The following is a 1,033,785-nucleotide window of genomic DNA, read 5'->3' as shown; positions in this document are numbered from 1 at the left end:
CCGGGACGGCTCCTGGCTCCCCCTGCCGCTCCCGCCTCCTATCTTTTCGCCAAAATCCCGCCCAAAGGCATGTCTGCCGGGCACTGATGCAACGCCCCCTACCCACGCTCTCCGGGCTCGGAGTCCCCCGCGCCGGACTCCAGCGACGTGTCCACCTGGCGTGCGCGGGCCGCCGACTTTCCGCGGGCGACACCAGGGCCCTGAGGCGGACCCTGCGAGGCCCCCAGGCCACCCCCGTGCTCGGGCTAGACGCGGCAGCGCACGCGGCGGGGGCACTCACCCAGGCGGAGAGGGCAGGAGGCGGCGCAGCGGGCGGCAGCGGCAGCCTGGCCTCGCACTCTGTGCTCCGGGCTGTTTTCCTCCTCCCCACTTTTGCTGGTGTACGGCGATGGACGCCAATGCGGGTCCCCCAACCTCCGCACCTCCCTGAGGGCACCACGCTGTCCTCGCCTGTAGATCCAGGCGAGCCGAGCACAAACTGCCTCGGGCGCGGGACGCTGAGGTGCCTTGGCCGGGTGCCCTCCTTGCGGGCCAAGGCGGTGTTGCTGGACGAGGTTGCGAGCCTCGGGTCGGGTTGCAGGTCAGACTTTCAGGTTAAACACGAGCGCCGCTCCGGCTTTTTCCTTGTGTCTCACCGTGGAAACCTCTGCCTCATTCGTTCTCGGCCCCCCACTCCCGGGCCCCGGGTGCGGGATGCGAGGCGCAAGCAGGGGCGGCGGGAGTGTGGTGTGTGTGCTGGTGCGTGTGATCAGCTGCAGAGCCGCGGGAGCCCCGCCTGTCCCTGCCTTCCCCCGCCGCTCCACCAGCCTGAATTGCACCTCCGCGCCTCAGTTGAGCCTGCAGTGTCTGGCAGCTCAGGAAGAGCGAGCCCCTCCAATGAGAAGCGGCTCTAAATCTGCTCCTAAGCACCAGCCAACTCTCCTTCCTCGCCCCCCCCCCCCAACCCCAGCGTCGTCAGAAAGCCCCCAGCAACAGCAAATGCTGCGCTCTGAACGGAGAGAAGAAGTACAATATGTCTCTGGCAGTAGGCTCTCCCTCAAACGGATGCCTGGGTCTGGGGATGTATCATAAAAGAGATCCCAACTGGCTCCGAAACAGTCGGATTCAGAACTTAAAAGTTGCAAGAAGCAGAGTGGACCCTTGGATGGGAACAGAGAGGAAGGGAGACACCAACAGGAACGCTGTCAATCGTCTCTGAAAATGGCTCTATTAGAAGGGCTCAGAATATCTAAGAGTTAAATGTGTGGCGGCAATGGAAGGAAGGAGGCTGGATTTTAATGGCCTCTGCCTGGCAGTTAACTTAATGTAGGGGCAAAGTGCAGGAATAGTTAATATAGTGGCTGTGAGTCAATATCAGCTTGTTTACCACATTTCTTGTCTGTTTTAAATGTCATGATATCTTATGTTGTATTCCGTTCAGTCCACAAACAAAAAGTTGATTTTGTTAGTATGTCATGAAATCGAGGTATTCTAAACGCAAAGGTTGCTCTAAGAGTTCCATGCAGAAAAAAATAAATACATAATCACTCTACTGTTCTCTGCCAATGAGTGTTCCCTTCTGTTTCTCTACCTCTAAACTCAGGACGGCAGGTACATGTGAGCTTGTCAGCCATAACCAGAGCCCTCTTTCACTTGTCGTTTGTCTAAAACATCTAACCCCAGTTACAGATACTTCTGTAGGCTCTCTGATAACAGGTCAGTACCTCTCTGTTATTCTTTTAGGATTATATAAGAAGGGAAAGTGACGCTGTGGAAAGTGCAAACTGCTCTGATCCTGGAATCATAAGACCTGATTTGAATCCTGAAAGGACCATTTTCAGGCTTTGTAACCTTGATCAAGTAGCTAAATCTCATTGAGCCCCAATTTTCTCCTCTGAAAATTGGGAGGTTTCCATTTTTCACAGTGCTGACATGAGAAAAAGAGAATGAATGTGATTTTATGATGTCTGCTGTAAGGTTTGTTCTATACAGGGCTAGGATGTTTCAACAAACCCGAGAAGAAATTATGAATGAGTTTTTGGAGTTGCAGTAGGCACCGTGCTGTGAAGTAACATATATTCTTTTTTCATGCTGACTATTCTCCCCCTACCTGACATGCCCTTGTTGGGCTGGTTTCTTTCCATTCCTGAAACAAGTCCATGCATAACCCCTTCCCTCTGCCTCTGCACTGTTCCCTCTACCTACAGTGCTCCTGCCTTGGTGTTCAGTTTCTGGTTCTTTCCATTATTCAGCTCTCATCTAAGTTAGTATCCTCCTCAGGGAAGCCTTCTCCAACATCAAAAGCACTCCATGTTACATCAACAGTTCATTTTCTTCCTAACAGTTTTTTCCTAGCTCTAAATTCTCTCCATTGGTTTGTTGTCTCTCTTCCCTGCCATTGCTGATCACAGAATGTATATATAATATATGTAGCTCTATAACAGCAAGGATATTGTCTTTTGTCTTTTTTTTAATGTTTATTTGATAAGGCAGAGTTTGCAGGAGAGAGGTATCCTCCCTCTTCTGGTTCACTCTATAAATAGCTACAATGACTGGGGCTGGACCAGGTCAAAAGCCAGGAGCCCAGGAACTCCACCTGGTTTTTCCACATATGTAGTAGGGGTTCAAACACTTGGGCCAACATATGCTTTCTGATACATATTAGCAGGGAACTGGATTGGAAATAGAACAGTTAGGACTTGAACCAGCACTCATATGGGATGCCAGTGGCTTAACCACTGCACTACAATGCCAGCCCTGATACTATCTGTTTTGTTCCTTGTTATTTCCTCAACACCCAGAAGAGTACCTGTCACATAGAAGGTCCACATGATTTGCTGCCTTAATATGTGTCATTCCACATCACTAGAAATTCTATTTGCATTGAAACTCTAAGTGAAATATTAAAAATCTTCACAAAGTCAGGTTGCTTATTGACTAACATGAAGTAACATAAATTTCTTTAAAGCAAATAACAGTTCTCATGCTGTTTAGCTTCAAAATTGATGTTCAATGAGGTTCAGAGTCCTTTTGATTTTGTTCCAGTATCTCTCATATTTCCCTCTTTCTTAAAAAAAAAAAAAAAAGCTACTAAATGGGGCCAGCATTGTAGCATAGCGAGTAAAGCCACCACCTGCAATGCCAGCGTCCCATATGGCACCAGTTCATGTCACTGCTGTTTCACTTCCCATCCAGCTCCCTGATCATGGCAAGGGAAACCAGCAGAAGATGGCTGAAGTGTTTGGGAGAGTTGGATAAAGCTCCTGGCTCCTGGCTTCAGCCTGGCTCAGACCTAGCCATTGAGTCCACTTGGAAAGTAAAGCAGCAGATGGAGGTTTTCTCTCTCTCTCTCTCTCTCTCTCTCTCTCTAGCTCTGAATTTCAAACAAATAGATAAATTTTTTACTAAGCTACTCAAGTGATTTTTCAAACTTCATTCAGTTTCTCTTTCACACTGTCATAAATAGTATTACTAAACCTATCACTTTAGAATCATCTAAGTCTACTATTATAATAGAAACCTAAAATTTCTCTTCATTTCTAAGCTTTGAAATATTATCACTTATAAAGAAAATACTTTTCTTTGAAACAGATTTGCCATTTTCCAACAGATTCATGAGGAATTTTATACTTTAAGAGTATAAAATCTTGTCTAATCTTCTCACTTTATAAATGAAGAAATAGAAGATAAGAAAATAGAGCAAGAAAAATTTGCTCAGTGTCACAGAGCTGAGAAATAGAAGCTGAGATTTGACACAGGACAAAAATTCCGGAACCTGGGACCTCTGGTATCCCTCACCAGGTAATGGCAGACTTAGAAAAAAGTCAAGGATTCCTGATGCATAGCCAGGGCCTCTTTTGTGACATAAGTTGACATTTAAGGCCCTTCAAAATATGATCTAAGCTAATCCTACTTTCCCTTTAACATGCTCTCTGTTGTAGCCAATGTTGACTGTTAGCAGTTCTCCAGACATGCCTTACATTAGCTTTATTTGCTCACCAACTTCTCGTCAGTTGGAAGGTCCTTTTCTCATCCCTGCAAAGTCCAAATCACAGGTATAGTGTGTTAGGAAAGGCAAGAATTTCTTCATTTTATTAACTCAACTGCCACCTCCACCATGAAGTTTTCCCTTATTTCCAGCTCATAGTTGTCTATCGCTTCTCTAGATCTCATTTCTTTAGATTTACAATGTAACATTTTTCACATTCTAGTTTATATTTCTGCTTGGAATTCACCAAAATTTCCTCCAATGAAAGAGCAAACACCCTAAGCATCCACTTCTCAATACCGCAGTACCATCAAGTACTCAGTGAGCCAACCTAGGCTTGCACATGCTAAACATTTAAAAGTTTGAGAAATAAATATAAAGAAAAAAACATATTAATAATCCACTTTTAATATGCCAGGCGATGTGTTTGGAACATAAAGGTTAACATTTGTATTACATACCTAGAAAGACAGTGCTGCAGAGATTCCAAAACACATCTCTCCATTTTCAAGGTCTCTGTTCTTTGGAGACACAAGACTGCCTGATAAGTTAAATATTTTTCAGGATGTCATCATGTCACACTTTAAATATGACTGCACCTTTGACCTATTTGTGACATTGAGCCCGACACCTTGATAATGTTTACAAATGAACCAAACTCATCTTTCCCTGTGAGGACAGCTGCTTCCAGGATGAGCCTGTAGAGGATGGCCAGGCGGGATGTGTGGGGAGTGCATGGCAGAGAGCCACCTAATCAGGTGCTGTCTGATGAGCTGAGGTGAAACACTGTGTGCAGAATGGATCAAAGGAGAGAGAGGCACATGATTTCAGGTCAAGCTTCCAGAAAAATCTGGAAAACATAATTTCAGAACCCACTTAAAGAGAAGATGCTAAATTCTGAGCCAACTACCTTGTGGGTAAAGAGAATAAAGCCAAATTTAGTAACAGACTCAGCTAAGAGAAAGCTACATATTTGTTTGGCCTGGAAATTACTTCTGAAGACATTTTATTTGCTGTATCTAAAATTGTAATATCATGACTAGCTATAATTTTAAAAATGAAGGATATGATTCTGTGTTTTATACCAAAAAAAGCATGACTTTGAACATGCACTTACCCTATTATGTAACTGAACAGTGTGGGGAAAAGAGTATATCAAATATAAAAGAAAAAACCTTTGCCCCTGAGAAGTCCAAATTCTAAAAATGACTTAATCGGCCAACTGTGACAAAAGCAAGGCTTTGAACAACTCAGTACGCCTGGAGTTGTCTTCTCCTCATTCACTTTTTGTCAGTGTGACAGACCACATGACAATCTGTGTGGCCAGAAATATTAATTACTCTCAGGGGGAAATGGTATGATATTTAACACTCCTTTACTCCTAACCCTGCCATTCTCCACGAGGACAATGAAGAAGTGGACAGGCCCGAGGATCTAAAGCTCTCAGGCTTCAAAAGGTGACACATTCTTGTTGCCACCATAAGTTTTACTGTAGCTGGGGAGAGGTCACTCTTTGAAATGCTATATGCAATTTTGGGAAATAAAATGGTGTTCCTCCTAAAAATGAATACTGAAGTTATTTTCTCCCTTTCCAAAAAAAGAAGAAAAAATGAAAAGGAGAAATCAGTTTGAGATTTGATTGCACAGACTTGAGAACAGAGGCATTGCTGTACCATGGTGGATGACTCATCTGGCCTTTAATCTTGGCTCCAAACCCTGGCCTCTGCCTGAGGATTCAGAGAAAGGCAATAAGCCATTGTCACTTGAGGCCAGTTATTTGGCAAGGTATTCCTGACTTAAACCCTCGTTACTGCAAAGTTCTACATTGTAGGGCAATGTAGTACTTCTATTGAAGTACTCTGGTTTATGAAAGAATAGACTTTCAAAAAGTCTTCAGAATTCAACATCTATTTGAAATGAAATAACTGTTTCACCAGATATAAGAATTTTTGGCAGGATACCAAAGAAAAATAATAATTTCCCATGTTTATTCATGTCATTGTAAGTTGTATTGCTGAAGATTTCTCCCCTGAGAACATAAATTCTGGAATGTCAAAATATGTACAAAAGTGTTTCTTAGCACAATAAAATAGCCATTAAATGTCTACTAACTGTGCACATAGTACTAACCCAAAGGTTGTACAGGTAAAAAATGATAAAGATATCATGCTAACAAATATACTTGCAATAATAATGATAATGATAATAATAACAGTTAATGCAATGTGGCGAGTACGTAAAGGAGCAGAACTGCTGTATTTCTAGTCAGAGGAACAAGTTCCTTTAGGAACTACTGCTCTAGCTAATGAAAGTTTTCCAAACCTATCAAACTGCAGTAACTTGCATTTTATTCAGTGTTAAATTACCTCTGTCCAACTCTATTCTAAACTCTGCAAACTGATTTTTATTTACAATACATATAAAGGGCAAAAAATTTACACAATTAAATTAAGAGTAAAATTTGTACCCATTTTACAGAACATTACAAACATTCAAAAATACTAGGATATAAAGCATAAATAGTAGCATTTTGGTAATAGATTTTTCATGCTTATCTTTTGAAATTATTTATAATAGCCTGAACTTATTTCAATAATTGAAAAATAGTAAAACAACTTTTAGAAGTTTTAAAAAGATTATGACATTGAGTCTATACAGCTTATGTGGAAAGAAGATGCTAAGAAAGAAGTAAGCAATAAGTTTATTAGAGAAAAATCCTTTGAAAGGCAATGAAGGATGGGCAGAGTGAAGCAGAAAAAAACTTCAAGTGTGACACAGATAGGACACTGTGGAAGGAAAGGTTGAGGAAGCATAATTGAGTAGGAAGAGACTCAAACTATAATATAAGTCTGATAACTTTTTGGCCAACCCAGTGGGGATCTCCAAAATAAAAAACAATGCTCATTTAAAGAGAACTATATTGGAAAGAGGTAGCCTGGTCAGGTTCATTGGCTGAGCTGCCATTGGCTGGAATTTTCCCTTGGAAGAACATATGTTGAACTTAAAGCTGCATCAGATCTGAGAAGGTGCTGTGGTTGGAGCCATCAGCTAACTGCACTCCTTCCAGCTGAAGGGTAAGTTCTTCCTGAGGAGTGAACCAATGGCTCACATCCATGGCAGACAGAATCTCATCAGTCTCTCTTCAAGAATTTTCTTACCACTATCCAGAAAATATTCCTAGAGTCTGATAGTGTGAACGAATGAATAAATCTTGGCTTCCTCATGGTACAGTCACATGAATCTCATTGGAGGGAGGATATGGCCCAGAGTTATGTGGGTGGTAGCTTTGATTAGAGTTGGCTAGAAAATAGGAATATATCTATTTATCTTTTTTTTTTTTTAAACAGGCAGAGTGGACAGTGAGAGAGAGACAGAGAGAAAGGTCTTCCTTTTGCCGTTGGTTCACCCTCCAATGGCCGCTGCGGTAGCGCGCTGCGGCCGGCGCACCGCGCTGTTCCGATGGCAGGAGCCAGGTGCTTATCCTGGTCTCCCATGGGGTGCAGAGCCCAAGCACTTGGGCCATCCTCCACTGCACTCCCTGGCCACAGCAGAGAGCTGGCCTGGAAGAGGGGCAACCGGGACAGAATCCGGTGCCCCGACCGGGACTAGAACCCGGTGTGCCGGCGCCGCAAGGCAGAGGATTAGCCTGTTGAGCCATGGCGCCGGCTTATTTATCTTTCTTTAGCAACCTGTTGTACTGTCTTCATTAAGACTGCATGGCGTGGCAGTTGGGGTGATGTGAAGGAGAGTAGAGGAGCTCTCAGACTATAGGACAAGATAGAAGAATAACAGAGAAGACAGAAAAACAGGAAAGATTTCAGGTGACAAAAGGGTAAGAAACAAAATTTACACATGTCACAGCAGGTACCCGAGTCAGAAAGGAAGAGTCATTGAACAGAACTTTCTGAAATTCAATTGCTATGTTATCGTTTCTAGCTGTGCATGGAAACGGCCTTGAGTTTCTATTCTAGGTCAGTTGTATCATCAGACTCACTGAAGGTAGAACCAAGCATCACTATTTTTCAAAAGCTCCTCTGGTGACACTGACAGCACAGCTAGAATGGAGAAACACTGACCTCTGGGAATCACATGCGTATTAGTAGAGGATCTCTGGCAAATGTCATAACCAGAAGCCATCAATCTTTCTTCCCCACTCCTGAGAGCCCTCGTTCTTGGATGACAAAGAAAGTCAGTTGAGATTAGTAAACCCTTTTTCCCTCACCTCTCACAAATCAGAAGAGTCCAAAATGTGTGGATATTAATTTTAATTTTGGTAACAGGAGGATCTTCCTCTCAGGAAGAAACACCTGGGCAAATCACTGTGCAATGACTATGATTTAAATCAAGCCCACCACCAACCATGTCATAAATAATGAACTTGAATGAAAGAATTGGGGGCTACTGGATTGTAAAGCCCACATATCTTTAAATTTTCTTATTAATAGTATTTCTGCTTGGGCTGGCGCCACAGCTCACTTGGCTAATCCTCTGCCTGTGGTGCTGGCATCCCGGGTTCTAGACCCGGTTGGGGTGCCAGATTCTGTCCCGGTTGCTCCTCTTCCAGTCCAGCTCTCTGCTGTGGCCTGGGAAGGCAGTGGAGGATGGCCCAAGTGCTTGGGCCCTGCACCCGCATGGGAGACCAGGGGGAGGCACCTTGCTCCTGGCTTCAGATCGGCGCAGCGCTGGCCATAGCAGCCATTTCGGGGGTGAACCAACGGAAGAAAGATCTTTCTCTCTGTCTCTCTCTCTCTCACTGTCTGACTCTGCCTGTCAAAAATAAAAATAAAAATAAAAATAAATAGTATTTCTGCTTTCTGTAGATATGTGTGTGTGTGTGTGTAAGTTCTGTTTTTATAATACTTCTTACCATTATACATTATACTTTGCCAGGAGGGAAAGAGGTAACAAAAGTGAGAGGGAAGGAGAAACAAGAATTTAACACTACCCATAAGCTAATGGAAGAGTAGATCACTTTGTGGCCTCCATGATGGAGAGCCGAACTGGGTTCAGCCACGCTGGCCATTTGCTTTATGTAGGTTGAATATTTGGAAGTGGAAGGGTAATGAGGAATTATAAGAATAAAAACAATAACTACTATAAACTAGGTTGTCATTTTTATACTCCTTGTATAGAATTTCTTCTCATTTTTAAGGGAGGGAAACCTCATAGTAATTTTCATTTGGGGATAGATAACTGTTTTGCAGTCACCCTGTAAAAAGACAATGTAAACTGACATACTAATGATTACTTAGCAATCTACCAGTTAAATCCATGACTCTCCAGCAAATAATGGAAAGGCTTGGGTATTTTGTCAGAGGTAGAATGGGAAAGTGTTAAATCTCTCACTTCCTGATTATGTGGCCCCTTCTTCCAACTTACAGTGTGGTTTTTTAAGCAACTCTGATATCAGGTTCAAAGTATTGATCAAAATCAACCTGAAAGCAAAAATTGTACCCAATTTACTCATAGGAAGAGCTTCCCTATTTATTATGATCCACAGGTGATGCTGTGGCTCTAAAAACATCTAGTTACTGAAGTAATAGTAATCTTTACACTTCTAAAGATTCTCTAAAAACTGGTTTTTTTTCTTCTCTATATGTACTAATTGGAAAGCATATTGTACAAACAGAACTTAGATGATTGAGAGAATTTTAAAAATAAGAAAAATTCTGTATCAGAGTGAACGGATGTTAGTGCTCTATTTATACACATAACGTAAACATTTGTATTCAGCGTTAACATTTCTGTGTGATTTTTGCTTTGAGTGAAGCTCATAGATCAAAAAATGAATAAAAGCATAGTGAGAAGTTACAAAATTATATATTAGCCTTCTACATATATAGAAAATGCTTTCAGCAAGTTCTCTTAGTAAAACCAAGGAACAGGGATATACCAACTAGAGAAGTGGGAGGGAAAGGAAAAAAAAAAAAAAAGAAGATGGCAGAGGAGGTCAAATTCCAGCTATCAATAAAGCACATATGCTATTCTGCATTCTGTGAGGCTAGACTTGCTACTGATGAAATGTCCTCTCACATTCTGTCAATGTCAGGAGGCAAGCATCACTAAATAAACCCTTGTGTCAAAATACCACATTGTGATTATTTATGCTTCTTGCAACACGAATGAATGACAAGCCTGCCTTTATGTCTGTGAAAGGTTGCATACCAATTGATAGAGGTAACATAAATGAAGGACAATGTGGTCAATAGAATTTACTTAAACTGGATCATTAAATTAGATATATTACCAGTGACCCACAGAGAAAATACTGCTGGGATTTTCTTGAAAGAGAAATATTGCCTAAACAATTTAATGCAAAACATTAAATAATTAACATGTATCAGTAAATATCTGATATCAAGTCTATTTTCTTACTGAAAGAGAAGTGTCAATTGATTTTTTTTCTCCTTTAATTGTTCATTGTTTCACAGTGTTCCTTCTTCTGGATTGAATTTGGAGTTCATATCTTCAGAGGAGACTAAAATTATAATGAAGAAATTGGGATAACACAGAACAGACTCAAATGACACAATGATAATGTCGTAGCAAGATGTACACAAAATGAGTAAGATAATTAATGCCTTAAGTAGTTCCTGAGTTCCATATTTTCTCCTGTTCCAGCTGCATTCACTGAAGAAGAAGAAACATAACCCTGGTCAATGGGACAAAATCATGTACTGTGCAAATATTTTGCCCAATCAATTAGTGATTTTCTGAGATAGTTATATATTTGTTATCACACATTTTAAATATGAAAAACTATGGAAGGGCACTATTCAATTAGAGATAATATTCCACTAAGATTTGACTCCATTAATCATACTGATATGATTTATGCTTAGCACACTGTTCAAAGTTAAATTACTGTGACTTTCAGGGTTGATGGGGCCCTGGGACTGTTGGAGTGTGAATCCTTGCTTTGTACTTTCTGGTTGTGTAACCTTAGGCAAGTTGCCAACTTTTCTGTGCTGGATTTTCTCACTTTTAAAATGAGATAGAAATAGCCCCTAGCTCTGTGAGGTAGTTTGATTGAAGGATTAAATGAGATCATCGCAAAGTGTGGAGTCTGAGACAGGGCACAAAATATTTTCAAGATCAATGAAAAACAAATAAATTTAGATGCTATGTTTATATGAAAACAAAATCTACATGGAGAATCTCTAATTTGCTAATAAACCTACAAGTGATTTTGTAGCCACAGAAATACACTGAAATTAAAGCAATAACTAAATCCAAGAGATTTCTGATGTTTCCTTTTTCTTTATAACATTGTAGGTTTATAAATTGCAAACTGTGTATTCTCAATTCAACAGAAATAAGAATGTGCTTGCTCTTACTCCCAAAGCTCTTTTATTTTTCTATTACTAACTTAATGTTATCTTCAATTGTATTTACCCTATGGTGGCTCTGCTATCTCTAGTCTAATAGGTGCCTGCATTCACTCTTATTCAGAAAAAATCTTTGCCTAATAGTGGGAAGAGAAATCCACTTTCTACCCTATTCCACTGGGTAAGAAAACCTTGCTTTTATAAGAAAAGAATTGGCTTCTTAGTAGTCCAATGAAATGATAAACCCACTCAGAGCCTGGAGTTGTGGTGCAGGGAGTCAAGTTGCTGGCTATTGACAATGGTTCAGATACTTGGACCTCTGCCACAAATGTGGGAGACCAGGATGCAGTTCCAGGCTCCTGGCTTCAGCCTGGTCTAGCCCTGACCATTGCAGGCATTTGGGGAGTAAAACAGCAAATAGAAGATATTTCTCTCTCTCTCTCTCTCTCTCTCTCTCTCTCTCTCTCTCTCTCTCTCTCCCTCCTCCTTCCCTCTCTGTCTACTCTCACTTCCTCTTTCCCACCTTCCATCTCTCCTTTCTCCCTCCTTCTCTATTGTTTGCCTTTCAAATAAATAACAAATAAATATTTTTTTTAAAAAAAAGATAAGTCCAACCATCTCTATAAAACAGAACTACTGCATCAAAAGAGCTAACAGAACAAAACCGGCCTCAATCCCCACCCCCCCTCCCATGCTTAATGTGAAAGATGTATTCACCAGCACACCTGTTAGGAAATGAATCTGTCAGGCTTTGGGACTTCTGAAAGGGGATGGAACTATCTCAAGGTGAGATTTTAGGGTGTTTCTCCTGTCAGAGAGGAAGAAGGACACAGAAGAGAGGAAGGGTTGGGAGGGGCATCAGCCCGGCTCTGTGGGAAGCAGCCCCAAGATTTGCAAAGATCATCACATAAATGATTGACTTTGAAGCCAGAGAATTGCTGGCACTTCACATTCACCGTGCTATAACACAAGCCAATAACAGTACTTGCAGATGCAAGAGCTTAAAGTAAAGAAAAGCCAGAAAAAAAATAATCCCTAAAAACTAAAAGAAGTGTCTTAGAGGGCTCTGGATTGGATAAAACCATAAAGTTCAAATCGAGTTGGAATAGTTCTGTAAGGATTAAGAGGCTCCAGGATGACCCTTGCTTTATAATTGTAATTATAAGGTTTTGTTTATTTGTTTGTTTCACTTAAAAATATTTTTCTCAGCAGTTCAAAGAGACCAGGGACTGCACTGTATCAGATTTTATTCTAGTAACCATTCACTATTCTCTGTGTGGGTTGCACAAGTGGAAAAAGAGCATTTTGATATTCAGAGATAAGGGTGGGTCAGACTATTAAAATAGTTAACAATTTAGCAACACTCATGGAGTATTTAGAATAATGACTTTAAAAACTAAACCCACCTAAACATAATAATACACATTTAAATTGGTACTATTTATAGGCAAAATAGCTACACTATAAAAGTGTTACCAATACTTCAATTCTACATGCCTTTCAAACAGAATGAAAAGCTGTGTCTTCAGCATATGTCCCACATGAAAGCAAAGAGTGATGGAGAAATATATACAGTCTTTTTAGAAACAGCTTTATAAATGCATTCCAGAGTAAAATCATTTTATGTTCAAAAGTAAGAACACTGAAAAGTAATAAATTACTTTCACTCAACTTTTTTGAGGAAAGTGGGTGAGGGGGAAGGGATTTTATCCTGTTCTTCAGATTTGCCTATTGTTCACCATCTATTTGCAATAAAATAGGATTGACTGAACTACTGCTATGGTTTCTGCTAATGGTTACCATTTCTGTATAACTCAGAACCCTAGGCACCTTCTGGACCTGTGATTGGGAGTTGGGAAAGAATAAAATGCTTTAAACTCAGTCTTAAGAATGAAAGTTTCTGAGGGAGAAAAAGTAAAATGGTAAAAGCAGACTACGACTGTTGAAGCTGGGTTATAACACAAAACCATCAATATGGATGCTTCCTCTTTTCTGGTAGCTGAGGAAACTCCAAAGCTCTGAGGGGCGTGGTTCTTCTCCCATCATGTTCTGCAGTTTAACAGAAGACAAGGAAGGGCCAAGGATAGGTGAAGGAGAGATGCCAATTGCATCCCAAACTATACCCACTGCTTGGATGCTCTCACATTTGGATAAGTGAGGCACGCCTGACAAAAGTGAATTGCTTGAGGGACCTGAAAGTCTCATAGAAGATCTAACTCATTCCTTTGAAAGAAAAATGGAAGAAGGCAAAGAAGCTAACAACAAAGCCTGAGTCACAGAGGATGAGCAATTCTGCCATATGTTATCTGTCACACGAACTGTCTCTCATCCAGGCACTAATGGTCTCCTATAAGGCATGAATTTTACAAATGAGCAAGTGTAGGAAAGGGTTGGTGGGATTCTAAATAAAAAGAGAAAGAGCTCTTTCATTAAGATTTCTGTTTTTTAAAACTTGATACAAGCTTTGCTGCAGAAAAGTCTAACACTGCAGAGAGAAAGTTGTTTTGAAAAAGCCTGGTTCCTGTGTATTTGCAGTATTTAAAGAATGCCTTGATTCTAGTTTCCAGTGGAGGAGGGAAGATGCCACAGCTGGGTCATGCGATGCTGTGTGGAGGCAGCTCTAGACTGAGTTCCTCCAAAAGGACCCAGGAGAAGTGACAGAGCTGGCAGCATACAGTGGTCTTCTCCGTGTGGTACCAGAGAAGGCACAACACAGAAAAGAAAAAAAAAAAAAAAAGGCTCTGTTGCTTAACTGGACCTCAACTTACACATTAGCAATGATGAGTGACACCAGAAGATTCTCTGAAAGAAATCATGGATTGTGGAAGTTTCGTTAATTGAAAAAGAAAATGGTGGAATCAAGTGGCAATGAAAAATAGAAGTTAGCCCTGGAGAACAGGGTTGTAAAATCATTACTTCTACAAGTTTCAAGAAAAGAATTGGTCACATTCCATCTCTACTCAGGTACTCTTTCGCTCCCCCCCCCCCACAACCCAGGGCATATTCCAGTCATCCAACACTTTATTAAATAGCCACAACCCTCTGGAGCTCAATGGGTACCCTTCCCACCTACTCACCTAACTGATGGAACCTGTGGGTTTCTCTCCTTTCTTTAGAGTGAAAAGCTGGTATTACATTATGGTCAAGTAAAGATGAGAAGTTACTGTGGAACCACTGTGAATAGTGCTGCTTGCAAAGGTATCCATTTTGGCATTACTGAGAGTTGCTTTCCTTAGGCACAGTAAAAGGGTTTGGCCTTAGTTTTGTAAAGGTCCTGTCCCCCACGTGAATGACTTGTGGACCAATTGAAGTCAGGTGATCTGGTTCATGAGTTAGCAGAGAGTTGGCTCCTGTCCTGATCCCAGCGGTCGCAGGACTAGATTTGTCTTCTTGGAAAGGTAGCTGTATACATACAAGGTATCTTAGGATCAGAAATGGAAGGATGAGCAGAGCAAACATTCTCCCAGGAGTGCTACACAAATGCTATCAGGTACTTTTTCAGGTCCTGCCTCCCTTTGAGCCACCTCTTTTTCCACCAGCGATGTCAATCGGCCCTGCTATAGTGTCCACCAGAGCCTGAGTCTCACTGTCTCATATACGTGAAGTGACTAAGAATAGGAGGACCAGAAACTCGAGGGCATTCATGTCTTTCATGGATGATTTCCCGTTTTTGAATATTCTTTGGAGTACCTGTAAGTACCCCCTGTTGATGCCTTGCCTTTGCAGAATTGCCGGTGAGCTGTGCTGGCTGCCTATAACTGCTCCCTCATCTCCTACCTCCTTTGCTTTCCTAGCAGGAGTATCCCTGCAAGCCAACTCCATGGCCCACAAATGACCAATATTCCCTGTCAAGTGCAGCTTGCATCCCCAAGAAAGCCTTCTTAAATTGGCTTTCCTTGGCACTCTATCTAGGCATAGCCCTGATTTGCATTTGTCAGGTGTGATTCATGTCTTTGGTTTAGGGCTTCTAGGGCCAGTGGATCTAAATCAAGAATTCCAAAATATTCTCTTGAAATTCCTTCCATGTGGCTTTATCTTCCTCTCTGCCTCTCCCTCCAAAGTCCCCCAACCCACAACACACACATCTCTCATGGCCAATTGTAAGGAAGACACACAGTAATCAATCAATTCTCTAAAGAGCAATACTCACTACAGGATTTTTAATTTAAAATAAATCTTTGTTTTATTTCCACCCAGAAATGGCCAATGGAATAATACTTTTCATCACACTTAAAATAATAATACTGAGCCAATATCATAATTTCTAAGCATATCTGAGTTCCGGCACCTCATTTCAGATTTGGCAACTGTTGCATTGTTCATGGCTTTTAAGTCCTGTGATGAATAAAACACAGAAAGAATTTTGATAGAATTACACATTTCACACTGATCACTTTTTATTGATATGCCACTATATTGATCACATATATGGATCATGTTACAGCAATATCCATTGAAAGCAAGAACTAGGAATGTTTTGAAACTTATCAGGGCTCAGAGTACAAATGCTTCAAAATCTGGCACTTTGCATATCGAGTATTTAAACTGAAGGAAATGAAAACTGCAGAAGCAGGTCTCATGACCTCCTGTTTCCCCTTGCTCCCCTGAAACAGGTCACAGAAACTAAAATTCTTCCCTGAAGGAAGCCGTAAAATGTAAGAAAGTCAGTCTGGCTTCTTCCATGTCTTTTCCCATGAAGACCCTCCTGTGACAGGTGTCCTTCTCCACAGTGGGACATGGGGAGGGTATACCAACCAGAGATGCAGAGAATAGTGTGAACACACAGGACCTGAAGTTCACGACTATTAGACCTTATCCCTTTTCTGTTCAATCATATTTTTCCAAAACTATCCACTTCTTTCATCACACTTAAAATAAAAGTATGGTTTTCCCTGAGTCTTCATTTCTGAAGGTTGTTGTATTTACAATTTTTATCAAATAAATGTGTTTGCCTTTCTTCTGTTAATCTGTTATTGTCATTCTTATTTTCAGGTGTATTAGGAGGGTTGAGATAATAATCCTCTTCTATAGCTTATATAGGGGGAATTGGCCTATCAAATATCAAGGTATATTATATAACCACAATAAGGAAACAAACATCAGCTGGAGAGATTATAAACTCAAAAATACTCCTAATAACCTACTATACAGTAAGTGAATCACATCTGTCATCAATTCATCAATATTGTGACCAAAGGAAATTAATGATTTAAGATCCCTATGATACATTGTGTTATACAAACAGGAACATTGCTCTGTATCAACAGGGAAAACTTAAGGTAGGAGTTGTGAGAACTGGGTGTGAATATGGTCATAGTCTATTCCAAGTGGATAGTGACCATGATCACTGGGACTGATACATGTGAAAAAGGTGAGATGGAAACATTGAGCAAGAACCATTGTGAAGTAAAGACGGTTGCCACCTTAAATCTGTATATTATATCTTACCTAAAATAATGGCAGTGGATTAGATTAATAAACACAGGTAAATGAACTAAATAGGAATAACATTGCAAAATTAAACATTTGCAAGTTGTAATTTACAAATTTTAAAGTCAATTGATGGTTATTTAACATCTCTGACAGAGGCAATGGAGAATTCTGCAAGAGAAAATAAGAATGGAAGTCCAGTCTCTATACAGCATTAAAGGATGAAACAATTCATTTATTGAAACTCCTTCCCTGTCATCCAGAATATCATTGTCCCCTAGTCCTCTTTGCATATTTTTTCATTGCTTCCTTGGTCTCCTGTGAGGATGCTTCCTCAGGAGTTGTCACAGAGCATGCTACTTGTTTCTGTTTCTTCCTCACTCTATGTACTCCCTTGATGCTCTTGCCCACACTCTACAGAGACTTCAGTTATCTATAGGTCGATTTATAAATATTTCATTTATTATTTTTGAGATAACATTTGTGATTTATATTTTTTATCAATGTCTTATTGGCTCCCCTAAATAAAATGTTCACCAAATAAAAGTGAAGACAATATATAATAAACAAGGTAAAAGATGTTCAACTTCACACATACAAAGTGGATTTTAAAAGTCACAAAATCATTAAAAGTATATAATTCATACTAATTTGTTAGACAAATATTTTTACCAAAGTTTGACAAAACACAGTATTTGCACAAAACTGATAGACTCAGGTATTTTTTCTTCTTTCTTTCTCTTTTTCTTCCTTCCTTCTTTTTTAAATTAAACCTCACACATAAGGGATAATGGAGTATTTGTCTTTCTGTGTCTGGCTTATTGCACTCCACTTGATGGCCTCTGGTTCTAATCACTTTGTTGCAAATGATAAATTTCATTCTTTTTTCACGACCAAATAATATTCCATTATTATTTTCTTTATCCATTCATCTAATGGTGGACACCTTGGTAAATTCCATAATTTGGCTGTTGTGAACAGTGCTTATATAAACATCGTAGAGCAGATAGATTCAATAAATTCATGTCTTTATAAGTTGATGACATCCCAAAGTATTTTTTCAGCCTTATCTCTTTTGAGATAATATCCATGTATTTGTATCTTGATCTTGGTATGTTAGTCTTGTTGCTTTGTAGTCATATAAAACTTTATGAGTTCAAATCTGCCTTTCCCAAGACACATCACTGATCCTTCCTTTCTGTTCTGAGACATCATTGAATCCTAAGGTAGGTGTCTTAGAGTAATCTTTGTCACCATCTTCTTCCTCTTTTCTCCCCCTGAATTCAGCAAGTCAACTTCTTTTGTCAGCTCTTTTTCAGAATGTTTCTCATATCCATCTTTTATTCTCTAATTCCACTGCAGCTGCTTAGTTCAAAAACTTAGGATCACTCATCCAAAGTATTGCAATAGCTTCCCATCTGTTCATTCTCTCACCAAGCTCTCTTCACTAAGGCCTCCAAGTGATCTTCCTGGAAGCATATTTAATTGATCATGGCCCTGTTCTTTTATTCCTATGACTCCCAGTAAAATTATGGCTTTTTAAAACAGTGTTTTACCTCACTTACCTAGAAGACAAATATAATACCTTCAACTTTTTGTACTACACTGTTTGGGCTTCTAATACACAACAACGTCATAGTTCTGAAATTTGACCACTTATGTGTCTGGAAACTTCATACTGGAAATCTCAATGGAAACTTTAAATTTTCATATTTTTATGTCACAGTGTGTAATGTGGTGCTTAGAACAGAACAGAAGTTGAAAAATAGCTGGGTTTGATTGAATTAATAATTAAAGCAAGGTGTGCTAAATTGGTATCTTGCAAGTTATGGCAAAAATTATGTTAAATGATGTAATAGAAAATATGGTTTATACGCAAGTTTAGGATATTTTAAGAAAATTAATTAAACCTTTTCTAAATTATTCTCTCAGAATAATTAATATGTTTTAATGCATATCATTACTCATAAAAGCCAGTGTAATAGAAAACATTAACTGAATTATTTTTACATTTATTTACTTATTTAAAATAATGAGAGAGAGGGGCTGGCACCGTGGCTCACTTGGTTAATTCTCTACCTACAGTGCCGGCATCCCATATGGGCGCCGGTTTCTAGTCCTGGTTGCTCCTCTTCCAGTCCAGCTCTCTGCTATGGCCCAGGAGGACAGTGGAGGATGGCCCAAGTGCTTGGGCCCTGCACCTGCATGGGAGACCAGGAAGAAGCACCTGGCTCCTGGCTTCGGATTGGCGCAGCACGCTGGCTATAGCAGCCATTTGGGGAGTGAACCAATGGAAGAAAGAACTTTCTCTCTGTCTCTTTCTTACCGTCTATAACTCTACCTGTCAAATAAAAAAAAAAAATAAATAAATAAAATAATGAGAGAGAGAGAAGGAGAGACAAAGAGAGAGAGAAATCTTCCATTCATTGTTTCACTCCCCAAATGACCATGATGTCCTGGGTTGGATCAGGCCAAAATCTGGAGCCTGGAAATCCAGGTAGGGGCCCAAGCACTTAAGCCATCCTTGGCTGCTTTCTCAGGCATGTTAGCAGAGAGCTGGATCAGAAGTAGAGCAGCTGAGACTCAAACAAGAACTCTAATATGGGATGCCAAAGTTGTAAGAGGTGATTTAACCTGTTGTGTCACAATGCTAGCCCTAAAAGCTGAACTTTTAAAATACTAAACCAATTTTATTGAAATAAATAGGATTCTAGGGAATTGATTTTAAAATGCTTTTATGAGTGGAGTCATTAATTCACTGTAAGAAGGTATTAAAACAGCTAAAACAGCTTTCTGTTAGGAAAATCTTTTTTTTTTAAAAGAATTATTTATTTTACTTGAAAGTCAGAGTTACACAGAGAGAGGAGAGGCAGAGAGAGAGAGAGAGAGAGAAAGGTCTTCCATCTGATGGTTCACTCCCCATTTGGCTGGAACTGCGCCGACCCGAAGCCAGGAGCCACGAGTCCCTTCCGGGTCTCCCACCTGGTGCAGCAGCCCAAGGGCCTGGGCCATCTTCCACTGCTATCCCAGGCCATAGCAGAGAGCTGGATGGGAAGTGGAGCAGCCAGGACTCGAACCGGCACCCATATAGGATGTCGGCACTTCAGGCCAGGGTGTTAACCTGCTGCACCACAGTTCCGGCCCCAGGAAAATCTTTATTCCTGATAATACATCATAGCCAAAATTAATATAATCAAATCAGGATACTATACAAGGCAGGTGAAAGCAACATAAATTTTCCTACCCATGTCATTTCAAGCAAATATTACAGAACTTATATGCCATGTCAATATAAGTTGACTGTTTTGTTTCTAATTCCAAGAAGTATGCAAACTTGATTAAAACTTTTATACAAAAGAGTGTCCTTATTTGGGTTTTGGCATCTGGGAGATAATGAATTGGGTAGGGTTCAAGTTTAGATGTTAGAAGATTAAGTGACTTGGATGAAGGAAGCAGCAATAAGAGTGAAAAGTTGATGGATTCAAGGTGCATTAAAAGAGGGGATTGATAGGAAATTGATTCTCTTAGTGTGAGCATTAGAAAGGCTGAGGCGATCAGAACTGACTCCTGGACTCCTGGGTTTCTATAAGTAATAGATGATAGCAAGAAAAAAAAATGATAGCAAGTATTTACTAAATAGGAGGTCATGAAGATGATGAAGTTTTGAACTTCTTTGAGCATTTAAATTTTAAATAAAAGACATTGAGATCTATCTGGAATCCAGATATAAATTTGCCAATGTGCATCAAACTGATAAGCCCAGTACTCTCCCTCATTTGATAACACTTACATGACTCCCAGAAACTATAAATTATTATCACAGAAGTGAAATTCAGGAAGAAAATATAACACATTGTAGTGGGAAGAAGTACGCGTGTGTATTTGAAAGAGAGAGAGAGAGAGAGAGAGAGAGAGAGAGAGAGAGAGAGAGAGAGAGAAGTTTGGCCTGAGGAAAAAATAGAAGAGATAACATTCATTAACAGTTATTAAGAGCAGTAATTTTTCTTTTTCCTTTTGCTCAGAACTTATGTGAGATCACAATTGATAAGCAAATCCTAATAGCAAAGTCAAAGATAATCCAACTCTAATCATTTCAACACATTCATTTCTTGTTGGAGACATGAGAAGATCTCTGTCTATCAACATGATTCTTCCTTGGTGTTTTAGAAAAATGCTGTGTGTTGTTTGACCAATCAAGAGTACTGTTTCCCTTGACTCCAGGATTTTTCTTCTGTGGTAAACCTGAAAATAGCGATAGGGAAACTAGGGAGAACACTAGTCACCAAGTCTTCCAGGACATATCACCAATGACTCTGAGAAAACCTGAGTTTCCTAACAAAATGCGTATTGTTTTATAATATGGTAGATTTCAGTTTCAGGCCCTGTAGTCACTTGCCTGTGATCTAAATGGGCTGTGAATGCAAACTGAGTGGATGGGAACTCCTCTGGCTTCAATGTTTGTCACCTGTCACTCTCAGGTTGAAATTCAGTGGCCATGTGACAGTATTAAAAGTTGGAATGTTTAAGACATGATTAGGCTATGAACATTCAGCCTTCATAAATGGACCTACATTGTGAGAGTGGGTTCATGATTGCAAGAGTAGGTTCCTTGTCATGGGACTGGGTTCATAATGAAAGGAATAGATCGCCCTCCTCTTGCCTGTCTCACACAGTGTTTTTTCCCTCTCTCCATGGATGACAGGCAAAAAGGCCCTTGCTGGTTGCCAGCCCCTATCTTGTACTTCCCAGCCCCTAGAACCTCAACCAATACATTTCTGCTTATAAAAAATTATCCAGTATGTGATATTCTAACAGCACAGAACAGATTAAGACATGATGACTTTCTTTCAGCAAACACATATTCCCAAAAGATAAAAGACAACGATGAACTATTGACTCTGATGAAGAATAAAACAAAGAAATTGGGTATAATTGTAAGTGAAATAATTTATATTTAGGAGATTTATCTCTTCTTACAACCAAAAAAGCCAGGATGTTTTATAACTATCTATTAAAAAACCAGCAATTTATTGTTGCTCATTATCAAAGAAAAGTTCAGAATAACAATAAAGATGAACAGTGTGAACAAATAGCCCCAGAATGATTAGAAAAGACCAAAAGGAAGACCTGTTACTTAAAAATATCAAGTCATTGGATAGCCACTTTCAACACTGAAGTTGCATTTTTGAAAAATAAATCCTTTTGGGGCCTTAAGACATCACTTTAAGAGCTCAAGGATTTCCTATAGAAGGAGATAGATAGGGTCATTGTTGAATCAGAACTCAATGGTTTTGATTTTAGCTGGCAACCTGTCTTCCTGCTTGACTGCTGGCGTTATGGTTGACAGAAGCTCATGACATGGTAGCTGTTAAATATTGTGAGCATCTTGCTTGGGCCTACCTAAAAGCTGTTATTGGTTAAAAACCCGAGGGAATAGGTATAGCTTATCAAAGAGATATGGTTAATTCAAAGTGATACGTGATATGAAAGGTATTCATATTCGGCTGTGAAATGTATTTCTGTGCTAACATTTCAAGGTGTGTCTGATGTTCTGAGAAATTACTTCAAAAAGATTAATGAAGGCATACTGTGATACCTGACTCAGGACAGCTGGGAATTTGTCCAGCTTTTTCTTCATTCTGCTTCCCTGCTGAACTCCTTTTTCAAACCCACTCTGTAACACCAGGAATAACAGCTTAAATGTCTTTTAGAATAATGTCAGTCCTCCTTATAGAATGGAAGACCAGAGTTTGAGCACCGCAGGTTGTTTTTTGATTTGTGTCAAGCAATGCAAATTTTTTAAATCAGCTATAACCTATTTCTGTTGATTTCTGTAGTATCCATTTTATTTTCAGCCTTTTGAAACAGTTTCTGGCTTTCATTTAGAAATTGCAGTGCTTTCCAGGAAAACTTGCTCATCTTTTAGCTTCAGGTATGATGAGTAATGTAAACTGGACATTCATGCTTCAGGGTTGAAGAATGTGACCCTGGCTCAATACATCCCAGTATTTCACCACAGCCACTGGGTTCAGACATGAATATTCATTCTAAGCTTGTCTGGTAGCAGTAAATCTCAGGATGATTGAAGCACTGTAACTTCTTTGGGTGATGCCATATGTGGACATGAGGTATAGGCCTGCTGCCATCATTTTAACAGAGTCATCATGAGGATAAGCCAATATATGAAGATGTGCATAGCTGAGCAAAACAGAATTGGATCACTCATGGAATTCTAAACCACTACAGAAAATCACGCCCGAGCCTTGCCTTTCCCTTCCCACTGATGCATGCATTAAACCAAAAATTTCCTTAATTTTTAGCCAATTAAAATTAGTCATTCTGTTATATTCAACTTAAGGACTACTAATTGAAGCAGTTTCAATGAACAGATAATTAAACTGACTAGGAACTGTCAATTATGTCAAAATGTAAATGCTGTCAATTAATATGAAAGAAGATTCACTACAGATAATCTTGAGTTCATGCACGCATTTGCCCCTGTCTCAGCATACGGATGCACACACATGCATGCACATCACCAGTCTACTTTGCCTGCTCTTTTTTAAATCAGTAGAGCTGTACATCTTCAAAGCGTACATGGCAAAAGATATGAAAATCATTTCAATGTCATGAGTTAGGACCCATCAGATTCTGAAAGAGTAGCCTGTGACAATGCCAATGTATAGCAAATTTCAGTCCCAAAAGTTCTAGAAATTAAGCCTTTGAGCCTTAATCAGGAGTAGTTTTCTTTTTTATAAAGTAAGTGAACAAATTCTGATTAAAAGGATAACCAGAACTGGAAATAACAATAAATAAAAATAGGAAATCAAGCACTGTTAATTAGATTTACCTTTATTCAGTTACAATCCTTATATTATGTGCTATCATTGTCAGTATTTTGAAATACTCAAAAAAGTCTATATCCTTTATTGATATTTCTAGTTTGATATTATACAATAACCATATTCTTATGCACATTAGAAACAAAGATTATATATGAGTAATCAAAATGGAAAAGATAATGAAATAAAAAATACTTTGAGGAGGGAGATATACAATGTATAAATAGTTAGTTAGTTTTTCTTCCAAAATTTGATACAGCAGTTTCTTTTACCAATGATACACAAGGTGGTACAGAAACAAACTGACCAGAAAGTATATCTTGTCAATATTATTGGATATCTACATAGAAGTAGTTAAAATTAATTTTTAAATGTCACGATCAAAGGTCCTGTCACTGTTGTTCAAGCCCTGTAGCTAGGTAATTGCTTTCTCTAAGAAAATATATTGGAGATGCATCATTAACCTTGCCTTGTAGGCAGAACAACTGCAGTGAGGCTGCTCCTTCAGTCAAGTGTTCACTGACACATGCTGCCAGGGTAATGGCTTGCATCGACACTGCTTTGTGCTGCAGAGATGTGTGGCACCAATTGACAGGCTTATCATGAGCAACAACCGAGAAACAGAAATTATGACACAAAGGAAAGAAAAATCCATTTCAACCACAGCATCCACAGGGAACAGAAAGTTCAGTGATGGAAGAGGCAGTTTGGGTGGCTTCAGTTATAGGCATATAAGATCAGGTTTGTAATGAAAATCATCTTCACCAGTAATGGAGAGATATCAAGGAATGTCACTCCTAACAAATGAACAGTAGTGTTGATACAAAGAGTTTTAAAGAGAGAAGCTGTATTTAAGTTCAGCAAAAGAAAAACCTGATCCTATCTGTAGAAACTTTCTCTCTATAAATTTAAAGAAGAAGAATTTATACATCATGTAATATCAATTCTATATTAACAAATATACTATTCATTATTCAGGGTTAGCTTTTTTTAAGTATATAGCAATAATGTAAGGTACATCCCTCTTCTTTCCAGCTATGACATTTTAAATTAAAAAAAAAACAAGATTGTCACTATTGAGTCAAATTATAAATGCAATAGATCAAAGCAGGAAACACAAAACAATAAAATACAAAACAAGCTCCAATATTGTCATCATTATCATGAACATCATCTTTATCATTAGACAAAAAGCCAGATACCTGGACTGTGTTCTATAACTTATGCATATCAACATACCTAAAGTAAGAGTTGTGTTACCAAGAAGTGAACTTTACTGTGAGTACAGAAGACGGGCACTCCATGAGCAAGATCACAGGTTCTACTCCTAATGTATTCTAGAATAGGGAAAGGTACATTCTATTGGTGCCTCAGTGACAGTGGCCATAAAGATACTGCAGCTGACTTTCCATTTATAACATCCACTTATAACTTTTTATGATAATTTGGTTTCCCATGCAAAATTCGTAGCAGTTAATATAATTATTTTCATTGATTAACAATCATTTGCTATTCAGAATTTTGCGCACTGGCTCTTTGTGAATGTGTCTAAAAAGAGACTGTCTTTCACAATTTTAATATCTCTAAATTTAATTTAATTTTTGATCCTGAGAGAAAAAAAAGGAAGCTTGAAATGAGGCAATCTACCCAGGTAGCAAGACAAACGTCCCAGGCAGTATGCATTCGCATCCTTAGTTCCTTCAGGTTTCTGATTTTCTTTACCCTCCCCTTCAGCTTATCAAAGGGAAAATGGTTGTTAATGGTGCTGTCATTTTTACTCACTCATGATAACTATTGTAAAAAGACTTGTTAGAAAAGTATTAATTCTTTACAACCAAGATGTGAGTAAAAAGGACAAGATGTTTAGAAAGGAGGATAGAGTTACTGATTCACAGGAATGTGTAGATTTGGTAACCAAAAATTTCTTAAGTCATTATAATAGTTTGAAACACTAGTAAAATTCACAAAACAATAATGGAAGTTTATAAAATACGAAAGATGGAAGTAGTGATGAATTTTGCTCTCATTTCTTGAATTTTACAGATTTAGATAAATGTAATATCCAGTGCAAGTGAGTGTATGTAGAAGGAATATACATTTCTCACAGGAATTAATGTTGGTATCAATCTTTTGGAAATCAATTTATGATTGTTAAAAATTCTAAAATGTCCACAAATTTTGGAATAGAAATTTAATCAGTAAGCTTCTAAGGAATGATTCTACATTCAGAAACAAGTTTAGCATATAAAAATGTTCATTGAGGTATTGCTAACAATCTAACAATATTGGTCAAATTCCAACAACATATAAAGGGAAAATATCAAGTAAATAGTGCTGAGTCTTTTTGGTGGACCATGGAAATAATGCTTACAAAGATATTGAAATTACATAAAATATTAACAGAAGCTATTCTGATGTTCAAATGGATGAGAAATTATAAGTACAATTCGATTAAAATTTTTATATACATAAAAAATTCATAGTTATGAATATTAAAATATCAATAATATAAGTCATTAGATGATATATGGATGTTTCTTACAATTTATTTTTATACTTTCAAAATTTTTATTAATAAGCTTACATTATTTTAATAATGGAAAATTACTTTCTGCTGATTCCATATTTTAAAACATTGGTGAGTGACAGAAATGAAAATTTTCCTTCCACTTAAAATATTTTACAAATAACTATGACATATTTCTCAGACATTTCTTTTAAGCATTTTCAATCTTCACATCACACCTTGTTCTTCCACTGATGTATTAACCTAACCACAATTATCACAAATATTCTTACAACAATTGCTGAATGTCTGGCACAGTGATGGGCTTTGGGAAGGTAACAAAAAATAAACCATTTTCTTCTCTTCATAGCTTGTATTACTGATACTGTTGTAATATTTAATTGAAATAGAATGTGTTGTATTCCTACAAATGTGGGAATATACCAAGGACAGTTAATCTGGACTAGAAGATGGGATCAAGGAGAATTCCCCAGAGTGGGAGACCCTTCTTCTGGAACTTGATGACTACTAACACTTACCTGGTGCTTATAATGGTTTAGATGATGTTCTTTTCACATATATTAGCTTATATTTAAAGTTAATCCCAGGAGACTAATTTTGACATTAGGCTAATCACCATAAAATGAGAGAGCAAAAGCATAAAGAAATCATCTGGGTAATGTGTGGCAGAATAGGATTTGAACACTTGAAGTCTAGCTATGGAGTCACTAATCAGCCCCTGTACTCATCTGTCCAGCCTGGTGTGACTGAAGAAGAATGACTCCAGAGAGAGAAGCAGGTGCAGCAAACATCTGAGAGAGCTCAGAGACATGGCAGGTTGGGGAAGTGCAGGGAAATTGGTAATGCTGGATTACAGAACATTAGTTGGAATGATCTGAGAGAAAGGTTGCAGTGGTGGCAGGTGTCACATTCTGGGAGACTTTATTTTAAAAATTTTAAAGCATTTTATTCAGTGAGAGAAATGTGCAGGAAAGTGAGGGCTTTAATTAGGAGGGAAAGAAGTCTAGAAGCTAAGTTGGATCCATGCCATCCTGGAGACTTCTGTAGCATGCTTAAGAGTTTCAATTTATCTTGCATTCACAGGGGGACAATTTTGGGAAAAAGAAAGGATAGAAGGAATGAAGGAAGAAAGGGGGAGGAAGGAAGGAAGGAAGGAAGGAAGGAAGGAAGGAAGGAAGGAAGGAAGGGAGGGAGGGAGGGAGGGAGGGAGAGAATTTTTTCAGTGAGAAGAATGGATAGGAGGCACTGTATACAGATTGGCTTTGCTCTTATTTTTTTACTAGAGTGCATACCGCTCACTATTAGGTTAATGTTTGATGATTTCACATGTTTAGAATTTGGAGTCTAATAAACTTCCTATCACATAATTTATGCACCCAGTTACAGAGCATAATATTTCTTGTGATAGTTACCTCTAAAATTGAGCAGATAAGAATAGTGTTACAATATTTATTTTATAAATTTAGAGCACTCTCTTGACAGGATATCTTCTCATAGTTTTAAATATTGTGTTGTAAGTTGTTGAATAAAGAAAAGTGAGGCTGGGGCCGGCGTTGAGGCACAGTGGGCTAAAGCCCTGGCCTGAAGTGCCTGCATCCCATATGGGTGCCGGTTCTAGTCCCAGATGCTCCTCTTCTGATCCAGCTCTCTGCTATGGTCTGGGAAAGCAGTAGAAGATGGCCCAAGCCCTTGGGCTCCTGCATGCACATGGGAAACCCAGCGGAAGCTCCTGGATCCTGGCTTCGGATTGGCGCAGCTCTAGCCCTTGCGGCCATCTGGGAAGTGAACCAGCAGATGGAAGACTGCTTTCTCTGTCTCTACCTCTCCCTGTAACTGAGTTTCAAATAAATAAAATAAATATTTTTTAAAAAAAAAGGTGAGGAGCTATCAATTTTCATTGTACAAATGTATGGCATTTTTTCATATCCAGACTTACTTATGTAGGCAGGAGTCTTAATCAACCATGTACTGCTGTGTTAGTTTTCTAGGACTGCAGTAGGCATCACCACAGACTGGGTAGCTTGAACAACAGAACTTAATTTTATTCAGAGTTCTGGAGGCTGGAAGTCAAATATCAAATATTGTCAACGTGGTTTCTCCTGAGGTTTCTGACTTGCAGGTAGCTGCCTTCTCACCAGCGGTGCCCTTACATCACCTTTTCTCTATGCATGTACACATGTCCCCCTGGTGTCTTTCATCTTATTGTATGGGTGCCAGTCATCTTACATTAGGTACACATCTTTGTGATGTCATTCACCCAATTTTACTGTACCTCCTTGAAGGTCCAAATACAGTCACCTTTTAAGGAACTGAGCCTCACTATGTGAATTTTGGGGAGACACAGCGAAATCTATAGCAACAACCATTCCAGTGCACTGTGTGAACTATAACTTATAAAAGCAGTGATTTATTTATTTTAGTTCTATCAAATCAAGGCAAGTGACTTAAAAAACAGCTCTACTTGGCCAGAAGAATTTTTATAATTATAGAAACTAAGCATGACATTTTGAATAATAAATCCAAAGTGTCAGAACAAGACTATTAAAACCTGTGTTTATCAGGAAAGACGTTCTTTAAAACAACATCCAAAATTTATCAGATTTAGAACTAGGGAAAAATTTGTTGAAAAGTTCCAAATGATGGCAGCATGCAGTGAAAGAAATAAATTTGCCTGTTGTTTTTTTTTTTTTTTACAAAAGCTAAATATTTTCATTTCTAAGCAACTAGTTGATAGATTAGAAAATAGGTGAATATTAATCTACAAATTCAAAACATAATAATCTAAAAACTTAAAGTATAGAATGAGGAATTTTTATCAACTTTTTCAAAAGATTTACTTATTTTATTTGAGAGGCTGAGTTACAGAGAGAGAACTTCCTCTGGTTTACTCTCCAAATGGCCATATTGACCAGGGCTGTGCCAGGCCAAAGCCAGGAGCCAGGATCTTCTTTGAGGTCTCCCATGTGGGTGCAGAGGCCCAGGGACTTTGGCCATCTTCCGCTGCTTTCCCATGTGCATCAGCAAGGAATTGGATCTGAAGCAGAGCTGCCAGGAATCGAACTAGTGCCGACATGGGATGCAGGCATTGTAAGCAGCGGTTTAATTGGCTACACCATAGCACCAGCCTCGACCAATTTTTGAAACAAAAGACAAATGTCTTGCATCACCTGTTATACCAAAATAAACAGGGAGAAACATAAGCATTGACCACCACATTAGGTTAACTATGTTTTGTACTTTAGTTTTGAATAACTAAAATATTCAATATTTATTTTTGCTGCTGTTCATGTTCTTGAGAAAAGTATGAACATAACACAGAGTAGGGTAAGTCTAACATAAGGGCACACATTTAATTCTCTTAAAGTACTATCTTCTTGTAAAGAAAAGGCAAGAAAAATAAATGACTTTGGAACCAGGATGACATTTTTCATAGAGTTTAAAGGAGCTGGTTGTCCAGGCAAATTTTCTCTAGTTATTAAATTGTGATAGCAATAGTATCTATCATTTATGAGAATTAAGTAAGTTATTGTAAAGACTAAAAAAGCTAATGCCTATTAACTCAAGATCTTCAACTGAATTAAAGGAAGGACTTTTGCCCCTTGTGTTCCTTCTCATTTTCCTTTTATCTCCAATAAGCAGGGGACAAGATGGTATTTCAAGTTTTGAAAGCTAAGTATATGGAAGGCATATTCAAATCCAAAATAATTGTTACTGCTATTTTCGTTATATGCCTTTTCTTTTATATATAATGCAATATAAATTTAATGTATGTGGGGCCGGCGCTGTGGCTCATTTGGTTAATCCTCTGCCTGTGGTGCCAGCATCCCATATGGGCACCGGTTCTAGTCCCGGTTGTTCATCTTCCAGTCCAGGTCTCTACTGTGTCCCAGGAGGGCAATGAAGGATGGCCCAGATGCTTGGGCCCCTGCACCTGCATGGGAGACCAGGAGGAAGCACCTGGCTCCTGGCTTAGATCGACACAGCTCCAGTCGTGGCGGCCATTTAGGGAGTGAACCAACAGAAGGAAGACCTTTCTCTCTGTCTCTCTCACTAACTCTGTCAAATAAATTAAAAAAATAAATAAAAAAAATTAATGTATGCAACATGAAGCTCTGCTATGCATATTATAGTAAAATGATTCCTACATCTTAGCTATGTAGCATCACAGCACCTTCTGTAGTTCAGGGAGGCATTTAAGAGTACCAAAATGCTTGCTTAGCAAATTTTCAATTTGCACTGTAATATTATTAACTTGAATCCTCCTGATATGGATGAACTCTCCAGACTTATTTGTCCTCCCTAATTGCTAGTTTATACCATTTGACCTAGATCTCCCCATTTCTTCCTGCTACCCATCTCTGGTAACCACGAATGTATTTTATGTTTCTATTTACTTGATTTTTTTCTTGTTTTGTTAGATTCTACACATAAATGAGATCACGCAGTATTTGTCTTTCTGTGACTGGCTTGTTTCACCCTCTGATGTGTAGGCTCGTCCTGCGAGGTCTGCACTGTCAGGATGGTGGGGTGATGGCATTCAACAAGAAACACTGGAGACAGCTTCGGTGAACATGTCCATTTATTAACAATCAGGCACAGGCTTTTTTTTTTAACTTTTATTTAATGAATTTCCAAAGTACAGCTTATGGGTTACAATGGCTTCCCCCTCCCAAAACTTCCCTCCCACCCACAACCCTCCCCTTTCCCGCTCCCTCTCCCCTTCCAATCACATCACGATTCATTTTCAATTCTCTTTATATACAGAAGATCAGTTTAGTATATATTAGGTAAAGATTTCAACAGTTTGCCCCCATATAGAAACACAAAGTGAAAAAAAATACTGTTGGAGTACTAGCTATAGCATTAAATAAGAGTGTACAGCACATTAAAGACAGAGATCCTACATAATATTTTTTTAATTAATTAATTTTCTATGGCTTTTTAAGGGCAGACAAGGAGGAGTAGTTAGTTCAGGGTAGCACTAATTCTATAGGATAAAGCCGATACTGGCACCTCTATGCTTCTCCAATCAGCTTGAAGCTCAGGTAGCCTGTGTAGCCTTTCAGGTGGTCTTTATGTGTCTGGGCCACATCCTGGAGCTGTTTACCTGATTGGTATTACAAGGCTTTTCAACAGGAAGTGGGGGTGGGGGAAATGTACCTGGGCTCCTGCCACCTGCCAGCAATCAGGTCATAGGGTCCTTCCTGGGAGGCAGGGTGTGCCAGGCCCTCTTAACCGCCTGTGTTGATGAGGCAGGCAATCTTCCAGCCAGGCACAGAATCAACCACAATCATGTTTTCCAGATTCGTTCATGTTGCTGCAATTGACAGGATTTCCTCCTTTTACCACCTTTTCTTCATTCATTCATTGGTGAACACAAAGGTTAATTCTACATCTTGGCTGTTGTGAATAATGTCACAAGAGAATGGGAATACAGCTATCTCTCTGAAGTAAGGATATCATTTCCTTTAGGTATATACCCAGAAGAAGGATTATTGCATCACATGGAAATTTTATTTCTAGTTTTTTGACATATTGTCTTTTCTTTAGATAAGGGCTTTGTCAATATTTCGTATGCTGAAAACTTTATCTCCAATGAAAACTTCATTAGAGACCTTAGATAGTCCTCTTCCAAAAAAAAAAAAATCTAGTTGCAGGTCTGTAGCACTAGGATACTTCAAACAAATTCATGGAAAATAGAATCGAAATGAAGTTTAGTTTGGTACAAAATATTTTGAGACCCATAAATACACTGGGCTTTCAAAAGTTCCTGGAAAAAAAAATCATAGTTTTTAAAGAGTTATTTATTTATTTGAGAGTCAGAGATACAGACAGAAAGAGGGAGAGACAGAGAGAGAGATCTTCCATCCATCAGTGCATTCCCCAAATGGATACAACTGCCAGAGCTGAGCCAGGCCAAAGCCAGGAGCCAAAAACTTCTTCAGGGTATCCTATGAAGTTCTGGGGCCCACGCACTTGGTCCACCTTCCACTGCTTTCCCAGGCCATTAGCAGGTAGCTGGAATGGACGTGGAGCAGCTGGGATAAGAACTGGCACCCATATGGAATGCCAGTGCTGAAGGTGGAGAGTTAACCTGCTACACCACAGTACCAGCCCTAACATTCATATTTTGAAAAGTTTATGCGTGCATTCAAAAATATTCACCAAAATACACTTCTCTTTCAACTCCACCTTCCCACATTCCTGAATTCAACATTGTATTGCATTCCTGAAATTCAACATTGGATGATTCATCAGTTGATGTCAAGCTTTAATCCATCTTCTCGAAAACAGAAGTATCCTTACAAGAGTAGGTTTCAACACTTTCTCTACAGATGCACACTATTTTATTAAAATGATATTAATGACATATGAAAATACAAAACAAATGAAAACAGAGCTACTCTGGCTGAAGCAGGGTCAGGAAGTCAGCAGCCTAGAAAGAACACTAAGCTGAAATTGCAAATTTAGAAAACCCTTGCCACAGAGAATAAATTTAGCAGTTAATTTAATAGAAAAGCCATGAAAATATTGAGTGAAACCCAAGCAGGAAGACAGCAGGAATTAAGGTCCTTAGAATTGAGGCTATTCCTAACTTGTTCTGAGTCTGTTGCAGGGGTGGGGAGGTGGCAAGTGGCAAGTTTCTAGCTGTGATTCAGTTATAGCTGCAAGAAGTATATGAACAATTCTTGCCCATTTTCTAACTAACAAATCTGTTTTCCTAGAATTATTTTATTGGTGTTCCCACTCACTCAACTAATCCATGTGGTTGTCCATCTCCAAGAAGCGAATTTCCATACAGGCGTTTTTAGAATTGCAGGATAGAAAATTTTGCAAATATCAATGTATTTGCTCCTAGCGCTTTTTGGTGCCTAGGTGGTCCTGGAGTACATACACTAAGAAGTTAACAGCCACCACTTCATTGATGGATTTAGAAATTATCGACTCAATTATAAGTCATGTAGCCACTTCCAGATGTTCATTAGTTCTTGCTTATTCAGAAGATTGGCTATATTGGTTTTCATGTATTTTGAGGTTTATTAGAGAGCGAACATATACTGTAATTATGAGATGCAGATGAGCCACCATCTGCAGATAGTTCTGCTCCTCTCAAGGACTTTCAGACCAAACTGAGTCACATTGCACTGATGAGTTTCCCCTGGATTAAAGCTTTACAGCACTGTAAATGACAATAATTATGGTGCTGAAAATATGTTTCTTTGGAAACTTCCTTTTATGTCCTTTCATGTTTCTAAAATAACTTCTAAAGTAAACCACTTCTGGTGTGATATGTTAATAAGCATGTTAGGTCAACATTTTTAGTTATCTTTTAAATGAAAGAAACTATTATTAATAAATGAACAATGTATTTTTAGGTCACAATTTAAGGGCCAAAAGCATAAACTTAAGTGTCTGATAATAATTTTTAAAAACATATTTTCAACCAGTGAGTCACTTCAACATATGCCTTTTTTTTCAGTGGGAAGACTCATCCTATTTTAACTGCAGCATTTGTTTGTTTGATGGGTAGTCGAAAAAAATACTTTTGGGGAAAGTAGAAAGGTCCTCTGGAGTTTCGCCAGGTATTTTTGTCAGCCTACATCACAAATGGAACACTCAAATTCCATCAGCAAATTTTCCTCGTGAAAAATTAATTTACAGAGCTTATATTAAACACTGATTTTTTCTTATTGTGTTATCTTTTGTCTTTCAGATTACACAGAAAGCTATCATTTTAATTTCATAAAATTATTTTATTTAACTTAATATTGTGAAGCAAAAACAGTATGGTTTTATGTGACTTTTGAAGAATAACTATTTTTGATTTATAAAAATATAAAATGACAGGGTTTATGAGGTAAATATAGAGACCTACAATGCTATATCCAGTTTTAAAGATTTATTTGAAAGTTAGAGTTACCAGGAGTGGGGAAAAGAGAGAGTAAAACAGAGGGAGGGGGGCCCAAGCACTTGGACCATCTTCTGCAGCTTTCCCAGGTACATTATCAGGGAACCAGAACTGGAGCAGCCAGGATTTGATCCAGCACTCATGTGGGATAACAGCATCACAGGTATCACTGTGCTACAACTCCAGCCCCTATATCTAGTTTTAATGATTTCTTTGCAATCTCTCCTTTTATCCAGCATATATTTATTCAATGCTTAAAATGCACAGAACTCTATTGCATATTTGATAATTCCTGAACACAAATACAACATGGCTTTTGATGTTCTGCTTAGTAGCTAGTGGAAGGAAACAGACATAAATTTAGTCAACTCTAGTTCTAAGTAGAATTAAATTGGTGCCAGAACACAGAATCAAGCAAGTCCTTGAAGATCAGAAATGTTTAATTCTAGTTGCTATTTCTCAGCCTCTGGTCAGCTAATAAATTTCCTTGTTAACTAACTCAGCTCTTTATGTGTCTGTTCTTTTCTTTCATTTTTCATGGATTTGGCATAAAGAGTCAAAGACTCCAGTGTAATCTCATTCTTGAAATTAGAGGGCCAGGGTCCTGCATTATAGTGCATCAAGTTAAGCCCCCAATTGCAATTCTGACATACCATATTGGAGTGTGAGTTCAAGTCCCAGCTGCTACTCTGGCTCTGATCTGAGCAGTTGGGCTCCTGCCACTCATGTAGGAGACCAGGACAAAGTTCCTGGCTCCTGGATTCAATGTGGCCCAGGTGCCTGGCTATTGCAGCCAATTAGGGAACGGACTGACAGACTGATGATCTCTCTCTCTCTCCATATATATATATATATATATATATATATATATATGGATATATATGGATATATGGATATTTATATATATGTCTACATTTCAAATAAACAAATATTTTTAAAAAGAAATTATATGTCCAAAAAGTGTAACATTACTCAGACTACCAATAAAAATTCAAATTAAAGTAGGGATAATACATGAAAGAAAAAGAAAGTAGTTGATATAAAGCTGTGAGGAAACATACTCACATATAGTACAGATATAAGTGCAAACTTAGATGATTAAGTTGGCATATGTATCAATAAAAATAACCACATCTTTTATATAGCAATTCAGCTACTGTACAGCCATATTAAAAGAGGAAAGAAGATAATGTATAAGACTGTATGGTGCAGTCTTTTTAAAAATATTTATTTATTTATTTATTTGAAAGTGTGACACATACATACAGAGGGAAAGAGAGAGAGAGAGAGAGAGAGAGAGAGAGATCTTCCATCTCCTGGTTCACTCTCCAAATGACTGCAACTGCCAGTCTAGGCAGAATCAGGGAGCCTGGAGCTCTGTCCAGGTCTTTCGAATGGGTGCAAGCAGGGGTGCAAGCACTTGGGCCATCCTCCACTGCTTTCCCAAGCACTTTAACAGGGCACTGGATCAGAAATGCAGCATCCGGGACTCAAGCCGTCACTCAAACCTGCACTCTGATGTGGGATGCTGTTGTTGTAGGAGGTAGCTTAACCCACCACAGTGAAGATTCCCGAAATCATTTTTATAAAATAAATATTTTCTAGCCACACATAAACATTTATGTACCTGAAAAGAACTTATTCTAAAATGTTTCACCTGGAAACAGGAAGAGAAGTAATCATTTTTAGAGGTGATCGTTAACATGCAACAACGGAAGCTGGGAAACATCAAGATACACTTCAGCCAGCTGGAGAGAAAGGGACACTGGTTGCATGGGTCAGCCCCAGTCAAAGGCCCGAGAACAAGAGGAGCCCGGGATGTGATGCTCAGTCTACGGCAGAAGCCCAGAGAACCCGCAGTTCTGATGTCCACGGCAGGAGAAGCTGGATGTCTCAGTTCTGGAAGGGAGAAGGTGAATTGACCTTTCCTCTGCCTTTTCATTCTCTCTGGGCCTTCGAACTGATGGACGGTGTCAGCTCACATTGCCTGAGAGTGGTTCTTCCTTACTTGTTCCTTTGATTCATTTAGCAGTTTTATCTATAAACCCACCCATAGACATTACAGTCCCCTGTTACTTTCACATTTCCTTGTTATCCTAAAAATATAAACTCTTCTAATTTTATTTGTATCATCCTATAACTTACATTATTATTGCAAGGCATTTAATCACTGGATATACTTTAAATTTTTACATTGTATTGTAATAATTGTTTATACTCTCACTATTCATTTGTATTTACACACACATTTATTCTGCCTATTGTTATTCAATTCATTTGGAATTTCTGAATTGGATTTTTTTTTTTCTCTTAAGAATTCCTTTAACTATGGCGCAGCTGGTTAATGTCCTGGCCTGAAGCACCAGCATCTCATATGGACGCCCGTTAAAGACCCGGCTGCTCCACTTCCAATCCAGCTCTCTGCTATGGCCTGGGAAAGCAGTAGAAGATGGCCCAAGTCCTTGGGCCCCTGCACCCGCGTGGGAGACCTGGAAGAAGCTCCTGGTTCCTGGCTTCTGATCAGCGCAGCTCCAAGCATTGCAGCCAATTGGGGAGTGAACCAGCGGATGGAAGATCTCTCTCTCTCTGCCTCTTCTCTCTCTGTGTAACTTGGACTTTCAAATAAATAAATATTTTTTTAAAAAAAAAGAATTCCTTTTAGAATTCACTTTTTAAAAATTTTATTTATTTATTTGAGAGGTAGAGAAACATATAGAGAACCTGTCCCCTGGTTCATTGCCCAAATACCTGCAACAGTGGGGTTAGACCAGGCCAACCCAGGAGCTAGGAACTCAGTATGAATCTCCCAGATGGGTGGCATGGACCTAGCTGCTTGAGCCAACTCCTGCTACTACTCAGGATGCACATTAGTGGGAAGTTGGAATTGGGAAAGAAGTCAGGATTCAAACCCAGGCACAGCAACATGGGATGTAGGTATCAAAAGTGACCTAGTACATGCATCTAGCCCCTTAGAATTCCTTTTCATTCAAGAATCTGCTAGCTTTCCCAGTTTTTGTTCTTTTCTGGAAAGCCTTTCCTTCTTCTTAATACTCGAAGCATATTTTTGCTGAGTATTGAATTCTTAACTGACTATTTTTTTGAGTATTTCAAGGATACAGGCCATTTTCTTCTGGCTCCCAGTGTTCTTGACAAGAAAGATATCTGCTTTGCTATTGTTCTTTGAGACTGTATCTTTTTTGTCTAATCCTGAGATTTTCCCATGGTCTTTGGCTTTTATCAGTCTACTAAGATGTAACTAGATATGGTTTACTTTTTGCTTATTTGGCATTGAGCTCATTAAGATTATCACATGATTTAGCATTTGGGGATAATTCTTTTAATATTGTCTGCATTGCTTCTACCTCTTTTTCTCTGTGTTCTCTCTCTGAGAAATCAATTTTTCATATAAAATGTAAATAAACAGATCCCTTATGTCTCTTACACTGATTTTTCTTCTCATTCTTTTTTCTCTTTGTGTTTCAGTTGGGTGATATCTATTTATTTGCCTTCCAATTTATCAGTCTTTCCTATTGCTGTGTACAATCTGCAATTAAACACATATGTTGATTTACTAACTTCCAATATTATATTTTTTCTTAGCATGTACATTTGATTCATTTTATAAATCCTTTTTTTTTTATTTGACAGAGTTAGACAGTGAGAGACAGACAGAGAGAAAGTTCTTCCATCCGTTGGTTCACCCCTCAAATGGTCGCTACAGCAAGAACTACGCCGATCCGAAGCTAGGAGCCAGGTGCTTCTTCCTGGTCTCCCACGCAGGTGCAGTGGCCCAAGCACTTGGGCCATCCTCCACTGCCTTCCCTGGTCACAGCAGAGAGCTGGACTGGTAGAGAAGCAACTGAGACTAGAACCCGGTGCCCATCTGGGATGCCGGAGCAGCAGGCGGAGGATTAACCTAGTGAGTAATGGCACTGGCCCCTCATTTTATAAATCCTGATAAAATGTTTAATAAATTTATCTGATGAAATTCTCTATTCCATAACTTGTCTTGTGCATCTTTTCTTTCTTTAAAATAATAAAAAATATTATTTGAGTAACCATTACTCAAAGAAAGGGATCATCTTTGAGCCTATTTTAAGTATTGTTAATTTTATAGATTACTTTCATATTTTCTTACAGATATAGATAATTTTGTAACAGTCTAAAAGTAGATTCCCAGAAAGAGAGTAGAGAGAAAAAGAGGTAGAAGCAATATAAAAAATAAATTCTCTCAAGATGATAAAGCATGTGTATCTAAGGTTAAATGATCCTAGTAACCCAAAGGCAGAATCAACTCAAAGAAAATCACATCTACTTACATCCTGTGTGTGTGCAATCCTTGTGATATTATTTCCCATAAAAAGAGATATTTTCCCTGTTAGGCAAGTAAGATTGATCTGTTCAAACATAGCAATGGTTGAGATAAGAACATATTGTGTTATATTTTTGTAAATGGTCTGTCTACCTCCTATTTGCCACAGTGCCTAGGGTACGGTTTTCTAACCTCTGTCTAGTCCTAAAATATTATAATAGCATGTGCTTTAGCTTTCCCAGTCCAGTTCTTCTACCTTCAGCTCCAGGCAACCTACAATTTCGGGACACATTTTGAGTGAGAGTTTATTAAGTACTTGAGTCAATTTACCTTCCCAGAAGAATTTTTCCCCCATATCCCACAGAACTATAAGATAGTTTTACTATGCAAATATTCCATCTAATTTCTCAGAATCACTTATTGCCTTGTGAAAAAGAAAGTGTTCAGATGTGAATACCTCTCATACATTTGCAACTTCTGCTATACCAGATTTCTCATTTCAGCCTTGTACCACCACTGCGTACTGTTCTTGTTTTCTCTTTCCTCACAGAAGACCTTGGTCTCTGTCTGTAATCTCCAATACTCTCAAAGGAAAAGCTTCCTGGCAATCATCAGAAAATGACTTCAGAAAAGGGCTCCACTATTCATAAAGTTTGTTTATATTGTTTCTATTGATTCCTCAGCTCTTTAGTGCTTTAAAAAACTTGATTGCTTTTTAATGTGCCTGCTTTTTTTTTTTTTTTATTTGACATAGAGTGAGCATTGGTTTGGTGCAAGCTAGTATATCCTCCTTGGAAAAAGACCTCACATGCAATATTTTAGCTTTACTTTTCTCTTGCAGCCAATGTAAATACAAATATTCTATTTTAGGATGATTCACAAAGAGTGTACAGGAAGAACTGCCATCTGTGCCACATTTTGAAAGATGTGTGGGTTCTACAAACCCTGAGAAAAGTTGAAGGATCATTAGAAACTATGATAATAGTGTAAGCAGTCACAAAAGTACAAAAGTTAATGTGATAAACAATAATTGTAATGATAAGAAATACATTAGGTATATGTTCACCTCAAATTAGGAGAATTTTGAAGATTTTTTAATTCATAATTCTTAAAACTATAACATTTATTAAAATATTAGCCAATATTATAAAATAATTTAAGTACTCAGAAACACATTGAGTTTTTTGAAGCATCTTTTGGACTTGTGTTATTTATTTTTTAAAAAGGTTTATTTAAGATTTATTTATTTGAAAGGCAGAGTTACAGAGAAGCAGAAGCAGAGAGAGAGAGAGGTCTTCCATTAGGTGGTTCATTCCCCAAATGGCCACAATGGCCAGAGCTATGTTGATCCCAAGTCAGGAGCCTGGAGCTTCTTTGGGTTCTCCCATTCAGGTACAGGAGCCCAAGGACTTGGGCCATCTTCCACTGCTTTCCCAGGCCCATAGCAGAGAGTTGGACCAAAAGTAGAGCTACCAGGACTTGAAGCAGCACCCATATGGGATGCCGGCACTGCAGACAGGAGCTCTATCTGCTATGCCACAGCACCAGCCCCTGGATTTGTTTTTGTAGTTACCATGGGATCAATTTTTTTTTAAATCATCTATTTTTTTCTCAAAGCAGTAATATATATTATTGCAATATCATGTCTTATTTAACAGTTTTAAATTAACAGGGACATTTATAATAATAATTAGAGTTCCAAAATAGATCTTTTGGTATGGATTCTTTTCACACTGATTTTTATAACTTTAAAACATTTTTATTTCTTTGTTTTTATTTCATTTGAAAGGCAGAGAAACAGGGCAAAGTGAAACACAGATCAAAGGGAGTGATCTCTCATATGTTCATTCACTATCCCTATGCCTACAATGTGCTGGGGTGGGTCAAGCCAATGCCAGGACCTGGAAACTTAATATTACTCTCTCACATAGGTGGCAGGGACTCAACTGCTGGAGCAATCACCTGCTGCCTTTCAGTATATGCATTAGCAGGAAGTTGAGTTGGAAATATAGGTGATACTTGAACTAGGCACTACAATATGGGATGTGGACATCTAGAATGGCATCTTAACCAACACATCAAATACCCACATAAATACACTAATTTTATAGCACATTTTCATAACTTTTGTCAATTACTTATGAACAAATTTTTACCTTCATATTTTATTTGTTTTTCATAGAATATTACTGGTGGTTATTCTTATTTTCAATATTATCTTACAATGTGATGGGTCACATCCATTACAAAGGAGATTTCTTTCCCAAAAATGCACTGAATAAAGTTACCCAGCCAGAAATAATTTAAGTGTTTTAACTGCAATATCTTGAATGTTACCAAAACATAACACTGAATTCTACTTTTTCCATATTAATAAATTATATTAAACCTGAAATTCTGAACACTTTGCTACTTCCTGTAGCTGATTTACATAAGTAAACCTACTTATTAAGGGTTACAAAGGATAATGTAGGGGAAAACCAGAAAGAATAAGATGTGATAAGTAAAAATATAATAATTGATGACTCACAAACATATTTTTCCAAGCAATCTCCTTCTAAATCAATTTCAGCATAGTAAAAATTGACCTGAACATGAGACACAAAAGTTGTTTGATTATGAACTTCTGCAACTTAAACTAAAATTACAATGAAAATAAAATCTCTGTGTCAAATGGAGTGATTTAAATAGCAAAATCTGCATATACTATGAGCAAACAGTTTGGGTGGGAATAACTTGCTTTTATCAGTTAAGCAATATATGCTTTAAAAGTAAATATTGAAAAGGGATATGTAACTAGAATAAAACGTAAAAACTATTTCAGAGTTCAACAATTTAGATTTTTCTCATGAATTCTCCACTCCCATATTTAATGTAATACATTATCACTTCAAACATCATCTAATGTAAGAGTGTGGCCTCTTGTGAAAGCAGCCCTTACTAATTCTTCCTAAATTGTGTGAACACACATATACACATGTGGAGGCACAGCCAAGAGATCATGATAAAATGAAATTAAAAGATAAATTTAGGGGAAGGCATTTGGTACAGTGGTTGATACTGCCTCACGTATTACAGTGCTTGAGTGTGAGTCCCAGATGTCCTCCTGAATCCAGATTGCTGCTAATGCACAGAGAGGTAACAGGTGATGACTCACATATTTGGATTTCTGCTACTCATGTGGGAGACCTGGAATGGGGTTCCAGCTCCTGGCTTCAATGTACTGAATATACTAGCAGTCCATCAAGTATTAACTAACAAATATTAACTAATAAATAACAACTGAATGCATACTCAAACTGATTTGGTCCAGCTCAGGCAGTTGGATATGGGGGAGGAAGGTGGTGGTGACAACACATGAGAAATCTTTCTCAGTCCTTCCTTCTGCCATTCAAATAAATAAATAAATGATTTTTTTTTTAAATATGTTGGCTTTGGTGCAAACTCAGATCTCTCTTCCATCAGCTGGTTCACTCTACAGCGGCTGGAGCTGCGCCGATCCAAAGCCAGGAGCCAGGAGCTTCTTCTGGGTCTCCCACAAGTGCAGGGGTCCAAAGACTTGGACCATTTTCTACTACTTTCCCAGACCACAGCAGAGAGCTGAATGGGAAGTGGAGCAGCCGGGACTCGAACTGGCGTCCTATGGGATGCTGGCACTCTGGGCCAGGGTGTTAACCCGCTGTACCACAGCACTGGCCTCTGCACAAAACAAGGATATAATTTTACAACGTTCTAGAGTAATTAACTGGTTAATTCACTTAAAGTAACTTTTGCTACAGTGAAATAACTATATCTGATGTAAATCTGGGCTCTGTCTTCTGATAAACTTTATAGCTATCTTTTTATCCTAGACCACTTTGTGTTGTTATGCTCACTTTAAATTCAAAATGCAGCATTTGTAATGAAAGTTATTACGCATCTCTACTTAGGAAGAGCTTATATCTGGAAGACTACTAGTCTGGTAAATATCTTAAAGTCCTAGGACCTGCAAAATCTCTGAATTGAGTTTGAAATTGGCACACACCTGTGATCTTCTGGGAATAACCCAGAAATAAGGTAGAGTATTGAACAGATCCTTTCAGTTTCCCTTCTAAATTTTCTTTATCCTTGGAACTAAAAGAAACCCTTGTTAGTCAGAGCCAAGGAAGATAAAGCAAGCCTATCCATGTTCATGTTTTAATTGATAAGAGTATAGGCTCCAGAATGTGAAAGGAATTTGGAGTTCCAGATTGGCTACTTAGTAGTATGCAAATATATTGTTCAACTCTATATATAGATAGCAGATAGATAGATAGATGGATAGGGTTTCTGTATTAAAAAATCCATACTCGAAATGTGGTCTAAAATTTACATGTAAAATATGATTTTTTAAATTTTACTTCAAGAGATATAAACTACTAAGAACAATTCACATCCACCACTGTTAGATGAGCATTATCTTTGGTCAGTCTTTTTACCTACATTCTTGACACAAAAAAATATGGCTCTCACCCCAGTTTTTAGTTCCAAAAAATGTTTTGCTTTCAGAATATGAAGAATGGATAGGAAGCAATGATGAGCAGTTAATATTTGCTTGAGTGTAATTTTAAAAACTCAATAAAGCATTATTAAACTCTGTGTACTATAATTATAATATTGTGACCTTCATGAGTCACAATGCTCTAAGTTCCTTCCCTTTTTGGGTAAGATCCTGAAGCATACTACCCCTGAGAATTGTCTTAGTACCAGAGCAAGTGAAAACTGCTCACTCATGTCTAAGAGGGCAAGATATTTGCTGAGAATGCATGCTCAAATAAACAGCACACAGAGTAAGAACTATGAGTTTCAAATTTATAGATATATATGTATATACATATATAGTACCATTTTGCCCATTTTACTGTTTATGAAGACAAAACAAGAAATACTTTATAAATGTCATCCAGTTTTGGTAAGGTCTCTTGGATCTGTTAATGTAGATAACCTCCAACAACAAACATTATGTCAGCATCACATTGTGGCAGGAAGGACCAAATTTACTTGATGTCCAAAAAGAAAATAATTGAATTACGTTATTACTTCTCAAACAACAAGTTTCCTGAGCATTTATGTTTTTGAATTTGTATAAAATTAACCAGTGGTGCATTTCTTTATGTTTATGTTGCTTTAGAAAAACCAAAATGATTATTGAATTTGATCCTCCTACATATCCTTTAAATAACTTGTGAGGAAGAAATTCTGCAGATATTCTTTAGAATATGACTGTAAAACCTACAGTGCCTGGAACCATCAGGCTCTATATTAAATACAAGTTACGACATCAAGAAAAATAAGAAAAAGGTCAAGGGACAGGGCAGAGAAGGAGGGAGGGAGGATGGAGGAAAGGTGTGATCTGTGTTTATAAGGGTGGATGGTGGTTGTACAAAATGGTATAAAAAGTCTCACAGGAAAAGAGGACAATACAAGCTCCAAGAGCTTCTCAAAGCTGTAGCACTTTTCATTCTATACCCATAACATTAAGCCTTCTTTATATCACCTGCTCACGTGTTAACTATGTGGCCAGTATATGATGATCCAATCCCATTCACAGTTATTGCTGAAATGCACTTTAATTCTACCTGTGAAAGTATTTTATGCCAGTATATCACATTAAGTACTGCACCATGTTATAATTTTTTAAGAGTGTTAGGTTGTGCAATTTCCAAAAGCTATACATCAGGTGGGTTTCATGTGAATTTTGTTTTTTGTACACTGCTAATTGGATTATCTGGTACATTATTATTGTTACAGTAACATGACAGTGAAAAATGGAAGAAGTATAGTGTTAATATTGACCTTTGTTAAAACTGCAGCTCCAATGTATATGACTTTTTAAAAATTTTAACCTGGACTTCTTTAATAATGGATACAGTAATTATTATTTATAGAATTTATTCATGGAAATGTCTAGTTTACCACAAAGTATATGCTTAATAAATACTGGTTGTATCTACTGTATGTATAAAATAATGCATTAGTTGTTTTGTTAAGACATAAAATTCACTTTTTTGGTTAATTCATCACTCTTTCTCCTAAATCTAAATAGAAGAGCAAATTGGGAGAAATAATACTAAGGGAAAATAAGTTTCTCACCTGTTGACTCTAGTTAATGACTGAAAATAATGACTTCTCATTCTGCCACCTCATGTGAAATAAATTCTTCTTATCTTAAATATTATTCTTATATATATATATAATATATAATATATATATTCTTATATATATATTCTTATATATATATTCTTATCTTAAATATTAACAGTTACAGAACATAATTTAGAACTCTATTTATCTTCAACTCTATTTCTTCAGATATTTGAAAAAGGGAAACTAATCCTGAATTTGTAACTATGACTTTAGCATCACAGAATTTTGGCAAAAAATAAATCACCATGCTGTGAAACAGTCATTTTATATACACTGTGGTTATTTAAATTTAAATTTTCAAAACTGCCACAATTGGGACATTAAATAAAGTATCTGCTTTCTAAAATGACCAATGTACTAAACTCCTGCTAAACATCATATTTATAGAATAGGTATTTTAAGTTCAGATAGTATTATACTTTTCATGTACTCCAAAATAAAAATCAGGTTAAGATAAAAATCAAAATTTGAGGAAAGATACTTCAGGCACAATTTATAACTGTTTTCAGCAATTTAGTAATCTTTGGAGCCGTGTATAACAGTGTTTGTAAAAGGAAAACCTACCAGCAAGATAACTATGATTAGTAAGCTGTGTTTTCTATTTTTCAAAGCTCTCCAAAAATTCTCCCACTGGGTTGACATTTCCAAGGTGAGTCTACTAAAAAGCATTTCCCCTTTCAGAAGCTCTAAAAAGTAACTTAAACATATTTTAACATATCAAAAATGAAAATAATCAAAACGTTTTCTTTTACATAATTTAGAAGCTTGTGATACATACCCGAATATGAACATTTTATATAATTAATAACAGAAAGTTCAGCTTCATCATTCTGAATTTAAATTTAAGAACAGAAAGACCTATTTAGAATTTTCTCAGAAGTAGTCTATGTAGTTAATATTATGAATCATTACAATAAGAATTTTAAATGAATGTAAAGTAACTCCACCATTTATGTAGTCTTTACTATTCCCTTATAATTGAAGTTACTAAGACATGTGCATCCACAGACCTGCTGTTTTATTAGACTTGTTTTATATCCCCTATTATAAGAGCATAGTTTTTTTTTTTTTCTTTCAAAACAGAATTACTGGAACAGTTTTTGAAGGTAAAACTGGAGTCAATCGATGGCCATACTGGAAGACAGATTCAAGCTCAAAATAAGGAAGCCTTGTCTAACACTTAGAACTCTCTGACCTAGGACATAGGAACTTGGAAGTATCCATCAGGAGGTTGATAGATCTTTTAAGAATTAGTGCAGTAGCAGTTTTCTAGATGTCTTCTAAGGGGAATTTCTCTGCTCATTTTAGTAATGAACTAAAAATAATGTTGGTTTGAAGTAACTTGCAAGTGAGGAATATTAACTTAAAAGCAAGGAGAGTTTATTATTTTTAAAATTAAAGCAATAAGGTATAGAGTAATATTATTAGTAGGAAAATATTAAAGGCAAAATTTATTTTCAGTGTTGCAGATAACTATGGAAATCTTTCACACTGGCTGTTATAAGTGTACCATTATAAGTGTACCATTGTGTTGAGTTTTCCAGTTACTCAATTATTTTTTCCAAATTTTTAACTACACTTTACAAAAATTCACAATGTGACTATTATAAAATGCTGTGATCGTGAAGAAGATAATGATTGTTTATATCAAATAACTGTTTCTATATTCCAGATACTGTGAAGATTCCATGGTATTTATCTTACTTATTTTTCACAACTCTTTTATAGATGGGTTTATTTAGGCAAAGATGGTAAATTATTTGGTCAAGCATGGAACTCTTTAGACCAGGTAGCTTCTCCAATCTCTTATATCATAGTTTCTAAATAACAAAAATGAATTTTTATCATATAAATATATTTATATATATATATTTTTATCATATATATTTTTAAAATCTTGCAATAATCTATTATAATCAGAGAGGATGAGAGTAAATGTAAGACTTCTGAAATCACAAGTAATTTCTTTTAGGAGTTCCCTTATCATCTTATAAATAGGATGTATACATATATATATTTATATCTGTGCAACCTCCATTCTAATGAACTGAATCAAGGGAAGATAATTTGCCTTCCACTTTGAGAAACTGTAACTTCACATGCAGGAATTAGGGCTTTTGTATTCCTTGGAAAAACTCAGAAATATCCCTGAAGCCAAAGTGTTGGAATACCCAGATATGCCTAGACTTTTTTTGGTGTGAACGAAATGGTTTACTCTGTGTCATAAATTTTCATAAAAGTTTATAAGAATAATGCAAGATTCTTCAATGAGAGCAATGAAGAAGTCACTGGTGACCTGGGATGGAGAGTTTAATTCTTATTTGTCTCCACACAGTAACAGTTACAGATGGACTTTGTTTACTTCTGACAGGGGAAAAGAAGTGAACTAAGACAAAGCTTTCTAAATTTTACAGTGTGAGGATTTTTTAGAACTTGTGGAAACTCGGCACCTAGTCCTGCACAGCTAGGTGGTCTGGGGAAAATTCCAAGGACCAAAGCTAATTGGTCGGTTTGTTAATAGACAGAGGGACATTTCTCCAGTTTCATGAGTCCTATTTGCTTCCTCTCTGTCTCTGTCTCTCTCTCTCTCTCTTTCTATTTCTTTCTCTCTCTCTCTCTCTCTCTCTCTCTCTCTCTCTGTCTTACAACTGGCCTGGAATTAAAACCAAAACTCCAAAATTAATTTCCACTACCTAGATTATGGGCAATTCCATTGACTTTCTCCACTACACTCTCCTGTGGATTCCTGGCCAGTGCAACTAGAGGAGGTCATAGATCAACTGAGGATAGATTAAAAAAAAGGGACACAGAACTCAAAGAGATAGAGTACTAGAGGTATGGGAAGTAAGGACAATCATCAAAACAGAGTATTAGGGGTCACAAAGAGTTTCTAGAGGCAATAGTCTAGAAATAGAGCTTTATTGGCCTGAGGCTGAAATGCAATTTTTAGTAATGACAAAACCCAGGTGACATATAACAATGAGATCGAGCAATGGATTCACAGTGCAGCAAATGCTTGGTGGCAGAAACAGTATCTGAGTGGCCAGCATATTGGAAGAATCATATATATGAATTTTAAAGTACAGTCATCACTTCTATCTGAGGGGGATTAGTTCCAAGACCAGACCATGGATATCAAATTCATGAATACACAAGTCTGCAATGTTCAGTACAGACACATTTTTTTAACTCTATTCTATATACAGTTGGTTGAACCTAGGAGTGTGGAACTAATGGTTGTAGAAAGCCAACTATTGGAGAACAGTAAGTTAGGAAATGTTCAAGAAATGAGAGATAGTGATTACTGATGATTTATAGGGAGAGCATAAGAGTTCCAATTCTAATAACGGGAGCTTGCAAGATGTGGACAAATTCTTCCACTGAGAAGAGTTGGAAGAACTATTCAGAATATTTCAAAACAATATCAGAAAAAGGCACTTAAAAGTACTAGAGAACTACAAGGCAATAATCTCAGGAACCAAGGCTAACAGAGATTAAAAATAAGACAAAAGAAATACCCCAGAATTTGAAGTTGCTTTTCCCAAAGAGATGCCTACCATTATTTGAAGAGGTAGCCAAAGTGGGTGAACAAAAATTTTAAATACCCTTGAAGATAAAGCTACACATTTGTTGGGGGGAAGTTGTTGGGAAAATCCCTAGGCTTTGTATAGTAACCCCATAGTCTACCAGGAGTAAACATCATTCAGAAGTTTATTAGTCCTCACATAGTATGGAGATCAGCTATAAATTATCTTAATCCCTGATTTGATTAAAATTATGGGACATCACAAGTCCCCAGAAACCAGATGCCAGCTGACTACAACAGATTTGACTGTTGGGTCAAATCTGGTCTTTTCTTGTTTCTGTAAATATTTCATTGGAAAACAGTCATATTATCTGTTTATTGTCTATGGCTGTTTTCTTGTAACAGTGTCACAACTGAGAAGTTATGACAGAGACCACAGGATTCTCAAAGCCCCAGGTATTTACTGTCTGGACCTATATCATAAATGTTGGCAATATGTGCTCTGCAAGAGTGTTCCTTAGTAGCAAATAGTTTAAAGCATCCTTAGAGGATGATAACACAAGTCCGCATAAATATTATTCCTATAGTTTTTACATACGATGTTTAACTCCCAATCAAAACTAAGACAGCATAAAGGAAAAAAAAAAAAGCAACATGACATGGGTTACTCCCAGAAGAAGTTCCTGACTAAAGACATTAAATACAAATATTTTGAGAGAACACTTTTCCAGAAAGCATTTTTTCTTAAAAAAATTTTAGCAGACACATAAAAATGGTATAGATATACAGTAAAATGTGATGCTTTGATACATGTATACACTGCACACTATCTAATTAAGGCAAATATATCCATCTCTTTACACATTTAATTTGCTTTAAGATGTATTTATTTATTTGAAAGGCAGAGTTACAGAAAGGCAGAGAGAGATATAGGAAGAGCTCGTCCATTCGCTGGTTCACTCCCCAGCTGGCCACAACGGCCAGAGCTGTGCCACTCAGAAGCCAGGAGCCAGGAGGTCCTTCCCGGTCTCCCATGTAGGTACAGGGGCCCAAGGACTTGGGCCATCTTCTACTGCTTTCCCAGGCCATAGCAGAGAGCTGGATCAGAAGTGGAGCAGCTGGGACTTGAATTGGCATCCATATAGGATGCCAGCACTGCAGGAGGCAGCTATACCTGCTACACCACAGCGCCAGCCCCACATTTAATATTTCTGTATGGTGATAGTATACACAATACTATTTTATGTTTTTTTAAGTAGAGAAATACACATTATATTAGTATTTTCTATTTTCACTCTACTGTTGATTAGAAAGTTTTTAAGAGGAACGGGGAAGTAAGAAAGGACAACAGAGGGAAATTAGAATATAGTAAGTAAGGATGCATTATTGAACCAGTTACTTCCAAGAACAGCTGAAGTTTCATCCCTGGGGAACATAAGGCAATATTACAAATCATGTCTCAGAGTTATCCCAACCAAGGAGTGAAGAAGCTGGTGTATTTCTCCATCAACTTCCAAATAATCTCTGGTTAAGTGCTACTTCTGCAGGCACTCCCTCTTCAACGCTTTCAGCTTGCACTGTGCATAAGCGAAGCTCTTTCACACAGGCAAGGCTGATATGAAAAGGCAGAAGAGAGGCCTGATGAAGAGTGCTTGGATATGTAGACATGAATGCTGAAGATATTGGCAGGGTTCTGACAGTACTTGTAACACAAGAAGTGCATATGCAGAGTGATCAAACACATTTTCAAACATAAGTGTACTTAATATGTTTCAGTAAATAAAAGACCAGATTTAGATGCCTGGCAGAAACTGAGCCATAAAACATAATCCAATGCAAACTTCATAATCAAATGTAAACTTCAGAGCTAATATAAAACAGTAATGAAATTGTGATCTCAACTACACAACTACATACAACTGAAAAAACATTCATTGAATTATAAAATTGATCAGAAGAACTATTTGGGGCTGACATTGTGATACAGCGGGTTAAGATACTGCTTGTGACCCAGAATCCCATATTGGAACATTGGTTTGAGTCTCAGCTATTCCACTTTTGATCCAGTTCTGGCTAACATGCCTGAGAAAGTAGGGGAGTATGGCCCAAGCACTTGGGCCCTTGTCACCCCATGGGAGACCTGGATGGAGTTCCTGGCTCCTGAATTCCACCTGGCCCAGTCCTGACCATTACAGCCTTTTGGAGACTGAACCAGCAAATGGAAAATCTTTCTCCTTTTTTCCTATATCCTCCCTTTGTCACACTGTCTTTCAAATAAGTAAGAAATAAATAAAAACGAGAGAAAAGAAAGCATCCATTATGATGTCTGAAGTGACAAAAGTGTGGAGAATACAGGAAAAATACCTTGAGGTCTAAGAGTCAGTGAAAATATCTTTTACAAATGTAGCTAGAATTGCATAAGGAAAGGAAACAATGTACCAAATTTAATAAATATATGAAGTGATAATGTGCGATAGTGATGAAAGACATGAAACCACAGACTTAAGAAGCAATACAAACCAAAACAACACAAAAAAATACATAATCATGTAACAACGCCATAGTACAATCACTGAAAATAAATACCAATGAAAAATCTTAGGACAACTGGATTTTAAAGGAGAGATACATTCTTCAATGGAGCAATCTTTTTCAAATGATGGTTGTATTGTCTACAGGAAGACAGAGGTTAGAATATATGGGCTTTTTCTCAAAAGACTAAAACAACTTCTAGCCTAAAAATCTATATTCAGAGAGTACATCTTTCAAGAATGAGGATCCATTCTACTTATTCACATGATGGAACAACAGAGATGGAATTTACAACTTTGATATAAACCAAAAACTAAACATAATGTAAAAGTGACTTTTTAAAAGAATTATTATTTTATTTATTTGAAAGGCAGAGTTAAAGAGAGAGCAGGAGACACATAGACACACACAGAGAGAGAGAGAGAGAGAGACAGAGAGACAGAGAGAGAGAGAGAGATTCTTCCAACTACTGGTTCACCCCCAAAATGGCTGTAATGGCCAGAGCAGGGCCAGTTGGACTCCAGGAGCCAGGAGCTTCTTTTGGGTCTCCCATGTGGATCAGGGGCCCAAGCACTTGGACCATCTTCTGCTGCTTTCAGGTGCATTAGTATGGAGCTGGATCAGAAATGGAGCAGCCAGTCTCAAACCAGCACCCATATGGTATGCCGGTGTCACAGGTAGCAGCTTTACCTGCTATGTAGTGCCAGCCCCCAAATAACCATTTTTAAATAAGGGGCAATAAGAAACACAGCACTGGTGTTTCTGGGCTGCAAACCAGTGTTGACTGGGCCTATGATTTCATCAGAGACTCTCCCAGAGTCTCCTAGAGTCCTGCTTTCAATCTTCCTTGGATGTACAAAGAAATCACTTCCTTATGACTACAGAGCTGAGGGACCTGGATGGTGGCTAGAAGCTGCCTGCAGGACCAGAAGCCACCTACAGTTCCTTGCTCATGGACCTCTTCACAGGCAGTCCGGCAAAGGGCTGTTTCCAGTGGGACAATAAGTCTTTTCTCTGGTCTGATGAGATGGAGACTTATGTAACACATTTGTGGGCTTGACATCATTCCACCTGTACCATATATTATTGGCCCCAGGAAAGTCTTAAGTCTTGCCTCACACCAGAAGAGGGATTATAGAAGGGTTAACACCAAGGGTCAGGGGTCATCAGAACTACAAAGTGTTCTGTAGTTAATGGATGAATATATACCTGTGCATATATACAGTAAAAATCACAGAAAATAACTTCAAGAAAGGGAAAAATTAACAGGTCACTGGAAGTCACTAATTTTAAAAACGATTTGAGGGGTCGGCACTGTGATGTAGTGAGTAAAGCCGCTGCCTGCAGTGCCAGCATCCCATTCGGGTCCTGGTTGCTCCACTTCCAATCCAGCTCTCTGCTATGGCCTGGGAAGGCAGTAGAAGATGGCCCAAGTCCTTGGGTCCCTGCACCTGCATGGGAGACCCAGTAGAAGCTCCTGGCTCCTGGCTTCGGATCAGTGCAGCTCCGGACGTTGCAGCCAATTGGTGAGTGAACCATTGGATGGAAAACTCTCTCTCTTTCTTTCTCTCTCTCTTTCTGCCTCTCCTTCTCTATGTAACTCTGACTTCCAAATAAATAAATAAATCTTTAAAAACAAATTTGCACACATGGGAAATTCAGCAATGACCCAATTAGGGACATACCAAAAAGTCAATGTGTGGACAACAGCCATGTCTTTCCAGTCTGTTGGGTTGCCCAGTTTTTAAAGTTCACTTGAATGATAATGTTTTATTTTATATATTATCATAATATGATATATATCATAATATACTATGCATTATATAATATATACACTATATATTTTATAATATATGATTTTGGTTTCAATAAATTTGCTTCCATTTAAATAATTAACAAATATTAATTACTGTGATCTGTTGGAATTTTATACTTAGCATGGAGAGCACACCATTGGGATGAGAGTTCCATTTTAAGAATGATAAGAGCAAAGCTTAAAAACCACTTAATAAATGCAAATGATCCTGCCAAGCAGATAAAAATGAGCTGATTTTGAGCTCCATCTAAAAATTGTGAATTAAAAAGAAAGCCATTGTTATCATCAAACCACCATTTCTCTACTACAACCAGTTTGACACGTTCTTTAGCATTCTTTTTCTATGCCTCCATTCCTTTCAAAAATACAAAATTCCATCAAATATTTTTAAAAATGAAAACTTAAAATCAAATATTAACATGTGAAAAAGTAAGGTACGTTGTAATAAGACATCAGCTTTTAGCAATGTAAAATTAAAGCCATGGGGAAAATAACTTCCATCCATGTGAGAAATTAAATTGCCATTATAATATGGGATTTTCAGATGTGTGTGTGTGTGTGTGTATAAAACACATGATTCTTTAAATAGGTTACCTCTGCCACAATTAAATGTATATATCTTAAAAATATTTGTTTATCTATTTATTTGGAAGGCAGTGAGACAGAGTGAGATATCTTCCATCCACTAGTTTTCTCCTCAAATGGCTACAATAATCTGGGTTGGACCAAGCAGAAGTCAGTACATCACAGCTCCATCCTGATCTCCCACATGGGTAGTGGTGGACCAAGCACTTGGGTCACATTCCACTGCTTTGCCAAGCATAGCAGGGAGCTAGATTAGACTTGAACTGATGCTTGGATGCCAGAATCACAGGTGGAAGCTTAATGTGCTGTATCACAGTACTGGTTTCTAAATGTATATCTTCATTTTTTTTTAAATGAAGAACAATTTTTGAGTGTATAGATCAGTAAAATGATGAATTAATGTTTTTGAAAAAACATAAACAAAATTGATAAACCATTCCCAACTAATCAAAAAAAATGTTTTTGTGTTTGGGGGGGAAGTCCCAAATTATTAAAATCAGAAGTGAAAAAGATGTTACAAGCAATACCACAGAATTGCAAAGAATCATAAGGAATTATTACAAAGAGCTATATGCCAATGAATTGGAAAATCTAGAAGTGGATATATTTCTGGTCAAATATAATTTACCAAAATTGAGGCATGAATACATAGAAAACTTGAATAAACCAATAACCAAGAATGATATTGAATCAGTAATAAAATGTCTCCCATCAGAGAAAACCCCAGGACTCAGTGGCTTCATGGCTGAATTCTACTTAACATTTAGAGAAGAACCAATACCAATTGTTCTTCAACAATGCAAACAATTGAAAGTCAGGGAACCCTTCCAAATTCAATCCACAAGGTCACAATTACCTTAATTCCAAAACCAGAGAAAGATACAACAACAGCAAAAAAAGAGAACTACAAACCAGTATTCCTAAGGAACATACATGCAAAAATCCCCAATAAAATACTGGCAAATCAAATCCAGCAATACATCAAAAAGATCATACATCCAGACCAAATGGGATTTATCCCAGGGATATAGGAATGGTTTAACATATTCAAATCAATAAATGTGTTACATCACATTAAAAATATGAAGAATTCTGAAGCTTTTCATGCTTATTTCCTTTAATTCAGTAATACCAAGTCTAAGACTTACACACACACACACACATACACACATACATTGAAGTAACATAAGTGCAATGACATTGGTACATTGCTTATAATGGTAAAATATTAGAAACAATCTAAACTAACTAAATAAATTATATGCAGTATTAAGGGAATGCCATGCAGTAGCAAAACAAAATAATATTAGGAACCATATAGTGATTTTTAGATGTCATCCACACAACAATCCCAAGTGTTATTCAAGTTACACAGCAGAGAAAACTGAGGCATCTAGAGATTAGACAATGTGTCTAGTTTATACTCTTGGAAAGAGCTGGAGTGGAATTTTACCCTAGGCAGTCTTTCTTTGAAAGTAACTTTACCACCTTTGGTGAATATATGTTCCACTTTAGCTATAGTAATTGTTACTGGCTTAATTTATATTTTCTGGTTTAAAAGAAAATTTTAGAGAACCCTAAATACAGCATGATATAGGAGACGAGAAATGGCAGAAAGTGTTTATCTGTAAGCATGTAGCACGAATTAGCTTTCATTTCAATAATCCTAATTTTCTCATTACTATCTAAAATCCTGAAATGACATTTTCATTTTCTACCATCGCACTTCAGAAATGATCCATTTATTCTGATTGTCTAAAGAGCAATTCAGATTTTCCAAATTTTCTAGGTAGATACTTTTGCTCATAATTATTAACTCATGTACGTCTAAAATCCATTTCTAAATATTAATGTCCCTCTCCCTTCTGTTCTCTAACAGCCACAGTTAATTTTCTATCCTGGAAATGAACTGTTTCAAATGTGTATCTTGCATAGAATATGACAAAAAGCTAAATTCATTCTTTTGGATTTTAAAGACTATTCTGACATTTATAGCTTATCTTTTATGATGTATGTATTGTAATTTTTAAAGTTATTTCATGCAATTATTATGCATTAATTAGAAATCAGTCATTATGTGATAGAGAAAATTAAAATTTTGAAAAATGCATATATTGATTCCTATAATATTAAGCAGAAATTCATCGCATTTTTATCTATATAATTACATGTACATAAACATTAGATAAATTAATTGTAAGATTTCCAATGATAGGGGGATGACACCATGACTCATTTGGTTAATCCTCCGCCTGCGGCACCGGCATCCCATATGGGCACTGGGTTCCAGTCCCGGCTGCTCCTCTCCCAGTCCAGCTCTCTGCTGTGGCCCAGAAGAACAGTAGAGGATGGCCCAAGTGCTTGGGCCCTTGTACCCGCATGGGAGAACAGGAGGAAGCACCTGACTCCTGGTTTCAGATAGGCATAGTTCTGGCCATTAGCGGCCATTTGGGGGGTGAACCAACAGAAGGAAGACCTTTCTCTGTGTCTCTCTCTCTCACTGTCTAACTCTATTTAAAAAAAAAAAATCCAAACACATGATTATTCTTAAGTGTTTAAATTTTAACTGAAAAGTGATCCTATTAAATATAAGAGTGGGAAAAAGAGAGGGAGGAGATGTACAGTTTGGCACATGCTCAATCGGACTTGCCCCAAATGGTGGAGTTAGAAACGTGCCAGGGGATTCCAATACAATCCCATCAAGGTGGCATGGACCAGTGCCATCTCACTAGTCCAAGTGATCAACTTCAGTGCACAATTGATCACACTGATAGGTCTAAGAGTCAAAGGGATCACACAAACAAGACTAGTGTCTGCTAATACTATCTGATAGAACCAAAAAGGGAGAGAACGATCCAACATGGGAAGTGGGAGACACAGCAGACTCATAGAATGGCAGATGTCCTAAATAACACTCTGGCCTCAGAATCAGCCCTTAAGGCATTCGGATCTGGGTGAAGAGCCCATGAGAGTATTGTAGGCATGGAAAGCCAAGATACCATGGAAAAGAAAAAAAAAAAGAAGAAGAAGAAGAAGAAGAAGACCTAAATGAAAGATCTCTGTGAGTGAGATCCCAGCGGAAAGAACGGGGCCATCAAAGAAGGAGGTATCTTTCTCTGAAGGGAGGAGAGAACTTCCACTTTTGACTATGACCCTGTCAGAATAAGATCAAAGTCAGAGAACTCAAAAGGCTTCCATAGCCTTGGCAACTCATGACTAGAGCCTAGGGAGATTACTGACACCATAAACAAGAGTGTCAAATTGTTAAGTCAGCAACAGAAGTCACTGTGTACTTACGTCCCATGTGGGATCTGTCCTTAATGTGTTGTCCAATGTGAAGTAATGCTGTAACTAGTACTGAAACAGTATTTTTACACCTTGTATTTCTGTGTGGGTGCAAACTGATGAAATCTTTACTTAGTATGTACTGAATCGATCTTCTGTATATAAAGATAATTGAAAATGAAAAAAAAAACTTGGTTTTAAATTGGAAATTGCATAGAAAATTGATCAATTTTAAAAAAAAAAATCATGTAGGTTCTCTGTCCTTAATGTGCTGTACATTGTGATTTAATACTATAACTAGTACTCCAACAGTATTTCTCACTTGGTGTTGCTATGTGAGGGCAAACTGTTGAAATCTTTACTTAATATATACTAAACTGATCTTCTGTGTATAAAGAGAATTGAAAATAAATCTTGGCCAGCACCGTGGCTTAACCTTGCGGCGCCGGCACACCGGGTTCTAGTCCTGGTCGGGGCGCCGGATTCTGTCCCGGTTGCCCCTCTTCCAGGCCAGCTCTCTGCTATGGCCAGGGAGTGCAGTGGAGGATGGCCCAAGTCCTTGGGCCCTGCACCGCATGGGAGACAGGGAGAAGTACCTGGCTCCTGGCTTTGGATCAGCACGATGTGCCGTACGCAGCGGCCATTGGAGGGTGAACCAATGGCAAAAAGGAAGACCTTTCTCTCTGTTTCTCACTCACTATCCACTCTGCCTGTCAAAAAAAAATAGAAAATGAATCTTGATCTGAATGGAAGGGGTGAGTGAGCGGGAAAGGGGAGGGTTTGTGGGTGGAAGGGAAGTTACGGGCGGGGGGGAAGCCATTGTAATCCATAAGCTGTACTTTGGAAATTTATATTCATTAAATAAAAGTTTTAAAAAAATTCCAATGGTGAGATACTGAATTCATTCAAAATCTAACTCTTACTGGCCTACACCATGTGGCACAGCAGGTTAAACCACAGACATCACATATGGGCACTGGTTTGAGTCTCAGCTGCTCCACTTCTGATCCTGCTGCCTGCTAATATTCCTGGGAAAGCAGCAGATGACCCAATTCTATGGCCACTGCATCCCTGTGGGAGACCTGAAGGGATTTCTATGCTTCTGACTTCAGCCTGGCCTAGTCCTGGCCAAGGGCAGCCACTTGGGGAGTGAATAAGTAGATGGAAGATTCTCTCTCTGTCTCTCTAACTCTGTCTTTCAAAAAAAATTATAAATTTTAAAAAAAATCTAAATCAGTTTTGTGTTATCTGAAGGAAATCATCAAGTAAACCTTATGTAATGATTAGAGATAGTGTTATGAAGATGACAATAACTCAAAGATATTATCTCTTACAACTTTAATATAACAATTCTTCTGAGTTAGGTCCAAAACATTGTCTTTAATCCACCACTTATTTATGTGAAATTAGTAATTTTGAGGAGTCTCTTTTATATAATTATATTTTGGAAATACAAGGTATATACTTATCTTTTGCATTTTAATAATAAATTTAACTTTCCTCCTAGTCATTTTGCAGTGGTAATTTCTTTTTTCATTTTTTTTTTTAGATTTTATTTATTTGAAAGTCAGAGTTACAGAGAAAGAAGAGGCAGAGAGAGAGAGAGAGAGAGAGAGGTCTTCCATCTGCTGGTTCACTCCCCAACTTGCCACAATGGCCAGAGCTGATCCGAAGCCAGGAGCTAGGAGCCAGGAGCTTCCTCTGGGTCTCCCATGTGGGTGCAGAGGCCTAAGGACTTGGACCATCCACTACCAGGGTTGGGCCTAAGGACTTGGACCATCCTCTACCACTTTCCCAGGCCATAACAGAGAGCTGGATCTGAAGTGTAGCTGCCAGGTCTCGAATTGGCACCCACATGGGATGCTGGTGCTTCAGGCCACAGCACCATCTCCATCAGTGGTAATTTCTACCTTTATTTTTTATCCACATTATATCTACCAGTTACAAATCAGTTATTTATGTTATATAAAATGATATAGTTTTTCTTTTTGGTATTTTCAAAATCCATTTTTAAAATGTACTTTGTGGGTTGGGATTGTTTATTATTCAATGTCATAGTAAAGACCTCCTATGCACATGAGCGTACAATCTCAAAATTACCATTATTTTTATTTAAAGCTTTATTTATTTACTTGAGAAGCAGAATTACAGACAGAGAGAGGGAGAGACAGAGAAAAAGTTTTTCCATCCACTCCCCAAATCGTCGCTATGGCTGGAGCTCTGCCTATCTGATGCCAGAAGCCAGGAGCTTCTTTCAGGTCTCCCATGTGGGTGCAGGGACCCAAGAACTTGGGGTTGGACCATCTTCCAGTACCTTCCCAGGCCATAGCAGAGATAGGATCAGAAGTGGAGTAGTACAAGTATCCAGCTTGTACCTATTTGGGATGCTGGCGCTGCGAGCAAAGACTTAGCCTACTACACCATAGGGCCAGCCCCCAAATTATTACTTTTATAGCTTCCTATTTCCTTAATTCAGGCCATATAAAACATTTAAAATTATAATACAACAGTTTATTTTATTATCTACCTTAGTTATTCAAGGAATTATCTACCATGGCTACCAAATCATTAGGACAAACATTTGCTCAATACATTTCCACAGTGGCCAAGAAAGAAATATAACAATTTTCACTTTTATTTTACTTTAATATTATATAGGCATATCAAATTATGGTGGATAATATCCTTTAAAATTAAAATATATATACTTATATATTTAATAAATACTTCAAGAATAGCCACAACAGATCATTAGTCAACCAATCACAAGACTTTTTAACAAGGATAAACTCTGAGGTTATGACACTTCTTTCTCATAGCTTTAATAAAGGAATAAACACATGGTAGATCCCATTTCCACCATAGACAAAGCAAAGTGTGCAAAAAGAGTATGTATGTGAAGAATTAGAACACAAAAATAATATATGCCATGTGAAATGAAGGATACATGAAAACATGTGTAACAGTATCTATAGTGATTCTCTTCATATCAAATGGTACCCCATAAACATAAATAATTTTTCAAATTAGTTTTGATTATGTATTCACATATGACCAACTTGCCACATATTCAAAAAAGTTCTCTCTACACTGATTGGTGGATATTCAGATGACATTTTCCTGATATATACGCATATAACTTTCAAAGACTACTTTGAGGGGCCAGCACTATGAAGTAGCGGGTAAAGCCACCACCTTCAGTGCCGGCATCCCGTATGGTGCAGGTTCAAGTCTCGGCTGCTCCACTGCTGATCCAGCTTTCTGCTGTGGCCTGGGAAAGCAGTGGAAGATGGCCCAGGTACTTGGGCCCTTGCACCTGTGTAGGAGACCTGAAGAAAACTCCTGGCTCCTGGCTTCAGATTGGTGCAGCTCCGGCCGTTGCAGCAAACTGGGGAGTGAACCAGCAGATGGAAGACCCCTCTCTCTCTGTCTCTGCCTCTCCTTTTCTCTCTGTGTAACTCTGACTTTCAAATAAATAAATTTTTAAAAAGAGGCTACTTTGAGATTTCTAATTGGTCTCTTCTAATATATTTCTTACAATTTGAGAAAGGGAGAGAAAGAAGGCACTCCCATCCATTGATTCATATCCCAAATGTAATGGCCAACGAGAAGACTGAAGCCTGGAGCTGGGAATACACCCAGTTCTCCTGTGTGGGTGGCAGGAACTCAATTAGGTGAACCACCACTTCTGCTCCCCAGGGTCCACATTAGCAGGAAGTTGTAGCTATAGTCAGGTATGGAATCTAAATACTCCAATTTAGGATCCAGGTATCTTAATTGACATCTTAAAAGCGAAGCCAAATGCCTTCCCTTGAGTGACATATTTTTAATTATAAATATTTTTTTATTTTTATTTTTCATTATTAATGAAAATATATATTTTTGGAAAATTACAACTGTTAAAAATTTTAGTTCATATCTAAAAATTATATATATGAGATAAAATTTGGTGAATTGATCCATATCCATACAAACACACACACACACACACACCCCACATATACACACACAAAATATGTTGTTATATTCAAAACAGCAAATTATAGAAGATGCCGAAGTTTCAAGGCCGAATTATGGAGTCTTTATTTCTGAAAGCCAGCGGCTCCACAGAGTTGTGCGTTCTCCAAATTGTGCAGCCCCAACTGAGCTCAGGGGTAAGCTTATACACGCAGAAGCCACATTTTGTTGGAAGTTAATTACAAAGCCAAGCATTTGTTACAGAAGCTAGCACAAGCAAGGTTACCTTAGCTGGAGGTTTCCCCAGCACTTAATGTAAATAAATCTTACAGATAACATTCTTACAAGGTTAGTTTCTTAGTAGACAGCAGTTGTGGGATGAGTTAGAAAAAAATAAGAGTGGACACCCAGGGACAAAATGGAGTAACTCTTGTCAGGCCACGGCTCACTGGTACATAAATTGTGATGTTCAAATTAGGATAAATGTCTATCTCCTAAATTATTTGTCATCCTTTTATGGTAAAAACATTCGAAATTACCTCATACAGTTTTGTAACATAGCTTTTAAAGTGTTTGATTCTTTTTAAACTAAGGGCAAATCATAAAAAGGATTCAATCATATATTTACCTTTCTTAAAAGACAGGACTATAAATTAACTATAATCAAATCTATGAATAACATCATTATTTTATATAAACTTTATTTCTCTACAATGTCTCATGATACTTGGCATCCTGACAGCAGGATCCCAGGATAGCAGATTTGGTTCAGATTTACAGATTAAAACTATTGGAATGGTGCATGGGAGACCAGGAGAAAGTACCTGGCTCCTGGCTTCGGATCAGTGTAGCTCTGGCCATAGCAGCCATTTGGGGTGTGAACCAATGGAAGGAAGACCTTTCTCTCTGTTTCTCTCTCTCTCACTGTCTATCTGTCAAATAAAAAAATATTGCAGTGGTTTGGGGAAATGCATCTTTTTCTTTATTATAGAAGTCTAGAGTTTTTAGCTTGCCTTGTTTTTAAGATTCCCTAACTGGGGCCAGCTTTGTGGCATAGTGGGTAAATCTGCTGCCTGCACTGCCAGCACCCCATATGGGTGCCAGCTTGTGTTTTGGCTGCTCCACTTCCAATCCAGCTCCCTGCTAGTGGCCTGGGAAAAGCAGCAGCAGATGGCCAAGTGTTTGGGTCCCTGGCATCCACATGGGAGACCTGGATGGAGCTCCCGGCTCCTGGCTTGTAGTCATATGGGAACCGAACCAGTGGATGGAAGATCTCTCCCTTTCTGTCTCCCCCCACCCTTCTCTCTCTGTAACTCTGACTTTCAAATAAATAAATATTTTTAAATGATTACCTAATCAATAGATATGAAGTCATAATTCAGTGGTACAAGTTAGTCTGAATTTTCTGTTGGCTTTTCAAATTGCATCATTAGTCCTATAACAACCACTTAAAGTAACTCACAGAAGGATTTCAAGAAGTTTTGAATTTCTCCCCAAAGCTATTGTAGTATATTTTTTTGCCTTTCATTTGTAAGTTACAGGTAGACATTTTGAAATCGGACAAGACCCCCTAAAATTTACCCTGAAATGGGGCCCCTTAAAGTTCTCTAGAAATGCTATCCAGGATGCCACATGTGCTACCAGAATTTGGGGTGCCTTACAATTTCAACACGGGCTTATTACTAAATGCCCGATATTAATAAGCCCGAGAGGGTTCTTGCCTAATAGTTAGAGAAGAATTCTAAATACCGGCACAGATAAACGAGGCAGCATGGTACGTTTTAAGCTTTTATTTAATAAGAAAGGTGCATAGGAGAGTGAGAGCTTTATTTAGGGGAGAAAAGTGAATAGGGGTTCATACCGAGCACCAGGAACCAGCCACGTGGATGAGCATCTAGGCCCGGAAGGCTAGAGCACATGGCCCAAAGGCCATGCGCCCTGGAGGCGCAGGGCTATAGCAAGCCGTGTCCTGGCAAGAGGCCAGGGAAGAAGAGCCCGGCTTGGCACACTGTGCCCTAGGCTTTTAACCCACTCTGAAGGGGAGTGGTTAATTAACCTGATTGGCTGGTGGGCACCCCAGTGTGGCCAGGTAGGGGAATGAGGCCACTCAGGGGCGTGGCAAAGGCATCAGGTAGGACCATGAGGCCACACAGGGGTGTGGCGAAGGTGTGGTCTTCCAGTTCACAAATCTGATCAATTTTAACCTGTATGCCTGCCTACTTCAATTTCGCTAGTTATTAAGACCCTGCTTGGGATGTTCACATACCATTTGGAAGGCCTGAGTTTGGGTACTAGATTTGCTTCCAATTTCGGGTTTCTGCCAATGCATACCTTTGGAGACAATGGGCGATGATTTCCGTGACTGAACACCTGCCACCCACAGGGACACGTGGACTGAGATCCCAGCTCCAGGATTAGTCCCTGGCTCTGACTCAACCTTGGCTATTGTGTGAGAATCTGTGGAATGGACCAGCGGATTCAAGTTTTTTCTCTCTCCCCTCCTCCTCTCTTTCTGATTCTTTCTCTCAAGTAAATAAATAAAAATAAAATTGGATTCAATAATAAGAAAGTAAATACATAAATACAACATTGATTTATAAATATATGTCAAATAATTTTCTTTCTTTAAAATCAGTGATAGACATTTTTGGGTTCATAGAACTATTTGAAAATTTGTGTGTTGTTGCAGAGGTAGTGGAGTTGGCAGTAACACAAGTAAGGTAGGTTAGAGCAGTTTGTTCATTGTCAGAAGTCTCAAGTAAAGGGAAGATCCCAGCTTTAGCCTTGTTATTACCCAGTGAGGAGGAGGGGGAAGGATAATGAGTGCTGCAGGATAATGAATGCTCTACACAGCAGGTGAGCTGTTTGGTATCCTCCAGTCACTGTTCAAATGGAAATATCAGGAGTCTGGTTCAGTTTCCCAGGAAGAAGAATTAGTGAGAGCCAATATCCATTTCTGAAAGGTAGATTAAAGAACACTACAAGTGTAGGGAACCGTGCACTAGAGGACACAGAAAAATGTAGGCCTGGAAACAGCAGGCAGGAGCCAAAAATGCCAGAAGAGGCTCTCTTTGAAGACAATGGAGTTGCAGCTCAAGAGTGGAACACATAGCAGATAGCTTTGGGAAATCTCCAAGTCGGAATTACACCAGAATGAATCTGCCTTACCCTAAGTGATCTACATTGGGCTGGTAGAGGATAAACTAAAGGTTTATCAGCAGCAATGGAGTTAACAGGTTGAGAAAGCATGAATAATGTTTTAAAAAGTTTAATTTTGGAACCACATGGTTTTGAGCCTGTTGGTGAGATTATCAGTAAATCCCTTCTGTGGAGGCAGACTGCAGTTAGTACTGAAGTTGGTTAGCAACCAGTGGCTGAGTGGTATTATTAAAAACCATGGCCTTTAGACCTCTCAACATTCTGTACTTACGTTATTTATGCAAACATTCTTTCTAAGTCCTTGAGCCTATTCTAGCTCATATAGGAGCTCCTATTTATACCAGGGAGATTTTTTTTTATTAGTCTCAGAAAATTGTTGGCTCAAATGCAGTGATAACCCTGGGAATCTCTATGCCTATCAAGTATTAACCTTCTCCTAACTTCAGTCACACTTCATATAGCTTTTGAAGCCCTGTTTCATTTTGATTGGTGGATGGTGGTGGTACTTGATGATAGGAATATCTGAAGAATCATGTAAATTGAATTGGAGCACAGTTTTGGAAATATGCTGTTGGTATGATCCAGTCGCATTGGAGTGTTGAGAGAATTAATTTGATAATTCATGAAAGTAAAATTGTAAAATATCTAGGATTCTGAAGTTATTTAACAAAGTCTAGATATAATCTTCAAACACTACCTGAGGTCCTGCACTCAGCAGACTAATCTGGTGACATGATGTTATTGTCTCACATGCTGCCTTATTTTCTTCATACCCTAAAATCATTTAAAAACAATTTTATTAATCTTACATAAGAAGTGCAAACCGACCTATGTGAGTCTTAGTAGTTGCCAGAAAGTATAAATTGCCACACACTGTCCTTTAGAATACCAGTGTGGTGGAGACTGCTTCTTGCTTATCTGCAAACCATTGTTTTTATTAGTTTCCTGATATAATTAGCATTTTTCCCAGGTATATAATCCTCACAATTCAGCTGATGTGACTGCATGGATGTTGGCAGCCTGTTTAGCTCCAGTATCAGTCATATTCAATAGGTTCTAATTGTTCTCAGTCAATTATGGTAATCCTATACCATATGCCAATCAGCTAGAATGGCCTGTGTCTTGTGATTTCTATTTGACCAGAGATGAGAGATGCTTTAGCTGGTCCTAACAGTCTGAAGAGAAGTTTTTATCTTCATGATTAAGGGTCTCTCTCTCTCTCTCTCTCTCTCGCTTCTTTCCCCTGGTACACAATCCCAATTTCTACTACCAGCACAGGTGCTGTTAAGAAAAGATGGACAGTAGAAAAGTTGAAAGTTGAAAAACCATTGTGACAGAATTGGGAAGTCCAACTATAGACTTCCTACCAGTTGAGATAATTTACTTGATGAATAAGTTTATTTGAATCCATTTTCTTTCTTCTTTGTATCCACAATCATCTCAACTAATTACATGAATTTCTTTTTAAATCATCTGATCAGGTGGAAATGAAGTAGGCAGGCATACATGTTAAAATCGATTAGATTTGTGAGCTGGAAGACCATACCTTCGCCATGCCCATGTGTGACCTCATGCCCTACCTGATACCTTCACCACACCCTTGTGTGACCTCATCCCCCTACCTGGCCACATCTGGGTGCCCATCAGCCAATCAGGTTAAATAACCATTCCCCTTTGGAAGTGGGTTAAAAGCCTGGAACAAGGTGTGTCCCGGCCCTTCTCGTTGGCCCTGGCCTCTTGCCAGGAGGGGGCTTGCTGTAACCCTGCGCCTCCAGGGTGCATGGCCTTCGGGCCACCTCCCTAGGCTTCCTGGCCTAGATGCTCCTCCACTGGTTCCTAGTGCTCGGTATGAACCCAGATTTACCTCTCTCTCTTAGATAAAGCTCTCACTCTCCTATGCATCTTTCTCACTAAATAAAAGCTTAAAATGTACCATGCTGCCTCGTTTATCTGTGCCAGTATTTAGAATTCTCTAAGTATTAGGCAAGAACCCTCTTGGGCTTATTAATATTGGGGATTTATTAATAAGCATATGGTGAAATCCGGTAGCATGTGTGGTACCACAGATAGCACTTCTGGGGAACCTTAAGGAGCCACATTTTTGTATAGATTTTAGGGGGTCATCCCTGATTTTAGAATCATTTGAACCACAGTCTCTGCTATGCTCTTGATAGCCATGCCTCCTTGGATAACTTCATTACTTCCCAAGGCTTTAATGACCTTTTGTGTGTTGACATATGCCTGTCAGGCTTCACCATGGAGTATGAAACTCATATGCAAATGGCATTAGATGTCTCCTCCTGAGTCAGTAACACGTTTCTGAAAGTTAGCAGTCTAAATATTGAAAAACCTGTCCTGTGTTATATTATTTCTTTTTCCACCTACTTATATTCTTATTATATTGTCATTCATCCAACTTAAACTTGATAGCTTTATTTTTGACTTTTCTGTCTAGCTGTTATCCAATCAGCGATTTATATTTTTTTTTTACTTCCTAAAATATCCATGAATTAACTTCCTTTTGTCCTGTACAATGTAATTCTGTATGCCAAGATTTTTGCCATTTTTCACATGGAATGTTTCAGTCACCGAATGTTTGATTACACAACTGATTACCCCCTTATGTCTATCCTTGAGACATAATTACTGATTCACCATTCTAAATTAAAAAGTTATTCACTCTTTCTCCCTACAAGAAAATCAAACTGTTCAGCATGTCTTCCACAGCACTCCCCAACTTCGTCCCAATCAACCTTTCCAAGCTTACTTGAGCTGTCACCTGATGCCTTCCAATGTCTAAATTAGCGGGAAGCTGGGGTCAGGATCCAGAGGCAGGAGCTGAATCCAATACTCTGAAGTGACACAAAGGCATCTCCACTAGCATCTTAAAAGCCAGGCCAAACGCCTGCTCTGCCATGGGTCCTTTTTACTCCACAAAGTTATACACTTTTCTATTTCTGGTTCAAACTTGGTGACCTCATTTCTCTGCCTGGAAAACTATTATTTATTCCTCAACAACCATCTCAGTAACTCCTCAGAGAATCCTTTTTTGACGGCAATTTCTGCTATCAAGTAGAATTATTCTCTCCTTGCCCTGTTTTCAAATAACACGTGCTATATAAGCTTTTGTATTATATTCTTTATGTCATACCATTATTTATGCTTTGTGGATCTAACTCTGTTCTTTCATTTTTTTAAAAAAAAGATTTATTTACTTACTTGAGAAACAGAGTTACAGACAGATAGACAGTGAGACAGGGAGAGGGGTCTTCCATCCGCTGGTTCACTCCTCATATAGCCACAGCAGCCAGAGTTGGGCTAAGCAGGAGCCAGGAACTTCTCTCAGGTCTCCCACGCAAGTGCAGGGGGCTCAAGTACTTCTGCCATCTTCTGCTGCTTTCCTAGGTGGAACTCGAACCAGCGCCCATTTGCGTGCCACAGGAGGAGGTTCAGCCTACTACACCATAATGCTGGACCCTCTAGGTCTGTTTTTCAGCTGTGAATATTTTTTTTTAACTTTTATTTAATGAATATAAATTTCCAGTGTACAGCTTATGGATTACAATGGCTTCCCCCTCCCATAACTTCCCTCCCACCCACAACCTTCCCCTCTCCCGCTCCCTCTCCCCTTCCATTCACATCAAGATTCATTTTCAATTCTCTTTATATACAGAAGATCAATTTAGTATAAAGATTTCAACAGTTTGCACCCACATAGAAACACAAAGTGAAACATACTGTTTGAGTACTAGTTAGCGCATTAAATCAAAATGTACAGCACATTAAGGACAGAGATCCTACATGAGGAGCAAGTGCACAGTGGCTCTTGTTGTTGACCCAACAAATTGACACTCTAGTTTTGGCGCCAGTAACCACCTTAGGCTGTCGTCATGAGTTGCCAAGGCTATGGAAGCCTTCCAAGTTTGCCGACTCTGATCATATTTAGACAAGGGCATAAAAGACAGAGTGAAGATAGTAACCAATGATCCTAAGAGTGGCATTTACCAGCTTTGAACAATTATACAGCACTAAGTGGGGAAGAGGACCATCAGTACACACAGGTTGGGAGTAGAGCCATTGGTGGTAGAGTAGAGGTTATGATTACAAAGGAATGAGGTCCAAGTATGCTAGACAGGGTCTAGAACAAAGGACAGAGTCATTATTAGAGGAGCTAAGAAAGGTGCTATCTAAGCTACAATTAAGTTTTCTGATTGAGAGGCAAATAGAACTTGATAGAAGGGGCTTGATAATAATCTGTTGGGCTTTAGGCCTTGTAAGTTAAGAGGCCCAGACCTATCTATCTCTTCACATGGGGTATATCCTAAGGGAGGTGTGAACCTCCTAGGGGAAGGCACTCTGTTGACTTTCATTACTTGGCTGGCCTGGGAGGAGAGCTGGCCAGGTAAAGGCAGGGGGCATCTCTAACAAGAAATTTACAGTTCTGCCTGCAATGTTGCTGACCCTACTTGACCATCCCCTCAGCTGCAGTGGTCACTTTGGAAGTTGGGCTGAGTGAAGGGCTTTTCAGCTTAGAGCCAATAAGATCTGTGGCTCTGACCTGGGCATCCTTCGACTCCAGGGCAGGTCCATTTCCAGTGATCCAACTCTTGGCAGAGCTGCCAGGGCTCTTCACAAGCTGACTTCTGCTGAAGCCCAGGCTTCCCACATTGAAGCCACTGCAGTGGACTGGCCTGTTGGGTCTCCTTGAGAGCAGATCACTGTACAGATCAGCCATTAATAGGCCTGCCACCCATTGCTTCTGATGCCAAGCTTTCTTTTCCTCCTGGTTTGTGTTAAAGCAGACCAGAGGATGCAAGTCAAGGGAGTGCCCAAGTCCCATCTCTAATCTTCAGTGGCCTGAACTACAAGTCTATAGTCACAGGCATGTTCTGTAGTAGTTTTTCTAAGGTAGACAATGCCCATGAGGAAAATTATATTCTCACTTTAAAACTTTCTTTCCCTTTTGTCTGAAAAGGAGGTTTTTTCTACTTACTGTATACTTCGCTGATGGCGAAGTGAATCTAGCTATGAGATTATTATTTAAGTTCTTATTTTGGCTATGCTATTACAGAAAAATGTTAGCCATCTCTTTTATAAGGTCTAAAGATTAAATTGTGCATCCTACAGATTCCTTCATAATAGAATTAGTTTCCTACCTTGAAGAGAATAGAGAAATGAAAGAATAAGTTGGGCTTAGAATAGAGAAATGAGGGAGCAAGTCCTAGATCGCTTGCTGACAATAGCAATATCACATGAATACTTAGCAAACCGTTTCAACCATTAGATAACAACTTAAGAAAACATTTACCAGAAGGTCCAATGCCTTCTATAAATTTTAAGAATCATGTATTTGAAAACACCTCTTAAATATCTAACATGGTGTAGTTAGTTTAACCAGTAAACTTAAGCACAACCATATAAAATGTTTTTAGTTTCTTTCTACCAACAAGTTTAAAACATACGATACACAGATTCAGGTCACACAAATTAAAATGTATCTTTGATTGATTTTAGCAGCTTAAATTTATGGACAATCTTATCTATAAGCCATTTAAAATAAAACTCTTAATAAAATTTCCTATGTGGACATACAATATGTACACACATATAACATAGCATAATAGATCAATATAGCAATTTTAATAATAACTTTTAAAATCTTAAACTCTTTTTGTAGATTGCCAATTGATTTGAATTGCTTTTTGTTTTTAGATTACTTTAACACATTGCTTTAACAGAGCATCAGAGTTTAATTCTATGTCAAAGAGAAATTGAGCTTCCTGTGATCTTTTGCTGTGAGGTTTCCTTCCTTTACCTTCTTTCATATTGGTGACCATGTTTCTGTGTTTCTGTGTGTAACACATCTTTAAGCATCTTTTGCAGGGCAGGACGAGTGGCAACAAATTCTTTCAGTTTCTGTTTGCTATGAAAAGTCTTAATTTCACCTTCATTCACAAATGAGAGCTTTGCAGGATAGAATATTCTGGGCTGGCAGTTTTTCTCTCTTAGTACCTGGGCTATATCTCGCCATTCCCTTCTAGCTTGTAGGGTTTCTGATGAGAAGTCTGCTGTGAGTGTAATTGGAGATCCTCTGAGAGTAATCTGACGTTTCTCTCTTGCACCTTTTAGAATCTTTTCTTTATGTTTCACTGTGGTGAGTTTGATTACAATGTGTCGTGGTGAGGATCTCTTTTGGTCACGTTTATTAGGGGTTCTATAAGCTTCCTGTACTAAGATGCCTCTGTCCTTCTCCAAACCTGGGAAATTTTCTGCTAGTATCTCACTGAAAATGCCTTCTAATCCTTTCTCCCTCTCCATGCCTTCAGGAACTCCTAGAACCCGAATGTTGGGTTTTTTAATAGTATCCTGTAGATTCCCGACAATATTTTTTAGATTTCTAATTTCTTCGTCTTTTCTTTGGTTTGCCTGTTTCCTTTCCTGTTCTCTGTCTTCTAAGTCTGATATTCTCTCTTCTGCTTTGCCCATTCTGTTTTTAAGGCTCTCTAATGTGTTTGTCATTTGATCTATTGAGTTCTTCATTTCATTGTGGTTTTTTGTCACTATCACAGTTTCATGTTCTACTAGTTGTTTCATTTCATTTTGATTCCTCCTTAATATTTCATTTTCACGAGAGAGATTTTCTATCTTGTCCATTAAGGATTTCTGTAGTTCAAGAATTTGTTTTTGAGAACTTCTTAATGTTCTTATCAATTTTTTGAGATCTGCTTCTTGCATTTCTTCGATCTCATAATCTTCATAATCTTGAATTGGGGTGTCTTGTTCATTTGGGGGCGTCATCGTGTCTTCCTTGTTCTTGTTACCTTGGTTTTTGCGTTTGTTGTATGGCATGTTGGAGATATTTGGTTTCTTCACTGTGGTGTTTTTTCTTGTTACACTATGGCTCTATATTAAGTGGACTGTCTGCTTTCAGTGAAGCCTTAGAGGCTTGAGATGAGTGTGGACTGAGAGCTGTGTTTGGTTCCTCAGGGTTGAGGGTGTGTCAAAGATGACACTCCCAGGTTAGGTGTGGTAAATCTCTCTTTCTTTTTTTGATTCAAAAGGAAAGTAATTCCGCACAGCTAAACGTAATTGGAGGTAGTTAGCAGGCAAATGATATACCCACAGGAGCCAGAGATTGGAAGCTCTTTCCCAAGGACCACACAGGGAATCTCTGCTGCCCTCAGTGTGGGCTCCAATTCTCCTGCAGTCTCCCACTGGGTTGCCAAGTTAGATGCTAATCTCCTGTTATTTCACCCCTCCCCACAGAGTCAGGTTTTTCTGCTAGGCTCAGGGCTGGTGCAGACCTGAGGTCGCCCTGCTTATGACGTATGTCCAAAATGGCGTCTGCTCTGTCTTGCTCGCCTTTGAGAGGTGAGTGGAGAGAGAGAAACTCTTGTCCATATCGGTCACTTTCTTTTTTTTTTTTTCCTCTCTCTCTTCTAGTTAGCCTGGTGAACTTTTCCCCACGGAGTTTCAAGCCTCGTTCCCTCTAGTCTCCTCTTTCCGCTTGCCCGCTGGTGTCTCGGGCTATTGAGGTTTGGCTCACCTCGCGTTCTAGCGCTGGTGTGTTGAGTCTGCCGCTGGTGTCCCGAACTTGGGCTCCCACACTCTCCACGCAGGTCCACTGTGAATCACTAGTTCCGGAAGAGTTTCCTCTGCTGTTTCTTCCCCTACTCTTCCTTGACCCTGCAGTATCTCCACTTTTATTAACCTGTGTGTCTTGCTGAACTATCAATGTGCTCCCTTCCTATTCCGCCATCTTGCCGCTCCTCAGCTGTGAATATTTTGAGAAAGAGATGCATGGTTTACTCATGTTTCCTCAGAGCAGTTAACAGGGTGTTTGACACCTAATAGTATTTTTTTTTTTAATTTTTGACAGGCAGAGTGGATAGTGAGAGTGAGAGAAAGATATATATATATACATATATATAGAGAGAAGGTCTTCCTTTTCCATTGGTTCACCCTCCAATGGCCGTCGCGTCCGGCGTGCTGCGATTGGTGCACCGTGCTGATCCGAAGCCAGGAGCCAGGTGCTTCTCCTGGTCTCCCTTGAGGGTGCAGGGCCCAAGCACTTGGGCCATCTTCCACTGCACTACTGGGCCACAGCAGAGAGCTGGACTGGAAGAGGCGTAACTGGGACAGAATCTGGCGCCCCGACCGGGACTAGAACCCAGTGTGCCGGTGCCACAAGGTGGAGGATTAGCCTATTGAGCCGCGGCACTGGCCCTAATGGTATTTCAATAGTAGTTTGTGAAAGGAAAGAGCTACAGAATCTCTCAGGTCTACATTCAGTGAATATGTGTTTACTGGAGTTTATGCTAATTACATTCATATTTGTACTTTGTAATCACTGTATCATCTGGCTGTCCCACTTCATGCTCCAAGTCATCTCCGAAGACAAATATCTTGGAAAATATTCCCATTCAGGAAAATATACATTTTTAGCTCATAGACTGAAAGGGGAAAATAAAGATAATTATAAATTCAATTCTTTTTTTTTTTTTTTGACAGGCAGGGTGGATAGTGAGAGAGAGAGACAGAGAGAAAGGTCTTCCTTTTTGCCATTGGTTCACCCTCCAATGGCCACTGTGGCCGGCACATCGTGCTGATCCGAAGCCAGGAGCCAGGTGCTTCTCCTGGTCTCCCATGAGGGTGCAGGGCGCAAGCACTTGGGCCATCCTCCACTGCCTTCCCGGGCCATAGCAGAGAGTTGGCCTGGAAGAGGGGTAACCGGGATAGCATCCGGCGCCACAACCGGGACTAGAACCTGGTTTGCTGGCGCCTCCAGGCGGAGGATTAGCCTGTTAAGCCACGGCGCCAGCCCTATAAATTCAATTCTAATAAGCAACTTATTGTAACCTACGCCTGAAAGATGTGAAAATACACAATATATACATCTATGAAATGTAATGAGGGTTGATACAAAATCAATTGAGAGTCATAAATCAATAAAATGTCATTTATGTTCTTCCATTACAGCTGCATTGGTACTTTTTAGTCCTGAGTAAAATCGTTTTAGAGGTAAGAGCAGAGCACAGAACTGCGGAGCCAAACTTATCTTGACCCAAGCACAGATCACCTCTCCGGAGCCTTCATAAAGAATAGCTCATCGTATGTGCTGTAACACTTTCTGAGACACAGTGATATTCTGCTGCCAAACTTCCTAACAGAGATGATGGTTGGCAGCCAAATAGTACTTGCTGTGCCTCTAAATGGCTTTGTAATGGTGAGAAATTCTTTTAAAGTGTTGCTTTGCCCTTTCTTACTTAAGGGTCTTGGCACATGGATCTCCAAATGATTTAGAAGAATATAATTTTTGAGCTCCATGTACGCTGGGTACATTTATGAAAATTGTGAAGTTAAATCACTAGAAATGGAATACAAATAGTCATCATGAGACAATTCTGAATAAAATACATGTTCCCTCATGAATCTGTGCTGGAATAAAGTAGAAAACGCTACAGTCTCTATGTGGCATATTTATACATTATAGTCAAATTCTAAACTCTTTCAGTAAGAAAAACAATTGGGGAAAATCTTGATTGAATATGTCTGGGCTAATACTAATCATAATAATAATAACAATAATTTCCTGAGTGCCTCCAACATGTCAGGTACTATACTATTTTGATAACTTTGAATGCATACATTCATTTAAATGTCACAAGATCTTTATGAAGTAAGGTACTGCTATTATAGCCTATTTTAGAGAAAGTGAATTATGGGGTGTAAAAACAACTTGTTCAAGGGCACGCCAATAGGATGCATCAGAATCAGTAATAGAATTCACTCTGGCTTCACAGCCTACAGATTTGACCACAATGCAAATTGCCTCTATTTTATTATTATAGAATAAAACTGTTGACTTTTTGAAAAAGTGAAAAAATTCATTGCACAATATGAGGTCCAGAACTGGTGTCTATTTATAAAACTTACTTTATCCTTTCATATTACCATTTGCACTTATGTATAACCAAGCTTTAAATATTCAGGAGTCACTTACATGTAAATTATCTTCACCTAATTTCTTTTTTTTTATATAACCTAATTTCTTTTAATTTAACAAAGCCTAATCATTGAATCATTGAATGCTGGAGATTAATCCAGAAAATACACAAGAGAAAACAAAGACCTGAATGGGGCAAAAAGCCAATTCAAGCACTTCCAAAAAAATAAGCAAATAATCTATTCAGGGTTATTTTAAAGTCCAACATAAATTCAACTTAATCAGTAAGTCACAGGCGGGTGGACAACATTGCAAGGTACAAAGGAGACTGCAAGAAGAAAATCATGTATAAGAGAGAAGTGGGCTATGCAGTCACTCCAAAAATGAGTTTATAGCTCATGTGAAATTGAATCATTTAATCAAAATTATGTTGACTAGATTTAAATGACTAGTTTGCCCTAATTTATAAAAAAAAAAATATGTGGGGACTGGCGCTGTGCCATAGCAGGTAAAGCCTCATATGGCATTGGTTCAGATACTGTCTGCTTCTCTTCTGATCCAGCTCTCTGCTTATAGCCAGGGAGAGCAGTAGAAGATGGCTCGAGTGTTTAGGCCCCTGTACCCAAATGGGAGACTCAGAAGAAGCTCCTGGCTCCTGGCTTCAGATTGGCCCAACTCTGGCCATTGTGGCCAATTGAGGAGTGAACCAGAGGATGGAAGACATTTCTCTCTGTCTTTCCCTCTCTCTGATTGTAACTCTACCTCTCAAATAAGTAAATAAATATTTTTAAAAATGTGGAAGATTTCAGCATAGTGGATATGAATTAAAAACTTTACTTTCACTGCTATAATATTCCCAAGACAAGTCAAGGGAGCCAAGCCAACACATCAGGAGATAGAATACTACCTGCTATCCTTTTCTCAACTTCCTACAGGAGCTGAGAGGTAAAATATTTTCAGAAAGCAGAATGAAATCGACCTCATAGCAACAAACTTAAATTTTAATTAGCAAATAAAAACTGTATCCTCATTCAATCTCAAAATCCCAGGGGTTCACAATAGAACACACGTCATAGAAGTTTGAAAATCCCATTTATCAGTAAAAACAAGTTCATAAATCTAGCCCTTAATGGTATTCTTTCATAATTTTCATGTCCAACTTCTACCATCAGTCAATTTAGTGGGTAAAGGGCTCTTTATATGAGTCATGCTACGGAGAGAATGAAATGTTTATACAGTGGAAATCACGATTTAAAAAAAGGGGAGGAGAGGCTAGAAATAGAATTTCTATATAGGATGTGTAAGGAAAAGGAGAAGCCACTCTGTCAAAAAAATAAAAAAACAAAAACCAAAAATTGAATGGGTTAGAACTGCAGCTTAACAGGTAAAGCCTGGGCCTGCAGCACTGGCATCCCGTATGGGTCCTGGTTCGAGTCCTGGCTGCTCCAGTTCTGATCCAGCTCTCTGTTAGTGGCCTGGGAAAGTGGTGGAAGATGGTTCGAGTCCTTGGGCTCCTGCACCCACATGGGAGACTTGGAGAAAACTCCTGGGTCCTGGCCTCATATCTGCCCAGCGGCCATTTAGGGAGTGAGCCAGTGGTTGGAAGATAACTCTCTCTGCCTCTGCCTCTCTGTTACTTCACCTTTGAATAAAAAAAAAAAAAAAAAAAAAAAAAAAACCTGAACGAGTTCCAAGGAAGATTAGGAAGATTAAGGGAAATAGAGACAAATTTCAGCCCTATTTAATGCAATGTAATCCTTTTCTTTTGATTTGGCTAAAGCACTAAAAGAAGTAACCTGAGATTTTTAAAAGGAGATAAATGGGGGAAAAATAAATATATATATATATACATATATATATATATATACAGATACAAGCAAATATGTGAAATTACCTAATGTTAATTAACATATATACAGTTCTTATGCATTTATAAGTGATCCATGTACATTTTATACACACACACATATACCATGTCTAAAATGACATATTGGAATCATAATATGATTCAAATATGATGTCAAATTGTTTAGTAATTGTTTTCATATTTTATAGTGTCTATCTCCATAAATGCAAAATTGCAGGTTAAGTTGGTTTCTGCAGTAAGTTGGCAAAGGGATTTTATTCTATGAGGTAATGGGGGATAGGATCCATGTGTGATAAGGCAAGAAAAATTCTATGCCCCAATGTTTCACAGGTTAGCATATTTGTTAATTGATTTTTCAACAGTATTGCTTGTCCATAGCCTTATACGAACTTTGTAACACCTACCTGTTCTGTGGTTGAAAGTGTAACAGAATTGGAATCATTAAGTATGGATCAAATATTGGCTTTTCCATGTGCTATCATTTAGCACCCAGTAATTTTACTTTTTTTTTTTTTTTTTTTTTTGACAAGCAGAGTTAGACAGTGAGAGAGACAGAGAGAAATGTCTTCCTTCCATTGGTTCACCCCCCAAAAATGGCCGCTACGGACAGTGTGCTGTGCCAATCCGAAGCCAGGAGCCAGGTGCTTCCTCCAGATCTCCCATGCAAGTGCAGGGCGCAAGCACTTGGGCCATCCTCCACTGCCTTCCCAGGCCACAGCAGAGAGCTGGACTGGAAGAGAAGCAACCGGGACAGAACCAGCGCCCCAACTGGGACTAGAACCCAGGGTGCCGGCGCCACAGGCAGAGGATTAGCCCAGTGAGCTGCCGGCCAGTAATTTTACTTATAAATGAGAAGCATGCAAATAACATGATTCTGGTGAGTTTTAAGTGAGATCCCAAATGTGAAGCCAATTTGTAAAGTATAAAATGTGAGGCAAAATTTAATATAAAATTGTTTTTTAAAAAATTGTTTGTCAGCCGGCGCCGCGGCTCACTAGGCTAATCCTCTGCCTGCAGAGCCGGCATCCCGACTTCTAGTCCCAGTCTGGGCGCTGGATTCTGTCCCGGTTGCTCCTCTTCCAGTCCAGCTCTCTGCTGTGGCCTGGGAAGGCAGTGGAGGATGGCCCAAGTGCTTGCGCCCTGCACCCACATGGGAGACCAGGAGGAAGCACCTGGCTCCTGGCTTCGGATCGGCCCAGCACGATGGCCGTAGTGACCATCTGGGAAGTGAACCAACGGAAAAGGAAGACCTTTCTCTCTGTCTCTCTCTCTCACTGTCTGTAACTCTCTGTCTCTCTCTCTCATTAACTCTGCCTGGCCAAAAAATAATAATAATAATAATTATATATATATATATATAAAATTTGTTAGCATTAAGTCAGCATCACAAGGCTTTCATAAAATACATTTATAATCAGAAAAAACAAATTAACTTCCTATTTGTGATGAAATATTCTGCTTAAATATAGGACTCCCTAGTTAATATGGTGACAAGATTTTCTAGCTTTCATATTATCCTCTGCTCCTTCTGCCAAATGCCTATGAATTACTTCAAATAGGTGGAAAAAAATAGTAGAACTGAACATAAGAGTCAAATTGAAATTGCAGGTAGAAGTACGTTCACCAATGTTATTGGTGATGATTGATTATGAGGCTTAAATTATTCATCCTGTGTTCTGACTTTTGGAAACAACAACAACAAACCCAAGAATAACAATAACAACAAACCTGTAGAAGTTCTCAGTTTATACTTTTCTAATGTCAGAGATAGAAAACAAAAATCGGCCAGCGCCGTGGCTCAACAGGCTAATCCTCCGCCTTGCGGCGCCGGCACACCGGGTTCTAGTCCCGGTCGGGGCACCGATCCTGTCCCGGTTGCCCCTCTTCCAGGCCAGCTCTCTGCTGTGGCCAGGGAGTGCAGTGGAGGATGGCCCAAGTGCTTGGGCCCTGCACCCCATGGGAGACCAGGAGAAGCACCTGGCTCCTGCCATCGGAACAGCGCGGTGCGCCGGCCGCAGCGCGCTACAGCGGCGGCCATTGGAGGGTGAACCAATGGCAAAAGGAAGACCTTTCTCTCTGTCTCTCTCTCTCACTGTCCACTCTGCCTATCAAAAATAAAAAAAAAAAAAAAAAGAAAACAAAAATCCACAGTCTTATATGCCAAAGATAGATGTTACTTAGTGTAACTAAGTAATGTTTATGAGTTACTTTTTAAATACAAAGCTCAAGCAATGGGGGTCTAATAATGTTAACATCAATCACATGTGCATTTAAAAAGTATTATTTTAAATGAAATTGTAAAGTTTTGGTTAAAACCAGAAATTTGATGGATAACTTGGTAGAAGTGATAGGTAGGAAAATGGAGTACACCAAAATCATAAGTCTTCTGTGTTTGATTGTCATTGTACTGACCTGAGGCTTCTGATAATGAACTGAACATCAAAGAACCTTTATGCAGCAGAATCTGCTTCATCATTACTTGTCAAATACATGTTGCATCAAAGGGCTCATTTTTCTTGATTATTTTTATTGTACTCAATGGAATTAATTTTATGGGAGGAGTGACTTCAATATTAATTTTTGAGAAATAAGTAACAGAGAAATATTTTTAGAACTAATTTTTCTAGGGATATATGTGCTGACCTAATGAGAAAGAATGTTGCTACAGTATTTTTAAATTTTCTATTGTATCAACATATTTGTTATTGGACAAAAAATATTAAAAAAAGAGAAAACACCTAACTAAAATCAAAATTTGTTTTAACCTTAATAATAAAAGTATTAGGTTAACTAATTTTACAGGTTTTCTTTTTAAATTTTGAATGTTAAATGTGGGGAAAGGAGGCTGTTTTTACTATACATGATAAAACATAGCTAATTCAGATTTGATCTTTTGGTGAAAAAATGGTGGATACTATGAATTATTAGTGACTCTTGGCGCATTTACATATGAAAAAGCAAAATAGAGAGAGACACAGAGGTAGACTGACAAATAGATCAGAAATTGTTTTATCTACCAAAATACCCAAGTGACTTCATATCTAATCAAGATTACATCAATCAATATTTCCACAGAACTGAAACAATGAATACTGTCAGCCTTAGGTAGCAATTGTTCATCTCCATAAACTGCTGCAAAGAATGAAATGCTGACAGTATTATTGTCATTGGCACCCACATATATGTATTCCTTTAGTTCCTTGAAATATGACACCAAGGAGACAAGTAGCAGGATGCTGCTACACGAATTGGTCTAATTTTCAAAAACTTACAGATATAGTACAACATCTTATCACAAAATGAATTACAGGCAACTATTAGTATTTAATAGTATACTATTAAAATGTATTATTAGAATATGTGTGAGCATACTTCAAAAAATTCATGAATGGGACAATGTTGTGGTCCAGCAGGTTAAGCTACTGCTTGTGATGCCAGCATCCATTGGAGTAAGTCCTGGCTGCTCTGTTTCCAATCCAGCTTGCTGCTAACACACCTGAGAAAGCAGCTGAAGACAGACCAAGTGCTTGGGCATCTGCTACCCACCTGTGAGACCAGGATGGAGTTCCTGGCTACTGATTTCATACTGTCCAGCTTTGGCTTTTACGGTTATTTGGCAAGTGAACCAGTGGATGGACAATATCTGTCTCTCTGCCTCTCCTTCTTTCTGCCTTTCAAGTAAATAAATCTTTTTTAAAAAGTTCTGAAAAATGGTATTAAAATATGCTTATTTGGATGTATATTTTGAAACCCATTCATAATTTTTTATAATATAGAATCTCTATGTACTTTTTGAACCTCTCACATAAAGATTTCAATAATTTGACACCAAAATAAATTGATCTCTAATTCCATTTTCTATTAAAGTTGAAGTCCCCTCATATATTATAAACTTAATTCCAAATTTAGTTTAAATTATGTATGTGTGTACATAAAACTTATTATATATAATATGTGTGTATAAAATATCTCATTGTAAGAGCGACTCAGGAATGACTGTCATTCTTTTATTTTCCTGTCTCTTAAGGATACACAAAATAAATAACTTACAAAATATTACCCTTAAACATAATCATTATTGCACATAAAGATATAGTTTTGCAAATGATTATGGAATTATTGCTTTTTAAAAAAAATTTATTTATTTATTTGAAAGGCAGAGTTACACAGAGAGAGGAGGAGAGGCACAGAGAGAGAGAGAGAGAGAGAGAGAGAGAGAGGTCTTCCATCTGCTGATTCACTCCCCAAGTGGCCGCAATGTCCGGAGCTGCGCCAATCCGAAGCCAGAAGCCAGGAGCTTCCTCCAGGTCTTCCCATGTGGGTGCAGGGGCCTAAGAATTTGGGCCATCTTCTACTGCTTCTCCAGGCTATAGCAGAGAGCTGGATCAGAAGTGGAGCAGCTGAGACTCGAACCAGTGACCATATGGGATGCCGGCACTGCAGGCAGTGGCTTTACTCACTACACCACAGCACCAACCCCAGAACTACTGCTTTTGTAAAAATAAAAATAAAGTGAAATAGACAGAAAATAGTGTGTGTATTTGAGTTTTCCCATTAATCTATATGTAGTTTATAAAAATTGGTGTAGTAGGTTTTGTTATAAAATGGATATATTGACCATTCATTAAGTTTATAATTAAATACAGGAATTTTACAATGTTATTACCCAGGGATGGTCTTCATGCGCCCTATAATGAGAGTTGTTATCAACATTGCAGTAGATATTACCAGAAGATTCCAACTGGTGGTTCTTCTCCATTTGCAAACACGTTTAATAATCAGTGACATAATGTTAATAAAATGGATACAATTTCTCCTTCATAGGATTCCTTATCTAATGGAAGAGGCAGATATTTATGAATTGTAAGATATTTTAGCCTCTGATGAATGTTATCAGATTAAAAGATCATGTAAAACGAACAGAACATATCATATCATCTTGGTCTAACGTGGAGCCTTAAGTTAGTCTTACCTAGTTAAATGTTCCTGAAATGGAGATCAGAAATGAGAATTTGATTAGTAGAATGACAAAGGGTAATGTGATATTGACAAAGAGAAGAGAATATCAACAGGCTGGGGAAATCAAGAAACATTTAATGCGTGTGGAACTGAAAGGCATTCAATATGGAACACTTAAATGCAAAAGGATAAATGTAGTAAGGAAAAAGTGGAGAAAGAAGAGATGAACATGGGCTTTCTATGACCAGTGACAGCTGCTCATTTCTTGCAATCAAACATTTTAAACAAGAATTGGCATGGGTGTGTTGGAGATTTTAAAGAGACTCTCTGAGTGCCATATGAGAAGAGGATAGAATAAGATAAGAGAAGATTTGGGGATATCCCTTAGGGGGATGAGAAACAAAATATATGACAAATATGACATATTACAACATTATATTTTTTAAAAGTAGGGACTATTTGAAACATTGAAAAATCAATTCAAACATGAGTTTATGATATATTACAAAGTTTGAAAGAGAAAATTTCAAAAACTACTCTTTTCCTTACTTGTGGGAGAATAGGAATGTTCGAACCCATCAGTGAGTTAGGGAACAATGGAAGAACAGCATGAATCAAACTGGAAGATGGCTATAAGTTTTAGATCAAATTATTCTTAAACCCAGATGGACAAATCCATTAAACAAACAAACAAAAAAAGCAGATGGGAGAACCCATTAAATTAAATTTCTCATTTTGGGGGATGAGGAAATGTATGAAGCCTATAGAATACAAGAGTGTATACAAGTTCTTGAGAGTATTGTTTCAAATAAAATGTGTGTGTGTTTGTGTGTGTGTGTATTTGAAAAATGGTGAACTATGTTAACAAATTATCTACTTTGTAGTGAATATGTAGTTTATTCCCTGTTCTTATGAAATATTTGAAAATTTATGCCCTAAACCAACACTAAATCTTGTATAATTCCATAGGAAGAAAAAGGAATAGTTGACAAATGTCACAACATGAAATTGGATAGTTAAGTATGGAAAAAATGATTGGATGAGAAACAAAAGATCTAAATCATAGAATTACAAAGCATTTTCTCACTAGCTGCATATTACCAGCACATAGGACAATGCTGCTGAGTACACATGCTACACACTAAGATTATTACTGTGAACGATAATGCTAAACAGCATGCATTGAACTCACACCTTCCAAAACCAGCAATTGTATGAGTGTGCTGTGAAGAATTTTAGTTAACTAAAATTAAAACCCCAATATAATAATTTTGTATTTTTTTAACATTTGGTATTTTTTGAAGCCATATTTTATATTATGCTTAAAGAACAGAGAAAATGACATTTCCAGAGTATACTTGTTTAGTAACACAAAAACTTTTTAACAATAAGGTTAATTATTTGGCAATTGCAGGTTTTTTTTGCATCAAGTATGTCAGAGAGATAATAGTCTTACTCCTTAGAATTCATGAAATATTCTAAACTACCTCAATACATTTTGTTAGTGACAGGAATCTACATAAAAACACCAGTAAATTATACAAACCCAATTTTAAGGTATTCATTTAATTAGCCCAAAATGTATAGCAAGCATTAATATCAATCAATTAATTAATTAATCATGATTCCATTACATGCATTCTACATTGTGGACATAATACCATGGTTTTGATTCTTAAGAATTTTTTTTTGAGGGTCAGTGAGGGAGTGAAGGAGAGGGAGAGAGAGATCCCATCTCTTGGTTTAATTTTCAAGTGCCAGCTGCAGCTCTGAAGCCAGGAGATGGGAATTCAATTTCAATCAGGTAGTAGAGACTCAACTACCACGTGGGTGGTAGAGACTCAGTGAAATAAGATACCACCTGCTTCTCATACTATCCATTTCACTTCAACAGGTTTCCCCTTTGGTGCTCAGTTAGTTGTCACCAATCAGGGAGATCATATGATATTTGTCCCTTTGGGAGTCACTTCATTCACTCAGCATAATGTTTTCCAGATTCCTCCATCTTGTTGCAAATGACCAGATTTCATTGTTTTTTATTGCTGTATAGTATTCTATAGAGTACATGTCCCATAATTTCTTTATCCAGTCTACTGTTGATGGGCATTTGGGTTGATTCCAGGTCTTAGCTATTGTGAATTGAGCTGCAATAAACATTAATGTGCAGACCGGTTTTTTGTTTGCCAATTTAATTTCCTTTGGGTAAATTCTGAGGAGTGGGATGGCTGGGTTGAATGGTAGGGTTATATTCAGATTTCTGAGGAATCTCCAGATTGACTTCCACAGTGGCTTAACCAGTTTGCATTCCCACCAACAGTGAGTTAGTGTCCCTTTTTCCCCACATCCTCTCCAGCATCTATTGTTGGTAGATTTCTGAAAGTGAGCCATTCTAACCGGGGTGAGGTGAAACCTCATTGTGGTTTTGATTTGCATTTCCCTGATGGCTAGTGATCTTGAACATTTTTTTTCATGTGTCTGTTGGCCATTTGGATTTCCTCTTTTGAAAAATGTCTGTTGAGGTCCTTGGCCCATCTCTTAAGTGGGTTGTTTGTTTTGTTGTTGTGGAGTTTCTTGATTTCTTTGTAGATAAAGGTTATCAACCCTTTATCTGTTGCATAGTTTGCAAATATTTTTTTCCCATTCTGTTGGTTGCCTCTTCACTCTCCTGTCTGTATCTTTTGAAGTACAGAAACTTCTCAATTTGATGCAATCCCAAATGTTAATTTTGGCTTTGACTGCCTGTGTTTCTGGAGTCTTTTCCAAGAAGTCTTTGCCAGTAGCTATATCTTGCAGGGTTTCTCCAATGCTCTCTAATAATTTGATGGTGTCAGGTCATAGATTTAAGTCTTTAATCCATGTTGAGTGAATTTTTGTGTAAGGTGAAAGGTGCTTCATGATTCTGCACGTGGGAATCCAATTTTCCCAAAACCATTTATTGAATAGACTGTCTTTACTCAAGGGATTGGTTTTGGATCCTTGATCAAATATAAGTTGGCTATAGATGTTTGGATTGATTTCTGGTGTTTCTATTCTATTCCATTGGCTATTCATCTGTTTCTGTACCAGTACCATGCTGTTTTGATCAGTTCTTGTCCTGACTGTTGATGTACAATTTAATACTTTATCCCTTTGAGTATCTTTGTTTTGTTCTAGTACTATTGTTTGAACTCTGTAATTAACACACAATTATTATTAGGTGTTTAAATTTTAATTAAAAAGTGATCCCTGTTAAATATGAGAGTGGGAACAAGAGAGGGAGGAGATGTACAAATTGGGACATGCTCAATTAGACTTGCCCCAAATGGTGGAGTTAGAAACGTGCCAGGGGATTCCAATACAATCCTATCAAGGTGAAATGTACCAATGCCATCTCACTAGTCCAAGTGATCAACTTCAGTGCACAATTGATCACACTGATAGGTCTAAGAGTCAAAGGGATCACACAAACAAGACTAGTGTCTGCTAATACTAACTGATAGAATCAAAAAGGGAGAGAACGATCCAACATGGGAAGTGGGAGACACAGCAGACTCAAAGAATGGCAGATGTCCTACATAGTACTCTGGCCTCAGAATCAGCCCTTAAGGCATTCGGATATGGCTGAAGAGCCCATGAGAGTATTGTAGGCATGGAAAGCCAAGATACCATGGAAAAGAAAAAAAGAAGAAGACCTAAATGAAAGATCTCTGTGAGTGAGATCCCAGTGGAAAGAACGGGGCCATCAAAGAAGGAGGTACCTTTCTCTGAAGGGAGGAGAGAACCTCCACTTTGACTATGACCCTGTCGGAATAAGACCGAAGTCAGTGAACCCTAAAGGCTTCCATAGCCTTGGCAACTCATGACTAGAGCCTAGGGAGATTACTGACACCATAAACAAGAGTGTCAAATTGTTAAGTCAGCAACAGGAGTCAGTGTGCACTTGCTCCCCATGTAGAATCTCTGTCCTTAATGTGTTGTTCAATGTGGAGTAATGCTATAACTAGTACTGAAACAGTATTTTTACACTTTGTGTTTCTGTGTGGGTGCAAACTGATGAAATCTTTACTTAGTATATACTGAATCGATCTTCTGTATATAAAGATAATTGAAAATGAAAAAAAAAAACTTGGTTTTAAATTGGAAATTGCGTAGAAAATTAATTAATTTTTAAAAAATATTATGTAGGATCTCTGTCCTTAATGTGCTGTACATTGTGATTTAATGCTATAACTAGTACTCCAACAGTATTTTTCACTTTGTGTTGCTAGGTGAGGGCAAACTGTTGAAATCTTTACTTAATATATACTAAACTGATCTTCTGTATATAAAGAGAATTGAAAATGAATCTTGATGTGAATGGAAGGGGAGAGGGAGCGGGGAAGGGGAGGGTTATGGGTGGGAGGGAAGTTATAGGGGGGAAGCCATTGTAATCCATAAGCTGTACTTTGGAAATGTATGTTCATTAAATAAATGGTAAAAAAAAAAAAGATACCACCTGCTGCCTCCAGGGTCACATTAGAGATAGCGAGAAGGAGGATGAGAGCCAGGACTGAAAGCCAGGGATGTGAATTGTCCCAACTGGCAGTTTAACTACTGAGACAAATTTCTGCCCCAGAGTACAAAAAATTCTAAGTTCAACCTCTTTTTCTCAAGATGTATCAATGTAGTCCACTTAAAAATTATGGAAATTAAAAGCACACACCAAAAAATGTGGCCTAAGACAGAACAACATGGAAAAGATTCCCTAAGGAAAAAGCCCTTTAACCCTCCCCTTCAGAAAAATTATATGTAAACACCTTAACATGCTCTGCAAGTCTCTGAATGATTGTGTGTGTGTGTGCGCGTGTGTATGTGTCCATGTACCATAGACACAGCTGGTGGAAGAAAAAGGCAATCCGTATTTGTAAGTAGAAGCTATAGAAATGAAGAAGAGGTCATAGTGGAGGGTTAGACTTCGCTTCCAATGTTCCTTATTTCTTGATTCCCCCCTGGGATTCACATTACAAATCATAGCTTTTCCATAATGCACTAAGTTCATGATGCCCTGGGCCTGACAGATCCATTTCACAATAGAGTCAATTTAGCTTTCTTAGGTGGGAGTTTAATTTCACAAATAGTAATTCAGAGAGAAAAAGGAAAATTATGAGTTAATATTTATTGGAAACCAAAGAAAATCAAGAGAGAGACAGTTACTATAGCATGCATTGAGAAATACACTTGAGAACAATTGTACCATATATCAATCTGCAACGTGCTCTAGGGTAAAAGGAGGAAAAAATGAAACCGTTTTCCCAAGCCAAGGTAAAAATGAACACAAGTGCAATAATACTAATAATATTTATAAATGATGAACTCAATTACAGAATATATTTACATTCAGAAAGTCCTAGTGCTTAAAAATTTTTAAATATAAGTTTGGTCAAATTTCTTTCTATTTTACAAATGATTCCTTCTGCTATAATCTACCTTAATATATAGTAATAGAACAGCTCGAGAGCTTCCTCACAGAGGGTTGCCACAGTAACAACACTTCTATACACATGCATGAAACTGAAAGAAAAAAATGCAGGTAGAATGCAGTGGACAAAGCAGTGAAATATTGTGGCTTTTCAAGGGAAGAATAAGAAATCCAAGGGACGTGGAGAACATGGAAAAGACTACATCCGTTTTAGCATTGGTCATTTCTGGTCTCACACAGCTCTGAATACACTTCCAGCAAAAACAAAACAAAACAAAAAAACTGAAAGGAGTGGAATGTTAATTCCAAAATTTTCACAAGGAAAATGGATGCAGGATTATTCTTAAGATGGAAGAGGGGGAACAAATCATGCCTCAAGGACTGGCCCACAGCCAAACAGAGGTAAAGTCAGATTGACACCCAGCAAAGGAAGATCAGAATCCCTTGACTACCAACCACATCTGATTCCAACTTTGTCTTGGCCAACCTTCTTACACACTGTACACACTAAAGAAAAAAATGACTTGTAAAAGTCAGCTTTCCTAGATGGGAGTGTAATTTCACAAATAGTAATTCAGAGAGAAAAAGGAAAATTATGAGTTAATATTTATTGGAAACCAAAGAAAATCAGCATTGAAGTTCAGCATTGAGTTCACCTGCATCACGCTCTCCTTTATCCCTGTGGTCCTAGCCAAAAAAGAATTTGTTGGCATAATGAAGCCAACCATGCAGGCAATACTTGACTTAAATATTACTTCCCTCTTTTTATTAGCCTCTCCTACTCTTATGTCTCAGTTTTCAGGCACCAGCTTCCAGCAGACACACACAGCAGTATCCAAAACTCAATAGCTACTATTATATACTCCCTAGAATTTTCTTCCTGCATAATTCCTCCTTCATTTAAAAGGAAACTCAGTTTTTTTTTTAAGAATTATTTTATTTATTTGAAAGACAGAGTTACAAGAGAGAGGGAGAGCCAGAGAGAGAGGTCTTCCATTCCGCTGGTTCACTCCCCAAATGACAATGGCCAGAGCTGAGCTGATCTGAAGCCAGGAGCCAGGAGCTTCCTCCGGGTCTTCCACTTGGGTGCAGGGACCCAAGGACTTAGGTCATCTTCAGCTGCTTTCCCAGGCCATAGTATGGAGCTGGATTGGAAGAGGAGCATCTGGAACTTGAACCAGCACCCATATGGGATGCCAGTGCTGCAGACTGGGGTTTTAACTCACTGCACCAAAGCACCAGTCCCAGAAACTTACTTTAGATTGCTGCTTTTCCTAAGGATCATGATAAATATTTTATTTATTTGACTTCTTTTTATGCATTGCCTCATTCAATACACATATATTCATGAGTATATAATGAAGTAGTTATTATTCCTATTTTTAAAAAGGAAAGAAAGCTGATGTTCAAAGTGTTATAACACGGACTGGCGCCGTGGCTCAACAGGCTAATCCTCCGCCTTGCGGCACTGGTACACCAGGTTCGAGTCCTGGTTGGGGCGCCAGATTCTGTCCCGGTTGCCCCTCTTCCAGGCCAGCTCTCTGCTGTGGCCAGGGAGTGCAGTGGAGGATGGCCCAGGTGCTTGGGCCCTGCACCCCATGAGAGACCAGGAGAAGCACCCGGCTCCTGCCTTCGGATTGGCAGGGTGCGCCAGCTGCAGCGCCCCGGCCCCAGCGCGCCAGCCGCGGCGGCCATTGGAGGGTGAACCAATGGCAAACGGAAGACCTTTCTCTCTGTCTCTCTCTCTCACTATCCACTCTGCCTATCAAAAAAAAAAAAAAAGTGTTATAACACTTGTGTACAGTCAGACAACTATTATATGAGTTAGGAACTGATCCCACAGTGTGACTTCAGGATTCATATTCTTAACTTCACACTTCTCACTTTCTACTGAGTAGCCCATCTGAGTCTTCATCATGAGCTATAATGCCCTAGAATTGCTTTCTGTTCTTCTGGAAAATATCTTCTTTTCTCATACAAATCTTTATGCATCAATAGAAACAATTGGTTATAGAAGATATTACAGATTGAGAAATGTGTGATCCAGTCACTCAAATTCCACTAGATATGAGACTGTGCATTCTATTTTCACTAGCATTCTGTTGGAGTCTGCTCTCAACTTCTTTCAGAGATAACCCCATGCTGAAATGCGAGAAGCCGCTCAACCAAGCCCAATGCTCAGGAATGAAGGTGACTGAGGCTTTTCTTGGTGACACACTGCTCCCTCTGCTGGACTGTGGACAGCAGAGAGCAAAGCATCATCAAACTTTGAGTTTGACATGTTAATTTTCTTTACAAGTATTGAGAAATTAGGAGAGACTAACATGGATCATGAAGAATTCAAAAGCCTGATGACCCCAGATAGTTAAGAATATAGGAATCCAATAAGGTCATTCCCCAGCACCGATGTGTCTTCAGTGACTGGGCTTTATTTTTCATCTGAGAGATACAGCAAAGAGATGTTTTTCTTCATCAATAGCAGAAACTTGCAATTATCACTTTGATCTGTCCTGAAGATACAGTTGACATGACTATCTTATATTTCTTCTATTTATGTAGCATTCCTAGAGTGTAGAATATTCATGCTTTGTGCTTTTGGGAGCATTTTACAATCAGGAAAAATATCAGCCTGAGAGAATATGGGCTGACAATGGTAAATACAGAATTTCTTTGTAAAGATCATCTAAGTTTACTGCAATATAGACATGATCCTGAGTTATGAATAGTGCAAAAACACTCCAAGAAAAGCAGTGAGTCATTTCAAGCCTTAAAATACAAACCATGCTCATATAAATTCAAGTGACATATGAAGATGTATGATTTAATCTTACCCGTTGATTCCTTAAACAAACACAATATTCCGACTATGTGAGAGACTTAGAGTTGAGTAGGGGATTTTTTTTTTTTTTGTCAAAGGAAATCAGTGAGACTTCTTTTGAAATTTATTTTATTTGTTTGAAAAGCAGAATTACAGAGAGGGAAAGAGAGAGAGAGACAGTCTTCTATCCGCTGGTTCACTCCTCAACTGGCCACAATGGCAGGGGCTACGCCAGGCCAAAGTCAGTAGCCAGGAGCTCCTCTGGATCTCCCATATGGGTGCAGGGGCTCAAGAAATTGGGCCATCTTCTGCTACTTTCCAGGCCCATTCCCAAGGAGCTAGATTGCAAGTGGAGTAGTGGGGACCCAAAACCAGTGCCCATATGGGATGCTGGCATCACAGGCGGCAGCTTCACCCTCTAAGCCACAACGCTGGCTCCTAGGGAATTTTTCAAAACATTCCTCCAAAGCAATCCCCCAAAACAAATATCAGCTTGAAAGTTCTTTCCTCCATCGAATTGAGTCAGCAATGTGACAACACCAAAGAAGGGTGAATTATTAAGCCAGTTACTTCTGTTGATCATTAGAATTTAATTGGATTGTTGAATTCTGAGAGCTGATCTAGAGTATCCTTAATTCTCCCACCTGCGGAGTAAGAGAGCTGCAACATTTACATGCCAGTTTTCTATCATCAACTGAGGAAAGAAAGTGGGTCAAGGGAAAGGCACAATTAATCCTGTAGGGCCTTTAGGCATGATGCATGCTGGCAGAGCAGCACTGCCACTTGACCATGCCCAGGGAAAGAGCTACACTAAGTGGAAAGATCCAGGGGATAGAGGCAGGCTACCTGTACGTCTCCCAGAGAAGAGCAAAGTGGTTAGAACATTACCACTTGCTTTGAAGAGTTCACAGCTACTAACAGAGGGCGGTCAGGAACAGAGGAGCATCACTGGGGATGGCCTAGTGACACCTGAGAAATGAGAGGTATCCTATATTGTTTGTGATTAGAGACAAAGGAAAGGAGATGGCTTAGAAATGGATAAAGTTTGTAACTGGAAATGTACACATTTGATGATTTCAAAACTACAACTCTCAGAAATCTACCAACAACAGACGCTGGCGAGAATGTGGGGAAAAAGGGACACTAACTCACTGTTGGTGGGAATGCAAACTGGTTAAGCCACTGTGGAAGTCAATCTGGAGATTCCTCAGAAATCTGAATATAACCCTACCATTCAACCCAGCCATCCCACTCCTCAGAATTTACCCAAAGGAAATTAAATTGGCAAACAAAAAAGCGGTCTGCACATTAATGTTTATTGCAGCTCAATTCACAATAGCTAAGACCTGGAATCAACCCAAATGCCCATCAACAGTAGACTGGATAAAGAAATTATGGGACATGTACTCTATAGAATACTATACAGCAATAAAAAACAATGAAATCTGGTCATTTGCAACAAGATGGAGGAATCTGGAAAACATCATGCTGAGTGAATTAAGCCAGTCCCAGAGGGACAAATATATGTTCTCCCTGATTGGTGACAACTAACTAAGCATAAAATAGGAAACCTGGTGAAGTGAAATGGACACTATGAGAAACAATGACTTGATCAGCCCTTGTCCTGTCTGTTGATGTACAATTTAATACTTTATCCCTTTTAGTATTTTCGTTTGTTCTACTTGATACCATTGGTTGAGCTATGTAATTAGCACACAATTATTCTTAGGTGTTTAAAGTTAACTGAAAAGTGATCTCTGTTAAATATAAGAGTGGGAACAAGAGAGGGAGGGGATGTACAATTTGGGACATGCTCAAGCTGACTTGCCCCAAGTGATGGAGTTAGAAACGTGCCAGGGGATTCCAATACAATCCCATCAAGGTGGCATGGACCAATGCCACCTCACCAGTACAAGTGATCAATTTCAGGTCACAATAGATCATAATGATAGGTCTAAGAGTCAAAGGGATCATACAAACAAGACTAGCATCTGCAAATACTAACTGATAGAATAAAAAAGGGAGAGAACGATCCAACATGGGAAGCGGGATACACAGCAGACTCATAGAATGGCAGTTGTCCTGAACAGCACTCTGGCCTCAGAATCAGCCCTTAAGGCATTCGGATCTGGCTGAAGAACCCATGAGAGTATTTTAGGCATGGAAAGCCAAGACCCTCTGGGAAAAACAAACAAACAAACAAAAAAAACAAGACCTAAATGAAAGATCTCTGTGAGTGAGATCCCAGTGGAAAGAAAGGGCCACCAAAGAAGGAGGTACCTTTCTCTGAAGGGAGGAGAGAACTTCCACTTTGACTATGGCCTTGTCGAAAGAAGATCAAAGACGGCCAGCTCAGGGGGCTTCCATAGCCTTGGCAACTCATGACTAGAGCCTGGGAAGATTGCTAATGCCTTAAACAAGAGTGGCAATTTGTTAAGTCAACAATAGGAGTCACTGTGCATTTACTCCCCATGTAGGATCTCTGTCCTTAATGTGTAGTTCAATGTGAATTAATGATACGACTAGTGCTCAAACAGTGTTTGGCACTTTGTGTTCTGTGTGGGTGCAAACTGATGAAATCTTTACTTAATATATATTAAATCAATCTTCTGTGTATAAAGATAATTGAAAATGAATCTTGATTTGAATGGAAGGGGAAAGGGAGCGGGAGATGGGAGGGTTGCGGGTGGGAGGGAAGTTATGGGGGGGGAAGCCATTGTAATCCATAAGCTGTACTTTGGAAATCTATATTCATTAAATAAAAGTTAAAAAAAAAGAATAACAACATAATAAAAAATACAACTCTCTCTCTCTCTCTCTCTCTCTCTCTCTCTCTCTCTTTTTATACATAGAGTAGAACCTGGATAATCACTTTGGTTCAGGGGAGAGAGGGCTCAGTGAGAGATTCTCAGGGACTTGGGAAGAGAGACAATCAAAGAAATTTTTCTTAATTCATACATTATATTGAAAGATAAAAACAAGTGGAAAATTAATTTATAAAATTTTTAATTTCCAAACGTAATTTTGAATTCTCTGGGACCACACAAATAGAAGATGATATTCTATGAAGAGAGAGCAATGAATACACTCCTTGACTTTCAGAATGTCAGTCATACCACATGTTCAGCTAGCCTGTAAAGATTTTGAGGGGCCTGTGCCATGCTGGCATCCCATATGGGCAACAGTTTGAGACCTGTTTGCTTATCTTCCAATCCAGCTCTCTGCTATGGCCTGGGAAAGCAGTGGAAGATGGCCCAAGTCCTTGGGCCCCTGCACCCATGTGGGAGACCCAGAAGAAGCTCCTGGCTCCTGGCTTCGGATTAGCGCGGTGCAGGCCTTTGCAGCCAACTGGGGAGTCAACCAGCGGATGGAAGACATCTCTTTCTCTCTGCCTCTGCTTCTCTCTCTCTCTCTGTATAGCTCTGATTTTCAAATAAATAAATAAATCTTTAAAAAAAAAGAATTTGATTTTATTTTAAGGCAGCGCCCTAGAAGCCAACATTACCTCATTGACTTCCTGCGTTGTCAGGCCTTCAAGTTTGGACTGTACTATACCACACCACATTATGTTCCTGGGCCTCCAACTTACAGACAGGTCATGGGAGTTTTCAGTCCATAATCTCATGAGCCAGTTCCTTAGAATATATCTCCTTTGTCTCTCTCTATGTTTATCCTATTGGTTCTGCTTCTCTCAAAAACCCTGACTAATGCAGGGGTGTTAATGCATATTCAATGTCTGGTGACTGTAAAAGTAAGAAAAGCCTCACTATGGCAGTTCTAGCACAGACCATTAATTGTGTCACATCATTTACTGTTCTTGTCACGTAATGTGACACTGAATTCTTATGTGCTATTAAAGGATAGTTTGCAAGTCTGTGCGTGACTTTTTTTGCCATGTCATAAGGAATCATTTAACTTGTACACGTCTGTTTTTTTATGGAAATAGTGATTATGTCAGCTAGGTGGCTAACTCTAATAGCAAAGGTCAGGCACATGAGAAAAGTGACCGACTTTATGCTGGTAGAGCTAAAATCAGAAAGCGCATGGAAGCAAAAAAGCATCAATATAGTTTGGTCTCAGCAAAGATTTCATTTAAGAAATACAGTCAATTCAGTTCTTCTATGTAGACTGATTGAAAAAGGATGCTGGCAAATGGCCTCTTCTAATTTGTACATCTGCAGATTAGGGTGTGTACAAATCAGTATACCCTCATCTGCTCTGAGGTAACAAGTGCAGCCATTGGCAGATCATTTCGTCACAAGGAAGCACTGGTGGCTCAACCCAAGTGGTTACTATATTCCTGATTCACCTGACTAGAATTCTCTATCCTTTCACTCACCGTAATGGCAGTTCCACAGGTCATGGGTAGCGCAAAGAAGCATCATTTGAAGCATTTGCTGTCTTTATTTGGACAAAGATGATGGAGGAAAATGTTCTCTTCTGTTACAGTCAAAATCCTGTTAACAAGATGGATTTTTGCCGAGAGTGAGGCTGAAGCAAAAGCAACCTCCCAGGTAATGGGTTGCCAACCCAATTACAATTACTAATGGAGTTAAAACTGAGAAAACTGTGTGGTATCAGAACCCTCTACACTACAGCGTTGTTCTGCAGTGTGGTCCTTGAAATTCTGCACTAGAATTCCCTAAGAGTGGTTTTGATCATCAACCAGATCACAGTTTCTGTAAGTGGAATCTGGAAATCTGCGTCTTTAGCAGGAAAATCAAACATGTAAACATTGAGGAGAATCTATTCATTCTAGTGATGACATCATTATCAATATATTCCAGTTATATGGAAAAATGACTATTCTTTTGTTTTCTATCATCAAGTAAAGTTATCACAATAATAAAATTGTGCATAATGAATGCTTATTTCTCAAAGGGAAGCAGTTAAAAAATTGAAAAATTCTGAAGCCCAAATCTCACACCATAAACTGATACTGTTTTATTCCTGTGCTATTTAAAATATGAGTTCTTTAAATTTACATCAATATGATGATCATTTGCTGAATTACATAATTAACATCAGCATTTTGAAAACAAAGTGAGCAAATCTCTACATTTTTCAAGATAGAGCTATCATTTTAACAAAATACCCCTGCCTGCCTTCATACTAAAGATGAAGCTTGTAATTTTGTGGCAGGTTTATCAGAGAACTGACTAATAATTTTGTCAATCTGATTAATATGGTAATTATTTTTAAAGATTTATTTCTTTGAAAGGCAGAATGCACAAGAGAGGGGAGAAAGAAAGAGAAAGTGAGCTTCCATCCATTGGTTCACTCCCCAAATGCAAGGCCAAAGTCAGGAGCCAGGAGCTCCAACCACATGGATAACACAGGTCCTCCACATGGATAGCAGGAACCCAAGAACTTAGGTCATCATCAATTCTCAAATGCATTAACAGGAAGTTGGAATGAAAGCAGAGCATCCAGGACTCCAATATGAAATGCTGGTATATCAAGCAGTGGCTTAACTTGCTGCACTGCAATGCCGGTTCCTAACATGGTTATGATTAAGCCACACCCTTTAATTGCGTATCCCTAATGGTTAATTCTGCTACTTCCTATTTCTAAAGTTAACATAAAAAATAAACCATGAGGCTAGCATTGTAGTGTAGTGGATAAGGCAGCCGAATTTGATGCCAACATCCCATATAGGTGCCAGTTTGATGAGCCTGAGAAAGCAGTGACATATTACTGGACTACTGCCACCCTCATGAGTAACCCAGAAGATGCTCTTGGCTCCTGGCTTCAGAAAGAGCCATCTCTGGCTGTTGCTGGTTCACATTTGGGAAGTGAACCAGTAGATGGATAGAAGATTCATTCATTCTCTCTCTCTCTCCCTTCCTCTCTGTTACTCTGTAAATTTTGCCTTTCAAATAAATAAATAAACCTTTTTACAAAGTAAGTCAATCATTTATTCTATATAATGTAATTTTCTTATTGGATTTTGTGTATATATACTCAAAAGTAAGAAGGCTATTGGCAGACTATGAGATAATTAGAGATTGGCTTAAAAAAACTAACAGGAGAAAGTATGTCATAGAAACCAGTTAAACAGTTCATGAAGACTTTCCTTCTTACAACCATCTTGTGTGGGATAATTTTATCATGGTACTGCTTTAACATCCATATTCCTCAAATTGGATTTGATTCAGTATTACCACATGAAATTTCAGTATTGTTTCTCCACTGAGGGCTTTGGATTCATTTTTTTTTTGAAAGAAGGCAAAGTTAAATAAACAGATTCTGATAGGATTTCGAATTTGTCATTAGTTAAGGACCAAATAAAGTTCTTCCTGTTCCTATCAGTCACTTAACTGAGTGTTATTACTAGATGTTACATAGTGTCAGTAAAACATCAGCTTCAGATATTGTGTCATATTTACAACAAACTATTACTATTATAAGTAACCACAATGGAAATGCAGCACAATAAATCAAATTTAGTAATCCATTTTCATGTTCTTATATACCATTGACATTGCATCTATATTCATTATACAACTAGAAATGGAGAACTTTATACTACACAGTAAATTGAAGAAATAACCAATAAGCAGGTATATGACCTCTTATCTGAATTGATGAGTCTACATTTGGGAGAACAGGATGTAAGCCCATTTTAATTGCATAATTACATAATGCTTATAGACATTAATGGATGCAATCCTCATAATGATCCTTTGAGGTCCTCAGAATTATCATAATCTCTATTTTTAACAGGAGAAAAATTAAGACACAGGAAAGGGAAGCCCTTGCCCAGCGACATGCAGAGCAAACCACAATATAGGAGGATTCAGATTCAGTCTCTAGTCACTGTGCCTTCCTGTCATGTTGTGTTGACTCCAACACTGGATTGTTGTTAAGAGCTAAGAATAAAAATCGCATGTCTAAGTCATTTTCTTGTAAGCTTTTTTGGTGCATATTCATATTTTCATCCAGGGAACTACTTATTTTGGGGGAACCTTCCTGCCTACTATAATGTCTTTATGACACTGTGAATAAACCATTAAAAAACCCTCCATTCTTTTTTAAAGTTTTTAGGAAGTGAAATATAAGTTTCACTCAATAAATTCCATTTTATTCTTTTCTATAAAATATCCTCACTGATGAGTATAGACAGTAATAACTACTTATAATTTTAAGTTGTAGTGGAATCTGTAGAACTCCAGAACTAACCATAGGATACTGTGATCATCATTCTGAATGCATATTTTTGGATTTTAAAAATTTCATTTATTTGGACAGGGGAGAGTTCCAACTCACTGATTCACTCCCCCAATATCCATAATAGGAAAGAGGTGGGAAGGGCTGGGTGACAACCAGGAGCCAGGAACTCAATCTAAGTAGATGACAGAAACGTACCTGTTTGAAACTGTTTTTCTCTTTCTAGTCTGATCTGTTGTTGGTTTCATCCCATTCTTCTTAGTTTCCTAGCCTTATATGAACCTTTCCAATAAAACAAGTTTTATCTAATTAGGCAACGTTTGTTCTTTTACAGTTGTGAATATTTACATATATACTTGGTGAATTCCTTTGTTCCGGGTCATCCAGGCAGTAAGGAGCAAAAATATTCTTATCCTCTCCACTGAACCATTCTGCTTCTCCAAGGTATGCAGGATCTTCCTCCTCCCTATATTCAAACTCATGCTATCTGAAGTCTCACTATCCAAACTGAACAGATTAAATGATTGTGCTTTCTTTCTTAATTACTTATCTGTTTGTTATTCAAAGTAAGGACAAAAAATGGATATATAGAGAGAACATACCTCTTCTACACCATTACCCACATTAGGTAGCAGATGAATAGTCACCAAATAAGCTTTATGGTTTAGGGAGCGAAACTTGGTATTAAGCCTTGGATACCAATTGTATAATAGAAAGATTTCTAAAAAATGGAGTCCAATAGAAGGGTGATTATTCTTCCAAATAGCTTTGATTGCTCAAAGTATATGCAAAATTCTCTAATAAAATAATCATAAGTAACTTCCTCTGCCCTAAGCTCTCCTAAAGACATTTCTGAGTCATTACAGGAAACTGCCTGAAAGTCTGTAACCTATAATAAGACTTTCCCAGCCGTAATTGCAAATTGATGATTTGGAAGTTGTTTCCATGTAAGAACATTAAAAGATCCATTTGCTGGCCGGCGCCGTGGCTCAACAGGCTAATCCTCCGCCTTGCGGCGCCGGCACACCGGGTTCTAGTCCCGGTCGGGGCACCGATCCTGTCCCGGTTGCCCCTCTTCCAGGCCAGCTCTCTGCTGTGGCTAGGGAGTGCAGTGGAGGATGGCCCAAGTCCTTGGGTCCTGCACCCCATGGGAGACCAGGAGAAGCACCTGGCTCCTGCCATCGGAACAGCGCGGTGCGCCGGCCGCAGCGCGCTACCGCGGCGGCCATTGGAGGGTGAACCAACGGCAAAAGGAAGACCTTTCTCTCTGTCTCTCTCTCTCACTGTCCACTCTGCCTGTCAAAAAAAAAAAAAACAAAAAAAAAAAAAAAAAAAAAAAAAAAAAGATCCATTTGCTGTCGATTAAGATAAAGTAAAATAGTCTAAAAGAGGAATCTATTATATTAATAATTAGGGACTTTTCTTTTACCTGAAAGGATCATAACAATCATCTAGTTCAAGCTTCAGACATGTATAAATGTGAAGCAGAAGGCCAGGCTGAGAAATGACTTAGATACGTTCATGGAGTTCGTTAATGGCATTTTCTGACTACAGGGGTAATGCTTATTCTATCATATTACAGACATTGTTGACCAAGAAATTAAACTTTTATTTTGGTGTTGGTAAATACAATGGTTGCATCTCAAAAACTGCACTTACTAAATTTTGCAAAATGTATAAATTAAAATCATGTTTTATTAGGCTTTCTATGCCATCTGCTTGTTCACAGTAATGTTTTCAGACATTTAGTGCTGTTGAGATAACTCTTTCAATGATCAAGAATGCTAGGTTGCTGTGGGCATGTGGAATCCTGGAACAAGGAAGTCTGGTGTAAGAAGCAATGCAGAAACAAAGTAAATTAAAAAAAAAAAAACATATTCCAAGCAAAAAGAAAATGCATTAGGGCTTAAGTCTGAAAGAAAAATAATGTGGATTTCTACTTCACAGGGAGAGGAAATGCTTAATGGGAAACATTTAAAAAGAAATGAAACATGGCACTTCACTTTAGTCTTTATACATAAAAGATGACACTTGTGTTCAGACAAGAGGAGAAGGTCACACTGTGGGTAGGAGAACAGGAAGTCATTCTAAAATAATGAAGAACATAACAACATGGGTGAACTCTATACTGGCGGGAGCTACATTTTAATAATTTAAATCACTTTGCAAGGTCTTATCAAGTTAACATAAATAATTTTGGGCATTCAGAGAAGAAATACAGTCAGATGTAAAATCTAGAAAACCTAAAGAAAAAAAAAAGATGAAAGAAATGGAAATTGTTTAACTTCCCTTTTCTGGCATCAAAACTTTAAAAAAATAAAGTTTTCATGTTGTTTTAAAAGTCCAGCAAGCTGAAGACACACTTTCTCTTAAGTTTCTGAAAATATATACATTGAAAAGCAGTAACATTTATTAAATTAGTGTGACATTCTATCAGAATTTCTTCCTGCCTTTCCTTCTGAGTGTACATAGTTAGTGATCCCCAATGTTGCATTTCTGTGTAAAGAGATATTAGCAATAAATACTATAATACTCATCTTCTGACTAGTATCACTGCATTACAACTGAGCACCAATTACAGAAAATTATCAGATCATTTTTAAGTACCTATACATCAAACACTAATAGTTCATAAAGTAATCACTCTATGGTTTCACAGAGATATGTGGAAATTAATCATTCTGGCATCTAAATATTCTTATCCCATGTCTTACCTGAGCCTTCACATTTTGGTTCAGTTGATAACTGAAGCTCCTAGAACTTGGAGGAGTATTCATCACAGTCATGAGTTCTCAAAGTGCAATGTCTGCCCCGTGTCACATGAAGAATTTCTTAGTAACAGCTCCTTAAAACAGCAATGTCCTCTCATACATATTATTTCACCTGGTCCTTACAGAGAAGGTAGATGGAATTTAATTTCAAGATACAACTAGTGCATGGTCAAATGTTATGCAAGCAGCAAACTAGAAACATTTTGCTTCAGTTAGTGTCCTCTTTTGGCTAATCTTTAGAATCTACAGACATTTGTCAAAATACACTGTGTTGCTTAAGAAATGTGCTTTTTCAAAATCCACTACTGGCAGTGATTCAGAAATACAGTTTAAATGCTTATGCAAATCACAAATGATTTTGAGGATAGAAGACAGGTACATTTTGGTGGAATAAAATAAGCTTGAAGCACAAAGCTACTAACTGGAAGAAAAAGCTTAGATGAAGAAATGTTGGGGAATTTTTGAGTAGCCACAAAACATCATACATGCACCTAGGTCCTAGCATTAGAACAGATGCTCAGCAAGAACCAATACTGAAATTTTCCAATGACCAATTTTTATTCTATAGCCTGTGTCACAATAGATAGCCATCTTGATGTGTAGTTCTCTCTATATTCTCCAACTGAACACCAGACAATATCTGAAGCTCTAAGGTTGGGGCTGCTTTTGAGGGAGGGTTTTCTACCCAGGGATAGTGCTAAGTAATTATCAAATATCAAAATATTCCTAATGAAAATTTCTCCACAGGTGAATCCTGCTGATTGTGCACCCACAAGATCCTTCTCTGTGCTCCTTCATTCTTGTCAACAGAAACTTGATTTCGTTCATATAGTTGAAGGTAGAACATTTCAGAGAAAGAAAAGAGGAAAAGTCTAGGCCAATCTTGGAAGCTCATTACTCTTTGTCACTCTACTTGATTAGCTTAGACAGAACAAATGTTTGAATAATAGCCGATGAGATGTGAGGAGGAAGTCTAGTTGACACCATCTAGTTAAGTTTCTTAACTTTTATAAAGAGACACAATTAAAGAAAAGACTGTTTTCCTGTGATATCTTGAACAGAGAATCATGAGGCATGAGGATTGTCAGTCTAAAACAACATCCCAGCATGGTGAAAATAGTAGCAGTAGAAGATGAAAAAACTGTGCCTTGATATGTGGGCTTAAAATTAATAAAGCTGTATATTTTGGATGCATGAGAAAAAAATCTCTCATTTTAAAAACCAGCTGTGATGATTATTTTGTTATTTGCCACTGGTACATCTTTCTTATAGTAGCCAATTTAAATAAATGATATGAAATATATTACAATTCCATAGTGTCTTTATTTAGATAGTTGATGTAAGTTGAAGGGAAATAAACATATGAGTGGATAATGTGAATCAATTAAAAAGCAGGACCTAAAATACTATGTTGGTTTTTCACCTATTAGAAGCAATGGCTCAATCAAAATAAATTAATAAATTAATTAATTGGCCACCACCTACACTGCTAGCATCCCATTTGGGTGACGATTTGAGTCCCAGCTGCTCCACTTCTGATCCAGCTCTCTGCCATAGCCTGGAAAGCAGTAGATGATGGCCCAAGTCCTTGGGCCCCTGTTCCTGTGTGGGAGATCTGGCAGAAGCTCCTGGCTCCTGGCCTCAGATTGGCACAGCTCTGGCCATTGAGGCCAAATGGGGAGTGAACCAGTGGATGGAAGACCACTCTCTCTCTCTGCCTCTCCTTCTTTCTCTGTGTAACTTGACTTCCAAGTAAATAAAAAATCTTAAAAAAATTAACTAATTGTGAAAGAGACAACAAACAATAATTATATTGAAAAAACTAATATACAGGAGACATTTCTAACTCAAACCATGGGGCATCTTACACTTTGCTTTAAGAGTCCTGCATTCATTATTCAAATGGAAAATCTTATGAGAGAAAAAAAAAACCTGAAAGTTCAGAGGATTATAGAAAGATTTGGAGCTAATAACTACAATCCTTGAAAGATATCTCTGGGTGGGTTACTTATTCCTAAGTTATTCGGTTACTGGTAACCCTAACCAGGAAAAAATCTAAATCAGAAGCTTTTTATTTTTAAAAATTTTTAAAGATTATTTACTTTTTATTTATTTATTTATCTGAAAGGCACAGTTAGGGGGTGGGGAGTGAGGAGAGATCATCCTGGATCACTTCCCAAATGGCTGCAATGGCCGGGATTGGGTGAAGCTGATACCGAGAGCCTGGAACTCCATCTGGGTCTTCAACATTGGTGGCAGGGGCCCAAGGACTTGTTATATCTTCTGCTACTTTCCCAGGCACATTAGCAGGGAGTTGGCTTGGAAGTAGAGCAGCCGGGACTCAACTCAGTGCTCATAAGGGATGCCCACATTGTGGGCAGCAGCTTAACCACTGTGGCACAATGCTGGCCCCAACCAGAAGCTTTTTAAACCTTCTTAACCTACCTTACCCTCACAAATAAATCTGAGCTTATTTATTTATATGAAAGATAGAGTGATGGGAGAGAGAGGAGAGAGAGAGAGAGAGAGAGAGAGAGAGAGAGAGAGATTGAGAATCTTCCATCTGCTAGTTTACTCTCCAAATGCTCACAACAGCCAAAGTTGGGCCAGGCCAAACCCAGCAGCCAGGAGCCAGGAGCCAGGAACTCAATTCAGATCTCCCACAATGGTAGCAAGAACCCAAATCTTTGGGCCCTCTTTGGCTGTTTCTCAGGTACATTAGCAGAAAGCTGGATCTGAACTATGTAGCAGCCAGAGATCAGACCTGCGCTCTTACATGGGATGTGGGTGTCCTAAGAGATGGCTTGACCCCTTGTTCCTTCCTGCCATTTTCTAGATAGCATGTTACAGCTAAATGGGACAATGACCTATGCTATTTTAAAAGCTAAGATATGATTGTCTTTGTATTCATTTTTGTTTTGATTTGAGGAAATGAAAGGCTGAGTTACAAACCTGAAAATCACAAAATAAATAAACAAAATTTTGAGAGGAAAATGTTTCCAAAAGTTTGTAGAAACTGAATTCTTCAAGAAAATTTTAAGATGTTAACCCTTAACAATTCTTGTTAGTATTCTTTTAAGTATTAACAAATCTTTTTTGGGGGTTAGCACTGAGGCATAGCAGATAAAGCCACCGCCTGTAATGCCAGCATCCCATATGGGTGCCTGTTTGAGTCTCAGCTACTCCACTTCTGATCCAGCTCTCTGCTATGGCCTGCGAAAGCAGTGGAGGATGGCTAAGATTTGGGACTCTATGCAGACATGGGAGACCTGGAAGAAGCTCCTGGCTCCTGGCTTCAGATCTTGGCCTAGCTGTGGTCGTTGTGGCCATCTGGGGATTGAATCAGGGGATGGAAGACATTTCTCTCTATCTTTCCCTGCCTATGTCTGTAACTCTGCCTTTCAAATTAATAAATGAATCTTTAAAAAAATGATCAACTCAATCTGGACTCTGCTGCCACAATGCCATCCTTGCCATCTCTTACCTTGCTCCAACCTCAGAGGGTTAGTTTTTGTAGTTCCTTTGCCTGAAGTCTTCTGGCATCAAACATTGACTCAGGGCACCCTAGGTATGAAAGATAAACATGTTGAATTTTCTTACAATTCTGATAGAAATTAATGCTCTGTTTTAGGCTCTTCAAAACATTATTTATTTGTTCTGAACTTCTATTAAAAGATATTTCAGTATGATATCATTAAAATCCTCTGAAATTTAACCATTTTATTAATTTCTTTTTTTTTTTTTTTGACAGGCAGAGTGGATAGTGAGAAAGGTCTTCCTTTTTGCCATTGGTTCACCCTCCAATGGCCACTAAGGCCAGCACATCGTGCTGATCCAAAGCCAGGAGCCAGGTGCTTCTCCTGGTCTCCCATGCGGGTGCAGGGCCCAAGCACTTGGGCCATCATCCACTGCCTTCCCGGGCCATAGCAGAGAGCTGGCCTGGAAGAGGGGCAACTGGGATAGAATCCGGCGCGCCAACCAGGACTAGAACCCGGTGTGCCAGCGCCGCAAGGCGGAGGATTAGCCTGTTAAACCACGGCGCCGGCCTCATTTTATTAATTTCTTAACAACAGCAGTTATCTCTAAAATAAATGATATGTGTGCTGTGTATTAAAAGATACCCTTTGGACTTTAAACTTGGAAAAAATGGTATAGAACATAAAAAAATAGAAAAAATGAACTTTTCAATGGTTTCATAGAGGTCAGAAAATATATTTAACTTGAAATGAGCACTTTTGTTTTTATTTAAAAGCAAAACTGACATTTTATAATCATTAGCTTTGTTTATTTCTGAACTGCTGAATTTTCTCACAATTTTTATTCTTTCAGCTGTTGCCTTGAATCTCCTTCATCTAATGAGTTCCCAGGTAAACCTGATTTGAACAGTAGCCAGCTATTCAAATTGCATTTTTAATGGAAGGAAGAATTTCTGACAGGACATTATATAAGTGAGGAGTCAAAGGTTTTGTTCTCCAAGCCCTGCAATTCCTGTAATAGTTTCATGCAGCTAATTAAGACACATGAAATTATAACAGGTAAAGCAGTCCTAAGGTGTTACTGAAAATAGGCTCACATCAAATCTGAAAGGTAATAATAATAATAATATAAGACCATAGTTTCCATGCATTAAGAGTCAGACTTATATCCTTTCCCTTTTAAAATGTGTTAATGAGGCTGGCGCCGCGGCTCACTGGGCTAATCCTCCGCCTGCGGCGCCGGCACCCCGGGTTCTAGTCCCAGTCGGGGCGCTGGATTCTGTCCCGGTTGCCCCTCTTCCAGGCCAGCTCTCTGCTGTGGCCCAGGAGTGCAGTGGAGGATGGTCCAAGTGCTTGGGCCCTGCACCCGCATGGGAGACCAGGAGAAGCACCTGGCTCCTGCATCGGATCAGTGCGATGCGCCAGCCACAGCAGCCATTGGAGGGTGAACCAATGGCAAAGGAAGACCTTTCTCTCTGTCTCTCTCTCTCACTGTCCACCTTGCCTGTCAAAAATAAATAAATAAATAAATAAAAATTAAATAAATAAATAATATTTGTTAATGAAGGACCAGTGTTGTGGTGTAGGGAATGAAGCTGCTGTCTGTGATGCCAGCATTCCATATGGGTGCCAGTTCAAGTCCTGGCTGCTCCACTCTCAATCCAGCACCCTGGGAAGGACAGCAGAAGATGGCACAAATGGTTCAGCCCCTGCCACCCATATGGGAGATCCAGATGAAGCTCCTGGCTCTTGGCTTCATCCTGGCCTAGGGCTGGCTATTACAGCCATGTAAGGACTGAACCAGTAGAAGGAAGCTCTCTTGCTCTCTCACTGTTTCTATCTGTCTCTTCCTTTATCTCTGTAACTCAGACTTTCAAAATAAATAAATCTTTAGGGGCCGGTGCTGTGGCGCAGCGGGTTAAAGCCCTGGCCTGAAGCATTCCATATGGACACTGGTTCTAGTCCAGCTGCTCCTCTTCCAATCTGTCTGTCTACTATGGCCTGGGAAAGCAGTAGAAGATGGCCCAAGTCTTTGGGCCCCTTTACTCACGTGGGAGACCCAGAAGCTCCTGACTCCTGGCTTCAGATCGGTGAAGCTCTGGCCATTGCGGCCAATTGGGGAGTGAACCATCGGATGGAAGACCTCTCTGCCTCTCTTCTCTCTGTGTAACTCTCTGACTTTTGAACAAATAAATAAATAAAAATCTTAAAAAAAGAAATAAATCTTTAAAAAAAGGGTTGACTCTGATGTCATAAGAACATAACCAGGGGCTGATGCCATAGCTCACTTGGTTAATCCTCCGCCTGCGGCACCAGCATCCCATATGGGCACCAGGGTTTAGTCCCGGTTGCTCCTCTTCCAGTCCAGCTCTCTGCTGTGGCCCAGGAAGGCAGTAGAGGATGGCCCAAATGCTTGGGCCCTGCACTCGCATGGGAGACCAGGAGGAAGCACTTGGCTCCTGGCTTCGGACCGATGTAGCGCTGGCTGTGGCGGCCATTTGGGGAGTGAACCAACGTAAGGAAGACCTTTCTCTCTGTCTCTCTCTCTCTCACTGTCTAATTCTGCCTTTCAAAAAAAAAAAAAAAAAGAATATAACCAGTTTGCTGGATTATTCAAATACTTAAAAGATATCATTACTAAATTCTGTTTAAAACATGGCATATCTAAGTATTCAAAAATTAATTTTTCCTAAAAAGTCATCAATGACAACACAGTACAGAGCTATAATTTATGAAGCAGTCAAGGGACTATTTGAAATCACAGTGCCAAGACCTGGGCAATGCTGTAAACTCAAGAGGCAGAAATGAGATGTTAATATTGGCAAGTCACTGGAGCCAACTTGTTAGTTGATTTAATTTTTCAATGACTCATTTGATTATGCCAAGTGCTTATTGTGACTTCATATTGCTTAAGGACATAAGAATGAATATTTATGGTGATACAAGCAGGAATCAACTTTCCAACAGTGATACTTGACCATTTCAGCTCTTTAAAGAAGCATAAATTACAATTTGATTGGAAAAGATAGGGAAATGTTAATTTTTAAGTAATATATAACATTCCAGACATGGATAAATGATGGCATTGGTGGTGGGAGTAAAATTAAAGGAAAGATACAAGTTACTAAGCTTTGCTTCATTAAATCTAAAGAGCAAAATATCGAATTTTCAACTAGAATGTTGAAAAAACTGTCAACTAAGGTAATTATTGAAGTTTTAAATGAAGTAAAATTCACATATCAGGTTGACACAACCTGGATTTATGGCTTAGGAAATAAAAAAAAAGAAACATATATTGTAAAAGTCTCATACTCCTTCCAACATTCACATTGGCACTGCTTTCTAACTTCCCTAGAGCTGTCAATCGAAACATTTTTGGGAGCAGAGTTGCTTCTTTTTTAATGACCCATATGAGCAAGCTATGTAGCAGTGAAGTCATAATGAGAGCTTCTTATTTATGTATACCAGACTCACAGAATAATTTGTGCAGCATGGACCCCTACCCATATGTCTGAATGTGGAGTGAGTCCTACTGGGAAATCTGACGGGGCCTCAGAGAGACTGTGAAGTAAAAACAAGAAATGCATTGACTTGAAAAATATTAAAATGCTCTAAAATTGTTAATAAGGTAAACATGACAGGAAATATCAGGAGATTTTGAAGGGATACATATCTGCCATTAAAAGTGTGTTAGGATGCTCATGATACCATGAAAGAAAAACAAAAAGTTCAACATGTGTTACTGCTGCTCATAAAACCAGTGAAAGAAAAAGAAAAAAAGCGTAATGAATGCTACTAGGCACAGTATTTTAATCAGTGGGTGAAGTCATCTGTAGCTTGAAGTGTTCTGAGTGTATTTCAAAAGCAGTCTGTGTCTAAATGAAATTTTAAAAAGTATATACGTGTATATATATATTATATATATATGTGTGTGTGTGTATATATAGTATATTCCTATGCATATTGCTATACATGAATACATCTACAACTCTATATTTAACAAAAAGCTAATTTATAGCACAGCTTTGTAAATCTAAAAAAAAAAATCACCTATTGTGTAATTATGATTTCCATCATTTAGGTAGTAGCAATCTGTTATAATTTATTGCCCGTAATCTGATATTAATTTTTAAACCTCTTTCCAGGGATTAGTGCTTAATACATATCTGTAATGAATATATAAAGGAATAAATGAGTGTATACATGAATAACTGAGTAAATATCAAACTCATCATTATTTTGTAATCAAAACCATATTATTTTAGCCCCAAGCATCCTAAGAATTGCCTAACAAAGTCTAACAGTTTGTTTAGATATACTTTAAAATACTTTTTCATAAGTTAAAGTTCAGTTTTCAAATTGCTGTTGCTGTTATTTTGGGAACAAATATTACATGCTTATAGTTTGCAAGCCCGAGGTTATTTCTTTATTCATTTTCTTATTTTTAAGAGACAACTGGTTAAGGAATCAGTCTGCCCTTTGGCATGGTAATATCTGATATGCTGAAGCATGCTGAATTTAAAATTGAAATCTGATAGAGCTCAAAAAGGAAACTCCCAACTGAAATGCATTTCAGTTTAATCTAGCTTAGTTTAATAGCAGATTGTCAGCCAATCAGGCAACACTGTAAAACCTGTGGATCATGAGCAATTGCTGATTTAAGAAACATACCAGATCACCTTTCCACAATGCTAACAAGTGCTATTTTGCCCTCTACACAAGGAAATATATCTATAAATTTCTTTCAAGCTTTTTGACATTTTTAAGATTTTATTTCAATTTATCTTGGTAAAGCACTTCTACTTTGCTAAACTTGTGATGTATTCTGGCACCCTCTCTGTTCGCTAATAACTTTATAACTTATTTTATCTTCTGAAATTAATTTGAAATCTCTGTGAGCAGATGGTGGATTGAAGGAGACAATTAGTCTGCTGAAGAAATGGAAATTCACTTTCAAGTAGACTGACACCAGTTTTGCTAGAAATAACAAAAAGTAACAAAAAGGCAGAATGCAAGGCCAAGGGGAAGTTACAGCCCCATATTTGAGAGAAAAATTAATGGAGAAATGAGTGAATACATTGTCTCAGTTTATTTATTTGAAAACCTACATCTATCTAGATATAGCTGTAGTATGTATGGGTATAGATTGTTGAGAAAATAACAGGACATTTGCAAACTAACTCCTGTTCTCATCCATAGTTTTGATATTACCACATCAAGAGTTTTCCGTTTAACTATTTTTTAAAAGATTTATTAATTTATTTATTTGAAAGGTAAAATTACTGAGAGAGGTCTCTCTGCTCGATTACTCCCCAAATGGCCACAACGGCTGGTGCTGGGCTAAGCTGCAATCAGGAGGCAGGGGCCTCATTCTAGAAACCAGGAGCTAGGAGCTTCATTTGAGTCTCCAACTTGGGTGGCAGAGACCAAAGCATTTGGGCCATCTTCCACTACTTTCCCAGGTGCATTAGCAGGGATCTGGATTGGAAGTGCAGCAGCTGTACTTGAACCAGCACCCTTATGTGGTGCTTGGCACTTCAGGCATCAGTTTAACCCACTACACCACAATGCTGGCCCCTTCCCTTTAACTCTTTAGATTATTATTTATCCTCTTAATTAAATGTACTATGAGCTTCACCCATGTATTAATTTTGCTTTTACTGCTCATGTTACTCAGAAGGTACACACTGAAGAAATATAAATCTACTTTTATGTTGATTCATAATTATGTTACTCTGAACACATTAATGTATTTTAGCTATTTTATTTGCTTTGAAATTGCTTTTGAAAATGTGTGCAATGTTAAGCCAAGAGACAGTGAAACACATGGTATAAGCAAAAGTTTTTTCTTTCTTTTACATAGATTGTAATCAATATTGAAATTATGCTTATATAATTACTGCCCCAAGGCATACATAAACTTCTCCAGGATAGGGGAAATGTTTTCCTGTAGGCTAATTTTGAAGAAAGAATAAAACTAAAATAAAATAAAACTAGGGACCAGCACTGTGGCACAGTGGGTTAAACTGCTGTTTCTGAGTCTGGCTCGGTTTCTAGCTACTCCAATTCAATCCAGTCTCCTGCTAATGTACCTGGAAATACAGCAGAAGATGGTCCAAGTACGTGGGTTCCTACCACCCACGTGAGATATCAGTATGGAGTTCCTCCTTCCTGGCTGTGGCCTTGTCCAGATCCAACTCTTTCAGGCATTTGGGGGGTAAACCAGCAGATGAAATTTCTTTCTCCTCTCTCTCGCTCACTTGTTCTCCATTTCTCACTCTCTCTATCACTTTGCCTTTTGACTAAATAAATAAGCAGGTGAATCGTTAAGAAAAAATAATACAACTAAATATCATAACAATGCACAGTAAAGTCTCAAAGCTGACGTTCATAGGCCTGCGGCTTCTGGAGTGACAGGCGTCTTCAGGTTCTAGCATGACATGGAGAGACAAGTGAGCCACATAAAGCTAGATATCATGATTGATCTGAATGCTACTGCCTGTAAAGTTTGCAGAGTCTGGTTAATAAAAGGCCAAGTCAACCAAGTGGGAAGTCCTGAGATTTACAATCAAGATACCTGCTCTTCTGGAACACTAGTCAACAGCAGGTAGAAGAGCTGTGGCACCTCTGGCTTGGCTACTTGAAGTGAGACTGACTAGACCATTCAGGAGTGGGGAAAGTCCAGGCTGCCGGCCATATAAGACCATGAAATAATTTGGTCTGGCCCTGCCAATGCAACTGAAGCTGCCTCTAGAAATTTATTAAATCTATAGCTGGCTAATTTTAAGTTGATAATTTTGTATGGTCAGTGAATGATGTTCTAAATATGCAAATGACCTTTGGCAGAAAAAAGTTCCCCACCCCTAATAGCCCCAAGTAGATTTGGTTCAATGTGGTTATTTGATTGTGAGATTTCTGCAGGTGGTAAATGGTGCCACAGACAAAGGAGACTTGGTCTTTGTAAATGTTCTCAAAAGCACTTGCATCAAATGACTTTCCCTGCCCTCACTTCTTACACAAGGGCAACAAATTCAGGCATGGGGATGCTTGGCCGCTGGCATGGTCCCAAGTGAAAATCTCCCAGTGCAACTCATATCCCTGCATCTATCTTACTGTTAACACTAGAAGACTGTGGTAAGCAGGTATGATGATGTTTAATTTACAGGCATATTATGAAGATTCAGTAAAATACTGCACATAAAATGCTTAATCAAATACTTGGAGAATATTACAGTGTAAGTTAATGTGTGTATGTTTCTTCTTTACCCCTGAATATCCAAAGTACTTACTGCTTAACTTTCTTCCTCAAATCAAAATTATGCCTAAATGAATCTATGGACTTAGGAGAGCAAGGGGATCTTAATGTACCTTTTACAAATTATGCCATTACTTAGGACCCAATATTAGGTTAGTATCTAAAAACTTCCATATCTTATAATAAACTTTAGAACACTTTGGGTTTAACATGCAGTAAGTATTTAAGAAGTATCTCTGTACATTTTTGGAAAAATATTATTTTACTTAAGAGAGTAGACATAATTTGCACCTGAATTACAAAATAGTATTTATTTTTACTTCTCATTTTAGCAATTCACTAAGCAATATGTGTGATATTGAGGATTTTAAACAACTTAAACTAACAGAAGTATACCCTGTGGCCCATTTCGCCAATGGAACAAAAATAATTGTAGGTATGCTTTGGCTTTATTTTTAAAATATTTTATTTCAGAATAATTTTAAATTTACAAAACAAAAATTGAGGTAGCAATACAGAGAGTTCCAATATACTCCTCACCCCAAATCTCCTTTAGCATCTCATCTTAGTATTCTTGTCACCATTAATAAACCACACCCAGCTTCTCTGAGTTTGTTTTCGATGCAATCTTAAACAGCAATGCTAGAAAAGGATAGGAATACTGGTGTTTTGCTGTTTTCTTGTGTCTAGAAAACATGCACAGATTACTCTCACATAATTCACTGGCGAGAGTAATAAAGCCAATCACAGTTTTGCAAAGCCAAAAAAACCTCTATAATTTATATCTTCAGAACTATTCTATTGATGGAAGAATTATTATCATTCAAACCACCTTATTCGTACATAAATACTAAAAATAAAATTAAGCATTTTTAGAATTCTAGAATTTTCTTCTACCATATCTTAATCTAAATAGGTACACAATAAATATTTAATGTTAGATATTATTTATTTCACCTTTAAAAATAAAGCATTACTCACAATAGCTAAGATGTGGAATCAACCCAGATGTCCATCAATTTGTGACCAAATAAAGAACATGTGGGATATATACATGATGGAAAATTACTTAGCCATTAAAAAGAATGAAAGTCTGTCACAACAAGATGGATGCAACTGGAGACCATCATGCTTAGTGAAATAAGCCAGTCTGCAAAAGACACATATCATATGTTTCCTCTGATATGTGGTGTTTAATGCAGAATACAGGGGCTGGCACCATGGTGCAGTAGGTTAATCCTCCGCCTGTGGCGGCGGCATCTCATATGGGCACCAGTTTTAGTCCTGGCTGCCCTTCTTCCAATCCAGCTCTCTGCTGTGGCCTGGGAAAGCAGTGGAAGATGGCCCAGGTCTTTGGGCCCCTGCACCTGTGTGGGAGACCAGGAAGAAGCTCCTGGCTCCTGGCTTTGGATTGGTGCAGCTCTGGCCACTGTGGCCATTTGGGGAGTGAACCAACGGAAGGAAGACCTTTCTCTCCGTCTCTCCTTCTTGCTCTGTGTATCTCTACCTCTCAAATAAATAAATAAAATCTTAAAAAAATACAGAATACAAAAAAAAAAAAAAAAAAAAAACCAGAGCTGGAGTTGTGGTGTAGCAGGTAAATTTGCCACCTGCAGTGCCAGCATCCCATATCAGTGCCAGATGAAGACCTGGCTGCCCCACTTCGATCCAGCTCTCTGCTGTGGCCTGGGAGAACAGGCTTGTGCACCCTCTTGGGAGACCTAGAAAAAGCTCCTGGCTCCCAGCTTTGGATTGGTGCAGCTCCGGCCTTTGCAGCCATGTGGGGAATGAGCTAGTGAAAGACCTCTCTCCCTCTCACTCTCTCTCGCTCTCTCTCACTCTCTCTCTCTGCCTCCTCCTCTGACTCTCAATAACTCTGTCTTTCAAATAAATAAATAAATCTTTAAAAACATGCAAAAAAAAGCAATACAGAAGAATGAAACTGACATCTTATGATCTGATTATTGATTAAAGCCCTTACCTATATTCCTGTGGAACAGCAGTCTTTCTACATTTTACTAATTGAAAGTTATGGTTAGGATTGTTTCAGCCTATGATTATCAAGTATACTGAAAGTATGCCATTGCGAAAATTAAAGGAAAAAAAGAAAAGAAAGAAGGAGGGGAGAGGGAGGGAAGGATGTATGGTTATTTTCTTAGAATTGTACCTGTGAAATACATGAAATCTGTCCTCTTTATGTTAATAAAAAATGAAACAGATAAAATAAAAATAAAGCATTCTTTGAATTTCCTTAGCATCATATATAAGGCCTGGCTATAATTATAAATACATATATATTTATAGGGCACAGTGAACTGGAAAGGGAGACAGAACTATGTTTGTTATTCCTCAGATAATAATCTTTTTGATAGTGCAATGGCCTAAGTATTAGCAACACACCTTGTAGCACATTAAGTATATTTTTATTGAAAGGAAGTCAGATTTTCATATGTGACTACAAGGAAGAAATGTCTTAGAAATATGTAGTGAGAAGACAAACGATATTCTATATTACTTTTAAGTAAAGGTTGGCCTTGTCTGTAATTTAATTACAAAAGTTTGGTGCTGTCCTGTCTTCCACAATTCTGGAATTTATCCTTTTCCACATTCGGATACAAGGAGCACATTTATTCCTAGAATAACAAGAAATGAAACCAAGCAAAGTCCTTCATTTTTATCTTCTCTTTTTCAAACCCTCTCTGAATTATGTTCCGTTCTTTGATGATAATTTATCTGTTAAACCAAGACATTGTGATAATGAATATTATCGATTTATGAGTTAACATTTCCATTTTGATACAGTATTTCCAAAGATTCCACCTTCTTGAAAATTATTTGAATTAGAGGAATGTCAAGGATATAAGGTGAGAGCTGACTTGCTTCATTTAGCACACCAGGGGAAAGGCGGTGAAAGTGCCTGGTGAGTTCACTGTAGTCAGATCTGCAGCTGAAGGAACATGTATTTTCCTGATCCCCCCTGAGAAAATACATAAACTCAGGGCTGACGAGGAAATGTCCCAACCCTTTGGTGACTCAGGTCATTTGCTATTACAATCATCCTTCCCATAGTAGAAATAGATACGCTTAATAAGCAAAACAAAAACTCATGTGAAATTTTGCAGCTACCTTAAATTTTTCTTCTATTGAAAATCCTCTAAAATTGCTCTTTATTTTCTTGATTTCACAATTACTTTAAGCATAAAGCAAAATATATAAAGATTTTAAATTCAAAATATCAAGCTTTTGCCTTTGAAAAAATTCTAAAATATAATTCCCATAGAACAGAATAGGAAAATATTTTAACCTTAGTTTATACTTACACTTATATGCTATCTATACACATACACTAAATATATTTAGCAATTTTTAGCATCTAAATGTTCCTGAAAGTGTGTCTGTGTGTATATTTTGATGTGTGTATTACATAAGGCAACACTAGCAAATATTAAATTAACCCTGAAGTCTGCACAACTTATTATTGAAGCTTATTTTTTGCTTAATAAATTAGAGGCAGGGGTGGGGGAGACACTTAATGATCTGAGAACTCAGAGTGAGAGGCTCTGCCACACAGAATGCATTCCCCCTCATTTCCCGACCCCAAGGTCACCCTGGACATTGACATCCAACTAACACCCAGAGAAAGAATGAGCCTGAGGATCAAATGGGAGGTTTTTGTAGGCCAGATTTGGCAGTCACATACATCACTTCCATGCACATTCTATCCATCCATAACTCAATCACATAACCCTCCCAAAAGAAATAGGCTGGGAAATACAGTTTATGAAGAAAATAGAAAAGAGAACAAGGGTATAGTTTTAGTACAATTAGCCAGTGTATTTTGTAGACCCTTAAGTCCATTAATATTCCATTAATACACATTATAACTTTTTTGACAGGCGGAGTGGACAGTGAGAGAGAGAGACAGAGAGAAAGGTCTTCCTTTTGCCGTTGGTTCACCCTCCAGTGGCCGCCGCGGTTGGTGCGCTGCGGCCTGCGCACTGCGCTGATCTGATGGCAGGAGCCAGGTGCTTCTCCTGGTCTCCCATGGGGTGCAGGGCCCAAGGACTTGGGCCATCCTCCACTGCACTCCCGGGCCACAGCAGAGCGCTGAACTGGAAGAGGGGCAACCGGGACAGAATTCAGTGCCCAAACGGAACCAGAACCCGGAGTGCTGGCGCCACAGGTGGAGGATTAGCCAAGTGAGCCATGGCACCGGCCGCTAATACACGTTCTTTAAATTTATTATCCTCAGATATATTTTAAGCTAATCGAAGAAGCCAGAGAACATCTTAGAAAAATATGTCTTGGAGCAGGGATTTTGGTCCAAAGGTTGAAGCCACTTTTGGGACTCCTGTATCTGATGTCAAAGTGTTGGCTTGAGTTCCAGTTATTCCACTTCATATCCAGCTCCCCACTAATGCACCTGGGAAGCAGAGGATGATAGATTAAGTACTTGAGTTCCTGTGACCCATATGAGAGACCCAGATGGAGTTTCTGGATCCTAGCTTTGGCCTAGCCCAGTCTTGACTTTGCAGCCATTAAAAGAGTAAACCAGTGGAGGGAAGATTTTTTTTTCTTCTTTCTCAAATGAATAAATCTTATTTTTTAAATAAAAATATATTTTCCTGTAGTTTAATGATTTCTTATAAATCAACTCTAAAATAATAAAGGAACATTACTGCATACTGTTACATATTATTAATAATGAGATTAGTTTTGTACTAAGAATGGTTTATGTAAATGAGACCTCTTACATGAATAAAAGGTGTAATACATGATATCATGATAGTGGCAGCTGACTACATTGACTAGGAACGTTTTCACCTGTTTATAGTATCCATACCTTGAAGTCACACATGTTGCTGAAGGCTCATACCTATAACTTCTTTAGTAACCTTCCAGGAACTCAATGATGGACAACTGGAGTCACTTCTCTGGTTGTTGTTTTAGAATTATGCAATCAGGGGGTCAGCACTGTGGCCTAGTAGGTGGAGTTGACACCTGAGATACTGGCATGCCATCTACGTACCAGTTCAAGTCCCAGCTGCTCCACTTGTGATCCAGCTCCCAGCTAATGCCCTGGGAAAAGTAACAGAGAATGGCCCAGGTTCTTGGGCCCCTACCACTCACCTGGGAGACCTGGGTGGAGCTTCTGACTCCTGACTCATTGCAGTCACCTGGGGAGTGCACTAGAGGATGGAAAATCTCTTTGTGTACCTCTGTCTCTCCTTCTTTGTATATAACTCTCAAAATAAATAAATAAATATTTACAAAAATAAAAACAGGTGCCGGCGCCGCAGCTCACTAGGCTAATCCTCTGCCTTGCGGCGCCGGCACCCCGGGTTCTAGTCCCGGTCGGGGCACCGATCCTGTCCCGGTTGCCCCTCTTCCAGGCCAGCTCTCTGCTGTGGCTAGGGAGTGCAGTGGAGGATGGCCCAAGTCCTTGGGCCCTGCACCCCATGGGAGACCAGGAGAAGCACCTGGCTCCTGCCGTCGGAACAGCGCAGTGCACTGGCCGAGCGCGCCTACCGCGGCGGCCATTGGAGGGTGAACCAACGGCAAAAGGAAGACCTTTCTCTCTGTCTCTCTCTCACTGTCCACTCTGCCTGTCAAAAAAATATAAATAAATAAATAAATAAATAAAAATAAAAACAGGTGTCAAAGCTATTTACATAAAAAATGTTATACAATCAGCTATATATTCAGTGGTAGATCAGTAGAGATTACAAAAGTCCAGCTTCCTTGCTTTAAGTTGGGACAGATTTTGTAATGCAATGTAAGAATTAACATTCGTTAAAGAATCAGATTGAGGAATTCACCTGACATTTTGTACTTGCTTTACATTTCTACTAATCTCTTCAGCTCCATGATTCTTTAGCCTCAAATCACCACTAAGGAAATCTCATTCATACCACAAATCTTTCTTTGTGTGTCTGTTTCTAGGGAACCTGATTCAACCCTTAAAATAAGTGACTTAAAATATGTTTTTAAGTCCCTGCCATTTCAAGACTTATTTAGTACAGGTTGTGAAGTTGCAAAGACTCTGCATTAATACTCAGGAAAATGTGTTTGCATCATTCCATTACAAATCTTTCTCTTCTTGTCTTCCAACTGTGCTGAGACTCTTTGGAAACCTCTATATGCCTCAAGAGCACACACACAAAAGCTGGGAATAAGTACAAATGAAAAGAACAAAGTTAGAGAATCAAGATCCAAGGACTGACCTCAGCAAGTTGGTGAATAGAAAAGATGATTATGCAAGTTTACCAGCAGGAACTATTTTAAGTTAACATTGAATCAGGAAGTTCATGTCTGATGCAGTCAGATATATTTAATGTCCTAAAACAAACTGTGCACATACTGAATGATTCTGACCTACCCAAATCTAGCCTACTTATCATTTGTTTAGAAAATAGATGGAATTACTTAGAAATTTCAGGGTACCTTCTAAACCTGGAAAATATTATTATACAAAAGTATAAGGGCGTTATATTTTGCAAAACTAACAAACAGAAGTTATGTAGTTTGAAGAAAAAATCTCTGCAGGTACATGTAAATAGGGAAATTGGAAAGTTGATGTTCAAAATTCTATTTAAATTACAGTGCAAAAAAATGAACACAATCTTGATGAAGAAAAATTTGTACTCTTTCTATATTTGACACTGAGATCTGTTATAGAGCTATTGAATATGAGACAGTTAAAGAGCTATTGGATATAAAACAAGCCAGTGAGACAAAAATCAATAAATAATGTACTACCTTCAATATGACCGCATTCTAATCCCCGTGAATATAACATGTATGTTACCATATACCGTATGAATGTACAGATGTGACTGAGGCACAAATCCAGGAAAGAGATAAATAATGTAAATATTTTCTTAAAATAAGAGAAGTTTTAAGAATCAAGAGAAACATGAGTAAATATCCTTATTAAATGTGCCATTTAGATATATTTGAAACTTTTTGTCTATCTTAAATAATCAGAATGAACAAATTCCACTAATGCTCTAAATAATAGATCCAATCCCACTAAAATGGGAAGTAATCTATTTAATTATAGACTGTAGAAGACTGAGATTATAGCACAATAAGAAAGAGATACAAATGATAAAAAATAGTGTTAAAAGACAAAACAGGAGAAGTGAATATATTTCAAACTTGCATTATGAATTTTAGATCAAAAGAAGGAGAGTATAGTAGAATATTTGAAAATGTAATGGCGCAATTTGAGAGGGCTGAGAATATTAGTATTCAAACTGAAATTATACAACTAAAGCTGGTTAGAAACAAATTAGTATTTAGGATGATGTTATGAAACTGAAGAAAACAATGTATATGAGGAAAACACAAAAATAATTGATCAGAAAAACCTTTCTTTAATAGGTTACATGTCAGAAAAAATTTCAAATGGTGGTGAAGGAAAATAATTCTAAGCTGAAATGGTATGGCAATCTAAATTAGCATTGAGAATAAGGATAAAAAGGAGATATCTGGAGATAATTACTAGCTTCAATCAACTGAGACAGGTGTTTGATTTAGCAGTTAAGCTGTAGCTTTGGGTGCACAAGTCCCATATCTGAGCACCTGGGTTTGAGTCCTAGTTTTCTCCTGATTCCAGTTTCCTGCGTTTGTGCACCCTTGGAGGCACCAGTGATGACTCAAGTAATTGTGTCCCTGACACCCATGTGGGAACCCAGATTAAAGTCCAAGCTCCTGGCTTCTGCTTGTCTCTGTCCTGACTGTTGGAAGCAATTGAGGAGTAAATTAGCAGAAAAAAAATCTCTGTCTGTTTGCATTTCAAAAATAAATACATAGATACAAAATTTTTAAAAAGACCTTCAAGTACTTAGCAGAGCACAGAAGTTTTTTGAAGAAATATTAAGACATATACTTTAGCAAATCAGTGTTTATAAAACATAGTGATGAAATGAAAGCTAGCACTAATAAGCTCAAGAGCGAAGGTGCCACCAAAGGCACATCTGAGAGGTCTAATTGAGGTCCTCGATCATAGACTTCAAGAAGAATCTCAATATTATTTTGCAAAACAACACATAAAAATATTAATTGGCATAAGGGTACAGAAAACCATGAACACGTGAACAAGCATCCACTCCCAATATCATTCAAGTTGTCGGCAGAAACTCTTCCTTGCCGTCGCGTGAAACAAGGTCCCTGTCTCATTGGTTGGCATCAGGAACTGCTCTCAACTTAAGATGTTGTTTTCATTCCTTGTTGTGTGGACTGCCTCTGTCTTCAAGCCAGCAAAAGCATGTTAAATATTATTTGTGTTTTGAATTTCTCTGTCTTCCCCTTGTACCACCAGCCAAAGGAGTTTCGCAGTGTCACAGCATTTAACCGATGGAGTGAGGCCCATCCAGATTATGGCAGTGCCTGGAAGTCAATGTAATTGCAATTTGAATTATATCTTCAAAGTCACCTATTTGAATAACCTGGTGGAATGAAATCTTTAAATTCTGGAAAAGATGTTAAAGTTTTTGAAGATACTTGTATCACTTGAAAAAAGTAACAAGCATTGACTATTGCCAGACAGTATTAAACATGCATGTTTTATTTTCTACAATAAAAATACAGTCAATAACTTCCAATGAGCAGAAGGAGAAGAAAAAAATTAAAATGCTTAATAAAAAAGAAAAAGAATTAAATTAAGTAGCACGCATAGAATTATGAGGACAAACAAGGAGTACAAATTAGATGGGTGACTAAAATTGAAATCAGTCATAAAAAAGCACAGTATGTAAATTCAACTTTAAAATACAGCCATATGTTCTTTATGGGAAACAAGTCTAAAATGTGAATACAGAGAAGCTTAATGGAAACTGGAGATCACTGTGCTCAGTGAACTAAGCCACACCTAGAAAGACAAAGATAATGTTTTATCTTATTTGTGGAAGTTTATATACAAACATTAATGTGTGTGTGTGTGTGTGTGTATAAAATAAAATTTGTGTGGTTATCATACCATTTGCTATTATTTCAAATATTGCTTCACTGAATAATACTATGTACATAACAATATACACTTCTTTCTCCATATCATAATCACTATAAGAATCCTCCACTTTGTGATATTTATATCCCTATTTTCAAGAAAAAATAGTGTGCATATATATACATATATATGTACACAATGTCTACATATTCAAGCAAAATGTTGAATTTGTAAATTAAAAGACAAAAATAAATGAATAAAAGCATGTAAATGCCACCAAAATCAAAGTTTTATAGTTAAAATAGTAAAAGAGGAAAAGCAAATGTTAAACTACGAAAGCATAGCTAGAGACTTAGAATGTCCCCAGTTGTAAAAATATAAAATAAAGATTAGTTCATTAGGAAGACATAATCTTGAAAATGCTTACGTACCTAATGAAAGAACATCAAATAAATGAAGACAATGTTTAAGAAATACTAACTAAGTCTCATATAAGTTCTTATGTATTCTATAAAATATTATATAAATTAAAGTTTATAAGGCTGTAGTCATTTAATGCGGAAGACATCTTGAATCCATTGAAGTATAAACATATTATACAGAACTTTGAGAACTAAAATATTCCCCATAGAAAGAGTAAAGACTTGTGTATCTACATGGTGGAATACTATTCATTAAAGATTCTTTGTACATAATGAAATGGATAGAAAATAGTAAGAAAGTATGATTAGAGGAGATTCCAAGGTGGAGATTAGGGAAGGACATACTGCAGAAGGCTAGGAATAAATAGTAAAAAAACAAAACAAAACAAAACAAAAAAAAGGCCGGCGCCGCGGCTCACTAGGCTAATCCTCTGCCTTGCAGCACCGGCACACCGGGTTCTAGTCCCGGTCGGGGCACCGATCCTGTCCCGGTTGCCCCTCTTCCAGGCCAGCTCTCTGCTGTGGCCAGGGAGTGCAGTGGAGGATGGCCCAAGTCCTTGGGCCCTGCACCCCATGGGAGACCAGGATAAGTACCTGGCTCCTGCCATCGGATCAGCGCGGTGCGCCGGCCACAGCGCGCCTACCGCGGCGGCCATTGGAGGGTGAACCAACGGCAAAAGGAAGACCTTTCTCTCTCTCTCTCTCTCACTGTCCACTCTGCCTGCCAAAAATAAAAAAAAATAAAAATAAAATAAAAAATTAAAAAAAAAAGTCTAGGAAGTGCACTCTTAGGGAAGAACTGGAGAGAAAAACCTCACTGGAAATCCTATAAGAGAAAGAGGAGCACCATGGACCTGTGTGGAGGGTGCAGACACACAACAGGACCACAAACAAAACAACTGCAGCAGAGCTGGAGCAGCCAGCAGCTTGGCGAGGGAGGTGAGATGGGACAGCAGCAACCCATGGTGATACGGATGGAGAGAGAGCATGGCATGAGTCCAGAATGGAGCTCTGGGAGATAAAGGATGCTGGTGGTTGCTGGCGGACTCAGTGGAAGTAAAGGGGGCAATTTATCTCTCCCCAGTTTCCCTACAATAGCACCCATTGCAGGCTGAGAAAGGGTGGGCACAATTTTAGGTAGGTTTGGGCAGGGGCTGCAGAAGACTTTGTGTGCCAGCATGGAAACTGGCTGAGACAAGGCGCCATCTTCTCAGCAGTACTGGTGACAGTGGTGAGGAGAGAGCAGCTTTTGGTCAGTGGATTTTTTTGTACATGTGTGATTCAGAGGTTACAGCTGAGGGAACAATATGCAATCCCCACTGACTTTGGTCCTGGTTGGGAAATGGCAGGGCAACCACTTAGGACAGTGAGGTGCCTGCACCCTCCCAGGATCAAGATACCTAGGTGAGCTGTCTCAGGGAACATCTGCCTCTCTGTTGCCTGGACAGGCTGGCAGGGCAGAGAGAAACCTCCACACCCAGTGACTGTGGGAGCATTGTGTGCTGAGACCATGAGGACTAGGTGGTTACATGAGAAGTTGCAGGGTGTGGCTCCACATGCTTGGAGCTCAATGTTTGCCTAGAGTAGGTCATTGCAGTGGAAACTGTACTCACAGTAAGGATGGTGCAAATCATTTCTGCAGTTCATACAGTGGTGTAGAACACAGTGGGGGCTAACACCTAGGCATTAAAATCTACCATGCCTAACTTGGTTATTACCCTGGATACTCACACTACCCTGGGACCAGAGCTCCCTGGTCACAACCAGCACACACATCTTGGTTCACTAAAAGTGCAAACATTCCACTAAACCACAGAGAAATAGCATAAAGATAAAAGCCATCAGAGAGGAAAAAAATTAAACAACTCTAAAAATGCATAAAAATAAATGCAGAAATTCAAGAAACAACAATAAGGAAGGCACCATGACCCTCTCAAAGGGACACAACATTTCAACATTGGAATGTAAAGATGAAGAAATGCCAGAAACAGAATTCAAAAATTAATCATAAGATTATTCAAAAGCAATCAGAAACAAATTGACAAACTAAAGAAAACCATATATGACATGAATGAAAGTTTTTCCCATAAAACTGAGATTTTAAAGAGAAATCAAAATAAAATATTAAAAATTAAGAAGTCAATAGATCAAATAAAAAGTGCAGTGGAAATCCTTAACAGTAGGCTTGGAGAAGCAGAACAAGGAATATCAACACTAGAAGACAAATCTTTGGGACTATTACAATCAGAACCAAAAAAAAAAAAAAAAAAAGAAGAAGAAGAAAATGGAACATAAAAACAGCATTGGAGATTTATGGGATACTATCAAACGACACAACATACATGTCTTAGGAGTTTCTGTAAGTGTGGAAAAAGAGAATACACTAAAAGGCCTACTAGTGAAATCATTACAGGAAACTTACACAATTTGGAGAAAGAAAGGGACATCCAAGTAGAGGAAGCACACACAACTTCTAACAGACATGACCAGACAAGATCTTCACCATGACAGATTATAGTCAAACTTTCCACAGTAAAGCATAAAGAAAGTTTCAAAAATGAGCATGAAGAAAGCTTGAGATTACTTTCAAAGGATCTCCAATTAGAATCACAGCTAACTCTTCATCAGAAACCCTACAAGCTAGAAGACAATGACAAGATACAGTCCAAGTCTTAAAAGAAAAAAAAAAAAAAGAAAAACAAAAAAAAAACAACCCTGTCAACTAAGAATACTGTACCCTGCAAACTCTCATTTATAAATGAAGGTAAAATAAAGACCTTCCATAACAAATAGAAATTGAAGAAATGTATTGCCACTCATCTGGCCTTACAAAAGATGCTTAAGGATGTGGTACACACAGAAACACAGAAAGATACCCACTGTTATGAAAGAATGTGAAGGCAGAAAATCCCCTAGTGAAAGTACAAAAGAAAGCCAAAGTAAACAATAGCTATGGAAAATGGCAGGGCAAATTACTACTTACCAATAGTCACCTTGAATATAAATGGCCTCAACTTTTCAGTTAAAAGATACAGACTGGCTGAGTGAATTAAAAATCAAAACCCATCTATTTGCTGCTTATAAGAAACAAAAATCACCAACAAAGATATGCAGAGACTGAAAGCAAAATGATAGAAAAAGATTTTCCATTGTAATGGAAAGCAAAAAAGGGCAGGTGTTGCCATCCTAATATCAGACAAAATAAACCTTATCATAAAAACTGATAAAAAGACAAAGAAGAGCACTATGTAATGATTTAAGGATCAATTCAACAGGAAGATATGACTATAATAAATGTATATGCACCCAATTACAGCACATCTGGATATTTAAAAGAAATGTTACTGGATGTAAAGGGAGACAGATTTGAATACCCCATTTTCATTCATGAAAAGCTGAACTAGACAGAAAATCAACAAGGAAACCACAGAGCTAATCCACATTATGGATCAAATGGACCTAACTGATATCTACAGAACTTATCACCCTACAGTTGAAATATACACATTCTTCTCATCAGTGCATGGAACTTTCTCTAGGATGGACTATATGCTAGGCCATAAAGCAAGAAGCAATATGATAATCCATCATATCAAAACTTATAGGAAACAGCAAAAGCAGTATTAAGAAGTTTATAGCAATAGGTGCTACATGAATACATTGGAAATATATCAAATAAATAAGCTATCAATGCATCTTAAGGACCTAGAAAAATAATAACAAATCAAACCACAAATTAATAGAAGGAAATAAATAATCAAAATCAGAGAGGAAATAAACAAAACTGAAACAAAAAATAGAAAAAATTAGTGAAATAAAGAGCTTGTTTTCTGAATAAAGAAACAAAATTGATACTTCATTGGCCCAACTAATGAAAAAAAGACCCATATCAGAAAAATCAGAGTTGGAAAAGGAAATGTAACAGCAGATACCACAAAAATAAAAAGAATTATCAGGAATTAATACAAAGAGCTGTATCCCAACAAATTGGGAAATCTAGAATAAATGGATAGATTCCTAGACACATACAATCTACCAAAATTGAATCATAAAGATCTAGAAAGTCCAAATAGACCAAAAATGGAAATCAAATCAGTAATAAAGACCCTCTCAACAAAGAAAAGCCCAGAACCAGACAGCTTCACTGCTGAATTCTACCAAACATTTAAAGAACTAATTCCAATTCTTATCAAGATATTCAAAACAATTGAAAGGGAGGAAATTCTCTCAAACTCCTTCTACGAAGCCAGAATCACCTTAATTCCTAAACCAGAAAAGATACAACAAAGACAGACAGCTATAGACCAATATGCCTAATGAGCATAGATGCAAAAATACTTAACAAAATATTAGCTAATCAAATCTAACAACACATTAGAAAGATCATCCACCCTGACCAAGTGGAATTTATTCCTGGTATACAGGGATGGTTCAACATTCACAAATCTATCAAATGTGATACATCACTTTAACAAACTAAAGAACAAAAACCATAGGGTTATCTCAATAGATGCAGAGAAAGCATTTGATAAAAATACATCCTTTTAATATGAAAACCTTAGGCAAATTGGGTATAGAAGTAACATCCCTCAATACAATCAAGGCAACTTATGACAAACTCATTGCCAGCATACCTATTGAATGGGGAAAGCTGGAAGTACTACTTCCAAGATCTGCAACCAAACAAGGATGTCCACTCTCACCATTGCTATTTAATATAATCCTGGGAGTTTTAGCCAGAGTCATTAGGCAAGAAAAAAATCAAATGGATGCAAATTGGAAAGGAGGAAATCAAACTATCCCTATTTGCAGGTAACATGATTCCGTACATAGGGGATACAAAAACTCCACTGAGAGACTATGGGAACTTGAGAGTTTGGTAAAGTGGCAGGATATAAAATCAACATTGAAAAATCAATAACCTTTGTATACACGTACAACCCCATGCTAAGAAAGAAATTTTAAGATCAGTCCCATTTACATTAGCTCCAAAGAGAATTAAATACCTTGGAATAAGCTTAATCAAGGACGTCAAAGATCTCTATGATGTAAATTACAAAATGCTAAAGAAATAGAAGATTTAAAAAAGGAAGAATCTTCCATATTCATGGATTGGAAGAATAAACAATTCTATATTGTCCATACCACCAAAAGCAATTTGCAGATTCAATGTGATCACAATCAAAATACCAACCACATTCTTTGTAGATCTAGAAAAAATGCTAAAATTCATATGGAAACTTAAGAGAACCCTAATAGCTAAAGCAATGTTATACAATAAAAACAAAGCCAGAGGCATCACAATGCCTGATTTCAAGACATATGACATGGTAGTCATCATCAAAACAGCCTGGTACTGGCACAAAAACAGTCTTGTAGACCAGTGGAACATAATAGAAACTCCAGAAATCAATCCATGTATCTACAACCAACGTATCTTTGACAAATTAGCTAGAATCAATCCCTGGAGCAAGGACAGTCTCTTTAACAAATGGTGCTGGGGAAACTGGATCTCCACATACAGAAGTATGAAGCTAGATTCCTACCTTACACCTTATACAAAAACCCACTCAAAACAGAAAAAAGACTTAAATCCGTGACCGATACCATCACATTACTAGAGAACATTGAGGAAACTATGCAAGACATTGGTATAGGCAAAGACGTATTGGAATAAACCCCAGAAACACAGGCAATCAAAGCCACAATTGACAAATGGAATTACATCAAGCTAAACATGCAAAAGAAACACTCAGCCAAGTGAAGAGGCAACCAAAAGAATGAGAGAAAATATTTGCAAACTACACAACTGAAAACAGTTTTACATCCAGAATCTATAATGATCTCAAGAAATTCAACAACAACATAACAAATAATCCAGTTAAGATATGGGCAAAGGATTTAAACAGGCATTTTTCAAGAAAGGAAATCCAAATGGCCAGCAAACACTTGCAAAAATGCTCAAGATCACTAGTCATCAGGGAAATGCAAATCAAAACCATAATGAGGTTTCATTTACTCCAGTCAGAATGGCTCCCATACAGAAATCAACAAATGACAAATCAGGCAAGGATATAGGAAAAAAGGTACCATGGTCCACTGTTGGTTGGAATGTAAACTGGTGCTGCCACTCTGGAAGACAGTATGGAGATACCTCAGAAATCTGAATATAGACCTACCATATGATCCAGCCATCCCACTCCTGGGCATTTACCCAAACCAAAAGATCAGCATATGAGTTATCTGTACCCCAATGTTCATTGCAGCACAATTCACAATAACTAAGATATGGAATCAACTCAAACGTCCATCAACTATTAACTGAATGAGGAAATTATGGTCTGTGCACTATGGATTACTACTCAGCTTTAAAAAAAAATGGAATATTGGGGCCAGCGCTGTGGCATAGCAACTAAAGCCACCGCCCACAGTGCTGGCATCCCATATGGGAGCCAGTTTGAGTCCCGGCTACTCCACTTCCGATCCAGCTCTCTTCTATGTCCTGGGAAAGCAGTGGTAGATGGCTCAAGTCCTTGGGCCCCTGCACCTATGTGGGAGACCCCACGGAAGATCCTGGCTCCTGGCTTTGGATCAGCACAGCTCCGGCTGTTGTAGCCAATTGTAGAGTGAACCAGCAGATGGAAGAACTCTCTCTCTCTCTCTCTCTCTGCCTCTCCTTCTCTCTGTGTAACTCTGACATTCAAATAAATAAATATATAAATCTTTTCTTTTTTTAAAATTATTATTATTATTATTATTATTTTTTTGACAGGCAGAGTGGACAGTGAGAGAGAGAGACAGAGAGAAAGGTCTTCCTTTTCCCTTGGTTCACCCCTCAATGGCTGCTGCGGCTGGCGTGTTGCGGCTGGCGCACTGCACTGATCCGAAGCCAGGAGCCAGGTGCTTCTCCTGGTCTCCCATGTGGGTGTGGGGCCAAAGGACTTGGGCCATCCTCCACTGCACTCCCTGGCCACAGCAGAGAGCTGGACTGGAAGAGGAGCAACCGGGATAGAATCCGGCGCCCCAACTGGGACTAGAACCTAGTGTGCTGGCGCCGCAGGCAGAGGATTAGCCTAGTGAGCCGTGGCGCCAGTCAATACATAAATCTTTAAAAAATGAAATATTGTCTTTTGCAACAAGATGGTTACATCTGGAAACCATTATACTTAGTGAAATAAGGCATTCCCAAAGAGAGATATCATATATTTTCCCTGATCTGAATAACTAATAGAGTACCTGAAATGTAGTGTATTGGAGTGAAATAGACATTTTGAGACTCAATGATTGTTTACAGTACTTTTCTCTTCCATTGAGGAATAGCTTTTTTTTTTTTTTATTCATACTGTTGAACTCTTTTTACTTAATGTAGGGTTAGCTATACGATCAACAAATAAACTGAAAATAGATCTTTGTAAAAATTAAGAGTGGGAATGTGAGAGGAAGAAGGATCAAGGGTTGGAGCATGGATGGTAGGGAGGGTTGAGGGAGGGAACTGTCTCTATGTTCCTTAATCTGTATGTATGAAATCATGAAACTTGTATAACTTAAATAAAGTTAAAAATAACTAAAAAAAGAAAATATGAATAGAATATCCCAAGTTTATAATATTAAGATTCAAAAATAAACAAAGGACAGATGATAATAGAGATTTTAATAGTATTTTATACTGAAAAATAATGAAAACACTATATATCCAAATGCAAGGGATATAGCTAAGGGATTACTTTGAAGAAAAGTTATCTGGTTAAATGTATGTTTTGAAAGAATGAATATTTTAAATTAGTGAAGTGTTCATTCCGATGTCTAGGAAATGAAAAAAAAAATTAGCAAACTCAAAAAAAGAGGGAAAAATAAAAATCAAAGAAAAGAATGAAGTGGCTATAAATGTAATGAGAGAACTTGAAGTTAAAAGCATATTCTTTGACAATATAAATAAAATGTACATCTCTGTGCTGAAATTGCTTAAGAGAAAAAGAAAAAAAATGAGACACTATCTTCATAAAACCACTTCAGGAAGAAAAAGGATACATCACTCCAAATCCTTAAACATTACAAATAAGTCAAAACATCATCTGAGTAGGCAATGTTAGATCAAGACATTTGAAAATGTATGTAATTAATACGGACAAATTCCTTCAAATATTGGATTTACAAAGGAAGAAGTAAAAAACTTGATGGGATTCATAATTTACAAAGACATGGCTAGTCACTATTCTTTATTTTTAAGTTATCTTATTTATTTGTAGGCAAAGAGACAGAAAGAGATGAGGGAGAGACATAGAGAAGGAAACTTCCCATCTACTGGTTCACTCTTCAAATGCCCACAATAGATGGGACCAGCTGAAGCCAGGAGTCAGGAACTCAATCTGGGTATCCCACACGGGTGGAAAGGACGTTAGTGTCTGAGCCATCAACAACTACCTCACAGAACATGCATTAGCAGAAAGCAGGAATGAGGAACAGAATGAGGACTCTTACCAAGCATTCAATATGGGAAGAGGGTATTCCTGACAATGTTTTACACTGCACACCAAATGCCCATTCCACTGTTGAGCTATTGACCATACATAAGTTATATAGTACCAGCAAATGCTTGTTTCCTTTGGATAGATGCAATTCATATGAGTCTGCTTTGACAAGTCAATCCTTTATGTATACAGTTTTATTTCTTCTAAAATAACATGCTAGATTTAAATTTCACAAATTACTAAAAATAGTGATATTTAGTGGGATTTTTATTTGTTGCATTGTTTGGGGGTTTCTATTGAGTTATAATTTCTAAAATAAAATAATATATGAAATATAACACATTCAATACATTTAGAGTTCCAACAAATTGAAAACTAATTTAGTACAACTAATACTGAATAAAATTATTTAGCAACTTACTTAATGTTTAGCAACTTGAGATGGTGACAACTCTTATTGCAACAAATTGTTATGAATAATTCTAAAAACCTGAAAGTAAAATTACATTATAGAAACATTTATTCATAGCTGATGGTTTTAAAATATAAAGTGGTTTTCAAGGAAAATCAGAGGCATATTTAGAAAGCAACCATAGCATGCATTCACTATAAGCACTGTCTACTGATTTTTAGTGTTATAATACCAGTCAAGAACCAAAGTGGAGAGTCATCTCTTAGATAAATGTCTCAATTTCAGAACTACTCTGGGCCTAAAGACCACAAGCTATTATGAGCTTAAAGAAATCACGTTAGTGTGCTAATAAAGCCCACTTTTCCCATTTCTTTTTATTTAAATGTTGGGTAGTCATTTAAATCCAGAAAATTTCAAAGAAAGACTTTATCAGACAATATGTGTACATATAAAGATATAAATTAGATCAATTTTATATTTGCTAGTTTAATGAATTACAATAATTTTGGTTCCTGTATCTGAATATTAAATGTGAGGACTATAGTTCCTTCAGTTGATTCTTATCTTTTTTTTGAGGGACAAGTTAAAGTGCAGTATTACATAATATAATCATTCACAGTCTTCATATGAAAACAACTACACAACATAACAAATCACCTTCTATGCATTATAATAAAATTTGTCTGTCAAAATTAATTTTTTTCTGAAAACCAAAATGGCTTTTTCATGGACTCAAATGCTAATCTCACCATCTTTTAGTAATTGCTTATCTACAAAGAAATTTCTTTAGAGAGAAACTTATCTTGAAATGTACCTAGAAAGAATTCTTTGTTATAGAATCATACAATTCTGAGTATAAAAATGTCAAGTAAAATAGAGACTTCACACTTTTAAAAAAAAATATGGGCATGATGGGCATTGTGGTATAGCAGGTTAAGCTACCTGGCATTCCATATTAGAATGCCTGGGTTCAAGTCCCATTTAGGCTTCCAACACAGCTTCCTGATAATGTACAATCCAGGAGGTAACGGATTATGACTCAACTACTTTGGTCTGTAACACCCATATTGGAGTCCCGGATGGAGTTCCTGGCTCCTGGCTTGGGACTGTCATGGCCTCGCTTTCCTGGCCATTTCAAGAGAATGCAGAAAGCATCTCTCTCTCTCTCTCTCTCTCTCTCTCTCTCTCTCTCTCTCTCTGTGTCACTCTGCCTTTAAAGTAAATAAATTTTTCAAAAAAGAAATATGCCCACATTAAAAAAAATTTCTTAAGAGTGGTTGAGCATATTAGTGGGAGATAGGGGCACACCACCTTTGGTTGTTTATATAAATCAGCATACTTTTTTTGGAAGGAAAACCAATATCTGTAAAATTTTAGAATTGCATTGTGGGATCTTAATGAAGAATGATTTGGGAAAGGGAATAGGAGATGGGATGTTTTGCGGGTGGGAAGGTGGTTACGGGGGGGAAACCACTGATCCAAAAATTGTACTTTTGAAATTTATATTTATTAAATAAAAACTTTCTAAAAAAGAGATGTACATTGTGTTCTTTCTGAGAACTTATTTAGGACTGTGTTCTGTAGAGTCACATGTACAGGATAATTAAGAATGTTGTTCATTGTCATATATTTATATCAGCAAAACTAGGTGATTTTAATGTTTAGTAAATCATGCTACTGTGAAATGCTATGTGATAGTTCAATAAAAAAGATAAATGACTTTTTAAAAGATTTATTTAAAAGAATTAAACAGAGAAGGAGAGGCAGAGAGAACTGTCTTCACATTTTCTAATCATTTATATTAAGCAAGTAGACTATTGACACACTGGAAAGATGAAAATACAGAATTATGAGAAGACAATGTAAAAAAAGGATATCAAGTTCTAGTTTTGATGTTATATCTTTCCTTTGGAAAAAAAAAACTGGTTATAATGAAATATCTCTTTTATTTTTTAATTATTTTATCTCCTAGGAGTCATTTAGGAAAGTACTACATGCTGTTGAATTGCCTGATTTACCATTACCTATAAAATATATTGCAGATTAATCTCACAGCATTCCACAAAATGTTACCACTTACATCCACAAATGTAAGTAAATGCTCTCATAGTAAGTAAGGGGTCTTATCAATCTTCTAATGGTTCCTCTGCAGCTAAACATTAATGTAACTGACTTGTTAATGATGAGTTGAGATGAAATCTATGTTATACAAGTCAGTTTATCAAAATAAGTTTGTCATTTGTAAAAATTAATAATAATATTGTATGTGGTATAGGCTCTATACTATACACACTTCTGTAGTTTCTGAACAAAAATAGACTTCAGTTACCTCAATTTGAGGCCCACTCCATCTATTATATTTTTTATTCAAATGATAATCTGCAGTCATTTCTCCTCATGAGCTAGTTGTGACATTTGAACCACTGTACCTGCTCAATTTTTTCTTGTTACAAAGGAATATCTGTACAGAAATTTCAATTAGTGGAAAGTTGACAAAACTGAAACTGAAAATTTAAACAGATACATATACATATCCTAGGATCCAAAATATTAATGAACAATACAATTTCTTTTTTTTTTAATTTTTATTTTTTCATTTTTTTGACAGGCAGAGTGGACAGTGAGAGAGAGACAGAGAGAAAGGTCTTCCTTTTGCCATTGGTTCACCCTCCAATGGCCGCCGCGGTAGGCGCGCTGCGGCCGGCGCACCGCGCTGTTCCGATGGCAGGAGCCAGGTGCTTCTCCTGGTCTCCCATGGGGTGCAGAGCCCAAGCACTTGGGCCATCCTCCACTGCACTCCCTGGCCACAGCAGAGAGCTGGCCTGGAAGAGGGGCAACCGGGACAGGATCGGTGCCCCTACCGGGACTAGAACCCGGTGTGCCGGCGCCGCAAGGCGGAGGATTAGCCTGTTGAGCCACGGCGCCGGCCTGAACAATACAATTTCTAATCTCTCCTAGTTGCAGGTGCTTCTTTTGACAATATTCAATTCTCTTGGAAATTCAAATCTTCAATAATTTAAATTATTCAATGTTCTTTAAATCACTCACATATTCAAGGTTAGATGATGTGTGATTAGTCATTGTTGCAAAGAATGGAAAAAATTCTAGCTAAATATTTATAAATTATATTTAGGATGTGATTACTCTGATGAAATTCATTTTTTCACAATAACGATGAGATAATAATCTCAAAGTTGACAACTTCTTTTAGATACAGCACAATAAAAATAAATATTAAATAATCAGAATTATAATTTATTCATTTTTGTGCTTAGTTATCCACAGTACAAAAGTGCAACCCTATAAAAATCAGCATTTAAAGGTGTTTTATGATTTGTTAAGCCATGATTATTTACTCATTATAAAAATCTCTTAGGCATGTTATGTAATCTTCATATTCAAGATGAAACACCTAAACTTCAGACACAATAGTGGATTTGCACAGGATGCTATAGTACAGATTGATAAGGTATGGATGTGGTGACCACAATGCCATATCACAAACAACAGAATGGTTAAAACTGGAGGAGAAACTAACAAAAAGAAAGCAAAAATTCAATTCAAGCAAAACACTGCATTTTAACATCAATAGACAAATAAATAGACTGAACCTTCTGATTAGCATGCAAAAATAGGACATATAATTAGAGCATCAACAAGAGAGTTTTATAATTATATTTATTAAATCAGAAAAATGCAAACTTTACAAAAATAATACAATAAAATTGACTCCAAAAGAGAAAATCTGAATCTACCTATAATTGTTTAATAAATTAAATTAGCATATGATAATCTATTCCACAAAATAAACAGAAACAAAAATAAAAATACAAAAACAATGCAGGTTTTCAAGCAGATTCACTAAACATTAAACAATTACATTTAAGGTTTTTCAGCAAATAGAATATTATCAACCCATTTTACAAAGTTATATAATTTTTATGACAAATTTAGGGAGAAAAATACAAGAAAGGTTATTGAAAGTCAATATTATAAATATAGTACAAAAATCCTAGATAAAAAAGTCAACTTTTTTTTTTAATTTTTTTTAACTTTTATTTAATGAATATAAATTTCCAGTGTACAGCTTATGGATTACAATGGCTTCCCCTTCCCATAATTTCCCTCCCACCCGCAACCCTCCCCTCTCCCGCTCCCTCTCCCCTTCCATTCACATTAAGATTCATTTTCAATTCTCTTTATATACAGAAGATCAATTTAGTATACATTAAGTAAAGATTTCAACAGTTTGCACCCACATAGAAACACAAAGTGAAACATATTGTTTGAGTACTAGTTATAGCATTAAATCAAAATGTACAGTACATTAAGGACAGAGATCCCACATCAGGAGCAAGCGCACAGTGGCTCCTGTTGTTGACCCAACAAATTGACACTCTAGTTTATGGCACCAGTAAGTCAACTTTTGTTCAACATATAGAGTAGATCATGAAATAATTGTGTTTTTGCCACTGATACCAGAATGTTTTCATAATCCAAATTGGTTAATAAATGTCACTAGTGCATTAGCAACTTTATCCGCACACGAAAGAGGTATGGAGGACAGACAGAAATGTTCATGTTCCCCTCCATGTCCCACTTCCTTGTGCAATAAAGCAAAGCTACATGACTACTGGCACCCAAAAAGCTATGAGCTGCATATGGGCTGGAAGCAGAATTTGTATCAAGCAAGGAGCCAAATGTTAATGTTAACTATTGAACTCTTGGAGTTATTTATTGGTGTACCATAATCTGTCCTGCCACCAATAACACAGAATTCATTAGAACTTCTTTACAACTCAGGATGGAAAACTAGACATTTTTTCCAATATAAAAATAGGCAAAACATGTCATCAGACATCACAGATGGTGAAACCAAAAAAAACTGAATATAAAATAAACATAAAAATTCCTGAGTATCACCATTAAATGGGAAAAAGCAAAGTAAAGCCATTATGGTTTATACTTTCAGGCACATCAGATTGGCAATACTATTAGCTAACTGTTAGCTAAAATGCAGAGCAAAGGGACGTCCTTGATAGTGGGTATAGGTTCAGACAACAGCTGGAGAGAGTAATCTGACAATATTTGTGAATCTGGAAGTGCTCATTACTTAGGCTTAAGCTCAGATGTTACAATCTGTGTATAAACCTTTTCCTAACTCTCCAGTCTGAGGCAAATTTACATTAGTGGTGAATTACATTAATTTTCACTAGAGTTTTGACAGACATTAATAACCTCAGGCTGCCCAGAATCCAAACACAGTTTTCCCACTTTGGGGAAATATAAGAAGTTAACAAAAGAATGTTTTGTTGTTTGGGTGGGCATTTGATGCAATGGTTAAGTTGCTGGATGGGATCCCCACATTGCATATCAGAGTTCCTGATTTGCTTCCAATTCAGGTTCCTGCTAATATGCTTCCCGGTCACGGCTCAAGTACTTGGGGTTCTGCCACCTCCATGGGGGACTCAGACAGAGGGGAGGGGAGGGGAGGGGAGGGAATCAGGGAAGAGGAAGGGGAGGGGAGGTGATGGGAGGGGAAGGGAGGCGATAGAAGGGAAGGGAAGGGAAGAGAAGGGAAGGAAGGGAAGATAGGGGCCGGCGATGTGGCATAGCTGGTTAAGCTGCCGCCTGCAGTACCGGCATCCCATATAGGTGCCAGTTCCAGTCTTGGTTGCTCCACTTTCGATCCAGTTCTCTGCCTTGGCCTGGGAAAGCAGTAGAAGATGGCCCAAGTCCTTGGGCCCCTGCACCCATGTGGGAGACCTGGAAGAAGCTCCTGGCTTCTGGCTTTGGATCAGCACAGCTCCAGACTTTGCGTCCAATTGGGGAGTGAACCAGCAGATGCAAGACCTCTCTCTCTCTGCTTCTCCTTCTCTCTGTATAACTTTGACTTTCAAATAAATAAATAAATCTTAAAAAGAAAACCAGAAAATTATCAACAGCCAGGGCTCTGCTAGGTCAAAGCCAGATCAGAAGTCCACGCAGGCATCCTGATGTGCCACATGGGTGGCAAGGCCCCAGCTATTTGGGCCATCACCTGCTGCCTTCTGAAGCGCATTAGCCGGAAGCTGGATCTGATAGCAGAGTAGCTAGGACTTGAACCAGCATTCCAATATGGGATGCAGGCACTGAAAGCAGCAGTTTAACCCACCATGCTTCAACACTTACCCCTGTTGTGGACATTTGTGGAATAAACCAGTTCTCTCTTTCTCTGCCTTTCAAATTCAATGAATATAACAAACATTTAGAATAATTTTTAAAAAGAATGTTTTGTTATTTGTAAGCCATAGGCTTGCTTCCTCACAAACTTACTTGAGGATAGAGCAATGCTATTTTCATGCCTGTGTGCTCAGTATCTAGCAGAGGACTTGGCTCATTGTAAGCACTCAAGTATGACTGTTCAATTTAAAATTATTGAGGAATTCCTAGGTACAAATTAGATGCTATGCAACATAGTTCATCAAGGCATTACTTTTAATATTAGAATAAATGCTTAATAATCATTACTTTAGTAGTCTATATAGGGAGTATTCTTTAGTGAGGAAGTTGTTCAAAAATAAATTGATTCAATGTTTTTAAGACTTAGCCTATTTTATGTATCAATCTATTCTCAATTTATATGCTATTTTCAAAATACTATTTTTCTCTGTTGGGGACAAATAATTTAAATATTCCAGAATAACAGTCAGAGTGTGACACTTCAGATGTGATATCAATTCTTTTAATCTGGAAATGGAACTAGTAAAAAATTAAATCAGGTGTGAAGGTTTTTTTTTTTCCCCATTTCACAAACATATATGTTTTTTTCCCTGTCACAGCTTTCTGTGTGTAAATGTCCATGAAACGGCAAAACCCAGAAAGACTTAATGGCATGCTGAATTGTAAATTATAATGATTTTGCAAAGCCAGGGAGGCTTAGCTTTAATTTTCTTTGGTAAACATGTAGTAAGTATTCCATGGCACATTCAGAAAGATCAATATATCTCCAGTTTTGTTTTATACAGCTGGGCAGGCAGGATAGTGACTGAAAGTTCATCTGGGTTTCTAATCAAATATGCTACTAAAGATGAACCAAAACAGATCAAAATGTCTTGCTTTAATTTCCTTTGGGGACAAATTGCTGGCATGGCCAATGCTGAATTTGCCATCTTGCCTCTTTTTCTTCTTTTTGAGTTTCTCCCTTTGAGCTATGCTGCAGTAGCTGCTGGATGTGCAATTAGGCATTGCTGTCTGCCTCCCCTTCCATCTTTTCTCCTTATTAAGCTAGTAGGAAAATGTTAAGCCCCTAGGCATCTGCATCTATTAATAGGAAGAGAAGATTAACTGTCACTGTGCATAGATGCATGATTAGTAGACTGCTGACAGAGTTCTCTTTTATTTCCTCCTTTTAGTAACAAGAAAGCCATCGGCATCATTGCACATCATAAAGTAACTCTGCAGTTGGGCCTCTAATCTGGTTCTGATGGGAGATTGTTGGCCCTCGATCTTGAACTGTCCATCCACAGGATTAGGACCGAGGAAACAATTAGACTTAGTCTGAGATTCTCACCTAACAAAACAATAGACGTCATATGACCTTTCAGATGGCACAAAGGTAATTAATGAGACAAGAGAAGCAAAAAGAGAATCCAGGTTTTCTGCTGCTGCCAACCCATTATACGGAAATTCTTATATTCCTTAGTGTTTTAGGTCAGGACCAGAAATTAACATTTTTCATAAGTCAAATATTTAAAAATCTTTCTTTCTTGGGTAATGGGTGAAATTTTGAAAATAACTACCTGAATAGATAAACTGTTTATCAGATAAACAGTTGTAAACTGTACAGGCATTCCAGGAGATGATTTACTTAATTTAAAAAATACCATTTTCAAAGGATTTAGGGGTACAGTGAAGTCATTTATTTGGCCTAGCTTTTCTTCTGTACAAAAAGAAAATTTGAAACATAATTGTATAAGCCAAAAATTAAAATTGGCAAGCACAGAGGTAATATACAGTATAATAAAGTGATTCTAAAAAGTGTAGTACCTGGACTGGAAGCATCAGGATTACCCAAAGAATACAAATTCCCAAGTAGGCCACTTTCCAGCTCCCAGCTCCACTGAATCAGAAAGACTTCAGAGAGCAGAAATATGCAAGCCTGCCTAGTGATCTTGATGCATGCTAAAACTTGATAACTATTGGCAGAATCATTGATAATATTGTCTCTCAAGTCAGTCAATGAATTTTAATTTCAGCTTGCTACTTAGGTATGTGATTCTAAGCAAATAACTTAATTTCTGTGTTTCTTTTTCCAGTTCTGTAAAATGAAGGCTAGATTAAGGTTATTTATTTCATAGTGTTCTTATGAAGATTTTATGATTTGATATGTGTAAAGTGCTCAGAACATTGCATACAAGACTGCTATTGCTATTAATGCTTTGTCAGATGATAACTAACCTATGTGGAATTTAGCTTCTTGAGTGGCTTTAAATAGCAAGATCATAAGAAATAATAAGCAAATGAAATGTTTGAAAAAGGTTCCAATAAAGAAGACAGGACTCAGCTGAGAGATACTTGGAGTTACTGATCATTAAGCTGCTGGGCATTAAGAGACCTCTTTCTGCACATAATACTTGAGAGGCATTTGCCTCAAAAATACAGTAAAATACAAGCTTTACTGCTTTATATTTCCTCAAGAGTTGTATGAAGATATGTATCCTTTCCATGGATATCAGGGTTTTATTTTACACAGAAAAGGATTTCAGTTGTTTCCACTGTTCTTTGAGAGAACCAATATGTTTCAGCTGTCCCTGGCCTACTGTCAATTCACAGGAATCTGTAAAGGAATCTACAAAAGAATAACATATTGAGAATTCCTTTGATTAAACAACAAAGAATTGAAGCCTGTCACCTTTCACTGTGTCCTCTTCTTGGCCCAGTGCTTCTCAAACTTGGATGTGCATACAAATCTCTTGGGGATCTTGTTCAAATGCAGGTTTTGATTCACTGGGTCTCCCTCCTTCCCAAGGGACCTAAGATTCTGCATACACTGCTTCCAATAGATGACAATCCTGCTGGCCTAGCCTCTGTGCCACTTGTGGCAGGGACTTATAGCACATCTTATTGTTAACAAATCTTAATGATTCTTCATGGAATCTTGCAAGTAGCTTCTTTTGTAGCTATCCTGATTCACACACTTAATCCTCCAACCACACCTCTGAATCTGCCTTTGTCACTCTTCATTCACTTGTCCTGCCGCTGTCAGAGTCATCTTTTTCAATGTTTTAATCACATATTTCATGGGAACAAAAATTTTCAGTAAACCCTTGACCCAAGATTAATTTGTTGAGCACCGGCTCTATGAGGGGGATTCTGAAAGTACAAAAATGAATAAAAGGAAGAATATATTATTGAAAAACTCAAACTTAAGCAATTTTAAAACAAAAAGTACAATGATATATATATATATATATATATGAGATATAAAAACATCAAGAGGGGCTTCATGAAGAATTAACTCATACAGATGACACATTAGTTTAACAGGATGGCTGAATAGCTTTAAAATGAAAGCAGATAAAAATGGCTGCAGAGATCATGGGGTAGTCCTCATAAACAAAGCATAAAAGCAACGATGGGCAGCAAATGTCTGAGCAATTGGTTCTGAGGAAGAGTTGCATAAGGTAGTCATCAACAAGCAGGTAACAGACAACTCCAACACATCACTGTACGCAAATATGAAACCATATGGAAAAGTGAGTGGGGAATGTTCAGGCCTCTGGACTAAGATGAGAAATACACCACTGACTCTCTTGATTCCCCACAACTGCTGCCTATCAGACTCTGCATTGGTAGAAAGCTGGAGAGAGGAGCACAAACTGGAAATTGAACCCAGGCTCTCCTATGTGGGACACGGGCATTCCAAATGATAGGCCAAATCAGGCTAATCATCTGCTGCTCTACAGATTTTGAAAATATATTTATATATATAGTTATGAAGTAATTTCTGGTTCTTCATAATTCCTACAGGATTTCATAGCTAGACACTCAATGAGATTTATCATATGCCTCATCATTTTCATGAGGGTTTTGAACCAAGAAAGTAGAGACATTCTTTGATATTTCTACTGAATAGGCAAGCTATTCTATAATTTATTCATGTTTGTAATTTAAAGAAAAACCTTTTACTTATTTATGAGGCATAGAGATAGAGATGAGATAGAGTGTGTGTGTGTGTGTGTGTGTGTGAGAGAGAGAGAGAGAGAGAAAGAGAGAGAGAGAGAAAGATAGAAAGAGAGAGATGGATGGGGCAAACTAGCTCCCATCTGCTGGTTCACTACCCAAATGCCTGTGTAAGTGAACTGGGCTAGAGTGAAGTTACTTGAGCCACCACAGCTGCCTCCCAGGTCTACATTACAAGGAAGCTGGAGTTAGGAACTTGAGTTGATATCAAATTCATGCACTCTGATGTGGGACGCAGGCATCCTAAGCTGTGTCTACATGGGGTAGGCATTAAGCTGTGTCTTACTAGTAAGCTAAATGCCTACCCCATGTTCATATTTTAATAAGCTTTTAATGGTAAAGATAAAAGATTATTTGGGTAAGTACTGGAATAATCTCTTGCCTTTAGTAACCATGTTTTCTGGAAGGAGAATTAAAATGGTGAATGCTCTAGAAATGTATCTAATTAATCTGGGAAAAAAAAGACATTTCTGGATGACTTGCTAATTTTTTCAAATGTTCAATAACCCTGAAACTAGGTTTAGATTATTTTCTGTGACAGGATGTTCTACATTGTATTAATTCATTCCTTCTACTTTAAGCTAGGCCTGAAGATGTTATGATACTTTGCTGCCACTGGCAAGTTTGCAAAGAGAAAGAAGTTAGTGCATGTGAAAACCAAGTCTTTGTTCAGCCATACCCAAGGGTTCATCTTGGGAAGGTCAAAAGTCTAACAAATTAAGACTGACTCAGGAAAAAGGCAGGGCTTAATCTGGTACATAACATCCATCCCCAGTGCCTTGGGCTGAGCAAATCTTGGAAAGGCAAGGTCTACTTTAGAAGAAAGTGTAAGAAAGAAATATTTGATTGCAATATGTTTGAAAGTATATTTTATTACTATTAAAAGTCAGTATTCAATTTTGCTTTTGGGGAGTGGGTTATTATATAATTTAATTTTTTCACTTATAAAACAATACAAACTTTGATCTGTCTCTAGTGACCAAAGCATTCTCCAAATAGTTTAGTTCACTCTATTTGAAAATGACCATTAAAGTTGACACAGCACGATAAAGATAGGGAGAGTCTTTGAACATGAAAGGTTTTCAGGAAAAAAAGTGGTTGCTATCTGATGCCTTTGATGGATTTTTGAAAGTAAACTTTACTTTAGGAATAGTTTTAGATTTACAGCAAAATACACAGAATTCGCATACAACCACACCCAGGCTTCCTGTTATTAATATCTTTCCTTAGCATACATATTATCATACTTAAGAAACTGATATTGAAATATTGCAACCATAATAGAATTAGTTTCCTACCTTGAGGAGAATAGAGAAATGAAAGAACAAGTTGGGCTTAGAATAGAGAAATGAGGGAGCAAGTCCTGGATCGCTTGCTGACAATAGCAATATTACATGAATACTTAGCAAACCGTTTCAACCATTAGATAACAACTTAAGAAAACATTTACCAAAAGGTCCAATGCCTTCTATAAATTTTAAGAATCATGTATTTGGAAACACCTCTTAAATATCTAACATGGTGTAGTTTGTTTAACCAGTAAACTTAAGCACAACCATATAAAATGTTTTTAGTTTCTTTCTACCAACAAGTTTAAAACATACGATACACAGATTCAGGTCCCACAAATTAAAATGTATCTTTGATTGATTTTAGCAGCTTAAATTTATGGACAATCTTATCTATAAGCCATTTAAAATAAAACTCTTAATAAAATTTCCCCATGTGGACATACAATATGTACACACATATAACATAGTATAATAGACCAATATAGCAATTTTAATAATAGCTTTTAAAATCTTTAACTCTTTTTGTAGATTGCCAATTGATTTGAATTGCTTTTTGTTTTTAGTAACCTCAGTTAACCATACTTTCTCTCAGTTGGTACTGTTAATACATTATTGGCTTCATCTGTTTACAGAGCCATCCCAAAGTACTGAATGCAATAGAAGTGGCTGGAAAAAGTCCATAGGAACCTATAGGAGGACAGCTACACACAGAACCAACAACGCTTTAGTTTTATGAGCAGCAAATCATATATAACTGTGGATGACAAAAGACTTTAAGTTGCCATGTTTAAAATTATAAACTCATCAACCAACAAGAGGCACTTGCTTACTACACAGTATTTATGAAAGCACCTGCAGGATTTTACAAGTATTTAACCCTTTAAGCCTCTGGGGCTTTCTCATTAAGATAACTATCATGTCTAGTAACACAAAATCATTAGACTTTTTAATTCTCAAACATTTGTATTAATAGCATTTTCCATTATAGAAACTTAAAGTTTGGTACCACATCACATCTTGACAGTCCTTCTAATATAATCCAAATAGCCTGATTAGTTGGTGTCTCTATAAGATGAGAGACATAGGTCCTTCGATTTTTTTCAGTTGGGCCCAAACTGGAAAAACCAAAGTCCAGGATTTACTGGAAATTTTAGAGTCCAGATTGTTTGAAACATTGATTTTTTGAATGCCTGTCAAGAATGCCAAGAAGGCTCAAAATCCAAAATATCTGGTTGAAATAAAATTCCTTAAAATCATGACATAACATAGACCAAATTTGATCATTGTTACAAGGTGATTATTCAAATCTTTGAAAATAAGCACATGTTTAAATAACCCATAGCTCTTAATAAAAATTCAGCTGTATTTGAACAATTAGAATTTAACAGACATCAAGAGAACATAATAGATTACTTTAACACATTGCTTTAACAGAGCATCAGAGTTTAATTCTATGTCAAAGAGAAATTGAGCTTCCTGTGATCTTTTGCTGTGAGGTTTCCTTCCTTTACCTTCTTTCATATTGGTGACCATGTTTCTGTGTTTCTGTGTGTAACACATCTTTAAGCATCTTTTGCAGGGCAGGACGAGTGGCAACAAATTCTTTCAGTTTCTGTTTGCTATGAAAAGTTTTAATTTCACCTTCATTCACAAATGAGAGCTTTGCAGGATATAATATTCTGGGCTGGCAGTTTTTCTCTCTTAGTACCTGGGCTATGTCTTGCCATTCCCTTCTAGCTTGTAGGGTTTCTGATGAGAAGTCTGCTGTGAGTCTAATTGGAGATCCTCTAAGAGTGATCTGACGTTTCTCTCTTGCACCTTTTAGGATCTTTTCTTTATGTTTCACTGTGGTGAGTTTGATTACAACATGTCGTGGTGAGGATCTCTTTTGGAATCTGTAGGACGCACAATTTAATCTTTAGACCTTATAAAAGAGATGGCTAACATTTTTCTGTAATAGCATAGCCAAAATAAGAACTTAAATAATAATCTCATAGCTAGATTCACTTCGCCATCAGCGAAGTATACAGTAAGTAGAAAAAACCTCCCTTTCAGACCAAAGGGAAAGAAAGTTTTAAATTGAGAATATAATTTTCCTCATGGGCATTGTCTACCTTAGAAAAACTACTACATAACTAGAGTGTCATAAACTAGAGTGTCAATTTGTTGGGTCAACAACAGGAGTCACTGTGCACTTGCTCCTCATGTGGGATCTCTGTCCTTAATGTGCTGTACATTGTGATTTAATGCTATAACTAGTACTCAAACAGTATGTTTCACTTTGTGTTTCTATGTGGGTGCAAACTGTTGAAATCTTTATACTAAATTGATCTTCTGTATATAAAGAGAATTGAAAATGAATCTTGATGCAAATGGAAGGGGAGAGGGAGCAGGAGAGGGGAGGGTTGCGGGTGGGAGGGAAGTTATGGGAGGGGGAAGCCATTGTAATCTATAAGCTGTACACTAGAAATTTATATTCATTAAATAAAATTGAAAAAAAAAGAAAGAAAAACTACTACAGAACATGCCTGTGACTATAGACTTGTAGTTCAGGCCACCGAAGATTAGAGATGGGACATGGGCACTCCCTTGACTTGCATCCTCTGGTCTGCTTTTACACAAACCAGGAGGAAAAGAAAGCTAGGCATCAGAAGCAATGGGTGGCAGGCCTATTAATGGCTGATCTGTACAGTGATCTGCCCTCAAGGAGACCCAACAGGCCAGTCCACTTCAGCAGAAGTCAGCTTGTGAAGAGCCCTGGCAGCTCTGCCAAGAGTTGGATCACTGGAAATGGACCTGCCCTGGAGTCGAAGGATGCCCAGGTCAGAGCCACAGATCTTATTGGCTCTAAGCTGAAAAGCCCTTCACTCAGCCCAACTTCCAAAGTGACCACTGCAGCTGAGGGGATGGTCAAGTAGGGTCAGCAACATTGCAGGCAGAACTGTACATTTCTTGTTAGAGATGCCCCCTGCCTTTACCTGGCCAGCTCTCCTCCCAGGCCAGCCAAGTAATGAAAGTCAACAGAGTGCCTTCCCCTAGGAGGTTCACACCTCCCTTAGGATATACCCCATGTGAAGAGATAGATAGGTCTGGGCCTCTTAACTTACAAGGCCTAAAGCCCACCAGATTATTATCAAGCCCCTTCTATCAGGTTCTATTTGCCTCTCAATCAGAAAACTTAATTGTAGCTTAGACAGCACCTTTCTTAGGTCCTCTAATAATGACTCTGTCCTTTGTTCTAGACCCTGTCTAGCATACTTGGGCCTCATTCCTTGGTAATCATAACCTCTACTCTACCACCAATGGCTCTACTCCCAACCTGTGTGTACTGATGGTCCTCTTCCCCACTTAATGCTGTATAATTGTTCAAACCTGGTAAATGCCACTCTTAGGATCATTGGTTACTATCCTCACTCTGTCTTTTATGACCTTGTCTAAATATGATCAGAGTCGGCAAACTTCGAAGGCTTCCATAGCCTTGGCAACTCATGACGACAGCCTAGGGTGGTTACTGGTGCCATAAACTAGAGTGTCCATTTGTTGGGTCAACAACAGGAGTCACTGTGCACTTGCTCCTCATGTGGGATCTCTGTCCTTAATGTGCTGTACATTGTGATTTAATGCTATAACTAGTACTCAAACAGTATGTTTCACTTTGTGTTTCTATGTGGGTGCAAACTATTGAAATCTTGATACTAAATTGATCTTCTGAATATAAAGAGAATTGAAAATGAATCTTGATGCAAATGGAAGGGGAGGGGAGTGGGAGAGGGGAGGGTTGCGGGTGGGAGGGAAGTTATGGGAGGGGGAAGCCATCGTAATCCATAAGCTGTACACTGGAAATTTATATTCATTAAATAAAAGTTTAAAAAAATAAATAAAATTAAATTAAAAAAAAAAGAAATATTGCAACCAACTAGAGTCCATACTTTCTTTAGATTTCTAATTCTTCCCTGGTATCAGTTTTCAGTTCAGGATCCTATCCAGGACACTACAAGACATATTCACCTGTCCCCATAGGCTCCTTTAAATGGGGAGTTTCTCAATTTGCATGGCCTTGACAGTCTTGAGAAATACTAATCAGCTATTCTGATATATTTTGGATTCAATTTGCTAATATTTTGTTGAGGATTTTTGCATCTATATCTATGTTCATGAGAGATACAGATTTCTAATTTTCATTTCTCATTTTTTTAAAAATCTAGTGTCAGGGTAATGTTGGCCTCACAGAACAAATTAGGATATGTTCATTCTGCTTCAATTTCCTAGAAGAGATTGTGGAGAATTGGTATCATTTCTTCTTCTTCTTCTTTTTTTTTTTTTTTTTTTTTTGGACAGGCAGAGTTAGACAGTGAGAGAGAGAGAGACAGACAGAGAGAAATGTCTGCCTTCCGTTGGTTCACCTCCCAAATGGCCGCTACTGCCAGTGCTGCACTGATCCGAAGCCAGGAGCCAGGTGCTTCTCCTGATCTTCCATGCGGGTGCAGGGCCCAAGCACTTGAGCCATCCTTCACTGCCTTTCCTGGCCACGGCAGAGAGCTGGACTGTAAGAGGAGCAACTGGGACAGAATCCGGCGCCCCGACCGGTACTAGAATCTGGGGTGCCGGCGCTGCAGGTGGAGGATTAGCCAAGTGAGCAGCGGCGCCGGCCGACATAAAACCTTTTTTTTTTTTTTCATTTATTAAACTTTTATTTAATGAATATAAATTTCCAAAGTACAGCTTATGGGTTACAATGGCTTCCCCCCTCCCATAACTTCCCTCCCGCCCGCAACCCTCCCTTTTAAGCATGGTTTGCCCATCAAGACTGATGGCCAGAGTAGATGCTCACTTGCAAACTATTCCACACTCTGTCTCCAACACCCTGTCAAAGTTACCATTTACGTGTTCTTTATTACTTTACAATTTGTTTTACTCTATAGGGTATAGATAGAAAACTTGAGGCATGGTAAGGCCAACATATCTGCAGATGACTGCTATTGAATAGTTACTCATAGTTCCCAAGAGGAGTGGCATGCCGTGTCCAAGGGCAGCAGTGGACACAAGGAAGCATCAGGGTGAGTCAGGAGGCAGAGACATGGGGAAACTGTTGATACAAGCCTTTATTGCTGTTTCTTTGGGAAAGAACAGGCAAGCAGATTAAGTGGTATTAGGATTGGGCAGCTTGAGTCATTTCAGTGAGCTCTGGGGCTCAGAGGCCTTCCCTACTGGGTAGCGGTACGCAATATGAGTCCAACACAGGAGATGGTTGTGGTGCGGGCTCTGCATTGTTGGTTTGTATTTGAAGTGTGTACTAAGATATGAGTTGTTTACTATATTTTGGAATTGGCTAACTTTGTAAGAATCAGTCTCTCAAGGTCAGCAAGACCCCAGATGTGAAAGCATTTAGAATGTGCAAAATGAAAGGGATGTTTAATCGCAGCCCTGGAGACTTCTGCTCCATTAAAGCAAATCTCAGCTTTGATTCTGGTCGCTTGTCTCTCCAGATTTCAGGGTGGTAGTTTCCTTCGTTGACCACAGATCTCTGATGGGTTAAATAAAAGTCATTATTTTTGTTTGTTCAAACATTATTTTGTTTGTTCAGATTTTTGTTGTCTGGTTGTAATGAAGGGATTTATTTCTTCTAAGTGTGTTACATGTCAGAGCTAAAATTATAAATGGCTAATCCATTTTTAATCATTCTGCTAATTTTAGTTCTATGCCAGACCTAAATATTTGCAGTAGCTTCTAGATTCTAAGAAATTACATTGAGAGTGTTTCTTTTCATGGAAAATTTTCTCAGCCTATGTGTGGGATGGCAGTCAGTTCATTCATACAGTACCATGTCCTTCCATTTTGTTTTAAAATTTAAGACAAAACAATGTAGATTGTCCATCTTTTGGCTAACTTTTTTTGTTTGTTAGGAAACCAATAAATTTAGGACACTATTTAGGACAGCTATGGAATAAATGTGACAAAATGATACTAATTTCTTTTTTTTTTACAGATTCGTTTATTTATTATTTGAAAGGCAGAGTTACAGAGAGGCAAAGGCAGAGAGAGAGAGAGAGATAGAGAGAAAGAGAGAGAGAAGTCATCCATTCGTGGTTCACTCCCCCTGATGGCCCCAATGGCCACAGCTGTGCTGATCCAAAGCCAGAGGACAGGAGTTTCTTTCAGGTCTCCCATGTGGGTCCAGGGGCCCAAGGACTTGGGCCATCTTCTACTGTTTTCCCAGGCCACAGCAGAGAGCTGGATCGGAAGTGGAGCATCCGGGATGTGAACCAGCACCGATATGGGATGCCAGCCCTGCAAGTGGCGGCTTTACCTGCCCCTCCACAGCGCCATCCCTAACACTAATTTCTTATGTTGCCACTCTACTTGGAATTTACGTAAGCTCTAGATGAGGTCTGTGAAGACTTGAGTTTAGTACTGATTATTAATCACCAAGTGGATGTCTTCACAAGTAGTTCACATTCAAGTTTCTCAGTCAGTGAACTTGGATAATACTATTTGCCTATCCAATGACAGTATGAAAAGTCATTTGAAAACTCTAAGTTTATATTGCAAAGCACTGCAGCAATACAGGAAAGTAATATTCTTATTAATTGCACCACACACCTCTTACGGTGACTGATGTTTAAAAGAGGCAGATTGCTTCTGAAACTGACTGGAGGAAACTACCTCCTCAGACCACACGCATGTTCAGAATAAATAAATTGGTGGATGGAAGAGGGACAAAGGTTCTGCATTCTTGGCTCCCTTACTCTTCAGCTGTAGAAGCCAGTGAAAGGTAACTAAAAGGGCTCGTCAGATAAGCCACTAAATGCATAGGTTCTCAGAAAACTTAAATGACCGGGGAGTTTAAATTGCCTCAGTGACAGGGTACTCTTGCTGATACCTGATAAATTCAAGTGGGGAATCCCAGCACATATCCCCATGTCTATTGACCAGACCAACTGAGCACTTAGGTTACTGGACTTGAAAGGTGTCTTTTTCTCTAGCAGTGAATCTGATCTAAAGAACAGACTATGGACAGAAAATGATCATAGACTGTATCTCAAGTAATGACACTGGATGAGAATGTTATTGCCTAATAAACATATGTCTGAAGTGTGTCATCAAACGTCGGGGTGATGACACTGATTCCCCCTAAACTACCTATTTTCCACAACTGTGTCCCTATTATTTAACCTTGAAAACGGTGAAGTTTTATATTATTCACTGATTGTACCTCAGTTTGGTAATGAACATAGATAACTCTTGATAAAGCCCAGGTAGATTAATTTTTCCAGGATATTTAATATTAGCAAAGAATGAGTAAGGGCTTCAATGTTTCTTGAGCATCTACGATATACCTAGCTCTGTGTGAGTTACTCAGATGCACATCAGACGGAAGAATAGAGCAAGGTAAGCCAGCTTGGATTTGGATCCTTGGTCACACAAATGCTGAGACCTTGGGTCATGTGTTAGCACTTCATTTTTCTTCCTCATTTGTCAATTGGGAAAAAAATATACAATCTGCCTTAAAGGATTGTGGACACATGGTACACCTCAAACACTTATCATCATCCTGGTGCAGAGGGGTCAGTTATGTTTATTTGCATATATTATACCATCCTTAAAAGAGCTCTGTCAATTAAGTTATCTTCCTACTGAGTTTTATGAAAAACAAAGGTGGAATGGAAAAATGTTAAGAAATAGGCTCCTCTGGCCTCAGAATCAGCCCTTAAGGCATTCAGTCTGGCTGAAAAGCCCATGAGAGTATTTCAGGCATAGAAAGCCATGACACTGTGGCAAAAAATGATCTAAATGAAAGATCTCTATGAGTGAGATTCCAGTGGAAAGAACTGGAAGAAGGTACCTCAAAGAAGGAGGTACCTTTCTTGAAGGGAGGAGAGAACTTCCACTTTGATTATGGCATTGTCTAAATAAGATTGGAATCTTGGGTGATTACTGATGTTATAAATAAGAGTGCGAATTGTTAAATCAACAACAGGAGTCACTGTGCACTTACTCCCCATGTAGGACCTCTGTCCTTACTGAGTTGTACTATGAGAATTAATGGTAACACTAGTCTTCAAACAGCAAACTGTTGAAATCTTTACTTAGTATAGAGTTGATCTTCTGCATATAAAGATAATTAAAAATGAATCTTAATGAAGAATGGGATGGGAGAGGGAGTAGGAGATGGGATGGTCTGGGGATGAGAGTTGGTTATGGGGGGGAAGAACCACTATAATCCAAAAGTTGTGCTTTTGAAGTTTATATTTCTTAAATAAGTTTTCTATAAAAAAGGAAAAGAAAGCATATAACATTAAAAAAAAGAAATATGCTCAAGTGAGGAATATGGCAGGATTTGAGCCCAAGTTTTTCTAGCTTTCTTTTTTTTAAATTATTTATTTGACAGATAGAGTTCAACAGTGAGAGAGAGAGAGACAGAGAGAAAGGTCTTCCTTCCATTGGTTCACTCCCCAAATGGTCACTATGGCCAGAGCTATGCCAATCTGAAGCCAGAAGCCAGGTGCTTCCTCCTGGTCTCCCATGCAGGTGCAGGGCCCAAGCACATGGGCCATCCCTCCGGGCCACAGCAGAGAGCTGGACTGGAAGAGGAGAAACTGGGACTAGAACCCGGCGCCCATATGGGATGCCGGCGCTGACCCCTCTAGCTTTCTTGTCTAGGTACTTTTCACTCTATTTTAAATTAATTAGTTATTTAATATTAACTTATATTATTAATGTATTATATTATGTGTCATATAACAGATATAAACATTACATAAAAATACATTTTTGCTCTTTCCATCTTTTCTTTACCTTGATAACTAACATATCTTTTTAAAGCCCAAAGTTTTGACCTTGGAATGAATTTGTAACTAATCTATTCATTATATTTCATTCCTTGAGAAAAAAAAAAGTCAGACCACTTCTCACAGTGCTGGACAAGGTAAAATTTCAGCAATTACTAATTTGAGTTAAGCATTCTGACCATGTATGGATCATTGAATGGTACAAATAAAAAGGTGAATCTTTAAACAAATTACAAATAAATAGCAAATTAATAAGACAGTCATAAATATTGCAAATATATTTGAATTGTTTTTTGGAAATTTGTACAATTTTTATATTAATTAATATTAATCACTTCTAAGTTTTATGTTGATTCATTCATTTGAGAGAAAGAATCTTTCATCCCTTGGTTAACACTTTCCAAATGCTTACAATAGCCATGGCTGGGTCAGACCAAAGCCAGGGGTCAAGAATTCCATGTGAGTCTCCCATGTGGGTGACAGGGTCAATTATGAGGCCATCATCTGCTGTCTCCAAGCAGGATGCCGGACTGGAAACAAAAGTGGGTCTCAGGCCTATGCACTCTGATACGGGATGTGGCTCTTCCCAGAGGCAGATTAACACATTGTACCCCAATGCCATTCCAATATTAATTATTAATATTTAATTCATGACTTTTTTGTTTTGGTTCTTGGGTGAAAGATTATAGCCAGTGCTGAATATCAGTTTTCAGCTCAAGAAAAATATGGGTAAGATTAATTAAATTCAGTAAAGAAACAACCTGTATATGATATTTTATAGAATAGAAAAAAAGATGTACCGTATCAAGAAATAAATGATTACATCAGGGCTGGTGGTAATCCTGAACTGATCAAAGAAACATTTTTTAAAACCTAATTTCAAAATGTTGAAAAAATTTTTCTTCCACTTTTGAAATTCAACTGCAAATTAAGTTAAATATAATCATATCAAATTTATTTAATTTCCATAATGTGTTTCAGAGGGAAAATGCAAATTAATAACACAGGGAATACTGCCATATTTTGCTTATGTAAATTAAAATTTTGATGTAGAGTTATTAAGCAATTTTCTCAGATGCTAATGCTTAACAGAGTAATGGTAATTTTCTTTTTCTTGTTTTGACTAATCAATTCTACTTTCATAGAATTTTTAAAAGACTCTTGCATTAACTTTAATGAAACCAGTTAGTCCCCAGAAGACATTAATAAGATGTCAGTTGTTGAAAGGTAAATAGAATGACTAATTATTTAAATAAAGCAAGATGTTTCTCATACACATGCAACAGAGATAGTGGAAAACCAATCATTGAGGGAACAGGTTAAAGTGTAAAAATAATTTTGAAGATGGTAAAGAAGATGAACAGGTAGAATCATGCATTGCAGATGTAACTGCTTGTGTAAATACAATTATTTCATTTATTTTTCTGTTTTTTTTCTAAAAAATAACTTCCAGTGAATTCCAGTATTTTAAAAGTTAAAAAAAGGAGTAGAATAGTTCATGTAGCAGTTTTAGTTTCTAAAATAAATATACAATATGTAAATATATTATTATATATAACATATAAATATATCATATATAAATCAGAAACATTAACAAATCAATTTTACAGATAATTAATATTAAAATAATATACACAATTATTTCTATATTTCATAATATATAATATATATATTTATATGTATCTATTAATCAGGAACTCTCAACACGAGGTTATTCTTTAACATATTAGTTAAGATGCCACTTGAGACACCTGCATCCCTTATCAATTCCTGTGTTCAAGTCTCAGCACTGCTTCCCATGTTACTTCCTGCTAACGCACATCCTGGAAGGTAGCAGGTGCTTATTCAAGTACTTGGGTACCTGTCACCCATACTGGAAACCAAAAGTTCTGGGCTCCTGACTTCAGCTTGGCCCACCCTTAACTGTTGCTGGCATTTGATGAGTGAACCAGTGGTTGGAAGAACTCTCTCTCTCTCTCTCTCTCTCTCTCTCTCTTTCTCTTTTAATCCCTTTCAAATAAGTTAAAAACACCTTAATAAATATACATGCATACTTGCCTTGCTTGCCTATTTTTTGCAAAATGTAACTGGGAGAATGAAGCAGAAACTAAAATAGGTAACTATACGAGTAAATACTAAAACTGAAAATAGAAATAAATGGATTATTAGTTTGGTAACGTTAACACAGAGCAGTAAACACGATTTCCAAGACATGTTTTTTTGAAAGGCAAAGAAAGAGAGGGAGAGAAAGGAAGAGGGAGAGGGAGAGAAAGAAAGGAAAGAGAGAGAGAGAGAGAGAATCTTTCACCCGCAGGTTCAATCCTCAAATGGCTGCAATGGCCCAGCCTGGGCCAGGTCAAAGCTAACAGCCTGGAACTCCATCCATTTTCCACATGCATGGCAGGAGTACAATTACTTAGGTTGTTTTCTACTGCTTTCCTAGGCACATTAGCAGGGAGTTGGATCAGCAGTGGAGCAGCTGGGACTTAACATGGCATTCACAGGGGATGCCAGCATTGCATCTGGCAGCTTAACTTGCTACATCATGACTCTGGCCCCATCCTTTGATTTGAAAATGCATTTTAGTTCACTATAGTGGATGCTAATCAAACATGTTAAGTAATCATCAGGTAATAATGCCAGCTAATGCATTAAGAAATGTCCAGATTAGAAAATGGCAATTTTCTAACCCTCAATGAAATAACTGATTCATGTAAGGCTCAGAGAGAGAGAGAGAGAGAGAGAGAGAGAGAGAATCTCCCATCTGCTGATTCACTATTCAAATGCCTCCAACAGCCAAAGATTTGCCAAGCCAAAGTCAGGAGCCTGGAACTGCAACAAGAAATACCATGTTGATGGTGGAGACTCAGGTCCTTGGCCATCACCTGCCACCTTCTAGGGTATGCATTTGTAGGAAGCTGGGTCAGAAGTGGAACTAAAAAATAAATGCAGACATTTATTGCAATAAATGCAATAAATGCAGGTATCTCAAGTGACAATTGTCATAACTGTCACATCAAATGTCCACTCCATGCATAAAATATTAGATAACTTAAGTATATTTTCTAATGCACAGTGTTATATTCCAATGTACAAGTGAAGTATGTTATACACATTATATATTAAAATAGCTGTTGTTTATCCAGGGGTTCTAAATCTTAGTTACAGAACTGAATGACCTGAGAACTTTCAAAAATATCAACATCCAGACTGCTCATCTCATAGGTTGATCAAAATCTGTACTTGTCTTGCACAGAACATTTTTGTTTTAGCTTTTGTACCTTTCCTTTAGCTTTGGACCTTGTCTCCTGTGATTTTTTTATCTCTGTTATCCCATGCACGTCCATAATTTATTTCTGCTTGGAGTAATTCTGAAACATCAGCCTAGGTTAATGATATGTTTTCTTTCATTTTTTTTGGTCTACATTGGACTATCAATCTTTTCAAAACTATTATTTATAGGCTTTATGTCCCAGTTTTTTTTCCCCCTCTGGTGTTATGGTGGGTATGCTAAAATAACACCAAAATATCATATTGATGTGGTCCTCTTCATTTTTCAACCCAAGAACTACTTAGGTCACCAAAATCTGCCATGATTATCAGTCTTTATCTGACTCACTTTTCTTTCAATGAGGTGTAAATGCCCTTTATCTGCTTTCCATTTGCCACACACCCTTTCATGCACTAGCTGTAAAATGATGAAATCATCATCCTAGCTTCCCGGTTCCCACAAAAAAAAAAAAAAAAAAAAAAGAGAGAGAGAAAGAAATCCAAAGAACAGTGTTATCTGTCATGCAGTTCACAATCCAATAGGAGATCCAGCATCAAATCACTTCATGCAATGCAAAATTATATGCATGTAAAGTATTAAGAACCAGATACCAAGGAATGTACAAAAATATAAAATTAAGGTAAATAAGTTGAACGCTAATGTTATAAAAACCTTTGACTGTAATGCAATTTTAAAATGTTATCTAAAATAATTAAAAATAAATAAAAATAAACTATCAAAGAAAGAATTTTGCTTAACTTACAGAAATTTTTTCTGAATTATTGGTAGTTGACTTAAGATCTAAAAAACACACAGAACATGAAACAGATGTTTTATTTTTTACCAACTTTGAAAGACTATGTACTACTATACAGTGAAAAAGAAAGCATATGATAAACATTATAGAAGAACAATACAGAATTAAACATTTGAATGGTTTTATTTCATGTTATTAAATCACAAATTCTGGTGGTACATTCTTGTCTTTTATTTAATAACATTTGCAGAATCTAAACATCTAGGACATAGTCTTTCTTGATCACAAATCACAAATCAAGCAGGCATGAATCCTAATTTTTGGGAGAATATTGGTTCTACTGTTCCAATAGATGAGTTTTTCTATCTTTCAATACTTGTGACCTATGCATTTGAATAAGTGTAATATTGTGAACACTTGTGAACTTAGCTCAGCTTTTTATGTGAGACTGTCACATGCATTTTCACCTACTAAGGATGATAGAAAAATTTTGATAATGTTTTTTATATGCACTTAGTACCAAATAAGCACTTAGTTAAGACTCAATAATTTAACACAAACACTAAATAGAAAACATTATTTGAATGTTTAGAATTTTGTAATATGGCTCCTTTATGAAAATTCAATAAGCACATTAGAATTTAAAAATGTATTTGGAAAAATATTTCATAAAATGCATCAATGTATGACCAAGAATGATGATTCAACTACTAGAAAACAATAGGCATAACATCACTATCTGCAATAAAATTTGGAATCTAAAACAACTGAGAATTATTTCATTTTAGTTACAATCACCAAGTCCATCTATCATTCCAGGAAATGACACAGTCTTTGAAAGTTACACAACACTGATAAAATTTAAAATTTATCCATTTTTGGCTTAATAGGAAAGTTCATTACCAAAAATTATGAATGAAAAATACAGAATATTCAATTTCACAAATATATTAGTTTTTTATAAAGACAAAGCATCTTTAAGAAACATCAGGAAAGTCTAACATTCCCACTTCTCCTACAGCTCCTGTACTTGTGCAAAGTCCACATATGACTAATTTAAGATTGGGGAAAGTATCCTTACTTGTCGAAGAAGCTGGAAGAAACTGTTAGATAATTTTATGATGCAGTTGAAAAGAAATAATCAAAATAAATGGAAATTGATAGAGAATAAATTAGAAAAATGAGTATTCTAAAAATAATTTGGCATTGAGGTCATTGTTGGGACACAGCAGGTTAAACTATTTGGGAGCCAAATTAGAGTCCCTCTTGCTGTACTTCCAGTCCTGCTCCCTGCTAATGGTTCTGGGAAGGCAACAGAAGATGACGCAAGTGCTTGGGTCCCTTCCACCCTCATGGGAGACCCAGTCTCATAGGAGACTCCTGGCTCCTAGCATCAGGTTGGATTAGTCTGGCTGTTATGACCATTTGGGGAATGAACCACCGATGGAAAATCAATCTCTGTCTCTTTCTTTCTCTCTCCCCCTGATCTGTCTCCTCTGTAATTCTGCCTTTCAAATAAATAAATAAATAAATAAATAAATTTTTAAAATAATTTGGTATTAAAAATTCTAAATATCACTCGCACACATTCAAGTATTTTATTTATATGCAGTTAATCTTTGTTTAATAAATAAAAGTTCCTAGATGCACAGTCTACTGTGAGTATAACTTCAGGTGCATCCACACATTTAGAAAAAAATCAAATTCTTTTCATTCATATGCATACTGAATTTGTAACTTAAATCTTGTATGTAAATGTCAACAAAAATACATGATTTGCTAACATCACAGTTGTCTTCCTTTCCTCATTATTGCTTAAATGAGAAATTTGTTTCTTTCCACATTCAAGGATATCCCAAAACATTAGAACTATTGATATTAGGATAGGCAACATAAAAACATCTATTCAATGAAAATTCCATCATTCACAGTCATGCAAACCATATTCTAAAACCAGAAATATAATTTATTTTTTTACAGTGGATTCATTGTTTCTTTTATTTTACTCTTCTACAAGTTGACAATAATAACATCAGTCCTTCTCTAAAGTTATTTTTTTTTAATTGTGGTGAAGATTGAGAAGTCCTGAATGCTTACCTAGTCACCAAAATGTTTACTTTACAAATATTCTCTGATAAATACACATGTATATGCACACAAAAAGATAACTTTTCCTCACGTTGATAAGTCATTCATAATCATGGAAAATATAATAGTACAGAAAGATCTTGATGCCATCAAAATATAACTTTACATATTATTATATTAAACCAGGTTTTATTCTCTAACAGCAGGTGCACAATAACTTTCCTTGAGCCACGTGTGATTTTTTTTCGCCTCATCACCAAAAATAGCACAAGGAGCAACCAAGGTGGTTTTGGCCTGAGTGAAACAATGCAAGACATCTTTGGAATGCAAATTCTTAATCCCCATGCCAAACTATTACCAACATATAAAAATTCCTAGCACTCTTGCTATATAAAATTTTGAGAAGAGAAATTGACTTGTGTCTGCATTCTATATTAAATACCCTATTTAGAGGAACTGTATGTATCTTTAGGCTTTAAAGTAAATATTTTTCAAAGAAGTTTTGTGATTCATCTGACTGTTTCTAAAGAGACATATAAACAGTTCATGTATTATTTCTTCTTCCAGGAATCATTTGCTCAGTAGGATAGCTCTAACACTTAGGGTGAAGGATGTGGTTCTTTGTGTAGTATGTGGTATTAAACTTCTGCACATCATACAAATACCATGGATTTGAAAAAGATTTGCATATATAAAGCACTTATTTTGGAACAAGATGCACAATTTCAAATAATAACTAAGCTTTCAATTTGCAAAAACCTATGAATTTTATCACTTTCAAGTTATTCAATTCACATAAAGCTCCATGTTCCAGGTCCTCTACTAACCTCTTGTAAAGAAATCTTCCACATCTTACTCACATTCACTTCTAGCCCTTTTCCATAGCAATCATGGCATCTTTTGGCTTCTAATGTCATTTACACTTAACAAAAACAAAATTTATTCACAAAAAGTTTATAGAAAGTTAAAACTCCTCAGAACTATGGACTTCATGAAAGTGAATAAGGTAATTTATGAAGGTTTCCAAAGCATATATTGTAGTACAAGTTATATCAACTACAAAATATTTTTGATCAGATGGACATTGATCTTGAGCCATGTAGTTTTGTTAAATACACTCTTACAAAAATTTACCTTTTTAGAGCTAACTGTAGAATTGTGTTTTGAAAATCTCAATTTGCAGAAAGTTTATATATAAGGGTCAGCATTGTGGCATAGCAGATAAAGCCTCTGCCTTCGACACCAGCACAGCATATGGATGTTGGTTCATGTCCTGGCTGCCCCAATCCAATTCATCTCCCTACTAATGGCCCATGAAAAACAGTGGAAGATGGCCCAAGTGTTTGGGGCCCTGCCACCCACATAAGATACCTGGCCAAAGCTCCTGGCTCCTGGCTTCTAACTGGTCTAATCCCAGCCATTGTTGCTATTAGGGGAGTGAACCAATAGATATAAGATTCTCTCTCTCTCTCTCTCTCTCTCTCTCTCCCTTTCTCTCCCCCCCATGTAACTCTTCCAAATAAATAAATCTTTTAAAAACTGTACATGAGAAACTTTACTAGAAAAAGGTGCAGACAAGAAGAATGAGGTGAATTCAATTACTTAGATAATGAAAGAAACAGAACAGTCCATACAGAGAGAGTTAGGAATTCTAATTAATATATTAAAGTTAACAAAAAGACCATAGTTGATGCTGATTGGGAGTAATTCAAAATAGTTGCTATTTTCTAGAAAATAATGAAAATAAATAATAGATGCTTGTAATTATGTAACATTTATATGGCCAAGATATTAACTATGATATTGTATTTTCATGATTTAGTCAAACTTCACATCTATCCTTTATAACACTTCTGAAATTTTCTGGTCCTCTTTATCTCATATTGTATTACTCCAGCCTGGAAAAATGGAAACTACTGTTGATATTCAAAATAAAGGATAGTGAATAGAAGCACTGGCTATAAAATGCTCCAAGGGTAAGGGAGTGAAAGAGAAAGCAGTGGTACTGGAGACCACCCCGACTGCTTCTGTGCCAGTGGAGTGCTGTGAATCTCCCACTGGATATGTAAGCAGGCAGCTGGAACCCATGTTTGATACTGCAGGAGACCAAAGTCTTTCTCCCACTGATGTTATGGGCCTTTCTCCAGTACTGCTGGAGTCTGCAGTTACCTCTGGTAACCTCTTATGCAGAAACCGTGTGGCTTCCTTTTTCTACAAATTCTAACACAAGTGCTTCATTTTAGCAGAATCTAATGAGTAAGCAGCTAACAAGGGAGTCTAGGAAATAAAATATGGATTTCGAGTCCCCAGCCCCTTATAGCACAAGAAAGAGGACGAGGTTGAACTCAGATATTTGACACATTTACTTTTACAGTATTCCTAGAGAGACTGTACAATTATTTTTGGTTTATTTTGGAGGGGCTATTATGGAACGGAAGTATATACTCAGAATCAGGGAAGCAGTCAATTTTGTTTGTGTTGGAAATTCTAAAACACATTTCAGAAGCATCCTTTTATTTATTTTAAAATTTTTTTGTGATTCACAAGCAATTATGAAAATGTTAGTATACTAGTTTACAAAAACCTTTATAAATTTATATGACCTGCTCATAGGCTTGAATTTTATGTATTTATTTATAATTTCACTTAATTTTTTTCAAAAAGGATTTATTTCTTTATTTGAAAAACAAAGAGAGAGAGAGAGAGAGAGAGAGAGAGATCTCTCATTCACTTAATTCACTCATCAAATGACTGCAACAGCTGGTGCTGGGCCAGGCAAAAACCAGAAGCCAGGACTCGTCAGGGTATCCCATGTGGGTGGCAGGAATTCAAATACTTGAGTTGTTATCTGCTGCCTCTCAGGTGCATTAGCAGGGAGCAATCAAGACTAAAATTGGCTTGTCACTCCATCAGAAAATGTAGGTGTCACAAGCAACAAGTTAACCTGATACACCACAATGCTCCCCTCATCCCATTTTCCCATTTCTCTATCTTCTTCTATTAGCAAGTCTTCTGAATTTCTGCATAGTCTTAATAAATAATATTTCAGCTAATTATTTAATATATTAATTAATGAACATGCAGAATTATTTGACATCTTATATAATGAATATATAAAAATGATAATCAAAACATATCATTCCTATACAAATTTCTAAACATTACACACATACACACACACAAATTATACTGATTTGTTTACCTAAGATCTCAGAGTTCATAGGTGATCTAGCCAAGATTAAGACCTAAATTTATTTATTCCAAATCCTTGTTCCTCTCATCCCTGACCCCCATCTCCCCAAAATAGTTAAAATTCATAGCAAAAAGACTGAATGATACTGGATGAAATTATCAGTGTTCAGGAATGAGTCTGCAAACTCTGAAAATACTTTAACATGGAAAAAACACATTATATTATATTCAGATGGGGATTTTGAAAGATAGAATGAATAAATAGAAGGATATTTCTAACTAAACAGTGAGTTGCCATTTACTGTCATCAGCATCCCCTCAGAACCACATTGCTGCACTGTGACAGCTTATGGGAGAACATAAGCTCCAGAGTGTGTTGCTATGAGAACATTGATTGCATTTGTTTGTTTTCTATTTCAAGCTGCAGATTTCTCACTTCAGCACTTTAAATAGCCACAAAAGAATAATCAGTCCTGCTCATCACTCATATTTCCCCTTGCATACTTCAAAAAACAATAGTTGGTTAAGATATTTTGGAAGTTTAGTAAATCACTTAATTTTTAGCAATAAATTTTTCTATAAATGTGAATGTTGCCAATGCAACAAAGCAATTTTTCTTAAGCCAAGGTACCTGGGATTTTTTAAAGGGTCGAATAAAAATGATAAACATAAAATAACAATTACAGGAGAAAATTAATTTCTTTATTGACACACATTTTTAAAATTCATTTGACCTAATAGTTACATTATTAGACATCTTTGGAAAAGCTCAAATCTGATTTCTAAAATGTACTAAGTGAATAACTAATATGAGGTTAGACAGGCACTTTGATAAAGGTGCTGTCTTATTTGTTATTTAAAAAACTTACTTGTTTTATTTATTGAAATGCAGAGTGAAAGAGAGAAAAAGAATGAGACCTCATATGTGCTCACTGACACCCCAAATGCCCACAAGAGCCTGAAGCCAGATTCTGTAACCCAATCTGGGTCTACCATGTGTTGGCGGTAACATACCTACTTGAGCCATCATTATTACCTCCTAAGGTCTACATTAGCAGGAAGCTGGAGTCAGGAGATGAGCTGAAACCTGAAAGTAGGCCTCTTCTCCTTGATTTTCAACTCGAAGTGAGGCACGTAGGTGTGTTCTAGCATTTATCATTGTTGAGAATCATTAAACTTCTAAATGTTTTTCTTAATTGGAAATTTTTTAGGCCATTTTTTGTTTTTAAATATTTTACTGTCTCCACCATTTTCCTTTTGGGATTCAATTCTCATTTCTGTTGAATTGCTTCTTGTTGTCACTATTGCCATTTAAGCTATATTTCCCCATCTTGTTTCTCTTCATTCTTTTGGTAGAATAGATTATAATAATATGTTTAAAAATTTGCTAAGCTTGCTGTCCTGTTAATTCTGCTGTCTTCAAACACCAATCCAGTGAATTTTCTATTTTAGTTCACTTGTTTTGGAATGATAAGATTTCAATCTGAGTTATTTATAATTTTGGATTCTAATTTTGACTTTTCCCAATCCTCCATGTTCACTTATAAAGACAATCATTTCCTTCACGTTCTTATTTGCTAATTACAATTCTGAATCACTATGGATATTTTTCTGTTAGTTATTTTTCATCTTGAAAATTGGTAACATGGTTTCATTTTCTTGTTCCTTGAATGTTTAGTAATTGTATGTTTTATAATAATGACAAATGGTACAATGTATAGTCTATATAGCTCTCTGCCTCATAAAATAGCCATTTTGTCCTGTTATGTACAGGACAAATTCCCTCAAAATTGTGAAATCTTGATTTAATACTTCCTTGGTGCTTGCTTATCTCAGTTTTGACCCTAGTCCAAGGCAAATCCTTTAGTTCTGTTACATAATGCTTACTGTTAAGTTGTGAACTTTCTGAAGTTTCTGTTGAAAATCAGACAGTTAAACACAGCCTCTATCTTAGCTGACATCATATTACAAACTCTATATTCAGTTAATTATGTTTAAAGTGAGAAATACACACAGCCCTTTTATACTCAAGCTACCATTGTTTGCTGAGTTCTTTGGAGTCTTACCCCATGTATAGTTAGGTTAAAATCAATTTATTTTGGGCTCTTCCTCCTGAGTATTATTTTTTGTAAACTGTGGAGGGCCACAGGGGAAAAAATCATAGAAGATCTCTCTAGTTCCTTTAGCCATTTTTTGAGATCAAAACATTTTAGTTTTTGTTATTTGTTCTTCAATGTCCTAAAACACTTTTGTACTACTCCAGAGTTTATGCATTTTGGCATGGTTTAAGATAAATATATATGTATATAATGTATCTGTAGATAGATATGTAGAAGGAGGTTGTTTATCAAATATAAGCTTCTCTGCATTACTGTGACTGACATTTTAAAAATACCATTCTTCAAAATGTGATCAGCTTTCTCTTGAACAGTTCATATAACTCACAACTTAATGCCAAACAAGTACTTCTAACTGTTTAAGGGAAATTCTTAGGAAAATAAAAGAAGCTCACTTGAGAAAATATATCATCTAGAAACTTACAGTAGCCTGTAGTCAAATGTTAAAATATAGGAAACATCCTCTTTAAAAAATGTCTTATAAAATATAACAACAACTAAGGTACTAAATTAGTAAATTATTTGGGCAGAAGATACCAAATCTAAAATGTTCTGCAAACAGATATAACAATTTATAATTTTTTAAAAGATTTATTTATTGGAAAGCAGAAAGACCAAGAGGGACAGAGAGAACAAGATCTTCTACTTGCTGGTTCACTCCCCAAATGGCCACAACTTCTGGAGCTAGACCAGTCCAGGATGGAACCAGAAACCCCATCCTGTGCCCTGTTCTTCCATGTGAGTGGTAGGGACACAAATATTTGAACTATTATCTACTATCCTCCAAGGCATCTAGTGGGCAGCTGGTTTGGAAGCAGAATAGCAGGGATTTGAACTGGATCTCTGATACAGGACGCTGGTGTCTTAATCCACTGTGCCACAATGCTGGCCCATAGAAAATATTATTTTTGAAAAAAGTTCTGTTTAAGGCTATTCCTTAAAATTTATAACATATTGAAAAGTAAATGTGATGTAAACTACACTAGACTTATCTAAGATAACATGTAATATTTTTCTAGAGATATGAGAAGTTCTGAAAAACAAGCACAAATAATAGATTTCAGTATGGACAAACAGTATGTAAAACTGCTCAAAACTAATCAATAAATCATGTGTGTAACCCCATTGTTACAGGAAATGAGTCAACTGACGAGAAAGAATATAGTTTTAACTGATTCCTACATATAGGGAAATTAGTAAATGATAAAGGATGTTTTTCCATCCATTTGAAAAGGATGAATTCTTGCACAGATATTACTGAGGAGGTTAGCTATTTAGGAAGAAAAATTATACACGTATATCATACTATGCATCAAAGAAAAAACTGTATGCACATTTATGCCATATATGAAAAAATATTCTAGTTGTGTCAAAAATGAAAATTTCAATAATATAATAAAACACTGGCGATAAAACATGTGATCACACATAATTCCTCAAGTAAAGGTCAGATTTCACAGAGCAAAAATGTAAATCATGTGTGTGATGAAGGACAATGTATAAATTTACCAATAAAAGTGACACATAGGGAAAAGAGAAGCATATATAGTATATATAGAGAAGTATATATCAGTATCTCAGGGGTTTGTAAAACATTTTCACACACAGATTTATCCTTCTTATAAGTATAAAGACTCATTTACATTAAAATTGTTCACCAATGGGGCCAGCACTGTGGTATAGGGGGCAGTGCCTGCAGTATTCGCATCCAATGTGGGGCTGCTTGGAGTACCAGCTGCTCCATTTCTGATCCAGCTCTCTGCTATGGCCTGTGAAAGAGTAGAAGATGACCTGAGTGCTTGGGCCCCTGCACTCACTTGGAAGACCCATAAGAAGCCCTTGGCTCCTGACTTCAGATTGACTCAACTCTGGCTGTTGCAGCCATTTGGGGAGTGAACCAGCAAATGGAAGACCTCTCTCTATCTTTTTCTGTCTGTCTCTCTCTGTAACTCTGCCTTTCAAATAAATAAAAATAAATCTTTAAAAAAATTGTTCACAGATTAACATACATATTTACAGATTTTTTTAAAAAAATTAAGTCCTTCATTCCCAAAAAGGAACATATATATATATATATTTATATGTAATATATATTTTGCATATATGTAAAATCAGCCTAAGTGGAGTTTTTATGAGGTATGTGAACAAAGGAACCAGAGAGAAGACAATTAGCCAGTAAATCTAAAAGTTACTAAAAATAAGCCAAAAAACCCTAGGGAATTGTAAATAAACCTAACAATGTAACATGAATTTTTGACTACCAGTTAGGCAACATATTTGTGAGAGATAATAATTTTTCACTGATGCTTTTGGGAAGAAATTCAGACATTAACATACCATTAATAGTATTTTAAATTGTGACATCCTTTCATATAGATCAGTGACATTCATAAAACATGAGATGCTCCTATAGCAAGATGTAGCAATTCCTCCTCTCTCAATATTTATTCTGGGGGTGATAGCACTCATTACAGGACTGGTTAATCAGGCCAGTAAGTTAGAAACCATCAAAATCCTCATTAACGGGCACTGCTTACATAAATAATGGCAAAAGAAACTATGTACTCTTTTATTTTTGCTAAGGCATATCTTTGAACATAAATATTTTTCATGGTATATTAAGTAAATAAAAAATAAGTCCCTTGGGGCCGGCGCTGTGGCACAGCAGGTTAATACCCTGGCCTGCAGTGCCGGCATCCCAAAAGGGGCGCCAGTTCAAGACCTGGCTGCTCCACTTCTGATCCAGCTCTCTGCTGTGGCCTGAGAAAGCAGTAGAAGATGGCCCAAGTCCTTGGGGTCCTGCATCCATGTGGGAGACCTAGAAGAAGTTCCTGGCTCCTGGCTTCAGATCAGCACAATTCCAGCTGTTGTGGCCAATTAAGGAGTGAACCAGCAGATGGAAGACCTCTCTCTTTCTCTCTCTCTCTCTCTCTCTCACTCTCTCTGCCTCTCCTCTATCTGTGTAACTCTGATTTTCAAATAAATAAATAAATCTTTAAAAAAAATAAGTCCCATATTCCATGACCAAATAAAAAAAATTAAAATCTCATTTTTATGTAGACATTGATTTAAGCAGCATATGGGCATACATATTGAGTCTTTTTAAAAAGATTTTATTTATTTATTAGAGGTAGATTTACAGAGGGAGAGAGAGGGAGAGACAAAGAAAGGTCTTCTATTCACTGGTTCATTCCCTAAATGGCCATAACAGTAGGAGCTGAGCCAATCCAGAGCCAGGAGCCAGCAGCTTCTGGGTTTCCCACTAGGGTGCCAGGGCCCATGCACTTGGGCCATTTCTACTGCTTTCCCAGGCCTAACAGAGAACTGGATTGGAAGAGGATCAGCCAGGACACAAGCTGGTGCCCATATGGGATGCCAGTGCCACAGGCGGAGGCGTAGCCTACTGTACCACAGCACCAGCCCCAGTATATTGAGTCTTAGTTACGTAAAGAAATAAACAAAAATTTTTCAGAGAAGCAGAAAAAATACTTTTGAAGTAAATAACAAATAGAGCAAAGAAACGAAAGAGGGAAGTGCTCACTGAGAACCTGGTTGTGCTTTGCCAGCTGCACCCTGTGAGCGGCCATCTCATACAAAATTGACTGTAGAATTTTCTCATTTTTCTTAGAAACTTGGCTCATTTTTGCCTGAAATCTTTGGAGCGGTGTTTGATATTTGACTGAATAAGCTAACAAAGAAGACTGATGTAGACGGAATCCATCCAGGTTAACTCAGGAAGAGTAGCTAGCACCTGTGTCTACCTCACCCTTTACTTAAAATAGAGACTTTAAAAAACAGCAGTTACCCCGAATCATCTCCTAATATATGAAATCTAGGAACTGTGTCTCCTGTTCAAACGTCAGCATTGTCACGTGCCTGCACTCCTTCCTCTGCCGAGAACTGGTTACTATAACAACCACTGCAGCAATATTGCTAACCCCACACACAAAAACAAACCCACAACCGCAAACTGATAAATGCTTCTGTGTTCACAGAACCACCAGGGAGTTCAGAAGTTGATAAAAATATGGTAAACAAGGCAGAAAATGAAATACATTGAAATTAGAATAGCGAGCCAAAAAGTGCATTTAACGAAACACAGGACAGAAGAACCTGACTGCACAGCTGGGGTGGCTCCCACCTCCTGCTCTGGCCACACAGTTAACCTGGCCGGGGACTTAAGAGGCTGTGCACCAGTTACTGGGAGAAGCAGGATTTCCTCCCCACTCTCGGACTAATCTTAAGGCTGTGGGTGAAATAGGAAGAGATAAATATTGATGCCCAAAACAAAGTAGTGAAACGGGTATCCAGAAATACAGTCTAGGTTCAAAAAGACTCCTGCGACAGGCAAGAACACAAAAGTACAAATTTTGAAGCTTTTATTTGCACTTGCTGTGAAATGGAGATGACATTTCCCCTGCCCTCCTGTTACTGTGAGGGCAAAGTTACAACATTGCCTTAGAAAGTGAATTAAAATGTACTAGGGTGTATAAAATGTAAATAATATTCATTATTAATATTATGACCAAAAAGCTGCAATGTCTTAATAAACTGCTTTCTGGCAATGTTTTTATCTTATTACTTCTCCTTTGAATAACAAACAAGTTTATGCTATACCTAAGAACTAAACAATATTCTTTTAATACCTTTTGATTAATTAATTTAAGCTTCAGAGAATTAAAAAATGAAAATGAACTAAAAAGTCTAAGTATATAGGACAATAATGAATTTTGCAACAGTGTCTATGATTCTGAGATGGCCAAAAATATAGTTTTAAGAAATAACCCTTACTTTAAACTTTCCCAGTACGTGTATATTTGTAGTTTGCATGCAATCTATTTCTCTTCAGGATTTAAATGCACTGAAAATGTCAAGTTCCTGTATGCTGCAAAATACATTCCCCTCCACATAACAGTACAGTGACCTAAACCCATTTTACTCAATTAACTAGAAACATTTTTATAACTGTGAGAGAGTAGGTATAAAAATGGCAGTTTCCCATTTTAGCTTGGCTTTTCTGAAACTACATAGTCAAAATAGCTTGTTTTAAAGAGAAATAAAATGCTTGTGTGACCATCTTGTCTCGATTGAGTTCAAGTACACCAGGTTCTAAATCACAGCAGTATTTTTAAAACTAAGTGAAAACCCTCTGAAAATAGAGATTTAGAGAGACAAATATTGGTGACTTTTAACTACAGAAATGATTGTGTCTGTTAACATATACCAGACATATGAAAATTGTAGAGTAGTGTTCCACTTGATAAAATAAAGAATAGCTAGAAAAGAATGAGAACATAGTGGGTAGGGGGTGGGTATGTAGGTTTAATGACAGCACTGAGCACTGTCTGATCAAGTAATGTCTATGATTATTTTCATGAATCACCTACGATTTTACCAAAGTCAGAATTTAAAGAAAGCTAACAGAGGAAAGACACACAGTCCATAGCTCTACCCCAGAAGAGACAACATTTAATTTCTACATCAATGAAATAGCTTCATCTGTGGCAATGGAAACAATCTCATGTCTTTGGACTTTAGATTTGATGTGTTCTTATCTGCACAATATTAAATATAATAGTAGATATGAAAAATTTTCATAATATTCTAAAATAAATATTTGTTTTGTTCTACTGGACGTTTTCTGTTTCAGCACATCTCTTGTTCATAACTTTTCTTAATTTTCACTTATTTATTTGTGGATGCATTTATCTACTCATTTACTTATATGAAAGCCACAGACAAAGACAAAGGCAGTCAGGGAGAGATCTCCCATCTGCTGGTTCATTTTCCAAATGCTTGCAATAGCCTGGGCTGGGCCAGTCAAATCCAAGAATCTGGAGTTCAACCTAGGTTTCTCATGTGGATGACAGGGATCCTAGTACTTGAGCTATCATCTGCTACCTTGCAAATTGCACATTCATCGGTAGCTAGAATCAAAGCAGAGCCACGACTCAAAGCCAGGCATTCTAATAGACGATGCAGGCATCTCAAGTGGTAACTCAACTGTTGTGCCAAAGGCTCACCACTGTTCATAAGTGTTTGTAGTTTTTGTTTTAGTATTTTCCAAGGGAGGTTTCTTTATACTTGCACTTGATTTCTGATTTCAGTGCAAAAAAAAAAAAAATGGAGAAAGTGCTTCTACTAAATGGGGGAAATTGCGATTACTGGCTAATAAATTAGCTTAGGGATAATACTGGCTGAAAACCTGGTACAATTTCAGAGAACATTTTCTGCAAATTTGATCAGAAGATAAAATACATATGCAAAGTTGTAAACCCTTTGTCAACTTACTGATGTGCATGGCAAAGTCTAAACTCTAGCTTCACAGTGAAAGCATTCTACCACTCATCACCACCTGTCTTGTTAAATGTAGGTCTGTTTCTCTACAAAAGTCACTCCAGCAGCCAAATTTGTTAATATGCTTCATCCATACCAGCTCTTATGTCTTATTTAATTGCGGATAGGAGTGTTCTTCCTTTTCCACTTTTCTTATGTACATGTTCCAACCCGTCCAGGTCTAGCTCAAGTTCTTTCTTGAAGTTTGCCTGTGCACATCAGCCTTAAGTTATCAGTCTCTCAATTCAACACAACCTAATGTTTGCTATTAGTACAACCAAATGATTACTGTTTTTTATTTTTATTGTTATTTTTTTTTGACAGGCAGAGTGGACAGTGAGAGAGAAAGAAAGAGAGACAGAGAGAAAGATCTTCCTTTTCCGTTGGTTCACCATCCAATGGCTGCCACGGCTGGCATGCTGCGGCTGGCACATCATGCTGATCCGAAGCCAGGAGCCAGGTGCTTATCCTGGTCTCCCATGCCAGTGCAGAGCCCAAGCACTTGTGCCATCCTCCACTGCACTTCTGGGCCATAGCAGAGAGCTGGCCTGGAAGAGGGGCAACTGGGACAGAATCCAGCACCCCGACCGGGACTAGAACCTGGTGTGCTGGCAACGTAAGTGGAAGATTAGCCTATTGAGCTGTGGCGCCAGCCATGATTACTGTTAATTTAGCATATACCACCAGATACTGATGAACCTTTATATACATATTCTGTCTTTTTAATCAGATTGCACTGGACAATATTGAGGAATATAAAGGGTCTGGTTGACTTTTGCAATTTCACAAAAACTAGTAGATTTTGTTGAATACAATAATACTAAGCCTTGACAACTAATTATATTTATAGACCAGCCACTATATCTACTTACTATGGAGGAAAGATATAGACCTAATTTTAAAAATAAAACTTCAGTATTTATTAGCCTTGAATCTTTGATTGAGCCACTTAGTAATTCTAAGACAGGATATTAAAGACTTCATAAATGTTACTCATTTAACTTGGAATATAATCTTGCATGATAAGTTCTATTAAGTCAATTTTAACACTGAAACAAGTCTACAAAATCTACTTGATTTTTTCAAAAGACAAAATTGCAACAAACTTTATTTGCAATTCTAGATAAGGAAGCATTCATTCTATAAAATAGAATGATACCTCATTGGGTAATGGCAGAGCAATTCATTTTGTAAGTTACAAGAACAATGGAAAAAAGTGAACTGGTTAACATGAGATGTAAGAGTTAAAGCAGAATCTTCCTACTTACGCTGAGTTAGCTTGACCAGGCCCTTTTGTTTTTCAGCAAAACACTGTCTATTTGTGGATTTACCTGCTTCCTCAAAGTTTCAGCTTAATTATGGTGCACTTAGGATAAATGACTCCATTTTGGTTTGGTCTGTTCTGTCAAGGCCTAGGACAGTAGTTCAGTCCAAAACATTGCCCTCCTATAATATTTGTTTAACACTCAAGAAACTGGCTGGTAAATAAAGGGGCCAGCATTTGTCTTATTGAGAACAAGATCTCTGGTCTGGGCCAGAAAAAAAAAAAAAAAAGTGCTGTCTGGCTCAGAATGACCTTTAGGTGTGTATGTGCCCAGTCTTTCACCCGTAGTCAAAACAGAGCTCAGGATTATTTGGGGGCTGACAGTATCAGTAGGCCTTCATGATAATAATAAGAATTAGGCACCTGAACTTACAAAAGATTTTTAAACAAATTTTTAAAAATGATTTATTTATTGGGTCCAGTGCTATGGCACAGCAGGTAAAGCCCCAGTCTGCAACACCAGCATCCCATATGGTCACCAGTTCAAGTCCAAGCTGCTCCATTTCTGATCCCTTGGAAAGCAACAAAGGATGTTTTTCAAGTCCTTGTACCCCTGCACCCATGTGGGAGACCTGGAAGAAGTTCCTGTTTCCTAGCTTCTGCCTGGCTCAGTTCTGGCTGTTGCAGCTGTCTGAGGAGTGAACCAGTAAATAGAAGATACCTCTCTCTCGCTCGTTCTCTCTCGCTCCTCCCTTCCATAACCCTGACTTTCAAGTAAATAAGTAAATCTTTACGAAAAGAAAAAAGCAAACAGGAGGGAGAACAAGTGTGATTTAGGTAAGATCATACAAAGGCTGAGCTAGGATTTTCTTGTAGCATAAATAAATCTTTTTTTTTTTTTCCTTTGCCATTGGTTCACCCTTCAATGGCCGCCACGGCCAGTGCGCTGCGGTCGGCACACTGCACTGATCCAAAGGCAGGAGCCAGGTGCTTATCCTGGTCTCCCATGCGGGTGCAGGGCCCAAGCACTTGGGCCATCCTCCTCTGCACTCCTGGGCCATAGCAGAGAGCTGGCCTGGAAGAAGGGCAACTGGGACAGAATCTGGCACCCCGACCGGGACTAGAACCCGGTGTGCCGGCGCCGCAAGGCGGAGGATTAGCCTGTTGAGCCACGGCGCCGGCCAACATAAATAAATCTTAAAATTTATCCATTTATTTGAAAGGCAGAGTTACAGAGGCAGATGCAGAGAGAGAGAGAGATCTTCCATCTGCTGGTTTGTTCTTCAAATGGCCATAATGGACAGAGCTGGGCTGATCCGAAACCAGGAGACAGGAGCTTCTTCCAGATCTCCCACGTGGATAGCAAAGACCCAAATACTTGGGCCATCTTCCCTGCTTTTCCTAGACCAGGGAATAGGATAGGGAGTGGAGCAACCAGGACATGAACCATAACCCATATGGGATACCAGCATTGCAGGGGCCAGCTTTACCTGTTATGTCACAATGCCGGCCCCACACAGAAATTTTTTGACACTAACAGGGGGAACTGTTAAAAGAGTCCTTTCTATTTGCTGTACTGACAGCAAAGCTGAGAAAACTCTGCAGTCATCCCTTAACACTGGTACACTGGGTATTATATGTTGAATCATCTCACAGTGCCCCCCACCCCCCCAAATAAGTAACTCAGGTTTGACAGCTAGCCATTGCTACAAGGGTAGTTTGTCTTCAACTGCAACTGGGCATTTGAAGTTGAAGCTACTTTCCAATTAACCACTCAAAATGAAGGCAGAATATGTAAAAGAAGAACAAAGAAATATCTCAAGCAATTTTGCTTTTTAATAGGTTTGACCTTTTTAGGGTTGAATTTTGTGACAGGCTATGCTGCAAGAAAATCTGGAAGAAATTAAACTGGAGAGTTCTAAAAATATGAGGACTAAACATCATAATTTTTAAAAGGCTTACATTCCAATTCAACTCGGGTCTCCTAGATACCCGTACCTCTCATTCCTCCCATTTTCCCTATGGAATGCCAACAGGTATTCTACCTGAGCATTTCCTGCTCCTCACAATTCCACTCCCCAAAGCAAGCATTAGCAAGATGTTTTTCCTAACTGCATTGGAAATGCTGAGACTCATTACTTCCCTCCAGGAAAAACTAGCACTCTCTGCCAAGTGCTTATACAAGTTGAGAGCTCTTCTTCATGAAGGGCCAATGGCCAGACAGTGCGTTATAGAGGCTAGCCAAGAACTATGAAGATCTACTTTAAATCCTAGCTCTGCCCTTATATGATCTTACCTAAATCACACTCGTTCTTCCTCTCAGTTTATTTTTTCTTCTAAAATTTATTTATGTATTTGAAAGCCAGGGTTATGGAGGGGAGTCAGAGAGAGAGAGAGAGAGAGAGATCTATCCACTGGTTCACTCCCCAGAGAACCACAATGGCCAGAATTGAGCCAGGCAGAAGCTAGGAACCAGGAGCTTCTTCCAGGTTTCCCATGTAGGTGCAGGAGCCCAAGGACTTGAGCCATCCTCCGCTGTTTTCCCAGGCTTATTAGCAGGGAGCTGCATCAGAAGTGAAGCAGCTGGGACTCAAATTGGCTCCCAAGTGGGATCTCAATGCTGCAGGCAGCAGCTTTACCTGCTATACCACAGCACTGGCCTCGATCTCAGATTTCTATTTTGTGAAATTAAATTGTTCCTCTAGATTATAGACAAGCACTTACCTCTTAAAATTATGCCTGTAAATCTGCCTACCATGAGCAGTTTCCATAATAGTAATCTGTTCCCGTCTCCCTTTCTGGTGTTGATTTATTTTTTATTACTTGCTATGAGCTATCATTCCCTGAAGTGATTTTTAAGCCTTCACTATTATTTTACTATGTTCACTTCTATTAATTTTCCTTCTACATTCTATCATTCATGGCATTTTCAACTATCATTTATTTGAGACTGAATATTAAACATTAAATTTCCTGTTTCATTAACTATCATGTCATGTCAGTTTTTTCTAGGTCATTTATATTAGCAAGAGAGATCACAAATTTCTCCTATTGCATTTTCTTTTACCCCCTGTGTTTCAAAATTTCTCAATCTTGGAGTTAATTTAGATTCCTCCAGTACCGTTCTTCTTAATTCACAGCTGAACTATATTATTCTTAGTGCTAGCTTTCCTGGTAGATTTGAAATCACCAAAGTCAACATAACTCAACTAGTAGGACTGAAAACTGAGACCACCAATGTCAACATGACTTAACTGTTTGTTCAAAGAAATACTTGTCCTGGAACTAAAACCCAAGAGACAACTTCACAGTTTGTATCAGGAAGAAACAAATTATTTTGTTCCAGATATGACATTTTAATATAGAGTAAGGACATATTAGTGTGTATGACTATCAATTGTTTTGTCCCAGATATGACATTTTAATATAGAATAAAGACATACTAATGTGTTATGACCATCTTTCTTACAATCTGCTTTTCTGGAGAAAAAAAAGTACAGATCCTCAAATGCTCTAGAATGCTCTAGAATCCTCCAGGATTTTTTAAAATTATAGCTCCAAATTCCTATACACACCATTGATGTCCTTCTCATCAACCACCCACCTTAACTTTTTTTTTTATTAATTTATTGATGTCAAGCTCCTTTTTTCATTGTTTTGTTACCTATATGAAATCTTTTCCTGTATGCACTTAATTTGTAGCACTTAATTACCAACCTCTCACTTCTTTAACTGGGAAATCTGACTATGACCACTCAGCTATGTGTAATACATTCTTTGCAACTTGCCTCGGTATTCCTCATTTTTCAGGAAAGCTTTCAGTTATAATAATTCAAGTCACTCCTATCATCTGACTCTTCCCAGAGCATATGTTGTTATTTATAAGTACCTTACTTTGAGATGCTTTAAGTGTCTCCCAGGTTTTCATGTTCAATCTTCTCTGTGGTATAGTGAGTCACCCTCATTAAAAATTCCATCATCTCTTTCACATTTCTCTAACTCTTTGCAATCAGGTAGGTCACATGATTAGTTCTGGCCAATGGGCTGGGAAATAAATAGCATGTATTACTTCTGAGAAAACACTAAGAAGAGTTGAAGCTCAACTTTTCTACGGTCTCTTGCACTAAAAGACTGCATATGCCGGCAGTACAGGTGCAAAATGGTGAACACTCTACTGGTGTCCTGACAATGCTAATATGCAAATATCCTAAGGGGCCTGTGGTGGATACATTTCTAAGAATAAAAACAATTTTTCTGTGTTAAGCTACTGAGATCCTATAAACAATATGGTCTTCAAAGTTAATCGGATACTAAGTGTTCTCTTCATCAATGGATTTTAGTTTTTCCACAATACACTATGCAGTTATTTATAGTTAACACTTGTGACTGAATGCTTTTTATTGTTTTGCATTCATTTCACAAAATATAATTGGCCACAGAAGTTGCAATGCAATAGTGATGGAGTCATTGTAATGGTAAAAACATCTTCCTTGTCTGTATTTGAGAGATTTGAAAAATCAGTCTTAATGTTTTGTAAGAGAGAGAATTACCTGTGTGTATCAGCCAGGGATTGATAATTAGCAATGTGAAGAGGGATTATAATAGAAATAAATCTTTACAAGATTGGAGGAGGCATGAGATAAAGGAAGGGTTGACAAGGAAGGTAAAAGGATCAGAGGACTCATCCACCAGTCAATCAAAGAAACCAGCAAATATAGTCATTGAGGTGGATCTGTGACAGATGAGTTGGCAGATACGTTTTTGCGAAACTGTTTCTCTTATGGGTATCAAGATGATTGGTGATGGGCTTGAGGCCACTCTAGGTCTCAATAGCTACTGGTCCTGCTGACCAAAGCTGAAGAGAAGCTGGACAGAATGGTGAAAGGTGAGGACAAATCTGTTATCACTGGTATATCTGTTTTGTCACTGTCACTAACAACAGAGACCTCTAGAGAATAAGGGTTGCTACTCATTTTCACTTTCCAAATCTTTTGCAAATTTCCCTTTTAGCTAACATAACCCAAAAACCATCCAAAGAAAGGTATTTGAGAAGCAAAAGGAAGCTGGGACTATCAGAGAGAAGGTTAAGTGAAAGTCGTCAGCCGAAGGGGAAAGAACAGCAGGCCAGAGATGGTCATCAAGATTTTGTACTGTTTCTTCATTTGTGGGTGAAAGTCTTTTGGCTTTGAAACATGCTGTGGCATGTAGCAAAAGACAAGATATGCCAATCCCTGGCCTACCCCTTAAAAGACCTTAAGGTAGTTAACTGACTGGAGCCTAGTTGCTGCCCTTCTGGGTTCAGAGCTGAGTCACATCAGAGCTGCATTCAGCTGCTCCTGGCTATTGAGAATCTTTAATCTATAATTTTGGCTCAGGCAGTCCTTATAAGCTTACCATAATCATTCTACAACTTTGCTACAATCTGAAATTTGAATCAACCAGCCCCTGCATTCTCCTATTCTTCAGAGAGCAGAGTTGCCCATATCAGGAAGGATCCTCCTGTCTTCCACAGCTTCCTCTTTGTTTATGCTTCATCTGTCTTTCTCCCAAAGATGCCTTGTGCATTTAATCCCATCTTGATAGCTTCTTCTTGAAAGAATTAATATTAGGAAGTCATTATGCAGCAACAACTAACCAAAACACAGTTGGCCATTTCCACATTTATCTAAGGCAGTTGCCACATCATGTAATTAGAATCAATTCAATAAAGATATTTCTTAAAACTTTCAACTAGTAGGGATTATTCCTTTATTAACTTCTTATACAAACATGAATTAGGAAGAAGATTTTATTTGTTCAAGCCAGATACTCGCTTATTTGTTTTAGGAAAGAGAATGATATGCATTTATATATACATACATATACACAATATTCTCATGAAAATATGAAGTCTTCAAATTATCTATTACAATGAACAGTTGAGAAGTCCTGAGTTCCTATTATTTGAGAGATAAAGCACACAATCCCTAAATCAACAAGATAATGATTGTATCTTCAAGAAGCATTTATTGTACACACTATAAGAAAAATCAACATACAAATAAATCAACAGTATCAAGAAGTTAATTCTTGGTTCATCCACTCCTTTCATCTATATTCACTATTAGAATTGACCCATCAGGAGTTAACCTGGGGAGTACCCACATTTGGGTAGCATTTCTAGAAACAATAGTGTGTAAAAGAAGATAAAGAACCACCAAAAAAAGCTAGTGCAGAGTGAGAGAATGATTCATAGAAAACAAATTGGATATTTTATGTGAGCCAGGCTTTTTCAGACTGGCAGCCTAATCGGATCCCCAAAAATATCAGAAAACTAGAGAGTTCTATTGTAATAATGGGAATTTGATGCTCAGAGGACTAGCTTGAGCACTGAGAATCTTTACAGGCAGAGCACAGATTGAATAACACTTCTCTCTAAATTGTGTAAGCAACAAGCTGCTGCAGGAACACCACCCTCTCGCCTGTTTGCCACCCAATGAGGATCAATGGCCCATGGGTGATGCTGGCCCCCAGTTCCCTTGTGTGCTGACTGGAGGACTTTTAGCTGTGGCTCAATAGCTGTCGAGGCATATCTTAAGTTGGGATAGCAGCTAAGCTTTTTGAGACATTTACCTATCCTAGTGGCACCATTCTTATCACCACCTACTAGTTTTATAACAATAGCAAGAACCTGCTCTTTTTTTTCTTTCCAATCCTAGACTTTAGAGCTGAGTGCTCTATCTTAGACATGGCCTTCCTGGAATTCACGGAATGAGAAAGGAAATGTGATACAAAAGAGATTAGGAAGAATGATACAGGAAGCAATTACTCTTAAGGAAGAGATCATATAAAGCCTTTGAGGTTGTGTATTCATAGACTGAGAATTCCTACTTTAAGCTGCATGTAACCCAGATCTCACAAAAAAACTTTTTAAAAAATAGACCATAGAATTCAACCTCCATAGTTTTTAAAATTTATTTTCCAGCCTCCTGATAATCCCTAAGTGGTGGAAAAGTAGAAAATTTTTCCAATTTGCCAGTCAGCTTTGCAAGGTAAAAATGGTGGGGTACTCTGCAAGACCTGACTTCAGGACCCCAATCCTTAACCATCTGAACCTGTATGGCATCGGTTCAACACCTAAATGGGTTGGGCACTCCCAGAGCCAACTGAGAGGCCTATAGTTGCTTAATTTCTTTCTCCTGGGTTTGCAACAGGGAGCGAGGAGGGTAAGAGAGTGGCATGCAGCTCTGGAATCCTGGGCCTGGCGTCCAGAAGACACCACTGACCTTATCTCAGTCACACTGAGGTGTGAAGTCAAAAATTCCTTTCTAGTATCCTCATGTACGAGACCGGAAGTCAAGCTAAAAAGCTCCAGCTCCGAACACAGACACTAAGAAATCACAGCCAAGAAGGCTAACACCAACTACGAGGTTACAAAGAGCAACCTAAGATTTAAAAGCCCAGGAAGGGGAAAAACTCTCCTCATGAGTGGAATTGGTAGACATTCCCATCTGCTATGTATTCCAGGAAGGCCATGCCCAAGAGGGAGTGAGATTCTAAATCCAAGCTTAGAAAGAAAAAAAGAAAAAGTTCTTACTACTGTCAAAAAACCAGTTGGTGCTGACAACAATGATGGCACCATGGTAAATAAACTTATCAAAAAACCTAGCTATTATCCCAACTTAAGATATGCCTCGACAGCTATTGAGCCACAGCAAACAGCCGTCTAGCCATGTGAGGAAACAGGGTGAGGAGGCAGTAGGGGATGTGTGAAGGGGTCAGCATCACCCTTAGGCTATTCTGATCATCCTCACTGGATGCCAGAGAGGCCAAAGGGTAGATTTCCTGCAGCAGCTGAGCAGTGGTTTGTTGCTTCCACTGGACATCTTTCCCTCAGTCAGGTTCCTATGCATAGAACACATAAGAAATTTGTTATCACCACCTCCACAAAAATATCAGCAGTGAGAAAATCCCAAAGCATCCTATTAATGCTTATTTCAAAAAGACGCTGTAGATCCCCAAACATCAGGAAGGTGAGTTCTTCCTCTGGGAGAAAGAGAATTAGGAGATTCCAGAGCAGACTTGATCAGAAAGCTGTGGAATCCCAGATTTTGCCAAAAATGAATGCTGTTCCTCATCTACAGGGCTACCTGTGATCTGCTGTTGGTTTAAAAATGGAATTTATTTGCACAAATTGGTTTTATCCATATCTTAGGAAGAATCAAATTAATTTTTTTTTAATTTTATTTAACTTATATAAGTTTCATATGTCTCATGTATACAGATTTAGGAACATGATATGAATTTCCTCCTTACCCTCTCTCCTGCCCATGCTACAACCCTTCCTCTCCCTCTCTCTCGGTTTCTCATTCATAATTTTTACAATGATCTATTTTTAGTAAACTTAATGATCATATAGTAAACTCTAAGTAAGGAGTTCAACAAATAGTATGAAGAGAAAGAAAACAAAACAAAACAAACACAACACTGTTCCACAATGGAAGAGACAAGGGCTATAAACAATCATCAATTCTCACAATTTCACTACAATATATTACATTTCAGATTTTCTATAAGTTACATCAGATCAGGGAAAAATGATATCTGTTTTTTTGGGACTGGCTTATTTCACTAAGTATAATGGTTTTCAGATGCGACCATCTTGTTGCAAAAGAAAGAATTTCAATTCTTTTTTTCAGCTCAGTAGTATTCTACAGTGTATATGTACCATAATTATTTTATCCAGTCAATAGTTAATGGACATCTGGGTTGGTTACATATCATTGGTATTGTTAATTGTGCTGCAATGGACATTGGGGTGCAGGTAACTATTTCATATACTAATTTCTTTTGGTTTGGGTAAATTCCCAGGAATGGGATATTAGATCAATGGCAGGTCTATATTCAGGTTTCTGTGTCTCCATACTGCCTTCACAGTGGTTGCACCAGATTACATTCTCACCAATGGTGGATTAGGGTACCATTTTCTCCACATCCTTGCCAGCATTTGTCATTTGTTGATTTCTGTATGAAAGCCATTCTTACCAGAGTGAAGTGAAACCTTCAGTGTGGTTTTTATTTGCATTCCCTGATGGTTAGTGAACCTGAGAATATTTGCAACAAGTGTCTGTTTACCATTTGAATTTACTCTCTTGAAAAATGCCTTTTTAAGGGCTAGTGCTATGGCACAGTGGGTTAAACCCCTGGCCTGAAGTGCCAGCACCCCATATGGGCACCAGTTCTAGTCTTGGCTGCTCCTCTTCTTTTTTTTTTTTTTTTTTTTTTTGACAGGCAGAGTGGACAGTGAGAGAGAGACAGAGAGAAAGGTCTTCCTTTTTTGCCGTTGGTTCACCCTCCAATGGCCGCCGCGGTTGGCGCGCTGCGGCCGGCGCACCGCGCTGATCCGAAGGCAGGAGCCAGGTGCTTCTCCTGGTCTCCCATGGGGTGCAGGGCCCAAGCACTTGGGCCATCCTCCACTGCACTCCCTGGCCACAGCAGAGAGCTGGCCTGGAAGAGGGGCAACCGGGACAGAACCGGCGCCCCGACCGGGACTAGAACCCGGTGTGCCGGCGCCGCAAGGCGGAGGATTAGCCTAGTGAGCCGCGGCGCTGGCTGCTCCTCTTCTGATCCAGCTCTCTGCTATGGCCTGGGATAGCAGTAGAAGATGGCCCAATATGGAAAGCCAAGACATAGTGGCAAAAAAGGTTCTGCATGAAGGATCTCTATGAGTGAGAAACCTAGTGGAAAGAAGGAACCATCAAAGAAGATGGCCCAAGTCCTTGGACCCCCTGCACCCATGTGGGAGACCTGGAAGAAGCTCCTTGCTCCTGCTTCAGATATATGCAACTCTGGCTATTGTGGCCATCTGGGGAGTAAACCAGTGGATGGAAGACCTCTCTCTCTGCCTCTACCTCTCTCTGTAACTCTTTCAAATAAATAAAATAAATGTTTAAAAATGCCCTTTTTGTGCCCATTTCTTCATTGGATTGCTTGTTGTTGAATTTCTTGAGCTTTTTATATAATGTGAATGCTGACCCTTTATCAGTTTCATAGTTTGCAAGTATTTTCTCCCATTCTGTCTGTTGTCTCTTCACTTGGTTGAGTGTTTCTTTTGCAGTGCAGAAGCTTCTCAGCTTGATGTAATACAGTTTGTCACTTTGGACATTGATTGTCTGTGATTTCTGGGTCTTTTCCAAGAAGTCTTTGCCTATGCAATGTCTAATAGAATTCCCCCCTTGTTCTCTAATGGCTTAATTGTATCATGTCACAGGTATAGGTCTTTGATCCATTTTGAGTGGATTTTTGTATAATGTGTAAGATAGGATTTAGTTTTATAGTTCTGCACATGGAGATCCAGTTTCCCCAGCACCATTTGATAAGGAGACAGTTATTACTCTACAGATTGATTTTAGTTTCTTTATCAAAGATGAATTAGCTGTAGATACATGAATTGATTTCTGGAGTTTCTATTATGTTCCATTCATCTATAAGCCTGTTTTTTGTGCCAACAACAGGCTGTCTTGTAGCATGTCTGGAAATCAGGCATTGTGATGCCTCCAGCTTTGTTTTTGCTGTATAAGATAGCTTTAGCTACTTGGGGTCTCTTGTGTATCCATTTGAATGTCAGCATAGTTTTCTCTAGATCTGCAAAAGAATCTTGTTAGTATTTTGATTGAGATTGCATTGAATTTGTAAATAGCTTTTGGTAGTATAGCTATTTTCATGATGTTGATTTTTCCAATGCATGAACATGGTAGATTTTTCCATTTTTAATGTCTTTTTCTATTTCTTTCTTTAGTATTTTGTAATTTTCATCACAGAGATCTTTGACATTCTTGGTGAAGTTTATTCCAATGTACTTGATTCTTTTTGGAGCTATTTTGAATGAGACTCATCCTAAAAGCTCTTTCTCAGCCATGGTTTTGTGCATACAAAGGCTATTGATTTTTCTGTGTTGATTTTATATCCTGCACTTTACCAAACTAATAGTCTCTGCGTCTTTTGAACCCCTTATATATAGGATAATGCCATCTGCTAATAGGGATAGTTTGATTTCCTCCTTTCCAATTTGTATCACTTTGATTTCTTCTTCTTGCCTAATGGCTCTGGCTAAAACTTTCAGGACTATATTGAATAGCAATGGTGAGAGTGAGTGTTCTTGTCTGGTTCCAAATCATAGTGGGGATACTTCTAAATTTTCCCCATTAAATAGGATGCTGGTCATGGGTTTCTCGTATATTGTCTGTGTTGAAGAATGTTCAAGGTTTTCATCATGAAAGGGTGTTATATTTTATCAAATGCTTTCTCTGCATCTATTGAGATAATCACATGCTTTTCTTCCCTTTAATTTGTTAATATGGTGTATCACATTGATTGATTTGCGAATGTTGAACCATCCCTGCATACTGAGGACAAATCCCACTTGGTCTGGGTAAATGATCTCTCTGATGTGTTGTTGGATTCAATTAGCTAATATTTTGTTGAGGATTTTTCCATCTATGTTCATCCAGGATATTGTCTTATAGTTCACTTTCTCTGTTGCATCTTTTTCAGGTTTAGATATTAAGATGATGCAGCTTCATATGAGCCTGGAAAGATTCACTCCTTTTAAATTATTTTAATAACTTGAGAAGAATTGGAATCAGTCCTTTAAATACCTGGCAGAATTCAGCAATGAAACCATTTGGTCCTGGTCTTTTCTTTGTTGGGAGGGTGTTTATTACTGGTTCAATTTCCATCTTGGTTATTGGTCTGTTTAGGTTTTCTATATCTTCATGACTCAATTTTGTTAGGTTGTATATTTCTAGGAATTTATCCATTTCTTCTAGGTTTCTTAATTTGTTGTCATACAGCTCTTTGTAATAATTTCTGATGATTATTTTTATTTCTGTGGTACCTGTTGTTACATTTCCTTTTTCATTTCTGATTTCATTGATTTCAGTCTTTAATTTTTGCATTTTTGGTTAGTTGTGCCAATGGCGCATCAATTTTGTTTATTTTTTAAACAACCAGATCTTCATTTTACTGATTTTTTGTATTTTCTTTTTTTAGTTTCAAATTTGTTTATTTCTTTTGCTGTTTTAATTATTTCTTTCTTTTTTTTTTAATTTGTGGTTTGGTCTGTTGTCATCTTTCTAGGTCCTTTAGATGCACTGATAGCTCATTTATTTGGTACCTTTGCATTTCCTTTATGTAGGCACCAATTGCTATAAACTTGTCTCTTGACACTGCTTTTGCTGTATTTCATAAGTTTTGATGATATATTATTATTTTCATTTGTTTCCAGAAATTTTTATTTATATTTTGATTTCTTCTTTGACCCATTGTTCATTCATGAGCATGTTATTCAGTCTTCATGTGTTTGCATATGATCTAGAGATTCTTGAGTTGTTGATTTCCAGCTCTATTCCAGTGTGAACAGAGAAGATGCATGGAATGATTTAGATTTTTTTGAATTTGCTGAGACTTGCTTTGTGGCCTAGCATATGGTCTATCCCTGAGAAAGTTCCATTTGTTGTTGAGAAGAATGTGTATTTCACTGTTGGGTGAAAAATACTATAGATACCTGTTAGGTCCATTTAGTCTATAGTATCAATTAACTCCATTGTTTCTTTGCTGATTTTCTGTCTGGTTGATGTGTCCATTGCTGAGAGTAGGGTATTGAAGTCCCCCATTACTATTGTATTGGAGTCTATGTCTTCCTTTAGATCCATTAACATCTCTTTTAAATAGCCAGGCACCCTCTAATTAGGTGCATATACATTTATTATAATCATATCTTCCTGTTGAATTGATCCCTTAATGCCCTTCTTTGTCTCTTTTAATAGTTTTTATGTTGATATCTATTTTGTCTGAAATTAGGATGAAAACACCGTCTGTTTTTGGTTTCTGTTAGCATGGAATATATTTTTCCATCCTTTCACTTTCAGTCTGCATGTACCTTTGTTGGTGAGATGTGTTTCCTGAAAGCAGTGAGTAGATTGGTTTTGTTTTTTTAATCCATTTGTTCTATCTGTATCTTTTAATTGGAGAGGTGAAGTCATTTACGTACAAGATGACTATTGATAAGTAAGGATTTGGCCCTACCATTTTTCATAAATATTCCTATTGTTTACTTTGGATTTCTTTTATACTTCTACTAGGGGGATTTCTGCCTTCTAATTATTTCATAAAGATGACTATCTTTCTGTGTGTAGTACATCCTTAAGCATCTTTTCTAAGGCTAAATGAGTGGCAATAAATTCTTTCAATTTCTGTTTGTTATGGAAGGTCTTTATTTCAACTTCATTCATAAATGCAAACTTTCTGTGGTACAGTATTCTGCATTTACAGTTTTTTTTTCTCTTAAGGCTTGGACTATATATTGTCACTCCCTTCTAGCCTGTAGGATTTCTGATGCAAAGTCAGTTGTGAGTCTAATTGGAGATCTTCTGAAAGTAATCTGAAGTTTCTCTTGTGCACATTTTACAATCCGCTCCAGCTCTCTGCCACTGAAACTGCTTGTGCTTGTGCTGTACATCGGCACCATCCACATAGGTCCACGCCATTTCACCTCCTCCCATCGGGCTTCTCATGCAGTTTTCTCTCCAATTTTCCCTTGAGAGTGTACTTCCTATTCTTTTCACTGTTTATCTTAGCCCAGTGAAACATGTTTCTCCCTAATCTCCCATCTTTTTTTTTCCCCGTAGGAAGAATCTAATTAAAAAATTCATAACTCAGAACTCTGAATGAATTTTGAATGTAAACACTATTTTTTAAGATTTATTTATTTATTTGAAGGAGAGAGAAGGAGAAAAAGAGAAATCTTCCAACCACTGATCCATTCCTCAAATGGCTGAAACGACCCCGGGACTAGACCAAATTGAAGCCAGGAACTTCTTCTAGTCTCCCATATGGGTGCAAAGGCCCAGAGACTTGAGCCATCTTCTGTTTTCTCAGGCTCATTAGCAGGGAGCTGAATAGGAATTGGAGAGGCTGAGACACAAACTGGTAAGCATATGGAATGCCAGCATTGCAGGCTTCAATTTAACCCACTATGCCACTACACCACAATGCAGGCCCAAGAATGTAAAGATTATTTAAAATGGAAAAATGAGTCCCCTGAGATTTTGTAACAAGAAGAAAAAGAAGAAGAAGGAGAAGGAGAGGAGAAGGAGAAGGAGAAGAAGAAGAAGATCCTTTCTTGAGCAGTAAGACATGTCAGAAAGTGTTTTTCCAACAAGCTGTGCAGTAGGTGCACATGAGCACTAAAATCCACAGGGTTCAGATTGACACATCTGGAAAGAATGGAGCCAAGTTCCAAACCCAGGTAAAATTCCAACATCTATATCCTTTTCTTTCTTTATAATTTAACTGATGTTGTGGTACTATGCTTACTTATTTTTAATAAGTCTTATAATCAGATTATTCAAATTCCAATTTTTAACAATCAACATTAGCAAATTCTTGTGTAGCCTTAATAAAAACATACATCAGTAAGCAAAAATATATCTATGTATGTGTACTTATAATCCCTCCTCTAAATACAAACTATCAAACAGTATGTACTCCTGTAAAACCTGTTGTTTTAGAAAGGTTACTACTTTTCAATTTCAACTAAGAAAATAGTCCTCATTCCTTTTTTTTTGCTTCCTAGTTTTCCATTAAAAGAATGCATCATAATTCTTAAATGCACACATCACAGATGAGCATTTAGACTTTTCACAGTCATTTGCCATTGCAACCAATATTGCAATTAACAAGTATGTACTTACTTATCTTGTATTTCTCTTAAACCTCTGTCTTATTCCTGCACTATGATGTTTATATTTCTTAAGTTGAGAGACATAGAGTGAGAAACATGGGGGTGGGGAAAGAGCTCCCCAACTGGGGTAGGATTTGGGAATGCAGAACGGTTCTCCCAAGTGGGTGGCAGAAATCTGACGACTTGAATCAACACCACTGCCTCCCAAATCTGTATTGTCAGGACACTGGTCAGGAGACAGAGCAGGGCTTCAAACTCAAGTACACCTACGGGAGATGCAGGCATCTGAACAACTAGGCTAAATGCCTGTCCTTTGCACCGTGGTATCACTCTAAGGGACCCAAGTCATTGCTCATGTGAATTTATATAGCCAAGATAATTTTTTTAAAATTGTAAAAAAAAAACATTTTTAAACACAGTAATCTTTCATAGTGGTATTTTCCATTAGGCAAAGAGGTCTAAACCTGGATTACAACTCAGAGTATTTGTTAAACTGATGAAATGAGTGGGGGCTGATGTTAGTAAAAGTCAAAAGATTTATACGATCTGAAGAGAAACCAGAGTATTGTGGGCTGATGTTAGAAAGAATGAACAAGGTGTAAGGATGATTAGGGAATACAATCAAGAACACCCATCATGGGGTCTCTTTTAAAAAATTAATCAATCTCCTTTTTTTTTATTTTAGGAAAAACTTTAGTACTACTTTTTAGAAACCAAATCTCCCAACCAACATTTGGTTGATACTTGGACACTATTTAAAGAGCTCAGCATTCTACTTGTTAGATTGTTTTTTCATACACATTAACTACTTACTTGGACAGTCAGCTTTAAAAATGAGAAACTATATTCAGAAAATGTATTTTATTTTCATTTATTTGTTATATAAATGCCCACATTATAAATGATACTATTCTTGTCAATAACAAGGCCCTTGGATTTTAATGCTTTCCTTTGTGGATATTTAGCAATCACATCTTCTATACTTTGAATATTTGCTCCTTTTTCCTGCTTCCAATTCTAATTTAATAAAATTTTATGTCATTCTAATAAGAAAAACAAGCTTTGTTAAAATTCTTTAAGGGCAGATCAGTTAAGTGATGTGTTTATATATTAAAAATCAGAGGCTTAGAGCATAATAAATAAAATGACATCTGCCCAAAGATAAGTAGGAATTAAGACAAAGTTGCTTTAGATTCATCTTCTGTTAACTATTGTTGATCTTGGATTAAGAAACCTCTATTTTATTTTACTGAAATCGTCAGTAAAAATTATATGTTCCATACATTCCACTAGTATCTATCTTGCTTTAGAAACTTTCATGACCTGCAAATAATATAATGAAAGTGTTTCTCAGACAGATTAATTTGCATCTAGCTTTGCCATAGGTTGAATTACTATGAAGACATTAATTGGCTGAAGATATAATCTGAGCAGCACAGGAGCAGAAGCCATTTCCAAGGTGAACACAGAAAATGCATATTGTCTTCCCTGAGAAAGCTGACTCATTAAATAGTGACGTCTTGAGTCTTCATCCTAGGTCTACTTTGTTTCAGGCACTAGCATAGGTACTGATGATTAATAAAGGATGATTCTTATATTTTTATTAGGAGATACATATATAATCAAGATAACATCATAGAATCATATATGTATTAGAATAATAATGTTAAAACAACTGGCAACTGAAATGGCCAAGGTATTAAATTTCATCCGACAAGTCTATAGCTTTGTGGTAGCTTCCAGGGCTTGATTTAGAATTTGAATGTAGGTCAATGATATGATGAGCTAGTATGCTTGCCATTGATCCGGAATGGACAGGACAAGTCTGCATGTTGTTTCTTCACCATCTCTGCTATATACAGGTACATAAAGGAGCATCTTCAAGAACAGTTGATATTTGTGAAGAGCCTTTAAAATCAGACTTAAATATGAAGAAGGTGGTAAAGAGCAAAGTAGAAGGAAGAATACAAAGAAAGTCAAGTCATAAAACAGTCTCAGTGTTAAAGCTCAGGGCTCACTGTGACTATAAAATTAGCTTTGGATGGAGGCAGGTGAGTGCCAAGCTAGAGAATTCCATAGGAGCCAACCACTGATCTCATTCATGTATGCTGAGTGATTGGAACCTAATCTTCTAGCCTAGTGTTCTGGAAACTGAGATCCATGGGACACTTCTATTAAATTGCACAAGCAACCAAATCAGCTTATCTGGATGTGAGGCAAAGAATGTTCATTTTTAACAGGCTCTCCAGGTGATTCTCAAGCACACTAAGCATTAATGGCCTCCAGTAGGAAACTATACGGAGCAGACTTCTTAAGAAGTTTTCACGCTGAGCAGTTAGTTTGTGTTGTGCACAAATATTTCCAACTCTAGAAGTGGGTCAGGCTGCTCCTTGCTATTAGCACCTGCATCCACTGCCTCTTAGAATCCCCTTCACAATCCAAACTAAAGCAGCATTTCCAGTTCATTAATTTTAGTTAGGAAGAACCATTAGCATAGTGTACAGATTCTAACAAAATTTAATTGGGAGTATATATGCAGTTTAATCTAAATAATCTTTAGTAAATTGGAGCCAAGCAAACTATTTCATCTGAGAGTCAGAAACATTTTTTCAGCTATGGAGATAAAATTTAGCAAGAAAATAATGTCACTGTCATTGTCAAAATGGTCTGGGTTACAATTAGGTTTATGAGTTACCTAATCTTCTACTGCAAACTTTTTTGGTTGACTATAAAAAGCTTCTGCTGTTTAATAGAACCTCCTAGTTTATTAAACGAACCTTTTCTAGTAGTGAAGTAGCCCAAAATGAGTTAGGATTAGGTCCCTAATGCACACATGGTATACACTCCAGTAGGTACCTTTTGCTTTTAATGCAGGTTTGCAAAATACAACCAGAAACTTTAGAAGTAGAAAGGAAATTTCTGAGAGTTGGGATTTGAGTATAAGAATTCCTAATTTTACAAGTGTAGAACATGTTTATTCACTCACAGCATTTATCAACACTGGTTGATTCATCCACTCAATTATTTTTTAAATATATATTTATATTTGTTTATTTCCTGAGAGAGAGAGAAAGGAAGATGTATAGAGAGAGAAAGAAAGAAAGCAAGAGCGAGGGCACTCCCTTCTGCTGATCAGCTGGGGGATGGGCTGGGCTGAAGCCAGGAGCTTGAAACTCGGTCCTGATCTCCTAAGCACTTAAGCCATTGCCTTCAGCCTCCCAGGATGCATTCGTAGGAAGCACAATCAGAAGCAAAACAGCCAGTAGTCCAATCAGTATTCTTGTATGGGATGCAGGGTTGCAGAACCACAAGCAGTGACTTAACCCAGTGTACTACATTGCCCACTCTTCCACTCAATTCTTTAAGGAGTATTTATTCCTACATTGCTGGGCACTGAAGATAAAATGGTAATGGGAAAGAAGCAAACATGTTTGGAGTTTCCAGCTTATTGGAAGGGATAGCTTTTAATCAACTACACAATCAAATGACAGTCTAGCTTCAATTGTGATAAATGCTGTAAAGGGAAATCATGTGATCATTGGGAGCATCAAATATAAGAAAATGAGCATTCTTTGGAGGTTAAAGCCTTGAGGGAATGATACTTGGTTTGAAGTTGTGAACTAAGGGGAATTTATCACAAATTTGGGAGGTGAAAGTGGAGTGTTAATAAAGGGAACATTATATTTATAGACTAGAAGGATAACAAATTTAGGGAATATAAAACATGGGGAAAGAGATCTAATACAATTTGAAGATGAGACATTTTGTGAAATGTCAATGAAAATTCTTGTAGTTATGTAAAGTATTCAGATTTTTTATTCAAGAACTTTATAAGACTGGCATTGCAGTGTAACAGGTTAAGCTGCAGCCTGCAACACTCGCTTCCTCTATGGGTACCAGTTCGAATCCCAGCTGCTCCACTTCTGATCCAGCTCCCTGCTATTGCACCCAGAAAGTAGGGGAAGATGGTCTGAGTCCTTGGGGCCCTGCTACCCATGTGGGAGACCCAGATGGAGCTCCTGGCTCATGACTTCATCCTGACCCAGCCAAAGCTGTTATGACCACTTGGGGAACAAAACAGCAGATAGAAGATATTTCTCTCTCTCTCTCTCTCTCTCTCTCTCTCTCTCTCTCTCTGTCACTCTCTCTTCATCTGTCTCTGTAACTGTTTCAAATAAATAAATAAATCTTTATAATCTTTATAAGATTGTAACACAGTAAGTATATGCTTTATTCCATGATCTGTATGTTTATTTTACTTGAGTGACCGTAAAGAATGCTGTGTTGTTGCCCAGAGACCCAGAATCAGCACTGAGCACTTTCTCCTCTAGCTGCTAGAAGAGCTGCATGCTCACTTGAAGCCCAGTCCTTACCCATGAATTTCCATTCACCACAGCAGGTGCCTCCCCTAAAATTATGCCACTCCCTGGAGCAACCCTCATCTGATTAATCTTTATGTTATTGTGCTAAGTCCCACAGCCCCCACACTTCACTATAATGAAGTCAAAATATGTCCTTGAAAAATAATGGCATATTTATATAAAATCTATCATCAAACAAATTCATGACACTCATTGTAGCTATTGAAATATAAGAATTAACACCTGAGAGTTATTACAAAATATGTAGCATCATATTAGCAAGTACATTGATTTGACTACTCATATAAAATGAAGCTATCATGATATCAATAAAACAATAAGATTGGTTTTAAGTAATCTGTGAGATCTGTTGAGAGAGGCAAGCAGATTTGTGGAAATAGTCTCATTGATCAATAAACAATTCTTAAATGTGGAATTAAAGTGAGCACTTTTGTGTTTATATCTACTCAACATTTTTACATCATTTGACACTGTTGAAGTTTCCCTGCTACTTTAAATTCTCTATCCCCTTGCCTTCTTAACTTTTCTTCTAAAATAATTTCTTCCTTTGTCTTTTCCATCTCAATCATGGCTAAATGGATTTATGTACTGTGGATTCTTCTTCCTAAACAAAGAGAACCATGGAGAATGTAAATATGCCATGTCGTTTCCCAGCTAAAAAGCTTAGGTTCAGCAGATGCCTAAATCCTTCACGTGGCACATATGCTTTGAAGATATGATCTCTGATTACCTTTTTATTACTGGATCTTATCTTCATTTAAGTAATTCATGGAGTTCTTAGTGTGGTATTTAGTTGTGCTGAGAAAGTATTAAAAATGAATGAGCCCGCGCCGCAGCTCACTAGGCTAATCCTCCGCCTTGCGGCGCCGGCACACTGGGATCTAGTCCGGGTCGGGGTGCCGGATTCTGTCCCGGTTGCCCCTCTTCCAGGCCAGCTCTCTGCTGTGGCCCAGGAGTGCAGTGGAGGATGGCCCAAGTGCTTGGGCCCTGCACCCGCTGGGAGACCAGCATAAGCACCTGGCTCCTGCCTTGGGATCAGCGAGATGCAGCGGCCATTGGAGGGTGAACCAATGGCAAAAAGGAAGACCTTTCTCTCTCTCTCTCTCTCTCTCTCTCTCTCTCACTATCCACTCTGCCTGTAAAAAAAAAAAAATGAATGAATGAATGCTAGAAACATAATAGATGAGCATGAATGACTAGGCAAAGGGACCAAAGGGAGACCGTGAAGTACCAACATTCAAAAATAATGCAGTAATGGTGTTTAATAAAAATGGGTGATGCAGCTATCTGAACATATTGCAGCACCAATGAGAAATTTAATGTGTGTATGGATTTTATTTATCTACTCTAGGACCATATGCAAAAGAGGACCTCAGAACAATCTTTGAACACAATGTATATCATATCATCAAATGTCTTTAGGTAGTCCTCATTTGATTTGAATTATAGACCCCTCTTAGAGAGATTAAATGAATGTTAAAAGCATTTTTAGAAGAAAGGTGTTTATGAATTGGTAATCACAAATGTTTATATAAAATTTCAGTACCTTTTCTGTGCTAAGTTTAAAAATTCCTGCTACTGGGGGCAAAGAGTGTGGCTCAGTGTGTTAAAACACTACTTGTAACACCAGAATCCTTTATCAGAGTGCCCAGTCTAGTCCCAGCTATTCTGCTTCATACTCAGCTTCCTGTTAATGCATCCTGTGAGGCATAAAAATATGGATCAAGTGCTTGGGTCCCTGATATCGATGCAGGAGACCCAGATTGAGTTCTGGCTCCTTGCTTAAGCCTGACCCAGCCCTGGCTGTTGCAGACATATGAGAAGTGAACCAGCAGATGGAAGACCTCTCTTTCTGTTTCTTGCTCCCTGTCAGTCTGCCTTCCAAATCAATAAATACATAAATCAACATTAAAATAAGTCCTGAAATAAATGATGCTTAGTTTCCCTAATGCTTGCTTAGGTGGATTTTAAGTTATATTAAAAAAATTTAGTACTATCATATATTTCATTAGGGTATATGATATAGCCAAAAGGTAAGTAAACTAAGAGCAATATTTTTTAAAGATTCATTTATTTGAAAGGCAAAGTTACAGAGAGGCAGAGGCAGAGAGAGAGACAGAGAGACAGAGAGACAGAGAGAGAGAGAGAGAGAGGTCTTCCATCTGCTGGTGCACTCCCCCAGATGGCTGCAAAGGCTGGAGCTGCACAGATCTGAAGCCAGGAGCCAGGAGCTTTTTCTGGGTCTCCCACGTGGGTGCAGGGGCCCAAGGACTTGGGCCATCTTCTACTGCTTTCCCAGGCCATAGCAGAGAGCTGGATCAGAAGTGGAGCAGCCAGGACTCAATCCTGCATCCATATGGGATGCGGACACTGCAGGCAGTGGCTTTACCCGCTACGCCACAGTTGAGCCCCCGAGTATTAGTTAAAACTTGTTTTCTTGATGCAATATAACAAATATTTTCTTTATTAAATTAAGACATGTATCTGTATGTTTATAGTCAAAGAGAAGCATATGTTGACAGATTCATGGGTAATGTTTGAACATAGGTATATAGGTACAAAAACAAATATAAAAGTAAAAACAGAGTATTCATAGTTAATCTAAAATATTCAGAGTGCTGAGCCAATCATATTTTAATTTTTAAAATATATTTGTCTAAACTTTCAATTTTACTTATCCTTTGCATTTCAGAATTTAAAATGTACCCACGCACAGTCATGAATATAACAGTGCTTTGGCATTTCTCAAAGTACTTAATTAGTTTAAAGATTAACATTATCATTCACTTTCTCAGGCCCAGAGGCCAAGATTATGTTATTTAAGGGAAAGAGAATAAAGAATTGAATAATAAGTGGGTCATTCAGGGATATATAAATACACTTCTTGGAGTATTCATTCAAAATTTTATCCTTCAGCAAACACAGGATTTAGAGTCAGAATTATATGGATAATTTCTCCATCTTGCTAGGTTGCCATCTGTACTAAAGTAATCATTATTTTTCTACAATTACATTGTGGAATCTTCATTAAGGGGCAAATCACTACTTGGAACAATTAGGCTGCCATTGAGGCTGTTGGCCCAGCAAAGCTCATTATTCCCAAATCCCACATGCTCCACATATGTTGTTCGTATTGTAGGCAACACTAAAAGTCTATAGTTTTACCCTTATTGAAAAGCTTCGGATCAGAGTCTAGTAAATCAGGCAAACCAACCCAAATGCCAATTGTAGATAAGGAACAAAAGTTAATATCTTTTAGAGCTTCTGTATGGGCAGCAACTGGAGAATTAGATACTTGCACTGCACGTTACTGATGTGTTGCACACCCACTGTTCTGTTTAAACCTTCTTATTTAATTCTTTTTCTTTGTATCCTGCTGTCAGCAATTATAGACATCTGTTGAAATGGCTCACAACCACTGAAATTGATGAGAGATGTTTGTGTTTGAGAATCGAGCAACGTCATGCCCTACTAACCTTCCTTAAGAATTGCAGTAATTTGAAATGATATGTGAACCAGGTAAAGCTAACAATCAAATTGGTGTGCTCTTGATTCTTTTATTCAATAACATGCAATCAATACCTGCATTGAAACATTGAAAGGGACTTTTAAGCAATTGAGGGATGATTGTGTTTATATGTTATGTAATCACAGACATAATCCAAATAGACGATGTCATCGTTATTTTAATCTCTGGTGTATCACTTACTTCTTCTACTTATACGTTTGCTTCTGTTGGGCAGTGAGTATAAAGCATAATCCAAAAGAAAGGTATTTCTAGGCTTAAAATTTCCATTGATTTTTTAAAAAAGATTTTATATTTATAATATATTTATAATATGTAATCACAAATTTAAATTAGTATGTAAATAATTTAACTATTTTAAAATAATTATGCAGTCTTTCAAGTTTGGTTTTTTTAAAGCATACTAAAATTGAGTAAGTTTTTACATAATTGTTTATTGGCCAAGTCAACCCACATACTCTGTAAGCAACTCACATATTTTTAGGCTCTGCAGACTAAGAATGTCCAGTATTTGATTCAAATCTAGATCTATATATAAAACCTTTACCACAAAATTAGCATGCTTTATACATTATTTTTTGTTACATTTTAAAACTAACTAAAACTAATGTACTGTAGTATAGTTAGAGCAATTATATGTTAATACCAAGTCACCCAATTTGCAAGAAGTACCAAACCAATATGTTGTGTGGGTGTCATTTTTTCAGCATATGGTTTGGTCTCCCAGCATTAGTTGTCTGCAACAGGTGGGCTCTTAAGAATAAAGAATGACAGTTTCTTAGTAACTAAACTGTAAATATTTCTTCCTGGACTAGCACTGGAAGAAAATAATTAGAACAGTTTCCACATGAGGAGATTTGAAGAATGCCAGTCAAAATTTAGTCAATTTATTACTTATACAGTGATCATAAATATCATAGTTTAATGTGTAAAAGTAAGATAATTCACTATTAAATAGTTACAAATAAATATTTAATTGTGATCATTCTGGGTTTTTTAAAGTTTATTGAATGTTACATTTATATGCTAATTATTTTGAGGTATTAGGTATGAATTATCCCAACTACATATATGTTCTCCCATTGAACTAAATTTATATGGAAACTTTATGATTGTGGCACATGAAAAATCTAGGAAATAATTGTTATTCTTATTCACAAAGATTATTGTTGTTGACATCAAACTGTATTATTTCATGCTTTTTAAAGTACTTATGATTAGAGTAAGCAAAATTGTCATTATAATTTTTAATTTTCAAGATATGAGCTTCACTGCCCAGGATTAATATGAAAATTAGAACAACGGATTCATTCTTCTTATTTAGAAAGAACATGCCAGCAATATTAGCAATTACTAGAGCACATCTCTTCCTATAATCATTTCTCTCCTTCCATTTTATATTCTTGAAACAAAAATAATTGCATGCCCAATAGTTTTACATAATGTTCTGTCTTACAAATTATTGGGGTATGCAAAGAGATGATGTTTCTTTCAAAATCTGAGCTAATAAAAGGCGATTGTTTCATTGTTTCATTACCAGGATCTAAAAACTACTTCATCACAAATTTTCAGCAGATCATTTCTTGCATTTTACTGCTGTATTATTCTTTAGGGTTTTTTTTTTTTTTTTTTTTTTTTTTTTTTTTTTTTTAGCAGGAGTTTCTTTCTAGGATTTCTGGTTCACTCCCCAAATGTCCCCAGCAGCCGTGAAGTCAGGAGCCAGGAATTCATTCCCAGGTCTCCCTGATGGGTGGCAGGGACCCCACTACTTGAGCCATCATTGGATGCTTCCCAGACATTACAGCCAGGAGTGCTTGGACTTAGGACACTGAGAACCCCAGGTATTCCAATATAAGATACAGGAGACCCAGTAACATCTTAACTAGTACTCCATTTGTCCACCCCTAGTTACATAGTTTTACCTGCTCACATTCATATGTAGTTCAAACTAATGGAATGATTTGGTGAAATTATCAAACTCGATCAACAAAATCCTGTGTATGCCAACTAGGCATCACTGCTGTCATTTTGGAGATGAGGCAACCACAGCTATAGTAATGTGGATTGGTTTGCTCAAAGCTGGATAACTGGCTCCAACCAATACACATTATTTTTCTCCCATCTGCTCTTTGTTCTCAAATGAAACTTGCCAGGGGTGAGTAGAATTGAGATTCATTCATGCATTTATGCCTGACCACCAATTACTCTGTTCTTCTTCCTAGTTTGTTGTTATTGTGCTCATTTTCTTTATAGGCTACATGCATCACTGCTTAGTCAAATATTTGAATAGAACATTAAGAAGTAAACTTAATGTCTACATACAATTTACTAGTCCCTTTTTAAAGCCAGTTTTAGTTATGTATAATTTACACAGAATAAGCTTCATAAACTTAAGTGAGACATTTGATCTATCATCTATCTATCCATCCATCTACCTATATGCATAGAATAATCAACACAATGAAGATAATCAACATATTCATCACACCCATAAGTTTCCTTCTATTCCATTCTTCCTTCCCTCCCTTACTTAGCTTCTCCCCAGACAAGCAATAATCCACGTTCAGTCATTGTAGATTGACTTGCATTTTCTACAGTTTTATAGAAATGTTAAAATACAGTATGTACTGTTTCTGTCAGCTTTCTAACACATGGCATTCCTTTGGAACAATTAGTTTGTGATTTCTTGTGTTTCTTTTGGTTGCTTAATCATATTTGCTTGTATGGATAAACCACAATTTGCATATCTGTTCTTCTTTTGATTGGTGTTTGGGTAGTTTACAGTTTGGGATTTATAAACAAAATTTCCATGAATGTTTCTAACAACATCTTTGTATGGGTATATATATTCAGTTTTTTTTTTGACATATAGGTAGGATTGGAATGGCTGCATAATATGGGGAAATATCTACTTTGTCTAAGAAATTGCCAAACTGTTTTCCAAAGTATTGTACTAGATATATTCCCATCAGCAGTTCATGAGGACTCCACTTTCCACATATCATCAACATGAGCTGTCTCTAATCATTCAAATAGGTTTCTCCAGATATTACAATGTGACTTGAAAATAATGCTAAATAGCTCTTAATACAGAGCATTGCCACCAATATATATGCTTTGCTAAAGTGTCTAAGTATTTTTATTAACTTCTAGTTTTCATATTTGTGACTTTGAATGTTCATTTTTTTCTTTTCTGGACATAATTTCCTATTTATTATTTGTAAATATTTTCTTCCAATCTAGTGCTTATATTCTGATTCTTTTAATAATGTTTTTCAAAGAGCAGAATTCTTTGATTTGGTGAAGTATAATTAATTTTTTATAGATTATGCTTTCAGTGTCATATCTAAGAAAGATTCACTTAGCCAAGATCACAGATTTTCTCCCTTTTTTCTTCTGGAAGTTTTATAGTTTTAGACTTTATATTTATTATGATTTCAAATAATTTTTTTAATTTTATTTTATTTTTATTTATTTTTATTTTTTGACAGGCAGAGTGGACAGAAGAGGGAGACAGAGAGAAAGGTCTTCCTTTTTGCCATTGGTTCACCCTCCAATGGCCGCCGCAATAGGCGCGCTGCGGCCGGCGCACTGCGCTGTTCCAATGGCAGGAGCCAGGTGCTTCTCCTGGTCTCCCATGGGGTGCAGGGCCCAAGTACTTGGGCCATCCTCCACTGTACTCCCTGGCCACAGCAGAGAGCTGGCCTGGAAGAGGGGCAACCGGGACAGGATCGGTGCCCCGACCGGGACTAGAACCCGGTGTGCCGGCGCCGCAAGGCGGAGGATTATCCTGTTAAGCCACGGCGCTGGCCTCAAATAAATTTTTATAAAATATGTGAGTTACAGCTATGGATAAAAGTATTTTTTCTTATTGAGCTACAAGTGTAGGTGTGTCTTTTTTTTTTTTTTTTTTTTTTTGACAGGCAGAGTGGACAGTGAGAGAGAGAGACAGAGAGAAAGGTCTTCCTTTTGCCGTTGGTTCACCCTCCAATGGCCGCCGCAGTAGCGCGGCCGGCGCACCGCGCTGATCCGATGGCAGGAGCCAGGTGCTTCTCCTGGTCTCCCATGGGGTGCAGGGCCAAGCACTTGGGCCATCCTCCACTGCACTCCCTGGCCATAGCAGAGAGCTGGCCTGGAAAAGGGGCAACCGGGACAGGATCCGTGCCCCGACCGGGACTAGAACCCAGTGTGCCGGCGCCGCAAGGCGGAGGATTAGCCTAGTGAGCCGCGGCACCGGCCAGGTGTGTCATTTTTAAAAGAATATTCTCTCCCAAATTGCCTTTCACCATTTGCCAAGTATCAATCCTGATGCCACACACTTTTTGTCACTTAAAATAAGTCTTATAATAAGATAGGCTTAGTATTTCAACTACTGCTATGTTTTCAAAGACCTTTTGTCTATTCTGGGTCTTTTGAATCTGCACAAGAATTTTGGAAACCACTTGTAAATTTACATACACACACACACTCTGCTTAGATTTTGAATGCAATTGCATTGAATCTATATATTCACTTGGGGAGACATCTTAGCAATATCAAACCTCTTGACTAATTTTTAAAAAGACCACTTGTTTAAATTTAAATGTACGGGCCTTGCACATATCATCAAATTCATTCCCACCTTGCTGGGAATCACAAAAAGGCAAAATAAGCTTTCTGAGACTTGAGAACTATATTATTCATTCCACAGAAAGAAGAAAAAGCCTTGTTTAAACCCTCACACAAACAGCTGAATAAAATATGAGGCACTATAAGCCTCTGCGGCTTATACAATTTCTAAGAGGATGAATGATGATGAGTGGTGGTAGGCTCATGCTTGGGGTAAGCTTTCTTGAGAAGTGCATAAGGTAGGACTAATGTTCTCATGGAGAACAATGTCTAAGAATCTGCTACCTGCATAATTCTTAATTTTTAGTGAATGAATTTAGAACTTTACTCTTATACTTGTCTAAAAAAGCTACTTATCACCATTGACAAAGCCTGATTGATACATGATTCATGGTAGTATCTCAGAGTTGGCTCTAATGAATAGCTTCTTTACTCTAATATTGATTAACATAATGTTAGTAAAATTCTCATGTCACTAACATTTAAAAATTGAATAGCCAATAATTTGTAATGGATGGTGCATGCACTGAGCTCTCCAGAGTCAAAAGGTTACACAACTATGGATCTTCCTATAACAGGCACTTTAGAGCTTTGTATGCAATTAAATACTTATGCTAAATGAGAATTCACATGATTTTAACAAAGAATACCACTTGAGTTCACACACATAGTGGATTTCCCTCCCTCTTGCATAATCCTGAATCATTTTAGACTGTGGAAAAAAAATATTTGAATTGAAATGCCTTGCAGCTATGTTAACTCCCTTGAGTGGCAGTTGACAGTTCTGAAATGCTGTAGCCTTGAAGGCTGATGAGGTTCCTACCCAATCTGAATTACAAACAGAAACAGTTATTTTTAACTCCACTATCAGTGCACATAACTGTCCTTGCAGGGCAAATGAGCCAAACTAATGTGATATTTCTATTGCTGAGGTGAGAGAGACTGAGTTGCAGCCAGTAGTTTCCCATGATCCTCTAGAGTAGTGGTCAGCTTTGAAAAAAGAATAGCAATCAAGAAAATAAAATGATATACATAGCCATTGTCTTGAAATATTGTGGCAGTGTGGCATATCATATATTTAAAACTTAGAAAAATTAAGGTGGCTTAGAAGCCAGGATCCCATAACAGTGTGCCTGGTTCTAGTCCTAGTTCCTCTACTTTCTTTCCAGTTTCTTGATAATGTGCATCCTGGAAACCAGCAGATAATGGCTCAAGTACTTGAGTCCCTGCCACTCTCACAGGCGACCTAAATTGAGTTCCAGGCTCCCTGATTTGGCCTGTTGCAGTCCTGAATGTTGGAGTTATCTGGGGAGTGAACTAGCAGATGTTTGAACACTGTTTGTCTCTGTGCCTCTCAAATAAAGTGAAAAGTAAATTTAAAATTCAAACCAAAATTTAGGAAATTGAAAGTTTAATGGATTGTTTTAAATAGCTCTATCTAATTCTAGATTTAGTATTCTACTGACACCTAATAATGTAGCTATTGATAATGTACTCTATATGCCTTGACATCATTACATAGGGTTTTTTAAAGACATATTTAATCCTACCAACATTTTTATTTCCATGTAGAACTTCATTCAACCTACACATTATCCAAATCTTCATAAATCACTCAGTTATTGACCTCAAAACTTCAATTCTTTCAATTCAAGTCAAAACAAGTGTTGACTTGCTGGGCAAATGACATGTGAAAGCATTAAATTAGGGTTGGAAGGGACACCAAGATAAATAGCAAATAGCCTTCACCCTCCAGGGAGTCACTGTCTAATAGGGAAAATAGACACATACATTAATAATTTTAAAACAAGGGATCTCTAGTGAGTATTTCTACTATTCCATGGTGAAAGGAGAGTTGGATTCTAGCTATATATAGGGCAATAGAGCAAGGCCTCTCATTTATTGACAACACTAGCAATCTCTTTGTAAGTCTTGGTGTTTGGCCATAATGTTATAACATATCTTCAAGTAGAATACTTTCAGTTTCAAGTACAACACTGATTAATTAACATTGGCTTAGTGAGAAAAAACAATCATATGTGTAATCTGGAAGTTGGTGATTTCAAATGATCATGATGTCATTGAAGACGCAGGCTTCTATAATTTTAATTAAATAATTATACATATTTTGAGGCGTACAGAGGGATATTTTTAAATATTTATTTATTTTGGGGGGTAGGTAGAGTTACAGACAGAGAAAGGGAGATACACACACAGAGAGAGAGAGAGAGAGAGAGAGAGAGAGAGAGAATCTTCCACCCACTGGTTCATTCCCCAAATCGCTGCAACTGTCAAACCTGGACTGATATGATGCCAGAAACCAGGAGATTCCTCCAGGCCTTCCACATGCGTGTAGGGTCACAAGTACTTGGGCCATCTTCTACTGCTTTCCCAGGTCATAAGCAGAGAGCTGGATTAGAAATGGAGCAGATGGGACTCAAACTGGTACCCACATGGGATGCCAGTATTATGGGCAGATGCTTAACCTACTATGCCCCAGCACTGGCCCCAGAGTGTGATATTTTAAAAAATATGTACATGTGTAATGAACAGAGCAGAGTCGTTGACTTCTCCCTTATGTCAAATATTTGCCATTTTTGTGTTGGGAATATTTAAAATTCTCTCTACTAGCTATTTTTGAAATATGTAATTAATTATTGCCAACCACAGTTGTTATCCCACCCAGCTGCACCTTGTACTTGATAATCATGCTCTTTCCATCTCCTGTTGACCCTTCCCACCCTCTGTTAACCTCTATTTTACTCTCTAGTTATTTGAGATCAATGTTTTCGGTCTCCGCATATAATGAACCACATAAGGTGTTTGTGCTTTACTTAATCCCCTCAACAGTGCCCTCCAGTACTATCTATGCTGCTGCCAATTATAGAATTATATGCTCTTTTTCTTTATTGACCGAATCCTAATATGTAAATTAATAATAATCCTAATGTGTAAACTTGAATGTACCAAGTCAAGGAAACATCCCTTGGTATAAATCTCTCCTCTATTCTCCCTAACAAAAATGTTTCCTTCTTTGGTTTCATAAAATAAGGCCCTATCAGAAAATGAGACTGCTATTTATTTTATAGCAATTTGAGGAAAAAGAGGTAGTAGATGTGAAAACAACTTCCTCGATGAGAATGTATCCATCACTATGATCATACTTTAGCATACACATGCTCCAGACCTTCTATTATTAAGTAGAAAGCATATATCATCTCATTTAACCTCTAAAACAGTTACATGAAGTAGGTATCTTTAATATTCTTATTGTATAGAGGAAACCAGAGGCTTGTGAAGATTAAGTAACTTCTCAAATCAGTACATTTGCAAAGTGTTAAAATGGAATTTTTACCTTGACTTTGAATCCTGAATCACTTCCTACCTATGTGTAATTATGTGACTCTTTATCTATAGCTACATTTTTAAAAGAATATTTATCCTGTAAAATTACAAGATAAATTCTAAATAAATTATTTATTTTTTCTTAAACTCAAATATTTAAAGCAGGAAACTTCCCAGATAGCATTCTTCAATGCCTTCACGTTTCCAAGTGTCATGAAGTACTCAGATAACAAGTCAAAATACATACTGGATTGTTCCTCCAGGTCCACCATTTAGTATAGAATCTCCATATTTCATTCTCTCTAAGGAAATCATATCCAGCAGCCCATGGAGAGAGAGAGAGAGATAAAAGGAGGGGTCGGCTTCATGGTGCTACAGGTTAAGCTGTCACCTGCAATGCCAGCATACCATAAAGTATGCTAATTGGTGTCATAGTTTCCCCACTCCCAAGGCAACTCTGTCCCAACGTACCTTTGAGGCAGCAGAAGAGATGGCTCAAGCGCTTGCATCCTCGCTACCTCTGTGAGAGACATGGATGGAGTTCAAGGTTCCTGGCTATGGCCTGGTCTAACCCTGCCCTTTGCAACCATTTTAGGAGTGAACCAGTCGATGGAAAATTTATATTTCCCTTTCTCTGCAACTCTGCCTTTCAAATAAATAAGTAATTTTAAAAATATATATCAATAAGTAAACAAATAAGAAAGAAAATAATTAGTAGCATCATCTGTTCTATTACTTCTTTGTGTGAAAATCATAGAAAATTGCCAAGGAGGAATAAAAATAGACCAAAGTACACAACCACATCTCTGTTTTGAACAAATTTCATGAGGGGCATTTGCTTCTATAGTTTCAGGGTATTGTGGCATAGTGGCTTAAGCCACTGCCTACAACATCAGCATCCCATATGTGCGACAGCTCATGTCCAGGTGTTCCACTTCAGATCTCGCTCCCTGGCCTGAAAAAGCAGCAGAATATGGCCCAAGAATTTGGGTTCCTGACACCCATGTGGAAAACCCAGAAAAAAGCTCCTGGCTCCTGGCTTCAGTGTAGCCCAAGGTCATTTAGGTCATCTGGAGAATGATCCAGTGGATGGAAGGTGTCTCTCCTTTCTCTCTCTCTCCCCCGCTCCATTTCTGTGTAATTCTGACTTTCAAATAAGTAAACAATTCTTAAACAAAAAAAGAAAGAAAGAAAGAAAGAAAGAAAGAAACCATGGTTTCATGTTGCTATGGCGAATATTGATAAACCTCTGGGAACATTCTAAATATCTGGACAAGTTCTCATTATTATCTTTCAAAGACTGTATTCCATTCTCCTTTGTAATTTTATAAAACTTGGTTTCTAAGTATAAAAACTGAAACCCAAAATTGTTTCAAAGACAAAACATGAGGAAATACTTTTTTTTTTTTCACTTTGACCTTAAACAATAAACTCCTCAGTGACTAATCCTGTAGATTCTATAAGGACAAAATTAGACCTGGATCACTGTCAATAGAAAAAAAAAAAGTATAACAATTTAAATTAAAGAGCTTATTTGAATTTGTTTTCGATTAGAATCAGACAACAAAAGTGGATGTTGTGAAGCTGTTACATTGTCATTTGAGATATTTGCCTTTCATGTTGGACTACGGGGTTTTTGTCCCAGCTATTTCACTACCTTCCTGGAAGGTAGTGGGTGATGGCTCAAGTGTTTGAGTTTCTGCTGCCAAAATAGGTGAATCAAATGGAGTTCCTAGCTCTACCTTTCATCTGGTCCAGTCTCAGCTGCTTCAGGTTTTGGCGAATGAAACAGCAGATAGAAGATCCCCCCTCTCTCTTTCTGCCTCTGCCATTTTGCCTTTCAAGTGATAAAGACAAATAAATCATTTTTTAAATGTAGAAACATTGCATTCAATAAAATAGAATGAATGTTCTGATGGGCTGAACAGAAGAGGTTTATTCTATAGACCGAGGAAAGCTAAAGAAAAGAGAAACAAGAGAAAAAAGCAGATCTGTCATTTTAAAGTGTTTGTCCTTGTAAGACAGGGACAGGGAGCCAGAACAACAGAAAAATAACTAGTTGGCTAACAGTTTAATTCAGATCATCTTTCACTGTGTAAGATTCAGGAAGAGGGAACTTTTATTATCACATTAATTGAAACTGGCATGCTTGGGAAACTCGACTGTTCTGTGTCTCTCCTTACTTCTCAAAAGTTCAGATGATAACTCAATTTTGGTTTGGTATATGGAAATTCAGCATGGGTAACTTCATTGTTTTTACAGAAGTTTGTTTTGCCAAGGCCTAATGCATGCGTTTAGTCCAAAGCATGGGTCTCCTATAATAATTACTTAACAACATTGAATCTTTAGAATATATATGAATCTTTAGAATATATATATATATATATATATATATATATATGAAGCTGAAGAAATGTAACCTTTAGGCTAATTTAGGTAAAACAGGGGACAAAGGTGGGATATGTTCTTAAAAATGTTTCAAAAATTAATGTGCTAAAAGTGTTCCTCAGTCACTAACAAATTCTTAGGTGAGAAGCCAGGTATGCTGCCAATTGTGCAACTTCATAATTTCTTAGTTCTTGGATTTTTACATAAGCTGGTGCTTACAGGACATTGTTTGCTGCTATGAGTTTTCAGGGTAGATTAATCAAAGGAAAGGGACTTCAGGTTTAATCTCCACTAGAGTTTTTTGCTATTTACATTGTTTTAAGCATGGGAGATATCCTCTCTGAGCTGTCCTTCTGTAATGTAAGGACATGACATATCCACTTTTATTTTATTATATTAAGCATTAAGTACAGTAATGCATGTCACACAAAGTGAGAGCTTTCGCCCTTCCTTATATTTCATTGTGTCCTCTGTAGTGCCTTAAATACAAGGGTTTTATCATTGTTTTTTCTACTGATTATTATCAAATGAAATTTCTAATAACTCACTGCTAGTGTTCTCCCCAGAACAATAGCATATAATTGGCACATTGTCATTTACATAATGTCAATAATGGCATCCTCACCCAATGGTTTTAATGTATAAAGTTGGCTCACATAATATTATGATTTATGGTTTTCTATCCAAGGTGTTAAGAAAAGCAGTTTAGAGTTTTTCATTGTTGAGTTCTTATCCTCAGAATTTGTTGGTCCAAAGATTTGAGGAGTTGAACTCACTTTTCCTTGCCCAAGAAATGGCCTAACTGTCCCTACTTACTAGTGCCTCGATTTTAACTAATTCTAATTGCATCTTTTTAAATATTTTATTGTTTACTTGAAGGTCAGAGTTACAGAGAGGCAGAGGCATAGAGAGAGAGGGGTCCTCCATCCACTGGTTCACTCCCCAGATAGCCACAATGGCCAGAGCTGCGCTGATCCAAAGCCAGGAGCTAGGAGCTTCTTCCTAGTCTCCCACACAGGTGCAGGGACCCAAGGACTTGGGCCATCTTTCACTGCTTTCTCAGTCCATAGCAAAGAGCTGGATTGGAAGTGGAGCAGCCGGAACTCGAACTGGCACCCATATGGAATGCCAGCACTGCAGGTGGTGGCTTTACCTGCTACACCACAGCACCAGCCCCTCTAATTGCATTTTTAAAAGATACTTCTGAACTATTGAACTGAAAGGAATTCATCTAGCCTTGTGACAATTTTATTTGTGAGGTACTTGTAATGTACAGAAGTTATTCTAATATGACTTCATTATTTATATACAGGCTGTATTAAATTTTTTTTTCATAGTAAGGTCCTACACATCAGAGCAAATAAATCCACTGTTGTCTCCTTAAATGTATTTATTTTATAAAGATTAAAACTGATCTTCTGTATATAAAGAGAATTGAAAATGAATCATGATGTGATTGGAAGGGGAGAGGGAGCGGGAAAGGGGAGGGTTGTGGGTGGGAGGGAAATTTTTGGGAGGGGGAACCCATTGTAACCCATAAGCTGTACTTTGGAAATTTATATTCATTAAATAAAAGTTTAATTAAAAAAATTTTTAAAAAATTAAAAAAAATTACCATTGGTGAATCCCAAAGGATTCAAAGACAGAACTTTAAATTCATCATTCATTTTTACTGGAAAAAGAAAGTTAAGCAATAGATAGAGATTGAAGGTGATAACTGCTCTTAATGCTGTGCCCTGGGAGCAAGACAGGTTTTACTAGAGCCACTCTCCTCAGCAAGCTTTAGTTAAAAGAAAATTACATGTTTGCCCTGGAATAGGGTAAAGAGAATTAACTCATTTATTTTTTATCTAAGGCTAATGTGTCGATGTGGATATGCACATAAATTTTGTAAGAAAGTAGCCCAGATACCTTGATCCAAATCACATATACATGAAAATGCTTACTTCCGATTTTGACTAACAGGATGTATACTGACTTAAAAGAAGGATATAAACAAAAACCAGCATCAAGCTCACTGATTTTTCCTACCTTTAAAAATTTTTAAATGTTTTAAATAAACAAATGATGTGCAGAGAGAGAAAGAAAAAGAGACCAAGGGAGACAGAGAGCTTCTCCCGTCTGTTGGCTCACATTTGAATGCCTGTGGAGTGGGCCAGTGAAAAACCAGGAGCCAAAAACTGGGAACTCAGTCTAGGTCTCTCAGACATACACATGGGATCCAACCACTTGCGCCATCACCCTTGCCTCCCAACGTGCACATTTGCAGGATGGAATAATCAGAAGCAGGCCTGGGACTTGAACCCTGGCACACTGATAAGGGCTATGAGAATCCTAAGTGGCACCTTGACCACTGAACCAAAACTCACTCATAATTGCTGTTTTAGGGTTAATGGGAAGTTTTTTTCCCCTCTAATTTTCTGACTTACCTTGGGGGGAGAAAGACTTCTTAAATCACCTTCCATGCAGTGTGTTCCAGAAGGCCATAGTGTCGGTTAATCTTATTACCATTCATTCACAAATGCTGTGGAAACTTCTTTAGTAGGTGTACTGCAGAGCTTTAATAAAATTCCCTTGACCTTTTCATTATTGGTTCAGGAAAGAATAAGAAATAAAAATGGGAGAGATGTTCTTTTGAACTAAAGAGAGATGTTCTTTGTCGCCGCATTCAGTCACTGTCCCAGTGAAATCTCATGAAAATTAATGCCTTCAAAAGAGAGTTTGTATTCCTTCTATTCTAATCAACATCGAAGAAGGGAAGTCTTCCATGTTCAATGTCAGCTTTTTCTAACTATGAGGAAATTCCCAAGGCAGGTTCATTTTGTAAGGAAATAGGTTTATATTGGCTGAAGATTTTATAGGCTCACAGTCCATGATTAGGTTGGCACAGTTGAGGCTGTTGCTACCGGCAGAGTCCCTAGGTGGCAAGCGCATTGTCATACAGCAGTGGAAAAGGGGTGCATACTTTAGCCTTGGTCTTTGTGGTCTCTTATAAAACCACCAGGCTTCAACCCTGGCAGCTCCACTCCTGTGACCCAACCCAATCAATTGTCTCTCAAATGCTTCTACCTCGTAACACCATCATTAGGTTAATTTTTTTTCCTCTTAGTATCTTTAAAATAAGACTTTGGGGACTAAACCCATGAATTCAGCAGACAAATATTCAAATCATAGCAATAGTTTTTAGAAATTATTGTACATAATTCAGATTCTAGAACTACCTTGTTTTCTTTTTTAACTATTAAGTTACCAATTCTTATATGTCTACTTTATGAAATTTGCTTAAGATATAGAAAGGTGATATAATCTAGTATTTTATTTTCATTTTTTATTACATGACTTGTTTTCTGTACTGCTTTTCTGCTTCCCTCTGAATCTCCACGCTTGATTCTAATGTGGAAAGTAGACATTATTTGATGAGTATATTGATGAATTCCATTTCCATTTAATTATTTCCCACCCTCAAGACAAATAAACTAAAAATTCTATCAGTAATATTTACTTTTTATGAGTTGTTATAAAATATATTCTGCCTAAGCTTGACATGATGAATCAAAATGAAACTTCAGAAAATTAACTGTGAATACAATCTTTAATGATATAATTCACTTAATTTTCCTATCTATCATAGAATAATTGTCAAAAGCAATGTCTAGAGACATAGAATGTGGACTGAAGTTCTGGCTCAATCATTTATTACCTATGTGATTCCTTTAATCACTTAAAAAATGTATGTGCTTTTTCTTTCATCATCTGTGATAGTACCTCCCAAAATAGTTGTAGCAAATTAAATAAAACTATTCATATAAAGGGCTTCAGAACACTGCGGCTCTCAGGAAGATGTTTTATGCTATGTCTATTTTTCTTGGCTCCATCTTATCATGATACGGAGAGGCATCCAGTTCCCAGAAGCCTCCCAGTATTACAGTAGTACACAGGGGAGCTAGAATTTACTGCAGATCTGACCTAAATTAATTGGCTCAAATAAGCCTGTGTTTACCCTGGCCCCAAGTGTCTCTGCCCCAGTTCTTTTTCAACTCTTATATTTCCAATACACTTGCAAATGGAATAAAGAGTAAATATCAAAAGAAAGAAGAAATGCAAATTGAAGAGGAAAGGAATGGGTAGTGCTGTCCCCACCCTGGAAGGCCAGAGTTTTTGTGTTCTAAAACAAGGTGGTAATCTCTGCCAACTCCATTATATTTCTGCTTCCCCTATTTGGTGATAAGTATGACTTGGGCTCTTGTTTCTGTAATGGCACTAATTGCTCTGGGCAAAGAAATTCTTCTTTCTGGGTCTTGATTTTTCCTCCTGTGAAAACAATAAGAGGTTAGAGGAAATTATCTCAGTGATATATCTCAGCTCTACAATTTCATGGTTTTATGCCTTCCTTCTCATATTTACTTCAGATTTGATTACTTTCATATTATTATTGTTAATGTCAAAATAGTTAACCAAAACTTTTTAAAATTACGTATGTATGCAGTCAGTATTTTGTCTTAATTTATAAGCAGAAAATATCATCAACTCAGTTTTTCCTAAGTAAATGCAGTAACTCTATTTCCCAAGTGGAAGTTACAGGGTGTCTGGCACGTAACAAATCTTCCCAGTCAGATGAATCAATTAATTCACAAGCTTTTATTGGGATTCTGCTCTTGGGTGAGGTTCACCTGTCCCAACAGAGCAGGGGCGGGGAAGTCACAAGTCAGAAGTTGGGAGGGCTCCTTTTATAGGTACAGGGCATAGGGGTTAAAGGTTGAGGCAGGTCTGATCCTAGTTGGTTAACCTTTAGGCACCTGCAGGGACCTTTGACAAGGACTTTTTTTTTTTTTTTTTTTTTTTCCAAAAGTGTGGGTAGGGACTCTCCATGCCCCGAAGTGTAGGCCTTCTCTTTTTGCAGATCCCAAAGCTACCAGAAGTTTGTTACTTCTGACAATTATTCTTTTAATCATCAACATCATTGGCACTGATTTCATTAGAACTGAAAAGACTGCTTGCAGTCTTTTTACATTAGATGATATTGCTCTTCATTAAGGGGAAATACAACTCAACTTGTGTTTAAGAGTCAATATTGGGTGATTTGTTAGGTGCAATCTGGTGAGAATTTTTCTCCTCCTCACTTTAGCACTCTTTTTTTTTTTTAAAAAAAAAGATTTATTTATTTATTTGAAAGTCAGAGTTACACAGAGAGAAGGAGAAGCACGAGAGAGAGAGAGAGATCAGTCTTCTATCCATTGGTTCACTCCCCAATTGGCTGCAACGGCCGGAGCTGTGTGGCTCCAAAGCCAAGAGCCAGGAGCTTCTTCTGGGTCTCTTACATGGGTGCAGGGGCCCAAGGACTTGAGCCATCTTCTACTGCTTTCCCAGGCCACACCAGAGAGCTGGATCAGAAGTAGAGAAGTTTGAGCTGGGACTCAAACCAGCGCCCATATGGGATGCTGGCACTGCAGGCAGTGGCTTTACCCACCATGCCACAGTGCTAATCCCAGCCCTCTTTTTTCAATTGCCAGAAATCCTGTGGCAAGAATGAAGTTATGTGTGGTGGAATGAGAAGGCCATGCCAAGATGGCCACTGGCAAGTGAGTGTCAGTTACTCAGGAATGGCTTCGGAACCCACCTGGCAATGGAGCCTGCCTGGCAACAGGCTGTGATTGGCTAGGGCATAAACCACCCCTTGCCTGGATTGGCTGCCTTGGCTATATAAGATGCTGTATCAACTGAAATAAACAAGTTTGCGGGCTGCTGGCCTCTGGCCCACTTTCACCTGACTCCTGGTGTCTGTGTGGTGACTCTGTGCCTCTTGCCCCCACCACGCTCCTCCTCTCAGAACAAATCAACCTCAACATCTGGTGCCATCAGCCGCTGAGATGCTAGAAATTTGTTTTGTTATGGAAGCAGTGCTGTGGGTATCTTTCCTTTGGCTAGAATTGACGTGGCACACCACTCTTAAGTGCTCAAACATGGAAAATATACCCCTCTCTCAGATGAATCTGTGAGTGGTAAGAGCCTGTCACTCCAGGTCTCTGCAACTCTCACAGGCAACAGTTGATGACTTAGGGAGAAAGAGCTCCGACAGTGAAAATGACATGACAGCAGACAACGCAGCAATGCCTGGTCAGCCACCCCCCAAATACCCGTGGGATGAACTTAGATGACCTTGAGACAATAACCCATGTGAAGTCATCCCCTCCACATCCAGTGAGGATCCCCATATTTGTGGCAGTCCCCGGGCACCCCAGGCTCTCAGGGCAGCTGGTAGACCCATCCCACCCACATGTTTTCCATTAATGTAGGAGTGGACACAAAATTCAGGCCCAGGATTCCAACGCCAATAAATGACCTTACTATGCTAAAAAAGGCTTCTCAGGAGAGTCAGGCCCCAACTCTCCCTACTTTGAACAGGTGCTCACACAATGGGCAGTGAACCTTCAAACTCATTTTGACTGGGTTACACTTCTCAAAGCATGTTTGTCGAGATCACAGTTCTTACAGTGGAAAGCCTCCTATGAGGAAGAGGCTGAAACTGTGGCGAGGAATAATGCTGCCTATGGAATAGCAGTAACCTTTGATATGCTTACAGGCCATGGCACCTACATATATCCTCATGAACAGGCCTGCATTGGAATAGTTGCCTATTATTTTTCAGGTCAGAGATTTGGCACTTAAAGCCTTAAAAAATATAAATACTCCTAATTATAGTCAACTCTTCAGAAACCTAGTTCAAGGCCCAGGCGAATGGTTCCCCAGAGTCTTAGAGGCAGTAGAGAGAAGATTACCGCTTGGCCCTGATCAAGTCAATCTGGTCAAACAATTACCTTGGGAAGGTGCTACCAAAGAGGCAAAAGCTGCAATCACCCCGGTCCATAATGAAGACCTTTCTAAATGGATAGTAGCTAGAAAGAAGGTAAACCCTGATGATACACTCATACAGGCCCTAACTGTGGCCATTAACAAACTGAAACAAGGAAGTCTAATGATCCTCCGGTTTGTTCACCTATGGTGAAACTGCCCAAATGCTGACAGACCTGGAAAGCCCAAAACGCTGTGTCCCAGATGTAAAAAAGCCTTTATTGGGCAAAAGATTGCAAGACTAAGTCTTTAAACTCTCAGTGGAGAGGACCTCAGCCCAGCAAGTAAGAAGGCATCCCACCATCGTTAACTGCTCGATGCCCATCTTCAATCTGAGGCCAAAATTGACCCTATACTTAGATAACATTGCCTTTGTGAGTTTAATTGATACGGGATGGATGCCACTGCCATAAAAGCTAGGGATGCAAGGAAAATGCAACATTGGAAGACAGCGCCCAGGCCCGACCTCCAAGGCATCGGAGGATTAAAATTGGCTGATCAGGTCATCACACCTGTAATGTGGCGAGATGAAAGTGGAGACATGGGAACCATCTTTATGCTAATTTCTGAGGTTTCCATGACCTGAAGGGGAGACATGCTTTCATAAATGCAAGCTGTCCTTACCACAGATCACAAATCTCCACAAGCCAACAGCTTTAATGGAGAGCCTACAAGTGAGATTCTAGGGACCACTGCTCACCTCATACAAAAGCCAGGCCCAATCCCCCATTGAATGGGAAAAAACACGAAACATCTGGGTGGAGAAGTGGTTAATATTACAACCCAAACTTGGCATCCTTAGATAATTGATACAGGAACAATTAGAAAAGGGACACATAGAACTCTCCACTAGCCCTCACAACATGCCCATTTTTGTGATACCAAAGAAACAGGGAAAATATAGGCTACTACAGTCTTTGAGAGCCATCAACAAAATCATAAAAAAAGATGGGAACATTCCAGGTTGGCCTTCCCCATCCAGAAGCCATTCTAATGGATAGCACATAGTTACCATTGCTATCAAAGACTGCTTCTTTTCCAGTCCCATTGTGTAGGAGGTTAAGGCCTACTTCACCTTTACAGTATAGAGCCCAATTTTCAGCTCCCCACAAAAAGATTTCAATGGACAGTACCCCCACAAGGCATGAAAAATAGCCCTGCCATTTGCCAAAGATATGTTTCTCATGTGACCAGCCCGTATTCTACACCAAAAATTTCATGTCAGCAAGCAACATAAAATCGCTTTTCCTGGAGCTAACAATGAGCCAATGCAAACACCTAGTATGCTCTTGCAAGAATTGTGCCCCCCTCGCCCCATTAGGCCCACTGCAACAAGCAGGAGTGAACCCGTGAGGCCTTGCTCCTAATAAGCTCTGGCAAGTGGATGTCACCCACATTAACTCTTTTGGTAAACTTAAGTTTGTCCATGTGGTGGTAGATACTTATTCAAAGGCTGTATTTGCAACAGCCCAATCCAGAGAAAAGGCTAGTAATCTGATAAAGGTGGTTAAGTCAGCCATGCTGGTCCTTGGTGTCCCCTGGACCATAAAGACTGATAACGAGCCAGTGTATACATCACAGGAATTTAACTCCTTCCTGAGATCCTGGAACATACAGTCTGCCACAGATCTCCCATACAACCCAGAGGGACAGGCAATCATTGAAAGAACTTATAGGACTATTAAACATCTCTTACAAAGACAGGAAAACCAATCATATGCCCCCAGACCCACAGCTTACTTTGACTGAGGTCCTTTTCACTATCAATTTTCTTACTTTTGATTCCCAAGGGGTCAGCCCAGCTTATAAACACTGGGGACACTTTCCATCCCAGATCCTGGCCCCTATGGTTAGGTGGAAAGAGCCCCCAACAGGAAAATGGAAGGGACCACACCCTCTGCTAACCAAGGGTTGAGGATATGCTTGTGTCTTTCCAGAGAATGCGGGACAGCCCATTTGGGTACCAGCCAGAAACATCAAGCCCGCAACTGACAGTCAACCAGAACTAGCTGAACAAGACTTAGATTCTACCTTGTTAGCAGATGCACCTGCTACCAATCACCAAGCTGCTGCCCTATCATCTTGCCCTGAGGAACTGCCCATAGCCACATAGCCATATCCACTACTGCTTTATACCCCACTAGCTCTGGTCAGCCACTCAAACGGCCCACAGCCAGCATGAGGTCACGCCATTCCTGATTACCATTGCTCCTCATTCCTACCCCCATCTGAACAAGCACTCCTGTGGTCTCCTGTTTTGAGGGCTGGTTAGTCAATGACAGGTAAATCCCCTGGGGTACAACCTAAGACAGGCACAGCCGCGTATGGAGACCACATGGAAATGGGATCAACAATGCCTCCCATTGCTCGAAAATAAATGAAAAGGGGGAAATGTGGTGGAATGAGAAGGCCATGCCAAGATGGCCACTGGCAAGTGAGTGTCAGTTACTCAGGAATGGCTTCGGAACCCACCTGGCAATGGAGCCTGCCTGGCAACAGGCTGTGATTGGTTGGGGCATAAACCGCCCCTTGCCTGGATTGGCTACCTTGGCTATATAAGATGCTGTACCAACTGAAATAAACAAGTTTGCGGGCCGCTGGCCTCTGGCCCACTTTCACTTGACTCCTGGTGTCTGTGTGGTGACTCTGTGCCTCTTACCTCCATGTCACCCCTCCTCACAGAACAAATCCACAGCAACAGTTATGTCCTTGGAAAAATGTAAAATGGTGTAGGAGAGGAATATAACATCTTATGAATGAGTATATCCTAAGAACTCTAGTGCTGATGATACTGAATTCTGTTGTTTTTAGGTGTGTTGCTTCCTGAGGGACAGAGCTTGTGCAGAAAATGAAGGCGGTCTTGTTAGTGGTACATACATAAACTCCCATTGTGTTTTTAGTTATGGATTTGAAAGGATGTGTCTCAGGATTTCCAGGCATCTCCTTATTTTATAGTTTCAAGAAGATTCCAAATGACCTTTAGAAGCATTTTGAAGAATAGTCCCTGATGCGAACTTTAGGGAAAAAAATAATGCTCTGAGCAATCAGACACAGCATGCTACTGTTTGCCAGCCATTAATATACCCTACGGAACTGCAGCAGGAGGTAGAAGCTGAGAAGATGTATTTTCCAAACATTGGCAGGGTGAAAGCTGCAGTATTCCTGTGGGTATTTTTGCGCAGCTGCCTTGGAAAACATCCCTTGATAGAGCTCTAGTTGAGTGGCTCCTCATTTTTTTAGCAGCTCTTTATTTTAACTGCTACTTGCTTAACTTTTAGAACTGGGCTAGACATTCTGATCTCTAATTTTTCCCAGGCTGGTTCATTCATTCGTTAATTGCCCACCCAGTAAGCACAATGTTTTAGCTGGTTGGTGAACAATGACAGCAGGCACAAGGCACCCATAGCTTACTTAAAAGAAAATCAATAGGATACAGTTTCTTTTGAGAAAATGAGTTTGCAAATGGTATTTTAGGAAGCTTGACACAAACCATCCATTACTTATTTCAACTAAGCTGGGAAACTTGGAATTTTAAAGAAGAGTATACCACACCCATTCAACCTTGAGATAGTTAAAGAATATTGATACGATTTTGAGCTTATGAGATAATATGCAGCACTGATTTATGAATAAATGCACACTTATATTAATTGCTAGAGGAAATTGCGAATAGGAAGAAATAAAATCTGAATTTCTTGCCCAAACCAAATTTATAGTAAAGATACACCTGAAAAAAATTAGGTATTTTTTACCAATAACTTTATAATATTTTTTATTAAAAAAGAGTTTTTAAAAGTTTTTGTAGCTTTGTTACAAAACACAAATTTAAAGCAACATTGTGGGGCCGGTGCCATGGCATAGCGGGTTAAAGCCCTGGCCTGAAGTGCTGGCATCCCATATGAGGGCTGGTTCTAGTCTCTGTTGCTCCTCTTCTGAACCAGCTCTCTGTTATGGCCTGGTCCAGCCCTGTGGCCATCTGGGGAGTGAACAAGAAGATGGAAGACCTCTCTCTCTCTCTCTACCTCTCTTTGTAACTCTGTCTTTCAAATAAATAAAATAGGGCTGGTGCCGCGGCTCAATAGGTTTATCCTCCACCTGTAGCGCTGGCACCCTGGGTCTAGTCCTGGTTGGGGCACCGGATTCTGTCCCGGTTGCTCCTCTTCCAGTCCAGCTATCTGCTGCGGCCCAGGAATGCAGTGGAGGATGGCCCAGGTACTTGGGCCCTGCAGCTGCATGGGAGACCAGAAGGAAGTACCTGGTTCCTGGCTTCAGATCAGCACAGTGCGCCGGCCACAACATGCTGGCTGTAGCGGCCACTTTGGGGGTGAACCAACAGAAAAAGGAAGACCTTTCTCTCTGTCTCTCTCTCTCTCTCTCTCACTGTCTAACTCTGCCTGTCAAAAGTAAATGAATAAGGCCGGCACCGCGGCTCACTAGGCTAATCCTCCGCCTTGCGGCGCCGGCACACCGGGTTCTAGTCCCGGTGGGGGCACCAGATTCTGTCCCGGTTGCCCCTCTTCCAGGCCAGCTCTCTGCTGTGGCCAGGGAGTGCAGTGGAGGATGGCCCAAGTACTTGGGCCCTGCACCCCATGGGAGACCAGGATAAGCACCTGGCTCCTGCCATCGGAACAGCGCGGTGCGCCGGTCGCAGCGCATCAACCGCGGCGGCCATTGGAGGGTGAACCAACGGCAAAGGAATACCTTTCTCTCTGTCTCTCTCTCTCACTGTCCACTCTGCCTGTCAAAAAAAAATAATAATAGTAATAAAAAAATAAAATAAAAAAGTAAATGAATAAATAAATACATCTCTAAAAAAGGCAACATTTAAATTTTCAGTGTTTTGCTTTCTAAAAACATTGTAGATTGGACAAATATTAAAATATTTTTGTTATATTCCATTCCATTCTGAAGTGCAACATTCTTCTTATAATACTTTGCTTTCATCTTAAGTTTTTTATACACATATACACACACAGAGAGACACCATTGTTTATAATGTGAAAGAGAAGGAAGAAAATATGAAACTATATAATTTGCAGGGTTTCAAAGAATTTTTTGGTAGACTGTTCCTAAAAAATTTATTCACTAAGAGTTCATGTTTCAGTTATTTTAGAAATCAAAGCATAACATTTTTTAAGGTATAACTTTTTTAAGGTATAACTTTTCATTATGAAAATTTGAAAGTTTATGTATAAGTAGAACAATCAATAAACATCTATGTGCTCATAATGAAACTTCAACAAAGTTCAACTTTCTGATCATGCTATTTCATCAATCCCCTAAATACATTTTATTTTTATGGAATATTTTAAAGTGAACCCTAGACATCACATAACTATAACTTCAACATATAAATACTTTAGAGTATACCCAACAGATATTTAAGAAAATAATAATAAAACTCACACCCAATGTCCCAATATAACTTTTAAAAGTCATAACAATATCAATACATTTTTACATAATTTTCTTAAGACCAGGGTCCAAACATGCTCCATAAATTGCATGTGCCTGATATGTTTCTTTTATCTTTTTTAAATATGTAATTGTTTCTTCTCATTGTCTCTTTCTCTTTCTCTCTCTCTCTTCTCTCTATTTGCATGTTTATGAAAAAGAGGCATTTCTTGTAGAATTTCATGCATTCCAATTTTGACTGCTATATTCCCTTGATATTGCTTAACATGTTCTTACTGTATTTCTGAATTAGCTCTTAATATATATCTATTAATACATTACCTATTAATACATAGTCTAGGAGCTTTTTATTGAGTACTTCATTGCATTCCATCAGGAGATACATTTTCTCGGGTTGTCTGAGTTTAATTTAAAGATTTATCTGTAGTAACAGAGATTAGCTTAAATGCCATTCATCTCAAAAAATTTCCTATCAAATTTTCACCTAAGGATTTTAACATCTTTTGATGCCATCCTGTAGATACATTATTGCATTAGATATTGTAAAATGATGACTTTCTAGTTTTATTATTCCCCCTATGTTTATTTCTTCTATTCTTAATGTTCTTTTCTTAATGAAAATTCATTGATTTTGAATATTGAGTGAAGAAAGGCTAAATAATTACTTGTATCTTTCTCATTTTCAATGGCCAAAATAACAAGATAGTGCCGTAGTTAACTCTTCAGGATACCAATGCTTTATGTCAGTTTTGCCATTTTATGGTATTTTTGATATCCATGGATTTTAGGATTTTAGCATAGTTCATAGTTTCAATCCAAGAAATTCATTACCCTTTATGGTGCTCATGCTATCCTGCTTTTGACCAGATGATTTTGACTCCTCTGTCTTTGATGAATCTTTTGCATGCAGTTGCAACAGAGTGTTTCAAGTTCGTCTTGAGCATTTCCTACTTCAGACTATAAATCCACCATTTGTACAAGGAGTTCTCTGGTTCCCATCCATCGAAAGCTGCACTTAGAGATGTCAATCTGAGCTTTAAAGCTGCTGCTTGCTTTTTAGGATACACAGATACCAAATAGACAAATTTTAGAAAAGTAGTAACTTACAAACTCATGCTGACATTTGCAAATGACAATAAGTATTAGTTAATGTGCAAAGAAGAAGCACCTGGCTCCTGGCTTTGGATCGGTGCAGCGCACAGTCCATAGAGGCCTTTTGGGGAATGAACCAACAGAAGGAAGACCTTTCTCTCTGTCTCTCTTTCTCACTGTCTAACTCTACCTGTCAAAAAAAAAAAAAAAAGCTATAAACCAAAATACTTTCAGAGTTTCCAACTTTGTCCTATCTCCTCCCTACTCCTTTCTTCCCATAGAGTAACCATTTTTAAACTATTTTTAAGACTATCGTTCTACTTTTTTTTTTTTTTTTATATTGTCGGCGCCGCGGCTCAATAGGCTAATCCTCTGCCTGCAGCACTGGCACCCTGGGGTTCTAGTCCTCATCGGGGCGCCGGATTCTGTCCCGGTTGCTCCTCTTCCTGCCCAGCTCTCTGCTGTGGCCGGGGAAGGCAGTGGAGGATGGCCCAAGTCCTTGGGCCCTGCACCCGCATGGGAGACCAGGCTTCAGATCAGCGCCGGCCGTGGCGGCCATTGGAGGGCGAACCAACAGCAAAGGAAGACCTTTCTCTCTGTCTCTCTCCCTCTCACTGTCCACTCCGCCTGTCAAATATATATATATATATATATATATATATATATATATATATATATAAAAATCATACAGGCCAGCGCCATGGCTCACTAGGCTAATCCTCCGCATGCAGCACCGGCACTCCTGGTTCTGGTCCCGGTTGGGACGCCAGATTCTGTCCCTGTTGCTCCTCTTCTGGTCCAGTTCTCTGCTGTGGCCTGGGAAGGCAGTGGAGGATGGCCCAGGTGCGTGGGTCCCTGCACCTGCATGGGAGACCGGGAGGGGGCGCCTGGCTCCTGGCTTCAGATTGGCGCAGCTCTGGCCATTGCAGCCATTTGGGGAGTGAACCAATGGACGGAGGACCTTTCTCTCTGTCTCTCCCTCTCACTGTCTGCAACTCTACCTCTCAAATAAATAAATAAAATATTTTTTAAAAAAGAATATGTAACAATAACTCTCCACTAAACCTTCCAAATCCTTCATGACCTTGGCATGCCCTTTGATAAGTAATAGTTCCTTGCCTGATAGGGTGACCTAAATCTTTATGAAAGTGTAGTACATTAAAATTGCTGCCTCTGTTGAGTCATTCTAGTTCCTAGGGACTTTAGTTTTAAAAAGATGTTAGAGTTTTATGCAGTACCTGGGAAATCTCCTGAATTCAGGCATAATCTTCCTTATTTCCAATATATAGTAGCAACAACTGCAAATGTGTGGTAACAACCCAATTTTCCATTGGTATTTGGGAATAATCAAGTGCAAAAAGTCCTCTATTTCCCCATTGATTGCTATTCAGTGGGTCGTTATGCAATTTCCTGGTAGAAACACTTCTCTTTTTTTCTGGAGATTTATTTTATTTATTTGAAAGACAGAGTTACAGAGAGAGGTAGAGAAACAGAGAGCGAGAGGTCTTCCATCTGCTGGTTCACTCCCTAAATGGCTGCAATGGCCGGAGCTGAGCTGATCCAGGGCCAGGAGCTTCTGCTGAGTCTCCATGTAGGTGCAATGGCCCAAGGACTTAGGCCATCATCTGCTGCTTTCCCAGGCATGTTAGCAGGGAGCTGGATCAGAAGAGGAGAAGCTGGGCCTCAAACCGGTGCGCATATTAAATGCTGGCACTGCAGGCTGGGACTTAACTTGCTGCACTACAGCACTGGCCCCCATTTCGCCTTCTCTAATCCAATACATCAAGACATATGCATAGCAGAGCTCAGTGTTAAAGCAATAGGAAGCAACTACAGATTTCTGGAGTAATAATAATTAGCACCCCATTCCCAATCCTTGACTTCCAAATCCATAAATCCTAACTATGGGAAAAACAGTATCATATAATAGTCACTCATTTAGAATATGCACAGCATTCTGAAGCATATTCATCTCAACCAAGTGAGATACTGCCACAAATGAGATCTATTCTTGAGTCTTCCAATGGACACACCAATACTCTAACAGGCCAGCTACAGAAAAGCAATGCAAACATAGTAAGGCCAGTTAATTTCATAAGCATGAACCTACTGCCACACTTGCCATCAAAAAAGGTTCTGTTTCAAGAGAGATGCTCTAAAGAATATAATGAATAGGAAGATCCACAATGGCTGAATAGGGGAAAAACAAGCTGATTTTGACCATGGGAAGATACCAGAATAGGGGTTGATGCGCATTCCCAGGGGACAGTTAGAGAAAAGGTTGCCATGGAAAGTCTACAGAACGAGGAGAGACTCTGTGAAGCAGCAAACACAGTATAATCATTCAGCAGCTGCAGGATGCCACCATCTAATTCTGTGGCCTATAGGGATGCCATCTTCTCAGACTAAGGTGAGAGGAATCTGCTGACACTAGCCTGTGTACTACTGGTCATCTTGGCTGAAGGAGAACCTCATGATCCCTGCTAACTTTGAGTCTGGACTGAAAAACTGGCAGGACACAGGATGCACACCTAATTCCATGAAAGGAGGGCATATCAGTATCCTTCTCTCACCCCACCAAGCCTTCTAGCAACCATCAGGGATGAAGTGCCATTCTTAGAGAACAAGGCAAGTGAAGGCTGCTGCAGCCTGTGTACCACTGGTGGATTTTGTCTGAGAAAGAAATCCATGGTTTGCACTGACTGTGTGTCCAGCAAGGGGCACTGGTGAGGTTGAAGGCACCCACTTAGTTCTACAAATGGAGTATACCTTGCTCCTCTCCCATGACCTCACCAACATCTTTTGGGAAGGCAGTTGGCTCCAAGAATGGGGCAGCTTTCTCTGTGGACAGAGAGGCTCTCAGGGCAGGAAGTAAATCCCCTGCACCCGGTGACTATGTGGATTCTGTGATTGTGCAAGAAGCCAGGAAACTAAGAAGGGCATAAGGGCATAGGACTTGGCTGGGTCTTTGGACAGTCACTGGGTCCAACTCCAGGAGCTTGGAACTACCTGAGTGCTGGAGACAGTCATTGTGGAGGGCTCCTTGCTTACACCATGGAGCACATAGATCCTTTGTGTGGTTCATGCACCTGACTGGGGTGTACAGGCACTGTGGCTCACCCTGGGCAGTTGATTCACCTTAGCAGAGAGGGGCTGGAGTTATGAACACACCAGCCAGCTTGATCATATCCTCCCATCTGATGATGACAGAGGAGATCTACTATACCTAACTTGGGTGTCACTCTAGATTCTTGTCTTACTCTCAATCTTACTTCCTGGCTCCACCTTGCATAGAACTGTGGATATGTGCCAAAGGAGCAATCATTCCACTAAGTCATAGAGGCAGATTTCAAAGAACAACTTCAGTTGAGATATCAACATGTGTTACCCAGATGCAAAAAAAAAAAAAAAAAAGGTTTAAATATAAGTAACCTGAAGGAGGAAGACCATATTATGCCTCAAAGGAACCTAATAATACTTCAGTATTGGACTGTGAAGACAAGGAGATTGGTGAAATGCTTGAAAAGAAATTAAAAAAAAATTATCTTAAGATGATTCAAGAATGCAGAGAAGCAAATACTTGAGTTAAAAAAAAATCTGTACATTACATGAAAGAGAAATTCTGTGGGAGATAGAGCTAGTAAAGAAGGATCGAAGTGAAATATTAGAAATGAACAATTCCACATATGTCAAATAAAAAACACTGTGAAAAGTCTTAGCAACAGAGGCCGGTGCTGCGGCTCACTAGGCTAATCCTCCACCTGCAACGCCGTCACCCAGGGTTCTAGTCCCAGTTGGGGTGCCGGATTCTGTCCCAGTTGCCCCTCTTCCAGGCCAGCTCTCTGCTGGTGCCCAGGAGTGCAGTGGAGGATGGCCCAAGTCCTTGGGCCCTGCACCCACGTGGGAGACAGGGGGAAGCACCTGGCTCTTGGCTTCGGATCAGCGCAGTGCACTGGCCACAGCACGCTGCTGCCGGCCATTGGGGGGGGTGAACCAGTGGAAAAAGGAAGACCTTTCTCTCTTCTCTCTGTCTCTCTCTCTCTCATTGTCCACTCTGCCTGTCAAAAAAAAAAAAAAAAAGTCTTAGCAAGAGAGTCAGCGAGTCAGAAGAAAGATTGTTCAAACTAGAAGATAAATCATTGGAAAATTTCAGAGAAAAGAAGACAAAGATGAAGACAAAGAAAAAGAAGAAATGAAGAAAAAAATTAGAAAAACAAAAAACAGAGCTCAAAATCCATGGGATACCATCGAACAACCAAATATAAGTGTCTTAGGATTTTCTGAAGGTATAGAAGTACCTTCAGATACAGAATTGCTTATAAGATTTACTCAACAAAATAATAAAAAACTTCCCTAATTCAAATAAAGATATGGACATTTCGGGGCCAGCGCTGTGGTACAGCGGGTTAATGCCCTGGCCTGAAGCGCCAGCATCCCGTATGGGTGCCGGTTCCAGTCCCGGCTGCTCCTCTTCCAATCCAGCTCTCTGCTATGGCCTGGGAAAGCAGTAGAAGATGGCCCAGGTCCTTGGGCCACTGCACCCTTGTGGGAGAACTGGAGGAGGCTCTTGGCTCCTGGCTTCGGATCAGCGCAGCTCTGGCCATTGCAGCCAGTTGGGGAATGAACCATCAGATGGAAGACCTCTCTCTCTCTTTCTGCCTCTTCTCTCTCTGTGTAACTCTGACTTTCAAATAAATAAATAAATCTTTAAAATTATTAGAAAAAAAGAAAGATATGGACATCCAAGTACAGATGGATAAAGGCAGCACATAGAAACCCTAATAGTTAAGATCACAAAGGATCTTCACCATGACACATTAGTCAAATTTTCAAAAATAAAATAAAGTTTCTAAAATGCACAAGAGAAAAACACCAGATTACCTTTGAAGGAACTCCAATTAGATTGACAGCAGATTTCTCATCAGAAACCCTAGTAACAGAGTACGAGAGAATGGACAGATATAGTTCAAGTGCTAAATGAAAAAGCTGTCAATCCAGAATACTCTACCCAGTGAAACTCTCATTTATAGATGAAGATGAAATAAAGACCTTTCAAATGAAGCATAAAGTGAAAGAATTTCAATAGATATGTAAGGATATGCTACACCAGAAACAGAGAAAGATAATCAGCTTTATGAACAATGTAAAGGAAGAAAACTGCATAGTAAAAACACAAAGGAGATCCAAAACAAAAAATACTAACATTTACAGAAAAAAAAAAAAATCAGAGGAAGAACGCATTACCTGTCAATAACTGTTCTAAGTTTTCCAATTAAAGATATAGACTGGCTGAATGTGTTAAAAAAAAACTCTTCTATATTCTGCTTAAAAGAAACACACCTCAGTAGCAAATATACATACTTGCTTTCCATTTTCATGGAATATTTTCCCATCCTTTCACTTTCAATATGTGTGTATCTTTGTTAGCTATCTTTGTTACTTAAAGTAAAGGATGGATAAAGGTATTCCATAAAAATAGAAAACAAAAATGAGCAGGAGTAGCCATCCTTAAATTGGACAAAATAGATTTTAAGATAAAATCTGTTAAAAGAGACATAGTTAATTGATTAAATAATCAATTCAACAGAATAATGTGGCTACATTAAATGTACATGCTCCCAATACTAGGGCACTCAGCTATTGAAAACAAATGTTGGGGCTGGTGCTGTGGCAAATTGGGAAAAGCCACCGTCTGCAGTGCCAGCCTCCCATATGAGCACTGGTTCAAGTACCGGCTGCTCCACTTTTGATCCAGCTCTCTTCTATGGCCTGGGAAAGAAGATCTCTTCCTTAATGAGAAAGCAAATTAATTCTTCTAGCTACTCAGTAAATCCACAAAAAATTTTAGAAATATAATTTCTTTGTTAGTGGCAGAATGAAAATCTTCCACATTTCATATCTATGTAAAAGCAGAATTGAATTTTGATCCTATTGAGACTCTGGGGATCTCTGATAACTCACATTACATATTCCTCAGTGTAAATGAGACTTTTCTGGTGATTCAAGTAAAAAACTGATTCAACTTCTCATTTTAAGTCCAATTATATTGACATTTCCATTTAACAATGCCATATTTATATAAGATCATTTAACTATAAAAACTGAAATTGATTTTTTTAAAGTCTTACTCTAAGATGTTGTCATTTAAGAAGTTTGCAATACCTGAAGTAGAGGGTTCTTAAATGTATCTGAAAAGAAGCTGGATAGAAATTTGTTAAGCTGTTGGAAATTCAAAGTTTACACTGGAAAAAAAACAGAATGCAGAAAAAAGATGGAGATTTGTGGCATAGGTTACTGGAAGAGTCAAAATTGTAAAGATTCATTGTACATGAAATAAAGACACATATTTAGGGGCATGGTAGCTAAGACACAGAATGTAGTCACTAAGTCAAATGTTGCTGCTACCTAAATGGGACCATCCATCCCTTTGTGGTTGCATTAGAGATTTCTGCTGAAGGAAACTCTGGTAAATTTGAAAAGACTAAAAGCATTCTGTGTAAAATTGTTGAATTCCCACTTTGGCAGTCACATTTACCACTTGGTTCCCTTCTGTCCTGAATTACTTTCCTCATACCCTATCCTGACATGATTTCTAGCATTTTTTTTCTGTTTTCTAAGTATCTCACTCTGTATAGTGCTTTTTAAAATTCTTCTGAGCATAATTACTTCCCTTATGAATAAAAAGAGAGAGAGAGAGAGAGAGAGAGAGAGAGAGAGAGAGAGACTTACCATGACAAAACTGGGTGTGTCACTTTTGGCACACCCTTTAACCTGAAGAACTAAACAGAGCTCTCTGGCCACACCCACCACAAGCTTCTAGAGATTCACCAAAAGCAGACAGTTCAGTTAATCTAGAGTCATAGTATAACGAGAAAAACCACCACAGTGAGAAAAAAAAAAAGAAGAAGAAGAAACCAAAGAATATCTCCACAATGCCAAACAACAAATGCAGAAATCAAGGAAACAAGAACAAGGAAGACATTATGATGAACCAAATGAACATGACACTCCAATACAAGATTAAGAAAATGATGAGATAGAAGAAATGCAAGATACAGATTTCAAAAAAAATTATAATAAGAACATTTAGAAGTTATCAAAAACAAATGCATGAACTACAGAAATCCATACAGGAAAAGATAGAAAATCTCTCTAATGAAAATGAAATCTTAAGGAGGAATAAAAATGAAATGAGGAATTTAGTAGAATATGAAATTGAGATATTGAAGAGATTCCAAATGAAATGAAGAATTCAATAGATCAAATGACAAACACATTAGAGAGCCTTAAAAACAAAATCAGTGAGATAGAAGAGAGAATATCGGAATTAGAAGACAGAGAACAGGAAAGGAAACAGTCAAATCAAAGAAAAGAAGAAGAAATCAGAAATCTAAAAAATACTGTCAGGAATCTACAGGATACTATTAAAAAACCCAACATTCGGGTTCTAGGAGTTCCTGAAGGCATAGTGAGAGAGAAAGGATTAGAAGGCCTTTTTAGTGAGATACTAGCAGAAAACTTCCTGAGTTTGGGGAATAAAAGAGACATCCAAGTACAGGAAGCACATAGCACCCCCAATAAACATGACCAAAATAGCTCCTCACCATGACACGTTGTAATCGAACTCACCACAGTGAAACATAAAGAAAAGATTCTAAAATGTGCAAGAGAGAAATGTCAGATTACTCTCAGAGGATCTCCAATTAGACTCCCAGCAGACTTCTCATCAGAAACCCTATAGTCTAGGAGGGAATGGCAAGATACAACCCAAGTCCTAAGAGAAAAAAACTCCAATGCCAGAATATTATATCATGCAAAGCTCTCATTTGTGAATGAAGGTGAAATAAAGACCTTTCATAGTAAACAGAAATTGAAAGAATTTGTCACCACTCGCCCAGCCCTGCAAAAGATGCTTAAAGATGTGTTACACACAGAAACACAGAAACACAGCCATCAATACAAAAGAAGGTAAAAGAAGAAAATCTCCCAGTAAAAGATCACAGGAAGTTCAAAGAATATATTAGAAATATCTGTGGGCCACGCCAGGCTAATCCTCTGCCTTGCGGCGCCGGCACACCGGGTTCTAGTCCCGGTTGGGGCACCGATCCTGTCCCGGTTGCCCCTCTTCCAGGCCAGCTCTCTGCTGTGGCCAGGGAGTGCAGTGGAGGATGGCCCAAGTGTTTGGGCTCTGCACCCCATGGGAGACCAGGAGAAGCACCTGGCTCCTGCCATCAGAACAGCGTGGTGCGCCGGCCGCAGCGCGCTACCGCGGCGGCCATTGGAGGGTGAACCAACGGCAAAAGGAAGACCTTTCTCTCTGCTCTGTCTCTCTCTCTCTCACTGTCCACTCTGCCTGTCAAAAAAATAAATAAATAAATAAATAAAAAAATATCTGTGGGAAAATGGCATGGCAAAGTCACTACTTATCAATAGTCACATTGAATGTAAATGGCCTCAACTCTCCAGTTAAAAGACACAGACTGGCTGAATGGATAAAAAACAAAAACCATCTATTTTCTGCTTACAAGAAACACATCTTTCCAACAAAGATGCATGCAGACTGAAAGGAAAGGTTGGAAAAAGATATTCCATGACAACAGAAACCAAAAAAGAGCTGGCATAGCCATCTTAATATCAGACAAAATAAACTTTAACACAAAAAGTGTGAAGAGATAAAAAGAGGGGCACTATATAATGATTAAGGGATCAATTCAATAGGAAACTGTAATGATTATAAACGTTTATGCACCTAATTATAGGGCACAGGATATTTAAAAGATAGGTTAATGGACTTAAAGGGAGACTGCTCCAATACAATAGTATTGGGGGACTTCAACATTCCACTTTCAGAAATAGACAGATCAACCAGACAGAAGATCAACAAGGAAACAGCAGATTTAATCGACACTATAGTCCACATGGATCTAACAGATATCTACAGAACTTTTCATCCTACACTTAAAGAATTTGCATTCTTCTCAGCAGTACATGGAACCTACTCTAGGATTGACCACATACTAGCCCATAAAGCAAGTCTCAACAAATTCAAAAGAATTGAAATCATACCTCGCATCTTCTCAGACCACAGTGGAATGAAGCTGGAAATTAGCAACTCAGGAAACCCTAGAGCATATGCAAACACATGGAGACTGAACAACATGCTACTGAATGAACACTGGGTCATAGAAAATTTAAAAGATAAATCAAAAACTTTCTGGAAATAAATAAGGATAACAATAGAGCATATCAAAACTTATGGGATACAGCAAAAGCAGTGTTAAGAGGAAAGTTTATAGCAATAGGTGCCTACAACAAGAAATTTGAAAGGCACCAAATAAATGAGCTTTCAATGCACCTCAAGGATCTAGAAAAACTGCAACAAACCAGACCCAAAATTAGTAGTAGAAGAGAAATAATTAAAATTAGAGAAAAAATCAACAGGCTTGAATAAAAAAAAAATTACAAAAGATCAGCCAAAGGAAGAGCTGTTTAAAAAAAATAAACAAAATTGAAATAATATTGGCCCAGCTAACTAAAAAAAGAAGAGAAAAGAACCAAGATAATAAAATCAGAGTTGAAAAAGGGAATGTTATAACAGACACTACAGAAATTAAGTCATCAGAAATTACTAAAAAGAGTTGTATACCAGCAAACAGGGGAATCTATCAGAAATGGATAGATTCCTGGACGTATACAACCAACCTAAATTGAATCATGAAGATATAGAAAACCTAAACAGACCCATAACTGAGACAGAAACTGAAACAGCAATAAAGGCCTTCCAAACAAAGAAAAACCCAGGACCAGATGGATTCACTGCTTAATTCTACCAGACATTTAAAGAACTAACTCCAATTCTTCTCAAACTATTCAGAAAAATCAAAAAAGAGGGAATCCTCCCAAATTCTTTCTATGAAGCCAGCATCACCTTAATCCCATAGCCAGAGAAAGATGCAGCACTGAAAGAAATCTACAGACTAATATCCCTGATGAACATAGACGCAAAAATACTCAATAAAATTGTGGCCAATAAAATGCAACAACACATCAGAAAGATCATCCACCCAAACCAAAAGGGATTTATCCCTGGTAAGGAGGGATGGTTCAGTGCTCACAAATCAATCAATGTGATACACCACATTTAAAAACTGCAGAGAAAAGCCATATATTTATCTCAATAGAGGCAGAGAAAGCATTTGATAAAATATAACATCCTTTCATGATGAAAACTCTAAACTAATCGGGTACAGAATGAATATTCCTCAATATAATCAAGGCAATTTATGAAAAACCCACAGCCAGCACCTTATTGAATGGGGAAAAGTTGGAAGCATTTCCACTGAGACCTGGTACCAGACAGGGATGCCCACTCTCACCACTGCTATTCAATATAGTACTGGAAGTTTTAGCCAGAGCCATTAGGTAAGAAAAAGAAATTAAAGGGATACAAATTGGGAAGGAAGAAGTCAAACTATCCCTCTTTGCAGATGATATGATTCTTTATTTAGGGGATCCAAAGAACTCTAAGAGACTATTGGAACTCACAGAAGAGTTTGGCAAAGTAGCAGGATATAAAATCAATGCACAAAAATCAACAGCATTAATATACACAGGCAATGCCATGGCTGAAAAGAACTTCTAAGATCAATCATTAACAATAGCTACAAAAACAATTAAATACCCTGGAATAAACTTAACCAAGGATGTCAAAGATCTCTACAATGAGAATTATAAAATCTTAAAGAAAGAAATAGAAAAGGATACAAAAAAATGGAAGAAATCGTCCATACTCATGGATTGGAAGAATCAATATCATCAAAATGTCCATTCTCCCAAAAGCATTTATAGATTCAATGTGATACCAATCAAAATACCAAAGACATTCTTCTCAAATCTGGAAAAAATGATGCTGAAATTCATATGGTGGCACAGGAGACCTCGAATAGCTAAAGCAATCTTGTACAACAAAAACAAAGCCAGAGGCATCACAATACCAGATTTCAGGACATACTACAGGGCAGTCGTTATCAAAACAACATGGTACTGGTACAGAAACAGATGGATGGTCAATGGAACATAATAGAAACACCAGAAATCAATCCAAACATCTGCAGTCAACTTATATTTGATCAAGGATCTCAAACCAATCCCTGGAGTAAGGACAGTCTATTCAATAAATGGTGCTGGGAAAGCTGGATATCCACGTGCAGAAGCATGAAGCAAGACCCCTACCTTACACCTTACACAAAAATTCACTCAACATGGATTAAAGATCTAAATCTATGACCCGATGCCATCAAATTTTTAGAGAACATTGGAGAAAACCTGCAAGATATAGGCACCGGCAAAGACTTCTTGGAAAAGTCTTGGAGGCACACACAGTAAAAGCCAAAATTAACTATTGGGATTACATCAAAATGAGAAGTTTCTGTACTTCAAAAGAAGCAGTCAGGAAAGTGAAGAGGCAACCAACAAAATGGGAAAAATATTCACAAACTATGCAACTGATAAAGGATTAATAACCAGAATCAACAAAGAGATCAAGAAACTCCACAACAACAAAACAAAAAACCCACTTAAGAGATGGGCCAAGGACCTCAGTAGACATTTTTCCAAAGAGGAAATCCAAATGTCCAACAGACACATGAAAAAATCTTCATGATCACTAACAATCAGGGAAATGCAAATCAAAACCACAATGAGGTTTCACCTCAACCTGGTTAGAATGGCTCACTTTCAGAAATCTACCAACAACAGATGCTGGCAAGGATGTGGGGAAAAAGGGACACTAACCCACTGTTGGTGGGAATGCAAACTGGTAAAGCCACTATGAAAATCATTTTGGAGATTGCTCAGAAACCTGAATATAAGCCTACCATACAACCCAGCCATCCCACCCCTTGGAATTTAGCCAAAGGAAATTAAATTGGCAAATAAAAGAGCTATCTGCACCTCAATGTTTATTGCAGCTCAATTCACAATAGCTGCGACATGGAATCAACCTAAATGTCCATCAACAGAAGACTGGATAAAGAAATTATGGGATATGTACTCTATAGAATACTATACAGCAGTAAAAAATGAAATCCGGTCATTTGCAACAAGATGGTGGAATCTGGAAAACATCATGCTGAGTGAATTAAGCCAGGCCCAAAGGGACAAATATCATATGTTCTCCCTGATCGGTGACAACTAACCAAGCACCTAAAAGGAAATCTGTTGAAGTGAATTGGACACTATGAGAAACAATGACTTGATCAGCCCTTGTCCTGACTGTCGAGGGACAACTTACTACTTTCTTCCTTTTAGTATTTTTTGTTCTGCTTAATACTATTTTTTGAACTCTTTAATTAACACACAAATATTCTTAGGTGTGTAAATTTAACTGAAAAGTGATCCCTGTTAAATATAACAGTGGGAATAAGAGAGGGAGGAGATGTACAGTTCGGCACATGCTCAAACTTACCACTAATGGTAATGTTAGATGGGATTGCAAATTCAATCCCATCAAGGTGGCATGTACCAATGCCATCTCACTAGTCAAAGTGATCAGTTTCAGTTCATAATTAATCATAATGATAGGATTAAGAGTCAAAGGGATCACATAAGTAAGACAAGTGTCTGCTAATACTAACTGATAGAATCAAAAAGGGAGAGAAAGATCCAATATGGGAAGTGGGATACACAGCAGACTCATAGAATGGCAGATGTCCTAAAAAGCACTCTGGCCTCAGAATCAGCCCTTAAGGCATTCAGATCCAGCTAAACAGCCCATGAGACTATTTCAGGCATGGAAAGCCAAGACACTCTAGGAAAAAAAAAAAAAACCCTAAATGAAAGATCTCTGTGAGTGAGATCCCAGCAGAAAGAACGGGCCATCAAAGAAGGAGGTACCTTTCTCTGAAGGGAGGAGAGAACTTCCACTTTGACTATGACCTTGTCAGAATAAGATTGAAGTTGGCAAACTCAAGAGGCTTCCATAGCCATGGCAGTTCATGACAAGAGCCTAGGGAGATTACTGACGCCATGAACTAGAGTGTCAAATTGTTAAGTCAGCAACAGGAGTCACTGTGTACTTACATCTCATATGGGATCTGTCCTTAATGTGTTGTCTAATGTGCAGTGATGCTAGAACTTGTACTGAAACAGTATTTTACACTTTGTGTTTCTGTGTGGGTGCAAACTGATGAAATCTTTACTTAGTATATACTGAATCAATCTTTGGTATATAAAATAATTGAAAACGAAAAAAAGAACTTGGTTTTAAATTGGAAATTGCATAGAAAATTAATCATTTTTTTAAAAAAAAAAATCATGTCGGATCTCTGTCCTTAATGTGCTGTACATTGTGATCTAATGCTATAACTAGTACTCCAACAGTATTTTTTCACTTTGTGTTGCTATGTGGGTGCACACTGTTGAAATCTTTATTTAATATATACTAAACTGATCTTCTGTATATAAAGAGAATTGAAAATGAACCTTGATGTGAATGGAAGGGGAGAGGGAGCAGGAAAGGGGAGGGTTGTGGGTGGGAGAAAAATTATGGGGGGGAAGCCATTGTAATCCATAAGCTGTACTTTGGAAATTTATATTCCTTAAATAAAAGTTTAAAAAAAAGAGATGTTTCCAAATACATGTATTCTTAAAATTTATAGAAGGCATTGGACCTCCTGTTAAACATTTTCCTAACATATTAAATGGCTGAAATTGCTTGCTAAAAAAAAAAGAGAGAGAGAGAGAGAGAGAGATCTTTCATCCACTGTTTCACTCCCCAAATGACTATAACATTCTGGACTAGGCCAGGCCAAAGCCAGGAACTCAGAGCTCCAAATCAGTCTCTCATGTGAGTGACTAGGTGGCAGGGAAACAAGTTCTTCAGCTAGCTACTTCCCTGCTTTCTCAGGGAGCTGGATTAGAAGCAAAGCAGATGGGATTCAAAACTGCATTCTAATATGAGATACTTTTGTTTCAAGCAACAGCTTAACCTACTTCACAAGGCCAGCCCTCCACATGCCCTTTTTAAAAACAATCCCAAAGCTAAGGGGAGTGTGAAATGCAGACTAGCTTGGGGCCAGGCTCTTAAACCAATTCCTTTACAAAGGGAGGTGGAACAACATATGATAATCAATTAAAGTTGCCCAATGTGATTCATTTTCCCCTGAATCACATGAACCATATGTCAGAGGGGTCTGGAAGAAGGCTTCTGGGGCTTAATTTTCGATGGAAGTGTTATGGGACAATGACAACAGTCTCAGTTCTTGTCTCATTTCAAAGAAAAATTTTCATGTAGACAGGAACAGTGAGCAAAGCCAATTTTATTGAAAGCAAGAAACTTCCTGCCACAGCAGTCAGGAGGGGATGCTAAGGGAGGAGCTGCCAGAGAATCTTGCAAATGCTGGCTGTTTTATATACAAAGTGGCTCTCTCTGATTGGTCCTTTTCTGGGAAGTGAGTACAGATTTTACCAATTAGGGGAGGAGCAGAATAATAGCCAACCAGGAGTCCAGAACAACAACTAAGCAGAAGACAGAGATATTAACAAATCAGGAGGCAGAAATAACAACCAATTAGGGAATTGAAAGTGTATGTTAATGAGATATGCTACATGAGTCAAACAGAAAACTGACACTGGAATAGCCTTTTTGCACAGATGTGTGCAGAGTGCTCAATCGGGTCCATTTGGGACACTCAACAGCATTTGAAGAATACGTTTTATATGTTTCCCCCATCTCCAATCACCCTCCCTTGTGGGATCCTAGAGAATTATTTCATGTGTTGTTCTTTCTTGTGCTTTTCTTTCCTTTCCAGGGTCTCCTGGATTCCCCATCAGAATGGCGGGAGGGATTGTGAAATTGTCCAATAATGTCATTTTGACATGGCAAGTGGGATGTGTTCCATTTAGCACCAACATAAATAAGGCTAACTTAAGCCTTCCTAATACCTGCTCCTACAACCCTACAATTTGATCTGAGTACTCCAGGCAGGAACTCCAAATTCATCAGATTTGCCATTTATCACTCTGTGGGGAAATCTATTATGCTTGCCCTATATTCTTCCTTCTACTTCATTCCCAGCACCTATTATTAAATAACACAGTTCAACTATGACATGTCTATCAAATCGTTCCTAAAGCTGTAGCTTTATTTCAAGGTCTAATCATTTCTAGCCTAAACTATCTCAAAAAATCTCAAGCTTTGAAATCTATTTTTCCTTCTGAGTTTAAGAAACTGTTCAAAATGCAGAAATGACCCTGTCATCAACAGGCTTATAATCCTTTAATGACGCCCCATTTCTCTAGAAAAGTGTAACCAGCTGCTTATCAGACACACACGACTGTTCAAGACAGCTATTTCTTGCTTATTTCTTATTCCTTTGTTTACCCCTACTTGAGCCCATGTCCTTGTCATAACAAACCTCATACAGTTCCTTAAATACACCTTCATGATTCCTAATTTTGTGCATTGTGTATCTTGTTTCCATTGCTTTGAAAGTTCTCTCCTTGTTAACTTCTGAGATTTCCTAGTGTTCATCATGACATGCGTTCTCCTTTGTTGAAGCAGGCAAATAATTCTTTGTTTTTCTATGAGTGTCTCCAGTTTTTTGGGGTGTTGTGTTTTATCAGTTGCAGAGAAATGCCTCATGGCAGGACTGGCATAGTCGCACAGTAGGTTTTGCAGATGCTTTCTGTGTTGGCATCCCATATTAGAGTGCCAGTTCAAGTTCCTTGTGTTACACTTCCTATTCAGCTTCCTGCTAATGAACCTGGAAGGGAGCAGAGGATGGACCGCATGGTTGGGCCTCTGCCACCCATGTAGGATGGCAGGATAGAGTTCCTGGCTCTTGGTTTCAACCTGGTCCACATCTAGCTATTGTGGCCAGTGGGGAAAGTGAACCATTGGAAGGAAGATCTTTCTTTCTCTCCATGATTCTCTCTATCACTCTGACCTTCAAATAAATAAATAAGTCTTTAAGAAAAGTTTCATGGCACAGTACACATGTTAAATCAGAATACTGTTTCTAAGGCATGCTGAGCAAACTAGGATGCTCCCAGGACACCTCGGTAGCAAAAAGTCTTAATTACGTGTCTTTTGAAGATTAATAAATGTAAACATCTCAGCCCAACATTAATACAACATCTAGTTTGAGAGGCTCAAATAGGAGATTTAGGGAACATGATGGCAAGGTGAAACAGGATGAATTGGGGGTAAAAATGTAGTATACAAATTCTTACCCAGTGAATCAAAGCCTTTCTAAGAAGCCTTTTCCTTGTGAAGAACAGCTATAATCATCACTATAAATGTATGCCCCATGAGAGTAGATATTTCATCATGTTGCACTCAATAATTTCTAATTCTCCACTAATGTATTTTTTCTTTCACAAATTTCTTCAGAATGAGGAATAAAAGAGCAATAAACTTCATCCTACCATATTTCCAGGAAGTTTTCACAGATACTTCAGAAATGTTATATTTCTTCTTTTGATGTCACTTGCCCATCTATTAGCAGATGGACCCCTGTCCATGTAGAAGATGGAACTACCTTGGTAAGAATCAGATGAAGTGTAAATAAGTACACTGGGCAAAATATCACCTCCCACTTAAACTTTTCTATAGGACACTCTGGTTGTCAATCATCAGTATTGGTCTATAGGAGGTAGAAGTACATGAGGTCACTACAGAGAAAAATGAAGCATGAGTATGAAGCAGTATATATCTTGTTAAAGGAAAAGGAATTGTGGACTGAGAGGTCCAGGGATGCAAATGATGTACAAACATGAAAAAAAAAAAAAGACAGTGCTGAAGATGAAAATTTCTCCATGACCTCCATTTCACTTTAGGTTTTGGAAAAACATATTTTAAAGGAAGAGGTGAATCCTAAATGATATGATGCTAAGGGTTAAAGTCATGTCCTTCAAAAAACATGTGTTGAAGTCTTAACCCTGGGTATCTCAGAATATAACATTATTAGTAAATAGGATATTTACAGGGGTAGTCAATTTAGCATGAAGTTATTGGTGTGGGCCCTAATCCAATATGACTTGTGTCCTTATAAAAGAGGACTTTGGATGCAGACACAGATAGACCCAGAAGGAAAGTGACATGAAGCCACACAGAAGATGGACAAGTTCTGGGAATGAGGCTCCCTATAAGTCAAGGAAGACGGTTGGACAAAGATTGTTGAACATCTCCAGGGGATAGAAGAGCAAAGGATTTTGTCCTAGGAGATTCTGAGATAAAATGTTCCTGCTGACCTTGATTTTTACTTCCAGCCTTGAGATTGTAAAAAAAAAATCATTTTTATTGCTGTAAGCTACCAGTATCTGGTACTTTGTTACTGTGGCCTTAGGAAAGAAATGCAGGAGACAGCAGAGTGAAGCCTGCTTGAGAGATATAGGGGAGGGCCAAACACAACAGCACATCTTCATAGCACAACAAGTACCACCATTCTTCCTAGTCTCTACTCATAGCTAATGGCAACAGCTCCATGGAAGCCTTACTTTCTGAGTTCAAAGGAGTAGCTGAAAACAAAATTCAGATGACCCAGGTGTGATTTCCATGCCTTTTCCATGAAACTAAGAGGAAGTTTATAAGGAAACTTTTAGACTGGTCCCTAGCTTATGAGATGCCTATTTGTCATTTCTTAAATATATATATATATATATATATATATATATATATATATATATATAGTATTTACTTCAAAGGCAGAGTGAGAGAGAGAGGACACACACATACTCTGAGGGAGGTAGGAAGAGAGGGGGAGGGAGAGGGGGAGGGAAAGGAGGAGGGAGAGATTGTCCAGCCACTGGTTCACTCTCCCAAATGGTTGCAATAGCCAGGGCTGGACCAGGCTAAAGCCAGTAGTGAGAAACTCATTGAGATCTCCCACATGAGTGAGAGTGGGCCAAGCTCTTGGACCATATTCTACTGCTTTCCAGGCACATTAGCAGGGAGTTGAATAAGAATTGTGATAGTTAAGACTTGATATGACATGCATATGTGATGCTGGCATTCCAAGCGGAAGTTTAACTTGCTGTGCTACTGTCACACTTTTAAACAGGAATCACACACACACACACACACAGAGAGAGAGAGAGAGAGAGAGAGAGAGAGAGAGGAATGACTGGCTTAGAAACATTTTTCTTCAAAAGTAGTCAAGAATATTTTCATAGCTTATGATTTTGTAAATTGACTACATGTCTGTCATTTATAATGCTTAGGAATTTTGATTTTAAATCTTTACTAGAACTAGCAGTCATGGAAACACTTGCTCTTACTTTTTCCATCAGAGGTATTGCCTTTAAGATTTTCTATGCTTGACACAATAAAATTACCTTGTTTCATCATTGATTCAGTGCTATACCTTTCCATAATATGTTAAATGATAGTACATTACTATCACATTGCATATAATCCATAATATTAAATAATATCGTCAGGTTTAATTGATATGTTTTAAGCTGGCACATGCAAATAGAGACAGACAACACTAATGTTGATGTGTTTTCATACTATCATTATTTAACATCTTAATTAATAAACCCTTAAAATGTAGTGATTGGATCCTTTCAAATCACTCACAAAATATGTAGCTTCAGTCTTCAGAATTAAATACTTAAAATTTTTTGATTCCAATGAAAATATTCAACTTTAAGCATATACAAAATAATGAACTTTTTCTTTTCAAATATAAGTCCCATCATTCATCTAACTCAATTATAGCCCTTGTCAGTCCCTATTAAATGTACTGATAGCTGTGTCCTAATTTTAAAGACTTTACTTACATGCAATACATTTGGAGAAGCTATTTTATAGGAGACATAATGATAGCTTCCTTAGCCACATCCATCTTTTAACAATGTTAGGTATGGAGTATTAAAAAATGGAATAAAGCCCACTTGTTTTGCTTAAATATTGAAACTTTAACCTAAAATAAATATGCCATAGTCATTTATTTTAAACTATTAAGAATATTAATGGTACATAAGCATTTTACCTGAGAATATGAAAGATTTGTAACATAAGCTCTTTTTCTCTGGTGTGCCAAGCAAGGCAGCAAGAAACTCATTTCTACTAGGCACCCTCTTGATTCATACATATTTAGCTATTCTGCTTAGATTCCAAGATTCCAATATTACAAGAAATGGTACATTTTACCATTTACATTTTGCAAACTATAAAATATAACTAGGTTAAGTATTAGTTTAGCCAGTATGTTTTTATTCATGTATGCCTAAAACCCAAACTTGCAACAAAGGAAGAAAGCAAGAAAGGAATTTGATGATACATCACTCAAACAAAAGAAAGGATGAGTGTGGATCTGCACTTAGTTATAGGGACCCAAACCTCTTAGCTCTTCTCTTTGCTCTTGCATGAGGTTGGAGCACAGGTTGACAGGAAATAGAAATATTTTCCACTACTTCCAATTAAAATACTTATAAAATAGAAATCTAATTCTCCTGGCTCCTATCACAGATTCACCTCTAGCTTCTATCATCGATCTACCAATAAGGCTAAGGCAAGAAGTTCCACTACTGGCTCTTTTTGCACTAAACGTTCATTTTTGTGGTTTGGATTTCCAACTTCTTTTCAGAAGAAGGTAGGAAGTGGGAGGGAGTGGTTGTGCTTAGCCCAGAAAACATTAGCTTTTAAGTATGTTCCTAATGCTGAAAAGCTCAGTTGGCTCCTCATTTGTCAAAAATAAAGCTGTCATTTCTTTAAAGGAAAAAATGATTTATTTACATATTTATTCAAGAGGCAAAGTTACAGAGAGATGGAGAGATGCTTCCATCTGCTGGTTCATACCCTAGATGACCCCAACAGGCAGGTCTACATCAGGAAGCCAGGAGCCAGGAACTCCATATAGTCTCCCGCATCAGTGGCAGGGGCCCAGGTACTTAGGCCATCCTCTTCTGCCTTCCCAAGCTTGATTGGGAGCAGAGCAGCTGTACCTGGAACTTTCACTCCAATAAAGGCTGGCAGCATCACAAATGGTGGCTTAACCTGCTATGCTACAACTCTAGCTCCGAAGACTGCCTTTTGTAATACATCATGAGACTGTAAACGTATTTGCTATAATTGTGGAAGTCTTAGGTTAAAAACAGAATCAAACTACACTTTGAAGGATCATTACAAGCATTGTCTTTTGACTATTCAGCTTGACCTTGAAAAGAAACTTCATTTTGGAGTAATTAAAAAGGGCAGATATAATAGGCATGAAGTCACAAAATAAGTCAATATTGTAATAAATGTGTGAGCTTTTCTATGTGTTTACATATCTAATCTATAATTTAATATTTTTAAAGATTTATTTATATATTTGAAGATCAGAGTTACACAGAGAGAGGAGAGGCAGAGAGAGAGATCTTCATCCGCTGGTTCATTCTCCAGTTGGCCACAATGGCCGGAGCTGTGCCGATCCAAAGCCAGGAGCCAGGAGCTTCTCCAGGACTCCCACACAGGCTTAGGGGCCCAAAGACTTGATCCATCTTCCACTGCTTTCCCAGGCCATAGAAGAGAGCTGGATCAGATGTGGAGCAGCCGGGACTTGAACTGGCGCCCATTTGGGCCCCAGGCACTACAGGAGGCAGCTTCAACTGCTACGCCACAGCACCAGCCCACTAATTTAATATTAAAGAATCTTGTCATTGATCATTACTCATGAGCTAAGTTCATTGAATTGCATGTTGTCTCAAGAGCTTTAATGTGGCACAGTTTTTTCAAACCATACTCTATGTAATATGGCCTATATACCTAAGGATCCAAACCGATATACCCTACTTGTTTCCAATATATCAATATGCATTGCTTTAGATTTTGGCAATTTCCAGGAAATGTTAAAAGGCCATTGTCTTTATAACTCCATGCTCAGTTGGCATGTAAGAGGAGGGAGTAGGTTGGCACAGAGGATAGAAAGGGGGATTACAACAATCTACTTGAGTAGTAAATGAACACTTGGGCATGGCTCTTCTACTCTACTGAGTCCCTTATGTTTTTTGACAATTACAACCTGATTAGTCTACTTAAATTTAATTGTTAAAATATGCTGACAGATGGTTGTCTTCATTTTCCTTTAATTTTTAGGGGTTGACATTAGATAATTAATCATGAAATAACTGATGTTTGATGTTTAAACAAAACACATCACAACAAATCCTCACACCCCGCATTGTCATCACAAACTTGCCTAGAGAGTGTTATAATACTGAGCCTTATGGCAAAATTCAGATATTCAACAGCTTTTACCCTGATAAGAGAAGACAGCCTTGAACAAAACTCAATACGCATTTCAGAAGTACGAACTGTACCAAAGATGTGTCATTCATCTGTTGACAAATGTTTCCAATTTAGGAGATTCTGTAAATGGGCTAAGAATTAAAAGAATTATTGGAAAATATGCTAATAAATCATTGTGAGGTAAACAAATGGCTTTACTTTTTTCAGTTCTCTATAATAATTAGTGAGTGTTTTTTAATACATTCGTGTCACAGGCAACTTCAGGTCTTAAAGTTAAACGTTATATAGTGACTCATGTCCAGGCACATCTATATTAATTTGAACTTTGCTGCTAACTACATCTTTTGAAAAAAATAAAGCAGCAACAAATCAAATGGACTTGGGAGTTATTCCAAAATATTTATCTATAAAATCCAGCATTAAAGATCAGCATATGGGATGGTGAAAAAAATGTTTCCATTCTCGGCTTATTTCTGCAAATTTTAGTTGCTACTTTTCAGAAAAGCTGATTTGAAGAGCTTCTTACATAAAGATCCTAAGTTCCAGAATACATCTGCCTCAGGGTGCTCCAGTTTATATCCCATTCCACTGACTGGTGAATCCACAGGGATAAAAGACAAGGGTATTAGTCTACTTATGGTGCAAAATAATCAAATTTCTACACATGTAGAATAACTGTATTCTCCTACATGGAAGAACCAACAATGAACCCGGCAGACTCAGGCAATCCTGCCCTTATGTGTAATTAACATTTTGGGTGAGAGGCTCTTTCAATCATTGATAACTAGCACAGGAACCCTTCAAGGTATGCCCGAGGAGGGCAATGTTGGCTAATGGGAACCAGGAGGGTTGCCATCTGGCAACTTAAGTCGATTGGCTCCACAATCTATATTCTTCCCATTACTCTCTAATTATAGGTTTAAAATGTCAGTATCTGTTTCTGGGTAAATAACATTGACCTGAGTGGTTATTTAAGCAAACATTGTTCTTCTGCTGTTTGAATGGTACTGAAAGAGATATCTGTCAGGTGCAAGCAGCTGTCATTATGTCTTCAAGTCTGCCTCTTGCAGTGTGGTTGAGAACTTTCACTCCCATCTTTTGTTGTAAGTAGCACATTGGTTAGTTCCTCATGGGTCTGTCCAAGGTAGACAGAAAAAACAGTATGGCATACTGCTGAGCAGACACCACCTCAGGTCATCAGATACAGTAGAAGCTCATCTACCTCCCTTTCTCCTGAGATTTGTGCACACAATCATGACTATAATTATGTGAATGACAGGGAGAATTTAATTTTCAATATTTCTTGAAATTTTGAATTTATAAACATACTGTGTACTCGACTTAGATGTATGCATCCTTAGGAATAAATAGTTTACAGAAACAAGCCTTACACAGAAATTACACTAAGTTTGTACAAAAGAACTCTTTCTGTAATGGCAAATGTTAAAGTTTGTCTGTAATAGCAAATGTTATTTTATTCCTCAGGGGTTGGTCACATCTCCAGCTGCTTGTCATCCTAACATCCCATTATCCTATCACAAAATACCATGCTTCTATTAGAGGAAAAATGCCCATCTGGGTCATATCAAATTTAATTACCCTGATACTCATATAATTATGGAATTCTCTCAAGTTTCAAATGCATTCATTGCCTTAAAAATTATAGTTTGCAATGAAAAGAAATAGTGTAATCCTTTTAGTAGGAGGACATTTAAAATGTAAATAGGAGGTTAAAATGTGTCAACATGAAGAAGAAGAAGAAAAATCGTAAAATCCTCATTTTATCCTCCATCCACCTTCCCCTAAACACACTTCTCCAACATGGGATATCATGCACCAGTATAGGGGAGAAAAGATGGAAATTCAGTTGACATTCAATAAATATATATGGGTGTCAATATTTCAGGTGCTGTTCTATATGACTGTAATTTATCACAGTAAAATTGAGATTCTTTTTCTGTGGTATCTTATATTCAAGTAGTAGGTACCTAGTAGGTATAGACAGAAAAAGCATTAAAATAATAAACAAGTAACCTATAAGTAAGCTAATGATAAATGCAATGGGACCAAAACTGCAACAGGAATATGGATTGGTATATCTGAAGGAGAAATGGAAGTTGGGCTACATCATTATAAAGGGTAGACAGGGAATCTCAATGAGAGCTTAACTTGCAATCAAGGTAAGTATGTTAACATGTGAATATATATGAATAAGTATTCCAGGCAGAGGCTATAAACCAAGAGTGTGCTGGGCTTCTTTAAAGAAACAGCAAGGATGACAGAGTGCCTGGAATGAAGTGAATAAGGACAAACAGTGCAGGGGATGTCAGAGACAGCAACAGCAGACCATGCAGGGCCTTTTAGACCCTCACAAAAAATACCCTTTTCCTTTTGCAAAATAGGAAGCCATTAGAGGGTTTTGAACAGAGGAGAGACATTGCTTGGCTGCATTTCATAATATCATTTTCATTCTCTTTGGGAATAGAGTGGGGGGAGGCAAGGGTGCAGCAACTGGAAACCAGTTAGGAGTCTACTGCAGTGATTCACATGGTGGTTCAGCTCAGGGTGGTAGCAGTAGAAAAGGTCAGATTCAGAAAACATTATAAAGATGTAGTTAATGTGATGTTCTCACAGAGAACAGGTATCACAGATACCGAGAACTTTTTCCTGGCCAACTAGCAAAGTGGAGATGCCCTCAACTAAGATGGAAAATCTCTTTGGGTAGGATGCATTAGTAGGAGAAGGTGCACATTTTAATTTTGGATATACTAAATTTGAGATATCCATTTTTTTCATCCAACTGGAAACGTCAACCAGGAAGTTAAAGATCAAGGAGTTCTGAAGGAGAGATGGACATTGGTGGCAATCAGAATGTCTGGAACATTCAAAATCCTTGGTTCTGGATGGTATCACGCAGGCAATGAGTACCTAGGAAGGCCAGGACAATGAATTGACCCATCCCAGTATTTGGAGATAAGAGAAAGGAAAAAAAAATCTCAGCAGAAGAAATGGAAAACATTGAACAATGAAGTAGGAGAGAGCTCAATAAATGAAAAATAAAAAGTATACACGGAGGAGATGGTGATTGCCGAGTTAAATAGTTCTAGCTTGGTTAATGGAAACCAGACTTTCAAAAATAAGAATGTGAGGAAAATAGATATGCCATCCACCTTGGTCCATATACAAACAGGAATAGCTTTGACGTGCTTTATACATTCAAGTCAACTCTGTCATTCTTCAAAGGCCAAAAAGTTGAGCATACACACACACACAAAAAATAAAGCTGCAGGTTCAAGAAGTGAAAGCATAGACTTAATAAAGGCAACTTACAATTCTGATCTCAATTGTTTAGATAGTGTGTTCTTATAATCTCTGCCTTATGTGAATTATCATATGGTGGACAGAAGGTATTTGCAACATCAAGCTCATGTGTCTCCTGGATTGTAAGGAAAGCTGTAAAATCTGTTTCAGGTGTCCACATGTTTAGAAAATTTTTCACTTCAAAACACTGGTGTACAGATTTCTCTCAAAGGAAATTCAGTGATTTACTATCTGCCAATGCTTTCTGATAGTAGAAATGGAGATTGGTAATTAGTACCCCCAGCCATGTAGAAAAGAAAATCATGTCAGAAAAGAGGGAATCAGCAGAGAAACCATCTAATAGTCTCCTCAGCTGCGGATGAAGAAACAAGCAATCTCTGGGCATGAGACTTCACTTTTTTCTACCAGGTACCAAAGAAAAGCAAAATGGTGTGTTATTAGTCCATCAAAACCTTAGGTGGTCAGAGCTGGTTGCTTAGGTAAAAAACTATGTACCTTGTTAGCACTGTAAATGCAACACTGTGCTCTTAGGAGTTAAAAAGGAAGTAACAGAGACTTTGTGTATTGAAGACAGAACATCTAGGCAATGTTCTTTATCTTTGCTGACAACTGTAGAAAAGGTTTTGGGAAACCAATGAAATGTTCATAGTGTTTGCAAAGCAATGGGCCTCTGAATGATGCATGCATGACAGGACATTTTACAGGACTTCTTAGGATAAAATCAGGAAAGCAGATAGCTGGAATGTTGTCTGTCTCCTTCTGTTCCCTTCCATAACTTTCTTCTTCCATCCTTCTCCCTTGCTTCCTCTTTTCCTCCCTCCATTTCCGCTCACTTCTTCTGCCTTTCCTCTAACATAGCAGTTTAGATGATCTTTTACATTTTGTACGTAGATGAGGGCTGCAAAGCTGTACTGGGTAATCACTGCCGTGGGGTGGGCACTCTCTCCATCCTTCACTAGCCCTGCAGGCTGTCTTTCAGGATGCTGGCACCAGAATCAAGGAACTGTGTATGACTCAGAATACTATTCTGAAAAATAATTTTACTCATAAAATATGAGGTATTTTAACATTCTATTCCAAATTTCTAAAAAACAGAAATAGAAGAGTGTCAAATCACCTTAGAATGAAAAAGAATGATAATCTAAAATCATGCACATTTTAATGTTTCTTTTATAAATTTTTGGTATCCAAATTATACTGGGATCACAAGATTTTCTTGCTGCTAAGAGATATCCATAGGCACTTAATCATTTATTTAAATAACCTCCAAAATGAAACACAGCATAAAACATTGGAGTTATCTATTTGAAATGCTAATGATTTTTAAAAGACAACATATACCAAAGGAAAACTAAATTGGCATGTTTTAATTTTACAAAAACGTATAAATATTTCAGTTTACAAAAAGAAGATTTATACCATTTAGTAATGCTTACATTAGTTAAAATGTGTAATTCTTTATGCACAATCTAATTTTATAAATGTGAAAGAACCACGTGTCAAGCATATATCTAGAACATTTTTGAATTACTTCTCTATAGCTGTGGCTACAGTGACTGCACAAACCAAAGAACCAATAAAAAATCCTATGATCAAGTACTTTTTCCCCCTTTGTGCTATTTTTAGCTGGATATACAACTGGAAGCAAACAGCTGCTTACATTCAGTTTTACACCAATTGAAAGCATGATGAAATTCTCATTTTTTAAAACGTTATAAATATAGCCAGAATTATCTAATTCCAATTCTCATTCTAACTCATTAAAAACAGAATATTAAATGATTTTCTCTCCCTAGAAAAAATTAAAAACAAAACAATACCTTTATATAATTATGACACAGGTACTGTCAAACAGCTGAGTCTGTCCTGTATCACTAGTATTTCAGAGGGAATTTTAAAAATATATATACAATGAAAATTGCCTTTAGAACTTACTGACAATATGAAACAAAATTTGTGCATGGATTACACAAACTATTTTAAAGCACGTTCCTGGTGTTCATTCAACACCTGAAACTCATACATTAGCTTCTATTTAAAAGCAATTTCAATCTGGTGCAGTCCAACCAGATGCATCCATGTACTGTACAGAATGACTAATTTCATCTCCCTTATAATATTCTGGGGGAAAATGATAAAAATGGTGGGCAGTGACTGTATCCTGATTCAAAAGCTGCCTGAAGACAACTGAATTTTTGATTCTAAACTAAATAGTAGATTTATCCAAGACTTTCAGGTATCAGCTATGCAGAATGATAGTTTATGGGTGATAATACATCCCTTAAGATCTTATATTTCTTAAATTCTTCATATTTGCAAAAAAATATACTGTATAATTTAAGAATGCATTCAAGTTTTTGCCTCCTTGGAGACTAGATTTAACATCCATGGATGAGATGCAAGTAAACTGGTTCTGAGCACAGATGATCATCTCGGGTGATGAAAAGAATGCAGATGGGACCAATGTTTTGAGGTTTACTGAAGCAATTAGTGATCTGCTCTAACTTCTTACCTCAACAAAGAAACCCAGACAAAAAAATAAAGGTAAAAACAGTCCTTTTTATTGTTGTAGTTATTTTTCACTCTCTTCACTTGATTGTTCTTCTTGTTTATTAGGCCGATCATAACTACCATGCTAAGTAAAATTTATGGCTTGTATTTACTGAGGTCTATAAAGGTACAGTGGGAAGCTGGGCAATCTCTGCTGACTATCTTATGGTGTTTGAAGCTGAATCTCATATAACTCACCCAATGTCATCGTAATCAATGGTTCAATTCCCTTGTGAGCTGTAGGCCATCTTGCTTTAAACTTGAAGATAATTATAAAGAAAATGAAAGAGAGTAATGCTCCATTAGTTAATATTGAACAGACTTTGTTTTGCTGAAACCCAATTTGCCCAGTAATGTTAGAATATTCTGTAATTACGCTGTTTCTGGGTAATTTCTTTATTTTTGCTGAAAGTCTTTACTTATTATCTGCAGTTCTATTTTACAGAAGTAATTTTATTCACATATGAGTAATAATTTCAATATTTCAGAAAAATCAGTGTGCTAATCATGCAGTTTTTAATGAAGATAGTTTTATCATTATTATTTCTTCCCTACAATATTTTTGAATGATAATATTGTGCTATATTAACATTAAGATGTCCTGGGAACACTGCTTGTAGGTATATGATCATTGGGAAAGCTATATTACAAATCTGGGTCTTAGTTTTATCATCCAGAAATAGAGAAACTAAGAATAGACCATCCATAAAGACTTTAAAGTTTCTATATTTGTGTTTTGCTTGTAGTGTTGTACTTAGAAAATAAATGTTGTAATAGCTCTTATGAAACCATGAAAATATATTGACTTTTAAAGATAATGATACACATTCCCTTCTTAAAGTCAACATCCTATACTTTCAAGTGATCATTGAACACAATCATAAAATAAAAAAATTAGATTAATGAAGCAACTTATGTAATACAGTAGCATATTTATAAAATGCCACATTTCATTTCTATAATGCAGGGCATTTTATCACAGAGGACAATGCATAGAACATATTTTTTATATAAACACTATCAGGAAGAAAAATTATTGTTTGGAAATAAAGTAATGCCAATTCTGTCTAAATATATTATTAGACTTTATTTTAAAATTTGAAATACAAAAAAAGTATACAGTATCACTTAGCAACTTTAACACAAAACTTTCAGTTCATTAATTCAAGAAATATTCGGAGAACACTTAGAATGTGCTAAGAACTATGCTAGATTCTGAAGATACCACAGTGAACAAAACTGACAAGACAGACCCCTGCCTTTATGAAATTTGCATTCTAAGGTGTGTGATGCAAGTTTTCAGGTTGGGGAGGGGCAAAGGTAGAGAGAAGAAAGTTAACTTATCACTTGTTAAAGGCATAGCAGAGAGGGAGGGTGAGTGGGAGATGGGTTTGCCTAATTGATGAGGTAAAATTAGAACAGAGACTAGAGAAAATCAGAGGTTGCTCTTTGGGGAAGAAGGAACAAAACAAGGCAGGAAGTGAGTTGGGAGCCAGAACAGGATGTGTGAAAAGGCAGAATGGTAAGGGATAACAGATACAGTAAAGAAAACCACTCAGCCCAACAAAAGCATGTGATCATGTATGTCGGGGAGGGGTGGGTGTGGGTGCAGGTTTGGAGAGGTGTGGCACACAAGGATCTTGGAGGCCACTGGAGGGAGATGAAAAGTCCTTTAAAGACTGTGAGCTGGGAAGTGACACCATCAAATGCATGCTTAAAACAGTCAGTATGACTGCTGTACTGAGAAAAGACAGCTCAGGACAAGCATGGGAAAATTAGGGAGCCAACTTATAAGCATAATGAGAGTTTAAAATGACACACAGTGCATGTGTTGGCATTGGTTTCTGGTTATATTTCAAAGAGAGCATCAAGATAATTTACTGGTGGTCAAATGAGTGTCAAGAAAAAGAGGAATTAAAAGTTCCCTTAGGGCCGGCACCATGGCTCACTTGGTTAATCCTCCGCCTGTGGCACCTGTATCCCATGTGGGCGCCGGGTTGTAGTCCTGGTTGCTCCACTTCCAGTCCAGCTCTCTACTGTGGTCCAGGAAGACAGTGGTGGATGGCCCAAGTTGCTTGGGCCCCTGCACCTGCATGGGAGGCCAGGAAAAAACACCTGGCTCCTGGCTTCAGATTGGCGTAGCTCCAACCGTTGTGGCCATTTGGGGAGTGAACCAACAGAAGGAAGACCTTTATCTCTGTCTCTCTCTCTCACTGTCTAGCTCTATCTGTCAAAAAAAAAAAAAAAGTTCCCTTAAATTTTTGAATCAAATATTGGAACATTGGAATTGCATTAACCAAGATGGGGAAGAAGGTGATTTGAAATAATTTGAAACATTTCCTATTGAAGCTCCGTTTGGAAGAAGTATATAAATGAATGCACTGTGAATCCAACTATGGTTTTACTTTTCTGTATTGAGAACAAAACATATTTTTAAAAAGGTGAACATTAATCATTGATTTCTGGCTTGAAATGTTTTACATTATTTAATGTTATCTTTCATTTATTAGTCACCCATAGTGGCATATGTCCAAACAATTTGATTTTTCATTGAAAACTCTTCTCTTCATGAAACTCATGCAGTTTTAGTCTTTCCTATACTTTTTACTGTAACCAAAATGAACTTTCATATATTTAATATATGACTGAAATGCTTCAAATTCAGTTTTGGCTGAATGAGTAGCTATATTCTTTTTATGCTTTGTTACTGAGCATTGTATAGACAACGTGCATTTATTGACAAATCAACAGTAAGAAAAACATACTGTATGAAAGAATCTTTCAAAGTTTAATCATTTTAAGTTTAAAGAAGAATTGTGTGCAAGGACATTTTACCTAATTTTATTCATGACCACAGGAAAACAGGGGAGACAAGGAGAGTGCAAATGGAAAATGGGGTTAAATCAGGCAACGGTTACTTAAGATGCCACTACCAATTCAAGGCAGTGGTTTGGGTACCTCCCTGACATCAGAGCCTTTATTACAAATTTAATGCAAGTTACAAACTCCCTCTTCAAGAAAAGTCTTGTGACATTCACACTTTAGCTTGCAATTTTTGATTGGGAATTCCCAGAGACCTCAGGGTGGGGAAATGTCCACATTTTAAGGAGCAAACCTGTAATACTCCAGACTGTAGACTCCTCTACAGTTGTACCAACAGAGAGCAAAAAGAAGAAATACCAGCTGGGAAAATCATTCAAAATGTTACTGGTCTTTAGAAAGGGCCATGCTTTTCATTATGAAGCTGAGATAAATATAGAGTGTTTGTATGTAGGCAAACATTAATATATTCCATAAGAGTTTCTTAATCAAAGATAAAGACCAAAAAATGGAATCTTCTGTTCTACTGGTTCCATTTCCCACCCACATTCCCTATATTTCTCTTAGCTGTTGAGTGCATTTACATGAATGAAACACATATATAAAGCAACTTAATGGGCATTTTAACTGTTCTGAAATAGAAAAATTTATTAAGAAATTTCACTGATAGATTTTTCTTCCTTTTCACATCTTCTGCTCATGTATTTTGTGCATAAAGGTTTTAAGCTGGAAAAGCATCATGGGTAGGTAGTCTAATTATGACTATTTTTCTTGGGCCACCATTTATAGAAAATTATATCTAGCACTTGAGTTAAAATAAAAACTTAATGTGCATTGAGGTTCTTCTTCTGGTGTTGAGAACTTTGGATACTGTAGAACAACAATGACATTTTGATGTCATGTTTTCTTTTCTTAAATATAAAATATAAATGATAACAATGACATAACTAAGATCTTTAAAAGCAAAAGAGTTAAAAATTAGTATAAAATTTTATCCTTCATCTACAATTCCACAAAATATAAGTTATAAACCACATTCTCTAGAGTGAAGATATAAAAGAAGTTTATGGAGACAAGGACAGGAGTTAGAGATTGGGTTTCCTGTATCAATTCTGGGAGCAAAACTGTTTAGCTTCTGTCCGTATTACGAATGATTGCAACCCAACCAGAGTATCTCTTACACTGATATAATTGTTGTAGCTTAGCTTCATCTTATTCCCCCTCAATGCCTCATAATTTCTTATTTCATGTACTTTAAATTGACTTGTCAAATTCCTGTTCTCTTTTTTTGGTTAAATGTGATGCTTTTGTGAAGATTCTAGGTATTCAACATCTAATTTAATTTTTCCTGGTACAAATATCTGGAAGTAACATTTTTTTAAAATGAATTCACTTCTCAGAAATACTTTAATATTTGGCCCTATTGTTGACATAGAAATTCAGTATTTGTCCATGAGCATTCAGTAGAGAGAATGAGTTTGTAAAATAATTGATATTTCATAATGAAGATATCTTATAAGGCATTTACATTATCTTTCTTTCAATCACTGTGACAAGAAAAAATGAAATAAACCCCCAACTAATTTTGTTGAGTGAGGGCAATAACGATTTTTAAAGCAAACACTATTCATTTTACAAGTTGTTCTGATGTTTAATAACAGTTTGCTATTATTTGTATTTTTATGTGCTTCTTCAATCAGATAGAAATTTTTGTAGGGAAATAAACATTCCTAAAAATGAATTATAAACAACTGTGTTTTATAATACTAAAAGGATTTTTAAAACTTTCAATTCAGCAAAGTTAATATTTCCTCCTAATTGAAAGAATGGAAAAACAAAAGTGTAGACACTTTCATGGCTTGGGAGAAAAGGTCTTCATGCCCCCAGGGTCATGTTCCTTAGTAGCCATTGTTGGGATCTGCTTCCACTACAGTCCTGCATGGTAGGCACCATTTTGTCTTCTTCAGAAGGTTCATCAAGACATTGGTTACTGTTAACATGTCTTAAGGTGAGTTTCTGTAAAAGACAACCAGTAATCAGTATGGCCTATTTCATCTTTAACTTCATTAGCATAAAAGATTAAATATTTTCTTTAAAAAATCCTTTATGACTTTTTTAGTATAATGCACTATAATGTTTTTTATGAGGAACTGTGCACAGGAGTCTCTGAATTAATTATTAAGCAACTTCAACCGCTATTGAGTCATCATTGTCCAGTACACCCATGTCTGCAAATAGTTAAAGAAATGTGCTCACATTTATCATGTGTTGCCAAGAATTCAGTCTCCTTTGCAATAGGCCCATTTGTGAGCTTGGAGTTCAGTTAAGGACTGAAAAAATTAACACACTTTCACAAAAGCTTAGTTTTCTTAGGCATGTGTTATTCAGTAACCATTTGGTAAATATGCAAATGGATGTCACAGCTGTGACCCAAATGAACAAAAATGCTAGAGATGTTCCCATTTCAAAATACTCAACAAACCACAATATCTGTGAATGTAGGACATTCATTGTAGAAGAGAGGATACCACAGCAACAAATGATCTGTCTTACTTGATATCATGCTCACCATATAGCAAATCAAATATAAATAATGGTGTGATGATTATATATTTTTAAATTCTTTGTATTATTTTCTTCATAATACTAATAATTGTACCATGTTATCCACTCAATACATGACCAGTCATTGGAGTGCTCATTTATATTTGAAATCACAGTTTTGGACTTTTCAAGTACACATTTTAAATTATTATACTTCATACATATAAATTATACACACACAAAACATATATTACTGTTAACTTAATCATAACATATAGATAACTCCCCAACCAACAGAGAAGCTTATGAATGTTTGAGATACGATTTTCAAGCATATCTTCAAAGAACTATTCCAGGTATCATTTTTTGGGCAATTAAACAGATTTAAGTGTACATAAAATATTTTCTTTCTGTCTCTGTGTGTGTTTGTCTCTCAATAATGCATTGAGTCTGGATGAAAATGAATGCAGGGATGTGAAATAAAAATGGTAGAGACACCAGCTAGAGCATTGCAGTTTATTTAAATTAGGACTGAAACACCCTAGACCACACTGTTCTGAGAAATAGTGGAATGGAAATTGGCTTGTGGTGGAGGAAGCTTAATAGACTACAACCAGGACATTAACAAAGCAACACTATTAAATGTGGGGATTTCAAGAGTGAAGGCTTTGTTATTGCTCTTTAAGTACATGGAATCCAGCTATTTACACTACAAAACGAAGAAAAAGACAAAAAAGCCAAAGAAAGGCAATTATGATGCCAGAAATATAACCAGCAGTCAGCTTTGGGGGAAAAAGATATACAGCAAAATAAAAACAATATGTTTTTCTAAGGAGTTCTAGTTAAAATGAACAAAAATTCTTCATTTTTGCTACGTACCTGAGGTCCTTCATGTATTACTCTCCTTCATAAAAACCATTTAAATTGCATGCTTCTGTTTCATCCTTTTTTTTAAAAAATGAATGATTTTACACAAATCAAATATATTTATTACACACTGAGTTATTCCAAAAAGCTTTTCTTGTTCAAATCTGATTATACAGCACAGTAGTTGAATGCTTTGATAATCATTAACCTTGTATGAAAAATAATACAGGTATTTGAGACTTTTCTTTAAAGATAATATTGAGTGTGCATTATCAACTACACAAATAATTATAATTTAAAAATGCTAGTAAGTATTGCTTTTTTCTTAGAGATTTATTTATTTATTTATTTGAAAGGCAGAGTCACAGAGAGGCAAATGAAGAGGGAGGGATGGAGGGAGGGAGAGAGAGAGAGAGAGAGAATCTTCCATCCATCTGCTGGTTGGCTCACCAAATGCCTGCAATGGTTAAAGCTTGGAGGATCGGAAGCCAAGAGCCAGGAGCTTCCTCCAGGTCTCCCACATGGGTGCATGGGCCCAACTACCTAGACCATCTTCTACTACTTTCCCAGGCACATCAGCAGGTAGCTGGATCCGAAGTGGAGCAGCCAGGACTCCAACCAGCTGCTCATATAGAATGCTGTGCCGCAGGCAGTGGCTTTACCTGCTACACCACAGCACTGGCCCCAAGTATTGCTCTTTCTAAAAAAAAATATTTATTTTGAAAGAACTCACTAACAGCCAAAATCTACTGCTGCAATGATAACAACCAAAGAATTCTCTGTTTTGAAGTAGTGAAGTACAAAATCAGTTATTGTAGGCTCAGATAGACTGAAGCATGAACTCCTGTACTGCATTTATTAGCTGTGAACTGTTGGGTAAGCCACCAACTCATTCTGAGGAATCAAATACTTTGTCAGAAAATATTTTGTTACACAGATGCTTACAAACATCTTTTTCCCTTCTACTTACATATCTTGACCTTTAGTCAATCCTCTAACTCTGATCCCTAGGCAACATGATAAGGGGAGAAATGTTACTTGTGTTTCTAGGCAACATGGTTTATGATAACAATGACCTCTGATTGATAAACAGAACATTAATACCTGATTGAGAGTCAGATTTTTGCTTTTCTAAGTGCAAAAACAGTTGTCACTTTGATACACCAGTGGGTTCCCAAGATCTATGCCTATGGAGTTGCTCCAGTAGATTACATCCATCTCCATGGGCACAAGGATAGGATATTTTGCACCTCTGCCTAATCTAGATCTTGTAATCTTCTACCAGGCTGTCACCTGGGGTGAAGCATAGTTCCCAGAAGCTTCTAAGATCTACTGAAACTGCTCCAAGTTCTTTTGCTTAGAGAAGTAAGCTGTGGTCTCTGCCCCAGAACCCTATAAACACTATAACTCTATAAACACTTCTGAGATTAAATGTCTAGTTAAGCCTAAAAACATCTTGTCTGGGTTTGCACAACTTGGTATGGTTGCTTTGAAAAGAAACGCAGGGACTATATGCAAATTGCCTTGGATTCAAGTTCTCTTTGTGAAAAAGGTCTGGACTTTTCCAACTGTTATGCTCAAAATATTCTTTTCTCAAATGTAGGTCTAATCTAAACAATACCCCTATTGTTCTCCCCTCCACATCTCTAGTCCCCACTTTGTCACAAGCCTTACAACCAGACTTAAGGCTATCAAATTCAACTGTGTCTCCATTAAAAAATCTTGAACTAGTTAATCTGAACTCAAAACATTCATAACTTCCATGTTTTCTCATTGTAAGGTATGGGACTACATAAAATCCTTTATTTATTAGATAATAAACCCCTTAAAACCAAAACCTAGGACATGTTATTTTTCGTATCCATAAGAATTGCATATCTATTGGTTGGTTTACATGGAATAATGACTCATTTTATTACTTACTGAGAAGGTAGTTACAAGTCATACATGTGAGAGATAAAAGGTAGAATTTTAAAAAAGGCTTATTGTTATCATTATACCACTTAGCCAATACCACAAAAAATGATGAGAAAAATCTTCACAAAGTTATTGAAAATTACATCTTAGTTCTTAATAATGTATGTTTTTTCTTTAAAATTAAAATAATTATAAATTTTAGAAAGAATGCCTTATATCTACATCTAACCAAAGTATTTTAATAAAAATTAACAAACAAGTATTTTCAGTGATCCAAAATAATCCATTTTTGATTATGTTAGCTTGCTTGTTAATATTTTTCATTTCTGATACAAAATCTATTGTCATATAGACACAACTATAGTTTGTTAAAAACAACCAATGTTTAATAATAAATTCCATCAATTTTATTTTTGAATATATGTATCTATATTTGAAACTAAAAATTAGAAAATACTTATTCATTAAGTTTGGACTAAACAGTACTTAATACATAGTCTCCAAATTAATGGAAAGATAAGTAAAATACAAAAAGTAATTCTGTGGAGAAGCAGTATATAACATCTTTTTCTCAATGACATTATGAAGAAGTTTCTAGATTTCAATTACCATACATAACAAAAATGTCAAAATAAACCAAATATAAACAAACCTCTATAAATCATTAAAGAATGTACTCGGTAGTATTCCCAAAAATATTTCTAAGAACTTCCATTCTTGTATAGTTTCTTAGTAGCCATTTTTGCCAAGTGCTATCATTACATGTTTCCACAGTGGGCTGTTCTGAGCCATCAGCAACTTTACTTACTGAGAGACAGGACTGGGTGATTATATGAAGAAGAGTGTGAGTCTGTTTGACAAAGAAAATAAGGAATAATGACAAAATAAAGTACAAAGGCAGTAATAAATCAATCAACCCTGGGCAACATACAATTTCTACTGGATAAGAATGGAAGCACATGTCACAATAATTGTGTCCATGGGGCTGTGAGTTGCATCCTTTTGATGGCTTTAACAGCAATGGTATTCAGTAGGAGTAAATGTGGGTAAGACTGAGAATATAGAGGGGCTTGAGAGCAAAGGCTGAGACATTTTGGTTCAAAGTTACTTTGGATAGAAAATTTTATATTCTCAATATTCATCCTACTAATAAAATGCTCTTCAGTGTCAAATGTGTTAGTTTATGAGCTGATAGTCAAAATTGCAGATTATTCCAGAAGGTTTCCAATTATGGTCCATGGCCTTCCCATCCTTTTTCCCTAAACTTGAGTGAATACAGGGAGGAGCCTGGTAGGTAGTTTAGCTTTAAGACACTGCTTTACCACCTTCAGTACAGCAGTCAAATTGTTTCCACTTACATTTCCATAGGGATAACCTGGTGGTGTTTATAAACATTCCACATATATATTGCTATAACTTTCAGATGTCAATTAGAAGGTTAATTAAGTGAAGGAAAAAAAAAAGATCAGTTCTATTTGGACTCTTGATATAATTCTCCTAACTCAAATTTGAGCAATTATTTTTTTCTGTTTCTTAATTTCTTGTTTTCTCCACAGGAGCATAAGCTCCAGAAAGGTCACAGACATGGTGGCTACTGCAAGCTCAGTGCCTGCCCATGGGAGACACTAGAGTTTGTTACTGGGACACTTGGTGAAAGGCCAGTGCAAAAAAAAAATGAGTTTTATTAAAATTAAACTACATCTTTTGAGCAGCATAGTGGACAATATTATTGGATTGACCTTTACAAAGATTTACCATCTACAGTAAAACAGTAGATACATGATTCCTAAAGATCGAAAAGGTTACATTATAACACATATTTTATTTGGAAGTAATGTTAACTATATTGTTTGATTTGTCAAGAAGATGTGGTTTGTTTTTAACCAAAACTGAATTTTCTATGTATACTCTGAAATATCTAGGCTACATCATCCCATACCCTCAGTGATCTTTCTTCTTGTAAGGACTTCTTTTTGGTAAATGTCACGTTAACATCAAAGACATTAGCATTAGTGAGTAATGCATTTCATGTGTTATTAAAAACAAATTTTATAAAACAGAAAAATGATTGCACTTATGCTCAGGAAATGTGACCCTAGAGCATGAATATATTACACCAGTTTCATAAGAAAATGTTTTCATAATATTTTACAACAAACTGTTTATCAAATGAATAGCTATGTAAAAATTCAAGTAATTTTCATTCTCAGTACCTCCAAAAACCAGGACAAAAATTAGAAATTTCAACTCCACAGAGATAAACATTATTTTTCATTTACAAAAAGCCATAAAATTACTTATTATCTTAATTTGCATGAAAGCCGAGTGACTTTTCTGAGTATTTTGTGTAGAAGAAATAACAATTAGGATTATCCAAATTTTCTAATAATTTTATCACTGTGTCTATGTAACTGAGGCAATCTAATTAGCTGCCTTTATTTTTCCATTTATATTATAGGCATGTAAACACATTGTTAGGAAATCAACAATTTCTATAAAGTGGGTTTGCTAACACTTGTTTATCTTTTCCATTTGAGAGGAATGTCTTCCCAATGTGGAGCTGTGTTTTAAGAATTCTGTGACAGGGGTGTAGGTTGCAGCACTGTAAATTAAAATGCTGCCTGCTTGGACATAATCCCCCATGGGCACTGGTTCAAGTCCTGGCTGCTTCTCTTCTGATCTAGCTCTCTGTTAATGCACCTGGGAAAGCAGGGAACGTGATCCAAGTGCTTGGAACCCTGAACTCAGCCTGGGCTCTTGTCTTCAGCCTGTCCAGCCCTAGAGTTTGTGGGTATTTGAGGATTGAACCAGCAGAAGGAAGATTTATATCTTTCTCTCTGTCTCCCTTTTTCCCTTCCTCTCTCCATCTCCCTCTGAAACTATGGCTTTCAAATAAGTAAATAAATCTTTAAGAAACAGAATTCTGTCAGAAAATTTCTGAACATCCCATCTACAACTATAATGATTTTTACACATAATTCTTATAAGTAAAATTACATTATGAACATGTTGACACATATTAGCAAAATTACTTTTAAACTAGTAAAAGAATTTAGGAATAATGGCAATAGGTTGCAGCTACCATTTTTTGTGCTTGCTACATTTCAGGATACTGCATTGGAGTTGGTTTTATTGCATCTTCAGCAGTATTATGTGTTGTCATTAAAATAATCTGTTGTGATATTGATAAGTACATGAATAAAATATACATGATTTTTATTTATATATGAATTGTTTAAAATTATTTATATTAACATTTTCCATTCCCATTGACATCTATACTTATTAAGTGCTGTTTATGTGCATTTTTATAGTAGATCCACAATTTTTTTCTTTTAAGTGTTCTTTATTAAGGAAATCAGTTCTTTGTCATTTTTTTTTGCAAATTTCTCATAAGGAGGACATTAGGTTTACTCAATCCCAAAGACAATGTAATATATAGGTTGCTCTGAAGCAGCTCATTGCTAAGTATACTTGTCTATACTTTTATTTAAGATACTGACTAGAGCAAAGGGTAAAGTGAACCCTAAGCTAGTTTTGGCTTTTGTTTATAATGCCAGCATTACTTAACTTTTCTTCACTGAGACGTAAAGCACTGGTATTTCCTTGAATGTAAATAAAAAAAAAATCCAGGTGTATTTTATTTTCATCTACTTGAAAGGCGGAGAGAGAGGGAGAGAGGGGGAAAGAGATGATTCTATTGGCTAATTCATTCCCCCAAATATCTGCTAGAGCTGTACTAGCCTGAAGAAAGGAAACAGGAGCTCCTTCAGGGACGCCAGGGCCCAGGCACTTGAGCTGCCACCTGCTGCTATCACCTACTGCCTCCCAGGATGCATCAGCAGGAAGCTGGATAGGAAGGAGAAAAACTGGAGCTCCATCTTGCACTCCAAAATGGGAGGCAGGTGTCTGAAGCAGCAGCCTCAGCCCCTGTGCCACAAACCACTCCCAAGATGTACAGAATTTTAACCATAGGATTTTAAGATGCAAAAGAAAAATATATAATTATTGCCTTTAACATATTTATATGTTTTACTATCTAACACAAGCTGTGTCATGGAGTGTTTCTAAATCTACCCTTCCGAAGACATAATTGCTATAAAAAATCAACTGGAGTTAGACTAGGGAAACAATTTCAGTGATAAAATAAGAGCTGTAAAACTGCCAAATTAGATTAGATCTTTGCATAAAGTACTAAGTAAAAACTTGATTTTTAAATTAACAAATACAACTGAACACATAGTTGATTTAAGAATTACACAGAAGATGGCACATTTAAAACATAAATAAAACAGAAAACCAATTGATTATATAATTATATATGATAAAATGTGTTAAACTCATATTTTACTTAATAGCAAAAATAATAGCATTTGCTCGGTTGAGCAAGAACAGAAAAATAATTTAATAATTAAAAGTTATTATTTAAAATATTATGAACTCCTGACAATGTGATTTGTGCAGTCAGTAGAACAGGAATAGTCTAAAAATCAAGTGTAAATGTTAAACACATGGGAACTACATGAGCAATACTACTCTACTGAAATTCCTATTAATTAATTGATTCTAAAGAAGTCACAGACACAGGTCAGTGGGAATATAGGAAGGTGACACTTGTCTGAAGCACACAGCCTTCTACACACAGCCACTGCTCTTACTAGGAAGGCTACACAGGAAACTAACAGGGCTGCATTTATACATCACTTACCTTGAAATTATATTCCCATTTACCTGCTTTCTGATAAATGTAAATAAAAGAGGGTGGATTAAGTAAAGTCTAAATATAAGCTTCTATGAGTTCTGTAAATATCAATCTAGCATATTTTATCTACTGAAAAAAATTCCCTGTATTTTTGAATCTAGGAAACATTTGACACAGATGGATATGGAATTCAAAAAAGTATTTTCTCAGTCAACTTGCTCAGTCACATGAAAAACAAGTCTTATTTTTAGCATAGTGTTTTCCTCCTCTTTTTTTTTTCTTTGTTGCATAGTGTTTGTTGAGCACAAATGTTCTGATCTAAAATTAGATTCTCACACTGTATGTAGCTGCCTGCATGTTCAAAATGAATGTGATCATGTGCACACATTGCAGTAAATGTAAATTTCAAAAGCACTGGAATACAATTGCAATGTTCAAACTAAATGTAAGAAAACCTGATTAAAATAGAATGTGTGGATTACAGACCTGTATAAAAATAAATTTTAAATGTTTCAGTGAGGTGAAATTTAGATTTTCCCCCTTTTTAACTCTATGGCAGTAAGCATTTCACAGACCTGAAATGCTTGGTTAGTTTATTCAAGGGATGCTAGACCAGATGGGTATCCTGCAGTTTTGCTAATGAAGCTCAGGTTGTTCCCAAATCAAACAGATTTAGGCCAGCCATTAAGTGACAGTGAATTAAACTCATGGTTATGCTATTTAAGAAATGTTTAGATAAGAGAGTGGGAAACCCTGTATTTCAAATCATGGTTGACACAAGCTAAGCATTTACTATCTGTGTGCACTTAAGTCCTATTCAATTAAAAGGGAAGCAATTTGATATTATATTATGACTATGTATTAAGTTTATAAGCAATTAGATCATAGTGACAAAGTAGTTTTATAACTGCCAATTTCTAAGTAGCCCATACTTACTGTTGAAAATCTTTCCCATCATTTAGGGTAAATTCTATGTGAATATAAATTAATACTGCAAACCTACTATAGCAATAATGATTTCATTTATAATTCTGTATATTTAGCTCATTAGAACATTACATTGAAATAATCTAATTATTTAACTTTCCAATTACCTTGTGGGGCAACATAGTGTGGTAGAAAAATAGCTGGATTTAGTGCCACAAACATGTTTATACAAACTTAGGACATATACTTTATGCCTCAATTTACTAATGTGAAAGACATAGAGAAGGATAACATCTATTTTATAAGAATGTTATAAGAATTAGGTCCATTTTTTCCTACATGTGTTACTGAATGTGTTCTCTAGGCTTAGTATAAGGAATGGTGATAACAGATAATTGTTGAAGAGGAAATAAATGATAGTTAGACAAAGATGGTGAATAAAATACTGAGTAGGTAAAAGAGTCTGAACATTACACACAGGAAGGTTTTGTTGTTATGGCCCAGAAGATTTTATGACCCCAAACTTTTGCAACATACAAATTTATATCACCAAATCAAAGCTATGTAACCAATTTGAAATCTTGTAAGAATTAGGTAAGTTTTCCTAATGTAAGAAACAATAAAATTATGCATATCAAGATGACATCAGCAGTTTTAAAAAGAATTTGTTAAAATATCAATAGCACCAAAAATTCTGCAGATTGGTTTTTCAAATGTTACTCTTGCACAGTAGCTTGGGTTTTTACAGAACATTGCATTTGTAAGACTCATTTCCCTCAATCATGTTGTTTATCATGTAAGAATCAACTTCAGTTCAACTTTAAAATAAATCATCGAGAACTTATTAATGTGAGAAACGTAACCCAAATGACCATTCAGTTTCCTAACCAAAGAGAACAGAAAGAAATTCAGCTGTTTTTGAGGAAGCATACTTATCGAGGAAGTATTTCTTTTTCATTAGCTCCATCTGATGGCTGATCTGGTTTTTACATCCTGCCTGCTTATAATTCCCCAGCAGTGATTTTCCTTTTCTCTCCCTCTCCTCTCTCACAGGAGTGCTACATTAAAATGAGGTTGCTTAGCTGATTAAGGACAGTTTATTGAATTCTGAAAGGTGTTGCATTTGTAAAAAATAAAGAATCCTTTACAATATTTATTACAATAGTGAGGAAATCGTGTTAATCTTGTCATATTTTTCTTTCAAGTAGAAAAACATAAATAAGAAAGATTATCACGGTGTTACATTTAAGATTTTAAAACATATTAACAATATTATGCTGTTTGCATATCTTCATAATAAACTCTCAGAGAAGCACAACTTCCTCTTTGCCTAATATATGCTGGGCATGTACCTAGATACAACAAGTTATATGCAAATAAAATCAACATTTTTTCTTCACTCATGCTATATATCCATGGACTACTTTAGCTCAAAAACCATTTGTGTAATATTCTATCCTAGTGCTATCAGATATGGTTGTTCATGCTAGATAACACAACTCTGCCAATGCAGAAAAGTAATGGCACAGGATTTAAATGCTATTGAAATACATAACTGAGTTTAAGGATCACATAATATGCGAAAGAAGAAACTACTATACCTCAGCATCATACTCCCATAACTGGTTTCCTCTCATGTGGTGGCATTTCAGCATGATTACTGGTCCATTGAGTCTAGAAACATCCAAGCACAAGTCATCGGTCCGGATTTCTTTGTCAGCAGTATAAGAAAATACCTGAAAATACAAAACACAGCCAATAAAATATTTTTTTTACAATTCACAGTATAGTAGATCTATCTGTGGAAGCTTTCATGTGTGCTTTCAAATGATCTTTGCTGTGTGATCTTGAGAAAGCTACTTTCATCTCTCTGTGTCTTTTTCCTCAACTATAATACAAGGACAATGTCCTGTGTTTGTCAAGGTTTTGATTAAGATTTAGTTTAACAAATTCAGTTATCACAGGATTAGTATTTCCTGCATGGCATTTGTCTTTTAAACCTCACAAAGTGTTAAATGAAGTTTGTAAATTGCATGCAGCTCGATAAAGGGCAATCTCTTCCCACTACCACATGAACAATTCCCACATTATAGACAATGATTTATTTTATAAAAGTATAACTTTTTCCTTTAATAACATGTGAATTTTATTAACTGTTGTCAGTATTTCTGAAGTTTGTAAAACTATTTTCTCCAGAGTTCTCATTATCCCCCTCTCTATATCCTTCTAATGCTTTTGTCAATGTTTTACTGCATCAATTCTGACAATATCTTAGAAATGTTTAGGTGGATCCTGGACACATTCTTAAATAACTAAAATTCAAACTATAATAATTTACATTATTTTGTTCTGGGGTGGATAATTTATTTATGGCATTGCTCATTAAAGTTTCATAAGGGTCATTAGGTACATAATTATAATATAAATTTTCTTAGTTGTGGTGAGCATTTTTTGATATTTTGTGTTTTTTTTTTTTTTTTCCTCTTTTCTTTGCAATATGAAGACTCTGGGCCTCTGTGAAAATGACAAGAAGTAGTGAGAAGAAGCTGCAAAATCAATTATGGAACCAATGTTCTTTGAAGCCAACATTTTTTTTTTTTTAAATTTTTGACAGGCAGAGTGGACAGTGAGAGAGAGAGACAGAGAGAAAGGTCTTGCTTTGCTGTTGGTTCACCCTCCAATGGCTGCTGCAGCGCACCGCGCTGATCCGAAGGCAAGAGCCAGGTGCTTATCCTGGTCTCCCATGGGGTGCAGGGCCCAAGCACTTGGGCCATCCTCCACTGCACTCTCGGGCCACAGCAGAGGGCTGGCCTGGAAGAGGGGCAACCGGGACAGAATCTGGAGCCCCGACCGGGACTAGAACCCGGGGTGCCGGCACCACAAGGCGCAGGATTAGCCTATTAAGCTGCGGCACCGGCTTGAAGCCAACATCTTATAAAGGAGTTCTTCACAAAGTTTATGCATTCTATCCAACAATATAAAAATTCAGAAGTATGTGATGTTCACTTAGTCAAATTATATAAAATATTAGAGACTTCATGTATAGAATTCAGAAATACATTTCTTACATTTGTCATGTTCATTCTCTGAGACATGCATACACACATACATACATATAGAGACAGAAACACCCAGAGAGAGAGAGAGAGAGAGAGAGAGAGAGAGAAATAAGAGAGTTGTCCCATCTGCTGGCTCTCACTCTAGATGCCCACAACAGCAGGGGCTGCATCAGGCCAAAGCCCTGTGCTGGAACCCAATCCAGGTGTCTCACATGGGTGGCAGGTACCTAACTACTGGAACCCTCACCTGCTGCCTCCCAAAGACTGCATTAATGGGAAGCTGAAGTAAGAAGTTGGAGACAGGACACAAACCCAGGCACTCTGACATGTGATGCGCATTTAAGCTGCTAGACCAAACACCTACCCTTCATGTTCATAGTTTTAAGGAAAAACATTGGGTAATCAAAATAAACAAATAAAAAGGTGATCAAATATAAATATTTATGTCCTCTTAAAAAACTTCAAAATTATTTAGTTAAAGAACTGAATCTTATACTGAGAGAGGAAAATTTCCAGAGAAATTTCTCATTTGAACATTATACAGTTATTTCAATACTAAGGACAAGATTCCACATTGAAAATGCTTCCCTTCCATTTTAAATAAATGTCAGAACAACCACATCCAGCATAACTTTTCTATAGCAGATATGACAATGGTCACAGCGATCATTCTCCTCATGTTTCTTATAATAATTTGGAAATTGCCTTTTGAAAATTCTAGAGAGAAGTCTACTCCATTCTTTGTTTCTCAATTTCTAATTTTTGCTCATTTTTGGTCAATTAATAAATACCTTAGCTAATTTACATTCAATCAAGATATCAATAATTGTAGAATATTTTTTAAAACCTGTATGTCTGAAGTTACCTGGCTTTGGCCTTTGTATTGGGAAAAAGCAGTTTAACTAATGTTAAGATATTTGGTACACAGCATTTCTCAAAAAACATGGACATAATGCCCTATGAGTTTGTGCTATTAATGTAAAGTCAGAATTAATTTGTTTGTGTATCTACAAAATAATATCGTATGCATACTGAACTATTTCTAGGATTTAAAAATTTTGTTATAATAATAAAAACTCAAAGTGAGTCAGGATATACATACTCTTCTTGTTTTGACTTAGAAATTATTTGACCTGATTTTAGTTATGTATCCTTTATATATCTATCATTCTCTGACCAATGGTTGCCAACTTTGTGTGTTTTCAAGTATCCTGCCTTGGAGGGTTCATGGAACCCACTTTGGGGGACAAAAACATGTGCAAAACACTTGGCAGTGGTTCTGGGTAGGCTGCACCCCAACGTGGCTTGATTCCTCTCACTGCCTGGAGTCTGCTCACTGAAGCCAGAACCCTGTCCCTCATTTTTCCAAAGAAGGAAAACCTTACAATCTTCTCCATAACTGACACCTCCCATTATGGGTTGAATTGAATCCTCCACAATGATATGTTGAGGTGCTAATCCCCAGTATCTCAGAATGGGAGTTTTTGGGAAAAGGGCCATTGCCTATGTAATTAGTTGTTAAATTGAGGCCATATTGCAATAGAGTAGAGCCTTAATCCAATATAACCGGTGTCTTTTTTAAAAGATGAGAGAAAACTTACAGAGAAAAAGGAGCCATTTGATTGATGAGGGAGTCTGAGACTTGAATGATGTATCTACAAGCCATGGAATGCTAGAAAGGGCCAGGAAAGATGCTCTACTCGGTTTCTGATAGCTTGCTTTCAGACTTCACACCTCCTGAATTATTTGACAACTAATTTATATTGCATCAATATACTAAGTTCATGGTAATTTGTGAAGATAGCTTCAAGAAGCTAATGCAGCTCCTTAGCCCCTTACACAGATTGGAAATTCTATAAGTCATTACAGTTTTACAAAATTTGTTGCAAATTTGTACTAGTGAATGGTCTAATTTAAATTTCACAATGGTGTCTGGAATGAAAATTACAATAGCAATTTGTACTTCTTAAAACCATCAAATCAACCATTTTTGTAATCATTTTACTATTTAGATATATCTAATCATTTTTCTATTTAAATTTTTAAAAAATTTTTTAGTTGACAGGTAGAGTTATAGACAATGAGAGAGAGACAGAGAGAAAGGTCTTCCTTCCGTTGGTTCACTCCCCAAATGGCTGCCATGGCCGGCAGTGTGCTGGTCTGAAGCCAGAAACCAGGTGCTTCCTCCTGGTTTCCCATGTGGGTGCAGGAGCCCAAGCACTTGGGCCATCCTCCACTGCCTTCCTGGGCCACAGCAAAGAGCTGGACTGGAAGAGGAGCAACCGGGACTAGAACCTGGCACCCATATGGGATGCAGGCGCCGCAGGTGGAGGATTAACCAAGTGAGCCACGGCGCCAGCCCCTCATTTTTCTATTTAGACATATCTTCATAAAGTAGTTCTTGGCTGTGGCTAGGTAATATACTTGATATTATGTATGTCTTATTGAGGTCAGACTGATTTATGTCTCTGAATTAATATTGTATCCAAATGAGAGATAATAATAATAAAACCAATTTCAATTCCTTTCAATTTGATTTTTTTTTCCCAAGAAAATGTAAGTAAGAACTTTTCATTATTTCACATGTGTATATGGCTTCTTCAGGAATTTCCTTTTAAGGAACTACAAGTAATTGTGAAGGCATTTATGAGTCTTCAAATATATAAAATTAATGTAAAAATAATATACAAGATCTATTTGGGGGATGATCTAAATGTATCTGCATTAAACTAATGCTTTATTTCATACAGTGACTGTGGCTACACATTATTTTCAAAATTAAATTATGTTTAAAAATACTTCTTTTAAATACTTCTTACTTTACCCCTTAAAAATTACATAAGCAGCTGTTAGCAAAACTTGGTTCCAGAAGTCTAAGTTGCAAGGCCAAGATATTGGGCTGTGCCTCCTTCAGCAAGGAACTCAGCTCCTACATGCCCTCTGCTGGCTATGTCTTGCTACAGTTTCTTTAATCCTCAGATGAAGAAATTATCTTTATGCATGTGATGCATACGTATGCATATGTATGCATCACATGAAAACATGCTTTATATGTACATATATGACTTGTTTTTATTCAGCTATTGTTAATACATATACATGTTTACACTGTGTATATTTGCATATTAAATATTTCCACAGAATGTTGATTAGTTGGAGGCTGAGAGGGGTGGGAGAGATAAAAGGAGTTTGGATTAAAAAAATAGGGGAATCTGGGTGTAGTTCATTGTGACAGAGATACTAACATGAGGAAGTTAATGGGGATATGGGGGAAGGTTGTATGGGAATTTTTTGCACTATTACCTAACAATTTTAGGTATTGTAAATTGAAAGTTATTCTGAAATAAAATGTTACAAATAAGCAAATAATTAAATAGAAATACATGGCACATAACAAATTTCCACAAGTATATTTAATAACTTTTTAATATAGGTTATTTCCCTATATCTAATTTTTAAATTATAGATTTTTTTCTATTGAGTTGCTAGGACAATATTACTATAAAGGTTCATAGTTTGAAGGGTCTCTGTATATCATATTATGACAACTGCTCCACATTCTAGATGAAGCAACTGAGGCCATCAATGTTGCAGGATTCACTCAATATGCCCAAACTGCTCAGTGCCAGAGGTATCTCTAGACCCAAGCTCAGCTCTTCATCACTTTGGATCTCAGTGCCTACAGTGCTCTTTAAATATTCATCTGTTCAGACCTGTGGATCCTTTGAGATACATCTTCAGATGTTTGCAGTTCAATTTGAGAAATAAAAAAAAAAGTAAAACACATCATCAATAGTTTTCTCCATCATTCTGGAAGAGTATCCCAGGAGAATTTGTATTGAAATAGAAGGTACATTTTTTTTAAATAACAAGTTGACCTTCAGCATTGTGACTATTTAAAAAAGAATTTCTCTGTCTCCATGTGTCATCCTATCTTGAAATCAGCATAGAGAATGCATAGACAGAAATGAACTCATTGGCTGCCAAACAGAGACATCGGGTCCCTGATCTCAGATTTCACCTCCAAACTTTTAGTTCAGTGGTTTGCTTAGAGGAGAGTAAAGATGCCTGGTTGGCATTTATGATCTTTCACAGTTTTAATGTTCTAAAATTTATTTCTTATAAACAGGATTTCAATGGGTAGCTTATGTTCAATATACTCATTCTGACCTCAACATTTGTGAAGCCTCAACTCTTTCTTGTTTCTAACTAAGCATAGCAACATGATACTTATCTTCCACAGAACTGACATGTGCTGACCATATCACCAGGAACACCCTCCCCCTCCACTTTGCCAAGGAAAACACCACCTTCCTTAATGTCTATACATTTTTCAGGTTTTTTCATTTAGCATGTTGTAACTATGTTTACCCAGATAATTTGTCTGCATTACATTACTGGGAGGTGTCATCTCTGTTTATACTCAGTGGAGGATAACACTAAAGCAACAAGCTTTGGAAAATGATACAGACCTAAGCTGGAATCAGAATTACTATGAAGCTTTGCCAAAATTTTGGTTTCCCCATTTGAAAAAGTGATACAGATACCATTTTTGTGGGCCACTTTAATGGTAAAATAAGGTAACTCTTGTAAACTCTTAACACACTACTTCCATCAAGTAGTATTGAATATTAGTGTTCGTTAGTGCAATATTCATGCGCAAAAATCTACATTTGATTACTTTCTATGTCATCTTTTCCCACTGGCATTTTATGATTTTCCTTAAACCTAGTTTCCCCAACAGCATTGCCAAGAATATATTTTGAATCCCTATAGGAACTATTCTAGGAAGGGAGCACCGTGCAATGATTTCTTATTGAATTGAAATGAATATAGTTTATCTAAGGAATTCCCTAGTCCACTTTTTGGGAAACAGAGCAAGAGGGAAAGATAATGTAATGAACAATCTCCACTACTATAATAACAAAATGTGGCTGACGTTTCTAATTTCTTGCTACTTCATTGTTAAATCCTTCAATTTTAAAAATTACTAAGGCTAACTTTTATGTGTTTTTAATACTTTCCTCTGCCCTGAAGAGTTTTAAAAGAAGTCTATAATTTATGAAACCTCATAACGATTATGTTCTACTCATATTTTACTTTTGTAGTACTGAAGAAAACAAATTGAAAATTCAAGCCAAATTAGAAAATTCTTCCAAAGTATATCCCACTAGATATGTTTGAACGTGCAGATGCTACTTTTTAGGTGGCTATGGTACAATAAGCAGATGTCCCCTGGAGTATATGTCTTCCATAAACTCCTTGGGAGACTGTGGCTATGATAAGGAAATCATTCTTGAATTATATTACACAAAATGCTACATAAGACCTTGGAATAGCTAACTAATTTGAAGTTCCTGCTGGTCTTGAGAATGAAAATTGCCATGTTTTGGAGAGGATCATGTGGCAGGAGAATGAAGGCAGCCTTTAGGTGCTAGAGCAATCCCTGGTAGAGATCCAGAAAACAAAGAAAGATGGGCAGTCAATCCTACAGCTGCAAGGAACTGAATTCTGCCAACAATCACGAAACTTGGAAGAGGACCCTCTGCATCAGATGAGATCATAGCTCTGGCTAACACCTTCATTTCAGTTATGTGAGAGACTGAACAGAAAACCCTAGCTACATTGTGCTTGAATTTCTGACCTGTAGAACTGTGAGATGATAATGTGGTAAATTAAGCCACCAAATTTGTAGTAATTTGCTATGAAACAATAGAAAATAAATACAGTGAGCTTTAGGAGATAGGCAATCTGTGCAAAAACTAGAATAGTTTTCACCACATAGCTTCCATGCTCCATCTCTATCATTGTCTTATTTATCCAATCATACACTCAATCTATTCACTCTACAGACACTCGTGAATGTGTTGACTATATTGGGCTTTATCCAACTACATGTATTCTTAATGAAATGCTGATCTCTATATGCAAACATCTATTCAGGTACCAACATTACTGTAAGTTTCTCCTACTATTCCAATCTGTCCTGAACTCTGTTCTCTGTGTTCTTATTGCAATGATTTTCTGTAGCAATCTTTCTCCTAATGATATTGTCTTCCATGGTTTACCAATTACACTGTACCTAAAGTATTTATTCTCTGAGGAACTAAGCTTCACACATATAAATTGCCAGCTAAGAAAAGTGAACTCTCAGATGGGATGTTTTTCATTCAGGGACAATGTACACAGGGTTTCCCTTTATGAACATCTGATTGGTTGGTACCACTGTTTAGCAAGATATCTGATCTTTTTGTTTCTTACAGATCTATGCTGTGAGCCTAAATCAGACATAACCACAATAACATATAGCATTCACATGGCATCTATGTAAATATTTTATTTGTGAATTGTTTTATTAGCTACAAATTTGAGCCGTATTATCTGGATACCTTTTCTTGTGTTTTTACAACATTTTGTATCCTTCAAAAGATATTTATTTACACTGTATCATTAGATAGTTCCTAAAACTCTGATATGTAGCAGAAAATGAGATAAAAATTATTAAATACTAAAAAGTCTCAGATGATAAATTCTATTTATTGTCCTAGACTGCAGAAAGATATACTTATTGTGTTCTAGTTAAAAATATTCCTTATCTGTAAAAGTCAACTACTCTTTAGGCTCAATTAGACCAATTTTTAAAAATTAACTTTCCAGTTAATATCACAACACTTTATCACTGCAAATATTGCTAAATTTCTATAGGTAGTTCTAAAAAATATATTTACTTATCTATGGCATCCAGTGTTGGTGCAGACTAAGAGCAGGGTCTATATAATTTGGGTTCTTACAGAATCAGAAGCTGAGACAAGATTCCAAGTGAAAGTGGTTTATTAAGGAGATGATCTGAGGGAGGAGGAAGGGCCATTGAAAGGCATATAATAAAATTAGTTACACTGTGGGTAACTAGAACTTAATTTTGCTGGGGATCTTGGGCAACCAAGGTGGAACAAACAGTTCAGATTAGTCTTCTTAAGGAACAAAGGAGCTGGGTTATTTTCCATATTGGCCTCTGTTGTGCTTCTGGGGAGTAAATTTACTAATTCCTTGAGTGTGACTAGATAGGCAAAGCAGTTTCTGGCAATAAAAACACCAAGGTAAATGGATAAAGGTATTGATTGGACTTGGAATTTGGGCTGAAAGAAAGTGGAAAGAGAAAAAAATAATCAACATTTTGGGAACACCTTTTGTGTGTTAGGCAAAGTGGCTGTCATTTAAAATATACTGAACAAGGAAAATACAAAAGTTCATGGAAAAATGGAGTAAATAAGTATATTCAATGAGTTTTTTGAAGTATCATCATTTATTAAATATGATATAGCAAGTATCCTATATTACATCTTTTTAAAATAAACTTCTAAGGTAAGCATTATTATTATTCTTTCATAGACTGGGAAAATGAGGCTCACAAAGTTGAATAAATTCATGAATGTCACTGAGTTTGCAGGTGGGAGAACCAGTCTTTGAACTATATTCTGTTAGTCTCCAAATCTATGTTCTTTCTACACTTTGCATCATGCTTCTTGGTGATAAAAAATCTTGAACTTCAGGATTTATTGAGATTTTGTAAGTACCTCCTATTATTCTGATATGATCCCACACTCATTTTTTCCAAGATCCCCTCCAGGAATATATTCGTTCATCATCACAGCTCCAGACAAAGGTTCACACTTTTTTTTTTTTTTTTTTAATTTTTGACAGGCAGAGTGGACAGTAGAGGGAGACAGAGAGAAAGGTCTTCCTTTTTGCCGTTGGTTCACCCTCCAATGGCCGCCGCGATAGGCGCGCTGCGGCCAGCGCACCGCGCTGTTCCGATGGCAGGAGCCAGGTGCTTCTCCTGGTCTCCCATGGGGTGCAGGGCCCAAGTACTTGGGCCATCCTCCACTGTACTCCCTGGCCACAGCAGAGAGCTGGCCTGGAAGAGGGACAACCGGGACAGGATCGGTGCCCCAACTGGGACTAGAACCCGATGTGCCGGCGCCGCAAGGCGGAGGATTAGCCTACTGAGCCGTGGCGCCGGCCCACACTTTTTTCTTTACGAAGACCTTGACAGTTGAAGGAGCACTAATCAGGTATTTCATATACTGTTCTTCAGTTTGGGGTCTGTAAATGTTTATAGCATGCCTATAATAGGAATATGGATTTTTGAGAGCAAGTCCATAAAGATACAGTGCCCTTCCCATACAAAAAATACATGGTATGCACATGATTCACAATGCAGGAACTTGATCACATATTCAAGGTGGTACTTCCCTGTGTTTCTCTGCTGTACACTTACCTCCAGTCATTTCCCTGTTCTACTGTTTGGAAGCAAATTAATAAGGACAGCCTACATGAAAAGAGAGGAGGAAGAGATCCTGGAGTGCAGATCATTTAAAAATATTTGAAATTCTTTTGCCCAGGAGATATTAGAAATAGATTTTCATCTGTCTCTAAAAATTTGAGTCTAAAATGGGTTACCATAGAGTTATATGTGACACTACAATGAGGTTTTCCCATTTAAATACAGTAAATCCAACCCATGATCACTTGGTTAGTTAACTGAGTGAAGTATACAAATTCAAGTCTCTTTTTCAGATGGACTGGAACATGATATTGACCACTGCACTTGAGCTCAGTGATGTAGAATCTAAGTACTGAACATCGCCCATGGGGACCAATCAAGACCACTTCTACCATTCCATGGTGTTACAGTGATGTTAAAATGCATCTCTCTTTCTCTCTCTCTCTCTCGCTCGCTCTCGCTCTCTCTCTCTACATATATATATATATATATATATATATACATATATATATATTTGTTAAAGAAAGTAAAACACATTTGCATATGAGAGCCCCTGAACACTTATTTTACTTCCTTGAAATAAAATGTACATAACAAATCTTTTCAGGAATTTAGAATTACAAAGCTGGAATAGAAATGCCTGTCTATTAAGTTTTCATTAGAAGATTAAGATTTTCTTTTAGAAATTGGAATGGACACTAGGCTGTTCCCATGGAAACCCACTGAAGCCTTTCTCTTTTCCTGGAAACGTATCATTTCTGTACATACCACATGTAGCTTCTTGCTCTGTTGGATTAAATCTTTGATAACAAAATAAAAGAAATGCATTGAAAAAATCTGTAGCCCATTCTTGCTTGCTGTGAAATTATACCTGGGTACTAAATAACAAGAACAGAAAGCCCTTTTAATTTTGGCTATATTCACTATATCAGTTTCAATAATAAAAGTGAATGTCCAAGTATTTTCATGAGGTTTATTACAAATAAATTACAAGCTGTCCTTTGACAACTTCTGTAGTCCAGACGATCTTTGTTTCTTTTTCCCCCTCAAGTAAAAAATTCCCTAGCCTGAAAGTTACATTCTATTGTACTCTTAGCTCCTGTCCTTACAAAACTTAATTTACCACTGTCCTAATCCAGGTCTTCAGCTCCATTTTTACCAAGATCTTCACTGTCCTTTCATTCAACCTGTTTTCTGTGCTCACTGACAGCTTTATGAAGCCTTTCAGACTCACTCCTGTCCTAGTCAGATCTTCTCTGAATACCTTCTATAGAGCAATACAAATATTAAGGGTTATGTGGAAGACTCTTCTGTATTTCCTGTGAAGCTGAGCAGAAGAATTGCATGGTTACTTATTTACAAAGCAGATTTAAATAGTATCATATATAATGCTATTATATTGTACACAGTATATATCATTATATAACATAACAGATGCAATAGGCAAACAGAAAAATTCATCTGTATGAACAATGGTAATGCAGTACAAAGGATACATGTATGAGGGAAATAAAAGTGCTTGTCTATGGAATGTTTTAAAATTGTTCTGGGTGGTCATTGTGTTTTTTAGCAAAAGCAAAAGAAAAATCTGAGAAGTTACACAATTTAATATAAAAGATCCAATTTTCAAATAACTCTAATACACCATCAAGAAACTCTTGTTGATGTGATGGGCTGTCACATAACTACTTCTTCAACTGCTTCCTTACACAAAAATAAAGGCCCTACTTTATTTTAAAACATATTTTATATTATTCTTTGTGCCACTGTACTAGAGATTATAGTTCTAGCATTCAATGTGCTCTTAATTAACAGTATTTTTAATTTAAATTGTTAGCCTTTGGTGACTGGCAGGTTGTTCAAACTTTTCACATTGCTTTGAAGCTTTTTCCAAAAAAAAAAAAAATTGTTGATTAAACTTTCTAAATTCAAATCTCTTGTCACTAAACCAAAGATTTTATAAATCATCTGGCTTGCTGCTCTTGCTTATCTGACAATATACACAGAGGATATTAAAACTGATTGACATCTAGTTCAATCACATCAATTTTCAGGATTAGAAATTGAGGGTCAGAAAGGACAAATAATTTCCATAAAACTACACAGTGATTTTGACAAGCAAGTATTCCAAGGTTGTCATCACTTCTCACTAAAGCTAACCTACTTCAAGTATGGTGAAATGTAATCGGGAATAACAAAATACATAACTAAATTAAGACAGACTAGAAGGCAGCCTCTTGAAATAAGATGTAGGTCAAGGATATGGAACTACAGATTAGCCAAGTTTCAGTGAAGACACTTCATAAATCATGCAAAAGATCATCTCCTCTCTCCTCTGTCATAAGGAAGTCTTTCAGCTCTCTTCCCATTTACTTAATATACTAAAAAATGTGCACACACTAATGTACCTACACCACTCCATACCCCTTTCAAAATATTAGTATTGGATTCCATATGTGGATGACATTCCTTCTCTGCATCTACTGTGAACATTAATTTTCAGATAAAGGCTTGAAGACTTCTTGCTAATGGATTTGTACATTACTTGGGGCAGGGGTATGTATAACGCATTGTCCTTACAAAATATCAGCATATTTTCTTTCAATAAAAGTTTATGTAATGTCGGGCCGGCGCCGTGGCTCAACAGGCTAATCCTCCACCTTGCGGCACCGGCACACCGGGTTCTAGTCCCGGTCGGGGCACCGATCCTGTCCCGGTTGCCCCTCTTCCAGGCCAGCTCTCTGCTGTGGCCAGGGAGTGCAGTGGAGGATGGCCCAAGTCTTTGGGCCCTGCACCCCATGGGAGACCAGGAGAAGCACCTGGCTCCTGCCATCGGAACAGCGCGGCGCGCCGGCCGCAGCCCGCCTACCGCGGCGGCCATTGGAGGGTGAACCAACGGCAAAAAGGAAGACCTTTCTCTCTGTCTCTCTCTCACTGTCCACTCTGCCTGTCAAAAAAAAAAAAAAAAAAAAAGTTTATGTAATGTCCGTACTAGGGTGTGAGGAAAGATTCCAAACCATTCCAGATCAAAGAATCACACTATTGTTCATAATGATCTCTAACAAAGGCAATTATGTCTATTTCCTACTTTAGAAAACAAGAAATGTGTCTTACTAACAAGACTGGATGAGTATGTGCAAACATTTCTATTTCCTTTGAATAATATATTTATTTTTATTCCACTCATAGGGATGGGGAACACTTGCCAGTACGATTTTCTGTGTGTCCTAATGGAGAGAACATTGGTATAAAGTAGTTATTTCCAAAAGTGAAATATCCCCGAAGGGCTATCCTTTTCCAAAGAGAAGAAGCATTTTAGGATATATTCCCTTTTGTGCCCTTAACATTCAAAAATGAAAACAATATTTTTATTCATTGATGCTGAACTCACACATTTTATATAATACATTGATTTAGGTTATATTCAGAAAATACATATTTTGCCAGTTCTTTCAATAATCTCCTTAGGTTAGTATGGTTTATTGGAAAAAAAGTTCAGGAGGCGTAGCAAGTAAAGTTGCCTCCTGCAATACTGGCAATCCCAAATGGGCACTGTTTCAAGTCCCAGCTGCTCCACTTTTGATCCAGCTCCTGCTAATGCCCTTGGAAAGCAGCAGAAGATGGCCTAAATGCTTGGGCCTCTATACCCACATGGGAGACTCAAATGAAGCTCCTGGTTCTTGGCTTCGGCCTGGCCCAGCTGTGGCCAATCAGCCATTTGGGGAGTAAGCCAGTGGATGGACGATTCTCTCTCTCTCTCTCTCTCCTTCTTTTTCTGTAACTCCTTCAAAATAAAATAAATAAATCTTTAAAAAATTATAAAAGTAGCAAAGTGCTAGACCATGCACACTGTTCATTATTAAATAACGTTAAAACTTTTTGTTTCCTTGTTTGTATGTTTTCCAATTTGGGAATGATATTTTAGAAAGAATGATCACTTCATTATCTAATAAATCTGGATGGAAGATGGAGTTGGGTAGAGCTATGGGGAAACTACACTAGAAGATATTGTCATAATTAAAGAGTGAGGTGAGCCTACTACACCTCAGAGCTGGCCCCAGCTTCTATCTTTTATAAAAAAAGTCATTCAGTTTATCATATTTTGGTTACAGCACCCCAAACAGATTAAGATAACATTCCATCCCCAGTCTATTTTAATCTCCTGGTAGGAGGCCAAGAAAAATCAGAATTGCTTCTGCCTAGTCATTAATGATACTGAAAGTCTTCGGGAATCATTCCTGTAACTATAGATGTGATACCCTGCTTTCCTCTAGCTCACATATTCCCTGAAACTTTCAATATTTCATGAATGGTGGATGTTCCTTCTTTCCTCATGCATCATTTCATTTCACTTGCAAATTTACTTTTTAAAATCCTTGGGAAGTTTTAATTCTACTGTGCATGCTCCTAAAAGGGTAGCAAATTAGTGTTAAAATGACTTCTAAGTAATTATAGTACTTATAAAAATGCAAACTTTAAAATGAATATATATCTGTTGAATAAATGTATTCATTACAATCTCTGAATACATTAGAATACATTTCTAAAGTAATTAAGCTTTCTCTAGGAGAGGGTCTATAATGAGAAGAGAAAGTATTTGCTTATTATCAAAATTTTAGCACACCTGTTAGATTCCTCTGAAGTATAAATAATCACATTTTAGAAGAGGAGAGAGGATGAGACATTTGTATGAAAGTATAGATAATACCTAATGATCTCTTCTTTATCTCAGCAGAAAGCAGGGTTTTTAATAAATGGCTAGCATAAGCTCCCCTAGAGGCTTGCTATCTTGAAGAATGGTTTTAAATCACTTTTTGCAATAAATTGTATGGGATGATTCTACATACTTTCTAGGCCTCTCCAAATGAGAGGCTTCAGGGAGAAAGAGAAACATTATAAATGTAATTTTCTAAAATGTATTTTCCCATCATTTTCTCGTCTTTAGAAGGAAAGAGTATAATGTGTACAGGGACAGCTTTTTCTCCATTTTTTATTAAACATTTATTGCAATTCAAAGGGAAATATTCACCACTGGGGTTTTTTACATCTTATATTGATGCTTGATTCTAAAACAAAATGGTCATTTTATGAATATTATATTAATCTTACTTGCTTCTGATTATATTTTATGTGAAATTTAAGTAAATTATTACCAATATTTGAGTGAATATAATTTCTCTGCACGTAATGTATGCCCAATAAGATTGAGAATCAAGTTCTAATTTTAATATTGGCTCAAAATAATGTAAATATAATTCAAAAGAACCTCATTAAAACAATGTTATTTTTATACCCAAAAGAGAAAATATAAGGCAAACAGGAGTTGGAAAATATAAACTGCTTAAAAGTGTGTACATGGAAATATACTATAAACAACATGACAAAATCAGGAAATATCTGCAACCTACATGACCCAGAGTAGTAACAATATTATTTAATTAAGTATCCTTACAGATTACAAGATAAAACAAACCCAAACTCCCATAAAGCATAAGCGAAAATATAAGAAATTTACGGTGCCAAATTTTAAAGGTGTAAGTGCCAATTTCAAATTTTTAAATGAATTAATAATAGAAACATAGTTCAAACAGGTGAAATATTTGCCTGATTATAAATTGGCAAAATGTAAGCCAACAGAGACTGGCATTGTGGTGCAGTGGGTTGTCCCACTTCCCATGCCAGCATCCCATATCAAAGTGCCAATTCAAGTCATTGCGCCTCTGATTCCAAATTAGCATCCTGAATGCACCTGAGAAGGCAGTGGATATGGCTCAAGTACTTGAGTCTGCCAAACACACAGGAAGCCCGGATGGAATTCCTGGCCTCTGGCTTCCACCTGGTCCAGCACTGGATGCTGTAGGCATTTGGGGAGTGAGCTAGCAGAATGATGTGAAGCTGTATGCTGTATCTCCCCCCCCCCTCTCTGTGTGTGTGTGTGTGCGTGTGTGTGTATGTGTCTCTCTGTCATTCTGCCTTTTACAAATGTAAGTATTTGAAAACCAAAACAATACACATGATAAACAGGGTTGGCTACTGTGATTTTAGTTTTTGAGGAGTGTGGTTGGGAGTCAATGCAAATACCGTGATTCTAAACTTGGTTTTTGACACAAATGGTTTTAACCTACTTTTACCATCTTAATCATGCAACCTAATCTATCAAACTCATTGAGAGTAAAACAAGGATAATAGTATGCCCTTCAAAGAGTGTTGTGAAAAGCAAAGTTGATAATGCACCATAAATGTTTATCATGGCATCTCTTCCTATGCCAATGTTATGAGATTGCTTAAAACTTGAAAAGAGGACATTTCTTCACTACACATTGAAATGTTGCCAAGCCTTCGATTTAACTAATTTACTTCTAATTATTTTTTTTAAAGAAGCAAAAATGAATGCTCAGAAGATTGTTAGGTACAAAGATACTCTACCTGGTCTATAACAATAAAAATATACAAGTATGTTATGTGTTAAACATTTTGGGATTGACAAAACAAATTATACTTTATCTGTTAAAATGATTTCCTATTTAGGTTAAAATAGTGCTAACCAAAAGACTGCAGGAGGCAAGCTAGATTATTTAGCTTTTGAATGGTGAGCATGCCCAAAGTCTGTTGAGTGGAACAAGATGTAGCCAATGATACAGAGAACAGTAAGTAAAGTCTAGAGATATGAAAATGCTCATAGCCTGAATGGGAAACTCAGACTTGTATCTTGAACTCAAGACTGCTTGGATATTAAGGGATATAGGCTGGAAAACCAGCAAGGGACAAAATTATGAGGGGATTTTATATCATATTAAGGAATTTGGACTTCATTCTTTGGACAGTAGAGAACTGTTGGAGATTTTAATCAGATTTTAAATGTAATGTAGCATGAATGATGTAGTCAGGTAAATAGTGAGGATTTGTAATTTACAGGTGAAAGAATATATAAGTAAGATCATCTGGTTATGAAGAGAATGAGAAGCAAGTGTCAAAGGACATTTGTCACAATGAAATTTCAGGATTTGGTAAACACTTATATTTCAGAAGTGACATGTCCATACTGGCTTTCAATGTTGTATGACATGTAAAAGGGAAGGAAATGATTCCAACTGGATTAAGATAAGTTTGAGATGCCTGTAGAGCTCAGGGAAGATGGTGGGAATAAAGATACAGTGATGAATCATTAACATTGTAGGGGATATGGGACTCCTGCCAAGAATCTACGGCATCTTTTCTGAAAAACAGAGAATATGATTCCATAACATCTAGTAACACACTCCAAAACAGTACATCTTAAAGTTTTTTTCTACATATAAAGAGTTCTGTTTAAATCTAAATGAAAGACCCTGGTGAACAAGACCCCAGCAGAAGGAACAGGCCATCAAGGAGAGAGGCGCCTTTCTCTGAAGGGAGGAAGGAACCTCCACTGTGACATGGCCTTGACTAAACAAGTTCAGAGTCGGTGAACTCAAGGGACTTCCATAGCCTAGACAGCTCATAGCAAGAGCCTCGGGTGATTGCTGACGTCATAAACAAGAGTGCCAATTGTTAAATCAACAACAGGAGTCACTGGGTACATGCTCCTCACGTAGGATCTCTGTCCTTAATGTGTTTTACTATGAAACTTAAACACACTACTAGTCGAACAATACCCTATACCTTGTGTGGTTGTGTGAATGCAGCCTGTTGAAATCCTTGCTTAGTATATACTAAGTTGATCTTCAGTATATGAAGGTAATTGAAAATGAAACTTGATAAAGGGTGGGATGGGAGAGGGAGAGGTGAGGGCCACGGGAGGGAGGGAGGTTGGGGGGGAAACCACAACAATACAAAAGTTGCACTTTGTAAATTCACATTTATGAAATAAAAAATAAAAAAAAAATAAAAAAAGTTCTGTTTAATAAAATTCTTCTTTATTTTCTTTTGAAATGTATAGTGTTCATCATGATGTTACATGTTAATGAAAAGAAAGCATTTCAATATCGGAATGGAATGTAAGTATGTCATTATTTTAAAGTAGATAACCTGTACTTTAAAAGTCTTAAAAAGAGTTCCTCAAGATGATCAAGTGTCAAATTAAATAATTCTCCACTTACTAGCTTGTTTTCACAGTATTTCTGCTACAAAACACTTCAAGTAAGTCAATTTTATATTTTTTTCAAGATATTTGAGCGTTTAAGAAAAGGATTTCCAACAATTACTGAAAAGTAAATTATTTCTGATTCATCCAAGGATTTATAAGCAAACCAACAAAATTCATGTGCAAGAAGATATGGTTAAGGTAAGTTGTTAACAAATATAATTTCTTTTAAAAATACAACTGAGTTACATTATGTTAATGTTTGCTATGATGTTTGTGAAAAAGCAAGAGAGAGAATATGGATTTTTTAGGTGGGGCTACTAGCAACAATTCAAAAATAAGTAACGATAAAAATAGATGCTGCTTCCATGGTAACATAAAAGAGTATCAATAAAATCATAAAGGTTAGATGTGAGAATTTGTTCTTCTTTAATATGAGCAAGACAAATATTTAAACACGTCCCTTGTATTAGCTAACCTGGAAACACTGAATAATATCAAAGCAGAAATCACAACACTATCATGAGGTTTATGTGATTGTTTGATTTTAATAATATAATTAGATTTAAAATAACAGAAGTGGAAATTCATTCTTTTCAGCTCAGCAGTACGAAGGTAAAGTTTACATTTTTATCTTGCCCTTGGCATTAGACATTCAATGGACATTTTATTTTTTACCTTTAGAAATCAAAAAAGAAATAATTGAGAACAGAAATGGAAATAGTAAGCAAAGAGAATAAATAATGTTTAATAAATCAATATATATTGGATATCTAGCACGTGTTATGCTTTCTGATAATTTTATAAATTTTATTGTCTTTAGAGAAAAAATGAGGGAAATCTATTTTATAGATAGTCAATTATTAAATTCTCAAAATATTAGGTAACTTATCTATAAGTTCTCCAATTGATCTGGTCAGAGTGATGCTGCAAAATGATATTCTCAAAAAAGTTTAATTTTCTGCATTTTAATTTGCTTAACTATGAATGTTGTACCCACATATAGAAAAAAAAGTGGGGTAAAAAGCACGAAATTTCTGCTGTAACCCAATCTTCTTCCCACATTTTTCCTCTCCAGAGGCAATTCCAAATAGATTGCTATGCATTTTTAACAGATTATACACCACTTATATAAATATTCACATATTATAGATGCTAGGTGTAGAAAATGGTTACATACACCACTGAAAGTAAGATGAACCCTATATTTTTTTCAATTGTTTTAACTGAAATTTTAACAGGGTACTTCTGGGTATTGGAAAACTTGTAAGTGAATAATGTATATTTTAATATTTATGAGCTATAGTCATTTAGACAAATATTGCACACAAATACTTATTCTTTTTACCATTGACTATAGTACTTCTTTCTTCACCTGTATTAGCATCACAGTTATATCAGAATTATGTTTCTTTATTGAATTCCGTATGTTATCATGGTATAGATTAGTTGGTTTCCTCTCATAATCTTGAAAGAGGCTATGACTGACACCTCTAAACATCTACCGCTTATCTACTGCAATGAACTGGGAAGAGCAACCATGGAGAGTGGGAGGCTAAGTATTCAGGGTTTTTTTTTTTTTTTTTGCCCTGGGCATTTTCTGGGCAGAGAGATGTAACAAGTCTCTCAAAAGCCTTTTGTTTTTCCCACTAAAAGAACAAACATGGTTATTTCCAGTCTTTCCTATCCCACTTGAATATGGACATGCCTTGAATGTGGACATGACCTTTGAGTCTCAGTTGCCCACTTCTGACCGGTTGATGATAAAAGTTAAGGACTGAAGAATGGAAAGATACAACATTTCTGATTGCTTGATGGAATCATCAAGGACCTAAATTATGTCAACAGCTAATTACCTTCAGGTTTTTTATTATGTGGGGAAGTTAAATTCTCATATATTTAGTGAAGTTTTTGACCATTTTCTGCTGGATTTATTGCTACTCCATTAGAATATCAGAGTAGAGGCCTCATATTCAGTGCGAATCAACATTATAATAATCTGGAAAAATTTTTAAGGCTTCCTTGTGATTCTGCCTGTGTTACTGCTTCTACCATGTTTTTCCACTCATATTTTTTCCATGCTGTAATTTATAAACTTGTTTAAATATTTTCTTGCTTGCCCTGAAACTTTAGAACACTAATTCAGATTTTAATTTTTAGGGGAGAAATTTAATCCTCTGTCTGAAATGTGGTAACAAAAGTCAACAGTGTTCATTTTATTCTCACCTTAAATTCTAGAAATGATACATGTATTTCTGTTTGGACTCTTGAAACATTCCACCATATCACACACAACTGATCATGTACTGGACAGAATTACTTTTGCAATCTCAGTTCACTACAGCCCAGAAATTCTGTCACTAAACAACAAATTCACTGCTGTGGTTATTTCCAGTTTCTTAGACAACCTGTCTACAGATGATGATTATCTTAAACTGTTGTATTGTTATGGTTTGCAGCAGGTTCAAATTCTACCGCTCAAAGTGTCCATGGAAACAGGATTATTCAAGTCCAAAGTCTCAAAGCCAAGGAGCCTTCACCTGGCTTATCTTACACAACCACATTCCAATGCTTAAAGACAGAACAAGATTTTTTGCTATGCACTGGTAAGTCTCTAATAATTAACTGCATTCATACACATAAAAAGTTGTCCTAGATATTTCATCAGTCATCAATGTATTTTAAATTTTTACTGAATTTCAAAAACTCATAGAAATCATGATATACATAATATAAAACATAATAAAATACACTTAAACACCACTGGAAAAACATCACAATTCTTCATGGATTTTTTTAAATACTATTCATTTCATAGCAGAAGAAAGTGTAGTCGTCACTATATATGTAAAATGAGTCTAAAATTTGTCTATCTTCATTAACTGTAAGGCCAGTGACATTTTTATTAAATTTACAGTACATTTGAGATTTGATGATTGTTTACAGCCCTTGCCTCTACTGTTGAGGAACAGTTTTGTTTTTTTTTTCTTATTACAAATGGTTGAATTTTTTACTTGAGGGAATGCTAATCTTTTGACTATAAAATAAACTGAAAGTATGTCATCATAAAAATTAAAAGAATAAAAATGGAAGGAGGAAGGAGGGCGGGAAAATATATGGGAGAGAGGGTAGGGTGGGAAGTATCACTAGGATCCTAAAGCTGTTTATATGAAATACATGGACTTTTTTCACCTTATATAAATTTTAAAACATTGTGAAAAGCCAAGTTGATTTTTTATTTGAATTCCCATTTTCTAAACTAATGTTTTATTGGTATTAGCTTGTGCTTATTGTGATAGTTTGAACAAAACTATTTTTCCCCAATATATGAACCTGATAAAAAAGAGTTTACCTGATTTCCTCCCATACCATGACAGTTGAATATGCCCACTTTTTCATTTTCTTTGCGGCCCATGTTGTCTAGACATTGATTGGTTTCAACATTTCTTATCTAAATATACATAAAAAAGGATAAAACACAAGTTATATAATTATTTAAGTCACAAAAATCTTTCTGATACTATGAAATTATGCAGGTTTGTTAGAACAGTTCTCAAAGAAAAATCTGTGGTTATTTTTTTTTTTCATTTTCTATATCCATTCTTGGACTTATATAAAATTCTAACTCCTACTAGAGCAAAACTGAACAGTGCTGGCATTGCCATTAGCAACTCATCAACAGGCATTTCTTGTTTGTAGCATAGTATCAGAGAAGAAAGCATTTTCATATTATGAATTAGAAATTCTTTACAAAAAGTATCTAAAAACTGGGGCAGTTCTCAAATTCCACAGTCCATTCTTTAACTTCTATGGTAATATAAGCAACTTAATAAAAATAAATTCATTAAGCATGCAAATTTATGTTTTTTAAAATTGCTTCATTAATAGATGCTTCATTCTGTGTATTAATAGAGATTAATTAGATTGTGTATTTCTTTGACTAAAACACATTCATACATCTTCTTTCATATACTAATGTCAACCTTAATGGAAAGTACTTGACTCTAAGAAAAGCTATTACAAGGCTAAATGGTGATTTCACATTATAAATTCCTCAAAAAAAGTTTAAATTTCCAACTGCAGACATAAAGTTCTTGGTATACACTCAAACATTGCATTAGTCCCATCATTAACATAAACTTAATACATATCTGAGCCAAGCATAATTAGAAAAGTCATTCACTGAGTTTAAAAATGCCCAAATTACTAACTTGAACAAAAAAAATGAGTAGAAAAAAAGTAAAAGAACTCATCTAATACACGGCATGACTCAGATTTTCCCCTTAGTCTGAACTCTATGTATTTATACTTGTCCATTTAGCTCCTGAAAAGTTCACATCTCTGATTCACATAAGGACATCCACAGTTTACTATTCACTCAGCAAAATTACTTGAATACATCAAGTTATCTATGCTTTAGGTATACGTATCTTGACCTAGGCAAATGACTAACATTAGTAACTTATTATATAAATATATATTTACAGAGGGTGCGTTAGGATAATACCTTGATGTAGTGAATAGCTCTACGTATGGTACACAATCTCATCGACTTACATATGTTAACTAATTTTAAATGATTTACATAAGATTCACCTTGTTAACTTGTATAAAAGGAAGACTTTTTGAAAATAACGCTTTTATCAATGATTCAGAATCCTAAAAATGTATAAACTAATGTAATATAATAATTAGAAAATTAAATATCTCAAATATGATTAATTTACATTTTCCATCAACATGAAACTCTCTGAGCTTTTTCTATTGACACATAATTATACATATTTGTGGGGTACAGTGTGATATTTCAATACTTGTATGTGTTGTGTGATGATCAATATTAATTAGCATATATATTACTTCAAACATTTATATTTCTTTGTGGTGAGAACATTAAAAATCCTCCCTTGGGGCAAACATTTAACTCAGCAATTAATACACTGGTGAAGTTGTTCATGTCCCATACTGGAGTGTCTGGGTCTCAACTCTGGCTCAGCTGTTGGTGCAGATACTGGGAAAGCACTGATAGTCCAGGTGACTGGGTTCCTGTCACCCATGTGGCAGATCTAGACCTAGATTGAAATCCTGACTCCTGATTTCAGCCAATTCTGTCGTTGGCTGCTGAAGGCATTTGGAGAATGAAATAGTAGATAGCAGTTCTGTATCTGTATATTTCTCTGCTTATCAATTTAATTACTTACTTTAAAATATTCTAGTTGTTTTGAAATATAGAATACTTTTTTTATCATACTGTGCAACAGTTAACCTACTTTGCATTAGAACACCAAAATTTGCTGGTCCTATCTAACTGTAACTTTGTATCCATTGACTCACCTCTCTCCATGTCCTATACTCTATTTTCCACCAACTGGAAAAATATTATTATTATTTATATAATATATTTATATAATATATTTATATATTATATATTTATATATAGAGATACACACACACTCACAGAATTTTTATCTTCTGGTGCACTTCCCAAATAGTTTCAATGGCTCAGGTGGGTAAAGCCAAATCCAGGAGCCTGGGACTCAATCTGGGACGCCTACATGTGTGGCAGGGACCCAAGTACTTGGAGCATTGTCCACTGATTTCCTAGGCACATTAGCAGGAAGCTGGATCAGAAGTGGAGCAGCTAGGACTCAAACTGGTGCTCATATGGGACGCTTGCATTGTGGTTTGTGCTACAATGCCAACCCTGGGAACCTCTGTTCTACTCTTATCTTCTATGATGTTGACTTTTTAGATTCCAGATATCAGTTACATTATGTATTTATTTTCTGTGTTTAGCTCATTTCACCTAACATAATGTCCCTAGTTTCTTCCATGTAACTGAAAATGATAGGATTTCAACATTATGAGTGAATAGTACATATATTTTTATTCTTTTATCTGATGAAGGACACTAAATATGGCTTAAACATCAGAGTACAGATGTCTCTTTGAAAGACTACTTTCATTTTCTGTGGATATATACCAATATGTACCCAGTAGTATGATTGCTAGATCATGTGGTAGCTCTACTTTTAATTTTTAAAGGTTATTAAACAATTATAAGGACTTTGAAATTTATACTTATGCACATATTTCTTAAAAGCAAAAAAATGAGAAAATGGAAATGAAAAAAATTTTGAATAGGCCCACATGTACTGAAGAAATTAAATTATTTTTTTCTTTTTTTTTCCTATTTCTGCTTTGCTATTGAAATTGATACTTTCACTTGTTTCATGGTGATGTTTATCATCCTTCTCCTATTAATGTATGACTTGCTTAAGTATTTCCCTTAGGGTCAGCCTAGTGATGATGAATTCTTTCAGTTTTTGTTGACAATAGAAGGTCTTTAGATATCCTTCATTTCTAATATATAGCTTAACTGGGTATAGCATTCTTGGCTGGCAAGTTTTTTCTTTCAGGATTTTGAATATTTCATCCCATTCTTTTCTTAACTCTAGAGTTTCAGTCAAGAATTCTGCTGTTAATCTCTTGGGCATCCATTTATAACTGATTTGACATTTCTGATGATTTAAGAATTATCCTTTGTCTTGTAATTTTCATTTCATTTTAATATTTCTTCAATAGATTTTTTTTGGTTGAAACTATTAGGGGTCTTTTGGGCTGTCTGGACATGGATGTCTTTATGTTTCTTAATATTTGGAAAATTTTCAGACATAATTCCATTGAACATGTTTTTCAATGACTTTTTCACTTCTCATATCCTTATTGAATACATGTAATTTTAATTTTTTCTCCTTTAATGGTGTCCCACAAATCTCAAAGTCTTCCTTCATTGTTTCACATTTTTTTCTTTTCCTTTTTTTTGGCTGGGTTATTTCAAAAGAACCATTTTAAATATCAGAAATGCATTCTTCTGTTCGCTAAATTCTATTTTTCAGGCCTCCAACTGTATTTTTATTTTCATATATGGAGTTACCGCCAACATTTCTGATTGGTTCATTTTTATGATCTCTGTCTCTTTGTGGAATTTCTCATTTATACAATGAATTGTCTTCCTAATTATACTGAATTATCTTTCTGTATTCTCTTGTATCCCACTGTTTCTATAAAATCATTATTTAGATTTCTTTGTCAGCAATTCCTCAATTTCCATTTCTTGGTAGTCTGTAGCTCAAAAGTTATTCTGCTTCTTTGATGATATCTTATCTTTTCCCCATTCTTGTGAGTCCTTTTGTTATGCATCTGGTGGGTCAACTGTTATATAAAGTTTATGGGATGATTATCATAGTAAAAAGGCTTCTCATGATGTTTTGGTTAGATATACTGAAGTACTTTTGGTTCCTGGTGGGCACTTTAGTGTAGTATGCATGTAGAGTTTCATCACTTGTAATTAACATTGATGCCTGCAGGTGTCTCAGTGGCAGAGCAGTAGAGATTGTGGGACCACGCTGACTGCTAGTTGGGATGCATGCAACTCCCTTGGTGTGAGGGTAGTCCTCTGGGTATGGTGCACCAGGCTGTAGGTATGAGGCTCCTGTCAGCGTCTGTGCATTGGATGAGTATGAAGCTATCTTTCTTGGCTTAGATAGATTTGGCACAGCATGCCGGGTGAAAGTTGGTGCAAGCCAGTTTATAAAGGAAGCATTGGTGCAAGGCAACACTGCTGTTTTCAGAAGAGGCAGCTGTCAGCGTCCACATGCTGTACAGGTACTTCATGTACAGCCTATGGAGGGCCAATTTGCTCAGGGAGGTCTTCCTGGGTCCTTACAGGGACAAGAACGGCTGCGTGGAAGTGTGCTGAGGGTCTGACAACAGGTATGGAGCTGTTTGCCAGCTTTCCTGGATCTCTGGGGGCTAAGCTGCTAAGGTCTGTTTGGTTACTTTCTGGGGCCAACGGTGCTTGGGTGGGGACATCTGACTACTTCAAGGGTAGCAGGAGGTTCTATAAGGCTGCCTAATTGTTTTCTTAAGTCCTTTTCAGGACTAGCCATTTATGGTGGGCTGCTCAGGTTCTTTCTAGGACTGAGGGAGCGTGGGTATGACCTCCTGCCTGGGTCACAGGATTGAGTCTATAAAGCTGCTCTGAACTGCTGGGATCAGTTCTTCACAGAACTCCAGATGGGTGGTGTCGTAAAAGGCTCCATTGCAGCAAGAGTCTAAGTTGAGGAGGTACAATATGGGTTGACTTTTTCTTCAAAGCAAGGCAATAGTGTGGTAACCTGGCAACTTCCCAATCTGAGCTTAAATGTGAAGGCCACAGTTCTCCAGTGATAAGTGCCTCAGATGTCTATGACACACATGGGGACATTTGGGGACATACTACTTACACTTTCCTCTACCAAGTGAAGTCCCTCTTGGTTCAGGGTTGATCTCATAGATGGAACTGCAGATGCTTTGTGCTTAGTTCCCTTCTGTATAAAGCCATTTATTTATATTGTGCTTTTCCCTGCTCTGCAATATCTCATTCTGTGCTTATTTTATGCCCCATCCTCCACACTCTGTTGCCAGAGGTTGTGCAAAGGGTGGAGGGGGCAATCATTTGGATGCCTAATTAACATGGTTCACAGGCTAAGTCCATGGGTACTTGCCTGGAGGAAAGTGCTGTGATGCTCCTCCCTGCACTGGGTTTCACTGTGGCGGGCCTGGTATGGGAAATGGTACTAAGACTTGGACTTAATTCCCTCTCTCTCTGCCAAGTGGGAAACAAATGTCTCCCTGCTATCTTGCTTGGAGTTTAAGGATAAGTGACAAGGGCAACTCTTCTCTTCTAGCCATCTTCAGTGTGCCTTCTATTATTACTATACTGAAACCTGACATTGTGGTTTCTCACCTAGCTTCCCCAGCTCTTGTACAGGTAGACTGATACTAAAATTTGGTGTCTGGTGAGCCAGTGGGTGGATGATCTTAGTACCATCTTTATTTCACATTTAGATGTAAGCCATGCAATCTGATTTTAAAAACCTCTGCTAGGTGCATGGTACATGTAGTAAGTTAATAATTACAGGGGTTTCAGGCTGAGCCATTTGTCAAGTTTTTCCTCTGAGCAACAGAAAATTGAAGGCACACTCATCCCAGAACATACCTTGACAGTGACATTTTAAGGGGACAAATTATAGATGCAGGTCATTCTGCTTTATGACAAATTCAGAATAGAATTAAAGAATGCCTTCAAAATATTTTGCCCTCAGTAACAACATATTATGAATCTATTGTATATAATAGATATACTTTATTTTTTGGTATGTGACATTTTTATAAATTCATTCCTTCATTCAAAAAACATTATTGAGAGAAAATATTTCTATGTCAAGGACTATTTGATGTGCAGAGGATATTGAAATGAAAAACAGACATAATTACTTCCATAATGGAGTTTACATTTTGGTAGGGAAAAGTACAATAAACAGATAAGTTTTTAAGACTTCAGAAAATCAAGAAGCTCTATGAAGAAATATGAAGCACCATAAGGTTAGAGGAAGTGATAGACATTATTTTAGCAAAGCCATCAGGAAAGGCTACTCTGAGAAGCTATGTGAAAAGACACCTTAATTCATGGAGAGGACAGTAATAGTTCCATCCATAGGAGAGCATCTAGGGAGGGAAAGAGCAAATAGAAGCCATTTACTTCTGGAGAATTCTGAGAAATAATAGGCTACCAATGTGGACGGGTGCTCAAACAAAGAATAAATTAGAGTATCCAAGACTACATAATATAAGAAATGACAAGCTTTGAATTTAAGTATAGAGTATAATAAGAGGATATTCTGTCTGTTGTGTAGAAAATCAATTAAGAGGATACCAAGACTGGCAGCTGGAAAACAGGTAAGAGAGGATGTTGCTTGTAATGCAAGGATAAAAATGAGGCTGCAGTGGTAGATTTGGGATAAGTTTTTAATGTGTAGTCATGGAACTTACAATTGGATTAGATCTAAGCCTTGAAAAAAGGACATCAATCAAATAGCATGGCCAAGTTTTTAGACCTGAGAAAATGGGCAAATGATGTTTCCATTTATTGGAAACAATATTCTGAGTTCTTATATGTTGATAACTACTTCTGAGGCCTTTATACTTAAAAATCATTTGGGTAGATCTGAAGTCCTTGGCTCACAATATGTTTTCCTGAGTGTCTTTAAAATGTTATTCTATTTTTTTTCTAGCATAAGAGGTTTCACTTGAAAATTCTGGTGGGAGCTTCTTTTTTCCTCTATGTTAGTAAAAAATATCTACTTACCGGGGTGCCAAGTTGATTTTCTTTTCTTTAAAATCAAACAGATTTGCCACAAGAAATTCTGATTTTGTTCACTAAGGATCATGCTTCCAGAAGTACATGCTCATTGTCTACACAGACTTTCAATTTTACTTTCAGAAAAGTTGCCTTGAATCAGTTATAGGATGTTCATTTTGTCTCATTGCTTTGAGCATTCTTTTTAAGAAATTCCATTAGTTTGGACCTCTTTGACATATGTCACTTTGATTGAATAATTTTCTTTTTTTTTTTGTTTATAAAATTCCTGTTTTTCGTTTTCTCCTCTAAAACACTTGGGCATTTTCTTTTGGCATTATATATTATGTGTTCTTCCAAGTTTAGCTTTCATTCTAAATGCTTTGCTATTGATTTTCTAATTCTTTATTCTAGGACCTCATTTATGAGTTTTTCTAAATCTGACATATGTTGCTATTTTTTGTATCCCATCATTTAAAGCATTCAGTATAGCCTCTTTTGAAATGTTGGTGTCAACTTTCCTCTGTCACATGAGCATGAAGTACTGATGTTTTTGCACTGTTTACAGACATTGTCTACATTGTCTACTCTTTATAATCTATGGTCTTATAGCATCCGTCTTTTTTTGTATTATTCTTTTCTTTTTTTTCCTTTTTTGCCATGAAAGCAATTTTCTTGAACTTTGAAGAAGAAGGATTTGATCAGGAAACCATTTCTAACTTCACCAGTCTAGAATTCAGTTTCCTGTACCTTTTTGAAGTGTTATAAAAATACCCTTTTATCTTTTGAGATCTTCTGGCTCTATGTACCTCTCTCCTTTTTATCTGTACTTCTCATTTCATTTGCCATTGTCCCTTCCCCTGCAATTTGGGCTTATTCTGTGAAGTTCTACTAAGAAGAAGCTTCTGATGCTATGTTTAAAGAATTGATAAGTTGCAAAGTGTTCAGGTTCTACAGATATCAGAGTGGAGGATTTTTAGTTACTTACCAAAAAAATCTTAATTTAAGTTACTCTTATCAAATTAGCCACAAAATATTTCTCATATGTATCTATTGAAAATTTTGGTAATGCCCTGGACTTATTTCTATCAAAAACCTCATTGCATTTCTTTGTTTCCTTCCTCCTGCAAAATTCAGTACCATGGGCATTATGAAATTGTCAAGTCATATTTTAGAGTTTGTGAGAATACCTTGAAACTAACTTTATTGTCAAAATTATCTGTCAGTTCTTGGCTTTACTAACGTACTTGTTCTTTCTGCTTTGATGGGGGAATTAAAAGATATTCACATACAAAAATAATATTGCTTCAAGATTTTTTTCAGAATTATAGAATAGATTTCCTTTGGAGATTGCATAAAAATAAGCCTTTCCTATATTTGAATATTATAACTATCCCGCATTTAATATGGTTTCATAGTTTCTGGATATGTAATATTACTTGTCTCACAGGATTTAGCAGATATAAAGAGGATATGATATAGGAAATCAAATAAAGTCAGATACAACTAGCTGGACATGGAATCTGGGAAAACAGCAATAGATAGGAGTCTGTGATTTGGAAACTTGTCAAAATGAAAAACGACTACCAGTTATTATTTTTTTTATCATATGTGCCTACCTATCACTTTCATTTTACAAATGAAAGTATTAACATATAGTGAGGTAAGTAGTTTGGCCAAATACTGAATGCAAATTTATCTCAGTGATTCCAGGAATGGAGGCAGATTTTATTATAAAGGAGGGCTGGATGGAATAAGTGGAGACTGAATTTTAGTTGAACAGACATAGTGTGAGGAAACATTGACAATAGGGATAACACATGGAACATTTATGAAAGCATTCTAGCATCAAATATTGGGAACCAGGTCAAGAAGACTCAAAGCAAAATGCTCTTCATGCTGAGGGACAGCCTATTGAATTGAGGTCATGCAAATAATTTCACAATATAATCAGATTTCCTGATATACAAGTATGGTAGAGCAAAGAGTGTAAGGAATTCAGAATTAGCCAAGGTGTCCATCAACAGAATAATGGACAGAGAAAAGGTGGGATATATACACATACATATAGTATTCTATCTAAACACTATTCAGCCATTAATGGGAAGAAATTCTGTCTTTGCAGCAAAATCAATGAAGCTGGAGGCCATTATGTTAAGTGAAATAAGCCATACATGAAAACAGAAATAATTCATGTTCTTTCTCATGAGGAAGTTAAAAGAAACTGCTGGTAGTGATAGAGGAAGGATAGAGGGGATTGGACAACAAGTACAAAATCAAAGTTAAAGGTATATACATATTTTGAAAACAGGAAACATAAAAACATACAAAAATAAAAGAAAACAGGAACACCAAGGTTCCGGTAAGGAGGGGAAGGTGTCTATTGTCTTAATTTAATAAGTATACTTTGCATACATGAATTTAAATGTCAATCTGCATTCCAAAAATATATACAATAGTTGTTGTTCTTCAAAATTATGCTTTAAAAAAGTAAATGGAAAGTAACTAGCATGCAAAATTCATTCTAAAAATAAGACTGTCTAAACTGAAACTAGAATTATTTTTGCTTTAATTATACTAACATGTTTATCTTCTAACAGCACACTGTTACTTATCATCATTACTGAATATATGTCAGCCTCATTCAGTGTATCTTTATTTTATAAAGAAGGAAACAAGCAGATTTTCAGAAAATTATAGAATTTAATGTTTCTATTGTCTTAATATAATTCCATTGGAGGATATCTGTTTAAGTGCATTACCTGTTTCCCAAATTATGAATTAACCAGACGGATGAGGGCAAAATTCTATGTAGTTAAGAAATCCAAGCTGGCATGATTTATACAGACACAGCCTAAAATACTCTTAATTAATGATTGTGAGGGTTTAAAATTCTTGCTATGTGATACCTTAACTCTGCCTTATATTAAGAAACAAAGAACACCAAAATAAACTATTTCATTTGTTTTGGAGGATAATAACAGCAACAACAAAAATTCAGAACTAATTCAGGAAATTCCAAACTGGTGCATGATTTGCTGCAATTGTTTGTTCCAAACATTTGTATATATTTGAGCAATGAAAGTAGAATGAGTTCTAGTCTAATTATCAGCAATATGCAATAAAATGCATACTTACAGATAATAAAATGGCTAATTCTGTTTATAGTTAAGTTACCCAGCTCAACATTCTTTTTTAAAAGATTTATTTATTTAGTTGAAAGGCAAAGATGGGGGGGGGGGGAGAGAGAGAGAGAGAGAGACAAAATATTCCATCTGCTGGTTCATGTCCCAAATGACCACAATGGCTGGTGCTGTGCTGATGTGGAGCCAGGAACCAGGAGCTTTTTTTTTTTTTTTTTTTAATTTTTTTTTTTTTTTATTTTTTGACAGGCAGAGTGGACAGTGAGAGAGAGAGATAGAGAGAAAGGTCTTCCTTTGCCATTGGTTCACCTTTCAATTGCCGCCGCGGCCGGCGTGCTGCGGCTGGCGCACCACGCTGATCCGATGGCAGGAGCCAGGTGCTTCTCCTGGTCTCCCATGGGGTGCAGGGCCCAAGCACTTGGGCCATCCTCCACTGCACTCCCTGGCCACAGCAGAGAGCTGGCCTGGAAGAGGGGCAACCGGGACAGGATCGGTGCCCCGACCAGGACTAGAACCCAGTGTGCCGGCGCCGCAAGGTGGAGGATTAGCCTAGTGAGCCGTGGCGCCAGCCAGGAACCAGGAGCTTTCTACCAGGTCTCCCATGTGGGCACAGGAGCCCATGCACTTGGACCACCTTCCATTACTTTCCCAAGTGCATTAGCTGGGAGCTGGATTGGAAGTAGAGCACCTGGGACTCAAACCTGCACCCATATGAAATGCTAGCACCACAGGCAAAGGCTTAGCCTTCTATGCCACGGTGCAAGTCCCCCTCTCCAGCGATCCTTTAAGGTTAGCATTCGAAGAAGAGTGACATATTCTGCTTACAGGTATGCATATTCGGTTATCCTGAGATGAGAATTAGATACTTGGTCCCCAAGAGTTTTAGAAATAAAATCAGGGGGCAATGGGCATGTTCTCATTTGTGTAAGTCACCTAAAATGAGGCTTCCTGACTGGTTATCCTATTAAAGGGTCAAGAATACTGTGCATCTATAAATAAATCTCCCGATACCAATAAGAAGGGTAAACCTTTAAGCGTTTTAGCATCTGCATCTGGCAGTAACTGATTTTACCCTTAATCCCTGCAGGCTAATAGCTTCACAGATGTCTATATTTAGTTACTTAAAATTTCTCTTCAGCAATATTTAAGGAATACAATACCAGTATGTGCAAGGGCCTTGACTAGTTGCTATGGTTAAAAGATCCAAGAGGAAAAAGAAGTGCTGAGGTCAAGCACGGAGCTCAAATGCACAGAATAATGTCAAAACATCTTCAAAGCAACTTGCAAATGCAAATTTTAAGCCCCAAGAGTTAAGTCCAGAAATCTTTTTGCTTTTGCCCTCCGCTATTATTGTATTCTATATAACTCAATATATATATATATATATATATATATATATATATATATACATATATATATATATCTTTGCCTTTCAACTAAATAAATACATTTTTATAAAAAAGATTTTTATATGTATATATTTTACCTCATAGATTGCCAGCCTCTCAGCCCAAAAATTTGGGCTAAGGTACTTTATTTTAAAAAGGCTTTATTTTTCAGTGTTTTACTTGAATTACTGTTTATCTTTATAAGATCAGAATCTGGCATGTTAAATCTACATAAGCTAAAGGGCTAGTTAAGAGGGAATTTAATGCTGCAAAGAGCTCAACTTCCTTATTCCATTATGATTTGCTTATTGAGTCTAAAAGGCACATGCATCATTAAGTTACTTAAAGGTTTTAGTTCAAAGCAATTGCACAGCTTTTAACTTCCCATTGGAAATTTCATTAACTCATGTGCTGGATAAAGTAATATTTCAATGATGTGAGCAAGAAGAAAACATAAGAAATTAAGATGCAACTATTTGATATCACTAACTTTACTGAAGACTATTTTTTGGACAATATACTATTATAAAGAAACAGACTACATATTTGCCAACATAGCAAGAAAAGTTATAATGAGAAACTAATAGAAATATGTTTATATTCACCAATACACAATGATATTAATATACAGACTTTGAAAACCAGCTAAGTGTAAAAATATATAAATTGTTAAATCTTAATAATTTCACTTGAAACTAAGTGAGAAGTACACATAAATACACAACAAAGAACTAATTTTGTTATTTTGATGACAAGTAGCTTGAATGCTTAAAGTACTTTCATACTTTAACTATTTATGGAATGCATTTCTATGTACTGTTTAAGAAAATATGACTTTTCACATTCTGCCAATAATTTAATGATAGGCAGCAAGAAGGAAAAAAAGCTTTAACTAAATAATTATTGTCGATTAACGGTTCATCCCTAATTTATTATCGAAATAGGCATCTTAAATTATGTATACATGGCTATGCAAAATTGAATTGAGAACTAGTGCTTGGTGAATTTGTCCTTCTGTTTCCATGGAAACCGATGCTGGGTTGCATTTCTTTAAAGCTGGTTTTAAAGTGGAAAACTACAGTATATTAATATTCCACAAAACTCCAAACTTAATATATTTCACAAATTTTAAACTTTATTTGGTTTTCAAAACAGCAGTTTCTAGCATGCCACAAAGGTCATAAAACTTATTTTTACTGAATAGCTGTATCCGTTTTATTGTCTCTAGCTATCCCTCCCCCTCATTTTAGTAGAATGACTTAAGAATAAAGGTTTCTTTTTTTTTTTTTTTTTTGACTTGGCATTGTATCCTTAGCATACAGCAAATGTTCTAGCCTAAACTCTTATTTAATAAAAGTATTCTGAATGAATAAAAATAACAAAATAGGCTATTTCTCTCCTTCCTGTTACAATGAGTATCAGAATACAGTTAGATAGAAGGAGTAAGTTTTAATGTTCTGCAGCACAGTGGTGTAACTATGATCCATAATAACCTATTATATGATTTATGAATACAGAGAGGGAGGAACTGTAAGGCTCCAAACACAAAGCAACACCAATAGAGGGAAATGTTAATGACCCTTATTTGATTGGTACACATTACATATATTCATTGAAATATGCTGTATCTCCATAAATATGTGCAATTATTGTTAACTCTAAGGTTTTCCAAATAAGGTTTAAGGAGTTGGAAATGCTAAATAATATCACACAGTACCCCATAAAATGTACAATAAAATAATAATTTAAAAATAAATTTAAAGATGTAAACTTCAATAGTTAATTGTGTGACCCACAGGCCAATCACAAACCTCATATGTTTCCTTATTAACTTGGGGATAACGACAAACTCCATGTCATAGAGTTGTTGTGATTTTTAAATAATATAATTCATATAAAGCACCTACTACTTCTTGCCAGGCATTGGCGCTGGATGCTGTATGATTCAAATACCCCATACCTTTGATTATTATCTTCATTCTATTGGCAGAGACTCCAGAGAGGACACCTACTATGACTCAAGTTGGAAGCTGGGAAGCCAGAAATTGAACCCACTAACGCCTGATTCCATACCCTGGAACTTTTCTAATACACTGTGCTTTCCTCATAGATATATGTAAAACGCATGCTTCCCTTACCGCCAACCCCACTCCACCACCATTCTCCTCCCCACTAAAACAGAACAAAATAACAAACAAACTACAACGTAACCTCTTTCTTTAAAAGCTTTTCATAATGTATTCTGTAATTTAAAATGTGGCCACCTGAACCTTTACAGAGGATAGCTAATTTGAATTCAGTTGATTGTAGAAAGGAATTTTCCCACACTAAATTATATTATTACTGTTTTGGAAGTCAATTAGGTCCCTGATGTAGTGCAGGAAAGCATAAAATTGGATTTTTAAACTTGGAATTAAACATATAGCTCTGTTAGAAGATCCTCGGACTTATTCTCAGGAATTATCCTGGTGACCTTAGAGGATTTTCAAAAAGTCCTCTTTGTTTGTCTCTGTCTTCTTATAGCCCCTGGACATCCCTCCTTTAAAAAAAATAGATCAATATTTACTCATCATTTGGGTCCATTGACAACAGTGAAAAAACATTTGTAGCAAGAATCGTTGCTCCTTCCTTTTAAGTATATGGTCAAGTTCATGAATGTTCAAAAAAACTTTTCAATAAATAGACCACAGTATTAGACATTTTATCAGAACTTTTCAGTGGATCAGAATAACTAATGTACACAAAGAATATTCGTTAAGAAAGTACTCTCGTATATTTTCTCATATATTGAATGCAATTACCTGTGATTCAGTTCTAACATGGGGATATTATATATTTGAAAACAGCAGCAACAATATTCTCTTCCTGCCTCCAAACTCCAAAAAATTAAAAGACCAAAACCAAGAGTTGAGCATGGAACTGTTGAGTGACTGAAGTCACACACCTGGAAGGTGGTCAATTTGGCCTTATTAAACATAAATCTCTTAAACATATTCATATTATGGTTCAATATATGTAATCAAAGAATTTATACAGAGATATTGATATAACTAAAGAACGTGGAGTTTTCTAGAATATAACATTGATATGCTCCATAAATCAGCTGTAAAGAACAATGAAACAAGGACTTGATTCAGTTCCATTATTTTTTCATTTTTCAGTTAATTATAACTAAGATATGTTTATAGAATTACATAGCAGTATAGCAGAACATATAAAAACAATTAGATTAAATGACATGAATTTTCAGACATTCAACTATTACAACATACAAAAATAACTATTTAAACCTAAGAACATGCTTTTAATAATTATTACTCAAATGGAATATATAATTACTATTCAAATGCTTTTAATGCAACCAATAATAAGTTAGTTTTGATTCAGAAATTTAATCTTTAGGTGAGAAATTACCATATATATATTAATATATACATACACATACATATATATGGTGGAGAAAGTTCTGTAGTTCTAAATAGAGCTACTATTTTGGAAAAGAATAATAGATTTAAATGTTTTAAGAGAGTCCACAAAGTCAACACCACTTTCATAATAATATTGTAATATAATTTTCAATTTTCACTCTTATTTTCTTATTAATGTACAAAGAGTTTTTGAGAGGCTACTGCTATTTTGTGTCATACTGAAACAAATGGAATACTGGAGCAGGTAGCTACTTTCTATTAATCCAGACATTGGTGCAATTTACAAAAATTAATTTCATGCTAGTCTCATCACTATTTGGTTTTGGGAAATATTTAATTTTCAAAATATGCTATTTAAAAATTATTTAAGGTCTACAAATTTCATATACCCAAATATAGGAACATAGCACCACCCTATCCTCCTTCTTGCACACACTCCCACTCTTCTTCCTCCTTCCTCTCCTAATCCCTCTCAATTTTTACAATGGTCTATTTTCAGTTACTTTAGACTCATAAGATTAGCCCTACACTAAGTAAAGGGTTTAAAAAACAATAAGAAGAAGAAAAAAAAACACTGCTCAGGGTTGTAAACAATCAATAAAGCCCAAAATGTGAATTTTACACCTATACATTATTACATTTTTGGTACTCTATTAATTACCACAGATCAGAGAAAATACATGGCATTTGTGTTTTTTGGACTGGCTTATCTCACTAAGAATAATGTTGCATCCATTTTGCTGCAAAGGACAGGATTTTAAAATATTTTATTTATGTTAATGTATAATTGCTTATTATGTTATTTTTAATAAGTGACTAAATACAGATATTTTAAGTTATTTTAGTTTCCATACAGTACATATTAATATTTATAAGACAATTGTTTTTAGAATTCACAATGAATTTTGAGAGTGGGAGCTTCATATAAAAAAGAAACAGAAGATATATATATTGTCAGTTCAGTCTTAGAATTTCCCTCACTTTTATAATTCCATAAGATTAAAATCTTTATGGTCCTTGTAAAATATGAGAAATCATTTAAAATAGATCTATTTAAAAACCCTTATAGCACTTTATTCATAACATGAAAAATATTGAGCTCTTAAGAAATTGCTCCATCTGCAAAATATATTTATAACTTCACCAAAATAAATAATTCATACCTCACCAAGTGAGTAATAACGTCTTGGAATCTGGGAGTCCGGATAGATGTTTTCTAGGTACCAAGAAAAGGGCTTACACTTCAGATTTTCTCTTAGTGTTTTTCTGACTGAAACATCTCCATAATCCACTTTGACAACACCTGGAATTTTTCAGAGAAACACAAATAAGTTTTTGCTATTTTCACTTAGTACTATTTCACTTGGCTTATTATTTTTTTTCTGTAATTATAATTCCATCAAATCTGATTGCATATATAGCTGTTACTACATTTGTTTTCTTGCTATCATCCAATTAGTACATTAAGTAGATATTTAAAAAAAATGGTTCTTACATTGGTTATGACTTTTCAAATGCAAATATTGTACTTCTTAGACTGAGTATTAATTAACTAAATGTAAATTGGTATTAATAGTATCTCATAATCAAAGTGTAACTGAACTGTGTAATAATGTCTGTTTCTTTTTGTAAAAATTACAATAGTTCCAATATTTTTGCTAATGTTAATATTTTCCCTGTAGAGTCATTATTCACCACTTGTAGAATTTATGGGAAATTTATATAAATACGATTTTCACAATGCGAGGCAGTGATCTATGTGATGTAACTTTCCCTACTTGAATTTTTATTCTGCCTAAGTTTACTATAGATGTGATTTTGTTCTTAATTTGTCTATTATATTTTATGTGTTATTGCAAGCCACCTCAAGTTTTTGAAAGGGTTATTAAAGAAATAAGTATAAAGAAACTAAGAAAAACAAACTGGCAGTAAAATATTCACATGTATATATTAAAACTGCTCAATTTTCTCTCATATAACAACAGAATATTTGAAGCTAAAATGAATACTTTCACCAAAGATCATAAAAAATGCCTTCCAGTTGAGAAAAAAAAAGCTAATTCTTATAAAATGTATATGATATATTCTGATTTGTTCACTATCAATATTAAAAATGACATTTGATTGAAATGACTAAATGAGACAAAAATAGCACTTATTACTTTGAGCATATAGTCATTCTTTTAAGGTCAGTAAGCAATAAGATGTTGGCCCTGTAAAACAATATATTTAGTGTGTTTTACCTCAATCAAGCATAAAAACCAACTATTCATTCTGTAAAATAAGGAAAAACAATTCAGACAACCTGCATGTCTGTACTCAATGCCATTACCGAGTCACTATTTTTAAAAGCAGCAATGCTCTGGAGGTTCATCTTCAACTAGCTGCACCCCCTTGTCTCTTCAAAAGTTTTGTTTGTTCAAAATCCAGTTCTACACTATATTGTAAGTAAGCATTCTGATAATGCTTAAACAGCCAAACCATTCCCTTCCAATGTTGATTTTTCCTAGCTAATGCTTGCACAAAAAACAATAAGATTTTGGTTTGAACATATAAACAGTAAAAATAATATTATCCAGAACTTCCAATTTGGAGTGCAACTTTCAAATTAAGAAAACAGTTTTGTATTTACAAAGCAAAATAAAAGAATTTCTCATTGGTTTAACTATTATGGCAACTGAAATGATCTAGTACACAGTCCTCAAAATCAAATGAAGGGATGTCACTGCAGCCAGAAAAAAAGTCTATGTACTTAGAAGTCTTACTTAACAACCAGCTTTACTATTGTTGTTTCAGTAAAAAGAAAAAAAATCATTTTTAGTTTAAACTGACACATATAATTGTACAGATTTATGAGGTACAATGTGACATTTTTGATACATTAAGTATATTGCATAATACTTAAATCAGAGTGAATGTACCCATCTCCTCAAACATTTATTTATTTATTTTTTTGTGGTAAATACACTGAAATTTCCTTCTTACAGTTTTCTAAGAAAATACATTTTTTCTTTTTTTAAAAAGACTTTTTTATTTATTATTATTATTTTTTTTACTTATTTGAAAGGCAGAGTTACAGAGCAAGAGGAAGAGAGAGAGAGAGAAAGAGAGTGAGAGAGAGAATCTTTCATCTGCTGGATCACTCCCCAAATGGCTGCAACAGCTGGGGCTGTGCCAAGCCAAAACCAGGAGCCAGGAGATTCTTCTGGGTCTCCCACATGGGTGCAGGGGCCCAAGCACTTGAGACAGCTTCTGCTGCTTTCCCAGGTGCATTAGCAGAGGAGCTCGATTGGAAGTGGAGCAGCTGGGTCTCAAATCAGTGCCCATATGGGATGCCGACATCACAGATTGGGGCTTAACCTACTATGCCCAACATTGGCCCCATACAATACATTTTATGTTGGTGAATTTAATTGGCTTGTTTAATGCCAGCATCCTCCCTATTTAATTACTTTAGGATTAGCATACTGCTTCTACTTTCTTTCCTAGAAGGGTTTTATAAACAGTTTCTTGATTGGAAGGAAGGTCTTCATGATTCATTCACACATCATTTCATATCATACAATAGAACAGTTACTGCCCACATCAGATTTGGTAAAAGGTGACTGGTGCAAGATGATAGAGATGATCAAAGTGAGCTCAGGCCTTCTTAGCCTTCCACTTCTAAGTCATCCCTTGGCATTGCTACTGTAAGTTGGGTTTTATCCCAGTCCTAGAACTATGTTAAGTAAACTCTTGAAATGCATGAATGTACTATGAGCTTATTTAATGTTTTGGTAAAAATGACTTTCACCACCTGTACCAGTGTTTTCTTACTTAGAAGTGAGATATTGTATTAGAGACAGCAGTGCTCAAGCAGCACTCCAAACACAACTCCACCTTTCTCAGGTGCCTGTACTTAAGAAAGAATATCTGACCAGTTCTGATCAATGCAACTTGGGAGGAAGAGGCACATCTCACCACTGGTCTTAAAAATAGAAGAACAGGTCTGAGCCCATCTAGCTCTGTTTTCTTCTACTACTGGGAATGAGGAAGCCTTATATCTTAGTGGGTGTGGATACAAGATGGTGAGGATTTTCCTGTGCCCATGTGATTTACTGATTATCAAACAGAGCCTGAATTAGATGTCTTGATCAGATCTATCTCACTTGTTTCTTGGACTGTCATCTGCAACTCAGACCTCTTCAAAGTAGTTTATCTGATTTTTCACCCATAAGTTTTGCTGGGATCTATGATAGTCTCAAACTTGAGAATCAAATCCAAAATTCGATTTTTCAGCTTGCTCCATTTCTATGGTTCTCCATTTCAGTAATTATCACAAATATCCACTGATTTTTCAGGGCAAACACACTAGAGTAATTCTCTTTATATCAAACAAACATCTTTGGTTCATTAGCAATTCCTATTATATCTAAAGTAACAATACATCCTCAGCCTCTCTACTGCTATCATCCTGGTTCCAACTGTCATTTCTTTTCTACACCAGCACTGCAATATCCCCCAGCACTGAAATACTCCCCATAGTACCTTGCACTCTTCCATTTATCCCTTATTCACTATTAACTGTTTCTTAGAAAATATCTTTAAATAAAACTGAAATGATGTCCCTTTGCTCAAAAGCTTCCAGTGATGCTACTTCATATGCAGAGAATTGAATATCTAATCATGAGAGTCTGCACTTCTAACATTTCTAAGCTCCCAGGTGATGATTTTGTAGATCTGAGCAGGCCAGATTCTGGATAGCACACAGAACAATCAGAGCATTCCATTTCTTCACCTTACATGAAACCAAGATCATAATCATGGCTCAGGAATGGGCATGTAAAACATTCAGCCAGATTAAATGATTATCTAGGACTATAGGAAGACTGAGCTCCATTTCTTCTGACATTGGTGGCTATAAAGTTGAATTAAACCCAAAGCTTCTGGACTACGCATATGTAGAAAGTCTAGGATGGTGACACCAATAAAGAAAATAACGCAATAGAAATATAGATGGATAGGAAGACAGATAGGGAAAGGTAGAGAGCAGAGGCCAAGTCAAGATTAATTAAACACATTTATAATTGTCCAAGTGAACACATATAATCTTGGGATTATATGTGAACAAAATGAAAATATCTTCCTCTATGGAGTCCACCTTCTACTGGAGAAAGACATAAATAATTAGCAATAAATTAGAAGTCAATAAATGCTATTGCAAAAATTGACTAGATGAAGAAGTCTGCAGTTGAAGGAATCTTTTTGTATTACAACTTTTCAAAGCCAACTTATTAGAACTCAATTTTTTGACACAGGTCTTTTGATGGAATGCAAAAATACCTTGGAAATGCTTTCAAAAGGAGACAAAAAATGTATAATGAGTAAAAAATAAGGTAATTGCAATTAACTTTGAGTTTACAGATTTGATTAATAAGTAAAATAACAATAATGGACTGTTATATTTTATTTAATGATATATCTTATTTGTAACTTTTAAATCTCTTTCATAGAAACATTTAAGTCATAAATTTAAAGTTAATCATATTTTAAATGTTTAAGTGAAAATTAGATGAACAATCATAATTATGTCATTTAAGTTCTTCCCTAGTAGGCATCCAGTAAGTCAAAAGAGTCTGGTTCCCTAAAATCAAGGGTCTTGATGACAGAATGTTTTGAATAAAATGATGTCATACTAACTGTATTTGCATATTTAAGGAGAATACTAATGTACACAGCTTAAGCTAATCATGTATTATTTGTAGGGTTTTCTAGATGCTATGTATAGCAAATCCCCTTTTACTTGGTAATTTACTTTGGATACTTGTCATTAGAAGTTTTATGAATAAAGATCTGCATTTTTTTCCTCAAAAATAATAAGTCACTTTTGAGGCATTTGATACTCATATTATATAGTTCCTAAATATTATTTTGTAAAGGTTTAGAAGATGATTTGGAATTCTTGTTGTTTTTCTTTAAATTTAAAATACTCTTTCTTTTTTTTCCCAATGGCTTCCCCCCCCCCATAATTTCCCTCCCACTCAACCCCTCCCATCTCCCACTACCTCTCCCATTTCATTCACATCAAGATTCATTTTCAATTATCTTTATATACAGAAGATCGATTTAGTATATATTAAGTAAAGAGTTCATCAGTTTGCACCCACACAGAAACACAAAGTGTAAAATACTGTTTCAGTATTAGTTATAGCATTACTTCACATTGGACAACACATTAAGGACAGATCCCACATGAGAAGTAAGTACACAGTGACTCCTGTTGTTGATTTAACAATTTGACACTCTTGTTTATGGTGTCAGTAATCTCCCTAGGCTCTAGTCATGAGCTGCCAAGGCTGTGGAAGCCTTTAGGGTTCGCTGACTTTGATCTTATTCTGATAGGGTCATAGTCAAAGTCGAAGTTCTCTCCTCCCTTTGGAGAAAGGTACCTCCTTCTTTGATGGCCCCATTCTTTCCACTGGGATCTCACTCACAGAGATTTTTTCATTTAGGTCTTCTTTTTTTTTTTTTTTTCCCCATGGTATCTTGGCTTTCCATGCCTAAAATACTCTCATGGGCTCTTCAGCCATATCTGAATGCCTTAAGGGCTGATTCTGAGGCCAGAGTGTTGTTTAGGACATCTGCCATTCTATGAGTCTGTTGTGTATCCCACTTCCCATGCTGGATTGTTCTCTCCCTTTTTGATTCTATCAGTTAGTATTAGCAGACACTAGTCTTGTTTGTGTGATCCCTTTGACTCTTAGACCTATCAGTGTGCTCAATTGTGAACTGAAATTGATCACTTGGACTAGTGAGATGGTATTGGTACATGCCACCTTGATGGGATTGTATTGGAATCCCCTATGATCGACGACAACTAACTGAGCACCAAAGGGGAAACCTGTTGAAGTGATATGGACACTATGAGAAACAGTGACTTGATCAGCTCTTGTCCTGACTGTTGATGTACAATGTAATACTTTATCCTTTTTAGTATTTTTTCTCTGTTTTGTTCTAGTACTATTGGTTGAACTCTGTAATTAACACACAATTATTCTTAGGTGTTTAAATTTTAATTGAAAAGTGATCCCTGTTAAATATAACAGTGGGAATAAGAGAGAGGAGATGTACAATTTGGGACATGCTCAATAGGACTTGCCCCAAATGGTGGAGTTAGAATTGTGCCAGGAGATTCCAATAAATTTAAAATACTCTTTCAATGCACTATTTTCATTTCTATCCATTCTTTATGTGCACTTAAGTTACCCAATTAAGCTCTCATTAGTATGTCACTGTACAGAGCCACTTTAACAAGTGAGTGGCCCATCCAAGCTAAAAATACAAATGATTATCTGTTGAATCTATAATACGCTATTATTACTGCAATTTTATTGTAATGGGATAAAAATAAGATAATGCATTTCACAAAGATCATAGCTTCTACAGAGAGCCATGCCATAGAAAACAATGAAATATTATATAACTTCTCAATTTATTTCACTCTTGTCTAATATCCATTTCAAAAGCTGGAGTAGGTCTTGAGGCTGAATTTTCTAAGTAATTGCCTCAAACTTCAATTCAGTTTGACAATAAAGATTTCAACTTTTTGGTTCCAGATCACTGAGAAAATGCGAAATAAGAAAAGTGAATGTTTGAAGTAGCCTTTACAAAAAAGGTTAAGTTGATATCAGCAAATGGACTATAAAACCTAAATCTCTAGGAAATGTTTGCAGCTCAGAATCTTCAAGGAAGTGTTTCCTATTCAGAAACTGGAGCAGTCTGAGTATGTAATCACCTGCTCCCTAACACACTTATTTTATGAAAAATGATAAAGACCTTTTGATCTACTGAAGATGCTGCACATCTACCTTTGTTCATTTGGCTTTTGGTCTGTTATTATTGTTTTCTCAATAATAAGGGAAGAGTTGCATACCATTAACTTGTTAATTTTTTAAAGTTTCTTCAAATTGAAAAATACATATTCATTGCAGATAGTGTTACAACATAAGCAAGTATGAAAACTAAAATTTAAAAAACATTTGTAATATATATATGTTTATGTAATACCTAGTATTTTATCTATATTTCTATTTACATATAAGTTTATAGGTATAGTTACTTGCAAAAATTGTTTCATACCATAACACACATTTTCAACTTGCTTTATTCCTAAAATTGTCACATACACTTCCCTATATGAATTTAAATCTTCTGTAATTTTGCTTTTATGCTTCCATGACATTCTCTTTTATGAATTAATCACAATTTCATTAGTCCCTTATCATTGAACATCCAATTCTTTCTGATTTTAGGCTGTATAGTCACCAAATATTTGCATAATTTTTTCACTCATTTATTTCATTACGGTACTTTTCTGAAGATTTATTTTTTATTTGAAATTCAGAATTACAGAGAATGAGATGTAGAGATAGATTTAGATAGATCTTCCATCTACTGGTTCACTACGTAGATGGCCGTCATGCCCAGGCCTGGACCAGGGCATATCTAGGAGGCAGGAGCTTCATACAGGACTCCCATGTGGGTGGCAATGGCCCAAACACTTGAGTCATCTTCTTCTGCATTTCTCAGGCCATTAGCAGACAGCTGGATCAGAAGTGAAGCAGTTGGGACAGGAACCAGTGCCCATATGAGATGCAGGTGGCCTCCCATTAGGATAATTTTTAGAAACAGAATATGAGGAAACTTTAAAAAGTGTGTGGAAAAATGAAATTTAAAGATGTTTGGAGCAAATGTTTATTAAATTTACACAATATTTTTTCATAATATACATTATCCATGAAAATTCTGATAAATTCTGATAAATCACATGCTTATTTCAAGACTTTACAGATACTGAGGGATGACTGTATATGTGTGTGCGTGTACATGCAGGAACTTAGTCTGCTCCCCAGAATGGTTGTAAAAACTTATACGTGTTCTAGTAGTATAAATAGCCAAGTATATTACACTTCACTATGTGGGGATAAGTGGTATTTAATAATTATAATTTATTACTAGTGAAAATAATTTTCTCATATTGGTCTCTCTATTCGTTCTTTATGAATTATCCATTTGTTTCCTTTTTTAGTTTTACATTGAAGGGCCAACTTTCTATTTTTTATTCATAATCACTATTGATATATTTGGCCTATGTGAGTAGGATGCAAATATTTAAATCTGGAGGCACTTTTTTACAATATGATTGTTTTTAGTTTTTATGTTGTAAATGCTAGTAATCATTTATTTTTTGTCTTCTTCCTTTCTTATTATGCTTAGAAATCCCTTTCCTGTCCTGAAATATTAAAAAAAATCTGTCTATAATTCTCTCATTTTTAAAATGTTTTACTTCATATTCTTTTTATAATTGGTTCATTATTATCTGAAATTGATTTTAGTGTCCTATCATCAATTACATTCCTCTTTCATTTTGTTGTGTTATTTCCTTATATGCATAAAACATAAATTTAAAAGATGTTTCCACTTGCTTTGGTAAGAACACTAACAGATCATTAACATATCTGATATCGTCAATGATCTGTAGATTGTCTAAATTTTATCCGGAATCAGTACAACTTATAACTGTATATTCAGATGGTAGTTTTTATTTTTGTGATATCTAAATGATGATTTGGCTTTATAATGTCGGTTCACCACATGGTGATTTGTGTTTTGTTTTGTTTAATGAGATGTCTTAGGAGTTATTTCCTCTACGGGCTCAGAATCAGGAAACACTATGCTTCCCCTTAGCAATCCATTTGTTTTCATCTTGCAAACACTTTATAAGTGATGAAGTATTCCTCTGTATTCGGTTGTGGGTATTACATGAATTTATAATTTAGAAAAGCCACCTCCAGCCTTTTTTTGAGAGAGGGTAAGTTTTCCTCCATTAATCCATGGCAGAGAACGGCACAGTGAGGCCCAGTAAACATCAGAACAACAGGTAAGGTATCATTTAAGGGACTCTGTGTTCCAGACTCCATACAAACTAAACATTTTTGTATAGAGTTTCCAACTGAGTCTCTGTTACATCCCTATCTGTTATTATTGTTTTCTGTTTGTTTAAAAGAGAAAGATTAGAGACTGAATGATTAAATTATTTGCTCGTTTTAACATAACCACATGAAATATTAGAATCCTTCTAATAGCAGTGTTAAAAGTCACTCACTTCTTTCTACTATCAAATATATGTTCCAAGAGGTTCCAAGATGGTAGAATGGTGACAGTGCAGCCTGCTCTAGGCTAGGTGAAAATAGTAGAAAAAAAAAAGTGAAGAACGTGTATTCTCAGGGGACAATTACAGGGAAAACTGAAATGGGTGGTCCTGTGGAAGTAGTGGAAACCCCATGGACCTGTGTGGAAGGTGCAGACGTGCAGTAATGAGTACTGACACAACAAAGGACCAAGCAGCCCTAATGCAGAGAAAGCAGCTGCTCTGGGGAGCATTGTGAGGTCAGACTGCCACTGTTGATACAGCTGGAGAGAAAGCCTAGCAAAGCCTGTCTTTGCATCAGCCCCAGAACCCTGAGCAAAACACAGCAACTGTTCACCCATCAGAAAAAGGAGAAAGCGACATGTCTCCCTCTCTCCTCATCTCCCCCTCCACAACAGTGCCCTGCAAACAGCTGTGGAAGGGCTGGCAGCATTTTGGACATAAGCAGATAGCAGCTGCTCCAGCTCTTGTGTGTGCACCCAGCTACCAGCGGGGAAAGTCTCCATCCTATTGGCAGGGGCAACCTTGGAAGTTCGAGTGCAATTGGTAGGGTTGGTCTTCACCTTGTCAGCGGGGCAACAGCATCAGCTCTACTGCATCCACTGGGCAACGTGTTGGGAGGGGGAGCCATCCTGATGGAAAGGATGTATTGCCTGTGGGGACTCTTGTATGTGCCCAACACAACTCTGAAGAGAATGGGGCTGTGACTGGCAGGTGTCCTGTATACGTGTGATCCAGGGATTTTACCAGAGGGAAAAATAGATGTTCCCCCCTAACTCTGAGTCTGGATGAGAGGATTTTCAGGGGGATGGACACCCAGAGACAACTGTGGGGTGACCCCAGCATCTCAAGAAGTCGTAGGCTCCAGGGATCCAGGGATTGAACTATTAACACAAGGGCAGTGGCTCTGGGAACCCCTCAGTCTCTCCATGGATGAGACAGGCTAGTGGGGTGGAGTGTATCCTCTTGCACTCATAGACCACTAAATCCTTGGATGCAGAGACTATGAAAACACTGTGACTGAATGAGAGGGTGCAGGGTGTAGCTGGTTCTCTGGGCAATCACTGTGAGCAGCTCCACATGATCAGAGCTCCCTGATTGCTTGGGGTGGGTCACTTCAATGGAATCTGGACTCACGCTGAGGACTGCAACAATCCTTAGTGCAGTCCATGTGAAAGCAGAGATGAGTACTATACCCACTGAAGGCTAATATCCAGGCACTAATTACCTAGGAAAAGAGGAGGTGAGGGTGCAATCAAACCAAAAGAGGTGACCATACCTCCATATTCCACATTCTCCCCATCCTGGAGCACCAACCAGAGTTCCCTGCCCACACCCAGCACATACTTCTGGATATTCACTAAAAGAGCAGACATTCCACTAAGCCAAAGAGGCATTGCTCAAAGATAAAAGCCACCAGAGGAAAAAATCAAGAAATATCTCCACAAATGCCCCAAAATAAATGCATAAACTCAAGAAAGAGCATCAAGGAAGACAACATGAAACTCCCAAAGGAAAACAACAAGACCTCAATATTAAAATGCGAAGATGAAGAGATTGATGAAATACCTGAAACAAATTTCAAAAAGTTAACCATAGCATAACTCAGAAGCAATCAGAAGCAAATCCACGAACAAAAACATATATGTCATGAACGAAAATTTTTCCCATGAAACAGGTTTTTAAGAGAAATAAAACTGAAACGTTAGAAATGAAGAACTCAATGCATCAAATAAAAATGTGGTGGAAAGCCTTAAAAACAAACTCAGTGAGGCAAAAGAAAGAATATCAGATATAGAAGACTGATCCTTGGAAATTTTTCAGTTAGTACAAAAAAAGAGAGAGAAAAAATTAATAACAGTGTTGGCGATTTATAGGGTATTATAAAATGATCCAACATACAGATATTAGGAGATCCCACAGATGTGCAGAGAATGGATTAGAAGGCCTATTCACTAAAATAATTACAGAAAACTTCCACAATTTGGAGAAAGAGACATTCAAGTACAGAAAACACATAGAACTTCTAACAGAAATGACCAGAAAAGATCTTCACCATGACATTGTAGTCAATCTTTCATCAGTAAAACATAAAGGGAAGATTCTAAAATGTGTATAAGAGAAGGTTCTCCAATTAGACCTACAGCTGACTTGTCATCAGAAACAATACAGGCCAGGAGAGAATGGAGAAAGATTGTTCTAGTCTCCAGAGAAAAAAAAATACCAACCCAGAATACTGTAAGCTGCAAAGCTATCATCTTGAAAACAAGTGAAATAAAAACCTTCCAAAACAAATAGAAATTGAAAGAATTAGTCACCATTCATCCAGGCTTACAAAAAATGCTTAAGAATGTGCTATACACAGAAACACAGAAACATGGTTTTCACTATGAAAGAAGGTAAAGGCAGAAAATTTCCCAGTTAAAGTACAAAGGAAATCCAAAGCAATGAATAGGAATATTTATGGAAAAATGACAAGGCCAAGTCATTACTTATCAATAGTCACCTTGACTGTAAATGGCCTCAACTGTCCAGTTCAAAGATACAGACTGGCTGAAGGGTTAAACAAACAAGACCCATCTATTTGCTGCCTACAAAAAACACATCTTACCAACAAAGACTAATGCAGGCTGAAAGTGAAAGGATGGAAAAAGATATTCTATGCTAATGGAAAGCAAAAAAGAGCTGAGTAGTGATTCTAATATCAGACAAGATAGACTTTAACACAAAATGTTAAAAGAGATGAAGAAGGGCACTATGTAATGATTAATGGATCAATTCAACAGGAAGATGTTGACTATAATAAATGTATATATACCCAATTACAGGGTGCCTGGATGTTTAAAAGGTATGTTAATGGATTTAAATGGAAACATAGACTACAACACAATAGTGATGGGAGACATCAACACCCCACTTTCATCAATGAATAGATCAGCCAGACAGAAAATCAACCAAGAAACAACAGAGCTAATCAACACTATATCTAAATGGACCTAACTGATATCTACATAACTTTTCAGAATATATATTCAAATTGGTGCACAGAACTTTCTCTAGGATATAATATATACTATTCCATAAAGCAACTTTCAGCAAATTAAAAAACATCAAATTATATCATGCATCTTTTCAGATCACAATGGATTGAAGCTGGAAATAAACAACACAAGAATCTCTATAACATATGCAAACACATGGAGACTGAACAACAAGCTCCTGAATGAACAGTGGTCATAGAAAACATCAAAAGAAAATAAAAACATTCTGCAAGTGAATGAAAATGACAATATATAAAATCAAAACTTATGGGTTATAACAAAGGAAATGCTAAGAGGGTATTTTATAACAATTGGGGCCTATATTAGAAATTGGAAAGACACTAAACAAATTAGCCATTAATGCATCTCAAAGACCTAGAAAAACAACAACAAGCCAAACCCAAAATTAGGAAAAGGAAAGAAATAATTTAAATTAGAGAAGAAATAAACAAAATTGAAACAGAAAAAGACATAAAGACTAGTGAGATGAAGAGCTTTTTTTAAAATTTATTTATTTGACAGAGTTACAGACAGTGAGAGAGAGAGAGAGACAGAGAGAAAGGTCTTCCTTCCGTTGCTTCACTCCGCAAATGATCGCCATGGCCAGCGCTCCACCGATCCAAAGCCAGGAGCCAGGTACTTCTTCCTGGTCTCCCATATGGGTGCAGGGTCCCAAACACTTGGGCCATCCTCCGCTGCCCTCCCAGGCCACAGCAAAGAGCTGAACTGGAAGAGGAGCAACCGGGACTAGAACCCAGCACTCATATGGGATGCCGGAACTGCAGGCAGAGGATTAACCAAGTGAGCCATGGTGCCAGCCCTGAAGAGCTGTTTTTTTTTTTGAAAAAATAAACAAAATTGAAATACCACTGGCCAACTGACCAAAAACAAGAAGGCGAAGACTCAAATAAATAAAATCAGGGTTGAAAAAAGAAACATAAGCCGGCGCCGCGGCTCACTAGGCTAATCCTCCGCCTTGGGCGCCGGCACACCAGGTTCTAGTCCCGGTCGGGGCACCGGATTCTGTCCCGGTTGCCCCTCTTCCAGGCCAGCTCTCTGCTGTGGCCAGGGAGTGCAGTGGAGGATGGCCTAAGTGCTTGGGCCCTGCACCCCATGGGAGACCAGGATAAGCACCTGGCTTCGGATCAGCGCGGTGCACCGGCCGCACAGCGCACCAGTTGCGGCGGCCATTGGAGGGTGAACCAACAGCAAAAAAGTAAGACCTTTCTCTCTATCTCTCTCACTGTCCACTCTGCCTGTCAAAAAAAAAAAAAAAAAAAAAAAAAAAAGGAAACATAGGGGTTGGTGCTGCGGCACAGTAGGTTAAGCTACCACCTGTGGTGCGGGCATCCCATAGAGGAGTCAGTTCATGTTCCAGCTGCTCCACTTCCCATCCAGATCTCTTACTATGGCTTGGGAAAGTAGTAAATGATGACCCATGTGCTTGGGCTCCTGTACCTGCATGGGAGAACTGGAGGAAGATCCTGGCTCCTGTTTTCAGATCAGCCTAGCTCCAGCTGTTGCAGACATTTGGGGAATGAACCAGTGGATGGAAGACCTTTCTTTCTGTCTCTCCCTTTCACAGTCTGTAACTCTACCTCTCAAATAAATAACTTTTATTTTTTTAAAAAAAGGAAATATAATAACCAATGCCACAGAAATAAAAAGAATCATCAGAATTACTACAAAGAGCTAGCTATTTGCCACAAAAATGGAAACACAGAAGAAAATGGATGGATTCCTGGACACATGCAATCTACCAAAACTGAGTCATGAATACAAAGAACATCTAAAAAGACGAATACAAAGGTGGAGATTGAATCAGTAACAAAAACCCTACCAACAACAACAAAAAAAAGCCAACGTCCCAATTGCTACATTGCTGAATTCAACCAGACATTTAAAGAACAAATCCAATTCTTCTCAAGATATTCAAAACAACTGAAAAGGAGGTTTTCCTCCCAAACTCCTTCTATGAATCCATCATCATCTTAATTCCTAAAATAGAAAAAGATACAACAGAGAAAGGCAACTATAGACCAATATCCCAAATGAGCACAGATGCAAAAATCCACAACAAAATATTAGCTAATCAAACCCAACAATATGTCAGAAAGATCATTTACCTGACCAATTGTGATTTATTGTATGCACGAATGATTCAACATCAGCAGATCAATAAATGTGATATATCACATTGACATACTGCAGAACAAAAACCATATATTTATTTTAACAGATGAAGAAACAATTTGATAAAATATAGCATCCTCTCATGAGGAAAACCTTAGGAATACTGCGTCTAGAAGGAACAGTCCTCAACACAATCAAAGCAATCTATGACTCACAACCAACATCATACTGACCTGAGAAAAAATGAACAGACAAGAATACGCACTCTCAACAATGCTATTTAATATAGTCTTGAAAATTTTAGCCAGAGCTATGAGGCAAGAAAAATTAATCAAAGGTATATAAATTGGAAGGAGGAAGTCAAACTACCTTATTTGCTGATGACATAATTTATATATAGGGGATCCAAAAGACTCCACTTAGAGACTATTGGGACTTATAAGAGTTTGATAAAGTAGCAGAATATAAATCAACCATGCAAAAATTAATATCCTTTCTACATACAGACAATGCCATAGCTGAAAAACAACTTTTAAGATCAATCACATTCACAATAGCTACAAAATTATATACTTTGGAATAAATTCAACCGAGGATATGAAAGGTCTCTATGGTGAAAATTACAGAATGTTAAAGAAAAAGAAGAAGATATAAAAAAGTAGAAATACTTTTGATGTTCATGGATTGGACGAAAAAATATCATCAAAATGTCCATACCACCAAAACCAACTTATGGATTCAGTGTGATCCCAATCAAAATACCAACAGCATTTTTCTCAGACCCAGAAAAAATGCCAAAATTCATATGGAAAATCAAGAGACCCTGAATAGCTAAAGCATTCTTAAAGAACAAATAAAAAGCTGGAGGCATCACAATACCAGATTTCAAGACTTACCACAGGGCAGATAATCAAAACAGCCCAGTACTGGCCCAAAAACAGATGGGTAGACCAATGGAACAGACAGAAACACCAGAAATCAATCCATGCATCTACAACCAATTTATCTTTGACAAAGGAACTAAAAAAATCCCTGTAGTAATAAAGAAAGTCTCTTCAACAAATTATGATGGGGAAACTGGATCTCTGCATGCAGAAGTATGAAATAAGACCCTTACCTTAGACGTTAGGCAAAAATCCACTCAAAATGGATCAAAGACCTAAATCTATGACCTGATACCCTCAAATTACTAGAGAACATTAGGGAAACCTTAGAATACATTGGCATAGAGAAAAACTTCTTGGAAAAGATCACAGAAGCACAAGCAATCAAAGGCAAAATTGACAAATGGGATTGCATCAAACTAAGAAGCTCTGCACTACAACAGTAAACCTTAGTAAAGTGATGAGACAACAAACAGAATGGGAGAAAATATTTACAAACTATGCAACCAATAGAGGATTAATTCCCAGAATCTATTAATGCTCCCCCCCCCCAAAAAAAACCTCAACAACAATGATAATGACAAAAATCCAGTTAAGAAATGGCAAAGGATCTGAGCAGACACTATTCAAGAGAGGAAGACAAATTGGTCAACAAACACTTAAAAAATGCTCAGGATCACTAGCCATCAGAGAAATGCAAGTGAAAACCACAATGAGGTTTCACCTCACCCCGGTTAGAATGATGCTCATTCAGAAATCAATAAAAAACAAATGCTGGCTGAGGATATGGGGAAAAAGTACCCTAATCCACTGTTGGTGGGAATGTAGCTTGTGTAGTCCAGCCACTGTGAAAGACAGTATGGAAAAACCTCAGAAATATGAACATGGATCTACTATATGACCCAGATATCCCACTCCCAAGAATTTACCCAAAGTAAATGAAATCAGCATATGAGAGAGTGATCTGTACCCCCATGTTTATTGCAGTTCAATTCATAATAGCTAAGATATGGAACCAACCCAGATGTCCATCAACTGAAGATGGAATAAAGAAATTATTATATGCATACACTATGGAATACTGCATGGTAAAAAAAATGAAATCCTGTGATTTCCAACAAAATGAATGCAGATGGAAACCATTATACTCAGTGAAATAATCCAGTCCAAAACAATACAATACCATATGTTCTCTCTGATCTGTGGTAACTAATAGACTATCTAACGGGTGATCTATAGGAGTGAAATTGATACTATATGAAGCAATTATTTTGTATAGCTCTGTCTTAACTGTTGAGGAACAATGTTTTTTGTTCGTTAGTTTTTTGTTGTTGTTGTTGTTGTTTTTTCTCCACAACTATTTACTGAATTCTCTACTTAGTCTAGGGTTAATCTTATGAGCATAAAGTTAACTGAAAATAAATCTTTGTAAAAAACAAGTATGGGAGTAGGAGAGGGAGTAGGTAGAAGGGTGGGAGTATAGGCGGGAGGGATATAGAGTGGGAAGATTCACTATGTTCCTAAATTTGTATATATGAAATGCATGAAGTATGTATTCTTTAATATTTTTTTAAAAATGAATGTAATACATGTTCTCATCCACTCTACTTGAGTGGGGTTATAAATTGCAGAATGTTTGAAAAAAATATTCAGAAAAATCTTTCCATCTGTGGGGGCTATTATCATCCTTCTCAGGATAGTATCCGCTTGGCAAATTCTCCCATTCCTGACAGATCAATGTGCTCCAAGGTCCTGGACAAACTTAAATAACAGAGATAATCATTAATCATACGTGACACAATTGAGAACTACTTTTACTGATTTCAGAATTAAATACAAGCCAGAAGACTTCAACGTGCAATTCACATATTAACCAAAATATGTCCATAAAGTGCTTCACAGATTATGTCCTACACCTTGCTGGTACTGGGGAATGCTAGGTATAACTGCTTCTTCAGTTCTGTGATGCATATTATCTTACTTTAACATTCATCAAATAATGATATATTTTATAAGATACAGCATCTTACAGTTGCTCATACAAGACAACTGGCCATGTAGTTGTCACTGCTCCATCATAGGTAACTTACATTTTCTCCTTTGCAGACTCACTGGATAATTGCTGGTTCAGAATAAATTAATTGCTATATTAATGAGCCTTTAAATGCATCCTTGTTCTTGATTGAAAAACCTTCCTTTGATGATTTCCAGCAAAATAAAGTGCCAAGATGAAAATTCTGTGAACAGTTTCAGGGACTTGGAAGACAATTCCAGGAATAATAATGGGTCATCTTTTTAGGTAATCTTCTATTGTCAACATTCTTGATGGTACTGAGCATGTAATTAATGGAAAATATATTTTTATCAGCAAATTTACATTGAAGAGTGATGCAAAAAAAGTCATCCTGCAAGTGTGAATGAGTTGCATAGCAATTCATTTTGCTTAGTTAAAAAAATTGTGCATATAAAAGAGTGACCTATAATTAAAATATTTGCTTGAATTAGTTTATGTCTAGAAGAGTTCATCTAATAGGGATAGTACTATAATTCTGGGCAAAAGGTAAGTGTGCCATTGTAGTTATTTTTTTTTTAATTTCTAAAGAAGTATTTATTTATTTGAAAGTCAGAGTTGTAGAGAGCGAGGGAGAGACAGAGAGATCTTAGATCCTCTGGTTCACTTACTAAATGGCTGCCAATGGCCAGCACTGAGTTAGGCCAAATCTCAGAGCCAGCAGCTTTATCCTGGTCTCCCACTTGTGCCATCTACCATTAACTTTCTCAGGCTATTAGCAGAGAGCTAATAGATTGGAAATGCAATAACCATGATTCCAACAGGGGCCCTCATGGGATGTGGGTTTTAGGTGGTGTCTTTTCTGCAATGCCACAACACTGGCCCTTAAAATATTTTCTTAGTAGTATATTATGTAATGATAATCTTTTAAACAATAATAGCTTAAATTGGATTAAATACAGTACCTAACCATTAGTTACATGTTGATATTTTTGAAGGAAACAATTAGCAGTACAACACTGAACAGATATCTGTACTGCAGGATTTCTCAGGACTTTTACCATGATGAAGTGCATTCTGAATATCTAAAGTAGGCAGCATTTTCCAAACCTATCTGCCCTCTTCCAGAATTTGAGTCAATAATGTTTCACTGAAAACAACCTGAGAAACAAAGCTTTATTCTCTTTTCAATATCTAATTAAAAATACATATCACATACAAGATAGAAACTGGTCCCATTAGGGATAAAGTTTCCAAATTTCTCCACTTGCAAGTTTCCATCATTTGATTTTAATTTAATTTTAATTTAACCAAGAAAATGATAGTGGTCATATGTTTGTCTGTATGTGTATTTACACTTGGTTCCTAGACCACTATCTTGTATTGTTAGTCATCCTCTAAACATTAGTTGAACCTCTATCTGGCACATGCTGTCTTTCTCTGTCTCATTCATTCTCTCTTTTTCTTTCTCATATATGTGTGTATAAAATTATATTCATATGTATTTACTTTCATGACTTAGAAATATTATTTAATATTCAATAAAAGTGTTTTGGACTTGTTTAGATATAAATTTCTGTTACTCATTTAGAAAGAAATAAATGTACGGAAAGTAGCTCAAAAGTGTTTGTTGATCTCATTAATGAAAATTATAACAATGAATTTTAATGTTTATTAACGTACATTGGTCTAGTCTGTATTTAGTCAGAATTATTTTCTTCAGTGCTAGTAAGGGCATCTGATTATGCTTCTGAACTATGTGTTCTTAGGATATTATACTCTCTATTTGGCCAAGAAGAGAACTGTGAATTGGTTGTTACTTCTTATTAATTCAAGTAATATTTGAGATATTATGGGATACCTTAATTCAAACCAAAAAAATAGTAAGTGCACAATGTTATGTCTTGAGTAGACTAATAAACTATAAATGTTGAATATACACGTTTGTCAACAATAATTATCTTTATAACATTTAAGTATTTCTTTTTATGGATTAATGGGAAAGAATTCTGAATATATGCATAAATAGTTGAGGGAAGTTAAGAATCTATTATTTCAACCTGCCTGGGTTTGCAACTGCTGTGCCATGTAGTTAGGAATCACTTAGTGAAGGAGAAGTGGTCTAAGAAATGAATCATTAGGTGTTTTTCTCATTATGTAAACATAACATATATTTCTAAAAATCAACGTAGCTATGATGTCACTAGGTGATACAAATCCATGGGGCCACTGTTGTATATGTTGTCTGTCACTGCTGAAAATGTTGTTGTGCAGCTCATGACTATACTAGAGGTGTGATATTGAGCAATTTATGAAAACTCATAAGTCCTCAGTGTCTTCCTCTGTTAAACGGACATGACTATAACACCTTCCATGAGGGTTGTTGTGATTAATATATAAAGCACTTAAATAGTGCATGATGCTTAGTGAGTATTCAACAGATATTACCAATCACTGTATTTTGTTGTTTTAATGTGTATGTGGACTTCAAGAGGCATATCATCTCCTAACAGAAGAGTAAGTGAATTATTTTCTGAGTCTGTGTACTTCTCTTGCATATCAGATGAATGGTGTGCAGAATAAAACTTTCTTTGGCTCAGATGCCCTTTCCATTGGAAGCATAGCATTTATCACTTTCAAGCCTTCTCAGAATCGCACTCCTATAGGTACCATTTAACATCGCAACCCAGGGACTTTTCTAAACCCAAAGAAATAATAAAAAATGAACCTGAAGTTTCATGTCTCTCTGCACTTGCCATTTCCCCTGTCCCCATTTGAGCAATGGAGTAGTTCTGACACATATACAACACATTAACAAAGAAAAACGAATTCTATAAGACACTCTACTAAGAGTAGTAAGAATTGAGATTTAGAAAAAATAACTGTCCTAAAGACTGTTGATTCTGGTTTGTTTGAGTAATTCTAATAGTAATCCTTATTCTCCTTTGTCAACCATTTTCCCCTCTGTCCTAAATAATTATAAATAAGTCAGCTGGAAAAAGTTATAGGAAAGTCATCAGTTACCCTGGAGACTCTGTGCACTGTTACTGTGGGATAACCAAGGGCAAAAAGTGCCATAAACATGATTTTGACTTATGATTCTTGGGAATGGTGGAGTAGTATATTGCTCCTGGGTTTCCCATAAAGTAATTTATCTTCTTTTGGCACTGGTCATGCCTAAGAATTGATACTGAAAATAAAAGCAAAGTTGACTTACTATATACATAAGAGTTCACTAACCAGACTCAATATGTTTTTGGTATGAGAACTTTTAAGCAGTAACTTATAAGGGCAACATTCAGTCAGGATGAAAACAGGCCAAGTGTGCCAACTGTTCTATTATGATGATAAACTATTTTTCTGCATAACATCTGCATAATAGTCTAGTCCTCTATTACACAGAGAATTTTAACATAGCTCTTTTTTTTCCATGGCACTTTGTATTTTTCTCAAGATGTCACTGGTCTAATACTCTGTGAGTATTTAATTTAACAAACCCTCTGAGTCCATAGAAGGAATGGGACAGCTGTAAGGGAAGGCAGGATGCCAATATTTTGAAAGAAAATAGCACGTGTGTCATGTAGTTTTTGTCTTCTGGTAAAGGTTTGATTTGTCTGAGGACAAGGAAAACATTTTGAGTTCTATCATAATGACGGTACAGTAGAAGAGCATCGTGAGTTTTTCCTTAAACATATGCAAATTGCAAATGTTGATTTAAGTTTCTCATACTATTTCTCCAGTCTTCTGGCTCAGCCTGTTGCAAATAGCTTATTACCTCAAAATCACTGGAACAAAGATGAAGGATGTAGTTGCTGAAAAATCCTAAGGCAAAATATTTCTGTGCAAAATTATACTACTCATTAGCAACAGTACAAAATCACAAAACTGCATTACAATTCTAATTACTAGAAAAGACCTTTCACAGATGAAAAACCTGTCTCAGAAAGTTGATTGGGCCTCTATGTACCAGTACAGCTAATAATAGAAACCGCTGTCATTTGAACCTAGGGCTCCTGATCTTCAAGGTAATGCTCTTGATAAGTCCTCCTTGACTAAACATCTTTTAATAGCTTCTCATCCTGTGCTATACAGAACGCTGGGTGATGGGGATACAATATTGAATACAAACAGAAAAGGGAACTGATGAGCAGTAAAGGAAGTACTACATGGTTTTGTTGTTTATGAACATATTGACAAAACTTATTTTTCTCTGGCTGTTACCCATCTTGAAGAATGCTGAGAATGAATGTAAAGCGTTCTCACCACAAAAAAAAAAGATATATGTGAGGAAGTATATATGTTAATTAGCTAAATTTAGTCATCTTACAATGCATATATACTTTAAAATATCACATTGCATACTATAAATATACACATATTATGTCACTTAGATAGAAAAAAAGAACACAGTAAAGTACTGTAAAGACAACATAGATATGTATGCTTTTACATTTTAAACAGTTTATAGATAATCAAATTTTAAGTTTCTTTATTTTAGAGATAAAACATGAGGATCAAACCGACTTCCAAGTAATTCGATATGTGAAGGATATTAGACAATGTTAATACACCAAAAATGAATTATTTTAAAATTATTTGCACTAAGGCAATTTATTAATATTCACCCACAGTTTCATAATGAAGATCTCCTATTAACGATGGCCTCTAGTAAGATTAATGGAATGTTAACATTTGATCAAACCTTATTAACGAAAACCATTTTAAAGCTTTTTAAAAAGGAGTGAAAGCTACATGGTTTTTTTTTGCAAGATGAATGTACTTTATTAGAATATATTGTTCACCCTTAGTATAGCATATTTTACTATTATGTGCAAATATAAAATTTTTAACTACTATCAATATGGATTGATCACATGTAATATAAGTGGCAATTAAAACATTGTTGATTGACTTTCATCTTCTGCTTTATGAGTTAAGTAGTATTTATTAAGTGCACATTTTGTATTTCCAGTCATACACTATTAAGATTTCATTTTTTATACATAACAAGAAGCTCTCCTGAGACTAGGCTTGAAACATTATTTTTATATAGGTTATCAATTTTTTCAAAGTCACTGCATCTTGAAGTTAATTTCACTTCTTTAGTTTTTCTTAGAAACTTAACTTTAAAGAAGCACTCAAGAATGACACATCTTTTGCAAGCACTTAGATCTAGTTATAATACAACTCCTTGAAGACAGAAGTCCTGCATAGGAAGTTAGTGCATAGTGATTCCTGTTGTTAATTTAACAACTAACACCCTTATGTATGATATCAGTGATCACCCGAGGCTCTTGACATGAGCTGCCGAGGCTATGGAAGCCTTTTGAAACCAGAAACTCTGTCAGTATTTAGACAGGGCCATAAGCAAAGTGGAAGTTTTCTCCTCCCTTCAGAGAGAAGTACTTCTTTCTTTGATGCCCACTTCCTTCCACTGGGGTCCACCTAGGTCCTTCATGTAGGACATTTTTTGCCACAGGGTTTTGGCTTTCCAAGCCTGAAGGCTTTTTAGCCAGATGCTTTTCAGCCAGATGAGAACACCTTAAGGGCTGATTCTGAGGTCAGAGTGCTAATTTAAGTGCTGTGTGGATTGCTTCCCATGTTGGAGCATTCACACCTTTTTAATTCTATCTATTATTATTACTAGATACTTAATCTTATCCATATCATCACTTTAACACCTAAGATGGTATTTTTACCACCCAGCTTAAGAGGATTTTAAGTCCCATAGCAAGTTTTTAAACTGCACCATTAGAAGTATTTCTGCAGGGATGTATCCAGAACTATAGTTTTATAGTTACAAACTTCATACACTTCATAATTACAACTTTAGGAACATGATGATTCTTCCACCATGCCTGTTTCCCACCCAAAATATTTTGAGAAAAGGTTTTTAACTTTCAAGTCAGTCAAGGAACATCATAACAAAATACTGCAGATCAATTGTTAATCCAAATAATACTACAGTTGACTTTATAATACAGGAGATGTATTAAATACTTTGATAATACAGTAAGTTGTTACAACCAATCTCTCCCCTGCATTGTTTAACTTAGGCAGAATAAAAGGCAATTTTTATGCATGTGTAAACTATACTATATTAGGCACCCACAATAAAGATAATGAAGCCTTAGAAGAAACTTTCCTGAAGTCCAGGCTTTTTCAGTTAGTAGGAGGCATGAAGAAACAGGGTCCTCCTTCCACAAAATATTGGTAATACGAAGTTAGGTATCTACTTTAAGTCATGAGAGAAGACAGAAGACTGAATATTTCCAAGTATTTCTTGGTCAACCAAGGGGTTTTAGTGATACTTGTGATAATTTTTCGATTCTTAATCTCAACAACGAGCAAGTATATACTAAAGCAACACCCTGCACTAGCTCATTGAATTTCTTGAATGGGGGTTCCACTTCAGTGTGATATGCATGGATAGGCTTCTTTGACACAGAATTGTCATTTCCTACCTCTGTTCCCAAGTAAGGAAAGTGAAGGTGCAATGGTCAGCAGGTCTGAAATCTGTGTTGTCTTACTGGGGATAAGGCTACTCCCAAAGCACAGCAGGCATATGAATATAGTTTCAGCAGGAAGGTAAGATAATCTAACCCAATAGAAATGTACCCCAAAGGGTAGTGAGGCATCCCTGACAACTCTATTTAAAATGGGGCAGTCACATTGCCAGGTTTTTATTTAGCAACTGTTGTCTTTCTGGAGATACCACAGAGATAGCAATTTTGATTGAATCCCAGGACCTGGCTTAGGTCATACTAATGATGCTAGATAACCAGTAAATGATGGTTAAATGAATGAATGAATTATTGTGTTTTATTGTTTTAAAATCAGATTCACTAACCACAAGTAACTTTTATTTTTATTTCCTTTGCGTTCTCCCCTAGGCTTTCCTGAAGTCTGTAAATAATTTAAGTTTAATGCATAGACATGAGCTTCAGACTGGTTTCTCCCCTACTACTAAAAACAGGAGGTGTGGGGTTGCTCTTTCTAGTAGAGCAAGTGCAAAGACTAATCCTTCTCTCTTTGCTTCCCTCTCCCCTCTCTCTTTCCTTCCCTCCTTCCCTTCCTGATTTTACTCTCTCCTATCTTTTTCTCTCTCTCTTCCTCCCTCCCTCCCCCAAGATGTTTTCTCGGAAAAAAAAAAAGTACAATATTAAATTTCTGCTGTCAATCAGGATAGGTTATAGATAAAGGAAAAAATGTAGTTCATAACAAAGCAAAATAAAGAGAACTCAGATAACTCAAAAAGAGGAGAAACCATCGAGCTAAAATATTTAGATACTTACCAAAGAAACATTACTATCATATCATCTTTTAAAATTTAGTATTTGTTGCCTATTTTCATCAAGCAAATATATAGTTAAACTATTAAATTAGCTATTATCAACAAATTATTTAAGTGTTTTAAAAATTCCTATTTCAGGAAATCCTTTCGGTAACATTATAAGGACAGATCTAGACTAGGAGGATTCTGACATTTGGTCACATGGTGTTCCAGACTCTAGAGTTACTAGCGTTCAATATATCTGAACCAGCTCTAATAGAATTCTTGTTAACAAGATTTCCCCTTTTGTAGGTGTAAAATTATATATTCCACTAATTTATAAATGAATAAATTAGTTAATGCCATAGAGATACCATGTGGGAATTCTTAGATATTGGCTATAGTTTAGGGGATAAGTCAATATTTTTTTTCTTATTTCTGCAGCATTAACCTTATTGGATTATGGAAAGCCCACAGATAATATTACTCTACATATCCATGAAGTGAAAAAATAAAATTATTACTATTATTTCAAATGCCTGTAGTTATAAATGTACAAGATAAACTTGTAATTTATTTTTGTTTATATTTGGTATAAAAGTATTAATATGAGTTTGATATTAAGGCTCCAAATTCAAGAGAACTGAGTGAGATACTGACATGCCACAGTTCTGCCTCACTGTCATTATATTAACTGAGTTTGTTTTAAGTAAAAGGCTTAATTTCTCATGTTCTTTTTAAAAATTCAACACTGCTGAAAAAATAGCTCTTATCCTCTTTATAGTGACACAATGAAACATTACAGGGAGGAAGTGTATGACATGCTTTAACTCAAATTTAATATGATACCCTCTACCACAGTTCAAAGCCTTGAAAACACCATTTTTTTATCTAACTACATAATGTCAACACATATGACTGAAGATATCTCACTAATCAGCATTAGTTAATTAGCTGAGTTTAAAAAAAGAGGATTGCGATAAAAATTGGATTTGTTCATGAAAGCACTTTTTTTTTTTTTTTTTGACAGGCAGAGTGGACAGTGAGAGAGAGACAGAGAAAAAGGTCTTCCTTTGCCGTTGGTTCACCCTCCAATGGCCGCGTGGCCGGTGCGCTGTGGCCAGAGCACTGTGCTGATCCCAAGGCAGGAGCCAGGTGCTTCTCCTGGTCTCCCATAGGGTGCAGGGCCCAAGCACTTGGGCCATCCTCCACTGCATTCCTGGGCCATAGCAGAGAGCTGGCCTGGAAGAGGGGCAACCGGGACAGAATCTGGTGCCCCAACTGGGACTAGAACCTGGTGTGCCGGCGCCGCTAGGCGGAGAATTAGCCTGTTGAGCCATGGCGCCAGTGCAATTCTGAGATAATAAAGAGAAGTTACCATCTTTAAAAGGAAAAATAATCATGCCATTATCTTTCATTATAAATTATTTTATTATGAGTTTTGTTAATAGAACGTTATTATATATTTAACTGTAAGATATTATTTCTTTCCAAGAGGAATAAAAGCAAATTGTACATTCCTTTTGACTTACTTGCTTAACATAAGGTGTTCAGTAATGATTCGATTCTTCCAATAAAGTATGATTTAAAATAATCATGAAACTTCTTAATGGACATGCCAGATTAAACAGGCTAGCGGAAAAAGAAAATCTAATGTGGACTTTCTTTTTTATTACTCAAACAATCCAGTAGATGGAAGCCTTTCCCTTTTTAAAACTCAAACTGCTTCAAAAGCATGTGATTGGATTTGCTACTCCAAAAGAAAGAATAGCTGGAAATAGCTGGGGGGGAAAATGTGCTTTCCTAAGAGCATATCGGAAAGACCACAATTTACCTTCTTTGTAAGTGGTTTGAAAATCGCATTATCAAAGTCAAGTTGTTTTGACCCCCAAGAGGTGAATGAGAAAGGTAAGAATAAATTGATTTGAGAAGCCAAGCTCTTGGTGGCTGAACAGTTTTGTTTGTCTTCCTGCATTAGTGTCCACATTTCTATTGCCCTTTTACAGTGATAAATTCCCTAGCCTAGTGGTTACATCTGTTTCCGTCCATTATAGTCCCTTGGAAGGAAGCCCTCGATGAATAAAGAAGGACATTCTAAATTAGACTCTTCAGGAAAAGTAGCTCCTGAGAAGTAAGACTCCTGTGTGCTGCCTGGCAGTATTACTCCACGTCCCTGTGCACAGCTTCCAGGTTCTTCGCATGCTGGTCACCTCTACCTTATAACCTGATCCTTGAGTATTTTCTTTGAGAGCACTACTAATTGTCCTTACACTTGACTATCCAGGAAATGAATAATTGAATTGTAGAAAACTTCTCTGATATAAAGTTGAATTAAGTCATTATTTGTCAGTTAGATTGGTTGTTTATCCATTCAAAAAATATTTAAAAGCCTATTTTTTGGAAGCTTGGGCTTTTTTGTTTGTTTGCTTGTTTTTAAAGATCTATTTATTTATTTGAAAGGCAGAGTTACAGAGAGGCAGGGACAGAGAGAGAGAGAGAGAGAGGCCCTGCCTCCGCTGGTTCACTCCCCATTGGCCACAATGGCCAGAGCTGAACATATCTAAATCCAGGAGTCAGGAGCCTCTTCAGGTCTCCTACGTGAGTGCAGGGGCCCAAGGACTTGGGCCATCTTCTCCTGCTTTCCCAGGCCATAGAAGAGAGCTGGATCAGGAGTGCAGCAGCCGGTTTCGAACTGGCGCCCATATGGGACGCCGGAGCTGCAGGCGACGGCTTTACCCACTATGCCACAGTGCTGGTCCCATTGTAAGCTGGCATTTTTTTTTTTTCAGTGCAAACCTCAATATAAAATCAACATTCTCAGGGAAACCAAATTCACTCTGAAAGGGGCAGCTGAATGATGTTTACATGAGTTTTAAATTTGAACTAATGAAACAGATGGAATGGAACCTCTACTAGTATAACTAGGGTTCTGGAAATCAACATTACATATTTTTTGTTGAATTGCATCATAATTACGTAACAGTTAGCCAATCTACTTTTTCTTTGTTGTGAAGTTTAATGTTAAGCTTTCATTTAGAACCTTAACTTTGATAATGGCTCCTGGCTGCTCTAACTGCCCATCAGCTTTCCTTGTAGGAAGCAATAGTCATCAGCTCTAGTCATCAACTCACGTTTCATTGAAAACTCACTTAACCATTTCTCCATATGCTTTTAGGACAAAAAGGCAATTGTGCTTAATTAGGATTTGAAAAACAACAGCTAATGCAACTTCTCTGGGTTAATAGTATGTCACAATTTCTTTAATAGAAATATGGGTAAAATATTTTGATGATGCTTTTTGAATGTTGGAAACTCACTGCATATCTAGATGGCTTTCAGAAATACAGACAATTGAATCAAGTCACTTTGCAAGATGGAGGATTCAGGCTTCCTCTCACAGCCCAATTTCCATATTACACAAGAGTCAAGAAAGCAGTGAAAGGGAGATGTAGCTGGAAGACGTAGTGTTCAGTTATTGCAACAAGTGAACCACCTCAGTTGACATGTCTGATAAAGGATCTCAAGAAAGTCTTTGAGGAGCTGCAGCATATTTTGAACACATTACATTCACAAACTGAGAGACAAAAAATGGCACTCAGATGTACAAAAACTGCTGCATGCAAACAAAACAAAGCAAAAGACAAACTCAAAGTACTCTTAGTAGTGTTGTTGTTCAGATTCCACTTGAAATTCCTAAAAGTCCACAAAACAGTATTTCAGCCAGACTTGTAAACTACTAGTACAATAAAGCCAAGGTAAGACATTTTTCTATGATGAGAAAAGCATTTGTTGTTATTATTGTGTGATCAAAATCTATTTGTGGGGCAGGAATTGTTGCATAGTGGGTAAAAACACCACCAGTGATGCCAGCATCATACATGGCTGCCAGGTCATGTCCTCGCTACTCCACTTACAATCCAGCTGATTTCTATTGGCCTGGGAATAGCAGTGGAGGACAGCCAAAGTATTTGGATTCCTGCATCATGAAGTTCCTGACCCCTGGCTTTGGCCTGACTTGGCCTTGGCCATTGTGGCCAGCTTGGGGAGTGACTCTGTGGATGGAAGATCGATCTTTCTGCCTCTCCCATTCTCTCTGTAGCTCTTTTAAATAAACAAACAAATATTCGTTTAGAAAAGCCTGTTTGTATTTGACTTGGCTATTTTGTAAGCCAAAGAAGTAAAAAAAAAAAAAATTGGGAAAATGACCATGACATACTCAGTTGCTTTAAAATCAGGGAAAATTTAAAATTGGGGAAAAGGTCAATGAAAGGGTGCTGTTCTTTACTGTCTATGTAATCTTCAACGAGGAATGTACTTTTATGGACTTTTTTTTAGGATCCCAACTAGATGTTCAGCTTTAAGATTTTGAACTTGAATTTGAAACTACCTTCAGGATTCTGAATGATAGAAACATGGATAGACAGAATCTAAGACAAAAGGGACAGAAAAATCCTAGTGCCATTCATATTCAAATATCAATTTAAATGATGAGACATACATACAATGCAATAACATTTCTTATATTTAGCTTCAATACTAAAACATTGAAATATGTCCTGAGCCAGAGAACACCAACTGTTAATCTGCTGCCAGAGGCTGCTGGGATCAGGGCAGGCAGGCAGCCTAGCAGCCTGGAGAGCAGAACTCCTGCTCCCTGTGACTGGGGGAATTCTGGGCACGGGCTACAGAGCTCACAGGGTCCCAGCTGCAGCAGGGTTCCTTTGAACTTGTGTGGTCTGCTCATGGAGACTCAGAGCTATGCATGGTGTGGATGGATCTTATGGAGGGGTTGAGGAACCCACTGCACAGTAGGTTTGTGCTCTGCAAGGTGTACTCGCCTGGGTGGGTAGGGTGCACAGGCATGATGAGCTCACTCTAGGCTATGAATTAGCATTAGAAAAGGGCTGGAACTGTGAACAGCATAGCTAGTTCCAACATCCTTTCCCCAAGTGTAGCCAGCGTATTCCATCCCAACCAACATGGGTATCACTCTGGTCTCTTGTCCCACTTCAAAGCAGTGGATAGCACTCCCTGAACCCATCTTGCACATGCCTCTGGAACTAAAGCACAAGTCTCAGTACTCCAATAAGCCCCAGAGGCACATTTCCATGGAATAACTTTAAAAAATCTTCCACAGAGAGGTGATGGAAACAAGAGGTTCTCTCCAATGTGCAAAAATCAATACAATTAAGCAAAAAACAGTGAAGAAGGAAGGGAACATGTCTCTCAAAAGGAACACAATGATTCATTAATATTGGATTATGGGTGCCAGTGCTGTGGCATAGCAGGTAAAGCTGCTGCCTGCAGCGCATCCCATATTTGCATTGGTTTGATTCCTGGCTGCTCCACTTCCAATCCAGCTCTCTGCAATGGCCTGAGAAATCAGTAGAAGATGGCCCAATTCCTTGGGCCCCTGCACCCACATGGAAGACTCGCAGGAAGCTTCTAGCTCCTTGCTTCAGATCAGCTCAGCTATGGCCTAGGTGGCCATCTGGGGAGTGAACCAGCAGATGGAAGACCTCTCTCTTTCTCTTTCTCTGCCTCTGCCTCTCTATAGCTCGGCCTTTCAAATAAATAAATAAATAAATAAGTCTTAAAATAAATAAATAATTCTTAAAAATATTGGATTGTTGACCGGCGCCATGGCTCAACAGGCTAATCCTCTGCCTAGTGGTGCCAGCACACCGGGTTCTAGTCCCGGTCAGGGTGCCGGATTCTGTCCAAGTTGCCCCTCTTCCAGGCCAGCTCTCTGCTGTGGCCAGGGAGTGCAGTGGAGGATGGCCGAAGTGCTTGGGCCCTGCACCCCATGGGAGACCAGGAGAAGCACCTGGCTCCTGCCATCGGATCAGCGTGGTGCGCCAGCTGCAGCACACCGGCTGCGGCGGCCATTGGAGGGTGAACCAATGGCAAAGGAAAACCTTTCTCTCTGTCTCTCTCTCTCTCTCACTGTCCACTCTGCCCGTCAAAAAATTAAAAAAAAAATTGGATTGTGAAAAAGAGGATATTGATAAAATTCCTGAAAAATAATTCAAAATAATGATTGTAAAGTCACTTAAATACACAGAGAAACAGTTAAAAGAAATTATGTCATGTCAGCATGACATGGAAGAAAAAAACAGCAAGGAGATACAAATATTAAAGGAAAACTCCAGAGAAATATTAGAAATGGACTAAATGAAATTTAAAAAATACAGTGGAAAACCTTTACAATGTCTTGGTGAGACAGAAGGAAGAGCATCCGATCTAGACTACAGGTCTTTTCAAATATATCATTCAGGAAGAAGAGGTAGAAGAAGAGGAGGAGGTGGAGGAAGAAAATGAGGCATAAGAGAAGGAGGAGGAAGAAGAGGAAGAGGAAAGGGAAGGGGAAGGGGAGGATGAGGAGCAGCAGGGAGGATGAGGAGGAGGAAAAAGAAGACAAGAAAGAGGAGGAAGAGGCAGTGCCATGGCTCACCAGGCTAATCCTCCGCCTTGCAGTGCCGGCACCCCGGGTTCTAGTCCCGGTCCGGACGCCAGATTCTGTCCCAATTGCTCCTCGTCCAGGCCAGCTCTCTGCTATGGCCCGGGAAGGCAGTGGAGGATGGCCCAAGTGCTTGGGCCCTGCACCCCTATGGGAGACCAGGTGGAAACACCTGGCTACTGGCTTGGGACCGGTGCAGCACACCAGCCGCAGCAGCCATTTTGGGGGTGAACCAATGGAATATAGACCTTTCTCTCTTTCTCTCTCTCTGTCTAACTGCCTGTCAAAAAAAAAAATGGAGGAACAAGACCTGGATGAAGTTCCTGGCTCCTGGCCATTGCATATAGCCATATAGAGACTGAAACTGCAGTTAGAATTTCCCTCTCTCTCTCTTCCTCCCTCGACACCTCCCCTCCCTGCCTCTCTCCAACTCTGCCTTTCAAAGACATAAATAAATCTTTAAAAATGTCCTCACCATGATACAATATGGTCAATTTTCCAAACTAAAATGAGAAAATCCTAAAATTCGCAAGAGACAAATGCCAGGTAAGTCTTAAAGGAACTCCCATAAGATTGACAGCAGATTTCTCAATAGAAACCCTAAAGACCAGTAGATAATGGAGATACAGAACAAAATCTGAAAGAAAAAAAAATGCCAACCAAAATACTTTGTATAGCAAAGCTCTCATTCATAAATGCAGGTGAAATAGACCTCCAAGGACAAGCAAAACTTATAAGAATTTGTCTTCACCTGATCAGCCTTATAAATTATATTTATAAACATACTCCAAACACAGAGAAATACAATTAGCATTATGAAAGGATGTGAAGGCAGAAAACCTCCTATTAACAGAACGGAGGAGACTTAAACAATAAGAATATTCACAGAGACTGGCAGAATCAAATTATTACTTATCAATAATAATTCTAATTGTAAATGGACTAAATTCTCCAATTAAAAAAGCAGACTATCTGAATGGGATTAGAAAAACAAAAGCAGGGGCTGGTGCTGTGGCTCAGCAGGTTAATGCCCTGGCGTGAAGTACCAGCATCCCAGAAGGGTGCTGGTTCTAGTCCCGGCTGCTCCTCTTCTGATCCAGCTCTCTGCTATGGCCTGGGAAAGCAGTAGAAGATGGCCCAATTCCTTGGGCCCCTGCACCCACATGTGAGACCCGGAAGAAGCTCCTGGCTCCTGGCTTCAGATTGGCGTAGCATCTGCGGCCATTGTGGCCAACTGGGGAGTGAACCAGCGGATGGAAGACTCTCTCTCTCTCTCTCTCTCTCTCTCTGCCTCTCCTATCTATGTGTAACTCTTTCAAATAAATAAATAAATAAATCTTTAAAAAAAACAAAATCAAAAAAACAAAAATACAAGACCCAACTGCCTACAAGAAACACACTCACCAACAAAGATATGCAAAGGCTGTAAGTGAAAGAACAGAAAAAGATATTCCATACAAATGGAGATCAAAAACAAGCAGCATAGCTATCTTCATATCAGACAAAACAGATTTCAAGACAAAAACTGTTCAAAGAGACAATGAATGTCATTATGCAATGATTACAGGATCAAATCAACAAGATGTGACTATATTAATTGTATAGGCACCCTGTGCTAGGGCACTCAGTTTTATAAACAAATGGATCTAAAGGGAGACAAAATGCAATACAATAATAATGGAGAACTCAAGCATCCCAGTTTCATCAATGGGCAGAACATTCAGACCAAAAATTTAAGAAAGAAACAACAGAGGTAATCTATACAACTAACCAAATGGAACCATGAGATATGTTCCAAAACATTTCACCCCATAGCTACAGGATGCACATTCTTTTTATCAATGCATAGATATACTATAAACTAGGCCATTAAAAAGTGTCAACAATTGTTGATAACTAGAAATTATATGATGTATCTCTTATGAGCACAACGGAATGAAGCTGGAAAATAAGAACAAAAATTGTAGAAAATATACAAATACACGGAGACTGAACAATATGCTCTTGAATGAACAGTGAGTTATAAAAGAAATCAAATGGAAATAAAAAATTCCTGAATCAAGTGAAAATGAAAATAAAACATATCAAAACTTATGGAATACAGCAAAAACAGTGTTAAAAGAAAAATTCACTTAAAATTCTTTTACTACATTCATTTTTATTTCCCTTTATTAATTTAAAAAATAGAGAGTAAGAGGAAGAGGAGAGGAAGAGAGAGTTTTCTATTTGTTCACTCCTCAAATGCTTAGCAAAAGCTGGTGCTGAGCCAACACAAAGCCAGGATCTCTGAACTCAGTCAGAATCTCCCAAGTGCATGGCAGGAATCTCACTACTTGAGCCACCTTCCCACCTTCTGCTGTCTCCCAGACTGTGTATCAGCAGGAAGCTATGATCAGGAACATAGAAGTTGGAACTCAAACCCAGGCACTCGGATATGGGATTCAGGCATCCCACATAACATATTTTTTTTTCTTTTTCTTTGACAGGCAGAGTTAGACAGTGAGAGAGAGAGAGAGAGAGACAGAGAGAAAGGTCTTCCTTTTCTGCTGGTTCAACCCCCAAATGGCCACCCCAGCCGGCACGCTGCGGCTGGTGCACTGCACCGATCCAAAGCCAGGAGCCAGGTGCTTCCTCCTGGTCTCCCATGCGGGTACAGGAGCCCAAGCACCTGGGTCATTCTCCACTTCCTTCCCGGGCCACAGCAGAGAGCTGGACTGGAAGAGGAGCAACCAGGACAGAACCGGCATCCCAACTGGGACAAGAACCCAGGGTGCTGGCGCTGCAGGCAGAGGACTAGCCAAGTGAGCTATGGCGCTGGCCTCCCCATAACATATTAAAATGTGGGCCAAAATCCCACCATCCTTCCTTTTCTTAAGATTTATTTTTTATAAAGGCAGAGTGACAGAGAGGGAGATAAGGAAAGGCAGATATAGATCTTCCATCTACTTTTCATTCCCATATGTCAGCCACAGCCAGCTCTGGGCTAGGTTTAAGCCAGGAGCCAGGAGCTCTATCTGTGATTCATACACAGGTGGCACAAACCCATGTACTTGGGCCATCATCTGTTGTTTCCAAGGTGCATTATCAGGAAGCTGGGTTGGGTGCATGGAGTCACTGGGACCGGTACATGCACTCTGCTATGGGATCCAGTCACCTCAAGTAGCCATTTAGTTACCTGTGCCACAGAGCACTGCCCCATTTCTTTTACAATCAGCCATTTTCTTCTACTAGATTGTCATATGTCTTAATCTCAGGCATTAGCATCTAGTAATAAAAAATAAAATATGGGGCTGGCACTGTTGATTATCCAGTAAAGTCACCACTTTCAATGCCAGCATCCCATATGGATGCCAAATTGTGTCCTGGCTGCTCCACTTCTGATCCAGCTACCTGTCAATAGCCTGGAAAAATCAGCAGAAGATGACCCAAGTACTTGGGTTCTGCCACCCTCATGGGAGAACTGGATGTAGATCCTGGCTTCTGGCTTTGTCCTGGTTCAGCCCTGGAGAGTAAATCAGCAGTTGAAAGGTCTGTTTCTCTCTGTATCGCTGTCTCTCTTCTCTCTTTCTTTCTCTGTAACTTTCACTTTCAAATAAAGAAATCTTTAAAATAATAAATAATAAAAGTTAATGATTTCCTATAAAATAGATAAATACATAAAATCCAAATACACACTTCATGCATTATTTGGTTTTTTATTACATTTTCATCAGTCTAATGACTTTGAATTAACAGACTTGATAGGGTGGGCAGAGCTACACAAGTGTTAAGCCACTATTTAGGAAGATCATAGCTCATATCAGAGTGTTAGTTGGAGTCCCAGCCACTCTGCTTGCTATTAGTTTCTGGCTAATGTTCCTGGGAAGGCAGTGGATGATGACCCACATACTTGTATCCCTGCCATCCCTGTGAGAGACCTGAATGAAGATCCTGGGTGCTGGCTTTCACTCAGCTCAGCCTTGGCTGTTGTGAGCACTTGGGAAGTGGATGAGAGGATGAGGAGCTCAAGTTTCTCTCTCTCCCTTCCCCACTTTCAAATAAATAAATAAATCTTTGAGAGAATACTTAGCAAAATGTTTTGAATTTTTAAAACTAAAATTGAAGTTTAGCTTATCTTAGCTCCTTGAAATAAAATTTTTAAGAATATATGGCCTGAAACACCAATTTTCAGACTTAATGTTAAATAATGGACTGAGACCATCTTTTACCTTATTTTAATGTGATCATATTGAAAAGGGAAAATGTAAATGGAATTTATAACACTATCCATGATTTGAGTTCACTTATAGACAATTTTTAAAACAGAGCAGTATCTGCTTACTGTGAAGTTTTATATATGCAGCAAAAGAACAAAATAACCACATATACTTTCACTATCCAGAAATAAAAATGTAACATTTTATGATATTGTTTTTTGTTTTGTTTTGTTTTGTTTTGTTTGTTTTTTTTGACAGGCAGAGTGGATAGTGAGACAGAGAGAGAGACAGAGAGAAAGGTCTTCCTTTTTGCCCTTGGTTCACCCTCCAATGGCCGCTGCGGCCGGCGCATCTCGCTGATCCGAAGGCAGGAGCCAGGTGCTTCTCCTGGTCTCCCATGCGGGTGCAAGGCCCAAGGACTTGGGACATCCTCCACTGCCTTCCTGGGCCATAGCAGAGAGCTGGCCTGGAAGAGGGGCAACTGGGATAGAATTCGGCGCCCCAACCGGGACTAGAACCCGGTGTGCCGGCACTGCAAGGCGGAGGATTAGCCTGTTTAGCCACGGCGCCGGCCATAATATTGCTTTTCAACATTTGTTTTCTATGTTTTTAGCTAGCTAAAAACAGAATATTTTGCATCTAAGTTTTTATATGTTGTCATATATCTTAAGCAATTCCCCAATGAAATACACTTTGTAAATATTTTAATTTATGTGTAATAATCTAACAGATGTATTAGGATTTAGTTGCTCTTCCCCATCCCCACTGCTGATTGTCAGATGTTATCCTGTGCAATAATTACAAATGACATCAGGATTAATGCATTTGTGAATAAATATCTGAACAAATTTTGTAATAACATGCAAACCTCTGTCTTAATAGGGCTCCAGGGACCAAAATCTTTATTCTATTACCTCACATTGCTAGACAAACAATTGCAACCACATGAATAAATCAGCACAGTGGAAGGAACGGTAGATGCTTCCACTCTCTCAGATTCAATTCCTTTGGAGTTCTATCCTGAGCAAGTTCCGTTCTCCTCTCTAGACAAACCTAAAATTAGTGTGACAAGTTAGTGTAGTATTGTATTAAGCAATTCATTTTTGTATAAATCCAGGTAGCATACTTACAATCCAAAAATGACTTACTTTTCATAAAGCCATTGAGGTTTAGAATCTTCTCAAAACTTGCCTAAACTATTCACCAAAATGTACCCTTTTAGGAGCCAATGCTGTGGTGTAGCAGGTAAAGCCTCTCTGCCTGCAGTGCCAGCAACCCATATGGGCGCTAGTTCAAGTCCCGGCTGCTCCACTTCTGATCCATATTCTGCTATAGCCTGGGATAGTAGTGGAAGATGGCCCTTGTACCCACGTGGGAGACCTGGAAGATGCTCCTGGCTCCTGTCTTTGGATCGGCACAGCTCCAACCATTGTGGCCATCTGGGGAGTGAACCAGCAGATGAAAGACCTTCCTCTCTGTTTCTCTTTCACTCTCTTTTTTCTCTTTCTCTCTCTCTTTGTCTCTCTGTAACTCTGCCTTTCAAATAAATACATAAAATCTCTAAAAACGTAACCCTTTATATTTATTTTTGATAAAAGCATCATTTTAATCCATTATTATAGCTTTTGAACATGATTTTAAGCAATAAATTTCTACTGTGATTATATATTTGTCTATATCAACTGAAACTTCTTGAATTTGTGTTTTCAAACTTTGGAGCACTCTGCACTGACAATAATATTCACTCCTATTTAACTAAATATAGGATAGATGAGTGTTTTTGCACATACCCTCTTAAGGCTTTGGATATTAATAGTTACAAAAATGTCCTTGTTTCTATGGAAAATCAAGACTCAATTAAATCACTAATGTATATGAGACTGCTTTTTAAATTATTAATTATGTAGGGGCAGGTGTTGTGTCACAACAGGTTAGTCTGCCTTTTACAATGCTTGCATTCTATATCAGGGTATCTCAGATCAGCTTTTGATTCAGCTACCCTGCTAAAGCACATGGTAGGCAGCACATGATGGCTCAAATACTTCAGTCCCTCTCGTCCACATGAGAGACATAGAGTTCCTAGCCCCTGGCTTCAGCCTCAACCAGCTTTGAATGTTGCTGGCATCTGGGATCCAGCAGCTGAAAGATTCTTCTCTCCTCTTTCTCTCACTCTCTCTGTGTCACTCTCCTTTTCTAATAATAAAAAAAAAATTGACATATTAAGATAATAAAAATTATTATACAAAATTAGGGACCATTTTAAAACTGCTTTGAAAACACATTTTTTAACTCAGTGGTTGTTTCATGTTTTTTCCCCATTCTTGATGAGACTACACTTGCAAATCAGGCAAGATGAATTCTTCCAGTGGCAAAATGTAAAAAAATTGCCTAATATCCCTGTTAAGAGACATATGACACCTACAATTATGTAGTTTCCCTCTGCCTTCCTCAAGTACTTTCCTCTTCTTATAATTTCCACTTTATCCTAAATCATCAGTTTCTCTTGCTTTCTGCTGGATTCTTCTCATAAGCAAATAACTTCTAGTGTTTCCTATTAAAAATACAATTAAAGCTACAAAAATAAACAATTTTCTTGCACATGGTAACTCTTCTGCTGTCTTTCACACAAATAACTTTGGATAACACTTTTGTGTAGGAGTCTCAATTCTGGCAGCCTATTCCAATCAAAGGGGAACTCATTAAAACACGTCCAAGATTCAAAAACATTTCCAAAATCCTCCATTTATTGCCATCCGGATGTTCTGATTTAATTTATTTGTGATTATTCTGGTATGGTATCAGGCACTGGTAATTTTCCAAGGTTTTCCACAAGTGATTCCAATTTGGATGCAGGGTTGAGAAACATTGGTCCATATTTTTTGTTCCAATTCCCACATTCCCTATTCTATCTTCACTCTGTCCTAAGAAAGTCCAAGCAAGATTACCAATCACTTCCATGAATGGCCCAATTGTTATTTCTTCATCCTTATCTTCTCAGCAACATTCACATAGATGACTAGTCTTTTCTCACCAAACTGTCATAGCTTCCACAGCCACTTTTGTGATTTTCTTTCTGTTTCTATAGCCACAGCTGATTCACTCTGCAGGCGTCAAAGAGAACCTTTTTGTTTCAATCTAAGTTTTTTCCCTATGAAGTTCCATCTAGCCCAATAGATTTAAATATCAACTATGTTCTCAGATTGTTAACTAACTCTTGACTTCTTTATACATTTACATATATGCTCATTTAATATCTACATATGAATATCCAAGTGGGCATTTCAACTAAACCTAAACAAAACTGGACTAAGCTAAAACCTACCCCTAAATGCTCTTCATCAAATCGTCTCCATTTTATCAAATGATACTTCCAAACACAAGTAGGTTATACTTAAAATGTAGATTTTATACTTTTCTTTCTTGTACAATTTTCTTCGATTGACTCAATTATCAGCTCCTGTTAGCTCTGCCTTTATGATATGTCCTAACCCAGCTCACTATGCCACCCCTTTTACTACTGCCCTCAACTAAGTTTTCTTTTTGACTGTGAAATAGTCTTTTAATTGGTTTTCTTGCTTATACACTTTGAATATTCCAGAGAGCCACCATAATTTAATCAGGTTTTGTTAGCATTCTTTTCAAATGCTCCAAAGGCTTTTCTTCAGTGAGGATAAAATCAATCTCCTTAAAATAGTCTAGAAGACTTGGAACGAAATATTCCCTTTCTATCTCTCCAGTTGTATCAATCCCTCTGTCATCAATTATGCCTAATGAGTTACCATGGGGTTGATTTGTGTTTCTGCAGATTTCATATGTTGAAACCCTAGCACTTAATATGAAACTATTTGGAGATAGTCTTTTAGGAGGGAATTAAAGTTAAAAGAAGCCATAAAGCTGGGATTCTACTCTAGTAAGATTGGTGCCCTGGGACTGGCATTGTGGTAAAGCTACACTCTGCGATGCCTGCATCCCATGTGGGTACCAGCTCAAGTCCCAGCTGCTCCACTTCCAATCCAGCCTCCTGCTAGTGACCTGAGTAAAGCAGCAGACAACAGTCCAGTGTCTGGGGGTCTGGACCCATGTGAGAGACTAAGATGTTGCTCCTGGCTCCTGGCTTTGGTTTGGCTCAGCCCTGGCCATTGCAGCCAAATGGGGAGTGAACAAGTATGTGAAGACCTCTCTCTTCCTAGGTTTGTCCCTCTCTTTGTAACTCTGACATTCAAACAAGAGAATAAATCTTAAAAAATGTTGATGTTGATGCTGTGGCTTAACAGGCTAATCCTCCACCTTGCGGCGCTGGCACAACGGGTTCTAGTCCCGGTTGGGGCACCGGATTCTATCCTGGTTGCCTCTCTTCCAGGCCAGCTCTCTGCTATGGCCCGGGAAGGCAGTGGAGGATGGCTCAAGTACTTGGGCCCTACACCCACATGGGAGACCGGGAGAAGTGCCTGGCTCCTGGCTTCGGATCAGCGAGATGCGCCGGCCACAGCGGCCATTGGAGGGTGAACCAAGGGCAAAAAGGAAGACCTTTCTCTCTGTCTCTCTCTCTCTCACTATCCATTCTGCCTGTCAAAAAAAAAAAAAAAAAAAAAAAGAAAAAAGAAAAAAAAAAGAAAGAAACTCTGCCTTTCAAATAAAATAAATCTTTAAAAAAATGTTGATGCCTTCAGAAGAGGGCATCCTCCCTCCACCCTCACCCCAAACTCCAGCCACATGCTAAGAATTCATGTGAGCACACAGTGAGGTATCTAAGAGAAGAGGTTCCAGAATGAAACCCACCTTTACTTGGCACCTGATCCTGGACTTACTGGTCTCCCAAACTGTAAGAAATACATTTCTCTTGTTTAAGACAGAAATTCTATGGTTTTCTGTTATGATACCCTGAGCAGACTAATATAGATTTTTGGTTTTCCTTAGAAAGATCAAGATCACCCACATATTATGATTTTGGACCAATGGTGTCATCTGCCTTGAACACACTCTCCCAGATTATTACAAGGATGTACCTATTATTTCCAATATCACCTTCTAGAGAGAGCTTTCTGAAACATTCAGTCTGGAGCTGCCATTCTCCTCTAGTTAATCTTACTCTATTTTACTTCCTTCAGAGCACTTTGTCTTAGAAATTATCCAATTTGGTTATTTTTTTTACTTATAAATTATTCATCTACTCCACTAAATTTAAACTCCATAAGAACTGGAATTACATCTGTCTTGTTCACTGTGGGATTTCTAGAACTTAGAAACTTATCTGGTACATGGGGGTAGCATGATAAAAATTTAATAAAGTATGGTGAGTTCTGCAAAGGGACAAATCTCAGGACCTAAGAAATGTTCAAGTGGTTTGAATGAGGCATGTGAGGTATTGAAATAGTATTGGCAAACATTCAATGATTAAACAGAAGTCTCTGTTCTCCATGCTCTCCTGAGAGCTGACACTGTTTGGTTAGAAGTCTTACTTGGATATTGTACATGTATTTCTTAAATAATTTTCACAAAACTAGGCATGGGTGTTTAGCTTATTAAGGTGTCTAGCAAACTGGGAATAGAAGGAGCATTCCTCAACAAGATCAAGACAATACATGACAAACAGCCATACTGCATGGAGAAAAGTTGAAAGCATTTCCACTAAGATCTGGAACTAAACAAGGATGCATGCTTTCTCCACTGCTATTCAATATAGTTCTGGAAGTTTCAGCCAGGGCTAATAGACAAGAAAAACAAATCAAAGGTATACAAATGGGAAAGTGGTAAGTCAATTTATCCTTGTTTGCAGATGGCATGATCCTATATGTAGAGAACCAAAAATTCTTCACTAAGAGACTATTGGAACTCATAAGAGAGTTTGGTAAAATTCACACACAAAAATCAATAGCCTTTGTATATACAAACAATACCATGGCTCAGAAAGAACTTGGAAAATCAGCATAGCATTCACAATAGCTAGAAAACATCTAAACACCTTGAGATAAATTTAATCAAGGATGTCAAAGAACTCTAAAATGAATATTATAAAACATTAAAAAAAAGTGGAAAATCTTCCAGGTTCGTGGATTAGAAGAATTAATATAATCAAAATGTCCATACTATCAAAAGAAATTTACAGATTCAATGGGAACCCAAATCAACATACCAAGGACATTCTTCTCAGATCTAGAAAAAAAGATGCTAAAATTCATATAGAAACACAAGAGACACTGTATAGCTAAAGCAATCTTAAACAAAACAAACAACAACAACAACAAAAGCAAATCTAGAGGAATCACAATACCATATTTCAAGACATACTATCAGGCAGGTTTAATCCAAACAGCATGATACTAGGACAAAAATAGACATGTAGACCCATAGCAACAGAATAGAAACCCCAGAATTTGTTCCACTCATCTAGCCCACACACTGTAGCAGGCATTTAGGGAGTAAACCAGCAGATAGACCATATCTCTCTCTCTCCCTCCAACAGAATGTGAGCATTGCAAGATACTTATCTGACAAAAGATTATTATACAGCCTATACCTGCAATTCAAAACCTCAACAAGTACCACAAACAAAAGAATATAACAAACCAACCCATCCAGTTAAGGAATGGGCAAAGAACTTGAATAGAGGGTTCTCAAAGAAGAAATACAAATGACCCACAAACACATGAAAAAAGCTTCAATATCTCTAGTCATCAAGGAAATACATATCAAAACCACAATATCATCTCACTCCCATCAGAATGTCTATTTATCCAAAAGACAGAGAGTAACAAATGTTTACAAGCAGGTGGAGAAAGGGGAACACTTATACACCACTGTTGGGAATGACAATCAGTGCAGCCACTATGGAAAAGAGAATGGAGATTTCTTTAAAAAAATAAACCTAGTAAGAGAATCGCCATATGATCCAGCAATCCCTCTACTGGGTATATACTCAAAAGACATGAATACATTGTAGCAAAGCAATATCTGCTCCACCATGTTTATAGTGGTGCTATACGCAATAGTCAACATATTGAATCATCCAAGATGTCCATCATTAGATAAATGGATAAAGAAAATGGATTATTCAGCAATACAAGGAATTAAATCCTATCATTTGCAGCCAAATGGTTGGAACTTAAAGGCACCATGTTGCAAGAAATATGCTAGACATCGAAAGACACATGGCACATGTTCTCCCTTATAAATGGAAGCTATAATAAATAAATAAATAAATAACCAAAGAGCTCAATCTGAATGCAGAATGCTAATTACTAGAATTTGGTAGGGATGGAAGGGATTGAAAGTGTTTGCGTTGGAAAATATAGGAGACGAGCAGTGTGGTTCATTTATTGTGAGATACACTGAGATTTTAATAGGAAAATGGGTTAGGGACATGGAAATTCATTGTAGCATTACTTCAAAATTTTTGTTTTGTAAATTTAAAATTAATATAAAAAGGAAAAATAAAAGAGGGAGTTATGCTATTTGATTTCTTTAATATTACTATCAGATTCATGTTATCCCCATCACAATTGTCTCAAGTAGATGAACTTGACATAATGAATGTCTGAGGCTGTGCCATGACAGGCATGAAATGCACTGTTAAATAAAAACTAATTACATGTATGTGTGCATACACATAAAGAGAGACTCATTTGTGTACTATCCTGCATAATTATATACATATAGATATATTTTTAAACTATATATTTTATTAAAACTTTCAAAAATTTGTCTAAAGAAGGTAGGGAATTTTTGTTTCAAGTGTAAATCTCAGATTAGTTCATTTCCCATGTTTGGGAGTTGCCAGAGGAATAAGGAAGAAAAAAAATTAAGAGAGACATAACCTGGGCTGTTATATACCATTCAATCATTCCTACATGCTTTGGCATAAATCAATGTGAAATGCTGCATGTGTACACAATGAAAAATACTTAATCTATTGTTAATTAAGATTAATCACAGGAACACATCATCAGATTTTAGTTCTCATCAATGATATTTACTTCTTAAGTACTCTAGTGGAAAGGATAAAAGCATTTGAAGACTGTCAATAACATTGACTTCACACTAATGGGCATCGTTCTAGGTCTCCTCACCAGGCTGATATTAGGTCAGGTTTCTCCAGAGGGAAATATCATTATTCTTCACATTGAAAATATCCTTTAGAAGACTTGGCTGCAAAGGGAGATTTCCTTTTATAGAGGCAGCTCCTTCTAAGCAGTAAGTATGACTGTTTAGTCTGTCAATCAATCTACTTATATTTATTGAATATTTAACAGGAAAGAATGCTGACAGTGGTATCCTCAGCTTACAGCTGCTTCTGCCTGATATGAATAAAACTGGAGGGGAAACATTTCCTTGCCTAAGGGAAAACTGCAAGTACTTGTACAACTGTAGCATGATCTTGTCATAGCATTCTGCATTACTTTCTGAAATAAACAAGCTTTTTGTAAACTGAACCTTAATTTCATTAAGCAAAGTTACCCTTTAAAACAATATTGGTATGAATCATTGCAGTAGTGTACAAATGGGATTAAAGAAACTTCTTGTGTATAAATAGCACATTCTAATGTAAGTTCAAAGTTTTTCTTCACTCTCTTTCTTTTTAATGTTGCTAATATATATAGAGAGCACAATTGCATTTTCCCTTTAGTCTTTGATGACCAGATAGCTGTGTTTCTCTGCTTTGTTCAAAGTTAAGGCAATGGCTAAAAAAGATATCCCCCCAAAAAACTATTTATACCCAACAATTGATTGTGACCTGCTTGGGAGAAAAGCATGCCTATTCTTGCATCCACAGAGCCTAATGTGGTAATATACTTTGTGGGATTTTTAGTGAATAGAATACATGGATTAAACAGGGCCCCTGCAAAGTCAATGATTTTACTGGTTCAAAGAAGGTAGAAGAGCAGGATTGCAAAATCATCCCAACTAAATTGAGTTCTGGATCTCATATTTAAATTTAGAAGTATTGAACTATCAGGTAGTTGCTTAACCAGCAGTTAGTGGCATTTTTGCAGAAAATATAAGAATGTAAATTTAAAGTAACAGTATTGCATAACAGTATTCAGCAGTCCTAGAAGAAAATGGATCAAAAATTCATTTCTAAAGTCTATGATTATAAAGCAGCAATTTAAGTGAGATCAGATTTTATTGGACTTGGCCAAAGCAGTCCATGAAAAGATATTAATTTGCTGTACTTTCTGTCACCACACTGCTTTATTTATTTATTTTTTTTTAAGATTTACTTATTTAATAGAAAGGCAGAGGCACAGCAGAGAGGGAGAAACAGAGGGAGAAACAGATCTTCTACTCACCAGTTCATTTGCCAAATGGCCCCAACAGCCAGGCCAGGGCCAGGCCAAAGCCAGGAGCCTGGAACAACTGCTGGGTCTCCCACTTGGGTGCCAGGGGCCTGATTACTTGGCCCCCCTTCCTTTGCTTTCCCAGATGCACTAGTAGGAAGCTGGATAGGAAGTGGAGCAGCCAGGACTCTCAATCTTGATGGAATTTCCTTGAAAGGGGATGATCTCTTTTGAACTTCTATGTCTAGTCCTCCATAATCATTGCATTTCTTATTGCGCTGATTTCTCAAAGGACAAATGAAATTAACAGTCTGAAAATGCTTTATAAAGTTAGGCTAAATTTCTTCTTGCTAATAGAGAAGTTGTACTATTACAGTCCCAGTAGAGAGGCTTACTGAAAGTTAAGTTTCTATTATAACTCCATGATGCAAAATTTGAAATTATCTTTCCATAATGATAAAGAATTGTAAATTGTTTCACTGTTTCCCAATGAAATATAGCTTGTCTACAAGTAGGTATTTTGGTTTAATTTGAATTCTGTTAGTGTAATATAACAGTATATCATTTCTATTTGTTCAATAAAAGGTACCTTTCATTATATTTCATTCAACACATAATTTCTGTGATTTTAAAATTTTATAATTTGCAGCTCAGAGACGATGGATTTTAAATGCTCTTTACAATTATTGCAAGGAAAGTGATTAAGATTGTTTCACTTTTTACAGCCTCCCTAGTTAAGTACATCTGACAGCTGTACAGGGATTGAAATGTTTATACCTACCCACTGAGCAGTGCTTGAAGGTGTTCCTTTGTAGAAAGGATAAAGCACTTGGGTGATATTTTCAGATGAATACAGACATTGACTTAAAAACACAATTGCATAAACATGATGTGGAAGGCACAGGTCTGGAGAGTCAATTCAACACTTCTATTTGCCGGCACCGTGGCTCAACAGGCTAATCCTCCGCCTTGCGGTGCCGGCACACCGGGTTCTAGTCCCGGTCGGGGCACCGATCCTATCCCGGTTGCCCCTCTTCCAGGCCAGCTCTCTGCTGTGGCCAGGGAGTGCAGTGGAGGATGGCCCAAGTGTTTGGGCTCTGCACCCCATGGGAGACCAGGATAAGCACCTGGCTCCTGCCATCGGAACAGCGCGGTGCGCCGGCCGCAGCGCGCTACCGCGGCGGCCATTGGAGGGTGAACCAACGGCAAAAGGAAGACCTTTCTCTCTGTCTCTCTCTCACTGTCCACTCTGCCTGTCAAAAAAAAATAAATAAATAAATAAAAAATAAAAAAAAAAAAAAAAAAAAAAAAGAACACTTCTATTTAACTCTCTCCTCTTTATCTTTTATATTTATTCTGAAAGAGCTACATATAAAAACTCCCCACAGAGAATGAACTTGCTCATATTTAAATTTTAGGCTGTAGACATAACCATTTCATTTCGTCATGTTCTTCCTTTCTTTTTTTTCATAATTTGGAAAGTGGTTTAATTTTTCATTTATCACTTAATGGGTCAAAGTACACAGCACAGTGATTGCAACAAAATAGCATTTTTTAAGAAAAGGTCATGCAATTAGCTGATGGATTGACAAAGATAACTGTGGCTGGCAGAATCCTCAGGAGATCTATGACAGAAATCCATAGGACAAATGATCATGGCATTTACCACTCAAAAGGGAAAACCAATGCTATAGACATAATTGGGAGTACATCTCCAAAAAGTGAAGGCAAGGCAAGGTTTGGAAATAATCTAAGCTGTGAGTGAAGACAACGATGTTGAAAACAATGATTCAAACCGAGGTGAGCTGCTGGGACAGGCACACATCTGGCTTACTAAGCCTACTGGGCTTCTGCCTTTTTTTTTTTTTTTTTTTTTTTTTTTTTTTACAAGACTTTCTTCTTCATTATTTTTGATGGGAGGTGTGTGGGCAGGAAGATGAATGAAAATGATCTCTCATGTACTTCTTTATTGCCCAAATGCCCACAATGGCTGGGGTTTGGCTGGGGCTGAAGCTGGGAGCCTGGAACTTAATCTAGGATGCCATATGGATGTCAGAAGCCCAATTACTTGAGCCATCACTGCTGTTTCCTGGACTTTGTGTTATTAGGAAGTTGGCGTCAGGAGCCAGGGCTGGGAGAGAGAGAGAATCTCCTATCTGGTGGTTTACTCCCCAGTGGCCACAACAGCCAGGGCTGGGCCAGGCAGAAACCAGGAGCTCTTCCAAGTCTTCCACATTGGTGGAGGGGCCCAAGAACTTGGGACATCTTCACTGCTTTCCCAGGTGCATTAGCAGGGATCGGGATTGGAAGTGGAGCAGCAGGGACATGAATCAGTGCCCATATGGGATGCCCACACTGCAGACAGTGGCTTAACTCGCTATGCCATGGCACTGGTCCTTAAAACTGAGTTTTAATACAATTAAGGCAATATAGGAAGAAAAGTAAAAACTAGATTGTTAAAACTTTAGCAAATCCCAGGGATTATTAACATTTGATGAGAAATAGAGCTTTGCTTGCACTTAAACCTAAGAAACATTACTTAAAGTAAACCAGAGATTAAAATAGAAGAGGACAATGAAAATTGAAAAGTTGTTTGGTACCTCAAAACAGGATGAAAAAAAAATTGACTTCTGATTTCTCTGTTATTGTGAAAACTCAATGAATTTAATATTATAAAAGTTTTATAGGCTGGGCCATAGAAATTATTAATCTATATCATCTTAATCATAAAAAAAGAGCATGAAGGGGATGGCGCTGTGGTGCAGCAGGTTAACACCCTGACCTGAAGCACTGGCATCCCCTATGGGCACCGGTTCTAGTCCCGGCTGCTCCTCTTCCGATCCAGCTCTCTGCTATGGCCTGGAATAGCAGTAGAGGATGGCCCAAGTTCTTTGGCCCCTGCACCCACATGAGAGACCCGGAAGAAGCTCCTGGCTCCTGGCTTCAGATCGGCGCAGCTCAGGGCACTGTGGCCATCTGGGGAGTGAACCAGCGAATGGAAGACCTCTCTCTGTGTCTCTACCTCTCTCTGTAACTCTGTTTTTCAAATAAATAAAATAAGTCTTTTTTTAAAAAAAGAGCATGAAGAGAAAGAAAGATACAATTTATTATTTAATACCATGGCTAGCTGGTCACTTCTGGGTGCTATTTTAGAAGAGATTCATATATTGATATAGTAATTAGCTTTTCTTGCAGAACAAATCACCCCGAACTTGGTACCTAAAACAATCACTAATTTTAGCTCACCATTGTTTTCAGGTCAGCAATTTGGCTGGGCTTTTTTATTTCCATTTCTTCTCCATATTTCTCTTACATTTGGGAAGAGATTTTGAGTTGCTGGGGGTTGGCTAGTTTAAGATGTTTTTGGTGAGAAAACATGAATGGAATTTTTGTTTATGGTTTATCACCCATCAATAGGCTAAATTGGTTTGTTCACATATTATGCTTTCTCTCTCTCTCTAGAGAGAGAGAGAAAAAGAGAGTGAGAGAGATGAATGATATATACAAAACTCTTCAGTTGCTGGGTAAGAATTTATTCTGTTTCATGTCACTTTTACTCCAAAATAAAGTTCTAAGACCAGACCTGATTCAAGAAGTGGAAAATCAAATTAATGTCTCAATGGGAGGATCAGAATTTGCGGTGATTTTGTGTGCTCTCTGACCATATGCGTTAGAACTTCTAAAGATCATTCCAATTCTTGCTGCCTGTGTTTTTGTGAAAATAATGAAGTGTCGTATTTTCCAGTGTTCGTTTATTTTTTATGTATCTTCTTGCCTACTTGGCTTCTAGCTTTCAATTTTAGAAGTGATAACTTAATCAGTGGTGATTCTATGTTGCTAGGCTTGGTTGTAGCATTTCATACCCAGTACAATATAAATGGCAGTCAAGAATCAGTTATTTGAGCAAATACGTTGTTATTTGTCCAAGATAAACGAGTTCTGAAAGGGTGTAAATTAAAATTAATCAGAATTAAAATTCAAGCATTAAGAATCATAACCCAATGCGAAGGTGGATAATGTTGATTAAAAGGCCGAGTCATACTTAGCAGAGTCTAAAAAAGAAGCTGATTTTCTATATTCAGAGGTTAGAAACTGAGTGAATAGTATTCTTTTCCTAATAGTAATCAGTAATCTTTTACTAATCGTAATAAAATAATGTGATATAAGTAGGCAGCATCTGTTAGGCATTCACTGTGTGGTAAAAAGTGGGTTAAGTGCTTTGTAGATGTGCTCATTCCTGAGATATGGGAACTATTTTTAAATTCTATTTTATTTAAGAGGAATTTGAAGACTTCACAGTATCCTGTAATAGAGCAAAATTATAAAAGTTTCCAGAACGGTAAGCAAAAGAGCTCGAACTGACCCTTACAATAATCTAGTTCCAAATATTTTGCAGTGAATCACAAAAGTTCTGGGATAATTCCAAAGATGGTTATAGTTGAAACAGATATTAAAGTCCATCTAGTTATATTTCAAAAAGGTTAACAAATTAGCCAAAGTCAAATATTTGGCCAGTGTCAGAATTGGAACATAGCAGTCTTGAAGGAAAGGTTTACAGTGCATGTGCATATAAACTATACATAGATGCATCATTATACATTTCATTTACAAATACACCCATAGTCAATGTAGTGCCCAAAAGTATTACAATGCTGCTCAATAAAATCTCTCTCAATATAATTTAATCAGATAAAAATACACAATCTATTCTTTAGGTTTGTGGAAAACTAAATTTAAAAGATAAGATTGTTTTGGAGTAAAGGAATGGAAAATCCATGCTTAGCTTTTTCACTCAATGATCCAGTTGTTTTAGGTAAACTGGCCCTTCCAAATTATGTTTTATTTCATTTTTATTCATGAACCCCATCTTCACTATGCTTTTTCTTGTACATCCAAAATGAGATTCATACTTAAAGACCAACTCAAATATTATAAACCTCCTTGGCTGGATTGTTCTTACCCTTTCTTCTTTGAGTTCTTTCAAAGGACTTTATTACTGAGAACTATCATGGTACCACATAAAACTACACATTCATTGGTTACAGAGCATCTTCTTCATATTTCCTTAAATATCTATTGCACAACACAATACTTGGTTCAAAACATATGCTGAAAATAAGTTTTTGGATAGTTGCATCTATGACAGTAAACTTTTATGGGAACATCCATCCACACACTGGTACACTGTTCTAGGTCTATTAATCTAGAATTGGACAGGCTTAAAAGTACAAGTTGTCTATTAAGTAGAAAAACAATGTTCATCATCATTTTAGAATATTTGTCACATTTCTACCACAGCAATACCCTAAATTGGAAAGAAATACTGTGTGGTGTTATTTCTTTTGCTAATTTCCTTTCCTGACTTGTCTTTCCAAAACTCCAATATCTAGCAAGGGATGGAATTTGACAAATAATTTCATATTCTGTTGACGTTCATGAATATGAATAGTTTGACTATTTTATGTGAAACCAAAGAAAAAGCTTAGAAACAGATTTGATAAACTGTAAATGGGTTATAATTTTCTTTACATCATAAGCAAAAGCAATAATCAAGGACATAACACATTAATGATCTTTCTCTAACTGAAGCTATACAGTCAGTACTGTTGCATTCAGAGCAGTAAAATGACGAAACTACTGTAACATTTATTTGTGTGAGGATTTACAAACATTTAATCAAGCAATAAAAGCAGTCAATGTATACTATGTAATTCAAAAGACAATGATAATCTTTCTTTCTTACAAGATTTCTTGACAAGTTTTTTCCTTAGAGATATCTCCAAATTCATTGGCCACATTCCTGGAGACAAAATACACTCCTTTCAAATAATTTTTGTATTTATGCTCATAAAATCATATTTCTTTTACAACGATTGTAGCTGAGATCATGGGATAAATTTTCAGCCAGTCTATCTTAAGAGATTGCCTTAGACAGCAATCTATCATATTAGGTTAAAGAAAATAGCCATTCTAATTTATAATTCATTTTACTTCAGAGCAGCAACCTAATTCACATTGATTTTGAGTAAACTTTTACATACCCATCTGCTCCACCGTTAGCTAGGCTTGTGCAAATCGATGCATCTCTAGCATCAACATGCACTAAGTAATCAATGGGTAAGGAAAATCATTATTTACTGCTCAATAATTGTGTTTACGTTTAAATAAAATATAATAAAATGTGCAAGGCCATTCTGGAGGATGAACAAGTGACCCATGAATCACATGAAGAATGTCCTACTTCATATTCTTTCAAAGAAGTAGATCTGTGGAATTAAAAAAAAAAAAAAAGTCCGGGATGACTCTAAGTCCAGTCTTTGCCTTGTTTAGCCTTCAAATTCTAAGGTGGTTGTCAACATTTTCATGATCTTGCAACTCTTTTTATTTATTTATTTTTTAATTTATTTTTAACTTTTAGTTAGCAAATATAAATTTCCAAAGTACAGCTTATGGATTACAATGGCTTCCCCCCACCCCCCATAACTTCCCTCCCGCCCGCAACCCTCCCAACTCCTGTTACCTCTCCCATTCCATTCACATCAAGATTCATTTTCAATTATCTTTATATACAGATCAATTTAGTATATATTAAGTAAAGATTTCAACAGTTTGCATCCACACAGAACATAAAGTGTAAAATACTGTTTGAGCACTAGTTATAGCATTAATTCACATTGAACAACACATTAAGGACAGAGATCCTACATGAGGAGTAGGTGCACAGTGACTCCTGTTGTTGACTTAACAAATTGATACTCTTGTTTGTGGATGATCTTGCAATTCTAGGAATCCTGTAGTTGGTGAACAGTGGTTCCAGATATGGGGGTCATAGACAGGAATCTTTGCTGTCTTATGATAAATTTCTGTGCTGATCTGGCCTCTGCCTCTTTCTTATTCCTATCTTATACACTTACTTTAATTTTCCCTCTGATCATTTGAACGTACTTGAATTTTCTACTGTTTTAATTTCAGTTCTCAATCCTGGATTATCCTTGGACTTGTCCCATCAACACTTTGTTTTCAAGACCACATTGAAGGACTAGCGTAGTGGCATAGCAGGTATAGTTGCTGCCTGCAGTGCCTGCATCCCATATGGACACCAATTCAAGTCCTGGCTGCTCCATTTCTAATCCAGCTCCCTGATAATGTGCCTGGGAAAGCAGCAGAAGATGGCTCAAGTTCTTGGGCCCTTGCACCTGCATGGAAGACCTGGAAGAAGCTCCAGGTTCCTGGCATTGGATTGGATCAGCTCTGGCCATTGTGGCCTTCTGGGGAGTGAACAAGCAGATGGAAGACCTCTCTCTCTCTCTCTCTCTCTCTCTACCTCTGCCTAGGTCTCTCTGTAACTCTGCCTTTCAAATAAATAAATAAATCTTTAAAAAAATACCACATTGAGTAGAACACCTGGTGTACTTCCAGCCTCATATGAACTCCTATGTCTGCCCCACACTAGCTTCTTCATTCCTGCCTTAGCTCCTCTATGGAGGGTGGGGAAGGAGATTCAAACAACAGCAATAGAAATAGAAGTAAAAGCAATGCCTTGTCTGGTTCATCATGCTTTATATTAGAGCAGCCTTACGAGCAGAAGGATAAATAAGCATAGGTACCCTGTTTCCCAGCATAACTGAACAGATGGGCTGAGATGAAATTGCCCATCAAAATTTGTTTTGTCCTATTTTTATTATAGTTATTGAGACAAAGAATGCAGATTGAAATAAGGGAAGCCTGAAAAACAGGTTCTGTTTTAGTGAATTTCAGTGAGTGAACAAATTTCAGAACCATCAAATAAAGTCACACATTTCTCCCATTATAGCTTCTCTCTTTAGAAGCCAAAAGAACTACAGATGAATTTGGAAAGTATCTATAGTAAAGCTGCATGTAAAAAAATTAGAATAGAGCAAAGAAAATGGGTAAGTATACCATTCCAAGATTATGCAAATGTGTGAATCAAATTATCAAAAAAGAATATATTTTGAAAAAACAATAAGAATTATGTTTTCAATCCCAAAATGAAAAAAAAAATCAAACAAGTAAACAAAACTAAATTAGGGTCAATTATAATTTTTCTTTGCAATATTGTGTAGAATACTCTGTGTTTGCAATAAGTTATTACATTGCATAGAAATTTCAAATTAACTTATTATGAAACTAAATATTATTTTATATGCAAGATACTGTAAAGGCATATAGAAAAGATAACACAATTATATAAATGCACATAGCATATCAATAAACACATATGGAGCTGGTTTAGGATGATAAGTGGTCTCAGTTTGTTGATCTTTAGTCAAAGTAAAAGGCAACTAATTCTGACTTTATATAGTGAAGGGTATAGCAAAAAATTCTGAAAATAGCTAAATTTATCGAAAAGAAATAACCTTAATTTAAAAGGAAAGTTTTTTCTAAGATACATGACTCAGCAAAAGAAATAAGAGGGAAGAAAAAAAATATCAAAGATAAATGGATTAAACTTCTATGGTAACAGAATTTCCAGTTTGGAAGGGCAGCTTTCCTGGTGTCAATGTATATATGGGGTACACCAGTAATTTGTGTAAGGACAAAGCAAATCATACAAGAAATTCAGGAAAGAAGTCAATAATTTCACAGCCATGTGCAAAAGTATTCATATTCTATATAGTTATAGTTTGGAAGGGCATAGTATACTCAAAGCTCAAATATATTTGAATTTTACTGGGATGAATACTTTAGAAACTCAGTAGATTTTCAAGACACAGCTTGCTAAATAATGCAGAAAAGTTAAAACAGTTATAGATTTATTTGGTAATTTAATCAGTGGTCTACAAAGTTCTTTTGAACATAACAGAACTTAGAACTGTGTGTCTGAGGCACTCCCTGAAAGGCCACAGATATCTATCCACTTCTGCCATCAGTGTAGCTCAATGTCAAGCACCACTGATAATGCAATTTTATGAAAACAGGATTTTCTCCTTTATCAAGTTTTGTTTTTCAATTTGTTACCTATAGTCAACCACTATCTGAAAACACTAAATGCAAAATTCGAGAAAAAAATAAATAAAAAAGTTTTAATGTGCCTACCATTCTGAGGAGCTGACTAAATCTTTGTAGCATCTCACTGTGTCTTGGGACATGCATGGTGGCTTTGTCTAGAATACCCACAACCTATATACCACCTGTCCTTTAGTCACTTAGCATCTATTTTTGATTACCATATAACCTGTGGAAGTGTAGTGTTGCAGTACTAACGTTGAAGTATCCCTTACATATCAATCAATTACCATGTCAAAATTCCTGTGTCATTCACTCCATTTCATTTAATCACATAGGCATTGTATTGTCTTTTATCATTATCACCAGAAGAAAAATGAGAATAGCACAATAAGATATTTTGAGAGAGAGGGAGAGATCATATTCACATAACTTTTAGTATAGTATATTGTTATAATTCCATTTTATTCCTAGTTGTTGTGAATTTCTTACTAAGTCTGATTTATAAATTAAATTTCATCAGAGATATTATATGGGAACTTAAATGTGCATGGAAAAAAGAATGTAAAAATACATTTATTTGCTGCAAAATTTTTAAAATCCATGAATACAGCTGGTCTTCAAAATGTTCTTGAAACATGCATATTTTAAAAGAACTATGCATGAATTTCAGTTTTTCACACAAAAATGAACCTGTCTTAATTCTAACATTGTATGAGCTTTTGAAGTTCCTGTGTATGCATAGGGCACAGGTATAGTATATATAGGGGTTACAGTTTCAGATTACCACTGAGAATCCCCTCCCTAGAATAAGGGAGGGAATGCTGTATCTTGATTATCCTATCAAGAATCAGTTATCACTTGATCTGTACTCTTTAATAAGTGAACTTTGTTACAGGTGAGAACAAGGAAGTCCAGAGTGTTTGAGGAGCTATGTCTAAAGTCACAAGAAAGAGACAAGTCAGTTCTTCCTCCAAATGTTTCATAAAGCACAACGCCTCACCATTATCTGCTAGTGACTAAGATCAGCTAGTTAAAGTATTTTCAGTCCTTGAATGCCAGCGGGACTGCTTCCCATACCAAGTGGGCAGTGAATAAAAAATCAGAAGTAGACCTGGGACCTTAAGCCAGATGTTGAACTCTAATAAAGGTAAAGAATTCACATGGAATATGAAGATCAAAGGATAGCTCTTTATAAAACAAGGAAAACAAAAATTATTAATTTTAATATAGCTAGCAAGATATATTGCCAAAAATAAAGTGTCATGAAAGACTGCAATAAAGCATTTTTACCCTTAGAAATCTAAGAGCTGGAAAAGATCTTAAAGATTATTTTAATGAATCTATGCCTTGTACATGGAGCAAATGATTTGACCTTAGAAACTGATGTACCCAAAAACTATATATACATATATATACATATATGTATATATATGAAGCCAGACATACAAAGGCAATTAGAAAACACATATTCAACTTTATCTAATACTCAGTATAATTTTATTTTAATATACTGCCTAAGTTCCCACATTCTGTTTCTTTTCAATCAATCTCTAGGTTAATAAAGACAAGTATTAGCAAATATCCATATTTATAGACTATATAGAGCAACCAAAAGCTTTTCCTAAACAGAGATATCTGTAATATTTAATCTACTGGAGGGACCAATGACTATAAATTGTATATGGCTATCATTTACACATTCACTGCGAAGCATTCACATAATGTGTGTTTGAAAAATATGATATGCATCAATCTGCAACTTCATAGCTTAAGGCTTAGTTAAAATGTGAGATTTAAACTCAACTTAAATAAAAGTAGGTAAATATATATTAGGATATGGCAGAAGTAATGGAAAAGGTAAGTGAATTAATGGCAGTAGTTTGGAAAATACTGTCCTATAGTAGAATATATTGGACGTATAAAATTGAGTACTTATTTACCAGAAGATGCATCCGTGAGGAGGCTTCCTAAGTAGAATAATTTAGTGTAAATGACAAAATGCCTCAGTGGAGACACAAAATGAGTGAGAATATTCCATGATAGCCACCCTGCAAATATCTTCAAAATAATTTTTCACATATTGCTTTATTGCTGTATTGATTTCATGAACTGATTAAAAAGCACTTCTTCTGTGGCTCTAGATTTCTCATAACTGAAATCCAATCTTTGCCAACTGATCACTGGCAATTCTCAGGCTCTTATGTGAAAACATGTAATTTTAGAGTCTGAGTTAAAAAATCAGGATAAACCACCAGAGACACATTTCTTCAACAGTTTATTTTCCAAAGAATGCTAAGAAAAAATCTACTTAATCGCTGTTAGATTTAAATTTACTCGATTAACAGCGTAAGGTTAATGGGCAAATCTGTACGTAACCTTTTTATTTTGAAAAATTAAACAACCAGATTTTAAAACACTTCTGGGACACTTATCTCACAGAAAATAAGACTATGATGGTTAGATAAATCATTAGAAATTTTGTGTAGTAGAGGCTTAGTGAGCAATATCCAACCTAAATGAGGTCAAATTAGGTGTTTGGATCCATTTTAACATGAAGGGAGAACTTTATGGCAGTTGCTGCAAATACAGTGCTTTGTCAAACTTTGTTTTAAAGTTTTGCTAAACAAATTGATAGAAATTATATACTACTCTAGTTTTAATGCTTTTGTGAATATTTCACATTTACCTTATATGAGGGAAGATGAACATCTTTTCATTTGATGATTGTTTGCAGCCCTTGCCTATTTTCCTGCTGACTAGTGTCTCTTCACTTTTTTGTTGCTGTTGTTGAACTCTATGTTTACCAGAATACTAAGCCATTAACAGTAATGTAGGGGCGGGCTGGGGCTTAGTGGGTAAAGCCGCCGCCTGCAGCGCTGGCATCCCATATGGATACTGGCTGCTCCACTTCCGATCCATCTCTCTGCTGTGGCCTGGGAAAGCAGTGGAGGATGGTCCAAGTACTGGGACCCCTGCACTGACGTGGGAGACCTGGAGGAAGTTCCTGGCTCCTGGCTTCGATCTGCACAGCTCCGGCTGTTGCGGCCAGTTGGGGAGTGAACCAGCGGATGGAAGACCCCTCTCTCCCTCTGTCTCTCTGCCTCTCCTTCTCTCTCTGTTTAACTCTACCTTTCATATAAATAATTAAATTTAAAAAGTAATGTAAATTAAAAGTCAATGTCTCAAAAATAATTAATTAAATATTATGTTAAAAAACAGAAATTCTGTCCCCAGTAAGAACATAAGGCCACTAAAGGCATTGTCAGGAAGAAAGTTAGAATGCAAAGACTGAAGCTGCTTTTCCCTAATCAGGAAAATTTTAAGTCATCCCTTTGGTACACTGGTAGCAGCAGGAAATAATGACCTTACAGTCCGTTATCAAAAACAATCTGACCTCAGGACATGATGCCTAAAGTTCTAGAACATTATTAAATGGCTAATTTTGCCTGAGTTTGTGTCAGAAAACTATTCATTTTAGGTACTCTATCAAACTAAAAGCTGTCTTGTGGATGTGATGAGAAATTATTATTTCATTTATAAATAAACTAGGAGGTTATCAGTTACATGTATTGGCAATAATGGAAGTTAACAACTTCCACATATCTGTAAAAAACTTTTATCATATCATACATACATGTTTATGCTTTATGTTTAGGCTTATTTTCACATATATGTAACAGACCTAAAACATACATATGTGAGTATAAGATTTTAAAAAGGTAGATTGCACTGAAATATTTATCATAGATTATGAGGCATTATCTATACAATTATGAAATATATATCCTAAAATTAATTTTAAATAATGCTGATCAGAGCTACAATTCACTTCACTTGGTTTAAGATGAACTACATTTGTTTAAAGAGAAATTATAATTGGGATGATACAAAATAATAATGGAGGTTTGCTCTGTCAATATCTGTAGAATTAGTGAAGGCTCAAGGTGTTTGTGACAGTCATCAACAATACCTGTGAGTATAATCCAAATATCCATTAGGTGCTGAGAATTAAATAACATTCATTCAAAATCTTGAGTTGCTTCATCAGTTTTCATTAAAGACATCCTAGTATTTTCTTCTGTGCACAATAGTGAAAATAACCAACAAAGCAAAACTACTATGCCTATGGCCAAATACTAGGTAGCTCAGTTGTGAACAGAAGAGAAGAATGAGTAATTTAGACACAAATGAACATTTTAAGAGCTGTCACTATAAAAAAAATTGTTTGCTTACATTTACATAATCAAAAGTCATATATATTCCCATGGAAAAATCATATTACTCTCAATTTTTGAAAGGTATTACCTATTTTATTTCTTTAAATTATGCTTAAATATTGAAAATATATTTTATTAGAAAGTTTCAAAAGATCTCTACTCTTTAGAAAAATATTTTAAATACTGAATTTTATTTTCTTAAGTTAACCATCCTTTCATGACAAATCATGTGAACACTGATGACAAAACAGGTAAACTAAAACATCTGTACAATGGTTTTCTAATTTAGAATAGATGTCTGGGTTGTATGGTAGGGTTATATTCAGGTTTCTGAGGAATATCCAGACTGACTTCCATAGAGGCTTTACCAGTTTGCATTCCCACCAACAGTGGGTTAGTGTCTTTTTTCCCCACATCCTCTCCAGCATCTGTTGTTGGTAGATTTCTGAATGTGAGCCATTCTCACCGGGGTGAGGTGAAACCTCATTGTGGTTTTGATTTGCATTTCCCTGATGGCTAGTGATCCTGAACATTTTTTCATGTGTCTGTTGGCCATCTAGTTTTTCTCTTTTGAAAAATGTCTATTGAGGTCCTTGGCCCATCTCTTAAGTGGGTTGTTTGTTTTGTTGTTGTGGAGTTTCTTGATCTCTTTGTAGATTCTGGTTAATAATCCTTTAAGTGTTGCATATTTACAATAGAGTCTACCAATACATGTAATATGGCAGATAAATATCAACAATTGCTGAATAAAATAAGTATTAAACTACAAAAGCATGCTCATTCCTTTTATTTGAAGCTGTAGACCAGGAAAAACTAACATATGATGCAAAAGCATCAGTGCTGTGACTGTCTGTGAGATGATAGGACTGAAAGAGCCACAGAGGATCTTCTGAAGTGATGGTACTGTACTATATATATTTTTTTTTGACAGGCAGAGTGGACAGTGAGAGAGACAGAGAGACAGGTCTTCCTTTTCCATTGGTTTACCTCCCCCCATGGCACTGTATTATATTTTGAATATGGTCCTAGTTTATACAGTTGCATACATGTGCCAAAACTCAGCAAATGTGCATCTAATATGTTTATTTTTCATCGTACATCTATTTCACCTCAAGAAACCTCTCTATATAAATTTCGAGTCAAATTGGATATTAAGTATTTATGGGAAGTCTACTGATGTCTGTAGTTTGCCTTGAAATTCATCAAAACAAAATGGAATAATAAATGGATGAAGGCTAGATAATAGGTAGGTGACACTGCAATTAAAGACTATCATGTCGATGGCAGAGTATAGGTGGCTGGGTACACAGCTGTTCACTGCAAAGCTCTGTCAACAGCTTTGTGTGTTTGAAAACTTTCCCAAAAGAATTGTCAGAAAAAGCGTAATACAGCAGTGAAAAGGTAATATGACTGCTGGGACATTAAAAAATATGACAAATAGCCCGACAAATCTTATGATGTTTTACCTATAAATGGAGAATATATGAATAATTTATATTATTCATTGAAGTTGGTTTGAATATAGCATGGATTATGAACATCTGTTTTCCTTACACAATATTTACAAACTCAGATCTATATATCATTTCAATTCTACAATGATATCCTCTAAAACTTAAAGGCATCCAACAGTTTCTGTAATCTAAAGCACCAACAGCATTATTATGGTAGTTTTCCATACACCTTTAATCATAACTTTAGTAAAAGGCTGTTGATACGAAAATTATCATTGTTTTTCATGTTAAAAGTACATTTTGAACTTATTTAAATATAATCATAATTCTTTACATTTAGGGATAAGAACATTTGAGATGAGAATATTTTTGAGTAGTGCTAGGAACTGCTTACCAAATAATCATTAAAATGCTTAAAAACTTACAAATAAACACCAAAGGCATAGTGCTTATTGATGTATTTTATACTTTATCAGTTTTGAGAAAATTAACATACTAGTTTAAATGATTTACGATTTTCAAAGAAGAGGATATCACAGAGGGAATATAGTTTAGGAATCTTTACTTCTCAGTTTCTATTTTTAATAATAGAATATATATAAAACTATTTTCCATAATATATAGACTAGGTATTATGAAACTATTTTCTATAATACACTTTAATAAATATCATATATATGAACCATTTTCCAAATCAATTCGCAAAGGACAAGATAGGAGTTAGATAAATTATTATTCAGCTCTAAGTATATAAATACACTAAGTAGTGTCTGATTATTTCATTTAACTTATTTATAAATTAAGTTAATGAAGATTTATTAAATAACTCCCATGTGTGAGGTTCTATGTTTGCACAGAATTTTACCTGTCTTTATGTCCACCATTAAATTGAAGAAGTACCAATAGAAGTAAGACTACATAACAACATTGAGACATTTTTTCAAAGCACGATCAAGGAATTTAGCTTTTAGAGGTAAAGTAGCTGAAGACAACTTCCAGGTACACTGAGTAGGAAGTATACTGCAGAATCTACCTAGGAGGTACAGAGAAGGAATTCTAGCTAGTAGTGTTAGGTATCTTCACTTGTAATGTTGGTTACAGAAGAAGGGGAATGTAGCACTGGGAAGGTTAAGAGCCATGGAGAAAGTGATTTGGATTTAACCCAAGATTTGCACTATTGCTTCTTCTGTAAAAGACTTTTGGAAGTTCTTTCACCTCTCTGAGTTTCACATTTCTTATCTGTCATTAAAATAAGCAATAAAAGGTGTCATGAGCCTTAAGTGAGATAATGAACAAGTAGCATGGAGCACTGTGTCTATGATATTAGCAAGCAATCAATAAATCATTGCATTATATGTGTAAAAAGCAAGCATCTGCTTCATTTCCCCCAGACTCTGTGAAAACTTTTATGGAAATCAGCCTAAACATAAAGAGACATGGAACCAGATCAGAAGCAATTCATACAAAGCTGTGGGCCAGCATGCTACCGTGGCAGAACACTGGTCTTGTCTATTGGTTATTGGTGCAGAGGCAAAGCAGGTTGATGGAAGAAAAAAGGGTTGAAGCAGGTGCAGTGATACTGGGGAAGTGTTTGTACCTTCGTAAGTCTCAATGTATTCATTTATTAAAATGGTACTGATTTTTCATATCATTTTGTAAGGACTGCAAATAAATACAATTGTCTAAATACATTCTCTGAAAAAAATATAAGTTCCTATCAAATAACAAATGTAGAAAAACTTCACAAGGAATAATTGGAATTCCAGAAAGATGGTGAATTTAGTAGTAAAGAATTTGTTTCAAAGTAAAATGAACTCTGCAGTGAAGTTTTTATAATCTAGGGCTGATTAATATGTCTATTTTATTTCTTCCTTTTTATATGTTTACATAAAATTATTTTATTGGTCAAAGTGCTCTAAGCCTACATTTTTCCTAGCCATCTAAATGCATGAATCAATATGATCTTATAAGAGGTTTATTTGTGTACAAGTGACTAACTGATCTCATAAAATAGAGCTCTGGTCTTTATTGCATTTTGTTTTTCAATTCAGCTCTAGCACAACTTAAAACTTCTTTAAAAAAAGATTTATATATGTATTTGAGAGGCAGAAATATAGACAGAGAGAGGGAAAAACAGTGAAAGAGGTCTTCCATCGACTGGTTCATTCCCCAGATGGCTACGGCAGATGGAGAAGATCTCATCTGAACCCAGGAGCCAGGAGATTCCTCTGGGTCTCTCACGTGAGTACAGGGGCCTAAGAACTTGGGCCATCTTCCACTGCTTTCCTAAGCCATAGCAGAGAGCTGGATCAGAAGAGGAGCAGCCGGGACAAAACTGGTGCCCATATGGGATGCAGGCACCGCAGGTGGATGCTTAACCCACTATGCAAGCAAATGTTAGCAATTCATGTTTCCAAATGAAATTCTTTCAGCTTCATTAAATCAGAGGTGTTCCAAAATAATACCAAACTGAATGCCAACTTTTCCAAAAAATATTTCACAGCCTTCTCATTAATACTTAGACTGAATCAGAGCTAAATTATACCACCATTCCTGTGCTTAAAAGGTCTCCTATGCTCTGCCCCTTACTACACCCATGTTCTTCAGGATACACGCTAGATTTCCTTATGTGGTATATATGAATCTTCAAGAAATTGTGAACAACCTGTCTCTTCAATTTCAAATCTTTCATCTGTACCTCCAGACCCTCCAGCTCCCATACATCTCTAATATGTGTATCTTACCCTTCAGCAACATAAAATGAATGGCTGTTTTCCAATAAGAGGTTTTTAAAAAATATACAATACCTGTCCTTTAAATATGACTCTTCTCAAAGTGGAACTGTTAGTTTCTATGTTTAAGACATGGTACAGACATGGTAGTTCTTTGGAAAGCGTTTGCTTGGTCACTACTACCTTGTACTCCCTGACAAACAAAGCTACTTGCCCTCTGGTTTACCCACTGGTCCCCTAACTAAAATATGGACATTTAGGGGGCTCTTTGCCTTTTATTTCCACATTTCTGAAACCAGCTGTTTATTTACACATGGTAGAAATACTCTTTGACTTTACAAATGAATATAATGAACATGTCTCCTTTACTGCTATTCTCTTATTAATGCTCTATTTTTGATACAGTTTATTCTATTGCTCTTTAATCTAAATTGACTCTAGGTTACTGAGACCACCTTGCTTTTAGCAACATCTATGAGAACTGACATCTATTTCTGAACCACACATGGGATAACAAACTGAAGCCCTGAATTTCTAGCACACTCCACTGGTGAGGTATCAGCTTTACTTCTCATCCAGCATCACCATACTTTGCAAATATGGGCAAGATTCAGAATTACTTGACATTTGGCTCATTCTACATTGCCTGAAGGCCTGGATGACCATCAATTACCAGTACTCAGAGATTTTGGATATTAAATCTGTTTACTGGATTGGACATCTTCCCAGCATCTGCTTTTGAATATGCCCCATCTCTCCACTTTTGGCTTCAGTCTCTGCACCTGTGTCACCCTAGGGTTTGAATTTGCATACATTCCCAATGCCTCTTCCCATTTGAGTGATTTCATAGTAAATTGAGCCATGCTTCTCAACATCATAAGAAATTACTTGGGGCAGCTTTACTGTTGGATCCATCATCAATGTTGTTTGTGAATAATTTGATTTTATGCAATAGAACATTCTTACATCTTTCATCCTCTAAGGGGGATATTTACTATGAAATCTTTAAGCTTGTTCCTATATAGTTTGGCAAAGGAAGAGAAAAAGCTATATATAAGGATCTTTTATTAAAAGTGCTTTAAAATATTTTAGATTGCATGTAAATGATATCTTTCTGTAAATAAGAGTTCTACTTTGTTCACACTTCACAGATAGGAAACGCGACACAGTAAATGCAATGACACATTTTATCATTTATGTGTCTAATTATTGATGATAATGATAATTATATGTAGAATCCATAGACTCTCACTCTATAGCTTTCTCTCTTTGGATAATACAGTTCTTTTTACTGATGATTGCCTGTGATGGCATTTGTTGGGATCTTCTTAGTACTCTTTAGGAGTACACTTGATTAATAGAGCATGTAGATGTTGTTAGCTATTTCCTAATGCCAGTTATTTCAAATAATTTGTAATTTAACACAGTTTAATGAACCTGTCAGGGATGTTCTTAAAATGTCAGCAGTCATTTCTGAACGTTTACTTAAAAATGTTGAAAGGCAGGAATGTCTGAGGGAATGCACTAGTATTTTCATTTCTGTGACCCTTTAAAAAGTTCTGGGAAGGCTCTGTTTGATTCTGACTATGCTCTTTCATCCTGAATACTCACCCTTGAATAACACACAGACTCTGCAGAGGCAGGTATTCAAGTGCATTTTCAGGACCTTGCAGAATAAAAGTGTCAGGGACTGCTTTGTGAAGGCTTTTCTACTACTATAAAATGATATTGGGACTTCCTCAAATAGATTCCCCTGCTGGGACACACAGTTGGTAAGCAACTCCTAGCACATCAGAGACTGGCCAGGCCCAAACATGAAATAGACACCATGGCTTTGTTATGAATATGAAAGACTTCAGGGTCAATGCTACTGTCAAGAGGGAATACGTACTGTTTTTAACGGAGCTGTAGGGCATGCAAGGAAACCTAACACTGTGGGTGTGTCTTTCCTCTTGACTTTAAACTCTGAGTAAAAGAAAATACACTTAAACAAACAAAGAAAATTTTAATACTCTGAAAACATTAGGTACAAGTAACGCTATAAAACTGGACATGAAGATATGAAAAGTGCTTAGAAAACAAATATGCTAGAAAAACTATTTGGCAGTCATTCATACAAGTAGGTCCTTTCCACTCAAATTACTGGGAAGTCATTTAAAGTATTAATACAGAATAGTTTGAGGTAGGAGTGTAGAGTGGTTAAGGGCCAGGGGTTAAAAACAAGCTATACTCCCCTATCCAGTCTTTCACAATTCTGTGATCTTGAACTTCTGCTTCCTCACTTTTAAAACAAAGATACAATATCATGGTCAATATCACCTAAGACACAAAGAATCTTAAGCAGGATGACTGCTTCCTCATGAGGGTTGATATTACCAGCTATATGGATTCATCATTATTAGAGCATTGGTCATTTGCTATTATTCTAACATTTAAGTTCATAATAATATTTGCTGGTGATGATACTCAATGGGATTCTAACCCTCTAACATTGCATTTACCCTAACTTAAGATTATTCTATTTTTATATTTTCATCTGCAATTTTTACTTAAAATCATTAGATATCAAATTGGTGGGTTTGGAATATTGGACAAAACTTTTCATGCCAGAAGGAGACACATAAAACTCACTAGTGCTTGCTGTATAAAACTATGAATCATATCTCTCTTTTTTTGGAGAATATTTCCAGGAGCTATAGCTTGCATCGAAATTTGACCAGAATTTAGGAGAGTGTGTAGGCATTAGGGCTTAGGCAATAAAGGCATGCAGCATTATATTTAAAATAAAGTCATAAATACAATGTCTTCTGTGAATATATAATGATATTAGGGATGTAACTTAGAAATAGAAAGTCAAGTCTGTGAGGCTAAGGATAGATGGCTGAGAGAGAAATTATGATTTTTCACTTTTCCCTAGTGCTTTATTTCTTTGTTTTTGTAAAGTGTGCATACAAATTTTCTCTTATTTAATACCTTAAATGATTCTATAAAATATATGTCCTTTTTCTTTTACCAGTGAGGATACTGAGTTGAAAGAGATTAAATAGCTTTCCCAAGTTCAGAGGGCCAGTAAAGGCATGAGGTAGGCTTGGACCTGAGTCTCCAGGATATAGGTGGTATACATTCAATATTCTGGACTAGATGCAATCATAAAGGACTCACAGATGAGCATCAGTGATAAATAATACAATGTTGGGGCCACCACTGTGGTATAGTGGGTGAAGCTGCTGCCTGAGATACCAGTAACCATAGGGTACTGCTTCATGTCCTGGCTCTTCCACTTCTGATACAGGTCCCTGCTAAAGGCCTGTGAGAAGCATGTGAAGATGGCCTAAGTACTTGAGGCCCTGCCATTCAGATGGGAAACCTGGAAGAAGCTCCTGCCTACTGGCTTCATCATGGCCCAGCCTTGGCTGATGCTGTCATCTGTGGAGAGAAGTGCAGATGTAAGATTCTCTCTCTCTCTCTCTCTAACTCTGACTTTCAAATAAATAAATAAAATCTTTTTTAAGAGAATAATGTTAATTTAGATGATAGAAATTTTGGATAGAGGCTAAGGATGATTTGGGTGGAATGCATCAAGAGAAGAAATGGTGAACATGTACACGCGAGGTTTTCCTTTAGCAAAACTTTTATTGTTTAGGCCAGCTCCATGGCTCATCTGGGTAATCCTCCACCTGCAGCGGAGGCACCCTGGGTTCTAGTCCCGGTTGGGGCACCGGATTCTGTCCCGGTTGCTCCTCTTCCAGTCCAGCTCTCTGCTGTGGCCCTGGAAGGCAGTAGAGGATGGCCCAAGTCCTTGGGCCCTGCACCTGCATGGGAGACCAGGAGGAAGCACCTGGCTCCTGGCTTCGGATTGGCACAGCGTGCTGGCCATGGCGGCCATTTTTGGGGTGAACTAATGAAAAAGGAAGATCTTTCTCTCTGTCTCTCTCTCTTTCACTGTCTAACTCTGCCTGTCAAAAAAGAAAAAAAAAAAACAAAAAAACAAAAAACAAAAAACAAAAAACAAAAAAACACCCTTTCACTGTTTAAAGACACTGAAATAAAAGTCTTCACTGTTTGCTAAAGAAGTGAATGAGAATATTCTCAGGAAATGCAGATATGACAGTCTGCAATAGAAATGGGCATTAGGGGCTGGTGCTGTGGCTCAGTGGGTTAAAGCCCTGGCCTGAAGCGTCGGCATCCCATAAGGGCGCTGGTTATAGTCCCAGCTGCTCCTCTTCTGATCCAGCTCTCTGCTATGTCTGAGAAAGCAGAGGAAGATGGCCCAAGTCCTTGGGCCCCTCCACCCATGTGAAGACCCCAAAGTTCCTGGCTCCTGGCTTCGTATCTGCACAGCTCCAGCCATTGCAGCCATCTAAGGAGTGAACCAGCAGATGGAAGACCTTTCTCTCTGTCTCTACCTCACTCTGTAACTCTGTCTTTCGAATAAATAAAATGTATCTTTTTAAAAAAAAGGAATCAGCATTAGTACCTTAGATTATGTTAATAGCTATTAATTATCTTTGAGGAGCTCTATCCCATGGTAAACTGGAAATCTCAAGAAAGAATGAAATTAGTAAGTATTGGTAGATTGTGTTACTCAGGTAATCCTCAGTGGGTCTCAAATGCAATTCAATTTTAGGATATGCTTCTGTCCAAGCATGATATCTTTTGTTTATTCTAGGGCTATGCTGTCCAAATAATTAAATTTAAAATAATTCAAGTTAAATTAAAAAATCAGTTCCATGATCATTGTAGGCACATTTTAAATGCTCAGTAGACATGTATATTGAGCACATATTGAACAGTGTAGACTTTTAAATCATTTCAATTTCAAAAAGTTCTTCCTAGAGTATAGCTACGTCTCACCTCAGGGAACGTAGGAAGTTGTTGAACCATTTGGTGAGCTTGGATTCTCCCTGTGGGGTATTCTCGATCTCAGAGAACTACCTGTCCATGTGTTTCAGGATTATGATGCATCTTCCTGCCACTAAAGGGTCAGGAAACAACGGTAATGACTAGGAAAAAAATCCTCATCAACGGATACACTGCTAGAAGTGAGGTACAAAGGGTCGGTGCTGTGGTCTAGTGGGTAAAGTCACCACCTGCAGTGCTGGCATCCCAAATGGGCTCTGGTTTGAGTCCCAGCTGCCCTGCTTCTAATCCAGCTCTGTGCTATAGCATGGGAAAGCAGTGGAAGATGGCCCAAATCCTTGGGCCTATGCACCTTCGTAAGAGACCCAGAGGAAGCTCCTAGCTCCTGGCTTCAGATTGGCCCAGCTCTGGCCTTTGCAGCCATTTGGGGAGTAAACCAGAGGATGAAGACTTCTCTCTCTCTCTGCCTCTGCCTCTCTGTAACTCCATCTTTCAAATAAATAATTAGATCTCTTTAAAAAAGAGTTATATGCTTATCTAACTCTTTTTCAAAGCCCTATCTCAGGATATATGTAAAATCGTCAATGGAAATCCTCCTGTGGTTGATTCAATTCCTCAAGTAGTGGATCCTAAGGAATTTGTAATTTGTCCCCAAGTTGTAACATGTGTTTACTTCATATTTTGCAATATCTCCCTATACTCTTGAGTCTGTATTTTCCTCCTCTTTTTAAACACTGTGTCCTTTGGAGCTCTTTTTTTAACTTTTATTTAGTAAATATAAATTTCCAAAGTACAGTTTATGGATTACAATGGTCCCCCCATAACTTCCCTCCCACTCGCACCCCTCCCATCTCCCATTCCCTCTCCCATTCCATTCACATCAAGATTCATTTTCAATTATCTTTATATTTCAATTATCTTTATATTTCAATCATTTTTATATACAGAAGATCAATTTAGTATATATTAAATAAAGATTTCATCAGTTTGCACCCACACAGAAACACAATGTGTAAAATACTGTTTCAGTACTAGTTATAGCATTACTTCACATTGGACAACACATTAAGGACAGATCCCACATGAGAAGTAAGTACACAGTGTTGATTTAACACTGTTGTTGACGTAACAATTTGACACTCTTGTTTATGGTGTCAGTAATCTCCCTAGGCTCTAGTCATGAGTTGCCAAAGTTATGGAAGCCTTTTGAGTTCACCAAATTCGATCTTATTCTGACAGGGTCATAGTCAAAGTGGAAGTTCTCGCCTCCCTTCAGAGAAAGGTACCTCCTTCTTTGATGGCCCCGTTCTTTCCACTGGGATCTCACTCACAGAGATCTTTCATTTAGGTCTTCTTCTTTTTTGTTTTTTTTCTTTTGCCAGAGTGTCTTGGCTTTCCATGCCTAAAATACTCTCATGGGCTCTTCAGCCAGATCTGAATGCCTTAAGGGCTGATTCTGAGGCCAGAATGCTGTTTAGGGCATCTGCCATTCTATGAGTCTGCTGTGTATCCCACTTCCCATGTTGGATTGTTTTCTCCCTTTTTGATTCTATCAGTTAGTATTAGCAGACACTAGTCTTGTTTGTGTGATCCCTTTGACTCTTAGACCTATCAGTATGATCAATTGTGAACTGAAATTGATCACTTGGAGCTCTTAACGTATTCAGTGGCCCTCGATCTCACTGTCATATCCTAGTTAACTTTTCCAAAAGCTCAAAATTTATCCTGCCCCATCTCACCTCCAACCTAATTCTAAATACCAATTTTGACTTCTATTCTCTCTAGTTAGTTGCATTAACTAATTCTTGTCTGTACAATTTATTACTAATGGTTATGGCAAAATGAGAATGTTCTAAAAGTAAAGAATTAGGATTTTGTCCTGTGAAGGTGGTATTCCTATAAGACTGCATCACTGAAAGAAAACAAACATAGAATAAGAAAACCTAGGTTTAGTTGTGCTTCCTCTGTGTCTTAATTATATAGTCCCAGGCATGATTCAGCTATCCCGAGCTTGAAGCACTGTATGAAAAATGGTATAACACTTAGATCATATGGTTTAGACAATTATTAAATGGGATAATGTATTTGGAAATCATTAAAACAATTTTCCCCCATGAAGTCAAGCTAATACCTTCACCAATTTTTATATTAATCCTCTGTGAAAGCATTGACATTGAAGTCAGTTCAGGGTTGCTTTTGAAGAAAAATTCAAATGTCCTTTGTCACTGTCTGAATGTTATTTTGCTGGTTCAAAGATAAAGGATAACAGTAGTAGCAACATAATGATTTGTTAAAAGTCTGTCAGGCCAGTCATTTATTTGTGAGTTAATTTTCATTAAGTTTTTAAAATTTACTTCATGTGATTATTCACTTTGCATTCTTATAAAAACAGAACATATTAGCTATGAGGTTGGCGACACTGCCTGATGAGGAACTTAGAAGTTTTAAAAGGCAGAATACATAAAATCCTTATTAGAAACATGCTCTATCAAGTAATGGACCATAAGTCTCACAAGGAGAGATTAAAAGGTGTGTAATTTTGAGCTATATTCATATTTCTAAGCCACTAAGGTGCCACTCATTGAAATATTCCATCTATAAATAGACACAAGTGACAGAATCACCTATCTTCTCAAAATGCAAAATGTTCCTCTCAGGTGTTCAATTAGTCAGTGTAAAACAGAGAAGCTATCTTTCTAAGCTTGAATAGCCTATACAATTTTTTCAAAATATTTTCATAATCTATTGCCTCATTTCATGCAACAAAAATCCCTATGAGGACATCCATCCCTTTCTAATTGTCTTATTAACTAATTATGAGGGAACTTGATTCAATGTACATTTCAATGTTGCAGCCATGATTCGGGATCATATATTCAAAAGGCCTGGGACTTTAAAGAGCTTACCATGTGAAATATTCACTGAAGTAAAACTGCTGTTTTACAAAAGATATGCTGGGTCAGGGTATGGCTGTAGTTTATTTACTGAGGATGTAAATTGAAAGATTAGGCATGAATAGTCTATATTTTTAAAAAATGAAAGCTGTATTATTCTAATGTATCAGGCCCATGATACTGCATCTTAACTATATCTCTTGCATAATAAAGCTGCCTGTTTGCTGGTTTAAAATTTTCTTGAAGTAATGAGTCATTTACAGGTTTATGTCCAGTGCTGAATAAAGTGTCTATTACCATATATTAAAACCACTTTCTTAAATTGAATGCATTTATGAATGAGTAAATGTATTTATTTGCTGATATCACTCAATTGTTTCATACCCTCAAAAAAAACAGTTTTAATTTTCTGGGATAGGTAATGACTCTTTAATATATTCCTTTCCAAAAACAAATAATGATCACTCACTTTTCTCTACATCTTAGAATATTCTCTGTATCTGTGATACCTTTTCTGAAGGGACCTGGCTAGAGCTGCAACAATATTTCATGTGTTGATACCCAGTGTATTTAACCTCATGATGGCATAGTCTGTAGAACAGCAAAAAAAACCTCAGGCTTAAAACTTGGATAACCTTGAATTTGTATTCTGGTAACTTATTTGACCTCTTTGATCAAATTCTTTTTCTATAAAGTGGAGAGGAAGGAAAATTCACACTAAATGTGATAAAGCTTGCAAAGCACTTTACACTGAGTAGATGTTCAAGACCTGATACTAAATACTTGGGCCATCTTCTGCTGCTTTTCTTAGGTTATTAGCAGAGAACTGGATTAGACATGGAGAAGCCAGGACTTGAACTGGCACCCACATGGGCCTATTTTACCTGCTGTGGCACAATGCTGGCACAATGCTGGACTCTCTATTTTTTCTTTACCTGGTTTACTGTGATAAACTCCATACTGGCACCGTTTTTTTTTTTTTTTTTTTTTTTTTTTGTGCTACAGTTTACCCACCATTGTCTTAATGCTGGGACATTTAGATGTCTTTTCTTTTTTCTTTTTTTTTTCATTTATTAAACTTTTATTTAATGAATGAATATAAATTTCCAAAGTACAATGCCTTCCCCCCTCCCATAACTTCCCTCCCACCCACAACCCTCCCCTTTCCCGCTCCCTCTCCCCTTCCATTCACATCAAGATTCATTTTCAATTCTCTTTATATACAGAAGATCAGTTTAGTATATATTAGGTAAAGATTTCAACAGTTTGCCCCCATATAGCAACACAAAGTGAAAAAAAATACTGTTGGAGTACTAGTTATAGCATTAAATAACAGTGTACAGCACATTAAAGGGACACTAACCCACTGTTGGTGGGAATGCAAACTGGTTAAGCCACTATGGAAGTCAGTCTGGAGATTCCTCAGAAACCTGAACATAACCCTATCATACAACCCAGCCATCCCACCCCTTGGAATTTACCCAAAGGAAATTAATTTGGCAAATAAAAAAGCCATCTGCACATTAATGTTTATTGCAGCTCAATTCACAATAGCTAAGACCTGGAACCAACCCAAATGCCCATCAACAGTAGACTGGATAAAGAAATGATGGGACATGTACTCCATAGAATACTATACAGCAGTAAGAAACAACGAAACCCGGTCATTTGCAACAAGATGGAGGAATCTGGAAAACATCATGCTGAGTGAATTAAGCCAGTCCCAAAGAGACAAATATTTGTTTTCCCTGATTGGTGACAACTGAACACCAAAGGGGAAACCTGTTGAAGTGAAATGGACACTATAAGAAACAATGACCTGATCAGCTCTTGTCCTGACTCTAGATGTACAATGTAATACTTTATCCTTTTTAGTATTTGTTGTTGTTGTTGTTGTTGTTCTAGTACTAGTGGTTGAACTCTGTAATTAACACCCATTTATTCTTAGGTGTTTAAATTTAACTGAAAGTGATCCCTGTTAAATTTAAGAGTGGAAAAAGAGAGGGAGGAGATGTACAATTTGGGACATGCACAATCAGACTTGCCCCAAATGGTGGAGTTAGAAATGTGCCAGGGGATTCCAATATAATCCCATCAAGGTGGCATGTACCAATGCCATCTCACTAGTCCAAATGATCAATTTCAGTTCACAATTGATGGCTCGGATAGGTCTAAGAGTCAAAGGGATCACACAAACAAGACAAGTGTCTGCTAATACTAACTGATAAAATCAAAGAGGGAGAGAAGGATCCAACATGGGAAGCGGGATACACAGCAGACTCATAGAATGGCAGATGGCCCCGTTTTTTCCCCACTGATGATCTACATTCAACATTCTATATAAGATTCTGAATGATCTATTATAATTTAAGTTACAACATGTCACTCCTGTGTTCAAAGCCCTCTGAGAGCTCTCAGTTTCTTTTGAAGGAAATAAAAATGCCAGAGTCCCTTCCAGGTCCCCACAAGGACCTCTATAAGCCATCTATATCCCTGGTTTTCTCTACTTTCTCTCCCCAACATGCTTGACCTCATCTTCCACAACTCTTCCTATGGCCCACTTTGCTGAAGGCAATGTATTCTGTTTGCTGTTCTTCCAGTCTGACATTCTCACTTCTGTCTGCAGTACTTGTCCTTTTGCTTGTAACACAGGCTTTTGCTCAAACTTTGCTTTCTCAACAATGTGTATCCTGATTATCAATTTACAGAATATCCCATATCTACACTCCCAGAACTTTCTTGCTTCATTATTCCTAACACATTGTCACCATTGGACATACAACGCACATTTTTAAAATTTAGTGTCAAATTGTTAAATCAGCAACAGGAGTCACTGTGTACTTACACCCCATGTGGGATCTGTCCCTAATGTGTTGTCTAAAGCGAAGTGATGCTATAACTAGTACTGAAACAGTATTTTTATACTTTGCGTTTCTGTGTGGGCACAAACTGATGAGGTCTTTACTAATTATATACTGAATTGATCTTCTGTATATAAAGAGAATTGGAAATGAAAAAAAAAAACAACCTGGTGTTAAAATGGAAATGGCATAGAAAATTAATTAATTTGAAAAAAAAATTATGTAGGATCTCTGTCTTTAATGTGCTGTACATTGCTATTTAATGCTATAATTAGTAATCCAATGGTAGTTTTTTCACTTTGTGTTGCTATATGGGCAAAATGTTGAAATCTTTACCTAATATATACTAAACTGATCTTCTGTATACAAAGAGAATTGAAAATGAATCTTTACATGAATGGAAGGGGAAAGGGAGCGGGAAGGGGGAGGATTGCGGGCGGGAGGGAAGTTATGGGAGGGGGGAAGCCATTGTAACCCATGGGCTATACTTTGGAAATTTATATTCATTAAATAAAAGTAAAAAAAAATAAAAAAAATAAAATTTAATATGCACATCTGAAATGTCATCTTCAAAAATAGATTTTTATCTATTTTCTCAGTGTTGAGCTCTCTAATAATAAAGAATTGTACCTGTACAATAGGAATTTAAAGTATATCTGTCAAATAATTTAACCTCTCTTGGTATTGTGGGTGATATTTATTTAGATTCTCTTTGTATCTTCCGTTACAAAGAAGAAAAGAGATATACGGCTCACTAGGCTAATCCTCCGCCTGAGGCACCGGCACCCCGGGCTCTAGTTCCAATTGGGGCGCCGGTTCTGTCCCAGTTGCTCCTCTTCCAGTCCAGCTCTCTGCTGTAGCCCGGGAAGGCAGTATAGGATGGCTCAAGTGCTTGGGCCCTGCACTCACATGGGAGACCAAGAGGAAGCACCTGGCTCCTGGCTTTGGATCCATGCAGCGTGCCGGCCATAGAGGCCATTTTGGGGGTGAACCAACGGAAGGAAGACCTTTCTCTCTTGTCTCTCTCTCTCTCACTGTCTAACTCTGCCGGTCAAAAAAAAAAAAAAAAAAAAAAAAAAAGAAAGAAAGAAAAAAAGAGACACAAATGTTGAGTTCTAGCCCTGAATGTCACTTTTTTTTTTTTTTTAATTTTTGACAGGCAGAGTGGACAGTGAGAGAGAGACAGAGAGAAAGGTCTTCCTTTTGCCATTGGTTCACCCTCCAATGGCCGCCGCAGTAGCGCGCTGTGGCCGGCGCACCGCACTGATCTGGTGGCAGGAGCCAGGTGCTTCTCCTGGTCTCCCATGGGGTGCAGGGCCCAAGCACTTGGGCCATCCTCCTCTGCACTCCCTGGCCACAGCAGAGAGCTGGCCTGGAAGAGGGGCAACCGGGACAGGATCGGTGCCCCGACCGGGACTAGAACCCGGTGTGCCGGCGCTGCAAGGCAGAGGATTAGCCTAGTGAGCCGCGGTGCCGGCTGAATGTCACTTTATGCCTGTGTAATCATGGCTAAATTCTAAAGTTTATGAATTGCATTTTTATGTATATGAGTAAAATAAGATAAAATAGTTTTATGTATTTGAATATATCCACATTATATATGTGCGCATATCAAACACATTCTCACACACATATGTATGACAACATACAAAGATATCTATAACTTCATACTATTGTGAACATACATATGCTAAATTTTTAGGCTATTCTGAGAGCTTTCACTTACGTTTAATATGAAATCTTCACAAATAATTATAACTATATATATTTCTGAACACTTTATTTTCTTATTTATTATTTGGGGGGGCAAAGAAATGTAGAGGGAAGGAGAGACAGAGAGAGAGGGAGAGATGGACATATATATATATATATATATATATATATATATAACATGATCTCCCATCCACAGCTACATTCCCCAAATGACCTCAGAGGTCAGGGCTGGGTCTAGGCAGAAGTCTGGAGCTGAGAAATCTGTGTGTGTCTCCATGGGGCTGGCAGGAATCCACTACTAGAGCCATCACCTGAAGCCTCTCAGGGTGCATGTTAGCAGAGAGCTGGAATTGGGTCCAGAGCTGGAAATTACACCCAGATATGCTAATATGGGATATGAATGTCTTAACTGGTATCTTATCCACTACACCAAATGCCCACTACTATCAATAATTTTAGAATAAGCAATAAACTTAATTATAACTCACATAATTATTTTGTCCTATGGACTCTATAATATGAATTTAATGAAGGATTAGCTTTGAATCTAAATTTGAGTTGATGTTATCGTGATTTTTTTTCTCCAGTTATAGAAGAGGAAAGAGAAGTCTTGAAAACAACAATCCTTTTACCCTGAACATGAATATATTTCTTTTTTTTTTAAGGAGATGGTGTACTTTTTCATGTTTTGTATTTTTTTAATTAAACTTTTATTTAATGAATATAAATTTCCAAAGTGCAGCTTATGGGTTACAATGGCTTCCCCCTCCCAAAATTTCCCTCCCACCCACAACCCTCCCCTTTCCCGCTCCCTCTCCCCTTCCAATCACATCATGATTCATTTTCAATTCTCTTTATATACAGAAGATCAGTTTAGTATATATTAGGTAACGATTTCAACAGTTAGCCCCCATATAGTAACACAAAGTGAAAAAAAATACTGTTGGAGTACTAGTTATAGCATTAAATAAGAGTGTACAGTACATTAAAGAACATGAATATATTTCATTAGATGACAACAGTAGTAATCTGAAAAAATGAATAAAAAGAACATTTTATTAAATTTTGCTGGTCAAGAAAACTCAGTGTGCTGATTTTAAGAGCCAAACAAATTATGCAGTGCATTTGCAGAATATATGTAAATGACATAAATGGGTAGGGTGGAGAAGGGATGAAGATTTGGGGAAATGCATGCAGAAGATGGTGGATGAAGGAAGAGAGGTATTCTACCTAACTTGGAAAGTCTGAGCAATGGAGATCTTCTAGGACCTGGGTAATAGGAATGAGACAACACTGTTCTTGCTGTCGTAGAAAATCTCAGCAGACCATATTATTTGAAAGTCATATACAATGTTCCAGTTTTTTCAATGTCTATCATTTTGAATATTGAAATAAGAGAGAGGTTTTTAATCTATAGGAAGGGAGAGATAATTATGGTTATTAGAAGCTAGGGAATGTAGGTTTTGGAATGGGGAAAAAACAATTAGTGGGTACTAAGTTATAGTTAAATAGAAACAAATTTTGGTGTTCCAATATATGATAGGATGACAATAGATTATGACAGTGCACCAGATATTTTTCTTTCAAATCTTGGAAGAATCGATTTTGAATGTTTTTCACTATGAAGAAATGATAAATGTTTCAGGAGATATATTTACTCTTATTTGGACTTTATATAATAGACACATGTATCAAAACATCACAAGGTACCCTTCAAAATATACACAATGCTTATGTGTCAAAAATTTTAATAAAAATTAAACTTTTGAATTCTGAGCTAAATAAAATCAGTTTGTATATAATCTAATAAACTTGAATAATACCCCTGTTTAGAAAGCAAACATGAAATACATACTGACAGTGCATCTATTGCAAATGAGAGTGTATTTCATCTTCCAGTAAACCTCTGGTAGTTTGAACAGAAAGAAAAATCACTTCCAGCCGATGAAAAATATCAATCCAAGAAATTCTGGTGTATATACTAAGAGAAGCCTCAGGACAAAAAAAAGCTGATTATCAAATTTAAGGTTTTACTACAAAAGGGGCTGAAATGATCCCTTTGAAATCAGAATTTATATTAGTAATTGACAAAGCCTAAAACAAATATCCATTTCTTTATGCAAACTGAAAATAATTTAATCATAAAACTCTCTGAAATCTAACAAATATGAATCATTATATGTATTTAACTATTTCTAAACATATTTCTGTAAGAATACCTGTACGGAATAAAATCTCCAGCGATTTCATTTCAAATAATGATTGTATAATAACTCAAATATAAACATTGTCCCACACAGGTCTTGACTTATTAACAGATCATCATGAGTACTGAAGTACTCTAGTCAAAACAAACACCTCTCATTTTATGGAGTCACTGCACAACGTTTATCACTTTTACAAAATTACTGCCGATTAAGATCAATCAATTATACAAAAAGATGATTTCTGATCAATTCTCTCCAGCAAGTCTATGAAAGCTTGGAGAAGCCATCCTGTACAGAAGACAGATCTTGAGAGGTACCAACTACATGTTAGCTTTGCTTAATTTTGTAACATTTTCTTTTGGATGAATAAAATGCATGAAAAGCCTATAGTTCAATGTATATGAAAATAGAGTTCAGAGAGTAACTTAAATGAAAGCAGATTCTGTGTCTGGTTTTTTCCTTGACTGAACACATAAAATGTGACAATCAGTAAAGGTTTGCTTCATACATGCATAGTTACATAGGGAGCCAGCATTGTGGCACAGTAGGTTTAAGCTGCTGTCTATGCTGCCTGCACCCTCTATCAGAACACTGGTTCAACACCCAGATGCTCTTCTTCTGACCCACCTCCCTGTTAATGTACCCTGGAAAGCAGCAGAAGATGCCCCAAATACTTGGGCTGCTGCCACCCATGTGGAAGACCAGCATGGAATTTCTAGCTCCTTGTTTCAGCCTGGCTTAGGCTAGACCATTGTGGCTGTTTGGAGAATGAACCAGCAGACAGAAGATGTCTCTTCCTGTCTTGCCATACTCTCCCTTTTAAATAAATAAATATAAATAAATAGATAGATAGGTAGACAGGTAGATCCATCAACTGATCTTATCTTTGGTCCAGTTCTTTTCTTTTGCAAGTGTATGATGCAGCTCTGTTCATTTAAAAAAAAATCGCATTTAATGTTACTTTACACTAATGTTTAAAATTTTTTGTGTTCTGCTATTTTGAGAGACAAGGCCTTGCTCACCCTGTGTTAGCTGACTCCTAGGAGTAGCAAACAACTCACAAAGGAACATGCATTGCAAGTGTAAGCCAATCACAGTCCATATTTCCATCTATCTTCTCCTAGGGTCTCCCTAAATCTAGCACCCTATGCACTTGTTCTAATTTACCCAGGGCCCAGACCCAACGAGGGCTGGCCCTTATGCCCCTATGTCCACAGGAATTGCTGAAATTAGCCAATCTAAAACCTGCTCAACCTGCCTTGCCATTCCTTCCTACAAAAGTGATAACAGAGAGGCTCTAGCCTGCATTGTCCCTCTCTTTCCTCTAACTGACTCTGTGCTGCTTCCCCATGTGGTGCTATGTGGTCCCCATGCCTCTGATTTCTAAGAATCTGTGACTACAACAATACAACAATTGTTTTCCTTAATTACAAACATTTCTTTGTCTGCCTATGTTACCACACATGATTAAAACAAATCCTAAGTAGCCTTAAACTAAACTCATATGAAAATGCTTCTAATTAAGTTTGTTGGCAAATTGATTTGAATCCACATCTAGAACAAAGTAATGATATTGTATAAAACAAAAAGAAATTTTCCAACGGTGAAATAGGTAAAGATTTTTAAGAGTATAAGTTGGTACACACTCTCCACAGAACATTTTGGTCATACTCAAACATATATAGCAAAATTTTACTCAACTTCTAGCAAAAAATAGCTAACGTGGTGTTGAAAATAACATATTTTAGGGCTGGTATTGGTGCACACGGTAGGTTAAGCTGCTACTTGCAATGCTGGCATCTCAAATTTGGAGTGCCAGTTTGAGTCCTTGTTACTCTGCTTCCAATCCAATTTCCTGATAATATTTATTGGAAGGCAGTGGAAGATGACCAAGTACTTGGGCCCTTGCCACCTATGTTGGAGGGCAGGATGGAGTTCCTGGCTCCTGGCTTCAGTCTTGCCCAGACTTGACTCCTGTATCCATGTGTGGGTGAACCAGGTTTGTGTGTGTGTGTGTGCTTCTCTCTCTCTCTCAGCTGCTTTGCCTTTGAAATAAATATTTTATAAATGATATATTTCAATATGTATTAGATGTAAAGTGTGTAACATTGTTCACAGAAAAATACTTAAAACTTGTAGTTCCATATTCACAAAAATGCATGTTTGGATATTCATGCAACATTGGATGGAAGGGTAAGCGCTAAAATGCTGCATGATATCCTTCTATGGTGAGTTTACAGGTCTTTTATGTTTATGATTGATTTATTTATTTGAAAGAGTTAAAAGACAGAAGGTGAGACAGACAGAGAGAGATCTTCCATGCACTGGTTTATTCCACAAATGGCCACAATACCCAGGGTTTCTCCAGGCCGAGGCCAGGAGCCAGGATTTTATTCAGGTCTCCCCAGTGGGTACACGGCCTTTGCAGTGGGCCATATACTGCTGCCTTCCTAGGCACATTAGCATTCTCAGGTATATTGGAAGTAGAGTAGCCAGGACACAAACTGGCACCTATATAGGACCTCAGTGTCACAGGTGGTGGTTTAACCCATTCTACAACAGTGACAGTTCCTCTTTTCAATCTTGAAACATTTCAAAAATAGAAATATAAAAAACCCACAATCTTAAAGTGAAATGGTCAACTATATTTATCATACTAGCTGCAGATATTTCTTTCTTTCTTTCTTTTTTTTTTTTTTTTAATTTGACAGATAGAGTTAGACAGTGAGAGAGAGAGAGAGAGGTCTTCCTTCCATTGGTTCACTCCCCAATTGTCTGTTACAGCCGGTGCTGCGCCAATCCCAAGCCAGGAGCCAGTTGCTTCCTCCTGGTCTCCCAAGTGGTTGCAGGCGTCCAAGCACTTGGGCCATCCTCCACTGCCTTCCCGGGCCACAGCAGAGAGCTGGACTGGAAGAGAAGCCACAGGGACTAGAACCGGCACCCATATGGGATGCCAGCGCTGCAGGCAGAGGAGTAACCAAGTTTGCCACGGCGCCGGCCCCAGATATTTCTTTCTTAAAAGTAAAGTATCAGAGGGCTGGTGCTGTGGCACAGCGGATTAAAGCCCTGGCCTGAAGCTCCTGGCTCCTAGCTCCGGATTGGCACAGCTCCGGCCTTTGCGGCCATCTGGGGAGTGAGCCAGCAGACGGAAGACCTCTCTCTCTCTCTCTCTACCTCTCTCTGAATGTTATAAAAAAAAAAAAAAAGCAAAGTATCAGAAAAACAAGTAAAAGCCCCACTTAATTCCTCTTTCTGCCTCTTTATAATTTACTCACAAAGCAATTATCTATTACAGGAACTTTAAAAAAAATGTTTCTACAGATAACATATATTACTTTGTATTCAGTAAAATTATATTCAAATTTATCTGGCATGTTATTGCAATGTCTCTTAATATTGCACAAATATTAACATGTATTTTTTTTTCCTTTTAAAATAGCAGCATTTAACTTAAACTTTGGCTATAACTTGGAAAACTTACTGACATTCCACCAGAGACAACCAGGCTCATCAGGGATCTCTTAATACGGGCACAATTTTTAAATAAAACTATAATTTACATACCTAAAATTTATATATTAATTTTCTAATAATTATAGATGGTATATTTGAAAACATACCCTAGTTATAATGATTGTTGCTTAGATATTGTTCAGAACATTGGACCAGAAAAGAACTTCAAATTTCTGAGCAATTTTGAGGACTCTTTTTCCAGGGCATTAACCAGATTCATACACAAAGGGTCCTAGTGGCAAATAAGTCCTACTCCGGGAGTGAGCTAAGTTAGCGAGAAATGATTTCACTATAGATTTCCCTAGTAATAAGCATTGGGATATTAAACATTTAAATAACTGAGTACCAAATTGTAATTGCTATTATGAGATTTAATCAGAAAATAAATTTTATCATTCTCAAACTCATTTATAACTATGCTCAAAAAGACTTTTGGTTTTATTGTTTGCATAAAAAGAATTGCCTAGGATCTCTTAATTTGAAATTCAATTCTAAACTTTTTCTTTAAATTCAACTACACATTAAAATATGCTTCACCTCCACAATAATTTTTCATTCCTTTTTATACCTCATATGAAAACTTCAGTAAGTAAAATCAACCCATCTGATGATTTGAAATTTCAGTTGATTCCTATGGTCTCATAAATGAGTTCAAAGACAAGAATATTCTTGATTTAAGTCCCTCAGGCATCACTGATGTACAGCCTCTAACTGCATGGATCGGGAATGTTCTCTGATTTTTCTCATGGACTTGGAGTCAGTTAAGCTGGGAACACCTCAAAAAGAAGAATATTAAGTCTCTGGCTCTTTGTCTTTACAAACATCTCTTATTTAAAATACCTCTACCATAAACCACTCCAATTGCCTCTTAGTATGTTCTTTGAAGCCCAATCATAGCAGTAGCTCACTTAATCGATTAAGACTTCTAGGTGTGCTAGGTTATTCTATATGCAAGTGTCACTCACTTCCTTCTCCAACACATACTATGCAGAAATTTGGTATTATTATTATTATTCATTTTCATTCATTCTCACAGATACATGTTATCTTATATCCTATATATCATTCATCTTTGAATCTGTAAAGGTATTTAACTAATTAAAGTGCAAAGTAGTTAATGAATTTATGCCAAAACTATATAAATTTAGAAGTGAAGAAAGAATATGTCAAATCAAGATGAAACTTGCTTCTTTTTAATATCATTACAACTTATTTCTGCAGTTGAACTTCTGGTGACTTATAATAAGAATGGACAAAAATTAATTCCAAAATCATTCATTGTTATGTTGTAGATCAGATATTAAATTAAGGTTTAGATAAATAATTTTAATTAATCCATACAACAGAATTTCATGACGTTATAATTAATGAAATGTAAATATAATTTGGAAAATATTCAATATGTATAAGTTAAATATTTTTCTTTCTTTTTTTTCCCTTTCTCTCTGAGATTAGGAGAATATATAAACAATCTTGTCAGAATGATTATCACTAATATTAGAGATATAATTGGTTCTCACTGACTTAGAAAGTCATTTCTGGGGCCAGAATTTTGGCACAGTAGTTTACGCTGTCACCTGTGACACATGCATCCCATATGGGAGCAGTGGTTGGATTCCGGGTTGCTATGATGCTGATCTAGCTGCCTTCTAGTGCATGCTGGAAGGCAGTGGAATATGGCCCATGTGAGAGACTCCAGTGGTGGTTGTGGCCATTTAAGGAGTGAACCAGCAGATGGATGATCTGTCTTATTCTCTCCCTGTTATTCAGCCTTTCAAATTAATAAGTTTTTAAAAAATAATTTCTATTTTTATTATAGACATGTAATCATTTTATGACCAAGAGCTTATAAATTATTATTAATAATAATTCAGTTGTTAATTACTTAACATGATTCCTTTACCCGTTGTTCTAATCCTATATTAATGATAATGTATGTCTCCTTTATCTAAAAAACTTCATTCTTTGAAAGTAAAAAATTAAATTATATGAATAGGTTTGAACTAGTGACGCTTAACATTTGTTATTTGCTGAACAAATCATTAATTATAGCAAAGAAATTTGCAAATCTTCAATTGTGCAGCAGTATCTCCTATTACACTGTCATACTTTCACTGATTATTTCATATTATATTAATTTTCAATTCACTTGAGACAGCAATGAATTTCTTATACTTCTATTACACTAGTTCTTTATGCTTCTATTAAACTACAAAGGAAGTACCGAAAAACATTTCAGGCTGGCGCCACGGCTCACTAGGTTAATCCTCTGCCTGCAGCGCCGGCACCCCGGGTTCTAGTCCCGGTTGGGGTGCTGGATTCTGTCCCAGTTGCTCCTCTTCTAGTCCAGCTCTCTGCTGTGGCCCGGGAAGGCAGTGGAGGATGGCCCAAGTGCTTGGGCCCTGCTCTCACATGGGAGACCAGGAGGAAGCACCTGGCTCCTAGCTTCAGATTGGCGCAGCATGCCGGCTGTAGCCACCATTTGAGGGGTGAACCAACTGAAGGAAGACCTTTCTCTCTGTCTCTCTCTCTCTCTCTCTGTCTAACTCTGCCTGTCAAAAAAAATATTTCAAATATCAGTATTGAGCAATGAGTAACAATAGTTATAAATGAGTGGCTTATGATATTGTAAATGCAATTAACAGCTTATCCTTCCTGTTAGATGAATTAAAATAATGAATATTGTTCCCAATTATAGGAAAAGTGATTGTGTTCTCCTATCAAATCTGCACCTTACAGCTGATGCTTTGTCTGACACTAGTCTTTTGTTTTGACAAATGCGAACCACCTAGTATCTTTGCTGGGATACTAATCATGAAAGATAATATCAGAGAGGCCTGTTTCTACAGTTGCAGTAACTTGCAAAGATTCACAGACAGCTGAGTTCATTATGTGGGAGCTGTCAATCACATGGCCAGGCATTTATATTGTTTTTGATCTCTCATTGTTATGTTTCCTCATGGACATTTCTTTTCTCTTGCTTAGGCTATTTAAAGATTACATTCTATCTCCTTATAAATAAAATCTGGAAGATCCTCACAGGATTTTCCTGGCCATAATACAGAATGAGATGTCTTTTTCAATCCACTAATATTAGACATACAATTCTTCAATCTAATCTCAAAAAATGTTTGAAACTATATTTCTCTATTTGCTTGAAAAATTTTCTCTGTCTGCCTTTTGAAAAATTATAGGGTACAACAGCATTCTACACATCATAAGTTCATTACAGATTCACATAACGTCTACCAAGATAATTCACTGATGTCCAAGAAATCAATAAACAACCTTTACACTGAATTGGAACTGGAAGCATTCTCAGTACCAGAGAAATTTAAGCTGTAAATATGACACAGCAAGCAGTGCCAAATAATTGATGTGTGTTTCCAGTCCTTATTGTGTGGTTCTAAGGTCACTGTACTAAAACTTTTTTGTGTGGTTCTCATTTCAGAAAAAAGCAGTAATCATACAGCCATTCGTTTGCCTCACAAACTTTGCCATCATAAATAATTTCCTCTTTCTCTTAACGGCAAACTCCAAGCAATCAGTACATTTTGTTGTTTCTACTGCAAAATTATATTGAAATTTGTTTATATTTCTCCATTCTCACTACTATACAGATTTAGGCCATCAACATTTTGTACTTGGTTTAGAAAAACACGTCTTACAACTTCTAGTCTGCTCCCCACTGCAAATCTACTATAACATCTATAGTGATTTACTTTCCACATATGTCATGGTACCACACTACCCTTTGAGATAAGTTCCACATTTCTGCTTAACTCTTCCAATGCTTTTAATTGATCACTTTTGGCTGCTGGCCAACTTCATGCACTTTCATCAGCTCAGATTCTTCCTCCAGAACAAACAAGATTTTCCCTATAGTCTTCCTCTTTCATAGCCAACTTCTGCTGAGTAGTCATTTCACTGGGACCGGCACTGTGGCGCAGTGGGTTAAAAAGCCCTGGCTCGAGGCACCAGTATCCCATATGGACATCGGTTCTAGTCCCAGCTGCTCCTCTTCCGATCCAGCTCTCTACTATGGCCTGGGATAGCAGTAGAGGATGGTCCAAGTCCTTGGGCTCCTGGACTTACATGGGGAAACCCGGCAGAAGCTTCCGGTTCTTGGCTTCGGGTAGGCGCAGCTCCAGCCATTGCGGACATCTGGGGAGTGAACCAGTGCATGGAAGACCTCTCTCTCTACCTCTACCTCTCTCTGTAACTCTACTCTCTTTCAAATAAATAAAATAAATCTTATAAAAAAAGTCACTTCACTTCGGAAGACTTCTTTGATCATCTAAAGCTATTGTCAGAGGCTTCCCATGTGTTCTACTGTACATTTTCCATTCCATGTCTCACTCTCCAACTGTAAAACACTTGCCTATTGATTTGCCTTTTTTCAAGCTCATGTGGGAGTATTAAGGAGGACTGGGGTATGATTTTTTTTGCTCCACATTTGTTGAAGGAAGAAAAAGTAAATGGATTCAAGTTTTTACAGCAAAAAAAAAAAAAAGAGTCATTGATGGAGATTTTATCACAACTTAAATCTATTTTCAAATGAACAAAACTACCTAGTTTTCTTCCACTTGAGGACATTCAGCTCCCTAGCCCTACATGAATATCTAAAATAATATCATCATTTCAAAAGTGTTGCATTCCTTTTCTATTGTACCAAATTTGTTCCTTTCTGTTTTCAGAGACTGGGGGTTTTCTGTACAAATACAATCCATTTTTCTCTCACATGCAAGTATTCTGTTTTATAGCTGAGTCCATGCACAGCCAAAACACCAAGGATATTAAACTTAACAACATATTCCTAGAACCAGTCTCCATAATGGTGTTTTGTTAAAGTACCTAACTCTTTCCTATGTCCCTTCTCTAAATGTACTTATGTCAATGGAAAGCAGCACTCCAGTAAGTGAAAAATCCTAATTTGATCAGTACTGAAATGAGCCTGCTTAACAGTCTTCCAATACTACTAAAGTTTTTGAGAAATAAGGTCATGTGCTTTTTCTTTTTCCAAACATGTTAATTTTCTGCCATGAATTCATGCCTCCCTCACTCCATCTCTTGTTCAACACTTGATATATTCTACAGGGTCTAGAGAAAAAGGTAAAACTCCCCTTTTTAAAAAATCAATGTTTCCTGAGGTCCAACTGAGTTGCAGGTGCAGAGCTAGGGAGGCCCTGACAACATAAAAAGGAAACTACAGGGTTCTTACAACATCCTTGTGTTGGGAAAGGCAGACTCATAAACAGGTCCTTCCAAAGCAAGGCGACATTTTTAAAACCAAGGTTTGAGTAATTTCACAGAATACTAAGAAAAGAGAGTTTAATTTTTCTTGGAACAAATTATGAGAATATGTGATGCACAGGGAAGCTATCAAGACATGCAGCACATAAATACGTGCTTTTTGTATTGAAACAAGAAAACATTCAAATACCTCTGTGTGTGTGTGTATGTCAATTTCTTTTTTGTAGATTTTATTTTAGTAGTTTTAAATGTATAAAACAAAAATGTGAGGTAGCACTACGAGTTCTCATGTGCCCCTCACCCTACTAGCATCTCCTATCAGTAACTTTGCCACAATTAATGAACTACATCCAACTTCCACTATTTTCAAAGATAATTTTTTACTTTCTACTCATCTACTTCTGCTGTCATAAGAAAATTAGTGACTTTCCAAAATTTGTCTTTTGTCTTGAGCTCATATAATTCATAAATTTACCTAATTTCAACAGATGTCTTGTCATTTCCATGGCTCTGAGAAAGGGAAGCACAGGCCACAGTTGTTGGTAAGTTTGCACATAGGAAAATCATATGTATGTTGTAAAGAAGCTCCTTCACCTGTTGGTGTGATCATTTGTATCTAGACAATTTGGGTTCCAACAAGAATACTATCAGGGTCTACCATATAGCCTAGCAGGTAAGATGCCAGGTAAGACATCTGTGTCCCCATCAGAGTGCCTGGATTCCAATTCTGGCTCTACTTTCTGACTCTAGTTTCCTGCCCACGCAGACCCTTGGAAGCAGCAGTAATGGTTCAAGTAATTGGCTTCCTACCACCAACATGAGAGATCTGGACTGAGTTCCTGGCTCCTGGATGTGGCCTTGGTTTAGCCCTGACCATTGTGAGCATTTCGGGTGTGAACCAGCAGATGGGTGTTCTTTGTCTCAAATAAATAAAAATAATTATGAAAAATATTATTTGAAAAATAGAAATTCATTTTCAAACTATGAAACAGTTCTTTATAGATGATTTATCATGTGCCTTTAATATTTATTTTCTGTGGTGTATTTATCTCCCACTGGGAATTCATGGCTTTGACGTGAATAGGGTGGTAGTTTCATAAGTGAGAACTTCACTATGACCTGTGTTTCAAAAAGTTGGGGAGCACTAAATGTCCAGAGAAACAAAATTAGCAAAACACACTAAAACATCATTTAAAACATTGATGAATTATACTGTATTCAAAATAATAGCTTCAGTTAATCAAGAAAGTCATAAAGAAAACAGAAGCACAAGCCACAATCTGGGTAGAAATGCTTTAAACAACTATAGCCTGAAAAGAAGCAGTATACAAAATATATGATGAATAGTTGAAAATCAATAAAAATAAAAACAAATAAAAATACAACTATAAACAAGCTTTTAAGAGAGAAAGATTATTGATGGCCAAAAATTAATTGATTTCAACTTCATTAACAACATGGCTACTTAGAAGACTAATATGTAACTATCAACTGCACTTAGGTTCAGCACTGGTCGGAAAATATAAGAATCAGATCAATTTTTTTTTTTTTTAATTTTTGACAGGCAGAGTGGATAGTGAGAGAGAGAGACAGAGAGAAAGGTCTTCCTTTTTGCCACTGGTTCACTCTCCAATGGCCACTGAGGCCGGCGCATCTCGCTGATCCGAAGCCAGGAGCCAGGTGCTTCTCCTGGTCTCCCTTGCGGGTGCAGGGCCCAAGGACTTGGGCCATCCTCCACTGCCTTCCCGGGCCATAGCAGAGAGCTGGCCTGGAAGAGGGGCAACCGGGATAGAATCCGGCGCCCTAACCGGGACTAGAACCCGGTGTGCAGGCACCGCAAGGCGGAGGATTAGCCTGTTAAGCTACGGCGCCAGCCGAGAATCAGATCAATTTTACATTCTCATGTTACACTACTTGAAAGCCTGACACAGGCATGATTGAGTTACATTCTTGAGCAAGGAGAGTTTTGTAGGTAGTAATAAAAAAAGGTACAACAACGATAGAGAAATTCTATATTTTTTTTTAAGATTTGTTTATTTTACTTGAACATCAGAGTTATAGAGGGAGAGAGAAAGAGGAAGGGAGAAAAAGGGAGAGAGAGAGAGAGAGATTGAGATTTATCTTCTATCTGCTGGCTCACTCACCAGATGACTGCAACAGCCAGCACTAGGTCGGGTTGAAGGTTGGAACCTTCAACCTAGCCAGGTCTGATTGAAGCCAGGGGCCACAACTTTCTTCAAGGTCTCCCATGTGGGTAGCAGAGGTCCAAGTACTTTAGCCACCTTCTGCTGCTTTTCTTAGACCATTAACAGGGAGTTGGATCAGAAGTTGAGTAGCCATGACTTGAACCAGAGCCAAATATGGGATGCCAGCTTCATAGGCAGCTACTTCAAAAAAGTATGCCTATGCTATGCCACAAAAAAACTATGCCACAAAAACTGTCCCTGAAATTCTGTAATTTAGGTTGTGAAGTCAAACTTGTTCACCAATATACCCAGTGGGTATATACCATAGACCAGTGCTTTTCAAAATTCAATAGCTATGCAGGTGTATGTTGAAACACAGATTTTGACATGGTAGATTAGGGCAGAACTTTTTTTAAAATATTTATTTATTTATTTGAAAGGCAGAGCTCCAGAGAGAGGGACACACACACACACACAGAGAGAGAGAGAGAGAGAGAGAGATCAACTATCCAATGCCTCACTCCACAAATGGCTGCAAGAGCTGGAGTTTTTCCAGGTCTCTCAAGAGTGCAGTGGCCAAAGCACTTGGGTCATCTTGAGCTGCTTTCTATGGTGCATTAGCGAGATGCTGGATTGAAAGGGGAGCAGCTGGGACTTAACCCATACGGGAGTCTGGCACTGCAGGCAGTGGTTTAACCCACCATGCCATAGCTCTGGCCCCAGGTTGGAGCATTTTTAACAAGGTCCAGGTGGTGCTTATGCCATTGCTCTGTGCACCACACACTGGCAGCACCAAACCCTAGACAATTTCTTGTAACTTGTGCACTGGGAGACATGTAAAGGAATCTTCACAGCGATATTCCTTGCAATAACAGATATCTGGAGACAACAGAAATATCCATACTTGGACAGAGATAAATAGATTATGACACAGTTATAAAGTTATAGCATGGGGCCACACAATAGTGAAAATGAATCAGTGTAACAAAAACATAATGATGAGCAAGAGATATTTCAGAGGAATGTATGCAAAATCATGACAGTTAATGCAAGATCAAAAGCAGGCAAATAAATGTATGCATGATAAATCCAGTAAAGAAAGAAAGTAATTGAATGTCTGTCAAAATATTCAAGACAGTACATAATTCTAGCAGCAGGATGGTCAAGATGATGCAATGAAGATAACCCTCACACATTGCTTTCAAGGTATAGTAAGTATGTGGTTTTTAAATTTTATTTATTTTACTTATTTCAAAGGCAGAGAGAGAAAGAGAGAGAGAGAGAGAGAGAGAGAGAGAGAACAGATGAATAAGAGAGAAGGAAAGTGATAGAAGGAGATAGAAAAGAGACTGAATTTTCTATCCTCTGGTTTACTCCTCAGATGTCTGCAATTGATGGGACTAGATGAAGCCAAAGCCAGTAGCCATTACCCATTGCCAGGCATTCTGATATGAGATGCAGGCACCAGAGGTGGCATCTTAACCACTGTGCCAAATGCTCATCCCAATTCCTAGCTTTGAACCACATGTCAGGTACAATGATATTTATTTTCATATTATTCTTTAAACTTTGTTTTATCTTCCGAATGCTGTTTTTATCATAAAAATCCTCTGTGCTGTGCCTTTATGTAAGTCTAATAAGACAATAAAAATATAAATGTATAAAGTAGGAAAATGAGGTTAACAAAGTGAAAATCAAAGTGCACAGGATTATATCTTGTGTGACAACTGATCATATTTGAAGCCAAACCCAAAAAAGAGTATTTAGAAAGGGCAATTCTGCCAGAATGAGTTAACCAAATTTACAGACCTTTGGCATTTATTTTAATAGGATGGTGGAATCTAAAAATATAGAGGAATGGATTGTTAGCAGCATATCTCTTACATTGTCTTCCATGTGACCTTTGTTTGAAAATACAAATCACATACCAATTGTACTGCTGTAGTAAGAGTTTAAGTGGTATTAATGTGCTATTGGTGGTTAAGGTCATTTATCAAAGTTCTGGAAACCAGAAGAGAAGCACAGGCTCTCATCATACATCACTGAATTTGAAGAGTGCTCTGATTCAGTATCCTCATGAAAATTAAAGGTTACTCTATATCTATAGTCTACATGGAGTTGGGCCCAAGGACTGGCAATAAGAGATTTATTGAGGAAAGTGTCTTAGTTCCTTCCATTGCAAACCTGTACTGGACTACAAATCCCCAGCAGAGACCATAGCTGATACAATTTTAACCTATTAAAAAAAAATCAACTCTGGTGTTGCCAAGTTATCCTCCAAGAGCAGAGACCTTTAGCAATGACTCAATACACACCATCAAAATTTAAGGCAACAGGGACTCCCAATGGACAAGCCAAGGAGCACTTGGCTGTAAAATATGCTTTCTTCATCTTAAAAAATTTAACCAAGTACAAAAAATTAGTTGTTACTGATTTTTGTATGTTAGAGAATATTTTCCAAAAATGGCTTTTCACTTTTTAAGTCCTTTCTTCTTACAAGTTTTGTTAGATACTAGGGTGAGTTTAAGATAATGAGGCTGAACTACATTTTATCTTTCTTAGTTATAAAAGGCAGACAGACAATGGCTTATCAGCAAGCAGAGACCCACATTTCAGCTTATGTCTCTTCCAAAAGAAGCTGTTTGAGCAAATTTTCATACCAATGCTAGCAGAAATTATTGGTACTCCTAGGGGAGAACTTTGGCCTAGATGTAGAATTTCCACATGTAGCAAATCAAGATTATAATTCTCTGTTAAATTTGAATTTCAGATTAATAGTTTATTAACATAAATATCTCCAAATATTAATAGAACTTATGTTAAAATATTATTTCTTGTTGTTCTAGCATTCAAATTATTTTTAGCCTTGTATTATATCTGTTGTTGAAATTCCTCCCTATATGGAGCAATCACATTATGAAACTTGGTGGTTTTTGGAATTCAGGGATTCAATATTGGACTATTCTGTGTATCTGTCACAGAAACCAGAAGATAAACAAGACGGCCAACCAGAGGAGATGAAAATGAGACCAAGTGTGGCAGGTGTTATTGACCAATGAGTTAAGCCACTGGTCGAGAGGTCTGCATCGGTTAGAGTTCTGGCTACCCCACTTTCTATCTAGCTCCACGCTAATGCCACTAGGAAGCAGCAGATAATGCCTCAACTATTTGAACACTTGCCACTCACATTGGAGATCCAATGGAGTTTCTGGCTCCTGGCTTTGATCTGGCTTTGAACCAGCAGGTGGAAGATCAACCCCCCCCCCCCACCCACATTGGCCCTGTCTTTCCCTCTATCTCTCAGATTCAAAATAAATAAATAAATAAATAAATAAATCTTAAAAAAGGACTCAATTATGGCAAATTTTAAAGTAGAGAATATCTGGCAACAAATCAAAATTAAGCTCTTATTTAATTCTCACTAGAGCAACTCTAGGAAACAAATATCTAGCCTGTCTTTTAAGATTTCTAGACATGAAGTTCATGGCATTACAAATCAATCCATTATCTTTCTGGAAAGTTTATTGACCTAGAATTTAACACTGTCCCTTTATTAGCCTCTAAATCTGTGCAAATGTCCAAGTCCTTCCAAGCAATAACCCTCTTTTAGAAAAATATTTGGGTTTTCCAAAAGTCCAAGGAAATGTGTATTATGGGGAAAAAAACTGCATTGATTTAAAAAAAATTGGCACCAAAGAATACTTGTCTTTTAATCCTAGTTTCCTATTAGCTTTTAAAGTATCCTTGAACATCTTCTTTTACTTTATTTCTATGTGCAAGCCAACTTTCTTCATTGCTTTGAAAAAATATGGCAAAGTCTAGTTATATATAGTAACATTTAATTTGGTTTTCATTTTGATCAATTAAAATGCATTCATACGCTTTGGATATCCCTCAAAAAAATCCTCGTAGATTACAAAGATATAATGAGAGCATTACTATAATTTGTTTCTAGTAGTGAACAATTGCAACCTACCTAACTACTTATCAATAATGGTATAAGTTTTGCTTCAAAGTAGAATAATAAAATTCTATATTAATTATACGCAAAACACTGAAGGACATATTAAGTTACAACAAAAGAAGTCAAAGCAGTACTTAAGTATTTTCTTGTATATGCACATACATGCAAATACACAGGAAAAGGATTTGAAACATACACAACAGTGGTAATTGGCATACATATATATATATATAATATATACATACACACAGATATATATATATATATATATGTCATTTCAGCCTGACATGTGTTATAAAAATAGAAACAATGGATTTTTTGCTCAATGAACTTTAAAAAGTAGACTTAAGAAATTTTAAAAACCATTTTTTTATTCACATAGTTTTTGGTGGTTGGAAATTCCTTGAAAATATGTAAATTCACCAATAGTAAAAACACAGGGAGGCATTTGAGTTCCTGGAAAACTATTTTAAATCTGATACCTAAATAATGAATAAGGGTGACTAAGGATGCTCCTTTATGCATGGGTGGTAGCATTCATTAAACACTCACACACTATTTTAGATATAGGTGAAAACCTAGAAGCAGGAGGGAGCATGCTGAGAGTGTGAGGCCCTGCAACTGTTTCCCCTGGCCAGTATGTGGATCAGGAGGGGTGAAACCATAGGAAGAAAGATTGGAAAGCTAGTCAAGGGCTGTGCTGGCCACATTTGGGACTTTGATTTTGTCTAAGTCATGAAAGTAACATTAGGAGTCTAAGAGATCAAAGGAGACTTAGCTTCAGCAAAGTCCTCTGGTATCACTGTGAGGATGGGTGAGAAGTAGGCAAACTTTGAGGCAGGGAGCCCCATTAGGATGATTAGGAGCTGATCTGACTGGGGATGAGTTCTGTAATGAGGTTAACTGAATGGATTTGAGAGAAAATAGCAGGTAGAATAGGAAGAACTTAGAGATTCATTTGATTTTGAAGGCTGTTGAGTGAGAAGCAGAAATGTCAAAGAATGTAGGAAATTTCCATAATAATTCCTTTTAATTCTTGATAAAGCATTCCTTCTGTACTAAGTACTTAATATTACTTTTCGTTTAATTAAATGTGGTGATGTAGGCAGTCATTCTTTAAAGACCAAAGGCAATGCTTTAACCGTGCTTGTAACCCTTTCTACCTGGAATAGTATCAAAAAGGAACATCATAAAACCACAAGGAAAAAGGAGCAAGATACTATCTTCATTACAAAAATAAATATATAAAAACACCAATACAATATAAATAATAAAACTTGGCCTACTGCTTTAAAGAATGAAAATCCAGTGTTAAAGCAAGCAGTTATTCACCCACTTACAACAACCACAGGGAATATGGCTATCATCCTTATTTCAACATTCAGCTTTCAAGGCATCACAGATGAATTAATTATGTGTTATTATAATGTAGCACATTAAAACTATTTAGAATTCCTTCCTTATCACACTATATTCAATTAATGACATCATAATTGATGCTGCTGAAAATAATTTATTAAATAATAAAAATTCAAAATTCAGAGGTACAAATGCATTGAACTTTCAGAAGTGCTATACTCTTCTGAGAAGAATTCAGGTTATACCAACCAAAAACTAATATTGTTAGATTACTGAAAATTACTGATGCTGCACATTTCGCTATAAACATCAAAACCTGTAGTTATGAAATCAGCCTGAAATAACATTTCATGACTTGTAGGACAAATTAAGTCCTATACTCAAAGGTTGATTACTATTAAATATTGTATCTTTCAAAAAATTATCGCATTGACAAACATATTTTGTAGATCTCATCTTAGGAAACCAAAATGAATATATGTTTTAGACTTTAATATGCGTCCAACAACGCATCTACAAAGGCTGCCTTTGATTAGCTGATTTTTTTAAAGCATTTTAAATAAAAGATTCACAAATAGAGAGTTAACCTTCAAAAGAAGCTCAAAAATTCTTCTCTGAATGTGTTGTTTGTGTTTATTTAGAATACAGGTCAAACTGCTCCAACAACGTCAAAAGAATATAAGCTAGTTTCCCAGTTATAAATAAATGCCTTTAAAGGTATGCTTCTGGAATCTTCAAATTTTGTTTTCAATTTGTTTGTGCCCAAAACAAGAGCACACTCCTGTCTGTTAAGAAAAAGGAAGAAAATGAAGCTGGTGTTCTATAAGGACAGCTGCTTCTAATCACCATGTCTATTGACACACACTTAGAAATCCACCTCTCTAAAGGAGGAAAATCAATATTTATAGGGCATCCAGCATTTCAAATATATGGTTAATGTTATGACTACACTCTATTCTAAGGTTCTTAAGCTTTTTACCTGTGACAAATAGAAAGAACAGTTACCATTTATAATGGAGTGTTCTGAGAAGAGCAGTTTCTGCTTACATCATTTCATTTCAAAGGATTTGCTAGGACAGTCAGATCAGCTCAAGCTGAAGCAGCCCAATTACTAGTAAAAACTGCCTCAGGCTTTAAGAGCCTAGAGGGCTTTAAAAATCGAAGATGCTATACCATTTGCATCCTTAAAAAGAGCCTGAAAGTGAACTAAACAAATTTCACAGATCTATTCTTCAACACTAGTCCATTTCTCTTTTATGTACCCATTTTGGAGACATGCTTAGACATCACCAACTCTAACACTGGCAAGTGGCTAACAGGCATAGGGTAAGATAATCAGAACATGAAATAAATTTTGTGGAAAAAGTCAGATGACAGTAATTCACACATGTAGCTACTTACCAATTCTATTTTAAAATTATTTATTTATTTGTAAATCATAGTTACATAGAGACAGGGAGAGACACAGAGAAGAATCTTTCATCTGCTAGTTCACTACTCAAATGGCTGAACTGACCAGTGCTGGGCCAAGTCAAAGCCAGGAGCCAGGAGCTTCTTCTAGGTCTCCCATATGATAGGCAGGGGCCCAAACACTTGGGCCATATTCTACTGCTTTTCCCAGGCCATTAGTAGGGAACTGGATTGGAAGTGAAGCAACCAGAACACAAACCAGTGGCCATATGGGATGCCTGTATCTCAGGAAGAGGCTTTACCTGCTATGCCACCTACCAGTCCCATTAACTCCATTTTTAAGATTGAAGTAACTGGGTGTCATGGGAAAAGTAACAACAAGTATGAAAGTAATTTTCAGGGCTTTGGAATTTTACTGCGCTCTTAGACAATTGCATTGTATAACATAGTTGGTCTGTCTTTTGAGGTCATTTAAAAAGTTCATGGAAAATGGAATTCAAAGGTAAGTTTACTTTGTTACAAAATCTTTTGAAAGTCATGCGAAGATCTTTTTGACAATCAAAGAAAATACATAAAAATTAACAATATAACTATACATGGTTTCAAATTATTTGTACCAAAACAAACTTATCTTTTAACTCTACTTTCCTAAAACATTTTTAAAAAACTTTTCTTTCATTGTATTTTTTAAAAGGACGTATTAACACTTGACACTCTTATTATGAGAGTCACTGTGCACTTATTCCCCATGTAGGATCTTTGTCCTTAATGTGTTGTACTATGAGAATTAATGGTAAAACTAGTCTTCAAACAGTACTTTATACTTTGTGTGTCTGTGTGGGTACAAACTGTTGAAATCTTTACTTAGTATATACTAAGTTGATCTTCTGTATATAAAGATAATTCAAAATGAATCTTAATGAAGAATGGGATGGGAGAGGGAGTAGGAAATGGGATGGTTTGCGGGTGGGAGGGTAGTTAAGGGGGGGAAACTGCTGCAATCCAAAAGTTGTACTTTCAAAATTTATATTTATTAAAGTTAAAAAATAAAAGAATGTATTAATACATTAGATTCTCAAGGACACAGCAAATACATGATAAGCACTACAACACAATTCTCATCAATTCTCATGTTAATGTGATGTTAACATTAAGAGATTCTATGTAGTTCATATAATTCTAAGACTATGATGCTTCCTACCCTCCTTCCCTCCTGCCCTCCTCCCTCTATCTCCGTGTCTTCCTTTCTTTATGAAGTCTGTTTGTACAACTGGCTCCCTCTTAAAAATTCATTCATTGCTTTATTAATTGACTCATCCTTCTAATTTCTCAGTAATTTTTTTTCAAGGATTAAAAAGTGATGTGAAAGTTGATGGGCACTGCTAATTCCCTGAACTACTCTGGGTACAGAGACAAGGTATAAAAGTTAAAACAATGGGGTAAGTGGCAATGATGAGACAACCAAGGTGTAAGACTTCAGAGAATACACATTCCAAAGAGAAAGAAAAGCCAGATAGTTTAAGAATGAAGTGGAAGCATCCATGAAGCCAATCAATAAAGGAGGCAGTAATATATTACAGAGTATATTATAAGGCAACAAAGTTGTAAAAAATTAACTCACAAAGGCTGAGAAATTAAAAACTGAATTTTGACCAACTGTATGAGTGAAGAATAAATCCAGTGATTTAAACCCATTTGTAAAATGTGGTGATCTCACAAAACTCGATGTACAAATTAACAGACACACAGGAGTTCATCAAGACAGTACCAGAGCAATTAGTCATATTGTTAAGGAACTTATAGAGAATTCAGTCTAAATTTCTTAGGGTTTTTCATAAATCTACATATGCATGTATTTCATAGTAAAGGGAATAATTTCAAGTGTGGATATAAATGTATGTAACATACACACACACACACACACACCAATTCCTCTCTACAAATTCATCCATATCCCAAGATTATGAAAAATGAGAAAATAAAAAATTCTAGGGATTAGCAAAGAAATCCATGGTTTTGATTTTGCTACACAAACCACTAGAATCTAGAGCCTAAATAAATAATGACTTTCTTTATTATAAACATGACAGATTCCTGACTTCTATAACACAGCCGACTTTATCTGTTTTGGGATGATTTGAAAGTTGCCTACGGCGACACCTGCTTTTAGGCACCCCACTCTAGTTTCTAGCCTACTTCCATTCTTCCATTTCTACTAAGAGGCAATTTATTGTTTCATATTTTTGGTTTCACCCCGTTGCACTCACTATAGCAGGCAGATTTCACTATGTACAGCAATGCTGACTGTCTCCAAGACATAAATGCCCCTTAGGAAATTTCTAGGTATTTTTAGCATAGTGCCAAAATGTCTTTTTTCTGCTTCTCAAAGTACGTTTCTGGACTTCAATGAACCCATTTTATAAGAACAATAACATTCCAAATGATATTTATTATAATATAAAAACTACAATTTTCAAGACATACAAACAGTCCCTGCAGAGTAACATGAAATCATGAGTTCCAGATAGCAGGTTTTCTTTTTCACCCTTTAATCTTTAAAGCATGCGATTTCATTATAGTTTGAGAATTGGTTCTCTCACTTAACTCCCTTTTTCATTCAGGGGAAAATTATATAGAAGACTAATGGTGGTGGGGGGTGGAGCTCAGAAAACAACACACCTGCTACATATGTGGTATGATACAGCATCCGGAGCAATTTAATCTAAAGGCAATTAAAGACCTTAAAAACCACTGATCCCTTCCTTGAACTTTTGCTAACTAAGCTCAAATCAAAGGAAGAAAGACTGAAGTTAACAGACCTGGATGAACTTTGCCACACAGCACTGTTTTCTATTTCAGTCCCATAGAAAATGGGAGAGAATCCATTGTTTCTTTTGTGGATCCAAAAGAGTTTGTCCTCGTCCATTGTGTGTTATCAAAGTTCACTGAATCCCCCTAAAATCATGTACAAATACCCCAACATCCCCCATTCTCCTCCTCCTCTGTAGAAAAAGGAATATATTCATTACTAAATTTGCTGGCTATTGGGTAGTCAAACTCCTGTGATTTTTTTTTTCCTTTTGTACACTAATAAATATGTTTGCCTTTTCTCATATTTAATCTATTCATTTCCAGTTCATTCCATTGAACCTTAGAGGGCAAAGAGGACATTTCCCTTCAATTCCATACTAATACCACTTTTCACAAATAGTATTCATCATGCATCAAGAACTATAACATATGGATATAGTTATTGTCAATAACTCATATTCCTGAATGTAAGTTGGATGTAATCATACATAACATGCTTCTTTCCTCCATTACTCACTTATTCATATTTGAGCTTATACATTTCTGTAAGTAATGATTTGAATTCAGAAGACATTATCAAACGAAAATGAAAAGGTTGTATAAATGTCACTGCCTTGCTGCGAATTTTACATGCTCTAGCTGAACTCAACTCTGTGAACATCTGGACTGGATTTCTACTCTGCTGAGAAATGTATCTACTTGTGAAATAGTATTCCCAGCAATAGCTCTTTGACACAGAAGCTTGAAAATGTGTGAAAAAGCCCTTCTAATGACAGATTTCATAAATAATGCCCTCATTTTTCTTCCCTGTACAATAATGCTGTGACTTGAAAAAAGTTCACTGTGATCTTTCTCTTTGTATTTGTCCATAAAAGAGCAATTTTAATTATCTTAAATTAGTACCTTCACAAATCAGAGCATGCTAACTAGAATCTGGTTTTTTGGAAGGTAATAGGAAAAAAGGATGTAGGCATGAATTTTTGTTGTTATTCTTTGGGTAATGCAATATTGGCACTGATGACTAAAAGGCCTAAATGAAAACTATCAAAATTATAACACTTTAAATTATGTTGTCAATAAAGTACAATTATTGCTAAATTCATTTTCACTTTTGTCTCCTATTCTGGAATTTAAAATCTTGAAGGTAACACTTATTTCATCCTGTATTCTTATTTTTCCCCTTGTTTTGGTCTTTAGAAACATGTAATGTGACTCTTGGGGAAAATCTAAAGAATTATAAAGAAAATGGAACATTTAGGCATTTTAGAAATAGTATTTCTGATTTTAGGTAAAAATTTACTATGTGGTACAACATCCTCATACTGGATTTTCTATTATACTCTGGTAAATATACAATATTCAATTCAAAAATAGTAATAACCAAACACATATTTAAAATATTGAATTTTGAATTTTTTCCTACACAAAGGAAGAAAAGCATCAGGCTTGTGTACCTGGAGATATGATATAGAAGAAATCTTTAAATTCATCCATCCAGACTTCTGCCAGTCTCCTATTGTTCTTGTTGATGACATGGCCTGTGCCACCAGGAAAAGTATATGGAGTTGCCTTCCGAAAAACGTGTCCAACATGGGAGCAAGTTACAATCTCCAGTGAGCCTCCACATTGCCAAATCTAGGGAAAAGAATAATCATTGTAGAACAACCATTGGGAAGAATACAGTTATACTGTATGAGAAGCAACTAAAACTTAGGCCAAATCCTGGCAACTCAATCTTAATCAAAATATTTGTTTACTAACTCCCAAACATTTTTAGTATGAAATCTATAAACCTTATTTTGTTACTGTATACATCTTGACACTTTTTCCTTCCTACTAAAGTGTAGCAAGTGGATCTTCTTCCTGCTAAAGACTACCCAGTACTTATATGTCAGCGTTGGTCACATCTTTTACATCTTTCTTAAGGACGCCACTAATTTAATCACCCTGAAACATCAATCATTTCCCATATTATTAGATTATGTCTATTTTTACACAATGTATTCTGAAATCTTTGATCTTTCAAATAGCTAATAAATAAATGCAAATTATATTACACACATAAAAATTCATTACATGATCCATGTCTCATGTGTTTCTCTTCACCATAAAATTAACATAAACATATTTTCTGAAACATATTGTTTCCTTTTCTCAGTTTTCGTTCATTCTGAAACCTAGTTTGAAATTCTTTTTATATCTGCAGCTCCTTCAATATTAATAAGGTGAGGAGCTGGCGCCATGGCTTCCTTAGTTAATCCTCCACCTGCCGCACCGGCATCCCTTATGGGTGCCAGGTTCTAGTCCCGGTGGCTCCTCTTCCAATCCAGCTCTCTGCTGTGGCCTGGGAGTGCAGTGGAGGATGGCCCAAGTGCTTGGACACCTGCACCGCATGGGAGACGAGGAGGAAGCACCTGGCTCCTGGCTTCAGATTGGCACAGCGCCAGCTGTAGCGGCCATTTGGGGAGTGAACCAAAGGAAGGAAGACCTTTCTCTCTGTCTCTCTCTCACTGTCTATAACTCTGTCAAATTAAAAAAAAATTAAAAATACTAATAAGGTGAAAAATCACAGTTTCACCTTGGTACATTCTTTAGTAGTAGACCCCTTTGGTGGATTCTTCTTCTTCTTTTCCTCTTACTATACTGTTTATCCATTTTCTCTCTAAATTTCTATCTAAATGTTACTTTTCATCTCTGTTTATACAACATCTATATGGTCTCATATTCCTATTACTTCACAGATGATCTCCATGATGACAACTTCAACATTTTCCATCCTAGCCAAGACCTCTCCTCTGGGATCCAGAACTGTGTATCCAAACACCTCCTTGACATCTACTTTTACATATCTCAGAGACATCCAAATAGACATGTTCAGAACAGAACTTTCAATTCATTCCTTCATATCAAAAAGATTTATTTTCTTCCAGTATTTTTATTACCAATAAAATACCATAAATACTGCCATCACTATCCCAGGTGGTGAAGACAAAAAATAAATCAACAAATAATGAAAGGAAGAAAGGAAAAAAAAAAGAAGAAGGTAAGAAGGAAGCAAAACAAAATTGGATGTCATCCTTGATTTCCTTCTGTCATCATCCATACACAATCTGCTATAAATCCTAAGAGTGCTATCTGTAAAATAGTCCTCCAACCATTTTAGTCTACTCAAACTACTATAACAAAATACTGTAGACAAGGTGTCTTAAATGACAGAAATCTATTTCTCACAATTCTGGAGCCCAGGAAGTCCAACATCAAGGTGCTAGTGGCCTGCAGACCTCCACTATCTTGGTATGTCCTTACAGGGCAGTCAGAAGAAAGGAACTCTCACGTCTCTTTCCCTTATAAGGACATCAATGCTACGAAATTAGGACCTCACTCTTTAACATTAGGGGTATTAAAGCCTCAACATATGAAAACAGATGGGGGCATCTGATTCAATCCACAGCATCATCTCTCCTTTTCTTTTGCTACCATCCTTGTCCTAGTTATCAACATCTCTTGTCCTTCATTACAATAGACGATTCTCCTGTTGTTTTCATTGTTGTTCTACTATAATTTTTATGTATAAAGAAATCAAAATCATCTATTTAATCATATCATTTTACTTTTCTGCTTTTCATTGTACTGTGAATATAAGTAAAATCCTTTACAGGGCTTCTAAGATCCAATGGGAGTGACTACATTTCTCAGTAAAGCCTGGTGATGCTGACCCTATGCCATTTCCTAGAATCACAAAATCACATACTTTTCCATATACCAAAGGCTCAACACTATCTCTCCCTGCACCTTAATTACAGTTCTCTTCACCTTCACCTTGTCTGCCTCTTTGTCCTTCTTCTCATCTCAAAACATCAGCCGTGGCTCAATAGGCTAATCCTCCGCCTTGCGGCGCCTGCACACCGGGTTCTAGTCCCGGTGGGGGCGCCGGATTCTGTCCCGGTTGCCCCTCTTCCAGGCCAGCTCTCTCCTGTGGCCCGGGAGTGCAGTTAAGGATGGCCCAAGTGCTTGGACCCTGCACCCACATGGGAGACCAGGAGAAGCACCTGGCTCCTGCCTTTGATCAGCACGGTGCGCTGGCCGCAGTGCACCGGCCGCAGCGGCCATTGGAGGGTGAACCAACGGCAAAGGAAGACCTTTCTCTCTCTCTCTCACTGTCCACTCTTCCTGTCAAAAAACAAAAGCAAAAACACATCAGCTCATCCAAGAAGTCTACCCTAGTTACCATGTTTAAAGTAGCCCCACCAGTGTTTTTTCCTAATAGCATTTATTTAGTTCCTCCATTGCTTATCATTATTTTTACTTATTTGAATATCTATGTTTTTCTTATCTCATTTTGACATAGGGCACTGGGGATGCCTGGTGATGTTCCAATCTCCAGAGCATTGCTCAATACTATGAATATAACGGATGTCACCATCAGTTGGCTGAATGGACAAAATAACAATTAAAAATTAAATACTAAGGTTAACATTATAAAAGGCATACGTGGCAGAATGATGAGGTTAAACAGATATATTTTGGAGTGACTTTAAATTACATTTAAGTTGGAAATATTTTTAATATCAGTCTAGGCAAAGTGATATAACCAAATGATATGCCACTGCTGTTCCACATGCCTTGGGAATTGAGGAAGTTCTTTGGAGTTCTCAGAACAACAACAACAAAAAAAAAACGGAGAAAAGAATAAAGAATATTAGATATGGTGATGATTCATGGAAAACAAGGTCGTTAGCAATAGAATCTTAAGTTTTAATGTGCTATAACGGGTTACTATTTACTCAGCTGTACACTAACTTCACTATCTCTTAAGAACATGATTAAATAAAAGTTTGCAGGAATTCATACTATGAACAAGCTTCTCCAAAAGATGTCCAAAATTCAGAATAAGAAACATGTTTTGTATGTGAGAAGCAATTTAAGGTCTTTATTGTAAGAAATGTAGTGTTAGGGCTAGAGGCTCCCCCTTCCTGTCCATGGTTTATTCATAAATAAATAGTTTCATTCCTCTTTCATTCATGCAAAATAAGGGAGCTCAGTGAATGAGGAGCATTCTAATCTCAAATGATACTGGCTAATAGCAAATCAGCAGACTACCCTGATGTTGCACTGGAAGAAAGAAGACTGTTCAGTGTTCTTGGGAAACCTCAAATAGTGAGGAAGGGATGGGGAACAGTGCATTACTGGTTGAAAAAACAATTCTAATAAAATGGAGACCACTTCCACTGTAGAGATTTCCAAAGGTGGCATTGTGGTTTACTATATAACTTGTTCCAGAAAAGTTGAAGTACCTAGCAATATAGTGACCCTGGGAGGTGATCTTTAAAGGCAAATGGATAAGATATCAGTGGTTTTTGGGTTTTCCATGTACATGGAAAACAGAAAATAAAGAATGAGCTGTGAGAATAGCAAAACAGCAGATCAAAAAGGAAATTCTTCATTGAGAGTGACAGTGAGGATCTTAGAAGCAGATAGACTAAATTCTCCCTAGACAAAAGTCCCCTGGATTATAAAATTGACAGGAGGTAAAGCTCATCATTGTTTTAAAAAACAATGAAAGTGTGCATGTTAGGTAATTGTGCAGATTAAGCTGACCAGTAGCAGGGAGAATCATACTGATACAATAACATGCAGCCTTCATAAAACATGTAAAATAAGACCTGCCATTTCTTCATGCTTCTTATTTGATTTTAAAAACTAGCAGAAGCTACCCCCAAATCCCTATCTCTCCCCACTCTTAGCTCCTCAATCAGCAGAGGTCTGTGTAGAGAAGAAAAAGCAAAAGCAATTAATGTATATGAAATGAAGTTCTAAAATTGGACATTAGCACTTTCAATAATTGGAAGAGACCAGAAAGCTACACAATCTCTTCTATGATGTTAGGATTGGAAAAGAATGTTATTCAGAGCATGAAAGAAATGATTGTTTGATCAGTCATATGGGTCAATAGGAAGTTAGGTTGGTCCCTGTGGAAAATGAAGAAAAGGGGCGTCCCTCTAAGAGAGTACAAAATGGTTGCCTTCCCCAAATGTTATCGACAGCAAGGTCAAAATGCCTATTCCACTCCTTGGGAGCTTCCAGTTTCATCAAGAATTAGCAAGGGAATGGTGATTTTATGCTTTTAATGGATTTTAGCCTTATCAGGAACAAGCTACACAAGAAAGATAAGATTCCAAACCTGACTCCTGATGAGCTTTGTCCCCATCTTGTAAGTGATTGTTAGCTGATTGTCAGGTTTGCCTCCAAAACTGTGCTTAAAAGCTTCATTACCACCAACCCCTTGGGTCTCTGTCTCTTGCAGCCCCACTCCTGGCCACTTGGGAAGGAGGCTTCTGACTTAAATAAATCCAACTTTTCTCTCTGCCTTTTTTGTATGGAAATTATTTTTTTGCATGAGACAAAGAACCTAGGGTGGGGAAAACCAATTTTAAGTCCATATTCTTCAAATTCACACTATACAATATGCCCTTTTGAATACAAATCAGCAAATGAAAACTGTTTTTAAGGGCTCCCAATTTGCTCTTTTACAAATATGGATGAGCACTGTGATTGTACAAAACTCTCAGGACTCTTTATTTCTACTCTCATTTCCACTGCTGGTGGGATTACGTGTTCTTTGCTAATGTCAAGATTCAAAACATGATAACCTAAAATATGGTACCTTAGCAACTGAGAAAACTACAGAAGCACAATCACTTTTTCTCTGATCTACTTTTCCTGAAGTAATGTCATGGACTATCATGCCCATATTTTGATTGTATATCATAGGCTACTGACTTTTGAAAAAACATGAGCACTTCTTCCACAAGCCATCTGTGCCACAGAATGTTTGCATAAGCACATTTCATTTTCAAGGTAAAACCTCTCCCCAACCTTTACATGAAAGATTGCAATGCATAAAATTAAGTATTTTAGGCTTATATATAATTATAATAACACTGGGAAACTAAATATAACAATGAAACATTTAACTTACCAAATATTGATGAAATAGTTTTCATGTAGCTGATGTTATGGGTGTTGTGAAGGAATTAAAAAAAAAAAACATTTCCCAGAAAACTATATGTTTAAATGTTAAAGGAGAAAGAACTCAAATTAGATATGGCCCCCGATGACTATCTTGATATTTTCAATATTTTCCTTTAGTTTATATTTACTAAATATTTGGAAGAAAAACAGAAGGAAAAAAGGAGATATTACATCAAATAGCACAGAAATATAAAGAATAATTAGGAATTACTACAAATATCCATGAGCCAACAGTTGGAAAATCCAGAAGAAATGGATAGATTTCTAGATACATACAACCTTCCAAAATTGAGTCATGAAGACACAGATAAAACTAAATAGGCCAATAACCAATATAGAGATCATATCAGTAATAAGGACCCTCCCAACAAAGAAAAGCCCAGGACCAAATGCCATTACTGCTGAATTCTATCAAGCTTTTAAAGAAGAACTAATTTCAATTCTTCTTAAACTATTCAAAGCAATTTAAAGGGAGGGAATCCTCCCAAACCCCTAGGAGGGTAGCATGCATTAATTCTAAAACCAGAAAAAGATACAACAGAGAGAGAAAACTATAGGCCCGATACCACTGATAAACAAACATGCAAAAATCCTCAACAAAATACTAGATAATTGAATCCAGCAACACATCAAAAAGATCATTCACCCAGACAAAGTGGGATTTATCCTGGGTTTGCAGGGATGGTTCAACATCCACAAATCAATAAATGTGATATATCACATTAACAAACTGAAGAACAAAAACGATGGGCTTATCTAAATAGATATAGAGAAGGCACTTGATAAAATACAACATTCTTTCATGATAACAACTTTAAGCAAATTGGGAATAGAAGGAATATTCCACCACACAATCAAGGCAATTTATGACAAACCCACTTTCAACATCTTATTGAATGGGGAAAAGTTGGAAGCATTTCCACTAAGATCCGGAACCAGACAAAGATGTCCACTCTCACCATTGCTGTTACATATAGTCCTAGAATATTTAGCCAAAGTCATTAGACAAGGAAAAGGAATCAAAGCAATACAAATAGGAAAGGAGAAGTCTGATGATCCTATATTTAGGGAAACCAAAATACTCCAAGAGACTACTGGAACTCATAAGAGAGTTTGGTGAAGTTGCAGGACATAAAATCCACACACATAATCAATAGCTTTTGTATACACAAACAATGCTATGGCTGAGAAAGAGCTTGTCTTTTTTGACAGGCAGAGATACAGATAGAGAGAAGAAGGCAGAGAGAGAGAGTAATCTTCCATCCTTTGGTTCACTCCCAAAATTGTTGCAATGACTGGTTCTAGCACAGGCCAAAGCCAGGAGCCAGAAGCTTCTTTAGGTCGCCCATAGGGTATTAGGAGCCCAAGTACTTATGCTATCTTCCACTGCTTTCCCAGGTGCATTAGGAGGGAGCTGGATTGTTAGAGAACCTGCTGAGACTCGAACTGTTACCCATAAGTGATGCCAACACTGCAGGAGAACACTTAATCATCTATGCCACAGCATCGGCCCTGAGAAAGAACTTGTATGTTAAATTCCATTCAAAATAGCTACAAGAATAAATTTAACCAAGGATGTGAAAGATCGCTACAATGAAAATTACAAAATATTAATGAAAGAAATAGTAGATGCCACACAAAATGGAAAAAATCGTCCATGTACTTGGATTGGAAAAATTAAAATCAAAATGTCCATAATACCCAAAGCAATTTAAGGATTCAATATGATCCCAATCAAAATACCAATGACATTCTTCTCAAATCTAGAAAAAAAAAAGACAATGCTAAATTTCATATGGAAATGCAAAAGACCCCTAAGAACTAAAGCAATATTAAACAACAAAAACCAAGCCAGAGGCATCACAACACCAGATTTTAAGATGTACTACAGGGCAGTTACAATATAAACAGCTGGACACTGGTACAAAAATAGACATGTAGAACATGGAACAGAATGGAAAGCCCAGAAGTAAATCCATGCATCTACAACCAACTAATCTTTGACAAAGGAACTAAAATTAACCCCTGGAGAAAGGGCAGTCACTTCAATGATTGGTGTTTCGAAAATTGGATGTACACATGCAGAAGTATGAAACAAGATCCCTACCTCACACTTTATACAAAAATCAGCTCAAAATGGATCAAGGATCCAAATGTATGACCTGCTGTCATCAAATTACTAGAACACAACTGGGAAACTCTGGAAGACATTAACATAGAAAAAGACTTCTTGGGAAATACCCCAGAAGCACAGTTAATAAAAGCAAAAATAGACAGTTGGGATTATATCAACCTAGGAAGTTTCTGCACTGCAAAGGAAACAGTCAACAAGCAGAAGCAAATGACAGAATGGAAGAAAATATTTGCGAACTATGCAACTGATAAAGGATTGTTAATCCATGATCTATAAAGGGCCCAAGAAACTCAACAACAACAAAACAATCAATTTAATTATGGAAAAATGATATGAACAGGCATTTTTCTCTGTCCTTAATGTGCTGTACATTGTGATTTAATGCTATAACTAGTACTCAAACAGGATGTTTCACTTTGTGTTTCTATGTGGGTGCAAACTGTTGAAATCTTTATACTAAATTGATCTTCTGTATATAAAGAGAATTGAAAATGAATCTTGATGCAAATGGAAGGGGAGAGGGAGCGGGAGAGGGGAGGGTTGCGGGTGGGAGGGAAGTTATGGGGGGGGGAAGCCATTGTAATCCATAAGCTGTACACTGGAAATTTATATTCATTAAATAAAAGTTAAAAAAAAAAGAGGAAATTTAAATGGCTAACAGACACATGAGGAAATGCTCAGGATCACTAGCCATCAGGGTCATGAAATAAAAGCCACAATGAAGTATCACCTCACCCCCATTGGCACGGCTATTATCCAAAAAAAAAAAAAAAAAAAAAGTGTTAGGGTATGGGTAAAAAAGTACCCTAATTCATTGTGGTATTATAAAGTAGTACAACCATTACAGAAGGCAGTACAGAGATTTGTCAGAAATCTGAAAAGAGATCTACCATATGACACAGTCATCCCCAATCCTCGGAATTCACCCAAAAGAAATGAAATCAACACATGAAAGAGTTGTGTGTGCTCCCATGTTTATCACAACTCAATTCGCAACAGCTAAGATATGGAAACAACTCAGATATCCATCAACTGATGACTGCTTAGAGAAAACATGGTTTAAATCTACTACGGAATACTATTGAACCATAAGCAAGAATGAAATCCTATGTTGGCTACAAAATTAATGCAATTGCATACCATTATGCTTAGTGAAATTAAGCAAGTACCAAAAAGACAAATATCATGTTCTTAGTCCTTGTTTATACTTCTGTGGTCTTCCCACTATTTACTTGTTATATATCATGGTTATTGGTGAATTAAGCCTGTGATTATAGAGTGGATTGAAAGTATGTCTAAAAATTCAAGAAAAAGGAGGAGGGGAGGAAGGAGGGGGGTTGAGGGAGGGAAAGGAGTATGGATTTCTTCTTAGAATTGTACTTGTGAAATATATCCAATCTGCTCTCTGTATATTAAAAAATGTTAAAAATCGGAAAAAAAAATAGAAAATAAAGAAGGAACTAGTAATAGTTATTGGGGCTGATATTGTGGCAAAGTGAGGTAAGCCCCTGCCCGCAATGTGAACATCTCATATCAGAGTACAGCTCAAGACCCAGCTGTTTGGCTTTCAATCCAGCTGCCTCCTAATATACCTGGGAAAGCAGTGGAAGATGGCCTAAGTCCTTGGGCCCTTGCACTCACACAGGAGACCCAGATGAAGTTTCAGGCTCTTTGTTTCAGCCTGGTCCAGCCTTGGCTGTTGCAGCCAGTTAGGGAATGAAACAATGGGTGGAAGACCTTATTTCTGTCTCTTCCTCTCTCTCTAACTCTGCCTTTGAAATAACTAAATATTTATTTTTAAAAAAGACATAGTTACTAATAATTTGACTTATGTAATAAGTATGTAGAACTTTTCCACTGGCTGAGTCAAAATCAATGCACATTTGTGAAAATTATTTAAGTCTTCAGGGTCAAAATTTTCAAAATGGAAATGGGAGATAATAATAACTATTTCCAAGACCCTAATGAGACTTTACATTTTAAGTACCATGCCTTGCACATGATATGGAATGAAGTGAAATGAAAATGCATACTGTTTAGCTTTTGCTGCCATTTTTTACCATCTGTACTTTATTAGCTTTTTGTTATCCTTTAAATATGTTATTTAAACCATGAATTTTGTCTTTCTTTAAAACTATAAATCAAATTTTCATTTTTATATTTTTTAAAAAATTTACATCTGACATAAATGCCATACATATTTATACAGTACTATGTGATGTTTGGATAACTGTATAGACCATGTAATATCCAAACTATATATGTAATATCCAAACATATTAGATTATGTAATATTCAAACTATTATTTCTTCATAGCAAAAACATTCAAAATGTCTAGGTGTTTCTATACATTGTGAAAAGTTCAAAAGAATAGCCAATTATTTTCCACTTAAAATACTGCATTATGTTCTCTGAAATTGTTTTTAGACTAGATGAAATTCAGCATAAACTTTATTCAGCATGAATTGAATAAAACATGATGGTTCATCCATGAATAGGTGATATCCAAATTTTATCATGCGGCAAAGCTGATTGTTATTTTCTAAGTTTCCAACAAATTAATAATTTTACATTATATCCCTGCCAAGTCAATTTGACCATGGATAAAATAGAAACTGTCTTTTTATCTACAGAGAATTTAACTAGTTACTTGTTTTCATTCCCAGATATTTCTATGAGTCTTTTGATGATGAAGAAGGCTGTTAATCAAATTGTAAAAATGCCCAATGCTTGTTTGATTAATCTACTTGATTTTCTTTTCCCAGCTAGGAGACAATTAACTAACACACACCACCCTTTTCATGTTTTTTTGGCACCTACATCAGTGACATTTTAATTAAGGTTCATAAACTTCATAAGCTCCAACTTTGCAGTCTCAGTTTTCGTGTTACTATTGTTTCTAATTTTATAGCTGTTGCGCCAAATTCATGCAGCTGTTTGTTTTTAATACTAATCTTTATCTCCCCTTACAACCCAGGCAATTACTGTCTTTGGCAAAAAGCCATTGTTTAATATAACCTTAATAATAAAAAATGAGCAACAATAGTGTACAATGGTGGTGAGATGGCATCCTGGTTATGAGTGTAAGTTCTAGATGCTGAGATTATAGCTCGAAGTGCCTTTACCAGCTGGCTGCCCTCACGTAATCATCCTTCTATGTCTCAGTTTTCAGGTAACAAAATGAGACTAGTAGGTCCTACTGAAGAGTCATGAGAAAAAAGCAAATCAGTATATGTTAAGGTGCTTAGCTTCTATTTGGAGAATGGATTGGAATGGAGTAAACAGAAGAGATTTATTATGGGGTTATGGTAATAACCCAGGACAGAGCTTACAATGACCTGGCTCAGGGTGATGGCAAAGAAACAGCACAAAATATAATAACTTCACACCATTTGATGAATGAAAAATTCATGTATGGGCTTCTCCTACCTATTATGTCTTCGCTGTTAGGTCTAGTTCACATGTTATCTCAAGTAATCTCAAGTTTAACTAATTTATAGTCCTTTCTATCTGTCCTTTCTATCTACCTTTATACTTCCCCAATTAGCTCTTGGTTCTATAGTTTGTCATGTTGCTAAATATTAATTAGAGGTGTGTGAATGTGGTGGTATGAAGACATTATAAAACTTGTGATGAGGCGGTAAATGTTTTTTTCCCTTCAAATATGAATTTCTCTATGATAGAAAGGTCACAGACATAATAAAAATAAGGAAACCAAAAGAGCTATGTTTTCCAAGAGAATTTTCAATACATCATAACATCTAAAGGGTAATATGAATATTTTTATTGTCAAATTGGCATTAAATATAGATAATTCTGAGTTAAATCCATGGCATGTGAAAACTCCACTAATTTACTTCTATAATGCTGTTATCAAGTATTTCTCTTAAGAAGTACATACCATCTGAACTTAGAAATGAACTTGTGAGTTGTCTTTTTATATAACTACTCACTTTCTAAATAATTCACACTGATCTTGAAATAGGCTTCCTTAAATGAAATATCCCAGTTTATCTTTGGGCATTGCCAGAAGCACTGAAAGTGACTACTGGGTGCAAAGGAAAGAACAGGATAGGGAGTAGGAAAGAGGAAGGGAGAGAAGAAAATAGAGCAAAACAGAGGAAAGGTGTTTGTATTGAATGTAGAGTTGAAGTAGAGTAACTGTTTTAAAATGGAAATGAGACACCATATGAATGGTTCAATGGGTGTCAGAGGTATGGTGAAGTACTGATGGTCACAGATAGTGTTTAATCTTGTCTCCAATTCACGTCAAACACCAACAACTATTGCCAGCAGTTCAACTGCATGGTAGACATACCCTCAATATACACCTTCCAACATTTTACAATGTACATTCCCCTACGACTTTATGTTTCTCAACATTTTTTTGCCGTGAAACATTCTGATCATTAGGAAAAACACAATATGGCTACTGTATTTACTGGTTTCAGGAGAACCGTCAAATCTTATTGTTCTACGTCTTATTCGAGGTGCTGATATTTCAGAAAGCCCCAATTCTCCATCAGATCAACAGGGCAACAACATACTCCTGACTGTGTTAAGGAAGATCTTCCATCTTCTGCTTAACCAAAATAAATGAATGCAGCAGGCAAGTTTCAAGCAGTCCACTGGGTATTGAAAACCCTATGTAATATAAAGTGATTCTGCCTAAGAAAACTGGTATTTAGCTTTTCATATTTACAAAAAAGGCTTTTTTATGAATATTTTCTTCCAAGGAGATAATTTATGAAAAAAGGGATATGTGCTATAATGATACTTTTTCATCTTTCAATAATCAATTATGTTAAAGTATAACACATGCTTGTGGTTTCAAAAGGTTTTTTTCCCATTATATTTAAGGAGAATGTTAAGAAAGACAAAAACAGAATTATTGGAAGTTGTATTTCCACTGTTCAAATAACTCTGAATAAATCTCAACTGTGAAAAGATTTTATGCAGATGTGACTTTAAAAACCAAATGCAGTGCCTATAATTTGTTAAATGATATTTGGGTCAGATATTCTACATTTTACATTGGTGTCCTCCCATCTCTGATGATCTGACCGCCTGTCAGATATCAGTAACATCTGCTGCTTCTAGCTACTGTGCAGTTTGTGACAGCTGCATGATGCTGCCCTAGAATTAATGCCAGAACAGTCCCCTTTGAATAACAGTAGACCACCTGGGTACCCAGCTGCAGTGTTTAACATCTTCTGCCATTCTACAGATGCCAAAAATATAGATAAAGAATTTGGAAGGAAAAGAAAAGCTAGTATCTCAGAGAAAGATATCCTTAAGTCACTCAGTTTTTCCATTTTAAAAAGTTCACTTCTCCTGATTGTAGTTTTAGCATTCCAGGTTAAATGGAATTTCCTATATAATTTCTAAAATGGTCAAGTACTTCCCAATGTAAAGCTTCATGATCTAATTGAGGACAAGGAGTGAACCCTCCTTTCTCCAGCATTTTCTCTCAGGAATTGGCTGGCTTTCATTTAGCAAATACATACTAGCCATTGACTTTGTGTCAAGCACCACCATGCTCGGCCTGGGTGCACAGAGAAAGAATAACACCACAAGGCTTTTTGTCTTCCAGGAACTCATGGATTACACTAACTGTGAATGTTAAAGGCTGCCAGTAAATATCCCTAGGGGGCATATATAAAATTGTAGTGCCTTCAATGGAGAACTAAGGTTCCCTTTTAGAATCTCATCTTATAGGCACCACTTCTGTGGTAAAGTTATGTATGTACTACTAACATTAATATGAAACACATTAAAATATGCATATTGATGTCACCCCAAGTGATTATTAAAATATACACAATCTCACTGTGAAGGAAAGTAACAGTCAACTCTGTCAATTTTTGAATTTTGAAGAATTAATTATACTTTAAAAAATGATGTAGGGAAATAATCATGAAATAGCAACATGTATCATACTACCTTGCTCAGTTATCAGTTACAAGCATGGACAGTAGAATGCAAAGTTTATTTCTACAGATATAATGCTTAAGTCACAGTAAAGATAATTTCCTGTCTCTCTTTCATTTGAATTGCAGAATGACATTCTTATCACATTTAAAAATTGTTCCATGAAGACTAGTTCAAATGCTTGCTAAGCTGTGAAATCCAAAATTTTCTCCTCTTATCAATAACCAATATCATTTCTGTCTTTTTTTTTTTAAATTTTTGACAGGCAGAGTGGACAGTAGAGGGAGACAGAGAGAAAGGTCTTCCTTTTTGCCGTTGGTTCACCCTCCAATGGCCGCTGCGGTAGGCACGCTGCGGCCGGCACAACGTGCTGTTCCGATGGCAGGAGCCAGGTGCTTCTCCTGGTCTCCCATGAGGGTGCAGGGTCCAAGCACTTGGGCCATCCTCCACTGCCTTCCTGGGCCATAGCAGAGAGCTGGCCTGGAAGAGGGGCAACCGGGACAGAATCCGGCGCCCCGACCAGGACTAGAACCCGGTGTGCCGGCGCCGCAAGGCGGAGGATTAGCCTACTGAGCTGTGGTGACGGCCTTCATTTCTGTTTTATTCTCTGTGGATAATCTTTTGCCTTCAACTTTTCTGAAGCTCCAGAAGAACTGACCTGGCTTTTGACTCATTTTACCTTGGAATGTCTCAAATAGCCTTAGTTATTTAATTCTATTTTAGCAGAGAGTCATCTTTTCCGAAGTTATCCTTACCTTTGGCCTCCTGAATGTAGAACAGATGAGCACACAAAATCCTTGGAGCCAGAATTTGTGGGTTTGATGTTCAACCCAGCAAGCTCCAGCCACATGGCAATTTCTTTAAGATTCAAAACTTTTGGCTATATAATACATGGTAAAAACACCAAATATCCCTAGTATCCTGTTAAATACACGATGAGTATTTTGAGTTAGAAAGTATTAACATATGTACTTAATTACCTATCTACTCCTCTAATCCCTGCAGATATTGATTTGACCAATGAACCTTTCTCATATAACTCCATTTTTTAAGATTTACTATCAGTTTTAATTTTATTTTGAGCCCTGTGATAAAATAAAAGCAAATATAAAATAATTATTACGATCATATTTGTTCTTTAAGGTAATAGGCGTTTCTTTCCTATTTTCTGGCAAATTTCTTTAAAGTACCCTTCTTTATCCCCAACATATCTTCACACTCCAATTATCATAACATCTTAGACTCCAGTATATTGAATCTATCATCTGAAACCACTCTTGAAGCTTTTTATGCGGGTTCATTATTCTTATTTCTTCACTTCTCCACAGCATTTGACACTGTTGACAATTGTTATAACTTTCTAAGTTTGTGTGACATTGTATTTGTTCTTCCATGACAGCTTTGACTTAGTATTCACTTTCTCTTCCTTCTCCCACTCTTAAATGTAAGTGCTACCTGAGGACATACCTTGCTCTTCTGCTCTCAGTATTCTCCTTCCTGGCAAACACATCCATTCTCATGCACTCACTTAGTTATAAATTCTAGAAAGCTAACTCTCAAATCTGTCATCTTCCTTATACTTTACTTCAACTCTGCAACATATTTCCAATTTCTTCAAGTACATTTTTAACTTTTCATGGCCACTGAGAGTCAAGAGTTTCCATTCCATTCCCAAAGATGAACAGAACACTTGCAATTTTTGGTGTGTTCCTTTGCAAGGCCAGAAAGGTAATCAAGGGACATTAGTCTTTCTACAGTTGTACCTAGTACTCAAGTATATCATTACAGGTATTATGTGAGACATTTTACTCTCTGACATGTTATTATAGAATCATGATTTAGGAATTCCATATGTTAATGATGGTTTCACAAACTAAAATAGCTTTGGTTGGCCAATTAAAAATATAGAATATAAAGTTGGTTGATCAACTAAATTACAGAATTTAAAATATAAACAAAGAATTTGGTTAACCAAATAAGATAGTGGGGAAAAAAAGGCAGGCCATATAATGCATATTTCTGGGTTGTGAAGTAATTAAATAAGCAGAGAATGTAGAAAACCTTGGTAACTGCAGAATATGCAGAAAGATATTTCAATGTGATGGTACATCATGGTGTCCATAACAAAGTACTAATATTTCTACACAAATTATTTCACTTTAATTTCATTATTGCAGTATTAACTAATGGTTGTTTTGATCATTAATAAAATGTTTTCAGTATTTTTAGTCCATAAAGTTTGGAATTCTGTTGATGTAATGCAAACCATTATGTTAGAAATAATTTTTAGGAGTAACTTAAAAAATCTATTGAAAATCTAAAACTAAATTTTCAAAGATAGTTACTCTGTTTTATTGTTTCCTAGTATTCAATTTTCAAGTAGTTTGATAAAAGTCTTCCTTCAACATTATCTCATGCCTTAATAGAGTCACTCCTTGTATCCAGAATCTGATATCACTGAAATAATTTAACCTTACCTAAATAAATCTCATAATTGGTTTCTTTTTTTAACCACAATTCTGGTTGACTAGAATAACAGCAAAGCTATTGGTAGTCATGTACTGAAGACAGATATCACTGATGTGACAGTATAATCACAGCTTAAGATGTTGCACATTTATTGCAGTAGTTACCATAGATATTTATATTTGGCTCTTTAATAAAATGTATATGGATTTGATTTTGAATGCATTAATTTTGGCTAGGAAGGTACAGTATTTTTCCCAAATGAATGCACTTATATAGAACCAATACTTTTAGAATTTTGTCCTAGAAATTCTTAAGGGATAAAATATAGGACTACAGTAAATAAATTTCTTGAATTTTAACAAAATATCCCATTACTTCTGGTACTTAAATTCTATTTCTACAAAACATATATGCTTTAGTGATACTTCAGGTAATTTCTAGATGGAAAACAAAAGGTGGGGAATCAGATAAAGTTTTTCTAATATTTATCATTTGAAAGGCATTTGGACAGAGAAAGAGATAGGAAGATGGAGAGGGAGAGGGAGAAGAAGAGGGAGAGAGAGAGAGGGAGGGAGGGAGAGAGAGAGAGAGAGAGAGAGAGAGAGAGAGAGAAACTTCCATCCATTGGTTCATTACTCAAATGACGACAGCAGCCACTGCTGGGTGAAGCTGAACCAGAAACTGCATGAAGGTCTCCCACGTGGGCGGTAGAAGCCCAAGAATGTTGGCCACCATCTGTTGCCTGCTATCATCTGCTTCACATTAACAGAGGGGGAGCTTAATTCCAGGTACTCTGATACCAAACGCAGGCATCCCACAGAGGGACTTAATCCATTCTAATACAACACCCACCCCAAGTCTACAGCGCCCCCTCCAGTTACCAGGTATGCTAATCCAAAGTTAGACTAGCTTAATGTATAAGTAGGAATGCAGATTGTAAATTGAGAGTTTTTCAGATTTATGCTCCCTGCTTTTATGCCACTAACTACAAGACTAGATCCTAGAATCCTTAATTTATATATTCTTTCCTGACTATCCTGGACAATAGCAACATTTTCCTCCTTGGAACATAACATATTACACATCTACACCCTAAAGTGATACACAGAACTTACTATACTGTTATGTGCTATTTGTTACATTACATACCCCATAATGATTGAAATCAAGAGTCACACTTTGTATTTATGCCATCCACAGTGCCCAGTGCAGGTTTAGGAATGTAACTATTTATATCAATAGGTAGGTTAAATGAAGGTAATTTGTACCTGGCTACTACTTCAGGAGTGACTAGAAGTAAACAGTACGAAATGCATTCAAGATAAAAAAAACAAAAATTTATATGAGAATTTCCTCACATATTTAATCCATGTTGGAATCTGTTATGATAATATGTATAAGAGGAGTTCATAAAATACTATTCCAATATAAAGCTTTAGCAAAACATAAGCCCATAGAGAAAAATGGCCTGGCCTTACTGTGTTCATGTTTACATTTTTTGTACCTAGGACAGGTCTTGGCAAATAGTAGATATTCATTAACCACTGAACAATTCAATAAACCAAAATATTGAGAGAGAATGAATTATTTGACTTCATGCCCACAAATTTTTAGGATATTTGTACTCCTATAGACTCAGAATGGAAAATTCATTTAATAGATTCCTAAGATCTTCTTCTTTTACCATATGCTTTATTCAGAACACTCTACCTGCAAGTCCTTGCATAGCTGGATTCTTTCTGTTATTTTGATCTGTGCTCAAACGTCTCTTGAAAGGTTATTCTGACTACTGTAGATAATGGAGTTCTCTACCTCTTACCCTCCTCCTCTGCCACTCACAACACTTTAGTTTTATTTTATTCCTGGCACTTGTCTAGCCAGGAATTAACAAACTAATTTTCCTGATAACTCATTCATTATCTCTAGTATTGTGTCTATCTTCTACATGTATATGTTCAAACACTGGCAAATATTTTTAAATTAATGAGTAAATTAATTGAATTAAATTTATTTGCAAATTTCATTTGAATTTAATGGCAGGTTTACCTCGTTAACTACACATATTATATACATATTTTTTTAAATATCAAAGCTATAAATATTTTTGGAACTTATTTTTTCCTTTTCATATAAAATAGTTAATTTTAAAAATAAATAGTTCAAAGTCAATTCACATCAGCACAGATTTTGATACGAAGAAACTTAACTATTTCATTATCATAATATGTCAGGGCACTTCAAAAGTAAACCACAAGGAGAACTGCCTTAATTCTCAACACTACTTATTACTTTTTAAAGTTTAATTATTTTTATTTATTAAAAAGGAAGAGTGACACAGAGAGACAGAGACAGAGACAGAGAGATTTTCCAGCCACTGATTCATTCCATCAATGCTGGCAAGAGCTGTGGTCAGGCCAGGCCAGGCAACTGGAGGCAGGAATTCCATCAGGGTCTGTCATGGGGGTGGCAGAGACCCAAGGGCTTGAAATACCAAGCCCTAGTGTGTGTATCAGCAAGAAGAGCAGGTGGAATTGATCAAGGCATCCTGATATGGCATGTGGGTGTCCTAAGTAGCAGATTAACAAGTGTCAAGACAGCCCCTATTTATTACTTATTATAACTATTTACTTATATTTAATATTAAATATAACGTATGTCATAGTAAAATTCTGCCATAATAGCATTTGTAAGGAACTGGCAGTATAGTACAGTAGTTTAATCTTCTGCATACAATGCTGTCAGCCCATATTGGAGTGTTGGTTCAAGTTCCAGCAGCTCTGCTTCTGATCTAGCTCACTGCTAATGTACCTGGGAAGGCAGTGGATGACTGTAACCCATGTGGAAGACCAGGAGGTAGTTCAGGGACTCCTAGCTTCAGCATGACCCAGTCACAGTTTTTGTGGGCATTTTGGGAATGAATCAGTATATAGACCTGTCTTTCTATCCCTTGTCCCTGTCATTCTGCCTTTTATTCAAAGAGAGAGTATGTAGAAATTTTCTGTGAGATACTTCTGAGCAGAAATACCATTTTTCATACAGCTCTTTATATTGTCAAATTCAAACAAATAAACTGAAGTTCTTCACATCTGGCAAGAAGATTATGAAGACTTAAGGGTAACTGATTAGGTATGTGGTATCTGTGTACAGAAGTAGAAAAAGAGAGCCACAGAATTCGATTTTGTTTCCAAAAAGTGACATTTTAGATATTTGTTTCTAATAAGATTTTTGGTTTTGTAATGTATTGAAGCACATTGACTAGCAGGGTACAGAGTCCAGCGCTGTGGCATAATGGGTAAAGCCACTGTGTAATGCTTGCATCCCAAATGGGTACCATTTCATGTCCAGGCTGCTCCACTTCCAATACATCTCCCCATGACCTGGCTGGGGAAAGCAGCAGAAGATGGTCCAAATGCTTGGGTTCTACCACCCATGTGGGAGAAACGGATGATGATGCTGATTTCAGCCTGGCACAGCCCCAGTCTTTGCGGCCACCTGGGGAGTGAATCAGCGGATGGAAGATCTTTCCATCTCTCCCTCATTCTCTGTAACTCTGACTTTCAACAAATAAATAAATCTTTTTTTAAAAAAAATGCAAGGTATAAGTGGCATATTGCTATGCATTGGGATATTCCAATGTTGTTTAAATATATTCATATCTGTTGATGAATGTTATTTTCAACAATGTTGAAAAGAGTTCAGAATTTAATAGTTTATTTCCCTTTCATATACTTTTATTCCCTTTTAATGGTGTCACCCAAGAAGACAAAACAAAAACTTTCTCAGACTCATCTTCCAACAAAACTAGTTCCAATTTATATTGCTGAATATGCTCTGTATAATATCATTCACCACTGCTTACTAGGTTAATGGAATTAAAAGTGTGTTTTTTATACGCTACTATTTTTGTACTTTTTCATTTCATTTTTCTCTTTTTATGAATTTTATCATAGCCCTGTTTCATGTTTCCATAATTCCATAATTCCCTTTATTGTCTCAGTCCTAATTTCTTCTGCCTGATCAACAGCTCTCAGTACTCATTTGCAATAGAGAACCCTACAGAACAATCATTTCTAGCCATGTATTACTGAATTGTATCCTCTACAATAACTGTCAAAAGAGACTTAACATCTAAGGTCTTTTGGACAGGACAAACGATAAAATAATTAGATATGGTAGATGGAATAAGGCATTAGATGAGTTTTTGTTTTTCATGTTGATAAATACAGTATATATTTGCAATTCTCCAGAGGAAGTCATATTATGAGATTATAAGACTTTACAACATCAGGAAAAATGAGCAATAAATGTTATCAGTGCAAGAGACTTCGTATTACTATACATATTTCACTTATTAAGGTCTGTCTTATTATTCTCTCAGTAGACAACTAATATCAATTAGAAAACACAGATCAAACATTGCCTAATATGCACATAACCCTAAGTAGCATTTTTTTTACCATCTTGTATGTCTTCATACTACTGCCCCACAAATCTCATATTTTAATCCTTCAAAATTGTCACTTTATTGAGCTCCAACAGAGATGTTATAAGTTGGCACAGTAATTGTATTGTAGCTAGTAACTGTCAACTATTTATGGGAGGATGGGTAAAAAATACCACAATCAAAAGTGTCTACGCAATTTGTGTACTGATTACATTTTAAATTCTTAACAGAGTTGCATCCAAGAATTTTTTTTCCCTAATGATACTACTCACATACAAACCCATGAACTAAAATTGTGAAGAAATGTGGCAGGTGCAAGCAGGGGAGAACATTATCCAATGGAAAAAAAAAAAAAAAACGCAACCCTATATGTATACATCTTTAGTATATGAGTTCTATTTTATTTAGAAGAACAAATATCAAGGTAATTCAAATGTGAATCGATCAACAGCTAAAGTGGACTGAAGTTACATAATTCATATTTAATATAAAAAGTTTAAATGCTATTTTATATTATTTATGATGTAATCCTTTATCAGATCAAATGACTTGAAAGCAATGAAATTGAATCATCTTCTCTTAGAATAACCTAGAATACCTCCATCCATTTGGAAAGCATTACTGGATGTTTGCCAAAACATGGCCCAAGACACTGACTATTTCATTATCTAATAGACAATGCCTTTTAGAATCTGATTCTTTTCTTCTGAGTAAAACTGTTTCATGTAATTTTATTTTTTACTGTAGCTGGTAGAAATGTTTGAATGAATTTAGCTCTTAGTTAAAATTACTAACTCATCTTATTTTCCTGTCATACTATTTCCATTGCCTTTGTAAGTGATTTTGTGTTTATCCTGTTTCTTTACTTTAAATTATTTTAATATGAGATTTCATGCTATTAACATCTTAGTGAATTTTAGAAGTAGAAAATAATGGTGTAGGTGGTTATGCTCTAAAAAATAAATTGTAGTAGTTCTGAACACCCACCCATTGTTTTACAAGCAATTAATTTTAAAAACATTTAAATAAATTAAAAGGAAAGCCAGAGTTTCATATCCAGTCCTACTCTATAAAATTTCCTAACATGTGTCATATTTCTAGAAACATAAGTATGTCTCGATAAAGTATGTCTACGAGATGAGGTTTCATAGCAAAGCCTATATGATAAGATAGGTGTACTAAAATATTTTTGTGAACTAACAATTTTTAATGAAAGATAAAATTACCAAAATTAACAAGCCTTTGGTTATTATAATTTTAAGAATAATACCTGTTCTGCTTATGTTTGATAAGGCTTTTCTACATTTGATTATTTTCTAATTTGCCTGTTGCTCATTTTTTTTTTCTAGAAATACATATGAAATTGAGCATTTATAGTAGCTAACACCCAAAATAAAATTCTAACATTTCTTTTGGATAAAGTTGTATTAGAAATATTAATTGGCCTTATTTATGACACCTACTCATTCAATGTTTTAAAATATATAGGAGACAACCATTTGGTGCAGGGGCTAAGGCACTGCTTGGGATGCCTTTGTCTCATACTAGAGTGCCAGTTTTGAGTACTGGCTCTACTTCTGATTTCAGCTTCCTACTACTGTGAATGCTGGGAGGCAGCAGATGATAATCCATATAATTGGGTCCCTGCTACTTACATATGTGTGTACTGGGGGACTTCAATATTCCACTCTCAGAAATAGACAGATCAACTGGACAGAAGATCAACAAGGAGACAGTAGATTTAAATGACACTATAGCCCAATTGGATCTAACAGATATCTACAGTACTTTTCATCCTACACATAAAGCATTTACATTCTTCTCAGCAGTACATGGAACCTTCTCTAGGATTGACCAAATACTAAGCCATAAAGCAAGTCTCAGCAAATTAAAAAAAAAAAAATTAGAATCATACGATGCAACTTCTCAGACCATAGAGGAATGAAGTTGGAATTTAGCAACTCAGGAATCCCTACAGCATATGCAAACATGTGGAGATTAAACAACATGATCCTAAATGAACAATGGGTCATAGAAGAAATCAAAAACTTTCTGAAAGTAAATGAGGATAACAACACAACATACCAAAACTTATGGGATTCAGCAAAAGCAGTGTTAAGAGGAAAGTTTATAGCAATAGGTGCCTACATCAAGAAATTGGAAAGGCACCAAATTAATCAGTTTTCAATTCATCTCAAGGACCTAGAAAAACTGCAGAAATCCAGACCCAAATCTAGTAGGAGAAGAGAAATAATTAAAATCAGAGAAGAAATCAACAGGTTTGAATCCCAAAAAACATTACAAACGATTAGCAAAACGAAGAGCTGGCTTTTTGAAAAAATAAAATTGACACCCCGTTGACCCAACTAACTAAGAAAAGAAGAGGAAAGACCAAAATCAATAAAATCAGAGATGAAAAAGGAAACATAATGACACCACAGAAATAAAAAGAATCATCAGAAATTACTACAAGGACTTGTATGCCAGCAAACAGGGAAATCTATCAAAAATGGATAGATTCCTGGACACATACAACCTACCTAAATTGAACAAGGAAAGCATAGAAAACCTAAACAGACCCATAACTGAGACAGAAATTGAAACAGTAATAAAGGGCCTCCCAACAAAGAAAAGCCCAGGACCAGATGGATTCACTGCTGAATTCTACCAGACATTTAAAGAAGAACTAATTCCAATTCTTCTCAAATTATTCAGAACAATCGAAAAAGATGGAATCCTCCCAAATTCTTTCTGTGAAGCCAGCATCACCTTAATCCCTAAGCCGGAGAAAGATGCAGCATTGAAAGAAAATTACACACCAATATCCCTGATAAACTTAGACGCAAAAATGCTCAATAAAGTTCTCACCAATAGAATGCAACAACACATCAGAAAGAACATCCATTTTCAATTTTCATTTTCAATTCTCTTTATATACAGAAGATCAATTTAGTATAAAGGTTTCAACAGTTTGCACTCACATAGACACACAAAGTGAAACATACTGTTTGAGTACTAGTTAGAAAATGAATCTTGATGCAAATGGAAGGGGAGAGGGAGCGGGAGAGGGGAGGGTTGAGGGTGGGAGGGAAGTTATGGGAGGGGGAAGCCACTGTAATCCATAAGCTGTACACTGGAAATTTATATTCATTAAATAAAAGTTTAAAAAAAAAGAAATAAAGCCTTTAAAAAATTAAAAAAAAAAGAAAGAACATCCAAACAGACCAGGTGGGATTTATCCCTGCTATGCAGGGATGGTTCAGTGTTCGCAAATCAATCAATGTGATACACCACATTAACAACCTCGGAAGAAAAACCATATGATTATCTCAATGGCTGAAGAGCCCATGAGAGTATTTTGGGCATGGAAAGCCAAGACACTCTGGCCAAAAAAAAAAAAAAAAAAAAAAAAAAAGACCTAAATGAAAGCTGTGAGTGAGATCCCAGTAGAAACAACGGCCATTAAAGAAGGAGGTACCTTTCTCTGAAGGGAGGAGAGAACTTCCACTTTGACTATGACCTTGTCTAAATAAGATCGAAGTCAGCAAACTCAAGAGGCTTCCATAGCCTTGGCAACTCATGACCAGAGCCTAGGGAGATTTCTGACGCCATAAACAAGAGTGTCAAATTGTTAAGTCAACAACAGGAGTCACTGTGTGCTTACTCCTCATGTGGGATCTCTGTCCTTAATGTGTTTTTCAATGTGAATTAATGCTATAACTAGTACTGAAACAGTATTTTACAGTTTATGTTCTGTGTGGGTGCAAACTGATGAAATCTTTACTTAATAAATACTAAATCGATCTTCTGTATATAAAGATAATTGAAAATGAATCTTGATGTGAATGAAATTGGAGAGGGAGTGAGTGATGGGAGGGGTACGAGTGGGAGGGAAGTTATGGGGGGGGAAAGTCATTGTAATCCATAAACTGTAATTTGGAAAATTATATTTATAAATTAAAGTTTTCAAAAAAATTAAGCACACTCTTCTTTGAGTAAAGGTAAAAGTCTACACAATGGCTAAAGTCAGATGTGTCTTAGATAACTAGAAAATCTAAATGTAAGCACAGAATCTAGAAAGTCAATCTAACTGCAATGTGCTTAGGGTTTAGCCTGTGCCAAATAGGTAAAGAGAGAGTTCAGGTGGATAAAATCATTAAGATTGGTTTATACTCTTTATGATGGTTGTATAAACACATGATCCCAATGTATGATTTCTTAGCTTTTTTAAGAGTATAATAGATCTCTCCATTTTAAGATTATAGAAGTGCATTACAACCTTTAAAGAAAAGTGTCCCACAAAACCATCTTCATCAAAATTGTGGAAAACACATGAAGTTACAATATATTAAGTTCAATTAACTTAAATATTTCCATTAGAGTCTGATTTTCATGATTGTCAAATAAAGAAAAGTCAAGTTGTTATCTAATGGTTGAAACGGTTTGCTAAGTATTCATGTGATATTGCTATTGTCAGCAAGCGATCTAGGACTTGCTCCCTCATTTCTCTATTCTAAGCCCAACTTGTTCTTTCATTTCTCTATTCTCTTCAAGGTAGGAAACTAATTCTATTATGAAGGAATCTGTAGGATGCACAATTTAATCTTTAGACCTTATAAAAGAGATGGCTAACATTTTTCTGTAATAGCATAGCCAAAATAAGAACTTCAATAATAATCTCATAGCTAGATTCACTTCGCCATCAGCGAAGTATACAGTAAGTAGAAAAAACCTCCCTTTCAGAACAAAGGGAAAGAAAGTTTTAAAGTGAGAATATAATTTTCCTCATGGGCATTGTCTACCTTAGAAAAACTACTACAGAACATGCCTGTGACTATAGACTTGTAGTTCAGGCCACCGAAGATTAGAGATGGGACACGGGCACTCCCTTGACTTGCATCCTCTGGTCTGCTTTAACACAAACCAGGAGGAAAAGAAAGCTCGGCATCAGAAGCACTGGGTGGCAGGCCTATTAATGGCTGATCTGTACAGTGATCTGCCCTCAAGGAGACCCAACAGGCCAGTCCACTGCAGTGGCTTTCAATGTGGTAAGCCTGGGCTTCAGCAGAAGTCAGCTTGTGAAGAGCCCTGGCAGCTATGCCAGCCAAGAGTTGGATCACTGGAAATGGACCTGCCCTGGAGTCGAAGGATGCCCAGGTCAGAGCCACAGATCTTATTGGCTCTAAGCTGAAAAGCCCTTCACTCAGCCCAACTTCCAAAGTGACCACTGCAGCTGAGGGGATGGCCAAGTAGGGTCAGCAACATTGCAGGCAGAACTGTAAATTTCTTGTTAGAGATGCCCCCTGCCTTTACCTGGCCAGCTCTCCTCCCAGGCCAGCCAAGTAATGAAAGTCAACAGAGTGCCTTCCCCTAGGAGGTTCACACCTCCCTTAGGATATACCCCATGTGAAGAGATAGATAGGTCTGGGCCTCTGAATTTACAAGGCCTAAAGCCCACCAGATTATTATCAAGCCCCTTCTATCAGGTTCTATTTGCCTCTCAATCAGAAAACTTAATTGTAGCTTAGACAGCACCTTTCTTAGCTCCTCTAATAATGACTCTGTCCTTTGTTCTAGGCCCTGTCTAGTGCACTTGGGCCTCATTCCTTTGTAATCATAACCTCTACTCTACCACCAATGGCTCTACTCCCAACATGTGTGTACTGATGGTCCTCTTCCCCACTTAATGCTGTATAATTGTTCAGACCTGGTAAATGCCACTCTTAGGATCATTGGTTACTATCCTCACTCTGTCTTTTATGACCTTGTCTAAATATGATCAGAGTCGGCGATCTTGGAAGGCTTCCATAGCCTTGGCAACTCATGACGACAGCCTAGGGTGGTTACTGGTGCCATAAACTAGAGTGTCAATTTCTTGGGTCAACAACAGGAGCCACTGTGCACTTGCTCCTCATGTGGGATCTCTGTCCTTAATGTGCTGTACATTGTGATTTAATGCTATAACTAGTACTCAAACAGTATGTTTTACTTTGTTTTTCTATGTGGGTGCAAACTGTTGAAATTTTTATACTAAATTGATCTTCTGTATATAAAGAGAATTGAAAATGAATCTTGATGCAAATGGAAGGGGAGAGGGAGTGGGAGAGGGGAGGGTTGCGGGTGGGAGGGAAGTTATGGGAGGGGGAAGCCATTGTAATCCATAAGGTGTACACTGGAAATTTATATTCATAAAATAAAAGTTAAAAAAAAAAAAAAGAAAGGTAGCCGGCGCCGCGGCTCACTAGGCTAATCCTCCGCCTTGCGGCGCCGGCACACCGGGTTCTAGTCCCGGTTGGGGCACCGATCCTGTCCCGGTTGCCCCTCTTCTAGGCCAGCTCTCTGCTGTGGCCAGGGAGTGCAGTGGAGGATGGCCCAGGTCCTTGGGTCCTGCACCCCATGGGAGACCAGGATAAGTATCTGGCTCCTGCCATCGGATCAGCGCGGTGTGCTGGCTGCAGCGCGCCTACCGCGGCGGCCATTGGAGGGTGAACCAACGGCAAAAGGAAGACCTTTCTCTCTGTCTCTCTCTCACTGTCCACTCTGCCTGTCAAAAAAAAAAAAAAGTCATTTTTTGTTGTTGTTTGTTTTTTTAAGAGAGATTTATTCATTCATTTGAAAAGTAGAGGAGAGGGTGAGAAGGCACAGAGATCTTCCATCCTCTGGTTCACTTCCCAAAAGGTGGCAACATTGAGGGCTGGGCCAAGCCACACCCAAAAGCCTTAAACTCCATCCTTGTCTCCCACATGGGTCCAGGAGCCAAAGGACTTGGGTCACATTTGCTGCCTTCCAGTGTCACAGCAAAGAGCAGTTTGGTAGTAGAACAGAGAATACTCACTTGGGATGCAGTGTCACAGGCAATGGCTTAACTGGCTGTGCCACATGCTGGCCTTGAAATGTCAGGTTTTATACATGTGCAATTAATCTACTTTCCTCAGATTTGTATGAATTAAGTTTATCAAAAGGCAAAGAGTTCTAAAAGAAACACAGCTAGAAATTTGTCTAAATTGATTTCTGTCTAACAAGTTATTATGACTGATATTTTCACTTGTCAAAATTTGAATTGCCTGGGCATTTAAAAAAAAAAATTCTGTACTTACTTTTATTACTTAAAAACCTGGATACCACAAACCATGGAAGATCAATACATTTCTTCACCTCATTTACCATACTATTCTATTCAATGAGAACCTGTGCCTTTCATTTTTCCATTATTTACTATGTCACTTTTCATTTCATTTCCACTTCATTGCTTGTACAATTTGGAAATAAATGGATTTCACATTAGAAGCCTTTTTTCTTAGTTATATGCTTCAAATAAATATACTGATGGTTTCATTGTTGATTTGCAAAGAAAAGAAAATTGGAGCAATTAAAGTAAATTCCAAATTGTTAACTATTGGTTATTGACAAATCTTAATTTTAAGGATAATAACAAAATTAAAATTAATACAGTTTGTATACAGTTTATAAAAAGTCCTGAGGAGTATTATCTCACTTAATCCACATAGCTTTCCTGAGAGACAGATTGTAAGAAACAGAACAGGGGTATGCTAAAGTAAATGGGCTAAGATACACTGAGAATTTGGTCCACAGTGCTCTATAATCTGATAGCTATGTGATAAAAGTAAAAGTGTTGATGGCCAGAAAATCAAGCTTATCAGGTAGAAAGAGAAGAAGAAGAAAGAATTTTTAAGAAAGAAAGAAACAAGATAGACAACATATCAACACTGATATGTTGATTTTTTTCCCTATGTAATCCCAGCATAGTACTCAAATGGTTTTGGTTAATGAATGAGTAAACTCTTTTATCACTACATCTAAAGGTAAAAGCAAATTTCTTTTAAGTATTTTATTATATTAATTTTATTTCTCCCTCTCTCTCTCCTTCCTTCCTTACTCTCTCTTGTTTCTTTCACTTTGAGAATTTCAAGTAATATGCTCCAGTCCTCAAATATCCTAAAAGGTTCTGCAAAGATGTACCAGTGCCAGAGGGTGAAAAAAACAAAAACAAAAACACAGAGTATGAAGCTGAGTTTTGTTTGGTATGATCAGCTGATGTGTCAGTCAGGCAGCCATAAAGGAACTTTATAGGCATAAGAAAAATACTATGTGGCTGCTCCCGTGCTTCTATATGGATTCAGCTCATCTACTATTCACTAAATTCTACACTATAAACAACAAACGTGGTTTGTATTATATTGCTTATATATTTTCTTATACAATCCTGCGCATATTTATATTAGTGAAAAACAAACTTTACTTTCTAAATGAGAAATTAAAAGGTATAATCCTTTAACTTCATGGACAAATATATTTAAGTAATAATAATTTCATTGTACAACAGAGTGCCACAACACTGAATTCTAGTTTGCAATATTAAATTTTAGAAAGAAAAAAACAACATCGTCAATTCATTTAAAAGTGTAATATATATGGTTTGAATAAACAAAAACAGTAAGTTAGTGTGGATCTATTTCTTAGCCTAAAGCTACACTTGTGTCTGCATATTTAAAATTTTTGAACCTAGCAAAATATTAAAATTAATATATTCTTCCTAATATATTTACAAGGACTTATTTTCAATTTTCATTTAATTGGAAGATCATTTTCTAAGAATTTGCATATTTCAAACTGAATAGTCCAGCAATGTGCATGGTTATAAAAATATTCATTTTACTTGCATAATTAGCCAGAATGCCTTTGACTACAAATCGTTCTAAAGTTAATTCACAGTAACCTCAGGCAGTACTTGCAAATTCAGATTCCATAAATACTTCCAAGTTACAGTTCCAAAACACAAAGTAACTTTATTTCAAGAACAAAATTCTTTATTTCAACAATTGAAAACATTAATGTCTTTTTGCTGCGAATCAAAGAATTATTCTTGAAAACTTAAAAATACCTATAATTTCTCATTTAACAGTAAACATTGCATGCAATGGATTCCAACAAAGTTCCTAAATAATTATTAAAATGACCAACTGATCAGTAATTTGCATCACTCAGTGAAAAATATTTGACAGTAAATTACTGTTTTTATGTGCATGCTATAGCATAGTATGTTTGAATTTTAAAAAAAAATGTAAAATGCAATTACCCTAAAAGACATTTCAAGATTCTCTCCACCCCAGATATCCATTCCTGCATCGTAAGTTCCTATCTCTTCAAAGTAGTTTCTGTCAATAGAAAATAGGCCACCAGCCATAGTAGGGGTCCTAGTTGAAAAACAAAACAAAACAAAACAAAACAAAAAAGAAAATCTTTTGAAAACAATGTATGGAGTTTAATGAAACCGTAGCAAATATTTTTGAGACATTTTAAACATAAAAATACCACTCAAAATCTCAAACTATAAACAAAAACTCAGGTGTAAAATATTTTAAAAGTAAAAACATTTTATTTCACATATTTTCTTTTAAAATATTTTTTATAAAATTCAATTTAGTCTGTATTTTTCTGTTTTAATTTTTTTTTTATTTTAAAAACATAGAAGATACACACATGGGAGATGGGGTGGGGATGGGTAGAAGGGACAGAGGGAGAGAGAGAGCTATCTCTCACCCACTGGTTGATTCCTCAGATGCCTACAACATCTGGGGCTGTGTTAACCTGTAGCTACGAATGTGGAACTCAACCTTGGTCTCCCCTGTGAGCAGCAGAGACCCAGGCACCTAAGCAACACCTGCTGCCTCCCAGGTCCACATTAGTAGGAAATTAGAAATGGAAGCAGAGCCAGGACTCAAACCTAGGCAGTCTGATAAGGATGAGGGGTCCCAAGCTATGCCAAACACTCACTCATATTTTATTTATAAGTGATCAAATAAATCATGTATGAAACACTATCTCTTAAGCCTGGAACTTCGTTTCCCTTTGGAAAGGCAAGTGTAGAAGTATCACTGTCCTTTCTACTATTCTAAAAGAAATTACTTACTCATAAAACTACGAAATGTGATCTATGATCACATAATTATTACTCACTGTAATATGAACTCTAGGAACCTGTGGATATGTTTTCTCCATGAAAAGCTTTGTAGCCTTTTAAAAAATATAACAGCATTAAAAGATACACAATTTTCAGAAAATAAACCAAGAGCTTTTCATTTAATTGTATACCCTGTGTATCTAATTAAAATGATAGCACTAATCATCTAATGCTATGGATAATCACAGGCTTAATAGGATATTTTCTATAAATTAATTTTTTTCCCTAGGAATAAACATCTAGTGGTTCTCAAATTCATAGTTTCTCTATAAGGACCATGTCAAATATTCATTTTTGAAGGATTAATTTCATTAACTGAGGAAAGTGGTTAATGTGTGGCTTAGTCCTTCTAAGCAAACACTGTGAATCACAGATAAAATAAACTTCTAGTTGTTCATGAATAGATCTGTACTGGTAATGGCAGTTTCCGAATGTTAGTTGTAACACTGTGGTTTCTAGCTTTCCTAGCATATCAGCTGTACATAAGGCACCTTTATAAAAGATATTCATGTTTGGATACCATTCTCCATGGATTCAGACTTAATTGGCTTGACTGTGGCCAAACTTTGGTACTCTGCAGTTTCTGGAAGATTCAAATGCACTCCTGAAGATGAGAAACATGGATCCACTTAGATTTGAAATGCTCATCCATTCTAGTCTGTGAGATTGTTTAAAACCAATCTTTTTTTTTTTTTTTTTTTTTTTTTTTGCTTTCCTCAAAATTGTGCTCTCCTTTGCCAAGTGTTAGCCTCATGTCCTCTAATTAGACAGTACAGTCCACTGAAAAACCACCAATATTATACTTGGACATCTACCATATTGCAAGTTCTGTATTTCTCCCAGTGCTCTCACCATTTTATGCCCACATAATTAACTGTCCATCAGTTAGAGCAGGAGCACTTTGTTAGTCTCAGAGCAGTTTTATTAATTCTATTTGTACTGAGCCCCTATCATGAACAGTATCATTGACCTTCTGAGTTATAATGAGAAGCACTAACCAAGCTAAACAGATGGTAATTATGGAGTAACCATGACCCTCACCTGATGCAGGTTTGGAAATCTATGACAGTAACTATAGAAGGTGTTTTAGTGCTAGAGAGTCTACTTAATAAAATTGGGAACAAAAATTGCTGCAATTACCCTATTATAATGCAACCAATGGCTTAAGATTAATTGATGAATTTTTAATGCTCAGTGCAGAGTGTCAATGCATTTATCTGCTTAACTGATACAGTTCCAACATATTTTAATTTAAATACATGTATTGAACATCATCCTACAGTTGGTCCTAATTCCTATTAAGATAAGCATATGAGAAATATATAATAGCTAAAAATAAACTATGTTTAACCATAGGAATGATTGAAGTAACTTTCACTTACGCTCATAAAGCAACAAAAATTTTAAAAAAATTAAATTATAATTTCTCCAAGAAATTCTCTATTTCCCAAGAAAGAAGCTCCTAAAGAGGTGTTTTGTGTTTCTACTATGATAGCCCTCTCCCACCAGCTAGTGAATATGCTTTTTAATATTTAAGACTGTAGACAATGTTATGCAACATACTCTTCTCTGCTCAGTGATATCCCTAAGGAACTACTTACATGTGCCTGTATGCACGATAAATGTTCAGAGTACCTAGAAAATGAAGAGCCTTGGTTAGAGTTGAATTAGATGAGGTTATTTACTTTTCAGGTTTGTGCTCTTACAGTGTTAATTCTACCCACTGATTCATTCAATTTTAGGGAGTTAAATAGTTAATCTGATGGCAGTGAACATCATCAATCACGTAGTAGGGAGGTGAAAATGAACTGAGTTCATAGAACTATAGGTCTTAGCATAGTGCCTGGCAAATTACAAACAGTAAATAAGGCTACAAAATTTATTTTTGTTGTTACTGCTGCTTTTGTTATGATGTTAGTCATCCAAACAAAAGCATCCTTCACTTAGTTAAGGTTTCGGAATAGTTTGGAATGAGTTTTCATCTGATTTTGACTCTAGGAACTTATCTGAACATAATTTCTAGTACATTAACCCTTTTAATTTCCACAGGAGGTTATTTTTCATCTTTAGTCACATCCTTAGTGGTCTAATAGGCCCAAGTTCTCACATTTTTAACACACTTAAGAATTTTTTTCTTCTCTCTCTCCTCCCCCCCTCTGCACAACTTCTGCCCCACTGCTAAGCTATCCTCATTTTGTCTGACCTGGTTCTCTTTTTGTAAATCATGATGCCTCTGTAAACTTAGCCTTCACTCTACCTACTTCCACTACTAAGATGCACAGACTTTTTGGGAAAATAATAAGATGCAGCCAAATGTTTATACCACAATTTCACATTATTGATGCTCTACTTAGTTCAAAAACTGTTAATCTTTTGAATCTATTTCTCCTTTCTCTTTAGGGGACTCTTTCCCAGAAATTCTGGACTCATCTTAAGAATCTTGAGATTAAGGAAATTCATGAAATATGATTTCCCCCAACCATGAAACAGGAACTTCTTCCAGCTCCAGCTCAGTGTGTTCATGGATGTTGCTGCTCATGGCCTCCTGCTTGCTCTTATCTCACAGGAAACAAATTTCCCTTCTTTTCACTGTGGGCTAGCATTCATACTTGTGCCATCATCTGTCCTGACTAGACTTTCAGTTGCTAGTTCATTGACTATTTAAAAAATTAAAATCCATTTAAGAAAGAAGTAGAAAGACTGACAGGCAGAGGGGAATGGAGGGGGGAAGGGGTGTGTATTCCCATCTGCTGGTTCATTCACAAATACCTATAATACCCAGGGACAGGAGAAGGGGAAAAGGAGGAGAAAGAATTACAGAGGGAGAGAGGAAGGAGGTAGGAGGAGGGAGAGGGAGGCAGTATACTCCCATCTGCCAGTTTATTTCCCAGATACCTGCAATAGTAGGGGCAGGAGAAGAGGAGAGGGTGGAGAAACAAATTGGAAGCTGAGGGAAGGGGAGAGGGAGAGGGAGAGGGAGAAGGAGGAGGTGAGAGAGAGGGGAGAGAGAGAGAGAGAGAGAGAGAGTATTCCCATCATCTGGTTCACATCCCAAATGCACAAAATAGACAGGGATAGGCCAGGCCAAAGTTTGGACCTGGGGACACAATCATGGACCCAATTACATGGACCATCAGAGCCGTATTCCATATTCCAGGGCTTACATTGCTGGGAAGCTGGGACTTAGAGCAGTAACCAGGAAACAAACTTAGGTACTTTAATGTGGGACAAAGCATCTCAACCACTAGACCTAATGCCTGTCTCTGAAGATTACATTCATGTTTCATGTCTTTGATTTCCGTTTGAGTTTACAAACCAGCTCAATTAAGTTCCATCTTTAGGCAAAATGTATCTTCACTACCTCTTACTATGTATGCCAACTGGTGACATATATTTTTCATTTCCTTCACTAGTAACCTTATTGAAATGATAGTTTCTCTGGACTCTATCTACTCCTTTTGACCTTCTAAGTGCAATGTGATCCATTTCTTAATCTCTACAATTAGCTGTTTCTCAAAGGTCCTCACTGACTATGACCTCCCATATCATTTCCCTAACTTCCTTCTCTGAAAGCATTTCACACAATTCACCAGTCTTCTCAACAGAAATGTTCTCACCTCTACTCCCCATTATGTTGTTCAATAGATGTTTCCTTCTACCAACCTGACAGTTCATTTTATGATTCTTATTAGTAATCCATCCCTTTCCTTTGCTTGCTTGCTGTCAGACCTTGTATAAATTCTTAATTTCATACCAAGCATACAGGTACGATACACAATTAAAGCTTTATTTTATGGATGTATATCCTTCATAATTATCTTCTGTTATCTGAGATATAGCCCTCCCAAGAGTCCCTCTTGGCACTTTTCTCTTTCTGTGTACTTTACCTGTGATAGATCATTCATCACTTCTCTTTAATTGTCATTTTATGAGGCTGACAATCTGTGTGTTCTCAATTCCCTCCTTCACATTAGTTGTGGTTTTATTTATTTATATTTTTTATTTAAAAGTCAGAACTACAGAGAAGGAAAGGCAGAGAGAGAGAGAAGGGGGGTGGGAATCTTCCATCTGCTGGTTCACTTCCCAAATGGCTACAACCAGGGTCCAGGACTGTGCCAAATGGAAGCCAGAAGCCAAGAGCTTTGTCTGGTCTCCCATATGGGTTCAGGGGTCCAAAGGATTGGGCAATCCTTTGCTGCATTGCCAGGCAAATTAGCAGGGAGCTGTATCTGAACCTGGGCAGCCAGGACTCAAACTGGTTCCCACATGGGATGGGCAGCTTTACCCACTATGCCACAGCACCAGCCCCTATTTGTGCTTTTCTAATCACTCAATACCAGGTAATTCCTTCAAATAAAATCCTCTCTGTGTGATCATTATTTATGATATAGAAATTATAACTTTCAAACCCTGTCACTTCGGCTTTTCTTTCAATGTCTTATATTTTCTTCCAGACGCTTTAATGAAAAAACCATAGGAGCCCCTGCCGTCACCTTTATCTAATCTCCTGTATTTAAAGCATTTAATTATTACTGGCAAATATTTTGCACTTTTGCATCTTGTTATATTGGCTCAAGAACATTAATTACGCTTTTATGTTTAATTCCTCACATATGATCAAACTTGGTTATTGTAGGGCAACAAAAATACAATATATTCCATGCAGCCTTCCTCCCACACAAACCCTCTCCACCCTACCTGAACATATTCTTCTACTCTACCTATACACTACCTTGTATAGCATTCTATCTCTGGCTTTCTGAAGGCATTTGCCGCTGTATTGAGTATTATAGTTATTTCTGTGTACATTTTCCCACTTCCATAAGTATATTTAATACATTGGCTTAATGTTATTAGACCATTAATAAGTAGGTAAGTAACTAATGACTAAATAATATAAACAAATGATCATAGTTACTTGCAATTTTATTTCTGAAATTGCTATACAAAATGTTCTTTATTCACATCTGCTAAACTGGTGATTATCAAAGCTGCCTTCACTAATCTCAGGATTTTTAAACCTTACCATCTAATAGAGGCTCAAAGGTTTAAAATTATAATACTTTAAAATTTAAGTTATTAAATATTTTATAAAATCCAAAGGTAAGAATTCAACATGGAAAAATACTGAAGGTTTTCATCAGAAAATGGTAAATAACAAAAATCTTGATAGAATACCTTTGGTGATTTAATAATGTTATAATAGTATGCCTTCATTTATCAAGAATATAATGGATGTGGTCCATAAATAGCTGAGATATTCACATACTTCAGATTTTTAAAATTTATCCATTTTAATGGGAGAGGGAGAGTGGGAAAGAGGGAAAAGGGGAGAGAGTGAGAGAAGGGAGAGGGAAGGAGAGGAGAGAGAGGGATACAGAGACGAAAAGGGAGAGAGGGAGAGAGAAGTAGAGGGAAAGGGAGTGAGGGAGAAAAAAAAGAAAGACAAAGGCAGACAGAAACAGATCTCCCCCTTCACTGGTTCACTTCCCAAAATTCTATAACACCTGGGCAGGGCTGTGGTAGGAGCTAGGATCTGGGAAGTCAATCCATATCCTCCAAAGGGAGGCAGCGACCCAACCAACTGAACTATGACCTGCTGTCTCCCAGGTTCTGCATTGGCAGGGGCCTGGAATTTGGAATTGGAGCCAGGACTCAAACCTAGGCACTACCATATGGGTCACAGATATCTTGAACAACATCTTAACTGCTAGAACAAGGCCTGGCTATTTTTTTTTTTAAATCAAAAAACATAATGGATTCATTTGGTTAGTTATTTTGCGGTTTTGGAAACCAAAATATCAAATATTAAGAGCTTTCTCCTTCCTTCCTTATTCAGTCCACTATTCTAATAATATAGGAAGCAGAAGAAAGAAGCAAAGACAAAAATATTTTTCCTATTAGAGTTACTAATAATCAAATGTTGAATACAATTAAAGATTTTCACAGATGAAAAAATAAGCAGTTTGGTGAAACACTGTGCACTATGGTGATCATTTGAGTATGTATTTAGGTATGAAGATGCAGCTTTCCATACAGCAGAAACTGTTACTTTAAGAGTTAATGCTGCCTTAGCCTCCGAGCAAGGGAGCATACTCAAACCCTGCAGAGTCCATGGAGCCCACACAATTTCAACACTATTTTTAAAGTATGAGAAAACCATAAAATTCCACTAAGGATGGTCAAATGACATATTTTGCTGCCAAAGAACCCATTTACCAACAAGTACAGTAATCAAATATCTTAACCTGTGCTTAAGGACATTATTACCAATAAAGGAGTAGTCGAACTATCAGCTTCTATGAGGATGTGCAGTAGTTGGTGTACATGGTAACACGCTCTTTCACTTTCAGTTAATGTATAAGAAGGTGCTACATAAACAATGTGGTAAGTGGAACCAGTTGTTTTAAGATGTTTTGGTTATTGTGATGACATTTTTCAGTATATAAATATGTTACTAAATTATCACCCTGCAAACTGTTTGAGCTATCCCTTTTGTATTCTCAGCTCCACAAACTGCAAGGAGAGTGCTGAAACTGTCTCCTATATAACTAGGAATTAATAAAATCTGTAAGTGCTATTTTGCCTAAAAAATTTATATAAAAAATTTCATTTAAAATCTGAATTTTTTACTTCTCTCAAAACTAACATACATGACTGAGCAAGAATGCTGAACAGTTGAATAGTTCAAAGTTCAATTCTTTGTTTCAAACTCTTTGTTCTTCACATAATACTGACCTTTCCTCATGTGGCTGCTTTAATATCTTTTATTTTATAGAAGTATCTTACTGGCTTTCATGCAAATACTTTTTTTCCCTCTAATCTAAAAGTATTTGTTAGTGGGACTGAGAAAAAGCTAATGAAGAGAATCTGATAGGATTTAAATTTAAAATGAAAAATTTAAATTGAAAAATCAATCATTAATTTTGTTAAATATAAGAAGGTCTGTCTTAATTTGTATAAGGTCTTACAAAATAAGGTGTTTTAGAGAATTATAAATGAGAGCCAGTAAGGGAAAATAAAACGGTGGTACTTATCCAGGATATAAAAACAAATTTCATATTATTTGATTGCCTAATTCTAATTAAGTCACATTATTTATAAAAATTACAAATAAAGAAGAAATCACTTGAAAAAACATAGTACAAGCAATCTCTTTGGTGATTCTACTTAGAAAAAAAAACTAGAGGAAGTGCTAAGTAAGAAATCAAGACATTAGCAGTCATTAAAATTTATATTTGTCAAAAATTTTATTGCATAGCAAAATACTGATGACATATCAACTTTTAAATTGTGGAAATGGAAAGGAATGCTGTAGAAGGAAAAGAAAATAGCAAGAGATGGCTCTTTGGTGTCCTGATTTATGCTTTTAGGTACATGCCACATTTGTTTTGTGATTCACATGTTATCATATAGCAATGTAAATTTTAACTCTTCACAAATACATTTCTCATTTAATATCTTATAGTGCTTCAAGAGTTATGCAGGGAAGGCAGAAAATTTTCCCATTTTATAGTTGAAAAGACTGGGTGATATTCCAATTGGAGGAGCCTTAAATGACATCAGAGCCTTAAATAATATCATAATATGATTTATTATCAATATTTTTATTTGTTTGGTCTTCATACATTCCTAATTCCAAATAAGTGAAAAATGTACCAATTTAGACAAGTGTGAGTTAAAGTTATATAAATCTTTAAGATATATCAAGAATAAAAAGTAATTATATCTTTTCATTATTATAATAGCAAGGACTGAAACAAGCAAACAAGGATAGCAAGGATCACATTAGGGAAATATTTCTCATGGTATCTTGGAATGACAAAAGTCATATTAATAATGTTAATAATGACTATATGTAAAAGAGTCCATATCGTATAATGGGAAAGGTGAAGCAGTTAAAGAGACTTGAAAAATAACCTGTAGTTCTCTAATAAATCTATTTCAGCCAGTGAGAAATTAAAGTGGAAACAAATATCTTTATAGCTATTTATTGAGGGTCACTTACAGGGTATAATTAAGAGACTAATGCAATCAATAAGATTGAAACCATGCTCTTCAACAGCAGCATACACTCCTGGGCATCACACTTGGTCCCTTATTCTGGCCTCTTTCCTTCATTCAGTTTATCTAAGGCTAGTGCCAGACAGGGAGCAATTTTAGAGCAAAGATGACCCTAATTCATTTTTGCATGTGCAGAATATAATTTACTGCCCAGCAATATTTATGCATATATACTTGCATTTGGAATCAAATTGATTTCAATAGTCTAGACCAAACCAGCTCAAATTTACACAGGTTAGAGAAAATGCAGGATATATCCTGAAATCAATTAAATAATTGGGAGGGGTGTTTGAATTACAAGGTAATGTTACCAGTTGCCTACTCCATTAGGTAACATAAATGTATATTCATAAGTGGATAACATATTTGATAAGTTTAAAAACTCAGCAATTTTCCAGGTAGTAGTCTCTAAGAGAAGGTTCACAAATTTAAAATATTAGAGCTGGACAAATCTAATCATATAAAGTTGGCTGACTGTAATAATACATTTTTACCAACTTTGCTTGGGACAGGTTCTCAGTATCTCTAAGTGCAAGAATCCTGATGTATGGGCACTGACCTTCAGGCTGAGTAAAGGACACAGTTTTAAGAAGTGGAGACTGGCCTAAAGCAAGATGTCTCTTCTGTATGGGCAATTTCTGCTAAACTCCCTCTGATAGAGTCAAGTAAGAATGATGGGCAAAATCTGCCAAGTAGGAATGTAGCAAGATCTGTTGACTTCTCAATAGTTGGTATTCCAAATGTTTATTTAGAACATGTCATTTTTTAAGTGTTGGTAATTTTTTTTAGTGTTGGTCATTTTTGAAAATGTAAAACACTATGTAGGAGAAACAAATGACATATACAGAACGTATTTGTTATACAAACTCTTGGCTTATAACCTCTGTTTTAACAATTTCATTCCTGTATGGTTGCACCTATAATTTCACTAAAATGTTGAGGAAACTTTACTGATTAAAGAAAGGGAAATATCCACAATTATGTATCATATTATTCCATGCTCATAATTTCAGAATTCACAAATTATATGTATGATGAAAATGAAAATATCAATGCCCAGAGGTGGACAACAGAAGGGTCAGTATAACCATTCTAAGATTTACTTTAAGTGTAGAACTGAGTTTAAGTCACAAGTTCTGGTTGGTTCTGAATGGACACAGAAGCATGATTTTCTAAGAGATGACTAGCCAATTATAGTGACTGCAAAGTTCTGTCATCAGTGACATCTTAAATGAAGCATTTCGCTAAGAAAACTAAAATTTCCACCTCATTTTAATCACTCCAGCTATTCAGAATTCTGTTAATCAAGTAGGAAAAAAACTGCCTTTAACATCTCAAATGATTTATCTGTTTGTACCAATGTGAGAAAAATGATCACATCTCAGGTAATAGATTACAAGTACAAAAAATGTTCACATTACAGCGATGCTGATGAAAATTACCTGCAGGCTGTTACAACAGAGCTGGTGAATTAATTAACCTTTCACCATAAAATTCAAGAAACTTCAGCAAAGATTGAAGTTTCTCTGTTTCTCTTGCTCCAGCTCTTTCAGTATTTCAGAAAAATGAAATGATATGCAGTTACTAAGGGAAAGAAAATATACTGAGATTTGATCCAATTTAATGTTACTACAGTAAAGCCATATAAATTGTGGTTAAAAGGCAGCAGGCAAGATGATTCATCTTTTGTTTCAGTTAAAGATGGGTAATAATATTTGATTTTTACGTGTACATATTTGCCTTTATGAATTAGCTTGGTAATTTCATCCAAACAATAGTGGGTTCCTCTTGATTATCTACCTGATGAGAAATTATGTAAGCTTTAAGTACTATTATATTATACTTTTAAAATGGGCATAATTTATGTGTCTTTAAACATATGTTAGGATATGTGTATTTTATTTTTCCACTTGACATAATATCTGTTTAAGAGGTGAACAATGTTAAATAATTTTTCCATAACAAATAACCAGAGATGATCTCTTACATTAGCCAGTTTTTACAGTCTAGTTATAATTAATCCATTATATAATTTCATACTTGATAATAGATAATTCCTTCATACAGTTGGTTACTTGACCTTTTGTTTAGAATATGGGATATGTGTATAGTGTTTTAGAATGTTGGGATTTTTACTCACCATTCTAACAAAATGATGTCTTATCAAATTCATCTTTAAAGGGCAAAATTGGTATAAACTTGCCAAAGTATTTTCAGTAAATTAATTTTGTTGAAGGTAAGAGATCCACAACAAAGTGTTAAAGTCAGAAGGTGACCCTTTTATGTTAACAAAATGGGTGAAGCTCATTTAGACAACTAAAGATGTACATGGTATTTATTTCTGGGTACAGGGTAGGAACATAGTTTGACTAATAAATATTACAAATAAGATATGTACTGTAAGTTATTTGGAACAAAGTGTAAATTCTTCATAACTGATAATGTGCTATACATTTCTAAATGAATCATTCTATTATACCTATAAGGGAAATAATTTTTAGTTTTTTTAGTTTTTTGTTTTTTGTTTTTGACAGGCGAAGAGAGAGACAGAGAGAACGGTCTTCCTTTGCCGTAGGTTCACCCTCCAATGGCCGTGCTGATCCGAAGGCAGGAGCCAGGTGCTTCCCCTGGTGTCCCATGGGGTGCAGGGCCCAAGCACTTGGGCCATCGTCCACTGCACTCCTGGGCCACAGCAGAGAGCTGGCCTGGAAGAGGGGCAACCGGGACAGAATCCGGTGCCCCGACCGGGACTAGAACCCGGTGTGCCGGCGCCGCAGGCGGATGATTAGCCTAGTGAGCCACAGTGCCGGCCACTTTTAGTTGTTTTAAATTTAGAATATTTGTCAAAATGTTTTTCATTATTTCATTTTGACAACACTTCTATAATTGAACATATAATTTTAGGTAGGATGTAAGTTTACTTTGAAGCACCAGGTTTACCACATTTCTGCCAATTAGAAAATACATAATAAATATATTTTGAAAATATGAATAAATAAAGCTTAAAAAACATTTGGCATTCCTGCCAATACTGTTGCTTACTTACATTAAACTAGATTTAGCATTGCTATTGATTTTTATATGATCACATAAATGGTACCAATGTATATAAAGATTATTTTAAAAGAATAAAAAATGAGAACAAGCACTTATATAGAATACAGATACAATCCTTTAAGAAATATGAGCACATACCTGACAGGTAATGTTCTGTCTCCTTTCCTCCTATCCATTTCTCTCTGGGGAACAGGATACCAGCGGAAATTCAGTTTCCAGTTAAAACCCCCATAAGTCATATCTGACCCAGCCATATATTCAAAGGTATCATCACTAATGACATCGATGATGGGACATACAACAGTTTTCCTGCAACAAATTCAAAATCAGTTAATGCATAAATGTTAACGTGTTATATTAGCTTCTCCAATGTGATTATAGCTGATATGTAGAAATGTAATTATTTTGTAATCTTGCTACAGCTTTAGTTTCATTTTATCCCATTTCTCCATGAAATTACTTTCTTTCACTATATCTTCCTTGAAGTATAGTTTATATTGTCATGTGAAATCTAATCAAATACATTAATCAAACTTCAATTGGTTTCCAAACGCATTCTAAGTACTGACTCAGCAGGATGATCATGGTCTATTTCTCCATTCACATCATGATTAGTAGAGATATTCTGAGATTCTGCATCATTTTAGTTATAACTCAGAGAAAAGCAAGAGTGGGCAGGGAGGGAGAATGGATGATAACAAATCAGATTGGCTGGTTTGCATTTGATATAGGGTAGGATATTTTAAAGAGAAAGTTCTGAGAAAACTTTTATGGAGATGTTCAAATAAACAAAAATCCACACGCATCAGCAAAAATCATGACTTACCAGTATAATAAGTAAATGTTCCCTAAGAAGAAGAATAGCACCACGGTGACTTCTGAGTGAATTATTCTAGCATTAAGAGTTTAGAGACACAATTGGGATGATATCTGTATTTTTTTAAGATAGGGAAATATAAGTCATTTCAGTCTCTAGTGTTTTATATAACTTTTTTTTTTCCTTTTAAAAAAGGAGAGCCAGGAGGTTTGGTGTTCTTGATCGCAGGTTTTACGGTAAGAAGATTCTTCTTGAGGAGATCATAAGGTTTAATTTATAATCCATTTTGTGCTTTCTCCCATTCTTCCCCATCCCTAATTAGAGGACCAACTACATGTTCATGTCTACCTAGGTTTGCTCCAAAAAGCAAAGTCTTGTTTTTATGCTGATTAGAATATGAATATACAAATTGTTTTGTGAAATACCCACAGATAAGGAAAGAAATGTTGTACATTCTTTATTCTTATTTTCTAACATCAGTATCATCAACATTCATTTTCAACTGAGTCTTCTATCTCCTACAATTAGCCAAAGTCTTATGTTGTCTGATATCAATAGGATTCATCAAAACCTGGAAAAGCTTCTTAGTTACTGCACCTCACAAAATCAATATCTTTCTTCCTTTCTTCATTGTATTTAATGATTTAACTTGTGTGAGAAGATATTAGAGCTAATAACATTAAACAGACTTCATTATCTAGTTATGGCACTTTTAGAATTTACAGTCACAACATGAGATTAATTATATGAAAATACAATATAAATATATGGCTAACTAATAAAAAAAGATCTTGGCCTGCGCCGCGGCTCACTAGGCTAATCCTCCACCTTGCGGCGCCGGCACACCGGGTTCTAGTCCCGGCTGGGGCACCGATCCTGTCCCGGTTGCCCCTCTTCCAGGCCATCTCTCTGCTGTGGCCAGGGAGTGCAGTGGAGGATGGCCCAAGTGCTTGGGCCCTGCACCCCATGGGAGACCAGGAGAAGCACCTGGCTCCTGCCTTGGGATCAGCGCGGTGCGCCGGCCGCAGCGCGCCTACCGCGGCGGCCATTGGAGGGTGAACCAAAGGCAAAAGGAAGACCTTTCTCTCTGTCTCTCTCTCACTGTCCACTCTGCCTGTCCAAAAAAAAAAAAAAAAAAAAATCTTTACATGCCCATACAAAAACATTATAGAAAAATATCACTAAGTTAAATATAAAATGCATGTTGGAAAAAGCAGCATAATGTAGAAAAAGTTGTCAGGAAGTATATTTAAGATGTTCTAAGTTCATTTTGTTTTGCCACACTCTCTCTCCTGTGGGTACCATACAATATAAAAAATGTCATTAGCCATGTACTACACTCTGTTGACTAAAAGGTTCCTACTGCTTTCTTCAACTGCTGTGGTTCATTTTACTGACAGCTTCCATCCATCTTCCTGGCAAGGACCAAATCCTGCCTTTATGTGATGTGGTGGACTAGTTCGGGCTAAACAGCTCCTGTCTTGGAAGGCTAATTAAAACTTCAATTCTAGAAAGACTTTAGAGGCAGATGGAATGACTGCTCAAGCAAGGTGTTACGTCGCTCTTTGATATTACACCAGATACCACTGCTTGTTCATTGCCTTCCTTCAGTGCTTAGAAATTATACTCATTTATCACCAACGTTTATGAACATCTGCAAAAAAACCTTGTACTTCCCAGAAGCAGCACCAGAAAATTTTACAGGCATGTATGAGATTTGTAACTTCTAGACAGTATTACTCAGTTTTTCCAATTTCTTAATTTGTACGTAGACAGTGGCAACATCGTTTAAATAATAAAATTTATTCTTACAGATGTGCTCTCTGTTTTCTTCAGAGGTGTATATGTACGTACGTGACTGCATGTATCGTTAAGATCCAGCAGGTGATTTAAGAACTAGAATCTGACCAAGGGCGCAGATGCAGCATTGAGAACATTGCCTGGGGAGTTTGACAACTGAACAGTTGTTGACAGCATTCTCGATAACTGGGACAAGCTATGTAACTTTTTGTTTTGCTCTATTATAAGGCATAGATAAGAACATCCATATTACCTACTCCACAGGTTGTGAGGACATTAAAATGGTATTTGAAAAATGTGCCTTATATTCTATTCAGATTGTTTTGATTTCCTTTACCTAGAAAAGTAAATATTCAACACATATTTATTGTGATATTTTGAATATTTTATTAATCGAATATTATATTAACATTCAGCATGAATATGTCAGTCTAACTTATTATATAAAAGGGAAAATTGGTTTTGTATAAAGCTATGAAATAAATGTTCTGAAAACAGCAACTTGCAAGGGAAATTCTGAAGGACAGCTGGAATTGCCCTAACAGGTTCACCCATGACCCATGCAGACAAAACACATGGATTTTTACCTGTCTTCTTTTATTCTTGCCAGTAAGGGCTCCAACCATCCCAATGTGCACTCACAGTGTGCATCAAGAAAAGTTATAACCTGCCCTTTTGAAGCCGCAGCTCCTCGAAGACGGGCACGTATTAACCCAGAGCGCTCTTCCATCCTAATAATTTTTACTGGCACTTCTAAGTTTTTCACATAATTCTCTAATGTCAACTTGAGAAAATCTGTAACATGCAAGAAGAATTTATAAGAAAAAATTGTATTTTGTTTTAGAGATAGAAAATATAACTACAGAAATAAACATGCTATAAAAATGGTGGTCAATTGCTATCATTTTTTTCCATTGATTGAAATAAAATGATATTTCATCAGGTAATTGATGTCACATACCGATGAAGTCATATACATATTTGATAATCTTATCAACCAATTTTGGAAGAGAGAAACATTTTTAAAAGTTATTTTGGCTGATTTCTTAGGTTGTAAGTGCCAAACAGAATTGTGGGAAAAACTAAAAGAATTTGTTATTTATTTCTGGAATTGTCATTGGTGAGATATATGGATAAAAATCTGACAAGTAGTTGCAAGGATAGTAAAAAGTTAAGGCAAATAAGGCTCCACCATTTTTGCAATACAAATTTAAAAAAAAAAAAGTTATACCTCTTTCACTGGCATCATCTACCAAGATGACCTCAGAGAGTAGGTAGTGTGGGGACCGGTTTATAACACTGTAAACAGTCCTGAGGAGAGTGCTCCAAGCTTCATTATGAAATACAATGACTACACTTGTGTTCGGAAGTTCATCAGGGTAGACTTTTGTCTTGCATCTGGAAAAGAGGAAAGAAGAGGGATGCTAATGCATTCATTTTTCATCCTGATTATCATAATAAGAAATGTCCATAATAACACAAGTTCCTACTTGGAAGTCCCTAAGCAAGGAAACATTTTATGAATATCTAAAATCATGTTCCTTTTTATAAGTGCTGTGAGTAATCACTTGGCATTTTGAAAATTAAATATGCATAATTGCTAATATTTAACTCCTGCAGAGCACAAAGCAGCATGATTTCTACAAGTCTAAGAAAAACCTAGGAAAGCTAAAATAACATTCTGAGACTGTTAATAAAAAGGCCAGGTACAGCAGGGACAGATGAATTCATTTCGTAGATATAATTTGATTTTTTTTTTTTTTTTTTGACAGGCAGAGTGGATAGTGAGAGAGAGAGACAGAGAGAAAGGTCTTCCTTTTTGCCCTTGGTTCACCCTTCAATGGCCGCTGCAGCCGGCGCATCTCGCTGATCCGAAGCCAGGAGCCAGGTGCTTCTCCTGGTCTCCCATGGGGTGCAGGGCCCAAGGACTTGGGCCATCCTCCACTGCCTTCCCGGGCCATAGCAGAGAGCTGGCCTGGAAGAGGGGCAACCGGGATAGAATCCGGCGCCCCAACCGGGACTAGAACCCAGTGTGCCGGCGCCGCAAGGCGGAGGATTAGCCTGTTAAGCCACGGCGTCAGCCTATGATTTGATTCTTTAAGGGGAAAAGAATTACTGTGTAACAGAAAAAGTCACAAGAACCTAAACAGACACAACTACAGGGTGTTGAAGCATGTAAATCTGAGGTTGTTTTTCAGTTTAAAATCTAGTCAGGTGTTTTTTCTGTATTATTTGAGGTTGCTATAAACAATGTCTACTTTCAAGAAAGGAAGGGCTTAGAAATCAGAATTCACTGAATACATTTTCAATAAGAATCTAAAATTCCTGAATTACTGGAAGCCAGGAAGGGAAATGGGTTGCCAGTACTTCCCCAATTCAGCGGGCACAGCCATCACATGAACAGGAAGCAAAATACAGATTCTAATTCACTTGCTCTGGGGTAGAGCCCGAGATTCTGTATTTGTGAAAGGCTTACAGGTGATTCAGATGCTGCTGGTCTCTGGAATACGCTGCTTTGTAAAAGGTGGCCACACAGTTGTCATTACTTTCAGAACATAATGTTAGGAGAAAAGCCTTTAGCTATGCTTATAAATCCAAGTAAGTCTGAATTCTACCATTCAAATCATTCAAAAGTTACACTTGGATAAATAATATGCGTACTGCTATGGGTGGACATCCCGGATTGAGCATGCAGACGGTTATTGTTCTGTCTACTTGTCAGCATTCAGACATTTCTGTCATGTAATTTCAAATCAGCATAGCTATGGATTATAAACAAATGTCACAGGCTATGTCACAGGGTACATGAATAAAAGTTGATGTGTTTTAGGTATTTTTTTCTTGAAAATATTCTGAGGAGTTAGACAATTAAAATAAGTCTATAAAAATAAAATGAACCAAATATTTCCTGTTACTTACAAACAGCCTAATATATGACACAATGCAGCCTTAAATGAGCTCCCCCGAAGGGCAGAAGTTACTGTTTAACAGGTTAAGCCACTGCTTCTGGAGAAGTGTCCCATATTCCAATGCCTAGAATGGAATCCCGCCTCTGCTCTGACGACAGCAAGCAACAGAGGAGGTGGGCAATGGTGGCTCAACCTCTTGTGTCCCTGTCACCCATGTGAGAGACAGGCTGGAGTTCTTGGAACCTTGCTTCAGCTGGCGCAGCCCTGATGGTTGCAGGCATTTTAGGAGTAAACCAGTGGATGGAAGATTCTCTCTCTCTAATAGATGAAAATCCATTTTATAAACTACAAAAGTTATTTTCCCTCACAAGTGAGTACAAAATATCCAATAAACTGAGGGATTAAAAGGCACATAATAAATACTGGATGTGTGTCTGTTGAAACCTTAATCTTAAGTTTTAAAGAAGTCAAATATATCACTTACTGGCATTTTATGCATGTTAACAAGGTAAGAATATATACGTGCATCAATTAGAACATTATTCAGCATACTTTTATTTAAAAATACTCATTAGCTATCTCAATACAACATATACTGTTCATGTAATAAATGAAAATGTAGGGAGTGAGAAAAGTAGTCTCCTTCACAAGCATCTCTTTCCATTCTGGTGGCAAAATGAAAAGGATTTCTATGAGCTTCAGCATCACTGGATTTGTACTTCCAGACAATTCACTAATTGAACATAGCCTCCTTGGTCACTGAGAAAGGTTCTCTGCACCATTTTCCTGAAATGTATGCTCTTCTGTCTCATCAAAAAAGTCCCATCAGTTTCAGTGTGGAAGGCAAAAATTACGGGAAAGATAACCACAATCACTGATACAGAAGAACAACTGAAAGGACAGACTGAAAGCAGTCCAACAGCCAATACTCAGTGGTTTACATGAATGATTGTATGGCTGCAGCCAATACAGATGTGCAGTACCATTTAGCTAAAAAAAAAAAATTGTTTGAGAGGCAGATGCGGAGCATGACAAGGCAGTTGGAGAGAGAGGGATATATACTTATATTTATCAGTGTACACTCTAAACACCCTCAACAGCCATGGCTGTGTTGCGACAAATTTAGGACCTGGGAGCGCAATGCAGTTCTCCACATGAATGGTGGGCATCCAGTTACTTGACATGTCGCTGCTGCCTCCCAGGGTCTGCATTAGCAGGAGGCTAGAGTCAGGAGCCAGAATGTACTCTGATATGGGGCACAGACTTCTTAACTGCTGTCTTAACTGGTGGGCCAAATATCTGCCTACATAATTTATTTTAAATCAGAGATATTTGTATGTTACAATAAATGCTAACAAATATGAATGAGCTTAGATAAATTATCTAAAACATCAAGTTTAAAGCAGATATTTAGATAAAAACAAATCATTTCCATCAAGCTTCATTTTTGTGATTATAAAATACACTCACAAATATTAATTTTACATTCATTATATGTGTCATAGTTATAATGAACAAATTTATCATTAATGTAGCTATTATGTTTACTTAGAGAAAATTTCCACTATGTTATTATTTAATGTAGCATAAAAGTAAAACGTGACCAATATTTGCATTAATTCTTTCTCTTCTTCCCACATAAGCATACATTTATCAAATGGTATAAAGATTCAGATAGGCGGATAAAGAAATTCTTCAAATCCAATGAGCAATATTGTGACAACAGCTAATACTGCAGTGTATACTTGAAAGAATTAATCTTTTTTTTAACAATTTTTAAAAATTTATATAAGGTGAACACATTTCATGTATTTCATATACACAGATAGAGGACCATAATATACTTCCCACACTACCCTCCCTCTTCCTTTCTTTTTTTCTTTCTGTTAATTTTCACAATGGCATATTTTCAGTTTATTTTATAATCATAAGATCAACCCTCCACTAAGTAAAGAGTTAATAAAACCTAAGGAAACAAAAAAAGTTAAATTTTCTCACAGTACTTAGCTTTTTAAATAATCACAATGAAGTGAAGCTATGGATACATTAATTGGCTTGATTGTGGTCATCATTTATAAAGTTTATGTGTTTCAAAACATCAAGTACATCTTACACTCATGTAATTTTTTGTGTCAGCTATTACCTCAGTAATGCTGGACAAAATGCCATTCAAAACAAGAATAATTTTGTAATAATAAAATAGATTTTAGGAAACTGCTTAAGTAATACAAAGTAAAAATTTTCTATGTCAGTTTATTCAGTTATATCAAATGCATTATTTACATAAAGATTTGTGATTTTTATGGTTTCTGATGGGTTTGTGTTCATTTGAACTGGTTGTATATAGTACTGTTTATATTTTATATTTTTATTTTGTATTTTGTTTGTATGTTATACTGTTGTATAATACTTCTGTATTTCATCACTGCTATTACTTCACCTATGATAAGATGTACCATGATTTTAAATGCCTTGAGGAAAGATAATAAAAGGAGTTAAATAAAAAACATAATGCTCTCATCACCAAAATCTATTTAGTACTTTATAATACTTAATACTTAATACTTAAATAGAGATCATAGGAAAAACTTTTAAATTTATTTCAACATAAATTTCTGTCAATATTTTCACACTTGATTTATGAATCATTCACATCAGTGTCTTATTACTTTGAAGTTTTACGTGTTCTACAGAGCTTTCTCCAGTTTTAAGTTATACTTTTTAATATATGAAAGGCAAGGGGCCTGCATTGTGGCATAGCAAGAAAATCACCTCCTGTGACCTCCTAGCATCCCATATGAGTGCTGGTTCATGTCCAAGCTGTTACACTTCAGATACAGCTCCCTGATAATGTCCTGGGAAAAGCAGGGGAAGATGGCCCAAATGTTTGGGCTCTTGTTACTCATGTGGGAGATCCTGATGAAGCACCAGCCTCCTGGCTTCAGTCAGTCCTGGCATTGCGGTCATCTGGGGAGTAAACCAGTGGATGGAAAATCGATCTTTCTCCCTCTGTCTCTCTCCTTCCCTCCCTGTGATTGTGACTTTCAAAAGAAATCTTAAAAAATAGGAAAGGCAAATATGTAGCACATATCTCAGTAATCAAGTCCAAACAACTTCATCTTTTGTATTTTCCTTTTACTATAAAGTTGTGCTTTTCAAATTTTAAGACACAAATGAATTAATTACATGGGGACACTCTTAACAACAGTATTTTGATTCAGTAAATCTAGAAGAAGCCCAAAATTCTAAATTTCTAGTAAGATTCCTGGTGATATCAGCAAGGCTAGTACCTGGTTGACCTGATGAGAAGCAAGGCTAAATAGTTGATTAACGAGAAAATATAGAATTGTAGTCCTTTCTCCAACAATATACATACGCTTCATGAAAGGAAATTTAACGCTTGGTCCTGCATCTTGGCTTTATTTTAGACAATAACATATTGTTCTAATACTTATTCATAATGTTACCTTATTAGGAAATACTGAATGACAACTAAATGCAGAACATGTACTATAAATAGTACATATAACTTAGTTGAAGTAATGACTATATGAATCACTGTGATCATATTTACATAAGCTTAAGAAATGTAGGTATTTCTTATATAACTACTGCCAGCTGGTAGACAATGATTGTAACATAAAACTCATCCTGATTTCAAACACATAAAACAAAAAATGTACATCTTAGAACAGGTGAATACAATAATTTCTTTGTTTAGGCAAGAAAAACTACTTGAAGTATTGTTTATTTAAAACAAATGCCTTTAGTGTCTAAGCTACAGATTTTAACTAACTGATTTTTCCAGATACAATTCAAAAGAACAAGAAACAAGAAGCCTATATGTTTTATGCAGGGTAAACACTTAAAATAAATAGATGTGACTTTGTTAATAATCTCTTTTTCCTAATATAGGACAGACAACTCATTCTAATGAATTTAAAAGAAAAATTTCACCACTTTTTCACCTTAGATTTTACATCTTTTATAGAACAATATTAACCTGGGTAACTTCAATGTCTGTATTGTATGTAAACATTACATAGTCTATATTTCTGTGTAAAGATCAGAATGTGCAAATGATTGATTTAGAAAATTCTTTCAAAGATGGTGATTTCAAACTTTCATTTTATGGAATATAAGTATAAAGTCATATATCTAGTTGAATGTCCTTCATAGTATAGTAATAATAGAAAATACTAAAATAATACACTATTATTTAATAATCACTATAATATTAATTATATCTGTCCCATATTATTTTTCATGTTGTATCTGAAATTTTAAATGATACCAACCAAGAAAAAATTTAAAAATATATTACATTATGTTCTAATCAGAAAGAAAAAATAAAATTACTTTGAAATATTTTTTCTTTCATTGAAATATTTATCTTTACATCACATAGAGAAGTAGCCATTTCCCTAAGATTATTTCATTACAACTAGGCAGAGAAGATCAACTTTCAATCAAATTGTGTGCATGTAGAACAAATACTCTTTTAGCAATGTGCCTGATGAAGATAATATTTGTTTCCTTTTATGTAAACATATACATGAGACTGGCAAAACTAAAATTATTCTGGAAGAATGACATGTTTGCAATTAAGTTTGATAATGAAAATGGAAAACTGCAATAGCAATTATATATTTGAAAGACAGATTTTTTATATCTACTAGTCAAATAAAGTACCTGATATCTAGTATGTCAGTGAAATAATAAGCTTTCTCGTGGTGGAATTTCATACAAACACTATCTTGTAACATGTAGATTTTTGTAATAATTGTGAGGATGTGAAAGCATATTTCCTTTGAATTATAGAAAAATAGATCACTGGGTCTTAATATTGGCTAAATGTTGGAATCATCTGTGAGTTTGAAAAAATACTGTCATATGAGTTTCACTCATAGAAATTCCAATTCAAGTGTCTGTGGTATGGTAATTTTTTTCTAACTACTTTGGTTAAGTAAATGCTTATCTAAAACTGAGACCCTTTACCAAAAGTTATTTAACATGCATACATTTTTTTAAAAAAATATGCAAACAATTCTTTTTTTTTACTATAACACTTTAAATAAAATAACATGAAGAATCTTCTTGTATTGGCTTATATAAAGACAGAATTTCCTGTAATGTTAAGCATGGCAGTCAGAAAATCTTCACTTACAATCTGTTATTTGGATATATACTACTGTTGTTAAAATCTTCTGTCGATTAGCTGTTGATTTACAAATGTAGGAGAAATACAACCAGCTCTCTACTTTGGAGAGGATATGGAAGTAGAATCCTGTTTTCAATGTCTGTAACATGGAAGCTCCGTGATATTTTTCATCTCTCGCCTTGGTTATGCACATGTTCTGGGAACATAAACTGTTACAATTTGATTTTATCCTTCTGAAAACCATATCAATGTTTTAAGATAAGCTACTGAACACAACATGCCACATGAAAGACAGAAAAATTGACTCTAAGATGAGAATGCAAAGTTACAAAGAATCCATAATTACATGGTGGTTTTGTTAGACATACTCCATTTAGGACTCAAACAATGGTTGTCAGCATTGTAGTTTGCATAACTTGTTGGAATATGCATCAGTGAGTCAGTACATACTTTCACTGCCTCAATCAAGGAAAATTAATAACAGTAATTAAAATAGAGACTTGAAAAACAAGTCCTCTATATATTTATTATTTTTAAGAGCTATGGGAATTGTAGAATTATGTTTCTGCTTCCCAATCATCCACATTCATATTCATGGAGCAATTTCATTATCCTCTAATGCATCCTTGCAAAGAAAACATCAGCAATAGGAAAGCAGTTCTTCCATAACCTGAAACAGCTTGGAGGTCTCAGGTAAAAGGAAGTACTTCACGGGGCTGGAATTGTGAAGCACATTAAGCCACCATTTATGATGCTGGTTTCTCATGCGAGTGCCAGGTCCAGTTCTAGCTGCTTCATTTCTGCTCCATATCTCTGTTAATATGCCTGGGAAAGCATCAAAAGATAGTCTGGGTTCTTGGGCCCCTGCCACCCATGTGGAGACCCATTCAGAGTTCTGGGCTCCTGGGTTTGGCATGGCCCAGCCCTGGATTTGGTGGCCATGTGGGGTGTCAACCACCAGATAGAAGACTGATGTCTATGTCTGTTTGTCTGTTTCTCTATAACTTTGTCTCTCAAATAAATATGCAAATCTTTAAAGTAATGAAGTAGTTCATCTTAACTGGATTTTAATACGCTGACTTTTAAAAATTTATAAAATCCTTGTGAATATTTATGGGTTATTGTGTAATTTTTGATAAATGTATACATTATGTAATGTTCATTTCTGGATAAATATATCTATCTCCTACAACATTTATAATTTATTTGTGGTGAGAACATTCAAACCCCTTTTTCCTAGCTTTTTTCAGATAGACAATACACTACCATTATCTATGGTACAATAGAAGACCAGAATTTATTTCTCCTACATACCTGTAAATTAGTACCCAATTAGCAATCTTTTCCCATTTTTCTCTCTTCAAAATTCCCCCAGCCTTAGATAAACACTATTCTGATCTCAACTTCAAAGAGATTAACTTTTTAGATAACAGTTATGAGTGAGAACCTGAATCACTTCAAATAACCATGACATCCACACATTCCATGTAGTTGAAAACGACAGGGTTTCCTCCTTCTAAAGACCGAATATTCCATTGTGTATCCATATCATATTTTCTTTATCCATCAGCTGATGGACTCTTAGATTAATTCCATTTCTTAGTTATTTTGAATGATGCATATGCCTTTTCAACATATTGAATTTGTTTCTTCTTGAACATCAGTAGTGGGATTTCTGGGAAATTTGGTACTTCTAATTCTAAATTTTGAGGAAACTCCATACCATTCTCTTTAATGCCTGTACTGATTTACATTCCTACCAGAATACATTTTCTGTCTTTTTGGTAACAGCCATTTTAAATAGAATGAAATGGTATCTCACTGTGGTTTTGATTTGCATTCATGTGATGCTTAGTGATATGAGTGATGCTTTTATCAAATATCTGTTACATATATATGTAGAATATAAACACAAATACATACTCTTTTAGGAAATGTTTAGTGTACATTTTTAAATGAGTTATTTGGATTGTAGGGCTAGTGAGTCGTCTCAGTTATAAATTCCATGTATTAACCTTTTATCTGTTATGTAGTTTGTAAATATTTTGTCACCTTATAAATAGTCTTTGTACTCTGTTGCTTGTTTCCTTTCATGTGCAGAAGTTTGGAGCTTGACGGGATCCTAATAATCTATTTTTGCTTTTGTTTCCTCAGATTTGGAGGTCTAATTAAAAAATCTGTGCTCATTCCAATCTCATGAAGCACTTTCCCTATGTTTTCTACAAGATTCATACTCTGGGTCCTAAAATTTAAGCTTTTAAAAGTTCATTAGGTTTATTTTATGTATTTTGAGAGATGATGGTGGGAGGAGTATCTTGACTGCTTAGTGAAGAGGTTTTATCCCTTGTGTGTTCTCAGCATGTTTCCAAAAATTACTTGGGTTTATTCCTAGGATCTCCATTCAGTTCTCTGGGTCTATGAATATGTTTATATTGATTCATATGTAGAATGTGCTAAGCCTCACAAAGGTAACTCCTATGTCATAAATACTTGAGTAATTTAAATTTGTAAAATTCAAACTTGTATTCTTCTACCCTGAACAATTTTAATTTTTTTAATTTTTATTAAATAAATATAAATTTCCAAAATACAACTTTTGGATTATAGTGGCTTTTTCCCCCTATATAACCTCCCTCCCACCTGCAACCATCCCATCTCCTGCTCCCTCTCCCATTCCACCCACATCAAGATTCATTTTCAATTATCTTCATATAGAGAAGATCAATTTAGTATACACTAAGTAAAGATTTCAACAGTTTGCACCCACACAGAAACATAAAGTGTAAAGTACTGTTTGAGTACTAGTTATAGCAATAATTCACATAGTACAACACATTAAGGACAGAGATCCTACTTAGGGAGTAAGTGCACAGTGACTCCTGTTGTTGATTTAACAATTGACACTCTTGTTTATGGCATCAGTAATCACCTGAGGCTCTCGTCATGAGACGCCAAGGCTATGGAAGCCTTTTGAGTTCACCAACTCTGATGTTATTTAGACAAGGTCATAGTCAAAGTGGAAGTTCTCTCCTCCCTTCAGAGAAAGGTACCTCCTTCTTTGATGGCCCCGTTCTTTCCACTGGGATCTCACTCATAGAGATCTTTCATTTAGGTCTGTTATTTATTTATTTATTTATTTATTTATTTTTTGCCACAGTGTCTTGGATTTCCATGCCTAAAATACTCTCATGGGCTCTTCAGCCAGATCCGAATGCCTTAAGGGCTGATTCTGAGGCCACAGTGCTGTTTAGGACATCTGCCATTCTATGAGTCTGCTGTGTATCCCGCTTCCCATGTTGGATCATTCTCTCCTTTTTGATTCTATCAGTTAGTATTAGCAGACACTTGTCTTGTTTATGTGATCTCTTTGACCCTTAACCCTATCATTATGATCAATTATGAACTGAAACTGATCACTTTGACTAGTGAGATGGCATTGGTACATGCAACCTTGATGGGATTGAATTGAAATCCCGTGGCACGTTTCTAACTCCACCATTTGGGACAAGTCCGATTGAGCATGTGCCAAATTGTACATCTCCTCCCTCTCTTATTCCCACTCTTATATTTAACAGGAATGGCTTTCCAGTTAAACATCTAAGAATAATTGTGTGTTAATTAAAGGGTTCAACCAGTGGTATTAACTAGAACAAAAAAAAATACTAAAAAGGATAAAGTATTAAGTTGTTCCTCGACAATCAGGACAAGGGCTGATCAAGTCACTGTTTCTCATAGTGTGGATTTCACTTCCACAGGTTTCCTTTTAGATGTTCAGTTAGTTGTCACCGATCAGGGAGAACAAATGATATTTATCCCTTTGGGACTGGCTTAGTTCACTCAGCATAATGTTTTCCAGATTCTTCCGTTTTGTTGCAAATGACTGGCTTTCACTTTTTTTTTTTTTATAGCTGTAGAGCATACTAGAGGGTATATATCCCATAATTTCTTTATCCAGTCTTCTGTTGATGGGCATTTAGGTTGATTCCATGTCTCAGCTATTGTGAATTGAGCTGCAATAAACATTGAGTTGCAGATAGCTCTTTTATTTGCCAATTTAATTTCCTTTGGGTAAATTCCAAGGAGTGGGTAGGCTGGGTTGTATGGTAGGGTTATATTCAGGTTTCTGAGGAATCACCAAACTGATTTCCTTAGTGGCTTTACCAGTTTGCATTCCCACCAACAGTGGGTTAGTGTCCCTTTTTCCCCACATCCTCGCCAGCAACTGTTATTGGTAGATTTCTGTATGTAAGCCATTCTGACCGGGGTGAGATGAAACCTCATTGTGGTTTTGATTTGCATTTCCCTGATCGCTAGTGATTGTGAACCTTTTTTCATGTGTCTGTTGGCCATTTGGATTTCCTCTTTTGTTGTTGTTGTTGTTATTGTTTAAGATGTACTGCCTTTTTTATTTATTTGTATTTTCTTTTTTTTTAACTTTTATTTAATGAATATAAATTTCCAGTGTACAGCTCATGGATTACAATGGCTTCTCCCTCCCATAGCTTCCCTCCCACCAGCAACCCTCCCCTCTCCCGTTCCCTCTCCCCTTCCATTTGCATCAAGATTCATTTTCAATTCTCTTTATATACAGAAGATCAATTTAGTATAAAGATTTCAACAGTTTGCACCCACATAGAAATACAAAGTGAAACATACTGTTTGAGTACTAGTTATAGCATTAAATCAAAATGTACAGCACATTAAGGACAGAGATCCCACATCAGGAGCAAGTGCACAGTGGCTCCTGTTGTTGACCCAACAAATTGACACTCTAGTTTATGGCGCCAGTAACCATCCTAGGCTGTCGTCATGAGTTGCCAAGGCTATGGAAGCCTTCCAAGTTTGCCGACTCTGATCATATTTAGACAAGGTCATAAAAGACAGAGTGAGGATAGTAACCAATGATCCTAAGAGTGGCATTTACCAGGTTTGAACAATTATACAGCACTAAGTGGGGAAGAGGACCATCAGTACACACAGGTTGGGAGTAGAGCCATTGCTGGTAGAGTAGAGGTTATGATTACAAAGGAATGAGGCCCAAGTGCGCTAGACAGGGCCTAGAACAAAGGACAGAGTCATTATTAGAGGAGCTAAGAAAGGTGCTGTCTAAGCTACAATTAAGTTTTCTGATTGAGAGGCAAATAGAACCTGATAGAAGGGGCTTGATAATAATCTGGTGGGCTTTAGGCCTTGTAAATTCAGAGGCCCAGACCTATCTATCTCTTCACATGGGGTACATCCTAAGGGAGGTGTGAACCTCCTAGGGGAAGGCACTCTGTTGACTTTCATCACTTAGCTGGCCTGGGAGGAGAGCTGGCCAGGTAAAGGCAGGTGGCAACTCTAACAAGAAATTTACAGTTCTGCCTGCAATGTTGCTGACCCTACTTGACCATCCCCTCAGCTGCAGTGGTCACTTTGGAAGTTGGGCTGAGTGAAGGGCTTTTCAGCTTAGAGCCAATAAGATCTGTGGCTCTGACCTGGGCATCCTTCGACTCCAGGGCAGGTCCATTTCCAGTGATCCATCTCTTGGCTGCCTTTTTTATTTATTTGAAAGTCAGATCCAGAGAGAGAGAGGAAGAGGAGAGAGGCAGAGGAGAGATCTTCCCTCCACTGGTTTACTCCCCAGGTGGCCACAATGGCCAGGGCTGGACTGGGCCAGAGCTAGGAGCTTCCCTCAAGTCTCCCACATGGGTGGCAGGGGCCCAGGCACTTTCCCAGGTGCATCAGCAGGGAGTTGGACTGGAAGTGGCGCAGCCAGGATGTGAACTGAGTTCCTACAGGATGTTGGTGCCATAGGAGGCAACTTAGTCCATTATGGAACATTTTGGGCCCCCATATAATCCCTGTGGAAGACAGTTTGATAGTTTCTTGCCATGTGATCCAGCAATCATGTCTCTAGATATTTACGCAAATGAACTGAAATTTCTATCCTCCCAAAAACTTGCACACGAATAAACTGGCTTTATTTGTAACTGTCAAAAATTGGAAATAATCAAGATAGCTTTTAATAGATGACTGGATGAACAAACTGGTACCTCCATACAATGGAGTATTGTTAATAAAAATGAACTATTAAGCCTCAGAAGTTGTATAGATCATATTGCTTAATGAGAGAAGCAGGCTGAAGAGGCTTACATACTGTAGGAACCCAACTACATGGCATGCCATAGAAGATAAAATTACAGTAGTGCCCCCTTTTCCATAAGGGAAACATTCCAAGACTCCCAACTAGATGGTTGAAACCATGGATAGTACTGAATCTTATATATGCTATGTTTTTCTCTATGAATACATACCTACAAAAGTTTTTATAAAACTAAGAATAGCCAATAATAATAAAATAATAAAACTGAACAATTATCACAATATACTTTAATGAAATTGTCAGTGTCACTACTCTTGCCCTCTTGGACCTTAGTAAGCAAAGTAAGGTTACCTGAACACAAGCACTGTGATATTGTGATAAAACTCTGATAATCAAGACAGGTACTAAGTAACTAATGGGTGGGTAGTAGACACAGTGTGGCTATACTACACCAAGGAATGATTCGTATGGCAGGACAGAGAGGGATGGTGTGAAATTTAATCACAATACTCAGAATGGCACACAATTTAAAGCTTATGAACCATTTACTTCTAGAATTTTCCATTTAACATTTTTAGATCTCAGTTCATCATATGTAACTTAAACTGTAAAAAATAAAATCATGGATAAAGTGAGGATACTGTATAGGCAGATAATTTAAAAAACAGCAGTGCCAGGGGGTGGGAAAGGAGTGAAGGAGGGAGGAATATGTGAAATACAGGGGACTTTTAGGTGAATCATTTCTGTAAGACACTGTAATGGTGATATATGACATGCAATTGTCAAAGGCCATAAACTACACATCAGAAATGAACCCAAAATAAATTCTTACTTAGTAATAATGCACCAGTATTGGTTCATCAGTTGTACCAAAGATGTCACACTAACGTAAGATGATAATAGGGGACGGCACTGTGGTGTAGTCAGCTAAGCCTCTGCCTGTGATGCCGGCTTCCCATATGGGTGCTAGTTTGTGTCCTGGATTTCCTCTTTTAAAAAATGTCTATTGAGGTCCTTGGCCCATCTCTTCAGTGGGTTGTTTGTTCTGTTGTTGTGGATTTTCTTGATTTCTTTGTAGATTCTGGTTATCAACCCTTTATCTGTAGTATAGTTTGCAAATATTTTTTCCCATTCTGTCGGTTGCCTCTTCGCTTTCCTGACTGTTTCTTTTGCAGTACAGAAACTTCTCAATTTGATGCAATCCCAAATGTTAATTTTGGCTTTGACTGCCTGTGCTTCTGGGTTTTACCAAGAAGTCTTTGCCTGTGCTTATATCTTGCAGGGTTTCTCTGATGTTCTCTAATAATTCGATGCTGTCGGGTCATAGATTTAGATCTTTAATCCATGTTGAGTGAATTTTTGTGTAAGGTGTAAGGTAGGGGTCTTGCTTCATGCTTCTGCACGTGGAAATTCAGTTTCCCCAGCACCATTTATTGAATAGACTGTCCTTACTACAGGGATTTCTTTTAGATCCTTGATCAAATATAAGTTGGCTGTAGATGTTTGGGTTGATTTCTGGTGTTTCTATTATGTTCCATTGGTCTATCCATCTGTTTCTGTACCAGTACCATGCTGTTTTGATAACAATTGCCCTGTAGTATGTCCTGAAGTCTGGGATTGTGATGCCTCCGGCTTTGTTTGTGTTGTACAAGATTGCTTTGGCTATTCGAGGTCTTCTGTGTCTCCATATGAATTTCAGCATCATTTTTTCCAGATCTGAGAAGAAGGTCTTCGGTATCGTGATTGGTATTGCATTGAATCTGTAAATTGCTTTTGGGAGAATAGACATTTTGATGATATTGATTCTTCCAATCCATGAGCATGGACGATTTCTCCATTTTTTGGTATCCTCTTCTATTTCTTTCTTTAAGATTTTGTAATTCTCATTGTAGAGATCTTTGACATCTTGGTTAAGTTTATTCCAAGGTATTTGATTGTTTTTGTAGCTATTGTGAATGGGATTGATCTTAGCAGTTCTTTCTCTGCCATGGCATTGCCTGCGTATACAAAGGCTGTTGATTTTTGTGGATTGATTTTATATCCTGCTACTTTGCCAAACTCTTCTATGAGTTCCAGTAGTCTCTTAGTAGAGTTCTTTGGATCCCCCTAAATAAAGAATCATATCATCTGCAAAGAGGGATAGTTTGACTTCTTCCTTCCCGATTTGTATCCCTTTAATTTCTTTTTCTTGCCTGATGGCTCTGGCCAAAACTTCCAGAACTATATTGAATAGCAGTGGTGAGAGTGGGCATCCCTTTCTGGTATCAGGTCTCAGTGGAAATGCTTCCAACTTTTCCCCATTCAATAGGATGCTGGCCATGGGTTTTTCATAAATTGTTTTGATTGTATTGAGGAATGTTCCTTCCATACCCAGTTTGCTTAGAGTTTTCATCATGAAAGGGTGTTGAATTTTATCGAATGCTTTCTCTGCATCCATTGTGATAATCATATGTTTTTTCTTCCGATGTTGTTAATGTGGTTTATCACATTGATTGATTTGCGAACACTGAACCATCCCTGCATACCAGGGATAAATCCCACCTGGTCTGGGTGGATGATCTTTCTCATGTGTTTTTGCATTCTATAGGCGAGAATTTTATTGAGGATTTTTGCATCTATGTTCATCAGGGAAATTGGTCTGTAATTTTCTTTCAATGCTTATTCTTTTTCCGGTTTACAGATTGAGGTGATGCTGGCTTTAAAGAAAGAATTTGGGAGCATTCACTTTTTTTTGATGGTTCTGAATAGTTTGAGAAGAATTGGAGTTGGTTCTTCTTTAAATCTCTGGTAAAATTCAGCAGTGAATCCTTTCGGTACTGGGCTTTTCTTTGTTGGGAGGGACTTCGCTACTACTTCAATTTTAATTTAAAATCCAGATAAATACTATGGTTAATCTTGACCTATTTCCTATCATATTTATTTCTTTTTCATTTTGTTTTCTAAGTATTGAAGAGCATGGATGTGAAATCAATACCAGACAAGATGCATTTCCAAAATTCCTTTATTTCTTGGCTTCTGTTTGAAGCCATAGGGATCTCACATGGGAAATTGATGTGTTGAAATAAACAGCAACAGAGGCGGAGCCAGGATGGCGGATAGTGAGGACGTGCGCCGAAGTTTGGGAAAATAAAGTTTCATAAAAGTGGAATTACTGTAGCCTCAGGAAAAGATTCAAGAAAAAACTGCAGAGGAAACGCTTCTGGATCTAGTGGATGTGACACAGAGAATCTACAGGGAGCCCACCGCGTGGAAACCCAACCACAGGAGCCGAGCCTCAGAATCTCGCCAGCTCAGGAACGGAGCTGGAGGTAAGACAAAGGCGTCAGAAACCCAAGACATTGGGGGGAAAAGCAGAGGCCTCTCTATTCACTCACAGAGCAAAACAAAAAGCAGGAGCCATTTTACATATCTAAAGCTCTGCCAAGGAGTTCACAAACTCAGTAACTTGAAACTTGAGAACACATTGAGGGCTGCATAAACTCTTTGTGTGGTCCCAAACAAATACTCACAGAGGCCAGATTTCAACTACACTCAATTCCACTCACCTGTACTGAATAACTTCCCAACTGAGTTAAAAAAAGAGAGAGAGAGAGAGAGAGAGCGAGCAATCCAGCAAGGAGCAAGGGACAGAACAATCTGGGTGAGTCGCTTTTTGCACAGCCTTAAACCCCAAGTATCAAGCAGAGCTCTCTGGCCACACCCATCACAGCCTCTAAGGATCCATCAAAGCAGACAGCCCACTTAGAGGCATAGTATAACGAGAAAAAAAAAAAAACCACAGCCAAAAAAAAAAAAAAAAAAAACCATAAATTACCTCCAACATGCCAAACAACAAACATAGAAACCGAGGTAACAAGAGCAAGGAAGACACTATGATGCCCCCAAATGAACAAGACAACCCAATCCAAGATTATGAAGATGAAGAGATAGAGGAAATGCAAGAAGCGGATCTCAAAAAATTGATAAGAACATTAAGAAGTTCTCAAAAACAAATTCTTGAACTACAGAAATCCTTAATGGACAAGATAGAAAATCTCTCTAGTGAAAATGAAATATTAAGGAGGAATCAAAATGAAATGAAACAACAAGTAGAACAGGAAACTGTGATAGTGACAAAAAACCACAATGAAATGAAGAACTCAATAGATCAAATGACAAACACATTAGAGAGCCTCAAAAACAGAATAGGTGAAGCAGAAGAGAGTATCGGAATTAGAAGACAGAGAACAGGAAAGGAAACAATCAAATCAAAGAAGAAGAAATCAGAAATCTAAAAAATACTGTCAGGAATCTACAGGATACTATTAAAAAACCCAACATTCGGGTTCTAGGAGTTCCTGAAGGCATGGAGAGGGAGAAAGGATTAGAAGGCCTTTTGAGTGAGATACTAGCAGAAAATTTCCCAGGTTTGGAGAAGGACAGAGACATCCTAGTACAAGAAGCTCACAGAACCCCTAATAAACATGACCAAAAGAGATCCTCACCACAACACGTCGTAATCAAACTCACCACAGTGAAACACAAAGAAAAAATCCTAAAATGTGCAAGAGAAATGCCAGATTACTCTCAGAGGATCTCCAATTAGACTTACAGCTGACTTCTCATCAGAAACCCTACAAGCTAGGAGAGAATGGCGAGATATAGCCCAGGTACTAAGAGAGAAAAACTGCCAGCCCAGAATATTATATCCTACAAAGCTCTCATTTGTGAATGAAGGTGAAATAAAGACCTTTCACAGCAAACAGAAATTGAAAGAATTTGTCGCCACTCGTCCAGCCCTGCAAAAGATGCTTAAGATGTGTTACATACAGAAACACAGAAACACGGTCACCAATATGAAAGAAGGTAAAGGAAGGAAACCTCACAGCAAAAGATCACAGGAGTCTCAAACCATATATCAGAAAAAATCTTTGGCAAATGGCAGGGCAAATTTACTCCTTCTCAATAGTCACATTGAATGTTAATGGCCTGAACTGTCCAGTTAAAAGACACCGATTGGCGGATTGGGTTAAGGAACAAAACCCATCTTTTTGCTACTTACGAGAAACTCATCTTTCCAACAATGATGCATACAGACTGAAAGTGAAAGGCTGGAAAAATATATACCATGCCAACAGAAATGAAAAAAGAGTGGGCGTAGCCATCTTAATATCGGACAACATAAACTTTACCACAAAAACTGTCAGGAGAGACAAAGAGGGGCACTATTTAATGATTAAGGGATCCATTCAACAGGAAGATATAACGGTTATCAATGTATATGCACCTATTTACATGGCACCAGCTTATTTAAAAGACTTGTTAAGGGACTTAAAGGGAGACTTAGACCCCAATACAATAGTACTGGGGGACTTCAATACTCCACTCTCAGAGATAGACAGATCAACAGGACAGAAGGAGACAGTAGATTTAAATGACACTATAGCCCAAATGGATCTAACAGATATCTATAGAACATGTCACCCTACATCTAAGGACTTTACATTCTTCTCAGCAGTACAGGAACCTTCTCTAGGATTGACCACATACTAGGCCATAAAGCAAGTCTCAGCAAATTCAAAAGAATTAGAATCATACCATGCAGCTTCTCAGACGACAAAGGAATGAAATTGGAAATTAGCAACTCGGGAATCCCTAGAGCACGTGCAAACACATGGAGATTGAACAACATGCTCCTGAACGAACAATGCGTCATAGAAGAAATTAAAAGAGAAATCAAAAATTTTCTGGAAGTAAATGAGGATAACAGCACAACATACCAAAACCTATGGGATACAACAAAAGCAGTGTTAAGAGGAAAGTTTATATCAATAGGTGCCTACATCAAGAAATTGGAAAGGCACCAAATAGATGAGCTTTCAAGTCATCTCAAGGATCTAGAAAATCTGCAGCAAACCAAACCCAAACCCAGTAGAAGAAGGGAAACAATTAAAATCAAAGAAGAAATCAACAGGATTGAATCCAAAAAAACATTACAGAAAATCAGCCAAACAAGGAGCTGGTTTTTTGAAAAAATAAACAAAATTGACACCCCATTGGCCCAACTCACTAAAAAAAGAAGAGGAAAGACCCAAATCAATAGGATCAGAGATGAAAAAGAAAACATAACAACAGACACCACAGAAATAAAAAGAATCATCAGAAATTACTACAAGGACTTGTATGCCAGCAAACAGGGAAATCTATCAGAAATGGACAGATTCTTGGACACATACAACCTACCTAAATTGAGCCAGGAAGACATAGAAAACCTAAACAGACCATTAACTGACACAGAAATTGAAACAGTAATAAAGGCCCTCCCAACAAAGAAAAGCCCAGGACCAGATGGATTCACTGCTGAGTTCTACCAGACATTTAGAGAAGAACTAACTCCAATTCTTCTCAAACTATTCAGAACAATCGAAAAAGAGGGAATCCTCCCAAATTCTTTCTATGAAGCCAGCTACACCTTAATTCCTAAGCCGGAGAAAGATGCAGCATTGAAAGAGAATTACAGACCCATATCCCTGATGAACATAGACGCAAAAATACTCAATAAAGTTCTCACCAATAGAATGCAACAACACATCAGAAAGATCATCCACCCAGACAAAGTGGGATTTATCCCTGGTATGCAGGGATGGTTCAACGTCCGCAAAACAATCAACGTAATACACTACATTAACAGACTGCAGAAGAAAAACCATATGATTCTCTCAATAGACGCAGAGAAAGCATTTGATAAAATACAACACCCTTTCTTGATGAAAACTCTAGGCAAACTGGGTATGGAAGGAACATTCCTCAATACAATCAAAGAAATATATGAAAAACCCAAGGCCAACATCCTATTGAATGGGGAAAAGTTGGAAGCATTTCCGCTGAGATCTGGTGCCAGACAGGGATGCCCACTCTCACCACTGCTATTCAATATAGTTCTGGAAGTTTTAGCCAGAGCTATTAGGCAAGAAAAAGAAATTAAAGGGATACAAATCGGGAAGGAAGAAGTCAAACTATCCCTCTTTGCAGATGATATGATTCTTTATTTAGGGGACCCAAAGAATTCTACTAAGAGACTACTGGAACTCATCGAAGAGTTTGGCAAAGTAGCAGGATATAAAATCAATCCACAAAAATCAAGAGCCTTTGTATACACAGGCAATGCCACGGCGGAGGAAGAACTTCTAAGATCTATCCCATTCACAATAGCTACAAAAACAATCAAATACCTTGGAATAAACTTAACCAAGGACGTTAAAGATCTCTACGATGAAAACTACAAAACCTTAAAGAAAGAAATAGAAGAGGATACCAAAAAAATGGAGAAATCGTCCATGCTCATGAATTGGAAGAATCAATATCATCAAAATGTCTATTCTCCCAACAGCAATTTATACATTCAATGCAATACCCATCAAGATCCCGAAGACCTTCTTCTCAGATCTGGAAAAAATAATGCTGAAATTCATATGGAGACACAGAAGACCTCGAATAGCCAAAGCAATCTTGTACAACAAAAACAAAGCCGGAGGCATTACAATACCAGATTTCAGGGCATACTACAGGGCAGTTGTCATCAAAACAGCATGGTACTGGTACAGAAACAGATGGATAGACCAATGGAACATAATAGAAACACCAGAAAGCAATCCAAACATCTACAGCCAACTTATATTTGATCAAAGATCCAAAACTAATCCCTGGAATAAGGACAGCCTGTTCAATAAATGGTGCTGGGAAAATTGGATTTCCATGTGCAGAAGCTTGAAGCAAGACCCATACCTTTCACCTTACACAAAAATTCACTCAACGTGGATTAAAGACTTAAATCTATGACCCGAAACCATCAAATTATTAGAGAGCATTGGAGAAACCCTGCAAGATATAGGTACAGGCAAAGACTTCTTGGCAAAGACCCCAGGAGCACAGGTAGTCAAAACCAAAATTAACATTTGGGATTGCAGCAAATTGAGAAGTTTCTGTACTTCAAAAGAAACAGTCAGGAATGTGAAGAGGCAACCGACAGAATGGGAAAAAATATTTGCAAACTATACTACAGATAAAGGGTTGATAACCAGAATCTACATAGAAATCAAGAAAATCCACAACAGAACAAACAACCCACTGAAGAGATTGGCCAAAGGACCTCAATAGTCATTTTTCAAAAGAGGAAATCCAAATGGCCAATAGACACATGAAAAAATGTTCAAGATCACTAGCAATCAGAGAAATGCAAATCAAAACCACAATGAGGTTTCACCTCACCCCGGTGAGAATGGCTCACATTCAGAAATCTACCAACAACAGCTGCTGGAGAGGATGTGGGGAAAAAGGGACACTAACCCACTGTTGGTGGGAATGCAAACTGGTTAGGCCACTATGGAAGTCAGTCTGGAGATTCCTCAGAAACCTGAACATAACCCTACCATACAACCCAGCCATCCCACTCCTTGGAATTTACCCAAAGGAAATTAATTTGGCTAATAAAAAAGCCATCTGCACATTAATGTTTATTGCAGCTCAATTCACAATAGCTAAGACCTGGAACCAACCCAAATGCCCTTCAACAGTAGACTGGATAAAGAAATTATGGGACATGTACTCCATAGAATACTATACAGCAGTAAGGAACAATGAAACCCAGGCATTTGCAACAAGATGGAGGGATCTGGAAAGCATCATGCTGAGTGAATTAAGCCAGTCCCAAAGAGACAAATATCATTTGTTTTCCCTGATCGGCGACAATTGAGCACCAAAGGGGAAACCTGTTGAAGTGAAATGAACACTATAAGAAACAATGACCTGATCAGCTTTTGTCCTGACTCTAGATGTACAATGTAATACTTTATCCTTTTTAGTATTTGTTGTTGTTGTTGTTGTTGTTCTAGCACTAGTGGTTGAACTCTGTAATTAACACACAATTATTCTTAGGTGTTTAAATTTTAACTGAAAAGTGATCCCTGTTAAATTTCAGAGTGGGAAAAGAAAGGGAGGAGATGCACAGTTTGGGACATGCACAATCAGTCTTGCCCCAAATGATGTAGTAATGTGCCAGGGGATTCCAATACAATCCCATCAAGGTGGCATGTACCAATGCCATCTCACTAGTCCAAGTGATCAATTTCAGTTCACATTCGATGGCTTGGATAGGTCTAAGAAACAAAGGGATCACACAAACAAGACTACTGTCTGCTAATACTAACTGATAGAATCAAAAAGGGAGAGAAAGATCCAACATGGGAAGTGGGATACACAGCAGACTCATAGAATGGCAGACATCCTAAACAACACTCTGGCCTCAGAATCAGCCCTTAAGGCTTTCGGATCTGGCTGAAGAGCCCATGAGAGCATTGTAGGCATGGAAAGCCAAGATACCATGGAAAATAAAAAAAGAAGAAGACCTAAATGAAAGATCTCTGTGAGTGAGATCCCAGTGGAAAGAACGGGGCCATCAAAGAAGGAGGTACCTTTCTCTGAAGGGAGGAGAGAACTTCCACTTTGACTGTGACCCTATCGGAATAAGATCAAAGTCAGCGAACCCTAAAGGCTTCCATAGCCCTGGAAACTCATGACTAGAGCCTAGGGAGATTACTGATGCCATGAACAGGAGTGTCAAATTGTTAAGTCAGCAACAGAAGTCACTGTGGACTTACATCCCATGTGGGATCTGTCCTTAATGTGTTGTCTAATGTGCAGTGATGCTATAACTAGAACTGAAACAGTATTTTTACACTTTGTGTTTCTGCGTGGGTACAAACTGATGAGATCTTTACTAATTATATACTGAATTGATCTCATGTATATAAAGATAATTGGAAATGAAAAAAAAAAAAACCTGGTGTTAAAATGGAAATGGCATAGAAAATTAATTAATTTTTTAAAAAATAATATGTAGGATCTCTGCCTTTAACGTGCTGTACACTCTTATTTAATGCTATAACTAGTACTCCAACAGTATTTTTTTTTTCACTTTGTGTTGCTATATGGGGGCAAACTGTTGAAATCGTTACCTAATTTATACTAAACTGATCTTTTGTATATAAAGAGAATTGAAAATGAATCATGATGTGATTGGAAGGGGAGAGGGAGCGGGAAAGGGGAGGGTTGTGGGTGGGAGGGAAGTTTTGGGAGGGGGAAGCCATTGTAACCCATGAGCTGTACTTTGGAAATTTATATTCATTAAATAAAAGTTAAAAAAAAAAGAAATAAACAGCAACAATAAGGCAGAAAATTTCTTTCTCTATCTTTTCCTTAGCTCATAGATGTTTATCTGTCCTCATTATTTGCTCTGTGCCTTGTATATTTTTATTTTCATGCTGTTTCACATTAATCTATCTAATCCAATCGACTCAGTTATTATTAAATTGTACATAAGAGAGAAGTTGCACCTTATTTTTTCTTGCACTCTGCATTTAGCATTCTGGATATCACAAAGATGTATTTATTAAGGGGTAGAATGAACACTTCACAATGAAGCTGGCTATTGTATGGGTTACTAGATTAACTTCCCAATCACACCCCTTATTACTATAACCTGAAATTGAGACAGAAATACCAAACATACTACATTTGTTTGCATCCTCAATTAATTTGTTTCTTAAACTTCTAAAGTGAGGGGAGGGAGGGCCTTTGCCGCACTAGCTAAGACGTGGTCTTTGATGCCCACATTCTATACTGAAGTGCCTTGTTTAATCCCAGTTCTGCCTCTGATATCAGCATCCTGCTAATGTGCACTCTGGGAATACTTGGGTTCCTGCCAGTCACAGAAGGAAATGGGATCGAATTCTGGATTACCACCTTCAGTCTGTCAAATTCCATGTAAAATAAATGAGCAAAGAATGGAGAAGGGAAAGAATATAAGATAATTGGTCTGCAAATCATTCTGCTATAACATAATTTCTGCCTCAAATCTATGTAATATAATTCCTGTTTGTACATAGGGAGCAAGATTTGAATCTACAAAAATTATGACTGCCTCCCCTTTCTGCCAATTATGCTCTGTGAGCAAGTTCTCTGAGTTCTAGTTTTGTCATCTCCTAAATTGGAGTAAAAATTGCTGTGTTTTATATATAATTTTATATAATATATATTATACATATAATCTTGAAAAATTAATTGGGAGAAATAACATCATTAAGGAATTAAATAAATGTGATTTTTATTCTACTATTCTTATGGTGTATGTTATAGAATTATAGATAAGGTATCTAAATTGTTAGGGTCACATTTTCAGTGGGTAAAATTCTAACAACTGTCACATTTATAATAACTTATCTATTATTCTAAGAGCAATGTCCCAGCTGCCGTTACACTCTATACTTCCAATGCAGTTGCAGTAACAACTGTGGTTTCTAGATCCTCTAAGCTTGAAAATTTCTTTGTCCAGTGTAACACTGTGGAATGAAAGCTCTACCTCTTTCCTTTTCAGTTTTTCAAAACCATGTACTGCACCTAATGACAACTTTTCCCGGCTTGCTCTGGCTGCCCACTGTTAGGTCTTCCTGCTTGTTTACCTTAATTTCTGCTTCATATTTTCTGCTCTAAGAGTCCAAAAGGTCAGTTCTACCTACCTGCTGGGTTCTCTGCTTCTTACTTGCTCTTGAACATTCACAAGGTACTACCTCCTAACAAACTCATACTAACACCCACTAACCAAACCTGGAACTGAACATTGCTACTTGTTCTCCTGTGAGTCTGATTACCAAATATTGCAATCTTCAACCAGGGTTATGCCTTGTCTTCTACCAATTAATCTTTATATAAGAAGTCCATAATAAAATTATAATAGTTAAGTGGCTAACATTTAACAACATCCTAATTAGGTGGCAGGCATAGCACTTTGCATTTTATTTGGGTTCATCTCATTTGATCCTGAGAACTGAGACCTCCTGCAACCATGTAAGTTATCTATTAAGACTATGCTAAGGCTATAACTCATAACTTATTTAATTTAGCACCTGGAGATCCTCCAGACAATAAATCTGTTAGGATAATAAAATGTTCAAGAAATCCCCTAATCCCCTTCTTAGAAGGACATGTTGCTAATGTGGGTAAACAGCTAGCTCTCTTCAAAGGACAAAATACAGCATAACTGGACATGTTTGCATACTTGAACTCAGGACTTTCACTCTTCACTATGTCTACCAATCCTGTACTATTTTACCACATACTTTGCCCAGTTCTAGTGCAACATGTGCATTGGAAGACATGTCCAAAATTCCACTTTAGTCTCTCTTTTCAAGACTTCTAGGGCTTTCAAGGCACTGTTCTTTACTTCAGCAAGAAATCAACTCAGCTTTCCTGCATCAACACGTTACCCTGGTGGTCTTTTGTGGGCTCATCAGAAAAGATAACCTATAAAATATTCTTAATGAATTAGTTATATCATTATTCTTAATGAATTAGTTATATCATTATTCGCATTTGATATGGAATGAGCCTGATATTCAGATCAGTAAATAAGTCATTTCTAAATAGTGGATCTGGGTATCAAACCCAGGCAGTCAGACTGCAAAAGCTGCTGTTCTACCTCCTTCCTGATGGGAGAAGGTCCTTTATTTTATTTATTTATTTATTTATTTTTCTGTCCCGGGGGGCCGCACAGGGTCCAGCCGGTGCCGGGGTGGGGAAGGGCCCAGATCAGCAGGAGGCGCCGGGCAGCACAGCGCGTGTCACGTGGCCCCCGTCCAGCTCCAGTTCCGCCCGGCTCGCCGCAGGCCCTGGCACTGCTGCCTCAGCCCCTCGCTTGCCCGCTGCAGCCGCGCGTTGGCGGCCACGTAGGCCTGGCTCTGCTGGTACAGCCGCTCCCGCTGGGCCTCGGGGTCCTCACTCCTCCTGGGGTCTCCTGGGGGGTCTTCCGGGGCCAGCGCGGTGAAGACAGGGTCCTGGGCCGGCGCCCCACGCACGTCCTCCAGGATCTGCTCCACCGTGGGCGGCGCCGGGCGCGTGGGCAGCACCATGAGCTTCTTGGCCTTGGAGCCCATGCCTGGACGCCAGCCCCGAGACGCCCGGGTGAGCCGCTTCTGCTTGAGAAGGTCCTTTATTAACACAGAAAGTGTTCCTGGTATTGATTTTAGTTATTTTATATCATAATGTTAATCAAACCATGCGATGAATAAATACAGTAAATTATTTTTGTTTCAGTGTCCCCTGATTGAAATAAACAATAAAGTAATAGAGAGAAACTCTAATAATGTTTATTATATATCATGAATTTAAAGTTTAAAGCAGTAAGTGTCCATTAAGGCTTAGTGCCTAAAAATAGATGAGTCCCACAAATAGAATAGCATAACTTCTGGATAATGGGGATAAAAGGTAGACAACACGTGAAAAGAAAAAGTGAGTAAAACCCTAAGAAAGCTTATTAGGATTAATAACCACTGATTTTGGAGACTATAAAATATACTACTACATATTCACTAGCTATAATTCAAAGTCACAAAACTAGATCTATTTTTAACAATTAAAAAAATTATTTTAGCTTAAGAGCATTTTTGTGCTTTGAATTTTTAAAGCAATATATTAATACCTCATATTTTCAGAGTTACAGCAAATGGGTGATAATTACTACAACACAATCTTCATGCTGATGTTGTATTAATACAAAGAGAAGAGATTAAACATAATTCTATGGTTATGATACTGCACTTCTACCCTCCTCCCTTCCTCCTTTCTTCTTTTTTTCCCTTCCTCTTCCTTCCTTCATTTTTTAATTTAATTAATTTAAAATTTTATTTGAGAGAAAGAGTTATAGACAGGGAGAGGAGCAGAGAGAGAGGTCATTCATCTTCTGGTTCCCTCCCCCAAATGGCCACAATAGCAGGAACTGGGTCAATCAGAAGCCAGGAGTCAGGAGCTTCTTCCAGGTCTCACATGTTGGTGCAGAGGCCCAAGCACTTAGGCCATCGTTCACTGCTTTTCCATGCCATAGAAGAAAGCTGGATTGGAAGAGGAGCAGCATGGACACAAGTTGGCACCCATATGGAATGCCGGTGCCAGGCAGAGGCTTAACCTACAACACCACAATGCCGGCCCCATCCTTCCTTCCTTTCCTTTCTTTCCTTCATTTTCATCTCCCTTCCCCCTCCCTCCCTCTTTCAACTCTTCCTTTCTAAATTTTTGAGATAACAGTTTTCATTGACACTGTAGTAAAATGCTTAATGTTCCACTAAATAAATAAGTACAATAAGTAAAGAATAAAAAAGGTCACTGTTCAGCAGGAATATACATAAGGGCTATAGAAATAATCAAATGAGAATAAATCAATTGCACTTAAATACAATAAATTTTCAAATAGTCAAATGTCATTAAAACTATTGTACTACTTCTATATCTCTATCTATATTAGCTACCACAAGTAAGAGACAACATGCAATTTTATTGAGTCTGACTTATTTCACTTGGCATACCGATCTCCAGTTGCATTCATTTTGTTGCAAATGTCAGGCTTTCATTCTATTTTATGGCTCAGTAGTATTTCACTTGGTATCTATACCGCATTTTGTTTAGTTCTCAATTGCTGGACATCTAGGTTGGATTCATATCTTAGCTATTGTGAACTAGAGTGCCATAAACAGATAAGAGTGCTGGTAATTCTTTCATATGCTGCTTTAACTTCCTTTGTATATATTCTCAGGAGTGAATAGCTAATCATATGGCACATCTATTTTTAGTTTTCTGAGGAATCTCCATATTGTCCTCCATAATGGTTGTGCCAGTTTGCATTCCCACCAACAGAGTATTTAGATACCTTTTTCTGCACATCTTCACCAGCATTTGTTATGTTTTCATTTTTGAATGATAGCCATTTTCATTTGGGTGAAATGATACTTCATTTTGGTTTTTATTTGCATTTCCCTGATGGCTAGTGATCCTGAGCATTTCTTCACATGTTTCTTGGCCATCTATATTCCCTCCTTTGAAAAACTCTTGTTTATATCCCTTGATTTTTTTTAAAACTTTTATTTAGTAAATATAAATTTCCAAACTACAGTTTATGGATTACAATGACTTTTCCCCCCCATAACTTCCCTCCCACCTGTACCCCTCCCATCTCCCACTCCCTCTCCCATTCCATCCACATCAAGATTCATTTTCAATTATCTTTATATACAGAAGATTGATTTAGTATATATTAAGTAAAGATTTCATCAGTTTGCACCCACACAGAAACACAAAGTGTAAAATACTGTTTGAGTACTAGTTATAGCAATAATTCACATTGGACAACACATTAAGGACAAAGATCCCACATGAGGAGTAAGTACACAGTGACTCCTGTTGTTGACTTAACAATTTGACACTCTTGTTTATGGCGTCAGAAATCTCCCTAGGCTCTTGTCATGAGTTTCCAAGGCTATGAAAGCCTCTTGAGTTTGCTGACTTCGATCTTATTTAGACAAGGTCATAGTCAAAGTGGAAGTTCTCTCCTCCCTTCAGAGAAAGGTACCTCCTTCTTTGATGGCCCTGTTCTTTCTACTGGGATCTCACTCACAGAGATCTTTCATTTAGGTCCTCTTTTTTTTTTTTTGATATTTTCTTAACTGGGCTGTTTGTACTGTTGTTGATTTCTTGAGCTCCTTATATATTCTGGGTTGGAGTGCTTTATGGGATGCATAGTCTGCAAATATTTTCTTTTGTTGTTAATTTCCAGCTTCATTCCATCATGGTAGAAAATGTACATGATATGATTTCCATGTTTTTTAATTTGTTGAGATTTTCTTTATGGCTTAGTATAAAGAATGTTCCATGCACTGTTGAAAACAATGTGTATACAGCTGTGGGTTGAAATGCTTTTATGTATGTGTGTATATATATATATATATATATGTATATATACACATAAAATTTACATACATATAAATAATGTGTTCATGTGGTCTTAAGTGCAAGATAGTTCTATTATTTCTTTACTGGGTTTTTTGGTCTGGTTGATCTGTCCATTGGAGTCGAGGTCCTTCTTATTAGTGTACTGAAGTTTATGTCTCCCTTTACATTAACATTTATTTTATAAAACTATGTGCCCTGGCATTGGGTGCATATACATTTACTAAAGTCACATCTTCTCACTGAATTTTTCACTTAATCATTACATAATGACTTTCTTTGTCTAACAGTTTAAGTCTTAAAGTCTAATTTGTCTGGTATGAGAATAACCATTCCTGCTCATATCCCTTTTTATGGAGTATCGTGTTCCATCCTTTCACTATCAGTCTGCATGTATCTTTATTGGTGAAGTATGTTTCATGTAAGCAGCCTAGAGATGGGCCTTTTTTAAAAAATCCATTCAGCCAATCTTTATCTTTTTCAAAAAAAGATTCATTTATTGGGGTCTGGAACTGTGGTGTAATAGGCCAAGCCAGTTCATGTCCCAGCTGCTCCTCTTGCGATCCAGCTGTCTCCTGATAGCCTGGGAAATCAATGGAAGATGGCCCAAATGCTTGGGACCTTGCACCTACTTGGGAGACTTGGAGGAAGCTCCTACCTCCTGGCTTCAGATAGGCCCAGCTCCAGCCACTGCAATCATTTGGTGAGTGAACCAGCAGATGGAAGACCTCTCTTTCTCTCTCTCTCTTTCTGTCCAACTCTACTTCTCAAATAAACAAATAAAATTTTTATAAAAACAGATTCATTTATTTATCTGAAAGGCAAAGCTACAGAGAGAGAGAGAGAGAAAGAAGAGAGAGAGGAAGGGGGAGAGAGAGAGAGAGAGAGAGAGAGAGAGAGAGAGAGAGAGAGAGAATCAATCTTCATCTGCTGGTTCAAACCCTAAAAGACCTCAACAACCAGGGTGGACCAAGGTGGGCCAGTCTAAAGCTGTAATTTCATCTGGGTTTCCCATGTGAGTGGCAGGGGCCCAAGCACTTGGGCCATCCTTTGCTGGTTTCGCAAACCATTAGCAGGGAGTTGAATCAGAATTGGAGCAGCCAGGACTGAAACCAGTGCCTATATGGGATGCTGACACTGCAAGTAGCAGCTTAACCCACCACGCCACAATGCAATCACCTACACTACACTTCTTAACAAGCAATTTTTGCCTCTTGAAGCAACTACTTATATGGGCTGGCGCTGTGGCGTAGTGGATAAAATTGCCACCTGCAGTGCTGGTATCCCATATGGGCGCTGGTTCAAGTCCTGGCTGCCCCACTTCTGATTCAGCTCTCTGCTATGGTGCTATGGCCTGGGAAAGCAGTGGAAGACAGCCCAAGTGCTTGGGCCTCAGCACCCACATAGGAGACCCGGAAGAAGCTCCTGGCTCCTGGCTTTGGAGCGGCACAGTTCCAGCTATTGTGGCCAATTGGGGAGTGAACCAATGGATGGAAACCCTCCACCCCTCCCTACTCTGCCTCTCCTTCTTTCTCTGTGTAACTATGACTTTAAAATAAATAAATAAATCTTTAAAAAAACTACTTATAAGTTTTTTTCCAATATATAACTATCTTTTCACACCATATACTATTTGCTCTTCTGTATAGGTCTTCTTTTATATTGTCTTGCTCTCTCTCCTTCTCTCTCACAACACACACACACACATGCACACAAATGCAAACTTCTCTTTTGACATAAAATTCTGAAGAATGACCTTATCACTTAGCATTTTCTGGACTGTAATGAACAACCAAAGTCAAAGCAATCTTCATATATCAACTCCTCCCTTCCCATCATTAAAGCTTCATAAATGTTCTGAGTCTCAATTGTTATTGCTAAATCTTACATAAAATATCATGCCTCAATGACTGCAAGCAATATCAAAATGTCAAGTCTATCTATTGTTAATTTCAAAGAATGCCAGTTAAGAGTAGCTATTACTATTGAATAATGTGAATCCTGGGTGATACTTTTACCTGCCATAAAATAATTTTCAAATGACTTATTAAATATGAAACAATAAATTTCAGCAAAGGAGGCTAGATTTTCATATGTAATTATAATATGAAGAATAATGAATATAATCATACCTAAATAGATTTGATATCTGTATACCTGTCCAACAGCAGCCTATTGCTACCATATATTATCTTGTTATACAAAATATATATTTAATTTCATTCTTAAAATCATATTTTTATCATATTAAAAAGAAGAGGAGGGGCTGGCGCTGTGGCGCAGTGGGTTACAGCCCTGGCCTGAAGTGCTGGCATCTCATATGGGCACCCGTTCTAGACCCAGCTGCTCCTCTTCCTATCCAGCTCTCTGCCCTGGGAAAGCAGTGGAAGATGGTCCAAGTCCTTGGGCCCCTGCACCCACGCGGGAGACCCAGAAGAAGCTCCTGGCTCCAGGCTTCAGATTGGTGCAACTCCGGCCATTGTGGCCATCTGGGGAGTGAACCAGCAGATGGAAGACCTCTCTCTCTGTCTCTAACTCTCTGTAACTGTCTTTCAAATAAATAAAATAAATCTTTAAAAAAAAGAAGAGGAACAAAAGTAAATTAAATATCATAACAATGGGTTTCATCTTAAACTCTGTTTAATATCACCCCATTAAATACATATAGGTGGACTTTTTATAGCTTTACATGATAAGGAATTCTACATTCTACCTTGAAATAATTAATAAAGCAAAATTTATAACTTTTAGTTAATAAATAGAAACTACATACAACAACCAAGTATCTCTCTTGCTATGACACGGAAGCTCTGAATTTAATCTTGAGAAACTTCTTAACTTAGTCTTGTTTATTATGATTTTTTTTCATCAATGTACTCTTATTTGGTGCTTAAATCCTTTCTGACTAAAGTGAAATGGGGTAAAAAAAAACCCTGTCTCTATATTCTGCTGGGATACATAACCCCCTACTCTTGTTCATCCAACCTACTCAATGGACTTTATAAGTTCTGAACAAGTCGCTGCTTGAAGAGACAACTTATATACATTGAATAGCCTTTTCCTACTTTGTGTTCCTGAATTATAACCAGTTTGGGTACTTTCAGCTTCTGTTCCCTCATCTCAGTACCTGTTTTATTAGTTTCCCAATGGGTTAGGCTCTTAGTAGCAGAATGGGATTTACTTCCTAGATCACTAACCCAATTTCCTTCTGGGAAATTATGCTCATAGAGACATTCTGCTCCATGACTTGAGGAGGACAGTTGGAAGCTGGCAATAGAGGAAAACTTAATGCTTGGGTTTGGGACATATTAGGAACAAAGATTAGTTGGAATTACTCTTGTTACCATAAAGAAGATTCTGTATGAGTGTACAGTCCATAATTCCTTCTATCATACTATACTTATAGTAGTATATACAGACTCACAAATCCAGAAAATAATATACAAATTACTTAATGATTCCTTTAATTATATGGATAGGCAAAGTATATCATAAATAGGGAAAATGAAGTGGCCAAAGTCTTTCAAGAAGCTGATGCCTTTGCTGTAACCAGAACCCAGGCCTCGAGCTCCCTAAACAGTATCTTTAACTCTTCAGAGTGTCCAGGAGCTACTGGGGAAAAGAATTTCCCATAAAACAACAAAGCTCCAGATAGTTCAAAATTTATGGATGAAACAAACTAAAAACAAAAGGAATAAGCCAAAGTAAAAACTCATTCCATGGCTTATCAAAAATAATTTTAGGGCCCGGCGCTGTGGCATAGTGGGTAAAGCCACCGCCTGCAGTTCCACCATCCCATATGGATGCTGGTTCAAGTACCAGCTGCTCCATTTCTGATCCAGCTCCCTAATAATGTGCCTGGGAAGGTAGTGGAGGATGGCCCAAGTGTTTGGGTCCCTGTATCCATGTGGGAGACCCAGAACAGGCACCTGGCTCCTGGCTTTGGGTCGGCCCAGCTCCGGCCTTGCAGCCATTTGGGGAATTACCCAGCAGATGGAAGACCTCTCTCTGCCTCTGCCTTTTTAGTAACTTTGTCTTTCAAATAAATAAATGAGATTAAAATAATACAATCCACTTTGCCATACAATTTTTATAAAGTCTATGTCTATCTGTATAAAGTTCTCTTATATTTAAACTCTATTTCACAATGCTGGCTGCTTGGAAAATAGTTTAATTGAAACAACAAAGTACTGATGGAGGAATACAGTGATATATCTCAAAGTCCTCTCTCATTGTCCAATAATTTATAAAGTTCATTGTAGAATATACTACCACATTCTTTTAGGAATTTAAATTTTATCTAGATTACATTATTGATTTTACTATTAATTCTTAAATCTGATTTATGGACAAAAAATAGAAATGCTTCCATTTCTAGAGAGTAGAATCAACATCTACATTGTGCTACAGGATCTTGTAAACATGAAGAAAAATTCTGTAGAGAATAAATGGGAAGGAAGGAATATGAAAGTGTTGAATTTTCTGAAATATTGGGAAAATACAGCCACTCATAACATTTTAGGTTTCTCTCACCTTAAAGAACAAAGCTTGAATTGAAGAAACTACAAATAGTGCAAAACACAAAGGGGAAATGTTGGATATGGCCTCTTGGGAATTAGAAAAGGCTATTTTGTGGTCCACTTTAAACATTCGTAAAAAGGAAAATTAAGGATTTCCATAATTTCATAAAAATATGAGAAACAAAAAATTTTTTAATCAAGGAAAAGAACAGACTTCATTTCAATGTCAATCTTCAGTCTCTAAAAGAGAATGTTTGCATGTCATACGAAGGTTTCAGGAGTTGTGACTAGTTAGTATCTGAGATGTTTTCCTTTTACTATGTGCTAGAGGAAAGAATGAATTGTCACTGGAATCAGCTACTGGGAACCTCACATAGAACTGTCTTTCATTCTCCAAGGAGAAACTATTGCAATTGTGACTGTCAAATCATTACAAACTCACATTCACTCCTCTCTCAAATTTAAAATGGTACATTATTCTTGATTATAGGTTACAGCTGCCAGGGCACAATCAACCTCAGGCCAGCAGTCAAAAGACACACATACCTGCAAACGAAAAGTGTAGTGAGGTGTACTACTAACTCAAGGAGTTACCATAATGGAAATCTTAACTAAAATAGTTGCTGGCTTTAAATGCAATGGTGAAGATAAATCACTTTTCACCACCCCATATTACAATATGCTTTTTTAGTGGCATAGCACCAAAATAATAATATTCATCGTAAGAAGTTCAAGTGTAGAAGTTTGTGTGAGATAAACATTCTAAGTATTTCTATCACAAGTTCATGAGGCAAACATTCAAAGTAAAATAACAGATTCTTCAGAAAGATGCCCTTGTGTATATTTGCATCTGTATGCATATATGCACATGTACCTTTAAAATTCATTTCTGAGAAATAAACAAAGGTCAGGGAAATAATATAGGTCCTTAATATCTAGAATAAAATGATTTTAGGATTGCTTAGATAATATATTTTCTAGAAAATGGGTGATAGCTTTCTTTGGCATGTCATCAAAGTTAACTTGTTTGACTTCAGGTTTTTGAGAACTAAAATTCTTAATAATCTTTATATATATATATATATATATATATTCAGGTCTTTATATTTTATAATCTCTAAAAATCACTGTTTCCCTTTTTACTATGCTTGCACATTTTACACATTCATTGCATGGATAAGATTTGTGCTTTGAACATATGGGAATATTCACACATGAGGGGAATTGTTGAGTCAACATGACTTTGTACTCACTGAGGTGGGTAGAGACAGATGCACCACAGCCAAAGAAGCTTGAGCATCAAGGCCCATTACTTTGACAGTCAATTCAGTATTCTGTATCTTTGTGTATGTGTGTGTGTGTGAGAGTTGTATAGGATTCTGCAGAGAGGAACTGGGAGGGGTCATTTTCCCCCAGGCATCTTTCATTTAGGTGTACAAGCTTCATGCACTTCATAAGTACAACTTCAGGAACACTCTATTTAATTTTCTTTAAAGAAGATACAAAGTTTTCATTTATATTTGAAGCCCCCCAAATATGGTAGTGACCTGCAAATTGAGTATAATATACAAGAGATATGCCCTTATCGTATACTTACCAGAAGTTATTTGTTTCAGCATGGCAGGCATCTATGTGTCTACACAGAACCTTTAGCCATAAAGATTTCAGCAAACCACATACTATATTTAAAAGCATTACTTTCTAAACAGAGTGTGGCACCCTTCTGTAATTCCAGGGAAAGAGGCCTAATTATAATGCATTAAGGACCAGAGTTCATGAAGCTGTTTTGATAGTTTGATAGTTCCAGTTCACAAAGAGCAGTCAAGGACAAGGTGAAATGAAGACATTTCAACCAGCAGTGGGACTTGGCTTTCTGGTAAGCAGAAGCTGAAATGGCTTATTGCAAGACACTTTCAAAGAAAGGAGACAAAACTTGAGATATGCTAGTGGTACATAACACACAATGTGACCTCCAAATGGTTAACTAAAACATGGATAGAATTACTAGATACAGATTTGGAAAATATTAAGACTTCAAAGATATAAACAGATAAGCCAAACACATGGATAGAATAGATACAGACTTAGAGAATGATAAGATTGGAAAGACGTAAACAGGTAAGCTATTGAGGGAAAGTCATTGGCACTATATCGCTGGGATTCACATCTTGGCTATATCATTTACTTGAGGTGGAACTTTAGTAAAATGATGCAATTATACATTAGTTTATACATATTTACCTACCTCATAAGAATGTTAGGAAGAACAAAGGGGGCACTTATAAAGCACATGAAACATTACCTGCATCACAGTGAGGATTGAATAAATGTTATCTAGCATTATTAATGTCATAACTTAGGGAGGAGATAAAAATTAAGTAAATATTTAAGAGATATTTGCCTGTTGGTGACTGATTTTTGACATGATGTGAAATATATAGAAGATCTTAGATTGTTCCATCTTTCAAACTCATTAATAAAGGTAAGAAACATTCACAGAGGGACTGATACAAGGGAGGCAAGAAAGAGCTTATAGAGAATTTTAAGACCAATGTAAGACAATATGTCAAACAAAAGATAAAATATTTGACTTTAAAGCACTGAGGTTAGTCAAATGTTCAGATAGATAATGGGAAATCATTAGCCAATAACTAATAAAATCAGGAAGAATGCATGAAAATATATTCAAAAATTAATATTAATGCTGAAGATGTGAGAGGCAAAATGGGACATTTTGGTGGATCTGGGGAAAATGCTGAAAATTCGGATAATGTTTAAGATAAAATGAGTTTATGGAATGCTTAGTATGAAGCATACAGCAACAAAGTCACTGAGAATTCTCTGCTAGATTTCCAACAGAGAGGCCCTCTGTGACCTTAGTGAGAGAAACTACAATAACTGTCTCAGGAGCAGGTGTCAGCTTAGGGTCTCAGAGCAATAAATTGTAGGTAAGTGGAGACAATCATGGATTCTACCTTTTGCAGAATTTTGGCTGTTAAGGAAAAATGATAAATAATTAAATTATCCAAGAAGATTCCATGTGAAGAGAGGGCATATTTCTTGTGTACAATTTTGTTTACCTGCTTGTTTAAATGATAAGAGTTTTGAGGGAATTTTTATATAAACTGAAGAAAGAGCTAGGATGAAAGGAAGATTCAAGATTAAAGAAAGAAATATAGTTAGTGTCATGTATTTGTCTATAGAACTTTTTGGAATATATAGGGACTTTCTTGTTGATAGTCTTGGACAAAACTGGGTAAAAATAATCTTAGTCAAATGTCATCATCCTAGATGACCTAGTGAGATTCCAACAATGAAAACCAAAGCACTCTCTGGGTATGCTGATCTAAATATCTGTCCTTTCATTGTTCAGCCCTTTGGCCAAATCTTTATTGTTCCTATTTCACGGAATCTGATATCTGGTTCATATCAGATGTGATATCCTTATGTCCTAGAACTAAAGCACCTCATAAATATGTGTTGGATTGTCTTTCTTTCAGTGGATACTCCTGGGTTCTCATTCTGGACAATTTTGTATATTGTCAACTAAGTTCAGAGGTGATTAAATATGTGCAGATGCTGTTCACACAGATTCTTTTGAAGATATTTCTTAAAATACTTCTGTGAGGAGGGAAAGGTATTTCATATACTTTCTACTTTAAATACTCCAATGAACTTTTGTTTTTTGTTTTATGAGTATATATTATTCTTGAAGCCAGGAAAAATAAAATACTTATTTAATTACTGTGTAATCTTCATACCCTATAATGCTAATTCCTTAATAATGATTTCTTTTTCCTTTTTGGATAGATATTTCCAAGTTTTTTACTCACAGGACCATAATCAGAATCAGCATGGCCCAAAAGACTGATGCTGCTAACATTGCAAGCACATGTATACAATACCATTTGATACCATTGAAATTGAGGTTTATAAAATTTAAATACAAACTTAAAATGTTGTTTGCATTCTTTCTTTCTACTAATTTACAATTGTATTTTGCCCTTCAATGTAGGCTGCTATCCAAATGTATGGCCAGATGTAATATCCTCCAGAAATAGTATCTTGCTCATACTTATGTTTCCAAATAAGAAGTTAAATGTGATTATGTACCAAATAGTGAGAATTTAATTGCTGGAACCGGAATTTCAAATCTTCTTTGTTATTTGTATATGCTCAAGAGATAGTGCTTATAAGTGGCAAGACAGATGATAAACCTGTAATAATATAAAAACATAAAAATGTATTTTGTAGAAATGAAGAAATGAGGCTCAATAAAAAATAGAAACATATGGAAAATATTTTATACAGCTATCATTATAAAGAATTTTAAAGAAGGAAATCAAATTATCTTTGTATTTTCTTCTTAATAAGTATATGTAGGAACCAGTATTGTGCTGTAGCAGGTAACCCACTGCCTACAATGCCAACATCACATTTTAGCACATAAATTCAATTCCAGTCCTGGATAATCCTCTTCCAAGAGCACCCAGATAATGTTCTTGGGAAATCAGCAGATAAAAGACTGAGTACTTGAGCCCCTGCCTCCCATGTAGGAGACCTGGATCCTGGCTTTGTCCTGGCCCAGTAGCCATTGAGACGTGAACCATGCAATGGAAGATATCTCAGTTTCTCTTTCAAGTAATTAAGGAAATATTTTCACTGAAAAGTATATGTAAATACATACGTATAATTTTTAAAATGTGGCTAACCTAAAATTTCTACATATGTTAACTTGCCCTGAATGAAGAAAAGAGACTAATAGATTTCTATTTAAATTTCTCAGATCTTTCTGATTTAATAACCTTTGGGATAACTAGTAATGTACTGTTTGGAGTATTTTTTCAAATGGAATTCCTTCATGTTTTAAATTAATAATTTGTCATAATCAATAATCAGAAGTAACCAACAAGAAATTCATTTTGGGGATGCAGGACTTATAAACTACTATATCTTCATTAACTTCCTCAACTGAATTAAAATGCTCAAAAGTTAATGGATTTTTATAGCTAAAAAATAATGAACATGGAAATATAAATGGAGCACAGTTCCCTAGTGTTTCATTATACAATATGAATAGGTTTTTAGTTTGTAGAGACAAAGACCCTTCCTTCAATCACACCTTCAGCTGTCACAGTTTGTAATGGTAACATACTCTGAACCTAATCTTGGATATGAAATCTGACAGTGAATTTTAAACTTATATAGAGTATTAATATTTTAGCTATTACTACATCTAAGAAGGTATTATATAAAAAGCTCAAACAGATTTGGAATTGTTTGTTTTAAAATATGAAAGTAAGCATTTCACAAATGTAACATGATTACTTATATTTTATATTAATTTTACACAAATAAAATTTAATGTTTGCTAATATTAACTTAAAAAGTAAAAAAAATGTTTAAATTTATCCTACAAATGTATAAGAATTTGTTATTCCCGTAATTTTAGGCTATGATGCCTAAGGTTAAAAGAGCGAAGTTTCTGAAGAAGAGCAAAAAATTCTGCTTAAAGCTCCCCATTTAAAATGTAATGCAGATTTGTGATTTCAACCTTATAAAGATTGTCATCCATTTTTCATCCAAGCATTCATTAGATAAACATGCTTTTATGGGCCAAATGATCTAGTAAGAGCTAGGGAATTCATAAAAAAATAATTCTTCCATTTATGTAGATTTAAATGGAAGAAACTGAAATAAATCTATAAGCTCTGAAAAAGGAGTGCCTAGAGAGCAAAAGGATATAAAGAAGGTTATCACACATACAACATGATGGAAGAAAAGAGAAGACAATGAATACATATAGACTCAAAAAGACAGTTCAGAGAAAAACAAAAATACAAGTACTAAGAAGCAGGAAAGAACAAGTTGGTTGGGGGGTGGGGGGGGATGTGCCAATAGACACATATGAAAAGTTAGATCAGAAAGGAACTGTTTCATCACACTGAGGCACAGGGTGTACCCCGAGGCTCCATTGTGCCAATACAGCAATGTAGGTTAAATGATCAGGCTTTTATTTTCGAAAGATTAATTTGGTGCAAGTCAAGATTAGAGTAGGAGGTGAACATAGCGGAGGTAGCACATTCAGGAACTTTGCATACATGTGATAAAAATCAAATTAGGTCAATATAGAAATTACTGATTCATATCCCTTGCCAAGTTAAGGGAGAGTGTGAACTTTCCACATTTCTGGATCTATCTGTGCTCAAGAAATTGTGTCATGTCCCAGTCTCTTCTAGGTTTTCCTCTGTACTGACTTACTTCTCCACATGTGGTTGCAGAGTTACTCAACAGAAACTTTAGCTTATACGTACTATCCAGATCAGCAACATTCTCCCAAAATTTTCATTTATTCCAAAAGCCCAAAACAAAGCCTGGTTTGAAAGTTTTTGTGGGAGCCGGCGCCGTGGCAAACTTGGTTAATTCTCTGCCTTGCAGCGCCGGCATCTCATATGGGTGCCGGGTTCTAGTCCTGGTTGCTCCTCTTCCAGTCCAGCTCTCTGCTGTGGCCCTGGAGGGCAGTGGAGGATGGCCCAAGTGCAAGGGCACCTGCACCCTCGTGGGAGACCAGGAGGAAGCACCTGGCTCCAGGCTTCGGATTGGCGCAGCGCCGGCCATAGCAGCCATTTGGCGAGTGAACCAACGGAAGGAAGACCTTTCTCTCTGTTTCTCTCTCTCTCACTGTCTATAACTCTACCTGTCAAATAAACAAATAAAAATTTTTTTAAAAAATTTTAAAAAATGCAAAGAAAGTTTTTGTGTTAAAGTCTGTTTTATCTGATGTTAGGTTGGCTACACATGCTCATTTTTCCTTTCCGTTAGCATGGAATATCTTTTTCCATCCTTTCACTTTCAATCTGTTTGTATCTTTGTTGGTGAGGTGTGTTTCTTGTAGGCATCAAATAGATGGGTCTTGTTATTTAATCCATTTAGCCAGTTAGTATCTTTTAATTCCAGAATTTAGGCAATTTACATTCAAGGTTATTATTGATAAGCAGTGATCTGGCCTTGCCATTTTTCCAAATATTCTTATTGTTTTCTTTGGATTTCCTTTGTAATTTTACTGGGAGATTTTCTGCCTTCATATGCTTTCATAATGATGACTATCTTTCTGTGTTTCTGCATGTAGCACATTCTTAATTATCACTTGTAAGGCTAGACAAGTGGTGACAAATTCAATTTCTGTTTGTTATGGAAGTTCTTTATTTCACCTTCTTTCATACATGACAGCTTTGCAGGGTACAATATTCTGTGTTGCCAGTTTTTTTTTTTTTTTTTTTTAGACTTGGAATGTGTCTCTCCATTTTCTGCTAGCCTGTATGGCTTCTGATGAAAATTCCCCTGTGATTCTAATTGGAGATCCTCTAAAAGTAATATGGCATTTCTCTCATGCACATTTTAGAATCTTGAATCTTTTTCTTTATGTTTTAATGCTGAAAGTTTGACTGAAATATGTCATGGTGAAGATATTTTCTGGTCATGACTGTTATTAGTTCTGTGTGACTTGGACATCATGTTCTTATCCAAATTAGGGAAGTTTTCTGTAAATATTTCACTGAATAGGCCTTCTAATTCATCCTGTCTTTACACACCTACAAAGTCTATGTTGGGTCATTTGATAGTAACTCTTAAATCTCAGACATTGTTTTTGATTTTTCTCATTTCCTCTTTTGCCTTCCCCTTCCCTGTCTCCTTTTTTTTTTCTTTTTTGACAGGCAGAGTGGACAGTGAGAGAGACAGAGAAAGGTCTTCCTTTTCCGTTGGTTCACCCCCCAATGGCCGCTGTGGCTGGCACATTGCAGCGGGCGCACCATGCTGATCTGAAGCAGGAGCCAGGTGCTTCCTCCTGGTCTCCCATGCGGGTGCAGGGCCCAAGCACTTGGGCCATCCTCCACTGCCTTCCTGGGCCACAGCAGAGAGCTGGACTGGAAGAGGAGCAGCCGGGACAGAATCCGGTGCCCAGGCCCAGACTAGAACCCGGGGTGCCAGAGCCGCAGGCGGAAGATTAGCCTATTGAGCCGTGGCGCCGGCCTCCTTCTTTTTTGCTCTAAGATATTTCCAAATATTTGTCTTCTAGCTTGAATATTCTTTGTTGTGCTCCAGCAAATCTGTTGTTTTATTTGACATTTTTAACTCTTCATTTCTGATTTTTCAATTTGATATCACTTCAAGATCTCAATCTCATGTGAGAATTTTTCCATGTAATGTATAGATGTATTTTCATGATCTATTTGCATGAGAATTTACTTCTCATTGCTTCTGAGTAATCCTGTGACTAATCAAAAAATTGAAATCATACCATGCATTTCTCTGACTATAATGGAATGAAGTTGGAAATCAACAACTCAAGAATCTCTAGAACATATTCAAACACATGGAGACTGAAAAACAAGTCCCTGAATGAAGAGTTGGTCATAGAAGAAACCTAAAGAGAAGTAAATAACTTTCTGGAAATGAATGAAAATGACAATACAATCTATCAAAACTTACGGGATATAGCATAAGCAGTGTTAAGAGGAAAGTTTATAGCACTTCATGCCAAATCAAAAAATTGGTAAGGCATCAAATGAGCTATGAATTCAACTTAAGGACCTGTAAAAAGAACAACAAAATGATTAGGAGGGAATAAATAATTAACATTAGAGAAGTAATAAAAATGAAACCAAAAAACCCACAAAAAACGAGGAAATGATAAGCTGGTTTAAAAAAAAAAAACAAAATTCATACACAATTGGCTCAAGTAGCCGAAAAAGGAAAAAGAAGACCCAAATTAAATCAGGGATCAAAAATGAAATATAACAATATCACAGAACTAAAACGAATCATCAGGGATTACTATAAGGAGTTGTATTCCAACAAAGTGGCATACATGGCATAGCATGACTCGATGGCATCACTGATGAATTCTACCAGACTTTTAAAGAACTAATTCCAATTCTTCTTAAGCTAGTCAAAATAATTAAAATGGAGGGTATCTTCCCAAACTCCTTTAGGAAGCCAGCATCATTCTAATCCCCAAACCAGAAAAGATACAACAGGAAGGAAAATTATGGACCAAAATCTCTGATGAACATTAATGTAGAAATCCTCAACAAAATACTAGCTAATTGAAGCCAAAAACACATTAGAAAAATCAATCACCCAGACCAAGAGGGATTTGTTCCTGTTATGCAGGGATGATTCAACATTCGTAAATTAATAAATGTGATATGTCACATTAACAAACTAAGAAATAAAAATCATACGATTATCTCAATAGTTGCAGATTTTTCCTGATGAAAAACTGAAGTAAAATGCATACAGAAAGAACATTCCTCAAAACAATAAAAGCAGTTTATGACAAACTCATGGCCAGAATCTTATCGAAGGGGAAACGCTGGAAACACTCTCTCTAAGACCCAGAACAAGACAAGAGTATCCACTCTCAACATTGTTATTTAATATAGTACTAGAAGTTTTAACAAGAGCCATCTGGCAAGAAAAAGGAATCAAAGAGATACAAATTGGAAAGAAATAAATCAAACTATGCCTATTTGCAGATAATATGATAATATATACAGGAGAACCAAAAGACTGCACTACGAGATTATTGGAACTCATAAGAGAGTTTGGGAAAGTGGCAGGATATAAAGTTAATATACAAAAATCAATATACTTTCTATAGACAATGTCATGGCTGAGAAAGAGCTTCTATGATAATTCCAATCACAGCAGCTACAGAAAACCATTAAATACCTTGGAATACCTTTAAACAAAGAGGTGAAAATCTCCACTATGAAAATCACAAAATATTATAGCAAGACATAGAAGAAGATACAAAAACAGGAAAGATCTTCCATAGTCCTGCATCGGAAGAATTAATTTAATCAAAATATCCATGCTACTAAAAGCAAGCTATAGATTCAATGTGAACCGAGCTAAAATAACAAGGACATTCTTCTCAGTTATAGAAATAATGATGCTAAAATTCATATGGAAACACCTGAATAGCTAAAGCAAATCAGATCCGCAAAGATGTTTTGCCTCACCCCTGTTAGAATGTCTCTTCTACAGAAATCAACAAAAGACATGGGGAATAAGGTACCCTAATCCACTACTGGTGGGAATGTAAACTAGTACAGCTATTTAGGAACACAGTATGGAGATAAATCAGAAAGCTGAAAATCGATACACCATAGTACTGAGCAATCCCATTCCTGGGAATTTACTCAAGGGAAATTATATCAGCATATGAAAAACTTATCTGTAACCTCGAGTTTATTGCAGCTCAAGTCACAATTGATAACATATGGAATCACCCTAGGTGTCTCTCTACTGACGACTGGATAAAGAAATCATGGTATACATACACTATGGAATACTATTCAGCCATAAAAAGAATGAAATCCTTGTTTTTTTTTTTTTTTTAAACAAAATGGATACAACTGGAAACCATACACTTACTGAATTAAGCCACTTCCCAAAAATAAATACCCTATGTTTTCTCTGATCTGTGGTAACTAATAGAATACCAAAAATGTAATATATATAGGAGTGAAATTGATACCTTAGATGCAATCATTTTGAAGAGACCTTGTCTCAACTGTTATGGAATAGTATTCATTTTTCTTCATACTATTTGTTGAACTCTTTACTTAGTGTAGGGTTAATTGAATGAGTATAAAGTAAACTGAAAATAGATCACTTTCAAAATTAAGAGAAGGAATCAGGAAGAAATGAAGATACTCCACAGATAATCACTAATATTACTCACATGTCTATATTATCTGTATTTGTCCACTTTATGTTACACTAACAGAATATCTGAAAATGGGTAATTTATAAAGAAAAGACATTATTTTTTACTTGTGGTTCTGGAGTCTGGGGCATCCAAGAAATTGGCACACCATCTGCAAAGGGCTTAGTGCTGCTTCATCTCCATGGTGAAAAAGCAGAGGGATGGTGAGTGCATGCCAAAAAAACAGACCTCTGGGGCTGGCTCTTTTGGACAACCTGCCCTCATGGTGCCAACCAAGTGTTGTGGGAAAAGCATCAATCTCGCTTAAGGGCTAGTGACTTATTCAGTGCTTTCTTCCAGCACAGCCACCTAACAATTGAATTTCAACATGAATTTTGGAGGGGGAAACCATGTTCAAACAATAGTACTATCTAAAGCAACCTACAGATTCTTTGCAATTCCTATCAAAACTACAATAACATTTTTCATAGACATGGAAAAAATAATCCTAAAACATTATGAAATTATAAAATATCTAAAATAGGCAAAGCAGAAAAAAAGCTGCTGGTATCACCACCAAACTGGATGCAAAATATATCAAAATACCTTATAATACTACAGTAATAAAAATAGCTTGATACTGGCAAGATATTAGGCACTAACAGAACAGGACAGTCCAGAAATGAAGTCACATATTTACAATCCATTGAATTTTAACAAAGATGTCAAGAACACTCAATAGATAAAGGATAGTTTCTTTAATAAATGGTTTTGTGAAAATTGAATAAGGATTCAGAGAAAAATGAAACTGGACTCTTAACACCATACAGATAACTACTAGGAGAGTTTATGCAATAAACTGAACAGCGATGGTCTGGGCAATGATTTTCTTTCTGTTTTCCTTTTTTTTTTTATCTGATCTCAAAAGAAGGCAATCAAAGCAAAGATGAAAAAATGACACATGGGATTATTTCAAAATTAAAAAAGAAAGCTTTTTCACAATAATGAAACAATATAGTGAAGAACAAACTACAAATCAGGAGAAAATGCTTCCAAGACATATATATTATAAGTGTTTAATATCCAAAATATATTAAAATGTAAATAATTCAAAAAATTATCTGATTTAAAAATGAGTAAATAAATGAACAGAACATTCTCAAAAGAAGACAAATGAAGGACTAGTGTTGTGGTTTACAGCTCCTGCATGTAACACCAGCACCCCATCTGAGCCTCAGTTTGAGTTCTGGCTACTCCACTTCTGATCCAGTTCCCTGCTGATGTAACTGGTAGAACAGAGGAAGACAGTCCAAGTAGTTTGGCCTGAATCAAACTGGGCCACGGTGGCCATGTGGGAGGGAACTAGTGGATGGAAGATATCTCTTCATCTCTCTTTCTGTTTGAGTGTGTGTTTGTACTTCCATCTCTCTCTATAACTCTGATTTTTTTTTTTATTTGACAGGAAGAGTTATAGACAGTGAGAGAGAGAGACATAAAGATCTTCCTTCCATTGGTTCACTCCCCAAATGGCTGCTATGGCTGGCGCTGTGCCGATCCGAAGCCAGGAGCCAGGTGCTTCCTCCTGGTCTCCCACGCAGGTGCAGGTGCCTTTGCACTTGGGCCATCCTCCACTGCCCTCCAGGGCCACAGCAGAGAGCTGGACTGGAAGAGGAGCAACCAGGACTAGAACCCGGCGCCCATATGGGATACCTGCACCTCAGGCGGAAGAATAGCCAAGTGAGCCACGGTGCCAGCCCCATAGATATTTGTACTATTAAGTTTATTACTGTACCACTGTTCACAGTATACAAGATAGGGAATCAACTGAGTTGACCATCAATGGATGAATGGCTAAAGAAAATGTGGTATAGAAACACTATGGAAAAATAGCCAGCCTTTTAAAAAAGATGAAAATTGTCATTTGCTACAACATTTATAAATCAGAAGGACAATTAGTTTAAATGAAATAAGCCTGACACAGAAAGACCTTTCAAATTTAACAGAGAGAATCAGATAGGAAGGAGGAAGAAGGGTGAGAGCATAGGTGAGAGGGAGGGGCCATCAGGTGGCATAATGGGTTAAGCTACAGCTTGTGACACAGGCATCCCATATCAAAATGCTTGTTAAATTCCTGGCAGTTCTATTAATGTTCTGGGGAAGCAACAGAACATGGTAGAAGTACTTGGGTCACTGACACCTATCTGGTTCCTGATTTGGCCTGGCCCTTTTTGTTTGTTTTGTTTTTACAGGCAGAGTGGGCAGTGAGAGAGAGAGACAGAGAGAAAGGTCTTCCTTTTGCCGCTGGTTCACCCTCCAATGGCCGCCATGGCCGGCGCGCTGCGGCTGGTGCACCGTGCTGATTCAAAGCCAGGAGCCAGGTGCTTCTCCTGGTCTCCCATGGGGTGCAGGGCCCAAGCACTTGGGCCATCCTGCACTGCACTCCCGGGCCATAGCAGAGGGCTGGCCTGGAAAAGGGGCAACCGGGACAGAATCTGGTCCCCCGACCGGGACTAGAACCTGGTGTGCTGGCACCACTAGGCAGAGGATTAACCTGTTGAGCCATGGCGCCAGCTGGCCTAGTCCCTTTCATTGCAACCATATGGAAGTGAACTAGCAAAAGGAAGATATTTCTCTCTATATATCTCTGTCTCTCTCTGTCCTCTGCCTTTCTAGTAAATAAAATAATTTTTTTTAAAAAAAGGCAAAAGTAGCCTGATCTCACTTCAATGTGGGATATAAAAGAATTGAGAGATGGTGGTTATATGGTTATAATCAGATGTCAATCAAAGGGTAGAAATATTCAGTTAAACATGAGGACTAAAGGTTTTGAGATCAATTGCATAACATGTTGACTACAGTTAACAATAATATATATTATGAAATTGATAAGAGTAAATTTCAAATATTTCCACCACGAAAAATTAATGTTTGATGGAATGTACATGCTCATAAGCTTGGTTTAATTGTTTCACGCTGGTATATATCAAAATATCACAATTGTATCTTATAATTTAAATATATATATATATACATACAGACATATATAGTATATAATTTTAGTTTGCAGAATAATGATTTAAAAAATGAACAAAGATAATAACCCAGAAACAATGTCCAAATGAAAATAGACTAAGCAGGTAGGATATTTTTTGAAAGCTAGAGAGTATTTTCAAAACACTGGAAAAACTTTGTCTAACAGAGTTAGATAAAATAGCATCAGCATTATGTAAATGATGGGGGGGCACTTCAAGTGGTAAAGCAGTAAAAGCAATGTTGCAGCTTAGGAGGAAAAGTCCTTTAGCAACAGATAATGGGAATTGAGTGCAAACCAGAAAAGCGAATCCTAATTCATAGATTCAGGCAGAAGTTATTAACCTAAGGTCCATCCTTTGGGTCCTATTCCTTGAAATTATATGAAAAAAGTTTATATTTATTTGCATGCATGCATTTTGCTTGGGAGAAAAGACTTTTAGCTTTCATTAAATTTCCACTGTGGTTTGTAACCTAAAAATAGGTCAACAACTTCCACCACAGCAAAACCTCACTGTATCCTGAGATTTAATTAAATTGGCTTTTATGAAGGATTTGGGTATTCTCATTTCACCCAGTCAGAAATTGCATTTACTTTCATTTATTGACACTCTTTCTCTTCACATTCACTGGCCTTATTTTTTCCTTAGAAAACTATAAACCTTCCCAGTTTGTTAGTATAGTCAAACAGCCTGAAGATTCTGACTCTTTCATCTGGAATTAGAGCAGGTTAGAGGAGTCTGATCAATGTTTATAGAGTCATACAAAAAATAAAAAGGAGTAATGAAGGCCTATTCATAAATTTACAATTATTATGGGTACTTCTTGCAGAAGAACAGAGACAAACTTAATTTAAATTTTAAAAATTCTACTTCTTTGTATTTCAACATGGATAATACAGACCAAGGATTTGTTATAAAGAGTATTCACATAGGAGTAGAATAGTCTGAAATTAGCTTGTTAAATTATGATAAGTGATAATGGAAAACTATGATGCTAGAGGGCATTTCATGTAATAAAAGTATATGATCCTTATCTAATGCATGACTAGCACTTTTCTAGGCATAAATATTCAATTAGTTAACACACATATGCATACACATTCGTGACTAAAATAGGATAATACAGTGCATCACATATCAGATCCAAAGGATCAAGCACAACGTGCATGAATCTTACGATTCTGCCACTACAAAACATAATTAACATTAGGCCCATTATGAAGATTAAGTATGAAAATATAAATTATCAATAAATATTAAACAATATAATGTCCATATATTCCTTCATACATTACACTTGCAGCAATATAATTAAGCCCTTTACTGTTATGCAAATTAAAACTATGCTATCTCAAGAATAAATAAATTACATATGTATTCTTATATGCATAAATTAAATACACAGATTAATTTAGTGACATTTGATTTTTCATATTAATAACTCAAAAATCTCAGGGATTATGTCCATTCCATTACAACATGCTATGCTTACTAAATAATATCATGAGGGCCAGATGTGAAAATAGAACATTCATTGAGAGGGAAATTGTTTCTAATCTTTTTATAGCTCCTCCAAGAATATCTATGTCATTTCTAACTCTGCTTTTCCAGATTATCTGATGTATTTATTTTATCTATTTGGAAATTTAATGAAAATTTCTGTAATACAATTGTTAGCAAAAAAATTTGCCTATGTATTTAGTATTTAAGAGATTAGCAGTGCAAAACTGCAGGAAGTAAAAGAGGGTACACTGAAATGTACACGGTAGATACACAGTTATGTGCTCCCTCACTCCTATCCGATATCATCTAATACTGAATATGGTCTCTGAGGGAACACAGAAGGACTATGTAAAACATTCCTCAACACAGTCAAGGCAGTTTATGGCAAATCCAAAGGCTGTACCCTATTGAATGTGGAAAAGCTGGATGTGAAGCATTCCCCCTAAGATCTGGAACCAAGTAAGGGTACCCACTCTCAACATTTAACTATATTTTATTCTATTTAACTCTACTCCTGGAATTTTTCGCCATAGACATTACGCAAGAAAAAAAATCATAAGGATACAAATTGGAAAGGAGGAAGTCAAACTATCCATATTTGCAAATGACATGATTCTACATATAGGGGACCCAAATAACTTCACTGAGAGGCCATTGGAACTCATAAAAGAGTTTGGTAAAGTGGCAGGATATAAAATCAACATGGAAAAATCAATAGCCTTTGTATACACAGATACTGCCATGGCTGAGAAAGAACTTTTAAGATCAGTCCCAGTCACAATAGCTCCAAAAAGGAATTAAATATCTTGGAATAAATTTAACCACAGATGTCAAAGATCTCTACAATGAAAATTACAAAACACTAAAGAAAGAAATAAAAGAAGACATTAAAAAATTGAAAAATATTCCATATCCATGGGTTGGAAGAATCAACATCATAAAAGTATCCACACTATCAAAAGGAATTTATAGATTTAAAGAGATACAAATCAAAATACCAGAGACATTCTTCTCAGATATAGAAAAAATGATTCTGAAATTTATATGGAAACATAAGAGACTGCAAATAGCTAAAGCAATCTTATACAACAAAAACACAAAAGGAGACATCACAATACTGAATTTCAAGACATACTACAAGGCAGCAGTAATCAAAACAGCCTGGTACTGGCACAAAAATACATGGATAAACCAATGGAACAGAATAGAAAGTACAGAAATCAATCCACACATCTACAACCAACTTATCTTTGACAGAAGAGCTAAAATCAATCCCTAGAGCAAGGACATTCTCTTCAACAAGTGGATTTGGGAAAACTGGATTTCTGTGTTCAGAAGTATGAAATTAGACCCATTCCTTAGACCTTACACAAAAAATGTACTCAAAATGGATCAAAGACCTAAATATATGATGTGATACCATAAAGTTACTAGAGAATATTAGGAAACTCTGTAAGATATTGGCATAGGCAAAGACATATTGGAAAAGATCTGAGAAGCACAGGAGTCAAAGCTAAAGCTGACAAATGGGATTACATACAAGCTGAGATGCTTCTGCGCTGCAAAAGAAACACTCAGCAAAGTGAAGAGGCAACTGACAGAATGCAATAAATACTTGCAAACTACTCAGCTGACAAAGGGTTAAGATCCAGAATCTATAAACGGCTCAAGAAATTCAACAACAACAACAAAAACAACAAATCCAGTTGAGAAACAGGCAAAGGACTTGAATAACATTTTCAAGAGAGGAAATTCAAATGGCCAACTTGAAAAAATCTCCAGGATCACTAGCCATCAAGAGAATGCATATCAACACCACAATGAGGTTTCACCTCACCCCAGTTAGAATGGCTCTGTTATAGAAAACAACAAACAACAAATGCTGGCAAGGATCTGGGAAAAAGATAACCTAATCCACTGTTTGTGGGAATGTAAATTGGTGCAGCCACTGTTGAAGAGAGTATGGAGATAACTCAGAAATTGGAATATATACCTACCATATGATCCAGGCATCCCACTTTTGGGAATTTACCCAAACCGAAAGAACTCAGCATTGGAAAGAGTCATCTGCACTCCCATGTTCATAGAAGCTCAAGATATGGAATCAACACAGATGTCCACCAACTAACTGTTGACTGAATAAAGAAATCATAGTATATACACACTATGGAGTACTACTCAGCTATAAAAAAAAATGAAATCCTGTATTGTGCAACAAGATGGATGCAATAGGAAAGCATTATACTTAGTGAAACTAGCCAGTCCCCAAAAAACAGATATCATTTGTTTTCCCTGATCCAAGGTAACTAATAGAGTACCTAAAAGGTAGTGCTTAGCATAAAATGGATATTATGAGAGTCAATGATTGTTTATAGCCCTTGTCTCTTCTGTTGAGGAACAGTGTTTATTTTTTTTTTCCTTCATACTCAGTTGAACTATTTTACTTAGTTTAGGGTTAACTATATGATCATTAGGTAAACTTAAAATAGATCTTTGTGAAAATTAAAGAGTGGCTATGTGAGAGGGAGAAAGAAGTTTGGAACTTGGGTGGGAAGGAGGATAGGACTGGAAGTCTCACTATGTTCCTAAGTCTGTATATATGAAATGCATGAAAGCTGTATAACTCAAATAAAATTTAAAACAATTAAAAATTTTTTTAAAAATGACTTCTCAGGGACAATTTGTACATACGCTAGCAGTGATCAAAGTCTAGGCCAAGGTAGAGACATCACTATTTCTATGTAGACAATTCTATTCTCAAGCTTTATTTTTCAGTTTTACCTAATTTATTCAAGTTCTCTCCCACTCTCTTTTCCCAGGTTCCTAAATCTAGCTGACTACCTGATATTTATTCACTTTACACACTATTACTGAGTAGCTACAATGTGACAACAGTGTGGTAATATCAAATTATTAATACTATTGAAAATCCTAAAACAATTATGATATGAGTAATATTTACGGACCACTATTTGCCTAGCACCTGAATTAACTTACACAATCACCTACAAAATAAGTAATGGGACATTCTCATTTTTATTTTTATTTTTAATTTATTTTACTTATTTGTTTTTTATCAGGCAGAATTAAACAGTGAGAGAGAAAGACAGAGAGAAAGGTCTTCCTTCCATTGGTTCACTCCTCAAAAGGCCGCTATGGCCAGCGCCCTGCACCGATCCGAAGCTAGGAGCCAGGTGCTTCCTCCTGGTCTCCCATGCGGGTGCAGGGCCCAAGCACTTGGGCCATCCTCCACTGTGCTCCCAGGCCACAGCAGAGAGCTGGACTGGAAGAGGAGTAACCGGAACAGAATCCAGCGCCCCAACCGGGGCTAGAACACAGGATGCCAGCGTCACAGGCAGAGGATTAGCCAAGTGAGCCATGGTGCCGGCCTCTCATTTTTATGATGTAGAAAAGAAGTCACAGTTAATAAGAAAATATTTCCATCTCATAGGACAATGATATGAGGAGATTTAAAATATTCTTAATAAAATTGGGTATGGTACTAATAGATATAAGATTGCTAAATGAAGGCAATAGAAATATCCAGTAAAGGCAAACGTAGAAGAGCAGGGTATGAAGATGAGAAACAACAAGATGTGGTTAGTGTTGCCAGAATTTATGACAGCAAGCAGGGAGAAGCAGGCAAACACAAGTTCAATCACACAGCAGCTTTTTTGCCCTTTGCGCTCAGTTACTGATTAACAGAGGGTCATCCTTAGGAAAGTTGTATTTCTAGTTATATTTTATTATCTCTTTGGTAGCACTGTGAGAACGGGTTTGATAGAGATAATACTGGAGGAACGAATAACAGGAGATGTTTTTAACTCAATTAGGTAAAAGGTAATAAGGCCTAGAATAGGAAAAGGTATCAGGGACCATGAATTAAACAAATATGATCAATTCTGATGGCTGAGAATCTTTCCATGGCTTCTACATCAGCTTCTTCTGACAGCTTTGCATAACTCTGTTCCCACACACAGGATATTTAGTCAGTAAATATTTGTGCTTGAGTAAGCAGACTTATTAAGAACTGACATTTCTGTTCAACTGAAGAAATGTATGTATATGTATGTGTGTGTATAATTTCAACAGCCAAAGTTGTCTGAAATAGCAATAAATATAAAAGTCATAATAGTTTCAAATTGTTTAACTCAGAGCTTATAAACAAAATATGTGGAAAAACAAGACATGGAATGAAAGTTGACTAAAAAGTATTTAAAAAAACTAAATGTATTATTTTCTGACACAAAAATAAGGCATTCCAAATTTTTAGAAATAAATTACCTCAAGAGTTTTGGGAAATGGAGGTATTATGGAAAATGAGACACGTGATTATTACATCTTGGAAGAGTTATTGATAAATTAAAAATGCAAATTAAAAGTCAGATATAGTTCATATAACCTAACTCTTTAATCCTGAAAAAACACAAATTGTGATGTGAAAATCACCACCCAGGACAAGTAGAAGCATCATTGGCAGCTATACTGGGTGTGCTAGAAATGACTGTTGTTAATAAATAATAGAAATGTAGAAAATAACAACTATAACTGTAACAAGAGACATACAATTTAGAGTATACATATGATTCTAAGATTTCCAATTGCCACATCAAAGACATAAAATCAAGCAAATAAACTAATTTTAATTCAGTTTATTATTAATGAAATACTGTTTATCCAAATTATTTCATTATGTAATCCATTTATATTAGTCAATAGATAATTTATGTTTTTTTTCTTTTCTAAATCTAGGTGTGTATTTTTTATTTATGCTCATCTTAATTTGGATTAACTATATTGCAACTGTTCAGTAGCCTCAAATAGTTACTGAGTACCTTATTAAGGACATTGGTCTAGAATATAGAGAACTATACTTTCTTGAAAGGAATATAATTATTTTATATGAAACTTGAATATTAATTTTAGTCACTCACTTAATAAGTACTTAATTGTTTTATCTACACAATATAATCTTAAATTTATAACATGTTTAAAGACTTGTGGCAAAGGAACACTCAAATCTATTAGAATGGATTGTGACCAGATAGTGATCATAGATTAGTAGGAAGATCCCTTTCATAGATTAATCTTACACATTAGCCCATCAATCCAATACTCAAACAAACTGCACCAAACAAACATCTGCAGATCACCAAGTTAAGGCTCCAGAGCTAGATTAGCATGTATAGAAACAATTTAGAAACAATTATCTGTTTCTCTCTCTCTCTCTCTCTCTCTCTCTCTCTCTCCCCCACTGTCTAACTCTGTCAAATAAAAAAAAAAGTAATAATGGGGGCCGATGCTGTGGCTCATTTGGTTAATCCTCTGCCTGCAGCGCCACCATCCCATATGGACACGGGGTTCTAGTCCTGGTTGCACCTCTTCCTGTCTAGCTCTCTGCTGTGGCCCAGGAAGGCAGTGGAAGATAGCCCAAGTGCTTGGGCCCTGCCCCCGCATGGGAGACCAGAAGGAAGCACCTGGCTCCTGGCTTCGGATTGGTGCAGCGCACCGGCATGGCGGCCATTTGGGGGATGAAACAATGGAAGAAAGATTGTTCTCTCTGTCTCTCTCTCTCACTGTCTAACTCTGTCAAATAAAAAAAAAAAAAAAACAGAAACAATTATCATGTGGATTATTGCTAAAGTAGGCTTGTGAGAGTCAATAACTTTCCATAAAGAGTAACCTAATATATACTAAACTGATCTTCTGTATACAAAGAGAATTGAAAATGAATCTTTACATGAATGGAATGGGAAAGGGAGCGGGAAAGGGGAGGGTAGCGGGCGGGAGGGAAGTTATGGGAGGGGGGAAGCCATTGTAACCCATAAGCTATACTTTGGAAATTTATATTCATTAAATAAAAGTTTAATTAAAAAAAAAAAAAAAACTGACCCTTGAGGAGAATCCCAAATTACTAATATAGTAGTGTGCATGAAGGCATAGGTCACACGGTAACATGTGAAAAGGAATGGAGTAGTTCCAATATAGTCAGGCTTATTAGAGAAAGTCTGTTTAAAGTGGGTGAAGTTTGGGCCGGCGCCGCAGCTCACTAGGCTAATCCTCCGCCTTGCGGCGCCAGCACACTGGGTTCTAGTCCCGGTCAGGGCGCCGGATTCTGTCCCAGTTGCCCCTCTTCCAGGCCAGCTCTCTGCTGTGGCCAGGGAGTGCAGTGGAGGATGGCCCAAGTGCTTGGGCCCTGCACCCCATGGGAGACCAGGAGAAGCACCTAGCTCCTGCCATCGGATCAGCGTGGTGCGCCGGCCGCAGCGCGCCAGCCACGGCGGCCATTGGAGGGTGAACCAACGGCAAAAGGAAGACCTTTCTCTCTGTCTCTCTCTCTCACTGTCCACTCTGCCTGTCAAAAAAAATAAAAAATTAAAATTAAAAAAAAAAGTGGGTGAAGTTTGAAGCAAGACTAATATATCTAGGGGAGAGGAGGGTGATGGCTTAGGGACTGAACTTAGATTTCCAAACAAAAGGCTTATGGCCTGTGCATCTGCATCAAAAATGGGCTTGTGGGAATGTGATACTGTAGGTATATTCAAAGAGGTGGAAAGAAGTCATGTTATCAATTGCACAGTGGGTAATGTAAGGAATTTTTCATTTTATTTAATGCGATAAGGATCTACTGAAAAACAACCATTGAAGTAGTGACAGTATTGCTGTTAGTTTCCATAAAGCACACTTCTTCTACTTTAGATAATGAATTGTAGGTAGACAACAGTGGAAACATGGGAATCAGTGACCTACTCAAGGAGAAGGAGAAAAGTGCATTGATTCAGGATACATCAGGGAGCTGCGTGAAATCAAGGGTGAGTTATCAAGAATAAAGAAAGATTCCTGGGGGCAGGCATTTGGTAGTGGTTTAGATGTAGTTAAGACACCCATATCACATTCCATCACGTCTAGCTGGAATTCCAGTTCTGCCTCCAATTGCAGCATCCAGATATGCTACAAAACCAGATAAGCGCTCTCTCTCTCTCTCTCACTCACATACACACACACACACCATATCTCTCTCAAATAAAAAAAATTAATAATTAAAAAGTCTGCAGTTACTCTTTTTTTAAAAAAATAAAATCTTCCAGAGTTTCTTCCAATGCACCAACTTGATGGAAGTATTGTTATTCGTTGACGCAGGGAAGACTGGAAGAGGAACAGATGAGGTACAATGGGTGGATCAAGCTTCTAGTGTTCATGGATTTGAAAGGTATTACAAACTATAAGAAGGTTTTGTAGCAAAAGAAAAAATACTACTATAATATCTATCTCTCATTTACATATAAATAAATTTTGACATGAGACAATTCAAAGAAAAGGCAATTCTGTTACAACTGGTGACATCAATGCTGATAGACTGACAGTAAGGCTTACAAACTTGATAAATTGAGAGCTTTCTATTGTAGAATATTAATAAGTTATTAATCATCCAGATGTTTGACATGAAAACAGAACTGGAGGTGAACAAGGAGGAATACAAAACAGTCACCTTTATTTCCCCATCATTTTCTGCCAGGCCTGCCCAAGGCAAATAATGACTACCTAGTTATGAACATTCATAATGCATTTCATTATTTTGTATCTTCCACTCCTGGTACCCCAGATGTAGTTGTAATAAGTTTTAACTCCTGGGATACTTTGCTTTGGGGCCAATAACAATACTTAACAAAAGTACAGACTGGAAAGTATGAGAAATTTTTTTTTTACTACCTTGTGACAAAATTGAGTTCAACAGCTTCCAGGCCCTCTTTTACAGAACAACTGAACTGAATTCAATGACATTGCATATCAAAAATAAAAGGTCTAGCCTCAGACTTAGGAATATATATATATAAGGAAATCTTATACCTCAATGATAGGAAATAACTCCATGCCCCCCCAACAGAAATTTGGAAAAGATTTGAATGTACATGTCAAAAAAGATACACATATACAAATATGTATATTAAAATATCTTAATATCATTAGTAATTAAAATTAAAACCACAGTGAACTATCACTGCACATTTATTACAGTGGTAACACCAAACAACAGCAACAAAAATGGAACCTGATAATACTGAATATTGATGAGGATATACAGCAATTGGTAATCTTACACATAACCAAAACTGAAAAATAATACAGCCACTTGGGAAAACAATTGGTCCATGCCTTATGAATTTAAACATTTACTTACTCTATGATTCATGTGTATACTAAAGAAAAAAGAGCACATGTAAGCCTGCATATAAAATTTTATACAAATTTTATTCATTATTGCCACATATGGAAAAATCTCAAATGTCCGTCATTTAATGAATGGATGTGCATATTCCTGTACATCCATGTGATGGAACACTAGTCAACAAGACTAATATTCACGCATATACTCATACACATACAAAGACAATGCACATACACAACATAAATGAATCTCAAAAGCAGTATGCCAACTGGAAAGAAATTAGAAGCCAGACCCAAATGCTTGTATTTCATGATTTAACAACAAAAAAGGCAAAATATAAAAAGTCAGAGGCTGAGAGTAGAGGTAAAAGCTGACTAAAAGTAAGCATTGGGAGACATGGAAAATTATTTTCTGTTTGTAGTCATCTTCTCATGACTATATGTATTTGCTGAAGTTCATCATAGTATACACATATAAAGATAAATTTTACTATATGCATATTACATTTCATAAAAAAAACATAAATTTAGGAAGTGAGGGAAAGTTCTTAATTTATTTTTCTTCCCCAGACCTGCTGTAGGAAAACATCCAACATTAGGCTCAGGAGTCTGTATTTCTGTTGAACTTTGGGTGAACCTTCCAAACACTTAACCTGGAACCACTGGTGGTCAGTTTTGATCATTGTTATATTCCTTGAAGTGATGGTCTAAACATATGTGGGATACCAAAAGTGAGTAGACTCCAATAATAGGCGAAGCTTTTTTAATATTTTAATGGAATGTTATAGTAGTGAAAGGTGGAAAGATCTATAAGGACATGGGTAAATAGGTCAGTTTATAGACTTTTATAGTGATAAAAGCTTGGCCTTACGCTTGGTCGTCAAGCAGCCAGTAAAATCTCCTAAATTTTCTCCAGGAGAGTAATAAATTACTTTCCTCCATGGTCTGAAGTTACCCTGGATTCCCTGGACCAGGGTGGAAGGAGGAAGATACTGATTGGCATCAAGAGTCCACTTGAAGAATCTATGTTAAAAATAATGCTATCTCCATCCATGTGCATTATAGTCTAAAACTAAACTTTGTTCTCAAGGATATTAAAAGATCTTTCATCAGGGAACATGTACTACTAACTATATGCAGTGAAAATAAACATATCTTTCAAAGTCTGGCTCAAATATAAACATACTACGATTTCCCTGGCTATAATTCCATAAAAGAAAAACTTTCACTTTCCCCACAGTAGAAGCTCTATTAACACATTACACATGTCTTCATTATTCTTCTGTCATATTTGTCTCTTGTCTTCCCCGAGAGACAGAATGCAACCTCTACTACAGTGTGTACACAGTAGGTTTTTCTTTTCTTTTCTTTTCTTTTTTTTTGACAGTCAGAGTGGACAGTGAGAGAGAGAGACAGAGAGAAAGGTCTTCCTTTGCCGTTGGTTCACCCTCCAATGGCTGCTGCGGCTGGCGCACTGCACTGATCCGAAGGCAGGAGCCAGGTGCTTCTCCCGGTCTCCCATGGGGTGCAGGGCCCAAGCACTTGGGCCATCCTCCACTGCACTCCCTGGCCACAGCAGAGAGCTGGCCTGGAAGAGGGGCAACCGGGATAGAATCCGGTGCCCCGACCAGGACTAGAACCCGGTGTGCCGGCGCCGCTAGGTGGAGGATTAGCCTATTGAGCCACGGCGCCAGCCAGTAGATTTTTCATTACAATACTTTGGGTCTGATTAAATCTAAGGGTAAGTATCACAGATGTCAGACATTTACTTTCATCAGTGCAGCTTGGTTTTGAAAAGTGTGATTGTCCAAAGATAAACTGTTAACTGCATGGATAAAATTAGGAGAACTTTTTTTCAGACTCGAGATGTGAAGGAAGAATCATTGATGGTACCAGTATCCTTCAATAAGAGTCACTCTAGCTAATTAAGAACTTGAGTGAATGGAGAGCACTGCAGACACACATCAATCTTTTCGGACATACCTGCTGAACTAGCATGTTAAATCTCTAAGAGAAAAACAAAACAGTCTCAAATACACCTGTTCATGGCAAAAATGCTGAGAACTGACTTTTACCACTATCAAAGCACAAATAAATATAAAAGAAATCTTCGAGAGGAATAAGTAACCAAGAATATTTTAAAATTGTGACCTAAAGAACTGCATTATTAAATCTATGGTTTGATTGCTTCTGTATGTTCAAACTTAAAAATTGCCCAAGCCTATTTGGAGTAGTTATTTAAGAAGCATGATCCCATGCCACTCTAAATAAAGTTAGAGGGTGATGACATACATGCTGTGCTATCATTACTAACATTCCCTCATCATGATTGCTAATGGGTATGGAACAGTCTTCAATGCCATGCTTCACAAAGCAGGTAACAGATGTGTTGGTCTCAAAGCTTACTCCCTAAATTGAATTTCAGTCAAGAAAGCAACAACAACAAATCAAGCAAAGCTTCTATGACATGGCAGGATTTCAACATGAACCTATAGAGAATTATTCTCCCATGCTGTCATCAATGTATTCATGTAGGATTTTTTATTATCTTCATTAATTACCAACAGTATAATTTTATCACTACATCACTACTCAGATTATATTATTAATACAAATAGCGACTCTTTGTAGGCTAACAATGATTTTTCCCATTAGCTGATTCAACTTGATAATGGCTTTTGCAATAAAAAACATTGTATTCATACACATGCCCATATGATGTTATTACTCATACACACACACACACACACACACACATATATATATAAAGAAATCTTGGCTGGCACTGTGGCTCAATAGGCTAATCCTCCACCTTGCAGTGCGGGCACACTGGGTTCTAGTCCCGGTCAGGGCGCCGGATTCTGTCCTGGTTTCCCCTCTTCCAGGCCAGCTCTCTGCTGTGGCCAGGGAGTGCAGTGGAGGATGGCCCAAGTGCTTGGGCCCTGCACCCCATGGGAGACCAGGATGAGTACCTGGCTCCTGCCTTGGGATCAGTGCGGTGCGCTGGCCGCAGTGCGCCGGCCGCAGCACGCCGGCCGCAGCGGCCATTGGAGGGTGAACCAACAGTGAAGGAAGACCTTTCTCTCTGTCTCTCTCTTTCTCACTGTCCACTCTGCCTGTCAAAACAAACAAACAAAAACAACCTTAATTTACTTGTAAACTGGAATTACATTCTTTTAGTAAAACAAAATCATGTATGATGTTAGTTTTTCTAATATGTCCCTAAAGTCTATTTAGGTCACAATAAAGTTAAAAGATGAATGCATCATCATATACATTTGCAAATTTTATAACATAGTGTTTGCATAATTTGAATATGTCCACTCGAATATGCAGTTGTTAAAAGTTAATGGCCAAAGTGAAAGTAATGATGGTTGGGGCCCTTCAAGAGGTGTTTAGGTCTTGATAGCTCTTCTCATGTGACTAGCATGAAGATCCATACAGAAGAGGATTCACACAGATGTTGTCCCTTTTGCCCTTCCAGCTTTGTCATGTGACAACATTGCCTACCTGCCCCATAGAGAGGCAACATCAAGGTGCCTTTTCTAAGCAGAGATTATGCCGCTTATCAGATATAGTACTTTGGATTCAAATTGCCTGAACTGTGAAAACAGATTTTTTTTTTTACTTTCTATATAAAGGGAACACATTTCAAAAATTTCACATATGTTAAGACAAACAGGAAGTATATCATTGTAAAAATTAAAAGAAAAATAAGAAAGAAAGGGTTATGGAGGGCAAAGAATGTAGGAGGGAGGGAGGGAGGGTATGATGGGAAGTATTATTATGCTCCAAAAATCTATATGTATGAAATACATGAAATTTGTTCATATTATATAAATAAAATAATTTAAAAAGAAAAACAAAAGAATACAATGATACTTCCAACCCTACCCACTCTCTTTCTCACACTCTTTCCCTCCTTCCCTTCTACAATCTCACCCTCCCTCTTCCTTTTATTTTCTTATTGTTTTTTTTTTTAATTTTTAAGGTGACAAACTTTCAACTTACTTTTAAACAAAAAAAGATTTATTTATTTAAAAGGCAGAGCTACAGAGAGGCAGAAGAAGAGAGAGAGAGAGAGAGAAACAGAGCTCTTCCACCCATTGGTTTACTCCCCAGATGGCCGCAATGGCTGGAGCTGTGCCAATCTGAAGTCAGGAACCAGGAGCTTCTTCTGGGTTTCCACATGGGTACAGGGGCCCAAGGACTTGGGCCATCCTCTATTGGATGTAGAGGCCATAGCAGAGAGCTGGATCAGATACGGAGCAGCTGGGCTTGAACCAGTGTCCATATGGGATGCTGGCACTGTAGGTGGTGGCTTTACCTGCTACAACACAGTGCCAGCCCCCTTTAATCACAAGCTTAACCCCTTATTAAATAAAGAATTCAACAAAGAGTACATAGAAAAACCACTGTTCCTCAAGAGTATAGAAAATTGTTCTACATAATAGTCAAATCTCAAAATGTCAATTGTTCTCATATATATTACATTTTTTAAAAGATTTATTTATTTGAAAGTCAGAGTTACACAGAGAAAGGAGAGGGAGAGAGAGAGAGAGAGAGAGACAGAGACAGAGAGAGAGACAGAGAGATCCTCCATCCGCTGGTTCACTCCCCAGTTGGCTGCAACAGTCGGCACTGTGCCGATCCAAAGCCAGGAGCCAGGAGCTTCTTCCTGATCTCCCACGTGGGTGCAGGGGCCCAAGGACTTGGGCATTCTCCACTGATTTTCCAGGCCATAGCAGGACAGGAAGAAGAGCAGCCAGGACTAGAACCGGCATCCATAAGGGATGCCGGCACTGCAGGCGGCAGCCTTACCCACTGTACCACAGTGCCAGCCCCAATATATTACATTTTTTGTACTCTGTATATCAGTTACCAAAAATTATGGAAAACATAATATTTATCTTTGGAGCTCCTGCTTATTTTATTAAACATAATGCTCTCTAGTGGCATTCATTTTGTTGTGAACAACAGGAGTTTTATTTTTTATGGCTGAATAGCATTCCATCAGCAGCAGCTTTACCCCTGGGAAAATTTATTTAAAAGTAGTATAGGGGCTGACACTGTGCCATACATGGTAAAGCCAATGCTTGCAGTGCCGGCATCCCATATGGGTGCCGGTTCAAGTCCCAGCTGCTCCACTTCCGATCCAGCTCTCTGCGATGGCCTGGGAAAGCAGTGGAGAATGGCCCAAGTCCTTGGGCCCCTGCACCTGAGTGAGAGACCTGGAAAAAGCTCCTGGTTCCTGGCTTAGGATTGGCGCAGCTCCAGCCATTGCAGCCAATTGGGGAGTGAACCAGCAAATGGAAGACTGCATTCTCTCTGTCTCTCCTTCTCTCTGTGTATAACTATGACTTTCAAATAAATAAATATTAAAAAAAAATAAAAGTAGTGTAATGTCATTTCTCCTGTCCCATCTATACCATTATCAGAACTCAATTTATTCCTTTGGAGGGAATACTACCTCACCCTCATTGTTAAGGCAGCAAAGCATTTTTTGGGGAAGAAAGAGAATAAAAAAATACATCATAGATAAGCCAAGTAATAATAGACAGAATTAACTTCAATATGCAAGGACAACATTTAATTCTATGCATAATATCCAATATAGCAATATGATTCTTAAAAACTTAAAACAGTTTGTAGAAACTTTATTGTCTCAATATTTGCCTTTCCTTAAAGGTAAGTTTCTTTCTCCTGCCAAAATATAAATGTCTTGCTAATAAAATCATTTTAATACACTGAAGATGTGATTTCTGAGGAGTTTATGTACAGTATAGTAACAGTGTATAATCTCTGGATTCTTGCTCTATAGTTACAAGATCAAGCACATAACGCATTTCAGAATAACTTACTGTGCTTCCATATAAGCCTTAATTATTGAAAGGCTTAGAAAATTCAAGGTGGACTGTAATTAAACAGTATTTATCCTATGTTAAAATTCCCTGTTTAATATCCAAATATATCCAGAAATTGACTTAGAAAGAAACACATTTTCAGAATTGCACTTAAATCATACAAGAATCTCCAATTTATGTCCTTAATCAAATCTTATGAGACATTATTTTTTCACTAATAAAACATTATAACTTATAAATAGTCAAAATGATTCCATTTATATATCTTATTTAAAATCCAAATATAAACAACCATAGAACTTTAATTACTTTGTCTTAGAAGTAAATTGCATGAAAAATAGGAAATCAATTAATCAAATCATTGTGATATTTAAAAAGGTATTAAGCAATAAAAAGTAAATCTCAAGCTCCTTGAAGTCTGTGCTCTGTTTGATTATAAAGGAGCATCATAGAGTGAAAATCCTCCTGAAAATCAAGAGTGAAATTACTTTAAATAACACTAAACCTGAAGCAGTTATTTGCAGTGCAGTTCCTTCTACCTCCTTGACTTAATTTGCTTTCCTTCTTCTTGAATTCCATTTTTATAGTAATCCTATAAGTACACTATTCAGTCAAAAATAAAACATTTCGGGCCAGTGCCTTGGCTCACTTGATTAATCCTCCACCTTCAGTACCACCATCCCATATGGGTGCTGGGTTCTGGTCCCAGTTGCTCCTCTTCCAGTCCAGCTCTCTGCTGTGGCTTGAGAGGGCAGTGTAGAATGGCCTAGGTGCTTGGGCTCCTGCACCCACATTGGAGACCACGAAGAGGCACCTGGCTCCTGGCTTCGGATCTGCACAGCACGCCGACCATAGCGACCATTTGGGGAGTGAACCAATGGAAGGAAGACCTTTCTCTCTGTCTCTCTCTTACACTGTCTAAAACTCTACCTGTCAAATAAACTTTAAAAAAAATTAAAATTTAGATGTTATGCACATCTAAAAGAGACATGAACAGCAGGACAGAATCAGTTTTCAGAACCTACAGTGATAATTATTTTTTAATCAAAGGAAAATGACATATACAAATGATTAAAAATATATGAAAGTTACAGTTAATATTACCATTTCCTTATAAACTTCCTCAGCCTCATTCCAGCTTGTGATATGCATGCATTTGAACCTATTTCTGATAACAATCTATAATCTTTTAACTTTAACATGCAAGTAAGTGCATATTTTATTGGGATAATTATCATAAACAATTGAAATTCTGCTATGCTAGATTAGAATTTAACTAATTTATATCATACTGCTCTTTTTTCTGAGATCAGATGAGATCAGGTGTGCTCAGGGTGGTATGGCCCTTACACTGCTCTTTTATTAAAATGCTAATGTCAGTCTATTACCTGCATTTGTCCATTTTTATTATTTGGATTCTTTGTTTCAAAAGGCAAAGAGTCAGAGAAAGAGCTTCCATCCAAATGAACACAACAGCCACTAGAGTTGGAGCTGTGTTAGTCTGAAACCTGAAACTAGGAACTTGACCAAGGTCTCTTATGTGGATGTTGAAGATCTAACCACTTAAGTCATTATTACTGGCTTTGCCCAGTGTGTACATCAGCAGGAAGCTGGAATTGGGAGCAAAGCTAGGACTCAAACCCAGGTACTCCAATATTGGATGCAGGTATCCCACATGACCAAATTTACCACTAGGTCTAAGGCTCATCCCCTATATTTTTAAATATCACATGCAAATCTCCATTATTTATTATATCAACCACATACAGCACTCATATATCTTGATTCTCTGTCTTGAAATTGACCTTATTTGCACCTTGACCATCCAACTCTTCCATATTATGTCCTCTAATTTATTACTAGGATATTTTACTTTTTATCTCTTCAACGATTAATAACATTTATAGTCTGATCCATAATCTCACCCAGAAAGGCTCTATGCTCACAGTACCACTTAGGACTCAAATCTCCCTCCCTAAAAGTAGAAGTTAAAATGTCCTATAGTACCATGTCCACTCCAATTTTCTTGCCCAAGATGGTAGTTATGAAATCGGACAAGACCCCCTAAAGGTGAAAGGTGGCCACTTATAGTTCCCTAGAAATGAGATCCGGGGTGCCACATGTACTACTGGAATTTGGGGTGCCATACAATTTCGCCACAGGCTTACTACTGAAAACCCAATATTAATAAACCCAAGAGGGTTCTTGCCTAATATTTAGAGAAGAATTCTAAATATCGGCACAGATAAACAAGGCAGCATGGTACATTTTAAGCTTTTATTTTGAGAAAGGTGCATAGGAGAGTGAGAGCTTTTTTAAAGAGAGAGAGGTAAAAAGGGGTTCATACCAAGCACCAGGAACCAGCCACGTGGAAGAGCATCTAGGCCTGTATCTGGGCCAGGAGGCCTAGAGCACATGGCCCAAAGGCCATGTGCCCTGGAGGTGCAGGGCTACAGCAAGCCCCCTCCTGACAAGAGGCCAGGGAAGAAGAGCCGGCCAGGCCACACCGTGTCTGGCTTTTAACCCACTTCCAAAGGGGAGTGGTTAATTAACCTGATTGGCTGGTGGGCACCCAGGTATGGCCAGGTAGGGGAATGAGGCCACACAGGGGCGTGGCAAAGGCATCAGTTAGGGGCATGAGGTCACACAGGGCAGTGGTGAAGGCGTGGTCTTCCAGTTCACAAATCCAATCAATTTTAACCTGTATGCCTGCCTACTTCAGTTACATCCTTAAGAGAAATTAGCCATGTTATATTTGGAACATGTTGAAAAAGTAATCAAATAACTTGAGAATGTAGAAAAAATTTCTAAAAGGCATTCATGTGAAATAATATTTCTACATGGTACTAAGGAAATAGATGACAATGGAATGATTTATGTTTTGACACCAGGAAGTATGTAGTTACAACAAGAACCAAGCAAAACTGGAATCCATGGAGTGTACACATGGGCTGGGTTACCCTATAGCGTACCTATAATGACCTTAATTGACAAAAGGCATTCATCATGTTGACCGAATCAATGCCTGTAGACACATACTGTATTTTATTATATCTTGTTTCTTATTTATGTATTAAAACATTTATTTCAGAAAGTTTTACATTTACTAATCAAAATTGTGAAGCAGTCAAGAATTTCGATATACCCTACACGAAACTTTCCCTATTGTCAATATCTTATATTAGTAAAACATATTTGCCAAAATTTAGGAATCACACACAGATTCCCCTATTTTTTTTTTATTGAAAGTCCTTGTATCCCTTTAAGCTCTCCCAGTCTCTAGTAATCAACCTTCAGATTGAGAATTTTTTGCAAATATCCCACTTATGAGGGAGAATATGCTTTATTTTTCTTTCTGTGTCTGATTTAAGATGATGTCTTCTAGTTCCATCCACTTTGCTACAAATGATGGGATTTCAAATTGTTAATTGCTGAATAGTCTCCATAGAGTGTGTATAACACATTTTCTTTATGCATTCATCTGATACAGGACATCCTGGCTATTCCATATCTTCACTATTGTGAGTGGTGCTCCAAAGAACATGGTGGAGGTATTTCTTTGAAATAATCATTTCAAGTTTTTTAGAGACATAGCCAGTAGTGAGATTGCTGAGTTAAATAGCAGTTCTATTTTTAGTTTTTTAAGAAATTCCCATGCTGTTTTCCATGGCGGCTATACTAATTTATATTCCAACCAACAGTGAATAAGTGTCTCCCTTTCTCCACATCCTTCCCAGCATTTATGATTTTCTCCTTTTGATAAAAGTCATTCCAACAGGGATGAGGTGTTATCTCATGGTGGTTTTCATTTGCATTTTCTTAATGGTTAGTGATATTGAGCATGTTTTCATATATTCTTCTTATTTATATATGCTTCTTATTTCTACCTTTTTTAAAAAAGATTTATTTGAAAGGCAGAGTTACAAAGAGAGAGAGAGAGAAAGAGAGAGACTTTCCATTATCTGCTGGTTCTTTCCTCAAATGGCCACAAAGGATGAGGTTGGGTCAGGCTGCATCCAGGAATCAGGAGCTTCTTCCATGTCTCCCAAATGTCTGCATGGGCCCAAGCACTTGGAACCCCCACTGCTGCTAAACCAAAGGGCATCAGAAAGGGGCTCAATAAGAGCATGGCAGCAGAGAGCTTGATTAGAAGGGTGGCAGCCAGGACTCACGCCAGCACCCATATGGGATGCTGGCATTGCAGGCAGCAGTTTAACTTGTGTTTATGTTGCCTCTGGATCTGTGATTGGGTAAAGATTTCACTTCTCTGTATCACCAATGTGACTAATACCTGTAGGTTAAAAAAGCCTTTTAAGCAAAACACCTGCTGAAAAGATGTATAATTCAACCACAGAATTTTTTTTTTCTCTCTTTAAGTACCATTCAGGACTCTATGCTGTATGTAAATCCCAGACAACACAGTCTTTAGAATATGAAGGAAATGAAAATATTTTGAGCACTTATTTCACATATAGTATAATATCTGAATTTTTTAAATTTTTTCTTTTTTTTAATTTAACTTTTATTTAATGAATATAAATTTTCAAAGTACAGCTTATGGGTTACAATGGCTTCCTCCCTCCCAAAACTTCCCTCCCACCCACAACCATCCCCTTTCCCGCTCCCTCTCCCCTTCCAATCACATCAAGATTCATTTTCAATTCTCTTTATATACAGAAGATCAGTTTAGTATATATTAGGTAAAGATTTCAACAGTTTGCCCCCATATAGCAACACAAAGTGAAAAAAAATACTGTTGGAGTACTAGTTATAGCATTAAATAAGAGTGTACAGCACATTAAAGACAGAGATCCTACATAATATTTTTTTAAAAAAATAATTAATTTTCTATGCCATTTCCAATTTAACACCAGGTTTTTTTTTTTTTCATTTCCAATTATCTTTATATACAGAAGATCGATTCAGTATATAATTAGTAATATCTGAATTTTTACAATCAAAAGTGGGAGGTGTTTTTGTTGTTATTGTTTTAGTATCAAACACCTATAAGAGGGGCCACCCTTGTGGTGCAGTGAGTTAAGCTGTCAGCTGTGACACTTGAGATCCCATGTTGAAGTGCTGGTTTGAGTCCCAGCTGCTCTGCTTCCAATCCAGTTTCATACTAATTCACCATGGAAGGCAGCAAAAGATGACAAAAGTACTTGGGTCTCAGACACCTGCATAGGAGACAAATATTATTTCCTCGCTACTGGCTGTGACCTGTCACAACTCTGACCATTGCAGGCATTTGGGTAGTGAAGCAACAGATAAAAGATTCTCTCTCTCTCTCTCTCTCTCTCTCTCTCTCTCTCTCTCTCTTTCATTTCCCATTATGCTTTTCAAATAAATAAATCTTGTAAGAAAAAAAGACAAAATTCAAGGAATATTCATAACAAAGGGAATCCTAAAAAAATCCTTCTAAGACATACCTACAATAATTCTAGGCTTTAATCTTGTATCTCAGGGCTCAGAAGGAAAAAACGACTACATTTCTTTCACCCTGTCAGAGCAAAGAGGACATTTCCTACTCGTAAGACACCAGCAAACATTCACAATGTCCTATTTCTTCAAACTGACTCACAGGGCCAGGCCTGATAAAATTAATGTGGACAGGAGAATGGACTTTATAGATTCAGCTCTTAGCCTGGCTGGGTCAATATTATTCTAATCATAGATCTGGGAAGAAAAGTTCTTTAGAGTGGAGTTGGGATTCCATTATCATGAAGGAGAGACACGACAACAAAATAGACTCCATGCAATAATAGCAAATTAATTTCTCTCAAACTGCTGATCTGTGTGGTGTTGGTTCGTACACAGAGCTAACCACTTGCTTGAAAGTTGAGACATAGTAAATTCATCTCAACCTCATACTTGAGACTTTTTCAAAAGATGAAGAGGCTCATATTTATCACCACAAAGAAGTTCTGAGATATATCCCTTGTTTTCATGGAAGGTCTTCAGCATGAAACAAAGGGGAAAAAGGACAAAAACATTTTTTGCTAGATCAAAGTATTGAAAATCTGAAGTACAAGTGACAGAGAAGACCAGAATAATATGAAAAAGGTTGAGTTTAAGGTGAAGTATTGCATCTGATCAATTTGAAGTCAGCAGAATTTGAAATTTATGACAATTATAGTTCCTTAGCAATTTTTGGTTTTACCTGGTTGAGGACATGTATTGATATGAATGATTTAATCATATCTAAGGGAAAGTGCCAAGAGCAGAAATATTTGCATTTCTTTTATCTATTTTTGAGGAAAACAGAAAACCATTCTTAATTTCACTGAAATTTGAAATGATAAGAACATAAGTTTCAACCGAGAAGGTAGGTATTGGCCAAAACTAGTGGCTAAGGACAAAAGTTAGGGCAGAGAAAGAGATGCCAGGGAAGAGATTCTGTTTCCTGGACACAGTAGTCTATCACAGGATACAGTTTATAAGAGGATCTGCCTGAAAAAGCTGCAGTAGCAGGAGGTAGCAGTGCAGAGTCATGGTTAAGGATGTGACTCTGGAGTCCAACTCTTGGGGCTGAAGTGCTTAAAATTCTGCCTTTATCACTTATAGATGTGTGGTTTGAAGCAAGTTCCTTAATCTGTTGGACCACAGGGTCCTTACAAGTGAAATGGTGTTATTAATAGCTCCTAGTTCATTACATTATTGTATGAATCATGTAAGGCCCCTAGAACGGTATCAATTCCCAGAAGGAATTTTTAAAAAGTCTTAATAACCACATTAGAGCAAACCTGAAAAGTTTAGCCAGATTGTGGTACTACTGTGTTCTGAAGTAAAGTGGAAATCATGAATACTTTCAGAAGCACTGTGTGGTTCAAATAGACTAAACCAGTCACCACCAGTCACTCTAAGGCTTAAAAGAAATCCAGATTTCTATATTTGCCACTTTTATATGTTTGTTGTCAAAGTTTAAACTGATGTGCTGTGCTTTCTCATGCTGCATTTTCCAGCATGTTAATGGCATGGAAAACAATTGCCTGAGCCTCTCATTTGAGATCTCTCGGTAAATACTGACCATGAAAAGGAGTCTAGAGTCCCCACAGCACAGAATGCCATTGTTGGTACATGGTTAGCTTATTATATGCAATCAAAACTGGATAGCAAACAGACTGCTAACATATTCTAACTGAGATCAGTCTCAAATTTGGCTGCACGTCAGAATCATTTTTGGAAATATTTTTAAATAATACATGAAGGGATTTATCTGTTAACAGTCTGTCTAGTAAGTTTAAGCTGAGAATCAAGTATGTTAATTTTTAAAATTTTCATTGGATGGCTGATGTGCAGTCTAAAACCACTGCTATTAAGAAGACACTACGCCATAATGATTATTATAACTGATGACGAGGAGAAGTTTTGTTTTTTTTTTTTTTTTTTACAGAAGATACCAAAAGCATTGAAAACAAAAACAGAAATAGATAAATGAGATCATATGAAACTAAAAAGATTGTTTTTCAAGAAAGGAAACAATCACCAAAGTGAGGAGAAAATCTGAAAACTAAAAGAAAATACTTGCAAAATATTCATCTGATAAGGGATTGATATCCACCATATATAAGGAACTAAACAGCAAAAATAATTTGATTTTAAAATGGGAACATTTTATGAGTAGGCATTTCTCAAAAGAAGACATACTAATGGCCAATGAATATGCAAATAAATACTCAACATCAATAATGATAAGGGAAATGCAAATTAAAGCCACAATGAAATATCATGTCATCCCACTTAGATCGGCTATTAGCAAAAACAAAAAAATACAACAAATGCCAACAAGGATGCAGAGGGAGGGACACTTACAAACAGCTGGTGGGAATGTAAAGTAGTACAAAGCATTATAGCATGGAGGTTCCTCAAAAAACTAAAATTACAACTACCATAGGACCCAATCATTCCACTACTGGACATGCACCCAAAGGAAAAGAAATCAATACACTGAAGAGATATCTGTACTCCCATGCTTACTGCAACACTAATCACAATAGGTAAGATAATGAATAACCTGAGGTATCCATCAATAAATAAATGGATATGGAAAATGTGGTATATATCCACAATGAAATATTCAGTCATAAAAGTAATGAGGTCTTAGCACTTGCAGCAACATGGGTAAATATAGAGAATATTAAGTGAAATAAGCCAGGAATGGAAAGTCAAGACCACATACTGTCATTCATAAGTTGTGGCTAAATAGTTAACCTCATAAAACTATATGAAGAGAGTAGAATAATGGTTTCCAGAAGCTGGAAAGGGTAAGTGAAAGAGGGAGACAGAGAGCTTGGTTAATGGGTACCAAGGTACAGTTAGAGAGGAAGAATACGTTCTTGGGTTCTGAAGCATAACAGGATGACTGTGGTTAAAAATGATTCATTGAATAATTCAGAAAAGATCTGAGGAAAAAAGTATTTTGAATGTTCTCAATGGAAAGAAATGATAAATGTGGTAGGTGATGGATATCCTAATCATCCTGATTTGATCATTATACATGTTTCAAAATAGCTCACTGTACATCACAAATATGCACAATTATTCAGTATCAATTAAACAATGATACTCATTGGTTACTTACCAAGTCCAGGCACTGTTCAGTGTGGCTTATATGAATTAATACACCCAACTCTTAAGTCATCTCAGCATCACAATGATCCTAAAGGTACACTGCTATTAACACTCCCATTTTACAGATGGGGAAATTGAGGAACGTGGAGGTATATGGAGGAATATGGTAATTTGTCAAAAGCAGCTCAGCCAGTCAGAGGTGAAGCATGATTGAAGTAAAGGCAGTCTTGCTCCTGATGGCATTTATTATTTGATATACAGGAAAACAAAGCAAACTTTTGACATAAACTCTCAAGCACTACGTAGCAGCAAATTAGATGAGGGAAACTATCATCAGTCATTATGTGTAAGACACCAGGGCATTCTGTGTAGGACTATGGCCAGAGCTCCTTGGGGAAGCGCAGTGTATTTTTGTCAGTCTCCATCGCGTGCAGGATTGTGACTGATCAAAGTCCAGGAATCTGGAGGATACCAGGCTCCCGGAGGAAAACCGTAGTGGAAGAAACTTGTGAACCCTCTGACGTGCTTATTCATGGCCACAGGTCTTCAGGAACAAAGCACTGCCTACAGGATGCTAGTCAGCTCTGAAGATCCAACTACTTTCTTCCAACAGAGCTGAGCTAATTCCGGAGAGGCAACTGAAGAACATAAACTTGGAGCCCTTGGAGCCTGAGCCCATGGAATCTATTAAATAAGAATGAAAAGCAGAGCAGCTGGAGCCATCATGACCATCGTAGCCCACGCCACAGCAGTCGTGGAGAATCACGTGGTAAAAACACAGCGCACTTGTATCCATCTGCTTCTTTGTACAATTATGGATTCTTTTCTGGATATTTGCAAGCAAGATTTGCTGTCATTGTTCAGAAATATCCAGAGAAGAGTATATTCTCATCCTGATCTGAAGCAAACACATGCATGCTTATATTTCTTTGCTAAGCAACAAATGCACAGAAACCCCATACAGACAAATAGTATTTTTATCAAAATATTTTAATGCACAGGGCACACATCATATTTAATTCTTACCTATTTTATTGTTTGTCAACAGCTCTTTTATTCACTGCCATAAACGTGAATCAATGAGAATTATTCATTTAAATGTTTATTTATTTGAAAGGGAGAAAGAGAAAGAAAGGAAGGAGGGACCAGTGGAATCATCTACTGGTTCACTCCCCAGATAACCTCAGCAGCTGAAGTTGGAGCTGCACCAAGCTGAAAACAGGAGCCTTGAACTCAAAATAGGTGTCCAACATGTTTGGCCTCTGCTACTTGAATCATCACCTGTTGCCTCCCAGGGTGTGTATTAGCAGGAAGCTGGAATGAGGAGCGCAGCTGGAACTCAAACCCATGTACCGTTAGGTGGGTGTGAGTATCCCTACTGCCCACCCCAAAGGCAATTATTCATGTGAAATTTTCAGTTATGTATTTCTAGAATATAGAAAAAAAGCTCTTTACAAGGAAACTTTAACACTTTATTCAAGTTTTACATAAATATTAACTGAGAAAACAATATCAACTTTTATATTTTTGTCCATAAAAAACTTTAGACATTCAAGTTCTACCCTGAAATAACTTAAAACATATTTCTGGACATTTTGTGTATTTGGAATAGATGGATTGAAATTACTTATTAGAAACTTTGATAAAATGGTCATAATTGTTACATAAGAAGGACAACAAAAATATATTTAGTACAGAGAAGTTTTAAAAAAATTATGTTCTATTCACTCACAGTTTTGTTCACAATACTATCAAATATAAGCATATGTGTATACAGTATAGCTACTGCCAAAAATTATTTTTTTGAAGTGATACTATATTACTGGTAATTTAAGCCCCATGAATATAAATGTAAACCAAAAAACCCAGCTGACTTTGTGGCAAATCTAGATACAATGCCACATTCTAAATACTATCAAGTAAATCTCCAAAAATTGAAAAGTAATTTAAACTTTGAAAGGCACTGGATTGGATAACCCAGGGTCACCACATTCATATCACAAAATGAAATGTTTCTGAATTTGTCTTCTATTATTTGAATGCTTTCAATCTGTCTCCTATCACTCCCTGCCCTGATCCAAAAATGACACTTTTTCTTGCTTCCAAATGAAGCATCCGGGATTTACATTTTCTTCTCAAACAACAGTTGTCTGGCCTTTAACACGTAAACACATCTAAACTTCTTAATCCGTTACTTTAATTAGGACAAGAAAAGTTGATGCTAAATAGGAAAGTTGTGTGTGTGTGTGTGCTTGCGTGCATGTACATCTGTATGGACAAGAGAATACTTGTTATTTGCAGTATATAAGAAAATTTGACTAGTTGAAAAAGTTTCTCTAGATCATGTATCCTTGTACATTCTTCTTAACTTTTCTCTTCTCTAGTGTTTGTCACTCAAAGTTCCAAAATTCCTGGTCAAGAAAGAATGGCTTTGGACGTTACAGATAGTACACCTGTACTGTTCAATATGATAGGAGCACATGACTATTGAACACTGGAAATATGGCCTAACTTCACATGTAAATGCACAGTAAGCACAGAATACATACAATATTTTAATGCAGTAGGCAAAGTGATATAAAATACTTCACCAAATTTTACTGATTTAATATTGAAATGATTATTGTGAGATATTGGATAAACTGAACTACGAGATTACTAAAATTTGTTTCATTTGTTACTTTCTGCCTTTTAAAATGGCCACTAGCAGAAACACAAGCATACAGTTTTGAATTTGTAGCTTGCAATAAATTAATGCTGAACTCATCTATAAAATTCATATTTCAGACTTCAGAGGATACAATGAGAAATAATAGTACTTTGGCATTTGATTAACTTACCAAAGAACCAGCAAATTGTTACAGATTGTTTCCTGCCCAGCACATGATAACATGCTGAGCTGGGTTTTGCCTTGACTGCTGTTCCTAAGCCTTACAGAATCTTTACTAAAAAGTAACTTTTTTAATATCTAATGAGAGCATACAATAGTCAATAAAAATATAACACTTTTCATCTGCACTATTATCATATTTAGCTTTGTAAACCAGCATATTAATCACATAGTGCTAAGATTCTAAGATGAGGCACATAACTATTTTCCCCTTTTAACTATTTGAAGAGACATATTTTTGTCAATGGGGCATACAGAAAAGCTTAACTCTGATTTCAGCAACAATTGGTTGGGTCAACAGCTGTAATCAGAGTAGACATCAAGTTTTTGAGCCTTGACTTACCAGGCAAAGGGGATTGCTCTACATGAAGGAGGTAATTTCATGCCTGAATAACTCTGAGCTATTAAATCAGAAAATTGAGTTACAGTCCTTTCACATCATGGACCCTGCTGCAAGCAAGCCTGCCTCTAAGGAGAATTGAGGGAATTTCATTGAGAACAAGACACTTAAAAGAAATATACACAAGTAGGATATCAAATAAGGTCTTTTCTATGATCTGACAATATAGTTTTAAAAATGCTTAACTTTAATGCTTTTTAATGGTTTTGACAACCACTTGTATTTTATATATTTAAAATAATGATAGAAAAAATTAAGCAACAGTATTACAGGTAGCAAAGGTGAATTTCTATTTTGCTTTAGATTATGTTGTGATGCAATCTGTGTGTAAGTGAATATAACATGAAATATTTTTATTGTGCTGTTTCCTATAAGGTGATGTAATTTGTGTGTAGTGAATGTGGCATAAAGTTTTATATTTACCTGTATAAATATGTTTTTAACATACTTCTTATCTAGATTTTAGGCCTATTTTCATAAAAGTTTCTAATAAGTCATTTCTGTTTGCCTATTTCAAATACATAAAATGTTCAGGAATATATTTTGAAGTTATTTAAAGGCAGAACTTGAAGGACTACAACTTTTTTAAAGAAAAAAATCTAAAAAATTGATTAAACAGCAATACTCATCACCAAACTATTCTCCCTCCATCTCAATCTGAGTGTAGGACAGGTTGACATAATAAAATGTGGTTAGTGCTATAATATTTATTGAAAAGCTGATGGCACTCTTATATTGACCATTTCAACTCAATCTAGATTTTTTTCTAAATTTCAATTTTAGTCTATCTTAGTAAGCCTAAGCTTCCATAATAAAATATTATAGACTGGCAACAGGGTGAGGATTTATCAATAAGATAAATCCATTTTATCACAGTTCTGGAAACTGGAAATCCAAGATCAGAGTGCGGGGTGAGACTCAGGGGAGGACTAATATCCTATATGCTCACATGACCTTTCCTCACTGTGCATATGACAGAGCTTTCGATGTCTCTTCTTACAAGGGTATCAATCCTACCAGTCCAGGGCCCTGCCTTTAAGAAAGAATTATCTCCCAAAGATCTCACCTTCAAATACCAGGATATCAGAGATTCTGAATTTGGGGAGGGTACATTCAGCCTATAACTTTATTCAATTTTGTAGTATAATATGTTCTATTTAATATCAACAGTATCACCATTCTCTACATGTACTAGTAAAAAGTTCAGAAAAATATATATGTGGGGTAATTCTTGGGCTGTCATTGTGGCCCAGCATGTTAAGACATTGCATGTGATACTGGCATCCCATAGCAAGTGCCATATCAAGTCCTAGCTGGTCTCCTTTTAACCCAGTTCCCTGAGAATGCACCCGGGGAAGGCAGTGGAAGATGGCCCAAGTAATTCAGCTCCTTCCACACATGCAGGATACTAGAATGGAGCTTCTGGTTCCTGACATCAGCCTGGCCAAGAAAGGCTGTTGCTGCCATTTGGGGAGTGAACCAATGCGTAGGAGATATTCTCTCTCTCTCTCTCTCTCTCTCTCTCTCTCTCTCTGCTTTTCAAAGTAAAATGAAAATAAATAAAAATGTTTTACATTACCAATTTAGAACAATATGATGAAACATAAGAGTTATTTTGACTATGAAATAGTACTTTGTATTTTAAGAATTAAATAGCATAGGGGCCAGCGCTGTGGCACAGTGGGTAAAAGCCCTGGCCTGCAGCATGGGTATCCTATATGGGTGCCAGTTTGAGTCCCAGCTGCTAAACTGCTGACCCAGCTCCCAGTTAATGTGTGCTTGGGAAAGCAGTGGAGGATGACCCAAGTGCTTGCAAGACCCTTGCACCTATGCGTGAGACCTGGAAGAAGTCCCTGGTTCTTGGCTTAGCATCAGCTCAGCTCCAGCCCTTGTGGCCATTTGGGGAGTGAACTAGCGGATGGAAGTCTCTCCCACCCTGTAACTGTCAAATAAATAAAATAAATATTTAAAAAAAGAATTAAATAGCATAAACTTTTCCCTAAAAGATAATTTTACAACCAGTAAACATTAAACAGAATTTAAAAAACTACATACTACTCTATTTGCCATATACCAGTACAAATAAAATAGTCACCAATCAAATGTAGAAATAGTCTCCTGTTTATATTTTCTTTGCTTTTAGGAGATTAATATGCTTATCCTTTCAGCTTTAATATTAATAAACATGAATTAATTTCCATGCAAACCTTCAGATGGGCTAACATTCACAACACCTTTTTGCATTTTATTTTCCCCACCTGGCAGTCAGCCTAGTAATGAATTTTATTTTTATTCAATGTGGTCATATTTCATAATTTTAATTTATAATAACATTTAGTAGACTAAATTAAACCATCTTATAACAATGACTCACTGCAGGACAAATCTTTATTTTGCAGTACAGTAGCCATGGCCTTTTCAGTGACAGCAAGGACTCTGTATTAGAGATTGTCAGCATCCCTTGTTCCACCCATACAGTTTAACTGGGGATCATATGACTCAGAACTCTTGGTCACTACATTGTGTGGTACAGAACATTCATCTGACCAAAGGTATGAAAGTGAGTTCCTCCTCTGTGATTTTAGGACATCTGTCTGGGAGACTCAAGTTACTGCTAATGAGAATTTATGAAGTCATATTTCCCAAGTTTCCAGAAATTTGCACTACATGAGAAAGCATGAAGCTAATGGAGACAGAAAAAATAGAAGTAAGACAGAGAAAAAGCCTGATTCCCAGCTACATTGCTCCTCTTTCCTTACATTACTTTTTCAGTGAAAACAGTAAGGAAAGTCATATCAGCACTAAAAGAATAGAACACATTGCAATACATATCCCACAGCATGAGCTATGTTTCTGTACATACAGTCAAGATAACTCTAAGAAAAATGACATAGAAACATAATTTTATTTTATTGTAAATTGAAAAATGTGATTTTTTAAATAAACTTTTATTTAATGAATATAAATTTCCAAAGTACAGCTTATGGGTTACAATGGCTTCCCCCTCCCAAAACTTCCCTCCCACCCTCCCGCAACCCTCCCCTTTCCCGCTCCCTCTCCCCTTCCAATCACATCATGATTCATTTTCAATTCTCTTTATATACAGAAGATCAGTTTAGTATACATTAGGTAACGATTTCAACAATTTGCCCCCATATAGCAACACAAAGTGAAAAAAAAAAAACTGTTGGAGTACTAGTTATAGCATTAAATAAGAGTGTACAGCACATTAAAGACAGAGATCCTACAAAAGAATTTTTTTAAATTAATTAATTTTCTATGCCATTTCCAATTTAACACCAGCTTGTTTTTTTTTTCATTTCCAATTATCTTTATATACAGAACATCGATTCAGTATATAATTAGTAAAGATCTCATCAGTTTGTACCCACGCAGAAACACAAAGTGTAAAAATACTGTTTCAGTGCTAGTTATAGCATCACTGCACATTAGACAGGACATTAAGGACAGATCCCACATGGGGTGTAAGTACACAGTGACTCCTGTTGCTGACTTAACGATTTGACACTCCTGTTCATGGCGTCAGTAATCTCCCTAGGCTCTAGTCATGAGTTGCCAGGGCTATGGAAGCCTTTAGAGTTCGCTGACTTTGATCTTATTCTGATAGGGTCATAGTCAAAGTGGAAGTTCTCCCTTCAGAGAAAGCTACCTCCTTCTTTGATGGCCCTGTTCTTTCCACTGGGATCTCACTCGCAGAGATCTTTCATTTAGGTCTTCTTTTTTTTTTTTTTTTTCTTTTCCATGGTATCTTGGCTTTCCATGCCTAAAATACTCTCATAGGCTTTTCAGCCAGATCCGAATGCCTTAAGGGCTGATTCTGAGGCCAGAGTGTTGTTTAGGACGCCTGCCATTCTATGAGTCTGCTGTGTATCCCACTTCCCATGTTGGATCTTTCTCTCCCTTTTTGATTCTATCAGTTAGTATTAGCAGACACTTGTCTTGTTTGTGTGATCCCTTTGATTCTTAGACCTATCAGAGCCATCGAATGTGAACTGAAATTGATCACTTGGATTATTGAGATGGCATTGGTACATGCCACCTTGATGGGATTGTATTGGAATCCCCTGGCACATTTCTAACTCCATCATTTGGGGCAAGTCTGATTGTGCATGTCCCAAATTGTACATCTCTTCCCTCTCTTTTTCCACTCTTAAATTTAACAGGGTTCACTGTTCAGTTAAAATTTAAACACCTAAGAATAATTGTGTGTTATTTACAGAGTTCAACCACTAGTACTAGAACAACAACAACAACAAATACTAAAAAGGATAAAGTATTACATTGTACATCTAGAGTCAGGACAAGAGCTGATTAGGTCATTGTTTCTTATAGTGTCCATTTCACTTAACAGGTTTCCCCTTTGGTGCTCAGTTGTCGCCGATCAGGGAAAACAAATGATATTTGTCTCTTTGGGACTGGCTTAATTCACTCAGCATGATGTTTTCCAGATTCCTCCATCTTGTTGCAAATGACTGGGTTTCATTGTTCCTTACTGCTGTATAGTATTCTATGGAGTACATGTCCCATAATTTCTTTATCCAGTCTACTGTTGATGGGCATTTGGGTTGGTTCCAGGTCTTAGCTATTGTGAATTGAGCTGCAATAAACATTAATGTGCAGATGGCTTTTTTATTAGCCACATTAATTTCCTTTTGGTAAATTCCAAGGAGTGGGATGGCTGGGTTGTATGGTAGGGTTATGTTCAGGTTTCTGAGGAATCTCCAGACTGACTTCCATAGTGGCTTTACCAGTTTGCATTCCCACCAACAGTGGGTTAGTGTCCCTTTTTCCCCACATCCTCTCCAACATCTATTGTTGGTAGATTTCTGAATGTGAGCCATTCTCACCAGGGTGAGGTGAAACCTCATTGTGGTTTTGATTTGCATTTCTCTGACTGCTAGTGATCTTGAACATTTTTTCATGTGTCTGTTGGCCATTTGGATTTCCTCTTTCGAAAATTGTCTATTGAGGTCCTTGGCCCATCTCTTCAGTGGGTTGTTTGTTCTGTTGTTGTGGATTTTCTTGATTTCTTTGTAGATCCTGGTTATCAACCCTTTATCTGTAGTATAGTTTGCAAATATTTTTTCCCATTCTGTTGGTTGCCTATTCACTTCCCTCACTGTTTCTTTTGAAGTACAGAAACTTCTCAATTTGATGCAATCCCAAATGTTAATTTTGCTTTTGACTGTCTGTGCTCCTGGGGTCTTTTCCAAGAAGTCTTTGCCTGTGCCTATATCTTGCAGGGTTTCTCCAATGCTCTCTAATAATTTGATGGTTTCAGGTCATAGATTTAAGTCTTTAATCCATGTTGAGTGAATTTTTGTGTAAGGTGAAAGGTATGGGTCTTGCTTCAAGCTTCTGCACGTGGAAATCCAATTTTCCCAGCACCATTTATTGAATAGGCTGCCTTATTCCAGGGATTAGTTTTGGATCCTTGATCAAATATAAGGTGGCTGTAGATGTTTGGATTGCTTTCTGGTGTTTCTCTTCTGTTCCATTGGTCTATCCATCTGTTTCTATACCAGTAAGATGCTGTTTTGATAACAACTGCCCTGTAGTATGTCCTGAAGTCTGGTATTGTGATGCCTCCGGCTTTGTTTTTGTTGTACAAGATTGCTTTGGCTATTCGAGGTCTTCTGTGTCTCCATATGAATTTCAGCATCAATTTTTCCAGATCTGTGAAGAATGTCTTCGGTATCTTGATTGGTATCGCATTGAATCTATATATATTGCTTTTGGGAGAATGGACATTTTGATGATATTGGTTCTTCCAATCCATGAGCATGGATGATTTCTCCATTTTTTGGTATCCTCTTCTATTTCTTTCTTTAAGGTTTTGTAATTTTCATCGTAGAGATCTTTAACGTCCTTGGTTAAGTTGATTCCAAGGTATTTGATTGTTTTTGTAGCTATTGTGAATGGGATTGATCTTAGAAGTTTTTCCTCTGCTGTGGCATTGCCTGTGTATACAAAGGCTGTTGATTTTTGTGCATTGATTTTATATCCTGCTACTTTGCCAAACTCTTCGATGAGTTCCAGTAGTCTCTTAGTAGAGTTCTTTGGGTCCCCTAAATAAAGAATCATATCATCTGCAAAGAGGGATAGTTTGACTTCTTCCTTCCCGATTTGTATCCCTTTAATTTCTTTTTCTTGCATAATAGCTCTGGCTAAAACTTCCAGAACTATATTGAATAGCAGTGGTGAGAGTGGGCATCCCTGTCTGGTACCAGATCTCAGCGGAAATGCTTCCAATTTTTCCCCATTCAATAGGATGTTGGCCGTGGGCTTTTCATATATTGCTTTGATTGTATTGAGGAATGTTCCTTCCATACCCAGTTTGCTTAGAGTTTTCATCATGAAAGGGTGTTGTATTTTATCAAATGCTTTCTCTGCATCCATTGAGATAATCATATGGTTTTTCTTCTGTAGTCTGTTAATGTAGTGTATTACGTTGATTGTTTTGTGAACGTTGAACCATCCCTGCATACCAGGGATAAATCTCACTTGGTCTGGGTGGATGATCTTTCTGATGTGTTGTTGCATTCTATTGGTGAGAACTTTATTGAGTATTTTTGTGTCTATGTTCATCAGGGATATGGGTCTGTAATTCTCTTTCAATGCTGCATCTTTTTCCAGCTTAGGAATTAAGGTGATGCTGGCTTCATAGAAAGAATTTGGGAGGATTCCCTTTTTTTCGATTGTTTTGAATAGTTTGAGAAGAATTGGAGTTAGTTCTTCTCTAAATGTCTGGTAAAACTCAGCAGTGAATCCATCTGGTCCTGGGCTTTTCTTTGTTGGGAGGGCCTTTATTACTGTTTCAATTTCTGTGTCAGTTATGGGTCTGTTTAGGTTTTCTATGTCTTCCTGGCTCAATTTAGGTAGGTTGTATGTGTCCAAGAATCTGTCCATTTCTGATAGATTTCCCTGTTTGCTGGCATACAAGTCCTTGTAGTAATTTCTGATGATTCTTTTTATTTCTGTGGTGTCTGTTGTTACGTTTCCATTTTCATCTCTGATCCTATTGATTTGGGTCTTTCCTCTTCTTTTTTTAGTGAGTTGGGCCAATGGGGTGTCAATTTTGTTTATTTTTTCAAAAAACCAGCTCCTTGTTTGGCTGATTTTTTGTAATGTTTTTTTGGATTCAATCCTGTTGATTTCTTCTTTGATTTTAATTATTTCTCTTCTCCTACTGGGTTTGGGTTTGGTTTGCTGCAGATTTTCTAGATCCTTGAGATGACTTGAAAGCTCATCTATTTGGTGCCTTTCCAATTTCTTGATGTAGGCACCTATTGATATAAACTTTCCTCCTAACACTGCTGAAAAATGCGATTTTTATTAGCTTAAATATATACTGGGAATTTGTCTTACTCCCCATATTCAGTTTTATTTTCAAAGTGTGATCTCGGTGGTTATTCACACCATCCCCTTTTTTTGAACTCATTTGTCCCTCTTCCCACTAATGCTAGAGTGCTGACTGCTGCATATACTGTAGTGGTGATGGTGACAAACAGCTTAATTGAAATGCTTATAAATTAACCACTGGAATAACTAACTGATCATGTTCAAAAGAGAGATTTCCAAGAAGATGATGGGATGGCAGGGATATAGATGGCATTCTTCAGAATTGATTCTGACTGGGATTTCCAAGCGTGTGTGTGTTTGTGTGTGTGTGTGTATATATACATGTGTATATTATATATATATATACGTGTATATATATACATATATATATGTTTCTATTTCTCCATCATTCATTCACCTTTTCTAAGAAATCATTAGAGAATGATTAAAACTTATTTAAATATTTTTGAAATAATAAAAAATACATTTATGTGTTTAAAATGCTTTAAAATAATTTGAAATCAAATGTGCTTACAGCAAAGCATCAGGCTCAAGAGTTTTCAAAGCATACTACAAAGCTATTTTAATTAAAAGAGCATGGTACTGGCATAGAAAAAGACTCACTGAGCAATGGAACAGAATAAAGAAGTACAAACGGCCTACTGATTTTTGAACAAAGTATCCCAACCACACATTGGAAAAAGGATAAGCTCTTCAATAAACAGTGCCGGCAAAACTAAAGCAGAATGAAATTAGATTCACTACCTCTCACCATATATACAAATCAATTCTAGGTGGATCACAGACTTCAGTTTAAGACCTGAGGCTATGACGTTGGTGGAAGCAATTTTAAGGGAAACATTTCAAAGTATTGGTAAAGGTCATGATTTCTTGGTTAATACCCCAAGTATAGGCAGCAAGGGAAAAACTAGACAACTGAGATTATATCAAACTACGAAGCTTTAACCCAGCAAAGCAAACCATCAGCCAAGATAGAGTCAACAGCATGGGAAAAGACTACTTGCAAGCTAATTTACAACAAAGGACTATTAACCAGAATATATCAGCAACTCAAGAAACCCAGCAACAGCAACAAAAGCACCAACACAATTAAGATATGGGCAAAAGAAAAAAACCTCAAAAGAAAATTCTCAAAACAAGAAATACAAATGGCCAAAAAAAAATTTGGAAAATGCTAAACATCACTAGTCTTCAGGGAAATTTAAATGAGATATCACGTTACCTCTGTCAGATGGCTATTATCCAAATGACAGAGATTAACAAATGCTACAGAGGATGTGGAGAAAGGGGAATTCTTACACACTGTTGGTGGGAATGTAAATTAGTGCAGCCACTGTAGAAAACAATATGGAGGCTGGCGCCGCGGCTCAATAGGCTAATCCTCCGCCTAGCGGTGCCGGCACACCAGGTTCTAGTCCAGGTCGGGGCACCGATCCTGTCCTGGTTGCCCCTCTTCCAGGCCAGCTCTCTGCTGTGGCCAGGGAGTGCAGTGGAGGATGGCCCAAGTGCTTGGGCCCTGCACCCCATGGGAGACCAGGATAAACACCTGGCTCCTGCCATCGGATCAGCGCGGCGCGCGGGTCGCAGCGCGCCAACCGCGGCGGCCATTGGAGGGTGAATCAACGGCAAAAAGGAAGACCTTTCTCTCTATCTCTCTCTCTCACTGTCCACTCTGCCTGTCAAAAATAATAAAAAATAAAAATTAAAAAAAAATTTAAAAAAAGAAAACAATATGGAGATTTTTTTTTTTTTAAAAACTAGAAATAGATGTGACATATGATCCAGCAATACCACTACTAGGTAAAATACCCAAAAGAAATAAGCATATATATCAAAGAGATATGTGTACCACCATGTTTTTTGCAAAACTGTTCACATTAGCCAAAATATGGAATCAAACACAGTGTCTGCCAGGTGAATGGATAAAGACAATACACACACACACACACAGACATACATATACACACATATTTACATCTGTTTCATCATCAGATAAATGGATAAAGAAAATGTGGTATACACACACTGTAAAAAGCATTAAATTCCATCACTTAATTCAAAATGGTACTTAGAGAACATCATATTGCACAAAATAAGTCAGACACAGAAAGACAAATACTCATGTTCTCTCATATTTGGGAGCTAAAAATTTTTGAAAAGAAAAGGAAATAAAAAACAAAAGTGTATATGTGTAACAATATTGCAAAACATAGTTTTGTCAGATGATGTTATATATCTTGTTAAGAATGATATATTACTATACTTTGGCTGATCTGTGATTATCTTAAAATTTATTGTTATGAGTAAAACTGACTTTTTTCTCTAATGATTGTTGTTTATAGTTCCTGCCTATATGCTTGAACTGTATAGTTTGTTTACCTTTGACTTCTAAAACTATTAAGTGGGGCATTGAGCCTTTGATTAAATGTGAATTAAAATGTTATCTCACAAATAAATTAACAAAGGTTATTAATATCTTAATAACTTAAGGTATGATGACTTTAAAAGGAGCTGTTTAAAGAAAAGCTTTTATTTTTTTATTTTTAAAGAAAACTTTTATTTAATAAATATAAATTTAGAAAGTATAACTTTTGGATTATAGCGGTTTTTCCCCAAAAACCACCCTCCCACCCATAAACCATCCCATCTCCTACTGCCTCTCCCATCCCATTCTTCATTAGGATACATTTTTAATTATCTTTATATACAGAAGATCAACTTAGTTTATACCAAGTAAAGATTTCAACATATTGCACCCACACAGACAAATAAAGTATAGAGTACTGTTTGAATACTAGTTTTACCGTTAATTAGCATAGTACAACACATTAAGGACAGAGATCCTACATGGGGAGAAAGTGCACAGTGACTTCTGTCGTTGATTTAACAATTGACCCTCTTATTTATGAAGTCAGTAATCACCCGAGGCTCTTGTCATGATCTGCCAAAGCTATGGAAGCCTCTTAAGTTCACAAAGCTTTTAAAGAAAAAAAGAGTCAGTCTTGTTGTATCCTGATCAAATAACATGGACTGGAAATACAGAATTCACTGTTCTTCCTATGACACTCTGATTTTCTGTAGTGCAATAAACTAAAATAACATTCTCTAAGTGTTATATTATGAAATATTATAAGACCCACTTAGTAAAATATTACTTTCATAATAGGTGAAGTTGTGGTCCTTTCCTCTGGTCAGCCTTCTTATTTCTATTAATTTTTTTGATTTTCTGGTGTTTAATGAGAAAGTCACTTTCCAAACGTCTACGGGTTTTTTTTGAACATGTGTAAATATTGCAGAGATGCTGGACTACCCCCTTCACATCTGACTTCTTATCTGCTTAATTTAAGTTTGAATACAAAGAGTGTCATTGCAAGTAGGACACCCCATTTTTTAAAATTGTAACTTTGTGCATTCAGGGGTAAACATCATGAATTCAACCTGTAAACCAGCACAAATTAGAAAGAAAATTGACAATGTTAGCTCAACAGTATAAGAATTTTCATAAAAATGAATATTGTGAAAAATATGTATGAATTTGAAAAAATTGTGCCAAACATATTTTTTAACAGGCAGAGTTAGACAGTGAGAGAGACAGAGAGAAAAGTCTTCCTTTTCCATTGGTTCACTCTCCAAATGGCCGCTATGGCTGGCGCGCTGCTCAGATCCGAAGGCAGGAGCCAGGTGCTTCTTCCTGGTGTCCCATGCGGGTGCAGGGCCCAAGCACTTGGGCCATCCTCCACTGCCTTCCCGGACCACAGCAGAGAGCTGGACTTGAAGAGGAGCAATCGGGACAGAATCCAGCGCCCCAACCGGGACTAGAACCCAGGGTGCCTGCGCCGCAGGCGGAGGATTAGCCAAGTGAGCCGCGGCGCCAGCAAATCAAACATATTTTAATTCTATTTTTCTCCAAATTTTTGAATAACCCTCAGAGAGGTAGACATTTTTAATAACAAAGTAAAGAAACATAGATAGACTGCTGAAGTATTTTTCTACTAATATTAAAAAACCTAGACTATTATTTACCTTTCTCTCTGAGATAACATTTGCACTGATGTTGTAAAATCAATGGTGGGTAAAATCCTGGTCATTTATAATGAAACAAAGCACCAGAATTAAATTGTTCTAGTGGTCATTAAATTCTTTACCAAAATACCTACCATTTAAAGAAATATAAATAAAAACAACAAATAGCTTTTAAGTTTTCTGTGAGAGGAAATTGAAATATGCCTAAAAAATTCTACTACATGTCTAAAGAAGATGATTGCCTAGAAAAAATATACCTAAAGTTGTTGGAATTACAAATATGGCTGCTTTTTTATGTATTGTCATCAGAATGATGCCATAAGAATGATTAGCAAACTATCATTTATCATTGAAATGTTCTGAACATTTCCTTTAAAATTAATAAAATTATTGCTTTATTCAAGGGTAATAATAGAGTAGTAGGGTTTATTAATGATAAAAAATCCAAAATTGTAAGCAAATACTGCTATTTTGGAAATCTTGTATCATTCAGATTGTACTTGACAGTTTTGTAATATGTAAAGATTTCTCTTAAAAAAGTGGTGTTGGGGATGCTGCTGTGCTATGATAGGTTAAGCCTCCATCTGAGCCACCAGCATCCCATATAGGTGCAAGTTCAAGTCCTGGTTGCTCCACTTCTGATCCAGCTCCCTTGTAATGGAAGGGGAAACACTAGAATATGGACCCAAGTACTTGGGCTCCTGCACCCACATGGGTGACCTGGAAGAAACTCCTGGTTCCTGGCTTTATTGGCCCAGCTCTGGCCATTGCAGCCATTTGAGGACTGAACCACTGGATGGAAGACCACATTCTCTGTTTTTCCCTATCTCTCTGTAACTCTGCCTCCCAAATACATAAATAAATATTTTAAAAAATTGGTGGTGCTATGAATCAATATGATTTTTTGATACTGCAAATGTATCATGTATTGTGTTATAAAATGTATAGATTTGGAAAACTGGCATTTTAAGGAAAAATATTTTCCCATTTAATAATTAAAGATGATGTTCACTTTATCATGAGTAAATGATCCTTAAACGTAAAAAAGTATAAGATTTTTAATACCGTATAATATAGAAAGTTTCTAAATATATAGTTTCAGGTTATTCATAGTATGAGATATTTAAGAAATGACCAATTATAGATGAGTACTTTTTAAAAAATTATATTTGAGGTATACAAATTTGATGTATTTCATGCATGCAGATTTAGGAACATAGTGATACTTCCCACCATACCATCCCACCCACCGATGCTCCCACCCTCCCTCATCTTTCTTCTCCAACTCATTCTCCAAAGTTTTACAATGATCTATTTTCAGTTTACACTATACCCATAAGATTAACCCTATACTAAGTAATGAGTTCAAATACTATGAAGAAAAAACAAAAACAACACTGTTCCTCAACAGTGGAAACAAGGGTAGTAAACAATTGTCAAAGCTCGAAATGTCAATTTCACTCCTGGGGATGAGTACATTAAACCAATTACGCAATACATGAACAAGTCTGAAAATTCAATGAAGAAATAGAAACCATGAAAAAGAACCAAACTTAAGTTTTAGAAGTAAAGAACATAATGTCTGAACTGAAAAATTCCATAGAGTGCTGTAACAGTAGACTCAATCAAACAGAAGAAAAAATAATAGATAAATTCAAAGAAACATTTAAAATTATCCAATCAGAATAACACAAAGCAAAATTGTCAAGAAAGTCTACAAAACTAGGGAGAACATCAAGTAAATCAACACATACTTTTTTTTTTCTTTTTTTTTTGACAGGCAGAGTTAGACAGTGAGAGAGCAAGAGAGACAGAGAGAAAGGTCTTCGTTTTCCATTGGTTCACCCCCTAAATGGCTGCCACGGCCGGCACACTGAGGCCAGTGCCCTGCGCCGATCCAAAGCCAGGAGCCAGGTGCTTCCTCTTAGTCTCCCATGCAGATGCAGGGCCCAAGCACTTGGGCCATCCTCCACTGCCCTCCCGGACCACAGCAGAGAGCTGGACTGGAAGAGGAGCAATTGGGACAGAATCTGGCTCCCCAACCAGGACTAGAACCCTAGGTACTAGCGCCACAGGTGGAGGATTAGCCAAGTGAGCCACGGTGCCGGCCACATACATACTTTAAAAGTGCCTCAGAATAGGGTAAAGAGAAGTGAGCAGAAAGCAGGTTTAAAAAAAAAAAAAAAAAACAGAAAACTTTCCAACTATCAAAAAGGAAATGAATGTTCAGGTTCATGAAGTCCAAATACTTTGCTATTTGTGCATTAGGAAGACTTCACAGAGACACATTATACTCAAACTCTCAAAAGCCAATGCCAGAGACAGAATTTTGAAAAAAAGTAAGAGAAAAGCAAATTGTTACAAACGTATTAATGGTATAATACTGTCATCAAATTTCTCAGAAATGTTGTTATCTAGGATAGTGTGAGATGATATGTTCAAAGTGCATAAAGACAAGAACTTCATATAGAGAATATTATACCCAGCAAACCCATCCTACAGAAATGGAGAAAGAAAAGCCTTCTCAGACAAGTAAAAAATGATGAAAGCCATCACCATGAGATTTGCATTACTCTAATCAGTAAAAATTGTTCTTCAATTTGAAAGAAAAATAATTGGCAACATCAAAACATGCAAAGATATGAAAGTCAGGGGTAAAATAAGTGTACAGTTATATTCAAAAAAATCTAATACTGTAAATGTGGTTTATTATCCACTTTTTACTATAGTTTAAAAGTTAATTTTTTATAAATAGCTATTGCTATAATCATTTGTTAATTCATATGCAGTATAAATATGTAAAAATTGTGACATCAATAACATAAAATTGGGGCATTTTATGGTGACAAAATTGTTATATTAAGTAGACTGCTATAGTTAAAAAATTTTATGCAAGCTTCATACTTATCACAAAGAAAATCATGCAATAGATCCAGATTAAAATAAAAGAAGAATGAGAAAGGAATTAAACCATACTATTACAAGCCAGTTAACAAATCACAGTAGAAATTAGCAAGAGAAGAAGAAAAGTTCCAACAAATTCTTTAAATTATAATTTATTTTTGAGAGGCAGAGAAATTGTGTGGGTGTTTTTTCACTTGGTGATTCACTCCACAAATGTCTGGAATGGCCAGAGACTGAATCTAGGAGCTCAGCAATCCATCCAGGTCTTCTATGTGGGTGCCAGGAAGACACTCACTTGAGAAATCACCATTTCCCTTCAAGGTCTGCAGCAAGCTGGAGTCAGGAGTGAAGCCAAGTATTGGAACGCAGTACTCCATATTAGCGTGTGACATAGCATATTAACTGAAAAGCCAAACGCCCAACCCATAAATACATTTTTAAAGGTAGAAAACAACAATGTGACAATGAATCTTTATCAATACTTACTTTAAATAAAAATGGATTAGTTAATAAAATATGTAGAATAACAGAATTAATCAAAATAATATAAGATCTCATCATATGCTGCCTACAGAAAAATAAATTTAGATTTCAGGACAACATAATTTGAATGCACAAGAATGAGAAGAGTTATTTCATGAGAATGATCACCAAAAGAAATCAGCCCTGTATATGCTTATTTGACAAATCAACTTTACTTAAAACTGTCTTAACTGAAGCAAATAGGGGCATTATAGTAATAAATGAATCACTTCAGCAAAAATATATAACAAGTATAGTATATGCTCAAAATTCAAGGACTTAAATATATCAACTAAATATGTATAGAAGTAAAGGGAGAAATAGCAAAACAACAATAGTAGAAGACTTCAAAAAACTGCTTTCAATAATGAGTAAACCTTTCTGTCAGAAAACCAATAAAGAAATAGGGAACTTAACCAATACTATGAACCAAGCGGAGATAAGAAACATACATGGAACATTATACCAAGCAGCAGAATAAGAAGTATTATTTCCAAGCCCTTTTCTCACATTCTCCATGGAAGATCATGTTAGGCCACAACATAAGCCTTAACAGATTTAGGATAGTTTAAACCATATGAAGGACATTTTTTTGGTATGAAACTAGAAGTGAATAAAGAACAAAAATGGAAAATCCCAAATTGTGTGGAAATTCAGCAATTTATTTCTTTCTGAAAAATAAAAAGCATAATAAAAAATAGCTTAAGACTAATGAAAATCAAAATACAATCTAACAAAACTTTAGTGATATAACAAAACTAGTTTAAAAGGAATATTCATTATAATCAATTATAATCAATCAATATTAAGAAAATAGTATGATTTCAAATTAAAAAAAAAAACTTTGCATTTCAAGGAAGTAGAAAAAGAAGAACAAATACCGCAAATTTAGCAGAATTAAAGAAACAGCAAAGATAACTGGAGAAAGAAATAAAATAGAGTTTAGAAAATAATAGAGAAGATGAATGAAGCAAGAAATGGAAATAAATTACAATGAATTAATAAAAAACAAAATGAAATAGAAAGTAAAATAAGTATATACTACAATCAAGTTAGATGTATTGCTAGAATGCAGGTATGCTTTAACATATGCAAATAAATATACTGGACATGGTACAAAATTAACAGAATGTAAGGTAATGTGATATAATCATCTTATTTATTAAGTAAAATCATATAATAGAACTCAGCATTCTTTCATGATAAAAACTCTCAGCAAGTTAAGTATAGAGGAAATGCATCTCAGTATAATAAAAACAATATATTTTTTTTTTTGACAGGCAGAGTGGACAGTGAGAGAGAGAGACAGAGAGAAAGGTCTTCCTTTTGCCGTTGGTTCACCCTCTAATGGCCGCCGCGGTAGCGCGCTGCGGCCGGCGCACCACGCTGTTCCAATGGCAGGAGCCAGGTGCTTATCCTGGTCTCCCATGGGGTGCAGAGCCCAAACACTTGGGCCATCCTCCACTGCACTCCCTGGCCACAGCAGAGAGCTGGCCTGGAAGAGGGGCAACCGGGACAGGATCGGTGCCCCGACCGGGACTAGAACCTGGTGTGCCGGCGCCGCAAGGCGGAGGATTAGCCTGTTGAGCCACGGCGCAGGCCAATAAAAACAATATTTTACAAACCCATGAATTATCATCATAATCAATGGTCCAAAAGTAGAAACTTTCTTCCTAAGATCAGGAGCAAGACAAGGATGCCAACTATTACCATTTCTATTAAACACAGTGTTAAAAATCTTAACCAGAGCAATTAGGCAATAGAAAGAAGTAAAATGAATGAGAATCATAAAAAAGTAAAATTATCTCTCAGATGGCATGATCTTATATACAGAAAATCCTAAATACTACACTAAAAATCTCATAAAATTAATAAATGAAATCAATAAACAAAATCCAGCTGTGTTTCTATTCTCTAATAACACACTGAGAAAAAAGATTGAACAATAATCTCAATTACAGTAACATTAAACAGTATCAAGTACATAGGTACAAATTTAACAAAAGAGGTGGAGGACTCACATATTGAAAACTATAAAATAATGATAAAAAATTAACATATACACAAATAAGTGCAAAGATGCCCATCATTCATGGATTGAAAAATTGATATTGTTAATGCCCACCCAAAGTGATCTACAATCCAATACAATCTGTGTGAAAATTCTGGTGGTATTTACTCAAAATTAAACAAAAAATCCAAAATGTATATGAAATCAGAAAAATCCTGAAGAAACAAATCAATTTTGAATATATCCACACATTACATTTCTTGATTTTAAATTATACTACAAAACTATAAAAATCAAAGCAGGATAACATAAAATGGACAAATAACCCAAACGGAAAAGAATACAGAACACACAAGTTAACTCATGGATATTCAGACAACTAATTTTCAACCAAGGTCACAAGAATAGATTGTCAACAGCACAGTATCTTCAATAAATGGTATTCAGAAAATCGATTACCCACATCCAAGTGCAACTGGGGTCTTACAACATACACAAAAAACTACTAGAAATGGAATAAAGACTTGAATGTTAGATATGAATCCAAAAGCACATAGCAGAAAACCTAGGAAAAAAAGTTCTTGACATTGGTCATGGCATCAACTTTTTGGATATGACATCAAAACCCTGGCAACAAAAGCGAAAATAACAAAAAGAAATTACATAAAATTAAAATAAATCTGCATAACAAAAGGAATAATCAACAAAATGAAACAGCAACCTGTGGAATAACAGAAGCTATCCCCAACACATATATCTGATAAGCAGCTAATAGAATGTACAAGTTAAACTAGTTAAACTGTATCAAATATACAAGGAAGTAATAAAAACTGGAGAGCCAAAAACCGAAAGTCCAAACAAAAATGAGCAAAGGATTTCAGTAGACATTTCTCAAAAAACTTTGAAATGGTCAGATTATAAAATGGTGTTCAACATCAAATGGTTAAGAATTATATACCACTACAGTTCTAAGGATCTGTGACTATTTAAAAATTTACTGTGTAAGAGTGAATTTTAACATGTTTTTCATTTGATTGTTTTTGTATAGCTTTGCCTATATTTCTGGTGAACTATAGTGTTTTTACTTTTTATTTGCTGAACTCTATTTAGTGGCACATAAAGCATTTGGCTATGATGCAATTTAAAATATTTTATTTCAAAAATAAATATTAAGTTGAAAAATATCATCAAATGCAAATCAAAACCAGATGTAGTTATTATATCACACTTGCTAGAACAGCTACTATTAGAAAGCAAAAGACAAATGCTGGAGATAGTGTAGAAAAAAGAGAATCCTAGTGCACAGTTGGTGAAATACAAATTGGTATAGCCATGAGTGCAAAACACCATGGAGGTTCTTTAAAACATTAAAGGCGAGGTACCCTGGCATTGGATGCATATACGTTTATTATAGTAACAAATTCTTGTTGAAATTGATCCCTTAATCATTACACAGTGCCCTTTTTTGTCTCTTTGGAATATACCTCAACAAAATAAAGGCAATTTATGACAAACACATAGCCAGCATTTTATTGGGAAAAGCTAGAAGCATTCCAACATGATCCAGAACTACACGGCCCAACGACAAAAAGGATACAACTGGAAACAGTTATACTTAGTGATATAAGCCAAAGACAAAAAGATAAATACCATATGTTTTCTTTGATATCTGGTAACTAATAGAGTATCTAAAATATAGTGTATAGGAGTGAAATTGCCATTTGTAGATTCAATGATTGTTTATAGCCTTTGTCTCAACTGTTAAGGAGCAGTTCCCCCCCCCCACATTATTTGTTGAACTCTTTACTCAGTGTAGGGTTACTCTTTTGAGCATATAGCAAACTGAAAATAGATCTTTGTAAAAATTAAGAGTGAGAATAGGAGAGAGAGAAGGAAGAATGATAGAAACTTGGACTGGAAGGAGTATAGGTTGGGAAGAACCATTATATTCCTAAATCTGTATATATGGAATTTGTGTACCTTAAATAAAATTAAAGAAATAAAGATTAAATAGGCAATAAATAATTAGTATGATATTTCTTAAGAATTATCTAAATACTAATCAGTATTTCAATTATGTTATCACCAGCAGTATTATTTCAATTAGGCACCTAGACTTGAAAAGCTTCTGAGAGAAGAGAGATAAATAATTACCAATAATACATAGAGGAAAAAAGGAGAAAAAGTACTTATGGGGGGCGGCACCACGGCTTAATATGCTAATCCTCCGCCTTGCGGCACCGGCACACTGGGTTCTAGTCCCGGTCGGGGGACCGGATTCTGTCCTAGTTGCCCCTCTTCTAGTCCAGCTCTCTGCTGTGGCCCGGGAATACAGTGGAGGATGGCCCAAGTCCTTGGGCCCTGCACCCGCATGGGAGACCAGGAGAAGCACCTGTCTCCTGGCTTCAGATCAGTGTGGTGCACTGGCTACAGTACACCAAACGCAGCGGCCAATGGAGGGTGAACCAACAGTAAAGGAAGACCTTTCTCTCTGTCTTTCTCTCTCACTGTCCTCTCTGCCTGTCAAAAAAAAAAAAAAAAAGGCATTTGGGTTGGTTCCAGGTCTTAGCTATTGAGAATTGAGCTGCAATAAACATTAATGTGCAGATGGCTGTTTATTGCAGCTCAATTCACAATAGCTAAGACCTGGAACCAACCCAAATGCCCATCAACAGTAGACTGGATAAAGAAATTATGGGACATGTACTCCATAGAATACTATACAGCAGTAAGAAACAACGAAACCCGATCATTTGCAACAAGATGGAGGAATCTGGAAAACATCATGCTGAGTGAATTAAGCCAGTCCCAAAGAGACAAATATCATTTGTTTTCCCTGATCGGTGACAACTGAGCACCAAAGGGGAAACCTGTTAAGTGAAATGGACACTATAAGAAACAATGACCTAATCAGCTCTTGTCCTGACTTTAGATGTACAATGTAATAATTTATCCTTTTTAGTATTTGTTGTTGTTGTTGTTGTTCTAGTACTAGTGGTTGAACTCTGTAATTAACACACAATTATTCTTAGGTGTTTAAATTTTAACTGAAAAGTGATCCCTGTTAAATTTAAGAGTGCAAAAAGAGAGGGAGGAGATGTACAATTTGGGACATGCTCAATCGGACTTGCTGCAAATGGTGGAGTTAGAAATGTTCCAACACAATCCCATCAAGGTGGCATGTACCAATGCCATCTCACTAGTCCAAGTGATCAATTTCAGCTCACAATTGATGGCTCTGATAGGTCTAAGAGGCAAAGGGATCACACAAACAAGACAAGTGTCTGCTAATACTAACTGATAGAATCAAAAAGGGAGAGAAGGATCCACATGGGAAGCGGGATACACAGCAGACTCATAGAATGGCAGACGTCCTAAACAACACTCTGGCCTCAGAATCAGCCCTTAAGGCTTTCGGATCTGGCTGAAGAGCCCATGAGAGTATAGTAGGCATGGAAAGCCAAGATATCATGGAAAAAAAAAAAAGAAGAAGAGTTAAATGAAAGATCTCTGTGAGTGAGATCCCAGTGGGAAGAACAGGGCCATCAAAGAAGGAGGTAGCTTTCTCTGAAGGGAGGAGAGAACTTCCACTTTGACTATGACCCTATCAGAATAAGATCAAAGTCAGCGAACTCTAAAGGCTTCCATAGCCCTGGCAACTCATGACTAGAGCCTAGGGAGATTACTGACGCCATGAACAGGAGTGTCAAATCGTTAAGTCAGCAACAGGAGTCACTGTGTACTTACACCCCATGTGGGATCTGTCCTTAATGTGTTGTCTAATGTGAAGTGATGCTATAACTAGTACTGAAACAGTATTTTTATACTTTGTGTTTCTGTGTGGGTACAAACTGATGAGGTCTTTACTAATTATATACTGAATTGATCTTCTGTATATAAAGATAATTGGAAATGAAAAAAAACAACCTGGTGTTAAATTGGAAATGGCATAGAAAATTAATTAATTTTAAAAAAATATTATGTAGGATCTCTGTCTTTAATGTGCTGTATACATTGTTATTTAATGCTATAATTAGTACTCCAATGGTAGTTTTTTTCACTTTATGTTGCTATACGGGGCAAACTGTTGAAATCTTTACCTAATATACTAAACTGATCTTCTGTATATAAAGAGAATTGAAAATGAATCTTTATGTGAATGGAAGGGGAGAGGGAGTGGGAAAGGGGAGGGTTGCAGGCGGGAGGGAAGTTATGGGAGGGGGGAAGCCAATATAACCCAAAAGCTGTACTTTGGAAATTTATATTCATTAAATAAAAGTTTAATAAATGAAAAAAAATAAAAAATAAAAATTAAAACGTACTTATGGGATAAATTAATGCTATTAGTGGAATCTGATGTTCATATTACTTTAAAGAATTGACTAAAATGATAAAAACAGTAAAAAAAACTTAATATTGAGTATTTATCTGTAATTCATTTCCTAAGTTAAGAAACATTATTTTTGACAACCTGTGAAACATGCAAATGTAACTTGTAGTGATTCTGGATCAAATAATAAAATTAAATATTTCTATTTTTATTTATAAAGTCTTATAACTAATTAGAGTCAACTGAAAAAATATTATTCAATGTTGAAACTCAAATGCCAGAGCACATGTTGTGAAAATTCAATAAGCTCACCACTACTTCATTTTTAAGTACATTATCCCTTTTGGAAAAGCATATATTCGCTTTAAATCAAGTAATAAAATCTAATTATTACCTTTCTTTTTTTTTTTTTTTTCTTTTTGACAGGCAGAGTGGACACAGAGAGAGAGACTGAGAGAAAGGTCTTCCTTTTGCCGTTGGTTCATCCTCCAATGGCTGCCGCGGTGGGCACGCTGTGGCCGGCGCACCGCGCTGATCCGAAGGCAGGAGCCAGGTGCTTCTCCTGGTCTCCCATGCGGGTGCAGGGCCCAAGGACTTGGGCCATCCTCCACTGCCTTGCCGGGCCATAGCAGAGAGCTGGCCTGGAAGAGGGGCAACTGGGACAGGATCGGTGCCCCGACCGGGACTAGAACCCTTAATTATTACCTTTCTAATGTACTTGCCAAAGAGTAAAATGTTTATGTAAATAAGAGAAATTCTATGAAGAGTATTAAATAAGTGCTTTATTGTCAGCCAAGTTCAGGAGGCTTTTTCCTCCAATGAAAAATCTTCCAAATGATGCAGTCTTCTTCCAGGTTCTGATCCTAGTCCTAAAATATATTCTCTAAGATATTATTGTTAATAAACATTTTATGTCAATATGGCCTATAAAATCATAAAATGAGTATATATATAACAACAAAAGATTAAATGTGAAAAGTATATCCATTTAATACTCATTTGATTACTAATGTGCTTATGAAGAGCTACAGTTAATGACTTCATTAAGATAACCATGAAATTAAGTATACAAAACAGAATGCAGGAAAAACACAAATCACAAAATCTGTATATGTAATACATACATAAGGTATCTCAGAGCCAGGAAAATAGATGTATCTATAAAAGAATAATAGTTTAGAATGTAGAATTATAAAGATGTAAATGTAGAATTATAAAGAATGTAGAATTATAAATAGCAAAATATTAATTGTGCTTGTTTTGGGTACTAATATTTAGAATTCTTACCCATGATTATGAGTTTATTTTTTCCTCTAAAATGCGTTATTTATAATGAAATAAACTATGTATTTCAACAAATATAAAAATCTGTACCTTTCAGTAAGAAATTATAAATGTCAATTTTTGAAATAAGTGATTTGTTAAACTGTCTGGAGAAAAGAACCATAAAAGCTAAAGAAACCAAAAAACATATTTAACATACTAGTTATGATAAAATAACAGGAAATTAAATAACATTATATGCAATCAGCTTTTTATTTTTAATACTCAAGAAAATGATTACCATGCTGTTTCCTGTATTTTGAAATAGCTTAAGAAAAAAAGCACAAAAACTGAAATGATTATGAGAAGTCTACAGATGTCACACATTATTTTTCAGGCACTGATGCCTTCAATGCCATCTGTATTATGCGTGTTTGGGTTGTTTTAAACAACATCATGACACCTTCATAAATTGGTATTCATGCTGAGTATGTGAACTGCATTACAAACTAAACAGCATATTTCAGTAAATTTTGCTGTGAAATTTGTTTTCAACTCAAGCACATAATAAAACACACTCTAAATCATCTATTGAGAAATGTGTGCCCAAATATATCTACCTGCCACAGTATTTGATTAGACATGCTGTCAAATAGCAAATAGAAATATGTTAGAGTTAGCTTACAACATCCTTTTCAAGACTTTTATCATGGAAGAGGGTCCCAAGTAAAAAACACTGGCACAGAGATGTTTTTTCCTGAAACGGTGCTTTACCTGGATAGGAAAGTGTAGCTGAAATCTCATTTAGTCATAAATGGCCAATGCAAGGTAAAATCACTTTAAAAACCAGCATTTAGTATGTTTTTATATCCTGTTTCATAATAAAAAAATTAAGTATTCTGTTTTAGAATGTATGTCAGTAAAGTCTTCCTATCTGCAACTCTGATTTCTGAAAAAAATCATTCTGCTTTAAGGGATCATCTTCCTCATTGTACAGTTTCCTCCCACACTTTCTCACATGGAAAGCACTTCATGCATGCTTTCAATGTTAAAGTGAATATGAGAGAATCACTAAGAAGGTAAATCATGTGTGTAATTTATTATAATTTATTACCACATTTCATTTGAATATTTAATTGTAATGGAATCAATCATAATAATAAAATAGAGCTGCTTATTCAGATACAGATTCACCCATTCATTTACTTGTATATCTACTTGCTTACTGAATACTTATTGAATATATTCTACTTGGTGCTTGTTAGAAACAGAAAGAAAAAGAAAATGGAGGCTCTGATTTACACTATAGTGGAGGGAAAGATACATATAAATCAATCAAAATGAACTGGCTAATATGTATTTTAGTCATAAACAGAGGGTTCTGGGTAAGGTACCATTTTCTGTTTTCTCTCTTTTTAAAAAAAAGATTTATTTTATTTGAAAGGAAGGAGAGACACAGAGAGAGAGATCTCCAATCTGCTGGTTTAGTCTCCAAATGGCTACAATATGCCAGTCCAGAGCAAGGAGCCAGGATCTCCTTCAGGGTCTCTTATCTGGTTGCAGTGGCCCATAAATGTGGGCAATCTTCCACTGCTTTCCCAGGTGCATTAGCAGGGAGCTGGATCAGAAGTGGAGCAGCTAGAACTTGAACCTGCAACTAAACGGGATCCTGGTGCCACAGGCGGTGTTTAACCCATTACCCCACAATGCTGGCCTCTATGTACTATTTTACAGATCTAGAATAGTACTAAATGAATGGAAGGAGTTTGGGAAGATTTCAAAGTATGGGTTGATATTGCTGATACATGAAGGATAAGGGGGAAATACCAGGTGGACTTGGAAAGCAAACAGAATAGCATGTTAAGAGTTTTATCAGTAGAATACTGAGTTCTCTACCATCGCAAGTTGCTTCTGGGGGGCTGGATCATAAGGCACCTTTGTCCTGGAACTTAGAAAGGCTGCCTCAAAGAGTTCTAAATGATATTAAGGCATTTAGACTAAAATATCTGTGAAAGATGCTAGGAAGTGAGTCATATGACCATATTTGCATTTAGAAGACAAAGCTGGCAGACTTGTGAAAGAAATTGGAGCTGGCTGTACAGGGAAGGAAGTTAACTACAAAACTAGTGACAGGCAGATAAATTAAGAGGCTATTACAAATCCCTCAGGCAGCAAATGATGTGGATCCTGCGATTGGAAGAATGGGGACAGTCCTGAGGAATACAAACTTGATAGAATTAAGGACTTAGTATACCAACCAAATATGTAGAGTGGGAGGCAGACAAATATAATTTTCAGCATTTTCTCACTGAGAAGTTCCCATATTTTAGATGTAATTTCTTCATTATATATTCTAATTCCCATTTGCAAAATCCCTTCCAAATCTGTCAAACGTAAAAATGTGAAGAGACATTTTGGTATAGCCTGATTATTCTGAGTACTGGCTGGAAGGTTTGTAGGTCAGCAGATAAGTGCTCCCTCTTCCAAGACCCCCAACCGGTTGCTGCCATATACTAGCAGCCATGCCATAAGGGAGAGTAGAGGAGTTCAAAACAAAACAAAACAGAAGACTTGAGTATACAAAGTAGTTGGTACAGTGACTGGCCCATCTGCAAGAATGTCCACTGGCAGGTGTGGAAGTAGCAAAAAAGTTCTGTTTCCAGTGACCTAGTTCTTGGCTGGCAGAGCTGCCAGGGCTCTTCAAAAGCTGTCTTTTGTGTCCTTCTGAAGCCCATGCTTTCCACATCGAAGACCAATGCCATTTGTGGTGGACGGGCCTGTTGAGTCTCCTTGATGGCAGATCACTGTGTAAAGCAGCCATTAACTGGCCTACCACCTACCCTTACATTGCTCACGCTGCCTAGCTTGCTCTTTTCCTTCTGGTTTCTGGTAAAGAAGATCATGCAGGAGCCTTTAATGTCAGCCAAGGGGGTGCTCAATCCCAACCCTAATCTTTGGTGGCCTGAGCTAGAAATCTATGGTCACAGGCATGTTCTGATACTGGTTTTTCTGTGAGATAGACAATGCCCATGAGGAAAGCTATGTTCTCTCTTTAATATCAAACATGCAGACGACCTTATGAAGCCTATTTATAAACTTAGAGGTCATTAGTAAAACTTTCACTCCCTTTGTTTGTTTTGAAAAGGGTCGTTTTGCCTGTTTACTGTGCCCATGCAATTTAGCTGTGAAATCATAATTTCTTCTATATGTAAACAGGCTATTATTACAGAAAATTGCTAGCCATCCCTTTTATAAGGTCTAACAATCAAACTACATCCTGGGGAGCCCTTCAGAATAGAATTAGTTTCAGGCCAGCGCCATGGCTCACTAGGCTAATCCTCTGCCTGCGGCCCCGCACCCGGGGCACCGGATTCTGTCCCGGTTGCCCTTTTTCCAGTCCAGCTCTCTGCTGTGTCCCGGGAGGGCAGTGGAGGATGGCCCAAGTGCTTGGGCGCTGAACCCGCATGGGAGACCAGGAGGAAGCACCCAGTTCCTGGCTTCGGATCAACACAGCGCACCGGCCATAACGGCCACTTGGGGGGTGAACCAACGGAAGAAAGACCTTTCTCTGTCTCTTTCTCTCTCACTGTCTAACTCTGCCTGTTAAAAAAAAAAAAAAAAGAATAGAATTAGTTTCCCATCTTGAAGAGAATAGAGAAATGAGGGAATAAATCAGGCTTCCCAGATTGCTTACTCTTAGTAATTTAATAGCAAGTGAAACTTAGCAAACAATGTTTTTTTAAGATTTATTTATTTATTTGAAAGTCAGAGTTACACAGAGAGAGAACAAGAGGCAGAGAGACAGAGAGGGAGAGAGAGAGACAAGAGGCAGAGAGAGAGACAGAGAGGGAGAGAGAGAGAGAGAGGTCTTCCATCCGCTGGTTCACTCCCCAGTTGGCCACAATGGCTGAAGCTGTGCCGATCTGAAGTCAGGAGCCAGGAACTTCTCCCTTGTCTCCCTCGAGGATGCAGGGGACTTGGGCCATCTTCTGCTTTCCCAGGCCATAGCTGAGAGCTGGATCAGAAGTGGAGCAGCCGAGACTCGAACCGCCAATCATATGGGATACTGGCACTGCAGGTGGCAGCTTTACCCACTATGCCACAGCACCGGCCCCACAATTTTAACTGTTAAACACCAACCTACAAGGGCCAGTGCTGTGGCACAGCAGGCTAAAGCCCCAGCCTGAAGCGCCAGCATCCCCCATAGGTGTCAGTTCCAGTCGCAGCTGCTCCACTTCCAATCCAGCTAACTGCTATGGCCTGGGAAGGCAATGAAAGATGGCCCTAGTTCTTGGGCCCCTGCACCCACGTGGGAGATCCTGAGGAAGCTCCTGGCTTCTGATCTCATAGCTCCAGCCATTGCTGCCATCTGGGGAGTGAATCAGCAGAAGGAAGACATCTCTCTTTCTCTCTCTCTCTCTCTCTGCCTCTACCTCTCTGTAACTTTGCCTTTCAAATAAATAAAATAAATCTTAAAAAAAAAAAAAACTATAAAAGCCATTTATCAAAAAGTCCAATGCCAGCAGTGACAGACTGCTCCAGCTTACAAAGCAATTCATTAGATGAGATAGAGATTTCTAGACCCAGGACATGCAGGGCCTGCGCTACCACACTCATAAGCAGGAAGCAGCTATAGAAGATGTGATGATTCTACACCCTTCAACATTTCTTAGGATCAATAGAATGGAGTCTCTGAGGGGGGGAATATTGTAGGCAGGTATACAGGATAAAAATGGTTAGGTTTGTGAGCTGGAAGACCACACCTTCACAACACCCCTGTGTGAACTCATGCCCCTACCTGATCACACCTGTGTGCCCACCTGCCGATCAGATTAATTAACTACTCCCCTTTGGAAGTGGATTAAAGGCCTGAAACACGGTGGACCCGGCCCTTTTACCCTTTTTCACCATTTCAGACCCTTGCTGCCCCTGCACTTTAGGGGAGCATGGCCTTCAGGCCACCCACCCCATGCTTTCTGGCCTGCATGCTCCTCCAAGTGGCTGGCTCCTGATGCTTGGTATGAATCCAGATTTTTCTTTCTTTCTTAGTTAGGGCCCTCACCCTCCTATGCATTTCTCTCACTGAATCAAATGCCTAAAAACTTTAAAAAAAAGTCCACTGCCTTCTACAAATTTCAAGATAAGAGTACATGTATTTGGAAACATCTCTTAAATATCTAACACACTGTAACTTGTTTGACCAGTAAACCCAAGCACAAACATGTCAATGACTTAAACATTTTTAGTTCCTTTCTACTAACAAATTTAAAACATCTGATAGAGATTTAGTTAAATCACTTGAACCAAAAAAGGTACTTCAATTATTTTAGCAGTTGAAATTTATGAGCAATATTTTATCTATAAGCCAATTAAAACAAAGCTCTTAATAAATCTTACCATGTAAACATACAATATGTACACATGTATAACATAACATACAAGATAGAACAATAAAGCAATTTCAGTAATAGCTTCATAAAATCTTTAACAGTTTTTTTTTTTAATTGCCATCAACCAATTAGAATTCTACTGCTGTTTAACACTGACTGTGTCTGCTAAATGCCTGATTCCTTAGCCATACTCCCCCACATTATGACTCAATAGATTGGAACAGGGAGAGCTGGCTCATGAATTTGCATATCAAGTAAGCTTCCAGACAGTTGCAGATATCACTGGTCCCTGGTCCTCAATCCAGATATTACTAATCTAAGTAATCAAAATTATAAATTTGGCCTGAGAACATTTGCATAAAATTAAGTTAGTTGTAGAATTTTCACAAAGGATTTTTCCTCTGCTTTTTAGTTGGTGTATTTAATGAGGCATAGTGGACAGTCTTTGTCTAACAGCATTTTTAAGAGAATATGAATAGCATAGTAGTTATAACAGAAGTACCACAAACACAGGCAACATCTCAACCACTTATTTTCTCTTTTCTGTTTTATAGAACACTTTTCGTAGACTTGTATATTAAACCAAAGTAAATTCTTTTTATTCTGTAATTACAGGCTATCTTAAAAATGAGTATTTATTAATTAAATTATGTCAAACAAAAATGCTCTTGATAATGAGTTCCAAGAGGCACAGATTCTATTGACAAAGTCCCAGAAATTCCAGTACAAAAAGGGCCCTGATCTATTTGTTACTGTGTGCTTCTAGGCAGCATTCCTTTGTGTGTTTATAAACCAAATAGCAGAGTCTGAGGTTATTATTAATGTTTCTGATTTTCAGAAGGTGTCTTATTCTGGTTTCTACTACCCCGAAGTAGGTCTATGTATAGAATTCATGGATCCATGAATTGGATAGGGAAAAAATGCATATGACATTAGTTTATAACCAAGAGATAACATTTACTTTAAGGAGGAGGGAAGGTGGGAAAATAGCCTAAAGGGAAAGTAGGGTGGGAAGTATAACTCTGCTTCTATATCTGTATATATGAAATCTATTGAATTTGTTCACCATATATATATATAACACTTTTAAAAATTATTAATGTAGGCAGAAAAACATTCACATATGGCAATACCTTTTATTTTTTTCACTAAATAAATTACAGGACATTTCATAAGAACATTATAGTTTTAAGTATTATCATGTATGTGTTTCACTATTTAAAAATAATGATACTTATTAGAAGTACCTCATAATAGAGAAAATGATATAGGACATATAGCTGTATTATAAATTTATTATAAAATATCTTGGTAACTATATTTCAATATAATTGTCTTTTTATTTTGAACATATAAAAACTTTATTCTGAGAAGGTATGTATAAATTGTCATAGATTTTTCAAGGATTCTATAGCATTTAAGGACCACAAAACAGCTTAGTAGAAATATCCTTCTTATTCCAATTTAGCACTAAGGATCCTATTGAATTCAATTATTCCCTCCCGAAGAGTTTTCAATTCTGCCACCTGAGTAGCATTTTTCATATTCAGTGTCTGGATTGGAAATATGCCCATTCAGACAATAGAAAACCCTATGCCTTTTGTATGGAATGAAGGAAAGTCAGTATGTTGAAAATGTCATGTTATGCAATCTATGTGGATCTCCATAAATAGATTTGACCACAGTATTGATCAGGTGAATAGCTGAAAATGAACTAATTAGCTAAGTCATGCACTGATGGATTTACTAAATAAGTTAAACTGATCGAGAAAGTGAAAAGAGGAAGCTAATATGAGAGTAACCTAATTATGTACTAATTTCTAAAGAGTTGTGTTTTTGTTGGGTAAGAATGTATAGATATTTTGTATTGTTCTTTTAAAGGCTGGAAAACCCCAATTTTAGCATTTTTCATCAAATTTACAAAATGATATAGAATATTAGTCATTATCTGCTCTGGAAAAAGATATTGGTTTTATAATTATATTGAAATGAAATAATATCAGCTCAAATTCATAAGAACTTATGATAAATATTTTTAATATGCAGACACATTCTAATCAAGCACAGCGAAACAATGTGGTTACTTTGACAAGCAGATTTTCCTCATTTCCTGAAGTCTGAAAATATTTCCTAATGATAGCAGAGAAGCAGTTAGAAAAATGCCATGTACTTTTTAGTAGTATACAATGAAAAATGAGAGAGAGAAAAAACAAAAAGTCCCACTTTCACAATTGCTTAGAATGGTCCAAAATCTTCACCACTTGCCCATAGACAAATCTAAAAAATCATGTGAACTGAATGTCAAGTTTCTTACATGTCCTTATGTAGAAGAAAGAAAGAAAGGTTACATCTTTGAATAAATCTAATAAGGTCAAACATTCCTAAACTCATCTTACTAAACAAAACAAAAAAACTTCCTTTGAATTGAAAGGATTCTTTTAGCTAACTTTTAGATAAATGTTCACTTTTCACTTTTTATCTGTGTCTGCTCCATAAATGCTTCCTAACATGCTTACGCAAGTGAATACAAGCTTAACTAATCCTCAAATTTCTCTCCCTAAATTTCTCATTTAATACTATCACTGGCATCCTAGATTTCATTTGTTTCTCAGACTCCATAGACTGCTATATGCTTTCTGTGTGGTCCCACACAGAAAGATGTGGTACCTTAGGATATGGCTGTGTACCCTACTTCAGGTTATGACTGTACCTACCCCAACCACATCCCATTAACAGGAACCCTGGTATTTGATGAGTTTGCAAAAACCTAGTGGTACTGTGTAACTGAATCCACTTAGACAATCCAGAAAATTGAGGCCAGTGCTGTAGCGCAGCAGGTTAAAGCCCAGCCTGCAGTGCCAGCATCCCATATGGGAGCAAGTTTGAGTCCTGGCTGCTCCACTTCTGATCTACCTCCCTGTTAATGCGCTGGGGAAAGCAGCAGCAGATGGCCCACTGCACCCATTTGGGAGACCCACAAGAAGCTCTTGGCTCCTGGCTTGGGATGGGCCCACCTCCAGCCATTGGGGCCACTGAGGAATGAACCAGTGAGTGGAAGATTTACATTCTGTGTGTGTGTGTGTGTATTTCCCTGTCTCTACCTCTCTCTGTAACTCTTTCAAGGAAAATAAAATCTTTTGAAAAAATGACAAGCCCTAAAATCAGTGAACAGGCTGGTACTGCACAATTTCATTGTATGTTAAATTCTATTTCCAAATATAGCACTACAAGAAAACCATTGATTGCAAGCCCATTGAAATTATGACCATCTAAATTGAAAAGATATTCCATTATAAACAGTCAGTTGAAGTCTACACTCAACTGTCTTTATTTGGCAAAGTTAAAAACTGTTTTGCAGCAAGGTGAATTTATATTTGATGTTCAAACTCATGTTGAATGAAAACTTGCTTAACTTAAAATTGTGTGTATATTGAATTATTATATTGAGTACAGATGCCTTTCTTATTATTAAGTAAAAATGTATTAGGATGGCAAGCTATAGCAAATAATTAAAAATAAGAAACTCCTAACAGATTTATTACCACCCCTCAATTTACTACTACTTCCAAAATGGATAACATCATTAGTGACTCACAGCAAGCCAGAAGTAAAAAATCCTCAAGTGGAATCATCTTGAAATAACCAGTAACACAAGCTGTGAAGCTGAGAAACAGTTTAGCACTTTTGTGTTCATACTTCACTGGTGTCTGCCTTAATAAGACAGCCAAGAGCTTCTGCTTCAGAGTCAGGGACCTCAGAGTACCCAAAGCAGACAAAGCATTCACTTTTGAGCAAACAAAACTATAACTGCATACTGTCTATGTCTTCCAATTTTTTTATTATCGAGGCAAGTTTCATACTTCCCACCTGTAAAATAGGATTAATACCTGACTTGCCTAAGCATGTGCTGTTTTGATGTTCAACTGAGATGTAGCCCATGAAAGCATTTTATAAGCTGATAACACAAGTTTATGTTATGGTTTTATACATGTTATATGCCAAGCCACAGGGGCATGCTGTTTGTGGAATAGAAGGCAGGCAATTAGAAAGGTGGGCAGATAACTTCTCTCACCCTACCCTGTGAATAAGGTTTTTATACTAGATAAGAGCATCTGAGAATAAAATATTATCCTTTAATATGTTTACTTAGAAGATGTTCTGAGATCTACAAGCCATTCTTCAGTCTCAAACAAATTTTTAACCAGTCACTTTTCTCAGCCAGGAGAATGAAAACAGCATTGCCGAGTATCTAATGAGAATAGGCAGATACACATGATTTAAAGATATCCTCTTTGATTATTAACAGCCCAACACTTGACAAACCCCAGCTGAGAAACGTTAAACAAATCACCTAAGGCACAAACACTGCTTCTAAGATTTTGGTTTTAACTTAAGATTTCTGAATCCAACGCTTACCATATAATTTGCTCCAAAGGAATCATTTGTTAGATCAACCCTTTCTTTCTTTTGTAATCAATTCTTGCTATTTTAAAGTTTGAGTTTTATTGTAAAGGCGTTTAAATATTAATTTCTTTGGGAAGAATATAAAATCATATTCCAAGGAAAACATAACAACATTTAGATGCTGTTACAGTAATTTCACACACACACACACACACAGAGAGAGAGAGAGAGAGAGAGAGAGAGAGAGAGCCTATTTAGTTCATTTAATTGTCACTACAACCTTAAAAGTTAGGCAATATTATTCCTGTGAAAATCTATTAGGTCTGTGACATTAGCCCCTATACTATGCTAACCCTTTGCTAGGGGCAACAGAGTTAGAATGACAATGTCATTCTCCAAACTGGGCTCTGTGGGGGAGTCAATGGAGGAGGGATATCAATAATTGTTCCAGGCAAAATTCACAGATCTGAGTAAGTCAGACGCACTGCATTCAAAGTGAGTAACAGCACAGCACCAAATTCACACCTTTCCCCACCGGATATTGTCTTGATGTGTATGATGAATAATTTTAGCCAACTTGGTTGCATTAAAACATACCCAAATACCTAGTACAGAATGGGCACAGTAAGGAAGATCTGCTCTTAATCAGGGTGATCAGGCACCAATCAACTGGATGAAGGCCTAGACAGAACCAAAATGCAGAGAAAAAATGAATTTTCTCTCACCCTTGATCTGTCATGGACATCATAATTACAGGTTCCCTGGGTTTTGGACTCTGGGATCTGTGCCACCCACACCCCTAACCAGCTTCTCAGGCTTTGATCCTCAGAGAACTACATCATCAGCTTCTGGACTTGAATGGAGCATGGAACTGATGTCCCTCACTCTCCATCATGCAGATGTTTGCAAAATGGTAGCCCCCTCCATGTCACTCAGGCTCTAACACCCTGCTTGGGGAAGCTTTGCATGGACAGCCTACTTATTCCACATGGTCTCCATGTCCTTGTGACAAACGGCCTCTGCTCTTGTATTGATGCTCTCTTCATCTTAGCTGACTTTAACCCTAAACTGTCTGCCCCCCATGTGAAAGCACCCTTCAACCAAGCTCCACCACCTCATTCTGGAAAGCCCTCCTAAAATGAATGCCTTCCCTGCCTGTGAAGGCCCTGGCATGCCAGAGCAGGCCACTCTCCATAAGGTTGCTGTCCTCAGTCGACATAGGTTCTCACACCCTGTGTGAGGTTCTACCAAGACTCTTACTTATGCTTTGATGCCCTTCAGATTGCCCCACTTAAATTTGGAGACTGTGACATCTTTTGCCATACACGGAAGCCTTCTTCATTCTGCCTGGGTCCAACCCTCTGCTCTGGCTCACGATGGCTCTCCACCCATGGCTTCAAGATGAAGAGTTTAGGAAAAGAAGAACAGGAAGGAGATGGAAAAGGAGAAAGCCTTCAGCTTATTTTGAATGCAAAGAAGTTTTCTATAGCTGTGGTCATTCCAAAAGGCTTGCTCTAAGAGCTTGCTCTTTTTTATAATCTTTCAGATATTTAAAATAATTCTGGAAAGCTGATAAATCAGCAAAAGTTCAATTACTAGCAGAATTCCTCTATCAACTCCAAAATATTATAATTTGTTAAAGGGCTATAGGTGTCTATTGGAAAAAAAAAATCAATTGATATGCTATATTTTCTACTACAAATGTTATTTCTTGTGTCCTATTCATTTTCCTTAACTAGAATGTAAATTCTACAATGGCAGGGAATATGTCTTACACACACTTGCAATCACAAATCTGGCCAAGTCCCTGGAACCTTGTAGGATCTAATTTTACTTATTTATTGAGTGAGCTGAGTTCCTTTAGACTGGTCTTCTGGAACTAATAAAGTACTTTTTGGTTCAGACTTGGAGACTTTAGGAGAAATTTGTGTACAAGACCTGGGTCATGACATTTAACTTCTCACACGGTGACTTAAATAATAGCCACCTTAGCCCAAAAACCCCAGGCAAAGAGTGTCTCTACCTAGTACTTTCTTGAGATCATAATCAATCGAACATCTTCTACCACCTGTGGAGTTAGACCCAGTGATATCCTTTCCGGTGAGTTCTACTAATAGCCTTTATCTTTGTGTAATTTTCTTCTCAGCTTGGAGCCAAAATCCTGCTTTAATTTCACTTTCTCTAGCCAAAGACAACAATCAGTACACTTTGGTAACCTTCTCATAGAGCCCTTCTTCATCTAACAGGAATATCTAGAATACTCTTAAATTCTGGTACTGACAAGAGTCAGAATCCTATGTTGTAATGTATCCTTGTAAGCTGCATTTCAGATCTGAATAACATGGAAACTAAAGATTTTTTTTTAAAAAAGCAAGTAATAACGTGCAAGTGAGCACTTGAACAATATTAAAATGTTCACATATTCAACTCCAATGGTTTATCATTTCCAAAGCTGATTATTTTATTTGAGCTTTGCCAACATAATAAAGTTGTAAGTGTAAGTACATAAGTATGTCCATTAAATAAGAATTTTTGAAAATCTTTATAATTATTTAATATGTGAATACAAAGAGAAAAAGAAAAAGGAAAAAGAAAAGCTGAAACTAAAAGAAACTACACTAGATAGAAAACAAACAGAATTCCTTCAAACTTTTGATACTTTTGTTTTAGAAGACAAGGAAGTAAATATCCTCAAACAGGGGCTGTGGCTGTAGCTTAGCGGGTAAAGCCGCCGCCTGCAGTGCTGGCATCCCATATGGACACTGGTTTAAGATCCGGCTGCTCCGCTTCCGATCCAGCTCTCTGCTGTGGCCTGGGAAAGCAGTGGAGGATGGCCCAGGGCCTTTGGTTCCTCCACCTGCGTGAGAGACCCGGAGGAAGCTCCTGGCTCCTGGCTTCCAATCAGTGCAACTACAGCCATTGCTGCCATTTGGGGAGTTAACCAATGGATGGAAGACCGATTCTCTCTCTCTCTCTCTCTGCCTCTCCTTCTCTCTGTAACTCTTTCAAATAAATAAAATAAATCTTTAAAAAAATTCAAGCAAAAAATATCAATTTATGGTTGGCACCTCTTATTTTCTTCTATTCTTAAGCAGTAATATTTTATTGACCTTTATTTCACATTAACATTGACTTAAAAGAGAAGAAAATTAGCATCCTATTGTTCCTATATGATTTTCTCCTTTGAATTTTCTAACTACCTTAAGAAAGTACGCATGTTTTATCTTGATGTGGGATGTTCACTTAAATTTCGGGTTTTCAAATAGTGTACTTATTGATTTATTGATATAATTATAAAGCACAGACTATTTGTCCAGTACTTCATAAATATGAGAATTACATCAATGAAAAAAGTCACTTACCCGCTTTTCCTTAAGATTTTCCATAAACCAAAAAGTGTTTCTCAGTTTTAATAAATAACACGGTTGAAATTTTCTGATTTTTGGAGTTCTAAATTTGGAAATATCCTGCATGTGTGTGATCAAATTGAAATACCTATTCCATATTCATATTATGTATTTAAATTTCTGGTATTTGAATCTAGTACATCACATACATTCTTAAGTTTCTTATAAATAACTTCAATATTAAAATTAAACACTTGTAAAATAGGTAGATTGAACACAGGAAATTTAGTCAATAAAATTTCTCTTTCCATACCTCAGACCCTATTTATTATATTGCTTTTTGGTATATCAAGTTTAGGTCTTTGCTATATTTTAATGAACTTATCTTATCTTTCCTTGTGTGGCTGGTATTTCATAGTTCTATGGCCGCTTGTTCAAAAATATATTTCTAGGGGCTGGTGCTGTGGCATAGCGGCTAAAGCTGCTGCCTGTGGTACCAGCATGCCATATGGGCGCTGGTTCAAGCCCTGGCTACTCCACTTCCAATCCAGCTCTCTGCTATGACTTGGGAAAGCAGCAGAGGATGGCCCAAGTCCCTGGGCCCCTGCACCCACATGGGAGACCAGAAGAAGTTACTGGCTCCTGGCTTCAGATTGGCACAGCTCCAGCCATTGCAGCCATCTGGAGAGTGAACCAGCAGATGGAAGATCTCTCTCTCTCTCTCTCTACTTCTGCCTCTTTGTAACTCTGCCTTTCAAATAAATACAATCTTTAAATAAGTAAATACATTTTAATTGTTAAAAATACATTTCTAGTTGTTGAAAATATAAATTGTTTTAACAATTTAAACTATACATATAAATTTCATTTGTGATTAATCTAATACAGAATTGGAATGCTAAATTTAAATCATTAATCACCCAAACATCAACCTTTGGGCCATTTTAATGGTAATTTATCTCCATTACCAGAGTTTTCTTAAAATACTCTGAATTTCTGGATAAACTGATTCTTTTGCATTAATGGTTCTAATTTATTTATACTTTATGTTATGACATATTAGAATAATTCTATATAATGTCTGAAGCAGGTTTCCATTGATGCATACCAGATAGTTCTCTCAACACCCCAGGGTCTGTGACTTTGTATGATATAAAGAGCTTTCATCAACTTGCTTGTAAAGTGGCCCAGTGATCCATATCAGAGTATGCATCTTAAAAACATTAACTTTAAGAAAGAATCTTAGGGTAGAGCATTGTGGCATAGTAGGCTAAGCGTCCGCCTGCAGCACTGGCATCCAGGTTCCAAACCTGGCTGCCCCTCTTCTGATCCAGGTCTCTGCTATGGCTTGGAAAAGTAGTAGAAGATGACACAAGTGCTTGGGCCACTGCACCCATGTGGGACACCAAGAAGAAACTCCCAGCTCCTGGCTTTGGATCTGAGAAGCTCTGGCCATTGCAGCCATTTGGGGATGGAAGACCCAGTCTTCCAGCAGATGGAAGACCTCTCTCTCTGCCTCTCCTTCTCTCTGTCTGTAACTCTCAAATTAAAAAAAATAAAAATTCTTTAAAAATGACTTTTTTAAAAAAAGAATCTTACAGCTAGAAGGCTTCTTATATTCTATCAAGATCAATACATTTACAAATAAAAAGAAGATGTATGGAATATAAGTGGTGTCACCAGCTAGTTAGTTATGAAAATTGCAAAATAAGTATTTCTGTGTCTATTTAATCTCCAACATTTCTAAATTTCCATTATTATCATCTTATTCCTCAGGATATTAGTCTATATTTCTACCCCTATTTCTATAATACTTTCAGGTTTGCTACTGCACAGATACATTTCTGAACAAGCTAAAGAATGTGACAGAACTCATAGCCTGCCCACTTCCTTCCCCTCGAACAAGCCACTGCATGTCAAATGGAAACCGCCTTGGTTATCATACAACAGCCAGAACCTGGCTGTACAAAGGACAACAGCAGCGAGGTACACAGTGGAGCACTCACAGATCCAAAGAGTGGGAGATGAGAAAGAGACTGTCCATTACCATCAATAACTTCAGACAGTTCAGCTGAGTACTGTAGACCTCCATGACCTCAGCTATAAATGATGATTACAACACTAACCCATCTGACTTTGTATTGAATGCAATAAAATATTTGAGTGGGAAATGTAATTAATGATGTTCATAATAATTGTATGTAAGGGTTATTATAACTGCATAAGAATTACAAGAAGCCTATTTATATACATAAAGGTGGTGCCAATATAATACTTTCATCATTACAATTTTACATTAATGAAACCAACTGCCATTTGTCAACAAATATTTTTTCACTGCATTTTTAAGCACAGTGAGAATGGATTCTTTGTGTCATGTTAGCCTGTCTCTTTATCTAACAATATTCTTTGTAAGACACAAATATGCAATATATTTATAAAAACACATTAATATTGCTTATTCTGGCTAGTCCCCATATCACCAAAAATGAATATAAAAACACAAAAGTTAGATAGAGCCAGCCATCTTCCACCAAACTGCATTTATCATGCTCAAGTTAGGACTGAAAGACATGCATCTCATGTACAAGGGTGCTTTCACATGGAAAAATGGAATTAAAAGGTAAGTTTAATTTGGTGACAATAATTTTTAAATCCACACTTGTTTTTTCCGTATATGCATCATGAATGAGCTTCTTAAAAATTATATAAGATATAAAGAGAGAGAAAGGCTGGGGTGGAAGGGCAGACCTCAAATGCTCACAGTGACCAGAACTGACTAAGTCTGAAGCCAGGAAACAAGAATTCAATCCCAATTACTTAAGGCATCACTACCGCCTCCAAGAATATGCATCAACAGAAAATTGGAATCAGGAATCAAACCCAAGAACTCTGGTATGGAAAGATGACACCTTAACTGATGTTAACCACCAAGTACACCAAGTGACGATTTACGAGCTTTCTGAAGACCTGTATGCATGGATTTCAAAAGTTTTTGCGCCAAAATGAATTTATTTTTTAACTTCAATTTTTTTCCCACAAATTCCATGAAATACTCTCAACATACCGTAAGTCTTTCAGCTTCCTGTTTTCTCAGCTGCAGTTTTGTGATACACTCTATTAAGCACACAGTTGAATCAATTTACTCCTGTTAAAATCACTCATAGCTGAATTGGCTCCCTTATGACCAAAGCTGTTTATGAAAGGTACTAGATATCTTTTAAAAGTGATTTTGTTATATTTTGGAATTGTACAGGATCCAAAAATTTACCAGGTAGACATTTCCCCACACACACATATTAAGGGTTCAACCCCAAAAACAATTTATTATTAAATTCCAGCTTTATGACATTTTGCCCATTCCAGTTGGTTTTTGTTGTTGTTTGCTTGCTTCTGATTCAAAGTATTTTTATTGGAATGACAAAAACACAACTTAATTTTTGAAAAGTTACACTTATTCTGTTATGTTAGTAAGCATTGTTTTTTCTTTTATTTGATTTTTTTGTTCAAATGAGAGTTTATAACATAAACACTAAAAAATGTTTTTCCATCTGTAATTTTTACTGCATCATTTTCTTAACAAAGGTTGTAAACATTTAAGGGTATCATCTCCTTCTGTATTCCCCAAATTCTTGGTGTGGGATTATCCAATTATTCCCTACACTTTGATACCACTGTAATCATTGTTCATTGTTTATCTACCACCCTCTGGGTTTCTTTATTTGAAGTCCATACCATCTGGCTCAGCCACCCATTTAATCCACTTATTTATTCTTGTTGTTCTCTCCTGCCCCCACTCCCAATATAATGCATATCAATTTTGGACTCCATAAAATGACACCAGTACAGGACTCACATATATTTTACTTTTTACTCTGTAGTCTATTTTAGTCATTTAGATGTGTTTGTTATCTTTTAGATTTCAAGTACAGAAAAATTTATTCTAGTTGAGCATTCATTAGTGATATTATACACAATTATTGGACTTTGGGTTTATAAGACTTTGGGTTTATAGGACTTTGGATTTATAACACCAAGGCATTTCATAGCTCTTTATGTTTGTATTCTATGATCTCAGTATCCTTACCATTTCTTCCTCATCGCATTCATGTTTCAATGTCCTGGATCTTCTTCAGGAACTCAAATAAAGGACATCAGAAAGAGCCAAAGAATTTCCTCAACTTCTGCCTTTGTAACTTGTATATTCTGTGCTAAATGTGGATAAATGTAATGAAATAAGAAAAATAAGTGTTCCCTTAATTTTATCAAGTCGAGAAATTGCAACTACCTAGTAATAGGCAACCCATGTTCTAAAAGAGGCTGCTAGAAAGACAGCAGAATTCACACTGTGACTGAATCTCCATCATTGACCTCTAGCTTGTATGGGAAATATTAGGAATTTGAAGAGGATTTCAATAAAACTAGGAAATTCAATGACATTGGGGATGTGCTGGTATTTCCTCATTCTCTGGCAAAGTAAAAAACTATTTCTTACCCTTTAAATGACTGCTAATAAAGGACTCACAAATTGTTAAAATTAAAGATGAGGATTCTTTTTAGTTCTCATTTATTGAGCTGTTACTGGATAGCAATCACTATGCTACGTGTTTATAAATCCTAATCTTAGTCCTATTCCTTCAAATTATATTTTAACATAAATGGTCAAGTGACAGGGATGCCAAAATACTGTCCTCAGAGGTTGCAGCTGCTTTTAAGAGATCAGCAAATCACTCTTCCACAGATTTTTAAGGGCTGTAAAAATGTAACCTGAAATAAACCTTTGGAACAATAACAGAGTGCTTTAGTATGGTGATTTGGTTTCCTTAATATTTGGAGATGTGTAAGACAGGAAGCATCCTAGAAGAAACTGTAAGGAATGGGTAGAGAAAAGATGCCAGTGGTTACAGAAGCACAGTTCTGTCTTTTGGAGTAGCCAGAAGTCCCATACTCCAAAGGGCAAGTGGACATGGCAGATGGTAGTTTGATTCAAAGTCTTTCAACATTTCCTTCTCCAGAGGGATGCCTGATGAGACAAGGGAGTCCCAAGCAAGTCTTTATGTGATGTATTTCCTGAAATAGGAACTTAGGAAGGTGACTGAAAAGGAGTCAACTGGAAATCATTGGATCAAAGTATACAATAAAGAAATTTAAAAACTGCTCCTCATTAAAAATGAAAATATAGACACATGGCACATTACAGAGCATGATGACCAACCAGTATAACCACAGAAGTAAAGTGTACATGTATTGTTTGAAAAGGAGACTTTTCTAATAGTTAAAAATGGCCAGATAAATTATCCAAGACCTGAGAAAAGGAATACTGAAGTAAGTTATACAAAAATATGTGAAAAAATATTTCTAACAGCTTAGCCCAAAGAAGGGAAACTTTCTATTCTTTTCAGTTTCCTTAGTTGTAAAATGAGAATAATACCATTTATGTTAAAGTATAATTTGAGGATTGGGAAGCAGGACTAATGATTTATGATTCACAAACAGCTAGCACAGTGACTAATATCCAGTAAAGCTCAATAAATGAGAACTAAAAAGAATCTCCATCTTTAATTTTAACAATTTGTGAGTCCTTTCTTAGCATTTATTCATTTCAAAAACTTTAATTTTGCTTTGATATTTTACAGAGTGCATTGTAGTAATGCTCAATATTGGACTAATTCCAATTTCTATTTTTCTTCTTATTCTGCTCCAGGCTAAACTCTTCTGCTAGAAAAAAAAAAGGTGGTAAAAGTATTAACGTTTCCCAGTACAGATCTACACCTCTTTCATCACATCAGTATGCCTCTGAAAAACTATAAAGTCTCGCATTTGATTATAAAATCAAAGTCAAGCTTTTCTGTCTGTCATATGCTCTATATACTATCAGAATATATAATCATTTATTGATTAATAAAGCCATTGAAAATATTTATTGGGTTCATGCTATACAGCATAAACTTTTCTAGGAACAAGGGATACAGCAGTAAATAAAACATGACAAAACCTCTGCATTTCATGAACTTATGTTCTAGTGGGGAAAGCAGATAATGAAAAAGATGAGTAAATAAAATATGCACTGTATGAAGTTTTCAGTAGTATAAAGAAGAAAAATACAGCAGAGAGCAGAGGTAGAAAGTCTCATGTCATAATTCCATATGACAGTCATGGAAATTTGAGTACAAAACTTACAGGTGAGGAGCAAACTATGTGGATATTCAGGAACAAACATCCTTGGTAGAGGGAACAGCAGTTGGAAAAGCCCCAAAATGGAAGTGTTATTAGTGTTTTACAGTGTTCTCCTGCAAGTAAGCAAAATAAACACTAACAGGTTTATAATTTAACAGGGTTTTACATTTTAATATGATCACATTGATTAGAAATTTATCCAACCAAATGGAAGAGACTAAAGAAAGAAAATAAAAAAAAGCAAAAAAACTATTGATAGATTACAATGATCCATGTGGAAAATAGCAGTAACTAGCACTAAAATGATGGCAGTAAATGAGAACAGCTAATAGGTTGAATTAGCTGATGTGATACATTCTGGTTATATTCTAGAGAAAGACAGGGGTTCTAAGTTTGTCCTAAAATTATGAACTTCCTAAAATGATTAACTTAATGAAATGGAGAGGTTATGTTAGGAGTGTCTGGTATTAAGTTTTAGACATGCTAAATTTTAGATGAATGTCAGACACCAAATGTACTTTTAAATGTTCAGTTCTGTACACCCTAGTGAGATTACACAGAAAACTGAGGAACTCTGTGAAATCAACAAGGGAGTGAACACTGAAAGAGTATACCTCAGTTCCAAGGTCTTACCCTTGGGCAGACCTATTGTGTAAGGGTTAGAGTGGAAAAAAAAAGGCACCAACAAATAACAAAAGGAAGTAACAGCCAGAAAACTAGGAGAAATTTGGATGATTCAGCAACTTGGAAACCAGATGAAAAATCTTTTTGACAACAGAAATAGTAATCAACCATGTCTAATAATGCTGACACCTCAAGAAATACACGGACAAAACCATAAAACACAGAAACACAGCTATTGTTCGGTTCATGTTGTGGAGTTAAAAGTTACTTAGATGGATTTAAAATAAAGTGATGGGACTGGAAATGGTTTAATTCAGTGGATGTAGCCAGCTCTTTCAAAAACATTTTTCAAGAATAAAATATACATGTGCAAACCTATGGGAAACGTTGCCTACAGTATTTTGTTTACATGCTTGTTTTCAGGGAGAATAAACATAAATACATGCCACTAGGAACAAACCAAGAGAATTGTTGCACAAGGTGGGTAGAATTATTGAAACATATGGGTTCTAGTCCAAGCTGCTCCTCTTCCAGTCCAGCTCTCTGTTGTGGCCTTGGAAAGCAGTAGAAGATGGCCCAAGTGCTTGGGCCCTGTACCCGCATGGGAGACCAGGAAGAAGTATTGGCTCTTGTCTTCGGATCAGCACAGCTCCGGCCATTGAGGCCATTTGGGGAGTGAATCAACAGAGGGAAGACCTTTCTCTCTGTCTCTCTCTCTCTCACTGTCCATAACTCTACCTCTCAAATAAGTAAATAAAATATTAAAAAAAGAAAAATAATTTAATATGTAAAATAAAAAATAGTAGAAAGCCTTAACAACAGACTTGGTGAAGTAGAAGAAAGGATGTCTGAGCTGAAAAACAAATCTTTGTACATTTCTCAGTCAGATCGCCCCCTCCTAGAAATAAGAAACTACAAATTTTAAAAATAATGTTTGAAATTTATGGGATAGTATAAAATGACCCAACATACGGTTTTAGGAGTTCCTGAAGGTGTGTAGAGAGAGAATTAATTAAAAGTCCTATTCACTGAAGTAATTTGGAGAAATAAAACTTCCTGAGTTTGAAGAGATAAAAGGACTTCTATGTCACACAGAACTAATAGACATGGCCAGAAGATTTTCGCCACAACAGATTGCAGCCAAACTTCAACAGTGAAATGTAAAGAAAAGATTCTAAAACGTGTATGAAATAAGTGACAGATTTATTTCAGAGGATTGCAAATTAGCCTCACAGTTGATTTTTCATCAGAAACCCTACAGGCTAGGAGAGAATGGAGAAACATAGTTCAACACTTAAAAGAAAAAAAAAAAAGTCAACCCAGAATAACTGTACCCTACATTTATTTATGAATGAAGGTGAAATAAAGACCTTCCATAACATACAGAAATTGAAAGAATCTGTCACCACTTGTCCAGCCTTACAAAACTTGCGTAAGGATGTGCTATACAACATAACACAGAAAGAAGATAGTCATTATGAAAGAATGTGAAGGCAGAAAATCTCCCAGTAAGAGTACATTGGAAATCCAAAGCAAACAAAAAGAATACTTATGGAAAAACAGCAGGGCCAAGTCATTACTCACTAATAGCAACCTTGAATACAAATGGTCAAAATTCTCTAATTAAAAGATACTCCAATTAAAAGATAAATCGCTTTTAAAAAGGTGTTAATAATATAGATAGATGGATGTAATACATATAGGAACTCTGTAAAACTCTGCAATTTGTTCTGTAAATATAAAACTACTATGAAATAAAAAGTTAAAAAAAATCCCAACAAGTTTTCTCATTTTCATAGCAATAACCATTGAGAAAGTTTAAAAGCTCTTATGGGAAGACTTTGCAAGCTTATTAATTTTGATACAACAATGAGAATGCTAGAGTCATACCAACATCTTCCATTTCAATAAACTTATGTGTTGCTATCACAGATTCAACTATATAAGAATGTAATAAAATTCTTCCTTAGCAAAATAACATCGTAAGTTGGCATTAGAACAATTGGAACAATTTAGACTTACTTTATGCCACTGATATTTACAGATAAAAAATTTTCTGTGGCAAAAAGAAAATATTTTTTCCAAAAACCAAATATTCCTTTCACAGATTTTTCTTACAATACTAGTTATCACCTTTTTATGTTGAACCAATCTAAAAGTGTTTATTAAGAAATGAACTTTACTTTTCAAACTAGGTTATTTTTAATGTAGTAAGTAAAAAAAAAAAAAAACCACACACTTTAAATAGAAAGGTTTATTCTCAAAGGGATGATCTTAGGAATATTAGAATCTGAATATTGTTTAAAATAATCGTTTTTCACTATTATGATACAACTATACAGATAAATGTATCATTGATTTCACAAAAAGGGAAAAGAAAATGAGAATATTAATTGGATTTTTGATCTCTGCTACTCTCCTTTTTTAATTTTAGAATTAGTACAATCTTCAAATGCTCACAAAAACTTTGCTTGTGAAGATAAAATCCTTACTATAATACTTTGATTTATTTAACTCACTCGTGTGTGGAATAAATTTCACTATCTACATTAAAATAAGTATTACCAGGCTCTTAAATCTGTACATATGAAATTTGTTCACCTTTTATAAATAAAAAATTTTAAACAGAAGTAGTAATCAATTTTGTCTTTGTGCATATACATACACACAGACGCATAAATATAATTAATCAGTTAGCAACACCACAAATCTAGTCACAACAACTGGAAATATTAAAGCTATATTTTTACTCCTTATTTTGTCCTCCCTGTATCTAGTCATTCCCCAACTCTGGAATATCATTTCAAACACTGCTCAGTTTTAGTTTCTTTCTTAGTTTCTTTCTTCCACTTAGTTTCTTTCTTCCTGTCCTATGTAATTCAGGTCTCTCTGTCTCCCTATCCCTCTCCCCCTCCATCTCCCTATCTCTGTCTCTCTCACACATGTACATGCAATCACAGTAAATTTGAAATTACACTGAATTATTTATTCTTCCTTAAGCTATCTTGAAGTTGGTATTTATTCTTTCTCTTCATTTAAATTTACTGCATATCACTTTATGTTTGCAAGGCCACTATGCCAAGCGAATTTCCTTACAAATCATATCTAAATGATTATAATTGCTCATAGGGAATAATATTCAATTCAGGCCGCTCCCCTCTATTATAACTTTTTAAATATACTTCAGGAAGCTCTCCTTCTAAATACAGTTTCTATCATGTCATGTCCCTGATCCAAAACTTCCTAGTTGTTTCCCATAAAATGTCTGGATTAAGCCAGGGGCTTTATTTTTGAGATTCTTCTGCCTTCTCCTGAGGCCAAAGAGATAAGTGGGTAATTAAAACTCTCTTCTGGAGAAGACATATAAATGGCAGATTAGAGAGTATCAGGCTTCATAGGGCCAGGGAGAAACAGCAAAGGGAAGCGTAGGAGATTTACACACAACAGACATTAGGAGAGAAAAAGTGCCCAGGGAAGCCCCACAGGATGGGGGGAACTAGCTTGAACCGGTGTGGTGAATGTGGGTGCACACCCAGAGAGCCCAGAAAACCTGAGAAGCTGACAGCCAGTTGCATTTTGGTGCGCTTGGTGGTGGTGGTGGGGGTTTGCCAGGACAGAAGTCAGCAATCTGGTTACAGAACCAATGAGAGCATAGGGCAGGTCCAATTGAGAACCCAGGGAGGGTAGATGGTCGCTGGCAGTCACCTGAGGTCCAAGTGAAAGTGGAGAGAGGCCACCAATTCAAAGCAAGCTCTCCAAAACAAAACCAGTAACCCAGCTGAAAGAGAATGGATGCCATTTTGAATCAGGAATATAACCAGGGAAGCCTGCATCCACGCACATACCAACCCACTGAGGCAGGGCGCCTGAATGCAGGCCTGGCAGCGGCAGTGGGCAGTGACTATAGCATGTGATCCAGAGCTAGAAAGGGAGGATACAGCCCACAGCCCCCACTGTCTCTGAGAACAGCTAGGAGTGTCTGGGCAACCAACAGAAACAGAGAGGCACCCATGCCAGCAGTGTCTGGGGGAACCTTAGGTGCTGAGACCTTGGGCTACTTGAAAAGCTTCAGAGCGTGGCCAGGAATTATTACCCTGGAAAATCCACCCGGCCCCCGCTAGAGCACTGCCCAGAGCCCCCAGGCCACACCAGCCATAAACCTTGTGGTATTCACAGAGAGGGCAGATATTCCAGGAAGCCACAGAAGCATAGCTCCAAAAATAAAAGTTAACAGAAGAAAAAATTAAAAATCAACTTAAAAATGCCAGAAATAAAGGACTGAAATTCAAATAACAGTAGGGAAGTTACCATGAACACCCCAGAGGAACACAAGGAAGTAGCAAGGAAACAACGGAGTTAATTGAGATTATAGACCAAATGGAGCTAATGGATATATATATAGAACCTTTTACCCCACAGTGGCAGAATACACATTCTTCTCATCAGTGCATGGAACTTTTTCTAAGATAGATCATGTTCTAGGCCACAAAGCAATTCTCAGCAAAGCAAAAACAACTGAAATCATTCCAAGCACCTTCTCTGACCACAATGGTATAAAGCTAGAAATCAGCAACTCAAAAATCTCTAGAACATACATGGAGATTAAACAATATGGTCCTGAATGAAAAATGAGTCAAAGAAGAAATCAAAAGAGAAATCAAAGATTTCTGGAAACAAATGAAGATGACAAATATCATACCAAAACGTATGGGATAAGGCAACAGCAGTGTTTAGAGGGAAATTCATAGCAATCAGTTCCTACATGAAGCTACTGGAAAGGTGCCAAATAAATGAGCTATCAATGCATTTGGAGGACCTAGAATATTAACAACAAACCAAACCCAAAACTAGTAAGGGAAAGAAATAATTAAAATTAGAGAAGAAATAAATAAAATTGAAACTAAAAAGAAATACCAAAAAAAAATCAGTGAAACAAAAAGCTATTTTTTAAAAAATAATAAACAAAATAGATACAATATTGGTGAAACTAACCAAATAGTAACTATTATTATTTTCACAGGCAAATTTTTTACCAGCAAATGGAATTATAGTAATTCTCAAATTAAAAATAAAAGATGCAGAAGAGACATCAGAAATCCAACTAATATTCTCATTTTGTAGGTTTTTTTTTATGAAATCAGAACTACATTTATCTTATTTTAATTTATGTGGAAGGAAATCCATATAAATGGACCAACAGTCTTATGAGACTGTACACAAATACACTATGGTTTATTTTTATTTTCTATAGTAAATAAACTCTTTGCCCTTTGAGAGCAACTTATTCAAAATTTGTATGCTACAGCTTTTCTTCCCCTAATAACAGAAGACTGCTGGACTCTTTCCTCTTTATTGGCTTGCAAGTGTGCATATGTAAGGAGGAGTTATTTGGTCTAGGATATTAATAGCTAAAATAAATTTCCTATTTCCTTATTTTTGATGAAATATATTCAAATGCCAGATGTGTTATAACCTTCAAATAACTCAATACCAGCACTTGAAGTGCTATTAAATGTCTGAGTACAAGTAAATGCTAAGGAACTTTAGCATTTTCTTTTATTGCTCACAGTTTTGTTTTTTTTTTTTAATAAATATTGACCCAATAATTACTGAGAAAGAATTGCAAAGAGTGAAAGGAGAAGCAAATTGCTGAAAAATTTTTCCTTAATCCTAAGGAATGGAGCTAGAAGGCATAAGAATACTCCATAGAATAATAATATAATGTTTATAGGGAGTTGAAAATATATTACATATACCTATGTTTCCAAGAACACAGGGCAATTCTATTCTTATCATTGTTGCAACTGTAAATGTTTTCACTCAATATCATAATGAGTTTTTATGTAAAATTTTCTTTCTGCTCTTCCAGTCAGGGTTGCTTGCATCTATTCTTTGTTTTCAAGGTTAAATCTAAGCTAAATAATGGGGGTTTGCTAGTTGGTTGAGTGATTTATTAGTTGGTTTAATCAGATGAAAGCTAAGAAGGGCTTAGAAAATTAACAAGCTGCCCAAGATGCAACCACAAGCCATAGTGACGTCTTCAACCTATATGCTTTGGCTCCATGACTAGAGGTATGTCCCTGCCCTACCCCTGGCTATGTACACATGACTTGCAAAATCTCGGTTCACTGTAGTCTTTTTGATGCTCCTTTTGGTTTTACATCAATGGAATACAGTCACATGCCCACCTAACTGTTTATGGCCATGGTCATATTTTGTTTCCTACTTTCAGAAAAGACTAGAGGCATGGGCTAGCAATGGCTTTCAAGAAATATCAGCAAAGTAAAACATGATTTTTGCTGACTATCATTTAATTACCGCTTTAAAAATTACACATATACACACACACATACACAAGAGGTCTTCAAAAACTTACTGGAAAATGGAATTAAATGTTATTTTAGAGACAAAAAATGAAATTTATGCAGATGAAGGTACTTCATGTACTTTTAAAAGTGTCCTAGTACATTTGTATGTATATATATGCATGATGATTGTCCAATAGCCTTAGTATTTCTATGAAATTTTAAATATCCACAGGTCAATTTAATTTCTAGCATTGTCTATGACAGGAATGCAGTAAATATTTAATGACTGTATGTATTAAGAAAAATAAATTGTAACATTTAAGTACTTAAGGTACACTGAACTTACTCAACGTAAGCTTATCATAGAGACTCATTATTCTTCTCAATTTTCTTAGCTGCTTTATTTGTTCTAAGTCCCATGAAACAGAGCATTACTTTTTTGTTTTTAGGGTTTTTTTAAAAATATTTATTTATTTACTTGAGAGGCAGAGTTACAAACAGAGAGGAAGAGACAGAGGGAGAGGTCTTCCATCTACTGGTTCACTCTCCAAATGGCCACAATGGCTGGAGCTGGGCTCATCTGAACCCAGGATCCAGGAACTTTTTCAGGGTTTCTCATGCTGGTGCAGGGGTCTAAGCACATGGGCCATTTTCTACTGATTTTCCAAGCCATCAAAAGTTAGATGGATCATAAGTGGAGCAGTAGGGACTTGAACAGGCACCCATATGGGATGCTGGCACCGTAGGCATATGCTTAACCCACTACACAACAGCGTCGGCCCCTAGAGCTTTAGTTTTGTTCATTGCTATATCCCCAGCACATGCAACAATATTTAGCATATATTAGCATATTAGGAACTCAAAATCACGTATTTAATATCTCTTATTAGATGTATTTAGTTTGACATCTCTCCCCCTCCAAATATTAACATAAAATTATTAAGTAAAAACCAGACAAAATTACATGTATATATTTATAGTCAGATATTGGTAATTTTAAAGTTCTGTTATTTTGTAACCCAAAATATACAAATTTCTAAAACCATAAACCCATAATTGATGAGAAACATGGTAACAATCACCTATGGCTGAACCAACTGTACATATTAATATTTATTTTTCTCAACACTTTGAATCACAAATAATTTTATATTTCTTTTTTTAATTTGTGGAGGATGGTCAAGGGAGGAAAAGCGTCTGTTACAGATATCTGGAATTTTATTCATACGTATATACAGACTACAAAAAGGACCCTAAAAATGGAAGGCCTCCATGAAAGTAAGCAATTTAAGACACAATTCCAGTGTTAATTGCATTTCAAAACTGTCAGTGCTATGATTTGTTTGTGGAAATTATCATTTTATATGCCCCAAATAATTTACAGTTACACATAAATTTGTTACATGTTAATAAAACAAATATATCAAGTAAATCAATAAAAATAAACTGTTGAAATCTTTACCTAGTATATACTAAACTGATCTTCTATATATAAAGAGGATTGAAAATGAATCTTGATGTGAATGGAAGGGGAGAGGGAGCGGGAAAGGGGAGGTTTGCAGGCAGGAGGGAAGTTATGGGTTGGGGGAAGCCATTGTAACCCATAAGCTGTACTTTGGAAATTTATATTCACTAAATAAAAGTTTAATAAATGAAAAAAAATATTTAAGTATCCTCAAACATTGGCATTTCACATAATTCCAATTTACCCTCCTGTTTCATCACAATTCCCTTCATGAGAAACTATTTTTACCTGGTGACATCTCAATACATGGATGTTTACTTAGAGTCAGTATTCTAAATATACCTTCAAATATCTGTAGATGAACACAACATTTAACTGCTGGGAAATTGTTCTGATTTCAGTCAAAACAGTTCAAGTTTGTATAATGTGCTTAAATATACGAATAAATTCATTGTTTGGGTGATTCAGACACTTTCTAAGTATCATTTCAAGTTTTCTGGAAAATAAAGTAAGCTTTTCTTTTTAACTAGTTATTTGAGGATCCCAGCTTTCACATCTTTATATAATCCATATTAGTCATCATTGTGGCTAATGAATATGTCCATATTTTAGATAAAAATATCTTACAATGCAACTTATGAGCATTAACATATTTGGAATCAAATCAATATCAACATATTTTTACATCTTCAAAATTACAGTTTGGATTGTGATTCATTGGGAATTTTGCAGCATTAGTTGTTCACAGGCAGTAACACAACTGAGTCATTTAGGATGATTAGCAAACACACACTAATTTGTCTACAGTTTCTGGATGGTATTGCTGTTCTCTTATTGATAACATATACTGTGGTATCATATAAAATAAAATTAAAATGATTTCATTAATATTATTTCAAAGGCTATTTACAAAATCTCTCAATTCAAGCAGTAAGTACCATAAATACGGGTTTTATATAATTTTGTGCTAAGCAAAATGAATCCCCTGTTTAAAAAATGTTGAATTGTTCTATAGTTTAAGGCTTATTACTCAGTTATTTAATATGCTGAATGGTTCTTAAGAAACAATATTGGCCATGAATATATTTATATATCCGCTCAATGAAGACCATTTTTTTCAATTCATGGCTCAGTTGTATGTCAATTATTACCCCTATAACCTCAGATTTAATATTTAATGAACCTATATTCTTATAATTGAAAGTCAAGAACTTATGAAAATTTGAAATAATATTTGCACCATTTTCTGGAACATGTAAGTATCATATTTACTGATTTTATTATATCATGGCATATAAAACAAATAAATGCAACATACTAACAGCACATAAAACACTCAAAAATATGCTTAATGTAAATCTTTAAAAATATAAATGTGTCTACATTCACTCAAATATACACACATACACAGAACTCTACATAAAATTATTCAAGTTTCTTCAAAGCACACGTTTAAATATTCTTTGCTTAATCATTTGCTGGGGACCAAAAAGGTCCATAATATGTAGTTATTTATGATCTTGTTGAGACAGACATTTCAAAAACCTACAGTGGTATGAGCAGTCAGTTACTTAGCTACTAATTGAATCTTTTGACAATTACCAGTCAAAAGATCTTAATACAGTTTTGATCTCACTTGAAATAATACAGTAATATAGCAAAATCCAAACTTATTAAATATGAAGATAAAATAACCCTTTAGAAGTGGAAAACCTTATTTTTATTAATTATCCTTTTTAAAAATATAGAAAATTGTGAATGTTAAAACAACTTCTATTCATGTAGAAGATATCCTAGAGAATATTTGTAAAAAGGGATTTTCTTAAATCTCAGGACATACCTTTTAAGAATGCCAAGAGTTTACTTTATAAAAACTATATACTGTACTACAAAGACAATACGCCACTATATATTCTGACTGTTATTAAATCCATCTACATAGGTTCAAACATCTAGAGTATAGCTTACATTTAATCACATAAAATTTGACTGAATCAATATCATTTTTCATGCAGTATTGTTTCCAAGTAAATATCTCTTCCATCACTGATATCTAAGCATTCTAATTATACACTGCAGCAAAATTTCAGGAATTCACAATGAATAATTTTTAAAGGGTCAAAGACCCATACAACCAATGGCTAGTGTTATGCAAGAATAGCAAAGCATAAACTTTTCCCGGATGAACTATATGGAGGGTTCTCTGCAGGCAAGCAAATCATCCATTAAACCATGCTTGTTCTATCTTTGGCAAGATAAAGCAAAACAAAACAAAAATATCCCATGAATAAAATCCTGTTAGAACTCTATTTCACAGTGTCTTTGCAAGTAACACACTGTGCACTGCCAAAGAAAACAGTTTGTATTTCTCAGCATAGACATGCATAGCAAATTCCTGCTTTGCCACAGGTACCAAGAAACATACAATCCTAGAATTAACATAATCTGAGTTAACAGAAGTTCTAAGATTCTGAAACATGGGAATCACTTATATTAAATTATATAACACACGTAAACTCACCCTTCTAATCTTACATCCGGCAGACTTCTGTTAAGGGCGATCAAATCACTGGCCATAAGGTTAAACTGATTGATTTTAAACAGTTCTTTCATTTTCTCCTGGTCATCTTTAGGAATCAGTACAGCTTTTCCCATTTCTCCTGGGCCTTCTTGGTTTCTTGAAATAACAGCTGTAAGACATACACAAGTACACAGACATACACACACAGATAATAAACGGCATAAATAAACTCACAAATCAGATTAGATTCTGCAGTGTATTATTTATATGTTGGTTTAATAATATAATCATTAAGACATTGTTTATGAACCATATACTATATAGAAAAGAAATTTATTAGCCCAATGCTTTACATTGGCTTTTAAGTTTAAGCATACTATATTATCTGATAATCAAGACATAACAGCTAAGCAATACAAGACACTAAATCTTATTACTCTTTGGTCATTTTTTATAGCATACTAATTAGAGAGAGATAATGTTGAACACTGGGAAAGTGTACAAAATAAAAGAAAATTTCTGAAAATATACAAAAAGTTTCTTTTCACATTCAATTAAATGCTTTGATCTTTCACATGTCTACTGCGATCAGATCTTTGCAACAACAAATAAGGTTGATAATTTTTTCCTCATAGCGATTTTATTTTTTGTCAAATCATTTTTACATGCATAAAAAGAAGTTTCACAGTTGTGACATATAATTTAAAATGCCAAGTTGGAGAGGTGTTCCAAACCAGAACATGACAACTGCATTCTTTGTTTGGCGGTTCATTAAGAGGATGCAGAATTTGACATGCAGGCTAATGTTCTTGCCATTTCTCTCAACTTATCTCTTTACTAAAGTGCCTAATAGCTCTAAAATGCATGTTTCAATGTGTCCTCAGATGTTTGACTGTGTGCTAACATATAATAAGACAATGTTCCAATTCATCTTTTACCTCTACTCTAGTCTACATAATACTAAATTAGGTTAAATGTGACTTGGTTCCTGACTTTTCCAATGTTTTTCCATATTATACTTCTTAACACATTACCTTTACTAAATTTATTTTCCAAATAACTGGCGAATATTTCAAAATAACCAATCCTAAAGATTGTCAAAAAAAGATACAATGAATGCCAAGATAATTTGAAAAATATAACATTCCCTAAAATACAAATTTTAAAATCATATTAAAATTTGGTAAAACTCTAGAACACATTTTCTTAAGATATATTTATTAATTTGAGAGGCAGAGTAATAGACAGAGAGGAGGAGAGACAGAGAGAGAGAGAGAGGTCTTCCATGTGCTGGGTCACTCCCTAAATGGTCACAAGGGTCAGAGCTGGGCCAATCTGAAGCCAGGAGCTTCTTCTGGGTCTCTCACATGGGTGTAGGGACCCAAGCATTTGGGCCATCTTCCACTGCTTTCCTAGGCCATAAATTGAGAGCTAGATCAGAAGGAGCAGCCGGACACAAACAGACGCCCATATGGCATGCTGGCGGAGGTTTAGCCTACTAAATCACAGCACGGGCCCCAGGATAGAACACAATTAGCAAACATCTGCTGAGTTGACTTTCACAGTTGTAAGACATCAAAAATGGTATTATTGGTAAAAATACACAATCGGCCACCCAGTTGACTATTCTCTATGAAACGTCAGCTTGCCTTTGATAGGTATGAACCAAACTAAAATATAATATGTACCTCTAAGGGCCTTTAGATATGGGTACCAGGAAAGTGATTAACTTTGAAACTCTCTCATGTATAGAAAAACATTAAGAACTGAGAAAATTTTAAATGGGAAACATATGTTCATCCAACTTCAAAATAATTAAAAATTTTGCCATAGAAAGTAAGTTTACAAAAGTTATAAATCATTTTAATAAACAAAATAGAAATGATAACTATATGAGAAATCATTTGTCTATTAAAGAAATAAAATTATTAAAGTAATTTATCTTAGGAGTTAGTAATCTTAAATCAGTAAACAGAATTGATGGCATTGACTTTGGATGAATTTATGCTTTTGATGAAATAGTAGCACTAAGGTACCTTTCATTTCTAGGATTTTATTTTCCTTTTTTAATATTCTTATTTATTTGATAGATAAAGTAGAAGAGAGGCAGAGATACACAAGGGGTTCTATCTGCTAGTTTACTCCCCAGATGCCAGCATGGGGCCAAACTAGAACTAAACCTAGGTATTCTATTGTAGTTTTAATTTCACTCAATGTGGTTTTCAACAGTTTTTCTGCTTGGTTTTGTTTAATTATTTCTATCTCTCTTTCAAATCTCATCTTTTCAAATTTAAAATATTGAGTCATTTCCATGTGTCTATTGAATTTATTTTGATTTCCTTGAAACAACTGTTTGAAAATCTTCATCCAAACGTGGAAATTTCAATCCCTAGACAGTTGGTTTCTGGAACATTTCTTTTTAGGTAATGTCATGGCTCCCTGGAAGTTCTTGATGTTTGATGATTGTGATATCATCTGTGCACTGAAATATTAATTATAGTAATCTGGCTCCATGTGTGGTTGCCCCCCCTCTCAAATTCTAACTGCTCTGTTCTGTTGCTGAAATTGGCTATGGTGTGTGTGCTACGATGAATTCATTGCTCAATACTAAACCTCTTAGACACTGGTGATGCTGATTAGAATATAAGATCATACAACCAGGATAACTGAACCTCACTGGGCACTGAAGCAGGTCCAAAGCTCTACAGGCACTGGCCTGGGGTTAGTGTTCATTAGAACCTTCTCATTTCCTTTTTTTTTAATCATTCGGTTAATGAATTCAAACACAATCTTATGAGGCTTTATCAGGTTCTGGACCTTAACCAAGTAGGCACAGCTTTGAGCTGCAAAGCATAGCTCTAAGCTGCCTCTCCCACTTCTTGCCAGTGTAAGGAGAAGGGAGAATTAGGCCACCAAGCTGTGGAAGCTCTAAATATTCATACCACAGTTAAGAGGACAGGGGTAGGGGCTAGAGAGCGGTAAATTTCCACAATGGGCCCAGCACTAAGATTGAGTTTGTACTCCCTATCCCCAATGGGAGGGTGTCCCCAAATTGTGCTCCTTGGGCCTGGGGAGAGGGTGAGGTAGACCATTTTTTCCTTCTTGCTTTCTTCAGTGGTACTTTTCTTATGATTATAACAAGATGAGGCACTTGGGTCTCTCATCTAGCTCCTGCAGTTCTGATGAAGGTGACTTGGTGTTTTTACAATCTGTTCACACTGGTATCTCTGCAGGGAGGTGGGCCTTGGACCTCTTTACTCAGCTGCCACCCTGGCTCTGCATTCAGTACTACATTTTACTTATCCACTTATCCATAGATGGAGCCTTGGCTGATCCTACATCTTGACAATTGTTAATAGTACCACAGTAAACATGGAAGTGCAAGTATTTATATGATTTTGCTGATTCATTTCCTTTAATCATAAAGAGTTATATCATATACCAGTTTTATTTTCAGTTTTTTGAGAAACCTCCCTATTCTGCTCCATAATGGCTGTAGTAGTTTTCATTTGCAACAACAGTACATAACTGTTTCCCTTTCTCCACATCTGTGCCAGCACTTGTTGTCTTTGCCATTTTTTTTCATTATAGCCACTTTAACTAGGGTGAGGAAATTTTACAGTGGCATTGTTTTGCATTTCCTTGAAAATTAGTAATACATTTTTTCAAATCCTCGTTTGCTACTTGTATAAGGGAATTAAAAAGTTTATGGAAATAGAATTAAAAAGTTTATTTTGGTACAAAAAAATCCTTGAAATTCATGCACAATAATATGTCTTATTTTGACATTCAGATCATTCACCTAATTCAATCGATTATTTGTTTTTTTTTTAAAGATGCATTTATTTATTTGAAAATCAGAGTTAGAGAGAGAGAGAGAGAGAATATCTCCATCCACTAGTTCACTCCCCAGATGGCCTCAATAGCTAGAGTTGGACCAGACCAAAGCCAGAGGCAAGAAGCTTCTTTCAGGTCACCCACAGGGGTTGCAGGGCCCAAAGCACTTATGCCATCCTTCACTGCCCTTCCCGCACTGTCAGCAGCGAGCTGCATTGGAAGTGAAACAACCAGGACACAAAACCATGCCTAACTAGGAAACTGGTTCTGCAGGCAGTGGCTTTACACTCTATGCCACAAAGCCAGCCAGCCACATATGGGTGGTTTTTTAGTTTGTTTTGCTGTTGACTTGTCTAAGCTTTTATACTCTAGATGCTAACTTTGGTATGGATAGTTTGCAAATTTCATTTGTACAGTTTAAGAAAAAAAACATTGCTTCCAAAGAAAATGAATTTCTATGGTAATTTCAGTAGTCCTTAGAAATCTGATATAAAAATATTATTAGGTTATATAATGTCTCTGTTGGCCATAAATACACAATTTAGATGTTTAATGATGTATTTTTAATTGTAACCTTACTGCTATCAAAATGATTATTTTTCTAGGTTAAACATTAAAGACTAGTAAAATTTTGAATTGATATATTTAAATGACTTTCACAAGTGAAAAAAACAATTCCCAATTCATTGTTTTTTACAATGCCCTTGGAAGGTAAGAAAACTTCTTTTTATCTGCTTTGGTTCTCTAGATAATGTACAAATTAAACTGACATAAGTCATATAAACAAGAAAAAAATCATACAACTTTTACTTATTAGGTGTACATGAGAGTCTTTAAAAGAGAAATGAAGACCTAGAAAAGCTGTTAGGTCAAAAAGCTTACATACGGTTTTACAGCAACAAGGATAATTGTGTAAATATGACAAAAGGTCTTAGGTTAGGGGCAAAAAATGGTAGCACAGTGACTAGGAAATGGCAGCACAGTGATTAGGAATTATTTAGGAAATGTACTGGGAGACAAGTGTTATTTTTCTAAGTTTGGTTTCATATATCCATTCCAGTGTTGAATCCAAGTTTCTAGCAGAGGGTGACTCAACTATTTGGGCCCCTGCAACCCATATGGGAGACCTGGATGGATTTCCAGGCTCCTGAGTACAGACTGCAGCAGCAACAGCCACACAGCCATTTGGGGAGTGAACAAGAGGATGGATGATTGATTCTACCTCTCTCCCCCCTCCCTCTCGCTCTCCTCTCTTCCCTCTCCCATCTCCACTGTTTCTCTCCCATTTTCCTTTAGTTTACAAAAGTGTTTAAAAAAGAGGACTATTAAAATATAACAAAACAATTAATCTACCAAAAAGAACATTACACATGAATTACATTATTTGTTAATGTACATGACATTATGAATATTTTCTTATTGGCAGATTACCCCATTAACAAGGAACACTGCCTATTTGAAAAAAAGAAAACGGGCCAGTCAATATATAGAAAAAAAAGCTTGAAGTGATAAAAATAAGCTAACTTTTAAGTAATGATTTATTCTGTTAAGGAACATGGTAATATATAATGCATATTGGTAAGAGCATAACATTGAAAGAATATCTAAATTTCATTCTGTGTGATGCTTTCCAAAAATCTCTTTCAAATTGTATTCTCATCCTCGGATTAATAAATTGTTGACTTCTGTATTTTTGCCTTTAAAATATTTCTTCTCATTAACACTGCAGCTCTCCTTTCAATTTGATTCATTCCAATTTGACAATCATAATAAATTAGATACCTTGACTTTTAGTCAGTCTCATCTTTAAATACTCATATGTTATTACCAGTAAACAGTTTACTTAAAATTATGCTCTTTGTGTTGTCAATTGAGAATGTATTGTTTAGTGGAGTCAAGAAATGACACTAATGGCTGACACCATCCCTCTACTATCAAAACCTCTTTATCCTCCACTCAGAACTCGCTGGGCCATGCTCATAGTCATGAGTTTATCAAGGGTAATTCATTAAAAAAACAACACAAAACAAAAAGGAAATCCAAGCAGACATATGATTGTTTGACATGCCTTTTTGACTTTATGCTGGTGCAAAAGTGATACATATTCAGTTGAAACCATACTCTAAATTTTGCATTTTGAACTGTTCTGGAACTAGCAATCATATGTGACTCAATACCCCTCAGGATGCTGAGCAGTAGCTGCAAGGTGCAGCTCCCAGACAGCCACACAATCTAAAGGAAAAACAACCCATACTACAGTGTGCTACAACTTTCAGCATGTTAGACGCATCAAATGTATTTTCAACATACTTTCACCTTATGATGGATTATAAAGCTAGAACTCCTTTGCATGTCGAAGAGTATATCAATTCACTTGCTTTGGCCCATTCCTCTTATAAGTGATAATGACCTTTAAATATCAATGTTAGGTATCACCTACAAATTTCTTGGGGCTCATAAAATAATACTCCAAAAGTAATACTTTGGTGTGAATTATGTCAACTAAAAAAGAAAAAAAAAGCATTTTGACCTCTCCCCTATATATCTTGCCTCTCTTTCCCTACCAAAGCACAGGGCCCCCCTTATCTACCTTTAAGTCTCCAGAGATTAATTTACATGAATAAAGAATGAGGTTAACCACATAACCACAGTACAGGTGACTTGTACCAGGCTAGTGTTTGTACTTCAGGCCCATTTGTCTTCCCTCAAAATAATTTATTTATCCTCTAAAAGTGCCTACAGGTCTCACTTTTTTCTCCCTTATGAAGAGGGTATATAAGCATCATTTCCTTTGAGTTTTCCACCTTTCCTTGAGTTTCATTCTTTGTCTGCTGTCCATGAACTAGACCATTAATAAATGTGAGTGCCTTCTCTCCTGCTGATCCATTGTTGCTTTTTTCAATTCAGATTAACAAAGTTTTAAACAGTAGAAATTCATTTTGCACTGAAAAATTCAACAACCACATTTGTTCTGTTTAATGTATAAATGAGTAGCAATTCAGTAACCATTCCATGAAAAAGGAACTGTATACAAAATTCATAAATTTGACACATCTGACAATAAGCTTTTTATTCATGTTTTTCTTTTTCTTTTCTTTTTTTTTTTTGACAGGCAGAGTGGACAGTGAGAGAGAGAGACAGAGAGAAAGGTCTTCCTTTACTGTTGGTTCACCCTCCAATGGCCACCGCGGCCGGCGCACTGCGGCCAGCGCACCGCGCTGATCCGAAGGCAGGAGCCAGGTGCTTATCCTGGTCTCCCATGGGGTGCAGGGCCCAAGCACTTGGGCCATCTTCCACTGCATTCCTGGGCCATAGCAGAGAGCTGGCCTGGAAGAGGGCCTGGTTGGGACAGAATCCAGCGCCCCGACCGGGACTAGAACCCGTTTTGCCAGCGCCACTAGGTGGAAGATTAGCCTGTTGAGCCCCGGCACTGGCTATTCATGTTTTTAAGATGTCCATATGCAGTATATTCATTTAAGGCTATTACATTTCAGTAACTGGATTTTTATTCAACATGATAATTGCAAACAGCAAGCCGTGACTGAACCAAGTCCAGCAGACATTAGTGACTGTTTCCCCCAAAGTTGTCACCTATTAGATAATCAATAAGGCAGCGTTTCCATCAGCTAGCTAAGAAAGTGAGAGATCATCCACAAAACCAAGAGAACAATGATACACAATCTTATTCTTCATTTACTGTTAAATTAAAAAAATAATCTTTTGATGATAAATACTAACATTGAATGCTTCTTTGAAAGAACCAAAGAAGGAATTTAGAGAGCATAGCACTAAAAAAAAAAAAAAAAAAAAAAAAAAAAAAAAAAAAATTCAATGAAACTATTGTTTGAATGAATAGTCAACAATAAGCTACACATAAATATACTTATGTGTTTAAAATGGGGTCATTAACACATGCTAAACTTTATCATTTTACTTAACATCCTGGTGTATACTCAAGTTTTAATCATTTAAAAAGTAGATTTGGAAATCCTTCCCATAAGTACATGAATTCTCAACTCCTATGCAATGGCTAAACAATATGCCAAAACCTAGATGTACTATGACATATTTAACAAATAATTTTCTGTTGAACATTGATTTTGTTTTCATTCTCCACTATGAATATGTTATTAATATTCTTCCATATGTTATATATCTTTCCAAATGTGACTAATAATGTGCTTTGAAAAGGTGGTTGAAATTTAATGGAGAAATCACAGAATGCTATGTTGTATTTTGATTACTTTTCCCTAACCTCTTTGACTTTCAGTATTTTACTCCATTTGCTAGGAAGTTCCTTCCGTCTATGATCACCTAAGAAAGCCCTGTTTACCTGTAAAGACTTCATATTAAGGCAATAATTCTCCATCTCTATGATTTTATAGCTCCTTTACTTTATCCCAGTATATCCTTTATATCACTGCAATACAACCACATATTTATGTGTCATGGCAGGCAGTCTAACTATTAAACCAACCTATTTTCTCTTCCTCCTGGATACATAGCTATATAACATTTCCTAGCCCTCCAAGTCATTTAGTATGGTCTTGAACTGTGGATAAAAATGATATGTGTCAATCTCAGGTCTGGCTCATGAAACCTTTGTTGTAAATCTCCATGTATTCTCCCAGGCCACAGCAACATCTGCAGCCATGCTGACAGTACCCTGGGTATCTTAATTCTCTGTTACAGGAGAGCCACTTCCTCAATAGTGTTGCTTTTGCATAACTTAAATGAAAAAGTAAAACAAAACAGCCACTGTATTTTGCTATACCGTTGGCATTTTAGATATGTTATACCTGGCAGTGTTATTTCTGTTAATGCTGTTTGTGCATTCCCCTTATAGTATTTGATCCTTGCCAACACACTCTGTCTCAACTTTGACTCAGCACAGTTCCTGGCACTGATGATTCAATAGTGGATAAAATTTTTAAAAGTAGGAGGGGCCAGTGCTGTGGTATAGCAGGCAAAGCCTCTACCGGAGTGCCAGCTTCCCATATTGGGCATTGGTTCCAGTCCTGGCTGCTCTACTTCTGATCCAGCTCTCTGCAATGGCCTGGGAAAGCAGGAGAAGATGGCCCATTTCTGTGGGCCCCTGCACCCATGAGGGAGACCCAGAAGTGGCTCGTGGCTCCTGGCTTCAGATCGGCACAGCTCCAGCCATTGCAGCCATCTGGGCAGTGAACCAGCAGATGGCAGACCTCTTTCTCTCTGCCTCTGCCTCTCTGTAACTCTGCCTTTTTAATAAATAAATAAATATTTATAAAAAGGTGGAAGGAAATATTGAGATATTCTGGCTGTACTATCAAATATGGTAGCAATTAAAATTAACAGGGGTCCTGGGGGGCCTTTCTGGAGCAGCTGGTAAACTGACACTCAGGAGTCCCACATCTCATTTTGGAGTGCCTGACTCAATTGCTGGCAACTCTGTCTTCTGATCCAGCTTCCTGCTAATGCACCTGGTAATAGGCAGATGATGGCCCATCATGCCATTCACATGGAATACCCAGATGGAGTTCCTGGCTCACAGCTTTGGCCTGGCTCAGCACAAGCTGATTGGTGCTTTTGGGGAATAAATGAGTAGATGAAAAAAAATCTCTGTTTCTCTTCTTCTCTCTCTGTCACTCTGCCTTTCAAATAATTATATAAATAATTATATAAATAAAAAGAAATTGAACAAACTGAAGTTCTCAAAGTGAGTTTTCCCATCTAAGTGATATAGAACACCATCTGTTGTGGTGGTTAAAAAATAAAGACATAATATTTTAAATATTTTGCTTTCACTAGTATTTAATATTTGGGCTGAGATTAATATAAGTATATAGATCATAAATGAATTTATATACACCAACAACATCTCAAAAAATTTTTACACACAGTTTCACACAATATCTGGATTCTATGGCCTTAATGGGGTTTAGTCAAACCAAAAGTAAGATCTTAGCATAAATATTTCTCTATAGCATAATTTTAGTGATTACAGTTTTTTTGTAGATATGACACAATTGTGCAGCATTTACTGAATATACAGATAGTTATAGAAATAACCATTTAAATAAAGGGTGTTAAAGAAATCATCATGTAAAAAAAATAGTTGAATAATTTGTTTCAATCCCCAATAGTAACTTTTAATGAAAACAATGTTTTGTATAACTACAACAAAAATGATTCTCAATATCACCTCAACACAATTATAACTGTTGCAATATCGTCACCTCTTAGCCACACAATCATCAACCACTTACTCTACGTTTCTTGTTCATAATTTCTCCTTAAAGCATTTAAATAATTTCACAGTACTGATTAGATGGAATGTTATATACCAATGCCCATATGTACTAAAATAGATGCCCATTCATGCTAAAACAGATGCCCATATCAGTTTCCTGTAATATTCAATACATGAAAAGGAAAAATAGCTCATGAGTAATAACTCGGAAATTCCTTAACAAAATTATTCTAAAGTAAGAAATAGAGATCTACCCCAAAATGTACATATATATATATATATATATATATATATAAGGTATTTTAGTTATACATGTTTGTACATGCATACAATGTGAATGTAGATACTGTCTCCTCCACATATATATTTATATACAGTAAATGCTACATTCATTTAAAATATCCATATAAGAAAATTATTCAATAAAAAATTTTGCCATATAGGAATGTTTAATGATGTAGAAGTTGTCATGGTATTTTAAGTTAAAAAAAGATCATAAAGTACTGACATTGAATAAGACCATCTTTATAAAAAAGAAATATATAGATGAAATATACATATATAAATATATGTATATATAGATGAAATAAATATGTAGAGGTAAATACATGTATATATATATATATATATATATATATGTGCATATGCCATAAATTAAGGCCAGCAGGAGTACATTTTACATTATTTCTTTTGAGCCATCTGTATTTTCTAAATCATGCCAACATTACCCAGTAGGGTACTATTAGCTACATATTAACCACAAATCTTGCTTCATGAATGTGCATATAAGCCAGCTTTTACAATGACAAGTACAAAGTGAAGTCAGTAGATTCCAGGGTATTAAAAAGAAGGTATTGGAGTCCGGTGCAGTTCCTGAAGGAATGAAACCTTCTTAATGTACTCAAGTTTCCACACAGGTAGAGAAGAGTATCCACAACAGATTACAGTTTGCTATCGAAGGAAACTACCTCACAGGAAAAACATTTCAATTTAGAGATAAGAGAAAACATTTAGTAAGTCAACAAGGAAAAGTTCAAAGCCACTATGTCCTTTTTAGGAAAAAGTAAGGTCATATATTAGCATAAAACTATTTTATCTTTCCTTTCACAATCATCTTTATAAAACAATGTTTCTACACATCCATTAAGGCTGCACTGTGCTTATGTACAATGAAGAGACTAACTGGCAGAGTTGGCAGATTTTACAGTTAGAAATTTTCCCTGAGGGGAAAAAAAAAAAACTGGGCCACATTTGAAAGTGTTCAATAATGCTAAAATATGAAATTAATCCTTTAAGAATATGAATTTTAAAAGACTTCATTGTTGCAATTATACTAGTGGGACTATTAGTTTTAGTTTTAAATAGAAAATCTCATCCTCCCCATCTCTATCCACAATGCCAAAAAAAAAAAAAAAAAAAAAAACCCTTGAAAAAATACAAGAATTCTCTGGAAACAAAAGCACTAATTTTGGCTGCAGGAAGGTCTGAGAAGCCCTTTGGAAAAGGACATCTCAAGGGGAACAATGGGAACCCTAAACAAGCCCTTTACATAATCCAACATTCACAATGTAGACATGATAAGCTCTCAGTATTCAATATATCATCATAGACAGGATTCACCAAGTTTGCAAAAATACACCCACTTTGCCAAGAGGAAAATAGCACATTCACTGATTAAAATTCTAGTTATGGAAATGGCTCTATAACCTAAATTTAATTTTAAATGCATCATTTTATTTGTTATGAAGTTATATAAAATATCTAATAATTCTCTAAATTTATTAATAGTTGTCACACAATAGATGAGACAAGTAGAATTATTAGTCAGTAGGAGTTCATGCCTGAATTTAAAAAATAAAAAGCTTCATAAAGTCTGCAATTAAATGGAGTGTGGGCACAGAGCAAATCGTAACAACCATCCCAAAGAATCTAACAATATAAAACTAAATCTCCTGCAGGACTGTGAGATTGTCAATGGCACTTGTATTGAAGGTCTTTGGTTTAGCTTCCCAATGTGACTTGTCACTGTGTCAGTCTGTTCTGTGTACTAGGTTCTGGCACCTGATCTCTATATATACATGAACCAGGATCCTTTGCCCTTTGACTCCTGGTTGTTAAAGCACTGCAATGAATTAATGGACAGGAGGTGAATGAGGGTGAGGCATTTATTTGTATGTCTAACCTCTTGGCAAGGTTGCTGATATCTTTTATCCACACTATTATTTCATAGGAAGAGCCTATCACTGGTTAATGAAGGAGCAAAAATTGCAAACCTAAAGTAAATCAGAAAGCCAGCATCTGCTAGAAGTTGCTTATTCACAACTCTCTTCAGTGACAGTCCTGAAAGGCAGTGCCTGAAAAGAAATCTTCTCGCCAGGCAGAAATTCAGAAGAGAAATTTCAGTGAACACTGAAAATTAGAGATGGCTTGCAGTAAGAATCTAACCTGATCAATAAGCAGTCACTACCAGGATGGACAGCTGGTGAAGGTGTTCCACAGAACAATACTGAGTAAGAGGAAAGTGTGAGAGTTCTTTTTGAAACAGGCACATAGGATGGATATCCATGCCTCATTTAATCTTCCAAAGAGGTCTACCACTACAGGTATGCCTCTCAATAATCAGACAAAATTATACTTCCTATAGCTTTTAATCTTTTCTCTTTCAGTTAACTCAGCCCTTGTTCAGTGGGAGAGGGATGGAGAGTCCAGGACAACTCAGATAAAGGTGATGCATGAGGCAGTCAACATGAACTTTTCACTGTGGTTGTTATGGTTATGGCTTATCAACTTGCCAAAATTCAAAATAACACATAGCAATTCACAGGGAACCATTCTTGACCATCTGGCAGGCTGATTCAATTGGACCCCTTTGATCACTGTAGGGGAAAACATCTTCTCACAGGGAGATCCAGATTCTGGAATTTGCTTTCTCTGGTTACAGTTCTGTCAGAAGCAGAATTTTCAGACTTGCAAAATCCTCACTGGTCTTGTGTAATAACAAACTTGCCTCACTCCAGGGGAAATAACTTGCAGAAAAACAAACATGACAGGGCTCATGCAAAAATCTACTAATCTCATGCCCCCACATATGGAAGAAGCTGACATGATAGATGGAAATAATCTGAAAATATATTGTTATAGCTCCCATTTTGAAACAAAAACTTGTGTACTGTGCTTCACAGGATTTTATATATCTTAAACTAATACCTGACGTATGGTGTTATCTCTTCTATATATAGAATGCGTAGGTCCAGGAGCAAAACAAGGGAGCGAGAAATGTCTCTTTTACCAAGCAGCTCACTAAGGACTATTTGCTTTCAGTCTCTGTAATTCTGGACTTTATGATGAGAAGGACACTTGTTTCAAGGGGGAAAAATGTTTCCACAAGATAATACAATAGTGACAGTTAAATTGGAAATTGAATCTTCCCTCTGGCCACTATGAGATTCTCAAACTATCAAACTCATTCACAATATTGGGTGAGTTGATTGATTTTATTTTCCAATAGGAAATTACATTATTGCCTTATATGGGGCTAAACAAAACTATTTCTGAGGCTGGCATTGTGCCAGTATCCCATATGGGTGCAGGTTCATGTCCCGGCTGCTCCACTTTTGATCCAATTCCCTGCTGATGGCATGGGAAAAGCAGCAGAAGATGGTCTAAGTCCCTGGGCCCCTATTCCCCATGTGAGAGACCTGGAAGATGCACATGGCTCCTGGCTTTGGCCAGGCCCAGCCCTAGGCAGTTGCAACCATCTCAGGAATGAGCCAGTAGATGGAAGATCTCTGTCTCTCCCTCTCTCTTTGTAACTCTTTCAGATAAAAAAATAAAACTTAAAAAGAAAAAAATTATTTCTGGATCCCAGAGGTTTCTCTGGAACACTTTGTTTCTCCAACAGGCTGAGTAACAGAATTATAGAGCACACTGGTAAAGGCAGGGCCAATCAAAAGCTTAAATAATGGGACCATACCACCAAGTAGAACATAAAATATACACTGGCTACTGGCAGAGATTAGAGGACAATTTGAAAATGTGTGACATAAAGAATTTATAATTCTCATCCAAGAGCTCAGATTAGCTACATAAGTGGGGACTATAGGACCTATATTTTATGTTAATTAAGAATTCCTGTTTACATAACTATTGTAATGTTCTCAACAGACTTCTGTGTACAGTGCCAATCATTTGGAAATTTCTTTGTGCTGACTGCAGCAGAACAGGAAATCAAAAAAGTCACTGTAGTAGGTGTTGGACAAGTTGGTATGGTATCTGCTATCAGAATTTGCTGGGAAAATCTGCCTGATGAGCTTGCCCTTGTAGATGTCGTCTTGCTCAAAGGAGCAATGATGGATATGCAGCATCGGAGCTCATCTCTTTAGACAACTAAAACTGTGGCATATTAATATTACTCTATGACTACCATTTTTAAAATTGTGGTGGTAACTACAGGAGTCATTCAGCAAAACAGTGGGGGAAGAGGAGAGGAATGCTTCAGTCTGGTGTAGGAAAATGTTAATTTTCTTAAATGTTAATGTCTTAAACCCAAATATCCTCAGATCATCAAATGCAGTTTTGATTGTATCATAATTGTGGATTCAAGCCCAGTTTACATTATTACAAATGTTATCTTGAAACTAGGTTGATTACCCACATGCATATGATTGGAAGTGGGTGTATTCTGGATTCTTCTGGATGTTTCTGTCTTACGGATCAAGAACCTGACATCCATCCCAGAAGCTGCCAAGGCTAGATGCTGTAAGAACATGGTAACTTAACTGTGGCTGTTTAAAGTCAAGTGAGCATGGCAGATGTTTCTCTCCACAAATTGAATCCAGAAAATGATAATGAGAATTGGAAGGAAGTACATAACATAGTGGTTGAAATGCTTAGGAAGCCATCATGCTAAAAGGACATATCAACCAGTCTACTGGATTAAGTGTGGCTAATCTCAATAAATTCATATTGAAAAATCTGTACAGGGTTTATCCAGTGTCTATAATAGTGAATTGGTTGTATGGTATTAATAATGAAGTCTTTCTGATTCTTCCGTGTATTCTAATTGGTTGGAGACTAATTGGCCAAAAGCAGAAGCATAATGTAGCTGAGCTCAAGAAAATTTAACATTCCCTGAGTGATAACCAGAAAAAAATCAGAAAGACCCTGGACTAGAAAATTCTAGGTTGCAAGAAAAAATTAAATTACAATGCAATTAACAATGGGTCGGTAGCCTTCATCCATGCATATTTAAATTAGTTTGGTTTTATCTTCCATAGTGTGAGAATGTAGACTCATAGAATCAAAGCCCATGCTTAATTTATACTCACAATATGAGCCATTTTTGAAGTATAATCAGTTATTAGAATAGGTTAGTTTTAAAAAGGCAGCCTCCCCTACTTTTTTCTGGTTACCTTATAGGAAGAACACTCACATTTGCTAACATCCTAGATTCTGTTTGAAAATATGACTAAACTGATACCAATTCACAAGAATATGATAGCTGATGGGATGCATGGTTCTCTTCTATATTGGACACTTATTTTTCATCTGGAAAAGAACAGATGCTAAGAAGCTTAAAGGAGTAGAACATTGTAAATTTTCCATCTGCTCTCCTAAACACACTTTTCTTTCCCAAAGTACACCCCAGGAGGCTAACTTGGCCTACATCCAAGTTTCTTCTCTAGTTTTACACTGGGTTTGGCCAACAGGAGGAACCAATAGGAATATGGGTGGTAGGACAAAAAGATCAGATCATTTACTCCCTTGATCCCTTCTTGTAGAGAAGTCATAGGGTAGCTCTGTCCCCAAACCAAAGGCTAGTCTCAATCAGGCAGCCCTATACATAGAGCTATGTTATTTACATAAAGAATATATAATTCATAAAATTACCCCCTCAGTCCTATCCACTGGAGGTCTCAGAATACAAATGATTTATCCTCTGAGTACCAAGCCCAATGCACAGCCACCCATTTATGTCCGAATTCTACTGACTGCCTTGCAGAAAGTCATAGCATTGGACTTGCCTCAGCTACTTTCTTGAAGTGTGCAGTTTCCTGCTATTAAAAGGGTTTTGCAAGGGTTGAGGGAGATGTAATGGATTCCTCATTTAAAAGACACAATCTACAGTTAAATCACTATAATTACAATGTAAACCGACATTTCCACGAATTGCCTACTACTTTACTCTGTAATATATTTTCCTAAAAGTCTCCAACATTTTCTTTTTAGTAATATACTTCAATCAATTGTAAAATATACATATAAATCTAACAAATTATGTTTACTTATTAATAATTTACACATATCTTACTCTAAACCAAAGATAGAAATTTTAAGTAGGGCAAAAAAAACGAGGAATCAAAAAAATTATTTTCCACTTCAGTGAAGCATCTTGGGGCATATGCAGCACAGTTTGAAAATCACTGATTTTCCTTCCTCAAGACACTGCACTGTCACCTGGCATTGTTGTTTAAGGTGCCACTTCTATATAGTAATCACCTCCTGACCTTCTCATTCATGAGTCTCAATGGCAAAGTATTAGCAAGAAGAGAATATTACTAAATGGGAATTCTAATGGCCAAAATATGGATAAAGTTCAAATGGCAGACATGCTTTGCTCTTTTACTTGATATTCATAGCGCCATGCTTCATGGAACATACTATTGTAAGCTGTAGTATAAATGCATGTACTTCGGTGAGTTTGGTCAGCAAAACTGGAGGATATACATAAACTATATAGGATAATTTAGGACAGTACAGAACAAGGAATAGAGTTATGAAGGTAAATTGAATTTTTTTTATTTTTATGTTCATCAGAATATATGACCTGAAAAAGTGTTAAATATTCCTGGTTTATAATACTTAAAATATCATGATGCAAATAAAGTAAGTTTTGCATTTCAGAATGATCAGAGGTATCTATAAGAAGCTTATATATTTTATCAGTAAATTCAGAAAACTGAAATTATATAAACCTTCAATTTTAATGTCAAGTAAAAAGCCTAGATTTCCTATGACCTATTACTTTATTCCTTAATCAGATATTCTTTCAGAAGCCGTAGCTAAAACTTCAGGACATCAATATTGATATAAATATGTTGCAGCAGGCACAAGAATGTGAAACAAAGCATTTTAACAATTATATTTCCATGTAGAAAATTTTCACTAGAAGAAAAAAATGTACAATGTTCTAACCAAACTAACAGCTAACCTCAGCAATCAAATATCTAATCACTACCTGCCTCCTACTGTCACCCCTTATGTTTATGTTTCGGGCATTCCAACATTTTATTGGCCATCTGTAGAAACCAGCTACTGATCTTTGTATTTACTCACAGTTACTATAAATCTTACCATTCATCATTAATTTATACTGAGTTTTGAGATTTTCATTGCTTCTGGACATTTTCTGTTAGTTAATACTAATAAAAAGAACCAGGATACTAATAATGTTTTATAATAAAAGATATCTTCATTGAATAGACAAAAGAATAAAATTGAATGTGCTAACTAAATAATATAAACAAGCCATCAAAATTTCAGATATCAGTTATACACAGTCTTCCCTTTAAGTATCCAAATATTTTAGGAACTCAACCACCAAAATATGAAAGCTCTAAGTCAATATTCATTTAATAAGCAATTATTGAGTGTGCCAAAGGCATATACTAATTCTAAAATGTAAATGCTGTCAGAAAAATCAACACAATGCTCAACCATCAGTAAAGTATATCTTAAAGTAAATGCACTTTCTTAAAATTCATCAGAGCTATATAGATTATTGTCAAACAAATCCTAGCTTTTCTTGACTAAACCTTGCTTTTATTAAGGAATTTTTTTGTTACAGCATAAGATCAAGGGCATATGGCGAGTGTTTAATCACCTAGAGAAGCCACCAATATAAAATAACACAGTGCTCCTAGTCTGAACATAAACAATAGTCTCTCCCATGTAATTCTTTACAGTTTTATCTTAAGATCTGTTTTTTTATTCTTTTTTAAAATTATATTCAAGGTATGCAAATTTCATATATTTCATGTATACAGATTCAGGAACACAGTGATACTTCCCACCTTCTTCTCCCTCCCATCCACGCTCCCACTCATCATCCTCCTTCCTATACCATCTCCTCTCATATTTTTACAATGATTTATTTGCAGTTTACTTTAAATTCAAAAGATTGACCCTACATTAAGTAAAGAGCTCAACAAATGGAAAAAAAAATTCCTCAATAGCGGAGACAAGGGCTATAAACAATCATCAAATCTCAAAATGTCAATTTCACTCCTATAGATTACCTTTTGGGTACTCTATTAGTTACCACAGATCAGGGAAAACACAAGGTATTTTTCTTCATGGAACTGGTTTATTTGATTAAGTATAATGGTTTCCAGTTGCACCCATTTTTGTTGAAAAGACAAGATTTCATTCTATTTACAGCTGAGTAGTATTCCATATTGTATATGCAATTTCTTTATCCAGTTACCATTTGATGGACATCTAGGTTAATTCCATATCTGAGCTACTGGGAGCTGAGCTGCAGAACACAGGCACACAGATAACCCTTCTGTATGCTGATTTCATTTCCTTTGGATAAATTCCCAGCAGTGGAATGGCTGGGTCATAGGGTAGAACTATTTTCAGGATTCTGAAGTATCCTTATCTCCATCCTGTCTTCAACAATGGCTATACTAGTTTACATTCCCACCAACAGCATTTAGGGTACCTTTTTCTGCACATCCTTACCAGCATTTATTGTTTCCTGATTTCTGCATGAGAGCCATTCTAATTGAGGTGAAGTGAAACCTCATTGTGGTTTTGATTTGCATTTCCCTGATGGTCTGTGATCCTGAGCATGTTTTTCATGTCTCTGTTGGCCAGTTGAATTTTATCTTTTGAAAAAATGCCTGTTCAAGTCCTTTGCCTATTTCTTAACTGGATTGTTTGTTTCATTGTTGTTGAGTTTCTTGAGCTCTTTATAGATTCTTCTTTTAATTTTTTAAAGATGCATTTATTTATTTGAAAGTCAGAGAGAAGGAAAGGCAGAGAGACAGAGACAGAGACAGAGACAGAGAGAGAGAGAGAGAGGTCTTCCACTTGCTTGTTCACTCTCCAATTGGCTGCAATGGCTGGAGTTGCGCTGATCCAAAGCCAGGAGTCAGGAGCTTCCTCTGGGTCGTCCCATGTGGGTGCAGGGGCCCAACGATCTCGGGCATCTTCTACTATTTTCCCAGGCCACAGCAAAGAGCTGGATTAGAAGTGGAGCAGCCAGGTCTTGAACTGGCGCCCATATGGATGCCGCTATGTTGTGGCACCCACCCTGCTATATAGATTCTTGATATTAATCCTCTATCAGTTGTATAGTTTGTGAATATTCTCTCCCATTCTGTGAGTTCCCTCTTTACTTGGCTGAATGTTTCTTTTGCAGTGCAGAAGCTTTCAGCTTGATGTAATCCCATTTGTCAATTTTTTGTTTAATTGCCTTTGCTTCCAGGGTCTTTTCCAAGAAGTTTTGCAGTTTCCCCACTGATGGTATCAGGTCGTAGATTTAGATCCTTTATCCATTTTAAGTTGATTTTTTATAAGGGGTAAGGTAGGGGTCTTGTTTCATACTTTTGTACATGGAGATCCAGTTTTCCCAGCACCATTTGTTGATGAGACTGTCATTGCTCCAGGAACTGATTTTAGATCCTTTGTCAAAGGTAAGTTGGTTGAAGATTCATGGATTCATTTGGTGTTTGATTGGGATTATACTGATTCTATAAATTGTTTTTGGCACTATGGATATTTTGATGATATTAATTCTTTCAATCCATGAACATGGAGCATTTTTTTCATTTCTTATTCTATTTTTTTCATTAATGTTTTGTAAACATTATCATAGAGCTCTTTCACCTTGTTGGTTAAATATACTCCAAGGTAATTAATTTTTTTCTGTAGCTACTGTTAATGAGATTGATCTTAAAAGTACTTTCTCAGGGCCAGCGCCGTGGCTTAACAGGCTAATCCTCCACTTTGCTGTGCCGGCACACCGGGTTCTAGTCCCAGTCGGGGCGCCGGATTCTATCCCGGTTGCCCCTCTTCCAGGCCAGCTCTCTGCTATGGCCCGGGAAGGCAGTGGAGGATGGCCCAAGTCCCTGGGCCCTGCACCCGCATGGGAGACCAGGAGAAGCACCTGGCTCCTGGCTTCGGATCAGCACGATGCGCTGGCCGCAGGGACCATTGGAGGGTGAACCAATGGCAAAAAGGAAGACCTTTCTCTCTGTCTCTCACTATCCACACTGCCTGTCAAAAAAAAGTACTTTCTCAGCCATAGCATTTTCTTTGTATACAAAGGTTATGGATTTTTTTGTGTGTTAATTTTATATCCCGCCACATTACTAAACTCTTTTATAAGTTCCAATACTCTCTTAGTGGAGTGTTTTAGATCCCCTAAATATAGAATCATGTCATCTGCAAGAATGGTTAATTTGAATTCCTCCTTTCCAATTTGAATCCCTTTGATTTTTTTTTTTCTTGCTTAACCTCTCTGGCTAAAACTTCTAGGAGTATATTGAATAACAATGGTGAGAATGGGCATCTTTGTCTGGTTCTGGATCTTACTGGAATGCTTCCAACTTTTCCCCATTCTGAAAGATGCTGGCTGTGGGTCTGTCATAAATTGCCTTGACTAAATTGAGGAATTTCTTCTATCCCCAATTTGCTTAAGGTTTTCATCAAGAAAGAATGTTGTATTTTGCCAAATGCTTCCTCTGAAACTAATGAGAAAATCATATGGTTTTTCCTCTTTAGTATGTTAACATGATCATATTTATTGATTTGCATATGTTGAATCATCACTGCATACCATGGATAAATTCTATTTGGTCCAGGTGAATGATTTTTCTGATATGTTGTTGGATTCGATTATATACAATTTGGTTGAGGATTTTTGAATCTATGTTCATCAAGAATATTGAGCGATAGTTTTCTTTCTCTGTTGTAGTTTTTTTCTGGTTTAGAAATTAAGGTGTTGCTGGTTTCATAGAAAGAGTTTGAGAGGATTCATTCCCTTTCAATTGTTTTGAGTATATTTAGAAGAATTGTAGTTAGTTCATTTTTAAGTGTCTTGTAGAATTCAGCAGAGAAGTCATCCAGTCCTGGGTTCCTCATTGTTGGGAGGGTCTTTATTACTAATTCAATCTCCATCTTGATAGTGGTTTGTGAGGTTTTTTTTATGTCTTCATGACTCAATTTTGATAGATTGTGTGTCTAGGAATCTATCAATTTCTTCTAGATTTTTCAATTTATAGGTATATAGCTCCTTGCAGTAATTCCTGATGATTATTTGTATCTTTGTGGTATATGTTGTTAAATTTCCCATTCAATTTCTGACTTTATTAATTTAATTCTTCTCCCTCTTTTATAGGATAGTGGGGCCAATGGTATATCAATTTTGTTTATTTTCCAAGAAAAATAAGCCCTTCATTTTACTGATATTGTGTATTATTATTTTTTTGTTTCGATTTTTTTTCTTTTCTAATTTAATTTATTTTTTTTTTCTCTTACTAATTTTGGGTTTGGTTTTCAGGTGGTTTTTCTGCATCCTGGAGATGCACTGATAACTAATTTCTTGATGTAGGAAAAAATGATATAAGTTTCTCTCTTTAAAAAAAAAAAAGATTTATTTATTTATTTGAAAGCCAGAGTTACACAGAGAGAGAAGGAGAGGCAGAGACAGGGACAGAGAGAAAGAGGTCTTCCATCTGATGGTTCACTCCCCAGTTTGCAGCAACTGCTTGAGCTGTGCTTATCCAAAGCCAGGAGCTTCTTCTGGGTCTTCCACATGGGTACAGGGGCCCTAGAACTTGGGCCATCTTCCACTGCTTTCCCAGGCCTTAGCTAAGAACTGGATCAAAAGTGGAGTAGCCGGGACTCATACTGGTACCCATAGGGGATGCCAACATCGCAGGAGGTGGCTTTACTGACCATACCACAGTGCTGGCCTCTAAGCTTTCCTCTTAACACTGCTTTTGTTGTACCCCATAAGTTTTGATATGTTGTTCTGTCATCTTTGTTTCCAGAGTTTTTTAATTTCCATTTTGATTTCTTCTATGACTCATTATTAATTCATGAGTGTGTTGTTCAGTCTCCATATGTTTTGTTATTGTTGTTGTTTTCTAGATATTCTTTCATCCTACAGTTGCAGAATGTACATTTTTTTCATCAATGCATGGAATTTCTCTAAGATAGACCATATGGTAGGCCATAAAGCAGGTCTCAGCAAATTCAAAAAAACTGAAATCATACCATGCATTTTTTCTGACCACAATGGAATGAAGCTTTTAATTAACAACTCAAGAATATCTAGAACATATACAAATAAATTGAGACTGAAAAACATACTTCTGAGTTAAAAGTGGGTCATAGAAGTTTTCTCTTAAAATCTTGAATATAAGGCCGGCGCCGCGGCTCACAAGGCTAATCCTCCGCCTTGCGGTGCCAGCACATTGGGTTCTAGTCCCGGTCAGGGCGCTGATTCTGTCCCGGTTGCCCCTCTTCCAGGCCAGCTCTCTGCTGTGGCCAGGGAGTGCAGTGGAGGATGGCCCAAGTGTTTGGGCCCTGCACCCGCATGGGAGACCAGGAGAAGCACCTGGCTCCTGCCGTCGGTTCAGCGCGGTGCGCCAGTCGCAGAGCGCCAATCGCAGCGGCCATTGGAGGGTGAACCAATGGCAAAGGAAGACCTTTCTCTCTGTCTCTCTCACTGTCCACTCTGCCTGTCAAAAAAAAAAAAAATCTTGAATATAATTATCTTACTCTATACAGTAAATGTCATATATATGTATAATACACAAATGTTAGTGTATTATTTGTTTTTAATTAATTATTCAGTTATATAAGAGGTACAGATTTCTCATGTTGCATATATAGTTTTAAGAACATAATTATACTTCCTACCCTTCCTCCATTTGCCTTTGCTCCCATCATGTGTCCATCCTTCTTATTTTTCTTTTAATTTTTGTAGGGACATACTTTCAATTTGCTTTAAAGAGCATTTTTATTCCAAATCTTCCCAGATCTTTTTGGTAGTATTGTTTTTTTTTTTATTTGACAGGTAGAGTTATAGACAGTGAGAGAGAAAGACAGAGAGAAAGGTCTTCCTTCTGTTGGTTCACCCCTCAAATGCCCACCACGGCTGTTGCTGTGCAGAACCAAAACCAGGAGCCAGGTGCTTCTTCCTGTTCTCTCATGCAGTGCAGGAGCCAAATCACTTGGGCCATCCTCTACTGCCTTCCTGGGCCACTGCAGAGAGCTGGACTGGAAGAGGAGCAACCGGGACTAGAACCCTGCGCCATATGGGAACCCAGTTCCACAGGCAGAGGATTAACCAAGTGAGGCACAGTGCTGGCCCAGTGGTATTGTTTAAATAACTATTAATATTGCTTTTTTTCTGTTAAAATTTTTGATGATTTAAACTTTACCTTTTTCACTACATACACTTAATTCTTATGACATAAATATTAGTATTTAAATCCTGCACTAATTTCTTTCTTTTTTTTTTTTCTTTTTTTTTTTGACAGGCAGAGTTGACAGTGAGAGAGAGAGACAGATAGAAAGGTCTTCCTTTACCGTTGGTTCACCCTCCAATGGCCGCTGTGGCCGGCACACGACGCTGATCCGAAGCCAAGAGCCAGGTGCTTACTCCTGGTCTCCCATGCGGGTGCAGGGCCCAAGCACTTGGGCCATCCTCCACTGCACTCCCTGGCCACAGCAGAGAGCTGGCCTGGAAGAGGGGCAACCGGGACAGAATCCGGCACCCCAACTGGGGCTAGAACCCGGTGTGAGGGCGCCGCAGGCGGAGGATTAGCCTATTGAGCCGCAGCACTGGCTAATTTCTTTTAAAGAAAAACTGATTGTGGTTCAAATTTACTTTTGTAATTCCTGCAACCAAACTTTATTTGCAAGGCAACTATGAATCTCCTGAGTAATGTTCCCATAAATTAATTTAAACAAATAAAAAGGAGGGGGACCGTGCTGTGGCGCAACAGGTTAAAGACCTGGCCTGAAGCACCAGCATTCCATATGGGCACCAGTTCCAGTCCAGGCTGTTCCTCTTTCGATCCAGCTCTCTACTATAGCCTGGGAAGTGAACCATCGATGGAAGACTCTCTCTCTCTCTCTCTGTATGTAACTCTGTCTTTCAAATAATAAAATTATCTTTAAAAAAAAGGAAACTATATTTGCATAACTGCCTTCCAATATTTAGTAACAAATTCAAATATTTTTAGTAATAAACAGTAGCAGTCATGTTACAATACAGCTTTGGAATCTTTTATAATATAAAGTGATGGCCCCCAATTGTAATTCCATTGTAATCAATGATTAATGTCTTTATTCATACTAAAGGGAGGGGGAAACAATTATGTATATTATTTTATTCTAATATTTTCAGTTATTTTATGTTTCCTGCCCTGTATCACAAAATTCATTTGCATTATTTTCTTTTTTTCTACAAAGATAAAAATATTACAATGATTTTTTAAAAAGTGTATGTATGAGTACTATTTTAGAAGTAGCCTTTAAAATTACTTAACTTCACATTTTATTTCTACTGCAGCATAACAAAACAGTTTACTATTCTTTAGATACTGTTTTCCTATTTGCTAGCTCTATTTCTTCACCCTACTCCTTTTTCTACATGCTGTGTTATTTGATGCACTCTCAGATGGACTGTCAACCAAACAGGCATATGTATTATATGTTAAGCACATATTGCCTTACAGTCTTCAAAACCCAGATATTTACATGTCCTATAGAAATATAGTATCACAGTATCTCAACATTGGAAATGTAGGCATCACTAATTTTCACTAATGCACAAAATATTTTTAAATAGAGAACTGTCTGAAGTCAACATTTCATATTACCCTAGCAATCCTGAGTTACAAAATAAAGTTGAATTTAGCTTGCAAATCAGTGTTGCAAATATATTTCATGATGTTAATTACTCATTGGGATCATCTAAAATTTAAAGTATGTGGTGTAAGAAAAAAAGAAACTGATGGGAGAACAGGAAAGGAAGAGTGATTAGGTAAAATTTATTTGTGTCTTGATAATCACACACAAGTAAATAGAATCCCACAATATTTGCATCTTGATACTGCCTTGCCTTCACTGACCTTTGAGTGTTCCCTTACAAATGGTGTTCTCTTACCGAAAAACAGTCATGGATCCTCAGTTTGAGATACTATACAAGCCGGATTATCTCCATTGTTATAAATAGATGGGGGTACTTATGTGAAAACGTTCTACACTTATGAAAGATGTTCGTGTGACTTTAAAGCAAGTGATAAGCATAGTTCCAAAGCAGTGTTACACAGCTTAGCTTTTATAGTAATTGCTTAGAAATTTCCATTCCCACTAGTCATCTTTTAATGATGTGGAGTAGAATAAAGGAAAGGAAGATGGAATCACACTTTGTCAAGTTTAACTGTGCAAAGGTCAGTGTGATAGGTTTTCCCCATGGAGTACAAATAAGGAGTTCATTATGATTAATAAAACTTTATCCTTTGAGTTTTTCCATCTCATCCAATTTTTTTTCCTGTTTGATGTGGATTATTGATTTTACCACTTCTTTGTCCTGGCATATTCCAAAGACTTATCAAGACATTTTCTAGCACTATTGTGACTACAAATTATCTTATTCATGAATATTACCCTTTTCAACTTTGTAGTAGTCTTTCATGAAATACTTTGAAGTTCTATTTTCACATAGATTTCACATTTTTACTGTTCAGGTATAAATGAATGTTTAAGCCTTGAAAATGTTGGATGTCATGTACTATTTTTTCCAATTCAACTCAATTCAATTCAATAAGCATTTACTGACTATCTTTGTGAACCTGGCTCTGTTGGGGTTACTGGGGTATGTCAATAAACAAAACATATCCATTTCCTATTCTTGTGTTTCACTTACTTTAGCATAACATAATTCAATAATTTTGCTTCACCACCAAAAACTTTTATTGTCTTTTATGACATCCTTTCTCATGGGTACCATGGAATATTTTAATGAACATTGATGTATATGCCCATCATAAACAATAATAACAACAGGTTTTGTTTATTCTCTGCTCAGGTGTTAGACAATGTTCTAAGCATGTTACATGTATTAATTCATTTAAGTTGTTTAAAAAGTGTGTGGAATGCCACCAGTGCTGTGGTATAGCAGGTAAAGGCGCTGCCTGCAGTGCCTGCATCCCATATGGGTGCCGATTCCGGTCCTGGCTGCTCTACTTCCGATCCAGCTCCCTGCTGTGGCCTGGGAAAGCAGTAGAAGATGGCCCAGGTCCATGTGCCCCTGCAACCACATGGGAGACCCAGAAGAAGCTCCCAGCCCCTGGCTTCAGATCAGCACAGTTCCAGCCATTGCAGCCAATTGGGCAGTGAACCAACAGATGGAAAACCTCTTTCTCTCTGCTTCTCCTTCTCTCTCTGTGTAACTCTTTCAAACAAATAAATAAATCTTTAAAAAAATGTGTGGTATTGGCACTATTTGTACTCACATACATAACTATTTTGGTAGAAGCACAAAAATACAAATAATTTAAATAACACTGAAGCTTGTCCAGTTAACAAATGAAGTCTTAATCAAACCCAGGGACCTTAACCTCAAAGTTGATGTTATTTCCCACTATATGCAATGCATCTGCTAAAATCACTCCAGAAAGGATTTTGTAGTACACATTTTAATGAAGTTGCCTTAATTATCTGTTTAGATAATTAACCTCAATTCAGAATCTCTTATCTAATTCAAATTATCATATATATTTAAAATCAATTTAAAGGTATCAAACTGCATTGAAAAATTCCCACAGCACAGTATTTTTCCCTTAATTAAACAGTTAACTTGATCTCAAATTAATTGATTGAAAATATATTTTGTTAATATTTAACTGATCAAATTTCACGCTAAATCAGAGAATTCACATGTTAAGAATGTCCCTTCAGGTGAAAGTCACATAGTATTAAGAGATTAGTGTGTATATCTTGCTATTCACTATGCCATGACATTTCTGAGCTATGGTAATTCAGATGCAGCCAATATATACCAATATTTTATCAAAAAGTGACTTTAATAATTGCATAATTTTTTCATTAGGAAACAAAATCCCATTAAATATGGCCATTATTTGCACATTTTATGTTGTAGATAAATCTATAACAAAGCATTAAAGAGCAAATTTTACTTCATCAAAGTAAATTAATGTAATATCTAATGAAAACTGTAGCTGATTTTTCTTATGATCTAACACTCTTAACTTGTGAACATATTCCTCCTGATTAAAAACCAGTTTATTGTGTATCTTTTTTTCTTCCTTACACACATATTCGCATAATAAATACAAAATTTCTGAATCTTTCACATCAACAATATTAGCCTCATATGCATGATTAACCATCTTCTAAGATGATAAAGTAGATTGTAGTTAGCCCTGTGTTTGCACAACATAGGGGAAAAAAATGAAACTCAGATTTGTTGCAAATCTTTTTTTTTTTTTTTTTTTTTTTTGGATTTGTTGCAAATCTTAACGCTAAGTCTCGGCCTACCAGGTTAGGAGGTAGTTTGAAACTATCTTTAGTTGAGGTATTAATTAATTATTAAAAGTGCTTATTTTTCTATGGAGTTCAGTGAGTTTTGACAAATATATGAACTCATGCAGCTACCACTCAATTAAAACTTAAAGATATCCATAATTTTATCAAAGCCATCTTGTGCTTCTTCTTCATTAAGTACACACAAATGCTCAACCTGCGGATATGCCTTCAATTACTATAGTTTAGACTTGTTACTTATAAATAAATGAAATCAGGTATTCATTCGCATCCATCTATTTCCCTTCAGTTTATTATTTTTAAGACACAGTGTTGAGTATTTCTCATGGAAATTTTCTGGTTTCTCATGTAAAATTTCTGGGTGATGGTAACTATACTTTTAATTTTGTAAGAAAATGCAAAGCATTCTCTAAATCACATTTCCACAAGCAATGAATGAGTTCTAGTTCCTCATCATCCTTGCCAGAACTAGATATGGTCATTTTTTTTGGTAGAATATATTTTACATATAATTTATATTGACTTTATACAAATTGTAAATATTTAAACAAAGAGCATGGGTATCTATATTTGTCATCTTGAGCTTCATCTTGTTAAAACATAACAGTGAGCCTAGAATGAGGATAAGGTCATTAACTGGAACATAAACATTTTCAGTTCCCTAAAAATAATTGATAATAGTTCCATAAACATCCAAAACTTAGGTATAAGTCTTACATGTATGCATATATATATATATATATATATGGAAAAGTATAAAACAAAAATAAATCAAACATGTAAGTAAATGCAGAAATATTCTATTTTCATTGATTAGAAGACAAAATATTCCCAAGAAACTGATTATTACCAATCTGATCTTCAAATCTAATGCAATTTCAGTAAAAAAACATTGGTAAATTATTGCATATACTTCAACAATGCTGATTCCAAAAATGACACGATGAATGATGTCAGCAAGATGGAAGAATAGTTAAATTATCAGGCTCTACTTCCCCAACAAAACATCTAATTGGCAACTATCCACAGACCAAAACATTTTTAGGAAATTATAATACTTGGAACAAGCATGAGGCACTAATGTGACTCACAGAACAGAATGAAATTCAAATTAAAAGGGTAGGAAGGAGGGACTTTGTGTGACCACACCACACTTTTCTCTCCTCGCCATATCAGCACAAAATTAAGCAAAGAGGATTTTCCTGACATGATTTCTACAGTGAAAGAAAAGGACAGGAGGCACTCTGAGACACTAACCAGGAAATCCACTTTAGCCTTAACTCACAGAGAACACTAGGAGAAATGGCACAACTAGACCACCCTGGAACAGGTAGACACAAAGACATAAGGCAGAGATCTTCATGTACAGTGTGTGGATTGTGGTGGTTTTGTGTTTCTGCCAGCTGAGGTGCCAGATCAAATTTAGTAACTAACCTCATAGCCTAATCACAAAAAATATGGTGGGAAGTTCAACCAAGCTTGAGTCCCTTGTCTAGTCTCCATGCCCAACCCCAGAGTTCAAGTCAACCACCCTACCAAGTCAGAGAGACTTCCACCTTAACACATTTCAGAGAAGCAAAAGAGCTAGACAGCAAACTTACTTTAACCTAAAGCCAGCACATAGCTCCACCCTGAGAGGATGATGACACTCAACTGCACAACTCTAATGAACAGAGCTTCTTGTCATGCCTGTCTGGAGCACAGGCTCCACCTAATCTTGGAGCCTATACTGGTTCTCCAAATGCAGATAACAAAAAGGAGAATTGCCCAGCTAGGGAACATTCTGTGATAGGCCTGGCCAGAAGCCATTACATTAACAATCCAATGATTTGTCTATAAAAGAATGCAGGCAATTGTAGCACTACAGAGTAGATACAGGCAGCAGCCCATCTAACATCAGAGAAAAAATAACTGCATAGCCAACCTGAAAACTCATAACAAACTCTGACAGTCTAGGGTTGTTACCAGTTGTACCTTCTAGAATCACAGACTAAAGAGTAAAGTCATAACCCTATCAAAGGATATCAGAGGCTAGAAGATGATAGAAGAGGGAGCTGTCTTCTCAAGCGCAAGGACAGTAAGTTTATCCAAAAGTAGGCAATCATGATATATCCAAAAAAGTAAAAGAATAAAGCTCTACTAGTGAATCTTAAAAAACAAAAAGAGCTAACAGTCACATGCCATGTGAAAACATGGATATGTTCCAAGATGTATGGTAAGTAATTTTGTCATTGTGCTAACATCATAGAGTATACTTACACAAACCTAGGTGGTATGGTGTATTACACATCTGGGCTACCTGGGAGATATATATTACTTGTTGCTCCAAAGTGAACAAAACAATGTAAGATTGTATCAAGAAATGTTGCAACAAAGAGACAGCAAATATGAAATATATGAGGCTGCTGGTGCTGCAGCATGTCATACTACTTTACAACAAACTTATAAGTAGAAGAGTACTCCAAATTAATGATAAATGATGTAATATAGCAAATATATAAGTCAGTAAAATACTAGTTAACTACCATCTTAAACTACTTCATGTACATAATTCTTAGTGCTATAATTTCTTATAACTGGCAGCAGAGAAGAATTATTATTATTTTTTTGACAGGCAGAGTGGACAGTGAGAGAGAGAGACAGAGAGAAAGGTCTTTCTTTTCTGTTGGTTCACCCACCAATGCACCGCACTAATCCAAAGCCAGGAGCCAGGTGCTTCTCCTGGTCTCCCATGGGGTACAGGGCCCAAGGACTTGGGCCATCCTCCACTGCCTTCCCGGGCCATAGCAGAGAGCTGGCCTGAAAGAGGGGCAACCGGGACAGAATCCGGCACTCCAACCAGGACTAGAACCTGGGGTGCTGGCACCGCAGGTGGAGGATTACCCTATTGAGCCACGGCGCCGATGAGAATAATTAATATATCACCTCAAAGACATAAGTAATGCAGTATACTATGACACTATGATGTTTACAAAGTCACAAGTTGATAAGGACTTTTCAGCTCAAGTATAATTTTATTGGATTAACATCAATTCAATTGAAATCTTCAAGAGCAGACTCAATTATACAGAAGAAAGAATCAAACAGCTGGAAGACACAGCATTTTAATTATATAGCCAGAGGAGAAAAAAAGAAAAAAAGAATAAAGAAAATGTATGAGAACTATAGGGCAATATCAATAGAGCAAACCTTCACATAATAGGTGTCACAGAATATAAAATGATAAAATGATCCAGAAAACATATTTAACGAAGTAATAGCTGAAAATTTCTCTATCTGGGCATAGATGTTGACAACCAGGTTCAGAAAGTACATAGGCTACCATTCAAATTCAATCAAAAGAAGAGTACATCACCAAAAGTACTATCTAGAAAAGAAAATATGATTTGAGTTTATTAAAATTAAAATGATTTTTCTGAACTGAAATAATGTTAAGATAATGAAAAGACAAGTTACTAACAGTGAGTGCATATTTGCAAGATTTATATTTGACAAAGGACATTGATCTCAAAATATACAAAGAATTAACAAAATGTCAGTGAAAGGAGAAAGTCAGGGCTTCATGCATTGCAAACATGACTAAAGGCTCCTGCAATCTCTCTTGTTTTGTTATTTTGGCTTTCTTTTCTTATCAGTTAAATAAGATTGCCATTACTAATTTTCAGACATACACTATTATAAAATTATGTTGTCCAACATGGCAGGTAGTAACTAAATATGACTATTTAAATTTAAATTAATCGAGAGGTGGGCATTTGGTACAGCAGTTAAGATTCTACTTTTTATGCTTGCAACCCAAATAAGATAGTATGGGTTCATGTCTAGCTCCAGTTTCTATTCTGGCTTCCTATAATGGGCAAACTAGGAGACAACAAGTGATGGCTTAAGTGGTTGGGCCCTGCCACCTATGTGCAAAACATGGATTAAGTTTCAGGCTCTTAAACTCAGCCTGGAATTCCCCTGGCTTTTGGGAGTAGACCTATGGATGCACAATATCCTTATATCCATTATTTTAAAGAAGTAAATTTTAAACATTTAGAGAAAAAAGCACCCTTCTTTGAAAATAATCAAGTAATCAAAACAAATTAAAAAATTTACTCCCTCAGTTGCATGAGTCATATTTCAAGAATTCAACATTCACATGAAGCTAGTGACTATTTTATTAGACATTGCAATACTTAGAATACATTTATCATTTCAGAATGTTCTAAGGGAGAGTACTGTCTATATTCTCAAATGTATTTCAATGTATTGTTATTCAATCAAAGCCCAGTGTAAGTATTTAAAAATAAGGTTTTGTTCAACTACTTTTGTCAAGCAAAGCTGTAGTATCAAAAGAACCTTTACTGTCTTATAGCCATTGTATTAGATATGTTTAATGAAAATTATGGAAACTGCATTATCTGACAAAGGCTCATAATGGAATTATTACTGAAGATTTAAATTTCATAATATATCTAAATAGATATTTCAATCATATTTTATTTTGCAATTTATATTAAATTTTATATTAGGCTTATCCAAATAAATACATAACCAGATATTATCTTAATTCTGATTTTAACATATTTTTTAGGATCAAATGCTACATAGAAAATGAACTTTTCATCCTTCCCATTGTGACAGTGCATTATTCATCTACAACAATACTTTCCATATTCAGCATTGTCCCAGTGGCTTTTTGTTGAACATCTGTTTTCATTTATTGCCCACTACATTATGAATTAGGAGAGAACAGAGATGTCACTATCTCTGTTTCTCCAGAAAACACAGTATAATGATTTGAACAAAAACACCAAAACTTTACCAAAACAGTAATCTACCATTAATTTGGAGAAAAATATTGTGTAATTTTATTGCAAATCTCTGTAAAAATAAAGACTTCTTGTAATTGCAGTAAATTCAGGATATGAGATGTTGTGGTTGAATTCATTCTGAGAGGAGGAGCGCGGTGGGGGCAAGAGGCGCTTAGTCACCACACAGACTCCGGGAGTCTGTTGAAAGCAGGCCTGAGGCGAGCAGCCTGCAGACTCCTTTATTTCAGTTGCTACAGCAGCTTATATAGCCAAGGCAGCCAATCCGGTCAAGGGCAGTCTATGCCCTAACCAATCACGCCCTGTTGCCAGGCAGTTTCTGAAGCCATCCAAACACAGCCTGTTGCCAGTCAGGTTCTGTTGCCAGGCAGTTTCTGAAACCATCCAATCACAGCCTGTTGCCAGGCAGGCTCCATTGTCATGTGGTTTCCGAAGCCTTCCAATCACAGCCTGTTGCCAGGCAGTTTCTCTTGCCAGCCGTATTGATTTATTCATTGTAGTGATTTATTAATTTACTTATATTCTTTTTTTAAAGATTTATTTATCTTATTGAAAGTGAGAGTTATAGTGAGGGAGAGAGAGACAGGGCAAAGAGAGTGACAGAGATCTTCCATCCACTGGTTCGCTACCCAGATGGCCACAGCGGCCAGGGCTGGGCCAAGCTGAAGCCAAGTGCCAGGAAATTCATCCGGGTCTTCAATATGCATGGCAGGGACCAAAATATTTTGGGCCATTTTTCCACTGCTTTTCCCAGACCATCAGCAGGGAGTTGAATCAGAAGCACAGCATCCAGGATGTTGGTGTCACAGGTCACGGTCTAACCCACTACACCACAACACTGGTCCCAATTTTCTCATTTTCTTATTCAATTGCTACTTAATTTTGATTATATGAGAATCACCTAATATCAGTACCCTGTGTCACACTGCATAAATCTGATTCTTTGATTCAGGTAACAGGCCATTTAGCTTTGTTACTGTGCTATAATCTTCCAACTTAATTTTTATCATTAATTACAGGGACATTTTAGCCAGCCACTGCCAGCATGCTTTTATATTTTCTCAAATTCATAGAGCTCAAGCAAGAAAGACTGGTGCCATTCTTTGATATTCCTCAGCGATTGCCTGCAAAGACTTAGTAACTATCTCAAGCCAATAAAAAGTCATTACTGGTCAGATAGGAGACCCAAGCTGGCTGAATAGTGAGAAACTGTACTAGCCTCAGAAGCAGAAAGATACTTTAAAATAAAGGAAGGACCACAGAGGTAGAGCACCAGAAAAAAGAGTCTAAGCTCAGCTAGGGGGCAGAACAGACAGGCTGCTGGCTACACCCTGCATCTACACAACTGGTTCCTGACTGAGAGGTGCCATTTTCCAAGGTTCTTATCAATAGCATTCTTTACAGAATTTGAAAAAACACTAAAATTCATATGGAATCAAAAAGACACAGAATGGCCACAGCAATCCTAAGATAAATCAATCAATAAATAAATGAAACTGGAGGCATCACAACACCTGACATCACACAATATGAAGCTGTAGTATTTAAAAGAGCATGAGGGGAGAGCGGAAAGACGGTGGAATAGGAAGGGAGCACACTGATAGTCCAGGAAGACACATGTTAATAAAAGTGGAGATACTGCAGGGTCAAGGAAGAGTAGGGGAAGAAAACAGCAGAGGAAACACTTTCGGAACTAGTGATTCACAGTGGACCAGCGTGGAGAGCGTGGGAGCCCAAGTTCAGGATACCAGCAGCAGACTCAACACACCAGCGCTGGAACGCGAGGTGAGCCGAACCTCAATAGCCCGAGACACCAGCGGGCAAGCAGAAAGAGGAGACTAGAGGGAATGAGGCTTGAAACTCCGTGGGGAAAATTTCACCAGAGAGGAAAAAAAAAAAGTGACCTATACGGACATGAGTTTCTCTCTCTCCACTCACCTATCAAAAGCGAGCAAGACAAAGAGCAGGCGCCATTTTGGACATACGTCATACGCAGGGCGACCTCAGGTCTGCACCAGCCCTGAGCCTAGCAGAAAAACCTGACTCTGGGGGGAGGGGTGAAATAACAGGAGATTAGCATCTAACTTGGCAACCCAGTGGGAGACTGCAGGAGAATTGGAGCCCACACTGAGGGCAGCACAGATTCCCTATGTAGTCCTTGGAAAAGAACTTCCGATCTCTGGCTCCTGTGGGAATATCATTCCCCTGCTAACTACCTCCAATTACGTTCAGCTGTGTGGAATTACTTCCCTTAAGAATAAAAAAAAAAAAAAAGAATGAAAGAGAGATTTACCACGCCTAACCTGGGAGTGTCATCTTGACATACCCTCAACCTTGAGGAACCAAACACAGCTCTCAGCCCACACTCATCTCAAGCCTCTAAGGCTCCACTGAAAGCAGACAGTCCACTTAATATAGAGCCATAGTGTAACAAGAAAAAACACCACAGTGAAGAAACCAAATATCTCCAACATGCCAAACAACAAATGCAAAAAACCGAGGTAACAAGAACAAGGAAGACACTATGACGCCCCCAAATGAAAAAGACACGCCAATTCAAGATTATGAAGATGATGAGATAGATAGAAGAAATGCAAGAGGCAGATCTCAAAAAATTGATAAGAACATTAAGAAGTTCTCAAAAACAAATTCTTGAACTACAGAAATCCTTACTGGACAGGATAGAAAATTTCTCTCATGAAAATGAAATATTAAGGAGGAATCAAAATGAAATGAAACAACTAGTAGAACAAGAAACTGTGATAGTGACAAGAAATCATAATGAAATGAAGAATTCAATAGATCAAATGACAAACACATTAGAGAGCCTTAAAAACAGAATGGGTGAAGCAGAAGAGAGAATATCGGACTTAGAAGACAGAGAACAGGAAAGGAAACAGGCAAACCAAAGAAAAGAAGAAGAAATTAGAAATCTAAAAAATATTGTCAGGAATCTAAAAAACCTAACATTCGGGTTCTAGGATTTCCTGAAGGCATGGAGAGGGAGAAAGGATTAGAAGGCCTTTTTAGTGAGATACTAGCAGAAAATTTCCCAGGTTTGGAGAAGGACAGAGGCATCCTAGTATAGGAAGCTTATAGAACCCCTAATAAACATGACCAAAAGAGATCCTCACCATGACATATTGTAATCAAACTCACCACAGTGAAACATAAAGAAAAGATTCTAAAATGTGCAAGAGAGAAACGTCAGATTACTCTCAGGGGATCTCCAATTAGATTCACAGCAGACTTCTCATCAGAAACCCTACAAGCTAGAAGGGAATAGGGAGACATAGCACAGGTACTAAGAGAGAAAAACTGCCAGCCCAGAATATTATATCCTACAAAGCTCTCATTTGTGAATGAAGGAGAAATAAACACTTTTCATAGCAAACAGAAATTGAAAGAATTTGTTGCCACTCGTCCTGCCCTGCAAAAGATGCTTAAAGATGTGTTTCACACAGAAACACAGAAACATGGTCACCAATATGAAAGAGGGTAAAGGAAGGAAACCTCACAGCAAAAGATTACAGGAAGCTCAATTTCTCTTTGACATAGAATTTAAATCTAATTCTCTGTTAAAGCAATATGTTAAAGTAATCTACTATGTTCTCTTGATGTCTGTTAAATTCTAATTGTTCAAAAACAGCTGAATTTTTATTAAGAGCTATGGGTTATTTAAATATGTGCTTATTTTCAAAGATTTGAATAATCACCTTGTAACAATGATCAAATTTGGCCTATGTTATGACATGATTTTAAGGAATCTTATTTCAACCAGATATTTTGGATTTTGAGCCTTCTTGGTGTTCTTGACAGGCATTCAAAAAATCAAAGTTCCAAACAATCTGGACTCTAAAATTTCCAGTAAATCTTGGACTTTGGTTTTTCCAGTTTGGACCCAACTGAAAAAATCGAAGGACCTATGTCTCTCATCTTATAGAGACACCAACTAATCAGTCTATTTGGATTATATTAGAAGGACTGTCAAGATGTGACATGGTACTAAATTTTAAGTTTCTATAATAGAAAATGCTATTAATACAAATGTTTGAGAATTAAAATGTCTAATGATCTTGTGTTACTAGACTTGATAGTTATCTTAATGAGAAAGCCCCAGAGGCCTAAAGGGTTTACTTGTAAAATCCTGCAGGTGCATTCAAAAATACTGTGAAGTAAGCAAGTGCCTCTTGTTGGTTGATGAGTTTATAATTTTAAACATGGCAACTTAAAGTCTTTTGTCATCCACAGTTATATATGATGTGCTGCTCATAAAACTAAAGCGTTGTTGGTTCTGTGTTTAGCTTTCCTCCTAATGGTTCCTATGGACTTTTTCCAGCCACTTCTATTGTATTCAGTACTTTGGGATGGCTCTGTAAACAGATGAAGCCAATAATGTATTAACAGTACCAACTGAGAAAAAGTATGGTTAACTGAGGTTACTAAAAACAAAAAGCAATTCAAATCAATTGGCAATCTACAAAAAGAGTTAAATATTTTAAAAGCTATTATTGAAATTGCTGTATTGGTCTATTATGCTATGTTATATGTGTGTACATATTGTATGTCCACATGGGGAAATTTAATTAAGAGTTTTATTTTAATTGGCTTATAGATAAAATTGTCCATAAATTTAAGCTGCCAAAATCAATCAAAGATACAATTTATTTTGTGTGACCTGAATCTGTGTATCATATGTTTTAAACGTGTTCGTAGAAAGAAACTAAAAACATTTTATATGGTTGTGCTTAAGTTTACTGGTTAAACAAAGTATACCATGTTAGATATTTAAGAGGTGTTTTCAAATACATGATTCTTAAAATTTATAGAAGGCATTGGACCTTCTGGTAAATGTTTTCTTAAGTTGTTATCTAATGGTTGAAACTGTTTGCTAAGTATTCATGTGATATTGCTATTGTCAGCAAGCGATCTAGGTCTTGCTCCCTCATTTCTCTATTCTAAGCCCAACTTGTTCTTTCATTTCTCTATTCTCTTCAAGGTAGGAAACTAATTCTATTATAAAGGAATCTGTAGGACGCACAATTTAATCTTTAGACCTTATAAAAGAGATAGTTAACATTTTTCTGTAATAGCATAGCCAAAATAAGAACTTAACTAATAATCTCATAGCTAGATTCACTTCGCCATCAGCGAAGTATACAGTAAGTAGAAAAAACCTCCCTTTCAGACCAAAGGGAAAGAAAGTTTTAAAGTGAGAATATAATTTTCCTCATGGGCATTGTCTACCTTAGAAAAACTACTACAGAACATGCCTGTGACTATAGACTTGTAGTTCAGGCCACCGAAGATTAGAGATGGGACACAGGCACTCCCTTGACTTGCATCCTCTGGTCTGCTTTAACACAAACCAGGAGGAAAAGAAAGCTAGGCATCAGAAGCAATGGGTGGCAGGCCTATTAATGGCTGATCTGTACAGTGATCTGCCCTCAAGGAGACCCAACAGGCCAGTCCACTGCAGTGGCTTTCAATGTGGCAAGCCTGGGCTTCAGCAGAAGTCAGCTTGTGAAGAGCCCTGGCAGCTCTGCCAAGAGTTGGATCACTGGAAATGGACCTGCCCTGGAGTCGAAGGATGCCCAGGTCAGAGCCACAGATCTTATTGGCTCTAAGCTGAAAAGCCCTTCACTCAGCCCAGCTTCCAAAGTGACCACTGCAGCTGAGGGGACGGCCACGTAGGGTCAGCAACATTGCAGGCAGAACTGTAAATTTCTTGTTAGAGATGCCACCTGCCTTTACCTGGCCTGCTCTCCTCCCAGGCCAGCTAAGTAATGAAAGTCAACAGAGTGTCTTCCCCCAGGAGGTTCACACCTCCCTTAGGATGTACCCCATGTGAAGAGATAGATAGGTCTGGGTCTCTTAACTCACAAGACCTAAAGCCCAACTAATTATTATCAAGCCCCTTCTATCAGGTTCTATTTGCCTCTCAATCAGAAAACTTAATTGTAGCTTAGCACCTTTCTTAGCTCCTCTACTAATGACTCTGTCCTTTGTTCTAGGCCCTGTCTAGCGCACTTGGGCCTCATTCCTTTGTAATCATAACCTCTACTCTACCACCAATGGCTCTACTCCCAACCTGTGTGTACTGATGGTCCTCTTCCCCACTTAATGCTGTATAATTGTTCAGACCTGATTAATGCCACTCTTAGGATCATTGGTTACTATCCTCACCCTGTCTTTTATGACCTTGTCTAAATATGATCAGAGTCGGCGAACTTGGAAAGCTTCCATAGCCTTGGCAACTCATGACGACAGCCTAGGGTGGTTACTGGCGCCATAAACTAGAGTGTCAATTTGTTGGGTCAACAACAGGAGTCACTGTGCACTTGCTCCTCATGTGGGCTCTCTGTCCTTAATGTGCTGTACATTTTGATTTAATGCTATAACTAGTACTCAAACAGTATGTTTCACTTTGTGTTTCTTTGTGGGTGCAAACTATTGAAATCTTTACTTAATATATACTAAATTGATCTTCTGTATATAAAGAGAATTGAAAATGAATCTGGATGTGAATGGAAGGGGAGAGAGAGCAGGAGAGGGGAGGGTTGCGGGTGGGAGGGAAGTTATGGGAGGGGGAAGCCATTGTAATCCATAAGCTGTACATTGGAAATTTATATTCATTAAATAAAAGTTAAAAAATAAAAATAATAAATAAAAGAGCTTGAAACTGGCATAAAAAACAATATATGGCTCAATGGACTACAGTAGAGAGCCCAGAAAGTTATTTTTATTTATATATATATATATATATATATATATACATATATATGTATACACACACACACACACACAATGGGCTTTTGACACAAGTATCCAGACCATACATTAGAGAGAGAATAATATGTTCATTAAACGGTGCTGACAAACCTGGATGTGAATATGTAGAATAAAATTAGCCCCGCCTCTCATCATATTCAAGAATACTCAAGTTTGAGCTAAGACCTAAAGTTAAGACTTAAGGTTACTGGTCAGTGCCATGGCTCACTTTGCTAATCCTCTGCCCTCACCCCAGGTTCTAGTCCCGGTTGGGGCGCTGGATTCTGTCCCGGTTGCTCCTCTTTCAGTCCAGCTCTCTGCTGTGGCCCGGGGAGGCAGTGGAGGATGGCCCAAGTGCTTGGGCCCTGCACCCGTATGGGAGACCAGAAGGAAGCACCCAGCTCTTGGCTTCAGATCAGCACAGCGCGCGCGCCGGCCGTAGCGGCCATTTGGGGGGAGAACTAAGGGAAGGAAGACCCTTATCTCTCTATCTCTCTCTCACTAATCTGTCAAAAAAAAAAAGGAATAAAAAGCAATACTGATTCCTTAAAAAGAAAAAAAAAAGACCTAAGGTTATGAAGTTGATGGAAGAAAATATAGGGAAAACACTTTAAGTAAGACATCGCTGTAATCAACAACTTCTTTTTTTAAGATTTATTTATTTGAAATTCAAAAATTCAAAGTTACAGAGACAGAGGGAGAGAGATCTTTCAGCTGGTTCATATCCCCCCAGTGGCTGCAATTGCCAGAGCTAGGAAAGGCCAAAGACTGGAGCCAGGAGCTTCTTCCAGGTCTTCCACATAGGTAGCAGGGGCCCAGCACTTGGGCCATTTTCTGTTACTTTTTCTCGGGCATTAGTAGGAAGCTGGATTAGAAGTAGAGCAGCAGGGACATGAATCTGTACCCAATAAGGCGGCTTTACTTGCTATGCCACAATGCTGGACCTCAAGTGATGATTTCTTGGATAATAACTCCATAGCACAGGCAACAAAAGAAAACCTACACAAATTGGATTACACCCATATCAGAAGCTTCTACACAGCAAAGGAAACAATCGTAGAGGGAAGTGACATCAACAGAATGGGAAAAAAATATCTGTAAGTTACCTGACAAAGAATTAGTATCCCAAATATATCAGCAATTAAAACAAATTCAACAACAACAAAACAACCAATCCAGTTACAAAATGGGCAAAGGACCTCAATAGACAGTTCTCAAAAAAGAAAAAAAGGAAAGAAAAGAACACTAATGGTCAAAAACAAATAAATATCCGAAGAAGTGTTCAATTATCAGTAGCCATTAAGGAAATGCAAATGAAAACCACAATGAGATATGATCTCATCCCTGTCAGAATGTGTATTAGCTAAAAGACAGAATAACAAATGCTGGTGAGGATGTGGAGAAAGGGGAACTATTATACACTGTTAGCAACCACTGTGGAAAATATTATGATGATTTCTTTTAAAACTAGATATACATTCACCTAATGATCTAGCAAGCTCACTACTGGTTATACACCAGGAAGACATGAACACACTGGAAATATCTGTGTTTTGGGGCTGGCATTGTGCTGAGTTCAAGTTTGGCTGCTCCACTTCTGATTTAGCTTCCTGCTAATACTCCTGGGAAAGCAGCAGAAGGTGGCCCAAGAAGTTGAGGTCCTGTACCCATGTGGAAGACCCATAAGAACTCTTGGCTCCTAGTTTCAGTCTGGCCTAGCCCTGGTCATTGTGGCCATTTGTTGATTTTACTAGTGGATAGAAGATCTCTCTCTCTCTCTCTCTCCCTCCCTCCCTCCCTATCTCTCTCTGTAATCCTGTCAAATAAACAAAATAAATCATATAAAAAATAAATACATGCACCATTCATGTTTTTAGCAGCACTGTTCACAATAGACCAAGTAAGAATTAACCAAGGTGTCCATCATCAGATGAATGGATAAAGAAAACATGATAAAATGTGATACACACACACACACACACACACTTTTTGAATTCTTTTATTTTCATCAAAATGGTTGCAACCAGAGGACATCATATTAAATGAAATAAGCCAAACACAATAGAAAAATTCCACGTGTTGTCCCTCATGTGTGTTAAAATTTTAAACAGAAGAAAGAAATGCTGTGTAAATCAGATCTGCTGCAAATATAATGCTTTTTCAAAAAATTAAAATAAGTCATTATTGTAATATAAGTATGTTTTATACCTAATCACTTATGTAGTGAACTGAATTGCTGTTTATGATAAAAAGTAGAACCAAGAATATTAGCTGAAAAGATAATGCAAAATATGATAAACTTCTCTGTGTACATAAATTTCTGAATCTGGGTATGTATAAGAAATTAAAAGTGTGGTTTGTTTTTTTTTTTTTTTTTGGTCATTTTTTTAAATGAGATTACTCTAAGTCATCTCAATGTCACTGTCCACTGTCAGTTGGAAAGATGTTTGAACCTCTCCTGGTTCATATTAACAGTATTTGTCTCTTTTCTATATACTTTCAACTATGCAAGCTGGGTTGGTCCAGAGTCAGAAACCAGAAGTTGAGTGAATATATATCTCATACTCAATACTAAAAATGAGACTGGGTTTGAGGATGAAACAGAGTTTCCAGCACTTTATTTTAATATGCTATATAAATTCCCCTGGAATACTTCAAATAATATTCCTGTTTGTCTAAAAAGTACTTATTGGGCCAGGTGGATAGCCTAGCAGTTAAGACACTAATTAGTGGAGCCAGTGTTGTGGCATACTGGGTAAGGTCATTTCCTGCAACCCTGACATCCCATATAGGTGCAGGTTCCTATTCCACCTGCCCTACCTCTGATCCAGCACCCTACTAATGGCCTGGGGATGAAGCAGAAGATCCCAAGTGTTTGGACTCCTGCCACTCATGTGAGACCGGATACAGCTCCTGGTTTCAGCCTGTCTCAGTCCTGGCCATTGTGATCATCTGGGAAGTGAACCAGCAGATGGGCATTCTATCTCACCCTCTCTCTCCTTCTGTTAACTCTTTCAATTAAATAAATAATTCTTAAAGAAATTCACTAGTTAGGAAGCCCACATCCTATATCAGGGTACCTGGGCTCCAGTTCTACCTGCATTTCCAATTCCAGCTACCTACAAATGGATACCTTTGTGGGCAGCACTGATGCTTCAAGTTGTTTGATCCCTGCCACTCATGTGGGAGACATTGATTGAGTTCCTGGCTCCTTGCTTCAGCCCCAGGCTTGTCTCAGCTGTTTCGAGAATGTGGAGAATGAACCAGTGGGTGTGTGCTCTTGTGTTTCTGTTTGCTGCTTTCTGTCCCTCTCTCCTTCATATAAAAATAAAAATTTTAAATGAAAACATAAATTTTAAATATATTAAAAATAATCATATCTCCCTTATCCTAGGTGCTATAACTTTATAGGATAAAAAAAACTATTTTCTGAAATGAAAGAATTCTCAAATTATTATCTGGCCTAGTCCTTTGCTAATAAAAAGGTTAGACATTCGAAGCTATGTTTTATAGATGTGACATCCAAGAAGAGTAAGAACAATTATGTTAACAGACATAATTAGTGCTTTGTAGGAGTTGATGAGCACATTTTGAAAATGAAAATATTGAACTTAGAGGGGCTCATTATTAAACCGGAAATCTTTCACATATCACAAAATCAAAACCACTGTATTCAAGATATAAATGTTAAAGTCAATGTATTTTAAATTATATTAATTATTTAAGGGCCTAAATTCACTAGAGTAAAATAATGCAAATTCCCACTTATCCTTGATTTAATCCATGTCCATCTGCTTTTTAAATTTGAATATTACATTTTGGTCACAATATATGATTAATCTACACTACTCAGATATAAAGAAAAACCTATTTGTTATCTTTTTTCTTATGCTGAGAGACCATAGGCATTAAGAATAATGGAAGATATGGGGCCAGAACTGTGGTTCAGCAGGTTAACATCCTGGCCTGAAGCACCGGCGTCCCATATGGCTGCTCCTCTTCCGATCCGGCTCTCTGCTGTGGTCTGGGAAGGCAGTGGAGGATGGTCGGGGTCCATGGGCCCCTGCACCCAAGTGGGAGACCCCGGAGGAGGCACCTGGCTCCTGGCCTCAGATCGGCACAGCTCTAGCCATTGTAGCCATCTGGGGAGCGAACCATCAGATGGAAGACCACTCCCTCTCACTCCCTCTCTCACTTTCTTTCTCTCTCTCTGCATAACTCTGACTTTCAAATAAATAAATCTTTTTAAAAAAAGAATATTGGAAGATATAAGGAAAAAATGGATTGGAAATGGAATGCAAAAGCTAAATTATTCTTAGTGATTTAAAGTAAATATTAAAATTAAATCTTTTCAAACAGGGATTATCGACCCTTTATATTCAATAGATAACTTGTGCGTTCCAAGGAAGCTATTATATCCCTTATCAGATTATTGCTTTAAATATATACACTAAGGGCAGGTGCTTGTCACAACAACTAGTAAAAGATACCACTTGGGACACCACATCCTTTACTGAGTGTTCTGTTCAAGTTCTGGCTCTTCTCCCAATTCCAGCTTCTTGTTAATGCGACCAGGGACACCTCAGATTATACCTAAAATAGACCCCTGTTACCCACATGGGAGATTCAAATGGAGTTTTCACTTCACCTCACTTCACACCTCACTTTTCCTTACCTATCTTCTCCCTCTTTCTATCTTTCTCTGTGTGTGATTGCTTCTCAAATGAAATTAAATAAAAGTTTAAAAATAAATTTCTATACTTACATGTATGATTAGTGAAAGTAACAATTTTGTTGGAATATAGTTATCAAAAATTTTAAAAATAAATTCAGTATAGAGATGTAAATACTTATTTTCAAAAATTTATTTATTTTGAAAAAACAGAGACAGAGGGAAGGAGAGAAAGTATAAGGAAGGGAAGGAGAGGGAGTGGGGTGAGAGAGAGGGAGGGAGGGAGAGGAGGAGAAGGGAAGAGGGAGAGATTGATTTTCCACCCATTTATTACTCCATAATGCCTGCAACATCCAGGGATGGGCCAGGATGAACCCGGAAGCCAGGAATTCCATAAAGGTCTCCCACATGGGTGACAGGAAACCAGACATTTGAGCCATCATCTATTTCCTTCCCAGAAACTTGAGCAGGAAAATTGATTGGAGAAGAGGATCCAGGATTCAAGTGGACACTCCAATATGGCAAGCAGGTATCCCAAATGGCAGCTTAACCTGCTGGGTTACAACACCTACCCCTATAAATGTGTCTATGCAAATATATCATATACTATGAACTACTAGCAAATCTAATAATTGGTTATTTTGAGCTAGTGATGGCATTAAATGACATATAAAGATATTAGAAAATCTGGATAATGATAGAAAAACTGAAAGAGCCATAAGAAAAGAACAATAGCCACAATCAGTCTCAGATCAAAATTAAGTTGGACATATGTGAGTACCAGATGCCAGCTTTATTAATCATGGACATTTTCAATGGAAATTCTTCATCTGAAGCATTCCTAACATCAAGTAGAGCTGTTGAAGTCATTCGTTTTCCACATGTAAGCATTTTTTCTACTGAAATTTTAGAAACTTCATGATTTAAAAAGTGGACTTGGATTCAATGAACCTGATACATGTATTGAGAAACTGACCAATAGAATAAGCATTCTAGAATGACAGTGACAAAATCCATCTATATTATTTTAATATAAAATTAGTGTATTCATCATTTAATCAATAAATAAATTAGTAATTTATGGATGCAAGCTGTATAAATTGAGAGTCTGAAAATGAAAATACTTAAGATGAAGAAAACAGAGATAGTTAACATTTTTTAAAAGATTTATTTATTTATTTGAAAGTCAGAGTTACACAGAGAGAGAAGGAGAGGCAGAGAGAAACCATCCATTGGTTCAGTCCTCAATTGGCCGCAACAGCCAGAGCTGTGCCGATCCAAAGCCAGGAGCGAGGAGCTTCCTCCGGGTTTTCCCATGCGGGTGCAGGGGCCCGAGGATTTGGACCATCCTCCACTGCTTTCCCAGGCAATAGAAGAGAGCTGGATTGAAAGTGGTGCAGCCAGGTCTCAAACTGGTGCCCACATGGGATGCCAGCTCTGCAGGTGGCAGCTTTACCCTCTATGCCACAGCACTGGCTCCAATAGTTAACATTTTAATCATGTAAATGAGTTAATTGAGTAATTAGATTAGATTGCCAATTAAATATTATATATCATTACTTGATTCCATGTTAAACATTGGAATGTTTGGAAAAAGAAGGAAGAACGTTATGATAATATTATCTATATAAGAGATTCAAAAATATTAATTTTTATTTGGACAGATGATTTTTTTTTTTTAATTTTGACAGGCAGAGTGGATAGTGAGAGAGAGAGAGACAGAGAGAAAGGTCTTCCTTTTTGCCGTTGGTTCACCCTCCAATGGCTGCTGCGGATGGCGCATCTCGCTGATCCGAAGGCAGGAGCCAGGTGCTTTTCCTGGTCTCCCATGCGGGTGCAGGGCCCAAGGACTTGGGCCATCCTCCACTGCCTTCCTGGGCCATAGCAGAGAGTTGGCCTGGAAGAGGGGCAACCGGGATAGAATCCGGTGCCCCAACCGGGACTAGAACCCGGTGTGCCGGCGCCGCATGGCGGAGGATTAGCCTGTTAAGCCACAGCGCCGGCCCAGATGATTTTTCTCTACCAAAATTATTTCAGATTTTATTTGAAGTGACAATTTTAAAACAAGGACTACTGCTGACAATCAATTTTTACTTACTTGCTATCTTATTGTGTTATAAAATCGGTGACTTATTAACCATAAGAATCTAGGGTTGTCAAAGATAAATAGAAATATATATTGAAGCTGTGCAACAGTATAACCAGGCCTTGAGCACCGTGAACAACCTCAGAAGTAAACAGAACACTGCCCAAATATTTCCTTTTGTGACCTTGAACTTTTGCTCTTTTCATTGGGAAGAGACTATACTTTGCTACCCTGGAAACTGCCTCATGGCCTACTTTTATAGGACTTCATCCAGCTGGCTTTAATAGGCTGCTCAATAGCACTGACTTCTAAACAGAATAGGCTTGGAAAAAAACAGTATCTTTGCAGGGAACATGTTGCCAGTTTTAAAGGTACTTCATATTTATGGACTCTGAGGTAATTCTTTATGCAACATCTTGTGAAAATTAAACACCAAACTCTAAGCATAGGCAATGCGTGTAAGAAACAGTCAGAAAACCATCACATCAAAAGATTACACTTATATAAGCCAACAGGCAGTTCATTTACTACTTAAAATGATCATATTGATGTACAGCTTTCACTCACTTTAAAAGCAGCTTGAAAGAAGGAGAAATAAGGCCAGAGCAGCGGCTCAATAGGCTAATTCTCCGCCTGCAGCGCTGGCACACCGGGTTCTAGTCTCGGTCGGGGCGCCGGATTCTGTCCCGGTTGCTCCTCTTCCAGGCCAGCTATTTGCTATGGCCCGGGAGTGCAGTGGAGGATGGTCCAAGTGCTTGGGCCCTGCACCCCATGGGAGACCAGGAGAAGCACCTGGCTCCTGGCTTCGGATCAGCGCGGTGTGCTGGCCTCAGTGCGCCAGCCGCAGCGGCCATTGGAGGGTGAACCAACAGAAAAGGAAGACCTTTCTGTCTCTCTCTCACTGTCTACTACCCCTGTCAAAAAAATAAAAAAATAAAAAAGGAGAAATAAATGCAGAACAAAATTATGTGGGTGTTCTGTGATATGCTTCCTGTCTATTGAATTATAAGGGGTCTTCAAAAAGATCATATAAAATGCACATTATGAAATATATGCAGATTTCAAATTTTTTTCAGCTGAATAAACTTACTTTTATTTTCATTTTTCCATGTATTTTTTGAAGTCTCATCAATATGCATACTGGAAAAGGACATTCAACATATTACCATCAATTTGCAGAATGAGAATTATTATCCTATGAAGTACCTGGAATGACCATTATGGTCTAATGAAATAGCATCTAACAAAATGCTTGAAACATTTTAGGACATTTTTGCAATGGTTTCATTTATATATTTTTGAATTAACTCTTTGAATCTTAGTGTGGCAAACGCTCTAAGAAATATCTCCCTAAACATTTAGTTTGAATTTTTTTCAGTGTTTGTGGTCTCACAATATCCTGGGTTTGTCACCAAACACACAACTGTGCATTCCTCATTTTTGTAACAATAGAACAGGATTTATTAAAGAAGCTAAATAAATACTGTGAGATGTATTAAGCTAAAATGAAAAACCACAAAATGTTTTTGGGTATTAGTCCTCAAGACAAACATCAGTCGCATTTTAGAATTTCTTTTAATCTCTCTAATCATGGATGTTTTGGTTAGATAACGCTAAAAACAAGGAAGAATGGAATATATGGGGGCAAACTGTTGAAATCTTCACTTAATATATACTAAACTGATCTTCGGTATATAAAGAGAATTGAAAGTGAATCTTGATGTAAATGGAAGGGGAGTGGGAGCGGGAAAGGGGAGGGTTGGGAGGGAAATTGTGGGAGGGGGGAAGCCATTGTAATCCATATGCTGTACTTTGGAAATTTATATTCATTAAATAAAAGTTTAATGAAAAAAAAAAACAAGGAAGAATGAAAAATGTAATAGACAGTCATCTGTGCTCAAATATACTGTAAAAAGAATTGATTTAAAAGAAATATCACCACTTACTATCTATTTCACATCTCATTTTCTTTATTCATATTATTTTATATCTTCTACAATTGAGATTCTATTGAGACATAAGGACTATATTATTTTCACTTAATGATACATGAAATCTTTTGAGTTTTTAACTTTACATACAGAATTTTCTATTTTAAATTTCTTTACATAATTTTATGAAAGCAGATATTTTGCACAATCTCCATGTATTTCTTGAGCAAGCATTCGACACCAGTGAGCTATTTCCTTGGGCATGCCACAGAGACCATTTACTGTACATAAAGGGTTTTACAATGAAGAAGTACCCTCAGTACCCTATACTCACGATATTTCCTGCTTCATGAGCACACTCAATATACTTTCCTCATTGTAAACAAGGTACTCAGCCACTCAAACTCACATAAATTACGATTGTTCATGTTGACTGGTGAATAAGCAGTGTTTCTCTGAAAGCATAAATTTCTTAAGTCTTCATTCTGTTAATTTGTCCCCAAGTATATTCCTTGGTATTCCTCAAGTCTCTTCTGACTCTAGCAAAAAAAAAAAAAAAGAAACAAACAAAAAAAAAACCTGCACATTTAAAGTATCTGGCTATGCAGTGCAATTCCAGCAGTAACTGTTTCCAGTTAATTAAGTTAATTGGAGAGGATATTTTCAGCATTAAAGGAGATATAGGCTATGTGGTGCATGCATTGCAAATTGGATAGTTGCTTTTAGGCTCCAGAAGATCCATATTAAAACAAGCATTTTGCATATCTTATTTAGTCTAGCAAAACACCTTCAAAAAGTGACAGAGACTTTTAAATGTGTATAAAATGTCAAATATTTGCCTGAGATTTTCCTCTTAATAATTTTGACTAATTCTTATTTTAAAATCAAATTGGTTTTAAAGAGAGCAATGCACAGTAATTCCTACCAATATGGATGAAATCTATCAAAAATGACAGCAGTTAACTTTGCTAGGACTTTATAATTTTTCACTGGGGGACTCAAAAGCCTGAGCAGCTGTAACTTGGACTGTCAAAGCACCAACTGGAAACCATGTGAAAAACCGTACACAGCTAAATTATAGCATTTTTTGCAGACATGAAGCATGAAATGCTTCCACTGGCAGGAAAATCCTCTATATTTAGCTTGTAGTAACAGGATTGCCAGATGAGACTTCTTCCTATCTAAATTTTCATAATAAACTCTCAGGGCACAATTAAGAATCCAATTAGTTCAGAAAGTTCTGTAATGTGAATGATCCATTTAGTTATTGACTACAGAGTCTTACCCCGGTTGCTTGGTTCATCTCATCTAAATCAGTAAGGGATTCTCATAACGCGGTGTATATTTTAAACTACCTCAGGAAAGTGCAAAAATGAAAACTGATTAACTACACGTCATTTTCTAACAAATATTAATTATGAACACAGATTAAATATCATTTTATAAAGTATATAAATGTAAATGATTTAATAGAATAATCCCTTATTTCAAAAGACACTAAAAAACATAGAGTTTTTGATTATTTGCCTTCAATTCTACTATTTAAAACTGTCAAGGGCATAGTTTGATGGTCTGATATATTCTATATATATATATTTGATATATCCTATATATTAATATTCTATAAAAGTTATAAAGGATATTTATATTCTATAAAAATGATAAAAGATGGTAACTCAAACTTCCATTTGGCATCTTTTTTAAAGATTTATTTTGCTTATTTGAAAGGCAGTTAGCAAGAGAGAGAGAGAGAGAGGTCTTCTGTCCTCTGGCTTACTGAACAAATGATCAGAACAACCTAGGCTGGAATAAGCCAAAGCCAGGAGCCAGGAGATTCCAGTCTCTGTGTGGGTGCAGAGGAGCAAGCACTTGAGCCATCGTCACTGTTTTCCCAGGCTCTTTACCAGGGAGCTGGATCTGAAGTAGAGCAGTAAGGTCTCCAACTGGCTTCCATATGGGATGCCAGTGTTGCAGGCAGCAGCTTTACAGGCTACACACAATGCCAGCCCCTCTATTTGCATGCTTTAAAGATTTTTTTTTTTTTATTTTTGACAGGCTTTAAAGATTTTTAATACAAGTTTTTTGTATCATATTGGGATGATCAGTTACTTCAGTTTGTGAAAATGATTTTGAGACACTCAAGTTTTGAGTCATTACAGTCAATCTCCTGTCCAAACTGACCAGAATGACTTTCACCTTTGTTCAGATCAGTGACAAGATAAAAAAAAATAAAATTTTTATTTATCTATAAAATTTTGTAAATAATATCATTTGTATTTTGATAAGGATTGCATAGAACTTATTGATTGCTTCTTAAATTTTTATTACTATAAAGAGAAAAGATTTCATGTATTCATAGGTAGTTTCAATAAGATAAACATACATTTACACCCCCTCCCACCCTCCTTAAATCCCCTTCCTTCTTTCCTTTCTTTTCCCCTAATTTTTGCAAAGACATAATTTTAATCCACTCTATAATCACAGGCTTAATTCACCACTAGCCATAATATTCAACATAATAATCACAGTTCCACAGGGGTAGAAAAAAGGGCTAAAAATAATAATCATATCAGAAGATGTCCATTCATTCCTATACATTTTTTGGATTCTATTTCAACTGCCACATACCAGAGAAAACATATATTTACCTTTTTGAGACTGGCTTATTTCACTAAGTATAAAGGTTTCTGGTTGTATCCATGTTTTTGCAAAAGATGGGATTTCATTCTTTATGGCTGAATACTATTCTATAGTGCATATATACCACATTTTTTTATACAGTCATCAGTTGATGGACATCTGGGTCGATCCCATATCTTAGCTACTGTGAACTGAGCTGCAATAAACATAGGGTACACATCACTTTTATATGCTGATTTCATTTTGTTTGCATATAGTGTGGTAATGTTAATGATACTAATTTTTCCAATCCATGGTTGAGGAATACCTTTTCCATTTTTTGTGTCCTTTCATTAACATTCTAAAATTTTTATTGTGGAGATCTTTCACTCCTTTTGTTAAATTTATTCCTAAATATTGGATTTTTTTTGTAACTATAGTAAATGAGATTTCCTTCTTGATTTCTCTTTCTGTAAACTCATTATTGACATATTAAAATTCCACTGCTTTTTGTAAGTTGATTTTCTAACCTGAAACTTTACTGAATTGGTTTGTTAGTTCTAACAGCTTTTTGATGTTTAGGTACTAAAACATGCTGTAGCCAAAAAATGCGTATTTTGACTTCCTCCTTTCCAATTTCTGTGACATTTATTTCCCCTCCCTAATTGTTCTTGTGAATACTTTAAGTACCATACTGAATAGAAGTGGTGAAAGTGGGCATCCTTATCTACTTTCAGATCTGAGAGGAAATGCTTTCAGATTTTCCAATTCCATATGATATTGTCTATTGGTTTGTCATTTATAGCCTTTATAATATGTTCCTTCTCTACCTAATTTGATGAGGGTTTTTATCATGAAAGATGTTGATCAAATGATTCCTCCACATCTATTGAGCTGATCATATAATTTTGTTCATTATGTTGATGCAGCTTAGGTATCAATAAAAACAGACAAGTCTATATAATCATAAAATAAACCTATCTATAAATATTATCATTCATCTCATACTGCACTGCCTCTATCCCAGAATGGAGATCTCCTTAACAAAAATATTGAGGTTTTATTGAGTATTTGAGCATATATTTAATATATAGATTTAGCAGTAAAATAGGCAGTAAGTTACTTCATATCCTTACCATATTATACTTCTTTATGAAGTCTAAGATATTTTAATCAACATTTCCATTTGCAACAGATAACTGGGTTCTATTTTCATTCCTGCAGATAACATTAAAAACTATATTTGGGGCCGGCGCCGCGGCTCAATAGGCTAATCCTCCGCCTGCGGCACCGGCACACTGGGTTCTAGTCCCGGTCGGGGTGCTGGATTCTGTCCCGGTTGCTCCTCTTCCATTCCAGCTCTCTGCTATGGCCCGGGAAGGCAGTGGAGGATGGCCCAAGTGCTTGGGTCCTGCACCCGCAAGGGAGACCAGGAGAAACAACTGGCTCCTGGCTATGGATCAGCGTGGTGCGCTGGCCGCAGCGCACTGGTGGAAGTGGCCATTTGGGGGGTTGAACCAACAGAAAAAGGAAGACCTTTTTCTCTGTCTCTCTCTCTCACTGTCCACTCTGCCTGTCAAAAAATAAAAAATAAAATAAAATAAAAACTATATTTGGGGCCAGCATCATGGCATACAGGTTAAAGCTGCCACTTGAAACACTGTCATCACCTATCAGCACCAGATTGTGTTCTGGCTGCTCCACTTCCATTCCGGATCCCTGCTGATGGCTTGAGAAAAGTAACAGAACATGAACCATGTATTTGGCACCAGCATATATGTAGGAGGCCCAGATTAAACTCCTGGCCCATGGCTTCAACTTGGCTCAGCTTTGGCCATTGTGGCTATCCAGGGAGTGAATCAGCAGATGGAAGATCTTCCTTTGTGTCTCCCTGCCTCTCTCTTTAACTCTTTCAAATAAATAACCTTTTTTTTAAAAAAAGAATTCAGTATTTATATATGTCCAGTTCATCAAGTTGAGAATCCTAAAGTATCATTAGAATGATTCTAATTAGGAAATGTGCTGTTTTCTTCTAATATATATTTTAAAAATTATCCAACGCTATGGACTAGGTTTTATAAATGTTGCAATTTGGATGATTTTTAAAGTGTTAAATATGTACAAATATTTCTGCTGAATAATTGAGGCATAAATGGTTGTGTGAAAGAAAAATTAGGGGAGTCTAATGGTAAAAATATAAAGTATCCTAACAGAGAAAATATATTTTTATTATGGAATAAGTAATTTCAGCAACTACCCAGAGCAATTCCCTGCTATGAACAATAAATGAATTATGGAACAGTTTCCTGACATTGTGGAATAAGCTCAATCAAGCTAACAGTTTAAAATAGACTGGGAAAAATGCTGAAGGTATATTTTATTGGCTAGAAAATCTAGGTTTTCAAAAGATAGAAGGAGTAAATCAAGGTTGGTATTTTTTATGGGTTCATATTTTGAAACTGCATTGACAAAATATATTTTAAATGGTTGGAAATAAAATAATTTATATTAAAATAATTAAAGTTCACATACACTTCTTAACATTATAAAGTTAAAAGCTGAGTAATTCCTATCTTCGTATCTCCAAGTAGAAACTGAGAATTTACACATTCGAGTAGAGGACAGCGATCTGAATTTTAACCTATCACCCCCCCCCAAAAAAAAAAATCAACAAATTCGATTCATCTTATTTTAATGTAACTTAATATTCCCTTAATTTAGAATACTTCAAAAGAACATTCCACATTAGGGGCCGGAGCCGTGGCTCACTTGGTTAATCCTCCGCCTGCAGCGCCAGCATACCATGTGGGCGCCGGGTTTTAGTCTTGGTTGCTCCTCTTCCAGTCCAGCTCTCTGCTGTGGCCCGGGGAAGGCAGTGGAGGATGGCCCAGGTCCTTGGGCCCTGCACCCGCATGGGAGACCAGGAGGAAGTACCTGGCTCCTGGCTTCAGATCGGCGTAGCTCCGGCGGTAGCGACCATTTCGGGGGTAAACCAACGGAAGGAAGACCTTTCTCTCTGTCTTTCTCTCTCACTGTCTAACTCTGTCAAATAAATAAATAAATAAAAAGAACATTCCACATTAAAAGTATTACTGTATTTCTTGCTGTGCAATGACGTCTTCTACCCAGAACATTTTGCATTACACCCTGAAGAATTTTTTTCACATTTCTTCCACTTTGATTTGTGTTTCTTAGGAGGAACATGCATACAAATTCATCTTTCTCATCTTAGTATCTAACATAATTATGCATATATAAATGTTTAAATGATAAGTAGATTAAAGGATGTTAATTATAAAGATAGAAAGTAAATGGCTTTCAGAATGGTGGTGGGATCCAGAATCTGTGTATGCTCTCTCTAGCAAATCTGCCATAACTAGAGAAAATCATATCAAAGAAGAATAAGTAAGGTCTAAAATTGCCCTAAGGACATACAGCAAATGAAGAAATACTTACTTTAGAAAACCTACTAAACGTTGGTAAGAAAGGGCAAATTCTGTGGCACTTGAGCCATGAACAGATCCCTCTCACCTACCCACAGCTGAGTTACAGAGATGCACAATTTGGGGTGGGTGCAAGCCCTGAATGCGGGGATTCTTTTCTCTCCATTCCTAGACAAGGGAAACTTATCTCTCCTGGAGGCGCAGACCACAGTGGTTTCTCAACCCCTATGGCAGGTCAATATTGCTAAATCTCTATGCCAGGAAACAATGGATGATAGGTTTGGGCTTCATTACTTTTCTAGCACTAGCTGGGTGGATACTCTTCAGGTATGGCAGAATAGCAAATAATTTGGAGGTCAAGAATAGAAGGACTCTGGTCACCCTTCATGCAAATTCACTCATAGAGTAAAATTTTTATGCTGGGAGAGGCAAGCCAAGTAACCAGAGGCTATTGCTCCATATGGTATACTGCTTATAAATCAGAAGTGTCTCTACAGGGATCCACCCCCATCTCAAAGAGGAAAGATGGACATAGAAACAGAGTTATAAAGCTCTTCCCAAAGGAATTGTCTTTGGTTAGAACAAACTATGAAGATCACACCCAAAAGTATTCTCAATAGTAATGGGGATTTTGGAGGTGAAATTCAGAGCAGGTTCATAGCTCCCTGATGGCACACCAGCAGTAAGTTTGCTGTAGAAAACCAGGTAAAGAGAAAACCAAGAAGTCCCTCTTGGATTCAGAACTAATTTGAAAGACTGGCCCCTAAAACTGCTTAACAAAGGAGGCTGAGTTTAATTGGATCCAAATCTGGAGCAATGCATACCCTTGAGCAATTTTAAAGGCAACAGAGCAATCAGTTGGCAATTGGTGTTGAAAAATAAAGACAGTCTTGATTCTCATGTAAAAAAAAATTATGGAAATTTAATATTAAAAGAAACACCATCACCTCTACTTTTAGCTTTTAAAGTGTATACAGAAATGTTTATCTAATATAGTGCTTTTCTATATTGCACACATATATGTATATATATATATATATGTCTATATATGTATATGTATATGTGTATATATGTATATATATAGGCAGAAAGAAAAATTAAACATAAATATGGAAAAAAGGGGAAACAGTGTCTGCATCTAGTTAAAGTAAATTATCATTTAGTTTTTTTTATTTAAGATAAAAAAGGGAAAAGAATATTAAACTGAAAGGATGATGTTCTCAGTTATTTTTGCAAAATCAATTAGAGATGTAATGCTATTTTAAAAAATTATAGCATACGGCCGGCGCCGTGGCTTAACAGGCTAATCCTCCGCCTTGCGGCGCCAGCACACCGGGTTCTAGTCCCGGTTAGGACGCCGGATTCTATCCCGGTTGCCCCTCTTCCATTCCAGCTCTCTGCTATGGCCCGGGAAGGCAGTGGAGGATGGCCCAAGTGCTTGGGCCCTGCACCTGCATGGGAGACCAGGAGAAGCACCTGGCTCCTGGCTTCGGATCAGCACGATGCGCCGGCCGCAGCGGCCATTGGAGGGTGAACCAGCGGCAAAAAGGAAGACCTTTCTCTCTGTCTCTCTGTCTCTCTCTCTCACTATCCACTCTGCCTGTCAAAAAAAAAAAAAAAAAAAATATATATATATATATATATATATATATATAGCATACAAGAAGCAGCCTATGGCCACTTAACATTTTACATATTTTCACCATAAAAATAAAATTTTCACAATGCAATATAATTATCTGTTTAGAATTATTGAATTATCTATTTATATATTTTAAAGATATATCAAGTAATTTATAGAATTACATAAAATCTTACCTGATTAAAAAATGCTTTAATGGAAAGTGAAACACAGTTCATAACATGAGGCCAGGATTCCTATAAAAATATTCTAAAATCCAACTCCATTGTAAGATTATATAAGATTAGATACAAATGTAGTTCTAATTTTATTTTTTGATAAAGGTAAAAACATGAATAGTTTTATGCTTCCAAATTTTATTCCAAGAAAATTATATGGATGCTATATGTCATCATTTCTAACATAGGAGTTATTAAAATATGGGCTACATGTATAGTAGTATTCTTGCTCAAATTTATTGACTACAAAAATCATAAAAATATATTTATTAATTTTTTTAGAGAGCACACAGGTAAATACATCTGAAGGATAACACAATCATGCTTTTGTGTCATAGTCTTTCAACTATTTAGTGACAAAGAGTAAAGCTGATGAATAAATTCAGAGTATTGCTCTAATTAAGCAAATGTACAAAGGACTATGCCATCAAATCATGGGCTCCTTAGAAATAGAAGGAATTTGGGAAAATTCCAAAATGGGTTTGGGAATGATACAGTTAAAAGATCTCTGTATGAGATAAATAGGTCCTTGTTGAAGTTACAATAAATGCTGTGAATTCTCTAATAATGTCTCCAGTTATATGCAACAATTTTGAGACTCAATAAATCAGACTTTCAAACAAAAGTAATATAGCATAGCATTGATTTTCAGTTCTCTTGAATTCAAATCTGCTCTGCTAATTTATAGGAGATTCTAAAAAATTAGTCTATGGGTTTATGTATTCTTCAAATGATGTGGAAAACAAAAAAAAATCTCTACCTCCTTTCAGAAGATAATTTGTTTTTGTTTTGTTTTTTTCACTAAATGGAATCTGAACTCATACATGCAAAAGTTTGATATAAATTATTAAATTCTTTCATAAAAATAAAGGAAATTAAAATCTCTCCTACTCAAATATTAAGGATTGTTGAACTAAAAACAGGAAAAAATGAAGGAGGGGGCTCTATGCTTTCTGCTGTTTGCGTAAAGACAGGACATGAATATTCCCTTACTGGAGACAGCTGCCAGTCAGCACACAGATGGCACAGCAGGTGCTCGTGGCTTCTGCAAGCAGATCTTACTTCATTAGATTCTTCAGACAAATTCCACACCTTGGAGACACTGAAACTGCTCTCTTCTTTTTTCTTTTTGCTGCTCTAATATTTACTGCTCCTTGTTAAAATACTATTTAAGCATGGCTCCCAAGCCACTGGGAAGACACTTTGTTCCCTGTGATGGGCACAGCATGTGTGAACACACTTGCTTGTTTTTGTCTTGTTAATCTGGGTTCTATTTTTTATTGTTTTTGTTTGTTTCAGGACAGTGTCTCAATTCATATCCTTAGGAATGTTAAGAAGAGATTATATATCTTTCTCCCCTTCAGAAACAAATGATGATGACACAGCACATTTAGGGAGCTCAATTTCATGTACTTCATCACCAAATGTGTTTTTCCAAATAGAAACTTTTTTATAATTGCATATTTGTAAATCATTTCACCTTCTTTAAGGAACTTTTGAGGGTATCAATCTTTTAGAAACCTCTATGTTGTGTTCACAGAGTTTAAAATATAAAATGGTATATTCTCCTAAATATTGTTAAGCTCTCAATTGTGATTTTAAATTTTTAAATTGTTTGTTTATTTATTTAAGAGACTGAGAGCTCCCTTCTCTCCTTCCAAATGCTGGCAATGTCTCAGCCAGGTTGAAGTGAGGAGCCAGGAACTCAATTCAAGTCTCCAACATCGGTGGCAGGAACCCAATTATCTAGCCATCAGCATTCCCAGTGCAAGCTTTTTCCCAGGGTGTGGACCAGAGGAGCCAGAGACAGGCAGCAAAACTAGGCAGTCCGTTATGCAACATGGGACAAAGGCCTACTCCTCTCCCCTTCTAATTTAATCATTGATTTTCTAGAAGTTAACCTACGTTTTAAAGTATCACCAATATTTCAAAAATAAACCCTCTTGTGGAGAGAAAATTATATTTATTGGATAAAAAAGTCAGTGTTCTCAATAATACAGCATAGAATCAAAGGTTTATGCAGATGAATATGTAGAACACTGACTACATTTATAAATTCATCATTACTCATATTTGTAGCCAAGAAAAACATGGAATAGGACAGAGAAATGGATGAAGGTTTAAAAAAGATCATAAAACATTCTCATTATCTTTTAATTTCTCATTCCTAAGAAGCTTTTAAAGCCACCTCGTGTGTGTCTCTGTGTTTGTGTGTATGTGCAGATACATGTGTGTAGTGTATACAAAAATAGAACTATTATAGAGAAAGAGGATTGCCAGGTTCATATCACAGCTATTTGTAATGGTGTCTACTACCAGTGTGCAACAAACACAGCACAAAAGCTTTCCCATGCATGCTACTAATGACACTCTGAAATTAAACAGGTCGAACTACAAAATACTTAAGAAGACATAATTTTCAAGAATGAATTATTCATTAAGAAGAAATTCAGAAGCAGATGAACCCCATTTAAATCTAAAGCTGAAAAAGTGCTATCACATTTCATCCTCATTGAAGTTTGGTTACAAGAACAAAATTTAGTTGTAAGACTACTTATCACACTTTACAAACTTCAGGTACAGTTGATATAGTAGTATCTACATAAATCAAGAAACTTGTTAACCAATCAGTAACAAATTTCCCATAATAAACTCATGATTAGCATATGTAGAGAAAAAGACCATGAGAACAAATGGAAGAAACTTAATACACCTTTTGTAAAGTCTTCAACCTATTCCCCTCAAGATTAACATTTATAGTTAAAACATCGCTTTCAGACCATTACTGCTTTGGACACCAAATGATACAAACAATAGGAAGCATTTAAGCTAAATCTCTCCTTTAGCAAAACTGGAGCTTTACTGATTTTTTTTCTCTATTTTTAGTATATTGGAGCCAGCCTATTTACATACAGGGTTACTCTTTCAATCTCCTTCAGTCTTCGCTCCACACTCAACAGATGATAGTGCCTAAACACCTGCCTTTCAGTCACTAAGTTTAGGATACAATCTTTCTCCCTTCCACTATCTTATAGGAAAATGCCAAGTCTGAGAATTTGAATAATATTCACCACTAATTTTCTAGGATTCCCTAATACTGGAAATATCCTTGTAATAAGAAAGCCTGTCATTGTCACCGGTACTCTCACACTGTTAGTTCTGTCACCTTCCTCTTTTTATCTGAGACAAAAATAGAACTGCTGCTACTTTCAAATAAATGGAAATGGCAAGCAGGAACATGACTTTCTGGTGAGTGCAAATAAAGCCCTGTTTAATAATCAGTGGTGCAAGTCATTAAAAAAGGTGAATCTCAAGTCAAGATAGTTATGGGATATGGAAAGATGAGTTTTTCATCTCTTACATTCTCATTAAAACCACTTCCACAAAGAAGCCTTATTTTTTGCACCAAATATTTGGTATTTATAATTTGTTTCTTTGAGGGAAGGCACTGATACATTTCATAATAACGAGGATACCAAAGCAGCACATGGGATGCACTGAAAATACAAACATCCCTGCTAAGAAAGCAAGGGAGGAGCTGATACTGTGGTGCAGCAAGTCAACACCCTAGCCTGAAGTGCCGGCATCCCATTTGGGCACTGGTTCAACACCAAGCTACTCCACTTCCAATCCAGCTCTCTGCTGTGGCCTTGGAAAGCAGAAGTCCTTGGGCCCCTGCACCCACGTGGGAGACCCAGAAGAAGATCCTGGCTCCTGGCTTTGGATCTGCACAGCTCCGGCCCTTGTGGCCAACTGGGGAGTGAACCAGCAGATAGAACCCTCTCTCTCTCTCCCTCTCTCTCTCTCTCTCCCTCTCTCTCTCTCTCTCTCTCTCCCTCTTCACTCTCAGTGTAACTCTGACTTTCAAATAAATAAATACATCTTTAAAAACAAAAAGAAAGCAAAGGACAAAAACATTTTAGACATCTCTCTGTTCTAAATGCAAATAAACAATTGAGGAAATAGCAGTACAAAGAAATTAAAAGAACAAAAAATTAAATTAATTTTCAATATTCACAAAATAAAAATGAAGAACTTTTAATGTCCTATAAAAATCTCAACTTCTGTGTTGCATGTGGTACTAGAAAGTTCTTTGAAAATATAAACCACCGAGCCAAATCTCAGCTCAATGACATCTTTTTTTATGACCTTATATAAAGTATTTTTTTTTTGACAGGCAGAGTGGATAGTGAGAGAGAGAGACAGAGAGAAAGGTCTTCCTTTTTGATGTTGGTTCACTCTCCAATGGCCGCTGCGGCCGGCGCACTGTGGCCGGCACATCGCGCTGATCTGAAGCCAGGAGCCAGGTGCTTCTCCTGGTCTCCCATGGGGTGCAGGGCCCAAGCCCTTGGGCCATCCTCCACTGCACTCCCGGGCCACAGCAGAGAGCTGGAATGGAAGAGGGGCAACCGTGACAAAATCCGGTGCCCCAACCGGGACTAGAACCTGGTGTGCTGGCACCGCAGGTGGAGGATTAGCCTATTGAGCTGCGGCGCCGGCCTATATAAAGTATTTTATGTGATTTATTTTGCATAAGATGAAAATTTAAAATATTTAAGTTATATGAGTGATATTGACATCTTGGGATTTCGTTATTGTGTACAGTTCCTGTCCGTTCCTATTGGACAGTGTTCTTTCTAGTTTTTATATTTTAAACTTTTTAGTGAATCATTAAGCTTATGATTGTACAGTAAATTAAAAATGTTATTGCAATAATTTAAAAAATAAAAAAGAGGAGATAGAGAGGGGAAGTATCGAGTTATGAACTATATGGAATTTGTTCCTTAAAAAAACATCTTTAAAAAGAACTGAAAGCAAAGAAAGTGATTCATTTACAAGTATATACCATAAACCATGCATAATAAAATCCCTTCATTTTTACTCTTTGGCCCTGGATTTAGTGAACTCCTGAGAGGTACATACCTTTGAAATCTCTTTAGACAGAGAATAGTAAACTGGTTTCTAGATTCTAAACTGAAGTTATTTATTAATAAACTATGCTACAGTAGAAGAAATCTGTCATACTCATAAGATCTTTGAAGAATCTTTTGGCTATATGGATAGGAAATTGCCTGTATTGGAGCCTAGAGAGTAAGAAAACCCAAGGTCCATGAGCTATTTTATTGTGGTTCAACCACAGGCGTCCATTAAAGGCTGAGGCTACATCATACTGTTAAACACCAGACATATTACCAAAACATAAATAAGATAAATCAATGGTCATTTGAAAATAGTCTATCTTCAAAGCAAACTACATTTGGGTGCCTGTTCATATTCACATGTATAGGATATTATTCAGTAGGGTGGGGGGGGGAATGTCATTCAGGGTTAAAAAGTCTAATTTGGGTGGGGAATACCACTAGAAAGTATTTAAGTGTGTATTCGGCATCTAAAACCTGAGATTTACGTAATAACACACTTTGAATTTAAAATTCTTAGTCCATCAAAATCTTTTTTCTAAAAAAATAAATTGCTATCATTCACTTGTTGCAAGGACTAAAATTGAACTCCTTCTGTCATATTAAAGGAAATGATGGACAACAGATGTTTGTCTAGTAAGAGAATACAAGGGCAGTGATGAAAGTCACCATAATAAACAACCATGGACCAGAGAACAGAATATAAAAAGGTGAAAAAAAATTGCTACTTTTGTCTGAAGAAGACAGTCACACATGCCACACTATAGTTTCAAATATGGAAATGGTATAGAAGAAAAACACAAGTGAAAACTCAAGTGAAGAGTACTAGAGAAGGGATTAGTGTTCTTCTATGAGGCCGAAATTTATCTGGAGTTTGGTCTGTTGGCCTTAAGAATTCTCTTTGGAGCTTAAGCTAATATTAATTTAATTGTTGTGGTTCCCCAGGAACTTCTAGGTAATGAGAACATAAACTTCAGACTGTATGTTAGAAGTTTAGGTGAATCTTGTATGTATAGCAACATAAAACATAATACAAAGGTTTCAATACAACTACGTAGTTTGAAATTACACTACAGGCCATGGAAAACATGAAAAAGTAAACATACTTTAAACTTTCTCATTTCCTGCCCTCTCTCTCAAACACTAAGTATTACAAACTGCTAGGGATCCTAAATATTAGTCTCTGAGCTTACCCAAGGAAATGCAAAATTTCCCAATACGGATATGCTGAGTGATACGGTTTAGCTAATATAAGGTTAAAATTCATGGGAAAATTAGCTTATGTCATAAGCTAACATGATTTGATAACATGATGTGAATAGTCAAAGGACCAAGATGAAAGTGAATATGCTCATGCTCCCATAAGATAGAGACACTTTGTATTCTGTATATAGCCCAGAATTTGGTAATTTCCAATATATATCCTGAAAATCTGAAAAAAGATATAAATAAAACATATTATCCATGTTTTATAAAGAATTCTAAAGGAAAAATTCTAAAATCCCTTCTAGTACTTGTTAAGACTAACATTTAATCATACTTAAAGATTGATATTTTGGGCCCTGCACCTGCATGGGAGACCAGGAGAAGCACCTGGCTCCTGGCTTCGGATCAGCGAGATGCGCCAGCCGCAGCGGCCATTGGAGGGTGAACCAACGGCAAAAAAGGAAGACCTTTCTCTCTGTCTCTCCCTCTCACTATCCACTCTGCCTGTCAAAAAAAAAGAAAGATTGATATTTTAACCCAAGTGCATTTTAGATTTTCCTTATAGGTACTTTCAGCCTCTGTACCCTATATTTTATTTATTAAATGTTAAAGAACCACCAAAATATTTTGTTCATGACAGTAATATTAAATCTCCTTATTCTGCTCCATAGATTTACTCAACAATAAATGGAGAAGAATGGAAGAAAGTAGCTGTATTGTACTTCATGTCCACTAAAATTTTTTCATGTAATTAAATGATTCAACTAAAACAACCAATTTGCCAAAATAAAGATTCTCATAGTATGTTCCTTTCCCAGAAGATATTTTTTAAGTAATAGGCATACAAATCATCAACTCTGTTAGGTAAAGATCCTTCAGAAAACAAAGGGATGGAAGGTGTCCACAACATTTGAATACATTATACCCAAACATACTCAACTCCAAAATACCAATTACCAAAAACAAACTGTACAAAAATAAGCAAAAGAGTAAAATGTTAGCTTCATTATGTTCAATATTCTTTCTAAAATGAGAGTTCAAAGTAACTTAATTTCATTTTACCTTAATGTTCATGTTTGATGATATTAATAAGAAAAGAAGTATTATTATTCATCATGGTTAAAAGGTTATCTAATGCATTTTTAAAGTATTCTTTTTCCCAATTATCTACATTGGAAAAAAAAAAGCAGTTCAATTAAGGAAAACAACTTGTATAATGCCTTCTGTCAAGAGGTCTGCTTTCACTCTGATGCACAAATATTTATCATTACACTGTTTTGTGAACCCCAAAGGAGTGTCCTCTTCTAAAAGCTCTTTAATGATATCCCATAACATTCATAAATTTTACCCTAATTATAAATTCACAAATCAACATTCTGTTCATCATGCATTTCTCTATATCCAGAAATCTTGATGCTTAGCTTTACATACATAATCTTCTATAGCCCTCCATATAATGGTAGGGCTGCCAACAAATTATTCTCATGTTTTAATATATTTATGTACTCCTCAAAGCTATAGCTATACAATGTAATCATTAGTCACTTAGCAAAGAAATTATCTTTAAACAATAACCAAAAGTGTCATGTGACAGAGAGAATTCTGAATGTTTTGTAAGTATTGACAGTTGTAATTTTCACAACTCCAAATATGTGCAGAATTACTTTCACCACTTTATTGTACTAGAGATAATTGAGGAACAAAGATGTTAAGTAACTTTCCTGAAGTCACATAACAAATCTGGGATTTGAACACAAGCAATCTGCCTAGAGTCAGCTCTCTTCCTTTACGGTTAGTGCCTTTGTGCATGAATAAAAACATGGGCTTCTCAATTTATTCTGTATATTTATCTGGTGCTCACACAGCCAATGTATTTGGTAGAAAAGAAAAGGAAGTTATGGCCCCTGTCCCTCAAAAAAGCACATGACATACATTATGTACAATAAATAGGGAAAAATAAAATATATTTGAATGACTAAGAGAAAAAATTTTCATTTTATTCAAAATGAAGATGTCAACAACTGTGGTCAGAGACACCTCTGTCATTTTTGACATTACTCAAGAATAAAAAAGGAAGGAAGAAGAAGCTTCTTCCCAACTACGTTAATTATACTTCAATTCTAGTAACATCCAGCTGTCTGCCTAACTGTCACCTCTTTAATTAAAATAACAATCTGCTTGAGAAACGATATTTTATCTCAAGAAGGAAATGTGTAAATATGCAATGAGGAAATCATTTTAATTAACTCTACTTAGAGCATAAATTCAATTTATTAAACCTAACTTCCATTAATACAAATGGTTAGGTAATACCTGCATTAAATTAACTACAAATATAAATAATATGCTGTGGATTTAAAGATGTTCAACAAACCTTATGGTAATCAAAAAATGAAAATATACTCTTATAAAGAAACAACATTCTGCTGATAAATTTAAAATGTAATTTGATTCATTTTGTTTAACTTTTTATTATAACATTTATTATTTTGTTAAAAATTCTAGAGTATTTGGAAAATAATTCTGAAAAGCAAAAAAGGCACTCATTGTCTCACAACATCGTTTACCAATGCAGTTAAGGATTTGATACATATTTATGTTTCCTTCTATTTTTCAAAATGTGATTATCTGCTTAACAATTTTACAATTACTATTTCCACTCAACATTCAATACTTAAAATTTCCTAGGATATATTATTTCAAAGCATGCTATTAATTGCTGTGTAATTTTCTTTCATATGTACATTTTTATTAATTTTATTATTTCTTCTAGTTTTTTCAATATTAGAAATAATGTTGGTGAATGAATCTTTCCGTAAGATTTATCATTGTTTCCAAAAACTAAATTTCTTGAAGTTAATACCTAGGAACATTTATAAAGATTTTTTTTTTAATTTTAAATTATTTTTCACAAGATTTGTATTGATTTAAACATTGAGCAGTAAAATACATTTGAAAAATTCCATTAAAATGAAAAAAAAACTTTATATTGATACAAAATGATTTTTAAACCCATGTTTTTTTTCATATTGTATATTTCCATGATTTTTGAAGATACCTCAAGTGTTTAAATTTTTATTGCACCAAAATAAACTCATCTTTAAATTCTACTTTCCACTAATTATCTGAAGAACCACTGTGTATGATAATGCCCATTTGACCATATCTTTTTTTTTTTTTTTAATTTATTTGACAGGTAGAGTAATAGAGAGAGAGACAGAGAGAAAGCTCTTCCTTCCTTCCTTCACTCCCCAAATGGCCGCAACGGATAGTGCTGCGCCAATCCGAATCCAGAAGCCAGGTGCTTCTTCCTGGTCTCCCATGCAGGTGCAGGGCCCAAGCACTTGGGCCATCCTCCACTGCCCTCCCGGGCCACAGCAGAGAGCTGGACTGGAAGAAGAGCAACCGGGACTAGAACTCGCACCCATATGGGATGCCAGCACCACAGGTGGAAGGATTAACCAAGTGAGCCTTAACCAAGTGAGCCATAGCGCTGGTCCCATTGACCATATCTTTAAGAACACTTTACATTACATTTGAATCTATGCTTATTTAATATCACCCATTTGATAAACAGAAATGTAATACTATTTCATTTCTAATCCTTTACTCACAAATAATGTCAAAATAATGTGTGATATAATTTCTTTTGTTTATCTCTTTATTTTTTTTCTGAAACTGTTTATATTTAGATCACGTAATTACATCTGTGTGGGAAATTCACATTTCACTTTTCAGTTTTCTACTTTTAAAGTTTATTTATAAACCAATGCGAATTTCGGGGGAAAAACAAGTTGTGCCAAAGCATGTAATGAGTCTGGTAAACCTATAAAAGCTGAAAGCAAAACCTGACTAAATATTTCTTATAAATAAGCAATATTAAAATTAATGGATTTTTGTAGTTGGTATACTCAGATGTACTCATAAATTTCTCCATTAAGCACACAAAACAATAGGAATGCATGGTAATCTCAAATCTAGAAAAATCTCACTCTTTTTTATTTTTACATTAATCAATTTCTAGTGTCAGTTTTATTATTCATTATATTGTAGCCATTAAGCCTTTAGAAATACTATTCAGTCTCCCTTAGGAATATTTACTACTTCAAAGAGTAGTTAAAATGTACTTAAACAGAACAGATTTTAGAGGCCAGCTTGGGAAACACTACAAACATTAATACCTTTCACTTAAAGTATATAGCATGAAGCAAAACTCACTGAGAAATTTACTATGCCTTAGAGGGCAAATTACTTCACAGATTTTACAGTGAAATCTCTGTATTTATTTGATTAGTATTCTTTACCCAAACTTGGTCAAAATTCTTAATTACTGCCAAACAGTAAAATATTTTATAAAATTTGCCTCTGGTTTATTAACACTTCTTGGTTTACATGAGAGAGTCCTCAGTTAAAACTGGATCCGGCATCACTTCCACTTTAGTATTTATTAAATAAACAATCCCCATGCTTGCACAATAAATTACTGTATGTCATTAAAAGCACTATGGAGCTCCAGGTAATTTTTTCTGGACATAATTTATCTCCTATCACGGAGTGACAGCAGTCTCTGACACCACAGCAGTTGTTGGGCTTTCATCCAGCTCCAGTACTTGATAAAATCTATGCATTTGTAAGTTGCTTGAGCTCCCTGTATCTCAGGTTTCTCACCTATAATGTGTAGAAAATAATAATTTGGAGTGTGATATACTTTTGTTTCCAAATAATTACTACTCCTCTTTGTGGGAGTGTAATATTCCCCCATTGAAAGTTTGAGTGATCCTGGGAATTGTGGTACTGCTCCATTTGAAAGATCCATATCTCATCATCCATTAAGACAGGTTCAGTTATTTGAATTTCTTGGCAAAAGCAATGTGCACAAAAGTGAAAGGTATCATACTACACAATGTTAAGACTTATCAACAGGGCCATATCCTTCAGCCTTGCTTCTATTATGAAGAGGCAAAGCAGAGTTGGGACGTGACAACTCTCAAACTTTCTGTACTTAGCACTCACTCTCTTAAACATGATTAAAGCCCCAAAGTGTATGTGTTTAAGCTATACCTATCAACATTTATTATATAATAATTAAAAGCAAACATTTATAAAATATTTATTTGTAAATGTGAAAATAAACTTAACACATGTTAACATATGCAAAATAACTATTCCAAAACCTGATGAAGAGAATGACATTTTCATATATTAAAAAAAAATTTTTTTGTGTCAGTGTTGTGGCACAGTAGGTAAGCTGCCATCTGGGACACTGGCATCCCTTGTGAGAGCTGGTTAAAATCCCCACTTCTCCAATTTCAATCCACCTCCCTGCTAATGCAAATGGGAAAAACAAGAGGAGATTGCCCAAATACTTGGGCCCCTGCCACCCACATGGGAGACCTGGATGGAGTTCCAGGTTCCTAGCTTCAGCTTTTTCCAGCCCCAGCTGTTCTGGCCATCTGGGCAGTGAACCAGTAGATGGAAGATATCCTCTCTCCTTCTCTCTCTCTCTCTCTCTTACTCTGCCTTTCAGATAAATAAGCATTTTTAAAAATTCCTTTACTGTCTTGTGTAATACATGTCAGTTTGTTTTATAATATTATAATTTTCATGTGAAAATGAAAATTTGAAAATTCACTTGAAAGTTCAAGTATTATTATTTGGTAGCAAATATTATGCATTTCCCTTGAGAGGAATGACTCACTTCATGTTTCTTTATGGAAAACACCTGCCAAGTATCCAAGGTTGAATACTCCTGGTTTTTCTATCAAGTCATTCTTACATTTAAAAATGAAGTTTTCTGAAAAACGTAGAAAATTCAACCTGCAACTCTATCAACTGCACAAGTGCTTTTACTCCACAATGTCATAACGCCTCATTACGGAACCCGGTGCTACATGTTTACTTCCCATTTCAGCATGAATAAAGAATACTCACTGTATTCTTACAAAGCAGCAACAATATACTATTACTTTTGCTCCATTGCTACAAATATCAACAAAATAAATATCTTAGTATCATTACTCTTTTTTAAAAGTTAACATCTTGGACTCTCTGCAAAGGTTCAGGTGATTACCAAGAGATCCAAGAACTGTATTTTAGATTCACTAACATGGAACACATTTACATTCTGATGTCATGAAAAAATTTGCATATGACATTGTTACACTTTATTGTATTATTTTAGAAGAAATTTCTCTTGTCTTCATTCAATCCTCTGTTCCTGATAAAATCATGGAACTATTTTTCAGTGAAAAATGTGATGGCAGAATGCAGTCTCATCATTCATTTCTATCTAAATTTTGAAGTCACAACTATATCTCCAGGTGATGTAAGGTTCCCAGAAACAGACAGATAGGAACCATCACTATCCTGCTACCTAAGACCAGGAAACAGATCCTATGGGTAATGTCTTGGGTAATATTCTATACATGAAGGAACATTCATGGACTCTGGAAAACTAGTGACAGTTAAAATCTACAGGGCTAGATTGATAGCTATCAAGCCAAGTCTTACTACATGGAAATGAAAAGAGAAAATGTTGCAATCAGCTCCAGTCTCTTGATGGTAAACAACAGACTGTAAGCTAAACATCACTGTTTTCCAGCAAAAACAATAATGGAATTCTCCTGCAGAATTCTCATTGGCAAATAAGATGACTATGCACATACATTGCTGAGTGCAATTGATTTTCACTTTTTCTGTCGGTTAAGCTCTATAGAATCTCTTTAAACACTGAATCTGTGAATACTAAATTATTTCTTCTAGGGAAAATATAGAATTTGATTCTTGCAAGATTCTGGTCACAACGCTGCACCCTAAATGTTATTTATGTTATATAGGTCTGTTGATCAAAGCTCTTATAAAATAAGCCACTTGTACCAGCACTGAGAGCCTGCTCTTCTACCTAATGCTTTTCCTGGATAATTCTTACAGGTATTTTTAAAAATATCCCACAGACTGCAGAATCTGCCTTACTTGCAAGTTTAACATTATCATGCTGTTCATCTTTGAAATTGCTAGTCATACAACACTAGCCTAGAAGGGTATCCCATTTTCCCAACACTGGATGGCATGATCATAAGTTTCTTTGGTTTTAAGCATCACAACAATGCATTACACTCTGTTTTTATTATTGATAATGTAATAAATCCACAAATCTAGTTATTTTCTCATCTTTTCTATGACTTCATCAAATACTACAGACACTAATCTATAATTTATATACAGATTGGTGAATGTCTCTTTCTTTTTCTGAATATATCATATTGTTGACTGACACTGAACTCACAGCCTAAGGTTGTCTAACACACATTTGATCCTTGTAAGGCACAACATTACCTGCTTGTGCTCCTTTTCCATCACAGCAGAAACAGCACTTCAAGACAATGCTTGGGGCCATTTCAAAGAAAGAAATTACCAACAAAGATGCAAAGAACATGATACTAAATAGACTGAAGAAAGCATAAATGTTTATAGTAGGGAAGTTGAACCAAGAAAGCAGAGTGTGACCTCACCTTATTCTCTCTCAGCTGGAACACATTCTGGATAAGTGAAATTTTTGAATGCTCTGTGCAGCTATGTGATTCACAGCAGAAGTACCTTCAGAGCTGATTTGGATGTTACTAATAAATGTTACAAGCAAATGCATGAAATAAAAAATATGGAACATATGAATACTGAGGAATGACTATACTAACATAAAACTCAAAATTCAAAGCTACTTAGAATCAGAAAAATAATGTAATCCAGAACTACAAGTATATATTTTTCTATCTAGATTAAAAGAGTTCATCTATAAATTCTGTCTTTAAGGAAATGACAGTATACAAGTATTAGGATGACAGCTATTACAGTTTTGTGTCACATATTGTGTAACAGAATGATCCAGAAATTCTCAACAATCTTATGTTTTTCACCTAAATGCAATCAAACTTCAACATGGGTCTGATGAAAAAAAAAAAGTGTCACTCATTATGCCAGTTTTAAGTATTAAATGAAATGTTGACCAAAAAAACATGATGTTTAAATTAATAAAGAAAAAGTGTCAACTTGTAACAAAAAAAAGACCTGAATCAGAAAATATTTCTGTAGCTTTTGATTTTATTTTGAAATTTCACTTCTGTAAAATTTATTTTGCCTCGATTCTGATTCCAAAAGTTTTAGAAAAGGCAAACAAACACGGAAATACAATTTAAAGAAACCCTCACTGTTACACATTTTAAATCACGCTTGAATATTTTAAGATATTCTTTATTAACAGCCAAGTGTTCCAACTTTTCTTATCACAAACTTGAACCTCTGTTTATCACAATATGAATGTAAATATTTTTATTTCTTTTTAGCTTTGGTGACTGTGAATATTTTGCTTCTTCTTTGAAGTCCCCTGGTAGCATTCAGTAAAATACATCAGTCTTATGTAATTTCATTCATAGCATTTTCTCCTATGACTGCTTTTGATGCTAATTTAGATTTCAGATTTGTTCAGTCAACTATGTTGAATGGTATTATAAATATGTGGAACTATATTAAAGTATTATATATTAATATTGGTAACAGGCAGAACCAAAGAAAGACATATTAGAAATAATGTAATGTAATAAGATTTTCCTTTGTTTAGAATACAGAAGCCAAATGAAGGATAATCATTATATTTATTTTTTATCCTATCCACTGAAACACCAATAAAAGAATTCTGTATCTTGAAAGTTTCAATAAAAACAGAACTATAAAGCTCTGAACTACAGCTTAGTTGCAAATCCCCCTAAATTCAGATCTATGGGGCTACAAGCACCTGTAGGTACAGCCCTCATTTATGTTCCTCTAATTTTCCATAGAAAAAACTCTAGGATCCTAAACTCTTGATCTATCTTATTGCCAGCCCATTAGTGCATTCTAGAAAGATTTTTCTCAAAAATAGGATTTATGCTAATCATCACTGATTCAGCAATGAGTTATCTAATATCCAATATGTACTTTAAACTCTACCAGTCACCTGGGAAAGAAAATGAACAATAACAGATACATGCCCATGGCAATTTCAAGTTGGTTTTTATATATGTAAAGAACAAGTCTCCATTTCATGAAAAGATCACCCTTTCTCCTAGGTATATATGTTGGTCTATTGTCCATGCACTGTTATCTATTTCACTGCTTGACTTGTTGCCCCTTGTGCTAATCCCATAATGTGTTAACATGTGCCCTGAAATCTAGTACTATGTGTTCCTAAAAATTATTTTATCCATTGTTTTTCTTTTAAATTTCCATATAAATAGTACAATTACTATCTAACAAAATGAACAAAATGTACTTGTATATAGATCAGAATATTTAATCTATAGATCCAGGATCTTTCCCATTTTTCAGTTCATCAAATTCTCTAGGCAGTGTTTTAAAGCTGTCAGGACAGATGTCTCATACATCTATTCAGTTCACTTCTGTTTATTTCATGGTTTTATGCTGTTGTAAATAGAACTGTTAAAGTTTCATTTTGTAACTATTTATTCTGAATATTGATTTTTCTTATTGATTTTACATCTATTGTTGACAGTTTTGAGGTGATCTGTTTTCCTGCATTATTTGCCTCAACCTGAAAAATTTTTCCTTCAAACTGAAGAAATTCCTTTAGTATTTTTTTTTTTTTTTGGACAGGCAGAATGGACAGTGAGAGAGAGAGACAGAGAGAAAGGTCTTCCTTTTTCCATTGGTTCACCCCCCAATGGCTGCTGCAGCCGGCATGCTGAGACCAGCGTACCACGCTGATCTGAAGCCAGGAGCCAGGTACTTCTTCCTGGTCTCCCATGAGAGTGCAGGGCCCAAGGACCTGGGCCATCCTCCACTGCCTTCCCGGGCCACAGCAGAGAGCTGGACTGGAAGAGGAGCAACCGGGACAGAACCTGGAGTGCTGGCGCCGCAGGCAGAAGATTAGTCTATTGAGCCATGGCGCCAGCCTCTTTAGTATTTCTTGTAATTAAGTTTGCTAACAATCCAGTTAGTTTGTCCAGATAATATTTATTTTATCTAATAAATCCTAATAAATATTTTATCTAATAATAATTTTGCTGAGTATAGTATTTTAAGTGCACTTCTTTTCTTTAGGCCTTCCAAAGACATAATTTCACTATTTCTTGCTCTGCTAAGAAAACATCAACTGTCAATCCTGATGCAGGTTTTCAAAAATTCACATCTTTTTTTACTCTGGTGATCTTTATGATTTTCCTGTTTACTTTCAAATATTTGACTCCTTTGTTTCTTGGTGATATTTTCTTTCTACTTACATTATTTAGGAAACCATATATTTCTTAATTATGTAAACTGAAATAATCCATCAAATTTGAAAATGTCTGATATTATTTTTCTAATCATTTTTCTGTCCTGTCTCACTCTTCTCTTAATGGTACTTGAATTATTTGTGTTTTTCTTCTTTCACTATACATTTCTCCTACCAGCTATTCTTTTTCCTAATTTTTTAAAAGATTTATTTTATTTATTTGAAAGTCAAAGTCACAAAGAGAGAGAAAGAGAAGCAGGCAGAGAGGTCTTTCATCCGATGGTTCACTCCCCAGATGACTGCAATGGCCAGAGCTGCACTGATCCGAAGCCAGGAGCCAGGAGCTTCCTCCGGGTCTCCCACATGGGTGCAGGGGTCCAAGAACTTGGGCCATCCTCTACTGCTTTCTCAGGCCATAACAGAGAGCTGGATTGGAAGTGGAACTGCCAGGTCTCAAACTGGCACCCAAATGGGATGCCGGACCCTCATTTTCTTAATCTTGTGATTCAGTTTGCATATTTTTTATTGGCCTCACTTGAGTTCACCAATTCCAGCATTCTGCTTCTTTTTCTGTTCTTCCTATTTTCTATTCTTTCATATATTTATAATTGTTGCTTTAGAGTCCTTTTTTGCATCATCAGTGGTTCTGCCTCTAGTGTCTACCTTCTTTTTTTACTGGCCACATATTCTCGCCTCTTAGCATGTCTAGAATTTTGTGTTTTACTCCTAATTTATAATGGACACTAAACATAACTTTAGAGATAAGATTCCTATAATAGTTATCTAAATGGGTTACCTGTCTTATAACAAGTTATCTTGAAGATCTGAGGCCAGGTTCTATTTCTAATTGTTTAAGGGATTATCCATTTTGTGATTATTTAGGATCTTCTCAGAAGTGGGGCTTTGTCTCACAAGCAGCATAATAATGAGAAGTTCCATACTGACTATTCTAATTCTTAACTGAATCTTTGCATGATCCCTATCTCCAAACGCAAACATCACTTTGTGTCTGTCCATATCTTGATAAATTCTTCCATGAGGGGTGGCAGAAGGTGGGACAGAGGAAGGTAAAGGAAAAGAAAGAATGTTCTGAAGGAAGCAGGGAGGCTAGTGCAGTGGCTCAGTGGGTTAACGCCCTGGCCTGAAGCAGAGGCATCCCAGATGGGCACAGGTTCTAGTCCCGGCTGCTCCTCTTCCCATCCAACTCTCTGCTATGGCCTAGGAAAGCAGCAGCAGATGGCCCAAGTTTTGGGCTGCTGCAACCCCGTGGGAGACTTGGAAGAAGCTCCTGGCTTCAGGCTTCAGATCAGCACAGCTCCAGCCATTGCAGCCAATTGGAGAGTTAACCATCGGATAGAAGAGCGCTTGCTCACTCTCTCTCTCTCTCTCTCTCTCTCTCTCTGCCTCTCCTCTCTATGTTAACTCTGACTTTCAAATAAATAAATAAATCTTTAAAAAAATAAAAAAAAAGGAAGGAAGGAAGCAGGGAAAATAAAAACCAAAGCCAGTGATTAGAGTACATCCAGAATGAGGTCTTCCATATTTGAAACTTCACTTGGCTTTTTCAACTCTGATGTCATAAAAAAGGATTTTATATTTTATACATCAATAATTTTCCTATTTCTTTCAAGTAGAGCATTGCTATTCTGCCTTCCACTTCATTCTACTCAATAGAGAAAGATTATTTAATTTTTTCTCAAGAAAGAAATGTTATCTAAAGTTGTATTTAATTTTTGACTAAGGTTTTAATGACCCCCAAACATTTTAAATTATAATAATGCTATTCAAAGAAGTGGTTAATTATATTAAAGTGTCTATATATTGAATGACGGAAGTAATGAACTGCCCAGATAACTTAATCAAAATAGTGAGCATGTCAATACATTTTGGAAAAAAAAAATAGAATATTTACTATTTTCCAAGAAATCAACATATACACGCTGGTGTTTAACCATTTTTCTTAATGTTATTTATGGTTAATTACATCACCACCAACAGAAAATTAACTTTGTGTCATATGTATCTCAGTGCCATCTGAATATCAACATAGTCCATAAAAAGTAGAAACTTTATATGAAAATGTTATCATAATATACTGTAATGCAGAAAATTCCTGCTTTTGAAATCAGATTTCTCATTTCAAGGATAAAATAGTATTTTATATGATTATTTTTAAAAATAAGTAAGTTTTTCATTCATTGTTCTTGTTGCTCTTGAGCAAAACAGACATAAAAGGAGATTGCTGGGGTCAGAGAACAATGGTGAGGACTGCTTCTGAATCTCCCCTATATCCTTTAAACTAAATCATACAATCAGCATTAGTGGTAATAAATACAAAATATAATCCAGGACTTCAAAATCCCTAGGAAACAGAGAAAAGTACAAACTACAGTAAGGAAAAGAAAATTACACCAGAGTTGGGCCAATAAAACAGAATATCATAGAATGCGTTGCTTAAACAACAGTTCTCCAAGCTCTGTCTGTGGGCTGGGCAATGCATGGTAAGATTCAGGTGTTAGTTGATAGTCTTCTTCCAGGCTTGGAGATATATACTTGCATAGGTAGGAAGCAAAGAAAGATTTTAGATCTTTCCTTCTTTTCTTATAAGGATACCAGTCTCATTATGGGGTCCCATTATAGGGTCTCATACTAATTATCTCCCTCAAGTCCCATATCAAATTACCATTGCAATGGGGATTAAGGCTTCAACAAATGATTTTGTGGGGACTCAAACATTCACTATTTCTTGTTGATTTCCTTTAACTATGTCCACATCTGTATAAATACCCATGTAGAAGACCTAGAAGAGGCTCTTGGCTCCTGGCTTTGGCCTGGCCCAATCCTTGGCTGTTGCAGTCCTCTGGGGAGGGAACCAGTGGATGGATGACCTCTCTCTCTTTCCCCCCCTCCATCTGTAACTCTGACTTTCATATAAATATATAATAATCTTCTAAAAAAAATCACATTACCCATTTTTTAAAAAGATTTCTATAGGGTAGTTTTATCTCATGTTCCATAAATAACATGGTAGAAATGAAATGTTTATATATGAAAACCAGTTGGTATTTCTTACATTCCTCAAAAACAAAATAAATTTCATTTTTATCAATTCTTTACAATGTACATTTTTAGCACTTTCTTTGGAACAATGACCAAAATTCTAAAGGAGATTGAAATGATAGAAGGTTAAAAATAACTAAAAGAACGTAAGTATTAAAATATGGTCATTCTCCATAATTTTCTTTTATCTTCACTCCACTGTTTTCAAAATCTTCTGTTCATGCTCTGTAACCAAAATCCCATGAGTCCTACCACTTGTTCTCAATATCAGCTGGTCAGATGTTAGAAACATTTTATTTCATTCAATTTATGGTAACTATTTTTTTATTTTCATTTACTCAGAATCAAACCTTAGTTCCCATCTTTATCTCACAATTCAAATTCTATCCATCAGCAAAAACTGTTGGATTTGACTTAAAAAATTTAATTTGATCACTGTTCATCTTCTCTATTGCTATGCTTTAGTCTGAAACTCTCTTCACTCACGTGGATTACTGTAATAGCCTTCTGACTGGTATTACTGCTTCTACCTGGCCAGTTCTAAAGTCAATTCTTTACACAGTGGCCAGAGTAATACCTTTTTTTTTTTTTAATTTATTTGACAGGTAGAGTTATAGACAGTAAGAGAGAGATACAGAGAGAAAGTTCTTCCTTTACCGTTGGTTCACCCTCCAATGGCCGCTGCGGCTGGCGCACCGCGCTGATCCGAAGCCAAGAGCCAGGTGCTTCTTCCTGGTCTCTCATGCAGTGCAGGAGCCCAGACACTTGGGCCATCCTCCACTGCCCTCCTGGGCCACAACAGAGAGCTGGACTGGAAGAGGAGCAACCAGGACTAGAACCTGGTTCCCACATGAGATCCCGGTGCCACAGGCGGAGGATTAACCAAGTGAGCCACACAGTGGCCAGAGTGATATCTTTACAAGTAAAACAGATTTTGTCGTCTTCTTTTCAAAACCTTCCAATGCTTACTTTTTCTATTCTATAGTAAAACCCAAAGTCTACAACTTAAAAGTCCCTAAGGGATCTTGTTCCCATTACTTCTCCTAATGTGTTGCCTGCTAATTTCCAATGCTCTTTTCCTCAAGCAAAACTGGTCCCTTGTTGCTCCTCAAACACAGCAAGGATGACGTAAGTTTAGGGCCTTTACACTGGCTGTGGTCACTGCCTGAGATACTTCAATTCACAAATGTCCTCATGAAAAATCTTAGGCATCATCTCAAATGTCACTTTTCCAATGACATCTACTCAGACCTCCTATTTAATGTTACAAGATGTCCATCATCCTACCTCTTCCTATCCTTCATTCTTTTCTATTATTTCTTTGTTCTGTTAAGAGTCATCACCTTACCACATTTTGCATATAATACATTTATATGAATTTAACAACAAAAAATTTACCTTCTTTAAGTACCATGTGTATGTACTGTTTACAGCTATGTTAGTCTATTTGAGTTACTTAAACAAAATATCATAGACTGGGTGGTAAACAACATAGATTTGTTTTCCCACACTTCTGGAAGAGGTAAGTGCAGGATTAGGGTGGCAGCACCACTGCATTCTAATATGGGCTCTCTTCTTGAATTTTAGAAGGTCAAATTCTTATTTTAATGCCATATGGCTGAAAGAGGTGACTGTGAGTTCTATTTGCCTCTTCCTACAACAGCACTAAACCTATTAGATTAGGTTCCCAGCTCTGTGATTTCACTTAATCCTGAATACTCCAAAAAGGCCCTATTTACAAATACCATCAGAATGGGGTTGTGGTTTCCGCATAGAAACTTGGACATAAACAATCAATCCATTATGTTCATAATGTGCACCTGTGAGTCAAGTTCAATGAGTGAAACCTAACGAGTGATCAATAAATATGTTAAATGAACAGATTAATTAATGTTTTCAACACATATATCTTGAGTTTCTCCAGAACTGCTGGGTAATCTGAAAGCACAATTTCTCTAATAAGCATCCAGCATGAAGAGTAGCAATAAAGTCTAAGAAGTAGTGAAATCATATTAATATACAATGATCTAACCACAAACAAAAGAAGTTCTAACTTCTGAGTAAATACCACTAAATATTTATGCACAAATATTTCTGTGGAAACATTTCAGACATCCAAAAAATGCAATGACTCCCTTGCCATTGTACTGCTTTGTCTCTGCTCTCCAATCTTACCTCAGTTTCAGAGCTCTATTACGCAATCTTACTTCTCTGCTCGAATACATTTCAGTGTGGTTTTCTGTCAATGCAGCTCTATTACACAGTGGTTGATTATGAAAATTACCAGGGCAATGCCCACTGTATTTACCTTCATTTTCCCAACACTTAAAATCAGTACTATCCACACATTTAATGAATAACAAGAAGAAAATGGGAAATACAAAAGTTTTTGGGACTTCCCAGTATGTTTTGTTCAAATTCTTCAAATCTGTAATTGTTTAAAAAGAAAAAAAAAAACTTTAAAACTGAGTTATGTTTCCTTACTGTCTCCTCCTAATGATTTCTTTATTTATAGACAGTCAAATAAAAGAAACATGCTGGTAGACATTCATGAGTCATGGAAACTTAACCCAAGTCTAACAGGAAATAATTTATCATTGACCATGTTTTTCCCAATTAAATGTTTTAACACAAATAGGTTATTAAATATTTTAAAAACAGCACATCAATATACTAACACTTTCACTGTTTTGGCATACTTTATTACTCTCAGAATGACATGAAAAACATATCTGAGTTAAAAACATATTCTGCAACTAGCTCATGCCTTTTTAACACATATTTAGGAGCCTAACTAAAATGTAAGCAGTTGTCACTATCAGTATCAGTTACAGGTTTGATTTCTAACTCCCATTAATTTAATGATAACTCTGCCATCAATAAGTTTAAGTACAATAAGAAAAAAGACTGAAAATTAATTCAAGTGCAAGAATAAAAAACTCAAGGGCTTGTTACACCTTGTATAATGCACTTGATCTATGAATCTGAAGCTACCAGGTCAGTTGAATTGATCAGCTAATATATTAACTACATCCTAGGATAAGCTGATCAATATAGTGACTTAGATTAAAAATGGAAGGATGTTACTAAGCTATTTCTATGATAAATGAGATAAACCTAGCTATCTAATAATTCTGAAATTAGTAAATCAAATAAAATGCATTAATTTAGGCATCTTTTTTTTAGCAAACAATGCATGTTCAGAGAACATTAAACTCAATAGTTATATTAACTTTTATCTGTTATGCTTTTCAATTATCTTTTATAAAGAAAAATAACTCAACTTCCCCTTTTGAATTGGACAATATATCGAAACATACATCTCTATGTAATAGGACAAAATAAGGTTGGTACATTTTTTTTCCTAAGATTTTATCTTTATGGCAGATCAAAAATTCTCATATGAAAAGTCTATCACAGAATGTTAACCACAAAGATAAAATTTCTTCTTGGTTTATTTAATAATACAATTTAGATTTCAGTTAACCTCTTTTGACTCTGAGGAGATAAGTCATGACCCTATGGAGAGATACACTGTGTACTACAGTTGTAGAATGACAATTAGAACGTACCCTACTGAGCACTTCACAATGGGATGTTCCTAAGGAAAATGAATCTGAAACTGTGGTGAGAAAGTATATAATTTAATAAGACTTTTGTATTAGAACACTAGTTTGCCTTTGAACTGTCTCTGTAGCTAGATTCTTTTTTTTTTTTAAGATTTATTTATTTATTTGAAAGGCAGTGTTACACAGAGAGAGGAGAGGCAGAGATTAGAGAGACAGAGAGAGAGAGAGACAGAGAGAGAGTCTTCCATCCCATGGTTCACTCCCCAGATGGCCACAATGGCCGGAGCTGTGCCGATCTGAATCCAGGAGCCAGGAGCCTCCTCTGGGTCTCCCACGTGGGCACAGGAGCCCAAAGACCCAGGCCATCTTCCGCTGCTCTCCCAGGCCATAGCAGAGAGCTAGACAAGAAGTGGAGCAGCTGGGTCTTGAACCGGCACCCATATGGGATGATGGCGCTTCAGGCCAGGGCGTTAAACCACCTTGCCACAGTGCCAGCCCCTAGATTCTTATTTTTACAAGTAGATGATTGCTTGCAGCCCTAGTCTTTTATCTTGAGGAACAGCATTTTTTTTTTATTCATACTATTTGTTGGACTCTTTTATTCAGTGTAGCGTTAACTACAAGATTATTAAGTAAACTGATAATAGATCTTTGTAAAAATTGAAAGTGGGAATGTGAGAGGAAAGAGGAAAAAGGGTTGGGAGTTCAGGTGGGAGGAAGGGTGGGGGAAAGTGTAACTAAAAAGGCATTTAGTCACTTCCCTCTGCATATAATTGCAATTCAGTGAGCAATACTAGTTCAATTAGGAAAAAAAAAAAAAAAGGAAGATTTACATGTTGAAAGAGATTTACATGTTCAAGAGGAAGAAACTCCTGTTGTGGATAAATCTGTCAAAGACATAATCCTTTCTTACAGGGAGAACTGATGTGTCAAAGTGATGACTAGATGTACACATACATAAAGTAGCAAAATACACAATGATTTGGCAAAAGTTCCTTCTCATGAAGAAAATCAGATGAGCAGATAACTATGCAGCATTCAGTGAACCAGAGAATCTAAATTCTTGATTAAACCTCCACTTAACTTTGCCTAAAGAGAATAATTTGTCATACAAATGCAAAGAGAGCAGAAATTCTTTGAACAAAATTATGTGCTACATCACATTTTAGCAATGGAAATAAGACACTGAACAAGTCATGTAGCCCACTGGAATCATACAGAACACTCAAAGACCATTTGTAAGGTGAGTTTCATAATTTTTAACTTGTTAGATACATTATTATGGATATGGTTTCCATGTTATAGATCTTTTACGAAGAAATTTCTGCCAATAATTTTGCTGTGAACTTGATTTCCCCCCTCCTACACAGATGTTATTCTGTTGGCTAATTGCATTCCTCAGGGGATGTTATGAACCAAAAGATAAGGCACCCATTACTTTTGTCTGCCTACAAGGAATCAGTAAAGAAATGTGATAAACAATTTGATGAATGTTTGTATTGGAATAGATACCTTCTGAGGGATTATGCCACTACATGCATTCAGGATTTTATGTTCACCTTAAAAATGAGAAACTTATTTCCCCATATGACATAAATTCCCTCAATAAAATAGAAAATATTTCATGGATAAGTCTCTTAAATTCTAGAGTAAGTATTCAATTGGCAGAAACTTCTGTGGGGGAGGGTTATGCTTCTTTTATCACTCTTTTATCTTGGTTCCCCAAATGGATAACAGCAGAGGCAAAGAATATCACTTCAGCATATGAAAAAAAGATGGATTATTTGAAATTCACAACACACTTATATTCAGAAAGCACTCCGGAAAAAAAGTAGCATAGAAAAGCATTCCAAGGCAAACAAGACAAACAAGGAAACCAAGAAAAAGAACCAAACCTGTGTATAAAAATGAAACAATCATACACGGAAAACCTCCCATGGGTATAAAATAGATTCAAATGATAAATTATTAAAAGTGAATGCATTTGCACAAGAAAAAGCCCCATGTGAATGAATGTTTATATTTATATGCGGAAAATAAAAGCAAAAGAGAAAAATATTGGGAGTATAAAATAAAGGAAAAATAAATAAATCAGAGTTCCTGAGGCAACAAAGTGATAAAAGGAGAAATAGAAGTGTCAAGAGCCTATTATTTATTTGTAGGTACTATATAGGAAAACCTAACAGAGTGGTCTGTTAAATGTATTTATCCACACCCAAAACACAGCTGAAGAGATGCACTGTCAGTTTTTAAGTGGAAAAGTAAAATAAATAATAAATACATTTAAAGAAAGAAAAAAATAAGAAATGAATGAATGAATTCAGCAATCATGCAGATCTATTCACTCTGCAAATGACTCTTAATATTGATATCTGAAACTAGTGTAAATTCATTTGAATCTCACTTCTTTAAAATCTAGGTCAAAACTTCATTCAAAAGTAGATTTGGAAGGTAAATATTTGCCACATATCTAGATATTGTTAAACAATAATGTTTTCAGAAATCATTTATATGCTTCATCATGGGAGTTTAAGGTCTGGTTTAATCAGTCTTTTATTTTTCTTAAAATATAATGCAAATAGATTTTTTCCATATTTCTGTTTATAGAAAATCTATATTGATTTATTCTAAAATGCAGGTCATAAAATTTTTATGTCAAAAAGACTTAAAATTCTTTTATTAAAATTGCTCTTTTGAACAGGGAGAGCAAGAACTGCAAGAAAAGGGTGGTGATAACAGTGAAGGGAAGCAATAACAGGAAAAGGGAAAACAAGATTTTTTTTGAGCATCTACAAGTATTAATTGCTGCCATGCACCATAATAAGTCTTTTTTCATATGATGTTCATTACCTTAAATCATTGGTGCTGATGTTAAATGTTAAGTAACTGGTTCATAGAGGAGCTAGTCCTGAAACTCGAGATTATTTCTTCAAATTTAATGTTCTTTCTCTTTATGTATCTCAAATCTAAAGGTATTTCTTAGATAGCTTTAAGAGCAAAGTTCTGTAAAATTCCTAATCAATCTCAACAGATGTGGAAAGTTTTTGAGATACTTGGTGGGGGGGGATGAAGGGTTGCAAATTAAACAATAATCAATGCCATAGTTAACTGTGCTCCAAGAAGTTTCTGCTCATTCAACACTTTTTGAACACCAGCACATTGGAGGGCCTGTGTTGAGCACTGTTGAAGAAACAGGAGTTAAGACCCTGACCTCCCTCTTATAGTTACAATTATAGATAAAGAAGAGCATGGAAATATGAGGGCAAGTCATCTTAAAGAGAAGAAACTCAGAAAATATTTGGAGTAATTGCAAATATGTGTAGTAGCACAGGAAAAATAATCTCAATATGTTAAAATAAAGAGTGTGTAGAAGCAAGTTAAGAGAGAGCAGCTTGAGAGAATAGACTAAGGTCAGATAATGAAGTTCCCTGGTAATGGCATTGTTTTCCTAGCAAAAAAAAAATTTCCTAATTACCTAGCAAAAGGCATTATATAAAGTGACTTCAAAAATTCATATAAAATAGATTTAAAAGAGTTTATTTTAGTACAAAAAAGTCTGAAGCCCAAGTATAATTTTGCATAATATGCATTTCCACTTACTATAAAAAGTACACGAAAATTTTTTTCATGAACTTCTTGAAGTCCCCTCAATTCTACCACTGATGATACTAGCCACAAAGGTAATAAAGAAAATGCCCCCATGGAGGTTAAAATCAAGAGTCACATGAATTTGGATTCTATTCAAGTGATAATGAATATTTTTAAGCAGGAAGGCTGCATTTGGGAAATGACATGATTATAGGAACAGAAGAGTATCAGCATAACTACAGAATCAAGTGACAATGACAATATTCAGACTGTTGTCCCTTGCATCCAACATTTGACTGCGAAATATAGAACAGTTTTTGACAACGGAAAATTATTTCTGAATAGTCAGGATAGAGCAGTACAATGAATGAAACATTTTGGAAAATGGGAGAAAGAAGCAGTTTACTTACAAACAGCATATAGCAGAAAAACTAACATGAAATTTATATTTTTATCAAGAAAGTATTTGTAAACCTTAATGAATGCTTCTATCGTATGGTAATTATAACAAAGGCCATATGTATTCTATATAGAAGGGGAAAAAACACCCTATATGAAATAGATTATTTAACTTCATTCAAACCCTGATTCATAATGAATGAAGGAAGGCATGAGCTACATTTTCACCGCACTCTTCTTCCAGTAATGGAGATTTGAACAGGAGTGAAATTTAACAAGTTATACTCTACAGAACAGGACATTCTGCACATTTGATGTCTTCTTGGCACGATCTTTTGATTTCCACTAAGACAACCATTGATCTACCAGATGATAGGGTAGGTACTGTTACTGAGAGTTAGAACTACTGCTGGCTCTGCTTTGAGGACATCCTGCAGCCTGAAAAAAATGCTCTTGAAGTTTCTGAGATGTTCTTTTTTTGAGTGTGTAATGTTCTATGTCCTGGGAGGAGGAGGTCAGGAATTGTGTGTGAGCTACAAAGTTGACAGAAGATTCTCAGACTTGGTTTTTTGAAACAGTATGGGATTTCTTTTAAACTCCTGAGCAATGTATCCATATGCTTTCTAGCGGAAAGTTCATGGAAAATGGAATTTAAAAAATAAGTTTATTTTGGTGATTTTTTTAAAGATTTATTTTATTTATTTGAAAGAGTTACAGAGAGAGAGGTCTTCCATCCACTGGTTCACTCCCCAGCTGGCCTCATCGGTCGAAGCTGTGCTGATCCGAAGCCAGGAGCCAGGAGCCTCCTCCAGGTCTCCCACAGAGGTGCAGAGACCCAAGGACTTGGGCCTTCTTCTACTGCTTTCCCAGACCATAGCAGAGAGCTGGCCTGGAAGAGGAGCAGCTGGGACTAGAACCAGCACACATATGGGATGCCTGCACTTCAGGCCAGGGCTTTAACTCACTGCGCCACAGCACTGTCCCCAGTGATTTATTTTTTTTTTTAATTCAGCATATAAGAAGTCCTTAAAGAGTTCATAGCAAATGTATTTTATGAAAAAACCATGTAGTACATAAGGACACAGCTTGCTTTAAAGGAAGATAATTAATTTAGAAGATAAATGTGTAGGAATAGGTGATAAAAATGTTAAGTGTTAAACTTTCTCACTATTCTTGTTTTTATAAAGAAAAAAACAGGTATGATGTGTGTGTGTGTCTGTGTATATATAAATAAACACACACTGAGTTAAAACATAAGAGGGTTGAAAATCTCCAAGTATTCCACCGTTCTGAATATTTCACTCTTAAAATTTGGGTTTATATTCAATAGTATTTCCTCCTTAAATTGACATCTGTTTTTCAGCTCCTCAAGGCTTTATTTCAAAGAGTAATGGTGAATTGTAGTTAATCATTCTTCAAAGACCAAGGAAAATAACACATTTGGTAAGGAATCCCAAGTTCATTTTCTCAGCTACAAAAGTGAGAAAGGTTATCCAGCAGTCATTGTGATGTAGCATAGAGTACTGGGTTTGCAGTCTGAGTAAGAAGGATTAACCATCACTTCTATCGCTCACAGCATCATCTACCAAACCTGAATCCATTCACCGGCTTGCTTTTGCCCTCTACAAAAATGGTATTGTTAGTAAATACATTCTACTATGAAATTTCAAAAGTTATATGTGAGGAAATAAATAGTTATTAATTATTATTACCCTTTAAAATTCCTTCTTTCTCTATTAATTTTTATTCACTTTTGATGACAATATTGATGCTAAACCAATTGGATAAAGGAGAAAAAAGGTGCCAAATATTGAGTCTATATTTAATGGAATATTTTAAATAACAAGTTAACACAAAATTAACCAAGTCAATAATAAAATAAAAATTTATTATAATTGCATATGTAGATATATTTAGATAGAATTGTACTCTCATTTTAGTGACTTTTCAGTATTGATGAAATAGAAGACGTCCAGCAAATAAAAGAGTGATATAATATTCTCACACTGACAAAACTTGTAGGAAATGGTATTCAAAGGAGCAAAAGAAAACTTCATTATAAACTGCACAATCAATAGAAAGCAACCTGCCCTGTTCCATCTTGTCACCTTGCCAGTAAAGATTCTGTGAAGACTATTCTTAGCATCAAAACAAAATGCAGTAACTATAAAATTTATGAAAAATTCTATTACTCTGTTGTTATTATTATCGCAGTTTTTAAATGGAGAAAAACAACAAGATATTATATGCAGTGCACTCCCAAAATTCTGGAATTTTTCACTATAGTATAATACTCATATATGTTACACTACAATGACATACATAATATATATATATACTTCTTTTAAATTTATATACATGCAAATATGCACATATATGATTATAATGAACTATCAAATAAAACTTCCGCAGATACACATGATGTAATTTTCAGTCCATACCACACAGGCTGGTGTCAGTGACAAAGCACTACAACATCTGAGCAGCAAGAATAGTGGATAGTGACAGGTATTAATCATTATGATTGACTACAAAGAGACACCAGAGACAAGATGTGATAAATCATTATACCATAAGATTATGCAAATATACTGAGTTTTTAAACTTAGTACTGACTTTCTTGAACCATAATCAACTCCACTTAAATATCCTAGTTTAGATGGATGGTGTACATTCACACGTATTTGACTGCCATTTTATTTCTCTAGCAAAATGGTATCTCTTCGGTACTTTAAAAGATTCTCAACATACTTCATCTTTGCACATCTTTAACTATTAAATGTGGTAGCACACTTTGATGTTATTTAAATTTTTCTCTCCTACCCTCACTTCCACCTCAGACAAAGCTCTACAGCACCTGAGAATTATCACTAAGTAATTATTTCAACTGCTAATAGCATTTGAGTTATCTCTGATAAGCTGTCATGTAAGTTGTTTTATCTAAGACATTTTCATTTTCTAAAAAAATCCTTAAATAGTTTTATTTAGGAGTTCTTTTTTTTTATTTTTCTTTCAGGCTTTCTGCAAGATGAATTAATTTTAAAATGAAAAAAAAAAAATCTTGTTGTTTTTTTTCTACCAGGTTGAAAATGTGGACCAGATTGCTTATGCATGTGGTACATGCTGAATATAAGTGAATATAGCTTATTTATATAGACACTCTAAAAGATAAGGATCACCCAAAATAAGGTCTTCAATGGACTGCATCAGTGTTTCAGTACAAACTCCACACCGAAAAACAACATGGTTTGGCTTTCACAGTATGCATTCCCTGGGATCTGGGAAAAGGTAACTGGTAAACTGAGGTCCTCCTTCAGCAGCTTGGTCCTTGAGTATTGTAAGAAATTAGGAAGGACTGCACCACTTATTCAGGAGACTGGGGGCTGCTGTTGATGCCCACAGACATTTTCATGAACATCTATTGTTATCTATGTTTGTTAACTCAATTATACTTTCCATGGTTTTGCATTACTGCTTTGGAGAATCAGACATATCAAAATATTTGACCTATGTCACAATAAATTATGAGATGTACATCTCAGCTGGCCTCTTTATTACATTACAAAACTGCAGTGCTATTGCTCAAAATAACTCAAGGATCTTATATTTTTATGTGCTATAATTCACTTTATTTTTTAGAAAGTTTTTATTTAATGAACACAAATTTCATATGTACAGCTTTTAGGAACACAGTGGTTGTTCCCCCAATCCCCACCCTCCCAGCCCTACTCCATCCCACCTCCTACTCCCTCCCCCATTCCTTTTTCATTAAGATTTATTTTTAATTGACTTTATATAGAGAAGACCAATGTATACTAAGTAGAGATTTCAAGTGTTTGCACCCACACAGATACATAAAGTATGACGTACAGTTTGAAGACAAGTTTTACCATTAATTCTCATAGTACACCTCATTAAGGACAGAGGTCCAACACAGGGAGTAAGTGCACAGAGACTCCTGTTGTTGATTTAAAAATTAACACTCTTATATTTGACCTCAGTGAACACCCGAGGGTCTTGCCATGAGCTGCCAAGGCTATATGGAAGCCTTTTGAGTACACAAACTCCATCGTTATTTAGACAGGACCATATGCGAAGTGGAAGTTCTTTCCTCCCTTCAGAGAAAAGTACATCCTTCTTTGATAGCCCCTTCTTTACACTGGGGTCTCACAGAGATCTTTCATGCAGAACAGTTTTTGCGTATATCACTTATAAGGCAAATATTAGATATAATATTTCCCAACTAATTTTTTATCATGAAAATATTTCCCAGTAATTCTCAACCAGGGGTTCTTTCCCCTAGAATGTGTATGGCAATGTCTGGAGACACTTTTGGTTGTCACAATTTGGTGTGTTTGCTATTGGCCTCTGGTCAGCAGACTGTATGGGTATTGGTAAATTGTATGAATGCTGCTAAAGACAGCACATGCACAAGACATCCCTAACAACAAAGAAGTATTCAGCCCAAAATGTCAGTAGTGCCTAAGATGCCTTTAACTACTAGTACAAGAAAGTTTTAAGTGTAATTATTTTAACTCAAGGTGATTTCTTCATACCAGCAAGCAATAGGTTTCAAAAAGATAATACTCCAGACATAGGGTAAATTTACCACAAATCAGGTGTTGTTTTGTTAATTTTCTTACTCAGTCTTCATAATATCAATGAGTTGAACAAAACTTTCATCTTCCTGTTGTAAGATAAGAAAAAATAATTGAATTATCTTACTCATTATCATTTAGCTTCCAAGAAGCTAAGGCAAGATTTAAACTATGGGGCCAGGACCTGTGTTTTGGCACAACAATTAGCAACAATAGTTAAAGACTCACTGCTCAACATCCAGTCCATCTCTCTACTGCTGTGCCTGGGAAAGCAGTGGAAGATGGGCCAACTGCTTGGGCCCTGGCTACACACATGGGAGACACAGACAGAGTTCCAGGCTCATGGCTTCAGCCTGGCCCAGCCCAGGATGTTGGACCTTTTTGCAGAGTGAAATAGTGGATGAAAGATCAGTCTCTGTTTTTCTCTCTTTCTCTAACTCTGCTGTTCAAATGGATAAATAAATATTGTTAAAAATTGCTTTTAAGAAGACTTAAACTGTACACCACTAACTCAAGTAACTACATTACTATATAAGGGTACTACAAATGGTTCATGGGGTAGGGGCTTGGCATAAATGTTAAGATGCCCACCTCCTACATCCAAGTCCCTGGTTTGGATACTTGGCTCAGGCTCCTGAACCTGATCAGCATTCTGCTAACTCATACCCTGGAGGCAGCTGTGATGGCCCAAGCAATATGGGTTCTTTCACCCACATAGGAGATTTGCATTAGGCTTTGGCTCACATTTCCATCCAAACTATGGAAGATGTTGTGCATATCTGGGGAGTGAATCTCTCCCTCTCCGTTTCTTAAATTTTTAAAATAACAACATCTTTTCTAAAAATTCCATGGAAAAATGCAATATAAAAATAAATTCATTTTTTGACAACCAAGCAAAGTGTTTTCACAATACATATTTTTAAGAACTTTTGGAAGACCCCTATATTGTCCTCATGCTAATCAGAAAAAATGTTTTTAATAGATTTGAAAAAAGCTTCATATTTAATAAGACCTATAAGACCTACAGAAACTCCTTATTATTGCTCTCTACTGGAAATTTTCATTTTTGATGATCAATAAAAGTTCAAGTACACAGTAGATGTCACTAAATCATCATTTATTCATTTATTGAGCTTCTCATTCCAGTTTTAGAAATGTTCTCAAAATGTCTAGAAAAATGAAAAATGCAACTAAGTGAAACATACCACACTAACAAGAAAATAGGAATAGGGAGCATTTATCTGAGGTATAATAATACTACAAGTGAAAAGCAAGGGAGGGTTCAAGAAAGGTTCATTGAATCTTTAGCTGTCTCATATTTTCAATACAGCAAAAGTAGGTTACAAGCTATCAAAAATTCACTCAGAGAGATACAAACTTAACTAGAAAGCATCATCTACTGGTATGATTACCACAAAATATGGCACACAGAGTACTTAAACAGTAGAAATTTATTTCTAAGTGTTCTGGATGGTAGAAGTCCAAGTTCAGCATGCCTTTGGGAATGGTTCCTGTTGAGGCCTCTTGATTTGAAGAAGGCTGCACTTTCCCTAAGGCTTCATCTGACCTCTCTTCTTCCATCCTCTGTTTCCTTTTCCCCACCATGTCTCATCATCTTTTTATAAGGACTTCAGCAACACTGGATTAGGGCTTTATCCTGAGTGCCTCATTTTGAACTTAGTCACTCGTTTAAAGAATGTATCTCTAAATACGGTACCGTGTAAGGTACTGGGCATCAGAACTTCAACATAAGAATTCCAAGGTAACAGAATCATATCATAACCTGTGGTGAGTTCAGTTCCTAAAAACATGTGGAGCGTAACTTTTTCCTGAAGGTCTAAAAAAGCAGCTGCCAGAAACTAGAACAAAAACCTATAAAGCAGCTATAGAATTTTATAGGAGAGATAACATTCAACACCTCAAGGCAAGACCACAGGTGGTAAACCTAAATGGGGATGGCCAACTGAATCCAACTTGAAATTTGCTACGGTCTACAAATGACAACCAGAATCTCACTGATAATTCTATGACGTTTTCTCCACCAGACAAGAAAGAAAAAAAAGTAGAAGACAGGAAAAATATAGACTTCCTAGACAGGAAAAAGAATGTAATACCAACAGTGCAATGCGAATAAAAGTATATTCAATCCTTATCTTCATTGGTGGGAAGAAGGAAGCACAGTCTTAAATTCTTTTGCTCCTCAGCTTTAAGTTAGGTCTCATTTTTGTCAGTTTGTTGTTTTCTTCTTAAACTCACAAGCACATCAGAACTGCTATGCTGACTCCAAGGTAGTTGTTTTCTAGGATCTAAGAGCTGCTCCTCTGTGCTGCCTAAGAAAGCAGCACCATAACTGCAGGACGTGCTTTTTTGCACCTGCTCCTGAGGCAGCAGCACTTGCCTCCAGAGCTGTCAGCCTGCTCAGCAGGTCAGCAGAAACAAAGAGACTGAGGGTCAGGCAGCTCAGGAGGAAAAGCACCACATGGAAAGATGACTGAAGCAAGGGTCACAGGGTGTGTTCCCTTAGAAAACACAGCCAACTGGAAATAAGACCTAGGATAGGAGTGAAAAAGGGAAATTCATAAGCAAAAGTAAATCACTGATAAATTACTGATGTGTGCTTTTGTTAATAAATTCTCATTCATTCTTATTATTTGTCTCTTATATCACAGTTTTTATGTTCCTCTCCATCCTCTAAAAACTCAAAACTTCTAAAACTCAGTTTGCCTATAAGAAAGGTCTTCCTCTTCGATCTCTGACTGACTAGTCATCCTAACCAGCTTTTGTGACATGTGATTTCCTTCCTCTTTTATAAATGCTGCTTTCTCCTCATGCCTTATTCTATTACTTTTATCCATTGTTTGGTCTCACGCTGCTGACCCATGATCTATATTACCTGATAGTGCACACTGAGTTTGATAAAACCTGTCTCTTCACTACTTAGGGATTTGCTACCAGTCAGCTCAGAATGTCTTCTGTCTCACATATTGCCCATAATAACATCCATTATTTCCAAGGCCCAGTTGAAATCCAACCAGTTCCCAAGTTACTTCTTCAAAATAGATAACATAGAGCTGAGCAGGACTGTCTGTCCTTAGCTAACTCACCTGGTAACCTCTGATTAAACATTACTAACATTGAATTCATCATCTTCTCCTTAAAAGAGGTGCCTGTTCCAAACTTTCCTTTATGAACTGTCAATTAAGAATCATCCTTCATTCTCCTTCCCTTTCACCTTACCCATCAAATCATTCAGTAAATTCCACCGAACTGTCTTCTTAGGTACCTCGGAAATCTGGTCCTCTCCTCCCTTCCATTGACTTTCTTATTCAGCATTCACTGCATTCCAGTTCCTACCACACTTCTTGGTCACTCCATCCTATTCCAGTGCACCAAACTATGGTTCCACGGTAGCTTGATCTAGGCCATCCTAATGTAACACCATTACAGTAAGTTTCTACCACAGTCACATCCCTAAGCCAACAACATTATCAGCCACATAACTGACATCAAATACTCCCATCTTATGCACAAGGAAGACTTCCACCTGAAATGCCATTTCTTTCCTTCTCTTTTATAGAGATGCTGCTGTACATGCTCTAAAGTAGTCCAGATGCCACCTGATTGTAGACGTCTTCCTTCACTTCACCAGCAGACTTGCTTGTGACTTCCTGCCATTGATAAAATATGTTCTACAAACTATGCTCCTGTGATAATGTAGTCATTATACAACATTCCTACCAATAATCTGTGGGCTCTTCTACCACTGGAGCCTCAGGCCTTTGTCTCTGCCATTCTTCCCATTCGTTTAAACACATCTTATTTTTTCAAAAACTGATTCAAATATGATTCTGTATAAAACCTTCTATATTTAAATAATCCCCAATATCCTACTTATCCATAAATGCCCAGCAAATGCCAAAATAATGATTCCACAGAAATGTTAATAGATGCATGATATGCACATGTATGGCATCCTAACAGCTGTAAGCATTAAAGAACAGAAAATTCAATATTATTTTATAGATGTAAAAGTAATTCAGATTTTTTACTTACAAACTTGATCACTACTCAATTTTTTGGAATTCCAGGAATAAATATGTTAGGACTCTGTTAATAACACTATAACAATATTTTAAATAAATTATTGAGTTACTTTATGTGGTCTATATCTTGTGAAATATCCCCTACAAATCCTAGAATACATACAAATATATACTCACTACACAGCATGGGAAATGGACACCTGACAAAATAATACCATTAAATCAGGGATTATTTTGAAACTAAATTAACTGAATGAAATTTTTGTTTAGTCATATGTTATTATATATATTCAATATTATTTTAAATGAAAATTTAAAATCTGACAAAACAGGAAAGAGGTTTACTTTAAAAAGAGGAAGAAAACATTTAATGACATAATTCTAAAATGTCAATTTATACCTGAAGCTTATTCAAACTTTGAACCTGCACATAAATAACATTTTGTTTTTAAAAAGTTATATTTGCCAGTTTCTCTAGAACATAAACAAGTTATTCAATCATTTCTCCTCTTTAAATTCATAGTCCAAAGACAAGTTTACTAAAATATCTTGACAAGGTAACTTTCAATCAACATCTCAATTTTCATGTTCTTATATATGGTCTTTCCATAAAACTAATCCATTTATTAATTTCACACATTTTACTAATTCTACCAATGGGGCCTCATGACCTTGATAGTAACATTTCTACCATTCTACCCACAGGTGATAACACATGCTCTTATTTTTTCAAAATCCAATTCAAATATGATCCTGTTCAAAACCTTCTATATTTAACCAAGCCTAGCTCTTACTCACTGGAACAGTATTGTTCCAGTATTAAACATGTTTCAATTTTCAGTTGACTTTTTGAAACGAAAGCTAATTTTAATCCCTTTCTATGAAAGACAGATACTCATTAAATTTTTTCATTTAATTTACAGTTGTTATTTAACCTGAATCATGCTTTATCATATATATTAGAGTTGGTTTATATTTGACATTTTTTAAAATTTTCACACACATCTGTAAGTCTAAAAAGTAGTGATCAGCAAATGATTGCTGATATATAACTGCTCTACATAAATCTTATTTCTATTTGTAATGCTTTCATATATAATATCTTTACAGTAAAGATGAGAAGATATTTTGGAAATACTGATATATCAAGATAACAGCTATAGCAAAGGAAAAGAATGTTATGTGTTACTGCTCTTTTATCATTCTCTTCCTTTGCTTGCACTATTTTTCTATGTACTTTTTCTAATATTAACTATTAAAACAGTACAATGACTGAGAAATTGTACATCCATCATCTCAGTCACATATCTCATATTCTATCATGTGCCCACTAGAGTTCACCCATAATAGTCCTCTTTTACTTCCTTTTAAGATCGCTCAGGGCATGGTGTAGTGGATAAAGCTGCCACCTGTGATACTAGCATCCCATCTGGGCACCAGTTTGAGTCCTAACTGCTCTACTTCTGATCTAACTACCCACTAATGTGCCTAGGAAAACAACAGAACATGGCCCCATTGTCTGGTCCCCTGCCACCCACATAGGAGACACAGAAGGAGTTCCTGGCTCCTGGCTTCAGCCTGGCCCACTTCTGGCTGTTCCGGACATCTGGGAGTGAACCAGCAGATTGAAGACCTCTCTCTGGATCTCCATCCCTTTCTGTAACCCTGACTTTCAAAATAAATAAATACATCTTTAAGATGCAATTTAAAAAAAATCCTGCTGTTACCACCAGAAAGCCTTTGCAAATAATATTCTTTTGTAGCACAATTAAATCATGGGATTTTAGATCTAATAGAACTTCCTCAAAAGTTTACTCATCTCCTACATTAGAAAGATTGTATCACATCATGCAATATTTATTAAGAGCACACTCAATTATTTCTAAATATATAGTTGGTTAATATCATCTCACCAGACTAAATTAACATATTATTTTCAAGCACAAGTTTTTACCATGTTTCTGGAACAGAGTAGACACAAATAAATATCAGTTCAATGAATGAAGCCTCCTAATCTGTGCTGGCATAACAAAAGTACTCTGAAACATCTATTTTCATTAATTAAATATATTAATTAACAGCTATTTAGTGAAATCCTAATATATATCAGGCATAATTCTTTTTTTTTAACTTTTATTTAATGAATATAAATTTCCAAAGTACAGCTTTTGGATTACAGTGACTTTTCCCCCCATACCCTCCCTCCCACCTGCAAACATCCCATCTCCCACTCCCTCTCCCATTCCATTCACATCAAGATTCATTTTCAATTCTCTATATACAGAAGATTGATTTAGTATATACTAAGTAAATATTTCAACAGTTTGCACCCACATAGAAACACAAAGTGTAAAGTACTGTTTGAGTACTAGTTATACAGTTAATTCACAACACATTAAGGACAACACATTAAGGACAGAGATCCTTTATGGAGAGTAAGTGCACAGTGACTCCTGTTGTTGATTTAACAATTGACACTCCTATTCATGGCGTCAGTAATCTCCCTAGGATCTAGTCATGAGTTGCCAAGGCTATGGAAGCCTTTTGAGTTCGCCAACTCCGATCTTATTTAGACATGGCCATAGTCAAAGTGGAAGTTCTCTCCTCCCTTCAGGGAAAGGTACCTCCTTCTTTGATGGCCCGTTCTTTCCACTGGGATCTCATTCACAGAGATCTTTCATTTTGGTCTTTTTTTTTTTTTTTTCTTTTCTTTCTTTTTTTTTTACCAATGTCTTGGTTTTCCATTATATCAGGCATAATTCTAGAGTTAGCAGAAATAAATGAGCAGAATAAAATTGTATTTGCTGTCACAGAATACATGTCATCCAGGGCAGACAGAAATACAGATAATAAAAATAATTTAGATAGAACTATAAATTTTGAAATGTTTATGCTGTTAACTTTGGAGTTGGTGGTCAGGTAAGTTTCATGTAAGGAGGTGAAATTTAAGCTAACACCAAAAGAAAGAAAGAAAACTCAAATGATAATGGCATAGCACATATCTGCAGTAACTAGTTCATTAGTATGTCTTCCCCACTGATTGTAAGATATTTCCTCAAAAGCAAAAATTTCATCTTCAGTACTTAAAATTATTAGCAGCGCATAAGTTTCTCATTCAATGCTATATTTACAATACAACTGGAAATACACAAAACTATAATTAGGGGGCAATGCCATCATTTCCATTTTTATGTAGAAGGAAAGAAACCCAGAGAAGGTAAATAACAAGGGATATTCAAATAGAACCCAAGTAGAACTTGGGTTCCTCCTCCAGTACTCTTTCGTTCATCAAGGTCTTGATATTGCACCTGTTCATAAAGTCTAAATAGCTTAATTGTAACCAAATCATAGAGTTGATAGACTTAGTATAAAGATGCAGTTATTATATAAACAATATAAAACTTGACATTTTGCTAAATAAAGATTCCAGTTTTAAATATTATTTCAGTCAGTAAATCCACCAAACCTAGTTAATATAATATAAAAAGAAACAATGGGAAAATATTAAAGTATGCACACAGTGCTTATTGTCACGAGATTTACAAACTCGTCAGAAATACAAACATAAAAGCCAACTAAAACCCATACAGAAGGCATGGAGTTAGATGGAAACACAGAAAAAGCACCATTTAGATGTTTAAGGCATTGTTCAAAGCACAGAACAAAAGAAAACAGACCTGTTCCTTTGAGAGTTACAGAGGCTAACAATCCAAGAGAAAAATGCATCAATATACTGTTAAACTGAACAAATAAGGTATTTCTTTTAAATTGACAAAGTGTTTCACCTACTTTGAATTGTTCTCTTCATATTTACTTTCAAAGGGTTGTGGGTACAAACAAATAAGGAGTAGTTTTGAGCCTGGACACAGATTGTGGCAACATAATACCAGCCTTGTAATGGGGAAAAATATCAAACCTTGGTTCAATCCCATTATTAATTGGTGTAGCAGATCACAGAGAAACATGGAAGAAAAAGCAGTAATATGCAGTAATATTAATATTTGAATTAGATATCCACCGTAAATCTCACCTTAAATAAAATGATTGTAAAAGGCAAGGTTTGCAAAAATACATACCACTTATATCATAGGAATTTCTATTGTATAAATTCTTATATCTGTTAAACACACACACATATACACACACACACATTATCAACAGAAGAAGCCTAGCCTGAAGAATTTGAGACTTCTCATTTGTCAACAGGCTTTATGGATCTATGGAAAATGTATACAAATTAATTCATGATATTCATGATATACATATTTTCTTAGATATTAAAAATGTACTTAATGTGAAAAATAAGCAAGCTGACATTCTGAAATGTCAGGAGCATCCACACTTAAGATAGGATGGGTAATATTTATAACAAAACACATGAATCCATGAAAGAAGCAACCACATATTATTTTTCACAGGTCCTGAAATCTGTAAAATAAAGATTTTAACCAATGGACACATGCATTCATAATATCAATCCATCTGAATTGTATGGCAAAACTTATAATTGGTTCCTCTTCACAATGGAGAGTCAAACTGAACCAATATAATGTCATGCCTTAGCTGCAATTCTAAACTCTATATATGAGTTTGCATTTTTTTCTACTGATGAACTTTCATATCAGAACTCTGCAAAACAGATGTTCTCTTTATAATTACCATGGTATTATATAGGAGTTTGAGCATCTTGTGAATAATGATAAAAAGGTTTGAGCCAGAAATAAGAAAAAAATTTTGACAAGCTGATTTAAAAGTATTTTAACTTTGGGGCCGGCGCCGTGGCTCAACAGGCTAATCCTCCGCCTTGCGGCGCCGGCACACCGGGTTCTAGTCCCGGTTGGGGCACCAATCCTGTCCCGGTTGCCCCTCTTCCAGGCCAGCTCTCTGCTGTGGCCAGGGAGTGCAGTGGAGGATGGCCCAAGTCTTTGGGCCCTGCACCCCATGGGAGACCAGGAGAAGCACCTGGCTCCTGGTTTTGGATCAGCACGGTGCGCCGGCTGCAGCGCGCCTACCGCGGCAGCCATTGGAGGGTGAACCAACGGCAAAAGGAAGACCTTTCTCTCTGTCTCTCTCTCTCACTGTCCACTCTGCCTGTAAAAAAAAAAAAAAAAAAAAAAAGTATTTTAACTTTGCGAATCTTTCATATATCTTACAGATGAGACCATATTTCTCTTCAGTTCAATAATTACTTTAAGAGTGAAATATTTCCAATTAACCTTTCTGATGCAAAAAAAAGGCAGAAAGGATATTCCCCATGAGTAAGCAAAGTGTTTAAAGTGATTTTAAAATAATAGTCAATACTGATTAACCTCTGTGTGTCAAGTATCACTCAACAAATACACTGCCCAATCAAGACAGTATATTTGGATAGTGGCAGAATCACCACTCGAGCCCACATTTTTTGACTGTGAAATTGGGTCATTTTCCACTGAATACACTCCACAAAAAGAACAGGATTCACCTTAATTCAAGCCCATTATCCTGAAGACTGCAATAAAAAACAAACATATGGCACAACAAATCATCTTAAGTTGCTTATAAAAATAATTTTTGGCATTTTTTAACCATACAAGGTTAATAAAATGGTTGTTTTTCCTTCAAGACACACAAGATTTTTTTTTATTAAAAACTTGTACAAAATATGTATTCCAGATCAGTGATTATGAAATTTTGCTACCAATTAGTATTATCTAGGTAGATTTTTGAAATTACTCATGTCTAATCTATACACATAATGGATGTTATTTTTAATTTTAAAAATTTAATTGAAAAATATTTTTAAAATGTAAGAGATATAAAACTTATGAGGTACTATGTGATGTTTTGGTATATGTAGACATTGTGAGGTTTCCAGTCAAAGTAAATATATTTATCCTTCCAAGTATATAACAATAGGAAAATTCATGGGTGGAACAAAGGTACCAATATTTTTTTTTATTTAGTAAATATAAATTTCCAAAGTACAGTTTATGGGTTACAATGGCTTCCCGCCCCCCATAATTTCCCTCCCACTCGCACCCCTCCCATCTCCCACTCCCTCTCCCATTCCATTAACATCAAGATTCATTTTCAATTCTCTTTATATACAGAAGATCGATTCAGTATATACTAAGTAAAGATTGCATCAGTTTGCACTCACACAGAAACACAAAGTGTAAAATACTGTTTCAGTACTAGTTATAGCATCACTTCACCTTAGACAACATATTAAGGACAGATCCCACATGGGGTGTAAGTACACAGTGACTCCTGTTGCTGACTTATCAATTTGACACACTTGTTTATGGTGTCAGTAATCTCCCTAGGTTCTAGTCATGAGTTGCCAAGGCTATGGAAGCCTTTAGGGTTCGCCGACTTCGATCTTATTCTGACATGGCCATAGTCAAAGTGGAAGTTCTCTCCTCCCTTCAGAGAAAGGTACCTCCTTCTTTGATGGCCCTGTTCTTTCCACTGGGATCTCACTCACAGAGATCTTTCATTTAGGTCTTCTATTTTTGTTTGTTTGTTTGTTTTGACAGAGTGTCTTGGCTTTCCATGCCTAAAATACTCTCATGGGCTCTTCGGCCAGACCCGAATGCCTTAAAGGCTGATTCTGATGCCAGAGTGCTATTTAGGATATCTGCCATTCTATGAGTCTGCTGTGTTTCCCACTTCCCATTTTGGATCATTCTCTCCCTTTTTGATTCTATCAGTTAGTATTAGCAGACACTAGTCTTGTTTGTGTGATCCCTTTGACTCTTAGACCTATCAGTGTGCTCAATTGTGAAGTGAAATTGATCACTTTGACTAGTGAGATGGCATTGGTACATGCCACCTTGATGGGACAGTATTGGAATCCCCTGGCACGTTTCTAACTCCACCATTTGGGGCAAGTCCGATTGAGCATGTCCCAAATTATACATCTCCTCCCTCTCTTATTCCCACTCTTATATTTAACAGGGATCACTTTCCTGTTAAAATTTAGACACCTAAGAGTAATTGTGTGTTAATTACAGAGTTCAACCAACATACTAGAACAAAAAGAAAATACTAAGAGGGATAAAGTAATACATTGTACATCAAGAGTCAGGACAAGAGCTGATCAAGTCTCTATTTCTCATACTGTCCATTTCACTTCAACAGGTTTCCTCTTTGGTGCTCAGTTAGTTGTTGCCGATCAGGGAGAAGAAATCAAGAAACTCCACAACATCAAAACAAACAATCCACTTAAGAGATGGGCCAAGGACCTCAATAGACATTTTTCAAAAGAGGAAATCCAAATGGCCAACAGACACATGAAAAAATGTTCAAGATCACTAGCCATCAGGGAAATGCAAATCAAAACCACAATGAGGTTTCACCTCACCCTGGTTAGAATGACTCACATTCAGAAATCTACAAAGGTACCGATATTTCTTTAGAACTCCACAAGTAATACCAATGAGCAGCCAAGTTTGTGGACTATTCTGTATTTTCCTAGACTCAATGGATTTTGTTTCTCACTTATTGGATTGGAGGCCAGACGAGTGTTAGGTCTTAGAGATCAATGAAACAACATGTGATGGTATAAAAGAATACTTTTAAAAAATAATTAGCAATCTTCATCGTGGCTCAGCAGGTTAAACTACATCTTGCAAAACCAGCATCCCATATTGAAATACTGATTTGAGTCCAGACTACTCCACTCCTGATCCAGCCTCCTGCAAATGTTTCCTGTGAAGGCAGCAGAAGGTGACTTAAGTACTGGGTCCCTGCTACCTATATGAGAGACCAGAATGTATTCCTGGCTCATTTCAGTCTTGTCCCATTCCAACTGTTGTGGCCATATCTCTTACTATCTCTATCTCAGTTCTCTCTGTGTCACTCTGCCTTTCAATGTTTAAAAATCAATCTTTAGGCCAGCGCCGTGGCTCAATAGGCTAATCCTCCTCCTAGCGGCGCTGGCACACTGGGTTCTAGTCCCAGTCGGGGCACTGGATTCTGTCCCGGTTGCCCCTCTTCCAGGCCAGCTCTCTGCTATGGCCAGGGAGTGCAGTGGAGGATGGCCCAAGTGCTTGGGCCCTGCACCCCATGGGAAACCAGGTGAAGCACCTGGCTCCTGTCTTTGGTTCAGCGCGGTGCGCTGGCCGCGGCAACCATTGGAGGGTGAACCAACGGCAAAAGGAAGACCTTTCTCTCTGTCTCTCTCTCTCTCTCTCACTGTCCACTCTGCCTGTCAAAAAAAAAAAAAAAAGAAAAGAAAAGAAAAAGAAAAAAGAAAAAAAGAAAAACAAAAAAATCAATCTTTAAAAACAATTAAAAAGAGGAACATATGAGAAATACCTAGACACATAAATTCACACCCAAATAGGTATTAAAATGACTAACTATAAATCTAAAAACTATATTTTCTTTCTATTACCTATATGCATCATATGAAACAATGAAAAGTAAAGGTTGATTTATACTTTTGGAATGGAGACTGAGCTATATAAACTGCTTTCCATCAAGCATTTTTTCTCATAAGCTTTTGTTTTATCATCAACTTATATATTTTGCATAAATTAAACAACATTTACTATGATGATATCTGCAATGCAGAATTTGTGGTTCACAGTCTAGGCAATCATAATATATCAGGCATATCAAGGGATCAATTTTGCTATTTTCAGAACAAAATTTAAAGAAGGTATAACATAAAATATTCTCACTCTATGATTTAAGAAGGACTTCAGGTTAATCACTGTTGCTATAGCACTATTTCTTAACTTGAACTCTACTAGTTAGCAAACTGCAAAATAAATGGAACAAAAAATTTAATTTGCCTTAATAAATAATTCTTCATTATATATACTTTGGAATAAATACCAATCAGCTTTAATTAGGGACAAGTGACAAGTAGTGGGACAACAAAATTAACAGAAAATCAGTACATAATAGGATTCCAGGCATACTGATAGCAACAAAACAAAACTTATTTTGTATCTATCATATTCAGCAAGAAAGAGTTCTTCATCTTGAAAAAGAGTATTTATTCTTCATTCCTCCCTCCCTGGTGCCTGAGTATTCAATCCTATTTTTACCACATTTGTAACATAACACTAAAACCCCAAAGTATCTATATGTTCAAGGTATATATCTGTTATTAGAGATCTGCTACTTTTCTTACTACTACTACTTGTAGTTGACAGACAGAGAAATAACTTGCAATGTCATTAACAAATGTTGACAAAAATGCAACCTTGTTCCTGGGTCAATTTAAAACTTTAGTAGGCATGTGTTTGATTCAATGGTTAAGTTTCCACTTGGACGTCCATGTCCCATATCAGAGAGTTTGGTTAGAGTCCTGGCTACTTCACTTCTTATCCAGCTTCCTTCTAATACACAACTTGGGAGGCAGCAAATGGTTACTAAAGTACTAGTTTTCCTGCCACTCATGTGGGAGACTTAGACTGAGTTCCAGGCTGCAATCTAGCCCAGATCTGGGCACTAGGTGAGTGAATCAATGGGTGAAAGTTTATTTTTCTCTTTCTCTTTTACTTTCTTTTTCTCTAGTTCTCTATTTCTCTCTTTCTCATTCAAATAAAATGAAAATTAGATTATATTAAATTCTCATATACATTCAACTTCCAATAGAACATTAAGTAACGCAGAAATAATTAAAACGCATGTTATTTTTGCACATCTGTGGCAAATAATAATTTAATGCAAAGATCTAACAAAAAGCATCTCTTTCACATATACAATTGCACATATTATTGAAAAACAGGAACAGAGGTAAAAAATGAGAAATATAAATGAAACCAGTACTACAGCTACTGATTTTAATTTTACTCCCAAAACATATTTATTTTGTTTTTATCCAAGTAATATATATTTTTTCAAAGCGATATATATATATGGAATCAGACAATTTGCAGTGATTTTTTTTGCAAATATTAATAGTTCATTCCATATTAGAGCAAGGTGCCCACTATTAGGTTACACCATACACTACCCATTCACTAGTTTACTAGCATTTTAATTTTCTCTAATTTTTGATGATTATGAATAAAGCCGATAAAATATTTATGAATGAAATTTTGGAGAACATAATTTTCCAACTTTGCTTGCTATACAACTAGTAGTGTGGTTGTTTATATATTAACTTCATAACACAATCATCCCACTCCTGGAAATTTACCCAAATGAAATGAAATCAGAATATGAGTTATTTGTACCCCCATTTTTATAGCATCTCAATTCACAACACCTAAGATACAGAATTAACCCAGATATCCATCAACTGATGAATGGATAAAGAAAATATGGTATATTCAATATGGAACACTTATTAGCCATAATAAAGAACAAAGTCTTCTCTTTTGTAACAAAATGGGTGTTATGCAAGCCCTTAATGGAATCCTTCAAAGATCAATAATTGATTTTGATAAAAATAAACATATTGATGTTTTTAATAGGTCATGACTTTGGTTTGTATCTAAAAATTCTTTATGTTATACAGGTCATGGACTTTTTTTTTCCTTTGCTAAACAAGATTTATTGTTTGCTTTACATTTATGCCTGATAATCCATTTTGACTCATTATTTATAAAATATGTCAAAGGTAGGATAATTTTCCATGTTTTAAGATAGATATTCAATGGTTTCCAATATATCATTTATTAAAATGATTACTTATCTCTACTGAATTTCCTGTATATACTTGAGAAAATTAATTGACAATATTGAGATCTCACACTGGGCTCTATTTTTGTCAGTCGAATGTGTTCATATACAACATTGATTTCTGTGTAGAAATCCAAATTAATTAAAAAAAAAAAAACTCTTAGAACTAACTACAGGAGCCGGTGCTGTGGTGCAGTGGGTTAACACTCGGGCCATTGAGGCCATTTGGGGAGTGAACCATTGGATGGAAGATCTCTCTCCCTCTCTCTCTCTGCTTCTCCTTCTCTCTCTGTGTAACTCTTTCAAATAAATAAATAAATCTTTAAAAATAAAAGAACTTCCACTTTGGCTATGACCTTGTCTAAATATGATCAGAGTTGGTGAACTCAAAAGGCTTCCATAGCCTTGGCAACTCATGACAAGAGCCTAGGGTGATTACTGACACCATAAACAAGAGTGTCCATTTGTTAAGTCAACAACAGAAGTCACTGTGCACTTACTCCTCATGTAGGATCTCTGTCCTTAATGTGCTGTACATTGTGATTTAACTATAACTAGTACTCAAACAGTATTTTTCACTTTGTGTTTCTATGTGGGAGCAAACTGTGAAATCTTTACTTAATATATACTAAATTGATCTTCTGTATATAAAGAGAATTGAAAGTGAATCTTGATGTGAATGGAAGGGGAGAGGGAACGGGAGAGGGGAGAGTGGGAGGGAAGTTATGGGGGGGGGGAGCCATTGTAATCCATAAGCTGTACTTTGGAAATTTATATTCATTAAATAAAAGTTGAAAAAAATTCAAAAAAAAAAAGAACTACAATTTCAATGTGAAAAATAAAATGTGCACTTTCATACACTTTATTCCTAACATGAGGTGAAAATTTCGAGTCAATAATGAATACAATGCTAGTTATATTCATATATGCAACTTATATGAGGTTAAATAGTTACTCTCATATTTCTGGTATCTTGAGAAGTTTATCATGAATGAATGTTGAATTTTTGTCAAGTGTTTTCTCTACGCAAAGAATATTATACAGTGACTTAAATTGTTTGATTATATTAAATTAGTTGATGATTTTCCACTTGACCCCCACTTCATCATTATAAAATACAATTTTAATGGATTGTTGGATCTGTTTTCCGAATGTTTGTTTATTTTTTGAATCTATATTCATGAGTTATTGGCCTGTTGCTTGGTATTTTCTCTTCTTGGCTATGTTGTGTATGGTCTTGGTTTGGGATGGGTTGAAAGTACTTGTATTTTCTGGAAGGAACTGTGTAGACTCTATGTTATTTCATTCTCAAACGTTTATCAGGTTTTACCTGTTAATCAACCTGAGCCCTGAGATTTTTTTGTTAAATTATTTTTAATAACAAATTAAAATATTTATGTCGTCCATTTTATAGTGTTTATGTCTTTCAGGAATTATTGTATTGTACGGTATAGAGTAATTTGTAATAATCCTTTAATATCACAATGTTGTAGAGTGTATAGTAATATTTCCTCTTTCATTTCCTATTTTAACATTTCTGCCAACTCTTATTTTTCTTGGTCAGTCTGACAAGGGGTTTTTAGTGATTTTTTTTTTTTCCAACACCAGTGTTTGACTTCATTGGTTATCTCTATCGACCCGTTTTCAATTTAACTGATTGCTACTCTTACATTTATTACTTTCTGCCCTCAGTAAATTCTGGGTTAACCTGCTCTTATTTTTAATAATATTTTCAGATGGAACATTAGACTACTGATTTAAATGTTTTGGTTTTGTTTTGGTTTTGGTTTTTTTGTTTTTTTTTGTTTTTTTTTGTTTGTTTGTTTTTTAGAATAATAAGCATCTTCTCTATAACTTTTCCTCTGTGGACTGCTGTTGTTGTATCTCACAAACCTGAACATCTGACATTCCAAATATTAAAAATATTTCAATTCTCTTGAAACTGTTGGGTTATGTATAATTTCCAAATATCTGATGCTATTCAGGATATGTCTCTGTTTTATTTCAAGTTTAATTATTTATGTTCAGAGAATATACTTTCCTTGATTTTAATTTTTTTTTTGCATTGTTAAGGTCTATTTACCAGAACAGAATTTATTCAGTGAATATTCCACACACAATTCCAAAGAAAGTGTATTCTGCTTTTGTCAATGTATTATCTAAATGTTAATTAAGTCAAATTACCTGTGTTCCTTGGGTATTCTTTATAATTACTGATTTTCTATCTAGTTGTTTTATTAATTAATGAGATAGGATGATTACAGTCTTCAGTTATCATTGTTGATTTTTCTATTTTTTTATTTCATTTCTATTAGTCAAATCTACGTGGTTATGCACATGTACATTTAAATTTCTTCTTTGAATTTAGGACTTATTTTTTAGAATTGACCGCTTTGGGATTATTTAATGCCCCTCTTTTGTGCTGTTAGTGTTCCTTATTTGAAGCCTACTCATATTAATAGTTACTTGACTTTCTTTTCTGTTGTTCCATGATCTCTTTCTACATTCTTTTACTTTAAGTTTCTCAAATACCCATTTTTTATAATTTTTTTCATGGCTTCACTGAAGGATGGGGGAGGAGAGGGGGAGCAGGGAGGGAGGGAAGACAAGGGGAGCAGGGAGTGAGGAGAGACAGAGAGAAGTGAGGAGAGTCAAGCAGAGAGGGGAGAGGAGAGAGGACTGAGGAAGAGAGGAGAGAGGCAAGCAGAGAGAGGAGAGGGGACAGAGGAGAAGTGAAGAGAGATCTCCTATCCATCGGTTCACAATAAATGCCCTCAGCAGCTCACAACAAATGTCCAACATATACCCTCAGCATTCAAAGCCAAGCCACACTGAAACCAAGAGGCAGGAACTAGGAGCTGCAGCCAAGGCTCCCTCATGGGTAGCAGGAAATCAATTATTTGGACCATCACCTGCTGCCTCATAGGATCTGCATCAGCAGGAAGCTGGATTGGAAGTAGAGCAGAGATTCAAACCCAGGAACCATGATATGGGATACAAGCATCTCAACCACTGATCTAAACATCTGCCCTCAAATACTATTAAAAGATTAAAAAAAAAAAATGGGTGTGCTTGCTTCATAAGCACATATGCTAAAATTGGATTTTAATTGTATTTGAAAATACTTAATTCTGCCTTTATTACCTAACCCATCATGTCTTTGAATTATGTGTTTAGACTATATAATTTAAAATTATTAACATTGTCAGATAAAAAAATCTAACTTCTTAATATTTGTCCTCTATTTGTTCAGTTATTTCTCTTTTAATTTTTCTTCCCTCTTTTTTATTCAGGCTGAAATAATTTTTTTCATAATTCCTATTATCTCTATTATTTACTTATATTTATAACCCTTCAAAGATAACTAATGCCCAATTCTGGGTTTGAATTATACATCTTTACTTAAACAGTCTACCTCTTAACAATATTATATTGCATAACATGTAATGTTGAAACACTATAACTTAATGCTTGCTCCACTCATCATTTGTGCTTTTTTGACGTATATTTTACATGAAAATAAACAAACAATACATTGTTATTGTTATTAGTTTTTGCTGTAAACAGTCATCTGCTGGAGAAATTTAAAATAAAAGGGAAGTATCCTTAATTTATTTCTGTTTGTGTAGTTTTACCTCTAGCATTCTATTCTATATCCCTAACTAAACTCCTTTAATAAACCTTACAACACAATTCTACTACACTACAATCTCTCCATTATTTGTCAAATAACATCTTTAGTTCTTCATTGGGGTAAATTTCTGTAGATATGGAATTCTTGGTTGAGAGCTTTCATCTCGTAGCACCTGAAAGATAGCACCCTTTTTGCTTCTGACCTGTATCACTTCTGATAAACAGTCTGCTGCATGCATTACATCTTTTTCTCTGTATACCTTCAAAACTGCCTTTTTGTCTTTGGTTAATAGCAGTTTGAATATAATTTAACTTCATATGCATGTTTGTGCATAGTAATTCATTCTTTCAGCTTCTTCAAGCTATCCTTTGGTATTTCTCATTAAATGTTTTTCCTCATTAAATTCCTATTAATTTTGGAAAATTTTATGTATTCAAATATTTCTTTGGTCCTGTTCCTTTTCTTCTGCCAGTAATATAATTGTACAGATGATAAAATGTTATATCGGGGTTGAAAATACACTATAAAATGCTGGGCCACAGCTTTTGATTTGCTGTAATTTTTCATGTTCTTTGGATTTTTTTTCTTCTTTTTCAGCTTGGGTAATTTCTGCTGACCTACATGGAAGTATAATAATTCTTTCCTCAGCTGTATCAATCATTCAGATGAGCTCCTCAAAGGCATTCGTCCATTGTATTATTATATTTGTTAGTTCTAACTTTTCCATTTAATTCTTTCTATTGTTCTCCAGCTCCCTGATAAAATTATCCATGAAATATGTACATTGGCCACTTTTTCATTAGGTCTTTGAGTGTTAATAGATACTTTAAATTTTTTGTCTGATAATTCATTATATTGGTCCTATCTTTTGTTCTGTTGAATTCAGAGAAAGAGAGCTTCCATCCAATGGTTCACTCCCCAAATGGCAACAACAGTTGGAGCTGGGTCAATCTGAAGCCTGAAGCTAGGAGCTTCTTCTGGGTCTCCCATGTGGGCCATCCTCTACTGCTTTCCCAGGCCAATAACAGAGAGCTGGATCAGAAGTCTAGCAGCATGGACTAAAATAGTGCCCATACGGGATGTCGGCTTTGCAGGCAGCGCCTTTACCCACTATGCCACAGCACAGACCGTACTTCTTTTTAAAATTTCATTTTTTTATTTGAGAGGCAGAAAAACAAAGAGATCTCTCATTTTCTGGTTCATTCCCTAAATGCTCAAAACAGATACACTGGATCAAGCTGAAACCAGGAACCCAGAACTCCAGCCAGGTCTCCAACATGAGTGGCAAGGACACAGCAGTTCAGCCATCATCAGTTAGCTGCCTTCTCATGATGTACATTAGCAGGAAGCTGAATCAGAAACAGAGAAGCTGGGATTCTTACCAGGCACTCAGTGATGCAGGTGTCCCAGGTTGTGACTTATCCACTGTGCCTAGTAACCACTCCTGTTGAATTCTTTTTATCTTGGCACTATGTCCTTTTTCATCTTGCCATTTTGTATGCTTCATAAATCTTGCTTAAAACTGAACATCTTGTGTAGGACATTAAAGACTGAGCAAATGGCTTTTATGTTTTCAAATGAGACGGTCCTTCTGCTAGTGCTAGGGTTTCAATCAATCTACTCAGCTACTGAGCAAAATTTGGGATTCACTGTTACCAAGGTTACTCTATGTCACAAGATTCAAATTCCTCTAGTATGATTTTGTCTTTAGGGTGAGCATAGATGGGTAAAGGTTTTCTATTTTGTTTTGCTTGCTTCCCCTCAACATCTGCTGCACTTTTCAACTTAAGAATTCCCTTTGTGCTGTGCCCAGAGGTCTCTCGTCATGCTCTTTTACTTTCCTCATAGTATTCCACTGTTGCTTGTTATTTTAGGTTTATGTGGGTATTTGATGGAAGAGTCCTCTGCTGGGTGTTGTCTGCTGTACTAAGTAACTTTCAGATGCAACGGTTCTAGCCTCTCCGGGATTTTAGTCTCTTCTCCAACAGTAAGTCAGGGACCAAGAGACACTCCTGTCTTTTCCTTAGGACAGGAAATGATAATTTTCTGCCTTCTCTCCCACCTTCGTTAGGTTTTCAGAAGTATGGATTATTGTTCTCCATCTATCAGTATAAAACTATTCTTCCGAAGGAAATAATAAAAAGAAAAATAACTGAGTTGTGTTTTCTACCTTCCCTGACAATACACCTTAAAAATGTAACATATCTGTAAAAAACAAATGTTTTATGAGAATTCTAACTGATTTTTATTTTTTTTTCTTCTAATTAAAATCCATTGAGGACTATGAGGAAAAGCCTGGAAATGAATAAATATCCCCCACATCTTCAGCTAACATATTTAACCATATTCTCTTTCTAGCCCACATTTGGTGCAATCAAGTAAATAAAAAGTTCAATTTGTTCCTTTTTTGAAATATTTATTTTATTGATTTGAAAGGCATATTTACAGAGAGACAGAGGGAAAGGTAGAGAGAGAGAGAGAGATCTTCTATGTGCTGGTTCACTTACCTAAACAGCTGCAATGGCTGGGGCTGGGCCAAGCCAAAGACCAGGAGCCAGAAACTTCATCCAGGTCTTCCACATGGGTTCAGGGACCCAAGGATTTGGGCTATCTTCTGCTACTTTTCCAGGTGCATTAGCAGGAAGCTGGATCAGAAGTGGAACAGCTGAGACCCGAATCAGCACCCAAATGGGACACTGGCATTGCAGGTAGCAGCTTAACCCATTACGCTACAATGCCGATCCCCTAAACTAACTCTTACTGCTCTCTGATGGCATCTGCCCTACAAAAGTAACTATTTATGTCCTATCTTAAATTTTGGTTTAGTTGGTTATCCAACGATCCCAGCTTGCTAAAGAATGCCCTATATCAGTTCTGTGTGAAATTTGTGCTTCTGGAGATTGTCCAGTTTGGGTTATTGTTCTTGTGTGTGTTTGCCAAATTCAGGAGTGTTGCTCCTTTCAGCTTCTGTTTCCCAGCACAATCTGTCTCTGTTTTGGTATTATCCCACATGTTATATAATACATTTCTTTATGAAAACATTCAACCTCCCATAAATGCAACATAATTAATAGCTATGACTAAGTCATAAACAAATTCTAATAATGATATAGGTTAGATTAAATAAATAAATTGTATGTGCTTGTGCAAGTCATCATATACCCTAAAGAACTGGATAAAATGATCAAAAAACATCACCCATTATTTAATAAAAAAGGAATATTTTGACATATTAAAATATCTGAAGGACAAATATATTGCCTTTTCAAAAAGTCTAACTTTATAGGTAGAAAGAAGTAGAAGCAGGAGTAATTCTCCAAAGTAATAGAGATACTTATGTAAAATTTTATGTTTGGAAAAGTAGTAGAGCAAGTCATAAAACAAAAAAATCTATTTGTATGCTTTAACATAATTTTGAGCTACTGTGTTAAAAATAATAATCACATACTCATAAAGAATAAAATTTTCAGACTAACCAAATTTATTTCTTAGCAAAAAGCAAAGGCGAAATAATAAGCAATAAAGTATTATGATCTTATATAGCTTCTGATTTCTCCCTCAATGCAATAACTAAAATTCCAAAAAATATTAAGATACCACCAACATTTCCTATGGTTAACATCACTGTTAGTCTCGCAAATGTCCACTATTACCTATATTTTTTCATCTCTCTTGGCCTCAATGCCAATACAACCATGTATAGGTCAAAGGTTTTTAATGGCAAAAATATTTTAAAAAGGCCAAGTGTTATCTTTTTCTTAGGGAATGTTTACCAAAACAAACAAAAAAAAAGTATTCACAATTTAACACACCTGGAATATTTTTGATATATAAAATATCTGTGATATATTCTAAAACATATATTCTGTTTAATTTCTTGACATTTTAATTGTTAAATTTAAGTCATAAGAAATCTCTTTATATTTCAGTTGTTCAATATAAACACATGGAGATACATTCTCAGTTTCCAATTATCTAACCCCCACCATGATTCTATATGTTACACAGAGCTTATTTTTAACTTTATCCTATCTCTCTTTTCTTAAGAAATACATCTAATATCTTTGTTTCTGAAAAAAAAAAATCCACCAGGAAAGGTCATGCTTGAACACTTCCACGTTTACGTCTTCAGTGTTAAATATCTCACATGTCATTCAAACAACTTAAATGGAGACCCCACATGGTTATTCTGAACTGTGAAACAGTGGCATATTTTCTCCAATTAGATATATTCTGTCTATTCAAAAATTAGTAATTCCATGCAATCTTGAGTGGGAGAACATTTTATTTTAAAATTCAAACATTAAAAATACTAATCTAATAATGATGGAAGAGTAGAACCAAGCCATATTCCTATATGGTCTAATATTGTGCTGTTGGCATTGTCCATTACAAGTAATGTAACCTCGAACAATGGTAAACAGGACAAATAGAAGAACTGAAGAAAAACTAGGAACAAGGAAGAGGTAGGAAACAGTGTGAATGCCACCAATATTCTATGTTGCCAAGAACTATATATTCAGATCTGGCTGGTTTAGATAGTAGGTTCTCTTTCATTTTCTGTGATTTTTACCATCAATTGATGCTGTTGAATCTTCCACTAAATATAAAACAATCTGCTTCCTTACATTTAGAGGCATCCTGTTGTTTTCCAAATCTCTAATTACTCTTTTTTAGTCATTTTGTTCTTTCCTCTTCTAAGACTAACATTTCTGTCTTGACCCATTTCCTTTCTTTCTCTGAATGCCCAATTAGGCAGACTCATTCAGTCTCAACTAAGGCATACTGAACTCTATTTCCAGTTTCTAGATGGCACTAAGTTCCATATTTACATCTAGCTACTATGGATTCAAAAGTATTCCCCATAAACCCATATGTTGGAGTCCTGATTGCAAATATGTTTCTTGGTATTGAATCTTTAAAAGATTCAAATCTTTAAGATTTCCAAGAGTAGGGCCTTAATCCAATAGAAACTTACAAGAGATTGGAGGAGGGAGGGAGGCTGGGTGAGAGACAGTGAGTGAGCAAGCTTTTTCCTACATATGAGGGAAGTCAGAAGGAGATCATCAGCAAACCAAAGAAAGAACCCTTATTAGATCCTGTCCACATTGGTATCCTGAAGTCAGAATCAAAGCACTCAGTCTACAGTACTTTGTTTTGGCAGCCTGAGAAGCCTAAGATACTGGCTGACTACATTCATTTTCAGCTCAATATCCACCAGCCAACCACATCAAAGTTAACTCATTATCTCCCCATTAAATCCGGCCCTCTTCTTGTATTTTGCATCTCATGTAATAGTAGCACCCAGAAGACTGTGAGCGATCTGCATTCTCCTTGCAATTCACCTTCTCACAGCCAGTTAGTTAGTAAATACCATAAATTATCTTCTCAATATAGCCATCACATAATCTTTCTCCACAAGTAATGCAGTACTGGATCTCATTTACTACATGGACTGTTTCAATAGATTTCTCGCTTCAAATAGCTTCCTCACTTCCAGTTTTACACCTGATTAATACATCTTTTGCTGTCACATAATCAGCTTAAAATGCAAATCTACCAAGATGTGCCCTGGCATATTTGGAACTTTCAGTGATATCCATTATTCATATGTCAAACAAGACCCCTTCCCCACCTACCCCAGGATCTGAGTCCTTCTCACCTTTCTAATTTACCTCTCACTTATTCATACATATCCTCCTTTTCAGTGATTCGCTCATAATGTTGAGACTCAGGTCAACACTCAGTTTCCCCCAAGAAACAATTGCTTACCCATTTCCCTCAAAGAACTGATAAACTCTAGAATTTAAGGAAGTTATTGTTCACTTGTCACTTTCATGTTAAGGTTCTAGTCCTATCAAAATAAAATAACATATCTTACTGTCCACTTAGCAAAGTGTTTAGTGCAGAGAAGGCACTTAAAGAGTTATGGAATAAATGAAGAAACAGAAAAAACAGCTCCAAAATGGCTACCAATACTATTCCATATAAAAAAGATCATAAATAGAAATATGCTTAATTAAATGGCATCATCATCATGAATAAAAATCACTTCCCCAATAAATCATTAGGTTACAAAAAATAACAGCATGTAAAACTATATCCTGTTGTTCACAATTCAGTAATAATTAATGTACTGAGTGTTTGCATATGCATTTCTGTGTTAATATAAAAAGGATTATAAGAAAATATAGAAAAACGTTCCTTCTAAGGGTAACATTACATACAGATTTTATGTTTCCTAAAAATGTGCAGTTTAGAGATAATATAATTTTTATTCCTGCAGGAAAGAAATATTGAATAGCATTAAAATGTTAAAAATGAATAATATATTAGGATTGGTAAATCTCTGATTAATTTACACCTGGGTCAAAATTCTTAAGGTTAAAAGAAATGCAAAATAAATAATGCAGGTGGAACTGAAGAAATACAAAAAGGCACACAGCAAAAATTCTGGGAACTAGAATCAAGGAATAAAAAGATAACTGTGACCACATTTCCTATTTCTCTAAGGACACCCAGTCTCCCAATTATGCTCTTTCCCACACATCTGATTCTTCCTCCACAATGTTTATCTCTGATAATCCTGTCAGTGAGAACAGATTCTTTTCTGCTGGTATGAGTACTGTACCTTCATGCTCCTGCTTATACTTTTCTACTCATTCCTTCCAGAAACTCTGATTGCATATTCTTCTATCTCAAGCCCCATCACCCCAAGAAATAAAACATTCCCCTTGACGGATCCTTTCAATAATGATCATTCACATCATAGCTTTTAGAATCTCGTTACTGATTTGTTCTTTCACATAAAAATAAAACAAAATTAGTATTGTTCTTCAGTATTCTAGCTGTTTCATATAAGCCATTTAAATCATCTTAGCAGCTTAATCTGTTGACTCAAGGTTCTAACATGATAGAACCTGCATATTCTCTCCTAAGAAAGTGACCAATGAACAATCTACTATTTTAATCTTATTCTCAACAAAGCCACTGAACTCCAGTTTGTTCACTCTATCTCTGCAGCCAGTTTTGAAAACTGAAATCAGTATCTCATGGAAAACAGGGAGGGAGTCAACTAAAATTATTTAGAACCTATTACACTTAATTTATAGTTATAAAATTAAACATTCCCACTCCACTATCATGTTTCTAAAATGATCCATGACAGTCTGTCAGGTACTTGTTCAAAGTGGGGCACATATAATTTTGCATCATTAATCTAAGGCATTGAGCCAAATAATAACGTATTTTGCTACCATTCTGTGCCAGTAACTACCTAGTACATGTAGAAAATGAGTAAGTGCCATTGTGGCTGGCACTTCTGAGACTATACCTAAAACCTTCACATCTTCACATCAATGTTGAAATCGTTTTCAGGGACTCTTCCTTCATTATGTAAAATACTGGGGGAAATAAAAAGATTTCAAAATTTTCTTTTTCTTGGAAGGAAAGTATACGATCATTTAAGGTACTAACAAATACTGAAGGAAAAAACTGATTGCAACTGGGAACATTCAAAATATTTGAAATTAAAATCCTTCCTTACATATTATTATCTAAGTTAAATAAGCTTTTGTTCATTTCTTTCAAGCTTTTATAATCACTTGTGCAGGAATAGGCAAAACAGTGAGAGACATGTATTTTTAAGTGACACCAGTCATCTCAGTGACAGCAGCATATACATGCCTACTGATTGCAAGCAACTATGTTACCAACGCATTCTCTTAAATTCCTCAATTATAGCTTGCCTTGGGATTTACTCAGTGCCATGAAGAAACTACTTTTGCATTCATATTTTAAAATATTTTTCTGATATTCTCCACTTACACATTTAACTTATATATGCAGTCTAAAAGGGTGATTTCATAGAGGTTCAGAGTGTAATGGTTGTCATCAGAGGGTGCAGACAGGGTATACGGAGAGAGGAATGAGAAATTCTGTGGTCCTTTACATACTCGGGTATCTATAGATAATATTAATGTACTGTGTATTTCTCTATTAAAAAAAAAAAAAAACTAGAGGGGGGCCGGCACCATAGCTCACTTGGTTAATCCTCCACCTGCAGCGCCGGCATCCCCTATGGGTGCCAGGATCTAGTCCCAGTTGTTCCTCTTCCAGTCCAGCTTTCTGCTGTGGCCCAGGAAGACACTGGAGGATGGCCCAGGTGCTTGGGCTCCTGCACCCATATGGGAGACCAGAAGAAGAACCTGTCTCCTGCCTTCGGATCAGCACAGTGCGCTAGCCGCAGCGCACTGGCCGCGACGGGCATTGGAGGGTGAACCAACGGTATAAGGAAGACCTTTCTCTCTGTCTCTCTCTCTCACTGTCCACTCTGTCAAAAATTAAAAAAAAATTTAAAAAAACCATAATGAATACAATAAGAAACTGCAGCTGGACATCCTGAAACCAAAAACGATGAACACAGGGATGAGAAGAAGTGGGACACTTGACAGACTCTACCTTGGTCCTGTTTATAAAATAGAATCCCATCTGTGTCATCAATTCAAAACCAGGCTATAGTCGGTAATACTCTCCCTCAAGACTCTACATGGAAATAACTCTTGGCTCTGGTGTGTTGTACTGCTGGATCAGAGTTGACATTCTGGGGTCAAGGGAGTTTAGAGTTATAATAATCCTACACAAAAAGTTCAAAATACAGAAGTACCTAAAGAAAACAAAGTCTCTTCTTTGTCTCCCAAACTCCCAATTCCACACCTAATATCACTATAACATCAAATATTAAGTGTCTGGTAAATACTTCTGGGCCTTTTTCTAAGTAAATAAAATTCTTTTCAATGAAACTAAGAATATATATCTTCACACAGAGTCAATTCTAAGAAACTCAACTCAGACTATATAGTAATACAACTTGAGAATATCATATTTAGAAATAAAAGAAACTACACAATTGATCTAATCAAATGCCTCATGTTGTGTTGAGTATTCTCTCAGAAGCCCATGCGCAGTTAGCTAGGTCATCTGCTCCAAATCTCACAAGTTCAAGATCAATACAGTGTCCAGGCCATGGTCCTTTATAGGCTGGAAGATTCCCTCAAAAGCCTATTAGATTGTTAACAAAATGTGCCTCCTGGCCAGCGCCATGGCTCACTAAGCTAACCCTCTGCCTGCGGCGCTGGCACTATGGGTTCTAGTCCCAGTTGGGGTGGCAGGTTCTGTCCCGGTTGCTCCTCTTCCAGTCCAGCTCTCTTCTGTGGCCCGAGAGGGCATGGAGGATGGCCCAAGTCCTTGGGTCCCTGCACGTGGGAGACCGAGAGGAAGTACCTGGCTCCTGGCTTCAGATCAGCGCAGCGCCAGCTCTAGTGGCCATTAGGGGAGTGAACCAACAGAAGGAAGACCTTTCTATCTCTCTCTCACTCTCTCTCTCTCTCTCTCTCTCTCTCACTGTTCTCTCTCACTGTCTAACTCTGCCTGGCAAAATAAATAAATAAAAAAAATGTGCCTCCTTTCAGTTTAGGAGTGAGGTCCCTGTTTCCTTGCTGGCTGTCACCTGGAAGCTCCTTTGAGTCTCTGGAGGCCACTCAGGTTCTTGCCACAAGGCAGCTTACTACTTCACGGCCAATAGGAGAATCCCTTTAATTATGAAGTTTCCAGTCACTCTTAATAGCTTATCTGATTAAGTCAGGATCAGATCCTTTGTTATTAACTAAAAATTGGTTGATTTGTGACCTTAATACATCTGCACAACCCTTTTACCTTGGACAGGTAACATTAACAACACCTGGGCACTTAAGTGCAATTTAGCAACTCCTCAGTCCTAGACCTATATAATCAGAACCTCTCAGGGGTATTAGGAGTCTGCACTTAAACCACCTCGTGCACACTAAAGTCTGAGAAACATTTATCTACCTTCTCTTGATAACAACTCCAGTTTTGATTTTAATCCTAAAAATAAACCAAATATATCAAAGCACATACATGTGTGAAATTTCCCCTTTCTTTTATTTCTTCCCAAATGTGAAATAATTGAGAAGGTATCCCATTGAGAAGAAAATGGATAATAAACTTGCTCCATGCCTGGATAGGCCTCTGGGACATAGGGTAAAGGGCCCACGCCTGAATGCAGATTCAAATATTATTTCTCATTTCCACACTATGATTTGAGGCCATAATTCTGCCATAGTTCTAACAACTGAAGGATAAATCAGGCACAGCATTTCAGTCTTGCAGATTTGAATTTAAGAATCTAAAGGGATTTTTAAAATCTAACAATGGGTATGAAATGAAAGCATGGGAAAGGGGAGGGTTGCAGGTGGGAGGGAAGTTATGGGGGGGGGAGCCATTGGAATCCATAAACTGTACTTTGGAAAATTATATTCATTAAATAAAAGTTTTTTAAAAAAGAAATGAAAGCACAGATCTAAAAATAAAGTTCACAAAAATAAAAAATATGACACAAACCAAATCTCAAAAATACAAGTCAAGGAGTTTCTTACTTATAACTCCTCTAAAATATCATATAATTATTGCTTATATACCAAAATGACTATTATTTCATAAACTAAAAGTTAAGGGTTTGGAGCTGTGGCATAGTGGGCTAAGCCTCCACCTGTCATGCCATCATCTCCTATAGGTGCCTGTTCAAGTCCCTGCTGATCCTCTTCTGATCTAGCTTCTTACTTATGACCTGGTCCAAGTTTTTGGGTCCCTGCACATGCATGGAAGAAGACCTGGAGTATGCACCTGCCTCTTGGCTTAGGAATGGCTCTACTCCAGCCATACAGTCCTTTTCCTTTTTGAAGTGAACCAGCAGATGGAAGACTCCTCTGTCTCTCCCTTTTTCTATAACTCTGCCTCTCATGTAAATAAAATAAATGCTAAAAAGTTAAAAAAGTTTAAAATAAAACGATAATTTAAATTTAAAGTTTTCATGACTGAAATAAGCCAAAATTCCAAAGATATGTCATGTTTACAAATGTCAATTGTACGGAAGACATCTCTCTCTCTCTCTCTCTCTCTCTCTCTCTCTCTTTCTGCTTCTGTCTCTCTATCACTCTGCCTTTCAAATAAATACATCTGTTAAAAAATAAATGATTTATTGGGGAAGGTATTATGGTACAGCGGGTTAAGCCAACACTTGCAACACTGGTGTTGCAAATAATCAGAATGCCAGTTCCAGTCCTGTCTGCTCTGCTTCCAATGCTGCATCTTTTCAGACAATGGTCCATGTGCTTGAGTTCCTGCCACTCAAATGGGAGACCAGAATTGGATTCCTAGCTCCTGGCTTCAAAATGGCCCAGACCTGTACCAGCAGATGGAAAATCTCAATCTCAATTGCTCTCTTTCCCTTTCAAATAAGTAAATAAATAGTCAAAAAAAATCTTAAGAAAAATAAAATCAGTAATTGTAGAAATGACAATCAAATGAAGGCCAAATCCTTGCCCTCAAACCACTGCATAATATTGCCCCTAATTAATAAAGTCTAGTTATTTATTTATAGGTCTATAAGCATCATTAGTTTATAAGCAACTTAACAAACTAAATCAAATAAATTATTTTCTCATAAAGTAGCCAAATGTTGCTATAATTATAACTCATTCTTTTAAGAATGAAATCTCTGAGGAATCAATGCTCTGTACAGTCCTGAGTCCAAACACTCCTTCCAGACTTGGACATGTGAACAGGACTTACTCTTTCCACTCCAAACCATGCTTATGTCCTCCAGTGCAACCTCACTTTTCATAACTGTCTGACTTACCTGACACTCCACTAAATTACAGGCTCCTATACACAATGTCAGTTCCCTCTCATGCTCTTTGTCCCATCCCAATCAAGCACCAAATAGCCAATGCTTTACAGTACAGGCTTCCCAACATTATCAAAGAATTAGTCTGTCTTAATTATGTTTCCATGTCTATGAAGTCTGTGTGATGATTTGCTCTGGTTGAATATCTTTTTTTTTGCATTATTATTATTTTTTTATTAAACTTTTATTTAATGAATATAAACTTCCAAAGTATAGCTTATGGGTTGCAATGGCTTCCCCCCTCCCATAACTTCCCTCCCGCCCGCAACCCTCCCCTTTCCCGCTCTCTTTCCCCTTCCATTCATGTAAAGATTCATTTTCAATTCTCTTTGTATACAGAAGATCAGTTTAGTATATATTAGGTAAAGATTTCAACATTTTGCCCATATAGCAACATAAAGTGAAAAAACTACCATTGAATTACTAATTATAGCATTAAATAGCAATGTACAGCACATTAAAGACAGAGATCCTACATAATTTTTTTTTCAAATTAATTAATTTTCTATGCCATTTCCATTTTAACACCAGGTTGTTTTTTTTTTTTTCATTTCCAATTCTCTTTATATACAGAAGATCACTTCAGTATATAATTAGCAAAGACCTCATCAGTCTGCGCCCACACAGAAACGCAAAGTATAAAAATACTGTTTCAGTACCAGTCATAGCATCACTTGGCTTTAGACGATACATTAGGGATAGATCCCACATGGGGTGTAAGTACACAGTGACTCCTGTTGCTGACTTAACAATTTGACACTCCTGTTCATGGCGTCAGTGATCTCCCTAGGCTCTAGTCATGAGTTGCCAGGACTATGGAAGCCTTTAGAGTTCGCTGACTTTGATCTTATTCCGATAGGGTCATAGTCAAAGTGGAAGTTCTCTCCTCCCTTCGGAGAAGGGTACCTCCTTCTTTGATGGCCCCGTTCTTTCCACTGGGATCTCACTCACAGAGATCATTCATTTAGGTCTTTTTTTTTTTCCATGATATCTTGGCTTTCCATGCCTGCTATACTCTCATGGGCTCTTCAGCCAGATCTGAATGCCTTGAGGGCTGATTCTGAGGCCAGAGTGTTGTTTAGGACATCTGCCATCCTATGAGTCTGCTGTGTATCCCACTTCCCATGTTGGATCTTTCTCTCCCTTTTTGATTCTATCAGTTAGTATTAGCAGATACTTGTCTTGTTTGTGTGATCTCTTTGACTCTTAGACCTATCAGAGCTATCAATTGTGAGCTGAAATTGATCACTTGGACTAGTGAGATGGCATTGGTACATGCCATCTTGATGGGATTGTGTTGGAATCCCCTGGCACATTTCTAACTCCACCATTTGCGGCCAGTCCAATTGAGCATGTTCCAAATTGTTCATCTCCTCCCTCTCTTTTTCCACTCTTAGATTTAACAGGGATCACTTTTCAGTTAAAATTTAAACACCTAAGAATAATTGTGTGTTAATTACTGAGTTCAACCAATAGTACTAGAACAACAACAACAAATACTAAAAAGGATAAAGTATTACATTGTACATCTAAAGTCAGGACAGGAGCTGATCAGTTCATTGTTGCTTATAGTGTCCATTTCACTTAACAGGTTTCCCCTTTGGCGCTCAGTTGTCACCGATCAGGGAAAACAAATGATATTGTTCTCTTTGGGACTGGCTTAATTCACTCAGCATGATGTTTTCCAGATTCCTCCATCTTGTTGCAAATGACTGGGTTTCGTTGTTTCTTACTGCTGTATAGTATTCTATGGAGTACATGTCCCATAATTTCTTTATCCAGTCTACTGTTGATGGGCATTTGGGTTGGTTCCAGATCTTAGCTATTGTGAATTGAGCTGCAATAAACATTAATGTGCAGATGGCTTTTTTATTTGCCAAATTAATTTCCTTTGGGTAAATTCCAAGGAGTGGGATGGCTGGGTTGTATGGTAGGGTTATGTTCAGGTTTCTGAGGAATCTCCAGACAGACTTCCATAGTGGCTTAACCAGTTTGCATTCCCACCAACAGTGGGTTAGTGTCCCTTTTTCCCCACATCCTCTCCAGCATCTGTTGTTGGTAGATTTCTGAATGTGAGCCATTCTCACAGGGGTGAGATGGAACCTCATTGTGGTTTTGATTTGCATTTCTCTGATTGCTAGTGATCTTGAACATTTTTTCATGTGTCTGTTGGCCATTTGGATTTCCTCTTTCGAAAAATGTCTATTGAGGTCCTTGGCCCATCTCTTAAGTGGGTTGTTTGTTTTGTTGTTGTGGATTTTCTTGATTTCTTTGTAGATTCTGGTTATCAACCCTTTATCTGTAGTATAGTTTGCAAATATTTTTTTTTCCCATTCTGTTGGTTGCCTCTTCACTTTCCTGACTGTTTCTTTTGAAGTACAGAAACTTCTCAATTTGATGCAATCCCAAATGTTAATTTTGCTTTTGACTGCCTGTGCTGTTGGAGTATTTTCCAGGAAGTCTTTGCCTGTGCCTATATCTTGCAGGGTTTCTCCAATGCTCTCTAATAATTTGATGGTTTCAGGTCGTAGATTTAAGTCTTTAATCCATGTTGAGTGAATTTTTGTGTAAGGTGATAGGTATGGGTCTTGCTTCAAGCTTCTGCACGTGGAAATCCAATTTTCCCAGCACCATTTATTGAATAGACTGTCCTTATTCCAGGGATTAGATTTGGATCTTTGATCAAATATAAGTTGGCTGTAGATGTTTGGATTGATTTCTGGTGTTTCTATTCTGTTCCATTGGTCTATCCATCTGTTTCTGTACCAGTACCATGCTGTTTTGATAACAACTGCCCTGTAGTATGTCCTAAAATCAGGTATTGTGATGCCTCCGGCTTTGTTTTTGTTGTACAGGATTGCTTTGGCTATTCGAGGTCTTCTGTGTCTCCATATGAATTTCAGCATCATTTTTTCCAGATCTGAGAAGAAGGTCTTCGGGATCTTAATGGGTATTGCATTGAATGTATAAATTGCTTTTGGGAGAATAGACATTTTGATGATATTGATTCTTCCAATCCATGAGCATGGAAGATTTCTCCATTTTTTGGTATCCTCTTCTATTTCTTTCTGTAAGGTTTTGTAGTTTTCATCGTAGAGATCTTTAACGTCTTTGGTTAAGTTTATTCCAAGGTATTTAATTGTTTTTTTTTTTTTTTTTTTTTTTAGACAGGCAGAGTGGACAGTGAGAGAGAGAGAGACAGACTGAAAGGTCTTCCTTTGCCGTTGGTTCACCCTCCAATGGCCGCCGCGGCTAGCGCGCGGCGGCCAGCACACCGCGCTGATCCGATGGCAGGAGCCAGGTGCTTCTCCTGGTCTCCCATGGGGTGCAGGGCCCAAGCACTTGGGCCATCCTCCACTGCACTCCCTGGCCACAGCAGAGAGCTGGCCTGGAAGAGGGGCAACCGGGACAGAATCCGGAGCCCCGACCGGGACTAGAACCCGGTGTGCCGGCGCCGCAAGGCGGAGGATTAGCCTGTTGAGCCACGGCGCCGGCCATTTAATTGTTTTTGTAGCTATTGTGAATGGGATTGATTTTAGAAGTTCTTCCTCAGCCGTGGCATTGCCTGTGTATACAAAGGCTCTTGATTTTTGTGCATTGATTTTATATCCTGCTACTTTGCCAAACTCTTCGATGAGTTCCAGCAGTCTCTTAGTAGAGTTCTTTGGGTCCCCTAAATAAAGAATCATATCATCTGCAAAGAGGGATAATTTGAGTTCTTCCTTCCCGATTTGTATCCCTTTAATTTCTTTTTCTTGCCTAATAGCTCTGGCCAAAACTTCCAGAACTATATTGAATAGCAGTGGTGAGAGAGGGCATCCCTGTCTGGTACCAGATCTCAGTGGAAATGCTTCCAACTTTTCCCCATTCAATAGGATGTTGGCCGTGGGCTTTTCATATATTGCTTTAATTGTATTAAGGAATGTTCCTTCCATACCGAGTTTGCTTAGAGTTTTCATCATGAAAGGGTGTTGTATTTTATCAAATGCTTTCTCTGCGTCTATTGAGAGAATCATATGGTTTTTCTTCTGCAGTCTGTTAATGTAGTGTATTACGTTGATTGTTTTGCGAATGTTGAACCATCCCTGCATACCGGGGATGAATCCCACTTGGTTTGGGTGGATGATCTTTCTGATGTGTTGTTGCATTCTATTGGCCAGAATTTTATTGAGGATTTTTGCATCTATGTTCATCAGGGATATTGGTCTGTAATTCTCTTTCAATGTTGCGTCTCTTTCTGGCTTAGGAATTAAGGTGATGGTGGCTTCATAGAAAGAATTTGGGAGGATTCCCTCTTTTTCGATTGCTCTGAATAGTTTGAGAAGAATTGGAGTTAGTTCTTCTCTAAATGTCTGGTAGAACTCAGCAGTGAATCCATCTGGCCCTGGGCTTTTCTTTGTTGGGAGGGCCTTTATTACAGTTTCAATTTCTGTGTCAGTTATTGGTCTGTTTAGGTTTTCTATGTCTTCCTGGCTCAATTTAGGGAGGTTGTATGTGTCCAAGAATCTGTCCATTTCTGATAGATTTCCCTGTTTGCTGGCATACAAGTGCTTGTAGTAATTTCTGATGATTCTTTTTATTTCTGTGGCGTCTGTTGTTACGTTTCCCGTTTCATCTCTGATTTTATTGATTTTGATCTTTTCTCTTCTTTTTTTAGTTAGTTGGGCCAATGGGGTGTCAATTTTGTTTATTTTTTCAAAAAACCAGCTCCTCGTTTGGCTGATTTTTTGTAATGTTTTTTTGGATTCAATCCTGTTGATTTCTTCTCTGATTTTAATTATTTCTCTTCTCCTACTGGGTTTGGGTTTGGTTTGCTGCAGATTTTCTAGATCCTTGAGATGACTTGAAAGCTCATCTATTTGGTGCCTTTCCAATTTCTTGATGTAGGCACCTATTGATATAACCTTTCCTCTTAACACTGCTTTTGTTGTATCCCATAGGTTTTGGTATGTTGTGCTGTTATCCTCATTTACTTCCAGAAAATTTTTGATTTCTCTTTTAATTTCTTCTATGACCCATTGTTCATTCAGGAGCATGTTGTTCAATCTCCATGTGTTTGCACGTGCTCTAGGGATTCCTGAGTTGCCAATTTCCAATTTCATTCCTTTGTGGTCTGAGAAGCTGCATGGTATGATTCTAATTCTTTTGAATTTGCTGAGACTTGCTTTATGGCCTAGTATGTGGTCAATCCTAGAGAGGGTTCCATGTACTGCTGAGAAGAATGTAAAGTCCTTAGATGTAGGATGAAATGTTCTGTAGATATCTGTTAGATCCATTTGGGCTATAGTGTCATTTAAATCTACTGTCTCCTTGTTGATCTTCTGTCCTGTTGATCTGTCTATCTCTGAGAGTGGAGTATTGAAGTCCCCCAGTACTATTGTATTGGGGTCTAAGTCTCCCTTTAAGTCCCTTAACAAGTCTTTTAAATAAGCTGGTGCCCTGTAATTAGGTGCATATACATTGATAATCGTTATATCTTCCTGTTGAATGGATCCCTTAATCATTATATAGTGCCCTTCTTTGTCTCTCCTAACAGTTTTTGTGGTAAAGTTTATGTTGTCCGATATTAAGATGGCTACGCCCGCTCTCTTTTCATTTCTGTTGGCGTGGTATATCTTTTTCCAGCCTTTCACTCTCAGCTTGTATGGATCATTGTTGGATAGATGGGTTTCTTGTAAGCAGCAAAAGGATGGGTTTTGTTCCTTAACCCAATCAGCCAATCGGTGTCTTTTAACTGGACAGTTCAAGCCATTAACATTCAATGTGACTATTGAGAAGGAGTAACTTTGCCCTGCCATTAGCCAAAGATACTTTCTAATATATGGTTTGAGATTCCTGTGATCTTTTGGTGTGAGTTTTCCTACCTTTACCTTCTTTCATATTGGTGACCGTGTTTCTGTGTTTCTGTATGTAACACATCTTTAAGCATCTTTTGCAGGGCTGGACGAGTGGCGACAAATTCTTTTAATGTCTGTTTGCTGTGAAAGGTCTTTATTTCACCTTCATTCATAAATGAGAGCTTTGCAGGATATAATATTCTGGGCTGGCAGTTTTTCTCTCTTAGCACCTGGGCTATGTCTCGCCATTCTCTCCTAGCTTGTAGGGTTTCTGAAGAGAAGTCAGCTGTGAGTCTAATTGGAGATCCTCTGAGAGTAATCTGGCATTTCTCTCTTGCACATTTTAGGATCTTTTCTTTATGTTTCACTGTGGTGAGTTTGATTACGACGTGTCGTAGTGAGGATCTCTTTTGGTCATGTTTATTAGGGGTTCTATGAGCTTCCTGTATTAGGATGTCTCTGTCTTTCTCCAAACCTGGGAAATTTTCTGCTAGTATCTCACTAAAAAGGCCTTCTAATCCTTTCTCTCTCTCCATGCCTTCAGGTACTCCTAGAACCCAAATGTTGGGTTTTTTAAGAGTATCCTGTAGATTCCTGACAGTATTTTTTAGATTTCTGATTTCTTCTTCTTTTCTTTGATTTGATTGTTTCCTTTCCTGTTCTCTGTCTTCTAAGTCTGATATTCTCTCTTCTGCTTCGTCCATTCTGTTTTTAAGACTCTCTAATGTGTTTGTCATTTGATCTATTGAATTCTTCATTTCATTATGATTTCTTGTCACTATCACAGTTCCTTGTTCTACTAGTTGTTTCAATTCATTTTGATTCCTCCTTAATATTTCATTTTCACGAGAGAGATTTTCTATCTTGTCCATGAAGGATTTCTGTAGTTCAAGAATTTGTTTTTGAGAACTTCTTAATGTTCTTAGCAATTTTTTGAGATCTGCTTCTTGCATTTCTTCAATCTCCTCATCTTCATAATCTTGAATTGGGGTGTCTTTTTCATTTGGGGGTGTCATAGTGTCTTCCTTGTTCTTGTTACCTCGGTTTTTGCGTTTGTTGTTTGGCATGTTGGAGATATTTGGTTTTTTCACTGTGGTGTTTTTTCTTGTTACACTATGGCTCTATATTAAGTGGACTGTCTGCTTTCAGTGGTGCCTTAGAGGCTTGAGATGAGTGTGGACTGAGAGCTGTGTTTGGTTCCTCAGGGCTGAGGGTGTGTCAAAGATGACACTCCCAGGTTAGGTGTGGTAAATCTCTCTCTTTTTTGATTCAAAAGGGAAGTAATTCCACACAGCTGAATGTAATTGGAGGTAGTTAGCAGGCAAATGATATACCCACAGGAGCCAGAGATCGGAAGCTCTTTCCCAAGGACCACACAGGGAATCTCTGCTGCCCTCAGTGTGGGCTCCAATTCTCCTGCAATCTCCCACTGGGTTGCCAAGTTAGATCCTAATCTCCTGTTATTTCACCCCTCCCCCCAGAGTCAGGTTTTTCTGCTAGGCTCAGGGCTGGTGCAGACCTGAGGTCGCCCTGCTTATGACGTATGTCCAAAATGGCGCCTGCTCTGTCTTGCTCGCCTTTGAGAGGTGAGCGGAGAGAGAGAAACTCGTGTCCGTATCGGTCGCTTTTTTTTTATTTTTTTCCTCTCTGTCTTCTAGTTAGCCTGGTGAACTTTTCCCCACGAAGTTTCAAGCCTCGTTCCCTCTAGCCTCCTCTTTACGCTTGCCCGCTGGTGTCTCGGGCTATTGTGGTTCGGCTCACCTCGCGTTCCAGCGCTGGTGTGTTGAGTCTGCTGCTGGTGTCCCGAACTTGGGCTCCCACGCTCTCCACACAGGTACACTGTGAATCTCTAGTTCCGGAAGAGTTTCCTATGCTGTTTCATCCCCTACTCTTCCTTGACCCTGCAGTATCTCCACTTATATTAACCTGTCTCTCTCTCCGGACTAATAGTGTGCTCCCTGCCTATTCCGCCATCTTGCCGCCTCCGCGGTTGAATATCTTGATAAGGTTTTTCTGAACAGCCCTCTGCAGGGGTTTTGTATGAAGCTGCCCTGTTTCTTTTGGCTCTGTTTTCAAAAGGTCAGTTGACCATATGTCACCAGAGATCTGGAAGCTATCACAAGCAAGTTTTCTCAGAATATTGGGCACCTATCCCAAACGGAAGTCAATTTGCTAGCATCATTTGTTTTCTCCTTCCAACGAGTACTTAAGCTTCAGGCTAATAGCCAATTTTGTGTTTCAATCTGCTCATCAAATGTTGAAACAATAGTTGTCACCACTGAACACCAATTTTCTAAAATATTGCTCTGAACTAGCTCAAGCATTCAGAAGAAAGTTTTTAGTTCTGCTTTGTAAGCTGTATAGTTAAGAAAGTGCATGTTAGATTATACATTCAGACTTTTTTCTAGCACTGCTTTGGGAAACTTATCATTCTATATTCTCAAACCTACTCTTTTGCTTTATTTTCTAAAGTAACAGTGCACCACTGTATGTAATGAAAGTCATTCCAGACTCTGAAGTAAGTTTTTTAACATGATTAAGTGAGCCTAATTCCCTTGTAACAAGGATTTCTAAAATGTATAATGCCACTGTGATTCATTTTCATTCCTTTATTAAATGTAGAAAGACATTGTTCTCAGAAACTGAAAGTGTATATGTTACTCACATATATTACAAGTATAACTTCCACAGAAATTTAGGATTCTAACATTAGCAACTTATATAATTATGGAAAAGTCTTATTTTAAGATTTTTATTTATTTTAATTTTATTTGAAATGCAGACAGAGACAGAGGAAGAGATGGAAACAGAACGAGATCTCCCATGTGCTGGTTTACTCCCAAATGCCTATGCAGCAGCCAAGGCTAGTCTAGGCCAAAGCCAGCAACTCAATTTGGGTCTCTGATGTGTGTGCCAGGGATACAAGTATTTGCACCACCAGTTGCCTCCCAGTGTGTGCATTAGCAGGGAGCTGGAATCACTTCTGGAACCAATACTCAAACCCAGGCACTCCAATATGGCATGTGGACATTACAAGAAGCATTTTAACTGCTACACCACTCACTCACCCCAGAGGAACAATGTTCAAAATATAAATTATAATACAAAGAGTATACTTTTAATGAACATATCTTCTCTCTTGCTCTTCAGTGACAAGCCCCTTTGGTTACATTGGTTATGTGATTATTTTTCTTTTCTTCATTTTTTCTTATATCATAGTAGGGTGACATAGAGTACCAGCACCACACAGCTCCCTGTGTGATCTGGGACAAGTTATTTCATTTCGCTGTGCCATTTTGTTTTTGCTGGTTTTTTGTTTGTTTGTTTGTTTGTTTTTGTTTTTTGGTTTTGGGTTTTTGTGGGGCTTTTTTTGACTTGTAACAAACAAAGCACCAATCTACAGATAGATTAAACAATATGTGTGCTATAAAGAACTGTTCATAGGAAGACTTAGATAAATAGCAGATACTAGGTTAACATCGTGCTTCTTTTGGATAAAGAAAAGATCAATCCCTCATATCAGTCTATTTCAACTAGCACAATTTCAATTAGTATATTCCCATAGACTGTTCATTATCTTTTTTATCTCTGCAGGTAAACATCATCCTTCTCACACTGGAGCTAAACCATTATCTTCTGACATATGTATATGTCTTTAGGTTTTTCTTCACCCAAAGAAATGTATTCTGAGATCATACCAACATGACTTAAATCAACACTTCAATGAGTATCTTCTACTTCCAAGTACTTGAAACTAAATTCCTAAGACCCATTAAGACAGGAAAAGTGGCATGCATCGTTCACTGCCATAGTATTTTTTAAAGTGCACAGATACAGCAAAATATCTACCTGTTTCTGTGACAGTCATTCTCCCCCTGAGAACTTTTCCTCATCTAACTACCTTGCCAAGAACACTTTTCCACCTCTTTACTCATATTTAAATTCTACCCATCAGTTAGCTTCAAAGAGAAAAAGTTCCTCTTCATGCTATCTCATACTTCCTTACACACTACCCCAAAGGAGGAAAATTAAATTGGTTGTTTTTTTATCACCATAATTAGACCACATATATTTAATGATCAGTGCCTTAGAGGAAGGAATATAAATTACCAGGCAAATTATAAGCATTCTCCACTCACTTTTTCTTTCCAGCCCTAAAGGATATGGCCTTTTCAAGCAACGCAGGTGTATTTTTTAAGATTTAGCTTGAGTTAGATGCTGCAGATCTATCACTTTGCTTTCTATTTTGCTTCTAAACTAGTAAGTACTATGCAATATACTTTGATTCTACACTATTAACGCCAAAGCTCCAGTTAATAATTTTCTTAACAGGACCTAATCTAGCGCCGTAATATATTATTTTACTTTGCTTTATATCATTATAAGTTAATTCCTTAGAAATTTCCCAGGAAAGTTTTTAAGGTTTTTTTTTTTAATTTATTTGAAAGGCTGATACAGAGAGAGGAGGAGAGAGAGAGAGAGAGAGAGAGAGAGAGAGAGAGAGAGAGAGAGAGACCTTATATCCACTGGTTCACTCCCCAAATGGCCACAATGCCCAGTGATGGAACAAGTACATAAGCCTCAGCCATTCTTGCTCATTGCCCAAAAGAGATAAACATTGGAATGTATTCCTTGCCCTAGAAACTCAGTTGGGTCTCACATCCTATTGCCTTCATACCTCACGCCCCACAGCAACCTGAAAGACCAGTTGCTCGGAACACAGAAAGACCAGTTTCAGGAATGTCCCTCTGCCTGCTGCCGCCTATCCCTACTCCTATCCCTAGCCTTCCAAAAATATAAAAAGGCCTAACCCCTGGAGGCCTGGGCCTTCTGCCACATGTTCTATCATGTGCACGTGGGCAGTTGGTCACCCACCTCTTCGATTTTATTTTCTCTAAATAAATTTGGTCTGGCTGTAAATTCATACACGGACTCCTCTCTATTCTACACCTCATTTCCTAACAGCCAGGGCTAGGCCAATCCAAAGCCAGGAGCCAGGGTCTTCATCCAGGTCTCCCATGTGGGTGCAGGTGCCCAAGTACTTGGGTAATTTTCTGCTGCTTTCCCAGGTGCATTATCAGGGAGTGGGATCCAAAGAGAAGCAGCTGGGTCTCAAGCCCGCACCCATATGTGATGTGGGCATTGCAGGCGGAGGCTTCACCTAACGTGTCACAGTGCTGCCTCCCAAGGAAAGTGTTAATAAGAGAGGATTCAGGCATTCTGGATGTCCTGGCTGAACTAACTAATTTGTATTTCATAATTAAACCTCCATCTATTATTGCAAGCATGTAACATGGCCAGAATTAACCAAATTCAACATAAATTCCCCTGCTTTCAAGGTTCAATACAAAAACATGCACCTTTCAAAAGAAGAAATTATCTCTTTCCACCATCTCTCAATTTTCCTGCTTATTTGACTCTACATAATTCCTGCTTTACTCATAAATCAAACATTTCAGCTAGTCACCTGAACTGAATAAAAATATAATAAATAATGCAAAGAATAGAAAATATGTAAGCTTTACACTAGGTCCCAAGAATCATCTTAAACTCTCATAAATTGTTTGAGTGGATACATATTACTCAGTTCGGCCATCAGTACTTTTGTCACTGACAATGTCACTGACAGAGATCAGTGACATGCTTGACATGCTTCATTCCAGTATTGCCCACATATGGGTTCCAAGGGTCCCAAGATCCATCAGTGTTTGAAGGGAATGTGGTGTGTGTATACATACACATACACATACACAATTAAATACTATTATGTCTTTAAAAAAGAAGGAAATCTGTCATTTCTGTCAACATGAATGAACTTGGAATGTTAAGCTCAGTAAAATAAGTCAAGCACAGAAAGACATATACCATTATTTTCTTACATGTGAAATCTAAAACAACTGAATTCAGTGAAGCAGAGAGTAGGAGAGAAATGGGGAGTTGTTGGACAAGAGGTGCGAAGTTTCAAGTAGATAAGAGAAGCAAGTTTGATATCCAGTGTAGAGCATGGTGTAAATTTTCAAATGTCAGACTATAAAAATAATATATACACAAAGTGATGTATGTTTATTATAATGAATAGGGTGTTCATTATCCTGGGTTAAACATTCTTAATTGTATACATATACAAAAACATCACAATGTGCCCCATATACATATCAAATTATGATTTTTCAAGTAAAATGAACTTAAATATTTATGAAAGCCCTAGCACATGGAGTTCTTCTACTCCCTGGACCTTAAGAAGCTAATGCTGACTACAGGGATTGTCTTAGATTATTATAATTATTTATTTGGTTAATCTTTTTCATTTAATATTATTACAAAATATGTGATAGATTTGATCAAAATTTGATATGAATGATCATATAGCATCCTTCTCTGCAATATTTCTACTATCTTGAAGTCAATAGTCTCCAAATTCTGGATGAGTTCCTATCCTATCTGGTACCATGCCCAGGAAGTTAAGGGGAGAATTTTATTCATATTATTTTCTGTGAGGCCACATCAATAATATCTGTCAACACCTATTTTTGTATAGAACTCTTCTAAAGAAATGTAACATCTATGTAATCCCTAAATTTTCTCTGGTGTGTGTTACCATGCCAATATTCCCTACAACATACATAAGATGAAGCTCTAATATGAGATCATTTAAGCATATGTTTATATATTCAATCTCTCAATTAAAGTCTTGGATCTTCCAATCCAAAAGTCATATCTAATATTAATTTATCACCTTTATGGCTAGAAAGGTAACTTCTTGCAAAGCATTTTCTTGTTTTGAACATAAAGGCATAAAGGTTCTCTTCTTTAGATACAAACCTATTTTTTGATGACCTACCTAATAACTTCACCTAAATGATTAGCCTCTCAAATATAAGCCAACATTGGACTCTAGTTTCACCCATAAGATCCCCCTTTGCTTTTCTTCCCAGTCAATTCTGCTCTCTACAAGGTTTCAAAAACTATTAATACATCATCAGCATTTATATATTTTCTCAGCCCAGAGATTTCCTTTCTTAAGTCTACCCACTTTTTCATCTTCCATATCCAATCCGTTATCAAGATTCATTAAACTTATGTATAAACAGATCCCAACTCTATGCATTTGTCTCCATCTCCTCTTAAATTCAAACTATCTTCTCTCTTCCCTTGAAATATTCTAATAACCTATGTATTGTTCATAATGCTTTTTTGCTTACTTTCTTTCTACATATTTGCCAGATATTAATTCTAAATGTTTATTTAATTATGCTATTTCCTCTCATTTCCCTTCTCTGTTGTTAATGTACTTCAGTGACGTCTTACTGAAATTTGCATTAAATCTAGTGTTTATCAGGACCTAGAAGACCCTGCTAAGTCCCATCTTTTTCCACTTTCCTATTTCTTGGTCACTCTGAGCTCTTTCCGAGGCTTTCCTCAAACGGAAAGCGTTTTGCTTGTTAAAGCACTAGAAGAGAACAGAGTTTTCTATCATGACATGAAAACATAGCCACATTGGTTAGGATAAATTTAGTCTAAAGGAGTTAAGAACTTGGGATTAAAAAACAAATGCCCAAAGCAGCTTCATAACTGTGAATATCTATGAATTCAGACTTGCTAAATGCTACCAAAAGCATGTATCCAGGTTATTTATTTTCAAATATGTGATGACCAAATCCTATATTTATATGTTGATGTCTATTATATGAACAAACATCCTGTTGCAGTCCTAGGATTTATTGATTACTGTCTATGCTATCTAATTTACACTGGAACTGGTCATTTGGAATAGTACCAGACTTTCTCTGTTTCCAAAAAGTAAATGATACATATTTTTGAGGTATGACAGGTTTTTCCTCTGAGCCCAAAAGAAGATATTGGAATTTCCCAATGACATCCCTGTAGACTAAAATGTATTTTGATATTTGGAAAGAAAGGAAAGTCACAGAGATATCACTGTCTTACTACTGTCAGAATAAAATAGAATCCAGTCAAGAAATCCCATGCTGCTTGCAGATGGTATTTGTAAATCTGAACAGGGACCAGCTTCAGAATTAATGCAAAAATTTAAAAAGTGCTCAGACCTGGACAGCCCCGCTGATATTACAACTTACACTAAAATTTAAAAACAGCCAAAGATTTCCAATAAAAATGCAGCATTGAAATCCAACACCAAATTCAACCTCCTTTTGAATAGAATTTCAATCAATAAGGAAACAGGAAGATGCATCATCAGTCAAATAGGACTGAAATCTTCAAGGACACAGTTGAGAAGTGTTTCTAACATATGTCAAGCAGTGGTTGAGGTAAACCTTCAGATTTCATAGTCTGCTGAGACGGGTAAGAAGAAAGTCTATTAATACATTAATCTGATGTAGTCCACTAAAACTTCTAGGTCAAAAATTGCAATTGCAAAAGTTAAAAATATTTTCTAGAATTCATTTAATGTTTTATATATTGTCCCTCAATATCAAGCAATTGTTTTCCAGGTATTATGCCTGCTATTACAAATACAACAAATGAGATGAAGGCCTACTCACTCCAAGCACTGGAAAGGAATAATTAAATTATAGAATTTTAATGTAAAAATTGGTGTAAAAGGGGAATACTGTCTGAACAGAAAGAAAACTTTTGCACAACTAAACTAACCATCAACGAAGTGTGAGAAGAGGCATCTGAGCAGGATGCTGCCAAAAGGGCTCTAGAGGAAAGGAAAGTGAAGCAGGAAATAAGAGGTCTTGGGAAAACGATGAGAATTAGAAATAATGAGCATGTGTAGTTGTCCGAGAATGGACATTTAACATGTCATGAATGATAAGTCAGATTAAAAAATAGTAGTGAATATTCATTGAGAATGTTCTCCTCACTTTAAATTGTCTCATACAAAAACTGCATTTCATCTTATGAAGTAGATGTTACTGTTTTCCCCTTTCTACAGATAAAAGCCCCAGCAGCATGAATAGTTAATTAACCTCATCAAATTAGAACATCAGAAACAAGACTAGATCCTGAGGAACTATTTGAAAAATTATACATATTGTATTATGAAATTCCTTATAGAGATGAGAAACATAACAACATTTGAAAAATGATCTAGATGGACTTAACAGCAGATTTGAGACTGCAGATTATTAGATCAGCAACCTGAAAGTGATGAAGCCTATCTAAAATGAAACAAAGAAAAAATCAAAATAGCAAACAGAATAATCAGTGACCAGTAGGGCAACAAACTAGTTACAAAGAACAGAGTAGTGCATTCCAGGGGATTGGGGGAGAGCAGTGAATTACGTTGTTTACATGGCTTACTGAATTTTTTAAAGTACATGATGGCAGATACAGAATGAGTGAATATTATTATTATTTTTTTTTGACAGGCAGAGTGGACAGTGAGAGGGAGAGAGACAAAGAGAAAGGTCTTCCTTTGCCATTGGTTCACCCTTCAATGGCCGCCACGGCTGGTGTGCTGCGGCCAGCACACCGCACCGATCTGAAGCCAGGAGCCAGGTGCTTCTCCTGGTCTCCCATGGGGTGCAGGGCCCAAGCACTTGGGCCATCCTCCACTGCACTCCCGGGCCACAGCAGAGAGCTGGAATGGAAGAGGGGCAACCGTGACAAAATCCGGTGCCCCGACCGGGACTAGAACCTGGTGTGCTGGCACCGCTAGGTGGAGGATTAGCCTGTTGAGCCACGACACCGGCCAAAATGACTGAATATTATTTTTTATAAATTAAACTTCAATAAGCCTGATTAAAGTAAAAAATTAATTGAATGATAGAATAATTTATTTTGCTTTTTAAAAAAGATGGTGTTATAACATAAAAATTATAAAGTTGAAATTTGTATAATTCACGTAAGATTTAAACAATGTTAAAGATATACTTCATGTTAACCTCTCTGGATGACTTTGGAACACTGAAGTCTTCTAAAGCTAGGATATTATCCTTTATTATATAGCCACCAAATACACTTCCAAACATATAGGATAAGTCAGTATACATGAGGATTGACATATATGTTAAATTTTGTCGACTATCTGAATAGTCAGTTAAACAATGTTAAGGTTTCAACAAATACAGCCTCTAATTTTTTTTTCTGTTAAAATTCCACATAAAACACAAGACATGAAAACTGACAGAATGTATTATTCTATTGGAAGCATCCCTGACTACAACAGAGTGTCAGAATTGTGTATATCACTAAACTATAATAAAAAATAAACATCCAGTGATTTCATTTAAAAATAATTTTATTATGAAAAATAAAAATCTTAAGTTGGAGATAGCAGTTATAATCAAATATGACAGACATTTCCTAAACTAACCAATACAATTTATTTTAATACTGTGATAGCATTAAAAATTTACTTCTTTTTCTCACATTCTTTCTTTTCCTTAGGAAATAGCATAATATTTTCTCTGAAAGGAACAAGGTAAGTGATACCTTTCTTGAAAATGCCAGTATGGCATAATACAAAGGGCATACAATGAAATATGTTCATTTCACTTAGATCAATACGCACTGCCACATGTTAAGTGGGTGTTAAAAATTAAAATCGAATGCCAAGGACATGAAAGGTCACAATGAAATAAATTGCACCGACAATCTTCTCTTACTACTTTATTATGTAAATGAAATCTCATTTCAGTTTGTCATATTTAAAAATCAGGGCTTGAGAGAATGTTTGAGGCTTAAATCTTTCTTACTGTGAATATAACCATCCATTTAACAGTTGGGTTCAGGTCAGAGCCTAACTATATCAGATAACACCAGCAAAAAGGGAAAGGAATTAAATAAATTGTAAACTAAGGTTAAAAAATTATTTTAAATGCTGAATCTATGTTTCCATTTGCAAATACACAGAAAGTCAACAAATAAATATAAACCTGATTAACATCTATCTTAACTTTTAGGTAGAAATTACTGAGATACTTTAAAAAATTATTTTTTGAAAGGCCAGGAATTAGGCCAAGCAGAAGCTAGGAGTAAAGAACCCCATCCAGGTACCACACGCTGTTGGGTAGGGGCCAAAGCACTCAGGCCATCTTCCACTGCTTTCAAAGGTACATTAGCAGGAAGCTGGATCAGAAGTGGAGTAGCTGGGACTCCAATCAGCAGTGATATGGGATGCCAGCATTGCAGGCAGCAGCTTAACCTATTGGGACACAATGCCAGCCCCTGAGATACTTTTATTAAAGGAAAAGACAAAAAATGTATATGATAATATTTCAATGCTCTAAACTGCTAAATTACTGTAACAGACAACATCAGGTTTTCTTGGGAAATTAAATTTCAGCCAGAATTGTAAAAGATTATAGTAACATTTGGATTCACAGAGGGGAAAAATCTTTCATAAAAATAAGAAGTTTCAGCTGGCGCGACGGCTCACTAGGCTAATCCTCCGCCTGCAGCGCCGGCACCCCGGGTTCTAGTCCCGGTCGGGGCACCGGACTCTGTCCCAGTTGCTCCTCTTCCAGTCCAGCTCTCTGCTGTGGCCCGGGAATGCAGTGGAGGATGGCTCAAGTGCTTGGGCCCTGCACCCACATGGGAGACCAGGAGGAAGCTCCTGGCTCCTGGCTCCTGGCTCCTGGCTTCATATCGACGCTGCGCGCAGGTAGCAGCAGCCATTTGGAGAGTGAACCAACAGAAGGAAGACCTTTCTCTCTGTCTCTCTCTCTCTCTCAATGTCTAACTCTGCCTTTAAAAAAAAAAAATAAAAGAAGTTTCATTATTTGCTGTTGATACCAAATTTCACTATGTAGGAAAAAAATCAGTCTATAAACAGAATAAAGGATTTTTATATTCATAACATTAATATTAAAAAATATGTATTTGCCTTCTATTATTTCCAGATGAAAATAATCTTTTCACTAAATTAAGAAAATTCAGTTTTCTTGTTTTACTTTTCTCTTCCATTGCTAACAAAAATTCTCAGAAACTGAAATAAACTCAATATCTTAAACAGTCTCAGTACCCTAGTACAGAAAATACCAAAACATAATTAATGCCTTCTTTTGTTCAGAAATACTAAAAACTACTGTTATCTTGTAGTCTTTTATATACATTTACATTTATGTAATCATCTAGAAGTCATCTCGGAAAATGAAATTGAAATAATATGCTTGGTTAAGTTGATTCAACATGTTTCTGAAAGTCAAGTTTGAAGTTACAGGTTCATCAAGTTACTTGTTAAAGGAAACAGAAGATAGATTGTAGAACAAACTCTATATACTACCTGCCAAAGCAGTTAAGCTTCTGACCTATAACATCAGACAGTTATCTACACTGACAGAGGCTATGCAGAACTAATATGTTCCTGTCACTATTTTTTCTGTGTACACTGACTTAAACATACAAACCTGGTGACAGAGACTGCTAAGACTTATAAAAGAATTTGCAGTTATCAGCAGCCTAGTTGTAGACCTGTATGATACCACACAGTATTTGTGTGACAGTAGAGAATGCTGTGCACACATTTAAAACCTCTGCATTTGGAAATGCATTTCATCCTTCCACTGAAAATGGATCAATATTTAAATAAATTGAGCCGTATTTACTTACTAAGATGAGCCAAGTATGCTTCCATCCTTGCAAATGGATCGTAAAGTTTTATTCCACAGTATAACTTCTCCCTGGGACCATCACTTTGATTCCTAATATTTTACTTGCCTAAAATGATAAATATTGAAACTGTGTTTGTTCCTGTGGGCTGCAGTGAATATGAGAAAGAAATTGTTAATTTCTCCCTGCATGCATTTGTTAGGGTTCAGTGTCATTTTGAAAGAGCATCAGAAAGCTGAAAACACCTTTTTCCGTACTGTATGTTCAAGGGCATTCCATGTGCAGTAACTCTTTGTCCTTCACAGCAAAAAAAAGAGCCAGGACACCTCACTAATCCCACAAGTGACATTATAGTAATAGACACGACAAAATATGCAGTAAATTAATAGTAAAACTGTGGGAACAGTAATGAGCTAGGAAAAAAAAAAAAAAAAACAACATGTCTCAAACTGTTGCACCCCAGTCCTCTCCAGACTGTGGGAAATGGACTACTAGTATTCCAGATGCCTAGAAAAAAAAGCTTGGGGAAAGCTGGGGGCCAGCGCTGTGGCGCAGGTTAATCCTCTTGCCTGTGGCACAGCCATCCCATATGGATGGCAGTTCTAAGCCCGGCTGCTCCTCTTCCAATTCAGCTCTCTTCTATGGCCTGAGAAAGCAGTAGAAGATGGCCCACTTCCAAGTTGTTGAAATAACTAGTTAACTAGTATTCATTCACACATACTTTCCATATTTTTGAATCTATTATTTTTCTACACAGTAGTTATTCTTTGCAATTTCATTATCTGACCTTATGGTGCTCCTGCTTAAAACACCTCAGTGGTGTCCAATTGCTTTTAGAATTAAAAGCAAAACTCTTCATTTAGCCTAGAATGATTTGACCATGCCACTGACCTCTTTGGTCTTGATGTTCTCATAATATTCTCTGTCACTCAAATACCATCAATTCCTCATTAACCCAGGAATTGGGCTCAGATCAGATTAAATCACCTGTTTACATGATATTATATTATATGTCACAACTGCAATTCATCATACCATGCTGTTTCTAAAATCTGTGTTTCATATTGGCTGGGCTCTCTGGCTAGCTCCCACATAACAAGCACACAGCATATCACAGACAAAATACAGCTTCATGAGCCTCCATCAATTGAACATGTAAATGATAATCTTGGTTCTGACAGGAAATATGACCTACCTTTCATTTGAGTTTTATAGACCTTTGACCATATGTATACATTTTAATCCCTTAGTCTCTTTGTAAGGCACATATCAGCTTCACGTTGATGCTGAAATTGCCCTTCCTACCTTCTTCCAAATTTAATGAAGTTGAACAAAATCTCAAATCATACAAATGTGTAATTTGTCTATATTATGTACAAATATTCTACTACAGAATGATAACAATTTGCATTTATATTTTCAAAGTGATTACTGAACAAAGAGCTCAACTTTTCAGTGTCCTTTTCTGCATCCAGGCATATCAACACCTATTGAAATTGACAAGCATTACAGAAGGCAGGATGATAGGAGAGGACTATGTATTCAGGTGACTAATTTTGTCAGAGAACACAGTCTCAGTCTCCCAACCCCAACAACAGTGAATCTATTTTTAAATCATTCCTGGATATTTAGTTGCAAGTACCTCTGGTTCAGTTACAGATATTGATCTGCTCAAAAGCAAGGAAGAATTTAGTGCCACATTAATTTTTGATCCTCTGCCTCTCAGCAACCTGGCATATTATTTTCTCCCACATAAGTGGCAAGGATCCAAGCAAAAGGGCTATCAACTGCTGCCTTCCAGAATTACTGTTTGGAAGGTCGAATCAGAAGAGCCATGCCTCAAAAACAGGCACTTCAATATGGAATTCAGGTGTCCCAAGTGGCATCTTAACTACTGCACCAAGTGTCTACTCATAAACCATTATTTCATCCTAACAATAACATTATAAGTAGACAGCATATTACTGCATTAATATCATCTCTATTTAATAGTTGAGGAAACTAAAACATGGAAATCTAAGACTCTTGCCAAAGGTCACATAAAGCAAAAAGGCAAAGCAAGAGTCCATATTCAGGCTGAACCAAGTAGAAATAATGATTTAAACACACTTCCAGAGGGTTTCAGCCATGATGAAAGTATAGGGAGCCTCCTCAGCTTTCTGTACCTATGCTACTGTGTCAGTCATGGAAGGAGATATGGAAAGTTTCTGATTTGGAAAACCAGCAATCTCAGCAACTAAGCAATGATTTAGGGAGTCAAAAAACAACAATCTATCCTCCTACTTCTAAGAAATTTAGTTTGCTTTAAATTCTGGGAAACATGAATATAATCCTTAAAAAATAATATTTTTAAGAAGTGTATGAAACCATGTTTGTTAGCAAACAATTGAGGCATGAAAATATTCTCAAAGAGCAACTTTCCCAGAAACAACAGTAATTAAAGGCACAATTTTTAAAAATCCAATGATTCCCATAACTGAGATCATATCTATAGAGAAGATCCATGCACAACTTTAAGGTAGTTGGTGTAAGTATGGTCTTGAAAAAGGTAGGGGGCCCTGGCCTGAGGTGCCGGCACCGATATGAGTGCTGGTTCTAGTCCCGGCTGCTCCTCTTCTGATGCAGCTCTCTGCTATGACCTGGGAAAACAGTAGGATGGCCCAAGTCCTTGGGCCCCTGCACCCACGTGGGAGACCAGGACAAAGCTCCTGGCTCCTGACTTTGGTCAGTGCAGCTCCAGCCATTAAGGCCATCTGGGGAGTGAACCAGTGGATGGAAGACCTCTTTGTCTCTACCTCTCTCTGTAACTCTGTCTTTCAAATAAATAAAATAAATCTTAAAAAAAAAAAAAAGAAAAAGAATTTCATAAATTGAAAGTAAATTAGAGGGTATTTTAGAACTTCCCTAGAAATACACTGGGGATCCTAATGATACACATATTGTAATTCAGTTGGTTTCATTGGGACATGAAATTTGCATTGTTCTAAAATGCTACCAGGTCATGATGATGTAAAGTAACTGCAGACATGCAAAACCATATGAGAAAATTTACGAGCAGAAAAAAACCACACATGCTCTTAATAAAGTCAGTAGTTTATCTTCCTTGAAAAAGCAGTAGAAGAAAAGGAATAAGTCAAATTACAGAAACCTTGAATGACAACTCCTAGATTTTATGGCAAGCACAATATTTGCTTTAAATCCTTTGTCACAGAGCAGTATTCCTTCATATTGACAAGTATAATGGTTAAAAAAATGTAAAGATATATGATTTGTCAGTTTAGTTAAGGCTAACATGTCCTCTATTATGAAAGGAGACAAGGCTCAAGCTCATAAATAACTTAGATGAAATTATTTTGATAATTTGCCCTTACTGAAGCACAAATTTATTTTAAATGCATATTCACATCAATAAGTTTTTAAAATTTTACTTTCACAGAACTGTTAATCAAGCACTGAAAACAGTCGATCCATATACAAATATGTCCATGTTATTGTTTGCCAAACATGCTCTATAAATATGCAACTGTACTAAAATATCAAATGTTTTCCAAGAATTAGTCATTTAATAGTATGTAATTAAATATATTTACTATGTTACTTATTGCAAACATCCAACAGAGCAGATTTTCAAGGAAACCTGTTTCTGCAGAAATACTAATGAACTCCTCCTTTTCCAGAATGAGCTATCACCTCAAATGTCTATTATGTTTTATTCACTGAATGCATATGATTCCAACACAGTCTTCCTTTAGAGAATTATTTTACTGCTTTCATTACAGTTACACAAATGTTATTCCGATACATTAATACCTGATTGGCTTGGAAGAAAGCTCAGTTTGGACAACATTTAGGTTTATGAAGCTTGAAATTTATGAATTTTGAAGGACCTCTGAACAAATAACGCAAAATTGAAAATGATTCATGACCTTAAAGAGGTGCAACCTCAGTTTTCACTAGCTTCATGGTAAATAAGACTCAGTTTAAGAACTACAGAATCCACATTAGTTAATTAGATAACTGATAATATTGCTTCATTACTACTCTGTTCCAGCCAATACTAATCTTGGAACTGAGAATGAAATGCTAACGAAATTCTTTTACCATGATGAAGGTACACTAAAAATAACAAATTCAATAACAAATACATAAGATCAGAATATATAATAAGATAAGGGTTGTGAAGAAATGAAAACAAAATTAGTTGATAGAAAACAGCTTCCAAGTGGCTATCATAGCTGTGATGATCAGGGAAACAGTGTAAGTATGTGACATTAATTTCTTTATTTTTCATTTATCCCAGGTTTATTGATAGACAATTGACAATTAAAATTATATGTATTTAAGGTATACAAAATGATGTTTTAATATTTGTGAACTGATAATCTTAAGATAATTAGCATACCTTTATCTCACAGTTATTTTCTTTTGGAATGTCAGAAACATTTAAGATACATTTTATTAGCAAATTTCAAGTATATGATACAATATTACTAATAATAGCTACCACCCTATATATTAGATCTCTACAATATATTCATTGACTGAAACTTTGGTCCTTTTTGAACATCTCTCCACTGAAACTTTTCATGATGAGGGTGCAGCCATGCTAAGAAAGATTATTCGATGTTATTACCAATTATTTACAGTATGTATAGCAGGTGATCAATAAATATTTGTTGAAGTGGTCAATGAATAAATTTGGAGGCAAGCATTTTAAATAGTTATAAAATCCAAGGGTCTTGACACAGGCAAAATTGAAGGTGAGGTGAATGGAAAGAAGGCCTAAGTCCAAAGAAAGGTAAGTGATGGAAAGTTTGTGGGAGCTAAGGTTAGAGAGAGACAACAGAACCAGATGAGGCTGGTGCTGCGGCTCAACAGGCTAATCCCCCGCCAGCCGCGCCGGCACCCCGGGTTCTAGTCCTGGTCCGGATGCTGGATTCTGTCCTGGTTGCTCCTCTTCCAGTCCAGCTCTCTGCTGTGGCCCGGGAGTGCAGTGGAGGATGGCCCATGCCCTTGGGCCCTGCACCCACATGGGAGACTAGGAGGAAGCACCTGGCTCCTGGCTTTGGATCGGCGCAGCACGCCAGTTGCAACACGTTGGCCGCAGCGGCCACTGTGGGGGGTGAACCACCGGAAAAAGGAAGACTCACTCTCTCTCTCTCTCTCTCTCTCTCTAATCCTGCCTGTCAAAAAAATAAAAAAAGAACCAGATGATGTGATTTTTTCTTTATTTATTCATATGCAAATATAAAGAAAATATATGCAAATCAGTGGATGGGTATAAAAATCATATTTTTCTAATGGTGATATTACTTTAATATACTAATCAAGAGTTTCAAAAGTTTCTCACCTATCATTTAAAAAAAATTATTCAAAAACTATTCTACATTACAAAGACCTAGAAAGCCCAAAGTGCCAAAAGCAATTTATTTTCTTTCTTTCTTTCTTTCTTTCTTTCTTTCTTTCTTTCTTTCAATTTTTTTTTTTTTTTTTGACAGAGTGGACAGTGAAAGAGACAGAGAGAAAGGTCTTCCATTTCCGTTTGGTTCACCCCCCAGTGGCCGCTGCGGCCAGTGCGCTGCGGCCATGCACCACGCTGATCCGAAGCCAGGAGCCAGGTGCTTCTCCTGGTCTCCCATGGGGTGCAGGGCCCAAGCACTTGGGCCATCCTCCACTGCACTCCCGGGCCATAGCAAAGAGCTGGCCTGGAAGAGGAGCAACCGGGACAGAATCCGGCACCCCGACTGCGACTAGAACCCGGTGTGCAGGCGCCGCAGGTGGAGGATTACCCTATTGAGATACAGCGGCGCCGGCCAATTTATTTTCATTATATGTTGTTTAAATCCTTAGGATCTATTGACAGAAAAAAAAAATAGAAAGCTATAGAATGCTTGAATAACTCTTTATCAGTAAAATCTGAGTTCTAGCGATTTCTGGAAAGCAAAGCATGACGAATATCTCATTTGTGTCAAGATGGATTTCCATTCTTCTCCCCACTACAACCCTTCTCCAATTCCCAATATACTCTTATCCATTTTATTTTTTCATAGTATTTATTGCTTTCTAACATACTATATAAGCCTTTTGCTTACTTATTCTATTTATTGTCCATTCCCTCCACTAGCGTGCAAGCTCCACAATAATTCTATTATGCTTACTGATTTAAGCCAGCAACCAGAGAGGCGCCTAGTACACAGTAGGGGCTCAACAGGTATTTTTGTTGAAGGAAAATAAAGTATATGTGGTTATAATTCTTATTTTGAAGATGAAGAAACCGAAGCTCACAAAGGCAAATTAATTAAGTGGTAAATGAATCATTTAACAAATGATAGACTTAGGCTTTAAATGCATTTATGGCTCATACAAAATGTCATATGTGAAACATTATACACTAAATATTTACAAAAGTCTTTGATGCTAATGCTAGGATTTTGTGGCCAGGCTGTAGACAATTTATGGTAAGGAGTTATGACTCTGAGTTGCCATTATTCGGAACTTACTGAAGGACACCGAGCAGGCAAGCAACATCCTCCAAGAAGTGCGTCAGGAAGATTTATGTGCCATCAGTGTAGAGAAAATATTGGAATGAGAAGAGTATCAGAGCAGCAAGACAGTGCAAAGATAAAAGCACAATGTCAAGATAATTCCAGAAACTAGTCAAAGAAAAAGTCTATAAATCAATGGTAACAAAAATTGTTCTCAACTTGAGATGTAGACCTATCACAAATGTTCATTCAACAATAATTACTGAGCACATGCAACGTCCACAGTAGTGTTCAACAGACTCTACCAGATATTGTATGTCAAGTGATGAGACAAAATCATCTATCTATGGCATTCTTACTGAATTCTACTAGGAAGACATGTGACTAACATAAACAAAGAACCTGAAAAAAAAAACACTATAAAGTAAAAGAAAGGATAACCAAACTAAATAACGGTTTATTCAATTACCAAATATTGGTTCTGCAACGACTCTAAAAATGATATTGTGGTAAATGATCTTAAGTCACAGATGAATCACACTTCCTAATGTCATAATGCTTTTATTAAGTCAAAACCCACATACATTAAACACACACAATCTGGAAATAATGAGATTACAATGGAAGCAGAGTACATGGGTGCCATGTGAGCTGAGAGGAAAAATGAGTTATTAGACCTCACTGGCATGGTTGAAACGCAGATCAGATCCATGACAGAACACTGTGTTGGAATATAAAAGTCTTTCCTAAAGGAAAACGGACACAGGCAGAGCCTTGTAAAGTTTTCTGAAACTATGCAACAAGATAGGGAAATAAATTAATAAATAACCAAAAAGAAAAAAGAAAAATGAGTTACTGTATGTTTTGGGTTTCAGAACTCTTCAGTTAGTTGTTGGTAACTGAACTATGAAATATATATAACTGAGGGACATAAAATAGTGTAGCCATAGATTTTGGTTAATTCTTCATAACAGTAGTACTTTTAATAATATTTAGGACAAAGCAGGGGTGTGAATTGCAGAGGCCCTTTCACAGTCACTATAATTTCTAAACAGAACACTATGTCAGATTCCTGAGTGCTCTCTGTAGTTCTCACCTTGCTTCTATTACTTATTTCATTTTGATCATTTATGCCTCCCCTTGCACCTCTGCTTCCTTGATTAAGAAAGGCTGAAAAAGTAGATTCTGAACCAATAATAACCCCTGTTTAGATAAAATACTTTTTCACTGTATTATTATGAATGAAAATATTATTTTCTTTTTTTTAATTAAACTTTTATTTAATGAATATAAATTTCCAAAGTACAGCTTATGGGTTACAATGGCTTCCCCCTCCCAAAACTTCCCTCCCACCCACAACCCTCCCCTTTCCCGCTCCCTCTCCCCTTCCAATCACATCATGATTCATTTTCAATTCTCTTTATATACAAAAGATCAGTTTAGTATATATTAGGTAACGATTTCAACAGTTTGCCCCCATATAGCAACACAAAGTGAAAAAAAAAATACTGTTGGAGTACTAGTTATAGCATTAAATAAGGGTGTACAGCACATTAAAGACAGAGATCCTACATAATATTTTTTTAAAAATTAATTAATTTTCTATGCCATTTCCAATTTAACACCAGTTTTTTTTTTCATTTCCAATTATCTTTATATACAGAAGATCAATTCAGTATATAATTAGTAAAGATCTCATCAGTTTGTACCCACGCAGAAACACAAAGTGTAAAAATACTGTTTCAGTACTAGTTATAGCATCACTGCACATTAGACAACACATTAAGGACAGTTCCCACATGGGATGTAAGTACACAGTGACTTCTGTTGCTGACTTAACAATCATGGACTGGAAGAATCAATATCATCAAAATGTCTATTCTCCCAAAAGCAATTTATACATTCAATGCAATACCAATCAAGATACCAAAGACATTCTTCTCAGAACTGGAAAAAATGATGCTGAAATTCATATGGAGACACAGAAGACCTCGAATAGCCAAAGCAATCTTGTACAACAAAAACAAAGCCAGACGCATCACAATACCAGATTTCAGGACATACTACAGGGCAGTTGTTATCAAAACAGCATGGTACTGGTACAGAAACAGATGGATAGACCAATGGAACAGAATAGAAACACCAGAAATCAATCCAAACATCTACAGCCAACTTATATTTGATCAAAGATCCAAAACTAATCCCTGGAATAAGGACAGTCTATTCAATAAATGGTGCTGGGAAAATTGGATTTCCACATGCAGAAGCTTGAAGCAAGACCCATACCTTTCACCTTACACAAAAATTCACTCAACGTGGATTAAAGACTTAAATCTACGACCTGAAACCATCAAATGATTAGAGAGCATTGGAGAAACCCTGCAAGATATAGGTACAGGCAAAGACTTCTTGGAAAAGACCCCAGAAGCACAGGCAGTCAAAAGCAAAATTAACATTTGGGGTTGCATCAAATTGAGAAGTTTCTGTACTTCAAAAGAAACAGTAAGGAAAGTGAAGAGGCAACCAACAGAATGGGAAAAAAAAATATTTGCAAACTATACTACAGATAAAGGGTTGATAACCAGAATCTACAAAGAAATCAAGAAAATCCACAACAACAGAACAAACAACCCACTTGAGAGATGGGCCAAGGACCTCAATAGACATTTTTCGAAAGAGGAAATCCAAATGGCCAACAGACACATGAAAAAATGTTCAAGATCACTAGCAATCAGAGAAATGCAAATCAAAACCACAATGAGGTTTCACCTCACCCCTGTGAGAATGGCTCACATCCAGAAATCTACCAACAATAGATGCTGGAGAGGATGTGAAAATATTATTTTCATTGTATCAATTGATACATTGCATTTATATAAGATTTTATTTGAAAAAGTATTCTTTTGCACTGCAAATTTTTATGAGTTTGAAAATAGGTGATGGGCTGCCACTGTGGAGTGGAGGGCAAGGCCTCCTGCAGTACCAGCATCCCATATGGGTGCCGGCTCTAGTCTGTCCCAGTTGCTCCACTTCTGATCTAGTTCTGCCATGGCCTGGGAAAGCAGTATAAGATGCCCTAAGTCCTCGGGTCCGTGCACTCATGTGGAATACCCGGAAGAAGCTCCTGGCTCCTGGTTTCAGATTAGTCCATCTCTGGTCATGGCAGCCATTAGGGGAGTGAACCAGTAGATGGATGACCTCTCTCTTTCTCTCTCTCTCTCTCTCTCTCTCTTTCTCTCTCTCTTTCTTTCTTTCTTTCAACCTCTTCTTCTCTGTAACTCTGCCTTTCAAATAAATGAATAAATCTTAAAAAAAAGAGAAAAGAAGCAAGATGATTTTTAACATTATTACCAGCTTTACAACTCTATTATTCTTTTTACAACTATACTATTCTTTTACAAATACATTATCATTTTTACTTGTTTTTATATTATGCTATTAATTCTAATTTATTTATTTATTTGAAAGTCAGAGTTACACAGAGAGAGGAGAGGCAGAGAGAGCAAGAGAGAGGTCTTCCATCCGATGGTTCATTCCCCAATTGGCAGCAATGGCTGGAGCTGTGCAGATCTGAAGCCAGGACCAAGAGGTTCTTTCAGATCTCCCATGTGGGTGCAGGGGCCCAAGGACTTGAGCTATCTTCTACTGCTTTCCCAGGCCATAGCAGAGAGCTGGATCAGAAGTGGAGCAGCCAGGTCTCGAACCTGCGCCCATCTGGGATGCCAGCGCTTCAGACCAGGGCATTAACCTGCTGCGCCACAGCACCAGCCCTTGGGAGGGAATTATTTAATATGATGTATTAAATGGAAAAATGTACACCTAGTAAAACTGTTTAAAGCAATAATTAATAAATGCAGGAAACTGTCCAAAATATAAATTTAGATAATTAAAGTAGGATATAAAAATGGAATAACATAGCAACTCTTTTAGAAATATAAAGAAATAAAACAAAACTTTAATTATATCTATGGTTGGCTTAGAGGTGTTTTTAATCCTTTCCTATATTTTATTCATTGGTAAAAGTTTTAAATATGGACTATATATTATAACCCAGAAGCAGAATAAATCTTTCAAAGAAGAAATAATGTATTATATGAGTATTTAAGTGATTTTTAATGAAAACAATATTTTAGAGTGGTTCTAATTAAAGGGATATGGTTTTTTAGAATTAACGTCAGATAAATCAGCAAATTTTTGAATTAATGCCTTTGTAGAGCCCTTTTATTAGTAATGATTTCTTATATAATCCTCAAAATATGGAGATGGAAGTAGATTGTATCTGGATCATATTTTGAGTCAGGGCCAGAGAAATGACAGCATCCAGTTTTTCTACCTCCAACACCAGTGTTCCTGTCACTATACTATTTCTTCTCCAATATCCTCACCTGTTATACCAATGGAATATAACAGATCAGTGAAAGAATACATTTGCATATATTCGTACTTCCACCTACAAAGTGTGAAATAAAAATATATATATAAAGGTTGTTGATTATAGTAGTTGCAGGTATATTTTAGATGAATATTCTGGCATATTTCCAAAACCTAATCTGATTTAAAATCATTGTAAATGTTCTTCAGCGACAACATAATACTTTTTATATTCATTTCTCATAGAAAAAAAGTCATAATGCTTGCATATAGTAGGACACCAAATCTCTCACTTTATATATGACATATTAACAAGGGACACATTTAAAGATAGCAAAGTAAAGATATTTATTCTTCAGTGGACAGCAATCTACAACTTATCAAGAGTTTTATTAGGCACTATGTATAAAGTAAAATAAAATAGTTTAGCACTAGAATATCATTCAGAAGTCAAATCAAGAGAATCCAATAAATGGCCAGTGTATGGACCCTGTTGTGTAGAAAGATTTTCAACATGTTAATTATAACATTACAAATCAGTCATGAATGGAAAGATGGTTCATTATATGCCATATTAATAATTATCAAAAATATAAAATACATCCTCATCATATGCCAAGATAAAATATATATAGGTAGCTCAAATCATTCAACACAAAAGAAAAACTAAAAACGGGAAAACTCAGAAAGAAATCTAACATGCAAAGGTGTTTGAAATTACATTCTAAATATTATACTGTAGTAAGTAATTTTATATTATGATGAGTTCTGAAGATTCATAGGCTGCTGTGAAAATATCTATTAAGAGGCTTTAGAAATATTTAAATCTTTAAAATTTAATCTCATAAACCAGAGAAACAAGCCTAAGAAGAGAATCAGCAATTTTTAAAAAAATTCAAAAAACTTCCAATAGCATTACTTAGTGGTAAAGAAACTGAAAGTATTCTGCATTAAGATTAATGACAAATAGTTACAGAAATTATGGTATAGTCATGGCAAAATATTATATGTATATTAAAAGTGCATTTTCTAAGAATATCTTATGTAGGACATAATGAACATGATATAATGATTGAAAATGAAAAAGCAAATATAAATATTAAATTTCACATTTTTTCTTGTTATATTTTAATTTTTATACAATGGATATTTATTAATATTATCATAAAAGAAAATAGTATTATTTTAAAATAAATTCAATTAATCATATTTTCCATTGCCTTGCTATTTCAGTGTCTAAGAAGTTTTGGTAATTTGCTACACAGAGGATCTCTGTGAGACCTCGGTGGAAAGAAAGGGTCATCAAAGAAGGATATACTCTTCCCTGAAGGGAGTAGAGAACATCCACTTTGCTAATGGCTGTGTCCAAATATCGATGGAGTCTATGGTCACAAAAGGCTTCCATAGGCTTGACAGCCCACGGCAAGAGCCTTCGGTGATCACTGACGTCATAAATAAGACTGTTAGTTGTCAAAGGAACAACAGTAGTCACTGTGCACTTACTCCCCATCTAGAACCTCCATCCCTAATGAATTGTACTATGGGAATCGACTACAAATGTTGTTCCCAAATGGTACTCTATATGTTGTGTGTCTGTGGGAACAAACTGTTGAAATCTATGCGTAACATGGAGTTAGTCCTCTGTATATAAAATCAATCTAAAAATGAATCACAATGAAGAAGGAGATGGGAGAGAGAGAGGGAGGTGGGATGGGAGTTGGGTATGGGGGAAAGAACCACTATATTCCTAAAGTTGTATCTATGAAAAAATGCATTAATTAAATAAAAACTTTAAAAACTTAAAAAAAAGAAATAAGTAACTTTGGATATTTTTCTTTTTTTAAAATTTTATTTAATGAATATAAATTTCCAAAGTACAGCTTATGGATTACAATGGTTTTCCCCCCATAACTTCCCTCCCACCCACAACCATCCCCTTTCCCGCTCCCTCTCCCCTTCCATTCACATCAAGATTCATTTTCAATTCTCTTTATATACAGAAGATCAGTTTAGTATATATTAAGTAAAGATTTCAACAGTTTTCACCCACATAGAAACATAAAGTGAAATATACTGTTTGAGTACTAGTTATAGCATTAAATCACAATGTACAGCACATTAAGGACAGAGATCCTACATGACTAGTAAGTGCACAGTGACTCCTATTGTTGATTTAACAAATTGACACTCTTGTTTATGGTGTCAGTAATCACCCTAGGCTCTTGTCATGAGTTGCCAAGGCTATGGAAGCCTTTAGGGTTCGCCGACTTCGATCTTATTCTGACATGGCCATAGTCAAAGTGGAAGTTCTCTCCTCCCTTCAGAGAAAGGTACCTCCTACTTTGATGGCCCGATTCTTTCCACTGGGATCTCACTCCCAGAGATCTTTCGTTTAGGTGTTTTGTTTGTTTGTTTGTTTTGTTTTTTTGCCAGTGTCTTGGCTTTCCATGCCTAAAACACTCTCATGGGCTTTTCAGCCGAATGCCAATGCCTTAAGGGCTGATTCTGAGGCCAGAGTGCTGTTTAGGACATCCGCCATTCTATGAGTTTGCTGTGTATCTCGCTTCCCATGTTGGATCGTTCTCTCCTTTTTTGTTCTATCGGTTAGTATTTTCAGAGACTAGTCTTGTTTATGTGATCCCTTTGATTCTTAGTTCTATCATTTTGATCAATTGTGAACAGAAATTGATCATATGGACTAGTGAGATGGCACTGGTACATGCAACCTTGATGGGATTGAATTGGAATCCCCTGGTATGTTTCTGACTCTACCTTTAGGGCAAGTCAGCTTGAGCATGTCCCAAATTGTACATCTCTTCCGTCTCTTACTCCCATTCTTATATTTAACAGGGATCACTTTTCAGTTAAGATTTGGCTCACTAGGCTAATGGTCCGCCTTGCGGCACCAGCACAACAGGTTCTAGTCCGGGTCGCGGCACCAGATTCTGTCCCGGTTGCCCCTCTTCCAGGCCAGCTCTCTGCTGTGGCCAGGGAGTGCAGTGGAGGATGGCCCAAGTGCTTGGGCCCTGCACCCTATGGGAGACCAGGAGAAGCACCTGGCTTCTGCCATCGGATCAGCGCGGTGCGCTGCTCGCAGCGTGCCAACCCCGGCGGCAATTGGAGGGTGAGCCAACGGCAAAGGAAGACCGTTCTCTCTGTCTCTCTCTCTCTCTCACTGTCCACTCTGCCTGTAAAAATTAAAACAAAAGATTCAACACTTAAGAATAACTGTATATTAATTACAGAATTAAAACAACAGTATTAAGTAGAACAGACAAAAAAATACTAAGAGGGATAACGTATTAAGTTGTTCATCAATAGGGCAAGGGCTGATCAAGTCAACATTTCTCAGAGTATCCACTTCACTTTAACAGGTTTCCCCTTTGGTGCTCAGTTAGTTGCCACTGATCAGGGAGAATATATGATATTTGTCCATTTGGGACTGGCTTAATTCACTCAGAATGATGTTTCACAGATTCCTCCATTTTGCTGCAAATGACAGATTTCATTGTTTCTGACTGCTGTATAGTATTCTATAGAGTACATATCCCATAATTTCTTTACCAGTCTACTGTTGATGGGAATTTAGCTTGATTCCAGGTCTTAGCTAATGTGAATTGAGCTGCAATAAACATTAAGGTGCAGACGGCTTTTTTGTTTGCCAATCTAATTTCCTTTGAGTAAATTCCAAGGAGTGGGATGGCTGGGTTGAATGGTAGGGTTATATGCAGGTCCCTGAGCAATCTCCTGACTGACTTCCATAGTGGCTTAACCAGTTTGCATTCCCACCAACAGTGGGTTAGTGTCCCTTTTTTCCCCACATCCTCTCCAGCATCTGTTGTTGGTGGATTTCTGAATGTGAGCCATTCTCACCAGGGTGAGGTGAAACCTCATTGTGGTTTTGATTTGCATTTCCCTGATTGCCAGTGATCTTGAACATTTTTTCATGTGTCTGTTGGCCATTTGGATTTCCTCTTTTGAAAAATATCTATTGAGGTCCTTGGCCCATCTCTCAAGTGGGTTGTTTGTTCTGTTGTTGTGGAGTTTCTTGATCTCTTTGTAGATTCAGGTTATTAACCCTTTATCTGTTGCATAGTTGCAAATATTTTTTTTTCCCATTCTGTCGGTTGCCTCTTTACTCTCCTGACTGTTTCTTTTTCAGTACAGAAAATTCTCAATTTGATGCAATCCCAATAGTTAATTTTGGCTTTGACTGCCTGCACCTCCAGGGTCTTTTCCAGGAAGTCTTTGCCAGTGCCAATATCTTGCAGGGTTTCTCCAATGCTCTCTAATAATTTGATGGTGTCAGGTCGTAGATTTACGTCTTTAATCCATGTTTAGTGGATTTTTGTGTAAGGTATAAGGTATGGGTCTCGCTTCAAGCATCTGCACGTGGAAATCCAATTTTCCTAGCACCATTTATTGAATAGACTGTCCTTATTCCAGAGATTGGATTTGGATCTTTGATCAAATATAAGTTGGCTGTAGATGTTTGGGTTGATTTCTGGTGTTTCTATTCTGTTCCATTGGTCTATCCATCTGTTTCTGTACCAGTACCATGCTGTTTTGATAACAAATGCCATGTAGTATGTCCTGAAATCTGGTATTGTGATGCCTCTAGCTTTGTTTGTGTTGTACAAGATTGCTTTAGCTATTCGAGGTCTCCTGCATCTCCATATGAATTTCAGCATTATTTTTCCAGATCTGAGAAGAATGTCTTTGGTATCTTGATTGATATAGCATTGAATCTATAAATTGCTTTTGGGAGAATGGACATTTTGATGATATTGATTCATCCAATCCAGGAGCATGGAAGATTTTTCCATTTTTTGGTATCCTCTTCTATTTCTTTCTGTAAGGTTTTGTAATTCTCATCGTAGACATCTTTCACATCCTTGGTTAAGTTTATTCCAAGGTATTTGATTGTTTTTGTAGCTATTGTGAATGGGACTGGTCTTAGCAGTTCTTTCTCAGCCATGACCTTGCCTGTGTATACAAAGGCTGTTAATTTTTGTGCATTGATTTTGTATCGTGCTACTTTGCCAGACTCTTCTATGAGTTCCAGTAGTCTCTTAGTAGAGTTCTTTGGATCCCCTAAATAAAGAATCATGCCATTGCAAAGAGGGAGAGTTTGACTTCTTCCTTCCCAATTTGTATCCCTTTAATTTCTTTTTCTTGCCTGATGGCTCTGGCTAAAACTTCCAGAACTATATTGAATAGCAGTGGTGAGAGTGGGCATTCCTGTCTGGTACCAGATCTCAGTGGAAATGCTTCCAAATTTTCCCCATTCAATAGGATGCTGGCTGTGGGTTTTCATAAATTGCTTTGATTATATTGAGGAATGTTCCTTCTATACCCAATTTGCTTAGAATTTTCATCAAGAAAGGGTGTTGTATTTTATCAAATGCTTTCTCTGCATCTATTGAGATAATCATATGGTTTTTCTTCTGCAGTCTGTTAATGTGGTGTATCACATTGATTGTTTTGCGAACATTGAAACTTCCTTGCATACCAGGGATAAAACCCACCTGGTCTGGGTGGATGATTTTTCTGATGTCTTGTTGCATTCAATTGGCCAGAATTTTATTGAGGATTTTTGCATCTATGTTCATCAGGGATATTGGTCTGTAATTTTCTTTTAATGCTGCATCTTTCTCTGGCTTAGGGATTAAGGTGATGCTGGCTTCATAGAAAGAATTTTGGAGGATTCCCTCTATTTCAATTGTTCTGAATAGTTTGAAAAGAATTGGAGTTAGTTCTTCTTTAAATGTCTGGTAGAATTCAGCTGTGAATCCATCTGGTCCTGGGCTCTTCTTTCCTGGGAGGGCCTTTACTGCTGTATCAGTTTATGTTTCAGTTATGGGTCTGTTTAAGTTTTCTATGTCTTCCTGGTTCAATTTAGGTAGGTTGCATGTGTCCAGGAATCTATCCATTTCTGATAGATTTCCCTGTTTGCTGGCATACAAGTCCTTGTAGTAATTTCTGATGATTCTTTTTATTTCTGTGGTGTCTGTTATTACATTTTTTTCATCTCTGATTTTATTGATTTTGATCTTTTCTCTTCTTTTTTTTTAGTTAGTTGAGCCAATGGTGTGTCAATTTTATTCATTTTTTCAAAAAACCAGCTCTTCGCTTGGCTGATTTTTTGAAATTTTTTTTGGATTCAATCCAGTTGATTTCTTCTCTGATTTTAATTATTTCTCTTCTCCTACTAGATTTGGGTCTGGTTTGCTGCAGTTTTTCTAGATCCTTGAGATGCATTTAAAGTTCATTTATTTGGAGCCTTTCCAATTTCCTGATGTAGGCACCTATTGCTATAAACTTTCCTCTCAACACTGCTTTTGCCATTACCCATAAGTTTTGATATGTTGTGTTGTTATCCTCATTTACTTCCAGAAAGTTTTTGGTTTCTCTTTTGATTTCTTCTATGACCCAGTGTTCATTCAGGAGCATGTTGTTCAGTCTCCATGTGTTTGCATACTCTCTAGGGATTCCTGTTTGCTAATTTTCATCTCCATTCCACTGTGGTCTGAGAAGCTGCATGGTATGATTCTAATTTTTTTTTTAATTTGCTGAGACTTGCTTTATGGCCTAGTATGTGGTCAATCCTAGAGAAGGTTCCATGCACTGCTGAGAAGAATGTAGTACATTTAGATGTAGGATGAAAAGTTCTGTAGATATCTGTTAGATCCATTTGGACAATAGTGTCGATTAAATCTGCTGTTTCCTTGTTGATGATCTGTCCAGATGATCTGTCTATTTCTGAGAGTGGAGTACTGAAGTCCCCCAGTACTATTGTATTGGGGTCTAAGTCTCCCTTTAAGTCCCTTAACATATACATTTATAATAGTTACATCTTCCTGTTGAATTGAACCTTTAATCATTATATAGTGTCCCTCTTTGTCTCTCTTAACAGTTTTTGTGTTAAAGTTTATGTTGTCTGATATTAACATGGCTACACCTGCTTTTTTTTTTTTCTTTTTGGTTTCTGTTGGTATGGAATATCTTTTTCCAGTCTTTCACTTTCAGTCTGCATGCATCTTTATTGGAAAGATGTGTTTCTTATAGGCAGCAAATAGATGGGTTTTGTTCCTTAATCCATTCAGCCAGTCTCTGCCTTTTAACTGGACAGTTCAAGCCATTAACATTCAATGTGACTATTGAGAAGGAGTAACTTTGCCCTGCCATTTTCCCAAAGATATTTTCTAGTATATGCTTTGAGCTTCCTATGATCTTTTACTGGTAGGTTTTCTTCCTTTGCCTTCTTTCATATTGATGGCCATGTTTCTGTGTTTCTGTGTGTAGCACATCTTCAAGCATCTTTTGCAAGGCTGGATGAGTGGCCACAAATTCTTTCAATTTCTGTTTGCTATGAAATGTCTTTATTTCACCTTCATTCACAAATGAGACCTTTGCAGGATATAATATTCTGGGCTGGCAGTTTTTCTCTCTTAGTACCTGGGCTATATCTCGCCATTCTCTACTAGCATATAGGGTTTCTAATGAGAAGTCAGCTGTGAGTCTAATTGGAGATCCTCTGAGAGTAATCTGATGTTTCTATCTTGCACATTTTAGGATCTTTTCTTTATGTTTCACTGTGGTGAGTTTAATTACAACGTGTCATGGTGAGGATCTCTTTTGGTCATATTTATTAGGGGTTCTATGAGCTTCCTGTACTTGGATGTCTCTGTCCTTCTCCAAACCTGGGAAATTTTCTGCTAGTATCTCACTAAAAAGGCCTTCTAATCCTTTCTCCCTCTCCATGCCTTCAGGAACTCCTAGAACCCAAATGTGGGGTTTTTTAATAGTATCCTGTAGATTCCCAACAATATTTTTTAGATTTCTAATTTCCTCTTCTTTTCTTTGGTTTGGTTGTATACTTTCCTGTGCTCTGTCTTCTAAGTCCGATATTCTCTCTTCTGCTTCACCTGTTCTGTTTTTAAGGCTCTCTAATGTGTTTTTCATTTGATCTATTGAATTCTTCATTTCATTATGATTTCTCGTCACTATCACAGTTTCAGGTTCCACTAGTTGCTTCATTTCATTTTGATTCCTCCTTAAGATTTCATTTTCACGAGAGAGAATTTCTATCCTGTCCATTAAGGATTTCTGTAGTTCAAAAATTTGTTTTTGAGAACTTCTTAATGTTCTTATCAATTTTTTGAGATCCACTTCTTGCATTTCTTCTGTGTCATATTCATAATCTTGTCTTCTTCATTTAGGGGTATCATCATGTCTTCCTTGTTCTTGTTACCCTGGTTTCTGCATTTGTTGTTTGGCATATTGGAGATATTCTTTGGTTTCTTCACTGTGGTGTTTTTCCTCATTATACTATGACTCTAGATTAAGTGGACTGTCTGCTTTTGATGGATCCTTAGAGGCTGTGATGGGTGTGGCCAGAGAGCTCTGTTTGGTTCTTCAGGGTTAAGGGTGTGCCAAAGGTGTCTCACCCAGATTGTTCTCTATCTCACTCACGCGTTTTTGGTTTTGTTGTTGTTGTTTTGTTTTGTTTTGTTTTGTTTTTTTGACTCAGAAGGGACGTAATTCTGCACAGCTGAGTGGAATTGAGGGTAGTTGATGTATGAAATCTGGTCCCTATGGGTATTCGTCTGCTCTACCCAGGGACCACACAAAGGGTTTATGCAGCTCTCAGTGTGGTCTCTAATTTCTCCACAGTCTCTCACCTGGTTGCCAAGGTTACCGAGTTTGTGTACTTGGTGAATTCTCTCACCCACCCTCAGATTTTCACAGTCTCAGTTCGTTAGCTCCACATTTTCACTAGGTCCTAACCTCCTGTTATTTCTCCCCACCAGAGTCAGGTTTTTCTGCTTGGCTGATGGCGGGCACCACTTTACGTATGTCCAAAATGGCGCCTGTTCTTTGTGTTGCTCAGCTTTGTAAGGTGAGTGGAGAGAGCGGCTGGTATCCATGCCGGTTCCCCTTATTTATTCGTTTGTTGTTTTTTTTTTTTTCTCTCCTCCAGTCAGCCTCATGAACTTTCCCCAGCAGGGCTTCAAGCCTCATTCCCTCTAGGCTCTTTCTGCCTTTCCCTGCCAATGTCTCAGATTACCAAGGTTTTTGTCTCACCTCCCCTTCCAGCGCCGGCACGAGACTCTGTGGCTGGTCTTCCACGCTGTGGGTGTCCTTGTTCTCCCGGAAGGTCCTCCAAGTCACATCCACTAGATCCAGAAGTTTCTTCTGCAATTTTTTTCCCGAGCCTTTTCCTGAGACTACAGTAACTCCACTTCTATTGAACTATCTTTTCCTGGACTATCAGTGTGCGCCCTCACTATTCTGCTATCTTGGCTCTGCCCCCCTGGATATTTTTCAAGTTATCTATAAAATTTTAAATCAGTTGCAAAAATATTTAGTTATTTCTAAAAACTGAACTCCAATATTTGTAATCAAATAACTTATATAAGAAATAGAAGAAACTTATATGTGTATACTAACTTGTTATTCTTCTTTCTGTAAACCACACCTTTCTTATTTTCAAAGAACAAATTTTTTTTCTTGGACAGTTAGGTTTTTATTTTAAAAAAATGAAACCTTAACTCTCCTCACACAGTATCCCAAAAATCAACTCAGTCTTAAGATTGAAAATCATATGTTTCTTACAAAAAATATGGAAATTTTCCATTTTTCATAACCTTCACATTAGAAATGATTTCCTGGATAAAACACCAAATGAAAATTTAAAAAAAAAAACAATGTATTGGATTTCATCAAAATTAAAAATCTCTGCTGCTTGTTAAGTTCTTCATTTAGTGAAGAATTTAGCTTGTGACTATAAACTAAACTGAAAGTGTGTTATCATAAAGATTATAAGGAATGGGAAAGAAGGAGAAATAATGGTAGGAAGTATCATTATGTGCTTAAAATTGAATATATGAAATACATGAACTCTGTTCAAATAAAGAAATATTCTCTGCTTTTTCAAAGATACCATTTTTTTAAAAATCAAGAAGATGACTCAGACAAGCAAACTAAAAAATTGGGAAAAATATTGAACAGATGCTAACTCATAAAGGTGTCTGGCCAAAAAACACATGAAATGTGCTTAGTATCAATAGTTATCAAGACATGACAATTGAATTCAAAATGAGGTACCATTAAAAACGTGCTGAAATGGCTAAAATAAGAACTGCTGGCTATAAAGTTTTGGCAAGAATATAGATTAGTAACTACATTGTACCTACATTGCCAATGGGAATAGCTTAACAACTTGCAAAAACAGATTTGGCAGTATGTCGCCAAACTAAACATACACTTAGCATATAACTTAGCACTTCCACCCCTTGATATTTTCCCAAAACTTATAAAAACATATGTCCCCACAAAGTCTTATGAATGAATATAGCAGCCTTATTCACAATAGTAGAGATGGAAACAATCTAAATGTCTACCAACAAGTAAAAGGATAAATAAATTGTAGCCTAGCCATATGCTGTGGTCTGAATGTGTCTGCCAAATTCATGTGCTGGATTTTGATCTTCAGTGTGAAGGCATTATTGAATAGAATCTTTCCAGGGTGTTTAGGTCATGGGGACTCTGCCTTCATGAGTAGATTAATGTCATTAGTGCCAATGCTAAAAAGGGGGGGCTTGTGGGAGTGGATTCTTTTTCTTCTACTCTCTGTCATATAAAGACCCTTTTCTCTTTTATATGGGTCAAAGAAATAAGGCATTATCTTGGAAGCAGAGACCAAATCTGCCAGCATCTTGGAACTCCAAGCCTCCACACCTGTGACAAATAAAATTCTGTTCTTTATATATTACTCAGCCTTGGGTATTCTGGTACAGCTGCAATAAACTAAGACACTGTCAATAGGGTGCTCAGCAACAGAACCCCTAATGCTCAACAGTAGAGTCGCAAGATTAAACTCAAAAGCCTCATGCTGAGCAAAAGTAGGGAAACACAGAAAAGCTGACAGAGAACAAATTTCATTAACAAGCGTTTCTAGATTAGTCAAAACTGACCAATAGTTCCCCAAACTAGAACATTCATGGTCTGTAGCCAGAATGAAAGACTTCACTAAAGTCTATTTGATGGGAGGAGGATCATGATTGTGAAGTTGAACTGGGATATTTTTTCCAAAACTCAACAATTTCACATTTAAAATGGAGCACTTTAATAAATAATTAATAAAGTTGATTTCAAATAATATTGCTTAATTGTCCCCAAAGCTATATTTACCTGGAGCTTTACTTATTGAGTTATCCTAAGACCTGTTCTGTAACTGCATCTCCTTAATCTCAGTAATTTTCAGTTTAGATTTTTTTTTTACTTTTAAAGCTTTCCAATATTACTTTCTTAAAGCAATTTTCCATTGTATGCATTTGCTCTTTTTGTACAGCTGAATCAAATAAACACCTTTTTCAAGGTTCCTCTTTCATAGATATTCTTGCTATATCCTCTATGTATTCAACCATTCCTCATATCCCACATGACATATGTGCTACTTTTTTGTTACTAAAATAAAATATGTAAGACAAGCCAATTATAAAGAGAATAGTTTTATTTGAACTCACTGGCCTAGGAGGTTCAAATCCCAAGTTTGGGCAAGGTCCATTGTTTTGGCCATCTATTAAGGCCAGGGGATAGCAATGATGGAGTACATACAAAGAGACAAAGGCTCACACGGTATGCCACGAAGTGCAAAGTGAAGATGGGCCTGCCTCAAACTTTTATAAGCAGAACTCAAGGAAAGTACCTCTGAGGCATGCCTCCAGTGACTTAAGGACCTCTCACTAGGCCCACCTCCTGAACATCATAATCGAACTGAGTTTCCACTTTCTTAGTACCATTAACTTATCACATTGTATACGAAATGTTTGCATCAGTTTGGAAGCCAAATCCCATTCAAACTATCGCAATGTGCCTATTCTAACTAAATATCTCTCCACTGATAACACTACTACAATATCAATATATGGAAATCTAAGTAAGTCTCTGCATTGCAAAGACAATATATACATGTAACACCGACAGATTGCAAAGCGGAAAAAAAAAGAAAAAAAGACAGTCTCCAGGTTATAACTTTGCCAAATTGGGCAGCAAATCAAATTATATGGACCAATGAAAGACTTTACAAATTCTAAGTTTAGGATATGTAACTTAAAAAAATTTTATAAAAGCATACTTTAGCCATGATATTTCAGTTATTTCATGTAAGAGCTGCCTCCTCTATGATAAGAGTTTGGCACTCTGGCTCAGCGGGTAAAGTCTCCACATCCAACACAGGTATTCCATATCGGAGCTCCTGATTGAATCCCAGCTCCTCCACTTCGAATTTAGCTCCCAGCTAATATGTCTAGGAAATCAGCAGCAGATGAACCAAGTGCTTCAGTCCCTGCACCAACATAGGAGACCTCAGTGAATTTCCAGGTTCCTGAGTTTGGCCTGGACCAGCCCTAGCCATTGCAAATATTTGGGGAATGAAACTGAGACAGACATCTCTCTCTCTACATGATAGATAGGTAGACATATTAGGTAGGTAGGTAGGTAGGTAGGTAGATAGATATAGATATAGATATAGATATAGATATACATAGGTAGATAGATAGATAGATAATTTCCCTCTCTGTGTCACTCTGCCTTTCAAATATATAGAATAATTTTTTTTTAAAAAAAGAACATTGAGAAGATACCAGATTTATCATGCATTCATTCTTCACCAAATGAACAATTAATGAGTACCAATCTGACCCAGGTACTGCTTTGGGTGACAAAGATGGAAGTGCACAAAACTGAAAGAACATTCTATCTTAGCTCATTATCTTTAGCATAGTCCTTTACTGATAATGATTTGCAGTAGACAAAAAAATGCTCATTATTTTATTGGTGAGCTATTTGATAGTTTGATCTATTCCCTATTGAATCAACCAAAGTCTTTATGGAATTGAAAATCAGACCTTGCCTTCAAAGGACAGATAATATCTTTCTGTTTTTTGTTTTTGTTTTCATTTTTTTACTTTATTTCACATAGTCTTTCTACTTTTGATGGTGCAGTATTGATATACTGACAATCCATTCATATAATACGGAATTGTTTCCTCACACACGGAACATAAGAACAATAAGTTTTCTTAATCTGAACATGAAAACATATATAGGAGAGCGGCAAGATGGCGGAATAGGAAGGGAGCACACTGATAGTCCAGGAAGACACATGTTAATAAAAGTGGAGATACTGCAGGTTCAAGGAAGAGTAGGGGAAGAAACAGCAGAGGAAACTCTTCCGGAACTAGTGATTCACAGTGGACCTGCGTGGAGAGCGTGGGAGCCCAAGTTTGGGACACCAGTGGCAGACTCAACACACCAGCACTGGAACGCGAGGTGAGCCGAACCTCCATAGCCCGAGTCACCAGCGGGAAAGCAGAAAGAGGAGACTAGAGGAAACGAGGCTTGAAACTCCATGGGGAAAAGTTCACCAGGCTAACTAGAAGAGAGAGAGGAAAAAAAAAAAAAAGTGACCCATACGGACACGAGTTTCTCTCTCTCCGCTCACCACTCAAAGGCTAGCAAGACAAAGAGCAGGTGCCATTTTGGACATACGTCATAAGCAGGGCGACCTCAGGTCTGCACCGGCCCTGAGCCTAGCAGAAAAACCTGACTTGGGGGGTGGGGGGTGGGGGGTGAAATAACAGGAGATTAGCATCTAACTTGGCAACCCAGTAGGAGACTGCAGGAGAATTGGAGCCCACACCGAGGGCAGCAGAGATTCCCTGTGTGGTCCTTGGGAAGAGCTTCCAATCTCTGGCTCCTGTGGGTATATCATTTGCCTGCTAACTACCTCCAATTCCGTTCAGCTGTGCGGAATTACTTCCCTTTTGAATGAAAAAAAAAAAAAGAAAAAGAGAGAGATTTACCACGCCTAACCCGGGAGTGACACCTTTGGCACACCCTCAACCCTGAGGAACCAAACAGAGCTCCCAGCCCACACTCATCTCAAGCCTCTAAGGCTCCATCGAAGCAGACAGTCCACTTAATATAGAGCCATAGTGTAACAAGAAAAAACACCACAGTGAAGAAACCAAATATCTCCAACATGCCAAACAACAAACGCAAAAACCAAGCTAACAAGAACAAGGAAGACACTATGACGCCCCCAAATGAAAAAGACACCCCAATTCAAGATTATGAAGATGATGAGATAGAAGAAATGCAAGAAGCGGATCTCAAAAAATTGATAAGAACATTAAGAAGTTCTCAAAAACAAATTCTTGAACTACAGAAATCCTTAAGGGACAAGATAGAAAATCTCTCTCGCGAAAATGAAATATTAAGGAGGAATCAAAATGAAATTAAGCAACTAGTAGAACAAGGAACTGTGAGAGTGACAAGAAATCATAATGAAATGAAGAATTCAATAGATCAAATGACAAACACATTAGAGAGCCTTAAAAACAGAATGGGCAAAGCAGAAGAGAGAGTATCGGACTTAGAAGACAGAGAACAGGAAAGGAAACAGGCAAATCAAAGAAAAGAAGAAGAAATTAGAAATCTAAAAAATATTGTCTGGAATCTACAGGATACTATTTAAAAAACCCAACATTCGGGTTCTAGGAGTTCCTGAAGGCATGGGGAGAGAGAAAGGATTAAAAGGCCTTTTTTAGTGAGATACTAGCAGAAAATTTCCCAGGTTTGGAGAAAAACACAGACATCCAAGTACAGGAAGCACATAGAACCCCTAATAAACATGACCAAAAGAGATCCTCACAACACGTTGTAATCAAACCCACCACAGTGAAACATAAAGAAAAGATCCTAAAATGTGCAAGAGAGAAACGTCAGATTACTCTCAGAGGATCTCCAATTAGACTCACAGCTGACTTCTCATCAGAAACCCTACAAGCTAGAAGGGAATGGCGAGACATAGCCCAGGTACTAAGAGAGAAAAACTGCCAGCCCAGAATATTATATCCTGCAAAGCTCTCATTTGTGAATGAAGCTGAAATTAAGACATTTCATAGCAAACAGAAACTGAAAGAATTTGTTGCCACTCATCCTGCCCTGCAAAAGATGCTTAAAGATGTGCTCCATACAGAAACTCAGAAACATGGTCATCAATATGAAAGAAGGTAAAGGAAGGAAACCTCACAGCAAAAGATCACAGGAAGCTCAATTTCTCTTTGACATAGAATTAAACTCTGATGCTCTGTTAAAGCAATGTGTTAAAGCAATATATTATGTTCTCTTGATGTCAGTTTAATTCTAATTGTTCAAAAACAGCTGAATTTTTATTAAGAGCTATGGGTTATTTAAATATGTGCTTATTTTCAAAGATTTGAAGAATCACCTTGTAACAATGATCAAATTTGGTCTATGCTATGTCATGATTTTAAGGAATCTTATTTCAACCAGATATTTTGGATTTTGAGCCTTCTTAGCATTCTTGACAGGCATTCAAAAAATCAAATTTTCAAACAATCTGGACTCTAAAATTTCCAGTAAATCTTGGACTTTGGTTTTTCCAGTTTGGGTCCAAGTGAAAAAATCGAAGGACCTATGTCTCTCATCTTATAGAGACACCAACTAATCAGGCTATTTGGATTATATTAGAAGTACTGTCAAGATGTGACGTGGTACCAAACTTTAAGTTTCTATAATGGAAAATGCTGTTAATACAAGTGTTTGAGAATTAAAAAGTCTAATGATTTTGTGTTACTAGACATGATAGTTATCTTAATGAGAAAGCCCCAGAGGCCTAAAGGGTTTACTTGTAAAATCCTGCAGGTGCTTTCAAAAATACTGTGAAGTAAGCAAGTGCCTCTTGTTGGTTGATGAGTATATAATTTTAAACATGGCAACTTAAAGTCTTTTGTCATCCACAGTTATATATGATTTGCTGCTCAGAAAACTAAAGCGTTGTTGGTTCTGTGTTTAGCTGTCCTCCTATAAGTTCCTATGGACTTTTTCCAGCCACTTCTATTGTATTCAGTACTTTGGGACTGCTCTGTAAACAGATGAAGCCAATAATGTATTAACAGTACCAACTGAGAGAAAGTATAGTTAACTGAGGTTACTAAAAACAAAAAGCAATTCAAATCAATTGGCAATCTACAAAAAGAGTTAAAGATTTTAAAAGCTATTATTAAAATTGCTATATTGGTCTATTATGCTATGTTATATGTGTGTACATATTGTATGTCCACATGGGGAAATTTTATTAAGAGTTTTATTTTAAATGGCTTATAGATAAGATTGTCCATAAATTTAATCTGCTAAAATCAATCAAAGATACATTTTAATTTGTGTGACCTGAATCTCTGTATCATATGTTTTAAACTTGTTGGTAGAAAGAAACTAAAAATATTTTATATGGTTGTGCTTAAGTTTACTGGTTAAACAAACTACACCATGTTAGATATTTAAGAGGTGTTTTCAAATACATGATTCTTAAAATTTATAGAAGGCATTGGACCTTCTGGTAAATGTTTTCTTAAGTTGTTATCTAATGGTTGAAATGGTTTGTTAAGTATTCATGTAATATTGCTATTGTCAGCAAGCGATCTAGGACTTGCTCCCTCATTTCTCTATTCTAAGCCCAACTAGTTCTTTCATTTCTCTATTCTCTTCAAGGTGGGAAACTAATTCTATTATGAAGGAATCTGTAGGATGCACAATTTAATCTTTAGACCTTATAAAAGAGATGGCTAACATTTTTCTGTAATAGCATAGCCAAAATAAGAGCTTAAATAATAATCTCATAGCTAGATTTACTTCGCCATCAGCGAAGTAAACAGTAAGTAGAAAAAACCTCCCTTTCAGACCAAAGGGAAAGAAAGTTTTTAAGTGAGAATATAATTTTCCTCATGGGCATTGTCTACCTTAGAAAAAACTACTAGACTTGTAGTTCAGGCTACCGAAGATTAGAGATGGGACTTGGACACTCCCTTGACTTGCATCCTCTGGTCTGCTTTAACACAAACCAGGAGGAAAAGAAAGCTATGCATCAGAAGCAATGGGTGGCAGGCCTATTAATGGCTGATCTGTACAGTGATCTGCCCTCAAGGAGACCCAACAGGCCAGTCCACTGCAGTGGCTTTCAATTTGGTAAGCCTGGGCTTCAGCAGAAGTCAGCTTGTGAAGAGCCCTGGCAGCTCTGCCAAGAGTTGGATCACTGGAAATGGACCTGCCCTGGAGTTGAAGGATGCCCAGGTCAGAGCCACAGATCTTACTGGCTCTAAGCTGAAAAGCCCTTCACTCAGCCCAGCTTCCAAAGTGACCACTGCAGCTGAGGGGATGGCCACGTAGGGTCAGCAACATTGCAGGCAGAACTGTAAATTTCTTGTTAGAGATGCCACCTGCCTTTACCTGGCCAGCTCTCCTCCCAGGCCAGCCAAGTAATGAAAGTCAACAGAGTGCCTTCCCCTAGGAGGTTCACACCTCCCTTAGGATGTACCCTATGTGAAGAGATAGATAGGTCTGGGCCTCTTAACTTACAAGGCCTAAAGCCCAACAGATTATTATCAAGCCCCTTCTGCCAGGTTCTATTTGCCTCTCAATCAAAAAACTTAATTGTAGCTTAGACAGCACCTTTCTTAGCTCCTCTAATAATGACTCTGTCCTTTGTTCTAGGCCCTGTCTAGTGCACTTGGGCCTCATTCCTTTGTAATCATAACCTCTACTCTACCACCAATGGCTCTATTCCCAACCTGTGTGTACTGATGGTCCTCTTCCCCAATTAATGCTGTATAATTGTTCAAACCTGGTAAATGCCATTCTTAGGATCAATGGTTACTATCCTCACTCTGTCTTTTATGACCTTGTCTAAATATGATCAGAGTCGGCGAACTTGGAAGGCTTCCATAGCCTTGGCAACTCATGACGACAGCCTAGGGTGATTACTGGCGCCATAAACTAGAGGGTCAATTTGTTGGGTCAACAACAGGAGTTACTGTGCACTTGCTCCTCATGTGGGATCTCTGTCCTTAATGTGCTGTACATTTTGATTTAATGCTATAACTAGTACTCAACCAGTATGTTTCACTTTGTGTTTCTATGTGGGTGCAAACTGTTGAAATCGTTATACTAAATTGATCTTCTTTATATAAAGAGAATTGAAAATGAATCTTGATGTGAATGGAAGGGGAGTGGGAATGGGAGAGGGGAGGGTTGCAGGTGGGAGGGAAGTTATGGGAGGGGGAAGCCATTGTAATCCATAAGCTGTACACTGGAAAGTAATATTCATTAAATAAAAGTTAATAAAAAAGTTTTCTTAATCTTTCTATCCCCTGCTTTACACAAATCAGTGCTCAAATAATTTTTATTGAATGAGTAGTCTCAACTTACTTAATACTAAATGTTTTGAGTCTTTCATTTTTTCTACTTTATCAAGGTATAACTAACAGACAAAATGGTGCATATTTAATGTTTACCTTTGATAAACTTAGACTCAACCAGTTACTATTATTATCATTTAAACTGATTCTACAAAATGAAATCTTTCTTACTTCTATCACTTGAAAACTGAACAACTCAAATGACTTAATACTCCACTTAGTTATTATCTAAATCAAATGTTTTTAATTAATAAATTTTATTATGTCTAAGATAAAAATGTCTTTCAATTGCTATGTTACATATGAAATTCACAGCATGATAATCCCTTTTTTATTATTTTCATTTTTTTTTATTTAGACAGCACCCAGACTTAAGTTGATGATCAATACACACTTCCTTTTCTAGAAACGTTCAGCACATTCCATGTTCCTAGAGAACAAGTTAAAATTTCTTTCCCTAGCACCCAAGTCCTTTATAATCTGTCTTTACCCTACTTTTTGACTAAAAATATAGGAAGCCTTTTTGCATCTGATTTTGCACCAATCAACTGATCTTCTTACATCTTTATTTGAGCAAAGGCAATAGCATTCTCCTGGCACTTCATTTCTCCTGATAACCACTCCCTCCAATTTTCACAGGTACACATAATCACTACTACAAGCCCTCTCACACTTGATTTGATCACTCTCTTACAGAAGCCATCAATTTATATTTTGATTGTAATTACTTTTGTAAACATCATGGCTTTATTAGAATGTGTGATCTTGAATACAGATATTGTATTCTATTAAACTCTATACATGACATAGTATCTAGCCTAGTATTTTTATTGAATGAAGGTTGGTATCAATTATTCTTCTTAATTTGAAAAAAAATATTTAACTAAATTTTTTTCGATTTTTAACTATCCTAAGACTTCCGAAGCTTGGTCTTACAGGTCATTGCTGAGGAAAACTGCAGCCTAAGGTAATATGTGTAGAGACTCAATTGGAAGGCAAAATATAGTATCTGAACCTGGCAGAGGTACCTTTCCCTAAAGTTATATTACGTAAGACAGGATTTTTTTCTTTACCCTAAGTCAGTGGCTAGTTCTATGTCCTCCATAAAGTATTCATATAAATATTTTTAAAATAATACATAATACATTAGATTATTTTGCCTTTTAAAGGAAGTTGGTAGTGGTTCAAGGAATGGATTAAAAATCTGGCAAGTCAAGCTTTGAGTCCTTTATTCCGTCTCACTATATTTGGGCACCTTGAAGAATTTAATGAATCTTTTTATATCTCCATGTCTCATTTGTAAGTGGGTACGTATCTTCAATGATGCTTAGAAAATTAACAAAAAATAATGTACATAAAATTAGCACATTAAAGCTAACAATTGTTGATTTTACTTTATTTTAAACATAGTAGCTATTATTTTAAATTTTTTATTTTATTTTGTTTATCTAAAAGGCATGATAGAGAAATCATGACAGAAGGTTAAAGGGAGAGAATCTTCCATCTGCTGGATCACTCCCCAAATGCCCTCAATATACAGGGTTTGACCAAGCCAAAACTAGGAGTCAAGAATACTTCCAGGTCTCCCACATGGGCATTAGGGACTCAGTAACCTGAGCCAGCATCTGCAGCCTCCCAGGGTGTGCTTTAGCAGGAAGCTGAAATGAAAAGCAGAGCTGGGACACAAACCCAGGCAATCTGATGTGGGAGCCCCAGGTAGTTTCTTAACTGCCATGACAAATTTCTGCCCCTTTAACTCATTTTCTTTCCTGACATTGATATGTGTGTTTTGCCTGGCAGAATAATCTAAGCTTATTATAGGCAAGAGTATAAAAGGTGAAAATAGAACCAGAGGTCAAAATTTTATAAGGCCTATTCATTTGTGAACACTATTTATAGAACTGATTGAGAAATCACCTGGGAAATATATGCCCTACTCGAAAAAATCTATATGCCCCAATTCTTGTAAGACTATTAATATTAGCACCTGAAAACTCCAGGGATCATCATAATTTATGCAGTGCAATTTCAATACTGACAATGCATTTTAATCAATCATACCCATCTATTTATCCCTCAAAAAGCCATATATTTCTAAAACATGGAAAATTTGCTGTTAGTTTCAATACATTCATCTACCTATCTTCAGTTTTCCCTCACACATAGGCATTCTTCCCTGAAGCATCACAGATTAATCAAACAAAAATCAACAAACGTTGGCTGTTTAAAAAAAAAAAAAAAAAAAAAAAAACAGAGCAGGGCCATGAGGAGGAGATTGTTTAGAAAGCAAATGGCCAAGACAACAGTCCACTGTCAAAATTCCAAGCAAGCAAGGCCAACTGTCTCCTGGATTTATGAGAGAAAAACAGTAAACCTGGTACAACCAAGGAAAACATGGAGGTATTGATCATTGGTCAGCAATTCCACTCATTTTCTGGATTTCCCTTACTTCCAAACAGCAGTGGGATGTGCTCAGGGACACCAGAAAACAGTGATTTTGTAGAATCTAAGAATGCCAGAGAAGGTGATAAGTGCTTCATAAACGGATGCAGGCAGACAACTCCTGATAGATAGTACCCAGGGTGAGATTTACACTCTCTCCTGGCCGGGGAGATCTGCAGGGTCCTGGGTTTCCCTGAGAATAAAGGCAAAACAGTTCAACTCCTCAGCAAATGCACCTTGGCTTTGCCATCCAAATAAAAGCAGTGCAAGCAGGCATTCATTGATGACAGAATCTCTATTATTGAATTTATAATAAAATAACCACATTTTGTTCTATTGGTTGTTAAAATGTTGGTGGGTCTCCTTAGCCTCATTCTGAGACAGGATAGAAATAGAAGTCACTAACTCAATCCCTTCCCAACCTGACAGATATCCATCTCCTGACCTGACTCTGGAACCATCCACAGGTTCGCACCAATCAGGAGCAAGAGCACACAACACTAACTGCAAAAGACACCCTGTTGCCTAATTCTGGACTTCCTCCAGCTGGGCCCATGCCCATAACAGCCCAGTAGGACTGATGTATGACTTTCCAAGCAAGGCGGCACTGAGCGACACTGCCCTTTTGAACATGTGGTCTGCGAAGGAAACAACGATGCATGCACAGAGCACAATGATGGGTGCAAACTGAAACTCCATGTGTTAAGGTAGTGGAGCCACACACCAAGGGGGAGCAGCCACACCTCCCCCACCCAGTAAAAATGCCTGTTCAGCTCCCATCTGAAAACCAGTTCTGGAAACCTCTTTCTGTTGTGTTGTTTTCCTAGTGCCCAAGCATAAGCCCCCAAAGTCCTTGTCTGAGTTGCACACTGGCCTCTTGTCAATTTCTTTCTTCTTTTTTAAAGATTTATTTATTTGAAAGGGAGACATATCTTCCATCAACTGATTCACTCCCCAAATACCTGCAACAGCCAGAGCTGAGCCAAGTTGAAGCCAGGAGTCAGGAGCTCCATTCAGATTTCCCATTTATTGCAGGAGCCCAAATATTTGGGTCATCCTCTGCTGCCACGCAGGCATATCAGCAGGAAGCTGTATTAGAAGTACATAACAGCTAAGCCTCAAACTAAATACTCCACTAATGGATATGGGTGCCCCAAGCAGTGGCTTACCCTGCTGAATCATAACATCTGCCTATCTCATCAATTTCTATTGCATGGGATTAAAAGAAACTTACGTGAGTATCAGTTTCTACCTCAGTTTCCTAATGCGTATAATAATAATAATAATAATAATGCATACTTTACACTCTTTGGGTAAGAATTAACTAAGTAAACATCTGTAAATAATTTATAAGAGTTGGCATTCAAAGTTATTGTTGTAGTGCTATAAAATTATTGGCTCTTTTTTCTAAGTGAGGGGAATCTTTTGTATTTTGAAAGTAAATTTTATTTTATTCCTAAGAATGTGAAATATGTTTAAAATTCAGGATTAAGTTAAGAGTTGGTTTCCTTCCCTTCTAGAAGAACAGAACATGTATGGAGTGACCAAAAGTAAGATACTAAAATTATTCATTTTCCATAGTTTTATTGAACAAAAAGCTATAAATATATAATTCATGTGGGGACTAGCATGATTTTTTAAAACATGATTTAGATTCATTTCATGTTACAGATGACAATTGAGACCCAAGGAGATTTATGCACTTGCCTGAGGTCACAGCCATTAGTGAGGAGCTAGGACCAAGATCTACCTTGGCACAGTATTCCTGCAAACCTGCCACACAACCTCAAATTTCCCCAGAGTGACTGCAGGTGCACTAGCAGCATCACTGGCCTTTTAAAATATCTATTCTCTTCAAATATCTATTCCAGCACTTCTACTTTGTGAGTAGCATCACTTCGTATTGGAATCAGAAATATTTTTAGGGCATTTTAGTTCTAGGTGACACAAAAATATTTTCGTGCTATCCTAACAAGTACTTATGCTACCAAAAAGCATTTATTTATAAAACACAGAAATAAGATTCAGTATCTATATATGTTATTTGAACAAGTCTACATGCTCCAATAAAGACCCTATAACCATCTACTTTTACAATATCATTCAATAATTAATGAGTAAAATTAGCAAACTTACTGAAGAACAAGGATTTTATTATATTCCATATACTCTATTTTTAAAAGAAATCAAGAATGCAACACAATTTTAAATATATATATAAAAATAATTTTTAGGTTTGTTATTGACAGTTGAAAAATGTAATCAATTGCTACTGAATAATTTCATTCAGTTGCTGAACAGGTGTTTCAAACTCAGCATGTCCAAAATAAACTCAATGTCCACCTTCAAATGCTCTCCTCCTACATTCTACCCTCCCTCAGGGAATTAAATGAAACAGCATCCTGCAAGAAATCTGAGGTTTCTCCTTGAAACTTACATCTCCCACACCTGCCACAGCCAGTCACTCATCTAGTCTTGTACTCTCTGACACCTCACTGCCACCATTTGTCTAAGCAGGCATTGCTTCCCATACATAATACAAGGTTCTGCAACAACCTCCTACCCAATACCCCTGAAAAGAGTGACTATTCTCCTATTTATTCTCTTTTTTTTTTTTTTTTTTGACAGGCAGAGTTAGACAGTGAGAGAGATAGAGTGAAAGGTCTTCCCTCTGTTAGTTCACCCCCCAAATGGCCACTATGGCCGGCGCACTGTGCCGATCTGAAGCCAGGAGCCAGGTGCTTCCTCCCGGTCTCCCATGCAGGTGCAGGGCCCAAGCACTTGGGCAATCCTCCACTGCACTCCCGGGCCACAGCAGAGAGCTGGACTGGAAGACGAGCAACCGGGACAGAATCCAGCGCCCCAACCGAGACCAGAACCTGGGGTGCCGACGGCGCAGGCGGAGGATTAGTCTAGTGAGCCACGGTGCCGGCCTATTCATTCTTTTCATTGTATCTGGTGATTTTTCTATAACACAAATACGATGTCAGCTCTGCTCATCTAATCCATCCAGTGATTTTCTACTTCTTAATCTATTTGTTATATTTTACACATACATTTAGTATTTTAGTTAATGGAATAGACACATCAAACCCAAATCCAAAACAAATCCAGGACTATGGTAATACCCTGTAGTCAGACAAAATGTTCATTCCTATCACATGCCCATCTACCCCCGACTATGAATGCCAACATCCTGAATGCCATATTCATGATTAACTTCATTTTTATAAAGTGTTGCCTCTTACTTTGTATTCTTAAAATGTATAGATTTGAGGCCCGGCGCCGTGGCTCAACAGCCTAATCCTCTGCCTGTAGCGCTGGCACCCTGGGTTCTAGTCCTGGTCGGGGTGCCGGATTCTGTCCCGGTTGCTCCTCTTCCAGTGCAACTCTCTGCTGTGGCCCGGGAGTGCAGTGGAGGATGGCCCATGTCCTTGGGCCCTGCACCCACATGGGAGACCAGGATAAGCACCTGACCCCTGGCTTCGGATCAACGCGGTGCACCAGCTGCAGTGGCCATTGGGGGGTGAACCAACGGAAAAGGAAGACCTTTCTCTCTGTCTCTCTCTTTCACTGTCCACTCTGCCTCTCAAAAATAAATAAATAAATAAATAAATAAAATGTATAGATTTGAAAATCATGTGTTTTTTAGCTTGTCAACTGGTATTACATTGCATATAATCTTAGGAACATAACTTTTATACTTTACTTACTATTGTAGTTTTCAATATTCATTCATGTTGATGAAAGTCTCTGTAGTTAATATATTTTGACTATTATACAATGTTTGCTTATATTGACATACTAATGTCCATTCATCAACTTTTCCATTGATGAGCCTACACCTTATTTTAAGCCTTTTTTTATGAATAGTTATGTAATAAACATACTTGTATATGTAGAAATAAACTTTGTATATATAGGAATAAATTATGTAATGATGAATCCTCAGCAATATGAGAATGTTCAGAAAAAAATGCCAAAATGTTCTTTGAGGTTATTTCCAAAAAAAGTAGAGATACACTATTTCTAACAGAAAGCCTCATCCTTTTTAATTTCTACCAGCTGAATTGTTATAAATGCAATGTCATTTTCCTTGATATGCATTTCCTGGAATACAACTGATGATAATCATCTCTTCAGAAATTTATTTGCCATGTTTGTTTCCTTTTTCATGAAATACCAACTCAACTCAAACCTTATGTTCATTTTCTGCTATTGGGTGACTTTTCTTATTAATATTAGGAAAATGACAAAACACAACATATAATTAAATTATATAAAATACTTGATAACTTGCCATTGTATACTTGAATATATTCCAAAATTTGCAACTTGTTTTTCACTTTCTTTAATGTAATTTGAATAAGCCAATGTTGAAAAAAAAAGTCAAATTTAACCATATTTGCTGCTGGGGTCAATTTTTTTAGTATTTTTAAGACTATTTTTTTATTCTAATGTAATATAGATATCTGATTTTTGTGTCAATTGTGTAGTCTTAATTGTTTGAAATACTAAGATCTGTTATCTGATTAGTGATATCCCCACTATAATCCTAGGTGTACTAGAATCATAATTCCAGGAAATTTCCAATATTTTCTTGTTTAACTAGTTACTTCCTAATACTTATTATTTATTTTTTGACAGGCAGAGTGGACAGTGAGAGAGAGAGACAGAGAGAAAGGTCTTCCTTTGCCATTGGTTCACCCTCCAATGGCTGCCACGGCCGGCACACTGCTGCCGGTGCACCGCGCTGATCTGAAGTCAGAAGCCAGGTGTTTCTCCTGGTCTCCCATGGGGTGCAGGGCCCAAGCACTTGGGCCATCCTCCACTGCACTCCCTGGCCACAGCAGAGAGCTGGCCTGGAAGAGGGGCAACCGGGACAGAATCCATCGCCCCGACCAGGACTAGAACCTGGTGTGCCGGCACTACAAGGTGGAGGATTAGCCTGCTCAGCCACGGCGCCGGCTCAATTTTTTTAGGTGGACACATATTTAGAGAGAAAGGAACATAACACACACACATACACACACTCACACACACAGAGTGAGAGAGAGAGAGAGAAACAGAGAGAGATTCAGAAAGAGAGAGATGTGTAGTTTGGACCAAAAGCTCCATTACAGGTGGTAACTCAGTTCTCTTATAACCCAAATTGCAGGGACCTCACTTATGTCTCCAGAACTTAGCGTATAATAAGCACTATATAGGTAACTGATGAATAAATGAATGAATATATTTCAATAATTAATCAATAGTATATACTAATATCAAATATTTGGAAATTGTTTGGAATTTATAAATAAAAGGAATCTTAGAAACTACTCAATCGTAAACCTTTGTTTTAAAAATGAAGACACATAGGTCCAGAAGAACTATTTTTTTAATCAAAAAACCTATTTTAAGCAGATTCATAACAAAACAATTCAGTAGACTCTACATAATGCCAGCTGCTAGTAAACAAAATATTTTAAATATACAGTACCCATTCCTGAATCAATTAATATTCTGTAATTATGAATAACAGAACATGGAAGTAAAACCCCCAAGTAGAGTTTCTATTTCTTTCAAGACAAATAATATTTCTATACATCATTAATCAAGTACAATGGGCTGAATTTTTGTGTCTCCCCTGAATTCATATATTGAAATTCTAATCTCCAAGGTTTTAGGTTGGTTTTATTAGGTGGGGCCACTGAAGGAGAGCAGGTCAAGGGGGTGGAGCCCTCATGAACAGGATTAGCGTCCTGCCAAATAATGCCCCAGAGAGATCCCTCAGCTCTCTCCATGTGAGGTTAGTGTGATGACAGCCTTTCATTAGGTACAGGTCCTCTCCAGATACCGCATTCCTAACACCTTAATCTCAGATGGACCAGCATCTCAAACTACAAAAAAATGTTGTTTGTTGTTGTATATGAGGAACTAGTCTGTGGTATTTTGTTATACATACTCAAAAATCAAGGGAAACCAGTCAAAATTAAGAGAAACAGAGCTTCCTTTTACAAGTATAAGGAAAAGTTGTTAATGATACCTTGTATCATGGAATTTTATACTTGAAGATTTAAGAGTGAGCATTCAGAACTTAAATCAGTAAAAATGGTACTTTTTGGTTGTTGCAGAAATGAATGTCATTGTTTTACTGAATCAGGTTATAATATTTTTTTTTTGACCAAGCTAGATGTCTCTATTCAACAAACGAGAAGTCATCATTCTAACTGATGTGATCCATCAAAACACATTTTCACTTTTAGCCAAGCAGCAGCTCAACTGATTGTAGCAAAGAAGCAGAGAAGGCTGATTTATTCTGCAGTTTTAACTAAAGATCAGCAATCAGTCCTATTTCACTTACCAAAAACTAATGGACTCAAAAGTTCTCCTCTCTGAACAACTACAGTATAAAGGCATACAAAATGGCTCAGTCACTTCCAAAGTACAATTTTATCACCATTTTGTATTAGTCAAAAACTACAGCAAGAAATTTAGACCCATTTTGAGGGGAGAAGATACTCAGAATTTATCCAGCTGAGCAAAAGCATTTTTGCAGTCTGAAACAAATCAAAGTTAACCAAAATATTCTTTGAACAACAATTAATGTTTATAAATGTTCTTTACTGTTTCCCTAAATGCCATACAGATAATTTCAACTAAATTCTATTTATTAGAACAATTGGATCAATAAATAAACTCAAAAACACATGCCATTAAATTTATTGTACATATAGAAATCCCAATTCAGTAGTTTATCTAAATTTCTCTGAAAAAAATATAAAAATTTCAACTGGGATTCAAAGTTTAACTTTTGTCACATTTACACAGAAACTTTCATTAGGCAGAAAATTCATGTTCATTCTCTTAGAACAAAACTATTTGCAAATATCTCTTAGTACTTTAGAAGCATCAACTTACTCTGGATAATTCAAATATATAAATATAATTATAGATTGTGAAGTCAACAAGAAGAACATAGACAAAACTGTTTGACATCACTTTGCAAGAAATGAATTTCTATCCCTGTACTGAATAAAAAAAACAATTATAGAAAGTGGTTTTTTTTTTTTTTTTTTTTTTTAGAATTCACTCATCTAATCATTGAAATTTTCCCAAGAATAAAACACTGAGTTAAAATAACTTTATAAAATATTTAACATTAACTTTTGCACTTAGCATAGAACTAAAAACCTAGTGGCCCAAAAACTGACTCTGGCTATTAACATGTGCTTTGTTTTAAAAATTATCTTTACTGTACGTTCTTTCACTGTTTTGGAAGTCTTTAGGGGTACCATGGGCAGTTGCAGTTTGCGAAATCCCTAGCTGTTTTGAATTTTTTTTTTCTATTTTATGTCACATGCTTGGTCTTTAAAGACTTTTTAGCTTTTGAGAGTCTATATTTAAAGTCTTGTCAAATTTGATCCCTAAATTGATCTTTTCTTACAGTCAAGAGCAGTATAATTAGTTTGGATGATATCTTAGAGGTTATCTCAGTCTCTTCATTTCTTGCAATGGCCAAGAGAGGTGCATTAGCCATCCTATGGCCAAATGTGCATTAACAATTCTGCAGCGAAGCTCTAAGTCAATGAAAACAGTTATTCCTATTCTGAGTATTACCAAGAGTCAGTGCCTTCTCCTCTCTATAAAAGCAATATTTGCTCCAGCATCACTTACCCCTCAATGCAGGCAGCAGGGATCTCTCCTTCTTGTCATCACATTTGTTACATTCACTGAAGTACAGCAGTAAGAAGACATCAACAAGAACCCACATCAGTGAAGTGGCTAGAACCACCTTGCAGTAAACAAATCTCCTCATGTTGTTTCTTGATTTCTAGTCAACACACAGGTTGAAGACAAACACCACTGTGCTAACACTAAGCCACACAGGTGAATTCCAGGTTAAAAGCAGGATACATTCCACTGCATTAAAAGAGAGAGAGAGAGAGAGAAAAGTTCATTATTGCATAGAGGACATATAAATGAAATATGTGACATATATAATGTTCTTAACTATATCAGCATTCAGGCATTTAAATATAAAAATAACTCCAAAAAAATGAAAGTTTTGCAGCATATCAGTTGGCTAAAATTCTAACATGTAATACTAGACCTGCCCACTCTGCATAGCCCTGGATTTCCTCTAGTTTTATTATATTTACTATAAATTCCTTTTATAATATTTTAAATACCACTAGGTTGACAAATAGCGCAGTTTTGAATTTATCCTGATTTAGTTCTTCTGATGAACCAGTATTACAGAAATAAAAATTACTCTGGAATTATACCTGGGATATAGTACCATATCTGAGAGCTACCCTTACAGACAGGTCTGTGTCACATTCACTTCCTAGGTACAGAAACAATACAAGTCTCTGTTTTCTCATCTATGAAATGAAGATAACAATGTCAGACCTAAAGATTTGCTATTTTCTGAATGATCATGCTTGTAAAACATTTTTCAGAACAGTCATTAATATTAAGATATAAAACAGAAAAAAAAGATTCTCCAATTCTCAGACTGATTACAGAAAATTAATTACAGAAAATTAATCAACATATATTTAGCATTAAAATTCCATCTGGCCTGGATAGGAAGTATCCACCACAGATGTGTATTGTGGAACAGATAGCATGATCCAAACCATTTATCATAGAAAAACAACCTATTAATATAAAATGACTTTAAAAACCAGATTAAGAATTCTAAGGGGTTTAATAAAAGAGATGTAATTATTGAGATAAAGTATTGTATCAAATTAATACCACACATATATTTGCTTTATTTATACTACATTGAGCAATAACTACCTGATTAAAAAGATTTTATATATATATATAAAGTAAATAAATCAGACCAGAAATAATCTTATATCATTTGCTACATTTGATAGAATAGCAACAGATGCGTAAATTGTGAATAACATAAATGAAAAAATTTTACAACTATATTTGGAACAAACAGTATTAAATACAAAGACACTTGAAATATTTCGTTAAGATTTATCTCAAAATAAAAACATCAAAGTGCAATTTGCTGAGACAGAAGTTATTTAAATTAATGGCAGCTGACATAGCACAAAGAAACAGAAATTCTTCTGCCTGTTACAATCAGTACAAACCAGAAACAAATTTAAATATCACATAAAGTGGTATTTATTAAGCATTATAGCAAAGAGAATGTGTATGTATATATACATATGTATGCATGTGTGTGAATATATATGTAGATATATATCCATATATATGTTTATGTATATATATTTACTTACAAAAGAAGAGTTACATCATGTGCAAATCCAAAGATTACATCACGTTAGGGTTTGTTATTTTCTTTGAAAAAAAAGTGACATGCTAATGATCTAGTACATTTCACTTGAAATCTACTTTTCCATAAAACTAATAGTTAAATACTAAAACTCAGACTGTAACTCCGGTAACAAGGATTCTCCCACGGGCATTTTTGGTTAACATGTACATACTTTTCTAAATCTGAGGTATCAAAAAATACAGGCTATAAAATTTTATTCCTTTCTTTGGTCTCAGATGGAACAGGTCTCTTCAGTCTATTGGAGAAAAAAATATTGGACCAAAAAATTCGTACAACACCAAAGGTTACCAAATCCCATCTCCAGATTCAGAAGGAACGCTTTATCATAAATTATCCGGGAAGACATAACAGCACCAACTGACTCTACCATCAAAAGACAAGAGGCTTTAGGTAGACAGCTTGTCCATGCTTCATTTTCCTTATTTACAACATATTCAGCTCATGAAATAATGGGAGATGTATGCACAGTAAAAAGCATGAACAATTTTAAATGGAATTCATGAAGACTATTATAATAAATAATCAACACTTAATTTTGAATATTAAAATGTGTAAGATAATCATTTCCTAATAGGAGTCTAACAATTGAGGTTATTAAACTTTTTGTTTTTATTTATTTATATAAGGTGAACAAATTTCATATACAGAAATTCAAAAGCATAATGACACTTCCCACCCTACCCTCCCTCCTGCCCATGTTCCCACATTCCTTCCTCCTTCTTTATTTTTCTTTTACTTTTTACACTGACATACTTTCAATTTATTTTATAATCACAAGATTAACCCACCAAACTTTAGTTACAATAGAAACTCAAAATCAGATCTCATTGTCATTTTAATGATTATTTAAATTATTTCTTCATAGTCTGCTAGATCTATGTACCAAGACATTAAGCACTGAAGGAAACCTCTTTACTTTTTTTAGAAGATTTATTTATATATTTATTTATTTATTTGAAAGGCAGAACTACAGAGGGAGATAGAAAGATCTTCCATCTACTGACTCACTCCCCAAATGGTTGGAAGAGTCAATGCTAGGCCAGGAGGAAGCCAGGAAACAGGAACTTTATCCAGGTCATATACATAGGTGGCAGGGACCTTTGTATTTGGACCATCATTCATTTGCAAGAAGCTGGAAAGGAAACAGAATAGCCAGGTTTTCAAACCTGCACCCTGATACCCCATGTGGTAGCATATCTGGCCACGCCACAATGATGGCCCTTCTATCTTTCATGTGACCAAACTAAGTTTCTGTTTAAATTTCTATTTTGTTCACTTCTGAGTCTTCTATGGTTTGGATATAGTTTCAATGTGTCCCTCATGCCTTCACGTGCTAGAAGCATGCTCCCTAGGTGGTGATGTTAGGAGGTGGTGTGGACTTTGGGTGGGGCCTAGTGGGAGGTTCCTAAGTCAACTGGAGAATTTGGCAGGAACTGTGGAACCTCAATCCTTGGCTTCTTATTTCAAGAAGCAACTTCTTCAAACATGGGCTCTTACCATCTGCCATGAGGTCCTCACTAGAGCTGAGCCAACACCAGTGCCCTGCCTTTGAACTACAGATTTGTGAGATAAATAAACCTGTGATGGATAGCCTTGGCAACTCATGACGACAGCCTAGGGTGGTTACTGGCACCATAAACGAGAGTGTCAATTTGTTGGGTCAACAACAGGAGCCACTGTGCGCTTGCTCCTGATGTGGGATCTCTGTCCTTAATGTACTGTACATTTTGATTTAATGCTATAACTAGTACTCAAACAGTATGTTTCACTTTGTGTTTCTATGTGGGTGCAAACTGTTGAAGTATTTATACTAAATTGATCTTCTGTATATAAATAGAATTGAAAATGAATCTTGATGTGAATTGAAAGGGAGAGGGAGCGGGAGAGGGGAGGGTTGCGGGTGGGAGGGAAATTATGGGAAGGGAAAGCCATTGTAATCCATAAGCTGTATACTGGAAATTTATATTCATTAAATAAAAGTTAAAAAAAAAAAGACTAATTCACAATGTTCACTTAAATATTTAAAATGTTTAATTATTACTGTACCATGAAGATAGTCTAAGTTTTATCATTTACCAAAATCAATCCCATAGCACTTAAAATAATAATCTTTTATATTGTGTTCCAATACATGTCTCATGCACACAAAACTGAAGAGAAAGATAGTACAGTATACCAACAGTATATGCAACATAAGCACAGTTGGTCGCCCAGGTTTATTTAAGAGAATTGGCATCTGTATTATGTTTTTATTTCAGTAAGCTCCTGCTTGTTTTGCAAATATGTTTTGTTTCTTAAGCAGCCAGGAAATCCAAGTTCTGCAATATCCTTGGCTTGCCAAGCAAGTGTGGAGCATGATCAACTTGCATAAACTACAGCTCTTGAATTGGCTAATGCAATTCCTTTGCTAATTGTTTCAAAAATCTTTTCAGCACAGATAGTTCCTTCTTTAAAACTATTTCTCTAGGTAAGAAGACATCAAGAGATAGAAAACTATCAAGTACTGCCTGGCTAATGAGATTGCCCTTCACTCTCTCTTGTTCAGCACATAATGGTGCCACGCAACTACTTTATGATATAGGATATTTTTTTTCTTGAAACCTGTACCATTTTCCAATTTTTATTAATACTAGGGTACATAGATACAAATAAAATCCAGAAAAAGTGTTGGGTTTTGTTAATTATATTAAAGTAGATAATTCTTTGGTTATTCCTGTTGTTTTAATTAGGAGATTATTATTTACCCAGGGAGTCTAGTTTAGCTGCTATTAGACATTTTTATCTATAATTGTATATTTTCTTTAGTAGAAAATCATATATTGCTTAGTATAAAATTGCAGAATGGATGCAAATTCATTCAGTTTTATAAGGCTATCCTTGAGGTTGCCAAAGGATCCTGGAACATAGTGTAAGTCTGCTAGTAGCACATCCAAAAGTTCCTTGCACCAAACACACTTTGAATATTTTAAGCAATAAAATGAGCTGATAATCAGACACATTAGAAAAATTTCATTTATAGACTCATAAATAGTGAATAGGCACTGTTAAAAAAAAAAAAAAAAACACACATCCTGAATCAGTGCCAGTCTCATTGATAGGAAGAGTGATGTTTGCATGGATGAAAACCAAAAATTAAGGGGCCCATGCTGTGGCTCACTAGGTTAATCCTATGCCTGCAGCGCCAGCATCCCATATGGGCGCCTGGTTCTAGTCCTGGTTGCTCCTCTTCCAGTCTAGCTCTCTGCTGTGGCCCAGGAAGGCAGTGGAGGATGGCCCAAGTGCTTGGACCCTGCACCCGCATGGGAGACCAGGAGGAAGCTCCTGGCTCCTGGCTTTGGATCGGCGTAGCTGTGGCTGTAGCAGCCATTTGGGAGTGAACCAACGGAAGGAAGACCTTTCTTTCTGTCTCTCTCTCACACTGTCTAACTCTATCTGTCAAATAAAAAAAAAAAAATTTAATGTAGACCTAGGAATTCACTTGTAGCCTAAACCAAAGAATTCACCATAGAAACCACAGTGTACCAAATATATACCAAGAAATAAGTTGAAGAAAATAGAGTAAATAAATGCCTTTTGTGGAAAGAGTGAAACATAAATATATAGAGATAGTCATATTTGCATTTTATTGAATTTAAATTTAGGAAAGTTTGAATATTCATAACATAAAATTCAACTGTTAGGAAGCAACTTAGTATAGGCTCTAAAAATATATCTTGCAAAGTGACAATGTCATGATCTGTATTTTGGTTCCAACACACACTCACTCACTGTATGACTTAATTCAACTTACTTAAAACTTCAATGACTTTATCTTTGTATCCACAAAATATGAGGTAGTTACTTTATTAGGGTATGATGAATATGAATGAGTTAATATATGTAAAACTCTTAAAACAGCTCCTGGTACACATGTGAAATTTAATATACAGTAGTCAGTAATAGTAGTAGTATTGATATCATCAGGAATACCATAAAAAGAACAAGAAAAAAGAATGGGAATTCTGATCGTCTGTTCTTCCATCTACCGTGACATTAAGTGTGTGAGTATTCAAGAGGTTGAAGAAGAAGAATATCACAAGAGAAAAATATTTACAGATGTAGTTTTTGATGAAGTAGGAGTTATATCAGGTGTTTCAATAATCAAAACTCATTGAATAATACACTGAAGATTTGTGCATTTCATGCTATCTAAATCATACCTTTCTAAAAGCAAAAACAAGGCAATAATACTATATAAGTCACATAATTTCCTGATATCAACTTTTAATTAATTAAAGGAATTACAGTCATAATTGAACCAAATTAACGATCCACTTAATACCTTTCTGACCTAATTTCCTACCATTATTCTCTATGCCAGTTTTTAGGTCTTCTGGCTCTTTAATATGTCTACTACTGAATTACATATTAATAAATGCATCACACATTTGTACATCCATCAACTTAACCCTTTCAGTTGCAAGGGATGTGTCACAGAAATAGATGAGTGTGAAACCGGTGCAATTATACTCACTGAGACAAGACAGACTAAAGTTCACAGCCATAGACTGTGATAACCTTAATAAATATGGGCGGGAAGAGAAGAAACAATTGTACACAAAAAGTATGGCAAGGAGAAGGAAGAGTAAATTAAACTGTCTTTGTCATTTAGATACCACAGCATCAGATCCTGGCTAAACAACCATATTGCCTGCCTTAGGGAAGCTACAACTGTGACTGGAAATCTGATTTGCTGTTCTGTTTGCCACATAACCCAAATGCCATGAGACAGATAAACTAATGGAGGCATGGCTGGTACTAAAATATTGTGCTGTAACCTATGCCATAAATGTTCACTCCTGAAGATCAACCCTTCTCCTCTCTACAAAAACATCATAACAGTTATAATTTTATTTCTCTCTGCTTCTTCTGATGTTGGAGCAGCTTTGGCTTTTGCTAAGTAGTCAACCCTGGCTGTAAATCTTCAGACATGGCACACATGTGACCAAACAAATGTAATGGAAATCCAAAGCAAGTTTAGCAATAAATCCTGAACTAGAAATACTGGCATCCCTATGCTTATGTCTGTACACAGGGCAGAATGGGCGATGGACTATCTCTTCACTGGGAATTGAGATTTTAGATCACCTACTGCAGTCACAAGCAAAGGTAAACAAATCAGTTTAAATTCCCTCACATAAATTTTTCTAGGTATTAGATTGACCTTAGACTACATCTGGGTTATATAAAGTTAGACCTAAAGAAATCCTCCAGGACTTATGTGTAGTCTCCGAGTCCAAGATCCTGATATCAATACTACAGGTTGGTCTAATCTTGCTATTTGAAATTATGTGTATAATAGCTTCAAGTAAATACTTTGAGACATACTGAATGGATTTTCTCCCAGTATGTCAGGTTAGTCAAACTGTTCTATGGAATGACATACTCATTCAAAAATTCACGAGAATCCAAGATAATGGAGAATCAGCTTCTACAATTCTTGTTGGGTATCACAAGAATCAAATCCACAAACTCTTTACCCAGGCTATTTAACAGGGTTGTGTTTTCAGTGATTAATCTTGGTGAAAAGGATGAGATAATGCCTCCAAGATGAAGAACAACCTTTTACTTCTTTCTATAACATGGTAGGTTTCCTAAACAATGTAATAAGGTTGTAGGCAACCATGGCACATAGACATGAGTAGAGCTGATGCAAATGTTTATGCTCATACTACTTTCTGAACTATGAGTAAAAATGTCCTTGGCTCTGAGGTAGGAATATACCCTGACAACATCCATGAAACTGTAATAAGATAACTTAGCAGTTTTAACATATATCAAAATAAAATTTCAAAACCTTCACAGGCCTGAAATCATCAGACATACAAAAATAAGGCAGTGTGTATGTACACTTGTGCGAATTTCTTATGTGTAAGAAATTTCTTGAAAAAAATCTTAAATAAACTTGGAAATCTCTGAGGAATAAAATTGATGTATAGGCTAGTTTTGAATTTTCAAAACAAACAATATGAGCACTTTAAGAATAAAACTACTAAATTATAAAAGGTAAAACAGTCTTTTAATTTTTCCTACAGATAAAATTTTGAGTGTCCCTATAGCTGCCAACACCCTTCTAGGCATTAAAAAAAAATTTAAAAAATCCTTCTTTCTGGAATAGGATCAAGTAGAGAAAAGAGGCAAAAGCACTGAATTAGGATAAGAAATGGAATTAATGAAACAGAGTTTTTCCAAGATGTGGAACTCTTACAACAACAACAAAAAAAATTCATAAATGATTATTCATGTGGAAGGAATGCAATAACAACAAAGAAAAACAAGATAAGTGGCCATAAAGTGAGTAAAAGAAGGGTAGAACTTCACAGATGGTTTACAAGACAGGGGCATGTTTAGAAAGCAGATTTCAGGAGTCAAGGCCATTTTTTACTCATTGGTTTGTTGCAGCCATTCTTACATAGAGTGATATTCATTCTATAAAGGTGTTTTGACTGTGAAAACCTAAAATATACGATAGGGACTTTGCAAGTATTAGAGGATCATCAAAAAATAATGAAATTATGTCTTCACAAAGAAAGCTTGTAAAAAACTATATATGACCCTGAAAATATAATGAAGTTAAATTGTCTTAAAAATCATATTTGTCAGCCTAAAATCTGTTCATAATTGTTTTAGGTGCTTAAAGACTATTCTGTATCTATAAGGTGGCATACCAGTGGTTCCAGCTTATTAATTAACAGTCACCAAGAGGGGAAAACAGATACCCAAATGACAAAATAGATATAAAACCTAGAGATTTAAGACAACTCTACAACATTTCATCAGTTCCCAGTAGACATATACCAGCTAGCTGGCACTCTTATGCCACAAATCTCTTGATTAAAAGTGTTAACGGGTTAACAATTCAATTTATCCCACTCAAAATAAAACCTCAACAAACCAAATAACTAATTAATGATTATATATATTTACTTAATAATTTGATTTGCAGCTTTAATTTTTCTCTTGCAACCTTCCTATTGAAGATAACAATCATAGTAAGCAAAGTGCCTTAAAAGACTGGCAATTAGATAGACATATTTAGCAATGAATTAAAAAATCAGGAAATTGAATAAGTAGTCTGCAATTAATTAATACTCAATTAAAAGTATTATATCCCCAGGGAATGAAAAATTATATTCTCATTAGCAAAGTAACTTGTCAAATGAAATTGCTAAGGATTGTAACCTGTTAATCAATATAAAGCAATCTAATGTAATGGAATGTTTAATCCAATATTAGGAAACACAGGAATACTATAAAATATGGAAATCTGCCAAAAATATAAGAGAAGGGAAACAACACAATGCCTTTTTATAAGAGTTAACAGCTGGGCAGAGATTAACATTTTGTGTATAGGCACATAAACAGGAAATCCATAAACAAAGTAACATATTCCCTGTCATCTTAAAAAAGGACTAATCAATTTAATTAGTAATACTGCTAATTTAAAAACTGCACGCTAAAATTAAATAATGTTTTAAAGAAAATGATATTCACACAAATGTGGTGAAAGGATTCATTTTGTGATTTTAAAACAGAAATGTAAATTGTTTAAAAAAAAACACTTTTGAAAAGAAAGGGGATTTATCAAAATGTCTCCTAAATGTATATTTATGAAATACATGAAATTTGCCTACATTAAAATAATTTTTTAAGATGTATTTTATTTATTTGAAAGACAGAGTTACAGAGAAAGGTAGCAACAGAGAGGTCTTCCATCCGCTGGTTCACTCCCCAGATGGCGGCAATGGCCGGAGCAGCGCTGATCCGAAGCCAGGAACCAGGAGCTTCTTCCGGGTCTCCCACGTGGTGCAGAGGCACAAGGACTTGGGCCATCTTCTTACTGCTTTCCTAGGCCACAGCAGAGAGCTGGATTGGAAGAGGAGCAGCCAGGACTCAAACCGGCACCCATATGGGATGCAGGAGCTTCAGGCCAGGGCTTTAACCAACTATACCACAGCACCAGACCCAAAAAATAAATTTTGAAAATGAAAGGGGATTTATTAAAAGTAAATTTTGGCATACCTTCTTATATATTATATATTTTGAATTAGCAATGTCATTATTGGAAACTCTGATTTAAAACCTCCATAAAGAGGGAACTTAAAGTTCAGAGGTGTTATGACAGCATTAGTCATTAAAAGTAGTTCCAAATAGATACATAGCTTATTGACAGTACTAGAAAATATATGAAAATTACAGTTAATTGACAATGATTAGAAAACAATGGAAATATGTTTATATATTTATGACAAATGCTTATATGATAATGTAAATTAAACAAGTCAAGATATCCACTTGTTTATGCACTATTATTATCACTTCTGTTTTAAACTTATTCATGGAAAAGCACTGGAAAAAAAAACAGGTGAAACTAAAGGGATTTTCTTTGCAGTATTCTTACTGTTTTTGTTAAGTTATGAGTTATCCAGAACCTAAATGATGGAAGAAACCACCAATAGTCATGCTGAAGTATAAGATTCCAGGGCAGGTGTGCCACTGGTAGGTTAAGTTGCCATCTATGGCACAGCCATCCCACATCAGAGCACCAGTTTGAGCACTGCTTCTGCGCCATGTTAATGCACCTGGGAAGGCAGTGGAAGACAGCCCAAAGACTTGGCCCTTGCCATGCACATGGGAGATCTGGAGGGAGTCCCTAGCTCCTGGCTTCAGCCTGGCCCAGCTTGGGTGTTTGTGGACTTTAGGAGGTGATCCAGTAGAGGGAAGATGTCTTTCTCTCTCTTCACCTCACCTTCTGTCACTCTGCCATGCAAATTAATGAATCTTTTTTTTTTAACTTTTATTTAATGAATATAAATTTCCAAAGTACGGCTTATGGGTTACAATGGCTTCCCCCCTCCCATAACTTCCCTCCTACCCGCAACCCTCCCCCCTCCCGTTCCCTTTCCCCTTCCATTCACATAAAGATTCATTTTCAATTCTCTTTATATACAGAAGATCAGTTTAGTACATATTAGGTAAAGATTTCAACAGTTTGCCCATATAGCAACATAAAGTGAAAAAACTACCATTGGAGTACTAATTATAGCATTAAATAACAATGTACAGCACATTAAAGACAGAGATACTACATAATAGTTTTTTTTAAAAATATTAATTAATTTTCTATGCCATTTCCATTTTAACACCAGGTTGTTTTTTTCATTTCCAATTCTCTATATACAGAAGATCAATTCAGTATATAATTAGTGAAGACCTCATCAGTCTGCGCCCACACAGAAACGCAAAGTATAAAAATACTGTTTCAGTACTAGTTATAGCATCACTTCACATTAGACAACACATTAAGGACAGATCCCACATGGGGTGCAAGTACACAGTGACTCCTGTTGCTGACTTAACAATTTGACACTCTTGTTCATGGCGTCAGTAATCTCCCTAGGCTCTAGTCATGAGTTGCCATGGCTATGGAAGCCTTTAGAGTTCGCTGACTTTAATCTTATTCCAATAGGGTCATAGCAAATTAATGCATCTTTTAAAAAAAAAAGTAAAATTCTGAGTTATCTGATATATTTGCTTTATGAATACATGAGCACACATACAGTTATGGAAAAGAGTGCTATTAAAATAAGTCTATTAAAATAAAGCCTGACTTAATTAAAGTTTCCCAATGTTCTATCCTAGTAAAATTATTTATTTATTTATTTACATAAAGGGAACAGATTTTATGTTTTTCATATATACAGTTTTAGGAACATATTGAGACTTCCCACCCTCCCTCAATTTGAATCCTGTGACTCTGCCACACCTGATGAATACAACTAAAACTTATACCTTGAAGAAAATGTTAACTTTCCAAACCTTGAATTTTACCCAGAATTCAGGAACTAACTTGTTTGAATACTGTGTGTGACCCTCAAAACATCAGGACCAGTATTTTAAAGTGATGATTGAAGGAGGAAGGATGGCTCATTTCTAATTAGTCTTACTGTTGCTGCCTATATCCCATTTGAAACCAACCAAGCTTTGAGAAAAGTAAAGACAAAAGAGAGTTTTATATTCCACTAATGAAAGAAAATTTTAATACAGTGAATGAATAAATCTTTGGACTTCAAAATGTTCATCTCTTTTATGTGACTTAGATTAAAATCACATGCTAATTGAGGTGCAAAAGAATTACAATGATTGTCATTATGGGAAAGCATGGTCTCCTATAAATAATAGCACACTGTAATTTGAAAAAAAGAAAAAAAAAACTGAGGTAATCAGAGTTACAGACACCAAAATCAAGTTACCTTGAGAAAAAAACACTCCATGTTAAAAGCAAAGACCTAGAGTTCATGTATTATTCAGATACCAAAATAAATGTAGTATATAGCTAATATAATCTGTTGTCTAATCTATAAATGGTATTTTAAATGTCCATATTATAATGCTATAATTAAATAATGTATCTCTGAGTTTCTAAAAGATGCATTCCTATTGTGACTTTGTGCTAGTTATTGTCAGTTAAATCTACTTCAAAAAACAATTTTCCATTCAGTATTATTCTCTAGAAGTTAGCTATGGGGAACATGTGCTGAGCTGAGTGGAGCACAGCAGAAAGTAGGTAGGGAGTGATCAGAACTCTGCTGAAGTTAACCTCAATTTTTAGGTCTCCTTCTAAGAAATGAGATCACTATGGCTGACAGTATAGCCAGTGAGAAGCAACGAGTTACTAATACAGTTTTTCTTATTATAGCTTATTTTTGTTTTCTTTTTTTAACTTTATTTATTTATTTATTTATTTGTGTGTTATTTTATTTTTTAACTTTTATTTAATGAATATAAATTTCCAATGTACAGCTTATGGATTACAATGGCTTCCCCCTCACATAATCTCCCTCCCACCCGCAACCCTCCCCTCTCCCGCTCCCACTCCCCTTCCATTCACATCAAGATTCATTTTCAATTCTCTTTATATACAGAGGATCAATTTAGTATACATTAAGTAAAGATTTCAATAGTTTGCACCCACATAGAAACACAAAGTGAAACATACTGGTTGAGTACTAGTTATAGCATTAAATCACAATGTACAGCACATTAAGGACAGAGATCCCACATGAGGAGCAAGTGCACAGTGACTCCTGTTGTTGACCCAACAAATTGACACTCTAGTTTATGGCGCCAGTAACCACCCTAGGCTGTCGTCATGAGTTGCCAAGGCTATGGAAGCCTTCCAAGTTCGCCGACTCTGATCATATTTAGACAAGGTCATAAAAGACAGGGTGAGGATAGTAACCAATGATCCTAAGAGTGGCATTAACCAGGTCTGAACAATTATACAGCATTAAGTGGGAAAAAGGACCATCAGTACACACAGGTTCGGAGTAGAGCCATTGGAGGTATAGTAGAGGTTATGATTATGAAGGAATGAGGCCCAAGTACACTAGACAGGGTCTAGAACAAAGGACAGAGTCATTATTAGAGGAGCTAAGAAAGGTGCTGTCTAAGCTACAATTAAGTTTCTGATTGAGAGGCAAATAGAACCTGGCAGAAGGGGCTTGATAATAATCTGTTGGGCTTTAGGCCTTGTAAGTTAAGAGGCCCAGACCTATCTATCTCTTCACATAGGGTACATCCTAAGGGAGGTGTGAACCTCCTAGGGGAAGGCACTCTGTTGACTTTCATTACTTGGCTGGCCTGGGAGGAGAGCTGGCCAGGTAAAGGCAGGTGGCATCTCTAACAAGAAATTTACAGTTCTGCCTGCAATGTTGCTGACCCTACGTGGCCATCCCCTCAGCTGCAGTGGTCACTTTGGAAGCTGGGCTGAGTGAAGGGCTTTTCAGCTTAGAGCCAGTAAGATCTGTGGCTCTGACCTGGGCATCCTTCAACTCCAGGGCAGGTCCATTTCCAGTGATCCAACTCTTGGCAGAGCTGCCAGGGCTCTTCACAAGCTGACTTCTGCTGAAGCCCAGGCTTACCAAATTGAAAGCCACTGCAGTGGACTGGCCTGTTGGGTCTCCTTGAGGGCAGATCACTGTACAGATCAGCCATTAATAGGCCTGCCACCCATTGCTTCTGATGCATAGCTTTCTTTTCCTCCTGGTTTGTGTTAAAGCAGACCAGAGGATGCAAGTCAAGGGAGTGTCCAAGTCCCATCTCTAATCTTCGGTAGCCTGAACTACAAGTCTATAGTCACAGGCATGTTCTGTAGTAGTTTTTCTAAGGTAGACAATGCCCATGAGGAAAATTATATTCTCACTTTAAAACTTTCTTTCCCTTTGGTCTGAAAGGGAGGTTTTTTCTACTTACTGTTTACTTCGCTGATGGCGAAGTAAATCTAGCTATGAGATTATTATTTAAGCTCTTATTTTGGCTATGCTATTACAGAAAATTGTAGCCATCTCTTTTATAAGGTCTAAAGATTAAATTGTGCGTCCTACAGATTCCTGCATAATAGAATTAGTTTCCTACCTTGAAGAGAATAGAGAAATGAAAGAACAAGTTGGGCTTAGAATAGAGAAATGAGGGAGCAAGTCCTAGATCGCTTGCTGACAATAGCAATATTACATGAATACTTAACAAACCATTTCAACCATTAGATAACAACTTAAGAAAACATTTACCAGAAGGTCCAATGCCTTCTATAAATTTTAAGAATCATGTATTTGAAAACACCTCTTAAATATCTAACATGGTGTAGTTTGTTTAACCAGTAAACTTAAGCACAACCATATAAAATATTTTTAGTTTCTTTCTACCAACAAGTATAAAACACATGATACAGAGATTCAGGTCACACAAATTAAAATGTATCTTTGATTAATTTTAGCAGCTTAAATTTATGGACAATCTTATCTATAAACCAATTAAAATATAATTCTTAATAAAATTTTCCCATGTGGACATACAATATGTACATACATATAACATAACATAATAGACCAATATAGCAATTTTAATAATAGCTTTTAAAATCTTTAAGTCTTTTTGTAGATTGCCAATTGATTTGAATTGCTTAGTAACCTCAGTTAACCGTACTTTCTCTCAGTTAGTACTGTTAATACATTATTGGCTTCATCTGTTTACAGAGTGGTCCCAAAGTACTGAATACAATAAAAGTGGCTGGAAAAAGTCCATAGGAACCTATAGGAGGACAGTTAAACACAGAACCAACAACGCTTTAGTTTTATGAGCAGCAAATCATATATAACGGTGGATGACAAAAGACTTTAAGTTGCCATGTTTAAAATTATAAACTCATCAACCAACAAGAGGCACTTGCTTACTTCACAGTATTTTTGAAAGCACCTGTAGGATTTTACAAGTATGTAACCCTTTAGGCCTCTGGGGCTTTCTCATTAAGGTAACTATCATGTCTAGTAACACAAGATCATTAGACATTTTAATTCTCAAACATTTGTATTAATAGCATTTTCCATTATAGAAACTTAAAATTTAGTAACACGTCACATCTTGACAGTACTTCTAATATACTCCAAATAGACTGATTAGTTCGTGTCTCTATAAGATGAGAGACATAGGTCCTTCGATTTTTTCACTTGGACCCAAACTGGAAAAACCAAAGTCCAAGATTTACTGGAAATTTTAGAGACCAAATTGTCTGAAACTTTGATTTTTTGAATGCCTGTCAAGAATGCCAAGAAGGCTCAAAATCCAAAATATCTGGTTGAAATAAGATTCCTTAAAATCATGATATAACATAGACCAAATTTGATCTTGTTACAAGGTGATTATTCTAATCTTTGAAAATAAGCACATATTTAAATAACCCATAGCTCTTAATAAAAATTCAGCAGTTTTTGAACAATTAGAATTAAACAGACATCAAGAGAACATAATAGATTACTTTAACACATTGCTTTACCAGAGCATCAGAGTTTAATTCTATGTCAAAGAGAAATTGAGCTTCCTGTGATCTTTTGCTGTGAGGTTTCCTTCCTTTACCTTCTTTCATATTGATGGCCATGTTTCTGTGTTTCTGTGTGTAACACATCTTTAAGCATCTTTTGCAGGGCAGGGTGAGTGGCAACAAATTCTTTCAATTTCTGTTTGCTATGAAAAGTCTTTATTTCACCTTCATTCACAAATGAGACCTTTTCAGGATATAATATTCTGGGCTGGCAGTTTTTCTCTCTTAGTACCTGGGCTATGTCTCCCCATTCCCTCCTAGCCTGTAGGGTTTCTGATGAGAAGTCTGCTGTGAGTCTGATTGGTGATCCCCTGAGAGTAATCTGACGTTTCTCTCTTGCATATTTTAGAATCTTTTCTTTATATTTCACTTGGTGAGTTTGATTACAACATGTCGTGGTGAGGATCTCTTTTGGTCATGTTAATTAGGGGTTCTATAAGCTTCCTGTACTAAGATGCCTCTGTCCTTCTCCAAACCTGGGAAATTTTCTGCTAGTATCTCACTAAAAAGGCCTTCTAATCCTTTCTCTCTCCCCATGCCTTCAGGAACTCCTAGAACCCAAATGTTAGGTTTTTTAATAGTATCCTGTAGATTCCTGACAGTATTTTTTAGATTTCTAATTTCTTCTTCTTTTCTTTGATTTGCCTGTTTCCTTTCCTGTTCTCTGTCTTCTAAGTCTGATATTCTCTCTTCTGCTTCGCCCATTCTGTTTTTAAGGCTCTCTAATGTGTTTTTCATTTGATCTATTGAATTCTTCATTTCATTATGATTTCTTGTCACTCTCATAGTTCCTTGTTCTACTAGTTGCTTAATTTCATTTTGATTCCTCCTTAATATTTCATTTTCGCGAGAGAGATTTTCTATCTTGTCCCTTAAGGATTTCTGTAGTTCAAGAATTTGGTTTTGAGAACTTCTTAATGTTCTTATCAATTTTTTGAGATCTGCTTCTTGCATTTCTTCGATCTCATCATCTTCATAATCTTGAATTGGGGTGTCTTTTTCATTTGGGGGCGTCATAGTGTCTTCCTTGTTCTTGTTAGCTTGGTTTTTGCGTTTGTTGTTTGGCATGTTGGAGATATTTGGTTTCCTCACTGTGGTGTTTTTTCTCGTTATTCTATGGCTCTAGGTTAAGTGGACTGTCTGTTTTCGATGGAGCCTTAGAGGCTTGAGATGAGTGTGGCCTGAGAGCTCTGTTTGGTTCCTCAGGGTTGAGGGTGTGCCAAAGGTGACACTCCCAGGTTAGGCGTGGTAAATCTCTCTCTCTCTCTTTTTTTTTTTTTTTTTTTTTGGATTCAAAAGGGAAGTAATTCCACACAGCTGAACAGAATTGGAGGTGGTTAGCAGGGGAATGATATGCCCACAGAAGCCAGAGATCAGAAGGTCTTTCCCAAGGACCACACAGGGAATCTCTGCTGCCCTCAGTGTGGGCTCCAATTCTCCTACAGTCTCCCACCTGGTTGCCAAGTTAGATCCTAATCTCCTGTTATTTCATCCCCCCCAGAGTCAGGTTTTTCTGGTAGGCTCAGGGCTGGTGCAGACCTGAGGTCGCCCTGCTTATGGCATATGTCCAAAATGGCGCCTGCTCTTTGTCTTGCTCGCTTTTGAGAGGTGAGCGGAGAGAGAGAAACTCGTGTCTGTATCAGTCACTTTTTTTTTTCCTCTCTCTCTTCTAGTTAGCCTGGTGAAATCTTCCCCACGGGGTTTCAAGCCTCGTTCCTTCTAGTCTCCTCTTTCCGCTTTCCCACTGGTGTCTCAGGCTATTGAGGTTCGGCTCACCTTGCGTTCCAGCGCTGGTGTGTTGAGTCTGCCGCTGGTGTCCCAAACTTGGGCTCCCACGCTCTCCACGCAGGTCCACTGTGAATCACTAGTTCCGGAAGAGTTTCCTCTGCTGTTTCTTCCCCTACTCTTCCTTGAACCTACAGTATCTCCATTTTTATTAAATGGTCTCTTCCTGGACTATCAGTGTGCTCCCTTCCTATTCCACCATCTTGCCGCTCTCCTTATAGCTTATTTTTGAGTCAACACCCAAATTCTAAAATCAAACAATTCATAAATTTTCTGCAAAGGTTTTATATTTTTATAGCTCACACAGCAAAGATAGAAAAGCTTCAAGATCAACAGCATCTGTGTATTCCAAAGTAAAGCTCCACTGTTTATGAGGATGAATGGTTATAATATTTTCTTTTGATTTTGATAAGCACAGTAAATACATACTAACTGCTGATTGACATCAGAACAAATCAGTAGGTGTGCTACATTCCAAAACTCTTATCTATTAGTTTCTATGGAACGAAACAGTGTTCAAACTGTGACAGAAAATACTGCTATGATTTCCCTCCTGCAAAAAAAGCATAATCAGTATAAAATTCTCTGATTTTCTACTTCCACTCAGCTCCACCCCAACAGAATAGCAATCAACATTGTATTTTCCTTTTTGTTTCGCATTTTTGGCAAAGGTTTGTATAAAGGCAACAACTGGAATAGATGAAGCCTATTAACAGATGCATAGCAGTTTTTTTCTTCATGCCATTTTAATTCCTGGTGTTCTACTACTCCTCTTATATATTAAAAGTGTATTTCCCTCTATTATATTCCTTTTTAATTCATTTTATTGTTCCTCCATAGTCTTTGCTTTTTTTAATTAACAAAACCATGTGAACTGAATTTTTCACTTCGCTTTGCAATTGGCACTTCAGGATATATTTGTTAACTGTGTCACCATGTATCAATTTTTTTCTCCCGTTATTTTCCTGACTTCCCTGTATTTTCTCTTGGCAAGTCCAATATTTCTCGATAATCTGTACTTGCCTTTCCACAGAAACTCTTTCTCACAAATAAAGCCGTAAGGCACATTCTAAATGTTCTTAAAGCCAGCCCAAACTAAAATGATAATTTATAACCTCTAAGAACTACTGTGCTTAAAGTCATGTGCAAGTACAAAGGTCCTGAGGAAGCTAAATGACAGCAAAAACAGTGAGCAATGAATGCTTGTATCAAAAAATCACAAATATAGATAGTGCTTTTTTTCCTAAAAATTCAACAATGTATATACAATACACATATATCTCACGATTAAGAAGGTTAGACAGATACTTTCATTTAAGAGACCCCCAAAACTCATTCATTTTAAGATGCTTGGGGGGGGGGCAGCACTGTGGCACAGTGGGTTAAAGCCCTGGCCTGAATCGTCGGCATCCCATGTGGGTGCTGGTTAGATGTGGTGGAATGAGAAGGCCATGCCAAGATGGCCACTAGCAACAGAAACTGCCTGACAACAGGCTGTAATTGGATGGTTTCCGAAACTGCCTGGCAACAGAGCCTGACTGGCAACAGGCTGTGATTGGATGGCTTTGGAAACTGCCTGGCAACAGGGTGTGATTGGTTAGGGCATAGACCTCCCCTTGACTGGATTGGCTGCCTTGGCTATATAAGCTGCTATTGCAAAAGAAATAAATGAGTCTGCAGGCTGCTTGCCTCAGGCCTTCTTTCACCCGATTCCCAGGGTCTGTGTAGTGACTCTGTGCCTCTTGCCCCCACCACGCTCCTCCTCTCAGAAACAAATCCACACTGCAACAGTAAGAGTCCTGGCTGCTCCTCCTCCAATCCAGCTCTCTGCTATGGCCTGGGATAGCAGTAGAAAATGGCCCAAGTCCTTGGGCCCCTTACACCCACATGGAAGACCGGGAAGAAGCACCTGGTACCTGGCTCCTGGCTCCTGGCTTCAGATCAGCTCAGCTCTGGCCATTCTGGCCATTTGGGGAGTGTCCCAGCAGATGGAAGACCTCTCTCTCTGTCTCCACCTCTCTCTGTAACCCTGTCTTTCAAATAAATAAAATAAATCTTTAAAAAAAAAAGATGCTTGTGGAAGTTAAATTGTCCAGCTAACTCCAGTTGTTCCTGTGTTTATCAAATGGCAGTTAGAGCTACACCTACTTAAAAGGTCATGGTAAAGACCATGCATATGATCTTTCATTTAGGTCTTCTTTTTTTTTTTTTTTTTTTCCAGAGTGTCTTGGCTTTCCATGCCTAAAATACTCTCATGGGCTCTTCAGCCAGATCCGAATACCTTAAGGGCTGATTTTGAGGCCAGAGTGTTGTTTAGGACATCTGCCATTCTATGAGTCTGCTGTGTATCCTGCTTCCCATGTTGGATCGTTCTCTCCCTTTTTGATTCTATCAGTTAGTATTAGCAGACACTAGTCTTGTTTGTGTGATCCCTTTGACTTTTAGACCTATCAGTGTGATCAACTGTGAACTGAGATTGATCACTTGGACTAGTGAGATGGCATTGGTATGTGTCACCTTGATGGGATTGTATCGGAATCCCCTGGCACGTTTCTAACTCCACCATTTGGGGCAAGTCCAATTGAGCATGTCCCAATTGTACATCTCCTCCCTCTCTTTTTCCCACCCTTATATTTATCAGGGATCACTTTTCGGTTAAAATTTAAATGAAAATCTCTCGAGTGAGATCCCAGTGGAAAGAACGGGGCCATCAAAGAAGGAGGTACCTTTCTGTGAAGGGAGGAGAGAACTTCCACTTTGACTATGACCCTGTCGGAATAAGATCGAAGTCGGCAAACCCTAAAGGCTTCCATAGCCTTGGCAACTCATGACTAGAACCTAGGGAGATTACTGACGCCATAAACAAGAGTGTCAAATTGTTAAGTCAGCAACGGGAGTCACTGTGTACTTACGTCTCATGTGGGATCTGTCCTTAATGTGTTGTCCAATGTGAAGTAATGCTATAACTAGTACTGAAACAGTATTTTTACACTTTGTGTTTCTGCGTGGGTACAAACTGATGAGATCTTTACTAATTATATACTAATCGATCTTCTGTATATAAAGATAATTGGAAATGAAAAAAAAAAAAAACCCTGGTGTTAAATTGGAAATGGCATAGAAAATTAATTAATTTTTAAAAAATATCAAGTAGGATCTCTGTCCTTAATATGCTGTCCATTGTGATTTAATGCTATAACTAGTACTCAAATGTATTTTTCACTTTGTGTTGCTATGTGGGTAGAAACTGTTGAAGTCTTTACTTCATATTGAAAATGAATCTTGATGTGAATGGAAGGAGAGAGGGAGCGGGAAAGGGGAGGGTTGCGGGTGGGAGGGAAGTTATGGGGGGGGGGGAGCCATTGTAATCCATAAGCTGTACTTTGGAAATTTATATTCATTAAATAAAAGTTTAAAAAAAAAGACCATGCATATGAAACAGAATCAGAGATACTGACACTCAGAAACCAGGCAGTATGTGTTTTCATTGCTTTATTGTTATCAATGTTATGATGAGCAAAATAAATTGTTAATATAACTCAGAGCAAAATATTGAAGATTCAGAATGTGAGCTATTATTTCACTTATTTGGCAAACAATTTCTGAGTGCATAATATGATCCTAGTCCTAGCCCAAGCTAGATACTTTAGACACCTTACCTCATAGAATTTGTCATCTGGCAATTCCAGATAAAACCGAATTAAACTTTCTGGAGCAAGTATCATTGTTAAGGATACTAATTTGGGGCAGCATTTGGCATAGCTATTAGGACACTGCTTGGGACACCCACATACCATACCAGAGTTTCTGGCTTCTAGGCCTTCCTCCACTACTGATTCCAGCTTCTTTGTAATGTACACCCTTGAAGAAAGTAGGTGATGGCTCAAATACCTGGGTTCCCACTACCCATGTGGGAGACCAGATTAAGTTCCAGGCTCCTGACTTCAGCCCAGCCCATCTTCAGCTGTTGTAGACACTTGGGGAATAAATGAGCAGAAGGAAGATCTCTATCTTTGAGCCTCTCTCTTTTCTCCACCTTTCTAATAAGATAAATTTTTTTAAGAAAATTTTACTAATTTTGTTATTTGTATATTACAGTTCTGATGCATATTTTTAAAACTGAGTTCATAATAAGCAACTAGGGGTATTCAAAAATTTCCTGGAAGATTGGGTTCAATTTGGGATCCTATAGGATATATGAGTTGAGTTGCTCGAAGGCAGGTAAATGTAGGGATTGAATTCCAGGAGCAGTAAAGATGAGAGACTTAGCAAACCATCATTAACAGAAGCCATGGAAATTGATAGAAGTTGCTCGGTGACAGTAGGAATGAGAGAAAGAAGGGTCACAGAGAATCTTTCAAAGTACCAGTTTGTACAAACAATGAACCCACCAATGAAACTGAGCAAGGGCTTTCAAAGGAAAATAAAACCAGAAGTACAGTCTTATAGAGTCCACCAGAAAGAACACTTCCATATAAAGGGAATATTCAAGGATACAAAATTGTCCTAAGAAAGAAAAGATATATGTTCCATATATGGAATCACAAGACTAAGTTTGGTGAGCTCAGAAAGTATACTTTCAGTAAAGTGAACAAAGGAAGCCTTGGTGTGTTGAGATTTAAGTGGATGTGAGAGAGAACACAGACAAGTCTTGAAAACATTTAGTTATGAGTAGAGATAAGAATTGTGATGTAGCTAAAATGGGTTTACATGTAAATATGTGTATTTTTAAGGGGAGAGGTATTTTAATGTTTACTAGCATTAGGAAGAAATCAGAAGAAAGGGAAAAGGACTAACACACAGAAATAAAATACTCATTTGCATTAGGGCTACTGGAGCACATATAGGTATAAGATCCAGAGCCTGCACAAAAATATTGGTTTATAAAGAAGGAAGAACTGGATGGGAAAAATGAAATGATTTATAGATTCTGGTGAGTTTGGAGGAAACTCATAAGCTACTTTCTCCCAGATGCTGTTGGTCTCTGCACTCATCTGTTAAGAAAAGAGGGAAGAGTGATGGAAGGGTTAGAAAAAAAAATAGAGTCCAAAAAGCTGATACAAAACTAGAGGTAATACCTGTCTATTAAAGCACAGATGGGTTGCTCTGCAGATTGGAAGTTTATTCCAAATCTAATCCTGTACAGTATCTTCTCTGAGACTTTCCCAGAGGAACTTCAGCACATTTTCCTTCCTGTTCTGTTTTACTGTCCAAGAAGGGAGTTAACTCCATGTAGTAAACATTTTACTATACATTTCCAAATTTTTGAACGAGGTGTATCAATTTCAAAATTAGCTCATTTTAAACATGATTTAATTAAACATAATACTTAACGATTAAGATCTTAGTGAATTCATAGTTAAGATGTTTTGAATATGCTAAAAATGATTTGTAACACCCTTCTCTTCCAAAAATGAATGGTGATGTATTTTGTCAGTTCTTTCCTCTCAGACACACAGAAACAGCAAAGGAAAACACAGTGCAGGGAGTAGATACCCAGATAATTTTACTCTAAGATAGCTGCTTGTGACTAAGGAAAAAAAAAAAAAAAACTGTGGTTATGATTAACACAGGAAACTGTTCAACTGACTCTGTCCTTTTTGTTTTTCCTCTTTCTGTCCCTCCTCCCTCCTGTTCATTCAATTGGACTCTTCTGTTTCTAAGATACCTTCTAGTTTGACTCCATGGCTGCTCAATTGGGTGTCTCTGATACAGGTTGCCTGGCAACATAACTGATAGAACACTTGTCAGCTTGTGTGGTGACTCTAGTTTTTGGCTCACAGGTGGGAGATTTGGATAAAATCTCATTTGATTTTCACATTGTAATATTGTTTCAGTTCAGTAGATATAATTAAGTTTATTATTTGTAATATTATTGCTATAGTTTATTGTATTTTCAAGTAGGTAGTAGTATTTTTTATTGTCATAATTATTAATACTCCTAGAAAATATTTAAAAGATAAAAATTGCTTTCAAGGTACTTCATGCCTCTTCAGAGGATCATTACCATAAAGCCAAAGTGAGGGACATTAAAAAATCAAAACTTATTGACAGGGAAATAGTGTGAGAGGAAATTCTTAGAGTTTAGAAATGCTCTGCAGCTCGATGTGGTGGCAGTTACACAGTTAAATTCTACCAATCAATCTACTTAAAATCAGTGTCTTTCATTTATTGACATACATATGATATGCTTGAATTAAAGTGTTGTTAAAAGTGATGGCGATATAAACAAATATATTCACACACATATGTAAACAGGGGTCAAGCTTGTTATACATTGTGGAACAAAATATATTTTTATTACAGAATAAATCTTAAAGACAGGGCATTTCTGTTGCATTTAATCAGTTTAACAATAGAAACTATTTTGCCATCTGCAACCATATTTTTTATGAATAATTGGCTATTCACCGAAAGGAAGGCTTCACTGTCAACTCACGCAAATTGAAGAGAACAGACAGCACTAACAGCCTCGGACTGCAAATGATTTGGCATTTTTTCAGCTTCACTGGATCACAAGAGGAATGCCACAGATTCAGAGCAACATTACATCTGGAAACTTACCTCACTGAGGCATCGCATACACAAAATCATACACATGCCTGCCTTGCTGATCTGGCCAGGTGGGATCCACTAGACCTTGCTTGTCACAACTTCCTAAGGCAACTAAACAGACTGGTAAAATCTAACATAAACTTCAGAGGTTTTTGATAGGTTCGTTTTACGGTACTTTACTTTTAAAAAATTTACCACAGAGTTGCCATACCAGAATATTGAGTGTGTTTTCTGTATTTTTTCTTTTAAAGATTTATTTATTTGAAAGGCAGAGTTACAAGGAGAGAGAAGGGACAGAGAAGACAGAGAGGAGAGAGAGGAGAGAGAGGGAGAGCAAGCGAGCAGTCTTCCATCCACTGATCCACTCCCCAAATGGTCACAATGGCTGGAGGTACGCCAATCCAAAGCCAGGAGCCAGGAGCTTCTTCAGGGTCTCCCACGTGAGTGTAAGGGCTCAGAGACTCAGGCCATCTTCCACTGCTTTCCCAGGCCACAGCAGAGAGCCACAACAGAAGTGGAGCAGCGGGACTCAAACCGGTGCCCATATGGGATGCTGGCACTGCAGGCGGCGGTTTTACCCACTACATCACAGCACCAGCCCCTATAGTTTTTCCATTGGATTTTCTGAAGAACCTAGCATTCAACTTGGATAGGTTTTTCTCTAAATATTTTATGTAGTTTTTATTTCAGATTATTTTCATCATGACTTTAATAATACACTGTCCATTTTAAAAATGATTAATCTAAGCTCAGAAAATTTAAATGACTTGCCCCAAATTACACATTTGTGTCTACATCAGAAATCTTCACATCCAGGATTTTAAGCCATTCTTTTAACACAGACCACCATGTTCAGTTATCATCTATTATTTCATTTCAGTACTTGTGAAACACCTCAACAAAGCCAGTTCCCGTAAAAACTAAATCTTGGAGTAAATAAGATTTTATGAATTTATTTGTCCATATTTAGTGTATTTCTTTGACAAGAGAATCTGCAGAGAACAAAAGAAAATATACTACCTTTTAGGTACTCTATTAGTTACCACAGATCATGGAAAACACATGGTATTTGCCTTTCTGGGACTGACTGATTTCACTAAGTATAATGGTTTCCAGTTGCATATATTTTGTTGCAAAAGACAGTATTTTTGCTTACAGCTGAGTAGTATTCCATCCTGTATACACACCATAATTTATTGTACATGTGTGGACTAATTTCTGGAGTTGCTATTCTGTTCCATTGGTCTACACATCTTTTTTTTTTTTTTTTTTCCCCCAGTACCAGGCAGTTTTGATTGTAACTGCCCCATAATATGTCATGAGATTTGGTACTGTGATGCCTCCAGCTTTGTTTTTGTTGTTTAAGATTGGTTTTGCTATGTGGCATCTCTTGTGCTTATATATGAATTTTAGCATCATTTTTTCTAGATCTGAGAAGAATGTTGGTATTTTGATTGGGATCACACTGAATCTATAAATTGTTTTCATAGTATGGATATTTTGATGATAATGATTCTTCCAGTCTGTAAACTTGGAAGATTTTTCCACTCTTTCATGTCTTCTTCTATTTCTTTCTTTAATGTTCATACCAAAATTCCTTGATCCAATCATCAGATGATGGACATCTGGATTGATTCCATATCTTAGCTATTGTGAATTGAGACACAATAGATTCAGTGATTGTTTACAGTCCTTGTCTCCACTGTTGAGGAACAGTGTTTTTTTCTTCATACTATTTGTTGAACTCTATTGCATGTAGGTTTAATCTTAAGACGAAAAAGTAAATGGAGGGGTTGGTGCTGTGGCACAGGTAAATCCTCCACTTGTGGCGCCAGCATCCCATATCGGCACTGGTTCTAGTCCTGGCTGCTTCTTTTCCAATCCAGCTCTCTGCTATGACCTGGGAAAACAGTGGAAGATGGTCCAAGCACTTGAGCCCCTGTATTCACATGGGAGAACCAGAAGAAGCTCCTGGCTCCTGGCTTCGGATTGTCCCAGCTCCAGCTGGCCATTGCAACCATTTCGGGAGCAAACAAGCTGATGGAAGACCTTCCTCTCTGTCTGTCCCTCTCACTACCTGTAACTATACCACTCAAACTAATAAAGCATAATTTAAAAAGTAAATAGAAAATAGATCTTTGTAAAAATTAAGAATAGGAATAGGAGAGGGAGGAAGAAGGGTGGGAGTGTGGGTGGGAGGGATAGAAGAATGAGAAGTATCACTATGTTCCTGAACCTGAATATATGAAATAGAAAAAATCTGTATACCTTAAATAAAGCTTTAAAAAAGAAAATACACCAAACTGAGCTGTAAAATGGGAAGAAAAGTTCAAATCACTTCCTAACTGATTTGTTAGCCAAAGAAACTGAGGCCTGGAGAACTATAATTACTTTCAAAAGTTTCATAAGTTATGAACGGAAACATTCAAATTGGAATCCATCTTCTCTTTTTCCTAATTTGACATTACATAAAGTGCTATTGTCATAATCCTAAACTTGGAGCAATATTTCAATATTGTCCAAGATATAAAAAATATATTAAAGAGCAGAAGTAGAGAAGCTCAATCTCATCTAAAGCATAAAGCTCTATCCTAGAGAAGTAAGGCTGTCTTTGTAATCTGTCAGTATTATGCAGCAGTAGATTATGTCCTCCCTTATACAACTGAATTTCTGTGCTTAACAGATGAGTAAAATAAAACAAGCCATGTACCATCATTTCCTATATGACTGGCCTTTTGTGCGTATTATCATATTTATCCTACACAAAAATATTTCAGGACAGTTATTATTATGTCCTTTACGTAAAATAGAACCAAATAAGAATCTTAATATCACATAGTTAATGCTGTGTGTACTGAGATCAGAACACAGTTCTGTAATATGCCAGCCCTGAGTGCTTTAATCAACACCATCTTGACTAGGAAATCAGATTACTTAACATACCCACAATTCTTTCCTATATGACTGAGACTGCTGAAAGCTTGCCTATTACCTATCCTACTCTAGGAACACAACACAGCATTTGTGTGTACTACTAAAATACTACATGTAACAGCTTTCTTTCCAATTAATAGTAATGATGTTTGGGTAGACATGTTGGTTGGTGTTTCCAGGGAATTTCTTTAAAAGGAACTAAATCATGGGTTGGATATTATGGCACAGCTGGTTAATCTGCAGCTTGGGATGCCCATGTCCCTTGTCAGTGCCTGACTTGAGTCCCTACTACTCTGTGCTTCTGATCCAGTTTCTGCTTAATGAACTTAGGAGGCAGTAGACAACAGTAAAAGAATATATGTTCAGATATTTTAGTGAAATGAGGCTGTTAATTCGAATATAACTAACTTCTGAATATTTATGATTTAAAAATTAACACAATTAGAAAAATATGCAAGACACTGGCAGATAATATACTGGCAATAATAATATCAAGTTGGCAATTAAGCCACATGATCTAACTACATAATTCAATAGGGGAATGAAACCAAATGCCTACCAATGTGGCCAAACTTAAAAAAGAGCTGATAACTATATTAGGCTATTAAAGACTAAACAATGGAGACACAAAATACATTATTGAAACTTACATGCATTCAGGAAAGGGGAACACACATAAAAGAATGTATATAATAGACCATTATGAAAATCCATTAAAAATCAGCCACTCTAAAATTTTGCAGCTAAGGATACCTGATGAAATACTAAGAGTGTAATAAAGAACAGGAAGTAATTACCATGAAAATCAGGATAACATCATCCATTAAGGAACTGATGGAAAGAAGGTAATGTTTGAGAGGCAAGGTCTCAGAAGCAAATGATGTTCTATTTCTTGATTTGTGTAATGTTATCATGGGTCTTTGCTTTTAAAAACCATTGTGCTCTTAATATATGAAACTTCACAACAAAAAAGTTAAAACGGCAATAATTCTGTAAAGAAAACTGTTACATAGGAAAAATAGTGAACACTACTTTCATTTGGAATTTATGTTTCAAGAATCATTGTGAATGCTTTAATCTGTTTAACTTTTACAATATTTGAAAGACATAGTACCATTACTATCACATTTCAATGGTACAGAGACTGAGGCATGAAGAGCTTAAATAGCTTACAAGAAGTCACAGATCCAAAGAGGCCTCAGCTTAGAACCTAGGCCAATACAACAAAATGATTCTGGAGCCCAAACTCCTTAGCAGCACATTATGCTACTTCTCCAATATGAAAAAGAATGATAATCCTTATACTGGGTGTTATTTTTTTCCCTTGTCAAAATTATTGTTTAGTATGATAGGTAAACTAAGTCTAAAATATTGGCCTTTCATGAACCTAAGATATTACATCTTTAATTTAGCACGCTATCCTTGTTTCATTTTAAGCTCTGCTAAGGAAGGAAGACAAATCACATTAAGAAGACATATTTATTATTCTAATTTATAATTGAGTAATACCATAAATTACACTGTTCCTGTTGCACAGCATACAAGTGAATATATACAAGAGATTAATCTCTAAACATAAGGGAAATTTCTCCCTAAAGGTCAGAAAATTCTTCCCTCTATCCAAATACCTATCTAAAGCAGACATAAACACTGAAAAAAAAAATATGACTATTGGCAACATCACTTCCCAGTTTAATCAAATGGGAACCTCAGTTTTTCCCTAGTGGAATGATGGCATCATGGTCAATTGCAGAGACTCTAGTTTTAGAGTAGGCTCAAAAACTGACCTAGCTCATGTGTTACTCAGGAGACTTGGGACAATTTGCTTAACTGATGTCTGCCTCAGCTTTCTCTTTTGAGAATGGGGTTGGCATTGATCAATACTATTTAAGACAAGCCCCATACTTAGTAAACCCCACACAAGAATAAATTGTTATCCTTACTCCCTTAACCTGCATCCTTCCAAGTCCCACATGATTTACTCCTTCCTCTCTAATTCCATTGCTATGACCCCCAGTCTTGCCTTCACACTTTCATTCCTATGCTACTCCAGTTGCCAAACAGCTGATATTCCTGTCTACAAGCTTTTCATGTACAATTTATACTGAAGACATCAACAGAAAAGTATTCAAAAAAAGAAACTGACCTCAGAATACCACCACCCTCAATTGCCTACCAATTAAATTCATATTCCTTGAACAGTGATCAGTGTTTTATACAATCCTGCTTTAGCCTTTCTTTCTGCTGTTATCTGATTTTAACTCAACTTGAGAAATTTATTCTGCTCCCAAACTCATAATTTGCCATTCATTGATGGTGAAGTATGCCATTTCAATTCTAAACTTTGATATGCTACCCCCTTAACTATTTTATTAATGTTTTCCACCAATCGTAGCCCAAGTACAATCTCCATGATGAAGCCTTACATCAATGCAGTTCATAATTATATCTCCTTTCTCATATCTCCTATAAAGCTTTATTTTTCACACATTTAAACTTCTGCAATTTCTCAAATTACTGGAAACAGCTTTTAAATTTTGATTCATTTATACTATTCTCATAATACCATGTCCTCTATTTATTTACATTTAGGCATATCTTTTTTCCTCAAATTGACAGAATTTTTTTGACAGTAATCTTTTTTCCCTCTCATTTGCTTTTGTTATTTTACCAACAGAGTGCTTCTCTTATTTAGAAGCATGCAATAAACACTAATTAAATAAAATCACTAAATAAAATCACTAACTTTGTCTTCTAGAAGCTAAACATGGAATCTGAAAGCACAGACAGTCTATAAACCCTTCACTCTCAAAACCAAAAATGGAGAGGGAACACAGAAGACTCAACTTGTTTGTATTTAAGGCAACAACCTTTTAAATATAAGTAAGTTTGAAAAGATCCCCCAGATAAAATATTGCTGATAATTAGTTTCAAGAAGTGAAGTTAAAGGAATTTGGATTAATAGATAGCTGAATGGGAAGAAGATGATCACCAAAGAGTGGACAAGAGAAATCCATCCCTGTGGCTACTGATAGTTTCAGGACGATGTTGTTAATGCTAGACACCTGAAAGTGGTAACAGGCAAGAAATGATAAGTGAGGCCAAACTCTTCATTCTAAACTTCTCTATGCTGGATAAAATGGTTGAATGTCTGTAGGAAAACGGTGCAGTCACTCAAATTCTGAAAAGTATAACAGACGCCTAAAACATGGTATCTATACCTACAGAAGACATAAGATTTTATATATTTGAAAGGCATAGAGGAAGGGAGGAAGACAGGGAGAGAAGGGAAGAGGGGGAAGAGAGAGAGAGAGAGAGAGAGAGAGAGAGAGAGAGAGAGAGAGAGAAACCTTCCAACTGTTTAATTCCCCAAATGGCCACAACAGCCAGGGTTGGGTAAGGCAGAAGCCAGGAATGCCATCTGGGTCACCAACATTGGTGGCAAGGACTCAGCACTTGGACCATAATCCACTGCTTTCCAAAGCACATTAGCTGAATCAAAAGCAGAGTGGCCATGACAACACTGGTGGGATGGGATGCCAGTGTTGCAGGTGGCAACATAATCACTGCTCCAAGATACCATCCCCAAATGAATTTTCTTTGTTTTCTTTACTCAAACAGCATTTTAAAACATGTATTTATTTATTGTATTTGAAAGGCACATTGAGACAGACTGAGACAGATCTAGCCATCAAAATTCCCAAAACAGACATGGCTGGGCCTGGCCACAGCTGGGAGCCAGGAATGAAATCCAGGTCTCCCAGGTGGAAGACAGGGATCCAGTTATTTGAGCCATCACCTGCTCCCTCCCAGGATGTGTATTAGCAGGAAGGTGGAACAGGGAGTGGAGCCAGCATTCAAACTCAGGCACTCAGATATGGATGCAAGCATCCCAAGCAACATCTTAATCCCTACACCCAAAGGCCATCCCAATCAGTATTTTTTAATACAATTTGGTTTGGATTGCAGAGGTGTCCTATCGACACTTAACATAAGGCAAATATTATTTTATTTTAAATTTAATCATAAAATGCAATTTTATCATTACTAGTAAGATCTGATGTTTATGAAGATTTTTTATGCTCCTAAAAGAAATGGGGATCAGCCACAGAATCTGGGTGCTTACTACTCAAGTTAAGAGAAAAAACTTTAGAGTTAGGCCTAAAACTTCATTTCCATAACTGACATATTCAAATTTCCTATGGTATATTTTCCTATTCTGAAAAATAATGATAACAAGATATCTGCCTCACAATATTATTGTTTATATATAGTGAAATGTTCAATGTAAAATGCCTATGATCGGGCAGGTATTGTGGAGCATCAGGTTAAACACACTCGAGACATCCACGTCCCCTATCAGAATGCTAGTCTGAGTCCTGGCTACTCTGCTTCCAAACAGCTTCCTGCTAATGCATCCTAGCAGGCAGCAGATGATTATTCTAGTGCTTGGGTCCCTGCTGCCCAGATAGCAGATCCAGATGGAGTCCCTGGATCCTGGCAACAGCCTGGGTCTACCCCAGCTATTGTAGGTGTTTCGCAATCAAACTAGCAGCTGACAGATCTATTTATCTCTCCACTACACTTTGCCTTTTAAATAAATAGCTTAAAAAGTAGGGGCAAATAAACATTTTATTTAAAAAAGTACATGTGATAGAATCAATACTTATGTTTCCTTGCTCACAGCCTTTCAATTTCTGCTTGACAGAACATTGTATGAGATTGTTTCCCCAAATTATTTGACAGCCATTTCAACTATTCATTTAGCTTTTTTAATTTTTCCATCTCCTTGAAGTTAAGTATGCAAATCACATAAGCACCTAACAACTGACATCTTCTTTCCAAATGGCTCACACACCATACTACCAGTCAATTCCACATCAACATACAGCAAAATATAGATTGTTGTTTTTATTACTATACATACATATTTATAGACAAATATACACACATACACACACACACACCAGTTTCACATATATATTTATATCTATGGGTGTGTGTATACTAGTGACTACAGAAGTAAAAGCCCCTAATGCATTTTGCTAGCTGTATTTCGAGAAGGCTGAAGGTTAGTTCCTTTGTAAGCATGTCAATTGGTAGTATTCACTGAGTAGCTTGATTGTTCACTTTATATCACATGCTTGTAAAATCATGACAGTTGATTAACAGACATATTTGAAAGGAAACATCCATATAAGTCAATTCCAAATTATTAAACACTAACATTTACTAAGCATTTACTATGTACCTGAAATTGTACTATGCCTTATGTATATTAATTCACTTACCACAACTAAGGTTGTTCTTAATCAGTGTTTTGAAAAAAGATTCATTTGAAAAGCAGAGCAACAGAGAGAGAAGGAGAAAGAGAATCAGATCTTCTATTGCTAATTCACTTCCCAAATGGATGCAGAAAACAACACAAACCCAAGAGCCAGCAGTTCCACCCTGGTCTCCCACATGGATGGTGACAGGGAGCCAAGCACTTGAGCCTTTTCAGCCACATAACAGGAAGATAGGTTTGAAGTGGAGCAGCCTCCAATAGGGGAGGCCAGCATCTTAAGCAGCAGCTTGACCTACTGCACCACAATGCAGAGGACCCATTCTTAATATTTTATCCATTTTTAAGAGACATAAATAGTTCATTCAAAGTATCACAGTTAATAAATGATAAATTCAAGATATAAAGCTAGGAATTTTGAATCCAGATTTTGGCTTTGACAGTTACTGCAGGACACCTACTTTCTATTGAAGTAGTTACACTGGGAGACAATACATAATCATCAATGCAGGTCATCTTTGCTTCCCATTTTGGACGGAAAGCCTATTTTAGAGTTTTCCTCCAAATCATACTACTCTGGCAGACAAGTTGAGGATGCTACATCTTGGACTCTATGAGCCCACGGTACTTTCCAACTCCAATATCACATACTAACATTTAAATGTATGTGTGTTTACTGAATGAAAAGACTCCAGGAGAACTTCAAAACCCAAACTCCAAACACAAGAGTGATTTATGAACCACATAAAGGGGTTCAGCAATCCACATTTTCATTTATTAAAAACAGTCCAGGGGTCAACACTGTGGCACAGCGGGTTAAAGCTCTGTCCTGGGGTGCTGGCATCCCATATGGGCGCCGGTTCTAGTCACGGCTGCTCCTCCTCCAATCCCGCTCTCTGCTATGGCCTAGGAAAGGATGGCTCAAGTCCTTGGGCCCCTGCACCCTCGTGGGAGACCTGGAGGAAGCTCCTGGCTCCTGGCTTCAGATCAGCACAACTCCGGCCGTTGTAGCCATCTGCGGAGTGAACCAGCGGATGGAAGACCTTTCTCTCTCTCTCTCTGCCCCTCTCTGTAACTCTGTCTTTCAAATAAATAAAATAAATCTTAAAAAAAAAAAGTCCAACATTGGTATAGGCAAAGAGTTCCTGGTAAAGACCCCAGAGAACAGGCAAAAAAAAAACCTAGATTGGCCGGTGCCGTGGCTTAACAGGCTAATTCTCCGCCTTGCAGCGCTGGCACATGGGGTTCTAGTCCCAGTCGGGGCGCCGGATTCTATCCCGGTTGCCCTCTTCCAGGCCAGTTCTCTGCTATGGCCCGGAAAGGCAGTGGAGGATGGCCCAAGTGCTTGGGCCCTGCACCAGATGGGAGACCAGGAGAAGCACCTGGCTCCTGGCTTCGAATCAGCGAGATGCGCCGTCCGCAGAGGCCATTGGAGGGTGAACCAACAGTAAAAAGGAAGACCTTTCTCTCTGTCTCTCTCTCTCACTATCCACTCTGCCTATCAAAAAAAAGAAAAAAAAACAAACAAAAACAAACAAACAAACAAAAAAAAACCTAGATTAGCAAGTGGGATCACATCAAATGGAGAAGTTTCTGTACAGCAAAAAAACAGTCAGGAAAGTAAAAAGGCAACCAACAGAATGGGAGAAATTATTTTTAAACCATGCAACGAATGAAGGATTAAGAACCAGAATATATAAAGTGATCAAAAAACACAACAATAGCAAAGCAAACAACCCAGTCAAGAAATGAGCAAAGAACTTAAACAGACATTTCTCAAAAAACGAAAGCCCAAATGGCCTACAGACATATGAAAAAATGCTCAAGATCACTAGCCATCAGGGAGATGCAAATCAAAACCACAATGAGGTTTCACCTCAAGCCAGTTAGAATGGCTTTCATACAGAAATCCACCAACAACTGATGCTGGCGAGGGTGTGGGGGAAATGGTATCATAATCCACTGTTGTTGGATATGTAAACTGGTAAAACCACCATGGAAGACAGTCTGGAGATAACTCAGAAATCTGAATGGAGTCCTACCATAGGACCCAGCCATCCCACGCCTTGGAATTTACCCAAAGGAAATGAAATCAGCAAATGAAAGAGTTATCTGCACCTCCATTGCAGCCTGATTCACAACAGCTGAGAAATGGAATCAACCTAAATGTCCATCAGTGGAACACTGGATAAAGAAACACTGAATAAAGAATACTACACAGCCGTTAAAAAAAAAATGAAATCCGGTTATTTGCAACTAAATGGATGAATCTGCAAAACATCATACTTAGTGAAATGTGCCAGCTCCAAAGGGACAAATATCATATGTTCTCCCTCATCTGTGATAACTAACAGAGCACCTAAATGGTAACCTGGTTGAACTCTTTACTTAACATAGAATAATCACAGGTGTATTAAGTCAATTGAAAATAGATCCCAGTTAAAAATAAGAGTGGAAATGAGAGAGGGAGGAGCTGTACAGATGGGCACACATTCCCACAGACTTACCCCTAAGGATGAAGCTAAAAAGTTGCCATGGGATTCCAAATCCCATTAAGCTGGGTGGCACTAATCTTATGTGATAAAGTGATCATATTAAGTGTGGAATTGATCATATAGTTAGGATTAAAAGTCAAAGGGATCACATAAATAAGACCAAGTGTCTGGTAATAACAATAGATAGAAGTGCAAAGGAGAGAAAGTTCCAGCATGGGAAGCAGTCCACACAGCAGACTCATAGAATGACAAATGCCATAAACAGTACTCTGACCTCAGAATCAGACCCTAAGGCATTTAGATATGGCTGATAATCCCATGAGAGCATTTCAGCCATGGAAAGCCAAGACATAGTGGCAAAAAGTGTTCTGCATGAAAGATCTCTGTGAGTGAGCCCCTAGTGTAAAGAAGGGGCTATCAAAGAAGGATGTACTTTCTCTGAAGGGAGGAGAGAACTTCCACTTTGCATATGGCCCTGTCTAAATACTGACGGAGTTAGTGGACTCAGAAGGTTTCCATATCCTTGGTAGCTCATGGCAAGGGCCCCAGGTGGTCACTGAGGTAAAATATAAGAGTGTTAATTCTTAAATCAACAACAGGAGTCACTGTGCACTTACTTCCCATGCTGGTCCTCGGTCCTTAATAAGATGTACTATGAGAATTAATGGTAAAACTTGGTTTCAAACTGTACTTTATACTTTGTGTGTCTGTGTGGGTGCAAACAGTTGAAATCTCTACTTAGTAAAGAATTGGTCTTCTGTATGTAAATTTAATTAAAAATGAATATTAATGAAAAAAAGAATGGGAGAGTGAGTAGGAGGTGGGATGGGAGTGGGGGTGGGAAGGTGTGGGAATCGGGGGAAGTACCACTATATTCTTAAAAGCTGTCCATATGAAATTTGTATTCATTAAATAAAAACCTTCTAAAAAAAAGTCCAAGTCAAGCATTAGAAAGCATCATTTGAAATTAAAGGATCGACAAAACAGAAAATACCAAAATCAGAAATCTGCAACTTTGTCAGGATAATGCATAAGCAGAAACAAAATCCAAAAGAAATCTTCAGTACATCCTTACATTCTTAAACATTAAACTCCTTAATAGAAATTCTTTAACTTATTCTAATTTACTAGAGAATACTTTGTGGAAAGTCTTGTGTACAAAGCCTAGATTCATCACTTTGAAGAAATATTGAACAAGTTATTCAGCCTTGGGGCTCTCAGTTTTCCTATATAAATTTGAATAAAATAATTATATTAAAATATTTGAGGGAAGATTAAAGGTAATGCTATAATAAATTGCCTGACACAAAAAAAGTCTTAATATATGTTAATTCAATATTTTTAAAAATTTGCATATCAACTCTAGATAATATTACTTATCTTTCTTTCACTCATTACAATTTATAAGAGAATAATATCACTTAAAAGAATAAGTGAAAAAATTATATATGGGGAGCAGAGCAATGTTTACATCAGTCATTAAAAATCTAGAAATTACACAACTTAATTCACACTAGTAAATAGCTCATTAATTTGTTCTCCAGTACACATTTTCCCTCAATATGCTTAAATATCAAGAACAGTCAGTAGAAATGTGTTCTTTTATGTCTGTCTGCCAAATTCATTCAGCTTGACTGCAACTGAGTGGAAAAATAAAAACACATATTACTTACTGTATATGGTGCTTGGCAATTTCAAAATGATTTGAGCACATTCATCCTCAAATTACTCCTACAAAATGCATCTGTGGAGAAAGAAGAAAATAAAAATAAGAGTAAGCTATTTGCCAAGGTCACAGAGAAACTAATCCATACCAGCATACATTTAAACACTTAACACTTTAACATACTGAAATAGTTTTGTGAAACATAGATTAGACATACTGCAGAGTATAATAGGCTAATATACAGAAATAATCCCAGCTACATGCAAATATTCCAAATATCAGTCAAAGAGGACACTTTTCAAGAAGAGTTAAGAAAAGCCTGTTCAGAGTCTTCAGAGTGATAATCAAGAAAAACAGTGGGCAAGAAACACAGCACCCCAGAATACTGGCAGAACAAAAGCAATTTAAAAAAAATAGATGTTGATAAATAAATTTAGTTGTAGAATTGAGATAGTTATTCAAATAATATAAGTTTTTGAAACATACTTTTGACCGTAGGAAAATCACTAAGTTAGGAGAGGATTCTGCTTGATGTATTCACAGAACCGCACCAGTTCACATTGTAATTGCATTTCGACTCTAATTGAAAATCACACACTAAGAAAAAATGCAAGCATGCTGCTTGCGCACCTCACGAAAAACATAAACAGATCCATTCTCTGCTTTCCAGAAAGCCAGTGCGATTATATGGAGAAAGTGATTTAATCAGGCTTTATTAATTAATTTGTTTGTTTTTGGAGAAGAAATGTTGGAAAAGCACATTAATTCTGAAGTTCAATATATTTCAACTTAAATAGATTTTATTCAACTGAATATACTATTTCATAAAATACTCAATAAAGCAGCATAAAACAATCTGAAGAAATTTATATTTAACTCTTTAAAGTACAGTGTGCTGTTTCACACAGATCATGTAAGTATGGGCAGAACAAGGTAAAAATATTCCTGAATAGAAAACATCTTCAGAGGTACATTAGTTCTCAATAGCCAACAGAATTTCTTTCTAAAGGGATCTGGACAGTAGTAATCAGCAAGAAAACTGTCTACTCATACAGGAGTCGCACTTCTGTAATCACCAAAATGAGCCATTACAAAACCAACAGCTCAACATTCAGAACAAGCGTGCTAAACATAAAGTTTAATTTATCTTCCTCTAAAAAGCAAAATGAACCAGGATGTCCTTGGCCTCTCTACCTGCCTTGAATAGATGATTTAATAATGTTCAGCCCAGAACTGTTCAAACAAGAGGAAAGTAGATATATAGCCAATAGCTTATAATTAAATGGCAAAAATTAACCAAGAAATTCCCAAGCAACTATGTAAATTTCATTTTCTCAGTTTAAAACTTAGTACTTAATAGAAAATAGAAATTCATCTTCATATATAATTTCAATAGAATAGTAAAGTATAATAATTTAAAAATCTATGTATTTCTTCATTCTTTAAAATAAAAAAAAAGATAAGCTTTATTTATTTGAAAGGCAGCATGACAGAGAAAGGGAGAGACAGAGGAATATCTTCCACCCACTGGTTAACTCCTAAGTGAGGAACCCAGAACTCCAACTTGGGCTCCCACATGTGTAGCAGAGGCCAAAGTGCTTGGGTCAGTTTCCACTGCTTTGCCAGGCACATGAGCAGGGAGCTAACCCAGAAGTGAAGCAGCCAGAACTCAAATCCGTGATGTGCAAATGGATGCCACCATCACAAGCAGCAACTTACCCCACTGTGTCACAGCAGCCCCATGTTCTGTAGCATAATCATCCTATTACAGCAGGCAACTGAGGTTAACACCACTCAACATAACTTGTCCAGCTTAACATAGTAAACAGGAGGTGACTGTGGGCTTACAGCCAGCTTTTCTGACCCCAAATCTCACTAACACCTGTTACTGTTGATAAGACATATAGAGCAGAGGTTGCATTCTAGGGCATAAAAAACAAATCTAACACTTTTTGTTTGCTCACACTGTGGTTTTTAAAATATAAAATCATATTCAAAATCAGAAGATTTCTCATAAGAATCCTCAATTTTAGTATTTCCAGAAGAGCAAAAATTTTATTAGGCCAGGATCAGAGCTCACACACGGAACAGAGAAATGGTTGTCCCTCTTATATTGGCACATACTTTCCTATACTCTCCTACTCCCTGCTTGTGCAAACTGTCCCCGACTCAGCCAGTTCCACGCACTGTTTTCCTAATAATCACCCTCAGAATTCTTTTCTGGGAAATTGGATGAAGAATTTTCCTTTTCTGTGTCAAAAAGTATAACTCATCAGTTGCAGCAACTGTTTTTAATACTATTCAAGAGGTCAAAAAGCTCAATGAAAATAAAAAATTCATATTATGAAAAACTTTGCATAGATTTCAAAATGTTTTATGCACCAAAATAAACTTCTTTTCACTATGTTTTCCCACAAGCTTTCTGAAGTTGTTTCATATTTCATTGGAAGCCCATAGTCAGATGCTATTGATTACTTATTTTAATCTATATCAAAGTTTTAAAATGTTATAGGATTTAATTTCCATTTATGGAAATCTATTTGATAATTTCTAAAGCTAGTGGAGAATGGTATAAACATAAATGCTTGTAAAACCATCAAGAGAATCACTGATGTCACGAAATGATTTTATGTTGACCATGGGCATGTCATTCAGAGAGATATTTTCTGGATTGCCAAATGGAACATGTAATACATGTAATAAAATAATTATAATGAGAAAGAAAATAATTTAATTATTAACCTAGATATAGAGAATAGAGATTGCTAGAGGCGAAGTTATGCAACCCATGTATTCTGGATAAAAAATTAACAAAAACTGCAAATGTTTTGAAACACTATGTTTTTTAAAAACATGGCCCTGGAATTCTGGTTAACTCAGGTAATTGAAGCCACCTAAAGCTGAAACTCTTCATATAATGTATCCTCTAAGAATACAGTCAGCCAAAACAAGTGAAAATACACAAATGATGGGCCTTCAGCATAACTGGAAGTTGGAGGATAATAAAAATGTCACTTTAATTGTAAACAGAAAATTAAACACCAATTTCCAACAGAGCTGTCCTGGAAGTTCTCTACATACATTATAGGGACCTGGGGGTTCAGAGAAACTGTGAGAAAGGTATGAGGAGTGATGCAAAAATCACTGGCAGAAAGTTCACTCAAACCATAAAATTACTGAAAAACCGTCCCAGCATAATAGAAACAGGACACAGAGGAGAGACTTAACAACATATGGAATTGAGGGTGACACCATTTTTTTCTGGGAGAAGAGCAAATAAAGTATTTAAAAACAACAGGATGTATCAAAAAGAACACAGGTTCAGCTTGAGTTTATCAATGGTCAAATCTAGGGCAACTGGGAAATCAAATCATTATTCTAAGTGATTGAAATTCATAATGGAAAAATTGAATTAATCAATTAAATGAAGAAAGTAGAAAATAAAGGAAATCTTTGAGTAGAATGGCATCTAAAAATATAGACGGAATGATGCAGTTAGAAAATCACAACTCAGCAAGCAAAACTGTTAAATGATTCAAACAAGACTTCAGTGGCAGTCGTGAGCCAAGGTATGATGATAAATAAGATAATTCCATAGTCTGGAAATTAATTACCATGGGGAAAATAGTAACTTGCAGTGGGGAAACTTGGCAGAGATAACCTTAACTAATTGATAAAAGACAACATCATCAGTAAAGAGACAAACACAACACAAACACACCACCACCTCTGTGGAGGCGCATTCAGAACCCATAACTAATTTAATCATTAGAAAAGATCAGGAAAACCCACAGTCAGGATTTTTAGACAATATCTGGCCTGAGCTGTCAAATGTCAAAGTAATTAACCTCTGAGGAAATATTCCACATTAAAGAAAACTTTGGAGCCAGCGCTGTGGCACAGCAGGTTAAAGCCCTGACCTGAAGCACCAGCACCCCATATAGGTGCCGGTTCTAGTCCCGGATGCTCTTCTTCAGATCCAGCTCTCTGTTATGGCCTGGGAAAGCAGTAGAAGATGGTCCCTGCACCCGCATGGGAAACCGGGAAGAAGCTCCTGGCTCTTGGCTTCAGATCGGCACAATTCCGGCCACTGTGGCCAATTGGGGAGTGAACCATGGGATGGAAGACCTCTCTCTCTCTCTCTCTCTCTCTCTCTTACTCTGCCTCTCCTCTCTCCGTGTAACTCTTAACTTGCAAATAAATACCTAAATCTTAAAAAACAGAAAAGAAAAGAAAAGAAAAGAAAAGAAAAGAAAAGAAAAGAAAAGAAAACTTTGTAAAAGGCAGGACAACCAAATATACCTGTGATCCTAAGTATGTGCTATGAGATACATAACAGTACTGTGTCAACACTGACTGCCTTCATATTCATTATTGCACTCTGATTATTATAGGACAATGTCCTTATTCTTAGGAAAAATACATTAAAATATTACAGTTAACTTACTTAAGGAAGCACAGTGACTGCAACTAATTCTCAAATCACTCAGGAGTTAAAAAGTTTGTGTGTGTATGTACATAGAGAGAGGAGAGAGGGAGAGCATGAGAGAGCAAGAGACAGAGAGGAATAATAAACCAAACCTGGTAAAATGTAAACAAAGAATCTAGACAAAAGAGTATTCAAAGTTCTTAAAAATATAATTTCACAAATTTTCTGTATGTTTAAAACTATACTAAAGATTGTGAGTGTAGAAGAAAATAAAACGAAATGAATGTTATGGTCTCTTTTTTTTATTGTGAGATCACAGAAACATAGCCAAACATAAATAATGGAAGCTTTTTTAAATCAGAAAAAACTTAATAAATCAGAATCATAGCCCAATGTTTTGGATAAGTAGGATATAACAAAATAGAGAGATATATATGTACATTCTTTCTAATTTTACATATCGTATATTTATATTTATGTTATATATCTAAATATTTAATATTTATATTAAATAACACTATAGAAAATAGTTAATATCTATATATGGTACCTAATTAAAATATATAATTATATGTAAGATTTCAAAATTAATACATGCAAGGCATCTTCAAAGAGTTCATGAAAATCCATATCATGAAAAAATTATATATGGATTTCAGACAAATTTTGTATCAAAATGACCTTATCAATCTTGAATACATTTTCACAGAAACCTCATATAACTGGTTTTCTAAATCAAAGTTCTAAGTGTTTTATTCAAAAATTTTAATTCAAGAAAAAAGCAACATACAAAAATAAAATCACTTAATTTCTGAACTTTCACTTATAATATCCTGTCCTCACTTCCATACTACTTTTTAAAATTGCTCCATATAAACTAATTTTTTCAAGATTTATTTATGTGAGGGGCCAGCATTGTGGCATAGCTGCTAAAGCCACCACCTGCAGTGCCGGCATCCCATACGGGCGCCGGTTTGAGTCCCGGCTGTTCCATTTCCAATCCAGCTCTCTGCTATGGCCTGAGAAGATGGCCCATGTCCTTGGGCCCCTGCACCCACGTGACAGACCTGGAGGAAGTTCCTGTTCCCTGGCTTCAGATCAGCACAGCTCCAGCCCTTGTGGCCAATTGGGGAGCGAACCAGCGATGGACAGAAGATCTCTCTCTCTCTCTCTCTCTCTCTCTCTCTCTCTCTGCCTCTCCTTCTCTATGTGGGTAACTCTGCCTGTAACTTTAAAAAAAAATTATTTATTTGAAAGGCAGAGTTACAGAAAGACAGAGAGAGAGAGAGAGAGACAGAGAGAGAGAGAGGTCTTCCATCTACTGGTTTACTCCCCAGATGGCCATAAGGGCTGAAGCTGTGCTGACCTGAAGCCAGGAGATTCCTCTGGGCCTCCCACACACACAAGTACAGGAGCCCAAGGACTTGGGCCATCTTCCACTGTTTTCCCAGGCCATAGTAGAAAGTTTTTGAAGTGGAGCAGCCGAGACTAGAACCAGTGCCCATATGGGATTCCAGTTACATTCTCTTTGACTTCAATGTGAATTTCTGTGTGGTAATATCACCATTTTTCTAATCATTATACTGAAAACAATCAATTATCTGACAAATACACCATTGCTATTACATGTGATCATTTATTTTGTTAAAAATGTTACCATCAAATATTTGTTACAAAAATAGAACACAAAAATCTGTGCGCATACATATTCAGCCATAGAATGAATATTTCATCATGACAGAATACCCAGAAGTGAAACTAGTTAAATAATATGAGGTTGTTAAGACTTGCTAATCTATATTTTACTAATTCTGATGCCCACAACTTTCCTATTTAAATGTCCCAAAAAATCAGGTTGTGTTTTAATCGCTACAATCATTGATTTTTCCTACTTAGAATCTGTTGCCAACTGTTGTTTCTAATTTGACCCTAGCTCTTCAAACTTCGATGTCTTCAATTCAGTTATCCACTTCTTTGGTATTATGTTGAGTTTAATTACTTTTTAAGTTAATGTAGAAATGAAATCTTGTTTATATAGAAAAGAATGGAAACAGAGTAGCTTTAGTAAAATAATCTTCAGTTTTGAAGTTGAGCCAATTCTTTATTTTCTTACAAAGCAACAATCAAGTACTTTACATGCCCAAAGAGGAATATACCGAAGAAGTGTTAACAGTCTTATACTTAGAACATACAAAATGTTGTTTATTACATAGCCAGGAATGCAGAACCAAGAAAAGAAATCTAACAGATCTCCCTGAATCACACACACACACACACACACACAGCTATGTAAAGTTCCATTTTTCATGTATAGCAACAATGTGTCAGAAAGCCTCACAAACACTAGATATTGTCATTTTTGTAAAGTTCCACTTCAGCTGATTTTCTCTTCAATCATCAACTGATTTTGGTTTTCCTTTCTTTCTTCCATATTCACTTTGGATTCTTGAAAATCCCCATGCTGTAGCAATTTCTCTAGTCTTTATAGTCCATATGTTGCATTCTTAAGTTCTAGAGAGTAATGTAAATATCATTCAGGATTTTTGGAGTCTTGGTCTGCCCCTACAGATCACTGAATCAATGACAAATATCAAGCTATGCCTACCTTTATACATGATTACATTTTCTTTACTAGCTGATGAGAATATTGTGAAGAAAACTACACCCTACTGGAGTAAAAAATGTATGAACTCTTTTGCTTTCTGTAATAGTTAAATCTTTTCATTGTGTCAGGGAATAAAATTAGATTAACCTGGACTGAGGTACTTCTCTAAGTCACGTTGGGTGTTACCCCATGTTTTCTGTTCATTGAAGTGTATAGAAATCAGTTGTCTGCTTTATTTATCCCTCTGTTTCCCTATGTATCAAAGCAAGCTGATTAATCTATAACTTCTAAAATCATCACTAGTATTTTTTTAAATATTTATTTATTTTATTTGAGAGGCAGAGCTACCAACAGAGAGAGAGAAAGAGACAGAAAGAGAGGTCTTCCATCTGCTGGTTTACTTCCCATACAGCAGCAATGACTGGAGCTGGGCCGATCCAAAGCCAGGAGCTAGGAGCTTCTTCCAGATCTCCCATGCAGGTGCATGGGCCCAAGCAACTGGACCATCTTCCGATGCTTTCTCAAGCCATTGGCAGGAAGCTAGATCAGAAGTGGAGCAGCTGGGATTGGAACTGGTGCCCACAAGGGATGCCGCAGGCAGAGACTTTACTATGCTACAGCACCAGCCCCATCATTAGTATTTTCTTGCTACTTTTCCTCCATCCCTCTTCCCTCCAACTCCTTAAGCTAACTCCCTTGCACACTTTTTATTGTGAATATGACTTGATAATGATTCTGTGGAAATTTTAATCACATGCATGAAAAATCAGGATTTCCCTACAGTTCATTAACTAACTTATAATTCCATAACCAGCCTCTACACTATGTTAAACTGCCATATTGCAGCTTACCTTACCTAAAGACTGTATCATCACCCTTAGGTATTATTCATCCAGTTTGGGAAAAGTCAAAGATCTGTTTCCTGATACAAGAAACTTGAATTAGTCCTTGGTCAATTTCTGATTTCCTTTTTTTATTTCACTGAGTGTTAAAAGAACTGGCAAAATACCTCAATAGACATTTTTCAAAAGAGGAAATCCAAATGGCCAACAGGTACATGAAAAAATGTTCAAGATCACTGGCAATCAGGGAAATGCAAATCAAAACCACAATGAGGTTTCACCTCACCCTGGTTAGAATGGCTCACATCCAGAAATCTACCAACAACAGATGCTGGAGAGGATGTGGGGAAAAAGGGACACTAACCCACTGTTGGTGGGAATGCAAACTGGTTAAGCCACTATGGAAGTCAGTCTGGAGATTGCTCAGGGACCTGAATATAACCCGACCATACAACCCAGCCATACCACTCCTTGGAATTTACCCAAAGGAAATTAAATTGGCAAATAAAAAAGCTGTCTTCACATTAATGTTTATTGCATCTCAACTCACAATAGCTAAGACCTGGAATCAACCTAAATGCCCATCAACAGTAGACTAGTTAAAGAAATTATGGGATATGTACTCTATAGAATACTATACAGCAGTCAAAAACAATGAAATCCATCATTTGCAGCAAAATGGAGGAATCTGGAAAACATTATGCTGAGTGAAATAAGCCAGTCCCAAAGGGACAAATATCATATGTTCTCCCTGATCGGCGACAACTTACTGAGCACCAAAGGGGAAACCTGTTGAAGTAAAATGGGCACTATGAGAAACAGTGACTCGATCAGCTCTTGTCCTGACTGTTGATGTACAATGTAATACATTATCTATTTTAGTATTTTTTTGTTCTAATACTGGTGGTTGAACTCAGTAATTAACACACAATTATTCTTAGGTGTTTAAATTTTAACTGAAAAGTGATCCCTATTTAATATAAGAGTGGGAATAAGAGAGGGAGGAGATGTACAATTTGGGACATGCTCAATTGGACTTGCTCCAAATGGTGGAGTTAGAAACGTGCCAGGGGATTCCAATACAAACCCATCAAGGTGGCACGTATCAATGCCATCTCACTAGTCCAAGTGATCAATCTCAGTTCACAATGGATCACACTGATAGGTCTAAGAGTCAAAGGGATCACACAAACAAGACTAGTGTCTGCTAATACTAACTGATAGAATCAAAAAGGGAGAGAACAATCCAACATGGGAAATGGGATACACAGCAGACTCATAGAATGGCAGATGTCCTAAACAGCACTCTGGCATCAGAATCAGCCCTTAATGCATTCGGATATGGCTGAAGAGCCCATGAGAGTGTTTTAGGCATGGAAAGCCAAGACACTCTGGCAAAAAAAAAAAAAAAAGACCTAAATGAAAGATCTCTGCGAGTGAGATTCCAGTGGAAAGAACGGGGCCATCAAAGAAGGAGGTACCTTTCTCTGAAGGGAGGAGAGAACTTCCACTTTGACTAAGACCCTGTCGCAATAAGATCGAAGTCGGCGAACTCAAAAGGCTTCCACAGCCTTGGCAACTCATGACAAGAGCCTAGGGTGATTACTGACGCCTTAAACAAGAGTGTCAAATTGTTAAGTCAGCAACAGGAGTCACTGTGTACTTACTTCTTATGTGGGATCTGTCCTTAATGTGTTGTCCAATATGAAGTAATGCTATAACTAGTACTGAAACAGTATTTTACACTTTGTGTTTCTGTGTGGGTGCAAACTGATGAACTCTTTACTTAATATATACTAAATCAATGTTCTGTATATAAAGAAAATTGAAAATGAATCTTGATATGAATGGAATGGGAGAGGGAGCTGGAGATGGGGGGGGTATGAGTGGGAGGGAAATTATGGGGTGGGGGGGAAGCCACTGTAATCCATAAACTGTACTTTGGAAATTTATATATACAAAAAAAAACCTGGCAAAATAAATGTTCTAAACATTCACCTGCGTAGTAAAGAGCATGGAAAATCTTCCACCTAAGGCCAGCAATTTGGTGTTATGGGTTACACTGCCACCTTGATGCTGCCATCCAATATTGGCACTGATTCATATCCTGGCCTGTCCTCTTCCAATCCAATTCCCCGCTAGTGGACTTGGAAAAGCAGCTGAAGATGGCCTGAGTGTCTGAGCCCCTGCCATCCATGTGGGAGTCCCGGGTTAGGCTCCTGGCTTCAGCCTGTCCCAACATTGGCCACTGCATCCATGTGGGGAGTGAACCATTAAATGGGAGATCTCTCTATCTCTCTCTGTGACTCTGACTTTCAAAATAAATCAGTAAACCTTAACAAAAGAAGACGAAGAAAGTCTTCCTACTTCACCAGTTGCTCCTGTCTTCCTGAACAGATACAGCAAAATGTCGGTTCCCTCATCTTCAAGACGCAACCTGGAATGATTCTGCCTTACTCATTCCACCACATCCTGGTAATAATAATAAATAATAAATACACTAAAGTGTATTTCATATTTTATATATTTTACCCTTTACTGCATTATTTCCTTATCTCTGAAAATTCTGCCCCCTCCTTTCCTTGTCTCTATATTTTGAGTGGTTTAACATCCACAAAATTGTTCTACAATTGGAGATAACAGCAAAGACTAATGTTCACAGAACTTCATCTGTTATTCATAAAGTATGTTATTTTAAATCCAAAAAAGTAGAATGTCTAACAATTAGAGTTCAAATAAGTAGGCTGTGGTTTGTCCACAAAGTATAATGCCACACAGTCATGAAAAATCATGCCTCAAATATTTATTGACAGACAGAAATAATATATATATACATATATATATAACAGCAAAGATCCTTAGTAAAAATAATGCAGAGAATAAACTAGCAATTGCATGAATCATAAATCTAAATATTTATGATTTTAAATATTGGAGGACTATACAGAAAATGATAATAGCTCTTACCTATAAATGATATAATAGTAATTCTATTTTACTGTATTTGTACTAATTTTACTATATATTTGCATTTAATTTCACTATTTTTACTATGTTTTTACTACTTCACTGTAAAAATAATAATTTTAATGGTAATTTGATATATTAGTAATGCATAATGATGTATAGGTAATTTTAATTTTTATACTTTTCCTAATTTTCCAAATCCACAAAATATGGAAATTATCTTAACCAAAAAAAAAAATCTTAATATAAAAACTCAGAGGAAACCAAAGCAACAAAATGCAAATTAGATATCATCTCCCCAAAACCTAATTTCTCCTTCCATAGCTGTTATGTGCATGTCCATGCTCGTTGGCCTTTGCGTGTCTGAAATATGACTATAATGGCTGGAACTTTGGCAGGAATTTTCAGTGCATGAATCTTAGGATGACAAGGATCCAACATCCCTAACGATATTACAGCTACCTTAGCAATCTTGCGCTATCAATGTCATGATTGGATATTTTCTGGAGGAAAAAAACAATGAGTTCTTTAGGCCTCTCTTGATACACTGAACACTATTCTTAAGTGATAAATATTATCTAAGGATTTGCAAGAAGAACAAAGAAAATTTTTTCTGGCATGGGTTTAATGATCATTTAGCTAGCATATATTAAAACTATTAGGATGGGGCCAGCACTGTGACACAGTGGGTTGATGCCCTGGCCTGAGGCATCCCGTGTGGGCACTGATTCGAGGCCTGGCTGTTCCACTTCCAATCCAGCTCTCTGCTGTGGCCTGGGACAGCAGTAGAAGATGGCCCAAGTCCTTGGGCCCCTGCACCTGCATAGGAGGCCCGTAGGAGGCTCCTGGCTCTTGGCTTTGGATTGGCACAGCTCTGGCCATTGTGGCCATCTGGGGAGTGAACCATCGGATGGAAGACCTTTCCCTGTCTCCCTCTCTCTGCCTCTTCTCTCTCTGTGTAACTCTTTCAAATAAATAAAATTCTTTAAAAAAAAATACTAGGTTCACATGTCAGATCATGTTTAAAATAAAGGCAGGAGAAAGAAATGGAAATAATTAACATTTTGGAAATTAGGATACACTAAAATGACTCAAATATAGAAATTTATATTCCATAAAAGGAAGTTCTTAGTAGTTTAACTATATTTAGTTATATAGAGAAATATTTTTTAAGATTTATTTTTATTTATTTGAAAGACAGAGTGACAGAGAGAGGTAGAGACACAGAGAGAGGACCTCCATCCGCTGGTTACTCCCCAGATGGCTGCAATGGCTGGAGCTGCCCCAATCCAAAGCCAGGAGCCAGGAGCCTCTTCCAGGACTCCCACACAGGTGCAGGGGCCCAAGGACCTGGGCCATCTTCTAATGCTTTCCCAGGCCATCGCAGAGAGCTGTATCGGAAGAGGAACAGCCAGGACTAGAACGGCACCCATATAGGATGCTGGTGCTTCAGGCCAGGGCTATAACCCACTGTGCCACAGCGCTGGCCACAGAAATATTTTTTTTTAAATTAGGTTCCAAGTAATGAAACAGCTTTAACAGTAGCAGGAGAGATTACACTACAGATTGAAAATGAATACCCAGAAACTAAAGATTACTTAGGTGCTTTTTTTTTTAATTTAATACTTTTGAAGATTTTTAAATTGAAATTTAGAAGTGGGAACTTTACAAGCCAGAGGTTCAGTTAGAAGCATGATACACAAGGGATGGAATTTAAAAATACTTTAGCATCTTCTTAGATATATGATTTTGATAAATCTTTGTGGTTTTGCAAGATAATATATTAATTTTTTTATTCTATCATAATCCAAATAATGGACACAAGAGGTGCCACAAATATGTATACAAAACAGCATCATTAAATTCATAGCCTTTTATTCTACTGAATTTTCATCAATTTTGCAAGACATTTACTGAAAGACTGGCTACATTTTGGACTTTGTTGGGCATAAAAGGAACAATAAGGAACGTGGAAAAGCTTATAATCCACAATGGGCAACATGCAGGGACACAACTATGTTCACTATTGTTGATCCCTGTGATAAGGACACAGATATTTCAAAGCTGAAAAACGGTTTGAGCAAAGAGACAGTCATGGACATGTATGGCATACTCAAGTTTCAGAGAAATAATTCAGCAATCCCTGAAAATAGAGTAGGAGGGGATAAAATGTGAGCTGGGGGCAAGGGGGTCATTTGGCTAGATCTCCATTCAGGGCCTTGAAGGATATACTAAAGAATGTGAGATGTAACCTATAGAGATTTCTAAGGCTTTTACAGCTAGTAGCTTTGCCATTGGAATTATATTTGGAGAGATCCTCCAGTTGACAAACTACAGGGTGCTGGGCAGCTTTATTTGAGAGAAATGTATTGGTCTTGGGTTTAGATAAAGTACAGACTTGACTGAGGGCAGGAAGGGTGACAGGATCACCCCTCAAGATCCTTTTTAATCTTAAACTCTGTGACTTATGTCTACTGCACAAGAAACAAGTTTCAGACAAATTCTTATAAATGACAGAAGTGGCAGAATTCTTGGGCCACTCTGGAGAAAACCATAAAGGTATTGCTATTTCAAACACCCAATGAATTTGACAAGAATTATAGAAAGTGCACAATCTCTGACTAGCTGAAAATAGAATTTGAGAGGAGGGGGAAACCAGTTGGAAGACACTTGTGCTGCACAGGGGAAAGACAGTTTCCACTATTCTCCCAGAAAAGCCAGATTATAATTGGACAGACCTAAATCCTTTCTGGCCTGCATCATTTTCCAAAGTAGCCTCTTCTGCTTTGGAACCCCCAAGGGACCTATCTGTGCATGTGCAATCTAATTAAATGCATGTAGTAAGAACCTAATTGTGTAGGGCAATTTGCTAAGTACAGCACAAAAAGCACCCTGTTAGACTGCCTTCTTGAATTCCATGAGCTATTAAACGGTACTAAGTGTAGATACACATCTATAATTTAGGGGAGGAGGGTTAATGATTTTTAAGCTATAGGGACAGGAAAACATATGCATATTGATATTAAGTGATTCAGAAGCACCAATAAGTGGGGGCACTTCTTGATTAGTTACACCAAGGGAAACACAGGTAAGGATCAGAGAATAAATTTCATTCCAGGGAGCACCGTGCACGAAGGGAAGAGAAACAGACCAACCACAGCCCAATGTCAAGCCAGGAACACAATCTCCTTGCCTTTCCTCCTTGTTGTGCCATTCTAAACAATCACATTTGACCCTGTAGAGGAAATTACAGGCATGAATGTCTACAAAACAGCATCAATCATGAAATCTCTAATAAACACAAGGTGTTAACCTAGATTAAGAAAGTAACATATGGAAAAGTTTTAAATCAGGGTGCAGTGTGAACTTTATCCCTGAGACCCGATACATGGCGTGTGAGAGCAGCTTAAGTCCTATGAATGACTTCCTTCATGGCAATCAGCCAAGCATATCATCAAATCAGAATTCTAGTTACTAAAGAACCTTCCTGTCCTTGAAGCCCTCATGCAGTGGTAAATGAACCCATGAGGTACCCATTTTCTTATAAAATACAGTTATGAACATGGTAAGAACACATTTACTAAAAATCACAGAAAGGAAAAACTAAAAATTCAACAAAACCACAAAATATAATAGCACACGCATGATTCATAAATTTGTGACATTGTTTATGAAGACTAGCTTTATACTTGTTAATGGTAAAAGGCATTCTTTCTTGAAATAATGCCTGGGCCTTGCAAAACCTATGTTTGCAAATGCTTTCCATCCCTGAATGAGGACGTGATACACAAAAGAAGGAATGGGAATAGCATCTTAATAGAATGAGACTATGGTCAGGCACAGACTTGATAGAAAGCAAGCAAAAGCGCAGACACAGGGGAAACTGGATTTGTCTAGTGGACCCCAAGGGTTTTTGAAATGCAAATGCACTCAGTGATTGCATGCTATGAGCATGAACCCACTGCTGAAAAACCCAATTGTAAGTATATGTCTCTTAATGAAATTTGGTAGCACCTGATCTTGCATTTATACAGTGTCTTAAACTAAGTGGATCCCAAAAACCAATGGCCAGATTTAGTAATTGATTACATACACTGACTCTTTAGTGGGAATCATTTCATGCACAGATGAAGTGCAGTCACATCTTTATTAAAATGTGGCAATATTTTACTGTCTCACAGTTTTACATATCCAGTCATTATGAAATATAGTCCTTTGACCAAATGAGCATGCATTGGTACTTATAACATTATAATATGATTATAATAAAATCCCAGATGCATATAATATGTAATGGAAATCAAATAATAAAAATATTTCATCACAAATAACAAATACATGTAAGAGTTTTAAAAACAGAAAAAAAGTACCATCAGTTAAAACATTACTTCATGTGAGGTCAGTTAAGAACTCTAAATTACAGAGTAAAACCTTGAAATAAAGATTTGGACAGAAAAGTTTCAGAAAGTCTAGTTAGCAAAACTTAACTCGATCTGTAATTGCAAAACAATTTTCATAGTTATTAAAACAACTGAAAGTCAAGAATCAATCAGAATTATCCAGTAAGATCACTAATTTCTATAAGTTGAGGGGTATCCAAGCACAAGATCATGGAGGTCTACACCTAAAAACCACCAGAAAATCCATAAAAATGAAAACTCAACTTAAAGTACAAAGCCTTTGCAGAAACACACACACAGCCACACATGCAAGTGGTTTGCATCAGCCCTCCCTAAGCCAGGTAACATTATAACTTTGATTCAGTCCTAGTCACAAATGCATTGCAAAATCAATCAGATTGCTAAATATTTCTGTATCTTTTGTTTATTATGATGGAGAATATTTTTATAAGTACCTAATTCACACTAAATAAAATGAAAACTGTTCCAAAAATAAGATTATAAGTTTAATTATTGGTGGACAATCACACTAGAAAATAATTACAGATGATCAAATACTTTGGCAGATAAAGGAAATAACACAAGAAAATGAATAACTCTCTGTTACTTAAGTAAACCTTGGGTGAAAGTGGTTAACATCATGCACAGTCCCCAAACACACCAGGAGCTCTTACTTGATTTTAAATACATCTCATGTAGAAATTCTTTACATAATATTGAAGCTTATAAGGAAATTTTGCTTTTTATCACTTTTAAAATGTATTCAAGTGGCACACAAAACTTCAGGATGGGAGGTCACAACAGTAGCACTATAGATGCAAGCTGAGGATGCAATATTATTTTAGCACTAGAAAATTGTTCAAATAACAACAGTAAATTAGTAATAGGCTATTAAGTAATTTCATTACATGTAACACAAAAAGTTTCTTTTCAAACACAGACATACAAACTACTTAATAACTTCTAAATAACTTGTTATGTAATAAATTATGTATAAATAACTTTTTATGTAATAAAATATGTATAATTACACATTATAATGCAATTTAGTCCTTTACCAGTTTTGGTGTTTTTTAGTTTTTGTTTTTTAAGTTAGTTTGCTTTTATTAACTATTTTACTGAACATGTTTTTGAAGTTGAGAAAGTTGTAGGTTACAAGAAAAAATAATCTTAGTGCATTTCATCATTCTGAAAATGATTTAGACATAAATCAAAAACAGCAAGAGGCATCATTAGATCCCCACCAGCAATTTATTAACTTATGTACAATTATCATTTGCAAAAATTATTGTAAAGGAAATGATGAACGATCAGTACTCAACATATTCTCTTCACATACGAGAAGAGAACTGGAATTCAAATATTTCTAAGTGGGAAATAAATTATAATTTTTACTTCAAATTATGTTTTCAAAACAAAAAAGAAAATCTCTAAGTATTTATGAAAAATGATTATAAACAACTAGAAATTGCATACTGAAAATGAAATCTGAATCTCCAATTTTTTTTTTTCTTTCAGGGATAAAGGCTGGGGCAGTCAATGTTTTAAATTTAACTATTCTTTATATACATACACACAAACACATTTATCTTTCATGACTTTTAAGGATCTTCTATAAGAGAAAACAACAAGCCAAGAGGAAAGTGAAGATGGCTGCTGAACCTAACCAACAACATCTAACATAAATTAGGAGTGACATGCAGATTTTTCAAGTAAAGTTAAAGGGAATGGAAGATGCTTAACCATTTTTTCTCACATATACTTTTTTACAAAGTGAGATATCAGTATCAAGCACTGTGTACCATAGTAACATATTTATTATTTATTATGATATCAACACACCTTTGTCTCCACATATTTATGTTACATTCTCTCTTAAATAAGGTTCCTAAATATTGCACTAATACATTTTTACTGCTTCAGTTTCGTTTGGCTTCAATCTTATCTTTAATGCCTATTTATTTAGTGTTATTTGGCCAGTTCTTTTGGAACTCCACAGAATAACTCTTCCAGATAGGAAAATTTTATTTCAGAAATTAGTTAGGCAAGCCAGATTTTCTAGGAACCTGTCACACTAAATGCCATTAGAGGATCGTGGAAGAGGAGAAACTCTAGCAATAGCAGCACTTATTGAGCACTTGCTGTGTGCCAAGTACAATAATCAGCACACTAAAGAAACATTATAATATATAATATACATAATATTATATATTATATATAAACGTTCTAAAGAAACATTATAATATAATATATGTAATATTATATTATATATATATATAAACATTATAATGTTTCTTTAGTGTGCTGATTATTGTGCTTGGCACACAGCAAGTGCTCAATAAGTGCTGCTATTGCTAGAGATTCTCCTCTTCCACGATCCTCTAATGGCATTTAGTGTGACAGGTTCCTAGAAAATCTGGCTTGCCTAACTAATTTCTGAAATAAAATTTTCCTATCTGGAAGAGTTATATATAATATAATATAATTTAATATAATATAATATCTATATAATATATATATATATATATATAATCCCCATACAGTCATTAGGTAATGAAAATACATATCCAGCTCATGGTATTGTGAGAATGAGATGAACCAATGTTACATAAAACAAAAGAGATCTTCATGTCCAATTAGAGACAGAGTTGATTCAGTTTTACCCAATTTGACTATCTCCATTTTAAAAATAGATTATATCACTGTCTTCTGTCATATGTTGGTAATTTGATGTTATAATTTTTCTTTTAAAAAATTTATTTATTTATTTGAAAGTCAAAGTTACACAGAGAGAGAAGGAGAGGCAGAAGGAGAGAACCTTCCAACAGCTGGTTCACTCCCCAGTTGGCTGCAATGGCTGGAACTGCGCCGATCTGAAGCCAGGAGCCAGGAGCTTTCTCCGGGTCTCTCACAAGGGTTTGGGGCCAAGGACTTGGGCCGTCTGCTACTGCTTTTCCAGGCCATAGAAGAGAGCTGGATCAAAAGTGGAGCAGCAGGAACTCAAACCGGTGCCCATATGGGATGCCAGGACTGAAGGCAGTGGCTTTACCTGCTATGCCACAGCACTGGCCCCACAGAATTTTAAAACTAAATGTGTGTCAGCAGACTCATAGAATGGCAGATGTCCTAAACAGCACTCTGGCCTCAGAATCAGCCCTTAAGGCATTCAAATCCAGCTGAAGAGTTCATGTGAGTATTTCAGGCATGGAAAGCCAAGGCACTCTAGGAAAAAAAAAAAATGACTTAAATGAAAGATTTACACGAATGAGATCCCAGTGGAAAGAACAGGTCATCAAAGAAGGAGTTACCTTTCTCTGAAGGGAGGAGAGAACTTCCACTTTGACTATGACCTTGTCAAAATATGATAAGAGTCGGTGAACTCAAAAGGCTTCCATAGCTTTGGCAACTCATGACAAGAGCCTAGGGTGATTACTGATGCCATAAACAAGAGTGTCAATTTGTTAAGTCAACAACAGGAGTCACTGTACACTTACTCCTCATGTAGGATCTCTGTCCTTAATGTGCTGTACATTACGATTTAATGCTATAACTAGTACTCAAACAGTAGTTTTCACTTTGTGTTTCTATGTAGGTGCAAACTGTTGAAATCTAAATAGAACATATTTTATGTAGTTCATAGGTACAATTCTAAGATAATCAATTTCCCTCTCTCTGTCTCTCTCCCTCAATCTCCCTACTTCCTTCTTATATTTTTTCAAAATCATAATTTTATTCTACTCTGCTAACCCAGGCTTATTGTACCACTAACCATATATTCAACAAGTAAAAAAAGTAAACCATTATGCTTACTGAAATGAGCTAGTCCCAAATAAACTTGTATTTAAAACTTAACTGTGTTTTACTGGCTCTCCGTAACTTGGTTCTCTGATTTTTTTTTTTTTTTTTTTTGGTCTTAGTACCAAAAGTAGTTAATATGCTGAAAGGTTCAAATGAGTTGAACATAATTTCACCCTTAATAGAAAAATTGGTTAACCCTTAATGCATCAAATCAGTTTCCAAAGTCACTGTCCACAAAGCCAGATCACCCAGAAAAGGTAAAGGAGATGATCCAAGGGAGACTGTAATAACTACATATCAACAGAAACCAGATAGTTACAGCCATTTTTCAGAATCTCTTGCTCCTGAATACCAAGAAACTACTTGATTAAATTAAAAGTAATTCTTGTTTTAATACACTACAATATCTTTCTGTGAGATACATACTTAAACTATGGGAGACAACTTGGAAATTTCCTTCTCCCTCTCCTTCTCTCTCCATTTCTGAATGTGGATGTTCGTAGTTAAAAGGTGGTAAAGCATGCAAATACAGAGAATTCTTCCAACAACTAACATGCTAGAATTTCTTGTGGGACTCATCAGTATTGCCACACTCGTCAAGAATAGCTAACATCTTCCAAGCAACCATTTCTGATAAGCTACACAATCAAAGCATTAGCCAAAACAATAAGAAGCAGTGAAAGCTTCAGCAGCAACAACCTTACAAGGTGACAGTATCTTCACATCTGTGACACGTGTTGGCCATCTTTCATCTATCGATTCTGTGAATCTTCAGGTATATCAGGTCATCACACTAGCGGATGTAATTTAATAAACAGGACTATAGAATTTACAATCTTTGTCTGGAAACCTCTACAAAATGGTTAAAATTATGGCTTAATGCTTGAAAAATGTTCAGGAAAACACAGGTGAAACTGTGATAGGTTCTTTCCAAGACTCATTTGGTGAACATGAACAAAAAAGTAGCAAGATAATTTTTAACTAAATGAAAATAAGGCTTTTATGAAAAAAAAAAAACTGTCAAACATCCCTACCTAGGTAGAGATTATTTCAGACTGATAAAACAAGAGGCACGATTCTGTTTTAAGTGGTAAATTTAGCTAGACATGAGGTAAAGAACCAAATTTACAGGAGACCAAGGTCCATTGTTAAGAAGGCAATGAACATTTTTATTTCAATAAGAAGCCAAAAAAGTAAGAAGGCTGAGACAGTCTTGGGAAGCAACTTCTCTAGAAAGATTAAATCCAGTGAATATTATGGAACTAGTTTTGTAAAACAAATTTTAGAATATAAAATGATATTGAGTATTTTAATATTAAAAAATGCTGAGTTGCTTCATTTAAAAGACAAGGAAACTGAGGTTCAGAAACTTTAAATAACGTGCTATAGAATTTATAAATAGCTTTATCTGGCCTAGAATCTAAATTTCTCCCTTTACGCTTATCATACAGCACTATAGAAGATGATCAACTATTATAGTCATTGACAAAATTCCAAGTATTTATATTTCTATATAGAGTACACTAACTCAACCTCAAACAGTTTCTCTCCCCAGAGAAAATTAAATTGTTTATTAGTTCTACAAGAGAACCCTTAAAATCATATATCTTTTACGGAATATGTTGAAACAATAGAAACTGATTGGAATCTGTGGATATCTGAAGATTGCATACCCAATGTCATGTAACACATTTAAAAATAAAAATTAAAGCATGTTTTGACCAAATGAACCCACAGTGGTTTTTTTGACATTATCAAAATTACCTCACTTCACACATTCAACTTCTCTGCACCTTTTTCTAATATAGTCAGTGTATCTCCTGCTGACTTTTCTGTAACTTTAATGACTATGATACCATTTCTACTTATTACATAGACACTATTTCTTAAGTCTTATTTTGTAGTATATTAATATTCCAAACCTTATCTTTCAGTTGGCACTCTCCAGTCCCAATAGACAATTCTCAATATCTACCACCTATATGTTTAGGGTGACAGTGTTGACAATATCAGCACTCTTCTCTATAGTCATGATTATCTTCTACAGTTTATCGGTTGCTTGAAATTCAATCAAAAGTTGAAAAGCAGTAAATATCACTTACTTTTATTTAATACAAATTTTATTCATTTCGGAGCCAACTAAAGTCCTATATATTTCTACATATGTTCTTATATACTCTTTTTTCATGGAATAGATACTTTTCCCCCTTGCACTATTTTGCTATCTTTCTAAATACTTCTTAAGCATTCCATGCTCTATAATGTCACTCAGTTGCCCCAGATGCTTCCACCAACCAAAGACCTTAATTTTCTGACACTCGACCTATAGAAACCACATAAAAATTATTTGCCTTCTAGGATGACTTTATATCTATCATGTCACCTCTTTCTCTTAATTATACTTTATTAGAGTTCAACCTCAAGTAACTCTGTAACAAAGGTTATATTAGTGGAAAATATCTTTTGACTATATATATATATATATATATATATATATAATTTCAATACCTACATATTCTCCTCTTGCACTTGAATTATATTTAAAATGGATATGAAATTAGGAGCTGCAAATCATCTTTTAGAAATTTTAGAACTATTCTTTTAATTCTTTAATAATTACTCTAATTCTATTTCTTTTGTTCTCTCAGTAGATATCCAACAACTGTTTCAATTGTTGAGAATATTTCTCCATTCGAAATTACAAATTCCTCTTAAACTATTCTTTTGAAAGCCTATATGTTGGGGGTGAGTATTTTGCATAGTAGCTTAGATATCACTTGTAATGCGTGCATCCTATGTCAAAGAGCCTGGGTTCATGTCCCAGCTCCACTACTTGTTCTTTTAATTTAAGGTATACAAGTTTAATATATTTCATTTATACAGATTTAGGAACACAGTGATACTTCCCACCTTATTCTCTCTCCTGCATATGCTTCAACACTTCTTCCTTCCTCTCCCATTCCCACTCTTAACTTTTACAAAGATCTGTTTTCAGTTTACTTAATACTCATAAAGTTAACCCTACACTAAGAGTTCAAAAATAGTATGAAGAAAAAACACTGTTCCTCAACAGAAAACAAGGCATATAAACAATCATTAAATCTCAAAATCTCCATTCCAGTCCAATACATTACATTTCAGGTACTCTATCAGTTACCACAGATCAGGGAAAACATGATATTTGTCTTCTTGGGATTGGCTTATTTAACTAACTATAATGGTTTCAAGTTGCATCCACTTTGTTGCACATGACAGGATTTCATTTTTTTCACAGTTGAGTAGTACTCTAGTGTATATATACCATAATTTCTTTATCTAGTCATCCATTGATGGACATCTAGGTTGATTCCATATCTTAGCTATTGTGAACTGACATGCAATGAACATGGGATATGGATAAGCTCTTTCATAAGCTGATTTCCTTTGGTTTGGGTAAATTTGCAGGAGTGGCATGGCTAGATCATATGGTAGGTCTATATTCAGATTTCTGGGGTATCACCATACTGTCTTCCACAGTGGCTGCACCAGGTTACATTCCCACCAGCAGTGGATTAGGGTATCTTTTTCCCCCACATCCTTGCCAGGATTTGTTATTTGTTTATTTCTATATGAGAGCCATTCTTATTGGGGTAAGGTAAAATCTCATTGTGGTTTTGATTTGCATATTCCTGATGGCTAGACATTCTAAGCATTTTTTTTCAAGTGTCTCTTAGTCATTTGAATTTCCTCTCTTGAAAATACCTATTAGTACTTTGTCCATTTCTTAACTGGATTGCGTGGTTGCTGATGAATTTCTCTAGCTCTTTATGGATTCTGGATATTAACCCTTTATCAGCTGCATAGTTTTCAAATACTCTCTCACATTCTGTCCACTAACTATTCACTTTGCTGAGTGTTTCTTTTGCAGTACAGAAGCTTCTCAGCCTGATGTGATTCCATTTGTCAAATTTAGCGTTGATTGGCTGTGCTTCAGGGATCTTTTTCAGGAAGTCTTTGCCTAAACCAAGGTCTTGCAGAATTTCTCCAAGGTTCTCTAGTAATTTGGCAGTATTGGGTCATAGATTTAGGTCTTTGATCCATTTTGAGTAGATTTTGGTGTAAGGTCTAAGGTATGAGTCTTGTTTCCTATGTCTTCACATGGAGATCCAGTTTTCCCAGCACCATTTGTTGAAGAGACAGTCCTTGATCCAGGGATTGATTTTAGATCCTTTGTCAAAATTCAGTTGGTAATAGATATGTGGATTGATTTCTGTGGTTTCTACTCTGTTCTATTGGTCTACACATCTGTTTTTGTGCCAGTACCAGACTGTTTTGATTATATCTGGTATAGGGATGCCTCCAGCAATGTTTTCGGTATAGAAGATTTCTTTAGCTATTTGGAGTATCTTGTGTTTCCATATAAATTTCAGCATCATTTTTTCTAAGTCTGAGAAAAATGTTGTTGATATTTTGATTGGGATCATATTGAATCTGTAAATTGCTTTTGGAAGTACAGAGACTTTGATCATAATGATTCTTCCAATCCATGAACATGGAAGATTTTTCCTTTCTTTATGTCTTCTTTTTTCTTTAATGTTTTGCAATTTTCATGTAAAGGTCTTTAAAATTCTTGATTAAATTTATTCCAAAATATTTAATTTTGGTCACTGTTGTGAATGGGATTGATTTTAGAAGTTCTGAGCCATGACACTGTGTATACAAAAGCTAATCATTTTTGAGTGTTAATTTTATATCCTGCCACTTTACCAAACTCTTTTATGAGTTCCAATATTCTTTCAGTGGAGTCCTTTGGATTCTCTATATATAGAATCATGTAATTTGCAATTAGGGATAGTTTGACTTCTTCCTTTCAAATTTGTATCCCTTTGATTTCTTTTTCTTGCCTAATGGCTCTGGCTAAAACTTGCTGGACTGTATTGAATAGTAATGGTAACAGTAGGCATCCTTCTCTGGTTCTGGATCTTAGTGGGAATGCTTCAAACTTTTCCCCCTTCAATAGGATGCTGGTCATGGGTTTGTCATAAATTGCCTTAATTGTGTTGAGGAATGTTCCTTCTACACTCAATTTGCATAAGGTTTTCATCATGAAAGGGTATTATACTTTATCAAATGCTTTCTCTGCATCTATTGAGATAACCATATGGTTTCTGTTCTTCAGTTTGTTAATGTGATGTATCACATTTCTTGATTTGTGAATGCTGAACCATCCTTGCATAGTATGGATGAAAACCACTTGGTCGAAGTGAATGTTCTTTCTGATGTGTTTTGGTTTACATTAGCTGGTATTTTGTTGAGGATTTTTTCCTCTATGTTCATCAGGAATTGATCGATAGTTTTCTCTGTTGTATTTCTTTCTGGTTTAGGAATTAAGGTGATGTTGGTTTAAAATAAGGAGTTTGGGAGGATTCCCTCTCTTTCAGTTGTTTTGAATAGCCTGAGAAGAATTGGAGTTAGTTCTTTAAATGTCCAGTAGAATTCATCAGTGAAGCCATCTGGTCCTTGGCTTTGCTATGTTAGGAGGGTCTTTATTTCTGTTTCAATATCCATCTTAGTTATTTGTCTGTTTAGGTTTTGTATGTCTTCATGACTCAATCTTGGTAAATTGTATGTGTCCAGGAATCTACCCATTTCTTCTAGCTTTCCCAATTTGTTGACATACAGCTCTATGTAGTGATCTCTGATGGTTCTTTTTCTTTCTGTGGTATCTGTTGTTATATTTCCTTTTGCATCTCTGATTCTATTGATGTGGGTCTTCTCTCTCTTTTGGGGGGGATGGTTTAGCCAACGGTGTATCAGTTTTATTTTTTAATAAAACAGCTCTTAGTTTCACTGACATTTTGCATTTTTTATTTCAGTTTTGTTTATTTCTTACCTAATTTCAATTATTTCTTTCATCCTACTAACTTCGGGTTCGGTTTATTGTTGTTTTTCTATGTCCTTGAGATGCACTGACAGCTCATTTATTTTGTTTCTTTCCAATTTCTTCATGTAGGCACCAACTGCTATAAATTTCCCTCTTAAAATTGCTTTTGCTGTATTCCATAAGTTTTGATAGGATGTATTGGCATCTTCATTCATTTCTAGGAATATTTTGATTTCTGTTTTGATATCTTCTATGATCCACTGTTCATTCAGGAGCATATTATTCAGTCTCTATTTATTTGCATATGATCTAGAGATTCTTGAGTTGTTGATTTCCAGCTTCATTCCATTGTGGTCAGAGAAGATGCATGGTTTGATTTTTTACTCTTTTGAATTTGCTAAGACTTGTTTTACGGCCTTGCATATGGTCTATCCTAGAGAAAGTTCCATGCACTGATGAGAAGAATATCTATTTTGCAACAGGGGGGTGAAAAGTTCTATATAGATATAAGTTAGGTCCATCTGGCTCATAGTGTCAATTAGCTTTGTTGTCTTTTTGTTGATTTTCTGGCTAGTTAATCTGTCCATTAATGAAAGTGAGTTGTTGAAGTCCCCTGTTACAATTGTAATGGAGTTTATGTCTCCTTTTAGATTCATTAACATTTCTTCCACTTCTAATTCAGTTTTTTTTTTTGTTAATGCACATTCTTAGAGGATGGCTCAAGTACCTAGGTCCCTGCCAGCCACATAGGAGACCCAGATTGAGTTCCAGAACCCTGGCTACAGCATGGCCCAGCCCAGGTTGTTGCACTTATTTCAAGAGTGAAACAGAGAACAGAAAAGCTCTCTCTCTCTCTCTCTCTCTCTCTCTCTCTCTCTCTGAGTCTTCTCTCCCCCTTTCTTTCCCTCTCTCTGTATTTCAAACATAAATAATGTATAACAAAAAAAGTCTTTAATTTCCAGGACTTTCCTTTTGCCATTTAGTGTTCTATTCATATTTGATTGTAATATTTTCTTGAATCTCTTCAAGCATTCTTATTTTTCCCTTTTAGAATATTTTCATGACCTGTTTCTTACAAGGTCATTTTGTTGTTATCTGTTTTCATTTACCTTGATCTCATTTTATTTTATATTATAGAGTTTTCTCAATGTTTTTTTCTTAATTTATTCCTCAAATGTCTTGTGATCCTTGGTTGCTGTTTTATATTTAAGCAGAAAATGCTGGGCCTTCTGTGTTTGAGCCATCTTGTTATCAAGAAGACAGTGTGCTCTAAGGTAAGCAAGCAGCTTATTAAATATAGAAATACTAAGTGCCAAAATAAAAGGGGCTTTATTGCATAGTTTTAAGACACATCTCTTTCTGCCTTTCATACCTTGGCAGAATAGGCAATTTCATTATAATAAGTGCTAAAGGGGGATGGTTAGTTATAATAGCAAGAAAAGCTTCCTATATGGATGGCTACACTGGAAACAGTTTGTTAGTAGAAGGCTAGCTATTCCATCTGCACATATTTGTTAAATTTTTTCAACCCCAGTATCTCAATTCTGTCCTTTATTTCCTTGGCATTACTCAGTCTCAAGATTTGTATGTTTATTAAAGGAACAGTGGTTCTCCTCTCAATTTCAGGTTACTTCTCCACATCTTAGCCTGATTCCTCTGCCACTTTTTTATGGAATCCAATTTGTAGGAGCTTATATTTTTAACCTTTTCATTTTATTCTTAAAAGAGTTTTGGGGAGTAATTTGTCCTTTTACAATGGATACTCCTCAAAAAGCACCAATAGTAACCTATAAAACTATACTTTAAAAACACCTAAAATGAAGAAAACCCAAGAACAAACAACATTACACTACTGCATACCCCCATAGTCATGAGGGCAAAACAACCTTTAGAATGATTCAAAAAAGGCTTTCTGAGAAATAAATATTAATTGCCCATCTGCACAAATCTAAGGCACATGAGGTAAAAGTAGTACCACGGACTTCCTGTTTATGTCATGCCTTATATTCTGTCCCTTTTTGTCAAAAATGAGTTGATTAATATTCTAAAAAAATCCACAAAAATTCAAAATCATCTAATGAGATAGCTGCATATATCTTATATTTGTGGACATTATTTTGCCTTACAAAAGAAATGGAAATGATGTGTACGTTATTCATCTTGAATTAAAATTTTATATAGGTAATAAGAATTTGTGCATTGTAGAAGCAAAATGGGCCTATTGTTGTCTGCTACAGTAAATGAAGTGTCTCATAAGTAACAATTCAATGTGTTAACTCAGCTGCACCATCCAATTACCTAGGATTCATCTCAACTTAGTGCACAACAATAAATGTCTTTTAAAAATCTGTGACAAAATGTCTGCTCTAGGCTACCAAACAGTAGAAATACTATCCCTAAGACTAGGGCTGTGGGGGTCACAGAACATAAATTGTTAAAATTGTTTATCACAAGCTATCAATATCACAATGAATTTCTGACATAAAGTCAATAATCTAGAGCCAGTAATGAAACATATATTGGTGTTTTTATAGGGAAAAATGTGACAAGGGAATGTGAAATCTGTGTGACAACTGAAACTGGCATCCATTCAAACACGGCATTCTTTTAGAGCCATGGGCCTGCCAACTGCCAACTGACCACAGGGCCCAAGCACACAATTCTAAAAGTAGACAAAGGTAATGAGATGTGAATTTAGAATCCCCAGTCTCCTGCTAAATGACCCAGATGCAAGTGCTGTAGCATCTGTTTCTTACCTACTCAAAGACTGAAGAAGAAATGAATAAAAGCTCTTTTTTATTAACATTTATTTTTGCAGAAACAAGAGAACCAATATGTAGTTCAATCCTGCTATGTGAGGATTTATAAAGCCAAAGAAGAAAGAAAATTTAAGGTATATTGCATTATGAAGAAGAAAGAAAGGAAGGAAGAGACATGGAAAGAAGAAAAAGAATATTAACATATGACAAACACAGTATTTACTTAAGAAGAAAATATACACCTATACTTAAAATCTATCAAACTCATGGATAAAATCTGAAGCACACATACTGACAGGCTGCTTTCTAATATTTTTTTCTAGATAAGTGTGGTGCAGTGCTCTTTGGGACTGAGCTATCAAGAGAACCAAAGAAATATGAGCCTAGGATGCTGAAAAAGAGGTAGAAATTTGCTATGAGAAAAGGAAAAGATTACACTGCATCTTCAAACTAGAATAAGTGAGTAATCCTATAAATCTTCAATTCATTTACAGAACCTGAAAATGACAGTCTCTAAGTGCAGATTTTTTAAAAACCTGACAAGTAGAATGACTCATTATTGGGAACATAGGGATGCAAATGACTTACATGATCTAATCAAATATCAGCCAATCTAAATTAAAATTTACCTTAAAAATCATGAAAGAAAATCCATATTAAAATACTGTGTTAGTGCAGTAAACAAAAATATTAACTACCAGAAATTTGCTGACAACCAAAGGTCAGAAGGGGAAATTTTTCTCATCAGAAATTATTACATCAATTGTATATAGACTGTGATTATAAATTATTAGATATTCCATAATAAAACAAAGTTTACAAGGAACATACTTAAGAGAAGAAAAAAAATCAAGACACTACAGTAGGCAATTATAAGCATTTATCAGAAACATTACAAGAAAACAAGCTATTAGTTTAATTTATTCAGTCTGGCTGCAGATGTATCTATGGATTAATATGTGGGGGTTTAATTTAGTTATGGATTGAAATAGTTATTTTTTTCAATTTTTTAAAAAGATTTATTTGATCATTCAGCCATTCAAAAGGCAGAGAGAGAAAGAGAATCTTTCATTCCCTGGTTCATTCCCCATATGTCCACAACACCCAGGTCTGGGCCAGGTTGAAACCAGGAGCCAGGAACCCAGTCCTGGTTTACCAAAGGGATGGCAGGTGCACAAGTATTTGGCCTACATTCTACTGCCTTTCCAGTTGCATTAGGAGGGAGTTGGATGAGAAACAGAACAGACAAGACTGGAACCTGTACTCTAACATGAGTGGCATCACAAGCAGTGACTTAACCAACCATGCCACAATGCTGGCACCTCAAATTTTTAAAGCCATTCTTCTTGTGTATATCACTACATTTAACTTGCTCTTATTATTATTTGGTGTGCAACTAGAGATCAAGTCAATAAGTCTACTTGAGGAAAACCATTTGATTTTTCCACGTTTGTTGTCTTCTTCATAATTATCTTCCTTTGCTTTCTTAATTTGGTGCCATGTCTTGTAAAAGATAAACATTTTTTTTTTTGTTTGCAACTCTAAGGATTCTGAATTTGTTCACCAAGTATTTTTCCTTCTCTTTCAAAGGCAAATTTACTCAAATATGAAACAACACTTAAGAGTCTGGGTTTCATTTTCAATCTGCTACTTGAAGCTTTGTGATTAAAAGTGGGCATTATTAATCATTTCATCAAAATAGAATAGTCTTTGCCCTTTCACTAACTATTTTATCCCAAAAAATTTAATTAGCATTTCTACACCTCAATTTTCTCACCTGTACAGTAGAGATACTATAAAACCTACTTTGTGCACTCTTGTCTTTAAGAGAATCCTTGTGTATACAGTATTCAACGGTGTCTAGAAGGTAGTATATCTTGTCCATTAAAAATTTATAAATATGGCCAGCGCCGCGGCTCACGAGGCTAATCCTCCGCCTTGCGGCGCCAGCACACCGGGTTCTAGTCCCGGTCGGGGCACCGATCCTATCCCGGTTGCCCCTCTTCCAGGCCAGCTCTCTGCTGTGGCCAGGGAGTGCAGTGGAGGATGGCCCAAGTGTTTGGGCCCTGCACCCCATGGGAGACCAGGAGAAGCACCAGGCTCCTGCCATCGGATCAGCGGGATGCGCCGGCCACAGCGCGCCTACCACGGCGGCCATTGGAGGGTGAACCAACAGCAAAAGGAAGACCTTTCTCTCTGTCTCTCTCTCTCACTGTCCACTCTGCCTGTCAAAAATTAAAAATATATATATATATAAATATATCTGTAAATTTATAGTCTAGAAGCAGACTAGCTGTCTGACATATCACTTCATATACAAAACATCAAGGAAGACATTTATCTATAAAGGTAGTTTTTTGGATCCACTGCAGGCAAATGAGACTGTGCCTGTGGAGGCTAACAACTTGAACTAAAGAAATGATAACAAGAGAACTTTTAAAGTAATTTGGATTTACAAACTGGTTTGGTAGAAATGAGACTAAATAATGCCTTGGGTCAATTTAGCACATTTCACACACACACCATAAGCACTCCTTTCCTCTTCATTGGCCACATTAGCTGGACTTAAAAGCATCAGTCAGCTTTTAAAAGGCACTTAAAAGTTTAGCTTTAGAATTTTAAAAGTTTAGCACTGGGAATAAGGCAAACAACAAACACAAACAGGGCAAATTCCTCCCTAAAGGTTGAGATGCACCGTTTACAGGAAAGGACAGAACACTACATTCTTATGAATACTCCTTTTATTTTATCCAGCACTCATTCCTTGATTGATACTATGTTAGTGACAGTGATTTATAGTTAATTACCTGTTAAGAACAAGTCATCTGCAATCCTTCAATCATTTTAGAAAACACTGATGTGGTAAACTAAAGCTAAAGCAATTGCTAGCATCTTTCCTAGGTCCAAATTTTATTACACAGACTGGCAACTAGGAAGAGAATGGAGTAAGCCATAAGTACCATATCTCATTAAGTCACGGATATGACGAGCATGCCAGTGTGTGCTGCGTGGGTGCACAAAGTAATATATCATAGTAGCTCAGACTAGGGAGGGTTTCCAAGCAGCCTGCAGAATGAAATTTTATGATAAAATTTTCATCAGTCTTTGGTTAAAGTAGAAAAATAAATAGAATGAAAAAATATACAGGAAGCTAAATACAGGAAGCTAAATGTATTCAATTTAAAGAACTCTTTTTTTTTTTTTGAACAGTTCTTCCATGTTACTTTGTGTTTATATGTCCACTCATAAAATTATGGTGATAGATGCAAATTTTAAAAATCATTCTTACTGTGCAAAAGAAAATGTTGTTCACATGGAGACTGGTACTCCATAATTTTAATAAATTTTTTAGGGAATATATCTTTTTCATTTTACTGCCTTGACTTCAGAGACAGAATGAAATGATGACATCCTAACATCCTACATCTTAACACATAGCTGTGTAGTGCCAAAAGGTATATTCTCACTTATGCAACAGGAATAACAATATTACTTATTAATCATATGGTTTGTGTGATAATAAAATATAGTAATACCTATCGGCAATTTACTTACCACAGTATAAGTACAAAAAAGCATACAGCAAATTTTAATTATTGAATCAATTTATATCTCAGCTCATTGTTTTTAACTCCCTCAAATAAGTTGGAATGGATATACCTTCACACATATTTTGTTCCAATATTCTTTCTTTAAATGAATAGCACTATGGCATCAAGGTCTTGATACTCATATAAATCTCACCCTCTGTATCTGTAACTAATTACATAATAAAAACTTCATGAGGAAATTAAGTCAGTTATTATGCTTCTGATCTACAAGAACTACATAATTCTCCTCGTATGTCAAAACCCATTTTATTAGCAAAAAAGAGGTGCTTTGCTTCTAATACCAAGGCAATTAATTTATAAGACAAGAAACCAAGTTGGCATTTAGTTCTATCTCTGAGGCATAAATTGGGTGATTTTCGATTGTGCAGCCTGTGCTTTAAGTTCTTTCTGTTTACAGTGGCTGCTCATCACATGTTTTACGCCCAAGTGCCATCCAACAGTTTAATCACACTCCTCCTATAATGTTCCACAAGAGCTTAACTAAGATTTAAGTGACAATTCAGTGTAGCATAATTTTTGGAACAGGATCCCAATTAACTCCCTATCATGTTAAAATCATAGGATATGATATATTTTGGACAGCTCCTGTCTATACTAACAGTAAGCAGTTCTTTAAAAAATAAATACAAGGGACAACATTGTGGTGCTGTGGATTAAGCTGCCTCCTGTGACATCAGCATCACAAATCAGAGCCCCAGCTAGAATCCAGGTTGCTCCTCTTCCAAACAGGCTCCCTGCTAATGTACCTGGGAAAGCACAGGAAAATGGCCCAATATTCCGGCGTCTGTCACCCATATAGGAGAAAAGATGGCATTCCGACCACCAGGTGTGTAGCTATTTGGGGAGTGAACGCACAGATGAAAGATCTCTGTCTCTACCATGACCCTGCTCTGTCACTCTGTCTCTAAATAAATCTTCTAAAAATACAAAAGAAATATGTAGTATGGGTAGTATATTAATTTTCTCATGTGACATGTAATATAATCAGATGTTTTTATCTCTGATCATAACCATTACTAATTTCTTCCTGCAACCCCCTGAAGCTACCTCAGGAGGATTCATTACTACCATGGAACAACTTTCAACAACTGATATTTTGCAGATGTGTTAGGTGTGCTGTGAAGTGCAGGTGACTGTAGTAGAACAGAGATTGAGAGAGAGCCTTATGGTTCATTAAGAGTATAATTATGTGGACATTACAGAGAAGTTGGCCCCTCAGAGAAATAGCATTTCTTCCTTTAACTTATAATTTAAATTTTAAGCCCCATCAACCTCTCAGTAATCTGTAGTAATAACTTTTAAAAGTTAAAAATTTCGCCGGCGCCATGGATTAACAGGATAATCCTCCGCCTTGCGGCGCCAGCACACCGGGTTCTAGTCCCGGTTGGGGCGCCGGAGTCTATCCCGGTTGCCCCTCTTCCAGGCCAGCTCTCTGCTATGGCCCAGGAAGGCAGTGGAGGATGGCCCAAGTCCTTCGGCCCTGCACCTGCATGGGAGACCAGGAGAAGCACCTGGCTCCTGGCTTTGGATCAGCACAATGCGCCGGCCGCAGCGGCCATTGGAGGGTGAACCAACGGCAAAAAGGAAGACCTTTCTCTCTGTCTCTCTCTCTCACTATCCACTCTGCCTGTCAAAAAAATTTTTTTTTTAAATTTTTAAAAAAGTTAAAAATTTCAGCTTAAATAAATACTCCCCAAGACACTGTAGGGAACAGAGACTTGGAAAACTCATAGAAAAAAAAATGCATTCAGGAACATTAGAGCATTACCTAGAATCAGGTCACTGGTAGTCATGTATTGGTAATCAAGTATCATCAAGTACTTATATTACCATAAACATACTGCACCAAGACTGAAACAATGGTCAAACTATGAATCAAGGAGAAATAAATGTAAAATGAATAACATCGGTTTGGCTTATACTTCTCCCAAAGATAATTGTTTATAATTCCCCAATGGATAGCCAGATACTACTGAGTTAGAATATGTATTCATTGACACGTATGCCCTTGAATTCCCAGTTCCACAATGGAAAGCTAACCCCTGCAAAAACATTTAGTGCTGCAACTGAGTGGCAGAAGTTTTTAATTAAATAATATGCCTTAAGATAGAAATTGTAAATAGAAATGTAATCTATTAAGATGATAAGTGGTTTATCAAAGCAGACAGTATCAGATCTCTAAATATGATGTGTGGTTTCAATTATGTGCTCTGTGTGTGTGTGTGTGTGTGTGTGGTGAGGAGAAGGGAAGTTGCTTTAAGCACTATTATCAAGTAGATAATCACAGTAAATAAGTCTGTCTAGATTTAGTTATTGATGTGATGTTTCACAGGTGATTATTTTGCTGATAAGAGCAGAAGAATGGAAAACCAAAGTCCAGTCAAAATCCTTTGATTAATTAGGCATATGGTCACTCACACTTCAAGTAGTGATCCCCTTAGATCCTATTAGATTTAAGATGTCCACATGTTCTTACTGACAGGGACACAAATCCAAGCAGGTGCTGTATTAAAAGTCACAGTCAAGGATGTGTTCACTGCAAGAGATGTCACTGATAATATGATGTCTAAAAAAGGAAAATTAGGTAAAGGACACAACTGTAGTCACTGTCTTCATAAAGCACACTGAACACCTATCAGCGACATGTAGAACTGACATTTATTTTAAATAATACTTAATTGTATTGACGCTTTATATTCAGTCTTTCCCTTCCTGGTTATTGTTATTCAGAAACATGAGTATCCTCTTCATTTGTCCAAGTACAAAGAATAAAATTATTATCTCATATTATTTCTAAAATCCAACATTTTCACAATCTCACAATCCATTACATAAAAATGTTCCTGTTAGAACTGCCACTTCTAAAAACCTAGTTTCTGGGGGCAGTACAGTGGGTTAAGTTGAGGCACAGTGACTTAAGCCACCAACTGCAACTCAGGCATCCCATATGGGCACCAGTTTGAGTTCTGGCTGGCTGTTCCACTTTCAATCAAGCTTCCTGCTAATGTGCCAGGGAAAGCAGCAAAAGATGGCCCAAGTACATGGGCGACCTGGATAAAGCTCCTGGTTTCAGCCTGGCCTTGTGGCCACGATATCTCTCTCCACCACCACCCCGCCCGTGTGTGCGTGTGTGTGTGTGCGCGTCTTACCCTCTCTCTCTGCATCTCTTTCAAAGAAATAAATATTTCTAAAATACAAGTTTTCATGATGGAAACATACTTCATTCTGACATAAGTGGTTCTCCTGAGATGAATAACATTAAGTTAAAAAGTTAAACTTTTAAGCTAAATTAGGAAGAAATTTGAAGGCATCAACTAATAACAGAATTTCCACCTTCACCATGATTACTTCTAAATTCTTAAGTAGAAAAAGAATGGGTAAAGGGGGTATCAAATGACTTACAAGTTACATTTTTAAATCAAAATAGCCCTAAATATGCTCCTGCACAATATTCATGGTAAATCAACAACAACTTTATAAGGTAACTTGCAAGTCAACACAAATGCAATATAACATCCATGGAATACCACTAGGGCTCTGAATCAGAAGGCATTAAATTTCAAGGTACTTTAGCAAATTCTCATATGCATGTAGTATCACACCTCTCATATATATTTGAAGCAGCAAGGGAAACTATAAATTATTTAGAGTAAGTGATTCAGTTTACAGATCAATTTATAGCCTCCAAAATATTTTAAGCTGATACATCTGTTCTTTATATTAAAAGAGACAGCATTTCACTTGTTTAAAAACCACTCAAAAATGTGCACCCCAAAATTATGTCATGCCCCAGTTTATATTCAGGGAGGAAGGCTGACAGATACCACCCATCAGAGCCTGCAAACTCATTTCTTCAAAGAACATCTGCCAAGTTAAGGACTTGCAGGGAGGGAGAAAGTCAAGCAATGAGAGAAACTAGACAAATGCAGAAGATTCCTGTTTCAACAACCCTTCTACTAGTCTTTAATTCCCATTCAAAAAAGACTGAAAGAAATAGAAAAAGTAGGATTCAACTTCGAGTATGTGGGCTCATTAGCATAGCTGGGCGACTTGCAAACCTCAATCAGCTGCATGTTAATCAGTCAACCAACAAGTTTTTATTAAGCACTTACTAGCTTCCCACATTGCCCTTGGTTCTGTATATCTGGGGCAGCATCCCGTCCCACTGGAAGCTTTTCAATCCAGAATCAATCTACACCAGCAGCACCCACGAATTCTTTGCAATAGCTCTCACTTCTTCCTCTCCAAACCTGACCTGAGACACAGTGTCCCACTTAACACAAGTAGCTTAAGCTCAGGAATAGGATAAGCCTCACAAAAATGTGAATTAAAAACATTTTAACAAGTTGAAGCAGCCAAGGAAATTCTCAATAGAGTTAAAGGTGGGTAGGAGCATAAGCAAGACATATGAAATCCTGGTTTATGGAAACAGTACAGAAACATGCATTACTTAAATGTTAAAAAAAAAAAAAGCCTGCCTTAGGCTATGAAAATTCTCCAGATCCTCCCAACTCTGAAAAAAAGGAACAAGCTTTCAACAGTAAGGTTGTAATTCTGCAGGAGAGGAGGAGTTTACTGAGATCAGGGGAAAAGAAAGATTAGCAAAGCAAGGCGAAAGCCATTGAGGAAAAGGAACGGATGGGGGTAACACAGAAGTGATACCTGGAAAGTGAGAGGTCCAATGTCCGTCATCCATAGGTTGACCTTACTTTTCAATATGCTCAAACCAGCATGTTTCTTTAACACTAGAGGGCATGAACACAAACGACAAGAGGGAGAGGACAGGGGACCTTGAGCAAAGGCAGCTTTCACATAAAGCCGAAAATCTGGGGACCCCAAGCAAAGCAGAATTTTCAAAGGGACATGGCGACCAAGTGCCTAGCCCTGCAAATACACTCTCTGTTGCTTCTAGGAAGAGTGACGGCGACCTCGCTCTCCTCTGGGCTGAGTGTAGGGCAGTCTAAGGCAAGCGTGCCTCCAAAGCTCCTCTGCACTGCTAGCAACACCTTCGCCTCATTAAAGCTCCCATCCATTCGAGGACAGTTTTCCCTGAATGCCGAAGCCTCTGTTTGCCTGCCCACTGTGTGTGTTCTCCTGCGGCTGCCTGTTCAGCTGGAGATACACACGCTCTCCACCTGGCAATGCAACTAACCACAGTCAAAGAACAGGGTAGGGGAGGAGCCCTCGCAGCTTTCGCTGGCCAGACCAGAAGCCTCAGAGTTCCCGGCAGCGCAGCGCCCTCGGACCCGGGGAGCGGAGGCTGGCGCGGCGCCCTTAGCTCTGCCCCTCCAGCACCTCACTCAGTTCCACTACAGCCTCGACAACTGCAGACTGCCTCCACCCCCACGTCCCCGCCGGCCCCGTGCGGAGAAGTCTGCACCTAGGGGTGCTCACGGGGTGGGCCAGGCGTATTCTTCCCTTGACCCAGGGGGCTGGCGCTGGGGAAGACGGGGCAGAGACAGGAGGGATCAGCCACAATCAGAAACGATGCTGTACCGTGGGGAGACGAGCGGAGAAGATCAAATAGCGGAGATACAGACATCCCGAGAAAAACACGGGGAAAAGAGAATGAAAGAGAAACGGATTCACGGCTCGGGGCGGAGGGGATGGAGGGGGGAGGGCAGGATGGGGAAAACGAGCGCCGGAGACTCAGAAACAGATAAACTGAGTCAGAGACAGAGACACACACGGAGAGAAGGAGAGGTGGATGGGGCACCGCAAGAGAGGCAGAAAGAGGAGAGCGACCGTCGAGGACGCCCAGCCACAGAGCACAGCCAGTGTCGCGCCGAGCAGAAACGCCCGCGGCGCAGCCCGCGGCTGCCCGCAGCTGGTGGGAGAAAGTTGCCAGGGCGCAGAGGCCGAGCCATCCCCAGCACCAAGCACCACCAGGGCGCCGAGTGCGGCCGGAGCCCCGCAGCTCAGTCGAGTAGCAGAAAAAGCAGAGCAGAAAGTTCCGCGACCCGCGATCCTCCCGCCGCACCTGCAGCTGGCGGCGAGCGCGTCCCGAGCTCCCAGGAGATCTCCACACAGGGTCCGCCCGCGCCCCTGCCCCGGGCTCGGCTCCGCGCCCTGCCACTCGCTGCGGGACTTTGCGGCGCCCAGTCCCGGAACTCTGGCACCCCAGAGGGGGACTCGTCCCGGACACACACAGGAAAAGAGGGAGGGAGAGACGCAGACCTGCTGTCGTGGTCCAAGGTCCCGCGAAGAGGGAGCGGCGGTCCACTCTCGGGATTCAGCCTCGGAGCGAGCCACGCAGGTGCTGGTCGGCAGCGCCGAGGGCCGGGCTCGCCGAGCCCGCGCTCACCTGGCACCCGCGCCAGCCCTGGCTCCCGCCGCGCGCAGCCCTGGCTCCCGCCCGCGCCTCTCTCCTCACACTTCTCGGAGAGCGCAGCGAGCCGGCTCCGGCCTCTGCCAGCCCCGGAGAGGCGCCCTCATAGCGCAGCGGCGGGCTGGAGGGCTCAGCGGGCGCCGAGGCCGAGGAGGCGCAGGGACCGAGCGAGGGCTCCTAGCACATTGTCACCTCAGCACAGGCGCCGCCGCCGCCGCCGCCGCCTGGTCACTTCGCCCCCGGCCCCCGCCCCCCTCCCACCCCAGCCCGCGGCCCGCGGCCCGCCGGCCCCTCCCCCTGGCGCGGCCCCTCCCCCTCCGGAGCCCCAGCCTGGAGGCCTCTCACTGGGCTAGTATCATTTACGTAACCAGCACCCCCAGCCCTCCTTCCTCCCTGCTCCCGCTCCTCCCCGGGCTGGGGCGGTGCGCACTGAGCGCGCTCCAGCTGCTCCTGGAGCTGCCGCTCCTGCGATGCGCACAAGTCCCGCGATACTTGGCAGGCACGGCCCCCAAGAGCAAGTGTGGGGTCAGCTCCTCTCCCCGGAGAGCGCCACGCGACCCCTGGGCGCCCCAGGGCTCCAGATTGCAAAGGCCGGCTTGCGTGCGCCTTGCTCGCCCAGGGCAGCGAGGAGCCTCTTAGAACCGAGCGGAGGGTCAGGGATTGCCCTCGGGGAAAGCTCCAGCAACCCCACCCTTGCCGTGTCTCTCCGGCAGAGAGCTGCTGCGGGGGACTTGGGGTGCCTGGCTTTGAAGCACAAAGGATAGAGTTTAGCCTCTTGTCCGTCACAGTTCATGTGTTCCGGTTGGCAGCGGCTGCCTCCGAACGCACCACAAGACAAGGAATGCAGAGTGCTTCCTCATACTCTTAAATTTTTTAGGCAGAGGTACAGAAAAAAATGGAGCTTTGAATTCCTTAGGAAGCTATGGTATTGCACACACAGCCACACACACACACACACACCGTCCAAGTACCTGAACGTTTGCCTAAGTTAACATGTAGTGTTAACTGAAAATCCGTGACACTGAATGAGTTAAAATATATGTAGGAATTTTAGAACAGTGCCTGGCACAAGGCACACACTTAAGACTCAGCACGATTAGCATCTGGAAAAGTTACAACCCATCCCCCACTGCCATGTGGGAGAAACTCTTCTAGGAAATAGGATCTGCTGAGTTCAAGTCGCTATTGGGCCATTCATTCATTGCTGGCTCTTCCTTAGTTTCCCCCCTTGGCTTTTTTCACTCTAAATTTTCTTATCTGCAAGAAGGGAATGATAGGAATCCTTTCCTTCTTTGTGTGTCATTTCGTATTTCTTGTAGTTCATTTGACAGAATTGAGTAAGACTATATCAGCTACTTCCAAAATATTAACAGCCATATTGTACAAACATATGATACTATTATAATCTAGAATATCGTTTCTTATTATAGCCCAAGGAGGCAATGTATAGAGATGTCTTTGTATCTTTTCATGAATAAAGTATCAACTATATTGGAATGGCAATAACTACATTTCATGCCACCTTTCACATTGTCCATCCTACCCCATCAGTTATGGAATACTTACCTGAGGTGCTTCTGGGCATGTGCGAGGGTACAGGACCCCATTCATATCATCAAAGAATCTGGAAATTCCATTAGTCACTCTTGTGGATTCCACTGCTGCCATTAGGTGGCTTACCTCTACTTGGCATGTTGAGAAAAATTATATACAAATAGTTAAAGATAGGCATTTTAATTAGTTGTACAATCATTGACTAGCAAAGGTACTTCAAGATGTTAATGGAAATGGAAGAAATGGAATTAAAAGACGTTTATTTTGGTGCATTTTTTTAATCCATGCAAACAGGATTCTTTGAAAAGTTCATAGAAATTGCATATAAGGAAAGCAGATACATGAACTTCATTTATTTTGGATCAAAACAAACTTATAATTTAATTCCATTTTTCCAAGAACTTGTTCAAGTCTCCTCACATGTTCTTGGACGACATATAAGGTTCTCATCCTTATATTCATCAGCTATGGGAAAAGAAGCAATAACACTTTCGCAATGTTTATTTTTTATTTTATTGCTGCCTAATATTTAATCTAGAAGGATATTTATCTAACTGGATAAAATTACATATTTATGTGTAACTGTTATATGTGTAGATGTTTATATAGTCCCAAAGTGTCACCCTAGAAATCATTGGCTTTTGCTGCCTAATGCACCATCATAAAACAGTAAGCACCTAGAATTTCTCAAGATACTGTGCATTTTCTGGGAGATTTTCTGTGTGGAAAGACTCAGTCTGTGTTAAAGGTCTAGGATAACCTCATTCACTTATTCAGTAGTTGGCAAGCTTGACAATCTTAGGAGGACAGCAACTTCAACAACTCATCTTTCTTCAACCTGGTTCAGTAGGCTAGCACAGTCTCCAGCAGTAGTTGCATTGTTCCAAAAAGCAACAATGCAGCACTAATGAAAAGCACAATTCAAAGTTCAGCTGATACACATTTGCAAATGACCCATTAATCCAAGCCAGTCAAATGGCCTATTTGTGGGTAATATAGTCTGTGCTTGGTGGGGAAAACTGCAAAGTTGTGTGATGAAAGAGAAAACAAAAAAATTAGGATGACTTGAGGGAATTAATGCAGACTACCATAGATTTTTAATTGTAAGAAATAAAAATTATTTTTAGTGTATAAACCTGGTAGATATCTTAACCAAGTGATCAAAGTTAAAATCACAAATAATGGAATCAAATGATATCATGAAACTCATTATGTGATGCACTAAGAGTATATAGTATTATTTATTTAGCATTTCAGACAATAATGCACAATTGAAGATAATCATGAGGAAGTAAAGACAAATCTAAATTAAGAGAAATTCTAAAACCTATCCTGTCTGCACTGTTAAAAAATGTCACTGTGATGAAAATCAAAGGAAAGGTGAGACACTGTTCCAGACAAGAGTAGTTTAAAAAAAACTTGACTACTAAATGCAATGTATAATCCAGAATTGAGTACTATGTTGACAGAAAAAAAATGTTCAGAGTACATTATTGGGACAACAGGCAAGATACAAAAAAAAAAATTCTGATCTGACATAAAGCAATTTTATTTGAAATAAATTATATGTAGTTATATATCAATATTAAATGTGATAATTTTGATGATTTTACTATGATTTCTTATCAGAAAGTCCTTTATTTTTTTAAGAAACATGTAATGAAATATTTTGTGGTAAAAAGAGCAAAAGGTTGTGGCCGGCGCCGCGGCTCACTACGCTAATCCTCCACCTGCGGCGCCAGCACCCCAGGTTCTAGTCCCGGTTGGGGCGCGAGTTCTGTTCCAGTTGCTCCTCTTCCAGTCCAGCTCTCTCCTGTGGCCCGGAAAGGCAGTGGAGGATGGCCCAAGTGCTTGGGCCGCTGCACCTGCATGGGAGACCAGGAGGAAGCACCTGGCTCCTGGCTTCAGATCAGCGCAACACACCGGCTGCAGCAGCCATTTGGGGGGTGGAACCAATGGAAGGAAGACCTTTCTCTCTGTCTCTCTCTCTCACTGTCTAACTCTGCCTGTCAAAAAAAAAAAAAAAAAAAAAAAAAACTAAAAAGAGCAAAAGGTTGTAATTTACCCACAGATGGTACAGGAATGCCTATAGAGAGAATAATGAAGAAAACACAATAACATTTTGTAAAAAGATTCACTTATCTATTTGCCACACAGAGTTACAGAGTGAGAGAGATGGAGAGACAGAAAAAGAGGTCTTCCAACTGCTGATTCATTCCCCAAATGGTCACAATGGCCAGGGCTGGGTCAGGCCAAAGCCAGCAGTCAGGATCATCTTCCAGGTATCTCACGTGCATGCAGGAGCTCAAGAACTTGGCCTATCCTCTGGTGCTTTCCCAGGTACATTAGCAGGGAGTTGGATTGGAAATGGAGCAGTCAGGCCTCAAACCTGCACCCATGGGATTGTGGCATCTCAGGCAGTGACTTTATCCATGGTGCCACAACACTGGCCCCATAACCTTTATTTACTACTGGTAAATTTGGATGAAGAATGTGAACTCTTTATAGAATCCTTTGCAACATTTCTTTAAGTTTAAAGTTTTTTTTCTTAAATTTGGGGGGGGGGGGGTAGGCAATCTTTGCTTATCTCACAAGAAGATTAAATGAGTACTGAAAGAAATAAAAATTCATATCCTTCTTAAAAAATAGAAGCCTAGGAAATTGTCTTTAATCAAAGAGTACCTATTACATGTACTTTGTTAGATAAACAAGATGATCAACATCACACAATTAATAGACTATATGACTTCCAGTGACTTAGATGGACATATATATATATATATATATGGATGGATATATATATATTTATATATTTTAAATATATATTTTTAAAAAATATATTTTAAATATATATATATTTAAGGTGTATATATATACACCTTAAATTAAATTATTGGATTTATAAAAGTACTTATTAAGGGGAAGAGAAATTGTGGTATCACATTATGAATATAGGATTGAATGAGTAAGAGATTGGAATTGTTGTTATGAAGAGAAATAGAAAACAAAATCTATGAAATTCTAATACTATTTCTTCCTAAATATATTCTATTTAAGAAATATTCCTAAATATATTCTATTTAAGAAATAGTCTGTAATCTCTAATACAACCTACAAACACCATTAAAATCTGGCTCTCTGCTTATATCCTTAGGTATCCTTAGTACCTACAATAAGCCAAGAACTGTTGTAGGTATTGAAAGAAAAAAGGAATATATTGACAGCCTTCATGGAACTTGGAACCAAGTTATTCATCTGGTGAACATACATTTGAGAGCTCACAGAATAGTAATTATTTTCTAGGCATTGGGAGAACAACAGTGAGCAAAGTGGCAAAGACCCTGTTTTCATGAGTGCTACATTTTACTTAGATATGTCTTAAATAAATAAACAAGTGCTAGTGTCATGTGGTAATAAATTTTAAAGGAAAATTGAAGCAGACTAAGAGCTGAGCTTTCCAACTAGTATCCCACAAGTGGTTTATAAATATGTCATCATATATTGATGACCTCATTCATCAGAAGTGGCCAAGCCATGTGGCCTTAATCTGCCTGAGCAAAGTCAGATAGTTTTGGTCATTAGAACTCAAAAGGCTCCTTGGAGAAAGGCCTGTGTGTCCAATTAAAAGTATAGCACATTGGGCGGGGGGAGGCAAGGAAGTTGTACAGGGACTTGTTATAATTAAAACTCCGGATAACTGCTCAAAGCTCTAGCAACATAAATTTCAGATAATTCCATGCCTTCTGCCATTGACTTGTTTTAGTGGTAACCTTGTTAAGTTACACATTGACTGCTCTAAAAATGCACAAGTATTCTTCAAATGAAGCTTTTTTTAATTTTCTGATAAAAATTTTAATACATTGATGGAATTCATCTGTATCTACAACAAAATACAAGTAAATTAATGAAAGAAAAGTACAATTGACATTTTAAGTATCATTTAACTGATTTAAAAAATTATCTCTCTCTCTCTCTCTCTCTCTCTCTCTCTCTGTCTAACTTTGTCTTTCAAACAAGTAAATAAATCTTTTAAAAAAAAAACTCTCTCTTGATCTCTATCTCTATAACATCTATTAGTCAAAACTAAACTTTTCCTGCAGGCATTCGTGTTTTTGACCTTCCCTGTCCCCACTAAACCTTTTCTTTTAGTGTTGTATAATTATTTTGGGAAGTAATCAATATAGTGTCAAAGAATTGAAGGGAAACAACTAATTTTCAACCCGCAATGATTTTTCAGTACCATGGAGAGAGACAAACAACAGTCTGCCAAACAAAGTTGCGGTCATATCAGCCTGATCATACTATTATTTAACATGCATTGAAAGAAAAAGTAAATAGAAAGTAAGGCAGTGAGGAAAAGACAGACAGCATTATTCCTCAGCGTTCATAAACCGAGAGATAAATAGATGGAATGCAGGACAATGTGGAAAAGCATTGACATTCACTTAAGGGAATGTGGTTTTGCTGTCACTTAACCTCCCTGTATCTCCATTATGTTAAAAGGCAATGTGAAGTGAAATGCTAAGTGCCATCAGAGTTTAAATCTAGAAGAAATTACATATGCACAATCTAAACAGTTTTTTACTTACATAAACCAAATGGAGGTAACCCTTCTTAGATTGTATCGTAACTTTTAGGTTTGAATATAATAACTTGCACATAGTAGGTAATCACTTATTCATTAAACATAAAGACTGAACTGCCTCATCCTGTCAAAACACTTCACTGGCTTATTAAGACTTATTAATAATCCATTAGACTGGCAAAATTGTTTTCACATCTAAGAATCTAGTACTTTGCTATTTAAATTTTGAATGTGAACACTCATAAAAATAACTACATAGAAGGTAATTTTATTAGTTTTTGTCTGGACTTTATTTTAAAACTATATTTAAAATCTCATCATCTGTGAGAAGAATGTTCCAGTGTGTTTTAATTAGTTGTTAGAATTTTACTCATAATTCCAGCATACTCATTGTGGCAACCATAGAATCTGTTATCCAACAGACAGCTTACATATGACTCACTCCAACTCTATAAGACGACTTTTGCATTTGTGCATTAATGTCTTACAGAGTTAGAGTGAGTCAGATATAAGGGAAAGGATAAGTATCAAAGCCACTATTTTTAAATTTAAATATTTAAAAGGATTCCCAGAATCACATTAGATTTTCTTCCTAAGCCTCATTTTTCTTCACCTATCCTAGTCAAAGCAATTATTTATGCTGCAACACAACGTATTAAGCAAAACTTAGGTGTGTTGGACAAGAAAATTTTAAATGGGCAAACTCATAAATTATTCAGTATGTAACAGGGAACAGCAAGTAGAAAACACAATGTGGAGCATTGAAAATCTTGGTCCTGGATTCTGTATTAATATCTACTTCGGGTTTGGAATGGTCTGTATCATTTTAAATCTACTTATGATGGCAGATTAATGCAAAGAGGCAATTTTCTCCATAGAAAATGACAGAAGAATGACTCACTCAATAGGAGCCATTGACTGTCAAGAATCATGTGAAACTTAGATCAATACATGGAGGATTTTTTTTTACTTTATTTTCAAAGATTAAAAGTTTTTATTGGGGCAAGCATTTGCCTAGTAGTTAAGACACAATTTGGTACATCAATATCCTATATAGGAGCGCTCAGGTTTACATCCTAGCTCTGCTCCCAAATCCAGACTCCTGATCTGTGCAACCTGGAAAGAAGAAGGTGGTGGCTTCAAGAAATTTGGTCTTTGCTGCCCTTGTGAGAGACCCAATTGAGTTCCCAGGTCCTGGCTCCAGACTGAGTCAGTCCTGGCTATTTCAGGCATTTGGGGAATGAACCAGTAAAAGGGAGATCTGTTTGTCCTCCCCCCTCCCTTCCTGCCTTATTTATTTAATTCATAAGTACATAGTAATTTTCTTATTATATTTATAAAAGAACTACAAGTTACTTCAAGAACTTATAATTTATAAAGGTACTTCAGGAACTTTGATTGAATATATGATTGAAAAATTCATCATCTTAGTACAAAACATTGAAATCCAGTTTTCTCAGAATAAATATTTTGCATGAAATTTTGAAGACCCCTTCGTGTATATCCTCTATATTTTTCTTATAAGTGTGAGTTATAGTAAAAATAAGAATAGTAGTAAAAATCAGTCAATTAAAAACAAGAAAACTGATGGAATATTTAAATAATAGATTCCATGATTCTAATCTGAATATCATTAGGGAAGAAATGTCAGGGCAAAATACAAGGCAGTATTCTCAAGTACATTTGCCTTTAAATAGTTATCAGTATAATGTAAAAGCAATACAATCTATTAGCCAAAAATAACACAGTGGTGTATATTTCATCAAGAATTCCATAAAGATGGGAGTTGACCTTTAACAATTTATATTGTAAAATAATAACAACTGCTCAAATTTGTAAATAAAATAGAATTGAAAGTATTTAAGTATATCTTTGCCCCAGGGTATAAAAAAACAGCTCTAAAAAATTCTTCCCAGACTTTCAGTCACATTAATTTGATGGCATCTCTGTGTTGCTTATCTGAACCAAAGGCCAATATGTATGAATGAGTATATGCCTTTATATCTATGAACTGTAGTACAATCTATTTTTTCTAAAGTTAATTCCCAGTTGTGTTTCTAAGGATGTAATTGCTACAAGACTCTTGAATGTAAAAAGTTAGCTTTTATAGCTACCTCTCCAGAAATGTACAATGGGACTAAGTATGTCATGTGACATTTAGAGGGGTTATATTGTCTTTTGAGGACTCTTCAACCCTGAGCAATAAAAATGTTCAGAGTGGTTACAAATTCAAAACTGAAAATAACATTGCATTCCCAAAAATTTGCAAACTATGTGAGATGCCAGTAGCAAGATTCTTAAAATTGATGTAAAACCTAGTGTCATGGTCTGTAAGCACCCATTAAAGGGAAGTACAGAAAAGCTAACTACATTGAAATAGAAATAGTTTTTTTTTCTGAAGTAATTCTTCCGCTTTCATTTTCATCACAAACAGAACATAGAAACTAGTAAATGGAAAATCATACTCCTATTCACCAACCTACACAAAATTTCTATTTTTCTTCATTGACATATAATTTTCTTTCTCAGGCTCAGGGGTCCACAAACAATTTATGCACGTTAAAGTAAAACCAACCTGGTTTAAATATACTAAAGTTATGTGACCTTGGGAATGCAGCCCTCGGAATAACAGTTGCTTTGTTGATAAAATATATGTAACAATGCGCTATGTACCATGATACAAATTTGAGAATTAAAAGCTGCAATATATGGAGGTTGCTAGTATTCTATCTGGATCATAGTAGCGACTCAATAGATAACGTCTAATTTTAAGTATTCTGAGTTGTTAAGAGGTGTTGTTGTCAATTATAAAACATGATGGAGGCTTAAGGCAGATGCAGGGATTTCTCATGTTCTGTGTTGAAAACAACTTAGAAATAATTATCAAGATGATCAACCCTGTTTGCATATATATCACTGTTCTCATTGCTTTCTCTTTCTTCAAATGTCTGACATCCATAATAATCTTAACCTAGAACAGGTATTTATACATATTAATCTCTTTTCAAGAGACATAATAACTACTTCTATCAGTTGCATGTGTGCACATGCAAGAATAAAACACACATAGCCATGCATGAGCAGACATATGCACATAGCTTCCCACTATACAATTTTGAGTCCCATCAACTTTCTCTGACTGATTATAGAAATATCCTCAATAGCTAAGCTCAGTGCTTGCCACTTAATGAGGTCCCCAGTAAGTAGCATGGTCATTATATTTTCATGATCATTTCTACTCCCCTTTCCCTAATAATCACAGCATATCAGGAAAACCAAGCTTTTATCACTCTTGATGGTCAGCCCTTTCAGTGGCCCCCTTATTAGGTAATAGATGCACCTCTCAGTGAAGATCTTCTTGCCACCAAACACCTGTAGAACAACCATCTTCTGTAAATTTTTCACAGGAGAAGGAAATAGAACTCAACAAATTTAGTACCAAATAAATAGGTGACTCTATCTCCTATCTCTTCTTTCTCATGAATGCTTGCTTAGCTAACTTTAAAGTGCAAATATCTCCTAATCTGCTCAAGATGTAAAAAGTGAAAGAAGCTCTAAAGAAAGGACAGAAATAGAAATGGAATCTACTTGTATAAGGATGCTGTGGCCAGGGAGTGCAGTGGAGGATGGCCCAAGTGCTTGGGCCCTGCACCCCATGGGAGACCAGGAGAAGTACCTGGCTCCTGCCATCGGATCAGCGCGGTGCGCCGGCCGCAGCGCGCCTACCATGGCGGCCATTGGAGGGTGAACCAACAGCAAAAGGAAGACCTTTCTCTCTCTCTCTCATTGTCCACTCTGCCTGTCAAAAAAATAAATAAATAAATAAAAGCAGGCAATGGTGATATCTGAAGTAGTTGGGTCCCTGGACCCATGTGTGAGAACTGTTCCATAATCTTGGCTTCACCCTTGTCCAGCTGCAGTTACTATATATGGGAATTGAACCGGAAGATCTCTCTCTCTAAAAATAAAATTAAAATAAGTGACTGCAATTTAAAAATAGGAAAAAATAAGGACTTTAGAGACATAGAATTGAAAGAATTGGTTACCAGCAGACCTCCACTATAGCAAATAGCAATGGAATTCTTCCAAGCAGAGGGAAAATACAGATAGAAATATTCATCCATACAAATTAATGAAGAACACCAGAATACGGAAACATGTAGATGATTATTGAAGGCCATTTTTCTTAGTTTAACAATTTCTTAAGATAATAGACTTTTTTTAAAATTTTTATTTATTTATTTATTTTTGACAGGCAGTGAACAGTGAGAGAGAGAGAGAGAGAGACAGAGAGAAAGGTCTTCCTTTGCCGTTGGTTCACCCTCCAATGGCCGCTGCGGCCGGTGCATCTCGCTGATCCCAAGGCAGGAGCCAGGTGCTTCTCCTGATCTCCCATGGGGTGCAGGGCCCAAGCACTTGGGTCATCCTCCGCTGCACTCCCAGGTCACAGCAGAGAGCTGGCCTGGAAGAGGGGCAACCGGGACAGAATCCGGTGCTCCGACCGGGACTAGAACCCGGTGTGCTGGCGCCGCAAGGTGGAGGATTAGCCTATTGAGCCACGGCGCCAGTAGATAATGGACTCTTTATTTTTATTTGAGAGAGAGAAAGAAGGAGGGAGGGGTGAGGGTGGGAGAGAGAGAGAAAAGAGAGAGAGAGAGAGAAAAAAAAAAGAAAGAGAGCAAGGAAAGAAAGAGAGAAACACATTCTCATCTACTGGTTCACTCCCCTAAAGCTTGCAACAAATGAGGTTATGCAAGGGTGAAAGCCAGGACCCAGGAATATAATTCAGGTCACTCCTGTGGGTGGCAGTAACCTAGACTTGAGCCATCACCACTTCCTTCCAGGCTCTGCATTGGCAGGAAGCTGGAATCAGGAGCTGAAGCTGAGAATCAAATCTAGGTACTCCAATGTAAGATGAAAAACTTTCATTGCTTGAGTTAATGCCCATTCTGATAATGAACTATTTAAGGCAAAAGTAACAATAATTTATTATGAAGTTTATAACATACAAAGCAATATATATAGTAATGGAAATAGCTCAAAGGTTAGGAGGGAGAATGTAATGCAGATCTATATACGTAGTCCCTGACTTACCATAGTTCAACTTATATTTTCTTTTTACTTTATGATGGCATGAAATTGAAGTATATCGGTATTATATGTGAAATGTTATGATATTAGTTGAAGGTGAACTGTGATAAGATGCCAAAAAAAAGGTTGTAGTTTATAATCCAAAAAAAATAAAATTATTTCATAAATCACTCAAAATAAAAGTACTCAGGAATAGAAAAGAAAGATGAAATAGAAAATAAAAAGACAATGCATTGCCTTTAAACCCATATGATTATCACATTAAATATAATGTAAATGGTCTAGGTACTGGTATTGTTGCATAGCAGGAAAAGCCACCATCTGAGACTCTGGCATTCCATTCGGGCACTGTGGAAGTCCCAGTTGCTCCACTTCTGACCTGGCTCTCTATTAATGGCCTGGGAAGTCCAGCAGAGGATGGCCCAATGGGTCCCTGCACCCTAGTAGGATACCCAACTGAAGCTCCTGACTCCTGCCCTCAGCCTGCCTCATCCCTGGCTGTTGCAGCCATTAGGGAGTGAATCACTGGATGGAATATCTCTCTTTGTGTTTCCCCCTCCCTCTCTCTGTAACTCTGACTTTCCAATAAATAAGTAAAAATAAATAAATAAATAAAAAGAAAGAAAACTAGGCCCTAGAGAATATACTATGTAAAATTTTTTAAAAAGTATATGGTCTAAATAATAATTAAAGGCAAATATCACTAATTACATAAAATAAAAAACCTCAATTATGACTGCCTACAAGAAATATACCTTAAATATGTACTATGCTAACATTAATAAAAAGAAGTCTGCACTGGTTTTATCCATATCAGGTACAATATTTTCAAGGACAGTAGGTAATACATCTTATTATTAAGATTCAACTTATAAAGGGGACACAACATTCTTAAATATTTATACTTATTTCACCCTGGCATAATACATAGAGTTAAGGAGTAGAAGTCACAAATAGTTTGAGATTACAGTGCCCCTCAGTATCTGATAGATCAATGTCTGATGAAAAATAAGCAAATATATGAAAAATTTGAAGGACTCTACTAACCAATTTTACTTAATGTGCATGTAACATTCTATGTAATATACTATAATACACATATAAAGTATTATAAATGCTTAGAAAAACATTGTAGCAGTTTATTAAAACTTTAAATATATAAAAGCCATATAACATAACCATTTAATTCTGAGATCTTTAGTCTGAGAAATGTAATTAATTTTTAGAACATATTTTTATTTAATAGCTAAAAATGAAATAACTTATGAATCTAACAGCAGGTGAATGGATTAACAAATTGAAGTATAAATAAATTTAGACAGACAGATAGAGGTATGATAGAGTACCCCTAAACATTGATAAACTTGTCAATGCACCATGGACGAATCTTAAAATAGCTATGTTGAATGAGACAAGTCACAGAAAAATAATATATATTGTATTATTTATATAGAGTTCTCAAAACACAAGTTAATCTTTAGTGATAGAAAGTAGAATTACAGTTGCATAGGAATGGAGTTAGTAGGAAGGTCATGAGGAAATTTTGTAGTGTAAGGGATGTGTTCATTATTCGCTGGGGTGATAGTTTCAAGAGTGTTCTATGTTATACATATGAGAAAATTAATCGTTATGTGTTTTAAATATGTAAATCTCATAGCATGTTAATATATTGCAAGAAATCTATAAAAATGCAATCACTCTCAAGACAAATACGATTGTGCTTATTGCTAATAACATCATTAAGAACCTTGAAAATACAAAACTAACCATAGATAAACTACTAAGAATACTGTACTACTTGATTAAATGTTGCTGGATACAGAAATCAATGTATGTATCAGTAAGCTTCTTATTACTACAACAAAATACTCAAGAAAAGTTTTATTTCATCTCATAGTTCTGGACAGTCTGTCTAAGACTGGGTGCCACACTGACCTGGCATCCCGTGATGGCGATTTTACTGGCATAGTTCTGAGGCAGTACAGAGCAACACATAGCAAAAAATATGCATACATCTGCTGCTGTCTCTCTTGATCTTGTGGTTTCTACCCTAAAATTAATGCAATTTAATCATGTCCCAAAGGACTTACTTCTAGAAGCTATGATTGGATTAAGTTTCTGCTGTGTTAGTGCCAGTAACTTAAAACTTTTGAGACCAAACCATTAATATGTGGGCTTTTGGGAGACATCCAAAACATAGTAATGTACTAAAAATGGTTTGTATATATCATTAATCATTAAGAAATTAAATATAAAATACAATTTATATCCTCAAATAAAACATAATTTTTCAAAATGTAATGAAAGGTGTACCAGATCTTTTTAGTGACAATTTCAATTAGAATTAAAAGAAATATAAAGGTACAGTATAATTGGTGCATGGGTAAAACCTGCTAACAAATAGAATCAATATTTTTAAGATATTAAAGATACGTTTTACAATATTAAATGTCTTTTAAGATATTAAATATATGAGACAAAATGAACTTATGGCTTTAATGTTACACAAACAAAACCAAGCAAAGTTTTTGATGAAAAGTAACACTCTGATACAAAAAGGTATAGAAAAATGTGTAGGGTGAAGAATAATCAGACCAATCTTAAATAAGAGGAAGAAAAATGGACAACTCCCATTTCAGATATCTAATTATCATTCTGCATTAAGTTTGACAATACGATGCTGCTGCAAACACAGCAAAATGGTATGAATTCCAGAAAAAGGCCTACATGTACATAAATAAATTTGTGACATAGTTGGAAATGAAGAAGAGTGGGAAATAGAATGTTTTTTTTTAATATAGATGCAGAAGCAAATATCCACATGGAAAGAATTAATCTTGACCTTCAACATATATGAAAATTAATTCCAACATATTATGATTTAAATGTCAAAGATAAGTATTTAAGCAATGCTTCAAGAAATTAACACAGGAGAGTATTCCATAAACTAGGACTGCAGAAAATATGCACTGAATGCATTAAATATTTAGAAAGATTGAGAATTTTAAAACTCAATAATAAAAAGAAGTCTCATTAAAAATAAGCAAGGAAAAATACTGAACAATGGCCTTGAAAGTATTCACCAAAGAATACAAATAGAATTTTCATGAGTATTATTTCTAATTACTAATTACTAATGACTAGAAATGATCCAAATGTTTGTCAACTCTAAAGTGGATCTATACTATAGCATTGCATAGAATAATATACCGTGCTGAAAATGGATGAATTACTGCTACTTCTAACACATGGAAATGTTTCACAAACACAGAATTGAGCAAATGACATCATACATGAGAGCATGTATGTGATTCCTTTATTTTAAATTGAAAAGTGGGAGTTAAAAGAACACTGGCTGCTTTCAGGACACTGGGCAGTAGTGATTTAAGAGGGAAGAATAAGCTTTGGGGTTTTGTGATACACTCCGGTCAGTCTGTATCATGTGCGAAAATCACCAATTTTCTAAAAAAAAATTATTTATTTTGAAAGAGTTATAGAGAGGGACAGGTAGAGGCAGAGAGAGAGAGAGAGAAAGAGAGAGAGTTCCCATCCACTGGTTCACTCCCCAAATGACCACAATGATCAGGGCTGGGCCAGGCCAAGGCCAGGAGCCAGGAACTTCATCTGGGTCTCCCACATGGGTGCAGGGACCCAAGGATTTGGGTAAACTTCTGCTGCTTTCCCAGGTGCATTAGTAGGGAACTGGATCTGAAGTGGAGTGGACTTGAGTGGGACTCGAGTCAGCAGCCACATGAGCTGCCAGCACTGTAGTTGGTGGCTTTACCTGCAACACTACAGTGCTGGCTTCTAGAATCGTTAATTTTTGAATTTTGCAAGTTGGTTGACAGGAAGTTAGTAGCTTGAAATTGGTCACGTTTAGGGCATTCAAATCAAGAAAAATTAGATGTTTCAATTTTTTTGTTTCTGCCCTTTTTTGAGGTATGTGGGTGGGTGGTTGATATATATTTACTAACACAACATTGGTACAAGGATATATTCACTTTTTAAAATTTGCAGAGCTATGCAAATATGATTTGTGAACTCTTTGCTACTCAAGTTATACTTTAAAACATGATAGCTTGTATTTTAATGAGGAACATAGTGGAGGTCACTGTAATTTCAATAACATAACTGTACAGTGTTGACTAATCCAAATCCAGGAAAGGTGGGACAGAAGACATAGTAGACAGCTGTGAGAGGTACAATGGGTTCTTTGACACTAATGGAAAAAAGAACATTGAATTTTGTCTCGGCTTTCACCATTTAGATCAATGGCTAATATGTTCAGTTTATTTAGAAGTTATATTATATAAAAGAGTGAAATCAGAATTTGTATATTTATTCACATGTGACTAATATGTACCTCTACAAAGAAATGATTTTTCTAGTTCTTTGGAAGATCACATATTTCTTGATGTATTTTAAAATTGGTGATTAAGAGATTAAGCTATCAGAATTTATTTTTAGCTATGTGATGTTGGACAAATGTTATAATGCTAATGTTATAATGCTAGCTTCCAGATTCCTCATTAGCAAATCTGGGAAGACTTTTTCATTCAAAACAGTTTATGAAGCAAAGACTATGTGGAGGTGTATTTTTTTCTTTTAGTTTTGATGTATTTTTAATGGTTAAAAATATTGACATAAGAATATTTAAAAACAGGTAAATTTTTAAAACTTTTTTAAAATTTTATTTACAGTATATAAATTTCATGTATTTCCTATATGCAGATTCAGGAATGCAGTGATACTTCCCACTCTATCCTCCCTCCCTCCCATGTTCCCACCTTTTTCTTTCTCCCTCTCCTATTTCCGCTCTTAATTTTTACAAAGATCTATTTTCAGTTTAATTTATACTCATAAGATTAACCCTACACTAAGTAAAATATTCAACAAATATTTAGAAGAAAAAAAAAAAAACTGTTCCCCAACAGTCAAGACAAGAGCTGTAAATCTCAAAATGTCAATGTCATTCTTATAGATTACCTTTTAGGTATTTAATTAGTTACTACCCATTAGGGAAAACATAGAGTATTTGTCTTTTGGGGACTAGCTTATTTTACTAGGAATAATGGTTTCCAGTTGCATCCATTTTCTTGCAAAAGACAGATTTTAATTTTTTTATTACTGCTGCATAGTATTCCATAGTGTTTATATATATCACAATTTCTTTATCCTGTCTAAACATGCGAAAATCACATGAAATGCAGTTTCTCAGGAAGTATCAATAAGGTTTCACCAAGACCCACTTGTACCCCTGTATTTCTACATAGTCTCAAGCTGCTAAATGAAAGAGAACTTCTGGCCCCTGAGACCTAAATGATTTACCATCTTGTACTTTCCAGCAACAGTGTACTGAACTCAGTCTTGGGCCATGACATGCTGGTTTTACAGGGCAGAGCTCATACTCCAGTATGGGAGCAGCCAGTCAATTCCTGCCTCCATTACAAAACCACCAGAGTGTTCCCCAGAGCTTGGCCATTAGCTCTCAGTTACAATTCTTATAAACAAGATTGTAACACAAAGTATACAAAGAACCATGATCTAAAGTGTATGACAAGAATAAATAAGTTAAATCTGTATGTGGTGATAACCATGGAAGGAAATCAACTAGGGAAAGGAAATAGGAGTATCAGGGATATGGTATCAATTTAGGTGGTTAAAAAAAAAATTAGGTGGTTAGTTTCCACTGAGAAGATGACATATGAGACAAGACTTCAATCAAGTGAGAGTAAGATGAAACTTTCTTGGAAAAGTGCTTTGTATGCAGAAGGGACAAAAAATGCAAAGATCCTAAGGAGCCATGATGGCTGAAGTATTAGAGAAATAGCCACAACGTCAGTATGATTGAAGCAAAGTAAGTAAGGTCTAGAGACATAGAACATGGAAGGACTCTGGGTTGTACTCTAATGAGACATAGAGCTGTGCCGAATTTTGAGCAGAGTAAGGATATATTCTCATCTGAGTTTAATGGGATTCTGTCCAGCTGCTTCACTGAGAACGGATTCAAAGAAGGCAAGGATGTAATAGAAGATTTCTATAATCCACAAAAGAAATTTTGTTCCTTGGTTCTTTGAGGTAGATTCATTTTACATCATATAGGTTTTTTAGATCTTTTATTGACTTTTTAAAAGTTTTTTTAAAAGATTTATTGATTTATTTATTTGAAAGGCAGAGTTACAGGAAGGCAGAGGCAGAGAGAGAGGAAGAAAGAGGTCTTCCATCCACTGGTTCACTCCCCAAATGGCTGCAACAGCCAGAGCTGGGCCAATCTGAAGCCAGGAGCCCGGAGTTTCTTCTAGGTCCCCCACGCAGGTGCAGGACTCAAACCCATGCCCATATGTGATGCCGGCACCATAGGCTGTGGCTCTACCAGCTATGCCACAGCGCCAGCGCCAGACATCAAGATTTTTTAATGAAAAACATGCTGATTTTCTAACATTGGATCAAATTTTTTTTAACATCATGTAGAGACCTACATTCAAAACATAGATTTTTTTTTTAACTGAAATCCTTGTGCTGCTGGAATACTTTTTCTAATCCTCTTGACTGTCTTGGTTGGCTGGTTGGTTGCTTGGTTTTCTGTCTTTTCTCCATGAACAGATTAGTCTTCAATGAGGTTCTGGTTGGATTCCTTTCCTTAATCCACACCTTTGGTGTCATCTTCATGTCCTGAGTCTTGAATGACAAATTGTTTGAGAAATAGATACCTTAGTAGAATAAACAAATATGAAACTGGCTATTTTTCTCTTGGCTCCAATGAGTTATTTTGGAAATTTTTTCTTTCACACTTATCTCGAAATACTAGTGACTAATGACTGAAAAAATGAATAAATACATACAATATTGCTTAAATTCTATTTAACCTTAAGAGAGAGGAGAAACAACATAGTACATCTTTCCTTTCCATAGAGAGCGGCTACAAAATAAGTCGGGCTCCACTTTCCAAATGTTACTGAATGATCATTCCAAATTTTGATTTAAAGTGTACACACTTATTTTAAAGTGTGTAAGTCATCATTGCTATACTTTTTAATGAAAATTTTCCCAAAGCCTTGTAGTAAATGCTGCAATACTATTTAATATTGTAAAAACAATTGGTTTAGAATTTGATTCAAATAGTTCTATAGAATGGTGTATCACAGGTGAGGTTCTCAATTCGAATGTATAATACTTGTCTTTCCGTTGGCACTGAAAACAAAAAACTCAATAGTTAACAGGTATATTTAAATGTGGAAAAAGTAATCATGGATAATTCACTTATCAATATTTGGTAAGTAAGCTGTGTTTAAATACATGAATTTATTCAGAGATTTTATACTTTGTTCTGAAATTCCGGGAATTAGGCTGACAAAAGGCGAAATGCTTTATGGCAAGCAATATGAGTAGAAAAAAGGGATTCTTTCAGTTTGGAATTGAGCTGGTATAAAGCTATTTTTCATCCTTTTGTGACAGCTAGTGCATTTCCAGTTCACTTTACCTCTTCGGTCATTGACACCTTCAAGTTCCTATATGTATTTCCTGAGTATTATCAAGGACCTCTGCCCTTGGGTACTCCACGATCTCCAACACAGTCTTTTCAGCAGTCAAAAATTCTCCTTAATTTTTTACCCATAAAATGTGTCTTTTTGTTCTACTTGTGTCCTCTCAGCTCTGCATGACATGATTTGGAAAACAATTTTAATGGAGATGGGATAAAGGATGTCAGCATTATTTTAGCTGATTACCTTCTTCCACATTGCAAATCCCTTCCTACTTCTTTGATGCTGTGAGGCAGGTTTTTTTTTTTAACTGTTTATTATATTTTTATATTATATTTTTATAACATATATTATATATTTATATTTATATATTATATTTATTATATTTTATTTAACAATCTAGGAATTTCGCAGCCATCATCAGTTCCAGTGCGATTTCAGGTGCAATTGGGAATTCGGGAATCTCGGTGGAGCCGTTAGTGTAGCGCACCTTGTAGGTAAAATACGTGCATACTTTTGATAGCACATGTGAAGGGATCTCTCTAAAATTGACCTCATTGGTTTCGTTTTCAGCAAACTGACCTGGGCCACTCAACATGGCTTTAATTGTTCCTGATGTTAGTGCATGTTCTCTTTTTACAATAAATTCATGACCATCAGAAGATATCAACTTGACATACATGGCATCAGGACCTTCACAGCCACCATACGTTTTATCCTCTCCATCCGTTATGTTCTTATGAAATTCTACTTTGCTTCCACAGAAACTTTAGTAGTTTCCCCCGTGGGTTCCGGGGCAATCTAAAGGATTACTTCCGTCAGGTCACAGCCGCTCTCCGCGACGCGCGGGAGATTAGTACCTGGTGGGTCTGTCCGTGAGGCAGTTTTTGAGATTTTCCTCCAGCTTTTCTAGTTTTGGTGGTAGAATTGCTCCACAAGTTATTTTCGTGTTATAGAAAGTGTACAACCTCCTCTCCCACTGAACACCTTTTGTATAGTAAAACGCACGGCCTAAGATTTTAGTGCTTGGCTCAATTGTCTTGACTGGGAAAAAAAAAAAAGGAAAAAAACCACAAACTCTAGTCCTGAGATACGTGTATTAGTCCATTTTTTTCGTTGTGATAATGAAATGCCTAAGGCGGGCAACTTTATAAGGAAAAGAAGCTAAAGTTGGGTTTTGAATCTGGAGGCGCAAGTTCAGGGGCAGCAGCTGGTTGCAAACTTCTTTCCAATAGGCATGGGTCTCATGTAGCAACAGACAGGGAGTGCATGTGCTTGGTCTCTCTTGCTCTGCTTACAAAGCCTCCAGGATTCAACCACAGGGACTCCACCCTACTCACTTCATTTATTCCAGTTACCTTCCCAAGGACTAACCTCTAAATTCCCTCACTCTCAATATCTCACAGTTGACATTGAGTTTCAACACATGAAGCTTTGGCAGATACTTTGAAACCCAACCCAAACCATAGCAAAGGCCAACAATGAAATCAGAAATGCAAATACCATCTTCTGTGTACTTTGTTATCAATGTTGACTTGCACTTCCAGATCTCAATATACACAGACCACCTAGTGAGCAGCAACCTCATTGTAATTCTGTATTCCCAGATGTTATTCATTAAGCTTGAGGTCTCAACAAAATACAAATGCTGAAGTAATATTTCCAAAACAAAGGCACATGTTGTATGATATAAATTATTAGAGATAGTGTGGGAAGAGCCCAAACATTATGTTGTGTATTTCAGGAAATATTTCGGCCTTGGGATATAATAAATCCATATTCAATTTCTGGTTTGATCACTTACTGTATGACCTAGGGCTTAACATCTTGAATCTCCAGTTTTTTGTTAAATCAAACTCCAATAATTATATTTTATGAAAACTGTGTAACATTAAATGAAATCATGTGTATAAAATTGCCAACCTAATATCAACTTGATTCAAAGAGTTTAATCAGTATTAATCACCCATTCATGTGATTTATGAATTTCACATGCTAAGTAAAATATCTAGAAATAAATTATAACTATTTTGGAATTTTATTTTAAAGTTATAAAAGAATATTATTATTGATTACTATTATATTTCTAAGGGTGTTGAACATGTTTACATGTAAGACAACATGTATTATAACGGATAAATGGCATGAATTTTAGAATTTCTCTGTATGAAGGACAATATTTAAAATCTAAAGTTCTTATTGGAGAGCCTTTGCAATTAAAGATTGACTCAATTTCCAAGAGTAAGTAATAGTCATAAAACCATCAGCAACCAGGAGTAATTGAAGTAAACCTCTACATTATTATAAGAATTTAAAATATATTCCACTAAACAATACAATATCTTGCAGATTTATACACAACCTATTCTGAAGTTGTTTTCACGCAGCTATGACACTCTGAGATTGCAGAGGATTTTATTTAGAAGATAAGAATTCTAGGACCTGGGGTTGGCATTGTGGCAGTGGATTAAGACATGTGTGATAACACAATCATTATGAGTGCCAGTTCAAGTAATGGCTGCTCCACTTCAGATCCATTTCTGTGCTTATGTTCCTGGGAAGGCAGTGGAAGATGGCCCAAGCACTTGGGCCTCTGCCACCCATGTGGGAGACCTGGTTGGAACTGCAGGCTCCTGGCTTTGGCCTGCCCCAGCCCTGGCTTTGTGGTCATTTAAGAAGTGAACCAGAAGATGGAAGATCTCTGTCTGTGGCTCGCTCTCTCTCTCTCTCTCTCTCTCTCTCTCTCTCTGTGTGTGTGTGTGTGTGTAATTCTGCCTTTCAAATAAATAAAATCCTTTTTAAAACACCCTCAGCCAACATCATGTTGAATGGGGGGAAAACTAGAAGCATTCCCACTAAGGTGCAGAGCCAGTCAAAGCTGCCAACCCTCACCACAAGTATTTAACATAGTTCTAAAAGTATTAGCCAGAGCCATTAAGAAAGAAACAAAAATCAAAGAGATACAAATTGCTAGGAGGAAGTCAAATTATCTCTGTTTGCAGATGACATGATCCTTTATATATTGGAACCAAAAGACTCTACAAAGAGACTATTGGAATTCATAAGAGACTATTGGAATTCATATTGCAGGACATAAAATAAACACACAAAAATCAATAGAATTTGTATACATATACAATGCATGAATGAGAAAGAGCTTCTAAGATCAGTCCCATTCACAATAGCTGCAAAAACTTAAATACTCTGGGATAAATTTAACCAAGGATGTGAAAGATCTCTGTGATGAATATTATAAAACATTGGAGAAAGAAATAGAAGAAGACACACAAAAAAAGGAAAAAGTTTCATTTTTCATGTATTGGAAGAATTAGTATCATCAAAATATCCATACTATTAAAAGAAATTTACAGATTCAATGTCATCACATTTCACTACATTTTAGGTAATCTATCAAAATACCAAAGACGTTCTTCTCAGATACAGACAAAAATGATCCAAAAATTCAAATGGAAGCACAAGAGTCTCTGAGGAGCTAAAGCAATCTTACACAATAAAAACAAAGCTAGAGGTTTCACAATGCCAGAATTTAAGGCATACTACAAGGCAGTTATAACCAAAACAGGCTGGTACTGGCACAAAAATAGACTGTGGACCAATGACACAGAACAGAAACCCCAGAAATTCATCCACTCATTTACAACCAACTAATTGTTGACAAATGAGCTAAAATCAATCCCTGGAGAAAGGACAGTCTCTTCAACAAATGTTCTTTGGTAAATTGGATCCCCAAATGCAGAAGTATGAAACAAGACCACTACCTTATGCCCTATACAAAAATCAACCCACAGTGGTTTAAAAAGATCTAAACCAAAGACCTGAGACTCTGAAATTATTAGAGGAAAACACAGGGGAAACAATGCAAGACATTGGCTGAAGCAAAGACTTTGGATAAGAATTTAGAAACACAGTCAGCAATAGCAAAACTAGAAAAATATAATTACATGAATCTAAGAAGCTTCCGCACAGAATGGAAGCACTCAGCAGAGGGAAGAGGCAACTGACAGAAAGGGAGAAAAATCTGTAAACTCTGCATTAAATAAAGGGTTAATGTCCAGGCTATATAAGGAGCTCAACAAACTCAACAACAATAAAGCAAACAATCTAGTTAAGAAACGGGTAAAGGACACAAATAGGTATTTTTCAAAAGAATGAAACATGAAAAAATTTTCAGGATCACTAATGATCAGGGAAATGCAAATCAAAACCATAATGAAGTATATTACTTCATCCCAATTTGAGTGGCTATCATCCAAAAATCAAAAGCTAACAAATGCTGTGAAGGATTTGGAGAAAATGGTACCTTAATACACTTTTGGTGGAGATGTAAACTAGTACAACCATTATGAAAGACAGTATGGGGATTTCTCAAAAAAATAAAAAGATATCTACTATATGACCCAGTTATCCCACTACTGGGAATATACCCAAATGAAATCAGCATATGAAAGAGTGATCTATACCTTCATGCTCACTGAAGCTCAATTCACAATAGCAAAGATATGGAATCAACCCAGATGTCCATCGACTGATGATGATGATGATGATAAAGAAAACATGGCATATATACACATATAATATCATATATTTTCTCTGATTTGTGACAGCTAATATATGGAGTCCCAAAAAATATCTTAATTTATGAGTGGAATTGACATCTTGTGATTTGATTATTGTTTATAACCCTTGTTTGTATTCTGTGGAACATTGGTCTTTCTATTTTTTTTATTTCTAGAACTCTTTTTATTTTAATTTGGAGGAGCACTAAATCTGTCATTTTAAAGTAAATTTAAAGCATGTCATTGAAAAAAATTATTGATAAAAAGGAGGGAGGTAGGAGGGAAGTAATAAATAATCATTAAGGTATCATTATATTCTTGAAATCATCTCTATGAAATTCATGAACTCCTTTTTCTATATATTAATAAGTTAAAAATGAAAAAAAAAACTCTAGAATCTAGAAAGGTCAAGTAAATTTCCAAGGTTACACAAAACAGTAATGATACCAGATTAGAATATAAGTTGAATACTTCTGATTGACCTTTACATTGACTCTCTCTACCCTTCTGAATCATGTTCTGTAATCTAAAAGGCTTCTGGTTGAGAACCTCAAAGGGGTGACATTAGCAAGAAATTGGTGGGAAGCAAGTGAAAGAATTCAGGGCATCTAATCTCCATACTTCCTACCTCTATGGTCATTCTAAGCTAACTCTATTTTTCTGTTAGTTTACATTTTCTGCTAGGCAATCTTTACCACATAACTATAAAAGCCTGCTATTATAGGCCTCAGGGTATTTTAATATCCCTAAGCACTGCCGTGTATTATACATCCCTCTAATTACCTGATTGCATGTTACATCCTTTTTTTATTCCTGCTCGGACCCCTGATGCACATAGAAACCATACTTTTAAAATGCAGTTCCGAATTTTGATGTTTAATAGTTAACATTTTATTTTTTCAATATGGTGACTTGACTGTTTCTATGATATGATTAATCTATTACATAGATTATATTATTACATATAATATATAACATAGACAACATAATATATAACTATAATATATAATTATATTATATAATATATTTCATAGGTTATATGAATCCCACATATGTTCATAATGTCAATAATTCTTACTATTACTACTTGTGTTTTTTAACATGTAATGGTGAGTATAAATTTGTGTAAATGAACATGTAAGAACATAACACCAAAAATTTCAAAACTCAGGAAAAACAATGTATCCAAAACTATTTTCAATGAAATGCTACTGCCAATGGATTTTATTTCAAACTGCTTCTTAGCCTCCTTATTTTTCTATTTGCAATCAAAGTCCTTCAATGCAATGTAATAACTTTGTATAGAACAGGCATTTGGCATGGCAGTTAACTCACCAGTTGGGACACCAGCACCCCATAATGGAATACCTCCTCTTCTAACCCAGTTTCATGCTAATGCATATGTTGGGAAGGCAGCAGATGGTGGCCAGGGTACTGGGGTCCCTGCCACCTAGGCAGGATACCTGGATTGAATTCCTAGTTCATGGCTTATGCCTGGCTCAGCCCTGGATGTTGCAGTCATTAGAAAGTGAACCAACAGAGGGCAGGTGATATCTGTGTGTCTGTCCATCCTTTTTCTCTTCCTCACCATCCCTCCCCCTTCCCTTAGGGGTGTATTTCTGCCTTTCAAATAAATTAAATGATAAGTAAAAATTTTAACAAAACTGGAGGTGTTCCATAAACTGAGTTCAAAGCATATTACAAACCTGTATCAATCAAAACAGGATGGTACTGGCCCAAAACAATCAATCAATAGAGTAAAACAAAACAGAGAGCTCAGAAATGAAACCACTCTTACACAATCTACTAGTTTTTGACCATAGTGCTAGGAACACACATTAGGAAAAAGAATAGTATTTTCAATAAATGCTAAGGGAAAGCTAGACATATACATGGAAAAAAAATGAAGATGCAACTTTATGTTATACACAAACATATACAAACATCATCTCAAAATGGATTAAAGATTTATACATAAGATCTGAAATTACAAAAGTTTGAAGAATACATGGGATAAAATGTCTTTAATTTTACTGTAGGAAACATTTTTTAACAAGACCTCAAATATACAGGCAACAAAACCAAAAATGAAAAAGTAGGACTACATCAAATTGAAAATAAGTTCTGCACAGTAAGGGAAACTGCACAATAATAAGGCAAACAGGAGCCAGCTCCATGGCTCGCTTGGTTAATCCTCTGCCTGCGGCGCTGGCATCCCATATAGGCGCCAGGTTCTAGTCCTGGTTGATCCTCTTCCAGTCCAGCTCTCTGCTGCGGGCTGGGGAAGGCAGTGGAGGATGGCCCAAGTGTTTGGGCCCTGCACCCATGTCAGAGACCAGGAGAAAGCACCTGGCTCCTGGCTTCAGATCGGCATAGCTCTGGCCATAGTGGCCATTTGGGGGGGTGAACCAACGGAAGGAAGACCTTTCTCTCTGTCTCTCTCTTACTGTCTAACTCTATCTGTCAAATAAATAACAATAATAATAAGGCAAACAATGGAATAGAAGATGTTTAGAAACATTTGATAAAGGATTAACATCTATAATATACTTAAAAGAGCCCACACAGCTCAACAACAAAAAACTCAACTAACGCAATTTGAAAATGCGAAAGGTACTTGAATAGGCATTTTTCCAAAGAAGACATAAAAATGTCCATCAAACACATCAAAGAGTGCATACCACTAATCACCAGGAAACTGAAAATAAAAACCAGAATGAAATATTACCTCTCTCCTATTATAATGGTTACTATGAAGTCAAATGATAAGTGTTGGTGACCATCTGGAGAAAAGGAAAGCTTATACACTGTTGAGGTTGTAAATTGGCGCAATCATTATACACAACAGTTTGAAGTACCCACAAAAAATTGTTATGAAAATATAATCCAGGTATTCCAGTTCTGAGTATATATACAAACTAACTGAAATTCCCATTTGAAAAACATAGTAGCACTCCTACATTTGTTGCAGTTTTGTTCACGATGGCCAAGATACAAAATCAAACTCAGTGTCCATTGAAGGCTGAATGGATATAGAAAATGGGAGATTATTTGTGCATATATATATGTATACACACATATATATGTGTATATATATATATATATATATATATATATATATATAATGGAATGTTATTCAGCTTTTTTAGAAAAGGAAATTTGTAATGACAACATGGATGAACCCAGAGGAAATCATGGTAAGAATAATAAGCAATATACATAAAATTGTATGATATCATGTGGAATCTTAAAAAAGTATATTCTGTCCATTGACACCATCCTTTATAAGTGAAGGATAAATGAAGTATTTTCTAGAAAAGCAAAAACTAAGAATTCAGACCAGCCCTACAAGAAATTCTGAAAGGTATCCTGTATTAGAAGTAAACATCATGAAAACAGTCACACTACCAAATATACTAACAGAATAGGTAGAATCAGTATACAATCTTCAAAATCACAGGGCTTAGTTCTTATTTATCTATACTAACCTTCAATGTAAATGGATTAAATTCTCCAACCAAATGGTTTAGGGTGGCTGAATGGATAATAAAAACAAGACTCCACTATATTCTGCCAGAAGAAATTCATTTCACAAACAAAGACACACACAGAGTGAAAATGATAGGCTGGAAAAAGATATATGATGAAAATGGAAATCAAGACAGAACTGGTGAAGCTATCCTAATACCAGATAAAAGAGATTTTATATAAAAAATTGTAAAAAGAGATAAAGGAGGACATCAAATTTTGATAAAAAATTTCAACTAAGAAGTAAGACAATCATAAATATATATGTATCCAACAATAACACCCACATAAACAAAGCAAATAATATTAGAGTGACTTCAACAGCCCACACTCATCAATGCACAGACCATCCTCACAGAAAATCAATAAAGATACACTGGATTTGAAACATACTATCAAGCAAGTAGATCTAGCCCAGTCTGGTTAAAGTGGAGCTATGTTAATTAGAACAGACTAATCTGATATTCAATTTTAAACATTTAATTTAAAAAATTATTTGAGATTGTTTGTGTGTTTTTTTGTGTGTGTAAGAGAGAGAGAGAGAGAGAGAAAGAGAGAGAAAGGATTAGACAGAATGCCTATCTACTAGTTCAATCTTCAAATGCTCCCAACAGCCAGGTTTGGGCCAGGCTGAAGTTGAAGTTGGGAACTCAACCCAAGTCTTTGACACAGATGAGAAGAACCTATATGCTTGAACCTCCTGCCTCACAGGGTCTGTATTATCAGGAAGCTGAAAACAGGAGGTAGAGCCAAGACTTGAATTCAAGCTATAATGTGCAACAAAGGCATTCTATTTCGCATTTTAGTCACTAGGTCAAATATCTACCACATGTAATTTTTTTAAAGATTTATTTTATTTATGTGAAATACAGAGTTACAGAGAGAGGTAAAGACAAAGAGGTCTTCCATCAGCTGGTTCACTCCCCAACTGGCTGCAATGGCTGGAGCTGCGGGGAGCCAGGAGCTTCTTCCAGGTGTCCCATGCGGGTGCAGGGGCTCACTGACCATCTTCTACTGCTACCCATGGCCATAGCAGAGAGCTGGATCGGAAGAGGAGCAGCTGGGATTAGAGCCGGTGCCCATATAGGATGCTGGCACTTCAGGCCAGGGTGTTAACCTGCTGCGCCACAGCACCGGCCCCCATAATTGGGTTTTAATGAAGCACTTATTTGTGTTGAAAGTAGGGGTGGGAGTGGGGGTCACACAAATTTCAATTTAAGGGAATTATAGCACTTTAAATTAATAAAACACTTTTAGATTCCTGTTTATCAGAACTTGTGATATTTACAATACTTTGTGTAGCATCAATGAAAATCCACCCCTTTTTAAATTTTTCTTCTTCAGAAATCCATTCTTTTAGCTATTTTCTAATTATCCAAAGTATCAGTTTTACCAAAGATTTCATTAGCACCTTCAAAGAATAGGTAGCATCCTTTATAGTCTTGAATTAATTGAGAACAATGGACATTGTTGGATAATGAAAAATTCTTTTGTTTTGCAATTATATCCTTTGTGCCTATGCATTTTCTTTGGACTCTATCAATATGATTAATTTCTATGGTGCTGAATTCATGGATTCTACAACCAGATATGCTCAATGATGTTACATGCTTCATTTAGACTACTTTAATTACAAAGAAAAGAAATGCATTCAAGGTAGCAGATAAAACTATTTTATTTGTAGTAACTCCTAAGGTGACTTGTGGAAAAGATCTAGAAATAGAACTATAAGGCACCATTGAAGAACCAGATTCTCTTACCTTTTCTCTCATGTACCAAATGATCTCTTTTACAGTTTAATTTTTTAATTGACTCACTGCCAATTGACTTACTCTGCTTACTCATACTTCAGAGTAGTTCAAATATTTAACATGAAGATTTATTTATTCAAATTTAAAGGCAAATATTTACTAGGAAATGGACTATATCCTACATACTGCTGGCTTCACCTTTCCATGGCTCCAACTCTGCCTCATTTTCTGTCTCTTTCCTCCCATTACTTCTGTTACACAAGCCTAGCATATGTCTCTTCATGTTTTCAAATTTAAGTTCATCAAAGACAAAATTAATCTTCATTATTGAAATTGTGAACAATGATTTTAATCCTTCAGACATGTTTTGTTTTGTTTTAAGCACACACTGTTGTTTCTCCAAAAGATTTCAAAAAACGAATTACCTACCAACATTCAAAAACTGCAAAACTTTTAAGAAAACACCTTGATTCCTGCCACCCCTTGGAAAAAAACCGGGAATTTTTCTAACAACTTTCTCAATCTGGTAATATTCACTTGGTTCTGACTAGCAAGTGTGATTCAGATAAACAGCCAGATGGTGTGATGGTGTCCTACAGTAAAGGCTCAGGTTCCTTTGTCTTTGTCTTTGTTTTACACTCTGGCTTTTTATAGAGAAATAGCAGCAGAAACTTATGTACAGATATTCCTGTGCTTATGATAATTATGATAAAAACACAATAAGTCAAAAAAGTTTTATTGGAATGCAACAATGCTCATTTGTTTACTGTTGTCTGTAGTTGCTTCAGTGCTATGGACAGAACTGAATAGCTGTGACAGAGACTGGCCCACAGAATCTAAAATATTTACAAAACAATGCACTTTATAAACAAAGTTAGCCTGTCTCTGTTATGAAGGAAAGCATGGGTAGGTACCTAAAATACACTATAAAATGTTCCTTTTACTACAAAAATTCCTTCCACCTAATCTAAATTCTCCAGTATTAGCTTAATTTAATTCTCTCATTTTGACCTTGGTTGGAATGAAGAACTACAAGTATCAGAAATAATACTTATTTACACTGGTTTAGCAATCAACACAGCGATTTCGTAACTAAAAACCTATACTATTGTTTTATGTTAATAACACTCCTTGAATAAGCATTTGGATTAAAATAAAGATCTTTCACAACTGTATACTTAATTCATTCTCTGAACAACTTAAATCTCATAATAACTTCATTTACTCTTACATTTGTTTCGATCATGACCAAATTGACCTGCCATGATTCTAATACTGAAAAACGACATTTTCTTTTATGCCTCCATGGATTGCATCACTAATAACATTTATAATTCACTATGAATAGTATTTCTTTTAGAACTAATAGCCATTTTTACTGTTGCCTGCTGTGATCTTGCCTGTCTTTACTGGTCTGTATTATACCTTCCTCATTTTTCTTCCCAATGTGTGTGGATTCTGATACAGACCTTTACCTAGTCAGACAGGTTACTCAAGATTTGATGACTCTGTTAGAAATACCTCCAATTAATATATCCCAAGTACATAGCAATCCTCTAACATTAACAGGAAAAGTAATTACTTAAACTCTCAATGGAGATTAAAAGTATTCCTTTATTCTAGCAAGAAGCAAATAGAATGTATATTAACCTCTCTCTCTGCCTCTCCTCTCTCCGTGTAACTCTTTCAAATAAATAAATCAATCTTAAAAAAGAATGTGTATTAAAAACCAATCCCATGCATATGAACAACAAAGCATAAAGTTGTTCATAATTAACTATAAATATAACATATGAATATATAAATATAAACATGAAATTCTGTTAAAAATTTAAAAGACATCAATAAACAGGAAGAAATACTATGTGTCCAGTTATTAGTCAGAGTCCAATTAGGAGAAAAAATGAACTCATTCAGAACAAAGAAGTATAAATCTGTCAGCTATGTGACCACAAAGGCAAAAAGAGAACTCTTTAGAGCAAAAAGGATAGCACAGGGGAAGCAGTTTCTAAACTAGGGCTGATAAAATAAAGAGAAGTTGGATTTATTAATAGTTGGAAGTCTGAAGAGGCAGTCTGTTATGGCTTCAATGAGTTCTCTCCAAAATTCAGTTGTTACCACTTTGATACTCTTAAGAGTTGGAACTTTTTTTTGAAATGGACACTATGAGAGACAGTGACTTGATCAGCTCTTGTCCTGACTGTTGATGTACAATGTAAATCTTTATCCATTTTAGTATTTTTTTTTGTTCTAGTACTAGTGGTTGAACTCTGTAATTAACACACAATTATTCTTAGGTGTTTAAATTTTAACTGAAAAAGGATCCCTGTTAAACATGAAAGTGGGAATAAGAGAGGGAGGAGATGTAGAATTTGGGACATGCTCAATCAGACTTACCCCAAATGGTGGAGTTAGAAACGTGACAGGGGCTTCCAATACAATCCCATCAAGGTGGCATGTACCAATGCCATCTCACTAGTCCAAGTGATCCATTTCATTTCACAATTAATCACACTGATAGGTCTAAGAGTCAAAGGGATCACACAAACAAGACTAGTGTCTGCTAATACTAACTGATAGAATCAAAAAGGGAGAGAACAATCCAACATGGGAAGCGGGATACACAGCTGAATGGCAGATGTCCTAAATAGCACTCTGGCCTTAGAATCAGCCCTTAAGGTATTCGGATCTGGCTGAAGAGCCCATGAGAGTATTGTAGGCATGGAAAGCCAAGATACCATGGAAAAGAAAAAAGAAAAAAAAAAAAAACCTAAATGAAAGATCTCTGTGAGTGAGATCCCAGTGGAAAGAATGGGGCCATCAAAGAAGGAGGTACCTTTCTCTGAAGGGAGGAGAGAACTTCCACTTTGACTATGACCCTGTCAGAATAAGATCGAAGTCGGCGAACTCAAAAGGCTTCCATAGCCTTGGCAACTCATGACTAGAGCCTAGGGAGATTACTGATGCCATAAACAAGAGTGTCAAATTGTTAAGTCAGCAACAGGAGTCTCTGTGTACTTACTTCTCATGTGGGATCTGTCCTTAATGGGTTGTCCAATGTGAAGTAATGCTATAACTAGTACTGAAACAGCATTTTTACACTTTGTATTCTGTGTGGGTGCAAACTGATGAAATCTTTACCTAATATATACTGAATCAATCTTCTGTATATAAAGATAATTGAAAATGAATCTTGATGTGAATGGAATGGGAGAGGGAGCGGGAGATGTGAGGGGTGCGAGTGGGAGGGAAATTATGGGGGGGAAGCCATTGTAATCCATAAACTGTACTTTGGAAATTTATATTTACTAAATAAAAAAAAAAGAGTTGGAACTTTTAAGAAGTGATTAGGGATGAGGGTTCCTCCCTTGTGAACGAGATCAGGTGTCTTAATAAAAGTGAGCTTTTCCCCTTTCACCATATGAGGATACAGCATCAAGGTACCATCTCGGAAGAGGACAGCAGCCTTCCAGCCAAACCTGTCAGTGTTTTGATCTTAGACGTCCCAGTCATCAAAACCATCAGAAGTAAATTTGTGTCTTTTTAAATTACCCAATCTCTGGTATCATGTTGTAACAGCAAAAGCAGACTAAGATTTGGTCCCACAGGCCTGAAATTAATATAGTTGAATGGAGACACCGATTGGTGCTGGGTCTCTCAGGCCTCTGGACCTCTGAGACTCTTGGAATATCACTAAATAAATCTTTGAATTGTGGGAATTCAGAAGGTGAAGAGAGCAGTAGAGGCTTAGTAAACCTATTCAATAGCACAATAGCTGAAAATTTCCCCAATCTTGGGAAAGATCTGGACAACCAAGTACAGATGCCTTCAGACACTGAACAGACAAGATTAGGAAATATCCTCACCATGAAACATAATAGTCAAATTCTCAAACATACAACACAATGAGAGAATTATAAAATTCCAAGAGAAAAGCTCCACGTCACTTTTAAGGGAACTCCCATTAGATTAATAGGCAATTTTCAACAGGAAACTTGCGTGTCAGTAAAAAATGGAATGATATATTCTAAGCTCTGAAAAAAAAAAGTATGTTGCAACTAAGAATGCTTTATCCAGTGAAGTTACCTTTTATAAATGGAGTAGAAATAAAGACTTTTAAGAAAAACTAAGGGAACTCATCATCACCAGACCCGTCTTACAAATATGTTTAAGGAAGTCCTACATACTGAAGCAAAAACAAGATAACAATCATCATTAAAACTTATGAAAGTATAAAACTCACCGTAAAAGAACAAATGGGGGTTGGTGCTGTGGCCTAATGGGTAAAGCCATTACCTGCAGTGCCAGCATCGCATATGGGTGCAGGTTCAGATCCTGGCTGCTCCTCTTCTAATCCAGCTCTCTGCTATGCTCTGGGAAAGCAGTAGAAGATGGCTCAAGTGTTTGGGCCTCTGTACCCACATGGGAGATCGGGAAGGAGCTCCTGGCTCCTGGTTTCAGAATCGGCGCATCTCCAGCTGTTGCTTCCATTTGGGGAGTGAACCAGTGGATGGAGGACCTTTCTCTCTGTCTCTCCCTCTCACTGTCTGTAACTCCACTTCTCAAATAAATAAATAAAATCTTAAAAAAAAGAACAAATAATATTCAAAATAAACAAGATTATTTTTTCAAACGACAAGATTAAATCATTACTGGTCAATAATAACCTTGAATGTAAATGGACAAAAGTTACCAATCAAAAGATATGGAGTGGCTTAAAAAAGTCGAGAATCAATGATATGCCACTTACAAGAAATTCACTATACCAGTAAAGACACATACAAACTAAAAATGAAAAGATGAAAGAAAATATTCCATGCAAATGGAATACAAAAGTGATCATGGGTACCTCTGTAAATTATATATAATAGACATTAAGGGAAAAAATTCCAATAAAATGGAGATAAAGAAGATACAATATAATTATTAAGGAATTAATTCAACAAAAGATATGGCCAATGTAAATGTATTTGCACTTAATGTTGAGCACATCCAATTTTTTTAGATTTATTTTATTTTATCTGAAAGGCAGAGAAAGAGAGAGAGAATATCTTTCATCTGGTGATTCGCCTCCCAAGTGGCTGCAATGGCCAGGGTTGGGCCAGGATGAATCCAGGAGGCAGGAGCTTCTTCTAGGTCTCCCACATAAGTGGCAGGGGTCCAAATGCTTGGGCATTTTCTGCTGCCTTCCCAGGCACATTAGCAGGGATTTGGATAGGAAGTGAAGCAGCAGCCAGGACTCAAACCAGTGCCCATGTGGGGTTTGGCATTGCAGGCAGCAGTTCAATCCACTGCATCCAATGCCAGTCCTGAGTGTACCCAATTTTATTAAACAATCTTGTTAGGTCTAAAAGGAGACACTCCCTTTCATCAATCCCTTTCAACACTCCCTTTCATCAATCAAGAAATTATCCAAGCCAATAAATCAACAAAGAGACATCAGAGTTAAACTACACCAAATAGCAAATGGACTTAGCAGATGTTCATAGAACATTCCATAGAACAACTACAGAATATGTATGCCACTTCACAGTATATTCTCTAGGACAGAACACACAAGAAATCACAAAACAAGTCCCAGCATTTTTAAAAAAATTAAAATCACATAACATATTTCTCTGAGCACAATGGAATAAAACAAGAAATGAAAATCAAACAAAACTACAGAAATTATACAAATTCATGGAGATTAAACAGTATGATACTGAATGAACAATGAGTTATTGAAGAAATAAAAAAGAAATTGACATATTCCTTGAAAATGGTAAGAATGGAAATACCACACACCAAAACGAATGGCATTAGGCAAAAGCATTATTAAGAAGGAAGTTTACAGCGGTAAGTATGTACATCATAAAAAATAACAAGTAAATAACTTAATAATGCATCTCATGGACCTAGAAAACAAGAGCAAATCAAACCCAAAGTTAATGGAAGGCAAGAAATATAATCAAGTTCAGAAGGGAACCAAATGAAATAGAAAACTAAAAAATCAATAAAATGAAAAGTTTGGTTTTTTGAGAAGATGAACAAAATTAATAAACTATTACCTAGACTAGGAGAAAAGGAAAAGAGATTCAAATCAATAAAACCAGAAATGGAAAATGAGATATAACAACTGATACCACAGAAATAACAAAAGATCATTAGAGACTACTATGAATTGAAATTCATATGAGACTACCAATTAATTGAAAAGCCTAAAAGAAATACCTACATTTCTAGGTGCATATAACTTTCCAAAAATGGAAATGGAGACAGTGGAGACATAGAAAATCTGACCAGACCAACAATGAGTAAAGAGATTGAATCAGAAATCAAAAATCTCCCAGCAAAGAAAATGACAGCCGCGGTTGGCTTCACTGCTGAATTTTAGCAAACTTTTAAGGTAGCACTAACACAAATTCTTATCTGATTACTTCAAGAAATAAAAAGGGAAGGAAACCTTATGAATGCATTTTACAAGGTCAGAATTACCTTGAATCATAACCAGACAAGGGCATGACAACAACAGCAAAAGGAAACCAGATTAATATCCCAGATGAACATACTTGCAAATATTCTCAGAAAAATGCTAGCAAATATGGCCTAGACACATTAAAATGATCATTATTCATGTTCAAATGGGCTTTATCCCAGGGATGCAGTGATGGTACAATATACACATGCAAATAAATAAGTATAATACATCATATCAACAGAATGAAGGGTAAAATCATATGATTGTTTCTGTAGAATCGGAAACATTTGATAAAATGCAATATTCATTCATGTCACAAACCCTGGATAAATTAGGCACAGAAGTAGTATCCTAAGCTCACTAAAAAGCTATTTATGACAAACTCATGGCCAACATCATATTGAATGGAGAAAAGCTGGAAGCATTTCCTCTAAGATCTGGAACTAGACATTTATGTCCACTCTCACTTTTATTACTCAATATGGTACTGGAAGTTCTATCTAGAGTCATTAGGCAAGAGAACAAAAAAAGGCACACAAATAGGAAAGGAGGAAGTCAAATTATGTTTGTTTGCAGATGATATGATTCTATATATAGAAACCTAAGGACTTTACCAAGAGACTACTAGAATTCATAAATGAATTCAGTAAAGTTGTAGTACAATTGTGGTGTAGCTGGTGGGACCACTGCCTGCAGTGCTGGCAGCTCATATAGGCGCCAGTTTGAGTCCCGGCTGCTCTCCTTTGGACCAGCTCTCTGCTATGGCTTGGGAAAGCAGTGGAAGATGGCCCAAGTCCTTGAGCCCCTGCCACCCATGTGGGAGGCCTGTAAGAAGTCCCTGGCTCCTGGATTCTGGCTTCAGATTGGCTCAGCTCCGGCTGTTGTGGCCAACTGGGAAGTGAACCAGCAGATGGAAGACCTTCTTTCTCTCTCTGCCTCTGTTTCTCTGTGTGTAACTCTGACTTTCAAATAAATAAATACATCTTTTAAAAATCAACACATAAAAATCAGTAATTTTTTTTTTTTTTTTTTTTTTTTAGTGGGAGGTAAAATAGCAAGGTTTATTAGGGTAGGGACATCCGTAAAAATGGATGGGCACCTCTCCAGACAGGACCTGAGAGAGAGTGCCCAGTCGCTCAGACTGGGGGAGAGCGGGGCTGCATGGGTGAGTGGAGAGTACACCTGGCCTGGCCAGGCCAGGCCAGGCCAGGCCAGGCCAGGCGGGCGGCTCAGCAAAGATGCAGAGAGCTGAGCAGGCAGTCCAGTTGAGGCTGGGGGTTTTTAAGGAGATGGGTCTTGCTTCCCCACCTCTGCTCCTCTTGGAACAAAGAGCTTTTTGGATGTAAATAGAAAAACTTCTCTTTAAGGTCTGAAACAAAGGACTTTATGGATGCAAATGTGATCAGACCTGAGGAAGGGAGCAGGGTGTTTGAGATGCAGATACTGGGCTGCACCTGGGAGATTGTGGAAGATTTATCAGGCAGGAAGCAGGAGGGGTGAGGGCCTCCACCTGGCAGGTTATCAGGTAGAAGGGGGCAGGGCAGGCAGGATGCGAAATCTGGGATTCCCCTGAAACATTGTTAGGAAGACTTTGAGATGCAGATGCATATAGATGTCTTCTCTTTAGGCCTGTCACACACACATAAGCTCATAACTGACTTCCTACCTAACATTCCCCCCTCAAGAGGAATACCCAAAATTCTTTTTGGGATTATGGATGGAGTTCCGTCTTCTGTAACTTCTTCAAAGCTGGCATGTGGGCGTCGAGGGAGATTTGGGTATTTCCTCTTGCTATCTGTCTTATGGTGTGTGACAGTGGCCTTGGAAAGACTGTCCTGCTGAGTCCAGAGGGCTGCTCAGGTCATCCAATGGAATGGGCTGGAAGCCTTGTCTGACGACCATTTGGAGTTTGACAGCCTTTAGTCTGTTAGAGACAAAAGGAACAAGGGCATTAAAAACACACAGTCCAAAGAGAAGCAGCAAGATTACAGACGTTATTGGGCCAAGGAGAGGAAATAGTCAGGATTTCCATGACCAGATTTCAGGCCAGAAATCCCAGCCCTGCTTGGCCTGGTCCTGGAGCTGTTTGGAATTGTCCAGGAAAAGTACAAATTTGGGTTTGTACCTGTCCAGTCTGATTGACCCAGAAACAACATACTTCCTGGAGCATGGCACAGATACCCCCTGGAGCAGCAGTTAGCATGTTTAATACTTCTAATGTTAGTAAATATCTGGAAATGGTCTAAGTCAAAAATCAGTAAAATTTTATATATACTAATAATGAACATCCTAAAAAAGAAATTATAAGAGCAATCCCATTCACAACTGCTCTCAAAAATACCTTGGTATTAATTTAGCCAAAGACATGAAGCACATCTATGATAAAAATCACAAAACACTTGGGGGAAAAAACAGAAGGCACCATAGAAAGAAATGGAAAGACCTCAAATGTTCATGGATTGAAAGCATTAATATTGTTGTAATTGTCCATATTACTTAAAGCAGTTTACAAATTCAAAACAACCACCATCAAAATACCAATGACATGCTTCACAGAACTAGAAAAAAATTCTAAATTTAATATGGAAGCAGAAAATACCTCAAAGAGCCAAAGCAATATTAAACAAAAGAACAAAGCTGGAGGCATCACAACCCAGAATTTAAGACATACTATAGAACTATTGTAACAAAAACAGCAAGGTACTGGCATGAAAACAGATGCTTATACCAATGAAACACAACAGAGATCCCAGAAAGAGACCCCATAAATTAATCAATTAATCAACATGCAACTGATTTTGATAAGTTACCAAAAACATGTTGAGGAAAAGATGGTTTCTTTAATAAATGTGGTAGGATAACAGGGGTTTCCATAAGCAGAAAACTGTTGAAAGTTGCATTCCTCCACCACTTAGTCTATATGAAAATCACATCAAAGTGGATCAAACATCTGAATGTAAGACCTGAAGCTATGAAAGTCTTAGGAAAAAACATAAGGGAACCACTTCAAGATATTGGAATGGCAATGTTTTTTTTTTTTGTTTGTTTGTTTTGTTTTTTTTTAGAAGATTCCAAAAGCAAACACAAAAAAAAAAACAAAACAAGACAAATGAGATTATGCAAACCATGTAACTTTCACACAGAAAAAGAAACAACCTGCAAAGTGAAAAATACTTGATACTTATGGACAAGACAAAGAATTAATAAGGAGAACATATTGGGAACTCCAATCAGCAACGAACAATGCACTTAAGTAATGGGCAATGATCTGGCCAGACCTTTCTTGGAAGAAATACAAATGGGCAACAAGGGCATGAAAAATGTGCAAATTCAGTAGCCATCAGAGAAATGCGAATCAAAGCTACAATGAGGAATCTTCTCACTCTTGCTAGGATCGCTCTCATCAGAAAGAACATATAGATAGGTATGTATGTTTATATGTATTACATAGAGCTGCAGTAAACATGAGAGCATAGATGTCTGTTCAATGGTCTGATTTCATTTCCCTTGGATTTATACCCAGAATTTATGCCCGGTATTTAAACTCAGTGGGATTGCTGGGTCATGTGGAAGTTATATTTTTCATTTCTGAAGAGATATCACGGCCGGCGCCGTGACTCAATTGGCTAATCCTCTGCCTAGCAGCGCTGGCACACCAGGTTCTAGTCCTGGTCGGAGCACCGGATTCTGTCCCGGTTGCCCCTCTTCCAGGCCAGCTCTCTGCTGTGGACAGGGAGTGCAGTGGAGGATGGCCCAAATCCTTGGGCCCTGCACCCCATGGGAGACCAGGGGAAGCACCTGGCTCCTGCCATCAGATCAGCGCAGTGCGCTGGCTGCAGTGCGCCGGCCGCGGCGGCCATTGGAGGGTGAACCAACGGCAAAGGAAGACCTTTCTCTCTGTCTCTCTCTCTCACTGTCCACTCTGCCTGTCAAAAATAAAAAAAAAAAGTGAAGAGATTTCATGCTCTTTTTCCATTGCCATCAACAGTGTTACAAGGACTCTTTACCTCCACACCCTCACCAACACCTGTTATGTTTTGTCTTTCTTTTGGTAATAGCCAATCTACTTAGAATAAGAAGATATTTCCAATAGCCAGGAAATAGAAACATCCTTAAGTGTCCATCCACTGATAAAAGTGAATAAAGAAAATGTGGTACCCATCCACAACAGGACTACTTTAACCACAGAAAGGCAAAAAGCTTGCCATTTGCAACCACATAGATGGAACCAAAGGTCATTATGTTAAGGGAAATAAGGCCAGCACAGAAAGACAAATTTCACATGACTTTGCTAGAATCTAAAAGAAAAGGTGATATGAATGAAGTTAAAAATATAATGGTTGTTATGAAAGCTGGGGAGGGGAGCAGCAAGGAGATGAAGAGAGGTTGATTAATGGATACTAAGTTATAACTAGATAGGAGTAAGAAGTTCAAGAGTTCTGATACACAGTAGGGGGACTATGGATAATATACACCATATTTGTTTTAAAAAAAAAAGCTTGGAAAATAAGTTTTTGGATATTTTCAGCATAAAGAAATGCTAAACTTCTGAGATGATATATTTACCGCAATTGGCCACAGCATGATGTATGCATGGATCAAAACATCACATAATGGGCTGGCATTGTGGTGTAGCAGGTAAAACCACTATCTGAAATTCTGGTATCCCGTATGGATGCTGGTTCACATTCCAGCCACTCCACTTCCAATCTAGCTCCCTGTTAATGGACTAAGAAAGCAGCAGAAGATGGACCAAGTGTGTGGACCTCTGCCATACATGTGAGAGATCCAGAGGAAGCTGCTGACTCCTGGCTTTAGCCTGGCCCAGGCCTGGTAAAGCCCTGGTAGTTGTGACCATCTTGGGGGTGAACCCATGGATGGAAGATCTCTCTCTCTCTTTCTCTCTCTCTCTCCTTCTCTGACTTTCAGATAAATAAATATTTTTTTAAAAAAATTGTGCTACTTGATAAAGATGTACATTTTTCATATCTGTTTTTTTAAGATTAAAAAAGTTGAAAAAAAGGCCCAAAATAACAAATGATGTTTAGGATGTGGAGAAAAGGAAATTCTCCTACTCTGTTGGTAAGAATGCATATTGGTACAGCCATCATGAAGAATACTATAGAGATTCTTCAAAAAATGAAAAAATAGATCTACCATATGACCCAGTTACCCCACTTCTGGGTATATATCTGAAGGAAATGAAACATCATATCAAAGAGATTCCTGCACTTGCATGTTCATTGCACCACATTCATAATAGGCAAGATATGAAATAACCTAAATGTGCATGAATGGATGAATGAATAAAAAATGTAATACACATTCAGTGAACTATTATTCAGCCTTAAAAATAATGAAATCCTGACATTTGCGCACTAGAACTGGAAATTATTATGATAAGTGAAATAAGTCAGACACAGAAAGGCAAATACTACATTCTCTAAAATATGTGAAAGTTAAAAATAGTTGAGCTAAACTGATAACAATGATTAGTAGAAGTTGGGAAAAATAGAGGGATGGGTAACAGAGGGAGGTTAGATAATAATACTGTAGAAGCAGCAAATTCTAGTGTTTCATAGCACAGTACAGTGACTATAACTCACAATCATGTATTTAGTACATGGTTGGAAATACGATTGAAAACATGACTGTAAGAGAAGAGATAGTAGGCTACAAACACAAAAGAAAGAAAAGTAAATGGAAAGACTAGTTGCCTGGTTGATTGACGTATAGTATGTGTGTATGTGTGTGTGTGTTCAAGTGTTATGTGTTAATCAAAACATTTTAAAAACAAATTTAAAGAAGAAAAAAGGAAAAAAGGGGCAGGTCACTTAAACTTCTTTTTGCTTTCTATTTATTTATTTTTGGTGTAATTTTTCATTCTTCTTTTTTCTCTTTATTTATTTTTAAAATCTTAATGAGTTTTTAACAGATTCAATAGGGTTTCTAGATGCAATTCTAAGAAGATAATGATATTCCCTCTCCCCCCCCCCCTTTCTTCCTCCCATCTTCGTTACTTCTCCCATTGTTTCTTTTTGATGTTGTTTTTGAGATGACACTTAAAAAACCTTAATATTTTACCAAATTAGAAGTTTGATAATTAAGAAGCAAAAAGACCCTAGTTTAGTGGAATATATGCAATGGCTATAAACAACAATTTAATGGAAAATGACTATTTCACCTACATACAGTACATTTTAAATTAATTATGGATCATTAAAAATATAGTAGTATAACATTCATAATCATTGGTATGAAACAGTTATAAAACACATTTTCACAAAACTGTATTTGCAGCAAATATTGATACACACCAGCATTTCTTTTTGTTTGTTTGTTTTAAATTTTCACTCCCATATATAAGGGAGAACATGTGGAAATTTTTTTTTAATATACTCTGTTTTAATTTTTGGGTGGTAAGGCATTGCCACTAGTAGTATTAAGAGCTCTACAGTGATTTTTTAAAACATTTTTTATTTTATTAAGATGAGCAAATGTCATGTATTTCATATATACAGATTTAGGAGCATGGAGATACTTCCCACCTTACTCTTCCTCCCACTCACACTCCTACCCTCTCTCTTCCTTCCTTTCTTTCTATTTCTTTTAATTTTTACAATGGTGTGCTTTTAGTTTACTTTATAACGATTAACCTCCTTCTAGCACCCCCTATTGGCAGAGCCTCCACAGAGCAAGCTGCAAACATTTTCTAGCCACACTAAAAATATGCTGCTCTGGGATAGGAAAAGAACAAAGGAAGGAAGAACTAATTTTCTGTGGGTCTTACTGATAGAAATTTTTGGTGAAGAAGTGAAACAAACAATGAAGACCCTGTGGGACAAGAAGAGAGAAGACAGAGACACTGCTGCAGCCGCCATGCAGCACAACCAGCTGCTGGCTGTGAGCCTTCATCTTAGCATGTCATGGTTCGAAAACATTGCCATGCGTCCTGGTGCTCACAGTTCCAGTGGAGAGGGAATTCTACAGTAACCCACTGACTTTTACTTCAGCCTGGAGAGCTGACTGGGTTCTGAGCAACTGCCAGGTTTGGAGTAGAGAAACCGATTTGCTTCCTTCTCTCTGTCAGAGCACCTTACTCGGCAGTGGAAGGTTGAGCAGCATGCCTCCACTCTGCTACCAGCATCATAGTCAGAGTCAACACAACATGTGGGGCATAGGACAGATCCCCTGCATCCTGCAGCTGTGGGAGTCTTGGGGCATTAGCACCTATAGCATCCCATCCCTCTGAACTCATATCCTCTACTAAAAAATCTTCTGTGTACCTAGTAGTCATCCTCTAGGAATGGAGTCAGCAGCTTCCTCTGGATCTCTCACATGTGTGGCAGAGGTCCACACACTTGGTCCATCTTCTGCTGCTTTCTTAGTCCATTAACAGGAAGCTAGATTGGAAGTGGAGTGGCTGGAATGTGAACCAGCATCCATACGGGATACCAGAATTTCAGATAGTGGTTTTACCTGCTACACCACAATGCCAGCCCATTATGTGATGTTTTGATCCATGCATACATCATGCTGTGGCCAATTGCAGTAAATATATCATCTCAGAAGTTTAGCATTTCTTTATGCTGAAAATATCCAAAAACTTATTTTCCAAGTTTTTTTTAAAACAAATATGGTGTATATTATCCATAGTCCCCCTACTGTGTATCAGAACTCTTGAACTCCTTACTCCTATCTAGTTATAACTTAGTATCTATTAATTAACCACGCTGGAACAGGGTTCAGGCCACATCCTCTAGTCCTAGGACTAGGGCTGTTGATATATTCTAAGCCTCCGCACAGGTTTGATTCTCCTAGTTGGACCTGAGGAAGGATACATCCATATCACAATCCCAGAGCCATAGCAATTGGTGCCACAAACCCTAGCATCACTCTAGCTTACGAGTAGGACAAGGGAACAGCCACCCTGGTCTCCCTCAGCACCAAGAACAAGGCCCTGGCTATCACATTCACCAAGAAGATCGACACTGAACTCTCTGTGGACAAAATAGATATGTCTTATGAGACTTTTATTCAACTCAAAGCCTCAGTTCTACCCCTATAAACTGCAGCAGATTAAGCCACTGTGTTACTTACAGACACAGTCAACACTGATTAAGATTAAAAAATCACTCAGAAAGTAAACTCCTGGGCTCACCAAGAACCAAAGCCAAAGCAACAAGCCAAGTGATATCCTGAATTCTAGTGAAGTCATAAACTCTTTTACAATAAAATATATCCCAAAAAGAAGGGACAAAACACCAGATGGGCAGATATTAATGTAGGGACACAGGAGACATGAAGAAACAAGGTAGCATGACATCTCAAAAAGAACACAGTATTTCTCAAAAACTAGATCCCTAACTGAAGGAAATCTATGACATGGCAGATATAGAATTCAAAATAATGATTTTAAGGAAACTCAATGATATGCAAGAGAATACAGACAGATTAAGGAAATGAAGAAATCAATGTGTGACATGAATGAAAATATTACTAATGAGATAGAACTCATTAAGAAGAATAAAACAATTTGGAGATGAAATCTTCAATCAGTGAAATAAAAAATATGACAAAGAGCTTTAACAGCAGAATAGACCAAGTGGAAGAAAGAATTTCTGACCTGGGGACAAGAATTTTGAAATAATCCAATCAGAGAAAAATAAAGAGGAAATAATCAAAAAGGAAAGTCTACATGAAATATGGGGATACCTAAGTGACCAAATATTTTTATTACATGTATTCATGAAGAAGAAGAAAGGAAAAATGCAATGAGAACCTCTTATATGAAATAATAGTTGAAATTTTTCCATGGGTTAAAAGAGACATGGATATCTAGATACATGATGCTCATAGAACCCCAAGCAGACCCAACCAAAAAATGTCTTCTCCAAGGCATCCTGTCCAATTGTTGAGGCTAAAGGCAAGGAGAGAATTCTAAAGACAGGAAGAAAAAAGCATAAAGTTACATATAAAAGGAAACCAATTAAATTAACATCACACTTATCAGCAGAAACCCTATAGACCAGAAGAGAGTGGGATGATATATTTAAGGTCTTCAAAGAAAAGAAAACTTCCAGCCAAGAATATTACATAGAGCAAAGCTATCCTTTAAAAGTTAAGGAGAAATAAAGTATTTTCCAGAGAAGCAAAAACTGAAGAATTGACCACCACCAGACCAGACTGGCAAGAAATTCTGAAGGGCATCCTGCATTAGAAGTAAACATCATTAAATTACAGGATACCACCAAATTCCCTATCACAGCTGGTAGAATCATTTATACAATCAACAAAATGACAGGGCTTAGTTCTTATCTATGAATACTAACCTTGATTACAAATGGATTAAATTCACCAAAGACACAGGGTGACTAAATGGATAAAAAAAAAAAAAAATCCCACGTTATGCTACCTACAAGAAACTCATTTCACAAAGACATATACAGAGAGAAAGTGAAAGGCTGGAAAAATGTATACCAGGTAAATAGAAACCTAAAGTGAGCAAGCATAGCTATCCTGATACCAGATAAAACAGACTTTCAATCAAGAACTATAAAAAGAGATAAAGGACATTATATTTTGATAAAAGGTTCAACTCAGCAAGAAGATATAACAGTCATAAACATATGTGCATCTAACACAAGACCACCCAGATAAATACAATAAATATTATTAGCCCTAAACAAAGAGACTCCAATACAATAAACACCCCCCTTTTGTCAATGGACAGATCAACCAGACCAAAAAAAAAAAAAAAGTACGTTAGAGTTGAAACATACTATGGAACAAATAGACCTAATAGACACTTACAAGACATTTCACCCAGCATTTACAGAATCCACATTCTTCTCCTTCAGCACATGAAACAGTTCCTAGGATAGATCAGATCTGCACCCACCTCCCCATCACCATTACGAATTAGCCTATAGCTATTACCTAAAAGGGTTTAAGATTAGTACATTTGAGGAGTCGGGAGACAAAAGGAGTAAAACTTAGAGGTATTAAATATTGTGACCTGGCCAAAGACCCATGACAATTTCTCAGTTTTAATAAGTTGAGAAAATAGAAGGATAATCATGGATAGCTGTCTTATACAAAGAATAAAATGGCAAGTTAACTGAATAAATAAACACTGTAGGATTTAGGAATAAAAAATGTAGGCAGAATGTAATGTGTGCAAGCTTCTCTTAATACAAAGAATAAACCTTCAACACATTTTATTAAAGCACAATAATAGGAGTTTTCATGACAAGTGGCTATTTAAGGACATTTTTCTAAATGCTCGACATTAAAAAAAAATTGGGAATGGAGACACTTATTGTGAGACATGCAGAGTTAATAACCAGATCTGCACTCCCATCACCATTATGAAGTAGCCTATAGCTACTACCTAAACTGGTTTAAGATTTATATATTTAAGAGTAAGTAGACTGAAGGCATATATCTTAGAGGTATTAAATATTGTGACCTTGTCACTTAGGAGTTTTTGCTTTATGAAGTATGATTATTTTAATTTTGTAGTTGGACTCTACCCGAATAAAGTGAGGGAAATTCACATGCCCAGTTGTTCCCCACATGTCTCGAGACCCCTACCTCACCTATGTTTTTATGTACTATATTTTTTCTAAGATTTATTTATTTATTTGAAAGTCAGAGTTACACAGAGACAGAAGAAGCAGAAAGAGAGAGAGGTCTTCCATCCACTGGTTCAATCCCCAGTTTAGAGCTGTACGCCGATCTGAAGACAGGAGCCAGGAGCCAGAAGCCAGGAGCTTTTTCCAGGTCTCCCATGCAGGTATGGGGCCATCTTCTACTGCTTTCCCAGGCCAAAACAGAGAGTTGGATTGGAAGTGGAGCAGCTGGGACTTGAACTGGTGCCCATATAGGATGCTGGCACTGCAGGCAGTGGCTTTACCCGCTAGGCCACAGTGCAGGCCCCTATATGCAACATATTTATACACAATCATTTGGGCACATAAATTACAGAGTGAGTGAGAAGATTTAACAAAGTATGAACAAAAAGATTTCCTTTGATCACAAGCTAGTTTCAGACTACAGTTTAAGAGATTTATAGTGTCCAGGCCAGGGTGTTGATGACATCATGTATTTTGCACTGTTCCAACTCTCCAAGGGAGCTGTGCTCCCTTTGATTAATGTGTCAGCCAAGTAGAGCCCATTTGTAAGAGAATGGGTAGGCTAGTGAAGTGTTTGGAAATAATGACAGAAGCTGCTTAGTAAAGCTCAGGTGGGAGCATCAGAGCTGTCTTTATTATTTAAAGAGCTCTTCCTCATAGGACTAGTGAAATTAATATTTACAAGTAGCTGAATTGTAGTTCACTCTGTGGAGAATCCTTTTGACAGGTAATGATATCAGGACAGGAAATGAAGAGCTCTGTTCAATGCCCTTCCACCTTCTTCTAGGATGTGGTGTTTTCTAACTCAGACATTCATAGAACAAGCAAAAATATTTCAGAATACAAGTGTGCACCAAATGAACTTGGGCTATAATTCGATTAGGAATAGAATTAGAGTTTATAAAATCTGTGTCAGAACATCTATGAAACTTGGTGGAGAGAACATTAGAATGAAAACACCCAGACCATGTTCCTGGGTGATTGGCAGATGGTAAAACAGAAGTGGTCTTAGGTGTTACATTGTGAATGTGGGGGAGTGTCTCTAAAGGTAGCTGTGCTGATGTCTGTAACATTTGGCAATGAGACTTCGTGACTAACAAAGTAGAATTTGTTTCTGCCCCCTCCCCCAACCCCAGCCTGAAGCCACTCTGCTCGTGGCTTATTTTAACGGACTGGTTAAGAAAGAAGTGATGATGTGCTTACTCTGCATGTAGACTTTACCATGCCTGAAACTTCCGTCTCACCTAGGGCAGCTACCATTCCATAAGAAGTCACAGACTAGCCTGCTGGAGAGAGAGCATCTAGAGCCTGAAGGTGAGACAGTGCAAAGGGAGAGAGAGGGGACTTCATGGGGATGTACCAAAATGCTAGATAGAAAGCTCCATTAAATGTTCAGACCTAATCCAACAGCCAGATGAATGCAGCTGAGTGAGTGACCCCACAGACAATGTGCAGATTATAACAACCTTGCTCATTTTCGTCCACATTTCTAACCTGCAGAAACTCCAAAAATACTAAATTATGATTGCTAAAATCCCTGATGATGTGGGGTTCTTCTACAGCAATAGACTCCCAAAAGCCTAGGTGCTTATGATCAGCACATGTGTTGTATCAAGTCAAGATTTCCAGCAACTGGTAGTATATAAGAAGGGCCTCTATTATAATTTGTGGGAAGTTATAGAAAATAAAAGAATACAGGAAAGGTGAGGTTGCACCAGATACCCTCTGAGGTCCTTCAGAATATCTGTACACTCTAGTTCCTTTCCGGAACCACTATTTTCTGAAAAAAAAAAAAAAATGAGATAAAGCATGTTTCCTTCACACTTAACCCCTATTGGGTTATTAGGTCTGAATGATCTGTTACTTTGTGGTTTCAGAATATACTCAAAGCTGCATGGCTATAAGCTTTGTGTAAGGGCCAGCATTGCGTTGCAGTAGGTTGAAACTAGTGACACTGGCATGACACTGCCTGTGACTACTGCTTATGTTCTGACTGCTCCCCTTCTAATCCAGCTCCCTGCCAATGTGCCTGGGAAGACTATGGAAAATGGTCCAAGTGCTTGGGCTCCTGCCATTCACATGATGGACCCAGATGTAGTTTATGGCTCCTAGCTTCAACCTGGTCAGGGCCAAGCTGAGGCCAGGAGCCAGAAACTCACTCCTGATCGCCTATGTGGGTAGCAAGAACTCAAGTTCTAAGCCATCATTTGCCATTTCCTGGGTGCATTAGCAGGAAACTGGACCAGAAGCCAAGTAGCCAGGGCTTAAATAGGCTGAATGACATAGGGGCATTCCAAGCAGCAGCTTAACCCACTGTGCCATAATACCTACCCTACAATCAGTAGTTTTCTTGGTAGCCCATATTATATATTTAAATAAGTTAATAATGTAATTATATTGTTTTTATCAATATGCAAAATATTAAGTGCCAAAGAATCCTGAATATCCATGTCTTATCACTGTTCACTCCTCCCTACACACTAATCTTCACTTCAGGAATATTATTTCACTCATTTGTGATATGCTTGTACTTGCTTTTTGAATCACTGAAAAGGCAAGAATTCTGACCACATATACAGCCTCTAGACTAAGTGATGAATAATAATGAAACGATGAATCCTACAAGAAATCAGATCTCTGTAAAAGATGATAAGAAATGAAGCATACAGATAAAAAGAAAAAGATAAGATGAAAGGGGAAGCCATTCCGAGCATTTTGATGCATTTTAAACTATCAGCATATCAGGGAGTAAGATAGCATGAAACCTGTTGGTAGAATGGTTCAGATAATTTTGTAAAGAGAAAAAAACCTGGAGGATCTTTTAAAGTCAACATTCCTATGAGATATCACCATTTACATGAGATAAGAAAAGGAACACTTTGAGTGCATAGGGAAAATAGTATGTACATATAGACAGAAATTGCCAATGTGCTCCAGATAAAATTAGCCATGGAAAAACACTGGATATCCTTTTCCTCTACCTCACATAAGCAAAAGAAAGGGAAGCCAATACTCAAAGGGAAGGAATACAAATTAAGACTTGAGAGGAAAATAATCCATAGAAGATGACCACAGCTAGAAAAATCTTCCTTTTCTCTATTATGTTGGAGTGCAAAGTAAGCAAGATCAGAAAAAGATGTAAAGAAAACTAAAATTTCTGTTATGGAGAGATATATAAATATTTTAATAATAAATGAAATTATCCTATTCTAGTCTTCCAACTCTGGTATTTTACTTTCCTTTCTCCTTCCTTTGCAACATATCCATCTTTATTATCTTTTTATATAAAGATTCACAAGATTAACAAGAGAAAACCAGAATGAAGGAAACTCAAATAAATTCTTTCTATAATTTTGTATTTTCTCGCATCACATAAATACCTAGATGGGTTTATACCAAATATAGAATGTTCAATGTGGCTTTTCACGTAATAGTCCCACACTGCATACAACCCAAAATACCCATCAGAAAGACAATGGATATATGCTAAGAAATATTCATATAATGGAATGTGACATACAAGAAAAATAAAGACATAATAACTACATTTGCAAAATATAACCTTTCATACGTTCAGGGGAAAAAAATCCAGCAGAATTCAGGTACAGGAGAAACACTGGATGAATCTCAAAGATATGTTGAGTGAAACAAAAGCCAAACACACTAAAAAGTTTTTATTCTATGTGGGTTGCATTTATAGAAAGCTACAAAACAGAGGTGGACTTTGGGGCACAGTGTGTTAAACAGTACTTTGAGACAACCATAACACATATCAGAGTGCCGGGGATTGAATTCTGCCTCTGTTTTTGACCCGGCTTCCTGTTAATGTGTGCCCTGGGAAGCAGCAGATGATGGTTCTAGCACTCAGGTCCTTGCCACACACATGGGAGACCTTGGATGGAGCTCCTGGTTCCTTGCTTCGGCCTGACCCAGCCATGGCTATTGAAAGCATTTGAGGAGTAAATCACAAGATGGAAGATTGATCTCTTTCTCACTTGGCTAGCTCTTCTTCAGGAGGTCATATAGAAAGATGAGATGTAACATTCCTTTGTAATCATAACCTCTACTCTACCACCAATGGCTCTACTTCCAACCTGTGTGTACTGATGGTCCTCTTCCCCACTTAATGCTGTATAATTGTTCAAACCTGGTAAATGCCACTCTTAGGATCATTGGTTACTATCCTCACTCTGTCTTTTATGACCTTGTCTAAATATGATCAGAGTCGGCAAACTTGGAAGGCTTCCATAGCCTTGGCAACTCATGACGACAGCCTAGGGTGGTTACTGGCGCCATAAACTAGAGTGTCAATTTGTTGGGTCAACAACAGGAGTCACTGTGCACTTGCTCCTGATGTGGGATCTCTGTCCTTAATGTGCTGTCCATTGTGATTTAATGCCATAACTAGTACTCCAACAGTATGTTTCACTTTGTGTTTCTATATGGGTGCAAACTGTTGAAATCTTTATACTAAATTGATCTTCTGTATATAAAGAGAATTGAAAATGAATCTTGATGCAAATGGAAGGGGAGAGGGAGCGGGAGAGGGGAGGGTTGCGGGTGGGAGGGAAGTTATGGGAGGGGGAAGCCATTGTAATCCATAAGCTGTACACTGGAAATTTATATTCATTACATAAAAGTTAAAAAATAAATAAATAAATAAATAAATAAATAAATAAAAGAAAGATGAGATGTAAAGGAAACTTACACAGTGCTAGACAAGTTAGGTATCTTGATCTGGGTCTGGGTTGTGGCTAAAAGGATGTACACAAATGCAAATAATTCTTGAGCTGTATGATTAGGAGTGACGTACTTTACATACTTTGCTATATGTATATTACATCTCAATTTTAAAAGAGACACAGATTGAAAAAATGTATAGGCTCTGAGGCAAATGTGTTAATTTTTAAGAACCCTGGTGTGAATACTTCAAAAGAAAGACTGTTGTCCCCCAGAGCAGCTGAGTCTTAGAAATAAAAAGAGGCTTGCATAACTGACAACTGGAAGAACCATTCTGCATATATTAAGACATCACAGACAGGAAAACAAATAGTGGCTTCAATTATGAGTTCTAAATAAAGAGCCACAAGGGTAGAAGCTCCAAATTGTAGGCTCTGGCTGGCAATTTATCTACTTCTCACACGGGCAACTCCATGTTGCAAGTTCCATCAACAGTAGAAGTAGAGATTTATTTGTTCAACAATGGTGAATAATTCTTCTAAGAAATTCAGGACAGCTAATAAGAAAATATATGCAAAAAGTAATTACCAGGGTAAGGTGGAATACAAATAAGACATAGATAAAAGCAATGAAGATAAAGGAAACAAAGACAGATAATTGCTAGCCATGTACTTTAAATTTGATTCAACTTCTCAGCAAGTAACCAGTAAACAGAGGTAAAGCTGATCAGTTTTTTTTTTTTTTTAATTCTCATTTTCAGGGCCAAAGATAAATATCAATCTCCTAAGATAAATAAAAATTTGCCTGGAATTGAATTAAGTTAAAAATCATGGTAACTGATACTCACTTTACCCAACAATATGGTAAAGTAGAAATATCATTATGTTGAAATAAAAAGACTTGAAATTTGATTAAGAAATCAACATTCTTCAGTTAAGTAGTTCAAATCACCCTGAATTTCAGGTCCCCTGACTTTAACATAGTAATGTCAACAACAATAATAATAGTTAATTAAATATTCTTGCCATGTGCTCGGTATTAACTTAGTTCAATACTCAATACAGGCTTACAGGAAACTTTATGTTAATTTTTGATGGTGAAATCAGGAGTTCTGTAATGACTGGCACAAAACCACACATGTAGTATAACAATGATAATCATTCTGGTTTAGGCTATCTCACCAAATATTAGTGCAAATCACAAGTGATATTCAATTAGTCTTCCTGAAAAACACCCTATAATTTGGAAAATTAACAGATAACTACTCCATTCCTATTTATAAGCAAAGCATTTCAGTAGATAAAATAGGGTCACAGAATTATAAACAGTATTCTATCTTGACTTAATACAACATTATCATTCTCCTTACATTTTTTAAAGATTTATTTATTTATTTGAAAGGCAGAGTTACAGAGAGGCAGAGGCAGACAGAGAGAAGTCTTCAATCTGCTGGTTCACTCCCCAAATAGGTGCAATGGCCAGAGCTGGGCTTATCCAAAGCCAGGGGCCTGGAGCTTCTTCCAGGTCTCCAATGTGGGTGTTGGGGCCCAAGGACTTGGGCCATGTTCTGCTGCATTCCCAGGCACATTAACAGGGAGCTAGATCAGAAGTAGAGCAGCTGGGACAGGAATTGGCGCCCATTTGTGATGCCAGCACTGCAGGTGGCAGATTTACCCATGACTCCTCAGCACTGGCCCTAGAATTATCATTCTCTAAAGTCAATGTTCATAACAAGTTCTCACTTAAAGATATCTGCTCTTGACTCCATCTTTCCCTATACATTTCTAAAAATGATGCTGATGTTTTTCAGGGCCTCATTATCTCCTCTTTATTCTTCAGTTCTGTCCCCCAAACTTATTAGTTCTGTTTCATATGAATTGAATAATTGATACAATTTTAAAATAACAAAGTTATAGGAAAGAAAAGAGTTGATGGAACTTATCAAAACACATTCAAAGCACTTTGGATGAAAGTAAACAATGATAATTATAATAACTTCAATTAGACGATTATTTCTTTTATTTAGGTCATCATCTTTAATTTATTTCAATACTGTTTTTTAAATTTTTTAATCTATTTTATCTCCCAAAGAAAACAGACTTTTATTTAAGGAAAACAGTCTTCATGCATTCCATAAGTAAAACTTTAAGAATATAGTGTTTCTTCCCACCATACCTACCTTCCCACCCACTTTCCCACCCCTTCTCCTCCTTATCCCATTCCCAGGCCCATTCTCTACTGAGATGCATTTTCAGTTAACTTAGACACAGAAGACCAACTCTATACTAAGCAGAGTTCAACAATTTTTATGGTATGAAAACAAACAAACAAACCAAAAAACCAAAAAACCAAAACCAAACCAATCAAAAAAACTGTTCTTCAACAGTCAAGAGTCAGGACAAGGGTTGTTCAAAGTTATTGCATCTTGAAGTTAACTTCACTTTTTTTTTTTTAAGAATCTTCATTAACTTTAACGAAGCATCCAAGAATGTTACATCTTTTGGAAGCCCTAAGACATAATTATAATACGAATATTTGAGGGCAGATGTCATGCATGGGAAGTTAGTGCACAGTGATTCTTGTTAATTTAACAATTAACACTCCTATGTATGATGTCAATGATGACCCAAGGCTCTTGACATGAGCTGCCTAAGCTATGGAAGCCTTTTGAATCCACATACACCATCAGTATTTAGACAAGGCCATAAGTAAAGTGGAAGTTCTCACCTCCCTTGAGAGAAAATTACCTCCTCTTTGATGACCACTTCTTTCCACTGGGGTCTCTCACCCACAGAGATCCTTCATGTAGTACATTTTTTTGGCTCAGATTCTTGGCTTTCCATGTCTGAAATTCTCTCATGGGCTTTTCAGCCAGACCAGAATTCCGTAATGGCTGATTTTGAGGTCAGTGTGCTATTTAAAGTGATTGTAATTCTATGAGTCTGCTATGTGGATGAATGTCTCTTAATATGTAATGTAGGGGCTGGTGCTATGGCATAGCAGGTGAAGCCACTGCCTGCAGTGCTGGCATCCCACAAGGGTGCTGGTTCGAGTCTCAGCTGCTCCACTTCTGATCTAGCTCTCTGCCATGGCCTGGGAAAGCTGTGGGAAGATTGCCCAGGTCCTTGGGCCCCTGCACCCATGTTGGAGACCCAGAAGAAGCTTCTGGATCCTGACTTTGGATCAGCTCAACTCTAGCCATTGCAGCCATCTGGGGAGCGAACAATTTGGTGGAAGATCTCTCTCTCTCTCTCTCTCTGTCTCTGTGTCTCTGTAATTCTGACTTTCAAATAAATAAATAAATCTTTAAAAAATGTAAGGTAGATAGTCAATAATTTAATATTAATGGGTACATAAAAGAGATAAATTGAGAACAATGATTATAAATGACAATTTTGGGGGTATAATTGGAAAAGATTTTCAGATCAAAAGGAAAAAATCTATCAGCAAAGAAATTGGCATGTTGATGATAATTATTGTTCAGAAAGAGAAAATTAATGATGCAGAAGAAATAGAAGTGTTTGTAGAGACAAAGTGTTGAACAAACAAGAGGAGATGGGATCCAGTACATCAGTGAAAGGATTGATCTTGAGTAAGTATAGAGATAAGCCATCCATTGGAACAGTGGAGAAGGCAAAATATGAAGTAATAATACACATTATTATTTGGCTCCACAACTTCTCTTTCCTCCTTCATTGTGTCTATTATAACCCAAATTATGTTAAAATACACCAATTTTTAATGGATCTACTACAATGGACTGAGATTACCCAATCATATTTCTTTTATGATAAAGATTAGTTTAGTGGTTGATATGTGATACAAATATGCCCAAGAAGATACAGAGAAAATTTTGTTTAAAAGTTTTGAGCATATTTTTCACCCTTAATTAAAATGAAAAGGCATGCAAAGAGAAATTCTGATGCTGGATCATTGGCCACAATCTTATGACCAAAAGGATTACAAAGAAGCCTTTCAGAAACCTAATATTTTTGAGGCATGAGATTAACCAGTGCTAAAATCTAATATCTCTAGTTTTCTTTAATCTGATTTTGAAAACCCTATTTTTAAATCAGTTTTAATAGTATATTTTGTTGTTTTCTGTCAAAAACATTCTAAGTGGTTCAATAAACAATGTGTGTATGTATATGAAGTTAAACACATTTGATGGTAGAACAGACAAGTGCTCCTAATGGCTTCTATATTATCAGTGAAGCAAGAATAGATTTTATTGTCAGCAAAGAGAACAAGATGGTTAAAATGCTTGCAAGGAAATATTAGCATCATCATGATGAGTAGGCAAATAAGTCTACCTGGGAAATGTAATAGGAATGCTTAGCATTCCTGAGTGCCCACGGAAGATTAGTGACTATAAATTTAAAGTGCAAAACAGCATACATGAATTTTTTCTCTAGGCATGCTCAGATATTCAGGTGCATGCACAGAGGAAGCAGAATGATGAGCTTAATCAGGTTTGGCATTTTTCCAGGCAAGTTTTGAAAGCGCTAGAGAAAGGCAAAGGAGTTGTGGGCCTCTGCAAGGGAGTGATTAAAGTGATTAATCATGGAGGCTACCATCAGGAAAGATAAAATTGAGAGAAAAAGATAAGCAAGATGACAGTGAAGAATAGGTTGGGTCAAAGGACTGGATGTTTCAGTAGGGACAAAAGAATTGTTGGAGAGAAGAAGCTAATGTGGATTTGAAAGCGAGCATGTACCGGTCAGAGAGGGTGCTAATATAAGAGATTTTTGAGAGACTAAATATTGGATACTTCAATAAAATGGATTCTGAGTCACTTGGAATAAGGATAGGAATAAAGTTAGAATGGGTACTAAGTTGAAAACTAAGAGAAGAATCTTGGAGATGTAGATGACAGCAAAAAGAACTAGCAAAAGACATAGTATGCAAACAGGTACAGCAAAGGATCAGGTTTAATGAGTGGGAAGGACAAGTAGTAATGAGAAGTGAAGACAGCGGTTCCAGGTCCTATGGCATTGTAGGTGGTGTAAAAACTGGGCACCAGTTGAAAACCTGCAGTAAAAAAGTTGGCTAAATTTTATGAACTTCAGTTTCCTTATCTATAGATTGTAGCTAATCTTGACTTTTTAGAGTAATTCAAGAATAAAATGAGATAATATATAAAACCTAAAAAAGTCAATATTTTGGACCAGGAAAACACAGTTTCATCTCTGTAACTGTGCCTACCATACTAGTAAACATAAACTACAATACTATTAAACATAGACTGTAGGGGCCGGTGCTGTGGTGCAGTAGGTTAAAGCCCTGGCCTGCAGTGACAGCATCCCAATGGGCGCAGGTTCTAGTCCTGGCTGCTCCTCTTCCAATCCAGCTCTCTGCTGTGGCCTGGGAAAGCAGTGGAAGATGGCCCAAGTCGTTGGGCCCCTTCACCCACATGGGAGGCCCAGAAGAAGCTCCTGGCTCCTGGCTTCAGATTGGCGCAGCTCCGGCTGTTGCGGCCAACTGGGGAGTGAACCAGTGGATGGAAGACCTCTCTCTCTGTATCGACCTCTCTCTGTAACTCTGTCTTTCAAATAAATAAAAATAAATATTAAAAAAATATTAACCTTTTGCTTGGCTCCATTCACTGTTAACAGGACATTGAAAAGCCAGTTATGTTAAAATTCAGGTCTCAACTTCAGTTGAAGAAATCAGTTTAAAGTGGACCCAGGTTAGCAGCTTCACCAGCTATCTATCAAAAGCGTACGAAGGCTGGCACCTTGATAATAGGTGCTAGAAGTTCTCATTGTTTCTGAGTTGATCATTTATTTCTAGATCCTTTGTTGGTCAAGCAAGGAGTACATGCAAATGTACCCATCTGATACATATACCTGCTTATGTATGCAATACTTCAAATATACATAATGTATATGTGTATAAATTTATATACATTCAAATCAAGGTGTCCTTCATTTTGTACATTGGCAGATAAAATTGTATTTATCATGTGCAACATGAGTCTTTGAATTATATATTATGGTACTTAAAAAATCATGCAAAACACATATTATGAAAAAATAATGCATGAGATTTCAATTTTGTGCCAAAATAAATTTACCTTTTAATACCATTTTCCATGAGCTTTTTGAAATACCCTTGAGTACAGTATGAAATAATTTGATCTAACTAATTGACAAGTGCATTACCTAACACAGTTATTTTTGTGGTGAAAACTCAATTATATGCTATCTTTGCATTTTTTAAAAACAATTTTGTCACTTGTGACAAAACAGACACCATGTAACATGAAATAAACAGAGCATAGAAGGCAAATAGCATATGACCTCACACACATGTGGAATCTAAAAACAAAATGATCTCAAAGAAGTAGAGTGAAATAGTGGTTATCAGAGGCTAAGGCATTTTTGAGTGGAAGAGGGAAAAGGACATAGAATTAGGTAAGAGGAGTAAGCTCAAGAGCATGGTGATTATAGTTAATTATGATCTATTACATTATTGAAAATGCAAAGTATAAACACTCTTGATTTCACACTTCTGTTTCAGATTTAGTGCTATGGAATTTTAAAATTAACCACTTGTATCGCATCTGAATATGCTTTCTTCCTCTCAAAGTATCAAAATTCTGGTTTAAAGGATACAGGAATTATATAATTAGAAAAAGCCCACAAACACTCACTTATTTTGATATGTTATACATGCTGCAGTGTTAGAATAACAATACTAATACTACCACATCCACTGAGATCTTTCAAAAATATTTTTGCATCTATCATTCCCACCCACATTTTTTGTATGGTCATATTATATTTACATGGTTTGAGCATTCTATGTTCTGTCCCTTCTCACTCTCACTTAGAATTCATTCTATAGTAACTGTAGTTAGCATCTATCACTATTTTTCATGTCAATATCTCTCTTGTCATTATGCCTGTCTGAATGTTCCCTTTGGTAAATTCCACTGAAAGGCAATAATATTCTCTTGGGTATTTACCTATCAAGAGCAGTTTGTGAAATTTATGTGAAAAAAATCAGTTTTACTAAATGCAAAATATATTGTTCATATCTTCATTGCCTCAATATTATAATGTATTGCTCAATTTTCCTTTACCATAAATCAGTGGTGTCATAAAGGTTGTTGATAATGTGTATTTGCAATATTTTTGAATTTATTTGTACCCTTGGTTTGATTTTTTTTCTTCAGAGATTCCCATATCCACGTGGATGTAGTTCCTTGCTCCTGGCTCCTTACTTTAAACAATTAAGTAAAACATAAATGCAGTTGTCTTTTCCCCCTTTCAACTTGTCACCAGATTTTTTGTAAACCAAAGAGAGCAAGAAAGACATCAAAGAGTGTTTCACTTGTAATTCTTATCACCTTCCACCTAGCCCCTCTGTTGGAAGAAACTTGTATCTTATATTTGAGTTTTTTCATAGAGATCCTAATTCCCGCTTGACAAGCATGTCCCAAGGTAGATATTCCATTTCTATTAACACTATTACATTCGTTTAAGGATATCTAAAAAGGCTCTGAACACATACAGGTGTGGTCACAACAGCAGGTGAGTGATCGAAGGTTGGAAGTGTATTGTTTTCTTGTGCTAGCCTGCTTGGCTGCTGGAACAGAATACAGTGGAGTGAAGGGCTTCAACAACAGTCACTTTGTTCTTCCAGTCCTGGAGACTGGAAGTCCAAGAGCAAGGTGCTGGCAAAGTTTCATTCTGAGAATTATGCTCCTGGCTTGTGGGCAAGCATCAGTATGAAATGTGATGGGTGCTTGCATGACCTCTTGTTTGCTCTTGTAAGAGAGAGAGAGAGAAAGAGAGAGAGAGAGAGAGAGAAGGAGAGAGGGAGGGAGGGGAGAATCCTTTTTCCTCTTCTTACAAAGCCACTGATGCAATGACCAGGCCCTTAGGACCTCATTTAACTTCATCTCCTAAAAGACCTTCTCCAATTGCAGTCATATTCAGGTTTAAGCCTTCAGCATACGAATGGAGGTGGAGGCAGAATTCAGTCTGCAGGATTAATATAATGAAGTAAAGTAAATATTTGAAGTCAGATAATAAAAATATCTACCTGAATCTGGGACATGGGGCAGATCATGCCTGGGAAAGGTGAAAGGTCTGAGTGAGTGTTAGCCTGTGAATGTGATCCTAAGGAAGACTCTGAGGAACAGTCAGAAATTACAGTCATTGAGACAGGAAAACCCAGGGTCTCATCAAAATGAGAGTCTCCAGTTGTTATAATGACTACCGAATCTAACTTTTATTATTGTTGAAGGCACTGATGAGTGAGGACCACATACCCAGAAAATGTCAAGATCAAGATTTCCTCTAGAAATTCATGAAGCTAAAACTAGTGCTGTTTCTAATGCAGCCTCTCCCCTACTGCTGCCATCACAATTCTCACATATTTCCTGAGGGTAGATGCTAAGACACGGGCCTGAGCTTCTATTTTGACTTAGATTCCACTCTGTAGTTTTAGAGGTATTTTGAGCTTTTGGATTCTGTAATGCTGTGACTAAACGAAAGAGCCTTCCATAGGAATATAAATTTGTGGAAATTGATTGAACAAAAATGAAAGAACGTTGAAGCTATTTCTCCTCAGCAGGATGAATACTGTAAGTTATAAAAATAACTCAGAATGTATTATTCTCAGGGATATTTTGTGAAATTGGCACTCATATCCACTGATGTTTTAAGAACTGTCAACCTAAAACGGGGCTGTAAGGATTAGATGGACTCATAAACACAGAAGAGTGTGCAATGCCTAGCGATTATACAGAATTCTTTTTCTCTACTTTAAAGTTTGCAACAAAATAACAGAGAAAACGGAATAAAATGACATCATTCATCTCCTATGACTAATGCTAGATGACTAATAGTAGGACAAAGCAAATAAAACATCCTGAAATAAGACATCAATGTGGTTTCCATTAAATATGAAGTTTGGTAAATAAAGAGAAAGCTCAGTAAAAAAAATGCAGTTTTCTTTTCAATTATATCATAGCTTCTGATTACATCTGAATTTCTTGAATAAAATCCATGGCAATTGCATAATTATTCCATTTATAGAGGATCACATTTTGAGGAAGCCCTGAAACGAAAATTTTAATAACTATTCATTATTTCTAACAAACTTAACACATATGGCATTTTTCCAGTCACTAAAATTGTTGACAAAGATATTCTTCACATGGTAAAAGACATGCCACAACATTGTCCACACATATATCAATGGAAAGGTTGACTAGTGGCCAATTAACTGGCCAGAAATGAGTATTTTGCTCAACAAGGATGATAAAATGGTGAGCGCCCTTTAGAATATTAGTAAGAAACTTATAGATTTGGCAAAAAAAAAAGCAAAAATTCCTATTCTCCCCCTCTATCCATATTATATACAGCATGGCTTAATTGTAGCTTTCTTCCACCTTTTCACTCCAGAACTCAGGCTGAGCCAGGGTGTGGGATGTCTGGCCCATGAGCTATATAAGACCCATGAAATTATTTAATCTGGCCCTGCCAAGACAACAGCAGGTGGGACTCAAAATTCAATAAATCTATAGCAGGCTAATCCTTAAGTGGTAATTTTTTTATGATTTGCAAATGATGTCATAACTATTCAAATGCCCCTTTTGCAGAAAATAGGTTCCCTATCCCTGTTAGCACCCTCTATGGTATATGTCACTCACTTGGCTGAGTGATAGGAGAGGTTGCATATGGAGCTTCTGTTTGGGTATATAATTTGGCACTCTGCTCACATTTAACTGTCCAAACTAAGTCATACAATGAAGCCTAATAGAGTGTTATATGTTAGAGAAATAGACTTGTTTTGTAGGTCTGGTCAGAGAACTACTTGGAACAATAATGTAATTGAGTGTATTTACCATAAAGACAAAGCATTAAAATAGGCAGCAATGGATATCTATTTGAACATGCTTGTGTTTTGAAGGATTTTCCAATATCTAAGACTTGGCTTGGTTTTTGCTGAGACATCTGGGTATCTGTCCAATTTCTTTACTTCAACCCCAGTTTCATTAGCATATGCAAACACATTCAGGATAGAGGAATTAATCAAATTTCAAGCAACTAGGGGACATTTTATAGTCGAAGAGGCTGGAGGAGACAGTCATGTCTGGAGACACCAGAAGTAGTAGAATGAAGCTCCAAGAAATTCTCGATGTAGTTACCCTTTTCATCTTTTTTCAAGTAAAAGAAACAAGATTAATGATTTAAATTTATCAAAAACACGTTCAATTTAACAATATATAGAATTTTAGTATAATATATTTGCTAAGTACTTGGCTTTATTTTTATCTGTGTTTTTATGAGATTCATATTCCTGTTTTAATTTTCTCCCTATTAAGTTACATAGTGGGGTGGGCCTGTGCCTTAACATTTTACATTGTGTAAAACTGCAATCTTTAAAATCTGCTAGAACTAGTCAACAAATATGAAGTTTGTGGCTAAAATATCTGACAATAATCTAATCTTATTTCTAAGAAGCAGAACCACCTGCTTGAAAGTATCATTGCATTCTTGGAACTGTACCTATGACATTCATAACATCTGTCCTCTATATATTAATAAATAAAAATAAAAAATTCCATACAAAATATCAGCAATGTGTAACAATGAAAAATGCTATGCAGATAGGAATATGAAAAAATCAGCTTATCCACTTTTGAGTAAATGGTTGTAAGATGTAAATTACTGTCTGGAAAGATGCCAAATAGGGAATGGTAACTTTTCAAGTCCAACTTGAAAAATAATGAATCTGTACAATATCTTAGAAAGATCTTTCCACATATAATGGACTTCTCCCCTCAAAATTGGTTCTACAAAGGAGACTTTAATTATTCACTTTTTCATTAGGAAACAGCAGTTAACTGACTGCAAACAAATCTTTATGAAAACTACAAGGACATTTTTATGCTATATTAGCTAAAATTCCTAGTTTTTATTTAAAGATTATGTAACCCAGTTCTGTTACTGCATCAACATCAGTGAACACTGCACCTATCTCAGCAGATAAATTCACGAACAGTATTTGAGATTAAACAGGGGCACACACATAGTAATAAACTCAGAAAATATACAGTTCACGTCTATATTCCCTTTTACTTTGAATTGTTTTACTCCAAGGATATTATACTTATTATCATGAAAGAGTGAATTTTGTTCACCTGTTTAGCTAACTGAATAATTTGTTCAAATGAATACTAACCTGAATTCTGATCAAATATTTTCTTTTCTTGCATTCAAGAGTGACGTGGGAATGGGAAGAAAAAACACAGCAAATCCCCTCTTGTAAGATCAAGAGAAGCCACTGGCTGGCAGAGAACAAGTAATTTGTTAACTTAAATAGAGACAACATAGGGCAGGGCAGCTAAAATTTCCGTGTGCACCAAAATACTCTGAGGATCTTTTTCAAATGCAGATTCTGATTCAGTGCATCTAGAAAGGGCTTGAAATTCTTTTTTTATTTATTTTTTATTTAAAAGGCAGTGTTAGAGAGAGAGAGAGAGGAGTGGTGGTGGTGGAAATAGAGAGGTCTCCCATTTGCTGATTCACTGCCCAGATGGCTGCAATCCCTGGGGTTTATGCAATCCAAAACCAGGAGCTTCTTCTGCATCTCTCAGGTAGGTGTAGCAGCCCAGGCACTTGTGCCATCCTCTGCTGCTTTCCCAGGAACATTAGCAGGGACCTGGATTGTAAGTTGCGCAGCTGGGACTTGAACTGGTGCCCATATGGGATGCTGGTGTTGCAAGCGGCAGCTTGACAAACTACACTACCACCCCAGCCCCAAAATTCTAAGTTTCCAAGTAAAGTCAGGCCTGTAATCCACAAATAGTTGGTCGCCAAGCGACAACAGGACCTTTGTCAAAATTACTCCAGAAAGACGTAGGGAAATATAGAAGGCATTCTACATCTCCTTTGGCCAAATATCATTGTATTTTCAGTCTGGTTATGAGAATATTTCAATGGACACAGGGGAAAAAAAAAAACGATAAGGTATGAGTCATAGAAAGGTCAGATTCCAGGCCTTTGCACTGCCTGTCTTTATTGTGATTTTGTCTTTACTTCATGTCAGAGCTTCTTGTCTGAAGGTGTAACTGAATCCCAGGAGAGTACAAGCCTCTGATCGCGAGGGGAGGTTTCTAATTCTTTTATAATGCACTTCCAGTGACCAAAGGAAATGTAGTCTGTGGGTTCTTCAGGGAAACATATTAAGCCTCTGATCTCTACCCATGCTGACTGGAGGTGAAATAGGGAGCAGAGTCAGAGGGAAAGTCCTAGAAGGATCCCTGAAGATGATACATGTTGAGCCAATGTCATTCATCTTTAGGATGGTTCATCTGTGACCCACATAAAGTGAATGTTATTTTGGCAGTTCAGAGAGTGATTCGAAAAAGGCCTTTGGCCAGATGATAACCTCACACTTTAGAAAAGACCAAGAGCATCATCAAGCCATTCTTTCTAACCACTTATGGAAATACAGCGTACTTCTTCCCAGTAGTGATTTATGGCTTAATGGCAATGCTTCTGGACAATTTTTCTCTTTCAGACTAAGGCTGGGTATTAGATGCTTTTATGGTTAAAAAAAAAAAAAAAGGCTTCTGTCCATGGCACATCTAACAGACCTACCATTAGGCTCTCTGTTATTCACTTCTCTTCCACATCTGCTGACAAGGTAAGCATCAACTGTGGCCCAAGTGTTAGCTTTCATATTAATGCTCATCAAATGCATTACAAAGTCTACCTTTGATAATAAAGATCATACAAAATTAAATATTAAAACATTCCTTTCCATTTGTCAAGAACTGTGACTAAAATAAAATTGATGACAGAATTAAACTCTTTAATTCATTGCATCAAACATGTAGAAGAAAAATTTTCTCCCTTTAATGATTTGCATTTATTTGCTGAAACCATAAAATGTAGTTTTTATCCATAGTAGAAGAACTAAGTAACTGTAAATAGGCAGGAGAGGAAGGGCTGACATTAATTTCCTTTTAATTTATAGCATCAAGACAAGTCCATTTTGCCTTCATGAGATGCTGTACAAATGTCTATGAATATGTACATCAGTACAAGATGTATTTTATACCAGTATCTTTTGTGCTTATTTGGAAGCATGCATTGAATCTGAAACATTTTGTACTACCAAAGTTTTTTTTTTTTTTTAAATGCAAAGTAGGCATTGTGACATAGTGGGTGAAGCCATCACTTGGGACGTTCACATCCCATATCAGAGTGCGGGTTGGTGGCCTAGCTGCTCTGTCCAATCCAGCTTACTGTTAATGAGCCTGGGAGGCAATACATGATGGCCGGAGTACTTGGATTCCTGCCACACATATAGGAGACTCAGATGGAGTTCATGGCTCCTGGCCTCAGCCTGGCTCAGCCTTGGCTGCTGCAGGCATTTGGGAAGATAATTATTGGATGGAAGATCTTGCCCCTCTCCGTGTGTCTTTCTCTCTGTGTTACTCTGCTTTTCAAAAAAAAAATTTACTTTTTAAAGACTTAAATCTCAATGTTCTAAATTTGTGATGTCATTTGTTATAGTTAATTATAATCTTTATTTTCATAAAAGATCATTTGTCATGTCAGTTGATAACTAGTTTCAAATTATTTACTCCAATATGACCATCATCTTCATCAAGTCACCTAACCAGTTGTAGAATATAACATTGGAATTTGTCGAGTTATGACAGGGATGATGCATCTCATTAAATGATGGACATGTAGTAGTCTGACACAGGTACCCTTTATTTTTTGTATGCATTGTGCCCTGTGTTAGGAAGAAAACTATCTCTACTCCACCCATTCTCCTCTTCTCTGTCCCCACAAAAAGTGGCCCCATATTCTCCCAATCTGTAACATCTCAGAAGCCTGCGAGCAATGAACCAACTACACAACATTTGTGCTATGAATTAAAATAGGTCCATTCCTGCTTTAGGTACTCCTATATAATACCCTTCATCTTCATAGACATTCCTTCATTGTTCGCTTACCAAGTGTGAGGGAAGAGTGGAAGTATGAACTCTCTGATGTGGAATAAGAACACCCTTCAGGGTATGGCTGAAGGTTTTCTTCCCTTGCATTCTGGCACAGTTTGACCTGCTAGTGCAGACAATCAAGAGCAAGGGAAAGAACATGTGCTAAATGTAAGGGATCAGATCAACCTATGTTCCCCATTTGGGGCACAAGATATGTTACAGATGATTTGTTGTAAGTAAATAATTGTGAGTCGGCTGCCCGTGGTCATAGTATTTACTCCCTGGATGTAGGAGAACTTAAGCGGCTTATCAGATTGAGAGTAATCATTCCCAACTGGAAATACAACAAACATACCAGATTATAAAATTGCAAACAATCTTTTCCAATAGTGACTCCCACAAATGGCTGCCTTTGAGGAATCAATTGCAACTTGAAATTGAGTAGACTCCAAGAGAAAATTTAGCATATTTTATGTGGAATTCATGAAGCAAACTTCCAAGAGTTGTTTTTTACAGGTCATTTTGCTAAGCAAAAGAAAAGTGAAACAGAACAAAAGCATGCCTGGAAACACTTGTTTTTTCCGAGTAAGTCACTTGATTTTGGCCTAGGAGTCCAACAGGTAGTTTACAATTGTCACTGGCAGGTGCATATCAGTTCCAAGGTCAGGTAATGCTGCTTACTGAGAATAATCCCTTTATCTTTGATGTCAGTAAGCAGCACATTTCCCACTACTTTGGTTAAGGAACCGATCTACAAAAATAGCAACCATGTAGGGAAATTTGTAAACACTGATTCAATTTACAACAAATTTTCAGCAACACTAGTTTTAATATTGTCTATAAGTTGAAATATTATGAGTTATCTGAACAGCAAGATACTATTAGTACAATTATTTTAAAGAGAACCGAATACAAAACAGCAGGGTAAGGGAAGGTTCAAACTTTTGGTACTCATGGGTACCCTCCCTGTTCCAGCTGAAAGTCATACCTGCTTGGCCCGTTTAGTCTTCACATTCTTTATTTTTAACTTAAGTGGAACCTGTGTTTTGAAATGAGCAAGGAGCATGGAACATTATTCTATCTATCAGTGAAAAATTTGTTTTAGAGATATGAATATCAAATCTTTTAACTATGTTCATCAATGATCAATTTTGTCTTACTTTTGCTTTAAGATTTCAAAAAATATAAACTTAGTAAAAAGTCCTCCGGGGTCAGTGTTGTGGCATAGTTGGTAAAGCCTCCCCCTGTGATACTGGCATATGGGTACCAGTTTGTCTCCAGGCTGCTCCATTTTCAATCCAACTCTCTGCTAATGCACCTGGGAAACCAGCAGTAGATGACTCAACTTCTTGAGCCCCTGTCACCCACGTGGGAGACCTGGAAGAAGCCTCTGTCTCCTGACTTAGGCTTGGTCCAGCCGGAGCTGTTGTGGCCTTCTTGGGAGTGAACCAGTGGATGAAAGACCTTTGTATCTGTCTATTTGATACTGATAGCTAAAATAGACACTCCATAGAAAAAAAAGGAAATTTTTTCTCATATCTTCTATAAATGTGAGTCAGTGATTGAAGGGCTTTTTGTGTGTGTATGTATATTATAAATGATTGTGTATGTGTGTATATATAATTAACAGGATAAGCCTTATAAGAGAATTCTCACACACACCCCATAAGATTACAGCTTTGTGACTCTCAAATTCTACAGAATGCATTCATTTGCTTAATATGTGTGTTTATGTTGCTTGCACCACCGTTGGTATTATAGATAATCATGAACTATTATTTTAAAATATAATATTCTCTTTCATTTTACCCTGCTAAGTTATATTACTAATCTTTAACTATAAAGATTTTGATTTTCTTTTGATTAATAACATATAACACAGGAAAGATATTGTCTTGTGCAGAAAAGAACAAGGAAAAATAACAACACTGTTGTCCAAATTTGGGAGAATATTTTCTAAATCAAACTGGGTTTCCATTCTATAACTGATATCAGAAGTGAGAGAGTAAAGAGAAGGAGATAAAAGAAGTAATATCATTTCCCCATGTTGTTTCCAGTGCATAATTAAAGGGTTAAGAAGATAAATTTTAGATTGCCCAATGTTGTGCTAGTTCTAAAAGATGCCCTGGGTTAGGATTCAAAGAGAAAGCACAAGGACATTTTTATCTCAAAAAGCAGTATTAAAAATTCATAGCTTAGGAAAAAGTGTATAGAACCTGCTTTTCTTTGATATGCATAAAAGGCAAAAGATTTATGTGATCTGAAGAGAAGAAAGAAATACATCACTAGATGCTGAACTAATGGGGCCCCCCATACTTGGACTGTGAACCTCCAAAACTGTGAGCCTAAATAAACCTTTCTTCATAAAATGAAATACATAAAACCTAAAAAACATTACCTCAGAACACCAAAGCTGAATGAAACAAATGGAGAGATCTACTACTATGTGTCTGTTAGGAAACATGTGTATTTTAAATATTCCAATTCATCCCAAGTTGATTATACAACTTTTGTAAAGGAAGATTTGATAATACAAATGAAACACCTTAAGAATACACCTATCCCCTTCTAAAAAGTTTTCTTGGGGCCAGCGCTGTGGCATAGCGGGTAAAGTCACTGCCTGCAGTGCCAGCATCCCATGTGGGCACCGGATTGAATCTCAGCTGCCTTACTTCTGATCCAGCTCTCTGCTATGGCCTAGAAAAGCAGTAGATGATAGCCCAAGTCCTTGGGCCCCTGTACCCACATGGGAGAAACAGAAGAAGTTCCTGGCTTCAGACTGACCACTGCGGCTATCTGGGGAGTAAACCAGCAGATGGAAGACCTCTCTCTCTCTCTCTCTCTCTCTATCTCTCTCTGTCTCTCCCTCTGCCTCCTTTTAACTCTGCTTTTCAAATAAATAAATCTTTTAAAAAAGAATTTTTTTCTTGAAGCAACAGAGTAAGATACACATCAGGATTTCTGTCACATAGGACATTTTCTTCCACTGCCAACAGAAACTGATTATTACATAGACAGAGTAAACATATAGACATATAAAGCTTTATGGTGTCATCATTAAAATCATGCTTGGATAAATATGCAAAGCTTTTATAAAACTCTTCAGCATGCATTTTTAATTGATAAGAGCAAGCTATAGTATGTTATAAAATATAATTCCAATTTAAATAATTTAAATACTCAAATAATTACATATATGGAGAGAAAGACTGAAAAGAGCAAGACCAAAATTTGATAGCATTTACCAATAAAAACATTATGAACTTTATTTTAAAAATTTGCATGCATTCCTAAAACTCTTTCATTGCCTTGGTACATAAATTATAAAAAATTTCAAATGCAGAAAACAGCATCAATGGTACAGCAGTCAAATTCAGCACATGGTAAGTTAGGAGGGGTGGAATGAGCAATCAGAGACTGTTTATAGAAGGGATGAGAGGACGCAGAATAGAAGATGTTACCACAAGATAACATACATTTGGTAGATGGAAATCTTGGCCTACGTCAACTCAGGAAATCCAAGTTGAGACTGAAATGGAACAAGAAAACAATATGGAGCCATTGAAAGTGATGAAAGACGGTAATGAGATAGGTAAAAGATGTTTCCAGTATACATCCTCATCTAGGGGAAAAAAAGAAAAGAAAACCTCAGCAATGTGCTCTCAGAAGGTCCTCTTGTTAATCTGAAGATCAGATCAACCCCACTCAGTTTCTAGACGTGCTCGTATGGAGCCTCCAGGCTTTTCCCTTCCATGACCTTTCCTGCCGGACCCCCTGTCGCACACTAATGTGAAAACCGTATGTTTTATAAAATTTAATTCCAGCCATATCAGTGTCCTTGCTATGGATTTTCTATCCACGAACTGAAATCTATTTTAAAGGTGTAGCTGTTTACAGTAATGTGAAGTGGACTCACTGTTTAAACTCCAGACCCAAATAGCCACTGGTCCTTTGGGTGAATTCACTTCCTCCTTCATGCTCAGCCCAAACACCTTCATTTTTCACTTCACGCTAGATTCCTTTTCCTGACTTCTCCCATTTCTAGTATTCAGGGCTCAGCTTGTGGGAGGAGTCGCTGTCAAGCCCACTAATCTGGCTGTTGCCAGGCTTCAGAAGATTCACTAAGAAGCTCACTCGTGTGGTTGTTGGTACATGTGCCTGTCTGCTGAGGCTGCCATAACGAGGTACTACAGACTGGGGAGCCTACACTAAGGAAGTTTATTTTTTCATGATCTGCAGGCTGTATCTGAGATCAAGTGTTGGCGGGGAGATCATTTCGTTCTGAGGGTAGAGGGGCAGGAGCCTGTTCCAGGCCTTTCTCCTTGGCTTGTAGATGACTATCTTCACCTAATTTCCCCTCTCTACAAGTCTGTGCTTTCTTTTAAGAATGCTAGTCATACTGGGTTAAAACCCACTCTCAACAATCTAATTTTAACTGAATAACCTCTGTACTGACTCAGTTTCTGAGTACAGTTATCCTCTGAGGCACTGAGGGTTAAGTGTTAAATGAAAACATTTTGAGAAGGGCACAGTTCAGCCTATAACTGAAGATCGTAGGTTCTCACTAGATGCTGACCACAGCCAGGAGTCCTTTGACATATGAGTTTGTCAAAAGGGCAGTTCACAACATGGCAGCTGGCTTCCCTCAGAGTAGGCAAGAGAAAACACAAGACAGCAAAAGAAGCCAGTGTCTTTTTGTAACCTTGGAAGTTGTATATATATCCCCTTTTCCATATTCTACTCATTGGAAGTGCTGCTTAACCCCAACTTTTTGCAATTCTTTGTTGAATTTGGAGTAAGTCTCACCTTTTTATCTCAATTTTGATTTCTTTTTTAAAAGATTCCTGGGGCCAGCTCGGTGGCTCACTTGGTTAATCCTCCGCCTGCAGCGCCAGCATCCCATATGGGTGCCAGATTCTAGTCCCGTTTGCTCCTCTTCCAGTCCAGCTCTCTGCTGTGGCCCTGGAGGGCAGTGGAGGATGGTCCAAGTGCTTGGGCGCCTGCACCCATGTGAGAGACCCAAAAGAAGCTCCTGGCTCTTGGCGTCAGATTGGCACAGCTCCAGTCGTTGTGGCCATCTGGGGGTGTGGGGGAGTGAACCAGCGGATGTAAGATCTCTCTCTCTCTCTCTCTCTCTCTCTCTGTGTGTGTGTGTAACTCTGACTTTCAAGTAAATAAATAAATCTTAAAAAAAAAAAGTTACAGAGAAAGAGGGAGAGACACACACACAGAGAAATCTTCTATCCTCTGGTTCACTCCTTAAATGGCTGAAATGGCCAAAGCTGGGTCAATCCAATGCCAGGAGTCAGGAGCTTCTTCCATATGTGGGTGCAGGAACCCAAGCACTGAGGCCATCTTCCACTGGTTTCCCAGGCACATTAGTGGGCAGCTGGATTGGAAGTGGAGCAGCTGGAACTCAAAGCGGTTCCTATCCTGAATCCTGGAGCTGCAGGCGGCAGCTTTAGCCCACTATACCACAGCACCAGCCCCCTCAATTATGATTTCTATTGGCTAATTCTGGAGCAGAAGAAAATGTCACATCTGGTATTATTTTAATGGGCTTTAAAAAAATTTGACGGTAGTTGTTAATTTCAAAAAGTGCCTCATATGTAGTAGTTTTTGTGAGATTTGCAAAAATCAAGAAATGTAGCTTCACATGTTGGATAAGCAAAAGGCAACTTTTTAAATGACAGAGAGTGTTCATAGCCACAGAGAGGGAATCCATGCTTTAAGGGGTGACTTCCTGCTCAATGTTGTCTGGCATCCATACCAAAGCTTCATCAGCCAGTGCATGTTTCGAGTCATAAAGAAAACTAATCAATTCTCTTCAGATGTGTTCATTCTAATTCTGTGAAACCAAGAAGTCTGTTAGTGCATTTTCTTGTAACAATAGGAGATGGCAGGGTGAGGATGAGCTAAATGAGGCAATAGAAAGTCATGCCACACTCTTGAACCTGCTCAGTGACAAAACTAATGTAACAACTTTATAGTTTCTGACACTACAATTGTTTCAATCTAATATTCTGCACCCTAAAGTGGCAAAATGTAATATTAAGGCTATGTGATTATTCTAGTATATAATGCAACAAGACTTCAATTTCTAAAAGCAAATAAACAAAAAGCCTTAGTGCATTTGCATATGAGTGCCTTTCCTTCTTCCAGGATCACCCATACCACTGCCAACCTCTAACTCAACCCTGTCACTCCACCTAGCTAACTTCTAATCAAATCTGTGGTCCAAGTTTACATGCTTGTCCTGTAGAAATATGCATATGGGGGTGGGCATTGAAGCACAGTGGGTTAAGTCGCCACTTGCAATATCTACATCTCATATCAGAACACCAGTTTTCAGACCTGGTTTCTCTGCTTCCAGTCCATCTTCCTGTTAACATGCCTGGGAAGGCAATGGAATGTGTCTCAAGTGCTTGGTTCCCTACCATCCACACGGGAGACCCGGATGCAGATTCTGGCTTCTGGCTTCCACCAGCAGATGCAAGATTTCAGTCTCTCTCCCTTTCTCTTGGTTATCTTTCAAATAAATAAATAAATACATAAATCTTAAAAAATACACATCTGATGATTCTGTATTCATTAACAAATTTTCAGTTTATCATACTGTAATACAATCCCATGCTTAACTGTCCATCTTCTCTGTTATATTCTAGCCTCTAAGGTGGAAGGAATCATGTCTCTCAGCCATCATGCTATTTCTGACATCTCATTCAGTGCTTGCCATATGTGGGTGGAAAGTAGGCTATCATTTTGAGCATATTTTCTTCTTTTTAAAAAAGCTTTCAGAGTTATATATTGAAAGGGAGAGACAGAAAAAGAGATATTCCATTCACAGGTTTACTCCCCAAATTGCTACAACAGCCAGCTCCAGGCCAAAGCCAAGAGCCAGAAGCTTCAATGGGGTCTCCTACAGAGGTCCAAACACTTGAACCATCTTCTACTTGTTTTCCTGGGCCATTATCAGGGAGCTCGATCAGAAGCAGAGCAGCGGGAACACTAACTGGCCTCAATATGGGATGCCAACATTGCAGGCAGTGGCTTTACCCACTACACCACCACACCAGCCCCAAACATATCTTCTTTTTAAATCCTGCAAAGGAACATGCGATGTGTCACATAGTCTACTCACATGGGGGTGTGATCTAGTGGTTGAGTTAGGAAGTGACTCTGTAAGAATCAAGAAAATATTGAATGGCTAGGACAAGTTCTTTTACATAAGAACCTACTGGTCCAAGCAATACTTTCTACAACAGCCTGAGGATGAGAAATATGATTAAAAGTGGAATACAAACCAAAGGATTGAAGATGAGGAAGACTTGTAGCAATCAGGGGTCAGACACAGCAAGGACTGCCCAATGTGATTAGAGAGAACAGCACTGAGAGATCAGTAGCACACCTTGATAGTTTAAATGACTTCAGTGGTTCCAGAAATAGGTTAAAGTAACGTTTAAGAAGAATTAGATTAAGCTCACATAGATAACTTCTAATGTATAAATCTTCAAAGTCTGTCCAAAAGAAGATTATGTTACCTAGGATGGCATGATTTAAGACAGAAGCTGTATGAAACCATTATTTAATGGATCATTGGCGTGGAAGAGGAAAAATGCCTGGTTACTGTGCGAGAGTATATTCTGGTAGTCTCACTGAGGTAGGAGGGCAGTTCACCAGAGCTGTCACTGACTCCGATGGTGTCTTGCTGAATCATGCATGGTGTCAGAAGAATAGAACATTTTCTTGAAAAATGAATACATTACATTCACCACACATGTTAAACTAGATGGAAATGAAGCTGAGCAGTGAGGAAAATGTAAACAGTTCCTGATTTATTCAGAGACTACAAGGGCTGACAAAAAGAAACTAGAAAATCTTCTTGTTGTGCTACATATGGATATTACATTCACATCTAGGAAAAAAATGGAACTAGTTTAGCTATTGTAATCCAGATGTTTTATGAAAACTGTGCTCTCCAGTAAAATCATAATTCATGAAAAATTATACAGTTTCTTTTTCACTGTGTGAATCTGGAAATATACAGACCAACTTTGTCTTGCAGATCATTTTTTTGATTAAATATGAAACATAGCAAATCATTTGAGATTAACACTGAAATCTTTGCTCATAAGAATATGCTGACATAATAAAGGTATTATTTTAAAAACCTTTCTTGTAGATTATAGTACTTGAAATAAAGACACTTTATTTGAACTGCATTGTACAACTTACCGAAGTTTTAAAATCTAAGTATTAATAATACAGTATGCATACTTTAAGAATTAAGTCACAACACAAGGCAAGCATTGGCCAAGCAGATTAAGGCTCTGCTTGTGGTACCCACACCCCATACCAGAGCACCTGGTTCAAGTCCTATTTCCACCTTTGATTCAACTACCATTGCACACACTTGGAAGCAGGTGATGGCTCAAGTACTTGGGTCTCTCCCACCTATGTGAAAGACTGGGATGGGTTCATTACACCTGGCTGCAACCTGAACCAACCCTAGCTGTTGGGAATAAACTAGGGGAATAAATGACCCCCCACTAGGGAGTAAACTAGCAGATAGATGATTTGTTTCTTTGCCTTTGAAATAAAGTGAAAATAAGCAATTTTAAAAAATTAAACATCATTGCATTTTAAAAATGAGATAACTGAACATAGAAATCAGTCTTTGTAGTAATTGCATTAAACTTATAACTGGAAAACCGTTAGTGCCATTACCTCGGTTTTTAATAGGAAGACAACACCCTTCTAACACTTCAGCTACTAGTTAGCATCTCTACACAGGCTCAGAACAGAAGTCAAGTTTTCAAAACACATCATAAATGAACTTAGCATTCTTTACTGCTAGCATAGAATTCTTCATAGAAAAAAAGGGCGGAAGAGGGTGATTAATTGTCATATTTTTGTGCCCTGAAGTCACCATGTACTACGTATTGGGTTAACAACTCATAATCACTATTTTTTTTTGTGCAAAATCCTAATAATAGTTAATTCCAAATATCGGTTAAGTTGAATTCGGAGAAATTAAATAGCAGGGACAAGATCATATAGCAAGTCAATTGTGGAGCTGGGATTTGAATTTAGATCTGCCTAATTTAATACTTGTCTTCCTAATACTAATATTTTCTACTTGCTATTGCATTAATAGTATATGCATTACCATATTTCTCTCAAAAAGTCATCAGACAAAATGAAGAAAAATTATTAAAAGGTTAGAAGAATTCATAATAAAAATTGATATTTAAAACTATTTAACAAAGGAAATACAGTTAAAAATCTTTTAACATGATTATTTTAAACTAGTTATAAAATACTTAGAATATAGTCCAGTAAGCTAGATCAAAGAAGAATATATATTCACTGTTGTAATTATCCTGTTCCCTTCTCTTTATGAAGGGCAGCATTACTTTCACTCTTTCACCTCTTAAATTTCGGCTGCCATGGGGCCGCATTGGTCAATGAAACGTATATGAGAGATAAACGCATTCTTTCTGTATATGAATATAATTAACCATCTTTGTTCGGTTTTCTAGTCCACTATTCCCTGCTATAACTGTTTAGGGGACAGATTTGATATGCTTTGTTTTAATGAGCCACTGAGATTACATCACTTTTTTACCAGAGCAAAACTTACCTTATCTTACTGGTACAGTCTGCATTATCTCTAAATAGATAATGCTGCACTATGAACTGTGTCATCTCAGGGAAAATAGGAATTTCCTCAAATACATACATTATCTTTTAATCACTATGTAATATTTGAAATCCTATCAGAATAGCTTATTTTGGTTTGTAAAGACAAATATTTCTAGAAGGATGATATATAAGGATTTTAAAAATCAATTAACCGCATTTTAGTGCACATCCTATAGTTACATTAATAATAATTTCATGTGAAAACTAGGCAAAAATGTAGAATAAGTGCCTAGGAAATTTTAGGTCAAAATGAGGATAGAGAGAATCTACAGGTGCCCATATTAAATAATCTAGAAAAGTGATGATGAGAGTATTGAAGATCATGAAATGTTAATTTAGTGAAATCTGAGTGAAGATAGTGCGCCAAATGAGGTTATACTAAAGGTCCACTGCTTAAAAACTCATACTTTAAATTGCACACACGAAATATGGTAGAAATTGGCTATCCAATTATATTTCTAAAATAAAATTTTACTTGATTTTATTGAATACAAAAAGCATAAGATGAAAATGAATGTCCAATAATGTTCCAGTCCAGATAGACCTTTCTGGTAGGAAAAAGTAATATGTACACATACTAAGAATGTTTAAATATTTTATTTTTAAAAAAACTAAGTTAAATTTAAACTCTCCACACTCCAGTCTTTATCTTTTCACCAAAAGTAACTACTGCTCCCAATTTTTATGTATCATTTCAACAAATTATTAAGTCATATAACAGCATCTAAACTATCAGTGTGTCTTTTGTCATCCTAATATTCACTTAAATTTTATATTTTCAATCCTACAAACATATATATATATTGTTTGTATTTATACAAACAGTATCATTGCATAAATATAGTACCTTGTTTTTCTCTTAGTAATACTGCATTCAAAAGATTCCATACCAGTATATATCACATATAGTGTATATATAACGTATGTTGTAATAATTAACCAAAGTTTTGTCAACCAATCCACTACTAGAAATCAGTGGAGTTTTTTTTCCTTGTTCAGAGGTTACAAACAATATTACAATACATATTTTTTCCTAGACCTTTCTATTAATTTTCCAGTACATCTTTGAGGTAAATTCCTAGACCTGGAGTTGCTGAATCAATTATTGTACATATTTTTCAGAATCTGAATAAATGCTGCATCACTGAACACTTTCAGTGATGTTAAATATGTACATGCTTCCCTCTCTTTAGTTGCCTTGAACTCATCTCGCCAACTTTAAAATACAGCACATGTCATGTCAAACCATATATTTTCGGTTTGAATTTATTATGAATATATTTGAGCATATTTTCATACTTTTGGATATTGTAATTATTTTTAAAGCATTTGTTTGTGTCTTGAAAATTATTTAAAGTATATATTATTTACCTTGTCAAAAATATAAGTGAATTTATATTTAAATTAGTTTTGTTCTGCTATATGTATCTTGTGGATTTGAAGACAGGAGGGATAAGGAGAAATGAGGAAAATCAATGAGCAAAAAATAATGCGGCTGGCGCCGTGGCTCACTAGGCTAATCCTCCGCCTTGCGGCGCTGGCACACCGGGTTCTAGTCCCGGTCGGGGCACCGGATTCTGTCCCGGTTGCCCCTCTTCCAGTCCAGCTCTCTGCTGTGGCCCGGGAGTGCAGTGGAGGATGGCCCAAGTCCTTGGGCCCTGCACCCCATGGGAGACCAGGAGAAGCACCTGGCTCCTGCCATCGGATCAGCGCAGTGCGCCAGTCGCAGCGGCCCATTGAAGGGTGAACCAACGGCAAAAAGGAAGACCTTTCTCTCTTTCTCTCTCTCTCACTGTCCACTCTGCCTGTCAAAAATAATAATAATAATAATAATGCATAAGAATGCGAGAGAGAAAGGAGAACAAAGAATGGAGAAAAGAAAGCAATGATAAAGCAAGAAGTAGCTTTTTAAAAAACAAAGACAAATGCAGAAAGGACATGAAAAAGATAGAAATAGCAATCAGAGAAGCCTGTGAAAAATAACCACCTTAAAATCTAGTTTCCTCTAAAACCATGACAATAGCACTTTATTGTTGCATTTTCCCACTGTCTCCTGTAGCTGGAAACAAAAAGATTTAGTGCAAAAAGGGAATGGTTCTGACTTCTTTATCTATTGTGAATCCTAATTTTTTTGCCAAATTTAAAACATACCTGTCATCTTTTTTTTTTTGCCTGGAGTGGGAATAATGGTAAACTAACATATTGCCTTGATGTTTGTGAAAATTATTGTAAAGCTTTTATTATATTCTTTTGATATTATGAATGTTATTAGAGCAGTCTCTCTGTTCTGATTTTAGATGTAACTAGAAATAATGGTTCTACATCAGGCATACCCCAAGGAATTTAGCTGTCCATATAAATCAGTGACAGAACATGTTACAGTCTTTGTTCACTAATTCAAAGAAGAAATATATGCTTACTTTTTACATGAGCTCTGTTTCATCTGGTTGGAGATTCTTAAGTCATTTTAGAATTACTTTCCTTGATCAGGGCATATCCAAATTCCTGGAATTTCAGGAAAAGACATTGGCTTTGCAGTACAAAACTTGTAGTCAATCTTGGTATCTATACTCATTGACATTCAATAAAACTCGGTCCACAAATTATACACTAACTTCTGTTTTCTTTTAGCCCAGAAACTTTTTATTTAAGGTATAAACTTCATGCATTTCATAAATACAACTTCAGGAACACAGTGATTCTTCCCACCTTACCTGCCCTCCCACCCTTCTTCCTTCTCCCTCTCCTATTCCCATTCTTATTTTTAACTAAGACTTATTTTCAATTAACCTAATCTGCATAAGTTTAACTCTATACCAAGCAAGGTGTTAAACAAATAGTATGAAAAAAAAAAAAAACACAACTGTTCCTCAACAGTTGAGACAAGGGCTGTTCAAAATCATCGCATTTCAAAATATCATTTTCACTTCCATAGATTACCTTTTAGGTGTTCTTTTAGTTACCACAGACCAGGGAGAACATATGGTATTTGCCCTTTTGGTACTGGCTTATTTCACTAAGTATAATGGTTTTCGGTTGCATTCATTTTGTTGCAAATTACTGGATTTCCCTTTTTTTTTTTTTTTAACCACTGTGTAGTATTTCATGGTATGCATATCCCATAATTTCTTTACCCTCTCTTTAGTTAACAGACATTTGGGTTGATTCCATATCTTAGCTTAGCTATTGTGAATTGAGTTACAATAAACATGGGGGTACAGATCACTCTTTTATATGCTGATATTATCTCAGGCAGGTAAATTCCCAAGGGTGGGATGGCTGGGTTATATGGTAGATCCATAATCAGATTTCTGAGGTATCTCCATACTGTTTTCCACAGTGGCTGTACTAGTTTATATTCCCACCATCAGAGAATTAGGGTACCTTTTTCTTCAAATCCTCACTAGCATTTGTTCATTGATTTCTTTTTGAAAGTCATTCTAACGGGGGTGTGGTGAAACCTCATTGTAGTTTTGATTTGTTTTTCCCTTTTGCCTAGTGATCCTGAGCACTTTTTCATGTGTCTGTTGGCCATTTAGATTTCCTCTTTTGAAAAATGTCTGTTTAAGTCCTTTTCCCATTTCTTAACTGGGTTGTTTGTATTGTTGTTGTTGAGTTTCTTGAGCTCTTTATATTTTCTAGATATTAATCCTTTATCGGTTGCATAGTTTGCAAATAATTTCTCCTATTCTGTTGGCTGCCTCTTCACTTTGCTGAGTGTTTCTTTTGCAGTACATAAGCATCTCAATTTGATGTAATCCCATTTGTCAATTTGGGATTTGATTGTCTTTACCTCTCGGGTCTTTTCCAAGAATTTTGGCCTATGCCAATGTCTTGCAGAGTATCCCAATATTTAATAATTTGATGGTACTGGGTTGTAGATTTAGGTCTTTGATCCATTTTGAGTGGATTTTTGTGTAAGGTGTAAGGTAGGGGTCCTGATTCATACTTCTGCAGATGGGGATCCAGTTTTCCCAGCACCATTTGTTGAAGAGATTATCTTTGCTCAGGGATTGAGTTTAGCTCTTTTGTCAAAGATAAATTGATTATAGATGGGTGGGTTGATTTCTGGAATTTCTGTTCTGTTCCATTGGTCTATCCATCTGCTTTTATGCCAGTACCAGGCTGTTTTGATTATAACCACCCTGTAATATGTCTTGAAATCTGGTATTGTGTTGTCTCTGGCTTTGTTGTAAGCCATCTTGGAATGTATTGATTTTTCTGCCCTGCTCTTTTGCATCTTTTATGTGTGAGGAAACAAGATAGGACTGCCTAAAACTTTGTGTTAATTCTACCTTACCCTGAAGAATACAGGAGGGCACACCTGATTCAGGGCCATGTCATGGTACAGATTAATTCTGAGAGGCTGTTGTAACCCCTACTGCCAGAAACAAACTGATAATATATAATCACATGCCTCAATAGACTTGATATATGAATTTAGTCACTAAGCCTAGTATTTAAGCTCTTTCCTGTATCCCCAAATCCCATTCATTTCCAACTTACAGTCAAAAAACTACCTCAAATGTAGTAGGAATAGAATCCAAGTATAGGAGGGCAGAAAAATGCCAAGAATTATTATGGTGTCCCAAATCATAGCCTAAAAGCTTCTTTTTTTTTCCCTTGTAACCTAGGTTATGAAACTCAACAACTAATAATGAATTTCTTCTTGTGTTTCCTTTATGGGATTTCCCCTTCCTTGAAGTACGGCATGTAATGTTTAGCTGATTCTATGTGAAAGTTGCTATGGATAAAAAGAATTGTGAGGAAAAATGTATAAGATATCTATCACAATGTTGTCCAAAACATAGAAAACAATCTGGGATATTTACCACCCAAGAGATAATAAAAAATTTTCAAGTGACTTCAAAGTTTTGACATTTCCAAACCACTATTGTCATTGAAGGTTTTGAAACCTCATTATTCATAGACACTTAGCCAGACATGTTTTTAAGTAATATTTACTTATTTTCATTGAAAGGCAATGAGATAGGTAATGAGAGAGAGAGAGAGAGAGAGAGAGAGAGAGAGAGAGAGAAAATCTCCCATCCTATGATTAAGTCCCCAAATGCCTGCGGCTAGGCTAGGGTTAGGTATCCTGGGTTATGCTCGGATGAAGTCAAATGTCAAGGACTCAATCCAGGTCTCCCATGAATGTGTCAGGGACCCAACTACTTAAACCATATCCATCACTTCGCACTTCACAGGGTGTGTATTAGCAGGAAGCTGGATTCAAGGGCAGAATAATTGGGAGCCAAACTCAGGATTTAGATATGAGATGTGAGCATCCCAAACGAGCCAAATGCCCATCCCTAACTAATATCTTGATCTCATCTTTTATTGCCACAAAATTTTAGAGAATTGCATTAGATGATTCCAGCATTTGGCCTCTTTTTAGTCTCTTTGAGCTGCTATAACAAAATACTGTAAATGATTAGCTTATAAGCAACAGAATTAATTTTTACAGTTCTGTAGGATAAGAAGTTCAAATCAAGTCACCATTATATTCAATATCTGGAGAAAATCTACCTTATATTTCCTAGAGGCCACTTTCTTGCTGCATCAAGGCAAAGCAGTTCTCTCAGGCTCTCTCTCTATATATGGACATCAGTTCCATTTATGAGGGTAGAGCTCTTACGACATAGTCAGCCAATGACTGCCCACATCCTAACCCTATCATGTTGGTGATTAGGTTTCCATATATGAATGTTTGGAGAACAAAAGCATTTAGAACATAGCAGCCTCTAGAGTGCATAGCATCTAAATCTTCTCTGTCTCCATCACAAGTACCTCTCACACAAATAGGCAATGCTCAGAATACTGAAAAATGTCTTGTGCCAAGAGTAAACATACTGAGTGACTTAGTACTTTAACTTTGGACTATTTGTTCCTCAATGATCCATAATTCTTTGGGGGGTTTCCTTGCAATTTGAAATTATGTTGATTGTCAACAATCCATGTAAACAACCCCCTATCAGGTGTACATATAATTATCTCTTTTCAGTAGCTTTGTAGTTGTTAAGAGATGTCAATCAGTTTCATTAATAAACAAAATGAAGCACGGAAATAAATAAAAGCAATCAAAAGATTCCACAAATAAATTTAGTTCTCACAAAATGAGCCTTGAAAGACAGGAAATGATGAAACCACTTTTCACTGTGAGTACTCCATTTTCACAGGGGAAAAACTTGATTCAGACATGTTGACAGGCTAAAAGCAGTCTTGGCCAGGGCAGGGTAGAAACTTAGTGTCTTAGTAATCAAAGTGGAGAACTTCTAAAATAAGGAGTCTAGGAAATGTTTCATGGAAGAAAGGCACAAAGCCTGGCTGCACTAAGGTTGAAGCAATTACTGAAATGTCAGGTCTGCACAGTCGAAAGAAGCTACAAAGATTCTTATAGAGAGTGACAGGCTTTTTTTTTTAAACATTCACTTTACAAATGTTTGCAATAAATGCGTGCTTTAGAGGTAGTTAGTTCAGAAATCTCTGGGATAGATAGCATCAGGAATGAAAGACACGAGCAATTGAGAAATTGAAAGGTGCTTTACTTGGATGTTAATGCTTTACTGAAACTGACATTTTGAAGCTACAAAAAGTGTCTTAATAGGTGCAGTGAAGCACTGAGGATATTTTGTCCTTGGAGGGAGGTAAAAGGGTGCTGTGGGAAAGATAAACAGGGAAACCTAGAGCATTATGGCTCCTTGGCCTTTTGAAATATGTTTCAAGGGAAATGTTATAGCTTCCCACAACTGACTTAGAGGAGGAAAACCAACTTTTCATAGATGTTTACAGAAAAAGTACACACCCATTGTAAAGAACACACTCACTCCTTTTCTACATTGTTTTTCTAAATTTCTGGGTATAAGCTGCAAAAATAATTTATTCTTGTGTGGCCTGGAAGGTTAGGCTGCCACCTGCTACCCCGACATCCCATGTTGGAGCACAGGTTTGAGTCCTGGTTGTTCTGCTTCCAATTTGGTTTTCTGATACTGTGACTGGGAAAGCAGTGAAAAATGGCTCAAGTACTTCAGCCCCTGTCACCCACGTGGGAGACGTGGACTGAGTTCCAGGCTCCTGGATTCAGCTAGGCCCAGCCCCAGCCATTGCAGCCATATGGAGAATGAAACAGCAGATGGAAGAATTTTCTCTCTCTCCCTCATACCCTACTTCGCTCTCTCTATCACTTTGCTTTTCAAATAAATTTTTAAAAGATTTTTAAAAATATTTTATTTTCAACTACTTCTTCAAATTAAGATTCATCTCACAGGAAATAGCAGATATTATTTTTGATTAATTTCCACAATTTTCACAGCTATGTAAAAATTCTGAGTAAAAGAAGCAAATAGTATCTGAGCAGGTAGACCAGGTTAACCTATTGTTAATATTAATATCTGTCCTAAAAAGTTTCTTCTGGTAAGTTGCCCACTCATTCATTTGTATTTGTAACCTAGAGGTTACCACCTCATTTGAAAGCAGTTTTATAATTTCTTATGAACACATTTTCTATGGATAATCATAGGGTTTAGATACAGATACAGGAAGACAGTAGATTTAAAAAAAAAAAAAGAAACCCAAACAAATCTTGGAGCAGTCTGTTTATTATGAACAATTGCTGATAATTGTTCAAATTTTAGTCATCAAAATCATTTGGGGAATAGCATTGTTTTGAAAGAAGACTGTAGAAAGATGTCATGATTCTTGCTGTAATATAAAGCCCTTGCTTATATTCCTGGTGAACTATGGTCTTCATACTTTGTACTTGTTGAACTCTTTATATAGTGGAGAGTAAAGCAATTGACACTATTGTAAATCAAAAATATGTTATCTCAAAAATTAAAAACTGAAGAGACAGAGAGAGGGAGTAGTGGGGAAGGAAGGCAGGGAAGGAAAAAAAGGAAGGAAGAGGAGAAGAAGGAAGGAAAGGAGGAGGGAAATATATTCTTATTGTGTCTATGAAAAAATACTACTACTTTTAAATATTTAAGGCAGCATGAAGCCAAATATGATTAACGTGATACAAGATGAAACAGATATTAGACAGTGTATCTAATAATAACAAGAAATAATATATTTTGATACAGGGCCAGTTCAAGTTTGGGAAAAGAATGAAGAAGTTTACAGGAAAATGGTAGGTTACTTTTAGGAGGATAGTATGAATGAATTTCATTTAATAACTTGAGATTTTGTCCTAGAAAGAAATCTGTAAAGTGAGCAAACATATCAACATAATAATGAGGCAATGTGAGGTTACTAAGCAACCTCTTTATTAATTCAGACCATATAATGAAATTATAAATTTCAATATTGCCATAGCAAAAAAAAATCAATATTTCTTTAGGACTATTCTGCTCTGGGTCAGCATTTGACCTGCCTTTGCTTCTATCAATGCATTATATTGAAGTGAATACGCTAAATAAGTTTTTTTTAAATGAATGCATTTGTGTTATGTTCTCATAATTCTACTTGACATTATTTTGGCAATATAGTAGGTGTTCTAAAGAGCACAGATACTTCTTTCTTCTCTCTAAACTCTCCCTCATTCTCCTCTATAAATTTAGAAAAAAGAATTTGCTGTACTTCTTATTTGGTAGTAAGCCTATATTTCTCTTCTGAAGAAAGCATCCCATTAATTAATTTTCACTTCTGCTACAATGACACATAGTTTGGGTATCTTATTTTCAGGAAATCTGCTTAACCATTTGTACAGTTTTATAAGAAGTACAATACCAGAGATTATTTTTGTTCTTGGATAAAATTTTTTTAAGTTGGCCAAACTCTTTTTTTCTAAGATTTATTTATATATTTATTTGATAGGCTGAAAAGAGCAAGAGTAGAGGGAGAGCCATAGATACAGAAACCTTCCATCTGAGGGTTCACTTCCCAAATGCCCTCAAGCCAGGGCTGGAACAGGCTAAAGCCAGGAGCCTGGAACTCCATCTGGGTCTCCCGTGTGGGTGGCCTGGGTCCAAGTGCTTGGGCTGTCTTGCTCTGTCTTTCCAGGCATGTTCGCAAGGATCTGGATCAGAAGCTAAGTAGCTAGGACTCCAATTGGCACCCCAATATGAGATGCCAGATAACAAGCAGAAGCTTAACTTATTGTACCACATTGCCAGCCCATCTTGAATAAATTTTAAACAAGGATCAATTTACCCACCTCCTTACAAAAATGAATTCTCCTCTCAAAAGATATCATGGAGAACTGTATATTTGGACATAATGTATGGTAGTATTTAATCTTGAGCTCTTTAAGATACTATATTATGATTCACTAATATATATTCAAGTTACATTTATTATTAAATTCCTCATCATTAAAAATTCTTTATATACCTAGTTTAAAGGCTGTAAAATAGCACAGTCTCTATAACAGAAACAGTATGTATCTAAAGTTCCTTTTCAGAAAAAGTTTGTGTGTAATCAAATTTTACCACAAATATGATTAACTGTACACACAAGGATCTTAATTATATATAAATATAGAAATGCTTATAAAGTAGGTATGTATTACCATAATGTTGACAGTTCCTAGTAGAAATGGGTTTATCTGTAGCACTGAGATTAGGATCAGGCTTATAACTAAGATTATACAGCTAGGCGTCACTTAACAGTGGAAACGGTTTCTGCAAAATGCTTCCTTAGGCGATTGCATTGTTGTTTAAACATCACAGAGTATACGTACACAAACCAAAATGACTCTTATATCATCAAGTCCCATAATCTTTTTTTTTTTTTGACAGGCAGAGTGGACAGTGAGAGAGACAGAAAGGTCTTCCTTTTTCCGTTGGTTCACCCCACAATGGCCGCTGTGGCCAGCGTACCACGCTGATATGAAGCCAGGAGCCAGGTGCTTCTTCCTGGTCTCCCATGCGGGTGCAGGAACCAAGGACTTGGGCCATCCTCCACTGCACTCCTGGGCCCATAGCAGAGAGCATCAAGTCCTATAATCTTAAGGGCTCACCATTGTACATATATCATCTGTCATTGACCCAAATGTTCTTATGCACTTCATGTCTCTATGTGGCTTTCTCTCAATAGGTCATGGATTAAGATTAAGGGGAAGAGACAAAACATGAAAAACGTGAAAAAATAGATGACAAACTATGAATTGGATGTTCCTTGAGATCCTCAGAAATCTCTCCAAATACTCAGATTTTTCTTCAACAGTCTATTATGACATCATTCTCCTTGCAATTTGATTGAGCACTGTATATGAAACTTCAAAAATATCCAAGTGGTTACCTGTCTGGCATGACTTCAGGGACGGAATAAGGAGCATGCATTTTGGGAAAGCAAATAGTATGGAAAAATAGGATGAGTTACAACACTTCAAATAACTTCAATAAGGGAATGCTATATATACAATATAGAGGTTATATGAAAACACACTTAATATAAGAAAAAAACATTGAGAGCCGACACTGTGGCATAGCGGGTTAAAGCTGCCACCTACAGTGCCAGCATAACATATGGATGCTGGTTCAATTTCCAGCTGTACCACTTCTGATCCAGCTCTCTGCTATGGCATGAAAAAGCAGTAGAAGATGATCCACGTGTTTGGGCCCCTTCACCTGCGTGGGAGGCCCAGAAGAAGCTCCTGGCACCTGGCTTCAAATTCGCTCAGCTGCGGCCATTGCAGCCCTTTGGGAAGTGAACCAGTGTTTGGAAGACCCCTCCCCACAACTCTGCCTTTCAAAAAATAAATAAATCTTTAAAAAAAAAAGTCTCATTGATCAAAACTATTCAAATTAAAATGGTAAATGACTGATCTCATATCCAGTGCTTTAGTAATAGGTTTGATACAGGAAGAGGATCTAACTTTTGACATGAGTATTTTAATGGGTGAAAGTATGAAGCTGAGTGAGAAAAATATGTCTGAAAAATTATAAATAATCTATGAGAAAGGAGCACATATCGTACACTGTTGTCGAGGAAGGCACAGCAGTAGACCCCAAAGAGATGACATGTAGGACTGAATAATTTCACTGAACATTTTCAAATGCTGTTCTGGAATGGAATCTCTATTCAATAGTGAGTTCAAGATTGGTATGACTGCAAGAAAGGACTGTGAAATTCAAAGAAAATGTTCTTTATAGTTAGAAAATAAAGACTCACAAGTTCAACATTTATATAAATCAAACAAGGCATTTAAACAAGATTTGTCTATGTTGGATTCTTATGGGGCAATGCTAAGATGTGGCTTAACAGCAAAAATCAAGTTAAATTACACTGATAAAATATTACTTATTGGTCTTATTAAGATCTACTACATGGAGAACAAAAAGTTAACTGAAACCTATGTGTGATTTTATGAAATAGGTGTTACAACCAATTTTGTCACTTTAAATGATTGGTCTAACAAAGTAAAGCACAATTTATAAGCATTTTTAACACACATATTTATAGCTTATAAATTGGGTTTGTCAAATAAGGCATTTTCTCTTTCTGATATAAATAAGCAAAATATTTATTGTGATAATTGCATTTTCCACAAAAGAAATTAAATTGATGCTAGTGAAGTATTAATGCATGTGCTCATAGTCACAATATCTCCTGAAGACAATGTGTTTCATTTAAGGACTAAATGCTATTTATTTCCCAGTGAAATAGATTAACTGAAGGACTGTACTCATCAGACTTCTTCAATTTTGCTACATAATCTTATAAACATTTTTTTCTTCCTAGGTTGAAGATATTTATAACAACATATCTCATCAAAAACTCGATTAAGGAGCATTCTCTGTTGGAAATGTTGTAGCGAATGACAGGAAGTAACTTCTTACAAAATCGATATAAACATTAATCAGGTAGCATCACTTAAGGCTACAGGAAGTGTCCAATATTTTATGCTCTAGTGAAGAGCATAAGGGGAAGATGAGGATTTGGGCATTTACTGCAATTAAATTTTGAAGAATGCTAGTCAGTAACTTTCAGGAGATATTTCTAAAATAACCAGCAACAATAATGAGTCTAGTTGAATAAAGAAATTAAATAAAATTTGAATAGTCATCATAACTAAACTGTTAGTCATTTAGGTTAGGATCCTCTGAGGGAAAATTGACAATCTCATTTCTGGAGAAATTGTCCTATATGTGCAAATTCACAGTTTACCTTTATAAAACAATTTTAAATGGAGAGAGAAAGAATGAAAATATAATATGAAAATGAAATTAAACAGCAACATTAAAACCAATCAATGTTTTTTTTTTTTTTTTTTTTTTTTGGACAGGCAGAGTTAGACAGTGAGAGAGAGAGACAGAGAGAAAGGTCTTCCTTCCATTGGTTCACCCCCCAAAATGGCTGCTACTGCCAGAGCGCTGCACCGATCCGAAGCCAGGAGCCAGGTGCTTCCTCCTGGTGTCCCATGCGGGTGCAGGGCCTAAGCACTTGGGCCATCCTCCACTGTACTCCCGGCCACAACAGAGAGCTGGACAGGAAGAGGAGCGACCGGGACAGAATCCGGTGCCCCAACCAGGACTAGAACCCAGTGTGCCGACGCCTCATGCAGAGGATTAGCCGAGTGAGCAGTGGCACCAGCCTATGGTTCATGCATTATATTATAAAACATATGAAAAACATCAGTTAAATATACAATGGTTTGGATACTTTACCCAATAACAATTTTGACTATGACCCTATCGGAATAAGATCAAAGTCAGCAAACTCTAAAGGCTTCCATAGCCTTGGTAACTCATGACTAGAGCCTAGGGAGATTACTGATGCCATAAACAAGAGTGTCAAATTGTTAAGTCAGCAACAGGAGTCACTGTGTACTAACATCTCATGTGGGATCTGTCCTTAATGTGCTGTCTAATGTGCAGTGATGCTATAACTAGTACTGAAACAGTATTTTTACACTTTGTGTTTCTGTGTGGGTGCAAACTGATGAAATCTTTACTAATTATATACTGAATCGATCTTCTGTATATAAAGATAATTGCAAATGAAAAAAAAACCTGGTGTTAATTGGAAATGGCAGAGAAAATTTATTATGTAGGATCTCTGTCTTTAATGTGCTGTACACTCTTATTTAATGCTATAACTAGTACTCCAACAGTATTTTTTCACTTTGTGTTGCTATATGGGGGCAAACTGTTGAAATCTTTACTTAATATATACTAAACTGATCTTCTATATATAAAGAGAATTGAAAATGAATCTTGATGTGAATGGAAGGGGAGAGGGAGTGGGAAAGGGGAGGGTTGTGGGTGGGAGGGAAGTTGTGGGAGGGGGGAAGCCATTGTAATCCATAAGCTGTACTTTGGAAATTTATATTCATTAAATAAAAGTTTAATAAATGATAAAAAACAATGATGTATTGGCACTTACCATGTTCCTTAGTGATAAAAATCAACAAAAACTAAGTAATGGAGTAAATGAATATAGAAAACACACAAAACCATTATGCAAAGTATGGAATTCAAAACTCTAGAATTAGAATAAAATTATGTGTAAGAGCTGTTGAAGAAAAGTCTTGTGAAAAGCAGAGGAAAAGTCAGGGGAGATACTAGATAGGAGCTAATAGAATGGAAAGTCAAATTAGATTAACATGCAGGTAATTCATATGAGTGGAATAGAAAACTAAAATAGTGAAACAGAAAAGAAGTTTACACCTGTAATACAAGATAATTTTCCTGTGTGAATAAAGATTAAGATGGTTCATTGCAACCAGAAAAACAATAAAATAAAATGCTGTCCTGCGGCGCTGGCACACCGGGCACCTGGCTCCTGGCTTCGGATTAGCGCGGTGCGCAGGCGGCGGTGCGCCAGCCCCGGTAGCCATGGGAGGGTGAACCAAGGGAAAAGGAAGACCTTTCTCTCTCTCTCTCTCTCTCTCTCTCTCTCTCTCACTGTCCACTCTGCCTGTCAAAAAAGAAAATGCTGTGACATATGGAGGAATTTAACCAATTTCAAATACAAAGAAAGAATCTTAAGAAATCTAGACAGAAGTGGTTAAATACATTGGGAAAACATATAATACTGCAGATATTATGTTAATAAACATTAAATACCAAATAGAATATAATAGGGCTTCTGTGTTTAGAGTGGCTAAGGTCTCCAATTTTAGAACTTAAAACAGGCACTTAACAACAAGACTAAAACTGCAAGAAAATGCAGTCTCTCTGTTCTTAATAAGAAGTGAGCCACTAGAAAGTAAAAGGAAAATCTTGTATAGGAGGCTAGAATGGGGCTGCCTAAATTCTTTACATAAACTCTGCTCAGATCTCTGGCTGTGGGTAGGAATTTTGGTGCAGCAAGTAAAGCTACCTTTTGGAATGCCCACAATCATATCAGTGTGCCTGGATGGAATCCTGCCTCCAACTCTGACCTAGCTTCCTGCTAATATGAATTCTAGGTGACAGGAGGTGATCACTCAAGTACATAGATCCTCCACCAACCACATGGGAGACTCACATGGAGTATCTATTTCCTGGCTTCAGGCTGGCCCAGTCCTGGCTTCTGTGGAATTTTAGGGAATGAGCCAACAAATGGAAGAGAGTTATCTCTCTCCCTCCTTTCCTTCATTCAAAGTGAAAAGTGTGTCAGGAAACTTTAAGGACAATATGCGAATATATAGTATATATGTAATTGGAAACTCCATGGGTGAGAAGAGGAATGATCAGGGAGGAAATACATATGAAAACAGCTTCACAACATTGTGAAAGACAAACGTTATTTATTTATTTTGAATTGTAATACTTTTATATGTTTATAGAGTAAAAGAAAAACATACTGATGTAAGAAGTTCACAGAATGAAAATGTAAACAGACAATTTTTTGTAAACTATAACATAAGAGAACTGACTGAATCCAAGAAATGAAATTTGTTACGAAAAATATTTCCAAAATAAAGCCCCAGTAACAATTTCACTGGTGAAGTCTATTAAACATTTAGCAGCTGAGAAACACCAATATTATGCAAATTCTGCCACAAAATAAAAGCTAACACAAATCTCATATCACTGCCTACAAGAAGTTATAAAAAATGGAAAAAATACTCTAATGTATCTCAAGACTTTCAATGCAAAATATGAAGCAAAATATTAACATATCATCTCCAGTAGCTCAAATATGATCCTTAATTATGAAAAATTAGAGTTTATCCCAAGCAAGTTTCTATAACATTGATCAAACAATGTGACATCATTTTAAAAGACTAATGATTGTAAAATAATAATTTCATTTTAAAACTTTTATTTAATAATTATAATTTCCAAAGTACAGCTTATGGATTACAATGGCTTTCCCCCCATAACTTCCCTCCCACCTGCAGCCCTCCCATCTCCCACTCCCTCTCCCATTCCATTCACATCAAGATACATTTTCAATTATCTTTATATAAAGAAGATCAATTTAGTATATATTAAGTAAAGATTTCAACAGTTTACACCCACACAGAAACACAAAGTGTAAAATACTGTTTGAGTACTAGTTATAGCATTAATTCACATTGAACAACACAATAAGGACAGAGATCCTACATGAGGAGTAAGTGCACAGTGACTCCTGTTGTTGACTTAACAAATTGACACTCTTGTTTATGGCATCAGAAACCTCCCTAGGCTCTTGTCATGAGTTGCCAATGCTATGGAAGCCTTTTGAGTTCACTGACTCTGATCTTTTTTAGACAAGATCATAGTCAAAGTGAAAGTTCTCTCCTCCCTTCAGAGAAAGGTACCTCCTTCTTTGATGGCCCATTCTTTCCACTGGGATCTCACTCGAAAGATCTTTCATTTAGGTCTTTTTTTTAAAATCCAAATGGCCAACAGACACTTGAAAAAATGTTCAGGATCACTAGCAATCAGGGAAATGTAAATCAAAACCACAATGAGGTTTCACCTCACCCTGGTTAGATTGGCTCACATACAGAAATCTACCAACAACAGATGCTGGTGAGGATGTGGGGGAAAAAGGGACACTAACTTGGGAATGCAAACTGGTAAAGCCACTATGGAAGTCAGTCTGGAGATTCCTCAAAATCCTGAATATAACCCTACCATACAACCCGGGCATCCCACTCCTTGGAATTTACCCAAAGGAATTGGCAAATAAGAGAGCTATCTGCACCTTAATGTTTATTGCAGCTCAGTTCACATTAGCCTTGACCTGGAATCAACCTAAATGCTTATCAACAGTAGACTGGATAAAGAAATTATGGGACATGTACTCTATAGAATACTATACAGCAGTAAAAAACAATGAAATTTGCAACAAAAATGGAGGAATCTGGAAAACATCATGCTGAGTGAAATAAGCCAGTCCCAAAGGGACAAATATCATTTGTTCTCCCTGATCGGTGACAACTAACCAACTACAAAAAAGGAAACCTGTTGAAGTGAAATGGACACTATGAGAAACAGTGACTTGATCAGCCCTTGTCCTGACTGTTGATGTACAACCTAATAGTTTATCACTTTTATTATTTTTTTGTTCTACTTAATACTATTGGTTGAACTCTGTAATTAACACACAATTATTCTTAGGTGTTTAAATTTAACTGAAAAGTGGTCTCTGTTAAATATAAGTGTGGGAATAAGAGAGGGAAGAGATACGCAATTTGGAACATGCTCAAGCTGACTTGCCCAAATGGTAGAGTTAGTAACGTGCCAGGGGATTCCAATTCAATCCCCTCAAGGTGGCATGTACCAATGCCATCTCACTAGTCCAAGTGATCAATTTCGGTTCACAATTGATCATAATGATAGGTCTAAGAGTCAAAGGGATCACATAAGCAAGACTAGTGTCTGCTAATACTAACTGATAGAATCAAAAAGGGAGAGAACAATCCAACATGGGAAGCGGGTTACACAGCAGACTCATAGAATGGCAGATGTCCTAAACAGCACTCTGGCCTCAGAATCAGCCCTTAAGGCATTCGGATCTGGCTGAAGATCCCATGAGAGCATTTCAGGCATGGAAAGCCAAGACACTGTGGCAAAAAAAAAAAAAAAAAAGACCTAAATGTAAAATAATAATTTCTATAGATGCTGAATAAACTAGTCAAGAGCTACTTTAAGTATGGTAAACTCTATTAAAGCAAGTTTGAGAAGTCAACAATGTAGTACAGTCAGTTAAGTCACTACTTGGGATGCTGGCATCCCATATCACAGTGCTTGTTCAAATCCTGGTTGTTCCAGTTCCAATCAAGCTCCTTGCTAATGTTTCTGGAAAGGCAGTAGAAGGTAGTCCAAGTGCTTAGGGCTCTGCCATCTACATGGGAGACTTGGATAGAGTTTTCTGCTCATGGCTTCAGCTTGGCCTAGTCCCAGCCATTACAGTCATTTGAAGAGTGATCTAGCTCTTTCATTCTTTCTCTAACTGCCTTACAAATAAATGAATCTTAAGAAAAAAAAAAGTCTGGGGTTCAAACTGCTGGCAAGTTTGAGTCATGAGGAATGAGAGTTGGTTCACTTTCTGGAAGAGAATAGAGGTGAATTGTGGCAGGCGTCCCTGCCTATACGGTTAAAGGGGGAGAATGGGTATCCCTGTTTTACCTCCCAACTCAAGAAGCAGCAATCCACTTAAGTTTTTCTCTGGGTGTTCAGACATTCACTGGGTTGTGGTCCATGGGTTTCTGGCCTAATTAGTATGTAACCAGTTTTTACCTTGAAACCCATGAATTTATATTAGAGCTTACCTCATTATCCAAATTTCTGGGTTCTTAGACTTATCTAGTGAGTTCTTCACTGGGATTCCTGCTTTTATCATGTAGTCTGTGAATTTTGACTTATAGTAAAGCGTAGCACATAACCCAAATCTCTGGATATTTGAACTTTTCCAGTATTTTTTAAGGGAAAAGGTTTATTGGCAAAACCCAGCAGACTGGAGGGAAGGGGCAAGGAAGGAAAAAGAGGGAGAAGGAGAGTGTAAGAGAGAGAGAGAGAGAGAGAGAGAGAGAGGAGAGGAGCTACCAAGGAGAGAAGACGAGAGGAGCCGAGAGAGAGAGAAAGAGAGAGAGAGAGAGAGAGAGGAGAGGGGAGCGAGAGAGAAGCCCTTTTCCAGTATTTCTAAGCATTTCTATTGACAGCATATCCCAACTCTGACTATCTTTCTCTGTTTGGAACCTTCCCTACCTTCTGACTGGACCTCCCTTTTTGTTCATATTTTCACCTGGCAATGCCTGGCTACTGAATGTTTAGGTCTCCTGAGCCTTTGTCAGCGTACTTTGAAAGAATCCGGGCTACTAAGTTTGCTGGTTAAGCAACAAAGAAGCTCCAGTTTACTCTTTTTTTCCCCTTTCTCCTCTGCATGGCTGACACTGGTGTCCTGACTAAGGTAGAGACTCCTTGTAGGTGCATTGCTGTTGGTATTCCCTGTCTCTGGGTTTAACCCCTAGTGCCAGGACATGTAAGGTACCTGGAGCAGATGGGGGAAGATTGGAAGCAAGGATGGAAGGGCAGCAGAGTAGGGCAGCTAGCTCCTTACCTCAATACCAACGTGGTCAGACACTAGAGATGAGGGAGAGAGCATGCACCCCTGCTACTCCTGTAATCAGATAACCAACATAACCTGCAGGACAAGCTAGCTGGCACATAGACATGGGGGAGGGTTCTGCACTGGAATTGTGCCCTGCCAGCAGTGACTGATCTCGGGGCATAAAATATTAGAACTTTTTATAGACACAACATAAGTTGTCCATCATTTATAACCAACAATATATTTTATACAATCTAAATTAACTCATATAGCTATTAGCTAACCTGAACATTTAAACCAAAGCTGTGGGCCAGATCCCAGACCAAATCAAAGTTATTCTAAGCAATGAAGACTCAATAAAGAAAACAGAATTCACAAAGAAACCTTCTCCTCAAATGCATACAATTTGCATTACCTAGGCCAGTTACAAAAACATAGAAAAACCATGATAAAAATATTAACATGTGACATCAGCATCTGAATGTTAAGCATCAAGGTAGACATTAGCTTATGTGTTTAAGAGGAGCCCAAGAGGCCGGCGCCGCGGCTCACTAGGCTAATCCTCCGCCTGCGGCGCCGGCACTCCGGGTTCTAGTCCCGGTTGGGGCGCCAGATTCTGTCCCGGTTGCCCCCCTTCCAGGCCAGCTCTCTGCTGTGGCCAGGGAGTGCAGTGGAGGATGGCCCAAGTGGTTGGGCCCTGCACCTCATGGGAGACCAGGAGAAGCACCTGGCTCCTGGCTTCAGATCAGCGCGGTGTGCCGGCCGCAGCGCGCCAACCGCGGCGGCCATTGGAGGGTGAACCAACGGCAAAGGAAGACATTTCTCTCTGTCTCTCTCTCTCTCTCTCACTGTCCACTCTGCCTGTCAAAAAAAAAAAAAAAAAAAAAAAAAGAGGAGCCCAAGAAATGTCATTTTTTGTGTGGATAAATTAGGGGGAAAATTTAGAAGAAGATGAAGAGGACAATGATAAGGGTGGCCTGACAAATCCATCAATAGAAACGTAAAGCTTAACATAATGCCTGTTTACAAAATGCAGAATGAAAAAGCCCTTAAAACAAGCAGGAGATGTATGTAGGGGGAAGATAAATTTGCCTATTCATCCATCTGTTCTGCTGGATATTATTTGAATAAGACACAAAAGAAAGAATTAGAGATATCTCAGGATGTCTAAATTGTGGGCTTTAAAATTGCAAGGCCATTATAACTGTGTATAGATATACTCACAAAACTGAATATGTAAATTAATCTAGCTGGCAAAAGATTTGATCTATGTCAAAGAAATGAGGTTCCAAGCAATTCCGTGTTTTTGACTATCATTTAAGATTTTATACAAAAGTGTCTTTTAATAAAATATGTGAAATATTAAAAAAAAATGCAGAATGATTAGATGTCATTTGTGAACAAGGCAAGGCCAAACTTCTATTCAGTATTGTACTGGGTGTCCTAGTCCTTGAAATAGAGTTTTAAAATATCTGAAGATTCAAAAGAAAAAGGGTAGCTATCTCTATTTTCAGATGGCACCATTTTCATGAAAATCCCTTAGGAATCTATGAAACAACCATGAGAATAGATAAATCTAAAATTTCAAGTTTAATAAGTTAATTGAATTTTATTGCTAGAGATAAATACTGAAAAGTAAAAATTAAATATTAAAATATTTCATTTGAAAAACATCAAAAGTATAAAGTACATAAAAGGATTTAACAAAAATTGTCCATGACATTGGAATTAAAAATTGCAGCAATACTAAATTAAATTAGAGAGAATTTAATAACTTGAAAAATGGGATACGCTCATACTTTGGAAGACTTACTGTAGTATCAAAATAAACCTATAGGTTAAATAATTCCTTATTAAAATCTTAGCAGATGTTTTGGAGAAATTAACAAACTGACTCTGTAATATATATGAAAGTTCAAAGGACCTAGAAAACACCAATCGTTCTAGAAGTAGACTTCAAAATTGAACAATTTACTGTGACTTCAAGAATTTTGAAAAAACTACATTAATCAAGAGAGCACAAATTGACCAAAATATTAACTGATAAACAGAGTCCAGAGTCCAGGAACAAAATAGAGTCAAGAAATAGATGTACATCATCCGATTTTTCAAAAAGCTATCAAGCAATCCAATGAAAGATTATTTCAACAAATGGTGCTAAAAAAAAGATAACCATAGAAATAAACATAATTGTGACTCCTCCCCCACACCATCTTCAGAAGCAGTTGAGTCAGTTTTTAAAGTAAAACCTAAAATCATAAAGCTTATAGAAGAGAAAACATATCTTCATTTCTATAAAATCCCACAGAAAATAACAAATATGATTTATACCCCTTGTCTATACTCCTGTGGAAGAGTGGTGCTTCTACTTTGCACTCATTGAACATTATGGTTAGTGATTATATAAAGCAAGTTGAAAGTATGTTATTGCAAAAATTATAGCAATAAAAAAGAAGGGAAAGAGGGTGTGTTGGATGGAGGGAAGGAGGAAAGTATGGTTATATCCTTAGAAATGTATCAATGAAATACATTAAATCTGTTCTCTTTATATTAATAAAAATCTTAAAAATGAACCTTACAAGTTTCAATTACAAAGCTAAGGAATGAAGAAAATAGTGTCACTTTTAAGAAATCTGGTAAATATAGTAAAAGACTGAAATATAAATGAAAGGGCTAATAAAAATAGAAGCAGAAAATATAAATTGTGATGAAATAGAAAATTCAAATAGTTGTTATAAAAACACGCACAGATATATTCAGTTCATACATGAAATCGAGGTCTCTTAAGTGATTAATAAATAAGCCCACCTAAATGCTCTCTATAAAAGAGGTTGAAAAAAAAACCTATAATATTAGCAAATATGCACTGGGGAAAAAAGTGAAACAAAAAACAAAATAAAAGAAATGTATTAATATCAGATAAAGTTAAACTCAACATAGAAGGTATTAAGTAATCCTCATAACCATGTTACTTATAATTATTTCTTTAATGGATATTTTTGTAGCATGTATTAGAACTTGAACATGAAGCACAAGAACTAGATAACTTTAATTATTACCCCTATTTTACAGATGAGGAAACTATAGAGTTTAAGTAGCACAGTAGATAAGTCTGATTTCTGTGATGTACTCTTAGTACACAACACTCTCATGGATCTTTATTGCTAAATAACATTCCTTCACAATATATGAGACAAAGCAACTTGAATATAAAGATGTTGAAATACAAATGAATTATGTGTCTGATATATTTTTGTAAGAATGAAAAGAGAGTAGACAAAAAATAAGGAAAGTATAGCTGAATGTCGTAATGAGTATGTGCAATCTAGGAGGCAATTAGCAGTGTTATACAATGAAAACAATTTATTTTCAAAATCACGTCAGGAATGTTCCAAAAAGTGATAATAAGCTAGACATTTGGTGTTAAAAACAGAAATTGATTTCCTAAATGAATACAGGCATGTTTAAAGATACAGTATATATGAACAAGGGTAATAGAGTAAATTAAAATAGAAATCCCCAAATTGGACTGTTAAAAATGAAAAATAGTTCTTTAAAGATCTCTAGTTGTAAATTTCTTGATTGTCTAAAAATTCTCCTCCTTTCTGTCAACCTGTCTCCCTTCTGACCTGTCTACTTCCCTACCTGTCTTCCTTGGATAACAGGATGTAAGCAAAGAGGCACGAGTGTCCCAGTAGTCAGATATGAGCCAGTATGGGGTTCTGGAACCTGAACGAGATGAATAAACATTTGAGGAGCAGGGAAGATGGACCACCATGAAATGTGGCGTCAATGTTAGGAAAGGCTACAGCAGCCCAAGATAGGATGTGGGAGGCAATGATGAGAGTGTGTGGCAATAGCAGCAGCCCCAGAGTGAGGCTGAATGCATTTGAGGAGGGCATCCGTGTCAGGGAGTAGCAGCAATGATGGGAGACATTACCTTCAGAGAGACTAAAGCTAATGCAAATGGGATTCTCATGGTCAAAAAGGAAGAAGCAAATCTCAGTAAATGGAAAGAGGAAATATAAAATAATAAATCCTTTGGAATTGGATATTTCATTATGATGGTAAAGTTTTAAATAGAGATGGAGATACAGATAGACTTAGAGAAATATAATATGAAAATAAAGATTGGGGTATAAATATATATGAAACACATACCTATGTTCCAAAGTTCTGTTCATTGACAGGGCATAGAGGCGTTAATACCTGAGTAACAATAAACACAACTCATGCACAGATCTTGGTTTCTAAATAAAATTTGTCATTAAAAGGAAACAAACTTCCTGAGAGGAAGAGGTACCCAACTCCAGAGCTGGAGAACGGAAAGATCAGGGGAACTTGTAACATCTTCAGATTGATAGGACATATAAAATAATATGCAGGAGTTATCTTAAAGTAGCTCTCGCCTAACATGAGATAAGTTGTGTATAGAAAGAATAATAGCAACATATTAAGACCCACTGAGTAGTGTATGACTTCATGAGTACATGCTGATTTTCAAAACCAAATAAATAAGTAAACAGGGGGAATAAAACTGTTATTTATTATAGAATGTCAACTAAAAATACCATGGAAGAAATAAGGGAACTAGGGAGCCATCAATTGGTAACCATCAAAGTGACAGTTGATTTGGCCAAAAATCATGAACATATGCTAGAACTAGTGGGTGAGAATTTGATGAGGAATGGAATGTTTTCATAGTCCCCAAGTACCTCCTACAGCCAAAAAATATGTACCAATTCCAAAGGTAAACAACAACCAGCTTAAATCAAATGATCAGAATTAACATCACACCTAGTGAAACAAATAAAAACCACATAATATTTAGAATAAAACAGTGGACTGATCACCTCACCACTCTTGATTAACACTGCTCAAAACACATTACCTGAATCTAATCAAAGACAAACCAGGATGAGGAATTCTGCAAAATTATCATCCCATGATCTGAAAAGAAGTTGGGATCATGATGAGCTGGGAAATTTTCCTTGACAGAAGGAGGCTGAAGAAACACAACGACAGAATGGAGTATATAATCCTGGAATGGATTTCTCAGTCACAAAGAACATTGTTAGGGCAACTGGTGAAGCTTGAGTAGGGTATGTGGAATATTTGTTAGTAATAGTTATCCCACCATAGCTATTGCAGAAGGAATTTCAGCATGCTTGTCCTTATCAAGATGGCCTAGTGTTTTCATCATAATATGCCAAAAATAGAACATTTAGAAAAATTTTCTAGTAATGTAAGCTTTATAGTTTTCATTGAAACCCCTTTAAAAGAAAGTCTATTTTGTGTGTCGTTCACCACAAGCTATATATGTGACATCTTAATGCTTTTGATGCAAGAAAGCTTGAGGGAATTGTCTACACTTTCTGCTGAACGAGCTAAAACCATTTTGTTTGTTTGTTTAAAAAGTAAGCTCCAGGGACCAAATTTAATTTTTTTTTACTTTAAAAATTCTATTAAGCAATACTTTCAGAAATAAAATCAGCTCTTTTCCTATTCCAGAACAAAAGTTAAAAGGAAAAATAAGAAAGGAATGACTAAAGTTGGGAGCATGGACAAGGAAGGAGAGTAGAGTGGGAAGTATCACTATACTCTTAAATCTGTATTTATGAAATACACATGAAATTTGTTCATCTCATATAAATAAATACAAAGATCAAAAAAAGAAATAAAAGCAGGTAAGGCAGACCTATGGATTCAATTAAACTCTCAGAAAATAAAAATTCAGAAATGCAGTTCCAAACATGATGCAGAACACTAAAGTGGAAGCCCTGCATTGTGACTCATGGTTTGTCCTTCAGATAGTATCAAGCAATGGTTCTGTCAGTTTGTCACATAGCTGGGGAGATACTGATGGAAGTGTAACAGTTCAAGGTGTCATTGCCAGATACTCAGGGAGGTGCAAAAGAATAAGTTGTGGCGCTCAAGTACTGACCATCCAGAATTCAAAAGCTGGTGTTTCAGTTAAAAACAGAAGGCAAAAAATTATGAAAAAATAATAAAACTAATGCCCCCAAATATTTAACTTATGACGTAGGCCAAAACATGTTGGCTTAATTCAAATGTAATTTCCAACTTCAAAAGTAGCAGAAAATATATTTGCAACTGCAGTCACAGCCTAGGGAGATATATGAATGCTAAGCAGGTTTAAGCCACATTGCTGCTCCTATAAAAGAATATATATTGGGGTTACAGGGCACAATCAATCCCTTTTGTAACCAATCAAATTACCAGTGCAAATGTGCAACACTGCTTATTTCTAAGACTTGCAGTTTAAGCTGGCTGATTGTGTGTTCAATCCCCGAGCCTTTGTTTATGACTGTTCGGATTCCACGTAATCCTTTCTTACCTACTGTAAATTCAGGAGGTGGTTCTAGGCAGAGCTGAGTTCTGATAAGTCACTAGGTCAAAACAATTACAATTCAGGTGACTGCTTTTCTGTTGTGCTATTGGCAGCTAAGACCTTACTAGCAGACACTGTCATAAGCAATTGACACATGAGAGAAAAGGGAAAGCAATTGTGTGAGGTGTGTTAATTATAACTCATTAAGAAACTGAAAAGCAGAATATCTGGTAAATGCTTGCCAAGGTAAAGGAGAAGACCTCAAAGTACAACATGAAAACTAACACATTTGGGGTGCAGATGGGGACCCCCAGAAACCAGAAAATTAAATTGAGGTACTTGACACATGACACCTAACATATATGGTTTAAGTAGTCACCATACTGACTAATGACTTAAACAGGGTTTAGCTAGGCAATGAACTAGGCACTCAATATTGTCTTGAGCTGTTCTAATGTGTCTAAGACAATCAAGCAACCTCACAGCTTTCCAGAGAAAGTAGAAAGTGTATACTTTTAAGAAGTATGAAAGAATGGCTCTAAGATGAATTCAGCATTGACTAGAGAAGGGATTTCAGAAGTCTTAAAGGGATCATCTGCTGGAAAATCCACTGGAGGTCCTGAGTTTATCCTAAATGATTCAATTTACATTAAATCTTTCCCACGAGTTCACCTGCTATGAAATGAACATTCCACCTCCACATGCCTGCAGTAGCTTCCACTTTAGGCTCCCATGTTATTTCCAGTAACCATTTACTCAATAGCAGATTTAAATGCCTTACATAAAGCAGAAGCCACTTTAAGACTTAACATTCCTTCTGGAAATATTCACTAAAAAAGCTGAATTGCAAGGTTGCTGGAATTAGCACTTTGATAGAGAGCAAGAAACAGTTTCCTGTCATAATGTTCAGGCCATTGTGAGACAAGGAAGCATGAACATGCAAAAATTGTGCATGTCAGTACTGGGATGTGAAAAGGAACAACTAGGAAGCCAAGGAGCTGCATTCAACTGATGATGTTACTACAGCACTAAAAACAAAACCATTGCACAAATATTTATTGAAATATGTATTGAATTTTGTACTTGTAAGGAACTAATTAGGAGATTATATGAATAGGGTCCTGCATTGTGGTGCAGAGTGTTAAACCCATTACCTGTGATGCTGACATTCTTTGTTAGATCATTGGTTCAAGTTCTGATGCTTTGCTCCTGATCCAGCTCCTTGCTAATGTTTGTGGGAAAGCATTGAATGACAGCCCAAGTACTTAAGGCCCTGCAACCCACATGGGAGACCCATATGGAGTTCTGGACTCCCAGCTTCAACCTGGGTCAGGCCCTAGCCATTGTGGCCATTTGAGGACTGAACTAGCAGATGGAAGATGTCTTTCTCTCTACCTCCCAATCTCTTTATGTGACTCTATCTTTCAACTAAATTTAATAGTAAATAAATAAGCAAATCTTAAACAAACAAAAAAATGATAATAGGAATTAACATAGACCCTAACATCTGATCTGCAGAACTACTGGAAGGGCAGGCTAATTTTGTTTTTGACAGGCAGAGTTAGACAGTGAGAGAGAGAGACAGAGAGAAAGGTCTTCTTCTTTCCGTTGGTTCACCCCTCAAGTGGTCGCCATGGCCGGCACCTTGTGGCTGGTGCACTGCGCTGATCCAAAGCCAAAAGCCAGGTGCTTCCTCTTGGTCTCCCATGTGGGTGCAGGGCCCAAGGACCTGAGCCATCCTCCACTGCACTCTGGGGCCACAGCAGAGAGCTAGATTGGAAGAGGAGCAACTGGGACAGAATCTGGCACCCCAGCTGGGACTAGAACCCGGGATGCCGGCACTGCAGGCGGATTAGCCAAGTGAGCCGCAGTGTCAGCCGCAGGCTAACTTTAATAGCTAATTTCTTGCATGTTATAACCTAGGCCAATGTGCTGAGTTCAGAGGCAGACTATCTGCAATCCAGTGCTTATGCTTTGTTTGGTAGAAGTGCTTTACTCATAACAACATGTGGCTTAATCAAATAAGGATTTTTTTAAAGGTTTATTTATTTATTTGAAAGCCAGAGTTACACAGAAAGAGAAGGAGAGGCAGAGAGAAAGAGAGAGGTCTTCCATCCACTGGTTCATTCCCCAATTGGCCACAATGGCCAGAGCTGCACCAATCCAAAGCCAGGAGTCAGGAGCTTCTTCCAATTCTCCCACATGGGTGCAGGGGCCCAAGGACTTGGGCCATCTTCTGCTTTCCTAGGCCATGGCAGAGAGCTGGATTGGAAGTGGAGCAGCCGGGACTCAAAACTGGCACCCAAATGGGATGCTGGCATCACAGGTGGTGGCTTTACCTGCTACACCACAGTGCCGGCCCCTCAAACAAGGATTTATGTGTCCATGCATTTCAACAAATATGGAGGTACATAGTAGTGGGCATTAATTCATCTCAAAGATTCATCAGGACCTCAACATCTTTCTACTTTTCGTATTGAAAATTCTATATATTAAATTTTTATCTTCAGGTATTTTGCTTCATGGTTGCAATGTGGCTATCACAACTCTAAGAAACAGAATTACATTCAAAGGCAGAAGAACAAAGTAGCAAAGTGACCACTTCTCTGTCTCTTAACTTCTATTATAAAAGAAAACATTCCATTAGTTCCTGACAAATACCCTCATATAATTTATTGGCTAATACTGTGTCACATGCCTTTCCCTGGCATTAAGATCAAATGCACCTTTCTTGAGGTTCAGTCTTTTAACCTGCTATTTAAATAATCATTATGGGCCTGGCATTACGGCACAGTGGGCTAACCTGCCACTTGCTGTGCCAGCACCCAAAATGGGATCACCAGTTTGTGCTATAGCTGCTCTGCTTTGGATCTAGCTCCCTGCTAATGTACCTAGGAAGGCAGAGGAAAATGCCCCCAAATAACTGGGCTGCTTCCAACCATATGGGAGACCAGGATGGGGTTCCTGGCTCCTAACTTCAGCCTGGCCTAGCCCCAGCCATTGCAGCCATTTGGGGAGTGAACCAGAGGAGTGAAGAAATCTTTCTCTCAGTCTCTTCCTCTCTCTCTCTGTTATTCTGCCTATTCAAATAAATAAATAAATCTTTAAACATATTCAATTTAGTTTTTTAAGAAGGGAGCAATACTTTGATAAGAAGTCATAATAACTTTTCTTATTTTAATACCACTTAAATATTATTCAGTGGTATGAGTTTTCCTTATATTGATATCTTTCTGTTTATTCACCACTTGAAAAATATACACTTGAAGTGTTCTCTGGACAGAGGTAGATGTGCACCATTTTCCATAGGCCTTGGCTCTGATTCAGCCATTGCACTCACTTTTAAGTTTGGAAACTGTTAAGGTAGAATTCATGATAATATTATAAATCAAAAAACTATGTGATTTGATTTATCCAAAAATTAAACCCATGCCTTTCACCTCATTGATTTCTTTTCTTTTCTTTTCTTTTTTTTTTTTTTTGGACAGGCAGAGTGGACAGTGAGAGAGAGAGACAGGGAGAAAGGTCTTCCTGTACTGTTGGTTCACCTTCCAATTCCCGCTGCAGCTGGCGCACTGCGCTGATCCGAAGCCAGGAGCCAGGGGCTTCTCCTGGCCTCCCATGCGAGTGCAGGGCCCAAGCACTTGGGTCATCCTCCACTGCACTCCCGGGCCACATTAGAGAGCTGGACTGGAAGAGGGGCAACCAGGACAGAATCTGGCACCCCGACCGGGACCAGAACCTGGTGTGCCGGTGCCACAGGTGGAGGATTAGCTATTGAGCCACTCATTGATCTTTTGTGATATTCAGCTGTGATGACGAACTGTTCCCAAACAAGACTGTAATATATAATGTTCCATTAGTTTTCTTTCAATGTAATTAATATACACACTCACATGCTCATGATTTAGGCAAATGTTAACTCAAATAGTAAAAACTACTAAATGGGAATCTACAAGACACTGGAAGAAGAAGGTATTATTAATCATCAATGATGTCTGTCTTATTTGGAGTTTCATCTAAAGGACATCTTTCTCATGTTTTGTGGTGGAATGAGAAGGCCATGCCAAGATGGCCACTGGCAAGCACTCAGGAATGGCTTCGGTAACCACATGGCAATGGAGCCTGCCTGACAACAGGCTGCGATTGGATAGGGCATAAACTGCCCCTTGACTGGATTGGCTGCCTCAGCTATATAAGCTGCTATACCAACTGAAATAAATGAGTCTGCAGTCTGCTCACCTCTGGCCTACTTTCACCTGACTCCTGGGGTCTGTGTGGTGATTCTGCACCTCTTGCCCCCTCTGCGTTCCTCCTCTAGAACAAATCCACAGCAACAGTGTTTTATATCAGGCTCACATTATAAACAAAATGTCAAATATACAATTGGTAATAAAAAATATTAATCCTCTGCCTGAGGTGCTGGCATCCCATATGGGCACTGGGTTCTAGTCCCAGTTGCTTTTCTTCCAGTCCAGCTCTTTGCTGTGGCCTGGGAGGGCAGTGGAGGATGGCCCAAGTGCTTGGGCCTCTGCACCCGCATGGGAGACCGGGAAGAAACACCTGGCTCCTGGCTTTGGATCAGCACAGCGCCAGCTGTAGTGGCCATTTGGGGAGTGAACCAACGGAAGGAAGATCTTTCTCTCTGTCTCTCTCTCTCTGTAACTCTACCTGTTAAATAAATAAATTAAAAAAATGTTTTTCTAAACTCTATCCTTAGCTTGAAACCTTAGTTTGACAGAAACAATTAATCCTCACTTTAAAAATAGATGTGACCATTCATTGACTCCTCCAAAGTGTAATTTAAACCCTATACTTATAGTTCTTTGCCAAATATAGAATACATCAGTAATGTCATGCTCCACTTAGGTGTGGATCTGGTGAGTAAGTTAACGGTGTCATGGAAATTAAACATTATTTTAATACTCAGACCTTTGTCTTCTTCTGCCATGAGAAGATATGAGTAAGACAACCTGCATGACCTAGAATGATGTGTATAACATAGTCATATAATTTAATATGGTATTTCTTTTTAACAGAAAATAATATCTACATACAGTACAAGTTTCATTTAAATTTTGCATATCATTGAATAAATTAAAATTAAAGCAGCTGAAAAGGTGCTTTTAGAGTGGAATACATCTTCATATGACTTGCTTACAACTTGGGAACAAAGTTGAAAACAGAATTCAGTTCTTGTATGTAATCATTTTATTTTTAAATTGTTAACTATAACACAAAATTAAAATCATGAAAGACTAATTACCTGGGAGTAAAATTTATAAGCATTGAACATATGTTAAATATTTGTAAAATCCTTATACTAAAAATTACGCAACTCAGGAGAGTCAAAGATAAATTGAATAATGGAAGTACTACATATTCATGAATTGGAAACTTCAATATTAAATATTAGCTAATCTTTGAATTCAACACCTAATAAGCAATACTAATATAAAATTTTTTGTAGAAATTAAAAGTCTGATTTAAAATTTTTATCAAGAGTCAGAGGTCTAAATGGCATAAATTTGAAGATGAACAAAAAAGGACAATTTGAGAGTAAAGCTCTTATAAAACTATTGTAGTTAAGAGAGTGGATTATTGGCACAAATAGACAGCTAACTAATAGAAAACTAACTAATAGAAAGGAATGGAGGGAATAGTCCTACAAACTTGCACACATATACCCCCCCCACACACACACACAAAGACACACATATTATGGGGCTAGGGAGAGTTCAAAAGGTGCATGGAGAAATGTAATTCAAGATAAAGTAAATTTTACACAAACTTTTTGAATCCCATCTTGTGTGTATATGTGTATGAATATTAATATATAATGCTATTTATGTATTTGGTTTGTAGAAAGAGCATACTACAGCACATTGGGAAAGGACGAACTTCTCAATAAATAGTACTTGTCAACTGGAATGCACTGGAAAATGAAAATCTTGATTTCCAACCTTATATCAAATTTACTCTAGGGTGATAACACTTATAAATGTAACACAACAAATATAAAAAAATCAATAAAGTTTTATTGAAAAACAGCACAATAATTTTGTGCTGGAAAAATATTTCTTAAAATGACAGTTATCAGTACTTAAAAATTATAAACTGTAAGCTATACTGTATTCAAACTAAGAATCTCTTTACTAATATAGAATTAAAAGAGAAAAAATTCAATTCACTAAAAGAAATGATATCCATAATATATATTGGACAAAATATTCATTTCCAAAATATCTAAGTGACTTTTTCAAATCAATAAGAAAAATTCAGGAAACTCTACAAAAGGAACAGGCATTTGGCCCAGCAGTTGAGACTCTGGTACATCCCATATCAGAGTATCTGGGTTTGATACTCAACTACAGCTCCTGAGTCAATCTTCCTGCTAATGCAGACCCTAGGTAGCAGCAGTGACAGCTCAAGTGATTGGGTTCCTGCTACCTATGTGGGAGACCTTGGTTGAGTTCTCAGGTCCTGGGCTTCAGCCTGGCCCTGTCTAAGCCATTGTAGGTGTCTGGGCATTTGGAGAGTGAACCAATAGCTGGGTTCTCCCTCTTTCTCTCCCTCTCTACCTCCCTCAAACCCTTTCTCCTTTGTCTCTTCCCCTTTTTCCTCTCCATCTCAAATATATTTTTAAATGAAAAATAAAATAAATGGGGAAAGATCTTTGGATTTCACACTTCAATATGTCCAAATGACCTCGTTGCATGCTTATTACATATAACAGTGATTAACTTATTTGATCATTAGGAAATGTAAGGAAAAACAGCAGGTGATAATTCACATATATAAGTGTAGCAGCTAAAGCCGCTATGGGTGTTGGTTCAAGACCTCGCTGTCCCACTTCCAATCCAGCTCTCTTCTATGGCCTGAGAAAGCAGTGGAAGATGGCCCAAGGTCTTGGGCCCCTGCACCTGCGTGGGAGATCTGGAGGATGCTCTTGGCTCCTGGCTTCAGATCAGCACAGCTCTGCCCATTGCAGCCAATTAGGGAGTGAACCAGTGGATGGAAGACCTCCCACCCGCTTCTCCCTGTGTAACTCTGACTTTCAAATAAAATAAACAAATCTTTAAAAAAAAAGATTAGCTAAAATGAAAAATACAGAAAATACCTATTTGAGTCTAAGGAGTAATAAGACTGCTCATAGGTGGGTGATGTGAGTAGAAACTGAAAAAGTCACTTTACAACACTTTTTTTGAGACTACTTGTGAGAGATGAATATATACAACTCTACTTCATTCCAACCCTAAGAGAAATATATCTATGTAAATATTCACAGTAGCAATATTTGTATTATCAAAAAGACAGATATTACAAAATGCAAAATTAGTAGAATTGATAAATTGTGACCTACTCACAAAGAGGAATTATACACAATGAGAAAGAATGATGTACAATTATACAAAAAAGATGAATTTCATAAACATTTTTAAGCAAGAGAAGTCAGAAGCAAACTTTAAAATTTTATTATTCAAGGCACTAGACCAATGTAATATACTTTGTTTGAAAATAGAATGTTTACCATTGACCAGATTAGTGATGGGAAAGAAAAAGGATTTAAGAAAGCTTAAGAGAAATAAATGAGTTCAGAAAAATCCTTGTTATGCTCTTGTCCACTAGTTTTATAAAAAAGTAAGCATGTATGAAAATCATATGATCATTAGCTAATGTTACATAGGTCTCAATATTACTATTTAGAATTATTGGTTTTGTGGTTTTAAGTCAACAGCTGGGACTGAAAGATTTGTTAATATTAATTTTGAACAATAAACAAGCTAGTAATTTTTTTCGACAGGCAGAGTTAGAGAGTGAGAGAGAGAGGGAGAGACAGAGAGAAAGGTCTTCCTTTTTCCATTGGCTCACCCTTCAAGTGGCCGGCGCGCTGCACCCATCCAAAGCCAGGAGCCAGGTGCTTCCTCCTGGTCTCCCATGCGGGTGCAGGGCCCAAGCACTTGGGCCATCCTCCACTGCCTTCCTGGGCCACAGCAGAGAGCTAGACTGGAAGAGGAGCAACCGGGACAGAATTGGCACCCCAACCGGGACTAGAGCCCAGGGGTGCCAGCGCCGCAGGCAGAGGATTAGCCAAGTGAGCCGTGGTGCCGCCAACAAGCTAGTAATTTAAGTATGTATTTTTAACCTTGGAAAAATAAGTGTGCTAAATGCTGTGCTTTGTTTGCACATATTTGTAAAATAAAGAAATTCCTAACGTGGGCACTAAAATATTTAGGAGCTTAGGCTTTCATGTCAAAATGGGTTTTATTTGATCTATAAACACTTAGTCTGGAGTATACTTTACAAAATTTACTCTTAAAAATTTCACTAAAGTATGCCTCACAAAGCCATTACCTCATTACATTCAAATTATGGAAGCATCAGGGAATGGTTAAAGAAAAATCGACCAAAATTTTGATTTCACATGAAAGATAAATTTACAGGGCCGGTGCTGTGGTACAGCAGGCTAAAGCCCCAGCCTGAAGTGCCAACATCCCATGTAGGTGCCAGTTCTAGTCCCAGCTGCTCTCCTTCTGATCTAGCTCTCTGCTATGGCCTGGGAAAGCAGAAGATGACCCAAGTCCTTGGGTACCTGCACCAACCTAGGAGATCTGGAAGAAGCACCTGGCTCCTGACTTTGAATTGGCTCAGTTCCTGCCATTGTGGTCATTTGGGGAGTAAACCAGCAGATGGAAGACTTCTCTTTCGGTGTGTCTCTACCTCTCTATGTAACTCTGTCTTTCGAATAAATAAAAATAAATACTTTAAAAAATAACTTTACATTTTTAAAAATACACAAGTTATGTCTGTAACAGTTACTAGACACAGCACTGACTTACCATTTGAGTCAGTCATTTCAACTGAACTTTTGCAAATGACCTGTCATAATTTAGAATAGCTAATATGTGGACTCCATAGAAATGGATATCTGTACCACATTCAAATAATTTTTACATATATCTGTGAAAAAGTGTAGTTGTATATATAGTTATAATAAAAGACTATAAAATAATTCCAAACACACATGGAAAACAAGAACATTCTTCTCAGAGATCTAAAAGTTCTGGGATTCTAATGCATAGTAGGATGACTATAGATAATGATAATATATTTCTTATTTCTCCATAAAAATAAAAACTATAAAATAGTATTTGGAATGTGTTCACTATAAAGAAATATTAAGTGTTTCAGGAGACATATTCACTCGTTGCTTATTACATAGAATATACAAGAATCCAAACATCATGTTATATCATAGTACTCCATGAATATGTACTAGTCATATGACTCTAAAAGTTTATAAAAGATTAAATTTTGTTGGAATTAAAATCCTCATCAACAGAATAACTTCATCACAATAAAATTATTTAAAAAGTGAAGATACATGTATTTCTTAGTAACACTTCACACTTAAAAAATTACTAGTTAAGATGACCATATACACACACAAAGGAAAGTGCAAAGTATGTTTTATAATTTCATAATTTATAAATTTTCCCAGGAGAGTAGGAGTATGAGAGTAGGAGCATTCAATGTGAATATTCTATAAAATAGAATTCATAAAACACCCCTTATCATACAATTAAACTGTTTACCACATTAGGAAAGCCAATTAAAAGTCCAAATTACACTTTTGGAATCAACTGCCAGTGGCATCCATCTTCCTCAGAAGTAACATCTGTGAAGCTGACAGCATGGGACCAGATTTTTGGACACTATGGTGTAGATTATAATAAACTTTATGTGTCCAAAATGTCTTCTTTAACTTTTCACAAACTATTCCTATCCATTGCTCTTTGAAAAATTTCCACGATTTTATATTACATGTTTGAGAATTTAAAGACAGAGCCACTACATCTTCATCATCTTAGCTTTATCAAAAACATGTTGGAAAAATACAGAATCAAATATCTCCTTCTCATCAATTACATATCAAAGAAGTACATTTTAGTCTATGTCAATTAAACTCCAGAGAAGTGTTCTTTGCAAGTTAGCCATTTGAGCAATCAATCCTGTGGGTTAGACCTCTACATAAATTCAGTCTCTTTATGTGACAGGAATTCAAACATCTGATAACTTGCAAATCATAATTTCTATTGCAATTTATCATCTTGGCCTCTCCATTTTCCAAGTTAGAAATTCTCAGCTTCTTCAACCCACTACCAATCAGATGGTTGTTACAATGAATCCAACAATATCAACATTACATGGAAGACAGAAAACCAAAGCTTTAATTTCTACATAATTATCATCAGAGACTCATGGAATAAAACAAAAGAAGAGGTGCCACTGGGAGTTAGCCTGATATAGTTAGTCATTACCAATAGATAATCTGTCCCTGGAGCCCCATTGCATTCCCTCCTATACACAGGTAGAATCGCAGAGCTTGATGCGACAGCAGTAGATAAACATCAGATGTGTGTAGAAGCCCTACATGCTGCTCCATTCAGTAGCAGTGTATTATGTCTAAATAATGCCTTCTGGTTTTCATAGTGTGTTCTAATACTGACCCTTACAACACTGTAAGGTCAACAGAATAGGAAAACCTGTAAAATATGGATGAGAAAGCTAGGGTTCAGACAAGTTAAGAAGACTATAACTTCTCACAACAGGTGAGGGTTGAAATAAGTCCATAATTGATGAATTTTTATGGTCCATTCTTAATAAATCATTCAATCTCTTCATGTCATGTCATAGACTGAAAAGGATATGAACAAGGCTATGGAATATGATTGGAAGGCCACCTACAATGTCTATCAGATGCAAATATCAACTACACTACTTTTATGGGCAACAAAATCTGAAAGGCTTCTCAACTTTTAAACAATAACTTGTAAAAGAAAATATTTAGAATTACATAATATCTTTTAGTATGACCAGTAGGAAGGTGTTTAAAAGGAAACATTGAAGGACACCTAAGAAAAATTTCATTACCGTACTTTGTGACTTAGCTTAACAAAATTATTTATATGTTCATTTGAAAGACAGAGGGAGGCCAGCACTGTGGCTCAATAGGCTAATCCTCTGCCTGAGGCGCCGGCACACAGGGTTCCAGTCCCGGTCGGTCGGGACGCCGGATTCTGTCCAGGTTGACCCTCTTCCAAGCCAGCTCTCTGCTGTGGCCCAGGAGTGCAGTGGAGGATGGGCCCTGCACCTGCATAGGAGGCCAGGAGAAGCACCTGGCTCCTGGCTTCGGATCAGTGCAGTGCACCGGCTGCAGCGGGCATTGGAAGGTGAACCAAAGGTAAAGGAAGACCTTTCTCCCTGTTTCTCTCTCTCACCGCCACTCTGCCTGTCAAAAAAAAAAAAAAAAAAGAAAGAAAGAAAGAGGGGCAGAGAAAGAGAGACAGAGATCTTCCTTCTATCCTTCTATCTGTGTGTTCAGTTACCTATGCCCTCAAGAGCAAGGTCTTGGCCAGGTGAAAGCCAGGAGCCAGGATCTCCATCCTAGTTTCCCATATGTGTGGCAGGGACCAAAGTACTTGGAACATCTTCTATTGTCTTCTCAGCACAATAGCAGGAAACTAGCATCACTGGAAGCAGTGCCTTAACTCACTGTACCACAATGCTGGCTTTTGATCAACCTTAACCTATTACTTGCATTTGATGGTAAACAACCTGCTTCACTTCTCTGGCCTCCTAGTTTCTTTCTTTTTAGTTTATTTTCATTTTATTTAAGAGGCAGATAGACAGAGAGAGATAGATGAGATAGAGATAGAGAAGATAGAGAAGAAATGGAGAGAGAGAGAGAGAGAGAGAGAGAGAGAGAGAGAGAGAGAATCTTCAATAGTTGATTCACTCCCCAAATGTTTGCAGTAGCCAGGCCAGCCCTTAAAAACCAAGGGTCCATAATTCAACATAGATCTCCCACAATGGTGACAGGTACCCAAATACTTGAACCGTCAATGTTACAGGAGTGCTGGTGTTGGTGTTGTAGGAGTAGCAGCAGGAGGAGTCTGCTGCTCCTGTCACTGGGGTCTATGTCTTGTCCCCAAGAGATGTGGTAGATTACTGCTCACTGGATTGTTCAGAAGCAGCAGAACTCCTGTGTTACAGCTCTTCCTGATGCAGCTCTCAGTGTGACAGCTATGTGCCAGGTTCATTGAGCACTGCCGTCTTCTGAGCTATAGCTTCGTTTCTCTTCTGGACCCACAGAGGAGTGCTGTAGTCTTCTGGGTTACAGCTCTTTAATAGCAAGCTATATTACTGACATGAGTAATGGGAAAGGAGAAGTGAGTAGTATTCTAAGAATGTTGTGATTATTCCAGAGCAATGCTAAAAGAAATAGTTTACAGATTTTCTGTGGCTTTGAGTAAAACACCAAGTTTTAAGTATTTTAATTTCTTATCTCTATTAGATTTAAGAACTCAGGAAATAAATCTAGCTACAAATAACTGATGGCCAAAAACTAAATGCTGAGAAAGTTTTGATTGCATACCTAATAGAGTTCTTGCTAGTTGTTATATATTCTTTTCAATTCTTACTCAAATAAGTCTGTTACCAAGCAGTTATTAGATTAGTTACAAAAGCCATGGTCTTTAAAAATTCAGTATGTTATTGAAATATTAAACATTTGTGCTTCTTCCTTTTTTTCCTATGAAAGTTACCAGCAATACGGAAGGATTGAAATCTGTGTGGAAGTTTTAAAATCAACTGTAAATATTAAATTGAAGAACTCAATTTGCATTCTTTTATAGAAACAATAATACTGAAATAACACAAATTGTGTTCACCTTCTGTATAACATGATGCTCAAGGTTTTTTTTTTTCCCCAATAAAGAAAAAAAAAAAGGCTCAAACAAATTAGGAGTGATACCTGAAAAAGTATCTTACCTGAAAATACACAAATTAGTATCTTGGAAGAGCTTAGAAATTGTTGTTTCAATAGATGTTTAATTCTCTACTAAAAAAAAAAATAGCAGGAAGTCTGTTTCATTTATTCTCTAAAAGAATACTGAAGTGGAATGGAATCCCTGCAGAATGGAAGTGGAACTTGTTAATATGTGCTTTTATTTTCCACAAGTGGCAACATTGCCAGCAATTAGAAACAAATGCACAGACAACAGAAGGGCAGAAGGCAAAGCAGAATGTTTGTTATTTTGAGAGGTTCATCAGGGAATGCTCTTATGTCAGGGGAATAAACACTGCAACCCAGACAGGGAAGCTACAATGCTTCCCAAGTGCCACCAGCACTGTCACCTTTGTTTCTTATTTATTTATTTCTTCAAACACCTTTATTTCTTAACCTTCACTGCTGTAGGTGAAATGACAAGGGTGTGGTTCAGAGCACATTATTTGGAGTCAGTAGTTTTATCAGGACTCAGGATTTATGTTGAAAGGAAGAGTCTCTAAATGAAGAACATGAAAATATTTCCCTTCTGTTACATGTTTTGAGTAGGAGGTTTTCCCATTTGGTTGGTTTAGGAATAGAAAAACTTGAAGCTGTGTATTCTTTAGCTCACTTTCTGTGGGGCTAACAGTAACATTACTACTCAGTCTTTTTGTTAGACATAAAAAATTATCTTCCAATGCTAAGTGGGATAGTATTCAAACCTCAGTAAATGATTAGTGAACCATTGACAGGTCTCTGGCAGTCACGGGAATGAGTCATGAACGCAGAGCCATTATAACAAAAGTGTTTCAAAAAGTTTGTGAACATGGAATTAAAATATATTTATTTTGGTGCAAATGTTTATTTTCAAACCATGCATAGATGTTTCATACTACATATTTTCTATCGATATTTTTAAGATCCCCTCATACAACTTCAGCCTTTAGTAGAGAGGCAATGCCCTGTAATGCCGCAACATGCCCATAAATTTTAATCTGAGCTGTGTACTGTTCAGAATATGTCCTACTCATAAATGTTTAACAAAAAGCATTACTTATTCCTGTTTTCAAATTTTCATCTGTTTTGACAAGGGAGAGAAAGGGAGAGTGAAGGAGAGGAGAGATGAGGAGAGGAGAACTCCCGCAGAAGCCAAGGTATAAAGCCTGGAGCTGACCATGAGTTCCATCCAGGTCTCCAACACAGGCAGTAGGAATCCAACTACTGCTGCTTCCCAGAATCTGCATAAACAGCTAGGTGGAAGCAGGAGCCAGAGAGGGGATTCAGTCCAGATACATGGAATACAGTCGTCTTAATTGCTATGGTGAGTGCTTTATCCCCAGACATTATTTCTGAAGTTTACAATAAAGGTCATCGTTGATTGCTTTGGCCACCTGGGAGCTATAGTTTCTCCACTGAGTAAGTTTTAGGGGATCAGAGATGTTCAATGAGACCACAGTTCCTCCATACAATAACTTTCATCTCATTTAACTTTCAGGTTGTCATTCACTCCTTTTCACGATGGTTATAGGCCTTGCTGCTGGTGAAAAAGTGACGAAGTCAACTAATACTCAACCAGCAAGCATTTTCTTGTATCTCCTCCAACTCTTTTCAATTCTCAAACATTTGTTACTAACGAAACACTTATCACTACCCTTTTAATATTACAAAAATAGTGAAAATATATCTAAAAACTAAAGGAAGACTCAAGATACCAAAAGTACTTTTCCTAGAAAATAATTCTTTCTTGCCTGTATGTACTGAAAATGAAAAAGATCAACTTGAAATTGTGACTACTTTTGTGGTACTTGCCATGCCAAGACACACACACACACACACACACAGAGAGAGAGAGAGAGAGAGAGAGAGAAACTAGCAAGTAAACCAAAACTAAAAGTAAATTTAAGAATCAGGATGTTAATGTAAGGTAAGGTTAGAGCAAGGGATAGATTAAAAAAGGAAAGTCCAGGGAAGCAGAGGGAGGAATACTGGCTCAAGTCTGTGGGAATGCTTTACGTCAGCCATTTGCTTTGTGAAAAGTTGATAAGTAACACATGCCAAAGACTAGAGATGGAATTATAGTCTTAATTTATGTATGTTTTCAAAGTGCATGTGTTTAGAGTAATACGAGGACCAAAACTTGCCGGGAGAACTGTGAGGCTGCAAAGCCATTAGCATCTACCATTTAAAGCTGTTAAAAGGCAGTACACCAGTCACAGTTGAGAGCGCTGCTGACACACTCTGGAAGGGTGAAAGCCAGCCAGAACCCCCGGGAGCTACGGAGATTGCAGCGCTGTGAAGCAATCAGCCACTGGCTCCGAGACCACGCATATTTCTAAAGATAGTTTTTTTTTTTTTTCTACACTTCATTCCCAGATCCAATTACTGCCAAAGCCACAGGTAGCAATTAACACTTAGTAGGTACACAAAAATACCCTTGATTATAGTTAGCCCTTATAGGTCAGTGCGAATAAAAAACTGTGTACATCCTGTGTTAACCAAGCTGTGTGAGCTGAGCAAGTGGAGTTTGAGCTGAAATGAATGTGAAATCCAAGATCTCCTGTTCCCTGAAAGCTTACAGTTCACTAAGAGTGATGCCCTCAGAGCACCGTACAGGAGAAGCACACAGACTGAGAAACAAAGTACTTCAGTCGTATATTTTATAACCACAGACAAGCTGAAGAAAAAGTAATGTGGGACGTCCAAGTGGCATTTTAATTAGCTCTCAATTAAGAGCTTATGGCAATATTCCCTAACACTGGCAAGTGAGATTCCTTGAGAGTCATTCTAAGTGAATGAAAAAGAGGCAAAGACTGAGTATAAAGGGATATTACTATTTTTCTAAGACCTGTATTCAGAGTAAATAATAGCACGAAATAACATGGGCCTTCAGACTCAAAGAATGGGGACCCATGGATTTAGATTTTGCCATTTTCATTTTGCCTAGTTTCCTTTAGACTGGCAGGGCTTGTGGAAGATTGAATAAGGTGCATTAAATACTTTTTAGTTAGCACTTGATCGTTGCTCATTTTCGTCCTCCCTTAATTACAATGTTGCAAATTGTTTCAGATTAATGGTTGTAGTGATTCACAAAAATAGGTCTATGGCTGTTTTATATTCATTTAATTTAGAATAATGGGAAGCAGGGCTTGCAGAACCTATAGGTGCATATTAGAAGGTTGTTTCTCAAATATGAACAAATGTGGGGAAATTTTTGAACGTGTGTGGTAAAAATAGTTGGAAGATGACAATACCTCATTAAAATAAAATAGTCATTACATCCATATACATGCATATGATGTATTTTATTGAGTTATATAATCAAACAACCTACTTTGAGAGGAGAGTGTTTTGTGTAGTGGTTAAAATCTATCAGAGTGCCTGGATTTGAGTACCATTCCCAACTGCAGATTCATACTAATGCCTACCCTGGGAAGCAGCAAATGATGACTTAAGAGTTGGGTCCTTCCACTCATATGTGAGACTCTGATTGAGTTTTCAGCTCTTCACTTCAGCCTGGCCCTGCCCTCCCTGACTGCTGCAGGCTTTTCAGAAATGAAACACTGGATGGAAGATCTCTATCTTTCTGCATCTGTGGACAGAATGAGGATAGAATTCATCTCATACCGGGACAGGATTGCTGTGGCCAGGGAGTGCAGTGGAGGATGGCCCAAGTCCTTGGGCCCTGCACCCCATGGGAGACCAGGATAAGCACCTGGCTCCTACCATCAGATCAGCGCGGTGCGCTGGCCACAGCGCGCCTACCGGGGCGGCCATTGGAGGGTGAACCAACGGCAAAAGGAAGACCTTTCTCTCTGTCTCTCTCTCTCACTGTCCACTCTGCCTGTCAAAAAAGAAAAAAAAAAGAAAAAAAATTCATCTCATACCAAATTTAGCATCGGAATGTATTTTATCTATTACCTAAGTGATGAAAGTATTTGACGGTGGTACTTGTGCCAGTTTCAGGAACATTATTTTACCAATTAGTCTTTAATATACACACAAATATGTGATCTGCAAATTTGCATTTCATATCTGCCATATGCCTCAGTCAGCATGCCATTGGGATGCCTAGAGTGACTCATCTATAAATTGGAATAAGTAGTAGCTTTTATATTGTTAGACAGTAGGTTCCCATAGCATATTTGCTTATTTTGTTGGACTTCTCCATTCCTTTAGAAGAAGACTAAAATGAATGCATTTATGCAACACTCCCTGTGGGACAGGGTGAGACAATCTTTACAAAATGTTAAACCAACATGTGTTTTGACTTCTGGGGAGTAGATGGCTCTGCCTAGGAAGATTCTCAAGGGTCCACTCCAGTAATTAGATATTGAAAATCCAATCCAGGGTCCGGCGCTGTGGCATAGTAGGTTAAGCCTCTGCCTAAGGCACCAGTATCCCATATGGGCTCTGGTTTGTATTCCAGATGTTCCTCTTCCAATCCAGCTCTCTGCTGTGACCTGGGAAAGCAGTAGAAGATGGCCCAATGCTTGGGCCACTGCAATCGTGTGGGTGACCTGGAAGAAGCTCCTGGATCCTAGCTTTGGATCAGCTTGGCTCCAGCCCTTGCTGCCATTTGGGAATGAACCAGCGGATGGAAGATCTTTCTCTTTGCCTCTTCTGCTCTCTGTAACTCTACCACTCAAATAAATAAATAAAATCCTTTTAAAAATCCACCCCTGACATTTGCTTTAATAAAGATGGTAGATGAGGTAGTTATGAAAGTATTCTTGTGACACTTTAAAAAGACTATTTCCTTATAATGCACATCAACCTTACATGTGAAATCATTCATAAATAACCATCTGTTAGGGCAGCAGTCTTCTGCTACCTCTACAAGTGCAAGAGAAATATGTTTTAATAGCCATCAAACAAAATGTCCAAGTTTTCTATGCAAACACCGTGCTCTATCTGTTCACTTCAGCTGATAACTTTCTTTCCAAGTACAACAAAACAAATGAACATAGTTACAAATCCAAGGATATAATAAGATTCTTTACTTTTTTTAGATGAAATGCTTATCCCATCATAGTGACTCTTGAGTTTTAATAAGAGCCTAGATGCAGGATCAGAGACCTATTTGAGTGAGGTTAGTTAAGAGCTGAGGAGGGATACATTAAAAATAATTTATTAAATCTTAGTGAGATTACTCTTCTTTGAAGGACTGGTAAATCAGACACATCTTTCAAAAGGCAAGCCATCATTTCTAAGAATGTCAGACATATTTATATAACTGCCATGATAAAATAATGTAAACATTACACTTCTAATTGAAGTACAGTTTTAACCTTTTTGAAAATGGTTAGAGATGTGAAAACAACTTTCCATGATTTTGTGAGATATTTTATGACTAGTTGCCTTTGAAGATTACAATTTCAGGTGTAATTGTCTATCTTCACAAAGTAACCATAAACTTCAAAACAATTTTATTCTTTATTTCTAGTGGTATCAAATGAACTGATAAATGAGGAGGCTTTTTTTTAATTCAAAATTCCAAAAAGACCACTGTGATGATAATTTTGTCTCTTTTTAGTCTAAAGTAGAATAGCAAAGCCCCATATTCTTGAAGCTGCACATTACCATTTGACTGCAAATGAAAAGTGCATACATCCACCCTCCATCAGCATGGTCAGTGATGCCGCTTGTGACTGGCAGAAGTGAGCATGTGATGTACAGCCCCACCTCCACCCTGGAGCAGTGAGTGCCAGTTCTGGTAAAGCCCTTCTATCTGCTTTTTGATCCCCACCTTGTTCTGTAGTTACATGATGCCTCTCACACTTTGTCCAATTTCACTTCTTGCTGAGCAAGCCTGAGCTACAGGCTCTGTTAGAAATGCCTTTGACACCCAAGGCTATTAGAGAACACACAAAGCACACACTGCAGTAGCCTTGGGTGTCAAAGGTGGTCATCTGGGACTGGAGTGACTAGGGTTGGGGACAGACATGTCTCCCAGCCATGCCCTCCACCAGGGCCAACACTGCATCTCTCACTTGTGATCTAGGCCCAGGAGAACTGGTTTCTCCATTCCAGTTCAGTGGCTCCAAGATGGTAACTGCATCTCCAGGGCCCTGAGTTGAGCTTGTGACAAAGCCTGAGAGTCGGAATTCCTATTAAGTCTCTGTGAATGAGTCTCTATGTCCATTCTGTAAAGAGGACACTGTGCTCTAAGCTTCAACCTCATGCCTTCTCTAGTGGAAGGGATTTAGGGGCTGGTTTTGTTTTGGAGAAGGTTGTGTTTTGTTTCCTTTTGTTTTTGCTTTGGCCTCTCATTGTCTTCTCATGTAGATCAGCTATATGAAAGGGCAGACCATGGCTAAAGGTGTTTATAAGTGGTTTGGGAGAAACTTGAATGGGAAATGGAATTGGGGCCCACACTAGTGCTGGCACACTCACCCTGCCCTTTCCCTCTAGTGCAGTATCTAGTGTTTCTCCTTTCAAATATGTGATTGTACCAGCTCTTTCTTATGAAAGATTTCTCTTTAGATCAATAAAAAAAGGTTAAAAGACAAAGCTCAATCTGCTTTCTCAAAAAAATATATATGTATATATATATAGGTGGCCTTCAACTGCTTGTGCACAATTCTCCACGTTTCCTTCCCTAATGTAATAACCAGTGATATGCAGGGAGAGACTCTTGTTAGTTTGCATTGTGGTTAAGGAAAACATGGAGCAGAACGCACAGCTGACTCCTGATAGACACAGAGCATGAGTGAGAAACAAAGTTTTTTGCATCATATGACTAGGAATTTGGGCTTCTTTGCTACCACCATGTGGACTTCTGATCACTGTAATTCTTAACTTCTTTGTATCAGGGCATTTGCCAGACAATACAGCTTTAACTTCCAAAAATCTGGGTTCAAATCCTATCTCTATCACTTTTTACAAAGTTGATGTTTGAAAGACTCTCAGCTTCCTTGAACTCCCATTCATGTATATATGATATGAGAATTATAATAGCTACTTCATAAAGGGGCTGCATGGATATCAATAGCAACAAACAAAGGAAAGAACATAGTTCCTAACACATCATATTCAGCAACAAAATATGATAGCTTTTATTGCAATTGTCTCCTAGTGAAGGCTGTAGCTTCAGCTATGTAGAGTTGCTTATGATGACATCAAGTTTTAACTTAAGGCCAGTAATACAACTCCATGCATACATCTTCAGTTATAAAACTGAAGATTTAGTCCAAATTATAACAGCAATTTTTGTGAATCTATTTCAGGACCCTGAGCTTACTAATTTTGACAAATGACTCCTTCAAAAACTTGGCTTTAGTAGTAACTGGAAATGGTTTAGAAAGCCTGAGATTAGAGCTGAGTAATTGAACAACACAGTTCCTGTGACAAAGCTCAGGAAAAAAAAATGGCACGAAATATTGTTTTAAAAGCAGATCTTTTTATTCAGAGTACAAATGGATTTTGTGTTTTTTTCAACAATATCAAATTCAATACCCAAGATTTCCAAGATTTTTATTTTTAAAGGAAATGAATTCAAAGTAAAAACAGACTAGCATGGTAATCCTTAGCAGCATATGATACCATTGCTTTTGGAAATTTGTACTGAGACCACTTGATTCTTGAAAATAATCAAATTCACAATAGCCAGAAGATACAAAATGGTGAACTGATTAATGTGTCATTTTCATTTACTAAATAATTTGAAATATCTGTGGTGATTGCTTTATTGACAAATGAGTATTATTATTAAAAAATTACACAACAGAGAAAACAAAGATTTCCGGATGGTTAGAAGTCCACACCCACTGCTGTCCAGTAGAGAAGGGCCATTTTAAGAAAGACAGGTTCTCTGGGCATTATAATCTAATTGAGAAATCAAAATACACTTCTGTCTTCTTTATTGATTAAGGAATACAGTACAGATGATCATTTTATCAAGGATCAGAAAAGATAAAATGATTTAGAACAGTTGTTCTCAAAGTGTGCTTCGGGAGACTCCAGAGCTCAATGAGTCTTTCAGGGGGTCCAGAAGGTAAAAGATGTGTTTACAATTATCACAATACGCTATTTTCTATTAAAATTTCCATTATCTTTGAGTGTATATGACATTATCCAGAGGCTGTATTAGGTGTGATGACACCATCTCTGTGACAGCTGATGGAATACGTATTTTGCACTTCCATGTTTTAGAACTTCTCAATTTAATGTTCAACTTATAAATACAAATAGATAAACCTGTGTAAACAAAAGTTCTTTGGATTCTCAACACTTTGGAGGAGAATAAAGGAATCCTGAAAAGCTCAGATTTACACTGAAACTACAGTCTTCAATTTTAAATATGATGAGCAGATAATTATTTCACCCAATGAAGACTGAATGACATAATAGACATTGAGATACATATTCATAAAATAAAGCTTATACAGAAATACATAACTGAGATTGCACAATATATAGAATATGCTGCAGGTTAATTTTATATCCAATCACAACACATGCACACATACAGGTAAGACTGGAAGAAGCCATATTGCTTTGAAGTTTTCATGAAAAATGTGAGATCCATAGTCTGGTAATTGCCCATGTTTTTTCTTTTTTAAAAATGTATTTATTTGAAAGCAGAGTTACAGAGAGGCAGAGAGGGAGAGAGAGAGATCTTCCATTCACTTGTTCACTCCCCAAATGGCCACAATGGCCAGAGCTGGACCCATCCGAAGCCAGTAGCTTCAGTGTCTCCCAAGGGGATGCAGGAGCCCAAAGACTTGGGCACTTTTCTACTGCTTTCCCAGGCCATAGTAGAGAGCAGGATTGTAAGTGGAGCAGCAAGGACTCAAACTGGTACCCATATGGAACTGCAGGTAGAAGCTTTACCTGCTATGCCACAGTGCCAGCCCAGGTTTTTTTCTGTACAAAGAGCATGCATTGGTTATTAAAAAGGTTCTCTGTACTGTCTTTGGAGCTTCTTTTCTAATAGAGATTGCTACTTTTTAATTTCAAAATGAAGATGGCCAAAGGATGACTTCATACAGGATATAGAAGTCAGCAGTTTGGTCATGAAAATGAACTGGAGCTCCTTCTATGAGAGAAGTTGGGGAAGGGAGTTGGTTGGAGGAAACCAATCATTCTGTGGGTTTGTGTCTGTGGATTCCTTTTTCTCTGATGTTCTGGCATCTTAATATCTTCCAGGGCAGTCCATGTAAAGTTCAATTTTCAGTTTAATCAAAAGTAGTGATAACAACCCCTGCCTGCTTGTGCTCATACATTCAATCTACGAGTCCTCCAGTCTAAATTTAGATCAATAAGCTTGGCTACATCTAAATTGTGTTTCTGCCTGGTCTCACACCTTCAGATCTCATCTTTGCACATACAGGTGTTTACTGATATATACGTTCTTCTCTCAAGCTTGTAATTAAACCCCTAGAACATGATGGAGTATGACTTTAGGAGTAGATTTGGACATAATGAAAGATGGCAGGAGAGAAGCTTGAGGAGGACAGGCTTCTCTGAGATTTATGCTCTTCAGTGAGCTTGTCCTCAAGCCAAGCAGCACAGCAGGAGAGAGACTCAGCTGCACTAGCACCTGGTGAGGTACCGTGCTATTGTATCTGGTTGGTAGAACAGAGGCCACATGTCTGCATCCTTGTTCAAAGGAAGATTGGCATCGGAATTCTGGACTTTATATGAACAAGTATGAACCAAATGTATCTTTCCAGAGAGAGGTTTTGGGTGACAACTTCAAACATGATGAAGATTCTTTGCAGGTTAGATTGATTTTTTTCAGTACCACATTGATGACCAACCATATAGCTTTTTACCTTAGATCAAAGAAAAAAATTCTAGAAATCAAGACATTAATTCTTAAAATTCTGTAATCAGAGCTGGTCTTGTAGCACAGTTGGTTAAGCCACTTGAGACACCAATATCCCAATTCAAGTCCCAGCTACTATGCTTCTGATCCAGCCTCTAAGAAGCAACAAATGATGGTTCAGGTATTTGCTTCCCTACTATCCATGTGGGAGACATGGGTTGAATTTCTGGCTACTGACTTGGGCCTGACCTAGCCCTGGCGGCTGAAGTCATTTGTGGAGTGGAGTGAACCAGACAAAAGTTCTCTCTCTCTCTCTCTCTCTCTCTCTCTGCTTTTCAAATAAATAAATAAAGTTTTAAGAAACTCTGCAATTTAGGTTGTTACTTTAAGGACAAGGAAAAGTTTCATAAAGTCTAGGTAGTTTATTCAAAGTGAAGTAATGACTGTTAGAAGCCTTGGTTCTAGCATCCATTCTCTTTTGTATGTTATATTGGGAAGGAACAATTTTATTCTTAAAGGAAAGCAAAACATAACAAATGTAAAAATGATGGGGAAGAAAGCAAAGAAAGGGGTTCAGTTGAAAGTATATGATCAGGGGCTGGTGCTGTGGCACAGTGGGTAAAGCTACCACCTTCGGTGCTGGCATCCCATATGGGTACCAGTTTGAGTCCTGGCTGCTCCACTTCCAACTTTGCTATGGCCTGGGAAAGCAGTGGAAGATGGTCCAAGTCCTTGGGCCCCTGAACCCTCGTGGGAAGACCCGGAAGAAGCTCCTGACTCCTGGCTTTGTATAGGCGCAGCCAACTGGGGTGAACCACAGATGGAAGATCTCTCTCTCTCACTCTGCCTTTCAAATAAATAAATAAATCTTTTAAAAAAGTATATGATCAGGGATGTGAAGGTCAATTTTGTTACATAATCAAATATGTCTTATTTCCACACTGGCATATTCACATGCACAAATACACATGGTTTATTGAAAATAATAAATGAATCCATTTGATAACATAAATTATTAAAAGCATTTATCTCTGGTTGAAATATTATTGCTATAATTTTAATTCCAAGGCAACATTATCCTAAGTTTTCATTTTTAAAGATCTATCTTCATAGTGATACTATAGGTAGGAAAGAAACCTTTTGAAATATATTTAAATATTTGATCACAGTGAAAGATACAGTGATCAATAAGGAACATAAATGTAGGCATTTTGCAAGATAAAATTGAAAATATTATGACACTTACTACTTTAAATCTATTCTAAGGTTAAAAAGTAGAAAAGAAATAGTACTAAGAGAAAATCTAGCTGTGACTGTAACAACATTGTTCTTAGTTATTCCCTGCTCTCTATATTCATGCTCTTTGGTGTATGACTCTAGTATTTCCTCCCACAAGGAGAAAGGCTTTCCCAGGCATCACTGATGTTTGTCTGACCTATTTTAACAATGGAATGGGAGCAGTTATTCCAGGATCAACAGCCTAAACTATGTGTGTGCAAATGAGATTGTCTTTTTGTGTGCCAACCTTTTCCCTTAGAAAAAGTGTTTTGGATTGGTATTTATCCAAGTATAAGGAGAGACAAGTGGAAAGACCTGAGCATAACCTCTAGCTGGAGCTAAACCCACAATCCCAAACTAAACTCCAGCCAACTGCGGATGGTTGAGTGAGAAATAATTGATATTATTGTGTTAGTCACTGAGTTTTGGAGTAGTTTGTTAACAGTGGCAATAGTTTCATCCTTGTGTTCTACAGTAGCACCTTTTTATGAATGAAAAGAAATTTCCTTCATGAAGATTCCAGGAAATGATTCCTGGCTCTAATCAAACTGGATGACCTATATAGGTCAGAGAGTATTATCCTATTTATTTTACAGGGAGAAAGGGGAGATGGAGGAAAACCAAGTGATTTACCCAAGACTAGTCATTGGAACTATATAATTCAATATCATCTATTCCAAATTCTGTTTGTCAATATTTACACAAGACATACGGCACAAGAACAAACTTCTGCACCAAATCACCAGCTGCTGCTAAATCTCCACATACAGCAAAATACTCAGTACAAATATACTTGGCTGCATTAAAGAATGCTGAGGTTTGCAATGTTCAGTGGTTGACACAATCCAGTTCCAAAATTAACTGGATCAGTATAAATGAGGTTATTGAATTTTCCCCACAATTCTAGTTTTACTGTTAATGTTTATCATAGGACTTATGATTATATCCAATACTTTTTTGGTGGCAGTCCTCTGGGAACTATTTAATGCATTTAAAAAACATATTGGAATTATAATACTCTGTTCTCATGCTGCAATAAATTTCTTGTTAATCTGTGTGAAAATATTTGGTTTTTTATTAAACTAACTGCAAGATTTCAGCCTACGTTTGCTATCTGACTGGACATAAGTCACTAGTTCAGATGGCATTTATACCCCAGAAAGGATGTGGTTGCTGTTAAGAAGCAGAAAAATGAAAAGACCATTCATTACAGCTCTCCAAAGAAACATACATGCTAAAACAAAAGTCACTTTGCCCATTTCATTATAATTGCAGTAGCCTCCAAAGCTTCAAGAAGAGAAATGTTTACTCTTCTGTTAGAAACTGAGGTGCATTTGCACATCGAGAGGAAGATGCTTTGTAATTTCAATGAGAAAATTACACTTATGCCACTCACTATGCACTGAAAATTAGGAGAAAAAATTAGAGGCAGCTTAAAGGTATCTAAGAGAAAGTTAATATAGTACTTAAATAATATACTTGCACTTAGTGTCAATCAAGTGAGTGGCTTATTTCCCTTAACTATAATTTTTAAAAGCAAAAAGCCCATTTAATATGTCTACAGATATTTTAGCATTTCATCATAAAATTTTGTAATTGGACTAAAATTTTCATCTTTTATGATACAAAATATTGTATCTTTTTTAAACATTCTGTTGATAAATTTTTCAGATATTGTTATGCTTTATAAGTAAAGATCTGTAATTTCCTTTGACACTGTATTTACATCTTTATAGATAGCATTTTAATAAGAATTAAATGTACTGAAATAATAGGAAAATATAATAAAACACTATGGAATTGGAAAGATTTGTAGATTGATGAATATTAAAGTAATTAAAAGTAGAAATTTTCATTGAGGAGGGTCTTCACATATAATCAAATTTGATACCCTTGTTTTACTCTGAAGAAGTTTTACCAAAGTTAATGAGACTTCTTGACTGCTACTTCTGTCACTATTTTCTGATCTTTTGCAAAAAAAAAAAACAAAAACAACAACAACAACAACAACAACAACAAAAAACAGGAATACAGTATGAAGATATTTAGCTTCTGTTATCATTCTGGATTTATAAGGATAAACAAAATGGAGTCTAGACAAGACAGGCCAAGAAGGGTACAATTCAAGCATATTTAGATAAATAGTAAGTCTTAACTAGTGATGTTCACAAATAAACTAAATAAATAAAATTAAGAGCAACTTTTTAAAGTGTTTATCTCTTTTCATCTACTTGAACGGCAGAGAAAGACAAATACTGATCAATCTTTCATCCACTGGGTCAGTCAAGCCAAGGCTGGGCCAATGACAGAAACAAGGAACTCCATTTGCATCCCTGATAATGGAGGTGGGGGTCCAAGTACTTGTGTCATAATCTACTGCCTCCCAGGCACATTAGCAGAAAGCTGGATTGAAAGCAGAGGAGGGAGCTTCCAAGATGGTGGAGTAGTGAGGGAACTTACTGTTCCAGTCAAGAAGATACCTTAAAAAAAGTGGAGATAGTGGTCTCAGGGAAGAGTTAGGGAAAAAAAGGCAGAGGAAACTACACAAATTAGAGGGACACAGTGGACCTCCATGGAGGGCATGGACACCTACAACACAGGACCACAGCAGACGAGAACCTACACACCTACAGCGAAGGAGAGTGAGGTGAGACCAGACGGCAGAAGCCCAAGCCACTGGCAATAAAGCTGGAAGATGTGCCTAGAAGGAATCCAGCTTGGAGCCCAGCATGGGGATAATATACCTGCCAAACTAGAGAAGAAAAAAAAAAGGGGGGGGGGGGGACACACTTCTATCTCCCTGATCACTTTACAACAACATCCTATAAAAGCCAATGGAGCAGGTACCATTTTAGACATGTGTAACAGCTAGCCAGCAGATGTCTGTGTCTAGCAACCAGCCAACTGGAGATTCCAGACTCTGTTGGGGAGGACTAACAAGGGGCTGGAAGCCCATGGCTATGGGAGGCATCAGTGCCAGGACTGTGAAAAAACCTGAGGCTGTGTGGGAGGACTTGTGGTGTGGTGTGGCTGAGACTTTGTGAAGTCACTGTGGGAGACTCCACACACTCAGGGCTTCCTAGTTACCTGGTGACAGACATTGCTGGGGAATCTGAACTTACACTGAGGATTGCACAGATCCTTTGTGTGGTCCTTGGGGCAGAGCAGACAAATATCACACCCACTGGGGCTAGTGCTCAGGCACTGGTCTCCTTTGAGGAGAGGAGCTCAGCTAAGCAAAATAAACTTCCCTTCTGATTTACATAAAAAAAGATGATATTTACCACACCAAACTTGGGTGTGTCACTGTAGACATAAACAGAGCTCCCTGGCCACACACACTACATACCTTTAGATATTCACTGAAAACAGATATTCCACTAAACTACAGAGGCTTAGTACAAAGAAAAAAGCCAACACAGTGAAAAAACAAAGAAACCAATGAGTGTCTCTGCAAATTCTGAAAAATAAATGCACCAGTTCAAGAAACAAGAATAAGGAAGACAACATGATGCCCTCCAAAAAACGCAGCACTTCAATAATAGATTGTTAAGATGATAGAAATGCAAGAAATGAAATTCAAAAAATTGAACATATGATTACATAGAAGAAATCAGAAGCAAATGCATGAGCAGCTGAAATCTATACAGGAAAGAAAATTCCTCCCATGAAATTTAGATATTAAAGAGAAATCAAAATGAAGTGAAGAATTCAATAGAACAAATAAAAAGGCAGTGGAAAGCCTTAACAATAAAATCAGTGGAGCAGAAGAAAGAATATCTGACTTAGAAGATAAAGCACAGGAAATTATGCAATCAAATCAAAAAGAAGAAGAGGAACTAAGAAAACTAAAACACACTGTTGGGAATCTACAGGATACTATCAAATGACCCAACACATGGGTTCTAGGAGTTTCTGAAGGCATGGAAAGAGAGAAAGGATTAGAAGGCCTTTATAGTGAAATAATAACAGAAAACTTACCTAGTTTGGAGAAAGAAAAGGACATTCAAGTACAGGAATAACATAGAATTCCTAATAGAAATGACCAGAAAAGATCTTCACCATGGCACATTATAGTCAAACTTACCACAGTGAAACATAAAGAAAAGATTCTCATATGTGCACAAGAGAAATGCCAGATTACTTTCAGAGGATCTCTAATTAGAAACATGGTAGACTTCTCATCAGAAACCGTACAGGCTAGGAGAAAATGGTGAGATATGTTTCAAGTCTCAAGAGAGAAAAAATCTGTCAACCTAAAATATTATACCCTGCAAAGCTCTCACTTATGAATGATGGTGAAATAAAGACCTTCCATAACAAATAGAAATTGAAAGAATTTGTCACCACACATCCAACCCTACCAAAGATGTTTAAAGATGTGCTACATACAGAAACACATAAACATTGTCATCAATATGAAGGAAGGTAAAGGAAGAAAATCTGCCAGTGAAAGTTCAAAGGAAATTCAAAGTAAAAAATAGGAATATTTTTGGAAAAATGGCAAGGCAAAGTTGTTATTTATCAATAGTCACCTTGAATGTAAATAGCCTCAACTCTCCAGTTAAAAGACACAGACTGGCTGAATGGATTAAAAAATCAAAATTCATCTATGTGCTGTCTACAAGAAACACATCTTACCAACAAAGATGCACACAGACTGAAAGTGAAAGGTTGGAAAAAGATATTCAATACTAACAGAAACCAAAAAAGAGCTGCTGTAACCATTCTAAAATAGAGTTTAACATAAAAATAGACTTTAACAAAAAACTGTTAAAAGAGACAAAGAAGGACACTATGTAATGATTAAGGGATCAAAACAACAGGAAGGTATAACTATTTTAAACGTATATGCACCTAATTAACAGCACATAGTTGTTTAAAAGAAATGTTAAGGGATCTAAAGGGAGACATAGGCTCCAATACAATAGTAATGGGGGACTTCAATACTCCAATTTCAGCAATGGAAAGATCAACCAAATAGAAAATCAGCAAGGAAACAGCATAGTTAATCTACACCATAGAACAAATGGACCTAACAGATATCTACAGAACTATTCATCCTAGAGTCACAGAGTACACATTCTTAAAACCTTCTCACCTGTGCCTGGAACTTTCTCTAGGATTGACCAAATACTAGGCCATAAAGCAAGTCTCAGAAAATTCAAAGAAATTGAAACCATACCCTGCATCTTCTCAGACCATAATACAATGAAGCCAGAAATCAGCAACTCAAGAATCTTGAGAAAATACACAAATACATGAAGACTGTACAACATGCTTCGGAATGAACAGTGGGTCATAGAAGAAATCAAAAGAAAAATCAAAAACTTTCTGGAAACAAACGAAGATGACAATACAACATATCAAAACTTATGGGATACAGCAAAATCAAGGTAAAGAGGAAAGTTTATAGCAATTGGTGCCCATATCATAAAATTGGAAAGGTACCAAATAAATAAGCTATGAATGCATCTCAAGGACCTAGAAAAACAGCAGCAAACCAAAACCAAACCTAGTCGGGGTGCCAGATTCTGTCCCAGTTGCTCCTCTTCCAGTTCAGCTCTCTGCCATGGCCTGGGAGTGCAGTGGAGGATGGCCCAAGTCCTTGGGCCCTTCACCCGCATGGCAGACCAGGAGACGCACCTGGCTTCTGGCTTCGGATCAGCGCAGTGCGCCAGCTGCAGCACGCCAGCCACAACGGCCACTGGGGGGGTGAACCAACGGCAAAAGTAAGACCTTTCTCTCTGTCTCTGTCTCTCTCACTGTCCACAAAAAAACTTCTGGGATACAGCAAAAGCAAGGTAAAGAGGAAAGTTTATAGCAATTGGTGCCTATATCAAAAAATTGGAAAGGTACCAAATAAATGAGCTATGAATGCATCTCAAGGACCTAGGAAAACAGCAGCAAACCAAAACTAAAATTAGTAAGAGAAAAGAAATAATTAAAATTAGAGAAAAAAAAATCAACAGAAATGAATGAAAAAAATGGAAAACATCAGCAAACAAAGAGCTGTTTTTTTGAAAAAATAAACAAAAGTGACACACCATTGGCCCAAATAACCAAGAAAAGGAAAGAGAAGATCTAAATCAATAAAATTAGAAATGAAAAAGGAAATGTAACAACAGACACCACAAAATTGTAAGGAATCATCAGAAATTACTACAAAGAGCTGTATGCCAACAAACTGGGAAACCAAGAAGAAATGGATAGATTCCTGGACACATACAACCTACATAAATTGACCCATGAAGACATAGAAAACCCAAATAGACCCATAAACAAGATGGAAATTGGATCAGTAATAAAGGCCTTACCCAGAAAGAAAAGCCCTAGACCAGAGGGCTTCACTGTTGAATTCTACCAGACATTTAAAGAAGAATATTTTCAATTCTTCTCAAATTATTCAAAACAATTGAAAGGGAGGGAATCCTTCCAAATGCTTTCAATGAAGTCAGCAGTGCTTTAATTCCTAAACCTAAAAAAAGACACAACAGATAAAAAGAATTATAGACCAATTTCACTAATGAAAATAGATGCAAAAAATCCTAAACAAAATTATGGTCAATCAAATCCAATAACATATCAGAAAGATAATCCACACAGACCAAGCGGGATTTATCCCTGGAATGCAGGAATGGTTCAACATTCACAAATCAATCAATATGACCATTATATTAACAAACTGCTGAACAAAAACCATGATTATCTCAATAGATCCAGAGAAAACATCTGATACAATACAACATCCTTTCATGTTGAAAACTCTAAGCAAATTGGTTATAGAAGGAACATTTCTCAACACTATCAAGGCAATTTGTGACAAACCCATGGCCAATGTCCTATTGAATGGGGAAAAGTTGGAAGCATTCCCACTGTGAACCAGTACCAGACAGGAATGCCTGCTTTCACCACTGCTATTCAAAATAGTCCTGGAAGTTTTAGCCAGAGCTGTTAGGCAAGAAAAGAAATCAAATGTATTCAAACTGGAAAGGAGGAAGTCCAACTATCCTTATTTGCAGATGACATGATTCTATCCGAAAGACTCCAATAAGATATTTTTGGAACTGATAGGAGAGTTTGGCAAAGTAGCAGGATATAAAGTCAATACACAAAAATCAACAGTCTTTATATACACAGACAATGTCACAGCTGAGAAAGAACTTCTAAGACCAACCCTGTTCACAAAGCTCAAAAAAAATCAAATACATTGGAATAAACTTAACCAAGATGTCAAAGATCTCAATGATGAGAATTACAAAACTTTAAATAAAGAAATAGAAGAAGATACCAAAAAATGGAAAAATCTGCCTTGTTCATGGATTGGAAGAATCAATATCATCAAAATGTCCATTCTTCCAAAAGCAACTTACAGATTCAATATGATAACAATCAAAATACCAAAGATCTTCTTCTCAGATCTAGAAAAAAAATGATGGTGAAATTCATATGGAAGCAAAGGGGACCTCGAATATCTAAAGCAACCTTATACAACAAAAACAAAGCTAGAGATATCACAATATCAGATCTCAAGATATACTGCAGGGCTATTATAATCACTGTTTATAACCAAAACAGCCTGGTACTGGTACAGAAATAGAAGAATAGAGGAATGGAACAGAATAGAAACACCAGAAATCAATCCAAACATCTACAACCAACTTATATTTGACCAAGGAGCTAAAATCAATCTCCCTTGAGCAAGGATGGTTTCTTCAACAAAGGGTAATGGAAAAACTGGATCTCTACATGCGTAAGTATGAAGAAAGACCCTTACCTTACACCTCATATAAAAATCCACTAAACATGGATTAAGATTTAAATCCATGACCTGACACCATCAAATTATTAGAAAACATTGGGGAAACCCTGCAAGACCTTAGCACAGGCAAAGTGGCACAGGCAGTCAAAGCCAACATTAATATATGGGGTTATATCAAATTGAAAAGTTTCTGTATTGCAAAATAAACAGGAAAGTGAAGAGTCACAGACAGAATGGGAGAAATTATTCACAAATTATGCAACTGATAAAGGATTAGCAAGCGGAATATATAAAGAGATAAGAAACTCTACAACAACAAAACAAAGAACACATTTAAGAGCTGAGCCAAGGACTTAAACAGACATTTTTCAAAAGAGGAAATCCAAATGGACAACAGACACATGAAAAAATGTTTAGGATCCCTAACTGTCAGGGAAATGCACATCAAAACCAGAATGAGGTGTCACCACACCTCAGTTAGAATGGCTTTCATACGAAATTCAGCAAACATCAGATGCTGGCGAGGATGTGGGGAAAAAGGTACCCTAATCCACTATTTGTGGGAATGTAAACTGGTAAGTCCACTATGGAATGCAGTATGGAGAATTCTCAAAAATCTGAATGTAGACCTATCATATGACCTAGCCATCCCACTCCTGGGAATTTACCCAAAGGAAATGAAATAAAAAAACATAAGGTTATCTGCACCTCCATGTTTATTGCAGCTCAATTCACAATAGCTAAGACATGAAATCAACCTAAATGCTTATGAACTGACTACTAGATAAATAAATTATGGGATATGTACTCTAAGGAATATAACACAGCAGTAAACAAAAAAAAAAAAAGGAAATCCAGTCATTTGTAACAGAATGGATGAATCTGAAAAACATCATACTTAGTGAAATAAGCTAGTACTAATGGGACAAATACCATATGTTCTTCCTGATCTGTGATAGCTAATACAGCATCTAAAACGAAATCTGTAGAAGTGAAATTGATACTCCAAGAAGAGATGACTTGAGTTGCCATTGACTATCAAGGAACAGTTTGTTCTTTTTGTTTTTGTTTTCCTTCATACTATATGTTGAACTATTAACATAGAGTTAATCAAATGTGTATAAAGTCAATTGAAATTTTCATTAAAAAATAACAGTGGGAATAAGAGGGGGAGGAGGAATTTTGTAACTGTAAAACAGTATAGTTCCACATATATTCCTACGGACTTATCTAATGTACAGTTTAAAAACTTGTCATGGGACTCCAAATCCCATTAAGTTTAGTGATAAAAATGCCATCTTAATTGTTAAAGTGATAATTTTAAGTGTTAAAGTAAACATATAGATAGGATTAAGTGTACTTAATACTTTTGGTTGAATACTGTAATCAATACACAGTTATTATTAAGTGTTGAAACTTAACTGAAAAGTGATTGCTGTTAAATATAAGAGTGGGAATAAGAGAGGGAAGAGGTGCAATTTGGAACATGCTCAAGCTGACTTGCCCCAAACGGTAGAGTTAGAAACATACCAGGGGATTCCAATTCAATCCCATCAAGGTGGCATGTACCAATGCCATCTCACTAGTCCAAGTGATCAATTTGTTCACAATTGATCATACTGATAGGTCTAAGAGTCAAAGGGATCACATAAACAAGACTAGTGTCTGCTAATACTAACCGATAGAACAAAAAAGGGAGAGAACAATCCAACATGGGAAGCGGGGTACACAGCAGACTCATAGAAGGGCAGATGTCCTAAACAGCACTCTGGCCTCAGAATCAGCCCTTAAGGCATGCAGATCCAGCTGAAAAGCCCATGAGAGCATTTCTGGCATGGAAAGCCAAGACACTCTGGCAAAAAAAAAAAAAAACAACAACAAACAAACAAACAAACAAACAAAAAAAACCCAAAAACCTAAATGAAAAATCTTTGCAAGTGAGATCCCAGTGGAAAGAACAGGTCATTGAAGAAGGAAGTACCTTTCTCTGAAGGGAGGAGAGAACTTCCACTTTAACTACTACCTTGTCTAAATATGATCAGAGTTGGTGAACTCAAAAGGATTCCATAGCCTTGGCAACTCATGACAAGAGCCTAGGGTGATTACTGACACCATAAACAAGAGTGTCAATTTGTTAAGTCAACAATAGGAGTCACTGTGTACTTACTCCTCATGTAGGATCTCTGTCCTTAATGTGCTGTACATTGTGATTTAATGCTATAACTAGTACTCAAACAGTATTTTTCACTTTGTGTTTCTAGGTGGGTGCAAACTGTTGAAATCTTTACTTAATATATGCTAAACTGATCTTCTGTATATAAAGAGAATTGAAAATGAATCTTGATGTGAATGGAAGGGGAGAGGGAGAGGGAGAGGGGAGGGTTGCAGGTGGGAGGGAAGTTATGGGGGGGAAGCCATTGTAGTCCATAAGGTGTACTTTGGAAATTTATATTCATTAAATAAAAGTTAAAAAAAATAAAAGTTAAAAAAAAGATTAAAAAATGTGTGAAAGTGATCATATAAATAGTGTCAAGTGTCTGGTAATAATAATAATAATAATAATAGAATTAAAAAAGAGAGAATGATCCAACATGGGAAGCAGGCCACACAGCATACTCATAGAATGACAATCACTTTAATTAATACTCTGACTTCAGAATCAGCCCTTAAGTGTTCCTGGTCCGGCTGAAAAGCCTGTGAGAGTATTTCAGGCAGGAAAAGCCAAGGCACTGGAAAAAATGTTCTCTATGAAGGATCTCCGTGTGAGATCCCAGCAGAAAAAAGTGGCCATCAAAGAAGGATGTACTTTTCTCTAAAGGGAGGAGAGAACTTCCACTTTGCTTATGGCCTTCTCCAAATACTGACAGAGTTTGTGGACTCAAAAGGCCTCCACAGCTTTGGCAGCTCATTTCAAAAGCCTCCTGTGGTCACTGATGTCATACATAATAGTGTTAATTGTTAAATTAACAACAAGAGTCAACGTGCACTAACTCTCCATGCAGGACCTCTGTCCTCAATGAGTTCTATTATGAGAGTTAACTGTAAAACTAGATCTCAAAGAGTTTTGTGTGTGTATGTGTGTGTGTGTGCACACAAATTGTTGAAATCTTTACTTCGTATAGAGTTGGTCTTTGGTGTATAAAGTTAATTGAAAATGAATCTTAATGAAGAATGGGGCAGGGAATGGGAGAGGGAGGAGGAGATGGGTGATAGTATGGGTGGAAGTGTGGGTATGGTGGGAAGAATAACTATATTCCTGAAGTTTTACTTTTGAAATTTGTATTCCTTAAAAAAATTAAAAAGCAAATAAAAATAAATTTTAAAAATCATCTTAAAAAAACAAATTAAAAGTGGGACTATATAATGTCAAAAGAAGGTAGTAGAGGGTTTAGCACTCCAATATGAGATGTGGACATTATAAGTAGTAGTTTAACCTGCTCTGCCACAATGCAAATCTTTTAAAATTTTTTTAATTTTAGTTAATTTTAACAGATTCAATATGATTGGTAGATACAAGTCTAAAAATATAAAGATATTCCACTCCTCCCTCCCTTGGTTGACTCCTTATTCTATCTACCCTTTTTTTGAGTTTTTGAGATAACATAATTGAAACTTACATTATAGTAAAAATGACTTAATTATTCCCCCAAATAAGAAGTTTAACCAATAAAAGCAAAAAACGGCCCTAGTTTAGTAGGAATGTAGACAGCAGCTATAAACAATAATTTAACATATAAATGACCAGCTCACCCACATACATTTTTTGGTCAGTAAGTCATTCCTAATTTCTTTCAGTGAGTTACAACCAATGACAATGTAGCAACTAAATATTTACTTGTAGTTACAAGAAAATAATTAAGTTCAGACTTTAAGATATTTCCTGTGAATAGTTTATGTGCAGGAATAATTCCATACAGATTGCAATGCAAATAATTATACATTACAATTTTTTGTACTATATTAGTTATCACAAATCAGGGAAAACATATATTTGTGTTTCTGGAACTGGCTTATTTCACTAAGTATAATGGTTTACATTTGCATTCATTTTGTTGCAAAAGACAGAACTTCTTTTTTATGGCTCAGTAATGGTGTATTGTGTATATCTACATCATTTTCTTAATCCAATCATCAGTTGTTGGGCATCTGGGTTGATTGCATTTCTTAGCTATTATAAAATAAGCTGCAATGAATACAGGGGTACAGATAATTATTTCATATATTGATTTCATTTAGCTTAGGAAAATTGCCAAGTGTAGGATACCAGAGTCATATTTTAAGATTCTATTTTCAGATTTCTGAAGAATCTCCATACTGTCTTCCACAATGGCTGTACTCGTATGCATTCCCACCAACCGTGGACTAGGGTACCCTTTTCCACACATTGTCACCAGCATGTGTTGTTTGTTGATTTCTATGTAAGAGCTAATCTAATCTAACTGGGGTGAGGTGAGACATCATTGTGGTTTTGATTTGCATTTTCCAGATGTCTAATGATCCTGAACATTTCTCATGTCAGTGTTAGCCATTTGAATTTCCTCTTTTGGACATTGCCTATTCAAGTCCTCTGTCCACTTCTTAACTGGATTGTTTTGTTGTTGAGTTTCTTGAGCTATTTTTTTAAGATTTGATTTTTTTATTTGAGAGGCAGAGTTACAGACAGAGGGAGAGACAGAGAGAAAGGTCTTCCCTCCATTGGTTCACTCCCCAAATGGCTACATATCCTCTATATGATCCAGAAACTCCACTACCAGTTATAGATCCAAGACTTGAACACGGTGTATCAGGGAGATACATGTTTTCAGTAGCACTGTTCACAATAATCAAAATATAGGCTCAACCAAGGTGTCCACCAGCAAATGAATGCAAGAATATACAATAGGGTGGAGCCAAGATGGCAGTATAGCAATAGGACGTTCTGAGTTGCAGGGGGAAAATAGATAATTAATAAAAAAAGGAGATGCCTGTTGGCAACAAAACCACAAGAGTTTTGCTTGCAGAAGCCCGGGAGTCCAGCAGAGACTGAGCAGATCCATGCAGAGGGAGAAAAGAGTGACAGAGGTACTGAGGAGGTGCAATGGAGAAGCCAAATGGGGAGACTGACCTGACACCACATACACACCCTTCCCCAGTGGACCAGGTGAGATGCAAAGTCATGAGTCCACGGAGCTGCAGTTAGCAGCAGGCAGGAGAGCTGGGTGAACTGTGTTTGAAGTTCCAAGCTGGATGAATAGAGGGATAGACTGAGAACTCAGGCAGATCCCTGTCCATCCATGTCTCCTCCCTCCTCGCAACTGGATCTCCAGCCTGCTAGGAGAAGCCTATCATCTGTTTACATTTCCAAATGTAAACAGGGTACTATAGCATTTGCCACCCGTTAATATGCCCATCAATTGTGGGGAGCACTTCAAAACATCCTCCCACCCAGAAACAAGGATCACAACATTTCAGAGTAATTTGCCCCTACCACTATGCAAGCTGTACAATGGGGAGAAGTTCTGAACATTGAAATCCCTAGCTTGTTTTACACACCACAGTCCAGTCCAAGTAGGTGGGACTTAATGCACCAGAGCTCTCCTATCTGCCCCCATCACCATCCAGAAGTGATCAGGACTCCCTGAGGTGGGGCTCCATGTTTCCACTGGTAACACATAGACACAGAGCAGCTCATAGCAGAGGGAAATCTCACTACAAGCATGAAGACACATATTAAAGATAAAAGCAACTGGAAATGCCAAAAAAAAAAAAAAAAAACAAACAAAGGGAAAAGCCTTAATAAGAATAAGGAAGATATTCTAAGCCCCAAAAGGAACACTACATCTCCTCTTCAATAAAAGAAGCCTAAGAAAAAGAGATCAAGGATATTCCAGAAACAAAATTCAGAAAATTAACCATCAGATTACTTAGAACCAATCAGAAACAAATTCACAATATAAATAGTGTTCCCTAAGAAGTTGAGATATTGAAGAGAAGTCAGAATGAAATGCTAGATATGAAGAATTCAATAGATCAAATAAAAAATACAGTGGAAAGCCTCAATAATAGAATAAATAAAACAGAAGAAAGAATATCAGAACTACAAAACAAATTTCTGGAAATAACACAGTCAAACCAAACTCAAGAATAAGAAATTAGGAAATTGAAAAACAGGGTTGGAGACCTGCAAGATTCTATCAAACAACCCAACATATGGATCCTAGGAATTTCATAATATGTCAAAATGGAGAAATGATTAGAAAGCCTTTTTAATGATATAATAACAGAGAACTTCCACAATCTGGAGAAAGAAAGAGACATCCAAGTATAGGAAGCACACAGAACTCCCAATAGACCCGAAAAGATCCTCACCTTGACACATAGTGGCAAAGCTCTCATCGGTAACACATAAAAAAGATCCTAAAATGTATATAAGAGAAATGACAAATCACATTCAGAGGAAAGCCAATTAAACTCACCCCAGATTTCTCATCACAAACCCTATAGGCAAGGAGAGAATGGTAAGACATATTCCAAGTCCTAAGAGAAAAAAACCTGTCAACTCAGAACACTGTAGCCTGCAAAACTCTAATTTATGAATGAAGGAGAAATAAAGATCTTCCACAACAAACAATAATTGAAAAAAATTGTAACTACTCAACCAGTCCTACAAAAGATGCTCAAAGATTGCTAGGCACAGAAAGAGAAACAGGAATATCACTACAAAAGCAGATGAATGAAGAAAATTACCAAGCAAAAGAACAAATTAAATACAAAGTACAGAAACAAAACTATTTACAGAAACATGGCAGGGCAAAGTTGGTACTTAACAATAGTAACACTGAATGTAAATGGTCTCAACTCTCAAGTTAAAAGACACAGACTGGCTGAATGGATTAAAGCCCATCTATTTGCTGCCTACAAGAAAAACATCTTACCAACAAAGATGCTCACAGACTGAAACTGAAAGGATGGAAAAAGATAATCTGTGCTAACAGAAACCAAAAACGAGCTGGTGTGGCCATCCTAATATCAGACAAAATAGACTTTAACACATAAATCATTAAGACAGATAAAGAAAGATACTATATAATGATCAAAGTATCAATTAGACAGGAAGATGTACTATTATAAACATATACACACCTAACTACAGGGCACCTGTCTATTTAAAAGAAATGTTAAAAGATTTAAAGGGTGACATAGACTCAAATACAAAAGTAATGGGGGACTTCAATACCCCACTTATAGCGATGGACAGATCAACTAGACAGATCAACAAACTGGGAAGCCTAGAAGAAATGGATAGATTCCTAAACACATACAACCTACCTAAATTGATCCATGAAGACATGGAAAACCTGAACAGACCCATAACCAAGACAGAAATTGAATCAGTAATAAAGACACTCCCAACAAAGAAAAGACCAGGACTGGATGGATTCACTGGTGAATTCTACCAGACATTTAAAGAACTAACTCCAATTCTTCTTAAGCTAGTCAAAACAATTGAAAGGAAGGGAATCCTCCCAAATTCCTTCTATGAAGCTAGCATAACCTTAATCCCTAAATCTGGAAAAGATGCAACTGGGAAAGAAAACTTCATACCAATTTCCCTGATGAACATAGGCACAAAATTCTGGCCAATCGAATTCAACAACACATCAGGAAGATCATCTACCCAGACCAAGTGGAATTTATCCCTGGTATGCAGAGATGGTTCAACATTGATTTGCAAATCAATCAATATGACCATCACCTTAACAAACTCTGAACAAAAATCATATGATTATCTCAATAGATGTAGAGAAAGCATTTGATAAAATATAACACCCTTTCATGATGAAAACTCTAAGAAAATTGGCTATAGAAGGAAAATTCCTCAACAAAATCAAGGCAACTTATGACAAACCCATGGCCAATGTCCTATTGAATGGGGAAAAGTTGGAAGCATTTCTGCTGAGATCTAGAATCAGACATGGATACCCACTCTCACCACTGCTATTCAATATAGTCCTGGGAGTTTTAGCCAGAGCCATTAGGTAAGAAAAGTAAATCAAAGGGATTCAAATCAGTAAGTACTAAGTAAAACTATCTTTATTTGAAGATTATATGAATATATATATATATGTATATATATATATATATATATATATATATATATATGAGACCCAAAAGACTCCATTAGGAAACTACTGGAACTGTTTGGTAGAATAGCAGGATTTAAAATCAACACACAAAAACAATAGCCTTTGTATGTACAGACAATGCCATAGCTGAGAAAGAACTTGTAAGATCAATCCCATTTACAATAGCTACAAAAACAATTAAATATCTTGGAGTAAATTTAATTAAGGATGTCAAAGATCTCTATGATGAAAATTACAAAACTTAAAGAAAGAAAATGAAAACACAAAAAAATGGAGAAAACTTCCATGCTCATGGATCGGAAGAATCAATATCATTAAAGTATCCATTCTTTCAAAAAAAATTTACAGAATCAATGCAATACCAATCAAAGTACCAAAAACATTCATCTCAGATCTAGAAAAAATGATGCTGAAATTCATTTGGAATCACGAGAGACCTCGGATAGCTAAATCAATCTTATACAACAACAAAAAAAAGCTACAGGTATCACAATACCAAGTTTCAAGACATACTTCAGGGCAGTTATAATAAAAATAGCCTAGTACTGGTACAAAAACAGGTGGATAGACCAATGAAACAGAACAGAAACACCAGAAATCAACCCAGGCATCTACAACCAATTTATATTCGACCAAGGAGTTAAAACCATTCCCTGGAGCAAGTACAGTCTCTTCAACAAATGGTGTTGGGAAAACTGGATTTCCACATGCAGAAGTATGAAGCAGGACCCTGACATTGCACCTTACACAAAAATCCATTCAAAATGGATTAAAGACCAAAATTTATGACCCAATACCATCAAATTACTAGAGAGAATTGGGGAAACTCCACAAAACATTGGCACAGGGAAATTGTTCCTGGACAAGACCCCAGGGGCCCAGCAATAAAAACAAAATTAACAAATGATATTACAACAAACTGAGATGCTTCTATATAGGAAAAAAAAACACTCAGTAAAATAAAGAGGCAACTGACAGATCGAGAGAAATTATTTGCAAGCCTTAAAACTGATAAAGGATTAATAACCAGAATATACAAAGAGACCAAGAAACTCCACAACAACAAAACAAACAACCCAGTCAGGAAATGGGCAAAGGACTTAGACATTTCTCAAAAGAGGAAATCCAAGTGGCCTATAGACACATGAAAAAAATGCTCAGGATCCCTAGCCATCAGGGAGATGCAAATCAAAACCACAATGATTTTCACCTCACCCCAGTTAGAATGGCCCTCATATAGAAATCAGCAAATATTAAATGCTGGCAAGGATGTGGAGAAAAAAGGTACATTAAACTACTGTTGGTGGGAATGCAAACTGGTAAAACCACTATGAAAGACACCCTCGGGTGGTCATTGAGGTAAAAAATAAGAGTGTTAATTGCTAAATCAACAACAAGAGTCACTGTGAACTTACTCCCCAAATAGGACCTTGTCCTTAATGAGTTGCACTATGTGAAATAACTGTAAAACTTGTTCTAATCTGTATTTTATACCTGGTGTGTGTGTATATGTGGGTGTAAACTGTTGAAATCTTTTTAGTATAAAGTTGGTTGTCTGTATATAAAGTTAATTAAAAATGAAACAATGAAGAATGGGATAGGAGAGGGAGTAGGAGGTGGGATGGAGGTGGGAGTGGGAGGGTGGGGGTGGGGGGAAGAACCATTACATTCCAAAAAGCAGTAACTATGAAATTTGTATTCATTAAATAAAAGCTTCTTAAAACAACTCATTTGAAACTTATTAAGTAATTATGTAATTCACAATAACCTAGTACAGACTGTATGAACAAATCAAAGAAAGAAGCTCCAAGCTTCCACTCCAAAGTAAAGTCAAAGAAGTGGAATCATTGATTACCCTGTTCTGATAATACACATTGTATGCCTGTATTGAAACATCACACTGAAGCCCATAAGCATGTAAACTTGTTATAAATAAAATTTTTAACAAGCTTAAAAAAGAGTATACAATAGAATATATTTGGTTATAAAAATAGAAATTTTACAATTTGCAGCAGAATGCAAGCAACTGGAGGACATCATGTTGAGTGAAATAAGCTGGGCACGAAAAATACAAATACCACATGTCCTCCCGTAAGTGTGGGAGCAAAAATTAAAAAAAACTCAAAAACAAAAACAAAAAAAGAAAATGCCTGTGTGTATCAGTACTGCTGTAAATGTAATTCTGTCAAATTGTTTTATAACTTTGTCAAACTAATGTTTTAGAATGATATATGACTATAGTTTTAATGAGCTGAGATTATCTTAAAACTTACTGTATGTAAGTGAAATGATCATATTTTCACTTGATTCTTGTTTATAGGCCTTGCCTATATTCCTGATGAGCTAGAACCTTTTACTTGTTGAAATCTTTATTTAGTAGAGCATTAAGCATTTGAGTATAATGTAAAGTAAAAACATGTTATTTCAAAAATTCAAAAAATGAAGGAAGTAAGGGAGGGAGGAATCTGTTCTCCTTGTATTAATATCACATTAACATGAGAATTGTGTTATACTAATTATCATGCATTTGTTGTGACTCTAAGAAACTAACATATTAATAGATGCCTTAAATTAAAAAAGACCCAGACTGAAAAAAAAAAACACATTACAACTTCCCTACCCCAAAATATTTTTTCCTATTTCAATTTGGAAAATATCAAAATAACTGTAGTCACGACACGGTCACTGTTCATCGGGTCTCAAGGAACTTTCACTCTTTGTCGGTTCTCAAGGAACTTTCACTTGTGGGGGCAAAAGGAAAGTGGGGAGAGGAGAAAAGAAAGGAGAAGCAAATAATGAAGGATAGAATTAAAAGGGAGAGAATGATCCTGCGGGGGAAGCAGGACACACAGCAGACTCATAGAATGGCAAATGCCCAAAATAGCACTCCTGCCTCAGAATCAACCCTTGGGACATTCGGATCTGGCTAAAAGGTCCATGAGAGTCTCACAGGCATGGAAAGCCACGACACAGTGGCAAAAAACAATCTAAATGAAAGATTCTGGTGAACAAGACCCCAGCAGAAGGAACAGGCCATCAAGGAGAGAGGCGCCTTTCTCTGAAGGGAGGAAGGAACCTCCACTGTGACACGGCCTTGACTAAACAAGTTCAGAGTCAGTGAACTCAAGGGGCTTCCATAGCCTAGACAGCTCATAGCAAGAGCCTCGGGTGATTGCTGATGTCATAAATAAGAGTGCCAATTGTTAAATCAACAATGGGAGTCACTGGGTACATGCTCCCCACGTAGGATCTCTGTCCTTAATGTGTTTTACTATGAAACTTAAAAACACTACTAGTCGAACAGTACCCTATACCTTGTGCGGTTGTGTGAATGCAGCCTATTGAAATCCTTGCTTAGTATATACTAAGTTGATCTTCAGTATATGAAGGTAGTTGAAAATGAAACTCGATAAAGGGCGGGATGGGAGAGGGAGAGGGGAGGGCCACGGGAGGGAGGGAGGTTGGGGGGGGGAGCCACAACAATACAAAAGTTGCACTTTGTAAATTCACATTTATGAAATAAAAAATAAAAAAATTTAAAATAATAACTGTAAATAAAACTATTATGAAATTAAAAATTAGAAAAAGGACTCAGAAAGGAAGGCAGATAGAAAGCAAGGAAGGAGAGAAAAGAAAGATAGGACAAATTACCTATTCTAGAGAAAACATACACCTTTAAGGAAATAGAAGAAAAAGACAAAGTAAATTCATTTCCTCTGAATATGCAAATGAACTTGAAGAATATGAAATACTACAAGATGAAAGCAAATTAAAGTTTGCACTCTTAAGAAATAATAAATGAGATCTAGTAAAGAACAAAATTAGTAACCTCATAAAATTAAAATTTTGTTTTTGAAAGACAAGAATAAAATCAAAAGACAGTAAAGAATTTGGACAGCATAAAAAGGTATGGGCAACAGATATCTACCAAGCTTAATCTCACATCATTTTGTAGAAACTGCTTTTTTCAGGATGGTTCATACTGTAAAAACTAAAAGTGAGCCGCAAAGCCTTATGTTACCCAACCATCACCACTGCTTGACACACCCGATCACACATTTCCTCGAATGATCTCCCTTCCTTGGCATTCAGGAAAGCTCACTAGCCTGCTTTCGTTTTGTTTCACCTGCCTCTGTTTCTCAGTTTGGATGTGAATTTCTCCTCACCCTCCCAACTTCATAATGCTGAAGTACTTTGGGCTTAGTTCTTGGTCTCACCTGACTTCATGGACTTCATGCCTTTATATAATTTTTGAGGACAACAGAACATATCTCCTTGATAGAGATCTGAGCTCTGAACAGGAGACTCATATTGTGATCTTTCGACTTGGAATTTCCTTCTTAAAGCTACCATGTGTAAAAATCAAGCTCTTATATCTCCTTCTCAATTGTTTCCTCAGAAAATTATGCCACGCATAATTTAACAGCATTAGTATTACTCATAGACATCAAACTTATACTCAAAGTCATTCTTGATTCATCTTTTCCATAAATTATATTTAGTCCACTAGTTAATCCTGCTCACTAACTCAAAAAAAGTATAGAATTTCACTACTTCTCACTATACCCACGGCTACCACTCTGGCCTAAGATGTTATCGTCTTTCACCTGGACTATTGCAATGAACTCTAAACTGCTTGTCTCTTTGCCAGTGAGTATCATTCCCAGGTTCAGACCTCTCCAGTACATTTACAGATCAGTTCTATTATAAACCAAAAGCCTTATTAGAACCTTCAAGTTACTTTGTGATAGAGCCCCCCCATCCACCCCACATCATCACCTCTGACTCTATCACCTATCCTTTCTCTCTTAATTACCCAGCTCTAGTCACACTGGCACCCTCAGTGATTCTTGAATGTTCCAGATAGTCTCCTGCCTTAAGGTCTTAACCATTTATATTTTTCATTGTCTGGAATACCTTTCCCTCACAAGTCACAGTCACAAACATCTGGTTCCTTGTGGAGCTATGGAGGTGACATGTCTCAGGGCCCCAAGAGATTGTGAGACTGACTGACTAGATACAGGCAATGAAATGTGAATATAAATTATGGCCTTTCTTCACCAAGACAGGATGTTCTTGTTTCTTGATTCTCTTGCTGTGGTAAATAGGGAAATGATTGATTCGATGGAGTCATGAGATTGTAGAATTTATAACCAAAGAAAACATGGAAGGAAAGTTTAGTCAAGCACTTTCACAGAACTTATAAGCAGGGATAATTTACTGTAGGGAAATGGTGGATCATGATGCACACTGCTGGCTTTGAAGCTCACCACCAGCACAGGGATTCTGAGAAGAAACAAATTGCTGCAACTGCTTTTAGTCAGGACTGCAGGGAATTTCCTCTGAAATCACAGATGCTTCGTAGCAATGGGGCAGGTTGGCTACAGGGAAACACAGACGGGCTTCTCCAAAATGTCATGGTTATAGGAGCCCACACATCTCTGCTATTACTTGTAGAAAATGATTTTGCATCTCATGTCCCTCTCCGAACTTCTGACAGTGCTTCTCCTTGACAAAATGTGGCAGCATTAAGATCCACAGTGAGCAAGATGGTCTGGGAAATGTAGTGCTCCCATTTTCAACCCACAGAAGGGAATACCCATAAATGCACTAAGAAATGTTGCTAAGAAAAAAGGAAAACAAAGCATCACAGTTCTCTACTTTGGTCACTCAACATCCATATTCTAACCATGTTAATCACACACAACATATCTACAATGGATTTTTGCCGAACATAATGCCAATAAGCCATGCAACATAAAAATGCCCTCTCTTCTTCAGATAGGGGACTCCGACTTCTATATTCTGTTTGATGCTGATCCATTCCAATTTAGTTACAGCCAACACATAAAAAGATAAATTTTAGATTAAATTAACAATAGCTTTAAGCTGGCAAGAAAAAATCCACTAACTTCCTCCTTTCTGAAATGAAACCTAGTCATAAGGCCATCATTGACATTTAAGACTGTCCTCTACATCACATCTTCAATTGTGATGGTCGTGATTCTTACCTAATAGGCTGAATCAAATCTCCATTTTTGAGATATTGGAGCTTATAGTGGACCTGCCCATGAGCGGTTGCTATGCAGCAGGGAGTTAATCGATCTGACCCGAGACTGCTATCTTCAGAAAGGTCTGCTTGCAAAGTAAGCTCTTGCCTGGTGTTTGGGAATCTGGCTATGACGGGAAGATTTCTGTCCATTCCCTGGTAATAGTGGATCACTGTGCTGGAATCATTTGTTCAAGCAATGTGATTTATGCTATCTAACTTCCTCCTGAGAATCTGGATTTGTGATATGTGCCCACATGGTATCTAAGTGATGAGCCTTCAATGAAGACTCTGAGCACTGAGACTGTTGAGCTTCTCTGGTAGACAGTATTTTACATGGGTTGTTATGACTTGTTTCCTGAGGAATTAAATGCATCCTGTGTGACCCCACCAAGGGAGGGCTCTCGGAAGTTCGTGCCTCGTTTGCTCTGGACTGCATTCCATGTCTTTTCCCTTTGCGGATTTTTCTTTGTCTACTTTTGGTGTAACTACTCAACCTGGGGGCACAGAAATACACTGAGTCCTATGTGTTCTACCAAATCACTGAACGTGGGATTGTCTTGGGGATACACTCATGAATTCATTTCATATTTCACTATTTTGAAACACATACCTTAAGTTCTATTTTCTGAGTTTTGGGCATCTTAGATGTTCCCTTCTCATAGAAATCAAGAGAAGATTCATAAAAATATAATATCTCTCATTTTAAAAAATTTTCACTTAAGCAAATCAAATTTTAAGTCATACTTCAATGGCCTTTAAACATATATATCACATAAACCAAAATGTAAAATATTGGTAACACCCTATCAGTATATTTTGTGTGCCATCTTACTGATCTTCTCCCAGAGGAAAATACTGTTCTACTTTTTTTAAAGAAAAATATTGATTTGAGAGGCAGAGTTGAGAGAGAGGGAAAAAGGAGGGGGAGAGATCCTCCATCTGTTGGTTCACTCCCTAAATGGCTGCAATGGCCAGTGCTGAGCCAGGTCCATGCATGGAGTCTGGAACTCCATCTGGGTCTTCCACGTGGGCAAAGGAGCCCAAGTGCTTGGGCCATCCTCCACTGCCTTCCCAGGTGCACTAGCAGGGAGCAACTAGGACTTGAACAAACACCCATATGGGATGCCAGCACTACAGATGGCAGCTTTACCTGCTATGCCACAGCGCCAACTCCCCCATCTGATTTCTAATGCAATTTATTAGCTATGCCTGTTCTTAGTAGTTTGTAAATAAAATCATTTAGCATATATCTCTTTGTGTGTCTTCCTTCATTATTATCTGCAAGATTCATCTCTGTTATTGTTTGAAGCACTAGTTTTTAAAACCTGCTAAATACTATTTCACTATACACAGTGAACAAGTCTTGAATCTTTTACTACTTCTATCAACTTAATCATAATAAATTCTTCATGAAATCATACATATAGTTTGAGAGAATAAAAAAAGCAATGGATATAGATCCATGGGGTCTTAAAGGCACTTGCATGTGAAGCTGCCTTGCAATTTAGGATCTGTTCAGTCCAATTTAAGATGCATTTGATGGTGGATTACTACTATATGTGCCCATTTAAAGTTTATTAAAATTTATTTTCCTTTGTTTGAAAGGCAGAGAGACAGAGACAGATGGACTTATAGGAAGAGAGGTCTTCCATCCATTGGTTCACCCCCTCAAACGACTGCAATAGCCCAAACAAGCCAGCTCAGAGTCAGAAGCTGGAGACTCAGTCTGGTTCTCATTCATGCATGGTAGGTATGCAAATACTATGGTCTACATCAGCAGGAAGCTGAAATTGAGAGGCCGGTGCTCCAGTCCAGAAACTACAATAGGGGATGCAGGCATTCCAATGGCACCTTAAATACCACACCAAATGTCAGCCCCATGCCTATTTTATAACATTATAAGGACAAAACCCATTTAAAATAGGCTTCTAAAACCTGCTAGAATAAACCCAAATCTGTTTCACAGAAACAAAGTTCTCAAAGAAGCTGTGACTTTTCTTTCATATCCACAGAGTCTTATGCTGTGATTCTGCTAATGGGACTTCCAAGAGATTATAGACAGAAGGCACAATTAGCACAGAAATTTCAAGTAAAACTGAATCCACTGAGTCAGAATATTCCAGTGCAGAGCAGTTTACCCTGTATGCAGGACCCACCTATGAGTCTCCTCTTGCTCTTGGGTTCTCTCAAAGCTGAGTGAAATATTAAATGGATTCTGCACACACTTGATTCTGAGACATACTACCTATAAGATATATATCATATACATATATGATATATATATATATACATATATATATATATCAAACATTTTTTTAGTGTTGGGAAAACAACATATAACATGTATGAAAGTAAGCCTTCTCATTTGATCTTGAGAAACGCCCCCAAGGCAGCAGCCCCAAAGTCTGGAGCCTCACAGGTTTTCATGAAGCTTAATCTTCTCCAGCCTTTGGAACATATGCTTCCTACAAAGGTACCCACAAAACCTGCTCATCTTTTTTCAAACAGTAAGATAACATCAATGTAGCAGGCCACATTTATGTCCCCCAAAAATGCAGTATTACAGTAGATCAAGGTAGCTCTGTACTAGATTAAGACAAACAACCAAAGGTCAGAAAATAAAGGTGTGCTACTGTACTGTGAAATGAAAGGAAATTGCTTCTGGTGGTCTTTGCTAATCAATGTAGAGAAAATAGCTTTTGCCAAATCAATAGCTGCATATCAGGAACCAGAGCTTGAGTTGATTTATTCCAACTATAACGACAACAACAAAAGAGTATCTGGAATAGCAGAAACAGCTGAAGTCAAGACCTGATTAAGTTGATAATACAGGGTCATTCCCATGATACATTTGTCTTCCCTTTCCAATACTGACCAGAAAGAATAATCATATAGGTATCTGTCAAGTCTTTTTATGATACTTCCATAGATGCACTATTATTTTTTTAATGATAAGGTACATAGCTAGAATGCTCATAAGTGTGTAGTTTAATAAACTAAGAACAAGCTCTCAATTAAATCAGCTACAAGATAAACAAATTGTACTTTCTCCTCAGAAACCTACTTTATACTCCCTTCTACTAACTAACAACTACAAGTTAACCACTGTCCTTAGTTCTAACAAAATGGATTATTTCCACATGCTTATATGGTTTATAAAAAAGGAATAATACAGCATGTACTCTTCTGTATCTTGTTTCATTTTGTCAGTATTGTATTTTCAAAATTGACCCATATTGTTGAGTGTGATAATAGATCTTTAATTTTCATTGTTGTATAGTATTCCATTATGTAAACATATTATATGATGTTTAGCCAGTCTTCACTAAATGGGCATTTGGCCTGTCTACAATTTTACCTAATTAAATTAGCTCTACGAACATTATTAACATATGCACTTTGGGGAATATCAGAATTCTATAACTGTATTCCTAGAAAGGGAACTTTTGGCTCATAAAGCATGCAAATGTTCAGATTGACTAAATGTTGTCAAACACTTTTTTCACAATGTGGCTGTGACGATTTTCACAATCACCAGCAGTGTATGACAGTTCTAGTTGCTCCGTATCCTTGCCAACATTTATTTTCCATCTTTTTCACTTAAAGTCTTCTGTATGTGGTGGTATCACATCATGGTGGTAATATAACATAAAATCAAAGGTCTTTTTAATATTTATTGGCCATTTAGCTATCCTTTCCTGTGGAGTATCTCTTCAAGACTTTTGCTTACTCTTCCCTCATGCTGTCTATATTTCTAAAGTTGATATTGGGGATTTTTGTATATTCTGGATAAAAGTAATTGAAAAAGATATATTGAGAATATAGTCCTGCATTTTTTCAGGGTACTTTTTACTAGTATATAAATATGTATATGGAAAGAGTGCCCATCTTAAGTGAAAATAACGCCTCATGTATTTTTGCATACTTAATACAAAGGTGTAATCAACTCCTAGATCAAGAAAGAGAACATCAGGCATGTCCCCTCACATTGCTTTTCAATCTGTATCCCTGAAAAATGTAAGTTTATTCTAATATTTAGAAAAAATATTGCTGTTTTTGTAATTTATATAATGAAAACAAACAATATATAATCTTTTGTGTCTCACTTGCCTCAATATTATTTTATAGAGATTCACTTATAAGTTTGAGTATAGTTACACACCGCTCAATCCCATTGCTTGTGGTATTACATAAGCAATACCCCAAGGTATGGAATAAAATTAAAGCAAAGAAGTGCAGAGCTGGTCAGTTCAAAGCAATCATGACTAAACTGGATCAGTGATGGGTTATAACTGAAGCAAAACTTTCTGCTTCTGGGTCAACCTTTTCCTCAGCAATGACTCTTCTAGGCATTGGATCAGAGTTTGAGGAATATATTTCTCTCCTTAACCCTAAAAAAAAAAACTGGAGAAAATATTATTCTGCCCTCTAGATGTTTTCACATTCTCTTTTTAGACTCCTGCAGTATGTAGCTTCAAATTTTGGCAAAGTTTAAAGAGAGGTGAAGGGGGAGGGGGAGGAGGAGCGAAAAAAGGGAGGGGGAGAGATATCCCCCATTGAATAGTTCATTCCCCAAATGGCTGCAATGGCTGGAGCTGAGCTGATATGAAGCCAGGAGCCAGGAGCTTCTTCTGTGTCTCCCATGCCAATGTAGGGGCCCAAAAACCTGGACCATCCTCAACCACCTTACCAGGCCACAGCAGAGAGCTGGATTGGAAGTGGAGCAGCCAGGACTTGAACCAGCACACATACGGGATGCTGGCAATGCAGGCGGCAGCTTTACCCACTATGCCACAGCGCTGGCCCCCTTGTTTTTATGTTTTAAAAGCTTTTATTCTATGGATTTTAACCAAGTAGTCCAATGAATACTCAGGAATGGAGGGAAGAGTTACACATAGTTTTATGAATACACTAAGTCTACTGTGAAATGACATTAATCTATGAGTCTATCATTTGACTTCCTTAAGTCCCCACTAATCTGAGTGCTAGACCATCGTGGCATTTCATATACCTGGTGGTTATCATAATCTTTAAGACGATACTCACCAACTTATTTCACACTTTAAATTGACATTCTGAAACCAGAAACAGATTATCACTTATGAAGACATGACAGTTAAACCTTGAAGCAAGAGAGCATCATCAAATCCCATCAAATCCTTACCAAGTTTTCTAACACAATATCATAATTAGCAGGTATTGAAAAAAATAGTGAAAATGGCAAGTAATTAATCCAAATAGACAATAGAAAAAGGCAAAGAGTAACTCATTAGACTATTCAGGGATGATATGAACACTTGACACATTTCACCAGACAATAAAATTCATAGAGAAAGCATCAAATAGACACAGGAGAGCTGAACAATACAACTGCTGGAATTCAAGCAGTCAACACATGACTTTAATGGTAGCTGAGGTACAAGTATCAGAAAACATATTTGGAAAACTGGAACATAGGTCAATTTTAAAAATAAACTGGCGGTGGGCATTGTGACACAGCAGGTTAAGCTGTTAATTGGGATGCCCACATCCCATATCAGAGTGCCTTGTTTGCATCCCAGATACTCTACTTCTGATCTAGCTTCCTGCTAATGCACCTGGGCAGTGAATCAATGGATAGAGGGTGTCTCTGTTTCTGTCTTTTTCTTATCACTCAGACTTCCAAATGAATGTCTTTTTAAAATAAAATTAACATAAAACTAAAGCATAAAGAATAAACAGTATAAGAAATTATTGAAAAGGTCGAATACACATAATTGGAGGCCCAGTGAGAGAGGGAGATGGATAAGATAAAATAAGTATCCAAAAAGACATGTGTCTCTCTTGAAAAAAAACTCAAGTCACAGTTTCAAGATACAGTAGTTGCTTCCAGGCAATATCTAAAGGCATTTACATTTGGGAGTTGACAAAGCGATATTTCAATGTATGCTAAGTTATACTTTGCTTCTGATAGGGTTGGTATTTTCCACTTGGATTTAAATTATTGCACTAGAGAGTTGTTGAAGCTCAACCATGGTCAAATATTTCATAAATTCCTATTAATTGTGATGTCAGTGATAATAGGATACTGATATGGGTAAGTGCCAGGCTAAATAAAACAAATTTAAAGGTGGAAAAGAATTTCAATGAATTCTAAAGAGGAGATAAATATTTCTTCTTCTGGATCCATCAACAATAAAATGATCAGCAATGAACAAATAAATTCAGAGATCATTCAGGCCAGAATAACTATGTGTTCTAATGATGTTCCACACAATTTGTCACCATTCCCCATGGCTGAATGTCTAATGGAGCTCCTTGATACCCAAGATAAATATTTTAATATGTAATGTGATGTGATTTTCAAGCAGAAAAAATCAGGTTAATTACCCCTTTTGTGGCATTTAGCTGGAATAAAGTATTATTTTTCCCTATGAAGCAATGAAGAGTTCATGCATAATGATAGTCAAAAGAGGCATAATCCAGATGCAATAACCCAGGAAATAATTATGGAACTAGGGTAGTAAGAATGTGGAAACAAGCGGAAAACTTCTGTATTAATTCACACCAACAATTGTCTTAACAAATTTCATGCTATTGCTTTCGGTGATTCATTTGTTCATATATATATTATCCTTGTCCAATTTTAATTTCTCACAGGTGCTCTTTAAAATGATGCAATACCATTTAAATAGACACAATGACTATTTTCCTGGCCTGGATTATATATGCATCCTCATAATGAAGAAATATTGACAGAGGGCTTCAGAGTGAGATGCTGACTTCACTGTGACTCCCATCAGAGGATTTTTTTTCCTAATGCTGACTCCCTGTTTCTAAAGGACAATGCTAGCTGAAGGTGAGGGGTAATTGTTTCTTTTTTTTTTTTTTTTTTACCTTTTGCATAATAGTACCTTTTATAGCACAAAACTGTAGAGTCATTGGGGCAGTGCTAAGGACCAACCAATCACTTAAAAATCACTTTGTGGGGGGATTTCTATGGGACTAGCCATATGTCTATACACTTGTTACTAGTTTTGTTACCTCCCCTGATGTTGCACAGCCAATTAGTTTTAGTGGTAAACAACTTAGTATTCCGCCCATCTTACTTCCTCTGGGCGCCATCTTACTTGGCTCCGCGTGGCTCCATTTCGCGCAGCTCGGGCGGGGGCACCCGGGAGCAGCTGCGCATGCGGAGCCCCCCAGGCCGGGCCGGGCCTGGCCTGGCCGCGCTCATGCCCCACAGATTCCCCCTTTTTGTTTTAGTACGCGGTCCCTGTCTTAGGTTGCCCCCAGCCGTCCTTGCCCTTACCCGTCATTGGTAACCCAGGCAGCTTGGCCATGAGCCCTGTCTTAGGTTGGTACAGGACGCTGGGTACTTTACCCGTCTTGGGGTGTCGCGTGACTTATAATTATGGGAGCGTGGTGAGCTTTCTCCACCGCCTGTCTTAGGTTGTTCCGGTCCATCCGGAATCTTACCCGTCATTGGCAATGTGGAGAGCACCGGGGACGCTTCCCCAGTTCAGGGGATCGTAGCCCTCTGTGGCTAGCAGCCTCTAGTAATGAACCTCAACCTGTCTCACCCTTGTTGCCTCTATGCACTATTGTATAACCTGTATAAGCCTATTCATTATGCATGGGCCAATAGCAAGGATTAAAAGCAGGGCAAGAAGCAGTCCAAGAAGAGGGAAGAAGTAGGGCAAGAGTCCATTAAGGCCCATCCAAACGGGGCTTTCTTGGAGTTCTCTTCGTCTTTTTTAGGTCCTCCTGAAGTGTTTTGATGATCATGTTTGGGTCATCGAATCCCCTGTCACTGGGCCGGGCACTTCTTGTCAGGATCACAGTGAAGAGTAGCGTCCACATCATCGCCTGCCTTTCAATTTCGATCTCCATCCATTTCTGGAAGAGGAAAGACAAGGGGATCTCCCTCGGGGGCTAACCGCTCCCTGGGTGGGTTGTTACTTACATCGGGCATAGGCCTGATATTTCTGGCCGGTATTCAAATTGGAGTCAACTCCCCTATGGGGAACACACAGCCAAATCCTCTTCCCAACTGAATCAGTGGGTCCGGCCCTCTCCAGAGTCAGGTGAGAGGGTCTCTCCATCTAACGAGCATCTGAGGTTTAGGGGTTAAATGTCCCCAATGTTTTTGGAACCTTGACTCCCTTGACCCTTTTGAAAAATTTAAAATATTGGCCAGCGCCATGGCTTAACAGGCTAATCCTCCGCCTTGCGGCGCCGGCACACTGGGTTCTAGTCCCGCTCGGGGCACCAGATTCTATCCAGGTTGCCCCTCTTCCAGGCCAGCTCTCTGTTATGGCCCGGGAAGGCAGTGGAGGATGGCCCAAATCCTTGGGCCCTGCACCCGCATGGGAGACCAGGAAAAAGCACCTGGCTCCTGGCTTCGGATCAGCACGATGCGCCGGCCGCAGCGGCCATTGGATAGTGAACCAATGGCAAAAAGGAAGACCTTTCTCTCTGTCTCTCTCTCTCACTGTCCACTCTGCCTGTCAAAAAAAAATTTTTTTTTTAAATATTGATGGTAAACAAGGCCTTATGTAACTGTAGATGGGGGTAGCCACTCCCCCTTTTTGTTTTAATAACTGTTTTTTGAGGCATTGATGGTTTTTTTTTTTTTTTACCATAGTCTGTTCCTGTGGGTTGTGAGGAATTTTAGTAGAGTGTTGAATTATTTTACATTTTGGCAGGACTTTTAATTTAAACATTTTAATTGGTTGTTATCTCTGTAATATGAGAGATATATTTTTTGACATCTCCAGGGGCCCTTTTGGAGATACCAAAAGTTTAGAGAATTTAGAACTTTGATTTTTAGAAAGTTTGTTACATGTGTCAAGAGAACTTAGAGTATCTGGTTAGAATAAAATTTTTAACATCCTGAAATGATAGCCCTTTATTAGACAGGATGATCTTAACATTTTTAGAGTAGATTTAATCATAATGATATTTAGTAATGCTTTTTATTAATTTGAACTTAACAGAGACAGTAGAGTACACAATAGGTTACCTTGACAGAACATGAATTTTATGTTTTTTGTTATTGAATAAACCAGAAATAAAAACCTTGAGCATAAGAGTTAGTACACAAAATTATTACATAACTTAGAACTACTTAACAGAGCTAAAAAGAGCTTACATGACCTAACTTTAGAAATGGCAGAGTAACCGATTAAGCAAACACTGTTAAAAAGAGACACTATAGTTTTTGTAAAAGCGGATTTGTAAAAGAAACAAGTTTAAAGCATATTAAGGACATGTAAAGACTTGTAAGACCACCTTAGCTGGAAAGCAAAAACATGAATACAACATTTTAATACACTTTGTATAATTTGAATTGACTTATTTAGAGTCCCATCCTTTGAGAGTTTTAGGGATCCTACTGGAAGTCCCAAAGTTGTTAGACTCCATTTGAGAATTTAAACTGTTAGAGAGTCAAACCACTCAGCCAAAAACTAGTACGTATAACCTGAGTATTTTAACCAAAGCTGTGGGGCAGATCTGATCAGAGTTAGGTAATCACTCAAACATTAATGACAGACAAATCCCATGAAACACGAAACCTTCAAGACCCGTGCAAACTCCCAGATAAGTTAACTACAGCAGCACAGAAAAGAGCTGGTCATCAGCATAGGAGCCCATTGCTTAGGACAGGGAAACACATCTGAAACAAAGCGGCAGAGAATGAAGGACTTCCGTAGTGCTGGAGGGAAAGTTTTATTAACTGTAAGGAAAGACTTATCAGGTTGGAAAGGGTTAATGGATGAAGGTTTTTTGTTCCTTTAGGTAAGGCCAGTGGTAGCCAAAGGCATTTTTTCTTCTCCCTCCTAGTGAGGACAGCATTGAATTGTAAATGGGGAGGAAAAAAGCAGCCCTAGGGACTAGTCTCCCTGGAGTATCTGGCCATGGCCTGCATGGGTGCAACAGGCTACACTGACTGGAAGAGAGTGCAGAGAAAGGCCGTGGTCCCCCATCTACAGGGAAGACTGCGCACGCTGGGGCCTAGCAGGACTGGCTGTGGGGTTGGGTAGGCACGCTGTTTACAAGATGGCGGCGGGCGATCCAATGGAGGGGAATAACCATAAAGGGGTGGCCACATGGGCGGAATTGGAGGCGCAGTGCCTTGAGGCAGTGTTGGGCTTTTAGGGGTTGCCGCCACACCTGAAGGCTCCACCTTAGTTTTAACTGCCTCTGGGGATTTATGAGCCTCCCTCAGGCCAGCGCAGGCCACACAATGATCAGTATTTATTTCTCCCCAAACAAGCATTTTTTTTTTTTCATTTTCAATTCTCTTTATATACAGAAGATCAATTTAGTATAAAGATTTCAACAGTTTGCACCCACATAGAAACACAAAGTGAAACATACTGTTTGAGTACTAGTTATAGCATTAAATCACAATGTACAGCACATTAAGGACAGAGATCCCACCTGAGGAGCAAGTGCACAGTGGCTCCTGTTGTTGACCCAACAAATTGACACTCTAGTTTATGGTGCCAGTAACTACCCTAGGCTGTCGTCATGAGTTGCCAAGGCTATGGAAGCCTTCCAAGTTTGCCGACTCTGATCATATTTAGACAAGGTCATAAAAGACAGAGTGAGGATAGTAACCAATGATCCTAAGAGTGGCATTTACCAGGTTTGAACAATTATACAGCATTAAGTGGGGAAGAGGACCATCAGTACACACAGGTTGGGAGTAGGCCATTGGAGGTAGAGTAGAGGTTATGATGACAAAGGAATGAGGCCCAAGTGCACTAGACAGGGTCTAGAACAAAGGACAGAGTCATTATTAGAGGAGCTAAGAAAGGTGCTGTCTAAGCTACAAGTAATTTTTCTGATTGAGAGGCAAATAGAACCTGATAGAAGGGGTTTGATAATAATCTGGTGGGCTTTAGGCCTAGTAAGTTAAGAGGCTCAGACCTATCTATCTCTTCACATGGGGTATATCCTAAGGGAGGTGTGAACCTCCTAGGGGAAGGCACTCTGTTGACTTTCATTACTTGGCTGGCCTGGGAGGAGAGCTGGCCAGGTAAAGGCAGGGGGCATCTCTAACAAGAAATTTACAGTTCTGCCTGCAATGTTGCTGACCCTACTTGACCATCCCCTCAGCTGCAGTGGTCACTTTGGAAGTTGGGCTGAGTGAAGGGCTTTTCAGCTTAGAGCCAATAAGATCTGTGGCTCTGACCTGGGCATCCTTCGACTCCAGGGCAGGTCCATTTCCAGTGATCCAACTCTTGGCAGAGCTGCCAGGGCTCTTCACAAGCTGACTTCTGCTGAAGCCCAGGCTTACCACATTGAAAGCCACTGTAGTGGACTGGCCAATTTCTCTTTGACATAGAATTAAACTCTGATGCTCTGTTAAAGCAATGTGTTAAAGTAATCTAAAAAGAAAAAGCAATTCAAATCAATTGGCAATCTACAAAAAGAGTTAAAGATTTTAAAAGCTATTATTAAAATTGCTATATAGGTCTATTATGCTATGTTATATGTGTGTACATATTGTATGTCCACATAGGAAATTTTATTAAGAGTTTTATTTTAAATGGCTTATAGATAAGATTGTCCATAAATTTAAGCTGCTAAAATCAATCAAAGATACATTTTAATTTGTGTGACCTGAATCTGTGTATCATGTTTTAAACTTGTTGGTAGAAAGAAACTAAAAACATTTTATATGGTTGTGCTTAAGTTTACTGGTTAAACAAACTACACCATGTTAGATCTTTAAGAGGTGTTTTCAAATACATGATTCTTAAAATTTATAGAAGGCATTGGACCTTCTGGTAAATGTTTTCTTAAGTTGTTATCTAATGGTTGAAACGGTTTGCTAAGTATTCATGTAATATTGCTATTGTCAGCAAGCAATCTAGGACTTGCTCCCTCATTTCTCCATTCTAAGCCCAGCTTGTTCTTTCATTTCTCTATTCTCTTCAAGGTAGGAAACTAATTCTATTATGAAGGAATCTGTAGGACGTACAATTTAATCTTTAGACCTTATAAAAGAGATGGCTAACATTTTTCTGTAATAGCAGAGCCAAAATAAGAACTTAAATAATAATCTCATAGCTAGATTCACTTCGCCATCAGCGAAGTATACAGTAAGTAGAAAAAACCTCCCTTTCAGACCAAAGGGAAAGCAAGTTTTAAAGTGAGAATATAATTTTCCTCATGGGCATTGTCTACCTTAGAAAAACTACTACAGAACATGCCTGTGACTATAGACTTGTAGTTCAGGCCACCGAAGATTAGAGATGGGACACGGGCACTCCCTTGACTTGCATCGTCTGGTCTGCTTGAACACAAACCAGGAGGAAAAGAAAGCTCGGCATCAGAAGCAATGGGTGGCAGGCCTATTAATGGCTGATCTGTACAGTGATCTGCCCTCAAGAGACCCAACACCCCAAACAAGCATTTTAACAAACTGATCCCGAAGGCCCCCAGCCAGCAACTTACGATGGAGACTGTGTTCGACCCTAACTACAAAATCTGGCAATGACTCTCCTGGCTTTTGTCACACCCCCGCGATGGGAGATTCGGTGGGCCCCTTATCCAGCTTGTACCAAGCATTAAGTCCTGCCTGCCTCATTTGTTCACAGTACGGAGCAGGTAGCGCAGCTTGCTGGATCCCCGTAGAGAATCCTTCCCCCGTTCCAGCCAGCATAGCATATGTAATAGGGATAGCTGGCTGGGCTGCTCGGTTAGCTTCGGCTCTCACCCGGCACTCCTCCTTAAAGAAGGCGCACCACTTTATGAACTGGAAACTCGTGAGGACTGCCTTGGCCACGTCAAACCAGCCCTCGGGGACACATGGGTGATAAGCTATGTCTTGCAGCAGGTTTGGGCCCGGGGGGAATTTGGCCCGTCTTCCACCACTGCCTTGAGAAGCTCCTTTAAGTCCTTTGCTTTCCAGAGATACCACTCCAGAGCTCTGTTGCCGCCTGGAGCTAAATTAACAGGGTAGGCCTGAGGCAGCAGGTTCCCTGGCCCAGAGTTCACCTCCCTATGCTGCTTTATGTCCACCGGATAAGCTTCCACAAAGGTCGCCTCATTTCTCCTCTCCCCTCCTGGGCAATCATAAGCTCCCTCCCTGGCTCTACATAGGGGGAGGCCGCCTCTGCCCCGGGGAGGTATGGAGGTGGTCCCGGCCCTTCTGGGGTGGATGAGCTAGGCTGGACGATTTTTACTTTCATTTTTACCTCAACAGTTCGTGCCTCCACAGGCTCTCTGCATTCCTGATCAAACTTAGCCCATTTTCTCTCCCCGCCATCTTCCTCTGAGGCTTTAAGCTCTCCCAAGTCCTGCACTTCCTCTTTCTCCCTCCCGCCCTCCGAAGCTAGGGTTATAGCGTCTGGGTGGAAGGATGCTTTAAGGGCGGTATCAAAGTGTCTCTTCCTCTTAAGGGTGAGTTTTTCCACCCATGACCAAGTGTTCCAAGAAAAGAGATTGGCCGTCTGAATCCAAAGGGCCAAGGTTATGACAGCTACCCAGACACTTTTTAACATATAGCGTGAGGCCTTTAAGGCCAGGTCCTTTTGGGACGAAACTGCATAAACCATACTAAGGTTTCACTTACCCTGAAAGACCGCTTAGCCTTGGCCAAAAAGTAACTGTTCCTGCCCCACGTTGGGTGCCAGATGCAGGGTCTTAGTCCACCTGTACAAGGATGGACTGGGTCCGAGGAAAGGTAAATGCGCTGCTCGCCCATTCCCCAGCCTCCCGATCCTGGAGACAGTCAGACCGGTAATTGTTTCTTATCACAGAGTTTTATCCATTTATTTGCTTCTTTCTACCAGTCCTGGTTTGAAATGAAAACATAGGCTCCCAGGAGATATCAAAGCATTTACCATTGAGAATATACATTTCCTAGAAAAAGTAGTTACTCTCAAAAGATTAGAAATGATGAAAACTGAAAAAAAAAACATTTTTACCATTCAGTTCATAGCCTACATAAGCAGAAGGTCCCTGAAGACAGGCTCCAGCCTCCTTGGAGCACTGGTTCAATGTGAAAGGCATCAAAAGGCCAAGGGAACTTCTCTTGAGGGCCTTATTGTTCATCTCATATGTTCATTCCCTCCAATAAAATATATATCTTAGAAAACAAACATCTGTAAATCCGAACATTTTAGAATTGTATCAAACATTAGACACATTGTAGTATAATTTACTAATCTTTTCAAAACATTTCAATGTTGATTTTGAAATTTAGCAAGAGAAATTTTTCAATTTTCCATGTATGTTCATACAAACTATATTTTCCTTAAAATCTTTTTGTTAAGTTGAAATATATTTTTCTAATTTCTACTCATTGATAACAACTCAATCAATTACTTAATAAGAAATGACTCAGAAAATTTGTGGAAACATGGAATTAAAAGGCAAGCTTATTTTGGTGCAAAAAAAATGAGTTCATGCATTTTTTATAACACACATTTTCCACATTTTTGAAGATCCCTCATATGTACCAGGCACTTCACCTAATAGTTTTCCTGTAATGTTCATTTTAATTATTTCAACCATTTAATGAAGTTGCAGAAACTGACAATTGGAAAATTAAATGGCTTGCTCAAATTTCATGCCACTATGAAATGTTATGGCCAAGGGTAAACCCAGGTTTATTTAATATCAAAGCTTTTTTATTTATTTGAAAGGCAGAGTTACAGAGAGAGGGGGAGAGAGAGAGAGAGAGAGAGAGAGAGAGAGAGAGAGAGAGAGAGAGAAAGAGAGAGAGAGCCTCCATCCACTAGTTCATTCCCCAAATGGCCAGAGCTGGTCCAATCTGAAACCAGGAGCTTCCTCTAAGTTCCGACCTGGGTGCAGGGTCCCAAGTACTTGGGCCATCCTTCATTGGTTTCTCAAGCCACTAGCAGGGAGCTTGATCAGAAGTGGACCAGCCAGGACTCGAACCAGACCCCAACTGGGATGCCAGCACTACAGGCAGCAGTTTAACCCACAAAACTACAGTGCAGGCCCCAATATCAAAGCTTTAATATTACTTATGTGGTCATCATACAACTAAGTATAAAAATTCACATGTATCTTAAACAATTTTTCACACAAAAATATGCATGCCAAGGTGGGCATTTGGAGTAGTAATGAAGATAGCCCTTGGGATGTCGGCATGATATTTTGGAGTTCTCAGATTCAAGTCCCAGCATTCCACCCCCAATTCCAGATTCCTGCTAACTCAGACCTTGGGAGATAGAAGGTCGAGCTCAAGTAGTTTGATCCCTGTGATCCATGTTGGACACCTGGATTGGGTTTCCTTTGCCTGACTTTGGCCCAAGCCAGGCTCTTTACCCTCTTTTTCTTCCTCTGTTCCCTTCTCGCCTTACATGCATACAACACACATGGAATTTTTTTTTTTTTTGAAGAAAAGACCTCCTCCACCTACTAGGTAATACATTACTGATTAAGTTAGCTAAGAGGCTCATTATTCGTGAACATTTTAAGCCATGTGTTTAATCATGACATTTTCTGAAGTTGTTTCTTTTTTATATCAAGAGTAAGAATTAACAATATGCTCAATTACATTCAATATTATTACATGAATCAAATATTATCAACTTATTAAATATTTAAGGACAACAGCTTAGTATATATGCTATCACTCTCTATCTGCATATTTCATTAAAAAGTCATTGATGGACTTATGCAATCATTGATGAAAATGCTGAATATAAATTTCCAAGGAACTATGCTCTCCGCTTTATATTTAACTTATGGGAGAGCAAGATTAAAGAAAAGAAATTGGGAAACTCGAAGAAAAGAATATTAACACTTTCAACTGTTGGATAATGCCACAGATATGATAAAAAACAAAATAGATAGGGATAAAGAACTTATGGGGCCGGTGCAGTGGCACAGTGGGTAAAAGCCACTGCCCACAGTGCCAGCATCCCATATGAACACCAGTTCAAGTCCTGGCAGATCCACTTCCTATCCAGCTCTCTGCTATAGCCTGGAAAAGCAGTAGAGGAGGGTACAGGTCCTTGGGCCTCTGTACTTGCATGAGAAGGCTGGAAAAAGCTCATGTCTCCTGGCTATGGATCAGCACAGCTCTGGCTGTTGTGGCCATTTGGGAAGTAAACCAGCAGATGGAAGACTTTCTCTCTCTCTCTCTCTCTCTCTCTCTCTCTCTCTGCCTCTGCCTCTCTGAACTCTGCCTTTCAAATAAATCTTTAAAAAAAAAACAATTTATGGGACATCTATAGGCAGACCACAAAACATGCATTCTGATGAACTAAAAAAGCAAATAGCGTAAAGTGCATGCTAATATATAAGCCAAGAATATTCTGGTGATAATTACTGGTTAAGGCAAAAAATATGTAGTAATTTTATTCCATGCAAAGTATGATAACCCTGTTGTGGATGCTTGTGGAGTGAAACAGAGCATGAGAGACCTCTGTCTCTGCCTTTCAAACTAAATACATACAAGTTTTAAAGATAGAGTGTAACAATCTTAATCAATACAAAGGGATCCACTCCATCTAAGCCTGATTCAGAAGAGAAACCTTTGGATATCATACCAAGGATGAGTCCTGAAACTGAGGATAGAGCTGCAGTAATTTACATGTGCAGCACTCTATACCCAAAATATGTGTGCATATAAGTGTGGGTGCAGAAAAACCCCACATCATGCATTCTGATATGTATTTTCTAAATCTGAACTTTTGGAAAGAGGCTAAGATGCCACTGCGGCACATGGCCACAGAGTTGAACATAATGCTGAATGATTTCACAGAGACATTTTAGTAGGGTATTGAGAACAAAGGACTCAGAAGGGGCACTGTAGTAGAGCATTGAGAAGAAAGGATATCCTGTAAAATGTCAAAGGGTAGGTGATGAAGCAGAATGAAAAAATAGTCAAAGGCTTCTCTGGGGAAAGATGATGAAGGAAAAGAGAAAATGAAGTGACAGCATGAAGAGAGAAGTTTGGTTTTTTTATTTGATTTGATTTTAAATGATGGGGGCTAAAGAGATAAACATAGGTTCAAGGGATGCAGGAAAGAGGAGAATATTAAAGATAGGAAATAATAACATCCTAGGCAAGAGTACTGTTCACAAGGAAACTTCAGAAAGTGGCTGTGGAGTAGTCCAGTTTCCTATATAGCTCTGAGTCCACCATTATCATGACACAACATAAGGACACAATTGGGTCTTTTCAGCGCAGAATCTAGAATCTATGAGGTTCGTTCTAATCAATGAATCACTGGAAGTTACCAGAAGTCAAGGAAATTTCACCAATTTGCAGCATGTGCAATCCCTGCAGGATTGGAGAGTTGTACTCATTTCCCCCTTCACAAAGTCCCTGTGTCACACAGGTTGGGTCGCACCTTCAGCTTAACAGAGGATTTGCTGCAGGTGCATATGCCCTTAGGGAACAAGTAGACTTTGCATCATTTTCTTGAATGACTTGTCTCTAGAACCATGTCTTCCCAGAGTCAGAGATAGGGTCTTGGCCTAAGGCCTTGAAAAGAGAAAAGAAATTATCCATCTTCTCTGTTAAAATGTTAAAGGCAACAGATAGATTGGTCTAAGTTTAAAATGGATGATATAAATAACATCAAGTACCTGGTTAAAAAAATAGAATTAAAAAGGAAGGAAGGACCAACATGGAAAGCAGTCCACACAACAGACTTCTAGAATGACATTCTCAGTAAATAACACTCTGACCTCATAATCAACCCTTAAGGCTTCCTAGTCGGACTGAACGGCCTGCAAGAACATTTCAGGCATAGAAAGCCAAGACTCTTTGACAAAAAAAATATCCTACATGGAGGATCTCTGTGAGACCTCAGAGGAAAGAAAGGGTCATCAAGGAAGGAGACACTCTTCTCTGAAGAGAGAACATCCACTTTGCTTATGGCTGTGTCCAAATACTGATGAAGTCTATGGTCACAAAAGGCTTCCATAGCCTTGGCAGCTCATGGCAAGAACCTCAGATTATCACTGATGTCATAAAAAAAGTGTTAATTGTTAAAGGAACAACAGTAGCCACTGTGCACTTGCTCCTCAGGTAGGACCTCTGTCCCTATTGAATTGTAATATGAAAATTGACTGCAAATTCTCTCCCCAAATTATACTCTATATGTTGTGTGTGTGTGGGGGGGTGCAAATTGTTGAAGTCTATGATTAGCATGGAGTTGGTCCTCTGTATATAAAACCATACTAAAAATGAACCATAATGAAGAAGGAGATGGGAGAGAGAGAGAGAGAGAGATGGGATGGGAGCTGGTGGGGTGGGGGGGAGTATGGGAGATAGAACCACTATTTTCATAAAGTTGTATCTATGTAAAAATGCATTAATTAAATAAAAATTTAAAAAAGAAATTATCCAACCTCACTGAGGCAATATCTGGAAAGCTAATGTTAATGGATATTTTGGTTTGATGTACAGTGTGCCTCTAATCTTTGTTTTAACAGTTTTGTAGTGAAAACAACAGAATAAATTACTCATAGAGGAACACAGTGAATATAGGTTGTATGTGCACACAGGTCGAAAAAAGACATCCATAAACTTGACAGAGAATTTCTAGTTCCTCTTAGTGACTCCATAAGAAGCAGTCTGGAAATGCACTTACATTTAAATCAGAACTTATCAAGCTTAGAACAGTCTGCATGCATTCTGAAATTATTTGAAAGTGTGTATATGATTACGTGGAGCTCATGGGTACAGGGGTCCAAAATTTCTATATCTTTACCACCTATAAATTGAGATCATTTTCACTCACTTTACACTAAGCAATTTGACAAGTTTCTAGCATATATTTTTGTATATAGATACTTTCTATGTATATGATATTCTGGTTTTGTAAATTCTAATAATTTCTTGTCCAGGTGGGGGGAAGGAGACTTTTTTTAAATCTCTTCTTGGGAAGCAGAAATAAGCACAATCATTTTTTTACCTTGTGATACAAAAGATAAAAATAGCTAATATTTTTCCATAATTCCTTTCCACATTTATCACATCACCACAAAGCTTACCCAATTCATTCTATTTTAAACTTCTCTTATTTTCCTATTTTATTCGCTTATCCATTTGTTTGACACACATTTATTTAATATCTCCTTCATGGAGATAAAACATGATCTTCACTCTAGTCTCCTGGAATGGAGGTAGTAAGACTGGTTGCAAGAATACAATGCATTAAAATGTAGAGGAGATTATGATAAATTCTATGTGAAAGAGAAAACTATGTTACAGAATTCAGAAAAATGAAGGATTGTATTGGAGTGGCATTATTTTGCAGTTGGCAGTCTATCAAGGAAAATTTAAACAAGATTCATAGAAGACACTGGATTTGAACTGAGAATTAAAGATGTCATCTGAGGAGAAAGTTTAAAGGTGAAATAATGCACACTAGAGACTGCTAAATCATGTCTCTGATTTAAAGGACACACATAATGATTTGCGGAAATATAGTGATGCTTTTAACAGTTTTTAAAATACAGAAGATTTGTGGAAAGAACGATTTTGAATTTGTTTTTGACATGATGTATTTATGTGTGGAAATAATTACAAAGTAAAGACATCCCCATAAAAGGACTAGAACGGATCATATTTATCATGACTGAAAAAATAAAAAAAATAAGTGATATGTACTATGTATAATGTATGCACAGTTCTCAAATAGACTGAGTTTATGTTGCAATTTCCAAATGAGGCAACTGAGGTAAAGGTATTTGCTACAAAATATTTAGTGGAGATTATGATAAATATACATTGATATATCACTGATATATCACTGATATATCACTGATATATCAATGTCATTAAATATCAATGATACAGATAGAATGAAATCACAATTGTAGGAATTCTCTACATCAAACCACTCAGGTTTCTTTAGTGCTATCAATCTGGGTTTTATTGGAGAAACATAATGGCTATAAGTATTAGATGAGGAATTTATTATAAGAATTAGACTTCATGCAGTTGTGGGAGCTGCTTAAGCATTCTAGTGTCAGAGAGTGTCTTCTGCAACTGGTATTTGCCTAAAGTCAACAAGTCGAGCTGTTATTAGAAGACGTAAATCCGGAATCCATGAGCACATACATGAACCACTGAAGTCAAAATGATACCCATGGCTGCCTCACAATCTCAAATCATGGTACTTCAGAAAATAGACATGACAAACATGGTCTCTTGCCTCCAATACTGCCCATGTCCCCTACACAGAATGTAGAGAATTTGGGGAAGGATACCCAATAGAATAAAGACATTATTGATTCTCATTTCCATTTTCCAAACCACAGATGTCTTTGTGCCTAATAGGAAGCATATAAAAAGGGAATTCTGGAAAATGTGGTTCCAAACTAGCTAACTTAGCAAGTACAGTGCCACAGTATCTCAGCAACTTATCACCGTACTGAAATCATATTCTTTTTTTTTAGATTTTTTATTTATTTTATTTTGAGAAGCAGAGTTACAGACAGCGAGAGGGAGAGACAGATATAGATAGGTCTTCCTTTCATTGGTTCACTCCCCAAATGGCTACAATGGCCAGAGCTGCATTAATCCGAAGTCAGGAGCCAGACGCTTCCTCCTGGTCTCCTACATGGGTGCAGGGGCCCAAGGACTTGGGCCATCTTCTACTGCTTTCCCAGGCCACAGCAGAGAGCTGGATTTAAGTGGAGCAGCTGGGATTAGAACCGGCCACCCATATGGGATGCAGGCACCACAGTGGGAGATTAAACTTTGTGCCATGAAACTCGCCCCTGAAACCATATTATTTAAACAATTCTTAAAAATTTCCAAATGGCATACAAGAGCCTAATCATACTTCATGTAACATGATGTAACTGTGTCACTCACAACTAAAAACATGTTGACCTCCCCTCAAAAGCATATCAAATCTGTTTATCCATTTTTGGATAAAGGATCTTTATTTTCTTCTTTGATAATTCACTCTCCAGTTTCAGTATCTTGTAATTTAACGAAATATCAGGCTACCTAGTACTGATGAAGATGCAATGCAGAGAGGAATTGATCTGTCTTTACATGCATATTCATAGAAAATAAGGAAAAACTAATCATAACTATTGCCAATCTTGATTTCTGCACTTGATCATGTAGTTGAACTGGTATTAATGATATGCTTTTTCTGTTACACATCCTATAATTTCTTTGCAACTAGCAAGCAATTTGAATGGCCATGGTACCTTTGATGGTGAGTGACCAAACATTCATTTTGAAAGGTGTTGCCTTTAGTAGTGCTGCCTCTAATGGGTGATTGTTGTTCTTATTCAATTTTTTTTTTTTACTCTAGAACAGAAAAGGAGACCCCAGTTTCAAATTTTCTCCTCCTTGCTTCTGTTGTCCAGGGTGACTTCAAAGAAAATGTATATTTTTCATGAATTTTTGAAGCTCCTCATAAGAAGCATCCCAGGTTTCCTTTGAAAATTGGAATCAATCACCAAGCTAATATAAAAAATGACTTTCTTGCCTGTTGATTCACTGGCATGAGAAGCTCAAACTATATTTATGGGACGTTGAGCTCCCTTTTGAACTAAATTTCTGTACCAGTTAAAATTTCAGCTTATAAAACTACACCCTATCTTGATGGTGTAAAATAACAACTAGTTTCTTTTGGTCACTATATTATAGGTTAGGTCGTTGAAAGGGGCCCACACAGGCAGTTTTCACTTGGTTGCGGTCAGATGTTGGCAAGCGTGGCAGTGAGCTGCGTGAGTTGGTTGTAAAAGGTGGTACTCTTCCCAGCTGGCAGTTGATGTTTGAGTTCAACTGGCCTATCAATTCCCAGGCCTATCAACAGCCTTGCCGACACAGCAGTCTCAAGGCATTCACATGCTTCACATGTGAGCTGGTGTCTACAGAATGAGTGAGCATCCTAACAGACATGGGCAAAAGCTTCCTGGTGTCTACGAAGAAGATTTGGAAGTTGCCTATCACGTTTTTCATTGTATATTTCAGATAAAAAGAGTCACAAGCCTTCCCTGTTTCAAGGAGAGGGTACAGAGACACAAATGTCCCATGGAACAATGTTGAACAACCTGTGGGCATCCTTTCAACAACTATCTTATTGGTTTTTATTTCCTTCCTATTCTCTACACTCCTGTTCATCTAGATCACACACAATTTTCCAATTTCTTATGGTCTCTAAAGTACCATCAGGACTGCTTCTGTTGTTTTCTCTCTGTAGACTACTTTAAGCCTCCATTTCTCCCTAGGAAGATTGCTCTTTCAGGAGTCAGTTTCAAGTCTAATACATGCATGTCTTTACCCAATCATTCTACAGAACTTTATATATCTGATACATATATATTCCATGAAGCATATCAAAATACTTTATCCTAGATGTGGTTACCCCTTTTTCCTCAAACTTCTGTCTTTACCTACTATCCTCAATTTTAAATATCCTAGCTTCTCTAATTACACACATATTCAAATTGCATGATTTAAGAAAATACAATTGAGGCCGGTGACGTGGCTTAACAGGCTAATCCTCCACCTTGTGGCGCCGGCACACTGGGTTCTAGTCCCAGTTGGGACGCCGGATTCTATCCCAGTTGCCCCTCTTCCAGGCCAGCTCTCTGCTATGGCCCTGGAAGGCAGTGGAGGATGGCCCAAGTCCTTGGGCCCTGCACCCGCATGGGAGACCGGGAGAAGCACCTGGCTCCTGGCTTCGGATCAGCACAATGTGCTGGCCATGGCGGCCATTGGAGGGTGAACCAACGGCAAAAAGGAAGACCTTTCTCTCTGTCTCTATCTCTCACTATCCACTCTACCGGTCAAAAAAAAAAAAAAAAAAAAAGAAGAAGAAGAAGAAAGAAAATACAATTGATAAATTTTGTATTTCTACCACTAATATGATATTTTATTAAACAGTTGTTATTAGACAGATATATGGCTGGCTAGATTAATGAGTGAATGGACGAATGAATACATAAGCAGATTGATGGATGAGTGAACTAATACAGAAATATGTAAACTTAATTCTCAATTTTCATTTTAAAACATTCTTTGAATATTTTAACTGTGCACAAATTGATAAAATTAAAAAGTGAATTTTTTTGCTTTTGTAATATAATTTAAAATGTGAGAATGTATTTACCAATAATGTAGAGGTTACACACTTCAGTTTTCCCTTTTCTAATTCTTGGATTTTTTCAAGGGCATACCCAGGTGGGACAGAGAAATCAAGCATTATGTTGAAATGAGAATTCTGAGAATGTCGAAAGTCCACTATAGAAAATAAATACAGAAAAATGTCTAAAAGCAGAGCTAATTGACTATAATAACTAAATATTTTTTCTATACAATTTGCTTTATTGCCAAGCCAACAAATACTAATCGGGTGCATATTTTATGCCTGGTACTGTGATAAGTGCTCTCAAAGTTAATATGTACCAATATTTGGGCAGGTATATATATATATATACATATATATGTATTCATATGCATAGATTTAAAAATTTATTTATAAGGATTGGCTTTGTGGTGCAATCGATTAAGCTGCCATTTGAATGTTAGCATCCTATATTAGCGTGCTGGTTTGAGTTCTGGCTGCTTTGCTTTTGATCCAGCTCCCTGCAGTGTGCTTCAGCCTGGGCAGACCTGGCTGCTACAGCCATTTGACAAGTAAGGCAGCAGATGCAGTATCTCTCCCCCACCCCACCTCTCTCTCTCTCTCTCTCTCTCCCTCTCTCTCTCTTTTACCTACACCCAACCATCTGCCACTCTTTCAAGAAAATAAACCTTTTAAATAAAAATATCATTTTTTCTGAAGCCCATCACTTGAAATAAATTTGGAATATCATATAGAACAAATCTGCCCAGGTTAAAATAAAGATCACCTTTTTTCAAGCAAAAATAAACTTTAAGCATAAAAATAAGTTTAAAAAACATTTAATGGTTTTTACTAATAGCAAATATCTACGAATTCTAATTTAATGACCAATTTGTTAAAAGTAATTATGTCACCTACTTTGGTTTATATCCTCTTAGACTCTAGAGCACCCCTATATGTACAAAAAGCATTCAACGAACACTTTGAGTCAAAGCTGAATCAATTTATATATAAACCAATGCATAAATACATACACATATGTTTAGAACATATATTTCTTTACCAAGGCAAGTTTGCTCTGTGAAATATTGTTTGGTTTTTTTACTTTCTTAAAAGGCAGAGTACAAACAGAGAGGGAAAGACAGAGATCTTCCATCCACTGGTTTACTTCCCAACTGGCCACAAGGGCCATGGCTGGGCTAGCCAGAAACCCAGGAGCCTGGAAATTCTTCCAGGACCTGATGTGGATGTCAAGAGCCCAAGCAATTGGGTCATTCTCCACTGTTTTCTCAGGCATGATAGCATGGAGCTAGGTCAGAAGTGGAGCAGCCAGGACTCAAAATGGGACTTACATAAGATGCCAGCATTTCAAGTGGTGGATTAACCAGCTACACCACAGCTCCAGCCCTGTATTATTAACTTCCCTAGCAATTATTTCTTCAAAGAGGGGATAAAATCTGTGGTGTGGATTATTAGGGATTTTAAATCAGTCAACTTCAAATTAATAAAGATTTTACATTTATCACTACACCTGTGCATGTGATCAACCATATTGTCAGGTTCAGAATTCTTGTAAAAAGCCCTGTCAAGCCTTTATTTTTCTGGTCTGTTCATAGAAGAGTTCCACACATGGTGACATTTAATTCCTTTTGACAATGATTATGACATGTGGTTATAAAATGAAGTTAAGTAACCTTGGACACAGCTGACACTTAATTCCCGATGGCAGGATTTCTCAGAGGCAACCCAAAATCCCAGCCTGGGGTTCAAGAAACAAGTAAGAATTTGAGTGAATTAGTTGAGCTTTAAAAAGACTGTGTGCTGTTTTAAACCATCACACCTAATTTAATGCAATTAAGCATGACTGACACTTTTTTTTTCCCCCAAGAAGGAATTAGATGCAAGCTAGCAATGAGAAAGAATAACTTCCCCTACCTCCAAAAGACAGCTCTCCCCAGGGTGAAGTTGAGCTAATTAGCAAGGCATGGTGTAGACAATAAAAAAGGAGAACTCTAATGTCAGCTGCAGCCATGGACTTTATTATCATGAGTGCAATGACGTCCTCTGGTACAGAGCTAAAGAACACTGTTTTTACAGGGAGGGGTGATTGTTTAATTGGATTAGATTTGTCACGGACATATTTCAAACTGACACTCAAAATGTCAATCAGTTACTTCCAGGTAATGAAATCGATCTATTGTATTTCCGTGAAGCACACCGAATGGCTTAAAGCTCAGTAAACATTTTCTTTCCGCTTTTTTTCTGACATGGCCAAAATTAAATAGTGATTTATTGTCAGAACGTTACAAGGAAGCTTAGCAACTTAAAGCGTATTCTCCCCATAGTGGTCTCCTCTTACTCACCAAAAGGAAATCTTGAGAAGCCTCTTTGCATAGCATCTTATTTATTATTCCACATTCCTTTGCCAATTTCACTGAGCATATATATGTTTCTGGATAAATTTATTGGATATTATTTTTATATTTTTAAGGATAAAAATTGGTGGTTTTAGAAGTTTCTGAAATCAAGGGTATCTATTGAAAACATCAAATATTCAGAATTTCTCTACAGACAAACCCCTCTACCTACAAAAGTTGAGTGGCCTTCCTCCAGGTCCTGGCTGGGATCAGCTTTAAACCACGTCCATCAAACAGTCTTCAGAAGGGTCCAGAGACCCCCCTCATTTCCTCTCCTCTATGAAATCCTCTCATTACCTGGTTAATGCCACTCTTAGGATCAGTGGTTACTATTCTCACCCTGGCTTTTATACTCCAGTGTCTGTTTAAATGTTGACAACAGGTTATAATGGAACAAACGAAGGCCTTCAGCAACCAGGGGATCAACCAAATGATGCTACAGGGATATACTCGGCTTCCCACCCAGGAGACAGTGGCTTGAGACATTGCCCCATGCCGGTGAAGAGTACCTCATCATCCTATGTCAGCAGGAAGTAGCTCTAAAGACGGATCATCGTCCCTCTACCCCTAATGAACTTTTGGCACTAATGTAATCCCATAAACTCCTGCTTTATAAAAAACAAAAGGGGGAAATGTTAGGAAAATGGCGCAGTTTTATCTATGGCGCGATCTACACCCTGACACCATCCTAGGCTCTAGCCCCCAACACCATTGCTGGAAGCCAGGTGGCCACATGGCCCAACCACCCCCATCCTAATGGGATTCAATGCTCCTGCTTCCCTGCCTGCCCTCCGGGAAAGTTTTAAAAGGGCCTGTTCCTGAACACGTGGCTCTCTTGGCTCTTCTCTCCTGCTCTCTTCTCTTCTGCTCGCTCTCTCTTCTCTCATCTCTCTCCTCTCTGCTCTCTCTCTTCTCTCCTTGCTATCTCCTCTCCTTTCTGTCTCTCTCTTAAACTCTCCTTCTCTCTTTTTTGTCCTCTTCGCCCCTTCCCTCCGGTCTGCTGGGTTTTCCCCCAATAAAACTTTTCCCTTAAAAAAAAAAATCAAATATTTGTGTCTTGGCAAAATTATCTCTGGATGTTCAAATACAAGAAAAATAAGTTTGTTTTTATTACTGATGAAAAAGGAGGTCCTTCCTGCCATGGTTGCATTCTTCCTTTCATCTTCCTTCCTCTCACTAGACTTCCTGTGTGGGTTTTGTGTGTTGCACGGACAGAGAGCTGGAGAAGACTTCGAGAAGATTGTGACAGGAATGGACTGTTTGGAAACTTCCTACTTACACGTCTCACTCTAGGGAGCAGTACTGAGGTTGCTGAAAACATGATAGGAATTTAGCAATGCGCAGCAAATAAAGGCTACTGTAAAAAGAATTCTGTCATTTCTTCTTGTACATCTAGTAAACAGACATTTTTGTTTTGTAAATTCTATGCATGTGCCTCATTCATAGTAAATAAAAAGCCCTTAGCTCTCTGAAAAACAAAGCACATATCAAGCAGTTGAGTTATATAAATTTCCTATTCAAAAGTGCTCTCATAGGAGAAGATAATTATTTGAACAAAATGAACAAGTCATTCATTGCATTGGATTTCCATTACAACAGTCTCACTTAAACTGTTGCTGAGGAAATCTATGTGATGGGATTCTTCACCTGACAGAAACCATACTGTGTTGATAAAAGTTGAGATCAATGTGGTTATGTTTTACTTCCCGATAACCAGAGATCCAGGTATTCATCACAGAAATAGACATGCCAATATCATAGACTAGATTATCTGAGGAGAGATGGAGAATAATGAGATTCATATGGAAAAAGCCTACCAGAAAATACTCTCTGGTTAAATATTTAGGGAGGAATAAAGCAAGCAAAATGAGTAAAGTGATAAACTAAACTTTGCTGTATTTGCTGCAGAAGTATAAGAAATCATAGTAGCACATCTGGGCTTTAACAGTTGTCCCAATTTGGAGGACGACTAAGATAGCACCAACCACTCTTAGATGTGAGATACCCCCTAGAGAAGGACATGACCTTTATAAATTCACTTCTCTTTAGCTGAGAAAAAAACATCACAGAGGGATTCAGGTGAGAGAAACTGACCATCAACATTCCTAGTAGTTGGGTAATGAGTACCATAGTTCTGGAGAGGAGATCTCTGCCAGGCACTATAACATCTACTATTCAAATAAAACTACCAAGAGTCCACATATTCTCGGCACAGCAATTTCATTTGGGAGAATCTATCATAAGAAATAAAGGCAGGCATGCAAGTGATCACAGCAAATATATTTAAAACCAAATACATTTGTAATAGAAGTTTTGTAAGGATATTCAGTGTTCTTCAATAGGTGGGCAGTTGCATTAAGCATAGCCACACTGTGAACAATCATATAGCTATTGAAGATAAATTATCATTCTTTCTCTATAATATAATGTATATAATATATGTATTAGTCTGGAAACATCTTCACAACTTATTATGCCAATTTGACAGTGGCAAAAATGTTTGGTCAAATGCACGTGAATTATTCTTTTTGTGAAGTAATCAAGATTTAAATTATGCATTATGGAAGTACATATTTATGTCTGTATCTTTATAGAAAATATAGAAGGATTTATACCAGGGAGTTAATAACAGTTATTTGAAGGGTTGTTTATTCCATTTATTTATTTATTGCTACAAGTAGTACAATATCATCATCAAAAGATAGACATGGAAAAAAGCTTATTTAAATTTAAGATTCCCAAGGCTTGAAGCCTTGACAAGTATACATGCAGAATTTTAGAGTTCATTAATATATCTTGGAAACCATTTATTTTTCTAGTAGTATGAAAATTCATTCAAGTCACATTGATTTTAAGGAACTGAGCATCCTGTCTCCAGAAAATCTATACTTTCAGTTATCAGCTAAGCTTTTATATAATAATATTTGGAGAACATGGGTTGCTAGAAAGCCAGGACAGTCTCCCCTGATTCTTGTAGAAATTTATTATTTTACAGGCTGCCCTTATGTATCATTACAAGTCTGTTAGTGGCAAAGCAAATTTTGATATCATCTCTTGTAACGTGAACCCAGTGCTGGAGATGTGTACTCTTCTCAAGACATTCCCATCAACACTTTTCCCCCACACATTTTTTTTAAGTATTCCAAACAATATCCATGAACTCCCTTTACTTCTTGTGGTGGATTATAGTACTGCTTCCAGCTATTCAATTCTACATCTGTTGAAAGATAACATATAGGAAAATGTTGCTGTTTGACCTGCAGTGCCTCCAAGGCCATCCCCATTCCACTGTTATGCTTGGTCATGTGACTTGACTGGGAACCATGGAAGTGTGACAAACCATATTTAGGCAGAAGCTATAAGAGCAATTTAAAGATTGGCCTCAATGTCTTAATCCTTTCTTTTGTGAGAGTAGGATGTTCTCAATAGGTATTGCTCCTTCAACATGGCCACATTGAGCAAACCTACAACAGTTGAACTGTGGCAGCTGTCAGATAATATGAATGGAAATGATTTTTTAAACCATAGGCATTTTAGGGTTACTACACAAAAGCTACCATCCTTTAAAGCTGTTGCTCCTCACCAAATTTTTCTGTCTCAGTAAGTTAATACCTATGTCAATGTCATTTTTCAGATACAACCCAAATAGCACAGGTAATATAAGCAAAAGTCAACAAATGGGATTTTTATCACACTAAGAAGCTTCTGTGCAGCAAAGAAAACAATCAACAGAGTGCAGAAACAAACAACAGAATAGGAGAATATATTTGCTAACTATGTATCTGATAAAGGATTAATTATTAAGAACATAGAAGAAACTAAAAAAAAATTCAACAAAAATCCAACTAAGAAATGAGCAAAGAATTTTAATAGTTATTTTTTGAAAGAATAAATGCAAATGGTAAGCACACACACCTGCAAATATGCTCAGCATTTCTAGCTATCAGGAAAATGCAAACAAAAACTGCAATGAGGTATCATCCCACTCTAGTTAGAATGCTTATTAGGAAAAAGACAGAAATTAGCAAATGCTGGTGAGGTTGCAAAAAAAAGCAGCCTGCATACACTGTTGAAGGGAATGCAAACTAGTGCAGTCATTTTGTAAATTAATGCAGCGATTCCTCAAAAAATGAACATATCATATGACCCAGTTATCCCACTTCTGGGAATATATGCCAGCATATGACAAACATGCCTGCACACCTATGTTTACTGAAGCATTATTCACAAATAGCAAAGATATGCAATCAATATAGATGCCCAGAAATTGATGATTGGATAAAGGAAATATGGTATACAGAAATCCTGACATTTGCAAGAGAACTGGTGGAATTGGAGATCATCGCACTAAGTGAAAAAAAGGCATACACAGAAAGGCAAATACTATGTTTTCTGTCATATGTGAAGTTAAACTATATAGAATCATAGTTTAAAAATGTGTCCATATTCTTTGACCTATAGATATTTATAAATGTTGTCTTCACTGAATTATGTGTGCATGTATGTATATATATAAACTATATATTTATGTATAAATATATAATATATAATTTTTTTACTTAAATATAAAATTTATATAGGTATTTATATAAATATTTATATAAATATATATAATATGCCCTTCTTTCCATATTTAAATAATGATAAATACCACCAACCCAGTCCACCTAGCTAAAGTAAACTTTCAAATATGTTAGCCATATAGTATCACTTCCTTGCCTAAGGGAACTTTTCAACAACTTTCCAGTGCATTCCATGTAACTTTCAAATCAGGACTCGGGGGGCAGGACCAAATGTGCTTTGCCTTCATTTACTACCACTCCTATCCTTGCTCACTCTGGTCTTTATCTCATTTCACTCCTTCCCACTCATCAAGTATGTCAAGTTTGGCCTTCTGCTTTGCTCTGAGAGTCACATTTCTGGTTCCCCTCATTATCAGATCTCTGCTCACACACAATTTCCTGAAAGAGAGATTTAATGACCAAGTTAACTAATGTTGCTTTCTGTTCCTACAATATACTTTGTATTACATTAGGCCATTCTATTTCTACCAAAGCATTTCTTTGCATCTGAAACTATTCTTTTTTTTCATATTATCTGTATTTATGGCAATAATAGAAATAAAAGGAAGGAGGGGGACCATGCCAGTCTTGTATTCAACTACATGTTCTGAATCTGGAACAGTGTAAAGCACATAACAGACAATTAGTAAGCATTTTTGAAATGATGAATAAAGACATTTACTCTCTAAGGTACATCAAAAAGTTTCCAAAGGAGCCAGCTTTGTGGCATAGCTGGCAAAGTCGCCCCCTGTGATGTCATCATCACATGTGAGCACTGGTTTGTGTCCTAGCTACTGTGCTTCCAACCCAGCTCCCTATAAATGGCCTGGGAAGTGTAACAGAACATGGCTTAAATGTTTGGGCCCCTGCCACCCATGTGGGAAACCCAGATGAAGCTTCTGGCTTCTAGCTTCAGCCTGGTCTAGTGCTGGCCATTGTGACCATCTGGGGAGTGAACCAGAAGGTGGAACATCTCTCTCTTTCTTAAGCTCTTTCAAATAAAAATAAATGTTTTTTTTAAAGTTTGCAAAAAAATATGTATTATGAAAAAGCATACACAAATTTCAAATTTTCTGACATTAAAATAAACTTATTATTTAATTCCATCATCCATACATTTTTGAAATGCTTACATGTTGAAATATCAAATACAACACTTTACAATGTCCCATGACTACTTATTGGGTTAGTCATTCATATAACATCACAAGGCACTTCATCATGTTTATCGAAAGCTAATTTCATTGGCTTTTCAGGAATATACATAATTTGCATGTGACTGCAATGGGTAATTTGAATTAATAGATTTTGAATTGTAGTAAAACTAGTAGAGACTTATTTTGCAAATGTCATGTACTCAGACAATTTTTGACATCCTCTTTGAAGAACTTATCATAGCATTTTTATACTTATCTGATTATTCATGTAATCATATTTCCCTGAAGAAAAGTCGGATGATATTTGGATTTTGAAGAAAAAGTAGAATTTAGAGAGGCAAAAAAGATATGAACAGAGGTGCAGAGAGAATAAAGTATTTCACTCATTTTTGTATCTACAGCATTTATCCAGAAGGTCTTACTTAAAGCAGACATGTTGGTTGATTGAACTGAAATCTAAACCCAGGGGAGAAATATATGCATTGATTATACTTCCTTGGGTTTTCATAGATATTTGATTCTTATGAATATAGAATCGGGAAAACTGGTATTCAATCCTAACAAATGTCCACATGAATGTTTCCATAAATGGTATAGGAGTTTACACTATACTTGATTGTTGCATTCCTATTAGTGGTGCATTTCTCTACAGTAGAAAATTGTTCATAAAATCATTGAAAACATGCATAAAGTGAGATTCGTAACAGTACTAGATCTTTTCAATTTTATGTTATATTCTGGCCTATAGAAACACATAGTGTGGCTTATCCATTAGATTATGATGTTCATGTTTGTGAATATAGTTTTATAAATATTTTATTTAAATGACACATAAACATATATTAGAAGGCAAAAGCATGTGGGCTGATAGCTCGCTAACAGATTTGCTTAATTTCCTTTGCATGATGTTTAAAACTTGATTCAAGAAATATCACTGAAGAAATTTTATAAGAAATATAATTATCGATAGAGCGGCAAGATGGCGGAATAAAAAGGCAGCACACTGATAGTCCAGGGAAAGACAGTTTAATAAAAGTGGAGATACTGCAGGTTCAAGGGAGAGTAGGGGAAGAAACAGCAGAGGAAACTCTTCCGGAACTAGTGATTCACAGTGGACCTGCGTGGAGAGCATGGGAGCCCACAGTTCAGGACACCAGCAGCAGACTCAACACACCAGCGCTGGAATGCGAGGTGAGCCAAACCTCAATAGCCCGAGACAATGGCAGGCAAGCGGAAAGAGGAGACTAGAGGGAACAAGGCTTGAAACCCCGTGGGGTAAAGTTCACCAGGCTAACTAGAAGAGAGAGAGAGAGAAAAAAAAAGTGACCGATACGAACACGAGTTTCTCTCTCCGCTCACCTCTCAAAGGCAAGCAAGACAAAGAGCAGGCACAATTTTGGACATACGTCATAAGCAGGGCGACCTCAGGTCTGCACCGGCCCTGAGCCTAGCAGAAAAACCTGACTCTGGGGGGGGGGGTGAAATAACAGGAGATTAGGATCTAACTTGGCAACCCAGTGGGAGACTGAGGAGAATTGGAGCCCACACTGAGGGCAGCACAGATTCCCTGTGTGGTCCTTGGGAAAGAGCTTCCGATCTCTGGCTCCTGTGGGTATATCATTCGCCTGCTAACTACCTCCAATTACGTTCAGCTGTGCGGAATTATTTCCCTTTTGAATCAAAAAAAAAAGAATGAAAGAAAGAGAGATTTACCACACCTAACCTGGGAGTGTCACTTTTGACACACCATCAACCCTGAGGAACCAAACAGAACTCTCAGGCCACACTCACCTCAAGCCTCTAAGGCTCCATCAAAAGCAGACAGTACATTTAATCTAGAGCCATAGTATAACAAGAAAAAACACCACAGTGAAGAAACCAAATATCTCCAACATGCCAAACAACAAACGCAAAAACTGAGGTAACAAGAACAAGGAAGACACTATGACGCCTCCAAATGAAAAAGACACCTCAATTCAAGATTATGAAGATGATGAGATAGAAGAAATGCAAGAAGCAGATCTCAAAAAATTGATAAGAACATTAAGAAGTTCTCAAAAGCAAATTCTTGAACTACAGAAATCCTTAATGGACAAGATAGAAAATCTCTCTCATGAAAATGAAATATTAAGGAGGAATCAAAATGAAATGAAACAACTAGTAGAACAAGAAACTGTGATAGTGACGAGAAATCATAATGAAATGAAAAATTCAATAGATCAAATGACAAACACATTAGAGAGCCTTAAAAACAGAATGGGTGAAGCAGAAGAGAGAATATCAGACTTAGAAGACAGAGAACAGGAAAGGAAACAGGCAAACCAAAGAAAAGAAGAAGAAATTAGAAATCTAAAAAATATTGTCGGGAATCTACAGGATACTATTAAAAAAACCCAACATTTGGGTTCTAGGAGTTCCTGAAGGCATGGAGAGGGAGAAAGGATTAGAAGGCATTTTTAGTGAGATACTAGCAGAAAATTTCCCAGGTTTGGAGAAGGACAGAGGCATCTTAGTACAGGAAGCTTATAGAACCCCTAATAAACATGACCAAAAGAGATCCTCACCACGACATGTTGTAATCAAACTCACCACAGTGAAACATAAAGAAAAGATTCTAAAAGGTGCAAGAGAGAAACGTCACATTACTCTCAGAGGATCCCCAATTAGACTCACAGCAGACGTCTCATCAGAAACCCAACAAGCTAGAAGGGAATGGGGAGACATAGCCCAGGTACTAAGAGAGAAAATCTGCCAGCCCAGAATATTATATCCCGCAAAGCTCTCATTTGTGAATGAAGGTGAAAGAAAGACTTTTCATAGCAAACAGAAACTGAAAGAATTTGTTGCCACTCGTCCTGTCCTGCAAAAGATGCTTGAAGATGTGTTACACACAGAAACACAGAAACATGGTCACCAATATGAAAGAAGGTAAAGGAAGGAAGCCTCACAGCAAAAGACCACAGGAAGCTCAATTTCTCTTTGACATAGAATTAAACTCTGATGCTCTGTTAAAGCAATGTGTTAAAGCAATCTATTATGTTCTCTTGATGTCTGTGAAATTCTAATTGTTCAAAAACAGCTGAATTTTTATTAAGAGGTATGGGTTATTTAAATATGTGCTTATTTTCAAAGATTTGAATAATCACCTTGTAACAACAATCAAATTTGGTCTATATTATATCATGATTTTAAGGAAGCAAGTGCCTCTTGTTAGTAGATTAGTTTATAATTTTAAACATGGCCACTTAAAGTCTTTTGTCATCCACAGTTATATATGATTTGCTGCTCATAAAACTAAAGCGTTGTTGGTTCTGTGTTTAGCTGTCCTCCTATAGGTTCCTATGGACTTTTTCTAGCCACTTCTATTGTATTCAGTACTTTGGGATGGCTCTGTAAACAGATGAAGCCAATAATGTATTAACAGTACCAACTGAGAGAAAGTATGGTTAACTGAGGTTACTAAAAAGAAAAAGCAATTCAAATCAATTGGCAATCTACAAAAAGAGTTAAAGATTTTAAAAGCTATTATTAAAATTGCTACATTGGTCTATTATGTTATGCTATAGTTGTGTACATATTGTATGTCCGCATTGGAAAATTTTATTAAGAATTTTTATTTTAATTGTCTTATAGATAAGATTGTCCATAAATTTAAGCTGCTGAATTTAATCAAAGATACATTTTAATTCGTGTGACCTGAATCTCTGTATCATATGCTTTATACTTGCTGGTAGAAACAAACTAAAAACATTTTATATGTTTGTGCTTAAGTTTACTGGTTAAACAAACTATACCATGTTAGATATTTAAGAGGTGTTTCCAAATACATGATTCTTAAAATTTATAGAAGGCATTGGACCTTCTGGTAAATGTTTTCTTAAGTTGTTATCTAATGGTTGAAACTGTTTGCTAAGTATTCATTTAATATTGTTATTGTCAGCAAGCGATCTAGGACTTGCTCCCTCATTTCTCTATTCTAAGCCCAACTTATTCTTTCATTTCTCTTTTCTCCTCAAGGTAGGAAACTAATTCTATTATGCAGGAATCTGTAGGACGCACAATTTAATCTTTAGACCTTATGAAAGAGATGGCTAACATTTTTCTGTAATAGCAGAGCCAAAATAAGAGCTTAAATTATAATCTCATAGCTAGATTTACTTCGCCATCAGCGAAGTAAACAGTAAGTAGAAAAAACCTCCCTTTCAGACCAAAGGGAAAGAAAGTTTTAAAGTGAGAATATAATTTTCCTCATGGGCATTGTCTACCTTAGAAAAACTACTGCAGAACATGCCTGTGACTATAGACTTGTAGTTCAGGCCACCGAAGTTTAGAGATGGGGCATGGGCACTCCCTTGACTTGCATCCTCTGGTCTGCTTTAACACAAACCAGGAGGAAAAGAAAGCTCAGAATCAGAAGCAACGGGTGGCAGGCCTATTAATGGCTGATCTGTACAGTGATCTGCCCTCAAGGAGACCCAACAGGCCAGTCTACTGCAGTGGCTTTCAATGTGGTAAGCTTGGGCTTCAGCAGAAGTCAATTTGTGAAGAGCCCTGGCAGCTCTGCCAAGAGTTGGATCACTGGAAATGGACCTGCCCTGGAGTCGAAGGATGCCCAGGTCAGAGCCACAGATCTTATTGGCTCTAAGCTGAAAAGCCCTTCACTCAGCCCAACTTCCAAAGTGACCACTGCAGCTGAGGGGACGGCCAAGTAGGGTCAGCAACATTGCAGGCAGAACTGTAAATTTCTTGTTAGAGATGCCACCTGCCTTCACCTGGCCAGCTCTCCTCCCAGGCCAGCCAAGTAATGAAAGTCAACAGGGTGCCTTCCCCTAGGAGGTTCACACCTCCCTTAGGATGTACCCCATGTGAAGAGATAGATAGTTCTGGGCCTCTTAACTTACAAGGCCTAAAGTCGAACAGATTATTATCAAGCCCCTTCTGTCAGGTTCTGTTTGCCTCTCAATCAGAAAACTTAATTGTAGCTTAGACAGCACCTTTCTTAGCTCCTCTAATAATGACTCTGTCCTTTGTTCTAGACCCTGTCTAGTGCACTTGGGCCTCATTCCTTTGTCATCATAACCTCTACTCTACCTCCAATGGCTCCACTCCCAACCTGTGTGTACTGACGGTCCTTTTCCCCTCTTAATGCTGTATAATTATTCAGACCTGGTTAATGCCACTCTTAGGATCATTGGTTACTATCCTCACTCTGTCTTTTACGACCTTGTCTAAATATGAGCAGTGTCGGCAAACTTGGAAGGCTTCCATAGCCTTGGCAACTCATGAGGAGAGCCTAGGGTAGTTACTGGTGCCCTAAACTAGAGTGTCAATTTGTTGGGTCAACAACAGGAGTCACTGTGCACTTGCTCCTCATGTGGGATCTCTGTCCTTAATGTGCTGTACGTGATTTAATGCCATAGCTAGTACTCACACAGTATGTTTCACTTTGTGTTTCTATGTGGGTGCAAACTGTTGAAATATTTACTTAATATATACTAAATTGATCTTCTGTATATAAAGAGAATTGAAAATGAATCTTGATGTGAATGGAAGGGGAGAGGGAGCAGGAGAGGGGAGGGTTACGGGTGGGAGGGAAGTTATGGGAGGGGGAAGCCACTGTAATCCATAAGCTGTACATCGGAAATTTATATTCATTAAATATATGTTTAAAAAATAATATAATTTTCAGGATGTTTTGAAGGAAAATAAAAGAGGGTCTGGTACCACTGAACCAGAATTTTTGCATTTGCACTTTTTTTCCCCATTTGAAACACAGAGTATAATCTCTAAACAACTTGCAAAATTCTTATATATCTTGTCCCTGAATTTGACCATACTACAATAAATATAAAATATATTGTATTTAATAAATCCAATGAAATTGGATAGCTTTTAAAGATGTAATTCCATTAGAGTACTTTTTAAATGTTTAATATGTGCAAAGTACTATGGTGTATGCTTATCCAAAATATAAATAAATGTTAAGGCTAACATCCTGCTCTAATAGGTAGAGGATCATGCATAATCTACTGAACTAAAACAGATTTGGTCATATAAAAATATGCTTAGGTCCCGGTGCTATGGCATAAATGGTTAAGCCTCTTCTTGCAGTGCCAGTATCCCATATGAGCACTGGTTCAAGTCTTGGCTGCTGCACGTCTGTTCCAGCTCACTTCTAATGTGCCTGGGAAAGCAGCAGAAGATGACCCAAGTGTTTGGATCCCTGCACTCATGTGGGAGACCCGGGTGAAGCTCCTGGCTTGTGGCTTTGATATGTCCCTGCCCCGGCAGTTGTGGCCATTTGAGGAGTAAACCAATGGACGGAAGATATCTGTGTCTTCTCCTTCTCTCTATTTCTACCTTTCAAATAAATAAATCTTTCAAAAAATATGTTTAGCTACATAAGAAGTCAAAAATGAAACTACTAAGGAACACTACTTCTGATCAGGGCTATGGAGATGCATGCAGGAAACACCAGGCCTAGGTGGTTCCACAGCAGAGGTGGGACATGGTCGTGATTTTGAAGGAATGGGTGGAATTCAGATAAGCAGTGAATGCAAAGAAAAGAATAGAAGTTATGCTTTTTAAAAGATGGAGGGTTGCTAGGATAAATGGTAGAAAGCGAGATTTTCTATTAAATTTTAGAAGAGTTTTTATAACAAAATTCGGCAGAGGTCTTGAATGAGACAAGTGTCTATTTTTTTTTCCCCTTTGGACCTGATTGTTGGTGATCCCATGTGAAAAATGTCTAGAAATACTACTGACTACAAATATGTTCTTTAAAAATTCACTTCAAGCCTATGCTACAGAAGGCAGGCTTGGGTATATTAATAGCCCAGGCTGGATTCTCTACATCAATTGAAGGATGTTGGCAGTCAAGTGGAATCAATACCCACAGTCAGCCAGAGACTCTATCTAAGGCTCTAAAGGACACCTAATGGAAGGGACAAGCCCAGGCTTGTTATATTATAGTGAAATCTGCCAAATTGGTCTCAAACATGTGACTAATTGGTTTACACTGTAAAAGACTAATTGGAGACTTAAAAAGAAGTTAACAAACTTGAAAAAATTGGTTCCAAGAGCTGTTTTTCCAAAACACAGCCCAGTTTTTGATTGTGTTTATTTGAGAAGGTGTGTGTGTGGTGTGAGAGAGCGAGGGAGCGAGCGAGAGCTCAAGTGAGAGCCCTTACAGTCACTGCTTCACTCTCCAAATGCCTGTAATGACAGAGGCTGAAGCTGGGAGCCAGGAATCCAATGCAGGGCCCCTACAAAGCGGAAAGAACTCTGCTTACTTGAGCCATTACGATTGTCTCTCGGGATCTACATTGGCTGGAAATGGAGTCAGGAGCCAGAGGCAGGAATTAAACTGCAATTTTCTTATGTGAGACGTGGGCACCTTAAGTGCTAGGGAAACGCCAGCTTGGAGCGCCCTGTTTGGATATTTAGACCTTGATTCCTGACGGCACTTCCTTCCTTCTAGCATTTTGATATCAGCCAGTCATGTAGTTCTGCTGTGCTTCAGATCCTTCAACTATGAAATGAGAATGAAGCCAGTAACCACGTCAGAAGATTATTGTGAGAATAAATGTGGCTAAGGCCCATAATGCCAATATTTTTGTCACACAAAAAAGGTTATTATTTCTACTCCCCATTGCAATAGTTCCCTGTGGTTTTTATCTTATCTTTTTCTCATTTGTTCATTCTGGACACTGCCATAGTGCATACTTCTCATCTTCTAGCTCATTTACAAAAATTTAATGACTGCATCATTCTTTCCTTACCCTGAATTCCTACCTAAAACTTGTCTTTGCTGTATATTTTCCTAGAATATCCTTTCTGCTTGTGACAGACTGAAAATTTTGTGCAAATAACCTCTGAATTAACTATGGCTTAGCCAACAACTTCATGAAGATCCATTAGAAGGCTTGCTACCACTCCTGTCCCCTATAAGATTCATTCACTCACACTTTTTCAATTTTATCCCATTTCCTTTCTCATCATATGGATACTTAGCCACTGGGTGATCTGAGTTCCCACCTCTGTCTTCTTATTTGACTCTGCTACTGTAAAACTACCAAGCCTCATCTTCCTAAAGCTTCACTTATACTTCTGGCTCTTCTTGCACCTTCGGGCTCTAACTTTACCTATTATAACTCATCCGAATGTCTGACTGCTGTGCAATTCCTTAAGACACATCCAACCCAAATTTCATGCCTCTGTTCCCCTGCTCAGTGCTAGCTGACAGGACATCTAGAAAGTTGGAGTAGTGCATTCCGGGGACACTCTCCACTATGATGAACGTTTGTCTTGACATTTGTCTTCCCTGGAGAGTATCCTTAACATTACCTAAATGGCATTTCAGCTAAAAACAATCCAACCTTATTGCTTATGGAATCATTTGTCTTGAGGTTTAGTGGCAACAGGAAGTTTTTCAGTACTCAAATAACAATGTTTTCTTGTCAGTTTTGCTCAAGACTCAACACACATTGAGTACCTATAACATTCCACTTGTAGTGTGAATTGCAAGAGAAATAGATAAAACAGTGGAAATAACCTCTGCTCTCAGCCTGCAGTTCTCTGTTCTCAGACAAATCAGTTAAGTACAGTATTTTTCAAACATGTTTGATCATGTAGACCAAATAACTTTCACATTATAATCTAGCATGCACATGTATGTGCACACACACATAACTGAAGCAAAAATAGTCAAACATGCAAAGAAAAGAAAGCAATCACAATCCATGGTGAGAATCATTATAATGGAAGTGTGCGGAGATTTTCTAGTTTTCATATTCCCCTTATTCCTCAGCATCTGGAAGAGCATCTTCTACGGAGTAGCTGCTAACTAAATGCATGCAGAATTTAAAAACCTGTTGACAACAGGATTTAAAATTATATTTTTATTACTAAGACCCCTTAAGTTTTATTCATAAGTCAACTAAGTGTTTAGTTACTGAGACATAAATATTCACATTCTGAACATAAGGTGTAAGGCCTTCAAAGAATAAAGAGCTCAAACTGAAAGGAATCTTTTTTACATGTGAAGATGCTACAGCTATTTTTTTTTTTTTTTGGACAGACAGAGTTAGACAGAGAGAGAGAGAGAGAGAGAGAGAGAGAGAAAGGTCTTCCTTTTTCTGTTGGTTCACCCCCTAAATGGCTGCTACAGCTAGCGTGTTGCAGTCTGCACGCTGCACCCATCCGCAGCCAGGAGCCAGGTGCTTCCTCCTGGTCTCCCATGCGGGTGCAGGGCCCAAGCACTTGGACCATCCTCCACTGCCCTCCCGGGCCACAACAGAGAGCTAGATTGGAAGAGGAGCAACCAGGACAGAATCCGGCACCCCAACAGGGACTAGAACCCGGAGTGCCAGCGCCACAGGCGGAGGATTAGCCTAGTGAGCCGCGGCTCCGGCCGACGCTACAGCTATTAAACAACACATTTCAGATGTGATTTGGATTCTATCATATGCTCCATGACTACAAATCTACACGCTTTGTGACAGTTACCTCAGTTCTACCTCTTAGATTCCAGCCACTCTTCCCCACCAAGCAATTATAAGCAATACCACAAGGAAAAGAGCATTCATCAGATATTTTAGTTACAATAGAGGGAATTTTTCTTACAGAAATAATAAAGGTTCAGAGCCAGTCTCAGCTTCTGTGTGTTCCAGCATCTGTAAAATGTCAAATTTCAGCTTCCTCCTGGACACAAGCAGCCAAATATCTTGATCAGACATCTTCAGGGGACCAATAATTCCAAATGACTTTGCATGCCTGGCTCTGCTTTCATGTGGGCCATTCTTCCTGGTATTGAGGGAACCAGTTTTCAAATCTATAGCTGTCTGCAATGCTCAGGTTCATAATTTCGAACTATTTATTGGCAGTCACAAATATGTGTAAAGCAAATTCTCCACTCAGCTCAGCGTCTGCTGGGGTTGTCAAGTTTACTATAGTAAGTACATTTGATGAGTGATAGTGATGCAACATTAAGACAATGCATACATTATGATGAGTATATTGTTTAAAGATTACAAGAAAGCAAAAATCATACATTTCAATGTTATTAATTACAAAACTAAAATTTCAGGAATAAGGAATCTGAGGTAGCCTATCATGGTGACAACAAAACAGAAAACATTACTTTGTATTTACTCTTTAAGATGCTGCTTGGGATACTCACATATCAAGAACGCCTGGGTTCAAGTCTCAGCTCTGCTGCTCATGAAGATTTCTGCTAAAGTGCATCCAGGGAGGCAGCAGGTGAAGAATGAATACTTACAGTCCCTGCCACCCGTATGGGAGATCCAGACTGAGCTCCCAGCTCCTGGGTTCAGCCTGGCCCAGCTGGGGAGTGACTAATAGATGGTACATGTCCCCTCCCCTGATTTCTTCCCTTTCCCTTCTCCCCTGTCTTTCAAAAAATAAAATAAAATCTTGGCCAGGCATATCAGGTTAATCTACCACTTATAATGGCCACATCCCATATCAGAATGCTGGTTTACATTCCAGATGCTCTGTTTCCAATCTAGCTTCCTGCTAAGCAGTAAACGAAAGCCCAAGGGCATGGTCCCCTAACACCTTTTCGGGAGGCCTGGGTGCAGTTCCTGGCTCCTGCCTCTGACCTGGTACACATCAGGCAATTGAAGCTATTTGAGGAGAGAACACGCAGATGAGCTATCACTCTCGCTCCCTCTGTATGTGTGTTTGTGTGTGTGTCTACCGCCAACTCTCTATCACTCTGCCTTTCAAATAGCCAAATAAAGCTTTTTTTAAAAAAATCTTAGATCATATGTCAGTGTGATCCATTTTTTAAACAACTTGGGCTTTCTCATAACTTGCAGCTAAGTAAGTTTTACTTATATATTTTTGTACTAAATTTCATCTTCTGAGATTTAACCTATAGTAGCGATTGAAAAAGTAATTTAGATTTCAGGTTTTTCAGGGCCGGCACAGTGGCATACTGAAGTAAGCCTCCCCCTGCATTACAGGCATCCCATTTGGGCACTGGTTCAAGTCTCAGCTGCTCCACTTCTGATCCAGCTCTCTGCTATGACCTCAGAAAGCAGTAGAGGATGTCCCAAGTTTTTGGGACCCTGTACCCATGTGGGAGACCCAGAAGAAGCTCCTGGTTCCTGGCTTCTGATTGGTCCAGCTCTGGCCACTGTTGCCATTTAGGAAGTGAACCACTGGATGGCTGACCTTTCTCTCTGTCTCTCCCTCTCTCTGTCTGCAATTCTGCTTCTCAAATAAATAAATAAAAAATCTTTCTAAAAATTATAATAAGATTACAAATGAATGATATTGTAAAAATGCAAGCTTTGTCATTTAATATACTACATGCCCTTCACAGCATTTTTATATACTGGTTGGATTAAATTGTCTTTCTGTATTAAAGGTTTAATGTTTTAACTTTTAATTATGAAAATTATGGAAATATATAAGCACATGCAAAATAGAAGACTGTATAGTAAGTTCCCATGTAGTTATTGCTTGTGACTCACTTTTAACAATTTTCAATCCCTGCCCATTTTATTTATTTCACTACCCAACACCATTGCATATCATCTCACCCAAAAACAACAAACTCAATGCAAATTTCTAACAAATAAGAACTTACTAAAATAATCATGAGATTATCATACATACAAAATCAACAATATTTTCTTAATGTCATGTAAAATGTGTTCCATGATAAAATACCTAGAAATAGTTGATTTCTTCAAATCAGGATCCAAATCAAGATCCACACAGTTACATTTGGTTACTACGTCTTAAAGTCTTATGAAATTCATAATTGTTCTTCATCCCTTCAATTTTTCTCTAAATTGTTTGTTAAAGATATTGTGTATTAAAATAATAGGGTACTTCAAAATGTTTGTGGGAGTGGAATTACAAGATAAGCTCATTTTGGTGTTTTAAAAAAAGCTGGACACTTGATTAGATACAGTTTGGGTTATTGTGAGGATACTCCTTTGGAACTGCAAAAATTTTGTGTAAGATGGAATGAAAAGATAGTGCATATTTTCCATGATAGCTTGGAGCCTCTTATACATGATTATTCCAACTGAGCAAGAATAATCAGTTGGTTCAATAGCTTCAAACTTGTCCATCAATTAGTTTTTCCAATTGTTTCCCTAATATCTAAGTATTTATTGATGATCATTACCTAAGTTCATTATTTTATTAAGGATTACTAAATGATCTGATTTCTATTCAACTCTTCCTTCAGCATTTATTAACTGAAATTTCTTGTTAAAAGAAGAAAGTTTTTCAAATACTTGTTTTACTCTGAAATATATTTGTTAAAAAGGCAAAAAAACTGCTGGTTGTTTGCCTTATTTATTTCCCAAATAATGATAGGTGTTGATACTATTTATATATTTTAAAGATTTATTTATTTATTTATTTATTTGAAAGGCAGCATGACAGAGAGATGGATCTTCCATTAACTGGTTCAACTCCTCCAAATGACTGCAATACTTAGGTCCTGGCCAGGCCAAATCCAGGAGCCAAAAACTCCGTTGTGGTCTCCCATATTGGTAGCAATGTGGCAAGTATTTGAGTCATCTTCTGCTGACTTCCCAGGCAGAAGATGATGGCTTAAGAGGTTGTGGACCTACCGTGAAGTGGAAGACTCGATTGACTTCCTGTCTCCCAGCACTGCAGGCATTTGGAGGAGTGAACTCTTTCTCTGTATCTTTGACACCAAAATAAATATAAACACAATTTTTAAAAGAATATTGCAGTCCACACAGCAGACACATAAGATAATAATTGCTTTAAATAGCACTCTGAACTCAGAATCAGCCCTTAAGACAATCTAGTCTGGCTGAAAAGCCCACAAGAGCATTTCAGGCATGGAAAGCCAAGACACTGTAGCAAAAAATGTCCTACATGAAAGATCATGGTGGGTGAGACCCCATTGGAAAGAAGTAGCCATCAAAGAAGGATGAGAGAACTTCCACTTTGCTTATGGTCTTATCTAAATACTGACAGAATTTGTGGTTTCAAAGGCTTCCATAGCCTAGGCAGCTCATGTCAAGAGTCTCAGATGATCACTAACATCATATATGAAAGTGTTAATTGTTAAATTACAAGAATCATTGTGCTCTAACTTCCCATGCAGGACTGCTGTGCTGAAAGAATTGCATTATAATTATGTCTAAGTGCTCACAAAAGATGTGTCATTTTTGGTTACTTCTTTAAAGTTAATTAAGTTTCTAAAAAAAAAAAAGTGAAATTAACTTCAAGATGCAATGACTTTGAACAGCCCTTGTCTCGACTACTGAGGAACAGATTTTTGTTTGTTTTGGTTTTTTGTGCAAATTGTTGAACTCTTTACTTGGTATAAGGTTGGTCTTCTGTGTATGAAGTTAATTGAAAATGGATCTTGGTGAAGAATGGTACTGGGAATGAGAGAGGGAGGAAGGAGAGGGGTAGGAAAGCACGTGGGAGGGCAGGTATAATGGGAAGAATTACTATACTCCTAAAGTAATACTTAGGAAATGCAAAAAAAAAATTAAAAAAAGAGCAATGAGCTTTTCAGTGTGTAGAAAAAAAGTACTGTCTATTAAAGAATGACAAAATTTTGTGAGAGCTGTATACAGGTGATACAGGATATCCTCCTACCCCAGGAAGGAGAGATATTTGGGGAATAGTAGTCAAAATAAGAGGTATTTTGCCTGCAGCCTTGAAGCTACTTTTTATTCACTCACCATGACCTATTAACATACAAACAGTTGTTCTGTGGAATCAGGTTTGAACAATGGCTTTGTTCACCCAACATGTTCTTACTCATATTTATCAACTGTTTTTATTTGTTTGTTTCTTACTCTGGAATCAGACCCCACACTGTACCTTTGGTTTTCATTTCTGGTGCCGTCAGTTCTCCAGATGCTCTTTTATCTTTTACACCACAGTGATTCTACCCCTCCCATTTAAATATTACTGTATCGAGTTAACAACACCTTACACATACACTCCCTTACAAAAATTTTGTTTATAATGTGGTACTGATAACTATGATACTACTTCAAAAACTCATGGAAAATGGCATAAAAAGATGAGTTTATTTGGATATAAAAAATTTAGAAACCCATGAATAAAATTTTCATAATGTACATTTTCCATGAAAATTTCAAGTCCTCTTCTATGCATAGATTTTAAACATTTTTGCACAAAGTTATCATAATCACTTTATATTAACTATTTGCAGTATCTTCATATAGGAAAAATGTCATACAGCAGATCTCTAGAATATATATAATTTACATAACTCAGACTTTGTGTCCATTGTTCTGATACATTTTAAAATTCACTTAAACCTTTGATTGATATGACATCAGTAAGATAAATACTCCCATTCCAAGTCAGTCCTCAAATACAGGCTTAAATACAGAAGGCATGAATGTGAAATACACGTAAGTTTTAATCCTACAATTCTTAAACCTGGATGGAATGCATACTTTGTTTAAAATAGCTTAAACAGATATTCGTTAAGTTATTTGCTTCAAATATCTATCAGTTATAAACCTTTGTCAACTTTATACTTCCCCTGAGTTCCAAATCTCTTCACTCTCTAGATTTTTTCTTTTAGTGCTGAAATTTTTCTTCATAATTAGAATAGCAATTTTCTTGGAAATGCAGGTATCTCCAAATTTTAAAAAGTATAATCTTAGTGAATAATATTCTTCAGACCCCACTAATATTTTCTTATAATTATTTAAAGATGCTTTTGAATTGCAGGAAAATATTATTTTTATCAATTTAGTGAGTCAAAAACAATTTGAAAGTTCCTGTGAGCAGTGAGGTAGAGGAAGAATGACAGATATGAAATCAGAATACTTGAGTTGAACTTCATCTTCACTGTTTATTATAATATTCAAAATATCCTCAATTTACTCGATCTTTGGCATTATTTTCTCAAAATAGAAATAATATTTTAACTGCACATCTCACAGGGCAGGGTTCAAGTGAGATTATGTAAACATGAGACCATTCTGTAAAACACTCTCCACAAATGTAAGCTTTAGTAGCATTTTGTGTAAAACACTGGAATGGTGCTGGTTGCCTAGCTACCTAATGTAACAAAAGGTCTCCCTGCTGCTCTATAACCCCCTTTTTACTACATTATTTGTTGGGTGGAAAATAAAAAAGTACACATGATAAAGGAATGTAAAATTAAGAACCTGTGAAAACTTGCCAGGCACATTGGAAAATAATTGCATTGTGAAACAAGCATTTCTCACAAACATAAAAATGCCTTCCTTATTCCAGGTATCCCTGAGAACCTCTGCAGACATATTTCAAAATATGCTTTTTCTAACCCAACATCATCTTAATTTACAAAAACCCATACATCATAATGAGTGAAAAACAGTTCTGTATGCACACATGATGATAGATTTAGTAGGTCAATGAAAAGTAATATACTTGCGTAATTTTTTTCTCTAAGCCAAAAAAGCATACTATTATATATTAAACCATGTTATCTTAGAATTTTGTCAGAAGTGAAAAAAAAATGAATGTTCTATTAAGGGAAAAAGCTTCTAAAAATCAATGAAAAAATAAACATGCACAGGGAAAAATAAAACAAAACCATATCAACAAGGCTCCCAACTATTATTTCTATAATACTATGAAAATGTGCTGTAGGAAAATTTTTAAATGCTGCTTGATAAAGGCATATTACATTTAAAAGCTCATTAAATTTTAATGTGTAAAATTAAGTATATAACTCAAGCCTTGAGCAAAGTCACATAGAGTCTCTTGCACAGCAGAGAGCATTATACCACGAAGCACACATTTTTCTTCATATTCTTATAGGATGTAATCTGAAGTAACCTTGCCTCTAACTCTTTACAGTTAATTTTTATGAATGTTTTTAATTAGGGAAAATGTTTCACAACACCAAGTATTTGGCAACTTGCCATGTGCAGATAGTTTTCTCTTATATGAGTTTTAAAGGAGGAATGCAGTGTTTCGTAGTAGGAATAGGACTGCAAGCACAGTGAGGGGATATGTAGGATATCACACTGACAGATTTTGCCCTATGGATACATTCACTGGTGAAGCAAAGTGGATAGAATCAACCACATAAAAAGCTAAAGTGAATTTTAATACTGGCAAATTGGTATTATCAATGGGCTCACACCACCCCTGAACTAAATTTTTTATATAATTTGCCTCATCTTAAAAATTTACTTACGTGTCACATAGGAATTTAACATATTAGGAATTCACAGGACCAATAAGACTAAGGGCCATAGTCAATCAAGAAGAAAGTTTGGTGCAAGGAAGCCAGTAGGGGTTCGGTGGGAGATGGCAGACAGCCCAACAATTTACAGATGGAGAAGAGGCCAAATAAAACAAAGTTGAATGTAATACCCTTGCAGCAAAGGCATCAAGAATAACAGGAAAAAATAAAAATAAAAATCTGGAGATCCCGCTGCCAGTACTCCTAACAGCTATTTCTTATGGACCTGAGTCTGTGAGACAATTGAACTAGTTGAATGGATTTATGGGATCCAGTCCTTATGCTTCAGAGATGAGGGGAGAATTTCAGTAAAATTATATTGAATAGGGAAAGGGTCAAAAAATGCATTCTCCCCATTCTGTAGGATAAAACATTCTCCTTTAGAATTATATTTCCTACATTTTGGATAAATTACTTGGGATGACTTCAGGCTTATTTTAAAAATATTGGTGTTATTTGTGCATAAAAATGTGTTACCTATGCATATTTCTGTCTAATATATTTATAATTTATTTGTACATACTTTGCTTTTCTATTTAAATAATCATAATCACCTATGAATATTAAGTGTTTTTCCTTTCCATTCCTCATAGTTTTTATTTCTTTGTGTATCTTACCATACAAATAGGATCTTCTAGCAGATGCTGGAAAGAAATGCTGACAGCAAACATTCTTGATTTCTTCCTAGTATTAAAGTACTAGGAAGGTAAGGTAAGGAACTATTGTTATAAGCTTGTGCTAGATGTTCCTGTTAAGAAAATTTCCTTCTATTGCTAATTTACCAAAATATTTTATAGTTGAATTTTATCACAATTTTTCAGAATTAATATAGTAATACAATAAATTATTGATGGTCATCAATGTGAAAGAGGTAAAGGAAGAAAATTTCTCAGCAAAAGATTAAAGAAAGTTAAAAGTATAAGTGAGGAGGGCGGCGGGAGCCGGGCGGCGGAAGCGGAGCCGGGCGGCGGGAGCCAGGCGGCGGAAGCGGAGCCGGGCGGCGGGAGCCGGGCCACAGAATCCCGCCAGCGCAGGAACCAACGGAGGAGGGTAAGACCTCAGAAACCCAAGACATTGGGGGGGGGGGGGAACAGAGGCCTCTCCCTTCACTCACCAAGCAAAACAAAGAGCACCGCGATTTTACATATCTAAAGCGCAGCAAAACTCAGTAACTTTAGCAAAACTGGAGAACACATTGAGGGCTGAATAAACTCTTTGTGTGGTCCCAGAGGTAGATCAAACGAATACTCACAGAGGCCAGATTTCAACTACCCTCAACTCCACTCCCAACTGAGTCAAAAAAAAAAAAAAACCATAAATTATCTCCAACATGCCAAACAACAAACATAGAAGCCGAGGTAACAAGAGCAAGGAAGACACTATGACGCCCCCAAACGAGAAAGACACGCCAAAGCAAGATTATGAAGATGAAGAGTTAGAGGAAATGCAAGAAGCAGATCTCAAAAAATTGATAAGAACATTAAGAAGTTCTCAAAAACAAATTCTTGAACTACAGAAATCCTTAATGGACAAGATAGAAAATCTCTCCCGTGAAAATGAAATATTAAGGAGAAATCAAAATGAAATGAAACAACTAGTAGAACAGGAAACTGAGATAGTGACAAAAAACCACAATGAAATGAAGAACTCAATAGATCAAATGACAAACACATTAGAGAGCCTTAAAAACAGAATGGGCGAAGCAGAAGAGAGAATATCGGAATTAGAAGACAGAGAACAGGAAAGGAAACAGTCAAATCAAAGAAAAGAAGAAGAAATCAGAAATCTAAAAAATACTGTCAGGAATCTACAGGATACTATTAAAAAACCCAACATTCGGGTTCTAGGAGTACCTGAAGGGATGGAGAGGGAGAAAGGATTAGAAGGCCTTTTTAGTGAGATACTAGCAGAAAATTTCCCAGGTTTGGAGAAGGACAGAGGCATCCTAGTACAAGAAGCTCATAGAACCCCTAATAAACATGACGAAAAGAGATCCTCACCATGACACGTCATAATCAAATTCACCACAGTGAAACACAAAGAAAAGATCCTAAAACGTGCAAGAGAGAAACGCCATATTACTCTCAGAGGATCTCCAATTAGACTTACAGCTGACTTCTCATCAGAAACCCTACAAGCCAGGAGAGAATGGCGAGATATAGTCCAGGTACTAAGAGAGAAAAACTGCCATCCCAGAATATTATATCCTGCAAAGCTCTCATTTGTGAATGAAGGTGAAATAAAGACCTTTCACAGCAAACAGAAATTGAAAGAATTTGTCGCCACTCGTCCAGCCCTGCAAAAGATGCTTAAAGAAGTATTACTTACAGAAACACAGAAACACGGTAGCCAATATGAAGGAAGGTAAAGGAAGGAAACCTCACAGCAAAAGATCACAGGAATCTCAAACCAGATATTAGAAAATATCTTTGGCAAATGGCAGGGCAAAGTTACTCCTTCTCAATAGTCACATTGAATGTTAATGGCTTGAACTGTCCAGTTAAAAGACACCGATTGGCTGATTGGGTTAAGGAACAAAACCCATCCTTTTGCTGCTTACAAGAAACTCATCTTTCCAACAATGATCCATACAGACTGAAAGTGAAAGGCTGGAAAAAGATATACCATGCCAACAGAAATGAAAAGAGAGCGGGCGTAGCCATCTTAATATCGGACAACATAAACTTTACCACAAAAACTGTCAGGAGAGACAAAGAGGGACACTATTTAATGATTAAGGGATCCATTCAACAGGAAGATATAACAATTATCAATGTATATGCACCGAATCACAGGGCACCAGCTTATTTAAAAGACTTGTTAAGGGACTTAAAGGGAGACTTAGACCCCAATACAATAGTACTGGGGGACTTCAATACTCCACTCTCAGAGATAGACAGATCAACAGGACAGAAGATCAACAAGGAGACAGCAGATTTAAATGACACTATAGCCCAAATGGATCTAACAGATATCTACAGAACATTTCATCCTACATCTAAGGACTTTACATTCTTCTCAGCAGTATATGGAACCTTCTCTAGGAGTGACCACATACTAGGCCATAAAGCAAGTCTCAGCAAATTCAAAAGAATTAGAATCATACCATGCAACTTCTCAGACCACAAAGGAATGAAATTGGAAATTAGCAACTCAGGAATCCCCAGAGCATGTGCAAACACATGGAGATTGAACAACATGCTCCTGAATGAACAATGGGTCATAGAAGAAATTAAAAGAGAAATCAAAAATTTTCTGGAAGTAAATGAGGATAACAGCACAACATACCAAAACCTATGGGATACAACAAAAGCAGTGTTAAGAGGAAAGTTTATATCAATAGGTGCCTACATCAAGAAATTGGAGAGGCACCAAATAGATGAGCTTTCAAGTCATCTCAAGGATATAGAAAATCTGCAGCAAACCAAACCCAAACCCAATAGAAGAAGGGGAATAATTAAAATCAAAGAAGAAATCAACAGGATTGAATCCAAAAAAACATTACAAAAAATCAGCCAAACGAGGAGCTGGTTTTTTGAAAAAATAAACAAAATTGACACCCCATTGGCCCAACTAACTAAAAAAAGAAGAGAAAAGACCCAAATCAATAGGATCAGAGATGAAATGGGAAACATAACAACAGACACCACAGAAATAAAAAGAATCATCAGAAATTACTACAAGGACTTGTATGCCAGCAAACAGGGAAATCTATCAGAAATGGACAGATTCTTGGACACATACAACCTCCCTAAATTGAGCCAGGAAGACATAGAAAACCTAAACAGACCAATAACTGACACAGAAATTGAAACAGTAATAAAGGCCCTCCCAACAAAGAAAAGCCCAGGGCCAGATGGATTCACTGCTGAATTCTACCAGATATTTAGAGAAGAACTAACTCCAATTCTTCTCAAACTATTCAGAGCAATCGAAAAAGAGGGAATCCTCCCAAATTCTTTCTATGAAGCCACCATCACCTTAATTCCTAAGCCAGAAAGAGATGCAGCATTGAAAGAGAATTACAGACCAATATCCCTGATGAACATAGATGCAAAAATCCTCAATAAAATTCTGGCCAATAGAATGCAACAACACATCAGAAAGATCATCCACCCAGACCAAGTGGGATTCATCCCCGGTATGCAGGGATGGTTCAACATTCGCAAAACAATCAACGTAATACACTACATTAACAGACTGCAGAAGAAAAACCATATGATTCTCTCAATAGACGCAGAGAAAGCATTTGATAAAATACAACACCCTTTCATGATGAAAACTCTAAGCAAACTGGGTATGGAAGGAACATTCCTTAATACAATCAAAGCAATATATGAAAAACCCACGGCCAACATCCTATTGAATGGGGAAAAGTTGGAAGCATTTCCACTGAAATCTGGCACCAGACAGGGATGCCCTCTCTCACCACTGCTATTCAATATAGTTCTGGAAGTTTTGGCCAGAGCTATTAGGCAAGAAAAAGAAATTAAAGGGATACAAATCGGGAAGGAAGAACTCAAACTATCCCTCTTTGCAGATGATATGATTCTTTATTTAGGGGACCCAAAGAACTCTACTAAGAGACTGCTGGAACTCATCGAAGAGTTTGGCAAAGTAGCAGGATATAAAATCAATCCACAAAAATCAACAGCCTTTGTATACACAGGCAATGCCACGGCTGAGGAAGAACTTCTAAAATCAATCCCATTCACAATAGCTACAAAAACAATCAAATACCTTGGAATAAACTTAACCAAAGACGTTAAAGATCTCTACGATGAAAACTACAAAACCTTACAGAAAGAAATAGAAGAGGATACCAAAAAATGGAGAAATCTTCCATGCTCATGGATTGGAAGAATCAATATCATCAAAATGTCTATTCTCCCAAAAGCAATTTATACATTCAATGCATTACCCATCAAGATCCCGAAGACCTTCTTCTCAGATCTAGAAAAAATGATGCTGAAATTCATATGGAGACACAGAAGACCTCGAATAGCCAAAGCAATCCTGTACAACAAAAACAAAGCCGGAGGCATCACAATACCTGATTTTAGGACATACTACAGGGCAGTTGTTATCAAAACAGCATGGTACTGGTACAGAAACAGATGGATAGACCAATGGAACAGAATAGAAACACCAGAAATCAATCCAAACATCTACAGCCAACTTATATTTGACCAAAGATCCAAATCTAATCCCTGGAATAAGGACAGTCTATTCAATAAATGGTGCTGGGAAAATTGGATTTCCACATGCAGAAGCTTGAAGCAAGACCCATACCTTTCACCTTACACAAAAATTCACTCAACATGGATTAAAGACTTAAATCTACGACCCGAAACCATCAAATTATTAGAGAGCATTGGAGAAACCCTGCAAGATATAGGCACAGGCAAAGACTTCCTGGAAAATACTCCAACAGCACAGGCAGTCAAAACCAAAATAAACATTTGGGATTGCATCAAATTGAGAAGTTTCTGAACTTCAAAAGAAACAGTCAGGAAAGTGAAGAGGCAACCAACAGAATGGGAAAAAATATTCGCAAACTATACTACAGATAAAGGATTGATAACCAGAATCTACAAAGAAATCAAGAAAATCCACAACAACAAAACAAACAACCCACTTAAGAGATGGGCCAAGGACCTCAATAGACATTTTTCAAAAGAGGAAATCCAAATGGCCAACAGACACATGAAAAAATGTTCAAGATCACTAGCAATCAGAGAAATGCAAATCAAAACCACAATGAGGTTCCATCTCACCCCGGTGAGAATGGCTCACATTCAGAAATCTACCAACAACAGATGCTGGAGAGGATGTGGGGAAAAAGGGACACTAACCCACTGTTGGTGGGAATGCAAACTGGTTAAGCCACTATGGAAGTCTGTCTGGAGATTCCTCAGAAACCTGAACATAACCCTACCATACAACCCAGCCATCCCACTCCTTGGAATTTACCCAAAGGAAATTAATTTGGCTAATAAAAAAGCCATCTGCACATTAATGTTTATTGCAGCTCAATTCACAATAGCTAAGACCTGGAACCAACCCAAATGCCCATCAACAGTAGACTGGATAAAGAAATTATGGGACATGTACTCCATAGAATACTATACAGCAGTAAGAAACAACGAAACCCAGTCATTTGCAACAAGATGGAGCAATCTGGAAAACATCATGCTGAGTGAATTAAGCCAGTCCCAAAGAGAAAAATATCATTTGTTTTCCCTGATGGGTGACAACTGAGCGCCAAAGGGGAAACCTGTTGAAGTGAAATGGACACTATAAGCAACAATGAACTGATCAGCTTTTGTCCTGACTTTAGATGTACAATGTAATACTTTATCCTTTTTAGTATTTGTTGTTGTTGTTGTTGTTCTAGTACTATTGGTTGAACTCAGGAATTAACACACAATTATTCTTAGGTGTTTAAATTTTAACTGAAAAGTGTCCCTGTTAAATCTAAGAGTGGAAAAAGAGAGGGAGGAGATGAACAATTTGGAACATGCTCAATCGGACTGGCCGCAAATGGTGGAGTTAGAAATGTGCCAGGGGATTCCAACACAATTCCATCAAGATGGCATGTACCAATGCCATCGCACTAGTCCAAGTGATCAATTTCAGCTCACAATTGATAGCTCTGATAGGTCTAAGAGTCAAAGAGATCACACAAACAAGACAAGTATCTGCTAATACTAACTGATAGAATCAAAAAGGGAGAGAAAGATCCAACATGGGAAGTGGGATACACAGCAGACTCATAGGATGGCAGATGTCCTAAACAACACTCTGGCCTCAGAATCAGCCCTCAAGGCATTCAGATCTGGCTGAAGAGCCCATGAGAGTATAGCAGGCATGGAAAGCCAAGATATCATGGGAAAAAAAAAAAGACCTAAATGAATGATCTCTGTGAGTGAGATCCCAGTGGAAAGAACGGGGCCATCAAAGAAGGAGGTACCCTTCTCCGAAGGGAGGAGAGAACTCCACTTTAACTATGACCCTATCAGAATAAGATCAAAGTCAGCGAACTCTAAAGGCTTCCATAGCCCTGGCAACTCATGACTAGAGCCTAGGGAGATTACTGACGCCATGAACAGGAGTGTCAAATTGTTAAGTCAGCAACAGGAGTCACTGTGTACTTACACCCCATGTGGGATCTGTCCCTAATGTGTCGTCTAAAGCCAAGTGATGCTATGACTGGTACTGAAACAGTATTTTTATACTTTGCGTTTCTGTGTGGGCGCAGACTGATGAGGTCTTTGCTAATTATATACTGAAGTGATCTTCTGTATATAAAGAGAATTGTAAATGAAAAAAAAAAAACAACCTGGTGTTAAAATGGAAATGGCATAGAAAATTAATTAATTTGAAAAAAAATTATGTAGGATCTCTGTCTTTAATGTGCTGTACATTGCTATTTAATGCTATAATTAGTAATCCAATGGTAGTTTTTTCACTTTATGTTGCTATATGGGCAAAATGTTGAAATCTTTACCTAATATATACTAAACTGATCTTCTGTATACAAAGAGAATTGAAAATGAATCTTTACATGAATGGAAGGGGAAAGGCAGCGGGAAAGGGGAGGGTTGCGGGCGGGAGGGAAGTTTTGGGAGGGGGAAGCCATTGTAACCCATAAGCTATACTTTGGAAATTTATATTCATTAAATAAAAGTTTAACAAAAAAAAAAGGAATAGAATGATCCATCATGGGAAGCGGGGTACACAGCAGACTCATAGAATGGCAGATGTCCTAAATAGCACTCTGGCCTCAGAATCAGCCCTTAAGGCATTTGGATCTGGCTGAAGAGCCTATGAGAGTATTGTAGGCATAGAAAGCCAAGACACTCTGGAAAAAAAAAAAGAAAAAAAAGAAGACCTAAATGAAAGATCTCTGCGAGTGAGATCCCAGTGGAAAGAATGGGGCCATCAAAGAAGGAGGTACCTTTCTTTGAAGGGAGGAGAGAACTTCCACTTTGACTATGACCCTGTCAGAATAAGATTGAAGTCGCCAAACTCAAAAGGCTTCCATAGGCTTGGCAACTCATGACTAGAGCCTAGGGAGATTACTGACACCATAAACAAGAGTGTCAAATTGTTAAGTCAACAACAGGAGTCACTGTGTACTTACTCCTCATGTGGGATCTGTCCTTAAGGTGTTGTCCAATGTTAAGTAATGCTATAACTAGTACTGAAACAGTATTTTACACTTTGTGTTTCTGTGTGGGTGTAAACTGTTGAAATCTTTACTTAATATATACTAAATCGATCTTCTGTATTTAAAGATAATTGAAAATGAATCTTGATGTGAATGGAATGGGAGAGGGAGTGGGAGCAGGAGATGAGAGGGGTCTAAGTGGGAGGGAAATTATGGGGGAGAAGCCATTGTAATCCATAAACTGTACTTTGGAAATTTATATTTGCTAAATAAAAAAAAATGGATTGGAAGAATCAACATCATCAAAATGTTCAATCTGGTCATGTGCAACAAAATGGAGGAATCTGGAAAACATCATGCTGAGTGAAATAAGCCAGTCCCAAAGGGACAAATATCATATGTTCTCCCTGATCTGTGACAAGTAACTGAGCACCTAAAAGGAAACCTATAGTAGTGAAACTAACACTGTGAAGAACAATGACTTGATTAGTCCTTGTCCTGACTGTTGAGGAACAGTGTACTATTTTATTCTTCTTAGTATTTTCTTGTTCTACTACATATGGAGATTCTTCAGAAATCTGAAAATAGATCTACCATATGAGACAGGCATCCCACTCCTGGGAATTTACCCAAACAAAATAAATTCAGCATATGTAAGAGTGATCTGGGCCCCCATGTTTATTGCAGTTCAACTCACAATAGCTAAGAAATGGAATCAACCCATATGTCCAACAACCAATGACTGGATAAAGAATTATGGTACATATACACTATGGAACATTACTCAGCCATAAAAAAAGAATGAAATCCTGTCAATTGCAACAAAAATGGATGCAACTGGAAACCATTGTTTAGTGAAATAAGCTAATCTCAAAAAGATAATTACCATGCGTTTTCCCTGTGGTAACTAAAAGAGTACAAAAATATGTAAAGTATAATTATTTGCATTATAATCTACATTAAACTATTCTTAAGAAAAATTGTTAACAGAAAATAACTTAAAGTCTAAACAAACTTAATTGTTATCTTGCAACCACACAGGAATTATTTAAATATTACGTTGTCATTGGTTCTACTTCATTAAGTGAAATTATGAATGACTAATTACAAAAAAAAACTGTATATGGGTGAAATGGTCATTTGTACATTCAATTATTGTTTTTTTTTTTAAGATTTTATTTATTTAAAGACCAGTGTCTGCAAATAATGAAGGATAGAATTAAAAGGGAGAGAATGATCCTGCAGAGGAAGCAGGACACACAGCAGACTCCTAGAATGGCAAAGGCCCTATACAGCACTCTGGCCTCAGAATCAACCCTTGGGGCATTCGGATCTGGCTAAAAGGCCCATGAGCGTCTCACAGGCATGGAAAGCCAAGACATGGTGGCAAAAACAACCTAAATGAAAGATCTTGGTGAACAAGACCCCAGCAGAAAGAATGAGCCATCAAAGAAGGAGGCACCTTTCTCTGAGGGGAGGAAGAAACTCCACTGTGATATGGCCTTGACTAAACAAGTTCAGAGTTGGTGAACTCAAGGGACTTCCATAGCCTAGACAGCTCATAGCAAGAGTCTTGGGTGATTGCTGACATCATAAATAAGAGTGTCAATTGTTAAATCAACAACGGGAGTCACATGCTCCCCACATAGGATCTCTGTCCTTTATGTGTTTTACTATGAGAGTTAAAGATAACACTACTAGTCGAACAATATATCTTATGCGGCTGTGTGAATGCAGTCTGTTGAAATCTTTGCTTAGTATATGCTAAGTTGATCTTCTGTATATAAAGATAATTGAAAATGAAACTAGATGAAGGGTGGGATGGGAGAGGGAGTGAGAGAGGGGAGGCTGTGGGAGGGAGGGAGGTTGGGGAGGGAAGCCACAACAATGCAAAAGTTGCACTTTGTAAATTCACATTTATTAAATAAAAAATGGAAAAAAAAAAGATTATTTATTTATTTATTTATTTGAGAGGTAGAGTTACAGACAGTGAGAGGAAGAGACAGAGAGAAAGGTCTTCCTTCCATTAGTTCACTCCCCAGTGGCCACAAAGGCTGGAGCTACGCCGATCAGAAGCCAGGAGCCAGATGCTTCTTCCTGGTATCCCACGTGTGCATAGGGGCCCAAGGACTTGGGCCATTTTCTACTGCTTTCCCAGGCCACAGCAGAGAGCTGGATTGGAAGAGGAGCACCCAGGACTAGAACCGGTGCCCATATGGGATGCACCGCAGGGGGAGGATTAACCTGGTTAAGCTATGGCACCAGCCCTATTCAATTATTGTTTATAGCTGTTATCTATATTCCCACTAAGGTGAGATTTAAAGGAGAAAACCTTTGAAATGCTTATTATCATTAAGTAGATACATAAGGAATTGTACATCGTTAGATACAAGAAAAGATTACTTGAGCAAAGAATGCCCAATGGAAGCAATGCTGCTTAATGTATTCCAGTTTCCTAAACTAGGAGTGCACAAAGAGATGCAATTCAGATTCCACAAAAAAGGGATCCTTCAGTCTTTGGTGTCCTGCCAATATGATGAAAAGTTCAAAAGAAATGATTCTATTTTATTCTCTTTGTAACCAACAATTTTTCAGAATTAGAAAGTTGCACTTTTTAAGTTAGAGTTATTCTCCACTATGTCTCAATGTGCAGCAAAGACCACTACCCATCTGATAAGCTTTTTATAACCCTTACATTGTCTCTGATTGTGGTCTCCTCATTTGAATTATCCTGCTTTTTATTAATCAAATACAGCCAACATGTGAGCTCAGTTATGATTAATTAATTTCACAATGAAATCTTTCTCAACAAAGAGTGTAACACCATTTTCCCTTGGGTGTTTCTTGTACCAACTGATCCCTTCACTTTGGAGTGGCCTATTAACTCTGGGTGACTTATCCCTGTGAAGACCACCAGGATTCCACTGGAAGGAGACAAGAAGAAATTCTGGAGCTCTCGAAGCACTAATAACCCTGGCTTTCTCCCCTTTCTTCATCTACAAGAGCTAAGTACAAGAAGGAGCTACCAAGATCTTGGTGTTCAATTTAAGATGAATTTTCTTTTCCAAGCCTCCATGGCACCAATAAAAGGTGAGATCAGGCATTCAGAAGTGAGTGAAATGAGCAACCACTCACCCTATCTTTCTATCATCCCTCACAGACTCTCCATGGGCATCTGCCCTGAGACCATGAAGCCAAACCCTTTTATCCCTGAGTATATCATTATGAAAGAAAGCTGAGAATTCCCTGACCATCCCTATCCTCAAGACTCTGGCCCCAGAATGTCTTGTGTATCAACTCTTCTGACTCCATCTTCCAATCCTTTCCAGCTCCTTAATCATATTCACCACTGTACTTTCTGAACCAGTTGTCAGACATCAACAGAAACTCCCGTATTCTCAAGTTGCTCTATGAACTTACCATTTATTCTTTTAACTAAAGCAAGTTTAAAACTATAGCCCTCTCAACTGGCAATATTTGCAACCATATACCTCTCCCACCACAACTCCTTGGGATAGGATAAATTGCTCTTCATTGCCACTTTCAGAGATTATTTTCTGCTTCCTTACATGGTCCTAGCTTTCAATCTCCTGCCAGGGCTGTCACAGCCACTTTCCCTCACTCATTCCAACAATACCTTTGTTTTATTCTTATTGATTGCAATGTTCAAGTACATGGTCTTACAAATTCTTTGCCACCCAGTTCTTTGAACTCGTCCAAAAATTGTATTTTTCACCTTGCCTCATATTCACGATCACATTATTAGAAACTTGGGCATTATCAATTGTTATATACCCTCCAGAAATTTAGTTTTTTACATCTTAATTCTTCCAACTACCACTTCCTTCTCATCTAGCTCAACCATTTTGTTGAATTTCAATGACACAAGCCATTAATCCTAACTGCTTTTCAGGAGACCAACTATTCCTCATATCTCCCTTGCTTCCTTCCCTCCTCACTCAGTAAAACCAGGTAACATCATTGCAATCATCCTTGTGTATTTTCAGGGCCTTTACCAATTATCTTTTCACAGGAATACCTGACAAAAACACAATTCTAATTAAATCTAAGTTTTCAACTTCTCCTTGACTGAACATATATAACTGAGTATGATTAAAGAAAAAAATATTTTCTATTTTACATTAATTTTATGACCTCAATTTCACTCGATGCTGCTCAGAAACCCTGAGTCACTGCACTATTTATTCTCTTTGAGGAAGTATTTAATTAGTCAATTTACTATGTTAGTCTCTTTCAGGGAAAAATATCACGCTTTTTCACTTTCTTCAAATCACCAGAATATTTTACCTAACTTCACTGCTGGCTAATGACAGTTTTTTCTATTCTACCGAGTAAATAGAAACATTAAGAGGAGAACTCCCCTAAGTTCCTATCACCATACCAACCCACCCGCCTGTTATTAGGCCATATAGACTAGAGTTAAGGTTGGAAGCTGAGTTAGGCCATGTACTCCGCCCTTGCTCTTGCTATGTACAGGAATTCCTCATTTCCCTACACAAAACCATTCCCTGTAACTGTGTACTGGATTCCATCAACTCTCACTACTCAAAGATAGATTCCCAAAGCTGTCCCTTCCCCCTATTTCTTCAGGTATTTATTCTCACCAATGCATTTTTAAAAATCAAGATCTCAACCTCTCTCTGGCTACCATCTTATTTCACCATACTTTTTTCATCAACTCTCCCCAAACACTGTCTGAACTTAATGACTATAATTTCTCTTCCATTATCACCTCTCAAGCCCACTATCAGAAAATGTTTGCTCTTACCAAATTATTGAGGTATCTTTTTTTTAAGGTAACCAATCAACTTAATAGTACTAAGTCCAATGGCCAGCCTTCATCTTTGGACACGAATAATGACTCTATCTTCCCCAAATACTTTTGCAACTTGGCTTCCAGTATGCCACACTCTCTTGGATTTAATACTATGCGGTTGAGCTCTCCTTTTCAGTCTATTACTGGCAGATTGCCCAATCTATCAGTTTGTGGATCTCTTCCTTTCTACACTCAAGCACTTGGTAATCTCATATAATCTTATTATTACAAATTATTTTTAACTGATAGCTTCCAAAATTTTGTTTCAAAGATCTCTCTCTCTTTCTCCCTCTCTCATTCCTTATATATACAAATACTTACCAATATTCTTCCTTGTATTGTCTGTAGGTATCTTAAACATACCCTAAATTGAAGTTTATGATCTCTCCATCCATCACAAATATTCTCCTACCACTAGCTCAATTGCAGTACATGGAACTTCATCTTTCCATTTAAAAATGTGAAAATGTTTCAAGCTAGTCATTCTTTCTCTCCTATTTCAATGACAAGCCATTATCATCACTGCATATTCCAACTTTAAAAAATGTCCATAATCTAACCACTTTTCACTACTGCTGCTGCTGTCCCTTTTGTCCAGGCCACCAGTTTATCCAGTCTGGATTATTGCAGTAGTTCTGCTTCCTTTCTTGAATTCCTACTTCCCATTCCCAGTGGGGCATACAGAGCATTTTTTAAAAATAAGTCATATCATGTCAGTTCTCAAGTGTTCCCAGTGATTTTCTGGGAGATCAATCCAATGTCTTTACAGTGATTGACAAGATGACACATGAACTTTACACGTCATCTTCACTTCTACTTCACTGACCCAGACTCGCTCCCTTCCAGCTACCACACACATCTTCACTTTCTTGCCTTTACCCTAGTTCACTCTCTTCCTACAATGCCCCTCCCAGGGTCTCTAGGAGATTTACTCCTTCAACATCTTCAAGGAATCAGCAAGGCCTTCCTGGCCACCTAAATGAAATAACACATTTCCCCAAGTCTCCCTTAGTGTGCAGTAGTTTCCTTTACAACAGTCACTAGCATATGACTACTTACTTGTTTATGTATTTTTCTGTCCCTTACTAAAACTATCACTCCATGATAGGAAGAACTCATAGTTCTGTTCTCTATGCCTACTATCAGGCAGGCACTGTATAAATTGTTAGTGAATACACAGATAAACAAATTAACACAGTATGTTGTCAATTATCATCAAATGACTAAATCGATCATTTTTCTTATGAGTTTCTATAGCACTTGCTAATTAGCACTTATTATAAACATTTACATTTATCAATAATTATCATAAATTCTTCACATGTAAGAATCATATTTTATATTTCCTTTTCATTCTACACAGTGTTTTAATTGTGCTCAGTTTCTGGAAGGTGTTCATAAAACATGTATGTAGGCTAAAATATTCATTGCTAACATGACTCTAAAACTCCAAAAAATGCAAGAAATTTGCTGTGATATTTTTATTTATCTCTCCTCCATCTGCTGTTTAAAAATCAAGACTGTCAAGAAGTACCACGCTAGAAAATCTTAAAACACTCAGTTCTTCTTTTTTTCCATCCTACCATGCAGAAAAGTGCTTATCAGTAATGAAATGTGGAAGAGTGAAGCAAAGAGCAAAAGGAGGGGAGGGCAGAAAAGAGAAGCCATGATTGGAATCCTCACTGCATAAGCAGAGTGTTTTGATTTACCCTGAGGTATTGTTGGTTAATTAAAGATCATGTGATAAACTGCAAAATCCTGAGCTTCCTTCTAGTTAGAATATTCAATTCAATTGGAATGGAGCAACGTGGACTTCAAAGGGAATTAACACATTGTATAGATATCTTCATACATAAGTTTGAAGCATGTTAGAAATTCAGCCACTTGGTATAAGTGAAAGAGACATGATATAACAAGCCTGAATAAACAGTATTAGAATAACATAAAAGGGATCCTAAGAGTTGATTTTATTTCCCCACACAACAAGGTTTCACTTCTTTTTTGTTCTAGTCTTGAACTTAATGCATCCTCTGTCGATAAGAGTTAGCTTATATTTGAAATCACAGTCCAGCACTATAATTTACACCACCTCCTGGACAGAGATATAGAACACCTCTTCACAGGAACATTTTACTTAAAGACACATCTCAAGTCACCTTTTAACCTTTCCATCTCTAGGTTAAACTACACAAACCATTTTATTGCTCCTACACGAATTCTGCTTTGTTATTTGTGATTATTTCTTTAAATCCTCACCATTTGCTTTCCTTTAAGTTCCTAGAAATTTAGAAGGAAATAATTGGACATGTGATTTGAAAGGTTAAATGGTGCGCAGTATGGGAGAAGTACTGCTGGATCAGAATGGAGACCTGGATGCAAGTACTACTTCTGTTTTTCATTAGAACTGCCCTGGGCAAAGCACTTAGAACTCTGAGCCTTAATTTTTCCAAATAAAATATTGTACTTTAGCTAACAGACTTTTTGACTGGAGTGATATAATGCTTCATGAAACAAAGTTCTTTTATAGCATTATAATTACTAACTATAGTCAAAAAGGAAATTCTGCCTGTTAAAGAAAATATGCAAGGTTTTTCTTTTACACAATATCAACTCAGAATAATTTTCTGCTTCTAAAAGAGTTGAAAGCTATTAAATAAAATACGATTCTTTGAACCTGTTTACTGAGACCTTATTTTTTTTTAAATGTGTATTGTGCTGTTCCAGTCTTTGTTAGAGACAGTAATAGGGAGCAGAGGGGAATATTAAAAAAGTAACCAGGTAACTACTTATTTTGGTTTAAATTATTTTCCCATTCAAAATGTGACTGCTTTTAAATATGTGGAATTAAACGTAAATGGGTATATATTCGGCAGGGTGCAGGGGGAATTAGACAGGACAGTTTTTCTTACATAGTGGGTGTTTAGTGCCTGATTTCCTTCCCAGCATGCTCAAAATGTAATCACCAAATACGATATGGAAATGGATGGAGCTTGGAATGTCCTCTCCCAGGGTCCTCCCATCACTATCCACAAAGACACACACACACACTTCATATTTAGTCCATGTATGCATTATTCAAATGAAGCCTTTTCTCTTGTATTACCCTCTCCATCTCAAGACATCTCAAATTTTAAAATCCTATTTTCTGTAAAACATACAAAAACCTGATTCTAGAAATTAAAGCTTCAACCTAATCAGAGAAGCCATTGACATTTATTTACTTACACTCCACAGAAACTACAGAAGCACAACATTCACAAAATGTCAGGCCGTAGCATTAGTAGAGTTTGACACAGCAGGCAGGGACACACATCCCTCTGACCTTTCCATGGGGAAGTTATGAATGTGTCCTAAGAGAGCGCAGAGTGCATCTTCAACTTTGTAAAACTTGCTCTTAGGCTAAATGCCCTGGTATAAATTTTACATCTATATTTTCTGTGTATGTTTATGTTTCATGTCATGAAATCTCATATGGTCATCCACATAATAACTCTCTTAAATCTTAAAGGCTGGAAACAAAATGTTTCTGCTATCCTATGGGTAAGAAAGCAACAGAAAAAAAATTCTCTTTTTAAGGTTATTTGGTTGCAAATGCCAGCACTCACTTCAAACTACCTGAAGCAAGAGAGTACATTGTGGAAAGACAGTGTGCTATCTCTTAGGACCACCAGTTGAGGAGTGATAAAATTTCTCAGAAAAATGTTTCATCTGAGCAGACACCCAAACTGAGTGTGCTAAAAGGACCAGACAAAGGAACATAATAAAGGACATATTTTGTCCATTTCCCTTTCTTGGAAAATCCTTTCTCCTCTCTTTAGAGATCCAATTTTGTCCAAATAGTTGTCAATCTCACACTTCCTGGAAAATATGCTTTTCAAAATCATTCTGCTTTAGCACATAATGTCTTTCAAGTTCAATTGTCAGATTCGCCAGTTGGACTGAAAGGTGCCTGACTCCCACAGGTAAGATAGAATACTAAAATGAGATAATGCATGCAAAAAATCTAACCCAGTGTTTAGTATGGAAATCATGCTCAATAAAGATTTTATTTTTCCAGTCAGTAAATCTAACTCCTAATATGGTAACATAATGTATCACTTTTCTCCAAGATATATGAATGAATAAAAAGTTTATAGGGCAGGTTTTTGTGTACTTACTTCTCAGAGCTGTTAACATAAGGAATAACTATAAAAAGGTCCCAACAGTATATTATCAGGGAGAAGTATGTGTTGAATGGACACTTACCATCTTCAATTACCTTTGACATTCCTAAGACTTCCAACAGAAATGTTCTTCTGGATATATAATGATAGGTTACATTTAAGTATGAATTCTAGTTTGGTTAATTATTTATCCTTACTTACTTATTTATGCTCAACATGCGTTTATTCGGAGTAAAATCATAAGACTCAAAATTATGTATGACTCTTTTGTTGAAGAATTTTCCCAGTGGTTCTGGACCACCAAATCCCCATGTAACTTCTGTTTATTTTCCTGACAATTCGTCAATATGCCACACAAGGTTATGGAAATTTTTTTGCATTGCATCTGACATCTTTCAATGAGATGATGGAAAATGATGATCTTTAAGTCAACAGCACTCAAAAGGTAGCTAATTAGATTTTTAAATCTTTAGAGTCTGTAGGATTTAAAAGTCAGGCATCGGGAATTATTAAAAGAAAAGAGATTGACAGCTCTGTCCACAGACCTTATTGATTATAATAAGATATTTATAAATCCATAGCATGAGAGGAAAACAGTACTACAAATGTATTACTATGAAAAATTCAGGAGTTTTTTATAGGATGCCACGGGCATATTAAATGTTTTTTTAGATTTCCAGCATCATAACTCCAAAGATTAGGGTATTCTTAAAATAATTCTGAACACTATCCTTACAAATAGCTTACCCACTGGATCCATTAGTTAGCCACTGCTTAAAATCACAAGTAAAAGGACTATAAGCACAAGTAAGAAACAGCAGCAGATAATTCACCAGCATGTGATGAATGTTCCTAGGGAAAAATATTATAGTAGATAAATAAAGAGAAGGCATTTCTTGGAAGAGGCTATGGTTTTAGAGTGTCTAAAAATAACGGAAAGTCTCCAAATATATTTGTAGTCTCTCTATATAAGGAACTTCTTAGAGCCTTGAAAGGAAAACACTCTCATAGTTACTCAGGTTTATTATCATCCACATTGAAGAGAGGAAGTAAATTAAATGGAAACAACAAAAAAAGACCACTTGGTGAGACAATATCTCTTTTTACCTCTACCTTGAGCACATTTAATTCTCCTCAGAAGATTTTTTTTTTTAGATTTTTTTTAACTTTTATTTAATGAATATAAATTTCCAGTGTTCAGCTTATGGATTACAATGGCTTCCCCCTCCCATAACTTCCCTCCCACCCGCAACCCTCCCCTCTCCCGCTCCCTCTCCCCTTCCATTTGCATCAAGATTCATTTTCAATTCTCTTTATATACAGAAGATCAATTTAGTATAAAGATTTCAACAGTTTGCACCCACATAGAAACACAAAGTGAAACATACTGGTTGAGTACTAGTTATGGCATTAAATCACAATGTACAGCACATTAAGGACAGAGATCCCACATGAGGAGCAAGTGCACAGTGGCTCCTGTTGTTGACCCAACAAATTGACACTCTAGTTTATGGCACCAGTAACCACCCTAGGCTGTCGTCATGAGTTGCCAAGGCTATGGAAGCCTTCCAAGTTTGCCGACTCTGATCATATTTAGACAAGGTCATAAAAGACAGAGTGAGGATAGTAACCAATGACCCTAAGAGTGGCATTTACCGGGTTTGAACAATTATACAGCATTAAGTGGGGAAGAGGACCATCAGTACACACAGGTTGGGAGTAGAGCCATTGGTGGTAGAGTAGAGGTTATGATTACAAAGGAATGAGGCCCAAGTGCACTAGACAGGGCCTAGAACAAAGGACAGAGTCATTATTAGAGGAGCTAAGAAAGGTGCTGTCTAAGCTACAAGTAATTTTTCTGATTGAGAGGCAAATAGAACCTGATAGAAGGGGCTTGATAATAATCTGGTGGGCTTTAGGCCTTGTAAATTCAGAGGCCCAGACCTATCTATCTCTTCACATGGGGTATATCCTAAGGGAGGTGTGAACCTCCTAGGGGAAGGCACCCTGTTGACTTTCATTACTTGGCTGGCCTGCGAGGAGAGCTGGCCAGGTAAAGGCAGGGGGCATCTCTAACAAGAAATTTAATACCCACAGCTATGCAATTTACAAAATGAAACTGTACACAAATATGACCTGGGGAAGAGTGGAAATATAGAATACAGTTCCCATTTATATATGTTGGACATTAAAAGAATATTTAGCAATTTTTTTTGAAATTCAGTTGGATGGCTTTTTGAGAAGTAAAAGGCATGGCTGCTCTTAAATTTGCACAGTAATTTTATATCCTGCTGATTTTCTTGCAATTTTTAATAGATGTAGAGAATGCAGGTAATGGTAGAATTTAAAGCTTCTTAAGAAAATGCATAAAGCAAGAAACTAACACCTGGGAAGAGCTTTAGTTAGTTCACATCCTATTACCATGGAAATAATGAAGATAGGATAGTTTAGATTTATTACTGTGATGATTTAATAGTGAAAAGCACCCTTCCTCCCTTACTACACACTCTAATACTGCCATAATTTTAAAATTTTTGTTGCGCTGAGACATCTGCCTTCTTTAGTAACCCTCTCCTCTTGTTAAAGTAAACAATACAGGTTGCTGTCGTGACACAGCAGGTAAACAGCCACTTGTGATGACATTTTAGAACACCAGTTTGAACCCTAGCTGTCCACTTCTGGTCCAGCTCACTACTAAAGTGCCTGACAAAGCAGAAGGTACCAGTACGCGAATCCCTGCCAGCCACACGCAAGATCCAAATGGAGTCCTGGGCTCCTCTCCTGGCTTCTGCCTGGCCTATACCTGGATGTTGCAGTCATCTGGTGAGTAAGCCAGTGGATAGATCTCTGTCACTCTGCCTTTCAACTAGAGAAATAAATCATTTTTCAAATGGCCAGCAACAAAATGTTATCAGGTGCAATATATATATATATATATATATATATATATATATATGATAGAGAATTTTTATGCAGAACTACAATGAATTCATAAAGCTCAACAACAAAAAGAATTACAAATAACCCAGTTAAATAGTAGGCAAAGTATCTGAACATATACCTTACCAAAAAGGATTTACAAATGCAAAATAATATGAAAAGATGCTGATTATCATGTATTTAAAGAATTATTAATCAAAACAAAAATGAGGGGTCACAATTGTCCTATTTAGTGGCTGAAATCCAAAACACTAACATCAAGTGCTGGCAAGGATGAAGGGCAACAGGAACTCTTCATTGCTGGTGGGAATGCAAATAGAATTAGGGAAGCTCCCATAAGGCACTTTAGCAGCTTCTTAAAAATATAATCTTACCAATATATTTAGATGCTCCTAGATATTTACCCAAATGAGTTGGAAATCCCGTCGAACCTCACCAAAAATAGTACACATGACTATTTATAGCGGCTCTATTCATGAGTTCCAAAACTTGGGAGCAATCAAGATGCCTTCTATATACAAAAGAATAAAGAAAAAATGGGTATATATCCACATAATGGATTTTTTTTCAAGAATAAAGAAAAATGAGCTATCAAACTCTGAAAAGACATAGAGTGAAGGAAGCCAGTCTTACAAACTGTAAGCTATTAATTGTATCCTGTGTTTTATTTTCTGGAAAAGGCAGAATGATAGATAATAGAACTATACAGACAGTAAAATGATCAGTAGCTTTTGGGCATTGGGAGTTGGGAGGGAAGAAGCAGTGAGCCCAGGGGATTTTCAGGGCAGTGAAACTATTCTGTGTGATACTCTAATGTTAGATACATGACATTTTTGAATCTTGCAAAACCAATTGGAATATAAAGTACAAAAATCCTAATGCAAACTATAGTCTTTGGTTCATGATAAATACCAGTATTGGTTCTTCAAATATATCACACCAATTCAAGAGGCTGTTATGGGGAAATTGGCCTGGGTAGAGCATATATATGGGGACTACAGTCTATACTTTCTTCTCAATTGTTCTATAAACCTAAAGCAACTCTAGAGCATGAAGTCTATTGGAGAGAAAAAAAAAATTTAAAGATGACCAAGAAAATACTTGTAGTAAAAAAATGTTAAGTTTATTTAGGTTTTTATAGAAAAGTAAATATAACCCAGAAGAATCCCAGGAGTATGCCAGCAATAGGGACTTGGAAAGGGCTTGTTATAGGATTGAAATTTGAACTTGATAATTCTGAAGAGGCCCAAGGGAATGCTGCTTTTGCCTGAATGCTATTAGAATTAAGAATAACAGGTATCTCAATAATGTTTATCCTAAGAGATGAGGTATTTTTTTAACCTGGTATTAATTGGAAATGGCATAGAAAATTAATTAATTTTTAAAAAAATATTATGTAGGATCTCTGTCTTTAATGTGCTATACACTGTTATTTAATGCTATAACTAGTACTCCAACAGTTTTTTTTTTCCACTTTGTGTTGCTATATGGGGGCAAACTGTTGAAATCTTTACTTAATATATACTAAACTGATCTTCTGTATATAAAGAGAATTGAAAATGAATCTTGATGTGAATGGAAGGGGAGAGGGAGCGGGAAAGGGGAGGGTTGCAGGTGGGAGGGAAGTTATGGGAGGGGGGAAGCCATTGTAACCCATAAGCTGTACTTTGGAAATTTATATTCATTAAATAAAAGTTTAATAAATGAAAAAAAAAGAGATGAGGTATTAAAGTAGCACCAAATATAACATTGGTGAAACAGCAATAGTCAGAAGGGGGTTGTTTAAGGAATTTGTGGTTGTGGAGAAGGTATTTGTCAGACAGAATGAATATATGAGTATTGCTTACAGTTTATAATCACTTATGTTGAGTTGGAAACATCAAGCCCTAGTAGTTGTAGGACTGTTTTTCACTTCTTTACTATAATAATACAATAACAATTAAAGAAATCATGCCAACTTGACATGGATCTAAAACACTCTGGTGCTCATTTGTCCATCTGTCTTCTCATTTTCTAAGTAGTTTACAGATCCAGCCACACATTTCAAAAACAACGTATTAATTCCACTTTGCAACCAATTTTAATTATAACTAATGATGTTTCCACACATAACGGATATAAAATTTGAATCAACCAACTTAAATAATAGGGAAAATATTTTAATATTAGCACTCATTCATCATTATCATAATTTTGGGTTTCACAGATTCTGAGATTTAACAGAATTAGAAAGAAACTCGATTTTTCCCACCTTTTCACTCTGCAGTCCTCAGTGTGTTGACTTTTATCAGGTTTATTCCCTCATAACCTCATGATGATGACAAGAACCTTCAGACCTATGATTCCCTAACAACACAGCCCAAAGACTATTAAGGAGGAAAAAGACTAGACTTCTTTATCTCTTTTTTTCCAACTGAAAATAGCATCCCCAGAAGTTCCCAGCCAATTCCTCTTATCATACAATTTTCTCTATTTGTAATATTGTTTCTTAATCTGAAATATTATTACATATGGTGTTGCACCAGTTCCACATGTCTGGGATTAAGTCCAGAAAATAGTCTTTGAATTTAGAACTGGGCTCAGCAAACATTTGCTGTAAAGAGCCAGATAGTAAATATTTTAGGTTTTGTAAGCATTATAGGGTCTCTATTGCATATTCTGTGTTTTGGTTTGATTTAGTTTAGTTTGAACTGTTTCTAGCTTGAGGGATATATAAAAACTGGCAGTAGGTTGCAATTGCCTTGCAGGCAGTAGCTTGCGAATCTCTGATTTAGTCAATCACTTTTCAACACCAATGACGATGATAAACTACATACTAATTAAAGTGTTTAACATAAGTCCAGTTGAGTCCACTGAATATTTATTAAGCACTTTCTGGTGCTGGGAATGGAAGATACAATTATGAATAAGTAATGTATGTTCCTATTATGACAAAGAAAAATGTCCAACTGAGAAGAGATTGAACAATTAGAAGGAGTCAACACATTGTGGGCAGTGTGATCACCAGTCAGGCTCACTGTGAGCTCTTTTCTCCATACATGAAAGAATTCAAGGTGGAGGCATAAAAGTATACAGAAAGTCAAGGTTCATTTAGAGACAAAAAGTGCACACTCAAGAAATAAGTCAAGCCAACAGGAAAGAGAGCAAGTAAGTGAATGAACAACAGCCAAAATATAAAAGGCATTCCAAAAAAGAAAAAGAAAAAAAAAAAAACTCACCATGGAAAACCATCAGAGAATGAAAAGAAACCCTCAAAAAACAAACAAACAAACAAACAAACAAACAAACAAAAACCTCTATGAGATTGGGCCTTCCCTAGTGAGGCCAGGGGTGAAACCCTGTCAAAGATAGTGGAGTTTTAGGCAGGAGCAGGGCTCAAGCACTGCCAACCTCATGCCTTTTCTTGGGGAAATACTGGAAGTGCTATGGCCTCAGGTGCATGATGGGAGTGGGAGTGCCTGGCATGGTAAGTTTATTATAATGAATAATATATTCATATATAATGGGGGAGTGTATCAGGAATGATCCTGCAGACATATTGGGTATTTCCAGCTAGTGCTTGTTCAACAAACTTGAAGTTTCTGCTACATGGAGAGGGTAGAGTGGGGTGGAGGCAGAGGGTTTGGACAGTGAGTAGAAACGGGGGCTTGGGTTGTACACAGGAAGGGAAGGGAGTTTGGATAGTGCACAGAAAGAAGCTATTAAGCATGCCGGCTGCAATGTCTCATGATTGTCTGCCATGGCTGTTACACCGCACATCACCTGGAGTTATCAATCAGTATCCCACACATATCAGCTGGGGTTGCCAATCAGCATCTGCACTCTCAGGGGTAGGCAGGAGCTGTCCACCTGCAGTCCGGCAGGTGCTGTTCTGATAGCTCCCTCCCCTGTCTACCCACATTCCCACAGCCACCAAACATAGGGAATCCTTAGATTACAGGGAAAACCCCTTTACAAAAGACAAGGGCAATCTTGCTTTTCTTAAAAACCCATATTGAGAATACATTTTTAATCACTCTATTCCTTGATTAACATCATATAAAAGATTGTGTGAAGAGTGTGTTGCTCGTATTTAATATTTATGCTGAGTTCTTCCTGCTTCTACGTTTCAGTTTCTATGTGCCCTGTATCTATATTCATATTTTTTTCATTGAGGCTGTTGCAAAAATCTCTTCATCTATAGTTGTCAACCATGTTTAATGTGAATTTAGGGGTTATATTGGGACATAGGAGGTGGTATTCCTTATGGTATAGGAAATGCATCTTATACCCTTGAAATAATAAAGATTGTTTCAAAAACTTTAAAGAAGTTTCACAATTTGTATATTGGAAGAAGTGATCAAAATTAATAGAAAGTTTGTGAATAAATAGAAAAGATAACCTGAACATAACCCTACCATACAACCCAGCCATCCCACTCCTTGGAATTTACCCAAAGGAAATTAATTTGGCAAATAAAAAAGCCATCTGCACATTAATGTTTATTGCAGTTCAATTCACAATAGCTAAGACCTGGAACCAACCCAAATGCCCATCAACAGTACACTGGATAAAGAAATTATGGGACATGTACTCCATAGAATACTATACAGCAGTAAGAAACAACGAAACCCAGTCATTTGCAACAAGATGGAGCAATCTGGAAAACATCATGCTGAGTGAATTAAGCCAGTCCCAAAGAGAAAAATATCATTTGTTTTCCCTGATCGGTGACAACTGAGCGCCAAAGGGGAAACCTGTTAAGTGAAATGGACACTATAAGCAACAATGAACTGATCAGCTCCTGTCCTGACTTTAGATGTACAATGTAATACTCTATCCTTTTTAGTATTTGTTGTTGTTGTTGTTGTTCTAGTACTATTGGTTGAACTAAGTAATTAACACACAATTATTCTCAGGTGTTTAAATTTTAACTGAAAAGTGATCCCTGTTAAATCTAAGAGTGGAAAAAGAGAGGGAGGAGATGAACAATTTGGAACATGCTCAATCGGACTGGCCACAAATGGTGGAGTTAGAAATATGCCAGGGAATTCCAACACAATTCCATCAAGATGGCATGTACCAATGCCATCGCACTAGTCCAAGTGATCAATTTCAGCTCACAATTGATAGCTCTGATAGGTCTAAGAATCAAAGAGATCACACAAACAAGACAAGTATCTGCTAATACTAACTGATAGAATCAAAAAGGGAGAGAAAGATCCAACATGGGAAGTGGGATACACAGCAGACTCATAGGATGGCAGATGTCCTAAACAACACTCCGGCCTCAGAATCAGCCCTCAAGGCATTCAGATCAGGCTGAAGAGCCCATGAGAGTATAGCAGGCATGGAAAGCCAAGATATCATGGAAAAAAAAAAAAGACCTAAATGAATGATCTCTGTGAGTGAGATCCCAGCGGAAAGAACGGGGCCATCAAAGAAGGAGGTACCCTTCTCCGAAGGGAGGAGAGAACCTCCACTTTGACTATGACCCTATCGGAATAAGATCAAAGTCAGCGAACTCTAAAGGCTTCCATAGCCCTGGCAACTCATGACTAGAGCCTAGGGAGATTACTGACGCCATGAACAGGAGTGTCAAATTGTTAAGTCAGCAACAGGAGTCACTGTGTACTTACACCCCATGTGGGATCTGTCCCTAATGTGTCGTCTAAAGCCAAGTGATGCTATGACTGGTACTGAAACAGTATTTTTATACTTTGCGTTTCTATGTGGGCGCAGACTGATGAGGTCTTTGCTAATTATATACTGAAGTGATCTTCTGTATATAAAGAGAATTGGAAATGAAAAAAAAACAACCTGGTGTTAAAATGGAAATGGCATAGAAAATTAATTATTTTGAAAAAAAAATTATGTAGGATCTCTGTCTTTAATGTGCTGTACATTGCTATTTAATGCTATAATTAGTAATCCAATGGTAGTCTTTTCACTTGATGTTGCTATATGGGCAAAATGTTGAAATCTTTACCTAATATATACTAAACTGATCTTCTGTATACAAAGAGAATTGAAAATGAATCTTTACATGAATGGAAGGGGAAAGGGAGCGGGAGGGGAGAGGGTTGCGGGCGGGAGGGAAGTTATGGGAGGGGGGAAGCCATTGTAACCCATAAGCTATACTTTGGAAATTTATATTCATTAAATAAAAGTTAAAAAAAAATTTAACTGAAAAGTGATCCCTGTTAAATCTAAGAGTGGAAAAAGAGAGGGAGGAGATGAACAATTTGGAACATGCTCAATCGGACTGGCCACAAATGGTGGAGTTAGAAATGTGCCAGGGGATTCCAACACAATCCCATCAAGATGGCATGTACCAATGCCATCGCACTAGTCCAAGTGATCAATTTCAGCTCACAATTGATAGCTCTGATAGGTCTAAGAGTCAAAGAGATCACACAAACAAGACAAGTATCTGCTAATACTAAGTGATAGAATCAAAAAGGGAGAGAAAGATCCAACATGGGAAATGGGATACACAGCAGACTCATAGAATGGCAGATGTCCTAAACAGCACTCTGGCCTCAGAATCAGCCCTTAAGGCATTCAGATCTGGCTGAAGAGCCCATGAGAGTATAGCAGGCATGGAAAGCCAAGATATCATGGAAAAAAAAAAAAGACCTAAATGAATGATCTCTGTGAGTGAGATCCCAGTGGAATGAACGGGGCCATCAAAGAAGGAGGTACCCTTCTCCGAAGGGAGGAGAGAACTTCCACTTTGACTATGACCCTATCGGAATAAGATCAAAGTCAGCGAACTCTAAAGGCTTCCATAGCCCTGGCAACTCATGACTAGAGCCTAGGGAGATTACTGACGCCATGAACAGGAGTGTCAAATTGTTAAATCAGCAACAGGAGTCACTGTGTACTTACACCCCATGTGGGATCTGTCCCTAATGTGTCGTCTAAAGCGAAGTGATGCTATAACTAGTACTGAAACAGTATTTTTATACTTTGCATTTCTGTGTGGGCACAAACTGATGAGGTCTTTACTAATTATATACTGAAGTGATCTTCTGTATATAAAGAGAATTGGAAATGGAAAAAAAAAAACAACCTGGTGTTAAAATGGAAATGGCATAGAAAATTAATTAATTTAAAAAAATTATGTAGGATCTCTGTCTTTAATGTGCTGTACATTGCTATTTAATGCTATAATTAGTAATCCAATGGTAGTTTTTTCACTTTATGCTGCTATATGGGCAAACTGTTGAAATCTTTACCTAATATATACTAAACTGATCTTCTGTATACAAAGAGAATTGAAAATGAATCTTTACATGAATGGAAGGGGGAAGGGAGCGGGAAAGGGGAGGGTTGCGGGCGGGAGGGAAGTTATGGGAGGGGGGAAGCCATTGTAACCCATAAGCTATACTTTGGAAATTTATATTCATTAAATAATAGTTTAATAAAAAAAAAAGAAAAGATAAATGATGCCTTGGTAAATTTTGAACAAACTCCTCTAAAATTTCAGTGGATGGCTTATATCAACAGTCATTGAATCCTCACTCCTGTTACATATAAGTTGTAGGTTGGCTACGGCTGCTGTAGTTCTGACCTGACCTCTAATCCTCTCACTCTGGAACCCAGACTGAAGAATAAGCTCCTATCTAAAACATTTCACTCCTATGGCAGAGAAAAGAAACAAAAGTAGAGATGAATCAAGGATTCACACTTAAATATAATTCATTGACCTCTTCAGATATATCCAAGTAGAATAAGAGGACAGGAAGAACTTTGCAGAGCATGGAGCCAAAATCCAGGGAAGCCAAGGGACAGGGGCTCAGTGAAGGATCAGTGCCTATTCTGAGATTTGTACTGGGCTTCTTAGCTGTCACAGTGTTTTGCCTTGTAGTTGTGCTGCTTTTCTGGGCTTCACATTCTTCCTTCTCTGTCAGTAATCTTGTGTAACCAAGGACTCATTGATATCTTGAACATTCACAGTGTTTTGTGTGGGTGATCTTGTGCCTGGCTGGGAGACTGCCTGCCTAGCCCACGCAGGAGGTTAAGAAAGGCCCTTGTTGGGGTGGGGGGTGTCCAGGCACACTGAGAGCCACACCTGACCTGACTGCTAGAAGGCAACAGGAGCCCCAGGCACATTTCCCCTACCACCCCCCCCCCCCCAGCTTGCTGTTGAAGGGCCTTATAATTGTCAACCAGGTAAACAGCTCCTGGGTGTGGCCCAGACCCATAAGACCACCTGGAAGTCTGCTTAGGCTACATGACCTTCAAGCTGATTGGAGAAGCATAGAGGCACCAGTATAGGCTTTATCCTATAGAATTAGTGCTGCTACCCTGAGCTAGCTTCTCCCCTTTGCCTGCCCTATAAAAGCTTGTGGCTGACTGTTGATAAGCAGACATGTTCACCGAAAGTGTCTCCAGTGCTTCTTGTCAAAGAGCGCCGTTGCCCCACCAACAGTGTGGGCCTCGCAGGTCAAGCCCACGGTTTTGCTCCAGGCTTCTGTAGTAACTTTTGTGAACACAAGTTTCTCATGAAAGAGTTATTTTTTTTTAATGCATTATTACAGTTAGGTCCTTATGCAATCACAATCTCCATTATTCCTTCTGAACATAGCTCTTTCTCATGGCTTAATTTCAGATACTTTAAGGCTATCAGGATTTTGTGGAGCAGGACCCTTCTCTTTTTTTCACAAACCATTTTGTCCACCTAAAAAAATCCACTCAGGGGCTAATACTGCGTTGCAGCAGGTTAAGCCACCACCTGTAACACCTGTAACACTGGCATCCTATCTGAAAGCATGGCTAGAGTCCTGGCTGCTCTGGTTCCAATCCAGCTCCCTGCTAGTGTGCCTGGGAAGGCAGCAGAAGACGGCCCAAGTACTTGCACACCTGCCACTCATGTGGGAGACCTAGCTAGTATTCCAGATTCCTGGCTTTGGCATGGCTTTGGCATGGCTCCGGGCCCAACCACTACAGCCATTTGGTAAGTGAACCAGGAGACAGAAGGTCTTTCTGCCCCTTACTCTTTCCCTTTGTCATTCTTCCTTTCAATTAAATAAATAAATCTTTTTAAAAAATCCACTCAGAAGTTTTTCTCAGAACAAAATATGGCAATAGTTGGTATTAATCCTGAGACTGCAGTTAAAAAATCTTCCTAACTTTACGCTTTACTGATTAAAACAGAGAAACACATTCATTTCCCATTTCCTATGATCTCTGTTTCCATCCCTCCTATAAAATGCACCAATTCTTTTCTGACCTCAGCTTTTTTATAGCGCCTTCTCAAACATACAGCCATTGACCAACTCATGCCAGTAACATGCTTTTTTGAAACCTTTTTGCCCAAAGCCACAACTCTTTATAATAAC

At 36.9% G+C, this 1,033,785-nt stretch overlaps 3 protein-coding genes and 2 pseudogenes across 4 annotated transcripts; 2 read left to right on the top strand and 3 right to left on the bottom strand.

Moving 5' to 3' along the window:
• The first annotated feature begins 171,499 nt into the window (after positions 1-171,499).
• Positions 171,500-174,759, top strand: LOC133762980 (large ribosomal subunit protein eL6-like; annotated as a pseudogene).
• A 74,113-nt stretch (positions 174,760-248,872) lies between these two features.
• GALNT13 (polypeptide N-acetylgalactosaminyltransferase 13) lies at positions 248,873-738,568 on the bottom strand. 2 transcript variants are annotated; one of them, XM_062199758.1, is made up of 11 exons: positions 738,427-738,568; positions 563,279-563,447; positions 436,213-436,379; positions 435,569-435,776; positions 432,503-432,673; positions 420,359-420,476; positions 390,705-390,885; positions 292,548-292,687; positions 276,595-276,693; positions 255,439-255,573; positions 248,873-249,058 (listed from the first exon to the last, which is right to left on the bottom strand). In XM_062199758.1, exons 1-11 carry the CDS (start codon positions 738,566-738,568, stop codon positions 248,873-248,875), a joined length of 1,716 nt encoding a protein of 571 aa, XP_062055742.1. The 2 variants fall into 2 exon arrangements, with proteins under 2 accessions (XP_062055742.1, XP_062055750.1); XM_062199766.1 differs by having other exon boundaries at positions 248,873-249,028.
• LOC133772354 (UPF0449 protein C19orf25 homolog) lies at positions 461,790-462,115 on the bottom strand. Its single transcript, XM_062208864.1, has one exon. The coding sequence runs from the start codon at positions 462,099-462,101 to the stop codon at positions 461,790-461,792; it is 312 nt and encodes a 103-aa protein (XP_062064848.1). The 5' UTR covers positions 462,102-462,115.
• LOC133771714 (L-lactate dehydrogenase B chain-like) lies at positions 577,496-578,468 on the top strand (annotated as a pseudogene).
• A 92,850-nt stretch (positions 738,569-831,418) lies between the features above and the next one.
• Positions 831,419-831,895, bottom strand: LOC133766005 (elongin-C-like). The gene has a single exon (XM_062199744.1). The coding sequence runs from the start codon at positions 831,707-831,709 to the stop codon at positions 831,419-831,421; it is 291 nt and encodes a 96-aa protein (XP_062055728.1). The 5' UTR covers positions 831,710-831,895.
• Positions 831,896-1,033,785: the final 201,890 nt, after the last annotated feature.

The sequence above is a fragment of the Lepus europaeus genome, chromosome 1 (assembly GCF_033115175.1).
Source record: "Lepus europaeus isolate LE1 chromosome 1, mLepTim1.pri, whole genome shotgun sequence".
NCBI lineage: Eukaryota > Metazoa > Chordata > Mammalia > Lagomorpha > Leporidae > Lepus > Lepus europaeus.
The sequence above is the reverse complement of the archived record's forward strand: the minus strand, read 5'-3'. Positions and strand labels throughout refer to the sequence as shown.

Excerpts from the sequence above, each read along its gene's own strand:
- LOC133766005 (XM_062199744.1), bottom strand. The coding sequence starts at position 831,709 with ATGTATGTCAAGTTGATATCTTCTGATGGTCATGAATTTATTGTAAAA.
- GALNT13 (XM_062199758.1), bottom strand. The coding sequence starts at position 738,568 with ATGAGGAGATTTGTTTACTGCAAGGTGGTTCTAGCCACTTCACTGATG. Across the intron at positions 292,688-390,704 it reads CTTCTATATCATATCTCCAG|GTGTTGTCAAAGTGGATTAT; the intron begins GTACACAAGCCT and ends GAAAAATTCCAG. Across the intron at positions 276,694-292,547 it reads GTTATTACTCACTTGGTGAG|ATAAGAAATGTTGAAACCAA; the intron begins GTATGAATTATT and ends ATGTATATTTAG.
- LOC133772354 (XM_062208864.1), bottom strand. The coding sequence starts at position 462,101 with ATGGGCTCCAAGGCCAAGAAGCTCATGGTGCTGCCCACGCGCCCGGCG.